At 41.1% G+C, this 978932-nt stretch overlaps 9 protein-coding genes, 2 long non-coding RNA genes, 1 other non-coding gene and 1 pseudogene across 35 annotated transcripts; 8 read left to right on the top strand and 5 right to left on the bottom strand.

Annotated features, from left to right (window-relative positions):
• The first annotated feature begins 38686 nt into the window (after positions 1-38686).
• Positions 38687-57037, top strand: PPP1R17 (protein phosphatase 1 regulatory subunit 17). Its single transcript, XM_004269929.3, has 5 exons — positions 38687-38807; positions 44011-44131; positions 48049-48201; positions 49529-49681; positions 55844-57037. Exons 2-5 carry the CDS (start codon positions 44050-44052, stop codon positions 55912-55914), a joined length of 459 nt encoding a protein of 152 aa, XP_004269977.1. The 5' UTR covers positions 38687-38807; positions 44011-44049; the 3' UTR covers positions 55915-57037.
• An 18713-nt stretch (positions 57038-75750) lies between these two features.
• On the bottom strand, positions 75751-632554 carry PDE1C (phosphodiesterase 1C). Of its 9 annotated transcripts, none has more exons than XM_004269926.4 (19): positions 554602-554733; positions 464141-464191; positions 431523-431694; positions 188482-188595; positions 186493-186675; positions 185494-185560; positions 180451-180567; positions 178369-178509; positions 168102-168202; positions 165466-165594; positions 157799-157900; positions 155978-156098; positions 146923-147004; positions 143334-143454; positions 141092-141267; positions 132666-132896; positions 125799-125876; positions 97734-97802; positions 75751-78510 (listed from the first exon to the last, which is right to left on the bottom strand). In XM_004269926.4, exons 1-19 carry the CDS (start codon positions 554684-554686, stop codon positions 78341-78343), a joined length of 2310 nt encoding a protein of 769 aa, XP_004269974.1. In that variant the 5' UTR covers positions 554687-554733; the 3' UTR covers positions 75751-78340. The 9 variants fall into 9 exon arrangements, with proteins under 9 accessions (XP_004269974.1, XP_004269975.1, XP_049570414.1 ...); XM_049714457.1 differs by lacking the exons at positions 75751-78510; positions 554602-554733 and adding exons at positions 86333-88425; positions 632230-632554; XM_033428312.2 differs by lacking the exon at positions 75751-78510 and adding an exon at positions 86333-88425 and having other exon boundaries at positions 554602-554701.
• Positions 632555-640151: 7597 nt separating this feature from the next.
• On the bottom strand, positions 640152-847548 carry LOC117201351 (retinitis pigmentosa 9 protein-like). Of its 3 annotated transcripts, none has more exons than XM_049714471.1 (5): positions 847248-847548; positions 844810-844840; positions 843543-843672; positions 668075-668224; positions 640152-641953 (listed from the first exon to the last, which is right to left on the bottom strand). In XM_049714471.1, exons 1-5 carry the CDS (start codon positions 847397-847399, stop codon positions 641877-641879), a joined length of 540 nt encoding a protein of 179 aa, XP_049570428.1. In that variant the 5' UTR covers positions 847400-847548; the 3' UTR covers positions 640152-641876. The 3 variants fall into 3 exon arrangements, with proteins under 3 accessions (XP_049570428.1, XP_049570429.1, XP_049570427.1); XM_049714472.1 differs by lacking the exon at positions 640152-641953 and adding an exon at positions 656371-667398; XM_049714470.1 differs by lacking the exon at positions 640152-641953 and adding an exon at positions 656371-660993.
• Positions 675240-678966, bottom strand: LSM5 (LSM5 homolog, U6 small nuclear RNA and mRNA degradation associated). The gene is made up of 5 exons (XM_004269925.3): positions 678843-678966; positions 677231-677326; positions 676921-676948; positions 676131-676203; positions 675240-675508 (listed from the first exon to the last, which is right to left on the bottom strand). Exons 1-5 carry the CDS (start codon positions 678886-678888, stop codon positions 675476-675478), a joined length of 276 nt encoding a protein of 91 aa, XP_004269973.1. The 5' UTR covers positions 678889-678966; the 3' UTR covers positions 675240-675475.
• AVL9 (AVL9 cell migration associated) lies at positions 686515-782908 on the top strand. 4 transcript variants are annotated; one of them, XR_007479048.1, is made up of 19 exons: positions 686516-686850; positions 705131-705251; positions 707447-707532; positions 710149-710220; positions 713159-713248; positions 713944-714010; positions 715178-715218; positions 716336-716374; positions 720541-720610; positions 727620-728158; positions 735107-735245; positions 736864-737079; positions 739347-739464; positions 741817-741870; positions 742369-742457; positions 744776-745106; positions 749924-755890; positions 771736-772351; positions 782091-782908. XR_007479048.1 is itself a non-coding variant. In XM_049714460.1 (16 exons), the coding sequence occupies exons 1-16, from the start codon at positions 686551-686553 to the stop codon at positions 744889-744891; spliced, it is 2157 nt and encodes a 718-aa protein (XP_049570417.1). In that variant the 5' UTR covers positions 686516-686550; the 3' UTR covers positions 744892-749918. The 4 variants fall into 4 exon arrangements, 2 of the variants coding, with proteins under 2 accessions (XP_049570418.1, XP_049570417.1); XR_007479047.1 differs by lacking the exons at positions 749924-755890; positions 771736-772351; positions 782091-782908 and adding an exon at positions 749883-749918; XM_049714460.1 differs by lacking the exons at positions 749924-755890; positions 771736-772351; positions 782091-782908 and having other exon boundaries at positions 744776-749918.
• LOC101274105 (V-type proton ATPase 21 kDa proteolipid subunit c''-like) lies at positions 767482-768833 on the top strand (annotated as a pseudogene).
• Positions 780037-803008, bottom strand: KBTBD2 (kelch repeat and BTB domain containing 2). 3 transcript variants are annotated; one of them, XM_012533048.3, is made up of 4 exons: positions 802517-803008; positions 790194-790706; positions 784934-785099; positions 780037-782732 (listed from the first exon to the last, which is right to left on the bottom strand). In XM_012533048.3, the coding sequence occupies exons 2-4, from the start codon at positions 790361-790363 to the stop codon at positions 781197-781199; spliced, it is 1872 nt and encodes a 623-aa protein (XP_012388502.1). In that variant the 5' UTR covers positions 790364-790706; positions 802517-803008; the 3' UTR covers positions 780037-781196. The 3 variants fall into 3 exon arrangements, with proteins under 3 accessions (XP_012388502.1, XP_049570420.1, XP_049570421.1); XM_049714463.1 differs by lacking the exon at positions 802517-803008 and adding an exon at positions 801339-801449; XM_049714464.1 differs by lacking the exon at positions 802517-803008 and adding an exon at positions 801367-801449.
• TRNAR-UCU (transfer RNA arginine (anticodon UCU)) lies at positions 784356-784428 on the top strand. The gene has a single exon. It is a non-coding gene; the product is annotated as a tRNA-Arg (tRNA).
• LOC125965314 (uncharacterized) lies at positions 821965-831714 on the top strand. 2 transcript variants are annotated; one of them, XR_007479050.1, is made up of 3 exons: positions 821965-822018; positions 828829-828924; positions 829577-831714. XR_007479050.1 is itself a non-coding variant. In XM_049714466.1 (2 exons), the coding sequence occupies exon 1, from the start codon at positions 824857-824859 to the stop codon at positions 826333-826335; it is 1479 nt and encodes a 492-aa protein (XP_049570423.1). In that variant the 5' UTR covers positions 824679-824856; the 3' UTR covers positions 826336-828924; positions 829577-831714. The 2 variants fall into 2 exon arrangements, 1 of the variants encoding a protein (XP_049570423.1); XM_049714466.1 differs by lacking the exon at positions 821965-822018 and having other exon boundaries at positions 824679-828924.
• Positions 847549-847589: 41 nt separating the features above from the next.
• Positions 847590-854124, top strand: LOC125965315 (uncharacterized). 2 transcript variants are annotated; one of them, XR_007479052.1, is made up of 4 exons: positions 847590-847845; positions 849403-849538; positions 850014-850131; positions 853295-854124. It is a non-coding gene; the product is annotated as an uncharacterized LOC125965315 (long non-coding RNA). The 2 variants fall into 2 exon arrangements; XR_007479051.1 differs by having other exon boundaries at positions 847596-849538.
• A 533-nt stretch (positions 854125-854657) lies between these two features.
• Positions 854658-905408, top strand: FKBP9 (FKBP prolyl isomerase 9). Of its 4 annotated transcripts, none has more exons than XR_007479049.1 (11): positions 854658-855040; positions 869005-869150; positions 869696-869885; positions 870152-870297; positions 880929-881118; positions 885532-885677; positions 894374-894560; positions 899230-899375; positions 900976-901139; positions 901503-902375; positions 904009-904141. XR_007479049.1 is itself a non-coding variant. In XM_033428308.2 (11 exons), the coding sequence occupies exons 1-11, from the start codon at positions 854808-854810 to the stop codon at positions 904183-904185; spliced, it is 1749 nt and encodes a 582-aa protein (XP_033284199.1). In that variant the 5' UTR covers positions 854658-854807; the 3' UTR covers positions 904186-905408. The 4 variants fall into 4 exon arrangements, 3 of the variants coding, with proteins under 3 accessions (XP_033284199.1, XP_004269970.1, XP_049570422.1); XM_033428308.2 differs by having other exon boundaries at positions 901503-901526; positions 904009-905408; XM_004269922.4 differs by lacking the exon at positions 901503-902375 and having other exon boundaries at positions 904009-905408.
• A 3588-nt stretch (positions 905409-908996) lies between these two features.
• On the bottom strand, positions 908997-949762 carry NT5C3A (5'-nucleotidase, cytosolic IIIA). 4 transcript variants are annotated; one of them, XM_004269921.3, is made up of 10 exons: positions 949497-949637; positions 924438-924492; positions 918250-918348; positions 916862-916931; positions 915824-915870; positions 914507-914592; positions 912953-913042; positions 911424-911586; positions 910619-910819; positions 908997-909704 (listed from the first exon to the last, which is right to left on the bottom strand). In XM_004269921.3, the coding sequence occupies exons 2-10, from the start codon at positions 924471-924473 to the stop codon at positions 909603-909605; spliced, it is 894 nt and encodes a 297-aa protein (XP_004269969.2). In that variant the 5' UTR covers positions 924474-924492; positions 949497-949637; the 3' UTR covers positions 908997-909602. The 4 variants fall into 4 exon arrangements, with proteins under 4 accessions (XP_004269969.2, XP_033284200.2, XP_004269968.2 ...); XM_033428309.2 differs by having other exon boundaries at positions 924438-924489; positions 949497-949633; XM_004269920.3 differs by lacking the exon at positions 949497-949637 and adding an exon at positions 928660-928742.
• LOC117201352 (uncharacterized) lies at positions 925096-944495 on the top strand. Its single transcript, XR_004483367.2, has 3 exons — positions 925096-925423; positions 926831-926901; positions 943954-944495. It is a non-coding gene; the product is annotated as an uncharacterized LOC117201352 (long non-coding RNA).
• Positions 949763-978932: the final 29170 nt, after the last annotated feature.

Below are 978932 nucleotides of genomic sequence, written 5' to 3'. Positions count from 1 at the left end.
AACTAAGAAGCTATTTCTTTTGAACCTACCCATTACTAGAACCCATCTCATAGCCTATTTCCGTTCTTCATCCTCCTTGCTTTTCGGAAACCTCTGGCTTCATGGGAGCCCTCCTACCCTTCAGACCACCCTGCAGTTCCCTCTGTTGACTATACTTCCTTAGAGTGTGAACATCCCTCTTCTGTCCTCAATTCTCTTCTTTGTCTCTCTCCACACCATCTTTCTCAATATACACACTCACTCTAGAAGCCCAGTTCCCAGCTCTCTCCAGAATTCCCATCCAGCATTTTCTACTCTCCACAAGATAGTTTCAGCTGGAAGACTTGCTTCCAAATCTCACTCAGTATCTATCTTTTTATTTCTGTGTGATACACCATGCCCCATGCCAAGTACTTATATGACAATCTCTTATTCTCAAAAGCAGCCCACAGCAAAACTGTTCATTAGACATGGAAAACTTTTTTTTTTCTGAGAACCTAGCTTAAAGCTAAATAACTCCATTTTGGAGTTTGGAGCGTTGATAAAGTTCAGACCTGTTTTTGACCTGAGTTGCTTCCACACAAAACAGATGCAAATGAAGATTTGATGGTTGTTATTTCATATAATCAAACTGCATAAAAAGAACTGACCATATAAGTTGCCATATAAAAATAGAAGTCTTTTGCGTGTGACACAACAGACTTTCCCTCATTTGAGCCTCTCAGTGCTAAGGGAAGTATTCCCCATTTGAATAGGAGGAAACTAAGATGGAGAGAATGATCTCCACAGGTAGACTGTATTATTAATGAGAAGCAACTGTACAGTGGGGTTAAGGACTCAAGCTCTAGAGTTAAATCCAGAAGCTTAAATCCAACTCCACCATCTGTGCTGGATAAACTACTTAACCTTTCTAAGCCTCAGTGTCATCATCTGTACATTACAAGGGTTAATGCGTATATAGCCCTTTAGAGCAAGCCTGGAACATGGTTCCTGTATGATTCCGTATGGAGTACAGCTCATTATGATTACGATGATGATGATAATAAGAGTAGTGGCCCTTTTTGAATATCTACTTACATGCAAGGCACTGGGCTAAGCACTTTATATGCATTATCACTTATCTTCACAACAATCCTGAGAGGCAAAAATTAATACACACACACGCACATATGCATGTGCACACATATGCTCAAAAAGACTATAAATTGTCTAAGTTCCAACAACTAGTAAGGGATTGAGTTGACTCTCTGATTCCATGTTTTGCCAGTGGTTCACCATTATGGCTCTGCCAAGCCTTGGGGCTTATGTGGGGCCCACTGATAGGTCCAAATCAACCAAAGTAACCCTGCTTCTGTCTGCATTACCTATTTAGCTCTGGCAGAGATTTTCCTTTAAAAAAATCATCTCACTCTATATAAAAATTTGGAAAGCACTGTACTATGTTAATGACAAATGACTCTTGCAGTCAAAGGCGGGTTCTGAGTTGCTTTCATGTAAAGAGATGACTTCTTCCGCAAAGACTCCTCAGGAACCTACCATCCTAGCAACTCTTAGCTTACTACTGCTTGTCCCATTGCCCAAGAATAATGGCAAGAGTTCCTTTGCAGTCCCTGAATGATTTTCTGGGGAATCTCATTGTTCTATCTTCAGGTTCCAAGATCCTGCATTCTCTTTTTTTCGAAGTTAACCTATCCAAGTTGACTTTATTCAGGAAAATCCAGACTACATATCTGAAATCAGAGATCATTGCAATAAATATTTGTACAAAGTTAATAACATAGAAAACCTTTTAATTGTGAAACCCAGCTCGGGGTTAGAGTCATTCCATTTCAATGAAAAAGAAGAAAAAAAATAAAAATCACACCACCTGATCATTTTCAGATTTACAAGTTGGCAAGGGAACAATTTAACCTCTTTTACATCGAAGGACAGGGGTCCCTTCCTGTATTAATTTTATTCCATCCAGATTTCATTTCAATATTCAAAGCCAAAGGTGTGAATAGAGAAAACTGAGTTGAGAAACAACACTTGGAGACTCGGGTTATATATTTTCCTTGGTTTTGTTATGCATGAGTGAAGACCCAGGTTTCACTCACGTTGGAGACAAAAGGATAAAACCTTGAAGGTTGCTCTGAACCACAGCATATGCATAGGCTATGTAGATTTATATAAGGATATCCATCTTTCAGTCCACAGGAAAACATTTCCACAGAATCCCATTAGATTTTGTTTAACAGATATTCCCTTATATATGCACTTTTGTCTGCAGGTCCAGAATCATCTTTTCTTCAAAAGAAAATAATTTTGCTAAAGTAGAAAAAATAAAGTCACAATATGTTCTAATGACTTGAAAATCTGGTCTAATATAACTGTTTCTTCTTGTTGAGAAATAATTTCTGTGGTATAACAGAGGTCATAAAATAGGACATTTGCGCAGAGATTAAAGGTTAAAGGTTTTTTGAGAAGAAAAGTTTCAAAATATTTAATTGTGCGATAGTGGGTTGCATATCTAATTTCAAATTTTAATTTGAACAACAAAGAACAGCCATAATTTGTAGGGACTGTAGATTATTTGAAATGATGTCAAATCGTCTTTCTTGAAAATGAGAGAATGTGAACAGAAGCCAAAATATTGGTAGCACCTTTCTCTAACCCAAGACTCAGGTTCTAATAGTCTAATTTTCAAACATTAGTAGACCAGAAGTTTAGTATGAGATGCTCCCTCTCTGAGTCAACCTAATTATGTAAAGAAAGAGACTTCCATGTCACGAATGACTTCTAATCATTAGAATCAAATTGAAGACTTTTCCCATTTGGGTACTTCAAGAGTTCAGTGCTATCCAATGTTGGTAATCCACTCTAACAGTCAGAGCCAGTCCTTCTCTGAATTCACTCACCAGGAAAATAGAAGTGAAAGAAATCACCTACTTCCTAAATGCACCTACATTTTCTTCATTCCCATTATCACTCAATAATTGCTTATTTGCTAATGACAGTGTACCAGAGTCATAGAACATCTATATTTTTCTTTTTTAAAATAAATATTTTGGGGTATTTTATAAGTATATAATTTCTAAGACTTAAGGAATATAATAGATGTCCAGCATTTTCTTTCCCAAAAGCCAAGTATTTACCCATTCAAAAAAAGTTACATGTTTCTGCTTTGGACCATCTGTATTCTTCTATGGAAATGGGTAGGCATTTGTCAACTGCGTTGCTCTGTTAGCAATTCCTATGAATAAAATAAAACTTACTTTTATTTTTTATTATCCACTGACACAGTTTTCTTGAACTGTTGAAAACTGTTGAATCTTGTGAACTTCCCATTGCTTTAATGAGTGTATAACATTGATGCGTTACAGGGGGAGGTTCCCTGCCCTGTTCAACTCTCATTCCTGCCCAGTCTTACCACTTATCTGTTCTCTACAGCCTCAACCTCCAGAAACCCCTCTGCTTCTTCTTCAGTCCACAGTGGAGGCTCCAGAGCTGGGTATACAAGTGGTAGAGTAGGATACCTGTCTGGCACTTGGTCACTTTATGTGTATGTATTTTGTTTCAGAAAACAACTCTCTACTATTCATTTAATCTGAATAACTGTAGAGCAATGAATCATACATTTGCTTCCCCTGAAAACTCTTTATTTAAATAGGGATGCTCTTTGAAATTTAGAAAGGTAATAGGTTCCCTTTCTTCTGGTTGAGCGGTCTGCTTTCTGAAAAGCTTTAGTTTGCAAGAATAATTTGTGTGTCCTTTTGTAAAATATTCAAGTCATTTAAAATTACAGTAAGAACTTCTAACGTAATCTTATTCACTTTTGTATCTTTCACATCTGATAACAGTGTCTTGCTCATAGTCACTTCTCTATAAATGCTTATTGAAATAAATTAAGGAACACTGCCTTGCTTTGTATAAAACAAGGTTTAGGGATTTCTCTTCACTTATGCTCAAGGTGAGACATACTTATACATATGTCTATGTAAAGTCACAGTCCGCTACATCATATAACACTCTCTTCATAAAGACACACATTATAAGATGAATTGTATCCCCCAAAATTCATATCTTGAAGCACTAACCTGCAGTGTGACTGTATTTGGAGATAGGATGTTACAGGAGGTAATTAAGGTTAAACGTGCATCTAATGACTGGTTGAAATGAAGGAATGTAAGCCAAGCCCCCTCACCTCAACTTGGGACAACTCTCAAGAGTGACTCCAGCTTCAGAGCTCTCCATGGGGTTACTTGAGACTTTTGTTGTAACTACAGCCCAACTCCTCCCTCTGTCCAATCCTGCTTTCTTATCTCACAGATGTTAATTACAAGAGTACCTCTTAATAAATTCTAAATCTCCATTTCAGAATCTGCTTCCTTGGAAACCTAATCTGTGAAACTCTTTTAGTTTGAGTTATCTCAGAGTTAGATCCTGAAACAAGGATACAAGTTCAAAGAGTTTCTTTGAGACGTTATCCCTAAAAACACTACTAAGGCAAGTGGGGAAGTAGGAGAGGGAATGGATGAAAATCAATAATGTATGCATTGTCAAGCAAGTTAACAAGAGTGGGCAAACAGGACTAAATTCCACTGGGAAATCTGAGACCCCAGTACTTCAGAGTTACCCTGTCCAAGGGATATGAGGGCTGGGGTATTTATTCATCAACTCCCATCAGTCATCGGTTGAAAGCTGCCCCTGGAGCGTTAATTCCCCAGTATAGTCAGATTGTTCTGTGTGCAAGAAGAATTGGATCCAGCCCTCAATCAACGTGCTGTAGGAACTGGAAGTTGGAAATTTGGTGAAAGTGAAAAATAAGTGTTCAGAGATATATGTGCTATAATAACTAAAAAACTTAAAGTTGCCCAAATATACAAACAAACCACTGCAGGGTGTATTCTTGTTTCTCCCTGTTACAGAGTACCTACTATACTGCACTAATTTCTCTACCCATTGGGATATACCTTTGAATATTCAAGTCAAACATAATCTCCTCTTGAAACTATGCCTGGTTCCTTCTTTTTTTTATTATTATTATTTTTTATTATTATTTTTTTTGTGTGTGTGTGTGGTACGCGGGCCTCTCACTGTTATGGCCTCTCCCGTTGCGGAGCACAGCCTTCAGACGCGCAGGCTCAGCGGCCATGGCTCACGGGCCCAGCCGCTCCGTGGCATGTGGGATCTTCCCGGACCGGGGCACGAACCCGTGTCCCCTGCATCGGCAGGCGGACTCTCAACCACTGCGCCACCAGGGAAGCCCCTGGTTCCTTCTTTTTACCTGCATAGAAACAACTACCTCCTCCTTTGTGTCACCAGAGTACCTTATATGGACTTCATCCTTAACTCCAATGTTTACACGGCACTTAACTGCTCAAATTTCCACCTTATCTTGGACTTCAGAGTAAGTTTCTTGATGGTGTAGCTGAGCGTTGATCTTTCTGGAATCACTTGTACTGAGCACTATACCGAGAACATAGTAGGAATATTTGGTGAAAAAAACTTATTTTAAGTACCAGACCTGTTCTCAGACCTAAATTACTGAGTGCTGTTTGCACTGGGCATGAAAATCTGCATTGACAGTATTTTTCTTTCAGCACTTAAAAAATGTTATTCCTCTGGTGTTTTGTTATTGTTTTTGTTTTTTGTTTTGCCTCCATGGTTTCTGATGAGAAATCTGCCATCATTTGGGTCACTGATCCCTTTTTAATGTATTGTTTTTCTATGGTCTTTTTAAGATTTCTTGCTTTGTTTTGGTTTTTTGCCCTTTGATTATGATGAGTAAGAGCAGGTTTTCTTTGAGTTTATTCTTTTTGAAGTTTGCTGAACTTGCATCTGCAAATATATGGCCTTTACCAAATTTTGAAATTTTTTAGCCATTATTTCTTCACATATGTTTCTGCACCAATTTATTTCTCCTCTCCTTCCAGGGCTGTAATCACAGTATATACGAACTTATGATATTGTACCACAGTTCTTTGAGGACCCGTTCATTTTTTATCAAACATTTTTTTTTCTTCTGTGTTTTCCAGATTGGATAATTTTTATTGATCGAACTTCAAGCTCATTGGTTCTTTTTTTTCTCATCTCTATTCTGCTTTTGAGGTGCTCCAGTGGACTTTCTAGTTCTGTTATTGTATCAATCAGTTCAAAAGTTTCCATTTGGTTCTTTGGCATACCTTCTATTTCTTTTTGTTCATTTTGAGAATGTTCACCCTTACTGCATGAATCTTTGCTATAAGAGGTGTTTTGAAATATTTGATAATTCCTACATCTGGGTCATTTTGGAGTTTGCATTTGTTGATCACTTTTTCCCTTGAAGATTGTTAACATTTTCCTGGTGCTTTGTGTGTCAAATAATTTTGGACTGTATCCTGGACATTTTAATATTATGCTATGAGAATATAGGATATGTTAAAAAATTTCTGAGGAGTGTTATTTTTTTGTTTGTTTTCTTTAGTAGGCAATTAACCTAGTTAGATTCAGACCACAGTCCTGACCCACCTGCAGGCTGTAGCTCTATTGTGAATTCGGTTTTCATAGCCTTTCTGTACTATCCGGCCTACCTGTGCATGTACCATCCAGGTTCAGTCTGAGACCAGGGTGGTGGTCTACACTGTAGTTCAGTTCTCAAAGACTTTGCTATGTTGCTTATGATCAAGTTCTATACACGCACAACTCATGATGAGCCCAAACGTTATACACAGATTTAAAGGATCCCTTTCTCCTGCTACCTCCTCCTTATGAATCCCCCCCACATTCTCTGACTCCTATGGACTCCTTTTCATGGCTCTGCCTAGAAAACCATGGTTTTAGCATCCATGTACTATAATGAACTTCCTGAAACTGGATCTACCTCAGGGCAAAGGACCCTGCAGAAATCCTGCTGCTGTAGCTGCTACCCATGATGCCACCTCCACTGCTGCTGCAATTCCCACTCCCATGGGAATGCCACCTCATTACTGAAGTAGGGCTTAGAGAGGTAAAAAATCTTTCTTTCCCATGGGCCCCATTCCCAGCCCTCTGGCCCAAGAGAGAGGACTTTTCATGCAACTTTTTCTGTTAGTACCTGTTGTACAGTCTCAAGATTCAAGCAGTCCTTGAATCTATGCCTGGAAGTATGGGAGGAAAGAAGAAGCAGGAACTCATCTTCACAGCTGTTGCTCTTTGTAGCTTTTTTCTCCTCCCCAGTTAACTTGCTGTTGTATACTTTTCAGAGTCCTCAGATAGTTGCTTCATATATTCTGTCCAGGACTTTTAGTTGTAATCAGTGGAAAAGAGAAGGTGGCATGCATTTACCCTATCTTAACCAGAATTGAAAATTTTCAACCTAATTACTTTTAATATTATCTTATTATAGTAAAAAATGCTAACACTTGCTTACTATGTGCTAAATACTGTGCTAAGCCTTTTACTTGCATGACTTACGTATAGAAAAATGACAAACATTTGTGATAAACGTCATTAACCCCATTTTAAAGATGAGGAAATAGAGACTTAACAGGGGTTAACTGAATCTCTCAGTGTCACACAAGTGGAAAACCAGGTATGATCCTAGGCTGGTCTGATTCCAGAATCACTCCGCAAAGTAGTTATGAGTGGGGCCAGAGCTGCAGATGCTCTGATTACATGTGAGGATCAGGCAGCAGTCTTCTCTGAGACCCATGTTTTCCTAGCTTTCAGCATTGATTAGGTCAAGTTGAAAGATGTACTTATGCACAAGGCAGGTTGAGATTTAATATTGCTTTGTGTTGCTTATTGGACAGGTGTTTGTTTAAAGGAAGTGGAAACAGGTGTGTGGGCCCTGATTCAATTACATGATGGAGGGGAACACGCTGATCCATGGCCCTTTTCAAGGAGAGATGCTGATTGTGCTAATTAATCATTTGTCTGTCAGAACAAAATAGAACATAATAGAAAATGATGTTCCAGTTACCATAGGTATGGAATACAGACTCATGTGTCTGCCTCTGCAGCAACCAGATGCAACTGTTTATGATGACATCAATTAAGATGCAGTACCTGAATCCTCCTGGATTACCATGTCTGAGATGGTTTGAAGGAAAGATGTTTTATAAACTCTTGCCAATAACATGGGACATCATCCAACAGGAATTGTCTCTCAAAGGAACTTTTCCTTTCAAAGAGACTAATTGAGTCCTTTTAGATCATGATGGTATCCCAGAGCTACAGTTGAATGGAATATTTTTCCATTCTGGGTCTTGGAACACTCAATTTACCTCACCTAACCAAGACATTTATTCTCATAATGGAACATCATAATAATATCTAATTCCTTCTTGAAGTTATCCACTTACCACCCAATAACCAGAATTGTCTTTTAAAAACATAAATCAGATGGATTGCTTCTCTGCATAAGAATCTCCAATGGCTTTCAGTATATTTATAATTAAATCCCTAACTCCTTACCAATATATACAAAGCTCTACATGACCCAGCCCTGCATACCTTTATGACCTCATTTCATACCACTCTCTGCCTCTCTCACTATGATCCAACTTCATGGATCTTTTTGCTAATTTCTGAACACATTAAGGTCATTCTCACTTCAAGGGCATTTCCCTTGCTGTTCCCTCTTTGCATTTGCTAGTCCACTTTCCCCAGATATTCATATGGCTGGTGCCTTCCCATTTAAATCTCTGTTCAAATGCAAATTCTACAGAAAGGTTTCCCATGACAACCCTATCCAAAATACAGCTTCTTCCTACACACATCTCTGTATATTCTCTATCCACTTATCCTCTTTGTTTTCTTCATGGCATTTATTACCTGGATTTTTATTACTTTATTTGTTTAGTGGCTATCTCCCTTATTAGAATGTAAGCTTCATAAGGAAGAGACTTGTCTGTCACCTTTCCATATCCTATCTCCAGGTCTAAAACACTGCCTGGCGTGATATCAGTTCATAAAAGAAGTTGATGAGTGAATAAACAAGAAAGTTGATTAGCTAATTAACTAATCAATATATCAACACTAATAAACATTGGATAAACAAAGATGAGACAGTCTAATCTGTCAAGGAATTTTTGGTTTGGGGAGGAAAAAACATATAGCTAACAACCTGTCTATGTTATTTATTTATACTTTTCAAAAATTCCCTATTAACAGCAGGGTTTCTGCGCCTGGGATCATCATTTGTACCAGACAGCGGGGAAATTGAGAAAAAAATATTAGGACAACAAGGCAAGTCTTTAATGCAACCCAAGTAACAGTGTTCTTCCTCTTACTTCAGGGTTACATCTCCTTTTAAATTAGAGGAGTTGCCTCTTGGTTGGAGAATCACAAACCTGGATCCAAATTATATAATCCCCCTCAAAGATTTCTCCTCGGGCTTCCTTGGTGGAGCAGTGGTTGAGAGTCCGCCTGCTAATGCAGGGGACACAGGTTCGTGCCCCGGTCCGGGAAGATCCCACATGCCGCGGAGCAGCTGGGCCCGTGAGCCATGGCCGCTGAGCCTGCGCGGCCTGAGCCTGTGCTCCGCAACGGGAGAGGCCACAACAGTGAGAGGCCCGCGTACCGCAAAAAAAAAAAAAAAGATTTCTCCTCCACCCCAAGCCCCTGCTTGCTTCACCAGCACATGGAATTCATTACCTTATTGTAAAGCTACTTCCTCCCAAGGGCCTCCTTTGAATCAGGATTTCGTATGGACAGGTTTCCTTTACTTTTGAATCCCATGCCTATATGAGATTTTCAGATTATAGTAAATCATCTAGGTCAGTGATTCTCAAATCTGGAGGCCCATTAAAATAACCTAAGAATTTTCAAAAAGTTGCCATTGCCTAGGAAAAAATGCAGAATTTTTTTTTTTTTTGGCCACACCACTCAGCATGTGGGATCTTAGTTCCCTGACCAGGGATCGAACACGCATCCCCTACAGTGGAAGTGCAGAGTCTTAACCACTGGACTGCCAGAGAAGTCCCCACCAAAATTTTTATATAATTGGTATAGGATGGGGCCTGGGCACTGACATTTTATAAAAGTGCTTCAAGTAATTTTAATAGGCACACAGGGTTGGGAATTACTAGTATAAGTAATCTATAGAGAATTATATTTGTAGGAAAATAATTATAACATGCATGCTGAATTTAACTTTTCTTCTAGCCCAAAGGAGAAGCACCTCATAAGTTAGGCACTTCTTAGAAGGTCCCTTCATCAGATGCCTTCCAGGTTGTATCCTTGCCCACCTGCCCACAGGCTTTGATTTTTTTCTCACGCAGAGTCTCATTCAAACCTTCTTCATGAGAATTTGCAGTACCTTTTTTCAAGAAATCACATATCTTACTTACAGATGTTGATATCACCTAAGGATCCTCTCTCCCCTCCAAGTCTGCATTATTCAGTCTTGACCTGTACCCTGGTGTTCCCCAAATCCTGCAGACCTCTGCTCTAGTCTTGTGGATGCAGTAGAGAATGGGATGTGGAGGAATTTATTCCCTGGCTTGTAACTCATTTTCCTATGAAATGTCTGAATTCAAAAATAACTAACTACATTATAGATTAACTTTTGAGAGATCCCTTTCTTCTTAGACTGTATAAAGTTGGACCACTCTTAATGAACAATGAGGAAAGCTAGATAAAAATCATAATTTTTGTAAATCTATCATACAGCTGAGATCACAGGGCAACCAAATAACTTGAAATTTGAGGAGAGAGAACCTCCCACCTCACCCCAAGGAGAGACAGGAATGTCTCCCTGTGACAGAGCTTGGGAGAAAAATTATTTTTGTTTATATATATTGAAGGCTATTAATGTTTATGTATTGACTTTATAACCTGATATCAAAATTTTAAAAAGATATTCCAAAAGAAAAACTACCAATTAATATACCTTACAAATGTACATGAAAATATACATATTTTCTTGCCCTATCAGCTGAACAGACTTAGAATTAAGGATACTGCAGTAGCATCAATCACAGCTAGCACTTAGACCTTAGTTTCTAACATCACCCTCAAATAAAAGAAAATAGGACTGCTTGGAAAAATGGCTGATTCTAGGACTGGGGTAGGAAATATACAAGCTTAGCCTGGCTTAATTTGTAATGCCAGAAAGGAAGTTCAAAAACAATCCAGTAGGGATTATGTCAAAGGGACACAGGAGCCAAGTGTAAGAGCACTCAATGGCAAAAGATGGAACGATTTAAGCAACAAAATAAAGTCATCTTGGATTATTATTCAAGGTATGAACTAAATTTCCATGAGTCCTCATTGATATAAGTGGATGATTAAAATGTAAGTACATGGGGAGAAGAGACAAATCTCCCATGTAGAAGAGTTTCAAATAATGTCTGTAGATACTCCATCCTCAGAGAAGTGGACTGTAATTCCCCCATGCTCAAGTATGGACTGTGCATAATAAAATCTTTCCAAATAGCACAGTACAGAAAGGAGGGAAAATACATAACTCTACAGTGGAAAAACCAGACAAACTCTGCCCCAGCCAAGTGATCAAGATCAACTTCAACAGTGATAAGGCAAGTTGGTATTGTATAGCCTTAAATGATGTGATGGAAATGACAGTTTACTTCTGTGGTCTTCCTTCCACCTATAACTCCAATCTAATCATGAGGAAAACATCAGAAAAATGCTAGTTTAAGGAGATTCTACAAAATGTAGGATCAGTGTTTCTCAAAACTGTCAAGAATATCAAAACAAAGTCTCAGAAACTATCACAGCCAAAAGGAGCCTATGGAAATATGATGACTGTGTAAATATGGTATACTGGATGAGATGCTGGAACAGAAAAGGAACATCAGGTAAACATTAAGGAAATTTGAATAAAGTATGGACTTCAGTTAATAATCATGTATCAACATTGGTTCATTAATTTTAAGAAATATACCATGCTAACGTAAGCTGTTAATAATAGGGGAAACTGGGTTCTGGCATATAGGAACTTTCTGTACTATCTTCACAATTTTTCTATAAATCTAAAATGTTTCTTAAAAATAAAGTTTATTTTTTTAAAAAAGAATAATACTAACACCCAACCAGAATAAAATTTTAAAATAAACAAATAAAAATAAGAGGAATAAGAAGAAAAAGAAAGAAAATGAAAAGACATGCCATAGACTGGGAGAAAATACTTAGAAAACACATATCTGATAAAGAACTGGCATCCAGAATATATAAAGCACTGTCATCACTCAATAATAAGAAAGCAAACAGCCTAATTTTTCAAAAAGACGTAATATTTAGACAGATACCTCAGTGAAATAACATATGAATGCAAATAAGCACACGAAAAAAAAGTATTGAGAAAGACAAATTCAAACTGCAATGAAAAAATTAAAACCACATGACATACTATAACACACCTATTAGGATGGTGTTAATAATAATAACAATGATACTAATAATAAACTGACTCTACCAAGTACTGGAAAGGATGCAGAGCGACTGAAAATCTCATGCATTCCTGATGGGAATGCAAACTAGTACAGCCACTTTGAAAACAGTGTAGCAGTTTTTTGAACATTAAACATACACTTATGATACAACCCAGAAATTACTACTTTGAGGTATTTACCCAAGAGAAATGAAAACAAATATACAAACAAAAGCCTACACATTAATGTTTATAGCAGCTTTATTAATAATCTCTCAAAACTAGAAAAAAAAAAAGCCACATGTCCATCAGTCGGTAAATGGAAAAGCAAATTACTATAAATATATACAATGGAATATCACTCAGCGATAAAAAGGAACATGAGTGAATCTCAAACACATTATGCTTCTGAAAGAAGCCAGACTGAAAAAGTTATATACTCTTATGACTCCAGTCATATAACATTATAGAAAAGGCAAAACTATAGGGAGAGAAAACTGACCAGTGGTTATCAGGGGCTAGATTGAAAGCTGGGCATTGACTACCAAAAAGGCTAAGTGGGGAATTTGGGGGTGATGGAAATGTTCTATTATCTTGACTTGTAGTGATGGAATATGACAATGTATTTGTCAAAATTTATAGAATTGCACACCACACTATGGTGAATTTACTGTATGTAAATTATACCTTAATACTTTAAAAAGCAGTTAGTGTCCTTCCAAAGAACAAAATCAGGTCTGTATGCCAAACTGGATTTTCTCTTAGTGCAATCAAACGTATCCCTACAAACTACAGTCTTAAGTTAATTGTGTGAAGCGTGTCATTTTCCAAAAGATTATAGAAAAAAGACATTACATTCAAATACATAATGAAAATTTGTGGAAGTTTTGTTGAACTCATTAAGGAGGGAACTAGGAAGATGACAGAGTTTATTTAAAGGACGACACGAGGATTTCCCTGGTGGTCCAGTGGTTAAGAATCCGTGCTTCCACTGCAGGGGGTGTGGGTGTGATACCTGGTCGGGAACTAAGATCCCGCATGCCACCCAGTGCAGCCAAAAAAAACAAAAAACAATAAATAGTAACACGAGAAAGCTTTGTTTATATAATGAGTGTAAGACAAATAAATACTTGATAAAATTTCTACTTTAAGACTGGTAATGTCTTACAGAGCAATAAATCATATTTTGGGGGGTTATTTTCTCTACTGGATAATTTTTTTTTTTTGATGTGGACCATTTTTAAAGTGTTTATTGAATTTCTTACAATACTGCTCCTGCTTTATGTTTTGGTTTTTTGGCCCCGAGGCATGTGGGATCATAGCTCCCCGACCAGGGATTGAACCTCCACCCGCTGCATTGGAAGGCGAAGTCTTAACCACTGGACCACCAGGGAAGTCCCTCTACTGGATAAGTATTATTTGAATTTGTTATTGGATATAAAATAATTTGTATTTTATCAGATTCTGATAAACTTACATCTAACTGTAGAGAGTTGTTAAATCCCATGGCCCTAATCGATATAAGTCCAACAAGCATACTTTCTATGTACTTTCTACCAAACAGTCAAATGACCCTCACCTGGGTTGGGTGAGCAACCACCCCCCCCACACACACACACACACAGCATGACAAAGAAGGTCCTAACAACTACAAACAAGGGGCACCCTATCCAAGTGTTTTTTTTCCCCTAACCTTCAGGTTTTTTCCCTAGATACAATAGTGGAGGAGGAGGGGAAGGCTTCTCATCTGAGCTTGCTCACATATGCCTGAGTCCTCCACAGAGATAAATTATTTGTCAGATTTTCACTTCTCCACCTACTCACCCCCCTGGGATTGCTGAGTATGTTTATCTATATACATCAAATGAAAGGGCTTCTTGAGTGGGAGTATGTGCCCTTTAAATAGACAGTGGACTAGTAAACAAATATGTAGAAACAATGAAATGTCAAATAAGTGCATTTATGTAATCAATCAATAAAACAATATGAGAATGAAGTACTGATACATGCTGCAATAAGGATAAACCTCCAAAACATAGCACTAAGAAGCCAGTCACAAGAGACCATATATTTTACAATATGATCTTGTGTATATAAAATGCCCAGAATTGTCAAATCTGTAGAGACAGAACGTAGATTAGTGGTCGTCTAGAGCTGGAGAATGAGGTGGCAGGGGAGGGGAATGAAAGTGACTGCCAATGCGAACGAATAATATTCTGAAATTATGGTGATGGTTGCACAATTCTGTAAATATACTAACAACCATTAAATTGTTCACTTTAACTGTACGTAAATTATTACTCAATGAAGTGTTAAAAAGGTAGCAAAGCAAAATAAATAAATAAAAACAAAGTAATCATGAATACCTGAGGCAGTGTTTCCAGGGAGGCAACAGCAAGTACACCACGGTGGCTGGGAATGAAATTGTGCTGTTTAGGGGACAGAGAGAAAGTAAGCTTGGAGCCAGTCCAGGAGGGAGAAGCAGGGACCAGGTCAGAAGGGTCTCAAGCCATGGTAGGATCTTTCTGAATTGTGTTTTGAATGTAATGAAAAGCCATCAAAGGGTTTGAAGTAGGATAGTGACAGGACGCAAAACATACTAAGAAGATTAGTCTGGCTATCTTGTGGGTTATTGACTCAGGGGGAGCGAAAGGAAGCAGGCAGACCTGCCAGGACCTATCATAGCAGTTTGAGCAACACTCAGAAATGTCAGATTCCTTCCCTTCCCTTCCCTTCCCCCTCCCTTCCCTTCCCTTCCCCCTCCCTTCCCTTCCTTTCCCTTCCCTTCCCTCCCCCCCCATGCTTCCCTTCCCTTCCCTTCCCTTCCTTTCTTTTCTCTTTATCATAAACAGCAAGGTCACTTTATATTTAGCAGAACAATTTTCATGAATTGCCCCAGAAAACGACTACTATCCAGAATATTTGACCCACTGTTAACCTTTAGTACCTCAAACAAGCTATACGGTCACTGCTCACAAGAGAGCAATCTATTAATAATGAAAAATTTAAACTCTTATATAATTAATCCTTATAAAGAAGTCATTATCCCAATTTAGTATGGAAACCTGCTTTTCACTCCAAATAGCACTGTCAAAGTAAAACATAGGCCACTTAATTTGTCCATGACAACTCTTTCCACACCAATTTTCTAGCTCACAGCAGCCAAATGATTTTCCTACATCACAAACAAACTAGTCTTCAGTGATATATTTGGCAAAGGAACAATAAGGCATCTGTAGAAAAACAGCGTTTGCATTAGACTCCTCTTCTTGCCTTAGGGGTTGTTTCCCTCGTGCAAGCTCAAGTGGGTGGTAAAGAATAGGCAGGCTTTGTCAGACCATTACTCACATAATGAGATTTGAGGTCTGCTATTCAACACAATTTTCAATGGGCACTTTCCTCAGGGCTAAATTGCAGCCTACAGACGTTTTGATTAGCAAATATAATTTAAAAATAAAAGCCTAAAAACGCCCCTTCTTTTCTCCAGCCCCCATTCTTTCAAATTCATCAGTTTTTCTCACAGAAGAGATTTGCTCAGCAGAGAACTGTGCTCAACCTTGGAATGTGTAACTCTCATCTGGGACTCCTCCAGCCCTCCTCCCATCCCGTGACAGGTCCCAAGGTATCTCTTTCGCTTGACCCAGATATTTCTATGTCAGGAGCCAATCAACCTTGAAAGTGATTTGACACCTTGTCTTTCAGGCAGCTCCAAACATTCATATACCACATGCCCACTTCTCCATAAAATTGAGCCATACCCATGCACTGGTGACTGTAACGATCATTTCAGAGGCTGTTTATCAATTCTAAACCTGCCCCTGCTTCAGTGCAATTCTCTTCCATGTTCTCTCCTTTACGATCCTGCATATCTCCCTGTGATATTTTGCTCCTAATCTCTCTAACTGGTAACTGTTGTCCCATTACAGCTTAGATTCTAGAAAATTCAAGTTATGCTTTAAAGTAGACTCACAGGTAACTTTAGAAGTTCAGGCTCAAGCTCTGTCTATAAACTGCTATGAGGCTATCCAACTACCTCTGTTACAAAATCTTATTGTACCTCACTGGTCACTCATTGCCTTGTGCCATGGTGATAGCCTCACAGGTCCACTGGCTCTCAACAGTCAGCTATCTGCTGTGCATTCCCCACTCCACACCACCACCCTCATCGCCAGACTGGGGCCCACTGGAATATCTAGCTCTCCTCAACATCGTGCCCAGGCTGTGGGGAATCATGGGACCCTGTCTCAGACCCTCTCTCCACCTAAGTCCACCATGCTGGCATTTCTATTATGCCCACTCCATGTAGCCATGGGACAGACACAGAGATGCTCAACCAGAAGCTCGGATGGGAAGCATGCTATGACTCCCCTTCGCTCTGGGATTCCCATACCTCTGTCAGGGAATCCCAGAGATCTAACAAGGATCTAGCAGCACACAGAACTAGGCCACAAAACCCACACTAAAACTAAAATATTTCCCTCCTTCTATCTCTTTCTTAGCTTCTCCTACCCCTGACTCCACAAGGGCTTTTGTGCTTGTGTGATAAGAATGTTCCTTTTATCATAAACTCCATTTTTTCATGGTCCAAGGATTGATCCTTGATTTGTGAAAAATTTTGGAATTTTCTAGAAAATTATTATTTTTCTTTCCTAAAGCCCTGCTTTTATGTTTTTTCTCTTGATAGGGACTTTAAAATGCTCAAAGCTGAGCTATGACTTCTATGTTCTAAGCTTTATCAGTCCTCCCCTCTCCTGGGGCCAGAAGCCTCAGACTCAGGACCAAGTGTTCATGTCAAAAAAAACTGCTTGGCAAGGGGGCAGGAGGTATACTTTACTAAGAAGGGAAATACATTGTATGATCTTTCAAAACATTACACAATTGCAAACATGAACATTGTTTCATGACTGCATCACAGCCTGTTATAATTGTTTTCCAATACTGCTAATTCCCCATGTTGATACATCGATAGCTTCTCATGTTTCCTTTTTATTAACAATGAAAAGATATCTTTGTCAGGTATCTACACAGGTCAGACAGTTTTGGTAGATTAAATTAATAAAAGTGGGATTTCAGGGTCAAAATGTGAACATTTTTAAAGATTTAGATACATATTGCCAAACTATCCCAGTTTCAACATAAAGGTAAACTCATCAACAATGACCCTTATTCCATACTCTTCACAAATCATTATCATTCATTTAACTCTACCAATCTGATAAATGAATTTGGTTTGCATTTATCTGAATATTAGTGAAATCAAACGTATTTACATATACTTCTGACTTTTTTTCTTTTATTCTTTTTTTTTTTCTTTCTTGGTTTTTAATTGCCTATTCATATTCTTTGCACATGTTTGGGAGTGCGGAAGTAAGTGAGGAGCACTCAACTGAGAACAAGCAGAGACTATTCATTTCAGAGCTTGCTGAAACAGTGGAGTCAGCTAGCAGTGCTTGTGTTTGGCCGACTCTAGGGCAAGCAGGGGAGTGGGAAAGCTTTATAGTGAAATGAATGGAAGGCTTCAAGAATGCCGTGATTGCAAGTTGTTGCCATGGGGAAGCTGGAAATGAACTAACTGGAAGGGAGCTAGTTCATATGATTGGTTTGGGGAGAATAGTTAACTTTCTCTGGTTGGTCCTGAGTTGGGACGGGGGTAAAAATTAGGAAAGCTAACAGTAATTATCAACTTACAGCCATTTTGTGCTGATTGCTGCAGAGACTGTGGGTCAGAGTTCTTTTTTCATTTCTAATGTATGTTGTTTGTTTGTATATTCAGTCTTTGGGGAGGGGAAAATATCTCTTTCTCTTTAATATGTAAGAACTCTTTATAGGGTAAGGAGATTCAATCTTTGACATAAATGTTGCAAATTGATTGTGAGTTTTTATGTTACATCAGTTTTTAAATTTTATATAAACCTTTATTTTCATAGCCTCTGCTTTAGTTAGCTTGGAAAGATTTTTCACATTCAAATATTATAAAATATTCACCAGCATTTTCTTCTAATGTTTGTACTTTTTAAACATTTAATGTACTTGGAATTTATGTTGGTGTAAGGTGGGTGGCAGGAGACTAGTTTTCTTTTTCTTCAAACTGATACGTGGTTGCCTCAACATCACTTATTTTAAAAATCCATTCATTGCCCATCAGTACATTCCCACCGGCAGTTTTGGTTTTGATTAAATAATAATATCAGGCTCTGAAGTTTTAATTACACTCTCAGCTTGTGAAGTGCCTCACAGAGCTTTAAAAGTAAGAGTCTGATGTGCCGAAGGGCAGGGAGTAAACACCATTGTGGGCAGTTAGAAGAAAATCCAGAACGAATTGTAGGAGTATGCATCTCATTCACAAGAGCTGTGTTCAGTCTTTTTCCTTTAAACATATCATGAAATGTATCAATCTTAAATATACCATTCAACAACTTTTGACAAATGGGTACACCTGTGCAACTCAAGATATTTTCAAGATAATCTCAAGATAATGAATATCACAATCATTTCAGAAGTTCCCTCATGTTCTTTCCCAGTCAGCCCTGCCCCAGCCTGCACAGAAGCAATCGCTGTTTTGATTTTTTTCCATCATTCATCAGTTTTGGCTGTTATCGTCTACAACATACTTTGAAATACATCAAAAATAAAAGTTAGAGGGATGAGTAGATGGATAGGTATACACTAAGCGAGTATAGTAAAATGTTAATGATAAAACCTGGGTTGTAGTTATATGTTTATTCCCTGTAAAATGCTTTCAACTTTTTATGTTTGGAAATTTACATAACAAAATGTTAGAATGGAAAAAAAAAGCAAAAACCCAAAGAAGATCTAAAACACTTCTGCAGAAGATCAAGATCAGGGGAATATTGCTAGATATCAAGAAAAATATAAAGATATACTAATCAATACAATGTGGTGTTACAGAGATGGAAAAACTGACCCAAAAAGCAGAATAAAGAACCCCAAAACAAACCCATAAGTATGCAGAAACTGCACTTATGATGGAAACAGCATCTCATATCAGTGGAGGAGCAACAACCTTTTCAAGAAATAGTACTTGGACAATCAGTTATCCGTGTGGAAAAAATAAATAAAATAAGATTCCTTCCTGACAACATAAAACCAGATGAATTAAGGACTTAAATGGGAAGGCAGAGCTGGGAAGGTTTTAGAGGAGGTGTGAGATGCAGTCGACCAATGCTCAGAATCCATTTCTACTTTCTTCTGATGTGTATCCCTACACTGCAGAAATCTTAAAAAAAAAAAGACATTTCTCAAACTCCCAGTAGCTAAGGCCCAGGATACAAATTAGGTTTCATCAAATAGGTGTGCTCACATGGGATTTAGAAGGTGGCAATGAGGCCAAGGCTACCCACCTGCTGCTTTAGGCTGTTTTCTGCTTCAAGCAAGACGATGGAAAATGCAGCAAGCATCCTGCCCATCTGACGTGAAGGGCAGTTGCGATGGTAGCAGCAGCTGGGCTCTGTTCCAGCCTTCAGTCACCAGCTTCAGAGCAGACAAGCTGTGCTTGACTTGTGACCATGGCAGCTTTGTCATTATGGCTTTTTCACCCTAGATCATAGATTTCATTTTGATCCTGCCTCCAGATTTTGTTAGAACTCCCTCTTTTGAACTCCTTTCCATTAAAATACCTAGATTATGTTGCCTACGTTCAACCCTAGCATATTAGAAAATATCCTTATGGCCTTTTTTGTGGGAAAGCATTTCTTAAACAGAACACATATTGAACATCCATAAACCAAAGTAATTCACATTGAATTTCTGTTCAACAAAAGACACGATAAGTAGAGGAAAAAATTCACAAAATCGTTGATGATATTTGGTACACATATACTTAGTACATATTAGGATCTGAAATAGATTTTTTTTTAACTAATATGAATCAATAATAGAAAGGAGGAGGATTTAAAATATGGCAAAGTATACAAACAAGAGGAAGGGCTAATATCCCATATACACATGAAACTGTATTTTACCTCACTGGCAATCAATAAAATCCAAATTAAAACAACAAGATAAAATTCTATACCCATCAGATTGGTAAATATTTTTAAAAAGCAGATAATACAAAATTATATTAGGATATGGAAAGAACACAATTCTGAAACACCCCTAATGAGAATATATTCTGCTACAGCCACTTTGGAAAAGAGTCTGGTATTACCTAGAATAATTCAACATGGACATACTCTACCACAGATATTCAGCTGCCAGGAGTAAATCTTTGGGAGAATCTTGTACATATGCATCAGGAGATAAGAATAAAGAATGTTTCTGGGAGCATTACTTCTATAGGAAAAAATCAGAAATAATTCAATGTTTATCAGTAGTAGAATAGAAAAATGAACCCTGGGGTACTCATTCAATGGAATACTCTACAGCAGTGAAAAATGAACGAACTACAGCTAATTCTCATTTGTTTGCGCTCAGATCTATTCAGATCTATTCCTTATCCTTCTCATGCAAACTACATTTTCTGGGTTCCCTTGACAACTGACTTCTGGCTAGATATGCATCCTGGACAATCAGACACACAGCCTGAAGACTGAGGAGTTGGAGGAAGGGAGAATCCAGGGTATTTCTCCCTTTTTTTCTCTGCTTTCGTGGACTTCTCCCAGTGTAGGCCACATCTCTGCCATTCTCCACCAGACAATTCCTTCTCTATGAAGCCAGTTCCTGCTGTGGTTCTAGGTCACATCAGATGGCCCGGCTAGGTCTCTGGTTAGACTACCTCCTATGTCCTTTCAGCCCTAATGGTAGCAGTGCCTTGTGCTGTTGCTAATGGCTAGCTTGCTTCATCCTCCTCTACCTGACTTCTCCGATCTTTCATTCTCCATGAAAGCACTGCCCTGTATTAAATTTCTTTTGTATGTACCCAGAGTGGTGTTTGTTTTCCTGACTGGTCCTTAATTGATACCCACAACTACATACCTCACAAGTGGATCTCAAAAAAAAATTTTTTTAAAGGCAAATTGCAGCATTATAATCACACTTATGTAAGTCTCACAAATACACAAAAACAATATACTGGTTAAGGATTACAAACATGCTAAATTTATAAAGAAAAACTGTGGGAAAATGTCAGCAGTGGAAGTGTAATCTCACTAAATGACCCATTAAAAAAAAAAAAAAGAAGACCAGACAGGGCAACAGGATAGCAAAACCCAAACCCACTGATAACATCTACATCAAAACAAAACAGGTATGAGGTGTCCATCTGAAGAGCCATGTTCAATATATCTCAGAATCTACTACCTGAGACATGGAAGAGAGTATTGAACCACTGGTTACCATCTCCCAGAATTGCCTCAGAAGATATTAATGCCTTGTTAATACCATAACGCTTTCAGGTCAGCATGTGCACCGGAGCAGCTGAGGAGGCCCCTGTGATGCTCCACAGGGCAGTGGCAGAGAAGCCAAGGGCAGAGCACCAGAGACAACCAGTGCAGCAGAGCCAAGGGCTGTCAGAAACGGTCAGAGAAAAAGGGTGGAAATAGGTACTGTGAACCAGAGTCCGAGACACATCCAGCGCAAACTCTGAAAACTGACAACAGAAAGTATGTTTTCTTTTCAAGTGCACGTGGAACATTCAGGAAAATTGGCCACAGTTTCTTAGGACACAAAGAAAACCTCAATAAATTCCCAAGGATAGAAATAGTGCAAACAGCATTCCCTGACTCCAATGGAATAAAACTAGGTAAATTTTAAATCATAATAGTTTTAAGAAATGTACTCACACACATACTATTAAACAACTCCTAGGTCAAGAGGGAAATACAAAACAAAATGACAGAATTTCTTAAAAGTAGCAAAAATGAAAATATTACACATCAGAAGCTGTGATAAGGTACTAATGGGAGGAAAATTATATATATATATATATATATATGTATGACATAAGTAAATATGCACATACGTATACAAATGTGTGTATACTAAGTGCCAACTCCAAAAACTAGAATAAAGAATAAAGTAAACCAAAATAAAGCCAAAGGAAGGAACTAATAAGACAAAAGCAGAATTTAATGAGTTAAAAAACAGAAAAATACTAGAATTAGATCAATACAAAAGCTGTTTCTTTTAATAAAATAAATGAAATAGACAAACCATAAGCCAACTAATTAAAGGGAATAAAAGGACAAGATAGGGAAATAATGAAGGAGAAATAACCTCAATCAGGGACTTTTAACAAATCATAAGAAACAACTTTGCAGAGGGTGATCGACCATTAGTCCCACCTTATCCAGGCCAGTTTATGCCTGTGGTCCCAGCATCCCATCCAGTTATCACATGCTCCAGCTCTCAACTGGAAAATGATTTTTAATGTTACCCTAATTTTGCACAAGTCTGTATATAAATTTGGAAACAAATTAAAACGAATAATTTTGTAGAAAAATGTAGAAGCAAAATTAACCACAGCAGAGACAGAAAGTCTAAACAGGACAATTACCATAGAAGATAAAAAGAAAATAGTTCTATGGATTCCCGACAAAATAAGCACCAGGACCAGGAAGTTTCAGGGAAATTCTACCAAACTTTTTACAAATCAAATAATACTAATATTACTTAAACTACTCCAGAGCACAGCAAAAAAAAAAACCTTCCAAATTCAGTTTGCAAACAGAGTAGATTGACACCAAAATTTGAAATAGATTACACCAAAAAGAAAACTATACAACTATTCTCACTTATGAACATCAATACAAAGATCTTAAACTATTAGCAAATAGAATTCAATGGCACAATGAAAAATAATATATACTAAGTGCCCCCCCTAGGAATGTAACATTTGTTAAATATTAGAAAGGCTTTAAAATTAATTCAGCATACTAATAAAAATAAGGAGAAAGATTATATTTTTACCTCCATAGATGCAGAAGTGGTATTTGATAAAATTCAGAAGCCATCCTATATAAAAAACTAGATAATAAAAGAATTAATGGATACCTTCTTAATAACTCAACCCAATAGCCAGTATAGTACCCTACATACTGGAAAACTTCTAGACTTTCCCTCTAGTCAGGAGCAAGAATGCCCAGTGTCTCCTCAACTCTTAAGCATTGTTATCATATTGTATCAGCCAACGCTATTAATAAAGAGAAAACAGAGATACATGAAAGGAAAGAGGTAGAACTAGCTCTACTTATAGATGAGATAATTATATATATATATATATATATATATATGGGAAATGCAAAGAATCATGAAAAACTGCTAAAAACCACAAGAGTTTAATAAAATAGCAGATTATAAAACCAATGTGTAAAAATCATAGCTCTCATCGTATAAACAAAAACTAGCTAGAAAACATAACGAAAGAAAAGGTCTCATTTACAATAGGAAAAATAAGATAATGTCACAAACCTAGGCACAAACTTAACAAGGAATATTCAAAAGCTGAGTGAGAAAAACTATAAGGCAGTCCTGAAGGACAAAAAAAATAAGCAGATTTGAAGGAAAGATAGCCAGAAAATCCCTGAAAAATAAAAACAATGAGAGAAGGGAATAGTCTTACCATATATTATAGCATATTATAAGTCCTCTATTATTAAATCAGTGTGGTATTAGTGCCTGAATAGACAGAACAGACCAATGGAACAGAATAGAAAGTGCAGAAATAGACCCAAAAGCAAATAGAAATTTGGAATATGATAAAAGTGACATCTCAAAATACAGAGTGAAGGGAAGGAGTGGACTTTTAAATAAGTAAAATAACTAGATAGTCATATGGAAAAAGATGAAATTGAATCTGTTTCTTTTAGGATATACCAGTTTCTAAATGAATCGGATGCTTAAATGTCAGAAAATGAAACCATAAAAATAGTAGAAAACATGGTCGAATTCCCCTGAAATGTGGCAGTGGAGGAATCTTTTCTATGATATAAATTCCAGACGCAATAGGGAAAAATGATATATTTGACTATATAACTTTTAAAAAGTTTCTGCATAGCAAAATATGAAGGAAATTTTAAAATAAATAGCAAGCTTGGGAAAAGTATGTGTAACTTCTATCATAGACAAAGAAATAACTCTAACATATAAGAGCTATTGAGAAAAGGATCAGATATATGAATGTTGTTCACAGAAAAGAAATGCAGTTGGCTTTTAACCATATGAAAGAATCTTCAACCTCACTTAAATGAAAGAAATTAGAAATATATTGAGATACCATTTTGGCAATATCTGTTAAGTTTGACAACTATTCTGTTATTGGCTATTAGAAAACAGACAGTCTCTTAACACTACCAGTGTGAATATAAAAGTGCACAATGACATATGTTTTCTCCCTTTAATTTAATTATGCCACTTCTAAGAATCTCTTCCCAAATATGATGTAGGAATATTTACATCACTCCAAGAAAGTTCCCTTGTGCCTATTTTTAGTTAACTATCTAGCACAAGCAACTACTCTTCTGATTTCTTTCACATTAAATTATATTTTTCTGTTCTTGAATTTCATGTAAATATAATCATGCAATAATTATCTGGATTTTTTTTCACTCAACAAAATGTTTCATTGTAGTATATAGCATTCCACTGTGTAAGGATGCCACAATTTTTTTCATCCATTTTCCTGTTGATGGACATTTGGGTTGTTTCTAGTTTGAAATTTTTTCTTCTGCTTGAAAATTCTTGTTTTAGTTTTGCTTTTAAGGTAAAAATTTAGAAAAGGAATTCTACAGTCAAAGGATAGATGAGTATTTAACTTAATAAGAAACTAACAAATATTCTTCAAGATGGATGTTTTATTTTCTACTCCCACCAATAGTATATGAGCATTCCATTGGCCCCCGCTCATTACCATCTCTGTCATTCATCTTTTTTTTAATTTTAGCCATTCTAATATGTGTAGTGATATTTCATTGTTGAGTATGTACATTTTTATATACTCATTAGCCATTTGCCTACCTTTTTTGGTAAAGGTTCTACTCAAGTCCTTTGCCCAATTTATTGAGTTATTTGTCATGTTATTGATTTATAGAAGATCTTTTTATTATCTGGATATGAGTCCTTTGTCATAGGTAAATCTTGTGAATATATTTTCCAAGTTAGTGGTCTGCCTGTTCATTTTCTTGATGTTATCTTTTTTATATATAAATTTATTTATTTTTGGCTGCATTGGGTCTTTCTTGCTGTGTGCAGGCTTTCTCTAGTTGCGGCGAGCAGGGGCTACTCTTTGTTGCAGCGCGCAGTCTTCTCACTGAAGTGGCTTCTCTTGTTGCGGAGCATGGGCTCTAGGCATGTGGGCTTCAGTAGTTGTGGCACATAGGCTCAGTAGTTGTGGCTCACAGGCTCCAGAGCACAGGCTCAGTAGTTGTGGAGCATGGGCTTAGTTGCTCCGCAGCATGTGGGATCTTCCCGGACCAGGCATTGAACCTGTGTCCCCTGCATTGGCAGGCGGATTCTTAACCACTGTGCCACCAGGGAAGTCCCATCTTGATGTTATCTTTTGATGAGCAAAAGATTTTACTTTGGATGAAGTATGGTTTATCAAATACCGATTTTATGGCTAATACTTTTTGGATCTTTTCTAGAAAATATTTCTCTGCCTCAAGTTTATGGAAGGAACTATTTTGTTTTCTTCTAGGATCTTTATTGATTAAGCATTTTTTATTTAGGTCTATGATACATCATAAATTAATGCTTTTGTGTGGTGTGAGGTAGACATCAAAGTTTGCTTTTTTTCTGTGTAAATAGCCAGTTGTTCCAGCATTATTTGCTGAAAAGACTTTTCTTTCCCGATTGAATTGCTTTGGCAGCTTTGTCAAAAAATCAACCAGTGATATAAGTGTAGGTCTCTCTGGTCTGTTTCATTGATCAGTTTATCTATCTCTACTATCTCTATACCAGTGGTCCTCAACCAAGGTGATTTTGCCCCATCCCTGAGGGGGTGTATTTGGCAATGGTTGGAGACATGTTTTGTTTGTTACAACTCCTAGAGGGGGCTGCTATTGGCATCTAGCGAATAGTTACCAGGGATACTACTTAACACTCTCCAGTGTACAGGACAACCTTCACAACAAAGAATCATCTAGCTCAAAATATCAGTAGTGCCAAGGTGTGAAACCCCACTTTACATCAATATAACTCTGCCTTGATTATGGTAGCTTTATAGTAAGTCTTGAAATCAGGTAGTGTAAGTCCTCCAACTTTGTTCTTCTTTTTCAAAATTGCTTTTGCTATTCAAATTTTGAAATTTTGAATGAGACTTGCCTTCAGGTAAATCTTTAAATAAATAGTGAAAATGGACTTCTTAACAATACTGTCATCCAATCCATGAACATGCTAGAACCATCCACTTATTTAAGACTTCCTTAATTTCTCTCAGCAATGTTTTGCAGATTTCAGGGTAGAAGTCTCGCACATATTTTGTTAAATTTACCTCAAATTATTTCACATTATTTGATTCTATGTAAATGGTATTTTTAATTTTATTTCCCAAATGTGCATTCCTATTACAGAAATATAACTCAGTTGTACTGGCCTTGTACCCTGTACCTTCTTTTGAACCATGAATGGATTTTTTTTTTTTTTTTTTTGCTGTGCGCGGGCCTCTCACTGTTGTGGCCTTTCCCGTTGCGGAGCACAGACTCCGGACGCGCAGGCTCAGCGGCCATGGCTCACGGGCCCAGCCACTATGCGGCATGTGGGATCCTCCCAGACTCGGGCACGAACCCGTGTCCCCTGCATCGGCAGGCGGACTCTCAGCCACTGCGCCACCAGGGAAGCCCTCCTTGATTCTTACTTCTTGATTAACGGAAAATTTTGAAGTATGTCTTAACTATCAACTGCTTGAGGAGTTTCCAAACATTCTATTCTTTTATGTCTAATTTTATTCCACTGAGGCCAGAAAATATACTCTGTATTATTTCAGTCCTTAAAAATTGAGTGTGTGTGTGTGTGTGTGTGTGTGTGTGTGGTCCAGCATATGGTCTATATTGGTAACTTTCCATATGCCCTTGAAAACGTTGTGCTGTTGAGTTGAATGTTCTACAATATCAGTTAATTCAATTTGGTTGATATTGTTATTCAAATCTTCTATATTACTACTGATTGTTTTTCTACATGTACTATCAATTACGGAGAGGAATGTTAAAATCTTTAACTATAATGGTGAACTTCTCTATTTCTTCCTTTAGTTCTGTCAGTTATTGTTTTATTAAACTCTGTTATTATGTACCTATACACTAATGATTTATGCATTCTTGATTAATTGACCCTTTTGTTATTATGAAATGTCCCTCTTTATCTCTGGTAATGTTTCTTATCCTGAAGTCTACTTTGTCTGATATTAATATTGTAACTTGAGCCTTAAACTATTTGCCTGACATATTTTTCCCATTTTCTTGCTTTTATCCTATTTGTGTCTTTATACTTAAAGTGTGTATCTTATAAATAGTATATAGTTTGGCTTTTCTTTCTTATGCAATTGGACAATCTCTGTCTTTTAATTTTAATATTCATTCCATCACATTTACTGTAATCACAGATATTATTTTACTTCTACAATCTTAATATTTTCTATGCCATATGTTCTTTGCTCCATTTTCCCTCAATTCCTGTCTTCTTTTGAATTAATCAAGTATTTCTTAGGATTCCATCTCATCACCACTCTTGATTTATTAGACATACTAATGTGTTTTCTTTTTTAAGCTGTTGCTCTATGTATGGCTTATGGTATGCAACTTTAACGTATTACAGTCTAGCTTCAAGTGATATTATGTCACTTTACATATAACTTAAGAACCTTTCAACAGTTTGCTTCCCTTTACCTCCCTTCCAACTTTTGTTGTCTTATATTGTCTATAATCTCCGCAATAAATTGTTAATATTTTTTTTTGTTTTCAGCATCCAATTATCATTTAAAAATTAAGAAATGAGAAAAATAAAAGTATTTTATGTGTATTCACAGTTACCATTTCCACAGATCATATTTTCTTGCTTCCTTGCGTGTCTCAGAATGTTTTATTGTATGCAGACATGGGCAAAAGAACTGTAGAGACTGAGATGAATAATATTTACCCCCAGAAAAGGGCACTTTGATTCTTCTGCCAGGCACTAGCATGAGAGACTGAATAAGTCTAATCTGAACTTAAGCTGGGTTGGGGTTTTTTTATAGCTTTCATTAGATTCACTTCACCACTGGCTCCAAATATTTTCAGGGTGGGATAAGGACTTCCCCTTCAGCAGGGCTTGGACTCCATATATTAGGGATTTCAAGATCTCTTTAAGATTCACTCTCCAGCTGCTGTTTTCAGCGCCATAGGGTATCTTTCTCTGCTTGACAGCCCTGCATTCAGTTTTTTGATCATTGAGGTCTTCTCTTTGCCCTTTAGTCCCTCTTCTGTGCATTTCTGGGAGATCTTTCTCCATCCTGTTGCCCAGATTCTAGCCTTTGACCATCTCTAAAGTGTACTTAGTGATGGCCCAGAGTGCCTTGGAGTGATTTCCCTTGGCTTTCTTCTCTAATCCTTGCATTCAATGGGTTCCCACCCTGCATTCAGTGAAGACCTGAAATGCCTCAAGGGGATTCTCCTTTAGTTCTCCTGCCCTGCGCGCAGTTTTCAGTGAAAGGCACCACTACGCTTAACTCGGAGAAGGCATTAAGAGTCTCGAGGAGGATATCTCTGCTTTCCTTCAGCCCTCCTGCTTTGCCCCAGCCTCAGCATACTCCCTAACTGCTTGCACTCAACGAAAACCCTTAGGAAAGTAATAGCAAGTAGGTGTAGATTCACTCTGGCCAGGGTTCTTGAGGATTTTAATCCATATTCCAGCCCATACCCAGCCATTAAGATTATGTTTTATCTTTATCTACAATGAATTCTTTTTCTTCCTTTACCTCACCAGCTATAAAGGCAGCCATAAGCCTATTTTATCCTGGAAAAAATAGTCACTCTCTCTGACTTTTAGCTCATTTAGCTTTCTATGAATCCTCAACTCTCTGATTGGATTTTTTTAAAAAACTGTGATTTTTGTGGTTTATCTTGCTTGTATAAGATATCTTGCTTATCTTGCTTAAGATCTTGTGAGGATCTTCCAATTTTCTGTATTCTAACTGGTAGTAGAAGTCTCTATATTCTAACTGGTAGCAGAAGTCTCTCCCCAGACTTGATTTTAATGAACATAGTTTTGAATGGTCATGGAGCTACTACCTCTTACTAGTTGTTCTCATACATGATTTTCCAAGTTCTACTGACCCTCCGAATACAGATTTTGTCTAAGTTGATCCAGGAGGTTCTTATCTGACAAAATTAAATTTGATTTTATCATTTTGGGGGTTGGGAGAATTTAAAAAATGAAGCAAAGGACAATGGAAGAGGATGAGTATTTCTTAGGCGACAGCTCTGAGCCAAGGCACTGCATCAGATACTTTTATGGTATTATCGCTCTTAATACTTATCCGAACTGTATAAGACAAGTATTACTATCACCATTTATAGGTGGGAAAATGAGGTCTCAGAGATTAAATTGTCTGTGATCACCCAGAGTGTAACTAGACATGATACAGATTTAACCCCAGTTCTCTATGATTTCAAACCTTGTGCTTTCTTTTCCAGTATATTATATGCTTGAGACAAGAATGTTGGAGAACAGGGAGGAAATCATTTAGGCAGTGGTGGATGACCAGGTTGGAGAGGTAAGAAAAGATCAAATCAAGTGAGCCTTGATTCTAGGTATAGATGTTTAAAATTGACCTTAAAGGCAATTGGTATCATTTCAACTTCCTGGATTGTGATGGGAATGTAAGAAAAACGCTCTGGAAGCACTGGCAGAGACAAGGGCTGGTAGACTTAGCCTCCGCATAGTGTGTACCACCAATCCAAACACAAATGAATATACAATCTAGTAATAACCATGTGCTTGCTTTGCAAATGCAGCTTTGAGGCAGACCCTCTAACCTCCCCTTCCAACCAGAGTGCACCCCGGGGCTGCTCCTATGTAGGCATTCTAGAGCTGGCACTTCCAGGCCAGGGTGTACTAGACAGGAGGAGAAGCCAAAATTCTGCATGGAGGCCCTGCCAGAAACTGGGGAGCTGACCTTCTCACTGGCAAATGGCAAGAGAGTTTCCCTCCGGGCTTTATGCGTGTAGTAATATGAGGCATGTAATTTCCTTGAAATCAAGTGCAGAAGTTACAGCCGCTGTTTTAAACACATGCTGAGTTTAAAACTTGCTTTCACATATTCCTAAATTGTGTGTCATTTTTCATGCAGTTGAAACCAAAGAGGCAAAGTCCTAAAACTTTATAAGATTTTTTTCCATAGCATAAAAACCTTAGTCAACACTTTTTATGCTCATAGAAAGTTAATGAACTTACTTAATATTTTCGTAGCATGATTCAAATGTGACAACCCCTCATTTAACTACTTCTCTCTGAGCAACAAAAGCTTTAAACTGCATTGCATATACCTTAAAATTCTGTGTGCCTTTTGGGAAAATATATGTGCTTGCTCCCTCTGTGTTTAGAAGCCCCCATAAACAATGTGTCGTGTCTGCCACTATTACCATCTGGTAGCTCACATCAATTCCCTCGCTGGTTTCCTCCAACAAGGCAGCCTTATATGAACGCTTACAGTAACATTTGATAGGCTTTGGTGACGCCGTGGGGGTTAGGCTCAGTTCCCTTATTGTGTTGCCTCTGGTGGAGATCTCTCAGAATCCAGGCAAGTCTCAGATTTGGAAAATTCTAATAGCTTAGCTAGAAGGCAGCATGCATGGGAAAGGGCAATGAATTCATTCTCCACAGGTGTATTCAAACTCGCATGCTGGAGAGGTAACCAGTGACCAGAGAACATCTGGGTACCCTTAATGACTTAGAGCTGCATTAGTCAGCATATTTTCAGCATGTTTCTCATCTTTAGTACTTACTTAATAGGGCAGCAGAGAAGCCATGATAGAATTAATATTCAAGCAAAGCTTTGGATTAGTAACCGAGGAAAAGCCACATGGCTCCCTTGCTATTCTGCTGAGAGGTGATCACCATTTTATACAGTAGCCAGATGTCCAGCTTTGAGAGCATGTTACTCAAAAAGAATAAAGTCAGCTTGGCTTCCATGAGGGAGCAAAGGATGGGTCGGATCTGTCTGCTTCACTGATGCAAGAGAATAGAAGAGCACGAAGCCTGGGAAGACCACCAATGCAGAGACAACTGGGAAAGTGTCACATGCATCACAGAGCAAGATAAAGGGAAGAACATTGACTCTGGAGAAGATAGATTGTGGGTTCAAACCACTCCCTTGCTCTTTAGCAGCTATTCAACATTGACAAGTGACCTAGGTTTCTGAAAATCAAGTTTTAAACCTGTAACACAAAATAACATATACCTGATGGGTTATGATGAGAATTCACCAGAACGTACTTAGACTGAAGTGGGAACTTAACAAAAGGTAGTTAGGTCAGGGTGACTATGGCTGTTTGGGTCAGAATGGTGCTCAAGGTCAGTCAGTGTGATTGGGACTCTCTGGGTCAAAAATGCACTTGAGGCCAGTGGGACTATGGCCCCTTTGGTGAGAATGATGCTCAAAGACCTCATGGCTCTAGATCTCTACTGGATAAGACAAACCATTATAGGCCAGGACCTGGAAACTAGATAGAAATGCATGTAGGTGGGGCAAGCTTTGGAATTGAATCAGCTGTAGGAAATGAGAGAAAATCAAGGTAGAGATGAAGGTGATATAAAAGGTGAGGTATGTGTGGAAAACAAGGATGTATCACAGATCAAATGTCCAGTCAAGCGCCTTAGGAAAGCTGCAATGTCAGGTCCTGACAGGCGAGTGGCTCATCCCCTGAGACATTCAGGCGGGTCAGCTGACATCACAAAGTAGAGACACCCATGCCGTTTAAAGCCAAGTCACCCACATTCCTGGGTAGATGTTATCATTGAGACCAAAATATCAGGAATAATCCAAAGTTTCATTTAAAATTTGACAGTTCTCGAAATGATATAACACTGTCCCTCCAGAAAGATTGTAATGTTTTGTTCTTTTTCAGAAGGGTAGGTAAATAGTTGCTGCAATCTTCCAACTTTCAAAATGTGACTGTCCTTGGCCATCTGCCCGTGGCATATTCCATGCAAAGGACTTTGACACTGTATTTTATTCACTATTGTATCTGCTGTACTTAACACGTGTCAAAAGGAAGTCTCAAAGGAAATTTGAAAATACCTAGAATTAAATGAAAATGAAAATATAACACATCAAAATATGTGGAATGCAGCTAAAGCAGTTCTGAGAGGGGAACTTATGTCATTAATGCTTACCTTAGAAATGAAGAAAGTTCTCAAATGAATAACCGAATTTCCTACCTCAAGAAACTAATAAAAGAAGGACAAAATAAATCCAAAGCAAGCAGAAGAAAGGAAATAATACAGATAAGAGCAGAAATCAAGGAAACTGAAAAGAGGAAAACTGTAGAGCAAAATCAGTGAAACAAAAAGCTGGTTGTTTGGGAAAAAAATCAGTAAAATTGATAAACCACTAGCAAGACTTACAAAAATAGAGAGAAGATACAAATCACCAATATCAAGAATGAAGTAAGAGATATTACTATGTATCCTGCAGCCACTTAAAAGATAATAAGGAAACAACTTTATGCTCATAACTCAATAACTTAGAAGAAATGGACCAATCCTTGAAAACCAGCAACTACCAAAATTTAACCCACAGGAAATAAGTCATCTGTATAGACCTAGAACCAGTAAAGAAATTGAATGTGTAATTTGAAAGCTCTCAAAAGAAATGTCTATGCCCAGATGGTTTCAATGGAGAATCTCTATTAAATAAGACTCATGAAATTTAAAAATTTTCTTCTGTAAAACCCATGTGAAGAAGATGAAAAGGTAAGTTACATACTATGAGAATATCTTTTCAAACCACATATCCAACAAAAGACTAATATCTAGGATATATAAATAACTCTCAAAACTTAACAGTAAAAATTGGACAATCTAATTAGACAATGAGCAAAAGACATGGAGAGGCGCTTCACTGAAGAGGATATAACGATAGCAAACTAAGTACATGAAAAATGTTCAACATCATTAGCCTTCAGCGAAATGCAAACTAAGACTTCAGTGAGATATCACTGCAAACCTGTTAGGACAGCTAAAATAAAAAATAGTGACAACATCAAATGCTGGTGAGGATGCAGAGAAACTAGGTCACTCACACGTTGCTAGCAGGAATGTAAGCTGATATAACCACTCTAGAAACTAGGTTGGTAATTTTTCATAAAATTAAACAACCCACTGCCTCGTTCCCGTGTATGTGTTCTCTTAGTTGTCACCATATTGAAACCTGTTTTGAGAGGTGATTGGAATAAAAGGTGTTGCATATTAAAAAATTAGACATTCAAATGCCATACAGAACAGCAATTGTACCCCTTGGCATTTATCCCAGAGAAATGAAAACTTATGCTCACACAAAAGCCTGTACATAAATGTACATAGCAGCTTTATTTGTAATAAATGACAACTGAAAGTAGCCCAAATATCTTTCAACAGGTGAATGGTTAGGCGAGCTGGGGTATATCCGTACCATAGAAAACTTCTTGGCAAGAAAAAAGAACATACAGGCAACAATCTCCAGAGAATTATGCTGAGTGGAAAAAGCCAATGCCAAAGGTTACATGCTGTATGACCCCATTCACATAACATTCTGGAAATGACAAAATTATAGAAATGGAGAATAGATTAGTGACTGCCACACGGCCAGAGGTTATGATGGGGCAAAGAATACAGGAGTGGGAGGTGGGGAGGTGGCTGTGATTAAAAAAGAACAACATGGGGCTTCCCTGGGGGTGCAGTGGTTGAGAGTTCCCCTGCCGATGCAGGGGACGCGGGTTCCTGCCCTGGTCTGGGAAGATCCCACATGCCACTGAGCGGCTGGGCCCATGAGCCATGGCCGCTGAGTTTGTGCGTCTGGAGCCTGTGCTCCGCAACAGGAGAGGCCACAACAGTGAGAGGCCCGCGTACCGAAAAAAAAAAAAAAAAAGAACAACATGGGGGCTTCTCTGGTGGCACAGTGCTTAAGAATCCAACTGCCAATGAAGGGGACACGGGTTCGAGTCCTGGTCCAGGAAGATCTCACATGCCACGCAGCAACTAAGCTCGTGCGCCACAACTACTGAGCCTGCGCTCTAGAGTCCGCGAGCCACAACTACTGAGCCCACATGCCACAACCACTGAAGCCTGCGAGCCTAGAGCCCATGCTCTTTATCAAGAGAAGCCACTGCAATGAGAAGCCCGTGCACCACAATGAAGAGTAACCCCTGCTTGCTGCAACTAGAGAAAACCCGCGCACAGCAACAAAAACCCAACACAGCCATAAATAAATAAATAAATAAACAAACAAATAAATAAATAAGAGAACAACATGAGGGATCCTTCTGGTGGTGGAAATGTTCAGTACCTTGACAGTGGTGGTAGATACACTAACCTACACAGGTGATAAAACTGTATGAAACAATACACACACACACAGCAGGAGAAATCAGAATAAGATAGGTGAATTGTATGGATATCAATAACCGGTTGTGATATTGTGCTATAGTCTTAAAAAATGTCACCATTGGGGGAAATTGAGCACAATACAGAAAAGGTTCTATCTCACTATATTATTTCTTATAATTACATGTGAATCTACAATTATCTGAAGTGAATTAATATTACTTCCTATTTCCATAAGCACTTATTAAGTATTTGACAATTTCTGGAAGGTTAAATATATTCTATATTTTTATTTCAATTAGATGTGAATAAATGATATCAGAATTTCTTATAGATAAAGTCAAACAGTCCTCTGTTATAAAGAGCTAAAATTGTTTTCACAGCTTCCCAAAGCAAAACAGAGACACTTATTTACCAGAAGATATTGATCTGAAACCGTAATTCTCCTCTCTGAGTGTTGAAGCAAGTAACCAAAGTGATCCAGCAAGATCTCTGGGATAAGAACCAGCCTACAAATATTCAGTGCTCTCTCTCTCTCTCTCTCTCTCTCTCTCTCTTTCTTAATTGAAAAGCTGGAGCCCCATCACCCATCAACACAGAAACTGCCTTAGATTGATTTTGGAAGGCAAATATTTCAAGTGCACATTTTATGGGTTACTGACTGAAATAAATTGTCTGAAAATGTCTATCACTGTGATCATTCTTATTCATAAAGATTGAATATTTGTGATTAAAATGAAAATACGTTCATTTAAAGCTAGTTACCATTAGGCATCCATCAGGAATGAAGCCGGAAGCCAATTCAGCCACTCATCAGAGGGCTCTTGGACCTACAAATCATGTCACGTACACAATGGCTCCTTGCTCTTACACTGGGAACACTGGAGGCCAAGGGTCCATGACTTCAACACTGCACATATGTGGCTGTTACTTAGAACTCTCTGAGGTATAGGTTTACATTACCATCTGCCATCACAGTTGCTGTTTACATCTGTCTTAAAAGGGGGGTTGGGCATAATCAATTAAAGTGCGCATAGAAAGCCCTGGAAAAAACACCACCACAACAACCTGAACTTCGGAGAAGTACGTGTCTATCCAAAGGGGAAATAAAGAATTCATACACTCTTCTCTCTTTGAAAATGTTCCCTTTGAACTTGGGAAATTGTGACGAGAGTGTTTTAAAATTCCTAACACTGTTCAGCTTCTCTGAAGGGCCCCAGAAATAATCTCAACATTTTATGCTTTAAAGTTAATTCAATGATACATGAGACGATAAAAATTTTAAACTTTTGCTCTACAAAAGACTCTGCTAAAAGTTTGAAAAGATAAGCTATAGACTGGGAGAAAACATTTGCAAAAATGTATTTCTGGTAAAGAAGGATTAGTATCTAGAATATATAAAGAATTTTCAAAACTCGACAGTAAAAACAAAAAGCAAACAATCTAATTAGAAAACACATTTCACCAAAGAAACATACAGGTGGCAAACAAGCACATGGAAAGACGTTCAACATTGTTACTCAACAGGGGAATGCAAGCAAAACCATAATGAGATAATGCTACACACCTATGAGAATGACTTTTAAAAAATTAAACACCGAATGCTGACAAGTATGTGGAGAAACTGAATCACGCATAAATGGCTGGTGGAAATATGAAACGGTGTAGCCACTCTGGAAAACAGTTTGGCTGTTCCTTATAAAATTAAACTTGCAATTGCCATAGGAGCCAGGAATTTCACTCCTGGGCTTTATTCCAGATAAATGAACACTTATGTTCACACAAAAGCCTGTACATCGATTTTCATAACAGATTTATTTGTAATAGCCAAACACCAGGTACAATCCCGATGTCCTACAACAGATGAATGGTTAAACTTTGGTGCATACCGTGGAACGCTACTCAGTGATGAAAAGGAACAAATTATTGATACATGAAAAAACTTGGATGAATCACCAGGAACAATGCCGAGTTAAAAACAAACAAACAAACAAAAATAAAACTCAAAAAGTTACGTACAGTTCCAGCTACATAACATTTTTGGAATGACAAAATTATAGAAATAGAGAGCAGGCTAGTGGTTGCTGTGGTTAAGGAGTGGGTAAGGGCAGGAAGAGTTGGGTAGGGGGGAGGGCTAACGTGAGGCAGGCTCGCGGTGACGGGACTGCTCTGTATCTTGACTGTATCCATACCAGTACACTGGTTGAGATATTTTACTATAGTTTTGCAAGATGGTAACACTGAAGGAATTACTTAAAGGCTACAGGTGATTTCTCTGTATTATTTTTTATAACTGCATGTGAGTCTACAGTTATACAAAAAAAATAAGGTTTAATTTTAAAAAAGAATTGAGAAGTCTAGGAAGAAAGCATATTCTTTCCACCTAAGTTTGGAGATGAAGATGCTGCTAACCTGTTGGCCAACAAGGCTGCTGGTAAGAGGATAAAGCAGGCAGTTTGGAACTGAGAGCCGCTTTTAGGGACTTTGCCTCAGCATGCAGGCGTTTCCCTTCCTAGCCAGGAGCATTACCATTTGGCAGCCTTCATCTCTGTCCTAGAGCTTCCAATAAGGACCAAGACAAGGTGGATCAAACAGGGAAGCCTACTCTCTACTGATACACTACCACGGCATTTGAAGAAATTCTAACCCTTGGGGTCAACCTCAGGATGAGCTTATTATATGAGTTCTTGCTCTATTACTGAGATGCTGGTAAATGTCAAGGAGGCATCGACCAACTCAATACTGGGAACTAACTGGTAGTTGAGGTCAATGAGGAGCTTCTGAGGACCTGCACAGCCTGCATCTTCAGGGAAGAAAGAAAACAACATGCATGGAAAGCGCTCAGACCTCTTCTGGGAGAACCCATTTCTTGGGCAGTATTGGTGGGTAGCCTCCTGATTACCCTCAGGGATCTCAAGTCCTTCCAGCCTATACTGATCCCTACCTGATCTCCCAGACTGACCTCCCTGCTCTTGATGCCCAAACCAGTGACTACAAACGTCTGTTCCTCCAATCAACACAGGACATTTCCTCCAGTGAGCAAACGGGAAACATGGACCCTTCCTCTCCACCTGACAGCATGTCACCTCCCGCACAACTTGTTTAAATACCCTTTGACACTAAGCCTTTCTTGGAGTGCATGTGGATTCCTAATACTAGAACATCTGGTTTAGTTCCTTTGAAGGAGCAAATTTTTCCTGCCCTCCATACCCCACCTATATGGTGAGGGCTGCATTCTTTGTTATGTTTTATTTCTTTCTAAAATGCTCTCACTGGTGAGCAGGACTGTAAAGTGGTTAAGGGCATGGACTCTAACATTCAATGCCCAGTTCCAACCCTGCCCTCACCATTTACTAGCAGTGAGAACTTGGGCCCCAAATGTCACATCAGTGGGATGGGCATGATGACAGCAGCTTATCCTGCAAAGCTGTTATGAGGGTTGAAGAGTTGATATGTGTAAAGAGGAGCGCCTGGCATGTGCGAAACCTTATGTAAATGTCAGCGATTGCTACTATTATTCGTCTTCTCATCAGCATACTACTCCAAGAGGCAACAGTGGTGAATGAGAGTACTCTGAATTTAAATTCAAATGGATTTGAGGGTCAGAATTAGCTGTGGCACCTTTGGGGCAAGTCACTTAATCTCTCTGTGCCTAAACTTCCATATTTGCAAAGCCAGGCCAAAAAAATCCTACTGCATAAGGTTGTTATGGGGATTAAAGGACCGATCTTGTTTGTCTGGACTACTCCAGCCTTGCACAGCAGGCTCTCAAAGCACTACTCTGTGCATTGTTTTTGTAATGGACAATTATTACGGTAGGGAGCAGTGGCCGCGAGATGAGTCCTCTTTCCCTCTCCATCCCCCTTGCCCTGGCGCCTGAGAAACAGAGCATCCCCATGGCAACAGCGGCAGCTGGTCCCTTGATAAGAGGAGCTGAAGCCGGGCAGCAGCAGCCACTGCCACTGAGGAGCCGGCCCAGCTTCAGAGAGGAAACACTTCCTCCCCATCACTTGCCTTCTCATCTCAGCACCTGCACTGACTGGTAAGTGCTTCGGATTTTTACTCTGAGAACTTTTATGGTGAGAAAAGCAAGCTTCCAATAAGTTACAGCTCTTTTGTGGTTGCTGGGACAAAGAAGGTTGCAGCTGGGGGTACAGGGGGCGTGGGAGATGGCGATGCTTTCTGGAGTGAGACTAAGCCGGAATTAGATGCGGAGCTGGGAAAGTCACCACTTGCAAGTCATTTTTTCAAGGGAGGTGGACTCCTGAGTTCTGTAAGAACCAGAGTCCCCGCAAATTAAATTGCGAAGTTTCATAATGAACACAGGAATATCTGCGTATTCACACAGCAGCGTAGGGAGGCATATCTTCCAAGGCTGAGGAGAGTGTCCTAATCAAAAAAATCCCCTCTCTGTCCTACTTCGAGGAAGAGTCATTCCTCGAGGAATACTGCAAATTTAGGCCTTCTAAATTTGATTTAAAAACGTGGTACTTTTAACCTGAATTCAGTCCTCAGGTTAAAAAAAGATTTGACAAAAGATGTGAATTTTTACATAAGCAGAGGCTACTTTAACCAGACACTGCCTTGGGCTGTGGACATAACCTTCTAACTTTTTATTCCATCAAGTAAATCCAGGTCTGACTAATTTGGGGAAATTCTTTAGAATACCACATGACTCGGCTAAGTGTCAGCTCGCTCCTGAGAATCAGTATTAGTATGTTCCCAAGGCCTGGAAGTGGGTGTTCTGCAGTTGGTTTGTACCTCGGATTGTTCTTATCTCATCATTAGCTTCAGAAAAGGCCAGAGATGGGACAAGGAGATGGTTCCAATGGTTCAATTTAGATGTACATGTTGTAATTCCAAGCAGAGGACTAAAAGAGCCAAGAAAGCAACTGACATTCTTAAAATGGTAGCATGTGCTGGGATCTGGGCTGGGAGCTTGACACACATGGTACTGTTAATACTCTCAACAACCCTGGAGAAGAGCCACTATCGTGCCCATTTCACAGATGTGGAAACTAAGTTTCCAAGAGGACATATAACTTTCCCAAGTTCACCCAGCTAGAGAGTGGGACAAGCAACCAAGCATTTGTTTCTACCTTATATACACCTCACAGCACCAAATGCTTACAGTCAGTGAGGAATTTTCTATGCATTAAACTACATATGCTAACACCCAACTGAGAAATCTACTCAGTGTTAAGAGAAAGGACAACATGCCCAGAGCAGCTTCTGACCTTAAAGTGAACTGACCAATCTTTTTTAGCTTCAGAAATAACACTACTATCCTCCTGAAATAGGAACCAGCTCTGAGCTAGTGGAGACGGGCTCCCTCAAAGGTGTCCTCGGCTTCAGCAGGCTGCTCTGGCCTTCCTGCCCTGCAACCTAGCCAGCTTCCTTCCCTGGCACCCAGCTCCCTGGACCTTTCTTCTCCTGTTCTCAAAAGAGAAAGAGACCTTTGTCATTAATAACCCCTGTGTGCTGTGACATCAGTTAATGTATCTCCTCTCTCAGTGGTATTTGTGTTTACAAGTGTCTCTCTGAGAAAAAGAATGTAAGAATTACCGAGAGGAATTACGAGAGTTTAGCGTCACGATCCTGAAAACCTCCTCAAACCCCTGATATGCCATCACCTGGTCTCTTGTACGTGCTACAACAAAACACCCACATTCTTTCAAACAACAATGAGAAAAGTAATGCAGACCCACAGCTCTTTCTTCTCTAATGGAAAAATCTGAAAACCAAAAGTTCTTGTTGTTGTTAGGTTCAACATAAATTCATTTGGTAGCTAAACCTGACATAAAAGGTATGAATCATTTTGTAGGCTTTATTTATGTGGTTTAGTGTGAATATTCATATTTTTGCTACAGAAGTAATGCCTGTGATTGTGGAGCTTCCTGAGACTCTTCTGGAGGTGTTACATAATAAAAATATCCTGATTTCCACCATACATGTGGCCCCAGGCTTTTCAGGAGAGGTTGGGAGGGCCAATACTGACAGTCACAGTGGTGGTCCCAGCCGTCACTGTGTGAGTATTCAAATTCAGAGACCACACTGAACCAATAAACAGCAAGAGAATGCTAAAGGATCACAAATCTTTGACTAGAAAATAGTTTATAAAATACCCCCAAAGCATCTCTTCAGTCCCTAGCCCTTTGGTTGGAATCTGAAGACCCAGGGTACCAGGTGTTTAGGTACGAAAGCAAGAGCTGATTCTTCAGAAATTTCCCATATTACAGCGAGCTGCTGAGGGAGATGATGAAACACTCCCTGGGCAGCATGAGAAAAGCAACATCCATATGCTGTGCTTGGGGTGGAGACTGAATTAAAGAGAGAAACGCATGGGCAGAGTCAGGAATACGAAGTAGAAATACTCCATTTCCTAGTTCAAGAATTAGACTAGCTCCTAACTTACAGCGGCTCAATTATCCTGAGCACCTCTTCTCACTGAGGGTAGAAATGCAGAGGGGGCAGGGAGACGGGGTCGTCTTATACTAAGATTCAACAGGCAGATAAAATGACGATCATTAATAAGGTGATGCTAAACTCCAAATACCTCTCTCCTCCGTGTACTCGTTCCTTTCTTTGTGTGAAGGTTTTTTTTTTTTTTTTTTTACAGCCAAGAATACTGTAGTGACATCATCCATAGTAAACGTAGCTTCTAATCCCATGGGCAAAATGCATCCCTGCCCAGCATGGAGTATTTTTGTAAAGTAAAATCCCAAATGTGAAAACCATCTCTCAGCCTCCTAGTAAACAGAGGCTTACCATCATTTTTTCCCTCACACTGATTTAAAATAGTGATGTGTCCCCCATAGACACTAGGTGCTACCTTGGGGAGGAGGCACGTGTCAGTTTTGTGACTGATCACCAGGTACCCTTACCTTGTCCGTGGACTTCTGACACTTGCACAGCTCGTCTCTCAAGGGCAGCCTCCTTTCTCTCAAGTCCAGTACTGTGAAAGCCAATTTGCTCGGATGGTGGCTTGGCTGTCCCATGGGTCAGCATCTAGATGAAAATGAAAGAGTCAATGTTTTTAGAATTGTTCAGTTCGTTAGCTGGTCTTCATTAGCCAGCTATCTAGTAAGGTATAGACAATGTTACATGACTGACATTTACTCAATACCTACAATGTGCAAAGCACATAGCTACTACTTAATCGTCATAGTAACTCTGGGATAGTTATTATTAAGTCTATTTTACAGATAAGAAAACTGAGGCTAAGAATGGGGGCAGAGAGGACCCTATGTCCCCGGGTACCAGTCTGTGGGTGCACCAGGAAGACGCTCGCCTGGGCAAATTCTACCACAGCAGCAATAGATTGTAGGCAGAAAGAGCAAAAACGATTATATTGCACTTGGGCTCCATCTATCCTCACTACCTCATGACGATGTAGCCACTTCATCAAAGTCTTACTGCTTTTAGGTAAAGGGCTGAAATTTAACCTAGATCTATTTGACTTGAAAGCTCAGATTCAAAGTAAATAAACCAGCTATTGAGCACATAGGAGCAGCCATATGACCAAGTACAAAAACCAGCTTACATTAGGCTGGAGAGAAGGAGAGGGTACTCCTGCCAGAGAGGACCTAGAGCAGAAGGTAAGAGGCCTGAGTTCAAACGATGACTGACTCTAAATATGTAACTAATTGTAGGTCATGTTAAGCTCTTTGAGTCTCAGTCTCTTCTTCTAGAGAAGGAATATTTTAACTAGTTCCTGCATGGGGTGGTGTTCAGCACAAAGTCAATGACAGGGCCCATGACCTTCTGCCCAAAGAGATGAAAGACTGAGTAGGTACACAGGCCATATCTGAGTGACTCTGCCTCCAGACCCCAACACTGAGCCCACTCATCCTGAATGATGGTCCCATAGCTTTCCTCTTCACGCAAGCAGGTAGCGGCCGGCCACCCAAGTTAACAGCATACTTCCTTATGGTCCCAGGGAGTTGGCAGTCTCTATACAAACACTAAAAGCAATGGTCTGAATTGATTTCTGCTGAAGTCACTCAGTGAAGTCAGTCTGCTCAGAATGACACTAAAAGCTGGCTCAAGTAATCCGTTAATGTCTCCATCTGCTACACAATGATCTCAGCTTGGAGGAGGAGAGGCCCTCTAGCCTTCCCAGAGAACATTGGCTTATTCCTCAGAAGACAACCGAGTTGAACTAATTCTGTGAGCTTGAAATGTTAACACAATTGGTCTGTGTGTTCCTCCGCATGCCAATATCCAAGAATCTCAAGAAAAAACGACCAGTTGGGTCATTTTAATCTTACTGCTCTCTAACCATTCTTGCTATGGTAGGACACGAGTAATAAATTATCTAAAAGAAACAGAATATAGGCAGACTCTAATGAAGATTTCCTATAAATCTCAACTAATGCATTTCTCATTCAGACCTGACACATGTCCATTCTGAATTTCTACTCCTTCTGGACATGGCTACAACTAATAGCTCTGAAAAATTCAATGGATTTGTGGTTTAGGAAAAATGGGCTATGGCGGGAGGAGGAAGAGGAAACAGATTTGCTATTACGTCAGAAATCTCTAGGGAGAAAATAATAAAGATCCATTTCAAGACCTAGATATTTTCCTACCACGTCTCTACGACTGTTGTAACGTGGATAGGGAAGAAGTCTCATTACTTCATAGTTATAAGCATGTAATGGTAGAAACCAGAAGCCTGTTTCAATTTCGATTCAAAGGAGCCACTGTTTTAAGAGTCTTGGGTCTCTAGTGGGAGTCTTCAGAAATGGAGATGGATCCAATCTTGGCTATTTAATAGATGTGTGACTAAATAACTTAATTAGATGTTCTGATCCTCAGTTTCCTCACCTGTGAAATAAGCATAATCTTACTTTGCAGAGCTCAACAGAAAAAAATACAGGCAAGGTTTAATCAAGATTTTCTGTAACTCCCAGCTAACTCTTTTCTAATTCAGACTTTACAAGTGTTCATTCTTGAAACTCCCACAGTGCTTCTGAAAGACAGCAAATATTGAACATTTGATACATGACAATTACTGATAATCTGTGTGTGTGTGTGTGTGTGTGTGTATGTGTGTGTGTGTGTGATTCATTTATTTTGGCTTAAATCTTAAGTTTGGAGCTTCTAGTAGCTAAGTAGAAGAAGCAGACTTTAAAAATAAGATTGAATGGAGAACATAGTAGTAAGTGCTCAGTAGATATACTTATTTAACAAGTGAGTGAATAAACAAAAGAGGTACTAATGGACTTGTTTCTATACTTCGGTGGTGCTGGAGAAGAAATCCACACACGGGCCCTCCTTTGATGATGTCCACTGAGCAAATGCAGCCGCTGGAGCTCTCAGAAGACAGACTGGACAAGCTTGACCCTCGTTGTGGCCACTTAGGTAAATGCTCCAGTGTGAATGTCAAGGGTGAAAGTCAGAAAGGGGGCATCCCTGCCATTCAGTTTGCAAGCAAGTCAGAGGGAGGCCCCCTGAAACCTGATAGTTTGTGACTTTTGATGACAGCCAACACCAGATGGATGGGCAAATAGCCGTGGGTCTGTGGGGTCTGCCACGTAAATATTAGCTGAAGCACTGTAGAGAAGTTCATTAGAATTAAAAAAAGAGGGGAAAGGCATTGTCCTCTTTTTTGGGTCTGACAGAGTCCCAGGCAGAGCATTTTTGAGGCAGTAAATGGAATGTGACACTATAGCTTGTTTCCAGTCCTTCCCAGCACACTTACACCCCACGTGCAGTGCCAATAAAATATTTCAAATATCTCTCTTTGCCTATCAAGACAGAATTTTAAATAGCCTTTTTCTGCTTTATTGTCAATCTGTTTCCTTTCCAGAACTGACTTTTTGCATAACATTTGTAATGAAAATACCAGAAACATTTCTGCCTCTACCCATTTCTAAAAATGAGACACTCAGACTTTTGATGGGTGGGCCTTTTGCATATTCATAGCCTTTGTTTATGCCTCGCTTGGTTATGACTCCCCTTGCCTCTCCCCTCTCCCCATTTACCATCAAGATATTTTATATTCAGGATTTCTCCAAACATGGGAGAAAAGGCAATTGAAGTAAAAGTCAAAATTGAAGGAAATGTGTTGCTCTTTGTACGGTGCCCTGAATCACTTCTTGGGGTTGAACGGTGATGCATGGCTGGTCCACAGCCAGCCTGTACTTCCAGAGACCCCACAGCTGGGCGGCACTCATTCTGAGCCACTTTAATTCATTCAACAAATGTCTATGGTATGGATAATATGGGGGGAAATGAACTGTGCTCTGTGGTAATACATTTTTAAAATCACATTTTCCGCCCGGCATTAAGATACATAGACTCAAGAGCCTGGGTTTAATCCTGATGCCATAACCTGACAGCAGTGGAATCTTCAGCCTTTTAAACCTCAGTCCCCTCATCTGCAAGTTAGGGATAACTGTACCTTTCCTCGTGGGCGTGGTGTGAGAACTAAATGAGGTAATATATTCAGGATGGTGTGAATATTTAACGTCTGGTAGAACACAGGCATTGACGAATCAGAAAAGGTGTTGGTCCATCCCACACACTAAAATGAGGTGAAGTCACCTAGCACATAAGTAGTACTCAATAAAGTCCCCTTCTCATCTCCTTTTTTTGCATGCATGTAAACATAAAATCATATAGTCCAATGCCTTACACATAGTACAATTTCAATCAATGCTTATTAAATTGAAATGATTGGATGAAATTATTAAAATCTCCCAGATAAAAGGAAATATTTATTACTATTAAATATGGCTGAAGAATGATGCTGTTTGATTTTTTGGTTATGTATTATGATCTTCTGATGAGGCAGGCATAATGATAGTTACTAAATATTTCTGATAGTTGGTTCCTTACATGTATTGGGTTTTCTAAAACAAAGGATCATCCAGATATAACGTCCAATAGACCATAAGTAACTTGGAAGCAAGGTCCATTTCTTACTTTTCTTTTTAGTCCTAGCTCAATGCTGGCATATACAGTAGAGGTTTAATCAATGTTTGTTGAATAAATAAATGAATGAATGACACAGGTTATGTCTAGACCCACAAAAGTGAAGTGAAAAGGTCTGGCACATTTAATCCACAATATTTTTAAAAAAGTGACCTGAATATTTTCATAAACAAAAGAAAGAGAAAGAGAGGATAAACAAAAGGGAGGAAGGAAAAAAGGAAGGAAGGAAGGAATGGAGGGAGGGAGGGAGGGAGGGATTAAAAAAATCCAATTACTCTCTGAATTTCCCCAACATCATTCATAGTTGTAAATCTAGCTGGACAGTATCCAGGCCATAGTGAGTTTCCAGAGAGACAAATAGCTTCCCTGCCTTGCACCTTCTTTGAATCCTAACGGGATAGCTCCTTACCCATAATATGTTTGAGTTCATTCATTCAAGCATACATTCAACAAATATTTATTCATTGTTGCTAAGGAGATAAAATACAAGACACCTGTCATAAAAGAGGGCCAAGAAGATATGCATAAGTAATCATTAGATAACATGAGTAAAAATGCTGTGGATACTTAGAAACTGAGAAAGGACACCCAGGACTCGGGTTAATAAGAAAAGACAATGATGGGGTGGGAGTGGGAGGGTTTGACTTTCCTCTGAGCCTTGGGGAAAGTATTGGGGGTAAGCAATGGCTAGAGTGAACATTTTTTGAGGGTATGAAATATATCAAATGTATCAAATGCTTTACCATCCTTAACAAATTTAGTTCTCTCTCTCTCTCCCTTTCTCTCTCTTCTCTCTCTCTCTCTCACACACACACACACACATTTAATATTATCCTCACCTTAAAATTTGAGAGAATATTAAAGTTCCTAGAAATTAAGCCCTCCCCAAAAAAAAGGGGAAAAAAAGAAATTATGGCCCAAGTTCTCAGAACTAACAAGAAACTGAGTCAGGATTTGAACTTAGATCAGTCTAACTCTACTTATTTATCCACTCAGCAAGTATTTATTGGTGGGAGAGGCAATTAAGAATAAAATTATCAAAAGGATATATAATCTTTAATCTCCAAAAAGGCTCTATCTAGAGCAGGAGATAAATCATTATGGAATGAACAAATGCTAGAACAGTGACAGAGGAGCTCAAAGGACAGCAACATAAACCAAAGCACAGAGGAGTAAAATGGAACAGAGAGAATACTTTAATGGGCAAGGGGTGATCGGATCGAATTAATTACATACAATGACATCTGATGGACATGATGTAGAATCGAGGCTTCAAAAGCTCTGGTGAGGGCTTCCCTGGTGGCACAGTGGTTGAGAGTCCGCCTGCTGATGCAGGGGACACGGGTTCGTGCCCCGGTCCGGGAAGATCCCACATGCCGCGGAGCGGCTGGGCCCGTGAGCCATGGCCGCTGAGCCTGCGCGTGCGGAGCCTGTGCTCCGCAACGTGGGAGGCCACAACAGTGAGAGGCCCGCGTACCGCAAAAAAAAAAAAAAAAAAAAGCTCTGGTGAGGTAATGCAGGGGACTGAGGAAAATAAAGAGATGAATAAGAAGACGCGAGGACCTGGGGTTAGGATGGGCAAATAGGAGAATTGCAAAGCCAGGGGGCAGGGTAAAGACCAATGCTGATATACACACTACTATGTATAAAATAGATAATCAACAAGGACCTACTGTATAGCACAGGGAACTCTACTCACTACTCTGTAATAACCTATATGGGGAAAGAATCTGAAAAAGAATAGATATATGTATATGTATAACTGAATCACTTTGCTGGACACCTGAAACTAACACAACATTGTAAATCAACTATACTCCAATATAAAATAAAAATTTTTTAAAAAGACCAGTGCTGAAGTGTAAGTGTGAATCACTGGTGTGACTTGGCCAGTCATAGAAATGAAGGCAGTGAGGAACAGACTGAGAACCCAAGTACAAGACCAAAGAGAGCATAAGGCGCTGTACCGGCCCTTGGGCTCTCCAAAGAGAATAAGGCTTGAGCAAAGGAAATTGGGAAGGAGCATTTGACACCTGTTCTCCCATCAGATATGTAACTTAAACCCACTCTGTGCCTTGCTTAACTATATTTTAAAATTCCTCTTTGCCTTGATTATCCATCCCATTTAAGCTCTCTCCATTTGGAATTTTACAGAATTCTAGTTTTATTACATGATTTATGCATGTAAGGTCCGCTGTAGAAGAGGCCACAATAAATAAATACTTTTCTTTTTCAGACCAAATGACTTCTACTCCTATCATCAGGTATAATTGGAATCCAGCCAGTCCATGACTGGACACTTATGTAATATTCTTTTTTTCTTTGCGTCTTGTCAAAATCAGATGACCTTTCAGACCAGTTTATTAAGGACTGTGAGCTCAAAAAGAAGCCAAGAAAAGGGAAAAATGTACAGGTCACCCTGAATGTTGAGTCAGACCAGAAAAAACCAAGGAGAAAAGATACACCGGCCCTGCACATCCCACCTTTCATACCAGGTAACGGACGGTGAGGTCAGTTTGCACATCTGTAAAAGGGAACTGCTCGCCTCTAGATCACATTGGTCTTACAATTTTTTCCTTAAATATTTGGATGTTTTTAAATCATTGTTGCAATCTCTACATTTGTCTTAGTTACGATAAGGCCAGCCATTATAACATATATATATACCATATATATATACCATATATATATATACATATATATATATATATATATATGGTCCAAAATATTAGTGGATAACACAATACAGGTTTACTTTTCCCTCCTCAGTGGAAGCTGGGGACGGGGGAGGCAGGCTGTGCTTCAAACAGTCCCGCAGGGACTTGAGTCAATGGACATCGACACTACACGGCTTCTAAAGTCACTGTAGGCATCCAGCAGGCCCAGGGCAGACAGAGTGGAGGACTGGCAAGCCTGCAAGTGGCACACACACTTCCTTCCGTAACAACCCTCACCCGACTGCAAGGGAGGCAGAGAAATGCAGCCCAGCTGTGTGCCCAGAAGAGCGAAACAATCTGGTGAACAGCTAACGCGTCTCTATAACAACCCTGCGTGTGGCATGTGACACTCTCTTGCTTCCAAACGTTTTGTTTTGTCTTATTTCCTTTACCCCTTCCCTCCAGGCCATTTATTTAATGTCCTCTCTATTCACAACCCACTCAGGGGAATACAAAACAAATAGAACACAGAGCATTCTGAAAAGGAACTTTCTTTCAGTTTTATAAGAAATAAGAGAAACACATAAACAGCTGAAATATACAGCAAGAAGTAACATCATAACGGAGGTCCTCAGATAAGGACCCTGGGAGCTCAGTGTGGGCAGTGAATTGTGGACAGTTTTATAGAGGAGGCTGTTTTTAGAGAGTTTTCTCTAAACTGGAGAGAACTTTCACGCGTAGAAGAGAGAAGAGTAGGCAGGTAGGTGGAAGTAGAGGACTAATTAAGCCAGTGAAGAGTGTAGCCCGTGGCTTACGGAACAGCAAAGGCCCCATCGCTCTAATGCGGGTGGACTTTGACAGCAGACAGACCTGGGCTCCATTCCTCAGGCACATGTCTTTGCCTCACTTTCCTCAGCGAGTGGACGGTGGTAGTAATATTAAATTGCTCAGGGTTTTGCGAGGCTAAGATGAAATCAGACATGTAAAATCCTTTGCACAAATGATGTTCTCTAGTGTAGCCTCAATAAATACTAATTCTTATTTTAAAGAAACTGCTTTTATTAAGATGTTTGAAAAGATCTACTGACTACCATCACCAGGTGTATGTGCAAATATGGATGAATGTATTGACCCTGTTTCTCCCTCTGTTCCCCTAATTATGCAGGTGTGCTTTCAGAACATTTAATTAAAAGATACGATGTCCAAGAGAGACATCCAAAAGGCAAAATGAGTCCAGCTCTTCATAACACTGACCTGGAACAGAAAAAGCCACGGAGAAAAGACACACCTGCCCTGCATGTGTCCCCCTTTGCAGCAGGTAAAAGAGCTGGTGCACGGCATTTTCAGGGGGTGATGGAAACAGGTCAACAGGCTTAACATCTGGACGTGCCAGAGGCACGGCCTTTGTCCTGGCCCAGCAATCTGTGTCTCAAAGAAGGGCCCAGGGGAGGAACAGCATTTACTGCTGCCTTTCAGGTTTACCTTCATTGGCCGCTCCCCTGGGGCTGACTTGGAGCTGGGTGATGATCAGAGCACAACTCATGCTTCAGCAGAACTGGTCGAATTCACTGAGCCAATGAAATAGAAATGTCAGTGGGTCCTTGAGAAGAGTTTAAATACCCTCCTCCCCAGTCTTCCAGGAATCTTGCATTCTATGGCTGACAGCTGAGTCTCCCAAGACACCTGGATATAGTTACCAAATCCTCAAAAGAAGAAAAAGAGAGAGCGAAAGGGAGAGAAAGAGAGCTGCAGAAATAATGATAGCTCTCTTAATATGTGTCAAATCAAACCAAAAAATCTTGCTGAACTATGTGCACAACCCCACGTTGTAGGGTAGGGCAGTCAGCATGTGAGGTATAGCCTTGTCCCTGAGAATTTTATGTACAAGTTGGGGAGAAAGACATACACAATCACGGTTAGAGTATAAGACGGAGTGCGTGTTTGTATTATATAGTAGTTGGGGGTGGGAGAATGGCAGAAGAGAAAATATGCTAATGTTTATTGAAACCCTACTTAACGTTAGCTACTGAGCTTACATGTCTTGTGGATTTTCAAAAATCAACTGAATAACACAGTAACTATTATCTCACTTTACAGATAAAGAAATTGAGAGAGAATTTAAGTAACTTAGCTACTCTAAAGTCTTCTGTTGATGAAACTGATGAATGGATGGCTGATTGGCTAATTGATGATGGGATGATTAGAACGATTGATGAATGGATCAAATTATGCTCACGTTCAAACACTGTTACATGACAGAGCTGGGGCTGCTGTCCAGGTCTGTCTCATCTGTGAGCAGTTTTTCATTGCACCATGCTATGGTTTGGACTGGTAGCATTTTAGCAATCCAGAAGGGACACTTGGGAGGAGATGAGATTTAGTCATTATTATAAAACTGTATTTTCCCATTATTGCATCTAATAACAAAATTGAAAGATGGCTCAGAACACATCATGGAAAGACAGTCAGGGGAGCAGACAGGGTTACTGACCTCTGAGAAGAGCCAGGCAAGGAGGAATGGAGCATGAGGAAGCACTTGTCTGGAGAAATGCACCAAGGACCAGTTGGGAGGGTCTGAACCTGCCTCGGCCATGTTTCTCATAGGTTACATGCATCCCTACCTATACTGATCCTTCAACCCCTCACACATTTCCTCCAAGCTCTGCCTCTGTCCAAATTCTAGTCACCTTTTAAGACTCAGCCAGCTTAAAGTCTCTGCCAACAGACCCCTCCAAGGCCAAAATGCATATTTTTTATTCTGAACTAACTCTGTATTAGAGCTGGGCATGCAAATACCAAGACTTTGCCCTCTCTTTTAGTATTATCCTCATTGTTTTTGTTGCTGTTGTTGTAGTTGTTATTTAAATTGACTTACATCAAAGACTTTTTCAATGAAGTCATGAGAATTGGCCTGGGATTGCCCTGCGTTGCTGGTATTCACCTTGATATCTGGTCCAGTCCCTCCTCTATAGCCGTGCTCTATAAGTATCTGTTCATTAGATATTCCATTCGGCAATCATGATTTAGCAGTTTCAAGTTCTCCATTAGGAGACTGATTATTTTATGCTCATTCTTGTATTTGTTTTTATTGAAGTCCTTCTAGGGGAAGACTTAGTAGAAGAACAAAAATACTGACGGTCAGAGAGTTACCTTAGTACACAGCACTGAACATGGGCTTTGGAATCAGACAGGTGTAGGTTTGATCTCTGGTTCTGCTCCATTCTAGCTTTGTGACCTTGGGAAACAGACCATAAGAGCCTCCTTCATTTCATCCATCTCCGAAAGGAGAACCATAAAATCTGTCTCTCAAGGTTGTTAACACAATTAAATAAAGTATATAAAGCACCTGGCACAGTTCCTGGCTTATTGAAAGTCCTCAATAAGTGTTAGTTCACCTCTATCTCTTTTCAAACTTATATTCTTTTCTTTTTTTTAACATCTTTATTGGAGTATAATTGCTTTACACTAGTGTATTAGTTTCTGCTTTATAACAAAGTGAATCAGCTATACATATACATATATCCCCATATCTCCTCCCTCTTGCATCTCGCTCCCACCCTCCCTATCCCACCCCTCTAGGTGGTCACAAAGCACCGAGCTGATCTCCCTGTGCTATGCGGCTGCTTCCCACTAACATCTATTTTACGTTTGGTAGTGTATACATGTCCATGCCACTCTCTCACTTTGTCCCAGCTTACCCTTCCCCCTCCCCCGTGTCCTCAAGAACCTTATATTCTTTGAGATAAGTTAAATCATTTCTAAAGGTGAGAATTTTTCTAGTCACAGTGTTTTACCTCTCCATAGAACCCTGCTGATTCAAGGAACTTCCTAAACTGTTAAGCTCTATTTCTCTGGGAATGGAGGCTGCTTACGTCCCAATATCGACATCCTAAGAGAGCAGCTTCCCGGACAAATAAAAAATGTTTATCAAACAGTGCAAAGTACACAAGAGTTGGAGCAGTGGCCTGTATACATTATGGAATTCATTGAATCAGCAAATCTTTGGGTTGCAAGTATTTGCAATTATAGATAGTGTTCTATGATTCTAGCTTTCATTAGCATATTAGCTGAAGTACTTTATTTTTGAAGAGCCTTTTAGTATCTAAAGATTTGGCAGTAATCGAAATGCTAGTTAGGCTGATAAGAATGGAGCCTTCAGCAGAGGTTCAGAGAGACACACTGATTCTAATAAGGGTCTTGAGAGGAACTCACAGGAAAATGCTCTCTGGAGACATCTCCTCTCATTAGCCCTTGGCAAGTGAAGGCTGGACAGGGATTCACTCTCTTCTTTAAATCTCTAGCTAGCTACCTTCATTCCCTGAGGTTAATGGGCTTCTCTGACAGCTTCCAACCATCAGACAACTCCTCTGAGCAGTGAGGAGTCATCTCGGGCTTCCTTGCCAGCCCAAGCTTTGCTCTCAACGTGACCCACAGTTGCCAGGGCCAAGGAACTGCAGGGCAGGGAGAACTGGTTTGGGGTTGGTCAGATCTGCGTAGCCGAGACCTGCTTAAGAGGAAGCGAAGTCTTCAGTTGAGGTCTGTGGCAAAAGGAACTGGAGAAAATAATGAATAATGAGGCTGCAAGCATTGAAGAGAAACTTCCTGAAAAATTGGCCTATGAGCTGTGAACACTTGGAGATCAAAGCTCTATATGGTACTTGTAGAAAGGAGCCTGATGTGTCCTTTGAAAGTGACACCTCTTCTGTCCTGCCGGGAATAGAGCGCTCTCTCTGGAGGGGTGGTGTCTTAGCTCTGGCTGCCTTAGATCTGCACACATCTGTAATGCAGGTGACTGGCTTTAGATGGTGCTCTGGCGGGGATCATGGCCTAAAACAGCTTGCTGCAAGGCTAATTGACCCTTTAGAGACCTTGGACTAACAGCTTTGGCCTTAAAAACACATCAAGCTCTAAGAAGCAACCAGGTGCCCTAAACTCTTCTACATAGAGAGGGAAAGGGAAAGAAGTGACATTTTTCTAAATCCCTACTACATTCCAAGTCCTGTGTTAGACGTTAGGATATCCTTTGAGAATCTCATAGTTTGGTAAGGAGACGATGTCTTGTCCAATGATTCCTACAACGTGTAAAGTACTTTAACAGAGGTTCGTGTAAGGTGTGATTGAAGCATAAAAGAATGTTGGGCTAAATCTGTCTTGGCGGGATCATCCCCTGTGGGAGATACAAATTATATTTCCTCCCGTTTTACAGACGAATAAACTGAGGCTCAGACAAGTTAAGTGACCTGATCCAAGTTCAGTGGCCGATGAAGGGAAAGCTTTCTGGCTCCAGAGCACATTTCTCCAATAATACACCTCTGCTTATACAGGAAAATGTGAGGATCAAGACTGGGTTCAATCAGATAGACGAGTGTTTGTTAAATCTCATTCATCTTCGAATGACCAAAGGCACTGATATGAAGCGTCAAGGATAAGCACACGGTGACGACATAGAGATGCTGCTGATATCATCCTAAGCAATGATATCCATGAGATCAGGATTTTGATAAACTACCATATATTTTTAGATTATAAGACATTAAAATGAATGTTTAATTATACTAATATAATAGTATACTATTATTATATATTATATATAATATATATATTATTATTAGATATATTATATTATATACTATTATATAATAGTATACTAATATACTAGTTCACCTCCACTTGAAAGTATCTCCTGTGTCGCTGTGGAAACCTAGCCCACTTTGGGAAGGGCTGACCTTGATGATTTAACAGCCTCCTCCCTTCCCTGAAATCCCAGGATTTTTTTTTTTTTTTCTTGGCCCAGATACTTGTACAACTAGGTGTCAAGGATACTTAAAATAACCAGAAAGTTGACTAGGATCTGGGAATTTAAAGGCTCCTGTCCACATTGAATCCACCCAAATTTGGTGTAATGTGAAGAAATATCAAGGAAGGAAGGATGGTATGCTTGGGGGCTCAGCATAGCTAACTCTGTGTTCTTCTATCAAGATAGCCTTAATTCTAAATTAAAATCCAAACCTCTGTGCAACTGGTATAAGAGAAAATATCTCCCACTCTGCTTCATAAGTGATTTATGCAAAAGCCTTTTTTTCAGCCAGACTCTTGAAATTGTTTTTCTCCTCCAATAAATATCAGCTAATTGGTAAAGAACCCATATGAACCAACGAGGGACTGAATCAAAGGAATAGTCATTAAGCTCAACACATAGTATTCGTCAATTTGCCACTGTTGAATGGACTCCAGTGTTGTAGAAAGGCCTCTTGGGGTGCACAGCTTTCCTCCCTCAAGTTTAGATCTTTATGAAATGCTTCATGAACAGAAAGGTCTCTGATTCTGAGAAGGGTGGGGAGTGATTCAAGGCAGAGGTGGGTAAACAAGGCTGACTGACTGGAGTGGGATGACAGAAACCATGGAGGACGGGCCCTGAATCACAGCTCCCTTTCCTTTTATTAAAACAACCGATTTCACAATTCACAGGATAAGCAGAACCGTCCAGACCTCCTTGGATAGTTTTTTCTGGGCTGATCAATCCAGAAAATGGTGCTCAGGCTTCTGAATTCCACTGACTAGTAAACTTTTAAAAACAAGATATTGTGAGCCTAACATAGGGATAGCAACTTCGAATTTTTCCTAGTAAGGATACTGACAAAACAACCATCTAACACCCCTAAAATTTCATAGAAGAAAGGATATTTTAATCCCCAAGATAAGAAAAAGAATCATCTCAAAATAAAGGACAGAATTGTAGCCATATAGCTGTATGAAAAAAATTCACTGCATTTTCCTTATTTTCTCGTTTTGTTCTAAACCACATAAAATTTATCATCTACCAGCACTGACATTCAGAAGCAGCATGTTCAGAGTCTCAGCTCAATATTTTCCCAGATGTTAGTAAAATATGTGTAGTTTGACTTCATGAGGCTTACCAGTTCTTTTCAAAGGGAAAATAAACTAGCAAATTGTGAAAGGAAAGGAAGAACTAAGTTGCTCATGGCTGTAGCACTGTGCTAAGAATTATTACATACTTCTCATTTAGTTGTCACAATAACCCTTTATATAAATATTAATGCCCTCATTTTACATACAAGAAAACTTAGGTCTGAAGGTGCTATCTGGCCCAACACAGATTAAGTGAGTGGCAGACTGGGTCCAAAGCAGTTAGACTCCAAAATCCATATGCTTCCATCCTACTGCTGTAAGCTTAAATGTAGAATGTAGAGAAGGGGGTGAGAGTTGCCTCTGACACCTAGGTTGAGCATCTCTTATAACCATAACGGTGTTCTCACTGAGCCACAGCTCCTCTGGGAAGGCCAAATAAGGCCCCTCAGTTCCCTCTCTCTCTGTTGGCACCTTTAGCTTTGCAGACATTAGCTTTGCAGACATTAAAACGTTTCTGCGTTGCCATGCTCCTGTGTACTGTTTATGCTGTAAGGTCGTCTAATATTTTACTTAGAGGCACTTAATTGCAGATCTGTGCTTTGTTTTGCAGGTGTGACACTGCTCAGGGACGAGAGACCCAAAGGGATCATGGAAGATGATGAAAAAGATGGTGACAAATAGCTATTTAAAGATATTTCCCCTAAGACCACCTGTAAACAGGTTAGATTGGTTCCCTATGGCGACCTAGAAATAATAGACTTGTTTCTGCTCTCATTTTGTCATAGTCTGCCTTTAAGATCCAGACACGTTTTCCCCAGGAGGCATACTATATCAGATTGCCAGTCACCTCTCTGTCTTCCTCTTCTTTTTTGAATCTGGTTTCTATTCCCGCTTCTTGAATTTTCATTTTCTCATGCAGTGGAAAGGAAGCAGATCATCCCAACTTGGGAGATAACAGGGAAAGCTTTAGTGCTCAGCTTCTGGATCAATTCGTGGAGCAAAGAGCATGGATAACGTGGGGCTCCCTGTTGCCAGTTAGGGAAATGAGAATGTTTGGGTTCTAACTCACTGATTGCTTTGGACAACATGGTCTTTTATCTCTTTTATCCTTTCTTAAGAGTCCAAGTGTCTCTTGTGACATACCTAAGTAAGACCCTTGTAACTGATACCCTAAAAGCGAATATGTGAGCTGGGGGAGTCAACCCAACCAACCATGCCTGGACTGAAAACACCACAGGTAGAGGGTGCTGGTCTATCTGGGAAGCTTAGCAATATACCCTATTTATTTTTTAAAATGTTTCTTAACTATGTTGTCCTGAAATTTTGTGAGTTGTGTCACAAATGACCATTACTAATGATAGGTATAATACCGATGTTTGTAATGAATTTACTTTTTAAAAACTTAATTAAGATCAATGGAAGGCCATTCCTCTACTTTTAGCAATCTCACTTATTTAGACCCCAATATGCTTTCCTGGATGCGAGGGAAAGATGTGACATTAGCTAGTGAGCAGGAGTCTGTGTATGACCCCTGCCCCAGCCTGCCGTCTGTGAGTGCCATGAGAAGGTTTTGCACGAGGGCCTCATCTATCAGGTGATGGACATGGGGAAAAACGGAAGCTGTCGTTCAAAGGTATAAAGGTGGATATTCAAACAGATCCTGCCTAAGTGATAATTTGGAAGCTCTGTATACACCCTGACTCCAATAGTTTGTTAATCCCTTCTGTCTTTCTGTCCTTCTCACAAATGTGGAAAAGATACAGGACCCTGCTAGTAATAAAGATGCTTCTGGTAATAAGACGCATCGCTATGTCTGGGTGCATTTCTCCTAAAAATACCCTATTTTACACTTATAAATACCCTATATTACACTTATAAAGAGAAGAGGTTGCAAAAGAGACTCAAGGACTGTTTTGTTTGTTTTTGACCCACAGAGGTTTAAAAATGTTTGAATCAACATTAATATTTAATAATCTATTCAGGAGAATTTACATAAAATCCTAGATTTCCAGATTCTCTTGAGAAACCATCTCAAGGTCTGGCAACCTGAGCCTGATTTAGAAGCATGGTGACCATCAGCGGGCACTGAGTACCAGATGCCCTTTTAGGAGAAATATACATTCTCCAGCGCTCCATCTGCCCCCCCCTGGCGTATTTCACCCACTGACTTCACCCTCCAGCCTTCACGTTGGAGTTTGGAACCTCTGTTGAAGACCCATGCTTTGCGTCCCTAATGATCTCTCCCTCTTTGATCCCACTCTACTTTCACTAGCGGTGGCCCCAATCACAGCTTTGGGAAGAGGGGAGAAAGATTGTGACCAGGCTGCTGGTTGAAGGCGAAGTGGTGAAATTGGCCACCATAAAGTCTTTAAGAAGCCAAATGCAATTACACGTATGTGGAAAATAGGATTACCTCACCACCAAGGGATTCTTAGTAAGAAAACACAGATGAACTCTCATTCTATCAGCTTTGCCGTACAAGCGTGGTGTACCTGCAGCCATGCCCACCGGTTGTTCTCAATAAACTCGCAGGTGCTCAGAAAAGCTCTCCTCATTTCTGATTCCTGGGGTGGGGTGGAAAGTAGACAGGCTGTTGAAGAGACAAAGGTCTCGGGTTCTTGCCCCAACTGTGCAACACTGAGCAAGTCCCTGGATTTCTCTGAGTCTGTTTTTTTATCTTGAAAATGAGGTTAGTAATCCCCACCTTGCCTTCACAGTCTGAGAATTAAATGAGATAATATAAAGCAAAGGGTGCAGTAAGCTTAAAAGCCTTGTTTGTCTGTAACAGGATTATTTTAAGACATTTTCAGAGTGAAGACTGTGCCTTTTCTATTGCCAAAGCCCCATTGCCTGGGTATTAAATCAGTAGCAATTTATGTGGAATTGAATCAGAGCCTCTGAAGAAATACTTCAAGTAGGGAGTCACTTGCATAGCCTTAACTGAAAGACCAGCCCTCCTCTTTCCAGGAAGACGGTCTTTGTAATTCTCCCAGCCTCAAAGAAGCACTCACAGAAATGGTGAGGGACAAAGCCAGTCAGAATATCTAACCAACGCTGGATGTCACTGGGCGATTTGGATTGAAGCCAAGTCTCCCTCACCTCCCTTGACGCATGTAGCCCTTTTCTAGGCAGGTAAATTAGACGTTTAATGATTAGGATTACATTCGGATTAAAGTAGTTTTCAATACATTGTGAATAACTTCCCTCCAACTAAATAATCATCATATTAAGAAACTAAAGAGCATTACATGGTAGTCCATTCAGAAAGAAGGCCCCAACTAAAGGCATCCCAACAGAACTGGCAAATCGGTTGGCCATCTGTTCATTCTGATGGCATCTACCCCAAGCCCAGGCTGCCTGAGAAGAGGAGGCGCTAGACATGAGACTCTTAGCTGCACGTAGCACTGGTGGCTTCATTTAAATCCAGATCCTCCTTAAAAGCTGCTGCCTGAGATCACACCGCCAGCTTCTAATGCTTAATTATCACCTGGAGAGGCCAGAGCAGGCGCTGGGAAAGGACTCAAGCAGCGTTTCCTTTTAAATGCAATTAAATGAATTGCAGGCCTCCCAAGCCTGTGTTGTCCACATTGTTTTCTTAAAACAAGGATAGACTTAGATGACACGTGGTTGTGAAAATAGGTTGATCGAGCACTTACTTTTCCTAGTTACATGATGGATTGCGTAGACTCTCTGTCATCTTGTGTAAATGAGGCTCCCTTGTCACTTGTAATTTCTAAGTGTGGAAGACTTACTCAGAAAACTCCCCAAGGCAGTGAATGAATGCAGAGAAAATAGATGGACTGAAAATCTCCTCCTCCTGGTCTCCTGGACACGGGATTGCCTTTGAACTGGCCTTAAGGTATCATCTTCACAGAAGTTCAAAACACAATAATGACCGTAATTCCTGACTCCCAAAAATCAGGGCAGGAGACTCTCCCCAGATAAGTGTATTTACAGGGAAAACAATGCAGTATTTGAAATGTGGTCTGCCCTGGAAAAATCCAAGATATCAGTTTATTTTTCTCAAGAAGAAAGGATAGGTATTTCCTAACCTACAGTAGCAGGTCCTTCCAGCAACGCAAGACTCCTCGTCTTCAGGAGACTTGCTGAGAAGCAGCAGCAGAAAATGGAAGATAACTGAGCTCCTCTGAACCAACGTCACTCTTCCCATCTGGCGCCAAATGGGAATTTTGAGAGTTGCATAAAAACAGCGAACCGCAGATCCTCACATCCTTACGATTATGTGTTAGTGCTCCAGAAAAACAATATTTATCCATCAAATCATGTATAATCTATATTTAGAATGTATTGTTTAATCACTACTTAAATAATGCCCTTCATGAAAAGAACAGCGTGCTCTCAGCCCTTGCATTTGTTCAATCCTTTTCCTCTATCGCCTCGTTTGATCCTTGAAAGCAATTGTAAGAAAACTAAATAGCCAAGGAAACTGACTTGGAGGAGAAGCCAGGATGGAAACTCAGGCCTCCGAACTCATGAGTGCTGGGATCCTGGCAGCTGGGTGTGGAGGAATGACCGCTGTGTACAACCTTCTGCAGCTCCGCTGGGCACCCAGGGTAGTTCCTACCGGCTTGTCACGGGTCCTGGGATCACCGTAGGGGGAAAGTGTCTGAAACATCCTCTGGTAGAGTCAAGGTTGTGCCCCTCCTGGGGTTATATAACTAGAGCCTTTATACCAAACTGACCCTCAGTTACCAGCACGGGGCCGCCAAACAGCAGCAGTGATACAGACAAAGTCAGGTTAAGAGACAGGAGTTTGAAAGGTGTGTGAAACCTGGAGACGGGGTGGGGAGGATGTGGGATTGGGGAGAGGTTGAGCCCAGTGGTAGATCCAGGTTCTGGAATCTTGAATATCTGGGTGCTTTTCTTCTGCAATTTCTTTAGCAACTTACCAGAAATATTTTCTGACGGCTCCCTGGCTTTCCCTCCTCCCTGAACACTCTGTGGTTCCCAGCTACCCCCAGAACTCAGGAGGGCACATGCTAGTGAGGGGCCCTGGAGTTTAAGCTTTATTAACTCCTTGATAAATCTGCCCCTAGCAGGCAACAGACAGCTGTCTGCCCGTACTATGAGTCTCAGCAAGTCTGGCCACCTGTTTCCTTCACCCTTTTTTGCAGTGTTTCTCAAACAGTATATATTCACCACACAATTTCATTAACCAGATTTTTTAGCAGGATGATTGCTGGAATGAAAAGGTGAATATTAATAACATAAGAGTATCCGTTTCAGGAAATTCAAAAAAGAAGACTTCCCAGAGTTCTTGTAGGGTTGACGAGGTTGTCCTTCAATGCTGAGTGACCGATACAGCTCTTTACTGCCCTGGTCAATGCTATTATAATTTCTTGGTATTGAGTTCTCACTTGTCCCGGGAAACATAGCTCTTTCCTTGATCCCTCCATCCTTTCCCCAGCCGCACGTTACCTTCCCTCCCCATCCCACTGCATGACCACGTGGCTCTGTGTTCCATCTGAAAGGCAGTAGCTGGAACAAGAATGAATCCCACACGTTCATTGAAATGAGCCATCACACATAGGAAAGTTTGAGGCATACCAGCCAATACCCATTGCTCTAAGCCTTCTACCCAGAAAGAAAACAAGTACCATGGCCAATCCCGCTCTTCCCTAAGCCCCTTAATCCCATAGGAAAGCTCCTTGCTTCCATTACCCAGTGTTTGGGGGATCCTTTTGTTGAAGGGAAATCATACTGAGAGGGCTAGTATGTAGAACACATCGAATCTGGAGAACTGAGTGAGAGTAGAGTAGGAAGCCCCATGGTCACCCCCTCCTTCCCTCCTCCTCCCATCACCTCCTCTGGTGGCCTTTAAGGAAACACTAGGACTTTGCCAGGCAGGGTCAGAAGCCCTGTAACTAGATAATTAAGGAGGCCAAGCATTCCTTCAGCTGCCTCCAGCATGAGAGGCCTCCGTTCACACTCAGCCCCAAGCTTCCCGTGTCCAGTGGGATGAGGGTTTTCATTGTGTGGGTAATGTATGGGTTTTAATATGCACATTTGCAAGCTCCGTCTTTGATGTACCCTGTGCATGTCTGAATAGGACCAACATCCCTGGCGATTCCTCAGTCTGAGCAGAAGCCAAATCTGCAGTCGCTCTCCTACAGAGCAAAGCAAAAAGCCAGCAATAAGAAAACTAAATAGCAAATCAACAGGGTGTAGTTCTTGAACAAATGCACATTCATAATTTGTAATTGTGTAGTTATAAATCCCCTCCTAGGGCTTTGCTCTAATGACCCAGAACAGAAAGGAAGCCTTTATTTTCTTCTGCATTTGGGTATTTGGTGACAGAGCAATGTACATTTGCCAACAGTACAAATATTTATATTTTTTTTAGTACTTTAAAAGCATTATTTCAGGTGTAGTGGAGTTCCAGAGAATCAATACCTGATTTGACCAAACCCTGCCTCTGAAAAAAATTCCTATCCGTCTATGAGATATTAATCTTAGCGAGAAAAGAGTATTCTTGGTTTCTCCCAAGAGGTTTAAAGACACAGGCTCCATCACCAAATCCCCAGTAGAATGCTTGTATGTGTATCTGAGTGTACACATATAAGTCTCAACCCCAAATGTTCTTTCCAACCAAAGCCAAGCACACGATGGCTTGTCAAGAGGCAGAACATTCTGGGGTCCATTTCATTTCAATCTCAACCCTGACTGAGAGGAGTAGAGGAAGAAGTCAACAGAAAGAGAATTCTAGAGCAAAGATTATGTTTGTCATTCAGAGATGATAGGATCCCAACTACAGGGCTCATTTATGATGGTGCTGAAATTAGGAAACAACACCAAATTATTTGGAACGGCGCTGCCCATAGAACTCCCTGTAATGATGGAAATGTTCTAGGTCTGTGCTGTCCAATATGGTGGGCACCTTGTGCCAACTGAATACTTGAAATGTCGCTAATGAACCAGGGCACTCAATGTTTAATTTTACTTAATTTTGAAGAATTTAAACAGTCACATGTGGGTGTGGCTACTGTATTGGGCAATGCAGGTTTGGAATGTTAACCTCTCTACTTCAGGAGGCTGTGGTTGGCAATAGAATCAACCATCCAAGCAGTCTGATGGAGGACATGGGGCCCAGGGGAGCCTGGAGCTGCCACCTGTCCTCCAGGAAAGAAAATAAGCCAGCACTTCTCTCTGGGGTGAAGACAATCAGATCTCCCAAGGCACAACCCACCAGCCCACAGGCCACCAGCCTGTTTCTCCCATTTGCTAATAAGGGTCATTCTAGGCCAACCAAATCCCCAAAGTATGAGAGATGCAGCATTTGTTTGATCTGGTTCTGTTTTTGACTGTCTTGTTTTGGAAGTTATTTCACAGTCCTTGTAGTCAATTTTCTGTTCTGAAGTTCTGGAATTTATGTTCATTCATTCATGTATGTATTCTCTCATTCCTCAAGTGTTTATGGATCATCCACTGTCTTCTGAGCACTGAGGTTCAGAGATAAAATCAGACACAGTCCCAGGCTTCCCTGAGCTCACACCATCCTGGAGGGAGCCAGCAAATATCGATGACCCACTATGTTCAGTGCCGAACAAATGTCAGTCCGGGAGCCTGGAAGAGCTGTGGGGCAGGGGATGCTCAGTGCTGTCAGGCAGGTCTTAGGAGAATTCACAGAGGAGGTGAAATTTGGGCTTGCTTTGAAAAAGAATGGAAAGGAGGGAGTATTTCAGACCTAAGGACACCTGAATGAAAGCAAAGCAGGGTGGAAGCAAAAGAATCTATTCCACCTCCTGTGGGGATAAATCTTTCTGCCTAGAACCTGAGTTTTGTACCTTGTGATCAGGTGGACTTGGTTTGGTTTCAGGCTTCACACCACTGACTTGGGACTTGACCTTAGACCTGCATCTTTACCTCCTTGGAGTCTTGCTTTCTCATTGGCAAAAACAAATGATACATGTAGATTTTGTTAGTTTTTTGTGAGGATTAAATGTAAAAACACTTGTGAAATGTTCTAGTCCTCATCCTGGCAAGAAGGAGGGACAAAAGTTAATTTTCTGTCTTCATTCCACTGGACAGCTCATCTTCCATGTGGGCCTTTCTTGGAAACAGCTGCCCCAGCCCAGAGAACCACTTGACAGGCCTTGTCTGGGGTTACCTTGGGTTGAATGAATTCCATTTGTTCCTTCTCGAAGGATTTGCTCTGGCAGGAATGACAAATTTCATAAAAACTCAACTCCTGATACACCGCAAGTCTTCACAGGGTAGACACTTGGTGAGGAACCAGTGGGAGAAAAGACTGTGATATGTTTTGCATTTTTGAAGATTTTCTCTGTTGCATGATACTTTTAAAATTGAACAATAGCTGTAAATTTAATCTCAGCAATACCTGCGGATTTTGAATCTAAAGCACCCAGCAGGTGACGCACCTGTTTCCACTGGGGAAGAATGGCTCACACCAAGGGTATTAGAGAAAGGGAGGGCGACCACCCAGATAATTCCTACCCAGATTGTTGACAAGAGGCCACGTCCAAATCTTAAGCTCAGTCCAGTAAGGAAAACAGGGTCTGGCAAGTGAAGGATGCCTGGGCTCAAAAAAGGATCTCGAAAGCTCTTCTCCCTATAATCCGGGATCCATATAGCTACATAAGACACGTTCTTCTGATTGAGCCACCTTTGGGATGCAAAAAATTTTAAACTGTCCTCAGGACAATTCTGTATAGAGAGCATGCAAACATAATTTGAGAACACAAATACACACTGAGAAGGATATGTGGTACGACGACGAGCTTTGGAACCCGACCCGTGGGGTACCACTAACAGCTCAGTCGTTTGCTAGCTATGCCTCTGTGGCAAGTTACTGAACCTCTCTTAGCTTCGATGTCTTCGTCTGTAAAAACCGTTTGGTTATACCGCCTTTCCAGGTTGATCTGACAAGTAATTGAGACCATGCATTGAAAGCCTCCGGTTCCCTAGACATTAATTCAATCTTCGTTTACCTCTCTTTCCCATCACTTTCCTCTTGGTGTCTGAGACCTTGTTTACATCATTTAGGTGGTTCACCAACAGATACTGTGCTGCACAAAGTGCACATTCAACACATACATGCACGCACACACATACACACACACACTGATGTCATCCTTTCAGCTCAATCAAAACAATTCAGGATCACTGATCTCCAATCGCAGTTCTGCTCCCTTCACTCTACTTCCTCCTCAGCCCCTTCACCGGGCAAAAAAGAATATGAAGGATGGACAAAAAAAGAAAATGACACTGCAGAGGGAAGAAGGAAGCAACCAGTAAAGGAGACCCAAAATCTCCTGGTAGGTCAGAAAATCTAATGACTAGATCAGAAAATGCAAGGAGATTAGGGAAAATAAGATGAGAAAATTACTGGGAGGCAGACCACGGAGGGCCTTGCAGGACATGCACAGGACGTGGACCTTCATCGTCCCATCAACAGTCAGCCATGGAGTGGACATTACAGGAAGGAGTGACACTGTGGTTTGTGTTTCGCTGCATGGGGGTTGGGTGTGGGTGTGGATTGGGAGTTGGTCCCTGAGGGAGGCAGGTAAGGGAATCAGGAACCATAGCTCAGCAAGCCAAGATCACGGACACCTGCAGGACCCTAAGTATGGAAAGGGAGCCTGAGGATCAATGGGTGAGTGAATTTAGCTCTTTTCGGAAGCTCCAGCCAATCACTGGCTAGAAATCACCTCCTAATACAACTAAACACAACATCATTTGGGGGGTGGGAGGGAGGGAATTACACTTTTTAATAAGTAGACAAAATATTTCTAGGAATACCTTTTTCACAATACTCCAGGCATGGGCCAACCTTCCAACACGTTAACCTCTTGCCACCAGGCTGATCTGACTCACGTTCTGGCCGAGGGAGAGGGAAGAGATGGGTAGGAGGACATTACTTTCCCTGAGTGACGATTTTGCATTGTTTATTTTCCCAGAGCTCCACCCCTCCTCTGGATCTGATAAAGCGGAGAGTTACTCAGAAAGGACTCGCCCCAGTGAAGGAGAAATTATTGATGAAAAGGGTACATCAACCCAAAGATTGATTGCCTTGCAGTGAACACACCTGTGCAGGTGTTTCCACACCCACCCAGATGTTCCCTTTCACTGTGTAGAGCCAGGAAGCCCAGACACAGGCTGTTGGAGGAGGGACTTTGGTGTTTCATTTTCCTAAGACATTTACCTAGGAAAGTTTCTCCATCCTGAGTCTCTACTCCCGCGTGGTTTTATTCACCTTATGGTGGTACCAGTTGAATTACAATAAACAGCCGATTTTAGGCTGCTTTGGATGGACTCAGTCATTTTTTAGGCACCAACTCTGAGGCTTGATTTTATGTGTCAACTCGGGTAGGCTAACATAGTCAGTGGTTTTGTCAGGCACCAGTCTAGATATTGCTGTGAGGTAATTTTTAGATGTGATTAATTGAAATCAGTAGACTTTTGAGTAAAGCATTGGGCCTCATCTAGTAGTTGATGACCTTGAGAACAAAGACAGAGATTTCCCAAAGAGCAAGAAATTTGGACTCGAGACTGCAAAACAGAAACCCTGTCTGAGTTTCCAGGCTTCCAGCCTGCCCTACAGGTTTCAGACTTGCCAAACCCCACAACTGCATGAGCTAACTCCTCAAAACCTCTCTCTCTCTCTCTCTCTTGCTCTCTCTTTCTCATTGTGTGTGTGTGTGTTATTGGTTCTGTTTCTCTGAATAACTCTGATGAATATACCCACACACATAGAGTTCTTCATTCCCACAAAATATGTTTGGTCTATTTTAGGTTTAATAGCTAATATGGCTAAAATCAATAATGATGAACTGTAAACCCAAGGGACACCTTTTGGATTAATTGGTGGGTGTTCTTGGATCTGATTCTCAAAAGAGAGGGTTAGTAGAACCCTGAGGTCTCATCAATTAGGGGACAGGAGGACGGCTTAGGTGGGTGGAAAAAGTGATTCATCTTGATACTGAGGTGAGATTGGAAGATGGTTCTATCCTTTTAGGGAGAAGTATCAGGTTCTGAGCTTGGAATTTCCATTTTTAAGGGAAAGCTATTCCATAGCTTGATTTGTCCCAAGGAAAGAATAAGAATGATTGGCATTCTGTTGATGTCCATTTGCTTTTATTCCTTAGATGAAGATGAAAGTGTCTGTCTCAAAGGACACATAAATATTTATGAAATAAATTGACTTACGATGCCTCATTTGTCACCTCTCACAAGGATAGAGATTGAGTGCCTCTTTGTCTTCTCCTTTCGGCTCTTCTCCGATTACCTGGATCACATCTGAGCCCCATAATTCAAGTAGTGATGCTGGGCAGGGATCTCTACTCCTGGTTATGGTTTTTGGAAGTTTCTGTCATTTGCTGGACATAGTGGACAGTTGTAGTCACCCCTCTGTGGCAGGGATGGTGAGAGGGGTGGGATCCCACTGTGGTGGGATGACAAGGATGCCTAACTCACCAAGCACACTCACTCGCGGCACCTTTTAAAACAGTCTTAATTACCCTATACGCAGAGATGTTATGATTCAGATTAAACAGATAAAGAGACTGAGGTACAGGGAATCAAGTCACTTGCCTAAATCCTCACAGGTAGTAAGCAGGTGTTCTAGAACTGGAGTCCAGGCTTTTGCATTGAGTTCTCCTCAATTGCTATTTCTGTTCCTGCCCTTCTGGAATTCCATGGTACAAATGTCTCCCCTATGCATGTATCCTTTTAAAATTACTGCTAAAACACTGGCCACTAAAATGCTTCTATTGTACATAAAAATGTTTTGGATATTAAAGAATTGATAAAATCTCCCTCCACCCCACGCCACCCCCTAGCCCTGGAAACTGATTAAGATGTTTTCGAAAGGCATTTATCATACAAGTCTTTTTTTTTTTTTAAATAGAATATGCAACTTTTTTTTTTTTGAAGATGTTGGGGGTAGGAGTTTATTAATTAATTTATTTATTTATTTTTGCTGTGTTGGGTCTTAGTTTCTGTGCGAGGGCTTTCTCTAGTTGTGGCAAGCAGGGGCCACTCTTCATCGCGGTGCTCAGGCCTCTCACTATCGCGGCCTCTCTTGTTGCGGAGCACGGGCTCCAGACGCGCAGGCTCAGTAGTTGTGGCTCACGGGCCTAGTTGCTCCGCGGCATGTGGGATCTTCCCAGACCAGGGTTCGAACCTGTGTCCCCTGCATTAGCAGGCAGATTCTCAACCACTGCGCCACCAGGGAAGCCCCCTATCGCACAAGTCTTTACTGAACAGCTACTATGAGGAAGGTGCTGTGGGATTTGATGCTGAATGAGACTCAGCCCCCACCCTCTAAGAGCTTAATCTTATGGGGGAGTTGAGACATGTGTACAGATCATTAGAATCACAGATATTATATCTGAATGTTAAAGGTCAGTTCACATGGTCCCCTCTCGAGTCAGAAAAGGACCTCAAGACCTTGGCAACCTGCTGAAGTCCCAGAGTAATTTAGTGAAAGGGTCTCTTGGCTCCTAGTCTGCGTCTCCACAGAGCTGTTCTCTAACACAAGCCAGAGTGCTTTAAAGCCACGGTTCCCAAACTGTGCACCGAGGAGCTCTGGGGTGCCTTGGGATGTTTTAAGTTTCAGAGGGAAATCCTGCAATACTTGATATCTGTGAGCCTCTGTGTGAAAGGTGAGTTCCAGGTAGTTCACAGTTTCAATACGCACTGAATTTCTTTTGAGGATGTCATAGCTTTTGGAAGCTGGATTTTTGACAATTGCTGTCCTAAGTAGCAAGTATCATAAAAGATCAATATGGAACAGGAGAGGAGGGTGGTGGCGTCCAAGCTGATTCCAAGGTTTGAGAAACTGTGCAGGGGTGGGGTATGTATATATCCTACTGATCTCGGGTGGCCTCAGCCGGCAGAGGCTTGAAGCAGGATTTTGGTTCCCCAGCCAGAAATTGAAGTCAGGCTGTGGCCGTGAGAGCGCTGAATCCTAGCCCCCAGACCACCAGGGACCAGTAGCCAGTGACGAGGACCTGGCCCATCAACTGTGTAGAAATGAATTTCCACATAGAGACGGAAAGTAGTGAAACAAGGAAAGTGTTTATTAGGGGGAGAAAGGGTACAATGTGGATAGATGCACAGGCGGGCTCAGAGAGTCGTGCCTTCGTGGTAGTTTGAATCACTTTTATGGCGCATTTCCTTAGGGTTTCCTTTGGCAAATCATCTTGCTTTGCCTGGTTCTGAGTCCATATTTGGTATATCTCAGGGTCCTCCCATGTGTACGTGTGTATCTCTTAGCCAAGATGGATTCTAGCAAAGAAGCCTATGGGTGGGTTGACATCTTCTACTGTGCGGTGGTGCCTCCTCTCTTTTTGACCTTCAAGGAAACTTTCTGCATGTGTGTAGCTGGGAAGGTCTCCTGGACTTTGAGAATGAGGAATACGTGTTCTTCTGTCTCTTATCTAGGCAGGGCATGGCTTCTCCCCCCTCCTGCTATTTTGTAGTTTCCATCCACAGAGGACAAACTCCAGCTGCTCAGCCTGGGGCCCATCTAGCTCCAGCCTCACTACTAGCAAGTAATTGTGCTTATTCAAGAATAAAATCAAAACATAGTTTTCTTCAATTTACATATACATAATTGTTTAATGGCAACTAAGCTGTTAGAACATAATACTTAGTAAGTTGTTTGGAACTAACAACTTAAAAAACAGAATAGGAATTTCTTTTGAACCAAAGTCCTGAGCAAAAGCTGCTGAGACAATGAGAAAGTTTGGGAACCTCTGCAAATTAAAGTCTTGCTACTCAAAGTGATACCAGCGCCTTTGGTATCCCCTAAGAGCTCATTAGAAGTGCAGAATCCCCTGCGGAAGCCAAAGCAGAATTTTATTTTTTACAAGGGACACCGGTGATCCCTAACACTTGATTCACATTTGGAAAGCACCGCCTTTTAGCATCATAAGGGCAGTATAAGCAAACGGTCCACACCTGTCATCTCCTCATCAGACCACACAGAGAGCCTCCATTTGAGCAGTCAGAGCTCAGATCCTGCCCCCCTGACGCTCACTAACTATGGAGCTTGGGTAACGTTGTGAACTTTGAGCCACAATTTCCTTACTTGCCAAGGGAGAATGATGGCTGATCCTGTCTCTTTGAGGTGATTAAATAAAGGTTAAGCGAGATAATGCTTACAAAGTAGAATGCCTGGCCCAGAGTAGAACAATAACTATGGTTTCTTTTTGCTTCCTGGGTCTGCAGCTCTAGGACAGGTGACCGTCTTCTTTTTCTACACCTTTGAAAGGTCACAACTGCGGGAGGGAGACATCAAATTTCATATTCAGTCGTTGGATTGATGACCACACCTACTATGATAGCCAAGCAAACGTAAACACACCCTCTCTTTCCAGGTCTTGAACCAAGGAGTGCAGCCTGGAAATGTGTGTAGGTTTGCCTTAGGGATTTCCCCGTGTCCCTACAATATGGGGAAACACTGCAGACAGGCTAACAGGCAGAGAAGAATTTGCTTCGGGGGTGGTGGTGCGTATGTGGTAAAGTACACATAACACAGCATCTACCATCTTAACCATGTTTAAGTGTACAGTTCAATGGCGCTAAATATATTCATATTGTATAACCATCTATCCCCGGGACCCTTTTCATCTTGTAAAACTGAAACTCTGTAACTAAACACTAACTCCCCTCCCTCCAGCCCCTGGCAACCACCATTCTACTTTCTGTCTCTATGGATTCAACTACTCCAAGTACTTCATAAAAGTGGAATCACACAGTATTTGTCTTTTGTGAACGGCTTATTTCACTCAGCATAATGCCCTCAAGCTTCATCCATGTTGTAGCATGTATCAGAATTCTCCTCCTTTTTAAGGCTGAATAATAAGTAGTCCATTGTATAATATACCACATTTTGTTTATCCATTCATCCATCTATAGACACTTCGGCTGTTTCCACATTTTAGCTATTGTGATTAGTGGTACTATGAACACGGTGTACAGATATCTCTTCCAGACCCTGCTTTTGATTATTTTAGGTATATGCCCAGAAGTGGAATTGCTGGATAATATGGTAATTCTGTTTATAATTTTTTGAGGAACCACCTTACTGTTTTTCACCACTTCACATTCCTACCAACAATGCACAAGGTGTGGGGTTTGTTTTTAAGTTCTTTTCCGAGCAGCATGAATGAATGACCTTGCCTGACAGACACATTCTCCCCTAAGACTGTGAGCTCCCAAAGCTGAGCGACACTGCCTCACTCCTACTGGACTCACTGCACACCTAGGGCAGTGCCTGGAAACTAGAAATGTTCAATTAGTGTTGGCTGATGGCTGTCCCCAGCCAGCCTCCATTCTCCTCTAGCCTGAGGGTAGCTTTTCTTCCTGCACAGCATCGCCACCTGCTGGAAAAATTGTCACATTGCAGTTTCCTGTCTATTGTTAGTGCCTTTAATACTCAGCAAACGTTGATTTGCAATATTCAGATTTTTGTGATCCTTTAGACAAGACTGAGGTTTATTTTTTGCTCTGTGAAGTTTTTTTATCAGAGATAAAAATGTAATAGAGTTGGGCTTTCCTGGTGGCGCAGTGGTTGAGAGTCCGCCTCCCGATGCAGGGAACACGGATTCGTGCCCTGGTCCGGGAAGATCCCACATGGCGCGGAGCGGCTGGGCCCGTGAGCCATGGCCGCTGAGCCTGCGCATCCGGAGCCTGTGCTCCGCAACGGGAGAGGCCACAACAGTGAGAGGCCCGCGTACTGCAAATTAAAAAAAAAAAAAAAAAAAAAAGAAATGCATTTCCATCATAATTGTACATTAAAAGGTCAATAATTTGTTTACTAATATAATCATGTTGTTTTGATCTATTTGTTCTAGTCCCAGTTTTATAAAAATCCTTGTAATTAAGGACAGTCTCTACTAGATTCTGTGATTAAATATCTTTTAGTCTCGGATTGTGTGCTGCTGTGACTTTTTATCTTTTGTTTTTTTTAGAAATTTTATTTATTTTATTTATTTTATTTATTTATTTTTGGCTGCGTTGGGTCTTCGCTGCTACGTGCGGGCTTTCTCTAGTTGCAGTGAGTGGGAGCTGCTCTTCTTTGCAGTGCGCTGACTCCTCTTTGCGGTGGCTTCTCTTGTTGCGGAGCACAGGCTCTAGGTGTGGGGGTTTCAGTAGTTGTGGCTCGCGGGCTATAGAGCACAGGCTCAGTAGTTGTGGTGCACGGGCTTAGTTGCTCCGTGGCATGTGGGATCTTCCTGGACCAGGGATCGAACCCGTGTCCCCTGCAATGGCAGGCGGATTCTTAACCACTGCACCATCAGGGAAGTCCCTATCTCTTGTTTTTATATTTCTTTATGTTTTATCTTTCCTGGGCATTAATTATGAGAAATTCGGAGAGTTTACATGAGGTGATAGTAACTAGATTAACTGGTTTTACCTTAATTTTACATCTCTTTTAAGTTTATAATATATATCTTACCTTATAAGTTATTTAGTTTTAGTTATTTTCAATATTGAAATTAACTTTAGTTATTTTCAATATTAGTTATTTTCAATATTATTAGCTTCTTTATTCCTTTATTAATAAGGTCTCTCGAGTTCTTATTTTTCTCTAAATTGTATTCTACTCTGTTTTTAACTACTTCATATCTTATTCTTAATTAGTAGCTTCAAGTGTATCTTCAGTTATTTTCACCCATTTTCATCTTCTTTAAGATTCTTCTCACCAGGTGGCTGGTTTTATACCAGTTTACATTCTACCTGACTGTAACCAGAATTGTTTATCTTCCTTCTCGGAGGTCATGCATATATTCGCCTGGCATGTGGCTCATCATAGGGCCAAGGAGGAATGAGCTGAGCTAGGGATGACAGGAAACTTGTTAGGACCGGAATGGAAGGGATCTGGGGTGGGAAATGGCTGCAGGCGATATTGGAGAGATAGAGGGGCCAGATCATATACGCTCTGATTCTCTGCCTAAAGCATCCCCAGATTTAACAACACTTTCTGCCTTTTCTCTTTCTACTTACAGCTCAGGCACAGCCCTCATCATGTTGTTTGTTCATAAAGTTACCTCCCCACTGGATGAGAGCTCCTGGAGACCAAAGGTTGCATCTTAATCACTGTTGCATGTTCCCAGCACACAGCACAGTGAAGTGATTCAACCACCAGTGGTCAATAAAACAGTGAATGAATGGTACTCAAAGCCAGGAACGAGGCATAAGCAAAGAAAATGAAAATGGCGTAGCATGTATGTACCTTCATGGACAATAACACACGTCCTACACATTCAACTAAGAAAACAAAGAACAGTCTTGTCACAGGACTTCTGTTTGCTCAAAAAATCCTGAGGCCCTGTTCTCTCCTGCTATTAATCGGTTCTGAACATAAACTAATAAGACAACACCTTCCTAAGGTCTTATTTGATGAGAGTACTCTAGACTCTACAGTTTCTGTTCTTTTAATAACTACAAGTTTCCTATGCATTGGGGCTTTAGGGTTACTACTGAATTGGATTCAAGACTCACTCCCCAGTCTCCTTTCACTGAAACACGGCATTGGTCCCCTCTGAGATCTTGGCTTTCCAGATTCTCAAAGCTTCATTTCACTGAATCCACCCAGACCACCAAAAGTAATGCAAAGTGCAGTTGGGGATAAGGGCAAGTAGCCTCTGAACATGTGGAGATTATGGGGTGTGGTCCTCTTGAAATGTCTAACTCAAATTGGAACCTTCTTCTGAGTTCCTGACCAGCAAATCAAAGGGCTAATTGTGTGTCTTACAAACTCTACACGTGTGGAGCAGAATAATTGGTTTCCATTCTGTCCCCAGTACCCTCCCTCTCCACCTGCTCCATCCTGCACCACCCCCTGCCCCTGTGCTCTCCATCTCTGGACCCGCTGCCTTAATCTACCCTCACTCATGCACACACTCCTCCCTCAGCCCCCTCCAAGTTCTGCTGATTGTACTTTCCAAGTTCTTATCAACTCGACATCCCTCGCTATTTCTAGTGCCACTCCTAATCAGCCTCGACTCCTCCCAACCTCTGTGGTCTCCTTGTTGGCTTCTGAGTTTTCTCTGTTTACCCCTTCTAATCCATTCTCCTTTGGGCAGCCATGATGATTTTTGTAAAAATACAAATTTTATCCCACTGGAAACTTGCTAAATTTTTCTGGAACCTTCCCCTTACACTTAAAATCAAGTCCAGGATCCTCAATATGCCTGTACAAGCGTTCCAGGATTTAGCCCTTGCTTGTCCAGAGAGGTTCGCCTCACGCCAGCCTCCCGATTGGTCACAATGCTCCTATAATATGGGCCTTTCTTCAGATTGTGTATGCTTTTTGTTCATGCTCTTTCTCCTCGTTAGAATGTTCTTCTACCCACTTTTTAGTTTCTTAATTTCTACCCGTCCTTCAGCTGCCTGAGAACTGCCCCCCTACAGCAATTAAGATAAAGGGAAGCAAACAGGAGCATAAGAAAAAACAGTAGCTTGTAGTTTCAATGGTGTCAACAAACGGAAATCATAAGATCACATCAGCGCTGGATAATTACCCAGAGAACGCAGTGTGCGCACACGCGCGCGCGCGCGCGCACACACACACACACACACACACACACACACAAGTTCTGTTTTTTTTTTAAAAAAACTAAAATGTAAGCATCTTAATGGAACTTTAGGGAAGCAAGGTCTTTTACTTAGGAATAGGCTTCAGAGGTAGCAAGAGAAATAATAACAGTTACTCAAAGAAATATAAGTTTATTTTTCTCACACAACACTAAGTCTCAAGGAGTCAGTCTAGGAATGGTATAGCAGTTCGGTGATATAATCAGAGTCATGGGCTCTTTCTAGCTTTCTGCTCCATTTACATTCAGTATGTTGGACCTTACTTCCATGCTCATCAACACCTCACAGACCCAAGATGGCTGCTGCACATCCAGGCTAAAGTCTCTATTCCAGGCAAGAAGGAGAACTGGAAAAGGCAGCTTATAGCTCATTAGCTGAAACTGTGTCACATGGCTGCCCCTACATGTAAGAAAACTGGGCAATTGAATGTTAACTTTTACAGCTTCTCCAGGAGAGACAGGTGAAAAGGAAAGGGTTTAGAAATGGAGATTGTGTGAGCATATGAGCATGCTAGGACTAGTAAAGTAATGGTACTGTAATTAAATGGTAATTAATTAATTAAATGGTGTTGTAAATAGTTTATTTCCATATTTTAAATGTCACAGGTATTGTCTTTTATTTAGCATTCTGTCACTATTACATTTACCAGGACTTCTGCAATTTGTCTCCCAATATGTCCCCCGATTTTATTTTATTTTCTCCATAGATTAAGATTTCTTAGTGTGTTCATGTGTGTATTATTATTATTTTAAAACAATAGGACTCTTCAAGGACCTGGGTTTGCTAGCAGAGTAAACCTATTCAGAAATGGAGCAACACTGTTATGAGAATGAGAATGGTTTTCTCCACAGCCACCTGCCCTTTTAAATTCCAAGATTCATCCAGCTAAAAACTATCATCATTAACAATAAAACTTCCTTTTATAAAGGGAAAAAAAAAAAAAAGATCCCGGGGAACTCAGCAAACATTTCATGCCTCTAAGAGACACCAGGTGGCAGTGCAGCGTAAGAAGTGAGTGGATCTAGTTGGATCCATACCTTGATTCCATCAAATTGAATAAATAAATATAATTTTTAAGTGTGTGCCTTATCCAGATCCTTGTGCCACCAGTTCATCATGGTTTCAACCTCCTTTCCAGAAATGAGCTATGCATGATGCCCTTTGGGTGACACACATTTCATTTGGCTTATTAACATAAAAATTCTCTTCAGATGGGAGATTGTTTACTGGAAACACAACTGTGTTGTCTAATGCAACATCACCCAAGGCATTTTAGGAAATGATGAGTTCACACCTTGATATTTGTGTCCACAACTCTGGGTCATATGGGCCCTCCATGGGTAAATGTTTGTGGGGCAGAATGGCTTAGGCAAACTACCTCCTTTTAAGGGTGAGGCTCTGAGGGCTAAAGCTGTATTCTTTTCTCCTCTAGGAATTTTGAATCCAAAGATAAAACAGAGACACATATGAAGAGCAAAGTCGCTTTTTCTTTTTTTAAAGAAAAGTATAGTGGCACTTTCATCTTCAAACATATATTCCTTTTTCTGAATCCACTGAGATTTCAGACTAAGCTATACACCTTCGTCTGAAATGATATAAACTGAGTTGCTAACACAGATGTTTACCTATGGACTAGCTGCTATTATTACTCAACAAATTAACTTATTGGGTTTGTGGTGTAGGGAGGAGGAGGTTTGTTTTTTTTTAAAAAAAATCTTTCGCCTATACAATCAGGAAGCAAGCTGAAAAGGGTAAGTTAGCCTATTCATCTTGACAAGATATTCAGGACTGAACAGTGCCAAGCATAAGGGAAATCTAACTCTTTTCCTATGAGTCCCAGAATTCTGCAGAAGATAAAGATGACTCACATACCAGAAAGTTCTTTAAAAGCATCACTTTATTTGCTATAAGAATATAATCTGGCCTGTCCATACAACCCATCATGCAAAAAATCATGGTAGGCATTTTACAAGCAATGCAGAATTTCAATACTTGTACATTTGCTCAATTAAAAGATTAGCAAAGGCTGAAGAGTAACAGCTTGGGATAAAAGAATACAGAAGGAGTCAACTTTCTTCCTCAGGATCATGGCTTCCAATACCAAGGAGCACAGTCAAGAAAGCACAGCTGGGCTTCCCTGGTGGCACAGTGGTTGAGAGTCCGCCTGCCGATGCAGGGGACACAGGTTCGTGCCCCGGTCCGGGAAGATCCCACATGCCGCGGACCGGCTGGGCCCGTGAGCCATGGCCGCTGAGCCTGCGCGTCCGGAGCCTGTGCTCCGCAATGGGAGAGGCCACAGCAGTGAGAGGCCCGCATACCGCAAAAAAAAAAAAAAAAAGAAAAGAAAGCACAGCTACAATCTCAATACCTAAGACTGAATATACTGAGGGACAGGTGAGGACCATCATTTGTGGGTTGATCCACTGGAGGCCACTACCCCATGGACAGTCTCAACTGTGTGGCCAAATGACTATGCAGCAAGCACTAAGGCATCTGTATACAAACAGGTAGAAATTACCTGTCGAGTTAACCTAATTCAGGTGGATTAGACTCTACCAGCCTGCAGAAGGGTCCTCTTGCTCAGGCACCAAGCAGGGAGGTAAGAATTAATTGCTTCCTTAATGAAAAGTCACAGTGATTTTCCTTTCTGTATAGCAATTAAATTTCCCTGAACTACTGTTGTAAAGCACATTATAAATAAATTGCTCAATAGCCTGATGGGCACTGAACTCTGGTGCAGACTCAACTTGCAAAACTGTGGTTTATCGGAAATGAATGTGGAGAATAAGAAGAGAAGATGCTACGCGCTTTACAATCAGACCCCAAAGGCTGTGGCTCAGGGTACAGTCCCCTCTTTGAGGGGCATCCCAGAGAGTTTTCCCAGCAGTGGGGTGCTCACGGCTACCTCTGCTGTGTACCTATGACTCTCCAGGCTCAGCCATAGCAAACAAAACCTATGTTATCCCTAATCTTCATCGCAAAAGGCAAGAGTGGGGATCATGAAGGCCATTTTCTAGTCAAGCAAACTGAGCCTTTTAAAGGTTATGCCATTTAGACTGAGGACCTGCAACTAGTTATAGACAGAACAGGCCCGGAGATCAGACCTGACAGACAACAAACCTGAAGTTTGCCATCGCACCAGACCATTTCTGAAGGGATCAAAAGCTATTTCTGACCTTGAGATTTTTCTTATCATTTCTGTGAATTTAGTCCCAAAGTAAAAACTTTAGGGAGAGATACAGAAAGGCTAAAAAATGCCACCATGAAGAGAGGTAAGTTATAGACCTCTATCCCGCCAACAGCTGTGAGAGCAATTGGGCTCCCAAAGGGACTCAGATATGTGGTCTGTTGGGAAGATGACCTGAAATTTAACTTACAGTCACCTCCAAACTTACGGAGAAAAATCTGCCAATACGGAATTCAAATTAGCTTCAGCATTTTATACTCTCTTGAACCAGGACCATAAGACTAAATGGACATTTCCTGGGTGAATCTCAAACCAGGAGTCCCTGAGGTACAGGCATCCCATTGACTTCTGGCATTGTCTACCGTGAGTGAAGAGGAAAGATGGGAGAAAAGCAGATCCAAAATCCATCTCCTGTAAACTCTCATGTTCTTAAAGGTACAGCAAGGCTATCAGGCATGAGGCATACAATGAGAACCGAAGACAACGGTCTTTATTTTTAACTTGGATCTGCTTTATGAAGCCTAAGTTCAAAAGTACATATGAACACAATTCATCAGTTCTCCTTTCCCTCTAAGATAGTTCCATTCAGAAGTACAACTTCTGGACTTCCGTGGTGGTGCAGTGGTTGAGAGTCCGCCTGCTGATGCAGGGGACACAGGTTCGTGCCCCGGTCCGGGAAGATCCCACATGTTGTGGAGCAGGTGGGCCCGTGGGCCATGGCCGCTGAGCCTGCGTGTCCGGAGCCTGTGCTCCGCAATGGGAGAGGCCACAACAGTGAGAGACCCGCGTACCGCAAAAAAAAAAAAAAAAAAAAAAGAAGTACAACTTTTGTTGGGAATGCAATGACTTTGAAAGTTCCATGTTTACTTGAATTGTAAATATTTGTATTAAAAATTGGAAAAGATGTTTTTAGAAGTGCATTTCTTAAATATAATGATTATTATTAAACCGATATTCTCATTGGGGCAAGTCAATTTCCAGGGATGAAAAAAGTGTCAATGGGAAGAATTTCATTTTTTTCTGAATGGGTAGCATCATTTTAACTTGGGTCCAATTTAGACTTTGAAAGATCTATACCAATAAAAGCCGCATGAGACAACCCTCTTACTGGTTTGCTGCTAGAGGCTGCATGGACTTCCAAATCCTGTGACTGATGGCTCTATAACAGAACAGCAAAGGGGAAACTCACTATAGGCTTCACCGTGCCTTGGTGGAGTCAACAATGATAGCACCAGCCCTGAAGGCTTCATTCTGGAGACATATCCCACTGTGGCTGGTTAGTGCCCAGAGGCAGATGGGTGGGCCTCTCCCTCACTCCCTCTTCCCCTTGATTTATTTTCTGTTCCAGTTATGTGAGATGTTCTGAATCTTTTTCATTTTGATCCTCTGATCCAGCATCTTGTACCTTGCAGGATGCTCATCAGGTTTCTTTGGGACCGAAGGTGCGTAGGCGCTAGATGCATAAGCAGGGTATTTAAAATGACGCAGAGGAGGCTTGGTGACTGCAGGCCATTCAAAGGAAGACAGACAACAGTTAGCCTCACCAACTACACAGTGCTCCTAAATCCTGGGGGTGACTTCCTGGCCCCCAGACCTGTTTGTTTTCTTTAAAACCAGGAAACAAACAGGGTTGAACTCTCACTAGAAATCTTATTGCAAATAGATGAATAAGCACATCATCACTTTGGTCATTCACTTAAAATAAATAAAGATAGGGCTTCCCTGGTGGCGCAGTGGTTGAGAGTCTGCCTGCCGATACAGGGGACGCGGGTTTGTGCCCTGGTCCGGGAAGATCCCACATGCTGTGGAGCAGCTGGGCCCGTGGGCCATGGCCGCTGAGCCTGCGCATCCGGAGCCTGTGCTCTGCAGCGGGAGAGGCCACAACAGTGAGAAGCCCATGTACCGCAAAAAAAACCAAACAAAAATAAATAAAGACAAATGCCTAGGAAAAAAAAATTCCTACAGATAGACAATGATGACCCCAGAATACAAAGGTTCTTTGACAATGAATGGATGGGGTTAAGGAAGTGAGAGGGAGCAGTGACGTCAGTTTTGGAAATAACAAAGCAAACACAGGTGAGCACAGCCATCTCATTAATCAGCACTTAGCACTGTATGTAAGCTTTTAGGGTTGCAAAGTGGCACACAATCCCGGAGTGCTAATAAGAAGCACATCATTGAGAAAATATTTGCAAAGCACATGTATAAAGGTCTTGTACCCAAAATATGGAAAGAACTCTTAAAATTCAACAAAAGGAAACAAACAACCCAATTTAAATATATGCAAAGATCTGAACAGACTCCTTGCCAAAGAAGATATACATATGGCCAAAAAGCATAGGCAAAGATGCTCAACAATTTTTGTCACTCGGGAACTGAAAATTAAAACAACAGTGATATATACTACACACCTATTAGGATGTAGTACTGCTGAATGAAAAAAGCATATACACATCTAATCTTAATATTATAAAAACATATAACTGTGTGCATAGGAAAATCTGGGAGAACATACATTTAAACCATAGCCGTGATTATCTCTGAGTAATATAAGCATGGCAATTTTATTTCTTTTTAATTGTTTACACTTTCTATTTTTTCTATGATGATCAAGTTTTAGTGATGTAACTTTTTAAAAAGAAACATACTACTAAAAATTTCTTCCATAGAATCAAGTATCAAAGCTATTCTACAAAACTATACATAATGGAAAGTCAGGAAAACTGAGTTTACTCTGCACTTTAGTCCGAGACCTTTCAGAGCACTCACAGCTGAGTATACTGTTCGCAGCCTAGAGATCAATATTCATTCACCGACTTGTTAAAGCACTTAACTGTGTGTCCTGCTGATACAACAATGAACAAAACAGGCAGAAACCTCTACCCTCATGGGGCTTCCATTCCAGTAACCCCCTCTGAAACCTGTGACTTGCTTACAGAAGAAAAAGTGTTCAATCATAATAAGTAATGCTATTACTACAAGCTCTACACTACCCACACCTACTTTGCCTTTGGAGTTAGGCTAACACATAAGTTAAGATTTTCAGCAAATGGTCCTATAGTGCCATAATAATGTATATGCAGATTAAAAAAAAACTCAGAATGTTTAATTCTGTTTCTTGGGGTAAACAAGGGATTGCAGCACAAAACACTCTAGGAACAAATATAAAAACAGTCCCGTTACCCTGGAGAATGGAGTAGAAACAGGCGAGGGCTTCGAATTAAAAGCTGATGGTCCCCACACTTCTGGGCTAGCTGATTTACTGCTCTTTAAGTCACAGTCCCTCTCCATATTCATTCTATTTTCACTACTCAGCATGAACCCAGCCAAAGTATTATTGAATTTCCCACTTCTCAGCATGAAGAAACATTTACCGTTTGCTAGAATTCTGATCGTCAGAACGAAAGCTCTCCTTGCCACTGGAGTCGCTGCAAATAGAGTTGAATCCGCTGATAGAGATCGGCTCCCCACCGAGATTGTGGAAATACTTATATGCCTGCTGTCACCCTCACTCAAAATGTGGGAAAAAATAAAAATTCACACAGTGCTGTTTGTACGCATTGACTGCCTTTCCCCTCTACAGGGGAACAGGAAATGATGACAGGGCAAAACAGCGGCACCTGGGATGAGGGCACGGTTTTGAATTTAATGAGGACCTTTCTTCCGGGGTGGTGCTGTGGCCGCTTAAGGACCCTTTCCTTTGTCTTTTGGCGATTCCTGAGATATCTCTGGAAGGAGATCTGGCCCTTTCCCTTTCGATGACTGGGTACCTCCCACAGCTGAACCCAGGCAGTAGTGTTACAATCCTCTTCTGCTCCCTCAACCCAAGCCCCTCCCCGCCCCAAGCAGAGAAGAACCAAATTGGGAACAGAATCCCCTCCCCTTCATATGCTTATCAACAAGTTGGACCCTTTTTCTCTTGAAGACACGTTCACAAAGTCTGCTCTTGTCTCCTAGAGCAATTTACTTGGAGAAAACGATCTCATTGGCTAATGAAGATTTGACAAAGACACGTTTCTCTGCACAGAGCCTGAACTTGGGAAAGTCATTCTCTATATTACTTTCAAATGTGCTTAGGAAAAGAAAAGTTCAAGACAAAAGCTGACACATCATCATCCTTTATTATACAATTACAATGTTTGTTTTTCATAGACGTTAACGCTCTTTTAGGAGTTTTAATCCTCATTTGTTTCGATCTTATCTTTTTCATAAACGCAATTTCTCCCAAAGGTGTCTCTGACTTTCGCCCTTTCGTCTGCCATCACCAACTTTTTATTCTCTCTCTCTGAGGCCACTTTGCTTGGTGGCGACTTTTTTTTCCCCATAGGAAAATAATGCATAGACTTATTCTTCTTCAGAAAATAGACTGCGATTTATTCATATATCAAATGTAACTGTGTTAAAGTTAAACTAGTATGTCCATGGCAGGACTTCTCAGAGACCTAAAGGATGGCGACATGTATCATGAAGCCCTAAGAACAGCCAACAGCATGTGTTTTTCTCATTTTGATTAGGCCAAGGTGCCCCCTTTATCAGGAGCATGTCACACTTTCGGAAAGACTGGTTTAATTCATTATCACTGTCGTTATCACGTCATAACATGTTGTATGTTATTAATTCGGTGTGCCCTGTTGTTTGCACTGACAGCAGGCAGAAGGAATGGTCACTAGTGCTCGTCTAATCTACGTGCACCCTAATTCACGTGCGGTAAACCATGATCTGCATTAGAACCCAAATCTGTGTCTTCAATCCCCCACGGCTTCAGTGTGATCTTGCAGGGCCACTGCACAGCAGCAGCAACTGGGAAATTTTCTGAATCTCTGCTGTAGAGGACTGCCTCCAAAGGCAGAAACTTGATCTACTCTTAGCTTCTGAATAAATTCTAATATTGGCACCTTTAAAAAAAAAAAACAAAAGTGTTCTGCATGTGTTTTCTTCTTTTTCAAAGATAATGCCATAACATGACCTTTGGAAAAAACATTTCCACATGTAGACATTTTCTAACTGCATTTACACACACACACAACACAACACATACACTAACAAGATAAAAAACAATCATTTATTGCCTCATAAATGTTGCTTTACATGAAGAACAAAATCCCACTGCCATACATTCCATTTCTAAAATAGTGTCTATTGATATGTCTGAAATTTGATACAAAGTCCTTATAAAAATGCTCAAAAATCATCCATGAGTTTTGAATTGCAAGGGATTGATGTGTCAACATCCGTTCCACGAGGATAAAATGATACAAGAACTGAGCCTGTGATTTTCATTTCAGGATCCGTGATGGTAAAATAATGATAATATCTGACATACACCGTGTACCAGGCACAATGCTAGGAATTTAATGTGAACCAGCCTTTAATCTTCACTACAATACAACAGGCAAGCACTGTTATCACCACCACCCCCTTTTTTTTTTTTTTTTTGGTACGCGGGTCTGTCACTGTTGTGGCCTCTCCCGTTGCAGAGCACAGGCTCCGGACACGCAGGCTCAGCGGCCATGGCTCACGGGCCCAGCCACTCCGCGGCATGTGGGATCTTCCCAGACCGGGGCACGAACCCGTGTCCGCTGCATTGGCAGGCGGACTCTCAACCACTGCGCCACCAGGGAAGCCCCGATCACCCCCTTTCTGAGTGAGGAAACTGAGGCTTTTAAGTAACTTGCCAAAGTTTGAGTGAGGAAACTGAGCTTAAGTAACTTGCCAAAGTTTACACAGCCAGCATTGCAGGAAGTCTGGATTCTGGGTTCACATCCAAGTGGTCTAGCCTCAGACCTCACATATTTAAAATAACCCGGGACCAAAGTTCAGAGTACGTTTTAATAACTACCATAATAAGTTAAAATAGTAATTCATTTATACTATCAATAATTTGAGTATATATCTGTGATATATGGGATTCTTGAATACCATTGTTCATAGCCATAATCATACTTCCCCCAAAGCAAAAGCAAATCATTCCTCCTTAATACAATTTGTGTGGTAATGGCTCAGGAAGGAATTGCATAAACATCGTGGCTAACAGGTCTCTTAAATAGCTGCTTTTGTCTCTTCCCTCACCTACGTGGGTTTGGGATGGAACAGGTGTTCCAGAGGTCTAAGCACCAGAGACAAGCAAACAAGTCAGGGGAGCCCCAGGGTCTTGGGTGAAATTTTAAACTTGGTGGTTCTCACCCCTCACTGCATATGAGAACCACCTGGGGAGCTTTTAAAAATCCTGGGTACCCCAGACCCATGAAAGCAGAATCTGTGTGGGGTTGGGCTGAGGCCTCAGGAGTTTCTAAAGCCCTTCAGATAATTCCACTGTGCAGGTGTTTGCAAACTACCGTTTCAGCCTCGCCAATCTTCCCCCTCCTTATCTTCACAAAGGGAACGACAGTGATAATATTTTGCACACACTGCAAGTGTTCTATAAATTGTAAACAGCTAGCCAGGGCTCTTGCTGTAGTTTGATCACAACGAACTGCCTGGCTGGTGAGGAGTCCTTTATGCATCAATTAAAGTTACCTGTGGTCTTCAAAATTAGGCTTTTTTTTTTTTTTTCTCTCCTACCCACATAGTTTGTTCTTCCTGTTGGGTCTAACATGAAGACAAAAGCTCTGAGAAATGAAGAAACAAATGTTCTTTCTGTTGGAAAAAACAACTTTGATGCTATCACCTGAGGATTGTGAGGAAATCTGCAACACTCAGAGTCAGCGATCCTTCCTCAATATACTGAGCGCTTGGAAAAGCAACGAGTAAGACCAAAGAGGATGTTCCTGGTGTCTGACTAAGGCGTGAGAGCAAGAGTGGGTGCTTTGAAGTCGGAGAGACCTGGTTTTAAAGCCTCCTTCACCTCCCCCAGCTGTTTAGTCTTAGGCAAACACCCCCCCTCTCAAGTGTCACTTTTCCCCTCTGAATAACAATGTTACACACTTAACAGGGCTTCTTGGGAGGACTCAGCGAGATGGGGCATGTGAACCATGTGAACCACAGTGACTGGCATAAAGAAGGCCTTCAGTTAAGGGCAACTTTTATTATTATTGTAGTGACAGTGATCATGTCCAGGGGAACTGCTTGTGGGTAAGGGGAGCTCTGGAAAGACTCTGGGACAGGCACCACCATCCCTGGCAGCGCCGATCTTGGGCTGGTGGAAAGGGTGTTGCTCACTCCTTCTGCCCTTTTCAGAGAATCGGCCTGACATCAGTTTCGCCCTCTGGATTTGTCTTCTCTCTGGACTCTTTCTAGCTTCTTCCTGGGACAACTTCTCAGAGCATCTGGAATTCCAAACCCGACTTATACCTGTTTCTGATTGAGGCAGCCACACTAGCACATTTGGTATGAATTAACTGCGTTCTGAAGATAAGCTCGTGGGAAGACACGCAATCAGCCAAAAGACTCCTCTCACTAACATCAGCTCCACAGAGAGTGGAATCAAGACGGGTTCATCCCAGTCCCAAAGGAAGAAACACACCCTTTAAAATTAGCAGTTTGGCTGAATTGGTTTTCATAGCTGGTCTTTTCCTTAAAGGGCAAGTGGAAGATGTTAATTTGTCTCACCAGAACAGGAGACTTGGTCCTTGTTCAATATCTAGGCTTCCCAGCAAACAGTTTTAAAAATGAAAGTGAAGTATAACAACTTTTTGTGAACCCGGGGCTTTGCTGTTTAAGGAGCCCAGTAGCATGGCCTGTCTTCTGTGCAGTTCAGTGTCTTTATATCCATTATCTCATTTGTAGTCACCCCTCACCCATCCTTGGAAGGGAGTCAGATTCAGTTCTTTCTCTGTCCCCATATGACTGGGACACATAATTTCAGTTTCCCATAAAAAGAAAAAAACAGATAGTAACACTCACTGCAGAGGCCTGAGAATGACAAGAAAGCAACGTATTAGAAACAGCCAGCACAGCGCTGACACGTAGTAGGCGTTCACCCAGTATCAGTTTCCATCCCTCTCCTCAGAGGCAGATCCTACATTTCAGGAATTATCTGGAAGATTTGCAATTGCCAGGAAAACTCAGCAGCAGAATACTTTCCCAGCTAGGGAATTGCTTTGTCTCCTCAAGGCATGAAAGCGTTACATGAAGGCCATGCTGATAGGTCTTCCTTCCTTTTGCAGAAATACAATCTAGCGACATGAACCCAGCCAGAAAATTACTCTTAAACCATGCACATTAGATGAGTGCTGTCTAAGGTGAGGGTCTGTTCTTAAACTCTTCAAGGTGTAGTTTATATTAAAACTAGAATACTTAAACCCAGCATCTACATTGGAAAAGACTCTGGTTCTCCAAGGACTCTTCCTCAAGAAAATGGGAATACTAACTAATCTACTGGTGCCATATCTGAAGCTTACAGAGCAAAGAGCACAGGAGACAGGAAGCTTGCTGTCTGAGAAGCTATCCAGAAAAAGGCCAATTGACACTGCCTGAACCAAACCACTCCCTAGTGTGGAAAGATCACCTGACCAGCATTTCCACGTCCCCAGAGGAATACATGGCCACAGGGAAAAAAATAAACCACATAGTTTTATTGCCCTTCATCCAACCTGAAGCTGTTTGCTTCCACCTGCATTTCTCAACCCTGGATGCCCATCAGATCACCTGGAAAGCTTCAGATTTACTGTATTCCTAAGCCCCACCTCCAAGAGTCTTGAAAGTAATCTGTTATTTTAAGGTGAAGCCCAAGCAAGTATGTTTGTAACGCCCAATGGTTCTAACTCGTAGCCAGGTTGAGAACCACTGGCTTAGGTGCCGAGTTTGTTTTGAGAATATGTCGGCTTATCCTTACGTTTCGAGGGATGCTTGGGGCAGCTGACAGGGTCTGGTCATTGCACACAGGAGTGGCCAACCCTTGGCCACATGCTAAGATCTGTGACAAGAATCAAATCCACGAAGGTCTACTTTTGGGAGAGGTGGTGTGGTATTGTGAGAGAAGCGTGGGTTTGGGGTGTCACAGAACTGGATTAAACTGTTACCAGCTGTGAGATCCTAAGGAGATAATCTGTTTTGGGATTCAGGGTTTTGGGTTTGTTTTTGTTTTTTTTCTGTAAAATGGGGAAAATGGTAACTTCTTTGCATGGTGGTTGTGAGGATTTTAAAGGGGCTATAACTGAGATAATGTAGGTATGGTACCTTGCAACCTCGCGGAGTGCCAGTATGTTGTAGGTGCTTGGTATGTGGCTACCATCATTACACAGCACAGGAGAGGAAAGGTCATCACAAGGAGCCTTTTAATGGTGGCCTCCCTGGTGGATTTCTTATTATAGTGTAGAAAAGTCATGTCATTCCCCGTACAAATGGATTTTACCACATGAAAGACCTCAGCACACAACGAAGAGATGAAAGTAATGAATTTATTTGTGACTATTTGGCAGAGAACACACCACTGTGATTCACAAAAGGCTAATTATCCAAAATGGGCATTTGTGGGGAAAAATTACATATATATATATATATATATGTTTGTTTTTCCATTCAGCTACCTAAGGGAAACACTTTGCTGAAACCCAGTGCCATTTTAAGCAAAGCAGAATCATCTACCCCACATTCTAAACTATTTATACCATGTACAAATACTGAGCCTCATTCAATCACTTTGGGCTATTCCTAACCATGAGCTGGAACCCCCAGATGGGAAGGGTGGCTTAGATACCCAACCAGGATGGAAGGAGTTTCAGTCCCTGAACTCTAACCTTGACGTAATTAGGAAAATGACAAACAAATGACTTTGATTCTTAAGACTCTTTGCATTTACTATGCTGAGCCATAATAATTATTTGAGTCACCTTCATTGGAAGCCATTCTCGAACCACTGATTCCCTGGTCTTTGAGATACCTCTTCCTTATGCTTCACCCTACAGATCACTGATCCTGGCTATAAACTTCATTAGGACGGGACAGGGTGTTATACACATTTGCATCCCCAGAATTTAATCCCGGTACTGATAACAGTTGGTGCTGAAAAATATTTAATGAATGAGTAAACTACTCGGCATCCTACTCAGTAACCTTCATAAATCTCTCATTTACTAAAGAAGAGGGGAATCACTTAGAATACACACCAGCTGACACAGCTGACTAGAATCTACAAAACCTAATACTTCTCCTTTGCATCAGCAATGCCTTGACACCTAGATTTTTTGCCGGTGTTTGCTCAAAGAAGAATGTCGGCAAGCTCCTTTCCTTTGAAGTTTCAAATTTGAGGCCTGAGCACTTTTGTTTTACACCAAAGCTGTAACCTCAACTCAGGTCTTACTACCGTCTGGAGAGGCTGAGGCACGGTTTTCAAGTCTCTCTGACAAACAGGTGAAAGAGCAGGAGCAATTAGGTAAGGCTGGAAAATAAGCTCTTTTCTTATTCAAACAGCTGCTAGCTATTAAATGCCCTGCGACCTTATGATTTAATGATTAATCGTTTAATTTAATAAAAATATTATTTTAATTAATAAAAAAGAATAAGAAAGCCCTCCCTCAAGGAGATGATCATCTTCAATCGAGTTCTTTGTTTTCATTTTGTTTCTCCTGGCAAGCACAAAGAACACGAGGCATGCTCTTTCAAAGGAGAAAAATATTTGGGAGATTACGCAAGCTAAGTCTTTTGTTCGATTTTTTTTCATCCGTGTGTGCCTTTGTCCACGTGTGCATCTGAAGATGGGGAGTGTAAGGCCAAATCAGTAGCTCCGTCCTTTGCTCACACCAACTATGACCTCTGCCAGAAGCAGCCTGTAAAGTTAAATTTCTTTAGGGTTCTAAAGCTCTGAAGTGCTAAATCACGTATAACAAATGTGTTTTGCTCTGGTCCACAGTAAGAATGACAACTGGCATCCCTTAAACTGAACTCAAGATAGAAGGCAATTGCAGAGACCACTCGTGGGAATCTTTACTTAAAATTAAGACAATGCAGGATCCCTCCACACCCCACAGTTGTGCCTGAAATCGGTACCTGCATAATTGTACTCTACCCCAGGCAGAGTACAACTGTGAAAGAAAGGCTGTTCCAGTGTGGACTGTTTGACATCAGTCTTTACCCCTGACAATGAAACTCGAGCAAAGAGTACAGGATTGCCACCTGCTAACTTTGGGCAAGCTATTTATCTGAGTATGCCTCAGTTTCCTAATTTGTGAAATGGAGATAACAGTACCTTCCTTAGAGGGTTGTTGTGAAGATTAAATGAGATAATACGTGTGAAGAACCTAGCATTGTCCCTGATATTTGATAGATGTGCAATACATACCAAAGTATTTACTATTAAAAACCTGTATTAGGAAGATCAGAAGTTACCATTTTTGAAGTTAATCACTCAGTAACTTACAATACACATAATATTTTGTTTTTGTAAAAGCAACATAAGCTTCCTAAAATGTCTTCAGACCTCAGGGCTGGTGAGTTCTCTTCTGAGGAATCCTCTGAATGGATGTTTTATCCGTAGTCCCCTAGAACAGGACACACAAAAAATGTCATTGCAAGCCAGCTGGCATCTCAACGCACCAACTCTTTCTACATCAGGCAACGGAGATTAGCAGCAGAGCTGCATCTATTGCCAACACTACCGTGTAAGCCAGAAGCTGCACACACAGGAGCAATCAGCTATCTGCATCAGCGAATGACTACGGTACTGTGCCTTTCCATCTAACGATCACTTCGGAAAAGTGATGTGACCGAGGCGCTGGGGGCATCTGCTCAGAAGCCACTGACTAGTCTCCAGCGTTAGCAATCATGATTGGAAGTGAAGCTCTGGGCCACTCCTCCAGCGAGAGCCAACATTGGCTCAGCTCTCCATCATTTATGGCCCGCCCATGAGCTTGACTGCGTTCACAAACCTCATGGGGCACACTTGAAGTTGGCACTAGAAAAAACTTGTCTGCAGGTGCTATTACTTTACCATCTAAGAGTCACTTTGCTATGGGCATGCAAGGAATCAAGGTGATGTCCTCAGAGCAGTTTCCTGGTGCTGGTGTGTCAGGAGACAGCTTTGATAATTTTGGAAACCACACAAGCAGTTCTTTAATGAAGTGGTCTCTGGTAGCTTCAGGACTGACACATGTGACAAAGAAAACTGTCTCGGAAGACAGTCACAGATTTTTCACTAGGAAATTCTTTAATATATAATATTTGAGCATACAGAAACTATAATTAATAATATAACAAATACCCAGGTACTCTCTCAATACAGTTTAAGTAGATCTTAACATTTTGCATATTTGTTCAAAAATTTGTTTAAAGAGATTAAATATCACGGTAGAACTTAAGTACCTAATATACCCTTCCCTTCCCCCCACAAAAAAACATCCAGAATTTGATGTTTATTATTCCTGTGCATATAGTCGTTCAATTATTGCATCTCTATGCAACCATAAAATATCTACTTTTATTTTTGCTTGTTTTTAAAAGATAATACAAATTGTGTTAGATGGTATAAATCTTATTGAAACTTGCTTTTCTTGCCCAACATTATGTTGAGCATTGTTTGCAAAAGCAAAAAAGAGGAAAACCACCATCAACAGAAAAATGATTAAACATCCTGTGGCACATTTATATAATAGGATATTGTACAGATGTTAAAATGGATGATGCTTTTCAAAGAACTAGCTTTATATTTTGCATGGAATTTCTTCTGCCATACATTAGCAGACTTTCTGGGAGTTTTTCTTAAAAGTGTTTCTTTTAAAAGGACAGGGCTGGATTTTGTTTTTTTTAATCCAAATTTCTGTATTTTAAGAGCAGAGTTTGCGCCATTTGCAATTATTCTTATTACTGATAGTTTTGGACTTGATTCTACTATCTAATTTTATAATCATTCTTTACTCCTTGCTTCTTTTTTCTCCTTTCTGCCTTCTATCAAGTAGATACATTTTCTGTATTCCCTTTCTTTGTTGTTGTTCATTTGCTGACTTAGATGCTATAGGTTATATTTCTATTATTTTTACTGATGATCCTTTGTGTTGCAAAAAAAGTTACAAAATTACAAAGCTCTGCCCGAAGACAGAATAGATCTTAGCATTCCTTAATTCCCTCTTAAATATCCCCTCTTCCATCTGTAGCTTCTGTTTCCTATTTTAACGCAAAAAATATGGACATTATTTTTATGGTGACTAGTTACTCACATTTACCAACATGCTTTATTTACTTGTGTGCTCACCATTAATTCCCATCTCTCACACTTTGCTCTTGGGTTCACCTTTCTTCCTCTTGAGGTATGTCCCTTATACTTCTTTTAGTGAAGTCTGGAGTGCTAAATTATGTCATGGTAAACCTAAAATGTTTTTACTTTGCCTTCATTCATAACTAATAATTTAGCTATTTTAGCTATTATATAATGCTTTATTTTCCCTCAGCCTATGAAAGATATATCTTCATTGTCTTTTGGCATCTGCTGTTGCTAATGCAAATTTTGCTGTCAGTTGGTTGTCATTTTATTACAGGCAACCTGCTCGCAGCTCCCTTGAACATAACCAGCTTCTTATAGCATTTAATATTTTCTCACCCTTGACATAATTTGGAACAATCTCACACAATGCATTTAGGTATGTGTTTGGTATTACTTAGGTATGGCAAGTGAGGTGCATTTACTGTCTAGGAATTTGAGCCTTTAGAGCTGTTTATCTATCTTCCATTCTTCCATGCTCTTTCATTTTTAAAATTGAGACATAATTCACATACCATATAATTCACCATTTGAAGTGTACAGTTCAGTGCTTTTTATTTTATTCACAAGGTTGTGCAATCAACACCAATTTTTTTTTTTTTTTTTTTTTTTTTGGTGGTACGCGGGCCTCTCACTGTTGTGGCCTCTCCCGTTGTGGAGCACAGGCTCCGGATGCGCAGGCTCAGCGGCCATGGCTCACGGGCCCAGCCACTCCGCGGCATGTGGGATCTTCCCGGACCGGGGCACGAACCCGTGTCCCCTGCATCGGCAGGCGGACTCTCAACCACTGCGCCACCAGGGAAGCCCCATCACCAATATTTAATTACAAAACATTTTCTTTTTTTTTTCCCACATCTTTATTGGAGTATAATTGCTTCACAATGTTGTGTCAGTTTCTGCTGTACAACAAAGTGAATCAGCTATATGTATACATATAGCCCCACATCCCCTCCCTCTTGAGCCTCCCTCCCACCCCCCCATACCATCCCTCTAGGTCATCACACAGCACTGAGCTGATCTCCCTGTGCTATGCAGCAGTTTCCCACTAGCCATCCATTTTACATTAGGTACTGTATATATGTCCATGCTACTCTCTCACTTCATCCCAGCTTTCCCTTCCACCCCTGTGTCCTCAAGTCCATCTCTACGTCTGTGTCTTTATTCTTCCCTGCCACTAGGTTCATCAGTACAGCTTTTTTATCTTCCATATATATATGCGTTAGCATACGGTATTTGTTTTTCTCTTTCTGACTTACTTCACTCTGTATGACAGACTCTAGGTCCATCCACCTCACTACAAATAACTCAATTTCGTTTCTTTTTATGGTTGAGTAATAGTCTATTGTATATATGTGCCACATCTTCTTTATCCATTCATCTGTTGATAGACATTTAGGTTGCTTCCATGTCCTGGCTATTGTATATAGTGCTGCAATGAACAGTGTGGTACATGTATCTTTTTTTTTTTAAGTTGACAATTTTTTTATATAAATTTATTTATTTATATTTTATTTTTGGCTGCGTTGGGTCTTTGTTTCTGTGCGCAGGCTTTCTCTAGTTGTGGTGAGCAGGGGCTACTCTTCGTTGTGGTGCACAGGCTTCTCATTGCGGTGGCTTCTCTTGTTGCAGAGCACAAGCTCTAGGCATGTGGGCTTCAGTGGTTGTGGTGCGTGGACTCAGTAGTTGTGGCTCACAGGCTTAGTTGCTCCATGGCATGTGGGATCTTCCTGGACTAGGGCTCGAACCCGTGTCCCCTGCATTGGCAGGTGGATTCTTAACCACTGCACCACCAGGGAAGTCTACATGTATCTTTTTGAATTATGGCTTTCTCAGGGTATATGCCCAGTAGTGGGATTGCTGGATCGTATGGTAGTTCTATTTTTAGCTTTTTAAGGAAACTCCATACTGTTCTCCATAGTGGGGTATCAATTTACATTCCCACCAACAGTGCAAGAGGGTTCCCTTTTCTCCACGTCCTCTCCAGCATTTATTGTTTCTAGATTTTTTGATGATGGCCATTCTGACTGGTGTGAGGTGATACCTCATTGTGGTTTTGATTTGCATTTCTCTAATGATTAGTGATGTTGAGCATCTTTTCATGTGTTTGTTGGCCATCTGTATGTCTACTTGGGAGAAATGTCTATTTAGGTCTTCTGCCTATTTTTGGACTAGGTTGTTTGTTTTTTTGATATTGTGCTGCATGAGCTGCTTGTATATTTAGGAGATTAATCCTTTGTTAGTTGCTTTGTTTGTAAATATTTTCTCACATTCTGAGGGTTGTCTTTTTGTCTTATTTATGGTTTCCTTTGCTGTGGGAAAGCTTTTGACTTTCATTAGGTCCCATTTGTTTATTTTTGTTTTTATTTCCATTTCTCTAGAAGGTGGGTCAAAAAGGATCTTGCTGTGATTTATGTCATAGAGTGTTCTGCCTATGTTTTCCTCTAAGAGTTTTACAGTGTCTGGCCTTACATTTAGGTCTTTAATCCATTTTGAATTTATTTTTGTGTATAGTGTTAGGGAGTGTTCTAATTTCATTCTTTTACATGTACCTGTCCAGTTTTCCCAGCACCACTTATTGAAGAGGCTGTCTTTTCTCCATTGGATATTCTTGCCTCCTTTTTCAAAGATAAGGTGACCATAGGTGTCACCTATATTTTGTGCCAGTACCATACTGTCTTGACTACTGTAGCTTTGTAGTATAGTCCGAAGTCAGGGAGCCTGATTCCTCCAGCTCTGTTTTTCTTTCTCAAGATTGCTTTGGCTATTCAGGGTCTTTTGTGTTTCCATACAAATTGTAAAAATTTTTGTTCTAGTTCTGTGAAAAATGCCCTTGGTAATTTGATAGGGATTGCATTGAACCTGTAGATTGCTTTGAGTAGTATAGTCATTTTCACAATGTTGATTCTTCTAATCCAGGAGCATAGTATATCTCTCCATCTGTATATGTCATCTTTGATTTCTCCCATCAGTGTTTTATAGTTTTCTGCATACAGGTCTTTTGTCTCCTTAGGTAGGTTTATTCCTAGGTATTTTATTCTTTTTGTTGCAATGGTAAATGGGATTGTTTCCTTAATTTCTCTTTCTGATCTTTCGTTGTTAGTGTGCAGGAATGCAAGAGATTTCTGTGCATTAATTTTGTATCCTGCAACCTTACCAAATTCATTGATTAGTTCTAGTAGTTTTCTGGTGGCATCTTTAGGATTTTCTATGTATAGTATCATGTCATTGGCAAACAGTGACAGTTTACAAAACATTTTCTTCACCAATAAAAAAAAATCCCATACCCATGAGAACTCACTCTCCATTCTTCTCCCTCCCCAGGCTCTAGTAACCACTAGTCTATGTTCTGTCTCTATAGATTTGTCTATTCTGCATATTTCACATAAATGGAATCATACAATATGTGGCCATTTGTGTCTGGCTCCTTTCACTTGGCAAAATGTTTTCAAGGTTCTTTCATGTTGTAGACCATATCAGTACTTTCTTCCTTTAGTACGGTCAAATAATAAGCTATTGTATGGATATACCACATTTTGTTTATATATTCATCAGTTGATGGGTATTTAGGTTGTCTCCAGTTTTTGGCTATTATGAGTAATGTTGCCATGAATATTTGTAGACAAGGTTTTGTGTGAACCTATGTTTTCAGTTCTCTTGAGAACATACCTAGGAGCAGAACTGCTGGGTGTTATGGTCACTCTATGATTAACATTTTAAGGAACTGCCAAACTGTTTTCCAAAGTAGTTGCACCATTTACATTCCCATCAGCAATATATGGTGGTACTAATGTTTCCACATCATTGTCAACACTTGTTATTATCCATCTTTTTTATTCTTGCCTTTCTAGTGCATGTGAAGTGGTATCTCACTCTGGTTTTGATTTGCATTTCCCTAATGACTAATGATGTTGAGCATCTTTTCACGTTCCATTTGCATATCTTCTTTGGAGAAATGTTTCTTCAAATCTTTTGCCCACTTTTTAATTGTCTTGTTTGTCTTTTTATTGTTGAGTTATAAGAATTCTTTACATATTCTGGATACTAAATCCTTATCAGATTTATGGTTTGCAAATATTTTCTTTCATTCATGAATTTTCCTTTAGTTTTCTTGATAATGGAACATTTTTAATTTTGATGAAGTTGTATTATTAATTTTTCTTTGGCAGCTTGGGCTTTCAGTATCATATCTAAGAAACCGTTGTCTAATTCAAGGTCATAAGGATATTTTCTTCTAAGAGTTTTATGGTTCAAGCTCTTTTTTTATATGGTTCCATCTGTACAATATGTTTGGTATAAAGACCTAAGGACTATCTTCCAACATTAATTCTCTTTTCAGCTGTGTTCTACCTTGAGTTTATACCACCAACTGTGTTTTTCTTTGTTTTAAAAAAATCCCAATGACTATATGTTTGTTTGCTTTTTTAAAATTATTATTAATTAATTTATTATTTATTTTTGGCTGCATTGGGTCTTTGTTGCGGTGCACGGGCTTCTCATTGCGGTGGCTTCTCTTGTTGTGGAGCACGGGCTCTAGGCACACAGGCTTCAGTAGTTGTGGCTTGCATGCTTAGTTGCTCTGCAGCATGTGGGATCTTCCCAGACCAGGGCTCGAACTCATGTCCCCTGCATTGGCAGGCGAGTTCTTAACCACTGCGCCACCAGGGAAGCCCTGTTTGTTTGCTTTTTAACATTTCAGATTTTGGATTGCTTCTTTTGCATATCTCTGTTCTTGTTTGGCTTCAGCATAATTTTCCTTTATTGGTTTTAAAGGATTTTTATTCCTCCGTTTGGCTCTTTGAGTATCCTAAAACATATTTTAAGTTGCTTGACAGCCTGCACCAAGAGCTTGTGGTAGAGGCATGTGCACTGTGGGAGGTAATGTGTGGCATTCGTGAGGTCACAAGGAGAAACAGCCGGCTGGCTGTCATTAAGAATGACGTGGAGGGCGTCTGCTAAACAAAGCATGGTTTATTATGTCAAGTGTTTTGAGAACGACCCACTCCACCTCCACAGGCTTTCAAGTGGTTGGAACTCAGATCCTGACACCCAATTTGGGACCACTTTAGACTGCAAAACTAAGGCCAAAGACAGGGTGGCTGAGACTCTGACTCAGAGGTCTTAGAATCCCAGCAGGCCAGCAATAGGTCCCTGGCATAGCAGGTGGGAACCAGGTTAGGTCTGCCTGTTCGTGCAGGTGTCCAGTATGTCAGAGGTCCCACCTGACCCAGGAATGTTATGACTTTACAAAGAAGAGCAAACACCATCACTACACACTGAAGTTGTTGGGTTTAGAAATGTTTTCCTCATAATGACTATAATCCTAAGATTATTAACCACAAACAGGGACAAGATGAAATGGGCTTCCAGAGACTACAGAGCAAGGTCTACTCAGTACTAAAAAACAGTCAGTATAGTTGTATAGTTATAGTTGTATAGCTGTAAGTTAGTATAGTTGATACAAATCCAATTTCCAAGATGAGCCTTCTTCTGAGGACGGCTGCTTTCTATCTAGTCATAAAGTAAATTGGATAGTGCTCACTCACACACCAGGGCACCCGGCCTCATAAACATTTATGAGCACAAAATATGTGCTCGTCACCTCAGCAGGCACTGGGATAAAAAAGAATAAGACAGTCCCTACCCTTGAAAAAGCCACCAATCAATGGTTAAAGGACTTATAAGCAAATAATTATACGTCAGCATTAATTCTACCTAGATAGTTTGGAGAGACTGCAAAGAGAAATTAACCAGAGGAGAAAAGGGTAAAGACTGTTCTAGGCAGAGTGAGAGGCAAGTAAGTTCAGGGGCTACTCAGTGGACACTGAGTCCAGCTGTTGGACTGGGGTAGGGACACTGCATTAAGTTGAGGCTGAAAAGGCAGATGGACATAGATTATATTTCAGCTAATCTAAGATGCCACTGATTATAAAGTGAACTATTATTTCATGTACAACCAAGAAAAAAATGCTGTTAATTCAATTATAACACCCCATTGCTTGCAAAACATTCCTATTTCAGAGTAGCTACAATGCAAGTCACTGTCCCTCTTTGAATGGATGAAGCATGGAAATTCCCCAAAGAAACAATGTAAAAGATAAATTAACATTAGAAAACATAGTTTTTTAAAGATAAACTAAATGCAAACAAAATATGAATATAATTTTTCTTATCAAATTAGTGAAGTATCAATGTTAGCAGTAGCAAGAGCAAAGTGAAATGGCAAACTCATTGCTAAAACTATAAAATAATACTACTTTTCTGGAAATCACTTTGACAATAATGGGTCAAGAACCTAAGTATGTACATACTCTTTGAGTCAGTAATTGTACCTACAGGAATCTGTCCTAAATCCATATTTACAGACTCAGAAGAAGACTTATGTACAAGAACGTAAAGTTATTAATGATAAAAAGGCAAGCTATATAAATGTCAGATTATTAATGAATACAGTCGGCCCCTTGTATCTACAGATGTGGAACCTGCAGTTATGGAGGGTTAACTGTGGGTGACTTGAGCATCCACGGATTCTGGTATTTGTGGGTAGTCCTGAAACCAATTCCATGGATGCTGTATATAAATAAATTGTGGCATAATCATATGAAATGTTAGTCAATCGCTGAAATAGTTTTAAAATATTTAATAACATGGGGGGAAGCTCATAATGTAATAGTAAATTTTAAAAGGGAGGAAACAAAACTCCATGTAGAGTATAATCTCAATCTAGGAAAAAAAGGTATTTAAGAAACACTGGAAGGAGAGGTAATCTTGATTAGCTCTGAGTGGTAGCATTTTGGCAACATCTTTCCTTCTTTTAATTTGTATTACTTTTCGATTTTTCTACAATGTCCATATTTACCTGTTATAATCTCTCCTTCCCTCCAAATAAATGTGTTTTTCCAAGTTTTACTTGGAACCTAATTTGCATAGAGAATGTAAGCCTATGCATGGAGACAGTGACCAATAGGTACCTCTCATATTAAATAGTGATTACACAGGATTGTCATGAATGCTTAAAATTTTCTAGTAAATGTTAGATAGGATCCAGTACAGATCGTCCATGACCTCCTTATTTCTCAATAGTAGATACTCGCTATGAGCACCCTCTATGAGTCAGTACTATGTTAAATTGATGAGTATTGTTTCTGATTCTTATTATCATGCAGACAGATGAGAAAACAGAAGCTCCAAGAAGCTGAATAAGTGTAGTGAGCCTGCACAGTGTGAACACGGCAAAGCTGAGATTTGAACCCAAGTCTCTCTCTCTCACCAAAAATTCATTCTTCCCCTGTGCCACCTGCCTCTCAAAGAAATACTTGCACAGCATGTCCCGATGAACCTTAAGGAAGATCAAGATTCTACTCTTTCCATCAGTGAGCAGGAGAGATTGTGAACCAACTATGAATATGTTATGTCCATTCTTGGGAGAACCTTACAAATGTGGATGACAGAGACAAAGCCCTCTGATAACATGGGGTCAACAGGATACACAAGGGGCCAGATTCCCCACTTATCAACTGCTAAACTCAACTCCTGAGAAACGGGTCCTCTCTGCTGTCTGTGATCAACTAAGATTATGAAGCAACGATATTTACCCACCTGGCAAGGTAAGGCGACTAGTGGAGCTAGTGCTTGGGGCTGGTGAGCCATGAGAATGCTTCTTTGTGCCTGTAAAGAGGAAAGAGAAGATGAGAAAGAATAGGATTGTGGACAGACTTTTCAGACCGGTAAATGCTCATGTGCAATGTTATCAAATGATCCATGAATTTGGGTCTGAAGACAACATTGAGAAGAAGGTTGGGTGAGGGTGTGGGAACAAAGCAGGGCATAGTCCATGGTCCAGAAAAGCCAGGAGCACATTACACGCACACATTACCTCTGTGCGTGTGATGGTTCTCGGTCTCCAGACTGGTCTGAGCAGGCGTGCACTTTAGGATCACCAGGGAAGCGTTCTAAATATGCAGTTACCTGAGCGCCACACCCAGAGATTCTGTGTTCATTGTACCGGGCTGGAGCTCTGGCACCCGGATTTTCAAAGCCCACCCCAGGTGATGCTAACGTGCATCCAGAGTGGAGAACTGCTGCTGTGAAAGGGAAAGTTCTGGATTTAGAAGTGAGAAGTCAGGGGTTTGTCTCTGCTTTGTCCCTATAGCCTTTACTCCCTATTGGACCTCAAGCAACAAACTTGACTTCTCTGGAACCTCTGAAGAGCTGTGAAGATGAAGTCTTCATCTGCAAAACGAGGGAAATGACAACAACTACATCCAAGTGTTCTGGCGAGAAATAAAGGAAGCGAGGTGAATTGTTCTGCAAAAGAACATTTACACATATGTGTGTGTGTGTGTATGTTTGTATATATATAATATATGCCTATACACACATACACGTATATATTATTTTATACATCAATATATGTATACACATAAAATGCACATACACATATATACATATATATTTTATCTATAAATGCAAATATTATTTGTTTATTCATTCGTTTCTTTGTTTATTTGGCCATACAGAGTGGGGCAAAAGAGGCCTGAAGGCCAGAATCCAGCAACATGACAAATGCCCGGAGTCTGAGCTGGCAGAAAAGCAGACAGAATTCTCAGGCAGAGGGTAGGCATGATTTAACGTCAAGTTATTTGTCACAAGTCCCCTGAACCTACGCAAACTTTTTGTAAAGTCTACTTTCCATGCAGAGGCCTGGCGTGAGTGGAGGTTGTGCTAGTCTGAGTGAACACAGTCATGGGTAAAGATAACAAGAGGACACACTGACTGATCTCGGCATCAGATGAAGCAGGAACTTGGGGTCCAGGTGAGGGATAAGCTTTCCCAACCCCGGAATAGCTGGTGAGATGTGAAGATATACACTAGGGATGGTGTTTGAGACTGTTCCATTTTAGTCTTAAAGAACAGGGTACTACCCCTGACATTCTGTGTTACTGTTAATTATTATTATCATTATTATTAGCAGTGGAAGTACCGTTAATAGTGTTAGTCATAGTAGTAATAATAGTAAAAATAGAGAACACGAAATTAATCCAAACACCTCAGACCCACAAAAACTGTTAATTTGCACGAGGTGAGAGAAGTGATATCTGGCAGAACTTTTAGGTCTTCATTTTCCAGATCTTGTAGATGCCCTGAATGTAAGAGTTGGGTGATTTTTATAAATATGGCTTCCAGGGTCATTTGCTGACCCACTGAAGGGGAACCTCCAGGGAATGGAGCCACAAGTTTGCAGGTCAACACGTACCCCAGGTGAGTCTAATGATCATCCATCCAACGGGGTGCTCAGACACTAGAGGTAAAGAGATTTACCCAGGGCTTCCCTGGTGGCGCAGTGGCTGAGAGTCCGCCTGCCGATGCAGGGGACGCGGGTTCGTGCCCCGGTCCGGGAAGATCCCACATGCCGCGGAGCGGCTGGGCCCGTGAGCCACGGCCGCTGAGCCTCCGTGTCCGGAGCCTGTGCTCCGCAACGGGAGAGGCCACAACGGTGAGCGGCCCACAAACCGCAAAAAAAAAAAAAAAAGATTTACCCAAAGTGATAAGTGGGGTCCGGGCCAGGGCTGCCTCACTGCACAGCTCCAGGGGGTGCCACTCACACTGTATCCTACAGGAAGAATGGTGGACCTGAGTATGTACCAAGCCAGCCCCGATCAAGGGCACTACCAGGGTGCAGATCCATAGCCGTTCCTGACCCACCAGAAACAACCTGTGTCCCACTGGATCCACCTCCACGGTGGGGAAGCCAATGATTCAAAGTGTTTATCCCTCCACTCACGGGATGTTTCACTTGTCTCACTGTCCCTTTCGGATAGGGTTTCTCTCGACAGATGCACACTGATATTTTGTCACATCGTTCTTTGCTGTCCTGTGCATGGTAGGATGTTTAGCAGCATCCCCGGCCTCTACCGCTAGGTGTCAGCAGCAAACCCCTCCTCACCCCCCCCCACCAAGCCCCCCACCGTCGTGATAATAAAAAATGTCCTCCAGACACTGACAAATGTCCCCTAGGAACAAAATTGCCCTCCGTTAAGAACCACTGCTTTAGGAAGGAGGCAGAGTTTAGGGTTTTTTATTCAGAGGTGTGACTCACAATTTGGCCACTTGGTCATTAGCATCAGTCACTGTCACATATCAGGCAGCTACCATGTTCTAGGCACCATATTAGTAACGGACAATTAAACGTACGTTAGTTATCTTTTCTGATACTAACTCTCTGATGATAGAATGATTCCTAATTTATGGAATTTGGAGACAAAGTGTAAGTAATTTTCACAAAGTTACTGAATGTTGGGGGGCAAAATTTAAGCCAAGATCCTTCAGAGTTTAAACCTAGAGAAACTTTTCCCAATGACTCTTGCTATTTCTTGACCAATCCGTTATCCAGGTTTCCTTCAGGTGCCGTCTTCCTAAATTTGCCTACACATAAGAACTACCTGGGATTATTAACAAAAAGGAAAAAAACCCCAGATTCCCTAGCCCAGCCAAGCACTAGTGAGCCAGCATTTCTGGAGGGGCGTAGATCTTTCACAAGTGTCCCAGGTGATTCTGATCTTCAGGGAGGCTTGGAAAACCTTATGTGATAGAAATTTCCTTCTTTAACTGCTGGAAAATAGGGCACTCTGCTTTCCACAGATACCCTCATGAAGCTGAGAGATCAAATGTAATGTGACCTAAATGAGCACTTAAAAAACTGCAAAGCAGTGAATGACGACAAGCTTTTAATGGTGTTACCTGTAGAAATATTCACTATTGCCAGGTTATTTCATAGAAATGCTTGGCGCAATTAAAGTCACCTATCTAGGGACTTCCCTTGTAGCGCACTGCTTAAGAATCCACCTTCCAATGCAAGGGATACGGGTTCGATCTCTGGGCCGGGAAGATCCCATATGCCGTGGAGCAACTAAGCCCGTGCGCCACCACTACTGAGCCTGCGCTCTAGAGCCCGTGCTCTGCAACAAGAGAAGCCACTGCAATGAGAAGCCCGTGCACAGCAACGAAGAGTAGCCCCGCTCACCGCAACTAAAGAAAAGCCCGCATGCAGCAATGAAGACCTAACGCAGCCAAAAATAAATAAAAATAAAATAAATAATTTTTTTTTAATGACCTATCATGAGCTTCCCAAAGCCTGACGCTTGATGCATTTTTCTTGGGGCAGCTTTTCATTCCCTTGGTGTCTCCTTTGCAGATAGTGAATGAGACAGAAAACTCTGGGGGCCGTGGGTCAGTGGAAGAGCAGAGCTGCAAGCCCTCTACCAATGCGGTTATTTTCTCTGTATGCTTGACGAAATGCCCAATATATCAGGAAAAGGGAGAAACCACGTGCGCCTCTCCTAATCGTGAGTCACAAACAGGTAGCAGGCAGAGACGCATAAAATAAACCTGTTGGCAATTTCTCCAGACCATCAGGTGGCTCCATGGACCATTGGGGGAGGTTAGGCTCTGAGTCAGCCTCCCATGGGCTCCCTGTTAAGTCAGGTTGTGTCCCTGAAATCATCTTCCACTCCATAGCCACCAAATAACCTATCACTTTACTCAAAGTTCCGTTCATGGGAATAATACCCAGCTTATCTAAGTTTCATTTTCTAAAACCCTTCACCCTCCCTTGCTCCCATTCCCAGGGAACACATCAGAAATTGAGCTGGAAGATCCATGTTCAGATCAGCTTTCAAACTGACCCCTACTGTCCCAGGCTGGTGGACACATAAACCTCACTCTGGGATTTATTATAGAAATCTACCTGGGATGCTGCTCTGTGAGTGACTCAGAATTCACTCTGTAAGTGCTTTTCAATCCTGGCTCCACATTAGGATGGTCTGGGGAGTTCTAAAGAAAATATGCTGATACCTGGGCCTCCCCCTAGACATGCCGTTTCACTGATCTGGGATGGGGCCCGGGTGAGCCTGTCTGCAGCCAGGAGTGAGAAGCAGTGTACCCAGTGAATACCTGTGGAAGACATTTCTTTCAGCTGTAAGGGAAGTGTTCTTTCTTCTGAGGAACTGGCGTGCTTTATCCTCATGAATGATGTGAATCTTGTAAATGGTTTCTTTTCATTTTTATTTAGGTTTCCCGGAAACTCAGACCCAATTTATGATCTAATGCTGGGAACTGGGGAGGCCTATTCAGCCTGCATGACCGTACACTAACGTTTGCCCTGTTTGACTCAATCTACACTAGCTTGACTTCCTGCCTCTGGTTTTATTCTGCAGCCTTCATTTTTTAAAAGCAAATTGGTTATATTTATGTGATTTTAGACTTCTGAAATATTTTGTAAATGAGGTAAGGAAAATAAAAACATGAATAAACAACTACATCAGTGCTGACATTGTGCTAAGTTCCATTTTCCTCATTCATAAAAATTTAAAAACATCAATTTCAGGATGTCATTGTGAGGACCAAGTGAGAGAACTTAGCAAACTGAAGTGCGATAGAGTGTGTGTTATCAGTTTATATTCAAAAGAAAGGTGTGTGTGTGTGTGTGTGTGTGTGTGTGTGTGTGTGTGTGTACAGTAGCTAATATGTCATCTTTGGGAGAGAAGCACTTTAAGGTCACGCATTACATTGTCCTTGACCCAGAGCATGTGAATGTTCAAGGAGTAAACAACCCAATCAGTCAGCTCGGGGCAGAGATGTCAACACAGCAGCTTGTGTGACTGGAAGTATCTTTTGACAAACGAATAGCTTTCAGATATTTCAAATTAATGTCCTTGGTTGGTTCAGCTAAAGGGCAACAAATCCAATTCATCAGGAGTCTGGAGAAGAGGATGAAAGTGACAACCAAGGCTGCCTGCCTTGGGGCAAATACACACACCTAAGACTCAGGACGTGAGGGTAGCACTAAACCCAATGATCGGCAACTTGACCTCAATTAATTTCCCTCTGCAACGTAAGATTAGCACGGCCAGGCCCAAGCCTGCCGGAAAAGGTGATTTAAAAGCCCTTGAGACCTAGCGTCATCCTTAGTAACGGTCCAACAATAGCAATGTTGTTACAACACAAGCAGGTCCCAAGGCAGAAGTGGGTGCTGAAGGACTAAAGTAGGAAAAGTGTCTGTCAGTCTACTGTGCATTTTCACTCTCTTTCTTTTAGCCTATTGCAGTGTCTGCCTTTAGACACCCACAACATTTGATAACCGTTGCTGAGCACGTCCACCAACATTTTCTCTGTGTTCCATTTAGGGGGTGGCAGAGATCAACGAGCTAAATGAATCGTTATCTTTGCCCCTTTGCAGCCTTGACAAAAGGGCATCAAGAGAAGTCCACGTTCTGCTTAGGGCTGTGGAATCTCTGAAAGTTTGGAGGGCTTCAAGCCCACCTCCTGTACTTTCCTAAGAGTTGTTTTCCAACAGAGTATAACCTAGAGCAGCATAGGCAGAGTGTTTGATAACATTTCTCCTCCACAATACATGAATACCATGCTTTCTTTTGTGTGACCTGATCTCTATTCATCACAAAGAACAATGATCAAAAACATAAGAGCTATTCAGACATGCAACGTTATATGCTATTTAAATACGGCCGTTTTAATATCTGAATATGCCTTGGGATTGGGTATATGAATGAGGAGTCTGAAAAAAGGTCCACGACCTTTGACCCAGTATTCTAAGAATTCTTCCAATGGAGATATTCAGAAATGCGACAAAGCCTTATGTACAAAGAGCCCCGCTGCTGTTATTTACAACTTCAGAAAATAAAAGCATATAACTTAATTGTCCAACAGCAGACAGGCAGTTAAGTAAACTTCACTAGAGCCACAAAATGAAAAATTATGTTGCAATTGAAATTATATTAGTAAAGAGTTTTTTTAAATGGGTAATGCTTACAATCCAATGTTATGAGAACAAACCATAATACAAAATTAAATATATTGTACTGTATGGCCTCAACTGTGTAAAAACACATAGCAAAAGACCATTGGGAAGTAAAGAACTGACACTGAATGGGGTATTAAAATTGATTTTAATTTTATTATACTTCTCTATATTTTTCAAAATAAGTTCTGTTTTTGGCTCTCAGGAAAAAAAAAGGAATTGAAAAAAAAAGTGTTTCAATGCATGGCCGCTTGGGAGGAACATCCCAGCCTCTTTAGTCAGTAATAACCCAGTGGAGTTACTGCAGAGGAACAACATACTGAGGTGGTCCAGATAAGGGGGTGGTACTTGTGTAATATGCACCATCACCACTAGGGGTGCCTCTTAGTGGCTGGTTTGAAGGCTGGACGCCATTCACTATATTAAACCATGTATGTATGCTCACAAATAGGGGTAATGACTAGTCCCTCGTCAGACTCCCTATGTTTGTAGCTGGAGAGAAAGAAAATATTGCCAGGTAGCCCTTTCTACCTGAGGGAGAAGGAAAAGGAAAAAATGTTTGGAATTCAAAAACTAGCATCGTAGGAATGTAAAACTGTATCGTGGTACCCAGAAGAAAACTGAACATATGGAAGCCAGCCTAATTCCTGGAACACTGACATTTCTTATGCCTCCAAGGAGCTTCTGATAGCCCATCCACTCATCCCTCAAAAAAGATTATATGAGACGCGATACACTGTGTATATCTTCAGTGTGCAGGCAAAAGCACTTGGTACCTGGATATTGCTTGGCATTTGGAAGAATACAAAAGAGACAGATGGCTGAGTGAGTCTGGACAGCCTCCTATCTGGGACAGAACATTGACAACAATGAAAAACATTAAAGTGAAGAAAAACAGCCTTTTCATTTTTCAAATTTCAATAGAGAGGTTAACTCATTGTTTTTATTTGGTAATCAGAAGAACATACAAGTACTTATTCATTACTAGGTGCTGGGGGAAAATTATACATTGAGGGACTGTCTGCCTCATCTGTGCAAAAAAGATTTACAATAAACACATAATTTATTGAGAGCAGTTTAGCATATTCTGTTTTACATGAATCCCTATGATTTATTTTTGCATTTAGAGATGTGAGGCTATGGCATTTGAATAGTTTCTTTTAGTACAGACCAGCATCACAGGGAACAAAACACTTTTCTTAAAATGGATGGTCATTCTCTTGCAAATTGCAACCTGCATTTTATCTGCTAAAGACATATTTCACATCATGGAAGTACATTCTATCACTGCCATACAATACAAAGTCCCTTTTATCATCTTCCCTTTTGGAAGACCTTTCTCAGAACACATCTAGAAATACCTTCCTTATTCCTGAAAAGAACTATTTATTCGGCATGATTTGGATTGAGGTTCGGGGTTTTGATTCTGCTCGCCTCCCTCTTTTGAGTCCTGTTAAACATTCTTGATTTTAATCCAGACATCTCCCCGAAATCCAGCTGAACAGCAGCAAGATCTCAGGCTGAGGAGATGAGCTGAGTTGGTGGCCAGTGCCCTAGTAAGGAAAGGTCTAGAGGCCCACGGTGAGGGCTTAACATCCCAAGGAGAAAAACCCTGTACAAAAATTGTGCCGTAGACTGAGAAGAGATAATAAGAGCATTATGTTAGGCTCAAAGTGAGTCACCTTACTTTGGGTAATGGATATCCCATGAGGATTTCCTTTTTCCTGCTTCCTTTCCCCAAACTATTCCCTCCTCCCCATCTATTCATACCCCATCCCTGGCCCACAACCTTTCCTCATGTGGATCACACTGGAACAAGATAATTTTGTTCTTTCCATTATTTTGTGTTTCCATGTGCTAAAAAGAGGCTGCAAGCAGAATGGCTTGCCTGGACAGAGGCAAAAGAAGGAATTTGCAAAAGGTATAAAAATGAGCGAAGAAAATAAGGAGAGAGAAAAAGTATGAAAAAGTGAGAGAATGCTGAGATTAGGTGGAGGGAGGAATCTGGCTGTACAGCGGGCACCAGAGTTGATAAAAACCTAACCGAGCTCTACAAATGAAAATAGCAAATATTTAAAAAATTTTTTTACAGCATATAAAATTTTATAAAAATATCATCAAAGCAAGAAAAAAGGAAAATTTATACAGTTCTATCTCTAGAATCAGTTACTGGACAATACCTATGGCTGTAGATTTTTACTATAAATCTAGGCTTATTGGTGTGCGACTATATTCTGTACCATCACACATATATCCACTCAAAGACAAGGACACTAGTACACAAATACCTACCCCAAGACAGATCACCACAGAGAAGCAAAAACTGTACAAGGGTATGCCTCCAGGGCAAGCTATTGAAAAGCCATTCCACAGCCATTGGGTTTTAATGGGCTTTATTTTAAATGAGTTCTCCTGCACTGTAACCTGACAGAGAAATGCTTCTGTTGTCCAAAAGCCAGCTTCCATGAAGATACATGGGTGAGGTTCAGCAAACATGACTGAAGCTGACAGCTTCCAAGATGGCAATGACTGGCCTACTACAGCAAGCATTAAGCCCCAGAAATGGTGAGGTCTCCCCAATGGAGGCTAAGTGTGCCCTGAGTGAGGTGAAGGGCCCACACACCACCCCTTGGTTCAGTGGATGGCTATCTAGGCTGGGTTCAAGTTCATTTAGTGAAGCCAGCCATTGTCAGTGTCAATCCATTTCTGCTTGAGAACAGAAGCCAGAATAAATGTCAATTCATTTCAAATATGTCTGCCAATATTTTAAAGAAAAAAATGGATGAGGTGGAGGGGCGTTAGTTAAAATAGTCAGGACTTAATAATGTTGAAACTGACTTTCCTGAACCTTTCAGTCCAGGTCTCCCACTGCACCCCACTCTTGTTCAATGTAAAAACAAGATATTCTTTTGATGAAACAATCGTTGTTTATTGCAGATTTCCTGGAGGAGCATCCAGGCTTTTGCAAATGTCCAATGAAAACATCCAGAGGACTTCTTCCCATTTTCTAAACTTCCCTGGACCCAAATTCACTTACCAGATGAACCCTGTCTAATGTCCTACAGGCTGTTACCATTCTAATTCTGCCATCATCTCTGTGCCCACCAGTGTGTTTGATGAGAGGAAACCTTAACAACGGACATCTGGTCTTGGCAGATAATGTGTCTCTTGGTTCTCAGAGGGATATTTTATACAAATATTCTGCTGTTCATTACAATTTTTTCAAGTTCATTTTCTAAATGATAACGAGGCCTTTAATCATGGATCACTATCAGTGAATTACAAATATTACTTTCCACTTATTCACAAAGAAGAGCCAATATAACATCATTATTGCAACGTTATTTCTTTACCATCCAACTTTGCTGTGGTTCAGTACTATACCGACCATAATGTTGGCAGAGCACTGATTCCCCAGGCTGCACATATAGATGCTTTTACTCGCTTCAAGAAAGTCTATTTTGGATTTTAAATGTTACAACTTGGATTATAAATCAATCCACTGGTAATCGTGTCATCATTCCTTTTGGAAGTGAATTTTCATATAAATCCTGTTTTGGTTTGTTTCTGTTTTTGTTTTTTCATTTGTTTGTTTTTCTTAAACCCAAAAACCATAGAGAAGTTTTATTTTCATAAACTTGGCACTGCTAATTTCCCCCATACTACTTGCAGTTTCCTGTCCCTTATAATAAGCTATCTGTGTCACTAGGGTATGTCTGCACATACTTAGAAGATAAGCCTTTAGCAATACACTTGACATACAGAAGACGTTGAGTGCGTTTTCAGGTAAACTTGAACTTTGCACTCACAGGTGGCTAGTGGAATTCAGCTGGACGGTTCTGCATGTGTTTCCTGAACGCTGACTGTATGCCAGGCCCTGTGGTGGGCCAGTGGTGCAAATCCTGTTGGGATGTGTGGGAATCTTGCAATAAGAATGAAGTTTATTTCCTAAAATCCCCTTTATGGGGGACATAATGCTACATACATAGGTTTTAATCTCCGAATCTTCTCTATCTCGTTATGAGAAAAAGATTTTGTGCCTTTTTTCTTTTGTTTTCCTCCTTATTCCATGGGGAATGTTATGAAGTCATTTCTACCATGTAAGTCTCTGCTGAAAGGTTAAGAATAGAAGAAAACATCTTACATATTCTTCCTATCTATCTAAAGACAATTGATCCATGACAGAAGTGACATTACAAGACCAGCAACCTTACTCCGAAAATATGGATTACAAAATTGGTCTCCATCTTTTTATTTGCTGTCTCACATCTTGTGATAATAATGCTCTTTACTTTCTATTTTTCATATTTACTAGAGGCATCACTTCAGGTGGAAAATATAATATAATGGCTTTAATTCTGCAAATGAAATGAACAGATGCACTAGATTGTTCTTTGGCTCTCAGATGTCTAGATATCATTTTATTGTTTAAGTATATCAGGTCCTAAATGGGATACTGTCAGATGTCTTCAATGCTTTTTAAAAGCTCCAGGAATGAAATGGACATAGGAAGAAAATCCATTTGAATTTAATGGGTTAGAAATGAGTCTCTTGCCTGCTGCCATAAACAACTAGGGCTCATAACCTAAGAAAGGTGGGCGTGAATAAAAGCTGGAACAAAGACCCGCCTATGGTTCGGTCATTATGGCAGCAAAACATACTGCATCAACAAAACTTGGCTGTAGAGCTAGCTGGTGACATGGGGGCCCAAACTCAAGGGCTAACTCCATTTGTCACTTTCTACTCAGGGACATGTAGAACTGGTGGTTTGTCAATGGTGGGAATATTCCTAGTACTTTCCCCACATACCAGTTAATTCTTAACTCAGGTGTGTAAGCCTTTGCTTTTTAAGTGACAGTGGAACACAGAGTAAGGTGTCACAATCCGTGCAATGGAAGAATGTGTCTTCCACTTCACTGCTCAACTTGGAGGAAGCTGTTTCTAGAGAATGGAAAGACCACAGCAAGTGAGCTAGAGCTCTGGAAATACTGTTCTTCCAGTCAATACCGTTGTCTTACCAGCTCCAGTATCAATTTATAGCACAGTAATACATTGTTTTTTATTTAAAAAAATAGATAATTTTGCTTTTTTACTCAATGTCCCTTCAAAACACTTTCTAAGGATTTAAAAATAAGAGTTACATGATGCTTTTGTTTTTCCACGCTGAGAGTTCCAAGCAGAGTGCTATCCTGAATAAAATTCTCTTCCCACCTTTTTCCAGCTAAATTAATGACTTAAAGCAAATGTAAAACATTTCCATCTTTATTGGTGCTAGACAAAACGGCTATATTCCTATTTCTTTTTCAAATATTGTTTAGTCTTGATTGAGTATAAAAGGGAAGCTGCACCTTTCTAGTTTGATTGGTTGCAAAGCTCTACATAGAAAAATACAGAATTGAAGTGAGGTCAAAAGTTCAGGTTCCACGGTCAAGAACTGACATGCACTGGTTGTATTTCACTTCTATTTAAAACCACCTCAAAGAGCATAGTTTGCAAATCGATGTCCCATGCATTGAATGCAGTTAGTTCATAGGGATGTTTTCTTTGGCCAGCACTGTGTTTGTAAGTTTCTGAATTAGTTGCCAATATTAAAAAATTTGGAGGGGGTTTACATAAAATCTTAGGTATCTAGGACCCTCATTCCCACATAGCACTGATCCCGTAGCTGCCAGCCACTGCCCCCTTGGGGCAGTGCATGCCCTCCCCACTTCCCCCCTACTGCTCCTCACTGGCTCTCTGATACCCAGGCCCACGATGAATTACCATTTATCGCAATCATTCTGATATTACAGCTTGCTGTACTCATTTACTTGACCTGCTGAGCTCCTGTTTTGAATTTGTGACCACATGACTTACTGTGGTCACTGTGAGGAAAACAGGAGAAGCAAGAGAAAAATCTGTTATTACCAAGCAAAATGGAAATCTGATCTAAGAACCCTGCTCAAATATCAGTACACGACCGTGCATTCCACACCACAGAGTTCTCCAGATCTTTCTGTTGGGGAATATTTCAGTGAGACAAAAGGCCTGGTAGACGACATACACAGTCTCCTTTCTGTCTGAAGAAATACCAACCTGTTGCCTTAGTACTGAGACGAGTTTTTAAATGTTTGCTTTTGTGTTTTCCATGTGGAAATTAAATCTGCAACGAGGAATACAGTTAAGCCTACCGTCCGGCTCTCTCTCTCTTCCTATTTGTATTCCTCTTCCATCACCAGCCTATTCATGTGATTTACCCTTAGGAAGGACTCAAAGATTCCTCTGTGAACCACAATTCCATTTTAAGAATCAGTTTCATTCAAATCACACCACTTAGATCCACAAAATTCCTTGACTTGCACTCCACTGGATCCCATTCTTGATTTGGTTTCAGGGGGCTGTACTTTTTGTCTCTTTCCCTGTGACAGCCACTATTCTTATTTTTGATTCGTGCTATTAATCATCTCCTATCTGGCATTTCTAAAGGCTCATTAAAATGAAAAAAAAATTATTGGACATATCTTCCTGATACTAATTCCCTTAGCACTTCCCTGAATAGAAAGAAGAACAATTAGGTCAAACCATAAATATTCAAAAGAAGAGGACCAGCCAGTGGTAAAAAATTCAGTAACCATTTAGTCATGGATGCTACTCAGTGAAAACACTGGGTTTCCCACCTGAACGATATGGTCACAAGCTGAAACATTCAGGTTTGTATTAATGAATGCACAGGTAAATTAAGCATCAAATAAAGAAGAGGAAAATCTCCTTTCTTATAAAACAGAAAGTATTTCGTATTATATAATGGGAAGAAAAGCATGGGAACAAGTTCTAAGTCTGGAAGAAAACTGGAGAGAAAGAACGTTCCTGACTCAGGAAAGGAACAACCAGAGACTGAAATCATCATCTTAGCTGCGATGAAGGCCAGCTTGGCTGCATCCACCATCAGCAACCAGTGCAAAAATAACAACACATAAAGAAATACGGTGGCAATTCCTGTGTGTGTGTGGCTTTCTCAGGCCTCTCCCAGCGTTTCCAGGGTGTCCGTTCCCATCAGGCCAGACAGGTGCCTTGAAAGCCAGGGCATTAGCAAAGGATTTTGAGGAAGTCCCTTCATGTGCTGTTTCTGTTTGTGCAAAAATCGGAAGTTGTGTTGTTTGCTTGGGCTGCGGGGGTTCCCCCAGAGTTCTAAGACCTCAGACCAGCTCCAGGCAAGTCACCTCCTGGGAGGAGATGGCATGAGAGAAGGCCAAGTGCAGGGGTGGGGCTTGCTTCTGAAAGTTGTACACCTTCCCCAGATACAGGTCTTTGTGGAGGGAGAAGAGAATGAAGAAGCTCAGCTAAAATGATGCAAGACATTGGCAGCCTCTCTTATTGTCTATGAGGTGTTTTACTCTTCTGAATCTGAAAAAAAGAAAAAGAAAAAGAAAAGTGTCAATGCTGCCTTTCCCCCCCTTTCTCAACCCTCCAGGTCTGAGAAGAAAATCTGAGGGACAAAAAAAAGAGGGATCAATTACACATTTCAATGCTAGTCACTGCTGTCTCCTTTGTAACACAATCCTTCTATTCATAAAGGGGAAATCTCAGTGGAGAATTTTAAACACTAGTTACGTTGGAAGCCTTAATAGTTGCTTTAAACTAAAGCATCAAATATTTGGTTCATGCAGTATGGGTTTTACGACGTCTTATTTTGCAATCAGGATGACAGTGACTGCCAGATCTGATCTGGTCAATTTGCCTCTGGGGTCAGTGGGACTGGATTCAACTAATCCCAATCATTTCCATACCAAAGCAACGTTCCTCTATCAGGATTCATAGCTATCTGCAGGAAGATGTTCTGCCCCAGACTATAGACTCCTTGAAGGCAGGGAAAATATCTTATCTTTATAACTCTTTTTGCATGTAGTGCAATGCCTGACACACAGCATATGCTTAACAAATGCTTCCCCAAAAGATTCAAGGCAAGATGCGCCCCAGCTGAAATCACTGTGCGAATGGATAAATCACCTGAAGTCTCTACGGGGCCTGGAGTGAGGTGGTGGAAGACCAAGATTGAAACAGGACTCATGAATGGAAAGAAACCACCTTGGATTTTCTTTTCACCTGGCTTATTCGATAACATGTAACCTCAACAGACTTGGACAGGATTTTTAAAAAGCAAACAAACATAAATTATTATGATTACGGTTGCTTCCCCTAAGTGCTGTGTGCTCTCCAAGTCAGCATGCCTCAGAGTGAGAGAGGATTCCCTCCTACGCAAGGTTCCAGAGGGACAGGAGACTTTAAAAAGAATAACATCATCATCTCCAGAAATGTTAGGAGTCATTAGAGGACAAGGAAATTTTCCATTCAACTTTAAAGACTAACACTCTCCTAAATAAGACTTGGTCGAAATTAGGTACAAACCAGTTGGGAGACAGGAGAGCCCTTTCCGATCTATTGTAATTACGGTCAATTCTCAAATTTTCAGGGGCCACTGACCCAGACCTCCTGCGGTTCCTCTTTCTTCATTCTGGTCTTGTGAGTGTTTACTCTCCATTAGCACCTTCACCCATTTGGGAGAAATAACAGAAAAAAGAAAAACTTCTGGCCAATCACTTTACTCTGATTCTAGTAGGATCGGTGAGGGAAGTTGCCAGTTGCCTCATTGGAACTTGCCAGGGAGGGAAAGAGGTGAAACAAAAGCTGAAATCATGGATTAGAAATTTTCCATTGTTTCTGATTGTCTCTATGTAGTTTGGGCCACAAGCGAATTGCAAGACAGGGCCTCTTAGTGCTCTGGCCCTGTCATTATCAATTTGGGGTCATAGGTAATGAGACTCCTTTTAGATGGTCATTATAGTATTAATCACCTTAAGAGATGTCCCCAGGCCCTCACATATAAAACCCAATATATTGTTACGATGATATAAGGTTAATCTTTTACTAAATGATAGATTGGTCGGAAGGAAGTGAGGATGGATAGCTGGAGATGGCTGACAAGGACCACTGTTACACCCAATGAGCTCCAATGTGCCAAGAAGGAAAGTGACGCACCTCCTGTGACATACAGCCTGGGTTAGCAGAGGCCCGCTGTCCAGACTGTTGTGTCCCAGAGGTGGAAGAGGTACATCCAGGGTGTGTGAATGGAACCCAAAGGCCCCTGAGAGGAGATCTTCCTCCCTTGCTAGTCATTGCTTATGGGTGAAATGGTGGAGTGGCCAGCTATGGGTCTCTACCCGCCCCTCCTCGGCCTTCTGGTCAAGGGACAGAGGAAAGGAGTTGGTCAAGGAGTGGCAAAAAGGGGTAAATAAAGGCAGCCTGTATGTTTAAGCTGTGCCTGTGTTCACTGTCATTAAATACGACCAACATAAAAGAACAAGAGGCAGATACTCTGCAGCTGGGTCTGTGACCTGAGTGACTGTTCCCAGCCTTCCCAAACACATGCTTTCTCTAAAAAACTTCCTCGTAGGGCACTCACCCCTATGGTGGCTAGTATCATATCTATCTGCAGGAAGATATTCTACCTCAGACCGCAGACTCCTTGAGGGCAGGGAAAATATCTTATTTATCTTGATAACTCCTCTTGAATGTAGTACAATACCTGACACACAGCACATGCTCAACAAATCATTAGTTTTTCATTGAAAGGAAGTGAATTGAATAAGCATGAAGTGGATGGGACAGATAAAGGTGTAATGATGAATAGGAAGTCGCTCTCCAACCTTTTTCTAATCCTGACTTTCATAGTGTGACGTAAAAAGGAAATCATAATTACATTGATTTTACAATTTATTCAACAGCAAATTATGATATGTCAAAAATGTATACTCCTTATGAAGAAATAGCCCCACTGTGCATGGCTCTTTGTGGGACTAAGCTCCCAGAGAAAAGAGCACCTGTCATCCAGGTGGCTTTGACATGGTTTGTAAATCTCCTCACTCCACACTTCCTCTCCTCAACTTCAAATGGCATAGACTTGCTCTGTTGTGTTTTGGTTTCATGTATATGTTTTCAATGTAAACTAAAATTGCATAAGCATTTAAAACAAAAATTGGGTAAGACTACGAAGTATATAAAAATGAGGATCTAAAAACAAAATGTGAGAAGTCACTCTGTATTGATACGATTTACGCGACTATTTTTGTTACAGCGGCTTTGAATTCCACTGATTGTGAGTCTATGTTGGCTTGGCCACAAAAAGTGGTTAAACTCCCTCATCTTTTTAAGAGTGACTGATGAACTGAGATGGAAATTATCTTCACCCAACTTGAGAAAATTCAAGAAAATATCTAAATAAGTGCTACCTCCTCACCCGCCCCTGGAAGAAAGACTTCTCACATCTCATAGAGGGGTAGCCATGGGGGCTCTGAAGCCTGAAGTGTGTGGTGTATGAATTCACAGAAATGTATTTACTCTAAGGGAATGAAGAGCCAAGAATGTTCCAGCAACTTAATTTAGAAAATAGGAGATGGAGACTTACAACAATGTGGCCTTACTCCTCCCTTCTCAGGCTACTCCTGAAGGTAAGTGGAGATGCTACAGAAAACCATTTGGTTTAAAGATAGTTGTTTTAAAAAGAGGCTTAAAGTTCGAGTTTGATTTGACTCTAAAAATGTGTTTAGCAATCATAATGTTTATTACTAGATCACAAGCTGATCACAAGCTAGCAGGCCTCATAGAATCTGGCACTGGGTTTTAAAAACATCTGTAAACACTTTTCTTTTTCATTGTCTTGGGTTTGATATTTTTACAGCCTGATTCAACTATCACCCAAGCTCAAAAGTAAGCTGACTTGGCTGAGCACAGAGCTGGGATTTAAATCAGATTTTCAAGTCCCAGAAACCCTTCCAGACCTGCCTCTCTGTGGAGTCAACTTTCGACGAAAACAACAAAGTGATACTGTAAGCAACAGAAAGAGTTGTAAAAGGCTAAATAGGAAAAAACCAAAAAACAAAACCCAGGGAAGAATAAATGTGGTAAAACCAAACCCAATTTTAAATGTTGAGTAGTAGGATTTCTGTGGGGCTTATAAGCAGGTCTTGGTTTGGTTTTGTTTCTTAATAATGAGGAAATACTAAAAACAAAAAAACAAACATTGTCTGAGAGATAGCTGTTAAGATTTACCCAGGCATTGTTTTCACTCTTCTAGGTCATAAGTGCAAGACAGGTATTTTAAATGGTTACCACCAAATACCCCAACATATGCATCCATGCTCTCTCCCTGCCCAAAATGACAGAGGATATGATTATATTAGGATTATTCTATATTAATTTTACTGCATATAATACCAACGCTATACCCCTGCTAAGATGGGTGGATTGTTGGATGGATGAATGGATGGATGATGGATGGAATAAATAGATGATAGATAAATTTGTAGGAATATAACTTCCTGAAACCTTGCCTATGCCATCATTTCCTAAAATTTGCCCATTGGATCCAAATATAAAGAATAAGTACTGTACAAAGGGTAGTAGTTCTTAGGTTCAACCTTTGTGATTTTTCTTCATCTTTTCTTTTGATCCTTGGAATCTGTGCTATCACTGAGAATAATGATCCTCTTAACTTTTATTCTTTAACTTTGCTGGCTCCTCTCTTCCTTTATGTAGCATGGCTTTTCTTTCCAAACTTAACATATGTGAATGTTTCCGTTCTTCTGTCCTACATTGTCCAAAGGTATTTTACTGCCATTCTTCTCTGTATTGAGAAACTAGTACTTTTTTTTTTTTTTTTTTTTGCGGTACTTGGGCCTCTCACTGTTGTGGCCTCTTCCGTTGTGGAGCACAGGCTCCGGACGCGCAGGCTCAGCAGCCATGGCTCACGGGCCCAGCCGCTCCGCAACATGTGGGATCTTCCCAGACTGGGGCACGAACCCGTGTCCCCTGCATTGGCAGGTGGACTCTCAACCACTGCGCCACCAGGGAAGCCCTGAATCTGCTATTTTTGAAGCTAACAAGAAACCAGAGATTAAGGAAGTCCTTCTGAGAAAGTTAAGTGAGGCTGGGATTTTAGGTCTGAAACATTCTTACTGTTCTTCGTGTTCTTCTCTATTTTATTAGTTCAGGAAAAACAATGAAAGATTCAAAATGAATGAAATAAAAAAACAAACATTTATTCTCATGTTTTCACTGCAGCTCCAGGGTATAGAATAAAAATGGCATATATTGTAGAGGGCTAATACTTATGAAATACAGATATCATCACGTGGAGATCAGGCTGTCCTTTGGTGGAAAAGGCTAAGAATAAACACAAAGAAGAAGCTTCAATACTTGCTTGACATTGCATTTTTAACAGCTCTCCTAGCTTGTGGGCGACTGAAAAAAAATGGCTTTAACAATGGAGACATCTCTAGCTCCTGGTTTTGGCACATATTTCAAAGGCGTCTGTTATTTTAAAGAATTTTTTTATAGTGTTAATAGAGTTTCTTCTGACAAGTGTATCGTTACTTGTGTTTCTCCAATCACTTGCAAAGAATCTGACAAAATACAATTTTTCTAGGAGGAGAACAGATTAATATTTATTTTATGAATACTAAAAAGTTAATTTTAATCCTGAACATCAGTATTAAGAAAAAAAAGACAAATCACATTTCCCCAGTAGTTCAAAAATTGTAATCCTCTCTGTCAAACCAGGTTCCTTTAAAAATACAATGGGGGGCTTCCCTGGTGGCGCAGTGGATGAGAGTCCGCCTGCCGATGCAGGGGACACGGGTTCTTTCCCCGGTCCGGGAGGATCCCACATGCCACGGAGCGGCTGGGCCCGTGAGCCATGGCCGCTGAGCCTGCGCGTCCGGAGCCTGTGCTCCACAACGGAAGAGGCCGCAACAGTGAGAGGCCCGTGTACCGCAAAAAAAAAAAAAAAAAAAATACAATGGTACATTAAGAGTGTAACGAAATGTCTAGAAGATAGAGTGAAACAATGAAAGCTTATACACCAATAATTGCAAGGGAAAAGTTGTTTAAAAATATTAATTTCGTCATTAACAAAGAGTACACAATATAGTTTTATGTGACATTTCTACTATGTAGTTATTTGGAAAGAGACTGGAATCTAAACAGCTATGTGAAAAGCATGAATTGACTTTAGAAGTTTTCTTTAGTAGAACACAATTTAATTATTTTAAACCCCCCAATCTTACATTGTATTATATATATGTATATATACATACACACACAATACATATATATATATATATACACAATATACATACATACATATATATGTATATACACACACACAATTTCAGTTGCTGTTTGATACTACAAATGTGAATTTCAATAACACAAAACCTACAGGAAGATAATAATTGTTGCATGTCACCTTGTTCCTTTATAATCCACCATGAGGCTACGTATTATATACCCTCCTTAAAAAGCACAAGGATATTCACTGAACCTAAAACTATACTAAAAACACATTGGTTTGAAATGGATGATCGTAACCAAAAGAGCTAACTGTTCTGATTCACTGTGACTCATCAATGCTAGAACCATGTGGATGTCAATGGCTTCTGTACCTCCATGCTCTCAAGTGTATCATCCGCAGCAAAAAGGAACAAAGAGATTTTCTGAGTTCACCCCATTTGACCACTTCCAACCCATGTATAATGGATTGGCTAATAGTTTTCCCCAAAATCCATCCAAAAAAATTATATTGGGTTTCAGTATTGCTGCACTCACAACAACCCTTGTTGGGTCAACCTACAGTACGGCTTCAAAAATCAATTAGAAAATGGCACTGAAGTATATAAATCAAAAAATTTAAGCAACAAAACCTTTTAGAATCTAATTAGGGGATCTTATCTAGATGCATAAGAATAACAGGCATCTAAAAACAATATTGCAATTCTCTCATACATTTATCAACTTTTTGTTGTTTTCCTTTGACAGGGACATTGCAGTGGAGGGTTAAGACACTTGGGTTATCATACTACTTGAGAAAATAAGGCATAAAATATTTTTAAAAGCAAATATTTCATGCCTCTTTCTTGCTAAACCACAGCATGTACTCACTGTTGATGCTCCATGTGTTGATACATATAAATATGTTAAGTAAATGGGTCACAAGAGTTTTCATGGACAAATGGCTAAGGGAAATGGGATATTAATCAGAACATGTGTTATGATGACATCTTAACTGGGACCCAGGGCACTCCAGATGTTTGGTCCCTGTACACTCATGAAAAATAACCCATAAGGATCCTAGATTCTCATGTGGAAGGCAATTCCTTCATTAAAGAAATAGACCTACTTTTGTCAATACATAGAAGGCTACAGTGAGATATCTTTCCAGAACTAAGAAATAATGTTATCCTCTGAGAAGGAAGCGAGTAAAAAATCCAAAGGACGGGATTAACTATTTGTAGAAACTACCTCAAGACAGTAGTGTTGACATCAGTGGCATAATCAATGGTGAAGTGTGTTGCAAATCAATCATTGCTAAAAACAGTTAAGCCCTACAGTCTTACAGGTTTAATTTTTAAAGTAAACTAGAAAGGACTCAAGGTTATTGTTACAGTGTAGCACCATCTTGGGTATGAGAGAAAAGGGCAGGGTACCAGCTAGTATCCCCAGAACTGTTCATCTTTGGCCTATTTTACCCACCAGAGTTCATGATCTGGCATAATTTTGGGAGGTATGCAAAGCTTATGATAATATGTTAGGAAAAGAAAATAAGAGAGAAAAAGTTTGAGGACTGTTGCCTTAAAAACAAAGAAGTTTCATCAAGATCAAGGTCCAGACATGCCATCAAGGATGACTGAAAATGAACAAGAATGAGCATCTACCCCAAGATATCAACATATCTGATACTGAATGTGAGATCCAAAAGGAGACTAGACATAAAAGGGGTGCCATGGAGGGCCGCCTCTTGCACTGTCTGTATCTAGTGTACACAAGATGGTCCCTATTCACTCTTCTTGGCAGATCCATCCCAATGGTAGAGACAGACATTTCAGGATATTCTACCTTGAAGTCACAATTCATCAACTAACTTCCCCTACATTATCAGCTTAGCAGGCAACTTTCTGATGTGATTTGACTTCCCCAGTAGGTTTTCCTTTGGGAGAAAGAAACCGCTGACTGGCCAGTAGATGTGAGCATTCCAGTGTACATGAAGGATATATTTCACAGTAAACTAGCAATCAAAACCACACATTGGTCACAAGTATTCATTTTAGTGTCAACAAGTCTTCTACAGCATAATCCACCCTTCATTTACTGTCAATGTGGAATTCCTTCATCTGACGATGTCAAAAATAAGAAGTCCATATACATGTGGATCTATTTCTAGACCCTCTATTCCACTCCACTGACCCATTTGTCTATCTCAATGCCAATACTATACTGCCTTGATTATTATAGCTTTATAAGTCTTGAAATCAGGCCTACCTGTTTAGTCCTCCAATTTTTTCCTTCTTTTCCCAAGTTGCTTTGTCTATTCTGAGTGATTTGCATTTCCATATACATTTTAAAACCAGCATGTCAGTTTCTACCCAAAAAGCCTGCTAGGATTTTAATTGGGATTGCATGGAATCTATAGATCAATTTAGAAAGAACTTAAATTTCAACTATCTCTGGAAAATTCCCAAATATTTGGAAACTAAGAATATATTTCTAAATAATCCTTAGATCAATGTAGAAATTAAAATAAAATTAGAAAATATTTTGAAATGAATGTGAATAAAAATGCAACAAATCAGTTTGTTGCATGTTACTAAAATAGTATTTAGAGGGAAATATACAGCATTAAAGGCCTATATTAGAAAAGGAAAAATATCTCAAATCAATGACATTAACTTCCACTTTAAGAAACTAGAAAAATAAGGCAAACCAAACCCAAAAGCAAGCAGAAGAGAGGAAATAATACAGATCAGATCAGAATCAATGAAATAGAAACAGAAAAACAATGGAAAATATTAATGACAATGATTAATAAAATTTATTAACCTCTAGCCAGACTGGTCAGGAAAAAAAGAGAGAATAGACAAATCACCAATATAAAAAACGATAAAGACAACATCACTATAAATTCTATAGCTATTAAAAAGAAAATAAAACAATGTGAACATCCTATGACAATGTAATTCCATTGTGACCTGTGAACATTCTTTGTATGACTTGAATCATTTTACATTTATTGGGACTTGCTTTACGTCCCAAAATGTAATCTATATTTATAAATGTCCTATGTGCACTTGAAAAGAATATGTATTCTCATACTGTGGGTGTTCTGGGAAGGCCAATTAAGTCAAGTTCGTTGATAATGTCATTCAAGTCTTCTTTTCCTCACTGATTTTATATATACTTAGCCCGTCGATGATTGAGAGAGGGATGTTAATGCTTCCAAATAGAATTGTGTATTAAAATTTTTTTACACTTCATTTCATGCATTTTGGTACATAAATGTAAAGGATTATTATATCCTCTTGATAAATAGACTTTATCATGAAATGAACCTCCTTTCTCCGGTGATAGTGTTTGCTATGAAATCTACTTTATCAGGTATTAATATAATCATGCAAGCTTTCTTTTGATTACTGTTAGCTTGGCACACCAATTTCCATCCTTTTATTTTTGGGTTTTTGTGTCTTTTAATATAAAGGCAGAATATACTTGGGTCTTACAATCTGAAAATTTCTGCCTTTTATTTAGGCTGTTTAGGCTATTTACATTTAATGTGATAACTGATATGCTTAGTGTTAAGTCTATATTCTTGCTATTTGTTTCCTATTTGCCTCATCTATTCTTTGTTCTCTTCTTATTCTTTTTCTACCTTTTTTGGATTAATTATTCTTATGATTCCATTTTATCTCTTTTGGCTTATTAGCTATATGTCATTATCTTGTTATTTTAGTAATTGCTTTAGAGTTTACAGTATATGCTCTTAATTTATCTCAATCTATTGGGTTGGCCAAAAACCTGAATGAACTTTTTGGCCAATCCAATACCTTCAATTGATATTATATCACTTCATGTATGATAGTAGAACTTTACAATAGCATATTTACATTTCTCCCCTTCTCACTTTTATGCTATTGCTGTCATACATTTTAGTTTTATATATGCTATAAACTCAGTAATATATTATTATTCTGTTCAAATAGTCAATTATTTAAATAGTCAAGATATTTAAATGATAAGAAAAAATATTGTATATTTATCCATCTAGCTACCATTTTTAGTGCTCCTCATTTCTTTGTGTGGATCCATATTTCCATCTGGCATATCCATCCTTCTGCTGTTCTTTAACATTTTTTGTAGTGTAGGTCTACCAGTAATGAATTCTTTCAGTTTTTAATATCTGAAAGATATTGCTGCTGGGTATAAAATTCTTGGTTGAATTTTTCCCCTTAGCACTTTAAAGATGTTGCTCCACTGTTTTCTCACTTGCATTGTTTCTGATGAGATATCTACTGTTATCCTTATCTTTGTTCATCTCTCCATATGTATCTTTTTTTTATTTCTCTAGCTGTTTTTTAAATTTTTCTCTTTATTACTGGTTTGGAGTAATTTGATTATAATATGCTTTTGGTGTAATTTTCTTTATATTCCTTGTGCTTGTGTTTTATTGAGCTTCTTAAGTCTATGGAATTATAGTTTTCATCATTTGGCAAAATATTAGCCATCATTTCATCAAATATTCTTTCCTCCTTTCCCTCTTCTTTACTTTAGGGACTCCAATTACACATACATTAGGCTGTCTGAAGGTGTCTTACAACTCATTTACAATTTCTATTCTTGTTTTCTGTGCTTCATTTCAGATAGTTTCTATTGCTAATTCTCACTACCCTTTTCTTCCAAAATGTCTAATCATATCCAGTGTGTTTATCATTAATCCCATACAATATTATTTAGTTAACACCATCCAGTATATTTTTCATTTCAGACACTGTAGTTTTCATCTCTAGACATTTGATCTTTTTTATATCTTTCATGTCTCTACTTAAACATATGGGCTACAGTTGTAAGAATTGTAAGAACTACTTTAATGCTCTTGCCTGCTAATTCTAACATCTGTTTCAGTTCTGGGTTGATTTCAATTGGTTGTTATTTTCCTCTTATTATTGGTAGTGTTTTCTTCCTTCTTTGCATGTCCAGTAAATTTTGATTGGATGTTAGATATTGTGAATTTTAGCTTGCTGGGAGTGTGTATACACACACACACACACACACACACACACACACACACACATACACGCATGCTTTATCTTGGGATGCAGTTACTTGGAAACACTTTGATCCTCTTCTATCTTGATTTTAAGATTTGTTAGGTGAGCCTAAAGCAACATTTAGCCTACAACTAATTATTCCCCTGCTAAGGCAAGACAATTATGAGCATTCTACCCAATTCCCTTTAAATTCCAATTCCCTTTAAATTATGAGGTATTCTAGTCTGGCTAGTAGGAATAGGCACTTTTATTGCTCTGTGTGAAGTGTGAACATCAGGACCGTTCTTTCTAAACCTCTTGAATGGTTCTTTCCTGGTCTCAGGTGGTTTCCTCATTGAGAGTCAATTAGTACTCTGATGAATACTCTTCAGATTTCTAGAGTTCTATCTCTCTTCAGTTCTATCCTCTCTTGTGTTTTATCCCATTAATTATAGCTGCCTTGGTATCCTTGGATCCTTAGTCAACTCCTCAACACAAGGAATCCATCAGGTCTGCCTGGAAACCCTCTCAATGCAGTAAGCTGAGGCAATCGTCAGGCTTACTTCATTTGTTTCTTGTCTCTTAGAGAGCACTGTCTTCATTTCTTGATGCCTAATATTTCTTGATGTCTTCATTTCTTAAAAAACCATTCTTCCACATATGTTGTCTTTTTTTAAAAACTGTTTCAGGTGGAAGGGTAAACCTAATTCTTGGTAGCGCTCTTTGCAGAAGCAGATGTCCATGGATTGTATTTTGTCCACTCCACTCTTCACAACTGACTTACATTTCATGAACTGACATCTTTAACATTCCAATTCCCAGAACATTCAATAAAGGAAAAATTCCTGCTGAACTCCCTCCCTGGGACTTGGTAAATAACCTTGCAGGGCCTAATTATAGAGAATCATTTGAGAGACACAAACAGTGGCTATCTCTTATATCTCTGTTAATGTAGTCACATAAAGTTAAGGGCAAATTCATATTTCTGGGCAACTATAAAAATTATAGCTATGCTGTTTCAAACATGACTAAAAACACACTGAAAATAATTCATTCATGTGGCAACCCACAAGTCTCCCAATGACAGTGTAAAAACAGCCTCTGAGAGAATCTTGGCTCAGAAACCTAGATCTTTTTATGTTAGTACATTTCTCCCTAAGAAACAAGGTATTTTCAAAGAGCATTCATTCTTTGAAGTCAGTTAGAAAATTAGTGCTGCAGGGTACTAAACAGTACTTTAGTAGCCTGACAGAGATAATGTACAACTGCAATGTGTTCATTTTGCCAGGATGTAATTTACCCTTTCAGCACATGTTCCTTCCTTCTGTGTGTGCCTCAGCTCATTGGAGTTTGGGAATAGCCAACTGTAGTCTAGTTTCCATTGAGTTTCTTTCTGAATGCATAGAATATTAAACTTCAAACCATAGTGGGTTTGATCACACTGGGCACCAAATTGTGCTTGGATACTCCCTTTCAAAAATTAGAGCTGGTTCCCAGGGGTTGGATTAAGGGTAGGAGCATTAAAAGTAGTTAAATTGACTCCCTCTGGTCATCAGATGTAATAAGATCTGTTAAAAAGAAATGTTCAAAAAGTATCTGTTTGTTACTAGATAGTTCCTAAAAATCAATATATCTACTGATATGCATATCATTTAAAATTTGTTCTAAAGTAGAGAGTTTTAATGCAATGGAGAAGGGGTATATGAAGCTGATCAAATTCTTTTCCACTTCATGCCACTAAGAAATAACTTTAGTCCTGATAGGATTTTGGGCTAAGATAACACAAGTAACTAAAGCCCAATGATCTAAGTCCTGATGACACCAAAGCAATGATAATGACTGATGTCATGTTAGCCCATCAATGAAATTAAAATACAAAGTTTTTTATGCCCAGACTTACAAGTATATGGACACACCAGACTCAGTTTGAATCAGTGGAAGGTTGGAGTTATGGAGGGAAAAAGGATAGACATCAGAAAATGTCCCTTCTTTATTTACTGCATCCTGTTCACTGCCCTATGGGATCAAGAATCCTATTCATTAAATAATCAAGCTTTATGCTTATTTGTACAATAGAACAAAATATCTATTTCATCACTTCACCCCACCAAAAAAAAACCAGTTTAATTATTTAAAATACTGGTGATAATTCAGTTAAAAAAGACACAGGTAAAATAAAAGGGCGTAATGAAGGTGATAATAAAATTTAACCTACAATGCTCACATGAATACATTACAACAGTTATTTATAGCACAATACAAACATACAACAAGATTCAAGACCCCATGTTAAAGATCTGGGAATTGGTTTATTCTGGGCTTTTATGCTGTAGGAATTCAGACGGGTCAGTCACTGGATATAGGATGGGTCAGGTGTCCAGGTGCTGGGTTTATAACTAACAGCATTCTCCTCTACTGTACATATTCTGGCTTGTGTTACCTTAACTTGGGTCTAATGATGTCTGGGACTTGAACAAACCTTACCCATAACAGAGTCTGGCTAAGAGACTGTCATCCTGAATTCTATTTTATCTCCATGTAATTCATGTCTTAGTCACAATTATTCAAGGAGGGTATGTATTAAGCAAGTGGTTTCCATTTGCATAAACAATTTGGTAAAAAAGTTGGACATGTGTGTTCCCCAGATATTATGTGATAAGACACCTGGGGTGAGTTATTTGAATGATCTTCAAAGAAAGAACTGATTTCATGCATATGGGTAAAGAGAGCATATCACAATGGCTTAGAGATGAAAACTAAAGGCAATTCTCTCTTTTTAACAGATGTATGAGTTGTATTCAAATTTCTTCTTACTCCTCAACCTGATTACCCTGCATTTGTTCTTCTCTGACTAACCAAACTACTCAAAGAATAGCTTAGCATCTAATACAATGTCTGCAGGGAGGTATGGTTCAAAGAGTCTGAGACCCTAACAAAAACCACTTCCTAAAACTTTCATTTTTAGTTTAATATCACTTATATGTATGGGGGGATAACTAGGAATAAGCCCATGTTATAATTGAAACGGGAGGATTATATAAAAGGTGAGAGTAGTTTTCTCAATCTGATGGTCCAAAGTTTGGAGGGCAATATAATTTGAACTTTCAGAGTTTATAAAGAATGGAATGCTATTTATGCAAAGTAAAAGCAGTGCTCATGAAGCCCATCACAATGTAGGTTCATTCTAACTGGTCTGGGATTGTCATCCAAAGCTTGCCTTTAAGATGTACTCTTGCTGACCAAACTGTATTCTACAGCTATGCACATTCTCCAGTATGTGGGCCTCCCAACATACTGATAACACTGAACAGATTTCTGTTTCTGTTCTTCCCCAAAATAATAACTCATTAAAGGTATAAAAAATTGAAAACTGAAAACATGGAACATTTCCCATTTATGCTGCATAATTCACAGAAACTTATATTCCATTCCATTATAATCAGCAAGCCCAGAATCACCTTTTCATAAAGTTTAAAATGAAAAATGGCAAGTGGGAAAAGAAAGAGTATAGAACTCATTTGTGATGGAGAAAGTATGGTGGAAGGGAAAAGATACAACAATAATTTATAAATTATTGAAAAAGGGATAATAGTACTCTTTAAATGCAGTGAATGTTTTTTTTCAGGGTATAAGACTATATTAACAATTCCATACAATTGCAACTTTATGTGTAAATCTAACAAGCTTGCATTAAATTGCACAATTTATGGAAAAATATAATGGGAATTATGCTCTTACCATCTGTTTTCTTTGAATCATTTCTGACATTGGATTGATCCTTCTTGTCTGTCTTATTTTTATCATCTTTCAAGTCACCTGAAAGTAATAAACATGACAAACAGTACATGTATAAAGCTAACGGGGAAGTTATAAATATCTTTAAACCTGTCAAGGTAAAAAAAGAAAAAAACCACATAATTTTAGTCGTGAGGGGTTACATGTCTGAGTGTAAATATCAGGAAACTGGATTAGGTCCTGGAAATTGGATTATGATCTGGAAATTAAGACTGAAAGTTCATGTTAAACAGGATTGTACTTAAGTCAATGGCGTTATTTTCCAAGGAAGGCAGTTCAGCTTTACTATTAGGCTGTGGAGTGAGGAAAAACCTGCGTTACTGTAAGTTATATCAATTAATAGCTACTATTTAACTTCTATGTGCTTTTCCTTATCTGCAAAATGGTGATAATAATACCTACTTTATAGGCATAATATAAGGATAAATGCATTTAAGGTACTGAATGTGCTATCTGGCACGTCACTCAATGACAGCTGTTATTCTAAAACTGAGCTGTAAATGGTACTTTAATTAATGAGCTTGTTGAAATGTAATATGTAAAAGTTAAAAAACACTATGTACACCAGTGTAGAGTGAACATGTGTCAAAAATTTATTTAATTCATTTATGAAGGAACCAGGAAGACAGTAAGGATGGTTCCAAGAGCATTTAAGGAAATGGATAGGGGCTTCCCTGGCGGCGCAGTGGTTGAGAGTCCACCTGCCGATGCAGGGGATGCGGGTTCGTGCCCCGGTCCGGGAAGATCCCACGTGCCGCGGAGTGGCTGGGCGCATGAGCCATGGCCGCTGAGCCTGCACTTCCGGAGCCTGTGCTCCGCAACGGGAGAGGCCACAACAGTGAGAGGCCCACGTACCGCAAAAAAAAAAAAAAAGGAAATGGATATTTCTAAGTATTTTAGAAATATATTAAAATAAGATTGCTAGGTTAGAGACGAAACTGGTTATGTCCTACAGGGCAATAAAACTATAACTATTGGGGTTATCTCCTCTAGTAGTCAAAAATCTACACGTTAGTACATAACCTCACAGTACCTAGGCTTGAGCAAATAGTAAATGACAAAGTTAAACATAGTCATGTTCTTCTAAAACAAGGGGTCAGCAAATTATTGTCCGTGGGCCAATCTGGCTTGTTATCATTTTTGGAAATAAAGTTTTACTGGAACATAGCCACACCCATTCATTTATATAATGTCTGTAGTTGCTTTCCTGCTGCAATGGTAGAGTTGAATAGTTGCAGCAGAGACATGCAAAGCCAGGAATATTTATTATCTGGGCCTACACAGAAAAAGTTTGCTGACCCCTGCCTAAGACAGTTAAATAATCCTTGGGCAGGTCTTTTTTGACAATATGCCAGTGTGACATTGAAAGGACATGGTATTTCTTCTCTCAGATTGCTTCTCAAGTTTCGGATATTTTTCTTACAAATCTTACTGATGGCGGCTTTCTTTTTAGCCTGCATAAAACCAAGAATAGATTACTACTAAATGACTGGCATTAATAAAGCAAAAAGACCCTAATAATTATTGCAGCCAGGAAGCGGGGAGCAGGGCCCAAGGCGGGAAGGGTACATTTATCTTTTCTACTTTCTTTGTGCCAGGCAGCGTGCTAAATGCTTTACATGCATCATTTCATTAAATTCTCATAGCAACCGCATTATGAAGGTACTATTATTGAAAGTAGACAAATTCGTCAAAGATTCATTCACTAAGTGATCAATTTGCTGAATCACCAAATGATTGAGGATGTTTTCCAAGTTTGAGTTTTTCCTTGACTTCACTGCGGACACTCTGTCACACGCTGGTCGGGCCAGCTGTGTTGAGTGCAGTGGACTGCTCTCCTGAATGTGTTTCACACACCCTCAGGCTGCATCTCTGCCCCAAACTTTGCAAGAGTGTCTGATGCTATAGCAAAACTGCTCCTGTTGGCTACTTTAGATCTGGTTTAAGCCATTGATCTGACAAATGACCAACTGATCTTTCTACAAAGTGATTTTGCTTAAATATTAAATAGTCTTAAGCAAAAACCCACAGAATCATCTCTATCTTATGGCTCTGGAACCTAAAGCACAGATAAAGTAATTTACCATAACATACACAGATAGGTCTGATTCTAGAGGCCAAGCTCTCAAGTACTGTATTTTGCAACTTCCCTATGAAGCTTAAGTTGTAGATTTCAGACTTTCATTTACTGTTGCCATTTTTAAATGCCTTTGGCCTATAGATTTATATAGAAATGGTTACCCAAGGATAATTCAAGACCATTTTAGGTTACATTCTACAAAATAAGTAGTTTTAATGGAATTTGACAAACTTTAAGCTTGAGGGAAGGGGAGTCGACTCTGGCCACAGTGCCAGCAGGAGGAGTGTGAGTGAAGCACATGGTTATTGCACATTACCACCACCAATGGCCAAAATAGATGGATTCCTTTGGAAACCCCATGGAACAGTTCAAGCACTGGCTCTTCCCTATTTTAAGGATGCCAGAAATGAACTCAAGGATGATCCTGAGTCTTGTAGTCAAACTAATTCCCTACAGAAAAATGGTCTTTCTTTCCTCAATGAGACGTCACACCTCTAATGCACAATACTTTAAGGTCTCAGGGTTGCCCTGGACTGGAGCTTTACCCACAGCTGCAGCAGGGCCAGGGTGTCTTCCAGAGGTCAGGAAGAGGCGTCTGATGTGCTGGATGCTAGCCAGCAGCCTGTGTTAGCTTGCCTTCTCCTCAGTCAGGGTTGGGGAGGCTAAAGGGGAAAGTACCTTGATGGAGACCAAAGCTTAGGGGTTCCCATGACTGCTGATAGGGGACCAAATGTCTAGAACCACAATTAGCCAATATCCTTCAGCTCCATCCTGGAAGTTATCTTGAGCGACCACAAAGAAGGGTGCCGGGAAAGTGACACATGTTTGTTTGATGATGTTCCTTGAACAGAATCCATTAGGTAATTTCCCATGGGTTGAATATGGACTAACGGCTGATGTGAACTGTTATTCAATAAACAGGGGGAAACAAAAGAGCCTTTCTGTGCAGTTATAAATCATTTTAATTAGGCTGCTGCAACCAAGCCCCGAACCACCATTAGCCTTTATTATTATTGCTCAAAATTGATTTCTTTTCCCACCTCTCATTTAATGCTTAATTTTTAAGGGAAATGGTAGACTACTGCTTACTTTGGGAAATGAACGCAGTTGTGAGTCAATCCAGTCTAGCTGGAGGCTCAGGCTCCTGTTTGCTTTCAGGCACTCCCCTAACCATCTTCAAAATAAATTATTGCCACCTCTGCCCTCTCTGGGTATTTGTTTATACCTGTCTCGTAGAATGTATAACCTCCTTTGTGACCAGCATGTTTGTATTCATTGGTTTCTCTCCCTGACCAGACCAGGGGTTGGCAAACTATGGCCCATGAGCCAAACGTGGCCCCAATGCCTGGTCATATAGGTCCCACAACCTGAAAACAGTTTTTAATATTATTAAATGGTTGAAAAAAGAGAAGGATATTTAATGACATGTGAAAATTTTAATTTTCATAAATAAAGTTTTATTGCAACACAGCCACGCTCACTTGTTTACATGTTATCTGTGGCTGTTTTTGTACTAAAACAGGCATGTTAAGTAGTTGCAACAGAAACTGTAGGGCTGCAAAGCATAAAATTTACTGTCTGGTCCTTTATAGAAAGAGTGTGCCAACCCCTGGAATAAACAGATTATAAGCTTCTTGTGGACAGTAACTGGGTCTCAATATTCCTCCTACTTCCTACTCTCACCAACAGCACTGAACTGTGCAAATAAGGGCATGCTGGTTAAGGAATACAGAATTTGGACTCACATATTCCTATTTGACCTGAAATCTCTACTTAATGTTTGCTTGGCCTTAAGCAAGTGATTTAATCTTTCTGAGTCTCGGTTTCCTCATCTGCAAAATGGAAATGAGTATATCTACCTCATACAGTTGCTAGGATTTTTAAATTATTTAGTGTATGTAAAATCCCACATACGGTGTCCAGCACATATTAAACATTCCATAACTGTTACTGACATAATAATGGCTGTTTTTATTAAGAGAAAGACATTTTAAACCCACTTCCCTAACAGAAAAAAAAGTAGGGAAGAAACACATCTTGCCTTTCTCACCAGTCCTTACATATTCCCCCTCTGGGAAGGAGAGACTCATCTAGAAGGAAGAGTTGAGTATGCACAGCTCAGCTCAGCCACCCGTTTCTCCAGCCCCCAGCCCCCTCTGAGATGCGTTTTCCATGAGACACACACCTTTTCTGTTACTGCAGAAGCAGCCTGCTTAGGTGCAGAGTGGGGGGTGAGGGACGAGGTCTGATCCCACCTGCTCTGCCAGTGTCCCGTGGGCCATGCCCAGTTCAGGGCAGATGTGTGCGGAAGCCCATGTGCTCAGCAGATCAATCTGTGTTTTCCAGTTCAGCTCCAGCTGCAGTGGAGCTAACACTGTGATCACTTTCTGATTCTGGTATCTCCCTCTCAGTTGGTTCCACCCTCAGTAGGGGAAAACAGGGGTGTTTTGCATTGCTCTCTAAAACTCCAACAGTTGTATTAGAAATTCTTATTGAATTGAACATATTTTCTGACCTATGATGCGCTTGAATACAAAGCAGACTAGTTACGAGCTGTCTCCAGAACCTGGCTGCTGAGAGGCTGGGCAAGTCGGATGATGGCCTTCCCTGCCTCCTGGGGTGTTCGTGGGGCTTACCTGAAGGAATTTAGGCAAAGCTCTTGGAACACGACGTGAGCTTTTTTTTTTTTTAAACACCTTTTCATTTTATTTATTTATTTATTTAATTTATTTATTTGGCTATGTCGGGTCTTCGTTGCTGTGCGCGGGCTTTCTCTAGTTGCAGCGAGTGGGGGCTACTCTTCGTTGCGGTGCGCGGGCTTCTCACTGCGGTGGCTTCTCTTGTTGCGGAGCACGAGCTCTAGGCGCGAGGACTTCAGGATTTGTGGCACGTGGGCTCAGTAATTGTGCTTCACGGGCTCTAGAGTGTAGGCTCAGTAGTTGCGGCACACAGGACTAGTTGCTCCGCGGCATGTGGGATCTTCCGGGAGCAGGGATCGAACTCGTGTCCCCTGCATTGGCAGGCAGATTCTTAACCAGTGCGCCACCAGGGAAGTCCTAACATGAGCTCTTATCATTATTACATGTATTAAAACATTGTTTTCTGTTCTACATGTTATATATGTCAATTGCAAAAATAATTGGAGAGTGTCGTGCTAAGCACTTTCTACGTATTTCTCATTTACTTGGGCTGTGTAGCATAATAGCTAGACCATGGTTCAGAGGAGATCACCTGGACCTACCAGGCAGGTGAGAGAGTGAATATGTAAAGAGAGAATTTATTTATTTATTTTTCTATTTATTTATTTATTTTTATTCTTTTTAAAGGATGGTCTTTTATTTTTTATTTATTTTTTGGCTACATCACGTGGCTTGCCGGATCTTAGTTCCCCAACCAGGGATCGAACCCGGGCCCTCTGCAGTGGAAGTGCCAAGTCCTAAACACTGAACCACCAGGAAATTCCCAAGAGAGAATTTTAAACAGCATCTGGTGTATAATCAATAAATGCTAGTTGTTTTATTGTCATTGTTGCTTTTGCTACCATTATTATTATTGGAAGCTCACAAGTGGCCCAAGCTGTGAGCAGTTATTATTATGCACATTTTACAGAGACAATGGAAGGTTAAGTAACCTGGCCAAGGCCAGCAAGAAGTGAGAGGCACAGCTGTGACTTGAATCCAGGTCTGTCTGACTGCCAGATGACCATGCCACAACCTGGCACTTGAAAGCTCCAGTGACTCTGAACTTCCTGCTCTTCCCTAAACAAGGTAAGCAATTCCATGCCCCTACGCATTAGCTCATCGTATTCTCTCTGGCTGAGAAGTCCCTGTGTCCCCCCAAATTTCAGCATTTGAAACGCAGCTTAGACATCACCTCTTCTTGAAGCTTTCTTTGACATTTACTACATCTTGCAATCCCCAGACCCAACAAAGCTACTCTTTTCTGCACATGGCCCTTGGGTATTTTATCTGCCATACCACTACTGTTACTGGCTCAGAATTAATTCTGAGGGTGTCCATATCCCCTAGGAGATTGTGGGCTTCTTGTGGCCTTTTCATTTCTAAATTCTCAGTGCCAAGAGCAGTGCTTGGCACGGAGCTGTTAACCAATAAATATTTGCTGCATTAAATATAAGAAATCATCAACTGTATGCACACGACAGTGACCAGCTCATCCTGGCTTGTCTGAAACTTTTCTGGTTTTACTACTGAAAGCCCTGAATCCCAGGAAACCGCTCATTCCCAGGCTAACTGGGATGACTGGTCATCCTAATGTATATACTTGTTCACCTACAGATATATAGACAATACTATGGAAATAGACCTTAGGCAGACATGAGTGCCGGCCCTGCCAGGGGGATGGTACCTACAGAAGACTGCCTTTCTATTCATTCATTCCTGCGTTAAGCACTCAGGAATGTGCTGGGATTGCTAACAGGAATTTCCCCTGCTGGTAGGCAGGTGCTGGCCAGAGTCTCCAAAATGACCCAGCTGGAAAGGGCCCAAAAGATATAAATCTCCCCAGAGAGCATGGCCTAAGCAAGCTTCTGGCTGCTTTTGATGGGATCCTAATAGAATCCACAGCCTAGGGAGGTATGATCAGCAGCAGCTGGATGGCCAGGGCAGCCCTGCTCTGTGACCTGTCCTCACAGGGGCAGTTCTTTGCCAGCATCCATTCATCACATCATTAGCACCCTGAAAAGAGCCTTTCACCGGCGCAATCCTACTCACCGTTCTGTTGCTTTTCGCCTGATGACTTCTCAGCTTTGGAATTTTTCCCACGAGGGCTGTCACTTTGGTTTGTTCCTGTTCCGTTGACTTGATTCTTAGCTTCCCCAGATGCCTTTTTCTCGGCTTTACCAGATGCACCTTCTTCAGCCTGGCTTTTGGCTTCCATTTCCTTTTGCTTCTCCTCTGCGGCCAGGCGAGCCTTTTCTTCTGCTTCCTTCTTGGCCTTCTCCTCTGCATCCAGAACAAACCAGGAAAGGTGGAGAAAATATAAAAAGAGGTCATGCCATTAGGAGAATTGCCTCTTTGAACAAAAGCAAGAGTTTGCATTGGGAATTAATGCATTAAAATGACCTAAGGTGTTCACTGTGTGTTTGGGGTATAATTTTGGTTAATTCAAGTCAGATTGGTATGTATATTCAGGAAACCAATAAAATCTGTTCATGGTGATGTCATTTCTGAAAACAGTGGGTTAGAAGAAGGGGATGGGGAGAAAGTAATAATAAGGATAGTAATAATTAATAAACCGATACTGTAATTGGCATTATTAATATTAATATTACCATCAATAAGTTCTCTTGAGTGTGTCCTCTATGCCAGGTGTTATACTACGTGCTTTCCAAGGATTACCTCCTCTCATTCTCAACCTCGTACGGCAGCTACTAATATTGTAACCCTATTTTACAAACGTGGAATTGAGGCTCAAAGACATTACAAAGCTCTCCCACAGCCCAGGAAAAACTGAAGTTTCATGTAGATTTGCTTAGGAACTGGAGTTTAAACATAAAAAAACTGATTACAACACCAAAATACAGGGAAAATAACCACCACTAGAATAATACTGTTGCAGGCCACTGTCTGTGAATTTAAAAGTAGGAGTGTAATTGGGCCTCACAAAAAACATGGTCTTCAAACTGTCCACAGGGTGAGAGGTGGCCTTTAGTTTGGCCAGGGATGCTGGTCTGTGTCTTCCTCTTTAATGAGAGGATGTCAGCCTTATTTCCAATTTGGTTGACTGTGAAAGGGTCTGGCTCTGTGTTTAATCAAAAACATAGTGTAATTGCCTATGGTCAAGGATTCATGAAAAAATGGATACATTCATTCAACTAATATTTATTGAGCAGCTACAGTGTCAAGTACTGTTTTAGGCACTGGGAATACAGCAGCAAGCAAGAAGACTTATAGAGTAGAAAATACCATAATTAAGCAAACAAATCACTAGGATAATTTCAGATGGTGAAAAGAGTTTTACAAAAAAGTAATATGATGGAACGCGATGGGCATAAGGGAAGGAGGTGGCATTAGGTAAGGAGGTGAAGTAGGTGACATTTGACCAAATCTTGAATGACGAATTGCTGACCATGCAATGATCAAGAAAAAAGAGCATTCCAGACAGAGGAAATAAAAAGTGTAAGGCCATAAGACGGGAATGAGCTTGGTATGTTCCAGGGACAATGAGTTAGCCAGTATGGCTGAAGCAAATTTAGTAAGGGGATAGTGACAGATGATGTGGTCAAGTGACCAAGGACATGCAAGGTTGAGATCATGCAGAGCCTTGGAGGCAATGAAGTGGAGCTGGATTGTAGGAAGTAACCTACAGAGACCAACAGAAGGCACCTAACAGAAACCAATCCTCCCTTAAGGTCTACAGACTCACTGTCTAGCATTCAATTCACTCAAAAGGGCTTCCAACCTCCACTATGAAAAGCATTATTGCACTTTTTTCTCTAGATGTGTTACAAATGCCCCACACCTCATTACCAGGGGTCTTCTTTACTTCCCTTGGTTAGCCCTGGTCCTGAAAACAGATGGCTTTCATAGATGACAGGTGAAATTTTAATCTAATGGGCACCAGAGTGGTTATGCATGTGATCACGTTTCCCTTTGTTTCAGCTGCTAAAGAGCACAAAGCCCAGATTTGGTTCCAGGTTCACACGTTCGCCGGGCTTTATGGCGTTGTATTTTGTGCATGTCTATGACCTCTGGCTTCATTTTACTCTTCCTGCCCTTACATTTGCCTGGCTCAGATGTCCTCCTTAATATTTTATGAAGTTTTCATTCATCCTTTCATCGATTCATCCAACCACCTATCCAAACCAATACCCTGGCCTCACCCCTGACAAATTAAATCAGACTCTGGAGGGAGAGAGGCAAAAATAGGATATTTTTAATGCTCTCCAGATGAGTCTAACATGCAATAAGGATTGATAAGCACTGATTTAAATTTTAAATGTTTGCCATTCAATATTTCATGATATTCTACTTCCCAACAGGATGTATTTATAATTTACAGTGAAGAGGTAAGGAAAAATTTCTTAACAAAACTGCATAATTATGTGCATATATAGTATAATATGTCTTCTGACTCCTACAGAAAGGTACAACTAAAGAGTAAAAGAATGCCCTTGCAGAAGATAGGGAGATGGCATTCTCAAGTAGGCTGCAGGCCCACAGAAGGCTCCCTAGAATGTTTGTCCAGACTTCCTCTTATCCTTCTGTAATGCCCCGAGGACAAAGGTCAAATGTCATCTCCATCACTGAATTCCCAGTGCTTGGTATAACGCCTGGCACCTAGCAGATGCTCATGGAGTATTTGTTGACTAAATGAAATGTACACAGAGGGTGTGATTCACCCTATCTGCCAGTGAACCTGACTCATATTCCATCATCAGCAATCCAGACCAGTATAAAATACAGGAACTATACACACCCTAAAGTCCTATCCTGAAAAAAATTAGCCATTTGACTGTATCTGACTATAGGTAAGTAAAAAGATGACTGTACTTACTACACAGAGAGGGAAAGAGGGCCAAGGGGGAAGAGAATTCATTTATACTCAGATATCAGGTAAAATAATGTATAATCCTCTCACAGAATCCCCACTGAATCTACTGCAAACTTTCAACATTCAAAATATCCCCAAGTTAAAAGTAATTTTGATGAAAGCTGAAGGTATTAAATTCTGCTTTGCTACAAGAGTGCAACATATTATCTAAGCAAGAAAAATTCATTTGACAACTGAGTCAGACCAATTTTCTATGGAAAATCTAGCAACCCCCACCCCAAAACCGGGGGGTACATTTCAGAAACAAGTCTGTTTGGGCTCAACTACAGTTGACAGTAGGCAATTAATGTTTAAATTAGTGAATGGTAGCTCTTATGACATCATAATCAGATCCGACATGATTCCTTTCTCTGCAGCAGTCATGTTCCAATGGATGGCTCTGAAATGTTCTACAACTTCTCTACTCTACTCCTATCTCTTCTTTGTATCTCTGAAATATCTGATATTAGTGTGATCAGCCATCAGCATCCAGTGCTACTACTCAAAATAAGTAGACAAAAACAAGCAAACACATAAATAAGAAAAGAGAAAATAAATTGACAGAAGGAACATCTGTTCCACTGTAATCCAATACTCTTATATTTTCAAGGTGAAATATTAATATACATAAAATCTTTCCTACTATGAGACAAAGTAGGTGATAGAACAATTAATTTGTATATGGTAACAGTTCCAGAGATGACATATATACAAAGAATGAACTTTTCAGGTTTTAGATTTAACATCCATGGAACTCATAGGCTCCTAGACTAGTAGAAAGCAAACACTGTAGTTCAATCTCATTTCCTTCTTCTTTCCATTTCACACCATCTGTAGTGATGTGATCATTATGAAAATGGCCAAAAGCAAGGAGCTAAAGACTTAAGGTAGAGCACAGCCCTCATGATCTATAAATTACATTCCTCCTGAGAGCTGGTTCTATCCCACACTGAATGTCTGTGCAGTCTTGGAGAAATACATTGATTTCTTCATTTCATTTGCCTTTCTGAATAATGATACTATAGGCTCTTGGTTAAAAATGATATTGGGCTAAGTATTCCTTAATATAATTCTCTGAAATGCCTACCTAAACCACCTACAAACAGAGAGAGAAAGAAAGAAAAGGAGAGAAACTAACTTAATAAAGACAACCAAGCACTATGTGAATTCTGAGTAGTCAACTTTTGATTATATACAAGAACAACAGAAAGGTACTCCTAGCTAATTCAGGACTCAGAAGATGTTCCCATTGGACCTTTCTAAAAATTTTAGCAAAAGTGCTTCAGCTGACAGAAAAATTCAATCAACATTAAAAACTCAGAATGAGGGAATTCCCTGGCAGTCCAGTGGTTAGGACTCTGCACTTTCACTGCCGAGGGAGCAAGCAGGTTCAATCTCTGGTTGGGGAACTAAGACTCTGCAAGCCACGCAGCGTGGCCAAAAAAAAAGAAAAAAAGAAAAAAAACTCGGAATGAGGAAAATATGTTATTGATGCACAGTAAAACCAGTACATCATAGTGTTAAATAAAAATAATTGTTGGGCTTCCCTGGTGGCGCAGTGGTTGAGAGTCCGCCTGCCGATGCAGGGGACACGGGTTCGTGCCGCGGTCCGGGAAGATCCCACATGCCGCGGAGCGGCCGGAGCCTGTGCTCCGCAACGGCAGAGACCACAACAGTGAGAGGCCCGCGTACCGCAAAAAAAAAAAAAAAAAAAAAAAAAAATAATTGTTAAGCTAGATATAAAACTTGATGCAAATATTTAAAATAATATTAAAGAATAAGTTAATTGTAAAATAGCAATTTACTTACAATCACCTAGGTTGAAAATCTTTTATTGTTTCAATAAAAACTGAGTGACAATGGAGGAAATTTTTAAAAACTCAATAAACTTCTCAGCACTTGCAAAGGAGTATCATTATATACTATTTCATATTTACCTTGATAGAGACATAATTCAATAAAAACTATGAAGATAATCTGTAGTAAAATAAAAATAGGATATATTTTAAAAAAACAAACAAAGTTAAAAGGTATAATATATGACAAACTAACTGGACAGAGGCAGGGCAGAAACTGCAAGACAGTTTGTCAACTGAAGAGTTACTATTCTTAATATATAAAAAGTTATTATTAATCAGCAATAAAAATATAAACATCCCAATGAGAAAAATAAAGGGGGAAAATATAGGGAAATGGCACTCTCACTACACTTCCACTGAAAGAGAACACGGTTTAAAAAAAAAACTTTCCTGAAAGAAATTTGATGATATACATCAAGAGCTTTAGAATTTTTCATCTACTTTGACAGAGGAATTCCATATCTAGAAATTTACCCTAAATAATCAGACGTAGGCTCAAAGACTGCTGAACTTGTATGTTCATAACCATGTTATATAGAATAATGAAGAACTAGAAACCAAAATGCTCAGTAACAGAGAAATGGTTCAACTATGGTATTCCAAACAATGTAGCCATTTACATCATATTTTCTAAGAATATTCAGTATCAGAATAAAATCTTCAAAATAGAAATAGAGAAGGAAAATACTATATTACATACATTATAATCTCAACTCAAGGGGAAATTTTTACTTATAAATATGCATTGAAAATCGAATTAAAAAGAATTACATCAGAATTTCAACAGTAGTTATATTTGGCTGGAGAGGTTATGAGTGATTTTTATTTTCTTCTTTATATATTTTGTTTATATTTCAGCATGGTAACCTAAACACCTACTATTCTTACACCAGAAAAAAATGTTTAAAAAGTATTAAATCCTGAATGGAAACTGATCAATATTTATCAGACTTGCAAACTGTTATACCTACACATCTTTCTTTGGGAATAATGATTTTCAGCCCTAAGAGCTGTAAAAAAAATACTGATTCAATTTTTCCTAACAACTATGTGTTCTGGCCTAGCTAGCTTTGTAAATCAGTTTGATTAATAAAACTAAAACTTTAGGTCCAATTCCATTTCTGATCAATTTAATAACAACATATATTTAAGTGCCCCATGCAGGGCAGCCTTTGCTGAAATCAGGGTTTTTCTGGTAAAAAAGAATCATGAGCACAACAGCCTGGAATAGTATAGCACAAACCAACCACCAATGGAAAAACAGATGCAAACTGAATTTCTTAATACCAGCCAACCAGCCAACGGCATTATTGGGAAGCTGAAAATGTTATAAAATATTAATTATAGGTGGGCATTTTGACCACCACCTTCTTAACTTTGCATTCAAACTTCTTTCTTTTCCAGTTTTTCAAAATAACAGCTACTACTTATCAGGCACTAACCATGTGCAGGCTCTGTTCTCAGTGCTTTACATGTGTAATTTCTGTTCTTTTCATCAACTCTGCGATGTCTATTATCATCCCCCAAAGGGAATTTTTCTCAAAGACTCTGTCTGAATTTGCCAAAGAGCACAGGGCAAGTAGGGATTCAACTCTCTCTTTTCCCAGCTTTTGCTTTGATACCCAAACTATCCTCCCACGAAATATAAGTGTGCCTTTGTCTACCCCTTTTTCCTTGTTCTCCCTTTCCAAATTCATGGCTCAACCCCAGGCATCCTTCAAATCCTAGCTACAAGATGCCTTCTCAAGCACCCCGACCAAGGTTAGGGACAAGTTAGCTTAAGACTATCTCTATCAGCACACCTCACATATTTAAAAACTATTAGTGCTTATTTATCTGTTCTTTATTTTAAAGGGCCAATTTTCTCCTAGAAAAGAAGCTGTCTAATGCTCCCCCAGGTGATTAGTTTCAGAAGGTAATTTTAGTAAGCCACACAATTGCAGACAAATTAGTTTGAAGTACCACTTTCAACTGCGTGCTGTCAGGAACCGAATTTTCAAGTGTAACGAGTATAATTGATTATAAGAGAGTGCTTCTTTGGGGGCTTCCCTGGTGGCGCAGTGGTTGGGAGTCCGCCTGCCGATGCAGGGGATGCGGGTTCGTGCCCCCGTCCGGGAAGATCCCACGTGCCACGGAGCGGCTGGGCCCGTGAGCCATGGCCGCTGAGCCCACGCGTCGGGAGCCTGTGCGCCACAACGGGAGAGGCCACAGCAGTGAGAGGCCCGCGTACCGCAAAAAAAACAAAACAAAACAAAAAAGACGAGTGCTTCTTTGAAACGATGCAGTAGCTACCATTGCTGCTTGCAGTGCCTGCCAACAGGGAGGATTTCAATGTTTAAAGCATCTGAAGAGACTGTGAGAGGCCACACCTAAAATATGGAAGAGGCGTTGGCTCCCTCCAGAGCTCAGGATGCAACCTCTGTCCCCAAATGATAAGGGCCCAATTATGCCTTAAAAGAGTCGTAAAGATAAACCCTTTGCCCCACCTGAACTGAACAGCCACTTGGACAGGACACAGTGCTGGCCTTTGAATAATTCCAGCAGTGAGGTCTTATCTCTTCCACACTAGAAGCAGCCCCCTGCCCCAATGTTTGAGGACCAAGACTGCCAGAACGTGCTGTGCCTGTCTACTCCTACTCTTCTTCTCACTTGTGCAGACACTGGGTGGATACAAGTGTGGGATGCTGTGACCGGAGATAAAAACTTCCTTGCCTATAATGAGTGTCTGGGGCTCGGGGCCAGTAGGTGCTGGCGATGAGTGCAAAGCTTCAACTGAACTCCCATTCTTACTTTGAAAGAAACTCTGTACAAATGCCTCCCCACTCCACCCAGGAGACCGTGAGCTTTGAGGACAAGGATGTCTGTTATTCACCTCTGTGAATAACACAGAGTACAGAGCCTGGCATACGGTAGGCATTCAATAGATGTTGGCGAAAACTGACTGTTATTGAAGGCTCACCTCCACAAACCCCATTGAGATCAGTCTCCTTGCTGGGCTCTAGAGCCATCCACGTCTGTGCCCTCTCTGGAATCAGGCATCACAGCTTCCTAAGACTTACCTCAGGGATGTGTTCCTACCTAGACTATAGCATGAGCATGCAGTATGTACGAATCATGTAGCACATGCTCAATAAACACAAACATGCATATGAGCAAATGAATTTCAGAAAAACAGATTTCAGGGTTTTTTGTTTGTTTGTTTCTAGTATCAAGAGTGATGACTTTTCTGTCTTCAAATTTCTGTTAACCTGCACATTACCTTCATCTTAGAAGGTTAGCCTGAGTAATGGCTGACAGGAAATTGAGAACATGAAAGATAAAAATGCATGTAAGGAGATTAAAGCCCCTTCTATCCCAACATAATGGCCGAAGTGGCTACTGGCTAGGCTTCATTTAGATAAAAGAAGGAATAAAGGCCTCATAAATGTGCCGCATGACATGAAATAAGAATGACAAAATGGCCTAGCAGAAACCAAGAAATAGCAACACCCATTCTCTGTAGAATCTTCTGGTCATATAGCACAAAGGTCACGCTGTCGGGAAGCTTGGTGGTCAGCCTCATTCTCTCGTGCACTGAGTGTTCGATATAATGAAGATCAAAAGATGGTCGATCCTAACATTCAGCAATTTGAATTTATATCCTGAGTTTGTGCTTCATTTGCAACACCTATAAATCAGGGGCGGCAGTGCCTTGCTTTGTAAGCGGGTCTGAGTGGTCTGGATAATATTCCCCAGCAGCACGTTACCTTTGGGCACCTTGGCCCTCCATCTCTCCCGATTGACGTGCACCACCTCAGTCCAAGTGGCTTTAAAACTCTTACAGTCAACAGGGATGACCGAATTGTTGATTAGGGCACTTCCTTCTGAGCCAGAGCTCTTGACACCTGATCGCTTTGCATCTGCCGAACTGATGTTGTTCAAACTGGAGGACAAAAAAAAAACCATACGGAAGAATTGGGAGATTGGGATTGACATACATACACTAATATGTATAAAATAGATAACTAATAAGAACCTGCTGTATAAAAAAGTAAATAAAATAAAAAATTCAAAAAAACCCCACAACATACGGAAGAGGAGGGTTAGTGTTTGGAAAATGTGTGCCGATAAACAAGCCTGAGAGAAGAGTGGTTAACACTCAGTTAACACTCAATTTCGCTGTGTGAAATTCCTGGGGCCTGAGCTTTGTAATTCCTATTTTCCATATTCAACAGCTGGGAAAGTCTCCATATTCAGCAGGAAAACAAAACCCCAAGATTTCAGCCTCATGACTATTGATCGTCCCCACAGTCCCCATAGTTCAGATGTTCTTTTTCCATATGACTAGGTTCCCCCACACAAGAATTCTCTGCCTTTGACTTTCAGAAATCAATGCATTTAAACTTGACTTCTACTTGGTTCCACAGTTCACCCACCTGCCTCCACACTGACCACTTTTCCAAGTTACCCAGTCACTTGGTCCTCTTTCTTTCCAGCTCTCCCTCCCCCTGAAGTCAAGATCCTCTGATCTCAGGATCCCCAAGGCCCGAGTAAGGTGATTTCCTTATGTTCCTGGGGAAGGTGGAGAGGCACAGACAGCATGGAGATTGTGGGAGATCGGTCATGCAGGAGACCTTTTTAAAGATGGTATCATTTTAAGCTTTGAACATAGGGAATACAGTAATATATATAACATTATAATATAGGAAGTACCATCCTTCTGGGAAACTTTAAAGTATCACACACTCCCAAGGAGCTACAGTAGTGACTGACGCAAATGCAAATCCACTGAATGACAACCAAGACTGACTAGATAAGTAGGGCAGGTCTCAGCCCAGCGCCGGCAGAGCTGTGGAGCTGTGGGACTCTGGCAGGGGGCTTCTGTCCTCCTTGTTAGCAGCCTTGACTGGGTCCCTCCATCTTAAGCATCCCTGGGGTCCCACTGTCCTAATATTCTTCTTGCCTTTCTTCCTCTTATTTACTCCTTCTCTTGCTCTTTTCTTCTTTTTCTTCATTACATTTCTCTCCTTTATGACAAAGCCCAAGGTTTTGCATGGACGAGGAGGAGGGGAGAGTTGTACTACTGGTAATACGACTAGTAAAGACCGAGCGTTAGCTTTATTGTAGCTGACACTTCCCCTGTGCTGGACCCTGTTATAAGGGCTTTACGGAGATTAAATAATTCATTTAATCCTCCCAGTAACCTATGAGTAGAATCCATGCTTTCTCAGATGGGGAAACTGAGGCAACTTGCCTGAGATGGCACAGCTAATAAGTAATGGAATCAGGATGTTTAAGCCAGGATTGTGACTCCAGAGGCTGTGCTCTTTGACTACTAAACTACCCTCAATATAGTGAAGTTGTGGCAGAAGGTGATTTAAAATTTCAGTTTTTTTCTATTTTCTTCCTGAACCTAGAAATGAAAGTCAGTTTCATTTCTTGTGATAACTCTGATCAGTGGTACTTTCCTTTTGGAGTATGGGGAGCAAGGACCCTCTGGGCACAGCAGGTAAAGTGCAGGGACTGATGCTGTTGAGAGCAAAGCCGCCAAAAGAAAGAATGCGGGGTGGGGGGTTGGTACTGGGAACCTGCTGGTCATCACCTAGACCCTGGTCATCCCCTTACAGGCCAGCCTGGAGAGTACAGAGAGTACAACTTTGAGTCCTCCTTTTATCTTTTTTTTTTTGCGGTACGCGGGCCTCTCACTGTTGTGGCCTCTCCCGTTGCAGAGCACAGGCTCCAGACGCGCAGGCCCAGTGGCCATGGCTCACGGGCCGAGCCGCTCCGCGGTATGTGGGATCTTCCCGGACCGGGGCACGAACCCGCGTCCCCTGCATCAGCAGGCGGACTCTCAACCACTGTGCCACCAGGGAAGCCCCTCCTTTTATCTTTTATAAGGAGGAGGTAGGATGAACATAATTATGACGTACCACCCCCATCCCTTCCAGAAGAAGTCTATCCCCATGGACAGGCCACCCTGACCCCCAGCTTTCAAGATTCAGCACTGACCTTGAACGTCTCTGTCCTGTCCCACCAGTTTGAGAGGTTTCATCAATTAGTGGACTCAAGATCTTTTCTGTCATGTCCGTGAGCACAGTGAAGGTGGGTTCCACAATGAAATCAATGAAGCCTGAAGAGAAAAGCAAAACTTCAGAGGAACTGCATATTAACTTGGGCCTTTCCACATGTTCCCATGCCAACTGATGGGTTGTATCTTTCTTTTAAAATTCATCTTCATAGGAGCACCAGATCAGATTAGGAGAGACTAGGTTGGTCTTAATCATTTAATATATTCCTTGCTTTGAATATCAGGAGTCAGTTCCATTTCTCCTACATAACCTTTCTATAACTTTTTAGGAGATAGTTCAATAAAGTGCTTAAAAATGCAAGTTCAACATCTACTATGTAAAAAAACGATGTAATAGGTGCTGCATAAAAGACTAAGATGTGTAACACGAACTGCCTGCCCTAGGAAGGTTATAGGAGGAATTAAATGAGCACAAAAATGGAAAGGGCTAAAGGAGAAGCCCAAATAAAGGCTCCTGAGAAGGTAAGGGAGGGAGGATATTTTCCCTTGCACCGAGAAGGCTGCAAACAGCATCATGGAGGTTGTGATGTTTGAGCTGAGCCCTTCAGGGTATTCATTCTAGATGCAGGGGGTGAAATAAGCAAAGTGACAAGGATAGGGAAAAGTGCAGGGTGTGTCTGGAGAATGACTGGGGCTTAGGGATTCTTTTGAAGTCAGAAAGGGAAAGCCTGGGGAGGCAGGTCATTATCAGCTCAGGAGGGAGGTTCTTACGTATCAGGCTAAAGGTTAGGATTTAGGTAGGCACTAGGAGCCCCTTGAGATGTCTGGGCAGCATTGTAATAAGATTTTTTTCTGATGTTATTTGGGAGAGTTAATCTGGCAAGATGGATGGGAAGGGAGAGAGCAATAGGGGCTGAGGCTGGGACACTCATTTTAGAAGCTGTTGCAATAGCTCAAAGGCAAGGTAAGGAAGGCAGGATCCAGCGCCATTTTAAGGTGAGAGTGTGGTGGAGGCACAGATACATGCGCAGTGGGAGGCGGTCCTGCCTCTAGGTGGGATCTGTCAGAGACTTCCAACAGGAAGGCAGAGAGAACAGGGACAATGGGGGAGAATGTGACTGGGGAGGAAGATGGTGGGCTTGGTCTTAGATTTGCTGACTTGAGGTACCAGGGACCTATCCAGATAGAAGAGGGTCAAAAGAATTGGAAGAAACAGGGTTGGAAACTAGGAGAAGGGTCAGATCTGGAACTATACCTTTGAGAGATCACCATGCTGGGGAGATAATTGATGCTGGGCTAGACTGACTATCTCAACAGTTCAAAAATACCCCAGTGTTCTGTGACACATCAGGAGAAAATACAGAATCTGGAACTAAGGGTGATAACTCATTACACAGCCACATGAAACTAGAGAACAGTCAAAGGAAATATAGTGTTTGGAAACATACAAATGCTTATTTGGTTTTTACAGTGACCAAGGTGGAAGTGATACTGGCATTCAATGCCCAGCAGTGAAGGATGCTAAAAATCCTGTAACGTAATTGGCAAGACAAGAATTGTCCCAAGCAAATACCAATAGTGTCCTGATAAAGAAACACTGATAGCCAAATTTGAATTGCAGTTAATTGCAGTATAATTTTAAGCTGAAATTGAAGTGTTTGATGACAGTATTTTCACCTTTTTTTTTTTCTCACAAGTTAAATTCATTCAACATGTCCAAACCCAAACAAACTCATCAGCTTTCCCTCCAGTCCTTGTAAATAGGACATGGCTCAACCACTCAACCTAGATTGCTGCCTTTATCTTAGTCTTGCATCCAGCTGAATCCTTAATGTTTTATATGCTACCTCTCTCCTGTATTGCCTTAGTTCTGATACTCAACATCTCCTCCCTGTAACACTGCAGAAAGCACCAGCTGGAGCCCTTGCCTCTAGTCTTACTCAAAACCCTCCAATTAATCCATACTACTGAGAGAGAAATCTTTCTAAAGCAGGGATTGGCAAACCTTTTCTGTAAAGGGCCAGATAGTAATATTTTAGGTTTTGTGGGCCACATACAAAACCTAAACCAAGGAGTTTGTCATACAACTGCTTAACTCTGCCACTGTAGTGCAAAAGCGGCCACAGACAATATGCAAATGAATGAGCTTAACTGTGTTGTAATAAATCTTTATTCACAAGACCAAGCAGTTGGACAGATATGGCCCACAGGCTATAGTTTGCTGATTCTTACTCTAAAACATCAATTTATATATAGTTTTAACCTTACTTAAAATTCTTTAGCTGTGCCCTCATTTTCTACAGGAAAGTATAAGCACACGCTATTCCTAACCTGGACCTGATTTTCTCTCCAAACATGTCCCTCACCACATCCTACTCCCTACCTACTGCTCCAGCCAAATGGAACTATTTGTAATTAATTCCCTGACAATACTATACTGTTTTAAATTTCCTTGTTTAGTATATGCTGATCTTTGTCTGCAATTTCCTTCCACCCACGCCTATCCACCTCTAACACATATCACCATTTGCCTAGACACTGCCTACTTATCTCCTAGGACTCAACTCAAACATTACCTTTAAACAAGTCTTTCTGGGTCTAATGTTCACACACTCTGTTCGGTATCTCATTGTACCATGTACAATCTCTACCTTAGCATTGTAACAATCTAATAGATTTTGTTTTCTCAATCTCTTGCCTACCACCCAATACTGGTTCAATGCCTTTGGGAGCAGACATCATGTATAATTTGTCTTTGTTTTTTTTATAACATCTGTTACAGTGCCTAGCAGTGTCCTACACCTAACAGGAACTCAATATATTAATATGAAAAAAATTAATAAGTCCCCAAAACACAAGTAGAAAAAAATCAATAAATCTTTGTTGAATTTATTTTTTGAATGATTTCAGACTCTTCCAAAGTGGAGATCACTGATGACATTTAATTTATGTTTGGCACTGGTACCCTCCCTCACACCTGAAGAATTCTGTAATGCCCATATATTATGGTTATTAGCAGTGTAAAAGTTATCTTTACCAAAAAAAAAAAAAGTGCTAAATTTTTTTTTTAAGGAAGGAAGGAAGGGAGGGAGGAGGGAGGGAGGGAGAGAGGAGGAAGGAAGGGACGAAAGAGGAAGGGGAAGGAAACATTTTAAAAGAGCCATTCCTGGAAGTAGGGTCATCCAGGAAATGGTGCTGTCCTGGAAACAGGGCTAGAGGAAGCATCACTGAGGAAACTTCTGGTATTGCATGCAGAATGGAGAGACTGAAATAGCACGGGCTTCCCACCACTAATTCTTGTCATTGCCTTAGTGTTAAGGTCCCTTTTTCTCTTGGCAGGGAATGATGGAGACAGCAGAGTGTCACTGTCTAATCTTCCTGGGAACCAGCTACACTCCAGGGAGAAGGATGGGGAGAGCTGCTCCATCAGCCCAACCAGCCAAAGCCATGAGCACAGCAAGCAGAATGGAGCCAGGTTCCCAGCTGAAGAACCACTGGGAGCATCTGCGCTTACTTCCAGACACTCCTTTCTGGTTTCTCGTTCCATCCAATGGATTGGCAAACACGTACCTACTTGTGACTGGGCAACCATGGTGGACTTTCGGTCACACAGAGGAGAAAAAGGTAGCCCCAGCTCGGCTTCTCTATCACCCTAGAAAAACAGGAGGTCAAAGTAAATTAACAACAACAGGCTGAGCTGCCCAGATTTTATTTCACAACTCCAGCTGCCACAAAGGCCACTGGTCTTTATTTTAATTATTCCCATTACATTATGTAATATGTCCTTTTGGGACCTGCTCCTCTGCATACAAGACACCCAGAGGCTGAAGCCCTCCGGGATCCAATCATTCCATCCAACTGCAAAGGGGCATGCTGTTGTATAGAAAGCCTCACCAGACAGCAACAGGTCCCCCAAGGAAAATAAGAACAGCAACGTGTCCTGTGGCCTAGAGCCAGCACAGCAGTCAGAATTCTTGTGTGCTCTCCAGTTGCCCTGTGCTGACCTGCCCTGTGCTGGCCTTTCTTGAGCCAGCAAGCCCCTCCCAGTTGTGGGGAGTGTCTAAGACACCAATTCTAATTGGACTGATTTGGACTCATTCTCCAAGTGCTACCTAAAGCCATAAACAGCTGGAGTAAGTGCTTCTGGGGTCTTCACTGCAGGGCTCAGTGACGATGAAAAGTAGATGAAAAAGAAGCAAAGTAAATAATTGTTTGTGTTTATCAAGTTAGACAATAATAAAACATGATTCTCTGGCCAATATGTTCTCAATCTCACCAAAAAGCAAGACTATAATAAGCAAGTGCTATGGAAAGTCTAAATAGTGATGGAGATGATTTTTAAAAACCGTTCTGAACCAGAGCGCAATACTTCAGTCACACGCCCAGAGGAAAGGGAAAATGTGTCACCCTTCTGAGAGCCGCAAAGTTGCGCTGATTCAATTTAACAGAAAAGAATCTGCCCAGGTTAATGGCTACTGACTTGGGCTTGAATCTGGCCTTGCTCTTGCCACCTGTGTGATCATAGGAAGTTTATATTCCCTCTCCACATTTCTATTTTTTTTAAAGAAATTTATTTATTTGGCTGTGTTGGGTCTTCGTTGTTGCACACAGGCTTTCTCTAGTTGTGGCGAGCGGGGGCTACTTTGATACAGTGTGGTGCAGTGCGAGGGCTTCTCATTGCGGTGGCTTCTCTTGTTGTGGAGCACGGGCTCTAGGTGCACGGGCTCAGTAGTTGTGGCTCGCAGGCTCTGGAGTGCAGGCTCAGTAGTTGTGGTGCACGGGCTTTGTTGCTCCGTAGTATGTGGGATCTTCCTGGACCAGGGCTCGAACCCGTGTCCCCTGCATTGGCAGGCAGATTCTTAACCACTGCACCACCAGGGAAGCCCCACACATTCAATTCAAATGTGGGATAATAATCCCTATGTCATCAAGTAACGATGAAGATTAAGTGACAAAATGTATATAAATAAATTAAAAGAACAATTATTGTTTCCCAGTAGATATTTCTACCATCTAAGTGAAGATCTGAGAAACTTTTAGTGAACTTGTTACATCTAATTGTTACACTCTGATTATAATAAATATCGCCAATGAACCTATAGTAAATAAAGAGTAATAACCTAATTCGACAATCAAAGTTCAAAAACTGAATGCTTTTTCTTTCTAAGGCATGTTACCAAAGAGAAAGGATGCTAGTTCACATGCACATTTAAGATCTATTGAAAAGAAGGAAAAGGAATGGGCGTCTGAGGAAGCCGAATAGTGGGGGTCACAATGGGCGCTGGGGACATCCAAGGGTCTCAGGAACAGTCCTGAAGTGGCTTAGTTCCTTCTGTACTCTTTTCTGTATGAACAGCCCATGGGACACAATCGTCCCTCTGTTTCTGAGTATGCCTTGCTGAGGGCTGCTCTATCTCTCAAGTGGCATGATGAAAATAACTTACTCCAAAGCTATTTCTACTTGGGCAGTATGACGAGAAGGAAGAGTATTTATAACATAAATTGTTGTTGTGTAGCTGGTTTAGTGGGCTAGCTCAGCTAACACAAATAAAACCCCCTCTTATTCCTTATGAAGCAGGGATATAAGTTGTTTTGTTGGTGCATTTTAATGGGTGTGGCTTAGAAGAACACTAACCACTTGACTATTAAGATGTATGCATTAATTTGGATTTTATTACTGAAAAAGTACATGATATTAAGCAACTTCTTATCCCATGGACTTGTCCATACCCACATTCACACACCACTTACATCTTTTGGATTTAATTAACTATTACTACCAACTACTAAAAACCTATTTTAAGATAGTGGTCCCTGAATTCCCTCTGGAGGACAGATACATTTATAAATTGGAAAAAGTATGCGGAAAGTAATACAGAAGAATGTACTTCTACAGGCGAATCCAGCTTGACTGATAAAATACTGTACAACTCTTTAACTACTGGCCCTTGTGGAATTATTCATACACCTTCCTCTTTGTCAAAGAGGTCAATATTTTCAAAAAAGGGGGAAAGTCTCAGTCAGCACAAAGGATTTTTTTTAAAGGAACTCATTTTTTTTTCTTCCAGGACAGTGCCAGAAAATAAATAACTATCATTCTTGTGGTAGGGGTTAAGATAACTGACTGATAAGGTCACAGAATCAATCTACAAAAGGAACACAAGGAATGTTAGTTGAACGAATGAAAAGATGAATTTGGTTAGAAACACTCAAGTTCCTTTGGTCACTTGGACATTTATCACAAGCAAGCTGGGAGAGCAATTAGGTAGTTAGTTGTTCACAAACCACCCCCCCCCCCCCCGCCTCCATTTCCGGTCCACATGTAGCTAGACTACGATTCCCAGAATCTGTGCCAGTTCGTGCTAGATAATAAAACAGGAGGAGAGGGGATGTATTTCCACCACAGTTCTGGCCTATAAAATCACCTATGCCTATGTTTTTATGTCCTCCCTTCTTCTGCTTGCTTGATGTAGATAAGCACCATGGAAGCCATGTAGATGGTAGAGTCTGGATCTAAAATCACTGCTTATTGTAAACCATCTGCCAATCAAGAAACACTTGTGGGTACTTCACATGAGTGGGTGATAAAATTCCATTTTATGTGTACTGTTATACATGTGGGTGTTTGTTTGTTACAGCAGCTATCTGTAAGCAGCAAGCCAATTAAGAGAAACAAAGGTTCTTTCTGTATTGGAAGTTCACAGGGCAGACGGCATCTCTCAATGCAAGAGCTTCAAAAGACTGTTAGGTGATATCTCAAGCGAGTGTTTCCAGGTAGACTGAAGAAAAGGTATTTGACTGGGGAGGCAACAAAAGCATCAAGTTGAACAAAATGCAGCAATGTATATTCTTCTTTCCCAGAGGAAGAAGTTACAAATATGAGGTATGAGAAAATTATTATGATTTTGGATTTAAGATAAGTATAGTAAAGACATCTTTGCCCTTCCCTCTCAGAAATTATCTTCTCAAAACAGGAGAATGACAAACAACAGAAACACAAATGAATATTAGGAGAAATCTGTAATCTCAAATCAAAACTACGTGAGGAACGGCTGCAAGATGCTGTGAATATCCGGGAGGGGTGAGGTAAGATGCCCAGATAAGAGGCCTATGGCTGCAGATCTCAGATAAAGCTTGAAGAACAGAGGTTTCCAAAGTTCACTCAGACAGGAAAAGTACCCCACATCCATTACATGGGAAAACCAGAGAGACAGTAAGCACTGGTGTGAGGAGCTACTCTGCACCCTATTTAGCTCCAAGGAATAGTAGAGAAGAAAATGTTGAATGAGAAAACACACAAGCATGGCAAGAAAGTGGGTGGATGACAGAGACTGAACTGTGAGCCGTCCTACAACTGTTGCCTACTGTTTGACCAGGAAGAAGAAAAGGCTAACACACACACACACACACCCCCCATGTCATAGAAGCCTTATAATAAACCATGGAACTTAGAATATTGCTGTTCCAGTTTCTCCCTGGCACATATCTCCTGCAAATAGTTGGTCAAAAAATAATGCATTTCACTCAAAGATGGTAAATAATAATAAAATGAAGAAGAAGAAGAAGGAAGAAGGGAGGAGAATGAGAAGAGGGGGAGGAGAAAGAGGGGGGTAGAAAGAGCAGGGGGAGAAAAAGGGGTAGGAGAAAGAGGGGGGATAGAAAGAGGGGGGGGAGAAAGAGAGGGGAGAGAAAGAGGAGGCAGCACTATCACCACTACCAGGAAAAAAAACTTATGAAAAGTTACTTCACATGAAAAGAAAAAAAATAAATAAAGGAACAGAAAAATAAAAATAACAGATAGGGAACATTCACCAGAAAAAACAGTGCCACCAAGTGATGACCAAACATACTGCCATGATCCGAAAGAAACTCCTGAAATTATCAAGAACCAGGGCTTAGGGAACCAGGAGCTAGCAGAGCTCAGGGAAGCTATGGAAAAGAAAAACAGAACCATCATATAAATGAAGATTGTGTTGGAAGCCAAACAAAGGAGAGTTATTCTGGATAAAAACACAGTAAGGGACATGGAGTTCAGGACTGAACAAAATACCACTGATCAGAGAGTTAAAGAAGATTTAAAGGAAAATAACAGACATGGAAGAAAAACAAGAGAGGTCACATATGAATAACTGTTCTTCCTAAAGAAGGAAACAAAAACAAATGGAAAAGGAAATCATTAAAAATTTAATGAATGTAACTTGAATCTATACAGAAAAAAAGGACGCCAGGTCCCAAGAAAAGCTATTATAGAACACTCGTTATTGAAATATATCCTAGTAATGTCACCGGGCTTCACAGGTAAAGAAATTATCCTTAGGGCACATAAGCAAAAAGACATATCACCTAGACGTGGAAGTAATTCTAGCATGGCCTCCAACCTCCCCATAACAACATTCATAGGTGGAAGACATTTGAACAAAATCTAAAAAAGACCTCAGGGAAAGAAGGTTTGATTCAAAAAAATGTCTTACCCGGACAAACTGTGACCCAACTATAACAGCAGTAGAAAAACTTGCAAACACACAAAAATGTGGTTTTTAGCACTTCTAGAAGAAACCACTCAAGGAACAACTTTGACCAACCAATAGATGAATGGATCAACCATGGCCGAAGTGGCAGCACTGAGTAGAGCCAGGACAAGAACAACTGGAGAATTATGCCTTTGCCAAATTTGTTTATTTTCCACTTTTCTGGGTCACACTGTTTTGGGTGTGTTTTTTGTAAACAGCATATAGTACATGAGACAGAATGCTCACTTAGAAAATATTAAGAATTTAGAAATAATATAGCCAACAAACAGTAACAAGGAATTAGTTATATTACGAAAGGAAAATGGGAAAGGTGTTGGGAGTTATGAATAAGTGCTGTCCTTCTTACGCGTTAAAAATGGGGGTGCAAATATACCATTTAAACCTGATATATAAAGGAACAGAGCTCTATTTAAATAACAAAGGAACAGACTACAAGAATTAAGCAAGTTAGAATGATGTGTTGGGGAAGCAGCAAGAGGACGTAGAAGTTTACTATTGCAGGGAGGCAATAGATACTATCTAAATAAATAGAGGATGTAAAGTTCTCATTATCACGTTAGCCACTAGAACATAATATAAAACTTTCAAGTCATCAGAAGAAATAAAAACATAACAAAGCAGAAGGTACCACCAATATAGTGAAAGATTTAAAAAGAAGCCACAAAAACAGAAATCATAATATAAAATATGACAGCACCTAAGAGCAAAGATGCCTGTCATTTCAATAGATGTTAATATGGCTGGTTTCAAATAATAAAAGAATCTTAGATTGACTCATAGAAAAACCTCAATTATATACAGTGTTTAAAAGACACACCCAAATCAAAGCGTCTCTGAAAAGGTTAGTGTAGAAAGTTGTGCAAAGACAAGAGTCTCTTCTTAAAATGAGCCGAATTTGAATTCTAGGTAAAAGCATTAGATAAGACAAAGAAGCGGGCTTTATAATGATAAAGGTACAGTAAACTATGAAAATCTAAGAGTTATGAATATCCAAGAACACAAATAACACAGAATCAACATGCATGAAGCAAAAACTATACCACATAGAATATGAAAATAATAGAAACACCTGTCAGCCCATGACAGATCAAAAATTTTAAAATAATATATAAAATACCTAAATGACATAATTAATAAGGTGGATGTGCTTGGTGTTCTTTGAATTTTATACCCTGTAAGTAGAAAATAAACCTACTTTTCAAGAGCCATGAACATTCACAAAAATTGATTATAAAGTAGGTGTCAAACGAGTTTCACAGTAAGATCCAAACAATGAAAACAATCCTTTGATCAAATTTCAATAAGCCACAAATTAACTGCAAAAGTAGAAAGCAAAGGAAACTACCACTGGAAAATTACATAAACAAACATCTCCATCTGAAGCAACTTTTGGGCAAAAGAGAAATCAAAACCCAAATTACAGAATATTTAGAAAAGAAGGATTGTGAACATCTGCATATTAGAACCTACGAGATTCATGATAACACAAACTCCTAGCCTTATATTTTCTAATATCAAACAGGCAGAACGAAAATAATTGAATTGAGCATCCAACTCAGGGAATTAGCAAAAGAACAAAATAAACTCAAGCAGAAGAAATGAATTAATAAAAATGAAAACAGTAACTGACATCATAAAATAAAAAAGATTAGCTAAAGATTAGCAAATAATCAAATGATTAGCTAATTTCATACAGAAGAAAGGAAAAAGACACTGATATAGGAAATAAAAGCGGGGAAACAACCACAAACACAGAGGAAATTAAAAGAATTATAGGAGATGTTTGAAAAATATACAGCAATACTATGGAAATGAATCTCAAAATGTATTCACCAAAGAGGCAAACTTATACTTCCTTAAAGTCAATGTTTCATTGTAAAAGACTTGAGGCAGTGGCTTGGATTTTGTAAAAAATGGTTGTAAAACTGAAGATGTAACTTACTCTTTTAGCAAAGCATAGAAGGTCTGGTCTATCAGCACTGAGGCTATATGCCCTTATTCTGAAATATAACCCAATTTCTAAATGTAATTTTTTCAACGATTCTACAGTCCCATTGAGATTTCCCATTTGAACTGTCCAATTTAAAATCTATAGTTAAGAACTCAGGCAACATTTCTCCTACTTGGGTTACTTACCATGGCTTATGGCATCTGGGTTAAAACATTAAGTCAATAAAAATAATTTACTGAATCATAATTGCTAAAAAATAGTTCCAGTCCAGTGAGATAACATTCCATTCCCAATTGGCAAGAAATTCAATATGCTTATTTTCACATTGCCTCTGGTACATTTTCTTTCAGTTCAAGCTTATGTTTGTGCAAACAAGCTTTCCTTTAATGGGAAAAAAAGTTCACATATTTAAGTAATTTCTCATATTCACTCTCTCACAATTAAAAAAAGGAATCACTTCAATACCTCAAACTTATATGAGTTAGTGATGATTTACCTCTGGCTATAGATTAAATATTCCTAGTTATAGGGAATACTATTACAAAAGCAATAATCAAAAAAAGCATATGATAAGGGAAGTGGAGATTTGGAGAAAATTCTTTCATTAATATTAGAAAAGTAACCTCTGGAAAAATGGCTCAAAATTAGCCCTCGATTATTTTGCAGTCATTCTTGTATATACAGCATGGCCACACGTGTACAGCTCTAGTTCCTCTCACGCCCTTCGGTTCCCCTTGAGAACTACTCTGTGAGGCCAAGCAATGACCATGTAAGGGAAACAGCCATATGCTGAATAAGGTACCTGCTGGCGTATTCATAGAACAGCTTAAGGGGGCACACGTGTGTGCCCGTGTTGATGTGCACCCTTGGACAGAATGAAGGAATTGTAGAACATTTAATGTGGGAAGGACACTAAGGAAAAAATCTGGTTCAACCTTCCTTTAAATCCTCCCATCTTCTAAAAGACAAATCACAGATGAGACCACTGGGAACCAGAGGAGTGATTTCATTAGTTCCAGACCACAAACCGTTGGAATAAAAATTCCAATAAAGGGCCTTCTGAACTTTGCCTAATATGCTGTTAACTCTAGTCCCACATTGTTACTGGATATTGTGTGCAGCTTCAGAAGGAAAAAAACAAACACAGAAATGCCTTCTATAATTTCTCCATTCAAACTAGAATCATAAGAATAAGAGTAATCGTAAGAGTAATTTGCTTCCAAAAATCTGAGTAACCAGTGAAAGAGTACATGTCTTGTCAGTTTAGAGGACAAAGTTGAGACTGGTGTTAATATGTAGTGTTTTATGGAATCTCAGAGGTCTCTGAATCCATACTGTAACCGCCCTCAGAAAATTAACAAGAATTAATGAATTAACTGTATTAATATGAAATAACTGTAATTCAGGTCCCATAATCTACATGTCATCTTGCCTTCAACCTCAGGACCTCACATCTCAAAGCAGATATTTAATGGCAGCTCTTCTTGAGATGAGCTTAGCACACATGTCTGGGTTTGAGAAGACAGCAGTCTTGGGCTATGCATTTATTTACCTTTTTATTTCTCTACTTCTATGCACCTTTTTTTAAAAAAAATTCAAAGCAATGTATCCTCATTAAAGACTCTCACTATTCTTGTAGAAAACACAACCCTGTGTCTTAGGATGTACTAAGTTTAAATATAATTGGAACAGTAGCTTCTAGTGATTTCTTGACCTCAAATTGCCCCACCCAGCTTTGGAACTTGACAACATGGGTTTGTCTGCTAGAAAGGAACAATCCAGCCAATTATAACAGAGAAGCGAGTTAAAGCGACTGCCATTTGGTCATTCACCCCCTCAAAAAGTAAAAGCATTCATCAGCTGACATTTTGACAAAAGACTGCCACAAGGAAATGCATTTTTTTTTTTTTTTTTTTTTTTTGCATAGGATAGAAATACCATAACAGTCCGAGAATCAGAATTTAGGTGAGATTCAAATATCACATGACCAGAAGACCAAAAAAAAAAAGCTGTGAACCCTCCCTCCACAAAGAAGATGACTGTAATCACAATAGTCTTTATCACAATGTTGCTGAAATATAAAATTCAGGATATGTCCATGGATGACAGCAGTGGGGGCGTGGTTAGCAGAGCAACAAGGTACCTGTCTGAAGAACTCCTCCAGGAGTGACATCGTCCAGCGATGGTGGAGCTCCCAGGCTTTTGCTGGATGGCTAATGTCTGCCGTGTGCAACATCAGGGATAATGCTTTCGGCTTTTCAATTCTGTAAACCCAAAGGATCCAAACACATGATGACCAACTTACAGAACCTCAATAAGAGTTTTTAACAAATCACCATTTTTTAAAATCCCTTCCAGAACACTCTTTGACATAAATCATAGCAAGATCTTTTTTGATCCACCTCCTTGAGTTATGGAAATAAAAACAAAAATAAACAAATGGGACCTAATGAAACTTAAAAGCTTTTGCACAGCAAAGGAAACCATAAACAAGACGAAAAGACAACTCTCAGAATGGGAGAAAATATTTGTGAATGAATCAATGGACAAAGGATTAATCTCCAAAATATATAAACAGCTCATGCAGCTCAATATTAAAACAACAAACAACCCAGTCCAAAAATGGGCAGAAGACCTAAATAGACATTTTTCCAAAGAAGACATACAGATGGCCAAGAGGCACATGAAAAGCTGCTCAACATCACTAATTGTTAGAGAAATGCAAATCAAAACTATAATGAGGTATCACCTCACATCAGTTAGAATGGGCATTATCAGAAAATCTACAAACAACAAATGCTGGAGAGGGTGTGGAGAAAAGGGAACCCTCTTGCACTGTTGGTGGGAATGTAAATTGATACAGCCACTATGGAGAACAGTATGGAGGTTCCTTAAAAAACTAAAAATAGAACTACCATACTGGGTATATATATCCCACTACTGGGCATATACCCAGAGAAAACCATAATTCAAAAAGACACATGCACCCCAATGTTCACTGCAGCACTATTTACAATAGCCAGGTCATGGAAGCAACCTAAATGCCCATCGACAGACGAATGGATAAAGAAGATGTGGCACATATATACAATGGAATATTACTCAGCCATAAAAAGGAATGAAATTGGGTCATTTGTAGAGACGTGGATGGATCTAGAGATTGTCATACAGAGTGAAGTAAGTCAGAAAGAGAAAAACAAATATCATATATTAACGCATGTATGTGGAACCTAGAAAAATGGTACAGATGAACCAGTTTGCAGGGCAGAAATAGAGACACAGATGTAGAGAACAAACGTATGGACACCAAAGGGGGGAAAGCCGCAGGTGGTGGTGGTGGTGGTGGGATGACCTGGGCGATTGGGATTGACATGTATACACTGATGTGTGTAAAATCAATGACTAATAAGAGCCTGCTGTATAAAAAGTAAATAAAATAAAATTCAAAATTAAAAAAAATAAAATAAAAACATAAAATCCCTTCCATTCTCCCATCTCAAACCCCACTGCAGCTGAACTAGGGGAAAACCATCAATTCATCCTACAACTGGGATTTTCATCAGCAAGGTCTCCATGTTTATTGAACTGGACACCTCAGAAACTGACTCAAAACCGTTTCTGGAATGACTGCCACCATTAAACAGACAACAAGAATCCAAGAGTCACTCACTGACCTTTATTTGTTGCCTCTGCATTGAGTGGACCTTCCAAAATTTCGTTTCTGACGGAAATATTTTAAATTCTAATTGGGGCAAATTGTTACTGGGGCAAATTGTTATTTCAACCCTAATGAGAAGATATCTTTGATAGGTACAATTCTCATGCCTTCTCCTCCAAGCATCATTATTTTATGAGATCACTCAATAAAGTCATATTGAAGGAGATAAAATTTAAAGGTACAGTGACATGGACAAAGACAAGGTCAAACACCTATGAAAACACATGATGTCACAGGCCCACTCACGCTTCTGGCTGCTGCAGAGCAGTCTTCATCGCTTTGATTTGCTGGAAATGACAGGACATATCCGTAGCCATCACCATCTCAATTACCAAGGTCCGAAACTCCCTTTCAGGGACACCCCATGGAGAAAAAAGGATAGAAGTGAAAAATGGAAAGAAAAATTAGTTTATTCTTTGCCATTTCTAACCAAAATTAGTTAATTGGTTGTGACATTTCGAATCTATCTTGAGGCTTTTAGGCGGACTTTTTTATGAGGAATAAAGGAAGCTTAAAGATTAAGGATATCATTTATTAGGAATATAATATGTGGAATGCATATATCATTTGGAAAATTAACTCACAGGAAAAATTCCAAAGAAACTGAAAGTGTAGTAAAGCATTCCTTTCTCTAAGAATTCAAGTTTTATGAAAAAATTAATTTGAAATTAATCCTAGGAGGGGGACTGATAATCCAAAGTACATGTTGGATATAGGTATTTCACTTTTTTTAATAGACTTTTTTAGAGCAGTTTTAGGTTTACAGAAAAACTGAGAAGATAGTATAAGAGAGCTCCCATATACGCTCTCCCCTACTGCAGTTTCCCTCAATATTAACCTCTTACATTAATGCGGTACATGTGTTACAAATGATAACCAGTATCGATACCTTACATTCACTCCAGTCCATAGTTTACCTGAGGGTCCACTCTCATGTTGCACAGTTCTATGAGGTTTGGCAAATGCATACTCGCCTGTTCCCACCATTAACAGTATCAGACAGAATAGTTTCAACACCCTAAAATCCCCTGTGCTCCACCTATTCATTCCTCTTGCTCCTGAACCCCTGCCAAACACTGATCTTTTTATTCTCTCTAAGAACTTTATTAAAGTAGAATTCGCATAGAATAAACTGCTTCCCTAAAAGTTGCACATTTCAATTAGTTTTAACAGTTGAGTAAAACTTTTGGAAGGACCACCACAGTCGTGGTTCTGAACATTTCCATGGCCCTCAAACCTCTTTGCAGCTCACCTCTTCCTCTACCCACAGGCCCCAGGCAACGTTTGATCTGCTTTATGTCTAGATAGTTTGCTTTATGTCTTTCTGGTTTTATTATATATGTGTGTGTGTATGTACTCATACATATATATAACTAGAAAATGCAAACTAGAGAGGCATAAAGCAGATATATATGTGCATGTGTATATACACATATATGTAGAGTACATAGGTACATGCACATATATATTAAACTAGACAGTAGGTACACACACTTATATGTATCTGCCTACGCACACACACACACACACACACATATAAAATACAACATGTACTCTTATTTTTCTAGCCTTCTTTACTCAGCATAATGATTTGCAATTCATCCACATAGTTGTTCATCAACAGTTCATTTGTTTTTACTACTGAATGGTATTCCATCATACGAGGACACCACAATTAATTTATCCATTCACCAGCTGATGGACATTTGGGTTATTCGATTCTAGTTTGGAGCCCTTATGAATAAAACTATGAGTGTTTATGTACTAGTCACTGTGTAGATACGTTTTCATTTCTTTTGAGTAAATACCTAGGAGTAGAATGGCTTGTTTATAAGATAGATGAGTGTTTAACTTTATTTAAAAAACTACCGAAATTTTTCAAAGTGGTTTGTATCACTTTATGTTTTGACAATCAGTGTATGAAAGTTCCAGATTTTCTATATCTCAGCCATTCTAAGGGATATGTAGTGGTATCTCAGTGTGTTTTTCATTTGTATTTCTTTGATGACTAATGATGTCAGGCACTTTTTCATGTACTTATAGGCCATTTGTATATCTTTATTTAGGGAAATGCCTCTTTCAGACCCTTCCCCCCCCTTTTTTTTAATTGAGCTATGATTGATTTACAATATTACATTAGTTTTAGGTGTAAAACATAAGGATTCAAAATTTTTATTCCATTTAAAGCTATTATAAAATATTGGCTATATTCCCTATGTTGTACAATATAGTCTTGTAGCTTATTTATTTTATACACAGTAGCTTGTACTTCTTAATCTCCTACCTCTATCATATAAGTGACATCATACAGTATTTGTCTTTCTCTGTCTGACTTATTTCACTACACATAAGACCCTCCAGGTCCATCCATGTTGTCGCAAATGGCAAGATTTCATTCTTTTTCATGTCTGAGTAGTATTATATACATATACCACATCTTCTTTATCCATTTGTCTGTTGATACACACTTAAGTTGCTTCCATATTTTGGCTATTATAAATAATGTTGCTATGAACATTGGGAAGAATGTATCTTTTCTAATTAGTGTTTTCATTTTCTTTGGATATATACACAGGAGTGGAATTGCTGGGTCATATAGTAATTCTACTTTTAGTTTTTTGAGGAACCTCCATACAGCGTTCCATAGTGGCAGCGCCGATTTACATTCCCACAAACAGTGTACAAAGATTCCCTTTCTCCACATCCTCCCCAAGATTTGTTATTTGTGGTCTTTTTGATGATAGCCATTCTGACAGGTGTGAGGTGATATCTCATTGTGGTTTTGACTTGCATCTCTGATGATTAGCGATGTTGAGCATCTTTCCATATGCTTGCTGGCCATCTGTATGTCTTCTTTGCAAAAATGTCTATTCACGGACCTTACCCTTTTTAAACTTGAGTTGTTTGTGTTCTTCTTATTGAGCGGTAGAAGTACACTATACATTCTGGATACAAATCATATGTAAGATATATGAGTTGTGAATAACTTCTACTTCCTACCTTGCTTTTTTTTTTTAACAGTGTCTTTCAAAGAGCAAAAGTTTTAAATTTTAATATAATTTTTAAAACTTTCATTGGAGTATATTGATTTACAATGTTGTGTTAGTTTCAGGTGTACAGCAAAGTGATTCAGTTATACTTATTCATATATTCATTCTTTTTCAGATTCTTTACCCATGTAGGTTACTGCAGAATATTGAGTAGAGTTCCCTGTGCTATACAGCAGGTCCTTGTTGGTTATCTATTTTATATATAATAGTGTCTGTATGTTAATCTAAATTTTAATACAATTTTTTTAATGCTTCATGCTCTTTGGGGTCCTATCTGAGAAACCTCCAACTACCCCAAGGACTTTGTTTTCCTCTGGAAGTCTTACCATTTTAATCTTTTATATTTGGTCTATGATCAATTTCAAGGTAAATTTTTAGTATGGCGTGAGGTAATACTCAAACTTTTTTTCATATTGATATCCATTTGTTCCAACACCACTTGTTGAAAAGCTTTTCCTTTCCCCATTGAATGCCTTGGATGGAGATACAGATATATAGATATATATCTATACATACACACACACACACACACAGACTAGCAGCAAACCATTGGAAAATAAATAAAATAAATATAAAACACTTAATAGTAACTTTAAAAAGTAAGTGTAACTCCTGTTCACTGAAAACTACAGAACACTGCTGATTAAAGAGGACCTAAATAAATTAAGCGAAATACTGTCATCATGTAGCTCTTTAGCATTTCTTAAAATGCAGCTCTGTTGGTGACAAATTTCTGTAGTTTTCCATCATCTCAAAATAATGTTATGTCATCTTCACTTTTTTTTTTTTTTTAAATGAAGCAGAGCTTTTTTTTTTTTTTTTAATTTGCAGTATGCGGGCCTCTTACTGTTGTGGCCTCTCCCGTTGTGGAGCACAGGCTCCGAACGCGCAGGCTCCAGACGTGCAGGCGCAGCAGCCATGGCTCACGGGCCCAGTCGCTCTGTGGCATGCGGGATCCTCCCAGACCAGGGCACAAACCCGTGTCCCCTGCATCGGCAGGCAGACTCTCAACCACTGTACCATCAGGGAAGCCCCATCTTCACTTTTAAAGGATATTTTCATGGGACATAGCATTCTGTGTCAACTTTTTTGTTGTTGTGTCTTTTAACACTTTAAAGACCTTATTCCATTGCCTTCTGGCCTCCATGGTTTCTGATGAAAAGTCCAAAGTCAATCAAATTGTTCCCTTGAATGTAATGTGTCGTTTTTCTCTAATTTTATCTTTGACTCTTAGCAGTTTGACTATAATATGCATGCAGGTATGTTTTTCTTTGAATTTATCCTGTTTAAGTTTGCTGAGTTTCTTGAATCTATAAATTTATCTCATTCACCATGTTTGGAAAGTTTTCAGCCATTATTTCTTCAAACATTTTCTGTGTCTCATTCTCTCTCTCTCTCTCTCCTGTCTTTCTGAGACTGTAGTTGTCCCTATGTTTGACCACCTGAAAGTGTCCCATAGGTCCCTAAAACTGCTCATTTTTTAAAATCTTTTTTTTCTCCTCCTTCTTCAATATGGATAATTTGGATTGATCTTTTCAAGCTCACTGAATTCTTTCTTCTGTCCTCTCCAACTTGCTACTAAGCCAATACAGTGAATTTTCAATATAGATATTTTACTTTTTCAGTTCTAAGATTTCTGTGTGCTCTTGCTTATATTGTCAGTTCACTGGTTAAATTTTACTGTATTTTATTTATTACAAGCATATTTTCCTTTACCTCACTGAGCATAAATATAATAACTGCTTTAAAAGTTCTTGTCTGATAATTCCAACAATAGTTCATCTTGGAGATTGCATCTGTTGATTGTCTTTTCCCTTGCAGACAAGTCACATTTTCCTGCTCTTTGTATTGTCATTGAGACTGTCGCAGAATTTAAGTTTTCCCTTATTTGGCAATCTCTTTTATGGAGTTCTAATTCACTTGCTAGCAGCTCTGGTAGTTCCTACACTGGTTTCTCTAGCCAGAAACATAGTGGAGGTTTTTGTATAAATATAGCTTTATCCATCTAGTGTTGCCTTGACTGAGACTGCCTTCAGAGTAAAGACACAAAACGTCTCACTCACCTCATCCTGTCAGATTCTCCAAATTTTAACACATCTCCAAAGTTTGTGTGATTTTGTTTACTCTCTACGGCTCTCACGTCATTGGAGGTTGTGCTTATTTGTGTCTTTGTATTTTGTCCATAGTTTATAGCTTTATTTGAAGGAGAATTGCTTTATCAGTAGCTGATTTGGCCTGCCCAAAGTGGAATTCCATATTTTTCCACTTTGAAATGCAGTAAATACCTGGTAATACATTCATTTATAAAGGTCCTAAAAGTCTAATGCACTTATGTATCCAAATAGAATCTATCAGATATTAAATTGCTTTCCTAGAAAGACATAGGATACTAAACATATGTTGTCTTTGGGTTGATGGGCTTAACTGAGAGCCCTTAATAATAAGTTAATATTTTATTTGTGAGATAATACCACTGTCTTAGAGCAATGTATCTCAACATTAATAAAATATGATAAAATAATAAAACAATATTTTAAAAACTGTCCTTAAATGAAAATATAATAGAACACTAAATCTATGTAACTTAAGCTACATCAACTACAATCTTTTCTTAACCTACAGAATCCTCAAAAACAGGAGTAGCAAAAAAGCATGGCACTATGGGCTATAATTATAAAGTTTCCACTGAATCAGAATGTTCCTGTACCTGAGATGTTCCATGATTCTAAATCAATTACATTTCACTCTCTCTTTGAGATAGTAAAGATAGTGCTGAATAAAAAACACAAATATATAAGGCTAGTACATAAACAGATTTCATTAAACTATATTTTTCAAGTAACTAGTTTGACTTTTTTAACATTAAATTCACTTAAGTTTTGCTGGATCACTCAGTTTTACCACTTGCTTTGGTCAGAGGTAGTATTCAAATTATTCAAACTAGTACTTCACAAATACCCACCAATAAGAATGCAGAGCTAATGAGACATAATTAGGATGGTTGCACTGGTGAATATCAGTGTATTCCAGTGTGAACTGATATACTCTGGTCTGTTGCAATGATTCTGGGTTTAGATATTGCCGAAACCAGCCTCACTAACACAGTAGCAGACTGAACAAGGCTTATGATCATAGCAGAGTGGAAACACAAGTCATCTAAGCTAAATTTTGACAAATGTATAGTTAAGCAGAAATAGAAAACCCCTAACAAAAATATAGATAACAGAGGTTGCATATCTATGCTTTCAAAATAGATTAAGAGGCAATTATGCCCATCCAGCCATAAATCCCATGTGCTCACAAATCCCACAGGCCAGCAATATTAGTGCATTACCTGAAAGCAATTTGACAAAGTTCAACAAGAGCCTTAAAACAACAAAATTTCTTTGATCCATTAATTCTACACATAAAAATACATTAAAGAGATGTTCATTACAGGATTCTTTATAATAACCAAAACACACGAACACACCCATACTCACACACTCAAAAGTAATTATGGGACTTCCATAGATGGAGTATTATACAGCCATTTAATATCATATTTTAATTGGAATTTAATTGGCTATGGGCCTCAGCTACTATATTCTGAAAACTATTGCCATTTTTGCCCAAGGCCATGCTTCCCATGGGCTGCTCCAAGCCAATGACTGAGGGCATCCCTTCCTGGGAGACATGGGACTCCTCTGATGGCCGACTTTGTCTCAAGAATTTCCTGACAGCCTTGCTGAACATTTTTTAGGATACACGGAGATCTAGGATGCTTCTACCCAATTTTCCCTCTCTCTCTCCTTCCTCTGGGATCAAAGGGATATATCTGAATATGTGTAAAGCTGTTCTCTGCCATATTCAAATCTTTTATTATACTTTTACAAACATTTAAATTGGATGGAGGGCTCCTTTTTCTACAAGATTTGCATTGATTAACTGAAATGCTCTCATTTTTTAGATGCTGCTTAAATCTAACATTTTCCAACAAAATTCAAGCCAAATAGTCCTCTCTGTTTTAATGAACTAGAGTTGCATGGAAACTAATAGCCAACTCTTACTGAAAATCAGTTTCAGATTTGTTGTTCAGAATGGCTTATTTCTCTGAATCCTTGCATAATGGTACAGAGATACTCAATAAACAGCTGATCATTTAATTAAAATAAAAGTATTATTTGCATCACAGTAGATTCAGAAGTTTTTAAGCATTTAAGTGATTTTGTCACACCTTCACCTATATTACGGATCTGCAGACTACAAGGATCTGTGTCACAAACTGTGCTAAGCATTTTAAATGGATTATATCACGTATTATTACCCTATATATCCTATATTATATCATGTATTATTACCCTAACCAAATTACAAGCTAAATGTTATCTATCTTCTAGAAATTAAATTTTAAAAAGGTGTAAAGGGGTTGAGTAACTTCCTAAATATCATACAGCTAGTAAATGATTGTGTTCACATTCAAACTCAGGTCTGCCCAAATTCAAAGACACATAGTGCCACTTAGGCGACAGAATTAAGTGCCCATGATTATTTTAAAGCATCAATTTCCTTAGCAAATTTTGAAAGATTTTTTTAAGAAGTCCAATCCAATATAAGGTGAAAAAAAAGTTAATTGATGAAATTTAGGTTTAAGAAGGTAAGATAAAAAGAACACAAGTTTCCTAAGGTAACCAACAGCAAATATTCCCAAGGTGCCTACAATATATTTGAGTATCTGTGTCAAGCAAGAGAAGAGAGATAGAGAAAGAAAGAAACAGCAATAACAATTTCAAACAGAGTATTATTTCTTCAAAAGATGCATGCTCCGTCCATCCTCACGGCTCCTTTCCTAGCCTCCTAATCTCTCTCTTAGCTCCTCCTTACCTCCAGTCATCCTTTGAGAGGTTAATCAAAATATTCATTTCCTCATCCTCCTGTAGAAGGCGATAGGCTGCACTTAAATGGTGATTTTCCAAAACAGACCTATCGTTGTACAGAATCGCTGGGTCAGACCTGAGAGGAAAGCCAAGCAAAATAATTTAGGATGTTGAACAGCTGAGATTTTTCAGGTAACTTTCCTAAAGGTAGAATATATCATCTCTTTATCCTTTTTTAGCAATTAACTTTGCCCCCATGCCATTTATATCGACCAAAAAGCTAACATCAACACTACAAATTATCAATAGATGTACGTAGAGTATTTTAATGTCAATATGTGGATGTTATTTCACATGTGATATCCAACTTGAGAACTCTCTAAAAACTATTCTGTAAGCAGATCTCAACTACCTGCAGTAGTAGCAAAGGTGATTATTTTAAAAATGTGGGTCATGTCAAACGTCCTTATATTTTCTGGAATGACTTTTTATTTTATTCAATGAGGGAATGTGTTTATATTTGTTTTAGTTGTAATTCTCTGAACACATACCACCTGGCAGGTACAGTTTTCAAGTTCTTCCGTTAGTGGCTTGACCTTAAAATTTTGCCATGCAGAAGCCATACATGGGAAATTGAGGAAGGGTTATATGACAATTGTTAGTCGCTTTCTCAAACAGCTGAATGACACCAAACATAGGGCAGTATACTATTTTAATACATTAAATTTAATGAAACCTAGATTGTTAGAGCTTATTCATTTCTCATCAAAGAGGCTAAATCCCAGAGATATAAAGTGAGAGTTCACAGAGCCCCACAGTGGCTAAGTGGCAGCGTTGGGATGAAGGTAATGTCTTCTGACAGTTGAGCCATTTCTCCCCAAGATAACTTCCACCTGTCATCGGCCAAACTTTGGGATATATTTAGCATACCTTTAAAGTGTTAGGCTTAACAGTCTGTCCATCAAAGGGCAAACAACTAGGTCACAGATTTAGTTTCCTAAACAGGGATCTCACAGGCTGAGATGCTTTGGATAAAATTCAGTTTAAAGAAGGCGAATGTTTAAATTTCATTCCAAAGCAAGCTCAACTGAACCCTCTGGCATTTTTCCATTCCAATGGACGTAACACAAAACAAGCAAATCCCGAGGTGAAGGATCTAATCTTATATCCGCTGAGTAAGTAAGGCACCAACTGATGTGTATTTTGTGACATTAAGCTATTTTCCAACTCCTGTAATTAAGCCATTTTCCCCTGAGTTGTGACTACTTTTGACACTGGTCTCCAGCCAAGATCCATGTACAACTCTGTTCCAGCCACCTCTCTTCCTTCAGCAGGTGCTATTCACGGCTGTCTCTTCCTCAGAGCAAAGGTTCCACTGGCAGATATCCATTAAACAGAGATGCTCTGTGGAATCCCTGTATTCAAAGACCTTGCAACAGAACTACAGAAGGCTGCTTCACAGCAGCCAAAACTACTCTGTGAGGAAGGAGGAGGCAGAAGATGAAGCATGTGGCTTGGGTCCTTTTGTCCGCTTCCATTCTGCCGAAATCCCCTTCTGAGCAGAGATCAGACGATGTTGTCGATATCGTCTTCTTTCGTGTACCCCATAATTAAGTGCTGGCTTCCTTAAATAATGTATGGAATGACTTAACAAACACAAATCTATCTGGAGTGCGCACCTGCTTTTTTCAAGTGAAATCAGCAAGTATTTATTTAGCCTCTCAACCCTCCCCATTATATTCTTTCTCTGTGTCTCACCACCTTTTTCCAATTCTAGCTTCTTTTGATTCCTACCTCAAGACCCAATTAATCCTACTGTCAGAGTCTCTCCAGTTCCACATCATTGTCTTACGAGAAGCTAAGTTCTTAGACCCGGAGAAGGCCGATAAGGTTTCATCCTAAATGGAAATGACAGCTGACTGTACTGCTTGCCTGGAATTCTGTGCTGAGAGGAATACTAAGGATAAATCTGCAGTTTGTTAAGAAAAAAAATACCAAAATCAATTAGTGATGCCTGTTACAGTCAAGGGGTTCAGAGGCAGGCAACTGGACCTGTATTTAATACCCCCACAGAGGTTTGTGTCTACCTGTGAAGTTCCTTACGGAGGGTGCAAAGTGGCCTACATGAGACAACCTAGCTCCCCAAGCCCTGTGCGAGGGAGTAACATATGCACTGAACAGAGCAGAGATGAAATCAGGGAGGATGAGAAGAGCATCACCAGAATTCCAGAGGTAAGATGGTAAGATGGCTCTGCCATTGTTAATGTCAACAGACTCACTCCAATCCTTGCCCGTCCTCAGTGATTTAGTCTACACGGTATCTGCACCTTTATGGAAACTGTTCCACCTCCTATCAGAAATGGGTAGAGTATGCATAGTACATACATACATAAATAGCTAGCATTAAAATAGAGAAGAAAAGGATATCAATATTTAATGTGAATAACATAGGAGAATTAGGAGCAAATGGCTTCTTTAAGTTGTGATTGAAGCTGACTGGGCTAATCTCTTATTTATAATTTCAGTTTTTCAGAAACTCAAAATAGAGCCACCATGCAAAAGAAAGGTGACTGCACCCCTCTGACTTCAACACTCTATCCCTGCCCCCTCTCGCCTCTTCTCCAAAGGTTTCAACATCCTCACCGGGTCTGAATGTGGAAATTGTTGGTGGTTCCGGTGTGCTCATAGTCATGGATGGCAGCTGAGAAGATTATAGCAAAGATCTCCAGCTCTGTCAGCCAGTTCTGAAAGGGAGATTACAGAGCAATCAGATAATCTGTCTCCTTCTCAAAGTCTTCAGCTTGCTGACAACACACCCACATTGCTGCCTTTCCTCTCTGCAGCTGGCAAGCTATTGCCAAACACACATTTTCTGACAGACAGAAATGGTTTTTTTTCCTTCTGTAGGGAGACCGGAGGATGTGTGATTTGAAAACAGCATGCCCAGCACAGTTGAAAGAGCTAACTAGTAGTTTTTATTTTATTTTTTCAAAGACACAAAAAACAATGAACATGAAAACTTTAACAGCCCTCATTGCATCCTCTCCCAAATTCCAAATGAAGTTCCTGAGTAGACAGAGAAAAAAAAAGAATTTGCTTCAACACAATACCAAAAACTAAGTGTAACAGAAAACCTAATGCCTGTCCACTAGAAGGAGGATAGGTAGAGACAGATGGAAAGATAACATCTGGTCTTCTGCCTTGTGCAAGCTGATGTTTGAAGAGACCTGTCCCCATCCACATCACCAAAACTGGCTGTAGCTCAGTGGTCCTCAAATTGTGTTCCCTGGAACCGCAGTGTTAGTTATCACCTGGAAAGTTGTTAGAAATGCAAAACCCCACTCCAGTCCCACTGGATCAGAAACTGTGGGTTGCAGCACACAAATCTGTTTTACCAAGCCATCCAGATGATTCTGATACACGCTGGAGTTTGAGAACCATGGCTGTGTTTGAAGCTCCCTCAACCGACTTCCATTTCAGAGACTATGGATTCATTGATGCCTCCCCTCCCTTCTGTAAACCACACTGCTCGATGCCCACAGGATGGAGCTTCCACACTCTCACCTCACCCTTTGGTATCCCTGCTTACTTTTCTACTAGTTGAGTTAATGATTCCAAGTTTCAGTGTGGTTTATCCCAAACCCAATTTTAACAAATTGCAGTTATTATTATAATTATGTAATAAAATATAACCCAAACCAATAAAATGTGAATACAAAAAGTTATGTCCATAGAAGTTCAATGCTTTGCACAGTCACTAAAAGAACTGGTATCATAATAGGTGTGACAACTGGGAAACAGTAGAAAACAATTATAAAAATTTAGGGAGATTCTGCACTCAGTTTTCTTCATGAGAATCTTTAAGTTCCCATTTCCTTTTAAAGAAATGAAACTAGAAGTCTTAGACAGGAGCAGGGGTAATGCAAGACAAACATGCGTACCTAAATTGGAAGAATTCAGGAAGCAGCCTGGGTACTGAATTAAAGATTAGTGAATAAAATATATTTATTTGATTTAAGTTAACAAAATGATTTAAAAATGAACAGGTCAATTTTTAATAATTCTCACTTTAACTTTTTTCCAATTATTACTAATCTTCATCTTCATCTAAGAAACTTACTGAAATTATTACCTTCTTTGAAGATGGCTAAGGGAAAAATAAATAAACTACATACAACCTATGAAAAAAAGACTTCAGAGTTAAGGAAAGAATGAGCACAGAAATAACTCAGGAAGAAAACGACATTTAAAGAAGTGATTTCCATTCTGAGAACGCCTCTGTGCCATTGCCTCAAAGTGGAGTGGCTACTGCAGATGGGAAGCCAGAACCCACTTCTGTCAGTTGATAGCTTGTTTTGGCAGCCAGTTGACTTTGGAGGATTTGTATTTCAAATTCTATAAACAAGTATTTCTGACCGTCTCTCACTAAAGGACAACCCAGACTACCTTGTTTTTCTTCTGGGTTATCAAGTGCTACAGTCAAAACTAAATGTTGGGGGAAGGGATCAATAGTGTCTAAAAGTTGTAGATGTCTTCCCACTCTAGGCAAGGAAGAGAGATAGGTGATTCCTGTCAGAGCTGCTGGGATTGAGAGTATTTGGCACTGTGCTTACTTAAGGGGAGAGAGATTTGTGTAATGCTATTTCCCAAGTCTTGGGATATTGATGGACCCAATGGCTGGATAACTCTGTCTAGCAGCCTGTGTTTTAGCCTTTCCTCACCTCTCACCTAATTGGGTAATCTGAAGCCCCTCCCCTCAATGAACTCTGACCTATAGCCTCTGAGAAAATAGCTCACAGGACTGGGCCCTCCCTAACCATCCATCTTACTTCTTACCTATGTAAATTTCTGTAGTGGCTATCTTATGTAAGATACAATAAAAAAATTATTGTACATAGCTTCTATTAAGTGTTAAAATGTTATGAAAATGTAAAACAAAAACAAACAAACAAACAAAAAAGATTTCTAGCAGAATCTAGCATGAAATGTCAGGAAACGTTTTGGAATCCTTGATAATATGTCACAAAATACAAATTGATGTATTACTAGGAGCAGAAAGACACAAGGAGAAAACAGAATAAGATGAAAAAAATCAACAGAATTAAATTAAAAAGAGATGGGTAAATAAGTGCAGATTGCAAGAAAACTGAAAAACTCTTCTGAAAGCAGCAAAGGGCATCATCCTCATCAGGGTTAACACTTATGGGAGCTCACTTTGTGTCGGCTTATTTATACATAGAAACTCACACAATACATACAACTCCATAAAGGTAGGTACTCTGTCATCCACATTTCATAGATGAGAAAACTGAGGCTGGGAGAGGTTCAGTAACTTACCCAAGGTCTCAGAGCTAGTCCTGAGACAAGCCACACCTTCTGACTCCAGAATTCTTACTTATAATTTTTAAGTCACGTTTCCTTTGGGTCATTGTTCATGTGTTTACTCAATTCTTCATAAAATTACATAGGTATGATTTTATATTACAAGTTTTCTTGATATTTTCCATTCATATGTACTTTTCTCATTTTGGCAATGTTTTGCTTTTCTTCCCCAACACCCTGTCCCCACCCATCTGCCCCAACTCCCTCTACCCACTCCCAAGTACCAATGTATCTCTTTTTCCAAGTTCATGCCAAGTTAATTTAACATGTTAAAATAAGATCATGAATGGGAGACAGTGTACCATCTAAATAAATCTGAATCACAGAGCATCAGCCCAGCCAGCAGAAAGTGTCTAAGTAACTACATAATCACAGTTCTCACAAACAGCACTGTAACTCCTGTCCTTATCCAAATATACTGACAAAATCCTATCTTAAGTGTAACTTACTTCTAACAAACCAAAACCAACAAATGATTAAATGAACATACAACAAACAATAAAACCATAATGAAGATTGGACCGAGCAAGAATGGAATTGGGCATTTTTAGAATGAACAATGAAGCAAGTCCCAGTGGCAAAAGCTGATTCATCACCAGTAAGGAAATGATTCCCTTTAGTGGAGCAGGAATGAGGGTGGATTAGGGCCCTATGATGACAGGCATTAAAAGCCAAAGGAACACAAACCAGGTTCATTAGGCAGTGAAGTTTACATGCAAGAGAGTAATATGGTCAGCATGCCACTGAAAGGGAGAAAGAAGAGCAGAGAGCACAAAGGAAAGAAATAAGAGCTGAACTTTTGGACTGGAAAGTCCTTATAGAATGTACAGACGGTATGGAGGTAGAATCCTTACAGCTGAGCAGTTCACTGAATGCAGAGGGGCAGGAAGAGGTTGCAGTCAAAGAAAACAATGCATTCAAGATGACTGTGACATTCCTAGCCTAAGTGGAAAGAAAAAATGGTGGGTGGCATTAGATGGCAGGATTAATAGAAACAGAGAAAGTGGGAGAAGCTATTTTGAGGGAAATGGGATTTAATATTTTAATATAGCTCAGATTTCCTTGCCTTTTCCAAATTCATTATTACTATGAATCCCGAAGGTTTTATGACCATCCATAAAATGTCAGAAATCTAAGTCCTGTGAGAATTTTATTCAAGATTTATCAAACTGTGACAAGTACAAGTCACAGATCCTAACCAGAATTTCCCTACCTACAAAATATGAGTGTCACAACTAATTCAATGACAGGGATACCTTGACAACTGGTAAAGGTAGACTTTGAATTCTGCTGTGTATGACTCAGGAGAGCAAGCTGTGCATGTATGTGGGTTGCGGGGGGACACGTGGTGGGCAGTGAAAACCTGAAGGAAAAGACATGGATAATTCCCCATTGCTAGTGGAGACATTATTAGCAAGTTCTGACTTCGATGGGTAAATGATAGAGTTTCTTTAGTAATCTGTTTCCAACTCTTATTGGTTTTCTCTTGCTCTCTTAACAGATTACCATAAACGTAAGGCACACACTCCCATTTACTGGCACACGGTTCTCTAGGTCAGAAGCCAGCACCATGAGGCTGGATTTTCTGGTGAAGACCTCACAAGGCTGAAACCAAGGTGTTGGCAGGCTGTGTTCCTCCCGGAAGCTCTGTGGAAAATCCACTTCCAGGTGCATTCAGGGTACTGGCAGAATTCATTTCCTTCTCATGCTTTCCACTTGGGTCCTCCATCTTCAAGCAACAGCTGATTGAGTCCTGCTCACCCTTCTTCTGTCATATCTCTTGACTTTTAAGGACTCATGTGATTATACTGGGCCCACCTGAAGAATCCAGCATAATCTCCCTAGTTTAAGGCCCTCTGATTAGCAACCTTCTGTATCTGCAGAATCCCTTTTGCCATCTAATGTAACCTATTCACAAGTGTGACATCAGAGGGCAAAGGTAATGGGGGCCAAAATTCTACTGACCACAACCTTTATAAAATTACTTAGCACCAAGATGCCATTTAGATAAATGTCCTTAGTGTTTCCCTTGTAAATACAATGATGTCATATATGATCAAAAGAATAAGATACACAGCTTCTCCCTTCTAAAAAAAATAAGCAAAGGGAAAATTAACAGCACCTTGCCTGATGAAAGCAATGAAAGGGCCAGAGGACACGTTTGGAGTCTGGAATCTTTTGACCTAACTCAAAAGCAGACTGGAGCTCAGAGTCTGATTCATATCTATTCAATCAACAACTCTTCAATCTAATTCTGTTCAAGGATTTTCTCTTAGACGTGAGCAAAATCATTATGAAAAGATTCAAGCATCTCCTAGGCATCTTAGCTAAGCAATAATGAGTAATATAAACAGATTACAATGAGTAATACTGTTGATGTTGAAGCCCAGGCATCACTTTATCAATGGGATATTTTCATTCCCTACGTGTCTTACAGTTTATAAAGCTGAAATGATTTCGAGCATTTTCCCCCGCTTGGTTTGTAATGAAAGGTTAGCGTAACAATATGTTCTCCATTCATCAGAATGCTTCCTACTGTTTTCGTAAGCTTGCAATGAAAGAAGCTTGTTTTGAGCTGCGTTTCCAAGAGAGAGTGGGCGGGAAGTAGTTTCTATATTTAAGAATTATTCTGAATACGGCCTGAATTGATAATGAAAATTCAATGGCAAATGGCAAATGAGCTCATTTAAGAATAGTATGCAGTACATCATGATCATTGGCTGCTATGATATAACATCTATGTAATGATAACTTGCATTAGTATAAAGACTTGAGAGTTTTTCTAGGGGGTAAAAAGGCTGTGTATGATTCACCTTTATATCTCCATAGTACACTGTATACAGTAGGTATTAACTAAAGATATGTCAAACAGATGATTTCAAAGTACATTTTCACATCCATTTTGATCCTCACCACAGTACTTTGAAGTACCACATGAGGATACTGAGGTGTAAGAATATAAGGGGTTCTTTTTTGCCACCAGCATTGCAGAAGCATGGCTAAATATTTAAATTTTTATATTTTGTATTTAAATATTAGACTAAAACCAAATCGTGGCTCTGCTACTGTATTAGTTTGCTAGAACTGCCATAACAAAATGACACAGACTAGGCAGCTTAAACAACAGAAATTTATTTTCTCAGAGTTCTGGAGGCTAGTAGTCCAAGATCAAGGTTTTAGGAGGGTTGGTTTGTGGTGACAGCTCACTTCCCAGCTTGCAGAGGGCCACCTTTTCTCTGTATCCTCACAAGGTCTTTCCTCAGTACACATGCATGTCTGTGTCCTAATCCCTTCTTTTTAGAAGAACACCAATCATATTGGTTTAGGGCCCACCCATATGACCTTATTTTACCTGAATTATCTCTTTAAAAGCTCTATCTCCAAATACAGTCATATTCTGAGGCACTGGAGATTAGGACTTCACCACATAAATTTGAGGGAGGGGGAACAAAATTCAGCCCATGCCAGAGACTTTACGATAGGAGAATCTTAACTCTGTCAATGTGTTTCCTCCTATTTTTCCACGGAATTTGTGCCATTTTCTTTTTGATTTATTTATATAATCTGGATCTTAATCCTTGCTCTCTATGTATTTTCTTCAAGTACTTACTTCATTATTGTGATTTTTTTTTATTCTACAGAAGGTTTTAATTTCCATGTACTCAAAATAATCAATATTTTGTTATATAACTCATGTTTTGAGGCTTATTTAAGGATTTCCTTTTTCAAGGCTATACACATATCCTCATAATTTCTTCTAATATAATCAAATTTTTATGCTTACATCTTTAATTCATTTGTCTGATATTTGGTGAATGATTTCAAGTAGGACAAAAACAGTATGTTTTTTCCAAATGAACTGTCCCCCAAACATTTTATGAACTGAGTAATTTTCCCTCTAATATTGTTTTCTATAGACGTGTCCTCACCTTCTCACCTGCGATTCTGTCCTTATACTCCAGTCCATGTTCCATCCCCACCAAACCACTGGAACTGGTCATGACAAGGGCACCAATGACTTCCATGTTACCAAAGGCAGTGGTCACTTCTCTGTCCTCATCCCACTAGACCTTTCAGCATGTTCCACATAAGTCACAGTTGTTTTTGGAGCACTTTCTTTCCTTGGTGTCCACAACCCCACACTCTCTTGGGTTTTGTACAATGTTACTGGCCATACTTTTTTAGTTATTATTGTCGGCTCTAATTCTTTACCCTCATTTTAAACTTTAGAACTGCTCGAAGACTCACTTCAGAGCCCCTCTACTTTTCTATTTATGCCCTCTCTTTATATCACATCATCTGGTTCCATGTTCTTAAATAATATTGATATGCCCCGAATGCTTAATCTCCATGTCCATCCCTGACCCTTCTCCAGAACTCTAGACTCCTTAGTTTTCTTCCTGCTTGACATCTCCACAATGATATCTAATAAGGATCTTAAACTCAACATGTCTGAATCAAAACTCTTGACTTCCCTTCCCCTAAAGCTTGCTTTGCTACCAGGTTCTCTCATCAACCCTGTTTATCAAACCCAAAATCTAAGATGTCCTCTTGATTCCTCTCCTTAGTGTTCCAAATCCTATTCACCACCCAATTCTTTTAACTCTACCTCAGAAACAGAACTTTTGGTCTCTATATCCCAGCAATGTCCTTCCTAGTCCAAACTACCATTATCTCACCAGTATCTCTTCTAACAAGCCACCTCAAGATCCATTCTCCACAGTAATCCTTGTCTAGACTTTATCAGATCATCTCATTCCATTGTCAAAACCCTTTCGTTGCCTCACACTGTACTTAGAATAACACTGGAATTCATTACCCAGGCCTACAAAGCTGACTTGGTCTGACTCCCGTTTTCTCCTCCAACTTTATTACTGCTCCTCGAATGTAGAAAAGCTGTTCTCCCACGAGGGACTTTTTTTTTTTAAGTTGCGGTATAACTGATGTACAACATTACATTAGTTTCAGGTGTACAACACAGTGATTCAATATTTGTACATATTGCAAGATGATCACCACAGTAAGTCTCCACACCACACATAGTTACAGAATTTTTTTTCTTGTGATGAGAACTTTTAAGATCTACTCTCTACGCAACTTTCAAATCCACAATACAGTATTATTAACTATAGTCACTATACTGTACATTACATCCCCATGGCTTGTCTATTTTATAAATGAAAGTGTATACATTTTGACTCCCTCTAGTCATGAGGGATGTTGTATTAATCCTGCACTAATTCTGCTGGCATATCTTCTTCAGTTCTTAGCATGGCTCAAGCCTAAAATCACAACTGTCTCAGATTAAACATTACTTCTGGAAAGATGCCTTTCCTGACTATCTAATAAAACTCCCAGTTTTCCCTATGCGGGTGCCCTATTTTAATACTCTGCAGAACACTAGTGATATTTTCTTGTTTACTTTTTCATTTGTCTTCTATCTGTAACCTCTCACTAGAATGCATGTTCTGTAAGAGCACCAATGTATCTTCATCCTGTAAAGAAGTACCTGGCACATAAAAAGTGTTCAATAAATATTTGGGTTCAGTTTTTAAAATTCCAATCAATTCCATTGATATATTTGTCTATTTTTGCACAAATGCCACACTGTTTTTATTACTATAGCTTCAGCAGATATTTTAACATCTAGTAGAGTAAGAACTACCCCACCACACACATTGTCTTTTTCAAAACTGTTTTTTCTAAGGTTGTGAAATATCTATTTTACATAAATTTTAGACTCAACTTATCATGTTTCATGTTAAACCCTACTGGAATTTTTATTGGTATTGCTTTGAATCTATAAACATTAGTTTGAGGAAAATTGACTTCTATTTAATACTGAGGCTTTCCATTAAAAACATGGTGTATTTCTTCACTTATTTAAACATTATTTTTGTACCCTTAATTTAGTTTTACAGTCTCCTTTTCATTAATTTTGAAGTTCTTCATGGGTAATTTATAGGTTTTTTAATAACTGTTGGGAATGTATGTTTTTCTACTTTACTTGTTAATTTCCAGTGTATAAGACAGCTATTTTATCCATATCTTATTGAGGCCTTTTATATGATCTAATAATTTATAGTTGGCTTTTTTTGTTGTTTTTTTAAAAGAGATGATCAAATTATTTTCATAGGATGCTTCTTCAACTTTTGTAGATACCATATTGCACTGACTGAGATCTCCAGAAAAATGCTCACTAGCAATATTAATATCAGCATCCCTGTTTTGCTCCATGCTTTTATTGAAACACCATTAACTATGACGTTTGCTCTAAATTTTGGGCAAAAACTATCATCTTAAACAGGTTTCCTATGTAGTGTTTCTAAAATTTAAAAAACAGCTCTTTAAGCAATATTTTTAAGAAATGAGCTTTACAATAAGGAAAAAATGAAAACTGCTGAGAGGTTTGGGGGAAATCTTTAATAACAACAATTCCTAACTGTTGAGCTTCCTTTATGAGACACAGCACTTCACACTTTTGATACTTTATTCCTAACCATCACAGTACTTTTACAGACAGAATATTTTTCACTATTTTAGAAATGAGGAAATCCTGACTCAGAGATTCAAGCAATTTATCATAGGTCACAAAATCTAATAAGTAATTATGCAAGGATTTATATGCAACTATATCTAGCTCTAGAGCCCACACTCCTCCCACTTTATTCCATACTTAATATGAGATATTAGACCAAGCCTCTCAACACGCCCTAGCAGAAAGAGATTACAAATGTGTACTGGGTTTATGGGTTAATTAATAACCACACCCCCGAAAAATGTCTATCTCCATGTCAATTCAGAAGATTTCAAAGTAAAAAGTCACAGTCTCTATTTACTATAGAGACCCAGCTGTTTGTCACTAACAGTTATACATTTAAAATGAATGGTTTAAATTAAGGTAAAGAGGGCAAAGGCACAGATAACCAAGTTGAGTAGGTCTGTTAATGCAATGAATTACAGAACAGAGATTCAAAAATATCTAAAGAGCTAAAACGTTCAAAACAAGCATGAAAATTCCAAATGGTTAGAGGTAAAGACTAATCCTTAGGTTCAAAAAAATCAAATGCACATAAATGAGAATAAACAGAGTCCTTGTGAAAAAGATCTACTGGTTTAAACCAAAAGCTAACTGTGTACAGCATGGTTCCCAAGTATACTCAGTACGATTTCAATATGCATGGATATCATTGTAACTGACCATAGCAAGAGATTAATAGTACCACTCTCCATATCTGGAAATACATATTTAGTTATAGAAATTATATTTAGTTTGGCCATAGCCTAGTAAGGATACAAGGCACTACCAGATATTTCTTTCATCAAGTCCAAGATGGAGAAAAATTCAAAGTCAATAAGGAACCCCAAGACTTTCCACGATTGGTTAAATAATTATTGGGGAACAGGAAGTCCATGAAACAATGCACTTCTTGTGGGTTCAACCTCATCAGAATAGAAACAGCCTCCAATTCAAAATAAATCATTATCACATCTTTTGTGTAATCCAAGAGTTTCTATCTGTACTTACTGCTACTCCTGTCTTATAGAGGAGGTAATGCACAGTCTGTGTAACGTCGGCAGCGTGCATCAAATTGTGGTAAGGGTTTTTGTGCTTGCTGTATCCTACTTCCAGGGCCTCCACAAATGAGACAAGTGCAGAAATGGGGATCTGAAAGAGAGCAGCAAGGTTAATTAGCTAGTGATTTAGCAGCTTTGAGTGACGATGCAAAAGTCTAAGGTACTCTAGCTGCCTCTTTCTGAAGGCGTAAGATATCATATGAGGACATTAGAACTTTTCTAAGTTAATAAAAGTCACTGAACAAAGTATTGGATAATCTGAAAATCTAACAGGATGTCCCTGGTCCACCCTGCAAATTGTTCTTTGTTCTCCAGTTCAGAGGCCCAGGGTAATGACACAGGATCATCTCAAGGACATTGAGGGCAAAAAGGTAGGTGCTCATTTATTTCTCAGGCAAAGGCTCAAGTCTTTATTTCCTGAGAAATAAATGAACACATACTATGCAGCATCTCATTTACTTGTGGGAAAACATAAGTACACAAAGATCTTAAGCTATAAAATGATTGCAAACAAACACAAGCTGCCGCCTTCTGAAAACTGCACACTTTAGAAGGAGTGATGTGTACACTGGACAGGTGAGGAAAAAAACCCATAACACAAGTGATAGTCTGTTCTATAACAGAAACAAGCTGTGTTCTTGTGTTTATTACTTGGCAATTTATTATTGGTGCCTTGCAATTTGGAAAAATACTTCCAGTTATCCTAGCCTCTTTCTGTCTCAAATATGTATAACACACACCTTCGTTTCCTATTTGGCAGAAAGTGAGCAAGTGCAGAATGCCTGTACAAAATAAGGAGACTCGGAAAACATTCATTGTATAGTTTTCTGGATCAATTCCTTGGTTTGGGGTAAATTATCAATTACAAGACTGGGGGAAAAGGAGAGAGTGTATGTTCCAGGAGACTAGAAATCACATTCATAAGGAAAAAATGAGGAAAATACTACTAGAGTGCTTCATGAGAATCCATACCATGTTCTCCCTTGGGCACACTGTTCCATATTTACTATTTGTGGATTTTTAAAATTTAAATATAGCCTTTTAGATGTGAGAGATTAATTCATTATCATTTTAAAAAATGAAGATCCAATGAACCTCGGTTCTTTGGGCTGTTCTTTGGAGATCTATGAGCCACTGAAATGCTACGTAAAGGTGTGTGCATGTGCATGGGAACTTTCTTCTGAGGTCTTGAGGAGCCATCAGATCTTCAAGCAGGTTTCTGATGCAAAAGAAATTAAGGACCATTGCCATAAAATGCTTATGGCTATGTAAGAAAGATATCCTGAAATGTGCAGTCCTTAGGAAAGTGATAAAGAATCATGCTGCCCAGAGAAATCAATATGTTACACAGAAAAAGACCTGCATTTTACGGAGACTCATTCACATGATGAGAGAAATGTAATTGGCGTGATATGACAGACGCCAGCAGATGACGCTCAAGTTCCCTGGAGAACCGGACGCCACCTCCAGAGTCTGTGGAATTAGAAGGCCGAGGAGGTGGAACACTGGAATCGATTCATGCTCTTTACTTAAAGGTGAAGAATTAATTTGAAGCATGAATGGCTGGGAAATACCAATGATCTGTCACAGATGATAACTGAGAATATCTGTGTGAATTTGAGCCAAGTGGCCGAAAGAGAAGTTTTTGGAGATAACAGACGTGCCCTCTGTCTCCATTCCTGTCTCCTTGCTGGTGGTGGTCATTAGCACACGAAGTCTCGCTGAAATGAGATCTGTGGGCAGAGCTGGCAGGGGAGCTTTGCTGGTTCAGGTTTCCAGCCATACTTCTAGGACGACTGGGATCTAAATGGGCAGCTCCAGCCTCTCCCCTGCTGATGAGCCCACCAGACAAGGGAGTAATGAAAAGTTCCCACCACAGAGGAGTTCATGGCAGTGGCTGGCCAGATGATGCTTCCCAAGTCACCCCAGAGAGTTTTCAGTCTACATTAAAAGGATCCTCTTGGTCTTAGCCCCCAAATCATGCAAGTATGGACAAATGTGTGCAGTTTTTTTTTTTTATTTAGACACTGACCTTGAAACGGCTGATCAGATCATAGCGTGTGAGTAATTCATAGAAAATGAATTTCAGGGCATGATCCCCGCTGGCTTCATTGAGGGAAAAGACATCGAAGGACCACTTGTCCACATCCTACAGGAGAGGATGGAGAGAAATAATTCATTAGTTGGTAGCCACTTACACAGCTACTAATCTCCCTACTTTGGAGTTAGCCCACAGCACTCACCTGGGTATTCACAGCCTAAGACTGTAATACCCTTTCCACTCTCAAACTGTTTCCAATATGGCAGTCCTAAATAGCATTTACTGATAAAATATTCAATCGTTTTATTAGTAATAACAATAGCTATAATTTATTGGGTACCTACCATTCTGATCAGTGATAAACATGTAATCTTTCCTGGAGACAACTCTAAGTGGTAGGTATGATCAGTCACATCTTACAGATGAGAAAACTGAGAAGTTACCTAATTTCCCCAAGACCCATGGCAAGCAAGTGCTAAGGACAAAACATGAACACGTGTTCACCTGATGCCTAAACTCAGGCTCTTTCCATTAACCTTCTACTATCTCTGCCGAATTCCAAAATTTTAATTGATTTCACAATAACCTAGGGTGTTCCCTACTCTAAACTTCTCCCAAGCCCCATGATACTATCTACTGACTTCCTCTTAGTCTACCATTGAGAATGCTAACCCACTTAAAAGTGTTCAGAAACATGCATATAGATCACAAAATAATGTGTCACCTCAACAATCCAAACTGCTGAGCTGAAACCGAGGAGAGAGCCCTCATTTCACGGGATGGAAAAACGCTACCACTTCTGGAGTCACTAATCTGGGGACTGAGCCCTCAAATCTGTAAGTCACTTTACTGAAAAAGTAAAACTAAGAGCTAAGCTGAACACACTCCTCACACACTGCTCCTGAAGTTCAAAGCCTTATTTGTCCATAAATAGCGACTCCAAAACACTGTCTGATGTGTCTTTGACTTATAACTAGCTACCTGTGGGTGTTATGAACAAAGATGTGTTTAAGCAATAGTCATTTGGTTTCTCAGTGTACCAAGAGTCTCCCTTTCAGTGGTTAAGAAAAGTGTGCTGCCATGAGTGTGACAATAAGGACCCATATGAGACTACGTGTCAGATGGTCCCCTGGAAGAGACCTTGGCTCTCAGGAACTGCTGGATCCAGTGACTCCCACCTCAGCCCTCACTGCATTCCAACATCATCTATCCATCCCAATCCTGTCCCTCTCCAAATATCCCAACCATCAAGATCACCCCAAGACCATGAACAGTCTCTCTCATGGATGCCAGGGTATATAGGTGAAACCAAACATTTCCAAAAGGGTTTCAAATAGATTGTTTCAATTCACACTTGGTGGTAACCTCACCTCAGCCTTCAATAATTTCTCCTCCATTATAATAACTAAAGAAATAGCTACAAGTATTAAGGACATTTTCTGTGCCAGGCACGGTGGGAAGTGTTGATACACATTTGCAAACCCTCACAGCTCTAGAAACGGGTGTCACTTTCGCCAGTTTCACAGATGGCAACCTCAGAGAGATGAAGTGTCTAATGCCAACTGGTAGCAGAACCACGTAATAACCCCACTGACACCCCTTGGTGATACCATTACTGACAAATGACATTGTAAACTCAATGAATACATGCTGTGACCCAAGCCTCATGCCCTAAATACCCCAATAGGGCCTAGGCCATAGACAGTGGGGTCATTTAAGATTAATCCAAGACCTAAAGCTTCATCTTGGCTACTGTAATTGGCATTGTCATGACAGCCACTGTCTAGCCAATAGTCCTAAAGAAAAGTCCACTGACAACTCAGTAGACAGGAAAACCCTTTGTCATATCTGACAATTTTTAATCCTCTTCACTGGAATGAATGAAAAAGAGAAAAGCTCTCTAACACTGGAAATCAAGAGATTATCATAGTAAAAAGTCAAGATTTATCTGAATATTAAGTCTTAGAGAAACAGAAGGATGAGTAACTACAGACAATGAGATAGACATTCACTCCAGCCCCTCATTTTTGAGAAGGCCTAGCTGTGATTCTCAAATTTCAGTGTTCTTTAGGACCACCTGGGGTACTCAGAAAAAAATGCCGATAATCTGGTGGAGGGCTCTGCAGAATCCTGGCTTGTGGCCTGGAATCTGCATTTTAACAAGCACCTTAAACCATTCTTCCTTTCTTAGCAAATTTGGCCCAAGCACCATTCCTGTGGAAACACTGCATGAATTTCCTATTAGTCTAAAGTGAAGAAAGCCTGAACCTCCTCATTTCCTCTTTAAACCTGGAGTCTGTCCAGAGTGTCTCTTCCTGAGTCACACAACAGATGCCCTTCTAAAGAACAGCACAATTCTACATTTCCAATAACCCCACCTTAGAAGGTTAGAGATAAAACACCCCAAATTAGAAGTGAGTATTCATTGCATGGAAACAAATAAAAAGAACAAAACTGCAACATATTTAAAATTTAGGAATTGGTGGTGGTGAAGTATTCTCTTTACTTAAATGTTATTTTATGCCATGTTCTTACATTAATCACAAAGGTTAACATGACAGTAGCATGATGATTATTTTATTGACTTGTATTCTCTCAGGCTTTAGGGAAATTTTCTGTAATAGAAGAAAACGATAGTGATTCCATATAAATTGCTGGCACTGGAGTGAAAATAACCTTTTTATAACAGGCACTACATAAAAAAAGAATCTACGTCATATCTCCAATTCACCTCCAATCCACTGAAAATAAAACTGGAGTCTAGGGATGCAGAAAAATATTACATTGTAAAAAGGTCTTGAACTTCTGCAGTAAACAGAGCATACAACCAAGAGAAACGACAGCTTTAGCCTTCTGTACATATCAGCAATAGTGTGGAGAAGGATAGCAATTCAGAGAGTTAGTATTTACTTTTTGTCTGAATCATCAAGGTAACATTCCCCTCAGAAAGACAACATGTGTGCCTCTGAGAATTACTTTTCCCTAAGCATAAAACAACAATTCATGCACATCACAGGTTGTTCCACATTTCTTCAATTATTCTGCATAGAAAAGATGCTCCAATTTGGAAGAAATATTTTCATAAATTTCTTAGTACTGGTATAACCACCTGTATTTATGTTCATGATAAAGGAAGAAATTAAGGATAAAAGTTGCTTTTAGGGCTTCCCTGGTGGCTCAGTGGTTGAGAGTCCACCTGCCGATGCAGGGGACACAGGTTCGTGCCCCGGTCCAGGAAGACCCCACATGCTGCGGAGCGGCTGGGCCCGTGAGCAATAGCCACTGAGCCTGCGCGTCTGGACCCTGTGCTCCGCAACGGGAGAGGCCACAACAGTGAGAGGCCCTCGTACCGCAAAAAAAAAAAAAAAAAAAAGATGCTTTTAACGTTCCCAAGATTTTCGTTGAATGTTTCCGGTTCAATTATGAAAATCAATGCAACTTCATAGTGGGTGTTATGAAACATCAAATCTCACAAAGTGATTTCACAGATTAAATGGGAAACATCGCTGTAAATTACACAATAATTTATTTAGCATTAGAGTGGGGGTTGAAGAAGAGGGAGAGAAAACATGTGTCTTCTTGCTGTTTCCTTCCTGAGCATCCTACCTGTCCTAGATCAGGGGTCTCCAACCCCCAGCCTCTGACTGGTACCAGTCTGCGTCTTGTTAGGAACTAGGCCGCACAGCAGGAGTTGAGCAGCAGGAGAGCGAGCGAAGCTTCATCTGCCGCTCCCCGTCGCTCCCCATCGCTCGCATTACCACCCTCCCCACCCTACCCCCCATCCGTGTAAAAATGTCTTCCATGAAACTGGTCCCTGGTGCCAAAAAGTTTGGGGACTGCTGTGCTAGATGACTTAAGAAGAAACATAAAATGGAGAACTGAGGATCTGAATATATAGGGTTTCCCAAGTTCAGCTAGTGAATGTCTCTGAGTCAAGAGAAAGGGACTATGAAATATAAAAGCAAAATGACCCTCAAGGGCCCTCTCTTGACATTAAACTGATCAAGAAGCACTCCCACCTCTGATTCTGTGAAAAGGGAATTTAAATTATCTTCTGAAAATTTCATCAGGAATACAATTTTCAGGTTTCAGAGAAAGACTAAAATAGCTTTAAGAAGAGTCGGAATGCTGGGATGCCCCTGAGCAAGTTGACACAACTCCCTGTGTAGGCACCAGGCAATGTCAACCAGTTCTGTGGTCCTGAACCTTAGCACGGCCCCTCCTTCAAATCCAGAAGTCAAATCAGCTTCAGCACAGCTGGGATATCCTTAGACCAATGGGTCTGAATGAACACACTTCTACAGGAATACATCTACTTGGGGGCTCTTAGAGATACTCTATACAATTCCAAGAGCTTGTCTGATTGGGAGTCATCTTGCAGTATTTAGCCCTTTAAACTCAAGCATCTGTGTGACTTCCCATGGAACTTCTGGGCTCAGTGAGGGGCTTGGGAAAACAGTAGGATATATGAAGAGGACAAGGGCTCTGGAGGACATACTTTCATACAGTAATATGTTACTGAGAGCTTAGCTTACTATGTGCCTGGAACTCTGGTATCAAACCTCAGTTCTGTCTCTGTGTCTTTTTTTTTTTTTAGTCTCACTGAGTCTTAGTTTCTTCATCTATAAAATGGATATAGAGAAGGTAAGCAGATAATTGTAGAATTATAATCACCAAAGATCCTCTTAATGTTGAATATTTATAACCAGTACAAATTTGATCTCCTACGGCCAAAGTCAGACTGAGTCTCATAATGCCAGATCGCTATACAGATCACTAAACCACTCCAAGAGAGCAGACAGAAATGAAACCAAACAGAGTTCAATTTTTTAAAAATTTGGCAGTACAAAGGCTGAAAAGATAGTGATACTGTTAGAACGAATAGCAAAAAGATAATGAAGGAAAAAAGTCAGGAATGACTAGGAAAACTGTAAATAGAATTGTAAATGAAAATTTCTTATTTTCTAACAAGAAATTTAACTGTACTTTTTATAAGGTACCTTGAACATTGTAAGACCTTTTCCTTGGTATTACCTTTAATGCTTCAATAACAGCTGGTGGGTAGCTCAGTCCAACCATGTTTGATGTTCGTCTATACATTCTGGCAAAGTCAGAAGGGAAAAATGCAATATTATGTCTTACAAAGAAGAATTAGCAGGCCACAGACTTATACCAGTATTGACAATTAACAAGAAGTCATGTCATCTGATGGACCCACGGAACCTAAAATTTCTTTTATAACCTTTTTCATAGTCATTCAAGTGGCCTATGAAATGAAATGAAAGCAATCCCAAACATGTACAGCATTGGAAATAAAAAAAATTAAGTCTATGTGCCCCAAATTGGAAATTAAATTATTAAAATGGGTCTCCTGTTCTGCTGGAAGTGAATCATAGTATAGCACGGACAGTATGTAGTGTAGTACTTTAACCTGAAAAAGAACTCCTATGGGCAACCTATTTAGAAGAGCTTGTTCTTTAGAACTGTCAAAAACTAGAGAGAACTTCGAGCTGACCATGGCATTTCTAAAATGTGTAATTGTGTGATAAGGGTTGTAAGAAGAATAAATCGATTTCTGGAATCCATTTCTGGGGAAGGGGGGCAATTTAATTTCAGAGAGCAAAGTGACTTACAAAATTGGAAAGTGTCATGGGGAACTCAAACACCTTGAAGGAACTCCTCCCTGGCTCAATACCCTCAACAAAGCATCCCTGACCTGTTCCAAATGTAGACATCATCCATATGTGTCAAATGATGACGGATCAGACGTCCTTCTTTAAACATTAGAGACTCAACTCAAACTAAATCTTCTCTCGTTAACATTAACAAAAAGAATTCAAAGCAAAGGCAAAAGCTTGTCCTAACGATGCTGCGGAGATATGTTTTTGCCATCTCTCATTCAAGACTGTCTGTTTCCACCCAGAATTTTCAGCATTTATAAAGATACCAAAACTACATCAAAGCAAAGCCTTTGGTTGTTAGAAACTGGTGTCCCTTTTGCTGCTTTGGTCACTGAATGACAGCCATCTTTACCTCTCCACAAATATCCCAGCTTGCACTGCGTGGACGATGCTCTTGAACCGCGGCTTCTCCTCGCTCCTTCTGAGTATCATCCCCATCTGCCGTGTAAAGGTGGAGGCCAGCCAGTCTCGGACCTCAGAAGGCACCGCATCTGACTGAATGTCACTGAGCTCATCCTCCGTATCCAGGAGTCTCCTGAACGCAAGAAACAGAACCAGGACACAGATTAAATCTGAATTTAGAGCTCTCTGTTCAAAGCAGCTGTTCCTACTCTCCACCCCACCTGCATACACAGGTGCAAAGAAACCAAAATAAATTGGCCACAAAAAAATCCAGCACCTTTTAGACAAGGCTTGTGAAAGCCCACCCTTTGTTTGTTTCAGGCTGGACAAAGGAACAAAGGAATCAGAGAAAGTCAAAGATACTTTATCTCAGGCTTCGTAGGTCTGAGACACATTGCACTCAGGAGCACCCAGTATCTTTATTCCTAGATGATTTGTGGAATTTGAATGGAATCTAAACCTTCCATTTTAAAATGTATTCACCAGAAGGTTTATTTCATAGATGGCCATGTGGCATTATTTTGTCTTAAAAATAACGGCACTTAAAAACTATAGACAACAATACTGTATTATAAACTTCACACTTGCTAAGAGCCTAGATCTTAATAGTTCCCATCACAAAAAATAATAATTAGGTGTTAGTTAACGCTACAGTAGTAATCATATTGTAATATATAAATATATCAAGTCAACACACTGTACACCTTAAACTTATACGGTGTTACATGTCAATTACATCTCAATAAAAATAAATTTTAAAAAAGAAAAAGAAAGATTTTGCAGAGTATTATCCAAATCACATCAACCCAGTCCTCTGAAGTAATGAACCCAAATAATATCAACTGCTATTCTCTCTAGTTTGTTAGGATATTACAGAAACTTAAATGTCTAAATTTAAGCAAAATTTCCAAAACAATGCAGTTCTTTATTTGAGCACAGTGATTTAAGTCATCTGTCAGGTGTGCTCAGCAGATTTTCCAAATGTGTTCATAGGCCAGGCTAGAACAGAAGTAGTAATAAATTACAATAAAACTTTGAATATTGTATTTTATACTTATACTAAGCACTACTAAAAATAAGCAGTAAAAACAGGTGTCAATGGAAAATTTTGTTTTTTTTTTTTCTCTTTAGACCCACCAATTGAGAGGTAGGGGAGAAAAATGTAACATCTGGGAAAAAACTACGGTATCAAATTTCCTTAAATTAGGAACGAAGCATATCACCGAAAACCAAGCCACACGATTCTTAGATTACTGGGAAATCCTTTTGGATTGGAATTTGGCATAGCAAAGTAATACAACACAAATACTAACAGAGAAGCTTGTCTGAAGTAGAAAAAAGAAGAAAAGCCTTTCATGTTTACCATTTCCACATTTTTCTAAAGAAAAGCAATTTTGTTACTTTCAAATTCATTTTACAATAGTAACCGGAAGTGCTTTAGTATTTACGGATAATTCAAGTGGAGAGGGTCTGCTAAGTAAATCAATAACAAACCTAAGGATTAAGGGAGGAATACTGGGTGTTTAAGAGAACAAATGCTTCTCCATCCCTTCAGGAGCTTCCATTTACAGATAGATAACGTGAATTAAAACATGAACATAATTTTTAGGCTGAGATGAATAATATTCAATAATTCCAGTTGAACTTTACATTTGATTAAAAATCTGGTAAGGTTTTTTAAAATCACTTTTTTTCCTCTTACATTTTCTTACTTCACTGTCATAATGGGCATGTGAGAGGTAAGTTCTATTAGCTCCTTTTTATAAATGAGCATGTACAGAGGCTATGTGATATCCAAATCTACCCCATGTGTTTGTGAAAACTAAAGCTCCAAGACCAATCATTTGAATGCTACCTCCTACATGCCATGGTGGACATTTCAGAAAAGCCATATAACAGAAAATTTATATTACCACATCAACTTGTCATTTTAGCTTACCTGGTTTCATCAATGTATACGGATTCAAGCACTGTGGCTGCATATTCCAAATTCTTCTTAAGATCTACCACTGAAGCCTCCCCTCTTTCTAATTGTTTGACCAAAGACCGTAACCTGGGGGGAAAAGACATGATTCAATTAGAATAGAGGAAAAACAATTAGAGGAAACCAAAGATAATCCTACAATTAGAGGGACACAGTTTACAGCCATTAAATATTTTTATTTATCCTAATATATCTGAAAGGAAAATATAAATCTAATGATGGAACTGACCAGTATTTCTCAAAGAAGCAAGTTATAAAATAAATACACACATTTTTTCCACTCTAAATCAAGAACAAAAATATTCTCATCTACCAGGCACTGCCCCCAACACTTTCTAACTACCTTTTATCTTGCTAAGAGTTTCCTAAATTATCAGTGATTTTGCTTCTCTTCTGATTTTCGTATTTTTTGGTGCTAACTGTATGTAGTAAAGCATGACCAGCAACAACATCACCAAACACTGCTTGAGATCCTGCTATGTTGCAGGTACTTTGTTCAGCTGTGACCATAGAGAATAGCAGTCCCATGGCCCACACATGTTCCAAGACAGATGAGGAGACTTAGACCACCAAAATAACCACAGAGGGCTCCATAAGGAATACATGAAGGCAAACTTTTACTGGACAGGAAGAATTCCTCTAGGAGCAGATAAATACCCTAGTTTTGTTTTTTGTTTTTTTTAAGGAGGATGGATGACAAACCAAGGTACTGAGGACAAGACCTTTCCCACTGCTAGTCAAGAGTTCCAGACAGTAAAAGAGAAACAATAAAACATGCTCTCCTCTTATGTATATGAACACTATCCCCACAGAGAAGGACTCAGTACATATGAGAGCAATAAAATGCCAACAGATTATCAAAGACCAGCAACTGGGAACACTGTAAGTACCACAGAGATATGGAGATTGGACAACTCTTCAGGCTCTTTGACAGCCAGCAAAGAACAGAAACTTTGAGGACAAACTTCGGTTTGAATTGTACCTCACATAGTATTAGCTCTGCAATCCCAGGCAATAGCTGAATGTCAGCTATAAAATGAAGAAGCAACCACCAAATTTCCTAGGTTGATATAAAGATTCAATCAAATTGATATTGATGTAGTCACATCAACCATGTGACCTACGATTGGTAATTTTTTTCAGCTTTACTGAATATAATTGATATATAACATTGTGTCCTTATACAGCATGATGATTTGATACACATATATGTTGCAAAATGACTACCACATAAGGCTAGTTAATACAGCCAAAACCTCATAAATTTAATTTCTTTTCCTGGTGAGAACATTTAGGATTTACTATTCTAGCAACTTTCGTATACAATACTTAAAACCAGTACTTGCTAACTATAACCACCAGGTTGTACATTAGATCCCCAGAATTCATTTATCTTACAACTGTAAGTCTGTACTCTGAACAACTTCCCCCATTTCCCTGTTGTTTTTTTAAAAGGCATTTGTTATCATTATTGTCACTGTTGTTATTCAGTGACCTTGGTCATCAGAGGTAACCAGAGAGAAACATGCTATCAGGATACTTAAGATTATTATCAAGTCTCCATTTCCCAAGGGTGCTCCCACTTTCCTGACTTCAAAATATCCTCAGATTTGCATTTATAAGAGAGCACAGGTCAACATCTCTGCAAGGCATAAACTATTCCCCTCCAGATCTACATGAAAATGATCAACAATAAGGAAAGAGGAAAAACTCAGGATCACCCTTAAAAAGTAGGCAAGAGGGTCAGCCATACAAAATAAATTTCCAGGAATTTCAGTGATGTTAAAATACAGAGGAAATTAGACTGAGGGTAGTGGCTACCTGACTTGTGAATCTCCAACATGCAAAAGGGAAATATGCAAAGGAAATCAGCAGAGGCCTCTGCAGGCTTGGAGGTGAGGGTTAGCCTGTGGATCCCATTAGCAGCACTAGGAAGTGTTCTGGTTTCAAAGGCAGTGCGAGACAGGGAGTTGGCATGGAAGGGTTTATCAGTCCCTCACACACAGTGGACAGCCAGCCTGCCAAACAATGGGGAGACTGCAGAAGCAAGCCCTGAGAGTTGTTCCAAATAAGAAATGGAAGCTCTTTAGCAAAACACATTCCTGGCTAAGTCTGCCTCCAATTCTGACTCTCACCTCCAGAAGCCCAACTACCCCCAGCCTGTTTTGACTCTCCACTGGCAAGGAAAAATGAGGGTAAGTTTAAACTTCCTAAAAATGTTCTCCCTTGATTTGGGGCTTAAAGATTCTACCAGGAATTGACATGAATCCCTAATAGGACCCATCTCAGCTCTCAAAACCTGAGAGGAGAAGACAAAACATAAAAAATGATGACAGAAACTACGAGACTAACAGAAGTAAGAACCAGATGATTCTATCTTCCTACAAAAGGGAAATAAGAAATAAACAAACAGAAGCAGCTTTAATCAAATAAGTTTTCCTAGACTGAAGAAAAACCTTTATAAGCAGATGAAAAGGGATCAAATAAACCAGAAAAAGAAATCCAACATATGCAGTTGTAATTTTTTATCTCCAAGAATTTTTAAAAAAGGCGAAAACTGTTGAGAAAAAAATATATTATGTACAAAGTAACAAAAATTCAAGCTGGCCATAAGACTTCAACCATGCCAAATATCAAAAAGCAATTTAATAACAACACCAATTTTTGACAATAATATGGTATAATTCAAGATATCTATATCTACCTATGTATACTAGGACTGCCATGTATATGTGAAGCCAACAAATACATTCTCAGTTGTGGACAAGCTCAAAATTTCATCATTAATATGCTTTTCCAGAAAATAAAAACAAAAACAAAAAAACTTTAAGGCCAACTGTGGGACAGTGATCTTTCAAGGAGGATAGATTCATGAATCTCCAATTAAAGTGACTCATGACCGGAGGAGCTTCAAGATGGCAGAAGAGTAAAAGGCGGAGATCACCTTCCTCCCCACAAATACATCAGAAATACATCTACATGTGGAACAGCTCCTACAGAACACCTACTGAACGCTGGCAGAAGACCTCAGACCTCCCAAAAGGCAAGAAACTCCCCACGTACCTGGGTACGGCAAAAGAAAAAAGAATAAACAGAGACAAAAGGATAGGGACGGGACCTGCACCAGTGGGAGGCACCTGTGAAGGAGGAAAGGTTTGCACACACTAGGAAGGCCCTTCGTGGGCGGAGACTGCGGGTGGCGGAGGGGGGAAGCTTCGGAGCCGCGCCGCAGAGGAGAGCTCAGCCACAGGGGTGCAGAGGGGAAAGCGGAGAGATTCCCACACAGAGGATCAGGGCCGACCAGCACTCACCAGCCTGAAGGCTTGTCTGCTCACCCGCCGGGGCGGGCGGGGCTGGGAGCTGAGGCTCGGGCTCCGGTCGGCAGGGAGAGGACTGGGGTTGGCTGTGTGAACATAGCCTGAAGGGGCTAGTGCGCCACGGCTGGCCGGGAGGGATTCCGGGCAAAAGTCTGGAGCTGCCAAAGAGGCAAGAGACTTTTTCTTCCCTCTTTGTTTCCTGGTGCGCGAGGAGAGAGGGATTAAGAGCACCTCTTAAAGGAGCTCCAGAGACGGGCGCAAGCCGCGGCTACCAGCGCCGATCCCAGAGACGGGCGTGAGATGCTAAGGCTGCTCCTGCCGCCACCAAGAAGCCTGTGTGCGAGCACAGGTCACTCTCCACACCTCCCTTCCGGGGAGCCTGTGCAGCCCGCCACTGCCAGGGTTCCGGGATCCAGGGAAAACTTCCCCGGGAGAACGCACAGCGTGCCTTAGGCTGGTGCAAAGTCACGCCGGCCTCTGCCGCGCAGGCTCGCCTGGCATCTGTACCCCTCCCTTCCCCTGGCCTGAGTGAGCCAGAGCCCCCAAGTCAGCGGCTCCTTTAACCCCGTCCTGTCTGAGCGAAGAACAGACGCCCTCAGGCGACCTACACGCAGAAATAGGGCCAATCCAAAGCTGAACCCCGGGAGCTGTGCAAACAAAGAAGAGAAAGGGAAATCTCTCCCAGCAGCCTCAGGAGCAGTGGATTAAATCTCCACAGTCAACTTGATGTACCCTGCATCAGTGGAATACCTGAATAGACAACGAATTATCCCAAATTGAGGAGGTGGACTTTGGGAGCAACAATATATATATATATTTCCCTACTTCTCTTTTTGTGAGTGTGTATGTGTATGCTTCTGTGTGTGATTTTGTCTGTATAGCTTTGCTTTTACCATTTGTCCTAGGGTTCTGTCTGTCCATTTTTTTTTTATTACTTAAAAAAATTTTTTTCTTAATAATTATTTTTTATTTTAATAACTTTATTTTACTTTATTTTATTTTACCTTCTTCTTTCCTTCCTTCCTTACTTCCTCTTTCTCTCTCTCTCTCTTTCTTTCTTTTCTTTCTTCTCTCCCTTTCATTCTGAGCCATATGGAGGACACGTTCTTAGTGCTCCAGCCAGGCATCAGGGCTGTGGCACTGAGGTGGGAGAGCCAAGTTCAGGATACTGGTCCACAAGAGACCTCCCAGCTCCACGTAATATCAAATGGTGAAAATCTCCCAGAGATCTCCATCTCAACGCCAAGACCCAGCTCCACTCAACGACCAGCAAGCTATAGTGCAGGACACCCTGTGCCAAACAACTAGCAAGACAGGAACACAACCCCATCCATGAGCACAGAGGCTGCGTAAAATCATAATAAGGCCACAGACACCGAAAAAACACCACCAGACGTAGACCTGCCCACCAGAAAGACAAGACCCAGCCTCATCCACCAGAACACAGGCACTAGTCCCCTCCACCAGTAAGCCTACACAACCCACTGAACCAACCTTGGCCACTGGGGACAGACACCAAAAACAACGGGAACTACGAACCTGCAGCCTGCAAAAAGGAGACCCCAAACACAGTAAGATAAGCAAAATGAGAAGACAGAAAAACACACAGCAGATGAAGGAGCAAGATAAAAACCCACCAGACCTAACAAATGAAGAGGAAATAGGCAGTCTACCTGAAAAAGAATTCAGAATAATGATAATAAAGATGATCCAAAATCTTGGAAATAGAGTAGACAAAATGCAAGAAACATTTAACAAGGACCTAGAAGAACTAAAGATGAAACAAACAATGATGAAGAACACAATAAATGAAATTAAAAATACTCTAGATGGGATCAATAGCAGAATAACTGAGGTAGAAGAACGGATAAGTGACCTGGAAGATAAAATAGTGGAAATAACTACTGCAGAGCAGAATAAAGAAAAAAGAATGAAAAGAATTGAGGACAGCCTCAGAGACCTCTGGGACAACATCAGATACACCAACATTCGAATTATAGGGGTCCCAGAAGAAGAACAGAAAAAGAAAAGGACTGAGAAAATATTTGAAGAGATTGTAGTTGAAAACTTCCCTAATATGGGAAAGGAAATAGTTAATCAAGTCCAGGAAGCACAGAGAGTCCCATACAGGATAAAACCAAGGAGAAACACACCGAGACACATATTAATCAAACTATCAAAAATTAAATACAAAGGAAAGAATTAAAAGCAGCAAGGGAAAAACAACAAATAATGTACAAGGGAATCCACATAAGGTTAACAGCTGATCTTTCAGCAGAAACTCTGCAAGCAAGAAGGGAGTGGCAGGACATATTTAAAGTGATGAAAGAGAAAAACCTACAACCAAGAATACTCCACCCAGCAAGGGTCTCATTCACATTCGACAGAGAAATTAAAACCTTTACAGACAAGCAAAAGTTAAGAGAATTCAGCACCACCAAACCAGCTTTACAACAAATGCTAAAGGAACTTCTCTAAGCAGGAAACATGAGAGAAGGAAAAGACCTACAATAATAAAGCCAAAACAATTAAGAAAACGGTAATAGGAACATACATATTGATAACCTTAAACATAAATGGATTAAATGCTGCAACCAAAAGACATAGACTGGCTGAATGGATACAAAAACAAGACCCATATATATGCTGTCTACAAGAGACCCACTTCAGACACAGGGACACATAGAGACTGAAACTGAGGGGATGGAATAAGATATTCCATGCAAATGGAAATCAAAAGAAAGCTGGAGTAGCAATTCTCATAACAGATAAAATAGACTTTGAAACAAAGACTATTATAAGAGACAAATAAGGATACTACATAATGATCAAGGGATCAATCCAAAAAGAAGATATAACAACTGTAAATATTTATGCACCCAACATAGGAGCACCTCAATATATAAGGCAAATACTAACAGCCATAAAAGGGGAAATCGACAGTAACACAATCATAGTAGGGGACTGTAATGCCCCACTTTCACCAATGGACAGATCATCCAACATGAAAATAAATAAGGAAACACAAGCTTTAAATGATACATTAAACAAGATGGACTTAATTGATATTTATAGGACATTCCATCCAAAAACAACAGAATACACATTCTTCTCAAGTGCTCATGGAACATTCTCCAGGATAGATCATATCTTGGGTCACAAATCAAGCCTTAGTAAATTTAAGAAAATTGAAATCGTATCAAGGATCTTTTCTGACCACAATGCTATGAGACTAGATATCAGTTACAGAAAAAAATCTGTAAGAAATACAAACACATGGAGGCTAAACAACACACTACTTAATAACCAAGAGATCACTGAAGAAATCAAAGAGGAAATCAAAAAATACCTACAACAAATGACAATGAAAACACAATGACCCAAAACCTATGGAATGCAGCAAAAGCAGTTCTAAAAGGGAAGTTTATAGCTATACAAGCCTACCTTAAGAAACAAGAAACATCTCAAATAAATAACCTAACCTTACACCTAAAGCAATTAGAGAAAGAAGAACAAAAAAACCCCAGAGTTAGCAGAAGGAAAGAAATCATAAAGATCAGATCAGAAATAAATGAAAAAGAAATGAAGGGAACAATAGCAAAGATTAATAAAACTAACAGCTGGTTCTTTGAGAACATAAACAAAATTGAAAAACCATTAGCCAGACTTATCAAGAAAAAAAGGGAGAAGACTCAAATCAATAGAATTAGAAATGAAAAAGGAGAAGTAACAACTGACACTGCAGAAATACAAAGGATCATGAGAGATTACTCCAAGCAACTCTATGCCAATAAAATGGACAACCTGGAAGAAATGGACAAATTCTTAGAAATGCACAACCTTCTGACACTGAACCAGGAAAAAATAGAAAATATGAACAGACCAATCACAAGCACTGAAATTGAAACTGTGATTAAAAACCTTCCAACAAACAAAAGCCCAGGACCAGATGGCTTCACAGGCGAATTCTATCAAACATTTAGAGAAGAGCTAAAACCTATCCTTCTCAAACTCTTCCAAAATATACCAGAGGGAGGAACACTCCCATACTCATTCTATGAGGCCACCATCACCCTGAAACCAAAACCAGACAAAGATGTCACAAAGAAAGAAAACTACAGGCCAATATCACTGATGAACATAGATGCAAAAATCCTCAACAAAATACTAGCAAACAGAATCCAACAGCACATTAAAAGGATCATACACTATGATCAAGTGGGGTTTATCCCAGGAATGCAAGGATTCTTCAATATATGTAAATCAATCAACGTGATACACCATATTAAGAAACTGAAGGAGAAAAAACATATGATCATCTCAATAGATGCAGAAAAAGCTTTTGATAAAATTCAACACCCATTTATGATAAAAACCCTCCAGAAAGTAGGCATAGAGTGAACTTTCCTCAACATAATAAAGGCCATTATGACAAACCCACAGCCAACATCGTCCTCAATGGTGAAAAACTGAAACCATTTCCACTAAGATCAGGAACAAGACAAGGTTGCCCACTCTCACCACTCTTATTCAACATAGTTTTGGAAATTTTAGACACAGCAATCAGAGAAGAGAAAGAAATAAAAGGAATCCAAATCGGAAAAGAAGAAGTAAAGCTGTTACTGTTTGCAGATGACATGATACTATACATAGAGAATCCTAAAGATGCTACCAGAAAACTACTAGAGCTAATCAATGAATTTGGTAAAGTAGCAGGATACAAAATTTATGCACAGAAATCTCTTGCACTCCTATACATTAATGATGAAAAATCTGAAAGTGAAATTAAGAAAACACTCCCATTTACCACTGCAACCAAAAGAATAAGATATCTAGGAATAAACCTACCTAAGGAGACAAAAGACCTGTATGCAGAAAATTATAAGACACTGATGAAAGACACTAAAGATGATACAAATAGATGGAGAGATATACCATGTTCTTGGATTTGAAGTATCAACATTGTGAAAATGCCTCTACTACCCAAAGCAATCTGCAGATTCAATGCAATCCCTATCAAACTACCACTGGCATTTTTCATAGAACTAGAACAAAAAAGTTCACAATTTGTATAGAAACACAAAAAGACCCCGAATAGCCAAAGCAATCTTGAGAATGAAAAATGGAGCTGGAGGAATCAGGCTCCCTGACTTCAGACTATACTAGAAAGCTACAGTAATCAGGACAGTATGGTACTGGCACAAAAACAGAAATATAGATCAATGGGACAGGATAGAAAGCCCAGAGATAAACCCACGCACATGGGGTCACCTTATCTTTGATAAAGGAGGCAAGAATATACAGTGGAGAAAAGACAGCCTCTTCAATAAGTGGTGCTGGGAAAACTGGACAGCTACATGTAGAAAAATGAAATTAGAACGCTCCCTAACACCATATACAAAAATAAACTCAAAATGTATTAAAGACCTAAATGTAAGGCCAGACGCTATCAAACTCTTAGAGGAAACATAGGCAGAACACTCTATGACATAAATCACGGCAAGATCCTTTTTGACCCACCTCCTAGAGAAATGGAAATAAAAACAAAAATAAACAAATGGGAGCTAATGAAACTTAAATCTTTTACACAGCAAAGGAAACCATAAACAAGACGAAAAGACAACCATCAGAATGGGAGAAAATATTTGCAAATGAAGCAACTGACAAAGGATTAATCGCCAAAACATACAAGCAACTCATGCAGCTCAATATCCAAAAAACAAACAACCCAATCCAAAAGTGGGCAGAAGACCTAAATAGACATTTCTCCAAAGAAGATATACAGATTGCCAACAAACACATGAAAGAATGCTCAACATCATTAATCATTAGAGAAATGCAAATCAAAAGTACAATGAGATATCATCTCACACCAGTTAGAATGGCCATCATGAAAAAATCTACAAACAATAAATACTGGAGAGGGTGTGGAGAAAAGGGAAGCCTCTTGCACTGTTGGTGGGAATGTAAATTGATACAGCCTCTATGGAGAACAGTGTGGATTTTCCTTAAAAACTAAAAATAGAACTACCATACGACCCAGCAATCCCACTACTGGGCATATACCCTGAGAAAACCGTAATTCAAAAAGAGTCATGTACCACAATGTTCATTGCAGCTCTATTTACAATAGCCAGGACATGGAAGCAACCTAAGTTTCCATCAACAAATGAATGGATAGAGAAGATGTGGCACATATATACAATGGAATGTTACTCAGCCATAAAAAGGAACGAAACTGAGTTATTTGTAGTGAGGTGGATGGACCTAGAGACTGTCAGACTGAGTGAAGTAAGTCAGAAAGAGAAAAACAAATACCGTATGTTAAGACATATGTATGGAATCTAAAAAAAAAAAAAAAAAAAAGAAAAGGAAAAAAAGATCAGAAGAACCTAGGGGCAAGACGGAATAAAGATGCAGAACTACTAGAGAATGGACTTGAGGATACAGGGAGGGGGAAGGGTAATCTGGGACAAAGTGAGAGAGTGGCATGGACATATATACACTACCAAACGTAAAATAGATAGCTAGTGGGAAGCAGCCACATAGCACAGGGAGATCAGCTCGGTGCTTTGTGACCACCTAGAGGGGTGGGATAGGGAGGGTGGGAGGGAGATGCAAGAGGGAAGAGATATGGGCACATATGTATATGTATAACTGATTCACTCTGTTATAAAGCACAAACTAACACACCATTGTAAAGTAATTATACTCCAATAAAGATGTTAAAAATAAATAAATTGACTCATGACCAAGATTTAACAAAGCCAACCTTAACAACACGGAAAAGTAGCTTAAAAAGATTAAAAATGAGTGGTAGATGAAATATAATGCTAACTATACAAGGACAACTACACATGAAAATGGCTGATACATCTTCTTTTCCTAAGAAAAGCTCCTATTCCTAGTGTAAATGCTTCCTATGTCACTTTTATGGACTAAAAACTAATTATAATCATTCAGAAAACAATTGAAATTATTAAGAACATTATATGGAATATCACTTTATAGCCATTACTATGAACAAGTCCCACTCCAGGGAAAGCACAATATTGGGGGAACTGAGTTGTGAAGAGCCTCATATCATTCTGCAATATGTCATCCAGGACCTTAGGCCAGAGCAGGAGTAGTGCTCTCGGGGAAAGCATCATTTGGATTCCCACTCAGCAGTTCAGATCAGCAGCTGAAAATCATGTCCCCCGGAAAGTCCCAGACTTTATGCCATAATTAGCAGAAAAATCAGCAGTGTGGGGCTTTCCCGAGATGTAGTCACCAGTAGTGCCTGACAGACATTAGGCACAGCCACATTTATTTATCCAGTGCAAAAGTCTGACCTAACAGAAAGCTATAAACAGAAGCAAACCCCTAGCCCAGTGGCTTCGACAAAGCCAGAGATGAAATGACACAGAATAAAGTACTTTCGGGATGCATAAGACATACTAGAAACTCACTTCTACTCCCGTCTCTCTAGTTAATGAGATGAGCAGAAGATCCACGAACACCCTGGCAGACATGAAGGTAGCCTAGGACAACACATCCACAGAGTTTATGGAAAACACCCAGCAACATTCACCTCTCTTTATTCAAGGACAACTAAACAGGAAAAAAATATATCTGCAGAAAGATGCAGCAATAAAGAAAGTGGAGAATAGTCTTCAAAATGCAGAGGAAGGACTCACTTTTCAAAAGAAGATTCACTAAAGGAAACACAAGTAAATTTTAGGGAGCGTCTGCTTTGTCTTCAATAAAATTCAGAAAAACAGATCTTTGAAACGAAGGTGAAAGCTGAAATCATAATGTAATAAAAGTGAACATATTGAGAGAGAAGAAATGAAAAAGAAACAAAACAAGACAATAAAAAGACTATAGGAACGTTTTTTTTAAAAAGTGACCAACTTCTTATATACCCAGCTCCTATTTGGACTGGCACCTATCAAAGGTATAAGCTACAGCTGTCCCTGTCCACACAGCTGCCAGCTTTCTGCTCTATGTAGCTGCCACACAAACCCTAGGAAATTCCAGATGTCCCTATTTTCAAACATTGTTGAGCTCTAGGGCATCACTCAGATGGGTGCTGCTCCAATGGCCCCTCAGTCTCTCCTCTCCTCCAATCCTTTATCCTCCTTGGAACATCCTGCCTTGACCCTCACCCCACTCTGCCACCTACCATCTACCTCTTGGTAAAATTGCTGCTTTGTGGGCAGAAGACTTTCAAATTAGCCTTTCACCACTAGTCACCAACTAGTCTCAAAAACTGAAAAATGTCCTAAAGTTTTGGGAATAAGGAGGCACCCTTCCCTAGTACAGGTTTGCCCTGGATCTCAAGCCATCAGACTGCAGGTTTGCCCTAGATCTCAATCCATCTTAAGAAGGGTTGTATAAAAATAGCCAAGATCCTTCATACCCATACTACAAAGTATTTTTGTTAAATTTGAAGAAGATTAGCTAAGCAGGAAGGCTCAGATGCCTTCCTTTGTTTTCCTAGTAAAGATTGGATGTTTTTCTATGTGAATTCATTTACCTAAAAGGCCAATGTCCCCAAGGACAGGTCCCACAGTAAGTTGTAGTCTGTACATCTAGCTTTTTAATACTATTCAAAAGGATTTTTGGTCTGGGCACCTAAAGGAAGGGAGGGAGGGAGGGAGGGAGGGAGAAGGGAAACATATAATACAACAAAAATAATAATAGAGTTTCTCTTCTGAGTGAACGTTCATAGTTTCCAGCACTCCATCCATTTCTGTCACTGTGGTTGCCAGATAAGAGTTCCAGTATAGAAGCACAACACCATTTTAGGAATAGCTTACACTTTCAAACTTTGGCAAGATGTCTTTCTCTGAAGAGAGTGTATAATTTCATTGTGGATGAGCCGTTGCATCTTTACACGAAACTTTCATTTCTCCACATAAACTCTTTGCTTTCTCTAGGCTTCTTTGCTACAAGGCATATGATAAAACGCTGCATCACTTCGGTTCCTAGTGCCCTCAGGTCTGGAGCAAGTCCTAGATGGACGCTGAGGTGCTTGGAAACTATGTCATTATTTGGGATGTAGAAAAGTGTTGGAAGAGAGAAACTAAGTGAGGCAAGACCCACACACTGTATTTTGGAACTTGGAAGGTTGTTGGAGTGGAAGAGACAAAGTCTTCTTTTTTTCCCACAAAGATAATTTCTAGGACCAACGGGGTTGACTTTATTAGGAAGCAACCTTTGGACTCAACTTCTTAACTTAGGAAACTGCCCTACAATGGACTCGGCATTATTCCCTACCCAAGTGAGGTCCCAAAAACCCTTCAACACCATGCCTTGAGAGCCCATACATTTGCTGAGCTGGAATGAAATCAGAAAAGAACAAGCAAAAATAAACTGGAATAAAGAGTCATGAAACAAACTTTCTTATATCTGTCCATTCTGCCCAAGGTTATTCCTCCTGAGAATGGATAAGCAGCTCCTAAAATGCCAGTGTGGCCACCAACAGCTGTTGTCTCAGACAGGCTTTGTTAGTTTGAAAGAATGTCAAAGGGAACTGGATCCTTTACAGAACTTCCCGTACATGTCCCAATGAATCATGTGTCCTAAAAACTCATTTGAATAAAAAAAATCACCATCTCAGTACATCACGTCTGTGTATTTGTAAGGCAAAGGTGTCTTTGTGTATTTATACACACCTGTTTCTTCTGTCACTCCCATCCCTGCCACTTACCTAAATGCCATAGAAAGTAAATTGAAACAACTCCTCCAAATGGGATTTCAGGCTTACGTTTTAATGTCACCCAATGATGCCATCTGAATATTTTTCTGGAGATCTGTTTGTTTCTATAATTAACATTGTGGTACTTGAAACATGCCTTCAACATTGAGTGCTCTCTGAATGCAGATACTGTGATAGGCTCCAGGAATACAAAGGGGGACAATGCAGTGCCTTCCCTTAATTATGGTTTTCAGGGTATATGCCCACTACTGGGCATATACCCTGAAAACCATAATTCAAAAAGAGTCATGTACCACAATGTTCACTGCAGCTCTATTTACAATAGCCAGGACATGGAATCAACCTAAGTGCCCATCAACAGATGAATGGATAAAGAAGATGTGGCACATATATACAATGGGATATTACTCAGCCATAATAAAAACGAAATTGAGTTATTTGTAGTGAGGTGGATGGACCTAGAGTTTGTCATACAGAGTGAAGTAAGTCAGAAAGAGAAAAACAAATACCATATGCTAACACATATATATGGAATCTAAAAAAAAAAAAATGGTCATGAAGAACCTAGGGGCAATACGGGAATAAAGACGCAGACCTACTAGAGAATGGACTTGAGAACACGGGTAGGGGGAAGGGTAAGCTGGGACAAAGTGAGACAGTGCCATGGACATATATACACTACCAAATGTAAAATAGCTAGCTAGTGGGAAGCAGCCGCATAGCACAGGGAGATCAGCTCAGTGCTTTGTGACCACCTAGAGGGGCGGGATAGGGAGGGTGGGAGGGAGATGCAAGAGGGAGGAGATATGGGGATATATATATATGTATAGCTGATTCACTTTGTTATAAAGCAGAAACTAACACACCATTGTAAAGCAATTATACTCCAATAAAGATGTTTAAAAAAATGTCTATTGAAAAGGTTATGCCTTTTCTTGCAAAATTATGCTATGCAAGGATCTGTAAAATAACTTCCGTCTACACTTTAAAGCCAGGAAACATTTTGCCACGTCAACGGACAGTTGCAACCATATAACTTAATGTGTACAAATTTTTATCTTCTTTTAAAGCCTTTGTGGTTGATCACAGTGGACATTAAGTAAATTATGTTGGATGAATAATAAATGTGAAACCAAACATTTTACTTTAAGTACATTTTTCTCTTGGGTGTAAATTGAATACAAAATGGATCAGTTTCTTTTTAAATCTTCTTATATTTGAAGTCATTATGTAACCATAACCTTCTTTAATGTTTATGTTAAATATTCTCAAGTCATTTCTTCACAAATACCACATTTAACAGCCTTAATCATCTCACTCATTCTTATACAAATCTTCTAGTTTCTTCAGGCTCTTTTCAAAGTGTTAGTATCAAGAGTTTCTAATTAGTTATTATCTCTCAAATGTCAACTTCTCTTAATAATTCCTAAGAGCATGTTAACTTTTTATATTACAGTATATAAGTTTTTACTCGGATGGCAATCAATCTGTGAATGCTGTCTTTGCCTTTGCTTTAAATCTATTAGCTGTACAGTGAAATGCACTTTCTTTTGGTTGGCCCTGATATAGGAAGATGTGTAGATCAGAAATCGCCATGCCCTTGGCCAAGTGTACTGTTGGGTCAACAGTATTTGTTGTTGCCAAGTCCATGGCAGGTGCCATATAGGCTATAGAGAGAAAAGATGCTAGAAGCTTCCAGTTGAGTGTTGGAGACAAGCGTTGACTCATGCACCAGTGAGTGAACAAGAGAAAGGATAGTCCAGCAGTCCAGCATGTGGTGTTCGGAGTATAAAGCCTTCTGATCCAAAGCCTAGCTTTTCCATTTACTAGTTGTATAACCCTGAACAAAGTTTTTCAAATTCCCAATATTTCCATTTCTTCTTTGGTAAAATAGGGATGACAAGAGTATCTGTGTCATAGGTTAGGTGATAATTACATAAAATAACTTATGTAGAGAGTTTAGCACAGTGCTTTTAAACCCTCAGTAGCTGCTGTGTGTGCATGTGTGTGTATACTTTGTGCTAGGTACTCTGCTAGGTATATAAATAACTATGCTGCAAGGCAGAATTTTAAAAGAATGAGAGAGGGCTAAACTGAAGAGCAAGAATAGATTTTGAGAGTGAGCCAACCACCTCCTAATAGATACGTCACGAATGTCATGAGTGTGTGTGTGTGTGTGTGTGTGTGTAGTCAAAAATAACCTCAGAGAGTGAGAAGTTCTGAGCCTACAGGTAAAAGCAAGATAAATATCTTTTTCCAAGGAAGTAAAGAGCAAGAAAAGTGGCATCCTAGTAATATTATATGGGAATCTAGCCTCATCTGCATTCCTGTGCACAATTCTTCCCTTCCCAAACCATACAGGCCTCCATAGATAGGGTTGACTGTGACTCACAACTCCTTCTATACAGAGACTAGCACCGAGAAAAGTCGGCAAGCATAAAAGGTATTTAATAAATTTGAACCTGTAAAACTTTATGGGAAGCAGGTGTTTGAGTCCCATTTTATGGAACACAAGCCTAATGAAAAGGGTTATATGAACTATTGTGAGGCTGTTCAGCCTGTGAATGACGATGGGAATGTAATCACATGTCCCACAAACTAGACTATGTTAAGCCTCCTGTCGTTAGAATAATGCCATTTATACATCTATTTATAATTTTATATTCCTCCCTTTCATTTCATTCTTCATTGAAAATTAATGTATTGCAACTCATTGACAGGCAATTTATTTTAGGGTAAAAATTAATCTAATAAAAAACAATAAAAACTATGAATGTGAAAAAACATCCCAAAGATATAAGCAGATTTATTATACATAGCTGGAAAATACCTCTTATACAAAGGCATTCATAAAGTGAGTTAACGTCTCTGTGCACAAGTTCTTTGAAAATATACTTGACAGAGTCATTTACTACTTTCAATATCAGAAATCACCGGGGAACAGGTGAAAATTATTCCTACAAGTAAGAAGTATTTATATACAGCCAAATAACTAGAGCAAAATAAAACCTTATGAAAAAAATAGATGAGTGCAAGGGGAAAAGCGGGGTAGGGAAGAGAGAAAGATGTAAAACAATAATTTAAAGATGAAGTTAAAATGAAGCCAGTAACCACACAGTGATTTAATTACAGGACACCTATTGTATAATCTTGATGTCATTTGACAACTCCCAGTAGGTAAATCCCTAAGAAAGTGATATTCAGTTATTTCATAATATTGCTCTATAACCTAGAAATTTCTTTAGGATCTTTAAATTTAGTTCTTGAGGTAATGGACCTGACTTTCCATGCAAAGATTCAATACCGTTTTCTTTAACTGTTGCTTCTTGATGAAACAGTTCCTCTTTTATCATGTCATTAATCTCAATGCCAAGTTTTGAAGGTGATGCTAAGGTTCACTCTCTGTGTGGCAAGTGGAGGGCCAAAACGTCCCTGTGCAGTAAGAGTACGCAGGGATTCTCATTCCAATGTGTTTCCACCACACTCTGAACATCCACCACTAATGGGCACATCACAGTGTGTTGCAATGGTCAGTTTGTATGACTTTGTCAGTCTCTGTGCCGTGCCAAGACATACAAAGACTGAAAGTCAGTTCCATGACCTGAAGAAGTAACTACTCTGACTTTGTAGGATAACCTCATTTAGTTCTCAAAACAAATCTATGAAGTAGCTAATATTATTATTCCTATTTCACAATGGAAAAAAAAGGTTTAGTTTAACTCTTCCGAGGTCATACCCCTAGAAAGTGATGGCATCTGACTCCAGAGCCTGTGTTTTAAATCATTATTCAACAAATAATATAGATTGGATGATTTAACAAATGACTAAACAAATGAATAAGACATACTAAAATAAACTAAACACCACGATCATATTCTTATTTAGCTTCTCGAGTTTGAGATAGAATATTCTTAAATTTTGATTTGTAAATTTCCCAAGTTAAAATTAGATCCCAAAGACCATGCCCAGTATTATGAACACTGCCATCCAATGAATGAACTGACGTGAAGAAGAGATATATTGGCAGCCAGAGACTATGTCCTCAAAATGCTGACACAACGAGTTATACATTTTAAAACTTAATTTATAAACTGACCAAACTGATGCAAAAAGGCATCTTCTTTTTTCATTTCATTGACTCTATCAATTAACTTACTCAAATAATGTAATAATGTCAAAGTACCATTAGAAAATTAATAGTGGATGGATATACTCTGGCTATTGCTTATTCATTTAAATATACAATTTAAAACAAATTTCTTTCAAACATTACCGTGAAGGTCTCTTTGATGTGTCAACTTGGCTAGGCTAGTCCCTAATTTTTCAATCAAACACTGATCTAGGTAGTTTGTAAATGTGATTAAAGTCTATAATCAGTTGACTTAATAAAGTAAATTACATTAGATAGTTTGAAAACCTTAAAAGCAGAACTGAGGCTTCCCAGAATAAAAATAAATTCTGCCTGTGGACACCAGCTTCAGCTGTGTCTGAGAGTTCCAGGCTGCCCTCCTTGTAGGTTTTGGACTTACCTAGCCAGCCCCAGAACTGAGTAATCCTGTTCCTTGCAATAACTTTCTATAATATACATCTCCTACTGCCTCCATTTTCCTGTGATACAATTACTCTTTTGCACTCTTACATAGCAGAGTTGGAGTGATTATAGTTAATTTATCAGCTTTTACTCAAGAAGCAAACAGCGTTTGGAAGCAATTTAAAACTTAGCAACAGCAGGAGTTCCTATCACCATTTTAAAGCAAAATAAAATTTAAAAAAGAACAAGATACGGCTATGTGGATTTTTAAATAAAGACCCTGAACTCTTACTCATCTTTATAACTCCAGTGATGAACACATGGTAGGTGCTTAACAAATGTCCTATAAGTGAATAAACAACCAAATGAGTAACTGAGTGAATGAATGAGTTGATTCGGCTGGCAGTTCTCTTGTGCTAAATCTCTCTCAGATTCTTCACTGCAATATTTGGGGTAGAAAGGATGCAAAACTTTAGCACAGTTGCTTGAGAGCTTTTCATTCTTCAGAAGTCCCACGTGAATTTCCTATTTTAAGATAGTATTTTGCACCCACAAATTGTATAACTCTCTCACCCAGAATCCTAATGGAATAACCACTAAAATATAAAAATGTGGTTATCATCACTGAGAAATAGGAAAACGAGCCAAAGACAGAAAACTTCTTAAAAATGTAACCTAAATTCTCTTAGATGGTTACTCAGATGTCAGTATCCAATTATAACTAGGTAAATAAATGGCTTCAGCCACCATGGCTATTTCTACACATTGGTTATCAGTGACTTAGTCAAATCATTGTCAGAGGAAAACACAGCTCCTTGGAAATCCTCTAGTACCATAAACATGCCACCAGACTCTCTAAATAAGGCTCCATGCCCTCTCATCTGAGGAATGACTGCAGCCACCCTTCCTATCACACCTGGGACCATCAACTGCCTGGACTCTCTTAAGGCTTCAATATTTGGCTCTTTTATTTTGTTGCGCTTGGAGCTGTTAACCAGGATCCAGAATATATGCTCTGTTATAGATAAAGTCCCGGGGCACTGGCTCTCCTAGGTTCATTAACACCAAACAGGGAACTGAGGGGGAAGAAGGAAAAGGAAACCTCCCTTCTTCATTCCCATTGCCCCTAAAACTCATATAGCACCGTGTGCGCCAAGAACTAAGAAAACGAATCCATTTAATCTTTCCAAAAACCTATTAAACAGGTCATACCATATGTTATCAATTCTAAGACATTTATTTATTTATTTTCACATTTATTATCTCTGAAGTAGAGATGCATTGTACAATCCATAGAATATCATGACTTATTTGGCAATTCTTTGTGTGTGTGTGTGTGATTTTAAAACATCTTTATTGGGGTATAATTGCTTTACAATGGTGTGTTAGTTTCTGCTTTATAACAAAGTGAATCAGCTATACATATACATATATCCCCGTATCTCCTCCCTCTTGCATCTCCCTCCCTCCCACTCTCCCTATCCCACCCCTCTCGGTGGTCACAAAGCACCGAGCTGATCTCCCTGTTGGCACTGCTTTGTCTTCCATAAAATGAAGGTGTACCTTTATTTATTTTATATGAAATAGGGTCTTACCATCATCCCATTTTACAGATGAGGAAACTGAGGCACAGAGGCAGACTCTTTTCCCCAGTCACACAAATAGTAAGTGGCAAAGCCAGTACTTGAAACCAGGAAGTCTAGCTCTAGAGTAGGGTTTCTCAAAATTGGCACCATTAACGTTGTAGGCTAGATAATTCTTTGTTATAGAGGGCTGCCTATACATTGTCGGATGTTTAACAGTATCTCTGGCCTCTACCCACTAGATGACAGTAGCACCTGTCTCCAAGTCCCCCCTGAGGGACAAAAACTGCTTCTGATTAAAAATCACTGCTCTAGGGCTTCCCTGGTGGCGCAGTGGTTGAGAATCTGCCTGCTAATGCAGGGGACACGGGTTCGAGCCCTGGTCGGGGAGGATCCCACATGCCGCAGAGCAACTAGGCCCGTGAGCCATAACTACTGAGTCTGCGCGTCTGGAGCCTGTGCTCCGCAACAAGAGAGGCCGCGATAGTGAGAGGCCCGCACACCGCGATGAAGAGTGGCCCCCGCTTGCCAGAACTAGAGAAAGCCCTCGCACAGAAACGAAGACCCAACACAGCAAAAATAATTAATTAATATAAAACTCCTACCCCCAACATCTTCTTAAAAAAAAAAAATCACTGCTCTAGAGTATGCTTAATCCCTATGCAATATATATTCTTCCCTAAAAATGAAGACATGCCCAGGTTGACTTGCACGGCAGCCAGAAATAAGTTGGGTCCTCTGCAGAAATCAGGAACATCCCTTAGCTTAACATTTCCCCCTTAAGATGGTCCTTTTCCCTGATTTCTTCTTTTATTTTTACCCTTACTGTCCTCCCCCTTTTTAGCTTTGCACAATCCTCCAGGTAGATTTCTTTCCATGTTGCATTTCTGTTCACTTAGTTTCCACTTTCAGTTTGGAAGAGCCACTCTGGAAGCGCTGACAGCACTCGCTCCCCTGTCCCTCTACCTGCCTTTCGTGGGCAGGAACAGTCTCGGTGGCGCCGCCCCTGCTCCCTTGGTGCTGCCTTGTACCAGCTCTACCCCACACCCCAGAAGATGAGGAAACCAAGCAAAGGCTTTTCAAAAGTTGGGAGGATGATGAAACCCCAGCAAATAAATATGATTTGATCATAATATGATCTGATGAGAGAACCCATCTTGTCTCAGGAGCCTGTAAGCTGAGAGGCATTACATGGGTGGCTGAGTGCATGGCTTCTAGAGCCTGGCTTTCAATCCCAGCTCCACCGCTTAGAAACTGGGTGAGCTTGAGCTAATTGATCTTATTTGCCTCAGTTTACTCCTCTGTCAAAGGGGGAAATACAGCCCTTGTTTCATGCAGTTGTTGTGAAAAATAAGTGAGTAAAACACTTGGAAGAGTAAAGTGCCTGGCCCATGAAAACACCAGAGAATTATCTGTGATTATCAGTGACCCAACAATTGAGGTGCTAAAAACAGTTGAGGTGCACTTTCTGCTTAGCTTGACAGTCTGGTTTCCAATTTGTCAGCCTAATTTTTACTTATTTATTTATTTATTTATGGCTGTGTTGGGTTCATCGCTGCACGCGGTCTTTCTCTAGTTGCAGCGAGTAGGGGCTGCTCTTCGTTGCGGTGCGTGGGCTTCTCATTGTGGTGGCTTCTCTTGTTGCGGAGCACGGGCTCTAGGGTGTGGGCTTCAGAAGTTGTGGCTCGCGGGCTCTAGCGCGCAGGCTCAGTAGTTGTGACGCAGGGGCTTAGTTGCTCCGTGGCACGTGGGATCCTCCCGGACCAGGGCTCGAACCCTTGTTCCCTGAATTGGCAGGCTGATTCTTAACCGCTGCGCCACCAGGGAAGCCCAATCAGCCTAATTTTTGAATAGAATACTCACATCAAAATGCTAAATCTAAAATCATATATTATGTAAAATATATTAAAAATATGTATTAAAAATACATATAAAATAATACATATAAAAATACATATTTTATTATACATATAAATGTATAATTTATATGTATATATTTTTTATATGTATTTTTAATTTACATTTAAATACATATAAATAAATTTTTTAAAAAAATATATTAAAAATATATTAAATATATGTAAAATATATTACATATATTCAGAGAAGGATAACAGACTTTGGCTATCATTTGAGATTTAGTTTATACACATATATATACGAACTCATAAAATGCTAGTAATGGTAAAAATTACCAGTTTTCTATGAACCATCACTTCTGAATATCTGATATAATACACTATGGCATGTGCCTGTTATTATAATAGATATATAGAGAGAGATATAAAACAATGAATTTAAATCATAAAGTGCCTTCTGAATCACAAAAATTAAATAATGGTTGGGATGTTTCAATATTAATATCTATATACGTTACAGAAACTTAATCCTTGAAAATAGAGAGTGGCCCCTATGGTATTTATGGTGCTACCTGGGCCCTTCTGCCTGGTGGGTAACCCCAGAAACAGGACAATCTCAAGGCGCCGAGTAACCATATAACCTCTCAGCTGGCCCTCAGAGCCATCCACATTGACTACAGTATTTTATATGAGTTGTCTTAACTAAGGAAGCAAACCTCATCCTGCGAGCTCATCTCCAAAGAAGGTAGCACCTGCCGCTAATCTCCCTAACACCATTCCTGCGTCAGCTTCCCTGACGCACCCTGGAACTTCCTCCCACCCATGAGGTGTGTAGCCAGCGACGCCGCCCCTTGGTTCCCTCTAAAATAGTAAATAATAAATCACTTTCACCTCCTACGAGCCAGATGTGCTCATGTCACGGAAAACTTTCACAACCATCTATGCATTTGTAACCAACTACACTTTTATTATGCTCCTTTTACAGATGGGAAAACTGAAGCTAAGAAAAGAGAAATAACTTTCCCTCAAATCAACTAAGTAATACAACTGAAAACTCTTGTGCCTGTATCTCAATCCAGCCACTAAGATTCCTTCTTCTTTTAAAGATAAAGGCCTGTTATCTATGCCGCCTGAGGAAGCAAATTGGTTTCACTCCTTTGTTCTCCTCCACCACTCCATGTCCTTCTACCCAAGGTGTCACAGGAGCTTTTATCTTCTCTGCTTTCCCTGTGAAGGCAGGTGGTGTTAAATTCAACGGGTTAGTTTTCTTTGAATCAAATGTTAAATCCATTAATTTCCAGGGAGCAAAGTGTTACTCTACAGAGATAGAAGTAATGTTAACAGACCAAAAGTTATCTATACAAAGTCACCATGATAAAAAGGAGGATAAAAATCAATAAAACCTATTAATTCTCAAACAATAGATAAGGACAAAGAACTCTACCTCAAATCTAGTTAATCTTATGGTCTTATAGCCACACTGTTATTACCAGAAATATTCAGTATATTTTGACTTGGCATACAGATATCTTTCTATTTGGGTAAACATGTATTTCTAAAATGAAATTTATTGGGGGAGAGGAAGTACTATTTTCATATCATGGTATATTAAAACATAGATAATAAAAAAATATTTTGGCCTTTGAGACAGGGAGTTAGTTCCCTTTAAAACAGCAGGATGCATCCAATAGGGCTGTTTTTAAGAAGGACAGCAGTTAGTGGGCTAGAAATTATATGCAAAATACATTTTATTTTTTGCACACACAAACATGTTTAACAGGTAATTGCTGAGGATGATTTGTTTCATAGATTAGTACTCCACTGTTTGCTGACATAGTTGGACTTATTTTTATCTTCATGACCCCAAGTAGTTGGCTAGACCAAGTGTTTCATACTTCAACTTGTAATTTTGGTGATCAAGAGACATTAGGGCCCAGGACCCAGGATGTCTTCCCAGCTCTATTGATTTACCACATAAATTCGAGGACACAAACATCCTGGACCTCAGATTTCTCCCCTGAAAAGGGGTGGTGGTAAGGGTTCAATATCATCATCGTCATTAAAGGATTCATATACTTGGGGCTATACTTTATCCCACACTCTTTAAAATTCATAAACCTTATTTTCACTTTCACTTTACCTCTCTATGTTGTACACAGTCAATCACATGAATGTTCAATGAAAATCTTTCAGTGAAATTGCAATGCTGCTTAAAAGAAAAGCAATCCCCAGGGTACAAGCCAATGCTGTGCAGCAGCTGTGTCCAGCGCCATTTTATAAGGCAGTGGACTGGGGAAAAAAGCACCCTGAATAATAAGTGGTGGCCATTTGGGGTCATGTAGAAGGAGGGAGGCTAAAGGTAACAATTAACATTGGGCCAGAAAGCCAAAGCCAAAGTCTGGAGTCAGAAGGGCAGGAGTGATGCAGCAGGTGTCAGATTAAAGATGCGACTGTGGATGAACAGAGAAATAGCAGACAAAAGACACCAGAATGACTAGGGCAAGCAGGGGGCTGATCTGAGGTTTAAAGACAGCCCAAATGATCAAATCAAGTCTGGGGTTTGTGGTCTGGGGCCAAAACAAGAATAGTCTGGAGTAATTTCAAAAGGGATGCTGGCATCAGCACCCCTCTTGAAGGACCAAGCGCTAACCAGGATTCATCCTTACACGGAGTTCTCCAATCCTAGCCTCATAAGACCAGTTCAGCTGTGGCTATCAAGCAGCATTTGCATGCTGGTTTGCCATCTCTGTTCATGAGCAGAAGAGGAGAGTTTTTCAAAAAGAACCTGCACAGTCCACTTCATTAATCTCCCTTCAGCTTACTACCTTCCGCCTACGTCTCAGGGTTGTATGCCAGTTCAATCTACAACAGCCATATATATATTTTTAACATCTTTATTGGAGTATAATTTTTTGATAATGTGTCAGCTTCTGCTGTATAACAAACTGAATCAGCTATACTTATACATATATCCCCATATCTCCTCCCTCTTGTATCTCCCTCCCACCCTCCTTATCCCACCCCTCTAGGTGGTCACAAAGCACCCAGCTGATCTCCTTGTGCTATGTGGCTGCTTCCCACTAGCTGTCTTACATTTGGTAGTGTTTATATGTCACTGCCACCCTCTCACTTCGTCCCAGCTTACCCTTCCCCCTCCCTGTGTCCTCAAGTCCATTCTCTACGTCCAACAGCTATATTTTTAAACCAGCAATTATCTTCATTCCTTCTCACTGACACTCCATACAGTGAGTCTGAATTCGGTCCAAGGCCAAGAAAAGCATATACTAGCTAAAATAAATTCACATAAACATAACACAGATTGTCTCAGAATCACTCAGATGATTTTTAAGCAGCTCCAATCTGATTTATAGGTCAGGTTCAAAGTTGGTTCTGTACCAAGTATAAATCAATTACACAAATTCTCCAAAACAGCTATAAAAGAAATCAAAGGCCAAGAACTTAATTAAAATACAGCCTACTTTAGAGAATGTAGAGATTATCACTGGGAAAAACCTATCACATCAAAACAAATGTAATCGTTCTGATTACATGTGTGAGAATAAGCATGGGCTGGAAGGGAAAACTTTATGACAAGGAGTTCAGGGAAGAATTTAGCAATTCTATATCCAACTTGATCCATTTACATCCAAATGTCAATACGCGTCTTGCTTTTTCTTTGTGTATTAAATAGGGATGCTTACACTGGCTTGATAATAAGAGGAATCTAGTGAAAGAAAATAGTAGACCTAACATAATACCTCTCACTTTACCTATAGTCAACCCACTCTAAACACATGTTTTCGGGGCAAGGATACATGGATAAAGCAAACTGATTCCTTTCTTTCCCCCATTACAAGATGTCTTATTCAATCATCACAAAGGCTGAATATTAAGCTATCAAATAAATAAAAAGACATTACCTCAATAAGAACTTTGGTAATAGATGTTCATGCTACATAGACAAATATAACTTCATGGTTACTTCAAGTTTTTTCTTCTATTATAAATGCTGCCTTTTAGCATCTATAATAGCAAAGATTCCTGTCCATTTGAAAACAGTTTGGAAGACAAGACTCAAGTTACGAAATACAGTCACTATTCCTCTAAAGCTACGAGAGGGTTTGCTCAAAAATAAATCCATTATCACAGAAAAACCACTTACGTGACAACGATGCATCTGTCTGTCTGTCCCTAAATATGTCTAATTCATTTAGTTCTATTTACTTAGCCTCACCAAGACGATGTCCATTCATTCATTCATTCATTCATTCAGATATTCACTCATTCTATTAGCCCTCTAGAACCAATCCATTTGCTAGCCGAGATGGGACTTAAGGTTCCCAAAGAATCTAATCGAAAGTCAGCCGTATCCCTGTGTATACACTGACCTGTAGGTTCTGAGCCTGTGTCCTTCAATAAGACGCTACCTTACCCAATGAGAGTTGTGCTTTCATGTCCCAACCTCTGTCACAATAGCTCAACCCAGATGCTCCCCAGCAGCCCCAGACGCAGGCTTGGCCTTGCTCTCCAGTGTTTCCAATATTCAAGGTTCAGCTGCTGAGTTACAGTCCTTCCATCTAGGTCTTGGATGGATATTGCTATATCTTCCTAAAAATCCCTGCCTGCCTGCTATGCCTGCTGCCTGCAGCTGAGTTACCTCACCATGAAAACCTACCCTACCTCCAGTTTTTTTTTTTTTTTTTTTTTTTTTGCGGTATGCGGGCCTCTCACTGCTGTGGTCTCTTCCGTTGCAGAGCACAGGCTCTGGACGCGCAGGCTCAGTGGCCATGGCTCACGGGTCCAGCCGCTCCGCGGCACGCGGGATCTTCCCGGACCGGGGCACAAACCCGTGTCCCCTGCATCAGCAGGCGGACTCTCAACCACTGCGCCACCAGGGAAGCCCCTACCTCCAGTTTTGATATTAACAAAGTTGGCCTAGACTGATGCTACTTATGCATTATGGGGGATTAATGGTATCCACTTATCTTTCATATTTCATTGAATCCATGGAATTATTCTCCAGGAACGCTTAGCGTTAAATGTCTATACTAAATTCTCTATGCCTTGGTTTCCTTATCTGTAAAAGAAAATTAATGCTAGTATCTACCACAGAGGATACCATGAAGATTAAATTTATATATTTTATAAGTATATTAAATGTATATACTTTATAAGTTTTATAAATATATAAAACATAGAAACTTACAGTAGAGCCTGGAAGATAATACATGCTCTATAAGTGTTAGTATTATTACAGTTATGATTGACTTCTTTATTATTACAGTTATGATTGACTTCCTCCAGTGAGCTGTAGGATCTCTGAAGATAGGGACTGTCTTTTTCATTCTTAAAACTCCTCAGACCTAAAGGGTGATTTGCATATCTCAGGCAATAAGTGGTTTCAAGTAAAACTGAATTACTGAGTACTTTACAAAGCTATCTAGAAATACTATATCATATAGCTGTAGAAAGTATGACCATAGAAATCCAAGAACCTACTTAAGGACATAAAGTCACCAAAATAGCCAAGAATGCAAGATACTCATAAGCCCACACTGCTAGTTCCACACACCATCTTCACACCATGCTGTTCTCGTGATAGGAGACCTAATGCATTTACTCCAACCTTGTCTTATGTAAATTTGCTTCTGCGTAGGCAAGGACATGGCATAGGGTGGTTTAGGCATTGTTCATTCATTCATATATATATTGTGCAGTCCTGTGTCAGACTCTATATTAGGTATAAGGAGACTACAGTAAACCAAGCAGACAAAAAGCATTGCCTCATGGAGCTAACATTTTGGGGGAGGAGGGAGAGGGAGTTTATACAAACGAAACATTCCTTCATATCAAACTGTGATAAGTGTGGAACATGATATTGAGGGACTGTTCCATTGCATCACCTGTAATGATAATATCAGCTTATGTCCCATTTATTCATATCCCTTTCTAGAAGCCACTGGACCAGTTTTCCCCAACACTCAGTCGGTGAAGGGAAATGTATTGATCTGATGCTGAGAGAGGTGCAATATTATCTTGCTGCCAATCCCTGCGCTGAAAGTATATACTTTACAACCTACCTAGAGAAGAATCCCAACTACCAGTTATGAACAGAAATGTTAAGTGGCCCCTAGGAAGGCCCAGCAGCTCCAAGTAAGGCAGTTCTCCTGCATGGGAAAGGCATCACTTCTACTCAGCCACAGGTGGAGAAGTAACTGGCCCCAATCCTGACCCAGGTTCCATCTCAAATACCACAAGATTAACAGAGAATTTATTTTCGTGGGGATAATTCTGTTTTTACAAATAGAAGATATGCTATGTTAGATTATCTGATCTAAGATTCCAGGGACCGTTTTAAAGAAAAAGAAGATTTTTACAGTCATCAATTTCATTTTAAGGTTTTTGAGGCACATTCAAGATTTCATGACCTTTTACCAACACAACAGTCACAGATGGGCATTGCTTTTTAAAGCGAATTAACGTCAACCTAAATATAAGTGAGTCAGACCTATGAGTCTCTGAGCATTTTGGTTCATCACACTGCCAAAACCAAGCCTTTGTAGAATAGTTCTAATTTTTCAGCTCTACGAATAAGCCTGCCGAATAAATATTTTGCTTAATGACATTAATTGCCTTGATACTGGGTTTGGGTAGGTTGCTTTTTCATATAGCAACTGAGTGAAAAAAACCAAACCTAACAAGAAACACACGAAAAACCATAAGGGACAAACAATAATATTATTTTTACCTGAATTAGTATACTAAACCTACATTAAGGACCTGGCAAGCTATCGATCTACTCGTCATAACTCTCTGTGTTTCTTCCAAGTAACCATACTCTTCAGTACGACACTAATCTTCAATCATGATGTCTGATAATCAACTTGCCTTGCTAAAAGACCTGTTAAAAATATCTATACCTCTGCACTAGGAAAGCCTCTCCTAGAAATGCTGTACTGAATAGTTTAGACTCAAATCACTACCCTGATTTAGACCCTGTGGAAATAATAATACAATAGTAAATAATATTGAGTGCTACCCACACCCCATATATCAAAGACCGTCAAAGATATTTAGTACTGAAGGCCTTTCCAATACCAACCCCAGGAGATTTACAAGAGGTCAAGGTGATTAGACCTCCTTAATTAGAATGTAAATTCATTTATTGAGTTACCGTATCAAACAGATCCATGAATAGCTACTGATTTTTTTTAATGTGTTCATTTTCGATTTCAATGAGCAGTATTAGTAAAACATGAATCAGACTCCCCCACCTCACCTGTAGTTCCAGTGTCCTGGTCTCAAGCACAACAGGGACATTTTGTGTCACAATTTTCTCCCCTTCTGGCTTCAGAGTTTTGAAAATGGATATCCCATGACAAACAAAATTTGCATCAAATTGCCAACTCTGAGGCAAAGCGTTATTCATTTTTGTATATATACATATCATGCATGTATGCCCAGGCCAGCTCTGTAGACTCATGAAAACCCAAGTGACTTCTCTTCATCCCAGAGTAAAAAGAAGAGAGTTGCTTAGCTGGGCATGTTGCAGAGGGGACTTGGGGGTCCAACTGTCCCTGTGAAGACTGTGAACCATCATTTGAGCTTCCACAGCCCCCAGGTCCTGAGTCTTTCTGTTGTTATGCAGCAAAAAGGGACTTGCTTCTTGTCACCTTCTCTTTCTGAAGGCTTTTCTGCTGTGTCCAGTCTGCTAAGACAGTGACCAGTAGCTTTCAAATTTTTCAGGCAATTCCCAGCTTTCAATTTTTTATTGATGTCTCTTTTCTTCTGTCATTTCCTCTCCCCTTCTGTTCTTGTACACTTATGCCTTCTTCATTGCTTTACTGTCACATGGAAGAGTTTTATAAAGGAGCAGAGGTAAACCCAAGTGTTTAATCTGCCATATTTTGCCAGAAGTCTCCACTGTACTATACACAGTATACCACTCCAATCTAGATCTATTTGGCTCAAGATGACCAACTTCTAATGTGGAACGGACTAAGATAAAATAAAGTGAATGGCATTCCTTTTCTTCTTTCCTGATCCTCTGTTTCCATGGATCAGGTTATATGCAAATAATAATCAGCAGCTGCACTGCTATGAATAAATTATATTAGGCTGGGACTTACAGATAAATTCCAAAGTTCAAATTTGAGTATCTGGATAATTATTAGTATCTTATTAAAATATTTAAAATAGGAACGAATGCTCAGGACAACAGAAGTAGCTGAGTCATGCTGTCAGGGGATAACTCATACAGCCCTAAATATAGTATGGTCATATTGGAAGTAAAAAGAGTGTGAGGTTGATGAAGTAAAGATTACATGATAAGAGAACACTTCTTTTCTTGCACTTGATCTTGTCCGCTGTTGAACCTCTCAATTCAGTTTTTCAGTTCAAGTATCGTATCCTTCATCTCTTCCATTTCTGCCTGGTATTTTTTAATATTTTCTATGTCTGTGTTGCGTTTCTCACTTTGTTCATGCATTGCTTTCCTGACCTCGGTAAGCAGCTTTATCACCATTATTTTGAACTCTCTATTCTATAAATCACTTAGCTCTGTCTCATTAAGCTAGATTGATGGAGATTTACCTCATTCTTTTGTTTGGAACTCATTCCCATTTCTTCATTTTCCTTGACTCTCGGTGTTGATTTCTGTGCATTAGATAAAACAGCCACCTCTCCCAGTTTTGACAGATTGTGTAGTCTTGTGTTGAGCCTCATCAACCAGCACAGCCTATTTGCCTCTCAAACCTTTGTGAGTGTCCAAGTGGCTTGCAGTAGTTGAGGGTGTGCTAAGACTCATCAGTACCCCAAAGGGGAGGATTACAGTCAGCACCTAGATGCAGGCTGATCAGGAGGCAGACCCTCAGGCAGCAGCTGGGAAATTATGCAGTCAAACCCCTTCCAGGGAGAATCTGGGAGAGGGGCATTTTTGTCTCCTCCCTCTGCACTGAGCCCAGGTGTATAGCCACTGTGCTATATGTCCATTTAACAACTGCTTCTTTGTTTGCTACAGTCCTGTGGGACTCATGAATGCAAGCCCCACTGACTTTCAGAGCTATGTGATTTGAGGCCCTGTCCTTCTGGTAGTAGCCTTAAAAGTTGGGATGCTAGACGTGTGGTCCAAATGCTTTGGGAGTTGGGGATTCCCTCTCAATTTCATGTGCTATGCCATTAGTGGGGTTTATGGCGAGAGCATGTCTCAGGCTTTACTACCCGATTTAATGTGGGTATTCTCTGTTTCCTAATGGGTAGGAATCACAGGACTAGTTTCTGGATTTCTCTTAGAGGGACTTGATCCATGTGTAGCTGTATATTTGGTGAGTCCACGGGAGGAGGGAACTCCAGGAGCCTCCTGTGTCACCATCTTGCTCTCGAGTCTGACTTTTATTTTTTTCTTTGTGAAAATGGAATCAACAGACTCAATACTGCTTCTATTATTAATAATTATAATATTTAACAATTTAAATAACTCCTTTGAACATGTGTTTTGTTTCAGCCATTATGCCAAGTGTTTGATGTACATTAACTCATTTAATCCTTACAACCATAAGAGATACATATTATTAATTACAAATTGTATAGGTGAGAAAATTGGAATTAAGAAAAGTCAATAAATAATTTGCCAAAGTTGCACAGATAAGTGGTAGAACTACAGTTTGGATCCTGTCAGCCTACAAAGTTCACCTCTTAACTTCATCATTATACTACCTTAGTATGCTGTGAAATTCCATAACATGAAGAATGAAAAGAGAAGCTACACTGATAATATTTGTTTTCTTTAAATACTTTATTGTACAATGTCCTTGGCCCCTCTTATAAATACTTCAGATTATTTTGGGTAGACTTGTTAACAATCTTAGGGAAATGCTCTGGAAACGCCAATGGAATTGAGCTTTTAAAATATAAAATCTCATTGCCCCAAGCAAGAATGCTTTCTGAAATTAGAGCCAGATTTTCTTATAATTTAATAGTCTTTTTTCTCCATCATTTGCATAGTGATACAGATTTTATAGAGTTTCAATTCTGAATTTATATTCTGAAAGTGTCAATCTGGAGGCTGTAATCCTACTAACTTTTCTGTATGCCTATTTTTCTGAATGAGTATAAATGTTTACTTTCTTTAAGCAGCATATTCCAGAGGTAAAATGTATTCCAAAGCCTTTAATCTAAGCACAGGCTGTCGTAAAACTTCCCTGGCATATCTTTCTCTTACAGTTAACCAAATTACATTTGGGTATTTGAAGCAAATGAGGATATAACAAAGTGATTTGGGTGGACAAAATGTATGAACTGCATCCTGTTATGGAACATTTTTACAATTGTATAGCTGACAGCTTTGCTCAGAGAAACAGTTGAAGAAGCAAATACAATTATTCACTCAGTGGTTTATAAGCAAAAGGGGAAAAAGGATATTAATCTTCAGGATAAAAGTGTGGAGTCAAAAATGAGTTTTATTTTTAAAAAATTCATTACAAAAGTCGTTGAAAGGATGTCAAAGACAATGTAATTGGGAAAGTGGGTCCACTATTCCAGAATTGAAAGCCTCTGTCCTTTTTTCTTTTCTTCCTATCTCTCTCTACATAAAGACGTTTCTGTCAGCTTGGGTGCATTTTCATCATATCTGGAGTGTACATTTGGGAAGCTATAACTAAACATAGACCAATGGCATATGCTGAATCGACTTGGGCAGAGAAATGCGGGGGGCAGTACTCAGAGCAGCTGATGCTCAAGCACAGTAGGGAGATCAAAGCAACATGCATTAATAAGATCCTCTAACCAGAGAAAGCGACAGGGATTTTAAATGTGAGCCCCCCAATCAATAATTCCAGTGGCAGATGCTCTAAAATGTCCTGACTTTGGATTGAGCTGCTTCTCGCCTGAGCCACACAGTAGGATTCAGGCACAGTGGCTGCGTGTTAGCATCGTTTGGAGGACTTTTTTTTTTTTTTAATTTTGATTGGAGTATGGTAGCTTCACACTGTTGTGTTAGCCTCCACTGCACAAAAGAATGAAGCAGCCACACACAGGCAGGTAGGCCCTCCCTTTTGGACTTCCCTCCCATTTAGGTTACCACAGTGCATTAGGTAGAGTAGAGGACTTTTTAAAATCAGGAGTGCCCAGGTTCCAGCCACACTGGTTAAATTGGAATCTATTGGGGGATGAGGGGAGGTGGATGAAGCGTCCCAAGGCATCGGCATTTTTAAAAGCTCTCCAGGTGATTCTAAGGAGCAGCCAGAGTTGAGAACCACTGGTTCAGGGTCAGTAGAAGGCAAAATTTATTTGATGATTAATGATTGAGTAAAATGGAAGTAATATGGAAGAGGCCAGCTGGCACTCAATAAAAACTTTTTTAGTTAAAAAAATTTTTTTTATTGACGTATAGTTGATGTACAATATTATATGTTTCAGAGGTACAACATAATGATTCACAATTTTTAGGGTTATACTCCATTTATAGTTATTATAAACTATTGGCTATATTCCCTGTGTTATATAATATATCCTTGTAGCTTATTTATTTTATACATAGTAATTTCTGCCTCTTAATCCCCTACCCCTATCTTGCCCCTCTCCCCACTGGTAACCAATAGTTTGTCCTCTGTATCTGTGAGTCTGTTTCTTTTTTGTTAAATTCACTAATTTGTTGTATTTTTTAGATTCCACATGAGTGATATCATACAGTATTTGGCTTTCTCTGTTTGACTTATTTCACTTAACATTATATACTCCAAGCCCATCCATGTTGTTGCAAATGTCAAAATCTCATTCTTTTTATGGTTGAGTAGTATTCCATTGTGTGTGTGTGTGTGTGTGTGTGTGTGTGTGTGTGTGTGTGTGTGTGTGTGTGTATACACCACATCTTCTTTATCCATTCATATCTTGATGGGCACTTAGGTTGATTCCATATCTTAGCAATTGTAAATAATGTTGCTATGAACATTGGGGCACATGTGTCTTTTCAAATTAGTGTTTTCAGTTTTTTCAGATATATACCAAGGAGTAGAATTGCTGGATCATATGGTAGTTCTACTTTTAGCTTTTTGAGAAGCCTCCATACCGTTTCCCACAGTGACTGCACCAATTTACATTCCCACCAATAGTGTATTAGGGCTCCCTTTTCTCCACATCTTCGTCAACATTTGTTATTTGTGGTCTTTTTGATGACAGCTATTCTAATAGGTGTGAGGTGATATCTCATTGTGATTTTAATTTTCATTCCTCTGATTATTAAAAATGTTGAGCACCTTTTCATGTGCCTGTTGGCCAACTGTATGTCTTCTTTGGAAAAATGTCTATTCAGGCCTTCTGCCCATTTTTAAATCGGGTTGTTAATTTTCTTGATGCTGAGTTGTATGAACTGTTTATATATGTTGGATATTAACCCCTTATCGCAAATATTTTCTCCCATATATTAGGTTGTGTTTTCATTTTGTCGATGGATTCCTTTGCTACGCAAAAGATTTTACATTTAATTAGGCCTCATTTGTTTATTTTTGCTTTTATTTACTTTGCTTCAAAAGACGGATCCAAAAATATATCGCTACAATTTATGTCAAAGAGTATTCCGCCTATGTTCTCTTCTAGGAGTTTTTATAGTTTCCAGTCTTACATTTAGGTCTTTAATCCATTTGGGGTTTATTTTTGTATATGGTGTTAGAGAATGTTCTAATTTCATTCTTTTACATGTAGCTGTACAGTTTTCCCAGCATCACTTATTCCCCGTTTTCCCAGCATCACTTATTCCCCACCCCCAGCTTTATTGAGGTAAAACTGACAAATAAAATTATATACATTTAAAGTGTACAATGTGATGATACATATACATTGTGAAACAGTTACTGCAGTCAGCCTAATTAACATATCCATCACCATTACCTCACGTACTTATCTATTTTGGGGGGAGTGCAAACACTTAAGATCTACTTTCTTAGCAAATTTCAAGTATACAATACAGTACAATATTATTAACTACAGTCAGCATACCATATATTAGATTCCCAGAACTTATTCATCTTGTAACTGAAAGATTTTATCCTTTGACCAACATCTCCCCATTTCACCCACTGCCTAACACTTGGTAGCCCCCATTCTACTCTGTTTTTATGAGTTTGACTTTTTTTAGATTCTACATGTAAGTTAGATCATACAGAATTTTTCTTTCTTTGTCTGGCTCATTTCCTTCAGCATAGTGTCCTTTGGGTTCATCCGTATCATTGCACAGGGCATGATTTCCTTCTTTTTATGGCTGAATACTATTCTATTCTGTATATATCTATACCTATACATCTTCTTTATCCATTCATTCATTGATGGACACTTAGGTTGTGTCCATGTCTTGGCTATTGTGAATAATGCTGCAATGAACGTTCCCAGCACCACTTAATGAAGAGACTGCCTTTTCCCCGTTGTATATTCTTGCCTCCTTTGTCATAGATTAATTGATCAAAAGTGCATGGGTTTATTTCTAGACTCTCTGCTCTGTTCCATTGATCTACGTGTCTGTTTTTGTGCTGGTACCATACCGTTTTAATTACCATAGCATTGTAGTATAGTCTGAAGTCAGGGAGCATGATTCCTCTAGCTCTGTTCTTCTTTCTTGAGATTGTTTTGGCTATTCAGGGTCTTCTGTGTTTGCATACAAATTTTAAAATTATTTGCTCTAGTTCTGTGAAAAATACCCTTGGTATTTTGATAGGGATTGCACTGAATCTGTATATTGCCTTGAGTAGTATGGTCATTTCAACAATATTAATTCTTCCAATCCATGAACACAGTATATCTTTCCATCTGTTTGTGTCATCTTCAATTTCATATTCTATAAAATTTAAATGACACACTGCCTATGAATAAATGAAAATATTCTATGTCAACTATATTTGTCTGTGTCTCACAGTATACTTGCAGAAGCTTAAACACTGAAAAGTTAGAAACTTGCATGAGATTAGAAGTAGGATTCGGTCACAGCAAAGCTAGGGTGAGGTCCACCCAAGTCCAGTGCTTACACCAAGGTTTTCTCCAGTAGCGAGTGTAATAGTCCCAACTTCCTAAGGTGAATTTTTTTTCTATTGCACAGGGTCCCAAGGAACCTGAGTTTTAAAATCCAAGTGTGAGGGTTCCTATAATCTTGGCTAGCACTATTTGTTTTGGGTACTTTCAATAGAAAAGGGTAATACAGGGTCTCTGCCCAAGTAAGTAAAAGCACCCATTTTAATTTGCAGCAAAGCTGAATAGAAGACTCCTCTGAGCTGACAAGCATTTCCCATTCCTCCCATGGGATCAGCTTTGGAATCCAACCTAAGGAACCTAAAGGACTTGCTTGTGGCCTGCAGGCACATGACTGGCACTGATAAATCCCTGCCTTGCAGCGTTTCAGACAGCTTTGATCAACAAATCAATGAGAGCCACAGGCACCTGGTTTATGTAAAGAGACTTTCATTTCCTCCACTGATCCAGCAGCTGCTCCTTCCTTTTGGGGACCCTGCTTTTATATACAGGCAGAGTTCAGAAGGAGGACACTGCAGCAGTGTTTACTCTGACGCCTTCCCCATTCAAGGAAATGGGCAGCGGTCCATGCTCTGCTCTGCTGCTAGAACTAACTGGAAAGTATAAGCATTGCACTTTCCTCAGGGGGAAAAATGTTGATGCCTATGGAGACAATATGTTCCTGTTATTAAAATAATTTTAGGATCCAAAAGAGTGAAGTTCAAACACAGGACAATCAGCAAAGAATGAGAAGAGTATTAGACTACTGTAACTCTTACATGCCAACAGTACACTTTTTTTTTTCTCACGTCTTTATTGGAGTATAATTGCTTTACAATGTTGTGTTAGTTTCTGCTGTATAACAAAGTGAATCAGCTATACATATACATATATCCCCATATCTCCTCCCTCTTGCATCTCCCTCCCACCCTCCCTATCCCACCCCTCTAGGTGGTCACAAAGCACTGAGCTGATCTCCCTGTGCTATGTGGCTGCTTCCCACTAGCTATCTGTTTTACATCTGGTAGTATTTATAAGTCCATGTCACTCTCTCACTTTGTCCCAGCTTACCCTTCCCCCCTCCATGTCCTCAAGTCCATTCTTTTTGAAGTATAATTTATTCAGATTACATCTACCAAGTCAGCTGATGTACATTCTACCTAATGCCAAAATATATTAAAGATGGGAGACAAATGAATGAGTGAAAGGTGATATATCATGGATCTAAGTAAGAACTATACCTTTCTGAGAAGTGAAAAGAAGACAGAACTTCAGTGTTCAATCAAACACAACCTAACTACAGTAATCAAGGAGGTTTTACAGCAGAGCAGAAAGAGCAGTCAACTCAGACATCAATGTAAAATTCCCAAATACATGGCTCAATCGGTCAGATTTATAGAAATTATCTGGTAGAAAATCTATTCCAGGGCTTCCCTGGTGGCACAGTGGTTAAGAATCCACCTGCCAATGCAGGGGACACAGGTTCGAGCCCTGGTCCGGGAAGATCCCACATGCCGCAGAGCAACGAAGCCCGTGCACCACAACTACTGAGCCTGTGCTCTAGAGCCCGCGGGCCACAACTACTGAGCCCACATGCCACAACTACTGAAGCCCGTGCACCTAGAGACTGTGCTCTGCAACAAGAGAAGCCACCGCAATGAGAAGCCCTCGCACCACAATGAAGAGTAGCCCCCGCTTACCGCAACTAGAGAAAGCCCGTGTGCAGCAATGAAGACCAACACAGCCAAGAATAAATAAATAAAATAAATAAATTTATTTTAAAAAATCTATTCCATATACTTGAAGCCGCTCTTTCGGCACGGACATGTCTTTATATGTGTGTGTGAAATTCATTACTACCAAGATCAGAGCTGAAGAATTTCTTTAAGCAGTGGCAACACTGAGTAGACGCCAAGAGATAAAGGTTTGTAATGCTGACTTGAACCTCATTATTAGTTTTTATTTTTCCTTTGAATATGTCTCTTATCAGTCAGATACCCCTCTCCATCAGTGGGAGGGGCAGTGAAATAAATTACTAAAGTTATTAAGTCAACAAATATTTACCAAGTGTATATCATATGTGAGGTACTAGTTAAGACACTGGGTCATCCATACAATAAAATTCCACCGTCTAAAAAGAATGAAGAAAATCTGTACAAGATGCTTGGGGAAGAAGAAGGAGAAAGAGGAGGAGGGGGACAAGAAGGAGGAAGAAGAATGAGGAGGAGGGGGGAGAGGGGGAGGAGGGGGAGGGGAGGAGGGGGAGGGAGAGCAGGAGAAGGAAAGAAAGAAAAGATGATCATGTAAACAGTCTTTCATTTACATTTTTAAATTATTTATAATTGTATTTGTATGTGCACTTAATTACATGGTCGACTTTTGGTACAATAGACAAGAAACCACTGACAATCTCTGGGGAATGGGGTGCCTTTGGGTGGAAGGGAAACTCAATTTCCATCACCGTGACTACATTTTTTTTTTTTTTTTTTACCATGTACAGATGTATTAAATATTTCATAATTAAAAAGTAAATGTTTAAGTCACAGCACCACTTTCTAAAGTAGACATCATTTTCACTGAAAATGAAAAGAGCGATTTCAAAGAACCATGTGTTTGCATAATTTTGCCTAGTGTTCAAAAATTTTATACCTAAGGGATGTATATTTTGAAGAAAAAGTATTATTCAATAAATGATTAGAGGTTTGGCAAAGGTGCAAGTTGTGTCTGTCAGCACCATGAACACTGATATCCATGTGTGCATATGTGTACATTCTGTGCCCTATGCCTCAAATCTCTCTCTTCCTGTCCACTCCAGCCCACCCCCATACAAGGCTGCCATTCTTCTCAAACTGGCTATAATGTAAGACACAAGTATTCCTGTTATTACATGTTACAGCTTGTAAACAGAATATTATGTTTTACTGTCATGGTGGATGACTAGAAAACACTGTATCTACCCTACGCACATGCCTGTATGTGCATGTACACACACAGGATTATACACACACATATACAGCCTGACGTTCGTGTATTTTTCAACTGTGGGTCCTCAAATGGTTTTTCTTTCTCAGTGAGTCATTCACTGGGCTGTGATATAAAATATTTTCCTGCTGGAAGATTTACAATGCTAATGGTCAAGCCTACATATGGCACTGTCATGAGAGTTAGATAAACTGCAGCATGTGAGAGCCCCTAACTCAGATCCTAGAACCAAGCAGTCACTCAATAAATATTTGTGGAATATGAGTACGCTGGATACATATGTTGAAAGTGAATGACAACATATGAACATTTTAGAAACTAACCTCTGAAAGAAATAGCCATGTTAGAAAATGGAAACTCTGAGTAGTTCACTAGATGTTTTTCTCCTTCATTGGATAAAACAGTAAATCTATCAATAAAGCATTTTCAATTTCTTAAAACAATTAAAACATGGATAGGGATAAATGCCCAAGTATTTATTTCTGAATGTGATGCTACAGTGAATGCTGTCATTGAAGAATAGTTTCTAATTCATTTTCCAGAACTGAGGAGGCTTTTGCCTTCTAACAACAATTATCATATTAGAAGAAACTTACCATCTAAATAACAGGTTTTTATGCCAAGCGCAGCCAATAGAGCCCATTATGTTAAAAAAGCATGTAGCAGTTTGAGGATGACACAAATGAATAGCATTTATTAGAATGAATTTTACTTTTTCAAGGCAATTAAACATGTGCTGTACCATTTTATGGTTTTCCATGGTATGGGAAAAAAGAGTTCTTTCAAGAAGGCTAAGCACTAACTCCCAGGTCTCTACCAGGAGTCTCCATAAGCTTATGTCTTCTGGTTGCCACAACACTAAGACACCATCAAATGTAGGACGCCCCTGATTCAAGAGCAGCTTTTCAGAGCGTGAAAAATGATGCTATATTTGATGCACATCTCTGCTGTAAGAATTATACCAATTTCAAAAATGATTCAATTTTTCACAATGCACCTACTATAATCAAATGTTTTTGGTATAGATCTCTAAGACTCTTAGCCTTAGTTCATTAACAACATTTTTATTGGTAGGTATAATTCAGATAACAACAAAATAATTAATGTCATCTCTGTCATTTATTCCAGTGGCACCTTTTTCTTTGTAACGTGCTTTGCATTGTAACTAGTTTAGGTTCACAGCACAACCTCTTTGAAGTAGTGCAGACAATCTGTGATGTAATCATCTCCAGCAAGTTCAATTAGCACAACCAATATAAAAATTCACATTAGCTTATATGAGCTGATGCCAGTTGGTTTCATACAGTAAAACTGTTTGACTCATACTCAAAAGTTATCTAATTTTGTAATACTGATGAGGAAGAGTAATTTTTTCTTATGCCACCATTCTCTTAAGGGCCCATGTGTGACCAGAACTTTTGCTAAAAGTCATTTTTAGCACTTGTTGTTCTTAGGTGACTGATGGACAGGCTTGACTTCCATTCTCTGTAGGATCACTGTGGGCCAGAAGACCATGAAGGTCTGATTCTACAAGAAACAAGGTCCTCAAATACTGAATTCTCTTTCCAATAATACAAACACTTGATTTCAGGGAAAAAAATGGAAGAGAGTGGGTGATTATGTCCAATTTCATTTTCAAAATACAATGATAATACTGTATTTTTAAACTAAAAATCTCATTTCTGGAACACACATGTAAGGATTAAAAGGTCAAGTTAATGGATTTGTCTTATCATATAACCCTCCCTTATGACAAAGGCAACAAAAACTCAAGTGCCTTCTTTAATAAGAGCCAGCAGATAAAGCTACCCTCAATACATGGATCTATAAATTCTAAAACGTCAAGACATTGAGTAGTGAAGAGAAAGCATCCTTGGTAGATGGAAAGAAAGTTTCATATACTGACACAAACTCCTTCATTTAATTGAAATCAATACTTTTAAAAAAGTTTTGGCTGACAACCCTGGGCCCTGGTTGTTCTCCAATTCCTTAACAAATCAAGTCAGTTATTTCAAATCTGTCCCATGCCCCAGGCCCACACTTCACTCTATTACAGAACTTCCCTCTCACTGATTTCAGGGCACAAGTTCATTCTCCTCTGGCTCTTGCTTTTCACACTGAAGTTCACATCCCCGAAAGGAAAACCTATAAATCAGCTCTTGGGACAAATAAAAAAACAGTAGTAGTGTCAAGGTCAGAGAAAGATTCCAATGATACAAGGGCACATTCATTTATTCATTTATTTATTCACAAGCATCTACTCTGTGGCAGGCCCAGTACTAGGCCTTGGACACAAATATAACGACAAATACGACTTAGTCTCTTGTCTCAAGGTGTTTAAAATCTGGTCAGGAACAAATAAAATGAATTAAAAGTTAAGACACATGTGCTAAGAGCAGTATAAATAAAATGCTATGGTAGTCCCAAGAATAGAGTTCTGGGATCCTTTGCACTAAAGCCTAATTGGCTCTGGGGTATCCTATTTATCAGTGCAAACACCTGCATGGGACAACTAGTAGGGAAGAAAGACAATCCTAGCAGTATCAGCACTTCTGAAATGCTCACTACATTTTCATGAGTTGGGGAGAGGTAGGGCCAATAAGGCCTATTATTCCCACTTCTCACAGTTTGATAGAGGGAGAAGGATTCACCGCATTTCCTATGAGGCAACACAGGAGAGAATACCTCCCATTTGATATAAGCAGCAACCTCTATCCAGGTTTCAATTATTTCCAATTATCTACTTCTGCAGTGACCATGTACTGCAGACCAAAAATTGAGACATGGGGTCTGAAAAAGATCTATTTTTTTCAAATTAAAAACTAAGTATATTTGCATAAACAGCTTTAAAGACCTAAAGACTAAATCACATATAGCTATATACTTGACAAATAGCTTTTATTAGTTAGAAATGGCCCATAAAAACTCATTGCATGTGTTGGGATAGACACTAACAAGTTTCACCACATCCAAATTATGTTAATGCTCCAAAAAACTAATTAGAAGGATTGTTTCTGCTAATTCCGACAAAAATTTAAGATTTATTTCCTAGAAATTTTGAAGAAAAAGTACTCAGAAAGGAAACTCAACACTATGATCTAACAAACCATACCCATGGTGCTATAATTCCATTCCACACAAGACAGAACCACTTTACACAAAACTAGCTTTACAAGAAATGTTAAAGGGACTACTTTAACTGAAAAAGTAAAGGCTGCAATTAGAAACATGAAAATTATGAAAGGAAAAAGCTCATTGGTAAAGGCAAATATATATATAGGTTAAAAGACAAAAATAGTAAAAATCATCTATATCTGCAATAAGTAGTTAAGACATACACAAAACAAAAAGATGTAAAATATGATGTCAAAATTAGTGAACATTGGGGAGAGAGGATTAAAAATGCAGGGTTGTTAAAATACGTTTGAACTAAGAGATCAGCATCTTAAAATAATCACCTATATATAGAGAGAGATTACTATATATAAACCCCATGGTAACCACAAACCAAAAATCTATAATAGACACATACACACAGAAAAAAGAAAGGAATCCAAACATAACACTAAAGATTGTCATCAAATCTTAAGGGAAGAGAACAAAAGAAGAAGAAATGAACAAAAGAGAACTACAAAAACAACCCCAAAACAATTAACAAAATGGCAATAAGTAGATAACTATCAATAATTATTTTAAATGGACTAAATGTTCCAATCAAAAGACAAAGAGTGGCTGCATGCATATAAAAACAAGATCCATATATATACTGTCTCCGAGAGACTTACTTCACATCTAAAGACATACACAGACTGAAAGTGAGGGTATGGGAAAAGGTATTCCATGAAAATGGAAATAAAAAGAAAGCTCAGGTAGCAATACTTATATCAGACAAAACAGACTTTAAAAAAACAAAAAAAGTATCAAGAGACAAAGAAGGACATTATATAATAATCAGGGGATCAATCCAAGATGAAGATACAACAATTATAAATACATATGCACCCAACATAGGAGCACCTAAATATATTAAGCATATATTAACAGACATAAAGGGAGAAACTGACAGTAACATAATAATAGTAGGGGATTTTAACACCCCATTTACATCAATGGACAGATTATCCAGACAGAAAATCAATAAGGAAACACTGGCCTTAAATGACACATTAGACCAATTGAACTTCTTTTTTTTTAACATCTTTATTGGAGTATAATTGCTTTACAATGGTGTGAACTTTATTGATATATATAGAACATTCCATCTAAAAACAGCAGAATACACATTCTTTTCAAGTGCACGTGGAACATTCTCTAGGAGAGATCACATGCTAGGGCACAAAACAAGTCTGAGTAAATTTAAGAAAACTGATATCATAACAAGCCAATTTTCTAACCACAATGCTATAAGACTAGAAATCAACTATAAGAAAAAAATGCAAAAAACACAAACACGTGGAGGCTAAACAATAGGCTACTAAACAACCAATCAATCACGAAGAAATTTAAAAAAAATACCTGGAGAAAAATGAAAATGAAAACACAACAATCCAAAATCTATGGGATGCAGCAAAAGCAGTTCTAAGAGGGAAGTCTATAGTGATACAAGTCTACCTCAGGAAACAAGAAAAATCTCCAATAAACAACCTAACTTACATCTAAAGGAACCAAAAAAAGAAAAACAAACAAAACCCAACATTAGTAGAAGGAAATTAATCATAAAGATAGGAGTAGAAATAAATAAAACAGAGACTAAAAAATAGAAAAGATCAAACTAAGAGCTGGATCTTTGAAAAGATAAACAAAATTGATAAAACTTTAGCCAGACTCATAGAGAAAAAAAGAGAAGGGGGCTCAAATCAATAAAATCAGAAATGAAAAAGCAGGAATTATAATCAACATCATAGAAATACAAAGGATCATAAGAGGTTACTACAATTACACACCAATAAGATGAACAACCTAGAAGAAACAGACAGATTCCTATAGATGTACAATCTCCCAAGACTGAACCAGGAAGAAATAGAAAATATGAACAGACCAGTTACCAGTAATGAAACTGAATCAATAATAAGACAACATCCCCCCAAAACAAAAGTCCAAGACCAGATGCCTTTACAGGTGAATTCTAACAAACATTTAGAGAATAGTTAACACCTATCCTTCTCAAACTATTCCAAAAAATTGTGGAGGAAAGAATGCTTCTAAACTCATTCTGTGAAGCCAGCATCACCCTGACACCAAAACCAGACAAAGATATCACAAAAAAAGAAAATCACAGGTCAATATCACTAATGAACATAGATGCAAAAATCTTCAACAAAATATCAGCAAACCTAATTCAACAATACATTAAAAAGATCACACACTATGGTCAAGTGGGATGTATCCCATGTAAGCAAAGATTGTTCACTATTCACAAATCAAACAATGTGATACACCACATCAACAAACTGAAGAATAAAGATCATATGATTATCTCAATAAATGCAGAAAAAGCTTTTGACAAAATTCAACATCCATTTATGATAAAAATTCTCCATAAAGTGGGATTAGAGGGAATATACATCAACATAATAAAGGCCATATATGATAAGCCCATAGCTAACATCATACTCAATGGTGAAAAGCTGAAAGCGTTTCCTCTAAGATCAGGAACAAGACAAGGGTGCTCACTCTCACCACTTTTATTCAACATGGTTTTGAAAGTCCTAGTCACAGCAATCAGAGAACAAAAAGAAATTAAAGAATCTAAATTGAAAAGGGAGAATTGCAACTGTCACTGTTTGCAAATGACATGGTATATACACAGAAAATCCTCAAGCCACTACCAAAAAACTACTAGAGGTCATCAATGAATTTGGTAAAGTTTCAGGAGACAAAATTGATATACAGAAATCTGTTGCATTTCAATACACCAACAATGAACTATCAGAAAGAGAAATTAAGGAAACAATCCCATTTACCATTTTATCAAAAAGAATAAAATATCTAGGAATAAAATATCTAGGAATAAATCTAAGTAGGTAAAAGACTTGTACTCTAAAAACTATAAGACACTTATGAAAGAAACTGAAAACAACACAAACGATGAAAAGATACAGCACGTTCATGAATCAGAAGAATCAATATTGTCAAAATGACCATAATACGCAAGGCAGTCTACAGATTTGATGCAATCCCTATCAAAATACCAAGGGCATTTTTCACAGAACTAGAACAAAGAATCCTAAAATTTGTATGGAAACACAAAAGACCAAACAATAGCCAAAACAATCTTGAGAAAGAAGAACAAAGCTGGAGGTATCATGCTCCTTGATTTCAAATTATACTACAAAGTTACAGTCATCACAACAGTATGGTACTGGCACAAAAACAAACACACAGACCAATGGAACAGAATAGAGAGCCCAGAAATAAACCAACACTTACATGGGTAATTAATCCATGACAATCTTCAATAAATAGTGTTGGGAAAACTGGACAGCTAAATGCAAAAGAAGCAAACTGGACTACTCTCTCGCACCACACACAAAAATAAATACAAAATGAATTAAAAACTTAAATGTAAGACCTAAAACCATAAAACTTTGGAAGAAAATACAGGCAGTACTCTCCTTGACATTGGTCTTAATAAACAAATGAAAGTATATCAAATTTTAGCTTCTGCACAGTGAGGAAAACTACAAACAAAATGAAAAGGCCACCTCCTGAATGGGAGAAGACCTTTGCAAATGATATATCTGATAAGGGGTTAATACCTAAAATATACAAAGAACTCATACAATTCAACTTAAAAAAAACCCCGAACAACCTGATTTTTTTAAATGGACAGAGGATCTAAACAGACATTTTCCCAAAGAAGACATACAGATGGCCAACAAGCACATGAAAAGATGCTCAACATCACTAATCATCAAGGAAATGCAAATCAAAACCACAATGAGAGATCACCTCACGCTTGTCAGAATGGCTATTATCAAAAAGACAACAAATAAGAAGTGCTGGCAAGGATGTGGAGAAAAGGGAACCAGTGTGAACTGTTGGTGGGAATGTAAATTGATGCAGCCACTGTGGAAAACAGTATGAAACTTATCAAAAAATTAAAAATAGAACTACCATATGATCCAGCAATTCCACTCCTGGTTATTTAACCAAAGAAAACAAAAACACTAGTTAGAAAAGATATATACACCCCTACGTCACTGCACCATTATTTACAGTAGCCAAGGTACAGAAGCAACCCAAGTGCCCATCAATAGATGAAGGGATACAGAAAACGTGGTATATGTAAATATATAATGGAATATTACTCAGCCATAAAAATGAAATCTTGCCATTTGCAATAACATGGATAGACTCAGAGGGTATTACACTAAGTGAAATAAGTCACAAAGAGAAAGACAAATACTGTATAATTTTTAAGAAAACAAAACAAATGAACAAACATAACTAATCAGAAATAGTTATAGATATGGAGAACAAACACGTAGTTGTCAGATGGGAAGGGGATGGGGGAAAAAAGAAGGAGGTGATGGAGATTAAGAGGTACAAACTCCCAGCTGCAAAATAAATGATTCATGGGTATGAAATGTACAGTGTGGGGAATATAGTCAATAACTATGTAATATTTTTGGTGACATATTGTAACTAGACTTACTGTGGTGATCATTTTGAAATGTATAGAAATACCAAATCACTATGTTATGTAATAGGAACTAATGCAGTGTTGTAGGTCAATTATACTTCAAAAACAAACTCATTGAAAAAGAGATCAGATTTGTGGTTACAAGAGTCAGGAGGTAGGTGGAGGGGGAATTAGATGAAGTGGGTCAAAAGGTACAAACTTCCAGTTATAAGATAAATAAGTACTATGGATATAATGTACAACATGATAAATATAATTAACACTGCTATGTGTTATATATGTAAGTTGTTAAGAAAGTAAATCCTAAGAGTTCTCATCACAGGAAAAAATTTTCTATTTCTTTTTTTTGTATCTATATGAGATGACGAATGTTCACTAAACTTATTGTGATAATCATTTCATGATGTATGTACACCTTGAACTTATATAGTGCTGTATATCAATTATATCTCAATAAAACTGGAAAAAAAACTGCTTTACTTAGGTGTTTTGTACTCATTTTTAAAAAGCCCCTCATGATGAAGAAAAAGCCCTTTTTTATCTTTAATCATCCAGATTAGAAATCTATATTGATTGAGCCCTCTGGCTAATTACTCCCACACATTTCATATTGTGTAGATACAATCTAACGCCTATTATAGGTTTTGCAAGTGACTTTGAAATTCTTGCAAGAATGCCATTTTGGAAGATGGATCCATTTCTGATTCAATAATGATTATTAATCTAGTGTCCTGAAAAAAATCAATAGGCATCTAACACATTTTAAATTGGTTTGTAGAGGTCTAGAATTTGCAATTTCCAAAACTATTCACAAATTTTGATAATCCCAAATAGTTTCTTTGTGGCTTTTGTTTTGCAATATATCTCAAAAAAGAGCAGGCCAACTGGATAAAGTGGGGATCAACAGACCAAACAGCTTAAAGCCAGTATCAATTTTAGTGATAAAAAGCCCTTTATACCTAATATTTACTCTTAGAATACCTCCCTTTTAATCATGTGTTCAGTGCTATAATTATCTGCCTCTCCCTCACCAATGCCAAAAACATTGACAAAAGTTTACTGTAAAATTTTATTAAAATCTTCATACATCATGATTAGTTCCTAGCACATATAAGTATTTAATAATTTAAATTTTTGGTAGAATGAAAAATTGAACGAGTGGTTTATCTTACAGGTCCCAGTGACACAAAGGCAAATGGTATATTTCTAATCTTAATTGTGGTTATAGTGCACTGAGGATACAGCATCATTGTGTCGAGCCCTCAGCAACACCACTACCAACACCAAAGTATTTTTAGCTCCTAGTGGCATGTTCTAAGTATCGCACAGAAAAATTCAGACACATTATCCAAGTCCTTTAAGAGAGTCCAAATTAAACAAGCCCAAGCACCAGCAAAATATTTAATTTAAAATTATTGCTCTAGCAATATTATTGCTCTAGCATTATGGGGACAAAACTATTTAGGTAGCTAGACTGTTTTTTATTTTTTCAAGACATACACATACAGAGAGTAAAGAAAGGAGCTAAATCATTTACATGGTTATTAACCTATGTGTAACACACTTGGGTGGACAAGACTCACTGAGTTTTCAAGGTTGATATTCATAAAGTTGACAGAGTTTGACAAGAGTTAAAAGGAAAAATTAGGGCTTCCCTGGTGGCTCAGTGGTTAAGAATCTGCCTGCCAATGCAGGGGACACGGGTTCAAGCCCTGGTCTAGGAAGATCCCACATGCCCCAGAGCAACTAAACCTGTGCGCCACAACTACTGAGCCTGTGCTCTAGAGCCTGTGAGCTACAACTACTGAAGCCTGCACGCCTAGAGCCCGCGCTCTGCAACAAGAGAAGCCACCACAATGAGAAGCCCGCGCACCGCAACCAAGAGTAGCCCCCACTCGCCACAACTAAAGAAAGCCTGCGCGCAGCAACGAAGACCCATTGCAGCCAAAAATAAATAAACAAATTAAAAAAAAGGAAAACTTAGTGCTTTGTTTTTTTTGTTTTTTTTGTTTTTTTTTTTTAACATCTTTATTGGGGTATAATTGCTTTACAATGGTGTGTTAGTTTCTGCTTTATAACAAAGTGAATCAGTCATACATAAACATATGTTCCCATATGTCTTCCCTGTTGCGTCTCCCTCCCTCCCACCCTCCCCATCCCACCCCTCCAGGCTGTCACAAAGCACCGAGCCAATATCCCTGTGCCATGCGGCTGCTTCCCACTAGCTATCTACCTTACTGTGTTTGTTAGTGTGTATATGCCCATGACTCTCTCTCGCCCTGTCACAGCTCACCCTTCCCCCTCCCCATAACCTCAAGTCCGTTCTCTAAGAGGTCTGCGTCTTTATTCCTGCAGTGCTTTGTTTTTAATATTGAGTTATATGATCTTCTTTAATATTTAATGATATGATTACTATTTTGCCATAATGCCAGAAAACAGAGAAGAGACATTGACAAGCATCTTACATGAGACAAATAAGAACTACATCTGAGAGTTGAGAAAAGCAAGGGATTTTTAAGGGGGAAAGAATTGGTGTTGGGGGGAGGGGATGAGGAATGGAAAAAAAAAAGAGCAGCTTCAGGACATGCAAGAACAGTTCTCACTCTGCTTAACTCATCAGGCCATGCTCAGGAAAGAAAATCATTTTATCTCTTCTATACCGAATGGACTAATAAAATAAGACAGAAACTGATCAAAATAATAGAAAGGAAAGACGAGGGAAGACACAAGACAGTATATGACAAAGGTCAATGCAGAATGAAAAGAAGTCATCTAGACAGATAAAAAGTATCAGCAATGCCCAAAGAAGACTCCAGTTAGGACCAACTGAAATTCATAAAGAGGAAACATGTTTGGCCATCCACAGCCTGGAGAAAGGATGAGTCACCCATCATCACAAAGAGATGTGCAAAACAGAAACTGAAACTAGGATATTTCCCCTAAACTGCGGGATGTACATGGGAGAAATGTCAGACCAATGGTATCCAGCTCTGGCTGCACATTAGAACTGCCTGGGGAACTTAAAAAATACCGATGCCCAGACCCACCTGGAGAGACTGATTCATTTGATTCAGGTTAAATCTGTGTACAGAAATTATTTTAAAAATGTCCAGGTGATTCTGATACAAAGTCAGGGCTGAGAACCATGATTCTCATTCCTATCGTTTGATAGAAAAGAAACCACAGCCAAAGGGGGTTTGGAATTCATCTTCTCGAACAATTTTCTGACTTTTTTCTCTAAAGCTATCTCTTGGCATCTACTGATATTACATGTCATGAAACAGACAACAAACTGGGAAACCAGAGCCCTCACTCCAAGTCCTGATTCACCTACATCACCTCAGGCATGGCTTTCCATTCTGTAAAAATAAAGTGAAGAGCCCGGAAGTTACACAAACTCCTCTGCAGTATAGGGAAGCTATTTTCTTGCTCAAGTAGCTTCCTCCAAAGTAGCTTCTCATCTTCACTGGTCCTATCGAAGTCTTTTGAGTTATCAGCAGATTTACATCACCACCATTTCTACATCACCATCAGCTGATACCCACTCATCTCCCTACACCAAGGTTATTCATGGGACATGAAGGAGGCTCTTCCTTCTTCATTTCAGAAACTCATAATTGAGTATTTATGAGAGGGCTTTCTCCTACATCTATAAATTCTGCATCAGAATATTTTCAGGCATGACCCAGACCACAACCTTTTTTAAGCTCTCCAATAATAATAAGTGTTCTTTGACTTTGAAGATAATTCAAGGCAAAAACAGAATGATTAATGACACTTTAAAAATTATGTTGATATTGAAATTCTATACATGGGATCTACCTGATGGATCAACTTTCTCCTAAAATTCTGGTCTGAGAAATACCTTATATTCTAAATAATACTCTAGACCCCAAATTGAATCAGCAGGAGCTGGCAAACGATGGCTTGAGTCAAATCTAGCCCACAGGACTGTTTTTGAAAATTAAGTTTTATTTGAACACAGCTACACTAACTCATTTGTATACTGTCTATGGCTGCTTTCTCACCACAACAGCAGAGTTGAGTAGCTGCAACAAAGACTATATGGCTCATAAAGTTTAAAATATTTGCTATATGGCCCTTTACAGAAAACGTTTGCCGACCTCTGTACTAGAGGGTGAGACTGAGAAACACTGCTGTCAGACATTTATCCTGCTACCTCAGAGGACCCTCTACCACTTCCCACCTCAAAAAGAGTTTGCTCTGCTACACTCTGATAAGCCTCTAGCTCTAATGAGATTTCTCACTGATGTTACAACGTGTGATGTCACCAATCAAAGAGAAATTTTTTAAAGTCTGTTTCTCTCATGCATGAGAAAAATGGGAGGGGGAGGTTGATGACCGACTGAGCACATAAATCTTCCCTATCTCCCACCTAAAACCCCGCAAAATAACTAAAAATGTATTTTTAAACGTGTGAAACATCCTTGCAAACAAAGAAAGGGTTCCATGATGAAACAAAGAGTTTAAGGAAAGATCAGAAACAGGCAGGATCAGCTCGACTCAGAAGCAAAACCAGAAAGAAACCACACCCCAAAACCCAGAGAGGCAAAAACTGCTTATAAAGTAGAAATGTTCGGGGAAAGCCACACTCAAGGTCAACTGAGGCAGGATACAGAAGAAGCCCCTGGGGTATTCATCAGAGTGATCTATTAGGAAACTAGATTTGTACTTTCTTGCCACTTAACCCCTCGCTACTGTCTCTCTTGTGCTAAGCAACAGACAGCAGGGACACTGACCACTAGCTAAAGCAGTGGATGTGGAGCTAGGGTCATAGAGGCAGAGTAGTTACTGAAAACTAGGAAAGACAGCAATTTGCTGACACCCAAAAGACAAGTGACCAGCAAACATCTCCCAGAGAATGTCCTAATCCTCTCCACATTAACTGGAAATACAGTATGGTAGGGAAAACAGGGATTTTCAAGTACAAAGACAAAGAGATAAATAAGAATCATCAAATGTTTTAGGAAACTCATGCCAAACTCAACAGAACTAACACCTGAGGAAATAGAGCAAAGAGAAGATAAACTTAGAATAAATATAGTTACTTATTTCAAGAGATGGGAGTTGATATTATAACCATAAATAAATTAACTAGAGATCTTTTAAATTAAAACTTTAATCACTGGAAGAAAACCGAATGAGGGACTAAAAAGTAGATAGTATTCAACTGAATAGAAACTTGGGAAACTGAAAGAACAAGTCAAGGAACTCTCCCAGAATGCAGAACAAAAAAATATAGAGTTCCTAAATATGAAAGAAAAGTTAAAAGACATGGAGGATCAAGCAAGATATTTCAATATATGTACAATAGGTGTTCAGAAGGAGGAAAAACAAAGGAAGAAGTGAAAGAATTTTAAAGGAAAAAAAAATCCCAGAGGTAAAAACTCAAGACTCAACTTGCAAGGGCTCATCAAGTGCCAAGCAGGATGAATTAAACCACACATTGTATACTGTGGTGAAATTTTAGAACATCAAAGTTAGCGAGGAAGAGAATAATACAAGCTTAAAAAGAGAAGAAACAGATTGCCTACAAAGGTACAAACTGACATCAAATTTCTTCTTGCCACCATCGGGTGCTAAGAGAGAAAGGACCACTCTTTTTGAATATAAACAAGATATTATTTTGAATTGGAACCCCATCAAAATAACATTCAAATAGAAAGGCAAAAGAAGATATTTTTCAGACATTCCAGAATTCAGAGAATGTATCTCCACAGACCATCTCTCAAAGAATTAAAGATTAGTAAAAGGAATGAATCTAGGAAAGAGGAAGATGTGGAATACAACAAGCAGAGTGGGGGAAGAGAAAAAACCCCTGGACAAGGGGCACTAGCTCTTACAGGAAGGGAAGAAGAACAGAGCCCTGATGGTATGACTGTGGTCCTGTAAGTGGGAGGCCCAATTTTTCAAAGCAATGTCTTTACTCTGGGGAAGTGCTCATCCTAGAATGCACCAAGCAGACCCACCAGCCTGGGCAGGATGTAGCTACTCCCAGGGGTATGTTTGTCTGGGACACTGGACATTGGATTCTAGAAAGAGAGTTTAGAAATAAACGTCTGCAAACCACTGTCCTTCTCCCAGGTCTGTATCTGTGCTCTCTGGTCCTTGAGCTTTTCATCTGTCAAGTAGTGAAAAGTATGCCTACTCTTTCTCAAAGAACTGATCATTAGTCTCTCCAAACGGTGTGCTTTTAGAAACAACACACTCTCTAATGGAAGGGCTGTTAAAGATGAACACAGTGGTTCCCCCCACCATTTATTCACCGTTTCACTTTCCACAGTTTCAGTTACCCGCAGTCAAATGTGATCCGAAAATATTAAATGGAAAATTCCAGATAAACAATTCATAAGTTTTAAATTATGCACCATTCTGAGTAGCATGATGCAATCTCACCCTATCCTGCTTCGTCCAGCCCAGGACATGAATCATCACTTCATCTAGCATATACCACCTATTAGTCACTTAGTAGCCATCTGGGTTATCAGATCAACAATCATGGTATCAAAGTGCTTGTGTTCAAGTAACCTTTATTTTCCTTAATAACGGCCCCACTCCTTGCTCCCAGAATTGAATCAAAGGGTATATCTGCTCCTGAGATCTTGACAGATCCAGGGATGAGGTACCAAATAATGTTGGTACTCTAAATTAATATGTAAGTATCAAGGATTTTGTTGCCCTCCCAACATCCTCCTTCCGATAGTCAACCCTAATCGAAATCTTTCAGACATTTTGAGAAAACAGCATTGGACTAAAGTTGTCAGGGAACCTGACAGGGAATCTAATTTTATCTCTACTGCTCTTTAACCCGGTGACCTGGACACATCCCTTACCTTCTTACATCAAGGACTTTGTCATTTGTAATCTTACGATGATGTGAGCCTCTCAGGGTTCCAATGTTGGCCAAATAAGATGATGTATGAAAGTGCCTTGAAAACCGTTAATCACAATTTAGTGGTATTTTGAGTGGTCTTATCTGATAGAAATGATGTTGATACTTAAAATTAAAAATGCAAAGATGCATGAAACAAGGAATATTCTTCCAGCTGAGAATCAGGTATATATCTGTGAAACAGATATCTACTCATGTGAATACATAGAGGGGAGGTAGAGAACCTTTCTGGGTTTTCTTTTTACATTCACCTCTAAAGACAATAACTAAACATCTTCCTAAGAATAAAGAAAAAAGCCCATTTTTTTCCTTCAAGAGCAGCCTGAGGAAACCACACTAAGAGCCTGGTGTGATACAGACTCAAGTGGAAGAGTCCATGGATACCTCATTTCCAAGCTCAGGAGGGAAATCATAAGCTGTATCAAGCATTGTGTTTTGTGTCAATCTGAATCATGACCCCCTCCAAACTTCTCCAGGAACAGTTATCAGTTTAAGGGTTGCTGGCTCCCAACTTATGCCCTTAAACTAGCCTTTTATCATAACCCAATTCCCTCATGCTGCCAGTGTTGCCCCAGAAAAGGGTACATTTTTTAAGTTATGACCCTCAATAATTTATAAACCTGGCAAAATGTCAAAGCCATTTGAATTCCCAGAAGAAATACACCCTAGAAATGGCATGGATTGAAATTGATCCAAGGGGTATTAAAATGGATGTGTGCTACCCTTTGTCTCATAGGTAATAAATGATGCTGTACAAGTAAGCAGCAATGCAAAATATTAGAAGGATCTGAGATAGTAACTTGAGATCATTCTTCTTGGAAGCCACTTATTTCTAGAGGCAAGTGATAGTTACTGTCTAGAGGCAGTAATAAGAAAGCATAGGGCTTCCCTGGTGGCGCAGTGGTTGAGAGTCCGCCTGCCGATGCAGGGGACACGGGTTCGTGCCCCGGTCCGGGAAGATCCCACATGCCGCAGAGCGGCTAGGCCCGTGAGCCATGGCCGCTGAGCCTGCGCGTCCGGAGCCTGTGCTCCGCAACGGGAGAGGCCACAGCAGTGAGAGGCCCGCGTACCGCAAAAAACAAACAAAAAAACCATTCCAATTCCCTTAGAGATGTCACTTTTAGGGACTCATTTGAGAGTGCCTCCCTTATCAATACAGTTATGTGTACTTTGGACCTAATAGGGACTCTCTTACTCGGTAAACATAGATATCTTAGCTGATTGGCAACCAGGAAAAGGAGCTGTAAATGATAAACTCTGCATAAGTATAGTTCAGTTTACCTTTAATACAGCAGTCTAGATACTAGCTGAAAAAATATCATCTCAAGGTTAAAAACAATTATTTAAAGTGATAGTTGAATTTTATTTTATTAATATCATTTGGAAATGATTCATTCCTTTACATTCACTTAGCTCCATGAAGGTTGTGAATCATATTCTTGTGATTTTAAGCATAAAATAAACTGATGTTCAAAATTACCACTTCTTGACATCTTCTCTAGACTTTTTTCCTTCTCCTAACTTTCCTTACTTTTCCATGTCCTGGATGTTTTAGTATTACTTATACCTTTGCGGGGAGGGATGTATCTGTTTGAGGTTTTTGTTTTTTTTTAATTATCTTTCTAACACCTAGTACTCTTTCCTGATCATCTAGGTGAGAGATATTTTGTTAAAGCTACAGATCACAGTTTAATAGCAGTCACAAATCTGGCAGCTAAGATCCATGACAAGCCCCAAGCTGGAGAGAGAGCCCCCAAATTTGTGCAGTTTTCTGGAAGGCCCCTAATCTTACAGATAGCCCTAACTGTGTAACAACTGGTTCACCACTCCCAAGCATATTAGAAATTGCAAACCTAAGGGGTGGGCAAAGGCAGTAGGCTGACATGCTGTCTCCAGTGGGAGGTTTCACCGGGCATGAGAAAACCTACAATGAGCAAACAAAATTGCTCAAACAAGGAAGACTGGGGTCTTTCACACTGATGAACTATTTTCAATAGCCCTATCCAGTTTGGTCTTAATTACTATCATTTTCCTCTACGTTTTCACTTTTTAATGTTTCTGAAATTGAAATCAGTCTTGGAACTGATGTGTTCCTTTAACATAGTAGTGTTTCTTTCCTTTAATGAAATTCAGTAATGATATATCTTACAATCTACAATAGAAGAAATGAAGTCATTAATGTGCATTAAAAGGTTGAACTGGGTTCACTGTCCTCTGGATTGAGAACTTTCAATACTTTACAGGAATTTTCACCTCAAATAAAGCATTTTTATCTCTTAATTTGATGTAAAGGGGTAACCTAGAAAATTATGTTACATGGAGCACTTTGTTCTCCAAAGATGCCTGATCATAAATGAACTATATACTTAGGCAAACGGAGCACCCAAAAAAGCAGCCAACCGTTATCACAAACGGTTTCTAGTTTAGTTTCTTTTTTCCTGATTAACTGGTATTTGACTTTCCTGTGTCTTCAAAGACCTGCTCTAGTGAGGTCTGAAGGCTTCATAAGCTTGAAAGTATAAGTTTTCAGCTTCCACATTAAAAAAATGTACATGTCTTTCTATTCTCACTTAATAAAGAAAAGTTCTATACTAGAGCAGACAGTTTTCCTTGCCCATTTCTCTTGCTTTATTTTGGTAACAGTTAACTAACCTAGTCCTTAAGCTATCCTTCTGCAAGTTAAAAACTTGAAATTCCCATTTAAATATTTATAAATCTCTCTGGCACTGCAATCAATCAGCACTGCATGCAAAGTTCTCCCAAGGGGTCCGAGAGAGTGTGACATAAAAACAGAGGTCTTTTTAAGGGCTGACCATTAATCAATATAAAACATGTGAAACACACTCTCATAGCCCATCTCAATTTAGATAAAGTGAAACACACTTGTATAGCCCACCCCAATGTCAATACTAAATTGAAGCATACTCTCATAGCTCACCCCAATTTCCCTAACACCCTAAAAATATGCAGAGCAGAATAGAACTAATAAATTGTTATTGCCATAATTGCTAACCACATGTCAGATAGGGGATCTCTTTGGCAGAGACTTTCAGTACACGTGTGAGTTTAAGCATGCACACACATATGTTCTTGTATGTTCTAAGTATGTTCCTGTTATCACTCCACTCCCTTTCTCTCTCACTCATGAAAAGAATATTTGAAGGAAAGTAAGAGTTACAGGAATAGCCTTGAGTCCACTTATTAATTTAAGTGAATCATTCACAAACTTTACTGTTTTCCTATTAGTAACAAATTACTTGTGACACCCCACAAGATCAATCCACAGTGGACATTACCCAGAGACTCTAATCTCATGTAAATGCTACATATCAAAAAAGAATAAAGACCTCAACTTGAAATAGAATTAAAGAAGATTAGCAATTTCAGTATCTTCACCAAGGTACAGAGTATCCTGACTGCATGATAACCTCCCAGGAGTTTAGCTATTATTCCCATTAATGTAAGAGCCATCTGACCCAGAAGTTATCCAAGAATAGATTCAAAGAAAAGTAGGTTCCAAACCTATTAAGTGATTTGGAACCTACCAACTACATGTGGTAGTTCAGCCACTAGCTCCTAAACTTTTCAGCTCTCAGTTAAGCTGTCTTTCCCTCCCCAAGTTTGCTCTGTCTCACTGGAGGTTGCTATCAACATTTATTGGTAGCCAATAAGTCTGAGCAATGAGGCAAAGGAGAAATGGTGAAACTAACAGTTATTTCACTTGCTACTGCACAGTTCTCAGTTTTTCTTCCCAACTGTGGGCATCCCTCAGTAGGCTGAGACTTCCCCCTCATAGCTAACCACAAGTTGGCAGGGCCTTTTTTTATCCAGCATACCCTCATGGGTCTTCTCCGTGGAGAACAGTTCTGTTTTACTTGGCCTAATATCTGATCCCAATGGCAGCTAAGCCTAAACCACGTGTGTGAGAGAGCTAGTCTGGCCTCTCTCTCTCTCTCTCTCTCTCTCTGTGCCTTCCATGGAAAGGTTGGTGCACTAACCTTTCCCACCCTCCCTTTGATCTTCCACAAGGAGACACCAACTTACAGTTCCACTTGCCCTACCACTGTTATGACATCCATACGCTATTTGGAATAGAATGAACTTCGTGATTTCAAGCTATATATACTACTGTATTTTCTCACTTATATGTGGAATCTTTAAAAAAAGCAACCAGCTCACAGGAAAAGAGATCAGATTTGTGGTTATCCAAGGGCAGGGGTGGGAGGGAGGAAATTGGAGGAAGGTGGTCAAAAGGTACAAACTTCCAGTTATAAATAAGTACTGCAGATGTAATGCACAACAAGACAAATATAATGAACACTGCTGTATGTTATATACGAAAGTTGTTTAGACAGTAAATCCTAAGAGTTGTCACCACAAGGAAAAACATTTTTTGCTCTTTTTGCCTTTTCTTTTACTATACCTATATGAGATGATGAATCGACCTAAACTTATTACAGTAATCATGTCACACTATGTGTAAGTCGACCCATTAGGCTATATACCATATACAGAGATGTATCTCAATTATATCTCAATAAAACTGGAAAAAATACTTTAAAAATAAAATAAGAAGTACTAGCTAGTGAGTGCTTACTGCTTGCTAGGCACTGTGCTATTTCCCTTATATTGTTTTGCAAATCCTCTCAACAAACCCAAGTATTTACAGAAGTGAGATTCAGAGAGGTTAAGTAACTCCCCCAGGATCATATATCTAGTAAATGGCAAAGTGAATATTCTAATCCCTTTATTTCCAACACTCAAGCTTTATCTACTATCTTTCCCTGCTTACTCAAGCATAAATTTTCTACCAACTTAGGTATAAGAATGTACCTCTATTAGGGAACTATTTATTTTTAGCAAAAGTTTATTATATAGGGAGGTACAAAGGTCTCATAGAAAAGATACTACTTCTGGTTTAGTCCTGGATTTCACACACTCTGGATCTCTGGTGGGGCTCCTGCTATGACTTTCTGTGCTTCAAGTTCCACATCTGGAAAACAGACCAATAATACCTGCTCGTCACATTTACAAACAGCTGAAACAATACAAATGAGATGCTGCATGTGAATGCGTTTTGAGGAAAATAAACAGTCAATCAAAAAGTTAAAGAAACTTAAGTCATTTATATTAATCAAAATCCAAGGAAGAATACCATTACCCATGGTATCTCCCTTGACATAACAATCCTAGCCGTCCAAGTTCCCTCCCTCCTCCAAAGTCGTCTAAGAACTCAGCTTGTTTCACTCTCTTGGCCCTAAGACAAATGCCACAGCTGGTATTATTAACATGCATCTATCTAGAAACATGGATGAACCATAAATACCTCAATTTTGGAGATTAGGTTTGCTCATTATTCTTTTTTTTTTTTTTTTTTTTTTGCGGTACGCGGGCCTCTCACTGTTGTGGCCTCTCCCGTTGCGGAGCACAGGCTCCGGATGCGCAGGCTCAGCGGCCATGGCCCATGGGCCCAGCTGCTCTGCGGCATGTGGGATCCTCCCGGACCGGGGCACGAACCCGTGTCCCCTGTATCGGCTGGCGGACTCTCAACCACTGCGCCACCAGGGAAGACCTCATTATTCTTAATATTTCCAATAGTGTGCCCTGCATGCTTTCCATATGATAGATATTCAAAAAATATCATGTGGTTGAATTGATAATAAATATGTATATTTACTGTCACAGCCAGAAAGCTGGTATTGACTGGCAGCCATTTAAAACAGCAGATTAAAAGGTATTTCAAAATTAACTGCATGTTTACTAATTGCATCTTCGACCAACATGCCTAAAGCTGTTCGGGCCTACAAGAACACAGATTTGCAACTGCGCTGATTCAATTAGTAACCGAAGGAGGTTCTACCCATAACTCGGCTTAATGGACTCCACCATTTATATCCCATTTCCATAGCTAAGGGACCCCACACTCCATTCTGAAGGCAGAGGGGTTGAACCTTGTGAGTGAAGAGAAAGGTTCTGACTATTTAGTCTCCAAGTAAATGCAAAATAATTTGCCCCACTGTGTAAGTTTGATATCGACAGATTCTCAGCAAAATTACTGAAAGTATAAGAGCCAAAACTGGAAATTGGTAACAATCAGGGTACCTGACAGCTCTATATAAGAACACCTTCACTAGGAAGAGTCTTTGCTAGATTTCTCAATAAGCTCAGATTTTGCTTTCATTTCAAACCAGTCTCTCCAGAGAAAATATCTATTCATCCTGCCAGCTACTCTGACACAGGAGTTCCATGCTAAGAGAAATGCATTTTGACACATCAGAATAGCTGTAGAAAATGTCACAGATGATGCCATTAAAAACACTCTTGGCAAGCCTCTGAGTTTAGAGAGCTACAACTCAGAAACCATTTCATGATCTCTTGCATGAAAAAAATAGAAAAAAGAAAGGAAAAAAAAAAGGCAGTAAGTCCTGTTCTTTTGAGTTTGTAAAATGTTAAGAAAATAACAACAAAACAGAAGTAGAGCTACAGAAATAGGGTATCTTAGGACCTTGTGCACAATATTTTGATGGGAATATTTTAAACTGTGATGACTGGAAACGTCGCCATTTGAAGTTAAGCACCACGCTGCCCCTTTCCCAAATATATTCTCCAATTCAATCCTCTGCTGTGACAAGTAAGTGAAACTCATTTAGGTGAGGTCTAGAAGGCCCATTTGTGTAGCCAAGTGGCTGATGATCTCCCAAAGACTCATGCTGCCTCTTCCATAGTGTAGAGTTGTTTCTGGGAAGTGGCTGCACAGTCAGGGACTACATTTCCCAGCCCCCCTTGCACCGAGGTGAGGAGGCCACGGGACTAGTTCTTGAGTGATAGTGATGTATATCACTCTAGGACCAGGAATATTAAGGAGCAACTGCCCTACCTTCACTCTTTTTCCCCACTCTCTGCCGAATGCAGAGGTTTCACAGACTGTACAAGGAACAGAAAGAGCCCGCGTACCCTAATCACTGATTAGATGGGTGGTCACCCACTTGACCAGGAACGTGAGAGCAAGAAGTAAAGTTCAGTAACACTGAGGCACCGACAGTCTGGTGTTCGTTATGCAGCTAGCTTTACCCTAACTGGTCCAATTTGCTATCTTAGTTTTCTATCTATTAAACAACTTTTCATTTTGACGTGTCTTTTAATGAGTCTATTGCTCTATAACTAACAGTTTGATTCTCTGATCTATTCCTGGCTTTTATGTAGCGTGGATTGCCAAGAATTTGTCCCTCTGGCTTACTGAAATAGTTATATATCTGTTATTTTCTCCATTCATCCGTAGCAGCTTGGCTTACCATACCACACTACTACTATGTGATGGAAGTGATTAAAATAGAGTTGTAGTGTAGTGTATAGATGTAAGTTTAACAGCTGATTCTGGGTAACCAGGGCAAATTATTTACTTTCGCCAAGCCTCAGTTTCTTCCTTTGTAAAAGGACAATAACACATTTTATCTCTCTTTTGACATTTCATTCTCTCATCTCAAAATGTGAAGAGATAACTTTTCACTTAGTCCCCAAACGGTCTCATACATATCTTTCTTTAACTCTGAATCATCACCCAACAGACATGGCAATAGTTCTGGTACTAAGGAATCTTGTTTGACGTAACAGATGAGAAGCACATCTGGAAGCAGCCGCATGTGATCTGACGCAGGTTTATCCTGACAATCTTTCCCACCCCCAGTTTGGATTATGTTATGTACAATTTGATGTGGCTGCTCATTTATTTGTCAAGCTGATATCGACCAGGCCCATTTCATTAAATCCTTCTCGCTGAAACAGGACACATTCATGGATACCCATTTCAGATGTTTTCCTCCTCCTTATTCTGGCAGTTAAGGAAATAGGGCTAAAGTTTCACCCTCACTGGTAAAACTACTCACCCTCACATCAAAACCACATGCTGAAACCATCAGTTAAGTGTGAGCTAGTGCAACAAAGAAGTCAAAAAGCGTGGCCTTCAGAAGGCAATTTCTAGAGAGTAGGTTCAAAAACAAATTTCCTTGTGCCCAAAATGGAGTGGGGCAGTATGAAGTTTATACTGATTAGCTGTCTTAAAATGGAAAAATCCCCCACTCTCAATAAGTAATTGAAGTATTCCAGACCGGACATTTAACCTATGGAAGTACATACTTGGACACTTAAAGAATATTATCAAGCCCAGATGGCATTCTGTCCAACTGTCTCATTTTAAAAGTAAGGAAACTGAGCTCCCAGGAGATTAAGTGACTTGCCCATGGTCACTGAAGGAACGTACTGATTTAACAGCCAAGCGACTCCCGCTCACCTGGCTGCATGTCACTCTGGTGTCAGAAGCTCACTGTAGACAGAGTTCCTCTTCTGTCTGAACCATCTTCCTTTAGAGGCAATACAGACAATGCTGAGAGCTCTGGGGAAATAATGACCTGATTCAAGCTGAGTAACCGTGACCCAGTCACATCCTTACTGAGGTTCAGTTTCCCCAGCAGTAAAATGGGATTAATAAGAGGACCTAAATTGGGGGATGTGATGGGGACCCATGGAGCATTCCGTCCTGGCACTGAATGTGGCTTCAGCAAGTCTCTGCCTTTTTTTTTTTTTTTTGAACATAGATTGTCTGACTGAACATCCAGTCAGACAATCTATTACAGTAGGGAAAGCCCCTTCTGACTGATCTATTTCTTTGATCATTACTGAGAGGATTCTGGTTAAAAAAAAAAAAGAAAAAAAAAGAAGGCTGCAACTCATATATATGGAAGTGCCCATACGCAAACAAGCAGAAGGGCCCTGCTCAAGGAGGGAGAAAACCCTTCTTCCTACTTTAGATGTGAATTTGAAGGCTTAAGGAACTGTCCCCACGTGAATTAGTTCAAAAGTCTGTCTTTGCTTATACTTTCCCAAGTTAAAGGTGAAGATGATCAATTTGACTTGGACGGCAAGTCATGAAAGATGAAACATTTTTAAACTTTTAATATTTACACTTTTAATGTTTTAATATTTAAAACACAGAGTTAAATGTATGGTCATAGTGTGATCAATAACAGATTTACAAATAAAATGAACTTCCACATGTGTGCACAAGCCTTCTTGTCAGGGAGAATGTGCTATCTAAATCTCTCAGTAGGCAGAGATAAGTTAAGCTAGGTAAAAATTTCTTAAATGGGGTTTGAATGGAAGTGACTTGTAATTAATAAGTTTCTCTCTTTCTCACCACAGGGTCAATGTGTGAGTCACCTCAAACTTGCCCTTTCAGGAATCTTGTCTTGGAATTTGCTTCTATTTAACCTACTGATCCACGTCACCTGCAGCCACTCAGGGACAAAAACATTCAGAATGAGTTAATCAAGAAAAAACCCAAACTAAAATCAAACTCACTTGTTTTCCAAGAATCAAAGACTCAACAACCAAATCAAACTTCCTAACCTTTATCACAACTATAAGAGTTTTTCAAAATATCCACAAACAGAAAATTGAAAATCTATCAGTCAAAATCATGGGCAGATAAACAATGAAACCAATTTATATTTGTACAGGTTTCTGCTACCCTTTTATAAACTGACATGTCCAATTATGCAGAAGAGATTTATCTCCTGGAGTACAAATATTCTTCCTAAGCCCACCTACTTCTCTACAAAGAGGTCATAATCTAAACGTACGCCAGGGCCAGAGGCAAAATTGGCTAATATGTGCACGATAAGGAATAAAAATCGGAAAACTCAGTAATAATCCTGTTTAAGGAGGCAAAAGAAATGCTCTGTATTAAAGCCACAGTGCCATTAACACAGAAGTTTTGTTTCTTTTTTTAAAGCTTCTTTTTTATAAAATTTATTTTTGGCTGCTTTGGGTCTTCGTTGCTGCATGCAGGCTTTCTTTAGTTGTGGTGAGCAGGGGCTACTCTTCGTTGCGGTGCACGGGCTTCTCACTGCGGTGGCTTCTCTTGTTGTGCAGCACAGGCTCTAGGCGTGCGGGCTCAGTAGTTGTGACACGTGGGCTCTAGAACACAGGCTCAGTAGTTGTGGCGCACGGGCCTATTTGCTCCACAGGATGTGGGATCTTCCGGGACTAGGGATTGAACCTGTGTCCCCTGCACTGGCAGGCAGACTCTTAACCACTGCACCATCAGGGAAGTCCCTAAAATAGAAGTTTTAAAATGTATATGATTTTCCCGAGTCTTACATTTCATTTCATTAACAGCCAAGTCAGTTAACTCCTCTGACGCTGACATAAAGAAGTTTTATGCAACCAAATATTTGGCATTTCAAGCATAAGGTGACATGTCAGTTTTTCATTTGTTCTTCTACTGTGGACATTAGCTAACCTGTGGCTCAGGCACAAATATAAACCTCTTCCTGTAACCCTGGCATCACCCAACTCTGTCATTCAAAAGTGTCTTTCTATGTGGTCCTCGAAAACAGCTACAGACGGTAGAATCTAGGTAGTCCATTTCTTGTACGGACAGAACAAACCACCTAACCCTCACTGATACACTGGGTTCTAACAGTCAAGGTGCAGAGCAAGAGGACAGTAGGAAATGACTCAGTATCTGGGACCTGTGCCATCACTGGCACATTTAGATTGGTCCTCTGTAAGATATAAGAAAAGAATTCTTCCTTTTGCTATTAGCACTGTCGTTTTCTTAAAGTGGGAAACACTGGCCACATTAGTTTTCATGCAGCATTACCTACACTGGTGTTCCCTTCCTGAGTAGCTTAGCAAACATGCATTTTCTCAGCAGTTCACTTCCCACGTGTGGCTTTGGTTACCGGTGGCAGTGCCGGAGGCTGAGGACAGGGCAAGTAGAAAACATCATCTCTATCAAGTCACTGCACAGCAACCAGGACATGAAGTGCTTTATATTTTTCAACAAGTTTCCATGCATATGACAAATGACTAAAAATCAACTGGGTTTTATTAAAAGCACAGTTTCTAGCCAAGGCTCTCCAGTTGGCCCCACATGGGATGCTGGATATGCCAGTGAGTTGGCTTTCCACTCGCTGAGGAGTTCTAAACCTTGAATATACTGCAGTGATTAAATAAAAAGCCTCTTCTCGTTTACAAACTGTTCTAAAGTTAATGTTGTACAATGTTTTCTTATGCAAACATCTGCAGGGTAAATTACCTTGTATCCATGCTAAAGCCAAGCCATGTGACACAGACAAGAAGGCCCTTTGATCCATCTTGAGTTCATTTTTGTGTATGGTGTTAGGAAGTGTTCTAGTTTCATTCTTTCACATGCAGCTGTCCAGTTTTCCCAGCACCACTCATTGAAGAGGCTGTCTTTTCTCCACTGTATATTCCTGCCTCTTTATCAAAGATAAGATGACCATATGTGTGTGGGTTTATCTCTGGGCTTTCTATCCTGTTCCATTGATCTATATTTCTGTTTTTGTGCCAGTACCATACTGTCTTGATTACTGTAGCTTTGTAGTATAGTCTGAAGTCAGGGAGCCTGATTCCTCCAGCTCCATTTATCTTTCTCAAGACTGCTTTGACTATTCGGGGTCTTTGTGTTTCCAAACGAATTGTGAATTTTTTTGTTCTAGTTCTGTGAAAAATGCCATTGGTAGTTTGATAGGGATTGCACTGAATCTGTAGATTGCTTTGGGGAGTATAGTCATTTTCACAGTGTTGATTCTTCCAATCCAAGAACATGGTATATCTCTCCATCTGTTTGTATCGTCTTTAATTTCTTTCATCAGTGTCTTACAGTTTTCTGCATATAGGTCTTTTATCTCCTAAATGTAAGGCCAGACACTATAAAACTCTTAGAGGAAAACATAGGCAGAACACTCTATGACATAAATCACAGCAAGATCCTTTTTGACCTACCTCCTAGAGAAATGGAAATAAAAACAAAAATAAACAAATGGGACCTAATGAAACTTAAAAGCTTTTGCACAGCAAAGGAAACCATAAACAAGATGAAAAGACAACTCTCAGAATGGGAGAAAATATTTGTAAACAAAGCAACTGACAAAGGATTAATCTCCAAAATTTACAAGCAGCTCAATATCAAAAAAACAAACAAAACAACCCAATCCAAAAACGGGCAGAAGACCTAAATAGACATTTCTCCAAAGAAGATATACAGATTGCCAACAAACACATGAAAGAATGCTCAACATCACTAATCATTAGAGAAATGCAAATCAAAACTACAGTGAGGTATCACCTCACACTAATCAACATCAAGAATGGTCAACATCAAAAAATCTACAAACAGGGCTTCCCTGGTGGCGCAGTGGTTGAGAGTCCGCCTGCCGATGCGGGGGACACGGGTTCGTGCCCTGGTCCGGGAGGATCCCACATGCCGCGGAGCGGCTGGGCCCGTGAGCCATGGCCGCTGAGCCTGCGCGTCCGGAGCCTGTGCTCTGCAACGGGAGAGGCCACGACAGTGAGAGGCCCGCATACCACAAAAAAAAAAAAAAAAAAAAATCTACAAACAATAAATGCTGGAGAGGGTGTGGAGAAAAGGGAACCCTCTTGCACTGTTGGTGGGAATGTAAATTAATACAGCCACTATGGAGAACAGTCTGGAGGTTCCTTAAAAAACTAAAAATAGAACTACCATATGACCTAGCAATCCCACTACTGGGCATATACCCTGAGAAAACCATAATTCAAGAAGAGTCATGTACCACAATGTTCACTGCAGCACTATTTACAATAGCCAGGACATGGAAGCAACCTAAGTGTCCATTGACAGACGAATGGATAAAGAAGATGTGGCACACATATACAATGGAATATTACTCAGCCATAAAAAGAAATGAAATTGAGTTATTTGTAGTGAGGTGGATGGACCTAGAGTCTGTCATACAGAGTGAAGTAAATCACAAAGAGAAAAACAAATACCATATGCTAACACATATATATGGAATCTAAAAAAATGGTTATGAAGAAACTAGGGGCAGGACAGAAATAAAGCCACAGACATAGAGAATGCACTTGAGGACATGGTGGGGTGGGGGGCGGGGAAGGGTAAGCTGGGACGAAGTGAGAGAGTGGCATGGACATATATACACTACCAAATGTAAAATAGATAGCTAGTGGGAAGCAGCCGCATAGCACAGGGAGATCAGCTCAGTGCTTTGTGACCACCTAGAGGGGTGGGATAGGGAGGGTGGGAGGGAGACGCAAGAGGGAGGAGATATGGGGATATATGTATATGTATAGCTGATTCACTTTGTGAAAACTAACACACCATTGTAAAGCAATTATACTCCAATAAAGATGTTAAAAAAGTATAACTGCCTATATTTATTGATCAATTGATCAATTACTATATGCCAGACACCCTATTAAGCATAGAAATACTATCTTATTTAATCCTTGTGGTAAAACTTGTTTTAAAAAAAGAAAGAAAGAAAAGGAAAGGAAAAAAGTTGTGAAGCCTATTTTACAGATATTTGAGACCAAATGCCATGCTGCGTCGCACGGTTATATTGTGCAGCATATATTTGCTGGTTTGTTTGTTTGTTGTTATGCACTTAGACACTTATTGAGTGATGAAATGATTTCTATCTTAAAATTTGAAGTCTTCCCATTCAGAAACATGGAATATTTGCCAATTTATTCAGAGCTTCTCTCAGTAAAGAACTACAGTGTTTTGTTCTTCATATATGTTCTTATTAGCTGTGTGATCTTGAGAGAGTTATTTAATCACACTGAGGCTTAGTTTCTTCATTAATAAAAAGGGGGGAAAACTTTTTTTTGGCTAGTAAACAGCAGAGCTGATATTCAAACCCTAGTTTTATGTTCCCAAGCCTGTGTGTATATGCCTCACTTATGCTATAACTAGTCTGAGCCTCACTATGAGAATTATGTATATAGAGTACTATGAGGGTCTACAGTCACTGAGAATTATGGATACAGAGTACTATGAGGGTCTGGGACCACTTTGACGATTGTGGGTATAAAGCAGTTTGCACAGTGCCTGGCATATAGCAAGAACACAACAGATGGCAGCCAGTATTACTAGGATCTGCATGGATTCTTCTGTTTGCTTTCACCTCCACTCTGGATCATCCTCCTGCCTTCTCTGCCCTGTTCTATGACCTGAGACTTCCTCCTAAAGACACATTACCCAGAGCCCCCTTACTGGCAGGCTTCTGGTTGGACAAGACCAATGGGAGCCACTAACTAGAGGTCAGGTCAGGAGGAGGGAAGTTGAGGAATCTCCTCCCACCGTCTTCTTCCAGTGAGCTACACTTTCTGGCACTGTCTGTGGCCCTCCGAGACTCCAGCTCCTGTCTCTCACTGGCTTCCTGTAATGCTAATTCTTCTCCTTGTGCCTTCAGAACTAAGGGTAGTAACAGCTTCCCGTTGTTACTAGTCTCTGGGAACACAAATACCCTTACCCTGTGCCCATGCTTGCAAGTAGCCGCTTCCTTAAAAATCTGTTGAACCATCTGAGTTGGAGTCTGCTCCCTGCCAAACCCTTTGTAATACCCAAACTCAAAATTCATATGTTAGTAAGTGAGGGACTCAGCTACCACTAAGATTCATTGCCAATGGTCATTTACAGTACAGCAGAAGTTTATAAATGACCAAATATTATTAAATAACCATTCTTAGAAGGGAGAGGAGCATTGTTAAACTAGCAATTACAGAAAAACCCATTTGGTGATTTGATGATATTGGAAACATTCTCTATCTCATTCCTAAAGCCCTACCACAATTACACAGGTTGGTCCAAACCCAGTCCCACACACGGCACCAACTACAATCCAGCTTTCTTTCTGTGAAATGTCGATATGACTTTACTCTGAGAAAAAGGAAGACCAAGACTCTTGATAGAATCTTGAGAAAGACTCCCCAGCTGTAGCCAACACAGTTTTTCTCAGGTCCTGAAAACTGTTTATCACAAACTTCAAGTTCTGGAAACCATCATTATCGAAATAACCACCAGAGTCATTTTGCAAACAATCATTTTCAACCATGTTCAGTTACCACTTGACAGAAACCACTTCAGCAGGTCTCATTTTTTTCCCCTAGCAATTCCATGTGTAATTGCTAATCAATCCACAGGGCATGAAGAAGCATGTAATTACTCAGTTAAAGAGTCATTATATGGGCATTTATTTGTACACTCCAAGCTCAAGGGGTACTGGATGCAATATCCAAAAGGGGCGTAGTGTATGTTTCCAAAGACTCAAATTTGTGTTTGCTTCAGTGTTTCCTTTTTGCTGTTTCTGCAGATCTTTTTATAGCTTTTGTTTTGGTGCAGTTTTGCTGCGTGAAGCTTAGGCACATTAGATGAAACATTCAAAGTAATGTGCCACAGTGTTTCACATGACTGTAATCAGTTTTGATGACTTGAAGCAATTTTGCAAGTGACCTCACGTTATTAGTGAATCATTGAAAATTTCCCATTTTGGAATGGAGCTATAAAAGAGTGGTCTTGACAATTGCTGGTCATCAACAAGCTGGCGAGGCAGGCACAGAGTATGAGCTCTGAGAACCTGGCGGCTTGCCACTTTCACTAAGTATATTCTGCCAATCTTAACTCCCAGCTGCAATGTCAGCTGGAGGCATAACTTTTACCAACTCCCTGCCCTGTACACTGCACCACACGGCCACACAGCTGCTGGGTTTTGTCCCAGATGCTAGGGCATTCCACTGTGGATTAAGTTATGCTTACAAAATTCCTTCCTATTAGAGAGATATGCCATCAGAAGATTTTGGAGTCAGATGGACCCATGAAGAATGAGGCCACCTAAGCCACACTTCCTCGTCATCTGGGCCTCCTTCCATGCACAATCTATTCATCCTTTTTGTCAGGATGCTTCTCTATTTACATTCATCTTTCCAGTTGCCAACCCCTATTTAGCTCTTGGGTTATAGCCTAGCACATAGCAGGAAAAAATAAATACTTGATAAATGGGTAAGTGAACAACCGAATGGACGAATGAATGAATGAGTCCACCTGGATGTGTCAAAACTTAGCTCACAGGCTTCCCTGGTGGCGCAGTGGTTGAGAGTCCGTCTGCTGATACAGGGGACACGGGTTTGTGCCCCGGTCTGGGAAGATCCCAACATGCCACGGAGCGGCTGGGGCCGTGAGCCATGGCCGCTGAGCCTGCGCGTCCGGAGCCTGTGCTCCGCAATGGGAGAGGCCACAGCAGTGAGAGGCCCGCGTACCGCAAAAAAAAAAAAACGTAGCTCACTTTGCCATCTAATTAATGTGTTCCACATCAAAGCATTGCTCATTGTTCCACACCAAATGTCATGGGAATCCTATACCCATCAGACCCTACCTGGTTTGCACACACTCAGAGAACCCAGCATGTGCTTGACACCTCTGCTATCAGAGCTCCACCTCCCGTCTATCTCTGCACTCCCCGTGCCAGACCCACGGCAATCAGCCACTACAGGAGGAACCATGCCTGGCAGAGAGCAATTATTCAACAAATGTTCACTATCGTCAGTATGAACATTTTAACAAATGCTGTACCCTCATCCGAGTGCTATATGAGTGACTAAGATGCACCTGTCAACTTTTCCCACATCTTTTTCACAGAAGTCATTTACATATTGGAAATAACAGCAGATAAAGTTAAACAAAGGTACCAAGCCAAAACATGAGGAGAAAACAGCAAATTTGGCATGGAGATGTCAACAAAATCATGGAATTGTTTCCATTTGGAAGGAAAGTATAGAGCACGGAGTTCATTCAGCCCCTTCCTTTCTAAAGCTAAAGAAACTCAGGTCCACAAAGGTGATGCTCCCAAGCCAATGTCACAGAGCTAATTAACAGCAGAGTCATACGTTGAGCTTCCAGCTCCCTAAACTGGGAAAGAGGGAAGGGGAGGAAGAACAGATGATGAGCAAGACCAAAGTGAAGTTAGGTTGAATCACTTCATGGCAAGAGCAGGAAATGAGAAAGTAACACTTTTAAAGCTGATGTTCCCCTCCTACCAGTCCTTATGCAGAGCATCTCCTCACTGATGAGGATGTAGTGTACGTAGTCCAGGGTTTGTCAAAGTGTGCATGAGGGCTTCCCTGGTGGCGCAGTGGTTTAGAGTCTGCCTGCCGATGCAGGGGACACGGGTTCGTGCCCCGGTCTGGGAAGATCCCACATGCCCCGGAGCGGCTGGGCCCGTGAGCCATGGCCGCTGAGCCTGCGCGTCCGGAGCCTGTGCTCCGCAATGGGAGAGGCCACAACAGTGAGAGGCCCGCATACCGCAAAAAAAAAAAAAAAGTGGCAAAGAAGAGGAGTAGGCGAAAGAGGTATGGTGGATTGAATAGGGTCTGGCAAATTCATGCTGACCTGGAAACCCAGAGCGTGATTGTTAGTTTCCTAGGACCACATAACAAATAACCACAAACTCGGTGGTTTAAAACAGCAGAAATTTATTCTCTCACAATTCTGGTCTCCAGAATGCCAAAATCAAGGTTTTGGCAGGGCCACGCTCTCTCTGCAGACTTGAGAAGAATCCTTCCTTTTCCCTTCCTAGCTCCTAGTGGCCCCCAACAATCCTTCATGTTCCTTGGCTTGTGGCTTGTGTGCATTATTCCAATCTCTTCCTCCTACTTCACATGCCTTCTTCTCTCTGGGTCCTCTGCCCTTCTTATAAAGACACCAGTCATTGGATTTAGGTCCACACTAATCCAGTATGACCTCATGTTAATTTAACTAATTACATGTGCAAAGACTCTATTTCCAAATAAAGGCACATCCTGAGGTTCCAGGTGGACATGAATTTTGGGGGGACGTTATTCAACCCATTACAGTGATCTTATTTGGAAACAGGTCCTTGCAGATGTAATTAGTTAAGGATTAAGGTGAGAGCATACTGGAATAGGGTTTCCCCTAAATCTGATGACTGCTGTCCCTTTAAGAAGATGACAGAACACAGAGTGAAGATTGAGACAGAGATTGGGGCCATGCAGCCCCCAAACCAAGAGACGTGGAGTCACCAGAAGCTGGAAGAGTCAAGGAAAGATTCTTCCCTAGAGTCTTCAGAGGGAGCATGGCCCACCAACACCTTGATTTTGGACTTCCAGCCAACAGAACTGTGAGGGAATAAATTCCTATTGTTTGAAACCACCAAGTTCGTGGCAATTTATTGCAACTGCCCTAGGAACTAACTGGGAGGATGAAAGCTTGATGAAGATTAATTATTGCAACACTTACTCGAGCTTCCATCTTCCAAAAGAAAAATGGAAGGAAGGGAGGAAGGAAGGAAGGGAGGGAGGGAGGGAGGGAGGGAGGGAGGAAGGGAGGGAGGGAGGAAGGAAAGAGAGAAGGGGAAATACATCTGTTTCAAGACAAAAATCCAAACTTATATAATTTAATATCAACACTGATTAAATCAGAGGAATATAAGAGAGCGATTTAAATTTCATTGAATCTGTGCCTTAAACAGCTGAGTGGAAAAAAGCATTCTTGGATAGACTAGAATTAAGCTACTATTTTCTTTATTTATTTATTCATTCATGTATTTATTTATTTAGTGGAGTGTTTTTTTAAAAAGGGAACTTTAAACTGTTTATCCGGAAATCCCTGCTAAAGAAACAACCAGCTCTTAATGCACTAAGGATTCTTGAGGAGACTAAGAAAAGTAAACAAAGAGATGTGCAATTGAAAGCATTTATTCCCAGTGGCGCTGAGGAACCAGGACAGGGTGGGTCCACCCAGCTGAGCTCATCTTGCCTCCATCTCACTCTTTCAGAATGTCTCTAAATTAAATCCTTCCTCAATCCCTTCTCAGGAGCACTGGAAGATACTACAGAGATCTGGAACTTCTTATATTGCCTAAAGAGAAAACCACACCCGGCCTAAAGGGAAAAAAATGAGCTTTGAAACCAAGAAAATGTCTCCAGCTACAGTCTCCTTGCAGGGCTTTGTTCTCTCAGTCTCATCTCTACAAAGTACCAGGATGAAATGAAGGGGCAGGGTCTTGGATAACAAAATATCCCCTTCCCTAATAAAACTAACTTATTGAAGCATAATTACAATTTTTCCCCTGGAGAACCATGTTATAGCTTCATTAGCATACAAAGTAGACTTAAAAGAGGTTATTTCTGGTAGCTTCAGTAATAAAATCTCTTTGAAAGATACCCAATATGAAGCTATTTTTCTGAGTTCTCTGATGCAAACAGTTCTATAATGAACTTTCAGTTTAAAGCTGGAATCTGTAGAAAATACTATGTATCTGTGCTGGTTATCCTCTGCCAGCTCCTATGGGGGAGACTCCCACAGTCTGTGCATCACTCTGGCCCTCCACTCCCTGCTGAGTTTCTGTTGGAGGCGCCAGTAGAAGATCAGAGAGTGGAAAGAGAAGGAAGCTGCAGTACTTATGACATGACCTATCCCGAGATCACTATTGTTCCAACAGTGACAGGTGGAACTGTCACTGTTCACACAGCTCTGAGCTGTCTCCAGCCCTCCCCCTGCCCCATCAGGCCCAGGCAGTGACAGCTTCCTGCTATTGCCAGTCCCTGGGCGCCTTACCATTCCTTTTGGTTCTGTTAACTCTGCCCACATGTCTGTAAAGAGTACCTTCATTAAATGGCCCTGAGTTAAACCCTTAGATGTGCCATTGGTTTCCAGCCAGAACCAGGACTGATAAGTAACAATGCCAACATCTGTAAGTCTATTTTGAATATGTCCATGTAATTCAAATAAACAATCGCAACAACTCCTAAGATGACTGACTTCACCTTACCTGCCTTCTCTCCATTCCACCTCCACCTGTTGATATTTTGCCCATGCTTCAAGAACCATCTTTTAACACATTTTCTAACTGCATACAGTTTCTTCCACATTTGGGCCTCTATGTTTTTTAAAATTGTATTATTTTGGACTCTCCTTATGGTATTTTTTCCTCATTCTGCTTTACTTTCATTTGTATTCAGGTCAAATTCCCTTTCTCTGGCTAATAACTCCTTAAGATCAATGATAAAATAGTCCTAATTTTTATATCTCCTCCCACGCCAGTACCTAGTTCAGTGCCAGACACATACTCAATAAATGTGTGCTGTTGCTATAAGCTCTAGCCAGGTGGGTACTGTCAATCATAAATCACCATGAAACCAAGAATATTTCCATAAACATGCATAGCAGGTTTTTATATATTACATACATACATTATATCTTCTATATCCACATACACACTGTACACTGAAATTTTCTTGTTAAATCAACTTTTCCTCTTCTATTTTGACATATATACATGTAGATAGATGATACAGATACAAATATAGATATAGGGATAGAGATAGATATAAAAAAGTTTCCACCTTTGGTCAAGTAGTTTTCCAAACACTTTATACATTCTTATACTTCAGTGTCTCTGTCTCTTCAGTGTCGCGTCAGTGTTTCCAAGAGAAAATTTACTTTCTCCCTTTTTGCTTTAACGAGACCCCATCAATGTTGCTCGTTACAGCCATAGTTAGCCCCTGATGGGTGAACTGTCTTTGGTCTCTCTGGCTATGATAACTCCAGAGACCAGCTGTGTCTTTGTCTTTAGCCTTCTTCTGGGCAGGCACTTTCTCCATCACTTACTTATACAATCACAGTCAATTATCCTGTCTGAGCTTTGCTTTCCCCAACCAGAAAAAAATGGGAATCATTTAGTCATTCACTGATTTGATTATTCAGTAACCGCTTATTGAGGGTTAGACACTGTGCGGGGCACAGGGAAGGGGTGGATCTGAAGCAGCTCCTCCAACAAGGAGCCTGCAGTCTGGTGGGGGCCCAGAGGAACAGAAAGACCACTACAGTGCGTGTGGTCTGGGAACAAGACGGGTGTTAGTGCAGGGCCGTGTGGGAGCACACAGGAGGGTGTCTTCCAGTTGGCTGGTGGGCAGGGATGAGAGAGGACTTCCCAGAAGAAGGGGCCACTAAACCAAGTCCCTAATGCTAAGTAGAATTAGACAGATTAAAAGACACCCTCAGGGCTTCCCTGGTGGCGCAGTGGTTGAGAGTCCGCCTGCCGATGCAGGGGACACGGGTTCGTGCCCTGGTCCGGGAAGACCCCACATGCCGCGGAGCGGCTGGGCCCGTGAGCCATGGCCGCTGAGCCTGCGCGTCCGGAGCCTGTGCTCCGCAACGGGAGAGGCCACAACAGTGAGAGGCCCGCGTACCGCAAAACAAACAAACAAACAAACAAAAAAACGCCCTCAATATCTGGTTGATTTTGAGAATTATGGAAACAATATCAGTCACGGTGGCAATAGCCAAAAGATGCCTTCCTCAATTGAAATTAATACAACTTCACTTGAATTCTATGTGTGTAAAGAGAAATTTTCTGCTTTTCTGAGGCTGACTACTGAACTTAATTCAGCTTCAAAATTAAATTGTTCCTCTACTGGAGATTCCCTTAGAGCAGCAAGATGTAGGAGAAAAATTCATTTAAATGAAAAGTACACTTAAAAGTTCAATACATCATTGTGATCTTACTATTTATTTCATGTTTAAACCACAAGAATTTTCTTCTCATATCAGGGAGTCTCCTACATGACTTTTACCAGCAACTCTCAGCTGTCCCCATCCTGGCTCCTAGAGTTCTCACACATGACGACGAAAGAGGGTGATGGACACTGAAGAAGATAGTTCTCTTTTTTTCTAATAAATTTAACTCAATTAATGCTGTGTATAGCTAACTAACAAATTTTCAAAGTTTATTTATTACATATATATGTTTGAATATCTATTACATATTCAAAGTTTATTTGTAAGTTGTTTAATTGGAATGTGACATGCATTTTCTTATAGAAATGATATTTAATAGTGCTGAGGTTTCCAGGCTAGCCCTCAAAAGTCTATTACGCTAATCTGCAAAAATACTGAAACACTATGCTGTACATCTGAAAATAATATAATAGTGTAAATCAACTATACTTCAATTTTTTTAAAAAAAGTCTGTTATACTATAGCATCTGGTCACCAAATCAAACACCTCCATGGAGAAAATACGGGCAATGGTCAAATTCAGAGGCTTTGAGCCCTGGTTCTGACGAAGTAAATAACGTTAGGGTGTCGGAGGCAAAAATTGGAAATGGGTAGTAGGTACAGAATTAAATGAGGTCTCCACGGCTCTTGTCTTGATTGTGACCAGGGTCGGAATCTCAGATTTATCAGTTACTAACTTTGTGGCCACTGGCAAATTACATTCTCTGTGTCTTTATATCTGTACCGGCAAAATGGGAATAGCTATGAGGACTAAGTAAGGTAACACATGCACTACACCTCCACGATGCCTGGCGCAGGGCAGCACTCAGTACATACTGGCTCCCTTCCTTTCCTTCCTCTGCTTTCTGAACCTGTCACCTGTCCTAGTTATGCCAGTTGCTCTGGGAACATTTCCTACAAGGGATGGAGGTTCCTTAAAAAACGAAAACTAAAACTACCATATGATCCAGCATATACCCTGAGAAAACCATAATTCAAAAAGAGTCATGTACCACAATGTTCATTGCAGCACTATTTACAGTAGCCAGGATATGGAAGCAACCTAAGTGTCCATCAACAGATGAATGGATAAAGAAGATGTGGCACATATATACAATGGAATATTACTCAGATATAAAAAGAAATGAAACTGAGTTATTTGTAGTGAGGTGGATGGACCTAGAGTCTGTCATACAGAGTGAAGTAAGTCAGAAAGAGAAATACTGTATGCTAACACATATATGTAGAATCTAAAAAAAAAAGAAAATGGTCAGAAGAACCTAGGGGCAAGACGAGAATAAAGATGCAGACCTACTAGAGAATGGACTTGAGGATACGGGGAGAGGGAAGGGTAAGCTGGGACAAAGTGAGAGAGTGGCATGGACATATATACACTACCAAACATAAACTAGATAGCTAGTGGGAAGCAGCCGTATAGCACAGGGAGATCAGCTCCGTGCTTTGTGACCACCTAGAGGGGTGGGATAGGGAGGGTGGGAGGGAGGGAGATGCAAGAGGGAAGAGATATAGGGACATATGTATATGTATAACTGATTCACTTTGTTATAAAGCAGAAACTGACACACCATTGTAAAGCAATTATACTCTAATAAAGATGTTAAAAAAACAAAACAAAAAACTACCATATGACCCAGCAATCCCACTACTGGGCATATACTCTGAGAAAACCATAATTCAAAAAGAGTCATGTACCACAATGTTCATTGCAGCACTATTTACAATAGCCAGGACATGGAAGCAACCTAAGTGTCCATTCACAGATGAATGGATAAAGAAGATGTGGCACATATATACAATGGAATATTACTCAGATATAAAAAGAAACGAAACTGAGTTATTTGTAGTGAGGTAGATGGACCTAGAGTCTGTCATACAGAGTGAAGTAAGTCAGAAAGAGAAAAACAAATACCGTATGCTAACACATATATGTGGAATCTAAAAAAAAATAATTATGCTTTTGGTGTCTTCCAATACTTGCCAATACATACTGGTTAATATTTAAGTGGGTTCACACTGAGATACTATAAAACGATGTTGTGAATATGCCTCAGCTATGTCTGACATATAGAGAAGAGCTGTGACCTTACTCTCTGTCTGAACTAGAACATGATCATTCGTGATCATTCAATATGAATGTTTAACCCAATAAATAATTGCTGTTTTCCAGGCTAATACTTGAGTTGGCTGATATAAGGGTGTTCTGGGGTATGCAAAGCATTCTAACATACACAAAGGATCACAGTTTGAGCTAGAAATGAGGGGAAGAGGGCAAATGCAGAGTGCTGGAGGGCCTGGTTGGCAAGCATTCAGAACTGGAACTTGGGAAGAACAAGAAAGAGAAACATAGGGATGCGGGGCATATATTTTCAAATCTCCTAAGTGATCGACTAGAAATCAGGAGGATGAATGGATACCTTTTATAAGTCTATTTTTTTCCTATTACACAACATAATCGTTTAGAGATATAAAAGCTTTGGATATGGGAAATTGAAGGAAGAAATTTTGGAGGGAGAAGTCTCATAATATCTTACAAAACAGTAGGAAATATTATTAAATAACAAATAGTTTGCATGCCAACATATGCACAAGATGTAATAGAGTAAAAAGTGAACAGAACAGAAAATGAGAAGTCTTGGGTCCTGGTGCTAAAGTCTGTAAGCTTAACAAGTCTTTTCACCTCTCTTAGTCTCTTTCCTTATCATTAAAAAAAAAATGATGGACAAAAGTGATCTCCTAAAAACAAACAAAACTAAAAAACTCTTTTGTTGCTGGCCAAATGTAACAGTCCTACATTTTCCCTTTTTGGACAATATTTATGTAAAAAAGCATACAACCCACTTCTCAATCGCCCTATGTAGAAGACAGAATAAATCATTAACCTCCAAGGCAGAGAAACTAGAAAGTGGAAATTCCATGATGTTGCTGAATCACAGTCCGTGTCAGATACCCAAGTCCCCTTTTCCTGTATTTCTTCAATATCTCAAGTAGCAGCAAGTGCTTCAAGCCAGAGGAAGCAGGACACAAAGGCAAACAACAATCGCAACGTGCGGTAGAAAAGGCCAAATTCTCTGAGGCTCCGCCTCTAATTTCATCTTATGACCTTGAGTAAGCCCCCAAATTTCCTTATGCCTTAGTTTTCTCATCTGGATATGTAATTAATATTATCTAAACTACCTTTGTCATCAAAAGAATAAATATTTTTAAAATATTCAAAATCAAAGCATTAAAGAATAGAAAGCACGACTAGTTTTGAGAGCTAATGTGCTTAATGGAAACAGCACTGAACTTGGAATAAAAAACTGATTTATAGCAGGTTTACTATCAATGAGCTGGATGACCTCCTGACCTCTCTCAGTTTTCTCATCTAATAAGGGCAAATTATAAAATCTTCCCTGTCCACCCCAAGGTTGCCAAATTCAAATGAGATTATGAACTGCACGGCATTCTCTGAACTATAGCAGGCGATAAAAAGTGAGCTCTTGATAGCTCATCACAATCGGAAGGAACCTAATGACCATTTTCCCACTCTCCTTTAGCCATTCGGTTTCACAGGTCCAACAACTGGGCAACAGGGAACTTCAGGATCCTCAGAAACTGAAAGAACATCTACGAAGGAAGTAAATTCAACCTAAGGTTCATAGCTTTATGCGAATCTAGGAAGAGTAACTGATTCTTGTCAGAATCTGTTTAGCCATCATTCTTTACTGGTTTGTAAAACAACAGCAGTAGAGGGGTTAGCAAATGCTTATTTACCAACGATTACAGCAAAATCCCTGGTCCCACTCAACATGTAGCAAGAGCTAGTCTGTAATGATATGGGTCTTCACCCATGGAACAAAAACGCACGTTGTCAGGACTGACTGACTGGACCATGATAACGCTTTCTAGAAATGTTTTCCATCCTGTATCCTAAACAGGACCATCCCGGAGAGAAGCCCAAATAATCCTAGATGATCTTTGCTCATTTCATGGTTATTCTTGTTTCTAGATACTATTTTGGATATTTTTCCTTATTCAAAAAAGCAGCTTTTTCTTTCCCCTGAGTACCCCCTGTAATGCCTGTAATTACAGATATACTTACTGAGCAAGGTCCTCCTAAAATTAGAGTGAAAAGATAAGGGAAAGGAAGAGAGCCAGCGAGGCCCCTCTTGGTCGGAGGTCTATTTTGTAAAATACTTAACGGACAAGATAGTCCATTCTGCAACTTTTGAGGACCCGAAATACAAACTTACACACCCATCTGAAGTGACTCATTCTCCACCACACCTCCAATGCCCAGAAGCCCTGTTCTATAGTAGAGAATATTTCTTCAGCATTTTTCCATTTTTCCAACTCTGCAACTAAATCTATTTAATAGTAAACCATTTTTAAAATTACAATGTAATTATCATATTGCATGTCTAATTTTGCACCAAAGCGTTTTTTTTTTTTTTCCCTAACTCCCTTAGATTTTGGCATTGGAAAAATTGTTTGGCTCACAAGCTTCTTGGGAGCAAGAATTGATTATCTACTCAACTTTTAAATTCCCCAAAGAATCTCATAGAGTTGATATCTATACAGAGGGAGTGCTGCTTAGAGCTGAAAGGCCAACTGGTCTCCTAGCAGAAAGCACTAAATTCAAGGACCAAAACAAACAAATAAAAAGCACCAATTCTAAATTGTCATCAGCATTCAGGCCAAACAAAGGCCTTTGCGCTTGTTCATGTTACTTGAGGTGCAGGTTGCCTATGCAGAGGAAGGATCCTTGACAATGGGTTTAGGTGCCAGAAAACATAGGTTTATTGGGCAGCCGGCATTACCCCAAGAGGGAGAGCTGTTCAGCAGGAAGTTCCCACTTTGTGCCAGCCTTCAGAACCATCTGCCGCTTTATGCTTCGGGACACACACACACACACACACACACACACACACACACACACTCCTCTATGCATTGACTGGGTATGAAAGCCAAGCTGGAGAGAGAAGCTGCAACATTAAATGTTGAACAATGAAGAACCACCATGATTACTATACAGACTTGTCCTTGCCTGGGAGGACAAGGGCCTCACCTGCTCATGCTCCACTCCAGCCGCAGCCGCCAGGCTAGAGTAGTAATTTATAGCCTGAAAGACTTAAAGATCATCCAAGGGAATGTCCAAAACTAAATTTCAAGGTCACAGATCTATGTAAAGTGTTCAAATACTCAGAAATTGCCTCTTTTAAACAGCTTTAATAAGAGGGAGTTAGGGCTTCCCTGGTGGCGCAGTGGTTGAAAGTCCGCCTGCTGATGCAGGGGACACGGGTTCGTGCCCCGGTCCGGGAAGATCCCACATGCCACGGAGCGGCTGGGCCCGTGAGCCATGGCCGCTGAGCCTGCGCGTCCAGAGCCTGTGCTCAACGGGAGAGGCCACAACAGTGAGAGGCCTGCGTACCGCAAAAAATAAATAAATAAATAAATAAAAATAAGAGGGAGTTAGAGGAGTGAGAGGGAGTGTCCTCTGGATGGATGACCTTTAGCTACACTGTGTGGTTGGTCAGATCAGGTGACCAGAGAATAGGGTCAGTGAAACCAATGCCACACAAGACAGATAGATGCAAGCCATGGGCAGGAGACTCAAAGGGCATGTCCCACTAATGGTGTGTGTGCATCCACATGGATATACTCGTGCACACGTTTGTGCGTGAAAGGACAAGATATAAAGCTATTGCTTAAATGGATCCAGTATCTCCCTATTTGTTGAACATTTTTAAGCTGATTTCCAAGATGAGTAAAGCTGTTTAAATGTTTGAAAAATACTATGATGATTTTATAATTTATACTTTAATAAATAATTTGGAAGCTTAAGAGGCAAGTTAAAATAAGAGAAAAAGATCGATAGAAAATTCTAGATAGAAAGGGGGGGATAATAGTACCAGAAATCAGAGATGAGAATTGTTACAACTGAGCACTCAACTTGGCTCTCCAGTCAAGAAAAAAGAAACTATAAGAAGTGAAATAACCCTCATGATCTAATAAAAAGGAGCATCATCAGCTTATAGAAAGATCAGTCTTTCTGGCACAGAATTTAGGACAAATTTACTGCATAAAAATGTAGAGAATGAATTGATAGGTTGACAAGTATTAACAAAACATTAAATAACAACAAACAGTGTTACATGAGGCAAGTCAGCATAGAACTTTCGAGTATGGGTTTTGCAGTAGACAAACCTGAGTTCAAATTAGTAACTAGAACGTTGGTCAAGCTACATAAGCACATGAGACTTCTGATTCCTCATCTCTAAAATGGAGGTGATGGTACCTCCCTCTTAAGGTTGTCATGAGGATTAAATGAGATAACACAGGCAAAGGATCTTACATAGTACCTGAATAGCAGGTACACAAAATATCGGTTCCATCTCCCATCCCTTGCCCCCACTCACAATGGTTAGATTCAGGTCTTTGTATGAATGGAACAAAAGTCAGAGACCTAATGCCCCTGAAGACATTCCACTCAAAGTGTAGATATTACAATGGCTAAATAAATTGTTAGACAGACTCGACAACAAAGAACCTGAAGAAATGGTGGCTGGTCTGTCTCTTAGATTGACAATGGTCTCAACCACAATCAGGGAGTTGTTGCAGGACTCACTGCCAAGTGGTGGGATTAACATCTTTTGGACTGTCTCACCCAGATAGTGGGCCATCCTACCTCCACATAGAGGGCCGACTATAGGCCTGATTACAGACAAAGCTAATTCTTTGTCTCAGAGAAAATATATATCATAAACCAGTCAAATGCTTAGACAGTAATGAATTGGGATTCTAGAACTCTGTATCATAGATCTCTGCAGCAATAATTTGAACTTGGAATATCTAAGAATAAATGTGACCTACTTTAAAAAAACAACAAAAAATAAAATGCCCCTATATGGCTGCTAAAAAATATTTTAATAGCACTACCACTAGATGGGAAAATGGATGTATGCATATTAAATAGATGACTAAATACTTAGCGATCCTCTACCATATGTCTCACTCTGTGCTAGGCCTTTGCATGTATATTATTTCAATTAATTCCAGCAACAGGAAAACAAACGTAATACACTGGATTATCATCATTAATCACGCTTGTACACATCTAGGTACAACTATAAGATTATATCAGTGATTCATAAAAGAACTGTAAGGCTACCTGATTGTGTATATGGTCCATAATACAACTGAAGGGACGGAAGCAGAAAATGACCATTAGTAGCCAAATTATGGTAATTTAGTCATCATATACACTGCTTTGAGCATAATTAACAATTTGATTAACACACGGCTAAAAGTTCTTTAGTTAAAGGTGGGATTAACTGAAATTCATTTCCATAGGCAAATTCTGGGCCCTGGCAAATTTTCTAATATATGCACTTTTTCTCAAATGATGAAGACAGGTCAACAGCACTAAAGCCAAAGCAACAGTTTAATTTTAGCAACTCTCTGTCCAAAAGCCAATGCACCAAGAAGGTTCCAGCCAAGGTTGCTGTGCCACCTCCTAATGGCTGTGGTCAGAAACATCACGGATCATTTGCAAGTAAGGAAACATGAAGGAAACGTCAGGGTTCAGGAACAGAGGAACTGATATACTTGCAGCGTTTTCAGAAACTCTTTCCCACCCAGAACCATTCTCACCTCCCTAAAGACACAACCATTAATTCACTCAATATTTATGTTATGGTAGCTCACTGTGTGCCAGGTACTCTGCCAGGGGACAGAGTTACATTAGACACAGGCTTGGCTCTGCTAGAACTTACAGATATTCTCAGACCTAAGCACAAACTTCAGTGGCACAGTCCTAAGGAAGTAAAGGGCCTAGAATCAAAATGCAGGCACATTAATATGCAAATATGCTCTTCATAAGGGCACATCACCTGTTCAACCTGCTCAGGTTGCATTTGGGAAACTGACCCAACATAACTGATATACACTCTATGACAGCTCCATCCAAACGCCCATCTCAGGGTCTGCACAGCCAGGTGTATGTGGGTTTGGCCAGGGGATCTGTGTAAAACACCCTCAGTAGAGCACAGCAGAACCCGGAAGAAGCACCAGGAATCCCTGTGGCTCCCCAGCTCTTGGACCCTGAAGCCACTTCACAGGACAAGCCCCATGTGACACTGATAAATTATTAAATCTGTTGATTTCATGCAATGTCAGGAATGTGGAAGGAAAGGCACTCCCACATGGTTGTAAAAACGCCTTTGGGCAAGAACACAGATGAGGGCTTCCCTGGTGGTGCAGTGGTTAAGAATCCGCCTGCCAATGCAGGGGACACGGGTTCGAACCCTGGTCCGGGAGGATCCCACATGCCACGGAGCAACTAAGCCCGTGCACCACAACTACTGAGCCTGCGCTCTAGAGCCCATGAGCCACAACTACTGAGCCCATCTGCCACAGCTACTGAAGCCTGCGTGCCTAGAGCCTGTGCTCTGCAACAAGAGAAGCCACCTTAATGAGAGGCCTGCGCACCGTAACGAAGAGTGGCCCCCGCTCGCTGCAACTAAAAAGAAAGCCTGCGTGCAGCAACGAAGACCCAATGCAGCCAAAAATAAATAGATAAATAAATCTATTAAAAAAGAATACAGATGAACTCCATGTGACATGACAACATTAAGCCATCACAGGTTTTGACACTTTTCCATCTATAATTTCAAAATGATTGCAGTGAGACATGCCTTTCAGTTTAGGTAAGGTAAGAACCCTCACACAGCCAACAGAAAGACTGGTCATGAAACAATTACTTACTGAGCATCGGCTATATGCCAGGAGCAGTGCCAAGCATGGCTGTTGCTGGGGGAGAGAAGACTACAGTAGCAGTGAGTACGTCAGGCACAAGGGCCTCTAGTACCCTAGGTGTATGTGCAGAGACAGCAAGTTAGAGGGGAAAGGAGATGAGAACCAGATGGAAAAAACCCAGTTCTGCCTCTTACTACTGCATGCCTTTGCCAAGTTGCTTTGCTCCCATTTCCTCATCTGTAAAAATGGAGATAACCACACCTACATCAAGGTCATTGTGAGGGCCAAATGGTAGCAATTACGGCTGTTACATCAGACAGTTCATTGGACTGCCATAATTTGAGACTGGGCTTCACCACTGATTAAATGTGTGAACTTTCTGTGTCTCAGCCTTCCTCATCTATAAAAATGAGGATGATAAGAGTCTCTCATAGGGTGGTAGTGAGGATTCAATGAGTAAATTCATGTAAAGAACTTAGTGTCTGGAATGTAGTGAGAACTTGGAACAATTCAGCTCTTACCACTCCTACACTCCCAGTGTTCTTTTTTTGTTTTTTTTTTTTTTGCAGTACGCAGGCCTCTCGCTGTTGTGGCCTCTCCCATTGCAGAGCACAGGCTCCGGACACGCAGGCTCAGTGGCCATGGCTCACGGGCCCAGCCACTCCGTGGCATGTGGGATCTTCCCAGACCGGGGCACGAACCCGTGTCCCCTGCATCGACAGGCGGACTCTCAACCACTGCGCCACCAGGGAAGCCCACACTCCCAGTGTTTTAAAAGGGAGCTATGAAGGTGCAGGGGAATGTTTTGAAGGAAGAGTAGGATTTCACCAGGGAAGGTTGGTGAGAGACTGGGTAGGGGGAGGAGTAGAAATGCAGAAAGGGGTCGGGGCGAACAGACCAGGAAAGTGGTCTGGGAGGCCTGGGGCCCAAGATGGCAGCCCTTTCCCTCTCAGGACAGCTGCACTGTCCCACCCAGTTCCCAAGCCAACCCTGACCAGCACAGCACCCTCCCACCAGCCTCAGCCACCAGCCAGAGGGGTGGGAATCAGTGCTTTCCCCACAGAGCAGGTGCCTGAGATGAGCCCTGGACACACACTGCCCAGCAACACTTTCTCCACATCCACCCACTTGCCCACAGAGCCACATTCCACCTCCTTAGGTAAGCCGCCCCAGAACCAGAGTCCCTTCATGATGCCACTTAGCTCGAGCTCTAAGACCCCGGCCAGTTCTTAGGGGTTATGTTTATTTACTCTTTTATATTTTTATGGTTACAGAATACCTTCACATGATATGACTTTTTTAACCTACTGACTCCCCGAGAAAGAGAACTAATCACTATCAAAAGTAATGAGGTGGAGATTGACCTCTCTCTGTGTACATGTGTGTGTGACTGTGTGTGTGTGTGTGTGTGTGTGTGTGTGTGTGTGTAGTGAGACAGACAGAGGGAGAGACAGAGGCAGAGACAGAAAGAAAGTGCATGGAGTATAAAAAGAAGATGTAGAATTGTACACAATATGGTCGCATCTGTGTGAAAGAATGGATATGAGTATATTGCCAGTACCTGAATGAGAGTTCTTGAAGGATACAAAAAAAGTTTACAATGAGTTTACTTTGGAGAGTAGGACTGAGAAATCTACAGTGAAAGAGACGAACCTTTCATTTAATGCACTTTTGTATCTTAATTTTATACCACGCGTGTCCTATTTTAAATTTTTAAGTGATTGTAACAAACAAGCAAGAAATCTCACATCAGAAGTCAATTCTAACGCCTAAATAAAAGTACATTTCCCTGATACATAGTTAACTGTTGTTGGTAAGTGGCAGCTGCCTGTTGCGCTACCATTATTATTTGTATAGAACTATTGCATAATTAATAAGTACGGTATAATTATTTGGATGATAAGTATATGTACAGTAATAACTGTGCTCAAGCTCAGTTATGTGCATCAGATTCCCCCAGTGAGGCTGTGAGCTCCATGGGGACAGCTCCTGTCTGGACTTGCCTGTACTCGCACAGGATACACAGTGTCTCCCACACATGAGATCATCATCACAGACTAGCTGAGTGAACCAACACACAGGCATAAATGTCCTGCCCACAGCCCCTGGGTGAGGGAGCAAATTCATCCTTATGCCCATTATGCAAATGTGGAAACTGAGGTCCAGTGGAGTCATGTGAATGGCCAAAAGTTTCTGGAGAGGAGCTCCAGAAAAATCTAGGTCCCCAAGACTTCCAGGCAGAACTTTCTATCAGCAGTAGTGGGCACATTCAAACACAATAGATTGGACTCAGTGCTGGAGACTAATACTGAGAACCCAGTGAGAACCACAGCTCGGACTACTAGGAAGTGAGCTTTCTAAAACAGACCAACAATGTCATTTCATTGCATTAAGATATTCCCCTGACACGAGCTGTATTAGTCAGGATTCTCCAGAGAAAAAGAACCAGGGGGATGTATACATACACACACACATAAAAGGAGATTTATCACAAGGAATTGGCTCACGCAATTACTGATGATCTGCTCTTCTCAAGCTGGAGACCCTGGAAGGCCGGTGGTGTAATTCAGTCCAAGTGTGAAGGTCTGAGAACCAGGGAAGCTGATGGCATAAATTTCAGTCCAAAGGCAGGAGAAGATAAGGCGAGATGTTCCAGCTCAAGTAGTGGGAAAGAAAAAAGAGGCAAATTCCTCCTTCCTCCACCTTTTGTTCCATTCAGGTCCTCAATGGATTGGATGATGCCCACACACAATGGGGAAGGTGAGCTACTTTACTGAGTTTACCATGTCAAATGCTCATCTCATTTGGAAGCATCCTCACAGACACATCCCGAAACAATGTTTAATCTAGGCACTCCATAGCCAGTCAGGCTGATGCACAAAATGAACCATCACATTAGTAAAGTCACCTTAGCGGCACACACATACGATGGATTCCACACAGGAAGAGAGTAACCCGTACGTACGGGAAGGAAACAACCCCTTAGGATCCACAGAGAGCACTTCCAGGAGACTCCTGTCAACTAGCATGGAAGCAAGGGGTCCAGTGGTGCTGGGAGGCCACAGGTAACAAGAGTCACCTAGATGAATACAGGCTCTGCCTCATGAACCTGAATGAGTTACTGATCCTCTGTGAGCCTCAGTTTCCTCTTTTGCAAAATGAGGAAGATCCGGATACCCTCTCCATAGAAGCTACTACAAGGATTAAATGAGATCATAGGTATAAAGTAATTAGAACAGCGCCTGACATAAAAAGCAATCAATGAACGTTAATTGTGTATTTATTGCTTCCATTATTATTAGACATAAAAAGCCATAGGCAGGGCATAAATACCACACGCATATATACACACACACCCCACTCCAGGAAGAATTACTTGCCACCTCCTATGGTATTTTGCACGGACTTCTCTCATACTACTTACCATAGATTTTCAAATTAGGTGTGTGCAGATCTGTCTCTCCTTTCTAGACTGAGTGTTTTTCTGAAACCAAAACAGATTTATCTTATTCAAATTTATTTCCTCAGTGCTTAGTACTTGGAAAGTGCTCATATATGTTCGTTAAAAATGTCAAAATGGAGAGAAAATTTTTGAAACATTTAGACTCACAGAGTGATGACTACAAGCAATATTCTGAGAACTGAAATTCAGTTTCTTTTCATTTTGTTGATGTCTTTTTAGCTAGTTCACCATAAAAGCAGTACCTATAAATAAAGCTAACTTGTACTCTGAGGTCCACTAATGTGCTACACCATCAGCTTCTGTAGCTTCTCTTGACGTCCATTCAACTTCATTTCTGCAAAGTTTAAGCCAACACATTTGACCAAATGAATCCAATCTGTCAAGGAGCCCAGCCTGCCACAAACCTACACAGAGATCCAATCTCTAGGTTCTCTCTAGAATGGGGACGTGCAGACCCCCTTTACCAAGTGCAGGCACTGGAATCAGTTCTCTTTCTCACGGCTTGCTGGGAGGAGGGAGGCATGTGTGGAGGAATTAACAATGGAAACTCTAACTCACTTCCAGGCACTATGGTAAAATTCTGTGGATAACGACTTAGAAATCTCTGCTAAGTAGATCGTGAGACCGTGAGCTCCAAGACTGCATTAATAACAAACCTTATTCCATTTCTACATAGTCAATCATGCTTGTCCTCAGAAGCAATTGTGTTGTTCAAGATAAAAAAAGTCCCAAGTACAATGCTTATTGTCTTGAAGTGTAAGCCCCATCTATCATGGAGGCCAGACTCATTCCTTGCCTAAAGCCAGTAATATGTCTTTTGGATAAAGTACAAACTTTGGGAGTTAATAACTTCACTATATTACATGGCCCATCCATTATAACAACATAGTTATAGCTGGATTCAGCTACTGTATTTACTCCAGCCAACCTCATTTACAGAGGACACTTCGCGCCTAGTGAGGCAGTGGAAGAGTGGTTTGTAGGAGCCACTCATTCATGCCCTAGTGTTTGCTGAGCGCCTACTGGGTGTCATACACTGTTCCAGGTGCTATGGCTACTGAAGAAAACAAAATAGAAAAAATTTTTTTGCTCTTATGGAGTTTAACATTAGTGAGAAAAAATAAATAAAATAAAACAAAAGCTATTTTCAGATAATGATGTATTGTTAAGAATCAGGAAGGCCTTTCTGATGAAGTGAAATATGGATGACAAGAAAGGGCCATCCATGCAAAGAACTGCCCTTTGCTCAGAATTTAACATGGCTATTCTGTTCATACTTCCGTGGAGCTTCTGTGGAGCTACTGCTCAGTTTGCCAGAAAGTCACAGCTAAGATGGATTGTGAACACTTGAACTCAATTCCAAGCACCAAAATCTCTGGATCCCTAGAGAGATCATGTCAGACCCTGAAGTGTAGTTTAGACATTTGGGGAAAGCCTCTGTTCTTTAAATGACCCCCAAGATACCTGAAAACAGACAGGAATCATAAAACAAAATAGACTATTTGAATTGTCACTACCTCGTTAAGGATAATATCCCTTCTCTAAACTTTACTTGAGCAGGAATGGGTTACAAAGGCCTGAAGAGGACAACCAAGGGGTCCACAGATGGAGTGAACACTGGCTGTATATTGGCCACCTGGTGTCCCCTCTCCCTGTCTTCTGGCAGTAGCTCACTCTTTCATCCCCCATTCTCAGATCACCTGCTTTCAGAGGAACCCACTCCCAGCTCCAGGCAGGCATGCCTCACCCAGACCTGCCAGTGGGAGGTATTCCTGAATCCCCTCCCTTCCACAGGAACTGGCAAGCAACAGGCATGTGGCCCAAGCTTCTCCAGGCCACGTAAGTCCTGGGATTTGTGTAAGAGTTCCTACAGACAACTTTTTTTTTCTGCTGGACTGAACCTGGAGGTATGTGAGGCCTCGTTGCAACAGGTAAGCCTGGCAGAGAACAGAGCCTCTGTGGAACAGGATGTGGGAAGATAGAGTGAGACACTGGGCCTAGATGCCTTCATCTGAGCACCTGGATCGAGCCACACTTAAATCCAATAGGTTCTCAGACCCTCAAAATCATTGGTTAATTAACTATCTCTTTTTTTTTTCCTATTCTAGTTGAAGATGGGTTTTTTTTTTTAATCGCATGCCACAGAAAGAGTCCAAACACATATCATAGGTAAATTCTCCTTAATACCAAATTATTGAGAACTGAACACACCTCTCAATATATCCAAAGAGCCATTTGTTATAAGAGAAAAATGAGGTCTCTTCTGATTTCTATTAATTCTTTATTTGGCACATATTATGTGTCCCTGTTGGTGCCAGCTCCTGCAGAGGCTGAAAGTGTATACAATACTGCTTCCCTGGCCTTAAAGTGTATATCCTATAATCTACCACAATCACTAACACTTTACTAATTCATAGAGCTTTCTAGGATATAGAGCACTTCTAAAACATTGAAGTGCAGGTGCAGAGAATCAGACTAGATTCATCCAAATCCTTAGTTTATGAACTCTCACCACTGCCCCACACGTGGGCCTTTTTCTTTTCTTTTTTTAAATTGTATTTATTTTTTTAGTATGTTAATCAACTGTTTAACTTTTATTTATTTTATTTTATTTATTTATTATTTTGCGACACGCGGGCCTCTCACTGTTGTGGCCTCTCCCGTTGCGGAGCACAGGCTCCGGACGCGCAGGCTCAGCGGCCATGGCTCACGGGCCCAGCCGCTCCGCGGCATGTGGGATCTTCCCGGACCGGGGCACGAACCCGTGTCCCCTCCATCGGCAGGCGGACTCTCAACCACTGCGCCACCAGGGAAGCCCCGTGGGCCTTTTTATTGAGTCCCCACCAACGCCTTACTCTCCACATCACACAGCACCTGCACACTGAGCAAGGAAGTGGAGATTCTGAGAAATCACCCAAACCTCACAACTAGCGAGTTCCAGATCCAAAATTTTAACTGTGTTCTCCCCACGCCCCTCACCGGCCTGTCCATAAATGTATACAAGGAGTTCCTCCAATCACACCAGCAAGGAACTACACCAGACTGGCTGGTATATTTGAAAGGTGTATAGTTCAGAACTGACACTTTACCACTAAGCATGGAGCCAGAGTTTATGGCATTGGTTCTAGCCAATTGCTGATTTGGCATCTTTGAATGTGGTCATTTTAAAGAGATCTGCAGGCACACTGAAATACTCAAGCCAGACTTAAATCAGATTTTTCCAGGGCAACAAGAGGAGATAGTTTGAAGTATTCATGAAGGAAAAATTTTTTTCAAAAGTCACTTCTTTAAAATGTCATTACTGCCTTTCTTTGGTGGCATTTTCTTTTTGCAGATCAATATCACTATTATCACTTTCTTGGTTCCACTGGTTCTGACTGAAACCAATCAGGCAGGAAAAGGTAAGGAGTTTCATTTATTTAATCTATAAATAAATTCACCTAAAAAAGGCATTTTAAAATTTTTACAGGCAATTGATTTCTAGTTCTTTGCCTGAAACGACTCTTCTCTTGTTCTCCTGGCATGCTAAATTGGCGAAGCAGGTTCACTTTATAGGAAAGATGCTCTCAGAAGAATTAACGTTCTCTGCCTTGCCTGATCAATGTAGAAAAATTGTCTTCTTCACCTTAAAATACAAAATCCTCTCCCACACTATACAAGTCAAGGGGGTGGAGGATATGAGTAAAAGAAAAGAAATGCCTCTACAGTAGTGGATGTTTACAGGGGAAATAAACCATGGCCTGGGTCCCAGATCTTTCAGACACCAGTAGATGGGTGTCCTGGATCAGAAGCCCTGTGCTCCGCTGCCAGGCTCATCACTTACAGTTGGTGCTGGCCGTACAGGAGATTGGTGACATTTTCCATAGGAGGATAAGCGCTCAATGTTGGAATGCTTTCATTCTACCCAGAGGCACAGCAGGAAACAAAAACATGGTGAAATTCCATATATGGGTAGGTTGGGTGTGGAAAAGATACATGATTGACACTGGCAATGAGGTGCACTTAGGGCCAATAGACATAAGAAAGAAGATGATGCTGTGGGCCCTGGAGCCACCAAATATAATCAGAAAAAAGGGGCAGCCATGACACAAAGTGCTCGGTCCATGGAGTCAGCCAGGGTAGGTCTAAGTCCCAGCTCTGCTATACTCCAGCTTCACTGTCAAATAGCAAGACAAGAATATGAAGCATCCAATGCCTGGCACATCAACACTTCGGTGGTACTGGTCTCCCTTTCTCTCCACCCCACTCAGTTTCTTCTTCTTTTTTTATAATTGAAGTATAGTTGATTTACAATATTGTGTTAATTTCAGGTATACAGCACAACGATTCTTTCTTTTTTTTTTTTTGCAGATTATATTCCATTATAGGTTATCACAAGATATTGGGTATAATTCCCTGTGCTATAGAGTAAATCCTGGTTGCTTAGCTATTTTAAATATAGTGGTTCGTATCTGTCAATCCCACACTCTTAAACTATCCCTCCCAGACCTCCCCTTTGGTAAACATGTTTGTTTTCCATGTCTGTGAGTCTGTTTCTGTTGTATATGTTTGTATTATTTTTTAGATTCTACATATAAGTGATATCATACAGTATTTTTCTTTCTCTATTTGACATTTCACTAAGCATAATATTCTCTAGATCCATCCACATTGCTGCAAGTGGCAGTAGTTCATTCTTTGTCATGACTGAGTAGTATACCGCTGTGTGTGTGCGTGTATGTATATATATGCACACACACATTTATATATCTCACATCTTCTTGAGCCAATCCTCTGTTGATGGGCACTTGGACTGCTACTATGTCTTGGCTACTGCAAACAGTACTGCTATGAACTCTGGGCTGCATATATCTTTTTGAATTTGAGTTTTTGTTTTTTCCAGATATACCCAAGAGTGGAATTGCTGAATCATATGGTAGATCAAAATGACTTTGCAAATGATGCGACCAACAGTAGGTTAGTATCCAAAATATACAAACAGCTCATAAAACTCAATATCAAAAAAACCCCAAACAACCCACTCAAAAAATGGGCAGAAGACCTGAATAGACATTTTTACAAATTAGACATACAGATGGCCCACGGACACATGAAATGATGCTCAACACTGTTAATTATTAGAGAAATGCAAGTCAGAAGCACAATGAGGTGTCACTTCACACTTGTCAGAATGGCCATCATCAAAAAGTCTGCAGGGCTTCCCTGGTGGCGCAGTGGTTGAGAGTCCGCCTGCCGATGCAGGGGACACGGGTTCATGCCCCAGTCCAGGAAGATCCCACATGCCGCGGAGCGGCTAGGCCCGTGAGCCATGGCCACTGAGCCTGTGCGTCTGGCGCCTGTGCTCCGCAACAGGAGAGGCCACAATAGTGAGAGGCCCGCATACCGCAAAAAAAAAAAAAAAAAAAAAGTCTGCAAATAGTAAATGCTGGAGGGGGTATGTAGAAAGGGAACCCTCCTACACTGTTGGTGGGAATGTAAACTGTTGTACCCACTATGGAGAACAGTATGAAGATTAATTTAAAAACCCACCCAATTTCTATGATGGTCCTTTGTACAATCAAAGTCCCATGTCTCCCAAGGTTTATCTTATTGTTGATGATATTCAAGCGCAGGTACCACGACTAAATTAATGAGTACAGAATTTGAAAGCCCCTAGCAACATATTTTTCATTAAATTAGCCTAATTAACTCTATCAGGACCCAGAGAGGTTTTAAAACTAGAACTTACCTGTGTCAAAGTTAATTGTATGCCACTGTCTATTCAATACTTCTGTCTGTACCTAAGCCTTGTGGCCTCAGAAACAAGCTTTACCCTCACATATGCCCCATTAATTCTCTTCCCCCAAACAGTCACCTCAGCACACCTACCGTATTGGCCTGCCACACATACTTTTCTCTTTTTTTGTTTTTCTGGGTTTTTCTTGGGCTGCGCCATGCGGTTTACAGGATCTTAGTTCCCCAACCAGGGATTAAACCTGGGCCCTTGGCAGTGAGAGTGCTGAGTCCTAAACACTGGACTGCCAAGGAACTCCACGCCCCCCCCCCAACTTTTTTCTTTTCCTAACAAAGCCCCCACCCAGTGGCTTTTAGAATACTGTAAATCAGATCTGCCGTATTCCTAATGCCCTGGGCTAGGATCAGGATTATGAATAAAGGAGGCTACTGAAAAGAACTGAGCTTGAAAAATGATTTTAATTGTTATTTTGAATACATCATGGAGGTTTACCACAAGATAAATAATCAAAATAGCTAATGATATAAATAATGACCACCCACTTCAGGTCTTTGCCTTACCCCGCCTCACTATTTTTATTTGCACCCCAATACCACTAACACCACCACCATCATCACCAGTCCCAACTAGCCTTATTTTTCTCCATAGTACTGGTGGTTCCACATATTTTACTTATTTACTTTCTTCATTTTATGTGTCATGCTATTCAAATGGAAGCTCAAAAAAAATCAATTTGGTTGTTTTCACCTCTATACCCTCCATCCCTAAAACACTATCTGGCACAGAGCAGGTGCTCAAAAATATTTGTTGAATGAATGGTCAGATCTAATATTTCTTTGAGATCTTCTCTCTAAAAAGAAGGTGATAAAAAGTAAAAGCTCATATAATATGAAAATTACTAAATAATAGGTTTCAGGGAAACTTCCAAGATAAGTGGTAGAAGAATGTTTCCTACAAACAAAATCTTCTGATAGCAATTCATGTATGGTTTTTAGACATAAAAAATGGTAAACACGGATATTCCTAGTGCCATCGGGATCAATGGGCCCAATCCGCTACTCCACTGGACATCAAGGCAACAAAGAATAGGTAAGGAAGAGTGGTATTTAAGACTCAGGAAACAAACAAGGGGAGCTCTATGACTGCCACAGCTTACAGCCTTGAGAAAGTTGACAGGGCTCAGTGCAAGGAGGGGTAACCCAGCGGAAGGCCCATGGACTCTCTGAGTTAGGAGAGGGATTTGAGATTCCAGAGAGACCAAGGCAGCTAGAACGTGCAGGAAACACTACCTGAGAAAGAAGAACTGCGCGAAGAGAAAACACCAGAGATCTGCAGAGAATCTTACCTGAGTATGCCGCAAAGTAATGTCCGTGCGTATATGTGAGGAAGATACGGCTGCTTCTGTACTACCATGTCAGAGTCGAGTAGTTACAATGGAGACCATGTGGTCCTCAAAGCCAAAAATGTACTATTTGGCTCTTTACAGGAAAAAAATTGGTGACTCCTGACTAACATCATACTTAACAGTAAAAGACTGAACACTTTCCTCCTAAGATCAGGAACAAGACAAGGATGTCCCCTCTCACTACCTCCATTCAACATTATTCTGGAGGTTGTACCCAGTGCATTAAGGCAAGAGAAAGAAATAAAAGGCATACAGATTGGAAGGGAAGAAGTAAAACTGTATTTACAGACAACATGATCTTTTATATTGAAAACCGGATGGACTCTACCAAAAAGCTACTAGAACTAATCAATCAGTTTTCCAGCTTTCAGGATACAAGATCATCATACAACAATCAACTGTATTTATATATACTATAAATGAACAATCAGAAGTTGAAATTTTAAAGTAATACCATTTATATAGATGATCTTACTTGCAAAGCAGAAATAGAGACACAGAAGTAGAGAACAAATGTATGGGTACCAAGGGGGAAAGGGGTGGGGTGAGAGGAATTGGGAGATGGGGATTGACACATATACATTACTGATACTATGTATAAAATAGACAACTGATGGGAACATACTGTATAGTACAGGGAACTCTACCTAATGCACTGTGGTAACCTAAATGGAAGTGAAGTCCAAAAGGGAGGGGATATGTGCATGTGTGTGGCTGATTCATTTTGTTGTGCAATGAAGGCTAACACAACATTGTAAAGCAACCATACTCCAATAAAAATTAATTTTAAAAAAAGTACTACCATTTATAATAATATCAAAAATATGAAACACTAATAAATCTGATAAAAGGTTGTCAAGACCTGAATACAGAAAATTACAAAATGTTGCTGAGAAAAATTAAAGAAAACCTAAAATAATGATGAGATGGACCACGCTTATGGGTCAAAAGACTCAATGTTGTTAAGATGTCAAGCCTCCGCAAATTTATCTATACATTCAGCACAATTGAAATCAAAATCACAGAGTGACTTTTTGTAGAAATGGATAAACTGATTCTAAAAATCATATGGAAACATAAAGGTCCTAAAATAGCCAAAGCAACTATGAAAAAGAAGAAAGATAGAAGACTAATGCAACCTGTTTTCAAGTCTTATCATAATGTTAGTTTGGTATTAACATAAAGATAGACAAAGCAACAGAACAGAATGTCCTAAAACAGACATACAAATGCATGAAAACTGATTTTAATCAAAGATGTAATAGCAATTCAGTGGAGAAAGGATAGTCTTTTCAACAAATGGGGCTGGAACTACTGGATATTCATGTGCAACAAATTAAGCTTCAATACTATTTACAATAGCCAGGACATGGAAGCAACCTAAGTGTCCATCGACAGATGAATGGATAAAGAAGATGTGGCACATATATATGATGGAATATTACTCAGCCATAAAAAGAAACGAAATTGAGTTATTTGTAGTGAGGTGAATGGACCTAGAGTCTGTCATACAGAGTGAAGTATGTCAGAAAGAGAAAAACAAATACCGCATGCTAACATGTATATATGGAATCTTAAAAAAACAGTTCTGAAGAACCTAGGGGCAGGACAGGAATAAAGACACAGACACAGAGGGCTTCCCTGATGGCGCAGTGGTTGAGAGTCCGCCTGCCGATGCAGGGGACATGGGTTCGAGCCCTTGTCCAGGAAGATCCCACATGCCGCGGAGCAACTAAGCCCATGCGCCACAACTACTGAGCCTGCGCTCTAGAGCCCACAAGCCACAACTACTGAAGCCCACGTGCCTAGAGCCTGTGCTCCACAACAAGAGAAGCCACTGCAATGAGAAGCCCGCGAAGTCCACGCACCACAACAAAGAGTGGCCTCCACTCGCCGCAACTAGAGAAAGCATGGGCGCAGCAACAAAGACCCAATACAGCCAAATAAATTAATTAATTGAATAAAGTTAGTAAAAAAAAAAAAAAGACACAGACGTAGAGAATGGACTTGAGGACACGGGGAGGGGGAAGGGTAAGCTGGGACGATGTAAGAGAGTAGCATTGACATATATACACTACCAGATGTAAAATAAATAGCTAGTGGGAAGCAGCTGCATAGCACAGGGAGATCAGCTCGGTGCTTTGTGACCACCTAGAGGGGTGGGATAGGGAGGGTGGGAGGGAGACACGAGGGAGGAGATATGGGGATATACGTATGCATATAGCTGATTCACTTTGTTATGCAGCAGAAACTAACACAACACTGTAATGCAATTATACTCCAATAAAGATGTTAAAAAAAAAATTAAGCTTCAATCCATACCTCCCACCACATACAAAAATCAACTCAAAATGTATATATAGACCTACATATAAGTCCTAAAGCTATAAAACTTCTAAAATAAAATACAGGCAAACATCTTTGCGACACCGTATTAGTTTGCTATGGCATAACAAAACTGGGTGACTTAAACAACAGAAATTTATCGTCTCATAGTTTTGGAGGTTAGAAGTCTGAGGTCAAGATGTTGACAGGTTGGTTCCTTCTGGGGGCTGTGAGGAAAAGATCTGTACCAGGCCTCTCTCCTTGGCTTGAAAATGGCCATTTTTACCCTGTGTCTCTTTACATCGTCTTCCCTATGTGTGTATCTGTCTCTGTATCCAAACTTCCCCATTTTATAAGGATACCAGTCAGACTGGATTAGCACCATCCTAATGACTCATCTTAACTTGATTACCTCTGTAAAGACCCTATCTTCAGTAGGTATAAATAAGGTCATATTCTGAGGTACAAAGGCTAGGATTCCAACATATCTTTTTGGGGTGAGATATAATTCTGCCTATAATAAACACCAAAAGCACAATCCATAAAAAGAACAAATTGATAAACTGGCCTTCATCAAAAGTAAGACCATCTACTCTTTAAAAAACAGTGTTAAGAATATGACAAGCAAGCCACAGACTGCAAGAAAATATTTTCAAATCACATATCTGATAAAAAAAATTATGTCTAAAATATACAAAGACTCTTAAAAAGCAATAATAATTAACAATTTTTAAAACAAGCAAAAGAGTGGAACAGGTATTTTACCAAAGAAGATATTCAGGTGGCAAATAAGCACATGAAAAAAGCTTCAACATCATAAGATGTTACAGAAATACAAATTAAAATGACAATGAGATACCACTGCTCATCTATTAGGACAGCTAAAATTGAAAAGACTGGCCAAAAAAAATGGTTATAAAGAACCTAAGAGCAGGACAGGAAATAAAGACGCAGACCTACTAGAGAATGGACTTGAGGACATGGGGAGGGGGAAGGGTAAGCTGGGACAAAGTGAGAGAGTGGCATGGACATATATACACTACCAAACGTAAAATAGCTAGTGGGAAGCAGCCGCATAGCACAGGGAGATCAGCTCGGTGCTTTGTGACCACCTAGAGGGGTGGGATAGGGAGGGTGGGAGGGAGACGCAAGAGGGAGGAGATATGGGGATATATGTATATGTGTACCTGATTCACTTTGTTATAAAGCAGAAACTAACAACAACAACAACAAAAAGACTGGCCATACCAAGTGCTTCAAGGATATGGATCAGTGGAGCTCTCATACTCTGCTGGTGGGAACGTACACTGGCACAAGTTTGGAAAACACGTTGGCAGCTTCTTAAAACTTTAAACATGTGGCTACGATATGATTTCACCATTCTACTTTTACATATTTACTCTAGAGAAATAAAAGTCTATGTCCATACAAAAACTTGCCTATGAATATTCCTAACAACTTCGTAACGGCCCCAAGCTTCAAACAACTCAAATGCCCATTAACAGTGAATGAATAAAATACTGTGGCATATAACCCATACAATGGAATCATATTTCACAATATAAGGACTGAACCACTGATGCCTGCAACGACATGGATGACTCTCAAAACGGTTACAGTAAGTAAAAGAAGCCAGTTTTTTAAAAGCACACATCCATATATGTAAAATTATAGAAAATGCAAATAATCTACAGAGCTAGAAAGTAGATAATTGGCTGCCTGGAAATGGGCTTATGGGGAGAGAAGGGCAGGGTGGAGCTGGAGGGAGGCATTAAAAAGCATCCTGAGCAAAGTTCTGGAGGTGATAGATATGTTCTTTCTTGAGCATGGTAAGGGTTTCACGGGTGTATGCATATGTCAAAATTTATATTGTGTACTTTAAGTACAGTGCATTACATGTGAATTATGCTCAATAAAGCTGATTTTTAAATGTGTATTTCACATTCAGATGGCCTCCTGTTTCAAGTCCTGGCTCTATCTCTTTCCAGCTTTGTTACCTCAAACAAGTTATCTCTGAATCTCACACTGTCCAAGTGTAAAAATGGTAATTCATAATACTTATTTTCCACAGTTATTGCAGATGTCAGCTGATAACTAACTCAGTGAAACATGAGTTACTCAATAACTTGCAGCTACTATTAATAATAACAATAATAACATTACCCATTCTTACTTAATCTCCTATAAAAGCTAACGTGAAAGATAAGACATACAGCCCGTATTTTTAGAACCTAGAAAGCTGAGTCTTCTCCACTTTCTTCAGTGTTTCAGATAGTGCTAATGTGAATTTTGCTAAATCAAAGGTGCACTGGCAGAAAGTCAAAAGTGTTGTTTTTTGGATTGTGAGTTGTGACCTACCTTGGTATAAATGGTTATACAGTCTCAGCAAAATAACACTCTTTCATACATATGTAATCCTTCTTCAATTGCAGTTGGCAAAACCACATTTCAAGTTTTAAACACACACACACACAAATACACACACACGCACACAGACACATATCAAAATGTTCAACTTTAAAGGTCTTTTTACACATGTGCGGTTTAGACCATCTAGAAAAAAAGCATGCATGATTGCTGTTCTCTCCCATAGACTGGTGGGTAGGCCTGTGGGATTGTGCAAAGAGAAAAAACGGGTCTGATTAATGTCCTCATAATATGTGGATGGAAGACCAAGCGTAGAAAGATGCCCTTAGCACTGCAATAATTCAGTAAAAATGCAAGATACACAAGTACTTTGCTGAGACTTTGGAAAATAAAATAAGGAAAATTTATATGCAAAAGGCATAAAATGTCAAGCCAGTAAGAAGATAGTTTGAAAACATTTAAAACCTATACAGTCAACAAACCAAACCAAAACAAAAACCTCTGGTGTAATCTGACTGAAAAGATCACACCTTCACAGCCATGGATAATGAAAAAGCAACGACATTTTAATGCCTACAGATCTGGTTTGTTGAGGAACAAACACCTTCAAGAACTTTTATCTACTGAATCTCTAAGAAATATATTAACGTCTTTTTTGTAACTCTGAGATTATAAAGTACTCATTTATTCCTAGCACATATTTTCCAAGCTTATAGAAAAAGACAGGGTCTACAGTCCTGCACGGAAATCTCAATTATATGTATGCTGCTGAAAGCCTAGCTTTCCAGGTGTGTATATTTATAACTTTCAGAGGCAAAACAAACATTAGTGAACAAATGACCAAAAAATGAGGAATCAAATGCTTAGATGACAATATAAATGGTGGCCCTTTTGCACCTTTAACTTATATCATATTGTACATCAACTATATACTTCAATTTTAAAAAACTGAAAAAAAATTTATAAATGGTAGCCCTCTAGACTGTAGGTTTTTACAGATATAATAACACCTATAATAATAATGGGTTTCTATTGTAAAGCAATTATACTCCAATAAAGATGTTAAAAAGATAAAAAAATAAAAAGGGTGCATTAAAAAAAGAATTTAAGATAAAATAATAATAATGGGTTTCTAGTATATACAGGCACTAAAGTTTATCTCCATATGTGTAAGGTTTCAACTATACTTAAAGTCAAAATTGTTATCTAACTCCTTTCCCCTACGTGCTACTGCACAGCCCTACTCTGGAGACCTGGATTTGAATCTGTCGAACTTTTTCCTAGATCTTTGATCTTGGGCAGCTTAACTTGACCTCACTCAGTTTCCTCCTATGCAAAACCGGCATAAAAACAGCATATTTTTATTGTGAGGATTAAATGAGATAAAGCTGATAAAGTGATCAACAGTGCTTTGCAAAAGAAAGTACTTAGTATTAGCTTCTATTTAAGGCAGGCACATTTCCAGTCCTCTGTCTAAACCCTTTGAAAGAGAATAAATCTGAAATGGAGCTGGGAGAAAATTAGCAGTGTATTTCATCCATGTGCGAAAACCAGACTAAAGTGAAAAAAAATGCATTTTCTAAATCAATTGTGTGAAATCAATCTGCTTGCCATCATCGTCTTAACCACAAATCAGATTAGGAGACCAGAAAATTGTTCCACTGCCTGAAGAATAACCAGTTGACTCAGGCGGAAGATCCCAAATCTCCACGTTATGCTAACTGAGATGGCACGAGTGAAGCTCACAGTTGGATAGTAGGCGATTCTTCTAACCTATGTTGCTAAGAAAGTCCACATTCTCTCATACAAATTAAGTTGTTTGAGTTTTAAGATATCATGTCTAAATGCTAGGAGCAAACTTAAATGAGTACACACCATGGAGCGGGCAGTTAAAATACTGCCGAAAACCATACACCATGCAATGTACAGGAGACCCGAGTTCTCCATCCCAGCCTGTCTCACTGCTAACATTTTAATGCCAAATGGTTAAATCGATGGTTTATTTTCTCTATAAGCTAAAGGAATATAGATAACCAATGTTTAAAATAAAACAAGCTGGGGAAATATAAGGGAAAATTACTATTTCTCATATCCTGCCCCAGCTCATGGAAACCAGACACTGAAAACAGTATTTTGACACTTTACTTTTAAATACAAAGATGCCATAAAGGAAAGGCTTAATATATTTTTGCTACCATGTTTTGCTACTAAGAAATTTAATTTTCTATACATCAAAAAAGTCATGAGAAAAATTTTAAAAACAATGATAAACTAGAGGGGAATGCAAAAAAAGGACACAGCGTTAATATTTTTTAATATATAAAGAGCTCTTAGATGAAAATAGGAATAAAATATGAATAGGTAATTCACAAAAGAAAAATTACAGTCGTTGATACATGTTCAATCTCACTGATAATAGAAAAGATGTACACTAAAGCAATGTAGGATCAGAGTCACCTATCAAATATAAAATATCAATGGTAAGCATATGGAAACTTCTTGGAGAACAAGTTTTCAATATGTATTAAAAGCCCTACAGATTTCTCATACTCCTTAAATTCCCACTAAAGGAATTTTTCCCCTATCCTAAGAAAAAAAAAGTGGAAAAGTACATAAATGAATACATGCATCAGAACACCTTATGAAGTAAAAAACTGAAAGCAACCTAAACGTCCAACAACAGTGGATTGGTTAAATCAATGATGGTGCAGACATGTGGTAGAATAGTTTGCAGCCATTAAGAATGATGCTTTAGATGCAGATTTATGGACAAGGAAAGTCAGTAATAATATATCAATAAACTGAATAAAACCACCTCAATAATGTATATGTAGTCTAATCCCATTGTTATAACATTTTTTACATTGAACAAAGTTTGGAAGGATGTATATGAAAATGTCAACATTAGTACTCTGGAGATTGAATTTTGGCTGTTTTAAATTTTTATTTTTCCTGAGAACAAGACACAGTCAGACAAAGCGTAATGGTTAAGAACACAGGCTGTAGAGTCAGTCTGCCTGTGTCCAAATCCTGGCTCCAACATTTACCAGTTGTGTGTCCTTTTTCAAGTTATTTAACCTTCCCATGCTTCCTTATCTGTAAAATGGGGATAACAGTGCCTATCTCACAGAGTTATCATGAGGACTAAATGGTAGATCTCCTAGAACAGTGCCTGATACCTAGTAAAAACTTAATAATGCTAATTATTATTACTGCTTTCTGCCATGTATTACTTATATAAATAATAATAATAATAACATTGAGAACAAGTAAGACAAAAATACCTGGACACTGAGAAGAATGCCAAGAGAATTCAATGAGAAAATCAACGTCTTTTCAGCAAGTGATTCTGGAACAACTGAATACCTGAACACAAAAGAATGAAGCTGGACTGCTACCTTTCATTATACACAAAAATCAACTCAAAATGGATTATAGACCTAAATGTAAGAGCTAAAACTACAAAACTCTTAGTAAAAAACATAGGAGTAAATCTCAAGTTGGATTAGACATTTTCTGAAATATGACACCAAAAACATAAGTGACAAAACAAAAAAACTGAAAAACAGGACTAACTGAAAGCCTTTGTGCTTCAGAGAATACCATCAAGAAAATACAAAGACAACAAACAGAATGGAAGAAAATATTTCCAAATCATATATTTGATAAGGAACTTATATACAGACTATATAAAGAACACTTAAAACTTAATAATTAAAAAGACAAATAGCCCAATTAAAAATGGGCAAAGGATCTGAATAGATATTTCTCCAAAGAAAATATACACATGGCCAATAAGCACACGAAAAACTGCTCAATATAATTATCCATTAAGGAAATGCAAATCAAAACCACGAGATACCACTTCACAACCACTAGGATGGCAACAATCCAAAAAAACAGATAATAGGTGTTGTTGATAATGTGAAGAAATTGAAATTCACATTCCTTGTTGATAGGAGTGTAATATCATACAGCTGCTTTGGAAAACTATTTGGAAATTTCTCAAAATGTTAAACGTAGAGTTACCACATGACCCAGCAAATACACATCTACTTATATACTCAGTAGAAATGAAAACATTAAAAACAGTCCACACAAAAACTTACAGAGGAATGTTCACAGCAGCATTATTCATAATAGCCAATATGTGGAAACAACCCAAATGTCTATCAACTGATGAATGGATAAAGTCTTCATTATCAACTGATGAATGGATAATGATATATCCATTAGATGGAATATTATTTGGCAATAACAAGGAATAAAACACTGATACATGCTACAACATGGATGAATCTTGAAGACATTATGCTAACTGAAAGAAGCCAAACACGAAAGACCACAGTGGTGAGCTTGGTCAGCCTGGGCACTTATGGCCTGACCACTGAAGGATTTGCTCTTCCTTCCTTAGCCCACAGACATCCTAGCCCTTTGTGCTCCTTCGATGAGCTTTCATCCCAAGAATATTAAGTGAGGCTATGTACCAAGGACTGTCCTGGGTGCTGGGATATAAAGAAACCAACAGATCCCCTGCCATAAAAACACCTAGTTGGGCAGGGAGACAAAAAGAATGCAAGTGACATCAGGCCCACGTGGCAAGTGCCTCTAGTGAGGGCCACACCCACAGGAAGAGCACACTTCTACTCAGGAAGTACAGGCAGGTCCCAGCAAAGAGTGCTTCCAGCCTGTGCATTTTAGAGGAAGGGGAGAAATCAAACACACCTAAGTAAAACACACCCAGAAACGTTTAGGGGATGCAAGTATTTCAGAATGGCTGTAGCTCAAAGCACAAGTGAAGAAATCCTTTTATCTCAAGAAGGGGGAAATCACTGAAGGATGTTGAGTCAGATAGTGCTTTGATGAGGTTTGTGTTTTTAAAAAGCAAGCACTAAAAAAGGAAAATCCTAATCCATGAGCCAGACGCAGGTCCCACTCACTAGGGCGCCTTTCAAAAGTGCAATACAAATGTTAGTCTATAATCATTTTGCTATATGTGAATACACTCGTAGAAATTCTAATAACTCAAGGAGCAGCTGTGCTAGCCAAAAGGGGACCAACATCTCCCAGGTAGCTTATCCACCAACGCATTTACAATTTCTGCACCTTTTCATTACACCTAAAACAATAACCAAAAATAAACATACAGAAATTCCCCATATTTTTTCTGTGGACAAAAACCAAAAGAAGGTAATTTAATTTTATAAATTCTGGATTTGTTTTTCTGAAATAGTAAGCACATACAGTGATACAAGGACTTCCAAAATACCAAAATTTTAATAGATCCTTTTCTCAAAATTGGACACTTAAGGACAAATCCCATAGATCTAAAAGCACAGAAATGTGGAGATATTTTAAAATAAAGACAGAAAAAAAAACACAGATTCTTGGTTTTACAGAGTAAAAACATTTAGAGTAAAACTGCAGTTACATTTTCTGAAAAGCACACCAGAGCCTCAAATCCAGGCAATTTGTACAAGGATAGACTGTATTCAAACAAGGCCCAAAAGAGTTCAGTCTGTGTCGTATGAATTTTACACAAATCTAAAATTTGACTCTGGGGAGCAAATCAAAATCTTCCTGACAAAGTACAGATCCTATAGTGTTTGTTTTCCTCGTGACTGCCAGGAACATAAAATTCAAAGTCATGTTTTGCATTGCAGTAATTTCTGTACCCTCGATCTGGTAAAACACTTATGACCAGCGACGGGGGCGGGGGGGCAGCTATATTTCTCTGCTGCCAAATGCCTTGCTCTGGACAGAGGCCAATTACCCGCAGAAGAAAAACTCCACAAAACTAACATCGGAGGAGGACATATAAGTGAATTTTAGAAAGAGCTCCTCAATCCATCCCTCTACATTCCTTCCTATCTTGCACTATGATCCAGTTATACTGGTAGCCTCACTGTCCATTTTATCCCATGTGAATGAAGCCAGTCATCAAAGGCTGCCCTGAATCTGCACTTTCTCAGCCCATCTCCTTGAGATTCCCACATTCATCGTTCCATAGGCCTTCCTCAAGCTTCACTGAAAGGAACATTTCCCCGAGACGTTGTTGTTTAGAAATGGACTTATTCAGTCTCTTTACAATTTTTTTCTTGAAATCCAGGGCACTCAACTTCTGACAGCTTTGTAGACATTTCCCTAGAAATCCCTACCTTGCTGACTTCTCTTTAAACAAATTATACTCAGTGAAAGTTCTCAGTTTGGGGTATGTTTTTTCCACAGTAACTTTTTTAGAGAAGAGTTAGAGGATGCCATGAGGAAAACACATCTACCTGTTATAGACACAATTCCTGTTTACCATTTATCAAGCACCTCCATCAGGGGACAAGATACAACATCAGATACCATACAGGTAAGTGATAAGCAAAACAAATGCTTATTCTCTACTTCCTCTTATCTTTTTTACATTTTCAGAGCTTCCAAAATGCTTGGCTGAAGCATTTTATGCACCAATAAAAGTTATTTTAACACACAATTTGAATTCCAGTCATGTTTTATTTGACATTTTCAATTTTTATCATCAGCTGACACTCTCCTGATGTCTGTCAACAAAACTTAGGAACACAATAATTTTTCTTAAACTCACAGAATCCTGAATCTAGGAGTGAAATTGGTCCTATTTAAGGAAGACTACATTTACATGCCCTTCTCTCAGGAAAAAAACAATTTACCTTTGTGTAAAATTTCTGAAGAGGAATATTCCATACTCTCTCTTTTAATATGTCCCTGATCTCTCAATATACCAATCAGATTTTTTTTATTCCTAATGTGTAACTTAAATATATAATCAAGTTAACCCAGGGACCTAGTATTTGTTTTTATTCTCTCCACCCAAAACCCCTATTATAGTCTCTGGCACATAGCAGGTGGTAAGCAAATATTTCATGAATACCCATAAGAGAGAAAAAAATGAACAGAGGGAGACATGGAAGAAACGGCAGAAGAAAGAGCAAGAAGGAGGAAGGAAGAAAGGAAAGGGAGAGAAGGAAAGAACAAATAAATACTAAGAAGAATAAAACATGAATTCAGCATTCAAGCAATTAACAGTAGGTAGCAAAGATGTGAAATGTACATAAATAATCATAATACAAAGTAGAAAATATTAAAGGGCTACAGATAAAATGTTGGGGGAAATCAAAAGAAAGTTATGTAATTTCTAGATAAGAGAGATCAGGAGCAAGTCAATAGAGAAAACATTTGAGGTGCCTTGAAGAACAGGTAGAATTCAGACAAGTGATCATAAGGGGAAAATGTAATCCAAGCAGAAGTCATGAATGTGAGAAACCACAGGATGAGAAATAAAGTATTTTCAGGGAGTATAGAATACGGAAAGGAGTTCCTTTAGTATCCAGGCTTATAATGATATAGCAGAAGTATTACTAATGATTTGGGAGACCATTTGAATGAGTAAGGAAATGAATGAGTGAACAAATGAATAAACAAATGAATTAGGTTAGGCCTGGCACTTTAACAATAAACGAGGAATATGAATATGGCTTCTACTATCAATCTGCTGATGTCAATTGCAAATTACACTTCTATCTCTCTGTAAGGGATCTTTTGGGAAAGGCTTCTTCCATCAAATTGGGTCTACTTGAATTTAAAAAAATGAATGCCAAAGCAATCTTGAGAAAAAAGAACAAAGCTGGAGGTATCACACTCCCTGACTTTAGACTATACTACAAAGCTACAATCAAAACAGCACAGTACTGGCAAATAAACAGACACACAGATCAATGGAACAGAATAGAGGGTCCAGAAATAAACCCACACACTCATGGTCAATTGATCTACAACATAGGAGGCAGGAATATAAAATGGAGAAAAGAAACTCTCTTCAGTAAGTGGTGTTGGGAAAACTGGACAGTTTCACGTAAAAGAATGAAATTTTATCAAAACATTTTCTCACACCATATAAAAAAATAGGGCTTCCCTGGTGGCGCAGTGGTTGAGAGTCCGCCTGCTGATGCAGGGGACGCAGGTTCGTGCCCCGGTCCGGGAAGATCCTACATGCCGCAGAGCAGCTGGGCCCATGGGCCATGGCCACTGAGCCTGCGCATTCAGAGCCTGTGCTCCGCAACAGGAGAGGCCACAACAGTGAGAGGCTCGCATACTGCAAAAAAAAAAATAAAATAAAATAAAAAATAAACTCAAGGGACTTCCCTGTGGTCCACTGGTAAAGAATCTGCCTTACAATGCAGGGGACCCAGGTTCGATCCCTGGTCAGGGAACTAAGATCCCACATGCTGCAGGGCAACTAAGCCCACATGCCACAGCTACAGAGCCCACACGCTCTGGAGTCCATGCACCACAACTAGAGAAGAGAAAACCCGCATGGCACAACTAGAGAGAAGCCTGCACGCTGCAACATTGAGCCCGCACTGCAACAAAAGGTCTGGCATGCCTCAAGGAAGATCCTGCGTGCCACAACTAAGACCCAACGCAACCAAAGAAACATAAAATAAATAAATAAACCCAAAATGGATTAAAGACCTAAATGTAAGACCAGAAACCATAAAACTCCTAGGAGAGAACATAGGCAGAACACTCTTTGACATGAATCACAGAAATATTTTTTTGGATCTGTCTCGTAAGGCAAAAGAAACAAAAATAAACAAATGGTACCTAATTAAACTTAAAAGCTTTTGCACAGCAAAGGAAACCATCAACAAAATGAAAAGACAACCTACTGAATGGGAGAAAATGTCTGCAAATGATATGACTGATAAGGGGTTTATATCCAAAATATATAAACAGCTCATACAACTCAATATCAAAAAAAACCAAACAACCCAATCAAAAAACAGGTGGAAGACCTAAACAGACATTTCTCCAAAGAAGATATATAGATGGCCAAGAGGCACATGAAAAGATGCTCAATATCACTAGTTATTAGAGAAATGCAAATCAAAACCACAATGAGATATCACTTTGTACCTGTCAAAGTGGCTATCATCAAAAAGTCTACAAATAACAAATGTTGGCAAGGATATGGATAAAAGGGAACCCTAGTACACTATTGGTGGGAATGTAAATTGGTGCAGCCACTATGGAAAACAGGATGGAGGTTCCTCAAAAAAGTAAAAACAGAGCTACCATACGATCCTGCAAGTCCACTGCTGGGTATATACCCAAAGAAAATGAAAACACTAATTCAAAAAGATGCACACACCCCAGTGTTCATAGCAGCATTATTTACAATAGCAAAGATATGGAAGCAACCTAAGTGTCCACCAACAGATGAATGGATGAAGAAGATGTGATCTATATGTACTATGGAATATTACTCAGCCATAAAACAGAATGAAATTCTGCCATTTGCAACAACATAGATGGACCTAGAAGGTATTATGCTTAGTGAAATGTCAGATAGAGAAAGACAAATATTCTGTGTTATCACTTATATGTGGAATCTTAAAAATAAAACAAATTAATAAAACAAAACAGAAACAGACTCACAGATATAAAGAACAAACTAGTAGTTACCACTTAGGGGAGGGAAGGAGGGAGGGGCAAGACAGTGGTGTGGAATTAAGAGACACAAACTACTATGTATAAAATAAATAAGCAGCAAGAATATATTGTACAAGACAGGGAAATGTAGTCATTATTTTATAATCACTTTAAATGGAGTATAATCTATAAAAATATTCAATCACTATGTTGTACACCTGAAACTAGCATAACATTGTAAATCAACTGTACTACAATAAAAAAGAATGACAATTTTAATTATTTCACATTTGCATGCCATTTTATTTGAATCCCAAGGATATGGGAAATCAATATGAAATAGATTGTTATTTTCCTGTTACCAATACAGAAATCCAGTGTGAGTTTGCTTTCCGTGCCTTTCTTTTTATTTCTGATATTTTCTAACACTTAAAAGTCAACAAAAAAGGCTCTGTTCCTGTTCTTCCACTTGCCTGTTTGTTCCCCACCATTTACTACACGTACACGTTAAAGACTGGCCAACCAATGGGTCAACTAAGTATTTCTCCTGTTGGCTTTTATGGCTGAGTTATTTCTATTAAAGAACTAAGAAATAGGACATGCCGCTGCACAAATGGTCCTGGCAGAAATATTGACTCTAGAGTAAGATGGATAAAGCAAAATCATATAAAAGCTGGTGAGATTAGTGAAAGCTTTAACATACAGCTTACAATGGGGGAAATCTCTTCTGACAGTGATGTTTGTTAAAGATTATATTTGCTGGGCTTCCCTGGTGGCGCAGTGGTTGGGGGTCTGCCTGCCGATGCAGGGGACATGGGTTCGTGCCCTGGTCCAGGAAGATCCCACATGCCGCGGAGCGGCTGGGCCCGTGAGCCATGGCCGCTGAGCCTGCGTGTCTGTTGCCTGTGCTCCGCAACGGGAGAGGCCACGACAGTGAGAGGCCCGCATACCGCGCGCAAAAAAAAAAAAAAGATTATATTTGCTGAAAAACAACCTCAGCCACTATCAAGTTCTAACGGAGTTTTCACTCTACGTCAAACTTCCTATACAACATGATGATTTATTTTCATGCCTCAGTTCAAATAAAATTTTAAACATACATCAGAAGAACTTAATCTCTTTTTTATGTACACAAATGTTCATAGCTGATTTATTTGTAATAGTCCCAAACTGGAAGCTACCAAGACATCTTACAATGAGTGAATGATTAAACAAACTGTGGTCCATCCGTACCATGAACTACTACTCAGCAATAAAAAGGAAGTATTCTCATGCACAACAACTTAAATGAACCTCAAGGAAACTGTGCTGAGTGGAGAAAAAGCCAGTCATAAAATGATACATGCTGTATGATTCCATTTATGGAACCCTCATTAAATAAAACTATAAAGATGAAGAACAGATTAGTAGTTGCCAGGGATGAGAGACGGAGGAGAGGAGATGAATATAGCTATAAAGGAATAACATGAAGGAGTCTCATAGTAATGGTACAACAGCCTTTTGGTTGTGGGGGTCATTACACAAGGTTATACATGTGACAAAATTGCATAGAGCTACACACACACACACGTGAATGAGCGCACGCATAAAATCTGAATAAGCTCTATGGATTGCACCAATGTTAATTTCTTACTTTTGATATCATGCTATAGTCAAGTAAGATGTTAACTCTGGGGGAGGCTAGAAGATGGATGCACAGGACTTCCCTGTACATTTCTTCATAACCTCCTATGAATCTATTATTATTTAAAAATTAAAAATTTTTTAAATATATGGTCAATTCATATCAGAATGTGTCAGAGGATCACTTCTACTGAACTCCAACAGTACTAAATCCAGTACTGAGCGCAGATCAAGGTACAAAATACAGCAGCCCTCTGTATCCAGGGGAGATTGATTGCAGGAGCCCCCCCCCCCCGCCACAGATACCAAACCTGCAGATGCTCACGTCCCTTATGTAACATGATGTAGTACAGTTGGCCCTCTGTATCCTTGGGTTCTGCATCTGTGGGATGAATCCATGGTTGGTTGAATCCATGGATGCAGAACCCGAGGATATGCAGGGCTGACTGTAAATGCTTTTTGAAGAAAGGAAGGGAGAGAGGGAAAAGAGAGGAAGATGTACAACATCCCTAGCAGATCTAAAATTGATGAAAACCTGATTTGGAGAACGTTACAAAGTTGTCTTAAGTTTTCAGTATACCTTTATACAATGGGGACACTACCATCAACTTTGTAAGGTCGTTGTGCGAATTAAAGAAACATCCATGGCATTTACTAAGAGCTTGGGAATCAGTAAGTATTCACTCTCTTCCAGTAAGCATAAAAAAAGAAAAAGAAAATTCTCCATCATTTTATTCTTCTTTCCTTATTCTCTTATTGCATGACCTTATTTCTTGATAGAATTATTTCTTCTTCCTTCAACAACCATCAGAGACAGCAAAGATTAAACATAAAATCAGAGCTCATTTCATCCAGGCACATCTGTTATAAGTATGCCTAAGTTTAATCACTGAACTACAGAGTCACAGTTCTATAAGCTCTCAGAAGCACAGAATCCCATACACAATTCAGCCACGGGGCTGAAATGTTATAGCACTTTAACAAGAGCCATGCTTTGAACATTTAACACCTAAGCTCTCTACCTCTGTCTTCTTCCCAAGGTAACCGCAATTCCCCTTCTCTCAGTGAATATAATCTCCCCTCACCTTCTTTCTCCTTTCAGTGAATTATTATAACCTGCGCAGATGGCAAACAGAACACTAGAAAAGCGATGCCTTCAAGTACCCGCCCAACGAGGGAATCCATCCAGGGGGCTTAAAATGTCACAGTCGAGCAGGTCAAGGACCAGCAAAGCAGGAAATGGTCCCAGGATCAGCTGACGGAGAGGCAAATATCCCAAGGTCACTGGGTCCTTGCTGAACTCAAGGGTCAAAGCAGACCCAGCAGAAAATGGGCAGCACACTGAGAGTCATCTTCGTATCACGTTGCCATCTTTTCAGAAAACACTTTCCTATCTCTAAATGTGCCTACTTCTTTACATTAATTTTATGTTAGACACCAAAAAGACAGTATAAGAGAGAGGTCAGACACAAGCACAGACTGAAACCCAAGGCCAGGGGCCAGTGGGGTGGAGAGGAGGTGGAGGTGGAGTACAACACTAGGGAGTGGGGAGGGACACTCAGTAGAAACCGAGGAGCATGAAGTCAGGAAGCAGGGGCGTGTATGTATTCATGGCGTGAAGACATCACTGAGACGGCCGCCTGCTACCACTCAGAGCACGAGCAGCTGATGCCAGCAGGGCTGGCTGAGGCTTCCAAGATGGGACAGACAACCAGAGGAGCCTGGCAGAAGTGGGAGGTGCCTGGGAGAGTGGGAACAGCAGCTCCAGGTGAGCCAATTCTAATCGCGTCAGAAGTGAGGCAGAGCCATAAGGTAGGTTCGCCATGGGTGAGATTTCACCACAGTGGGGAAAGGATGGTTAAGGTCAATTATTGGCTGACTCAGACTGGCTTGCCTGTAATTACTCATTCAGCACCCATGTTACGGATGCAGTTCCCAATCCACTCTTACAGGCAAAGGTCACACAGTCAGGGTGGGGGACCCCCTCCACTGATCTGTTCACAGGGGAGCACGTTCTCTTTCAGTCTCTTTTTGATCAGAAGGGGTAGGATCAGAACACCTACATAGCTGTGCCTTTTCAGGCCAACCAAGCCCTGGCAGTGCGTTTCCTTGTAATAACTTCCCGGGAATTTGCTCCACTAATGAGACCCCTCCAACCGACAGCTGGTTACACAAGCTGCTCTCAGAAAACAAAAGCTGCATGTTGAAGTAACCAGTATTCCCCTACATGCACACACATGCGCACACACAACGGTACAATCCAGAAACTGTGGTCAGAATGAACCCAGCACCAAATAGAACAAAGGCTGCCTCTAGCTTAGACTCAGAATTCCCACTTTTTCCTTTGCCAGGTCCACAGCCTGTGCTATACGTATGTTCACCCATAGAGCAGAGGTGGCCACAACCTGCAATTCTGGGTGAAATGTGGGAGCCCCGTCTTCTGGTCTGCCACCTTCTCTTCTCTCTCAACAGCCACCACAGAAGGGACTCACTGTCCAACTCAGAACATCAAGAACATACCTCAACCCTCTAAGAACAGCATTCTGCTGGGACAACAGAATTCCAACCGAATCACTCACTGATCTGGTCATATTAAAGCAACTGTCACCACTACCCACCTATTAGAATGGCCAAAATCCAGAACGCTGATAACACCAAATGCTGGAGAGGATGTGGAGAAACAGGAACACTCATTCATTGCTAGTGGGAATGCAAAATGGTTCAACAACTTTGGAAGACAGTTTGGTAATTTCTTACCATACTAAATATACTCATCTTACAATTATGCTCCTTGGTATTTACCCAAATGAATGGAAAACTCGTCCACACAAAAACCTGCAAACAGATGTTTACAGCAGCTTTATTTATAATTGCCCAAACTTGGAAGCAGCAAAATGTCCTTCAGTAGGTGAATGGATAAACTGTGGTACATCCAGACGATGAAACATCATTCATTGCTAAAAAGAAATGAGCTATCAAGTCATGAAAGGACACGGAGGAAACTTAAGTGCATATTAGTAAATGAAAGAATCCAATCCGAAAAGGCTAAATACTGTCTGACTCCAACTATATGACATTATGGAAAAGACAAAATTATGAAGACGGTAAAAAGGTCAGTGGCTGCCAGAGGTTGGGGGAGGAATGGATGAATAGACGGAGCACAGAGGATTTGGGGGGCAGTGAAATTACTCTATATGATACCGTAATGAATGGATACATGTCATTATGCATTTGTCCACACCCATAGATAAAACAACTCCAAGAGTGAACCCCAATGTAAACTGCGGACTTTGGATGATAGCGCCGTGGCAGTGTAGGTTCCTTGATTGAGAGTGGGGAGGCTGTACGTGCGTAGGAGTAGGGGTATGTGGGAACTCCCTGTGTGTTCCATTATTCAGTTTTGCTGTGAACCTAAAACTCACTTAAAACAATAAAGCTTACTGATTAAAAAAAAAACACTTCAGAGACTGACAAAGCCAAACCGAAACAAAAATACTGACATACAAAATTAGTGGTGTGTTGCCTGTTTATGTGTGTGTTCGAACAGATACTAAGTTACTGCACTCTAAAGGAATGCTGGTTTTACCAGATGTGGCAAACTATAAGACTTCAAGTAGGTCAGAAATGAATGCAACTGCTTCAGTTTTCTTTGCAAAGGCAAAGGAGCCCATAAAATAATGGTAAAGAGGCTAAAGGAGGGAGTTTTTATCAATCAAAAACCACAACTCTGATTATCTTTCCAAATGAGCCTCACTGCTATGAGCTGCATTACAAACTGCTGCAGGAAAACTTGGAAAAGGAATTGCTTCTTATCTGTTAGGCTAATGTAGTGATTACCATTTCCTCAAATTCTTCACTTTACATTTTCAGAGCAGCAAAAATATGATATAATAAGTCTTACACTGAAACCACATTAATTAAATCTTCAAAAACTAATCAGAAAGAAAGAAGCAAGTCTTCTTGGGATTTTGACTTAATCACCTTTAGGGACTAAAGGTAGGATTAGAATTAAAGTATGTCCTTAACAAAGAGGGTGATGCAAAAGCAGTCCTGGTCAGTTAACAGCTAGAGCAGTGCTGTCCAACACACAGATACTGCCAGTCACATACGGCATTTTAAACTTCCTAGTACCTACATTTTAAAAAATAAACAGATGAAATTAATACTAATGGTATATTTTATTTAACTCAATGTAGCCAAATGTTTACCATTTTAATATGTGGCAGCAGCAGCCGTATTTCAAGGGATCAATAGCCACATGTGGCTAGTGGTTACCATACTGAACGGCACATATTTTGACTTTCAGTGGAAACCTAAACGGTCCCAAGCTTCCCCTTCTCAAATATTAATTTATTCATTCAAATACACTTATTGAATCTCTTCATACATGTCATTATTCTTGCTACAAGGACTTCACCAGAGGAAGCAGTAATAGACTTAAGTCACTGCTTCAATCTATGCAAACCTTAAAAAAAGGTTAAGATCTATTTTAGTGTGAAAACCAGTTCAACTTCAGTTTTTATTATTATTAATTTTATTTCCAGTTCATATTCTTCCCATGTTGTTTGAAAAAGCAAAGAATTTCTCATCTCAAGTTTATCTTTGTGATTCATAGTGTTGTTGTACATAGTTCTGTCTTAACAATAATCTACAGATTTTCAAGATGCAGAATAAATCAAGAAATATCATGTGCAGGGGGCTTCCCTGGTGGCGCAGTGGTTGAGAGTCCGCCTGCTGATGCAGGGGACACGGGTTCGTGCCCCGGTCCGGGAGGATCCCACGTGCCGCGGAGCGGCTGGGCCCGTGAGCCATGGCCGCTGAGCCTGCGAGTCCAGAGCCTTTGCTCTGCAACGGGAGAGGCCACAACAGTGAGAGGCCCGCATACCGTGAAAAAGAAATATCATGTGCAATGCTGTTTGGGGCCTGCATAAAAAGTGGATGTAAAGTGCAGTGAGAGGCGAGAGGAAAGGAAAGGAGCAGAGGAGAGAAAGCTGAGGTGGAGGGCAGATATAACATCATTTCATACAAATAAATTCAAGGAATCAAGAGTTTAAGAGCAGGATATTCATACTGAATGACTTTCACCCAAACAGGTAATGTGACCTGGGTTTTAAAAAACTGTGTAAATGTTATAAAAGGGGTTTTCAGAGCAATGAACCTTAATTACATGCACCAATACATCTGCAAGAACAAGAAAGCAGAGTTTACCCATTGCATTTGTGCATTTTAAAGACTGTCGCTTAATAAACACATAATGGGCCTTCCTATTTCATTGCAGCATAACTTATCCCAGCAAAGAACCAGAAACAACCTAAATGCCTATCGTTAGGAGAACACCCCAATTAATTATGATTACCCATATTATGAATTTTTTTAAAGAGGTAAATTGTTATGAACTGATATATAGAACTTTCCAAGATATCATTGAGTAGAAAAAGCAAGTTGCAGAAAAATACCTATTATATAAAATATGTATACATCCCATGCTGATGAAAGTTATACTGAGGAGGAATCTGAGAGAAGGATGGTTGAAGGGACAGACAGGGAGTCAAAGGAGATTGGCTACTTCAGCCTTCTCAGCAATATTTTAATTTCTTTATAGAGAATGTATTCATATTTTACTTGCAGAGAAAAAAAAGAATTTAAAACAACAAGGCACACCCTCAAATGTGCTTATCCAAAATCAAAATTTAATACATTAGAACCCACCATACTCATGCTTAGCTGTTTGTGCTCACCTAAGAATAAAGCTTCTCCCACTATATCTGTGTGTGTATTTGAACATGTGGATGGATTCTGAATACAGAGAAGTAGTTCCTCTGAATTGTTATTTTAAAAAATTCAGATCTCTGCAAGTCTTCTCACGTAAAACTGAACACATCAGTATGCTTCTACATATCTGTGTATGAATCAGGGTCTTGGTGATACTATGAAATAAAAATAAAATGGAGAAATAAACCAAATAAGCTTGATGCAAGATTGCAACTGTGATTCACAGCTCGTCATCATCTTTGATCAACTTTATAATAAATCCGATTTAGAATTTATAATAAATCTGATTAAGAATTTATAAAATAAATGCTAACTGCTGAAGATGCTATTGTCATTTGCTAATATGGACCTCTTCTTCCTCCACGGGAGGACTACACTCCTCCATCCACTGATGTTGGATTCGGCCATAAGATTTGTTTTATCCAAAGGAATGTGAGTCATGACATACACTGCAAGGAAGCGAAAGCTTTAAAGGTGACCAAGTGGTTTGTCTTTCTCTTGCTTCTGTCCTCACCACAAGAGGCACATCCCACATAGCCTTTGAGCTACTTTACAACTTTGTAAACTGTGGATAACTGATAATAATACAAAATAATCCTTGTCTATAGACATGCAATTACATTCTGTCTGGTGGAGAATCAGTCGACTTCCCTCCTCCATGGTGGAAGAAGTTTTGCCCGGCCATTTGCACATTTCTAATCTATAAATGTGTCTATTCTTTGGATTGTCATCTGAACTGCTTGTAACTTCTTACCAGTTCCCTCATTAATAATGAGTTAATGAGAAAATCTTTAACACACGTTTATTTTACTTATGAATGAGTTATAATTTTACTTTTTTAAAAAATTATCTTAGCAGTGTTAATATGTGTTAGATAATTTTACTATGCATTTAATCCTCCTAACAGCCCCATCTTTTACTAATGATGAAATGGAGACCCAGAGATTAAACAACTTGCATAACACCACACAGTGATAAATAGTAGAGCTGGAAATCTAAACTCGAGTCTAGTTGAGAGAAGCGCCCCTATTCTGAGAAAGGAGTGATTAGTGTGGAACTGGAGTTATCGCGAAATCAGAGATATATCAAGGGCCAGTTCCTTTGTCATAGGAAGGAACTGGGGCACAAAGGTCTAAAGATTTTGTGCATGCCACATAGCTTATTTTGGGTAGAGACTAGAACTCAGGGCTCCTGACACCCAGCCCAGTGATCTTGGGCTCAAGGAAGAAGTTGAATTTGACCAGGATCTTGATGGATAAGCAGAATCAATAGAGTTGGCAGGACACAGGAAACAGACGTAAGGGCACAGTGTGGATATGTGGTATGGCAAAAAAAGGGAAACCCCACCACCATCACCACAAGGTCCAAGGGCAGGTACAGAGCAGGGTGTGTGAAAGTGGGAGGAGGTGGGCAAGGAGGCTCTGTATCCAGACGTTTGTCAGAGGCACCAAAGAGCAGAAGCCACAGGTGTGTATTGGAGGAGCAGCTCTGCTTGGTGGAAAAACACCAAGAGGCTGTGAAGTGAGCTCTCTACTTTCCTAGAAGTCAGGAGATGAGATGCAAGGCTGTATGACCTTGGGCACAACCCTTCACCATATGAGCTTTGTGCCTCACCTGAGGCTGAACAAGATGACATCTAAGATTCCTTCTAGGACCAAAGCTCCAGCAAGGTCAAAAGAACAGATAAGATTTAAGATTCCTCCTAAATTGATGGTGGTGGTGTGTTGCATTATAACTGCATGTGTTACAGAAATCCAGGATGCCATAACTAGTTAGAAAAGCCATGTGCTGTCCTGGAGAAAACAGGCTGCACTGAGGGGTTTTTTGAAGAGGAGTGGAAACCCCAGGGCTTAAAGAGGAAAACAAAGCTACTTGCTGTCACTCCACTGAGTGTTAGGCTCTGTCTCAGATCAGCAGGAACTTCACAACAAGGCTAGGCTGCTTTTTTCTGGGTTAATGTGTCACTATCAAGAATTTCTCACACCCTGAGAGTTTTCCCATCTCTCTGCCACCTGGGCATATCATGCTCCTCACAACTGCAAGGCAAGAATCGGGGTCACAGTGAATCCATTCACTGCCAAGGGTGTGTGGAGACAGCCACTGGCAGGAAACAGGACCTTTATTCCCAAAAGGCACATGTGAAATACAAGATGAATGCATAAAGAGAAGTGATCAGACTGGAGGGTACAGAGCAACTCTACCTAGAAGGAATGATCAGTCCTGATTCTCTTCTCATAGATTAAAAGCTACCACCCCATAGCCACATATATATCGTTATGAAAACAATAAACACACACACAGACAGCGTCCTCTCAGCCATCTACACACCAACCTGTTGAGTCTCGCTATTCACAGAACGGCCAAGGACCCGGGGCACCAGCATCATCCATTAGAAATTCAGAGTCTCAGGCCCTACCCCAGACCTACTAGATCAAAATTTGCATTTTAGCAACCTTGCCAGATGACCAGATTAAAGTTTGAGAAGTGCTGCTTGTAGAGTGTCTAGGAGTGATGAGGCAGCAAAGCATGGGTATACTAAGGACTAACAAGCAAACAGATGGAGATGGGGAAGACCAGGCCATGAACTGGAAAACAGCAGCTCTGTTACCAGCATAATCCATTCAGAAGGTGACTTCTCCAAACTCATCCTCAACTGAGACCAGCTGACAACTCTAAGACCTTCCCACGGTGAACTGAGGACAGAACGCACAGACAGGGAGAAGCAAGAGGGGAGGGGCTGTATCTCTCCTGATTGCATCCCAGCAGAAGCAAATGTCAGTTCCCAAAGCTGTCTTAGGATGCGGGATGCACTGTGGTGAATTTGCTGTCTCTTTGTGACTCAGCCACAGCTGAATGAGCTTAAAGAAAAGGGAGAAGCGAGCCATGAAATATAGTAAATTACAGCTTAATCGTCCCTACCCTGGAATTCATTCAGTAGTTTTAACGAACTTACAGTCTGGAAGGCAGGGTGAAGAACACATATGGAATATGTTAGCAGCAAGCATGTCATGCCACCCTGTGCATCAGAGAAGCCCAATTCCCTTTGTCATTAAAGGGATAAATGTCCTTCCCCCGTCAGTACTTTGGCAAAGGAAAAAGAACAAAAATTGCTTTCCATTATTGCTGTTATCTACTCTGAAGTCCCAAAGAATGCAGATTGTCAAGGGCTTATTACAGTAAGAAGTGGTTCCCAAGACACAGTCAACTCCCATAACTTATGCCCTCACCTTGCACCATGTAGGCAGGCGAAGGCCAAGGGCCCTGGGCCTTCACTGTGCAACTCCAGCTGGTTCGTTCTCTGTGGGTTACTTCCTTTGGCTTGACCCACAGACCTTAGAGAGGTGTTCAAATGACTTGCATCTAATTCAGGTTAGAGGAAAATCTAGAGACTCCAGGAAGGATACTGAGTTAGCCACAGAAAAAAAATATGGCACCGGGGTTTATTAATGCACTCAGGCTGGACATGGACATTCAAATAAATCCACAAAAGGATACAGTTTATGCTCTTATACTCAGTTCCCACCAATCGCTATCAGTAATTTTCAAATTATGGGGTGCCACCCATCACTGAATAAGAACATCAGTTTGCTGGGTCACAGTCAACATTTTGTATGTTAATAAAACAGAATAGAGGAGATAGGTTCAAGATGCCAGAGTAGAAGGAGGTGCACTCAACTCCCTCTTGCAAGAGCACCAGAATCACAACTAACTGCTGAACAATCATCGACAGGAAGACACTGGAACTCACCAAAAAAGGTACCCCACATCCAAAGACAAAGGAGAAGTGCAATGAGACAGTAGGAAGGGCGCAATCACAATAAAATCAAGTCCCACAACCGCTGGATGGGCGACTCACAAACTGGAGACCAATTATACCACAGAAGTCCACCGACTGGCATGAAGGTTCTGAGCTCCACATCAGGCTTCCCAACCTGGGGGTCTGGCAACGGGAGGAGGTATTCCCAGAGAATCAGACTTTGAAGGCTAGCAGGATTTGACTGCAGGACTTTAACAGGACTGGGGGAAACAGAGACGCCACTCTTGGAGGGCACACACAAAGTAGTGTGCACACCAGAACCCAGGGGGGAAGGAGCAGTGACCCCATAGGAGACTGAACCAGACCTACCTGCTAGTGTTGGAGGGTCTCCTGCAGAGGCAGGGGGTGGCTGTGGCTCACCGCAGGGACAAGGACACTGGCAGCAGAAGTTCTGGGAAGTACCCCTTGGCATGAGCCCTCCCAGAGTCCGCCATTAGACCCACCAAACAGCCTGCACACTCCAGTGCTGGGTCGATTCAGCCAAACAACCAACAGGGAGGGAACTCAGCCCCACCCATCATTAGACAAGCAGATTAAAGTTTTACTTAGCACTGCCCACCAGAGCAACACCCAGGTCTGCCCACCATCGGTCCCTCTCATCAGGAAACTTGCACAGCCTTTTAGATAGCCTCATCCACCAGAGAGCAGAGAGCAGAAGGAGGAAGAACTACAATCCTGCAGCCTGTGGAACAAAAACCACATTCCCAGGGCTTCCCTGGTGGCGCAGTGGTTGGGAGTCCGCCTGCCGATACAGGGGACACGGGTTCGTGCCCCGGTCCGGGAAGATCCCACGTGCCACGGAGCGGCTGGGCCCGTGAGCCGTGGCCGATGAGCCTGTGCGTCCGGAGCCTGTGCTCCACAACAGGAGAGGCCACAACAGTGAGAGGCCCGTGTACAGCAAAAAAAAAAAAAAAAAAAAAACAACACATTCCCAGAAAGATAGACAAGATGAAAAGGCAGAGGACTATATACCAGATGAAGCAAAAAGATAAAATCCCAGAAAAACAGTGACATGAAGTGGAGATAGGCAACCTTCCAGAAAAAGAATTCAGAATAATGATAGTGAAGATGATCCAGGACCTTGGGAAAAGCACAGAGGCAAAGATCGAGAAGATGCAAGAAATGTTTAACAAAGACCTAGAAGAATTAAAGAACAAACAAACAGAGATGAACAATACAAGAACTGAAATGAAAAATACACTAGAGGGAATCAATAGCATAGTAACTGAGGCAGAAGAATGGATAAGTGACCTGGAAGACAGAATGGTGGAATTCACTGCTGCCATAAAGTACAGACTAAAGAAAAAAGAATGAAAGAAATGAAGACAGCCTAAGAGACCTCTGGGACAACATTAAACACAAAAACATTCGCATTATAGGGGTCCCAGAAGGAGAAGAGAGACAGAAAGGACCCAAGAAAATATTTGAAGAGATTGTAGTCAAAAACTTCCCTAACATGGGAAAGGAAATAGCCACCCAAGTCCTGCAGAGAGTCCCAAGCAGGATAAACTGAGGGAGAAACACACCAAGAGACACAGTAATCAAACTGACAAAAATTAAAGACAAAGAAAAATTATTTAAAGCAACAAAGGAGAAACAACAAATAACATACAAGGGAACTCCCGTAAGGTTAACAGTTGATTTCTCAGCAGACATCCTACAAGCCAGAAGGGAGTAGCACAATATATTTAAAGTGATAAAAGGGAAAAACCTACAACCAAGATTACTCTACCCAGCAAGGATCTCATTCAGATTCAACAGAGAAACCAAAAGCTTTACAGACAAGCAAAAGCTAAGAGAATTCAGCACCACCAAACCAGCTCTATCGCAAATGCTAAAGGAACTTCTTTAAGTGGCAAACACAAGAGAAGAAAAGGACCTACAAACACAAACCCAAAACAATTAAGAAAATGGTAATAGGAACATATGTATCGATAATTACCTTAAATGTGAATGGATTAAATGCTCCAACCAAAAGACACAGGTTCACTGAATGGATGCAAAAACAAGACCCATATATATGCTGTCTACAAAAGACCCACTTCAGACCTATGGACACATACAGACTGAAAATGAGGGGATGGAAAAAGATATTCCATGCAAACGGAAATCAAAAGAGAGCTGGAGTAGCAATACTCATATCAGATAAAATAGACTCTAAAATAAAGAATGTTATAAGAGACAAGGAAAGACACTACATAATGATCAAGAGATCAATCCAAGAAGAAGATATAACAATTATAAATACATACACACCCAACATAGGAGCACCTCAATACATAAGGAAAATACTAACAGCTATAAAAAGGGAAATCGACAGTAATACAATAATAGTGGGGGATTTTAACACCTCACTTACATCAATGGACAGATCATCCATACAGAAAATTAATAAGGAAAACCAAGCTTTAAGTGATACATTAAACAAGTTGGACTTAATTGATATTTAAAGGACATTCCATCCCGAAACAACAGAATACACTCTCTTCTCAAGGGCACATGGAACATTCTCCAGGACAGATCACATCTTGGGTCACAAATCAAGCCTCAGTATATTTAAGAAAATTGAAATCATATCAAGCATCCTTTCTGACCACAACGCTATGAGATTAGAAATCAATTACGGGAAAAAAATGTAAAAAACACAAACACACGGAGACTAAACAATACATTACTAAATAACCAAGTGATCACTGAAGAAATCAAAGAGGAAATCAAAAAATACCTAGAGACAAATGACAACAAAAACACAATGATCCAAAACCTACAGGATGCAGCAAAAGCAGTTCTAAAAAGGAAGTTTATAAGCAATGCAATCCTACTTCAAGAAACAAGAAAAATCTCAAATAAACAATCTAACCTTACACCTAAAGGAACTAGAGAAAGAAGAACAAACAAAACCCAAAGTTAGTAGAAGGAAAGAAATCATAAAGATCAGAGCAGAAATAAATGAAATAGAAACAAAGAAAACAAGAGCAAAGATCAATAAAACTAAAAGCTGGTCCTTTGAGAAGATAAAATCGATAAACCATTAGCCAGACTCATTAAGAAAAAGAGGGAGAGGACTCAAACCATTAAAATTAGAAATGAAAAAGGAGAAGTTACAACAGACACCACAGAAATACAAAGCATCCTAAGAGACTACTACAAGCAATTCTATGACAATAAAATGGACAACCTGGAAGAAATGCACAAATTCTTAGAAAGGTATAAGCTTCCAAGACGGAACCGGGAAGAAACAGAAAATATGAACAGACCAATCACAAATAATGAAATTGAAACTGTGATTAAATATCTTCCAACAAACAAAAGTCCAGGACCAAATGGCTTCACAGGTGAATTCTATCAAGCATTTAGAGAAGAGCTAACACCCATCCTTCTCAAACTCTTCCAAAACATTTCAGAGGAAGGAACACTCCCAAACTCATTCTATGAGGTCACCATCAGCCTGATACCAAAACCAGACAAAGATACTACAAAAAAGTAAGATTACAGACCAATATCACTGATGAATATAGATGCAAAAATACTAGCAAACAGAATCCAACAACACATTAAAAGGATCATACACCATGATCAAGTGGGATTTATCCCAGGGATGCAAGGATTGATTCTTCAATATACGCAAATCAATCAATGTGATAGACCATATTAACAAAGTAAAGGATAAAAAACATGTGATCATCTAAATAGATGCAGAAAAAACTTTTGACAAAATTCAACACCGATTTATGGTAAAATCTCTCCAGAAAGTGGGCATAGAGGGAATCTACCTCAACATAATAAAGGCCATATATGACAAACCCATGGCAAATATCATTCTCAATGGTGAAAAACTGAAAGCATTTCCTCTAAGATCAGGAACAAGACAAGGATGTCCACTCTCACCACTATTATTCAACATAGCTCTGGAAGTCCTACCACGGCAATCAGAGAAGAAAAAGAAATAAGTGGAATACAAACTGGAAAGGAAGAAGTAAAACTGTCACTGTTTGCAGATGACATGACACTATACATAGAAAATCCTAAAGATGCCACCAGAAAACTACTAGAGCTAATCAATTAATTTGGAAAAGTTTCAGGATACAAAATTAATGCACAGAAATATCTTGCATTCCTATACACTAACAATGAAAGGTCAGAAAGAGAAATTAAGGAAACAATCCCATTCATCACTGCAACAAAAAGAATAAAATACATAGGAATAAAACTACATAAGGAGGTAAAAGAACTGTACTCAGAAAACTATAAGACACTGATGAAAGAAATCAAAGATGACACAAACAGATGGAGAGATATACCATGTTCTTGGATTGGAAGAATCAATATTGTGAAAATGACTATACTACCCAAAGCCATCTACAGATTCAATGCAATCCCTATCAAATTACCAATGACATTTTTTACAGAACTAGAGCAAAAAATCTTAAAATATGTATGGAGAGGGCTTCCCTGGTGGCGCAATGGTTGAGAGTCCGCCTGCCGATGTAGGTGACACGGGTTCGTGCCCTGGTCCGGGAGGATCCCACGTGCCGCGGAGCGGCTGGGCCCGTGGGCCATGGCCGCTGGGCCTGAGCATCTGGAGCCTGTGCTCCGCAACGGGAGAGGCCACAACAGTGAGAGGCCCGCGTATGGCAGGAAAAAAAAAAAAAAAAGAAGAAGATGCGGCACATATATACAATGGATATTACTCAGCCATAAAAAGAAACGAAATTGAGTTATTTGTAGTGAGGTGGATGGACCTAGAGTCTGTCATACGGAGTGAAGTAAGTCAGAAAGAGAAAAACAAATACCGTATGCTAACACATATATATGGAATCTAAGAAAAAAAGAAAAAAGGTCATGAAGAACCTAGGGGTAAGATGAGAATAAAGACACAGACCTCCTAGAGAATGGACTTGAGGATACGGGGAGGGGGAAGGGTAAGCTGTGACAAAGTGAGAGAGTGGCATGGACATATATACACTACCAAACGTAAAATAGATAGCTAGTGGGAAGCAGCTGCATAGCACAGGGAGATCAGCTTGGTGCTTTGTGACCACCTAGAGGGTGGGATAGGGAGGGTGGGAGGGAGGGAGACGCAAGAGGGAAGAGATATGGGAACATATGTATATGTATAACTGATTCACTTTGTTATAAAGCAGAAACTAACACACCACTGCAAAGCAATTATACTCCAATAAAGATGTTAACAAAAAAAAGAACCTGCTGTATCGCACATGGAACTCTACTTCACTTTGCTGTACAGTGGAAACTAAAACAAGTTTCTAAAACAACTATACCTCAACAACATAATTAATTAATTAATTAATTTTTTAAAAAAGAAAATGAATTGAGTTCCATCTCAGTGCCAGGCACTGTGCTAAAAGCTGTGAAATGATGGTGTATTATTTTTCACCTTCTACAAAAATAAATAAATAAATAAAAATAAAACAGAATAGAATAGGAAATATCAGATGTAGTCACCGGTAGTAAGATAAAACCTTTATTTCCGTGTGAGTGTGAGAGTGTGTGTGTGTGTGTGACAGCATATGTGTGTGTGTGAGTATGAACACACACTGAGCCACAGTGTGTGTTCATGTGTTTTTCTCCGTGGGTCACAGTAAGCAAGAAAGGTACTTGCTGCCTTACAGCACCTGCAGATTGGCCCCTTGCTGAAAAGAGAAGGGAAGAATAACGGGAAGAGAACAGGAAAAACCAGTTTCCTCATATAAGCTTCTATAAACAGAGGAAGAAATCAAGTCCTCCTGTGGCCAGACAGATGGGACTGGAGCTTCTAGGTACTCCCCTCTTTCCTCCGTCCCCTCCTCCAATTACAGCTCAATCAGAAGCCACATCTCATAAACCTCACTAAAAGGAAGAAAAGCTGATTTGTGCCTCGCACAGAGGTGCCAATCTGGCGTGTGGACTTCCCTTAGCAATAGAAGAAAAAAGAAAGCCTCAACAACACGGAGATCCTTTTCTTCAACAGAGTTTTCATTAAGGTCCTCGTTCTGTACAAAGATTATTTTCCTTTTCTGCCCTGGGTATGTTCATGGTAGCCCCCACTCACAGGTGCACAGGAAAACTAAACAGAGGAATTAAGAAGATGTCTGAATCATCTACATCAGAATGACTGTAATCAGCACTTATGATGAATTTTAATGCAAACACCAAGCCATAACCCCACTTTTGTCACCATATCCCAATGTCCCCAAAGTCAAACACAGAGGCAGGATAGCACAGGGCTTAAAGGTTTGGGGTCAAGAGCCAAACCAACATCATTTGGAACGAAGTCCAATTATTTTCTACCTTGAGAAAGTTATATTCTCTAAGACTCCGTTTTCTCACCCATAAAATAGGGACAGTAATAGCCCCTACCTTGGAGGCTATAGCAAAAACTAAATGAGATACACGTGGAAAGCACATAACCCAGTGCCAGGAACATAATAACTGTCATGTATTATCATGTATTTTTATGGCTATTATTATTATTATTACCATCACAGTCATTAGCATTTCAAATCAAAGTTTGACTTCTCCTCAGCCTAGCTTGTTTGTTTTGAGATCTATACCACTGGTGTAGATTTTGAAGTGTGAGAATAAAAAAGAATATTTTGTTATAATTGTTTATTGTAAATGATTTGCACAATGATGGGCCCCAAAACTCAATCCCCCAGAGAAGTTCCCATTTTCCCCTGGGAAACAAACACCCTAATTCTTCTGCCTTTAAAGGAGTTGCCAAAAGTCAGAAAATCCACGCACTTGAGAGTTTTTATCTCTGAAGAGCCAGGAACTAGAAATTCCAACAGGATGGCTCCGCATCTGCCCTAGGATGGGAGTACATTAGCAGAGGGCTGTTTGTGCCTCTCACAGCCACAGATACCAGCTGCTGCTGAGGAAATGGGAAAAGCAACCCCACTTTTCAGCTACAATGCACCTGGTCAATTGTGAAATCCGACTTGAATGGAGAGAAATCTCATCTTGACTCCATTTGGCATTGAGCACGAAGGGTAGCCTGGCCTCCAAGGAAATGCCAGAGGCGGGGAAACTCAGAGAAAATTCAACCAACAACCAACTCAGGCAGTGGAACTGTGTTCTCTGAGTGCCAGGCCGGCCTTACTGACACCTACTGTAACAGTTTTTCAAAACAAGGACAGCTCTACTCTCACATAGCTTGCTTCAGAAATGACTTTTCCTCCTATAAGTGGTGTTCCTTTGTCTGACAACCACACATGCAAGAAACAAGAACAAAGGAGGAAGCATCTAAGCCACCAGATCGAACACATTCACACATCCACCTGCTGCAACATACTCATCCTATGAGTTTATTAGGGAGATAAAAATTAGTAGGAGGGTCTTTTCTATGAAGGAATTTATCGGACTGTTATGAAGAGAAACAAGAATCCAGTTGACAATTGTAACACTACAAGTACGGATGAGGTACCAGGGAGGTACAGAGCAGAAACAGAACTCAGAGGGAACTCTATAGCTTAGATGCTTGTATTAGTAAGTAACATTATACCAATGAATATCACAACACAGATGAAATGAACAAATTTCTTGACAAATACAACTTATCAAGAATGACATAGAAGAAATAGAAAATCCAAATAGCCCTATTCCTATTAAGGCAGTGGTTATCCAAGCGTGGTTTCCAGAATGGCACCATCAGGTACACCTGGGAACTTTTTGAAAGGTAAATCCTCAGGCCCCACTCCAGACCTACGGAATCAGAATCTGGAGGTGCAGTCTCAGCAAGCTGTGTTTTAACAGGCTCTCCTGGTGATCCTGATACCATTTGAGAATTGCTTGAATACCATCTTCCCACAAGAAATGCAGGCCCAGATGGTTTTGGCTAATAAATTTTACCAGACACAGAAAAAAGAAAAATACCAGCCTTACAAAAACTCTTTGAGAAAATAGAGAACACTTCTCATCATTACTTTTAAGTTCTACTCCCTTATGGAAGATGTAGGAGATTTTTTAAATCCGCCCTTTGATTCTTGTTTTGAAGTGACTCTTAGTTTCTTTGGGATTAGCCATTCTGAGAGACAATAGGTCCACAGTGCCCAGGTGGCCACACCGCGTGCCTTCAAGTAGAGAAGTCTTTATGAACTGTCTTCTTTCCTTTTCTTGCAGCCCTGAGAGGAGTGATTATCTACTTCTCTGTGCAGCAGCTAAGGCTCGAGGCTCACCCACAAGGATACCCACAGCACAGTGACCCTGCCTTAAGCTGTCATACCAAACCTCACTCAAGCCAGAGCAGACACTGGAGCTCAGATAACAAAACTGATTAAAATCGACTATCTGCTCATGTTATTCCCTCTAAATAAATACCCATACGACCTTTCCACATCTGCCTATTTTTGCTTATTCATCCTGGAGTCTCAGCTCAGGCATCACCTCCAGCAAAAGCCTTAACTGAACCCAAACTAAGCAGGGTTTGGGTTCAGTAAAGGGTAGGGTAGAAAGGGTAGAAACCACATCTTACTCTTTTTATTTATTTTTGAATGTCTCACAGTACCTGACCATCACATACCTGACACTCAGTAAACATGAAGTGAAATAAAGAGTCCGCAAGTGGAGTCAGGCCAAAGTCGACATCCATAAATAAAATATGCTTAACTTGATTTTACTCAATACTTATGGTAGAACTCATTTTTAAAACTAAATACCTCTCATGTACTCTTCATTCAACCTCTCGATAACACTGTCGATGCAAACCACGTGGACTGGCTTTCATTTTGCATACTTGACCTTCCTTTCTAAAAACTCTGGTGGGTGTGTTAGGTGTCTGCCCATTGACCTGTGCATTGCAGGACCTCTTTGAGAATGAATACAGGGACCAAGAGAGCAGCAGTGAACAGAAGACACCTAGAATCTCTGGCTAAAATGGCTGGATTCCTTCTTTTAGGTTCTTTCTACAGACCTGTACTTTATCTTCATGCTTTGTGGATCAGCCGGAAGCAAAAGGCGGCAACTTCTCCCACCCCCTGCCCATAATTTGCTGGCGCCATTCCAACTACTCCTCTGCCACATGCGATCATGAAGAATTAATCTCCTGTGCAAGTAGAATAAGACCTTGAGGGAGGTCAAGTTTTGCAGAGAACATGCAAGGTCTCATTCTTAATTATGATGAAGAATGGCATTCTGTGGCCGTTAATTTTTATTGGAAGGCAGGGCATTATATTAACAGCTAATACTTATTAGGCACTTACTATATACCTAGAACTGGGTCACATACGATACATACATTGTCTCATTTAATCCTTATCAACAACCTTATGAGTTAGGTACTATCAGTAGCCCATACCCTGAGAATATTTATGTTTAACCAGCTGAAAAATCACATAGTTAAGGAGGGGTGAAAATGAAATTTAAATTTAGTCCTCTCAGACTCCCAAATCTATGCTCTGAGTGCCAATGCTGTATTGTCTTGCTTAGAGACTTTTGGTGTAATTATGCCCCTACAAGGTCCCATGCAAACCAATGGCAGAAGTAAGTCACTGATATCAAGGAGGAAGAACCTTCCACCCCACCAATTTAAAGATCAAAAGTACCCTTTAAACGTGATTCATTTTCCACATAAGAGACTAATTTAAGGAAATTTTCTTTCTATTCAAAATAATGGTGCTAAATGAAAAGCAATTTAGCTTTACAATGGCTTCATCAGAACCTCATCTGTCAAATCCCTAAATCATGCTCTCGGAACACATTTCTCAATGCAGAGAAATCAGCAGGGGAAAGGAGCAAATGTAAAGCAAACAGGCAAAAGTATGAAGTTAGTGTGATCTAACGAGCATAAGCTACAGTCTTAATGAATAGCTGTGCTCGTGGGCCACCACCAACACCATCACCACCAGCATCACCATCATTGGTATTGTTATTATAAAGTAATTTCATTCCCAAGGGGGAGCACTATGACCTCTAATGAATGAGGCTTCTGTTTACCCATCAAACAGGCACTGTTTGCATTACCAAAAGGGTTAATTTTCGATCTTTCTTAATAATGGGTCACGAGTGAGCAGTGGTAGCTAGCAAATATATTACTCTTACTAACAACATAGTACACTAGAATTAGTAAAATTATCACAAAATCATGACAACGTTATTTGGAATTATGGACTTGGCGTACCAGCAGAGGGGATCACACACCTCACGGTCCACGTTGCACACACCACATTCTTTTCTTAAGCTATTTAATTGTTGTGCTAACTCTAAGAAACTCTTGATTATGATGTAAATGATAAAACGTACCTTAAAGATTAAGAAGCTGATTATTAAAAAGTCAACCATTTGTATTTCTATCAGAGGGCAACAAGACAACAAGGGCAACCCTATCCCCTAGCGGCTAAGCGCTGCAATTCACAAACTCACAGCAGAGAGGAGCTTGCCCTGTGACTCCAGATAGAGCCAAGCTTTCAGAGGTGTTGCACTGGCTCTGGACTTGTATGAATATCAGTTTTTGTTGTCTTGTGTACTAAGTAGGAATCCATCCCAATTTATATTGAGGCTCACTTTGTAGTTACCAGCTTTCACTCAGATTACTATGATAATTAACTTTCGCTAGCCCCGCATGTAAGAGATGGGACTTGATTTCTCAGTAAATTTGTTCTGTTTTATTGCCTATGTAACAATATGCAATAATATCAAATTATTTCTTTTAAGATCTGCGATTTTAGGTCTAACAGACTATAACAGCATGTAGAACTTATGACTTCTGATTTGTTTCAGCACAGAGTATACATAAGCCAAACAATATTATCCCTTCAAGACAACTTCAAAATGTCTTTTAATGCATGATTTAAAGTATTTCAAAATTTTTTCCTTATAAAATTTAAGTGCATCTAAACACCTGTAAAGTTGTATATGTCAGCTCCATAAACTATGAAACAGAATTCATAAATCTGCTACATAAACAATGAATCATAGGTCAAAATAGTAATGTTAATAATAATGGCAAAAATACTCTTTACACTTACTAAAAGCCAGCAAGTGCACTTGAATGTGTTTAATCTTTATCTCATTTAACCCTTACAACAACCCTATGAGGTAAGTACTATTATTATTCCCTCTGTACAGGTGAAGAAAGTAAGGCTTAGAGCAAGGTTTCTCAACCTCGGCACTGTGGACATTTTGGACCAGATAATTCTTTGTTATGGTGGGGATGTTCTGTGTATTGTAGGATGTTTAGCGGCATCCTTGGCCTCTATCTACCAGGTGCCAGTAGTATATCCCACTCCCAGATGTGACAACCAAAAATATCTTCGAAACTGCCAAATGTCCCCTGGGGGAAAAATCGCCTCCACTTGAGAACCACTGGCTTAGAGAAATTAAGGAATTTACTAAAGGTCATATACTTAAAATAGTAGAGCAGGGATTAGAAGCCAGGCATGCTGAGTCTAGAAGGCATGCCATCAACCAATATAACATAGTGCTATTCACTCTGTGATAGTTTAAAGGACATATATTTTCCCTCAAAAAAGAAAACTAAATATGAAGATGAACTATGAGTGTCTTCCTGTGGAAAGATTTTCTATGACTGCACCCAACTGGGCCCTTCCAAGTTTTTTTTCCTAATTAAGGCCCATGTCCCAGTGGCTGCTGACCTGGCACAGGACTCCCCTACCCCACCTACTCCAACCTTCTTTCCAAAAGATGGTCACCAATCACTTGGTTAAGGCTGATTCCATTCTTCAGTAAGAAAGACACAATCCCTGCCCCTAAAAAGCAGGGCCATCTGCTTCCTACCAGTTCCCTTACTTTACCGTGCTCTGTCTCATAGTGCAAGCCATTTGCACAGTGGCCACTGAATGCTGGTTTCTCTCTGAGGGATCCCCCGAGCCTTCAGTGACCAAGCACTTTCCAAGTACCAAAGCCTTCCTATGTGCTTCACATATACTATATCATTCTGGGCTCCCAAGAACCCTAGGAAGTATCATTATTTTCACCTGACCTACAGGAAACAAAGGTTCTGGTAAGTACTCATATTTCAATCTAGAAATGGGTGACTCCAAACTCCTGCTCTTGACCCAACTTTCTGCCCTTCTTTCATGGATGAGCAAAGACTTCAGACATGCCTCTTCCAAAGCACATTCTCGGCTCAGTCTACTCCCTCCAGCTTGCTTAGGAATTTTCATGCAGGTTCCCTCTCCTCAAAGTTATGGGAATAAACAGTACAGTGCAGAGAGTCATTCTACTTGTGCAGAGACAAAGGGAAAAATTCAAGCAGTGATCTCATGAATTTTGAAAAGGCATTATCATATTAAATCAGAGGGTAGAAAAATACAGGACAAATTTTCCTTTATCTGATTCTATTTTGCTGTTTACTTTTTACGCATAAAGAGTTATGTATTCATGTATGACTGATTACATTGCTCCAAAGCATTTTAAGCAGTTAAGTACTAAAACAGACGATTTTGAAAAACAACCTGGTGGTAGAGGTGAAGGATTTTTCCCCTTTCAATCACATTATTTAAATATCACTGTTGCTTGTTGGGTTTTTTTTTAAGTCTTCATTGAATTTTCCTGAGAACGTCAACTTGTGGGTTGAGGCCAAATATGAAAAATTTCACATGTAAAATGTCTTGATGAGAAAATAAAAATTGGCAGAGTAGGGAAATGAACTCCAAAAGGCATATTTCTCTGACCCTTTGATTTTATTCAGCTTTAAGCTGCTTCATTTGGGGGCGGGGAGGTTCCACAGCTGTAAAAAATTATAAAACCACCAGAATGGAAAAAAAAACAAGACATTTTTAGCATCTCAAATACCTGCCTTTAAACCCTAGCCCAACCATTTCTCTGCTTTGTGACATCAGTCAAGTTACTTATTTTCCCTGGGTTCTTCATCTGTAAAAGGATCACCGTGAAGATTAAGTAAGATAATGCATGTGAAGCCCTGCCACATGGTAAACACACAATAAATTTAATCAATAAAATGCCTTTTAGACATATCTATGTTTTTGCCAAAGTTTATGTTTTGGCATTTGTCCTCTTAATGTCCTTCTCATGATTAGTTCACACTATTTAGGTGAAATTAGAAGTATCTAAATCATGGGTAATCTGGCTGGTGGCCAAAGGACCATCACTATGAGGCCAGACCATGTTATCTGCCCAATGATCTCCATGCTCATCAGCAATGTTGCTCCTCCCCAATGATTCAGTTATAAGTCACAGAGTGCTTGTCATCACTGGAAATGTTGTTTGGTGGTCTCCGTTTTCCTGTAGAAAACCTTAGTAATTAGAATCAGAGAGTATCATTCTCGAGCCAAAAGGAACCACAGAAATTCTTGTGTTCAACCTCATCCCTTTATACATGAGGACACTGAGATCAGAGAGGAGTAAACTGAAAAGCTAAACTAGCGACAGAATACAAGTCTGATTCTTAATCTTTCATCTATACCAGTGGTTTTCAACCAGAGATGACTTTGCCCCCCAAGAGACATTTCTGGTTGTCACAACTAGGTATAGGGGATTTGCTATTGGAATCTAGTGAGTAGAGACCAGGGATGTTACAAAACACCCTACAATGCACAGGACAGTCCCTACAATGGAAACACCAATAGTACCAAGGTTAAGCAACTCTGATCTACACTAGTGGACCCAGTGTCTCCCGATACTCCAAAAGCTGCCTCTTAAGCTGCTGTTGGGATTGGACTTGGTCCCAATTTGGAAGCTCTCACCAATGATTGAATCAATCAAGTTAATTCTGCCTCTTTAGTATTGAAGGCTACTGGGATTAGGAGGGATTTACAGACTTGCCTATTTGGGCAACTGAAAGTCTGGGCTTAACTTCTGAAGCACAGTGACATGCCCAGCATGAATGCTGCTGAAGTCTTAAAGAAGCACTTAGGTCTTATTAGGCACTCTAAGAAAATGATTCTCAAAACACCACAGAACAGTCAAATGATGCACACCACACAGTTATCAAATATTCAGAATAATGCACCACAAACATATACATCGACACTGCACTAAACATCTCCAGGACTAATGGTTCGAATGGAGGAAAGGTAGAGACTGAAGTACTGATGTAGAGCAAAAACACTCTGAGTTTCCACCCAAAGCTAGAGACCCATATTGAAAGAACTTAAACAGAAAAGCAGAGTCAATGATCCAAGCAATTGCATATGTTTTGATTCCTGTCCATGCATGCCATCTGGCTTGCTGACCTCATAGGTCCCCACCCTGGCCAGTGTGAGGGCCAAATAGAGCCTGAGTGTGGGAGTATGTGGTGATCTACAAGTATGAATCATTTATCAATCTGAGCTTATTTACCCGCAGTTCCACCTGGTAATTCTGGCTTTACTTCTGACCCATGGTCGAAATACATGAAGGATCCCAATCTGATACACTCATAAATTCAATCCACACTAATAAATACTAATCAGGTCCAAGGCATCATGCTTTGGGGGAGCATAGTCCCTACTCAAAAAAAAATCACAATGATGCCAAGAAGAATGACATGCACCCCACTAATTCTTGTACATAGTTCACAGGCCAACAGCCGCGGCTTCAGAGCCGGGAAAGGGTGGGGAGCATAGCAAGAAGCGGCGCCCCTAGCCCCCGACCCGCGATGCTCCGCGGAGGCGCCGGAACCTCGCCGCACCCTTCCCCAACACAAGCGACCTCTGAGCCCGCCTGTCCCGCGGACCCGGGCACAGCTCCGGCCACCGGGACCCAGGACGGAGGCGCGGGGCGCGGGGCTCGGCCGGCGGCGGGCGCTGGGGCCGGCGGGGATTCCGGCTCCAGCCCTGAGGCCGCGCTGACCCGCCACACCCACCTCCGTCCCCGCCGCCAGGAAAGCCATATGTTTGTTTTTTACGTCCCTGAGTCTGTTTATGTTTTCTCAATGATTTCAGTGGTGTGTAATTTTTTGGTTCCACCTATAAGTGATAGCATATAATACTTGTCTTTCTGACTGACTTACTTTACTTAGTATGATTACCTATGTTTATGTTTTACCTATGTTTATCTATATTCCTGTAAATGACATGATTTCATTCTTTCACACAGCGGAGTCATATACCACTATGTACATATATCACTTGGTTTTTATCTGTTCATCTGTCCATGGACATTTTGTATCTCTCCACATCTTGGGTATTGTAAATGGTGCTGCCGGGCACACTTGGGTGCATGTGACTTTTCTTTGGAATTCTGGTTTTCTAAACATATACTCTTAGGGGAGGGGATATGGGGTTATATGTATACATACAGCTGATTCACTTTGTTATATAGCAGAAACTAACACAACATTGTAAAGCAATTATACTCCAGTAAAGATGTTGGGAAAAAAAAAACTACAATGAGGTATCACCTCACACCAGTCAGAACGGCCATCATCAAAAAATCTACAAACAACAAATGCTGGAGAGGGTGTGGAGAAAAGGGAACCCTCTTGCACTGTTGCTGGGAATGTAAATTGATACAGCCACTATGGAGAACAGTATGGAGGTTCCTTAAAAAACTAAAAATAGAACTACAATATGACCCAGCAATCCCACTCCTGGGCATATACCCAGAGAAAACCATAATTCAAAAAGAATCATGTACCACAATGTTCATTGCAGCTGTATTTACAATAGCCAGGACATGGAAGCAACCTAAGTGTCCATCAACAGATGAATGGTTAAAGAAGATGTGGCACATATATACAACGGAATATTACTCAGCCATAAAAGGAAACGAAACTGAGTTATTTGTAGTGAGGTGGATGGACCTAGAGTCTGTCATACAGAGTGAAGTAAGTCAGAAAGAGAAAAACAAATACCATATGCTAACACATATATATGGAATCTAAGAAAGAAAAAAAAAATGGTCATGAAGAACCTAGGGGCAAGATGGGAATAAAGACACAGACCTCCTAGAGAATGGACTTGAGGATATGGGGAGGGGGAAGGGTAAGCTGTGACAAAGTGAGAGAGTGGCATGGACATATATACACTGCCATACGTAAAATAGATAGCTAGTGGGAAGCAGCCACATAGCACAGGGAGATCAGCTTGGTGCTCTGTGACCACCTAGAGGGGTGGGATAGGGAGGGTGGGAGGGAGTGAGATGCAAGAGGGAAGAGATATGGGAACATATGTATATGTATAACTGATTCACCTTGTTATAAAGCAGAAACTAACACACCATTGTAAAGCAATTATACTCCAATAAAGATGTTAAAAAACAACAACAACAAAAAGACACATGCACCCCAATGTTCACTGCAGCACTATTTACAATAGCCAGGACATGGAAGCAACCTAAATGCTCATTGACAGATGAATGGATAAAGAAGATGTGGTACATATATACAATGGAATATTACTCAGCCATAAAAAGGAACAAAATTGGGTCATTTATAGAGATGTGGATGGACCTAGAGACTGTCATACAGAGTGAAGTAAGTCAGAAAGAGAAAAACAAATATTGTATATTAACACATATATGTGGAATCTAGAAAAATGGTACAGATGAACCAGATTGCAAGGTAGAAATAGAGACACAGATGTAGAGAACAAACATATGGACAGGGCTACCCTGGTGGCGCAGTGGTTGAGAGTCCACCTACCGATGCGGGGGACACGGGTTCGTGCCCCGGTCCGGGAAGATCCCACGTGCCTCGGAGCGGCTGGGCCCGTGGGCCATGGCCGCTGGGCCTGGGCATCTGGAGCCTGTGCTCCACAACGGGAGGGGCCGCGGCGGTGGGAGGCCCGCGTACCGCACAAAAACAAACAAACAAAAAACGTATGGACACCAAGGGGGGAAAGCGGGGAGTGGGTGGTGGTGGTGGGATGAATTGGGAGATTGGGATTGACATATGTAACTAATATGTATAAAATAGATAACTAATAAGAACCTGCTATATTAAAAATAAAATAAAATTCAAAAAAAAAAAAAGAAGACAGGCTCTTCAATAAGTGGTGCTGGGAAAACCCGACAGCTACATGTAAAAGAATGGAATTAGAACACTTCCTAACACCATACACAAAAATAAACTCAAAATGGATTAAAGACCTAAATGTAAGGAAAGATTGTTAATGAAGAAGGGATGATAGAAAACACAAGGCAAATATGACCGTCAGCAAAGAGTTGAGCTTGACTGGAACTCAGGGTGAATGAAAGAGCATAACAGAGACAAACAGGAAAATTGAGATGGAGGTAGATGAAGAAACTCTTAAAATCCCAGACAAGAAGATAGTCTTTACTAGCTGAAAGGAAGCCAGTGGAGGTTTGTTGCTGTTGAGTTACTGTTGCTTTTTTCTAAACAGATGTGACACCATCAGAGACACTGTGGAAAAAGGAATCAGACATGGGTAAGCAGAACGGAGATGAAGAAACCAGAAGACCAAGAGTGGTTAGGAGGCCATTCAAGACCCAAAGAGATGGATAATGAGACTGGACCGAGATGATGAGAATGAAAATAGTGCGGAGGAAAAGCCCACCACCTGTTAGAGACCCACGTATCACAGGTGAAAGGGGAGAACAAAAAGGAAAAGTTGAAGAAACACACACAATAGAAGCTCATATAAAAGGACTCAAAAGTGTTGATCCTGGATGAGTGGGAGAATGGTAGTAATCATCAGACCTGAAGATGGAAGAGAAAAGAAGATTGAATTGTGCCTAGACAATCCGCCTGATTCAGAAAATGACAGCTCGATGCCAAGGTCATTCCTGTTACTAGTGTCTAAATATACTACCCAGACTCAGTGCCGGAGCTACTCACTCCACCTCTGAGGGAGAGAGCACCCTCTCGCCATACCTCGTTCCCAACTCCTGCTACACAGACTCTGAGTCTAGATCCCTGCACCTGTGCTGCCCAGACTCCTGCTGATCTATTAAGAAGGCGAATGAGTGAGTGAGGGATGATGAGTGGCAGTTGCCTGATACTTTGAAATCTGACCAAACTATCTATGTGGACCCTCCATCACCCTCCTTTCTCCCCTGGCTGTTTCACCTGAAATCACAGTACTTGTAGGCTATTTCCCATGTTAACTCCCTTGGGCATTAGCCTTTGTGGCTAATTCTCAGTGTCCATCTGTGATTTGTGCCCTAACCAGACCACTTTGCTCCTTTCTCTGGCATTCTGTCTGCCACCATTCATTGTAAAGTCACCCTGGCTCAGCTGGCAAACTTGGAATGTAAACTGGACGTATTCTCATAGCTGATGCACACATTCCTACTACTTTGAGTATTTTACATATAGGAAATTTTTTTTTTCTTTTTTGCGTTATGCGGGCCTCTCACTGTTGTGGCCTCTCCCGTTGGGGAGCACAGGCTCCGGACGCGCAGGCTCAGCGGCCATGGCTCACGGGCCCAGCCGCTCCGCAGCACGTGGGATCCTCCCAGACCAGGGCACAAACCTGTGTCCCCTGCATCGGCAGGCAGACTCTCAACCACTGCGCCACCAGGGAAGCCCTGGAAAATATTTTTTAAAGGACTTTATTTCTTAGAAGATCCTCTTGCCCCTGATTTCACCACTAATACTTGGGCTCTAAATGTCAATACTACTGAGTAAGTAGTAGTGTGTAAGATTGGTTATCCATAAGCATGCACAAATATGTGCGTTGATATACCCTATCACCCCTTCAACTTCCCCCACAAGTTATCTGGCTGTCTTTTTTTTACCACAAAGGTAGGGGACAACATCCACTGAGTCTATGTCAGTGACGCCAAAAGAGCTTCAGGATTCACCAATGAGTCTTAATACGTCCGGAATGAAACGGGACACAGTTCAGCAAAAGATGCACCTGCTAACACAAGAATACAAGTGCTTGGAAGGCAGTCTTGCCAAAGGGTGATATCCACTCATCTTCCTACCCATCCCCGCCCACACAAGACAATCTATTATTAACAGCAAAGGTGGAGGTTCTGCTGATGACTCATTAAGTATGCTGATTCATGAAGGACGACATGGGCAGACCTGACTAAAGAAATCATTTGCTGGATTTAATCAATTATTGGGCTTATCAAGTGTGATTACTGAGCCACATAAAAATCCAAGTAAAAGAAGGCATTAGACACTTGAGGGAAAAAAATAACTCCTTGTTATGCCTTGCAACAGATAGAGGCCATTCTGTTATCTACATGTGCAAGACGCACTCTGTCAATTACTTCCACACGTTTGTATCCTGGACTGTCTTCCTCCTAATGTCCAGAATATTTTTGAGCCATTTGCCCCTTTGAGAAAAAGCCTAAAGAATCAGCAAAACATACATGTTTAAAATAACTGACAACATGAAGAAAAAAAATTCTCAACTATCCCATTAGACTTTAATACGCCCATACGTTCAAGCACCATGAAAAATAAAAAATACTGTCAGCTCTCTTTTGTGATCTAGTGAAAGAGCATGCGATAATGTAAGAATCCTCCCCAAAGATCTAATTGTTCCCAGTGACATTCAGTATTTACACCTATTATAGTACTTACCAAATTTTATTATAATTTTTTCACAGTCACACCTACAAGCCTGTGTACCTCCTCACAGAGGCTATTTTTTATGTATCTTTTTATTTCCGGTATTTATTTCAGTGTATGGCAACAGTAAGCATTCAGTAAACTTCTGTTAAAATCGGAGATTTTTGTAAAGTGCTATGCGTGTGACTATCAATCTAATATGATTATCAACAAAAAGAGAGACAACTTTGGCTAAAGTTAACTGTTCACAGAAATGTCTAGATTTATAAAATGAGTAAATCAGATAGAGTCAGAACCAGAACTTCTACTTAAATGATCTTAACAAAGCTAGGGTCAGTAACAAACAAATCAACAAAAACCTTCATGCCACTGAGAGTTTTGCTATCTGGTGGCCTTAAAACTCCAACCCCTGGCCATCCTGACCAAAGTATTTCCACCGCCCACACATATGAAAACAGAACACTTGTCTGTGGAGGTCCCTCAGGTTTGTGGATATGTCTTTATTGGTACATCTGCCTCTAATTGTGCTGACCATTCACAGATTCCCTAGCACATTGAAACAGGGAGTGAGTGTGTGTGCATGTGTGTGTGTTGGAAGCTCTTCTAATATAGACTCAGCTTATAACATCATCCCTCATAGAAATTCTTTTCTTCAGGGGCAGCCCCGAAATATTAGATTATTTAGAGATATTTGTGATTATTTTGTACATGGTCTGGCATGCTTTCTCAAAGATACAAACTTCTCAGAGCCAGACCTGATAACCTGAAGCTGCAGCTGTACTGAAAACAACCTGATGAGAATTTTATGGGGAAGCAGGTTTCCGGTGTAATCCCCTCTAGCTTTCAAATTACCATTTCACCACTTCAGCAAATCTCTTGAAATGATTGGCCTTCGTGGACAAGCCCCATTCAGAAAGCAAAAGGATGGTTCCCCTTAATTGTGTTTATTTAAAGCCCAATCTAATAAAGTTGTTCAGGGAGAAGCTTACCTCCTACCTACAGGTGCCCTTGCTAACCCAGTAAAGAGTACTTATAACATCACTCTTTCTGTTGAAATTCTGGTCTTGAAAGAGATGAGTACATTTCCCTTAACACTAAAAGTGAGACTTAGTAGAATCACTATCATCAAAATATTCTTGTGGATGGGAATAAAGACACAGACCTACTAGAGAATGGACTTGAGGACACAGGGAGGGGGAAGGGTAAGCTGGGACAAAGTGAGAGAGCGGCATGGACATATATACATTACCAAATGTAAAATAGATAGCTAGTGGGAAGCAGCCGCATAGCACAGGGAGATCAGCTCGGTGCTTTGTGACCACCTAGAGGGGTGGGACAGGGAGGGTGGGAGGGAGGGAGACGCAAAAGGGAAGAGATATGGGGATACATGTATATGTATAACTGATTCGCTTTGTTATACAGCAGAAACTAACACACCATTGTAAAGCAATTATACTCTAATAAAGATGTTAAAAAATATTCTTGTGGGTTACTAAAATCTGCCTAGTACTTTATGAAATATTTAAAGAAATATATCTACCTCAGTTGAGTTGTAGTGGGATAATGATGACTTTGAAAGCTAGTCAATTTTTTTTTTCTTTAACATGGCTTTAGAAGGTAAATAAATACATGAGTAAAACGAAATGAAACTTAGCAAGAAAAGTTTAAACAAAGGTAGATTATTTTTGTATCCTGGGCTGTTTTTCCCCTTATGTACAAAGCAAACCTACAAGACCTAAAGCTTTTTAATGTAGCATTGTGTCATTTAGTTTTCCTACATGAAGCCACCAACTTTACCTGACTAATTATTGACTGAATCCAAATAACCGCACTTAGAATTCAACTAACCAGTTGAGTCCACACTAGTACACCTGTCCTTAACATGAAAAAGGAACCACAGCTATTCCCAGTCCAAATGAATCATCCAATAGACAAGCATATATTCAAACAGACCAGCATCTGACGGGGTATCAAGATGTATTTAAAAGTGTCTACCATTCATCAAATGAGGTATCCACACACTCCAAATTTACAGATCCCTGGAAAAGGTCTCAAGCAAGATCATTCTGATAAAGGTTGAAGGTTTGATACATGAAAATGGCCTCAAATTCTTTAATACCCTTCCATCAAGAGATGTAATCTATATCCCCTTCTCATGACTCTGGGTGGATTCTGCAATAGCTTGACCAATAAGATACAGAAGAAGTAACATTAAGCCAGTTTCAGGGAGACTAGCACCTTCCACTCCTTTTCTCTTGGAACACGTGGCCTAGGAAGCCAGCTAAGAGTGCAACACCCCTGAGACCACCATGCAGTAGAAGCCCAAACTCCTGGAGACATTCTGGAGGATGAAGGCCATGTGGAGAGAGAGAAAGAAAGAAGGAGCACCGAAGCTCCCCACACGCGAGTGAAGAATCGATCTTGGAAGTGGATCCTCCATCCACATCAGCCCCAGCTGACACCAGGTGGGTCAGATCCAAACCACTCAGACAAGTCCTTCCTGAATTCCTGACCTATAAAATCATGAGCAAAGTAAAACCCTTGTTCTAAGCCATAAGTGTGGGGATGGTTTGTTACTCAATGATAAATTAGTAGACATGGAATATTTCACATGAGAATATGCGTGTGATTAAAAGCAGAAGAGCTCACACCAAGCCTCTATTAATTTGCACTTTTAAGACTTCAATAAAGCTGATACAAACCAGTTTTTTTTTTACATCGACATAAAAATGCAACAGCTTTCACATCAGATATGCAAAAATATGCTTTCCCAAAAAATTGACACAGTAATTTGAAACCTGACAGGTTTGAGTAGTTCTCTTGAGAAACTCCCTCTTACCTGTCTATTTATCTCCCCTTAAAATAAGATTGAGGCAACTTTGAAACATGTCATACCCCAAGTTAACTACACGTGAAAATGATAAATTACCTTTTACTACTAAAGACTACTATGCCCTCTAATCTGAGTGATTAATTTACGCCCTGCTCAGTGGTTCACATGCAATTACTACCATGAGCCTGATGAACCTGAACAAGACAGAATTATTCAGCCATCTGTATAAGCTCACTATATTTAGAAAAGTATAGCAACGTCTAGGAAGCTTTTAAAGTTTTAGTTCATTTTCTCTCAATGATTTGTGCACCTCCACACTGCACATCAAATGATGACACCACTACTTTGGATTACTGACTTTATTTGGAAACCATAGGACATAGGAGCCTCTACAATGAGATGAGACCCACTAGGAGAGGTCAGATTAAAGTCGTCACTGAAAGTACCATTGTTGAAACCTACTGGAAGATTTTAATTGCAACAGCAATTTTTGATCTCATATAATCTGTTTAAAGCCATAATACCAAAGTCAATCCATGAAAAGCAGACACTAGGCTTTTAGACTGAGCCGTAGTCCTCTGCTGCTTGGCGAACAGAAGGTCTAAGCAACTCTATTTCTTTGGAATGTGCTTTCCAAACTCTTCTCAATAAAACAGAGTAATGGAGGGTGAAGACAGATGATATTCTACTTTAAATTACCCATTCCATGGTTAAATCAAAAGACTTCCCTTAAAGGAATTTGTATCTATGTTTTGAGCTCAATAGCATTTTGTCAGCAAATCAGGCAAAGGAGAATCCAAACACCAAACGTGCATTTGCAAACCTTTTCTGCTCCACCTATAATCCTTTACACATGCCCTCAGCCCAGCCCCACTCTGGTCAAAGGTTTTAATAAAATCACTAGATAACTTAGCAGTAACAAGCTTTTTAAGCCACCGGATCCACTCTCACGTGAAGGTGTACACTTACTGTGCCACACTAAATGCGTGCAATCAATTTTTAATTACAGAAACAGTAGTGACTCGAAGATAAAGCAGGCAACTCGCTGAGAAGGAACTGAGAGACTGTTTATTACAATGAACGTCCACCATGAGCCAGACTTGCGAAGAGTTGTGACACAAAGGAGTCAACCAACCAGTTCCCCTTTCTCAGAGGGACGCTCTTACCTCTGGGACGTTTTCTTATATTTCCTCCTGTGGGAAAAGAAGCATAAACACACATCAGAAAAGAGTCTGCGGCAGGTGGTAGGTTAGAAAAAGATAGCTTCAGTGGGGATGGACGCAGAGGTGAACACTTTGTAGAAAGTTCTCTCTGTGAGGCTTGTGGGTCTCAAAACCCACTTAAAAGTTGTGGATTATTGTGTTACATTGCGGTTGGATGCAGAGAATCGTAGTCTTATCAGCTACACATAGCATCCCAAGAGCTCAATGGCTCTGCCCCCGATATTCTGCTCTTTCCCCTCTGAGAGCACTGTAGCATCTTGGTTGAGATCAGACCTTAAAGATAGCAAGATCCAGGTTCAAACATCAGCCCTTCATTCACCAGGTTCATGGAGTTGTTGAGGAGTTAAGTGGGCAAAGGCTGTGAAGCGTGTCTTGTATCTGGCACATATTAAATCGTCCACAACTCTTAGCTATTTGTACTGTCATTACTGTTACTATTATCCCCATCAGCTAGCACCGAAGTCCCTTTAAAGACCTGCCTTTTAAAATGTAAATGTGTAATCATGCAACTAAACCATAAGACCAGACATAAGGTCTTCAGAGAAGGAAGATGTGAGAAAAGGGACAATGAGAAAGTCTAGAAGCAACATAGTGAGAGCAGAATCAGGAACTTGCTACTGGCTAAGCTGTGGGCTCAGGCCCCTGGAAGAACACGTCCCCAGGAAGCACAAGCAGCTGGAGTTCTACTCCACCTCTGCTACTTAGAGTCCTCACTTAGCCTTGGGCAAATCTACTGGGTGCAGGGCTTCTTAATCTATCAAATGGAGGTCACATCGGCCCTGGTAATCTCACCTGGGTCACAGTGGCCTTGGAGGAGGAAATGGCCATAAAAGTTTATTTTCCAGTGTATCCCAACGTTTTTCACATTTGTGTCAGCTTTTGTAGGCTCTGAAGACCCTCAAAAGAGTTTTAAAAGACTCTTCAATGGAGGGGATTAAAGGAAAGGAAGTGCTGGGAGAGGAAAACGTATCTCCCGGTAGCATCTCCGGGAAGGGCAATGCAGCTGTCCTTGGTTCCACACCGACGTTCCCATTACAGTCACTGCACCAGGAAGCCAAGCTACTGATTTGCTAATAGAGCTACATGTCACACATGCTTTACAAAAAGGCACAGATGTTTCAAATTCAGAATCCCTATGACCTGTGACATCTGTTTAAATGAAAACATACATGGCAGTGTCACATGTTAAGTGAAGTAAGGAGCATGTGGCACTGAACCCGCAATGTGATCTTGACCTGAGAGGTACTGATACCTATTTATCTATAAGGAAAAACACCAGAGTGATAATCATGAGCCCAGGGTAGTAGGTTAATGAATCATTACTTTTATTTGTACTTGTATGAATTTTCTATATTTTCTATTTTAAATGAGCCTTATGATTATAATTAGAATAATTATAAAAATTTATAAAATATTCATATACAGTCACATATACAGATATATACATCTATAGGAAGACTATACAGAGATATTTACATGTTTGAATTATATCATATATGTAGGGAGGAAGGTCAACTAACAGATGGGTTAGGGCTTGGGCTTGAGAGCAAACTACCTGTGTTCCGATTTGGCTGTGGCACTCAGCTCTACAGTGTTGGACCAGAGATTCAACCCCTCTGAGCCTCACTTTCTTTATCTGTAAAGTGGGAATAATCAGAGCACCTCTTTCAAGACCTTGTGGTGAGAAATAAATGAGATAACCCACCTGAATGTCAGCTCCCCAAAGGCAGATTCTTTGTATGCTGCCCCACTGTATCCCACTGCTTAAAACAGTGTTTTGCACTCCCTCCAAAAGCTGTGATGGGTGTGCACTGACCATCCTGGACCACCCCCCCACCCCAGCAGTGACAGCTCACACGCTCTAGGCAGTAGCAAAGGCAGAGGTTTCATCCACAGGCACAGACCACAGTGAGCTGTGGGTGTGACCCATGCCCTTGGCCCTCGTTAGAACTGCTGTCTAATGAACCGGGCTCGGGAGTCTCTGGCAAGACTGGAAAATAACCCAGTGAGAGTGTGCAAGGGCCAAAGGTAAGCGGGCAGTTGGGGCAGATGGATGCCCCTGGTTCCCACCCAGAAACTCAACTAGTTCTGTCAACAGAGTGTATCTTCAGAGGCCAGAAGAAGACAACCTTTGCTACTGGCTTCCACAGAATTCTGCCAACATTTGCCAAGGATCATAAAAAGGCACTGCTGGGGGCTTCCCTGGTGGCGCAGTGGTTGAGAGTCCGCCTGCCGATGTAGGGGACGCGGGTTCGTGCCCCGGTACAGGAAGATCCCACATGCCGCGGAGCGGCTGGGCCCGTGAGCCATGGCTGCTGAGCCTGCACGTCCGGAGCCTGTGCTCTGCAACGGGAGAGGCCACAACAGTGAAAGGCCTGCGTACCAAAAAAAAAAAAAAAGGCACTGCTGGGAACGCTGAGTGCATCAAAATGAACAAAAATAAGAATAGCTTCCAATTTCAGCACCTACTATAACAAGCACTTAACATACATCACTAATACTCATAATAACTCTACTAAGATCTACTCTCTGAAAGAATCTGAATCCTAAAAAAGGAAATTAATACATGTTACCAAAAGTGTTATAGTATAACAACCAAGACAAGGGGTGGCTCAGGAAGCTTTGTAGCTTTGATTGATGGGCAGGAGTTCAACAAGGAGGAATACGTAAGTATGTGGGCAAGCAGGTAAGAAGGGCATGCCTAACGACCTCAAACCAGCCCAGCTCAGGCCAGACAGATTCAGAGGCAGAGAGCAGGTTCTAAGGCTAAAAAGTACTGAGCTAATCAAGAAATGTAATAAAATGTATACTTTTTTTTAAAAGATGACACCTGAGAGAAGGGTCACCTGTTGCATTGCCTTGTGGAAAGACAATAGGGTTCTGGAATGTGATAAACCTGGTTCAAAATCCAACTTCTCCCTCTCTAGCTGTGAGACTCAGACAAGCTCTACACTAAAGCAAGCTTTAGCTTCCACATCTATAAAATGGGAGGAATGATCTCAGAGAACACAATGCACTGAATTTGCCAGGTACCATGCATGCCATGTAAGGGGAATTCTAAAAGGTTTAGGACCCTTTCGCCTTGTTTTGAGTTTCTTGAGCTCAGGGGTCCTGTCATATGGGTCTCTGTATCTATCCCAAGGGCATGCACATCGACGGGCACATGGTTCGTACACAACAAATGTCTGTTGGCAAAGTAAATACATCATTTGTAGCTGCCACCCACACATATCAAAACATGGGTTGTGCATTTGGTAGACCCAAAAAAGAGAGACCAAAAAATCTTATTTTCAGCCCAACTCACCTTCCCAACATTCACTCCCCACCTTCACAGATGCATTCCTGACTTCACAGATTCTGAAGTTCTCCCTTCCCATCTTGTCCCATTTAGACAGACAGCCCCCATGTCCAAAGACACCCAACCCAAAGTGTCATCTTACACTGGAGCTGGAAGGTCAGCACTTAAAGCACAAGAGAAAATACAGATCCATAGAAATTACTCTACTCAAGATCCTACTCACAGATCATCTTGACTGGGCAAGATGGTGAGGCTTGAGTCCTACTTATCCTTCAGCTTTCAGCTTTCAGCTGAATCATCACTTTCTCCCGAAAACCTTCTAGGGCCTCCCAAACTGGATCATCCCTCTTGTGTGTTCCATGGTGGCCAGAGCTCATCTGTTATGCTGATGGCAAGATCGATAGCTTGTCCACTATCTGCTAGTATTTCTCCCTTGCCTAACATGGTGCTTGACAAATGACAGCTGTTCAATATACTGCTGTTGCGTGAATGAGTGAATTCACCAAGACACTGATCAAAATGCTTTCTTTCTACCCATTTTTTTTCTGTTTAGTGATGAGTTACTACAAGCAATGAGACCATCTACCACAGTCATGGTTTTCTACACACAGGAGGAATGCAATGAGAGAAGGCTGGCGGGGGGAAGCTGGAGAGGAGGCTCACAATTGTTGAGCATCTCCTCTGTTCCATGTCTGTTACATAAATTAACTCACTTTGACCTCCTACAGACCCTAGGAGGTTTACCTCACTTTAGACTTGATGGCAATGAGGCTCAGAGAGGTTAAGTAACTTTTCTAAGGATACAGAACCTTGAACTGGTTGAGACAGAAAGCAAACCCTGAAGCCCTCAAAGAAAATTGAGGAAATTAGTCAAAGAAGTCAAAGGATGCCTGGAGGAAATTTAGACACTCGACAAAAACAAACAAAACCAACCACAGAACATACTGGGCTCTTTCCGTCCAAATGCAGGAAATGAGCTAGAAAAGAACCTAGTTTATTCTTGGCCTTTTGTTTTTAAGAACTTCAACAGAATTTGCCCCTGATTCATAACCTTAAAGACAAAGGGAATGTTTTTAAATCTTCTGTTTTGGCTTCTCAAACTTACTTTAAATTTATAATTTTTTGAAACTTATAACAATACATCACAAGTCTCAAGATTCATGTAGCTAGACTGAGCTAATTCAGACCACAGAGAATGACCAGGAGCTGCCGTGCTCTGGTATCTCGGCAGTGTGGGAGATGGAGAGAGCACACCTGCACACTGAGGCAAAAGGCAGGCCATCTTCACAAGGCCAGGCTGAGGAAACCGCATGGATGAAAGCCTAGAGCACTTTGCAAACTCTGTTCCCCGGAATGCCCTCTACCCTTCACACACACACACACACACACACACACACACACACACACACACACACACACACGGCATTGTTTGTCTATTCATTTGTTTTTTAAAGAGAGGCATTACAGTACAGTGTGTAGGATCACTTACCTAAGCTAAATCCCTTCTTCAACTTACTGTGTCCAATAAGCTATGTAACCTTTGGCAACTTACATCACTTTCCCAGCCACCAGTTTCCTTATCTGTAAAATTTGGGTAACAATAATATGCACTTCACAGGTTGATGTGAGAGTTGAATGTAATAATGAATGTAAAGTTTTAGCACAGTGTTGGGCATCCAGTAAACGTTCAAGAACGAGTCAGCTACTGTATTTATAACAATAGTACTGCATAAGTAATAATGGTATTATAATTCCATAGGTTTCCAAATTTTGTTTGAAAAAAAAGCCTTTCATTAATTAAAAAAGTTTTAAAAAGAAGTTTAAGATTGTTTTCTAAAGTAGAAAAATTGAATACTCTCAGTTCTCCTCATCTTAGAACACTTGAGCCACAAAGAAAGCAGGTGCTAATCTCAGTCCTACTAAGCAGAGGAGGAACTGAAACTCTGTCCAGCTCTCCTCGCTCCCCACACGCCCCAGGGAGCCTGCAGGCTGTATACACTCTGACACCCACCCAGCAGTGATCCCTGTTAGCCTAGCAGACCCACATACTTTCCTCTAATGTCAAAGCTGGGTCGTTGCTCAGAAAGCAGGAAAAAAAGAAAGTAAAATTAGATATTTAGGAACTGGACACCATGATAATCCTTAGAAATATCTCAAATTATCTTTAAGAAAAAGCCTTTTTATCGATAATTCCCTAAAAACTGAAGCCCAGTGAGTTGCTTACACAGAATCCCTAAGCATCCTCTAGAAGTTATAACTCAGCACAGAGATATCATGCTATAACTAGAATTATTGCTTGACCACATCCACTTACCTGTTAGGCACATTAAAAGACTCCTGGTCTTCACTGAAAATCCATGTCTGTTTAACTCTGGAATGTGTCTATGAAATCGTGGATTGCCCAAGAAGTATCAAATAGTGTGTACGTGTTATGTGTGCATGCATGTGTACAGAACAGGGGAAATGATAAGCTGGAAAAATCTCCCCTGGAAGGCTTCAGTCCATTTACGTCCAGCTGATCACATTCTGACAAGTGGCTACTGAGACGGGAGTATCATCAAAGAGCAAGGAGCACTGACCCCCAATATCTAAAAAGGTTCCCCAAAGCTGTCCATGGCTGTGTCATCTACACCTTGAACTTCAAGACCCTGCACTTCATTTTACCTCTCTTGGCCCCAGTTTGGGAGAGAAGGGAGGAAACTAAGCAAGCATAAGGAGTGATTCTGGCCACAGTACACCTAGACCTAAGGGCAGAGTAGAGACAGCAAGGAAATAGCAAAAAAGAAACAACAGTGTGGCAGATGCAGGATGCTTTTAAAGAGCTTTGTTTGCTTTTTGATGGCTAGCAGTTTGCAAAGTACTGGGCATACCCACAATCACATGTAAGTTTCACAGACTCCAAAGTCAAACAGATGACTTGGGAATCATTCCTGATAGCCTGGGTGAGTGAGAGTCAATTAGGCATTGAGGTTAAATCATGAAGCACCTGGCGTCTTTCACTTTTTTAAAGTGAGTATCTTTGAGTAAGAGCCATATGGTTGCTGCAATAATGAGGTTTATAAATAGGCTTAATATTCAAACAAGCTGGCTTAGAAAAACCAAAACTTGTGCTTAGTCTCTAAGTTGACAGCAAGATACCTCCCAGTTGAGCACAAGAAGATTTTCTGGTCTGGGAAGTTGAATATGCAACAACTCCACACACACAGTGAGAAGTCCAGTTCTGTCCGCAATGTTCTCCAGGGTTTCTGGGCAATAATGACTCACTCTGCTCCAGATCCCATCAGATCCCGTCTCCATCCTTCCTTACTGAGGTCACTATTGCTGCCGAGGCACAGATAGCTTTGGAAATGTTGGTTCTCAGGCTTCAGTTCCCTCAAGGGAGAGGAGATTGGGGGACAGGCTCAGAAAAAAAAAAGTGCACAGCAAAACTCAGGGCGTTAAGTACATGTTCTCACGAGTTCAGGTCACATGCGGCTCACTCGTGGGAAAGTGGACTGAGATAAAATGCCACAAATATCTGTGAAATGATCGAGGATCTGAATGATCCTCTGGTTTTGTTTTTTACTGGCATATGGGGTGCCGACTGAACAAAGCTGGATATCGCTAGAAACTTCCACGGAATCTGTCTTAAATCATTTGTATGAACTACTTTAGATGCTGCTGAGAATGGAAGGCCCTTGTACATTTCTTCTCATTTCTCCCAGTGATTTCATTTCCATGATACCCATGTTAAAACCTAGATTTGCAAAGCTTTATGGCCTTTCCCATATTTTTAGCAAGTAAATGCCAATGAGAAAATATATATAAATTGCGGTTTCCTGGCACCTTCCAGCAGACAATTTGGGGAAGGGGTGGGGAGAAGAAAGATATTAGAGAAAATGAGAAACTTCTCTTACTAGCTCAAATATTTCTTAACTGATGAGCTACAGAATGAAAATCCATATGGGCAACAATTCTATTTTCCTGGTTGGCCAAAGATCCAAGGCAGGACAAAAAATACAAAATAATGAAATAATATAAACTCACTTTTACTTGGAATAACCCAATAATTAGGAAGGAGTTGTTTTTGCTTAAATTTTCTAGAGAATTTTTCTGCCAGGTTGTCTATTGGGGAAAATTGTCCTACAGATTCCCACCCTTTCATTTAGGGCTCTTAGAAAAGGAAGATCATGTTTGGGGACAGCAACTCCCAAAGTACAAAATTCCAATATGTTTAACCCAAAGTGATGAGATCAAATTCAAATGAAGGAAGCCTTCGAGAGTGTGGTTTGGGGTTGAGCATTGGTAAATCAGAAAAATGAGAGAATGCTAATCCGAAACACAGCTGTAAATAAGATGATCAATGTTTAACTCACTTCTGGAAGCAAATGTGTTTCTATCTAATGCCGGCTGGGCAGTGGAAACAGGAGAAATCCTTGAGGAGAAGGTTTAGTTCAAACTAAACAACCCCACAGGAAGCCCCACCTGGACCGGCACCAACTCACAGTCAATCCACCCCGCGCCGGTTGCGCCCACATTCCCAACAGGGCTGCGTCTTCATTGCTCCCCCTCCCCAGACCCCTCTTCTAGCTGCAGACAGCTGGCCAGTCACAAAAATCCAAATCTCCTGTTCATGCTTCTTTCTCTCCTGGGCCTGGGTTAAAAATTCCAGCACTCAGATTACTGTCTAACAGGCCCCAAAATAGGACCCCTCCCCCAAAAAGCTGAAATCTTCCTCTGAAAAGCATTATTTTTGAGCAAACCAAGGACCATTTCCCTCTAGCTTAAAATCTACTGCTTAAAGCTGGGCAGTGAGCTAATCAGTGGCACCAATGAAAATATACTGGAAAGGTCGTTAAAGAAAACAAAGTAAATGTCATGCTTGTAGAAGTCTAATTAGTACCTTTTTTGCATAAATGATCTACCCCTCCATTCACATATTTACAACCACTTGCAGTGTTCTAAGTACAATAAAACTGTGTGGATGGGAATGGAAGAGATCTTTGTGACCTACTTCCTGGGAGCCTATCTCCGGTTTCGATAAACATCAATGAGAAAGGCTGAAAACAAAAATATTTCTTAATATCTGTGACAACAATGCCAGAGTGGAGATAAATCCAAAGGACTGAGACAAAACCTCACTCTTCACAGATATCCCTGTAATTAGGGGAGGGGCAGGTTTTTAATTGAATTATCCAGAGAGATGCTTGAATTCTCTACTCTGTTTTCCCCATGTAGATTTAGCCAGAACAAAAACTGTATCTTCTGCCAAGTTTAACTTCAGTGACCAGTCTAATGTTTTTAAGGCTTTCCTATCTCCCCAAGTAGTAACTCCTTCCTTCTCTCCTCCACCTTTCCTCCCAACTTGTTATCAAAACCTACTCCCGGCAGAAAGCAGCTATTGGCCATTTACAATTCCAGGTGAATGTAAGTCAATACAACAGCTCCTTGAAAGCAGATGTCCTTCCTATTTCCTCTCAAATCTTCTCTCACAATAGAATCATCTATAGAAGGCTCTTCTCTGGACATAGGCTCTGTAAATTTCAACAATTTAAATATGGCAAAAGTAAGGCCGATCCCCAAAATACAGAAAAAAAGACCAACCCACTCAGCTAGCAGATGCACTCCTAGGGACCATTTTGAGCGCCACTGTCAACTGAATCAGTTGAGCATTTGAACCAGATTCTCCTCAGCTACAGTTATCCTCACTGAAAGTATCCAAGACTCCCACAAATGGGTGCTTTGAACCATTCTTTCATTTGTTTAACCATGACTAATTTCAGTTAGTAGTTTGATAGACAAAATGGCAGTTCTAAACATTTTTGAAGCTTGATTTACAATAATTCATCCTTATCTTTCACAAATGAGCTATGCAGGACCCTGTTCATGAAAGTGTTTATAGTTTCTCATAGTTAGGAGACAGGGTTCCAAGTAACAACCTAGAGTAGTATACGAAATATAAAATACTTTGGGGGGTTAATTTAAAGATATTGTAAGACCCCTTAGAGTCATCCTCAGACAAGACTCAGAGACGTAGAGGAAAAAAAAGGGGTGGGATATTAATCTGAATTTGAACTACTCCTAAAAACACACCTGGAAGTAGCTTTCAAAGACTAATCTTTCACTACCAGATTTACTTCATGTCTCTAGAGTGTAGGAAAAGTCTTGCTTATTTAAGAATTTTGGTTGTTTAGAATCTAGATAAACAGAATTTAATGGTCTTTGGATGTGTAATAGTGACTTTCAGTCAAAATACATCCTCACGTTGCTTCTCACTCTTCTACTGGCCTTAAGGGAAAGGAAAGCTATATTTTGGCAGAATATTGAATATTGGGTCCCTGCAACAGGTCTTTGGAAGGGAGTGGAAAAGAAGGGAGGAAGGTCCATTTTTGGAGGGCCTTAAAGAGCTTCCGGGGAAAAGGCCATGAATGAGGCAGAGCTGATGTGGAGGGTGGGCACTATGGCAGAACTGTGGATGCCCCGAGAGACAGAGGCCCGGTGTGTGCACGTAGGACACCTTGGGAGCAGCAGCATGAGGCGGCGCCCACTGGACGAGCCTAGACAACAGGACAGCCTCCTGCAGGGTCTAGGGAGCCTCCACCCAGCCAAGCTGCACCAGACCCTTCTGCAGGGGGCTGGGCTCCAAGCTCCGAGTCTCACTGCCTGGCTCACGCCTGACAGTCCCCACAAGGTCCGTGATGAGGGCCTCATTCCATTTAGCTTCTTGGGTCATGGTCTCTTTCTGCATCTGGAATACTGGGAATGACCCTGCCTAGCCCTCAGGTTTCTGTCTTTGCTCCAAACCCATGTTGTGGTGGACTTGACACCAAGCAGTCAGTACAAGTGTTCCAAGCAAAGCCATGTAGATTGACTACTAGCTGGTCTTTCCCAAATGTTGAACAAGTAAATGCCAATGAGAAAGTATATATAAACTCATCGTCTTCTGGCATCTTCTGTCAGACTATTTAGAGAGGTCACACTAAACTATGTTCTCTCTACTTGTAAACTTTATAGGAATATTAATTTAGCATCATTCAGACACAGACATGAATACACATATTCACATATAGGTATTTATACACATTATATATTATTTACAATATGTATTATATCATTATTTTATATATATATATATATATATATATATATATATATATATATATAATTTTTTCTTCTTACTTTGTTGGGCTGTACCTTATATCTCCAACACAGACCTTTCCTTAAATCTCCTGGCCTTCTTATCCAACTGCTCATGTCTCCTCAGGGACGTCTTATAGGCCTCTCATATTCAATATGTCCAAAACTGAGCTCATGATTTCTACTCCGCATTCATTCTGCTGCCACACACAACCAAACTTGCAAACTTGATCCCCCCTCAGTGATCCCGATCTAAGCAAATAGTACCTGTGGATTCAAGCTAAAAACCTGGGAGTTATTCTAAATTCCACAATTCTCCCTCACATGCCAAGTCCAAATCCTGTTGAGTCTATCTCCTAAAAATCTCTTAAATACATCCCCACAGACCTACAGTGGTTTCCCATTGCTAAGGCTCCCTGGTCTAAAAGAAAAGGCAAGATCTGCCCCTTTCTCCAGCTGTGCCTTGAGCCTCCTGTCTCCACACTGCTTTTGCTGCCGCCACTTGGCCTTCTTTTGTCTTCTCGGAGGCGTCATGTCCCTTTGGCTCTTTGCACCTGCTATTTTCCCAGGCCTTGGATACCTCAGAACACTCTTCCTCAACTCTTAACTAACACCTACTTATTCTTCGTATCTCAGCTTAAATCTCACTTCTTCAGAGAAGGTTTCCCTGATTCTTAGACCTGGTGTGGGCCCCCTCTTATATGTTTCCACAGCACCCTGTACTTCTTTGCGGCACTCATCACAGTAAATATCTATTTGGGGAATTAGATGTTTAACATTTGCCTCTACCTGTAGACTGAATGCTCCCTAAAGGAGGGGACATTTATCTTGTTTCCCACTGTATCCCTGGTGCCTAGCATAGTGCCTGCCACGTGGTAAGTGCTAAAGAAATGTTTGCTGAGTGAATGAGTGATAGATGAGATTGCTGCATATAGATGAGTGTGTATTCATTCAAATTTATAAATAAAACTCATCACCTATAGTTATGAATGATGTCTTCTTGACTGAATTATTCTCTTAAGATTTTTCATAATTTCACAACCTAGGAACATCTAGATTTTTCTTATACTTGTTTATTTTATTTAATAAGAGCTGTCAAAAGGTCTTTAAATAAAGAGTACATTCCAATAAGCCTGAAGAATATAGCACTTTGCATGGATTCAGTATACGTTCTCCAGAAATAGAGTATTTTATTTGTTGTAGAATTCATTTGTATTACTCATGGGAAATTGTGATGGTCAAAGCTGTTACAGACTACATTATGTGTCTCACATTTAATCATTACTTTTCTTGTCATCTCTCAAAAAGCTATGAGGTGGGTCATGTGAGCACTTTCCCTCCATATGGGGAAACTGGAACCAAGGAAAGTAGTTTTCTACGAACCAAAGAAAAGTAAAGACGGAAAATGGAGCTAGAAATGAAGAAATCTCTTTGCTTAGGGCTGCTTACCGACAGAGGCTGTAAACCTTAGCCAAAATAATAAACGGCTGCTAAATACTGAGTTGTAATTAGCTAATAAATTAGCACAACCAAATTCTGATAAGCAAGTGATGATGTACTAATATATGACATTAGTATTCAAGTAAAGAAAATTTCATTCTAAATATAAGAATCTACTTAACCCTTTTTGATATTCACCTCTTTCTCCCCTTCAATATACATTAAGAACGTAATTCAGGGAGACTTAACTGGCCTTTATTAGGAAAAGAAAGACTCGAAAACAATCCCTCAAACACAAACGTCTTCCTTCTCTAAATCCTAGGGCATTGTGTCAATGTCATTTACCTAGCAATTAATTATTGCCCATACTTTTATTGTTGTTTTATAACTTTTCACTTCTATAAAGAATTATCTTGTCTCCCTAACTAGACTCTAAGTTTCCTGATAGCAGGGCTTTTCTCCTGATACTTTCATTTCTCTTCTGAAGCTCCTAATATCCGGTATATAATAAGAGCCCAATAAAATTATGCTGAACCATCTGACATTTGCAATTAAACGGGAGAGTGGAAGGCCCAATTAACACCCTAAAATATGTAATCTGGGGGAAATAAACATCAATTTTTAAAAATTGTTCTTTTGGAATTGCTTTATTAGTGAGATTCAGGTGAAGCCCCTCTTCCCTGGGTCATCTGTTCACAAGGCTTTAACTCAGAACCGTGACTCTCAGACCCGAGGCTCTTAGGCCAAAGGTCTCTCCATAGTTCCAGGCTGCTATCACCACCAGCTACTTGAACCTTCCAGAGGCTGCTCCAGTCCAGCACGTCTAAACCCAGATTTATCATTCTGTTGTATCCAAGCCTGCACGTCTCTCCGTGGTCTCTAACAAGGCAAATGGCACCAAACTCACTAATACATCCGAGACAAAACAAGCTTGGAAGACAACTTCTCCTTCTCTCTTTCTGTCTGCTCCATTCTAATGTCAACTGTGCCCCTTATTTTTTCCTCCTCAGTGGTACTACCATAACTGAAGAATCTTCTCCAACTGATCTCCAGGCCTCAAGTCTCATCTCCAATCTGTCCTCCATACTTCTTCCAGAATAGCCATCCTAAAATTCAAATCTCATTGTGTTACTCTCTAGCTTAAAGTCTTTTAACAATTCCTTAGAACTCAAGGGATAAAGTGTAAACTCCTTAAAATTACATGCATTCAAAAAAAGATTCCCTGAAGGATGAATGGAGAGTGTCTGGAACACATTTGTATGTGTGTGTGTAACGTGGTCGAAGACCTGCCTCCTTAAACTATGAGCATGTATAGTTTTCAATAAAACAAAAAGTAAATTTTTTAAAATTCCATGTATCACTACCTGGCCCATGCCTTTTTTTCCAACTTTATCTCGCATTCCTCCTTGATGTGTCAATGTCTCCCATACCTCTGTACCTTTGTACACTGTTACCTCCATTCACTAGCTTTATCTATCCCTCAATATTGCACTAGATGAGCTGCAAGAGGATACCTCACAACTACCTTTTAAGGAGAATATCTAAGACCTCTGGGGATGGGTTTGTCAGGGAAGGTAACCCTGTTACCTGTACAGCTGATGGACCAGGGACCAATGTAGGGGCCAACTGCTTCTGAGGTGACCTGGGAGATTTCTGTTCAACAGCTCCATGTTGAATGACAGCAGCTAGACCCAACCACACCCTCTCTTTTGGGATTACCGGTAAGAGGTGAGCATAGGGAAGGGCACTGAGACTCAGGCTATATTCCTAGTTAAGTAGACACAGCTTTTCCAGTTGTCCATAAAAACAGCTCAGAATTCTGAGCTGATATACTCTGTGCTGACTGGATGACTCCTTGTTTTCCTCACATCTCTGCAGAAGGCTGATATGAATGAAAGAAATCTGTGCAAGTTTCTTCCTTGTGACTCTAAGGACTCTGCTCCGAGTAAGTCTGCAGCTCACTGTTCACACCTTCTCTGGCCCTCCCAGGCAGAGGTAGCTCCCCGTGTATCCTCTGTAACTACAGTCAACACTTCTGGGTGTTCATCTCTTTAGCTACAGCCTTATATCTTACAGCCTTATGGATTATCTACTTCTGCACAGAGTTTATCAAAGTGCCCGGCACATAACAGACACTCAGCAAATGTTAACTGACTAAACTTCTGTTGCCTGAACACTGATGGCCCTATTAAAAATTTCAGATGAGTAGAAAGAAAGTACAGAGTGAGAAGTCTTTATTAAATAAGAAATACAAAACCAAAGATCCAGGCTTCTTGGCCTCTGGATTTCCCCCCCGCCTTTGATGTATACTTTGGAAAAGTCACTTAAGTTCTCTGTACTTGAGTGGGGGTATTAGTGAAGACTTTCAGAGACACCAGACTCGAAGTAGCCTATGCAGGAACACAGCCTGACGGATTCGCGTAGCTGGGACAGCAGACAGAATCAGAGAAACAACTGCAGGGACTGGGGCTTGTGGGAGCAGACCCAGGGACTTCCACTCCATCTTCTCCCCTCTGCTTCTCTGTAAGTTCTGGCCTGTCTCCTGTCACTGAAAGCTCTGCTCCACGCAGTAAGAAATGGAGCCAGCAGCAGCCACCAGGAAAACCCAGAAGAGAAAGCAGCACTCTCCCCCAGCCAACAGAAAATCTCAGTGGAGGACTCTACTGCTTCTGCCTGGGTTCTGTGCCACACTTGAGACCAACCACTGTTGCCAGAATGGTGAAATTCTATGGTTGGCCAATCCTGGATCTTGAGCCCATGGAGGGCTGGGGGGCAGGGGGGAGGGTCTACTGCCATAATAAGGGGGATGGGAAAGCTTGGTGAATAGACAGAAACAATAATCCCAGTCTGTGACCCTAATAACCATACACCTGGGGATACTCCAGTAACCAAAACAGATCAAAAAAAAAAAAAAAAAACTATGTCCTCATGGAACTTATATTTTAGTTGGAGGAAACAGACAATAAACATAATAAACCATATCTCCATTTATGTTCATAATACTATTTTAGATCATGTAAAAAAAAGCATCTTCATAGAGTGTTATAAAAGCATAAAGCTTATTGTACTGATTACCTCATAGTTGGGCAAAACAGATATACAAAAGCTCAATTACAATTGTGACAATAAATGCCAAGAAATAAGTGGAACTTGTTCTCTTGCTCTCAATTAAAAAAAAAAAGTATAGAAGCACCCTTTTGTCATCATATAACAGGAAAAACTCTTGGTCAGGACCCAGGGTACAAATTATGACTCAAAACCATACAGCCGTGAGGCTCCCCCTCAACATCAGAGGAAGCAAGTGCAGTCGTCATGTTTTCCCTGCTGGAAGATTCCCTAACAAAACAGGCATTGGGAGGGGCTCTTAACAATTCCACCCACTCCTACAGAGGATAGAGTAAGGACAACAGCACTTGGGGGACAACTGAGGAAATGGAAACACAAAAAAAGAGGCTCCTTCCTCAAGGAACTTCTATTTTAATTGGAGGAAACAGACAATAAGCATAATAAATAAATTAAATATATAGTATTAAGACAGTGAAATGTGCTAGAGAAAAAAGGAAAGCATGGAAAGGGGGATGTGTGGGGCTTGTAATATAGAGAGGACCATCCCCTATATTCTCCACACTGTAGATTCTTGGCAACGATCCTCTTGCTGCTGGTAAAGACCACTCCAGGCAAGTGCAGAAAAGGGGAGGAAAAGAGAGAACCTGGGTAAACCTAAGAGTGGGATCCTGCCCTGGGTCGTGGCTTTGCCACATCTTGCCCAGGTTCCACCTCAGTTTAGATTCCTGTGCCCAACCTGGGTAATGATGTTAATTAAATCCACCTCCCATCTAGTTCATGGAATATTGTGTTGATAGTACCACGTGGCCTGTAAGCTGACCCAGATACACATTTACCTTCATTCTGAATACTGAAAAGTTCATCTTTGGGTCTTTATGCTTCCTTCATCACCTATTCATTGAGCATCTACTATGTGCCAAACCCTGTTCTAGGCACTGGAGGTACAGCAGTGAGCAAGACACACAAAGTGTCTGTCCTAAGGAACTGACATTCTACTGGAGGAGATGAAAACTTCAAGGATAGATTAAGTAGGCGAGATACTGACAATACCACTAAATAGTCCAGGCATGAGATGACCAAGTCCTGAAACTTAGATGGCTCTCAAACAAGGTGAAACAAATTCCTATCTGTGGTCACCTGTAAAGCCCCTTCTATACAGGTATCATGGTAATAAATTGGTATGAAAATTCAATTTTGGCTATTGAGTTTTTCTAAAATGTTGAAAGAACAGCTTCCTTTCTCTTACTGTTAATCCACTGTGGGAGCAAAGAGACACACACCCTTCCATCTCCTAAGGTTTCTATTTTGTTAACTGCAACAGTGTTACTCCAAGTTGTATAAAAAAGCATGCGCTTTGGTTTCCGGAATCTTTAGCTACTTATTATAGCACAACTGTTTTGTTAAAAAAAAAAAAAAAAAAGTGGTAGTAAGAACCATAACAGTAGTAAAAAAAAAAAAAATGTCATAACAATAGTAACATGTCCTTTTTCAAATCAGAAAGTGAAGCTACAGATCTCCTGGGACTGCTGTTGGGCAGGGTGTTTCAGTAGGAAGGGTAAAAAGAGAAGGATTCAAAAACACACATTTGGAAAAGAATCAACCCACACCTTTTATGTTCCAAGGTACAGGGTGCTAGGTAAACACGAGAGACTTGAAAACAAAAATGCAGACAACAATTTGGGGAGAGAAGCCTAACAGATGAAACAGAGGAAGCTACAAGACAGTGCGTTGTAAGCTCTGAATGCTTTTTCACACAAGTTTCCCACCTCAACCTGGCTGATTTGCCCACACTCTTCCCCAGCCTGAGTTGCTCTGTGGAGTTGGTTGGAATTGTAAAGCAGCCTGAGAGAAGCTGTTCCTGAGTGTGTGCACATGAGTCCCTCCAGCCGGGATGTCAAGGAGACCAGCTTGACAACACTTTGACATTGTATATTTTGGACCCAGATTTTGTGGACGCAACAAACTTTCTGTGTAGACCACAATATGATCACATGGAGTGTTCATCACATATAACATGAGCTTATTGTAAACACCTCTCTGAAAGAGGTGCTGCATTGCGTGCATCTCAACTGTTGGAAGAGCCTGCCACCAGAAAGACAAGATTTCCAAATAAGTTTACAGCCTCTGCTTGCAGCAGCCAGACAACCCCAAAATCATGTTACTTGGCATGGTTTCCCATTTAGATCAATGGCAATGAAACTCACTTTGATTATTGATGGAAGGGCTTTTATAAATTGCACTTTAAATGGGGATACCTTGAAGAAACACCTACCTTATTGCTTCCCTTTAGAAACTGTGAATATCCTGGTTGGAATGTGGTCTCCCCCAAGATAAAGATAACTTAGATCAGTGCCCTTCTGACTTGTTTTGGGGGGTGTGTGTGTGTGTGTGTGTGTGTGTGTGTGCGCGCGCTTTCAAAAACAATAACTGCAGCAAAACAAACTGCCAAGGAGCTGGTTTTCCCATCACTGCCCTTGGTAGGAACAGAAGGTCTGGAGAATATACTTGGAGATAACCTATTTTTTTTTTTATCTGCACTAGATATTTGATGCCAAATATCTGGGAAATGAGTATCTGGTGGTTATGGAAGGTATCTTTGGGACCTGCCTGGTCAACTGAGAAGCAAGCTGTAACCATACAGCTGTCACTACAGCTTCCTGACTGGGATAACCAGCAGTTCATTGTTTATGAAATCTTTTCACAGAAAATAACACATATTTTCAGGTCACCTCTCCTCAGTACCCAAAAACAGACAGCACCCAATGAAGTGGATGAAATTCAGAGATCCCTGTTCACCAGTCCAACTAGAATTCTGGTCACTGTATTGAAAGCAAATGCCCTATTTCACTGTTCAAATATTACTAGGAAACTCCAATATTGGTTCTGAACCCTACTTTCTCCAAAAATAGTCCTTCCTTTCAGTAACTCTTTTCCTGCTAGAAAGAATCCTAAGAAAATATCAGAAGTTGAAGTAGGCTAGGGAGAGGGAGAGGAAAATCTAACAGGCAGAATGCATGCTGAATTTGAACTGTTGGTAAGTTCTTGGACCACCTGCCAAGGTGTCTGCAAGCATTCTACAGAGACTAACTCTTCCTTTGATTAAAAGTCTGTGACCTGAGTCCCCAAACTTTTCTCCCCTGACAACAAACAAACAAACAGAAATATCTCCATGAATACTGAGCTACTATAACTGAAATCTAAGGACATCTCCTCTTCCCCAAAGAAAGCATGACTTGGAAACAGCAAGGCATTCCGAAGCACTCAGAAAGACAAGTCTCGCTATTGAAAGGAAGGTAGCAGTGACTGTAATCAACAGAGAAGCGGTTGTGGAACCTCTAGCGTTGTATTTTGAAGGGTCATGCAGGAATTGGGGTGAGCAGTCGTGACTGTGGCTGTGTAGTAAAATACTGATGAGAGGGAAATAGGGCGAAAGAAGTAAACAGATCTACTTACAGCCCTCGGAGCCGAAGCCAGATTTTCTCGATCTGTTCTGGTTGCAGGTATTTCAGAGAGTTGCTCTCAAATTCTTCAATCTCCTTGGTTGGCGACTCCATAGCTGCAGGTTATCACTGGTAGTGAGGCTGAGAGACTTTGGGCTCTCCTCTCCCGCCTCTTTGCCCAGCCCTGCCCTCGAGCCCCAGTCAGGTGGCGAGCGCGTCTGCCTGTCACTTTCTGCGTGCGCTCCCCCTTCTGCGACCCCCAAATCATGGCTTAAGGCGGGCCCGGAGGGCCGGCGACCCCGGACCCAGGTGCTCCCCGGAGGCAGCTGCGGGAACCAGCCATGCTCCTGGGCTAATGCCAAGGGTAGGAATTGTGCTCCTGATTTAGGAGAAAACACCTCAGACCTATTCGGGTTCTTTTTTTTTTTTTTTTTCTCAAACAAAGCCAAGGAAGAGAACAGTTTGGCAGCTGAAGGACTGCAGGGGGGGAAAGGGAGGACCGAGTGGGGAGGAGAGGTGGCGAGGAGGGAGAAAGTGAGAAGGGGAGACCGAGGAGGGGGGTGAGCCTAGGGGGAGCCGACGCGGGGCTGGGCGGTCCGGGGCTGGGCGGTCCGACCCGGAAGCCGTGCACCCAGGCTCCACCCGCACCCCCTGCCCTGGGGCGCCCCGCGGCTCCCCCTCCCGCTCGCTCTCTCCCCAGCCACGCTGCCGTCCCGCCCCCTCTCTGTTTTCTGTCACTTACCAGCAGCTCTGCTGACAAGCGAGAAAACTGACAACTGAGAAGAGTCGTCTGCGAGCGCGCCGGGACCGGCGTCTGGTCTGACACCCGCGGGCGCGGAGAGAGGGGCGCGCCGGGCACCGCCGGCGGCAGGGCACACGCTTGCCGGGCTCCAGCCCCGCACCCGGAGACCCGCGCGCGCCAGGGCGGCCCGCCGTAGCGCAAGGCCCCCAGCCCCGGCGCGCCGATGGCTCCCGAAGCCCGCACAAAATGAATAGCACGGCACCGCTCGCGGAAATCCCAGGGAACCGAGGTCCGTGTCCTCCCAGGGGGCCGGTGGGGCAAACAGCCACGGCGAGGTTCCGCGGAGTTTGTGCTTGGAGCTTTCATTCACAGCGCTCACTTCCACGCCCGCCAGAGAGGCGGTTCCATTTTGAAATATTAAAGCAGTTGACAGGGACTAAAGTAACCACACATCGCACTTAGAAAGTCCCGATATGTTCTTGCTAATGGGAGTCACCTCTCTCTCTCTGTCCTCTCTCTCTCTCTCCCTCCCTCTCTCTCTCTCTCCTTCCCTCTCTCTCTCTCTCCCTCCCTCCCTCTCTCTCTCTCTCTCTGTCCTCTCTCTCTCTCTCTGTCTGTCTCTCTCCCCCCAAAATGGTGTGAAAAAAGGAAAATATAAACAAAAGTAAGGAAGTTGGAGTTTCCACTGATTCATGACAGACTCCTCAAAGGGTCCCTGGGCAGATGTTGACACTGGAGAGGAGTTTCAGCTCCACGAGGCTACAACTCAGTATCCGCGTCCCCCTGGGTCACTCACAATGTCAATAAAGTGTAATGCTCAGGCAGAGTGGGACCAGGTAATGCAGTTAAGAGGGGAGGAGAGAGGTGGGATTAAAAGAAAGACCAAAGACAGAAAAAGAAAAGAAAGAAAAGATCCTGGCTCAAGCTGACTGAGGCCCAGACATCACAGGAACTGGTGGTCAAGCTCCCTTCCAGATGCAGCCAACCACCACTTCCCACTTCCCAGCGGCCATTTCAAACCTGGGACTCAGGGCTCCTGAGATTCAGGACGCAGCTTGCCCTATAATGGTATTGTCCCTCATTGGCAGTTAATGATTCAGTCACACTCCCAGCATTCTTATTCTATCCATCAGATACTTGCCTGCTTCTCAAAATTCAGATAAACTTAAAGGTGAGAACTAGTTTTTCTCCATTGCTCAAGTAAAGTTCCATTCAAGTGGCCTTGATAAAGAAATTTTTAAAGCAGTGTTTAAATCCTAAATGCTCATCCATTTGGAAGTGGGCATTTACTTTCCAGAAATTAGAGATGAGAGTGATGAGGATGGCATGGTTAGCCCCATTCATTGCACTGGAGAAGGTACCTGCCTCAACGTGAGATGACAGACCTTTTTGATTGAAAAGAACTTAAACACTCACCTACTACACAAGCTGAAGTCATCTCATTAAAGTCAGTCCTTAAGAATTTTCTGGAAGCACATACAGTTCCAGTGAGTTAAAGCATTACTCTCAAGCAAAGACAGCATTAAGCAGTCAACATCTTACGATAAAATTTGTTTACCTGAGGAAACCAATTTACCAACCCAATGTCACCCAATGCAAAACTGTGACTTCATGGAATTGGACTTTAAGAGATTATTTTATATTATTTTATTTTTTAACATCTTTATTGGAGTATAATTGCTTTACAATGGTGGGTTAGTTTCTGCTTTATAACAAAGTGAATCAGCTATACATATACATATATCCCCACATCTCCTCCCTCTTGCATCTCCCTCCCACCCTCCCTATCCCACCCCTCTAGGTGGTCACAAAGCACCAAGCTGATCTCCCTGTGCTATGTGGCTGCTTTCCACTAGCTATCTATTTTACATCTGGTAGTATTTATATGTCCATGACACTCTCTCACTTCGTCCCAGCTTACCCTTCCCCCTCCCTGTGTCCTCAAGTCCATTCTCTACGTCTGCGTCTTTATTCCTGTCCTGCCCCTAGGTTCTTCAGAACCTTTTTTTTTTTTGATTCCATATATATGTGTTAGCATATGGTATTTGTTTTTCTCTTTCTGACTTACTTCACTCTGTATGACAGACTCTAGGTCCATCCACCACTACAAATAACTCAATTTCTTTTTCTTTTTATGGCTGAGTAATATTCCATTGTATATATGTGCCACATCTTCCTTATCCATTCATCTGTCGATGGACACTTAGGTTGCTTCCATGTCCTGGCAATTGTAAACAGAGCTGCAATGAACATTGTGGTACATCATTCTTTTTGAATTATGGTTTTCTCAGGGTATATGCCCAGTAGTAGGATTGCTGGGTCATATGGTAGTTCTAGTTTTAGTTTTTTAAGGAACCTCCATACTGTTCTCCATAGTGGCTGTATCAATTTACATTCCCACCAACAGTGCAGGGGGGTTCCCTTTTCTCCACACTCTTTCCAGCATTTGTTGTTTGTAGATTTTCTGATGATGCCCATTCTAAACCATGTGAGATGATACCTCATTGTAGTTTTGATTTGCATTTCTCTAATGATTAGTGATATTGAGCAGCTTTTCATGTGCCTCTTGGCCATCTGTTTGTCTTCTTTGGAGAAATGTCTATTTAGGGTCTTCTGCCCATTTTTTGATTGGGTTGTTTGTTTTCTTGATATTGAGCTACATGAGCTGCTTGTATATTTTGGAGAGTAATCCTTTGTCCATTGATTTGTTTGCAAATATTTTCTCCCATTCTGAAGGTTGTCTTTTCCTCTTGTTTATGGTTTCCTTTGCTGTGCAAAAGCTTTGAAGTTTCATTAGGTCCCATTTGTTTATTTTTGTTTTTATTTCCATTACTCTAGGAGGTGGGTCAAAAAGGATCTTGCTGTGATTTATGTCATAGAGTGTTCTGCCTATGTTTTCCTCTAAGAGTTTGATAGTTTCTGGCCTTACATTTAGGTCTTTAATCCATTTTGAGCTTATTTTTGTGTGTGGTGTTAGGGAGTGTTCTAATTTCATTCTTTTACATGCAGCTGTCCAGTTTTCCCAGCACCACTTATTGAAGAGGCTGTCTTTTCTTCATTGGATATTCTTGCCTCCTTTAACAAAAATAAGCTGACCATATGACATAATAACATGGTGTATCTAAAAGTAGTAATATTTTGTTGGTGGAGAAAAGGCAAACTCTTCCTAATGTAGTTTAGAAAGAACCCTGAATGAGAAGCAAGGAATCCCGTGGTGTTTTGTGGTACTTTGGCCTCAGTGTTCTCATCTGTGAAGTGGGAGCACTGGTCACTCAGAGATGGGATATGGAGAAGGCAGAGGTGGACTCTGACCCTGAGAACTAAGTACTCCACTTCCTCATTCAACCAGAGCATCTCTTTCTTTACTTTTAAAATCTGAGGTAGGCATTAGAATCCCTTATAAGATGTTAATTTGAAGTAAAATATTCTGTTGCTTAAGAAATTCGAAGAGGTCTAAATTAGATTATCTTTAAGGTTCCTCCAGCTCCAAAAACTACTATGGCTCTAAAATAAAGAAAAGTTATATCCTTATTAACTTTCTCATACATGTTTACTTTTTAAGTTTTCTAAAATGAAACAAAATCATGTTTTACAAACATTTTTAAAGACTATTTTTGGTTCTCTTTCTCTGATTAGCTTACTTAAAGTGAAAGGCTATTCTTTTCCTTTTTCTTTCAAAATTTGCTTTTCTCTGACTTGATCAAAATCCCACTAATGGGCTTCCCTGGTGGTGCAGTGGTTGAGAGTCTGCCTGCCGATGCAGGGGACACAGGTTCGTGCCCCGGTCCGGGAAGATCCCACATGCCAAACTCCATTTGGGGATCATACTTCTGTCTTGTATCCCCAAAACAAGTCGTTAAAATAATCTCTTGGATTGGAAGAATCAACATTGTGAAAATGACTATACTACCCAAAGCAATCTACAGATTCAATGCAATCCCTATCAAACTACCAATGGCATTTTTCACAGAACAAAAAATTTCACAATTTGTATGGAAACACAAAAGACCCTGAATAGCCAAAATCTTGAGAAAGAAGAACAGAGCTAGAGGAATCATGCTCCCTGACTTCACACAGTACTACAAAGCCACAGTAATCAAAACAGTATAGTACTGGCACAAAAATAGACACAGAAATCAATGGAACAGGATAAAGAGCCCAGAAATAAACCCACGAACTAACGGTCAATTAATCTAAACAAAGGAGGCAAGAATATACAATGGAGAAAAGACAGTCTCATCAATAAGTGGTGCTGGGAAAACTGGACAGCTACATGTTAAAAAATGAAATTAGAACATTCTCTAACACTGTATACAAAAATAAACTCAAAATGGATTAAAGACCTAAATTTAAGATTGGATACTATAAAACTCTAGAGGAAAGCACAGGCAGAACACTCGTTGACATAAATCATAGAAATATTTTTTGGATCCGTCTCCTAAAATAAAGGGAAAAAAAGCAAAATAAACAAACAGGACCTAATCAAACTTAAAAGCTTTTGCACAGCAAAGGAAACCATTGACAAAATGAAAAGACAACCTACTGAATGGGAGAAAATATTTGCAAATGATATGACCAATAAGAGATTAATATCCAACATATATAAACAGTTCATATAACTCAACATCAAAAAAACAAACAACCCAATTAAAAAATGGGCAGAAAAACTGAATTGACATTTTTTCAAAGAGGAAATGCAGATGGCCAACAGGCACATGAAAAGATGCTCAACATCACTAGTCATGAAGGAAATTCAAATCAAAACCACAATGAGATATCACCTCACACCTGTCAGAATGGCTATCATCAAAAAGAACACAAATAACAAATGTTGGCGAGGATGTGGAGAAAAGGGAATCTTTGTACACTGTTTGTGGGTATGTAAATTGGTGCAGCCACTGTGGAAAACATTACGGAAATTTCTCGAAAAACTAAAAATAGAACTACCATATGACCCAGCAAGTCTACTCCTCACTATGTATCAGAAAAAAAATAAAAACACTAATTCGAAAAGATATGTGCATGGGGACTTCCCTGGTGGTCCAGTGGTTAGGACTGGGCACTTCCACTGCAGGAAGTATGGGTTTGATCCCTGGTTAGGGAACTCAGACCCCACAAACTGCACAGCACGGCCAAAAAAAAAGAAAGAGAAGATATGGGCACCCAATGTTCATAACAGCATTATTTACAATTACCAAGGTATGAAGCAACCTAAGTGTCCATCAACAGATGAATGTCTAAAGAAGATGTGTATATTCCATATACACAATGGAATACTACTCAGCCATAAAAAAGAATGAAATTTTGCCATTTGCACCAATATGGATGGACTTGGAGGGCACTATGCTAAGTGAAATAAGTCACACGAGAAAGACAAATACTGTATGATCTCTCTTATATGTGGAACCTAAAAAAATACAAGAAACTAGTGAATAAAACAAAAAAGAAGCAGACTCACAGATATAGAGAAAAAACTAGTGGTTACTAGTGGGGAGAGGTGGGGAGAGGCAATATAGGGATGGGGGAGGGGGAATGCAAACTATTGAGTGTAAGATAGGCTACAGAGATGCATTGTACAACACACGGAATATAGCCAATACTTTGTAATAACTGTGAAGTGGAGTATAACCTTTAAAATTGTATAAAAACTAAAAACAAAAATAAATAAATAAAACCTTTGGTTCAAGAAAAAAATAAAGTAAAATAGTGCCCCAAACAGACAAAGAGTAACTTAGCCTAAGTACTATCAAACCTCTGCATAATCAGCATTAACTATCAGAAGATCAGAAGGAAAGTGAACTCCCTGTGCATGGCAGAGTTCAAGGAGAAGCTGCATGACTATCAGACAAGGGAGCAGAAATCAGGCTTCACAGGCATGAGAATGACCCCTCAGTTCCCTTTCATCACTACAATGTCACAATTCAATAATAACTGCAATAAAAACAACCACTACCCTTACTGGCTATTGAGAACTACCATGTGCCAAGCACCATGCTAAAAGCACATCACAGGTTGGTTCGTTTTCACCCTCAACAAAACACTTCAGAAGAATTCATTATGTCCATTTACAAGTAAAGACAGAAGAGGCACCCAAAAGTCAGATCAATTTTGCAAAGACGTACTGCTAAAATGGCAAAGCCAGGTTTTAAACCAAGACCATAGTGCAAAGTTCTTTTCCCTTTGTTATTATCTCTTCCCTACAGACACATAAAAAGACAAATTAAAAGGTATATAACAGAGAGGGTGGAGCTGCAGGAGCACATATGAGGGGTCCCGAAAACTGCGGGGGAATTACAGTAGCTACGTAGTGGAGATAATATCTGAACTGGATCTTGAAGGTGGAAGGTCGGTGGAGGCAGGTGATTCTAGAAAGATGGAACTGTATGGGAAGATACACAGAAGCCTGAGAAGGGGTGGAGTGGCCAGTGACCCACAAACAATTTTGTGGCTTGACTATAAGTGCATGACTAAGAAGAACAGGAGAAAAATGCTGGCAGTGTCAGCCAGACCTGTGTGATCATGGAAGAAGTTTGGGCTCTCTTCTGCAGATCATAGGGAGCTATGGGTGGCTCTAGGCAGAGGGAAGCATGGTCACATGTGGAGGGTACCTGCTGCCTGAATATGCATCATATACTGAGGTCAGCTCAGGGAACCTGCCTCAGGACCATGCAACAACCATGGGGCAAATGATAACCAGGGCTCCATAAGAGGAATCCAACTACCAAATGCAAACAAGCTCCTCAGCTTACCAAGGAAGAGCTAGACAAAGAAAACAGACAAAATCAGAAAAAGCACAGCATTATCTCCCATGAACACCCATCTTCTAGCTACAAGATTATGATTGCTTGCTTTGACCTCCATGAAGCAAGCCAGTGTCCTTGACACATTTTTCATAATTTGGCAATGGAGTCATCTAGAGTCTTTTGACAGGAAAATTCTGGAGAAGCATTTAGGACATTGGAAGTAGCACCATCAAGCAGAGCAGCCCCTCCTTCCTGCCCACACCAAGTGTGAGCCAGCCCCCAGGACACACTGTCATCACAGGCTCTTCTCTCCCATGGGCGTTTCTTTCCAGCAAGGGGCCTCTTTGGTGACAGTCACACTGCTTTTCCCTTTGATGTCTTCTCTTTTTGGTTTCATAGTTTGGGGCAGATCTTATACTAGGAACTACCTCCACCAGGAAAAAAAAAAAAAGATGCAAAAAGAGACAGTGGACTGACAAAGCCCTGAGGACCTATTCTCAGCCCCATGTGAAATGGGGCTCAACTATCCAGAGTGTAGCCCAGCGAGGCAGGGAGAGGAGATGGGAGGAGAGACAGGATGGAGTCCCAGCTCAGAGGTGGTCTGATGTAACCTGCATGTGATCCAGTTTTTGCCCCTACCTCTGGAAGGATCCTTCAGTTACTCTGACAGGAGAAGTTCATGTAACCCTTCCAGTGGAGGTAAATACAGGAAAAGGAAAGGACTAGGAGTAGCACTGAATCGCCTGTGACCCAGAACAAGATGCTTCTCTTCTCTTCTCTGGCCATGGCTGGGTTGGGCTCAGTGACCTCTGGATCTTTTCCCAGCTCTCACATACCCTGATTCAAACCTTCAGCCTGATCTGAGCTAACCAAGCTTTTCATTGACCCAAAAAAGCTGTAGGAAAACCTGGAGTCTAGCCCCTGGCTAGATTTGACTATAACAAACATGGCCTAGGTTGGCCAATCAGAGCCATCCACCTCCTATCTCTGAACAAAGTGATTGGTCTGAAGGTGACATGTAACTAAAGCAGATCCAACACCAGTTCCTTATGGGAGATTCAATGTGGTCCCTGGGAAAGAGAGAGGAGGTCTATTTGTCTTTTCTCTGGGATAACAGAGAAAAGCAGACAGAAGAACTAAAAAGACAAAGAAAAAAATGTGAAAAGGTCTTTCGAGCCCCTTGATCCTGCTATTCCTGAAGCCAGAACTACCCATGGACTTTTAAGTTATATGAACAAAATAAATATCTCCTCCACCCCACCCCATTTTTTTTTTTCACTTAAACTAGCGTGAATCAGATTTCTGTCACTGACGACTAAGAGAATCCTAACTAATACAACTCCTCCCTTAGAGGACTACTATAAGGAATTTTTTGGAAAAACATGTATGACCAGTGCCTTAAACCCTGAAGGCTCTCGTGAGACAGTAGTTCCTCCCCCATCTTACCCGTCCAACAGCACATGAAGGAAGGGAAGATGGAAAATGGTACAGGAACCTTGGCGTGCACAGCACCCAAGATAAATATAGAGACTTTATTATCCTGATAAAGAGATAAGTCAAAAATTGTGTTTCAGCATTGAAGGGATTACTTTTGAAGATGGCGGAGTAGAAGGACGTGCTCTCACTCCCTCTTGCGAAAACACCAGAATTACAACTAGCTTCTGGACAATCATCGACAGGAAGACACTGGAACTCACAAAAAAAGATACCCCACATCCAAAGACAAAGGAGAAGCCACGATGAGACGGCAGGAGGGGCGCAATCACAGTAAAATCAAATCCCATAACTGGTGGGTGGGTGACTCACAGACTGGCAAACACTTATACCACAGAAGTCCACCCACTGGAGTGAAGGTTCTAAGCCCCACATCAGGCTTCCCAACCTGGGGGTCAGGCAACTGGAGGAGAAATTCCTAGAGAATCAGACTTTGAAGCCTAGTGGGAACTGATTGCAGGACTTCGACAGGACTGGGGGGGAACAGAGACTCCACTCTTGGAGGCACACACAAAGTAGTGTGCACATCGGGACCCAGTGGAAGGAGCAGTGACCCCGGGGGAGACTGAACCAGACCTACCTGCTAGCGTTGGAGGGTCTCCTACAGAGGCAGGGGGTGGCTCCGTTTCACCATGGGGACAAGGACACTGGCAGCAGAAGTTCTGAGAAGTACTCCTTGGCAGTGAGCCCTCCCAGAGTCTGTCATTAGCTCCACCAAAGAGCCCAGGAAGACTCCTGTGTTGGGTCGCCTCAGGTCAAACAACAAACAGGGAGAGAACCCAGCCCCAACCATCAACAGTCAAGTGGATTAAAGTTTTACTGAGCTCTGCCCACCAGAGCAACAGTCAGCTCTACCCACCACCAGTCCCTCCCATCAAGTCTCTTAGATAACCTCATCCACCAGAGGGCAGACAGCAGAAGCAAGAACTACAATCCTGCAGCCTGTGGAACAAAAACCACATTCACAGAAACACAGACAAGATGAAAAGGCAGAGGGCTATATACTAGATGAAGGAACAAGATAAAACCTCAGAAAAACACTACATGAAGTGGAGACAGGCAACCTTCCAGAAAAAGAATTCAGAATAATGATAGTGAAGATGATCCAGGACCTCGGAAAAACAATGGAGGCAAAGATCGAGAAGATGCAAGAAATGTTTAACAAAGACCTAGAAGAATTAAAGAACAAACAAACAGAGATGAACAATACAATAACTGAAATGGAAACTACACTAGAAGGAATCAATAGCAGAATAACTGAGGCAGAAGAACGGATAAGTGACCTGCAAGACAGAATGGTGGAATTCACTGCTGCGGAACAGAATAAAGAAAAAAGAATGAAAAGAAATGAAGACAGCCTAAGAGGCTTCTGGGACAACATTAAACGCAACAACATTCGCATTATAGGGGTCCCAGAAGGAGAAGAGAGAGAGAAAGAACCAGAGAAAATATCTGAAGAAATTATAGTCAAAAACTTCCCTAACATGGGAAAGGAAATAGCCACCAAAGTCCAGGAAGTGCAGCGAGTTCCATACAGGAGAAACACGCCGAGACACATAGTAATCAAATTGGCAAAAATTAAAGACAAAGAAAAATTATTGAAAGCAGCAAGGGAAAACTGACAAATAGCACACAAGGGAACTCCCATAAGGTTAACAGCTGATTTCTCAGCAGAAACTCTACAAGCCAGAAGGGAGTGGCATGATATACATAAAGTGATGAAAGGGAAGAACCTACAACCAAGATTACTCGACCCTTCAAGGATCTCATTCAGATTCAACAGAGAATTCAAAAGCTTTACAGACAAGCAAAAGCTAAGAGAATTCAGCACCACCAAACCAGCTCTACAACAAATGCTAAAGGAACTTCTCTAAGTGGGAAACACAAGAGAAGAAAAGGACCTACAAAAACAAACCCAAAACAATTAAGAAAATGGTCATAGGAACATATATATCGATAATTACCTTAAACGTGAATGGATTAAATGCTCCAACCAAAAGACACAGGCTTGCTGAATGGATACAAAAACAAGACCCATATATATGCTATCTACAAGAGACCCACTTCAGACCTAGGGACACATACAGACTGACAATGAGGGGATGGAAAAAGATATTCCATGCAAATGGAAATCAAAAGAAAGCTGGAGTAGCTATACTCATATCAGATAAAATAGACTTTAAAATAAAGAATGTTACAAGAAACAAGGAAGGACACTACATAATGATCAAGGGATCAATCCAAGAAGAAGACATAACAATTATAAATATATATGCACCCAACATAGGAGCACCTCAATACATAAGGCAACTGCTAATAGCTATAAAAGAGGAAATCAACAGTAACACAATAATAGTGGGGGACTTTAACACCTCACTTACACCAATGGACAGATCATACAAAATGAAAATACATAAGGAAACAGAAGCTTTAAATGACACAATAGGCCAGATAGATTTAATTGATATTTATAGGACATTCCATCCAAAAGCAGCAGATTGCACTTTCTTCTCAAGTGCGGACGAAACATTCTCCAGAATAGATCACATCCTGGGTCACAAATCAAGCCTCGGTAAATTTAAGAAAATTGAAATCATATCAAGCATCTTTTCTGACCACAACACTATGAGATTAGAAATCAGTTACAGGAAAAAAAATGGGAAAAACACAAACACATGGAGGCTAAACAATATGTTACTAAATAACCAACAGGTCACTGAAGAAATCAAAGAGGAAATCAAAAAATACCTAGAGACAAATGACAATGAAAACACGACAATCCAAAACCTATGGGATGCAGCAAAAGCAGTTCTAAGAGGGAAAATTATAGCTATAAAAGCCTACCTCAAGAAACAAGAAAAATCTCAAATAAACAATCTAACCTTACACCTAAAGGAACTAGAGAAAGAAGAACAAACAAAACCCAAAGTTAGCAGAAGGAAAGAAATCATAAAGATCAGAGCAGAAATAAATGAAATAGAAACAAAAAAAAAAAACAGTAGCAAAGATCAATAAAACTAAAAGCTGGTTCTTTGAGAAGATAAACAAAATTGATAAACCATTAGCCAGACTCATCAGGAAAAAGAGGGACAGGACTCAAATCAATAAAATTAGAAATGAAAAAGGAGAAGTTACAACAGACACCGCAGAAATACAAAGCATCCTAAGAGACTACTACAAGCAATTCTATGACAAAAAAATGGACAACCTGGAAGAAATGCACAAATTCTTAGAAAGGTATAAGCTTCCAAGACTGAACCAGGAAGAAACAGAAAATATGAACAGACCAATCACAAGTAATGAAATTGAAACTGTGATTAAAAATCTTCCAACAAACAAAAGTCCAGGACCAGATGGCTTCAGAGGTGAATTCTATCAAACATTTAGAGAAGAGCTAACACCCATCCTTCTCAAACTCTTCCAAAAAATTTCAGAGGAAGGAACACTCCCAAACTCATTCTATGAGGCCACCATCACCCTGATACCAAAACAAGACAAAGATACTACAAAAAAAGAAAATTACAGACCAATATCACTGATGAAAATAGATGCAAAAATCCTCAACAAAATACTAGCAAACAGAATCCAACAACACATTAAAAGGATCATGCACGACGATCAAGTGGAATTTATCCCAGGGATGCAAGGATTCTTCAATATATGCAAATCAATCAATGTGATAAACCATATTAACAAATTGAAGAAGAAAAACCATATGATCATCTCAATAGATGCAGAAAAAGCTTTTGACAAAATTCAACACCCATTTATGATAAAAACTCTCCAGAAAGTGGGCATAGAGGGAACCTACCTCAACATAATAAAGGCCATATATGACAAACCCATGGCAAACCTCATTCTCAATGGTGAAAAACTGAAAGCATTTCCTCTAAGATCAGGAACGAGACAAGGATATCCACTCTCACCACTATTATTCAACATAGTTTTGGAAGTCCTAGCCATGGCAAACAGAGAAGAAAAAGAAATGAAAGGAATACAAATTGGAAAAGAAGAAGTAAAACTGTCACTGCAGATGACATGATACTATACATAGAGAATCCTAAAAATGCCACCAGAAAACTACTAGAGCTAATCAATGAATTTGGTAAAGTTGCAGGATACAAAATTAATGCACAGAAATCTCTTCCATTACTATACACTAATGATGAAAAATCTGAAAGAGAAATTATGGAAACACTCTCATTTACCATTGCAACAAAAGAATAAAATACCTAGGAATAAACCTACCTAGTGAGACAAAAGACCTGTATGCAGAAAACTATAAGACACTGATGAAAGAAATTAAAGATGATACAAACAGATGGAGAGATATACCATGTCCTTGGTTGGAAGAATCAGCATTGTGAAAATGACTATACTACCCAAAGCAATCTACAGATTCAATGCACTCCCTATCAAATTACCAATGGCATTTTTTACGGAACTAGAACAAGTCATCTTAAAATTTGTATGGAAACACAAAAGACCCCATATAGCCGAAGCAGTCTTGAGGGACAAAAGTGGAGCTGGAAGAATCAGACTCCCTGACTTCAGACTATACTATAAAGCTACAGTAATCAAGACAATATGGTACTGGCACAAAAACAGAAACATAGATCAATGGAACAAGATAGAAAGCCCAGAGATAAACCCACGCACCTATGGTCCACTAATCTATGACAAAGGAGGCAAAGATATACAATGGAGGAAAGACAGTCTCTTCAATAAGTGGTGCTGGGAAAACTGGACAGCTACATGTAAAAGAATGAAATTAGAATACTCCCTAACACCATACACAAAAATAAACTCAAAATGGATTTGAGACCTAAATGTAAAACTGGACACTATAAAACTCTTAGAGGAAAACATAGGAAGAACACATTTTAACATAAATCACAGCAAAATCTTTTTTGATACACCTCCTAGAGCAATGGAAATAAAAACAAAAATAAACAAATGGGACCTAATGAAACTTCAAAGCTTTTGCACAGCAAAGGAAACCATGAACAAGACGAAAAGACAACCCTCAGAATGGGAGAAAATATTTGCAAATGAATAAACAGACAAAGGATTAATCTCCAAATTATATAAATAGCTCGTGCAGCTCAATATTAAAGAAACAAACAACCCAATCCCAAAATGGGCAGAAGACCTAAATAGACATTTCTCCAAAGAAGAGATACAGATGGCCAAGAAGCACATGAAAAGCTGCTCAACATCACTAATTATTAGAGAAATGCAAATCAAAACTACAATGAGGTACCACCTCACACCAGTTAGAATGGGCATCATCAGAAAATCTACAAACAACAAATGCTGGAGAGGGTGTGGAGAAAAGGGAACCCTCTTGCACTTTTGGTGGGAATGTAAATTGATACAGCCACTATGGAGAACAGTATGGAGGTTCCTTAAAAAACTAAAAATAGGATTACCATATGATCCAGCAATCCCACTACTGGGCATATACCCTGAGAAAGCCATAATTCAAAAAGACACATGCACCTCAATGTTCACTGCAGCACTATTTACAATTGCCAGGACATGGAAGCAACCTAAATGCCCATCGACAGACGAATGGATAAAGTTGTGGTACATATATACAATGGAATATTACTCATCCATAAAAATGGAACGAAATTGAGTCATTTGTTGAGACATGGATGGATCTAGAGACTGTCCTACAGAGTGAAGTAAGTCAGAAAGAGAAAAAGAAATATCATATATTAACGCATGTATGTGGAAACTAGAAAAATGGTACAGATGAACTGGTTTGCAGGGCAGAAGTTGAGACACAGATGTAGAGAACAAACGTATGGACACCAAGCGTGGAAAACCATGGTGGGGTGGGGATTGTGGTGTACTGTATTGGGCGATTGGTATTGACATGTATACACTGATGTGTATAAAATTGATGACTAATAAGAACCTGCAGTACAAAAAAACAAACAAAAACAATGAATACTAAACTTTCTTTAGGTTATTTGTATGGAAATATGTTAATACAAATGTTTCAGACATTACATGAAATTTCTAAAAATTTTGTATGTTCAGGTATGTTATAAGTCATAATTCTAGTTATTACTTTAAAATGTATATCTCAGAAATAACTAAATTTCCTTGTCAATTGCATTATTATGAACTTACATCAAATCTTTAAAAAAAATTTGTGTTTCAATAATTTTTTGATAATGGCCTCTAAAAGCATTGCCATATTACACACATTAGCCCCTCCGAACAACCCTAGAGTGAATGAAACACATATTATTTTTATCCCCAGTTTAGAAAGGAAGTGGATGAGATCCAAGAGGACTCTCGGTGCCCTCTGGATGGCTTACACTCCAGCTAGTGGCTGGGAAACACGACAGCACAAGGCTTTCCTGACTCCTGGCCCCAGTGGTCACTCTGCCTCTCAGAAAAATTGACAACCCAGCAAAATTAACTTGGCTGTACTAATGAAATTGAAAATTTTGTTCACATAAAACTGCTGATGCTGCAGTCAGCCAAATTCTGCCCCAAATGCACATAAATCAGCGGGTTGTTCTTCTGTCACTAGAAAGCAAATTTGAACGTGGAAAACCTCAGTGCTGAAGGGAACTTAGCGATCCCTTTACCTAAGCTCCGAATTCTACTGAGAGAAAAGGGCAGCCCCAGCAGGTTAGATAACTGCACATGGCCCAGCGCTTGATGTTGGCAAAGCCAGGACCAGAATCCATGTCCCCATACCCCCAGCCCAAGGCTCCTTTATCTCTGAACTGCCTTCCCGGGTCTCAAGAACAGCTCCTGCTTCCACCTGAGGATTTCATTCAAGGGTTTGTTCACAGATGAGAAGAAGAAATGCCCACTAAAACCACAGGCCACTGGCAAAGGTTTCCTGAAGGAAAAAACTAGAGGAAGAGAGGCTCCAGGAAAGTGGAAATGTGTGTGGTGGCTCAGGTCATAACCAGGAGTGATGGGTGTAAGGGGGCCAAGAAAGGGACAGTGGAGAAAGGCTGGATCTGCAGACTGAGGTGGGCCTGAACTGCCATAGGAAAGCGTAGTCTTTTTATGCTATTGCCAATAGGGAATCAATAAAATCTGCTGAGCAGGTGTGTAGCGGATACAAAGTAGAATTGTGATTTAACAAGTATGATTTATAAAGAAAGATAAAAAGAAATTTTAAAAATTGTTTTTGAACCGCCCCCAGAAAAGATTTGCAGATGCTTGTCTCTGTATTTGGGTTGTGGGGGGTGGAGGGAGACAATCTCACAAATAAATACTGGAAACTTTTAAATTCATTCATTCATTCATTCAACAAACCTTTTCTTAGTGCTTACTATGTGCCAGGCACTCTGTGATAGTAGGTATGCAGTGGTCAATAAAAAATCCAGTGCCTGCACCATGCAGCATCAGTCTAATTAGGGTAACAGATGCTAAACAGATTATAAAACAATAAATACATCAATATCAATTGTGAAAAGTGCTGAAAAGAAAATAAACAGAAACTGTTTTCTCCAGTACAGAAAACAATGGGGGTGGGACCTATTTATAAATAAGTTGGGCATTTCAGCCAACTATTGCTATGTAACAAACGACCCTCTAAGATTTAGTGGCTAAAATTTAGAACAACAGCAAAACCATCTTTTATCTCCCATGATTCTGTGGGTTGACCAGGCAAGTTCTTCTGCTGGTCTTGTTTGGTGTCTCTCATGCAGTTGCAGTCAGATGTCTGTTGGGGCTAGAATAACCAATATGGTTTCACTCACATGTCTGGGGCCTTGGCAGGGACATCTCACTCTCTCTCCCCCCTTCCCCCTCCCCCCCTCCCTCTCTCTCCCTTCCCCCCTCCCTCCCCTCTCCTCTGTCCACATGGTCTCCTGTGTGGTTTGTTGAGACTTATTTTTTTTTAATTTTTTTTAACATATTTACTGGAGTATAATTGCTTTACAATGGCGTGTTAGTTTCTGCTTTATAACAAAGTGAATCAGCTATACATATACATATATCCCCATATCTCCTCCCTCTTGCATCTCCCTCCCACCCTCCCTATCCCACCCCTCTGGATGGTCACAAAGCACCGAGGTGATCTCCCTGTGCTATGCGGCTGCTTCCCACTAGCTATCTATTTTATATTTGGTAGTATTTATAAGTCCATGCCACTCTCTCACTTCGTCCCAGCCTACCCTTTCCCCTCCCCGTGTCCTCAAGTCCATTCTCTACGTCTCCGTCTTTATTCCTGTCCTGCCCCTAGGCTCTTCAGAACCTTTTTTTTTTCTTAAATTCCATATATATGTGTTAGCATACGGTATTTGTTTTTCTCTTTCTGACTTACTTCACTCTATATGACAGACTCTAGGTCCATCCACCTCACTACAAATAACTCAATTTCATTTCTTTTTATGGCTGAGTAATATTCCATTGTATATGTGTGCCATGTCTTCTTTATCCATTCATCTGTCAATGGACACTTAGGTTGCTTCCATGTCCTAGCTATTGTAAATAGAGCTGCAGTGAACATTGTGGTACATGACTCTTCTTGAATTATGGTTTTCTCAGGGTATATGCCCAGTAGTGGGATTGCTGGGTCGTATGGTAGTTCTATTTGTAGTTTTTTAAGGAACCTCCATACTGTTCTCCATAGTGGCTGTATCAATTTACATTCCCACCAACAGTGCAAGAGGGTTCCCTTTTCTCCACACCCTCGCCAGCATTTATTGTCTGTAGACTTTTTGATGATGGCCACGCTGAGACTTCTTTAGATGGCAAGTTCATTGCCAGAGCAAGCGTTCTAAGTGGGAGGAGGTAGAAGCCAGGCCCAGAACTGGCACAGCATCATTTCTGCTGCATTTGGCTGATTAAAGCAACCACATGGCCTAGCTCTGATTCAAGGGCAGGAGAAATCAACTCCACCTCTCAAGGCAGAGGGGAGGGTGGAAGTGACACAGATTTTACAGCCATCTTTACTCCACCTAGGTGGTCAGGGATGGCCTCCATGAGCAGGTGACATCTGAGCCAAGACCTGAAGGAGGTAAAGGAGTCATCCAGGTGATAAGCAGAAGAAAAGCATTTCCGACAAAAGGGAACAGCAAATGCAAAGATTCTGGGGCAGGAAGCAGCATTTGATGGGGTGAAGGAACTGGAAGGAGGCAAGTTGTGACTGGAGGGATGCGGCAAAGGGAAGACTGGTCTGGGATTAGGTGGAGGACGCAGGGGGCTAGGGCCACAGCAGAGACTTGAGGGCAGATTTACAGACCAGCTTCCACTTGAAGTGCGATGGGAAATCATTAGGGATTACAAGAGCTGTGTGTTCATAAAGGATCACTCTGGTTGCTATGTGAAGAATAGCCGGAAAGGAGCAAGAATGTCCCCTGGCTTAATCAAAGATGCTGAATGATCTCAAGAAGTGACCTGAACTGAGGACAGACTCTAGACACATGAGCTCCAGCATCCAAAATCCACAATACAGAACTAATTCATCATTGATGATAAACTAATTTCCCTGTTGGTAGGGTTACTACAGGATTCACTAGACTACTCTCCTGGAGGACAGAGATCCCAACTGTCTTGTTCATCACTGTCCCTCGAGTGCGTAACAGACCAAATGACAAATGACCAAATGGGCTTCTCCAAGGACTGTAAAATTTATTTCATTATGGTCCAAGATGATTCCTGCCATATAAACTATATTCAAAGAGCAAACCCGAGACATGGAAACAAATGAACCTTCAACATGACCAGAAGCCAATGTGGGATTATCCAGGGAAAGGCAATAAAGCATTGCCCAGGTTACATTTTGGTGCATAAAATGTTAACTTTCAATAATCTGGCAGCTGTACCTCCAGAGAAGTGAAATGTTACTTTCTGTGTGATTCAGCACGCAAGGGGAATGAGGGATATTAACTACTCCAGACAGTATTTTCAAAATTATCCTTGGGTACATCTAAATGGTCCATTCTAGTCCCTGTGATTCTCAGAAGTGAAAAGATTTTTAAGACCCAGGAGAGTTAAGAACAACAGCTCCATGAATGCCTTCCACCCACACACTTTTGACAGATTCAGGCTAATAAAAAAGACCCTGAAGGCACCTTGATTTGGCCCATAATCCTTCACACTTACAGATTGTCAGACCCATCAGAAGTTGATATATGCTTACATTTCTACTTCTAAGATATAAACAGACTCCTATAAGTAGGGAGTGGGACTTGGTTTATGGAGAGGAATGGAAACTTATGGACACAGTCTAAAAGTAGTTAGCACGCAAAGCAAATTAGCAAAAGACTCTAAAAGTGCTAGATGCCTCCATTACCACCATGGGACCAGGTGGACCCTCACACATATGGTTATGTGACTTCCCCACAGCCTGGGCTAATGTAAATGAAGACATGAAAATTACTCTCCTCAATGGGATTGAGGAGGCACGTGAGAATTTTAACTAAAGCGTTGAAAGGGAAGAGTGCTGAGTCCTTGAAAATACCTCCAATCAAGTCAATTAAGATCAATTGTAAGTCAATTAGAAGCCATTCTGCTTTCACTATGGGCAAACCAAACAGAGCCTTCTGAATCAATTAGTCTCTAAATAAGAAAGACTTCATTTAATACTTCCCTTTCCCCACCCAAGCACAGAGAGCATTCGTGAAAATCACTCCCCACCTCACTCACGCATACAACATAACAGAAGTGCCCTCTGCATCCTGTGCAGAAATCAGTCTCATCTGCCGTGGAGGTTGGAATTTTAATGATCAGAATTTTAATGTTCATAATAATTTCCCATTTATGTACTCCAATTCTATAGTATATGATTCAATCCACCAGAAAACAACCATTTCTGCCAGATCAGGTCCACGCAATTCCTCAAGATGCTACCATTGCCTGAGACTTGGGACCACTTTTCCTATTAATTTATTGCAGGATTTATCTGCCTGTGTGTGCCAGAGCCAGCTGGTCAGAGAGGAAATTTTAATGCATGACCTTTTCAAAACCCCTCCACCTCCCATAGCAAAGCTAAACTTGGTTAAGGTTTTATTGACAGAGGGCTGAGAGGGCTGGTCATTTACTACTGGTAACCTCGGGAGTTTTATTTGATAACTTTGGCTTTTAGAAACAACGTTCCCATCAAAATGAAACTGTGTTTATGTTAGAATATTGGCAGGGAGACTTACACCATTCAATTCGATTATAAATTTTGATTAGGATTTCAGTGACAGCCTACCTTCCACGGTCACTATCTAGCCCTGGAGGCCACGACTAACAAATGCATCATCATAAACCATTTATAACACAAAAGAAAGGAGAAAAACAAAAAGGAAAGAAGGAACAAAAACCACTCCTAAAAAAGCTACGGAATATTTCAAGGCAAAAGGACTTCTGAAAATGTAGTGACTGGGCTTTCTCTCTTTTTTTAAACCAATTAAGCAGGTGCTTACATTTGAGAGCTTATCTGAGCTTGCTCTGCAAAAGTACACGTGAACGCATTATTCTGGGCTTCCTGGCTGTAGCCTGGCTCGCGTCATTTCGTGCCGCTGGCTGAGCCCATCCCGCCTGGCATTTGCAAACACTCGGCCACGCTTTTCTTGTCGTTGGGTCGCAGAGGCGGCCGGAACCCCGCAGCGGCGAGGAGGCCCCATTTGTCCCAGCTGCTGCGAACCCTCGCACCGAATCAATATTCCGTCAGCCTGCGCTTTCACCGCCGCAACTGACAGCGCCCCCGAGGCTCCGTGACGTCGCCCGGTGTTTGCAAAGGGGAGGAAAATCCCTCTTCGCATCGTCGAAGTCGGGCTCTGACCTCACTCCAGCGGAGCGGGGTGCGCTGGCCTGCCTTTAATCACCCGTGAAATGGTGCAGGAGAGAAGCTGCGCGGAGGAGAGGCTGCGCGGAAATCACCCACCGGGACGACCAGATGTGACTCACGCTTTTCACCTTTGGAGGGAAGTAACATTTTGGAGCAGGATTCCACCCTGGCCTGCCTCCAAGGGACACAGGAGAGAGAGAATACCCTTCCTGTTCTCGGCAGACAAGGAGCGTGCAATGCAGCTGGAAGAAAAAGGGCCAACATCAATAATGCATTGGGACCCATGGCTGACATTTTTCAGCTATCTGGGTAATTGAGCAGTGGTCAAAATACAGCTCTAAAAGGCCACGTGTGGACAAAGCCATCACTGTTACTGAAAGGGCAGGTTTAACCCTGGATGATATCTAGAGGACCTATCCAATCCCTCTTCTTTCCTCAGACATAAATATTGCTCCCAACATGCGTAGTAACAGTAACAGTAGTAGTACAGTTGATAATAGTAATAATAATGGCTACTCTCTATTGTATGTATGTGTGTACTTCCCTCTTTGCAAGTATGATATCCCATGAAACCCTCACACTGACACTTAACTTGCCCAAGGTCACACTGTAAGGGGCAGAACTGGATTTTAACTGAAGGCTGTCACTGACCTGCCCCACTATGGGTTCTCTCAGACGTCGGGGTTTTTGTATAAGTTGGGAGGCTAACTCTCTGTGTCTGAACAACTAACAGCCCTCTGACCCAAAGCCTTCTGATGACGGTACCAGAACTTTGCAGTTACCAATCACTTCAAGCCATGTTTAAGCAGCTGTACAAACAAGAATGAGTACCGTAGAGATCGCTAGCCCAAGGCCACACTTGCAGACAGTGGCGGTGCTGGAATAAAAAGAAGCCTGCAGTGAGAACACTTGAGGGTAAATTTCAGGTACACAATACAGTGTTATTAACTACAGTTGTCATGCTGTGCATTAGATCTCCAGAGCTTATTCATCCTGCATAGCTGAAACTTTGTACCCTTTGACCAGCATCTCCCCATTTCCCCTTCCCCCCCACCCCTGGCAACCACTATCCTACTCTCTGCTACTCTCTGTTGGACTGCTAAGAGAGTAAATCTCTTTTTTGGCATTTTTTTTCAATTTTTATTAAAATATAGTTGATTTACAATGTTCTATTAGTTTCAGGTGTACAACAAAGTGATATATACATATGTGTGTATATATATAGATATTCTTTTTTAGATTCTTTTCCATTATAGGTTATTATAAGATATTGAGTATAGTTGCCTGTGCTATACAGTAGGTCCTTCTTGGTTACCTATTTTATATATAGTAGTGTGTATATTTTAATACCAAACTCCTAATTTATCCCTCCCCCACCCTTTCCCCTTTAATAACCATAAGTTTTTTTCTATGCCTGTGAGTCTATTTCTGTTTTGTAAATAAGTTCATTTGTATAATTTTTTAGATTCTACATATAAGCCATATCATATGATATTTGTCTTTCTCTGTCTGACTTGCTTCACTTATTAATATGATAATCTCTAGGTCCATCCATGTTGCTGCAATTGGCATTATTTCATTCTTCTTTACGGCTGAGTAATGTTCCATGGTGAATATATCCCACATTTTTTTTAAACATCTTTATTGGAGTATAATTTCTTTACAATGGTGTGTTAGTTTCTGCTTTATATCAAAGTGAATCAGCTATACATATACATATATCCCCATATCTCCCAGGAAACTCCTCCATCACCCACTCCGGTTTTTGCTTTTGCCTGGCAGCATTTTTCCTACCCTCCACGCAGAGAGAAGACCACAGTAAAAATTTTACTTGCTTGCTTCATTAAGGCAAGGCAAAGCAGTTTCTTGGTATCATTTTCTTGCCTTTAAACTCCTCTCATTCCTTTCATCTAATTTTTCTCTTGCAAGAAGCAAGAAATCACACAAAATGTTTTCCTGGAATGATACATGTAAATGAAGACAGAATGATGGGAACTGGGATTAAATGCTACAGAGCTGAAAATAATGCATGGGGCTAAGTGAGCCGGCAGCCCTACTGTTAGTAACATAAATAACAGTCATAATAAAGCAATAACGCTTCTGCATTTAACTCTCTTTGGGATGGTCCTTTTCTCAGACTTCCCAAAATCACAGCCCAGAATTACGCTGAGGGCTGGAGGGGTTCTGCCCTCTGTGACCTGTACTCAACCTAGATTAATGAAGCATTCATAACACCTGTGCCTACACTTCTTGCACTGTCATCCCAGTCATCTCAGGGGTGGTTTCATCTGCGTGGCAGCAAGCCTCTAAATTCCAGTGGTACCAGGGATTCAAAAGGCAATGACCTTGACATATACAGGCTCTCCTCTCACCACCCATGAAGCTTAGCACCAAGACTAGACAAAAGCTATCTTCCACCCTGGAATTAATCATCATTTTGGAGTTTCCATTACAAATCTTTGTTTAGAGAAGCCCAGAAAAGCAGACCAATCATTGGGTGTTGGAAATGTTTTCAACTTTTAAGGATCAAGGGCACCCTTTGAGAATCTGATAAAAGTTACAGACTTTGTTTCTATCTATTTAAATAAAATGTGTATACCATGATTTGCGTATATTTTTAGGAGGCTCTTTGACCCTCCCAGAGCTCATCCAGCCCCCTTTCCCAAAAATCCTGCTGGAGGGCTTCCCTGGTGGCGCAGTGGTTGAGAGTCCGCCTGCCGATGCAGGGGACACGGGTTCGTGCCCCGGTCCGGGAAGATCCCACATGCCGCGGAGTGGCTGGGCCCGTGAGCCATGGCCGCTGGGCCTGCGTGTCCGGAGCCTGTGCTCTGCAACGGGAGAGGCCACAACAGTGAAAGGCCCGTGTACCGCAAAAAATAAAAATCAAAAAAAATCCTGCTGTAGCTTAATGACAACATGGGGTGTGTTGTGTGTGTGTGTGTGTGTGTGTGTGTGTGTGTGTGTGTGTGTGTGTTTGCTCTTCATAGCACCAAAAGAAAATGGTATGAACTAAAAAGGGAAGAAAATTAAAAGTATATTCAAGGTCTTCAAAAAAACAAAGGAACTGTGCTTAATGAGCAACAAATATATGTTGAGTTCTCTTCCAGGCATATGACATGCATTTTTGCATTTAATCCGCTTCACAACTGTATAACAACAAGGACGGTGTCTTTCACATTCACCTCTCTGTCCCCAGTGCCTTTCACAGTGTTGGTGCTTACTGAGTATTTGAGTGAATTAATTATTACTAATTTGTAGATGAGGCAGCGGAGCCTCTGAGAGATTAACTTACACAAATCACACAGGGAATGAGTGGTAGAGGTGGAATTTGAACTCAGATCTGTCTGCCCCCTTCCCCCTGCACTCTGACGAACATTTGATGTGATCTTCTCTGAGACTAAAGCAAAGACATGAACACAAATAAATTATATACAGTGTTGGAGGCCAGTGCTGTGGGAAACAGGAAAAGCCAAGGAGGAGGGACTGAGAGTATGTGGGAGGGGCAGGTTATAGCTCTGACCAGGGTGGTGAGTGTCAGCCTCTCCAGAGGTGAGATTTGAGCAAAACCTTGAAGGAGATGAAGGGGTGAGCTGTGCAGAGGCATAGAGGAACAGCTCGACGCTCGAGTGAAGAGCTCAAGCCAGGCCCCCACGCGGTAGCATGCCTGGTGGCTCAAGGAACAAGGAGCTATAGCGTGGCAGAATCAGGCGAGGGAGCGCGGAGAGGTAACAGGGGGCTGTGAAAGACCATGTGTCAGTCACTGCAAGGACTCTGGCCTTTACTCCGAGTGAAATGGGAACTCACTGCAAGACTCAGAGCAGGGTGGGAGCATAATCTGACTTCCAGCCTACAAAGACGTCTTTGGCTGCTGGCACAAGGCCAGAGTATAGCAGGGGCCAGGGCAAGAGTGGGGAGACCAGGCGGGAGGCCACATCCAGTTATTCAGGCAAAAGATGACGGTGGCTTGGCCAGGTGGTAGCAGTGGAGATAGAGAGAAGCATATCCCTGATATGCAAGAGGGAGTTAAGGATGACTCTAAAGTTTTTGGCCCAAGCAACAAAACTGACATCTGTTTAGGCTCATCCCTATATTCTAAGAAGGCAAGCCTTAAAAGCCTGCTGTCTTATTCTCAAAGCCTCAAAATCAACCTGGGAGAAATAATATGATGTTTAAAGTTTCCAAAGATGTTTCCCTTTTTCTTTTCATAAGAGAGATGTCACTCCATGTAGCCCTGTGACAAGAGGCAGGAAGGAATTCTTTTAAAAGTGTATGTTATTCACTTGATTTAAGTTTTGGAAAGCAAGCTTTGGAAAGTGTTTCCTTTGTCTTACTCCCTCCCTTCATGTCTAAGCCTGCACAATGCTCTCTCCTGTGGAAGGCTGCAAAATCTTCTCTCCTGCTCTGCTAGACCCCAGGTCAGTACCTGGACACACACACCCCTGCTGGCCACAAAACGCTGGTGCTTTCAAACAGCTTTCTGAAACTGGGAGCTCTAGACAGACGCTGACTTCCGGGTGACCTGAATCTGACACCAAGAGTGGGAAGTCAGGGCTGTCTCTCCCCCACCAGCATTCCTGGTTAGCCTAGGCTAGGCTGCCAGGCAAACGCTGAGCCACCGGCTCTGGACACAATCAAGAGTGAAACTGGAGCTCGCTTCCAGACCACGCTGCCCAGCCAAGGAGATACTCCACAGGAAGTTAAAGCAGAAGGTGCTGAACACTTGGCACAGGGTAAGTGTCCCACTTTTTCCTTTGAGGGTTTGCTTTTCAAAATGCTAAAATAGAAAAGCCAAGATGATAGACAAACTATATTTTTGGAAGGAAAAATTTATTGCACACCTACTAGGTGCCTGGCACTGTGCTGAGTGTTTCTTAAAAGCACTGTGTTGCTGAATCTACACAACATCTGAGAAGTCAGCATAATTTTCTCCATTTTTCTGAGAAGGAAAGTTTAAGAGAGGTTAAGCAACTTGCCCAAAGTGATCCAGCTAGTCAGTACAGATGTCCGACTTCAAAGCAGAGCTTTCACCACAACTGCCTCTAGGGTGATTGACAGTCTCCATGTGCCTGGGACTGAGCGGGTTCCTGGGATGCTGGACTTTCAGTTTTAAATGCAGGAAAGTGTAAGGCAAACCATGCCCAGAGAGTCACCCTAGCACCCTAGCTACCTCGTTAACTGAAAATATGCACATGTAAAATGCAGTCATTTCACAAATACCTAGACAATTCAGTAGAATAACTGAAGTCTTTAAAAACATCATTGAGAGAGTTATAAATAACACCTTTAGTCAAGGTAAGTATGGGCTCCTATGGGGTTCACCTTTAAGGAAAGCAGGTTTCTTTCCCACCCAGTTAAAAGCCAGTCTTCTGCAATTATAAGAGTGGAGTCCTTGGTGAGAATTTGCTGCAGAACATTAATCCCCAATTTCCTACACATTTTACCGGGATCGATTCCGCCAGCTGACTCCCAAAGCAAGCTTGCCAGTGTGTGTTCCCCAAATCCAGTTCCCTTTTGCATCTGTTTGCTGCAAAATGTCAACTAGATCTCTTGCTCTGGTCATTGTAATTTATATCCTTGACTAATTTACCGGAGGACTCTGGCCCAATATCTTGCTAAGGGGACATCAATGAATTCAGCTGCTTGGGATAAGAGTCAGCTGCTTAGAACCTAGAACTTGGAGAATTCTCCAGAGCCTGGCTTGCACGATTTGCTAGTACTGCTCACTCAGCATTACGCATCTTTCCACTCATTTATTGTCCTTACTTCTTTAAAAGACAGTCTAGCCCTCTATACTAAATAAACTCTTTGAAGGCAAGGACTAATTTTTCCTCCAGAACATATACGAAAAATTTAATAAATGTTTGCTGAATCATCTTGTTGTTTCTTTAAGAAGAACAGTTTTTGTGCTCTGATTGCCTAAAGACTGAAAATCTCCTTAGGAAAGAAACCAGCCAAGGTATTTCTGATAAGGCTGAAGCCAGACAACCAAAGACTGTGTTCCCAGGATGGGCAGATCTGGTGCCCCTCTATGGGTGCACAGGAAATCCCACCTTATCTTCAGTTTCTTCCCTCCAGACAATGGCATCTGAGATGTGTCACTCTCAGCAGACTTCCTCAGCTGGACTGGCCTGCCCTTTGCTGCTGTGTATGCAGCTTGGCCACAATCACACTGGCCTTGACCTGGGTCAGGTATCCCAAGCAGGACATGAGTGTCTATTCTCACAGTTGTACAGCCCACTTTGGCTCTCAAACGTATGTGCAGCTTTGCTACATACTTCTAGTATACCCAATATGCTGCTTCTAGCATGGATGTTCCTCATCAACTCAGTTTGCAGAATTAGAACACTGCTTCTAGGGAAGCTTTTCTTTCTGCTTTTTGAACTTTAGAAACTGGACGCATCAGACTATCCTTATGCAAATGTGGGTATATCCTCCAGGTCTTCACCCCAAATAAGACCTAAACAAACCAGGCCCTAAGTAAAGTGCCTACAGAATAGCACAAGCCAATGTCCCTCACACCTGGCCCCTCCCCAGTCTCAACAGGTGCCACTGCAAACACCTACCCCATGCTTAGGTCAATATTTCCCATAATATTATGTTGCAAAGAATTATAAACTGGCATCATAAAAATGGCCTTTGGTCAAATAAGTTATGGAAATGCTGGGTTACAAAATAGGAAGAGGGTGTCTTTACCGGAGGACACTTGAGAGCTTCACCACGCTAAGGTGTATTATGAACCTCCAAAATGGGGTACAGTATGCAGTGCTTCCCATGGGAACCCTCACCACCTCCTCCTTTGGTGCATCATCTTAAGGCATTGCTGCTCTCCCAGCATAACTTTGGGAATTCAGCTCTAGCCTCATGAACTCATTCAATCACTGAGCAGGTGAGGGACGTCACCCAAAGCCAGAGGAAGAAAGCATTAATGGTTTTGGAAGATGTTCTTTAAAGCCCTCATCAGAGGTACACAGGGTGAATTTAGACAATAGAATGTTAAACAGAAAACGTTAAAGGATCTCCAAAACAAAAATTTTTTAATCCTCAGTTTAGAGCCATAGTGAGCATCAAATATTGTCAAGAGAATAAACTGTTCATTTCCCCTGACATCTTATCAATTCTCATCATGGTGGAATGAGCACAGGTTTGGGAATTAGATACATCTATTTTCAAATCTTGACTTGTAGGGCTGTTGTGAGAATTCAGTAAGATAATGAACACCATTTCGTAATAAAAAAAGAATTAGGGGCTTCCCTGGTGGTGCAGTGGTTGAGAGTCTGCCTGCCGAAGCAGGGGACACGGGTTCGTGCCCTGGTCCGGGAAGATCCCACATGGCGCGGAGCGGCTGGGCCCATGAGCCATGGCCACTGAGCCTGTGCGTCTGGAGCCTGTGCTCCACGATGGGAGAGGCCACAACAGTGAGAGGCCCGCGTACCGCAAAAAAAAAAAAAAAAAGAATTAATACATGATTTAAAATTATTATTTTTCTGTGATATGGAAAACATCCCACAATGTCTTAATGCAAATAACATATGCTCTATCTATAAAGAAGTGATGGTTCTAGTCCAAGCTCTGGTATATGTCCTGGTACAGGACAAATCTGTGGTAGTAAACGTTCTCCATAGAAACAGAACAAATAGGAGATATGTATATATAGACAGACAGAGATAGAGAGATAGAGATAGAGAGGTTTATTACAAGGCATTGGCTCATGCAAACTGGAAGCTGAGAAGTCCCAAGATCTGCAGCTGGTAAGCTGGAGACCAGTGGTATAAGTTCTAGTCTGAAAGCCAGCAGCCTTGAGAACCCAAAAAAGCAGATGTTTCAGCCTCAGTCTAAAGGCCGAAAAAGAACAATGTCTCCCATCATGCAGTCAGACAAGAGAAGTTCCCTCTTACTCAGCCTTTTTATTCTATTCAGGTTTTCCATTGATTGGATGAGGCCCACCCACATTGCAGAGGGCAATCTGCTTTACTCAGGCTACCAGTTCAAATGCTAATCTCACCTAGAAACGCTCTCACAGGCACACCTAGAATAATATTTGGCCAAAAGTCTTGACTCCTCGTAGCCCAATCAAGTTGACACATAAAATTAACCATCACAAAATCTAAATACAGCTACAAATTAACCAGGTTGAGTAAATCTTGGATTTGGGGCTGTCAGAAGACCACAGTGCCAAGCAGCAAGTTGGAATGCCAAATGACAACCCAACTCCAGGGCTGAGATGCCTAAATAACTGAAGGAATCCTTAAAAAAAATAGCTAGAATGAACTATTTAACAATCTTACATGCTGTCCCCTGACTGACCCCAAAGATCGCTGATTGTGGCTCCAACTTCAATGCCAACACTTAGAGAACCATAAACGAAAGAGAAAATGCTCTAAGCCATCAAACAAAGAATCCTGCACTGAGAGCAATGAGTCTTTTTTTTTAAAAATCATATAGCCCTACCCTGTTGGTGTGTATTAAAAGAAAAAAACAATGAAGCATCCCAGAAAACTTCCGCCAGCCCTGAAAAAATGAGACTGCCACTGGGAAATGGGCGGGTAAAGAGGAAGAACAGTTGCTGCAAGCACTAAAGCCTCAATTAGTGAGACTCCAACTAAGACCCCATTCTGCTAGGCTCTTTACACTTCACTTTTTCTTTTTTTTTTTAACATCTTTATTGGAGTATAATTGCTTTACAATGGTGCGTTAGTTTTTGCTTTATAACAAAGTGAATCAGCTATACATGCACATATATCCCCATATCTCCTCCCTCTTGCATCTCCCTCTCACCCCTCTAGGTGGTCACAAAGCACCAAGCTGATCTCCCTGTGCTATGTGGCTGCTCCCACTAGCTATCTATTTTACATTTGGTAGTGTATATATGTCCATGCCACTCTCTCACTTTGTCCCAGCTTACCCTTCCCCTTCCCTGTGTCCTCAAGTCCATTCTCTACATCTGCATCTTTATTCCCATCCTGCCCCAAAGTTCTTCAGAACCATTTTTTTTTTTTAGATTCCATATATATGTGTTAGTATACGGTATTTTTCTCTTTCTGACTTACTTCACACTGTATGACGACAGTCTCTAGGTCCATCCACCTGACTACAAATAACTCAGTTTCGTTTCTCTTTATGGCTGAGTAATATTCCATTGTAATATGTGCCATCTTCTTTATCCATTCATCTGTCGATGGACACTTAGGTTGCTTCCATGTCCTGGCTATTGTAAATAGGGCTGCAATGAACATTGTTTACGCTTCACTTTTATAGTAGGAACACAAGTCACAAGGTAACATGACATGAAAGGAAACAGGAACTAACAATTGCTGAGCACTGATGTGCCAGGCAATGTGCCAAGCCCTTTAAAGACAATGACCCACATAATTCTCAACACCACCCTGAGGCAGGTAAGCATTTGTTTCCCCCATTTTATAGATGAGAGAACTGGGGTTCACAGAAGTTAGGTGACTTGCCCAAGGTTATACGACCTTGGAGAGCCTTTCTCCTTATGGACAATGAGAATCATATAAATGATTGTATTTACCCCTTGGTTAAAGATGCCATGAAACTCAAATTCAAATGATCTTAATATAATCCCTGCTTATGGATTTTATTTAATTTCAATTTTTTTTCTTGTGTTCTTATAAGCCACAATCAAATCCTTTATGAATCGAAGTAGAAGGATGAGTAGAAAAATGAATGTATAGGACATCTGGGACGATAATCCAGATTTATCTGACTCTAAAGCTTTTCCTCCTTTTACTTAATTAAGTTAGAGAGAATTGCTCAATTAGGTTTTTGTTTTGTTGTTTTGTTCTGCTTTCGCATCCTTCAGGCCTTTCTAGGGCGATAGACCTTAATTTCCCCTAAGATCATTCCCTTCTTATCTCTTCTATTGAATGGGCTCAGAGCACTTTTTCTGAACAAGTCAGTCCCCTATTGTTGAAATGAAAAACATCTATTTACTGCCATAAACAAATGTGGAACTCAAAAGATGTTCATTGCCGCAGCGTTAGGGGAGAGGATACTGATGTCTGCAACTTACTTTGAAATGCATCAACAAATAACGTGTGTGTGGAGCGGGGAGAATAACATGGATTGATGAATGATAGAGAGATGGATAGATGCAGAGATTTGTGGGAAAGCAAATATAGCAATTGTTAATTGTACAGTCGAGGTGGTAGATATATGATGTTCTCTGCACAATTCTATTACCTAAACTATATATTTGAATATTTTCACTAAAAATATTGGAGATTCATAGAGGGCGCCAGAGGTTGGGGGAGAGTTTCAGTTTGAGATGATGAAAAATCAGATCCAGGTGAAAATCTATCTGGAGATGGACAGCAGTGATGGTTGCACAAAAATGCGAATGTACTTAATGCCACTGAACTGTATACTCTTTTTTTTTTTTTTTTTTTTTTTGCGGTATGCGGGCCTCTCACTGTTGTGTAGCACAGGCTCCAGACGCACAGGCTCAGCGGCCATGGCTCATGGGCCCAGCTGCTCCGCGGCATGTGGGATCTTCCCGGACCGGGGCACGAACCCGTGTCCCCTGCTTCGGCAGGCGGACTCTCAACCACTGTGCCACCAGGGAAGCCCTGAACTGTACACTCTTAAAGAGTTTAAATGGTAAAATGTATATTATGTGTACCTTATCACAGTATAATTAATTAAGTAAATGCTGTGGGGGTGAATTATTCTGAAAAACTGCTGTAGCGACAATAATGGCTCTTAACAATATACAAAAAGGATAGAACGATTAAAGAGAGTCACTAATATTTCTACATAAACATGAAAAAAACGAAGTAAAATACATTAAATAGCACCACCCCCCGGAAAAAACAGGCATAGGTCCTTACAAAAGAAAGTTGTTCACAGATTCCTTGGTTTCAATAGAAGAAAGAACCTAAAGGGAGAAAATGTTATCTTTGGCCTTATAAAGAGCCCTGGACTGAATCAGGAAATCTGATTTTGCTTCTAAAAATTTATACTCAGTATCTGTGTGCTATTCTGCAGAACACTGTGTTCATGTGTGTTTCACCTCCACTGTGTTCTGTTGTCATCTGGAAGAAAAATGGCAGATTGAGCGATACTTCAGGTCCTTCTCAACTCTAACATTTTCATAAGTTGTGGAATACTTTGTGTATTTTGTACAAGTCCTTATACATTACATGGTTAAATAAATACGAAATTAACTGACTAAAAAAAAAACAAACCCCAAAATGTCTGCTGGATCCCTCTTGTCTGCAAAATCCATCCTGAGCTCCTGGGCATGGCAAGTAAGGCCCTGCAAGCCTGCTGTTCCAGCTCCTCCTCTCCCATGACTCTTACACTTTATAGGCTACAGTCATGGCCTCTTCTCAAGTGTACCACCCACCTGCCGTCAAGTATGCTCTTTTCCACTGGTTAGAAGTCCACGTTCTGCCTCCTCTCCCCTCACAACTTGGGTGCACTTCCCCCAGTTTACCCTGACTCTTCCTTTAACCCAACTCAACTGTCACCTCTTCGGTGATGTCTTCTGGGACCTTCACCTTCTCAGGCCCCCACCCTTCATCATTCTCACCACCAACATAAAAGCAGTTTGCTCTACCTTCTGCATCTCTACTTTATTTTTTGTTTGTTTGGGTTTTTGTTGTTTTTTTAATTGAGATATAATTGATATACAACACTGCATTCGTTTTAGGTATAAAAAATAATGATTTGATATATGTATATATTGCGAGATGACAACTACAGTAAGTTTAGTAAACATCATGCATCCCCATTTTCTACATCCCACTATCAGTCGTACTCATGATGCACTTTTTTAAAAATATGCCTATTTCCTCGGTGACGAGTCTGTGCCCGGGAACCGCCCCTCAGACCCCACTCCACTCCCAGGTGCCTAGCACAGCAGGTGGCATGTGGCCACCTCTGAGTTTTTGTGGACAGAATAAAAAGAAGAAAGGGAAGGAGAGAGGGAGGGAGGCAGGCAACATTCCTGGATGTCCCATCAAACTTCAGGCTGTTTCACTATGACATTCCTAAAGAAGAATTTCTTATTTGAGGAAATAAGTGGTATAAATTCTGCTACGTTTGATAGGAAAATAAGTACATAGTTCTGGCTGTTCCCATTAGTCATCCAACGCCATAAACTCCTGCCTGGTGGCACATTAATTTACTTTCTCTTAAATTACACACTCATGCCATATGCTTTGAGCTGCCAATCTCTACTAAATTAAGGAGAAGCAAAGATGACGTTTTACTTGAATTTTTCAGAAAGCCACGTAAGTACTGCAGTTTTGGTTAAAGCAATATACAATGCCTTTTCTAGTTAGACATTGACCTTCCCCTTTAATCTAGACTGACCCATTCATGACCCACCTACTTGCCAGAATAAGAAAGGTGAGCCCCAAACTCCAAACAGTATGTGAAGCAATGCCTGAGATGACCACGCACACATGCACAAGCATGTACAAATACACACACGCATGCACGTGCACACACACACACACACACACACACACACACACACACACACTTGTTTTCCTGCTTCTGATTTTCTCTTTGCTGAGCAACTTAGTCCCAACGTCCCCACCTGGGACTAGACCTGGTGTTCCTATGTTCTCCCCAGCACTTGAACAAATATGCTGGAGAAAAAGAAAGAATTGGACAAACATGCCCTTAAGAACTGACTGACTTGCTTCACCATCACCCTGTTCTAACTAATGGAATTTCCACATGGCACAATAGACAGGATCAACTGAATGTTTTGGTCACACTTGATGTCACTTCTCACACTGGGATCCCTGGCTAAACATAGGCCCATAGTGCTGGAAATTAAGAAACATGACCCAAATCCAAATCCTCTTGCCCCCCAAATATGTTTTTTTCCTTGTTACTTGTTTAAATGTTCTTGCAAAAACTATCACAAAAAGGAGATCAACCTGCTTCTCAAACATAGGTATGGGACATCAACCAACAAAGTTATTCTTATAATGAATTCCCCACAGAGGGAATTACTTGAAAGTAATGATAAAAATTTGATTTGTGTATTCTCAGATATCCAATATACATTTCTTTGGTCAAGGACAATTGAAAGCTGGTTGGGCACTTAAACTTCTGGATTCTTCTAAACAATAATGTATCATTTCAGGTATTCTTAAAGCTCTAAAAGGAATTAGAAAAGGAAAGTCCTCCCATCACATTCGTTCACTTGGACCACATTTACTTAGCACCTCCTGGGTACACACCTAACGGAATATGGTTCCTCTGAGGTCTCCTAGGAATGCAGGCCCCCTTTTTCACCATCATCCACAGTGCTCTATGGAGGGTCTGCTAGTTTTGAGCTTGACAAACTGGGGTTCAAATCCCCATTCTGCCACTTAACGACCATGCCCTTGGGCAAGCTATTTAACTTCCCTGAATCTCAGCTTCCTCCTCTATAACATGAGGGTAGCAATCCTATTCTCAAAGAATTGTTATAAAAATGAGGTAAGCAAGCCTATATAAAGCACCTGGCATGGTGCCAACCTCAGTCAATGTCAATTCCTTTCCCTCCTTCCTTTCCTATCTGGCAGGAGGCAACTGTCCAGGAAAATCTGCACTCATTCCTGAAGGGTCTGGAGTGACAACTGCTTGCACAGCATGGCACGCTGCCAAACGGAAGACGGGGGGCAAAGGGTGACTTTTGAGGTGACTGCTATTGAGCCACTGTGTTTCTGGTGTGGCCTCCTGGAGACCACTGCCAGAGACACTGGCCACTCACCTGCTGCCAAGGGCAGGCCATGGAGGAGAGGGTTCATCACAGGCGTCTTGCTCTCTGCAATGTATACCTGGAGACCTCTCAGCCTTCCCTGGGCCTCAGTGGGACTGCTTCTCATAGAGAAGTCAGGACTGAGGGGTTTCTCCAGGTGACTGAGGAGCATGTGACAAGCCACATAAAACCACATCCTATTCCATAAAGAAAGAGGTTTCTGCCTAGGCCAGCTGAAACTCAGCGGTCACTTACAAGTAACAGAGAGTTGCTTGGGCTAAAAGCACAGGTCCAGGGAACGCTGGTTAAATATAATCAATTAAGTTCAGGGTTTTATCATCTCACCTCTCCCCCTCCATACCCCACAAGAGTAAAACTGGGCAAAAAGGGGCTTCCCTGGTGGCACAGTGGTTGAGAGTCCGCCTGCCGATGCAGGGGACACGGGTTCGTGCCCCGGTCCGGGAAGATCTCACATGCCGCGGAGCGGCTGGGCCCGTGAGCCATGGCCGCTGGAGCCTGTGCGTCCGGAGCCTGTGCTCCGCAACAGGAGAGGCCACAACAGTGAGAGGCCCGCGTACCGCAAAAAAAAAAAAAAAAAAAAAAAAGGGCAAAAAGAATATGGAGGAGGTACCAGAGGGTGAAAGATTCCAACAAATCATTGGAGGGCTAAAGATAAAGTTTGGCTATGCTACCAGAGCAGAGAACACTACAATCTAAAAGAGGAGTGAGTTGATTCATCCTTCAGAACACTGGGAAAATCTGAGAAGTCGAGTTCAGTAGAAGGTAGGGATGAGGATGGGGCTGAGGACACAAGTCTTAGCCCACTTCTTATCCCCAGGATGCTGGCAGCCAGACAGATATCTCCCACCCACTCCTGCCCAGCTGGGAGACTGGAAAATTCTTTCTTGAGAATTGGAAGAGCGTCAGAGAAAATACCACTAAGTAGTAAGATGCGATTCCCCAAAAAGAGATGATGAGCCAGAAACCTGCGCAGTTACCCTACAGTAAAGCCCAACAGTTGACAAGCCTAGGCATGTAGACAGGGCTTGCCGTCAGCCTTTAGTGCTCTTAAATATGAACGGAGAGACAAGGACTGTCATATATTCAAGAAAATCCTTCAACATGATAAGAATTAAAAACAAAAAACAAAAAGAAACTTGAGGGGGTGTAATCAATACAACGAGGGAAAGAGAAGAAACTTCTGAAGGTAAACAATAACTAATATCGGCAGAGATATAAGGAAATAGCAGGCAAGACACAAGAATAGGATGCTACTCAAATAAAAAGAAAGAGAACAAGAAAGCTATAAAATATTTAAAGTATGTTAGAAAAAATAAAAAGATTCAACACAAAGGATAGAAGATAAGGTTGGAAAAATCTAATATAAAGTTAAGCAAAAGACATGGAAAATCCTAGAAAAGATCTTTTAAAATGAGAGGACAATGCAGAATATCCAACACCTCACAGAGGAGAGTTCTGGATAAAGAGAAAACGGAGGGGAAAAATTATCAGAGGAATGATACCACACATTTCCCCGAACTGGGCACAATTAAAATGCAATCAAAGCTCATAATATATGTTGAGGAATCCTTCCACAGAATAGAGCAAAAAAGAAAAAATGCATAAGCAGAAATAGAAAATCTGAGAAAATTAGAGGATCAATTCAGAAGAAAGTGAAAGCTCAAAGGATTTGCCTAGGCCATGATGCCAGAAGAAAATTATAGAGATGCAAGACACACAACCCCAATCCTTCCCTAAGTGTTTACTGAGCACTTACTATGTTCCCAGTACCATGACAAAGATCAACATTTGGCTCCAAACCTGTATCAATTTGCTCCCTCCTTGTTCTAATAAGCATATAGGATGCACAGCATAAATGACCATGATTTAGAAAATCTGGCCATGTCTTTTTCCTGTACTCCACATTGTCAAATATCAACGGAGGTCCTCCCTGGCCTGATCTAGGCCCACAGAACCAGGCCTATGGGTTGTGCCAGAGCCTGGAGATTTGAAATGGAATCTGAGTCACTCAGTGCAGAACTCCAGCTACCACATGCTACTGTTCCAATGTTCGTGCCTTCTCTTCAGTTCAACCTTACCCCTGGCACACACATACTCTGATTCATCTGGTCCTCGCTCCAGGACTTTACATAAAATAAGAACCCTGGGCCAAAGGAACACGCAGGGAATTGGACACAAATACTGTAGAAGCAGAGGACTGAGAGAGATGGAAGTTCAGCCTTGGGATACATTTATCAAGTTCCCACCCTTCTCTGGGCACAGTGTGAGTCACTGGGGTACAAAATTTAACAAAATGCAGAAATATTTATGTACAAGAATTCTCCCCATACTGTTGTTTATGATCAGAAAAATCAAAAACAAAAAGCTGGAAATAACCCAAATAGCTGAAAATTTAGAAGTGGTTATTTAAGTCACAGCACATCCATACGAAGGAAAGGATACCACAGACTCTAATAATAACAGAGAGATGGGTTTATATACAAGGATAGATGTTTATCACTATGTGAGGGAAAAGATTACAAAATAATATATACCTTTGATTCCATTTCTGTTTTTTAATAAAAGTACAGAGAGCACATCTAATAGGTCTAAATGAGGGTTTCTCAGCTTCACAACTATTGATGTTTTGTACCAGACAATTTGTTGTGGGGCTGTCCTGTGCGTTGCAGGATTTTTAGTAGCATCCCTGGACTCCACCCACTAGGTGCCAATAGCTACTCCCAAGCTGTGACAACCCAAAATGGTTCCGGACATTGCCAAATGTACCTCAGTAGCAACACTGTCTCCAGTTGAGAATCGCTGCCCTAAATGAAGAAGCCTAGAGGGCACACAGTGTAGATTTTGGTATTTACTAGTCAGCAAGTCTTCACCATGGCCGTCTCTGCTTGGTGAGATAACAGGTGATTCGTCTTTTCTTCATTCTAGAGTCAGGTTGTCCTCTGAGGTATCTTCAGATTTTTATAGCTTAAACATGTATTTCTTAAGGAGTTATTAATATTTTTAAAATACTGCATATTCAAGTTGAAACAAAGAACTCGCCTTGGTCAGTGGAGTTTGTTGATAAACCCAAAATGAAACGTACTATTTCTGTGCTTGGACCTTGAATGTCCATGCTTAGATATTCCTGAAATAGAGATGATTTTTCATTCAGTGAATAGCAGAATTTCAGAGATGCAAGGGATCTCTAGTGACCCTCTAGTCCCCCCACGTCCCCCTCACGTCCTCCACCTCCACGCTCCCCACTCTGCTCCAGCCCACACACGCCATCTTCCTCACTGTTCCTCAACCAACTCCCTCCTCCAGGCCTTTGCACTGGCCCTTTCTCTGGCCTGAAGTTCTCTCTCACAGGTCTACCTGACTCACTCCCTCACCTCTCTCAGGTCTCTGCTCAAATTCACCTTCTCAGGGAGGCCGGAATTGACACTGTAACCCCTCTCCCCACTCCAGCACTCTCCACCCACTCCTTTCCCTGTTTGGTTTTGTTTTTGACTTTTTGCCCATAGCCCTTATCCAGGTGACACACTCTGTGTTTTAGTTATTTACTACTAGCTATAGAATGTGAGCCAAAAATGACCAGGGACTTGTGTCTGTTGTGTTTACTGCGGTACGCCCAGTGCCTAGAACAGTGCCTGGCACGTGTCAACATTCTAAATAAATACCTGAGTATCAAGCATGCAAATTCACCAGCAGGGGCACACATGTTCCTCCCAATACCCTCGTACATGCACATCAATTAGCTCTCTTGAGGCCACAGAGAGTGGGTTCTGGCTGGGCAAGTGTGTAGGCATTCTCACCCACTACCTTCATGAATCCCTGAGAGAGCTGTCACGGCACTTTCATGACCTATTTAGCTCTGGCTGGCCCCAGCCTGGCCCAGCAGGGAGAGAGCAGCAGAGAGCTGACCACTGCCCTCTGCAGGGCTTCACTTTCAAGACAGACACGTGAATGTGCACAGGACAGAGGGATGGACGGCCAAACAAAATCACTAGACCATCACATGGATGGGGAGTAACAGATCTAGGTGATGCACAAAGGGAGGGAAGGATATTTCACAGCAGCAAGATGAGGACATGTTTGGGGCTGAGATGAGGTGTACCACACCCAGGTCAAGAAGAATCAATGAAGGATCGTGAAACAAAACTGCCATGGAGGGCCTGCCACCAGCCAGTGTTACAGCACCTTCTCTTACTACCCTTCAGAGTAAGGCTATAGATAAGGAAACTGAGGCTTAGAAAAGTCACTCTCCCAGAATTACAACACACAAGTGATAGATCCAGGTGTGTCTGTCTTCAAAGCCCGTGAACATTCTCCAAAATGATATCTATCATTGAGAGCTTAGAGCAGTGCCCATCACATAATTGAGCATCACTTTCATTACAAAGTCCTGATGCCTCTCCTGAAGAAACCATGGCAACTAAGGAAGAATGGGTCTTTCCCTTGACTGACCAAAAGAAGGCGGTAGCTACACAGTGGTCTCACCAAGTCCCACTTCCCTGGTCCTTTTCTGTCATCATCCCTTTCCCTCCTCGCCCTTTCCCTCTCTCTCTGCCTAATTTAAAGTGAAAGACTGACCTCACTCCATACACACTGTAATGATGATGCCCATGAGTCATCATCCCTCAAGATGGTACCGCGGCCACCAACCCAGCAGCCTTTCAGAGCCTGCCATCTGATTAAACCCCAGAGATGGGTGGTATTTTCCAAACAACTGCATTTAAAATCTCGGAACCGGGTGGGGACGTAACAACTCCGCTTATGAGAAGACAACTTTAACTGCCTGAGAAGAAACTAGAAATCTCCTTCAACTCCCCAGAGAAATCTCAAAACCTCCAGAATGCCTCCAAGCATTGCTACACATTTGCTAGAAATAAGACATCTTACGTCAAACATACTCTCATTAAGTGAACAAAGCTGGAAGCTGCTGTTGGCAGAGGCAAGGGAGGGAGTGAACTGACACGAATTAAACTCGTGTTGTGAGGCCTTTCACACACACGGCAGCAAGAAAAGGGGGCTGTAGCCAGATGGCAAAACAAGCCTGCTGTCCCATCTTCTCTGTCCCGCAGCCAACTCAAGAGTCCCCTCAAAGTCAGGCTCAAAAGGATGAAACCTCTTAAAAGTTCGAAAAAATGTAAGCAAATGTAATCAGAAGCTTCAAAAACTACATATGACCAGTTCCAAGTCTCTAGATTTTCAAGCTTGGAGCAGAGAAGGCAGGTGTGAAGTGACAATAAGGATGTTTCTGCGACACCAAAGATGGTACATTTGATTATAGACCCTGAAATCTTCTAACGATTACCACACTCATAGCATTTTAAAGACACAAAAGTGTATGAGTGTGGGGTGTTGGTCATATTTAACTTGCTGGAATGCCTCTCTCATCATGGGAAGTGGTGCAGGGACTAGTGGTGGAATGAGGTAGCAGGCAAGGATGGCTTTGTCACAACCAATTAGCCTGAGACTGTAGAACCAGAGTTGGGGGGTGGGTTCTTCTGCCACAGAAGTGGTAGGAGCCATGAGTCCCCCCAAATCAAAGTCTGTTTGGGAGACTGAGGTTCAGGCCAGGAGACCTTCGGGCCACAATCAGGCAACAATCAGAACTGCAGGGGAACAAGTCAGAGCTAAGGAGACAGGATGAGAACAAGACCAGCCTGGGAATGAGGGAGGTGTACCACCACTCTTTAAAGGCTGGGACCTCACCTCTACGGGTCAGGACATGAATGGCATAGGGGCAGAAGGGTAGACAGAACAAGATTCAGTAATAAACCCCTATAAGTTACTTGCCTGCCTACTTTACAAGAAAATATCAATGGAAAATAAATAAAGCTGATTTTCCTTGATGTGCTCCCAACCTCATCTTGGTATCTTCTACCAACACTGCTGAACTCCCTCGTGGCTGTAATATTACCCTTCAATCATGAAACCAGATTCTCTGTTCCCAAAAGATGAGTCATCAGAAACCTAAACTTTCTGAACACCCTGGGAATCATAAGGGAATCTCTGTTTTAAAAGAGACTGTGTCTCCCTCAAGGTGGCTATGAGGCCTCTCATGGATCGTCCCACAATTTCAGGTCTTTACCCCAGGCTGCTGAAGAGCCCCCCATTCAGTCTTCCTCACCTCGGAACTGATGTTTTCTACGCTTTCTCCCACTTCCTTAGGTTATTTTCCTCGTCTTCCTCTTCTTCCTCCTCCTCCTCATGCTTCTTCATCCTCTCCCTCCTCTTCCTCTTCTTCTTTTTATATATTTTTTTCTTTCTAAAACTTATTGTATGAACGACAAGTGCTCCAACTTCATTCTTAACAAATGTTTTGCCAGTAATCCCAATATATTTTATTGACCTTGCTATCCTTCACCCACCAATTAAAAAACCTTCTTTATTACACACAAAACTCATATATACTTGGGTCCATTTCTGGACTTTTTACTCTGTTTTCATCATCTCTGTTTGTCTACACTTGAATCTGTACACAGCACTTTAATCATTATAGCTTTATAATACATATTTCTAACAGTGAAAATCTTCCTCCATTACTATTTTTTGTGTTCTAAAAAAAAACTATCCTTCTATTCTACTTTTGTAAGGGATAACTTAGAAATGGATACTGCCAACATTACACTTAAAAATCTGTTAAGAGGGTAGATCTCTTGTTAAGTGTTCTTACCACAATTTTTTAAAATAACAGAAAAAAAGAAAAGAAATGGATATTGCCTTTTAAAGTCAATTTATCAGGCTTCCCTGGTGGTGCAGTGGTTAAGAATCTGCCTGCCATTGCAGGGGACACAGGTTCGAGCCCTGGTCCGGGAAGATTCCACATGCCACGGAGCAACTAAGCCCATGCACCACAACTACTGAGCCTGTGCTCTAGAGCTGGTGAGCCACAACTACTGAGCCCATATGCCACAACTACTGAAGCCCATGAGCCTAGAGCCTGTACTCCACAACAAGAGAAGCCACCGCAATGAGAACCCTGCACACCACAACGAAGAGTAGTCCCCGCTCACCACAACTAGAGAAAGCCCGCAAGCAGCAACGAAGACTCAACACAGCCAAAAATAAATTTTTAAAAATAAAGTCAATTTATCTTCTAATATAATGCATTTCTAGTACTGAACTATCCTTGCATTTCTGGCCGACACTTCACTTGGTCATTATACTACTAGACTTAATTTGATAATGTTCTTAGAATTTTTCACGTCTGTATTCAGAAATGAGATTGGCCAGTAGTTGCCTCTGAGGTACAATTTCTAAGAAAAATTATAACCAAGATCTGCAAAGTGGAGCTCACTGTAAATCTCCCAGTTTCTAAACTCTGGGAGGCTAAAGAGTCCTAATGAGGAAAAATAAGCCAAAAAAGCCAGTGAGTCTAGGCAATCCACCAAATAGTTGGTCAACAAGTGTGATAACTTAATCTTTATAAGATACAATTATAAATGTGGGGTATTTTACCATATTTCCTCAATTTCTTTGCTCTCTTACCTTCCCCCTTGCCCCCGGATCTCTGAGGACAGAAAGGATGACAGCTGCACAGGCAGATTCTGAAGAGAACAGCCATCAGAGGGAAGAACTACACCTCCCGAATGCTCTGCACAGTGGAAAGATGCGACTTCTCAGAAGTCCATCACGCAAAGGGACCAAGCTGGTGCAGACAAAATGGCATGGATGAAAGAGGTCTGCTCAAGGAAAAGTGTAAGGAAATCCCAGGAGATCGGGGTTATAAAAAGAGAGAATGAAATGGTGAATAATCGATAAAAATACTGAATCACTCTATTGTATACCTGAAACTAATATAATATGGTAAATCTAATATACTTCAATAAAAAATAAAGACAGAATGAGGGGTTTTTAATTGAGTTTCCTTAGACCAAGCCTTTAAAATCCCTGAAACATTACAAAAGTGTAAGTCAAGAAAGTTTTGTCCTTAAATGTGACATTTCCCTGGGATGGAACTATAGGGTGCTTTGAAACTTGAGGGGATGTTTTAGAAGCATCATCTTAGTCAATCCATCCCCCTTTTTATTCCTGCATCTACGTCTGCTATGGGGTGCTCATATGCTACTCAGTTTGTAGGAGATTTGGCATACTTCTCTTCTTCCTAGCACAGAGCTGTATCCACCTCATTGCCAAAGGACACTCCTAATAGGCTCAGCAAACCCCAGAAGATAATACACCTGCTATTCTCAGGGGATGCGAGGATCGTGTCCTTGCTGCTTCTGATTAAAGCTGATGCATCCTAATAACGAAGAAGCAGGCGGGGTTTGTCAGATTTACTCCACGTAAACACCTTGACGATCTCCCCAAATGGCAGGGGGGCTGCTCATAATAGGCACATACGTAGGTAAAACGCAAAAGAGAAGGTGCCAGAATTTTTCTGCCACCTGTACTTTCTTCTCCTGATTCCACCACCTAGGGTGAGAAGGATGATGAGCTATTGGAAACATAGAAGGTGCAGTAACCTTGGAAAGCTGGGAGCTGAGGGAGCCGGAGAGGGAGAGGAAGCCAGAACAAGAGAGATGGATCTGACCTTTCAGTCCACATTCCCTGTTAGGTGATTTGGGTCCTATTTTGCTATTGTTTTGGACCATAAAACTACAGAATTATAAAACTTGTGCCCCTTACAGCTACATAGTTATTTCCGTCCAGAGCTTCAGTCACATCTCTGGACAAGTTCATCAACAGCACCCTATAGCCCATTTCATGGCAATAAACTAAACATTAAAATGGAGTGCTAGCACTCCTCATCTCACTTGACTTCCTGGACCATATGGGAAAGAGCATTCCTATTTGCAAGTTATTACTCAGCAATGCAAGTGACAATCTCTGCTTCTCTGCTCTTGGGAGTAGGCAGATGCAAAATGCAGAAATCAAAACTGTTACTTGGTATGCATCTGGAAGCCCATCAGAGGGAAAACAGCCTTGAAATTTCTCATCCCCTTGACATGATCAACTTTTCTTTCTATTCAACCCCTCAAAGAGATTGTGTTTTAAAGGTCAAGAGAAAACTATTCATCTCAAGCTGTTTGTCTGGCTCGGCTTTCCAAACTATTTGACCAAGAGTTATTTGACCAAACTCTGCTAATAATAATAACAACTATAAGAAAACTATCTCATGTGTAAATGGAACTTTACAGTTTGTACGGTGATTTCCTGCATGTGATTCCTTTTGGGTCTCAGAGTCTGTGAGTACAGGTTTATTACACTCTTTTATAGATAATAAAACAGAGACCCATAGCAGTTGAGAGACTTACTAAAAATTATTATCAGAGACATAACAGGAACATAAGACTTCTAACTCCAGCATGGTAAGTACTCTTTCACCTCTTTGTGTCTTAAGTCTTTCAAGTTTATTATAACAGTTAGTTTACCACATAACTGGGCACACACGTGGCACTAATACATGTATGTGTACCAGGATCTATAGTGATGTCCCATCCTTCATTCCTGATATTGGCCACTTGTCTTCTCTCTCATTTTCTTGATCAGCCTGGATAGGTCTATTTGTTACCATAGGTGGTGGCCAGGAATGTTCAAAATGCACTGCTCACCTTTTCTCCCCTAAATGTCTAAAAAAATTCTGGAATTGGGTAAGTTATTGAAAAATTAAATTGGTACCATGCTTTTAATTTGCGGGGGGGCAGGGCCAGGATGTTGTTGTGAATTCATTAGCTGCAAGAACAAAAGCTATTCTTGCATTCTCCACTCAAGAGGGAGCTGGGGTCTGTGTCCTTAAAGGCTGGTTTCTGTTGCCCTCAGGGAAAAGTTAACAAGACAATACTTTAGGAAAGACTGTCCAAAGGAGGACAGGATAGACACTGGTGCAACAAGAGGAAGACAGACTTGTCCTTTCCCTAAGGGTTGGATTCCCAGAGCCTGGGAAGTCATGTGAGTATGTTTTAGGAAGTGAGGGGCAGGGAGAAGGAAGTGAGGGGGTTGTACAGCGTCCCATGTCAAGTAGGAAGGGATCCTGTGAGCATCCTCACATGCAAGTCTAGAAGCAGAGCCTGACAGAATGAAGGATCAGGTGTCAAGTGGAGCACGTAGGAGCAGATGGAAGGATACTGATAATGCTGACCACTGTGGACGTCAGGCCATTTCCTTCCTCCATTTCACGAGGCACATATAACTTCTGAGGTCCCTGCATGATTCAGTAGAGAAGAAAGAGAGCCCCAATAAAAAGGAACATTAGATTCTTCCCCCACCAAAGCTAGCAGCGCTTAAAGCCAGGTTTGATTTTATTTTAAAAATAAAACATGACAGTACTTGTACCTCGAGGTCATAAAGCATTTTGCAGTTGCTCTGTGTTCTTTGTGATACTGTGATGATATGGCTGACTTCTGACCTGACCCAGAATTTCTTCTATAATGACTCCTCCAGGAAGGCGGGAATAGCACCAATGCCAAGCCAAATAATGTGTGAGAGGGTAACCAAGGCATGGGGACTGAGGAGCCGAAAAATACCAGCCTCAATGGCAAACTGAAGGTCAGTTTTTATTTTCTCTTTCTCCCTCCCTCACTGAATCCCTGCCTTTCACAATGACCATGGATATATCTGGACATCCTTTGTTTACACTAAAATTCGAAGTCTACAAAAAGCTCAGGAAGGTTCTCAGGAAACTGGAAGCAATGAAGGGAGACTGCAAACACTCAGGCCAGTAAGCCAAAACCGTCAACTGGAAACGTACAGGATGACACTGAAAAGTCCCAGCTTAAGCCAAAGTCTTAAATGCAAGTCTAACCTTGCCTCACTTAAGGCTCCTACTGAGAGCTGACAGAGGAGTCTCAGAAAAGCAACAGCTTAACAGGAAAGGTTCCAGTTTTCATAACAGCCTGAAACTGACCCTCTGGTGAGTAAGAGGGAATAGCCCCTGCCTGACTTTCTTCAGCGAGGACATTGGTTCTTTTCTGCCTTCGGACTCAAATTACCCTTCCTGGGTCTCAAGCCTGTCAGCATTTGTACTAGAACCATAACATTGACTCTCCAGGGTCACTGGCATGGCAAATGCAGGTCCTGGGCCTAAAATCAAGGTACTGCTAGTGCAGGAAAGGCTCTTTGATAGCGTTAATTCTATGCCTAGAAATTTATTGTAAGGAAATAATCAGATGGGGGTGGGGAGGAGTGTTTATCACAATATTACACATAATGTTTCAAAATTAGAAACAACCTAAATGGCCAACAATTGGGAATTTGTTTTTAAAACATTATAATTTATACAATCATTAAAAGTGACGTTACAGATAGGTATTTGTCACGTGGAGCTTTTTCGACATAAACTGACCATTTTTCCTCCCCCCTCTCCACCCCATCTCCTCACCCCTTAAAAAAAGAGTTCCACGTAAAATAGATAGCTAGTGGGAAGCAGCCGCATAGCACAGGGAGATCAGCTCGGTGCTTTGTGACCACCTAGAGGGTGGGATAAGGGAGGGTGGGAGGGAGGGAGACGCAAGAGGGAAGAGATATGGGAACATATGCATATGTATAACTGATTCACCTTGTTATAAAGCAGAAACTAACATACCATTGTAAAGCAATTATACTCCAATAAAGATGTTTAAAAAAAAAAGAGTTGACAGAATACCGCTATCGATACTGTGTTTAATTCCTCAGTTATGCCGGAGTAAAACAAAATGGTTGAGACCACTGTATTGAAGATGCACATCTACTGATATGGAAAGATGCCCCTGATATAGTGTTCATGCAAAGAACACATTATAATTTGCTTTATAATTATAATTTATAATAAAATCTAATTATAAATTTAAATTATAAAGTTGGTCTTGAGAAACACATATGAAAACAGTAAAAGACAGTGCAATGGTTATATCTGGGTATTGGAATTACATTTTAAATTTTTTCTTATTATTTTTATACTAATTTCAATATACTAATGTATACTCTTTTTTTTTAACATCTTTATTGGAGTATAATTGCTTTACAATGTTGTGTTAGTTTCTGCTGTATACCAAAGTGAATCAGCTACACACATACATATATCCCCATATCCCCTCCCTCTTGCGTCTCCCTCCCACCCTCCCTATCCCACCCCTCAAGGTGTCACAAAGCACCAAGCTGATCTCCCTGTGCTATGCAGCTGCTTCCCACTAGCTATCTATTTTACATTTGGTAGTGTATATATGTCAATGCCACTCTCTCACTTCGTCCCAGCTTACCCTTCCCCCTCCCCATGTCCTCAAGTCCATTCTCTATGTCTTGAGTCTTTATTCCTGTCCCGCCCCTAGGTTCTTCAGAACCATTTCTTTTTTTTTGAGATTCCATATATATGTGTTAGCATACGGTATTTATTTTTCTCTTTCTGACTTACTTCACTCTGTATGACAGACTCTAGGTCCATCTACCTCACTACATATAACTCAATTTCGTTTCTTTTTATGGCTGAGTAATATTCCATTGTATATACGTGCCACATCTTCTTTATCCATCCATCTGTCGATGGACACTTAGGTTGCTTCCATGTCCTGGCTACTGTAAATAGAGCTGCAGTGAACATCGTGGTACATGACTCTTTTTGAATTATGGTTTTCTCAGGGTATATGCCCAGTAGTGGGACTGCTGGGTCGTCTAATGTATACTTACTTGCTTACCAAATTCAGTATATTAGTGAACATGTGACATAATACTTTAGTAACAGGTAAACAAATTATTTTTAATTTGTTAAAATATAAGAGTCGCTCTCAAGTTTCTTTTTATCAAGGCATTACATTAGTAGCGATTTACCCAAAGAAACAAACAATGCTAATAAACTCACCTTTGCTTCTTCAATTGCCTTGCTGTTACATGGTTTTCCTCAGATTCAAAGCTTTTTGCATTTAATCTCTTCAAGTCACTCCACATTAACTTGAAATCACACAAAAACAGTCTTGTAATAGTATAACTTCTTTACTGCTTTCATTCAAAGACCCTAAGTTGTTTTAATGGGCTTATATTTTTTTTCTTCGTCTCCAAAGTTAAGACAGAAATAATCTTCCCAAGGACTCTGTTATCTCAGTTCAGGATTAAAATAAGCACACATTGTTCCAATATAATTAAACCTAAAGTTCTCTTATATGGTACTTTACAAAGTTAGAGAATTATAAAATTGTGATTCTGAGCTTCCAAGCTTTTTCTTCCCTGTTACCTGGAAACGACATACCTCATACAATAATAATGAAAGAATATTTCCAATACACAAGTCCAAAAACGAAGCTGACCACTTACTTAGATTAAATAGTTTTAATATAGATTTCTCTTTCTGGTTGTTGTTTGTTCTTATTTTCAGAAAATAGTGCTAGTATGTGCAAATAGGAAAGGCAGAGCCTACAGGAACAGTTTTTCACTCACATTCAAAACAACTCTTTCTCTCTCTCATTACAGAAGCTACGTATCTATCTATCTTCCAAAGGAAAAATACCACAGTTTTTTCCTGAAATAAATACGAACTAACAATTCTCTATTACAAAGTACAGAAGATAAGTAACTAAGACCAGGAAAGTACATTGCAAACTTGGTCAAAATATGAATATTAATTAAGGATTTCTTCCTCTCCTCCCTTTTTCTCCTCTCCTCTCTTCCTTTCTTTCTCTCTTCCTCCCTTCCCTGTGGCATTCTGAGGAAAAGTACCTGAGTAGGAGTTAGAATACCTGGGTATTACTGTCCTAGTATGGCCATTGTTCATATCTGTAATCTCAGCATAATGGATTTCCCTCATTAGACCCCCTGTTCCTGAGCTGCAAAATGATCACAGTCCTTTACTTCCCCAACTACTTATGACCAAACTCCTCTGGCCCTGCAGCATTCACCAGCAACCTAACCAGTAGAAAGCAGATTCCCTTGTGCCTCTCTCTCCTCCTTGATCAACTCTGGTGCAAGAGATAATGAAGTACTTAGATGGCATCGCCATGAATATTATTGATATATTGAGGAAAAGGAGAGAAGTAAGACCCTGAAAAATGACAGCCTCTCTGCCCTTACTACCTCCCAACTGGGCAAGTGATGACAAGAAGTACAGGAGAACCTCCTGAGCTCATCTCTGCCCAGCCCCCATTATACTAATAATGCTAATAAGTGCCATGATTACTGCAAACTGTTTTGGGGCATTTTGGATCCTAATCCCTGCTTCATGTTCTTAGTTTCTTCAAGTTGAGGGGGGTCAGGATAAAGCTATGTGAATCAAGACTGCCACATTCCACCAGAGGGCGCTGGAATTTTCCCACTGGTTATGGACCTCTTCATGGTTTCTCTGCATGGATCTGCATACAAGCTTTTCCCTTGGTGTCTGAGGAGTTTTACTTGTCCTTCAAACGGCACAACTCAAGCACCTCCTTTCAAAATGCTCCCTGAACCCTTCATACTCATTCTCAAAGTGACAGGCCCTGGCACATACCCTGTATAGAGCATTTTATCATGCTGGATGACACTGACTGTTTTGAACTTCTGACTCTACTAGTCTTATAAGGTACATACATAATCACCCCTGTATACTCAGGATCTGGCCCAGGATCCAACTCTCAGTAAGGGTAATAATTTGTTGGTTAGATGATTGGTTCCTTGGATGGATGAACTGAAAATTTTAAATCCTTAAATGTTTAGAAAGAAGCAAATGCTCTGTCATTTGTACATCACAGCCAAGCCTTGGGCCCCCACGAATGAATTAGTGACCCTTAGGAGCCCTAATGAAGCCACCTCATTAGAGTTAATGAGATCTATTTAAACCTAATTCACTCAATCTCTGCCTTAGGATAATTTGCTTGAATTGAATTTCAAACTGATCTGATAATATTACTGATGATAAGATACCTCTCTGGGTCTATCTTCTCTTCCTCCTGATTGCCAGTGTCCTAGTTCAGCTTCTCCTTGTATCACTCTAGACCACAGACATTACCTTCTTTCCTTGCCAGACATTGTTCTAGATAGTGAAGACACAGCAGTGACCAAGATAGACAAGGACCCTAACTTCATTAAGTTTATAGTAGGGGCAGACAGACAAAGAAGATTCGGTGAATTTGAAGATAGATGTCATAGAAATCACCTAATCTGAAGAACAAGGAAAAAAATTGAAAAAAATTAAAAGAGCCTAGGGACTTGTGGGAAATTTCAAAAGGTCCACCATAAAGGTAGTTGGAATCCCAGGAGAAGAGAAAGAAATTGGGCTAGAAAAAAAATAATATAAAAAATGGCCCAAACTTCCCAAATTTAGTAAAAAACAAAAATGTACAGACTCAAGAGCACATTCAAGAAAACCGCACCTAGGCACATAATAGTCTAAGTGTTGAAACAAAAGATAAAGACTTGGGACAGATAAAATCAGCAAAGGTAAGCCTAGAGAAGCTGAAGAGGAAGCCCTCAGATCATCTGAGATGGAGAGGTCAAATAGAAGATGAAGAGCTCGTAAAGAAGACTGAGAAAAAAAATGGCCAATGAGGTATTTTTTAAAAACCAGGAGAATAGGGTGGTCACATTAGCCAAGAGCAAAAGTGTTTTAAGAAGAAGGAATTGGTTGATTCCTTTGGCATGGACCAATGAGATGAAGGCAAACAAGCTGCACTCAGATTTGGTAACGTGGGAATCAGTAGGAACCTAGACAAGAGCAGTCCCAACGAAGGGATAGAGAGAAAAGTGCAACAGGAAGACGTTGAAGAAAGAAAGCAAGGCAAAGAAGGAGGCAAGGACTTCCACCCTTCACTCTGATGATAGAGAACTCCTTCTAAATGCAAAACTCATTATGCCTTGCTCCTAAGCAAAACCATTCAGTGAACTGCATACGGAGATCTAAAGTCGTCCCCAAAAAGAGTTCACAGCAGATTAAGAGTCTTAGGTGTTGCTTCCCAACATGCCAATCTAGAAGGAAGACTAAAGCATCATGGGAAATGTGACACGATAGAGAAAATTACATTGCCAGAACTCCTCTCATAGCGAATCCTGTAGGTTGTTGGAAATACTTTGAAAAAGACCTTTTGGGGCAGTGATGGTGAGAAATGAGACCTCTCAAAGTAAATTTTGAAGGAAGCACAGATAGCCCTCTATGGTCAACTCTGCTAACTTAACCTTAATTCATTCATCCGTTTTTGCTTCCTCTGTGCCCAGAAGTGTCTAACACATAGTAAACGCCCAATAAATATTTGTTGAAAGAATGAATTGATTCAAAGTGCTCAATGTTACTTCTCTCTTGGTTTTATCTCTCATCAAAGGACTCTTTCTGATAAAAATGATTATTTAGTTACAAAGAGAGAGGGGCCAAAACAAGCATGTATCAAGAACAGCAGGCCAAAGTTGCTGAAATGATGATCCGTGTTGAGGAGGCTTTAGCTCAGTTCTTTGTTCCCGGGATAAATCTATACTGCATCATTCACAATATATACAAATATCAAAGCATTATGCTGTACACCTGAAACACGCATAAAATTATGTCAATTATATTTCAGTTTAAATAATCTCTACTGCATCATAATTAAACAGAGGAAGTGTCTGAGCCTCAGAGAATCTAAAATGTCTGCCTCCTTTTCCAAAGCCTTCATGTGAAAAGGCATGCAGAGTTCACTTGTTTAATTGGAAGTAGTTTGGTGTTGTTTATTTAGCAGTCCTTAGTAGAAAAAGAAGGAAGCAATTACACCCAAGAGGCTTTTTTTAAACTCAGTAGTTATAAAGCATTGCAATTTCTTTATGTAGTTCACCCCTACTCACAGAGTCATGTATTCATTCATCCATTCATCCATTTTATTCCTATTTATAGCAATCTATGATGGGGCATGAGAATATCACAGTGTTTTTACAGAGTAAGGGTCTGGTTCAATAAAGACCCTGCAAGATACAAAACACAATATGTATTATGAAGAGAAGTTTGCTTCCAGAAATCAGCTTTCCTGCTGCAAGCAAAGACGCACAGCAAGTAATCCACAGCGATCTAAAAGTAAACCAAGATCTACCTCCAGCCCCAGCACTTCCCATCTTCACTCCCCATTAGGAAACATGTCAGCATCACCTGGTTCTTCAAGGGCTGTACAACTGCAGCATCCTTAGAGCCCATGCTCCATTTTCTGGACAACACAATTAAATTAATCCCTGTCACATGCTTTGCTTGGGTGCCACCATTATTAAAAAGCAATGTGGAGACTGCCTGGGAAAAAAGCTGACTAGCAACCACAGTTAAATAAAGGTCCTAAAATTGAATAATCAACCAGGTGAGGGATGGATTCATTGCCAGCTGTTGTATCTCCTCTGTCCACTGGATAAGAAACAGAAGGGGAGGTGACAAAGGATGTTCATCATCAGATTAAATCATGAAAAGATCCAATAACCATTTTCCACTTCAATATTTGTTATCCAGTTCACTCGACCTATTATTCAAGTTTTGTCTACATAAGTTGAAACAGTGTTTCCTCTCTGGAAACAATATTAACAGAGAACACATAAGAGAAGAAAGACATGTCAGTCCATTCAATTCACCATCTCCTACTCCTACCCTCCATTCTCTTTGACATTATCCCAGCATGTACATAGAAATGGCTACTTATGGTGAATAAGAGGCTTGCAACAACCCGTAAGTGTTTACATCTCTGACTGAAGAAGGAAATTCTATTATAATCTATGTACCTCTATATAATTATAATTCAGCATACCTTTCATGTCAAGATCCCCAAGTTCTTTCATGATTATTTATGAAGTGAGTCCCTTTATTTTGTATTTCACAACTTCCTATGAGAGTTTAGCATGGCCATGTGTCAATTATCTCTGGCAAAGGGGAAAGGTACAAAGTATAGAAAAGAACAAAGAAAGCAGCCACAGATATGAATAGCACCAAATTTTGAATCAGAAGTTCTGTGTTCAAATTCTAGTTTTATAACCTTTTGAAACACATGCTGTGTGTGTGTGTGTGTGTGTGTGTGTGTGTGTGTATTCAGTGTGTGTTTTATTAAGCCAAATTCAAATAAAATTAAATTAAAAAACATTAACCCCAACTAATATACCACATTACACAATAGTAATTTAGTCTCTTTTCTTGTATGAAGATGAGGATAATACAATAACTTACAGGAAGATTAAACGAAATAAAAAATGTGAAAGGGAGATGCCTATATAAGGTACTATTAGTAATAATACCAGTATATAGTTAATTCAACAGATGGTCCAAACTCCTTATTTGAACCAATGTTCTCTCACCAAACCTCCACCCAAGACACTGACAAGCTGTAATTTTTCACTATTTGAATTCAATACACTCTCCTTTCCCCATCTTCTGGTTGATGAAGATGTTAACAGCTGGGAAATGCAGAGTACTGGGCAGACCAAGACAAGAGAGAAAATAATAAGGTCAGAAATTATCACTCCCAGAATATGCAAGAATTGAGGTTTGTAGGAATAAATGAGTAAGCACAAAAGAAATTAAATACTAATTAATTAAAACTCATATTGCAGATTTAGGCACATTGAAAATCATTAATTCTACTTCACATGGATCAGTTGACAAATAATTTATGGTAAGAATTTCTAAACGTTGACCCATAAATTATTTTTGGTTTTTTTCCAACCGATCAATACACCCATCAAATTATTAAATCTGTACATAGACATTGGTAATCCTGAGTCTGTTCTTCAGAATTTTAAAACTGGAACGGGGGCTTCCCTGGTGGTGCAGTGGTTGAGAGTCCGCCCGCCGATGCAGGGGACACGGGTTCGTGCCCCGGTCCGGGAAGATCCCACATGCCGCGGAGCGGCTGGGCCCGTGAGCCATGGCTGCTGAGCCTGCGCGTCCGGAGTGGGTGCTCCGCAACGGGAGAGGCCACGACAGTGAGAGGCCCACGTACCGAAAAAAAAAAAAAAAAACTGGAAGGGTCTGGAGGAGAACCTATAGCAGTGGTGTCCAGAAGAACCTTCTGCAATGATGGAAATGTTATACAATTGCCATTGTTTAATACAGTACCTACTAGCCACATGTGGCTAGTGAGCACTTGAAATGTGCCTAGCACAACTGAGGAACTGAACTTGTAACTTTATTTAACTTCAATTAATTCTGATGTAAATAATCACCTCAAGATATAACCCCAGGGTTGGTTCACCAGAAGCCATTCATCCATGCTTCAGGGACAGACTCCTGTATACTGGTGGGAGTTCAAGAAAAGGAAGTTATCATTCTTTAGACATGTTTTAAAGAGATTCCTTCAAACTCTGACATTCTACCATATTAAAGAGTGAACCAATTTAAAGAGGAGGAAGAGATATCTACATTTGAATCAATCAGGTCAATGTCCATCCTCATGAATTACCGCAATAACCTTGTTTGCTGAACCTGCAAAAGTTTTGACATATTCAGATGCTCCTCCTTCTTAACAGTATTCATATTTTTCTTCAGGTATCAGGGAGGCTGGACCAGCGTTTGCCTCAGGATGGATCCTGATTGGTCTAACCAATTACAGTGTCCCAGGAGTGGATCCTGACTGGTCTAAACCAATTATGGTGACCCATGATTCAGACACAAATCTGTGGTGTAATTCTCATCAATGAGATGTGAAGAGCAGTCAACTAGGAAAGGAAGAATGGGGATGGGTTGCTTTTGAAAATGGTTTCCTCACCCTTAAGAAAGACACTGGGAGAGATACCTCATCTTCCTCTGGGGTGTCATCTATGAACGGGATGCCTGGAAGTCAGCAGCCATATTATGATTGTGAGGAGAGCTACTCTCAAGACGAACCCATCCTGCTGAGGACAACAGAGCAGAAAAATGGAAAGAACCTGGACTTTTGTTAACAATGTTGAGCCTCTGAAACAACCAATCTTGGAGTAATCCTACTACTATTCTTCTATTTATGTGAAGTAACGTAAATATTCTTTTGATTCTTTTGCCCATTTTCAGTCGGATTTTCTGTTATTTGCACCAAAAGCATTCTGATGCAGCTGCCCTCTATTAAATACCAGGTAGGTACATAACAGGTATTTCCTCATTTAATCCTTGCAACAACTATCCTAAGAAAATTTCAGTAACTCCACTTGGCAGCTGAGAAATCTGAGGCTCAAGAGAGATAAAGTTGCAAAGGTGACTTGACTAATATAAATGGCAGTGTCGAGACTGAAACTCAGTTGCCATACAATCCTGCAATCCCACTCCTGGGCATATATCCGAAGGAAACTCTCATTCGAAAAGATACATGCACCCCAATGTTCATTGCAGCACTATTTACAATAGCCAAGACATGGAAGCAACCTAAATGCCCAATGACAGATGAATGGATAAAGACGGTGTGGTACATATATATACAACGGAATACTACTCAGCCATAACAAAGAATGAAATAATGCCACCTGCAGCAATATGGATGGACCTAGAGATTATCATACTAAGTGGAGTGAGTCAGAAAGAGAAAGACAAATACCATATGATATCACTTGTACGTGGAATCTAAAATATGACACAAATGAACTTATCTACTAAATAGAAACAGATGCACAGACATAGAGAACAGACTTGTGGTTGTCAAGGGGGAGGAGGGGGAGGGAGAGATGGATTGGGAGCTTGGGATTAGCAGATGCAAACTATTATATATAGGATGGATAAACAACAAGGTCCTACTGTATAGCACAGGGAACTATATTCAACATCCTGTGATAAACCATAATGGAAAAGAATATGAGAAAGAATGTATATATATGTATAACTGAATCACTTTGCTGTACAGCAGAAATTAACACAACATTGTAAATCAACTATACTTCAGTAAAATAAATTTTTTAGAAAAGATTGAAACTCGGGTGTGCCTGATGCCAAAACCCACATTCTTCTTTCTCTTCCAGCTCCTGCCTCTCAGAACTGTATGTCCCAATGAGCAGTGAATTAGCAGGTACGTCTTAAGGTGGCCTGGTTCCTGCACTCAGCTGCATTACTTTTCACATCATCTGTAGATTCTCACATGTAGAATAAAGTGATCCATCTAGATGATCTCACCCAACTATGATTATAAATGGAAAACAATTAGAGCTGTGATTCATTTCAATTTTTATTTCAAAAGCATTCTCTTCACACTTTTCCTGACAGCTGAGAAAGGGGGCTTTGAAGCGAGAAACCCCACCTCCCATCAAACATTCTAAGGTTCCTCTCTGACATCCCTGATGCTCTTAGCTAGCTAGGGAGGGCATGATTGTGGCTGTTACAGCAGCAAAATGCACCCTCTTGCCCACTTCCCTTACCCACCAACAGAACACCTCAGCACCTTAGCCTGCCACAAAGAACGGGAGCAGTTTTGGAAAGCTTAGGCACCTCACCACTTCACCCAAGAGTGAGCGTGTGCATTCATGAGTAATGGAGGCGGTGATGAGTCAAGCAGCCTTTTGCAGTCATTAGCTGACTCCAAGGTGTGCTAATTCACAGAAGGGTTAGATGCTAATAGGTTCATTTGCTCGCTTTGTTTTGATTCCTCAGGATGGACTCTTCCTCTTACCTATGGGATAAGAATTTGCAAGGCTCTTCATTTAGTTGTCAGAGAGATAGTTTTTGAGGCCGTGATTTATGTCTGCCATTGAGGCACAAATCTATTTATAGGGGCTTTGAAAGCATTTAAGTGGGGAAGCATAAAGAATTGGATGCTCCAAATAATATTAAGTAGATATTCTCCCTTTCAGGAAGCAGAGCTTAATTCCAGTCCCCCTTGAGCTGGACTTAGTTAGTAGTAGCCAGTGAATAAGTGTATGGAAAGAAGAAAACAGTAACGTTACAGTAGAGAAATTTAGCAAACACTACCTTAAACGAGTGATCAAGTTTATTATAATGAGTGATATCATGTGGATATCATTTATCCCTGGATATGATGTGATGGGGACAGAACTTCACCTCTGTGGTCTTCCTCCCAAGAAACCAGACTAATCATATGAAAAATATCAAATAAACCCACATGGAGGGACATTCTACACAATATCTGACCAGTTCGCCTCAAAAGTGTCAAAGTCATACAAAACAAAGAAAGACTGAGAAACTATTACTGACTGGATGAGACTTAAGGAGACATGAAAACCAAATGCAGTGTGGTACCCTGAATGGGGTCCTGCAACAGGAAAAGGACATGGGTGGAAAAACTGGCACAATCCAAATAAAGCTTGGAATTCAGTTAATAGCACTGTACTAATGTTAGTTTCTTAGTTTTGACAAAAGGACCCCATAAATATAAGATGTTAATGTTAGGGGAAACTGGGTGAGGGGTATGTGGAGATGCTCTGTCATCTTCGGAACTTTTCTGAAAATCTAAAACTATTCCCAAATAAAAGGTTTATTTAACACCTCCCCCCCCCCGCAAAAAAAAAGAACAGAAGGAATTGGAGTGGTTAGCATCTTTTCTACCTGCCCAAGAACACAAACATATCCATTCCTGACTCTGTGTACACTTACGCCTTTTGCAATTGGCTTTTGGGTGATAATTAAAGTAGGTTAAGAGAAGGCAAAGAGAATAGGAAAAAATTAGATAATAAGGAGGAAAAATGTAGACAGAAGAAGGAGGAGAACGGGGAGGAGAAGGGGGGAGAAGGTATAAAGTGAAGGCACTAAAGGTTTTATCCCTGCTCAGGAGCAAGAAAGCAAAATAAAGTAGCAAAAGATAATGTGTGCAGTGCTGCCCGTACACAGGTCCTCATGGGTCTCAATTTCACTGTCACCTTATACGTTTAGGGCCCTTTGTTCAGAAATGCCAAAGGGTGCAGAAATGATGAGACAAATTTCCCCAGTAGGAAACTGGAAGTGACTCACCGATTCCATTTCCTCTTCCAGGGTTCACACGGAAACTGCATTCCCCAGCCACACTTGCTTTTAGACTGGTACCATAAGACTCAGTTCTGGCCAGCGGCATGTAGATGGAAATAACATGTGCCACTTCCCAGTCTGGCCTCTAAAATATCTCACACCATCCACCACCCTCTCTCTCTTTCTCTCCTGCTCTCTAGACAGACCGTTGGAAGCTAAGGTCTCTGAGATGGTAAAGCCACATTATGGAAGATGCCCAGATTCCTGAGTTTCTGAGTTGGAGGTGGCCAGAGAGAAGAGATGTTCAAGCTGCATAGGATGGTGGCCAAGTGAGAAATACAGTTTTATTGTGTTAAGCCTCTGAGATTTGAGGCTTGTCTTGTCTATTACAGTGGCAAGCCTATCCTAATACAGAATGTATATACAAATGACCCTAATGACTAAAACATTCTAGGGTAGTTCCAAATACAGAAAAGGGAGGGGGTGGCATTCATCTGTGGCATCAAAGGATGACAGCTATTGGTCTTGCAGAGTTGGGAATTGAATATTCCAGGTGGAGAGGTCTCCCTAAGAGAACTACCAAAACAGAAAACAGCAGGGCATGGTCAACAGTCAGGACCGGCATATGGTTCACTTTAGCTGGAACACTACAGGGAAGAATGGGAGTCCTGGAAAATGAGCCTGTAAAAGAAAGTTCAGGCCCTACCACAGCAAGTCCTAAGTGATGCTTTAAAGAGATATCTTAGGGACTTAAAGCTTGCAAGCAGCCATGTGACAGGGGCAGATTTACAGGATCATTCTGACCCCACATACAGGATGAACTATGTGTGAAAGAAGGTGGGCAAGGAGCCCAGTGAGAAGACTTCTGCAGTAGTCCAGTGTTCAGGGACGGCCTGAACTAGGGAATATGAAAAGGAAAGAGTCCTGAGAGACATTCCAGAGTTGACATCCCATCAGCTGGTAGGAGTTATTCAGCTATGCAGGACACAGTATCACTGACGGTGACTTTATGTAACTTAGAATCATCTCTTCAGCCTTTCTTTTTACCATCCCCGTATGCCAGGCTAAATTCCTCCCATCTTCGGGCTACCAAATATTTTGCAGCTGTCAAGTACAAACAGTTTTCACAAAAAGAGATTAAATAGGTTTAACTTGTTATTCAACAAGTTGTTCCCATCTTCCTTTATCCACAGTCCAAGACCAAGACTCACATTTTAAAGGGCAAAATGCACTTTTTCTTTCTTTTTCTTTCTTTCTTTCTTACTTTTATTATTTCTCTTTTTCTACTAAATTCAAATCAACAAATATTTATTGTTTATTCACAGAAGCTATGCAAAGTGTTCGGGACATACATTTAAATAAGAAAGTGTCTGAAATTAATAAGTATCTCATAAGTAAGGGGTCAGAAATTCCAATGCACGTGTAGCAACTGTAAGACAAAATGTAACGACTCGTGTGACCCCAGGCTATAGGAACTCACAGAGAAGACTCATTCTGCCCAGGCAGGATGCGAAGGCAGTGGGGATACCTGACCTGGGCGGAGAAAGGGGGAGGAGCATTCCAGGCCATGAGCAAAAACATGTCATGGTAATGAGCTTGTCAAGATCGTAGATGGTAAGGAGTCTAGTATATTGGTCAGGACTCAGTTTGAGATGACAGAAACTAAACTCAAACAGACTTAAGCAAGACAGACAGACAGACAGACAGACACTAAATCGGCTCATAAAACCAAGCTTTATCTAGCTTCAAGTGGATCCAGGAGCTCAAGGGATGCCGCCAAGAGTCTGTGTCCACTTCTCTCTCAGTGTTCCTATCTTCTGTGTCAGCTTCATACCCAGACAGCCTTTTCCCCAGGCAGCAACATAGCCCCTGGAAGGACCTGACACATCCTACCAGCTTCGCACCACACTCCCAATACTTCCTACAAAACCACAGGTTGGTTCTGATTGCTCCAGCTAGAGGCACCTGCCCATCTCCAGCCAATCCCCATGGTTGGAGGAATCCTGTACTTCTGCCAGTCAGGCTTGAGATACAGGGCCAATCCAGGAGGCTGAAGGTGGGGTCAGCCCCACCCAAGCCATGCTGGTGGAAGGTAGAGGAACAGAGCTTCCCTAAATGGAATGAGGCTGCTGTTCCCACAGAAGAAAGAACACATGCTGGCTAGGAAACAAAGGTCACCGCAACCGGTATGGCTGGGGAATAACACAGCGGGTAAGGATGGCAGGAGTGGTGAGGTGGGGGAATGGCGGAGGATCAAGACGAAATAAGGACTTACCATGGATCATTTTCATGATACGCAAAGGAACACGGATTTTATTCTTCAGGCTACCATTTCTCAACTATTTTCTCCCATAACATAATGATGGATGGCAGCATCTTGCAGGCATATCTGGGGTTTATTCGCAATTTTTTCATGCATTAGCTCCAATTCCACCCTTATTCTCTCACGCTAGACAGAATGATACAGTGAACCCTGCTCTAGTGGGTTTTTAAAGAGTAAAACAAAAACAGAATAAATTATTCACAGACTTTTGATTCAACAATGTTTCCCAATGCCTCAGATGAGCACAGATGCTATAGGCAATGGGGAGCCACTGAAGGTTTTTAAATGTAGGATGGGTCAGATGAGGAGATGCTCAAGGCAAAGAGGCCAGTTGGGAGGCTATTAGAGTAGAAAGGTGAGGGGTGTCAAGGACTTGAGCCAAACTAATAGCTGGTGAGAATGGAAAAGGAGAAACTAATTACAGAGCTATTGCACAGGATGTAACTACTTACTAAATGGAGAGCAGCAACAGAGGATGCTTCAGGTTTAGCTGACAGCTTCCAAACCATCCATTCTCATCCCTCCTCCCCTTCACCCTTCACTTGCCTCCCAACTATAACATTCACATGGGAAAAAAAAGCAAATGATGGGAAGCAGATATGGAGATTCCTATCTAAACAAAGTTCTTCCTCTCAGGTTCAAAAGAGTGCTTCTTCATAACTGCTTATTAATTGTACTTTAAAATATAGTCAAATTATAATTTGTAACAATAATTGTTGGTGATTTTATGTGATTATTAACGATTGTGTGGGCATTGCTAATAATACCTATAATTGTAATTGCCAATTATCACAGAATTATTATTACTGACAACTCAAAACAGTGCCTTATGTTTTATAGCACTTTACCAACTTTACACTTTTATTTATCTCCATTTATTTCATTTTCACAATAATTCTGAAACAAGTATTATTGATCCCATTACACAAACTTTATCAGAATGAGTGACTTGCCCAAAATCATACAACAGATAAGTGGCAGAGGCAGGGCTGAAACTCCAGATTTCTGATTCCTAGGACCATGATTTTTCCACTTGGTTTTGGTCCTCATTATTTGCAGTAAAAATTAATAAATAAAAACTGTATTCCCAGTCTGAGAACTGGATCAACATTTAGCTTTTAGATTTTTAGCTACTCACATTTGCCCAAAAAGAACATTTAAATCAGGAGGAATGAGGTATAGGTAGTTTGGGGAAAGTAGAAGCTAATACTCAGCCCTAAGGGCAGATGGCAGGTGGCTGCCAAGTGGTTTGGTCTTAAAGATCCCACAAGAATCCTGTCTCCAAGTCACTCTGGCACTAGAGCACCACAAGACTGTCCCCAAGTCACTATGGCCCCAGAAACTACCTGTCTGTATTTCTGTTACAGACCTATGTCCAGAATGCCCCAGCTAATGTGCTTTGGGGAAGAGTATATATTTTCTATCACCCCCTGGGGGATCAGGATGACATTGCAGGATACCTGGGCAGAGCTCAGCATAAGAGAACTTTAAAACCCTGAGGCTTCCAAATAAGGCAGAGTAGAAGCTGATAACATTAAAAAAAAAAAAAAAAAAAAAAAAAATCCATTATACTTCCTAATAACAGGCCCCAAACCCTCTGACCACTATACTTTTGTGAAAGCTGCTTCCTCTTACTGGAATTTGCTCTTCCTTAATAAAACCTAACCTTAAAAATAGTCATATAGGGCTTCCCTGGTGATGCAGTGGTTGAGAGTCTGCCTGCTGATGCAGGGGACATGGGTTCGTGCCCCGGTCCGGGAAGATCCCACATGCCGCGGAGCGGCTGGGCCCGTGAGCCATGGCCCCTGGGCCTGTGCGTCCGGAGCCTGTGCTCCACAACGGGAGAGGCCACAACAGTGAGAGGCCCGCGTACCGCAAAAAAAAAAAAGTCATATAGTTTGCCTTCAAGGCTCAGTCAAATGACATTGTTCCAAGAAGCTTTGCTGAAGCCCCCCGCAGGTGAAATGCTTCTCTTCTCCACCTCCAAAATTCCCAGAGCATTTTGCACCTCAGTGCAGCCTGCACTAGAGCTCACACTGTGGCTCACTCATCTCTACTTACATCGGTGCTGCCAGTAGAAACATAATGCAACCTGCATGCCTAATTTTCCAGTAGCCACATTTAAGAAAGTAAAAAGAAGTAGGTGAATTAATAATATATTTTATTTAACCTAATACATCCAGAATATTATTTGAACATATAAACAATATTGAAATTATTAATTAAATATTTCACTTTTTTGTATATGTTAAGTCTTAGAAATCAGTGTAGATTTTACTCTTACAGCATATCTCAATGAGGAGGCTAAATTTTCACTGGAAATCCTTGATTGTATTTAGATTTTATACAATGTACAGCTTAAAATGTAGATTCACATACTCAAGTTGTTCCAGACATAATTCTCAATGGAAAACATTAGTTTTCCAATAACGGTTACTGAATGATCTCTTTTTTCAAGCTTATATTTAAATAGCTTAAAATTAAATAAAATTAAAAATTAAGTTCCTCACTGGCACTAGCCCCATGTAGGAAATGGCCATCATACTGGACAGCTATCTATACTACAAGATTATAAACTCCTCAATGCTTTACAGGGCCTTATTCACCACTGTATGCCCAGCATTCAGGTCATTGCACTGCACACAGTAGTTACTCAATAAATGTTTGTTGAATAAATGAATGCATGAATGGTTCCTCTTAGTATCGCCCACAGTATTGAGCAGAACACTTTCCATGTATGACAATAATTGTGCCTCTTACTTATATAACACTACACAGTTTACTAAGGTCATCATCTTTTCATCTTCATGAATACCCACCGAGAGAGATATTATTTCCACATCTTAGGCAGAAAACAAAACTAGAACAAGCTTAGTCTCTGTGTGTAAGGTCACTTAATAAAGGGCAGAGCCAAATTTTGAACCTACATTTTCTGACTCCCAATTAACACTCCTTCAAATTCACTGGTAGCTGCTCTTTAGTGATCAACAAACGTATGCAGAATTGAATTAAACACTTCAGAGTGCACAAAGAATGCTCAGTACAGCTGCGAAAGGATTCTCTCCAATGTCCTGTATCAATAGATAATATGAATATCAAAATTACATAGATCTTGTGCGTCCATTAGCAGAAGATATGGTTGCTTGACAAAAAGTCAAGAGATTACAGTTAATACCTGTTTGATAAGAAAATGCCAAGTGAAGGAGAGTTAGAACAGTATCTAAAGAAGAACATCAAAGGTATTAACAGCTGGAGCACCTCTTATCTCTGACCACACTGTGCTTCTGGGGAGTTCCACAAATCTGCCTGAGGTATGAGAATCTAACCCAGGTAAATGATCCTAAATCTACAACAATCTATTTACACAAAGATGTCCCTCACAGCATTGTTTATATTACATTTGCAAAACACTGGAAAATTTTCAAATATCAGAAAATGGTTTACTAAACTATAGTACATCCACTAAGTGACTAAATTTAAGAGTTTTTGATGCTCATAAAAGTTTAAACATGGAGAAATGTTGGGTGGGTCATAATGTTAAATTTCAGAACATGATACTGTGAGATTAAAGAGGAGTTAAACATATTCATAGAGGAAATCAAATTTTAGCAATCTGCAAAGAAAGAATAATGGGTAACATTTTCCCTTTTCCTTTTTCTATGAGCACTATCACATTTATACTAGAAACATATTTTTTTAAAAAAAGCTTTAAACAAACAGGTAAGTACATCTCAATACCCCCTTGTCCATCCCTCACCATGGATAATGAAGCTCAAGTAAAGGAAAAGTTTCTTCTACTTTTTGTTTAGAAAATGGGCTTCCACTTGTAATCAAGGAGATAATCCTTTTCTCTGAATTGTTGGTCTAAGCTACTGAGTCAAGAACTATCATCACCCTTTGGAAGGATGTGACAACGGCAGGGCCACAGTCTAACTTGATGCCCAAGGTCACACAGCTCTGCAGAACGGAGCCCAGCCTACAGACGCACTCAACTTTCACAGCAGAGCTGCTCATATTCCCGAAGTACTCTGGCTGGCTTCCAGCAGATCCACTTCCCACTGGGCCACAACAGTGTGGGGCTGCCTTACACACTTGGCTGATCACCTCCCAGCTCTGGGAGATGTTGTTCACACTATTTGAAGAGAATCGGCCACATTGAGTTCTCAGTGATAAAGAGACTGGGATACGAAATGCCCTTGCAGCAAGCCAAAAGCTGGCAAAGACCACTCCCAAACCTCCTAGGCTTCCCTCTGGCCTTGACTATGAAATAGACCATCCTTCTTCCGAGTTTGGTGGGATATCCCAAGGATGAGCAAGGGTTAGTATGCAGAAGGACCCCTGCCAGGAAAACAAAGTCTCACATCTTGCTGATGGGCTTCCAGAGGGACAGGCAGAACCATTCAAACTCAGCTGAGGGGTTAAGCATAGTTCAGTGATTAATCACTTGGATTCTGGAGACAGAACAGAGGTTCAAAGCCCAACTCCAATACTTGAGAGCTAAGTGATCTTGGGCAAGTTATTTAACTACATTTCAGTATTCCCATCTGTCAAGTGAGCATGCTAGTAGTACCTATCCCAAAAGATTATTATAAGCATTAAAGGAACATTTAGAATAGGGCCAGGCCCTTAGTAAGAACCATGAAAGGGTCCTTCATTTGCAATATTGGTTGAGCACCTCCTAGTACCAGGACCATTTGCAGTTCGCCAAGCACTGTGCTGAGCTTTACATACTGTAATGTTTTTAATCCTCACAATAGCCCCCAAAGCATAAGTATGATTATTTCTGTTCTACACATGAGGAAACTAGTGCTGGGGGGGTGGGTTGGGATTAAGCAGCTTGGCCAGGTCATGTATGACAGAGGCCCCATTCAAACCCAGGTCTCTTGGGATCCAAAAACAACAGGTCTTCCCAGGTGAGGCCCAGACTCAGAGTAAACGTACTTAGGAGAAATAAGTACATTTCTCTGTCATACTTACTTGTTAAGGTTTGTTTACTCTGTTAAGTGTTCTCTGTTTGGTGTGGGGTTCTGCTCTTTCCTGCGTATGTCATCCACACAAGATTTTCTCTTCCTTCTGTCACCCCAGGATGAATTAGAGCTCACAGCAAAGGCCCCAGGGCTTGGGTGAATTAAGGACACTGAGGCACTAGGAAAGATTGCTAATCCTCTCCCTGATGATGGGGAAAGACGCCTTGCCCAGATTCAACTCCTCTCCCTGTCCTGCATCCCCTGGCCCAGCTACTAACCCCACCATGATCTGCCATGGTAACAGCAGCAACAGTGTACTTGATTTTCCATGGTACTGGGCATTTTCTAAGCACTTTCATGTACAATCATCTCCTTTGATCTCACAATGATCCCGATGGGTAGAAAGGGAAAATATTTATCCCTGTTGTACAGATGATAAAACTGAGGTACCGGGAGTTAACAACTTGCCTGATATATGGCTAGAGAAGGGCCCAGGTTTCTTGCCACCTACAGTGCTCTTTCCAAAGCACTGAAGGTTCTGAAGTTTTTCTTGAATCACAAATTCTCATGACAATCTGCTGAAAGGTTCAGATTCCCTGAAAAATAAATATGGAACCCTAGGCCCTCTTTGAGGCATTCCCAGACCCCCTGAAGTCATCCACTAGTGCCTGATCCCAGGTTAAGAGCCTGCACTACACTTAACGCCCATCCATACTAACCCAAGGGAGAAAAACTGAACATCAGGAGCCACAGGGAGGTGCCAAGGCCTTGGTCAGGATAGAATCCTCAAGAAAAAAATCCTCCACATTGTTTTGCTTTAGTCAGCGTGGGCCAGGGAAGTGAGGGATTCTCTTGTACCTTCAAAGAATGCCCGGTAACTCTAAGTTCCAGAAATGCCTTTCTGGGGTAAACACCCAGTGACCACAGGACCTAAGTTTTTCAGGGCAGAAAAGCTAGGTTTTGGTCCAACGGTTTCTTTGATGTTTGATTAGAATAAAAACAGTCACTTTGGAGGGCCTCTTTGAGTCCAGACTTGAGGAATTCCTTAGCTCCCTGCCATGTACTAGAGCTATAAACTCTACGAGGACAGGGACCACGCCTATTTTGTTTCCATGTTAAACCTAATGCCTACTACAGTGCCTGGCTCATGGTAGGAGTTCGACAATGGTTATCATGAATGAATGAACCCTAAGAAGTTCCCACATCCATGCCTGACCTGATTCCCTGACTTTTCAAAACTTTCTCTTTTCTAAGCCACCTTCTCTACATGGCACATCTGACCACATTCCCTGATTGTACTTCCTCTGTGCCGTGGACATGGTTCAGTGGTGTTTCTGCCAGGTAACTGCTGCTATTCAGTGATGAATGCAGAGATCAGAGAGGAACATTTTGGGATCATGTGGAATAAAAAGCAATCCTATAAATGTAAACTGTTACCCTATAAACATGGATTATTATTCACAGAGAGGAAGATGTATAAAATACTGAAGGACAAAGTAGAGCAGTTCAGGGTCTTTTTCTATATTTTTTCTATTGACTTTGAAAATTAGCTCTTTTGCATTCCACATGATATCTAAAATGAAGTTAAAACAACAATATGTCCAGGCAGGGAATGTATAAAGAAAGCCTCTCCCCCAAAAAGATTCATATATTTACTTTCATTCTTAAAAATCATTATAAATGTATAAAATCCTTAGAACAGTTCTCAGTCCTACCCATAATCAGTAGTTATTTCCTAAGCAATACATCTTCCTTCAAACCAAATAGTCTCTGTAAACACAATAGTGTTTCTCAGTAATCACATTTGGGCAAAGTCCCAAACCACCTATTTGTAAGTGGGAACAAGCCCTATCCTCACAAGTAGCATGATAGAGAACTCCCCAAGATGAAGGTGTTCCATTCATGAGATGCTCCAGTTCCCTCCACTCCATGCCTATTTACTGCCCAGGACAAATTTCCTAGAATATATGGAGCAGATGGTTTCTTGCATCTCTTCCCAACTCCACATTCTGTGACTTCACATTGGTAACTTGAAATTGGCCATGGTGGGAATATTTCCACTACAGAAATTGGCAAAAGCCAACGTCCATCAACAGCTGAATGGATAAACAAATCATGGTATAGCCACACAACAGAATACTACTCAGCAATTAATGGAAAGGATCTACTGATAAATGCAAAAACATGCAGGACTCTTAAAATAGTTAGACTAAGTGAAAAACGCCAGCTTTTTTTGAAAAGGATACATACTGTATGATTCCAGTTATGCAAAAATTTAGAAAATGCAAAGTAATTAATATAATCTATAGCAACAGAAAGCAAATCAGCGGTTGCCCGGGGATCCACTGGGGACAGTATGGAGGGGCTGGAAGGAGGAGTTACAAGCAAATTTTGAGAGTGATGGATGTGTTCATTACCTTGATTATGGTGACAGTTTCACGCATGTATACAAATGCCAAATGTATTTGAATATGTGTAGTTTCTTTCTATGTCAATTAAATCTTAATAAAACTTTGTAAAAATGCTCTTCTCTGTTTATTCCTATAACAGCATTTGTTTTTGTTGTATTTAATATTAACTATATAAAGCAACTAATATTTTAATAAATAAAACAAAGGCTACTGCACAGTACAGTAATTTTTTAAAGACTCAATTTCTTTTTTAATTAATCAGTTTATTAATTTATTTATTTATGGCTGCGTTGGGTCTTCATTGCTGCGCACAGGCTTTCTCTAGTTGCGGCGAGCAGGGGCTACTCTTCACTGTGGTGTGCGGGCCTCTCATTGCGGTGGCTTCTCTTGTTGCGGAGCACGGGCTTTAGGTGTGTGGGCTTCAGTAGTTGTGGCACACAGGCTCAGTAGTTGCGGCTCCCGGGCTCTAGAGTGCAGGCTCAGCAGTTGTGGTGCACGGGTTTAGTTGCTCCGCGGCGTGTGGGATCTTCCCGGACCAGGGCTCAAACCCGTGTCCTCTGCATTGGCAGGCGGATTCTTAACCACTGCACAACCAGGGAAGTCCCAATTATTGATTTACTTATATTTCTTCCACTAAACTCTAGGTTCGTTGTGGGCAAGAACCTTTCTGAAGTCTATCCTAGGCAGATATTTTCTCCTCTCCTTTGCCTCCAACTCCTCCCCCCAGGAACAATTCATGACTCTATTTCTGTGCCCTGTTTCCAGATTGAGGGGTGGGGTGGAGTGGGGTGGAAAACACACAGGCTTTGGGGCCAAAATGGTGCAGGTTTAACTCCTGGTTCTGCTCTTTCTCAGTTGTGTGCCCTTGGCAAGTCACTTAATTCTTCTGAACCTTACTTTGCTCATACATAAAAGAGGGATGATATTGACATCTACCAGTAGCAGATCAAAAAGTGACTACACTATTCCCGTGAGCAGTATGTCAGCAAAATACACAAAAATCGTCAGCACTGGCACTACACAGCTTTAAGAAAGGACAAGCTATCTTGAAAAAAAATACTAATAACAGTCAATTCAAAGTTGTGAGGTATGAGCACCATCCCACTCAACCTAAGGGGTTCAGCACTGATTGGAACTGCTGGAAGAAGCCCCACTGAAAAGAGCACCCAGGGCTCCTCTTCTGGTACAGTTTATTAAGGGACAAGATGCCCTTTCAGCCAGTGTTTCCACTTCTAATTACCTACTCTTAGGGATACAGCTTAAAATATGGGAATATCTAGATGCATGAGGATTTTTATCACAGCATTCCTGTAAAGAATGAAAAACTGGAGACAACCTAAATGTCCAACATATATTCTCACGCACGCACACACACACACACGCACATTATGTGGCAACTTGGAAAAATGCTTAAGATAAAACATTCAGGGCTTCCCTGGTGGCACAGTGGTTGAGAATCTGCCTGCCAATGCAGGGGACACGGGTTCAAGCCCTGGTCTGGGAAGATCCCACATGCCGCGGAGCAACTAAGCCCGTGAGCTACAACTACTGAGCCTGCGCGTCTGGAGCCTGTGCTCCGCAACAAGAGAGGCCACGATAGTGAGAGGCCCGCACACCGCAATGAAGAGTGGCCCCCGCTCGCCACAACTAGAGAAAGCCCTCGCACAGAAACGAAGAGCCAACACAGCCAAAAATAAAAAATTAATTAATTAATTAATTTTTTAAAAAAGATAAAACATTCAGTAAAAAAAATTAGAATACAAAACTGTATCCACACTGTAATTATGACTGTAAGAATAAGTCATAGATATAAAGACTTCAGGAAGGATGCCAAAATGACAGCAGGGATTATATTCAGGATTTTTTTCTTTTACCCTTTATCAAATGTGCTACAAGATAAGTATATTATTTTTATGACAAAATCTCATTTTGTAAAAGATGAGTAAAGGAGGACTGGTGACTAAGAAACTGAGGCAATGTCGCAAAGTGAGTTTATCCAGAAGGTGGTGAAAATACGTCAGCCACTGAAACTGTAAGCAAAAGTAGTCAGTGCCTTCTGAAAACTTCCACCTATCACATTCTCAAAAGAAAACATGTACGTCGCCTGAATTCTGCTGAATTGGCTTTTGGAGAAAGACGACATAAGGGACATTTGGTGACACTTCGGTGATCTAAAGTGGCATGGACATATGGCATCTCGAGGGGTGCGAGAGCTCATTCTGTGATGATTCCAAAACTCCAGACATCCGCTCCAGATAAATGCTGTAAAGAAAAGGGAGCAACGTCTGTATCCAGGAACCACGGTCAGGAAAGGCCTTGATGGTCATTAGAAGAATGGTGCCCTGTGGAAGCAGCACACACCAAGGCAATGTGGATGTGGGAGAAGGAGGGAAGGGAGAAAGGGCCGAAGGGGAGCCTGCAATGCAGGTAGAACCGTGGTTCTCAGGCCTGCTGCACTCCACAAACCAAAGAAGCTTTCAAATCATACAGCTCTCTGGGCGCTACCCCAGGGATGCTGTTTTAATCACTCGTGAGTACACTGTGAAGCCCGGATTAAGAACCACTGAAATATAAGGTAAGTAATAAACCTGAAGATAATAGAGATTACTAAGTAAAAGACAAGGTTTTCAACTGGGAGAAGATGAAACTACAGCACGGAGGGAATTTGCCTGCGGTTGCTGCTGATGCCACTGGTATTATTCATTACAAAAGGGAAATAATTTTAGAAATTGTCTGGTCAACTTTATCTTAGGTCTCTCTCTCTCTCTCTCTCTCTCTCTCACACACACACACACACACACACACACACACACACAAATACACACACCTCAAAAAGCTGAACTTGGGCCAAGTAACTGAATTCTTGGTGATATTTTATAATTTAAAAAACTACAATTAATTGAGATTTGGGACTATGCTAAAGGTTTTTTAAATCTTTTTTTGAAATGATTGTAGACACACAGTAAGTTACAAAACTAGTACAGAGAGCTTCGACATACCCATTACCCAGTTTCTGCCAATGATAATGTCTTACACAACTACAGTATGTTATCAAAGCCAGGAAGGTGACATTGACACAGTATAAGTACCTAGCCTATGACCTTACTCAGATTTCAGGAGTTTTTATGCTAAGTGTTTTGACATACACTTTCTCATCTTATCCTCCCATCATTACTATTTCCATTTTGCAGAAAAGAAAACTGAGGCCAGGAGAAGCTGAGTAACTTTCCCAAGGTGGTAAGTGACAGACAGGATTAGGATAGAAACTCAGCTTTGCCTGATTCCAAGCTCCAGTTCTAAACCACCTTCCTCTACCAGGTCCCTGTATTGCACACACACACCTCCACGGTTCATGGCCGTTGGGGACAAAGGGCTCTGGCAAGACTGCAGGGTGATGCTGGTGACAAGCTCGTAGGAGAGGCCTGTGGGTAGCAAGTGTGTGAGGTCACAGCCAGGAGAGCAGTAAGTCTTAAGAAGGGCCTTCTAGTTCTCCAGCCCAGCAGCTAAAGTGGCATTTGTAGGCTGAGCTATGTTCTGCAGGAGGAAGGGGCAGGCAGGGGATGAAGCCCAAGAGAGCAGGCCAGCAGGCGATGAAGTAAGAGTCCATCCTGGGCACGAGGAAATGGCAGGAAATGAAGAGAGTAGGCTGCTGCGGGTACTTCACTGGGAAGCAGGCAGGAAGCAGGAGCCTAGCTAGAAAGCAAATGCACACCAACAACCAAACCAGAAGACACAGACCCCCTCGTCCATGCTAGGCCAGGGAGGAAGTGTGTTCTAGTGCTTATATGTGCGTTCTGGAGCCAGAATGTGTGGCTCTAAATCCCACCCACACCTACCAACTGGTGGTCTGACTTTTGGTAAGTTAAGTTCACACCTCAGTTTCTCCATCTGTAAATTTAAAGTAATAAAAATTTTAAAATCTCCCAGGATTGCTGTGCAGATCGAATAGACAGCATGTAAAGCATGTAGAAAAGTGCTTGACACATCACCTTCAGTCGGGTTAGCTACTGTTATTACACACAACGTGACTGGACAAGGATTAAGAGGAAAACGCTAGAAACTAAAGAGAGGGAGAAGGTGTCTCAAAGGTCCCTGGTGTCAGAGTGGCTTTTCAGTACTAAGGGACACACCTGAGCCACAGCCAGATAAAGTGAATTCCTTCACACAACACCGGGCCTACAGCTAGCTGTACATCTACCAGCAGCACTCAGCAGGATGCTGATGCGGGATCGCATTACCTACGACTACAAGGCACTTGCTGGTACCAGACACTGTGCTCACTGCTCCACATGCAGAGCCCCCTTGACTCCTCACAGGTATCCCTCGAGGAAAAGAAGATTTCATCCCATTAAACAGTTGAGGAAACTGAGGCTCAGCTTCAACTGCCTGCTCAAGGTCACACAGCAGGCGAGGAGTGGAGCTGGGATTAAAACCAGAGCTCAGGCATTCTCGCTATACCCGTCAGTGATAAGATGTAGGCAAGTCTTCAGACCATGGGGCTGGGCACAGACATCAGACACTGGCCGGCAGGAGTGGGAGCAGGGAGCAATGCTACATGGCAGAAAGAGGAGAGGAGAAAAGACTTGGAGACCCAGTTAAAAGTCCAGACAGGGCTTCCTTGGTGGCGCAGTCGTTGAGAGTCCGCCTGCCAATGCAGCGGATGCGGGTTCGTGCCCCGGTCCGGGAAGATCCCACATGCCGCGAAGCGGCTGGGCCCGTGAGCCATGGCCGCTGAGCCTGCGCTCCGCAACAGGAGAGGCCACAACAGTGAGAGGCCCGCATACTGCAAAAAAAAAAAGTCCAGACAATACATTCACACTCCTTTTTCTGGCTAAGTAATGCCTCCCCCAACCCACTCCATGTCACTCTTGCCACTCTGCAATTTCCCATCATTACAGTGGCACCACCAGGTTCAGGTCAAGATACTGCCTTCCACCAGATTACAGCAGCCCACGGAGCCCCTACCCGCAGGACAGGGGATTATTTAGAGCCTGGATTTGCTGATACACTTCTTCATATTCCAAGTCAAACTTATTTCTGCCCATTAGGGTTGATGCATTTTATACTAAAGGACTGCCCATACCACCCTTCTTTGTGTCCTTTCTCTCACAAACACCCTCCCTGGGCTCCAGGTAGGATGAAGATATAACGGCTTATAAAACAATGGATGAAAGAAAAATCCAGAGTGCATGCTGACACTACAATCTAGAAAGGGAGCAAGAGAGGAAGGAAAGGGAAAGCTCTTATTTACCATCAAATGTCATTTAATAAATGGAGAAAGAATAATAGAGTTAGAAATTGCCATTGATTCAGGCAAGAATCATCAAGTGACACTAAAACCATTGCATAAAAGTTTGTTAAGAAAGAGATTATCAGCAGCTGCATAGCACAGGGAGATCAGCTGGGTGCTTTGTGACCACCTAGAGGGGTGGGATAGGGAGGGTGGGAGGGAGACACAAGAGGGAGGAGATATGGGGATATATGTATATGTATAGCTGATTCACTTTGTTATACAGCAGAAACTAACACACCATTGTAAAGCAATTATACTCCAATAAAGATGTTAAAAAAATAAAGAAAGAAAGAAGAGATTATCTTCATCATCTCAAAGTTATCTCCCCGCAGATAACGTATTACCTACAAAGGGCAGAACGGCACCTTTACAGGGGACACATTAGGGGAAACAATCTTAATGAAATAATCAAAGCTAACATCACCAGTAATGGGACAATCGACAGCCTTCTTCCAGTGCTGCATGGAGGACGCAACATCTACATCACTTATATAGTATTCCTGTCAACATGAATAACCTGAATCAAATCGCAAGGCAACGATCAGACAATCCCAAACTGAGGAACGTTCTGCAGCACAAAACATGTGACCCGTTTGCTTCAAAATGTTAATGCCATGCAAGACAAAGAAAGACTAAAAAGCTGCTTCAAATTAAAGGAGACTGACAAGTAAATGTAACGTGTGCTTCAGGAACGGGTTCTGGATCAGATAAAAAGATTGTCATAAAAGACATTATTGGAACATTTGGTGAAATCTGAATGTGGGCTGTATATTAGATAATAGTTTTATACCAAAGTTAAGCTTCCTGAATTTGGTAATTATACTGTGTGTGTAAGAAAGTGGTCTCACTCTTAAGCGATACAAGCTGAAGCTGAAAGGTCATGATGTCTACAACTTAAGGTCAAAAGATTCGGAAAAAAAAGATAAATAGATGATAGATTTGATAGCAAGCAAGCAGAAGTGACTCTAGGTGGAAGATAGACAGTTGTTCATTTTACTAGTCTTACAACTTCTCTGAAGGTTTAAAAATTGTCAAAATAGTTTTTTGAAATACAATGTAGGTACCTACCAGTTGGCTTAGAGCTAGACACAAAAGCCTGATTCAGTGCTACCCATGGAAACCTAATGACCAACGAAACTCAGCCCCGACAGGGCCAGACAGGGTCGAAGATAGAGTAATTATCAAAACAACAGAGAAACACAAAATTTAATAGATATAATTCAGCCCCCTGCATACATCCCCTTTCTCATTCTCAATCCGGACCATTTTCAAAGAATGAAACTGATGTACAGATCAAGGTTTGGATCCCGGAATCCAAGTTTGCTATTTGATTCACATCCTCCTGTTTCTAGCTTTGCAGAGTGTGCACAAGTTATACTCTCGGGCAGTTTGCAATGTGTCTGCCTCTGAGTACTTGACCCCATCACCTGAGCCAGAATCATCATCCCTTCCAAAGGAGGACAAGCATGTCTAGCATGTCTACAGCTCTTGTTCAAATAACCATCCTTCCCCAACCGAGCTGGCCTCTGGGGTCTAGAGGTAATTCATCTTAGCAAATTCAACTCCTGCTGCACTTACCAGTAATCAATAAATGGGGAGCAGCCAGACTACAGTCATGGGGCTGTCTGTTCAATAACCATTAGCTGCTACTACATTTAGAAGTAATAGAAAAACAATGGTCCCTGTTCCAATCCATGTGGGAAGACATATTCTCACAAGTGTCTTCCCCTGATTGTCCATGCTCTTCCTCCATAGATTTTTAAATTCCATGCTGTTCTCCACCTCCATTATTCCATCTCTGCTGCCGGGCAGAAAACCTTAGTCTTGATGTTCTGTGTATAGAGGGCAGAGGCATGAAAATATAAATCCTAATTCTGTAATTTAATTAGAAAAAAATATGCAGTCTTCTTTCTGCTTCCCCAAAGATTTCCCAACGCTCCAAAGATCTCTGCCTATGGAATAAAAGTGAACCTTCTTCTCGTGGCAAACGCCCTGCCATATTTGGTCTCAACTTTACTTTTCTAAGACTGCCTCACTTTCACATGCCTTAGACACAAATCCAACAGTTCCTTCAACATATGCCGTGTCTTCCTGCCTCCTGACCCTGGCTAACGCCATTCCTTTTGCTTCCCTTTTATGTCCACCATGATCCAGTCTGGCCTGTTTCAATGGTTACACCAAGTGTCATTCAACATATTCACTGATCCGTGTGAGGTCCAGGGGCAAGGGTATGTGCTGGTCCAGTTCACCTCAAGTGGCTCCAGAGCCGGGCATGGGATGTGACTGCAGAACAAGGACCGAGCACTCGAATGGGAAGAGAGCATCTGTTATTAGAAAGATTCAATAAGAAGGAAATCTCTCCTTTCCTGCTAGCAAGGGCAGAAGCCCCGCCTTAAGGCTGCAAGTGGGGACAAAAATTTCTACAGAGTAAAACACAAGGTAACATTATCGTGAGGTTCATAACATAACCCGGGATCCCCCACTGCTGAGGACAGGGACCAATCACCAATCAAGGATATCCAGACTTGCATGACCGTAGGGCACAGTTTCAAAGGGTTTTGCTCTATTTTTACTTAGGGAACCTTAATTTTACTGCAGAAAAACCAATGAGGTAAAGTCATTTATCACTGAAAGTTTCTAAGGCATAACATATATGGTGCTTCTGAGGTATTTCCCAGTGTAGGGTCCCATATCAGTTAGGCCAATCTGTCTCTTTACCTCATCCACCATTAAGACTTAGCCCAAGGCCTGGTCCTGGGGAAGAGGAGGATATAATGTAGGAGAAGCAGGAAGCCAGAGACCCAGCTTTTCAGACTTGGGGGATTATGGGGAGACGAGGCAGACGGGGCAGGAGTGAGACTTCCTCTTCTCTTTCTAGGGGGACATCTACCCATAAACCAGAAGGTCCACATCTGAGTAAACTCTGTGGCCAGTAGATTCAGGTAGAAGGAGGCTGGGTTTTAGCTTCCCCGAGTTATCTCTTGGGTTCTGTGTGGTTTGGACAGGCCCCAGAGGTTCCCACAAGCTCCTGAGGTTGAACCTCAGAAGTTACCAGGGATTGTGCTTGGGGAGTTGGCCCATGAGGTTGACATGGGGACAAAGTACCCAAGGGCTAAAGGCCAGACCATCTGATCCAGAAGCACATGAGAATCATGACCAGACCTCGATAGGATGCAAAGCACTGCCATAGAGAGATGGGAGGCCTGCCTTCATTTAGAGAGAACTTCAGAGACTCCTAGCACACTTCAGGTCTCTGTGTGACCAAGGACAGAAGTTCCTGTTGCTCATCAGGAAGCACGGGAGGTTGACCCACACTGCACACTGGCAAAGAGATGGAGATGAAGCCTCCAGGAGTATCCGAGCCTCTCCCGCACCTGACAGTACTGAAGCTCCCCACTCCTCCCTGTGGGATTCTCCTAGGATGACTCACTCACACTTTGTAAAATGTGCTGCTAGGAGTTATTCTGATTTAGGCATATACCAAGTTGTTGAGGACACCTCGGATGAGTGCCATTCCTATGGGTAGAACCCTGGCTTCCCCAATAGCCTGATGAGAATGTGTCTGGTTTGACAAAGGGTACGCTCTTAAGGGGAAGTTAGCCTTGGAGACAGGTCCACTGGCTGGCAACCAAAGTGTTCAAACCAGCTGTACAATGTCCAACATTCTTTAGCATTTCCCTTGTACAAAAGAAACAATTATATTTGGGGTACGATTTTAAATGCTCCCTTCTCATGTTGTAGTTTCTTTAGTTAATCTCAATGTTTCAGCAAAGTCTCCAGTGGGCAATAAAAGTACAAAAGACTAAAACAAATTGTGGCCTGCCCCATGTTCACCCCACCACTAGAGCCCACGGGGAAGATGCAGCATGAAATATAAAATCAAGCACAGAAAACTGGCCCAGGATTTCTAGGCCAGTAGCCTTGAAGCTGAAGCCGTACCCACAGCACAGAGCTGGCAGTGGTGGGCCAGCAGAGGATCGCAGCATGGTGCGAGACTGAGTTAGCTGGGGCCTTCTGAGAAGCAGGTGCCAAGGACGGATTAGACATGCAAAAAATTTATCAGGGGGAACATCTGAAAGAGAAAATGGGGAAGGAGCCAGAGGAGGCAGGGAGAGGCGAGATGCAGGTCTGACTTCCAGTGAAGGAGAGAAGGACGGCAGGTTGGGTGGGAGCGTCTTAGATCACAGTGCAGTTCTAAAGAAAGTTCACCAAGGAACTTGGAGTCCTCGAGCTGAAGTCACCATCAGAGGAGTCCTGTGTCTCCCAGGAATGGCCACCCTTAGGATCCCTGGCACTCTTAGTCATTGGCTGAAAGTACCCTTGAGAAACACAGCCAGAGCCATCCCAGGGACAAATATCCTCGCACAGAAGCTGGGGCCATGGGTCAAGTACATTCCATGTGGTCAGAGATGTGAGAGGTGCATTCACATGGCCACCACAGAGACAAACTCCCTCTTTCCCAAAATACTAGTGGAAGGACCAGGAAGAATGCAAACGGAACAGTGTCTGCATGATATATGCTTTGTCAATTTCCAACATTGGAAAATCTGTCTATAAAAACTTGCTTTGCAAAGAGAAGCCTAAGTATTTCCCTTGTGGGAAGCCAAAGTTGCAACAGAAACTCTTCTGAGTTTTAAAAAAAATCAGAATTCATTCTTTCATTTTTCCCCTTCACAGACCTGAGCAAAACTCTACTGCTTTGGATTAGCGAAGACTAGAAAGGGAAAATGTCAACTCCAGGGAGACAGCACTAAGTCACGGAAGTAGGGGCCCCCCGAAGTTCCCGGTGGGTGACCAACATATGGTGATAGAGAAAGACATGTGACCAGACTTCCCATGAGCTAATTGGGAATTTTACCCCATGACTCATTCCGGGGGGGGGTCTGAAGCTGCAGGGGACGCTACCTCACACCAAGCCCTATCATCAGCCAGATTGCACATTTCCTGAAAGTAATCAAGTCAGAAACTGGCTTCTTGGCTATAGCTGTTGGTCGAAAAATGAATGCCAAAAGCCAAAATGAGGATGAGTTCAACAATTTAATTCTGCATGGAAAATGCAATCCATTAAGTGGGATCTGACAAGGACTTAATCTCATCTGGAGCCGAGGGTGTTGGCTCAATGCAGTTCTGCTCTCTGGAACATATTCTTAGTAAGTTATGTATAGAATCAGGAACGCTTTTGCCAAAGCCCAAATAAGTCCATTCTGTGTGGGAAGAGAAGTCCATCAATCCCCCAGTGACTCTCCAGGGAGTGAGCATACTCTTCTTCCAAATGCAAAATTATCAAAACCTATGCTGAGTCACACAATTCAAGGTAAGTAACTGAGATGGCCAACGTGCTGGATGGCTTCAGAATTTCCACTACTGCCCAAGGAGGTCAGGCCAGAGGCCAGCCTTGCTCACAAAGTACCTACTGGGCTCGTATTCCCAGCCTGGGGCACATGGCACAGCCCAGTCACAGAAGAAGGGGTCAAGGTGCAGAGGATCAATCCACTCCTAAACAGGATTTTGAAAAACTGGGAGAGAAGGAATTAGGGGCTGCCATATTCATCGCCCACTGAATCCTAGCAACAGGGCCCAAGGCCACTGCTGTTATTTCACTGTTTCCATTTGTTAAATGAGGCAACTGAGAATCAAAACCATGACTCAAGATCACACAGTTAAGAAGAGCATTTGCAAATTCATGCCTGTGGTATTCCAAAGCCCACGCCTCACTCCTCAGAGGGTGGTCCTTGGACCATCACATCACTTGGGAGCTTGTTAGAAACACAGATTCACAGGCTGCTACCTAGACCTACTGAATGTGGGTCTGCATTTAACAGGATCCCTCAACGAATTTATTGGACATAAAGTTTACCTTAATGGGCTCCTACCAGAAAGGGGTAGGTGGATCCAAAACCTAAGTTTAGACTAGAAAAAAGATTTAGTGCAATAGAACAGGGTCAGTCTCATAGGATAAGCCTCAAACTATATATCCAAATTGCACATCCAGATTAGTAGAATCAATCACGCTACCTTATTTCACCAACAGCAAACCCAGAAGCAGGAAAGCCAAGGTGATGTGGTGGTAGAACATGGTGGACAGGTAAGGCTTTGGAGCCAGCTGGACTGGGTTGAAATTTCCAGCTCTGCCACTTGCTGGGTGGCTCTGGGTAAGTTACTTGATCTCTCTGAGACTCAGTTTCCTGACCTGCACAACTGGGATAGCAGTACACACCCTGCCAGGGTTTGGGGAGATTGAGTAAATGAATGTACAGTTCCTAGACATAGCAGATGCTCAGTAAACATTGGTTTCCTTGACTTTCAGTACAATCTGGGCTGGGTCTCACCTTTGCACATGTGCACACTAGAAGCTGGGGAGATAAAGGGTTCTCAGCAGCCAGCTCTTTCCTGTTCTCTTGGGTCACTAATCAGACTGGCTGGACTGGTCTATCTTCCTTAAGCTTCAGGCTCAGCATATTCTCTCATCTCTTTTAAGAAAAACCTGAGCAGAACAAGGTTCAAAGGGACAGGTCGTGAGGAACAAAGAAAACAGGCACCTGGATACAGTTCCCAGAAGTGTCTACTTTCGAGACACTCAAGCCTTTTTATTTAGCTATGGTCCCCACTTTCCTCTTTTCAAAAGTCTCGGGTTTTGAAAGCAGACTTTTTCATGTCAGAGGCTTCGTGAGCGTTCAGAGCCCACAGTGTCTGCACCTGGACCCACAAAACCCAAGTCTGATCTTATTCACTCTGTGTGTATCTGCTCAAAGGCGTGGAGGAGTGGGAGGTGGCTGCCAAGCGCTACCTGCACGTGCATCCCCAGCTGCTGCCCGGAAGGACATCCCCACCTACCACGCCCACTTCTGCATCAGTTACAGAAGCTGATACAATAGGTGTCCTTGGGACAGAGTATCTCCCACAGATGGAAGGAGCTGAGAGCAAGGGTCCCAATGAGGGTCCCATGGTCTGACTGCCTCAGGAACAGCTCCAGCACCAATAAAGAGGCATTTCCTTGCCCAATCAAAAAAAAAAAAAAAAATGATGACCATATTTTGTGGCCCCAAATTCCAAATGCCCTCCAAGTGTGAACAAGGAGAAAGAGAAGGGAGTAGGCAAAGCTATCACTTCTACCCTGTTGCTCGGTGGTAACAATCCTGCAGAGGAGCTATGAGGACAGAGGATGCCAATTCACGAGAACCATGTGTTCCTCTGCAGCAAACAAGACTCTGCAGAACCGCAAAGGGCAGGATGTTCACAGTCACATGCCTGGATCCCTTAATTGTGTGTGGGGTTGTGTATAAGTGTGTCCACACACACACACACACACGGCACGGTGGCTGAGAGACTGAATTTCAGAGTCAGAAGAAAGAACCCAACACCTCAATCTCAGCAAAGGGATGACTGTACTGCTTGGTTAAAGAAGTCATAGTAGGGACTGAGAGCGCTGATCATGGAGGCACCCCTGAAGTTTAAAACTGTAGGAGCATAATGCACGGGTCGTCCTAGATTTTCCAGAGTCACTAATATTGGAGTCAGCAATTACCAGGTTTTTTCACTCCTGGAGTAAAAAGGGAGGTAGGGGAGAACACATTGTGATATATTCCTATCACATTATTTAATATCCAGCTATAACTCATTCCTTCTCTGCAATCCAAAAGGCATCTAGAAAACAAGTGGTATTATTACAAGGGCAACCTTTTTTTTTTTGAATTTTATTTTATTTATTTTTTATACAGCAGGTTCTTATTAGTTATCTATTTTATACATATTAGTGTATACATGTCAATCCCAATCTCCCAATTCATCCCACCACCCCCACCCCTGCTTTCCCCCCTTGGTATCCATACGTTCGTTCTCTACATCTGTGTCTCTATTTCTGCCTTGCAAACCGGTTCATCTGTACCATTTTTCTAGATTCCACATATATGCGTTAATATATGATGTTTTTCTCTTTCTGACTTACTTCACTCTGTATGACAGTCTCTACAAATGACGCAATTTCGTTCCTTTTTATGGCTGAGTAATATTTCATTGTATATATGTACCACATCGTCTTATCCATTCGTCTGTCGATGGACATTTAGGTTGCTTCCATGACCTGGCTATTGTAAATAGTGCTGCAGTGAACCTTGGGGTGCATGTGTCTTTTTGAATTATGGTTTTCTCAGGGTATATGCCCAGTAGTGGGATTGCTGGGTCATATGGTAGTTCTATTTTTAGTTTTTTAAGGAACCTCCAGACTGTTCTCCATAGCGGCTGTATCAATTTACATTCCCAGCAACAGTGCAAGAGGGTTCCCTTTTCTCCATACCCTCTCCAGCATTTGTTGTGTGTAGATTATCTGATGATGCCCATTCTAACTGGTGTGAGGTGATACCTCATTGTAGTTTTGATTTGCATTTCTCTAATGATTAGTGATGTTGAGCAGCTTTTCATGTACTTCTTGGCCATCTGTATGTCTTCTTTGAAGAAATGTCTATTTAGGTCTTCTGCTACAAGAGCAACCTTGATTCTGCTCTAAATTATTTCTTGATAAGTAAGCTATTCCCACATTTTGCTTATAATAATTTATCTGCAACAAATCTCACAACTGACGTTACTACCACAATTAAGGACAACTGCATTAGAGAATATTTACCCTCTAACATTGCTGTTGAAATCAACTATCTTCTTTGGAAGAAAGGATGGTTCCAGGATAGCACAGAATTGTATTAAGGAGAACAGTAAATGAACAACAAATGCCAATACATTTCTGGCTTCCACTGCTATAGGACTGGCATATTTACACCTACTGTGTTTCTCCCACTACACACCAAGTGCTACAAGGAATCAGAAATAAATCCTGACCTTAACAAACTTATAAATTAATCTCTTTCTGGAACCAAGACATTGGCACATAATACAACTAGCAGAGCAAAAGAAGTTCATGGCCATCAGTACCTTATCTCTATTAAAGAGCACAGAGGGAATGCAAAGAGAAGGGATGATGGTAATGGATTCGGGCTAGCAAATACGATGTTCTTTTCATGGGAGCAGCTCTTTAGCTATTCACTGAAGAAGACGATGAACCTGGTTTGAGGTGGAAGGTGTAATTACCAGAAGACAGTATATGAAGGGGTTGACTCCACCAGAGACACTTGCAGATGAGAACACACAGACCATGAGACCCATTCACCCTCCCCTCTTCCCCCCACAGTCACTTGCAGAGAATCACAGGTTCATAGAATGTACTTATCTCTACTTGAGTGGTTTTTATTTTATTTAAACCTCACAATGCAGTAAACCCTTACTAGGAATAAGAAAAGCATTTGCCTTGCAATTCTGGTCCCACCACTGCATCAGTCACATTATATAAAGAAATCCAAACCCCTATTCATCACTCCTTTTCAGAACTCATCTATAATTCAGTCCACACTAAGAAACTTCACACAATGAAATGGCTTTTACTGGGCGATTACACATATCACCTGGATGCAAAAGAGAACACATTTTTCAAGTATATTTCCTGGACTCCAAATCCTGTCTGATTTGTTTATGAGGGAAGAAAAGGGAAGCTTACATGTACTACTAGCCATGTGGAGAGTATGAAAGTCTTATATAATGGAAAGAAAAATGAAAGAAGTAAAATTAGAATAACAGGGGGAAAGGAGGGGAGGAAGGCAGGCTGGCAAAATCATTAAACCTTAATTTCTGATACCAGTACGACTGCGTATTTCAAAAGTGAGTTTGAAAGACCCATTCAGAAAAAAGAATCACTTTTCTATACCGCATCCATACCCAGACTGATTTTTATTTAATACAGGTGAGAAGGTAAGGAGACGCCTCATGATGAAAGTGGAGTACAATACAAAAAGAAAACACCAGAGAACTTTGCGGGAAAACGCAGGACTAAACGATGAACAAGAACAGAGTCAACAGCCACCTGGGAAACCACAGAAGAAGATCCACACTTCATTTCAGGAGGCAGCAGCTCTCACTTCTCTTACAACTAGAAAACTTCCCCCAGCAAGGAACTCTAAAGGCACGGGGCTGAGTTAATTCCCACCACGTGCTTTTTCCCTGTGCACTTATCTCCCTGCGTCATCCTCCTTTGAAGCAAAAGACTCATTAATCCAATTCAAATTGCCAATGTCAGTAAATCCTTTGCCTCAGCGTTTAAATGCCAATACCAATTAAATACCAACAGCAACTTAACTACTGATATGGTCTTCACTACATTCAGGAAATCCAGCCAGAAGTTTAGCGGCATTACTTCCGACACTACTTCATCAATTCTAATTTACTTCGTGCAGAGAAATGAGGTAATTTGCTGGCCACGCTGACGTGGCATCCAACTGGACTGAAATAACTCCACAAGCAAATAAGAAGGAACAAACTGAGTTGCAATCCACCAAACCTGAAGGACGTTTTCACCAAGGCTTCCGGGCTATCAAGCTGAGGCAATTCATCAGCTAGGATTTCCTCCGGTGGCCGGGGGTCATGGACAATCGTCGGCCGTGGCTTCTCCTGGACATTCCCTGTGAGACCGTCGATGAGGGAGTTCCACAGACAGTTCTGCGACTTAGACCCTGAGGCATGAGGGGGAAAAAGGGGTGCAGGTGAGTTACCAACCAACTCCATGGTTTGCCTTGCCCAACGCGGGATTTTCAAAAGCAGAGCAGGAACACTGACATATCTTTCATGATCTCCACCAACACCAGAGGGCTCCAAAAGGTTTTGGTCAGGCAACTCATGGAGTAACCAGGATTTTTAAAATTTATATACAAAAATAGGTTAGTACTCTGAGCATTTTAACTCACAGCTAAGTACTGTGAATATATATCCTGTCTCATTTCAGTGATAATCAACTCCAACTCCTGACAGAGTTGTCGGTATTTACTGAAGTATTTATTCAGCAACTGGAAGTATACAAAGGACGACCATTTTAGAGAACAGCAGGATATTCAGACACAAGTCTCCCCTGTGAACTCATCTTGCCTAAGGCCCAAGTTTCAAGACTGTATTCTGTGGAGACACCCACCCCAAAGAGGGCCCCCCGCCTAAGAACTAGACCCCACTACAGGCGGGTTCATTCTTCTGGAAGATCAAGATTCAAGGAAAACTACACTGGGTGTTTACCAAGACCCTACCCTACAAACACTTCAAACATATGAGATGAACATTAAAGGCAGACTTGAAGTAGATATGGTACCACAAAATAGGGCCTGATCAGCAAGGTATTCAAGGTCAGTATCAACAGTGATAAGTTACATCCTTGATATGATGTGATGAAAATGGCACTTTACCTCCACGGTCTTTCTCCCCAAAATCTATAACCCCAGAGTACTAAGCATGTTTCCATCTTCTGTAAACTTAATACTTTAACATCTGCCCTACGTGCGTATCCCAGACATGCCCTGTTTGGACAACCAGAAAATACCCCTGAGTCATCTTGCCTTGGCCTCCTGCCTCCGTCACCTCCCCCTTCCTCCCTCCCCTCCATTCCTCAGGAAGAGTCCCCCCTCCAAGAGGCATGCTTTTCAGATACCAGCCAACCAAACCAGCAACCACACCCCAACACCTCCCTCACCAAGCTTTCACATCCTGAGCCACTCTCCACCTGCCCCGATAACCCCAGACAGGTACCAGACATCTAGGGACAGCCCCTATGCCCCAGAGCGCACTAAAATTATTCAAACTAGCCAATCCTAAGCCTGCTTACCTGGCAGAACCCATTCCTTCCTGCAGAAACCACAGTAAAGACTCTTGCCCACAGTTCCTCCCTCCCTCCGCCTAACAACCCCAATGCTTCTCAGCATGGCCTCCGTGGTATGACGTGTACCCCCTCTTTTGGGATCTGTGAATACTAACAAACTATCTTTTCAATGGCAGTCATCCCCTGATCTGTTGGCCTTACCACACCTAAAAATAATAAAACCCATTAAAACACTCAGTCTAGTCATAGGGAAAAGACAAATCCCAACTGACAGACACTCTGCAAAACATCTGACCAGTACTCCTCAAAACCATCAAGGCAATCAAAAAACAAGGAAAGTCTGATAACCTGTCACAGCCTAGAGGAGCCTAAGAAGACATGATAACTAAATGTGGTATCCTGATGGGGTCCTGAAACTAAGAAAGGACATTACGAAAAACTAAGGAAATTTCAATAATGTACATTAGTTAATAATAATGTATATCGATATTGGTTCAGTAATTGTGACAAATGTACCATAATAATATAAAAGCTTAATAATTGGGGAAACTGGGAATGGGGTATTTGGGAGCTCTTTGAACTATCTTTGCAAATTTTCTGTAAATCTAAAAATGTTCTAAAATTAAGAGTTATTATAAAAATACAAATAAGTATTAAAAATAAGTAATAAAAATAGTTATTATTTTAAATGTCTATGAGCAAGTTATATTTTTAAGGTAGAGACTGAGGGTATGACCACTATCATTACCCAGTTACCATTGGCCGGTGCTGGTTATCCTCTTCCCAGAGGAAAGAAAGCCTTTATCTTTGCTCAGATATACTGTCAGGTCTCTTGAGTCATGCACCCATGGAGCTCTGCCCATCCAGAGGGGGTTGGCTTTTTCTATCCCATCTGTGCAGAAGGAGGACCTTTTTCTAATTCACACAAAGACTCTTTATGGGGCATGAGGAGGTGGGCATGGAGGGGTAAGGAGCAGTGCCAGCTAATGCACATGCATGGGATCGGTGGGTAGAGAACATATTCGTATGCTCGTGGGGATGCCTCCCTGATCAACCATCCACAGCCCACAACAGAAGAAATCACTGTAGTTTGTTGTGCCTGAAGGTTGTCTCTGCAGCTAAGATCAAAAGAACTTCACACACAAAAGGGAGCACCTCATGAGGACCCCTGAACCTTCACCAAGGACACCCATGGCTCCGAAAACAACTCTTTTAATGACCACAGTCACGAATGATCCTTGGGAGTGTACCACATCCAAACTGCTTTTGTGTCAATCCAGAGAAAATTAAGGCACATTAAGAGCAGAAAACAGAGCCCTCCAACTCCTGAAATGCAAGACAGCTTTTTCAAAGTCCTAAACACATATCTTAATAAGATCTGGTCCTATTAATGAAAGTCTGGTTTTGTGTTAACGAAGGTCTGGTTCTAGGAGGAAGACAAAAGCAGCAGCCTGTTTTCTTAGATTTGATCTAAGCGAAGACCTTACAATAAACTCCCTGCCTATTTCCCTTCATTCTTTCATTTACTCATTCAATATACAAATTTTGAATTCCCTCAATATGCCAGATTCCATTCTGGGCTCTCGAAACAGACAGATGAATGAGACTGGTTCCCTTGGGATGAGTCAGCCTATAAACAATCACAATAAATGGGCAATGCACCATAACTAAGGGACAAAGAAGCGCTAGAAGGGGCAGAGGAGAGCTCCCCCACTCTGCCTCAGGGCCCTGGGGAAAGCCACACAGCAAACGTAACGTCTGATATGGGTCTAAAGCAGGAACAGATCTTCAGCAGATGGGGAAGAGAGAGAAGAGCATCCAGCGCAAATAGCATGTGCAAAGGCTCCACAGCAGAACAAAGCAGCTCGAGAGAGAGGACAGTGACCAGGGATAAGGCCAAAGATTGGTTATAGAGGGCCTTGAATAAAATGCTAATTATTTTAGAATTTCTTCTGTAGGCAAAAAAGAATTAAAGATTTTTAACCAAGGTTATGGTGACATGACAACTTCCGTGTTTCTGAAAGGAAACGAGGGTGCTGTAGAGTAGTGAAAGTGAACCCGTGGGGACTAGCAAGGCTATGTGAAGAGGTCTGTGAATCCATTGTATCTGTAGATGGAATAACGAAGTCTATATATACAACTAATTTTTCAGTATATATAGATATGATTAATAAACTAGAAATTTATGTAAAAGCACTAATGAATGCATAATAGGTTTTTCATTTTCTCAGTCAGTGAATCAGAAGGGTCATGTGATCCAAGCTATCTGTCCATCAGGGGTCCCAGATGGACATGCAATAACACCTTCAGAAGTTGTACCAGCAGCTACAAAGATACACTGGCAAGTTTAAAAGAAGACAGCCACGATGGAGAACAGTATGGAGGTTCCTTAAAAAACTAAAAATAGAACTACCATACGACCCAGCAATCCCCCTACTGGGCATATACCCTGAGAAAACCATAATTCAAAAAGAGTCATGTACCACAATGTTCATTGCAGCACTATTTACAATAGCCAGGACATGGAAGCAACCTAAGTGTCCATTGACAGATGAATGGATAAAGAAGATGTGGCACATATATACAATGGAATATTACTCAGCCATAAAAAGAAACAAAATTGAGTTATTTGTAGTGAGGTGGATGGACCTAGAGTCTGTGATACAGAGTGAAGTAAGTCAGAAAGAGAAAAACAAATACCGTACGCTAACACATATATATGGAATCTAAAATACAAAATGGTTCTGAAGAACCTAGGGGCAGGATAGGAATAAAGATGCAGACGTAGAGAATGGACTTGAGGACATGGGGAGGGGGAAGGGTAAGCTGGGACAAACGAGAGAGTGGCATTTATATATATACACTACCAAATGTAAAATAGATAGCTAGTGGGAAGCAGCTGCATAGCACAGGGAGATCAGCTCGATGCTTTGTGACCACCTGGAGGGGTAGGATAGGGAGGCTGGGAGAAAGACACAAGAGGGAGGGGATATGGGGATATATGTATATGTATAGCTGATTCACTCTGTTATACAGCAGAATCTAACACAACAATGTAAAGCAATTATACTCCAATAAAGATGTTTTAAAAAAATAAAAATAAATTTTAAGGTTAATTTTAAGTTACGTAAATTTCACCTCAATAAAAAAAATATATAAAAATGAAGAAAAAAAAAAGAAGACGACTGTGGCAGAAGCTATAAATAGGATTCAATCAACATTCATTCCCAACTCCCTTTTTACTTGCCTTCCTCTTCCGAAGAGGCTAGAAAACAATATACTCAATTTCCCAGCCTCCCTTACTGCTATGGCTAACCATATGTTATAATTCTGGCCAATGAAATGTAGGTGGAAATCCCTGGGGCTGGTGTCTCTGTCCCAATGAAAAAGTAAAGTCTCAACAGGAGAAAAACATTTTTGTCCCTTTAAACTTTGCCTTTCCTTATTTTCCCCTTTGCTTTTCTTTCTTCTTACTGGAAGGTGAACGTGTGTTAGAGCTACAGCAGCCATCTCATGACCATGAGGTGACAAGCATTATGACAAAAGCTTACACCTTGCATATGGAAAAACATAAAGGTGGAAAGAATCTGAATCCCCGACAACACAGTTGAACAGCTTCCCTGGTCTCCCTCATCTCCAGATTTCTAGATGCGAGACATATGAATACTGACTTATTACATTCTTAGGTATTTGGTTGGTTGTAGCCAAATGCTTTCCTAAATGTTATATGTGTGCTCAGCATATTAACATAAAGGTGTTCCCCATATCCAAATGATACATCCTCTATGAAGTACTAAGAACTGACATTTTAATAAATCCTCCAATTATCTTGTGAAAGGCATAGCTACACTGCACAGTTTTCTCATGTTAAAATTATTAATTTGTTAAATGCAAACAGTTATAACACATTACAATTTTTATAGCTTATTTTGGCATTTCCTCACATTTTTTAATATTCTGGGAAACTCAAAAAATGGAAATGGCCTGGTTCTCTTGACCTTTGAGAACCCAGAGAACCATCAGTCTCATGGGATAGTCTTTGATTTGGTTTTTGTTTTGTTTTGTTTTTTAACTTAAGGGGGGGGGCGGGGCGGGGCGGGGTCCTTGCTCAAAAAATTGTTGGGAACCAGCAATACAGAGGATGTTCCAGTTGGGAGGTGTACATGAGCCTAGAACCGGGTGATCAACCAAAAGGCAAATTGGCCGTGAGAAAATGAGGGGTCTGGAAAAGCACAGTGATGATAAAGACAGAGAGAAACAGGTGGATTTAGGAGATATGCAAGTAGAATCAGTAGGATTTGGTAACTGATTGGGTGTAGACGATGAAGAGAGAAGTGGCAAGATGGATTGAGGTTTCTGGTTAAGCAGCCAGGTAGACTGTGATGCCGTTAGAAAATGCTGGAGGTGGAGGAGCTCGTGGGCCTGCAGTTGAACCATGCTCTGAAAAGCTGTATTTCAAGATAGAAAATATAAGCAAAGATCCCCTCCATATTCATGAAGAGGAAGCACACAGATGATGAATACATGATTCAAATGAGAATATTCTATTTCAGCAAACACTTCTATCGTGACTGAGATAAGAAAATTTTTCACGGCAGGATAAAATGGGGAATAAATTACCCTTCTCACTGAACCCAAACAATAGTTTTTTAAAAACTATAATAATAATAAATGTTTTAAAGAAGGGCAATATCAAAGCCCCAGCCCTGTCCTGGAGTGTTCCAGCCATTATCTGACTTGATAAAAGCTGTAATTTAAGTAGAACTTGGGCTCCATCCACAAGGATCTAATTATAACAGCTCATTAGTACTGTATCACCTATAACCTGGCCTAAGGCACAAACCCGAGAGAGATCCAGGAAGCTGGCATAACACGAAGTATTATAAGGAGAATTTTGCTATTTCTGTTTTAATCTCTTTCAGAAGGTTAATTATTGACAACAGTCTGCTGTACGTGAACAACACAGCACAAAATGGGAAGACAAGAATAGTGGATATGACTGGGGCATAAGTCCACTGATACATGCCAACCATCAACAGAAGGGGATTTACGATTGTGGCCCCAATACTCTAGCACAGTGCAGAGCACTTTAGAGCTCTGTGCTGAATCCTTCAAGACATACAGAAGCTTTTATTACACCATCCCTGCCCTCAAGAAACTTTGGAGAGGTAGAAAAATGCAAGGTAACTACTGAGTGGTTCAGACTAGAGAGTCTTTGGAAAAATAAATCTGTTTTCCCCTTCCCCTCATCCCCATCCCCTCCACAAACATTGTTAAGAAAAATGGTTAAAGACTTGAAATGGACAAAAAAGTTTAGTGAATATCCTGTCTAACTCACCCATCTCAGTTATCTCCATTTTCTATTATCTTGTAGCTATTTCACAGTTCTGAAAATTGGAGAAAACTAATAGTAATGCAAATGATTTTTGGTTTTAGAAATGTAAAGTTGTCCCATGGAATGCAATTAATTATTGCCTTGTAGATATGATGCATTTTGCCAGTTTTATATCTAATAAGCAAATTCATCTCAGCCTTCCTGACGGATTTGTATATTTGCTCTTTGGATTCTCCTTCAAACCAGTTGTAACATCTTACTGGTTTCTTCGTCAATTAATGAGTTAAATAAGATCTTTAACATATATTCACTTTGGATTCTTATGATTTTTTTAAATTATCCTTTAGCAATACCAAAGACATCATGCTGTCCATAACCAATATTTGCTGCACCCCTTGAGAAATTCCTATAATTAACCTAACCATACTAGTCAATTGAATTAACTATGCTACATATATATAATGAGCTACTAATATCCCAAAGTCTGTAAACTGATGAGGAGTGATTTCCAATATGTATGCTAAGTGGGGAAAAAGCAACATGCGTGAGTTGTATATTATGCTATCTAGTATTTGATAGTGTATTATGCTATCTCTGGAGTAAAAGATAGGGGAAATGTCTTAGCATATTTTTGCAAAAAGACAAACAAGAATAACAGACTAGAAACCATGAAAATGGTTATCTACAGGGGGATGGGTTGAGAGTAGGCAGAATACACTAAAGATGACAGAAAGACTTCGCATTTACAGATAGTTTTTACTTTTGAACTATGCAAATGTTTTAATATTCAAAAAGAAAATCAAATCAGCAAGGAATAAAGAAATCCTAAAACTGAATACAAACAGAAACTATCAAATCTAACTGTATATCAAATTGGTAACATAACCATAATGGAAAACAAGAATTAATTTAAATATCTTTTGAATACCGTACTCCAACTATACATCCTCAGAGACCAACTCTAAGGGCATACACACAAACATATACACTGCAAAGAAACCTTGAACTTCCATTAGCAGGTTTCTAGTCAGTAGTAATCATAAAGTAGTAATCTAAACTATGTCATACATATCGTAGGAAAGAGCAAATGAGCAACTGTCATGAGGGTGCAGGGATCCAGAGTTCTCACTTCAGGAGAAGGAAAATACAAGTAGGCAACAGGAGAATGTGAAGAAGAATCTTGTCGTTTAGGATCTGAATCAGAACTATTAGTATGAACTTATGATTGCTCTCAACAGGCCTTGAAGAGATGTTTGCTAAGTAAATTAATTAGTAATGACGGACTATTTTTTTAAAAATAAACTTTTGGGCTTTCCTGGTGGCGCAGTGGTTGAGAGTCCACCTGCCGATGCAGGGGACACGGGTTCGTGCCCCGGTCCGGGAAGATCCCACATGCCGCGGAGCGGCTGGGCCCGTGAGCCATGGCCACTGAGCCTGCGCGTCCGGAGCCTGTGTTCCGCAACGGGAGAGGCCACAACAGTGAGAGGCCCGCGTACCGCAAAATAAAATAAAATAAAATAAAATAAACTTTTAAGGCAAAAGGTGAACAGACTGGTTTCAACAATTTTAAGTAAAACATATATCACAGGAAACATATTAAGAGTGAAACAAAGAATACCACCATATCCAGAGAAAGGGGCCTTTCTTAGCCCATCCTGAATTGCTTCCAAGGTAGGGTCGTGGCCTAGTTTCCTTCTAGAAAGTAGATCCTGAGACAAGGGCTCGTGGCAAGTAGGTTATTTGGAAGTGATTTCAGGAAGCAGGAGTGAGTGGAGGACAGAGAGAGTGAATCAGGGCACAACAAGGGACAGCCAGCACACAGGTGCAATATTGAGCTATCACCATGGTTGGTTATTAACCACGTTTTAATCAGTACATTGAAACCATTGGTCAATTTAGACCACTGACATTTAAATGATTATTTATATAATCGGATTAATAGCTACCGTATTTATTAGTGTTTTCTCTTTGTTGCCTTTGTTTTCTGTTCTTATTTTTGTCTTCCACTGTTTTTCTGCCTTTTATGGTTTTAAATGAGCATCTTACATGATTCCTCTTTCTTAGCATATTGCTTATTGTTATTTTTTTAACTTTTTTTAGCTGTTGCCCTAGAGTTCACAATATACATTTACAGCTAATCCAAGTTGACTCTCAAGTAATACCATACCCCTTCACAGGTAGTTTGAGTGCCTTATAATAACAAAATAATCCTAACTCCTCCCTCCCACCTCTTATATTTTTGCTGTCAGAGATCTTCAGAGGAGCTGTAGGTGACGCTCAGAATGATCCTCGCGAGGAATGGAAGAGACAGCATTGATCTACAGGCTCTCATCCCATGGATAAGGGTAACACCATAGGGTATTAATTCCCTAGCTCTCTGGGTCTACTGTGCGTGACTGTGGCGCCACCTCCACATCATCAGAGACTGCCTGGGACAGAAATAAAGAGAACGCAGTAGAGCTAGAGCTTTAAAAGGGGGCCAACAGGAGTGACACTGAGTTCAAAAGGTACCCAATTCTTAGAGTTTCCACACAGTCTTTGGATCCTAGAGAATACAACCAGAATTCCATCTGCTACTCATTCCTGCCTTAGGAGGATCACAGCCGCCTGACACGGCTCATCCCAACTCAATTTGATGTGAGCCTTTTGGGCACTCTCCTCTTTGAAATCCGAGAGAATGGGAAAGAACTCTTCCTCCGATTCTCCACAAATGTGGGCAGAGCAATATCCAGGGACACTGGAATGGTCTGTTCTGACAAAAAAAAAAAAAAAAAATTCCCCTGCTCTAATTTATTTTAAGTTGACTTTGAAAGCATGAAATGTTTCTGACTAAGTAGAAGCAAAAATATGGAAACAGTCACACAGGTCTCTCTTAATAATATCAAAAACCCCACGAGGGAAATCATAGATAAACTAAGCCTTCAGGGTACCAAAAATAATGAGGCTCAGGTGCAGGAGATGAGCAACTCCATTCAGCCCACTCCATCTCATCTGCTTCTGCCCACTCCCCTCCCCTCCCCATCCCAGCTTTCCTCTCTCCTTTGACTTGCTCCTGACTCTCACTAAATGCCCATTACATTTACCTTTGCTGTTATCACCCCCTCTGTCCCTGCCATAAATCTTCTCTCTTCTCTTCACGAAGACAACTTTTTGTATACTCTATGAACACTCCAGATTGATTATAAATTTTCCAGAGTCACAAACTCTGGTAGCAGCATCCTTATCACTGAGCTTATCAGGAGACCAAGTGCTCAGATTCAGATGAACCAACATTTGTTCAGTATTTGCTATGTGCTGGGCATTGTCATGTTGCCTTCGTCTGCATTACGTCATTTAATCATCACATCAACCCTCCAAAGTAAGTATTATTGAAACACTATTGAACACTAGGACATTAAGCCTCCAAGAGATCAAACCACCTAGATCATAGAGTTAGAAAACACAAAATTGCTTTGACCCCAAATTCTCATTCTCCTAATCCAGGACTCAGGGTGATACATCACACTGTTTGTATTTTATTTATGAGTAAATAAACACACACATAGTGTAGATCAAGCAAAATATTCTGCATTTTTTACTATGAAAAAGACATCCTTTTACATAAGGAGTAAGATACACCCCATCTGCAACTAGAGAGAACCTTGATGTGTAGTCTCTTGCATGTTTGCAGCTTCCTTTAAAGAAGGAGGTTCAGGCTGCAGGAAGAAATGAGTAATGCAAGATGAGTTTAATGGGTTAAGAAAAGACAAGAAGGCAAGAAAATGAGATGAGAAGAATCTAAATCTGAAATAACTACAGATTCATTTTGAAGCGTGTCTAATGGTGGCAGCCTGATAAACAGCTGGCATGAGGAGCCCAAGGTGATGTGGTAATCCTATTGAAATCTGACAAGTGACTTATCAACTGGGTTCCTGATTAAAAAAAAAAAATACAGAAGCATTATGCTGGCAGAAGGCTGAGAAGTTAGAGTTCTACAAAGGAAAGAAGAGACTTAATTCTCCAGAAAGGTAAAAAAAAAGAAAAAAGAAAAAACCTTGGAAACCTTCAATGATTCTCAAAATATCTATGACGTGGCATTCATAGGCATTCTTTCTTTTCGTGAGGATAAGGCTCCTAAAATTCCCAGGGGGTAGGAAAACTGGGGCTTGGGTACAGAGGTCCAGAATGAACCTAATAAAGCCCAGATGAAGAGTTTTATGCTGACTAAAATAGAACAATAATCATGGTACAGAACATAAAGTGTCAAGAATGTTTTGAATATCTTTAAAAGAGTCACACAGGTACTGCTCTGTTATTTTCAATATACTAAGTCTTGGTTTTAGAAACTTTTCAGAAATTCTGCTACCTGCAATTTCAAAGAGATTTGAAAATTTAATTCCATTTCAGATATCATACAAACTGAGGGGGGCGGCTAGCAAAATATAAGAATACAACTTGATTTGTGATGACATATTCTAAATTCTCAAATATGTTAGGGTTTATTTCTGAGTTATCATGTTAAATTAACATTTTAAACAGCTGAATCATATTATTTACTTATTATAACTTTATAATATCTGATAGTGCAACACCTCCCCCTTTCTTTCAGCTTTTCTTACTTGTTTAAGTCTCTAAGAAAACCTTAGTTAAAATCACTTCTTTTAATTTCTAAAGAGAAATCTCCCTTCTGAATTTATATTGAGATGGTATTTAACAAAAGTATAATTAATTGTTTCATTAATTTATTTCTCATAAGCATTATCATCTTCACAATATATCATGTCCATATCCAGGTAGATGAAAATGTCCTTTCAGTATGGAATATCTATCATATTTGTTTACCCAAGCACCATTTCCTCCCTACTTATAACAGCCCCTCTCACTTTATTTTGGGAATGTCTCCTCCCACATTACTCATCCCTTGTGAGTCTGGTGGGCTTTCTAGCTATATTATTCCATGGCCCTAGCCTCAGTAATGAGTCAAGGAGTGGGTATACAACCCAATCTCAGATAATCACAGTTCTTCCCTGTGGTATTTTTCATACTGAAACCAAAGAGGAAAGTCACTTCCTTCTCTTTACATTGCTAGTGCCAGCAACCATGTCCCAATCAATGCATGGAGGAGCCTGAGAAAATGAAGCCAGTCGCCTAAGGAAAGGAAGAAAAAAGAATGAGAGTGGCATGTGCTGGTTCTAATGCCTTATATTCCCAGATCTATGAGTTTTCTACAGCTCTTCTATAGGTCTGTGAACTACTATGGTATCCTTCCAGCAAATCCCCTTTTGAACTTAAGAGAGTTTGTGTTGAGTTTCTGTCACCTACCAACCAAAAGCCTTCCCATGTACTTCAGACTTTAATTTCCTTCAGTAAAGTTTCAACGTTCTTAGTTCTTTCAAAATTCTTTGTTCTTTCAAATGTTCTTTCAAAATTCTCAGTAAGTTTCTTTCCTGGGCATTTTATATGCTTGTCACTCATTAATAGAGTACATTTTTAGATTATATATTTTAAATTGTTATTGCTGGAATATAAAATAGCTATTCATTTGGTGTATTTACTTAATAGTCTGGATCCTTACTAAACTCTTACTCTTTCTAAGAATTTTTCCTTGTTTCTTTGTTTCAGTTTGGTAAGCATATATATCATCGATAATAATTTTTCATTCTCTGTTCCAATAGTTATGCCTCTTATTTCTGTTTCATGTCTTACTGCATTTGCTAAAACTTCCAGAAGAATTTTAAACCATATTGCCAATAGCAAGCAACCTTATCATTTTGCTGGCTTCACTTCATTTTCTATTTGTGAAATGTAGTTGAAATTTTCTGTTGTAGCATTATTATAAATTCCCTTTGATAAGCTAGTTGTTTGGGTTATTGTTGCAAGAAATAAAATATTTAATGGTAATGGCTTTATCATCTACTGAGATGATCATGTGTTGTTTCTTCTCTCTCTCTCTCTCTCTCATCTTTCTATCTCTCTTTCTTTCACTCTCTCACTCTTACCTATTGATGTGTTAAACTAGTAGCAAAATGGAAAAAAACTTATTTTCCAGATGGAATCAAGTTTCCTCTAGGGAACTTTGTGGGAAAAATATCTTGTTATGACAGAGAGTGATTAAGGGAAAGAGAAACAACAAGGAAAGAGTTAAACTATTCTTCATACAAAATGCACAAAATGTAGAGAAGGGCAAGAACAAAGGAGAGGGGAAAAGAAGGAGAGGAGAGAAAGAAGGCAGAGCAATATAGCTACTGGACCCATACTTGGCAAAAATAAGTGAAGAACTTTCAAAGAACATATAAGTCTGACATCCATGTTTAAACTGAATGCTGTGTGGAACTGCAATGTAACCACCTCTCTAGAACAGTAAAGATCTCACACACAGGTTGCTTTGTGAAAGTGACATTGGGGAGAGGATTCAGAAAATATGAAGAATGGCCTGTGTCCCATACTTGTTTGTTGTCTGAAAAGAGTAAATCAACATCTGTGAGATGCAAAGTGTAGGGGGAAATTCAACAGATTCAGGAAAAGAGAGCCAGAGATAATGAGAAGAAACCTAGAGAAACTCCTGAAAAATCCGCTGATTGAATTTTAGAGATTGAAACTGATGTGGGATGGGGATTTGAGACAACCATGCATAGGTCTTAAAAGTCATGTCTATACGACATCTGAATTATACTATAAAATGCTTCTTAATAGTGAAGCCACCTTGCATTACTCAAATAAGTTCTATTTGGTCATGTTGTATTGTTATTGTAGTATACTTAGAGATTTGCATTGCTAGAATTCTATTTAAGACTTTTTGCATGTTATATTCATAAAGAAAATAAGCCATTAGTTTCATCTCTTAAGTAGTCATCATCATGGGAATAACCTATTCCCTGGTATTTGAATAAAGTTGCCTATAAAACTCTTAGGATCCAAAGTATCTTTAGCAAAGTAATCATTTCACAAATTTTTCAATGTCTTCTTTTGTTATTGCTGCATTCAGAGTATCTATTTCTTTTGGAGTCAATATTTTCCTTTAGAAATTACCAGTTTGTAGAGATATTCAATTTTGTTGGCACAGATTTCTATGGCATTTTGTATTTTAATCTTCACCTACATATTAATAGTTTTGAGTATTTCTTTACTTATTTATTTTCTTCTCTGTTTACTTTTAGAGCTGTTTTGTCCAATATGGTAGCCATTAATCATATGTGGTGACTTAAATTTAGATCAATTAAAACTGATAAAATTGTATTCAATATCTTGTAATAACCAATAATGGAAAAGAATCTGAAAAAGAATACATATATATACATTAAAGTATAGTTGATTTACAATGTTGTGTTAGTTTCAAGTGTACAGCAAGTTATTCAGATATGTATGAATCACTGAAACTAACACAACATTGTAAATCAACTATACTTCAATTAAAAATTAAAATAAACTAAAATAAAAATGGAATAAAATTAAAAATTTACTTCCTCAGTTGCACCAGTCACACTTCAAGTGTTTAACAGACACATGTGACTAGTAGCTACTGTATTGGACAGTGCCAATATAGAACATTCTATTATCATAGAATGTTTTCTGGACAGTGCCATTCCATAAGTTGTTTTTATTGCCTTACAGAGCTAGCTCTTGAATCTATACATTCTACTGCTTTTCTCATTTCTAATTCACTTATTTGGGCTTTTAGATTGATATTTTCATTCTCCTACTTTGAATAGTTTACATTCCTCTTTTTTCCATAATTTATTTTTTTAAATCAGAGCATTTGTGTCTATGGCTTTGGATATATGTCATCAGTTTTGATATGCCAACTTCTCATTGAATATCCTTTCTAAGAAAACTGCAATGGAAATTTTCATGTCCTTTTTGACCCAGAAGTTGACTACTTCTGAAAAAATATTTCAAGTGGTTAAAGTATTTTTGGTTGTTGTAACTTAAGTTTTTCTTTCTTTCTTTCTTTCTTTCTTCCATTCTCCTTTTTTCTTTCTTCCTTCCTTTTTTCCTTCCTTCTTTAACTCTTTATTTTTTCTTTTTACTTTCTAGATCTTATAATAATATAGTCAGAGATTATGTTCTATGTGATCTAATATTGATTTGGGGAATCTATTGATGTCATCTGTCATCCAACACATGGTAATTTTTATAACTATTTCATGGGCACTGAATTTAAAGAAAAGATTCACTCTATGTGTAGAAAACAAGGTATAGAGCTATCACATCTGCATTGTGGACTATATCCTTTATCAGTTGAAAATGACTCAGCTCTTTATTTCTTGAGTTCTGTATTTTATCAAGTTTAATACTGCCACAGCTATCTCCTTTTCCTTTGTACTTACCTGAAACATTCTTGCTTATCATTTTTTTGTTTTAATTTTGCCTTTTGAAATAATATATAGTTGTAATAATTGGAACACTACGATAGTTACTTTTAAATTTAAGAATATACATTCTTCTATTCTTTCTCATATTATCTTACTGCCAACATCAATAACAACAGAGTTTCCATTGACTCTTGCCTATATGAGATGATTAAATTAGTCTTCCTAGACTTCCTATTCCTCTATTCACTTTCACTGATGTTATGTGAATTTTTGAATTCTATTTCTAAATTGTTATTTTAATATTAAGAAGTTCCGTTGTTAAGAATTGTGTTTCACATTACATTTTGTTTTCTAACTTTATGTCCAATAGCTATTTGAACTTAAGGATAAATTTACCTGGTTTTGATGCTCAACAGTTCTTCAACATAATAATTTATCTTCAAGAGCAGCACTGTCCAACAGAACAGATATAAGCCACATGTGTAATTTTAAATTTTCTGGTAGCTACATTTATTAAAGACAAGCAAATGAAATTAATTTTAATAAATTATGTTCTTTAAGTCAATAAATCCAAAATATTACATTTAAATAAGTAATCAACATAAAAATTATTAATGAGATTTTTATATTTTTCTTTTTTTTTCAAAACCCAATGTGTATTTAAACTTACAGATCTTAGTTAGGACTAGCCACATTTCAAGTGCCCAATAGCCACATTTAATGGGACAGAACAGCTCTACAGAATTTATTTTGACTCATGTTTCAGTTGGCTTAAGTATATCCTCGAATAATTCTTTCCAAGAATGATATGTTGGTTAATGAGATACACGTGAACAACAATGCAGGGACAGATTTATTGAATTTACATTAAACTCTGAACAATTTCTCAATTATCTTCTGCTATTTATATGCTGTAGAAGAGAATTAGGAAACAAGTCTGATAGTGTTTTTTCCCTTTGAAAAAACATTTTTCTTTATCTTTGTATTTCAAAAATTTTGCTGGCGTATATGTAATTGTGGGTTACTTTTACTGATTTTCAATTTTTTTCTGGAATACAACAAGCCCTTTCAATATGCAAACTCAGACCTTTTTTCTGTTCTGGCAAGCTGCCTTCAACTTTATCTTTGATTACTGCTTCTGTTCCAACTGTGTGGCTTTAGTCTCAGAACATCTATGATTAATTTATTTGTGTTGGTTCTTTCTTCTCTGACCTCCTACTATCTTTTCTCAGCGTTTTCAATTCTTCATCACTTTCCTCTATAGTCTAACACACTGTTTCTCAAGTTTGTCTTCCAATCATTGATTAAAATCTTTACAGTGTCATTTCTATATTTCAGTGAGGATTTTAATTCCTATGTTTCATATTTACTTTCTGTGTATTGTTCCTTTTTGCATCTCAACTCAAAATCAACCTGCTTTTCTTCTTAACAGCTTTCTGCTCCTATCTCACAGGGTCTATGTCTTTTTGCTTCTTACAGAGAATGCAAAGTAGCATTTACATTTTTTCTTTTGGCTCCTATATTAGGTCATTTTTCAGAAGTCTACCTATTCCCTAAGTCTTCAGGACAGTGTTTCATTTCCCTAGTTCTTCATATTTTGTTTGGAGTTTTATTTTGGATTTAACCCTAGTTTAATCATTCTGGGATGCAAAAAGATTGATACAGAGCCTGTTGTTTTCTGAAAGGCAAGGTATGTAAGTCACTCTAGGTTTCACTCACTGTCTACCTCGGCTGCCAGATAAATTCAGCAGAAAGAATCAAGAGTAAGACTGACATTCCTATTCAAACAGCTAGTTTTCACAATAAGTAATGCATAACCCAAGCCTAAAGAGAACAGTAAGAACAGTGCCCAATCTGCTTTGAAGCAAAGCCTTGCATCTGTCTTTACCCAACTGATGGGCACAGCTCCCACATAATTTTCAAAGTCTATTTAGAAATTCATCTGGTGCAGTGGATCACTATATAGTGAGACCATCAATTCCAAGAGGAAATGTCTCGATTACTCTTCGTCACACATCAAAAGAATGAGTCTGTTCAGCAGAGTAATGATGTAGGCAAGATTAAAGGGAGACTGTTTTCAAGAAATTTGACAGCATTCATTTAGTATACTAATTAAAAGAGAAGCTTTACCTACTAAGAGTGAAATCTACTTGACAAACACCGTTAATGGTTACCGTAAGTTGGGTACTTGAGAGTTAGAAGATAGTATTTTTTAAGTTTTCTATAACTTAGACTATCGCTAATTCAGATACCACCTCCCCCATAATTGTGAAAATTTTTCAATGCATAACTACCTTGAAGTACGTTAATGTCTGCAAAGCATGCAAAAACCCAAGTCTTACCATCTGCTGGATGATTCATTTGTAAATCTGCCTAGTATTCCTTTGGGAAGTTCCAGGATTGATTTTTAACCTTATTATAAAAACTTGGTGGGAATGAATTCGGTAATATAGTCTATATGAAAGTGCTCTGAGCACTTGGAAGAATGTGCCACATTCATCCTAGACATGTTTAAATGGTATGTATACTGTGATCAAAAATATAAGTGTTTGAAAGTAATCGCTTGGAGATTTGGAGATTTGCATCAAGAGTTCCAGAAAAACAGAGGCTTTGGGGACAATATATTAGTCACAGAGAAGAACTCTAATTCTGGCCCAAACTAGCCATTGCCGGTAATAAGAACAATGGATCATCTGTTGGCAGTAAACTCCTTTGGGGAAAGGACTGTGATTTACTCATTTTCATACTCCTGCACCCAAAATGTCCTTCAAGGTTAACTTTTTTTTAATCTGCTTCTAAGATATCTGCTTCTGAGGCTGTAACCCAATATTAAAAACATGAATGAATCTCTTGTCAGTCTTTTCTTCTACGTGTTTTAATTGTATCATGCATGAGTTTTCTTCAGTTTCTCACCCAACTGGCTTCACATCTTGCCCTCCCTTCCTATCTTGCCCTATATTAGGGAACCTAGCTTCCCTAAAGCTAAAATCCACAGACTTGGAACCGAGGCAATTCTTTCACAAGTTTCAAGAACTGCACCTGCAAACATGAGAATTTCAGCAGAGCCTCCAGGACTGTACAGTTGCAGAGGAAGTTGTTCATAGCTTAGTTTGTAGGATGATGTCCTTGGAGTCACATATTTCACAGCCTACAGGACTATAGGTGTCTACCCTGTGCTTCAATCCAAGACTTAGCCAGGGCCTAATGCACATGATGGCAGGAACCACTGCACCACCTTGGCCTACCTGCCTGTCCAAGGAGGGGAGTACACACAGTACTTGGCACACAACAGGTGCTCCATAAATAGTTGTTGAAAAGAAGGCATCACAGGATGTTGTGACTGGTAAATCATGGGAGTCCTGTAAGTTAAAATGCATCTGACTTCTTTCTAGTTAGGTAACTGAGTATGGATCCCTAAGAGCTGTCCAGTCAATGAGTGGGATTCCTCCCCTTGTCTGGAATTGTTACAGATCTGGAACATTCCCATTCACTCTGCTTTCAGTCCAACTAAACAAACATTTATTGAACATTTATATATACTGACTGGCAAGGCATAGTTTCTGCCTTCAAATAACTCAAAATCTAGTAGGGAAACAGTCAATAAAGAGCTACTTATAATACAGTATGAAGCAAGTAGTAATATAACTGTGTAGAAATATATAGATGTCAAACAAATGAGGGAGTGATAATTTTGTCCTGGGGGTCAGACCAGGCTTTATAGAAAAGGTGCCCTCTGACCAGAGCTTTGAGAGATGAATGGGTTGGCTTGGTGATCAGCAGAGGGAAACACACGTGCAAAGGCACGGAGGAGTGAAGCAGCATGGACAGGCAAGTACTTTCACGTTTCTGGGGCTTAAATGATGAATTAGCATGACAGAAGAGGTCATCTGGGGCCAGATTTTGAAGGGCATTTCGTCATATGCCAAGAACTTTGTAACAGGTAATACAAAGATCCCTTGTACCCTTACCCAGTTTCCCCTGATGGTAATATTTTGTAACACTATAGTACAACATCACAACTAGGGTGTTGACAGAGATGCAGAACACTGCCATCACCACCAGGATCCCTCACGTTGCCCAGTTACAGCCACACCCACATCCCTCCCACCTCACTCCCTCTTTAACCCCCGGCAACCACTAATCTGTTCTCCGTTTCTATATTTTTGTCATTTCAAGAATGCTATATACATGGAATTTATAACCTTTTGGGGTTGGCTTTTTCACTCAGCATCATTCTCTGGAGATTCATCCAGGTTGTTGCACGTACCAGTAGTTTGTTCTTTTAATTGCTGAGTAGCATTCCATGGTAGAAACGTACCACAGTCTGTTTAACCATTCACTGGATAAATACATCTGAGTTGTTTACAATTTGAGGTTATTATGAATAAAGCTTTTATAAATATTCATGTATAGGGTTTTTTAAATTGTGGTTAAAATACACATAACATAAAATTTACCATCTTAACCATTTTTAAGTATTCAGTTTAGTGGCATGAAGTACATCCACACGGTTGTACAACCATCACCACCAACCATCTCCAGAACTCTTTTCATCTTGCAGAATTGAAGCTGTGTACCCATTAAACAATATTCTCCCCTCCTCTAAGTCCCCTGCATCCGTGATCCTACTTTCTGTCTCTATGTATCTGACTACTCTAGATACCTCATACAACTAGAATCATATAGCGTTTGTCTTTTTGTGACCGGCTAGTTTCATTTAACATAAAGTCCTCAAGGTTCATTCATGTTGCAACATGTCAGAATTTCCTTTGCTTTCATGAATGAATAAATAATATTCCATTGTATGTACTTACCATATTTTGTTTATTCATTCATCCATCAACGGACAATTGGGTTGCTTCTACCTCTTGGCTGCTGTGAATAATGCTGCTATGAAGAAGAGAGTACAAATATCTTTTCAAGTCTTTGTTTTCAATTCTTTGGGGTATATATCCAGAAGTGAAATTGCAGGATCGTATGGTAATTCTATTTTTAATTTTTTGAGGTGCCATCAAACTGTTTTCCACTGGCTACACCATCCTACATCCCCACCAACAGTGAACAGAGGTTCTAACTTCTCCACATCCTCACCAACCCCTGTATCTAATAGGTGTGACATCTCACATACAGATTTTTGTGTGAATGTAAGACTTCATTTCTCTGGGATAAATTCCAAGGAGTGCAATTGCTGGGTCATATGGTAGTTGCATGTCAGTGTTTTAAGTAACAGCCAAACTTTTTCACAGTGGCTGTACCACCAGCAATGTATGAATGATGTGGTTTCTCTGTATCCTCACCAGGATTTGATGTGATCATTATTTTTTTATTTTAGCCATTCTTTTTTCTTTCTCTTAAGACTTTTTAAATAGCTTTACTGAAATATAACTGACATGTAATAAATTGCATATGTTTAGTGTATTTGTTTTTTCTAATTTTTATTTTATATTGCAGTATAGTTGATTAATAATGATGTATTAGTCACAGATGTACAGCAAAGTGATTCAGTTATATCTATACAAGTATCCATTCTTTTTCAAATTCTTTTCCCATTTCGGTTATTACAGAATATTGAGCCAAGTTCCCTGTGCTGTACAGTAGGTCCTTGCTGGTTATCTGTTTTAAATATAGTCGTGTGTACATATCAATCCCAAACTCCTAATCTGTCCCCCCCAACCCTTTCCCCCAGTAACCATAAATTCGTTCCCTAAGTCTGTGAGTGTTTCTGTTTTGTAAATAAGTTAATTTGTATCATTTTTTTTTTAGATTCCGCATATAAGTGATATCATATGACATTTGTCCTTCTCTGACTTACTTCACTCAGTATGATAATCTCCAGGTCCACCCCTGTTGCTGCAAATGGCATTATTTCATTTTTTAATGGCTGAGTAATATTCCATAGCATATATATGTACCACATTTCCTTTATCCATTCATCTGTCGATGGAAATTCAGGTTTGCTTCCATGTCTTGGCTATTGTAAACAGCGCTGCAATGAACATCAGGGTGCATGTATCCTTTCCAACCATGGTTTTCTCCGTACTTTAGTCATTCTGATAGGTATATAGAGGTATCTCACTGTGGTTTTATGCATTTCCCTAATGGCTACTGATGTTGAACACCTTTTCAAGTGCTTATTTGCCACCTGTACACCTTCTTTGGTAAAATGTCTCTTCATATCTTTTGGCCATACTCTAAATGGATTGTTTACTTTTTTACTTTTGAGTTTTGAGAATTATAGATACCAGAACTTTCTTGGATAGCAGCATTACTTGCAAATATTTTCTCCCTGACTGTAGCTTGTCTTTTCAACCTCTTAACAGAGTATTTTGTAGAAGAAAGGTTTTATCTTGATGAAGTCCAACTTACCCATTTTTTTCCTGTTATAGATCATGTTTTCAATAACGTCTTTCTTTCCTAGCCCTATATTCCAAAGATTTTCTCCTGTTTTGTTTTTCTAAGTTTCATCGTATCAGTATTACATTTTACATTGAAGTCCATTTTTGTATAAGTTTTGAAACATAGGTTGAGGTTTGAATTTTTGCCTATGAATGATCAAATACTCCAACAACATTTAACTATATTATCTCCATTGAATTACTTTTACACTTTTGTCAAAAATCAATTGGGCATATTTGTATGGATGTATTTCTGGCTTCTCTATTGTGTTCCATTGATCTATGGATCTATCCTTCCACCAGTACCACCTAGTCCTTATTTATACATTGTTTTAAAATCAAATACACTGATTCTTTGCAACTTATTCTTCTTTTTCAAAATTATTTTGACTATTCTAGTTTCTTTGACACCTAAGGAGGGGAGGCAAATTTGTTACTGCTGGAAAAGGGTGAGCATTTCAGCTCCCCAGGTGACCTCTAGTGACATCTGATGAGTCTGGCCTCTGTACCACTTGGCAGTTATGGAGTCCTGATTCTCCACTAGTCCTCCTGTGATGTCACCTCAACAGGGAAGAAGAAGGATGCCTCATTACCAATTGGAAGTGGAACTCCATGTTCCCCACATGTTCTCCACTGATACCATGGTGGGAAAGAGACCTCATTACCGGCCAGCTCCCTACTTGGCCTTCTCCAAGGCCACCACAGTGGGGGTCTTAGGGCACCTCATAGTCATGTGAGGCTAGACATTCAGTTTCCCTACCCAGCCATTGTTGGCATGGGTGAGGATGGGACCCCAGTTTTTCTGTGGTATTTGGTTGGAGTGGAGTGTCTAGTTATTGTCTAAACGTTTTCTGTCTTGCTAGAATGTCCCTTCCCTGGTCCTTTGGATACAGAGACCAGGGAAGGGCCCTTGCTGGGCCTTCTGTTGTCTGATCTGTTGGCATTTCCAGGGTTCTGGCTTCTCCATCTCCAAGAATGGGATGTATAAGGCAAAAAGAAAATCCAGAGAATTCACCACTGTTTCATTCCCCAGGTCCCAATTATCTCTAGCTGGTCTGGCTTCTTCTCTTCATCTTTCAGAGTCTTTTGTTTGTTTGTTTGTTTTTGTTTTTTGCTTGTCTTATATACAATGACCAGAGTTTTCAGTTGTACTTAACAAGAGTGATAGGGAAAAGTGTGTCTACTCCATCTTCCCAGAAGCAGACATCTGAAGGCTTGTAAGGAGAGGAATGACATGGTCAGCTTTATCTTTAGGAAGACTGTTCTGGCAGGGAAGAGAACAGACTTCACAGAGGAAAATGGAGGCTCGGTGAAATCTATTAGGTAGGAGATGACAAGGGGCTAAAATAAAGCTGTGGCAGTGAGAATGGAGTGAAAGGATCTGAAGGAAACAGAATTCAGGAGATGGATCCAGTATAATCTGGTGACTGGTGAGGGAGAAGAGGGATGCACATATGATTTCTAGGTTTGTGGTTGATGTTGCCTAGTGAATAAAATGGCACCAATTCAGTTAGGAAACGCCGGAGTAGGAACTCGTATAGAGATGATGAGTACAGTGTGGGAACAGATGCTTTTGAGGTCTCTGTTTTCTTCCACTTTTTATTCATAATAATTGGCAGCTTCCTTGTGATGACCGTTTTTCATTTTATTGTACTTCCTTCAACTAGAAAATCAGAGAATGGAATGCTGCCTTTTGTCTTAAAAACTAACTAGCTCTCCAAAGAAGATATACAAATGGCCAAAGAGCATATGGAAAGATGCTTAATGTTATTAGTAATTAGGTAAATGGAAATCAAAGCCACAATATGATACAACTTCACACCTACTAGGTTTAAAATTTTAAAGAATAACCATACCAAGTGTAAGGGAGGATTTAGAGAAACTAGAACCCTCATATATTGCTGATAGGAATATAAAATTGTCTAGCCGCTTTGAAAAAGATCTGGGCAGTTTCTCAAAATGTTGAACTTAGTGTTACCTTATGATCTAACAATTCCACTCCTAGGTATACATCCAGGCTGAATGAAAACATACATCCACACAAAAACTTGAACACAAATATTCACAGCAACATTATTCACAGTGGAATCAACTCAAATGAAAAGAATAAAATGTGGAACATCCATACTATGGAACATCATTCAGCAATTTAAAGGAATGATATTCTGATACATGCTACGACATGGATGAACCTTGAACACACTATGCTAAGTCAAAAAGCCAATCACAAAAGATCATATATTATATGACTCCTTTTATAATATATACAATGGCCAGAATAGACAAATATATAGAAACACAGAGTAGATTTGTGATATACCAGGACTAGGAGTATGAGTCTCAATGAAAAGTGACTGCTATTGGGCGCAAGATTTCTTTTAGGAATGACAAAAGTTTTCTAAAATTAGATTATGGTGATGGTTGCACAACTCCACAAATACATTAAAAGCTATTGAATTGTATACTTTTAACAGGGAAACCTTATGGTATATGAATTATATCTCAATAAAGCTGTTTTTTAAAAAACTAAAAACATCCCAATATTCTTTTTAACTAATTGTTAAACATAATTTATTCTTATTTCTGGGTTCAGTTGTCTTCTTCCTGAGATATAGCATTTAGTAATTCTCTGTGCAAGGGTATACATATAATAAATTCTCTTGGAATTTCTTTGCCTGAAAAATGTCTTTATTTTGGCCTCACTCCTGAATGATATTTCTCTCAGTATAGTATGCCAGGTTGGCAGTTCTTTTCCCTCATCATTTCACAAATATTCAATTTGTCTTCTGACTTCTAAACATGCTATTAAGAAGTATGCAGCCAGTCTAATTATTACTCTTGGTAGATGCATTAGTTAGGATTCTACATGTCTTTGTAACAGAGACTCAAAATTCCAAAATATCAAACAAGATAGAAGTTTATGTTAAGCTCTCTAAAATCTAGAGGTAAGCATTTCATGGCTGGTATAGCAGCTCTGTTCCACAAAGTCTTCATATTACCACACTACCAACCCTTGGTGTGACCATTATCCCTGTGGTCCAAGGTGGCAGCTAGAGCTTTCAGTATCACATTTGTGTTCCAGGCAGCAGGGTGGAGAAGGGATAAATAAGAAAAGGAAAAAAGGAAGCACAAGACCCTCAAGAAAGTTTCCAGAAATCTGCCCCAACAGTTCTGCTTACATTTCATTGACCAGAACTTAGTTACATCATCATACCTAGCTTCAAGAGAACCTGAGAAATGCACTCTATTTGGGGGGATGGGGACATAGGCCCCACTAAAAAATCAAGGTTCTTTTAATATAGAAGAACTAAACTTACAGCTTCAGACACAGTAGGTAATCTTTCTTCCCTCCAATTGTTTTTAGTTTTTTCTCATTGCTTATGTTCTATAGTTTCATTATTGTGTGTCTAGCAATGGGTTAATTTTTATTTCCGGGCTTGAAACTAGGTATGATTCTTCAATCTGATGATTCATATCACTAGTCAACTCTGCAGGACTCTCAGCTACTAGATTTTCAGTTACCAGTTTTCCCATATTCCCCCTGGTCTTTCATTCTAGAATCCCTATTTGATGTATGTTGGACCTTCTCTTTCTATCTTCCATATTGCTTAACCATTCTTTCATGTTTGCCTGTGCTGCATTCTGGATAATTTCCTCAGATATATCTTCCAGTTCATTATTTCCCTTTTTAGTCCTACCCAACACAGGTGGATCAACTGTGTTTGGGTTTATTTGTCTGTTTGTTTGTTTGTTTATTGTTAATGTTAACTTTCACATTTCTGGAAGTTCTATAGGTTCTCTTAAAAATCTTCCTTTTTGTTCCTTTCTTAGAGTTTCAATTCTTTTTATATCTTTATTTTTAAATATATATAGTTCATGTTTTCTTTCAGTTTGTCAATATATTACCTCGAGGTCTTAGGGTTCTAATTCTCTATTCATTGTGCTCACTGACTCTTGTTCATCCTGGTGGATTGCTGCCCCTGTGGATTTTTTTAAAATTTTGATTGTGAGATGATATTTAGTGCTCCTTGTTTTCTTTATGAAAATACATTATGACTTGGGTTGCATTTCAGAATATTTTTACAATTGATTTTACTGCATTTTTCCATTTGATTCTGCCATTACTAGCCCACAGAACCAATTTTTACTAATTTCTTAGTTTGAAAGGGTACCTGGACCAGGTAGGTAGTTTCCATCGCCCAGGGGAGACTTTTCCTCAAGAGCAAGAGGAGGCAAACAAGTTTCCTTGTTATCTCCCTATGCTAATGGATGTATTTTGTTTTTCAGGTCCCTCTTTCACTGAGGAGGTAGCCCTTTGTTCCAGTTATCTATTGCTGCATAACAAATCACCCCAAACTTAGTGGCTTCAAACCACAACAACAACCATTTATTTTGCTCACAAACCTGTACTTTGGGATGGGTGGTGCAGCAGTGGGCTCACCATATGGCCTCTCTGTTTCCTCACAGCATGATGACAGTGTTCCAAGAACAAGCATCCCAACAGGCCCAGGTGGAAGCTGCATCACTTATGATGATGTAACTTTGCAAGTCACGTAGCAACATTCTGCCACAGTTACAGGCCACCAAAATTCAAGGGGAGGGAACATAGGCTTCACATCTCAGTGGGAGGCTTGTCAACATCACTCTGCAAGAAGAGCATGTGGGATGGGAGATAGAGCTGCAAATATTTTTGGAAAACACGATCTGCCATATGTTTTAAGAGTTAAGTTCAGGCAGAAGTCTCATATCCAACTCCCCAGGCTGCACAGGCCAAGGCCTTAACTTCTTTCCCCAGGTGGATGTTAAAACATGTGTTACTAGATCCCATGGAACTAGCAGCACCACCCCCATGCAGCATAGCTGCAGAATCAGCAGGCATGTTTACAGCTTGCTGTACTGATATTAAATTCCTCTTTCATTTCTACCACCTGCAGAGTTCCCTTTCTATATTGCAAGTTTAACTATGCATTTAAGGGCATTTAAAAAAATATTTTACTCAGCATTCCTACAGGCTTATAAAAATTGGAGGATTTTCAGGTTTTCTTAGTCCACCTCTTACTGGAATCAGAAACTTTATCCTAACTTTATTGAAAGGAGAATACATTGAGAGGGGAGGGGAGGAGGTGCTTGGCATACAACAGCCAATCCATGTCTTCCCTGGCCTCCCTGGGGTCACATTACACACACACACACAAAAAATATTCTAACCAGATTTTTTTAATGGTGTAAGCTTATACACTTGTGGCAAGGAGTTAAATATCTGTTAGTATCTCAACAGGTTGGACCACAATTCCCATTAAGGAAGAAACTGGCCTTCATGGAGGAAAAGAAATAAGTTGAAAATAAAGGAGAGATGGTGAAGGCAAGGGTGTCAGCAAATACCAAAGCAACTAACATGATGGTCATGCAGCTCTGCACGAGAGACTGGGAGGAGTGTATTTTTATTCCTAAGAGAGAAGTGGAAATAAAGGGTAAAGAATGGAGGACGGTGGATAGAGGAGGATCAAGGGGTGGTAGGCCAGGAGCTACATGGGCAGCGTGGTCTTTAAAAAAATTACTGGCTGTGGGATGGGTGAAAGAACTGTTGAGAAGAGAACTATGACTTTAAATTGTCTGCACACAATTGCATATTGTGATCTCCCTTTCCCTAATCTTCAGTCAAGTCTTGCTTTGACCAATAGCCTCTGGTTACACGGGAAGAAGAGAAGAGGAAGGGGCTTTGGCCTGCATCTGAGTCTATGTCAGAGCAGATATGAAAAGAGCCAGAAGCATACAGAGGAACACAATCAAGAGAGGTAGGAGATCAGGGCCAGAAGAACACTAAGTCAATCCCAGATATTCACGGAAACACTGAGGTCTGCTCTGAACCTCCAAAGGGCACACAACAGTGATTTGAGCCTATTTAACTAGATCTCAATGGACCAAGAGCCTCCAGCTAACATCTGGGTTACCTATTGTCCACAAGCTTCTAGAAGCTACTTATAGTATCATCAGCCATCCACTGGTGGACCAATGACTAACATATTGGGGACCAAGTGATATAGTGGACGTATTCAAAGACTTGATCAAACGCATTCAAAAAAAGAAAAGCAGAGTGAGTTTCAGTTCCCCAAACACATAACATTCCAGTCCATCACTATGACCGTTACCATCAACCCTCACTAAGACAAGGTGAATTTTCCATCACTGGATGGGTTCCTTCAGAGAGCTCATGACCCCCTAACAGGGATGTCACAAAGAGGATGAGTTTTACAGGAAGTAGTGAGGTTTGGACTAGCTCATTTGCAAGTTCTGGTCTAACTTGAAATTTTTCAAATCTAAGATAATGGGTTGATATATCTGTTTATTGAACCAAACAGATTTGCATGGCTGATAACGACTATATTTGATGAAAGGGATGGAGAAAGGGGGTAAGAACAAGCAGTGGGACCCTTGTGGTCAGGCAGATAAATCTTGGATGAACACAAGTTAGGGAGTAACTCCCTGTGTTCTGAAACACAAATATGTCATGACAGAAACTAAAGCGTGACGGTACAGGTTACTGTGTGGAGGGTGATCTGAAGCTACAAGCAAGAAGCTAGGGGTCAACCAAGCAGTTCTTACAATGACCTTGTTGTGGAGTAGGAAAGGTCAGGGCCAGGTAGGAGATGATCTTAGAAAAAAGAGGATTAGATTCAAGAGATGATGCAGAGCAGTGCCAGTCACAAGGGAGGATTAGAGGGACCTTTAGATCATTTTCCCATAACCTCCATCAGCCCCCACAAACTCCTCCAATAAAAATAAAATAATAATAATATACTGTTCTTTGACAAGGACAATTAACATTTGCTCTGTCTTATGTCTGTATGCAATTACATATTACAAGCAGTTATCGAAAACTGCTAGTTGTACTATTCTGTAATGTATAAACTAAATAAAACCATTGTACTGCTCTGCATGCTGCCTTTTACCTCTACCTCTATCTCTGCCACCACCATAACATAGTCCTTCCAACTACAGCAGTGGTTCTCAAATACTGGCATGCATCAGAATCACCACTAGAGTCTGTTAAAATACATATTGCTGAGACCCACCCTCAGGAGTTTCTGATTCAGCAGATCTGGCAAAGGGCTCACATACTCATATCTCTAACAAGTTCCCAGGGTCCCCACTTTGAAGACCACTGAGATGCATTGCTACCCCTAAGCCCCTAGAGCTGCCACTGCTGAAGGTACCTTTCTGCGGGAGCAAGTAGGAAATGAAGATGCTCGGTCTGTGAATACTACTGAGGTGGGACCTGGAGCTCTACAGAGGATCTGAACATTTTGGAAATAGTTACAGTTGTTTAAGACAAACCAGCAAATCTCCATATCTGCTTCCTACCCTGTCCTGGGCCCTTTATATGGCTCTAGCTCATAGTACACACCCCTGAGAACGTTGAACACCCAGCCAACAGCCACAGCCCATCACTGCTCATGGCATTTCTCAGCCTTTACTCCCACCCATTTTATCCTATCCTTGTTCTCATCATCCTGGTTCTGTAACCCATCCACCCCCAACTTGATGCTTGTGAGAAACACTCCTTGCTGTGACAGTCAGTTTAGAAAAGATCTCTGGCTGGACTTGAGCGCTCTGTCAGACGTGATTTGAATTTGCCTTGGGGCTCCACAATGGCCATTACCGTGTAATAGGTACTAGGCTCACCCAGCACCCACCCTAGCTGTACATCCCCGCCTGCCCCTGCCCATCTCTGCCCAATCATACACCCAACATAAAAATACTAGGCGACCTCCCTTTGCTTTATCATCCATCCACCAAAACTACTCCAGCTCTTTTATAGGATAATCTATTTTCAACACTACCTGGATTATTACCTCCCAAAGCAAAAGAGGCCAAATTTGCAGGCATTATTAATTAGGCTCCATTTTCTTACTGCTTTTGACACCATTCTTTTCTTTTCAATCATTACTTATCTCAGGGGAGAAACTGTTCTTCCTCAATTAGGGAAGCAATCAAAACTCCAGGATGGAGCTGCCCAGCTACACAAGCTCTGGGGCCAACCCCTCCCTCAGGACAGTCTCTTCCAATTCCGTGCACTCCCTTCTCAAAAGGTGCTCTGTCCATTGCACTGCATGCAGCCTCTTTTAAGCCTTTTGGAGTAGAGATGTACACCCAAATCTGAGCTTTTCCTGCCACACTGTGGCCACTTCTGAACACTACACATGGCCTTTATTCCTTGAAGAGTGGTATCGCTTCTTTTTTTTTTTTTTCCCCCTACCTTTTCTACCTGTTAACCCACACACACTCCCCAAGCCTCAGCTAATCCTTTTCTCCTCCAGGAAGACTCCCTTGAACCCACTCCCAACACAGGCCAGATGAGGCCCTCCCCATATAGCTCCCGTACCAATCTCTCGCATCTCCCTCCACAGACTGCACTGGGGCCACTTACTTGTCCAACTCTCCAACTCCCTGATTAGACTGTGAGCTCTTGGAAGACAAACTTACTCATCTATGTGCCCCCAGGGCCTAGCAGAGAAAAATCTTCAATAAACACAAGTAAAAGGAAGGGAGGGAGGAATGGAGGGAGGAAAGGAGGAATGGAGGGAGGAAAGGAGGAGGGGAGGGAGGGAGAGAGGCAGGCGGGGAGAGGAAAATGACTCAGGGTAATAATATACGTAATGACAATCACCCACACTTACTGAGCTCTTACAGTGTGCAAACACTACGCTTTCTATTATTTACCTCAAGTAATCAGGGCCAATATCCACCTCAGCTGCCCCCGCCCCACCCAGTGACTGGCCTATCAGGGCCTCCTGCACCCTCCTTCACATCAGCCAGGGCCAACATCTGTCCTGATTGGTCGGTGACCACGTCACATGTTTTTAAGCATTTTAGCACTCATTCCTGCTTAGAGTAATTAAGTTACCTGCCCAAGTTCACACAGAATTCAGAATTCCTGGACTCAGAACCCAAACCCAGGCCTGACACGAGAGCCCATGTCCCTCGTGGCTTCTGAGGACCCTCACGTTAGTACATGGGAGCCCCCTGAGGGAGGCCTGGATCCAGAGGGATCCGGGAGTGTGTGTGCTGGCAGTGGGAGAGCCTGCCCTGTCCACGAAGTTAGGATAAGGAGGAGTGGGGGCAGCTGCAGGCCGGGTAGCAGTTCACTCAGTCTTCATTCAACAGGCAGCTGTTCCTGCACCAGGCACAGTCAATACATGCTCAACCAGGGGTCCGTTGGCCTCCAGGAGCCTACTGTCTAATGGGAGACAGATATACACATAAAACAGACCTCTCTAGAGAGGAGGGCTCTCTGGGGCTGGCGCTGGAGGGCAGCCTCCCAGCATCCCAGACATCTGGACGAGCAGGAGTCCCGGCCCCAGGGCCAACAGTCCCAATGTCAGGAGCCCAGTGTCAGGGGGCTCCAGGAGCTCGTCCCCTGACTGGGGTCTGGAGCTGGGCTGGGAGGTCCAGTTCTTCACCACACAGCTCTGGTCCCCTGAGGCCACCTCCAGCTCCAGGAGGAGGGGGAGATGCTGGCCAAGTAGGACACCCTTCAAAGGCTTCCCCAGAATCAGCGTCCACTCCATGGGCTAGCACAAAGACCCCTCTTAGCCTGACCCCGGGCTGCCTCTCCAGCCAGTTTCCCTAATGTGCGAGGCTTCTCTGTGCCCATGTGTTCTCTCTGCCTGGGACATGCTTCCCACACCTTCCTCAACAGCACCTTCAACACTCAAGGGTGTTGAACTCGCAGCACCCTTCAACACTCAAGGCAAGCATGATGAGCCTCTAAACGGCAGAAACTCCCATGGGGGTGCAGCCTGCACAGCGTGGTCGGATTACCACCCCAGCTTATTAATTTGCCTGACTACTGCTCAGGAGACGAAGAAATAAAGGGACTAAAAGCATATTCATCATCCTCACTGAGCTGTGGGATGAAATACTTATTTTGGAAATAATGATTCCAGGTAGGAGGGCAGTGAAAAGGGGGGCCTGTGAGAAGCAAGTGTTTTATTACACAGTTTCTAAAATGTGAGCACTTGATGCTCTTTCATTATCACATATTATTACGGTTCTATAAAAATCGTTTTTAGGAATCAATCCCGAAGTTCTGAAGCCCCCCCCGCCAAAAGAGCTAGAAGGCAGAATCTGGAAGAAGCCCTATAAACAGAGAAAGGATACTTCAGACTCTACGTGTTAAGACTTATGTTGGCAGAATCCACACACAAGACTTTGTCCGCCCTATGTGAACAATGCAGTGACTCTCATGCCATCACTTCAAAAGATGGTAAGTTTTTTATAAAAGAGAGAAGATGGGTATGAGTTTCCTATTTTTGAGATGGGAAAACTGAGGCTCGGAAAGCATAAGTGATATTCCTTTAAGTGAAAGCCAGCAAGTAGTGACGGCGCTGGAAAGAAAAATCCATCTATTTTGATTTACAGTTCCACTATTTCTCCACTGGATGCTCAGCCCATTTGGGGAGCATCTCCACCCAACCCTACTCAACCTCCCTTGGTATTTCCACTCCCTTCATTGGGATCTGGGTTTTCATCCCAGGGGATGCATTAACTTGCAAATGTATTACTTGCTGATCACTCTGGCACAGAAAACATCAAGAGGCTTTTGACCCTTGCTCACCCATTGGGATGAAGACCTGGAGACAAAGGAGTCAAGTGAAATTGACGGGGAGCTCCTAGGCCCTTACAAACATCCCCGTGCCAAAGGAGAACCAGTTACAGATTCCATCTGAGCTTCAAAATATCACCAAACTGAGGAAAAGCCAGTGGAGCCAGCCCTTAAGTCCACATGGGGAGGTGACGATGCTTCCACACGTGTAACACCCTGACAACTACAAGCATTTCATAGACTCTTCTGCGCTCATTCTTCAGAAAAAGCCCACCCCACGGCAAGGTACTCTGAGGGGATTCTCCAGTGCAGTGTTTCTCAAACTCAATTGTGCACAGGAATCTGGGGATTTGTTGAAATCCAGACCCTGATTCAGTAGGTCTGGGGTGAGCCTGGGGCTCTGCATTTCTAAAAAGCCACCAGGCAATGTCGATTCTGCTGCTCCCAGGTCCACACTTCGAATAGCAAAGCCCCAGGACACGGTTTGATAAACCACAATTCTAAGGACTGAAAAGGCAATAGCAATGAATAACTCACTGGCGGTGGGGCACAAATGGAGTAATAACCCACTGAAGACATTTCCTATATTACTCTTTTACTAGCAGTGTTTTACTGACACCTGGCAGGGTGAACCACACAGGCAAAAAGGCTCTGAAGGAGCCCAGGAAAGGAGTGAAACAAGATTTACTCACGGGAGAAGCAGGCAAGTGGTCTGGCAGTCTTATCTCCGGCTTCATTTGCAACTGGAAAAAAAAAACGGAAGATACAATTAAGAGCAAGGCACATGTGTCCGTAGAATATGCCCAACCTACAGCTAATCCTCTGGATGATTCACTATTACGCTGTTTTTGAGAGTCTTTGTAAGAGGATAAAAGCAACTTCACTCCCTCTCTTTCTATATTTCCAGTGCTGCTCTCAATGTCTAAACGAGGTCAAGAGCCTTAATCATTCTGATTAGAAAAGTGAATTAAGCTGGAGACGACCTAAACAATACCTAGTTTACTAGGCTTACAGGAGTTAACTGGCTTGCATGCACTGAGTAAGAGGCGTGCACACCAGGCTTCAAAGCCAGTGCACATCCTTCTGCTTTAAGCTTCCTCTCACCGGGATGTCCTTCAGCACACAAATGCACCCCAAGCACCTGACATCAGTCTGATTTTCTTGGTCCATGGCGCAAAGCAAGGCAGGGATTTCAGAAGATAGTAAGGTTGGTTATTGTTAAGAAGGATATTTAAATTTAGAGTCTAACAAAAAGGAGGATCGAGAAAATTGTCCGGAGAGCTGCCCTAGAAAACCATACCCCTAACGCTTCTCAGCAGGGTCGTTCACCCTCCTCTGAAAAGCCTCTATATAATTTATCATCTTAAGAGGGTCATAATTACTATCCCCTATATTTACGAACACCATCTTCATGGATAAAAAAGATATCAATTGTTAAATTGAAACACAAGTTTCATCCCCTTTAAATATCACTTTTAATGCCCATAATGACTATAACCTTGGGTGTTTTGTAGATATTCGTGATCAACTTGAATGAACATTCAGAGCAATCAACTGGAAAAACCTGTTCATTTTAGTTTAGGAAAGAACATCCAATACATATGCAGAATAAAGGAGATTGCCAATGTAATCATTAAAATCATTCTCATCTATGAGAATTTGCAGTACAGGACAAAAGAAATAACTACTTCAGAAACGTATTACATCATGTTGCAAAGAATGGAAGGAGTCAAAAAATTCCTTTCACCCTTTCGAAGGGGTGAAAATTTTTTAATTTACCATAATTTTTTTAATTAATGAATTTAATCTCAGTCTACTTTGTGCTTCTGTCATTTGCATTGCCCCACTGTCTGCACTCTGTATGTGTTACAAACAAGACATTCTACAAAATAACCAGCAGGGGGAGGTAACATTGCATCCTGCTCCCATTATCTCTCACACCCCAGCATTTTGGAAAGAAAGAGAGACAGAAATGGAGAGTGGAAGACAGAGAGGGAGGGCGGGAGCAAGACCTAGTTGGCTATTGACGTGAGTTTCCTGGCCTTGAGTTCAAATCGTTTCCTCTTTGGGCACTACAGATCTCTAAAGAAAGAAATAGAGCAAGGTTATGTTTTCTGCAGAAACTGACGGGCTGCTTTTAAAGTAGGAATATGAGGACCATCGCCATTGCTGAGAACACCAGCAAGCACTAAAATGTTCAGCTTGGAGAGCGCGTGTTTTCCCTGAGGGAAGAAGGAGGGGTGGTCGCGACACCGTCACAGTTTCACATGCAGCCATGGCTGCTTCCTCACCCACAGGCTTTTTCCTCCCCTCCCGCCACCCTGTCCAAGGGTGGGAATTGCTGACCCAGATCCAAGTCACGCCAGGAGAGGCAGGAATCAAGATCTAGGCCAGTGAGAGTTGTCTCTACCCAGAAGGAATTTGAACCCTGCTACCAGCATTATTTTCCTAAATGCAGACCCAGTGCCCCAAGGTCTCCCATGATGTCCCAACATCTACAAGATGCAATCCAGCTAACCTGACCTAGTACTGAAAACCTGGCACCACCTAGTCTTCTCAGCTCACTGTACTTCCCAGCGCTTCCTTCAGGGCCCAGCCACACGCTCTAAATGGACAAATCCCAAACACGCCCTACATACTCTCTGTCCTCTTTGCTACTGCTCCTTTGCCCCCTCCCCCCTACACACCCCTCCCCACTGCTTCACTCCTGCTCATCCTTTAAGATTGAGAAGGAGCCGTTCATTTCTGAAAAGCTCCCCTGGCTTCCAGCACGGCTTCTGCAGTCCACAGACCTCTGCCCGTGCTCCGCACTCCCCGCGCAGACCAGTGCTTCTCAAGCTTCAGTGGTGAGACCGGCAATGCCCCGCGCAGGCACCAGAGTTACCAGGAAGGTTTGTTAAAATAAATTGCAGGGTTTTTTAAAATGCAAGTTCTGATTCAGTGGGTCTGGGATGGGGCCCGAGAGTTTGCATTTCTAACAAGTTTCCAGGTGATACTTAGAATGCACGTCTGGGGGAACCATATTCTGAGAACAGCTGCTCTAAACTATAAATTACCCCACCCGAGACAAGGATCATAACTTTTCATCTTTTTGTTTCCAATCTTTCAGTGACTGGCACGCAGAATAATGCATTCCGTCAATATTTTTAGAACTGAATGAAGTAGACTGAAATTCATACCAAGTGCCACAGATGGCTCCGTAGAGAGAGCCCTCAGATTGGCTTCCAGAGGACTCTAAAAAGCCCCAGGTGTGTTCTGCTTGGCCCCTACAATGTCTTTAATTTTCAAACAATTAGTTGTCTGCATTTAAAAATCAAGAGGTTTCAAATATAAATGCAGATTGTCAGCTTCTCTCAATAACTGAGTAACTATCCAGACCCATGGGCCAGCAATGGGTCACCACTGAGACGCCCCCTATGGGTGAGTCCAGCTCCTGGATGTTCGGGAGGCAGCTCTTTGCTGACTGGCGTGGGCTTTCTATACCCTTGGCGTGGGTTCAGAAGGCAGGTGAAAACAGGACCTCTTAAAGGTCTTAAAGCAGGAAACTAAGACTCAACAGAGACCAGCACTACAAGGAGTGGTTGTGGCCAAGCTTGCTAAGCCCCTCTGTTCCCAGCCCACAAACTGCCCCGACATGTTCGACGGTCCACCGGCACAATGCTGGCCGGCTCAGACACACGGGGGCTTCTTGACCAGCAGAGGGGCTTTCCTACACTGCTGTTTGCCTTTTATTTTAAAAAAATATCTAGCAAGCTTCGACAATGAAGTAGATGTTCCATTTATCACGAGCAATTAGAGCTTGAATTTGGCAAGATCTCATAAAAATGATTCTGTAGATTTAAGGAAAGTTAACCATTTAAGGAAAGTTATTATGTAGATTTACCGAAAGATGTGTTGGGTATAACACGTAGACCGGTATGTATTGCTAATTCCATTGGTGCTGAACTGTATATCTTGGCTGCGTGGGTATCTAGCCAGAAAGAAATGAGCGGAAGGATGTGCACCAGATATAGTAACAGTTATTTCTTCCATGTGCTGGCATTTGGGGAGATTATCAGCCTTTTTTATACTTTTCTACATAAACCCAACAGTTGGATAAGCACATGCCATCCTTATAATCAGAAACAAATTTTTTATTAAAGGGGTAGAAAACAATTAACTATTATACATAGTTTGGGTCATTATATATGTATGTATATTTATTTATATGAAACATATTTCAGATTCAGAGCAGTCTTGAATCACAGAATCCAGGGGACCTTCTATCTTTAGTCCAAGGGGACTCCCTATAAGTCTCAAGAAATGAATCACCCACTCCCCTCTCCAGGGGGTTCCACACTTCCTAGGTCAGTGGTTTGCAGCCCTGGCCACATGTAAGAACCACTAGAGAAGTTTTTAAAAATCCTGATGCCCAGACCAATTAAATAGGGCCTCAGCGGGCGGGACCCAAGCATCCATACTTTCCAAGTTCCCAGATAATTCCAATGAGCAGCTACGGCTGTGAAGCACTAACAAATGGTGTAACTTCAGACACCTTTATCAAAGCAACATTCAGGGAGGAAGATGCCTTCAGAAATAATTACCCCTATTCAGTTCTTCTTTTCAGGAGGCTATCGTTTTGTCATTAAAATCCTGAACAGAGACATGCCTCTGCTTTATGAAAAATTCAACAGTTAAGACTGCAAACATAACTATGGAGATCAATTAGTGGGCAACTCTTCACATTGTGAAGGGTTCTTTATAAAAGGATTCACCTCACATTGCCTCTAACCTTCAATACATGTGTACTGAGAGCCACCTGGGAGCTCAACACAGGGCTAAACTCTGGGAGGATTGCAACAGTAGGTTTCATTCAGCTTTGACGTACAAGCAAGTTAGGGAGGTAAACTATGTCTCTCAATCTGGGTTTATCCAAGTGTGTTCAGCTAGGGAACTGACTTTAAGATAATGATGATATGATACAGATTCCTTGGTCCCATTCCAGACCCACTGAAATGGAATCCTGCAAGGGAAGACAAGATTCTAGAATTTAAACAACTGCTACTTAATGTTTGAGAAGCAGCATTCTAAATGAAGTGTGCCCCTGGTATGTTTGCTTCTTGTTTCCCCCACCACCACCACCCCGGCAGAAAATTGGCCAGAAACAAATCTTAAAGATTCTCCAAAGGAGACCAGTGGGGAGGGGCAGGTGAGACAGGATGGTGAGAAAGGAAGTTAACTCAGAGCAATGAGCATCCCAACCCCAACTGAGTCACAAACATTCCAGGCCATCAGAAAAAGATGGGGAGGGTGGTCCAAACAGTTATAGTGGTGGCATGGGCAGGTACACACTGCTTTGTAACCAAAACTAGCACCAAAAACACTGCCACCCTTGTTTTGAAAACCCTGGCACCTGGGGGAGCATAAATGCAGCTGGGGTGCTGGGTGCCAGGGCAAACACACAATGAGAAAGCTGTTCACAGGAGAGCCTTGCTTCCTGCAAGGAAATCTACCTGGCATGCTGGCTGGCTGCTGTTCTGCCACTAGCTCTGGGGCTTGCCAGGGACCCCCTCCAGGTGAGGTCCTTTGGGAAGCCTGCTGGCTGGAAAACCACACACAAGGTACTTCAGAGAAGAGGGTGTTGGAATGAGGTTCCAGGCACCCTCCTAGTTTCTGTAGAAGGTGAAGCTCGGCATTGCTCACAGATGCTTGGCCTCACCTCACCTTGCCTTCCACTTGCAAAGACCCAAGCAAGGAAAACCGAATGGAATACTGGGGAGACAGAGACTCCGTCCAAGATCGAGTGACAGCTTACCTAGCTGTCACCTTCTAATTAAGGTGTTCCATGACCACCTTATTAAGATCGCAGCTCCCGACTCCCCTTCTCCCTCTGCCTCGTCCCCCTTCCCTGCACAATTCCTCCTGGAAGCACTTATCACCTTCTCATATGCTCTGTTCTTCATTCACTGGGTTTACTGCGTTTTGCTTCCACTACAGTCTAATCCCCACACAAGCACAGATTCTCTGCCAATGAAAAAACTACTATATTCCTAATGCCTAAATGCCTGGCACAGTATTGAATCAATGACCAACGTCCTACCATGCAGAGTGCGATGGGGGCCAAGAACTGGAAGCAGAATAAGAAGATGGTACAAGGACATTAACACCCACTGAGCATTTAAATGTTCTATAAGTATTCGTTCTGGGGACTCGCTGGTGGTCCAGTGGCTAAGAGTCTGCGCTCCCAACGCAGGGGGCCCGGGTTTGATCTCTGGTCAGGGAACTAGATCCCGCATGCTGCAACTAAAGATCCCACAAGCCGCAATGAAGATCCCGCACATAGCAACGAAGGTCCCACATGCCACAACTAAGACCCGGCACATCCAAATAAATAAATAAATAAATAAATTTTTTAGAAATTTGTTTTTATTTTTGGCTGTGTTGGGTCTTCGTTGCTGCGCACTGGCATTCTCTAGTTGCGGTGAGCGGGGGCTACTCTTCATTGAGGTGCATGGGCTTCTCACTGCGGTGGCTTCTCTTGTTGGGGAGCATGGGCTCTAGGCGCACGGGCTTCAGTAGTCGTGACTCGCGGGCTCTAGAGCGCAGGCTCAGTAGTTGTGGCGCACGGGCTTAGTTGCTCCATGGCATGTGTGATCTTCCCAGGCCAGGGATCAAACTCATGTCCCCTGCATTGGCAGGCGGATTCTTAACCACTGTGCCACCAGGGAAGCCCGATAAATATGTTTTTTTTTAAGTATCCATTCTGTCCTTCAGGAATACTTATAAAACATTGACTAAATTGCAGATAAAGCCCTGAACAATCAGTCATGGTCCCTGCCTTCACACTGAGTAAGACTGTCATTCCCATTTGATAGACAGGGCATTGGAACTCAGAAAAGTCAGGTAACTTTTCCAAGACCACAAAGTTGTGTGTCAGAATTCCCAATCAAGGTATGCCTGGCTCCAAAGCCCAGGTTCTTTCCATTTAGCCTCTTTGCCTTCCAAGAAAGGTAGGCAGATAAGAGCTGTGCTCCAGAGAGAGCTACCCCTAGAGAAAAGTCACACTAAGTCCTGACCCTCTACTCCATGGCTCTAGCCCCAGTGAGAGCCATGTACTAGCCTACAGAGATTGGGGGAGGTCACCTGCCTGGGGATTTCATACCTGGCACAAGACCAGGAGGTGGTCAGCAGAGAGGGGCCCTTTTGTGAGATGGTCACAGGGGCCAGGATGCACAATAACAGGATCCAGAAGAGGAAGAATCTAGTTACAAAGAGAGGAGCTTCATTGCCACATTGCTGCAAGAACCCCAGCTACCAGGTGTCTCCCTAACCCTATTAAATCTTCCACAGTTAGAAAACAGTAACAAGGGAATAGGAACTAGAATCAAATCTTCGCGTGAAAACAGTACAACTCATAAAACCAGCCCCCAGGAGGCAAGACCTATTCTCTTAACAGGGGAAGAAACTGACGTTCCAAGAGATCAAGTGGCTTGTCCAAGATGAGACCAAGGCCAAGCATCAGGGTTTGAAATATCATTTCTTCCAGCTCCAAGTCCAGCATTCTCAGAGAAGGGAATGTACCCCATCTCTTTAACTCCCTCGTAGTGGTCTGTCAAGGGTAAAAGTAAAGGGCTTGGTTTCCTTTGCCCCCATTGGGTTTGATAAATATTGACGCTTGACAGCCCCAGGATATGTTTTAAACATAAACATATACAACTCTGATTGGCAATGGCTGAGCAGAGTACTGTGTTAGGGAGCCTTCTGACGCTGAGTCTGAGTTTAGCAAGATGTGTCTGTGATACACTACCAAAGCCTGTCATGGGCGGGATGGGGAGAGGCTGGAGGGGAAGGTAGGATGGGTATGTGGGAAAATCTCTGCCAGGTTGCATAGACCATAAAATAATAGGGTCAAAAAAATGGACAATTCACAGAGATAACTGAATTAATTAAATACTTATATAAAAATATATTACTTGACTTGCTTAAAATGAGAGCTGCTATATAACTAAGGACCAAACTAAGCACTGCTCCTTCATTACCTAATTTTATCTTCACAGCAACTCTCTGAGGTTATCACTATTATTTCCCTATTTTCCAGATATGGAAACTGAGTCTTTGAGAACTTAAGTAAATTCCCTGTGATGAAACAACTAGCGAATGGCAGATGTGGAAACTGAATCCAATAGCACCTTATTCCAGAGCCAGTGCTCTTAACCTGCATGCTACCCATCACACTTTTAGCATGTGAGTATCAGTACTGTTTGACAAGCCTTACTTTCGAGAAACCCAGCCATGGCAGGAGAACCCCTTGCCTCCCCTCCACTGAGCCTCAGGTCAGAAGCACCACACAGGGAGGCACTCTGTTCTCCTGCTCCATCAACAGAACAGAGCTCTGAAGTCCAACTGGACTGTGTGCCCCAGAGACATAAAAGGCCTCGCCACCCCTCAGCCTGTTCCTTTCTCCACTTCGTTATTCAGAAATGCTTAGTGTTGTCTCATTATACCTTTTGGGCCCATTTGCATGTCAAATCGACTCCGAATCAGGCTCTTGCACAAAAGAAAATAAAACCTATTTGTAGTGATGACTCATCAGTGCAGATAATTTGAGAGTGGAAGGGATGGTGCACCTTCTGGGCCCTTCTCTCCTGGAGTAATGGGCAAATCCTTGCAGAGGGCAAGGTTTGCCTGCCAGAGGGCAGAGTGGCTCGCCAGCTCATTCAACCCAGGGTGCGATGAAATACAGACAGAAAGGAAAATCAAATAAGTCTTTGCCAACCTGAGAAGACAGCTTGGGAAACAGATTGCCCTTTATGTTTTTTTTTAAATTAATTTGAAGGAATTGGGGTCATATGAAAAAGCTCATGTAATATATTTCTATCTTCCCTGGTCCTAATTGTATACATTTGTTTATTTATCTATATCCAACCTCATTCCACAAATTATACTTTATTTCTATTTTGCTCTGTACACCAATCCTTTATGTAACAAAGTGGGATATTAATAAAAGTGAATTTTACGTTTTTCAATCACTTCCTGGCTCCCTTTCCCTGGCCTCTCTTTCCAAGCTGCCAGGTTTCAGACTGACTTTCCATGGCTTTCAGTTGCTCAGATCAAACAATCTATTAACCTCTACTGAGCACTCACTCCCTGAGCCCCTTCCTCCCCATGTCTTGCTGGACTCAAGGATGGATACAACTGGTCCTTGGGTGGGCAGGAGTCCACTGAGACCAGAGGCCTGGCACTGAGCTTCCTGACACAGATTCCTGGAGTTATTGCAATACAAATTTATTACGGTACCTGGTATTTCTGCAGAAACCACCTGGCCAAGCTACCAGGTCCTGACCTCAGGAAGCCCGAGGCCAAGTTGGGGAAACATAAAATTAATACATGACATGATCTAAACTCTGCTGAATGCCAAATGAAGGGTCCTTGTTCACAGAAGGTAGAGACTGTGGTGGTCTGGAGTGAGGAGAACAGAAGGCTTCTAGGAGACCCGGGGCAGGTGAGAGCCAGGGAGGTGGAGAGGATGATGGGATCTGTTCCAGGGAGAGGGGAGAAGTGTGGTACATTCAAGGCCTGGGAGCAGACTGAGATGGACCAACCATACCCTAAATCTCTCCCTTTCTCAGGCAAGAAAAGCTTTTAATTGAGGGAGGGGGTAGTAAAAAGCAGAGAAAAGAGCTCTCTCCTCTCTTGATATATTATAAAATGCCTCTCACTGCAACTCTGCCTTCTTTCCTCTTCCCATCTACAAAAGTGTCGCATCTGCGGATGGACACGTGAATTTATCCAAGAGCAGATATGTCTAAACATGCTCTAAATTCAGGTGCCGGTACACCAGTCCAGAGTCAGCAGTCACTCCAAAGCACCACCACCCGACATGCACCCGGCTGCTTCCCAATGGTAACAGCCTGTGGGGCTCTGTCCAGCCCTCCTGGCTGATGCCCTGGTGACAACCACAGACCCCGGGCTGCACGACTGCTGGCCCACAACAAGGGTGACACCTGAGTGACCAAAGCAGTGCCCATACAGGGCCACCTTACTACTCTGGCCTCATTAAAACACCCCAGTTGAGCAAACCAGGACGGCTAGCAGTTAACAAGAATCAGAAATGAACAAGATTAAAATACAATATCAAGCCAGCTGTTCAAACTGTTAACTAATTAAGTCCAACCCAAATAAGGCAAAGGAAATAAGTACAGAGAAGAGGAAGGAAAAACCCTGTAATGTATTAAGCCTTACTTCATGCCAGGCACTGGCAAGAACTTTACACCCATAATTAATTTTTATTTAATTTTCACACCATCCCATGAGGTGAGTATTATTATTCCCATTTTCAGATAAGGAAACTGAGGCTTAGAAAAGTTAAATAACTTGCCCAAATCAGGTCTAGTAAATGGGAAAGCTGGAAGTGAACCCAGTTCTATGAGCCCTTCTCTTTTCTCGACAGTTCACAGGACTGGAACTGGTCCAGCTCCACATGTCCTGCTTAGACCCCCTGCAACGTCCCAAACAAGGGCAGGTCCAGCTCATGTCTGGACTGCCCCTACAGATGGCAGCTCAGCCCCTGTGGAGATAGGGCCCCCTTCACCTCTAATTAGTTCTGCAACCTTAGCAAGGTCATCTTCATGATTATGGAATCCTTCTGAAGGTCTTCCTTCTGCCCTCACTGAACAAGCCTGATTCCCATTCCTCCTCAGGGTCCTCCCAAATTTGATGACAACGATCATGGCCTCAGCCCTTTGAGCCCCCTCTTCTCCAGACTGACAAGCCCCATCCACTCCTCATTTGACAAAAATATCCCAAGCCCTTTACCCACAAAAGTAAAATCACTTAAATCATTGCCAAAAGAAAAGAGAGATGTTTTTATTTTAAATAAGCCTCAGCAACCCACTGGTTAACACTCACTTCCACAATGATCTCCAGGCGAAGCCAAACCTCCACCGCCTCGGCCAAGCCTCTTTTTTTGCTTGATTCTCAGGAGACACACAGGGCGCTGGGAACCTTCTGCGTTGTACATTCAGGAGCCATCCAAAGGGACTGAATTTTCCAGAAGGCTGCCTTCCAAAACACTGGATCTCAGACTTCCCCAGGCATGAAAACCACTTGGGGATCTTGTTAAAACTGCAGATTCTGTCTCAGTCGGTTTCGGGTGGGGCCTGTGATTCTGCATCTCAAACGAGCTCCCAGGTGGCGCTGATGGTACTGCTCCAGAAGCAAGGTGTTGAAGGACGTAACCCACCTTGAAAAGGCACAGCCAAGCACACTTTCTAAGAGCTCCCTGACAAGCCCCTGGTGGTTTTGAAAATGCACACTATTGAATTCAACGTCCAATTCCCTTGGTTTCTTTCAGCCATGCTGTGAGAAAGAACAGTTCCCAGCACGACTTTGAAACCTACTTGAGGATAGATGCTGAGAGGGTGTGCACGTGAGAAGGAGGGTCCAAGCAGAGAGGGCAAGGGAAACTCACCCCCCTCCACAGGCATTAAATAGAACAGCTGACCTAGAAGATCATTGCCCACCCTGGCCAAGCCACCAGCAGGGCACAAAGCCCGAAACAAACATGGAGGTCCTCAGATCCGGGGTACGGGTCAACCACACAGCCACGACTAACCAGAGCTGCTCCGTTTCTCTCCAAGCACCTCGCAGTAAGTTGAGCTCATGAGAGCCAATGTGCCGGGCACGAGTGCAAGCACACCACACATACACACACACACCCTAAACATTGCTCACACATGCACTGCCAGCACTGTTACATCCAGCACCATAAATCACCGCATCATTACCAGCTGCCTACAGGCTGAACAGATCAAATGCATCCAATAAATAAAACTAGCACACAAATATCTACTGTATAGCACAGAAAGACCCTGTAAATAAATGAATGTGGCTGAACACCAGAACACTTAATTCTGTTGGGGAAACGTGATATCGGCCTCTAAGACGGCTCCCAGCGAGCCTCACCTCCTAATGCTCACACCCTTGTGTGCTCCCTTCTCACACTGAGTCAGTAGTAACCCAGGGACCAACAAAATACTGGGGTAGGGATGGTGTATGACTTCCAAATCCTGGTCACAGAAACATTGCTACTCACACCTTGCTCTCCCTTGGATCCCTTCTCTGGGGAAACCAGGCAGCCATGCTGTGAACACACTCAAGCAGCCCTGTGGAGAGGTCCACATGGTGAAGAGCTGAGGCCTCCCACCAAAAGCCAACGTCAACTTGCCAGTCATGTGAGTGGCCATATGGAAGCAGGTCCTCCAGGCCTAGTCAAGGCTTCAGATGAATGCAGCCCCAGCTGACATCTTGAATGTGACTTCATGAGAGACCCTGAGCCAAAACCCACCTAGCTAATCTGATTCTAGATTCTTGAGCCACAGAACTGTGTGAAATGATATGTGTTCATTGTTGCTTTCAGCTACTAAGCTACAGGGTAATTTGTTACTCAGCAATAGATAACTGATATGGGAAAGGACTGGAGAACCTTCAGAGAACAGGGCTTTGAAGAACAAGGAGGATTTCACCAGGCCCAGAAGAGACAAACACTGTATTTCCTGCAGAGGGGAAAAAATAAGGAAAGGCATGGAGAGTGCACGGGGATTGTGTGTTTGGGAAATGGGAGAGCATCTCAGATGGCCAGAGTGCAAGGTACCAGGAAAGATACTGAAAAGGTAGGTTGGGGCTGGGTCCTGACGGTCCTTGAATATTATACTAAAGGGTCTGAACTCTCTAGAGGTGGGAATAATAATTATTTACATCTTATAAGTGAAGCAATTGAAGCTCAGAAAGGTTAAGGAATTTGTCCAAGGGCACCTGCCTTCTTTTTGTATCCTTGCGTGGATGAGAGACAGGGGTGGGTAAAGGAGGGCTAGCTCTCTTCCTCTTCATATAACGACACTAATTCCATCACGGGGGCTACACTCTCATGACCTAATTACCTCTCAAAGGCCCTACCTCCAAATACCATCACATTCATTGATTCATATCAATTGGGAGGGGGGCGGGGACAAAAGTAGCAGTCCTGAAACTGCTAAACAGCTAAACAGCATGATGGCCTTAAAAACCTCTAGAACCATGGAGACTCCCCCTGGACACCGAAGCTTAGGGAGCCAGCATGACCTGCTCGAAATCACTGAGCTGGTCCTTCCTGGCTCAACAGCATTCACGAGATGACATTTTAGACATCACTGAACACAGTCACGGCCATCTTCCATGAAGCTGGCCCATCCATTCTCTGCTTGAGTCACTGACACTGACCCAGCATACAGCTAGTTAGGAACCAGGCAGGAAGAAGATCCAGGACTCCAGGCTCCCAGGTTCCACACCTTGCACACAGCCCAGGAGGGAAGAGACTAGTGAGTTACCTGCAAACTGATGCTGGAAGAAGCTTTTATGTAACTCCTAGAAGAAGGGTCTAGTGACCACTAACAGTTCTCTCTGTATAGCTGTCTTCTAGTTTAGCACTCTTCCATTACACTTAGAGTCCAGTTTTTATAAAGTAGGAAGACCAGCTTATCTTTTCACAGGGGCTAAGTAAATCTTAAAGCCGGCATGTGGGGATAATTATTTAAAAGAGAAACACATTGAAAGAGTATGGGAAAGTTTAATATTTTCATGTTACTAACATAAACATGCACATAGGTGAAATAATAGTAAAAAACACCAGAGCCAACACCAGTTAGTAAACTGAAAGCAAAACTGTTTTCTATAATACAGCTTAAACAAATTCTGCTTATCACAGAGGTGTAAGAATAATATTAGAGAATCTATTAATGTTATAATTTAGCATACTAAGAAACTACAGAAGAAAACAAAATAATCATGTCCATAGATGTAGGAAGAGTCTTTGAAAAAAATCAAAGAATACTTATTCATGAATAAAAGAACAGAATAAACAACAAGGTCCTACTGTATAGCACAGGAAACTATATTCAATATCCTGAGATAAACCATAATGGAAAAAAGAATATAAAAAAGAATGTGTGTGTGTGTGTGTATATATATATATAACTGAGTCACTTTGCTGTACAGGAGAAATCAACACAACATTGTAAATCAACTATACTTCAATTTTTTTAATGAATAAAAGAACACAAACAAAAACAAAACAAAAATGATGATCCAGCAATTCCACTCCTAGGTATATACCCAAAAGGACTGAAAGCCAGGATTCAAAGTGATACTTGTATACCAATGTTCATAGTAGCATTATTTACAATAGCCAAAAAATGTAAACAACCCAAATGTCCATCAACAGATGAATAAATAAACAAAATGTAGTACACCCATATTGTGAAACATTTTTCATTCATAAAAAGGAATGGGATTCTGATATTGATACATGCTACAACATGTATATACCTTGAAAGCATTATGCTAAGTAATATAAGCCAGACACAAAAGGACAAATGTTGTATGATTCTACTTATATGAGGCACCCAGAATGGGCAAATTCATAGAGATAAAGAGCAGAATAGAGGTTACCAGGGAGTGGGGGGAGCAGGGAATGGGGAGTTATTATATAATGGGTACAATTTCTGTTTGGGCTGATGAAAGAGTTCTGGAAATAGATGGTGGTGATGGTTGTACAACACTGGGAATGTACTTAATGCCACTAAGTTATAAACTTAAAATGGTTAAAATGGTAAATTTTATGTTATGTAAATTTTACCATAATTTTTAAAAACCCAATAGTAGGAAAAGAAACAACACAATTAAAAACTGGGCAAAAACATAGCCACTTCACCAAAAAATATATACAGTAGGCTTAAAAAGCACATAAAAAGATGATCAACATGATTAGCCATTAGAGAAGTACAAATTAAAACCACTATGAGATATCACTACACACTTCTTAGGACAAATAAGATGGCTAAAATAAAAAACTTTGACAATATGAAGTGCTAGTGAAAGTGCAGAGCAACTGAAACTCTCAAACATGGTGAGAATGCAAACTGGTAGAGCCACTCTGGAAAATAACTTGGCACTTCCTTACAAAGTTACACATATACTTAAGTATTTATCTAAAGAAATGAAAATTTAGGCCACACAAAAACCTGTATACAAATGTTTATGACAGCTCTACTCATAATCATCAAAACCCAGAAACAACCCATATGCCCTTCAGCGAGTAAACAGACAGACTGTGGTACCTCCACGCAATGGGTTACTGCTCAGCCACACAACAAACTTCTGATATTTGCAACTTGGATGAATCTCACAGGCATTAGGCCAAATGAAAAAAGTCTCAAAGGTTATATACTGTAAGATTCCAATCATGTGTCATTCTTGAAAAGAATAAAATTATAGTGACAGAGAAGAGATTAGTGGTTGCCAAACCTTAGAGCTGGAGAGAGGGTTTAAAGAATAGCATGAGGGAGGTATTTGGGACGATAGAACTGTTCTATAAACTCACTGGCAGTGCTTATACAAATCTAAGCATAAGTTAAAATATTTAGAACCATACACCAGAAAAAATTCTATGTTAAAAAATAAAATTCAAAACAAAACAAAAATCTCTCAGCAAACTAAAATTATAAGGATACTTCCTTCATCTGATAAAAAGAACCTACCAGACAACTACAGAAAACTTCTCCTTAGTGGTGAGAAATGAGAAAGATTCTCTTTAAAGTCAGGAATGAAGTGAAGATGACCGTTATCACCACTTCTGCTCAACCAGAAGTCCTAACCAGCAGAGGTTATAATTTTCACCTAGGAAATCCAAGAGAATTCACATGCAAATAATTAGAATTAACAAGAGAGTTAAGCAAAGTTGCTGGATTTAAGGTTAACAATAACAATCTATTTGCACTGGCTTCCTTTACACCAGCAATGTACAATTAGGAAGTGTAATTTTTCAAATGATATCCTCTACAACAGCAATAAAAATTTACAAAGTGCCAAGGAATAAATCTAGCTGAACAATCAAGATCATTATGGAGAAAATTATAAAATGTTATTAAAAGATATTAAAGAAGGCCAGATCTTTGCCATGTTCATGAATGGGAAGACTCAACAGCATAAAGATGTCAATTCTCTCCAAATAAAAGTATACGTTTTAACTGAGTAAGTATTCGTAAAGCATTTAGAACAGTGCCTGGCACATAATAAGTGATATATAACTGTTGTTAAACAAATAAATCAAAATTCCAACAAGGCTTTCCATGGAACTTGACAAGCTTGTTGTAAAAATTTTTAAGGCAGAACAATGGTCCAAAAATAGCCAAAGCAATCTTGAAGAACAGAGGTGGGAAGAAGGATAATTCTCATTCTATTAGACATTAGCACTTAATTATGAAGCCATTAAGAATGTTTTAATTAGCCCCGGAGCAGACACACAGCATAATGGAACAGAATAAAGAGTCCTGGAATATTTGTTATATGAAAACTTGATATATAAGAGAAAAAGCATTATAAATTAGTGGATGCTGGAACTGTTCATTACCCTTACTAGAGAAGAAATAAAGTCCTAATTCACACCATATACAACTTTCAACTCAAGGTAGAATAAAGACCTATATTTGAAAAGCAAAACTTCCAAAAGAAAGTATTATTTCCTCAAGGTAGGAAAAGATTTCTTAAGCAAGATGCAAAAATCACAAACCATAAAACAAAAGATTAAAAAGTAAACAATAAAGTGTTTTAAAACTTCTGTGTTTCAAAAGATTCCATAAATAAAGGGTACTATAAACCATGGAGTAGAATATATTTATAACAAATAACCAACAGAGTGCTAGTATCCAAAATACATAAAGAACTCTAATAAATCAATATAAAAGCAACAAATAATATAATTTTTAAAATTATATATGTTTATATAAACAGGCAACTCACAAAAGAGAAAACCAAAATAGTTAATAAATATAAAATGATGCTCAACTTCAATAATAATCAGGGAAATAAAAATTAACACAATGAGATATCACCAAATTAAGCATAGTGATAGTCTCTAGAGACAGGGAAAAATGAGGCCAGGAAGGGGTTCACAGAGGGCTATAACTATATGTGTAAATGTGACAGTTATTAGACCTATTCATAAATGTTTGAGTTCCCTCCTCCGAGTACACAGTAGGATTGCACTTCCCCACCCTGTTAAGCTAGGCAAGTATGTGTGATTTGCTTCTGCCAAGCAAGTGTATGCAGAGGTGTCACTCGTAGGTAGAAACCTTTGAGTCAGTATGCAATCTGTCATCTCTCTTTCCCTTTGCATGACTGACAACAATGCTCTCAGCCTGCACCCTGGACTGGGCCTCTGCCAGCCCATGAATGGACTTGCAAGATGACTGTTTATCTATTTGTTTGTCTTAAGCCACTTAAATGTGACAGCTGCTATGCTTTGTGACCACCTAGAGGAGTGGGTTAGGGAGGGTGGGAGGGAGATGCAAGAGGGAGGGGATATGGGGATATATGTATACGTATAGCTGACTCACTTTGTTATACAGCAGAAACTAACACACCATTGTAAAGCAATTATACTCCAATAAAGATGTTAAATAAATAAATAAATAAATAAAAATAAATGTGAGAACTGCTTGTTACAGCAGCATAAACTAGCTCCCTGATTTCATGCTCCCTGATTTCAAACTGTACTACAAAGTTATAGTAATCAAAACAGTATGGTAATATGGGGAGGGGAAGGGTAAGCTGTGACAAAGTGAGAGAGTGGCATGGACATATATACACTACCAAACGTAAAATAGATAGCTAGTGGGAAGCAGCCGCATACCACAGGGAGATCAGCTCGGTGCTTTGTGACCACCTAGAGGGGTGGGATAGGGAGGGTGGGAGGGAGGGAGACGCAAGAGGGAAGAGATATGGGAACATAGGTATATGTATAACTGATTCACCTTGTTATAAAGCAGAAATTAACACACATTGTAAAGCAATTATACTCCAATAAAGATGTAAAAAAAAAAAAACAGTATGGTACTGGCACAAAAACAGACACAGATCAATGGAACAGAATAGACAGCCCAGAAAAAAACTCTTGCTTATAGGGTCAATTAATCTATAAAAAGGAGAACTGGGAGACTGGGATTGACATATATACTCTACTATGTATAAAATAAATAACTAATGAGAACCTTCTGTATAGCACAGGGAACTCTACTCAGTGCTCTGTGGTGACCTAAATGGGAAGGAAATCTAAAAAAGAGGGGATATATGTATACATATAACTGACTCACTTTGCTGTAGGGCAGAAAGTAACACAACATTGTAAAGCAACTATACTCCAATAAAAATTATTTTTTTTTTAGTCTCCAAAAAGAGGTAAGAGTATATGATGGGGAAAAGACAGCCTCTTCAATAAATGGTGTTTCCTCTTCAATAAAAGTTGAGGAAACTCAACTTTTGCAACATGCAAAAGAATCAAACTGGAGTACTTTATCACATCATATACAAAAATAAACTCAAAATGGATTAAAGACTTTAATGTATTTGCAAATGATATATCCAATAAGGAGTTAATCCAAAATATACAAAGAATTCATACCACCCAACATCAAAAAAATAAACTTGATTAAAAAATGAGTAGAGGCCTTCCCTGGTGGCGCAGTGGTTGAGATGAGAAGAAAAGGGAACCCTTGTGCATTGTTGGTGAGAATGTAACTTGGTGCAGGCACTATGGAAAACAATAAGGAGGTTCCTCAAAAAATTATAAATAGGGCTGCCCTGGTGGCACAGTGGTTAAGAATCCGCCTGCCAATGCAGGCGACATGGGTTTGAGCCCTGGTCCAGGAAGATCCCACATGCCACAGAGCAACAAAGCCCATGTGCCATAACTATTGAGCCTGCGCTCTACAGCCCACGAGCCACAACTACTGAGCCTGCGAGCAACAACTACTGAAGCCCACGCATCTAGAGCCCGTGCTCCACAACAAGAGAAGCCACCGCAATGAGATGCCCGCGCACCGCAACAGGGTAGCCCCCACTCACCGCAACTAGAGAAAGCCCGCGCGCAGCAACGAAGACCCAACACAGCCAAAAATAAAAATCAATAAAAGAAAAGAAAAAGAAAATTTGACTTAAAAAAAATTATAAATAGAACTACCATATGACCTAGCAATTTCACTTCTAGGTATTTACCCAAAGAAAACAAAAAACACTAATTTGAAAAGATATATGCACCCCAATGTTCACTGCAGCACTATTTACAATAGCCAAGATATGGGAGCAACTTCAGTGTCCATCAACAGATGAATGGATAAAGAAGATGTGGTATAGATATACAACAGAATATTATTCAGCCAACAAAAAAATGAAATCTTGCCATTTGTGACAACATGGATGGATCTAGAGTGTATTTTGCTAAGTGAAATAAGGCAGAGAAAAACAAATACCATATGATTTCACTATTTGTGGAATCTAAAAAACAAAACAAACAAACAAAATGAAAATAGTCTCATAAATGCAGAGAACAAACATGAGGTTGCCAGAAGGGAGGGAGGTCAGGAATGGGTAGAAATTAGGTGAAGGGCATTAAGAGGTATAAACCTCCAGCTATAAAATAAATAAGCCATGGGGATGCAATATACAGCGTGAGAAATATGGTCAATAATATTGTAATAACTTTGTATGGGGACAGATGGTTACCAGACTTACCATGGTTATCACTTCATAATGAATGCAAATGTCAAATCACTATGTAGTACACCTGAAGCAAACATAATACTACATGTCAACTATATTTCAATTGAAAAAAAGAGAAAACTGAGTCAGCATGTATAAAAATTATGCTGAGAAATTTTTCTACCAAGGAGATCCAAGAAATGGGGCAATCACTGGAGGAGAATGTTATGTTCACACAGGATTTCTTTCTTTCTTTTTAAGACAGAAGCTTTTAGAGCATGTTTGCATGCTGGTGAGAATGACCCCATGGAAAAAGAAAAATTGATGAAGAAATGGAGGAGAATTATTGTGAGCAAAGTTCCTGAGAAGGTGAGAGGATATGGGGTCCACTGCACAAGTGGAGATGTTGGCCTTAGACACAGTCCATGTGTTGTACCAGGAGAGAGTACGTGGGGAGAAACAGCAGGTGTAGGATATAAATGCAGAGTCTATGAGTACAGATGCAGGAGGGTGGAAGACGTGGCAATGGGAGTGTGTGGAAGTTCTCTTCTGATTGCTTCTATTTTCTCAGGGAAATAAGAAGCAAGGTCATCAGTAGAGAATGAGGAGGAGATAGAGTGAAAATTTTGAGGAGAGAAGAGAGTATATAAAACAGTTGTCTCTCAAGTGGGAGAAGGTATTAAGATTTGCCAGGAAGTACAAGCGTTCAATATGAGATTCATTCATGGTCATGAATTTTTCTTACTGAGGTATAGTTATTGTATAATATTATACGTTTCAGGTATACAGCAGAGTGATTCACAATTTTGAAAGGTTATATTCCATTTATAGTGATTAGAAAATAGTGGCTACATTCCCTGTGTTGTACTATATATCCTTGTAGCTTATCTATTTCATACATAGTAGTTTGTACTTCTTAACCTCCTACTCCTATCGCCTGCCCCTTCCCTCTCCTCACTGGTAAACCACTAGTTTGTTTTCTGTATCTGTGAGTCTATTTCATTTTTGTTATGTGCACTAGTTTGTCTTATTTTTTAGATTCCATATATAAGTGATAACATACAGTATTTGTCTTTCTCTGTCTGACTTACTTCACTTAGTATAATACCCTCCAAGTCCATCTCGTGGTCATGAATTTTTAAATAAGACAGTCAGCCTGGTTATATGTTCTTCTCAGCCACATTCAGCTGCCAGAGAGCAGGAGGGTTGCTGGCTTACCTGGCTATGGGGCTGTGCTAGGCAAGTAAAACAGAAGGTAAGTAGAAACGGTAGGCAAAGGAGTGATTATAATGGTGGCCCGTGGAAACGAGATGGGTAAGAAGGAAACTGATGATCTGACAGGGGCAATGGCCAATGAAAAGAAAGTAGGTTCAATAGTTTGGAGTTGCCGGGGGTTGAATAATTGTTGGAGGTGGGCTTCTAGAAGGAATGATCTGGAAGGAAGGAAAGGATCAGTCAATGAGTGGGATATTGCTAATGGAATTATGGGTTGGGGGTGGAGAGTACAAGGATTGGTAGCGACAAAGTCTGGGGTATACCCAAGGGAATGAGTGGCTGAGAAAGGACGAGATCATTCAAGGTGAGGAAATAAATTAATAGAAATCGAGGATCACCTACTTGGTATCTTCAAACCACCCAAAACTGTGACAAGAGTAGTGAATCAGGTACAGCAGTCTGCAAGGAATGACTAGAGAGGGTTTATAGATGACTATAATGAGGAAGAGTGGTAGACAGTACCAACTGAGGCAGGAGCTTCAAAAGACCTGGGGGCTTCTCAGGAGGAGGCAAGAACAACGGCCTGAAGTGGCCATGAGGAGTGAGAAGTTCACGTACACGCCCCTGAGCCTGGTGGGCATGGGAGAATAAAACCGCCAGTGGAAGCAATGTCCTCAGAAGACAGCCCAGTTTAAACTGGAGCAAAAAAGGTAAAGTGGCCATTCAAAGAAAAGATTTAGGACACAGGGGATTTTACTGATAAGATACTGCGGGTTCCACAGGGCCCTGTGGAAGGTTTAAGGGAACAGGGAGAAGAGAGAGATTTAGTCCGATTAAAAGATACAAAAGCCATATGGAGATGAGTGTCCAGGAGATGGTGATGGATGACCCAGAGTCTTGACTTCCTGGGGTGCCTGATACAAATGAATTACTCCCAATGGACAACTAGGGAGAGATGGTCTATTGGGCAGATTGGGGTGGGAAGCGGGGGGGGGGGGCAGTTAGGAGGAGGGACAGTGGGGCTTGCCTGGATCACACGGGCACTACACACTCTTGCACAGTGAACACATGCATGATGTATTTTTTTAGGGAAATGGCTCCAAGACAAATAGCTTTTTACATATGAACGCTGTAAGAGGCGACTCCACGCACAGGCAGTGCCTGTCTTCCTGGGTTGACGTGCACAGACTACTTACAAGGCAGAGAGAACAAGGAACACTCAGATTAGCCCTTTGAGTCCTTAAAGATCAGCAGCTTGGGGTGATGTTTTTGAGTGGGAGGAAGCTGATGACACTAGTTTAAAATGGAATGTGGAAATCATCTGTGGTTTTCAATGAGTCACACTTTCCTTGACCCACCTGTCACGGGAACTGGCTCTGGGGTGGACTTAAAATCGTTCAAACTGCACGTCAGAAATAACAAAACACTGTATGTCAATTATACCTCAATAAAACTGGAAGGAAAAAAACAAAAACAAAACAACAAACAAAAAAATAACAAAACAGTCCTCCTCCATCACACAGATCAGCAGGAGAGTCGGGTCTTCGAGAACATTGTGGTTGCGGGGAGAGTTGGTGATAGTGGGGCCTGGAAAAGTCCTTCTAATAATCAACAGCTGAAGGTAAGAGTCAGCAGGCCTGGGTTCAAATCCTGCCTCTTTCCTGGGGGATGTCATTTCTCCAAGTTTTAGTTCCTCTCCATGTAAATATAGGGGATAATGATATTTACATTTGGGTGTAGCTGTGAAGAGAAAGTCTACTGAGCTCTCAGGACTGAATCAGTGCTAGTTTTCTTTATCACCTTCTTTCCCAGAAAGAAACACTGAAATCTGGGACATACAGACCTGAGTAAGAGGACAAGAAAATATCGGTGTTGCTGATCAGGAAGCACACTTAGCCACAAGAGTTTCTGAACTGGCTGTAGAATGAAGCACGTCTCAAAAGCCTTCAAGATGAGCATTTATGTGTCAGTGGGTTTCCGAGGAGATAAATATTACAAAAGCCACTATGAGACTCACTTCCTCTACAAAAACAAGATAACATCATGCTCCTGCTCTCCGAGAGCTCTTTTTACATTCTGATCATCGATGGAAATGTAGGAGGAAAAGGCCTAGAAGCAGGATGTGAAGGCAACACCTCCACGCCCAATTTGTGGAATGAATGAATGAATGAATGAATGCTGTGCTTTTCCTTCACGCAGAGATGGGGGAAGAGAAAGGAGAAGGACATGTAAAAGTAGCCACATGGGGCCCCAGGCAGGAGCACAGAGGCAGTAGGCACAAGTAGTAGTGCTAGATAACAAGAGACAAGACAAGAGCCCAGACTGGTTCTTAAAGTTTCCAGTGCACTTGAAGGCCATGCAGCCATGCAGCCAAAAATCACACGTGGAAGCTGGCCTCCAGAGCACACTCAATATTCCAGAACCCACTGCCCTGACTTGGGCCAGTCCTGCACTGAAGCAGCATTCTTACAGCAGGTGTCTGTGAGCCCTGACATTGAACATGGAAAATGGAATCCACTTTAGTTCTTTTTCCTCTGTGGGTGTTCACTATTTCTACCTGATTACTGGCTCCCTCAACCTGGGGCACTGTTTTCCAATGAGCATTCCATGGAATACCAACACTGCAAGACAGTCAGTCCATGCAGGAAGGGTGTCTTCCGACCAAACAGACCTAAGCTAAAGATTTGGACTCTGCAAAAGCGAGGAGACTCTGAAGTCCTTCATCCCACAAATAAACACGAAGAATGCAAAGATTCTTTAAAAGATGTTGGCATCATGAAAGAGGAACAGACAAGATGTTATAGGACTTCAGAAGAGGGGAAGGTTGACAATTTCACTGAACCGAGAATACTCTTAGAAGGAAGGCATCGTGAAGACCATCTCAATTTTAAGGTTTCTCTTTGATTGTCACATGAGTATCTAGGGCCATTAACCAACCTCATTGTGAGGATAGGTACTTTATACCTGTTCCTCAAAACTACCATTTTTCCCATAAATCCATGGATTGAAAAATATCACACGAATTAAAAGACTGTGAGTAAAAATGTTGTTAATGGGAGTAGGGCAAATATTTCTCAGTGTGTCATCACCCTACCTCCTGTGTTGGAATCACAAAAGAAGCTTGATAAAATGCACATTCCCAAGTCCACTCAGACCTTCTGGATCAGAATTAGGGGGGAGGGTGTCCTAGGAATCTGCATTTTAAGCAGGCTTCCCCCACATGATTTTAATCCATGCCTGTGTCTGAAAACCACTGAACCCGGGATTTCCAAAACTATTGAGTTCACAACACAACACTGTAAATCAACTATACTTCAATTTAAAAAAAAAAAAAAAGAATCATAAAAAAATGGAGTTCACAAAGAGTTTTGGGGAAAGGCATGACTTTAAGAAACCAAGAGCAGAAATTGATGCCATCAAATTCACCTTGACTAACAACAAAGGAAGCCCAAGAAAAGGAAGGTGTCAGTTACACGCCAGAACACTAACAATTTTCGGGAAACGGCCTTGACAACAGCCAAGGATTTTTACGGTCCCACCAGCAGGGACACTCCCAGGTGGAAGCACGCTGCCTCAGCTGGTCACAACTTGACAAGAGGAGCCATTAAAAGCGTATGTCTTTCAATGGGAACTCTAATATCAGCAGGCACACTTCCAAGGGTCACGTGGCTTTTCACATAAACTGTCAAACTGAAGAGCTAACCTCTTTGAGCACAGCCTCCCGTTGGAGCAGTGCTGGGTGCTCTGCACGTGTTAGCTCATGGGGACCCTGGGAAAGGCCCTCTCTCCTCGTGCTGTCGGACTGGGCCAAGCTTGCACAACCAGCGTGTGGCAGGGCAGGATCCAGCCAAGGCTACAGGGAACCCAAAGGCCGCACTCTTTCCTTTGCCATGTGTGCCCCGCAGGAGAAAATGCACTGGCCTCAACACGGTAGTGCTAGTGCCCTTGGAAGTTGAATTTCTCCCTGTAAATAAATAAATTGGTGGGAGCCGTGGTAACCCTATCCTGGCGCTGCCACCCAGTCTTGCTCAAGCAGACAGACAGACAGCTCGTCTCTTGGCTTAGCTTTAGCTGAAACAGCAAAACCTCTAAGACCCCTTCCAATCCTGAAATACCTTGCATTTATAAAATAATTATGCAGTATAATAAGCTCCTTGGTTGCACAAAGCTAATCCTAAGTCCCTTTATGAAGAAAGCAGAATTCATTTCTGTGAGCTCTGCTGCCTAATGCCATTTTCTGGCTCTAGTCCAGCCCAGCCCCTTCCACTCACCCCTCTCGCCCCCACCCCCTGCCATCCCACCTCTGCTCTCTGCTCACCAGTGAATGACAGCCCACGGAGCATTCTGTGCTCCTGTGTTCTCTTCCAAGTGCATCAGGCATGGACTCAAACTCATGATGAAAGAAGGGCTTTGCCCCCTTAGAGGCAGGTCAGAGGCAGGAGCAGGGGATGGGGTGTATACTCTCCCTGCCCCAAAGCCAACTAGATAATGCCAAGAAAACCTGGATGTGCAGAGCTCCTGCAGGGAACACAGCCCTAATTCGCTATTGGCCATACTATTCCATGTTTATGTATTTGGAATCTCCTTAGAACCCAGAGAAGCAGCACTTGGCAAAAGTGAGCCAGTGGTATAGAAACGTGGAAATTTATAACTTCTGGAAAGTCCTGTCATTGACGCGTTCAAGAAATATCTATTGCAAGAGGCAGGGAGGCACATTGGTGAAGAACAGGGGCTCTGGAGTCCAAGAGATGAGCGGTCAACTCTGGCTCTCCTGGTGTAAATGGGTTTCATAATAATGTCTCCCTCAGAAGACCGCTATGAAAACAAAATGAGATAACTCGTGTTAATAACTTCTTGTCACAATGCACAGCACTTAAGAGGTCAATAAACAATGGCTATAATTTTTATTAAATGAACTGGGTGACTTCTCTGTGCCAAGCACAATACGGTGCTGAGGATGAGGAGATAAATAAAACACACTGCCTGCCTTCAAGAAGCACTCAGTGGGGACTTCCCTGGTGGTCCAGTGGTTAAGAATCCACCTTCCAATGCAGGGGACGTGAGTTCAATCCCTGGTCAGGGAACTAAGATCCCACATGCCGTGGGCCAACTAAGCCCACATGCCACAACTACTGAGCCCACGAGCTCTGGAGCCTGCGCTTCACAACTAGAGAGAAGCCTGCATGCCATAATGAAGATCCTGCATGCCGCAACTAAGACCCGATGCAGCCAAATTAATTAATTAATTCTTTAAAATGCTCGTTAAGAAGCACTCAGTGGAAAAGACAGGCATGTAAACAAATAATCATAATCATAACCTTACAGGTTCAATAATAGAAGTACAAAAGTTAGTGCTGTGGAGATCCGGAAGGAGTGGCTAACCTCCTTGGGAAAGTTAAGGAAGGCTCCACCGAAGAGATGACACTGGAACCTATAAAGGAGAAGTAGGAGTTAATAGATGAAAAAAAGAGTTCAGCATGTGCAAAGGGCAAGAAGCATTTATGAGTATGGTGTGTTTGGGAATGACCAGCAGAGATGCTGTATAAGATGGAGCAGGGAACAAGGACTAGGGCTTGAGAGCCAAGGGCCTTGTTGGCCAAGCTCAGGATTTTTGATTTATTGCCTGTCTCTCCAAACAAGGTCAGCTCTATGGAAGTAGGGAGGGCCTCCAGGGAGGCATGACTGCCAGGATGGAGAGGAGAGAATGGATTTCACAGACATTTCCAAAGTTGGATTACCTCAACTCAATAAATAACTGAATATACTATACGGGTATGGTCAAGGGCTGGCTGTTGAAGTAAGATATGTTGCCATGCAGAACAGGCTTGGGTGGCCCAGGTGAGGGTTTAAAAGATACTTAGTTAATATGGTATATGTTGCACTTGAGGTCCCTGGGAGATGTATAAATAGAGAGATTCAGGTGACGATGGGACGCATGGGTCTGCGGTTTGATATAGACAACGAGGGAATCCATACAGAAACCACTGCAACAGGTGAGGTTCCAAAGGAAAAGAATTTAGTATTAAAGGGAAGACCAATTCCTCTTCAAATCAATATCATAGTCACTGAACACCAAGAATGTGAAAATCAATGGACTACAAATACTCATATGTACAAGCCAGAATCCTGACCTTAAATGAGCTTATAATCTAGCAGGGGAGTCAAGAGAGAGACATATGGAGAATGAAAACAGCATGTAAAATTGAAACAACAGCTTGATTCAGCCCCAGAAGGGATTTCCCAGGACCTGGAAGAATGCCTACACAGTGAATTACATTGATACAAAGCCAGATGACATGACAGAATGACAGGAGACCTCCAGAGGAGGTAAGCTCAGCAGAGACCTAGAAGGACAGGTAAGTTCACTACAGAAAAATACAACCTCTACAAATAACCACTACTGCCTCTCATCAAATAGACATGCCAGGACCCACTGCTGCAGCAAATACTCTCTGACCCAGATGTTGCATCATTATTAACTTCTAACCATACCGTTGGGCAAAATGGCATCAACACTTGGAAAACAAAACACTTGGAGAGAAAGACGTTGTGAAAAGCTTCCTTTTGTTTCTGCGCATTGCACATATGTAAAGAACAGGCAGGAGACACGCTGGGTGGGAGCAGCAGTAAAGTTGTTCATGCTCAAGAAGAGAAGTATCTACAGTTTTCAAATGTATGAAAGGCTGTCATGCAGAAGAGGGACTGGCCATAGGTTCTAAGGTACCAATGGATGGAAGCTCTTGGGAGTTAAATGTTTCATGAAACACTATAAAAAAAGAAAATATCCAATAGTCAAAGATATTCAGAAGAAAGTGGGCCACCTTGGGTGAAAATAGGACAAGTGATTCCCTGTCATCACTGGAATTGTCCAAGCAGGGTCTGGACAGCCTCTTATCAGGGACGCTATGGAGCACATTCCAGTATGTCACAGAAAATCCCTTCCAAGATCCCAAGGTTTTATAGTTCTTAAGCAAAGAATCTAGATCATTTCACTGAAGGTGGTGCTTCTAAATACTTCAAAATATGGCTTGGAGAACCAGCGGTGGGTCTCTCCTTTCCTTACAGTGGGTAAATGCAGGCCCACAGAAGTGGGCATTTAACTGCACATTAGAGGATCTGGTCAACAATAACATCCACACCTTACTTAGACCGTGGGAAATGGCACTAGTGCTGTAAACAAGGGTGTCCCCTCAGTTCCTCCATGGGATGCTGGGGGAAAGGAGAAAGACCCCTTGAACACCAGCCTAATAAAAATGCTATTCACAGCTGTCAGAAGGGGACAAAAGATGCCCCAGATCAGTTTCTGGGAGTTGATCATAATGGGCCATCCCACCACACTGGTGACTATTTTTGTCAATTCTACTTTGGACTAATTTAAAACTTTTTCTTTTTAAGAAATAAGTACCTTTCACAACCGCGATCTCATGTATCCACCCAACATCCCATGAGATGATTTCAATTTTGCAGATTAAAAGAAAAAAATCAAGGCACAAAAATAAGTTAATCATTGTGTCTTAAGTATAGCGGAGTCACACCTTCCGTGGGGGTGAGGTTCTAAAGTTAGCTCAGAAGACAAAAATCACATGTGCTCAAGGATTGCCTTTGAAAATCCCTTAAATCAATTGTAAAGTAGAGTCTCTTTGGTCTTACGTATACAATCCTAAACAGTGCCCAAGATCAATGCATGCAGTTAGGTAGAGTGTTTATAAAGGATATACATGCAGGGCTTCCCTGGTGGCGCAGTGGTTGAGAGTCCGCCTGCCGATGCAGGGGACACGGGTTCTTTCCCCGGTCCGGGAGGATCCCACATGCCGCGGAGCGGCCGGGCCCGTGAGCCATGGCCGCTGAGCCTGCGCGTCCGGAGCCTGTGCTCCGCAACGGGAGAGGCCACAACAGTGAGAGGCCCGCGTACCGCAAAAAAAAAAAAAAAGAATATACGTGAAAACTATAAATTTGGAGAATTTTAAATTACATAAAAGAGAGGAAAATGAGCATGTACAGTTAAGTTTTTGTAAATCAAGCATGCGTATGCTACCACTCCACCATATGCAGAGCCTATTAAACTCTATAGCTTTGCATTAAGACAGAGGAGCTGCCCTATGTCGGCTAGCCTGGCAGGAGCTGAATGGTTTCCATTTACTGGGCACCTACTGCCTGCTAAGCTCTGCACTGAGCATTTTATTGAATCCTCTCTACCACCCATCTATGGGGTAGACACTGCTCCTATCCTCATTTTACAGATGACACATTTGAGGCTGAGAGGAAGCAGTGACCCTGGGTCACACACACAGCCAATAAGTAGCAGAGCTGGAGCCAAAGGTCTGTACGATTCAAAAACATGGGCTTACAGGTGTGATTCTCAAATCAGGTGATTCTGCATCAGAATCACCTAGGGAGCAAAATGTTAAAAATGGAGTTTCCTAGGTCCATCTCAGACCAATGGACTCAGAATCCTGGCTCCCTTCCCCAGTGGATTCTGTCTGGTGTGGACAAACCACCGACCACACTTTGAGAAATCCTGCTGTAAGCTCTAACTCCCTGCTTTATACACTTTCTACTAAACCACAGGTTTGTGCTGTCTGCCTGGTGCTGTCAGGGCTATTAATAAAATGCTTGATGATGATGACTGATAATACTATAGCCACATCTTCTTACCGCTCATCTCGGAGGCAACGTGCCCCGAGTTCTTCCAAAAGTACATCCGGCTGCCCGGGGTCTACTTTAATGATTCAGGGCAGAGTAAAGCCCCTGAAACTGTGAGAACTTTTCCTGCATGAAGTCTGTCTTATTGTTAATCCAAACAAGCTTTTTACTTAAAAGATACCCCAAAGGCTGATTACAAGTTCGAGTTTGGCCATAACACACCACGAAGGCATTCAGTCATAGACTTACATTTCTGAATGGAATCATTCCACTCTTTTTGATTGAAAAGGCACACGATCTAGTGCCAGATGGTGACATTTGTACAAGTCAAGCTAGATTAAGTCAAGAGCTTTAGTGAAGCATGATGCAGATAAAGAAAATGATGGATTAAACACACACATACACACACGCACACACGGCTAATGCGAAATTCTTTGAGCTATGGCAGCAGATTCCCCATCAGCCTAGTTCTGCTCCGGGCCTCTGCAGTCCCCAGCCCCTCACAGCTGGATCTTCTTCTGCATCCATTCACCTGCAGCTGGCACGTCCACAGGCAAGTACACGTAGGCCTAAGGCTAACAACCCAGGCTAAGCCCCTCAGGCCCTTTGCCAACCCACCCCTGCCTGCACATTTGAACCTGGGTTGGCCCAATCTAAGCACAGCACAAGCAGCCTGAAGCTGCAGCTCAGGGAAAGGCACCACCATCCACCCAGCTTTCCAGACCAGGCACCTAGTCATCCACCATCCTTCGCTCCTTTTCCCTCACCTTCCACATCGAATCCATCACCAACTCCTGTCAATTCTACCTAGTCTGTCTGCCTCTTTCCATCCCACCACTACCAGGATGATCCTAGCTTCCTGGTCTAGCCGCTATGCTCCCTCACAGGATTACTGTAACCGTCTCCTAACTGCTCTCCTGCCTCAAGATTCTTCCCTGTCTTGGGGATTGCTCTCTCCCCAGCACCTGCACAGAGGAGGTACCTGGCTCAGAGGAGGGTAATGTGCACACCAAACCATCGATCCATGAATAACAAAGACCTAATTAAAATATTTATAGCCTCTTGCCCTGCCCCCATTCTCCATTCTCTACTCCAAACCCCTTAAACGTTCACAGCTCCCTCGTGCTATTAAAATAAAGCCCAAACTCCTTGTGATTGCTTGCAAAGGTTGGTCATAGTCATCGCTCCAGGTATGCTGTTTGCCACTTCCCTCATCCCACTCTACACTCCAGCCAAAGTGAAATTCTTTTAGCTGAGATCTCATCTGATTGACTGTATCAATCGGATTTCAGCCTGGGGTTGTAAAGAAACCCAACTGATGGCTAATGTGTCCAGGGAGGATTCCATTTTGTATTTCTCTATTATACTCAGGGATTATGAGTATTTTAGGCAAATTCTAATTATTCTGGGGGTGATGATCTAATCGTGTGATGTACAGATCACCTGCATCCCCTCCTCTCTCACCTGCCTACTCTTAGGCAACTGCTCTCTTGTTTTAAAATTATAGCCAATATAATCAGATAAACAATGTGTACCAAGAACATTTGCCAATTGATTCTGCACTCACTCACTCAGTAACTTTATTGAGCATATACTAGGTGCCTGGCACTGTGCACTATCCCAAGATTACAGGGCAGTCTGCAAAGCAGGAACAGCCCCTTTCCTCCATGGAACAATATCCTAGTCGGAAAATAGGCTTTAAACAAGTTATACAATTAATTATTTGAGAATGATTTTGTATTATAAAGAAGAACCAGGTGCAAGGAGAGCATATAACTAGCCAGTCTGGAGGGAAAAAGAAAAAGAGAAGAATTCTTTGGGAAACTGATGAGTGAGCTGAGACCTGAAGAGTAAGCGGGAATTAAATCCGTGGGGAAGACAGGCAGGGAAGAAGCATTCCAAGCAGAGGGAACAGCGTCTGTAAATCTCCACGTGGAAGGAGAATGAACGTGAGGAGGCCAGTGTGGCTGCAACACAAAGGAGGATGTGAGAGGACCTCCAGGGAGGCAGGCAGGGCCAGAACTTTCGGGCCTTGCAGGCCCGTGCTGCTCAAACGACTCATTGCCAATGTGTCCCAGACTGACACTTCTATAAAATAGCATAAAAATTAAAAGACATAGAAAATGCAAGCCCAATTTTTTTCACTATTAGATTTAACAAACATAAAATGATTCTGCCAGTTACTATAAGAGCTTCTAAATGCTTGCTCTCAATGTGTGTCCTTTCTCAGGGCTTACTGGTAACAAGCAGGCACGTGTCCCCAGACCACATTTTGAGAAGCACGGTGGATGGGAAGCCATCAAAGGCTTTAAGCCTGGGTAAGGTAAATTCAGAATTGGGTTTCAGAGATCACTCTGGCTGGTGTGTGGGTAATGCCTTTGGGGCCAGAGGGGCAACTGGGGCTCTTGCAGGTGTCTTGGTGAGAGATGATATTCCTTAGCGGGAATGATATTTAACACTTGCAATAACCTACAAAGGAGTCATCAACATTCGTTATTAAGTGAGATTTAAGGTCATCTCCAGAAGTAGCCTTCACATTTCCCAAAACCTGGTAAATCCAGGCTCTTTGAAGCCTTATTTAAATACAGTTCTTAGGGCCACCGTATTGGTGACCTTATAACAAGATCTTTATTGCTGCTTCTGTAAATAGCCTTTCTATGCCATCTACAGCCGACTGGCCTTTACTGAAACCCCACAGTGATCCATCAGCATTACCCAGCCTTCCAGAGAACACAGCTGCCATTCTTCATGCAAATGCCTTGCAATGAATGAAACCCCAGAGGTAGAAAGAGAATCTGCTTATAATGGGCTGTGCTTTTCACCATTTTCTCATCTCTCTTAAGCTGATGGATTTCCAAAAGGTCCTGATGACTTTTAAAAGGAGACAATTGAGTTTATGCAGCTGGGGAAGGGAAGGGTTCAGGGGGGCCAAGAAGCAGCCCAGCTCAGGAACAAGAGCAGAGGACTCTGCCTTTACAGATGGGAGGCAGAGACCCGCCTCTATCATGCATCTGCTGCAAGACCCAATGCCCGTCACTCAGCCTCTCTGAGACTTGGTTTCCTCATCTACAAAATGGAGCCAATGATCTCTGCTCTGGCTCACCCACAGGGCTCATGTAAAGATGGATCCAGTTTCATTCAAACAAACATTGCTGTGGCACGAGCAATGTGCCAGGCATTGAGCTGGACCCTGAGCTTATGGACACAGGGCGACAATGTGTAAATAAAAGGCAATGCTGCAGGGTGAATGCCCTACACAGACACACACACCTGGAAGAGGGAGTGTCCACTCTGAGGGCAGGGGACAGTGGGTCAGGGAAGCCTTCCTGGACGAGGGGGTGGCTGATCTTTAAAGCAGGGAAAGGAATCTCCCAAGCAGACACTCCTAAGAACACCATCCTGGGCAGCGAGAGCAGCATGATGCATCTGGAAACCACAGGAAGCTCACTACCGGGAAAATGTATGGGAATAAGGGAAAAGGAATAAGGCAGGACGAGGACAGGGGTATCACAAAGGGCCTTGTGCACCAATGAAACAGTGAGATGAGACAATACAGAGCGCGTCTGAGGATCTGGGCTGGACCAGACTCCACATCTGAGCGTGGGTCATTTTTGGCGTTATTTGTTATAGCTGAAAGAGCACCAAAAAGTGGTTGTGTACTCATGACACCCCTTCGTGGATACCTCCAGAAACAACGGTGAGACTCTGAGGGGGCTGGAAGTCCTATGATATGCAGGTTGGGGCAAAATCCAGTGACATCTGACTTGCTAATGTGACCTCACGGGTACTGACAGATCCAGGAAACTCAGGTTCTCTGCACATTCACAAGAAGGTACAAAACTCTGGGTGGTGCCCGGTGGGAAAGAACAACTTTTCTCTACTCAGCCCCCTGAGAGAGCAAGGAGAAAACGCTCACCCTTCCTCCCAACTTTAAAATGTAGCCAGAAAGCATAACAGCTTCCTTCAGTGATATCACCAGATTCCCAAAGCAATCAGTAAATGCTATTTTTTTAGGCAGATGGGGAAGAAAGAAAGATCCTGACTTTTTCTCTCTACTATTCATCAGAAATAGCATCTACTTAGGGAAATCCATCCACAGTGGGTGAATGTGTGTGTGGCCGGGGGACAGACATGTGCATGTCTCTGTACACTGGCATGTGTGTAATGTGTGTGCACATGTGAACGTGTGTGCACGTCTGAGTGCCTGTACATGCACGTGTGTGCACACGTGTGTAGGTGAGCAAGGAGAGGGCAGAGAACATCTCAGAGACCCCCGCTAGGAGGAGTTGTCCACTTCTAGAAAGGACTGCCATAGAAAGTGGTCTAGGTTCCTACAATCAACTCTATGCTTCCAACACAGCCTTTCCTGCTGATGTAATTCTCTCAGGAAATAAAGGCTCCCCCAGAAAGTCAAATGCACATTCTTAAATCTGACTTGGAGAAACACCTTTCCTTTCTCTTAGAAGTCTGTCAAAAGCAGCCATTCTAGAGTAACTGAAACAACTCAACCTTTTCCTGTTGCCAAACTGTTCCCAGAAGAGCTATGAAACCCAAGACTCTCTGTTTTGGAAATCACCCACATTGATAACAAGAGGTCCCAGAGGTGGGTGAGAGCCCAGAGCATGAACCCAGGGTGGCTGACATCGCCTTGCAGAGCTGTTAAGAGCATTAATGAGTTAACGGGGGTCAAGGCCACTCAGATGGGAGACACCAACATAAACTGCCCAGATTTATTTCTACGCCAGAGGGGTCCTTTCCCACATCCTTCCCTTTTGTCGCTGAGAGAGCAGACACAGGGAGGGAAGGAGAAGGCTTCGGAGATGCGTATACCTCAGTTTAAATACAGCCAGCATACTTAAAATTCTTAAACTTGAGTGTCCATCAGAGCTACCTGGAGAGTTTGTTAAAACACAGATCCCTGAGCCTCACCCCTAGAGTTTCTGATTCAGTGAGGCTGGTGAAGGCCTGAGAATTTGCATTTTGCCCGAGCTCCCAGGTGAGGCCAGTGCAGCCCAGCCTGTGGACCACATTTTGAGCAGCCCTGGACTACCACTTACTACCTCTGTGACCTGTGCCAAGTTACCTAACTTCCCTAGGCCTCAGTTTCCTCATCTTTTGTTTTCTTTTTTTAATTGGAGTATAACTGCTTTACAAAGTTGTTAGTTTCTGCTGTATAATGAAGTGAATCAGCTATATGTATACATATATCCCCTCCCTCTTGGACCTCCCTCCCACGCACCCCCGTCCCACCCACCTAGGTCGTCACAGGGCACCAAGCTGAGCTCCCTGTGCTATCCAGCAGGTTCCCACTAGCTACCTATTTTACACATGGTAGTGTATTTATGTCAAATCTAATCTACCAATTCGTCCCACCCTCCCCTTCCCACCCTGTGTCCACACATCCATTCTCTATGTCTATGTCTCTATTCCCGTCCTACAAAAAGGTTCACCTGTACCATTTTTCTAGATTCCACATATATGTGTTAATATACGATATTTGTTTTCCTCTTTCTGGCTTACTTCACTCTGTATGACAGACTCTAGGTTCATCCACATCTCTACAAATGGCCCAATTTCGTTCTCTTTTATGGCTGACTAATATTCCATTGTATATATGTACCACATCTTCTTTATCCATTCATCTATCATTGGACATTTAGGTTGTTTGCAAGTCCTAGCTATTGTAAATAGGGCTGCAATGAACATTGGGGTACATGTCTCCTTTTGAATTATGGTTTTCTCAGGGTATATGCCAAGTAGTGGGATTGCTGGGTCGTATGGTAGTTCTATTTTTAGTTCTTTAAGGAACCTCCATACTGTTCTCCACAGTGGCTGTATCAATTTACATTCCCACCAACACTGCAAAAGGGTTCCCTTTCCTCCACACCCTCTCCAGCATGTATTGTTTGTAGATTTTTTGATGATGGCCATTCTGACCGGTGTGAGGTGACACCTCACTGTAGTTCTGATTTGCATTTCTCTAGTAATTAGTGATGCTGAGCAGCTTTTCATGTGCCCCTTGGCCATCTGTATGTCTTCTTTGGAGAAATGTCTATTTAGGTCTTTAATTGGGTTGTTTTATTTTTTTGATACTGAGCTCCATGAGCTGTTTGTATATTTTGGAAATTTCAGTTTCCTCATCTTCTGAATGAGCATAACAGTACCTGTCACCTAGAGTCACCATGGGCATCGCATGGGAGAACCTGTCTTTCAGTGACTAGCACGTAAGAAGCATTCCATAAATGTAATCTAGACTTTTAAATGGAATCTAGAATTCTGCACCGAGAGAGCCACAAGCTCCTAAGGTACTAATACAAGTGGAATCCTGGGGCCCTGAAGCCCGAATCTCAGAAATAAAGTATTGCGCACGTGCATGCACGTGTGCGCGCACACACACACACACGCCCCTTCATTTACTAAAATATTATCAAATCTCTGGGTTCCTTAAGGTTTACCTCTTCTTGAGAAGAAAGAACGCAGCTACAGAGGACAGCCCTACTGGACTCTGGCTTCACCATCATCTAGTCATGAAACATTCATCAGAAGGAGCCCCAGTTTGTGCTGGGCACTGGGGACTGAGCCGGACAGGCCCCCTCTCCTGTCCCTGAGAATATCGTGGAGCCAGGCACAAGCAGATGACTAAAATGCATTGTTTTAAGTACAACATTGGAAATAGTATGAAATGCTATGGAAACCAAAGAAGAGAGTATATTTGTCCTGCCAGCAAGGAAGCAAAGAATCTGAAAAGCTTCACCGAGGAAGGTGCATTGCAACAAGCCTTGAAGGATCCACAGGAAGAGGAGAAAGGACACCCCAGGCGAAACAAGAGCACAGGCGGGACAAGAGATGGCAAGCCTGGGAGTGAACTGGCTCATACTGTTGTGTGTCCAGACACACAGAAGTATGCATGGACAGGAGGGGCAGAGGCTAGTTCAGACACAGGAAGGACCTGGTAGACTATGGTGAGAAATACCTCAGGATTTCAGGGGAATAAAGACACACTGAACGTTGAAGCAAAGAAGTGACATAATCATACCTGTGTTTTGAACTGCGTGCTGTGGCCACTGTGGAGGTGGGCTGGAGGACCAAGATTAGAAGTAGGAAAACCTTTCAGGAGGCAAGATGGCAAAAGTCTGACCCAGAGTCATTACATGGGGAAGGAGACGCAGGAAAGAAACCAAAAGACATTTCACAAGACTTGCACTCACTGCTTCCTATGTGTTTTATTAGTTCATGTAAGGCAAGGTTCACACAAGGAATTAATCCTCAGAGACCTAAGCATCTGAACTTTAACAAATGGAATCTCCCAGAAGGTTTCACTCAAGTAGGTACAAGGTATAAGCAGCTTGTTTAGTGAAGCTTTCTGAAAGCTTAGTGTAGACCTCCTATTTGGAGTTAGAGATAAGGAGCTCCCACTGTGAGCCTGGCAGTATGACTGTCCTGCCAGGTGCACAGAGTGGAAGGCCCAAGAAAGGGAGTGCCAAGGCAGCTGTCCAGTGGCAAAGCCCTAGGCATCCACATCCTAGCTCCCCTTCCTCCAAAGCATGAGCTGAACGGCAGCCAACTCACCAGGGGGACTGTATGTCTGTCCCAAGCAGCCAGTTCCCTCTGCCGACACTTTTACCAGCCTAGCCAAGGGACTCCTGCTGCCCACTCAGCCTCACCTGGCCACAGGGGTGCTCAGCGGCTCACCTGGCACCCCTGCCCTACTCCGGGTCTGGCCAGTCCTACGGAGCAGTAGGAAAACCACTGGATACACAGTAGTGTGACCTTGGGCAAGTCATTTCTCCTGCCCTCAGTTTCCTCATCTGTAAAATGGAAACAGTAGCATCTGCTCTACCCCTAAAGTGGGCTACTGTGAGGATTAAATATAACAATGTATATAAAAATGTTTTCTGATCTGCAAATCAGTAAATGGTCCATTCTTTCTACTTCCAACCCAGCCTCCTAGTTTCAGCTTCTTGTTTGTCACTTTTAGCCAATTCATCAGTCCACCCGTCCATCCCTCCACCACTCTGTTCTACAAACATGTACCGAGAATAGTTTACGCATCAAGCTTTGTGCAGCTGCTGAGATGACTAGGCACATAGTTCCTGACCTCCAGGAGCCACAGAGAAGCCTCTCAGCCAGAGTTTGATGACCAGGGAGGCTCGATGAAGATTTATTTATACTTAAATGATGCATCAGAAACCAACTCCCTAAATTCAAATCCCAGTTCCATCATTTACTGGGTGATCATGGGCAAATTATGTGACCTGTCTATGCCTCGGCATCTTCATCTATAAAAGAGATAGATAATGGTTGCACCTACTTTAAAGTGTGTTTGTGAAGATTAAAATGAGTAAATATTTATAAAATGCTCAGAACAGTACTTGGCAACATAATCATTCTATGAGTGCTTTTATTATTGTTGTTGTCATCATTATTATTACTATTATTATTATCAATTCTTAAGCAATCATGAAATGGAAGAGGTGGCGGCTGTCTCTTGGGCAGCAGGACAGACGGTGCACTCAAGTTCACACTCATCTCAATTGCCCGAGCCCAGCATAGGTTCCTGGCGAGACTAGAGCCCCGGTGGGGGGGGGAGGGGAGGGCTGCCCCCAGCCCACCAGACACCAGAAGAGCCCTGCCTGGCACTTTGCTTGGCCACATTCTGTCTCTGGGAGCAGAACCAGATATGCTCACTGCATCCTGACAATGCATCTGCAAGAAACAGACAGAGACCAGCCCTAAACAGGGCTGCCCAGCCCCCAAGGAGATAGGTTCAGCAGGCTACGCGCTGTCCATCCCATCTACGTGCTCAGCAAGTTGGCTGATCTCCAAGGAGCCAGACAGACAGACTCAAAGACACCACACCGCTCTGCAGAGTTTCCAGGGGCAGCAGATGAAGGAACTAGTGCCCCAAAGGTACAGGATAAAAGCCTCTGAATTCGAATTTGCTCTCAGCCTCCCACCAGCTGGGGACCTTGGGCAAGTTCCCTAACCTCTTAGAATCCATGCGTCTTCATCTATATAATGAGGATAAAAAAAACTTCTCAAAATTAAATCATGTCATAGCACAAGGTCCAGCACATCAGAGAACATTCCAAACTGTAAGAGGAAATGGAATCTGTACTGAATCTGGTATGAATATCAGCCCTTGTCTGTTAACCTGCCAATTCAAAACACAGAAGCCTGACAACGACTCTCTCACCAACACATCTTCCATGCGCTTCCCTTCTCCCCCATAAGAGCTGGGCCCCTGCATGTGGCATGACAGGGATGACTGGTGTGCAGAGGGACAAGGGCAAGGGCATACCCTTGGCGAATTCTCAGCTAACAAGCTTGGCGTGCCGAGCACAGCCCGTGCCAGCCAAGGGAATTCAAGACTTTGGGGTCCCTGAGGAATCGTCATGTTTTTAAAAAAATAGCCAGGCCAGTGAATGCAAGTGACTCAATTGAGGGACTTGCTCACACACAGAAGCTCCAGGAAACCCAGCAGGCAAGGCAGTCAACTTCCTGAAACTTTATTCTGGACAAGCTTGCAGCCTTCTGTGATTTTTTTTACTGAAGCCAAATATCCTTCGTCATAACCTCAAAGAATTCTTCAAAAGGATGAGCTCCTTCCTGGGGCAGCTCTTGCTCTAAAAGGGCCTGCTAGACCCAAGTCAGTGACCGTCCCGGAGCCTCAGTCTTCTCACCCGTGAATTGGAAACAACTGGATCTACCTCTCAGAACAACTATGGGACTGAAGGAGCTGACATATTCGTCATGCCCAGCAGGGAGGTCCTCAGCAGGTCCCCTATCTCACTCCATGGTTTGGACCTCAATGGATCATCGCACATGGTAGGCATTCAGCAAAAGTTTATCAAAAAGAAAAAGACATTTTTACAGTCCTGATTTTTAAACATTTCATATGGTGTGTGTTTCCCAACTCCCCAGACTCAGAGGGGTCGCCAGCATTTTTATCCTGCCAAAAAGAAGTTTGGATAAACTGCTGTCCCATACTCTAAACAAGGAGGATGACAGGGCCAAGGCTGGTGAGGGGCAGTAGCGAGACCCCAGCTGGAGAATTTCCCTCTCCTGCCTTTTTCTTCCTTCTCCTCTCTGCCTTCGTCAGCGCATCCTTAAATTCCACCCGTGCACTGGCACAGGTAGGCATGACTGGACAAGTGCCCCAAAGGTACAGCACAAATGCCTCATGTTCGTGGGACCGGGACAAGTCTCTGCTCCAGACAGGATACTGTCTTGGAATCAGGACAAGTGCATCCAATTTGGGCTCCGCCTCTCAGCAGCAGGGGGACCTTGGGCAAGTTCTCAAACCTCTACGTGTCCTGGTAGGGAGGATGAGGTATTCCTGGGACTTGAATCTTGATCTGACTTAAAATCTCACAGTTTCCTCACTACACTGGGCTTAAGTTTTAAAAAGCAAAATAAACAAACAAGCAAGCAGAAACACTGCTCTTCAGGAAGGATTTTACTTATTCTCTCATCCACTCCCAGAGAAACGCCTTGAGCAAATATCATCACATTTCCACCCTGTGATATCGCGCTACGGTAGCCAAAGTGGACCCAATTAATCTAAAGATAGAGAACACTGTCAACAGATGCCACCTGTCACCCCAACTCGCTCCTCCAGCCTTCAAACAGAGGATGAGTCGATTTATTCTGCAGGCTGACTTCTCAACACTTCCGCTCCACACATCTGTCAGAGTCACTGCATAAACAAACCCTTAGCGTGTCCTTTCTTTCACCCAGTCATGGACGGGCGCCCAGAAATTCTCTGTCCCACCTAAACATTGGGCTGTTCCACAAGAACTGTGGTCAAATCCCAAGGACTGGGCCTAACCAGTCTCCTGAGAGATGCTACGTGGATCTTCCTGTGTCCAGGCTCACTGACGAGGGTCACCTCTCCAGAGGAGACTTCAGTGATTAGGACTTTGGCTTCAAGTTTCTGACCCCAAGCAGGAAGTCTGTGAATATTAGAGTCAAGGTTGGGGAGGGAGGCAATGACGGGAAGGGCCATAACTGAATTTAACACTGTCCAACCAAAAGTAAGTGAACTAACCAGTCAGCAGTGGAGAGGTACGCAAGCCTGGCTCCACCCCTCATTAGCTACATGACCTTGGAAAAGCCATGCGATTTTCTGGGCCTCAGTGGTCCCATGTGCAAAATGGGGATGCGTAATTACCTCTACTTTTCAGGACTGCTGTAAGCATTGTGGGTCGACGTATCAGTAAAATACGTGGCACAGAGAAGGTCCCGATGAAACAGGAGTCACTTTTCTCTCAAATTCCACCCACCCCAATTCTTTGTTTCATGGGCAGAGTGGTCAGCTCGTGGAGGGAAACCCTCCATGGGTTCTCTCTGGGGAGAGATCTCATCTTCCTCACCCCTGGGGGAGTGAGAGGACCCAGAAAGTTCCCATCTCTGCGTAGTGAGTTCACTTCTGGCCTCTAGGATCAGAAGCCAGAATTTAAGTCAACTGTGATTTTTATACTGAACCTACCAGGAAGTGTCTAGTCATGTGACAGGAAAATAATGGGAATCAAAAGAGCTACACAGACATTTTGGTGGGTGTAAGTCATTCACTACTTTGAAACCATTCATTCCCTCCACATCAGTTCAATATCACTACTTTGTAGAGTTTCCTTTTAACATGCCACCAGTCTTAAAGTATTGTCCTTAGTGAAAAAAAAAAATCCCTGATGGACCAAAATTATCCTGAGCCTTCCTTTCTGAACACCAAAATATTTATAAACTTGTGTACTGACCCCAAAACAGAAGGTTCACCCCTGGGGCTGCTCTGAGATTTTCAGATGTGACACCTAGTGGCTGGTGAGAAAACAGCTTCTAAAGACCAGGCAGAACTGCCCCTGATTTGCCCGTATTGATGGGAATATTTTTAAAATTTGAAATTGGACTACGTATACATAGGAAATAAAAAGTTATGTGTCAAGATATTTTCTGACATTCATTTGTTTTTTTCTGTGGTTCCCACCTCCACCTCACACCCAATTCCAAGCAAGTAACTACGTGGCTAAGTCTGTGGTCCCATCTTGTCTTTTGTAAAATCCTGAACTCACTGATAAAATTATGCTGATGGGTGAGTAGCTAGTCTGGGAGGATGGCACAGAGGGTGCTGTGTAACTTTGAAGGTTCCGAAGAAGGAAAGGCAGACCATCCCCCAGATGGTAAGCAATCCAGACTGGGGATGGGGTCCCATGGGGAGCAGGGGCCCACACCCTGCCATGTGGCAGTGCACCAGGGTGGTAGTGGAAGGACCTCACAGGGGTGACCGCAAGAGGCCCCCAGAATGGCAGCACCCCTGGCACACAGGTGCCCAGACTGGCCATGGTGGAGAATCAGCCAGCCAAGCCACCAACCAGGGTGGGACCTGCAGGGAACCAGGCAACTCCACGGTCCCCAGTGTGGAACTCCATGGTCCCCAGTGAGGACCAGTGACTCTCTCATTCCTAGGACCTAGGAAGGTGAGTCCCCGTAATGACTCTTTGAACTTCCTGCCAACCAACTGGGATAGGAGATTGGAATAAAGCTTTAAATGATTTTTAGAAAGATAGTATGTCTTGCACACCTAGGTGTGCAGGTGAAAATGTCTACCCAAAGGCTCTCCTTGCCCCTTACGGCCTCGATTCCCTCTTTCTGTCCTGGATCCTCTAGTCCTCAGTCACAAACACCATTTCATTCAAGACTCTGCAAAATTATGATTGTTGATTTTACCACCTCTGAGTCGTGATTCAAGAACTAAGATGTCAAGTGGGATTCCTCCCGCAGAGTCCAGCTCCCACCTTTCAATCAGGCATGGTTGGGAGGATATCAGAATCACCTTGACAGTTTTCCTTATGCACACCTGTTCATCTCCACCACGCCAACATCCTTTGTGCTCCAGGTCTCTGGGGGCAGGGAAGGTGAGAAAAGCATGATGAATTATTTTTAACTGTTGAGAAATTTTGCAAAAAGTTGCCCAAAAAATGGTACAAGGAACACCCATAAACACTTCACCCAGATTCACCTATTATTAACATTTTACCTCACTTGCTTTCCTTTCTCTCTCGTCTCTCTCTCAGCCGCCCCTTCTCCTCTCTCCCCTCTCCATATGTATATGTTCATTCATATGTAATATGTATACATGGGTGTGGGTGTAGCTGTGGATATATATATAAATTTATTTTTCTGAACCATTTTGGAGTCAGTTACATACATTATGGCCTTTTACTCCTAAAGGCTTACGGGTATATTTCCTAACAATAGGAATAACCACAATACAGTTTTCACCTTCATAAATTTACACTGACAGTGCTTTTATCTAAGTGACCATCCATATTCCAATTTTTTCAGTTGACCTAATAACATCCTTTATGGCCTTTCCCATCCACAAAAGGATCCAGTTTAGGGTCAGGCACTGCATTTAACTGTCATGCCTCCTTAGCCTTCTCCAATCTGGAACATTTCCAATAGCCTTTGCTTATCTTTTTATGACATTGACATTTTTGAAGACTACAGCTCCACCCATACCACTTGGTTATTTGGGGTTTTTTTTTAATTTAATTTGATTTGATTTTTGTAGTACAGCAGGTTCTTATTAGTAATCTATTTTATACATATTAGTGCATACACATCAATCCCAATCTCCCAATTCATCCCAAAACCACCCACCACCCCGTTTTCCCCTTTGTTATCCAGATGTTTGTTCTCTACATCTGTCTCTATTTCTGCCTTGCAAACCGGTTCATCTGTATCATTTTTCTAGATTCCACATATATGCATTAATATACAATATTTGTCTTTCTCTTTCTGACTTACTCTGTATGACAGTCTCTAGGTCCATCCACTTCTCTACAAATGACCCAATTTCGTTCTTTTTTATGGCTGAGTAATATTCCATTGTATATATGTGCCACATCTTCTTTATCCATTTGTCTGTCAGTAGGCATTTAGGTTGCTTCCATGACCTGGCTATTGTAAACAGACCTGCAATGAACATTGGGCTGCATGTGTCTTTTTGAATTATGGTTTTCTCTGGGTATATGCCCAGTAGTGGGATTGCTGAGTCATACGGTAATTCTATTTTTAGCTTTCTAAGGAACTTCCATACAGTTCTCCATAGTGACTGTATCAATTTATATTCCCACAAACAGTGCAGGAGGGTTCCCTTTTCTCCACACCCTCTCCAGCATTTGTTGTGTGTAGATTTTCTGATGATGCCCATTCTAACTGGTGTGAGGTGGTACCTCACTGTAGTTTTGATTTGCATTTCTCTAATAATTAGTGATGTTGAGCAGCTTTTCATGTGCCCCTTGGCCATCTGTATGTCTTCTTTGGAGAAATATCTATTTAGGTCTTCTGCCCATTTTTTGATTAGGTTGTTTGTTTTCTTGATATTGAGCTGCATGAGCTGTTTATATATTTTGGAGATTAATCCTTTGTCCGTTGATTTGTTTGCAAATATTTTCTCCCATTCTGAGGGCTGTCTTTTTGTCTTGTTTATAATTTCCTTTACCGTGCAAAACCCTTTAAGTTTCATTAGGTCCCATTTATTTATTTTTGTTTTTATTTCCATTACTCTAGGATGTGGGTCAAAAAAGATCTTGCTGTGACTTATGTCAAAGAGTGTTCTTCCTATGTTTTCCTCTAAGAGTTTTATAGTGTCTGGCCCTACATTTAGGTCTTTAATCCATTTTGAGTTTATTTTTGTGTATAGTATTAGGGATTCTTTTACATGTAGCTGACCAGTTTTCCCAGCACCACTTATTGAAGAGACTGTCTTTTCTCCATTGTATATTCTGGCCTCCTTTGTAAAAGATAGGTGACCATATGTGTGTGGGTTTATCTCTGGGCTTTCTATCCTGTTCCATTGATCTATATTTCTTTTTTTTTTTTTTTTTTTTTGCGGTACGCGGGCCTCTCACTGCTGTGGCCTCTGCCGTTGCACAGCGCAGGCTCCGGACGCGCAGGCTCCGGACGCGCAGGCGCAGTGGCCATGGCTCACGGGCCCAGCCGCTCCGCGGCATGTGGGATCATCCCGGACCAGGGCACAAACCCGTGTCCCCTGCATCGGCAGGCGGACTCTCAACCACTGCGCCATCAGGGAAGCCCTGATCTATATTTCTGTTTTGTGCCAGTACCATATTTTCTTGATTACTGTAGCTTTGTAGTATAGTCTGAAGTCAGGGAGTCTGATTCCTCCAGCTCCGTTTTTTTTCCCTCAAGATTGCTTTGGCTATTCAGGGTCTTTCGTGTCTCCATACAAATTTTAAGATTTTTTGTTCTAATTCTGTAAAAAAATGTCATTGGTAATTTGATAGGGATTGCATTGAATCTGTAGATTGCTTTGAGTAGTACAGTCATTTTCACAATATTGATTCTTCCAAGAACAGGGTATATCTCTCCATCTGTTTGTGTCATCTTTGATTTCTTTAATCAGTGTCTTATAGTTTTCTGAGTACAGGTTTTTTACCTCCTCAGGTAGGTTTATTCCTAGGTATTTTATTCTTTTTGTTGCAATGGTGAATGGGATTGTTCCCTTAAATTCTCTTTCTGATCTTTCATTGTTAGTGTATAGAAATGCAAGAGATTTCTGTGGATTAATTTTGTATCCTGCAACTTTACCAAATTCATTGATTAGCTCTAGTAGTTTTCTGGTGGCATCTTTAGGATTCTCTATGTATAGTATCATGTCATCTGCAAACATGACAGTTTTACTTCTTCTTTTCTAATTTGGATTCCTTTTATTTTTTTTTCTTTTCTGATTGCTGTGGCTAGGAATTCCAAAAGTATGTTGAATAATAGTGGCAAGAGTGGACATCCTTGTCTTGTTCCTGATCTTAGAGGAAATGCTTTCAGTTTCTCACCATTGAGAATGAGGTTTGCTGTGGGTTTGCCGTATATGGCCTTTATTATGTTGAGGTAGGTTCCCTCTATGTCCACTTTCTGGAGAGTTTTTATCATAAATGGGTGTTGAACTTTGTCAAAAGCTTTTTCTGCATCTATTGAGATGATCATATAGTTTTTAGTCTTCAATTTGTTAATATGTGTATCACACTAATTTGCATACATTGAAGAATGCTTGCATCCCTAGGATAAATCCCACTTGATCATGGTGTATGATCCTTTTAATGTGTTGTTGAGTTCTGTTTGCTAGTATTTTGTTGAGGATTTCTGCATCTATATTCATCAGTGATACTGGTCTGTAATTTTCTTTTTTTGTAGTATGCTTGTCTGGTTTTGGTATCAGGGTGATGCTGGTCTCATAGAATGAGTTTGGGAGTGTTCCTTCCTCTGCAATTTTTTGGAAGAGTTTGAGACAGATGGGTGTTAGCTCTTCTCTAAATGCTTGACAGAATTCACCTGTAAAGCCATCTGGTCCTGGACTTCTGTTTGTTGGAAGATTTTTCAATTTCATTACTTGTAATTGTTCTGTTCATATTCTATTTCTTCCTGGTTCAGTCTTGGAAGGTTATACCCTTCTAAGAATTTGTACATTTCTTCCAAGTTGTCCATTTTATTGGCATAGAGTTGCTTGTAGTACTCTCTTAGGATGCTTTGTATTTCTGCAGTGTCCATTGTAACTTCTCCTTTTTCATTTCTAATTTTATTGATTTGAGTCCTTTCCCTCTTTTTCTTGATGAGTCTGGATAAAGGTTTATCCATTTTGTTTATCTTCTCAAAGAACCAGCTTTTAGTTTTATTGATCTTTGCTATTGTTTTCTTTGTTCCTATTTCATTTATTTCTGCTCTGATCTTTATGATTTCTTTCCTTCTACTAACTCTGGGTTTTGTCTGTTCTTCTTTTTCTAGTTCCTTTAGGTGTAATGTTAGCTTGTTTATTTGAGATTTTTCTTATTTCTTCAGGTAGGCTTGTATTGCTAAAAAACTTCCCTCTTAGAACTGCTTTTGCTGCATCCCATAATTTTTGGATTGTCGTGTTTTCATTGTCATTTGTCTCTAGGTATTTTTTTTTATTTTCTCATTGATTTCTTCAGTGATCTCTTGGTTATTTAGTAACGTATTGTTTAGCCTCCATGTGTTTGTGTGTTTTATGCTTTTTTCCCTGTTATTGATGTCTAATCTCATAGCGTTGTTGTCAGAAAAGATGCCTGATATGATTTCAATTTTCTTAAATTTACTGAGGCTTGATTTGTGACCCAGGATGTGATCTATCCTGGAGAATGTTCTGTGTGCACTTGAGAAGAAAGTGTAATCTGCTATTTTCAGATGAAATGTCCTACAAATATCAATTAAATCTATCTGGTCTATTGTGTCATTTAGAGCTTGTGTTTCCTTATTAATTTTCTGTCTGACTGATCTGTCCACTGGTGTAAGTGAGGTGTTAAAGTCCCCCACTATTATTGTGTTACTGTAGATTTCCTCTTTTATAGCTGTTAGTAGTTGCCTTATGTATTGAGGTGCTCCTAGGTTGGGTGCATATATATTTATAATTGTTATATCTTCTTCTTGGATTGATCCCTTGATCATTATGTAGTGTCCTTCCTTGTCTCTTGTAACATTCTTTATTTTAAAGTCTATTTTATCTGATATGAGTATTGCTACTCCAGCTTTCTTTTGATTTCCATTTGCATGGAATACCTTTTTCCGTCCCCTCACTTTCAGTCTGTATATGTCCCTAGGTCTGAAGTGGGTCTCCTGTAGACAGCATATATAGTCGTCTTGTTTTTGTATCCATTCAGTGAACCTGTGTCTTTTGGTTGGAGCATTTAATCCATTCATATTTAAGGTAATTATCGATATGTATGTTCTTATTAACATTTTCTTAATTGTTTTGGGTTTGTTTTTGTAGGTCCTTTTCTTCTCTTGTGTTTCCCACTTAGAGAAGTTCCTTTAGCGTTTGTTGTAGAGCTGGTTTGGTGCTGCTGAATTCTCTTAGCTTTTGCTTGTCTGTAAAGCTTTTGATTTCTCTGTCGAATCTGAATGAGATCCTTGCCTGGTAGAGTAATCTTGGTTGTAGGTTCTTCCCTTTCAACACTTTAAATATGTAGTGCCACTCCCTTCTGGCTTGTAGAGTTTCTGCTGAGAAATCAACTGTTAACCTTATGCAAATTCCCTTGTATGCTATTTGTCATTTTTCCCTTGCTGCTTTTAAGAATTTTTCTTTGCCTTTAATTTTTGTCAACTTGATTACCATGTGTCTCGGTGTATTTTTCCCTGTGTCTATCCTGCCTGGGACTCTTTGCGCTTCCTGGACTTTGGTGGCTATTTCCTTTCCCATGTTAGGAAAGTTTTCGACTATAATTTCTTCAAATATTTTCTCGGGTCCTTTCTCTCTCTCTTCTCCTTCTGGGACCCCTACAATGCAAACGTTGGTATGCTTAATGTTGTCCCAGAGGTTTCTTAGGCTGTCTTCATTCTTTGCATTCTTCTTTCTTTATTCTGTTCTTTACGGGGGCAGTGAATTCCACCATTCTGTCTTCCAGGTCACTTATACGTTCTTCTGCCTCAGTTATTCTGCTATTGATTCCTTCTAGTGTATTTTTCATTTCAGTTATTATATTGTTCATCTCTGTTTATTTGTTCTTTATTCTTCTAGGCATTTGTTCTTTAATTCTTCTAGGTCTTTGTTAAACATTTCTTGCATCTTCTTGATCTTTGCCTCCATTCTTTTTCTGAGGTCCAGGATCATCTTCACTATCATTATTCTGAATTCTTTTTCTGGAAGGTTGCCTATCTCCACTTCATTTAGTTGTTTTTCTGGGGTTTTGTCTTGTTCCTTCATCTGGTACCTAGTCCTCTGCCTTTTCATCTTGTCTATCTTTCTGTGAATGTGGTTTTCATTCCACAGGCTGCAGGATTGTAGTTCTTGCTTCTGCTGTCTGCCCTCTGGTGGATGAGGCTATCTAAGAGGCTTGTGCAAGCTTTCTGATGGGAGGGACTGGTGGTGGTAGAGCTCGGTGTTGCTCTGGTAGGCAGAGCTCAGTAAAACTTTAATCCGCTTGTCTGCTGATGGGTGGGGCTGAGTTCCCTCCCTGTTGTTTGTTTGGCCTGAGGCGACCCAGCATTGGAGGCTACAGGCTCTTTGGTGGGACTAATGGTGGACTCCAGGAGGGCTCATGCCAAGGAGTACTTCCCAGAACTTCTGCTGCCAGTGTCCTTGTCCCCGCGGTGAGCCACAGCCACCCCCCCCCCCCCCGCCTCTGCAGGAGACCCTCCAACACTAGCAGGTAGGTCTGGTTCAGTCTCCTATCAGGTCACTGCTCCTTCCCCATGGGTCCTGATGCACACACTACTTTGTGTGTGCCCTCAAAGAGTGGGGTCTCTGTTTCCCCCAGTCCTGTCAAAGTCCTGCAATCATATCCCACTAGCCTTCAAAGTCTGATTCTCTAGGAATTCCTCCTCCCATTGCCAGACACCCAGGTTTGGAAGCCTGATGTGGGGCTCAGAACCTTCACTCCAGTGGGTGGACTTCTGTAGTATAATTGTTCTCCAATTTGTGAGTCACTCACCCAGCAGTTATGGGATTTGATTTTATTGTGATTGTGCCTCTCCTACTGTCTCATTGCAGCTTCTCCTTTGTCTTTGGATGTGGGGTATCTTTTTTGGTGAGTTCCAGTGTCTTCCTGTTGATGACTGTTCAGCAGTTAGTTGTGATTCCGGTGCTCTCAGAAGAGGGAGTGAACGCATGTCCTTCTAGTCCACCATCTTGAACCAACCTCCTTGTTCTTTATTATAAGAGAATGTTCCTGATTTTGCGTGTCTGAAGTTTCCTTGTGATTAGATTGAGGTTTGCATTCTCAGCCAGAACACTGCACAGACATTTCCCTCTATGGGTCTCACAGTCAGAGGCACGTCATGTCCATCTATCCTTCATAAGTCATTTTAATTTTAAACACTTGATCAAGGGGGACGTCAGATTTTTTTCTCAATATCCCTACTGTTTTATTTCTTCCCCTGCAAGATGCTTTAGGACCATGCAACTATCCTTCATCAAAACCCCACCCAACCCCCTAGATTTAGTATATATCCATTGATGATTCTTGCCTGATCTAATCTTTACTATGATGTTTGCAAAATTATAATTAAATGCTCCCACTTCCCACAGAGAGGTCTCTAGGGTACCACTATACTCCAAACAATTGAGAACCACTAGGTAGAGAACTCCAAAAACACTGGCAGGTGTTGAAGATTTAATGTGCAAACTACAGGGGTCATAAAACATAACGTTTGAAGGAACGGAAGCCAATATTTATCAAGCACCTACTATTTTCAAGCCCTTTATATACATTATCTCAATGACCCTATGAGGTAGGTGTTTTTATTTTTTTCACTAATTCACACTCAGGCTCAGAGGGATTAGCTAACATGCCCAGAGTCAAACAACTACCAAGTGACTGCAGTGAGATTTTAATGTAGGTCCACCTGACTCAAAAGCCTGTGCCTGGGCTTCCCTGGTGGTGCAGTGGTGGAGAGTCCACCTGCCGATGCAGGGGACACGGGTTCGTGCCCCGGTCCGGGAGGATCCCGCATGCCGCGGAGTGGCTGGGCCCGTGGGCCATGGCCGCTGAGCCTGCGCGTCCGGAGCCTGTGCTCCACAACGGGAGAGGCCACAACAGTGAGAGGCCCGCGTACCACAAAAAAAAAAAAAAAAAAGCCTGTGCCTATGACACACTACTACTTTCACGGCTAGTTTCTGATTCCCTCCAAAATGGATCCAAGCTGTTAGGTCTCATCACACTGTGTCCACTGGGGTTGGAGACCTCAGGCAGGAACACCCCATGCCACCCAGGACTCTGGCTGGGTGCATCCCACGTACAATGCTCAAGGAATGGCCAATAAAGTCCACCAGGAAGGGACTTCCCTGGTGGCGCAGTGGTTGAGAATCTGTCTGCCAATGCAGGGGACACGAGTTCGATCCCTAGGCCAGGAAGATCCCACATGCCACAAAGCAACTAAGCCCATGTGCCACAACTACTGAGCCTGCGCTCTACAGCCCACGAGCCACAACTCAGCCACAACTACAGCTATTGAAGCCCGTGTGCCTAGAGCCTGTGCTGTACAACAAGAGAAGCCACCGCAGTAAGAAGCCCGTGCACCACAACGAAGAGTAGCCCCCACTTGCCGCGACTAGCAAAAGCCCATGTGCAGCAACAAAGACCCAACGCAGCCAAAGGTAAATAAATAAAATAAAATAAATTTTTTTTTTTTTAAAAAGTCCACCAGGAATTATTCAAATGGATCCACTGGATTCAGTGCTCACATTGATCCTATCCTTTTTCCTATCTGTCCTAACGTTGATGAAACAGAGTGTTCCACACCCCACATTCTCTAGGCCTATCATGGAGCTAGAAAACAACCAACCATCCAGCACTAACAAAGGCCCTGCCTAGAAGCCTTCTGAACTTCTCCCTCCCTTTTCAAGCAGGCTTTTCCAAAATGCCCAAACAGATGCTTTTTTGTTCCTCCAGTTCATACTACAATGCCCCCTATTGTTCTTTAATCCAAATTACATTTCCCTTTGGAATCCAGGCTGACTTTGCCAAGAAACGGGCAATAGTCCAGTTTGTGATAAAACTCATTCAGATATATAAAATTAAGAATAGTCATAAACATTGGACACCTGAACTAATATAATGCTGTTAATTACACCTCAATAAAAAAATCTTTTAATAAAAAATGGTTTTTAAAAAAGAGTATTAATGGGTTTAAGCAGTTAACAAAAAAGAATAGCTGGACCACTCAGAGAAGGTAAGATTAGCAAGAAAGAAGAGAGAAGGAAATTCATTTCACCAGCGCTGAGCTGTCTCACTACCCTTTAGCCCGATAATTACACTGCTACTAACAGCTAATGAGCAAATCTAGGCAGGGCACACACTCAAGCCCTCTCACTTGATGAGGTTTGATGAAGCTCCTCAGCTCTAGGGGTGGTCACCTGATTTAAGCCTAGCCAATCAGGGCATCCTCATGAGAAACACAGATAAGAAAGAGGCTGTAGAGATGGAGAGAAGGGTGGATTTGAGAATATGTAAGAGAGAAAATCTCCAGGAGAGGAATCAAGGATGAACACCAACTTTCTGATTAAGGTAGAGGTAGGGTGAGCAAGTGGCCCCATTAGCAGAAGCAGAAGAGAGACTTGGAAAAGAACAAATTAACAATTCAAGAGACCATTTTGGAGAACCTGCCATGTGCAGGCAGTGCTCCTTACACTGGAACCCAGGTGAGAACAAGACAGACAAAATCCCTATCCTTTTAGAGCTTACATTCCAATTGATGGGTGAGGGAGAGGAGTAGCAACAAAAGCAAGTTTGGCAAATAAAAAGAATTCGGAAGGCTGTGAAGGAATTAAAATCCATGATGTGACAGATAAGGTCGGGAGGCCAGGGGTGAGGGGTGGCCTTCTTTCTTCTTTAGAATAGAAAGGTCAGAGCAGGCCTTTCTGAGGACACGGCATTTGAGCAGAGACCTGAATGAGGAGAGATGAGCTGGCCCTGAGGATGAACACTCAAGGCAGAGGGAACCACGAGCGCAAAGGCCCTGGGGTGTGAATGAGTGTGTTAGCTCAATCCTCAGTGCAAAATGGGATTAAACAGGAAAGAATATCATGAGATGAGATGCCTGTGAGTAAAGAGAGGGAGGGAGCTGGAGAGGCTGGAAGAGCCCACTGACTGTGCAATGCAAGAGCTTGACCCCAGGGAAGGAGGGTGGAAGAGAAGGCTGGGTGGAGGTATCCTAGACCACCAAGCAGTCTAAAGGAGGCCCGGCAGGGCAGTACCGGAGCCAGAGTCAGCAGTCAGAGGAGTCCCTGGCTCAGCTCAGGGAACCTGTCTGCCTCGGTCTCCCTGCAGCTCAGTCACTGGCTGGGAGAGGCCCTGGGAGGCACATCCTCAGCACCAATGCCACTAAACACTGCAGAGAGGCCCTCGGTCAGTTACTCTCCTTAGTTACAGATCCAGTGAGGGGGAAATCCCCTGTGAGCAAGGCCTAGTCTGGAGATGGGGTCAGAAAGGGATGCACAGGCCAGACCACAGGCTGGGGTTAGGGGACTTCATCTAAGGGTAGAGGAAGAATGGGAGTGTGTTCAGTTTGGGGCAAGTTGAGCGGGATGCGTCTAGGGGACACGAGGGTGGAGATGTCCAGTGGGTGGGGGGAGCAGGCGTCAGGAGTTTGAGAGAGATCTCGGGGCTGGGGAAGGAGCTCTGGGAATCTCTGGCACAACCTTGAAGTGGATGGGAACCCTCAGAGTGTGTATTGCGAAAAGAGGCTGGGCTGAGACCCAAACCCAGGGCAGCTCCATGTAAGGAACAGGTCGAGAAACAGGAGCCAGGTGGAAGGGGGGCATCCATCAAGCACTGGAGGCAGGGAAGCTTCTGGGAGGAGAGGGAGCCAAAGGGCCTTTTCCCCTCAGACTGCAGAAAAATCCCTCTCTCTCTCTCTGTCTCTCTGTCACTGTCTCTGTCTCTCTCCCACTAACATCCCAGCAAATGACACCCTCAACCACCCGAAGTGGAGTCTCTTCTCACACCCTTGGCAGGGAAGGGATATAATGTCACAGTGGAGGAAATCCCCTCCAAAATCACTTCTTTTTTTCCTGGTCACCGTCTCCTTTCTCTACCCAGCAGGGGCCACCCACAAACAGCAATCACAATACCTCCTCTACCGGAGCACTTGGCACTTTACATTCATTATTATTTTTAATCGTCACAGCACTCCTAGGAATTAGGGATTATTCTCCCCACTTTACAGAAGTGGAAACAGGCTCAGAGAGGCTTAGTGAGGACAACTGTCCTAAGAGTGATACCATGTGCCCGTCAGTAAAGAAAGAGGCTGGCAGTGCTCCAGGGACGCGGCAAGCGCACCAGATATGGTCACAGGGAGGTGGGGAAGCAGCAGGCTCCTGCAGGGCTGCCAACCCAGCCACACGGGCTGAGCCAGACGCAGAGCCCCAGCTGTGGTTGTTGTTTCCTAGACCTCGGCTTGAGGTGCTGAGGGTAAGACCTGATGTCAGGAATTTAAATTCAGTTCGGTCTGGACATTTCTGAAGGATTCATCCCTACATTTTCCCAAAAGGCTTAGGAGGCTGCCTTGCTGAGCACAGATTGGGTCAGAGGTGGGGGGGTGGGGGGGGTGGGCGGGAAGCGGAGACATACCTGGGTTTCAACTCTAGCCCCACCGAATACTGACCCCATGGCTATGGGCCAATCACCAACGGCTCCAGCCCCCGTTCCTTTACTAGAAAAATGAGACTAATGATACCTCTCCTTTTGGAATGATGGAAGGATTGAATAACAATATATAAAGCACAGCACTTGGAGGAGACAGGAAATGCTACAGTTAAAAAAAAAAAAAGTAGAGGCTCTACATTTATTTATTTCTACCTTGCCTTGTTCTAAAGACAGTTAAGGCAGCTGGCACATGATAAATATTTGACTGAGTAAATGTGAAAGAGAGACTAATGAGCCTGCTCTCCCACAGAGAGACTCAAGGAGAAAATGAGGAAAAATTGCCTACAGTGAAATTCGTTAGGTTGTTTTTAATATCTATGATTTGAATTCCAGCCTTTCACTGGGAAGGGGAGAGATAGTCTAGTGTTTAAATGCACTTAGGATAATAGGTAACATTTCAAATAACATGCAGCTTTTCACTAATTAATAGCATTTTACTAAACCTCTCGTCCCCCATCCTCAAACTCATGCACATGAAAGGATTCCTGGATGCTGCTCAGGGAGGGGGCAAGAGAGGAAACAGAACCAGCTAGCACCCCTGATGATGAATTATTACTTATCTTGACTTGGCGAGAACCTCTCAAATCTTGTGAATTCTTTCCCCATGAGGCCTCGAAGAGTCAGTGAGTTATAAAACACAAGTTGCCAGAAAGTGCCGAACTCACGTTGTCATGACAGCTGTGACAATGCAGTATATAGAGACCTCCTGAAAAACACCTGCTAAAGATGTGTTCATCACAGTGTTGTTTATAGTTAAAAGACTGGAATGTTCCACAAGGAAGACTGCATTCAACCAATGCTCCTCATGCATTAACGTGACACGAATCACCTGGGAGTCGTTTCCAGGCCAGCAGGCCTGGCTGTAGCAAGATTCCGCATTTCTAACAAGCTTCCTGATGAGACAACACTGCTACCCACAAACCATACTTTGAGTAGCAAGGCCTTGCTTACACAATAACCAATGTATACAGAAATAATGTGCACCTGTTAAAAATGATGATGTGGATATACATATATTCATACAGACAGGCGTTTAGGATATATTTTTAGGCAATAATAGGAGGTCATCCGATTAAAAAGGTTTAAAAGCAAAGCATAAACAGTATATACATAACAATTCTATTTTATATGCAAATTTTGCATGTAAAAAATCTAAAATAATACACTACAAAATCTAACAGTATTTATCTCCAGGTGGTGGACTTTAGAGTGATTTTAATTAATTCTTTCTTCTGTTTGTGCAGCTGTATTTTCTAACGTTTTTGCTTCTTACAATAATCAAGTAGCATTTGAGTTGAAAGAGAGAGAGAGGAAGAGAGGGAGGAAAGGAGGAAGAAAAGAGTGGGGGAGAGAGAGGAAGAAAGAAATCTGCAAAAGGTTCTGAGGCCAAGGAGAAGGCTTTCTCACTGGATTAATAGGCAAGAATATATCTACAAGCAGAGTCAAGAAAGGAAAGAGATGAAAGACTTCTCGGGAAGTCAGGCTGATTTCAAATGTGCCCACGCTGCCCATCAAGGTCCCCCAAAAGGCCTTTAGAAAACGAAATTGGTTTCCAGGGGCCTGACCTGAGGAAAGAACTTTATAGGTGAAAACTCAAAACTCCACAAATAAGGAGCTGGTTAGGAACAGCGGCCAAGGTGCCACCTGGCCTCGAGAATTGAGGCACCCCTAGCCTGGATGCCGTGAGCCTCAAGATCCTAGTCAACAGTCTTCTGGCACACGGGCTGCACGGTGCAGGTGCAGGGGCATGGGCTTTGGAGTGGCTGGGACCCAGATTCAGATCCAGCTTTGCCATTTGGCAGAAGTCCTTTAACTGCTCTCTACATCTCCATTTCCTCACATGCAAAATAGAGGTACAAACAGGGCTCGGATGAATTGTGCAATGAGATGACCTTTGAGAAGTCCCCTCTGCAATGCCGGCCCTCTGGACAACCTAATCAACTTCAGTCAGTGCCCATGGAAGGAATTTTTTTTTTAACTTTTTATTTTATATTGGAGTATAAGTGATGTTGTGATAGTTTCAGATGCACAGCAAAGCAACAACCATATATATACACGTATCCATTCTCCCCCAGACTCCCCTCCCATCCAGGCTGCCACATAACATTGAGCAGAGCTCCCTGTGCTATACAGTAGGTCCTTGTTGGTTATCCTTTTTAAATATAGCAGTGTGTACATGTCAATCCCAAACTCCATAACTATCCCTTCCCTCCACCCTTCCCCCTACCCCCGCCCCGGTAACCATAAGTTCATTCTCTAAGTCTTTGAGTCCATTTCTGTTTGGTAAATACGTTCATTTGTATCATTTCTTTTTAGATTCCGCATGTAAGCAATATCATACAATATTTCTCTTTCTCTGTTTGAATTACTTCACTCAGTATGACAATCTCTGCGTCCATCCATGTTGCTGCAAATGGCATTATTTCATTCTTTTTTATGGCTGAGTATTATTCCATTGTATATATATACCACATCTTCTTTATCCCCTCCCCTGTCGATGGACATTTAGGTTGCTTCCATGTCTTGGCTACTGTAAACAGTGCTGCAATGAACACTGGGGTGCATGTATCCTTTCGGATTTTTTTAACCTAAGTACATATTTTTGTGCTAAACCGGGTAAACATCCCTTCCTTTGAAAGAGTGTGTAGGAGGATAGAATGCTATGATATTCTAGAATAAACAAGAAGAGGTACCATTTTTTAAAGAAATATTTGTAAGAGAAAAAGTTTAAAAATAAGAATTTTTTCTACAAACAATAAACGCTAGAGAGGGTGTGGAGAAAAGGGAGCCCTCTTGCACTGTTGGTGGGAATGTAAATTGATACAGCCACTATGGAGAACAGTATGGAGGTTCCTTAAAAAACTAAAAATAGAACTACCATATGACCCAGCAATCCCACTACTGGGCATATACCCTGAGAAAACCATAATTCAAAGAGTCATGTACCACAATGTTCATTGCAGCTCTATTTACAATAGCCAGGATATGGAAGCAAACCTATGTGTCCATCAACAGATGAATGGATAAAGAAGATGTGGCACATATATACATGGAATATTACTTAGCCATAAAAAGAAATGAAATTGAGTTATTTGTAGTGAGGTGGATGAACCTAGAGTCTGTCATACCGAGTGAAGTAAGTCAGAAAGAGAAAAACAAATACCGTATGCTAACACATATATATGGAATCTTAAAAAAAAAAATTGTCATGAAGAACCTAGGGGAAAGACAGGAATAAAGACGCAGACCTACTAGAGAATGGACTTGAGGACACGGGGAGGGGGAAGGGTAAGCTGGGACAAGGTGAGAGAGTGGCATGGACATATATACACTACCAAATGTAAAATAGATAGCTAGTGAGAAGCAGTCGCATAGCACAGCGAGATCAGCTTGGTGCTTTGTGACCAGCTAGAAAGGTGGGATACAGAGGGTGGGAGGGAGGGAGACGCAAGAGGGAAGAGATATGGGGATATATGTATATGCATAACTGATTCACTTTGTTATAAAGCAGAAACTAACACACCATCATAAAGCAATTATACTCCAATAAAAATGTTTAAATAAAATAATAAAAATAAGAATTTTTTTATCCAGGAACACAATCACTTCTCCAATAGGAATGATGCTATAAAATGGGTAATTTTCATCAGAATGAAATCCATTACATTAGAGGAAGTTATGGTATCAGATTAGTTAGTTGAACTTAAATAAATTACTTGCGAAAATATGGAAAATTAATAGTCCCACAAGACCTTATGGACAAATAGGCAAAACAGGAAGAAGCTGGCACACCTGTCTCAGGTTTTGCACCAACCTTTCCTGACTAGACAACAGGGCCTCTAGCTTAGGATAATGACAAATGGGAAAATGCTTGCAAATGAAATGAATGCCAGGCAGAGGTGCAGCCTCCTGTGGTCTATCTAGCTCCACCTCGGAGAACATCTGGGGAGGTAACTGGGAGGGCTTTTTGTTGCAAATAAAGGATGAAGCAATGAAGGGAAGAATTTGAGGACATAAACTGGGCCTTCTTGCTGGAGAACTTCTGGGATACTGCAGACCTGCTGTTTCTTCCATTGATTTAGTTGCAACAAGTACCTATAAATCACCTCCACTTTGTCTCACCTGTTCACCCCAGCAGCATCATTTATTACATAGCCTGGGAGGGACCCTGCCTGAGAAGTAAAGATGCTCATTAGCTTGGGTGAGTAGATTGGAGAGTGTAGCAATGTAGCGTCCTGAAACTTAGCCAGATCTCCCTGCCCCTTGTGATCAGTCAAGAGGATGGAGACTAGACAGATGGGTTCGAAAGAGCAGCAGGGCCAGGAGTGAATGATGAGGCACGTGGAGCCGGGTGAGATCCAGACTTAGTGGGAGCCCTCATAACCCAGCTTGACTGACCTGTGCTGGGGGATGCAGCCAGAATAAGAAGTGACTAAATTCTCACACATCCAGCACAAACATTCCAAACATCCCATCAGACCAGATCAGACATACATACACCCACCTGTTTCACAAGGAAATTTCAGAAAATAAGTTACATCACACTGAACCAACAAAGATGTAATTCTCCCATTTTTAAGTAAATTCTAAAAATTCTAAACACTTATTTGCACAAATCAATAGAGTCTCAAGGCCAAAGTTCATTGCCTGCAGTGAGATTTATTACATAGCAAAAACTTTGACTTTTCAACCAGAAAAATATTCAGAGTTAGGTTGCCTGTTGTCTAACCAAAAGCCATTCTCCCTTCAAAGACTAAAATCAGAATCCTGATTATGTTTGGGTGCAATGGACCCAGTCCATGGAATGACTCATGACTGGTCTAAGTGAACAATGACAACTAAGCCAGTGATTGGCCTAGGAATGTGCATGTGACCCAGTTCTAGCCAATGAGATTTAAGGGGATAACTGCTGAGGCAGCCATATGGCCACTATTAAGTGATGAGCTGGAGAACAAAAGCTGAGAATTGAAAAGTTTTCTAATTGGACATACATGTCAAATGTGACAATGTAAAAGAATACATTTGGTAAAAGACAGGCCCATGCTATAATTTTAACAAGTGTTTATTAAGCATCTACCATATGCTTAGTTAACCCTATGATATTAGATATACAATAATTAACCTGTAATTAATTAATTAATCAGTAACCTCTGTAGCATCAGCCTCAAAATGGAGATAGGGGGGCAGGTTATTAAACAGGAAATGCCCTAACACCTGGCAATGGAGAAATCTACTTCAGCTTGGAGGTTACCCAGGGAGTGACTCTTGCAGCACAGCACTCAAACAATATTAGTTGCAAAAAAGAACAATAGTTGCAGTAGCAGCAAAGACAAACATAGGGCAAAAGGTGCCCAGTCAGAGGCTGATAATGTAGAGCCTGCCATACTTCCTACCAGAGAAGTAGGCAGCCAGTATTCTGCAAAACATATCAGAGGAAAGCAAAACCACCCATAAAAAATTAATTGATAAAGTTTGGGTCCTGTGCTTTGAGTCAATGTATAAACATAAACCAAGAACTTCCTGTAATTACAGTGCTTCTGAAAGTATTTTGGGGCTACAGCAAAGGACAGATGTCATCCCACAACTATTTCCTTAGCCACAGCAGACATAGAATTATCACAGTGAGAATTGGAACTCAGTTTCAAAACCCACTGGGTCTCTGCATTTGCTTGATAGTAAGATAGAATTCACTTTAGGGCTCAGTCGACTGGACAGCTGAGCGTAGTGATGATCAGAGGAGGACACCCTTGAGAATCAGAGGATGTAGTTTGAATTTTGCCTTCAAGGGCTAGTACAACCCATTTGTGGAAGCACCGCAGCCGTAGTTGTGTCTGTAGTCAGTGTGAAGCCAACTGATTTGTTAACAAAATCAACTGTGTAGACACCATAATTGTGGTGACACAAAAATCAAATATGAAAGTGCCCCAAATCTAAAAACACTGATTCCTAGTAGCACCACCTCATTGGGTTCCTAAGGAGAATAATGCACTCAGAATATCAACTCCTGCTGCTGGCTCTTTTCTAGAGATCTCAAAACATGATGTGAGCACTATTCTCACCACAGAAGAGGGAAACGGAGGATTGTGTAGTGACAAACATATACCAAAGAACAACAGGAAGGCTTAACATTAAATCTTAAGAGGGTTTTAGAATAGAAGGACACTTAGAACTCTCCAGTATGTCTCAAATATTTTTAACAGTAATACTTTTATTCAAATCGAATTTTACACAGAACCCCAATATGGATATAATGGTATTTACTTATCATCATTTTATTTAAAAGTGAAAACTTTTATATTTACTGTAAAGTAGGCAAATGAGATCAACTAGATGCTATTTTGTTGGATGTGAAATTTTCAAACTGGGGGTTAAGGATGATGGTTCTGTGTTATATCCGCTTCAGCATCCAGTGTATTTCTCTGTCATGTACTGGCTACACAGGATCCAAAAAAAAAAAAAAACTGATTGGTACTTATCAGTAGGAACAAACTGGAGGAGCTTTGCTAATCACCCTGCAATCTCAAACAAACTGAAATAATAGAAAAAGCTTTATTTCAAGTTCCACTAGAAAAACAACTAATCTTGCAACATAAATTAACATGTTTACAATTGCTGATGTGTCCAAGAAAACTGGTATATTTGGGTAAAAACATCCAGCAAATTCACTGACATAATGACATGATACATGATTCATGCTCACTTAGTAAGACCCTATAATTGCTGGTGAACAATCATCAAGTTGGCAGACCTTAATTATGAGCTGCAAGGTATCCAGTTTATGAAAATGCAAACATATTTTCACTTACTTGGGGCATAAATGGCTATAATGAAAGTAGAAAACTGTATTACAAAAATACTACTAATATTATCAATAATAGCTAGATTTATTGATCATTTACCATGTACCAAGCAGTTATAAGCACTGTACATTTATTACCTCTTTAATTTTCACTGTAACCCTAAGAAATAGATACTACTACTAGCCCCATTTTACAGCAAAGAAAACTGAGCCAAAGACAAGAAATGAAATATTAGAACTGACAAAAACAAGTATAAACTAAACTTAAATGAACATGTGCCTTTTCCTATGTAGATATTAATTGGTATCTACTCATGACTCAAAAAACATGGTAGAGAAAAAGCTTAAACATCCCAAACATCATCTTCAGCTCTTCTGTTAACACAAGTGAGAGACATTTTAATGCAAGAACAGAAAGTCATTAAATGATACAGTTAGGGGTTAAATGGAACCTCAGGATCTAGGAGGAGGGCTGAGTAACTACAGGAAAGGCAGCTATTTTGAGAGACTGTGCTATGTGATGGTAAGGAGTTGGGGCCCCAGAACCAGACAGCCTGGATTCCAACCCTGGCTCTGCCACTTATAAGCTCTGGGATCTTAAGCAAATCGTTTGACCTTTCTGTGGGAATAATACAAATAATAACAACTAACTCACAGGGTTATTGTGTGGATTAGATGAGCTACTACATGTGAAGCCTTAACATGGTACCTGGTCCACAAGAACCACTCAACCAACACCAGTTACCACTACTACCACCACTGGAGAAAGAACGAACTAGAAAATGTGGCTTTGGTTAGCATAGAAAGAACAAAATCCTGGCTTCTATAAAGCAGCTGTTCACTATTCTGTTCCTAGATACACTCTTAAAGAAAAACAAAAAAATCCCTACACCCCACGTCACTTAAAAACTGCATCCAGGGCTTCCCTGGTGGCGCAGTGGTTAAGAGTCCCCCTGCCGATGCAGGGGACACAGGTTTGTGCCCCGGTCCGGGAGGATCCCACTTGCCACGGAGTGGCTGGGCCCGTGAGCCATGGCCGCTGAGCCTGCGCGTCCGGAGCCTGTGCTCCGCAATGGGAGAGGCCACAGCAGTGAGAGGCCCACGTACCGCAAAAAAGAAAAAAGAAAACTGCATCCATGCCAAGTTTTCCCACAATAAGCAACATATGACACTACACAGATATAGTTATCTCTTTTAATCTTCTATAAACCTCACTTTTACAAAGTCTTCACAAATTGCCAAGAGGCATTTTAAAAGTTTTACAATAGTCTTAGAATATCAAATACGATGCTTCTGGCCCAAACCGGTAGAAAAGGCACAAGTCCTCAATGCAGATGCTCCTTTGTTCTCATTAACAGCAAAGAAGGCATAGAAAAAAGTCATAACAAAACTAAAATTGATCACAGCCCAATACCAGAACCTGGGAGCAACTGATGAGGATTATAGAATAGATGACACTGGATTAAAACAACAGCTGCTGAGACTTCAGCTCTTGACACAGCGGCTTTGATGAATGAAACAGAGACCAAAAGATGAGAGAGAGAGAGAGAGAGAGAGAGAGAGAGAGAGAGAGAGAAGCTTCAAACTTCCCCTTTCATCTTAGTCTCAGGTTCTGTTGCCTTATCCTCATCCCCAACTGCACCCCCTACTTCTTCCAAATCTAAGCAGAAACCACAAATCCTAGAAAGTACAACATTGATGTGGGTAAAAAGAGACTTAATGACAGCACAGTACACACCTCTTAGATAAAGGCATTGTACCATCAGGATGAGCCCTGATAGCAATGCACGCTGGTAACTGTGGCTTGTTCATGCTCAGAGTGCCAGAGAATCAGGCAATGAGAGGAGATAAAAGATGCCACTTCACAGAGCAGGACTCACAGGTAATGGCCTAATGGAAACAGGAAACTGTACTGGGAGTGATGCACACCAGCATGCCCCAAACATGGTAAGAGGATCAGACTATATGGCAAAAAAAAAAAAAAAAAAAAGTAGAAACATGAACAGATGGAAATTAAAATGCAATTAAAATTGCAAAGAAAACAAATGCAGAAGAGAAAGAAGAATTCCAAGAAAAAAAATCAATAGCAGAAGTAATGTACACACTGGAAACAGTTAAAGAAACGAATTGATGCTGTAGGAAATCCATTCAGTGGTAAAATCAAAGAGGAATTAGAGGGGAAGAACATGGAACCTAAAGTGATTCTAGTTGTGGAAAACAGAGAATGGAAAGTCAATATAGGAATGATGGATGTTCCTGAAGAAGAATTTAGAACAAATGGAAAAGAATAATCAAAGATATAATAGAAGAAATCATTCCTAACCTGAAGAGAAACTGCATTAGCAGATCAAAAGGGCCTTTGGATTCCTTTAAAAGTCAATTAGAAACCAGGGACTTGTGCACAGAGGGACGACCACATGATAAGTACAAGCTAAAAAGGTCTCAGGAGAAATCAACACTGCTGGCAACTTGATCTTGGACTTTCAGCCTCCAGAATTCATTCCTGATAGATGGTCACCCAGAATTTCTGCTTGAATATCTCCGTGCCTGTGTGTCACCACCCGAGGATTCATATCCCTTATTATTATTTTAACCTAGTCCTCCAATGCCAGTGTTTAAAGTGGAAAGTCAAAAAACAACTTTTATGTGTACCCTGAGACCTAAACTCTCACTCTGATTTTCAAAGATCTAGAAGAAAAAGGAACAACTCCTCACTGATAGAAACAATGGAATTTGTCCAACTTTCTCTGGAGGATAGTTTCACAGAATGATTTCCTGCTCATCAATTTATTCTGTCTTTCCCTGGTGCATAGTGAGTTGATGGATAAATACTTGTTGGCTGGTAATTTCTGGGGAGAAGCTTCAAAATGGTGTAAGAGTAAGACGTGGAGATCACCTTCCTCCCCACAAATACATCAGAAATACATCTACATGTGGAACAACTCCTACAGAACACCTACTGAACGCTGGCAGAAGACCTCAGACCTCCCCAAAGGCAAGAAACGCCCCACGTACCTGGGCAGGACAAAAGAAAAAAGAAAAAACATAGACAAAAGAATAGGGACGGGACCTGCACCAGTGGGAGGCAGCTATGAAGGAGGAAAGGTTTCCACACACTAGGAAGCCCCTTCGCGGGCGGAGACTGCAGGTGGTGGAGGGAGGAAGCTTCGGAGCCGCGGAGGAGAGCACAGCAACAGGGGTGCGGAGGGCAAAGCGGAGAGATTCCCGCACAGAGGATCAGTGCTGACCAGCACTCACCAGCCCAAGAGGCTTGTCACTCACCCACCCGGGCGGGCGGGGCTGGGAGGTGGGGCTCGGGCTTCGGAGGTCAGATCCCAGGGAAAGGACTGGGGTTGGCGGCGTGGACACAGCCTGAAGGGGGCTAGTGCGCCAGGGCTGGCCGGGAGGGAGTCCGGGAAAAAGTCTGGAGCTGCCAAAGAGGCAAGAGACTTTTTCTTGCCTCTGGTGCGTGAGGAGATGGAATTCAGAGTGCCACTTAATGGAGCTCCAGAGACGGGCGCAAGCCGCAGCTATCAGCGCAGACCCCAGACACGGGCATGAGACACTAAGGCTGCTCCTGCAGCCACCAAGAGCCTGTGTGCAAGCCCAGGTCACTCTCCACACCTCCCCTCCCGGGAGCCTGTGCAGCCCGCCACGGCCAGGATCCCGTGATCCAGGGACAACTTCCCGGGAGAACATACGGTGCACCTCAGGCTTCTGCAACAGTACACCGGCCGCCGCAGGCACGCCCCGCACTCCGTACCCCTCCCTCCCCCCCGGCCTGTATGAGCCAGAGGCCACGAATTAGCTGCTCCTTTACCCCGTCCTGTCTGAGGGAAGAACAGACGCCTTCAGACGACCGACATGCAGAGGCGAGGCCAAATCCAAAGCTGAATCCTGGGAGCTGTGCGAACAAAGAAGAGAAAGGGAAATCTCTCCCAGCAGCCTCAGGACCAGCGGATTAAATCTCCACAATCAATTTGATGTACCCTGCATCTGTGGAATATATGAATAGACACCGAATCATCCCAAATTGAGGAGGTGGACTTTGGGAGCAATGATATATATATATATTTTTCCCTTTTTCTCTTTTTGTGAGTGTGTATGTGTATGCTTCTGTGTGTGATTCTGTCTGTATAGCTTTGCTCTTACCATTTGTCCTAGGGTTTTGTCAGTCTGGGTTTTTTTTGTTTTTTTCTGGTTTTTCTTAGTATAGTTGTTAGCGCTTGTTATCACTGGTGGATTTGTTTTTCGGTTTGGTTGCTCTCTTCTTTCTTTCTTTCTTTCTTTTTTTTATTACTTTTTAAAAATGTTTTAATACTTATTTTTTATTTTAATAACTTTTATTTTATTTTATCTTCTTCTTTCTATCTTCTTTCTTTTTCTGCCTTTTATTCTGAGCCGTGTGGATGACAGGCTGTTGGTGCTCCAGCCAGGTGTCAGGGCTGTGCCTCTGAGGTGGGAGAGCCAAGTTCAGGACATTGGTCCACAAGAGACCTCCCAGCTCCATGTAATATCAAACGGCGAAAATCTCCCAGAGATCTCCATCTCAACGCCAAGACCCAGCTGCAATCAACGACCAGCAAGCAACACTGCTGGACACCCTATGCCAAACAACTAGCAAGACAGGAACACAATGCCACCCATTAGCATAGAGGCTGCCTAAAATCATAATAAGGCCACCAACACCCCAGAACACACCACCAGATGTGGACCTGCCTGCCAGAAAGACAAGATCCAGCCTCATCTACCAGAACACAGGTACCAGTCCCCTCCACCAGGAAGCTTACACAACCCACTGAACCAACCTTAGCCACTGAGGACAGACACCAAAAACAACGGGAACTACGAACCTGCAGCCTGCGAAAAGGAGACCCAAACACAGTAAGTTAAGCAAAATGAGAAGACAGAGAAACACACAGCAGATGAAGGAGCAAGATAAAAACCCACCAGATCTAAGAAATGAAGAGGAAACAGGCAGTCTACATGAAAAAGAATTCTGAGCAATGACAGTAAAGATGATCCAAAATCTGAGAAATAGAATGGAGAAAATACAAGAAACATTTAACAAGGACCTAGAAGAACTAAAGAGCAAACAAACAGTGATGACCAACACAATAAATGAAATTAAAAATTCTCTAGAAGGGATCAAAAGCAGAATAACTGAGGCAGAAGAACGGATAAGTGACCTGGAAGATAAAATAGTGGAAATAACTACTGCAGTGCAGAATAAAGAAAAGAGAATGAAAAGAATTGAGAACAGTCTTAGAGACCTCTGGGACAACATTAAATGCACCAACATTCGAATTATAGGGGTCCCAGAAGAAGAAGAGAAAAAGAAAGGGACTGAGAAAATATTTGAAGAGATTATAGTTGAAAACTTCCCTAATATGGGAAAGGAAATAGTTAATCAAGTCCAGGAATCACAGAGAGTCCCATACAGGATAAATCCAAGAAGAAACACACCAAGACACATATTATTCAAACTATCAAAAATTAAATACAAAGAAAAAATATTAAAAGCAGCAAGGGAAAAACAACAGATAACACATAAGGGAATACCCATAAGGCTAACAGCTCATCTTTCAGCAGAAACTCTGCAAGCCAGAAGGGAGTGGCAGGACATATTTAAAGTGATGAAGGGGAAAAACGTACAACCAAGATTACTCTATAAGCAAGGACCTCATTCAGATTTGACAGAGAAATTAAAACCTTTACAGACAAGCAAAACCTAAGAGAATTCAGCACCACCAAACAGCTTTACAACAAATGCTAAAGGAACTTCTCTAGGCAGGAAACACAAGAGAAGGATAAGACCTACAATAACAAACCCAAAAGAATTAAGAAAATGGTAATAGGAACATACACATCAATAATTACCTTAAATGTAAATGGATTAAAGGCTCCAACCAAAAGACATAGACTGGCTGAATGGATACAAAAACAAGACCTATATATATGCCGTCTACAAGAGACCCACTTCAGACCTAGGGACACGCACAGACTGAAAGTGAGGGGATGGAAGAAGATATTCCATGCAAATGGAAATCAAAAGAAAGCTGGAGGAGCAACTCTCATATCACACAAAATATACTTTGAAACAAAGACTATTACAAGAGACAAAGAAGAACACTACATAATGATCAAGGGATCAATCCAAGAAGAAGATATAACAATTGTAAATACTTATGCACCCAACATAGGAGCACCTCAATACATAAGGCAAATACCAACAGCCATAAAAGGGGAAATCGACAGTAACACAAGCAAATTAAGGGACTTTAACACCCCACTTTCACCAATGGACAGATCCAAAATAAAAAAAAAAAGGAAACACAAGCTTTAAATGATACATTAAACAAGATGGACTTAATTAATATTTATAGGACATTCCATCCAAAAACAACAGAATACACTTTCTTCTCAAGTGCTCATGGAACATTCTCCAGGATAGATCATATCTTGGGTCACAAATCAAGCCTTGGTAAATTTAGGAAAAATCTCAAATAAACAACCTAACCTTACACCTAAAGCAATTAGAGAAATAAGAACAAAAAAACCCCAAAGTAAGCAGAAGGAAAGAAATCATATAGATCAGATCAGAAATAAATGAAAAAGAAATGAAGGAAATGATACCAAAGATCAATAAAACTAAAAGCTGGTTCCTTGAGAAGATAAACAAAATTGATAAACCACTAGCCAGACTCATCAAGAAAAACAGGGAGAAGACTCAAATCAACAGAATTAGACATGAAAAAGGAGAAGTAACAACTGACACTGCAGAAATACAAAGGATCATGAGAGATTACTACAAGCAACTATATTCCAATAAAACGGACAACCTGGAAGAAATGCACAAATTCTTAGAAAAGCACAACCTTCCGAGACTGAACCAGGAAGAAAGAGAAAATATGAACAGACCAATCACAAGTAATGAAATTGAAACTGTGATTAAAAATCTTCCAACAAACAAAAGCCCAGGACCAGATGGCTTCACAGGCAAATTCCACCAAACATTTAGAGAAGAGCTAACACCTATCCTTCTCAAACTCTTCCAAAATATAGCAGAGGGAGGATCACTCCCAAACTCATTCTACGAGGCCACCATCACCCTGATACCAAAACCAGACAAAGATGTCACAAAGAAAGAAAACTACAGGCCACTATCACTGATGAACATAGATGCAAAAATCCTCAACAAAATACTAGCAAACAGAATCCAACAGCACATCAAAAGGATCATACACCATGATCAAGTGGGGTTTATTCCAGGAATGCAAGGATCCTTCAATATATGCAAATCAATCAATGTGATACAGCCTATTAACAAATTTAAGGAGAAAAACCATATGACCATCTCAATAGATGCAGAGAAAGCTTTTGACAAAATTCAACACCGATTTATGATAAAATCCCTCCAGAAAGTAGGCATAAAGGGAACTTTCCCCAACATAATAAAGGCCATATATGACAAACCCACAGCCAACGTCATCCTCAATGGTGAAAAACTGAAACCATGTCCACTAATATCAGGAAGAAGACAAGGTTGCCCACTCTCACCACTATTATTCAACATAGTTTTGGAAGTTTTAGCCACAGCAATCAGAGAAGAAAAAGAAATAAAAGGAATCCAAATCGGAAAAGAAGAAGTAAAGCTGTCACTGTTTGCAGATGACATGATACTATACATAGAGAATCCTAAAGATGCTACCAGAAAACTACTAGAGCTAATCAATGAATTTGGTAAAGGAGCAGGATACAAAATTTATGCACAGAAATCTCTTGCACTCCTATACACTAATGATGAAAAATCTGAAAGTGAAATTAAGAAAACACTCCCATTTACCAGTGCAACAAAAAGAATAAAATATCTAGGAATAAACCTACCTAAGGAGACAAAAGACCTGTATGAAGAAAATTATAAGACATTGATGAAAGAAATTAAAGATGATACAAATAGGTGGAGAGATATACCATGTTCTTGGATTTGAAGTATCAACATTGTGAAAATGACTATACTCCCCAAAGCAATCTACAGATTCAATGCAATCCCTATCAAACTACCAATGGCATTTTTCACAGAACTAGAACAAAAAATTTCACAATCTTTATGGAAACAAAAAAGACCCTGAATAGCCAAAGCAATCTTGAGACAGAAAAACGGAGCTGGAGGAATCAGGCTCCCTGACTTCAGACTATACTAGAAAGCTACAGTAATCAAGACAGTATGGTACTGGCACAAAAACAGAAATGTAGATCAACGGAACAGGATAGAAAGCCCAGAGATAAACCCATGAACATATGTTCACCTTATTTTTGATTAAGGAGGCAAGAATATACAGTGGAGAAAAGACAGCCTCTTCAATAAGTGGTGCTGGGAAAACTGGACAGCTACATGTAAAAGAATGAAATTAGAGCACTCCCTAACACCATATACAAAACTAAACTCAAAATGAATTAAAGACCTAAATGCAAGGTCAGACACTATCAAACTCTTAGAGGAAAACATAAGCAGAATATTCTATGACATAAATCACAGCAAGATCCTTTTTGACCCACCTCCTAGAGAAATGGAAATAACAACAAAAATAAACAAATGGGACCTAAGGAAACTTAAAAGCTTTTGCACAGTAAAGGAAACCAAACAAGATGAAAAGATAACCCTCAGAATGGGAGAAAATATTTGCAAGTGAAGCAACTGAAAAAGGATTAATCTCCAAATTTTACAAGCAGCTCATGCAGCTCAATATCAAAAAAACAAACAACCCAATCCAAAAATGGGCAGAAGACCTAAATAGACATTTCTCCAAAGAAGATATACAGATTGCCAACAAACACATGGAAGAATGCTCAAAATCGTTTATCATTAGAGAAATGCAAATCAAAACTACAATGAGATATCATCTCACACCGGTCAGAATGGCCATCATCAAAAAATCTACAAACCATAAATGCTGGATAGGGTGTGGAGAAAAGGGAACCCTCTTGCACTATTGGTGGGAATGTAAATTGATACAGCCACTATGGAGAACAGTATGGAGGTTCCTTAAAAAACTAAAAATAGAACTACGATATGAGCCAGCAATCCCACTACTGGGCATATACCATGAAAACCATAATTCAAAAAGAGTCATATACCACAATGTTCATTAAAGCTCTATTTACAATAGCCAGGACATGGAAGCAACCTAAGTGTCCATCAACAGATGAATGGATAAAGAAGATGTGGCACATACATACGATGTAATATTACTCAGCCATAAAAAGAAACGAAATTGAGTTATTTGTAGTGAGGTGGATGAACCTAGAGTCTGTCATACCGAGTGAAGTAAGTCAGAAAGAGAAAAACAAATACCGTATGCTAACACATATATATGGAATCTAAAAAAAAAAATGGTCATGAGGAACCTAGGGGCAAGACGGGAATAAAGACGCAGACCTACTGGAGAATGGACTTGAGGACACAGGGAGGGGGAAGGGTAAGCTGGGACAAAGTGAGAGAGTGGCATGGACATATATACACTACCAAATGTAAAACAGATAGCTAGTGAGAAGCAGTCGCATAGCACAGGGAGATCATCAGCTCGGTGCTTTGTGACCACCTAGAGGGGCGGAATAGGGAGGGTGGGAGGGAGGGAGACCCAAGAGGGAAGAGATATGGGGATATATGTATATGTATAACTGATTCACTTTGTTATAAAGCAGAAACTAACACACCATTAAAGCAACTATACTCCAATAAAGATGTTAAAAAAAATCCATTAAAAGAAACCCACAACTACCCACATGCTTGTACAACTATTTAATTACAAGGATAAATTTTTTTATTAAAAAAATACATAAGTACTCAGGCAGATAAACCAGCTTGCCTAGGAAATATGAAAAATAAGTCAGGCCGCAGATTTCCCCAATGCTAGGCTAAATTCAAGGAGATACTGAATCAACGCTTACAGAATTTTAAAGAAGAAAAGTTACCATGCAGCAATTTTATGCCACCAATTTATTTGTTATGTTAGGAAGGGATTTTCAGGTATGTGAGCTCTTAAGCTCACACAGGAGCTTCTAGAAAATCTCTTGAATTTGTAATCCAACAATCTGAATATTCAGACAAGAGTTCCAGAATGGCACAAAAGTGACTGGCAAAAAGTAAAACTAGTTAAAGAGATAATCAATTGGCAGAAAGCTGGCTATGAAACCAGATTCAAGTACTACAAATGGGTATAAGAGCTCTCTGGGGGGTAATGGAAATGTTCTAAAATTGGGTGGTAGTGATGGTGACACAGTTCTGTAAGTTTACTAAAAATCATTTAGTTGTATTCTTTTTTTTTCCTTATAAATTTATTTATTTATTTTTGGTTGCGTTGGGTCTTCGTTACTGCGCACAGGCTTTCTCTAGTTGCAGCAAGCGGGGGCTACTCTTCGTTGCGGTGCATGGGCTTCTCACTGCGGTGGCTTCTCTTCTTGCGGAGCATGGGCTCTAGGCCCCCCGGCTTCAGTAGTTGTGGCACGCGGGTTTCAGTAGTTGCGGCTCTTGGGCTCTAGAGCGCAGGCTCAGTAGTTGTGGCGCACGGGCTTAGTTGCTCTGCAGCATGTGGGATCTTCCTGGACCAGGGCTCGATCCTGTGTCCCCTGCATTGGCAGGCAGATTCTTAACCTCTGCGCCACCAGGGAAGCCCATTTAGTTGTATTCTTAAAGTTGGTTAAGTTTATGGTAAATTACACCTCGATAAATCTGTTTGTATTAATCTGAATTCTCCAAAGAAACAGAACCAATAGGATACATATGGAGATATATAGGAGATTTATTATAGAAATTGGCTCACACAATCATGGAGGCAAGAAGTCCCATGATCTGCCACAAATTGGATGATGCCCACCAGCACTAATAAGGGTGGTCTATACTCAGTCTACCAATTCAAAAGCTAATCTTTACCATAAACACCCTCACAGACACACCCAGAAATTATGTTTTTCCAGCTCTCTGGGCAACCCTTAGCCCAGTCAAGTTGATACATAAAATTAACCATCACATTGCTTTCAAAAATCAAATCTAAAAATGTATCCAAAGAGAAAATTTTATAATGCTAAAAATAATAATATAAAAATCATCTGGATTTTCAAAACCAAGGTTATATCAACATAGCCTAAGAAGTGGGCAAGACAAGTAAAAGTGTGCCAAATACCTTATCACCAAAGGCACCATTTCACACTTGACTCTGACAATCTGAAAAAGTTGATTAAAGAAACTTTTGAAAAATGAAAGTTAACTACTAATATAATGCCTTCCAAACACTAGAAAAGATAAAAGAAAATGCAGTCCATATACCAAAAAAATAAATAGGAAAGAGAACGCAGGATTTTTTTTCAGTAGAAAATATTGTTCATGTTACAGGAATAAGAGCAACTATAAATACTGTAATGATATTTATATTAGTCTCCCCAATTTAAAATTAAAACTATCAGATTGGAGCAAAAAACCAAAATATTGTACATAAAGCACAGTAAAACAAACAAGAAAAGGATAAAAAATGAGAAGCCTAATTGCTTGATCTGATGAAAAATACAGACATTTCTTACCAAGAAGAACTTAATTTGTAATGGTTTTTTAAATGTTCATTGCAACAGAAAGATGACTACGACAAATTTTAAGTGGAAAAAAAATGCAGATTTCATACCAGCATATACAGAACGACCCCATGGCAAATTGTGAATGTCTGTGTTCATGTGCACACAGACGCAACAGAATAATAAAGGGTGTTCACCAAGATGTCAGAAGTAGGTTTAGGGAAAGTTTAATGCTTTTGGAAGTGGGGGGGGGAGGGTTGTTTAACTTGCATTTTTAATACTGAAATATATTCACACACACACACACACACACACACACACACACACACACACACACACACACGAAAGGATACTGTAAACTGAAAAAAGAAAATGGTAAACACCACTTAAGTGGTATGTATCCAGAGAATCATTTACACTGAAAAAGAACAAATTGACAATGAATATATAATTCTCATAAATCCTACAAAACAAGTTACAGTGTACCAAAATATACATGAAGGCTAAAACTGAAAATATGAAGAGAAATTTATAAAAAACAAGTAGTCTTCTTCAGGTCAAGCAGCCAAAAAAATAGAAGGACCTGAATAGTAGTATTAATATAATTACTAATCTAGATAATTAGTCTGGATTATATAATTACAATATAATTAAATTAATTTAATAAATATATTGAATGATACACATGAAAACAGAAAATAACCTCCATTTTTCAGCACCCATGGCATATTTTTAAAAGTTTATTTAGAATTAGGCCACCTGGGAAGTTGCTAATTCATGCTTATAACTACAACCTTATCAAAAATCCTAAGGACTTTAAAATGCAAACTAGCAAATTTAAAGTCCATCAAGAAGAGAAATAAGCAAGAGTAGCCAATAACTTTTTGAAAAAGCTGAACAAGTATAGCCTTGCCATACTGCATATTAAAATGTATCACAAAGCTACAATAACTAAAGAGCATCACACCAGCATAGGAAAAGACTGACTGATAGAAGAATGGAATAGAAATTCCAAAGGGACACCCAAATGTGTGTATGTATGTAAGTGTAACATTATATTATAAAGTTAATATTTTAAATCAGTGCAGAGAAAAATGGATAAATTTAGAGGGGAAACAAAATTAAATCTCTACGTCAACATTAAATGAATTTTAGATGAATTCAAAGATTTCAATCAAAAATTTTATAAAAATAAAACTATAAAGTACTAGAAGAAAAACAGTGATACATATTTTCATAATCTCTTCAATTTAGAAGGTTTTTCTAAATATGAACCAAAAATGGGAAAAAAAAAACTGATTGGTTTATTTTTAAATTTAAAGTCTGAACATAAAAAAGGGTTAAAAGGCATATTTACAAATGGTGAAAATTATTTGCAGCAAATATCACCAAAGTTTAAATAGCCTTAATATATAAAAAGTTTATAGAAATCAGAGAACTCCCCAATAGAAAAACGAGTATGCTATTTATAAAAGAAATACAGGTGCTATTTATAAAAAGAAATAACAGATAAGAAATAAAGGTTCAAATTCACAAATAATCAAACAAATTAACAGAAGGGTTATATGCCATTTTTTACCTACCAAATTATAGCTTTTTTTAAAGGTTGAGATCCAATATAAGGGTCAACAGGCAAAGTCATACTTGTGTGTGGAATTGTAAACTGGTTCAATACTGCGGGGGTAGAATATATATTTCAAATGCTTCAAAAATATTCAACTCTTTCTACTCAACAACTTTACTTCTAAGAATTTATCCTAAGGCAAAAAGGATTTATAGGGCTTCCCTGGTGGCACAGTGGTTAAGAATCCGCCTGCCAATGCAGGGGACAAGGGTTCGAGCCCTGGTGCAGGAGGATCACACATGCCGCGGACCAACTAAGCCCATGCGCCACAACTACTGAGCCTGTGCTCTAAAGCCCGTGAGCCACAACTACTGAGCCCGCGTGCCACAACTACTGAAGCCTGTGCGCCTAGAGCCCGTGCTCCGCAACAAGAGAAGCCACCGCAATGAGAAGCCCACGCACCACAACGAAGAGTAGCCCCTGTTCGCCGCAACTAGAGAAAGCCCGTGCACAGCAACGAAGACCCAACGCAGCCAAAAATTTAAAAATTTTTTTTAAAAAAGAATTTATAAAGATGTAAAAACGATGGTAGTCACTGAGCAGTATTTGTGACAGCAAGAAAGCAGAAAGGACTTAAACGTCCAACAATAGAGACCAGTTAAATAAACCATGTTACCTTAAAAACTCTGTTGAGGAAGACTATTGGAATGAAATGATATTAATTACACACTGTTAGGTAGGAGGAAAAAAGTAAACAACCATACAATAATGGTCTCATATTTGAAAAAAATAATAATGAATGTTCATATGTGTTAAAAATCAAGCAGAAAACACATTTCTCAAAATGTTAACAGTAATTCTCTGTATGTTGATATTATAAGTAGGATTTTGTGTTTTCTTTGCCAATCTTTATTTCATAAATTTTTCCACAATCAACATGTACAACTTGCATAATAATTGTTAAAATAATAACAACAATAGAAGTAATATGTTGAAAATCGTTAAGCTTTATTCTCCTTTCAAAGAGCATTAATATGCTAGTTCTTTTTCTCCTCATCATGGAAGAAAGCACCATGAATTCCCATTAATGAAAAAAGACGTGGCTTCCCGTCACCCTGAGGGACACTTTCAGTGGGATGATTACACTGCTATGACAACAAGGGGAGGATGTGATGTCACATAATGATCCAGTGACTGCAATGTCCCTGTCCCAATGCAGAGCTCTCACTGCCAGCTGGAAATCCAGCAGAGACCTCATTAAGAGCATCTGTTCGGTAATTACTAGAAGTTTCCCCTCACCTTGCATCCAACTCTGAAAAGAGCCCTACCGCAGAACTCCCAACTCCTGATTCACAGAGAGTTTCATCTCCCTCTTCTGTAGAGCGCAGACTGACAGCCACCAGAGATCCCGGTCAAGTGTTGGCACAGTCAGTAAATGCAACCTGGATCAACAGGGACCAGGAAAGAAGCAGCAGCCAAAGGACTTTCACTGAAGCAGACATAAAGTCTCAAGGTGTTTAGAATGTTTAAATATTGTCATTTCCATTAGAGAAAATCTAATACACCTCTAACCCACAGAAAGGAAGAGCAAATAGCAGTGATCACATAGCAAGCTGGAGAATCAAGTGTAATATGAAAATGCATAATGAATTCTTCTATAATGAATATGAAATCCCAAGACCCTGTTCACACAGCGATCTGCACAGTGTTGGGGCAAATTGCTATAATGGAAAGAGCTAGACAAACCCGATTTCAAGTCCCAACCCTACTACTTAATCTCCGAAGCCTCAGTTTCCTTACCTGTAAACTGAGAATAATAAGGTTTATAAAGGATTGCTGAAAATTAAATATAAAGCTCTGAGCCTAGTGCCTGGTACTCAAAAAAGGTTAGTTCCCCTAAAAAATTTTCACAGAAAACTAAATGGATAGGTCAATGAATTCATTGGTCTTGACTGGACCAAGGCAAAAATCTCCTAACTGGCCTCTCTCTCTGGCCACTCCTACTGCTAACCATTCATTACAAGCACATATGATGCTGTTCTTACACATGCCATTTTCTCTGCCTAGAATTTTCCCAGAATCTCTCCCCTTCCCATCCCCTCCTGAACCTCATCCAGTTCAATGATTCCCAAACAAAACCACACATCAGAGTTTCTTAGACGGCTTCCTAAAAATGCACATGCCCAGATCCCACTCCATAACTACAGAAGCAGAATCTCCAAAGCATGGGGCCCAGAAATCTTTAACAACCTCCCCATTTGGTTCGTATGCAGCCAGCCCTGCCCTTGCAGTATCTGAAAACCACTGATATAGCTAATTCCTACTTCTTTAAAACTTGGTTTAAAACTGGGACTCTCGGGCTTCCCTGGTGGTGCAGTGGTTGAGAGCCCGCCTGCTGATGCAGGGGACGTGGGTTCGTGCCCCAGTCCGGGAGGATCCCACATGCCGCGGAGCGGCTGGGCCCGTGAGCCATGGCCGCTGAGCCTGCGCGTCCGGAGCCTGTGCTCTGCAACGGGAGAGGCCACAACAGTGAGAGGCCCGCATACCGCAAAAAAAAAAAAAAAAAAAACAGAAAATAACTGGGACTCTCATACAAGCTGGTAGAATTGTAAAATGGTACAACCACTTTGGAAAACAGTTTGGCAGTTCATCAAAAGTTAAACATTAATTTATCATACAAACCAGCAATTCCACTCCTAGGAATCTACCCAAGAAAATGACAATACGTGTGCACACAAAGACTTGTATGTGAATGTTTATAGCAGCATTATTCGTAGTAGCCAAAATATGGAAACAGTTAAGTAATTATACATGGTAATGACTGCACAACTCTGTAAATTTACTAAAAATCATGAAGTGTACTTTTTAAATGGGTGAATTTTATGGTATGTAAATTGAATAAAAACTGAATAAAGCTGAATGAATGGAAGGGAAGGGGGAGGGAAAAGGTAGACAAGACAAGACAGGAAAAAACTGGGTCCAAACTCCTGCAGGCAGTGAGCTCCTCCTGAGCTTGTGTTACCCTCGTTCTTCATAAATCCCTCAAACAACACTTGGCCCATGGATGTTATTTTTTTATCAGTCTCCTCACAAGCCCACACACTTTTCAAGAATGAGAAAATTGTCTCATGTCTCCTTAGATTTGCAGGGCAGTCAAAGGGCACCTAGCAAATGTTTGTAAGAGAAGGAATGAGTGGCTGACCGAGCTTTCTGTTGAAATAAACTCTAAGAAACATTCTGGTCCTAAGACCTTCATACCCAGTTGCCTCCCCCATTCAAGGTCATAAACCCTCTCACTGGGAGGCTGAGAGGAGATGCTGGATGTCCCAAAAGTGCTTTGAATTTTTACCAAAGGTATGTGCCACAGGTGTAAGAAGGCCCTTCCTCTGACATCTCCCATGCATGGCCAGGCTCACACACAACCATGTTAGCTTCAGATGCCCCGGATTCAAGCCCTGGGCTCTTCACTTCCCAGGGCAAGTGTCCGTTTCCTCATCAGAAAATGGGGAATTAAATGAGCTAGTGCTTTCAAAGCCCTTAGAATACTGCCTGGCAAACAGCAAATGCTCAATCACAGAGAGAGAGAAGATAAGTGTATGTGGTGTGTGTGTGTTTGTACATAAAATGTGTGTGTGTATAATTGGTGAGACAGCACTGCCCAAACAGGCCACATCGTGAGATGCTCAGATAAGTTTCACCTGGCTCGCGAGGCATCCAGGTTGAAGAAGCCAAGAACAGCGCAAAAGAGGGCCAAGGGGGCTTCCCTGGTGGTGCAGTGGTTGGGAGTCAGCCTGCCGATACAGGGGACACGGGTTCGTGCCCCGGTCCGGGAAGATCCCACGTGCCGTGGAGAGGCTGGGCCCGTGAGCCATGGCTGCTGAGCCTGCGCGTCCGGAGCCTGTGCTCCGCAATGGGAGAGGCCACAGCAGTGAGAGGCCCCCGTACAGCAAAAAAAAAAAAAAGAGAGAGCCAAGGCACTAAGAGAGAGAGGGAGCTGAGTAATTTTAAATGTCCATGCATACAATTAAGTTTTAAAATGCAGATAACAGAACAACATGGATGATCCCATTTAAATATAAAACTGCTATAGAATATTATGTGAATTTAAGATAAAAAATATGGAAGCAGATTCACCTAAATATTAACAGAGGTCATCTCTGGATAATGAGTTTTTCTTTCCTGAGTTCCCAAAATGAATACGGATCATTTTTATAGGCAAATGAAATTAATAATCCCATCTTCATTGTGTTTAAAAAATGAATTAAGTGATTAGGAAAGTGAAGAAAGCCTCCTGCCCCCACGGACCACCTGCCTCTCTGGCAGCCTGAAAGTTTTTCTGGTTTGCTCCAAAGAGAGAATGAATTCTCAGAAGGGTATAGGAGGGCCCAGATACAGAGGAGGAACACCATGTGCACGGTAGTTGCCCGTTATGACCCAGCAGCAGGACCAGTCAACAAATACTCACACAGTGACTCGCCCCAGTGCAGCCAGCCCCTGCATTTGTGAACACAAATCTGATCAAGTCGCTTCTGCTTAAAACTCTTAGTTGCCTCCCACTGCTCTTGGGAAAAAGACCAAACCCTTCAGCTGGTCCATAAGAACCTCTGCCTACCTTTCCGGACTCTTCTTAACCCATATTCCTCCTCTACCCACCCTCCAGGCGCAGGGCCTGGGCTGCCCGCTCCATCTGAATGCTTCCCCACCTCCTTCTCCCACCCCGTTCATCAGGGGAGCCCACCCCAACGCCCCCCGGACTAGGTTCCATGCCATTTCCGGGCACTGCAACAGCACCCCAGCCATTCCATCAGAGCACAGTTACACTACTGTGGGCTCCACTGGACTGGTCAGTTTGACTCACATTGTATCCCTACTGCCTAACACAATAGCTGGCATGTGGTGGGCACCCCATAAAGAAAGGCCAAGTGAATGATTACCATCCAGAGACACTGCAAAGTGTGAGCCTAGAGAAAAGACCAGATCACAGAAGGCCTGCAAGCCTTACTTGGGAATGTGGGCTTGATCCTGCATGCGACGGGAAGCTACTGGACAGTTTTGTTTTGTTTTTTTTTTTTTGTGGTACGCGGGCCTCTCACTGTTGTGGCCTCTCCCATTGCGGAGCACAGGCTCCGGACGCACAGGCTCAGTGGCCATGGCTCACAGGCCCAGCTGCTCCGTGGCATGTGGGATCTTCCCGGACTGGGGCACGAACCTGTGTCCCCTGCATCGGCAGGCGGACTCTCAACCACTGCGCCACCAGGGAAGCCCTACTGGACGGTTTTAAACTGCAGGGCAGCAGGATCAGCTGTGTGTTCCAGAAGAACATTCTAGCTGTGGTGCTGAGAGGCGTTTGGAGGGGAAGCAAGTTGGGGAGGTGGTGAGACCACTTGGAAATATTGCAGTAGACTCGGGGAGAGAAAAGGGGGTATAAACTAAGGCAGGGGAGGTGGAGGGCAAAGTATGAAGAGGAAAGAGCTTAGAGAAGAAAATCCACAGGACCTGATGACTAACTAGATGTAGGGACACAGAAGAAGGAATCTATTAAGATGGTTCCCAGATTTCTGCTTCAGATGCGCGAGTTTTCCAAAATGCAGAAACTGGATTTAGGTCACTGCTCTTGAAATAAGTCACTTTGACTTTTGAAGCCCCCTTGAAATGCAGCTGCACATAGCTCTCTTGCAGGGTTATTGGTAGAATCAAATGAGTTGCTGTTTGGGAAAGTGCTTCACAAATGGTAAAACCTTATTATTATCATCATCAACATGGGGGTAACAGCTTAAAAAACAACTGCATAATCACCTCCAGAAAACAGCTTCCTTGGGGGACTTCCCCGGTGGCACAGCGGTTGAGAATCCGCCTGCCAATGCAGGGGACATGGGTTCGAGCCTGGGTCTGGGAAGATCCCACATGCCACAGAGCAACTAAGCCCATGGGCCACAAATACTGAGCCTGCACTCTAGAGCCCGCGAGCCACAACTACTGAAGCCCACATGCCACAACTACTGAAGCCTGCATGCCTAGAGCCCGTGCTCCGCAACAAGAGAAGCCACCGCAGTGAGAAGCCCACGCACCACAATGAAGAGTAGCCCCCGCTCGCCAGAACGAGAGAAAGCCGGCACGCAAAAACGAAGACCCCAACACAGCCAAAAATAATTAATTAATTAATTAATTTTTTTAAAAAGAACAGAACAAATACCTAGGAATAAGTCTGAAAAAAGTTGTACAAGACCACCATTCAAAAAAAAAAAAAAAAAGAACAGCCTCCTTGGAATAGTCACCAAGACCAGGCTTATAGTCTTACACAACTGGCCAAATTTCTGCATCTTTTAAACTTTTAAACACTTAGCCTCATGAATGACCCAGATAAGAAAAGAAGAAAAGGCATTTGCTGGAAAGTTGGGTTTCTCTGGGGCCCAGCACATGGCTGGGATCTGGTCCGGTTCAGAGTGCTGTCGGTTCTCTCTTTAAGAGATGCTGGATTCCCCTTCAATACTTATTGACTTGACAAATTTTGAAAATCTAAACTTCCAACTGTTAAAGAAAGATGAGTCACTAGACACAATAAGTCTTTCTTGGACATTGTAAACTAATGACTTTAAAATAGAAATCCATCCACTTTCCCACTCGCTGCCTAAATCCCATGTGTTCATTTGTGATCCCCAGGAGTCAGGAGTAAATCAATGCCTGCTTTTTCCAGGGGCCTCTCAGAGAGATGAAGTTTCCAAAGGGCTGGAGGGTTCCCATACTTTGTATCACAGGTGAACATCTAACCCAGCCAAAATGCCTTCAGGTTCGGCATGAGCTAAGGAAGGAGAATAGAGAAGGGAAAGGAATTAAGATTTATAAGTACCTGGGATGGTCTCATTACCAGGCCAAGCACTTTATAAATGGCATAATCAAATATAGGTATTATTATTCCTACTTTACAGGATTCAGAAAGGTGAAGACTATAGTCAGATATCTCATCAATGGTGAACATCAGAGCTCAGCAATTCAACTTCTGGTTTGTGCAAAAAAAAAAAAAAAACAGTCAATCCCTAGTTCCCCGACCAGGGATCGAACCCGTGCCCCCTGCAGTGGAAGCTCGGAGTCTTAACCTCTGGACTGCCAGGGAAGTCCCTAGAGGTCCCTTTTTAAAGGTTAAACAAATGCTGGTAGTTAGTAGTGACGCAAGTCCAGCATAGCTGATCCTTCTCCTACTTTCTTCTCGAAGCCCAGGGAATCACACCTGAGCCACTCTATGCCGTTATCAAGAAGAGAGGAAGCACAGCTGTCTGGAGAGGCAAAGCGAAAAGGCAGGTATCAGCAAATCAATTAACGTGATTTCCTCTCCAAGAAACAAACCTCGGCAGCAGTGTTAGTGGACTAATACTCACAGATGGAGTCTTGAGTGGTTTGGACCTTTGTCCGGCAGATACTGGCCTCCAACAGGTAAAAACCAACTTCCAGCAGCTCGGCTTCCAAGACCCCCACAGGCCCCTTGGGGAAGGCCTGGTTCTCAGGCCAAGCTGCTGCCACACTCCAGAGCCTGCCTGCCAAACAGCACAGGCAGCGCCAGGCAGCTCTCCCCAGAGTAGCTGGCACCAATTACCCAGAGCCAGCTGGAAACGCTCATCTGGGCTCCAGATCCCTGGCCTGATGGGAAATCCTACACTAAAACAAAGACAGCCTTGCAGCCACGCCAGCACCCAACATAAGTGGCTGGTCGGGGGCTATGAGAGGCAGCCAGGGGGCAGGCCGGGGAGCTCTAGCCAAGGAAGCAGCTGTGGGTCCGGGAGACTTGCCCGCTCCCTGATTTCAGAGCCTCTCCACAGTCACAACCAACAGCTACCAATTACTGGGCATCTAGAGTATGCTGGGTTCCATCGTTGCCCATCCTACTGAATTCCCCCAGCAACACAACAAAGAAGGAAGTGTTATCCTCATTTACAAATGAGGGACCCAAGGCTCAGAAAGATTGATGCTCTTTCCCACAGTCACAGAGACAGGAAGCCCCAGGGCTGGATCTAGAGCCCGGGTCTTCTGCCTCTCCTTCCTTTCCACATAACATCCTGACCTAGGAGAGCTAACCACCTAAAAAGGGCCTGGCAGTTAGGGACTCACTCTGCAAAGCCATCACAAGTGACACACTAAGTCCTAAAAGATGATTAACTGGTTAAGAAGATGGGAACATTTGTAGGTCCACCATGGATTCATCAAGAACAACTGTACAGCACTGGGACGCCAACGTCCAAGAACACACAGAAGTGAATGCCTTTTGGCAGGAAATGCCAGTTTTGAACAACAGAAAGCAGAAGACCAAGGTCATCCTTACAGCTTTTCAAGGAACAGCATAAATGGGTGTTTGATCAAGCAGGACTCAGAGATGGTTATTATTATCTTCATGTTAATAATATTGTTATGGAAATTTATTATTATTATTACTACATACAGTATGAATATTATAATAATAATATGGAAAAATATCATAACATTTTATAGAGAACTTACTATGTACCAGGTGCTGTTCAGAGTGCTTGATATACATTAACTCATTTAATCCTCCAACACCCTAGGAGACAGGTAATATAATTATCTCTATTTAACAGATGAGCACATTGAGATACAGAATGGGTAAGTAACCTGTCCAAGGTCACAGTGATCACACAGCTAATAAACTGTGAAGCCAAAATTCAAACCAAGGTAGTCAAGCTCCAGAATCCACACTCTTAACCTCTACACCTACTGCCTCTCAAATACCGCAAACATTTATTAAGCAGGATCCAGGCCAGGTGCTTCCACGACTATTATCTATTATCACATTTACCGTTCATTACAAACAAATCTAGCAACACGAACGGAAGCCATGAAGGCTTCATAACACATCAGAATGGAGCTAACCCTGCAGGCAAGCAGAAACACTTGGAAATCTCCACCCAGCCCCCCATTTCTCATTGGGATTTGATACCACAAAGGTGAAACAGCTGGAAGGCCCAGGCAGCTACACATTGACTTGTCTTTGGTTAGAGCTCAGCGGTTATCAAACTTCACTGGGAGTACAGTGAATTACCATACAAAGTTGTGTACACAAAATCTAGTCTACTTACTTCAAGAATAATTTCAGCTCTTTGCTAGCCCTACATTCAATTTGCCTCTGCGTTGTTCTGAACTCTGCAAATTTCTTTCACCAGAAATCCTGTGAGTGTCAAACTTAGCCATTCCCCTGCACCTTCTGGCTCTGGGACAGCTACGGTGGCCTTCAGGACTCAAAGCTCACTGCCTTCCCTTCCTGGAGTGGCACGAACCACAGAGATTTTTGTACCCAACCAGCTCACTTACAGGTGGAGAAATTGTCGCCCATGTTAAGCGACTTGCCCAGGATTACAGAGCAAGTTAGGAAGAAACTAACCCTAACTTTCAATTCTGAGTCTGATACATGTTTTCCACTACACTGTGCAATTTTTTTCCCCTGTGGTTCCCCTGGCTCTTCTACAGTGCTATATTCAGCAAATGTTTATTAACCCCCAATAATAATAGTGCTATAGACTGATTTTGTGTCCCTTCAAAATTAATATGTTGTAACCTAATCCCCACTGTGATGGTACTAGGTGGTGGGGCCTTTGGAAGGTAATTAGGTCATGAGGGTGGAGCCTCATAAATGGGATTAGCGCCCTTATAAAAGAGACCCCAGGGCTTCCCTCGTGGCGCAGTGGTTGAGCGTCCACCTGCCAATGCAGGGGACACAGGTTCATGCCCCGGTCCGGGAAGATCCCACATGCCGCGGAGCGGCTGGGCCCGTGAGCCATGGCCGCTGAGCCTGCGCGTCCGGAGCCTGTGCTCCGCAACGGGAGAGGCCACGACAGTGAGAGGCCCGCATACCACAAAAAAAAAAAAGAGAGACCCCAGAGAGCTCCTTCACCCCTTCTGCCATGTGAGGACAGCCCACAGTGAGAAGACAGCCCTCTATGAACCAGAAGCAGGCCCTCACCAGACACCAAATCTTCCCAGCCTCCACAGCTGTGAGAAATACATTTCTGTTAAGCCACCCAATCTATGGTATTCTGTTATGGTAGCCTGAATGGACTAAGGTAATGCCTAGGAGCTCGGCTTGCATTATCTCATTTAATTGCCCAACCCAGCAAGGTAGATACTATTTTTATTATGTCCATTTTACAGCTTAAGACACTAAACTTTAGCCATTTGATGCCACCTCTCCAAGATCATGGCAAAAGATGAGGTTCAGAATCTGAACCCCAAGTGTCTTAACTCCAGAGCTTGTTATATTCTGGACTCTGTGAGGTCCAATTTCACCATCCCGGTCCCCTTTTCTTTCTGTGTCCTACAGCCAATCCCCAAGTCAAGTTCAGAAGCTCTTTCCTGCAATGCTGTTCTTCCCACTACCCACAACGTCCCCATGGCCCCAGGTGGACTGTGCCCATTGCTCTGCTAGGTCCATGAGGCTTGGTAGACATGCCAGGGACACCGTGTGGCCCCAGAAGGTGCATCGGTCCATGAGAGGGCAGGAGAGTGTCCAGTGCCCACTCTGCTCTTGTTCCCATCTGGCGTCAGGGGCCAGGATACAGTACAGGGTTTCCTGGTGGCCACTCCCGCACCAGCACAGACCAGTAGTGACCCACGTCTAAGCCTGCCCCAGAACACACCCGCAAACCCTCAGGATCACACCGACCCTCACCTACTCGCAGCCAGAGCCAGCTCTAGTCAGTATAATTTCAGGAGAAGGGAAGGGTTGCTGAGCAAACACGCAGTGTGACAGCAGGCACTGTGCATAGAACTTCACTCCCCAGGCCGCGTTCACGCACGAGGAAGGTGTCACTAGCCCCGTTTATTCTAAGAAGGAAACCAAGGCTCAGAGAAGCTAACTGACTTGCCTGACCAGCACAGTAAGTCTTTGTGTGACTCCAAAGCCCAGGGTTTCCCACTACAAATGCCCTCTCTCAGCTGACAGACATCCCTAAAACTATGTACTCCAATTGCTGGCTGACAATCAGAACCCCGTCATGAGAGCCCCATTCCTCAAGCTTCCCTTTGTCGAAGTGCAAATGCTGTGCAGAGGGGTGCACAAGTTTTAACCAGTATTTAAGTCTCCCCTAATAACAAGAAGCATTTTAATGGCACTTCAGGGTTAACCAACAGATTTTTCATGCAGATCTTCACTTGATCCTCACCACATCCCGTAACTAAGGATCACACTCGGCATCTGACATGTGAGGAACTGAGGCTCAGATGCAGGAGTGGGGATCGAGGGGGGCAGCTGAGAGCCAGAGTACTGACTGCAGTCCCAGTCTGCGTGAGCCCTCAGTCCACACACCACCTCACCTCACTCTGCTCCAGTCTTCCCAGGGATGTGAGAAGGAGGGAATTAGGGCAACGGGCACTGGGAGGTGGCGGTAGGACAGTGTGCCTTGGATCCTTATTCAGTTCCTTGCGACCCACCATCACCCGCAACCAGGCGTACAATGCCCAAAGGTCTCGCCTCCACCCAGACAAACTAGCAGGCAGACGTGACAGTCAGCCAAGAGAGCACTGAGACCGGCCTGGGCTGAGAAAGTCCCCAGCCATACACACCAAGGGAGGCCAGGGGCCGCTATGCCTGGGCTGGAGAGGGGCCACACCCCCGGTGCATGCAGCCCCATCACCCCCGACACCCACGGAGCCCTGCCCACACAGAACCCCTGTGAAAGGAGCATCCTCCAGCAGACCTCCCCACTTAGCGGGGCTTCCCAGCACCCGGCAGTCCCAGGGTGGGACAGGGAACCCTCACTCCTAGCCCCTTGGGCCTCTGATTGCTGTCTAGGGGCCCCTTGTTTTTCCTCCTCTGGGACAACCCTGCAGAGAGAAAATCAAGGGAGCCAGTGGCAGCTGCTACAGGAAACACATCCCTCTGTTAGCAACACGTCTTCAGTACAGGCCTAGAATTTTCCACAACACCACCAGGTTCATTTCTGAAGGAGGCAGCTTCTTTTCCATACGTCCCACCAACTTCACATCCTCCCAGCCCATGGCTTCACCCACTTCCTTCTGACACCCTGGAGGTCACTCATCGCCGAGGGGAGAAGGGGAAATGAGGATACCCCGAGCCCAATTTTCTCAGCTATAAAAGGAGTGGTGAGTAGCACCAAGGAAGATCGAAGGAGGCCCCCTCAGGCGGCTGAAAAAAAAAAAAAAGTGCTTTTGTTTTCTGCGGACATACTTCACTTTGGGAGGAAAGTGTGTGCTTGTATTTCAGGCAGCCTTATGAAGAAAGTAAGAAACTGCAAATCCACTGAATACAAACCCAAACATATAACTACGCCCCCGAAGACGAGGAAAGTTCTTCTGGAAACCAGCGATACTGCAACTCCCGCAACAACCATTCATTTCATATTCAAATGCGAGTTCACAGTCAAGCTACACTTGAACTTCTACATATGGGCTTCAATTAATGTTAACAGTTACAATCGTTGGCTACAATCATAACTTCAGTGGTTTCCTAGGGATGGGACCCTCAAATCACGGAGGCTGACGACAGTAGTGCTTTCTGGATGTGGCATGTGTTCAAGCTCATGGTCTCGTTTCCCAGACCTCTTGATCGCATACCTGATTTCATGACCTGAGAACATCATACAGGGAGGACACAAGACCATTTCCCAGGTACGTGAGGGGAGCGCTGAACAGGCGGCCCTGGTGGGAGGTGGATTAACAAGCCTATTTCTTCAACCTGATCTTCCTCTCAGGAGCAGCCCTCCCCTCCCTGTGACAATGGTCCATCTTTTTCTGGTTTTGCCCCAGCCTGTGCTCGCTCATCAGACCTTGGCAAACTCCCTGACCTGTCCTTATCAGGATGATGGGCTGGTCCCAAGGCTCAGGCACAAATAAAGTCCACCATGGGAGGGAGCACAGTTGGGACAAACCCTGGGCTGAGGAGTCAGGGCAGATGTCATCTGAACCCAACCCTGCCACTTCCTAGCTTGTCACTTCCGGCAGATTACTTCCTCTCGGAGTCTCAGGAGCTTCTTCTCCTAAAATGGGGGTCATGACACGTACCTTTCAGAGTCGTTGTGAAAGGTGGTCAAATGAGCAGAGTAGAGCACCTAGTTCAGTGCCTGGCCCACACCCCATAGCTATGCATGGCAAATGGCAGGGCCTGTTCTTCGTGCAGCCTTGACCGTCAGTGTCCCAGAGTCCCTGCAGCCAGGGCATAGGCCAGCTCAGGAGCCCCAGGCTCCCATGTCAGAGGGAACCCTCACAGGGTTTCTCCCTGGGGGTGTCACTGGCGTTTAGGGCAATTCCTCACTGTGCAGGACTGCCCTCACACTACAAAACACTGAACCCCTCTGATCTCTGCTCACTGTCTGTAGAGCCTGTCCCCAGCCTCCTAGAACTCAACTACTAATAGTGTACCATATGTGTCCAAACACCCCTTGGGGAGTATCATTCCTGGCAGAGAACCACAGCTGAAGCCTTCTCCCTGCCAATCTGAACCACAAGTCTCTGAGCCAGATGCCTCCTCTTATCCCAGAGACACCCATTTAACAGAGAGAAGTTCTGTCAGAAGCCCTCCAAGGAAACGTGATTCTTGACCTTGCCACAGGGGTGGGTCACACCTCCCCTTCTGAAGAACCCTCAAGACCCCCATTGTCCTCAAAAGCCTCTCCTGGTAAGAATCTCTTGACTCGCCAGGACCATAACATAAATTCCTTTAGTAAAGTTCTTTGACCTGGAAATTTTACGTAATTAACAGACTGGAAGAGAAGGTGATTCTTGATGACAGAATGTCAGACACTTGAGAAAAGGGAGTGATCTGGGCACCAGGACCTCTTCAGGATTCTTCTCTCACGTGGTAAGAGGGGGACTGTCCACCTATTCCACCCTGCTGAAACCACGGGACAAGCTGGCAACCATGGGCACAGGCTACAAGATATCTGTTATGTCCTGAAATCAAGTCCTACCTGCCACACACTGACGTTGCAGTAATATGAAGTCCCCTGTTCAGAAAAAAATGTCACATAACGTATATGACAGACAGCACTTGCAAATCATACACACACGCGTACATGTTTGTATATAATGCGTATTACTATACATATTAATTATATAATTATTATGTGATTAGTATATTGTATACTTAATATATAGTGATTATAATTATATATTATGTATAATTAATATATTGATTATATGTATAACTAACATGTATTTTGTACATTAAGAGTACAGTTTGACTCTTGAACAACTCAGGGGTTACGGTTAGTTGAAAATCTGCATTATAACTAACCGTCAGCCTTTCCTATATGTGATTCCTCCATATCCGCAATTCCACATCCGCAGATTCAGCCAACTGCGGATCGTACAGTACTGTAATATTTACTATAGAAAAAAATTCTCGTATAAGTGGACCTGCGCGATTCAAACCCAGTTGTTCAAGGGTCAACTGTACTTGCAAATTAAAAATAAATGATGAAATTCCCCCAGAGGAAAAACATACAGGAAAAGAACATAAAATGGCAATTTCACAAAAGAAGTGAAATAACATGTGGAAGTAAGATACTACCTTCCACCTCTCAAACCAACAGCTTTTGAAAAATTATAGTGTCCAGTCTCATGAGAGCGTGTGAGCACCTGATACGTTGCTGATGGGAGTGTAAGCTGGTATTTCCAGAGGGTAGTTGAGCAATATGTTTTAAAATCCCTAAAAATATACATAGTCTTGGACCAAGCAATCGTACTTCTAGAAATTTATTCTCAGAAGTATTAATGGATGTACTCAAAGATTGAGCCTGTTTTCATTGTCTATTATGGTAAAAAATTAAAAGCAACCTAAATAGCCAACAATAGAAGATTTTTTAAATAAAAACTTTGTATATAGCTTGAAACAAAGCTATTATGATATTTAATAACATTACCAAACATTATGACTGCATTTGTTTAAAAAACTGTGTATATACAATAAAAAGTACTGGAAGTCTATACAAGAAATATTAATAATGTTTAGCATCGGGTGATAAAATTACAAGTGATTTTCTTTCTTTCTTTTTGAATATCTGTGTTTGCTAAAATGTCTATATTGGCCTAAACCTTCTAAAATGTCTCTTATGGCGTTTAGTAGCTTCTACTTTGTAAAATGTTATGTATGAACACATCGCATCACCCCAAGAGTACAAATTCCTTGAACACTAGGTTCTAAGTCTGATTCATCATCATAAATTCCCCATGATATTAGCTTAGGGCCTTGAATAATTACAACAATTACCATTTATTGAATGTTTGCCATATGGCAGGCATTGTATTAAATTGTATCTTTTAATACAGTAAAATTCAATAAGCAGTTTTTGAAGAAGGGAGGAAAGGAGGAGGGCAGATGGAAAGGAGTGAATGAATAAATGCCCAAAGGTCTGAAACAAGCTGGCAGCTCTCTCACCAGGAAGTGACCTGCTCACTGTTGAGGTCCCTTCTGACTAGCAGACCACACCAACGTGCCAGACCATTTCCTCTAGTGAGGATGGGAGCAAAAAGAGGGGCGGGGAGGGCTACACTGTAAACCTGGGTTTTAGAAGCCACACGTTTTGGAAGATAAGATTTCACAGGGAGCTCAGTGCTTTGTGACCGCCTGGAGGGGTGGGATAGGGAGGGTGGGAGGGAGGGAGACGCAGGAGGGAGGAGATATGGGAACGTGTGTATATGTATGGCTGATTCACTTTGTTGTGGAGCAGAAACTAACACACCATTGTAAAAAAAAAAAAAAAAAGATTTCACAGGGAACTGCCAGGTAAAACTTCAAAATCATTTTTGGGAGCTTCCTTATCAGATTCAAAAAACTAATATTAAAACGGCAAAGGCCTTTTAATGAATCACTTTTGACCTTGGCAACCTTTAATTCATTCCTACAAAAACTCCCAAGCACCCACCATCACCATTATGAAAGATAAATTAGACACAGTCTCATCCTTAAGGAATCCGTAATGCAAGAGGACGACGAATAGTTGCTGAAATAAGTGATTCAAGGCCGGGTGTGAGCTCTCACAGAAGACTAAGAGGCTGAGATGAGTGCAGAGGGAGAAATTCTTTCTGATGGGGAAGGAGAGCAGAGGAGGTGGCAAGTGAGAGCCAGGACAGACAAGATTTCTCAATGCAGAGTTGGGGGAAATGGCATTCCTGGCTGAGGGCACAGCCTGAGCAGAGGCTCTGAGGGGTGGGATGTGGGCAAACAATCATGAGTGTGTGGAAGAAACAGGTTTGAAGTGACAGCTGAGGCAGGAAAAGCAAGTTCAAGCCAGAATGGAGAGGCTTGGGAAGCAGGCAAAGGAGTTTAGACTTAATTCTGGTAATACTTGTTCAGCCCATGCCCCCCAAATCTTGGGCCACTTCATTAGAAGGAGCAAAAGTGGTCCAGAGATGAGCTCCTGTCCATCAGCCTCTTCTTGCCCCTGGCAAATTCCTGCTACACTTCCAAAAAGCACATTAATACACCCCTCACTTTCAAAGGCTCTGGGGTGAAGTTCAGATTTAAAGCCATAGTGACCTGAGCACACACAGAAGTAGAAATGCTGAAGCAGCTCCTTGACACCTGGCTCTGCCCTGCCATTCTCCAAACTCTGACATTCCAGAGAGGAAGTTGCCCTGGCTTAGCCCATCTCCTGGGAAGATGAGGAGGCAATCCCTGGACCAGCTGGTGTGCAGCATAGAATGGGCAGTAAAAGCACCAAGAACTGGTATCTTCAAATTCAGCTTCCAGAGGGTCAGCCCTGTGGTCCCGCTCCCTCTAACAGCCATGAAGACACCCCCAGCCCCCTCTGGTACCCCTCTTGGTAAAGGGTTTGGGAAAGGAGCCACTAGGAGTCCAGAGGACAGCAGACAGGTTTTTCTCAAATATTTCAGTAGCATGATACATCCTTCCCTCCCTGCCTTCTCTCTCTCTCTCTCTAAATGTGCCTCTTTTTCTGCTTTATCTTCACTCTCTCCCTCCCTCCCTCCCTCCTTCCTGTCTTTCTCTCTCTCTCCTTGTGTCCCTTTCTCTTCTTGCTTCAATTTTTGTAGAACCTATCCTTCAATCTCTTTCTCTGAATCTCTCTATCTCTATGTGTCTGTCTCTCAAAGCCTCTGCCTCTCTGTTTCTATAACTGTCTCCACGTCTTTGACATTCTATCAGTCATTCTCTGTCTTGGCATCTCCGACTTTGTATTTCTGACATGCTGTCTACGTGTTTCTACTAATGTCTCTGTCTAGATATCTCTGTCATTCTGTCTCTCTATGTGTCTCTGTGTCTCTGTCTTAGTGCCTGTCATGCCCACGTCTTTCTGTCACTCTCTCTCTCTCCCAGTATTTCCATCTCTCTGCCTCCATCTCTGTCTCTATCCCTCCTGTCCCGGCTTGTGTTACTAAAATCGCTGAGAGGAAATCGAGCAGTTCCAAAAGCTGTGACCCTAAAAACCAGCTTCAGCGGGATGCCGGGTTAGAGCGGCGGGAGGGGCACCGCGGGGACAGCCCCGGTGAGGCGGCCGGGCCACACACGCGACTTCCCGGCCCCGTTGCCCCTCCCCGGGTCTCCCGCCCGGCGAGCGCCTCGCCTCGCCTCGCCTCGCGGCCCAGCCCGACCCCGAGGACCCTCGGCGCCACGTGAGAGGAGGTTTGCCCCAGCCGGGAGTAGAACAACAGAGGGCGGAAAGTTCTCACCGATGGTGAAGCTGTAGCCATCGATGCTGAAAGTGGCACTCCGGCATTTTTTGAAGCCCTCTTTCCTGTTGCTGGCGTCCGTCATGGCTCGGCCGGCGGCGTCCCGGGGTCCCCCGCGGCGGAGCGCGCAGCCCCGCGCCGGCGCCCCGCGCTCGGCCGCGTCCCCTCCTCCGGCGCGCCGCGCGCTGTCCCCGCTGGTCCGTCGCTCGCTGCGAGCGGAGCGCGCCGGCTGCGGGCGCCGCGACCGCGAGGTCGACTAACGAACGCACTAGGCACACGGCGCAGCCAGCGAGCGTCGCAACTGCTCCATCTCCAGTGCCAGGTTCCAGACACCACGAGAGGAGTGCTAAGAAAGGCAGGCGACGCGGACCGGTGCGCGTGGATGCAGGCCGGTGGGTGGGTGGGTGCCGAAATCCCTGTCTTTGCCACCCTACTCCCTGGGAGCCGCTGAAGCCGGCACGCTTCAGGCACGCCTGTTTTCTCTCAGCTTCGCCTTCCCCTCTCTGGAGGCTGGTGGGGTTTGGGGACTCTAGGGAATGGCAAAGATTGGCGTCGGGCTTCTTCTAGATGTTTTCTCTGGCGGACAAGAGAGCTCCCAAAAAGCACATCAACAGATGGAAAAGCAAATATCTAAGCCGGTCAGATACTGCCAAAGTTTGCTCCAAACAAGGAAGTCGGGAAAATCGCCACGCCCACTTCCTCCCAGCAGCTGTCTCCCTAACTGGCCTGGAACCCCGGTAAGATTACTTCTCGGCAGTCCCTGGCCAGAAGGTAATTATCAAAGTAACCCATATTTGTGGCTAAGCGCTTACACACAGAGGCTCTAAGATGTGCAAGTTCTAGTCGATTCCAAACGAATTGTCCAAGCTGTTTCCAATTTGGTTTTGACAAATAGAGACTCCTGGAATGTGTTGCCAAGCAAAGATTCCTGGAATTTGTGGAGGTGGCAGAAATTTAACCAATCCTACAGCTAACCCCTCTTGTTACAGAAGAGGAAACTGAGGTCCACAGGGCCTTGACTAAGGTCCTACAGGTAAAAAGTGGCAGCGTTTGGACAGAGGAGTTTCACTTTATGACATCAAATCAATCATTGGTGTTTCCAGTACCTGAAATGACTGAGTTAGGCAAGGTTTGTACAGAGGAAATCATTCCTTCCAACCAGCAAGCAATTGCTAAGGATTTACAGCTGCAGTGTTCTGTGTCAGGGGCTGGGGAGCTCATGTAATGAGACCAGAGCTGAGTCCCTTGGTGGAGTCCACACAGTGTAGCACATGGAATGACAGTGCTACGCTCAGGTTATTAAGGGACTACAGTTAATTTAACGTCATTTGTCATGATGGAATTTGACACAATTACCAAACACTTGTCAATACTAACAGAGTCAATCAGGTATATCCCTCGTTGTTTCTGAGAGAACAGTGGGTCCACACGTCTTCAGAATCTAACTAAAATTATAAGTCTTCTCCAAAAAAAAAAAGGCACATATACACACATGTGCAGTATTCCGCATGCAATTTCAGGGGGCCCATAAAACCCTCAAGCCCACTAGCAACCAGGTTAGTGAATATCTCAGGAATTGAATCTTCTTCAATTTACCATATATTTTTAGAGAAATGGGTATTTTTTTAATGTCAGATGTAGTTGGAACGTCAATTATAAATTCTCTCTGGTAAGACCTAGAACCACATTAATAGATCTCTCAGGTCAGTGGCAAGATTAATTGATCCAAAAGGCAATGGATGTCACAGACCCCGTGTCACACAGAATGGCATGTCCCAGCTTGGAAGTAAAGAGAGTGCTTCAAACCCTGAGGCACTCCTTGAGACTGGAACTTGTTACAACACAAAAGCATGAAAAAGGCTCTAGAAACAAAGAGACCTGGGTCTGAAATGTGGCTCCACCACTTACCAGCTATATGACCTTGAGCAAGAAGCTAGACCTCCCTGAGTCTGCTTTCCTCATCTTACAATGTGAATTAAGAAGAGGAAATGGGTGAAACCTAGGCATGCAGTGGGCCTTCAGTTATTGCAATCACCAGGTGACTCCCAAGTTTCATTATGTAGACAGTGCAGAAAATTCTTCACAGCAATAATATATTTTCATTACTGTTATCATTAATTTTTTTTTTTTTTTTTGGCTGCATTGGGTCTTCGTTGCTGTGCACTGGCTTTCTCTAGTTGCAGGGAGTGGGGGCTACTCTTCATTGCGGTGCGCGGGCTTCTCATTGTGGTGGCTTCTCTTGTTGCAGAGCACAGGCTCTAGGCATGCGGGCTTCAGTAGTTGTGGCTCACGGGCTCAGTAGTTGTGAGTTGTGGGCTCTGGAGCGCAGGCTGTAGTTGTGGCACATGGGCTTAGTTGCTCCGCAGCATGTGGGATCTTCCCGGACCCGGGCTCGAACCCGTGTCCCCTGCATTGGCAGGTGGATTCTTAACCACTGAGCCACCAGGGAAGTCCCTGTTATCATTAATTTTATAAGAAAATTTTATACATAAAATGTTTATATGTATTATATAGAATGTATTTTAAATATAGTACCCCCAAAAGTTTCTTATCGTTCTCATTTCCCTGTATTTCTCCCACTTTCCCAAACCTTCAGCAGAATCACATGCCTTCTTTTCTGGCACTGTAAGTTCTGGAATGGGGATCCTGAAAGCCCTGAGTTATAGTCTCCTATGGTTAAGTTATCAAGAAAAAAAATCCGAATGTGATGGAAAATTTTCCCTGAGTGAGTGAAATTAAAACTTGGTATTTAATCACTCTTAGCAGAAAAGCTTTTTGAAATATAATCTATAAAAATAATAACAATGTGATCATTTATCTGTCCCCTAAAGACTGGTAAAAATAACTTGCCTGAACAATTAGAACTGTTTTTAAATTGCTTCTCCCCAGAACCGTTCTCTCTCTCCCTGGTTTTAGAGATTGCACACCTACAGAACCACTGAATGCACTGCTTCAAGTGCAAAGTCTGAAAGCAGCCTTCTCGGTGTGGGGCTCTTACACGAAACCAAGTGAAGTCGAGTGCTGACATTACATAAGCCGAGAAAGAATGAGTTCAAGACTAAGATCAACAGAAGCATTACTTTTGCTTGTTCTTTCAGAAATGCTCCTTTAAGAATGCCTGTGAAGTAAGGAAACTAATCCAAGATATCCACGCAGATGGGTGAATCCTATGCTCTTATTGTTAGAGCAGGGGTCAGCAAACAGACCTGCAGGTCAGATCCAGCCTGTCACCTGTTTTTGTAGTCTTCAAGCTAAGAAGTGATGAAGTGATTGAAAAAAAAATTCAAAAGAAAAACATGTGACACATTAAAACTGCATGAAATTCAAATTTCAGTGTCCACAAATAAAGTTTTATTGGAACATAACTACGCTCATTTATTTACATATTGTGTATGGCTGCTTTGAAACCAACAGGCAGAGTTGAGTAGTTGTGCCCAAGGCTGCATGGCCTACAAAGCCAAAAAAGGCTGTCTGTCCCTTTACAGAAAATGTTTGCTGACTCCTAGATTATAGTAAATCTCTTACACCTGCCCAGGCTTAGATAACTTCTAGTTTTATTATATTTACTTTAAAATAAGTTTGGAAAATCATTGATCTACTTTTAATTACTGGAATGGATTCTAACAAGGAAGGTACAGTGACAAATGCTTGATGAATGAAAGAAGGAAGGAAAGAAACAATATACATAATAATAGTTTGATCCAGTTATTAGCCAAGATTAATTAGGTTAGAATTAATTTCTCCCAAGATAATGCATGACCCTGGTTTCATCCCAAGAAATCAGAATAGGAACTGAATTCAGTACCTAAATTAGCTCATAGCTCATGGATCAAATAATGTCCTTCAAACTATAACAACTATAAAGGAAAAACTTTCATCTGGCAGGATACTCCTCTGACTCAGGTGCTAATATCATGTCCTTTGATACTCCTTATGCAGGGGCTGATAACTGTTTCTATGTAAGAGAAAGAGTGTCAGTGGAAAGTACTTATTGTTCATTGGTTTTAAACCTCTAGATAAAGATGAGCATATATATATGTGTAGCATGTGTTATCCAAAAAGTCCGTTTTCTAAGAAAATAACTTTTTATTTGTCATACCAAAGAGAAGACAGCTACTCAGCACTTCATTAATGCATTTCAACCATTCTCAGATAGGAAGCCATCTACCATTTGGAATTCTCCCAACAGCCAAAGGCCCAAGAATTGTAAACCCAAGTTGCCCCAATAAGAGCATTGTTTATACCCCTCATGGACATCCTCAGCTCTCTGACAACTACTCCAGTTTTTGGAGAGGACCCCCTTGCGTTCACATCATCACAGAAACGGCTACAGGCAATGAAGTTTCTGAATTGCAACCCTATTCTTCTGGCTGTAACTGGTACAGTCCAGATAAGGCTAATGAGTATCTTTGCTGCGAGTAGGAATTGTGAGAGGTGAAGAGGAAGTTCCAGGAAATTCCAGTCCCAGTTCCAGCCTGCATCTAAAAATCAGCTCCTCCCAAATTCTATGAGATGCCCTAGTACCTTATACTACATTCCCTTTTTGTGAGTGACCCAGCATAAGGGAGTTTCTGCTGCTTGCAAACATGAGTCCTAACTAATCCATCAAACACGCTCCCTTTCAGGGAGAGAAGGAAAAAATAAACAGAGAAAGAAAGGGTGGAATTAAATCAACATTACTGAGTGCCAACTATGTGTTAGGCATTGTGCTAACCAAGAAACAGTCCCTGCCTTTGAGGACTTTACAAGAAGAGAAAGTCCCAGAACAGTCTCTGGAACCAGGGGTCCAAACAAGAGAGCAGTCTCAGAAAATCTGTATCTATGGAAGCGACTCCCTTCAGCTGTCACTAACACCCTTCTCTGTTTCATTTTGCTTCTACCTTATTGCTTCCCTAGAGCCTATTCTTTGTTTCTCTAGGCCCAGGGATGGCAGCGACTATCAAATAAACAGAGAGAGTAAAAAGCAAAGTGCCTACACACTTGAGGGTCAGAGAAAGTTCCCAGAAAGATGACTCGAAAGCCCTGATGGAAATTACAGAATTCTATTTGCACAGTGAGGCAACTTTTCTTTGTGATAGGAATGGCCACTGTCTATTTTTCAACTTTTTTTCTAAGTTTACATATCATTAGTGCATCCGTGAAAAATGACTATTTTTCTATACCTGCCTTCAGTGTCTCAAAAAATCCTTCCATGTCTCAAAAAATATTAGCTGAGCGATGCTTCCTCCAAAACATCAGGAGCAAATTAGAGTAAATTAATTCTTTTTTGCTCTAAGAATTTAGGGAGAATTTTCTGGTAGCCTTTGCAGTTAGGAGATTTTTAGAACTGGAGACACTCTGCAGTGGAGGTGGAGAGACCAAAATGATGGCCTTGAATTTCTTTTTCATAATCCTGAATATCAAGCCTGCACTATTCTTCCCCCCTCAGCCCACCTGGTTTGCCTAGAGACCTCCTCCTCTTCCTTCAAGTCTCCGCTGATATCCCAGGTCCTCCAGAAAGCATTTCCTGCCTGCCTTTTCTGGAGGGAGGTGGCCACTCCACTTTAAGCCTCCCCTGGACCCCATTCCGCGTCTCCATACTAGAACCATCACACTGCACTCACACTGCTTGTTTGCACGCTGGTCACCCCACAAGGATATAAGCTGCTGGTAGCAGGGATGGGTCTTCCATCTCAGCCCCAGCAGTGCCTGGCACAGAGTAGGCCCTCGCTAAGACATTTGATCAATTAAGGAGTGAACACAGATGTAACATGCAATGCTGCACAGCCAGCCAGTGACGTGACTGGGGCAGAAGAGTCATTCTCAGTCATTCCCTCTCTCCATTCACCCTCTATTTTCCTCTGTGATGAGCTTTGGAGCCAGCTCATAATAAACAGGTTAACAACATTTAAAACTAATAAATACAGGGAGATCAGCTTGGTGCTTTGTGACCACCTAGAGGGGCGGGTTAGGGAGGATGGGAGGGAGACGCAAGAGGGAGGGGATATGGGGATATATGTATAGGTATAGCTGATTCACTTTGTGATACAGCAGAAACTAACACACCATTGTAAAGCAATTATACTCCAATAAAGATGTTTTAAAAAAAACTAATAAATAAAACAAAAAGCTCCTCTGTTTGCTAGCTGTGTGACCTTGGGCAAGTTGCTTAGCCTCTCTGAGTCTCGATTTTTTCTTCTGTAAAACGGAGATGTAATAACTACCTTATAGGGAATATATGAGTTATACCGAGATAAGTTAAAGATGTTCCCTGAACCTGACCCATAGTAAACTTTCAATATATGGTGTATTGTGTTTTTTTTTTAATTTGGCCACACCGCGCGGCTTGCAGGATCTTAGTTCCCCTACCAGGGATTGAACCCGTGCCCTCGGCAGTGAAAGCGTGGAGTCCTAACCACTGGACCGCCAGGGAATTCCCATCAATATATGTTATTTTTTAACATCATCATCATCACTAGGACACTAGGTCCCTTTTGTGCTTGTTTCCTGCATAGAGTGCTTGAGATAATGCATACTCAGAGGCAAAGAGGAACAGGCTCAGAGCTCACTCACCCTGGGCCCAAGGCCCCAGAGTATCAATCACCCCATGAGCAATGGAGCCAGAGGTTCTAAGCCTCCATCACTCAACTGAGCTGCAGACACCCACGGGCTTCCTGAGAGCTGGAGTCTGGAGCATGGACAGGGCCTGGCTCAGAAAGCACTCTCAGGAAATGCTCAGGTACTCCCCCACCCACCAGCCTCCGTCCCCCTCCCTGTTCCACGACACTTCTGTCACCTAGGCATCACTGCATTTAGTGGACATGTTGTGGCCTTCATCCTCTCAGCCTCTTGGCAGCGTTTAACTCTGTGGACCGCAGCTGCATCATTTAGGATTTCTTTTGTTCCCCGGGCATCCAGGGCACAACCTGCTCCTGGTTTTCCCTCTAGCTTTCTTAGCCACTTCCTTTACTGTTGTTAACCAGAGAAGCTCTTATCCAGGAACCTCTCCTCACTCTATTCCCTCTCCGCTGAGCAATCCTCTTCACTTTGATAGCTCTGTTAATGACTCTCAAGTATCTATTTCCAGCTCAGATCACTTCCCCAAGCAACAGGGTATCTCCTTTTTCTTCAGAAGGTCTTATAGGCACCTAACCTCGACTCATCCAAATCTGAACTCTTCATCTTCCTAATCCACCTCCAGAGTTCCCTTGGGGTGTTGGAGAAGGGGGATAATGCTTCTACTCCCCCTCCCAGGCCAGGCCCACCTTTATCACCCTCCTTCGAATTTCTTCTCTGGCTGATTAGGGTTCCAAGGCATCCCTCGGTCCAAGCTCACTAGAACAAGGATCTCTGCTAGGAAGAGCCACCCGGCACCTCTGTGAGAGTTAGAAAAGGGTCCCCTTCCCCTGGGGGAAGCAGCCCAGGCAAGGACAAACACAGAGCTTGGTGAGTGGACATGGGCTGAGTGTTGCTCCCACACTGTTCTTGTAGTCCTCAGGCATTTTGGGGTTCCTCGCCATAATACCTCCAGAATATCATCAAAGCCTCACTCTTAACCTCCAATTACCCCATCTCTGTAAATGGTCCTCCCATGCACTCTACCATCGGATCAGAACCTATGAGTCATGACTGTCCCCTCTGTCTCCTCACCTAAACAGCCACTAAGCCCTGACAGAACTACCACCTAAATGTCTGGCATCCACCCACCCCTCTCCATGCTCCCCCTCCCCAGTCCATGCTACACTGTCTCTCACGTGAACTGTCACAACAGCCTCCTAACCCTGCAAGCTGCTGACATTCTTGCTCCAAGCCTTTGTCTAACCAGCAGCCAAGACGACCTTTTTAAACAAAAATTTAGTCCTGTCCTTTCTCTGCCTAAAACACTTCAGAGACTCCCCATCACTCTAGAGAAACTCTCAGAACAAAGTAAAACCTCTTAGAATAAACTAACAGAATAAACACTTAAAAGTTAGTTAAGGGCTTCCCTGGTGGCAGTGGTTGAGAGTCCACCTGCCGATGCAGGGGACACAGGTTCGTGCCCCAGTCCGGGAAGATCCCACTTGCCACGGAGCGGCTGGGCCCATGAGCCGTGGCCACTGAGCCTGCGCGTCTGGAGCCTGTGCTCCACAACGGGAGAGGCCACAACAGTGAGAGGCCCGCGTACCGCAAAAAAAAAAAAAAAAAGTTAGTTAAAACAAACAACAACAAAAAAAACCCCACCTCCTTACCTTGGCTCATAAGGCCCTACAGAATCTTGGGGGGAACTGGGAGTGGTCCAGCGGAGAGTGTGGCAAATTCAAGTTCTGCTTTTCAGGAACTTTCTGGAATTTTTTTTCAAATATTTTTGATATGCTGTTAGCTGAATCCACAGATGCAGAACCGTGGAAACAGAAGACGAACTGTATTCCTGGCCCGCTGAAATGGCAACAGAGCAAATCTGGTGGACAGATGAAGGTTTCAAGCAAAGAAATGCCAGTTCAGCAATTGGGAGTGGTAAGAGCATGGGACAGAGAGAGACCAGGCCGTGACAGAATCTGCTACATTGCGCTCATCTGATTTGCTTTGTATAAAGAAGACTCGAACTACAGTTGCAGAGAACAAGCCAGAGAATGGGCATTCGGATGTTTCATTTTTCATGCACACTTTGGCAGGTAGAGAGTGCATGTGAGGGGCAAGAGGATTGTGATGGCTAATTTTATGTCAACTGGGCCAGGCCATGGTACCCAGCTCTGTGGTCAAACATTCTGGATGTTTTGTGAACATCTGAGGTGGGGGGTGGGGCGATGAGATTAACATGTAAATCAGTGGACTCTGAGGAAAGCTGATTACACTCCATAATGTAGGTGAGCCTTATCCAATCAGTTGAAGATCTTACTACAAAAAAGCCTGACCTCCCCCCAGCAAGAAGGAATTCTACCAACAGACAGCCTTTGCACTCAAACTGCGACTCTTCCCTGGGTCTCCAGCCTGTCAATCTACCCTGCAAATTTTGGACTTGCCAAGCCTCTACAATCACATGAGCCAACTCCTTAAAGTAAACCAACCTCTCTCTGGAGAGATAGATAGATAGACAGACAGACAGGTTGATAGACAGACGGATGGGTGCATCCTGTTAGTTCTGTTTCTCTGACTAATACAAAGGTAATAAGAAGGAATCTGGAGAAGATGGGAAATGGATACTAGTGGCCATCAAGCAGCTTGAGAGGACCCAGGAATCAGAGAACCTGCAGGGATTATATTCTGCACCTCAAGGCAGGTCTGAATGCCAAGGAAAAGTCACAGATGTCCCGGTGTGTTTGAGCCGTAATTTCTTCTGGCTGCAACTATCTCTGACCTTTATTTAGCATGCCATAATATTACTCAGTACCTTTGGGTCATCCAAGTATGCCTCACACTAGTATCCACTGCTCAGTAAAGATGAGGCACCGATGCTTCAATACTGTTCACAGCAGCGGTTCTCAACAACAACAGCATGCTGAAATCACCTGTGGAATGAGTCGATCATATAGACATCAGGGCTCACCAAAACAGATTCTGATTCACTGGTCTGAAGAGGGATGGGAGGCTAAGCATTGGTATTTTTTAAACTCACCAGATGATTCTAGGGAGAAGCCAAGGATCAGAACCACTGCCAGTTTGCAACATTCATCCCAAATACTCCTGGTCTACTTCCATCCTGATGTTCCTATCTGGCTCCTGGCCCGAAGCCCTGCCTTCCTCACAAACCCCACCGTATGCCATTGGCGATGTATTTGGCTTTCCTGCTTGACTGCTGACATTCTCTCAAGGGCTTTGCTTAGACGTATCAACTCTTCTCAGTTCAGATTTCCTTGAGAGGATTCTGACATTCTGTGCTTCCTGAGGACCAAAAGAAAAACACACTCATATTTACTGAACTAATATTCATGTGCCAAATCCTGTATTAGTTTGTGTAGCTAATTTCTATAACAACTCTCCAAAGTCTCAGTGGCCTGACACCACTTAAAGGTTTATTTCTTGCTCATTACAAAGCCCTATATGCAGAGGGCAGGGAGAGATTGAAGAAAGAGGCAGACCACTCCAGACTGGTGGGTGGCAGGTTTAATAAACAAGGGAACTTTCTTACCAGGCCTGTCTTGGGCGGCCGCGAATGAGTAAGTTTCTGCACACACCTGCCGAATCTTAAAAGTTTATATAGAGGACTCAGCTGGGTTCAGTCACATATACCATCCAGATAGTCTCAACACCACATTTCTATCTTAAGGCTGTATCCTTAGAGAAGCTTCTGAAAATGCCGAAGGCAAGGGGCCAAGGACAGGGGAGGTGGTGGGGAGCCTCCAGTTGCCTGGGTCCAGCTCACAGGTCAACCAGTGGTCACATCTCCTCGATGACCTCCCCCAAAAGCCTGGAAGAAAACACATATCCCTTCTTCCTACATTCCATTAGCCAGAAATTAGTCATATGGCCCCATCAAACTGCAAGAGGGGCTCCAGGAAATGAAATTAGGAAAGAACAGAGGGTTTGGTACACATGTGGATCCATTTGAAACCCTACCCTCTTCACCGTTTTGACCAAATTTCCAATTCACCAGGTGCAGACATAGGACACCTGTCTGCCAAGGGCTGAGCGAAAAATCTGCCCCCAAATCACAGCTGTAACCTTTCGGTCTGAAGTTGAAAAATGTACCTAAGCCTACCGCCATGATATATAAATTAAAGCTTTGCCCCAGAAAGAACACCTCTTTTTCATGTGGCCTGATGTTGGTATTATCACTTACAGAAGGTTTAAGGGTATAGACAATTTCAATAGTACACTATAGCTCTGGCTTTAGTAAGCAAGCCAAAAGAATAATTCATTAGTAGTAGTTGAAAATTACATCATCTTATGACATACGATTTTTTCCTTTCTGTAAATAGAAAACATAAATATAGAGAAACACAAAAATGTCCGTATGTTATGAGGCAAGGGGCAAAACAGAGAGAAACTCGGTGAAGAATCTTCTGTAGGCCAGCAAAATCTGCCACATCCAAGATGTCTGACGGGGCTCTGGGGAATAGGGATTAGAAAAAATACAGAGCAGCCAGGGTTACAACTTGCACAGCAACAGGTCCCAGATGGATAACTGTTAAAGGTAGAGTCAGCACGCACCTGCACTTGAACATGGGGAAGGGAGCATGGTTTCTTAGGGGTCTAACATAGTGGCCTTAGGGATCTAACAGCCACCATGTGCCAGGCTCTGTGCTAAGTATTTTACACATGCATCTCATTTCAAGCCCTCCAATAACAAAGAATGGAGTTACGGTGTTAGATTTAGTTCGAAAATCTTTCTTACTGTGGTTCTGAAATCCCTGGAGAAGGTAACTCCTCTCAGTGGCAACCTTGCAACAGAATCATCAAGAGCACCAAGAACACTGGAACCAAAGAGAACAGACAGGCAGCTCAGAAGGGGATTTCTGACACCAGAGTGGATCCAGCTATTTGTTGGAATGACTTGTAGTAGAGAGTTTCTCCCCCATCTGTTGTTCACTAGCAGCTAAATTCATCCAGGACTTTGTTCCAGCTTAGTGATTCACTTCAAACAGAATTAACAAACATGTCCCTTATCACCAGCAAACACACACCCACACAGATATACACAGCTAGCTACACACACACACACACACACACACACACACACACACACACACACACACACACACCACCCACACTTTGTGTCCTGGATGTGGTCTCTGCTGCTGATGATAATGATAAGGATGCTGGGGTTTTGGAGAAAATGTCACAGAAAAACATAGTTGGTGAGAGTAAAAAACTATATTTAAGAAAAAGAGCAAAGTAGGATACAATATGGTCACAACTATGTAAAAACTGCACTTCAGAAAGACGGGGAGAAAACACCCCAAAATGGTGATAGTGATTACAGTCTAGTGCTGGAGTTACAGGTAACCTGGTTACCAAGAGGCAACAAGTTCAGGCTTATCCTCCCGCCCAGGAAACTTGGTAGAATTTAGTTTCTTCTTTTATGTGTCCTCCAAATTTTTTACTCTGCCCATTATTAGAAAAAAAGAAAAACATTTAAAAAGTCAGTTGTCGGGAATTCCCTGGAGGTCCAGTGGTTAGGACTCGGCACTTTCACTGCATTGGCCTGGGTTCGATCCCTGGTCGGGGAACTAAGATCCCGCAAGCCTCAAGGAGCAGTCAAAAAAATAAAACAATAATAAAATAAATAAAAAGTCAGTTGTCAATGCAAACATGGGTCTCTGAATTATTTCCTGTATTTGTCCTGTTTTAAAAATTTTATGATTTAAAAAATATATTAAAGTAAATTATCCTGAGCCAGATCAATGACCCGTGCCTAGACTGTAAGCTTCGTGAGGGCTGTGTGTGTTTTGTTCACTGATGTAGTCCAAATACCTAGAACAACCTTGGCACTGAGTAGGCAGTCAATAAATACTTGTTGAATGAATATTCTGGTTCTGACAGTAGCTTTAAGAAGAAATATGGAAATTAACATGCCAGCCTTCTCAGTCAAGGATGTGCTCTAACCAGCCTCCATGAATCAGGATAAATGGTCCACCTTTACCACCAACTGCGTAAAGGAGAATTCGTATTCATTGTCTAAAAACTCTTGGGCTCCTCTTCTCAGGAGAGATTTCATACTTCCATCATACCAGGACTTAATGGGAAAGTCCTGCTACCGCATTATCAGTGACACCTTATTTACTGGTACTTTACAAAATATTAGGCATGTTCACCATACAAGGCAACCTGGTACAAAAAGAAAGAGATTGTAGTCTTGTGTAGTGGAAATTCTAAATTACGATCTTAAATTATAAAAACCTTCATGGGTGGGGAAAGCACAAAGTCTCTACATTGACAAGATGACTGAAATCTCAGAATCACAAGCACATTTTTCCAGATGTTGATTATGCTGCCGCCCAAAAACTCTACCAGAGAATCAGACAGTCTGTATTATCATGACAAAAGAAAGCAGTTATGTTGGCAGCAGGTGGGAGTACTAACGATTTAATGCTGAGCTGCTTTTGTCAGGTATTTAAGTTACCAAAAGGCATTTTTTTTAATTGTGATAAATTCTTACACATACATTTGGCAACTGAATTTCTAACAAAATGCCTCTCAGGCCAACAAAGGGCATTTGAGAGAATGGAAGCAATTTGGTTTCCTCTTTTCACGAGTTGCCTCTTGACTTAATTAATCTCCCTGTGATTTTGAAGATATCCTCCAAACCACGAAGCACTGTCACTGACACATGGCCTGCATTCAGCGAATGGTTACGGGATTGACTCAAAATGTGTGACAACTGAAGCAAATCACAAGAAAATTGAATTGTTGAAGTATGCTGGAAATCAAGACCACTTGTTGGAGATAAGAAGTGAAAAAGGGTAAAAATGAGGTGTTAACTCAGTGATTAAATTGAAAGAAGAGTCAGTGGGTCCTCATTTTCAACTCCTGTTTGTCGAGGTCCTCACTGTGGTCCAACCACTGTGACAGACCCTTTCATCTCCAGAAAGAATCTTAGCCCTCACAACAATTCCCATGTTGCACATTAAGAAACTGAGGCCAGGTGCAGCAAGGTGGATGTGACATCTAAATGGGGACCAATCTGACTTCTCCCCAGACCTCCATCCACCATGCTAGGCTGCCTGTCTTCATATTCTCAGAGGGTGCGAAGTTCCAGACACTCCCATCTGTGGGCCCTTCCACCCATTCTTACTTTTTCAACCTCTCCCTTGTTTAATCAAGTCCAAAGAAATACATAAGCAGAGAGGAGACAGGTGCCAGTTAGAGGCCACAGAGTAGGCCCTATTCCTTTCCCATCTCCCACCTGGAATACAGAACTGTGCCCCTGAGCTGTCCTTGAGGTTTCTGTCCCTGGGAGAGGAGCCCTTAGCCACCTCCAAGCCTCCCCCCAAGCCCATCCTCCAAGTACCTTATGTGGGCCTGCTTCCCATCCACAATACTGGCCAGGCCCCGGCCGCACTGACCACCTTCAGCTTCCTGCCACACAAGGGGAAGTGAGAAAACCCAAGCGTCATGAAGATGACTCACCTAAAGTCAGCAGTCCCTTAGGACTTAGTCAGCAGGACTGCAGACCTGCCTCCCTGATTGATACCCAGATGGACCCTGGAAACCACTTAACAGGGACTCTCCTGGGAAGATGGGAGGGAGATCTAGTTGCCTCAAAGGAGTGGCAAGGAGAGAGGAAGGGGAGAAAATACCAACAGTACCCAGGGGCCCAGTGTCCAAGCTCCACAATCTATCTGCCAGGCTCATCGTCCCTGCCTTCAGGCAGCTGACTGTCTAGGGGGACAAAGTGAACAAATGATAACTGAACATGAAGCATAGACAGAGGGACGTCCAGGAGGTGGGGGGAGCCCAGCATGGGGCCATTAGTCCAGCCCACAATTTCCTGGAGGAGATAACGTCCACACCAGTCTCTTTTTTTTGAGATAAGAGTGATAAAAAGACATGAGCAAAAATGATAAGGTTTCGGTTTGTCTTTTTTTTTTATAACAATATTGGTGTCATTTTCACCCTAACCATACTCATTTTCATCCTCCCTCACTCATGTTAATGCAGTAAAACATCAACGATGAACAGCACAAGTTCCGAAGCTGACCTGCCAAGGTCAAATCCTGGTGCTGCTCTTACTGGCTGTATGCCCTTGGGCTTTGCCTCAGTTTCCTTATATGATGGCTGTGAGGACTAAATGACTTAACACGTGAAAGGTGCTTAGAGCGGTATCTAGCACAAAGTAACCACTCAACAAACATCAGCTGCTGCTATCATGTCATTGTTACTTTGTTTTCACACCTTATGCATTTCGGTGCACTTCTGCACAGTAGTAACCTGTGAAGGGTAGGAAGTCATAGGTAAAGTAACAGGGTCAGAGAGGGAAACAGGTTGTCCTAACAACTAGTTAGCGCAGTTCCGGAACCAGAACTTCTGAGAGCCCATGTTATTTCTAACGCTTCACAACACTTTATAAAATTGTTTTAAAACCCTGAACTCTTAACCCAACATTGTAAATCAACTATACTTCAATAAAAATGTTTTTAAAAACCCTGAGCTCTTAGATGAAAGTTCCTTTAAAAGCCTTAATTTTCACATAAACAGGAGGGAAATGGCACTAGGAGACAATGTGACTGTCAACATTCAACAGATTGGAGGACCCCACACCTAGGGTTAATTTGGGAATACTTAGAATCCAAACCAAATGTCCTTCTGAGTGTGATAAAAATCCCTGCAAAGTCTCACGGGGTTCCTCTGTCCAACATCCCCCAAACTGCCACAGCCCACAGCACCAGGAACCTCACTTTGGAAAACACAGGCTCTCCTCTCCCTCCCCTGCCCAGGTCCTTAGGGCGCCGTCCACACAGCTGCACTTACCGCCAGCACCGCTGGGGGGCGCCTGTGTGCTGGCAGGACTCCGAGCACAATTTCGGGCTGTCCCTGGTCTCTTCTAACCGGGACGAAGGGACCCCCCTCCCCGCGACTTAACTGGCAGAAGTGATCAGGGGGAAGGGCGGTGAGCACAGGAGCAGGAGTAAAGGCTAGAAATCATGAAGTGATTAGCCATGAGGATGCTAAGATGGACCACATTTGCTTGGATATTTTTCCATGGGGAGAGACAGCGTGGAGTCCTGCCTTTTGCGTGGCCAAGAGACCTGCAGGAAGCGCTACATTGCTGCTTTGGTAAACGCTTAGGAAACTCCCGAAAGACGCGGCCGGTTCAGTGAGAAGGGCTGATGACTAAGGTTCAGAAGAGGTGGATTCAAACCTAGCTTCTCCATGGCTGGAAAAAAAGCATTAGCACTCTGAGTTCCGATTTTTCCATCATTTCATTGAAACTGATAGTACTGGCCACTTCTGTGTTCCCTTAAGCTGTTGTAAGAGCTGAGGAAAGAAGAGTGTTTGGAGGATTCTGAACCAAGTCAGTTGCGCACAGGGGGGCTGACCTTGCTCTCCCGCATCTTCGAGTTTCTCCTTGGTTTCCCCCGGGCTGTTCCACTCTTCTTCCACGGTTGTCCTCCTGGCTCCTGCCTCTATCCGCAAAGAAAAGAAACATGCCCTGTCAGCCACCTGAAGGTAACCAGAGGAGCCCATCCTCGCTGACCTCTCTGGGGTGTCTGCTGCAGTTGACTAGCTCTTCTGCCGTCACTTTTGACTTTGGGTCTTCCTGCACTCCCATGCCCAGCTCCCTCCTGGCTGGCCTTTGACCCTCCTCTGCACCCTAAACACTGGTGTTCTGTTCCAGACCCTTTTTCTCTTCTCACTCTCCAAGTGACGGCATCCACCCCCTCGGGTGCTATTGACTCCTAATCTCTTCAGCCAGCACAGGAAGGGACTGAGCCATCTGGGCAATGGGCAAACCAACCCTGGAAAGGGACCAGCTGGAAAAGTGAGAGAAGCTTCCTCCAGACACTTGGGACGATCCCCACAAACCATTTTGGAGGAGGCAAATATATTCCTGCATCTTGACAGCACTGGTCCAGAGGAGACAGGAATAGGAACACAGGACAAACTTCAGTATAGAATATCACTTGCTGCAACTCTGTGAGTAGTTAGAATGACTCCCATCTTTCAAGTGGAAAAATAAACTCAGAGAGGTTGAGTAATATGCTCAAGGTCACGGAGCTCATAGAGGCAAGTCAGGGTTTGAACATGGGTCTTCAACAGGTCTAGCGCACTTTCTTCCTCTCCGCAGCCACCCCTCTGAATACGAAGGCTGGAAAGTTAAGTCCATTCTAAAGTGAAAATACTCCTACAGAAATTTTTCTTAAGATGGTGTTTAACTGCACGTATTTTACGATGACAAAGCATTTTCTCTGTTTTCATGCCTCCTGAGCATAGATAAATAAAACATAATTATACATTTTATTATCCCAAAATCCTAATGAACAGGGTGGGTAAAAGACCATACAGAATGCCATGGCCCTGGACACAGAGCAAAGCTTCCCTGCCCACACCCAGCCAACTTGTGATTTTAAGTCAATTCTATAATAATTTTATCATTTTAATAATTTTAGCATTTTAAAAATGATAATTTCCCAAACAGTTAATCTTCAACCTGCTAATTGGCAGATTACTGACAGGCTCTTCTCTGTAGTGACATACTGTAAAATTCACAAATTTGGGGTGTCACTGAGACTACACAATGTATAATATATTTTGAGAATGACAATTGCTTGTGTGTTGTGAATTTCAAGTATCATGCTTGTCACAAATAGCAAAGATTCTGTAAGAATGGAATGGGGTTTTCTTGTCCGATGCCTCTTCAGACCTGTCTGCTACTTTTTTCTGTTCCTCTTTGTTAATGGATTTGCTTTCTTGATGGAAGAGAAGAAAAAGGTGGAGTTGAAGGTAGTATGCAAGTAATTGTTCTAGAAATATTGTCACTCTTGTACGTGCCTGCCCTCCAAGAGCAAACACACACAAACACGTACACCCATAGTCCTGTACACATTCACACAATAGATGTTTCATCTGGATGTTCATTTTCACATATCTTTGTCAATTTAAATATGTTTAAGGAAAATCCTACCATTCATAGGACACTTTCTGGGAGAAAAAAAACTTTGAAATGTGAGGAAAGAAGCATTTCTTGAGCACCTACTAAGCCACTGGGGCTCTGCCTCATACTGTCACTGCAGAGCTCCATCTCACTGAAACCCACACCTCCAGCCAGGTAGGTGTCATAATCTCTGTTTACAGAAGACAAAAGTGAAGCTCAAAATAAAAGGTGCATCACAGGTCCTAGATCACTCACTGCAAAGTGACAGAGTCCTCATTCAAACCAGATCTGTCTTGCCTCAGAGGCTATGAATTTTGGAGTGGGGGAAAGACGAAGGATAAATTTCACAACAGTCCTGATTCTTCGTCTACAGCAGTCCTCACCCCTTTGCTCTGATCTACTCCTAGCAGCTGAAGAACAATTACTCAATGACAAAGGAATAAAAACCTCAAAGAGAATTATGTCAACCTCAATCACTGTGCAGGTCCTAAAAAAGGCAAATTAATACCCCTCCCTTCTGTGGGGAAGCAGCCTTTCTTTTAACACAATCACGGGGCAGAGCCATGCATTATTAGTTAGCTTGGCTTTGATTTGCCAAAAGACAGCACAGGTGAGTTCTGAAAGGAAAAATAATTCACAAACGGCAAAGTGACAATGCATGTGAGAATGGAAAGGGTCAAGGGGTCACAATCTCTCAGTCATTGTAAAATTACTTTTGGATGCTGTGGAAATGTCACCATCTTATGTTAATTTCTCCAGAATGCATAAAATTGATGCTCCAGAGTTACAGGACATTCCTGACTTCCTGCTTTCCCTTCAAGTGCATTGCTCAATAATTAAAATCTATTATATTCCTAAAGCAAAACACTTGGTAACACCTCAGCAGACACTGGGGAGGAGAGAAATGAAATTTTGATAGCAGGTCTGCTACTAACTTGAGATGAAATCAGCTTAATGCTAATTATTTTTCACATTCAGTTTCTATATTTACCAAATGGCCTAACTTTTGGAGTGCCAAATGAATTAACCGTTAACTTTCCCCAGCTATCCACACTCAACCAACCCTTCAAGCCCTATTTCAAACCCCATCAGTTGTTCAAATCCCCTTACTACAGCCCACAAGGATCACTCCCTTCTCTACCTCTATTTGTACTTTTGCTCATACAATTAGTATTTAATATACATATTAAATGTATTAAGTGTGTACCATACAACATGTGCCAGACAACAGATGGGAATTGAAAACAGAATGATTACTAATAATAGCTAAATTCACTGAATGCTTACTAAGGGCAGATATTGTTCTAGGTGCTTTTGTGTACATGAAATTATTTAGCCCTTGCAAATCTGACCAATTATACAGATGAAGTAAACTGAGTTACTTAATAACTTGCTCAGGGTTACTCGGATCAGAAGTGATAGAACCAGAATTTGGACCCAGACAGCCTGGCTCTATAGTCCTGGCAATTAATCACTACTCTACGGCTGCCTATTCCAGGCCCACATTCCAGGAGATCACAGTTGAATGAAAGACACACATAGAATCAGAAGATGACACAAAAGTGTGATATGATTGAACACACCAAGGAAGAGGGGCAACACAAACTGGGAGAGTCTAGTAGGAATGTGTCAGGAAGGTACAGGAGGGCGGTACCTTCCAGGCATTTTTAACAGTTTAGTAATTGGCACTACACCTAGATCCAAATTTCTCCCAGGCTGAGTAGGGTTGTATAATATCCTAAAAACTAATCTTGCCTGGGCTTATAAAGAGTGCTGTGCCGGTAAAACCGTTCTCCTGGGCAGAAATGGCCACAGCCGAGGGGATGGGGCGGGGGGTAGTGCTGATTTGTATTTGCAGGTTTTCTTTGCCAATTACTATGGGGTAAATACTTCCACCACAGCAGATTTCAAGCTACCAACCAAACGTCACTGAACTCATTTGGGATGAGATGTGTACATTTGGGTCTCGTGAGCCGATCTGCACTGGCACCAGCACACCACTGTGTGAAGTTCCTGTAGTGAGTGTCAGAAACTGAGGGAGTGGAGAACTAGGTGGGTGGGGAAATACCACCCCCGAGGGAGACAGGCCGAGGGCACTCAGGAGGGAGGGAACACGTGCTCAATCTCTAGAAGGCTGCAGCAGCCAGGAGGGTACTCGAAAGTTAAAGCCCCCAAAGTAAACTGGGGGCAAATGAGGATAAAAAACCACAGAAACAAGTCAAGGAGGCAAAAGGAAAATAGTAGCACCAGAAAAGAGACTCTAGGTGAACACTAATGCCCAGTCAGAAGAAGAAACACTGAGTTCAGGCAGGCATACCCTTCAGGCAACATCCAACCAGGTCTTGAAGACAAAGCAGAGAATCCAGAGTGCCTTCGCTGTTAGCTCCCCTCCTCACCCATCCAACCCCCTCCCAGGGCCTCCTCTGGGCTCTCAGAGCATCCTGTGCTGACCTCCACTACAACCTTTTCCACAACACACTGTAATTACCCATGTAGATGTCTCCCACTAGGCTGGGAGCTCCTGACGGCATATAGCACATGATGTTGGCAAGCCAGTGCGCCAAATGGGGCCCACCACTTGCTTTTAAAGGGTATGCAGGGACTTCCCTGGTGGCACAGTGGTTAAGAATCCACCTGTAAATGCAAGGGACATGGGTTCGAGCCCTGGTCCGGGAAGATCCCACATGTCGTGGAGCAACTAAGCTCGGGCACCACAACTACTGAGCCTGCATGCCACAACTAATGAAGCCCATGCACCTAGAGCCCGTGCTCTGCAACAAGAGAAGCCACCGCAATGAGAAGGCCGTGCACCACAACGAAGAGTAGCCCCCACTCGCCGCAACTAGAGAAAGCCCGCGCACAGCAACGAAGACCCAACTCAGCCAAAAATAAATAAATAAAATAAGTTTTAAAAAATAAATAAATAAATGAAGGGTATGCAAGCCAAGAATGGTTTTTACAACTTTAAATGGTTGGGAAAAGAAAAATAATATTTTATGATACATGTAAATTATGTTAAATTCAAATTTCAGTATCCATAAACAAAGTTTTATTGAAACACAGCCATGCTCCTTCATTAATGTATTATCTATAGCTGCTTACATACTACCATATGGCCCACAAAACCTAAAATGCTTACTCTCTGGTCCTTTACAGAAAAAGTTTGCCAACTCTCAGCACGTAGACGCCACAAGAAAGGAAACATTGAACAAATGTTTGATTAATAATTATTTGACCCTAGATGCATTCCCAGCCATTCTTTTCTTTTTGTTTTTGGTTTTTTTTTTTTTTTTTTGCTGTACGCGGGCCTGTCACCACTGCAGCCTCTCCCGCCGCAGAGCACAGGCTCCGGACGCACAGGCCCAGCGGCCACGGCTCACAGGCCCAGCCGCTCCACGGCATGTGGGATCTTCCCGGACCAGGGCACAAATCCGCGTCCCCCCCATCAGCAGGCGGACTCCCGACCACTGCGCCACCAGGGTAGCCCCCCAGCCATTCTTAATCTCATAACTATCTAGACTTTCCTGGTTGGAGGACCCCACTCACCCTAGCAACTAGCTTTATTTTCCAGCTCCTGCAAGCACTTTGCTCCTAGTGAGAACCCAATCAAATCTTCCCAGATTGGTTGGGTCCAGTCTGTCTATGTAAGTATTTCCAAGTTTGTAGTTCTATGGAATTTAACTAGAAGTTCCATTAAAAAAAAACAGGATTCCACAACTAAATAAGCTTAATAAATGTTGAGCTAAACATGCTTCTTTAGTGCAGAATCCCACAAAGCCTTTACGATGCTGACGTTCCCTGTGAAACTCCAAGGAACACTTACCAAACTCTTTGCCCATGAAATTGTTTTGCTGAGAACTGTTGCTCAGAATCCACTTTGGGAATCTGATTCTAAAGGAAGTAGGGATCTGACAAATATATTGCCATCAAGGCTACATGGAGAGCTCATTGTTCTGACCTAACTTATTTGGCTTAACCATGACCACCACTCCCACTCCTTGGCTGTGGGTAGCATAATCTCCATGGCAGCTTCAGCCTGCATCACTCTGGAGGGAGCAGCCATTGCTCCACTCCCAGCATGGCCACTGCCTGAAGACCTCATTACCACTGTCACTTGCAGTGCTAACTTCCCCCACTCCTACAAGGCTTTGCTGAGATATCACCTTCTCAGCAAGGCCACCTTATTTAAAACCACACTCTCGGACTTCCCTGGTGGCGCAGTGGTTAAGAATCCACCTGCCAATGCAGGGGACACAGGTTTGAGCCCTGGTCCGGGAAGATTCCACATGCCGTGGAGCGACTAAGCCCGTGTGCCACAACTACTGAGCCTGCGCTCTAGAGCCCGCGAGCCACAACTACTGAGCCTGCGTGCCTAGAGCCCATGCTCCGCAACAAGAGAAGCCACCGCAATGAGAAGCCCCCGCAATGAGAAGCCCGCACACCGCAACAAAGAATGGCCCCCACTCACTGCAACTAGAGAAAGCCTGTGTGCAGCAAGGAAGACCCAACGCAGCCAAAAAATAATTAATTAATTAATTTAATTTAATTAAAAAAAAAAAAAGACCACACTCTCCCCCCGACCCAAGACTCTGGATTTTTCCTTACCCTAACTTGTTTTTCCCCCAACACTTATTTCCTTCTAACAAATTATGTAATTTAGTTATTTACTATGTAAGTTCCATGAGGCAGAGACTTCTTATCTGATTTGTCACCAGCATGTCCCAAGCACCTAGAGGAGTGCCTGGCACATGGCAGGCTCTCAATAACTATTTGTTGAAGTAATGACTGAATGAATAAATGGTTATAGCCACTGATTTCCCCCTCCGTGTTTTACCCACTGGCTTTTTTTTTTTGAGGTGTCCACATATCTAATATTTTCTTTAATTTTTATTGGAGTAGAGTTGATTTACAATGTTGTGTTAGTTTCAGGTGTACAGCAAAGTGAATCTGTTATACATATACATATATCCACTTTTTTTTAGATTCTTTTCCCATATAGGCCATGACAGAGTATTGAGTAGAATTCCCTGTGATATACAGTAGGTCCTTATTACTTATCTATTTTATATATAGTAATGTGTATATGACAATCCCAATCTCCCAATTTATCCCTCCCTGCCCCACTTTCCCCTGGTAACCATAAGTTTGTTTTCTACATCTGTGCCTCTATTTGTTTTATAAATAAGTCCATTTGTACCATTTTTTTAGATTCCACATATAAGCTATATCATATATTTGTCTTTCTCTGTCTGACTCACTTCACTCAGTATGACAGTCTCTAGGTCCATCCATGTTGCTGAAAATGGCATTATTTAGTTCTTTGTTTATGGCTGAGTAATATTCCATAGTATATATGTACCACATCTTCTTTATCCATTCCTCTGTTGATGGACATGTAGGTTTCTTCCATGTCCTGGCTATTGTAAACAGTGCTGCAATGAACATTGGGGTGCATGTATCTTTTCGAATGAGAGTTTTCTCCAGATATATGCCCAGGAGTGGGATTGCTGGATCATATGGTAGCTCTATTTTTAGTTTTTTGGGGGTTTTTTGGTTTGTTTGTTTGTTTTTTGCGGTACGTGGGCCTCTCACTGTCGTGGCCTCTCCTGTTGTGGAGCACAGGCTCCGGACGCGCAGGCTCAGCGGCCATGGCTCACGGGCCCAGCCGCTCTGCGGCATGTGGGATCATCCTGGACCAGGGCACGAACCCATGTCCCCTGCATCAGCAGGCGGACTCTCAACCACTGTGCCACCAGGGAAGCCCTATTTTTAGTTTTTTTAAGGAACCTCATACTGTTCTCCATAGTGGCTGTACCAATTTACATTCCCACCAACAGTGTAGGAGAGTTCCCTCTTCTCCACACTCTCTCCAGCATGTATTGTTTGTAGATTTTTTGATGATGGCCATTCTGAACGGTGTGTACCCACTGGCTTTGTACCCAGGATCTAAGAGGTAAAGGGAGGGGCCAGATTGTACAATGGTAAGAAAGTTTGCTTTCACTCTGAGATGGGGAAACATTGGAAAGTTTTGACCACAAGAGGGAGATATTAATGTGACAGCATTCTTAGCCAAGCTGCTGGGAAGTGATTGCAATAATTCAGACTAGAGAGATGGTGGCTTGGATCGGGGTGGAGGAGTGGAGGTGGGGAGGAGTGGTGAGATTCTATTATAACTTAAAGGAGGAGGCAGCTGGATTTGCTGGTAGGGCAGGTGTGGTCTGAGAGGGACAAAAGGAGTCAAGGATGATGCCAAACTTTCTGACCTGAGCAACTGGAAAGGTGGAATTGCCAAAAACTGAAATGGAAAAACTGCAGGTGAAGTAGGTTTGGGGGAAGAAGGGCGGGCAGGCTCCCACTGCATTCAGAATAAACCCAAACACATAACCACAGCCTCCAAGTGCCTGCATGATCTGGCTTCTATCCACCTGTCCGCTTCACCTCACGCCAACCACACTCCCCGTCTTTCGCCGTGCCCCGTCTCCTTCGCTGCCTGGAACACGCAAAGCTCTGTCCCAGTTGAGGGGCTCTGCGTACGTTGTCCTCTCTGCCTGGAACACAGCCCCACTCTCCATCCCCCACCCCACCTTCTTGCTTTAATCCTTCAGGTCTCAACTTACAAGTCGCCTCCTTAGATGGGAACTCTTACCTGACTTCCCTATCAAGAGTTTATTTCCTCTGCAGCACCTACACATCTACACATCTTATTTCTTTATTTATTTGACCACATTCTGTCTTCTCCACCAGCTTATGAGGTCCAAGGCAGCAAGGACATGACTCTCTTGTTCACTACTGCATACCCAGTACCTGGCACATAATAAGAACTCAATAAATTTTTATCAGCTGATTGATTTAAAAATAGTATCCCTATCTGGGGGGAATCTAAGCTAAGCAGGCATTTCTCACTGAGGCAAATAGAGAAAGCAAAATGTTCTGAGATCATCGGAAGAGAAGCATCATTCATTCATCACCTTAGCCACTGTTTACTACGCACCTACTACGAATGGAATAAGCCTCTTGTACTCTGCAACAGAAACCACACTCATGTTCCCTCTTAATGCTGATGAGCTTTCAATCCAGTATGTATGACCTTGAGGTGCCCTGGGCCTGCTGCTCCCTGCTTTGACCACTTTACATAGGTTCACCCTTGCTTCAGAAGTGCAGCAGCATTTAAATTAACTTGCCCGGTGTTTTAACTCAGAAAGTTTGGGGGGAAGGGGATTCTGATAATAATGCTAATAAATTATCTCTTACAAAATGTGGGACGCAGATGAGAAAAATAATAACCATCCATATTTCTACTACCCGGGAAAAATCAGCAGATCTCTTCCAAGTCTTCGCTGTTTCTTTTTTCCTTTACTGTCAGCGTTACTCAAAAGGCTCACAAGAGCACATGTCCGGAACTGCTGAATAAAGTAGGGCATTTGGGGGATTCTAATTATTCAGGCCTGTGCTAGGAGTGGAGGGAATTAAAGTCCTCTATGCCCATAACTGGTGGGAATTAATTGGGAATGAACTGAAGATAGATTATTAAAAGCGTCAGTGTTTGGGCCTGTTTCCAGCTCATTTGCTCAAATCAGCTTCTACACCTTGCCTTTGTCTCCCCATCAAGGATGCCAAGGAGGCTGGCAGTACCTTGCAGTATAGCAATTCGGCAAATACTGTCCTAGAATCAGGAGTAAATGCAGTTATCTCCCAGAACAACCAAATAGATTCAGTAAGCCATATCAGACCATCTTTCCCAGAAGATGGGAGACTCTGTTTGGAAAAAGAATCATCTCATACAGGACACCTAGTCATACTAGCTACAGTGCTGGACACCTTCCATAACTTACTTAATCTTCACAATGGCCCTGGAGATAAGAATTAGCTCCACTTTGCAGATGAGGACATTGAGACTCAGCAAGGTAAGTGAATGTCTGGGGTCCCACTTGACAAGTGGCTTAATCAAGCTAGAACGCAGCTCTCTCTGGCTCCAAGGCCTTGTTGAGCTACACTGACAGACTTAGCCTTGGCTGTGAACTGTGGGAATACAAGGAGGACCTTTCCTGTGTTGGATTTAAAATTGCTCATGAACCCACAGTGCTGAGTACAGACTATCTAAAGGGAACTGGGGAAAACGTCAAATTAATTGAGATCATCACGGGGTGAGATTCCTACTTAATAGACTAACTACACACTGGGGACACGGCCTCAATACAGCCAGAATTTCAAACTGCAGCCTTGTCTCTTTCAGGGAATGCATTTGGATATCTAGCTCCCTGCCACCACCTTTGATGAAAGTGAGTTCAGTAATCCACATTCGGGTAAGGAGCTGAGCCACTGAGAGATGGGTGAGGCCCATTTTGGAGTCCCAGGTCATGATGTGTTCCACTCTGGACCTCAGTTCCAGAGGAAGAGGTCAGAGGCATAGCATGGGAACAAGATCGACACCACCCCCCAAGCTTGTTTTGCCCCCAAAACAGAAGTGCACTGTGTTCCCTAGAAACACTGTGGGTGGGAAGGGAGTTAGGGCCAAAGAGCCAGGAACTGCATCTGATGACTAAGGGGAGTTTTCCAACTAAAACAATTAAGCAAGAACATTGGTGCCTTGGGAAGATTTTCCTATTTCCGGTCTTACTGGGACCTCAGCCTTCCTTCAGCTTGCGCACTTTGCCTCCTCTTTGAACACTGAAGTTAGGTATGTTGCTTTTCTTTCAAATACAGGACAGGTGGCCTCAGGGGTAGTGAGAACTGCATCCCTTGAAGTATCCAGAAGAGGCTGGATAACCACCTGAAAGGGGCACTGGGGACTTGATTCAGATTTGACATGAGGTGTTCATTCAGTCTCTCGTGTTCAAATGCAACAGCTATTGAGCTGCACTGGTATACAAAGTAGGTCTGATCCCTTCATGGAATTGACAGGTCAGTGGAGAAGACAGACATGAAAACAAAGGCAGAAAGAAACATGTAATTACCAATTGTGATAGAGGGAAAGAAGAGGGGCTATGAGGAATAATAACAGGGAGAATAAAGAACTTAAAGGAAGGTTCACTTTGTGTTTTAAAACAGTTCACTGCGGCAGTTGGAGGCCCATTTGGAAGCCATCTCATTGGCCTCCGGGAAGAGCGACATGCCTTGAACCAGGTGCTGGTGGTAGAAGCGGGGCACAGTGATCGAACTGGATGCATATTTTGGACATAGAATCGCCAGGACTTGGTGGGACTGGAGAGGTGAGGGCTTGGAGGAGAGCTGAGGAAACAGAGACGACACCCAAGTTTGGGACTGGACAAGAGCATCTGAAATTGTGAGTTTAGAATAATGCATAGATTCCCAGACAATGGGGCTTCAAAATCCAGATCAGTAGGCAAGAGGTGGGGCCAGCCTACCCCTTGGTGAAGCACAGAGCCACCAGGGACTAAAGGCATCGCCGCCTAAAATACCTTTCCCATGTCAGGGCTGAAAGGAGAAGCAAATGGGCTTTTATCCAGAGGCCCCAACCTCCTTTCTGTTCTTCTCGCCTCGGTACCACACCTTCCAGGATCCCAGGACTCTTCATGCTGCCTCTAGCTGCTACATTATCTGGGAGATATATATATATACAGAGAATACCTGCAATCAATAAAAAAAACATAAACAACCCAATAGAAAATGGGCAAGAGATCTGAACAAGTATTTCACAAAAAAAGGATATCCGAGTTGCCAATAAACATATGAAAAGGTGCTCGACTTCATTAGTTATTAGAGAAACACAGACTAAAACCATAATGAGCCTACCCACTAAACGGCTAAGATGAAAAATACTAACAGTATCGATTTTTGGCAAAGATCCAGAGCAGCAAAATCTCTCATATATTATGAATGCGAATTTAAATTGGTACAACTACTTTGGAAGAAAGTGTTTGGCAGCATCTACTAAAGCTGAATATGTATGTAGTCCATAACCCAGCAATCCACTCCTAGGCATTTATCCAATGAAATACATATGTATTTGTATCAGAAGATATGTATGAGAATGTCTTTAGGGGCACTATTCATAATAGCAAAAAAGCGGGGAAAACTCAAGTGTCCATCCATAAGAGAATGAATAAAATAAATTGTGACTTATTCTGACAAAGTAAAGCTGTGTAGAAATGAAAGTGGATAAACAAATACTTCATGTAAGAGCATAGATGAATCTCACAAAATAACATTGAAAAATGAAACCAAATGCAAAATGTTCTATAATTCAACTTACATGAAGTTCAAAAACGGGCAAAACTGGTGATAAAAGTCAGGAGAGTGGAAGCCTTTGGGGAGGGGGTGATGGAGATTAAGACTGGGTATGGGGGGGTTTCTCTCATGCTGGTAATGTTCTTTTTCTTAATCTGGGTGTCAGCTACACGGGTGAGTCCATTTCATGAAAATCCATCAACCTGTACCTTGTGATCTGTCTACACTGAAACATATTTATGTTATACATCAAAAAAAATGTACTCTAAAAACATCTCGGAGGAGTGTTTGCCTATGGCAACCAGGGGCAATACAGCTGCAATAAATAACCAAAAGCATAGTCAAGGTAAACCAAGGTCATAGCCAATCAGTGCCAAGCACCAAGTTAAAAGAATGAGGATGAAAACATAGTTAATAAATAGTAAAGCCTCTTTATTTTCAAATATTAATTTTCTGAGCCTTGATGTACTGTTATTACAGCATTTGGCTGCCAACTTGTGTTCTGACTATAGGATTTGGCTGGGTTTTCGAGGTTTACAAAGGCATCATTCTATCCTTTTCAAGGTAGGCTTTTGCACCTGTATATATGTACACACCTACTACCCACAAGGATATATACTGTACATAATGTAAGTTTGTGACTATAAAACAATGAGAATGATTCCCATAACCACCCACAAAATGAGTCTGATTATTTTATCATCACACCTGGTCTATGTGTGCATGCTCCTTGCCACTGAATGCCCATTAAAGAAGTCCGAAAACGATCTGAGGAGCTGTCCTGGTCATCAAAAAACTGTGCTGTGTAATGCAAAAGAACACATGCTTTGGAGCCCACCACTTATCTATGTGCCTCTGGACAAGCGATTCAACCTCTTTGACTCAGTTTCTGCTCATATAAAATGGAGGAAATTCTACATAAATTGTGAGACTGGAGTGAGAATTAAATGAAATAATTTACAGGAAAGTGCCTGCCATGTATTAAGCCCTTGACAAATGCTAGAGAGTTGCAGTAACATAGCAGATAGTTGAGCTTGCAATTCTACTCATTTTAAAGTAAACACATTAACATTCTCTATTTTCTCCACAACTTAATGAGGACAAAAGTTCAGGTCTTTTGAACTTGCTTCATAGACATTTTCAGAAAATGTTTAAGAACGTGCCAGGCCCTGTCATTTCAGAAAGAAAAGCAGACAAATACATGGAGGAAAAGCACTGGAACCTTAAACTGGAATTCATGGAACAGACACCATTTCAGGTACACACACTTACACTAAAAATAAAATGAACCGGGCTTCCCTGGTGGCGCAGTGGTCGAGAGTCCGCCGGCCAATGCAGGGGACGTGTGTTCGTGCCCCGGTCTGGGTGGATCCCACATGCCGCGGAGCGGCTGGGCCCGTGAGCCGTGGCCGCTGGGCCTGCGCGTCCGGAGACTGTGCTCCGCAACGGGGGAGGCCACAGAGGTGAGAGGCCCGCGTACAGCGAAAATAAAATAAAATAAAATAAAATGAACCACCAATTAATGATTCAATGAAAAGAAGGTTCAAAATAAAAGTCATAAAAGTAAATTTACTCAAATTTCATAATTTAATCAAATTTCTTTCAGTAAAACTAAACTACCTACAGTGACAATACATAATTACTGAGAAGAATAACTTCAATTGCAATGGTCTAAATAAAAGTCCTTAATTTGGGGGTAACTAAATATATGATATGTCCTTTAAAAATTTTTTCCTGAACTATATTTTTTCAACATAATTCCACTAACATTTTGACCACATCTGTGATTAGAAAATGAACGTAGTGAAGAGGAGAAGGGAGCCACAGTGAGTTTCCAGTGGCCACATACTAGCCAAGCCTTGTCAGTGAAAAGGTCCTGGGGCTGAAGAGCCAGCTGCATTATTCCAAGATGACTATTTCAGTGGCAGAATTTTGCCCAAGCATTGCCGGTTTCGGTTCCTCAACAAGCCTCATTCAACAGGGTCACCTTTGAATCTGTCAGCTACCTAATACTCTTCCAATAAATGTATTTTATGCTTCAAAAATAAATAAATAAATAAAATGGTAAAAAAGAAGAAAATGAACTTACTTTACCTGAATACTAGGATATTAATTAAAGAGTGGCATATTTGTACAATGGACATTAAAAATGTAACCATAAGAGTTGCGTTTTCAAAGACTATTTGATGATTTGGGAGAATGTCCATAAAATATTTCCAAACGGGGACTTCCCTGGTGGCGCAGTGGTTGAGATTCCGCCTGCCGATGCAGGGGACACAGGTTCGTGCCCCGGTCCGGGAAGATCCCACATGCCACGGAGCAGCTGGGCCCGTGAGCCATGGCCAATGAGCCTGCACTTCCGGAGCCTGTGCTCCGCAACAGGAGAGGCCACTGCAATGAGAACCCGCACACCACCACGAAGAGTAGCCCCGGCTCGCAGCAACTGGAGAAAGCCCGCGCACAGCAACGAAGACCCAACGCAGCCAAAAATAAATAAATAAATAAAATTAAGTAAATAAATAAATATATATATTTCCAAACGGATAAAATAGATGCTATAAAATTGTACATGTACACTGTAATTTCATTTTTGTGATACATACGTATGTTTGCATAGGCATAGAATAAAATTTTGGAAAGACAGCTATTTAATTGTTCCTGAGTTTTCTTTGAATGGTCAGATTGTGAGGGATACATGTTTCTTTCTTTAAACTTTTGCCTTTTGCAAATGTTATACCATAAATATTTGTTACTTTTATGATAACATAAGAAAATATTCTTCTTTTTAAAAATGACCTGTAATTGATTTTTACTTTTTTGGTGTTTTTTACATCTTGGCAGAGATCTAAGTGTAGGTTTGTAATAATCTCCCCTCCCCCATCATTGCTCTCTCCCTTACTACTTCTTTCATTTTGGCCATTCGTGTGAAACATTTAAGAATGTTATCATGAAATCTAAAGAAGGATAGCATCTGTTTGCAAGTGATTACATGGACGTATTCAAAATGGTATGCCTTAACCAGCATTTTATCAAATAGACTAAAAATTGACAGGTCCAAATCTCTTAAGGGGGCTATGTGGTGAACAGTAAACTCAAGTCTACAATCTGGCCTCCTCCTGGGTGTGTGCCTCTGGACAAGTCGTCCTACCACTCATAACCTCTGTTCCTTGCTTGGGCCCTAAGGGAATGCTTCTCCACCTCTAAGGCCCAGAGGACCCTGCAAGGCTGAGAGGGTGTTCAAGGGGGTCTCAGCAAGGCTGGTGGCGTTTGGTCAAGGAGTTCTGTGTTAGTGTGCTGGGGCAGCCATAACCAAGTACCACAGACTGGGAGGCTTAAACAACAGAAATTAATGTTCAAACAGTTCGGCAGGCTACAAGTCCTAGATCAAGATGTTGGCAGAACTGGTTTCTTCTGAGGCCTCTCTCTTTGGCTTGCAGATGGCCATCTCCTCCCTGGGTCTTCACATGGTCTTCCCTCTGTGTGTGTATGTCCTAATCGCCTCTTCTTAAAAGTCATATTGGATTGGGGTCCATCCATATAAACTCCTTTTACCTTAATTACTTCTTTAAATGCCTTATCTCCAAATACAGTCACATTCTAAGGTACTAGGGGCTAGGACTTCAACATTTGAATTCAGCTGGGGGGAGGGGGTGGAGGACAATTCAGCCCAGAACACGCTCCTGTCAAAGAAACGAACATGGTGAGTAGAAAGACTAGTTCTGATAGAAGCAGGAGAGTCCAATTAAAGGTATTATACAGAACTACCTGCAAATTTCCTGAAATATAAGTAGCGTTCCATTTTCTTCACAACCCTTTTACAGCAGGGCACTTCTTAACAAAGGTGCCCTCAGCATGGGGGGTCTTTTGTATATTACCTAACAAGCAAACCGTTCAAACTGTCATGCCAGCCAACAGCTCATAGTTCAATTTTAGCAGCACCCCACTTCTATCCATTAGAGATTGTTTACACACTTATTTGAATATTTTACTGCATTTTGCCCTTATTATTGTCAAATAAAGGTGTAGACAATGGGAAAATGACATACTGGAACTATAGTGATTAGACACATTAAGTCTCATAACCTTACTACAGTTGACACAAAAATGGGAATTGTCATTTGAGCTTGAATCAGGGACTCTCTCAACTGGGAGTTCACTGAACTTAAGCTGATGTGTGTATATCTGTGACAGAAAAAGAAAAAAAGCTAAAGAACACAGATTAGGTTCTAAAACCAGATGATCCAAGATTGCACCTAGAAGACAAGATGTAACTTGGGAAGTGTGTCTTAGCTCTCGGAGAACGGAGTTTCCCTTGTAGCATCCAAATACCTTATGCAGCCTTCATACATTTAACATTTGTACAGTTTTTCAGGAACTGCCTATAGAAAAGAACTTTCCATAGCAAAGGAAATTTTCTACACAGAAGAAGAGAATTCTCTACAGGAAAGTAGGAAACTACCTAATATAGTTCTTTGCTAACAGTATTTCAGTAAATTATATTAAACAACTCTGGCGAGCATGATTTATCAAGTACCAAGCCGCATCACTGAAGCATACTTTCTTCACAAGTTCTGAGTCACCCCTCCCTCCTCATCCCCAGACATTCATATTCCATGGATTCAGTTTTCATGATTCTTAACTATATCTCTTCCTTTCCACCCCAACTTTCCTAGCTCAGATATTTATCACCTCTTACTTAGAGAGATTCCTAAATGGGTTCCCTAACTCCAGTCTCCTCACCTCTAAACCTCTCATACTCCACTGCCAGATCATTCATTCGCTCAATCAACAGGTATTTATTGAGACCCTACTGTGTCCCAGACAATACGCTGAGGGCTGGGGATTCTATCTTGAGCAAAGCAGGCACACCCCTGGAGGTGATAGTCTAGTGTAGGAGACAGCCAATTGCTAGGAACAAATAATTACGATAAACTAGAGTCATGAGTCCTTTGGTAGGTAAGAACACATGCTATGAGAGCAGGTAATTGGGAGACCCAAACCAGTGCAGTGAAATGAAAAAAAAAAGTTGCTGTTAAAAAATGATTATTCTTTTTTGGAGAAGATCAGCAAAGTGGGAGATGGTGGGAACAAGGAAGGAGCAGACTTTGATGGGGTAATCAATACTGTGAGGTTAAGATGTTTCTTAGACATCTGAATGAAGATATCAAAAAGATAAGTGGATGTGTGAGCCCAGAATACAGGATCTGGGATGGAGATAGAGAATTGGGGGTTGTCATGATTTAAAGACATGGAATTGAATGAGATCACCTAGGGAAGGGAGGGAAGGGAGGGGAAAGAGACAGGTACTGAGCTTACAGAGATCCAGTATTTGGAGGTCAGAAAGAAGAGGAACCAGCATAATAGATGGAGAAGGAACAGTCACTGAGGTAAGAGGCAAGGCAGGAACATGCAGAGTCACAGAGCACTAGAAAAGCAAGTGTTTCAGAAGTGAAGTGGAGTCTTTTCAACAAATGGCGCTGGGAAAATGAAATATCCACATGCAAAAAATAATAATAATTTGGATCCTTATGCTACATATCAAAATTAACTCAAAATGGATCAAAAATGTAGACATAAGGCCTAAAACTATAAAGCTCTCAGAAGAAAACATAGGGGGAAAGCTTCATGACATGGAATTGGCAATGATTTCTTGGATATGACACCAAAAGCACAGGCAACAAAAGAAAAAATAGATAAATTGGACTATATCAAAATTTAAAACTTCTGTGTGTCAAAGGACACAATCAGTAGAATGAGGAGACAACCTAAAGAATGGGAGAAAATATTTGCAAATCATATATCTGATAAGGAGTTAATACCTAGAATATATAAAGAACTCTCATTCAACTCAACAACAAACCCAACAATCCAATTTAAAAATGGATGAAGGACTTGAATAGACATTTCTCCAAGGAAGGTATGGAAATGGCCAACAAGCACATGAAAAGCTACTCAACATCACTAATTGTTAGAAAAATTAATATCAAAACCACAGTGAGATACCACCTCCCACTCATTAGGACAGCTACTATCAAAAAAAAAAACAGAACATAACAAGTGTTGACAAGGATGTGGAGAAATTGGAACTCTTGTACACTGTTGATTGGGATGTAAAACGATGCAGCCACTAAGGAAAAGAGTTTTGGAGGTTCATAAAAAAATTACATATAGAATTACCATATGATCCAGCAATTCCACTTCTGGGTATATACTCCAAAGAACTGAAAGCAGGGACTTGAACAGATATTTGTACACCCATGTTCACAGCAGCTTTACTGACAACAGCCAAAGGGTGGAGGCAAATCTACATGTCCATCTACGGGTGGAAGATAAGGAAAATATGCTATATACATACAATGGACGATTTTACAGCCTTAAAAAAGAAGGAAATCCTGCCACATGCTACCACATGCATGAACCTTGAGGACGTTACAGTAAGTGAAATAAGTCAGTCACGAAAGGACAAATACTGTATGATTCCACTTATATGCAGTACTTAAAGTAGTCAAAATCACAGGGACAGAAAGTAGAATGCTGGCTGCCAGGGCTGGAGGGAGAGAGGAATGGGGAGTTGTTTAATGGGTACAGAGAAAAGACTGCTGGAGACTGGCTGCCCAACAACGTGAATGTGCCTAACACTGCTGAACTGTGCACTTAAACATGGTTAATATGGTAAATTGTGTATCACATGTATTTTGCCACAATTTTAATTTTTTTGAAGGATAAAAAAATGAATAAGTAGTCCATTTTACTAACAGGTTGAACAAGATGAGGACAGAACTGTCTGTGGCAAGATGTGGCGCTGGAGGCTTTGATAAAGCCCTTTCAGTACAGTGAGTTATGGAGCCTTGTGGAAACGCAGGGAGGAGAGAGACCAAGAGGTGAGGAAATCAAGCAAGTGAGGACACATGACTTCTCAAACTTCTCAGCTTTGAACAGAAGCACAGAGATGCGGCCATAGCTGGAGGAGGAGGCAGGGTCAAGGCTGGCAGGGTGAAGATGAGCAAGATTAAAGGCTGTTCATGGAGAACCGTGGTGCCGCCGTTTGGGTTCTCTGGTCTTATGTATTGAAACAAGTGGTTATGGCCTTTTCTCCAGCAGAGCACAGCTGTGCAGGGGCAGGGGCAGAGTTAGTGGCTTTAACCTGGCTTTAACCAGGTTATGGTTTTTTACAGGCCGGGACAATAGAGGAGAGAGAGAGGCAAGAGGTTTATAAGACTTTGCAAGGGAAGGCTTAAATGCCAGGCCATAGAATCTATGCTGCACAGAGAGGGAAGTGAGGGTATGAGGAGGGGGATGGGTACAGAAATAGAGGCTTCACTGTGGTCTGGGACTTGCCTGGGTGGGACTCCTGTTTAAACAAGTGAGCTGGAGACTTAGGAGGGAAGGATCAGAGAGCAGGATGCCAGAAATCCAGATTTAAGAGGTGGGGCAGTTATTGTCCATGACTTTGCAAATAGGCGGCTTAATCAGGTCAAATGAAAGGTCTTTGGAGCCGGAGGTCAAGGAACTGAGAGTCCAGAATATTGAATGGACCACCTACATTGATACTAAAGTCACCATGAAGAATGACAAGATAGGAGGAGAACAAAGAGCTAGAGGAGGGGGAGGATGTGAAGCAAGGGGGAAACAGCATGTGCAAAGGCCCTGGGGTAAGTGAGAATATGTCACTTTGAGGAACAGAAAGAAGTTCATTAAGGATGGAGAACTGAGTACCATGGGGAAGGTAATGGATAGAATGCAAGGCTATTTTTGTGAAGACTTTGGAACACATGCAAATGAGTTTATTTTTTATCCCCAGGGAAGCTATTAAAGGATTTTAAGTAGAGAGAACTACAATCAGATTTGTGTTTTTGAAAGATCACTCTGATAAATAAACTGATACATCAGACCATGGAGTATTACTCAGTGCTAAAAGGAAATGAGCAATCAAGCCGTGAAAAGACATGGAGGAAACTTAAAGGCATATTTCTAAGTGAAAGAAGCCAATCTGAAAAGGCTACATCCTGTATGAATCCAACTATGTGACATTCTGGAAAAGGCAAAACTATGGAGACAGGAAAAAGAAAAGATCAGCAGTTACCATGAGTTAGGGGAGAAAAAGGAATGAAATAGGCAGAGCACAGGGGTTTTTTAAGGCAGTGAAACTACTCTGTATGCTGCTGTAATGGTGGATACATGTCATTATAGATTTGTCCAAACCCACAGAACGCACAGCTCCAAGAGTGAACCCTAAGGTAAACTATGGACTTGGGCAATAATGTGTCAACATAGGTTCATCAATTGTAACAAACGTACTCCTGGCAGAAGCCAGTGCAGGAGGCCGGCTGTGTGGAGGGGGCATATGAGAACTCTGTACTTTATGTTCAATTTTACTGTGAACCTAAAACTGCTAGAAAAAAATGGTCTATTTTTTTTTAATCACTCTGGAGTGCTGTGTGGAGCATGGATGGGACAGGGGTAACCCTGGAGAAAGGAAGCTCTGACAAGAGACTGTTGCTGCCATCTGCTGAGACAGGGAGCAGAGAAGCGGAGTGAGTTTAGGGACTGGGGGAAGGGCATGGTGAGTGAAGTTGTGGGGTGGGGGGAGGCGTGTGAAATCTGAGTTTTCCAGAGCTGAAAGGAGTCCATGCCTAATACTTTTTCCATCATAAGCACTAAGCACAGAAAAAGCCATGCAGGGTGCACCCCTGCAGCTCTGTAAACACACTCATCATAGCCAAGGCCAGCTCAGGCCTGTTTGCATGAGGCCATGTAGCATGGTGGTTGAGCTCATGGACGCCAGAGCCCTTACCAGCTTATTTAACCTCTGTGCCTCAGTTTCTTTACCTATAGAATGTTGAGTAATAGCAGTACCTACCTCATAAGGTTGCTGTAGATTGAATTAGTGCATATAAAGTAGCAAGGAAAGTGATGAATCATCAACAGCATATGAGCCTTTGCTATCAATACTATGAATACTCACTACTTTGAATAAAGTTTAGCTCATATATTTACTCCATTATTCATTCATTCAATAAGTATTGATAGATTCCCCACTACTGGCACTCAAAGATAAATCATATCCTAATTCTACTCTCAAGAAACTTAGAAACAGAGATTAAGACATGCAAACTTTACATTTTAAACCCCAATCTGAAGAACAACATGAATTAATAAATGACAGGAAGTGTTACCAGAATATATGCATCACCACAAAGAAAAACATTCAAATACGTTTGAAGTTAAAGTGATGTATTTATCTTCCTTCATATATATAATCTTCCTTTTTATATAGCTGTCTTTAAATGATATATTTAACTTAATATATATTTTAACTGTGTGTACGTACAAATACATACAAGTATTTCACCTTGCTTTGCTTTTAAAAAGCAAAGTACCCAGAGAAAACCATAATTCAAAAAAACACATGCACCCCAACGTTCACTGCAGCACTATTTACAAGAGCCAGGACACAGAAACAACCTAAAAGTCCATCAACAGAGGAATGGATAAAGAAGATGTGGTACATATATACAATGGTATATTACTCAGCCATAAAAAGGAATGAAATTGGGTTATTTGTAGAGATGTGGATGGACCTAGAGACTGTCATACAGAGTGAAGTAAGTCAGAAAGAGAAAAGCAAATATCGTATATTAATGCATATAAGTGGAATCTAGAAAAATGTTATAGAAGATCTTATTTGAAAAGCAGAAATAGAGACACAGACATAGAGAACAGCAAATGTATGGATACCAAGGGGGAAAGGCAGGGCGGGGGGATGGGTGGGGTGAATTGGGAGATTGTGATTGACATATATACACTACCGATACTATGTATAAAATTGATAACTAATGAGAACCTTCTGTATAGCACAGCGAGCTCTACTGAATGTTCTGTGGTGGCCTAAATGGGAAGGAAATCCAAAAAAGAGGGGATATATGTATACGTATAGTTGATTCACTTTGCTGTACAGCAGAAAATAACACAACACTGTAAAGCAACTATACTCCAAAAAAATTAATAAAAATAAATAAATAAATAAAAACAAAAAGCAAAGTATTTGAAGAATGACAGTCAATGCTAGAGAACCAGGTACTGACAAAACCAACTGTGTACCCAGCCAAATAAGCGATGGTATAGTGTAGTGATTAAGAGCACAGAATCTGGAAGAAGGCTTCCTGAGTTCAACTCCCAGCTCTCCCACTTACTACCTGTGTGACCTTGTGCAAATGAGACCTCTTTGTACCTCAGTTTCCCCTTCTGTAAAATGGGAATATAAAAGCACCTCATGCCTCTTCAATAAGTGGTGCTGGGAAAACTGGACACCTACATGTAAACGAATGAAATTAGAACACTCCCTAACACCATACTCAAAAATAAACTCAAAATGGATTAAAGACCTAAATGTAAGGCCAGAAACTATCAAACTCTTAGAGGAAAACATAGGCAGAACACTCTATGACATAAATCACAGCAAGATCCTTTTTGACCCACCTCCTAGAGAAATGGAAATAACAACAAAAATGAAGAAATGGGACCTAATGAAACTTAAAAGCTTTTGCACAGCAAAGGAAACCATAAACAAGATGAAAAGACAACCCTCAGAATAGGAGAAAGTATGTGCAAATGAAGCAACTGACAAAGGATTAAACTCCAAAATTTACAAGCAGCTCATGCAGCTCAATATCAAAAAAACAAACAACCCAATCCAAAAATGGGCAGAAGACCTAAACAGACATTTCTCCAAAGAAGATATACAGATTGCCAACAAACACATGAAAGAATGCTCAACATCATTAATCATTAGAGAAATGCAAGTCAAAACTACAATGAGATATCATCTCACACCAGTCAGAATGGCCATCATCGAAAAATCTACAAACAATAAATGCTGGAGAGGGTGTGGAGAAAAGGGAACACTCTTGCACTGTCAGTGGGAATGTAAATTGATATAGCCACTATGGAAAACAGTATGGAGGTTCCTTAAAAAACTAAAAATAGAATTACCATACGACCCAGCAATCCCACTACTGGGCATATACTCTGAGAAAACCATAATTCAAAAAGAGTCATGTACCACAATGTTCACTGCAGCTCTATTTACAATAGCCAGGACATGGAAGCAACCTAAGTGTCCATCAACAGATGAATGGATAAAGAAGATGTGGCACATATATACAATGGAATATTATTCAGCCATAAAAAGAAACGAAATTGAGTTGTTTGTAGTGAGGTGGATGGACCTAGAGTCTGTCATACAGAGTGAAGTAAGTCAGAAAGAGAAAAAACAAATACCTTATGCTAACACATATATATGGAATCTAAAAAAAAAAAAAATGGTCATGAAGAACCTAGGGGCAGGACAGGAATAAAGACACAGACCTCCTAGAGAATGGACTTGAGGACATGGGGAGGGGGAAGGGTAAGCTGGGATGAAGTGAGAGAGTGGCATGGACATATATACACTACCAAATGTAAAATATAGCTAGTGGGAAGCAGCCGCATAGCACAGGGAGATCAGCTCGGTGCTTTGTGACCACCTAGAGGGGTGGGATAGGGAGGATGGGAGGGAGACGCAAGAGGGAGGAGATATGGGGATATATATATGTATAGCTGATTCACTTTGTTATAAAGCAGAAATTAACACACCACTGTTAAGCAATTATACTCCAATAAAGATGTTTAAAATAATAATAACACCTCATACAATTGTTGTATGACTTAAATGAGTTAATAAACGTGAAGCACTCAGAATAGTAAGAACCCCAAAGGTACTAGCTATTATCATGCAGAAATATTCCACGTGCTTATTTATTTGTAAGCCCAAATCAGTGTTCAAGTAATTTTATTAAATCTGGAATATGCATCACTAACAAAGGGAAATGCTAGATTTTACAAGCAGTGAGTTGGTACAGTCATTTCTCATGAAGTAAGGGCTGTTAGGCCATGTTAACTGCAAGGTGTTGCCAGTCACTAGACCTCATCTTGAATCTGCCACCAGAGGGCACCAACAATGGGTTTCTGACAAAGCTGTGCAAAAATGAACACCAGGAAAGGCAGAACCAGGTCAATTTACACCAGACTGACTTCTGGGTCTACTCCAGTCTCTCTGGGGCAGGATATTTTATTTACATTTAAAAGTCCAGTTTCGGCTTGGAGAACTTTCTGGTCTAAATGATTGATATTCGTTTGAGTTTTAAGCCACATAGCCCACACCTTTTTCTAAGAGTCACGTTGTCACCCGACTTGTAGATTTGGTTGCAAGACGCATACTTTCTCGTAGATGGTGAGCTGGGTTCACAAACCACCAACGGTGGGCCCAGCCCACTCCCTAAGGAGTTAGTGGGTTCATGCTGTACCTTTCTTCCCCCAGTGCACAAGGAGATACTCTGATTGAATCACTGTCCATATTATTCCATATTACTCAAGTATAAGTAAAAATATCTTTAAGCGTGCATCTTACTTGTACCTAAAAATGGCATATTCTGGTGAGTCACTTTTTAAATCTACGACTTCATTGTAACATTGTACTTTGCCATTTATAGCCTGCTTTGTAATAAATTCTTTTGTAATTTCCCAGTCTCCATTTTTAATAACCCATTTAAAACCTATTTCAAAGAAAATAGATGCATTTTTATATTTAAATTTTATTCATTTGTACATAGGCCAGTATTTTCATCTTTTTGGCAGCTCCATAATAACATTTTAGATCCACTTGTTATCTTTTATTATCCACACAGCATCATTTGCCATTTCTAAAAGTTAACTATTATTCAGTCACACACTGAATTCCTTGTATTCTTCGGGAAATCATTTGAGGAAAATGTAACTGTTAAACACCTGAATGAAAAAGAAACTTGGATATTACAGTTGCACAAAATGTGTTCTAGTTCACTCTCTGTAAGAGCTCAGATCTTAATGGGTTTTGAGGCCGAAATTATCCGGCCCCATTTCCTCTCTGGTGTGTCTCCTGCTTCACTCTTCCCTGCCCTCTCTACCCGGACCTCCACACGAGTCCATGAACATGCTGGGCAAACCATTGCCTTGGAGCTTCTGCACTGTCTGGGGCCTCTTCCTTTTTTGCTCTTTCCCCAGATAACACTTCCTTACCTCAAATAGCACCCCTTCAGTGAGTTCTCTCCTGACCACCCTATATGATATGAAACATCTTCAGCATCCCTCACCCCCCATCCCCTGCTATTTTTTCCCATAACATCTGTCACTTCTATTATACTGTGTCATATTCCTTACTTTTTTTTTTTTTTTTTTTTTTTTGCGGTATGCGGGCCTATCACTGTTGTGGCCTCTCCTGTTGCGGAGCACAGGCTCCGGATACGCAGGCTCAGCGGCCATGGCTAAAGGGCCCAGCCACTCCGCGGCATGTGGGATCTTCCCGGACCGGAGCACGAATCCGTGCCCCCTGCATCGGCAGGCAGACTCTCAACCACTGCGCCACCAGGGAAGCCCATTTTTCTTACTTTTTATGTATTGTCTGTCTCCCCCTCCTGGAATATAAGCTCCACAAGAGCAAAGATTTTTGTTTGCTTTGTCCTTTTTAGGACAAAGGGGGCCTAGAACAGTGCCTGCACATAATGGGTGTTCAGTAAATACTTTTTAAGCTAACTGAAAGATATTAATGATATAAAAATATCCTGAGTCATAAAATGTCTCTTTACCATTTATGAGTATTGCATCTATCATCCTATTTGCAGTTTTAGCTAAATCTGAGGTTTCTGCTAATCATTCCCTTTGAATGGTGCTTAGATTTTGAAAAAAAGAAAAACTAGAGCTTCAGCTTCAAACCATTCCACTTCCAGCATAATCACAAGGTCAGATCTTCTGGAAAAATCCCTCATGCAGAGTCGGAGAATCCCATGATGCCTTAAATTTCCATGTGATGTTTTCCCTTTTCATGTGGATGAAAAGGGAAAAGAGTCAGGCTATGACTCTTCTCCATCATCTCTAAGTCTCCCCACAAGACTCTCCCCAGACACATTGTACTGCACGTCTGCAATGGGGAGGAAGGCAAGGGGAGGCTGCAAAAGTCCTGTTCATCTAAAAATCACGTTCATTTTTTCTGTGTGTTTCTATAAAACAATCAAGATAAATCAGTCCCTCAATGCCCCCAAACAAATAAGAAAGCAGTGACTGTCTTTCACCATGGCCCCCAATTTCTCCCCTGAAGAGAGTAATAAAAAGAATCAGATGTCACCAAAAGTATGGACCATAAAAGAAAAAATTTTTTGATTAATTGGACTTCATTAAAATTAAAAACTTTTGCTGTTCAAAAGACAGCATTAAGAAAATGAAAAGATAAGTCATGGCCCAGGAGAAAATATTTACAAATCATATAACTAGAATAACTTGTATCCAGAACATTTTTTTAAGTCTCACAATTCAATAATAAGACAAACAACCCGATGGGCAAAACAATGAGCAATGCCCAATGCCCAATGTTAAAACAAATGGGCAAAAGATTTAAATAGATACTTCACCAAAGAAAATATATGGATAGCAAATAAATACATGAAAAGATGTTCAGTATTACTGGTCATTGTGAAAATGCAAATCAAAACCATAATGAAAAACCATCACAACTCCTCCAGCAAAAAGGCTATAATCAAAAAGACAGATAATAAGTGTTGGTGAGGATAGGAAGAAACCCTCAGACATTGCTAGGGGAAATGTAAAATGGTACAGCCACTTTGGAAAACAATTTGACGATTTCTCAAAAAGTTAAACCCACACTTTCCATATGACCCAGCAATTACACTCTTAGGCATCCACTCAAGAGGAAGGAAAACATGTCTACACGAAGACTCTCATAAATGAACGTTCATAATGACTAAAAACTAGAATAACTTAGATGTCCATCATTTTGTGAATGGATAAACAAAATGATATATCAAACAATGGAATCCGGGCCACCTTGATGGGCAAGCAGCCAGGGTAGATGCACACGGACCACTCTCAGAGGACCCCACACATAGGGTTTCATGCTCTGTGGTCACCATCTTGAACTTCTTAGTAAGTTTATCTTTGAATTTGTGTTTGGTAAGTGAAGTCCAATGGGACATGGGACAGATCTAGGTTCCCAACACATCCCAGCATAAAGCTTGCACTACCCTTGGGGGTTACCTGTCCCCATGGGTTGGGGCAATAGACCCATGTGGAAGAGAGATGCCTGGCTCAACTTCTACGCCCCCAGCCAAGCCACAGCACATTAGTCCAGTGGCTGGTGGGAAAGGCAACCCAGCAGCTGGAGGACCATGGGCACACAGTGAGCCATGGTAAGTATCCACGTGCTAAACACAACACCAAATAGCAAATAAAAAGCACCATGGCAGGGCTTCCCTGGTGGCGCAGTGGTTGAGGGTCTGCCTGCCGATGCAGGGGATGCGGGTTCGTGCCCCGGTCCGGGAAGATCCCACATGCTGCGGAGCGGCTGGACCCGTGAGCCATGGCCATTGAGCCTGCGCGTCCGGAGCCTGTGCTCCGCAACGGGAGAGGCCACAACAGTGAGAGGCCCGCGTACCGCAAAAAAAAAAAAAAAAAAAAAAAAAAAAAAGCACCATGGCAGACTAAGAAAGAGACCGCAGAAGAAAAGGAAAAGCTGTATATTTTAATGATGTTAGTGGCACTTTTTCCTGCTTCTTGAACAAGGGCACTGGCATTTGCATTTTGCACTGGGCCTACAAGTTATGTAGCCAGACCTGAAAGAGATAGTATGCAGTAGTAAAGAAGAATGGAGTAATGATACATACAACAACATAAGTGAACCTCACAACCATTCTGCTTGATTAAACAAGCTGACACCAAGGACCACATATTACATGATTCTATTTATATAATATTTCTAGGGGAAAAAAGGCAAAACTATAGAGTCAGACAGCAGATCAGTGGTTATCTGGGGCTGGCGGATGGGAGCAGAGATTGAGTACAAAAGGCTCAAGGGAACTTTCAGGATAATGGAGTTATCCTAAAACTGGATTGTGATGCTGGTTTAAATGTATAAACAAACTAAAACTCATTGAACTGCACACTTAAGATGGGTAAATTTTATGGTATTCAAATTATATCTCAATAAAGTTGCTTAAAAAAGAATCTGACGTCCTCGCTCCTATTTCCCACTACTGACCCACACATCTCGTAAGGTAGCCTGGTCAGGCCAGCAGACTCAGCTGCACAGGACAGGGATACCTCAGTCCAAAGCCAAGGAAACACTATCAGCCCTGAGGCTGAGAACACCTGGGCAACTGAAAATCCCCCCACCTTCTGCCAAGAGTGGGAACAGTATAGCCGATAGCCGGGTAGTACATGGTACTGAATTTTTTAAAGGAATCAAGGAAGAGTGGAACCCTATTGGCTAGTCTGTCTTTATGGAACCTGCATTTTCTGTGATACTGGAATACAAAAGAATCAAGAACAATCTTACTGTGGTAGACAGAATTTTAAGATGGCCCCCCATGGATCCCTGTCCCCTCGTGGTCATTCCCTATATAATCTCTTTCCTTCAGTGTGGGTGGGATCTGTGACTTACTTCCAGCCAACAGAATATGGCAAAGGTGAAGACACTGCAGATGTAATTAAGGTTCCAAATCAGTTGATTTAGTGTTCATCGAAAGGGAGATTATCAAGGGTGGGCCTGGTTTAATCAGGTGAGAGCTCTTCCCGAGGTCAGGGATTCTCCTTGCTGGCTTAATGAAGTAAGCCAGCATGTCGAGGAAACCCACAGGCAGGGAGTTGCGGGTGAGCTCTAGTATCTGAAGGCAGCCTTCAGCTGAAAGCCAGCAAAAAGCTGGAGCCCTCAGTTACAGGGCTGTAAGGAAATGGATTCTGCCAACAACCTGGAGGAGCTTAGAGGCAGATACTTCTCCAGACGAGAATGAAGTCCAGCCAACGCCTTAACTGCAGCCTCATGAGCTCGCCAGCAGAGGACCCAGCTAAGCTATACTAACCTCCAGACCCACTGAAACTGGGAGATAATAAATGTATGTTGCTTTCAACAGCTATGTTTATGGTAATTCATTACCGTAAACAAGAAAGAAAGAAAAATATTCATTGCCCATACAAAAGAGGCATCCTTAACTCTGTCCTACCCTAAGACAGATTGTTACATCTTATCAAGGCACTTGAGCTGCTGTGCTCATGGGAGTATACTCTAAGTGCGGCAACCGTGTTCACTGAACTGAATATTAGCATCCGTAGTCTGAGAACTACAAGTGACTTTACAGGGGAAATGGGACTGGGTCTGAAATCAATTTTATCCCATGAACATCAGAATGGGTGGTTGCCATAGCTTAGAATGGGAAGGTATGTGAAAGGGCCTACAGAAATATCTGGCACACAACAGGTACTCAGTTAAGTGTTACTTTACTCTTTACTCATGTGAAGACTCCTCCTCTCTGTCTAACCCAAAATGTCAGTGTGCATTTTAACAGTGACCTTCTAGAGGCAATAGATCCAGCTTCGTTTTCGTATCTAGGGTAGGAGGACTCCCTAGGAGGCCAGCAAAAGATGTACCTTAAGCCAGTGACTCCCTGAAGCTCTTATTACAGAGCTGTACATGGCCACCCCATTTGCACCATCCAATGGCCTGGCATATGCAGGTGGACTTACCTATACTGGCCACTCCTACATTAAAGAGCAATAAATGACAAGAGCTGCCAGTTGCAGCTTGGATTTATGACAAAGGATTCTAAATTCTCTTCTGCCACACAGCCCAAGCAGTGAATGACAGCTCCTTGAAGAAGCTATTCTAACAGAGAACCACCAGGGGGAGTCACACCATCAAAGAAAAAAATGAACCGCCTCAAACAGGGATCACTTCAAATTCATTCTCAAAGGTCAACGACTGGGATTCCGTGGTGGCGCAGTGGTTGACAGTCGGCTTGCCGATGCAGGGGACGCGGGTTCGTGCCCCAGTCCGAGAAGATTCCATATGCCGCGGAACGGCTGGACCCGTGAGCCATGGCTGCTGAGCCTGCACGTCCGGAGCCTGGGCTCTGAAAATGTCAAGGACGCTTTCCAAGCCCCTCCACAGAAGCAGCCCTCAGGGTGACCTGTGGCCTCCTGGGAGTTCTCTAGACATGGCAGAAAGTTCAGAGACTAGACCAAACGTTATTCAATTCAGTTCAGTTCATCTCTATTGAACCCCATGGTGCTCCAGGCCCTGGGCTGTGGTTGGGGACACAGAGTAGGATTGAGGCACATCCTTGCTCTTAAGGAACTCGGGACAGTAGGGCAGACCATGGCACAGGGCAAATATGCTTGAGCTATAAAGACACAGATGAGTGAGGAGGGGTGAGGGAAAGGGCAGGACTGCCTGTTCCAGAGAGGAGATCCAAATTAAATTCACCCAGAAATGTATGGGCTAAAGTTAACTTTTGTACTCTCTAGAGAACTGTCTTCTAAAAACACTGAGAGCAAAGGATTTTCAAAACTGGCCTTTATAACATCTATTAAGGAATGCGTTTGTCAATTAGAGCTGTCTCCTCTACTCATTAAAGTGGATCCAAAAAAGCTCTGTTTAGAATATTCTGTGAGACCTACTGTATAGCACAGGAAACTACACTCAATATCCTATAATAACCTTTAATGGAAAAAATCTGAAAAAGTATATATATATATATATACATATATATATATATATCTGAATCACTGTGCTGTACACTTGAAACACATTATAAATTAACTATGCTTCCATTTTTAAAAATAGTTCCTTTTTAACAAAAAAATTAATTTAAAAAAATCTTTAAAAAAGTAATATTCTGTGAGCAATAAGTTTCTTTACTCTATGAACAACAGTGTGTTCCTTACTTTGTATTCATATCCCTGATACGTTACAATTACGAGATACATAACCGTGTCCTGCCTTGTGGCATTCCTCTGTATTGTCTTTTTTGGACATACCCAAAAGTAGACAAAACAATACGATGAACCCCCATGTACCCATTGACCAGCCCCAACTACCAGCAATCTACCACCAATTTTGTCCTCTGTACACCTCCATCCAGCTCTCCCCCTCCAGTATCATTTTGAAGCAAACCCCAGACGTCATATCATTTCATCTTACATGCTACAATACGTATCTCTAAAACATAAAGGTCGCTCTCTTTTAATATAACCACAATAGCATCACCATACCTAAACCAAGTGAAGAACAATTCCTTAATATCATCAAATATTCAGTGTTCTAATATCCAAATTGTCCCCTAGAAGTCAAATGGTTGCGGTGTTCCTTTTTAGTTTGTTAGAATCAGGGTCCAACTAAAGTCTGTCCATGGCACTTGACTGATACTTCCTGAAATCTCTTTTAGTCTAAAGGTATCACCTCCATTCTTTATTTTCCATGCAATTAATTTGTTGAGTATTATTTGTTGCCTTTTAGATTGCTTAAATTTCTTATGTTACAGGATCTGAAGCTTGGAGGAATCTATGAAATGATCTTAGAGAAGAAGATATTTTTCTCTTTCTCGTATTAGTCTTATTTTAGAAATGTCCATTTTGGAGCTGAGATAGGGACATTCGTATCCTCACTCCCAGTGTGCCCAACTGAGTATCATGACATCAATACAATCTCTTCTGATCCTACAAGTCAGATGTTGTCTCCCTTCAAAGTCAATCCCGGATCTCTAAGGACCAAAACTACTGAGAGAGTGTCCCAGTGCAGGGAACAATGCACAACAACGGCAGGACTCTTGGGCATATTCATTCCTTTGACATTCACCTGTCCGCTTTCCTTCACAAGACTGTAAATCCTCCCTGATTAGTATGACATCTAAATATCTTAGAAAAGACCTAACTACCAAATGATTTCAGGAGAATAAAATACGCCAGACCCCAGGCCACCCCCTTGAGCTCTGATAAAATGTAAATATCTGGCCAGTGAAGATGAACGTGGAGAATCCTCTTTTTCTCTTCATTCATGACATTTGTCAGGATGCTGTTATCTAGTTGACTCCCAGAGATCTCTGAATTTTTCTGACTTATATGAGGTTGTAAAAATCCTCCCGTGGAAAGAGCCTATGCCCCATGGGTTCAGAACGGCCACACCATGTGTCCCAAAGTCCCGCCCAGGAATCACGAGATCTGGATTCCATCATTGCCACTCACCTCACATGAGACCCTTTCCCATTTGTCCAGAACATCCTCAAGCCAGCCTTTCAAACAACCACCACCATGCAATGAGAGACAGTACAAAAGAGGAAACACACTTGCTGTCCCAGGGCTAGAAGATTTCTACAAGGTCTAAGAATCCTCACCACTCTTTAGGACTTTCTTTTTAATTCTAAAACCTTCTTTACAAAGTCTTTCTCAGGCCCTCCCAACCCGCTGAGGCTCTTGCAGCGCTCAAAGGGTCGCAGGCAACTCACTGCAGCTCCTTCACCCACAAAGAAGTTCAGAAAGCCAGAGATGGCTCTGTCGGGTAAAGGGAGGCCTAAGTGTGAAAGCCAGTCACCACCATTTAAACTGTACTTGCAGTTAAAAAGGGAGCTTTGAATTTTTTATTTTTTTATTTTTTTTTTTTTTTGCCATATGCAGACCTCTCACTGTTGTGGCCTCTCCCGTTGCGGAGCACAGGCTCTGGATGCACAGGCTCAGCAGCCATGGCTCACAGACCCAGCCGCTCCGCAACATGTGGGATCCTCCCGGACCGGGGCACGAACCTGTGTCCCCTGCATCGGCAGGCGGACTCTCAACCACTGCGCCACCACGGAAGCCCTGAATTTTTGATTAACTAAAGAATCTAGGTAAGGCAAGATTGCTGGGATCAGCCCAGTCCTGAAGCAAGCCAAGCCTCCCTTATTCTTCACCACAGACTTAGCATAAAAAGAAAACACACAACCCCCACCCAGGAGAGGCAGTCAGACTTCAAGCATGCACTGCAGCACCTCACTAGGTGAAAGGATTTCTACTGAAACAAAGAAAAGGCATCATGGCACTCACTCCTTAGAGTGCCACAATACTGTTCTCTTTCCTACTATGTGTATCCACCTCACCAGTTCTCTTCCACTGCTTCTGCTTCTCCACCAAATCCAGTCAACTCCTCCCCATGTTTCAAGATCTAGTAAGTTCCATCATAAATAGCATTACCTGTCTTAGCTCTCCTTGCCTCTCCACACCTGGAGTGAACGTTCCAGGTGTGGAGCTCCCTCATCTGAGTTCCCTTAGCAGTTTGTTCCTATTTCTAAGTTATCTCCCAATGTGCTGTACTATAGTTATTTGTTTATTCATCTGCATCCTAGGCAGACCATGAACTCCCCAGGGACAGGGACCTTATTTATCTCTGCAGCCTCCTGGTTTATCCCAGGGTCTGGCAAAAGGGAGGTACTCAACAAATGTCAGCTGAATTAAAATGGAATTGAATTGCAGTCATTCTTATCACTTCAACTTTACGAAATAGATATTTCCTAAAGGAGCTTCAAGGTTTTATAAATATTAGAGATAGCTTTTCTCAAAGGCCTCATCTAAGCTAAGATATAAATTTATTCTCAAGTTCCCCCATGATACTCTTTTTTTTTCTTTTTTACTTATTTATTTGGTTGTGCTGGGTCTTAATTGTGGCAGGCGGGCTCCTTAGTTGTGGCACATGGGCTCCTTAGTTGCAGCAGGCAAACTTTTAGTCGTGGCACGCATGTGGGATCTAGTTCCCTGACCGGGGATCGAACCCGGGCCCCCTGCATTGGGAGCATGGAGGCTCAACCACTGCGCCACCAGCAAAGTACCCCCACCCCCGCCACGATACTCTTGAGTGTAAAGTATAACTCACTTGGCCACCATTTTTCATTTCACTGGGATGTGTTCCTCATTGAGAAGAAGAAATCCATTGATAATATCTTGAAAGATGATTGTACAACAGGATCTGACCCATGCACAAAGTGGACATTAGGGGAACTAAGAAACAACTTCAGATGGAAAAAATTCTCCGTTCCATCAGAGAATGAATGGATGGTCTGTCAGAGGACGGGGATGGAATGTTGGAGCAGATGATCACCTAGGCTCTAGCTAACCCTCAGACTTTAGAACTACAGGAAATCCAAGACACTGGTCAACTGGCAAAGACACCATAATGTCTGCTTGGTAAACTTAGTGTTTCCCATGCACTGGGACAACAAAGAAAGAAAAAACTTCTGCCCTTTGTTAATTACAATGACCTTGCCTTGATGGTATTAGGAGATAAATGCCTGCTTAGTGAAAGAAAACATTGCTGACTGGGACCTGTTAAAAGCAGACACAGTGGTCTGAGGGTGTGAGGGACCACGGGGTGGACTAAATCACCATATGCTGGAGTCTCCTAAGCCCATATCTCTTTGTATAAACATAAAATTACAACGCCTTCCCCTTTCCAAAGATCCTCCTGTAGCCATTCCCTGAGTGTGGGCCCCTTTTAGGGGCTCAGGTAAGAATCACCGTGTTCCCTACTGCAGCCACCTCTCCCCCTACCCTTCCACTCTCCAGTCAATCTAATAATGAAATGGAAAGGATAAGACAATGTTCCCAGGATATTCAGTAGCTGAGCAAAGTGGAAGCTGCCCCAGGGTGGTCCAGATAGTCACAGTGTGTAAGGCTGAGTCTCCGGGAAGGAGATCGGGAACCTGGTAACCTCCCTCCCTGCCCACACCCTTCCCACCAAAAGCAGTGTTGAGCATCACTCTGTTTTCCCAAGCACTTTGTTTATATCAACATTGTAACCATAGTGCATTGCAGTATAATTCACCTGTGAAGCTTGCCTTAAGATTAATGTGGGGCTTCCCTGGTGGTGCAGTGGTTGAGAGTCTGCCTGCCAATGCAGGGGACACGGGTTCGAGCCCTGGTCTGGGAAGATCCCACATGCCGCGGAGCAACTAGGCCCGTGAGCCACAACTACTGAGCCTGTGCGTCTGGAGGCTGTGCTCTGCAACAAGAGAGGCCACAACAGTGAGAGGCCCGCGCACCGCGATGAAGAGTGGCCCCCGCTCACCACAACTAGAGAAAGCCCTCGCACAGAAACGAAGACCCAACACAGCCAAAAATAAATAAATTAATTTTTTTAAAAAAAGATTAATGTGTACTTTCTATTAGCTATTTTAAAATAGTCTATGGGCCCCATCACTGCCTCTTTGGTACCCCAGTTGGGAAGGACTATTTTGGTGAGTCTTTTTATAGTCGCTTTGCCACTGAAAAGCATTTCATCCTTGCCCTCTGGTCCTCAAACGTTCCAAGTCACCAATAAAAATAGGTAAGATGCAGTAAGTCCTACTATGACCAAGCCCTAGTCTAGGTACCCTACAGGTATTATTTCACTTAACCTTCACAGTAACAATATGATATAGGTTACTATTATTATCCTTATTTTAGAGATGAGGAAGTTGAAACAGGGGAGGTTCAGTAACTTGCCCAGAGTCACTAGTAAATGGTGGAGCTGGGATTCAAGCAATCCAAGCAATCCAGTTACAAAATGTGTGCTTTCCAACACTATACTCTGTTACCTCTCATCAAGCAAAACAAAGCAGCAACAGAGGAAGGAAAGGTGAAAACAGCACATGAGTTTCCTCTTTGGTTTTGTCTCAATGGTCCATATGCTGGGATTGTAATTTCTGGTGCACAAGAGTCCACAAAGAAAGATAATCCCTTCCTCTAGTCTCTACAAAGAGAGAATATTTCTGGGAGGAAGAAACAGTATTTAAAGTCACACCACTGCCAAGCCCCTATGTTTGGGAGAGTAAGGGGTTTGTATCAGGAAATCAGGTGTATGCAAGGAACTTCAGCAGCATCGTGTTCTAAAGCCGAGCTGGCTCAGACAGGTGCAGAGATGAGCGAAACCTGCTCACCAGTCTTCCTGTCCCCTCCAACCTGTGCTCCTCACAGCAGCAGCAGAAGCCAGAGAGATATGCAAATCTCAAATGCAAATATGACATGTCATTGACCTTCTTAAAACCTCAGTGGCTCCCCCTTGCCCTCAGTGTGAAGTCCCAGCTCTGGCCCGCCCACGTCCCCAGCTCCAGCTCCATCACACTTCAGCTCCAGCCCTGAAGGACTTGCAGTTCCCTGAGAAAAGGATGGTGACTCCCCGCTGGTCTCCCCACTGTACTGTCAGACCCTTGAGGGCATGTCCCAATTGTCTCTGAGTCCCCAAGGCCAAGCATAGCCCTGACCCAGCATAGAGTATCAATATAGGTATGAGGCTGGTCCAGGCAGGCAGGTGGATCTCCTCAGGGCTCAGGTAGGGCCTGGGGCACCATTCCTCCGCCAGTCAGATCTTGGGGCTGACAACCAGAAACTCAGTAGCCATACAGGGCAAGACCTGCAGGCAGGGAGGATAGACAGAGCCCAAGTCCAGACAACAAGACACCTCTCAGGACAGCATAGGTGGAGACCCCTTGAGCTAAGGACAGAAAGATCAGAGGTACCAACCAAGACGATCACTTGGGCTGCAAACCAAAGGGACAAAGAGGGAAGGTTGGGCTTTTCAATAATGAAGAAAAACAGAAACAACATCAGAAACAGAGACAGAACTGCTCTCAGCCACAGCAAAATCCCCAAATGCCCGGTTTGAGGACAATGCCACAAGCTACCCCAGGCAGTTTGCAAGGTTATAAGCCATAATTAGGGCTGGCAAATAGAGACTGCCTACAACTCAGGATTCCTGAAAAAAAAAAATGAAAGAAATTGTGCCTTGGGGTAAAAAAGGAAGATGCTTGCCCATGAGCTGCAGGAAGTTGTCTGTTATTTGAAGGGCCAGCCTCTCAGATTGTCAGTTCCCGGCGCGGCGACGTTGACATAAAGCAGCCCAAGATTCCACCCTTTCGAGAGTTGCCTAGAATATCTAAAAATAAGCCCAACGGGTGGACTTGCATCTCATTAATTTTCTTGAGGGTTTCACTCTGACCCTTTTTAATGCTGACATACCGCTGCTGCCTGAGAGCTTTAACTGAGCTGTTGATGGACAACTGCATAATTTGGAAGCCAAGAACTTCCTACAGCTGCTATTAGAAGCTGCCCTGTCTGTTTTCCGGCAATAAGTTCATCAAATTCACTGTACATGTAAGACCAAAACTCTGAAGCTATAAAAAGAATTTAGCGTTGGTCTCTGGAATGAGCCTTTCAACATTCTCTGCAGGACTCCCTATGCCACCGCTGCCCCTCCCCCAGGAAGTGCCCAGTCAGCACCTAGGGCTCCGTTGGGGGTGTGAACAGCTGTGCAAGGCCAGCGCCTCCCCAGGGCACACAGGTCCATCTCCGGTTGTCTACTCAAGGACACGGCTCCTGCTAGTGCCCCCTCTCTCCCGCACTCTCAGTGTCCCTCCCTTTACTGGATCATTCTCATCAGCACACAGATCTGTTATTTCTTCCATCATAGAAGAAAACCGTCTCTCACTTGACTACACGCTCCTCCACATACTGTTCCATTCTCTGCTCCCTTTTATAATAAAACTCTTCAAAGGACGTGTCTGTAATTATCACGTCTTCTCCTCTCTTTCCAGCCTCTTGACCCTGCCCCAGCTGCACTTTCACCCCACCACTCTTCTGGCGCTGCTCTTATCAATGACTCTGTGCTCCCAAATCAATGGTCAGCCTCAAGCCTCGCCTCAATGGGCCTCCGAAGCCTGTGACACGTTTGATCGCTATCCCCTTCTGAAAGCATGCACCTCACTGGCTTCCGGACACCACGCTCCTGGTTTTCCTCCCTCCTCACGGGCCATTCCTTCCCAGCCCCCTTTGAGGACTGTCCTCCTCCTTCTGACCTCCAACTTTGGGGAGCCCCAGGGCTGAGTTCTTCTCTATTTAGTCTCACTCCCCAGGGGACTTGCCCACATACATGCTAACCATGCCCCGTTCCATACCTCCAGTTCCAGCCTCTCGCCTGAACAGCTTCCTGGCAACCTCAGTTAGACGTCTCCCACTATTCTCAAGCTTAACACGTCCAGAGCAGGACTGTTTTCCCCTCAACCCCTTCTCCTCCCCATCTTCTTTATATCCAAGGAGATAGGATACAGCAACTCCATTCTTCCAGTCGTTCAGACCAAAGGTGTTAAGAGTCATCCTTGACTCTGCTCTTTCTTACTCCACCTCCACTCTGCCCTCAAACTACATCAGAGTGCGGTCACTCCTTACCACCCACCACTTCTTCTCTAATTCAAGCCACTGCTCTGTCTGGCCTGTACTACTGCAATAGCTTCAGAGGTTACCGCATTTCCCCACCACATCAGTCTATTCTCTACTCAGGCACCCTGGGTGAAACTGACAGCTCAACTGCTCAATTGCCTGCCCTCCATGGCCTTCCATCTCCCTTACAATCCTCACTGTGGCTTCGCCTGGGTCTATGTGCACTTGCCTCAATTACTTCTCCAACCTCACTCCCCACTATCCTGCTGGCTCCCCCCCACTCCGGCTGCACCGGCCTCCTGACTGTTTTCTGAACGCCCAAGCATGCTTCCACCTCAGGCCCCCCCAGTTACTCTTTCTTCAGCCTGGAAAGCTACTCTCCTCTAATATCCACACAACTCTCTCAATTACTCGTGCCTCTTTTCAAGTCTCCTAGCCAGAGAGGCTTTCCCTGACCACTTCATCCAAAATACTTCCTCCAGGGCTTCCTTGGTGGTGGAGTGGTTGAGAATCCGCCTGCCAATGCAGGGAACACAGGTTTGAGCCCTGGTCCAGGAAGATCCCACATGCCACGGAGCAACTAAACCCATGCGTCACAACTACTAAGGCTGTGCTCTAGAGCCCATGAGCCACAACTCCTGACCCCATGTGCCACAACTGCTGGGGCCCGCGTGCCTGGAGCCCATGCTCCGCATCAGGAGAGGCCACTGCGATGAGAGGCCTGTGCACCGCAGCGAGGAGTGGTCCCCGCTCGCTGCAACTAGAGAAGGCCTGAGCACAGCAGCAAAGACCCAACACAGCCAAACATAAATAAATAAATACATATTTTAAAAAAAGAAAAAATACTTCCTCCCCTTCGATCTTTCTGCCCTGCTCAGCCTGCCTTACCTATTATCCCTTAACAGTATATATGTATTTGTGTATTTGTTTATTATTTGTCTGACACACACACACACACACACACACACACACACACTATAATGTCAGCTCCATGAGAAAAGAAACCTTGTTTGGTCTCCTGCCACATTCCTGGAGCCTGGAACAGTGCCTGGCATGTAGAAGAGCCTCTAACTCTTCATTGAGCACTGCCATATGTGAAGCACTGATTTGGGTCCTTTACATAAATGAACTCATTTAATCCTCCAAAGAGACTACAAGGTAAGCAATATGATTATCATTCCCATTTCACAGAAGAAGGTAAAGCACAGAAAGGTGGTACATCTTGCTCAAAATCACACAGCTAGTTAGATGGCAGAACCAGGATTCGAATCCAGACAGTCTGGCCCCAGCACCTGCTCTGTAACCACCACTATGCACCTCCCTTAAGGAGTTCAATGTGTAGTCTGGAGGAATTTTGAGGCTCCATCCTGCCTAGACTTAACATCCAGCACCTTGGCTCTGACCTTGGCCCCAGCTCTGCCCACAGGGCTCTGCCCTGCTGACAGCTGGGCCCCAATTCTGGTAGCTTCATCTCCATCTTACTCTTTGGTAAAAGAGTCCTAAGTCTCTGTCTTGGCTCACCTGCCCAGAATCCCTGTCCCCAGAACTGGGTCCTGTAAGAGCCCTCCCCAGAGACAAGAAGGCTTCTGGTTCTGCATAGGCCAAGAGGCCTTCAGGCACTGACCATCCAGCTATCTGGACAGAGCCCATCCCAGGAGCATCATGCAGTCGGTTCACCCCTCAGAACATGGCTGGCAGCCTAGTAGTAACTGCATCCAAAACCAGCCCATGGGGAGAAGCCTGTCCACAAGCCCCTACCAGCCAACCTTACCAGTCACTCCTGTACGGTTCACTAACCATTCCTAAATCACGTGCAATGTGCCAGGCGCTGTGTACAGCACTTCCCACACGTTACCTTATGTTATCCCGTGACATAGGTAGTATCAAACCCACTTTGTAAATCTATAAAGTTTAAAAACTTGCCAAGGGTCAGGGTGGGACTGAGCCCAGACCATCTGACTCCAGCGCCTGCGCTGTCCCTCCTCCTCCTCACTGTCGCCGGGCAGACTCTCTCCCAGCCTGCGGACACGGCTGCTTGCTCTTCGTGCATCTCAAAGGCAACAGCAGGTAGAAAATTCTGAAACATATTGTCCTGGCTGTCTGAGTGTTACATTCAAACGCATGTGTGCATGTGCACGCGCGCGCACACACACACACACACTCATTTTCTCCATCTCTCTCTCTCTCTCTCTCTCTCTCTCTCTCTCGGAGTCATGAGGCAAGGCCTCAGCCAGTGCATGTCTCTGTTCAAAATTATTGGGGCATCTCAGGACTATCCCCATTTACATTTAATAATAACAATCAAGTTATTATCTTTGACACTAATTGAAGGAATCTGAACAGATAATCATAGCTCAAGACATGAACTTCTCTTTTGCTTACTAAAAATCACTGAGGACTTGCCTCTGACTGAGGCCTGAGTCACTGCCAGAGCTCCCAGCAGTGAGCAACAATCACAGGACTATCAACAAGCATTTCTTGAACACCTATTGCATACGAGGTGGCAAAGCCCAGTGGATAGAGCTCTGAACAGACTACTCAAAGGTCCAGGTTTGAGCTCCAGCTCAGTCACTTATCTGTTGTGTTACCTTGGGTAAGTCATTCTGTGTCTCTGAGCCTTGATGAAAAGAGAGATGGAACCAACTGGATTCTAATGAGATCTCTTCTACATTTGGCATTCTATGGAGAAGCAAAGAGGCTTCAGATCCCACACAGTAGAGGCCAAAGGAAAGTTTTCTTTGAGGGAGTCTGCTGTCCATGGAAAACACCAGAAAGGATTGTTCTACATTAGAGATGGTTGGCCTTTTGAATGTGAAATGCCTGAATTACTAAAATAACTATCAGAATGATGGACAGATGCCTGTATGCACTCATTCACTCATTCATTCATTCAGGGCTGGAGTGGCCAAACTGACCTTTACTCAGGTCCTGACTCTGGAAAAAGTTCCCAGCTTTGGAGTCAGCCACCCCTGGGTTGGAGTCGCAGCTCCAACTCTTACAATCAGTGGAACCCTTGGCAAGTTGGTTAACCTGTCTGAACCTCAGTTTCTGCATCTTTAAAATGAAATAATTGTTCCCATCGCCTCCATTTCCCAGTCTCCAGAAGACTGAGAATAGACCTCTTTGAGCACACTCAGATTAAAGGGAGTAAAAGTTTGTCACCACCCCCCCCTTAATTCACCAAATAGGTCCTTTATATTCCATACTCATCATCAGTATACTTGGGGCTCCCCATCCATTTAACAAGTTTTTATTGAGTGTCATTTTTTTTCCTAATTATATATTTACTTTATATAGCTTTTTTTTAACATCTTTATTGGAGTATAATTGCTTTACAATGTTGTGTTAGTTTCTGCTTTATAACAAAGTGAATCAGCTCTATGTATACATATATTCCCATATCTCTTCCCTCTTGCGTCTCCCTCCCTCCCACCCTCCCTATCCTACCCCTCTAGGTGGTTACAAAGCACTGAGCTGATCTCCCTGTGCTATGCACTTGCTTCCCACTAGCTATCTGTTTTACATTTGGTAGTTTATATATGTCCATGCCACTCCCTCACTTTGTCCCAGCTTACCCTTCCCCCTCCCCCTCCCCGTGTCCTCAAGTCCATTCTCTATGTCTTTATTCCTGTCCTGCCGCTAGGTTTATCAGAAACATTTTTTTTTTTAGATTCCATATACATGTGCTAGCATACAGTATTTGTTTTTCTCTTTCTGACTTACTTCACTCTGTATGACAGACTCTAGGTCTATCCACCTCATTACAAATAGCTCAATTTCGTTTCCTTTTATGGCTGAGTAATATCCCATGGTATATATGTACCACATCTTCTTTATCCATTCATCTGTGAATGGACGCTTAGGTTGCTTTTCATGTCCTGGGGCTATTGTAAATAGTGCTGCAATGAACATTGTGGTACATGTCTCTTTTTGAATTATGTTTCTCATGGTATATGCCCAATAGTGGGACTGCTGGGTCATATGGTAGTTCTATTTTTAGTTTTTTAAGGAACCTCCATAGTGGCTGTATCAATTTACATTCCCACCAACAGTGCAAGAGGGTTCCCTTTCTCCACACCCTCTCCAGCAGATTTCTTTGTAGATTTTGTTTGTAGATTGTCTGTAGATTTTTTGATGATGGCCATTCTGACCGGTGTGAGGTGATACCTCATTGTAGTTTTGATTTGCATTTTTGAGTGTCATTTTGCTCCAGGTATTATGCTAGGTCTCAGGATCACAAGTGAATAAATACACATGGTCTCCATCTACACTAAGCTTCAAGTCTAGAGGGGGAGATGGAGGCGAACACAGCATCTACAGGGTATTCTCAGCAGCTTGCATCCCAGCACAGAGCAAACAGGTACATGTACTGTAAAAATATTATTTGATAAAGTTACAAAAAGAATTAATTAGCAAGATAAGGGAAATCCATAGGAACACACAGAAGGGAAACCAAGATCAGATATGGGAGGTCACAAAGGCTTCCTTGGGGAAGAAATGTTGCAGAGAAAGAATATTCCAGGCAGAGGGAAAAGCACATGCAAATCCTGGAGAAAAGACACAGAGAACTGAAAGCAGGGCAGTGACTGTTGCTCAGAGGTCACCACAGTACCAAGAAAAGAGACATATCTGCCTAGGTCCATAGGGACTAGATCTTAAAAGACATTATGGGCTCATTTAAGGAGGACGGATTTTCCTGAGGGCAGTAGAAAGCCTTTAAGGGATTTTACAAGGCAGAGATATCATGAGACATTTATTTTAGAGCTATGCTTCTCAAATCCCAGTGTACTTAGGTATGTATCATCTGGGTGCTTGATAAATGCAAATTCTGATTCAGCAGATCTGGGGTGGGGCCTAGGATTCTGCATTTCTAATGAGCTCCCATGTGATGCTGATGGTGCTGGTCCATGGACCACACTTTTGAGTACCAAGGTTTTAGAGTGATCACTCTAGCTAGTTTTGATAAATGAATTGGAAGAGAGCAGAACCAAGGAGACAGGGACACCAGGTGGATAAGTGATAGTGAGGAAATGGGCTGAGGAAGTGGCAAATGGAACAGAAATAGATGAGCAGAGATGGAATATCACAGGATTTGTCAGGGGAGAAGAAGCCAAGGATGGTGTTGCTGTTCCTGGCTTAGGCATCTGAGTGAGTCAAGGTGGCATTCGCCGAGACAGGAGCCCAGAAGGAAAAGCCAAGTTCGGGAGAGAAGATGAATTCATCTTTGTACACACTGTTCTTATGAGGTTCCTCTAAACATTTTAAGTAGAGGTATCAAGGAAGCAGTTGAATATACAGATAGAGAATTCAGAAGAGAGTTCTAGATCACAGACGTATAACTGGGAGCCATCAGCAGGTATATATTTTTTTCTCTTCTCTGAAATGCCAGAGAAGCTAGAGCTGCAATTTCCTTCCCTCTGGCAGCTTCTGAAATACTTCCAATATAACGGGGCAGGGAGCAGGGAGCTGGTAGCTCCATGGCACTCCCCTTCTTAAGCTTGTCTACTGCTCCCTCAAGGTTCCCCACAAGCAAACATGGTTGGAACCTGCTAGGAAGAGGAGTGCTCCCTCACAGAGGCTAGGGGACCTTATTTCTACCCACTGAAATCCAAATTCAATCTCCTTCATAGACTGTTTGAGAAAAGGAAATAAGAGAAGATTATGAAGGGTGTCTGGCATAACACCTACTAGCAGAGAGTGGAGAGAGGGAGCTAGGCTGTAGTCACATGCAGTACCATGTCCAGGAGGACTAGCAAGAACTTGGCAGGGCTTAAGTCCCAGAAGGTCAAATAAGCCCCAGAAAGGAACAGGCACAGGAAACAAGAAAGACAGGAGGAAGCCCTGCATATACAGTCAATTAATATTTAATAAAGGATCCAAGAATACTCAATGGGGAAGAAAATGGTCTCTTCAACAAATGGTGTAGGGAAACTGGATAACCACATGCAGAAAAATTAAACAGGACCCTTATCTTACACAACTCACAAAAGTTAACTCGAAATGAATTAAACACTTAAACAGAAGACCTGATACCATAAAATTCCTAAAGGAAATCACAGGGGAGAAGCTCCCTGATATTGGTCTAGGTAATGATTTTTTGGATGTGGGACTGGGACTGACCAAGACTGGGACCTGTTTCAAAGACTGGGGTGACCAAGTACCTCTGACTGTAGGGTTGGAAAGATGCTATTTCACAACCCCCCCTGCCTTTACTGACTCAGCTCACTCCACTCTTTCCTTCGTCTCTCCACCCTTTCCTTTCAAAGCCCAGCTCAAGTCAGCTTTTGCCAGAAGACTCCCCTGGACCCTCTGTTCATGTCTTTGTGTCCCCGTTTACCCTGTATAGATGACCAACATATCCTCCATATCAATTTATTGTGTATAATGGTTTAATGACTACCTCCTTCAACAGACTGTGAGTTCCATATGGCTGTTGCGCTGGAGTGATATCAAGATAACATCCAAATGTAATAGTCTAACTCTTCTGCTGAATATAAATAGACTGACTTTCATTTTCAACAATATGACAGACTTGGAAGTCAAGGAAAAAGACTCCTGGCACAGGGGTACCAAAAATGCTACTAAAACATTTTTAAACCTCTTTTCATTGACATGTCTGAGCTGGCATGAGAGTTATAGAAAGGCTCAAAGGTTAGGAACAATGAGAAACCATAAATCCAGAGAGAGAAGCAAGTACTGAAACTGGCATTCTCTCTGGAGAAATCAGTCAATCTCTGTTGGCTTAGGGACTGATTTTAATTGGCCTCATGAGCATGAGAGGACAGGAAATAAAGTCTGGAACCAAAAAGGGGTGGAATGCTAAAGTAGAGCTCTCACCAAAAAATTGGACCTCCAAAAAAGCACCATCCTCAATTGTATGAACTAGATTTTTTTAAAAAAATCTTTCCCACAGTATGGGTAAACAGTGGATATCTTGACTGCTTTGACCCGGACTCCAGCTAAAGTATGAAAAACAGGGAGGGGGACTCTCCCCAAAGAACTCTTCATCACAAGGCTTTACTCACATGGATTCAGAGATGGAACCTACACTACCTGTGGAGACAAATAAATCCCAACTCAAACATTAGTTTAAAGTGATCCCAGGTTAACCAGAAAATTCCAAGCAGAATGAAAACAAAAATACCATACCAGACACACTGTATTCAAACTACACATCATTAAATATAGAGAGAAAATCTTAAAAAGCAGACAAAATGAAAAGGCTGATTATCTGTAGTCAAACAACCGTTCGACTGACAGCTGACTTTTCTCCTAACAATGAAGGTTAAAAATGGTGGAATTACATGAAATGTATGAATTTCAGCCTATCTAGGCCCACCAGGTGATTAGCGTACTCACCTCCCTTTCATGTGGCATAAATCTCCTCCTGGAGAAGAGCAGGGAAGCACCCTCTTAGAGCCATCTCTTCTCTCTTGCTCTGTGGGTTCTATCTTCTATTTTCCCCCAATATTATTTCATTCAGCACAAAGGGAAACCTGAGAAATGTCAGTAATAATTCCTAATTTGGCTGTCATAGCTGCAGAGGAGAGGCCCAATTAACCCCATAACACTTTACTCTGGGTTAGGGTGGAAAAAGCATTATACTGAAAGTAAAAGAACATTGTTCTGGCACCACTATTTATTAGCTTTATGACTTTGTGTAAGTACCTTCTCTTCTCTGAGCCCTCAATTTTAAAAAAATAGATTTGAATTTGAAGAGTTCTAAGGTCCCTCACAGGTCTGAAAGTTTCATTTATACTTCTATCTATGCCCTTAGCTTGCATTTGGCTCTTACTAGATGCTTTCTCTCAGAAATATAGTAACAGGGAGAGAACATTATCACATCTCCCTATAAGGCTACTATTTCCTCTCCTATATAGTAAATAATGCAAGGTTCCAATGTCCTCAGAGACAAAGAAAATTGTAACCATCCGAAGTGTGACAGAACTATAAGGATGACAGTAACATGAAATCAGCTATATGAATTACAAAACATATCACAGTTCAGTTTGTTCCGTGATGGAACAAAAGACACATATTTTAAGAAATAACAGTAAAAAAAAAAAAAAAAAAAAGAAATAACAGTAACTATGGGTGTCATTCATGGAAAGATCTATCACTAGCAGATGAGATTATGACCTTCCAGTCATAATTCTGGAACAGGGAGTAAACAAGAAGAGAAGACCCCCAGGCAGTTCTATTTTTAAAAATCAGGGCATATGAATGTATCAAGTATGAGGATAGTTATGATGACCAAGGACAAAATGTTTTAAATTGGGAATAACCCAGAAAATTAAAAACATGGTTGTCTTATCAAAAGGTCAGAATGTGATATATCAAGATATATACATATATATATATATATATATATATATATATATATATACATTAACATACCAGGGGTAATAGAAAAAGCACAAGCCCCTAAGTCAGACAGCCTTCATTCAAGTCCTAGTTCTACCATATACTTGCCATCCCTAAACCAGGCTGAATAACCTTTAACAAATCAGTTCTGTCCGGGCATCAGGTCCCTAACCTGTAAAATGGAGATAATCACACCTTTCTCATACCATGCTTATGAGGATTAAACAAGATCATGTTTGTAAAACACTGGCATACGGCTTCCCCGGTGGCGCAGTGGTTGAGAGTCTGCCTGCCGATGCAGTGGACACGGGTTCGTGCCCCGGTCCGGGAAGATCCCACATGCCACAGAGCGGCTGGGCCCGTGAACCATGGCCGCTGAGCCTGCGCGTCCAGAGCCTGTGCTCCACAACGGGAGAGGCCACAACAGTGAGAGGCCCGCGTACCAAAAAAATAAAATAAAATAAACTGATATGCATATTGAAGTTGGGGGGAAGTGTTATAATTCCTGCAACTCCCCTGGATACGCATCAAAAAATAAGATGGATTGATGAATGAACAGAGGGACAGACAGATGGATAGATATGTGATACAGCATGTATGGTGAAATGGTAGAATCTAATGGGTATGTAAGTAGGTATTCACTGTAAAATTCTTTCAACTTTTATGTATGTTTGAAAAATTGTATAGTAAAATGTTGAAAAAAATCTGAAAAAAAAAGGGCAAAACAATGTCACACCAGCACATGAATAGACACACAAGCAAGTACGATAAATTACAAATTCCAGAAATAGTTCCCAGTAAATACGGAAATTTAATATTTGATAAAGGTACCATCTCAAACCACTTAAAGCAGAGATGGACATTTTAATAAATGACTTGGGGACAACTTGATAGCTCTTTGGAAAAAGATGAAAATAGATCTGTATCTCACACCATAGACAAGGAAAAACTCCAAAAAGATCAGAGATCTAAAGGTAAAAAATGAAACCAAACAAGTACTACATGAAAATATGGGTGAATTCCTCTCTAACCTCAATGCAGGGAAAGGTTTCCTAACTATGACTCAAAAACCAGATACAAAAAATAAAAGGAGAAATAAATTTGACTACATAGAAACATACTTTTACACAACAAAAAAATACCAAAACCAAAGCCAAAAGAAAAAAAATTGCAACATATATCACAAAGGGCTAATGTCCTAATCTATTGTTAATTCTTAAAAATTGAGGAAAGAAATACCAGAAACACGATAGAAAAATAAGCAAAATACATGAACAGATAATTCATGCAAAAAGATATTAAACTTCACCCATAATTTTTTAAATGCAAACTAAAACTAAACTGAGATACCATTTCTCACGTTACAGACTGAAGAAAATTAAAATGCTTGACAGCATATTCTATTGGCAAGGTTGGGGACAAATAGACATTCTTATTCATTGCTGGTAGGAATGCAAACTGGTACAACGCTTATGGAGGGGAATTTAGTAATAAATTACATATGCGTTTGGCTTTTGATTCTGCAATCTCATTTCTAGACACTTTCCCTGAAGATAATACCTCCAACGATATGATAATACCTCCAACAATATGAAAATACAACAATACGAAATGAATGCCCAAGGTTATTCATTACAGGTTTATTGGTAATTGCAATATGTTGGAAACAACCTAATGCCCATAGATGGGAAAGTGGTTGAATAAACTCTGGGACATCCACACGATAGAAGATTCTGGAGCTGTTTAAATTTTTATAAAAGGCAGGTGGGAGAAGACCACTATGAACAGACATGGAATGATTTCCAGGATCACTTGATAGGAGCTGTGGCCTTCAGCTGAGGGACAGCCAGCCAACAGTGACCCCGCAGGGATTGAGCTGGAGGAATAAATGACCTGACATGACTCTCTTCCACCCTCCAACCTTCTGCATGTGCTTCTCATTGGTCCAACACAAACAGAAGTCAGAAGGTAAAAGCAGACAATAAAGGTCACCACCCAGACTAGAGGAGGGTGGAGAAGAGTAGAGGGTGAGTTTGGAAGATAACCAGCACATAATTTAACATTCCCTCTTGCCGGACATTCAATTTATATCCAATTCTTGACTATTATAAAGAGTGAACATCCTTATTTAGCGCTATGCTGGCAAAAATTTAACAACTGGGACAGGGACCCTGATTTGTAGTGTCTTCCGTGGTGTAAATACTCTCATCACGGCTGATTTCAAGCTACCCTCATGAGGTCACTGAATGAGGAATTGGGAAGAGATGTGCACAAGGGGTTCTAACAAGAGGGCAAGCCATCTCTAACACACCACTGCTTGTCCTTAAAGCCTTGTCTGCACATTGGATTCTATTCTTAAACTCACTGATGTAGAATGATGGAATAATAGATGCAAATACTTTGTGGAATCCTTATATGAACTGAACAAGACTCTTTTTTAAAGTCCTGGAATAGCCTGATGTAGTAGATAGAGCTCTAAACCTGGAAAGTTCATTGTTCCCTTCTCTGAGGAACCTAGCATGCTGCGTATGTCTCTAAATTCACGCCGTGTTATAACTGTCTCCCCAACAAGAGTGTAAGCCATCCACAGAAAAAGATTCTTTCTTACTCAGGTTTATAGCACGGTACCTGGCACAGAAATGTCTGTCACAGAGAATGATTTTTTAATTGCATGAATGGAGAATGAAGACACCTGAGTTCTAATCCCAAATCTGCCTCTTACTCAAGGCATGACTTTTGGGAAATCAGTCTCCTTCTCTAAATCTGAATTTCCTCATCCATTTTTCCTAAGTGTATCCCATGGAGAAATGCTCTATGCAAAAAAAAAAAAAAAAAAAAAGGGAGGGGGGAATACTGGGAAATCTTCAGGCTAGATTCTGCTCTTGAAGTCACAATGCACATTTCTAGAACAAAGCATCTGAGAAGTCCAGCAGTGAGCAAACCTGTTTAACTTTGTCTCACCAGCAATTTTCACATGCATTTGGCCATGGAAACCTTTCTCTTCTCATGGAGTTAGTGGTGCTGGAAAATGCTGAACTAGAAAGGCATTCAAGGCTCTTTCCTGCTCTGACATTTTACAGGTTTGTCACAGAATAGCTCCAAGTGAATTTGAAAAGTACTCAAGCTAGACAGTGGAAATGAAATTACAAATGTTAAGACAGTGAGATCATGAACATACTGTTAGATAGCGTTTGTATTTGTAGGCCGTAATACAGAAGGTCCCCTTCCATGTCCCTGATATGGTCACTGCTGAGCAAGCTCCCACCTTCACACATCAAGCCAAAGTCACCCAGATGATCTGTGCTCTTCACTATGACTCTGAGAATCCACCTTCACTTTGCCTAAGTGGTTCTTGAGAAAAATGCATCAATCTTCCATCCAAGCTCCCAGCAAACACCGGCTTCCCATTTGCTTACCCTTGGCAAATTGCCATGGACTGGACCTAACTGATGCACCACATTCCGCAGAGCAACTAAGCCTGTGTGCCACAACTACTGAGCCTGCGCTAATAGAGTCTGCGAGCCACAACTACTGAGCCCATGTGCCACAACTACTGAAGCCCACGCACCTACAGCCCGTGCTCCACAACGAGAAGTCACTGCCATGAGAAGCCCACGCACCTGCAACGAATGCAGCCATAAATAAATAAATAAATAACTTTAAAAAAAAAAAAGAAAAAGAGGGAGAGGAAACAAAATTGATAAACCATTAGCCAGACTCACCAAGAAAGAGAGGGAGAGGACTCAAATCAATAAAATTAGAAATGAAAAAGGAGAAGTTACAACAGACCCCACAGAAATACAAAGCACCCTAAGAGACTACTACAAGCAACACTATGCCAATAAAATGGACAACCTGGAAGAAATGGATAAATTCTTAGAAAGGTATAACCTTCCAAGACTGAACCAGGAAGAAATAGAAAATATGAACAGACCAATCACAAGTAATGAAATTGAAACTGCGATTAAAAATCTTCCAACTAACACAAGTCGAGGATCAGATGGCTCCACAGGTGAATTCTAGCAAACGTTTAGAGAAGAGCTTAACACCCATCCTTCTCAAACTCTTCCAAAAAATTGCAGAGGAAGGAACACTCCCAAACTCATTCTATGAGGCCACCATCACCCTGATACCAAAACCAGACAAATATACTACCAAAAAAGAAAACTACAGACCAATATCACTGATGAATATAGATGCAAAAATCCTCAACAAAATACTAGCAAACAGAATCCAACAGCACATTAAAAGGATCATACACCATGATCAAGTGAGATTTATCCCAGGGATGCAAGGATGCTTCAATATACGCAAATCAATCAATGTGATACAACATATTAACAAACTGAAGAAGAAAAACTATATGATCATCTCAATAGATGCAGAAAAAGCTTTTGACAAAATTCAACACTGATTTATGACAAAAACTCTCCAGAAAGTGGGCAGAGAGGTAACCTTCCTCAACATAATAAAGGACAAACCCACAGCAAACATCATTCTCAATGGTGAAAAACTGAAAGCATTTCCACTAAGATCAGGAACGAGACAAGAATGTCCACTCTCACCACTATTATTCAACATAGTTTTGGAAGTCCTACCCATGGCAATCAGAGAAGAAAAAGAAATAACAGGAATCCAAATTGGAAAAGAAGTAAAACTGTCATGTTTGCAGATGACATGATACTATACATAGAGAATCCTAAAGATGCCACCAGAAAACTACTAGAACTAATCAATGAATTTGGTAAAGGAGCAGGATACAAAATTAATGCACAGAAATCTCTTGCATTCCTATACACTAATGATGAAAAATCTGAAAGAGAAATTAAGGAAACACTCCCATTTACCATTGCAACAAAAAGAAAAATACCTAGGGAGACAAAAGACCTGTATGCAGAAAACTATAAAACACTGATGAAAGAAATTAAAGATGATACTAACAGATGGAGAGATATACCATGTTCTTGGATTGGAAGAATCAATAATGTGAAAATGACTATACTACCCAAAGCAATCTACAGATTCAATGCAATCCCTATCAAATTATCAATGGTATTTTTTACGGAACTAGAACAAAAAATCTTAAAATTTGTAATGGAGACACAAAAGACCCTGAATAGCCAAAGCAGTCTTGAGGGATAAAAACAGAACTGGAGGAATCAGGCTCCCTGACTTCAGACTATACTATAAAGCTACAATAATCAAGACAATATGGTACTGGCACAAAAACAGAAACATATATCAATGGAACAAGACAGAAAGACCAGAGATAAACCCACACACCTATCATCAACTAATCTATGACAAAGGAGGCGAGGATATACAATGGAGAAAAGACAGTCTCTTCAATAAGTGGTGATGGGAAAACTGGACAGCTACAGGTAAAAGAATGAAATTGGAACACTCCCTAACACCATACACAAAAATAAACTCAAAATGGATTCAAGACCTAAATGTAAGGCCAGAAACTATAAAACTCTTAGAGGAAAACATAGGAAGAACACTCTTGGACATAAATCACAGCAAGATCTTTTTTGACCCACCTCCTAGAGTAATGGAAATAAAAACAAAAATAAACAAATGGGACCTAATGAAACTTCAAAGCTTTTGCACAGCAAAGGAAACCATAAACAAGACGAAAAGACAACCCTCAGAATGGGAGAAAATATTTGCAAACAAATCAGTGGACAAAGGATTAATCTCCAAAATATATAAACAGCTCATGCAGCTCAATATTAAAAAAACAAACAGCCCAATCCAAAAATGGGCAGAAGACCTAAATAGACATTTCTCCAAAGAAGACATACAGATGGCCAAGAAGCACCTGAGAAGCTGCTCAACATCACTAATTATTAGAGAAATGCAAATCAAAACTACAATGAGGTATCACCTCACACCAGTTAGCATGGGCATCATCAGAAAATCTACAAACAACAAATGCTGGAGAGGGTGTGGAGAAAAGGGGACCCTCTTGCACTGTTGCTGGGAATGTAAATTGATACAGCCACTATGGAGAACAGTATGCAGGTTCCTTAAAAAACTAAAAATAGGGCTTCCCTGGTGGCGCAGTGGTTGAGAGTCCGCCTGCCGATGCAGGGGACATGGGTTTGTGTCTCAGTCTGGGAAGATCCCACATGCCGCGGAGCGGCTGGGCCCGTGAGCATGGCCGCTGAGCCTGCACATCTGGAGCCTGTGCTCTGCAACGGGAGAGGCCACAACAATGAGAGGCCCGCATACCGCAAAAAAAAAAAAACTAAAAATAGAATTACATATGACCCAGCTATCCCACTCCTGGGCATATATCCAGAGAAAACCATAATTCAAAAAGACACATGCACCCCAATGTTCATTGCAGCACTATTTACAATAGCCAGTTCATGGAAGCAACCTAAATGCCCGTCAACAGACGAATGGATAAAGAAGATGTGGTACATATATAAAATGGAATATTACACAGCCATAAAAAGGAACGAAATTGGGTCATTTGTTGAGACATGATGGATCTAGAGACTGCCATACAAAGTGAAGTAAGTCAGAAAGAGAAAAACAAATATGGTATATTAACGCATATAAGTGGAACCTAGAAAAATGGTACAGATGAACCGGTTTGCAGGGCAGAAATTGAGACACAGATGTAGAGAACAAACGTATGGACACCAAGCGGGGAAAGCAACGGAGGGTGGTGGTGGTGGTGTGATGAATTCGGGGATTGGGATTGACATGTATACACTGATGTGTATAAAACTGATAAAAGAAAAGAAAAGAAATCTGGAGGGACTTCCCTGGTGGTGCAGAGGTTAAGAATCCACCTGCCAATGTAGGGGACACAGGTTCGAGCCCTGGTCTGGGAAGATACCACATGCCGTGCAGCAACTAAGCCCATGTGCCACAACTACTGAGCCTGCGCTCTAGAGCCCGCGAGCCACAACTACTGAAGCACACGCACCTAGAGCCCATGCTCCACAACAAGAGAAGCCACCGCAGTGAGAAGCCTGCGCACCACAACAAAGAGTAGCCCCCATTCGCTGCAATTAGAGAAAGCCCACACACAGCAAGGAAGACCCAATGCAGCCAAAAATAAATAAATACATTTATTTTTAAAAAAACTGGAAACAACCCCAAAATCCATCAATTGGAGAGTGAGAAGTAAATTATACCATATACACAGAAGAGCACCCTTTAAAAACAATGATGTTTAACTACATTGATATGAAAAATGTTCACAAAATATTATTGAGTGGAAAGCATTATATTATAAAATAGCATGTATAAAATGATATCATTTATGTAAAATGTGTGTGTGTGTCTGTGTGTGCTCACACGCACGCCTAAAGAGATACTTGGAAGGATGTTCGGCAAAATGTTAACAGTGGTTATCTTTGGCTGATAGCTTGTTACTGCTTTATTCTTTGCACTATTCTACATTTTTTGACATTTTTGCAACAAGCTGTATTATTTTTATAACAACAATAATGCCATTTTCAACTCATACTAAAATACTAAAAGAAGTTGGTACTATCTACTACCAGACGATCTCCCTGGAACCTTCCAGCTATGAAGATTCATTAATGCCATGTATGCCCAAATGATGAGCAAGGACTGTGTGTGTGTGTCTGTGCACGTGCACATGCGCGCGCGTCAAGTTAGCCCTCAGGATAGAGGGACTCACTGAAACTTGAGCTCTCAAGTCTCTCCTTTCTAGCAGGTTAGAGGTCAGACTTCACGAAAGGAGGAGGAGAAGTGAATTTGAATGTCTGAAAGCTAAACCTTGGTCAGGCCATGCCTTGTAAAAGTTCCAGAGACAGCATTACGCACAGATCATACAAACAGCTTAGACACAGGTGAAGATGATATGCTCTAGAAAACTGTCAGATGATCCCAAAATGACTTTAGTAAAGACAGTAATACTAGTGATAAAAAGGCATGTAAGAAGAATAAATAAAAGTGTTTTGGGCACATAACGAACATGCAGATATCTGTTAAGCTATTGAATAAATCAGGTCTCGGGAAAACCAAAAAAAAAGTGTTTTATGAAATGTTAAGAGTGGAAAAAGGAATATTTTAAACTAATGTATTTTCTGCCTCTTGAGATTTTTAAATAGGTATAACAAAGTAAAATAAATATTAAAAATACATGTGGGGCTTCCCTGGTGGCGCAGTGGTTGAGGATCTGCCTGCCAATGCAGGGGACACGGGTTCGAGCCCTGGTCTGGGAAGATCCCACATGCCGCGAAGCAACTAGACCCGTGAGCCACAACTACTGAGCCTGCGCGTCTGGAGCCTGTGCTCCGCAACAAGAGAGGCCACAACAGTGAGAGGCCTGCGCACCGCGATGAAGAGTGGCCCCCACTCGCCGCAACTAGAGAAAGCCCTCGCACAGAAATGAAGACCCAACACACCCATAAATAATAAATAAATAAATAAAAATTTTTTTTTAATGTGATTTTTTTTCTAGTCCCCTCGAAGTCTGTATGTTCAAGTACGCCATTTAAAAATTTTTTTTTGAGGAATCTTCTCAAAGGGGAAAAAGAGGACTCACCTTGTATTGGGGGTCATTTCATTATGAGACAGCTTGAAAAGCGATGTGGGGTGCAGGCAGTGTTCTGGGGCCCCTACTTACCTGGCACTCTCATCCTCTCTCCCTTTCCCAACCCAGTGGAGCCCAAATCTCAAGACATAACAAAGCAAAAGGCTGGAAGCTGGAGAGGGCTGGAGCAGACAGCACACGCCTCCTTTCCTTCTCCCTGGGGAGGCCACAATTAGTATGGCTGTGGAAAAAGTGACAGGGCAGAAAAAGCAAAAACTCTTGCTGGCTGGCGTACAGGCTAGTCATTGCCAAGGCCACACGGTGAGTGAAAATCCCTGCAGAAGAAGAGTTTCCCCCTGAGTTGCGCAGGGGTTGGTTCTTAGGGAAGGGACCTCAGAATTCTGAAAAGCCAGGGCAGTGGGCGGCGGGCTGAGAGCTTTCTTCCGTCCCTCCCTCAGCAGCGCAGAGGGGCTGCACGCTGCGTGGGACCCCCTCACCACCCCTGCAGCCTTCAGGTGTGATGAGGCCCAAGTACCTGCCACTGGAGACTTGGAGTGGGTCAGGGCGCTCAGGACTGATGGTTGCTGATATATAAATAGGGGTCTGGGTTGAGCTGACAGGACATGCTGAGAATCTTAGATCTAAGATCACAGGATCTTCCCAGAACCCTCCTCCCGTCCTCTCTCCCTCCCTCTGGGATGCAGAGGCTCAGAGTGTGCTTGGGAATGACCTAGATATTTATTCAGGGGCAGGGGTGAGAAGGGCCTCTGGGAAATCCCTGCCCTCAGTGTGTGGTCTGCAAAGGAAAGAGAGGTGGAGATATCCCCTGCCCCGCTCCACTAGGAAACTCAAAATATAACCTTGGAGGGATTTGGCCAAGTGGCTACTCTCTATGAAGAAACACACCACACCTGTACATTAGAAACAAAGGGACATTTTGATGTCCATTTTGACATGGTTGTCTTGTTTTTGGTTTTTGTCTTTGTTTTTTTTCTTTTTGACATGGCTGTTTTGATGTGGCCAACTGTTTTTAAAAACAGTTATTACAAGCAATATGCACAACTTAATCAGCTAGCCTCAGCCTTTGTCTCCCACCCAAATCAGAGACGTAGGATTAGGATGTCACTCAGGCAGGTATATAGCGCACTGGACTCGTCAGATTCTTACTCCTCGCTCATGCAAGGGCAGAAGTTCCCTGGCATACCTTCAACATCACTCATTGTGACCAATGAAAAATTATTCCCAATTACCTTTATTCTGATTTTAAAATCTTTAACACAATTAGGCATTACATAATTGGAGCAGTTGGAGGAATAGGTGAAGAATGTAGGAATACACTTCTTATTGAGTATTTCTCAATAGGGTGTTAACTACCTGCCCCTAGAAAGCAGATTGAAACACACACACACACACGCACACACGCACCACTGCATAGGCTGAACAGTTTGAGTAAATTACAGACAATATAACATCAAGGGTGACATATGTATGTGGGATCTATGTCCTTACCCCAGAAGTAGGTGATCGAGGGCCCCAGCCTCCTAACACCAAAGGCTTTGTGTTTTCTTGCTTTCTTCCCCTTTGTCTCCAGTATTTCTCTGGTTCTACATCCTCCTCTTTCCTATCTTTCTCACTACAGTTATTGTTTTATTTCCACAGAAGAATCACCATGACATTGTGAAAAGAGAACTGGATTAGAAATCAAAAGATCTCGAGGCTAGCTCTGCCAGTCCACGGGCTGTGGGACTCCAGGGAAGAGTTCCGTATCTGTACATCTACATGTACAGAGTCTACATCGCTGATTGTTTATTTATCTGTAAAGATAATTAATATTTAAATGATTATCATGTCCCAAGGCATGTACTAAGTTCCTTGCATAAATTACCTTGTGTAGGTGAGGTCAATACCAATACCGTTTCCATTTCCATTTCCCAGATAAGGAAATGGGCTCAGAGAAGGCAAGTTCCTATAGCCAGGATGTATCAGAACCAAGGATTAAGATTCCAGAGCCTATTTTCCTGGTACCCACTTGCTGGAAGAATTAATAATGGGCCACCTGAAAGTCTAACTAACTGCAAGTGATCTAGGATAAAGCATGTCATCAATAAAAAATAAAAGTTGATTTAAATCTTTCTTTATTAAAGGCCAGCAATAAGGCCACGTGTCTCACCTACCACAGAAAGCTGTCCTGAAGATCAAAGATAAAGAGACTCTCTAAGGCCTTTCTAAGCTGTAAAGTGCTGTACAGCTGTGAAGCATCCTTCCCCAAGTTCTCCACCCAACAGGAGCAAATACACCACTGGTGGCTCAGAGCTAAACAGGTTACGCAACCCTGCCCTAAGCTGAGACTGGCTTTGCAAGCAATGACTCAAGTAACTGCCAGGAAAGAGAAGCAAAGGAAAGTGACTCAGAGACTTTTCAGCCTTGATAGGGCACTGGGACCCGGGCTGGCCTCCCTACGGGGAAGACATTGTGGAAGTGGGGGCAGTTCCTGCAGGTAATGCCAAATCCACAGGGGTCCAGCACTTGCCCATCACACCTCCGTTCTCATCAGTATTGCCTGTCACTAACCTAAGCTTTTAGAAGGCCATTTGTGTCTGTTTAAATTAACTTGGAACAGGGAAATACCTTAGAAGATGCTGTGAGTGTTAAAGATTAAGACACTAGTGGCATCACCATCCACCCTCCGGTCTTTAAAAATGATAAAAGCTTTTGTTTTATTTTTATATTAATCCGTCCTTTTAGTTAGGCTAAAAATTTTCCAAAAAATTTAATCCCAAATTAAAAGCATCACTGGTAAAGAATCATAATTATCCTGTCATTTTAGAAATTAGCAATAGTGGTTGCTAAGGGGCTGGGCAGGTGAAGCAGAGAGACTGGGCAAATGAAAGCTGCCTAGGATCCAGAGTCTCTTTTGGGGGATCCCAAATCAAGAATTCAATAATGGCTATAACACAATGTATCTAAGAATAGTGTTCCTTCTAGGTGGTTTCTGTGCATTGACCAGTGGTTTTCAAAGTGCGACCCCTTGACCTGCAGCATCAACAGCATTTGGGAACTTGTTATGAATGCAAATTCTCAGACTGCTTGCCAGACTTACTCATCAGAAACTCTGGATTTGGGGCCCAGGAGCCTGTGTTCTGGCCAGCCTCCAGGTGACTATGATACATACATTGGTGGTAAGGGAGTCACCTGGGAAATTTGGTTAGAGTAATTAACACCCCCAGCCCTATCTCATACCCACAAGCCTGGGCTTCGGAAATTAGCTCTCCGCGTGATTAAGATAAACACCAAGATTTGAAAACCACTGATCCTAGCATATGAGAGGACTGAAGTTAGAGGCAAACAGTGATAAAGGGATTAATAGCCCACCAAAGTGGTCTGACGTTTACTTTAAACTGAAAACATCTGATCAGCAGCAACAGCAAGAAACACTTTCTAAACTTAAGCAGAGCCTCCCGAAAATACAGCTGCCCTTGACCACCACCCGGTAACCTTTTCAGGAGTCACAGAGGATTTAGATGAAAACTAAGAAACAGAAAATAAAATTCAGAGAGACAGGGAATTCCCTGGTGGTCCAGTGGTTAGGACTCGGTGCTTTCACTACCAGGGCCCGGGTTTGGTCCCTGGTCGGGGAACTAAGATCCCACGAACTGTGAGGCGTAGTCAAAAAAAAAAAAAAAAAATTCAGCAAGACAATGTTCCAAGACCATCATTTGACAAATGTCAGTTGCAGTATGAAACCACCTCTTGTAGGATACACCTTTTCCAAACATTAAAACAGCAGGACAAAAAAAAGGCAGGTGGGAATAACAACTGAAAATTGAAAAAGCCCCAATAATTTTAATACACAGATTATTAACCAAAAACCATCTTAATGAATAATGTCAAAGTCTCTCCCCATCCAGGGGAATTTCTGACAAAAGCTAGGAGCCTCAGATAATCTACTGCTGATTATCACACAACAGACAGGTAGCTGTGGAAGGTTTTTTGTTTATCTGGTTATTGGTTTATTCTGAGATACCTTTTTATTGAAAATGGATCAACCTGATCCTTACTTTCTACCAGTGAGCAGGGCCGCAAAGCTCTAAAAAACAAACATACAAAACACCCATGCTTAATATAAGCCAGGTCCCCACTTGGGTTTTGATACCTTACCTTCACAATAGTATCATGAGAGAGGAGTAGGGAACTATCACCATCCATAGTAAAATAAATCTCAGAGGCTCAAAGCCTTTAATGAAGATGAGGAGAAACAGCTGGCCTAACTGCCCTGACTCTGCGCACTGAGTCTTCCTGCTTAAAGTTTTTTTACTTTAATTACCACCACAATAATATCCAAGGTAACTGTTTCTTCCTTAATACTCTGACATCTTCCTCCCAGGACCAACGTACTTGCCCTTGGTTCCCCTGTGTATAGCTCAGACAAGACAAAGCTTTCAAAGGACGTTACTAAATACTAGTAAAGTAAAGGACTGGAAAATGGGAAATAAACCCATAGCACTTAAGACAAGTAGTATAGAGAAGTAGATAAGAATATAATTCCAGAACTAGACTACCAAGGTTTAAATTCTGGCTGTCATTTACTAGCTGTGTGACCAGTTACTTAACCTCTCTGTGCCTTGATATCTTCTTCTGTAAAATGATAATTAAAGGACCCATCCCACCATCTCATAAAATAACATCTGGCACATAGCACACATGTATATATTCAGTTTGGTTTGTAAAGTACAAGTTTTAGTTTGCAGCATATCTACTTTTCTCCCAGATTCACAAGTTCTGTGCTATTTGACCCAATATCTGGAGAAATCCAATCTAGTCCAACAAAGGGCCACCCAGATTCACAGGTAAGGGCAACTCACCTCACTTTTAAAGATGATAAAACTGAGCCTCATCTGCAATTCCAACTATCTAAACCCACCACACTTCAAAGATTCAAGCTCAAATACCATTCTTTTTTTTTTAAGAGCAAAATATAGAAATTGAATAACTTTGTATAAGTATTCTAGGTGACATAAAACTCTGAATGTTATTTTTAATTTAAGATATTCTTTATGAAATAAAATGGAGGGAATGGACAAAAGGAATTTTCGTACAATCAAAAAGTTAAAGTTAAAAGTATTTCCAAGCTGTATTCATCAAATCCAGAACAGAAATTAATTCAATGCAAATTCCTAGAAATTAGTTTTCAGGAATTACAAATGTGTGAATTAAGTGCAATATACAACTCTTCTGTCCATATCATCAAAAGCATGAGGAAAAAATATGGTAATATTCTTCCATAGACATCTATATATTTGTAATTCAACTGATCACACACACACAATCTAGTATTGAATTGTTTCATCCAATGTAACTATGATAAGATTATATAAAAATGAAATTTCCATCCTACACATTAGAAAATATTAAGTCTCCAGATACTTTAATAATGCCTTACACTTGTATAGTACTCATAGTTTACAAACCAATTTTATCTCCATAATTTCCTTTCAGCTTCATGGCATAGGAGATGGCACAACTCTATTTGTACTCATTTTAAAAGAGCTGATAGTACAGGCTTAGAAAATATAGGTCTCCTGGCCTAGGATGCAGACCTTAGCAGGACCCAGATATCCTGACTCCAAATCTGGTTCTCTTTCCATTAACACCACAAGATATCCTATGAATGCAAAAAAACTAACATATTTTATAATGATAAATCCCCCCTTGCAAGCATAATGTACATGTATCTTCTTTTAATTTTTGTTTGAAAACGCTGTTTGAGTGAAATGAGAACAAATAAAAGCTAATAGATAAACTCACACTATTTTTTTAAAAGGAAATTCTCAAGGGAATAAGGTTACACGTATACTTAACTCTCATGAGTCAAAGTGTGAGCCAATCCCCCTCTCTACTAATCTCATCTTTCTCTTCAGGGGAACTAATATTGCCCACTGAATCTACTGAATCCTTCTTGAACACTCAACAGACAATAGCAATGAGCATCACAACCTTGCTTGGGATGAAGTGGGGATTCATGTATGAGACCAAAAGCCCAGCTGATGTATTTGGTAACTTTTCTAGTGTGATTTTTTTAATTACATGTACCAACTGAGAACTTTTCCTCCCACTTACACAAAACAGGACTTACCCTATGAAATGGACCTTTGAATATCTCAAACTAAAAATTGAAACGTTTCACAATTCCCTTCAGTTTCAGCTGAAGAGTTTTAGAGATCTGGTTCAGGCATCATACTCAGTATTTGCACAGCACTTGACAGTTTCAACGTACTACTGCATGCCCTATGTCTGGTTAGATTTTCCAGCTACCTAGTGAGAAATGTATTATTATCATCCCTATGTCAGAGATGATAAAACTGAGGCACAAGGAGGGTATCCTGCCCAAGACCACAATGAAAGCAGGAGATGGAGACCCAGACCCACCACTGACTCCAAATCTCATGTGCTCTTTTCCCTTCTTCCTTGCTGCCTACCCTTAAAATGTCCTCCCCAGCCACACACCCCCAAGTCCCTTTAGAAGAGAGTAGCTCAAATACTGGTTTCCTTCTTCACACATGGATAAGTCTTGGACAAGCTGGAATCTCCTACCCTTTTCCCACTTCCCCTGGGAGAAAGGTGCACCTCCTTTATCCTTGTCTTTCCAAGACAACAAGGAAGACGTCTCCCCATGGTGCCGACACCAGTACAGAGATGAGGAAAGAGGTCCTTAGGGTGTAAACTGCCTTGCCAGCTACTGTTTAAACCCCTGTGAAAGATGATTCTTATGAAATAACCCCTTATTGACATAAGTCAGAAATGAGTCTTAACCTGTGAAAGTTAATGGGCAAGTTTTATGGGCAAGAGGTTATGGGTAAGAGGACAAGAAAACCGAAATCCTGTTGGGAGACACAGCCTTCATGTCTCCCCCTGACGGTAAAGAGGGCCCCCATAGGTCTCCACGGAGCAGCTCCCCGCGATCCTTACGCAAGAGAAGGAGACTTACCCGCGGCGCCGGGGCTTCCGGACAAATGGGGCCGAGACATACTTGCCGCACGCTTCAGCACCGGGGACAGTTCCAAACTCTCTAACTTCTCGCGCCCTTCCGAGCTCGGCGCGGCCCGCTGTGCCTCCCCGGCTGCGGGCCGGATGGCGGCCTCTCCACGCCCTGGTCCAAGCCTCCGGGTCTTGGGGAGCGCGACAGGGTCTCCGCAAGCAGCGGGAGCAGCCGGGGGCGCTTCGGGCTGCGGCGGCGAGCAGCCCAGCTGCACCGAGGCGCTGCGGGACCGCGCCAGCGCCGAGGAGACGGAGCCCATCTCGGAGGGCCGGGCTGGGCCCAGCGGAGCGGCCAAGGCTCCCGGCGGGACCCACACCCCTTGCCTGCCAAAGGTTTACTCTCTCCTCGCGCCGTAGCGCCCCCAGCTTCTGCTCCTCCTGTGCCTCCGCTGGTTGCAGCCCCTCCTCGGCGGCGGCGGAGGAGGCTGCAGGGAGGGCTGCGCGCCCACGCCGGGGACTGAGGAAAACCCGGGCGGTGTCCGCGCCTGTCCGATAATCCGGGCTGGTGAGGACACTTGGAGGGGTCAGTGCGCAGAGACTGTCCAGAGATTTTACTGGGGATTGTGGGGGGAAAGGACGTGGCATTATGTGAGGGATACCGCTTTTTTCTCTACTTTCTGCACTTTGTTCACCTGGGGCCAAAGGACTGGCACATCCTTCCTGCTCCTTCCGACACATCTGGGCCTCCTCTGTTCCCCGAGAGATTGAAGGGTTTAGCGAGGGCAGAGGAGGAGCCTACCTTCTTCTCAGTTACTCTTCTTAGGGCCAATATCACTACTCTTCCAGGCTGTGCCTTCCCGCTGAGCCCGGCTGGGCTCCTGGCTGTCCCTGAGAAGGCTCGGCGATCCCCTTCCCCAGCATACTTCCTCCCGCGCCCCTCATCCTGGGTGCCTCCCCCCTGTGGGGACCAAGAAGATGCCCACCCTTCCCACGGGGGATGAAGGCCAGAGAGGGCAGCCAAGGTGCAAGGGGAGGCAACTCTGCTAGTACTCCTCAGGAACGCAGCCCTGGGGGCTCCCATGAAGGGAAGCCAGAGCAGCCAGGGACTCTATTAATGGGCCTGCCCTGCTGGCCCCACCCCTTCTCTGACTGCAATAAGAAGGTGGTGACACCTAATGTGGATCCAGAAGCCAGAAGAGCAGCCTGGGATTAAGTTCCAGCTAAAACCCTGTTGCCCAGAGAGGTATTAGGTCTTGCTCAAGGTCACAGCCACTTAGTTAGTAGCAATGGAGTTGGATCTTGTGTCTGAGACTCCTCTTTCTAAACCCAGTCTCCTATCCTCCCTGCTCCCCAACTTGAAGGTGTCAGGCACTGAACTATGAATCAAGACAACTGTGAAGGGCTCCCCTGGTGGCGCAGTGGTTGAGAGTCCGCCTGCCGATGCAAGGGACACGGGTTCGTGCCCGGGTCCGGGAAGATCCCACATGACGCGGAGCGGCTGGGCCCGTGTGCCATGGCCGCTGAGCCTGCGCGTCCGGAGCCTGTGCTCCGCAACGGGAGAGGCCACAGCAGTGAGAGGCCCGCGTACCACACACACACACAAAAAAGACAACTGTGAAATACACAGCATATGAGGCTGGAATGTGTGAAGAGAGAATGACTTTATCAGGGATTCCTCAGCTGGCCTGGGATCCAACCTCCCCTCCTCCCTCAGTGCCCAGCACTGACATGACTCTTGGCACTGTCATCTGTGAAATGGCATACAAATAAGTATGCGGGAAGTAGTACTACACGGAGGTGGCTTCCAGATCGACAAACCCCAAGGTGGGAGGAAGAGGAAAAAAGGTTTTAGAACGCTCAACGGGCATTTAAATCAGAGGATTAACTGAAGTGGGACAGCTGCAGGGCCAACACAGCTCTCTGTGCTTGGCATTGTTTCCCGTGAAGTGGGCAGAAGCTGAAGTCCTAGGCCCTGAGCTAACATTACATGGAGGCAAATGCACACCACGATCCCCATGCCATGCAAGGACCATCAGGAGTGCCCTCTCACCTCTGCTAACATCAGGAACCCATCTTCTCAGGGCACACAGAAGGAAAGCAACAGTGTCCCTCAACCCATTTGTGTGCATGGCTATATTAACTTCTTTAAGTGCTTTTTATTCTTTCCTTGCTCACTTGACAGACAAGTAGAAATCCTCTCTCTGGGCAAAGGACCTTTTAGAAAAGGAGCTTCCTGGGCAGACATTTCCTATTCGTGTACCTTGACTTGATTTTCCTCCAAACCTGACATAGGCATCATTAGCAATAATGTAAATGTGGGCATGGGAGGAGGTGAGGAAGGAGGTATTTTGGACCTACTTAGGAGTACATACTCCACTTGACTGTACCCACTGCGAAAATACTTACATAAACATAAGACTTTTGAATGGGATGCTAAAGAGCTGCTACCCTAAACCGTCAGAGTGCCCTCTGCCACACTGATTGACCTAAGCCTTTCCCCAGGACACACACACACACACACACACACACACATCCTCCTCCAGGAGGGAAGCTAAACTCAACTAAGAGTTTGGTTGTTGACACTGCTGCTGATAATCAGATTCTCCCCAGTTCTCCTGTAAGTGGGAAGAGGTGAGCCTGAAACAATCTTCTCTGTTTCCTTTTCTACTTGCATTAAAAAACAAAACAAAAACAAAAAAACAAACCATGTATCGAAAACTAGAGCTTGGTTAGAGGAAGCTGTTAGAGAATATGCCAGCTGTAGGTGATGTCATTCTCATGCCCTTGCCTTTCCTCTTCCAGGCCACTGACCTCTTCCATCAAGGGCAGGAGCGCTCCCATCCAGCCAGACTTCCACCAGTGGGTGGTCAGCAGAGTGTGCGTTGAGGGGTCTTGGAAAGATCTGATTCACCCATGCTACAAGCTGAGTGACTTTGGATCTTGGAGGTTCTACCATTGACAGTGTTGAATATTACCTGAAACAGTGAAGGTGGAGAAATCCCCTGTCCTTTCATGTCCTGGGAAACAGCTTACAACAAAAAAAAACCCCACCCTTTCCCAGATGACTTAGATAACACTCAAGGATGTCCCTTTGCTTATCTATGACAAGGGTAGACACTGACCCTACAAATGCCCATTCTTTGCCTCATAAATGATTAGCTAAACTGTTTCATCCCCACTGACCAACTGGACAAAATGCTTGTTAACCAAATTGTGGTTAAGCTTCTCTCTTTCTTCCAGGCCTCTGAATTTTGGCTGACTCTCAGCCTGAGCCAGCATACAGCCCTTTCTGAGAACTGAATTGGACAATAAAATTTGAATTTCATACAGTTTTCACTTGTCACAAAATATTATTCTTCTCTTGATTTTTTTCCCAGCCATTAAAAAATGTAAAAATCATTCTTAGATTTAAGAGTGTATAAAAGCAGGCAGCAGGCTAAATTTGACCTGTGAGCTATAGTTTGCCAACCCCTGCTCTAGATATTCTAATGAAAAAGTTTGTTGTGGAAAGGAAGAAAGTCTCCCTGGTGAAGTTTTCGGATCTGTGTGATTGGGAAAGCAAATTTACCACTGCTGAGATCTGTTTGGGGACAAGATATTCAGTTTCTTTTAAAATTTCAAATAACAGTTTTAAAGGGCTTGAGATTTTTCTTTTTCTTCAAAAGGAGCATGGGTTCCCATAGGTTGAGAAACATTCCTCACCACAATCACCTCACACCCAATAGGATGGCCACTATCAAAAAAACCCCATAAAATATTGTATTTTACAATATGTCCTTGTACTGGCAAGGATGTGGAAAAATTGGAACCCTGTGCACTGTTGATAGGAATGTAAAATGGCACAGCTGCTGTGGGAAACAGTATGGCAGTTCCTCAAAAAGTTAAGCACAGGATTATCATATGATTCAGCAATACCAGTTCTGGATATGTACCCAAAAGAATTGAAAGCAGGGTCTCAAAGAGATTTCCCTGTTCGTAGCAGCATTATTCACAAAAGCCAAAAGGTAGAAGCAACTCAAATGTCCATCAATAGATGAATGGATAAAGAAAATGTGGTAAGCACATACAGTGGAATATTATTCAGTCTTTAAAAAGAAGGAAGTTCTGTCACACGCTATCATGTGATGAATCTTGAGGACATTATGCTAAATGAAACAAGTCAGTTACAAAAGACAAATACTGTATAATTTCATTTTATGAAGTACCCAGAGTTGTCAAACTGATAGAAAAAGAAAGTAGAATGGTGGTTGACAGGGGCTGAAGGGAAGGAGAGATAGGGAGTTGTTTCATGGGTATAGAGTGTCAGTTTTGCAAGATGAAAAAGTTCTGGAGATGGGTTGCACAGCAATGTGAATATACATAACACCACTGAATCGTACACTTATAAATGATTACAATGGTAAATTTTATGCTATGTGTATTCAACCACAATTTTTTAATCCAATTATTTAAAAGGAAGAAACAAACGAAGAAAGATGCCCCCAGAGTAACAGAGAATCAACCTGTGCCGCCTTCTAGGTGATAAAACTGTGAGTATATGAAGACAGCAATTGTGCTCCCACAAACCTTCTCTCTTTCAAGCCAACTGCCCGCTTCATCAGCTCATCCCCATGTGACAGGCTGCTCAGACCCTTTGTTCCCTTCCATTGTGTTCCTTTTAATGCTCTCTAGTTGTTGTTGTTGCTGGGGGTTGGGGGTGCTGAATTCCAAGACAGAAGACCATGATCCACGTGTGGTCTAATCAGGATAGAATGAATACTTTGGAATTGTTTCTTCCTATATAATCCAGCAGACCCTGGACTTCCATCAAAGTGTTCTGAAAATGCCATCTACTAAAACCCCAGGCCCGTTTTGGGCAAGCTTCTTTCCCCGTTTGGTACACGGGCCTTTAAACCTAAATGAAGAATTTTCAATATATTTCTATTCTAATTAAGTTCATGTCTTGCCTCAGCAGTGTTAACTTAAACTGAACCACTTCTAAGAAGCAAAGAATAAAAAAAAAGTAAAAAAGCCACTAGATTTCATGGTCTAAGTAAAAAAAGACCAAATCTGAAAGTCACATGAATCTCCCTTCTCAGCTTTTCAACTGTTCTTCACATGATAAATTTCAACAACTGAGCTTTCTTAGATCAAGATTGAGACAAAAATATCACATACATGGCAAATCAGTTTTGTTTAGTGTGCCTGCATTTGATTGGTAGTGGCTGCCTGCAGCGCTGTGTTTAGCAGGAATCTGGAGCCACAGTTAAGGCATAGCAGGGAAGATGCAGGGATAGATTTAAGGTGTCTGTCAAAGACAGAGGTAGGGAGAGAGAAGCAAGTATGTCACTAATTTCCCAGCAAGGCGCCATGGGTTTTACTGTGGTTGAATTTCTGCCAAAGATCCTGTGATTGAAATCTAGAGGCTGTTAGCAGGGAGTGGTTCAATTGCTCTTAATTGTCATTACCCTGTGGTAGGAAATAAAGCTAGAAAAGGAAACATAATATCTGTAATTCCCTCCGACTTTAAAGGACGTCTGCACCTACTGGGCTGGTTATTCTGTTTCTTTCCCTCCCACCCAGTTCTGAGCCAGAGTCTAAACAGAAACAGGAAACATAATTCTAAAGGAAGCCAAAGACAGAGAAGACATCATGATGTTATTTTTAATTATCGATAATATATAAAACATATGTATGTGAAAATATTCTTGCAATTTTATATGAAATTTGTATGTGGGGTGTGTGTGTGTATGTGTGTGCATGAATCTAGCCTCACTAAGAAAGGCATATACCTTGTACCATATACCATACACAAGGACATATACAATCACAGCAGAAGTACATAGGAAAAGGACCAACTAGTCTCAATATCATCTGTGTTGCCAGCTGTTATATTTAAAGATATTCAGAGTATTTTTATGTTATGAGGCAAACAACGGCCCCCGAGCCAAATGTGGTCTGTCGCCTGTTTTTATACAGCCTGTGAGCTAAGAATGTTTTTTATTTCTTCTAAATTGTTGGGAAAAAATAAAAAGAAGAATTTTTCATGATATGTGACAAGTATATGAAATTCAATTTTCAGGGTTCATAAACAAATTTTAGTACTGGAACAGACCAACACTCATTGCTTTACACGTTATCTCTTGTTGCTTTTGCTCTGCAACCCTCAAGTCGAGTCATTTTGACAAAGACTGAATGGCCCACAAAGCCAAAATATTCACTGTCTGGCCATTTACAGAAAAAGTTCTGAGGGAAAGTGGCCATGATCATGTCCAGGACTTAGTTTCTTTTACAGATTCAGCATTGAAACCTCGATTTTGGATCCCAAAGTAGGTAAGATTTCAAGCAACTTGGGGTTTGTACTTACCCATGTAATTTTATTATAATACATCTTCATCTAAAACAATTTAATAAATAATAGATCGGTCTGAATGTTTTGATAAAATATCAAAATACAAATGGTTGTTTTAATTAATATATTAAATATTAAAATTTTATTAATTAAAATATTACATTTAAGTTTTTAATTTTAAAAATTATGATAACAACCATTTTCTTTTTAAGTAGTAAACAGCAAATAGCCTAACACCTGGCATATACTGGTCATTCAATGAATGTTGGTTGCATTTAATTAAAATAAATCTTCTATTTCAATTCATTAAATAAAGCAGATATTCCAAAGGCTATTATTTTCAGAGCCTGCTCTAGCAAAGGAGTCAGCCACCGTCACTCATGTTTTGGCAGAGACTCAAAGTCAGGCAGAGGAGTGGAAGAGCTTTATGGTGGAAAAAAGGGAAGACCTGAGGCATGCCCTTGACTGAAGGCTGTTGGCATGGGAAGCTGCAGGCAGGCTAACTAGAAGTGGAGCACCTTATGTGATTAGTTAGGGGAGCATATCTGGCTTTCTCCAATCGGTCCAAAGTTGAAAGTAGGGGCAAAAATTAGAGAAGCTGTCAGTTATTAATCAAGTCTTGACCATTTTGGGCCAGTTGCTATGAGAGTTGTTTGGTTTTCTGGACTCGTTGCTGTAGATAGAAAATCAGAGTTATATTTTCATATATGGTCTATTTGTATATTAGTCTGTCAAATGCAAAAGACTAAAATTCACTTCAATCCCACAAACATTTACACAACCATCATCTACATGGCAGGAACTGCATCGAACGCTAGGAATAAAAAGATGAAGAGGACGTGGCCACGGCCCTACACTGAGGGGGAGGGCCTGTAAAAGAACCTATTAGGAGAACAGTCCATCTCCTTATCTCTTGCAGACATGAATTAAAGCTTTTCTTAAATGAACTATTGACCTAGAACCCTCCAAAAGAAATTTCACTGCCTTCACGGTAATGCAAGGCCCTTAGAGTTAGGAAATAAATGGTTTTCATATCTGTCTAGGTGTCAAGACAATATTCTCAAAGCTTACCCAGCAAAATGAGAAATCCATGAAATTTCTTTACTTAACATTTTTTTAAATTGAAGTTCTGCCATTTTTTCAAATGAAGTCTTTGATTCACTGTTGCTTCCACTCTCACAAACCAGAAAAGTGAAAACTCTATAAAAATTAGACTAAGCTAAGGTGCACCAGCTTCCCAAAATGAGTCTGTTGATTTTTTAGAAACATATCTTGAATATTGAACGGCACCAGCCAATCAGCAATTGTTATAGCCCTCTGTCCCAATCCCAGTTTTCTACCTAGAGCCCTGCTCCTCCCTCCTCACTGTACTTAGGGCTGCTCCCTTCCTCTGTTCTGGGATCTTACAAGTCCTGCTGGGTTCACTGAGGCTTATCAATGGCATCCATCACTTCTGCCTCATTTTATTGGCCAGAGCAAGTCACACAGCCAATACCTCCACCTCCTCCTCTTCCAGCCCCCTTCCTCCCACCAGTGCCTCCCACTGATCAAACACAATGGGAAGCCAGAGGACAGGAGCCTGCTGATGCAGCCTCCCAAACTAGGGTTGCCAGGTTTAATAATAACAATAATATAATAACATACAATGGAATATTAGCCATTAAAAAGAATGAAATCGTGCCAACTGCAGCAACATGGATGGACCTGGAGATTATCATACTAAGTGAAGAAGTAAGTCAGACAGAGAGAGACAAATATCATATGATATCACTTATATGCGGAATCAAAAAAAAAAGATACAAATTAACTCATTTACAAAACAGAAAGACTCACAGACTCAGAGAGCCAAACTTATGGTTACCAGGGGGGGAAGGGGAAGGGGAAGGGATAGATTGGAAGTTTGGGATTGACATGCACACATTGCTATATTTAAAACAGATAACCTCAGGAATTCCCTGGAGGTCCCGTGGTTAGGACTCTTGTGCTTCCACTGCAGGGGGCCCGGGTCTGATCCCTGGTCGGGGAACTAAAATACCACAAGCCTCGTGGCGTGGCCAAAAAAAAATAAAATAGATAACCAACAAGGCCCTACTGTATAGCACAGGGAACTCTGCTCAATGTTCTATAATAACCTAAATGGGAAAAGAATTTTGAAAAAGAACAGATACATGTATATGTATAACTGAATCACTTTGCTGTACACCTGAAACTAACACAACATTGTTAATCAACTATACTCCAATATAAAATAAAAATAAATAAAAAATACAGGAGCCCAAATATATTTAAATTTCTGATAAACAACAAATACCTTTCTGGTATAAGTATGTCCCAAATATTGCATGAGACACACTTATACTAAAAACCTGTTTGTTTACTAAAGTTCAAATTCAAATTAAACTGGGCCTCCTGTATTTCATCTACATCCCAGGCCACAGAGCAGTATAAAGAAGAGTAGAGCTTCCAGTAGTGGTACCAAGTCCAGCCGCTTTGGCCACTGTGTGGGTCACTGCAGCTTCATCACTCACCCTGACTGGTCCAAGGATAGGAACTTCATCATGTCCAATTCTGGGACTATGAGATCCTTTACTGGTACGTGGCTGGAGGCTGTAAGCTGCTGAGGAATCACTATGAGAGCTGAGAACTGGAGTGGGCCACCCACACCTGCGTGCTCGACTGCCATGTCTATGGCATGTGGCCAGATGGCTCAGATGGAACCGACATCACTCCCTGTGCTGCTCCCACAACGAGCGTACGGTGACTGCGTCCGACGACTTCCGCCAAGCGGACCTCTTCCAGTACCTGTGCGCGTGCGCCAAGGCGCCGAGCCTCTTGGACTGGGGTCACGGCAGCCACGTGTCCAGCGTCCAGTTCACGCACGACTCGCACCTCGCCTCGCTGGGCGGCAAGGACACCAGCAGCTTACAGGGCGGAGTGCTGGGCGCTGGGGGCTTGGGGCCGGCGCCCACTACGCCCTCTCAAACCCCCTCCCTGTCCCCTGCTTCCTCTCTCGACATCTGACAGCTGCCTAATGGAACCCACTAGCCCTGCAGCCTGGCCCCATCTCACCCAAATCCCCCAGGACCTGGCCGACCATGTCCTTGCATTTACCTGGAGGGGGCGAACGGCACCCCTGCACACACTGTATAGACTCGCTGGCTGAGCCGGGCAGCCCCAGCCTGGGCCCTGATTCCCGGTATCTGCTTAGGGGCGACGAACTAAAAGCAAAGTTTAAAAAAAAAAAAAGAGTGGAGGTGGATGGCCGGGGTGGGGAGAGAGGGGGGCACAAAATAAGACTCTTCAGAACAGCACGCATGTGCCTTTTGTTAATAATCCTCTTCTACCGGTTTCCCTTTCTCCTTGTTGGTTGAGTTTCTCAGGTCAGCTTTTGTTTCTATCAGTACTAAGGAGAGAAAAATACCAGTCATGTCCATGAGAAATGCCGCCCCACCTGCTGATGACAGAAATCTCCACAAGCTAGCCCTCTCCTCCAGCTGCAGAAAAGCAGTGAGGACTCTGTCACAAAATTTCCCTTGCAGGTGGTTTTTCTACCAAAGAAGTCGTCTAAGACACCCCGACTATGAAAGTAAACTTTCACCTCTTAAAGTCTATCATTTTACTTTCACCTCTTAAAGTCTGATCTCCTTTCTTAATAATGTATTGCCCTTGTAATGATATTTAAATTGATATTTTGTTTTCTGGAAGGTACAAATATTTGGAAATTTTCTTTAAGCTGGGAAAAGATTGACGACACTTTCCTTTCCTCCCACATGCACAAGCTAATGTCAAACCTATGACTCTGGCTAGAGTTTTTTACTTAAAGAGTTTTAACATCTGTATCAAGATTAGAATTAATAATAGTATCTGTCTCATTGTGAAAGTTAAATGGGCTAATGCCTGGGAAGTAGTTAACGATTACACATAATAAACTCACTTATTTCAGACTGGCTATCGAACTCTCAAACGAAGTTTGTGCACCTGTGCATTAGAACAGAAACTCAGAAAGTGGAACAAACAAAACTAGGAGAGACATTACACATGGCCAGTGTGGGGCAGGCCCAGTGCCCAGCCCTGGGAGAGAGAGAAGCCAGGTGGAGGAGCCTAGTCCCCGGGGCCTGTCTAGGCTTCATCAAGGGCATGAGTGGGCCCCAGCAGGAAGGCAAAAATGGTGACCAGGAGGCTATAAGAAGCTGATACATAACAAGGACAAGCCGGCAGGCCACATCTGACAACAGGAAGTTGGGCCTCTTCTCCTCTAAAATAATTTATATGATTACAAGTTATGTTATAAACTAAAACTAATTTTTAACATTCTGCAATGTCTTTGCATCTGTTAGCTTGTATTATTCTTATTTTACCATCTTTGGAGCATTTAAAGGAATTTTAAACAAATTCATCTAATGAGTCTTCAGACAATGTGCTTTATAACAATTATTATCATAGACAGCCTTCCTTAAGCACTTTCTATGTGTTGGAGGATACGTTAAATGCAGCACCTAGCTGATTGTTCAGAGCAGGGCTTCTGATGATGTCCTAGATTCAAAGCCCAGCTGCACAATTAATAGCTGTATGATGTTAGGAGATTATCTCACCTATTTTTTAGGTTCATCATCTGTGAAATGGGTGAAGATAATAAGAAATTTGCCATCGAAATCTCTATATAAAATGCTGGCCCTAGTACATATCAACACCTGTTAGCATGTCATCACTGTATAGTCATGTCATCATTGTAACAGCACGGTCAAGCTTGGAGTATTTCCATCTTATGTTCAGGGAGGTTAAGCTACCTGTCCAACTTTATGCAGGTTCAAATCTAGGTCTTTCTGACTCAGACCCACGCATGTTCTTAACCACTGTACTATGTCAAACTCCCACCATTTATCAAATCTGAGCATTTTGAAAATGACAGAATTGTTTTAGATCTGTGCACATTTACTTTGTATATTTTTTAACATTTGAAGAACATTTTTTGCCAGTTTGTCCAAAGGGCTATTTATTTAAAATGGAACTAGGGTCACAACAGACTATGAAGCCATGGCCTGACAAACAAAGGACCAATCACCAATTCTGCTGTATGAAGGGGGGCTGGGCCTAGCAACCAGGGGGTGCCCAGTGGCATCCTAACCAGGACATGAGGTCAAAGCAGGAGAAGCAGCAGTGCCCAACTGAGACCAGGGCGTTTACACTTCCTCTGGTCCCCACAGTAACAATTAAATACATGTGTGATTATCCAGCAACTTGGAAACTGTGAGATAGACATGTTAAATGACTTACCCTTTAAGTAAATACTGCAGCAGGACCTGTACTAGAGCTTAAGGTGTGGGGCATGAAGTGGAAGAAAGGAAGGGGCAGACCACACAACAGAGAACACCTCAGAGGTGACCAAGGTGGTTGCAGGTGGAACACTGCATCTACACCCATGAGCTGTGGGGAACTCCTGGTGCCTTGTCTAGGTTGAAAGGATCTCAGCCAAAGTGGAACACACCTGGGCCCGGCTGGAGCATGAGCTGCCTCTGGGGTCTCCCTCCAAGCTAGGGGCTGCTGCCCCAGCCGGCAAATGCAGTTCTTAGAGGAAGGAGGTAGCGAGTGCAAATGAAGGTAAAGTAAGGAGAGAGACAGCTCTGTGGGGACCAGACCCCAGTCTGATGCCTAGCAACCAGAGCAAACCCAACACGACCCCAGAGCACGACCTCAATTCTGCAGCTGTCTCAGGCTGCAACTTGGAGACTCCAACTCTGCACTGCAGGTGAAGACAGTGAAGCATCCAACTTCATTTAGCCCATGAACAGAGTAGGAGAAAATACTTGGGTTCTATATCAGCTGGGCATAACAGGAAAACCTGACCAACAGCGGCTTGCTTAACCACAAATGCATTGAACCGAAAGACTGGAGATATAACCTTGTCAGTGGGCAGGGCTTTGCTTTCTCCACCCACCCCCAGCTCTGGGGCACAGGAGCATCCCCTCCTCCCGGCCCAGGTTCCCACGCAGCTGGGGTGGGTGAGCTTAGGGGGAGGGTGCTACACTGTTGGCGATCAGGCTAAGCCTTCCTGTCTCTGCCTTATCCAAAAGGAAAGGCTCCAGCATCTTGCGAGCCTGGCGCCTCGAAGCTTCATTGACCCCCTGGGAGTGGCCAGAATTATGCTAGGCCCTGGCAATCCAACTACAGACAAAGCAAGGTTCCTCCCCTCTTAAGGAAAAGTCCCCTTTCACCCCGCGCCTCCTTGTAATAGCAGCTCTGGGTTCCTACTTCCCTACGTAACAAAGTTTCATCCAAGAACAGGCTGCCAGTGGCTGCAACTGCCTCATCTCCCACCACCTTTTAAGAATTTTTCTTTAATTTAAAAAAAATGTAGAGACTTCCCTGGTGGCGCAATGGTTAAGAATCTTCCTGCCAATGCAGGGGACATGTGTTCGATCTCTAGTCCAGGAAGATCCAACATGCCATGGAGCAACTTAAGCCCTTGCGCCACAGCTACTGAGCCTGTGCTCTAGAGCCTGGAAGCCACAACTACGGAGCCCGTGTGCCACAACTACTGAAGCCCTCGCTCCTAGAGCCCGTGCTCCACAACAAAGAGAAGCCACCGCAATGAGAAGCCTGCACACCGCAACAAGAGTAGCCCCCACTGGCCACAACTAGAGAAAGCCTGTGCACAGCAACCAAGACCCAACGCAGCCAAAACTAAAATAAATAAATAAAATTTTTTTAATGTAGAAAAGTAAAACAAAACAAAACCACAAACGTATTATTTATCTCATCTAAGAAAATATCTGGAGATAGGTAGTCCCAAGATTGTTCAGCTTTTCTGCACTTGTGTTGGCCTTCTCAGGATCACAAGATGGCTGCCAAAACGCCAATCATTGCAGAGTCACATAATAACAATCCAAGCAGGAAGGAAGAGGACTGGTGGGAAAGAGCCTTCTCTTAGTACATAGCTCTTTTTTGTTAGGCAAAAAACTTGTCCCTAGAAATCACCTAGCAAATGTCCCCTCCTACATCTCACTGGCCAGCACCACGTCATATGTCCAGTTCCCTAAAACACTAGCAAAGAGAAATGAGATCCCATGATTAGCTTAAGCCAAACCTGATTCCTCACCTGGGGCTGGGAATCGCCTCCCAAACAAAATCGGGCTTCTTTTAACAAGACTAGGCCAGCAGCAGTGGCTCCATCTCCTACTCCCAACCTACCCATTACCCCTCCCCAAGAAGTCAGTCCTTGATTTATCAAATCCATTTGGCCTACTCACAGAAGAAAAGAAGAGAGCTCTTCTTAATGAGCGTGGGGGCACTTTGTGTGAAGGCCAGTTTCTGCTAACTATACCACAGAAGTTCTTGCCACAGACATTACCAGTGGCACCCAGGTGGTGTGGCTCTCCATGGGAAGGCTCTGCTTCCCTCACACCCAAGGACTCAGCACTTTGATACATCTCAAAACAGACCAGTTCCTCAGCAAATTTCCTGGTCATGGACATTTCACTGAAGAGTCCATAGAAGCAGACACAGAGGAGTGGAGAACCTCAGTGCACAGCCGTTCATCCCAACAATTCTCCCTTGAAACACCCCTCCGGACCTACCTCCCTGGTAACTCACCACCTCCCCTCTGCCCTTCCTTCACACACCCTCCACAGAAATCGCCCTGAGTAGTCTCTCTTGCCTTCAGCCCACTTTATCCACTCAGCCAAAGGCCCAACAGCCAATCCTGGGTTTGGAACCAAATATTATTCCTCAAGCAAAGCAATTAAAATTATTCAATATTATAGATGTTGATAAGTAGGACGAGTAGGAGAGCAAGGGATAAAGGGTGGAGATTAAGCCGAGTAATTTCTGATAGACAATACTGCAAAGAGAGCATTTACTGTTATATCTTCCAGCAGGTGTTTGTTTTTTAGGTCTCCTAAGAGTAGCTAAGTTCTACAATTAAAATTCCTGGGACTTCCCTGGTGGTGCAGTGGTTGGGAATCCGCCTGCCGATATGAGGGATGCAGGTTTGAGCCCTGGTCTGGGAGGATCCCTCATGCTGTGGAGCTGCTCAGCCCATGCATCACAACTACTGGTTCTGAGCTCTAGAGCCCGCAAGCCACAACTACTGAGCTCGAGTTCCACAACTACTGAAGCCCACGCGCTTAGAGCCCGTGCTCTGCAACAAGAGAAGCCCACGCACCACAATGAAGAGTGGCTCCCACTCGCTGCAACTAGAGAGAGAGCCTGCATGCAGCAACAAAGACCCAACGCAGCCAAAAATAAATAAATATATATATTAAAAAATAAAAATGAAAAAAATTCCTGGCTCTGTGAGATAAAAAAATATACCCAAAGCAAGAACAAATCAAAGTCAGTTAGGGTTGTCATACCTCATTTTCATTAGCCCTAATTTCATGTTCAAACTTTTTTTTATACGTGTGTGTGTGTGTGTGTGTGTGTGTGTGTGTGTGTGTTAAATATAAAGAAAAATTAGCCAAATGGACCCAATTCCCCAAACCTCTCAAAAGCTTGCTATGGTGAAACCAATTTTACAGGCATCTGTCTTACATAGACAGCCAATTATTCGGATCTCTTTAGAATCCCGATTGTACCTTAGGGCTTGCCATGTTTCCTTTCCCTCTGTTGATATTCAGGCATAACAGGCAGGGGATAAAGTATATGAGGTGCTCAAAGAACTATTGACTTTAGTCAGCTGAGAGCTGATGCTAAGACAGCTCACAAAGAGGGTGCACTTGCTACCTCACTGAAAATAGGAACTGTGGTTGAACAAAATCGCTGGGGCCATTGATTGAGAATTTTTCAAACAGTGAACTTGGCTCAGATGTACCCTTCCTGGTTCCCCTCTAGGAAAGCTGCTCTCACCCTATTTCAGTTTCAGTTTCCCTTTGCTGTATGAAACACACACATGCACACATGCAGCAAAACTTAGCAGCTTAAAATTATAACAATTTATCATTTCTCCTAAGTCTGGAAGACTGTGTCTCAGGTCACTCATGCAGCCCACATTCAGCTGGGAGCTGGCAGGAACCCCAGTTCTCCTCTACATGGCCTTTCTTTTCATGTGCTATCTCCAACTCTGGCTCCTCCCACGTGGCCTCTCTCCAACAGGGAAAACTAGACTTCAATAGCACATGGTAGTTGGGTTCCAAGAGAGAATGTTCCAGAAGACAAACCCCAACACACAACCGTGTATCCAACCTCTGCTTATACCACACCTGATAATGTCCCATTGGCCAAAAAAGTCACAGGGCCAGTGTGGGAGGAGACTCCACAAGTGGTTCACCGGAGGCCCTGTTGAAACTGTCTACCACACCCTTAAAGCACCAATTTCTGTACTTACCTCTCTTTGAAGCATAATACTCTTTCTAGATGTGACAATTGTGAGACCCTATGGGCTAAAGATTTTGAGTCAACAGAAACAGTGCTGTAACAATGAGTACAGAATTGAGTTAAAGAGGATTTTAGAATATGTGTTAAGATTTGGTACTCGGTGCTACCAAAAAAAATCATATTAATAAGGGTCAGTGAAAATATAAATCGAAAGCATTTAATCAGAAAGTTTTAAATTTTTTTTTTTTTTTTTTTTTGGCTGTGTTGAGTCTTCGTTGCTGTTCATGGGCTTTCTCTAGTTGCAGCGAGCGGGGGCTACTCTTTGTTGCAGTGGCTTCTCTTGTTGTGGAGCACAAGCTCTAGGCACACAGGCTTTAGTAGTTGTGGCTCGCAGGCTCTAGAGCTCAGGCTCAGTACTTGTGGCGCACGGGCTTTGTTGCTCCACAGCATGTGGGATCTTCCCGGATCAGGGCTCAAACCCATGTCCCCTGCATTGACAGGCAGATTCTTAACCACTGTGCCACCAGGGAAGTCCCAGAAAGTTTTAAATTATTGAGTCTGGAAGGTAGTGGGTGTGCCTAATTGAAACTTGTCTTCAGAAATGCTTCGCTGATCTCCCCTTTCCTTAAGTTAGTACTTAATTCATCCATTTTGTTAATCTTTAAGTGTTTATGAAGCACCTGGCGTCACTACATGTTAAGGCTTTGGGCTGGGCCCTACTCCATCTCCCACCTTCTCCTACCTGGACTCTGGCAGTGGCCCAATAGCTGGTCTCTCCACCCCAACCACATGTGTTTGTTTGAAAACACAAATCTAATCCCATTTTGTTTCTGCTTTGAGAACCTCTGACACTATTAAAATTTAAACCCTCTAAAGTGGATTTCAAGGCCCTTCAGAACTGAACTCTCATCTATTTTCTGTTAAAGTATCATTTTTCATAAAGGATAAAATCATGACTCAGACAAATATAAAGTAAGCACATGTCAAAGATTTTACTTAGCCATGAATTAATGAGGAACTTATAAGGCATTAAAACCCAATTCAAAGGAGTGTCCACAGAGCAGACACATACACAGGCACTCAGATATGCTGAAAGGAATTCGTTAACAGATGCAAAACTAGATGCTTCCAACTGTAGGGTTTGGGGTGTTGAGGAGGCAGGGAATCAATTGCAACTCTGCCAGACAAAATTCGTTTTCATTTCTATAGACAAGAATCATTTGCATTGCTATCAGAGTTACATAACTTACAATGTGTAAAAAAGGTCAAAGACACTGAAAGGTGCAGAACACTATAGAACCAGATGATATGGAAGAGGGCACAAGTCAATGCCCAGCATTCTACTGATATGACACCTTGTAATCTTTTCTTTTCCTTTCCTATTTCAAAGTCTTTGACAATTTTTTTACACTTTCCAGCCTTGGCAGCAGTGCCTCTAGCCCTCCACTCTAAACTGTAGCCATACTGTGTTCCTCATAATTACTCTGGAAAGCCCCAAGCACTTCTGACCACATTCCTGGGCATTTTCTGCATCCTCTGCATGGAGTGGACCCATCTTTATTTGGAGATCTATCCATAATTTTTTTTAAATTCCACATATACTTCCTTCTACACCAATAATAGGCCAAGCAGTGAGGATTCAGAAGTGAAGAAAACAGACAAGGTCCCAGCCTAGACTGGGAATTGTACTTTGGGTGCTGCTGTTCACCTTGAATCATCCGGACTTCAGGAAATACTCTGATGTCTAACCATTGTGTAACTGTGAGTGGTGACGGGGCTTCCCTTGCAGTACACGGACATTTCCGCTGTTCATCATTCTGAGTTAAGAGGAGCCCTCAAAGGAGACTGAGGAGGAGCATTCAGAGAAAGCGTAGGATCAGGACAGACCAGGACAGGCAACCAGAGGAAGTCGGATGGTGGTCAACAACGGAACCACCATGGAGAGGTCCAATAAGAATATGATTAAATATGCCCATGTGTTCTAGAAACTGCCCTTTGCAGAGTGTTTCAATGGAAAGATGGAAGCAGAAATCATAGTACTCTGGCTATAAAATAAAATTGGGGTATAGAATTTTAGAGATTGGCTGTGGTTTTTTCTTTCGAAGGAATACGGATTCTACTGTGGAGCTAGAAAGTGGAGGATCATGGGAAGAGGAAGTGTAGTGTAGGCTAAGTCATCCCCCAAAGAAAATCAGCTATACTGCCATAGAGAAAAAGCACTGGATATGGAGGCAAAAACTTACATTCAAACCCTGGTTACAAGATTCGGGGCTTGTTTTGCAATCTCTTTAGACCTTAGTAAAATTGGAATAGTAATACCTTGAAATATCTTTCGATGACATAATCTTTATAAAAGGACACAGTACAAAGCTTAATACATCCTATCTGCCCAATGTGTGTTATTTAAAGCCTCAGCGAGAGAGCAACTACTACCCTAAGTAATCAAGTCAATAATCTTGACAAATACCCATTGCATTCCTTGAGGTTTTTGTTTTGTTTTGTTTTCATATCCTGTCTGAGTGGGGTTTCAGAAGTGAAGAGTAAGGGACTTCCCTGGTGGCGCAGTGGTTAAGAATCCACCTGCCAATGCAGGGGACACGTGTTCTAGCCCTAGTCCGAGAAAGATCCCACATGCCGCGGAGCAACTAAGCCCGTGCACCACAACTACTGAAGCCCACGCGCCTAGAGCCTGTGCTCCACAACAAGAGAAGCCACTGCAATGAGAAGCCCGTGCACCACAACCAAGAGTAGCCCCCGCTCGCCACAATTAGAGAAAGCCCATGCACAGCAACGAAGACCCAACACAGCCAAAAATAAATAAATCAATAATTAAATTATTTTTTTAAAAAAAGTGAAGAGTAAAAGAGTACACTGTCCAAATGCTTTGAACACTTTGTTAATAAGAGTTTGTTTCAGGATCTGTTTCTAAATAAGGACCTGGGAGATGATCCTGCTTTGCTCTGATCTACCTTACTGAAGAGCAAGGCCCAAGAAAGAGACCCCAGAGCAGACCCTAGAAACCAGGTCTCCTGAGAATTGTCCACTGCCCTTTCCACCTTACTAATTAGACCCCAGAAAGATTCTGTGATGGACTCGAATGGGAAATATGAACAGCTTCCTTTCATCACCAAGGAGACAAAGCAACAAAGAACCAAAGCATCTTGCAGTAGAGTTGATACAAACCCCATGCCTCCTATGACTAACATTCCACCCACCACCCTCTCCCAAACCCACCACTCCCACCCCCCAGAGGAAGAATTAACTACTTGAAACAGATGAGTTTAGGTTTCTCTTCTGTCCTAAAGAGGGGAAAACAACTTCACTTTCTCTCCTCTAGACAGCATCCTAATTTGTCTCCACTTGGCCACATAGCTCAGGACAAGAGCTTTTGAAATTAATGATGCTTTTCTAAGAGTAATTTCTTCTGCTCTAATCACATGCTAGTTCTTGCTGCTCACAGGGCTCAGCGTTAAGATTGCCTAAAGGAATCAGCAAACTGCCAGAAATGCACTGCTCTCAAGCTCCCAGGTTGCTTAATAAACGATGATGAGTCACCCTAAGCCAGATAGTCACCTCACACACATCTCTTAAAATGTGAGCTTTCACATCGATATGCTCCCTAGGATGCAAATCAAAATATGGGGCTGATGACTTCCCTGGTGGCACAGTGGTTAAGAATCTGCCTGCCAATGAAGGGGACAAAATGTTCGAGCCCTGGTCCAGGAAGATCCCACATGCCATGGAGCAACTAAGCCCGTGCGCCACAACTACTGAGCCTGTGCTCTACAGCCCGCAAGCCACAACTACTGAAGCCCATGCACCTAGAGCCCGTGGTCTGCCACAACAAGAGAAGCCACTGCAATGAGAAGCCTGTGCACCTCAGCGAAGAGTAGCCCCCGCTCACCACAATTAGAGAAAGCCTCACGCAGCAACAAAGACCCAATGCAGCCAAAAAAAAATTAAAAATAAATTTAAAAAGAAAAGTGAGCATTTAAAAAAATATATGGAGCTGAGAAAACTAGGGGCTCAGATTTTTTAGAAATCTTCCCTGCTCATTTTTTTTTAATGGATAGGAAATTCACAAAACATACAATTAACCATATTAAAGTATACAGTTCAGTGGTATTTAGTATATTCACAACATTGTGCAACCACCAGCTCTCTCTAGTTTCAAAACGTTTTCATCACCCCATAAAAAACACCCTGTACCCATTAGGTAGTCACTCCCCATTCTCCCCTACTTCATCCCTGATAACTTCTAATCTCTACAGGTTTTCCCAAATCTATATTTGCTTATTCTGGATGTATCATATAAAAGAAGTCATGCAATATGTGCCTTTTGTGCCTGGCTTCTTTTACTTCACATGATGTTTTCAAGGTTCATCCATGCCGCAGCATGTATCAATACTTCTTTCCTTTTCATGGCTGAATAATATTCCATTGTATGGATATACCATTAATCTTCTGTTCATCTATTGATGGGCATTTGGATTGTTTCCACCTGTTGGTTATTATGGATAATGCTCTATGAACGTTCTTGTATAAATTTCTGTGAATCCCAACTGGTTTTTTTTGGGTATTTTTTTTGCAGTACATGAGCCTCTCACTGTTGTGGCCTCTCCCGTTGTGGAGCACAGGCTCTGGATGCGCAGGGTCAGTGGCCATGGCTCACAGGCCCAGCCGCTCTGCGGCATGTGGGATCTTCCCGGACCGGGGCACGAACCCGTGTCTCCTGCATCGGTAGGCGGACTCCCAAACACTGTGCCACCAGGGAAGAACCCCAACTGTTTTTGATATACTTCTTTGCTCCTTCAGCTCATAGAGATCACTTGACTAGATCAAATTCCAAGAAACCCCCAGTAAGAAGAAATAAGATATTCTTAAGAAGAAAGGGATGTTCTTCTTTGTGGTTTTGTTTTCAGTTTGCTACATGATTTTATTGAAAATGTTTAGCATGGTATTGGAGGAACATTGTATTCCAAACAGACATGACAGTACCATTATTCCTGGATATTGCTGGCATATAATATAATCTAATATGAATACTTGTAAGTTGGTTGATATAATGTAAGTTTGGGTTCAATGACTTTTGCATGTTCATATTTTCCTGACTCCCTTATTTGGCTAGATAAAAGTTGAGTCTCTTTGCATTCAACAGAGTTAGATGTGACCAGAAAATGTGGTCGGGCTCACAGATTCTGGATCAGTGAGGAGCAAGAGATGGGGAAGCACTGAGACCTGCTGCTTACAACCTTTATCAACTGGGTTGGATTGCAACCCTCAAATCTCCGTAAAAATTTGGCCCCTGAGTATGCTAAATCTCGTCTAATTAATTCACAAATGTGTATAAAATACTTTAAAACACAAAAGTAAAAACAAAACAAAACAAAAAAAACCACAAAAGTAATGTTAAGTCATGATAGAACAATAAATTCAAGCCAGGATCACTCCCTAACACCATACACAAAAATGAGCTCAAAATGGATTAAAGACCTAAATGTAAGGCCAGAAACTATCAAACTCTTAGAGGAAAACATAGGCAGAACACTCTATGACATAAATCACAGCAAGATCCTTTTTGACCCACCTCCTAGAGAAATGGAAATAAAAACAAAAATAAACAAATGGAACATAATGAAACTTCAAAGCTTTTGCAAAGCAAAGGAAACCATAAACAAGACCAAAAGACAGCGCTCAGAATGGGAGAAAATATTTGCAAATGAAGCAACTGACAAAGGATTAATCTCCAAAATTTATAAGCAGCTCATGCAGCTCAATAACAAAAAAAACAAACAACCCAATCCAAAAATGGGCAGAAGACTTAAATAGACATTTCTCCAAAGAAGATATACAGACTGCCAACAAACACATGAAAGAATGCTCATCTTCATTAATCATTAGAGAAATGCAAATCAAAACTACAATGAGATATCATCTCACAGTCAGAATGGCCATCATCAAAAAATCTAGAAACAATACATGCTGGAGAGGGTGTGGAGAAAAGGGAACCCTCTTGCACTGTTGGTGGGAATGTGAATTGGTACAGCCACTGTGGAGAACAGTATGGAGGTTCCTTAAAAAACAAATAGAACTACCATATGACCCAGCAATCCCACTACTAGGCATATACCCTGAGAAAACCATAATTCAAAAAGAGTCATGTACCAAAATGTTCATTGAAGCTCTATTTACAATAGCCCAGAGATGGAAACAACCTAAGTGTCCATCATCGGATGAATGGATAAAGAAGATGTGGCACATATATACAATGGAATATTACTCAGCCATAAAAAGAAACGAAATTGAGCTATTTGTAATGAGGTGGATAGACCTAGAGTCTGTCATACAGAGTGAAGTAAGTCAGAAAGAGAAAGACAAATACCGTATGCTAACACATATATATGGAATTTAAGAAAAAAAAATGTCATGAAGAACCTAGGGGTAAGACAGGAATAAAGACACAGACCTAGTAGAGAATGAACTTGAGGATATGGGGAGGGGGAAGGGTAAGCTGTGAGAAAGCGAGAGAGTGGCATGGACATATATATACTAACAAACGTAAGGTAGATAGCTAGTGGGAAGCAGCCGCATAGCACAGGGAGATCAGCTCGGTGCTTTGTGACCGCCTAGAGGGGTGGGATAGGGAGGGTGGGAGGGAGGGAGACGCAAGAGGGAAGAGATATGGGAACATATGTATATGTATAACTGATTCACTTTGTTATAAAGCAGAAACTAACACACCACTGTAAAGCAATTATACTCCGATAAAGATGTAAAAAATAAATAAATAAATAAATACAAGCCAGGGAAAGACAATACAGATTGTTAAGTCATATATTCTGAGGATCATTTTTTTTCCAAGTTCATAATTTATTGTACAAATCGAGTACCACATGATGAGTTAACATTAGCTTCCTCAGGCACAGGAACTTAGATGAGGTACATTTAGAACCTGTTTATGTTGCTTTCACAGCTGGAGGCTTTTCTCTTTTTTTTAGCATCTTTATTGGAGTATAATTGCTTTACAATGGTGTGTTAGTTTTTGCTTTATAACAAAGTGAATCAGCTATACATATACATATAGGAGGCTTTTTAAATATTAACTTGAAGGATAAGACCATCAAAGCAGTGAAATATTTTTTAACACCAGTGAAACAGAACTGGGCATCAGTTTTTGGACCTGCCATAATTTCAACCTTGCAAAATGCACAAATTCCACAGGCTGTATCCTTCAACATATGCGGCTACCCCTCCCAATGATCATTATTTTAAAACTAGTTCAGTATATTCTTAGACTCTAAATAATCTCAAAGCAAAACGTTTACCTCTAAATGAACTGGTTTTAGCCACACCAACATGTCTGTATTTGCATGTCAAGATGTCTTCATAAACAGGTCAAAAACTACATTTCCATTTCTTCAAGGAAAGAAATTCAAATGCAGAATTCATATATTTCTCAAAAATAATAACTATTACATAGCTTCTTTTTTTGAAAGAAATATTTGGTTTTTGTGAGGTTTTTTTTTTAATTAATTAATTTATTTGGCTGCCCCGGGTCTTAGTTGCAGCATGCGGGATCTTTTAGTTGTGGCATGTGCGATCTAGTTCCCCTACCAGGGATTGAACCTGGGCCCCCTGCATTGGGAGTGAGGAGTCTTAGCCACTGGACCACGAGTGAAGTCCCTACATAGCTTTAAAACATGGTCCTTTTATCATGCTAAGTCAATTCTTTCTAGATATAAGTCGTTGTACTGTAATTGTTATCAGACTAAAATAAAGCTCTCATTTGAAAACTTTTTTTAAGGTGCAGTAAATTATACCAGTTCTGCCAAAATAACTTACTGTTATTTGCTAGCTTCAATTTTAACCTATTATATGAGTCTAAAACTCTAAATGCTATTCAATTCTGTTTGATCAATAGCTTTGATTTTCAACTCACAGAATTTAGATCAGAATGTATTCTCTCCCTTTTTTAAGATTCGGCAGAATGAAAGTTCCTAGGCTTTGTCTACCCAGGCAAATCCCCTCCTCTCTTTCTGATCTGAATTATTCAGGTTGGAGATCCAGCCAATCTGTATATAAAATTCAACCTTCTCTTCAGCTGTGTAGGCAGTATGGCTTCTCACTTAGGAAAAAGTTGGGAACTGCCAGCTTGTGGATAACAAAATCCACAGTGAGCTTTTCCCCACCATCACCTTTACTTTGGGCAATTCTTGAACATCTCCCTAATGAAACAATTAAGGCTTACTTATTAGTACTTTTTTCTTGACATTCTCCAACCTGTATTTTTCAGATAAAATCTGGTAGTTTAAACAATCATTTTCCTAAGACACTTGCCACTTCATAATACAAAAAGCAAAAGCATATTTAATATGAATGAACTAATCAGACACAGAAAGAAACAAAGAAAAGGGATAGTGTTTATGCATTTGGAGACACTCATAACAAAGTCATCTATTTCTTATATGAAAAAGCAAAATAAAGCATCAGACTGGATAAATTCTAATGGATTTTGATAGTCTTTATTTTGAGCGAAATCCACAACATAAAATTACAGAGGGAAAAAGGAAGGGTAGAAGCTAAAAATACAATGTAAATGAACAAAATGGAAGGATATATTAAAATGCATCTCAAAGAACTAGGACATACTGTACATCTTCCAACTTCCATTTGCAACTCACTAAGACAGTCAGAATTTGCTCATCAATTTGATGATGTTTAAAGCAAGTAGCTCTACTGCTGTACATAACTGGAATTTTAAGATTTAGAAGTTCAAGTAAGTATGAGTAGTTATCACATGCTTTAAGAAGTGGTCGTTTAAAAGTTATGATGGGGCTTCCCTGGTGGCGCAATGGTTGAGAGTCCGCCTGCCGATGCAGGGGACATGGGTTCGTACTCCAGTCTGGGAAGATCCCACATGCCGCGGAGCGGCTAGGCCCGTGAGCCATGGCCACTGAGCCTGCGCGTCCGGAGCCTGTGCTCCGCAACGGGAGAGGCCACAACAGTGAGAGGCCCGCGTACCGCAAAAAAAAAAAAAAAAAAGTTACGATGATTTCCCAGTTGAATTAGAGGCAATTCATAAAACTGCATTTACTTATAATTACATCACACCTGATTTTTCTAATTCATATGAGAAAATAAATGAGTCATTGGCCATTTTTAGCTAAATAAAGTTTGGTTCAAATTAAGCAAAATAGCTAAACTGGTTTATTTGACCCTGAAAGTCAACATTCAAGGTATTTCATGATTTCCTAATGGTCACTCAAAATAAAGGGCTAATTATTCAAATGTTCATAACATGTAAACAAGTACACGAAGTGCTTTAATAGGAAGTTATCTTTCTTTTCTTTTATTTATTTTTGGCTGTGTTGGGTCTTTGTTGCTGCGTGCAGACTTTCTCTAGTTGTGGCGAGCAGGGGCTACTCTTCGTTGCGGTGCACGGGGTTCTCATTGCGGTGGCTTCTCTTGTTGCAGAGCATGTGCTCTAAGTGTGCGGGCTTCAGTAGTTGTGGCTCACGGGCTCAGTAGTTGTGGCTCACGGGCTCTAGAGCGCAGGGTCAGTAGTTGTGGTACTCGGGCTTAGTTGCTCTGCGGCATGTGGGACCTTCCTGGACCGGGGCACAAACCCGTGTCCCCTGCACCGGCAGGCAGACTCTCAACCACTGCGTCACCAGGGAAGCCCTGTTTTGTTTTTAACTGAATTATCTTGAATAAGAAATGTCTGTGTTATTTTCCCTTGTTGTGACAGGTAACTTTTACCTTTGCTCTTACAGTACTTTGAGACGACGATCATATAATATAATTGTATATAATTATATAATTTCCTTATGTAACATAAACCCCCCTTGTGTAAATTCAGAGTTTACATATTTCTGAGGTTGTCAAAGATAACTTCCTATCGGGCTTCCCTGGTGGAGCAGTGGATAAGAATGCACCTGCCACTGCAGGGCACATGGGTTCCAGCCCTGTGCTCCGGAAACAACAACAACAACAAAAAACAAATGGTCCTCTATCCCTATTCATTCTCCTAAACCCATAAAAATATGTTCCAAGGCTTAATTTTTTTTTTTCTGGCCACGCTGTGCAGCTAGCAGGATCTTAGTTCTTGAACCTGAGCCGCAGCAGTGAAAGGGCCGAGTCCTAACCATTGGACCACCAGGGAATTCCATTTTCCAAGGTTTAAAACAGTGATCTGATGCTTTAATATTCATCCTTCTGCTTTTTGTTTTTTGGGTTTTTTTTGTGGTACACAGGCCTGTCACTGTTGTGGCGTCTCCCACTGCAGAGCACAGACTCCGGACGCGCAGGCCCAGCGGCCATGGCTCACAGGCCCAGCCACTCTGCGGCATGTGGGATCCTCCCGGACTGGGGAACGAACCCATGTCCCCTGCATCAGCAGGCGGACTCCCAACCACTGCGCCACCAGGGAAGCCCCATCCTTCTGTTTTTTATTGAGTTCTAAAGTCAAAACTTTTTTTAAATTCAGAGTATAATTAGTAGTAGCAAAGAAAAGGACTACAACATAAAAAGAAAATGATCTGAGAATAATTTAGTACAGACGATAAAACCACTACTATTGGAACTTTTCTGAGATTTCTTGAACCACTGTAATTTCCCCATATGTGTTACTTTGGCTGCTCCTTCCCTATGATTAGCAGGAAAACCTTTAAAACAAAAAAGGCCTGTGTGTTTATTTAGCCCCTGTACTAAGAGCCCTCGAGTTCAGGCACATCCTTGTGCTACTCCTGCCAGAGAGGATGTAGACCATATTACCGGAAATGTCACAGTGTTATGCAATGGGGTGGGGATTTCATTCTGTGCCCAGACAAGACCCCCATCAGAAAGGATCTCTTCTTGCCACAGAGAGTACAGCAGTAAAGCAGAGAAAGTTCATTAAGGTTGAGAACAGTCACCAGACGAAGCATCAGATGGAGAGAGTGCTTCTCAGCAAAGCAAAAAGATAAGAGCCACTCCCAGAAAAGCAAAAACAGAACACCTCAGCATTTTGCAAAACAGATTAGAGGAAACAACCCTTAATAGAAATCAATTGATGAAAATCGCAGTAAACATGAACTTTTTGCAAACAACTGCAAAAGTAGAGTCAGAGGCCTTGATATGAGAATACTATCTACTGGGATTAATCCCAATAGAATGAGAAAAACATAGGACAAATGGAAGAGGGGTGACAGATTCTGGATACTGAAGACTTGATCTGAACACGATTATTCTTGTGGTTCATTGGTTGAGAGTTCTGTATTGATTAGCATACTTCCAGCAGCAAAACAACAATAAAATAGAAAATTCCAACCCAAATTAGCTTAAATTATTATAAGGAATGCATTCCTTCCACCAAACTGCAAGACCAGAAGTAGGGTGGTTCTTTCTCCATTTCTTTGACCTCCTCCATGTCTTAGCTTCATTCTCAGACTGGCAAGGAGATAGCTACAGCAGGTGCCAGCCTCATACCCACACATAACAAAGCCCTGAGAAAGAAGAACAAACCATGCTCACCAGGCCAGAGAAAACCTTTAAACAGAAAGAATCATGTGCTTGAGGTAGGAGGTCATTGGTGTGATATGGAAAACTCCGCCCAAGTTACAAGTGACCTCCAGGTCCAAGGGGATAATTACAAGGGGCATTGACAGCATCCACTACATTTCCCAGAACACACTCCCCAGGCAGGCCCTCAATTTCCACACTTCAACTACAGTCTCTCCTCTCAGATGTTCCTGGTGTCCATTCTAACTAGATTTCATCTAGATTCAATCAGCAACAGGGGAGGCATGGCTTGGGCAAGCCCCCAGCAGTGGTTCTGGAAAGGGTAAGACTCGACATGTACTGAGTACCTACTACAGGCCCAGTTCTGTACATATATTGTCTCATGGTGATGATCAAAACAGCCCTATGTTTTTCACAATGTCCTCCCAATGCTATATATTGTACATATACATACACATCCCCATATACTTATATATACACATATACATATACACATACATATATATATGGAAACAGACCTGGAAAGGGTGGTAACTTGCTCCATCTCAAATGTCTAGGAATTGACACAGCCAAGACTCAAACCACGCATGGTTAACGCCAAAACCTCACACCCTTTCCTCCTAACGCATGACGAGAAGCCAGTGCCTCTTCACCTCTCAGCACATTTCCCTTAGATCAAAAGACCCAAGTTTACATTCTTGGGAACTTCAGAAAGCCCCAGTCCTCCCAGAGCCAAAGGTAAAATAAACCTGATTGTTGGCCAGAATATCTTCTCTAATACTAACATATTAGTACCTAAACCCTGCCTACAGGTAAACCTCTCCTTAAGACACGTCCACGTAACACAAAGCCCTTTTCATGTCAGGCCAGCTATTTTGCTGCTTTGGGTTTATATGAGGAGGGATTGACATAGAACAAACCAGAGAAGAAATCTACTCGTGTTACCTCCCTCCAGGGGAACACTTTCCAGGGCTGGGGATTAAAGGAATTCAGTACTCATTAAGTGGAGAGACTTTGCCTACAGGACAAGCAAGCTTTAAAGAGTCCAGGTGACATATGTGGCCGTGCTTTCCAGCCTGGGGACTGTGTTGCACCAAAGGAGTGGATAATTTTAGCAAGTTCACCTGCAGATGATTTCCCCTATGAGTCTCTGGAGAAGACTCCTCCTTCCCTCTCAAGGCAACATGAGCTGGGATTATTTTTTCAGCTCCTACAAGAGATTGGATCCCATATAAAATCCTTTGCCCCGCCCAAGAAGCTCTTAGCAACCATCACCTTGGTCTCATGTTTCACCACTGGGCAATAATTCCATTGATTCATAGGCATTTAATGGGTATCTCCACTGCTCCCAGCCCTGTGAAAAGCAACAAGGATACGAGCAAGGTCTAGTTGCCCTCAAAGAACATTGAGGAATGGAGGATTTGCATTTTTTCTGAGTATTAAATTAGACAACAAACGTGCAGACGCTGCCATTGTGTCTGGCACATATAGGCGCACGGTCAGTGTTGGTTTATTTTTTCTCATCATCGTCTTCAAAATACCTTTATGGGAATTCACTTGTTGATTTCTCAGAGCTTCCTCGAATCCAATTTGGAATGAGAGAATAAAAGCACATAAGTAAGTACAGGAATCCTGTGAGTAGAAAGAGGCAGGCAGTATTAGCTTCATCTGTACTTGAGGAAACCGCAATCAGTTAGGCCATGGAGCAACACAACGGGGAAGGGCACAGCTGAGGAGCCTGGGTTGAAATTCTAACCTTGTCACATCCCAGCCCAGACCTTGGACATGAACTCTCTGCCTCAGTTTGCTCATGTGTAAAAGGGTTTGTGGTGGTCAGTTGCATGTGTCAACTTGGCTAGGCTGTAGTGCCCCGCTATTTAATCAAACACTAATCTAGGTGTTGCTGTGAAGATATTTTGTAGATGTGGTTAACAGGTACAATCAATTGACTTTAAATGAGGGAGACTACTCTCAGTATTGTGGGCGGGTCTCATCCAATTAGGTAAACAGCCTTAGGAGCCAAAACTGAGGTTTCTCAGAGAAAGAAATTCTGTCTCTGGCAACATAGGCTCCTGCCCCAGCCTACTGATCTGCCCTACGGACCTAGGACTTGCCAGTTGTGTAAGCCAATTCCTTGAGATAGGTAGGTAGGTAGGTAGGTAGGTAGGTAGGTAGGTAGATAGGTAGGTAGGTAGATAGATAGATAGATAGATAGATAGATAGATAGATAATGGGTACATAATAGATCTATAGAGATAGAGATACGGAGAGATCGCATATTGGTTCAGTTTCTCTGGAGAACCCTGACTGATACAGGGGACAATAATACATCCCCTCTCACTGGGTCATTGTGAGGAGCAGTGTGCTTAGGAGAGTGTCTGACACAAAGCAAAAACCACACTAAATGTCACCTACTCAAGATCACTTGGCTGGTGGCTGTGAGCTAGGACAAGCCCGCAAGGGCAGGACGTTTACACCACACCCTCTAAATCATCTGCCAATGCGTACAGTTGTGCCCATCTGTCCTGCCCTGCAGAACCACTCGAGTGAAAAGGTGAGCACAATTTCCTGAATTCCTGGCCACCTACTCTCTTAGTTGATTTACAAAATGGCTGGGTCCCCCTGCTTGAGTGATGGAGATCCCGACTAGAATCTGCATCTCATTCTTCCCTAAGGACTTCAGGGTTATTAATGGGATACCCTCAGGAATCCCCTCAAAGCTGAAACCTGGGTTTGGCTTTAAGCCACAGGTGGGGAGTTCACTTTTCTATCAAGTGTCATTGACCCATGAGGAATAATCAAAATCATAAAGATAAAAAGTAATTTATTAAAGAACGGAGTTATTTTTAGCATTATCTTTTGGTCTCATCTTGCTTAGCCTAAGAAAAGAGACTGGGAAATGGTAAAGGGGGACTGAGAAGGAAATGGAATTTTGGAATTTGCCAAATTTGCACACAACAGAGCAAGTATTAGAAGGCAGATCCCCACTTCTCCTTTAAGTTCCATACTGGGTCCTCTTCCTTTCTGCCTCCTGTTCCATCTAAGCCCCTCCTCCTGGTCCCCCTGCACTCTTTAGCTCCTGCTGCAGACTGTCAGCCTTTTTCAAGGTACCAGGGGCCCAGAGGCAGATGAGGCATTACTACAATTAATCCTGTGCCTGCAGGGAAGAAATAGTACTTTTGAAATAAACTGGGAATGCATATCTCTAAGACACACATGGAGAAGTGCAGGTGCTCAGACACAAGCGATTTCGTTCAGCTTCTGGGAGAGAGGGGGTAATTTTATCCAGTGTAACCCAAACATCACCATCCAGTCATGGAGATGGAGTGGCATAGCCAAGAGCTCTGAACCAGGTGTCAATGACCTAAGCACCGGTTCCAGCTCAGCCCCTAAGTCCCGTAGGCAAGTCAATGCCCCTCTCTGGACCTAGGTCTCCTCTTCTATAAGGTGCAGGACTGGGCATAGAGGTGCTGAAGCTCCTTTCCAACTCATCACACTCTGGATCCTGTGCTCTAAGAGACCACAGCTCTCAGTGCAAGCTTGTGTCATCTCCAAGCACCAGTCAGGAGGCCAGCAGGAGGCCAGGCTTCATTGGGTGAGGTCCTCACCTCTCGGAAGAGAGGGGGGAGTCATCATTTGCTTTCCCAAATAAAGCAAGGGTAGGATAGAAGAAACTAGGCGTCCCTGAGGGTTCACTTGTGGTTCCCATCACTATGGAAAATTCCTGAAGCTTCTGTAATCTCCACCTGTGGTGATGTGAACACCCAATCTGGATCTGGGAGAACACCTGGGCCAAATTGCCCCACTGAGCATATCACGTCTCCCCCAGCCTTTTCTCACCCTCTTGCCCACACAGCCTGCATCTTCTCTGACTCAATTTTCTCCACTAATTAAATGTCACACTTCCAGCTGCAATCACTAAGAGATGCTCTCCAGGCACTTTAGCAGAGGGAAAAGTAAGGTCCTTCCCATTTCCTACTACCCCCATGAGCAGGTGACCATGAAGATGGCTAAAACCAATGACAAATAACAGGGCTGCTCTGAAGAAGTGTTAATGGGGCCCACGGCCCAAGAAGTTGCAATTAGGAGACAAAAGCAAATACTTAAAAGGAAGTAAACAGACTCCTTCCCAGAGATCAGGGGAAGCATGTGAGCCCATGACCCACATATCTATGATTCACCACACTCCATGGTCATGATCTTCTACTCTATTTCTCTATTTTATAGAAAATAGAGATCAGGGGAAGCATGTGAGCCCATGACCCACATATCTATGATTCACCACACTCCATGGTCATGATCTTCTACTCTATTTCTCTATTTTATAGAAAATAGAGTGATCAATTATTTTGCAGGCATTCTGGTCGATGCCACAGTTCTTTTTGGAAAGCTGTGGCGTATAGATTCAAAAGTCAACCAGGATGTTACCAGCTGGTATCCAATGATGAATGAAGAGGAATCCAGAATCGGACCCCATGTCAATACATACAGTTGGCCAAGTTAAAGCATTTCACATCTGTGAGACCCCTGCATCTTCAGAACACCTGTATAGAATGGGAAAGGCATGAGTTCTTGTCTTGGTTTAAAAGATGAGGAAACCAAAACCCAAAGAGGATAAATGGCCTGCCTGAGTTCACTCAGTGAATAAGTGATAGAGCTTCTACACCAGACCATGACTCCTCTCCATGTGGTTTCCACTCTGACAGTTTTCAGGTTCACTCTCATTGAAACAGAACAGAAAAGGAAGAGGCAGCAAGGAGAACAGGAAGCATCATAGCTTTAAAAGATTAGCCACAGTATCCAAAAACCACTAGATTCCCATGGGACAAGAAGTCATGGGAAAATCCGCAGATGTGGAAACATGCCCTCAATTCCCAATGGCTACCAACACAGAACAGATTCCAAACACACCACAGCTGGCAGTGATGGGGTGGCTGTTGACAGGAGGGAAGAATGAGCACGCCTGGGCTTTGCAGACATGACCTGTCACTTACGGTTAACCACCCCTCCTCCCCACTTGGACCTCAGGCCCTTGACTGATTTTCTCTTCCGCTGAAATGAAGACAACCAAAGGTGGAGAGTTGAGTACTGGAAGGAAACCCAAACATCCAATTCAACTCCTGTTTTATGGATGAGAAAACTGAAGTCCTAAAAAACAGAGGTGACTTGCCTGAGGTTACACAGCCACTTGGCGACAAACTCAGGTTTCCTGATTGCCTTTTCATGCCTCTTTCTGAGCTGTTCAGCTGCCCACTTTGCCTGCATGTGACTGACATAGTCCTAGTGACACAGGACTCCTATCAAAGTGCTCAAGAGAAAAAGTCAGGCCCACAATGTATACAGAGTTTGGAGAGACAGCTCTTACATTCTCTTAGACACTCCCTTCCCTCCTCAGGACATGCATCCCTGGGGGCATGAGTTAGGATGAGTTTCCTAGGACCTTCACACTTCTTGCTGATCCTCAGCTTCTTTCTGAAGCCACTTCCTCATACTTATGACTCTTTGTTCCCCTCTGATGAAATTCCAAGACCTCTGAAATCCCTCCCTTCAACCTGTATTGGTATTGGGTTGGCCAAAAAGATCGTTCGGGTTTTTCCATATTTCACCAGAAAAACCCAAACGAACTTTTTGGCCGACCCAATATGTAGCCCCTCTCTTCCAAACGCATCAGATAAGCCTGAATGGGTCTGAACCTACAACCTCCAAAAGACTCCCCATCCTCCTTGTAAACTGGAGGGTACAAACAGATCCTTTAGAGAAGGGAATACCTTAACCCCACCGTCCAGATGTTGCCAGGGCTCAGTTCTGAGCCAGATCCGATTTTCAGCAGTACTCTGTATTCCAGCTTCCCACTCCCACCACAAGCAGAACCCATTCCTCTCTCTCCATGTGCTCCAAAAGCTAACCTACTCATCACACTGTATCACAGTTAGGGAGATGTGTCTCCCGGCCAGGCAGTGAGCTTCCGGAGGGCAGACACAAAGTAGGTGCTGAGTAAATGACTGCATTATTCATGATAAACATGAATATTTTTAAATCTCCCTGTCTCTTTATTTTACTCCCTCTGCTAACCTCAAAGCTAACTGCTCTGCAAGTTCAGCCATTTTCCAAGTAATAAAGCCCACTTTCTCGGGCTCATCTTAAAAGATAGCTTTACTGACACCACTTAGTTCAACGAATCACATGAACCCTTGTGCCCAGGCACTGAGCTTTGTGGTAGAAGATTCAAAGAGGACAAAGGGCTCAATTCTTGGGGGAAATGTTGTGGACTGTGTGACAGCTTGAATTGTTGAAATGGAATTGCTGTGACAGGAAAACCATAAAAATAAGTTGATCCAGGGTCTCTTAAAAATAGTAGTAATGACTACTGCCATTTATTGAGCACTTACTATATGACTGAAAGCTATACTGGATGCTCTACATGTATTATCTTAGTTTTTACAACCCTGAGAGGTAGTTATTTTTCCCAATTTACAAATGAGGGGTTGGAACCAGAGACATTAAGTAGCCGCCTAAACTCACACAACTAATAAATGATTGATTGGGACTAGAGTCAAGGTGAATCTGATTCTAGAGCCCATGTTTTCATCCACAACGTTATATACTTAGAGACAGTTTTTTACAGCACCTCATGTAGAAAATATGAAGGAAAAGATTCCTCCTTTTCAAAAATAAGTGTAAAATAGTATGGACTCAACCCTCTACCTGCCCTTGTGGTGTGATCCCAAAGTAAGTACAGCAGAGTAGAAAACCAGAACCTGATTTGGAATGCAGGATCTGGGGAAAACGAAATACCCTTGGCTTCAGCAACTCTTAGCCTGTTCCACAGTGCCCTCCAGCGGCCAGCTGATGTCACGCATGATTTTTCTTAGGTTCAGGAACGAAAAGTTTTAACAGCCTAAGATTCAGTCAGGGACAACCTTGAATAAAGTAGACGCAGTATTTACCAGCCATTCTCTGTTCCAGGCTAATGCCAAATGACCTCACATTCCTGTGACTGGAGCAGACAGACAGCAGCAGATTTGGGTATCAGGCTGACCTGAGATCAACCGCCAGCTTCACCACTTAGAGATGTCAGTGAGTGGGAAGCACAGGGCACCAGGACCAGGCTGGTCACCTAATCACCATTAATCCTTGCTTTCTATATTTCACTGACTCAGTATTTAGGTATGGATTATTTTCTTAATGGGTATAATTTTTATCTTTACAAAAGGAAAAACTCAATCTTGAAACTGACCCAGTACAATAAAATGCACTCTTCCTTATCAGAATCTATATGTCCTTAGTCAAAGAGGTGAGACCTTTATCCATTTATTTTTTTAATGGGCATCACTGTTTTCAACGCTTATCAATAATATATTTGGGGGACTTCCCTGGGGGCGCAGTGGTTAAGAATCCACCCGCCAATGCAAAGCCCTGGTCCAGGAAGATCCCACATGCCGCAGAGCAACTAAGCCCGTGTGCCACAACGATTGAGTCTGCGCTCTAGAGTCCGTGAGCCACAACTACTGAAGCCCGCATGCCTAGAGCCTGTGCTCCACAACAAGAGAAGCCACCACAATGAGAAGCCTGCGCACCACAGCGAAGAGTAGCCCCTGCTCACCGCAACTAGAGAAAGCCCACGCGCACAGCAACGAAGACCCAACGCAGCCAGAAATAAATAAAATTTAAAATCTTTAAAAATAAAAAGATACAATATGAATTTCTTCCTCTCAGAAACATCCCCCCCTCTGTATGCTGTACTCTTCCTCACACAATTCCTGTCTCTGCACCATTTCAAGACAGCATTTCAACATCTGTACTAATTAGGGAATCTGCAGAGAAACAGAGCCAAGGGTTTATAAACGGTGAGATTTCTTGAAGGAGCTGGCTCATGTGGAGGTGCTAGTCCAACATCTGGCAGGTAGAGACACAGTGAAGAATTGTAGGTCACAGGCCATACGCTGGCACAGGTCCCTGTTGCTCAGACTGAGACTACTATTCAGCTGGCAACAGTGGTGAATTCAGAAGCTCTCCTTATCACACCTAGTTTTCTACCTGGAAAAGCTGCATAATATTTACAACATGCTTTATCTCCAGCAGGATACTCAGAGGAGCAAGTTTAACATTATCTTTCCTACTTGGAGAGGTGAGATGGGAAAATCACCCCATGGATCCTCCTGCCTGCCTAAAGCCCCCTCCCCCATGTACTGAATGAAACGCTAGATGTCTACCTTCCAAACATTTTCAAGTCTTGCTTGTCATCTTCCTCCAACATACTTTTCTGATATCACCATAATAGCTTTTAGAATCTTTTAGGCCATGTCGAAAAATTACAGGGACTAGGAGCACTAAGTAAGGCACCTCTGGCCTCACACACAAGGGGACTTTGGTTGGATTACTCTGTGACCCTGGGCCAGTCACTGACTGGGAACCTCAGCTCCCTCATCTGGGAAGCAAGGATAGCAACAGTACCTAGCTCATGGGCTGTTGAGGTCAATGAGAGAACCTATTTCTAGCATTTAGCAGAGTAACTGGCATATAGCTAGAATTCGAATGTTTCCTATTAACCTGAACAACAAACACTGCCCCATGCGCTGCTACAGTCTCTCTGGTGTGAGCACAGGGTGAGGAAAGGGCGGTAATGGACGCAGGTGTTAGAAACCTTCAGGCTTTGGCTCACAGGGAGGGTCCCTAATCCCACTGAACCTCTTTGGGGATTCAGATTCCTTACCTGCTCCAGGAATGGAGAACGGATTATAGACAGCATTCTGGTACCAGGGACCCAGGTGAAGCTGCTGGGCCACGGGGTGCACATAAAAGAAAGGTCTGGAGTTACTGCCCTCAAAATTGTCCTTGTTTCCTGAAGAGTTCATGTCCCAGGCTGAAAAGCAGGTGTTTGTAGTTAGGAAAGGACAGCAGCACTCTGCCCTGTAAAGTGCTGTAAAGGAAGGAAGTCGTCCTTGTCCCCCATCAGAACTGGGAGCCTGGGTGGAGGTCCCTTACCTTCTCTTCCCGCTCGCCTGAGATGGGGACACGCGGAGGCTGCCCTGCGTGCGTTTCAACCAGGGGAGCAGCGCCCAGAAGCCCGGGCCCGCGTCGTGCTGAGCAAGTCTGGCTCCCCAGGCAGGAGCACCGTGGGGAGATGAGGCCTTGGAGGCGCGGGGTACCTAGTGCCGGGCGCCAAACGCCAGGGGCCACGCCCCGCGGCTGCACTGGGAGACGCGGCCTAGGCCTCGGCTGCACCGCCCTTGTCCACAGCCTCTCCAGCCTGCCCCCCAGCCTCCACCCGGGCCGAACCCCTCCTCAGTCCGGGAGTCCAGGCCCCCGGCTCCGCGTCTCCTACCACCCCCCTCCCCACAGGCCAGTCTGTTCCCGCGACCTCCACACCCTGCTTCAGTAGCTCTGGTGCACGGGCTCAGTAGTAGTGGCTCTCGGGCTCTAGAGCGCAGGCTCAGTAGTTGTGGTGCACGGGCTTAGTTGCTCCGCGGCATGTGGGATCTTCCCGGAGGGCTCGAACCCGTGTCCCCTGCATTTGCAGGTGGATTCTTATCCACTGCACCACCAGGGAAGTCCCCATATTGTATCTTAAACATTCTTGGAATTCACAGGCTGAGCTGCTATATACCCCTGGTTTTTCTACACCCTTAAGGTTTACAATATTTTATTTGTCCTTTAGAGTTGTGGTTTAGGAGAATTAAAGGAGTAAGTGCTGGAAGTAGGAATAAGATTTGTACTCGGTTTTTCTTAATTGCAACATGACTCAGATTTTAGTGAAAAGAAATTTATAGGATATATTATCTTGTGAAACCTGGAATTCCAGGAGTGAAGCCACTTCCGGTGGGCTAGATGGGGATGAGATCCCTACAGGGTTTGTGTTCCTGTATGTTGTGATTGTCTGTTCACGTCTCTCCAATACTGGGGGTAGCAGTCTTCCCTGTACACCCATTGCTGTGAATGATCTGAGAAGAGTTTGTGACATATTAGCTTTTTTACTGTTTTGGGAGTAAGTGACTTCCAAGCATTTTACATATCCAGAATGTCTACCACCTTTTAAATATTTAAGACATGGAGTACACAGTGCTGTAGAATTGAAAGAGAGGGCTGAATTATGGGGGACGGGGGGGGGTTATTCTTTTTTGTTTTTGTTTTTGGCCACATCCTGAGGCTTGTGGGATCTTAGTTCTGCAACCAGGGATCAAACCCACGCCCTCGACAGTAAAAGTGCAGAGTCCTAACCACTGGACCACCACAGAATTCCCTGAATTATGTTCTTAAAAATGGGCTGATTTTAGTAAATATTTAACTTCTCTTTGCCTGTGTTGTCTTCTGAATAATAAGCTGAATTAGAGGAGTTTTTGCCATTGGCCAACGTCTCCCCGTTCCCCCACACCCGGGGCCTGTCAACCACCATTCTACTGCTGTGATTCCACTTTTTCCATATATTTACATAAGTGATCATACAGCATTTGCCTTTTTCTGTCCAACTGATTTTTCTTAGCAAAATGCCTCAAGGTCCATGTGTTGGCAGGATTCCCTTTGTAAAATGATTAGGCTTTGGTAGCAGTTTGGTAGCAGGGAAGGTAGGAAAAGAGGAGTTGCCTTATGTGGAAGAACCCGTCTATGGCAAGGTCCTTATTGGACCACCTACATCTTAATGAGATGATACCCTGAGAAACTAGATGACGCCATCCTAAGAAATGTGGTCATTATTCCTCGTTATCCTGACAGGCAATGATAAGCCATTCAAATACTGTAACTGAAGTGAGGATCACAGATTGTTCAGAAAGATTGTTCTGGAAGCAAAATGCATTACAGGCCTGTGAGATGTGTGGGAGATGGGTTAAGAAAGTTGTTAGTAGTTATTCATGTAAGGACTTGGGAGGACTTTAAGACCTTGGCTTTGGTAACAGAAGACTAAGTGGTAGTCCTGTGGTGGATTTGAACAGTTGTGGCTGTACAGGTGTGGTGTGTACTAGCTGAATGTTGTGACTACCTGCAGGAGACAAAATAGCTAACTATTCCATTCTCTTTCTAGGTTTCACAAATGCAGTCTGTATTTTCCATATCCTGTGGTGCTCAGTGAGTATCCTAGCTTCCTCGTCCTTCAGTCCCCATTGCCCACTACTCTCAACCAAAGACCCATGGTTCCTATGTTTTATAACATGGCACAATTCCAACAATATGGTGGCTACTGGGAAGAAACAAAAACAAAAGACACACAAACAGAAACTGAACCTCAACAGGCTGAAAACTTGAATGAAAAACAAGATGTTAACTCAGAAGGCAACAGCCATGACATAGTAAGGGTGACCAGTATCCCTGTGAATACATTCTGCCCTGAGAATGTGGGTGAAAAGGAAGAGGTAGAGAACATTAGCTATCCTGAGGGAGGTATTGCCTCCCCGACCTGGTTGGCTCAGGTCAACAAAGTAGATGAGGCCACTCAGGGTGCCATGGGTCAGTGCTATGATGCACAGCCTGAGCCATCATCAGAAAGCAGTGAAGGACCACGGTGGAAGTACAGGGACCTCTTTGAAACTGATGATGATGATGATGATTCTGATAGTTACGAGGAGTATTTTTATTCCCCTGTAATTTCCCCTGTCCCCCTGCCGAATGAAGTAGGTGAGGGCATACAGCTCGAGGAATACCCCCAGCAAATGCCCTCTGGAGGTGACTCTCATAGCCTCTATGAGGAGTGTCATTATTTCTCCCCTCCTTCCACCCTGTACAGAGTAGGTTGATGGCATCCAGTGGGAAATGAGAAAGGGAGCAGAGCAGCTGGAGAGTAGGAACCAGGATGAAGATGAAGATAAAGGTGAGGTAGAGAACAGTAACTATGAGGGGCACGTTCCCTCCCCTACCTGGTCGGCCCAGTTTACCAAAGTAGAAGAGGGCATCCAGTGCGACATGAGTTGGTATGAAGCACAGGTAGAGAAATCCCCCCAGCAAATGCCCTGCAGAGATGAAGGGACCTCACCAGACTGCAAAACCAAAGGGTCATGGAGAAAGCCAGTCACAAATAGGGAATTAAGTGCAGACAAAGATGAAGTGATGGTGAATGATGAGATTGGGGAGGTGCATAAAGAGAACTTGAAAAGGTGTGCGGAGACTAGAAAGACTGTGAAGGGCAGGAAGCTGAAAGACCTGAGCAGCGCCTCAAATGTTAAGACAGCCTATTTGCTGCAGAAAAGCGCTGCCTTGACCATCGTGCTTCCTGAGGATTCAGAAGACTCTGAGTTGGAAGCTGAAGATGGAATGCATGAGGTAGAATGCCTCCTCGAAGAAGTGAGTCCACAGGGCCCTCTGACATCTTCCAAAGGAAGGTCTTATCTGAAGGCTGGAAAGATAATCAGGATGCCACCTGAGTGCTCTGTCCCTCCCCAAGTTATGGTCTGACCCACCAGAAATAAGTACAGGTTATTACAAGCTGGTGGTGAATATGAGCACGTCGTCCCTGTGGTTTACCAGCTGAAACGACAGGATGGCTATGAAAGCACTGGTGTCACCCTCCGAAGAAAACATACTATGCCCAAGCCAGAGGGACTGGAGTCCAGGAGAGCCTCTCACAAACCACTGGAATGTAAGTGACTAGGGGGTTCATCTTATTTGGTTGTCTGCGGTGGTTCCATACTGGGTCCTGGATGCAAAGGCAGCTGTGAATCAATAGTATTTCTCCATTTTCAAAGTATGTTTTCCCTTAAGCTGTAGGTGCCCATATTCATAGGATTTGCAAAAAGAATCCCAAGTTAGAATTCCTGCATTCTAGGAAATTGCAATGTAATGTGAAACAAAGTGCTCTATTAGATTATAAAGAGCTGGATGGTGGCGGTAAGGAGAGTTGGGCTGAGATCGTCAGGAGGACATCAGTCTAGCTGGATTGCTGAGAATGGGCAGTCTATGTGGAGGCAGAGAATTTCGACACAGTTTTAGTTTCTGTGGTTTGGAGACAAAAGAGGAGCAAGTTTGGAGTGGGAAGGGAGACAGTAGCATGAGCTCAAATGGGCAGTCAGAGCAGGGTTCCTCTAGAGACCATCCTGCCAGAGAACGGAAGACTGGCAGAGGAATTGGGAAATAGGAGAAGGGGGTAAAGTAGTAGTGTTTCTCTTCACTTGTAGATTATTATCCTGTAGGCAAGGGGCTAATCCAGATTGAGTAATGAGATAAATGTGCCGTAGGAATTTCAACCAGCAGTATTTTATAGGAGAAATTAGAGTGAAGAGTGCCTATATGGCTGAAAACCAGTTTTATTCAACAAAACAAAGTGGTGAGGGTTTTGATTCACATGGGAGTAAAAGATATGTGAGAGGACTAACAGAATTGAATCTTTAAAAGAAGGCTGGAGTCAGAAGTTGGGAAGAGAAGTTGTTTTGCTTTGCTGTGTGGGTTATGGTGGGAGGGGCATAAAACGGTGAGATGGAGGGACTGGACTAGCAGCCTCCCCACACCTGGTTGAAGCTTGAGTTTGGACCATCCTATGACTGGCGGGGGCACAGCTGACAGGAGTGGGGAGGGAGGGAGGGCCCAAAGGAGACCTTTGGGAGATGATTACCTCTGGGGTGCAAAGAATGAAGCAAAGCAGGTAAGTGAAGAATGGGATGCATAAGAGCCCCAGGGAAGTTTAAATAAGTTCCAGTCTTAGTCCTAAAACCATTAGACTCAAGAAATATTTAAGCCTACCACTTCTACTTAAAGGTGGGGTAATGTCACATCTTAACTCTTGGCTGTTATGACTTTGATTGATGCTCGGTGATTTGGAAGGGATTTTTAAAAACAAGGTGAGTTTATGAGCAAATTTTTTGCCTTTGCTATGTTTAGTCCTTGTTTAGTCCAGAGCTAAACTTCAAAATAACCTTCTTAAAAGAGGTTGAGGTGGTCCCTTGGAGGTGAGGAGAATGAAGGAAAGGGGCTGGGAAACACTATTTTAATTGTGTGCGTGAAGAATCTTTGTACAATGTCTTTAAAGGCAGCAGTACCCCTTCTTCAAACACCAGCTTTCGCTGGATGAAGGTGCTGCTGCTCTGATGCGGTGGAGGGTGTGCACACAGAGCTCTACCTGCTCCAGATCCACCCTCTGTGGCCCAGAGCTCCTCTCAGGTCACCTGGATAAAACCTTAACATGGAATATCCTTTCCATTACAGGCATAATACTGAAGCATATACTCTGCAGGCAGCTACAGCCCTGTGGAAGTCCATTGCCCTTGCAGCCAGAAGCCCTGGAGTCAAAGCACCGCTCTGCCTCACCTTGTACCACTTAATAACATATGTTAGGCGGCTTCCTCATCTATAGAATAGAGATCGTACCCTAACTTTAACAGCGCAGTGGTGAGAACAAATTAAGTAAGTGAACTTTTTTGTAAACGGTGGTCTATAACTTGCACGTATTGAGGGTGTTACTTGAAACCCTTCCACACTCACACTGCATGACTTTGACTTCTTTCCCCAGTGGCATCCAAAGTCCTTTGGTTGGTGCATGGGCCAGAAATTCCCTGGCATGTTCATTGCCTGGGACATCTGGTATACATACAGTCTTCTGGCTTAGTCTCACCTTCCTGAAAAAGGAAAGTGTGTAAGCTATGCGGCAAAAAAGCACCGGAACTCTCTCCCACTTGTTTGAGAACACAGCATTGCCAGTGCAGGCGACACAGGTTCGAGCCCTGGTCCAGGAAGATCCCACAGGCAGCGGAGCAACTAAGCCCCTGCACCACAACTACTGAGCCTGTGCTCTAGAGCTCACGAGCCACAGCTACTGAGCCCGCGCGACAACTACTGAAGCCCGCGTGCCTAGAGCCCGTGCTCCGCAACAAGCCACTGCAATGAGAAGCCTGTGCACCACAACCAAGAGTAGCCCCAGCTTGCCGCAACTAGAGAAAGTCCGTGTGCAGCAATGAAGAACCAACAAGCCAAAAATAAAAACAAACAAACAAAGTACCAACAGGCAAACTACAAACTGGGGAAGTTATTGCAAAATGCACGATTAAGAGTAACGTATTAAGAATTCTTACAGATTAGTAAGAAAAAGAACAGCATCTCAATGGCAAAACCCTCACATAAGTAATTCACAAAATACAAATCAGTTCAAAATTACTTTTTAAAAATTTAAACATACCAGGTTTTGCCTATCACAATGGCAAAGAGAGGAGAAAATAGAACATAGCCAATGTTGTTAAGTGTGTGAAGGGTACTATGAAAAACTACAACTATATGTAGGTTGGCACAAACTTTTTGTTGGCAACACGACAATATCTATCCTTTGACCTTACATATTTATGAATTTATTCTAAGAAAAATAAAAATGTATAAAGATTTAGTTAGACTACTGTGGCCAGTAATAAAGAATAGGCTAAATAAGTTATGGTAAACCCATTTAATAAAATACTATGCACACATTAATGCTGCCAAAATATTTGACACGGAAAGATTCTCCCCATTTAAATTCAAAAAAAAGTCTTATCTGGAGGCTACAAAACAGTACATTCAGGAAGAGTAAGTTTTTGTAAAAATAAAGTGTGTACTGAGAGTATATTAAGAAAGTCTAAGAGAATATACAGCAAAGTGATTAATATTTTCCTTTTTACTTTATCTGCACTTCTACAATGTGCATATATTACCTGTGTATTTTGCTTCTTTGTTTTTAATAGGAGTTAATGGAACTTGAGTTCAGTAGAAAAATCCTCATTTCAAAGCATCAGAGTTTGAACTGAATTTTGTAAGCAATCATTTCAGGTTTTTTTTAATGCACCTGTTCAAAATCAAAGCTCATCATTTTGTTTGGAACAATTTTTGTTTGAGAATCAAATGGTCACCTAAATGAGGAAGCAAATAATCATAAAATGACAGGAAAGCAAGTGACAAAGTAACTACAACCACTGGCTATTGCAGTATAATAAATAAAATGACAGTTAACAAAAACACCTTTATTTTTGTTTTCAAAGAACAAACTGTTCTTCTTTTTCCAACATAATCATGATTAACTTACAAAAACAGGCATTTACAATGCATCTTCAAAGCATTTCCCTTTAACGGAAAACTTGGCTTCAGAGAATACAAACATTAAAAGGTTAAAATAAAAATTCTATTTTGTTGTCATTATAAGACAAAACAGAATCTAGCATAAGTCAAGGAAATCCATTCATACTTCAGGTCCTTCTCCTCCAGGAACCAGCTGCAAAGGAGGAAAAAGTTTAGTATTTAGTTTAGAACTACATAATCTAAAAACCCCTACTGAGAGCTCCTCATTGATCGGGAGTCACGCCTCTTTGCCCCTCCCCCATATTTCCATTTTCTCCATGTCACTGCTGTTTACAATTCCAACATCATCAATTAATACTTAGTGTCTCAACAATGATTCCTAGCAAAACAAATGATTAAAAAGCACAAGCAGGGCTTCCCTGGTGGCGCAGTGGTTGAGAGTTCGCCTGGCGATGCAGGGGACATGGGTTCGTGCCCCGGTCTGGGAAGATCCCACATGCAGCGGAGCGGCTGGGCCGGTGAGCCATGGCCGCTGAGCCTGCGCGTCTGGAGCCTGTGCTCCGCAACGGGAGAGGCCACAACAGTGAGAGGCCCGCGAACCGCAAAAAAAAAAAAAAAAAAGCACAAGCAAACTAATCTTAGGCCTAATGTCATCTTCAACAGTTTGGCCATAGAGCCCTGACCACCAGAGCACCCATTTCCCATCTTAAGCACCACTGGACCCATGAGCACTTAGTCAAGCAAGTTAGTTCTGTAATCCCTGCCCCACAAAAATGGCTTAACATCTAAATAAAAATAGCTTTACTGTGTCTTACCATTGTTATGTTATTTCCATTTAGCAAAATTTGATCTAATTTAGTAATTCTTCTTCCTTCTGGTGTGATTTCACTAAACAAATAGATTAAAGGTTAATTATTCTATATAAATGAACATGAGGTCAGGCAACTGTACCAACACTTTTCAGAGACAAAGTGGGTGATGTACATCACCCTTGGGTGATGTAAATTCTTCCCCAAAGGCAACAGAGTGGACTGACTGGCCTAAGATCCACATCCACTGAGCTGATCTTCATCTAAAAAGCTGAAACTTGTCAAGGAGATCAAATATGAACTAAAATGTTTACTATCCTCACTCTTTTTACTATTATCTACTACTGATTCCTATCCATTATACCAATCTGTAATTAATTCAAATCTGAAAGCAGAGCTACTGGTCATGATCTTTATAATTAATATAACTGAGGCATCATTTACATTTTCTATTATATATAAGTTGTAGAATAATTAATTTAAAGCATTAAATGCTCTTATTATCAGTTCCTTTATTTGACCTAAGCCCTAAGATCCCTGGCTGTTTTTAGTACCTTTTACCTTAAAGCTTTGCCTCTACTAATTTCCTAGCAATTTAGTGACAGTTACATAAAGGTAATAATCCTCTAATCCAATTTTACTAACATCAGTAGGTAAAACTTCTATCTTTAGAGTAGTTCGAATAGGCAGTGTTCTCTGACTCAACAGATCATTTTACTGACTCAACAGTACTAAAACTGCCTTAAATTAAAAAGAGATTCCCCTGCCCAATTCCTTAATTTTCAACACTACTCACAACTCAGTGACATCTTCCAGTACCATATCTGAAATTTGGTGTTAAGAAAATAAATATACCAAGTTAAATTTACTCTGGCTTCTGCCTTTGTTCAGTTTTAATTATAACATTGAACACAATGGCTCAAATTCAAAATGTTTGTGATTAGTAATTTCATTTTCTTTCAGTACACGCACCTCTTAAAACACTATCACAATTTCCATGAGAATAAATTAATTTTTATTATAAAAATCCGTAAGTACTGATTGTCTAAAGTTCTTTTTTTAAAATACCGAAGAAAAAACCATACTACCAACTTTTAAAAGGATACTGACAAAGTCATCAAATCCCAGAAGTGTGCCAACAATCTCCTTATCACTCTTCATCACAATGTGAATCCTTGATCCTATACACTTGTCCACAAGCTCTATGGATTTTTTTTTTAACAAAAAAAAAAGTGGGGGGGAGAGGAGAGAAAAGATTATTATGCCCATTCGTTACTTCAACAAATATGTGAGTGCCTATTGGCACTTATTACTTGCATATGGTGAAATATAAACCAGGAAAAGTATTCACTCGAAAACTTTAGATCTTACACTACATGTCTCTGTTAATCATTCTATTAACAGGAAAGTTTTCCCTGTTCTCCACTTACCCCTCCTTTGTAACAATTTATCATGGCTGTGGCTTAATATTATTTTAGGTTATCCTACTGACATATGAACCCCACCCACACCCCCCAGACTCTAAGGTCCATGAGAGCAGAGATGGTGGTTGTTTTTACTCATCAGTGTATCCCCAATGGACACTGCTTGGCATACACTGATCATTCAAAAAGAGTTTGCTCCATGACACTTTACAATCACGGCCACATCCACTAGCTCAATCACCCTTCAGATACAAAATATTAAGAGAGAGGCCTGGGCTTCCCTGGTGGCGCAGTGGTTGAGAATCTGCCCGCTAATGCAGGGGACACGGGTTCGAGCCCTGGTCTGGGAAGACCCCACATGCCGCGGAGCAACTAGGCCCGTGAACCACAACTACTGAGCCTGCGCGTCTGGAGCCTGTGCTCCGCAGCAGGAGAGGCCGCGATAGTGAGAGGCCCACGCACCGCGATGAACAGTGGCCCCGCTTGCCACAACTAGAGAAAGCCCTCGCACAGAAACGAAGACCCAACACAGCCATAAATAAATTAATTAATTAAAAAAATTTAGAAAGATATAGAACATTATTTTAAAAAAAAAGAGAGAGGCCTGTCTTCACCAGAGATCCCTTCTCGTCACTACGTCTCCCCCACCCCCCAAAAGTCTATCCTCTGTAGTCTGACAACAGCTTGAACATCTCTTCAGCAGGCTTAGCGTTATTTGGTACGATGTTTATTTGCCCGGTATCCTGTTTCCTACACTGGTTTGTATGCTATCTGAAGGCAACGGCCGTGATTTTAGTTTGTTGAACAGTGCCCAATCACAGTCTCCAGCGCACAGAGGCGCAATAACTGTTGAAAGAATGAGCGGCAAGAAAAGCTAGTTTCTAGAGTCCTCTTTTAAGGCGCAGTCCAGATCCTGGTGCCTCTCTCAACAACCGGCCAGACAGGCAACAGATGGGGGTTTTAAATGCCAGGTTGAGGAACGGGACTGCTATCCACTACTGTAAAGGCGAGCTCACAACAAAGAAGACCAACGACTTATTCACTAAGCGTGAACCTCTTCCGGTGACGGTTTGGTCTGGGGAGTCAAAAAGTCCCTGCCTCGAGAAAACCCCACCAAGCCGAAGAGACGTGGGCGGCCTGAGGCCGCAGAGACTTGGCGCCTAGAGGAGAGCCGCGAAGAAAGCAATTGGTCATATACGTTTTTCTAACACTCAGCCAGGGGCTGCGCTGCCCCTCGGGCCCCGACCCTAATCTTCAGCTCCCCGCCCCGGCACCCCAACACGACAACGGTTACCTAGAGGGAGAAGCTGAGACGGGTTGGTGGTAGCGTTAGCCGCCATGGCTACGCCGGAAGTGGTCTGCGTCTCTCGAAGTTGGGAAGGCGAGTTTGAAAGAGGGCGCTTCCGCTTTTTCCGGCAGCCCGTTCAGACTCGACCAATCTGAGGCCGAGAGTGCGATCGGGCCGGTCCACGGGGATCGCTCCGTCATTCCTTCCCCGGCAATGAGATCCTGGGAAATATTTCCGTTCACTGAACGTTATGCGGTCTCGACAGACACTCACTTTTCTCTCCAAATTTCCAAGAGACTTTAAAACTATCCCGCCTTGTAAATAGATTATTCCTCTAACCCGGAAGACTTTGCCAAACGGAAACCTTTGAGTCGTCTTATCTTCCCCAAGTTGTATCTCATTTCGACCCAGGATCTTTCTTCAGACCAGTATAAATAAATTTGATTTTCCCGCCACCGATTCATTGTGTTGTAATTTTCGTAAATTTTGTTGTTGTTGTTATTTTTGTTTCTTTTAAGGAATCTACCAATTCTTTTAAAAGTTCAGTGGATTGAAAACCCACAGCTAAGGAACTTTCCTGGTGGTCCAGTCGTTACGACTCTGTGCTTCCATGGCGGAGGTATGGGTTCGATCCCTGGTCAGGGAAATAAGATCCCGCCTGCCGCATGGTGTGGCCAAAAATAAATAAATAAATAAATAAAACCCACGACTAACATTTTTAAAAAACTTTTCTGGGCGAGGGGGAGATTTTAAATATGTTCCCTATTTTCTACTATCGTTCTTAAATCCTGTTATATCTAGGAGTCTACTATAGACTTTTTTCACTATTTCTTCCACACATTGTCCAACAGGCAACCACCAGATGTCACTCTATGTTAATGACATCACGTTTAGGAAACCTTGATGCTTTTACACTTCTTTTTTGAAAAGAGAAAGCAAACAAATTTTCTGCCTTAGTATATTTTATGTTTGTATCTGAGGAACTTAAAACTAAAGAGCCTAAGCAGGAGAGGCCAGAAAGAACATCCTTCATTCATACAACAAATGATTGTAAAGCACCCATCATTCATTCATTGAACAAATACTTTAGTTGCACACTGTCTGGCATTTTGCTGAGTATAAAACAGTGTAAAGAACAGAACTACAATGTCTTCTGTCCTTATAGGAGCCAGAGGATAAATAGGGGAGAAAGACAATTAACAAACATTATGTGGAAGGCATATGAAATTTAATACATAAAGCAAAAAGTCCTCTTTTAGCTTCAGGGATCCTAGAGAAGTAGGTATGATTTAAGGCAAACATCAGTGAGGAGGTTCAGAAGCCCTTACAGGTGGGCCCTTGAGTTCAAAGCCCCCTAGGATTCAACCTCCTTCTTAATACTAAGCCAATCCTGGCTTCTTTGCATTTCAGAAATACTGAGTACCTCATATGTGTCCGGAAACTTACAAATACATTTACCCCTAATATTTACTTTTTTAATAGAGATAGAGTAGGATAATTAAATAGTTAGTTTATAAATCCCACTAGGGGATTAAAGAGAGAGAGAATTTTAAGGGAGTTTGGGAGACTGTTGTAAACTAATGACCATTCAAGAAAACAATCCAGTTTAAAAGAAAATAAAAGAATCCAGTAACATAGCAGAAAATTTACTCTACCTTGAAGGAATACCAGGTGCATTCAAACCACAAATCCTGATAGTTAAAACACAAGACAGTAGATATGGGGTCTACATCTAGTTACATGAAGTCAGGGAGTTAATGGTTCTTGAAGAGTAGCGTTTCTGCATGAAGCCAAAACAGGAATAAAGGTGAAAGGGGAAAGAAACTAGGTGAAAGGGGACATTGTGCTGAAACCTGAGATGAATTACCATATTTTAGTATATGTCACTACCCTTTCGCTAATATACATATGATTTAAATAGCACCATTACAGTCTGGGTTAGACCATGTAGGGTCAAAGGAGGAACTAATGATGTAAGATTTGACCTCTACCCAAAAATGAGGAAGGAGCTGGTCTTCTCCCCTCCCCACTTTTTCCTTGATTATAAAAATATAGCCCTCTTTGTTCTCGGAGCTGTGCTCCCCTGCCTGACTACTTGTATCCCTCACAAGCATCCTATGCTAATAAACCCACTCTTTGCCTATCACTTTGCTTCACACTGAATTATTTCTGTGCTGAGACCAAAGAACATGACCTTCAGTAAGTCCTGACACCATGTAAGCTGTTTCAATGAAAAGACAATGTGTTTGAGTCCCCTCCTAAGTCTGGTATTGTGGGTTCAAGTCCCAATCTGAAGTATGGCTGGGTTCAAGTTGCATCTGAGGAGGACTGCGGTTTCACTTTGATCTGGTATTTGGATAAAGTTCCTCATACTCAGAGAGTTAAATTTGCCCATTGGCCACACAGATAGCTTGGGAAGCTTCACAAAGGAATTGACAGGAATCTAGTCTTGGAGGATGAATAATTGGATAGGCAGAAAGGGGACAAGAGCAGCATTCCAAGTAGAGGGAATATTGTGTGCCCTCCTCCAAATTGGCATGTGCCCTCCTCCAAACATCTCTCGCTGCACTTTAACTTAAATCTTATATACTTCCCCTGAGTTTGTCATAAAACCCTCCCTTTTCTAAATGCTGTCCTTTAATAACCTCTGTCCTTAGTGATTTTACTTTATTGCATTTAGGATGCTCTGTCCCCAAGTTCTAATAAATCCCACTCATCCTTCAAGACCCTGTTCAAATGTGACCACCTCTGTGAAGCTTCTCTGACTTGCAGACTTGGGCTCTCTCATTATCCTGCAACAATGTTAATAGCTCTCAGAATGCTCTCAATGTTCAATGTTAATAGCTCTCAATGCTCTCCCCTGTGGGCCCTCCTGGGCACAAAAGACTTTCTGTGTCCCCCATTTCTTGTTTGTAGGAAATAGGCTTCATTCAGCCTCCTTGACCTTCCCTGAGTTCCAAAGGGCAGATTCAAACAGTTTCTAATTAGGGAAGGGAGGGGATGCAGAAATAAGGGAGGAGAAATCAAGAAACAATGGTGCAGCCTTGGGGCAGGGTCCTGGTTCTTGCTCAAGGAACATACATAACAATATCTTTGAATTCTGTAGGAACTATGGCCCCCACCCAGGTGGAGGATAGTAGCTTCAGGTTGAGCATAAGATTCCTAGGGCTTCCCTGGTGGCGCAGTGGTTGAGAGGCCACCTGCCGATATGCAGGGGACACGGGTTCGTGCCCCGGTCCGGGAAGATCCCACATGCCGCAGAGCGGCTGGGCCCGTGAGCCATGGCCGCTGGGCCTCAGCGTCTGGAGCCTGTGCTCCACAACGGAAGAGTACACAGCAGTGAGAGGCCTGCGTACTGCAAAAAGGAAAAAAAAAAAAAGATTCCTAGAACACCACCCTGTTACCTCACTACTAATCAATCAGCAGAAAGTCACACGCCCTGTAGTCCTCAGCCCAAATTTTGCCTATAAAACCTCCTTCCCCAAAACCATCAGGGAGTTTGGGGTTTGGGGGGGCATGAGCCACCCATTCTCCTTACTTGGCCCTACAATAAATCTTCCTCTGCTCCAAACTCCAATGTTTCGGTCTGTTTGGCCTCACTGTGCATTGGTCACACAAACTTGTGTTCGGTAACATTTTCTTATAATTATCTACCCAGGGGGTAACACACATCCCACCCCACCCCATTCCTGCAAAAAAAGGTTCCTCAAAGTCAAGAATTTTGGGAAGAAGCATGATTAAATCCATTAGTTTTGAAGTTAAATTACTTTGATTCAAACCTCATCTCCACCACAATTCCTTCTAGTTATTTGACCTATTCAAACTTTGCAAGTCCCATGTTACCCATTGGAAAGAACAGAATAATAGTGTCTACTTACAGGATTGTTGTGAAGATTAAATGAGATAATACATGAAAAGTAGCTAGCAGAGGACTCATTAAATATGAGCTATTACTATTTATCTTTGTTTCCTAATATTTAATATGGTGGTTGGTTTAGAGTAGGCGTTACAAAAGCTAGCATTGCTAGGTAGCTAGTTTCACATTTATCTTACTTTTAAACACATAAGCCATTTTAAGGCAGCAATTTTGTTACTGGAAAACTGGGTTTGCCTCTTGGTGGGTGTCTAGCTGAAAGACACAACCAAGCCAAAGATCCAGAGAAGGCAGGATTTCTTACTTGCAGCAAGTAAGGATAACACCAGGGATCTTTCCCAAAACAGTATCTCTCAGAACAGGAAAATTGGGGAAGTTTTAAGCTAAGGTACATGCATATTCATGAGGGGGCTTGAGCAGAAAATTCAGCACAGAATTGGGGCAAAGGTCGACAGAGTCAAAGTTTTTGTTGGTTGAAGGCAGGAGGGTCACAAAAGGTCAACATCAAACCTCAGGTTACAGTTGAGCAAAACAGCTCAAGAAAGTGCTTCAGGCTAATCTTTATCATTGAAACAGAACTGGGAGTCTTTATGACAGATGTATTATCTTTGCTATTGTTACTTCTCTTATCTGATAACATTTTTTTGTTCTTTTGTTCCATTAAGATCATTATTACTGAGACCTGTTCAAGGGCAAGCATTGTGGCCAGGTATGGGCTAAGTTCTTTAAGTTGTTTCTCATTCTATTTCATTTATATCCATCAAAAACCCCCTTAATCTTCACATGATTCTAAAGACAAAGTAATGCCAAATTTGTTGTGAAGCCCTTTTCTTTTCCTGTTTGTTTGTTTTCCTATCTGTATTCTTGTTTTATTTTCACCATACTATGAGTAGGGACCAAATTCAAGGCATTGGTTACTTGATAGAGTTTAAAATTCAGAAAAATATGCTTTAAGAAAGTCAATACTTTGTATTCCATTACAGAAACCAAATTAACATAAGCAATATTCAATATTATTGATGAAGAATAAAGAAAGTCTCTTTATACTCTGAAAAAGTTGATAAAATTTGTTTAGAGAGTAGAGTTAATGGGGATTGCAGGAAGGGAGTGGTTTTATTTTACTGAGTACTTTCCTGAGGCAAGACAGAAAAAGAAACAATACGCAATTCCAGATGAAGAGTTTATTTTTAATGAATTTGAAAACATGTCACAGCTCTATGTCTCCAGGGTTTTTCTCCCATTAGCTCTTACTTACAGAGCAGATATAGAATTTATAATTCACCATAAAATATATATAATTAAAAGAAGCTCTTCAATGTAATGTATATTCAGAAAAGCATTTCTAATTTTTTCCCTGGAGATAAATGTCATCATAAAAATACAAGCAAAAGTTTCCTTTCAAAATAATGTTCAGAACAGAAACGGACTCACAGACTTAGAGATTAGAGAATGAACTTATGGTTGCAGGGGGTGGGGGGGAGGGAAGGGATAGTTAGGGAGTTGATTGACATGTACACACAACTATATTTAAAAAGGATAACCAACAAGGACCTACTGTATAGCACAGGGAACTCTGCTCAATGTTATGTGGCAGCCTGGACGGGAGAGGAGTCTGGGGGAGAAAGGATACATGTATATGTATGGCTGAGTCACTTGGCTGTGCACCTGAAACTATCACAACATTGTTCATTGGCTATACTCCAATATAAAATAAAAAGTTTAAAAAAATAAAAACAAAACAAAATAATGTTCAGGAAGTATTCCATTATCTCAAATTGTTATTTCCAATCTTGTTCCTTACAATACTTTTTAAAATAAAGGAGAAATTTCTATTTTCTCCTCAATAGATATTTGTCCTTGTAGACAATATGTTGTTAATGAATTTATTTTATATTAATACAACTCATTAAAAACTAATGTAGGACTTCCCTGGTGGAGCAGTGGTTAAGAATCTGCCCGCCAATGCAGGTGACATGGGTTCAATCCCTGGTCCAGGAAGATCCCACATGCCGCGGAGCAACTAAGCCGATGTGCCACAACTACTGAGCCTGTGCTCTAGAGCACGTGTGCCACACTACTGAAGCCTGTGCTCCTAGAGCCTGGGCTCCACAACAAGAGAAGCCAGCACAATGAGAAGCCCACGCACTGCAAAGAAGAGTAGCCCCCACTCGCCACAACTAGAGAAAGCCCGCGTGCAGCAATGAAGACCCAACGCAGCCAAAAATAAATTAATTTAAAAATATTTTAAAAAAAACTACCGTAAAAGTTGTTATTCTAAATTGTTAAATGGACCAGTCTGTATATTTAGGGATGGAAAAAATTCTGGAAATCCACTTGTTTACTTTCTTTTCCAATTTTCCCTGTAACATATCTTCTTTGTTTATAGCATTATTTTAAATGACAATTTTTAAACATTTAACCAACATAATGGTTATGAATAAATGATTTAATCTTAGTTGGAGGCCCTAGGATGCAAAATGATATGGATTTTTATAAAGTTATTACTGGGTCTCCTGCACAATGAATAAACAATTGGCATTCACTGTAGATACATAGTCCTAAGATGTCCTGCCCTTACATCCTTTTGAAAAGATGTTCAATTTCACTTCAATTTTAGTTAGGCCAATTGTGGCCTAAATGTCAAGGCAGATGGAACAAAACAGTGACATATTCTGTATACAGGCAATATTATAGTTTCACACAGTTTTGAGCCAATGCCAAGACTTTTGTAATACAGAAAAGAAATAGTAGCAACATCTTGAAATTTTTCTACAGTATTTTTCTTAGCATTAAAACAGTTCAACTGAATCATAGAAAGTATATTCTAAGAAGAGTATACTGTTTTTCTCAGCCATACTTATATTAGAATGAATGTCCTTAAATTTCAAGGCCAGAAGTGGAATCAGCTGCTAAGGTTGTCTAAACTAAGGGATGTGCAACATGTAATGATAAACTTCACAGCTCGTTATTGTAATAATTGTGAATGCTATTTGAAGCAGGTACCTATCCTCAAACTGCCCTGGATAAGACTTGTTAAATCTATTAGTATTTCCATTATTCACTTTAAATTGACGTAAAATGAGATTCAATTTTTTTTAATTGAATTAGTACAAACAGTAAGGAAATAAAAAATACTGGTGACAACAGACCCCATGTATTTTAGTACTCTGTGCTGACCAGAGTACTAAAACCAGAAAGATAGAATGAATTTTTTTTTTAAATAGCAGGACTAAAATAATAAATAAATAAATAAAATAGCAGGACTAGAAGGATCATTTTACAGGTCTCCCTGTAAATTTACTTTCAAGGATATTCTGCATCAGCTTAAAACACTTCCAAACTCCTACACATAATATTTAAATAAGGAAAAAAAACATAGAACGAAGCAAAAGAGAAACTCTGGGTAAGCAGGTAATTTAAAGGTTGAATACACAGATATACAGCCGCACCAATATGTCTCCGTGTTATCAAAATTTAAGAGTAAAGAACAGAGAGACTGTAGGCCAGAGAGGCGAAGGAAAGGAAGTGAAAGAACTGGATACTCCGAAAGTGAAGTAAAAAAAAGGAAAGCTGAGGGACGAGATGGGAAGGGGCGGAGATTTTAAGGGGGAAGAAACGAGGACAGAGGAGGAGGAAGCGGGATAAGTTCCCACCTAGAGGGTGTGAGCGGGGGACAGGTGTGCCAGGCGACCCCACCAGGCCCCGCCCCATCCCGGCGCCCCTCCCCCTTTCCAGGCCCCGCCAGGCCCCGCCTCATCAGGTGCCTCCCAATCCTGCCCAGTCCCGCCTTACCGGCGGCTGCCGCCGCATCAGGTGACAGCCCGGAAGCAGCGGAAGCGGATGAGGGAAGCTCGGCTGCGGCCCGGGGGGGGCGGTGCAGAGCTGCAGGAGCCTCGGCCTCCTCCTCGCTCCCTGCGAGGCTCTCATGCGACGCCCTCGCTGACACCTGAAATCCACTGCGCGCCTCCTCCTGGGGGTCACGGGGTTGCTCGGCTTGCCGCCCTCGGCGGTTGCAGTCATCGTCTTGCGGGCCTGCGGCGGTCGCCCATGGAGAAAAACGGGCGCGGCGGCGATAGCGCCCCCCGTGGGCCCGTACTGCACATCGCGGTGGTCGGCTTTCATCACAAGAAGGGCTGCCAGGTGAGGAAGGGGCCTGTGCCCGCCCCCGGCCGTTCGGGCGTTCGCGCGCCGCCGGCACCCAAGCTGTTCCGCTCTGCTTAGACCTCCCTCTGGTGCCCTCGGCTTCGCCTCTGAACTTGATTCCTCTCTCCAGCTCCTCGCACTCACCCTACCTGAAGCCCACCCCCCACGCTCCCGTTTTTCTCCTGCCCCTGAAAATTGTATCTTGAGCAGCTGAGGAGCTATGTGTCGGTATGCTGGGGCTGGTAGGTATTTAGGTTCTTTGGTGGGGTGGGAGGAAGGAATCGAAGGTCGGCCCACTCTCTTCCCCATCCAGCTCTGCCTCCGCTGACTTTCTGGGTGTCCACCTATAATGGGATCCTTTAGAAAAATTCAGCACTTGGGCTGCGTTTTCGAGGTAATGAGCTCTGGGACTCCACACGAGTGAAGCACACGCGGCGCCGTGGGGAAATCAACTTCCTTTGTTTATCTGTGGAAGCCCTAGAACCCCTGTTAGGCTGGTGTACTGACTCCACCCCCCACCCTTCCCATTCGGCCTTGGTTTTGCTGTTTAGTTTTGTCCAGATCTTGCTTTTTGGTGAGAGATCGACCTCTCCAGCTCAACTGCAGTGAGAGGAACTGTATTTACCGAGCAAAGAAACGTGCAAATGTAAAGTCATTTTTAAGCTTCTTCACTGAAATGGTGAACGGGAACAATAGAATATTTGCCGTCTATGTATGGAAGGCAAGGGAACAAAGATAGAAACAGGATTATTTAATGAGAGCAAACGCTGGAAGGCAGTGATGTCATAATGTGCTAGTGAACGGTAAATTGAAATTCTTAAAGTATTAAAAATACTGATTGCTACCCACTAGGTAATGTAGCATTTTGTTTCTTGCATTTCACAGAAAATGTAACATTTTAGAAGACCTTTATTGGCAAAATTTAAGTTCGTTAGAGGAGGATAACAGAAAACTGATGGCGTGAAAAAATAGTTATGTTTGTATGTGTTTTCGTTGCCGTGTGTGGGATCTAGTTCCCGGTTTAACTTTAAAATATATCATATTCCTTGTCCCTCAGGTAAAAATGGCATAGAAAGATACCAAGGAGGAAGTGGCATTATTCAGTATGGTATTTTAAAACATTCAAAGCAGCAGCAGTAGAATATAAGTTTTTAAAATGTGGCCCTCACAGCAGAAACTAACACAACATTGTAAAGCAATTATACTCCAATAAAAATGAGTTTTAAAAAATTAAAAAAACCGTTTCCCTATATTTAGAGGTATGAAAATAGATATTTGAGATAATTGTACCATGGCATGTAAACACAGTGTTCATCATCAGATTTTTAATACTTTAAAACTTCACATCTTTGATGTTGTCTTTTATAACTTACCTTGGATATGGGCGAAGTAACTGAAACTTGGAGGAAGTAAAACGATCTTACTGAAGTCACGCTGGAGTCAGAATTGCCTTCAGCTGAGCCCCGTGGCATTTAGGAGTCTTTTACAGTAAAGTAAGAACTGGGGCCCACTTCACAACCAAACTAAATGGAACTTTTAATGACAAAACAAGGAAATATTGGTAGGAAATAGAATAAAATCTTTTAATCGTTGCTGTCATCTAAAGTCAAGGTTAATTATTATGTGTTCTACGTGTTTTATTGGTAAAAGTAGTATAATTTATGTTTCCAGAAAGGAAAAATGATTTATGGGGAAAAAATGTAATGCTGCTTTAGGAATTAAAGAGTACTGAACAACAGATTGTAAGATGAAGCAGAACTCGGGGGTGAAATAGCACCCTGGGTATGCCCTTTCTCTGGATTTGTCTGCCTTTTGGTTTTAGCATTGAAATTGATTTTTTTTTTTTTTTTTTGACCGTGCTGCATGGCTTGCAGGATCTTAGTTCCCCAACCAGGGTTTGAACCCAGGCCCTGACAGTGAAAGTCCTAAGCACTGGACCACCAGGGAATTCCCGGTGACTAGTTTTGTAAAATGGACATTGTGCTGGGTGGGAGTCAGAAGACCTGGATGATGTCCTGGCTTCACGGCTCTATGACCTCCAGCAAGTCCAAATTGCTTAATTTTTCCTGTACCTCATTTTCCTCTACCAGATTTCGTCATGAGAATTTTAGACCTGGCAGGGATCCTTAGAGGTCATCTACTCTACCTCCCTTAAATTTACAGATGAGTAAACTGAAACCCAGAAAGTTTAAGTGACTGAAACATACTTACACAGCTAGTGGTAAAAGCAGATTTTATTCAGAAAAGCAATTGCAACATTGAAAAAGAGACCTCAGTATAGAGCTGGACTCCGAAAATAACAAGGAAAAGTGAGAATTTATAGCCAGGAAGCAGAGTGGGGGCCAGTGGATGGAAAGAAAATTAGTACCTCAGGGGTAACAGGGGTTTATAGCTAAACCGGTCTAACAGGATTCTTGCTAAAATTGGACAATGCGGAGGTGAACCCAGAAGCCCAGAAGTCAGGGCCTAATTGAGAAGGGAGTTCAGAGGAGCCTGACTAAAGTTTGGTTAAGGAGAGCCTCTTTGTCAGCACTAACATTAAAGCCCAGATGTCCCTAGTCTTCATAACTGCATCTCTTTTAGTAGCACTTTAGGTTGTAGGCTTTTAGTAGAGTGGAAAAAATACATGCCTTTTATATATATTTTTGTAATCCACAAGGTGCTTCAGGGAGACTAAGGCAATTATTTTTGAATACATACACTTGTTGAGTGTCTGCTCACCTGGGTTGTTGATAGAATTGAAGAGAATGCAAAGGGTTCTGCCACAATTCAATGAAAGATGATTTGGCTGTGCCTGGTCTTAGCTGTGGTGCACGGGATCTTCGTTGCCGTGTGTGGGATCTAGTTCCCTGACCAGGGATTGAACCCGGGCCCCCTGTATTGGGAGCGTGGAGTCTTAACCACTGGACCACCAGGGAAGTCGCAGGGTTATTTTCTTATTGCTGGCTGAAAGCAGCTTTTGAAAATTATACTTACCTCACTTCGCGCTCACAATGCAGGGGGCCCAGGTTCGATCCCTGGTCGGAGAGCAAGATCCCACGTGCGTGCCGCAACGAAGATCCAGCATGCTGCAACTCAGACCATTCCCAGCCTAAATAAATACATACGTACATACATACATACATAAATATTTAAAATTATAATTACATCTCATAGCAGAAAATGAAGAGCTAAGAACCTGGTTTTGCAAATGAAACAAGAATTTGTTAGAATTTGTCAAAGTCAAAATGTAGGTGATTTTTAGATAGAACTAGTGTGTATTCTGTAGCTTTTGCAAGACTCAAACACTTATAATTTTGGTAGAACTATTACTATTTCTCAGAGAAACATTTTGGCTTACTAGTAATCTGGTTTCTGTTACTCCTCTAATGGAGGTTAGCTGGAGAGATGACACTGATTTCTCGACTCTGAAGAGAGTTAAGGTTGGTGAGTTGATAATCTGAAAAAACTTTGAAACCCTCTGTGGTGGTAGTCAGGTTGTGTCAGGGGGCTGCTGACATAGCCACTCCACTCAGCCAACAGAGCAAATGAATGGAAGGCTCTCACGCTGAGTTGATCGATAAAATTGACACGTCAATGCAGTGAAAAACAAACTTTTGCTGGAGACATAATTTATATAAATTCATGGAAGTTCATCCAGCTGGAATAGGATGTTCAATTGATGTATACTACTACAGGAAAAGATGGGTAAATAGTTTGTTCATCTACAATTCTCATTTTTGGTTGCCCTACTTTCTCCCTTTTTTGTCTTAGTTTTTCTAAAATATCAAAGTGTACTAAAAATTCCAGTATATGTCGTATTAGTTCTTAAAGGATGTTCTTAACTTCTGCAAATGACTTTGGATGACCTACAACTCTTTTTTTTTTTTAATTTTTATTGGAGTATAGTTGATTTACAGTGTTGTGTTAGTTTCAGGCGTACAACAGAGTGAATCAGTTATACATTTACGTATATCCACTCTTTTTTAGATTCTTTTCCCATATAGGCCATTACAGAGTATTGAGTACAGTTCCCCGTGCTATACAATAGGTCCTCTTTTTTTAATATAGTATTGTGTATATGTCAATCCCAGTCTCCCAATCTATCCACCACCACCCCCCACTCACTGCTGCACGCTTTCCCCCCGTAACTAAGTTTGTTTTCTACATCTGTGACTCTATTTCTGTTTTGTAAATAAGTTCATTTGTACCATTTTTTTAGATTCCACATATAAGTGATATCATAAGGTATTTGTCTTTGACTTACTTCACTCAGTATGACAATTTCTAGGTCCATCCATGTTGCGGCAAGTGGGAGTATTTCGTTCTTTTTTATGGCTGAGTAATATTCCATTGTATATATGTGCCACATCTTCTTTATCCATTCCTCTGTTGATAGACATTTAGGTTGCTTCCATGTCCTGGCTATTGTACATAGTGCTGCAATGGACATTGTGGTGCATGTGTCCAACTCTGCTTTCTTAACCCTTCAAAATCCAGATATATTTGATGTTCTGTAAAGTACATGCATCAAGTCTTAGGCAGAAGGACTGTTCTAGAGACTGCCATTCTTTGTTAATCAGTAGTGTATCAGGTGTTTCAGACTTTCTAATTATGTAAGGTTTCCCTCAGGATGGATTAATCAGCTCCCTTCTCCACCATTAAGATTTTACTTCCAGGTGTAAAGGATTAAAAGTATATGGCTCATTGAATTGTAACTGACTTCAGATTGTTTTAGGTGGTTTGAGGGTGCTTTGTTAGACTGCTCTTCCAAGTATTCAAAATGCAGCAGGTCATGTTGATCACCAGTTCATTCCACACACTGAGATTATTCATAGAGAAGATTCCCATACTTGGTTGTACTTTGTAATATTTAGATTCAAGTGAGCCGAAGTAAAACCTTTGCTTAAAAAAGTAATTCCTGGGATTTCCCTGCTGGCGCAGTGGTTAAGAATCTGCCTGCCAGTGCAGGGGACACGGGTTTGAGCCCTGGTCGAGGAAGATCCCTCATGCCACAGAGCAACTAAGCCTGTGTGCCACATCTACTGAGCCTGTGCCCTAGAGCCCACATGCCACAACTACTGAACCCCGTGCTCCTAGAGCCCGTGCTCCACAACAAGAGAAGCCACCGCAATGAGAAGCCCGCACACCGCAACGAAGAGTAACCCTCACTCGCTACAACTAGAGAAAGCCCACACGCAGCAACGAAGACCCAACGCAGACAAAAATAAAAAGATAAATTAATTAATTTATTTATTTTTAAAACCAATATATTTCTTAAAAAAAAAAGTAACTCCTTTCAGCAGTGTGCTGGGTTGAACATGATTATTTAGGGGAATGTACTAAATCTTTGTAGACTCTTCTGTTATAAAGGTGCTCTACAGTGCTGTGATAAAGAGGTCGGTTTACATGGGCAAGATGAAAGCCATCTATGTTGAAGATCCTCAAACTAGGCATGTAGATGTTGATTCCTTCACTTTGTTTCCTATTTTTTTCTACCTTTGAGGCCTTCAGATGTATTTTATTTTATTTTATTTTATTTATTTATTTATTTTTGCGGTACGTGGGCCTCTCACTGTTGTGGCCTCTCCCTTTGTGGAGCACAGGCTCCGGGATGCGCAGGTTCAGCAGCCATGGCTCACAGGCCCAGCCGCTCAGCTGCATGTGGGATCTTCCCGGACCCGGGCACGAACCCGCGTCCCCGGCATCGGCCGGCAAACTCTCAACCACTGCGCCACCAGGGAAGCCCCAGATGTATTTTAAATGAAAAATGCCTTCATTTAAATTAAAATGAACATGTGTTTATCATTTGATTATTTTTTCATTTTTATTTGGGTAATTCATGAGAATGAATTCTTCTATAGATACCATGTTAATTTCTAGTGATCATTATTCTAGTTTATTGATCTACTTAACATTTAGAACATTTTAAGGACGGTTGGTTTATGTTAGGGTGATAGTGTCATGGTAGCTAAAGTACTACCATGACAATTCAAACGGTTTTGAAATATTTATCCATTCCAACTCTTTCCCTGAAATTTTTAAAAATTTAGCACTTAGCAAAGAATTCTTCTTCCTTCTTATTCACCTGCAATTAGACTCATTGACATGAGGTAATTTATGGACATCTATATAGTAGTTTGCTTGTTACAGATTGTGTGTCCCAGAGTTTTGCTTGTTCCTTATTTGCTTTGTGGACGTAAATATATAAACTGTGTTTGTTAGATTTGCATAATGTTTGGCAAAATAGTATAATCAATGTATATCAAACTTTTTGGTTCTTTCGTAGATAGAGTGGAACTTTTTAAAACACTCAATAGGGAATAGTTATTTTCCAAAGTGATATCATAAAAAGTTGGAATTATTACTTGAATTTTGACCACTATTCTGATAGAATTCATGGTTTTGTAAACATAACTAGCAGTTTTAATTCTTGGATAAACTGGTTTTACCAGACTGTACTTCTTTCAAAAGTAGAATTATTAAAGCACTAGACCTCATGTTTACATGAGTAGTTACAACAATGAATAAAGCAACTAGAAGCAATGAAGAGAACAGTATATTTTCCTTTTGGTCTGAGTGGGCTGATGATGGGGAAATCTCCATGAGTAGCAGGATGTAGCATGGTAAATTCAGGAATGGGTTGAGGAAATTGGAGGGGATGGTTGGTTTATGTTAGGGTGATAGTGTCAAGCCCTGACCCATTCAGGTTTTGGTGACAGAAGGCTGGCTGACAGATACAAAGTTTATGCACCTGCTATTGATGGAATCTTGTGGTGACAATGATGAAATATTGGGGAGGTATTGTTTGTGATTCTTGTTGGAATAAGTAGGTCTTTGGAACAGAAAAAACAAATTTTTGGAGAATTAGAGGTTAGGGAAGAATAAAAGTCTGAGTGGGCTGGTTATGGGAAAATCTTAAGGATTTTTTTTTTTTAGCTATGCGGAAAAACTCGTGAAAGAAGATTGCATTTTTGGCCCTCCATAGCACTTTTATACTTGGGTGGAGGTTTTTTGCTGATTTTAGCCATGCTTCTTCTATGCTGAAATGATGAAAATCTCTGACTTTGCAGGGCTGCAACATTAACACTTAATAGCGGTGGAATAGTTTTCTTTTAGGCCTTGGCATCACAGCTAAACAGGGTGGGAGGTCAACCTGTGTAATGGAAATTTAGAAATATCAGGAAGCTTCTTTTGTCCTCTTATAATTCTCCCCAGGTAGCTAGAAAGTGCCTAACAGTACATAAATTTCTTTTCTTTTAATTTTATTTTTTTATACAGCAGGCATAAATTTCTTTCTTTGCCTGAAGTCTTTGATCCCCAGTAAAATACATATCATGGGTAGCCTTCTCCTTGTTATCATTGTGGTGCAAGGGGAGACTGCAGAAGGGCCCTGGTCTATCATGGATGGGCACTACAAGAGGAAGATGAAGACCTACTTACCTAATAATTTTGAGAAAGACTGGTCCTATTATATTCTTTGGTTACAGCGCCATCAGAGGGAATTCCCTGGCAGTCCAGTGGTTAGGACTCCCCCCTTCCACTGCAAGGGGCACGATGGTGAACTAAGATCCTGCATACCATGCAGCGCGGCCAAAAGAAAAAGATGCCACCAGATTAAAAACTCAGTTTCTCCCTAGGGTATTTTTAGAAGATGTTATTTAAATTGATATTTCTGACAATTTTTAAAATCCTATTTCAGCTGTTTTATAAAATGACTTCAAAACCATAAATTTATTTATTTATTTTTGGCTGCGTTGGTTCTTCATTGCTGTGCACGGGCTTTCTCTAGTTGCGGCGAGCAGGGCTACTCTTCATTGCGGTGCACGGGCTTCTCATTGTGGTGGCTTCTCTTGTTGTGGAGCACGGGCTCTAAGTGCGCGGGCTTCAGTAGTTGTGGCAAGCGGGCTCAGTAGTTGTGGCTTTCTGGCTTAGTTGCTCCGCGGCATGTGGGATCTTCCTGGAGCAGGGCTCAAACCTGTGTCCCCTGCATTGGCAGGCGGATTCTTAACCACTGCACCACCAGGGAAGTCCCAAAAAATGACATTTCTTTTCAGAAGTAATATGTACTCACTGTGGTAGAAAAATATAGAGAGGAAAAAAAAAAAAGAAAACTAGCACTTAAAATCCTATATCCTAGAGAAACCTGCCTTGAATATTCCTGGAGGAATATTTTTTATGAATATATATAACTTTTTCCAAAAATGTATCATACTATAAACAAATTTTAGGACCTGCCTTTTTTATGTAATATTTTACCATTAATACCTTCCATTTTGATAAGTATTGAATTATAGCATTTTTAAAGTAGCTAAATATTTTGTATTTGTAAGTATTTTGTAGAAATCTTTATTTAACTGGTCTCCTTTTTAGACACTTAGGTGGCATTCCAATTTTTTGCTATTTTGAATAGTGCAGCAAAGAACATCCTTGTGACTTTGCACCATTTTTCTAAGTGTGGAGACTAAGTCATCTTTTCTTTTCGTTCTTTTTTTTTTAACTGGGGATCTTGTTTAAATAGATTTTGTAGCGCATATACTGAACACAGTTTAAGTTAGTCTGGATGATTCTGCCTTCATAACAAATGTCACTCGTTGTACTATGGCATTATCGGTTTATTTTAACATAGAGTGATTTGCACATGCCTCTGACTCAGCTGGGCTTTTGATAGCCAGACAGAGAGAGGGAGATGACGGAGCAGTGAGCAGTTACTTCTCAGTGTTGACCAGAAACATAATGTTGTAGTTTTCAGCTTCCCCTCCCTGCTTTCTCATATGTTGCTTCTTTTCTTCAGTGGACTGGGAGGGCACATCTACTAAATGTGTATGAAATAAAATGACTCAGTCATGGGTTTTGAAAGAAGACCTAAAGACTTCTCCTTAGTATATTATCCAGGGTTGCATGACAGCTGGTTAGGCTGATAGATGCTTTTCTTACTTGTTCCTAGTTGGCAGTGTTCTAGGTAATTAAATTGTCAGAAGTCTGACTTCAGAATAAACTATGTTTGGGTGTCCAGTTAGATTTGAAATATGGCCCTCTGCACTTGTGTTTTCTTCATCCAACTCGTCACAGGGTATGCTAGCTATATATTAATATATGAGGAAATCACTGCAGGGTTGTTGATGAAACCTATTCCTGCCCCCATGGCTTTCACAGGTGATATTAGTAATTTGTTAGATTCTATTTTGTGGGTGTGGTGCATGCCCAGAAATTGGAATCTTTTTTGCCATGTAAAAGTTCAATATTGAAATATTAAAAATAAATTGATGTGTGGGATTTCCCTGGTGGCGCAGTGGTTAAGAATCCATCTGCCAACGTAGGGGACACGGGTTCGAGCCCTGGTCCGGGGAGATCCCACATGCTGCAGAGCGACTAAGTCCGCGAGCCACAACTACTGAAGCCCACTCGCCTAGAGCCCGTGCTCCACAGCAAGAGAAGCCACCACAATGAGAAGACCGTGCATCACAACGAAGAGTAGCCCCCGCTCACCACAACTAGAGAAAGCCTGCGTGCAGCAATGAAGACCCAACGCAGCCAAAAATAAATACATTAAAAATAAATTGATGGGGCTTCCCTGGTGGCGCAGTGGTTGAGAGTCCGTCTGCCGATGCAGGGGACACGGGTTCGTGCCCCGGTCCGGGAATATCCCACATGCTGCGGAGTGGCTAGGCCCATGAGCCATGGCCGCTGAGCCTGCGCGTCCGGAGCCCGTGCTCCGCAACGGGAGAGGCCACAACAGTGAGAGGCCCGAGTACCGCAATAAATAAATAGATAGATAGATAGATGTGTAAAAGATTGCTAGGGTATAGTTCATTAAAACAAATTGATTCTTTTTGGGTGTGCTGGGTCTTAGTTGTGGCATGTGGACTCCTTAGTTGCAGCATGCGAACTCTTAGTTGCGGCATGCGTGTGGGATCTAGTTCCCCGACCAGGGATCGAACCTGGGCCCCCTGTATTGGGAACCCACTGGACCACCAGGGAAGTCCCTAAAACAAATTGATTTAAATCATTTGTTAGGAAGTTTCTAATTTTTTTTTCCTGCAAGAAAATAATTTTTGTAGCTTTGATAATCATCTTTGTATATATTCTCAATAGCCTAGGGATAAATAATGTTCTATTTATATCATCTCATCCAGAAGACCAGTCTTCATCATTCCACCCTATGTTTTGTATAAATCCTCTTCCTAGCTCTCCTGTATTAGAGGAACTTTATATACAGTATTCCTAATATCCCTTTGTAATTTCAGCTCTGCCAACTTTGTAAGAGACTAATGAGGAAGAGTGCCCTTTCTTTTCTAGTATTGAATCGTCAAGAAATTTGTGAGGGAAAATATAGCTCAGAGAAGATGTGTCGTCTACGTCCAAAGTTTCATTTAAATTGAAAAACATCATGACAGAGCCTTGGTGCCTAAAATGTTTTGACTGTTAAGAAAACAAGTACCCTGTGCTTCTGATAAAGGAGGTAAAATCCCTGAGGTACTTAGGAAGGGAGCGGAGAGGTGGAGCTGTTGCTTCAGAATTTCAGGAAGCCCTCTCCTTCCCTTAGTAAGCCCTGTTGTAGCCTTATCTGTGGGGTCCAAAGATGTGTTTAATTTGTGTGCTGTTTAGCATTGTGGCTTTTATGGTTCTCTTGACAGTGGAGTGGATTGTTAGTGAACAAAGGATATTTTTGAAGTACCCAAAGTCCACACCAGGACACTATGTTAATTGTTTTGTTTTTGTAGTTTTTCATTGTTGTTTTTTCAGTCTTTTGCTTCTGAAGACAAAGTAGATGGAATCTGATTAGAGCACCCCAGTTTGACTTGTGAACTGTGGAAAGGGGTTGTAATTTTTACCATTCCTGGAGGATAAACACCCGTCACAGGACTTACCTAGTGGCGCAGTGGTTGGGAGTCCACCTGCCAATGCAGGGGACACGGGTTCAAGCCCTAGTCCGGGAAGATCCCACATGCCACAGAGCAACTAAGCCCAAGAGCCGCAACTACTGAAGTCCACGCACCGAGAGCCCGTGCTCTGCAACAAGAGAAGCCGCCACACTGAGAAGCCTGCACACCACAACAAAGAGTAGCCCCTGCTCTCCACAACTAGAGGAAGCCGATGCACAGCAACGAAGACCCAAAGCAGCCAAAAATTTAAAAAAAAAAAAAAAAAAATCTATATATATATGTGTCACCATTTCTTACATAGTTCATTTAGCATTAAGAAAAATTGCCTTTTATTCCTTGTGATTAGAGCATCTTTATTCCGCTTTCCCTTCTTAGCAATCAGCCATTGTCTTCTTTTTCCCTCCTCTTATCTTCTTTTGTAGTTATGTAAATTATTACTACTAATTGAGATCAAAATAGATTTTACCATATGAGTGTTGGTTGACATAAAAAGAGAGCTACTTAGGGCTTCCCTGGTGGCACAGTGGTTGAGAGTCTGCCTGCCGATGTAGGAGACACGGGTTCGTGCCCCGGTCCGGGAAGATCCCACATGCCGCGAAGCGGCTGGGCCCGTTAGCCGTGGCGCTGAGCCTGCGCGTCCGGAGCCTGTGCTCCGCAACGGGAGAGGCCACAACAGTGAGAGGCCCGCGTACCGCAAAAAAAAAAAGAGAGAGAGAGCTGCTTAAAATTTGTGTGAGTTAATCATAGGGGAACATTTGATGTATCTGTTATATATTGTCTGTGCTAATGCCCTCCCAGATACCATCTTTGCTCCCCAAATTTAACTTAGATTTGGGGCTGTGAACTTTCACGGTAAAATAGTAACCTTACTGGATGATCATCATTCTAAATGTTGCTTATCTCTGAAGGTTTACTTTGGGTTTTGTCAGTGATTTTTCATATATACTGAGGGCTACCCTGTACAGTATGCAGACCCTGCACAGCACAGCCGCAGGGAGAGCCCTTCTTGTAAACTGCAGTGTTGGTGGTTTCCCTTAGCGTTGGACAGTGAGGCAGCCTACTATACCTACCTTTACTTTCTGTGGTACTGCTTAGTTTTATTGGCATTATTGTTTAAATTGCGTTTTGATTCAACTGAGTATTATGTAAGACTCTCAGGTAACCTCCAAGAGAATTCCTCTTAAACCTATGTGCCGTGAATTGTGTGTCTGTCTGGATTATTTTGGACGTATTGAAAAGGGGCATATAGAGTGTTGAGTTTGTATTCAAAATATGAAGAATGTACAACTTAAGGTTTATAAATCCCATTAATTGGGAGATAACTGATTCATTGTTATTTTGTTTTTCCCCACACACTGACCGGATATCCTACAATTCAGTTCTGTTCTACGCTACGTGTCTACCCCTCAGGTTCTAAAATTTCCTAGAACAACTCGTAAAACTCAGGAAAACACTGCTTACCTTTACTGGTTTATTAAAGGCTACTACTCTGGAATAGCCAAATGGAAGAGATTCATAGGACAAAAAGTATGTGGGAAGGGATATGCAACTTCCATGCCGTCCCTGGACACAGCATCCTCCCAGCACCTCAGTGTCTTTACCAACTGGGAAGCTCTCTGAACCTCATCATTTGGGGATTTTATGGAGGTTTTATTACATAAGCATAACGTATTAAATCATTAGCCATTGGTGATTGAACGCAATCTCTAGCCCCTCTCCCCTCCCCAGAGGTTTAGGGGTGGCGCTGAAAGTTCCTAGCTTCAAATCAAGGCTTGATGGTTCTGGTGACCAGGCCCCATCCTGGAGCCATTTAGCCCATGCCCACCGAGAGTCCCCTCATTAGCATGAACCTAGGTATGGTTGAAAGCATCTTATTATGAATAACAAAGGCTGCTCCTGTCTCTTAGGAAATTCCAAGGATTTTAGGAGCTTTGGGTCAGGACCAGGGACAAAGACCGAATAAAAATCTATTTTTTTTTTTTATTACATCACATTTAACTGTACCGAATAGCTTATAATAGTTTAAAAAAACTTAAAATGTTCAACAATAAAGGATTGATTAAATAATGAAACAACACCATATAGCCATAGAAATTGTTGTATGTGTGTAGACGCAGAAAGGAGTTTGTGTGGACTATTGTAAATTTGATTAGCAAGTTTAGCAGTCTCCAAATGCAAGGATTTGTTTGTAGCAAATAAACTAGCAGAAGAATTCTAGAAAGTTGCCAACACAATATAGGCAGTGTACAATTTATGAAAAGGTTGTGTCACAAAAAAGTTAGCTGTTTGAAATTCTGAATACATTTTCCTGAAGAATCAATGTTACAAGTATTCTGGATGCAAGTCAGTCTAAAGCCGCCTTATTTTACCCAACGGAATTCTTCAAACATATGTAGTATCTACACTTATATTTATAACAATTTTATGAGTTGATTGCATTTTAAGTTCAAACTGGAGTCACTCAAAACAGATCTTCCTTTAATAGAATCAGGATCATATATTGAACATAACATAGCATCAGATATTAGACTCTGGCCTTTGGTAATTTGATAACTAAATCTTCCGAAAAGGAAATAGATCTCTCCATGTCCCTTTGCCTCCAAAAGGATAGGATGGAAATACTTCCTTCAGAAGTTAGGAACTTCTTGTGGTTATCATTTGCTTTTCTAAAAATTATTCTAAAAGCAGTCATTTAGGGACTTCCCTGGCAGTCCAGTGGTTAAGATTTCGCAGGGGCTGCGGGTTGGCTCCATCCCTGGTCCGAGCTAAGATCCCACATGCCTCGCGGCCAAAAGACCAAAACATAAAACAGAAGCAATATTGTAACAAATTCAATAAAGACTTTAAAAATTGTCCACGTCAAAAAAAAAATTTTTTTTTTAAGCAATCATTTAGGGACTTCCCTGGTGGCACAGTGGTTAAGAATCCACCTGCCAGTGCAGGGGACACAGGTTCGATACCTGGTCTGGGAAGATCCCACATGCTGCAGAGCAACTAAGCCACCACAACTACTGAAGCCCGTGCACAGCAAGGAAGAGTAGCCTCTGCTCACCACAGCTAGAGAAAGCCCGCGCACAGCAACGAAGACCCAGCACAGCCAAAAGTAAATTAATTAATTAATTTTTAAAAAGCAGTCATTTAGGGCTTCCCTGGTGGCGCAGTGGTTGAGAGTCTGCCTGCCGATGCAGGGGACACGGGTTCGTGCCCCAGTCTGGGAAGATCCCACGTGCCGCGGAGTGGCTGGGCCCGTGAGCCATGGCCGCTGAGCCTGTGCGTCCGGAGCCTGTGCTCCGCAACGGGAGAGGCCACAGCAGTGAGAGGCCCGCGTACCGCAAAAAAAAAAAAAAAAAAAAGCAGTCATTTAAAAACAAATACCAATTTACTTAAAAGTAAATGATAATATCTTCAACTTATTGTCAAATGGTTTAGAAAGTATTTGTATACACGTTCAATACAAAGCACATATGGCCAAAAAATTAGCAGTTTGTGAATATAGATGAAAGTTACAAGATTTTTGAATTCTTTCAAATTTTCTGTAAGTTTGAAATTAAAAAAAAAAAGATGGAAAAAAATTAACAGGAATATTCCTTTAGCTCCAATCCCCAACTCTTTTCACCTCTCCAGAGATAAAACCTCTATTAAAGGTTTTTTCAAGCATGTTTTTTAATCCATTTACAAAGATGTATAATTGTTAGCATAAATGGAATCACAGTATAAGTAGGATTATACTATATTTACTGATATCCTGCTTGCTTTTTAAATTTAACAGTATGTATTAATTTTCTATTGCTTCTGTTACCACAGACAACACACTTAAAGCAACACAAATTTATTAGCGTTCTGGAAGTCAGAAATGGGTTTCACTAGGCTAAAATCAAGGTGTTGGCAGCTCTGCGTTTCTTCAGGATGCTCTAAGGGAGAAATCAGTTTTCTTGCCTTTTCCAGCTTCTAGAGGTCGCCTGCATTCCTTAGCTCATGGTCCCTTCCTCCATCTTCAAAGCATCTTGAAGCATAGCATCTTCAAATATCTCTGACTCTGTCTCTTCTGCCTCTCTCTTATAAGGACCCTTGTTAATCCCCGCCTGGGGGCCAGGACCGCCTGGTTAATCCCCATCTGGAGATAATCTTATGTGCAATGTCCTTTTGCATTGTAAGGTAACATTGACAGATTCTAGGGATTAGGAGATGGACATGTCTGTTGGGCTCTTATTTTACCTACTATATAGTATACCATACCTATCTTGCTTTATCAATATATTATAAATCTACGATTCTTTTTTACAGCTGGATAGAACTGATGTAAAATTTATTTGACCACTCTTCTCATGAATATTTAGGTTTCCGATTTTTATGCTTCAATAAGTCATGTTTCTGTGAGTATTTTTGTACTTATCTGTGTGAATATCTGTGTATTCGTGGGATAAATTCCTAAAACTGAAATTTCTGAGTCAGTGTATTGTTGATTTGATAATACTGCCAAATAGTCATCCAAACTGCTGTACCAATTTACAGTCCCACAGCCAAGCCCCATACTCTTGTCAACACAAAATATGAATAATCTTTTTCATGTTTTTCAATATATGAGTAAAAACTTTATTATTTCAAATTGCATTTCCATGTTTAAATAAGAGATTGAGGGACTTCCCTGGTGGTCCAGTGGGTAAGACTCTGTGCTCCCAATGCAGGGGGCCTGGGTTTGGGTTTGAGCCCTGATTGAGGAAGTAGATCCCACACGCATGCTGCAACTAAGAAGTCCGCATGCCCCAATGAAGATCCCACCTGCTGCAACTAAGACCTGGCGCAGCCAAAATAAATAAATAAATATTAAATGAGAGGTTGAGTGTTGTCATACTACTTTATTTTGGAATTTTCTAGATTAAACTTGTCAAATGAATACAAAAAAAAACCCACACAACGTGAGAGTTGTGAGTTAAGTTTTATTTGGGGCAAAATGAGGACTATAGCCCAGGAGATAGCCTCTCAGAAACCTCTGAGGAACTGCTCTGAAGAAGTAGCAGGAGAGGTTAGTATACCTGTGATTTTTTTTTTTTATGGAGATTTTGTTTGTTTGTTTATTTATGGCTGCACTGGGTCTTCCTTGCGGCCGTGTGGGCTCAGTAGTTGTGGCGCACGGGCTTAGTTGCTCTGCGGCATGTGGGATCCTTCTGGACCAGGGCTCGAACCCGTGTCCCCTGCATTGGCAGGCAGATTCCTAACCACTGCGCCACCAGGGAAGCCCTGAAGGCAAATTCTTAACCTCTGTACCACCATGGAAGTCCCAGTATACGTGTGAGTTGGTGAAGGGGGATGTGTGCAATCAAGCACACATTTGGGCAGAGGGTTGCTGCTAGTCACGAGGAGCAGATGTCTCCGTTAATGATTTTAGTGCTTTTCTAGATATGAGAAGATGCAAGACATTGGGCTCAAATCTTCTGAAAAGATCTAACTCTCTGAAGGCCCGTTCTGCCAGTTTTTCCCAGAGCACAGAGTGCCTCATTCCTGATCTCCTCCCTGAACTCCTTTCAGGGTGTGTTGAAGGTCAGTGACTGCAGTGGCTAGTGACCTAATCCTTGTAGAGGCAGATTGCAAGTGATAAGTTTTAGTTGGCAAACTTTTTGGATCCTAAAGAGCAACATACTTCATGAAGTATTTGTGAGAATTTGAGTCCATTATGTTTATATTTATTTAGAAGCATGTTTATTCCATACTAAATACTTTTAAAATAAATACTGTACATAAAAATTAGTGGTTTTCCAAAAGAAATTATTTTGTGATAATTACCAATACTTCTTAGTTGTTATATATTGGACTTCAGTGTTTACATAAAATACAATAATTTTCTTGTTTCTTTTTTTTTTTTCCCCCTGTTAAAGTAAGAATTCTGAATTGGGAATTTTTTTTAGCTCTGTAACTACCAGCTTCATAGCATCGGCTTTGAATTTATGTCTTTCCCTCTGTGGCACACCTTGCCTTCCCTTACACTTTTAAGATTAGCCAATATAAAACTGGTATCATAGAGAAGACACAGAGAAATGTGAAATGTAGCTTGAGATTATTTATGCCCAGCCTTCAGTTAATTGATGTTAAGTAACTGATCCTTTCAAACTGAAATGTTGATTGCTTCTGGAGGTGGGTGCAGGGAAATTTAAACATTTTCAATGTAGAACTAGATCACCTGTTAAAACTAATCATTATTAAAGTCCTTTTATAATCGGCTCTCATGTGACTAGTGGCACCTTGATTACCTTGAGATGTGGGGAAATGAGCCATCATGTCTTTCCACATTAAAGATGGAATCTAAAAGTGATTCTTATCCCTATGTTTTTCCAACTTCAGTGTATTTATTACTAATGCAGTGCAAATTCCTGCTTAAATATACTTTGAAAGAAAATTAAACATAAGACACTTAGAACTTACATCAGTATGATAACCCAAGTCCTTAGCATTTAATTCTGCCTTCCTCTCTAAAAGTCTCATTGAAATAACAACAAAAGAAACTCCATAAGCAAAGGGAAAATGTTAGTAAACCTAGGGAATGCCAGAAACCGTGGGCTTATACTAAAAACTTTGTTATTTCTACAAGACAAACAGTATTAGAGAGACTTCATTGATCACTTCTCAGTCTTGTGGAAAAAATAACCTAAAATGGTGGTTAATGCCCCTTCACCTCCCTAACAACCCATCAAAACCATAGACTCAAAGCTTCAAGTATTGGGAGCAAGGGAGCCAACTGATGGGAAGCAAATCTAGAACTTGGCCCAACTTCTTAGGCTCCTTTGTTGGATCTCTCCTACTCACTTCAGGAGGATATTGGTTTTTCTCAGGGCTCCATGTCTTCAGTTACTGTCTATTTGATAACAGCTTCCACATGTACATCTCCAATCCAGTCACCACCGCCACTACCCACTACCCTTGTGCACATCAAAGTTAGACTCCTTTAAATAAAAAAGGGGAAAAAGGCTTACTAATTTTTTTTTCCTCATTTTTTCTTTCTTTTTTTCTAGGGTTTTTTTCTTAAACTTTATGTATCTATTTATTTATGGCTGTGTTGGGTCTTCATTGCTGCTCACGCGCTTTCTCTAGCTGCAGGGAGCCAGGGCTACTCTTCATTGTGGTGCATGGGCTTCTCATTGCAGTGGCTCCTCTTGTTGCGGAGCACGGGCTCTAGGCGCGCGGGCTTCAGTAGTTGCAGCACACGGGCTCAGTAGTTGTGGCACACGGGCTTAGTTGCTCCGTGGCTTTCCTCCCTTTTTCTTTTTCCTCTTCTATACCATAGGTTTGCTGAAAATGGCATCAAGAAGTGTGGCTTATCCTTAGTTCTGTCATTCAGAAATTGAAAGCATTTTTGTCTGCCAGGATATAATGCTCCCTTTGATCATCAACCTGTTGGCTAACATTCCTTACCATTTTAGGTTGAATTCTCTTACCCGCCCCTGATTCCAGGAGATGGACATGACAGTCACACTCTACCTGAAGAATGGAAGTATTTGCCCTTCCTTGCCTTACCAGATGGCGCACACAACTACCAAGAAGGTATGTAAACAGACAGTGGAGCAATCAGTAGGTGGCTTTTTAAAAAAAATTGCCACGAGTCTGAGTACTTTGGTAATGAAAGACCTTTGGCCTATTGTGACTGTTCATAAAATATTTAAATGCTTCTTTGGAGATGACTAGTTAGTCATATACTAGAGGATCTGCAGAGAAGTGCCAGGCTTATATTGGTAATGGTTGGTGGACACTGGCCGCTCCTTTGCCAAGAGCTCCGGCCAAAGTAAGTAATTAGCCATATTAGGACATCTGCTTCTGGTAGCACTTTCTGCATTTAAACTTCAGACTCCTCTCAGAGACAAACTAAGGAGCTTTACCTGCACCAGCTGCAGATTGATTGGAGCTCTAGCTTCGTCCTCTAGTGCCCGCCTGAAAACAGCTGGGATTGCTTCTCCACCTCTGGAGCACTGCTATCACAGTGCTCTGCTTAAAAGTTGGCTTGCATGCGTGGGGAGCATGTTAACACCCTCAAGGAAAGCTGTGAGGTTAGTACTGAGTCTCCTATCACCGTATAGATGAGTGCTTTGAATGGCTTAATGAAGAAATAAATATACTATACTTTATCATGGTATTAGAGGCTCTACCGAGACACAAGATTAAACTTGGTTTGGCTACTTATTTTTCTAATATTTACTAATTTTTGTATGAAATGAAGCAAATATTACTCTGCAGTTTAACATAAAATTAATTTTTAAAATTTATATTTATTTATTTTTGCTGCATTGGGTCCTCGTTGTTGTGCACAGGCTTTTTCTAGTTGCAGAGAGAGGGGGCTACTCTTCGTTGCGGTGCGTGGGCTTCTCGTTGCCCTGGCTTCTCTTGTTGCAGAGCATGGGCTCTTGGTGCATGGGCTTCAGTAGTTGTGGCTTACGGGCTCTGGAGCGCAGGCTCAGTAATCGTAGCGCACGGCTTTAGTTGCTCCACGGCATGTGGGATTTTCCCAGACAAGGACTCGAACACGTGTCCCGTGCATTGGCAGGTGGATTCTTAACCACTGCGCCACAGGGAAGTCCCTAACATAAAATTAAAATGCTGTACTTTTAACCTCGCAAGTCTTCTTTTTTTAACCTTTTCATCATGAAAGCTTTTAAACATACAGAAAAGTTGGAAGAATAGTAAATATTCCACAAACTTTCTTTATATATGTGTACAGTTTTGCCTATACTATTTGAAAGTCAGTTGCAAACATCATGACACTTTAAATACTTCAGCCTGCATCTTGTAAAAATAAGATCATTCCCCGGGATGACTTTCGATTCTTTTACCACAGCTAAGAGATTTAACAGTAATTCCATAATACCATCTCATATCTAATCTATGTTCAAATTTCCCCAATTGTCCCAAGAATTTCTTGGATCTATTCAAAATCTATGTGTTGCCTTTGGTTTGTATGATTCTTTTTTTATATATATATAAATTTATTTATGTTTTTGGCTGCGTTGGGTCTTCGTTGCTGCATGCGGGCTTTCTCTAGTTGCGGCGAGCGGGGTCTACTCTTCGTTGCGGTGTGCGGGCTTCTCATTGCGGTGGCTTCTCCTGTTGCAGAGCATAGGCTCTAGGCGCGCGGGCTCAGTAGTTATGGCTCACGGGCTCTAGAGCTCAGGCTCAGTAGTTGTGGCACACGGCCTTAGTTGCTCCGCGGCATGTGGGATCTTCCTGGACCAGGGCTCAAACCCATGTCCCCTGCATTGGTAGGTGGTTTCTGAACCACTGCACCACCAAGGAAGTCCCTAAGGATAAATTTTTTTTTTCTTGTTTCTTGTTTTTGGCCACGCGGCTTATGGGATCTTAGTTCCTGACCAGGGGTAGAACCCAGGCCCTTAGCAGTGAGAGTGCAGAGTCTTAACCACTGGACCATCAGAGAATTCCCTGTATGATTCTTTACTTTCTTTTTATCTGGAATAATCCTGTATAATAAAGTATTTTCTGAGAAAAGTGATTGTAGTCTCAATTTGACCTGTTATGATTCAGCCTCTTGGGCTTTTTGTCATGCGTGTACACTGGAAGGCAGTGAGAGGAATTCTAAGAAACCAGTGGTTGTGATGCTAGAAATAAGTCTGACATGGGTTCCTTGTTACTTCATCGTTTTTGTTTAAGTGACTGCATTATAATAACGTCAAAGTTCATTATTAATATGGGTAGTCCACTTTGGTATTTACCTTTTTCTGTATATCTCTTAGATACTGTGTTTTTTCACTTGCCACCCAGAAATGGAAATGGAGCCACTGTATATGGTATCTCTTGCTATCGACAAATTGAAGCCAAGGTACAGTTAAAATGAATAACACCAAAAAACACTAAAAAATTGTTTAATTGTTGGCCACTTAAGATGTAGAATTTGGGGAAATACATAATCTTTATGTTTCATGTGGTACCTGTGATACTGTTTTAAAGTTTTATAAACCATGTAGCTGTTTTCTCTATAGTACCAGTTTAATTCACATGAATGTTTTTCTAAGTTGACATTGGCGACTAATTATATTTGTATTGTATAATATTTTGTACATTGTTTTTAGATATTGATACCAAAACTATCCATTTGTCTTCAAAATACTGTATGTCAATTTCATGGTGTCCTTGAGTTTTCTATTTCTAGTGTTTGGTATGTAACTTTAAAAAATGGAATGGTAATGAGTGTTGTATTTTTTTTAAGGAACATTCTAGAAGTAATGGAAAGTACTTATAGTAGCTGCAAACTATTTGCAAGTTATCTTAATTATATATAACTAAGATTTTGATCATTCTTAAACTTACCTTGCCGCTTAATGCCTAACTTACTATAATATCTCTAATTAATAAATTTAAATAAATCAAGATGGGTAGCTTCCCCTTTCCTGGTTTGCTTCTGTGCAGCACCGTTCTTTTTGTGGTGGGGATACCCCTTCTGAGTAAAGATCTCTTTCCTCTTATGAAATGATTAATACTCTGAAGTAGTGAGCGCTTTTCAACCTCGGCTTCACCGTTGGAATCACCTGGTGAGCTTTAGATACTTGGGATGACTAGGTCCCAACCCCAGAGATTCTGATTTAACGTTCTGGGCATCAGGAGTATTAAAAGTTCCCCAGGTGATTCTAATATGTAGGCAAGACTATGAACTGCTGCTCTAAAACAATGATTTTTAACCAGAACTACATGGAGACTCTTTTTTTTTTTTTTTTTTTTTTTTTGGCCAAGAGACTTTTTTTTTTTTGGCCACAGCATGCGGGATCTTAGTTCCCTGACCAGGGATCGAAGCTGTGCCTCCTGCAGTGGAAGCACAGAGTCCCAACCACTGGACTGCCAGGGAAGCCCCAGAGACTTTTTTTTTTAATTTAAGTATACTTGCCGGGCCTTTCCTTCTACAGACTGAAGTAGAATCTCTGGTAGTAGATCCTAGGCAATTACAAAGTTTTAAAAGCTTCCTCAGGTGGGTAATTAACTTAGTAAGTCTTTAAAAATTTTCTTTCAGCTTTTATAATGAACGTTTCAAACACGCAGATAAATTAAAAGAATTGCACAATAAACACCTGTATACCCACCATCTACATTCAACAGTTGTTAATGTTCTACCACATTTGCTCTGTGTGTGTGTGTGTTTCCCTCAGGCATTTAAAAGTAAACTGCACGAATAAATCCCAGCATACCCAAAGTAGTTAACTACTGTGAAATAACCCTCCATGCGCAGGACCTGGAACATAGGACACACCCAGTAAATGTTTGTGGTTCAAATGAATAACTGAGTTTAAAGATAAACCTGCGAATAATTATGCATTTGATTTCTTCACGTACCTTACATCTTATTAGATGAGATGAATTGAGCTGCTGCCCTTTCTTGGAAATCTGTTCCTTTTACTACCTCTTATCCCCTGTAAATTGTATAACCACTAGTAAAATTATTCCTCTGATGCTGTTGTCATTAACAACAGTTCTCATGCTCTACATAGACAGCCTTTAAGTGGCATTTCATACTGCGTGTCTCCGACACCTCTTGAGTCTGACCCACTCCAGAGTATATTGGGGTTGCCCATTCCTCCAGGTTGTTCTCACCTCATATGATAACCAGACAGATAAAGCAGATATCAGAGAACCCTAGAGCCTAGGAGAAAGCCTTTCCTTTCCTTTTGAACAAAGCTGAGACCCGATGGATGAATCCAATCAAGGTAAAGAGGTAGAAACAGATTGAGGAAAGGCTCTACTCTTGATGTAATCTAATGACGAATCATCAGTCCTCAGGCAGTTGAAGACACTGAGACCCCATGGTCCTCAGGACAGATCCAAGGAGACGTCAGGCAGTACACTGGGGGGAAGAGTCATTCTTACTGCCCTCACAGCCTTACCTGAGGTTGATCAAGTCCTGTTTCCTACTAGCAGAGAACTGCAGATATCTCACGTAGTCATCTTCAGAATCACCAAGGCTTGAGTTACGGCTCAGGGCTGGGCTATAATACAATACAGGTGTGCCAGGGTAGACTCCAGTAACGTAGAATAACCAACTTAACAAAACTGCTGACAATTCTTCCATCTCTGGAGAAACAAGCTGTTAAACTGTCCCTTTCTCATCAGAAACATTAATCTCCGAAAGGGGTGTCCATTTTAAAACCAGAACCAGGGATGACTGATTTGCATTATGGATGTGGCAATTTACACATCAAGTAATCTCCACCAGACTGAATTCCTTGAGAGTAGAGATTGTCTCTCACTGTTATGTTCCCATTGCCTGCTGGATTCTGGCAGAGTGCTCTGGCTGACACTTATTCATTCAATAAATACCTTCTGAGATTCTCAATAAGTGCTTTTAATTAAGTGTAAGATACTTTTTCTGATTGCTGTGTTATATTGAAAAATAATTATTTTTAAATATGTCCATGAAATATTTTTAATAATGACTATTTGTTTATAATAGGCATTGAAGGTACGGCAAGCAGATATCACCAGAGAGACCGTTCAGAAAAGTGTCTGTGTTCTAAGCAAGCTGGTAAGAGACCAAGTAACCTGTTAATGTTAAACACTCATGGCAGCTTTTTATTTGATGATAAAGCATTATTAGAATGAGGAGAGGTTTATGAAAACAGTGATATATTAAAATTAGAGGCTTATTGTTGATGCTCTTGCATCTCCTCTTTGCCTTTCAGCAGGTTCACTCTCATTTCCCCTCTGCCCAAAACTACTTAAGAGGGAGGAAATCTAATAGATCAGTTTTGGGGAAGGAGGTTGATACGTGAGCAAAATGAGGCATCTGATATATTTAATTTATCCAGCTTTGTTTTGTTCTCGAGACTGTAGATAAGTAATATTTTACTAAAATTCAAAGTATCGTAATTACTCAGATTTTATCGATGATACAAAAGTGCATGGCTCTTTGCAGTGAAAATTGGTATCCCTAGCTTGCTCTTTAAAAACTGAAAATGTGTGGGCTTCCCTGGTGGTGCAGTGGTTGAGAGTCCGCCTGCCGAGGCAGGGGACATGGGTTCGTGCCCCGGTCCGGGAAGATCCCACATGCCGTGGAGCGGCTGGGCCCGTGAGCCATGGCCTCTGAGCCTGCGCGTCCAGAGCCTGTGCTCCACAACCAGAGAGGCCACAACAGTGAGAGGCCCGCATACTGCAAAAAAAAAAACACAAAAAACTGAAAATGTTTGAGGAAAGGAAATGACATAATGAATTGTACTATAACAACACTTTAAAATTGTTTCTTCTCTGTACAGGTTGATCAGATGCAAGTTTATAATCATTTTAACTTTTTAGTTTTCAAAAGAAAATATATAGCATTTCTTATTTTTCATAGCTGTCTCTACTAAATCATTTGTGATGTCCCATTTGTATTATTAATGGGTTAATAACACCTTTACCAGTAACACCAGATGCCTAGTTCTACATGTAAAATATAGTCCCCCCACTTCTGTTTGTGGGAAAAAATATCTAGATATCTATCATATTAATTATCTTAGATCTATATGATTACTGAGTACAAATGTTTCTGCAGTTAACCTAACGCAAAACAGAATATTTCATTAGCCTAGTCACCAAAAAAACTATGGTTTTATTTAATTATTTCTTCTGCAGTTGTTCCAATTTCTTATATTCACAGACAATTTAAATGTAGCTTGCTTAGTACTAAGCTTTAAAAAAAAATCCTGAGTGAAAATAATTTAGTACTATGGACCTTACTAATAAGATTTTGAGGATCAGGATATTTGTTCCAAGAGAGTAATTTTTTGTTTGTTTTTTGGCTGCGTTGGGTCTTCTTTGCTGCACGCGGGCTTTCTCTAGTTTGCAGCAAGCGGGGGCTGCTCTTCCTTGCGGTGCACGGGCTTCTCATTGCAGTGGCTTCTCTTGTTGCAGAGCACAGGCTCTAGGCGCGTGGGCTCAGTAGTTGTGGCTTGCGGGCTCTAGAGCACAGGCTCAGTAGTTGTGTGCGTGGGCTTAGTTGCTCTGCGGCATATGGGATCTTCCCGGACCAGGGCTTGAACCCATGTCCCCTGCATAGGGGGGCGGATTCTTAACCACTGCGCCACCAGGGAAGTCCCAAGTAATTTTAAATATAGGGCAAGAATAGTCTCCTAGAAAAGGAATGGTTATAAAAGACCTCAATATCAGAAAATTGGTAAATTGCTAACCTGATTCCTGTACACAGTTTCTAGAAGGGTAGCCTGAAAAAATATACATCAGTGAATTATTGTTTTTTAATGCTGGACCAGATGACCAAAGTATAGGAGTGCTGGATATTGAATAAACACAACATGTTGAAAGGCTTCCTGAATAATTCTTCAAAGAACAGTAATAATAATAATAAGTGCCACTTATCAAGTGCCTATATGTCAAGTATTCTATACCAGGCACTTTTTAGGTATAGTTGTCATTTTAATCCTCGTAAGAAGAGAGATCTAAGTATTTATTGTTCTCATTTCACAAATAAAGATATATCTCAGAGAAAAAATGTCTAACTCTCATGAACATGTAACTGCTATGTGATAAAATTGGGGTGAAAAGCCAGTTTTATAAGACAGATAGAGCCAGCTCACACAAAAATGTTTGGTGGTTCATAGTGCATTTTAGTCTATATATAAAAATATATTTAGATAGAAATAATGATATATTAACCGGGATATTGGGGGAGAAAACTATTCCACTATTACTTGTTTTAACTAATTAGAGTATATATTCAGCATTAGTCTCTGCATCCTAAAAAGGACACAGAAACCAGAAAACATCTAGAACAGAACATAAAAGGATGGAAATGGTAGGAAGAAGGTTTTAAATAGAGAAATAAGAATTAAGGAGTAACTTTTTTCAGATATACAAAAGAATATTATATAGGATATTATAAAGGACACAGACTAGTTGTTTTAAGCCTCTATAGAGGGCAAAAAAAGGGGAAATGAAATTAAATTTAATCATAAATGTTCAACTGAATATAAGAATTAGTGCTATAAGGATTAAACGTTACTACAAGCTAGCAGAACAGTGTGCAGGATTACGATATGTTTTAAATTTTATGATAATGATGGCTAGCATTTAAGTGCTTTCTATATGCCAGATACTCTAGAAAGTGCTTTTACCTGTGTTATTTAATATGAGAAAGCCCCAGAAGATGTACTGTCTTTTCATATACCCACGTTCACATCAGTCAGCAGACGTGGAGAGGTTAAGTGCCCAGAGTTACGCGGCTGAGTGACTGGAGCAAGACCCAGGAGGTCTGTGCTCACTCTCAACCCCGGTGCTCTGAGTGGGTCAGGCACTTTGCAGCTGCAGTCCAGGAGCTAGAACAGTGACTTAATGTTCAGCTGTGAATAATAAGATACTAAAGTTGTCAGTAACTTTTTCCTTCTCGGTCTTTTCAAGTTAAAAAGTCGTGGGGTGTTTTTTTTTTTTTTTTTTAACTATTAAACTAATGGTAATTTCTCTTTTTCTTTAAGCCTCTCTATGGCTTACTTCAAGCAAAACTTCAACTCATTACGCATGCATATTTTGAAGAGAAGGATTTTTCCCAAATTTCCATTCTAAAGGTAACTTTATCCCCCCCCATAGATGTGTGTGAAGACAGATTGATGAATCAAGTAGATTTTTAATAGTGTGAGATAATCTTTTATTAGCTTAAGAAGGACATTCTTGTTTGAAAATAATACTGAAGAGCCAATGATCATCCCAAAATGTACAGTTCATACTTATTAAACTTAATGAAACCATCTTTTATTAGAAAATAATGATTGACAGTTGACTATGACATAAATGTTTCTGTTAATGGATAATAGCCCTTTCGCTATGGCATTTCTTCTCTACATTTGTTATGTTATTAATACACTGAGCAGTATGTTTATATATCACATTTCTGGATCCTAACTCCCATACTAAAAAGCACAGAAAAACCACATTCCTACTTTACTGAAGATGGATAATATGTTTTTCTTGAGGCTGCCATGGATATATAGAACATGGATCTCTCCTGGATTCTAGTGAGAGTAGGACAGTTAGTTATTTAGCAAGGAAGTAGAGGAAATTTATGCTAGGAATCCGTACCACCATGGAAATGAATCAAGCTCTGATATGTAGAGGAAGAGAAGGAAGGATTGCTGGAAACTGGCAAGTTTCAGAGAGACAAAATTGCCTCAGTTAAAGAACCAATTTTCCCTTGGTCATCCTATTTCTAATTCAGTGTCTAAAATGATAGTAAAGTGTTCTAAACTGAATTTTTATTTTATAGGAGCTCTATGAACATATGAATAGTTCCCTGGGAGGAACTTCATTAGAAGGATCCCAGGTATATCTTGGTAAGTCACTTTTTTACAAGTCAGAAGAAATGCCCTCATTTCTTTTTGTTTGGCATGCTGAGTTGCATGTAAAACTTCATGATAAGCATTACGTTTCTATATGGGATCTAAATTCTCCAACATTTGATGCTGCTGCTTCCTTAAATATCTTCTTAGACAGTATTTGCATTAAGAAGGGTTGTAACATACTTGTATCAAAATTTACATCTATTAATTGTATAAAGAAAATTTCTGCTTTTCAGAGTAATAATGGAAGTTTATTTTCCTTACATTAATGCTGACCAGGTCAGTTCCCTGTCATAACACAGAGGGAGAGCAAGAGAGAGAGATCTGCTTATTAGCTCTTTTCTACTCTAAGATTTTTCAAGTTGAGGGTTTTATGCTATTTTGACAACCCAGAACATTCATTCGTGTGTTAGGCACTCAATAAATGTCCTTTTCATGTTTTAAAAAAATTGTTGATCACATAGTGATTTACGCTTGCTCAATTCCCATTTTAGCATGATGTAGCCAAACCCTGGAACTTCACTTTTGCAATCCTGTGTGTAATGTAAGCTGGTTACAAAGCTCCTATTCTGAGAATATGTTTTTCTCTAAATTAATTTATCTTGTCTTAAGGCAGATGATCAGAGAAGATTGTGATTCAGAAATAGTAACCTGTGGGGTGTAGTGACCAAAAACCATGTTTAAATGATTGACTGCCACAGTAGTACAAGCTTCATAGTTTCTAAACTTGGGTAATTTGTAAGATGGCTGGAAAATGGGGAGGTGTTAGAGCTGCATGACCACAACACGAGCCACTAGCCACATGTGACTGTTTACATTTAGATTAGAATTAATAGAAATTAAATAAAATTTAAAAATCAGTTTGTTAGTCACACTTGCCATATTTCAAGTGCTCAGTGACCACATATGGCTACTCTATTGAACAGTGAAGATTTAGAACATTTTCATTATTGCAAAGTTCTATCACAGTGCTGTTTGACTGTTAACAGTATTTGATAAATTCTGATTATGTGTGTGTATAATGAGATATTACATAAATATTTAAATATTTGCATATTCCTACTTTTACCTGCCTTTCTTTTGAGGAGGTTAAAACTTTCTTTGACAAAAACAGTAGTTGGTAGTCATAGATTAGCTTTTTTTTTTTTTTTAACATTATAGGTTTATCTCCTCGAGATCTTGTGCTTCATTTTCGACACAAGGTATGATATGTTATTTAATTTATGACGTACTAAAATTACTTAACTGGGCAAATTCCATGAGCTGCATGGTCTAATGCAGAGCATGGCATAACTGTGTTTTAGTTTTTCTGAGACAGCTGTCATAGTGATACAAAGTTGAAAGTGTTCGTAGTGCTTATATGGTAGAAATTTCTAAAAGTATACAAATAGTGTCATTTATTTCTGTGCAGGATAGGATACTTTTTTCTATGGTTTTTGTAATTTTGGATATCATGAAATCAGAGTGGAAAAAAACTTCTTTTTTTCACAGGATGTTGTGTATCGTTCCCTGTGCTATAGGACCTTGTTGTTTATCCATTCTCTATATAATAGCTTGCATCTACCAATCCCAGACTCCCAATTCACTCCTCCCCCACACACACGTGGCAACCACAGGTCTGTTCTCTATGTCTGTGAGTCTTTCATAGATAAGTTCATTTATGTCATATTTTAGATTCCACATATAAGTGATATCTATAGCATTTGTCTTTCTCTTTCTGAGTTACTTCACTTAGTATGATAATCTCTAGGTCCATCCATGTTGCTGCAAATGGCATTATTTCATTCTTTTTTATGGCTGAGTAGTATTCCATTGTATATGTATACCACATCTAAAAGAAACATGTTTTTATCTTGCAGAGTATTTTATATGTTGCCCTGAGAGTGAAACATTTTCCAGTAAAATATCTATGCTTATATCTTTTGATCTTTATTCTTGAGGCGTCTGTTGACTGGGACATACACACATTGATCATTCACTTAACAGCTGTAATGAGTATCTGCTCTGTGAATGCCCTGGACGTCCAGAAGTAAATGAATAGTACCTTAACTTTAAGGAGCTTGCAGATATTTCAAGCAAAAATGGCGCAACTTATTCCGAAAAGTGCAATTTGATAGCAATTTAAGTGGTATTCACATTTTTAGAGGACACAGGAATTTCTCAGTATAAGTTCATAATTTTCAATGTAGTGTTTAAAGCTCTAGAATTATTTAATATTATTGATTCAATGATACATGGTTATGTTTGAGGAGAGGCAAAGGCAAATGAAAAATAGGCTTGAGTTTCTTATTTTGATAGTTTTTTTTTTTCTTTCTTCAGGTCCTAATCCTGTTTAAACTAATTCTTCTTGAAAAGAAGGTGAGATTTGAATGTTTAGAATATTTAATATTTATTGACATTTCTTAAATACTATATAAAATTGAAACTAATGATAAAGTATAAATTAAGACTTTTTTGGCCATAAAAGTACAGTGGGCTAAAGCACATATTTTTGTCCACTACTATAGAAGTGTAAATTCATGCAGTCTCTTCTGGGGGCAATTTGATAGTATTCAGTTATCAGAATGGTTTTGACTATAGATAACAGAAAGTTCTCTTGATGGATTGATTGATTGCCATGCCGTGCCATGCGGCATGAGGGATCTTAGTTACCCTACCAGGGATCAAACCCATACCCCCTAGAGTGGAAGCACAGAGTCTTAACCACTGGTCCACCAAGGAAGTCCCGAAAACTCAATTTAAATTGACTTAAAAAATAAGGAAATGTATTGGCTCGCTTCAGACTTCAGAGTGGATTGACTGAATGGTTTGACAATGTATTTAAATACCTAGATTTTTTCCATCTCTTTGTTCTGTGGTCCACAGTGCTTGCTTTATCTTGAGCCTAACTTCCCTTGTAGTGTAGGATAACTGCCAACAGTAATTGAACTATGTGCTTCCTTAGCTATAACTGGTGGCAGAGATAATACCTCTTCGCAAACCATTTAATAAGGATTCTTCCTGTCAATTCCTTTGGGCCTATGAGGCCATGTGCCTACCCAGAACCAATAATTGGTGCCAAAGAAATGCCTGTACTGATTGGCTTAAACCTGGGTTCCAGACCACTCTCTAGTACAAAGGGATGGGATTGCAATGATTTTAGATCAAAGATTTAGATGAGGGATTTTATACCAAGAGTCTACACACTAAGCCCCAGGGCCAAATCTGGTCTACCACCTATTGTAAATAAAGTTTTATTGGAACATAGTTACAGCCATTCTTTTCCTTATTGTTTATGGCTGCTTTTGCATTACAGTGGAAGAGTTGAGTAGTTGGGACAGAGACCAAATGGCCCACAAATGAAGAATGCTTACTATCTGACCCTCTATAGAGAAGTTTGCTGACCTCTGGTTTAGAGTAATCAGGAGCCATCCCTGGATCTGTGGCCAGTTGTATACACTGTGTTACTGTGCTCAGTAAAGTAGGGTGGAATGGATATTGGAGAGTCAGCCATTCACAATATCCAGTATATTTTGTTTCCATAAAAATGTTTATCCGTTTGGCCCAGTAATTGTTCTCTTAGAGGTTTAATTTCCAGAATTAATCTTAGTTGATGCAAAGCTCTATCTAAGAGATTCTTTCAGTCATTTTTAATAATGAATTATCAGTGACTAAGTAAGTATTGATTTATTTTGTATATAATTTCCAAACAACAAAAAAGATTCTGGGTGGGTTTTTTTAATTGTTGTAAAGATGTTTCATGGCATGTTAAGTGAAAAAAGTTTGCCCAGCTACATATCAAGCCCATGATTCCAATTTTATAATTAAATATATATTAATTGAAAAGAGTAGGAGGAAAGACAGCAACAGCTTGGTGAGAATATTGGCTATATTTTTAAGAAGGAAATACACTTTTCTGTATTCTAGCTTTCTGGATGAATATGTATTCTTTCTTCAAACAGAAAAAAAGTAAATTTTTAAAAAGTGAATGAAACTAACATGTCTTAGTACAGTGTTTCAACCTTTCAAAATAGTTTATACTTGTAAAATACACATAACATATAATTAACCATCTTAACTATTTTTAAGTGTACAGTTTCATGGTGTTAAGTATGTTCCTGTTGTTGTACTATTATCATCCATCTTTAAAACTCTTTTCATTGTGCAAAACTGAAACTCTGTACCCATTAAACACTAACTCCTCCTTCTCCCTTTCTCCCACCTGCTGGCAACCACCCTTCTACTTTCTGTCTCTATGAATTGGGCTACTCTAGGTTCCTCATATAAATGAAATCATAAGTGTTTCTTTTTGTGACTGGCTTATTTCACTTAGCATAGTGTCCTCAAGGTTCATCCATGTACAACAGATGTCCGAATTTCCTCCCTTTTTAAGGATGAATAATATTCCATGTATGTACATACCACATTTTGGCTGTCATGAATAATGCTGCTGTGAACATGGGTCTATGTATGTCTCTTCAAGACCTTGCTTTCAGTTTTTTGGAGTGTATACCCAGAAGTGGTATTGCTGGATCACATGGTAGTTCTATTTTTAATTGTTTGAGGAATTGCCATCTTTTCCACAGTAGCTACATCACTCTACATTCCTAATAACAGCGCATAAGTGTTCCGATTTATTCTCATCCTCTCCAACACTGGTTATTTTCAGGTTTTTTGATAGTAGCCATCCCTAATAGGTATGAGGTGATATCTCCTGGGTTTGATTTGCATTTTCCTAATGATTAGTTATGTTGAGCACCTTTTCATGTGCTTTTTGGCCACTTGCATATCTTCCTTGTAGAAATGTGTATCCAAGTCCTTTGCCCATTTTTAATCAGGTTTGTTATTTTTGTTGTTGAGTTGTAGGTTTCAAACTTTTTATTGCAACCCATAATAAAAAATGTTTTTCATTGAAACTTAGAGCACATGTGGATACATGTATCAGAAACAAAATTTTGCAAAATAATATTTAGCCTAGCCACATGCAGTGGCATTTATGATCAAGTAGACTTTATTTAATGTGGCAAATCACAGGTACACACTTTTTATATTGATTTAATAAAGTAAGGACATCTTTTAATGCAGTCTTGGTTTCTCTGTACTTGCAAAGCATTCAAATAAGCAATGTGTAAGGAGAGCACAGGAGATTATGGATGTTACGCTTTACTGGATATCACTTAGTGCCACTAAATGATTTAATGGTTTAAAAAAACAAAAAACTCTCACCTGAGCAACTACATGCTTGTTTTTTTCCTCTAATTTAATTATCACCAGCATTAGTTATAGTGCACTATCTAACTGAACCCTGTTCCAGATTAATTTTTGTCAATTTTTATTCTGAAAAATGTCAAACCTACAGGAAAGTTGATAGAGTAATATATAATGAACACTTTTATACCCTTCATCTGTGTTTATGAGTTGTTAACATTTCGCTTTTGCATTACATTGTTTTATATGTGTTCATTTTTCTCCCTGAATCATAATAATTTTAAAGTAATTTGTAGACACCGTGGTACTTCATCCCTAAATACTTTAGGACAGCAGTCCCCAACCTTTTTGGCACCAGGGACCAGTTTCACGGAAGACTGTATTTCCATGGATCGGAGGCGGGGGCAGGGGGGATGGTTCAGGCAGTAATGCGAGCGATGGGGAGCTATGGGGAGCGATGGGGAGTGGCATATGAAGCTTTCCTCGCTCGCCGGCCGCTCACCTCCTGCTGTGCAGCCCAATTCCTAACACGCCCTGGATATATTTCTTAAGAATAAGGGTACATTCCTACAGACAAAATATCATTTTCACATTCAAGAAATTTAACATTGATATAATAAATGCTATCTAATGTACAGTCCATTTTCACATTTCCCCAGATGTCATAATAATGTCCTATAAGCTGGTTGCTTTTCTTAATCTGGAGACCAAGGATCATTTATTGCATTGTTAGCTTTCTTTAATCTCAAACAGTGCCACCACCTCGCTCTTTTTTTGTTTCTCTTTGTTTTTATGACATTGGCCTTTTAATTTTTTTTTTTTTTTTTAAGAATCCATATTAGTTGCATTATAATATTAGATTTGTCTGATTGTTGTCACTAGTTTCAGATTAAATTTTTTTGGCAAGAATACAGGTGGTGGTGTGTCCTTCTCGGGGCATCACATCAGGAGCCCCATAACTGTTTGTATTATTATTGGCAATGTGAAATTTGATGATCTGATTCAGGTGGTGGTTGCCAGGTTTCTTTAAATTAGGTACTTGTTTTTTCTCTTTACAATTAATAGGTAAACTGTGGGTTGATAAATTTGAAGATATGTGGATATCCTGTTGCCCAACAACCTTTCACAATAGTTTTAGCATCCATTGGTAATTTTTACCTGAACCATGATAGATGGCTTGGTGATTTTCTGATTCTATCATAAATTCTGTATGTTTTAGCTGTTACACTTCTGTAAAGAAGAGTTTTCCCCTCTCCCTTCTTTCCTTTTTTCTTGTTTTAAAGTATCATTGTGGACTCATGGATTTTCTGATTTAATTTTGATTGACTCCATTTCAGGTTCTCTTTTACATTTCTCCAGTGAATAAATTGGTGGGTGCCCTGATGACAGTGTTATCCCTTTTTCCAGGTAAGAGCGTAGCGGTTTCTACTCTACCTTTTTATAATTTGTCCTGGACCTTTTTTTAAAAAATTAATTTATTTATTTTTGGCTGCATTGGGTCTTTGTTGCTGCGCGCGAGGTTTCCTTAGTTGCGGAGAGTGGGGGCTACTCTTCATTGCGGTGCGTGGGCTTATCATTGTGGTGGCTTCTCTTGTTGCAGAGCACGGCTCTAGGTGTGCGAGCTTCAGTAGTTGTGGCACATGGGCTCAGTAGTTGTGGTGCCGGGCTTAGTTGCTCAGCGGCATGGTGGATCTTTCTGGACCAGGGCTTGAACCCGTGTCCCCTGCATTAGCAGGTGGCTTCTTAACCATTGTACCACCAAGGAAGCCCTGTCCTGGACTTTGTTTTTTTAAATATTTATTTATTTTTATTTTTTTGAATTTTATTTTATTTTTTATACAGCAGGTTCTTATTAGTTATCTATTTTATACATATTAGTATGTATACTTATTTATTTTTGGCTGCATTGGGTCTTCGTTGCTACCCGCGGGCTTTCTGTAGTTGTGGTGAGCAGGGGTTATTCTTCGTTGTAGTGCGCGGGCTTCTCATTCCAGTGGCTTCTCTTATTACAGACCATGGGCTCTAGGCACGCGGGCTTCATAGTTGTGGCACATGGGCTCAGTAGTTGTGGCTCGCAGGCTCTTGAGTGCAGGCTCAGTAGTTGTGGCACACGGGCTTAGTTGCTCCACTGCATGTGGGATCTTCCTTGACCAGAGCTCAACTCCATGTCCCCTGCATTGGTAGGCGGATTCTTAACCACTGCTCCACCAGGGAAGTCCATGAACCTTTTTTTTTTTTTTTTTTTTTTTTTTTTGTCCATGAACCTTTGAATGATAAAAATTTTCAAGGAAAAAGTGGTTAGGGTTACCATTCTATTTTTTTTTTCTCCAGAAGTTTATTTATTTTTATTTTTAAAAAAAATATTTATTTACTTATTTGGCTGCACTGGGTCTTAGTTGCAGCACGTTGGATCTTTGTTGCAGCACACGGGATCTTTTAGTTGAGACATGGGGTAATCGTTTTTTTAATTAATTAATTTTAAAAAAATTTATTTTATTTTTGTCTGTGTTGGGTCTTCGTTGCTGCGCACGGGCTTTCCCTAGTTGCGGCGAGCATGGGCTACTCTTCATTGTGGTGCACAGGCTTCTCATTGCGGTGGATTCTCTTGTTGCAGAGCACAGTCTCTAGGTACACAGGCTTCAGTAGTTGTGGCTCACGGGTTCTAGAGTGCAGGCTCAGTAGTTGTGGCACATGGGCTTAGTTGCTCCATGGCATGTGGGATCTTTCTGGACCAGAGCTCGAACCTGTGTCCACTGCATTGGCAGGCAAATTCTTAACCACTGTGCCACCAGGGAAGCGACATGAGGGAATCTATTAACTGTGGCATGTGGGATCTAGTTCCCTGACATTTTCACTTTGGCCATAGGTTTCTCTTTTGTCTGACATTTTCTTTCCTCTCTCGTTTTTTTTTTTAATTTATTTTTTTATAAGCAGGTTATTATTAGACATCAATTATATACACATCAGTGTATACATGTCAATCCCAATCTCCCAATTCATCACACCAACACCACACCACCCCTCGCTGCTTTCCCCCCTTGGTGTCCATACATTTGTTCTCTACATCTGTGTCTCTATTTCTGCCCAGCAAACTGGTTCATCTGTACCATCTTTCTAGGTTCCGCATATATGTGTTAATATACAATATTTGTTTTTCTCTTTCTGACTTACTTCACTCTGTATGACAGTCTCTAGATCCACACAAGTCTCTACAAATGACCCAATTTCGTTCCTCTTTATGGCTAATATACCATTGTATCTATGTACCACATATTCTTTATCCATTCGTCTGTCGATGGGCATTTAGGTTGCTTCCATGACCTGGCTGTTGTAAATAGTGCTGCAATGAACATTGGGGTGCATGTGTCTTTTTGAATTATGGTTTTCTCTGGATATATGCCCAGGAGTGGAATTGCTGGGTCATATGGTAATTCTATTTTTAATTTTTTAAGGAAGCTCCATACTGTTCTCCATAATGGCTGTATCAATTTACATTCCCACCAACAGTGCAAGAGAGTTCCCTTTTCTCCACACCCTCTCCAGCATTTGTTGTTTGTAGTTTTCCTGATGATGCCCATGCTAACTGGTGTGAGGTGATACCTCATTGCATTTCTCTAATAATTAGTGATGTTGAGCTGCTTTTCATGTGCCTCTTGGTCATCTGTATGTCTTCTTTGGAGAAATGTCTATTTAGGTCTTCTGCCCATTTTTGGATTGGGTTGTTCGTATTTTTAATATTGAGCTGCATGAGCTATTTATTTATATATTTGGAGATTAATCCTTTGTCCATTGATTTGTTTGCAAATATTTTCTCCCATTCTGAATGTTGTCTTTTGCTCTTGTTTGTGGTTTCCTTTGCTGTGCAAAAGCTTTTAAGTTTCATTAGGTCCCATTTGTTTATTTTTGTTTTTATTTCCATTACTCTAGGAAGTGGATCAAAAAAAGATCTTGCTGTGATTTATGTCAAAGAGTGTTCTTCCTATGTTTTCCTCTGAGTTTTACAGTGTCCAGTCTTACATTTAGGTCTCTACTCCATTTTGAGTTTAGTTTTGTTAGGAAGTGTTCTAATTTCATTCTTTTACATGTAGCTGTACAGTTTTCCCAGCACCACTTATTGAAGAGACTGTCTTTTCTCCATTGTGTATCCTTGCCTCGTTTGTCATAGATTAGTTGACTATAGGTGCGTGGATTTATCTCTGGGCTTTCTATCCTGTTCCATTGATCTATATTTCTGTTTATGTGCCAGTACCATATTGTCTTGATTACTGTAGCTTTGTAGTATAGTCTGAAGTCAGGGAGTCTGATTCCTCCAGCTCTGTTTTTTTCCCCTCAAGACTGCTTTGGCTATTCAGGGTCTTTTGTATCTCCATACAAATTTTAAGATTTTTTGTTCTAGTTCTGTAAAAAATGCCGTTGGGAATTTGATAGGGATTGCACTGAATCTGTAGATTGCTTTGGGTAGTATAGTCATTTTCACATTATTGATTCTTCCAATCCAAGAACATGGTATATCTCTCCATCTGTTTGTATTATCTTTAATTTCTTTCATCAGTGTCTTATACTTTGCTGCATACAGGTCTTTTGTCTCATTAGGTAGGTTTATTCCTAGGTATTTTATTCTTTTTGTTGCAATGGTAAATGGGAGTGTTTCCTTAATTTCTCTTTCAGATTTTTCATCATTAGTTTATAGGAATGCAAGATATTTCTGTGCATTAATTTTGTATCCTGCAGCTTTACCAAATTCATTGATTAGCTCTAGTAGTTTTCTGGTGGCATCCTTAGGATTCTGTATGTATAGTATCATGTCATCTGCAAACAGTGACAGTTTTACTTCTTTTCCAATTTGTATTCCTTTTATTTCTTTTTCTTCTCTGATTGCCATGGCTGGGACTTCCAAAACTATGTTGAATAAGTGGCAAGGCTGGACATCCTTGTCTTGTTCCTTATCTTAGAGGAAATGCTTTCAGTTTTTCACCATTGAGAATGATGTTTGCTATGGGCTTGTCGTATATGGCCTTTATTATGTTGAAGTAGGTTCCCTCTATGCCCACTTTCTGGAGAGTTTCTTTCATAAATGGGTGTTGAATTTTGTCAAAAGCTTTTTCTGCATCTATTGAGATGATCATATGGTTTTTATTCTTCAACTTGTTAATATGGTGTATCACATTGATTGATTTGCATATATTGAAGAATCCTTGCATCCCTGGGATAAATTCCACTCAATCATGGGGGTGTTGGTCACTTAACATCCTTTTAATTTGTTGTTGGGTTCTGTTTGCTAGTATTTTGTTGAGGATTTCTGCATCTATATTCATCAGTGATATTGGTCTGTAATTTTTTTTTTGTGGCACGCGGGCCTCTCACTGTTGTGGCCTCTCCCGTTGCGGAGCACAGGCTCCGGACGCGCAGGATCAGCGGCCATGGCTCACGGGCCCAACCGCTCCGCGGCATGTGGGATCCTCCCGGACCGGGGAACGAACCCGCATCCCCTGCATAGGCAGGCCGACTCTCAACCACTGCACCACCAGGGAAGACCCCTCTGCAGTTCTTTGGAAGAGTTTGAGAAGCATGGGTGTTAGCTCTTCTCTAAATGTTTGATAGAATTCACCTGTGAAGCCATCTGATCCTGGACTTGTGTTAGTTGGAAGATTTTTAATCACAGTTTCAATTTCATTACTTGTGATTGGTCTGTTCATTTCTGCAGTGTCTCTTGTAACATCTCCTTTTTCATTTCTGATTTTATTGATCTGAGTCCTCTCCCTCTTTTTCTTCATGAGTCTGGCTAATGATTTATCAATTTTGTTTATCTTCTCAAAGAACCAGCTTTTAGTTTTATTGATCTTTGCTATTGTTTTCTTTGTTTCTATTTCATTTATTTCTGCTCTGATCTTTATGATTTCTTTCCTTCTGCTAACTTTGGGTTTTGTTTGTTCTTCTTTCTCTAGTTCCTTTAGGTGTAAGGTTAGATTGTTTATTTGAGATGTTTCTTGTTTCTTTTTTTTTGTTTGTTTCTTGTTTCTTGATGTAGGATTGTATAGCTATAAACTTCCCTCTTAGAACTGCTTTTGCTGCATCCCATGGGTTTTGGATCGTTGTGTTTTCATTGTCATGTGTCTCTAGGTATTTTTTGATTTCCTCTTTGATTTCTTCAGTGATCTCTTGATTATTTAGTAACGTATTGTTTAGCCTCCATGTGTTTGTGTTTTTTACCTTTGTTTCCCTGTAATTGATTTCTGATCTCATAGCCTTGTGGTCAGAAAAGATGCTTGATATGATTTCAATTTTCTTAAATTTACTGAGGCTTGATTTGTGACCCAAGATGTGATCTATGCTGGAGAATGTTCCGTGCGCACTTGAGAAGAAAGCGTAATCTCCTGTTTTTGGATGGAATGTCCTATAAATATCAATTAAATCTATCTGGTCTACTGTGTCATTTAAAGGTTGTGTTTCCTTATTAATTTTCTGTCTGACTGATCTGTCCACTGGTGTAAGTGAGGTGTTAAAGTCCCCCACTGTTATTGTTACTGTCGATTTCCTCTTTTACAGCTGTTAGCAGTTGCCTTATGTGTTGAGGTGCTCCTAGGTTGGTTGCATATATATTTATAATTGTTATATCTTCTTCTTGGATTGATCCCTTGATCATCATGTAGTGCCCTTCCTTGTCTCTTGTAACATTCTTTATTTTAAAGTCTATTTTATCTGATATGAGTATTGCTACTCCAGCTTTCTTTTGATTTCCATTTGCATGGAATATCTTTTTACATCCCCTCACTTTCAGTCTGTATGTATCCCTAGGTCTGAAGTGGGTCTCTTGTAGACATCATATATGTGGGTCTTGTTTTTGTATCCATTCAGCAAGCCTTTGTCTTTTGGTTGGGACTTTTAATCCATTCACATTAAGGTAATTATTGATATGTATGTTCCTATGACCATTTTCTTAATTGTTTTGGGTTTGTTTCTGTAAGTCCTTTTCTTCTCTTGTGTTTCCCACTTAGCAAAGTTCCATTAGCGTTTGTTGTTGAGCTGGTTTGGTGGTGCTGAAATCTCTTAGCTTTTGCTTGTCTGTAAAGCTTTTGATTTCTCTGTGGAATCTGAATGAGATCCTTGCCAGGTAGAGTAGTCTTGGTTGTAGGTTCTTTCCTTTCAACACTTTAAATATGTAGTGCCACTCCCTGCTGGCTTGTAGAGTTTCTGCTGAGAAATCAGCTGTTAATGTTTCATGAATTCCCTTGTATGCTATTTGTCATTTTTCCCTTGTTGCTTTTAATAATTTTTCTTTGTCTTTAATTTTTGTCAACTTGATTACTATGTGTCTCAGTGTGTTTCTCCCTGTGTCTATCCTGCCTGGGACTCTCTGCACTTCCTGGACTTGGGTGGCTATTTCCTTTTCCATGTTAGGGAAGTTTTTGACTATAACCTCTTCAAATAATTTTTCAGGTCCTTTCTCTCTCTCTTCTCCTTCTGGGACCCCTATTATGCGAATGTTACTGCGTTTAATGTTGTCCCAGAGGTCTCTTGGACTGTCTTCATTTCTTTTCATTCTTTTTTCTTTATTCTGTTCCACAGCAGTGAATTCCACCATTCTGTCTTCCAGGTCACTTATCCGTTCTTCTGCCTCAGTTATTCTACTATTGATTCCTTCTAGTGTATTTTTCATTTCAGTTACTGTATTGTTCATCTCTGTTTGCTCCTTAATTCTTCTAGGTCTTTGTTAAACATTTCTTGCATCTTCTCGATCTTTGCCTCCATTCTTTTTCTGAGGTCCTGGATCATCTTCACTATCATCATTCTGAATTCTTTTTCTGGAAGGTTGCCTATTTCCACTTCATGTAATTGTTTTTCTGGGGTTTTATTTTGTTCCTTCATCTGGTACATAGTCCTCTGCCTTTTCATCTTGTCTATCTTTCTGTGAATGTAGTTTTTGTTCCACAGGCTGCAGGATTGTAGTTCTTCTTGCTTCTGCTCTCTGTTCTCTTTTTTCTCATTGAAATTTGTGCAAGCATAGCTTATTAAAATTTTTATAGGAGAGTTCCACTATTTTGATTGTATTTTTTTAATTTTTATTTTATTTATTTTTTTATACAGCAGGTTCTTATTAGTTATCTACTTTGTACATATTAGTGTGTACATGTCAATCCCAATCTTACAATTCATCCCACCACCACCCCCACGTCCCACATTCCCCCCTTGGTGTCCATACATTTGTTGTCTACATCTTTGTCTCTACTTCTGACTTGCAAACCGGTTCATCTGTACCATTTTTCTAGATTCCACATATATGCGTTAATATACGATATTTGTATGTCTCTTCTGACTTACTTCAAAGGAGTTCCACTATTTAAAGCAGAATATACAACTCTTGTTTTTCCTTTACCTTATTATGAGCCAAACTGTTCACCAATATTGTATGTTTTAGGCATGATTGAACATGGTCTCAGTGATAGTTCTCAATATAGACCCCGAAAGAGTATGTCTGAAGATGTTGGGCTTCAAGAAAGTCATCCCACTGAAGATGAGTTTGTTTCTGTGCCTGCTCCTGACATTTCAAATACCAATTTGGAAACTGTTGAGAAAATCATGATGAGAAACCATGGAAGAGATGCTGCCATGAAGACTGAAGAGCCTTTTTTCCAGGTAGATGATGACAGCAGTGAAGGACAGGAACCCAATGACAGCAATCAATATTTGAAACCTCCTTCTCGCCCATCTCCAGAGTCTTCAGAAAGTGACTGGGAGACCTTGGATCCTAGTGTCTTAGAGGACTCCTCCTTGAAAGAAAGAGAACAGGTGGGATCAGAACAGACAAACTCATTTCCAAAGGACTCTTTGCCCTCAGACAGTCCTCCGATTACTGTACAACCTCAAGCTAACACAGGCCAGGTAGTCCTGATACCAGGGATAATTTCTGGTTTGGAAGAGGACCAGTATGGCATGCCCCTGGCCATCTTCACAAAGGTAAGATTTAAAATGCTTTATTAAGGCCCTTAAGGATATAACAAAATCCTTTTAGAATTTAACTTTTAGTGTTAAACACATTTTCAGTCTGAAAATTTTTCTTTGACTGTAAAATACACAGTGCTTTGGCATCTGTGACCATAGTGTAAGGCTACAGAGAATTAATTCAGGGGATTTTGAGGTCACCAATCACTGTATTTGGCCTGTTTTTAATTATTCAGGTTTATCTTTGGTGGGGGAGCAGGCAGTCTTGATTACATTAAATGAATGTATATTAAAATACGACAATTCCAAAAGCTACAAAAAAGCTTAGATGGCTAACGTAAATTTTAGTACCCCTCATAGGTATAATATAGTGTTTTGGTTAACTTGCCCTAAAAACTATTTTTTAATCTTTTTATGAAAAAACGTTCAAAATGCATTTATGATTTAACTTAAACATAACGTAGTAAATCTAATTGAATCTTTGAGCCAGTATCTTATGTCCTAGGGTATCATTTCTTAATTTCAGGAATATTTTAGGATTCTGGAAGCAACATTTGGGTTCTTTTGATTTTTCATTCTACTCAGGAGAAACTCCTTGTTTTATTGCCATTCATGAATTAGTTTTCAAAATGCAGCAGAAGAAAAAAAATCCCTTTTTTTTTTTTTTAAATAAAATTTATTTATTTATTTATGGCTGCATTGGGTTTTCACTAATGTGCGCAGGCTTCCTCTAGTTGCAGCGAGCAGGGGCTATTCTTCATTGTGGTGCGGGGGTTTCTCATTGCGGTGGGTTCTCTTGCTGCGGAGCATGGGCTCTAAGCGCGCGGCCTTCAGTAGTTGTGGCAGTTGGGCTTAGTTGTTCCACGCTATGTGGAATCTTCTCGGATCAGGAATCGAACCAGTGTCTCCTGTATAGGCAAGCGGATTCTTAACCACTGTGCCACCAGCGAAGTCCCCCGTCTCATTTTTTAGTCAAAAAGTATTTATTGCCTTCCTATGTGCTAGGCTCGTACTAGGTTCTAAATTCTTGCAACCGTGGTCTTGCAATCTACCATGAAAGACAGATACATCTGTCCAATAACTAGAGCAATGTTATATGATTTCCCTAAGTACCTTCCTTTATGCCTGAAGTAAAAGAAATTGGATAGTATTGACTTGAACATGTATTTCCACTATATGATAAATTCTTTCTGGGTGTATTCAGTTTTACAAATAAGTACTTGCCCCAAGTCAGTGTTGCTGAATAGTTAACAGAAAATGCTGTCTTTGTTCATTTTGTGACCTGTTAGGGGATGCTGAAATTATCTTAATTGGTTTCATGATTGAACTAATGCACATTTTCTTAAAACTGGGATTCAGGAGCCTGGGGAGAAAACTCAGGGCTCTCAAACTACTGAGTATACTCAATAGACGCAAATTGTGGGTTTTCTGAATTCATATGTGAGTGTCATGACTGCCTATACTTTTTGGAGCCCTTACTTTGCTGCTTCACCCACCCACTCTAATTTTTATCACTGTGGAGATACCAAGAGGGAGGGATTTTGTTTTTGTCTGCCAGGTTGCTGAATTAAAGCAATGTTAATGTGTTCCGTGTGCTGTTAATAAACTGTTTGGCAGAATATTCTTTTTGTGTCCATTATACCAGTACTGAATATATGATGGGCTTACCACCATCATTATGGTAAATTAAACTTTTTTTTTGGTTTTATGTTTTATTGTGTGATGATTCAAATCTAACTTGTTTAATCACACTTTCAAATACAATCGCTGATTCTTTCATGTCAGTAGCTTTCAAATATGGAATATACTTAAAAGTCAATTGCCTTTAGGCTTTTTTTTCCTCTTGAAGATGTTAAAAATACTTGTACAGAAGAACTAGGTTAAAAAGCATATTTAAAAATATATATTATTTATTTTTGGCTGTGTTGGGTCTTCGTTGCCGCACATGGGGTTTCTTTATTTGTGGCGAGCGGGGGCTACTCTTTGTTGTGGTGTGTGGGCTTCTCATTGCAGTGACTTCTCTTGTTGAGGATCACGGGCTCTAGGTGCGTGGGCTCAGTAGTTGTGGCGAGCGGGCTCTGGAGTGCAGGCTCAGTAGTTGTGGCACACGGGCTTAGTTGCTCTGTGGCATGTGGGATCTTCCCGGACCAGGGCTCAAACCTGTGTCCCCTGCATTGGCAGGAGCATTCTTAACCAGTGCACCACCAGGGAAGCCCACAGTTTGCAACTGTTTTAGTAAAAAAATATATATGAAAGAATTAAAAGTATATGTAGTTGGAAACCAAAATTTTTTTCTACCATATGTATTAAACTGCTTTATGTATTGCTTCTGAGTTTATATTTGGTTTGCTTGCTTACAGAGTATCATATTCAAATTTAGGGAACCTACAGATAACTTGTGACTAGCTAAAAAGTAATGGATGCATGTTTTTTAGTTTTATTTAAGTGTCACTATACTATTTTTTTCCTCTCAACATTGTTTTTAGTTCATCCGTAATTTTGCATGAAGTCGTGTATTATTATTCCTCTGTAGTTTTCTGTTTTCAGCTCTTCTGTAGCTTACGAATTCTGTAGATGGACATCTACATTGTTTTCAATTTCTGGCTACTACAAATAATGCTTCTATGAAATTCTTATTTGGAAATCTTGGCTGTATACATGCAAGCATTTCTTTAGGATTCAGTACCTAGAAGTGGGAATACTGGATTGCAGGGAATGGGTATGTTAGCTTTACTAGAATAATTCCAAACTGTTTTCTAAAGTGGTTGTGACAGTTTCCATTCCCATAGCAGTGGTTAAGAGTTCCCATTTTTTCACATTCTTACCAACACTTGTTATTGTCAAACTTCCTAATACTTAGCCAATCTGATAGTATCTTCTAGCTCTTAGTTTGTAATTTTTTTCAGTAGTCACTGTTGAGGTTGAGCATCTTTTCATGTTCTTCTTAACCATTTGGATTTCCCTTTGTGTAATAATTGTTCAAAGCTTCTGGGTTGTTTCCCTTCTTGTCACTGATTTGTGGGACTTAAAGCTTTGTAGTTTTGGCTTTCACATTTTGGGTTTTATCTACCTGGAATTAATTTTTGTGTATGGTTGAGAAAGGGAGTCTGTCTCTGTGCTTTTTGTTGTTTCATTGGTGTATCTGTCTATCCCTGCACAGTCCTGCACTGTGTTAATTACCATGTATGTTGAGTCAGGCAGAGATTCCTCTCTTGCTATTGTTCTTCAAGAGTTTCTTAGCCCTTTGCATTTCCACATTAATTTTAGGATCAACTTAAGTTCTCCCTCACACAGGTTGAGATTTTGAGAGATTACCTTTAAACGCTAGATAAAATTTTGTAGAGAACTGACATCCCTGCAGTATGGAGGCTTCCAGTTCATGAACATGCTTGTCATCCCTGAACAGGGGAGAGATGAGAAAATGGCAGTTGGTCCTGATGGCATTTTGTAGCCCTTCCCAAGTCGCAATGGAGAAGGCACTGTGCTTTTGCAGCTCTCTAGCAGATCAGCTCACAACAGGTTTGCCAGATTTACCAAGCTGAGGTGTGTTTTTTGATGTTATTTGTTTTTTAGTTTTAATTGTGGTTTTAAAAAAAAACAACATAAGGTTTATCTTTACCATTTTTTTAAAATTTATTTTTATTTTTTTCTTTATTTTTGGCTGCATTGGGTCTTTGTTGTGCGTGGGCTTTCTCTAGTTGCGGCGAGCGGGGGCTACTCTTCGTTGCGGTGTGCGGGCTTCTCATTGCAGTGGCTTCTCTTGTTGTGGAGCATGGGCTCTAGGGACACGGGCTTCAGTAGTTGTGGCACGTGGGCCTAGTAGTTGTGGCTCACAGGCTCTAGAGCTCAGGCTTTAGTAGTTGTGGTGCACGGGCTTAGTTGCTCTGCGGCATGTGGGATCTTCCCAGACCAGGGCTCAAACCTGTGTCCCCTGCATTGGCCGGCAGATTCTTAACCACTGTGCCACGAGGGAAGCCCCATCTGTACCATTTTTTTTTAATTAATCAATTAATTTATTTATTTTTGGCTGTGTTGTGTCTTCGTTTCTGTGTGAGGGCTTTCTCTAGTTGTGGTAAGCGGGGGCCACTCTTCATCGCGGTGTGTGGACCTCTCACTATCGCGGCCTCTCCTGTTGCGGAGCGCAGGCTCAGAAGTTGTGGTTCATGGGCCTAGTTGCTCCGCAGCATGTGGGGTCTTCCCAGACCAGGGCTCAGACCTGTGTCCCCTGCAGTAACAGACAGATTCTCAACCACTGTGCCACCAGGGAAGCCCATCTGTACCATTTTTAAGTGCACAATGCAGTGGTGTTAAGTGTATTCTCATGGTTGAACTACAGATGTCTAGAACTTTCTCATCTTGCAAAACTGAAACTCTATAACCTTTAAACCACAACTCCCCATTCTCCCCTCACCCCAGCTCTTGTCACCCATCATTGTTTCCATGAACTTGACTACTTTAAAATACCTTACATAAGTGGAATCATAATACAGCATTTATCTTTTTGTGACTGTCCCCTTTTAGTTAACATGTCCTCCAGGTTCATCCATGTTGTAGCATATGATAGGATTTCCTTCCTCCTCAAGGCTGAATAATATTCCATTGTACGTATATACCACATTTTCTTTATCCATTTATCCATCGATGGACATATGGGTTGCTTCTACCTTTTGCCTATTTTGAGTAGTGTGGCTGTGAGCATAGGTGTGCAAATATCTCTTCAATTTTCTTTTTTTTTAACCATTATATACTGCAGCTCCAAATGTGGAAGTTAAAGCATCCTAGAAAAGTGGAAAGCCATGGTGAGTTTGGCTGTAGAGGCCGCTCTATGTGAAAGTACCCAGGCTCTTGCTGCCACCAGACACTGAAGACCTTTAAAAGATTTAGGCTAAATTGACCATCGTTAAAAGTAATGATGGCAAAATTTTAAGGCCATTTTGATCTACTATTTAAAATAACTTTATAAATATGTAATACTTTCACATGGTTCAATATTCAAAAGGTTCCAAAGCATCTATAATAAAAAGTCTCTCTCATTCCATACCCTGCTATTCAGTTGCTCTCTCCAGGGGCAACCAACCTTATCTATATCTTTTTTTTTTTTTTAAGCAAAATATTCCTTGGAGATGAACTTCATCACTCGCTGCAGTGTGTTCCATCATATAGAAGAACATTTATTCATTGCCCTGTTCATGAATAGTTAGGGTTCCTGTCTTTTGCAATGATAAGCAATGCTGCAATAAATAACTTTTTACAAATCTCACACATGAACAGGTGTATCTGTAGGGTAAATTACAAGAAGTAAAATGTTGGGTCAAAGAATATATGTATGTATAATATTTTAGGGAAATTTTTTTTCATATTTTTAAAAAGCTTTGAACTATTGATTTTTTTAAAAAAAACACATTCTTAGTTTTCATGCTGTTATAGACTTAGCCAAGAATTCCACTGTTGACGGTAGACTTTTCTTCTCTAACAGAATCAATTATGAAATGCAATACTATGAGCAATTAAATCAATCTTTGTAAAAATTGGCAGTTCTGAGGGTGCCTTTATCAAGAAGGATTCTCAGGCCTAGTTGGGGGAGTAGGGTATTCTGGGGTCCATATCAAGTTTGAAAGAGCATTCAATATTGTAGTATTTATGTTTAGAAACAGGTAGTTGGGGAGCGGGGAGCCTGTTGTTTTTAATACATAGCACACAAAGTAAAGCATGACCTGTGAGCCTTGCACCAGCTGTTTGAGTGATTTGGCCTACGGACCAGGGGTCCTTTCCACCTTTAGTCACAAGAGGGTGTGGGTTGAGAAGCACTGTATACTGAGTATGTCTAATGCATAGACATAGATTTATTTTTGCTGCTTCTATTAGTTGGCGTTTTATAGAGCAGAGGAAGACACTGTCAAGAAAAAGAATAAAACCAGGTTTCTAGACATATATTCCAACTTTTGGAAGTCTTCTTTCATGTTAAGTATATAACAACCAGCTGTGAGGTAAAAGGCAGATGGTAGATGCATGGAAGGACCTGCAGTAGCAGAAGGGGTGTGTCCTGCCCTCCGAGAAATTCGTCTCATGAGGGAAACAAGACACTATCCAGATAACTATAGTCAGTGTTTCTTAAAAAAAGGTGAGAATAAAAAATAAATGAATGAAACTGTCATCAAACTTGATTGAAACAAATTCAGGGTTTCAGCAAGTCCTCCCTCCTGCCTTCACATGCAGATTGTGCCACTAGTTGGAAATCTATCTTGATATAGAATCTTTCAGCAGAAATTCCATTTCCTCCTTCAGTGCATCACTCCGGTGCTAACACCTTTATTTTCAGGATATAGGCTGCTTTCTGTACACTTAACTCCCTGCTGTGGCTTGGTGGTTAAAGTATAATTTTCAGGGCAATGGTATTTTCAAATGCAATTCAAATGGAAAGCAATTAAATACACTACTGCCACTGTCATTTGTGCTTTAAACATTTAGTAGCAAGTGTCTTGAAATACTGCTGCATAATTTTAAACAATAGGACAGTAAAATAATTGCTATGCAGTGTTTGCTCTTATAATAGTACTTTGCTGGTTATGTGCAAATGCATGTGTTTTAAAATTTTACTGGAAGAACAAACAGCTTTCTACTAAACAACATACTTTTTAATGGGCTTAATACTTCATTTCCTAAATGAAAAAAAATTCGGTTTGTTAGTTACAGTGGAGGCTTTTAAGTTGAACTGAGGAACAAAGTGGTCAAGTAAGACAACCTTCATGGTAGACCATTTTGCCAAGATTGACCATTCATGCGGACCTATGGTTATTATTATTGGAATATTATTGTATTGAGTCAAAGATCAGCTGTGTTAGGAATGGTGTGGGGTTGGGGAAAGATGGGGAGTTTTTTTTCCTACTATTAGCTCTCTAGGCTTGAGGAGAGATGGGCTGTTCTATTACTTTTCTAATATTTTCTATTACTCTTGTAATTCAGGGATATCTGTGTTTGCCTTATATGGCATTGCAGCAGCATCATCTTCTCTCTGATGTCACCATTCGAGGATTTGTTGCTGGAGCTACTAACATCCTTTTTCGACAACAGAAACACCTCAGTGATGCCATTGTGGAAGTAGGTTACATATGAGTGTGGGTCCTTGACACCGCTGGTCTGTTTTCCTTCTTTCTTTTTGTTTTTCTTTTTTTTTAATGTCTTTATTGGAGTATAGTTGCTTTACAATGGTGTGTTAGTTTCTGCTGTACAACAAAGTGAATCAGCTATATATATACATATATCCCCATTTCTCCTCCCTCTTGCATCTCCCTCCCTCCCACCCTCCCTATCCCACCCCTCTAGGTGGTCACAAAGCACCAAGCTGATCTCCCTGTGCCATGCGGCTGCTTCCCACTAGATATCTGTTTTACGTTTGGTAGTGTATATATGTCCATGCCACTCTCTCAATCCATCCCAGCTTACCCTTCCCCCTCCCCGTGTCCTCAAGTCTGTTCTCTACGTCTGTGTCTTTATTCCTGTCGTGCCCCTAGGTTCTTCAGAATCTTTTTTTTTTCTTTAGATTCCATATATATGTGTTAGCATACGGTATTTGTTTTTCTCTTTCTGATTCCTTCTTTCTTAATTGGAATTTGGGGCATAGTAATAATACTAATCGTGGTAATAATTGCTTCCTTTGCCAGGCATCCTAAGCGCCTTAGGTATATGAACTGGTCTGGTTTTCATAACAACCTTTGAAATAGGCATTGTTACTGTCTGTATTACACCTGCAGAAGCTAAGGAACAGAGAGATCAGACAGCTACTAACTGGATGAGCCAGGATTCCTACCTAGGCAATCTGGTCCTACTACAGTCTCACAATTAAAATGTGTTTATCGTATAAATATTTTAAATACTTCTAGCTTGTTTAATATGCCCCAATATCAAGAGGAAGGAACTAGAGAAAAATATTTGACATCTTATTAATATATAAGAAATTTAAATAATTTGTTCAATTTTACAATTAATTTTTACAAATGCGTGAGGGTAATTTTGGCCACCCTAAGGTTTTTGTAGTTTCTAACAGAAAGTACCAGAATGTGCCTCCTGGGAAAACGTTTATAATACAATAAATGAAAAATCTGGGATTCAAAGCTATATGTATCCCAATTTTGAGGGAGAAAAATACATATACTTTCCAAGGCAGGAGGATACAGATGGGAGGACCACAGAGTTTTCTCAACATTATTGGTTACATTCTAGCTCTGAAGTTGGTTGGCAAGTTCATGGGTATTTGTTTTATTATTATACTTTAAAACTAACCTGTAAGTTACATATATTTCTTTCTGTATCAAGTATTACATAATAAAAATATTCCAAAGTGTCTGTGCAATCAAAGGAAAAATTTTTAGGAATTATATTTAATTGTATTCATTTCTGTTTGTATGAAAAAGGTGATTTTAACTATACATTTCTATATTTTCCAAAATAGTCAGTCAACGTGAATTACTTCTATAATTCAAGATTAAATATTTATGCATATATTTTCTAAGAACAGAAAATGAGCATTTTTAAAATAGTGAAAGAAAAAAAAACTTCAGTGTAAAAAACCTGTCTCTTTCTTAGGCTCACCTTTTGAGAACGCTGTTATTCATATTTTTTATTTCCAGCTCCAACTTCCCAGTAGTTACTCTTTAAAGTGTGGCATGGATATCTGCGTGAATGCCCAGACTCTGACTTATACCCGGGTACCCTCTAGGTAGAAGAAGCTCTGATCCAGATCCATGATCCAGAACTCAGGAAGCTGCTTAACCCAACCACTGCAGACCTAAGGTTCGCAGATTACCTAGTGAGGCATGTGACCGAGAACCGAGATGATGTCTTCCTGGATGGCACGGGCTGGGAGGGAGGTGACGAATGGATTCGAGCCCAGTTTGCAGTCTACATCCATGCACTGCTGGCCGCCACACTGCAGTTAGGTAAGGAGCTCACAGCCTCTTGCTCATTTTGTAACTCTTACGATGTTTTGAATTGCATAAGAAACAAGTTTATGAAAAATTACCTGTCACTCCCTTATACAGACTTAACTACTCTTTGCATTTTGAGTACTTGATATCCTTCTAGACCTTTTTCTAAGCCTGTGTTTTGGATTTTAGTTTTGTGGTATTTGTGGTAGTCCTTTTACAAACATGGATCCCGTTTTTCATGTTTTTTATAACTTAGTTTTTCTTTATAATAGAAACATAAACATATTATCAAGAGAGTAAATGCAGATTTTCGTCACTTTTTACATGGCCCCTTAGTATTCCACCATATGGAAGGGTATATCAGTATTTGAGTGCTATTTATAAACACTGCTTACATGTTAAGGTATATAATGGGTGAAAAGAGAAATATAAAAAATAGAAATCATTGAAAATCACATTCTGAGTGATTAGACCTTCAAATTTATCCCCCATTCTGAGAAATTTTATCCCTATTAAGTGGTTAAAATGGAACAGGCAAACATAGAATCACTGCTGAGTTAAAATTATCTCATTCCCCATGGAAAAGAATATATACAATGAGAAAATGAAGCTCTGCAATGAGCTCTCACACCATGGACACCTACCACCCTGGACACTTGGCATATATTCATTAGCTTTGGTGGTGGTGGTGTTAAAAGAGTATAGAGCTTTTGGTTTTCCTTCTTTTCAATTATCCAACTATTTCACAGTTGCTTTTTTAAAAAATGTAGTGGAATCCACATAACCTAAAATTTACCATCGTTACCATTTATGAGTGTATCGTTCCACAGTGACATTAAGTACCTTCACATTGTTGTGTTAGTAGATTTTTAAATCAACCTCACTACTGCCACCTCCCAGGTTAGTTCTTCACATAATATATATAGTTTTAAACTCAGGCTTCGGGCATGTTCTTCATTCGCTAGGAAAGCTAATGGAGCGACTCCTTATTTGCTAATGGGATTTTTTTTTTGAATGTCTGCCTCTTCTATAGCTGTAGCAGCTGAGACCCCAAAATTAAATCCTCTAACCCAGAATCATTCAGTTTATCTAGTAAGAAAACCCAAGTCTCCACCAGCCATGTAGCTTCCTGAGTAATTAATTTACTTCTTAAAAATATTTGCCCGGGTAGCTGTGAGCACTGAGTAATACATAGTAGCTAACTTTTGGGGGGAACGTTTAACATGTGCAGCACCCCCTTTTTTGAGCACTTAACATCTGCTAACTCATTTCATCCTCCCAGCAATCCTAGAGGTAGATACCGTGTCATCCTCATTTTACAGAAGAGAAAGTGAGGGATAGAGAGGTTAAATAGTTTGCTCTTCCACCTGGTAAGAGGCTGAGCTGGGACTTCAGCCCAAGAAGTCTGGCTCAGGCCCAAGCTCTTAAAGGAAATTCAGACCAATGAGCTGTTTGAGGAGTATGTTCTTAAAAGAACTTCCTTATGCTGCATACAGAACCGTGTTATGTCCTTCTCTTCCTCTCCCAGCAAAAAAAGTCACATGTTTCACCCTCAAAGCAAGCAACTTGAAGTTAACATATGAAGCAATAGCTATTTGAATCAGTCCTCAAAACCTTTTCTATCCTTCCAAGTAGAAGAAACGCTCCTCATTGAAGCTTCGCCTCGATAGTGATAAAGCCAAAAAGTTTTAAGCATTAAATATATGAAAAATCTCCTTGTTATTTTAAGTATTTCGACTGTGAAATGCATGGAAACTCAAGAGTAAGTTTCACTGAATAGTGAGGCAAAGAAAAGTAAATAGTGTCTAAAAAGAACCAATTAATGTATTCTTTCTAATTGCCTTTCTTAGAAAAATGGCATTTGTGAGAAGATGAAAAGATACCCTAATTGCCTGCTCCATGTGTAGACATCAGTATGTTTAACCCACTGTCCAGCCTATAGATTTTAATAAATAATACTATGCCTCCTTACCTTGGTAAGGAGAACTTGGAAATATTTTGGAGTTTTAAGGAACCTTAGAAAATATTTGGCTCAACCTCCTTATTTTCTAGTAAGAAAAATGAAATTCTTAGTGAGTAAGTGACTTACCAAAGGCCACATCACTTCTTAACAGGATTTCTGGAATTAGACCCAAGATTCCTAACATCTGGTAGGCTGTCTCCCCAAGAAAGCAGGGGGACAGGGAGGCTAAAGCCATTTCTTTACTGGTTTAGGTTATTAATCTTTACATCCCTGACTGACTACAGTCCAGCTCAACTTTCAAATATTTACTTGACAGATAATGAAAAGATCTTATCAGACTATGGGACGACCTTTGTTACAGCATGGAAGAACACTCACAACTACAGGGTCTGGAACAGCAACAAGCATCCAGCACTTGCAGAAATAAATCCAAAGTAAGCACATCCTCTGAAGGTTGATAGAGGTGGTTCACTTACTAAGTGTGCCCCAGCATAAAGAAAATCATATCTTTTTAAAAAAAAAAAGAAAAGAAAATCATATCTTAACTCTGATGATATTGTGAATATCTTCAAGAATCTCCCTGAGTAGATTTTTATAAAAAGGCTCCCAAGTACAGAGAAGCAGCTGAAAACTGCTTCCCTATTCACACTTCTTACCCACAAAGCACAAGGCATTTTGGAAGCACTAACATTTCTCCCAGCTTCCAGCGTGATTTGGAGACAAAGTCCTGGCCTGTGAGGATCCTCCTACCTCATGGTTCTTCCCTCTCTTTCGCTGGATCTCTGCCTCAGCAGAATGGTCAAACAAGACAGAACCCTTGAGGGAAATAGCACTGGTTAAAACTGAGAGGTTATTTTATTTTATTTATTTTTATTTTTTTAAACTGAGAGGTTATTTTAAAATATGAAGTGTGAACAACTAAAGTTAATATTTAAACTCCTAGATTTGCAGTCAAATCTGATGCAGTTTCCACATCAGATTCTAGATCCAACAAAATTTAATACCTGTCACAGTGCCGACTGCTGGGCAAAGACTTTATCCCATGTAAAAGACATTTAAACATGCTGGGGAGTGGGGCCATTAAGAAATAATACTATGTGAATGGCAGAGTAGCGTCTAAGGAGATCAATTAATATAATGCGTACATCTTGGCAACTTCTTTTCTAAATTAAAATATATAATTTTTTATTTACAATACAAGTATACGCTGAACGTTTGTTTTCATTTGTGTTTTAAACTTTACTTCTCGGTGAGAATCTGACAAAAATCAACTTAGTACTGATTACCATATTATTTGGGAACTATGGTAAACTTAGCTCAACTGGGGATGTGATTTAAGTGGTGCTACAAATACAAAACCCAGGAATTATGTCATAGTAACTTGCAGAAGCATCTGTAAGGAAGCAGGGTTTGGGAGAACATGTCTGCCAATATTTTGTACCTATCAAGAACAATGACTAGGTTCAGGACCGATTTGGGGGAATTTAATCCTCATACTGGGCTGTAGCAGAAACCTATGTTGCCATTTGGGTGTGGTAAAAACATAGAGAATTAAAGGCACAAGCGTTTTAATGGTATTAAATGAAAGGACTAAGAGTTCAGAGTTTTCTCCCTCACTAACCACAAGGTCTGTGTTCTAGAGAGTAATAAGGAGAAACAGATGTGAGTTTGTTTGCCTGGCGGTGCTCCTTGTGGTAGTGCTGGGGGAGTGACCGTTCGTAGTTTGGTCTCCTCCCCGGTACTCTGACCCTTAGCCTGGTCAGATCGTTACGCAGCCCCTGCGTCTGCTGTAGTGCCTTTAACTTGAAGCAGCTCGACAGATTGTGTTGCAGGTCCATATGAGGATTAGCTGGAATGTGTTTTAAAGGAATGTAAAAACAATACTTTTAAAAATATGTAAATAAATTGCGGTTACTTAGATTGAGGAGAAAGCTGAAGAAAAGGGCCAGGAAAAAAAAAAGGTAGGGAAATTATGCAGATATGACCATCAGCAGATTTTCACCAAATTCAAAACAAGAAATGATAGTCTTCAACTGTCAGCAGGGGGTATAATTTGGAAATATTCAAAACTAAATGTAAGGTTTGAGATCTATGAAACCCTTTCTTCAACTCCTAAAGATCGGAGAAGGTAGTCCTCTGACTTCCCTTAAAAGCAGCAGGCATGTTTCATCCTTTAAGCACAGCGTTTGCAGGAATAGAGAATGATGAACTAATCTCTCAATTCTTTCCAACCGGAGACTCAGAAATCCAGAAAAAGAGGGATTGTTAACGTATGCTTAACATGGCCAATATATCAATTTGTTTTCATTTGAAAAGCCATAAATAGCATTTTGATATTTCAATAAGCGGCTACAAATTTCTCTAGGTCACTTTCTTTGTTAGACATTGACAGAGAGACCCCTGCGTATGAGATAAGAATTTGAATATTTATTGATGCCTTCTTTTATAGTGTAAAGTTGATCAGGTTGCCTGATTTTAAAATGTCGGTGCTTGGGCCCCACCCCAGACCAGGTAACTCAGAACATTAGGGCAGCACTAACACAAACCATCCCCACCCAAGGAAAAAAGCACACCTATTTTACAAGCAAGGACATAAGCTCAGAGGGACTTACATAACTGTTAAGTGGAGAGCTGTGATCAAAGCCCTGTTTCCTATATCTCATTTGGAGCACTGCCACCCGGCTGAGTCACCCCTGCGAGGGAGGTTTCCTGATTCTTCCATGTGATAACTGTGTTGCAGCTTTATTGGTGAAATACTCAGTCTAAACTCAAACTTTGTTTTACAGCCATCCTTTCCAAGGCCAGTATTCAGTGTCAGACATGAAGTTAAGATTCTCACAGTGAGTATTTAGGGAAAATACTAGGAACAGTCTTACGTCTGAATGTATGCCATGTGTTTCATTGCTAATTGGGAATTGTTTTTCTCCACTTCACAGACTTGTGCTTCAAATAGTAACCAAATATGTGCATAACATTCTCTAGCTCAGCAGTGTGTATGTTTCAAAGTGAAAACACTGCTGTTTCATGGAGAATGGTGTGAACTAATAGCCAGATTTGCCATTTTTGTTCTGGTGAAGTTACTTTAGCATATTGTGACTGTAGGAAGAGTTAAGCATGCATCCTTACGCCCTTACCACTTTTTGGCTCATCTGCATATTCTTTTAGTGTTTTCTGAAGATTCACATGCTTAGAATGTTAGTAAATTAATTGATGCATAACAAATAATGCATTATTTAGCTTCTTTTCGCAGTACTGATTTGAGGGATGGTTATGGAGTGGTGAATGTATACCTGAGAAATTTTTTAAAATTGTACTTAACATTCCTCTCCTTTACTCAGTTCTGTTCAAAACAGTGAACGTGGCAAAAAACTTGGAAACGTCATGGTCACAACGAGTCGGAATGTTGTGCAAACAGGAAAAGCTGTTGGTAAGGATGTCTTGGGCAGGAACAGATTGGAATCATAACACATCTCTTCTCTATCCTCAATATGTCATTGATAAAAACATAAAGTTGTAGAGATCTGTGTATCACATAATAATGCAAGATGGTCGAATACAGAGGTTTTTGTTTTAAATTTTGGGCTTATTCATTAAAACAATTCTTGTGGCACTAGATGATGTCAAACCAAGTTTAGCAAATTTTGTCCTGTCTGTTCTGTTACCAGGATTCAAGCTTCTCTGGAGTTTTTCCTCCATTCCCTGAGCTGCCCACAGTTCTTGTTTTTTTTTTTTTTTAATTAATTTATTTATTTATTTTTGGCTGCACACGGGCTTTCTCTAGTTGCGGCCAGCAGGGGCTACTCTTCGTTGCAGTGCACGGGCTTCTCATTGCGGTGGCTTCTTTTTGCGGAGCACGGTGGCTTCTTGTTGCGGAGCACGGGTTCTAAGCGCACGGGCTTCAGTAGTTGTGGGTCATGGGCTCTAGAGCGCAGGCTCAGTAGTTGTGGCTCACGGGCTTAGTTGCTCCGCGGCATGTGGGATCTTCCCTAGACCAGGGCTCGAACCCATGTCCCCTGCATTGGCAGGCGGTTTCCCAACCACTGTGCCACCAGGGAAGTCCCAGCCCACAGTTCTTTATAAATAGTAGAGAGCCATAATAAAAGTAGGCATTAGGAGTTGCCGTCTTTTAAGGTAGTATCACACAATAAAGAAGATCAGTGAAACCAACAGTTGTTTTTATGAAAAAATCAACAACATTAGTGAAACCTTTTAGACTAATAAAGAGAAAAAGAAGATACAAATTACCAGTATTGGGCATGAAAGAGGGGACACCACTGTAGATCTTACAGAAATTAAAAGGATAATAATATTGTGAATAATTTTATGCCAATTTTTCAACAACTTAGGTAAAATCTACAATTTCCTTGAAAGACTCAAATCGCCAAAACCAATGCAGTAAAGAAATAGAAAATCTGAATAGCCCTATATCTATTAAATAAGTTGAATTAAAATTTAAAAGCCTGCCACAAGGTTTTAAATATAATCTAAACACAGATGGCTTCACTTATGAATTTTATCAAACATTTAAGTAATAATGCTACTGTTATACAAACTCTTTCAGAAAGTAGTGGTTGAGGTAATACTCCCCAACTCATTTACTTAGCCCAGTATTACCCTGATACCAAAGCCAGACAAATGGTAGCATGCTGTTGTATACACCCTTCTGTACCTTTTTTCACTTAAAATATTTTGAAGATTATTCCATACCCTTTGTAAAGAAACTTCTTGTTCCCTCTTTTCTATATTTTTAACTTTTTATATTATTTCAAACTTAAATTGTGCAACAGTGTACAAGGAACTCCCAGTTATCTCAGATTCACTGATTATTTACATTTGGCTATGTTTGCTTTGTCATATCAGTATTGAAAATAGGACCCGTCTCCTTTCTTACCTCCTGAGAGAGCTTGGCTAACCCTTACTGAACACAACTCAAAAGCCCCAGAACTAAGTGATCTCTGCAGGGGTCCTCGTAGCTCTAACGTTCTGTATATCCAGAGATAGACAGGGTGAGAGAACTACTCCACACACTCGTCTTAGAAGAGAAACACAAGGCACATAGCCCCATCACTATGGAAAAGTAGGAAAATTCTACTTCATCATAGTTATATGATGTCAGTTGGTAGTTAATTTTTAGTGATGCTGCTGATATTTAAATTCTAAGGCCTATTCTCTTCTTCCACACTCCCTTCTTCAGGAATAGTGAGTATGGATGATTCAGCTTAAATAATTTCACTTTAACACGAGATAACGCTCTTAAAAACAGAACAGACCTCAGGCAGATAGAGCTCTGTGTGTCTTCATTTGATGCAACATCATTTTAGATGACAAAACCAAATTTCCCTAAGCAGCCTAACAACTCTTCCCTGCAGGTGGTTTTTAGTTATCAACTTGGATTTAGGGTACAGAGAGCTCATAGGACTTTTTCAGCTCTCCGAGTCATTCTGCTGCACAGCCAGTGCTGAGAACCACTGGTCTGGCACAGTGGGTATTAAGGAAAGAGTTTGCTCAAGATTTTCAAAATGCTTAGGAGAGCAGGGTCTTACACCCTGGCATTATCCAGGTTCCTCTTAGACATTCCCATGGTAAGGGATTATTTTGAAACTAGAAGTGTAAATGGTATTTTAGTAACTATTAACATATCGGTTGCAGTTAATTAACATTTATTAATTAACATTGGTTTTTCAGTGTCTCTTAACAAAAGTGAAGACATTTTTTCCTTTTGTTTTTCCCCTTCTTTCCATTCAGGCCAGTCAGTTGGAGGAGCTTTTTCCAGTGCAAAGACAGCCATGTCTTCATGGCTTTCTACTTTCACCAGTTCCACTCCACAGAGTCTCACTGAGCTGCCTGACGGGAAACCCTGAGCGGAGCAAGCCACCCAGAAGCTGCTGTCGCTTTCTTAGGTTTAAGCATCCCCTGTCTGTCTGCTGCTCCCAGACTGTTCCTCTTCATCGACCACAGGTCCACAGCAGGGACCAATAGGTCGAACTGTTTACAGGGACGGTTGCCCTCTGTGTAAATGAATGTCACGGGATGCTGAAAAGACGAAACCACAAGCGTAGCAGGGACGGCTTCCCAGGTTGGGGTTTAAATTGACTACTTTTATTTCAGTCTGAGCCTGATTGAAACACAGTGAACGTTCTAATGAATTCTGAGTTCTGATATTATACATTTGTTTACTTTAGAAAAGTTTTTACTTGGTGTAAATTTTGTTCTGTTGTTGCTGTTTGAATATCCAGATGGCTATTTATATGTGCTAAGATTAAGTTATATTACTATTTTAATTTCTCTAAAGTGGGCCCTAAAATGTGCTTACATTTAACAGTAAGGGGGCATATAATCCAGCCCTTCATTATTATCTTGCTGAGTTATATGAGGATTTTTTGTTTGTTGGTTTTCTACCCACAAAATACATTTATCACTTCACTTCCTCCTAGAAACCGTGGAAGTCAGAGGTGGTAGTTCTGAGGATGGAGTGTTTTGTTTTGTGCTTTTAATTTATTCTTTCCCAATCCTAAGCACTTGCTTTGAGGTGTCAAGGAGGGTCACTGTGCTTTCTTCCTTTTTCTAATTGTTCGAGTAGATGTGCAAAGAAACAGCATGGTGACGGTTATAGCGGTGTTCAAGCAGTTTAACTGAGTGTGTATTTAGGGCAAGACTTTTAAAGATCTAGGTGTTAGTTCTATTGACTGTAGTAATGTTGCAATCTTTACATGAATTTTTTAACCCAGAGTTTGTGCCTTCTATTTCTTCTTTTGAACAGTTTTCCATTGGGTGTTTACAGACTTACAGGTTTTTTCTTAGTCTTAATCTTCATAAAGCTTTTCAGGGCGCTTGGCCTTCCTACTTCCCTGATAGAAAATCCTCATGTAATCAATCTCTACCCCCTTCCAAAAGCAAGATGATCTGTAAATATTAAACAGAAATCTCATCTTGGCTCACATTTAGAAAAGCAAGAGAAGAAAACTACAGCCATGACATCAGTCATGTTTCATGAAGGACACCTGGGTTCATTTTAGACACAGGTGTGCTCACTACTGAATATTTTTACACAACTAGACCTCATGTGGCTGCCAGGCTCAGCTCTCATTTGCTTTTCAAGGGGACTTTGGCTGGGTGTTCTCAGGGAGTACTTACAGGCGACAGACTGCTTTTTCAGATACTTGGAAAATACATCATGAGTATAATCTACATTTGATATAAAGAGTATTGAGAAAATCGGGGACCTAATTAGGGAGGACGCTTGATTATATTTGATTTACCCTTTAAGAAATGTTTTTATAAAAAGCACTACTAGGGCGTGTGAAACGAAACATAGGGACATAATCTAAATATCCCTAAAATTTCCAATTTGTGTTTTAACACAAGTCCTGCACACCTAAAAGCGTACTTCCCTTTGAGTATAATAACTCAAGGTAAAGGGCTTATTGTGAGAACTGTATTAATTCCACTTCTGCTAGGAAAGTTTGCTTTCTCAGGAAATACTATTTGAAGAGAAGAAAGTAGTACCAAACAAAACTTTAAAAGGTACTTTAAAGTTGCACTGAGACTAACATCTTATTTTTTCGTGAGGCCGCATTGTTGAGTAGAGTGTGATAGTGTATCGGTACGCAGTTGCTACTCTCGACCGCCAGGCTGTTCACGGCGCTAAGAGTGCTGTGAGGGGTCAGCCAGCACGCTGCTGGTTCCTCCTTTCGTTTGTATGGCTTGTATGATTGGGGTGAATTCTCATCTCTCACTATTCCAAGAAGTCCAATCCACTTTGGAATCCCACTGAAATAAAACAAGTTACATAAAGTTTAACTTTGCTTTAGTATCACTCCCTATTTTATATACACCTTAATGGAACTTTCTATTCATGTTTCTGGTTAAGAGTTCCAACTCTTATTTACAGTGGTCATTTAACTGGCTTTCAACATAAAGTGAGTATTTCAGAAGATAGAACTTTTGTCATAGAAATGGTCAAAAGACCATAACTCTATTTCCTTCAGGTTCTAGAAGGTATGGGCATCTTCAGGGAGTGCAGGCTATTACGTTGCTGCTGGGGGGCCCTGGGGCAGCCAGCACAGTTGCAGGCAGGAAGCCTGGCCCCTGGTCCCGGGAGCCTACGTGCTTCAAGTTTGGGTTCCTGGCTCCAGCCCAGCGTCCAGCCTGGAAGCAGTAGCCTCCTCTAGCCACTGGCTCTGTGAGTGGAGCCAACACTGGTGTGGCTGTCTTCGGACAACTCACTGGAAAAGGTGTGTGCTTTGCTTGGCCACAGTGTTTTTGTCTGAGGACTGAGTGCATTTATGTAGGCCCGAGGGAGCTAGGGTCAGCCAGGCTTTTTCAGAGTGTGCCAGGCAACACAGACTGCCTCCATAGCTTGGTGGAGACCTCGCTCCTGTCCAGGTGACTTAAAAAGAGTGTTTGGAAAATGTCCCTGGTGTGCTTTAATTCCTGCTAGGCACTGTAATGACGACATAGGTAAAGGAAAGAGGGTTGAAGCTGACCCAAGTGTCCTGAGTTAAGTGAATAGGAAAAGTTGCCTGTCACAGTATGGCTTAGGGTTATTTTACATCTGCATTTGGCTCATATAACCAGTATGAATAGTCTATCCCCAAATCTGTTAGTGATTTACTAGCCCCCAGGCCCTAAAATACAATTTTCTTCTACTTTTTGCTTTAAGAAACACAGCAGCTGTATCTTTGGGCAGCAAACCAGAGCATATGGCGTGATTTCCTCAACCTTATCTTGCTTTCCAAGTCCTATATTAAGCATTGTTTTTTTTCTGTTGTTGTTGTTTTTAGAATGATTTACTTAGAAAGGCAAGGAGAAAACAAATTAGGAAGGGAGAGGTGAGAAGTTGCAAACCCAAGAGACAAGGTCCTTTAAAATCTGAATGAAAGTACGTTGAGAGCAGTATCTTTTTTTCTTTTGGTATAAATTTATTTATTTTTGGCTGTGTTGGGTCTTTGTAGCTGCGCGCAGGCTTTCTCTAGTTGAGGCGAGCGGGGGCTACTCTTCATTGCGGTGTGCGGGCTTCTCATTGTGGTGGCTTCTCTTGTTGCAGAGCATGGGCTCTAGGAGCACGGGCTTCAGTAGTTGTGGCATGTGGGCTCAGTAGTTGTGGCTCGCAGGTTCAGTAGTTGTGGCGCACGGGCTTAGTTGCTCTGCGGCATGTGGGCTCAAGCCCATGTCCCCTGCACTGGCAGGCTGATTCTTAACCACTGTGCCACCATGGAAGCCCGAGAGCACTATTTAATATGCTAAAGGTTATAATAATTCTTTTATGAAGAACTTAAATTTTTCATCTGCTAGTTACGAGTTTTTTGTTGTTGTTGCTGTACGCAGGCCTCTCACTGTTGTGGTGTCTCCCGTTGCGGAGCACAGGCTCCGGACGCGCAGGCTCAGCGGCCATGGCTCACGGGCCCAGCCACTCCGCGGCATGTGGGATCTTCCCGTACCGGGGCATGAACCCATGTCCCCTGCATTGGCAGGCGGACTCTCAACCACTGCGCCACCAGGGAAGCCCACGAGTTTTAAAATGAGGCTTTACCTTTATCTCCCTGGCAGGCAGTTTTTGTTTTTAATTTGTTTTGTGGAAGTTAGAGTCAGTGGTCCTTTTCCCTGAGGCCTGGTGATGAGTTTAGGAGCACCCAGCCCTGTGAGGGGCCAGTGGACTTATCCTGAACCCCTTGAACTTTTATCTGCTTCAGCAGTTTGGGAAAGTAGCCTGTTAGGCTGGTAGCCGGTTAGTGTTGCCTGTCATTTTATCAGGGAGTTGGTTGGGACTCTTGAGATGGCATTGACATTTGCATGCTCTGATTGTTTGACCAGAGGTGGCACGTCATTCATGGCCTTTCCACCCAGTTCTGTGGTAGCCTCTAAACACGATAGAGAACGCAACCCTAGTTTCTAGAAGATGATTGTCATGCTGTGTAGCTCAGCGTGCCACTATGAGTTTTTTCATTCCAAGTCTTTGGACTTCATAACATTGGAATTGTTTTCTCATCACTTCCAACATTCCATAAATATTTGTCAAGGACAAAGAAAAGGAATGTGGATCTTTATTCTTCTCATATAAATAACTTTGTACACATGACTTCCTGCTTTCATATGAAGGAGAAGAAACTAGCTCCCTTGTATGGCAGCTCCAAAACTAAAAGATTGTTGGACATATAAGGGATTGAATATATTTTGTAAAACGCTAATGCATTTGTATCTCTGTGCTATTCTAAAGATTACCTTTTTACTTATATTAATTAAAGATATAGAAACTATATATTTAAATCATGTTAAATGGGACACAACTTAGGGATTTTCCTCAATCTTATTTTTCATCAGCTTCTCACACTCATATAGTATGCTGCTCAAATTTTTTTGTGTGCAATATGAATATTTGAACATTTCAGTGAGGTACTGAGCCAGAAAAGGTAATTGAAGTTTTTAGAAAACTTACGTGCTTAGAAAATATATTGTTTTCTTTAAATATTAGTAATTTATAGCTGGAAATATAGGATCAAGACTTGTTTCAGGCCACTTGATCACTGGTTCCTAAATTTAGGAAGCATATGATTAACAAGTTGGTGAAAGCATTTAGTGGGTACAGGAATAGTTTAAATACTTGAGATTAAAGGTTTTTCACAAACCCCATTCTAAGAAAGTTTAGCTTAGAAATCTTAGAAAGTTTTCTTAGGAAGTTTAGAGCTGTGGTACATGTTTTGATTAGAAAGATAGTTTCTCTTTGCTCTAGTAGTTTTATAATTTGTAGTAGTCTTTTGTTTCTGTTGTCATTTGTTTTTTAAAAAATGTTAAAATTATAAATCACGTCCAATCATACTGAATTGTAAAACTTCTACTGTATCTTTATTTTAAGGAAAAATGAGAATAAAATTATCCTGTTTCTCCTGCATACAGTGGACTTGGCCTGTTTTTCTAGAAGTACCCTTCATGTTGTCAGTGTGGTTTCTGGCCTGCTTCACAGTTGGAGAGAAGGGCCAGCTTCGTTTATTAGGAAACCAGCGGAACTAAAGGACTCATTGCTCGTTTTTTTTTTTTACTCTCTCATTTTGAAAATACTTGTGGTGCTTCAGTTTGTGAGGTGGTGACCCTCGCAGCAAGAATGTTTAGTGCCTGGGGCTGCACAGAGTACAACCAAACGCAGTTTGGTCGTGCAGTAACATCTTGTCACATGCTCACGGACAGAAATCCCCAGGGGACTAGGATATTGCCCCAAGCAACCCATTTTTCCATCCGTACTGGTGAGCTTCAGAATAACCTTGACGTTTCCAGTGAGGACTCCTAGCACATTTTCACATATGTATTTCCATGTACCATGGTTTCCTTATAGCTGTTTTGCAAAACAGCTTCACAGAAGAAGGAGACAAATTTCTTTGTTCCCAGGAATGTGCGCTGCCTTGAGTACAGGGTTAAATTTAAGGTACCAGTGTTCTTACAACGTGGACTGTTGCTGCCTGGAGCTGACAAGGTGACTCGGGCAGTAGAGCTCGACACCGCCAACATCTCCCTTTTCCGAGGACCTGTTCCAGCTGCGCTTCAGGCTCTGCCGTGGTGAGGGGATGGTCCCGCATCGTCTCCCAGGTCAGAGCTGCCTTCTCTTCATTCTGATAGAATGGGAGTTGCAATGATCAAACCTGGCAACATCTGGAAAGAGCAGGATTATAGAGCCAGTTTCTTCCAAGGAACCACACTTAGTGAAGGGCTCATCTCCTCCTGTGGTAATCACAGGCTTAGGGAACTGCTCTGCAGCAGGACTGATCTGTCCAAGTTCACAATCGACAAATCCCCAGCGGAGCTTCCAGTCGCGTGACCGACAGCCAACTCCAGTCGAGGCGGCTAAGGTCATCCAACACAGGTAACACACTTTGTATGGCTATGGATTCAGAGGCCGGGGAGTGTCTGGGGCAGGAAAGCCAGATGGTTGTGCTCTTTGCTCTTGATCCCATGTATACCTGTTTTGGAACCACTGACATCCCAGCCTAACACAAAAACTAAGATTCAAATGTTTCTAAATGTGTATGTTTTATCCTTCACCAGAGCTGGCTTCCCTCCTGGGACACATTGATATGGAGGGTGGGAAAATGGCGAAAGCCACTTGATAACATACTGATCATTGTTGAAGCCAGGAGATTTGCTAGACTATTCTGGTGTTAATGTATGTTTGAGAATTTCCATAATGAAAAGTTAAAAACTCCTTGCTCGCCATTAAACAACTCTGCTGCTGCTGAAAAGGCTTCACCCTCTGGGTCCTCCCTGCCCTCCCCCGGCCCCCGACCCTGGCAATACTCTCAAGTAGTTGCAGGGAATTTTGAAGCCTTCAGTTAGGCTCTCGGCATCAAATCAGTGTGTCTGCTAGTCCTCTTCTGACCTTACGTGGTTCCAGTCACTTGTCCTTGTAAAGCAGAATCTCTCTTGAGTTAGCTTTAGAATGGAAGGGCTGGGAAAGAACAGAAAATAAGTTTTTGAAAAAGTTTGTTCCATCACTAAGTTCCTACTGTTCTTCCTCAGTAACTCGTCTTCGTTCCATCGCTTTCTAACTTCACTTCCGTCATTCCTGGTCTATTATGCCTGAGCCTTTATTAGTTTCTCTACTTTCAGTCCACCCTACCCCTCACACCCAGAATCATCTCCCTAAGACATTAGGGTTTTTTGGTTTTTTTTAAGACACCAATTGTACTTGAACATTTGTTACTTTTTTTTTAAATTTATTTATTTATTTTTGGCTGTGTTGGGTCTTCGTTTCTGTGCAAGGGCTTTCTCTAGTTGCGGTGAGTGGGGGCCACTGTTCATCACGGTGCGCGGGCCTCTCACTGCCGCGGCCTCTCTTCTTGTGGAGCACAAGCTCCAGATGCGCAGGCTCAGTAGTTGTGGCTCACGGGCCCAGTTGCTCCGCGGCATGTGGGATCCTCCCAGACCAGGGCTCAAACCCGTGTCCCCTGTATTGGCAGGCAGATTCTCAACCACTGCGCCACCAGGGAAGCCCCATTAGGGTATTTTTAATTGTCCCTTTGCTGCATGGTAATCCTCCAAGTCTACTTACTGTCTACAGAATTAAATCCAGATTCCTGAATCAGGCACTCAGGGTCCACCACACAGTAACATCCCAAACTTCTCTCCTGACACCCTGGCCTCCACAAGCCCCCTGGCTAAGTGACACCTTTGCTGTGGTCACGCTTTCCCACCCCTCTAGTTGTTGGAGAAGCATTATTGAGAGAACCCCTGATAGACACTTAACTGAAGGTCAGCTCCAGCCTCTCTTGCTCTTCAAAGTCTCCCCTGGGGCTACTCGGAGTTCCTTCTAAAATACTTGGACTCAGCTTTGATTGAGCACCACGCAAATAGGTGCTTCTGTCTTGGAGATTTTCAACCAGTAAAACTTTAAGAAAGGGACGGGCAACTTAAGTGCGAAATACACATACAGAAAAGAAATGTATACATTAAGCTTAACCAATCACACAACTAGTACCCAGGCAAGAAATAGCATATTGCCCACACCTAAAATGCGCTGCCCCTTGTGTCTCTCCCAGATCATAATTCTTCCTTCTCCAGATGTGTTTGGTTTTCTGATTTTTGAGATAATCGTTTTCTTATAATTCGACCTCCTTCTTCCTGTGTATGTTTCCCAAACAGCATTGTTATTTTTTGTCTGTTTTTGAACTTGTATAAACGGTATCACACCATTTGTATTGTCTTTTTCTGCTTAATTTTGGTTTTAGGAGATCATTCTCTTTCACTGCTTTATAAGCTGTTCCACTGTACGACTGCACCACAGTTTATCCAGTCTGCTGTGGGTGGGCATTGGCTGTTTCTGGTTTGAAGCTAATGTGAAGAGCAGTGCTGCTCTGACCTTTCTAGTATGCATCTCCCAGTGCACCTGTGCATGTTTTCTCTAGGGTATAAATGTGGGAATGAAACTGCAGGGTCATGGGAATATGTGTCTCTTCAAACTTTTTAGTTAATGCCAACCTGTTTTTCAAAGGGATGATACCATTTTACCCTCCCACCAGCAGGGAATGAGAACAACATTGTTCCACATTGTCTCCCATGCTTTGGTATCACCAGGAATTTAAATTTCTGCTGATTTGATGGGTGTAAGATGGTATCTCCTTGTGGATTTTAATTTGCATTTCCCTGTGTACAAATAAAATTGAGTACTTTTTAATTTACTTATTGACTGTTTAGATTTCCACTTTCATGAAATGCCTATTCGTCTTTTACCCATTTTTCTGTTAGGTTATCTGTTTCTTATTTGCTTGCATTTTAATTTTACGAGTGTGTATGTATGTGTGTATACCTCAATCTATAGATAGATAGACGATAGATAGATGGATTTCTGGATACTATTTCTTTGTCAATTATGTGTGTTGCAAATACTCATTCCGTGACTTACCTTCATTCTTTATGGTCTCTTGTGATGCATAGAGTTCTTAATGTAGTCAAATTTATCTTTCCTCTTATGATTAGAGGAAATGATATCTTTTTGTGTTTTATTTAAGAAACTTTTCTCTACCTCAAGGTCATAAGGATATTCTCTGTAATCTTCTGGGAGTTTTTCAGTTTTGCCTTTCACATTTAGGGCTTTCTTCACCTGAGATTTCTTTCCCAGTCCCCACTCCGCCCTCCCCTCCCCGATATGGCTAGAAAGTTTTGGCACTTCTTATTTGGCCAAGTAAGGACTCTATTTATTTATTATTTATTTATTGGTTTTTAAAAACCTTTTATTGAAATATAGTTGATTTACAATGTTGTGTTCTAGGTGTACAGCAAAGCGATTCAGTTTTATATATGTATATTATATATATATATATAATATATATATATACACGCACTGCTTTTTAGATTATTTTCCATTATAGGTTATTACAAGATACTGAGTAGAGTTCCCTGTGCTATACAATAGGTTCTTGTTGGTTATCTGTTTTATATATAGTAGTGTGTATATTTTAATCCCAAACTCCTAATTTATCCCACCCCTGTCCCCTTTCCCCTTTCCCCTTCGGTAACCGAAGTTTGTTTTCTATGTCTGTGAGTCTGTTTCCGTTTTATAAATAAGTTCATTTGTATCAGTTTTTTAGATTCCATATATAAACCATATCATATGATATTTGTCTTTCTCTTATCACTGTCACTTTTTACAAAGACGTTTTAATACCAAAACATGGGAAGAGCATAGGGTCAGAGTAAAGGAGAATCCTTTAAATCAAATTAGTAACTCTTTGTGTTGTATGAGTTTAATTTGTCCCTATTTTTCTCATTTTGTTACAGGTCCTGTGCAAAACTTTGCCTCAGCATGAGTTTTTGAAGACAGAGGAGGGAACCCAATTTTTTTTACTTTGAAGGGCTGATGTTCTCCAAGTCTAGCAGTCACATAAATGTCTGGTGTGTCCGGAACTGTCCTGGGCAGCCACAAGCCCTAAGGACTTTTAGCACCGAAGCAGAGACTCACACTGGCCTCCAGAGATCCAAGATGTGCACATCTTTGGCTACTTGCCCTGGGAAGTCACTTTCAGAACTAACCCATGTCCCTCACACTGCATTTTAAACCCTACCTTCTTCCCATCAAGTATTTGAGTGCCTACTGTGTACACACACAGTACATGCCACCCACATAGCAGGGGGAGAATGGATGGTTACCATAGTGGGTAAAGAGGCTGGGTCAAAGGTCAGCCCAGTGTGTTTGAGCAGGTGGCCAGCTCCTTTTTGGCAGGGGTGAGTAGATGTTTCTTCCCCTGAAGGCTAAGTGATAGTTTTAGGAGTGAGGTGGGTTTAGATACAAAGGGCTCCAGGGCCTAGGAGAACAACATAGGCAAAGACTGGGAAGCAGTGAATATTCTTTGGTGTGGCTGGAACCTAAATGGCAAGGGGGGATGGGCAAGAGATGAGGCTGTAAGATAAGGCCAGGTTTGGAAAAAGAGATACCTGTCAGCCTGGCAGAGGGGGGGTGGACTTGATCTAAAAGGGTAGGGGAAAACCTTAAAGGGCTCTCCAAGGGCAAGTGGCAGGTTGGGTGCTGCATTTGAGAAAGTTCATTCTGGGTTGGGCACCACTGCATTTGCATAGCCATTAGCTCTAGTGATGTCTCTCTGAACTCAGCCATCACCGCCTTCCTTTTCCTCAAGGGCCCAATCTCTTAGCTTTGTACCAACTTTAAATCCCATTTGCCCCAAACAGTGGGCCCCAGAACAAAACTCCTATGGACCCAGCCCTCAGTCAAAAACCAGTCATCCTGATGTCACCCTGAGAACTGTTTTCCTTTGATTTCTCCAGCCGTTAGACTAGCGGGGGGGGGGGGGGGGGGGCGCTTGTGAAGGAGGAGCGGCTCTAAAGTGATTGTGGGCGGTGCCGGGAGAGCCCGGAGGACACTTCAGCATCTGCTGAGGTTACTCTTTTTGGCAAAGGGGAGACCCAAGAGACCCGTGCCGCCACCACCATGTTGATAAACCTGGGTGAAACTCACTGTTTCTTCCTAAAGTTTACAAGCAGGAAGGGAATACTTCATATGTTCTAAAAGTCCATCTGCAGTTAACATCCGGACTTTCATTTATATTCGATCTAATCCATGGAATTTTTATTCTGATCAGCGTTACCAGATGAGCCATGTGCACTGAGGAATGATTAGCCCAAAGTAGGACAGAAGAGAATCTGAAAAGTAGCCTTTCCACCTGCCCCCTGGCTCTGCCCTAGAAAACAGTCAGTCAGCAGCACTTCCTAGAAACCACGGAGACAGAAGTTACGCTGCACCGTCTTCAGCTGCAGGAATCCTGAATTGGTTCTTTGTACAAGATCATCCATTACACGCCAAAGCCTCAGTGCCCTCGATAGATCATTCACTCCCACTAAATGCCTTAGAAATGGAAATTCCAGGTAAGGTTTTAACAGATGAAGATAAATGAGTATTTTTTGTGTGTTACCCACTCTATGGTCATTTAAAAGCATAAGGACTGAAATGTTAAAATCTTTTTTTTAATATAAATTATTTTTGGCTGCGTTGGGTCTTCGTTGCTGCGCGCGGGCTTTCTCTAGTTGTGGCGAGCAGGGGCTGCTCTTCATTGCGGTGCGCGGGCTTCTCACTGTGGTGGCTTCTCTTGTTGCAGAGCACGGGCTCTAGGCACGTGGGCTTCAGTAGTTGTGGCGTGCAGGTTCAGTAGTTGTGGCTCGTGGATTCTAGAACGCAGGTTCAGTCGTTGTGGCCCACGGGCTTAGTTTCTCTGCAGCATGTGGGATCTTCCTGGACCAGGGCTCGAACCCGTGTCCCCTGCATTGGCCGGCAGATTCTTAACCTCTGTGCCACCAGGGAAGTCCCTGAAATTTTAAAATCTTATATTTTACAACTTTTAAAGTGTGTTTTTCTATTAGTGATAGATCCTACATTTTGAGACTCGAAGTTTAAAACATTTTTATTTTGTGTGCCATTAATTCCACTCCTTTGAGCATCTGGGCTTAATGAATACTTAGAATTTTTCCTCTTGGGTCTCCTTGGAAATGAAGGATACTAGTCACTACTCCTGGTTGGAAAACGTTTTTTTTGTTTCCTTTTAAATTATCAGGTTAAATTCTGTGACTATTCTCCCTTGAAGAGCAGATTGTATTTCCAAGGTTTCTGATACAATTCTTAGGGAATGCAGAATGGGTTTCCTAAATGGACAATGTTGTTTATGGGAGCTGTGTCTCAGCTCATAAAAGCCTGCATGTCAGAAAGCCAGAGTATGTACTGAAGTATAGTAGAAGGTGCTAGAGAACTGAAATGCTCTGCACAACAGACAGAAGAATGTAACTTACAGCTTGACAGCTGAAAACATAGCTCCTGTCTGCATAGCCCCAGCAGGAGTAAGTCAAGTTTCAGTCACAAAACTACTTGCTGTGGGTGAGGTGCTGTCGGGGCTCCAGGAGACAAGAGGAGATCTGATAAAAAAAATTTGATAGTGAAAAATGTGATGAGTGTCTTGAGAGGTCCAGTAAAGTGCCATGGCAGTCCTTTCAGCTAGGACAATCAGAGAAGGCTTCCTGTAGGAGGTGGCATTCACACTGCTCCTTGAGTGAAGATGGTTAAGATTTTGAGTAGAGACAGTAAAGATAAGAGCAGATTTTCAGTCCACCCTAGGGGGGGCCTGTGGCCTGTGATGCAGAAGAGCAGGTCAGTGAGTATAGGCCTAGGAACGGTTATGGAGTGATGACAGAGGAGAAAGAAGGAAGAGAACAGTCTTTGGGGATGCTAAAGCCAGAAGGAACCTGAGAAGTATAGAAACCACCGGAGATCACTCTTGGTGAGAATACAAGGATTAAGGAAAGAGTGAGGAGGGGGGAAATCCCTGCCGATCCAGGAAGGAAAAGAAGTACCTGTAAGGGGTCATCTGTATGTTGAGGACTTCTGTTGGATGAGGTAGCTGCCTTCCCAGGGTCAGGAGTATGAAATACTTTCCATCAAGTAAGCTGGAAAGTTTTGGAAAGTGCAACTGCCTTTATATCAACTTCACAAAACAAAGCATTTCGAACAGAAACATCAAGTTGTTTTCTTTGGGGACCAAAAGATACTTTATCTACTTTCAAGCTGTGACAGATATCAAGGCCAAGCATAGTGTTGATTAAAATCAACTATTTCACTTGATCTATGTGGTTTCATAAGTATATACATAGTTAAAATCAAATTGTACACATAAGACACATTTTTAAAATTTTTAATCATAAAAACCCCAACCATTTCAAACTGTAATTTGTTTCTGGAGTTAGGTAGGCATGGTCAATGGAAGGAATATGGTTTCCATTTTTCAGGCACATCTTTCAAGAAAACTGCAAACCCAAAAAGGCTGGTGTCTCTGACAAGTGAAAATTACCAAAAAAAAGTGCCTGCATTTTCATTTTGCTAGACTTTGGCAACAGTAATCAGCATCAGTCTTTGCTTTTGCTCAGGGCTTTGTAGCTTACAAGTTAGGATCTCATAAATTGGATGTAGACAGGCCTGGGTTTGAAATCCAGCACCCACACTTGCTTATTACTCACCACCTCTGAACCTTGGGTTTCCCATGGGTGCAGTGGGTTTAGATGACGAATGTGTTGTCGATGCATTTATTTGTGTTCATATTTGTTTATTGTCCATCTTCTCCCATAGAAAGTGAGGAGGGATTTCTTTCTGATTTATTCACTCCTGTGTCTTCAGGGACTAGAACAGTGCCTGGGACGTAGTAAGCCCTTAGTAAACATTGGATGCATGGACAGTTCTGATTTGTGACTTTGGGAGAAGGGAGAAGATATATGTAACTGGAAGGTGAAAGGTCACAATCCACAGACAGGTGAAAGGAAAATGAAGAAAATGGTGTGAATTCCTAGGGTTCAAGGAGGGGGGACCAGAAATGAACAGCATAATTGGATATAAAAGGAAAGTGTGAATTTCCTAAGCACACGCATGGGCAGTGTATCTGATACGCAGTTTGCTTTGAATACACGTTTGCTTTCAGCAATTTTTAATTCTTTATAGATTAACAACTGAAGAGATTCAAATGAATTTTTATCCAATGTGTAGGGTATAAAGGAAAACAATAAAATGAAGGCTCCACCACCCGATTTAAGATGGTGTTTCTCATCCCTCTAGGCTGGGAGAGAGATGGGAAGAGGAGAGAGGAAAGGCCCAAGGAAGCATGTGGGCCGCCTCCTTCAGGGCCTCCTCCCTTGGGTTCCAGTCGCTACCTCAGTTTCCCTTACTTACTAGGAGAGGATGTCTGTACAGAGAACCCCAAAAGCTGAAGGCAGAATACAGTCCTAGCCTGTTATGTGACCTTGGGCATGTTAAAAAAAGACTTCTCTGGGCCTATGTTCTGAATAAAAGAAAGGAGGTAGATTGGTGGTTTTCAAATCCTCTCTTAGGTGGGAAGCTGCTCCAGCGAAATCCTCCCGGATGATGTGACTGAAGAGGATGCCTTCCCCAGCACATGACTGTTTATTCCTTCCTTATTTAGGTCTCCATGACACAGTGCTTCCTGTACTGTGCACACTCCAGCGGAGTTCTTTTTTGAGTGTGTGTGAATGTTAAGCTAACGCTTATTTCATTGCTTTCAACGAGATGTACTTTTAAGGAGTGTCGAAAACGCAGGCATGAACATTTTTATGACCCTGTACCTTCATCAGGAGAGCGTCCAACTCAATGTAAACGGACTTAATCCACCCCCCCCAAGCCTGCTTGGCATTCCATTCCTAAGAGTTAATATCAAGGAAATAATCCAAAAGGCAAAAAAAAGAAAAAGAAAAAAGCCATGTGCATGGAGTTCTTTGTCATAGCATTTTTCATTATAGTGAAAAATGAAAAACTGGGAACAACCAACAGAGGAGGACTGAGTTATGATGCTTCAGTGTTATACTAGTGAGTGCGATGTTCATGGTCACATTTGACAGCTATCGGAACAATCACTGTGGAAACTGGGGTAACGAGGAGAAGAGGAAAATGCAGGATCTACTGAAGTATACAGAGGAAGCAGGAGGCCAGCTTGCTTCCCCTGCATTTTTTCTTCCTCTTTCCTATATCTTTTCTCAGTTTCTCCCACGTTGCTATGGGAACATGGAAAAATGAGTTGATAGATGAGGTCAATAACACAATGGTGATTTTCTGCTTCTGAACTGTGCCAGGACACAGAATACAAGCACACTGCATGGGAATTAGAGCCCTCAGGCCTTCAGTGCCTTTTTTCCCCCAACTGAGCCCTGGATGTATTTCTATCACCATCCTTACTGTTCCGGTTTTGTAATGAACCATGAGGCCTGGAGCACGGCACATGGTAGGCACTTGATTTGCGTTGTGACATGAACAAAGCCTTCCTTTCCTTCCTCTGTGGTTGTGGCTTACCAGAGAAGCACCATGTAACTGACGCACTGAAACAGCCAGAGGAACTGAGAAAGCAAAAGAAGCAGTGCTTTCAACTCTTTCTGTCTTACAAAGTGCTTGGTGGAACTGTAATAGGATATTTAGCAGCACAAAAAGTAGGCCAAGGGTAAGAAAAACTCTCCATACCCACGAGAATTCAGATGACCAACTTAAGTCTGATCCAGAATAAACAGTTCTCATCTGGAAATCTAGCGGTTCCAGAAAGTACTGTCTGGGGGAAAAAGGCCCACGATGTCGAGCTGCATAATTATGTAACCCTCCAGGAAAGAGGGAAGAAGTGCCATCGTACGGGGGTGCACGGGGAAAATCAAACGTGAGCAAGTAACAGTTCTCAGGCCTCAAAGAGGAAGACTTTTGCTGAAGAGAAACCAGGCCCTTTCCCATGAACTTGACCAGGTTCAGTTCTCCCCATCCTCACCCAGCATCCAAAGCCTAAAACAACGTTGCTATTTCAAATCCCTCCAATCGAAATAACTTTCCAGTAGTCATGTGAGTAGTGTTGCACGTGAAGGGACTCACCTGAAATGAAACGGAAGCTTAGCTATTATGAATAGGTCAAGACCATTCATGTTAGTATTTTATCAGGAAAAGCATTATCGTTGTCCCCTTACCGGTCACTTAAACACATCAAACAAACAAATTAAATGCCAGATGGTAAGAGGAATTTAAAATATAACTTTCTCCCACAAATTGTAAAAATCCAAGCTTGAAATTGAAAGCAGGGACTGGAGGAGATATATGTCCACCCAGGTTCATAGCAGCATTTTTCACAGTCATCACGGGGTGTGCACAACCCAGGTGTCCATCGCTGGATAAACAAAATACGGTGGATACATATACGTGCAATGGAATATTATTCAGCCTTAAAAAGGAAAGAAACCTGATACGTGCTGCAATGTGGATGAGCCACGAGAACATTACATCCAGTGAAATAAGCCAGTCGCAAAAGGACAACTACTGTATTGATTCCCCTGGTGTGAGTTACCTACAACAGTCAGACTCACAGAGACTGAAATTAGAAGGGTGGTTGCCAGAGGCTGGGGGGAGGGAGGAATGGGGAGCTATTGTTTAATAGGTACAGAGTTTCAGTTTTACAAGATAAAAAGTTCTGGAGGTGTATGGTGGTGATGCTGGCACAACAATTTGAATGTACTTAATGCCACCAAACTGTACACTTAAAATTACTTAACATGGTAAATTTTATGTGTGTTTTACCACAACTTTTAATGCAGGCTTGATTCCACCAGTCCTTTGTTTAATGATGGAAAAGCTCCTAATTTTATGTCCTGTACTTTTACTGGGGGCTCTGTACAAGAGACTTTGGGTAAATAGAGGACTCTGTTACATCCTGTTAAAAAAAAAATTCTTGGGCTTCCCTGGTGGTGCAGTGGTTGGGAGTCCGCCTGCCGATGCAGGGGACGCGGGTACGTGCCCCGATCCGGGAAGATCCCACATGCCGTGGAGCGGCTGGGCCCGTGAGCCATGGCCGCTGAGCCTGCGCATCCGGAGCCTGTGCTCCGCAACGGGAGGGGCCACAACAGTGAGAGGCCCGCATATCGCAAAAAAAAAAAAAAAAATTTTCTTAACGCATAGGAGTTAACCTAATTAATTATAAGGACGTTGTTCTTTCCGCAGAACCCAGGGTGGACCTATTTCAATACCTTATGCCTATAATGGTCGTGGTTATGCCGGTCTAATCCCTTAACAACAAACTCCGAAGACAATACTTCTTTTAACCTCAAGTGGAAATTAATCTTTATATTTCACTTATTCATCCAATAGTAGTAATTATTACTGACACATATTGAACAATTGGATATGCTAGAGAACGTGCTAACAACTTTGACATGTGTAATATAAAGTTAATAATCCTGTTAGTAGAAATTATTATCCCCAATTTTTGGAGGAAAAACTTGAACGAAGGTGAAACTCAAATTCACATCATCCATAACCCACCATGCTCAAAAAAACCATTGAACTCAGAGAGACATAGGGGATCTTCAAGTTCAGTCGCTTCAGTGTTGTTTACCTTCATTGTGGAAATTTTCAAATACATACAAAAGTAGTCAGGAGAGTATAATAAACTTCCTTTAAAAAAAAAAAAAATTTGGTTGTGCCAGGTCTGCGGGATCTAGTTCCCTGACCAGGGATCAAACCCAGGCCCCCTGCATTGGGGGTAGCTCAGAGTCTTAACCACTGGACCACCAGGGAAGTTCCTAAGCCTTTTATAATAAACCACTCAGCTTCAGTACTCATCAATTTTAGTCAATCTTTTTCTTTTTTTTTTTTAAGATTCTTTTATGTGGATCATTTTTAAACTCTTTATTGAACTTGTTACAATATTACTTCTGTTTTATGTTTTGGTTTTTTGGCCCTGAGGATGTGTGATCTTAGCTCCCTGACCAGGGATCGAACCCACAACCTATGTATTGGAAGCCTTAACCACTGGACTGCCAGGGAAGTCCCCTATAGTCAATCTTTTTCATCTTTACCCTCACTTATTTTCCTCCCTCCCGTAGAATATTTTTGCCGTATGATTTTTTTTTTTTTTTTTTTTTTTGTCTGCGTTGGGTCTTCGTTGCTGTGCGCGGGCTTTCTCTAGTTGCAGTGAGTGGGGGCTACTCTTTGTTGCGGTGCACAGGCTTCTCATTGCTGTGGCTTCTCTTGTTGCAGAGCACAGGCTCTAGGGCGTGCAGGCTTTGGTAGTTGTGACACAGGGCTCAGTAGTTGTGGCTCTCAGGCTCTAGAGCACAGGCCAGTAGTTGTGGTGCATGGGCTTAGTTGCTCCGCGGCATGCAGGATCTTCCTGGACCAGGGCTCGAACCCGTGTCTCCTGCATTGGCAGGTGGATTCTTAACCACTGCGCCACCAGGGAAGCCCGCCATATGATTTTCTAAAGTTTTTATTTGGAAATAATTTCAAACCTACATATAAGTTGCAAAAATGAAAATAGTAAAAAAACCAAATACCCATTACCCTTTACTTTCATCTATTAATATTTATTGCATTTGCTTCATTTGTAGGTCTCTCTCTCTCTCTCTCTCTCTCTCACACACACACACACACACACACACACACACACACACACTTTTTTGGGGGAGCGATTTGAGTGTAACATACATCACAACCCTTTATCCCTAAATACTTCATTGTGTATTTCCTAAGAATAAGGATATTCTCTTATAGACCATAGTATAATTATTAACCTCAGTAAATTGAACATTGACTCAATAGTTTTATCTACTGTACCATTCTTATTCCAATTTTGTCAATTGTGTTCTTTAGAACTCCCCCCCCCCCCCCCGGCACCGTACAGCCTGTGGGATCTTAGTTAGTGGGAACTGAGGAGGCCTCGGTTCCTTGCCACATGGGCCTCTCCCTGGGGTTGCTTGTGTGTCCTCATAGCATGGTACTGGCCTCATCTAGAGCAAGTGATCCCTGAGAGGGCAAGGAGAGGGCAAAGCCTTGTGACCTAGTCTTAGAAGTCACACACTGTCACCTCCTCTACAGTCAAGTCATTAGATGTGAGGGACCAAGTCCAGCCCACATTCCAGAGAAGGGAAATTTAGCTCCAAATTTTTTTTTAAGTTACAACTTTTTTTTTTTTTTTTTTTTGTGGCCGTACTGCGCGGCTTGTGGGATCTTAGTTCCCTGACCAGGGATTGAACCCGTGCCCTTGGCAGTGAAAGTGCCGAGTCCTAACCACTGGACCACCAGGGAATTCCCTGAAGTCCCAACTCTTGAAGGGAGAATATCAAAGAATTGGTGGACATATGTTAGGACCATTACAGAATCCACTGATGATTCTTGCCTGATGTAATCCTTACTCAAAATAATGATTTCCCACCTATTCTGTATTATTTTTAAAGCGAATTCTAGCATCGTATTTCATCTGTAAATTTTTGAGAATGTATCTCAAAAAATAAATTTTTTTTAATATTATAAACTGTTGATATTATCAAGTAACAAGTCAGTATTCAAATTTCCATTTGTCCCACGAATGCTGTATTTTCTGAGGCACAATTCACATGCCATAAAATTCACCCTTTTAAAGTGTACAGCCCAGTGGTTTATAGTATTTTCACAAAACTGTACAATCATCACCACTAGTTTCATCACACCTAGAAGAAACCCTGTATCCATTAGAAGAAACCCTGTATCCATTAGCAGTCGCTACCCATTTCCAAATTAATTTCTGTGGGTATGCCTCTTCTGGATATTTCATATAAGTGGAATAATTACAATATGTGGTCTTTTATGTCTGGCTTCATTTGAAACCATGGTGCAATCCACGTCACCTTCCTTCACTAATCAAAGTTTTAAAACTTTCGGGTCCTCCAAGCAGCACGTAGCTTAAACAATATGTTTGCCCAAGGTGTTTTCCAGGAACTTGGAGTCAGCTGCCTCGGCTTCAAGTTGAGCCAAGAGTCAGCTCTGTCTGGTTTGAGCCGAGCTGCTTAGGACTGGATAGGACCACTGACCCTTCAGCTGGGCATACGGGAGCATCCACTTGTGACATATTGAACGTGCAGAGAGGCCTGCCCAGAACAATTATCACACCTTTTTCCAATAACCTTTCCTCTCTCTCCACGCCTCAGAGTGCCCTGCTTCTTTGTTCTTTTTCCCATAAATACCTGAGCCCCTTGCCTTTGGGAAGGCAGATTTGAGATTTGTCTTCCCGTCTCACTTTGCTGCAAACCTCGGCGTCTCACCATTTTGACTTTCTGCGCATCCGGCAGAACAAACCTGGTTCGGTAACACCCTCACTTGTATAAAGTTTTTAAGGTTGATCTGTTGTAACATGAATAAGGAACTTCATTCCTTGTTGTGGCTGAATAATATTCCTTTGTATGGATTTACCAGGCTTTGTTTATCCATTTTTTTGGCTGTTACGAATAATTGCTTATGTACAAGTGTTTGTGTGGAGGCATATTTATTTTTAGTTTGTTTGAATTGGTACTGAACTAAAGTCTACACAAGGCCATTAGTTGATAAATCTTTCAAGTGACCACAGATTCCTCCTCTACAACTTTGTATTTTTTTCCAATTTGCTGAAGAAATTGGGTCATTTGTCCTGTACAGTTTTCCAAGATCTGGATTTTGCTGATTGGATCCTTTAGGCATAAATAATTTAACATGTTCTTCTAACATCTGTAGTTTCATAGGTTGGTAGCTGGGGGTAGAGGCTTGATCACATTCACACTTGATGGGGGCGGGAGGGCTGGCAAGATTACATGCTATGGCCTGTTACTCTACAAACATAAAAGTCCCAAACTTGCCTTAATAAAAGGTGAAAATGTTACTGTTTAGTATATTTTATGAAGAAATTGAGCTTCATAAGTGGACAAATATGGGGAATTATATATAATCAGTGTTAATTTAAATGATCTTATTCTGGTGAATGTGATTTTTGTTTTTTAAGGGAGTATGAAGCCCTTTTCAAATTCTCTTCTCAACAGAGCAGACTACTGAGTGAACGAGTCCACAGCATGATCCATATTAATAGGCTTCTCGTGTTTAAGTCTTCATCCCTTCTTTCTCTTAATTACTGAAGCGCAAATTGCTTCAGAGAAATTTAAATACTAGTATTTGAACTTTATGCATAATTCTTTTTTTTTTACCATGCAGCATGCGGGATCCTGGTTCCCTGACCAGGGATCAAACCCGGGCCCTCGGCAGTGAGAGCACAGAGTCCTAACCACTGGGCCACCAGGAAATTCCCTATACAGAATATTCTTTGTAGTTCCTTTTTATTTTTCAAGGGTGAACTGCTTTTTAATAAGTCAATATCTGTTTATACTTTTCTTTTGGTTTGGGTCATGATGTTTGATCATGAGAGCTTTCAATGGAATGTGGAATAGGAGAAAGAAAAAAAATCTGCCAAATGTGTTAGAAAGCATTTGAAATAGAAGTGCTGGTTCCTATTTAAAACACTTCTCTTTGCTGCATACACCAAGATGAGAGTAAAAGATGCCTTGATATTTAATTTTTATATTGTTAGAGACAGTGGTTTTAATAAATTCCTATTTATCTGTTGTGTATTTTTAGTTTTTTGATGACTGAGTTCTTCTAAGTGGTTTCACATAAAACCACATTTCAAGCCTTGTTTGTTTTCAAGTATACAAATGTATGTCTCAGCCCAAGCATCTTTGTAAAAATAGGCATAGAAGTCTTTTAAATGCTGAACTGTAGTACCTGCTTGATTTATTTTTTTAGTCAGTAATAGAGGAAACTATTAGTACAGTTTTATCAGGAAGTTACTGATGTGTATGTGCGATTTACAGTGATTCTGTATATGTTCCCCAGCTTCAAAACACTTGGAACTACTGCTGTGGTTTCTGGAAGGGTCAGCTGTTGGTTCTTAACGTTACACCTGTGCAGCTTGGGTTTGAGTTTTTAAAGAATATTTAACTTTTAAAGAAATTTTCTTAGCCAAAGAGCAGTTTGAGTTGTATCCATGGTTTTTGCTGGGTTAACATCGGCTTCAGTTAAATCGTTTGAATTATAAAGTAAGTATAATTATGGTGAAGAAGATCAGTCTCATTTTTAAATGCTGAATCACATTTTATTTCTTTAATTAATACAATAGAAACATCAAAATTCAGGACCACTGAAATAGGCCAACTTTTGTTTTGGGGTTGTGTGTGTAGTTGTGTTGATTTGTTTGCTTGGTTTTTTTGGTCTTTAAATTTATTTATTTTATTTTATTTTTATTCTTGGGTACATTGGGTCTTTGTTACTGCGTGTGGGCCTTCTCTAGTTGCGGTGAGCGGGGGCTACTCTTCGTTGTGGTGCACAGGCTTCTCATTGCGGTGGCTTCTCTGGTTGCGGAGCACGGGCTCTAGGCACGCGGGCTTCAGTAGTTGTGGCGCACAGGCTCTAGAGCACAGGCTCAGTAGTTGTGGCACACAGGCTTAGTTGCTCTGTGGCATGTGGGATCTTCCCGGACCAGGGCTCGAACCTGTGTCCCCGGCATTGGCAGGCAGATTCTTAACCACTGCACCACCAGGGAAGCCCATGTTTGCTTGTTTTTTAAAGAAACTGAAACTGCTATATCTGCTAGTGAAAGAAAATGCTTTGTTTTGCTCTGAAGATTCTGCAGTTGTTTAGGTGTATCTTGGTGCATAAATTACAAAGAATAATGCTAGTTAAATGCCAATAAACTATTTTACTCTTTTTATGTGAAACATACAAATTTTGGAGGGTGATGGTGGCAGTGGTGCCTCTTACTACCTTATGTAAAACACTTGAACATTTTCATCAATATTGCCATCATCTGTTTAATATTCCCAGTATATTTTCTCAAAGCCTGTTTACTTAAAATTGTATGGAATGATATAATAAGCAATAAAATCTGAATTACACACACACACACACACACAAAGAAAGTAATAGATCAGTTTTTAAAAATAAGTTTCTGTATTTTGGCAGGAACACAAATAGAATTTTTGGCATTCATTATATTAGATGATTAATGATATTTCTTTTGATATAAAGTCCTCTTATTTAGGGTTTAATATTCCATATATTCTAATGAATACACTTTTCTCAAATAAAAATAATTAAGAAATTTTAAACTTTTTCATGCTAATGTTTTAATTTCTGATGATAATAAAGAAAATAGACTAAATATTTAGTAGACCATTTCCAGGAAAAAAACAACATTGACATATTTTACAGTGGTTCCCTTAGGAGGTTCCGTGGATCAAGAGTAAAATAAGTTCCTTTGCGTACCACTAAACAGCTGGCTCTCTCCCACAGAGAGAAGAATATTTTCAACATGGAAAATATATGATACAGCATGTGCTTAGTATTGGGAAAATACCTACTTTCAAATACATATATTAATGTTTGTATTTCAGTGTTTTTCCTCTAAAAATAATGTTACTGGTACAATGAAAAATAACAGGGAAAAGGAATCACAATAAAAATGAAAGGGGAGGTGACACTGCAGGGCGGGCCCACAGGCTGCAGGGTGGACAGCGGATGCAGGGACGCGGTTTGAGCTCCCGCCCCCCCATGGCGTCGTTGCCGCCATGACGGGCCTAGTGCTGCTCTACTCCGGGGTCTTCGTGGCCTTCAGGGCCTGCCTGCTCGTCATGGGAATCTGCTACACCAGTTTTGACTTGGGCTCCCGCTTTGATGTGGCATGGTTCCTGACGGAGACTTCCCCCGTCATGTGGTCAAACCTGGGCATTGGCCTAGCCATCTCCCTGTCTGTGGTTGGGGCGGCATGGGGCATCTGCATCACTGGCTCTTCCATCACTGGGGAAGGGGTGAAGGCCCCCAGGATTAAGACCAAGAACCTGATCAGCATCATCTTCTGTGAGGCTGTGGCCGTCTACGGCATCATCATGGCGATTGTCATTAGCAACAGGGCTGAGCCTTGCAGTGCTCCTGACCCCAAGGCCATTGGCCATCAAAACTACCATGCAGGCTACTCCCTGTTTGGGGCTGGCCTCACAGTGGGCCTGTCTAACCTCTTCTGTGGAGTCTGTGTGGGCATCGTGGGCAGTGGAGCCACCTTGGCTGATGTGCAGGACCCCAGCCTCTGTAAAGATTCTCATTGTGGAGATCTTTGGCAGTGCCATCGGCCTCTTTGGGGTCATCGTTGCAATCCTTCAGACCTCCAGAGTGAAGATGGGTGATTAGATGATCTGTGTGGGTGGGGCCACCTCCCACTCTTATTTATTTGTGGTTTTCCCGGGACAGCTGGAGCTGTGCCCCTTAGGCTTTCAGGGGGCTTGGTGTTCAGGGCCCTCCCTGCACTCACTTCTGCTGCCTGTGGACTTGGAGGCACTGCCTGGCTGGACCCTCAGTGTGGCAAGTGGGCTGCTGATGACTGTGTGCAGCTTTGCACCCGTGTCCCACCTCTACCTCCAACCCGTCTTCCCAGTGTTTGTGAAATAAACATGGTATTGGTCTGGGTCAAAAAAAGTGAAAGGGAAATGTGTTATAATTCAGAAGCTTTAATTTTCAACAAATCACTAGCCTAATATATCTTCCTCTTGTTGGAGTTTTTATTCTTACTGTTGCTCATACTGCCCTCTCTCTGCTCAGTGGTTTTTGGTTCATTTTTAATTTTTTGCGGCCTCATCTGTCTCTACACAGCCAGACCTGAGAACTGATTCCAGGGAGCCTCGATGCTGAGTCACAGTGGAACCCACGTTTGCAGTTAGCTCTTGCACACTTGCCCTTGGGCGTCAGGCCCCTGTGGCCCACCAGGCCATATTTCTGGGACCAGAGGTTTGCCCACACTATGCGATTGACGAGGAGGTTTGAATGGTGGTTACAGTGCCTGCTGTCCTTGTGGGTCCAGCAGTCAAGAATCCCAGGTGTCTCCCATCCCATGGAGCAGTAGTCAGGCCTGGTCAATGGTTCATGTTGAATAGTGGGCTGCAGAGTCATTTAATGTGACTCTAATTGTCTGATAGCTTTCTTTATATCTGGTATAATAAGATATTCTAGGTTACTTGTACATTTCTTCTTTTTTTTTTTTTGCAATTGAAGTTATTCTTTTTTTAATTTAATTTTTATTTTATATTGGAGTATAGTTGATTTACAATGTTGTGTTAGTTTCAGGTGTACAGAAAAGTGATTCAGTTATACATATACATATTTCCATTCCTTTTCAGATTCTTTTCCCATATAGGTTATTACAGAATATTGAGTAAAGTTCCCTGTGCTATACAGCAGGTCCTTGTTGATTTATCTTTTTTTTTTTTTTTTGGCCATGGCTCACGGGCCTAGCCGCTCCGCGGCATGTGGGATGTTTCCAGACCGGGGCACAAACCCGCGTCCCCTGCATCGGCAGGCGGACTCTCAACCACTGCACCACCAGGGAAGCCCTATTTATCTATTTTATTTATAGTGCTGTGTATATGTTAATCCCAAACTCCTAATTTATCCCTCTCCCCTCCCCTCCCACCTTTCCCCTTTGGTAACCATAAGTTTGTTTTTGAAGTCTGTAGGTCTGTTTTTGTTTTGTAAATAAGTTCATTTGTATCATTTGTTTAGATTCCACATATAAGTGACATCATATGATATTTGTCTTTGTCTGACTGACTTCACTTAGTATGATAATCTCTAGGTCCATTCATGTTGCTGCAAATGGTGTTATTTCATTCTTTTTTATGGCTGAGTAATATTCCATTGTGTGTGTGTGTGTGTGTGTGTGTGTGTGTGTGTGTGTGTGTGTGTGTGTGTATCACATCTTGTTTATCCATTCCTGTGTTGATGGACATTTAGGTTGCTTCCATGTCTTGGATATTGTAAATAGTGCTGCAGTGAAACATCGGGGTGCATGTATCTTTTGTAATTACGGTTTACTCCAGATATATGCCCAGGAGAGAGATTACTGGATCATATATGCTAGTTCTATTTTTAGTTTTTTAAGGAACCCCTATGCTGTTCTCCATAGTGGTTGTACCAATTTACATTCCCACCAACAGTGTAGGAGAGTTCCCTCTTCTTCACACCCTCTCCAGCATTTATTGTTTGTAAACTTTTTGATGATGGCCATTCTGACCGGTGTGAAGTGATACCTCACTGTAGTTTTTCTTTCTTTCTTTTTTTTTTTTTTTTTTGCGGTACGCGGGCCTCTCACTGTTGTGGCCTCTCCCGTTGAGGAGTGCAGGCTCAGTGGCCATGGCTCACGGGCCTAGCCGCTCCACGGCTTGTGGGATCTTCCCGGACCGGGGCATGAACCCGTGTCCCCTGCATCGGCAGACGGACTCTCAACCACTGTGCCACCAGGGAAGCCCTCACTATAGTTTTGATTTGCATTTCTCTAATAATTAGGGATGTTGAGCATCTTGTCATGTGATTGGCCATCTGTATGTCTTCTTTGGAGAAATGTCTATTTAGATCTTCTGTCCATTTTTTTGATTGGGTTTTTTTTTTTTTTTTTATATTGAGCTGTTTGTATATGTTGGAGATTAATCCCTTGTTGGTTGCATTGTTCGCAAATATTTTCTCCCATTCTGAGGATTGTCTTTTCATTTTATTTATAGTTTCCTTTGCTGTGCAGAAGCTTTTAAGTTTAATTAGGTCCCATTTGTTTATTTTTGTTTTTATTTTCATTACTCTAGGAAGTGGATCCAAAAAGATATTGCTGCAATTTATGTCAAAGAGTGCCCTAAGTTTTCCTCTAAGAGTTTTAAATAGTATTCGGTCTTACATTTAAGTCTTTAATCCATTTTGAGTTTATTTTTGTGTATGGTGTTAGAGAATGTTCTAATTTCATTCTTTTACATGTAGCTGTCCAGTTTTCCCAGCACCACTTATTGAAGTGATTGTCTTTTCTCCATTGTATATTCTTGCCTCCTTTGTCATAGATTGGCCATAGGTACATGAGTTTATTTCTGGGCTTTCCGTCCTATCCCATTGAGCTATATTTTCTTTTTGTGACAGTACCATACTGTTTTTATTACTGTAGCTTTGTAGTATAGTCTGAAGTCAGGGAGCCTGATTCCTCCAGTTCTGTTTTTCTTTCTCAGGATTGCTTTGGTTATTCAGGGTCTTTTGTGATTCCATACAAATTAAAAACTTTTGTTCTAGTGAAAAATGCCATTGGTATTTGATAAGGATTGCATTGAATCTGGATTACCTTGGGTAGTATAATCATTTTGACCGTATTGATTCTTCCAATCCAAGAATGTGGTCTATCTTTCCATCTGTTTGTGTCATCTTCAGTTGCTTTTATCAGTGTCTCATAGTTTTCGAGTACAGGTTTTTGCCTCCTTAGGTAGGTTTATTCCTAAGTATTTTATTCTTTGTGATGGTAAGTGGGATTGTTTCCTTAATTTCTCTTTCTTATCCTTCATTGTTAACTGTATAGAAATGCAAGAGGGACTTCCCTGGTGGTCCAGCGGTTAAGACTCTGTGCTCCCAATGCAGGGGGCCTGGGTTCGATCCCTGGTCAGGGAAGTAGATCCTGCATGCTGCAACTAAAAGAGCCCACATGCCGCAACTAAAAGAGCCCACATGCCGCAACTAAAAGAGCCCACATGCTGCAGTGAACATCCCGCGTGCTGCAATGAAGATCCCATGTCCTACAACCAAGACCTGCTGCAGCCAAATAAATAATAAATGTTAAAAAAAAAAAGAAATGAGAGAGATTTCTGTGTATTAATTTTGTATCCTGTGACTTCACCAAATTCTTTGATGAGCACTAGTAGTTTTCTGGTATAGCATCTTTAGGATTTCTGTGTATAGTATCTTGTCATCTGCAAACAGTGACAGTTTTACTTCTTCTTTTCCAATTTGTATTCCTTTTCTTTCTTTTTCTTCTCTGATTGCCATGGCTAGGACTTCCAGAACTATGTTGAGTAAGAGTGGCAAGAATGGACATCCTGGTCTTGCTCCTGATCTTAGAGGAAATGCTTTCAACTTTTCACCACTGGGAGTATGTTGTTAGCTGTGAGCTTGTCATATATGGCCTTTATTATGTTGAGGTAGGTTCCCTCTATGCCCACTTTCTGGAGACTTTTTATCATAAATCAGTGTTGAATTTTATCAAAATCTTGTTCTGCATCTGTTGAGATGATCATATGTTTTTTATTCTTCAATTTGTTCATGTGTGGAAAACGTCACGTTTGGTCACCTTGGAGCCCACTGCCTGGTCTCATTGTTTTCCCCCATCCCTATTCCCGACCACCCTTTGCTCTCTCATTTCTGGAAACTGTAAGCCCGTTCATCTATTGTAGAGTAACCCCCGTGACTCAATATTACCATAGTGCGATGTCATTTTGTGCTATTTTGAACAATTAAAAGACTTTTTTTTGAAAAAAGATAAATTTGTATCACACTGAATGATACGCAGATATTAAAAAACCTTTGCATCCCTGGGATAAATCCCACTTGATCATGCTGTATGATCCTTTTAATGTGTTGTTGGATTCTGTTTGCTAGTATTTTGTTGAGGATTTTTGTATCTATGTTCATTGGTCTATAATTTTCTTTTTTTTGTGGTATCTTTGTCTCATTTTGTAATCAGGGTGATGGTGGCCTCATAGAATGAGTTTGGGAGTGTTCCTTCCTCTGCAGTTTTTTAGAATAGTTTCAGAAGGATAGGTGTTAACTCTTCTCTAAATGTTTGATAGAATTCGTCTGTGAAACCATCTGGTCTTGGACTTTTGTTTGTTGTAGGTTTTTAAATCACAGTTTCGATTTCAGTACTTGTGATTGGTCTATTCATATTTTCTATTTCTTTCTGGTTCAGGTTTGGAAGGTTATACATTTCTAAGAATTTGTCCATTTCCTCTAGGTTGTCCATTTTACTGGCATATTGTTGCTTGTAGTACTTTCTTATGATCCTTTGTATATCTGTGGTGTCAGTTGTATCTTCTTTATTTTTACTTTTATAGATTTCAGATCTCTCCCTTTTTTCTTGATGCCTCTGGCTAAAGGTTTATCAATTTTGTTTATCTTTTCAAAGAACCAGCTTTTCGTTTATTGATGTTTTCTATATTTTTATTTGTCTCTATTTCATTTATTTCTGCTCTGATCTTTATGATTTCTTTCCTTCTACTAACTTTGGGTTTTGTTTGTTTTTCTTTCTCTAGTTGCTTTAGGTGTAATTTTAGGTTGTTAATTTGAGATGTTTCTTGTTTCCTGAGGTAAGATTGTATTGCTATAAAATTCCCTCTGAGGACTGCCCTTGCTGCATCCCATAGATGTTGGCTCACTGTTTTCATTTTCATTTGTCTCTAGGTATTTTTTGATTACCTCTTTGATTTCTTCTGTGATCCCTTGGTTGATTAGTAACATATTGTTTAGCTTCCATGTGTTTGTGTTTTTTTACAGTTTTATTCTTATAATTGATTTCTAATCTCAGTGCATAGTGGTCAGAAAAGATGCTTGATATGATTTCAATTTTTGTAAATTTACCGAGTCTTGCTTTGTGGTGCAGCATGTGATCTGTCCTGGAGAATGTTCCATGTGCACTTGAGAAAAATGTGTATTCTGCTGCTTTGGGATGGAATGTTCTGTAATTATCAATTAAGTCCATCTGGTCTAATGTGTCATTTAAAGCCTGTGTTTCCTTAGTGATTTTCTGTCTGGATGATCTGTCCATTGATGAAAGTGGGGTGTTAAAGTCCCCCACTGTTATTGTGTTACTGTCGATTTTTTCCTTTTATGGCCTGTTAGCATTTGCCTTATATATTGAGGTTCTCCTATGTTGGGTGCATATATATATATATATATATATATTTCTTAATTAATTTGTTTATTTTTGGCTGCGTTGGGTCTTCATTGCTGCACAGGCTTTTCTCTAGTTGTGGCTGCGTTGGGTCTTCATTGCTGCACAGGCTTTTCTCTAGTTGTGGCGAGCGGGGGCTACTCTTCGTTGCGGTGTGCGGGCTTCTTGTTGCAGTGGCTTCTCATTGTGGAGCACGGGCTCTAGGCATGTGGGCTTCAGTAGTTGTGGCACATGGGCTCAGTAGTTGTGGCTTGCGGGCTCTAGAGCGCAGGCTCAGTAGTTTTGGTGCACGGGCTTAGTTGCTCTACAGCATGTGGAATCTTCCCGGACCAGGTCTCGAACCCGTGTACCCTGCATTGGCAGGTGGACTTTCAACCACTGTGCCACCAGGGAAGTCCATTGGGTGCATATATGTTTACAATTGTTATATCTTCTTCTTGGATTGATCCCTTGATCATTATGGAGTGTCCTTCTTTGTCTCTTGTAACAATCTTTATTTTAAAGTCTATTTTGTCTGATATGGGTATTACTACTCAAGCTTTCTTTTTATTTCCATTTGCATGGAATACCTTTTTCCATCCCCTCACTTTGTCTGTGTTTGTCCCTACATCTGAAATGGGTCTCTTGTAGACAGCATGTATACAGGTCCTCCTTTTGTATCCATTCAGCCAGTCTATGACTTGATTGGAGTATTTAGTCTGTTACATTTAAGGTAATTATTGATATTATGTTCCCATTGGCATTTTAATTGTTATGGATTTTTTTTGTAGGTCTTTTTTCTTCCCCTTCTCTTTTGTTCTCTTCTTTTGTGATTTGATGGCTATCTTTAGTGTTGTGTTTGGATTGCTTTTTCTTTTGTGTGTGTGTGTGTGTGTGTGTGTGTGTGTGTGTGTGTGTGTGTGTGTGTATTGTAGATTTTTGGTTTGTGGTTACCATGATGTTTTGATATAGCAGTCTATATATATACAAGATTGTGTTAAATTGCTAGTCTCTTAATTTCAAATGCATTTCCAATATCCTGCATTTGTACTCTCCTTTCTCACAGTTGCTGGTTTTGATATCATATTTGTGTGTGGATGATTTCCTACCTTGCTGTATGTTTGCCTTTACTGGTGAGCTTTCCCATTCATAATTTTCTTGTTTCTAGCTGTGGCCTTTCTTTTCCATCTAGAGAAGTTCCTTTAGCATTTGTTGCAAAGCTGGTCTGGTCATGCTGAATTCTCTTAGCTTTTGGTTGCCTGTAAAGCTTTTGACTTGTCCATCAACTCTGAACAAGAGCCTTGCTGGGTAGAATATTCTTGGTTGTAGGTTTTTCTCTTTCTTCTCTTTAAATATGTCATGCCACTACCTTCTGACCTGCAGGGTTTCTGCTGAGAAATCAGCCGATAACCTCTTGGGGATTCCCTTGTATGTTATTTGCTGCTTTTCTCTTGTTCCTTTTAATATTTTCTCTTTGTTTTTAATTTTTGTGAATTTGATTAATATGTGTCTTGATGTGTTCCTCCTTGGTTTTATCCTGTGTGGGACTGCGCTTCCTGGACTTGAGTGTTTCTTTTTCCATGTTAGGGAACTTTTCGGTTATTATCTTTTCGAATATTTTCTCAGGCCCGTTTTCTCTCTCTTCTCCTTCTGGGACCCCTACAATGCAAACGTTGGTGTATTTGATGTTGTCCCAGAGATCTCTTAGGCTGTCCTTATTTCTTTTCATTCTTTTTTCTTCTGCTCCACAGCAGTGATTTCCACCAATCTGTCTTCCAGCTCACTTATTCGTTCTTCTGCCTCATTTATTCTGCTATTAACTCCTTCTTGTGTATTTTTCATTTCGGTTATTGTATTGTTCATCTGTTTGTTTGTTCTTTACATCTTCTAGCTATTTGTAAAACATTTCATGTATCTTCTTGGTCTATGCCTCCATTCTTTTTCTGAGATCTTGGGTCATCTTTACTATCATTACTCTGAATTCTTTTTCAGGGAGATTGCCTATCTCCACTTCATTTAGTTGGTCTTTTGGAGTTTTATCTTGTTCCTTTGTCTGCAACATATTTCTCTGCCGACTCTTTTTGTCTAACTTTCTGTGTTTGTGGCCACTGGTGCGTGGAGCTGGGTGTCCTGCCTCTTGTGGGTAGGGCCGTGTCAAGAGATATGTGTAGAGGCAACTGTGGGATCAGGACTACTTTAGGCAGCCTGTCTGCTGATGGGTGGGGCTGTGTTCCCACACAGTTGGTTGTTTGGCCTGAGGTGTCCCAGCACTGGAGCCTGCAGGCTGTTGGATGGGGCCAGGTCTCAGTACCAAACTGGTGACCTCCAGGAGAGCTCATGCCAATGAATATTCACTGGGGCCTCCACCACCAGTGTCCTTGCCCCCACCGTGTGCCACGGCTGACCTCTGCCTCCCCCAGGAGATCCTCCAAGACCCACAGGTAGGTCTGGCCCAAGCTCCCAGTGCATGTGAAACCTTGTGTGTGTCCTCTAAGAGTGGAGCCTCTGTTTCCCCCAGTCCTGTGGAGCTCAGGCACTCAAGCCCTGCTGGCCTTCAAAGCCAAATGCTCTGGGGGCTCCTCCTCCTGACTCAAGACCCCCAGGCTGAGAAGCCTGATGTGGGGCTCAGAACTTGCACTCTTGTGGGAGAAACTCTGTCTGCAATATAATTATTTTCCAGGTTGTGGGTTGCCCACCTGGCAGGTGTGGGATTTGATTATATCATGAAAGCACCCCTCCTACCATCTCATTATGGCTTCTTTTTGTCTTTGGATGTAGACTATCACTTTTAGTAGGTTCGAGTCTTTTTTGTTGATGGTTGTTCAGCAGTTAGTTGTGATTTTGGTGTTTTTCATGAGAGGAGGTGAGCTCAAGTCCTTCTACTCTGCCATCTTATCTCTAACTCATAGCCTCCTTTGTACATTTCTTGTCTCACATCTGGAATTAGCCTTTTTTTTTTTGTCAAGAATCTTTGTTTCCTTTAGTGGGAAGTATTATTTCAAGACTACCATCCATGGGCTAGGATGCTCACTGCCATAGGATTGGTGACTGTTTTGAGGCCTGTTCAACAGAAAGGAGAAAACAATTTTTTTAATGTATTATGAATTTGTATAGGGTTTTAATTTATAAAACCCTGCAAACTCAGGGTTTTACTTATCCTCTTCTACTCTTCCTTTCTCCTCTGCAGGGAATTCCAGTTCTAAGAAGATTCTAGTAATAACAGGTTATATTATTACTCATTTGCTTTAACCACAATACACACACAATAGTATTAGAATACTAATACCAACACTACCACTAATAATGTGACTAAAAAAAGTTAAAGTTTTTTTTTCCTTAGGGCTTATTCCACTAGGGATGCACAAATTACTGTTTTAAGTTGATTGAAACTTCCTTTTTGTGGGGTTATGCCACCCCCATATATTAATTTAGATTCTTTTGCTTCATCTTAAAATCATTAATTTTAATTTTGTTTTATAATTATGTAAAATATTTACATAATTCCAAAGTCAAATTTATAAAACAAGGTATGTTCAAAGAAGACTTCTATTTTTAACCCTCATACTGTTCTTTTCCTTTCCCTCTAGTTAACCATTTAAAAATGTTTATATTTATCTTTTTAGCTTAAACACATAGCAAATTTTGTAAATAATGTACATTTTACTGTATATACACACTTTTCTCCACTTTGCCCTTTAATGATACATTCTGGAGATCTACTTTATGGATCTGACATTATTTAACCAATCCTGATTTAACCAATTACTGATGGATTTTGTGTTGTTTCTGGCCTTTTTGCTATTACAAATACTGTTGTAAGGAATAACAGACCTGTGCATACATTTAAAAAATACTTTTGCCAGTTTATCTTTGGGAGAGATCCCTAGATATGATTGTGATCAAAGGGTTATTTTACCAGTATTGTCACATCTCCCACAGCTACCATATTTTGCAGGACTATCAGGAATGTATGGGTGTGCTTATTTCTCCACCAACAGTATTCAAACTTTTGGATTTTTGCCAATACATGATAAATAGCATCTCAGTGTTGGTTTTATTGTGTGTTTCTCTTAGCATATATTATATGGTTTATTTTTCACCTCAGAAGCTCAATTTCTTAGAGATCTTGGCCTTTTTATTTTTAAAAGCTCTTTAAAGATATTAGATACACTACCACTTGAAACTTTTTTCCTGTACTGTTGTCTTCTTACTTTGCCTATGGTGTCTTGCCTAGGTGTCTTACTCTATACCAAAGTTTTATTTTTTTGTATGTGAAATTACATTTTATCTTATTACTTCTGGAATTTGAGCTATTATTAGGAAAGTTTTCCCTACTCCCTCATTATAGAGGAATTAATCCATGTTTCTTCTAGTACTTCTGTGAATATATATATATATATCACAAATGGTCCTTGGATTTTGTCAAATAATTTTTCTGTGTTTATTGAAATGATATGATTTTTCTCCTTTATTCTGTTAATATATTATGTGATTTTCAGATGTTAAACCAACCTTTCATTCCTGAGATAAACCCCACTTGGTTAAATCCTTTTTATATTGTTGGAAAGTTTGTGGGGTTTTTTGTTGTTTGTTTGTTTTGGAAAGTTTGTGTTTTAATTTTCATTTATTATTTTTGGCTGCATTGGGTCTTCGTTGCTGCATGCGGGCTTTCTCTAGTTGTGGTGAATGGGGGCTACTCTTGGTTGAGGTGCGTGGGCTTCTCATTGCGGTGGCTTCTCTTGTTGCAGAGCACGGGCTCTAGGTGCATGGGCTTCAGTAGTTGTGGCTCGCGGGCTTCAGCAGTTGTGGCATGCAGGCTTCAGTAGCTGTGGCTTGCAGGCTTCAGTAGCTGTGGGTCACAGGCGCTAGAGCGCAGGCTCAGTAGTTGTGGCACACTGGCTTAGTTGCTCCGCGGCATGTCAGATCTTCCCAGACCGGCAACCGAACCTGTGTCCCCTGCATTGGCAGGTAGATTCTTAACCACTGCGCCACCAGGGAAGCCCCGGAAATTTTGTTTTTAATGCCAGCTCATTTGATGTTAATGTACTGACAAATCCTTTTCCATACTGTCAGATACTCCAATAATTACTGCAATTCCAAAATAGTAGTCTGAATGATTTACTGTAATTCAGATTTCCCTTGTGACCTATGCATGCCTTTATACAGGTTTTATTGCATGCCTACTATGTGCCAGGCATTATTAGATGTTGAGGATGCAGAAATAGGGTAGGCACAAGCCCTTGCCCTCACGGCAGTGGTGAAAACAATCGATAAGTATAAGATAGTTTAACGAGTATTGGGTAATATGGGATACAACTGAGATTTATTCTTTTATTTGGCTGCACCAGGTCTTAGTTGTGGCTTGCAGGATCTTTTTTTTTTTAAGTTGCAGCATGCAGGATCTAGTTCCCTGACCAGGGATGGAACCCAGGCCCCCTGCATTGGGAGCACAGAGTCTTAACCACTGGGCCACCAGGGAAATCCCACAGTTGAGAGTTAAACAAGGGGAACTCATGGTAGTATCAATAGAATTTTTTTTTTTAAGCCAGTTGGAGGAAGTTACCTGAAGTGTAAACTGAATTCAACCAGGGTTACCATATCATTTACTATCCAAACAGGGACACTTTTCAAAGTGAAAGGGAAAACAGGCACAAACTAGGATGTATAATCACTTGAGAGCTAACCAGTCAAAGGGGAAGAGTGTTTGAGGCAGAAAAAACCGTATGTGAAAGAGGACAAGGCCCATTCAAATAACTAAAAATCTTTTTTTTTTTGTAACATTAGGCTCTGGTTTGCCTCTTACTTTTTATGTAATTTGTGTTCCTACAGTAAGGCTCAAATCAGACAAATATCATATAATCAACAAAATTCTGAAGAAATCACCTGTCACAAACTAAGCTGACTCCGTAAAACTAAAACTAAAAGCACACAATTCCCATCACAAAAGAAAAACAGATATTGAATATATACAATTTATTTAATAAATTAATGTCATTCAAAATACAGTGCCAGAACATTATGCAGTTGAACATGCTAGTAATGTTTGTCATGAAGCACCTGTGCTCATGTTAGATTGGCGGCACCCCGCTACTGCTAGTGGTTCCTGGGATTAATGCCAGAGCAGCACTAGTTATCTGCTCTTCTGCACCGCTAGTGCAGAGAATTCCTGAACAGTTCACCTTTCTAATCCTACCCCCCCACACACAACAGGTTAAAAAAAAACACACCCTGACAGCTAACGAATATCTATACACAATCACTCTACAGTAATGTTTGTTATTAAATTAAGATGTAATGACCTGGTTAACCCACTCTAAATCTTTAAGATGGAGAAATACGACAGCAGCAGGTAGTTATATGCATGAGCCAATGTTAATGTAATACAGAAAGTGGAGGCATTTACTGATTAAAGCTCCACACAGACCCGCACAATGAGGGACTAGCAATTCTTATTGCAAGCCCAGCAACTTAAGTCCACACCTGGTAAATGACCAGCTGATTGGAAGACCTGTATTCTAGATAGACAAGTATAAGTTAGTGAAAAGAGAATACATGCACCTAATAGTTAGACTGATCCTGCAGTCATACTTTCCCTGTGCAATACCATAAAATGGAAGATCTTCCTCAACTATAGGATTTAGACAACATTTCTAATACCAACATGGACATTAGTGTTAAGTGCAGCTCAATTAACTACACCAAAAAAAACTATTCCAGGACTTCAGAACAGAAGCACAGGAATGAAATACATATAATAAAATAACCTCAGCATAATTTGCGATATACCACACTAGGAACAGGAAACTACTTTAATAAGAGAACTTTTGGAACTGTACATACACAGGGCTAACAATGTTAGATAATCCAGATTTTTATGCTCATGATACACATAAAAGTTTCTCAATTATTGGATAATCTATTTCATATTATGGAAGCATATCTTTCTTAAGACTCACTGATATATATTATACTGATGCAAATATTAAGTAGGGCATAAAAATAAAATTTATCAAAGATAGATTTTTATGTACTCATATTCAGTCCTTTCATAGCCTCTCTCATTTAGCAAAGAAAATGACAAAGCAAATAGATCAGGCGTGCACTCCCTGAACTCCTGACTATACAGATGGTAGTGCAACCATTTCTCCATCCAGTTCAAACTCCTCTGTTCCATCCGGTGAAAAAAGATAAGTTGGTGGTTTCCATGGAGATTCTTCAAGGCAGGATGGATAAAGTTTCCCCACAGTGCATCGAAAATCTCTCCCTAAGTCCCACAGTACACGTTCAGATATATGCTGCCGCAGAGACCACCGGTCAAGTTCCAGATCATATTGGTAAGTGACATATTTAGCTCTCTCATTTAAGTGGGTTTCTCGCATAAACACACATAGAGAATTTGAGATCACAACAGCTCTAACACAGGGATCTGAGTACCTCTTAGCAGGGATGTTGGCTGCCATTTTCCACTCATTTTTATTCACATCATAGATTTCCACAGTTACTGAAGACCCATCTACAGTGCCAGAGGGGAGTCTTATGCCAGAATTGGTAGCAATGTGCAACCCTCCAATATAGAAAATTTTATCACCGAAAGCTGCAGCTGAAGCAAAAGACCTGCTAGTCTGTCTCATGGCCATTTCTACCCATGAATCAGACCTTGGAAAATAACAATACATGAGGTTCAGTGTCATCACATAAATGCAGTCATGAACCACAACTGCTGCACTCCACTGCCAAGCACAAGGCAAAGGGCTTACCATTGTCCATTCATCTTTCTCAGTGTCATATCTTTCTACGGTCCTCCGGTTAAGTTCTCCACCTACACTATCTCCTCCAATTGCATAGATATAGCCTTCACAGCAAACCAAAGATGGCTTTACGCGGACAAAAAGCATCGGGGTCTTTGGAAACCAGGTATTTTGCTGTGCATCAAACCAGTAAAAGCAATTCACAGTTCTAAAGGCAGTCTGAAGTTTGCTTGTTTTACTGTGATTTGTTTTTGTATTTTTCAGAGGAACTTGACCACCTGCTATATAGATGTCATTATCGGGAGTTACAACGGTCCCAACCTTATGTAAATCAGCTGGTGGGCTGCATAGCTTGTAAACTTTTTCTGCTTGGGGGCTGTAACAGACAGAAGAGTAAAGACTACAAGGATTTTCTGAAGATGCTTCAATGAAAATCATCATCTCTTCTTTAGTCATTCCAAGTCTTGGTTTGAAAAACTTGGGCATGGACTTATACAGACCTTGAACAACTACAGACTTATCATTGGGTGGCAGACCTTGAAACCAAGCTCTCTGTGTTACTTCTGAAAGTGCATCAATTCTGATTTGGCTAAGAACTGAAGACAAATACTGGGATCGTGATTCTGTGTTGTACTCTAGCCACAGCATAGCAGCTTCACGAACTGTCTCCTCCTTTTCTACGTTCAAATTGTCACTACTGAGAATGTCTATCAGTAAGTCATGTGACAGCTGCATGAAAGCTTCCTGGTGATACACAGCAGTGAACTTGTGCTCCACCATCCTTTTAGCACTTTGTTTTAATTCCTCACAACTGAACAGATCAGCAAAACTCAACAATCGCACACAGTTCTCTGCATTTATCTTTTTAATTAAATATTCTCGACAACGTTGTAACACATCTTCTACCTAAAATAGAAGGGAAAAAAAAGGCTGATAAAGGCAGGCTAGACAAATTTTATTTTTATGTAACACACAGGTATATTAATCAGATCCCTATACTATAGTTTTTATTTTTAGATATACATGTTTGGGCTAAGAGATAATCTTCCAGTAATAATAAAATTAGAAGACTATGCATAGTTCTGCATTTCGTCTTCCTGTCCAGTGGCCTACTTAACTGCCCTATTTAGGAGTCAGTAGTATAACATTAAATAGGCTCTTAAAAACCTAAACAGCCTTAAGGGGAAAGGGAAAGAAATTAATTCATGCATAAGTTATGTATTTTTTAAAGCCTAGCAAAATATGTAATTGAGAGAACCAAATGAAAACAATGTAAATCAGTATAGGAAATGATTACTGTTGAGAAGCTGGAATCTGGTTTTCTTAACATGGACAAGACAGTCATATAGAAGCAGAACATCATACACAATGCCTAACAGTAGTTATTATTTGCCTTTCTTACATGGAGCAGTAGGATAACCAATCAAAAGAATATATTCATGTGCAATTACAAATTACCTACATTTAAACGACCCATCTTAGCCACTCTAACTTTCCTAGATTTGTTGTTTCTTAAGAAACAGTAGATCTTGAGTCAGAAGTGCTACCTACTATACTTATTCAACGACACAGTGATTGACTAGAAGCAGTTTGTGATAAGAAGTCAGGTTGCTTGGATTCAAAACCTGGATTGGCCAGTCAACACTTGTACAATATAGACAAGTAGCTTTACTTCTCTAAGCCTCAGCTTTCTCCTGTGTAGGATGAGGAAATCCTTCCTTACAAGTGATTATTTTAAGAATTAGATGAGAACCTGTATAAAGCATTAGTACAGAACCTGGCATATAAAAACATCATTTCATGTGGTTAATAGTAAAAGCCATGTTGGTAGTCATAAAATGCCACATTCCCAGGCTTGCCAGGGCAACTTACTCCCAGAGGCAGAGTGCTGTTTTGCATTTGGCCAAGCATATGCCTATAGGTTTCATTAACATGATAGAAAAAAATTATAAGGAAAGGTATCACTATAATAACAGTGTTCTGGAATCCAAATTTCTTAAAATTCCTCAATTTTTTAGCAATTCTAAAAAAACTTGCTTTTAGAATTGCTAAAAAATTTTAAAAGGTAATGAAAACATATAAGCTATGGAAGAAAGACAGTTCTTACAGTAGGCATTTCTCCCTTTTAGGTTTGGATTTAGGATGTGAATGTCTTCCGTTCTAAAGCACCAGGAAGCTACCATGGCTTCAGTGTCCCCAGAGTTATAGGTATAGTAGGACACTGCACAATTTATGGTGGGGGGGGGGGAAGAATACAGAACTAAAAAGGAAGACAGGTACTTAAGGCATGGACAGACTGAGTTCTGGTTCCCAGAGTTACACCCAGAAACTGGCATTCGACCGGCATCATTCACATTTATTCAGCACACATTTATCAAGTACCTACTAGGTATCATGAACTGTACTCCCAGAATTTAACCTTTAAAGTTTCTCCCTTTGGAGAAACTTTATTTCTCCCTTTGGAAAAAATGAGGAAAATATTTTTATATTCCTCTTAAAGTTAAAAGAAATGTTGAAGGGGGGGGGCATTCCCTGGTGGTTCAGTGGTTGAGATTCTGCACTTCTACTGCAGGGGCCCCAGGTTCAATCCCTGGTCGGGGAACTAAGATCCCGCAAGCCACGCGGCACAGCCAAAAAAGAAAAAAAGTTGAGGGGGAAACACAGTGAAATAGCTTATCATATGTAAATATATCAATCATCACTTTTTATTTTAGTTTAAATAATTTTCCTTAATAGCTCAGTAAGGTCTCATGGCTATTATGAACATTTATGTTTGATAACTTCCATAAGAATCTTGACATTTTCTGTGAAAAAAAACATCAAAAATTAGCACATCTAAGCTTCTAGCCAAAAAACTGAAGCACTTAAATTTAACAAATGCTGTTAAAAATTTCTTTTACTTGAAATCTAAATCCTGTGGTATATTAGGCAGACTATGAAACTAATATGAAATTTTCACCTATTTTTTTAGTCAAGTTCCCATCATAAAACTAAGTTTATTAGCTGATCAAATCCTATTGTTTTTCCCTTACATATTTTAAAAAGAGTTTTACCTTCTAAAATCTGCATTAAAATTACATAGCTATAAGACTGAAAAAACTGCTTACCTGCAGGAAGCAAGCTGTTTCGTAAAGTTGTTCTACAGTGCTGTCATTTATTGCCAGGTTACCCGTGTATGCGTACGTTATTATTATCTGTAAGGTGGCTGAATCCACATTCCTCAGGTGTATGTGTGTCTGTTTGCTTTCACTTAGTCCACTCATGAACATGGCCCTATAGTAGAGATGGGGAAAACAAATGTAAGGCTAAAAAGAAAAACTAGACAATATGGGATGTTTATTTAGGGTATTTGCTGATGGACAACTTATAGGGAAAGCTTTCAAGGGAAACAACAGAAAATTATAATCCAGTGCCAAAGATATACCAAACTACTCCACTGTGCCATTCTGAGTGATAACATCAAAACTAATTTAATCCTTATAGTCATACAGGAATTCAGCAATAAAAAGGAACTCTATTATACGTGCTACAACACAAACCTCAAAATCATTATGCTCAGTGAAAAAAAGGCAGATACAAAAGACACATACTGTATGATGTGTATACAAATATATATGAGGCAAATATATAGAGGCAGAAGGGAGATTAGTGGTTGCCTAGGGCTGTGGGTAAGAACAGTGAGTGACTGTAAATTGGCACAAAGTGATGGAAATGTTTCAAATTAAATTGTAAAGATACTAAAATTCATTTAATTGTGTGTAAATTTGATCTCAATAAAGCCGTTAAAAATTTCATTTACTCAAATGATTTCCTAAAAATATGCAGAACAGTTTCCTAAAAATTACATGCAGGAAAATATGCTGGAAAGGCAATTAGTGTTGTGGAGAATACAAAGTAAAATGCCCATATACATGGAAGAGGTAAGAAAACAAAGAATATTGTTGCATGTACAGAAATGCCTATAGTGATCATAAATGGGTAGCACAAGAACTAGCCTGGGCAACCTCAAGGACAAGAAGATGAGAAAGGCTTTAAAATGGATAAAATAGTGAGTCAGGGTAGAACATAAGAACTGTTTTTCCCAGTGACATTGCTGAACATAAGGGCTCATGAAAAACATCGGAAAGATAACTGGCAGTCAGATCACAGAGGGCTTTTTTTTTTTTTTTTTTTGGCCTTGAGGCATGTGAGATTCTCAGTTCCCCGACCAGGGGATCAAAGTGGCACCCCTTGCATGGACAGCACAGAGTCTTAACCACTGGACCGCCAGGGAAGTCCCACAGAGGGATTTTAAAATGCGATATAGGAGGGAATTCCCTGGCAGTCCAGTGGTTAGGACCCAGTGCTTTCACTGCCGGGGCCCGAGTTCAAATCCCTGGTTGGGGTAAGATCCGCAAGCCCCTCAGCATGTCCCAAAAAAAAAAAAAAAACCACACATACACACACACACACACACACACACACACACACACAGAGACATACGAGTCTGAGCTTTTTATTGTAGACAGTGAAGAAGGTTCACTGAAGGGTTTTCAGCATGGATTTATTAGCATAATAAAATGTATTCTAGGATGAATATTTTGTACTGACAGACCTCAAGGGCCAAAGGCTGGAGATAGGAAAAAGGGTTCTGAGGCTACTGCAATAATCTAGATTAGAAGTAAGAACCACCTGAGCTAGGTTGGCAGAAATGGATACAAAAGCTTTTACAAAAAACCAACAAGATCTGGTGATTTTCTGAACGTATGGAATAGACTATAGTAGGAAGTAGACAGGGAAAGAATCAAAGCTATTTATTTTCAAGTACCTGAAAAAAATGTTAACCATTGAGAGAAAAATTATAAGGTCAAGGAAAACAGTTAATCTTGCAAAAAAGGTGAGTTAAATTTTAGATATGTTTGAGGTGCGAGCAGCTGAGTCAAATGGAAGTAATACAATAATCAGTTAAGTATTTAATACAACTGGAACTTTGAAGGTCAGGCATTAATGCAGAAGACTGTGAATTATCTACAAAATGACATGTGTTAGAAAAAAGAATGACAGAAGGTTGAGAAACATTCATCAGAGAAATAAGAACAAGCCAGTCAGTACAATGCTACTCAGGGCAAGAGAGGTAGGGTGTCAAAAATGGTAGTCAAGGATAACAAACATTGCAAAAGCAATTAGGAAGGCACTAGTGATTTCTAGTGTAGCTCAGAATGAGCAGTAAGAACAGCAACTAAACTTCAGGCAGTTAGGGAATGGAAGAGTGGCAAAAACATCAATCAGGGTGGTTGATAACTTCCTCCCAAAGAATACAGAATGGCCATTAATAAACCCAACCAAGTAACAGAGATTAGGAAGTGCTGTTGAAAAATACCCAAGATGTGACAAGAAACTAATAAAGACACCAATTGCTACTGGCTTCACTTGTGTGGCCCGGGAGAATGGGAAATAACAAAAGCAACCTGAAAAGAACTATAGGAGCTCTGAGTAAAAATGCAAGATTTAGGGGTCATGTGCTTTTCTGTCTGTGCCAGTAGAAGGTAGTTAACTTTGAAAGAGGAAGTAGGGCAAGGGAACAGCTGACTATACAGATGACACTGAGACTGGTTATTCTAGACTATGGTTTATGACACCAGAAAGATGGACTTCTGTGAAGGAACTATGCTTCCTGAAGACCAAAGATTAGTAGAAGCCTAGCCAACTTGATTATAAAAATCTTAAACAGACTTTTTAAAGAAAGAGTAAATACTGAATTGCATAATATTATAGGAGGCTAAATTACCATAGTGGAAGAGGTGTTGAGTAATTCTCAAGTAATCCCCTTCATTTAGGGTCTAAAATGAAGTGTATATGTTACCAAGAAGAAGAAACTACCATTTCAGAGGTTCTCTGGATTTCAGAAGTTCTTTTGATTCTTAGTGGGATGGAACTGGTAAACTACAAAGGAGGAATGTATCTGTTTCAAAAGGCAAAATTTCTAATAGTAAATTTCTAATGATAAAGATTGATAGCAACATTATATGTAAGGATACCAAAATCTACAAACCTGAAAGCAGAATCCAGTTGAAGAACACTTGGGAGAAAATCAGGTTATTATTGTGGGAATATACAATAACAATAATCTACACAGTCCAGAGAATATATATGGGAGGGAAAATTAATATATAAGTGTCTTTGTCTTGTGGATTATGAAACTGGTCCAGACACAGGATTTTAAAGATGGATGGCTTTAAGCCCAAACATGGATAGGACTACTCTTTCTACTATTATTTCTACTTCTTAGTATCTGATTTGCTTTAGGGAGAATATATTCTCTCAGAACACCAAGGATGCTAAAAAAGGAAACTAGTTAGTGATAAGTTAATAACAGCAGCCTTAAAGAGAATGTGTTGTTTTTAAGATTGTAACATTAATGAAAAACTTCTTGGCCTTCAGGAAAACCAATTCCAACCCAATTAAAGATAAATAATAACCTCAGGGCTAGAGAATTTAAAGAACAGTGTTTTATCTATACAATAAAAAACAGACTTAGCGAGGAAGAAAAAAAGGTAAGATACCTAACCCATAAACCCATGTGTTACTTCCTGATAAAGATGATGACAATTCAGAAAATATGGAGATAGACTTTCTGCATAGGTTTAAAAGTTACACAAGATGACTGCTAAAATATTACCACAAAAGATTCTACTCTATGATTACAAATATCAATCTGAAAATCCACAACTAAAGCATATAGCTCATTCCAATAATGGATAATCAATTTGTAATTAATAACCATTAAAAAGGGAGAACTAATGGACCCAGGTTTGATTGAATCTATAACCTTGAATTTCTAACACCATCTACTAAGTCAATAAATATGAAAAAACAAAAACAAACAAAAAAACCTGACCATCACAATCATCTGGGAAGCTCTTAAACATACAAATCCTAAAACTCTAACTCAGACCCACTGAATCATAATTTCTAGGTTTGAAATCCAAGAATCTCTATTTGTAGAAGCACAAGAGGATTCTGAGCATTCTCTAGATCCATTAAATTCTCTAGAACCACTGTTTGCAAATATGCTCAGCTTCCTAAGATAAGAAAATCAATGTCTGAAATTGCATGAAATATCCACAGCTAAACCTGAAACAGTGGCAGGCAGAGCAAGGCAACTGACATTTGGGCCTTAGCTTCTAGAATCATCATGAGATGTGTTATACTAAGGAATGTTAAGTTTCTACACCTTCGTGTATGTTAGCCTTGAAAAGTCAAGATTAAACCTGTCCTGTCTACAGCTGCCACTAAGGAGCAGCAGAAAGTAACTTTCATTGCTGATCTCCACTTATGCCAGCTAAGATTTGTAGCAGGAATATACTGGTCCACATTTCATTCATCTTTATTCTCCCTGTCCCTTTCAAATATTAAGTAAAAATTCAACCTAAGGGCAGAGACCAAATATAGGAATTTCTACGCCTTAATTCTTTTCCTCCCATGAAACACATAATAAAGGGAAACCTATCTTAAAAAGATTAAAAGTTGCAAAAGATCATAAAAATGTAAAGTTAAGCTTTATTTATTTGTAATTAGCAAACAAATAACTAAATCAACTTATAAATTCTGAGGCACAGAGAACAAAACCATTATTAATTATTAACTATTTCAATCTGGCAAGGAGTCTGGTACGGCTAAAACAATAGCACAAATGATGAAAGAAACCAAGAGTGAGTAAAGGAACTCATTTTTGCAAAGGAAATAAAAGTCCTTAACATGTCTAAACAGTACCAATTATCTTCTAAAAGTTATTATTAAGCCTCCTGTAACTCTTAAATTTATAAACAATGACTGTTTTCTAAATGTAACATTTTAAAATCTTAAGAGTAAGTGAAAATTACCCCATTCGTTTTTCTTTCTTTCAATGAAAAAATAGTATTCTGAACCTTTTTGCCTCCCCATCATTAAAACTTTACCTTAGTTAATTTCAACAAATTTCTTGTATTTAATCCTTTGTAAAAACTTATTTTGCCTGCCCCTTACTTACACACGCAAGGAGGTGATTTGACAAGCACTATATCACCCAAATAGAAAATTTTTTTGTTTCTTACTTTTTTCTTTTTGTGGTTCGCAGGCCTCTCACTGTTATGGCCTCTCCCGTTGTGGAGCACAGGCTCCGGACACGCGGCATGTGGGATCTTCCCGGACCAGGGCATGAACCCGTGTCCCCTGCATCGGCAGGCGGACTCTCAACCACTGCGCCACCAGGGAAGCCCCCAAATAGAAAACTTAAGCAAAAATTAAGACACCTAACTTTTTTTAAAAATTTAAATAATGTTTAAAAGATTAAAACAAGCTAACATTCTGCATTTGAAATTACAAACTAACCAAGATTACAGTACTTACCTAAAATAAGAACTACATGTTGCAAGAACCATCTTATGACAAGGGAATTCAGTGCCCTCGACAATTAACACTATGTCCGTAAACAACTGCTGTTCATAAAACAGTTTTAACTGTTCCAACAAGGACACAGCATATTCAGTATTGACCTGCTTCTCGTCTTGAGTGGACATGACTGTATTCCATTAATATATCCAGGAACAGATTAGAAAAATCAGTCTTACTGATGGAAGGTCAAGTGAATGCTTCAGAAATAAAGAAAGGAGAAACTCTGCTTGCTGTTATCTGCAGCATTCAGAACCAAGATTGATACATTCACTAATGAGCAGTATCTTTTTAGGCTTAGAATCACTACCAGGTCATCCTGTGTTAATTAGGTTCTTCAGAGTTTTTCAACACAGTCTGCAGATATCTTGCTCAAATTTGTAACTGTTGTTCAACTCATGAGTGAAAGAGAGTAACACACGAGGTAGATTTTGTGGCAACATCCTATGTTCTGTGGATCCTCTGGAGTAACTAAAAAGAAAAAAAAGTTCAGTTAGAGTATCTAGGTCAGTACATTTTTAGAATACAATGTTTAAAATCGCAGACTTAAATATGAATTATTTTTTGAAGTTCAACTTTAGACATTACCATAAAAATGAAACATGAGAAAAGGGACATTTAACAAGTTTATTACATTTGTGGTTTTAAGTTAATTTTTTGCCTTCTATACAAAATATAAACATTCTAGAAAATAAGGAACACATCAATAAGCATACAGTTTTTTAAAAGTTCTTTAAAAATAAATAATTTCAATTACCAGCAAAGCCAAATCTCCTACTTATTTGTTTAGGGGCAATACATGACTGTAATTGAAGAGAAAAAAAAAAACCCTTTCTCTTGCAAGGAGATTCTCATTTGGGGAGTATAATTTAAATGTATTCACACAGCCTTTATATTTAAATTACTTAAACTATATGATAAATAGATTGAATTTATTTCCAAAGCATAAACTATATTATAAAATTTGCAGCTCAATCCTGTAACGGAGATAAATACAACATATCTCTCTCTGTACAGTGGTTCCTTCCTAGAAATCTTTATAAGAACATACAATTTTACTGAAAAATGAAACGTAAAACATGATAAAATAGAGGAATGTATTCCTACATGAAGACTTCATACTATACAGATATGAATGTTCTCAAAATGTGTAAATTTAATACAAATCCAACTTGCAGAAGATTCATCTGGAAGAATTCACAAATACTGCCAAGATATTTGAGGGGAAGGAAGAACAAGTTTTTCCTCATACTCTTAACAAATATTAAAATGTATTACAATTCTACAATAAACCCAAGTAAACAAAAATAAATAAACACAATAGGTAAATAAGTAAATACAATACATCCATGTTAAAAAAACATTAGATATGATAAAGATAAACAAGTCATTTCAAACTAGAAGATTGGGTTATTTCAACAAATAACGTTGGAACAACTGGTTACCCACTGAAGGAAAAAAAAACCCACCTAAGTTTTAGTCATACTGCATACCATTCATCAAAAGAAATTCCAGCTGCATTAAAGTTTAATTTAAAATGTTATTTAGAAATCAGTATTTACAACATATGGCAAAGGAATTACAAATCCGGAAAAACATATAGAATATACAGTGCTAATAACAGTTAAAAACTATCACCTATTTCCTAATTAGATGACTCTTAGCTCCATAATCAGAAAGTCAAGTGCTGTTGACATGAAACCTATAAATATATTTGACCATCACTGGAACCACTAATACTTTTTCTCACAAAAATATCATCCATATGTCAGAGAAGATCACATTGTACTTCCTGCCAAACTATACTATTACATGAACTGCAAACTTGACGTAAGACTGTCAAATTTCCAGCCAAGTTAACTATATGGAAGTAACTAAAATAGGTGCAAAGGCAGAGACTTTGGGTCATTTAAGGTAATGACTTTGCTCTTCCAAATCTGAAAGTTACACTATAAATCTAAGTTTACTACTATAACCTCTAAAGCTAATAATACCTAAAATCACTGGCTATTTTCACATATTAATAATGCAGCAAGGCCCAGTGTTAGTGAGGGTGTCGGGAAACGAGCATTCTTACAGAGGAGTATAAGTTGATACATACGTATAAGCCCTTAATCAAAACTCTTGGGACTTCCCTGGTGATGCAGTGGTTAAGAATCCACCTGCCAATGCAGGGGACACAGGTTCGAGCCCTGGTCCAGGAAGATCCCACATGCCATGGAGCAACTAAGGCCGTGTGCCACAACTACTGAGCCTGCGTGCCACAACTACCGAAGCCTGCACGCCTAGAGCCCGAGCTCTGCAACGAGAAGCCACTGCAATGAGAAGCCCACGTACCACAACGAAGAGTAGCCCCCGCTTGCCACAACTAGAGAAAGCCCATGTGCAGCAACGAAGACCCAACAAAGAAGACCCAATGCAGCCAAAAATAAATAAATAAACTTAAAAAAAAAAAAAAAAATCCGCCTGCCAATGCAGGGGACACGGGCTCAAGCCCTGGTCCAGGAAGATCCCACATGCCGTGGAGCAACTAAGCCTGTGTGCCACAACTCCTGGGCCTGCGCTCGAGAGCTCACGTGCCACAACTACTGAAGCCCGCGTGCCTAGAGCCCGTGCTCCGCAACAAAGACAAGCCACGGCAATGAGAAGCCCACACACCGCAACTAAGAGTAGCCCCCGCTCGCTGCAACTAGAGAAAAGCCAGCGCTCAGCAACGAAGACCCAATGGAGACAAAAACAAACAAACAAAAACAAACAAACTCTTGGAGCCAGCTGTGTTCTAGAATTTAGAATTTTTCAGATCTTACAGAGGTAATGTGGTACATATATCATGTATTACAAAGGGTCTGGGGCAGAGCTCCAGAACTGAACATGCTACTATTCTGACTGAGGGAAATATGCACATTGTGAAAAATAATACTATATACAGTCTTATGTTACTTCAGGTCAAGTTTTGCCAAAAAAAAAATTTTTAACTTCATTTTAAGAGGTTTTTGAATTTCAGATTGCAAATGAAGTATTATGGAAGATATATTTGGCATTGAAAATGCTTAATACCTCAATCTTTCAATTCTACCTCTAAAAATTTATCTTACAGAAATGCATGTATTAATAGACTGTAAGTCCTAACCCCAGCTGCAGGACCCAAAATTGTCCCCATCCATATTTATTTATTATTAGTTTTTAAAATTTATTTTACTTTATTTTTGGCTGTGTTGGGTCTTCATTGCTGCGTGCAGGCTTTTCTCTGGTTGCGGCGAGCGGGGGCTACTCTTCGTTGTGGTGCACGGGCTTCTCATTGTGGTGGCTTCTCTTGCTGTGGAGCACAGGCTCTAGGCACATGGGCTCAGCAGTTGTGGTGAACAGGCTTAGCTGCTCCGCAGCATGTGGGATCTTCCTGGGCCAAGGATCAAACCCGTGTCCCCTGGCAGGTGGATGCTTACCCACTGTGCCACCAGGGAAGCCCTCCATCCATATTTAAACCAGGTGACAGGAACTGGTGGCCAGTGCAGGGATGGATTTAGATTAGACTCCAGAATTCCTTGCAGGGTAGCTGTACAGGTTCACTCTGGTCATTTCTCTGACCTCATACTATGACCTGATTTTTTTGCAGTGACTTTTTTGAGCCCCATTGAATTTGTCTCAGTTTTACTAGATTTGATTTCTTTTTATCATATGCATAAAACTATTAAAACTGAAGTCTGCTTTTAGAATACTACATGGCGAGCCAACTTTATATAATCTCATTGTCACTGCTTTATACACCCTATTCCCACCCTTTCCTTTGAAATCTAGGGTACATTTCTTCCTAATAAAGTAATTTTTATTTATGATATCTTAATATTAAAATAGGCAGAAAAAGTCATTCAGACATCATATAAAGTCAACTTAATTTAAACTGATCTGTATCTAGTACAATCCAAAATAAAATTCAGTGTCCCTTCTCTGGGAACACAGCGACTTCAAAATGTATTAAATAAAAATGGGGAAAAATGGCAAAGTTTAAGATGATCAACAACAACCACCTTAAATGCCCGTAACATATTTTTTATAACAAGATTCCTTCTCTCCTAAAAATAAAACTTAATTAATTTCCCAACTTGTTCCAGAAAAAAAAAACCTTAAAACCAATATCCTACATACTCTGAAACATTTCACAATGTCTGTACCATATTACTTAATAACCAATGATTTGACTCATTTTATGAATTTTCCCTTTTTAATAAATATATTGTACCATATATCATTCTGTGTTATACCTAAAACTAGTTTCAAAAAAAAAAGTCATACTCCCTGTTGTCTGTAGCATTTAGCATCCTCAGGCTTAGTAATTCTCAGGTATCAATGAAATTGTTTACTTAATTTTCTATTATAAATTAATGGCTACTTAAATTTAACTCAACAAATGTTTGAGTATTTACTAAAGGCTGGTCGTTGTATTGTACTCTAAGGACTCAGACTGAGAGTTGCCAACCACTAGAGCTCCAAGACACCAAGTGCATTTACCCTTACTACAGCCAAAACACGACTATCATTTAAAAACAGGGTGTTTTAAAAACCAATTATTCCAGACAAACTCAAAAACAAAAAGAGGCAGGCAAATGAATAAAATCTAGCTGTCGTGCTCTTTCATTTCCAAACTTTTGATAGAGACATAATACAAGAAAATTTTATTCTTTACCATAAGAACAATTGTAGCACAAGTAAAACGAGGAAAGGAGGCAATTGGCACTTGTCCCCATTGCTAACAGTGGTTCACATTGCAGAGGAAGGAAAAACTTATTGAAGACCTATTTAAACCTTCTGAATTTTGTTAACATATGCAATGATTATTTAATTAAAAAAACCAAACTTTCAAAAGGTACACTACTCTCTTTTATCATCATAAAGACAAAATATTTTAGGCTTTGCAAGCCATTAAGGTCTCTGTCCCAAATGCTTAATCTACTGTAGCCTGAAAGCAGCAAAAGTCAACCTGTAAATAAATGGACATGACTATTTCAATAAAATGTTATTTACAAAAACAGACTGCAGGCCAAATGTACCAATCTCTGCTTCAGGCTGTTTCTTGATCAAATATTAAGAAATTAAAAAAAAAATCAGTGACAAAAATACATATCTCAAGCTGTTTTTCCTAGAAGATCGTTTTCCCTTCAGATCACACGAAGGAAAACGCACAAACCTCAAATGCTTGAAAGTTGAATTAAATAAAATTCTTATAAATTTATTTATTTATTTATGGCTGTGTTGGGTCTTCGTTGCTGCACACAGGCTTTCTCTAGTTGCGGCGAGCGGGGGCTACTCTTCGTTGCGCTGCGTGGGCTTCTCATTGCAGTGGCTTCTCTTGTGGAGCACCGGCTCTAGGCGCGCGGGCTCAGTAGTTGTGGCTCACGGGCTCTAGAGCGCAGGCTCAGTAGTTGTGGCGCACAGGCTTTGTTGCTCCGCGGCACGTGGAGTCTTCCTGGAGCAGGGCTTGAACCCGTGTCCCCTGCATTGGCAGGCGGATTCTTAACCACTGCGCCACTAGGTTAAGTCCTAAATATAATTCTTAATCTAACCTGTATATATTCCACGTTTCAACTGAAATATTTTAATGTCTCTTACCTAATCACACAACCGCTTTCCCCACTTACTTACAGGCTCAGTGGACTTCTGAAACACTTTTTTTTTTTTAATCTAATGTGAGTATCCTTTATTAAGCTTAGAAAAAAAGGACTTTTTTCCTAAAGATAATCTGCTGGGAAAAACTCATAATGAGAAAAAACTATTTTAGAGTCAAAAACACTTTCTCTTTTTTTTTTATCAACTACAACATATTTACATACATTTGAAAAATAGAAGATGTATACAAGACAATGTGTAAAGACATTTAGTGAACACATGGATTCATTAGATGAACCAAGGGCCAAAGACTGGGAAACCACTATTACTTGCCACATTTCCTGGTACCAGGCACCTCAAGATTAATAGAAAAGTCCTGTATTTTATTATTTTTTATTTTTTTTTAAAGTCCTGTATTTTAAAGCTGGTTGTTAGAACATATTCCACAGTGAAAAAAATCCAACTAGAATAAGAATTAAATGGGAGTCATACAAACACAATATAACAAAATTCAGAATCTAATAAAGTACAATGTACTCTGGCATTAAAACTATGCACATTCTTACTTTTTTTCTAAGTTCTGCGCTCAATTCAATATTTTTGATTGATCTGTTTGGTAGCAGAGAATAATAGCAATGAATAAGGTTAGAATGCTATACATAGGATGAGATCCTTTCCTTTTTACCGACTTCCTGCAAATAAGTACAGAACAAAGACCAACTTATTTTTAAATCTAAGAGCTTCCTGTAAGAACAGAAAATTTATAAATTGCTTGAGATTGGGAGAAAAAAAGGAAAAGCCAAAACTTTGATCCTAACATTTTCTCTAGGATAGGGGACCCCAATCCCTGGGTCGTAGACTGGTACTGGTCCCCAGCCTGTTAGGAACCTGGCCACACAGCAGGAGGGCAGCCTTACCGCCTGAACCATCGCCTCCCCACCACACCCCCGCCCGTGGAAAAACTGTCTTCCATGGAACCAGTCCCTGGTGCCAAAAAGGTTGGAGACCGCTGCTCTAGGATACCCAAGCCTCCAAGGTTCTACTGAGTGAATTCCACCACATAAAACAGTTTCAAAACAAACATTCTGTTATTAAATGGTCATTAGGATTAAATCAGTCAACAATTCATATCAATATATACAATTCTACTTAAAAATCTGAAACACCTCTTATGGAAAGTTATTTCAATAGGTTTTCCTCCCTTTGAATAATCAATTCGACTATAAAGTAAATTTTCACAGAGCTAACTTGTTTTTCATTTTCACCATAGAATCAAACTGTAGAAAAATCCAACTTTCAAAGTACCTGTACAGCTGACCCTTGAACAGCAGGGGTTTGAACTACACAGGTCCAGTTTTTTTCAATGGTAAATACTACAGCACTACACGATCTGCAGTTGGTTGAATCCTCAGATGCGGAACCACAGATATGGATGAACATAGAATTTGGAGGGCTGACTATAAGCTACATGCAGATTTTCTAGCATTAGGAGGGTTGGCGCCCCAACCCCAAGTTATTCAAGGGTCAGTTGTACTCCAGAAGTTTACATTGGTTGTCTGAAATCCTCACTTCACTTTCCTATTAAAAAACTGAAGTCCTTAGGCTGCAAAAGCTAAAGTATGCCCAAAAGTGTATCTGCAAAGAAAATTTACACAAAGTAAATGCTACTATAATACTCATAATTTAAAAATAATAGTAATAATAAATTTTATAGGATCTAAATACTGATATTCAAGGAACAGGAATCAAGATTAATTAGAAAAAGGTGTGAAATATTAAAATTTAAAAAAATAATTCCAAATACTTTCACAGGTTTCAGAGGTTGATGGCAGTGGTTTTTTATTAGGGGAAGCAGATGTGTCTAACTTCACTTTGAAATCTAGTTTTCATTCCCACAGGTGTGTCATTTGTAGTGCTCTTCCACAGAGTAGCTATAGAAACTCAAACAGATACAAAACAAGCTTTTCCAATGTTATACAGGGAAGACCTGGAGGATAAAGGAAAGAATAAAGGATTAAATAACTGATTGTGAATATGAGACTGCTCAGCAATTAACTGAGCTGTATATGTGAAATGAGGAAGGATAAAAAGATGGGGAGGAGGCTGCAAACAAGGACTGCACAAAAATTACACAGTAAGGATAAAACAGTGATAAAAAGGAAGGGCAGTGGGCTACAGGTTATCATCTGTATGAAGCATTTTCAAGCTGTATATTAACTTAGGTGATGCTCCATCTTCCACTGCTACAAATCTCAATACAGAAGATCAAAAACTTTTGTTAGAAAGAATCCAAGGCATTCTGAATTTCATGTATTGCCAAAAAATTAAGAGCGTGAACTGTGGAGCCAAATTACTTGGGTTGAAATCCCAGTTCTGCAACTTACTAGTTGTGTGACCTTTTTCTGTCATGAGTATGCTCATCTGTAAAATGGGGGATAAAAATAGAATTCTTCTCAATGGACTAAGAATTAAATGAGTTCTATGAAGAGCTTGGAACTGTGCTGCCTGACACGCAACAGTACTACTGTGTGCAAAAAAATTTGCAATTACTTTTATTAACGCACTCACTGGTCAAGCTTTTTGTAGTACTTTCCCGACTTTCAAAACTTCACACCTATACAGGTCTAAGGGTCCCAATTACAAGGTCTCAACACTCAAACACAGTTCTCTTTTCCCGCTGGGTGAATGATATTTTAGATAAGAGAAATTTATTCAAAGATTTTAGGGAGTATTTTGATGGTACAAATCATGAAACAAACTAGTACAACAAAGACTAACCTTGAGAAGGCTGATGCCCATGCAGAAAAACTAAATGATACCAGTCATAAAACAAGCCTTTCTTCATTTCAGTGAGAAAACAGGTTTCTCCTTAGGGAGGACAAAATATTGGTGCCAGAAATACTTTGCTTTCAAGTTACCAAAACAACCCTGACAGTTGAGAATGTTTGGAAGACCACCTGATCTTCAGATTGATTGTCAACCACTACACAAATTTTTGGAGTCGTGACAAGCATCAATTAAAAGACAAACAACTGGACTTCCCTGGTGGCGCAGTGGTTAAGAAGCCACCTGCCAATGCAGGGGACATGGGTTTGAGCCCTGGTCTGGGAAGATCCCACATGTCGCAGGACAACTAAGCCCATGCACCAAAACTACGGAGCCTGCACTCTGGAGCCTGAGAGCCACAATTACTGAGCCCACACGCCACAACTACTGAAGCCCGCGTGCCTAGAGCCCGTTCTCCACAACAAGAGAAGCCACTGCAAGAAGCCCACGCAGCGCAATGAAGAGTAGCCCGCGCTCACCACAACTAGAGAAAGCCCGTGTGCAGCAACAAAGACCCAATGCAGCCAAAGGAAAAAAAAAAAAAAAGACCAAACACCTTGCCTTTTAAATAATGTATCAAGTTTGATATATTTCAGTACAGCTTCCTCTACTCTAATCAAATTCAGAGCCTAGGTCTATTTCCTTGTGTTCCTCCTTTCCAACTATACTGAAAAAACTACATGGCTCCATCAAGTTAGTTATGCTCAGTACCCTAAGTAAATTCAGGTCACAAGAATAAGCTTCTGTTCTACATTATGAATAATAAGTTATCTCACTTTTAAAAAATTAAACAAGAACATAAAGGAGACACCATCTGTGATAGAATAATTATATGAGTGTAGTATGTCCTTTTATTTTGGATATCACTTTTCTCTTTTCTTCTCAGCTCTACATAGACTTAAGAAAGCTGGAGAAGTATAGACTAAAGCAAAACTGACCTTAACCTTTTCAATGGGATTTCATTTTCCACCAAATCAATCATTTTTTTCAATCACAACAGCAGAAGAAAATATTTCCCAGATAGTAAATATATTCATGAGGTCATTAAGGGCATAGCTGCTTAATGATGATTATGACTATTTAAATTTCTCAGTTTCTTTAAAAAAAGGGGGGGTAAACTGAGGAATACTCAGAATCCCCTGCCTATCATGGAACCTACTACACGTTGCCACTTGTCAGAGGTATGGGAGTGGAGCTGAAAAAAAAAGGGAAGACTTTAAAAAACATCTCTCATTAAATGATTACATTTTCTCCAAATTTTCTACAATAATCCCTTCTTCCCACACAGAGGAATCTAGGTACTGAAAAAACCAGCAAGGGAACCAGGAGTACCCCTTCATATACTTAAAAAGTTACTTGAGGGCTTCCCTGGTGGCGCAGTTGTTGAGAGTCCGCCTGCCGATGCAGGGGACACGGGTTCGTGCCCCGGTCTGGGAAGATCCCACATGCCGCGGAGCGGCTGGGCCCGTGAACCATGGCCGCTGAGCCTGCGCGTCTGGAGCTTGCGCTCCGCAAAGGGAGAGGCCACAACAATGGTAGGATCGCGTACCGCAAAAAAAAAAGTTACTTGAAATCAACTTATCATTTCCAATACCCTGAGTTATTTAAATATGATCTGCTCTATTCAAACTCCACAAAACTGAAATGATAAGACTAAGATATAATGAAGGACTTTGACATTTTCATTCATATTTTTTATGATAGCAGGACCAATCCTTTTTCCTGGGCTTAGGAACGAGAGCAAGAAAAAATACAACTCTTTTCTAAGTATATGAGTAAAATCTTTGGGAAAATCAAAGCATCTTTTGGCTTTTGTGACTGCATTCAGGTTTCTATGAATTTACCATCCACTTTACTTTTTTTTGGCTGTATTGGGTCTTTGTTGCTGCGCATGGGATTTCTCTAGTTGTGGCAAGCAGGGGCTACTCTGTTGCGGTGCACAGGCTTCTGATTGCGGTGGCTTCTCTTGTTTCAGAGCACAGGCTCTAGGCGCGTGGGCTTCAGTAGTTGCAGCACGTGGGCTCAGCAGTTGTGGCGCATGGGCTTAGTTGTTCCGCGTCATGTGGGATCTTCCCAGACCAGGGATGGAACCTGTGTCCCATGCACTGGCAGGCAGATTCTTAACCACTGCACCACCAGAGAAGTCCCTACCATCCACTTTAAACACATTCAGTGCTCAATATTTGGATTTTATGAGACAGCTCGTTATTTCCATTAACCAGAAGAAAATATATGGAGAACTGTGGACTAAAGCACTATGACACCTTTATTCCCACCCATCTCCTTAAAGGGCATGTGAATTATCAAAGCTAACAGATTTTATGGTACTGCTTATGAGAGCAAAAAGGAGAGAAGAGTTATAGCACTTAGAACTCTTCTTACAAAACTGTCGAGAAAACAGAACTATGTGGAAAAGCACGAACTATAAAGCAAGCTCAACAGAAATGCCATAGCCCCGTACTGTTTACTGAGGACAACAACCTCTTGAGAATTTCAGGGCCCAATCTAAAGCGACTTCAATAAACACTAGACCAACAAAAGATCAAAGTGAAGAAGTAAGCTTAACATTAGGAAAATTCTACATCAAGACTGGAAAACAACTGACTGGTTTGACTTTTCGATTTACTTTCAGTCAGAAAAAGTCCTTCTAAAAAACGTCAGGAAAAAGGTCCTTACCAAAGGTTAACTAAAGTCAGTCACTCACAATTGCGAGATTTGAAGTCCATACCACTCAAATTCAGGCAAAAATTCACAACACAGCAGGAAGGGGAGGGGGGAACACCCTGTCTTAAAAAAAAAAAAGAGAAAGAAAACCACTCTGTTAATTCCACCCAGTTAACTGATTGCCTCAATAGAAGAAAATAAAATTTTAGTTAGACCACATTGCTGATAGGGTTGTCTGTGAATGCCTGAATGCTAAGTGAGCCAGACGTACAGATTCATGTGTCAACAACACGTGACCAGTCCTGTACCTTACGTTTTTATAACACTACTGATATAGAAGATAGATATTTCACACAAACATACCCTTTCATAGTTAATTTTACATTTTTAGATTCTTTTTCTATTTTCATTTGAAGGGGCAATCGTGGCATCGGACAATTCTAGAGATCTGTGGAGGGTGTATTATTCTCTCTTTGAGGTAGTATAAAAAGAGATCTTAGATCAACAAACGAGAAATAAAAAACCTGTTAACTCAAAATAACCGGTCCACATCAACCTAAGGGATATTCTTCCAGTTCACGGTTTCTCAATTCATAGGGAGAGAAAGGTGGTCGAGTTCAATAAGTTAGCGATTTCACAGTCTAAAGTAAATACGTACAGAATTTTCCGTTTCAAAGGGCAGTTTCTGCTTTCTTTTTAAAATCATCAGTAGATCACAATGGGGCCTCAGTTAATCTAGACATCTCTTGGTTACTTCAAAAGTACCGGGAAAAAAAATGCAAGGAAGGTCTTGCCCTCCTACTGCCCACCGTCTCGCGAAGACGCCGCGAGTCCTTAAGGGAAGCAGCTTCATTTTGGCAATGCGGGCGCCAGACGGGGCCAGGGCGCCGCCTGGGAGACCCGCGGCCGGAAACGCCCCCGCGAGTGGCAAGCCCCGCCGCCCCTGCCCCAAGCACCGGCCGGAGCCAGAGCCGCAGAGGGGCCGCCGCCGGGGGTGGAGGGAGGCGCCAGCCGCCCGCGCCCCTCCCCCGCCCGCAGCGGAAGCGTCTCCGGTTTGAAAGATGCCGCCGCCGCCCCCAGCCCGCCGAGCCACAAAGGGCCGAGCCCCCTCCCGCCGCGGCCCTCCTCCCCCAATTCCTCCACAGGTCGTCCCCGGGTACCCCCGCCCGGCGCTGGCGACGCCTGCTTACCCGAGTCCCTCAGTCCCGAGGATTGGGATCCGATGCGGCCGGTGGCCACGAAGACACTGGGCCCCTCACGCGCGGCGGCGGGGGCGTGGCCCTGTTGCCGCGACTAGGGCCGGGGTCTCGCTTCTGCTTCCCTCCGAGGAAGGCTGGCGCCGCCGCCTCCCCTTCCTTCCGGTTTCCCCTCGCGCCCTCCCTCGGCCGGTCCGTCCTGAGCGGAAAGCAGCGTCCTCTCTGGGCGCAGCTGCACTCTCCACAAGGCCCGACCACCGCCAGACTCCTCCCACGGGAGCCGCGCAGCCTGCCCGCGCCGCCTCGTCAGCCCCGGGGCCGCGAAACGCCCGGCTAGCCGCTCCCGCCCCGCCCCTGCGGCGCGCTCTCGCCCCCTTGGCGGGCCCCTTCTGAGGCCCGGGAACGCGCGGACAGCGGACCGTGGGCCAGCCTTCGCCAGGTTTCCCTTTCCGCTGCTCGCCCGCGTCTAGCGGCACAAACGTCAACTTTGCAGTTTCCCGGGTTCTTGAGACGCCCCCCCCACCCCGCCCGCCCTTACCCTCGGTTCCCCCGCCCTTTTCCTTTGCCGGATCCCACCGGAAAGCCAAAACAATTGGGTCCGCGCAGGCGCGTGGAGGAAGAGCCGGAAGGGCGGGGAAGGCGCGAGGTGAAGGGGAAACGCTTTTGAAGGGGTTTTCTGGAGAAGGTCAGCGGAGATCTCGCGTAGGGCGCGTGCGCGGCGGAGGGGTCGCCCCCGAGACGCCCGGGCCTGGGACGCCAGGGGGTTTGGGCGGTGAAGGCTTCAGGCCTAGCCCGGCGAAAAGGGAGGCGGGAGAAATTCAGTGCTAGGAAATGCGGACAGCAGGGCACCAGGTTTTATGCCGTAGAGTGATTTTTCCCTCTTGAAATATAGAAATTTGCAGGCTGAGTCGGGGAGTGGAAATGAGGAGGACTAGACAACACAGGACCAGGGAAGAAAGGGAGATGTTGGGCGGCTGGCTGAGTGGGCTTTGTCTCCTCGACCCCTGCTCTCCAAAACACGCTCTGCACGTATCAAAGCACTCTCTGTTTTCTTGATCTTATCAAGAGAGGCTTCATGTCCTGGTCTCTAGGCCAAGGAAAAACTCGAAGCAGCACCTGAAAGAGCCCGCAGTTCTGGGGAAGCTCTGCACGGGAAGCCTTGAGCTAGTTTGTGCTGCGATGCAGCGGCTCCCCGCTCCCCGCAGTAAGTTCCCAAGAAGAGCCTTCCGCTTCACAAAGCAAAGCCTTTGTAGCAGCTGTAGGCTGTGGCCCACACTGGTGCGGTTAACTTGGTACGGCTTGCGAGCCTGCAGGAAGTCGTAGATTTACTCTCTCGTTTGATAGCAGTAATTCACAGATCGAAAATTGTCAGAAATGCCCATATAGGCTTCTTCACCCACCTTCGTAACTTCCTTTCTTGGCACAAGCCCAGTCTGGAGGATGTACGTGACCAGTTATAAACTAAATGCGTACACGTTACTGAAGAGCCTCTTTCTTTAGGCCAGATTAAATCAACTGAATACACACCAAGATGTGTGTATCTGGGACTACTGATAAAGGATTTTACAGTAGAATCCAGAAACTAGATTAACTCAGCAAATCTTTATTGACTATCCAGGATGCCATCACGCTGCTTAGTCTGATTAAATGTTTACGTGTTTTGATATTTAACAACAAAGAAGCCATACAGGAGATTCAGTCATTTAACAAATACCTGAGCTCCTACTCTGGGCCAGACTGGATCCTGGAGATGCAAAGCCTAAACAAGAAGGCAGAAACAACAAAAGAAGGAGTTTGTCTTTCCTCCTCTAGAGGACTGAGAGCCATTTAAGATTTTTAAGGAGAAGAGTATCTTATAAGGTTTTAGAAAAATAATTCTGAAGCATGGTGGATATTGGACTGGATGTGGGGATACTATCTAATTAGGGGGCTGTAAAAATAGTCCAGACAGGAGGTGGAGAGAGAGCCCAAACTAACGTAGTGGCAGCGAAGATAGTGAAGCAGAGGTGGACTTGAAACTAGCTAGATATAATGAACAAGACTTGGTTACTAAGAGGATGAGGGAAAATAAGTGAAGGATGACTGAGTTTTCCAGTTAGGGTGACTAGATAGTAATAGCAGTAACTATAGGAAGAGTAGCTAATAGTGAGGATGAAAGAGAGTACTAAAAAGGTGTCATTTTAATAGCTGCACAGTTAGGAATGCATATGGCTGCGAATTAAAAAACATTATATTGCAATGGCTTAAAGAAGCGTCTCTTTAGTCACCTAAGTCTGCAGGTAGTTGGTTATCGTTCGTTCAACAGCTCAAGAACAGGAGAGCCACAATTTCTGTGATTCTCCTGACATTTCTCACATGGTTGCAAGGTGGTTGCAGCAGTTTTACTCTTTACACCCCGTTGTTCAAGGCAGGAGGATAGGGAAAGGAGTGGCTTCAGCCACCTTTTTCTTTTTCTTTTTTTCCAGGAAAGTAAAAGCTTTCTCAGGATAATACTCCATACCCTCAACTCAGCTGACTCTCACATACATCTCATTTTCTAGAACTGTTTTTCAGCCAACTATAGCTGTGAGGACTTAGTTTTTCCAAGCTCTAGCAAAAGGCTATTTGGGTCAGACAAATAGCAGTCTGCTACTTGGTTAATACTTAAAGCATCACTTTTTAACATTTAAAACACTGTGGGCTGGTAGCCTGGATTGAAGTTTCTAGAGTTTCAAAGAAGCCAATCTTTTTGGTGTTTTATCTTAACTGGGAAAAGAACAGGTTGAAAATGTATCCTCAAATATTTGTAATTGTTTACCATTCCTTCTCTCCTCAAAGTTGCCATCCCCTTAAAAATCCTCAGAGGGAACTGGAACAATCAGGAAGAAGCACCTGCTGCAGTCAGAGGAGGCTGACTCCTTGCAGCTGCTGTGGTAGAACAACTATAGGGTGCTTGGCATTATGAGCATCAACACCACCTTGACTTCTTTACAGATTTCACCTCTTAGCTTGGAAGCGGAACAATCACAGCTAGTTTGAGGGTCCAGTTTAGGGAGATCATAAATCAGTATTTTCTAGCTATTATACTATTTTTTTTTTACAATGTAAAGTAGCTCCCATGTGATCTATATCCAAAATTAGGCACATGACATTGTTTTAAGCATTCCTCTTTAGTTAATAAGGCATTTTCTTTCAATTAAGTGCCAATGGCCATGAAACAATCCTTCTAAGACTTCATTTTAAACATTGTCATGATTCTAGAAAGAAAACAGAAATGATTTCCTGGGGAAATAAAGAGGCAACTACACATTTTCTAAAGTTGAATCTTTGCTTAACCATTTCTGATGTTACACATCATAATCATTTAAGATATTAAGATAATTAAAATATTCTTAATGTTAATTTTAACGTATTTAAAAACCTTGGATTTGGGGGAGGAAGTTACCAGGCCATCTGTGAGGGGGGACAGTGCACAATCCACAGTTGATTGAATCTGCAGGTGTGGAATTGCAGATAGGGAGGGCCCACTATAAAGTACATGTACTTAGAGAAGGGTCAGTGCCCCTAACCCTCATGTTGTCCAAGGGTCAACTGTATACCCTCTCCATCTTGCTTCCCTGTATTATATACAGAGAAAATCTAGTTAAAATGGACATCATTATTACCGGGTAGCACAAGGGAGTTCTTTATGGTAACAGAACATTTCTGTATCTTGATTCTGGTATAATTATAAACATATACATATGATAAAGTTTAATAGAACTACATATAACACCTACCAAAAAATAAGTGCATATAAAAGGTGATGAAATCTGAGTAAGGCCTATAGTCTAATTAATTGCACTGTGCCAATGTCAGTCTCCTAGTTTTGATAATGTACTATAGTTATATAAGACGTTACCACTGTAGGAAGTTGGGTGATGGGTACACAAGGAACTCTCTGTACTATTTCTGCAACTTCTGAGTCTATAATTATTTCAAGATAAGAAGTTTTAGAAAGTGGATATCATTTATTCAACAAAGATTTGCTTTAGTACCCTACGATACAGAGATAAAAGACTCATAGAGGAATAGGAATGTTGGAGGAAAAGACCCAAGCAAATTAACAGTAGGATAAATTCTGTGAAAGCAATATGTTATAAGAGTACATAAGAGTACATAAGAAAAACAAGAAGCTCAAGAAAGTTTTTTCAGAAAAAGTAGAGCAGGGTAGGCAGAAAAAGAAGGGGACCAGCAGAGGAACATAGCAGGGATCAAGGATAGAGGTTCAAACAAACGGGCTGGTGGGTTTCACTATTAAGTTTTCATTGTACACAGTATTTTTAACTCACAGCCCTTCTGATGGTTATAATTAAATGTTTTTATAATGTAAGCTCCATGAATGCAGAAACCCCTTTCATATCTTGTTGACTCTCCAATGCTTTACACAGTGAGTGTCTAGGCACTCATAAATATTTGTTGGGTGAGCAAGGTCATTAGCCATGACTAGAACATGGAGTATTTGTGGGGGAATGACAGGGTATCTGGAGAGGAAAGCAAGAGGTAGATACAGATCATGAAGCTGCTTATAGGTTAAGTTTGGACTCTATCCTAAAGTTAATGGGGACCTAGCAGTGGAATCAGTTTTGTGTTGTAGAAAGACAGTATGAAGAGTAAGTAGTAGAGTAGAAGCAAAAAGTAGCAGTGTCCCAAAAAGTCAAAATGCAACCTGAGTAGTTTGTGTGTTAGCAGAGGAAAGCAAGCTAGGCTGTTAGTAACTGCAGGTCTCACTCAAGGGATAGTATGTCTACCAGCCTCTGAGTGTCTGAGGTCTTTGTTGTACACCAATAATAATAAAAACAAAACAAAATCTAACTCTTGGTGGGTACTTATTATGTACTAGGCACTTTATATCAACTCATTTAATCCTTACAACAACTATATGAGTTTGCTGCTATTGTCCCCACTTTACAGTTAAAGTGACTAAGGCACAAAGAAGTTAAGTAACTCACTCTAGATCACACTACTAATAAATTAGCAGAGCCAGGATTAAAATCTAGGCTGCCTGGCTCCAGTGTCTATGATTTTAACTACTCTGTTTTACTGCTTTCTTTTCTCCTAGCCAACTGCTTCCGTGTATCACTTCAAATCTTAGGAACTACCATATTATCTCAGTAACATGGTTTAAATAGTATGAGCAGGAAGGAAAAGGAGGTGATTTTTCTTCTCCCTTCTCTTGGATTAACAGATAGGAAAAATATTTCCCAGAATCTTCAGCAAAGTTCCTCTTATATTGATACCTTCTTGCCCAGGATAATGAGATTCCTGTAGTTGGTTTTCAGACATTGATAGGGCTAGAGGGGGAAAAGACCCACTTTCCCTGAACACATTGCTTTTCTTTATCTGGACAAAATTGTGGTTCTCCCAGCAAGGAAGAAGTGGGTGAGACCACTAGTAAAACTAGCAACAATGCCTGCTACAAAGACAATCAATCCACGAGACCAACATGGTAAACGAGAGTATACTTCAGGAAGAGCACTGGACTGGGTTTTATCAACTCGCCATTCAGTAGCTACATCTTCCTGGCAAGTTATTTAACCTCTCTAAGCCTATATCCTCATATGATAAATGGGCATACTATACCTTAAGATTGTATAAGGATTCAAGACAATATAAGTAAAGTGCCTAGCACACAGTAGTCATTTAATAACTAACAGTAGGGCTTCCCTGGTGGTGCAGTGGTTAAGAATCCGCCTGCCAATTCAGGGGACACGGGTTCGAGCCCTGGTCCGGGAAGATCCCGCATGCCGCAGAGCAACTAAGCCCGTGCACCACAACTACTGAGTCTGCGCTCTAGAGCCCACGAGCCACAACTACTGAGCCCACGTGCCACAACTACTGAGCCCGCGTGCCACAATTACTGAGCCCGTGTGCCACAACTACTGAAGCCCGCACACCTAGAGCCCATGCTCCACAACAAGAGAAGCCACTGCGATGAGAAGCCCGCGCGCCGCAACAAAGAGTAGCCCTCACTTGCCACAACTAGAGAAAGCCCGTGTGCAGCAACAAAGACCCAACACAGCCAAAAATAAATAAATTAAATTAATAAATAAATAACAGTAATTAAAATTATGTTCTTTTCCACATGTTAAACAGAGAATTACTATACTCTCCAGCAATTCCACTCCTAGGTATATACCCACAAGAACCGAAAGCAGGGACTCAAGCATATATTTGTACACGCATGTACATAATAGTACAATAGCCAAAAGGTAGGAACAAATGTCCATCAATAGACACATGGAGAAACAAAATGTGATATATACATTGGAATATTATTGCAATGGGAATATAATATTATTCAGCCTTTAAAAAGAAGAAAACACATGCTACATTGTGGATAAACCTTGAAGACATTATGCTGAGCAAAATAAGCTAGGCATCAAAGGATAAACATTATATGATTCCACTTATATGAGGTACATAGAGTAGTCAAATTCATAGAGACAAAGGTAGAACGGTAGTTGTCAGGGGCTGGTGGGAGGGGAGAATGAGGAGTTCCTGTTTAGTGGATACAGAATTTCTGTTTGGGGATGATGAAAAAGTTCTGAGTACAGATAGTGGTGATGCTTGCACAACACTGTGAATGTACTTAATGCTACTGTATGCTTAAAATGATAATTTTTCTGTATATTTTACCAAAAAAAAAGGTTAAAACAAAACAAAACAGCAACAAGAAAACACTGGAAAGAGGCCTGGCTTTGTCACTTACTAGATCTGTGATCTAAAGCAAATTACCTAATCTACCCAAGCCTCAGTTTTCTCATCTATAGATTGGGAAAAATAATAATAGTACCTACTTCCTAGGTCTATTGTGATGTTAAAATGAGATAACTTTGTCTTACGCTTAATTCATCTTGGCTTCAAAAGTACTGCAATTCTAAAAGCCATGAAAGTCCTTAGTACTTTATCTAGCAAAACTGCTACTGTCACACTGTCAGAAAATGTGCATTTTTAATAGTTGGCTGGATTGTATGGTAGGAATATGTTTAGTTTTGTAAGGAACTGCCACACTCTCTTCCAAAGCAGCTATACCATTTTACATTCCCACCAGCAATGAGTAAGAGTTCCTATTGCTCTACATCCTCACTAGCCTTTGGTGTTGTCAGTGTTCAGGATTTTGGCCATTCCAATAGGTGTGTAGTTGTATCTCACTGTTGTTTTAATTTGCATTTCCCTAGTGATATAATGATGTGGAGCATCTCTTCACATGTTTACTTGCCATCTGTATATCTTCTTTGGTGAGGTATCCGTTAAGGTCTGTGATCTCTTTTCAAATTGAGGTGTTGGTTTCCTTAGGGTTGAGTTTTAAGAGTTCGTTGTATATTTTGGATAACAGTCCTTTATCGGATATGTCTTTTGCAAATATTTTCTCCCAGTCTGTGGCTTGTCTTTTCATTCACTTGACAGTATCTTTCCCAGAGTTTTTAATTTTTAATGAAGTCCAGTTTATCAATTCTTTCTTACATGGATTATGCCACTGGAATTGTCACTAAAAAGTCATCACCATACCCACGGTCATTGTGGTTTTCTCTTCTGTTATCCTCTAGGAGTTTTATAGTTCTGCATCATTTTACATTTAGATCTATGATCCATTTTGAGTTAATTTTTGTGAAGGGTGTACGGTCTGTGTATAGATTCTTCTTTTTTTTTTTTTTTTGCATGTGGACGTCCCATAGTTCCAGCATCATTTGTTGAAAATACTATCTTTGCTCCATTGTATTGCCTTTGCTCCTTTGTCAAAGATCAGTTGACTATGTTTATGTTGGTCTATTTGTGGGCTCTCTATTAGATTACATTGTTTGTTTTGTCTATTCTTTTGCCAGTACCACATTGTCTTTATTACCATAGCTTTACAGTAAATCTTGAAGTTGGGTAGTGTCAGTCCTCTAACTTTGTTGTTCTCCTTCAATATTGAGTCAACTGTTCTAAGTCTGCCTGTCCATATAGGCTTTAGAATCAGTTTCTAGATAGCCATGAAATAACTTGCTGGGATTTTGATTGGGATTGCACTGGATCTAGAAATCAAGTTTGGGAGAACTGACATCTTGAAAAGATTGAGTCTTCCTATCCATGAACATATCTCCATTAACTTAGTTCTTTGATATCTTTCATCAGTTTTGTAGTTTTTCTCATAGATCTTATACATATTTTGTCAGATTTATACTTAAATATGTCATTCTTAGAGGGTGCTTGTATAATGTGTCTTTTATTTCAAATTGAAAATTTTCATTGCTGGTAAATGTGAAAGTGATTGATTCTTGAATAATAACCTTGTATCTTGCAACCTTGCTATAATTGCGTGTTAAGTTCCATGAGTTTTCTTACCCATTCTTTTGGATTTTCTACATGGAAGATCATGTATTCTGCAGACAAAGACAGTTTTATTTCTTTTTTCCCAATTAGTATACCTTTATTATCATTTTCTTATTTTATTGCATTAGCTAGGACTTCCAGTATGATGTTGAAAAGCAGTGCTACTTGCCTTGTAGCAGATATTAGTGGGAAGCCTTCAAGTTTCTCACCATTAAATATAATGTTACACATGAACTTGAGAAGAATGTATATTCTGCTACTGTTGAATAAAGTAGTCTATAGATGTCCATTTTATCCAGGGGATTGATGGTGTTGTTGAGTTCATCTGTATCCTTACTGATCTTCTGTCTGCTGGATTTGCTCATTTCTGATAGAGGGGCACTGAAGTCTCCAATTACAATAGTGGATTCATCTATTTCTCCTTGCATTTCTATCAGTTTTTGCCTCACTTAGTTTGACACTTTGTTGTTAGGCACATACATGTTAAGGATTATTATGTCTTCTTTGAAAACTGACATTTTTATCATTATGACATACCCCTCTTTATTTCCTGATCACTTTCCTTGCTCTGAAATCTTCTCTGTCTGAAATAAATATGACTACTCCCACTTTCTTTCTTTTTTTAACAAATTTATTTATTTATTTATTGGCTGTGTTGGGTCTTTGTTGCTGCATGTGGCCTTTCTCTAGTTGTGGTGAGCAGGGGCTACTCTTCATTGCGGTGTGTGGGCTTCTCATTGTGGTGGCTTCTCTTGTTGTGGAGCATGGGCTCTAGGCACACAGGCTTCAGTAGTTGTGGCGTGAGGGCTCAGTAGTTGTGGCTTGAGGGCTCTAGAACTCAGGCTCAGTAGTTGTGGCACATAGGCTTAGCTGCTCCACAGCATGTGGGATCTTCCTGGACCAGGGCTCAAACCTGTGTCCCCTGCATTGGCAGGTGGATTCTTTTTTTTAATTAATTAATTTATTTATTTATTTATTTTTGGCTGTGTTGGGTCTTCATTGCTGTGTGCAGGCTTTCTTTAGTTGCGTCGAGCGGGGGCTACTCTTTGTTGTGGTGCACAGGCTTCTCATCACAGCGGCTTCTCTTGTTGCAAAGCACAGGCTCTAGGCGTGTGGGCTTCAGTAGTTGTGGCACTTGGGCTTAGTAGTCGTGGCATGCAGGCTCTAGAGCACAGGCTCAGTAGTTGTGGCGCACGGGCTTAGTTGCTCCACGGCATGTGGGATCTTCCTGGACCAGGGCTTGAACCTGTGTCCCCTGTGTTGGCAGGCAGATTCTTAACCACTGCACCACCAGGGAAGCCCTGGCAGGCAGATTCTTAACCACTGCACCACCAGGAAAGTTCCCTCCCATTTTCTTTTGATTAGTCCTAGTATGGTACATCTTTCTCCATCCATTTACTTTTGGTCCCCATGTGTCCTAATATTTAAAGTCAATTTCTTGTTGAATCTTATTTTTTGATCCATTATGTCAATCTGCATCTTTTATTTCGTGCATTGAGATCACTGACATCCAAACTGATTACCCATTATAGTTAAATTAATATCTACCATATACATTACTGTTTTCTACTTCTTGCCCTTTTTCTTTGTCCCCATTTTTGTCTTCCACTGTTTTCTGCCTCTTGTGGTTCTTACTGACCATATTAAATGATTCTGTTTTTTCTTAGCCTATCAGTTGTACTTCTGCTTTTGCTCTTTTTAGTGTTTGCCCTAGAGATTGCTATATACATTTACAACAAATCCAAGTCCACTTTCAAATAACACTATACTGATTCCACCAATAGTATGAGTACCTTACTAATTCCTAATTCCTACTTCCTGACCTATTTATCATTACTATCATTCAATTACAGGTAAGCATATATAAACATATATATACACAAAAGCATACATAATTGAATACACTATTGCTATTATTATTATTATTATTATTATTTTTTTTTTTTTGCTGTATGCGGGCCTCTCACTGTTGTGGCCTCTCCCGTTGCGGAGCACAGGCTCCGGACGCGCAGGCTCAGTGGCCATGGCTCACGGGCCTAGCCGCTCCGTGGCATGTGGGATCTTCCCAGACCGGGGCACGAACCCGTGTCCCCTGCATCGGCAGGCGGACTCTCAACCACTGCGCCACCAGGGAAGCCCCGCTATTATTATTTTGAGTAAACTTTTATCTGTCAGATTAGGAATAAGAAAAATAAAGTTTTTATTTTACCTTCACATATTCCTTCTGTAATGATCTTTTCTTTATAGGTCAGATCTGAGTTTCTGACCTATATCATTTTTCTTCTCTCTAAAGACTTCTTTTAACATTTCTTGCAAGGCAGGTCCACTGGCAACAAATTTCCTCAATTTTTGTTTGTCTGAGAAAGTCTTTATTTCTCCTTCACATTTGAAAGATAATTTCACAGGGTACAGATTTCTAGGTTGGTGGATTGGTTTTTTTCTCTCAACATTTTAAGTATTCATTCCATTGTCTTCTTGCTTGCATGGTTTCTAAGAAAAAGTTAGATGTAATTCTTATCTTTGCTCATCTATAAGTAAAAGTGTTTTTCTCCTCTGACTTCTTTCAGGATTTTTTCCTTTAGCTTGCATTTTCTATAGTTAGAAAATGATATGCCTAGGTGTAGGCTTTTTTTTTTTTTTTTTTTTTCTGTATTGATCATGCTCGGTGTTATCTGAGCTTCCTGGATCTGTGGTTTAGTGTCTGACATTAATTTGGGGGAAATTCTCAGTCATTATTGCTTCATATGTTGCTTCTGTTCTTTTCTCTTTCTTCTCCTCCTGGTATTCCAATTATGTTTATGTTTCACCTTTTACAGTTTTCCCAATTTTTAAGTATTTTGTTCTGCTGTTTTCAGTCTTTTTTCAATTTTTGAAGTTTTTAATTCTGTTATTATATTCTCATATTCTCCAGCTCAGAGATTTTCTTCAGCTGTGTCCAGTCTACTAATGAGTTCATCAAAGGCATTCTTCATGTTGTTATGTTTTTGATCTCCAGCATTTCTCTTTGATTCTTTATTAGAATTTTCATCTCTCTGCTTACATTAGCCATCTGTTCTTGCATGCTGTCTACTTTATCTATTAGAGCCCTTAGAATATTAATCACAGTTGTTTCAAAATCCAGGTCTAATAATTCCAACATCTTTGCCACATATGAGTCAGATTTTGATACCTCTTCTGTACCTTCAAACTGTGGTCTTTGCCCTTTAATGTATGTTGTAATTTCTTTCTAGATAGCTGGACATAATGCACTGGGTAAAGTACATTATGGGTACTGGCTGAAGAACTGCTGTAAATTGGCTTTTAGCAATGTAGTGGTACGGTACGGGGTCAGGGCAAGTGTTCTATATTCCTACGATTATGTCTCAGTCTTTTAGTGAGCTTAAATCTCTGATTGTGAACTTCACACATGTCTCTCTGTCCCACCTCCCAACCCTTAGGTGGGACAGGACAGCTAGAGTGTGTATAGTGGGAACTTTCCTTCCCAGAAGTAGTTTAGGTTCTGATAAAACCCCAGAAGGATAGGCTCTGAACAGTTTCTCTTGAGGGCAGAGCTTGTTAAGAAGAACAGAATGATCTGGCATATTTTAAAATGGTTCCTTTTCTGATACCCCTGCTGAAAGCACTCTGGGATTATTCCCCAATATGTACCATGAGAAAACTGTAGAGCTCCAGGAGGTAAAACTCATAAAAGTGTGGGGGCTCCACCAATGACTGAGCTTACCTGGAGTTTTTATTTCTCAGACTTGTCAAAACTGAGCCTCCAGCAATTTGTCAATTACAGTTCAGGTTTCCCTACTGAGTGCTAGTTCCCATACAGGTTGCTGCTCTTGAGCTTCTCCAGTAAATTGTGATTCTCTGTATTTGCCTGTCCTAGAAACAGCCATTTCTCCAAGCTCTGATTCCTTTGAGTGGAGAATGGCATTTAGAAACCAAGATTTGAGGGCTAGGTGTGCTCCTTGTCCCTAAGGTATTATTTCTTTAGGCCCTCTCAGCAAACAGAACCAGAAAACAGATGTAAGCACATACATACACACACACATATATATATGTACATACTTACATGTATATACACTCATTTATATCAACATATATACATACATGCTATCCCTATCTATCTATATCTATCTATATACATGCCATGAGTTCACACTAACATCTCTGATTCCAATCCAACAATAGTGGATTCATTCCCCCTTTCCATATTTTTAACTCTCTCCTCTACTAGTGAAAAATCTGTCTCATGATGGGAGATTTCAAACACGTGTAACTCAGTAAATTATACATCAAGTAGACCAAAAATTAATAAGGGTACAGAGAAATTGAACAGAAAAATATTGGATCTAAAGGATATTTATAAATAAGGAACATCTAATAATTAGTGGATAAAACTTCTTTTCAAGTTTACTATAATCATTTACAAAATATGAATACTTACAAGGCTATAAGACAAGTCCAAACAAATACCAAATTATTGGTAACTTACAAATCATGTATTTTGACCAAAATGCAATATAATTGGAAATCATTAATAAAACATAAACCAAAATAATCTGATGTTTGTAAATTGAAAAACCTAGCTCTTAGTAATTCAAGGATCATGACAGAAAGCATATTGTAATTAGAAAAAGGAGCAGAGTGGAAATTAGAAAATTTTAGAAATAAATGACTATGAGACTGCTTCTCAACAAAACTTGTGAAACACAACTAAAGAAGTATTTAGAAGGAAATTTATAGCTTTAAACATATATATACGTATAAGGAATAAAAATTAAATTAATTAGGTAAATGTCCAACTCATAAGCTAGAAAAGCAAACAACAGAGGAAACCCAAAGACATTTAAGAATAGAAATAAAAGAACCGTAATTATTACATAGGAAATAAAGGAGAGGAACAACAACAAAACAGTTGGTTCTTTGATCAGAATAATGAAATGGATATAGTTTTGAGCACATTGATCAGGAAAGAATATAGAGGACAAAGAACATTAAATATCAAAATGGGAACATATTTACAGATATCACAAGCACTTTTAAAAAATCAAAAATTATAAAAAGTTTTATGCCTATAAACTGGGAAACTCAGACAAAAAGGGCAAATTCCTAGAAAAATTCAAGTCATCAAAACCAAATCAAGAAATGGAAAAACCAAACAGACTTATAAACATTAGATAAACTGCATCAGTAGCCATGTCTACCTACAAAACAAAATACACAACATACTCTTTCAGGGAAGTTCTATCAAACCTTCAAGGAATAAGTAGATAATCCTTGTCTTATGCAAATTGCTCTAGAGAACAGAAAAAAATGGCAAGTTATCTAGCTTATTTTATGAGGCTAGGATATCTTGAAACCAAGAAAAGACAATATGAGAATTAAAAATTATAAAACAATTCCACTTATAGTCTTAGATTCCAAAATTCTAAATAAAATACCAGCAAATGGAATCCTGCAATGTATATTAAAATATATCAAGACCAAGTTGAGTGTATTCTAGGAATATAAGGATTGTTTAATGAGAGAAAAATTTAGTAAGGAACCTGCTTTATTAGCAAGATGAAGAAAGAGGAAAAAATATGATTATTTCAAAGATGCAGGAAACCACTTGCTAAAACTTAACATTCATTCAAAATTTTAAAACTTCTCAGCCAATGTGGAATAACAGACCCTACTAACTTGCTAAAGAGTATCTTGAAAATAACCTACAATAATTCTTTATAGTGTATCATTAGAAATTAAGTACAGGACAATGCTATCTGCTATCAGTGTTCTAAATTGAATATCGTGCTGAAGGTCTTAGAAGATGAAGACAAATAAGAGAAATGAGAAGATATTCATTGAAAAGGAAGAAACAAAACTTCATTATTGGGACATCCCTGGTGGTGCAGTGGTTAAAAATCCGCCTGCCAAGGCAGGGGACACAGGTTCGAGCCCTGGTCTGGGAAGATCCACATGCCGCGGAGCAACTAAGGTCATGTGCCACAACAACTGAGCCTGTGCTGTAGAGCCCACATGCCACAACTACTGAAGCCCGCGCGCCTAGAGCCCGTGCTCCACAACAAGAGAAGCCACCGCAATGAGAAGACTGCACACCGCAACAAAGAGTAGCCCCCGCTCACTGCAACTAGAGAAAGCCCGCGCGCAGCGAAGAAGATCCAACGCAGCCAAAACTAAATAAATATATATTTTTAAAAGAACTTCATTATTTGTAGATGATTTGAGTGTTCACACAGAAAATCTAGTCAAATCCACAAAAAATTGAAATTAAAGAGTTCAGCAAAGTTGCTGGAATATAAAATCAATATGTAAATATCAATATTATTCCTATATACCACCAACACAGTTAGAAAGTGTAGTTTAAATAAATCATTTTCAATAGCAAGAAAAACTATAACTCTAAAAGATATTTATAAAAGAAATTATAAATTAGAACATTATATTTAAGATTTATCCATGGAGACAGATGTGATTCTAGTTCATTCATTTAACTCCTATGTAGTTTCCCATAATTTATCTATACTACAACTTATTTATTCATTCTCTTGTTTCATGGATATTTAAGTGGTTTTCGTTTTTTATATATATTAAAAGCAATGCTATGGTAACAAACATTTTTAATAAACAGCTCCTTGTGTGTATATACAAGGTTTTTTCCCTAGGATATTTCGAGAGGTAGAATTGCTGGTTCATGGGGGTATGACACATTTTCAACTTTTTCAGATACTGTCAACTTGCTCTCCAAAGTGATTTTTACCAATTTACACTCTCAGGAGTAATGTATACATGTTCCTGTCACTCCACTTCCTCCTTAACCCTTGGTGTTGTCAGACTCATTTTTTCCCCAATATGTTAGCTGTGAATGGCATCTCATTGCAAATACCACAAGAATGAAGGCTCCTTAGGAATTACAATTTTGTTTTTCTTCCGTTTCCTTAGGGCTAAAATTGTGCTGGTACCATTATAGGGACTCAAATTTTGTAAACGGAATGAGTAAATGAAGGATCATTAGTGAGGCTGAAGGAGGTTTTTAGGTGTGGAAAGCAAGACTATCACTACATTTGTGTTTAAAACTTCTATCTGAGATCAGCATGTCAATTGAGGGGGAAGTAGAAACTACTCTGCTTTAATGGGAGACGAAGACTGTCAAACTGTCAAAATGAGAGTGACACTGACCACACAAACAGTAGAAAAGGCACTGGGTCTGGGAATTCAAAGACCTCACCCCACTCCCCTGCCAACTAGTAGGACTGCAACTTAATATATGTGGACAGATTATTTAACCTTCCTGAATCTCAGATATCCTCATCTTAAAATAGAGATGATAATAATAAAAACCATTTGGAATTCTGAGCAGAGAACACACAGTTTACTAGCTGGACCTTAATGCAAAAATAGCAACCACCATCTAACCTCAGACACCCCACCCAACACAAAATGCCTCAGTTGGCACAAAAACATCCTTACCTCAGTGGTCTAGTTGGCATCTATGGACCAGGTAGTACCACTATGTTTCATTCTTGACATCTTCCAGCACTGCCTCAAAGTTCCCAGTTAGCTGGCATTTCTGGGACACTTTCATTCCAGTTCTTCTCCCTGCTGACCTACCTACTAACTCTCCCAGCCACTGCAACCTGGAAGCCCTGTTTGGCTAAGCACAAGCCACCATATCCCTCACCCTATTCACTGAATAGTCATTGAAACCTGTTCCCTCATAAGGAGGTTCTTCATTCTCCCACTCTCCACGCACTCCAGGGCTGACATGGCCACTAGCATGTGGCAGATCCAAGTTTTCTGGGGACTGAAGATTATAAAATTTGGGGAACTCTCTTTAGGAAAAACATCACATTATGAATACAAACATCTTGTGATGTTTCTCTCTCTCACCTTGCTGGTCACTCTGCCACATTCACTGAGGACATGGGAACCTCTAAATGACTACCATACGAAAGAGGTGAAATGAAGCAGGGCGCAGCGGGGCCCTCCCGGGTACAAAAGCCTTCCTGTGTCTGTCATTTCTCGTTTACAGAAAATGGTTTAAGTCTCCTAGATTTTCCCTGAATCCCAAAGAGCAGATTCAAACAGTTACTCACTGGAGAAGTGAGGGAACGCAGAAACAAAAGAAAAGCAAGCCCAACATAACCTTTTCCATGATTGTTAGCTTAAACTAATGCCTTGATTCATGACCCCAAACTGTCGAGATAATGTCCTGTGGCTTCAACCAGCTGGCCCCAAGCGGACTTAAAATTGATGACACCTGGAGGGTCAATTAAGAACTGAAGCTCCTGAACCATCATGAAGGCTCTAAGTACAGAATAAAATGTCTCAACGATTGCTTTTGCTCTCTCCTAGAAAGAAGTTAAGGGATCACAAAACCACGATTTACTAGTTTGCTTTGCAGGAACACACAGATCAGTCACAGTCACCAACGACACATCAAGTCACAGGCAGCCAGGAAGTCTGCAGTTGAGGTCTTATCAGGAAGCTGAAATCACAAAGAACCTTTACCTCTGCTGTCTTTAAAAACCTTGCACCCCAGCCAGCCAGCCAGCAAGATGGATTTGAGATGAGTCTAGGTCTCCCATCTTTTGGGTTGGTGCCTCTTCAACAAATACTGTAAACCTTTCTTTGCTCCAAACTCCGATGTTTCAGTTTGTTTGCCCTCACTGTGTGTCTGGCACACAAACTTGAGTTCAGCAACAGAGGGGGTGACTCAAACAAAACCCCAGCCTCCCAGATCTTTTCCTTTCTCAGTGCAAATGACCTTCATGCCCACAGGACTTCAGCAAACCAATGGCCACCCCGTGGACCTTGTTACAACTTACAACTGCTCCAACTCTGAAAGCAGAAATTTCAGATTTCCATTCTCGGACCACGAACGCCCTCCTCTAGCTCTTTCATTCTCAAGTATAAGACCTCCGTTACTCCTTCTTAACTTGATCAGTTCCTCTCTGACATTACTTTCTCTTCCTGACTACATGCTAGGCCACTAAGTAGGGTGAGGTGAGGTACCTAGGGAGCACAATTTATGGAGGTACTCACACTCAGGGTCACACAAGTGCAGGGTATACGTCATGTGCCATGATGTATTTAACTTCTCACCGTAATGAACTTTCCTGAACCATTGACTTCTCTTCCCACAAGCCCTACAAAACCACAGTCCTTGATCCATCCAACCACTGTGTCTCTCCCAAGCAACTGAAAATGACTAGGCAAGTGACATAACACTTCAGATGAAGGCCAATACAAATGACTGAATCTCACCCCAGGTCAGCCCCCAACTCTACCAGCAGCTCTTTTTGCATGTCTGTAAATTACTGCTCTTTCCATTCCATGGGGAAATATGGCAGACATGGTTAGTACTATTCCTACCCCTCTTGACTGAAAATATAGTAATAACAAGGTCATCAGACGCTAATGCACTTAAATTCCTGCCTTCAGGATTTCATTTCCCTCCAACCTCAAGGACTTTCTTCTGTCCAAGGCCAAGCACTGTAACCAGCCTTGGCTACCCTCCCATTCTCAGAACATCGTCCTAACATCCTTCCCTCTCCACTACCAGTAACGTCTCCCTGTCAGTCCATCCCAGGATAAATATACCTCAATCCCTTCCTTTCAAAAACAAAACAAAATCCACAATCCTCCTTACAACCCCACGACTCCCCTCCACTACTGTCCTATGACTTTCCTTCCACTCACACACAAACAGTACTCTGTACTTGCCAGCTTACCCCTTCTAACTGCCCATCCATCATCCCACAGACTTCCAGCGCCTTCCTGTCCCACCACTTCCCCCCACCACTAGCGTCCTAATTGCCGAAGCCCCTGCCCCCGCGAGATGCTGCTCTCAGCAGCATTAAGCACGCTTGTTCACCTCTCCTGTGTGAGTCTTCCTCCTCTCAGGTCTGTCCTCCGTCCACGTTGGCCTCCTTCCTCTCTGCTCCTCCGCAGTAGCCTCCTCTTCCTTAAGTGTCAGCGGCTTTAGGCCCAAGGAAGGAGGAGACCAGGAGCTCAGAGGAGCGGCCTGACCCGACCTCACTCAACACACTCAGAGGACGGGACAGTCGTGGAGAGCGAAGGGAACGGGAAGGGCTTTGTCCTCTAGAAGAGTCTAGGCCAGGGCACCCACACACACAAGGGTGGGCAGAAGGGAGGACTAGGGTTCACCCAGGAGCAGCGTGCACAGGGCCGCTCCCCTCCACCAAGTCTCAGCCACGGCTTCTACCAGCGCCTTCGATCCGACCCACCTGGCCTACGAGCTCTGATAGGGCGCATGCGCGGGAGGGAATGCGCCAGGGGCGGTGCCTGCGGAAGAGGCAGCACGTTGCCGTCCAGCCGCCCAGATAAAGGCTGGAGCCTCGGCCACCGGCAGCGTAGATTCACCTGGCTACAGAGGTCGGGTCGGTGCGGGTCGTGTGAGCCACCGTAGAGGCTGCCAGTCGCAGACGTCGAGCTGCAGCAGGTTGGTGTCCCGAACGCGAGCGCGGGTCCTGCAGGGCGCGGGGGTGCAGGGTGTGGAGGTCGCGGGAACAGACTGGCCTGCGGGGAGGGGTGTGGTAGGAGACGCGGAGCCGGGGGCCTGGACTCCCGGACTGAGGAGGGGTTCGGCCCGGGTGGAGGCTGGGGGGCAGGCTGGAGAGGCTGCGGACAAGGGCGGTGCAGCCGAGGCCTAGGCCGCATCTCCCAGTGCAGCCGCGGGGCGCGGCCCCTGGCGTTTGGCGCCCGGCACTAGGTACCCCGCGCCTCCAAGGCCTCATCTCCCTACGGTGCTCCTGCCTGGGGAGCCAGACTTGCTCAGCACGACGCGGGCTCGGGCCTCTGGGCGCTGCTCCCCTGGTCGAAACGCACGCAGGGCAGCCCCCGCGTGTCCCCATCCCAGGCGAGCGGGAAGAGAAGGTAAGGGACCTCCACCCAGGCTCCCAGTTCTGATGGGGGACGAGGACGACTTTCTTCCTTCACAGCACTTTACAGGGCAGAGTACGGCTGTCCTTTGCTAACTACAAACACCTGCTTTTCAGCCTGGGAAATGAACTCTTCAGGAAACAACGACAATTTTGAGGGCAGTAACTCCAGACCTTTCTTTTATGTGCACCCCGTGGCCCAGCAGCTTCACCTGGGTCCCTGGTACCAGAATGCTGTCTATAATCCGTTCTCCATTCCTGGGGCAGGTAAGGAATCTGAATCCCCAAAGAGGTTCAGTGGGATTAGGGACCCTCCCTGAGCCAAAGCCTGAAGGTTTCTAACACCTGCGTCCATTACCGCCCTTTCCTCACCCTGTGCTCACACCAGAGAGACTGTAGCAGCGCATGGGGCAGTGTTTGTTGTTCAGGTTAATAGGAAACATTCGAATTCTAGCTATATGCCAGTTACTCTGCTAAATGCTAGAAATAGGTTCTCTCATTGACCTCAGCAGCCCATGAGCTAGGTATTGTTGCTATCCTTGCTCCCCAGATGAGGGAGCTGAGGCTCCCAGTCAGTGACTGGCCCAGGGTCACAGAGTAATCCAACCAAAGTCCCCTCGTGTGTGAGGCCAGAGGTGCCTTAGTGCTCCTAGTCCCTGTAATTTTTCGACATGGCCTAAAAGATTCTAAAAGCTATTATGGTGATGTCAGAAAAGTATGTTGGAGGAAGATGACAAGCAAGACTTGAAAATGTTTGGAAGGTAGACATATAGCGTTTCATTCAGTACATGGGGGAGGGGGCTTTAAGCAGGCAGGAGGATCCATGGGGTGATTCTCCCATCTCACCTCTCCAAGTAGGAAAGATAATGTTAAACTTGCTCTTCTGAGTATCCTGCTGGAGATAAAGCATGTTGTAAATATTATGCAGCTTTTCCAGGTAGAAAACTAGGTGTGATAAGGAGAGCTTCTGAATTCACCACTGTTGCCAGCTGAATAGTAGTCTCATTCTGAGCAACAGGGACCTGTGCCAGCATATGGCCTGTGACCTACAATTCTTCACTGTGCCTCTACCTGCCAGATGTTGGACTAGCACCTCCACATAAGCCAGCTCCTTCAAGAAATCTTACCGTATATAAACTCTTGGCTCTGTTTCTCTGGAGATTCCCTAATTAGTACAGACATTGAAATGCTATTTTGAAATGGTGCAGAGACAGGAATTGTGTGAGTACAGAGTGTAGGAAGTTCTGAGAGAACGCAATTTATATTGTATCTTAAACATTCTTTGAATTAACAGGTTGAGATGCTATACCTCTGTGGTTTTTCCACACCATTCAGCTTAAGGTTTCAATTATTTATCCTTTATAGTTGTGGTTTAGGGGAATTCAAGTGGATGGTGCTGGGAGTAGGAAGAAAATTTGTATTTTTAATTGCAACATAATTCATATTTTAGTGAAAAAAGGAATGTATAGAATTCCAAGAGTGAAGCCACTTTTGTTTGGCTAGATGGGAGCTCAAAACACATAATCCGTTTTTTTAGTCTATTTCCCTCTATTTCTAGGTTTTGACTTTCTCTGTGTTGGCCTGTCAGCACAGCATTTCCAGGCCTGTAATGATTCTATGGCTAGTGATCCAAGAGAAGAGCCCACTCTTCCAGTAGTTTCAACAAGAGTTCCAAACCTGACTCTCCATGGACTGGCTTTGAAGTTATCTGTCTCTGTAGTTAGATGAACTTTCTTCTGTGGCTTCTAACCTCTTAGGACAATGTTGAAACCCAAGCTGAGATTTCCTTTTCCTTCAATAAAGGAAAATACCCATATGCATATGGTTATACAAATATACTAGAGGTATCTTAGCCAAGTACTAGAGGCACACTGATACCTTCCTCAACAGTGAAACTGGGTTCATAAGATCTACTGCACAATATTGGCTAAATTGCTTCATGAACACTGATTGGAATATGACTGTTCCTTCTTTTATATAGTTAGAAGTTTTACCTTAGCTTCATTTGTCAGTTGTACAAATCTGTCTTGCAAAGTCAAATGCCTTTCCCCAAAATATATTTGTTTGGGAGAAATATGTCTGGCATTATTGACACCACTGCAGTGGTTATCCCTAGAGTGGAAATGGGGGAAGATGTGTGTGTGTGTGTGAATGAATAGGGCTGAACACATAGGCTTAGAAAGGATTTTAAATCCAAAGAACTTTTGTTCCCTCTTGCTCTGTAAGGCCTGATATTCTTTTTGCAACCATGACAAGCCTGAGTTATGCCTGGTATGTGCTTGGTCTCTTTTAAAAGGCTACAAAGTAGGGGGTGCTATTCTTAATATGCTGACCAACTGATGGCTTGGGAACCAACCAGTTGGAACAGATGCCTACTGTAGTGCTGTTCTAGTGTGAAGAAGGGTTCTGGAGGCCCCACTGTTCTAGTCATTGCTCCTTCACTGGTTGACTCCTGTGGATGTCCAGGGAGGAACTGGGGGCCTTTACCAACTGACATAGAGAAAACTCAATATTTTAACCATTGGTGTGGCTGTACAGGTGTTCTGGCTGAATGTTGTGACTGGCCACAGGAGACAAAATGGCTATGCCTTTCTCTTCCTAGGTTTGAGAAATGGAAGTCTGTATTTTCCATATCCTGTGGTGCTCAATGAGTATCCCAGCTTCCTCATCCCTCAGTCCCCGTTGCCCACTACTCTTAACCGAAGACCCATAGTCCCTATGTTTTATAACACGGCACAGTTCAGAGAATATGGTGGCTGTGGGAAAAAAATGAAAACGAAACACACACAGACTGAACCTCAACAGGCTGAAAACATGAGAGAAAAACAAGACATGCACGCAGAAGGCGACAGCCATGACACAGGAAGGGTGACCAGTATCCCTGCTACTAATATTGACATTGAAACTGACAACATTCATCAAGAAACAGATGGGGCTTTGACTTCTGTTGCCCAGAAGAGGGAGCTACGTAGCAAGAGCCCTTCTAATAACACTCTGCATAGAGATGCACCTCAAGGAATCTGTGTATCCGAGAAAGAGCAAAGGAGGCTAGTACAGGGCAAAGGATCCTCTATAATAAAATTCTGGAAATCATTGAAAGAAACTATGGGTTTGTATGATGTGGCTTATGGTAAAGCCATGCCAGAGAACATACTGCAGCACAATGGGATTTCACAGAGTTCCTGGGAAAGTAGAGGTGTGCTCTGTAACCCTCATGAGGGTGGAGACTGCATTGCATATACAGATGAACACAGAGCTGTCCAGTCAGAGCAGTGTCTTGATGTTGTAAGACATGAGATGTTTAAGTCAGGATCTATCATGGAGATGAACTTGGGTGAAGAAAAGAAGGGATATGCAGCTGTTTCCCAAAACCCACCACCTCCACCTGGCAGGGATGAGATCCAGAATAGCCTGAACTCAAAACTGTACCCGTCTCCTGGAGACATCAACAAGCTGCATCAGGAAGGGCCACCCTGTGCCAGCATGGAAGCAGTAAAAGACCCGAGCCTACATTCAGCATCTCAGGAGCTCCTTACTGCAGGGGAAAGCATGCCAGAGAACAGTCGTGGGAGCCATGGCTCCCCTGAGAATGTGCGTGGAGAGGAAGAGGTAGAGAGCAATAGCTACCCTGAGGGGGGTGTTCCATCCGCTACCTGGTTGGCCCAGTTCAACAAAGTAGGTCAGGCCACCCAATGCGATATGAGTTGGTGGTATGAGGTACAGTCTGAGAATTCCCCTGAGTCTTCACCAGGAAGTGGGAGAAAGGGAGCAGAGCAGCTGTCAGTGGGGAGCAGGAACCAGGATGAAGTTGGTGAGGTAGAGAACAATGGCTGCGAGGGGCGCGTTCCCTCCCCTACCTGGTCGGCCCAGTTTACCAAAGTAGAAGAGGGCATCCAGTGCGACATGAGTTGGTATGAAGCACAGGTAGAGAAATCCCCCCAGCAAATGCCCTGCAGAGATGAAGGGGCCTCACCAGACTGCAAAACCAAAGGGTCATGGAGAAAGCCAGTCACAAATAGGGAATTAAGTGCAGACAAAGATGAAGTGATGGTGAATGATGAGATTGGGGAGGTGCATAAAGAGAACTTGAAAAGGTGTGCGGAGACTAGAAAGACTGTGAAGGGCAGGAAGCTGAAAGACCTGAGCAGCGCCTCAAATGTTAAGACAGCCTATTTGCTGCAGAAAAGCGCTGCCTTGACCATCGTGCTTCCTGAGGATTCAGAAGACTCTGAGTTGGAAGCTGAAGATGGAATGCATGAGGCAGAATGCCTCCTTGAAGAAGTGAGTCCACAGGGCCCTCTGACATCTTCCAAAGGAAGGTCTTATCTGAAGGCTGGAAGGATAATCAGGATGCCACCTGAGTGCTCTGTCCCTCCCCAACTTATGGTTTGGCCCACCAGAAATAAGTACAGGTTATTACAAGCTGGTGGTGAATATGAGCACTTAGTCCCTGTGGTTTACCAGTTGAAACGACAGGATGGCTGTGAAAGTACTGGTGTCACCCTCCGAAGAAAACACACTATGCCCAAGCCAGAGGGACTGGAGTCCAGGAGAGCCTCTCACAAACCATTGGAATGTAAGTGACTAGTGGGTTCATCCTATCTGGTTGTCTGTGGCGGTTCCATACCAAGTCCTGGATGCAAAGGCAGCTGTGAATCAATAGCATTTCTCTGTTTTGAAAGTATGTTGTCACTTAAGCTGTAGGTACCCATATTCATAGGATTTGCAAAGAAAATCCCAAGTTAGAATTCCTGCATTCTAGGAAACTGCAATGTAATTTGAAACAAAGTGCTATAGTAGATTATAAAGATTTGGATGGTGGCGGTAAGGAGAGTTGGGCTGAGATAGTCAGGAGGACATCAGTCTAGCTGGATTGCTGAGAATGGGCAGTCTATGTGGAGGCAGAGAATTTCGACACAGTTTTAGGTTCTGTGGTTCGGAGACAAAAGAGCAAGTTTGGAGTGGGAATGGAGACAGTAGCGTGAGCTCAAATGGGCAGCCCTGGCAGGATTCCTCTCGAGACCATCCTGCCAGAGGGAAGGCTTGTGAGGAATTGGGAAATAGACCAAGGAGAATGGGGTAAACTAGTAGTGTTTTTCTTCACTTATAGATTTTTATCCTGTAGGCAATAAGGGGCTAATCCAGGTTGAGTAGAGAAATGAGACAAATGTGCCGTAGGAATTTCAACCAGCAGTATTTTATAGGAGAAATTAGAGTGAAGAGTGCCTATATGGCTGAAAACCATTTTGTTTGTTTTAATTTTATTTTTTGGCTCTGTGGTATGTGGGATCTTAGTTCCCCGATCAGGAATTGAACCCAGGCCCCCTGCATTGGAAGGTGGAATCTTAACCACTGGACCGCCGGGGAAGTCCCCCCAAACCAGTTTTATTCAACAAAAAGTGTTGTACTGGGTTGGCCAAAAAGTACCATAACATCTTACAGAAAACCCGAACGAACTTTTTGGCAACCCAATAAATCAACAAAGTGGTGAGGGTCCTGACTCACATGGGAGTATGAGATAGAGACATGTATTTATGAAAATGATTCTGTACTCTAGTAAATCTTTTTCCACATGGACTAATTTGTATCTCTTCACAGTCATACTCTACACGATCTGTATAGAGTGCATCAAACTTAGAGGTGTGACCTTAAATTTAACTTTTTTAAAAAAACCAGGAGGTCAATAAAATTTAAACTGCTTAACAACTATGTATACAAAAAAAAAAAAGAGATAGAGACATCTGAGAGGACTAATGCAATTGAATCTTTAAGAAAGGGCTGGAGTTTGAACTTGAGTACATCCAAAAAAATGGTAACATCCATGGAACAGAGTTAACTTGGGAAGAGAAGTTGTTTTGCTTTGCTGTGTGGGTTATGGTGGGAGGGGCATAAAGTGGTGAGATTGAGGGACTGGACTAGCAGCCTCCCCACACCTGGTTGAAACTTGAGTTTGGACCATCCTGTGACTGGCGGGGGCACAGCTGACAGGAGTGGGGAGGGTGGGCGGGCCCAAAGGAGAGCTTTTGGAGATGATTACCTCTGGGGTACAAAGAATGAAGCAAAGCAGGTAAGTGAAGAATGGGATGCATAAGAGCCCCAGGGAAGTTTAAATAAGTTCCAGTCTTAGTCCCAGAACCTTTAGACTTGACATATTTATGCCTACCACTTCCACTGAAAAGTTGGGGTATTGTCACATCTTAACTCTTGGCTGTTGTCATGACTTCGTTTCATGCTCAGTAATTTGGAAGGGGTTTTTAAAAATAGGGTGACTTTACAATATGAGCAGAGTTTTTTGGCTTTGGTATGTTTAGTCCCTGCTTATAAAAGATGGCAAGAGAGACTGTTCTGGACCACTGTGCTTAGAGACCCCTCATACATAAGAAAGAAGCGCTGTGTAAGCTCCATAATGAATGGGACCATTCCAGATGTGTGTGAGCCCTAGATCACGATGTCTAACATTGTAAAATGAATAAACTAAAACACCGGCAACTTTACCTTTAGCCTTCTCAAAGTCTTATCTGCTTCTGAATTCCCATGTCATTTCCCATCAGAGCGTGTATGAATCTTCTATTTTGGGTAATAACATTGGTTATAAATTTACTCCCTCTCCCCCTTCTTAATATTGTAGTTGAGTAGTTTTTAGCACTTTTCTTCTTTGGCCATGTCTGAAAGAAAGTCTGGGGAATTCCCTGGTGGTCCAGTGGTTAGGACTCCTTGCTTTCAGTGCCGAGGGCCAGGGTTTGATCCCTAATCGGGGAACTAAGATCCTGCAAGCCGCACGGTGCAGCCGGAAAAAAAAAAGTCTGACCGAGTCGTCCTGTGAAGATAGTGGGAACTTCAGTTTACTCCAGGTCACACAGTCAAGATTTTAATTTCCAGGCTGAAGTCTCTCTTCTATAAATTGTCTGTTATTATTTTTGCCAATGATATTTTTTGCTGCCAAGAACTACAGAATGATATAGAATAGTATCATGAAAAACAGGTCAATTTCTTGAAAGATGTGTTTTTGATTTATTTTTTCCTTTTGGTTTTTAAGCAATTTGGATTATTTAATGTATGAATCACTTCTTCCCTCAGGTAACTGTGAGAGATCAAAAACCAAGTTCCCCTACAAAGTAACAGAGATTCGAGGCAGATGCTATAAAGTTTAGGAAATACCCAGCAGCTCTAGAGGTTGGTTATGTGTCCTGTGTCCAGTTCGTCTTATGATTTGCTTTTTGGACTTTATTTGTTTGGGGTTTCCTACTTGGTGCCTGGTCTGCCCTTCAAAGCTAACACTGCTTATGGGCAATGACAAACGGCAGAGTTCTACCCAGGTAACAGACATACCTTGTAAAAAAGGCCCTACCTGACAGGATTAGAGCCAAAGCCTTTCAATTCTGTGGAATGTTATTTTTAAGCTGGCTTTCACACTTAACTCCCGATCTGTTAATGGTAGTATGTCGTGGGTTAAAATGGGATTTTGTAAGTGATCCTGGCAGTGTCACTCTTAGTGTCCCAGCTTAGAGCTGGGTACTGGAAGCTTAGCATCTCCCTTAAGGGGCAGTAGCTTGACAGGCTTCCCTACACAGAGTCTTGGCATTGGGTAACCCTGCCTCACCTCAAGCCCTGGTCCTGGAGCAGTGGCTTGATGGCCCCTTAAAGGCCATTTCTGCCCTGCAATGGTCATAAAGGGAAGACTGATAACTAAGCTCAGGCAAAATGTCAAGACCTTTGGCTTTATCCTAAAAATGGAAACTAAAGATATTGGTAATGATTGTCTGTATAACATCTTGAGTCTGTTACACACCAATTTAAGGAAATGTATTCCATTATTATTTCACAGGAAATAAATTGCTGAGTTCCAGCTTCAAGGAAGAGCTAAATATTGCATCATATATCTCTCTTGACTGAACTATTAAAGCATTGTATCAAAAAACAAGAAAATGTGACATTGTAAAGCCTTTGGAAATATAAGTTGTAAAACAGCAAATAAATTGAATTGCACAAGTGTGTGATTCTTAAGCATTTTCTTCTCTCATAGTGGCCACATCACTCATGACAGCACCATCTGTCATGAATAGTTTTGTCTTGTAATCTCCAAGGACCTTTAGATAAGGAGAAAAGGATGGTGGATTTGAGGACAAAATAAAAAGATTAAGCATTCCCCACAAAGAGGAACCATCTTGAAGACGGAAAGGATGCCAACTCATTGTTTATAAATGGAGGCCAGGAACATAGTAGGTCCACTGATGGATATTTCCAGTGGTGGCCTGTAGAATCATATGTTTTATGCTTTCAACTAGTGTAGACTCCTTAGGAATAAAGGAAGCTTTAGGAAACAAAAGATCTTTATACTAAGAACCTAGGACCTAGGTGGTCAATTTGTAGAACCAATCTCCCAATAAATGGTGCAGGTTAGGTCTGTGACTATGTGCTAAAAAGATTTTTATGTGATTGGAGGCTCTCCCACGGTTATTTGAAAGAACAGAGCATATGTGAGAGGATGGGGGTGCCTCCAAGAAAGGCTTTCTGGGTGACAGTATGGACAGTATTTTGATACATATCAATGTGTCCACTCAATGCTGCTTCTAAGTAACCCTGTGATGAAAATGTCCTATAGAAAAATGTCCTTTAACTCCCTCTATTAACCAAGTATCCCTCAAAATGGATTAAGGAGATGGTAAAAAGTGATTAAGCACTACATTTTTTTAGATGAGAAGCAAAAGATGATAGTGTTTCCAAGGCTGGTCTTATGAGACCTATGACTTTATTTAACCCCTTCTTAAAGATTTTGTTTAGATACTCCAGGAAAACACCTCTCACTCCTATCCCCACCCGAGGCTGGATTATGTGACACTCCTATGTGTTCTAGTAGCACCTGTGTCTTAACTTTCATAGCCCATTTCATGACATGACAGATGAGACTTGTGACATTCTTACCCTCATCAAAGGAGACCATGTATTCATTCCTTAGGGCCATGGATTAGTGTAGCCAATGCAGTATCCCCATGGAAGAGTATAGATCCTGGGACATCATATATATTCAGGTATTTGTGAATGAATGGCTTAGTGTTAATTAGATTAACAAATTGGGCCTTGTGGGTTGGACCCTAGAAGGTGGGGAAACTGATAATGCCAGTATATGGAAGAGGAAGCACAAAGACAGAGGAGAGTACCAATGAACACTTTCCTGTTCCGTAATCCTTCCCAGTCTCGCCTTTACCCTAGAGGGGAGATGAAAAGCTAAGTATAAATTTGGAAAATGGAGTCTGAAATGAACGATAATTCCTGACCACACCTACCCTTCTTCTTCCCTGCCATCTTACCTCTGTGGCAGGTTGAGTTCCTTAGGACCAGACTCTGAGATGGAGATTTGGGTGCAAGAAATTTAATGGGGAATGCTTTAGGGAATAACATCTCTGAGGGGACAAAGCATGATTAAGCAGGAGTTTGGGTGTGATGCAGGCACAACAAAGGCCTTGGCCAATCCCACTGAGAGCTCATGAGCTGTAATGACCCTGCAGAATTGTCCCAGTTGGGGCAAGAGGCTACATCTTACACCCCTGCATAGACCAGTCACTGTGATGCAGGATGCCCCTGGAAATGAGGCGTGGCCTTGGATAGCGCAGCTCTCTTCAAGCAAGAACAACCAATCCCTGGAAAGTGGAGGTCATTTGCAACTGTTACCTGAAGTCAGCTGTTAACCAGCAGTTGGGAGAATAAATACTTCAGTCCTGAAGTCAGGTGTAGGGGTTAGGAGGCAAATACAAGTGGCACAATACAGCATCCACTATAACTTCCAAATCATGTTCCAAATGGAAAATGTAACCATACTTTTAATAAATTCCCATTGAACACCACCATGCGTGACACATTGTGTTAGAAGGTGAGACTACAACATGAAACGAGATGGTCTCTGCCCTCACGAATTTTCCAGATGTGGGCAGGAACTAATTACCACAAATGTAGTAGCTTAAAGCAATATCCATCAACTTCCCGTCTCTGGTCTGGCATGTAAAGAGATTAGAAGTCTTCACTCTGTCCTAACAAGTAAAAAGCCGAACAAACTAATCATCAGATCTTCTTAAATCTGTCAGAGAATTGAGGTCACAGGGCAAACCGCTGACCCCAAAATTGGAGAGATGGGCAGATACAGAGTCAAAACTTACTGGAGCAGAAATCTCTGTGGGAACCACTGCCATACTTTGCTACCTGCCAGAAAAAACACTCTGGTTTTAAAATTTTCACGCGAGGGCATCCCTGGTGGCGCAGTGGTTAAGAACCCGCCTGCCAACGCAGGGGACACGGGTTCGAGCCCTGGTCCAGGAAGATCCCACGTGCCGTGGAGCAACTAAGCCCGTGTGCCACAACTACTGAAGCCCGCATGCCTAGAGCCGGTGCTCCACAAGAGAAGCCAGGGCACCGCAACAAAGAGTAGCCCCCGCTCGCCACAACTAGAGAAAGCCCACACACAGCAACAAAGACCCAACGCAGCCCAAAATAAAAAAAAATAAATTTATTTAAAAAAGAAAAATCTCCTGTGATTTGGTTCAGATCACCCAAACAGTCACCCTTAAAAGGCCAAACTATCTTTTAACATAATCTAATCATGGGAGTAAAATCCCTTAAAGTAACAGTTCTATAGGTTTGGGTAGGAAACCTTGGGGCTGTTTTACAATTTTGCCTACCACAACCATGATGGCAGGCTGATAAGATACCTCTGTAAAGGGAGGTCTGGTGGCTTCTTTTGACTTCCTTAATAGTAGAGAGTACTGAGTTTGAGGAAAGAGGTTTTAGGATGAAGGAATTTGATTGACAGCTTTATGGGCTCAGCAGTCTGGAAATGAGAACAGAGGAGGAGGAGTTTGGTTTGAGGTTCTTTTGGGTAAGCTGGGCAGAAAAAACACAAGTCAAGGGAGATAACAGGCTTAACTGATGGACCACAGAATGTAGGCCGGCGAAGCCCACTGCTTTTTTTTTTTTTAAATAAATTTTAATAACGGTTCTTTTTTAAATTTATTTATTTATTTTTGGCTGCACTGGGTCTTCGTTGCTGCGTGCGGGCTTTCTCTAGTTGCAGAGAGAGGGGGCTACTCTTCGTTGCAGTGCACGGGCTTCTCACTGCGGTGGCTTCTCTTGTTGCGGAGCACGGGATCTAGGCGCGCGGGCTTCAGTAGTTGTGGTGCACAGACTTAGTTGCTCTGCGGCATGTGGGATCTTCCTGGACCAGGGATCGAACCCATGTCCCCTGCATCTTAACCACTGTGCAACCAGGGAAGTCCCAAAGCCCACTGCTTTAAGTTAACCCAAGTAGAACAGGCTGTCCTGCTCATTCCCCACATACTGGCCTCTTCAGGGATTACTCCTGCTCTCCTAACATTTCACAATTAAAATACCATATTTATTAAACCATTTCTCTAATATTGGAATGGTTGTTTCCAACTTTATATAATTTTGGACTTTAAGAGGATATTGTTATCATCAGGACAACCTCACCTTACATCCTTTTCATGTCTTTTATTCTCTCGTATGATGTCATACATGGGATCTTCATGTGCCTTAAGGGTGAGAAAAGGTTAAGGTTGGGTTAGGCTTCATGGGTTGTTAGTTAATTAAACATTAAATCCCTGTTACTAAAAGCCAGTTATTCTTTTCCAGTTTGGTTGTTCAAACGTTCTAATCCTTCCTAAGGGTCACCAGAACTGCAAACTCCCTGAAGCTGTAAAAATAATTTTCCAATTAGAAAAATACAGAAGGGAATTCCCCAGTGGTTAGGCCTCCACGCTTTCATTGCGGAGGGCCTGGGTTCGATCCCTGATCGGGGAACTAGGATCCCGCAAGCCACGCAGAGTGGTCAAAAAAAGAGGGACTTCCCTGGTGGTCTGGTGGATAAGACTCCACGCTCCCAATTCAGGGGGCCCGGGTTCAATCCCTGGTCGGGGAACTAGATTCCACGTGCATGCCACAACTAAGAGTCTGCATGCCACAACTAAAGATCCCACATGCCGTAACGAAGATCCCGTGTGCCGCAACTAAGACCCAGCACAGCCTAAATAAATAAATAAATAACTATTTTTTAAAAAGAGAAAAATACAGTATATAATTTAAATATCCTTTATAAAGAATTAAACGATGGCAGAATCATGAAAAACTATTCAAGGAAGAAATATTGAGGCAATTCTCTTTGTTCTATGTGGATACATGATCAAGAAATAGTATTAAGAAAAACAAGTGAATATAAAATTATATATAACAATGAAACATTTATAGGTATGCAAAAATATATAAGTATCCCAAACAAAGTATGGAAGTATACTGGAGGTATAGATAATTTTAAATGATTTGAATTACTTAAAAATAAGAACACGTATGGGAAATGTTATGGTATTTGAATTATCTCATTTTAAAAAAGAATAAATGTTTATTACAGAAATTTTAGATATTATCAGAAAATCAAATTTTTTAAAAAAAATCTACTACTTCACTACCCAGGGATAACAGTAATATTAACATTCGGTCTTTTTCTTTTTCTTTTTTTTTTTTGGCTGCACCACACAGCTTGTGGAATCTCAGTTCCCTGACCAGGGATTGAACCTGCACCCACGGCAATGAAAGCGCCGAGTCCTAACCACTGGACCACCAGGGAATTCCCTGGTCTCTCTTTTTATTTATTGGCCGCATTGGGTCTTTTTTTTTTTTAATTTATTTTTGGCTTGATCGGGTCTTCGTTGCTGCTTTCTCTAGTTGCGGCGAGTGGGGGCTACTCTTCACTGCACTGCATGGGTTCTAGGCACTCGGGCTTCAGTAGTTGTGGCTCGCGGGCTCTAAAGCACAGGCTCAGTAGTTGTGGCGCACAGGCTTAGCTGCTCCATGGCATGTGGGATCTTCCTGGACCAGGGATTGAACCCATGTCCCCTGCATTGGCAGGCGGATTCTTAACCACTGCACCACCAGGGAAGTCCCGCATTGGCTCTTAGTTGCAGCACACGAGATCTTCGTTGAGGCATGTGGGATTTTCAGTTGCGGCATGCAGGATCTCTCGTTGTGGTGCACGGGCTTCTCTCTAGTGGTGGTGTGCAGGTTTTTCTCTCTCTAGTTGAGGCACGTGGGCTCAGTAGTTGCAGTGCGCAGGCTTAGTTGCCCTGCGGCATGTGGGATCTTAGCTCCCTGACCAGGGATCAAACCCGCATCCCCTGCATTGGAAGGCGGATTCTTTACCACTGGACCACCAGGGAAGTCCCTGGTCTTTTTAAATTGTTATTCATAATTTATGAAAAATTATAATCATACCATTTATATATAAAACTCCATTACTTTTCAGTTGTGTTTTCATAAACATTTTCCCATGATATTACACATTCTTCTAAAACACAATTCCTAATGGCTAAATAATTTCTGTTACAGTAATTTCTGTTGATATATTGGACTATTAAGGTGTTTCCTATTTTTCTTTAGCTCCCATTTTTCTAACCACATAAATAATAATGAAAGCTATCCTTATACATACATAAAGAATTGTGTATATATTAATGTTCTCTTACATCCTTAAGGTAAATTAAAGTGGGATTTCTGAGTCAAAATGAGTATGTTTAAAGTTTTTGAGATTTATCGCCAAACTATGTTCTATAGTATCTGTAGAAATTGTCATTCCACCTAAAAGTAGAACGATTGATCCAAAATAAGTTATTTCAGATTATTAAAATGAAAACACAACATCTTAAAATGTCTTAAAAACTGGAGAATGGGGCTTCCCTGGTGGCGCAGTGGTTAAGAATCCACCTGCCAACGCAGGGGACACAGGTTCGATCCCTGGTCTGGGAAGATCCCATATGCCACAGAGCAACTAAGCCCACGCACCACAATTACTGAGCCTGCACTCGAGAGCCCGCGAGCTACAACTACTGAGGCTGCATGCTGCAACTACTGAAGCCCGTGTGCCTAGAGCCCATGCTCTGCAACAAAGAGAAGCCACTGCAATAAGAAGCCTGCGCACCACAACGAAGAGTAGCCCCCTGCTGACCACAACTAGAGAAAGCCCGTGCACAGCAATGAAGACCCAACGCAGCCAAAAAATAAAATTAAAAAAAAAAAAACAAAAACTGGAGAATGTCTGTTGACTCCAGTTTGATATATGTTGATAACCTCAGTACATCCAGACAGCTACATATTTCACTTGACAGAAGCAGTTACTGAATGGAGAATTTACACCCCTGGGAAATGACTCTGTTAAAATAAGGTGAGGAAAAGATAATTTTACTGTCATGTAAAGAGCAAATATAATTTATATATACACTTCTAGCTTATAGTTTAAAGACATATAATCTTCAGGTAAAGCCTGGAAAACTAAAACCCTCATTTTAGTTATGAAACATGATTTTTTTATACAATAAGTTAAAAAAAAGTGATTGAATAAATAACAATGTCTGCTTCAGAAAAAGAATCACTATCCCCAAGGTATAAGCGAATAACACCTTAATGAGAAGTTTTTTGTTAAGAACTAATCTGTCACACAACTGTACAGGCACGCCTCATTTTACTGCACTTCACTTTATTGTACTTGGCAGATACTACGTTTTTTACAAATTGAAGGTTTGTGGCAACTGTGTTGAGCAAGTATATCAGCATCATTTTTCCAACAGTATTTGCTCACACCATGTCACTGTGTCACATTTTGGTAATTCTCACAATATTTCAAACTTTTCATTATAATTACATTTGTTAGGGCGATCTGTGATCAGTGATCTTTGATGTTAGTACTACAACTCTCTGAAGGCTCAGATGATGGTTAGCATTTTTTAGCAAGAAAGTATTTTAGATTAAGTTATGTACTTTATTTTTTTAGACAGAATGCTATTGCACATTTAACAGAATACAGTATAGAGCAAACATGACTTTTATATGTGTTGGGAAATTTAAAAATTCATGTCATTTACTATATTGTGGTATTTGCTTTATTGAGGTTCTAGATATTGCTAGAACCACACCTGCAACATCTCTGAGGTACGCCTGTAATTTAACACAAATGTAGTTAACACCAGATACTTTGGCCTAATGACTTCTGGGAATGTATTTTGTGTGAATTTGCAGTTCACTGTTAGTACCTAATCAACTGATATTCACTATCTCTGATAAATGTAAATTGATATGGTGGGGTTCTACTTACTACTCTGAACAGTTCTAACTTTTGGTTGCCTTTGATAAAAAAAAGGGCATTCTTTGTCGCCTGTTCGGTGACCATATCGTTTACAGCATCAACCTGAAAACAAAGAAAAGAGGAAATATTTCTGTAAGATAACACAGTTTCCTTTAATGAAGACAAAGGATCAGTAGATCATATTAAAGTTTTTCTTCATTAAACTCCAATTCTAAAAGCAAATGCAATCAGTGAATGAACCATGTAAAATCCTAAAAAACAAAGGGAAACTACAGATCTTCCTTGAGTTATGATGGGGTTACATCCCAATAAACCCATCATAAGTTGAAAATACTATAAGTTGAAAATGCACTTAATACACCTAAACTACTGAACATCATAGCTTAGCCTAGCCTACCCTAAATGCACTCAGAACACCTACATTAGCCGACAATTGGGCAAAATCATCTAACACAAAGCCTATTTTGTAATAAAGTGTTGAATTTCTCATGTAATTTATTGAATACTGTACTGAAAGTGAAAAACAAAATGGTTGTATGGGAACATAATTTTGAGAGCTGCATCTCAGGAAACCATTGAAAAACAATGAAGTTTGGGGGTTCTCTGTTGACTGCCTCTGAGCTGTCCCTGTCTTTATCTCTCCTAACATCTAAAGTTCAGGAAAGGAGGATAACACTCCTTCAAACCAATGTCTTTCTTTGTGTTCAAAACCCTCCTACCTTTAAAGGAAAGGTGATCCTTACTATTCAAAATGTGGTCCATGCACAAGCAAAATCAACAACACATGGGAGATTGGTAGAAATGCACAGTATTAGGCCTGCCCCAGAAACACTGACCCATACTTGGAGTTCAAAAGACTTATTGGTGATGTGTAGACATATTAAAGTTTGAGAACCACTGTTCTAGATAGTACTACAATCACTAAAAGTATGCATATGTGTGTGTGTGTGTGTGTGTATATATATATATATATATATATATATATATATCTTGTTTGGAATGAGTCCAAGTTTTGTGGTGCCTGAGCTTAAATTATTCGGTGGGGGTGGGGATGGAGGGGGCTCTTTAGGAAAAACAAAAATCTTGCCTTGGCAAATTTTACAAAATCCTATGACCATAATCAACACATCACTATGGTCCCTGCAGGTCTTTGAAAGACACAAGTGAGGGGCCCTGAAACTTAAGCTTCATTTACTTCTTGGTAAAACTGGATCTGGTCCCAACCCAAACTTTTATTTTCCAAGTCCATGCAAATAACTATAAAATACTAAGTGAAATGCAACTAACCACCTCATCAAACAGAGCAGTGGTTTTCAAACTTTAAAAAAAAGCCATAGACTTCTGGGTAAAGATGACAGACTAAACACATTTGTCTCCTTTCATTTCCTTCCTGAGATTCTATAAAAATGACAAGAGAATTCTTTTCAAAAGGAATAATCCAGGAAATATCTCAAGAAGGGCCAAGTAACAACCTCCATAAATCTGTTCCTCCATAGAAGCATTGGAAATAGTTGCAAATTTTTCCAAATCAAGTTGTCTGAAACCTTGAAAATTAACCAAAGGCTTGCCACAATCTAAAGAGTATTAATTAAAGAAACCCTGCTGAGCCTTGGTAGGAACAGCAGGATTTCTGGTGTTTTAACTGGGCTCACTCCCAACCCCTACTTACACAACAGTCTTAAAAACAAGCAGCCCTGCAACTATGACAGCTGTGAAAAGCAGCAGTGTCACACCCACTGAAGAGGGAAGACTGGATTTTGAGCACCTCAAAAAGCCCTGACTTCAGAGCACAGAGCCATGCTGGCAGGATATCATTGCTATCTGACCAGTCATGCAGTTTGCTCTACAGAAAAAGCCCTACCCCAGGATATTTGTCAAAAATAGTCACTTGCAATTGTTTAACATCACAGCTTATTATGGCTGTGATATCACTGGGTAAACGAGAGCCCAGCCAAAAGTTTAAAAGGAAGATCTGGGGAATGAGATGTCCATAGAGGGCTCTCAAAAATTCTGACATAATTCCGGGAAGCTAGAAGACTATACACATGTGTAAGGCTGTGTGCATGCATAGTAAAGGCCTGAGAAGGCCTTTTTTTTTCACTTCTGACTCACTGTTAAGGCTCTGTGCAAGCAGGCACTAAAGGCTAAGGCAGACATGTAAACCAAACCACATGAGCATTTCAGGTTTGTCTTAACACACACATATAACCTCTTGGCAAAGGGTAGAAGGCTTCTTAGATCAATGCACTTAAGGAAATCTCTGTCGTATTATTCGCTGACCTCTAAGCTAACAGAGGAGACTTCAGTGGCCATACACTACAGGGAATACAGACTTACAGAATTAGTTAGGAAAGTCACTAAAAATACAAAAAGGAACAATAACAAAACCTGGGTAGAAGGGAGAATCTGATTTCCAGACCACCTTATATTATCTAAAATGGGCAGTTTTCACCAAAAAATTGCAGAACACACAAAGCAACAGCAAGTCCAGATACTGGACTTACTAGACAAAGACTTTAAATCAGCTATTATAAATAAGTTCAAAGAACTAAAGTTATGCCTAAAGAATTAAAGAAAAGTATGAAAGTGATGTCATAACAGATGGAAATTATTAATAAAGGGATACAAATTATAAAAATAAACAAAAAAGAAATTCTGGAGTTGAAAAGCACAATAATCAAACTGAAAAATTAACTGGAAGGTCTTAACAGCAGATTTAAGATGGCAGAACAAAGAATAAGCAAACCTGAAGATAGGTAACAACTGAGATTATCCAGTCTGAGGAACAGAAAGAAAAAAGAATGAAGAAAGCTGGCCAGAGTCTCAGAGACCTGTGGGATACCATCAAAATTCACAGCATACGCATAAAGAAAATCTCAGAAAGAAAGGAGTGCTAGAGAGTGTAGAATGTTTGAAAAAATAATGGCCAAAAACTTCCCCAATTTGATGAAAAACATTAATCTACAAATCCATGAAGCTCAATGAACTCCAAGTAGAATGAGTTCAAAGAGATCCATCATAGGCAAACTGTTAAAAAGCGAAGGATAACAAGAAAATTTTAAAAGCAATGAAAGAAAAACAACTCATCACATATAAGCAATCCTCAATGAGATTATCAGATGACTTCTTATCACAAACCATGGAGACCAGAAGGCAGTAGAATAACACATTCAAAGTGCTGAAAGAAAGACTATTAAGCAAGAATTCTACAGCCAGCAAAATTATCCTTCAGAAATAAAAGGGAACTTAAAGTTCAGATAAACAAACTCTGAAAATTTATTGCTAATGGACTTGCCTTACAAAAAATAACAAAGCTGAAATGATGAAAGGATACTAAGCAGTTACTCAAATCCACATGAAATACACAGCACCAGTAAAGGTAACTACAAACATAATTATAAAAGACAGTATAAATACATTTATTGTAATTCTTTTATTCTCCTATCTCATTTTAAAACAACTACATAGAGAAATAATTATAAAACAGTGATGATGAGCTTATAATATATAAAAATGTAATTTATATGACAATATTATCACAAAGGAGGGGGAGAGAATGAAGCTGTATAGGAACAAAGTTTCTGTATTCTATTGAAATTACATTAGCATTAATCTGAATGAAAATCAAAAGGCAGGTATTGGCAGAATGGATAAAAAAATGTTTTCCAAGTAAAACAAACTTTAGATTCAAAGACAAAAGTAAACTGAAAGTAAGAGGATGAAAAGAGATACAAATAAAGCAGTGTTTACAGGAAATTTATAGCTTTAAATACCAACATTAGAAAAGAACAAAGATCTCAATAAATAATATAAAGTTCAGTTTAAAAATCTAACTGAAAGAGAGCTGGAGTGGCTATACTAATATTAGAGAAAACAGACTCAAAGGCAAAAATTGTTACAAGAGACAAATATTGACATTTTACAATGATATAAGGGTCAATCCATCAAGAGGATATAACACTTATAAACATATATGCACCTAACAACAAAGTTCCAAATAGATGCAGCACAAATGGACAGAACTGAAGGGAAAACTAGATAATGCAACAATAATAATTAGAGACTTCAATATTCCACAATGGACAAAACAACTAGAGAGAATATCAACAATGAAATAGAAGACTTCAACAATACTATAAACCAACTAGACCTCACAGATATCTGTAGAACATCTGACCACCCCAAAAGAACAGAATACACATTTATTTGAATCCCACATGGAACATTATCCAGAATAGAGCATAGGCTAGGCTATAAAACAAGAATTAATAAATTTAAAAGGATTCAAACCAGGACTTCCCTGGTGGCGCAGTGGTTAAGACTCCGCGCTCCCAATTCAGGGGGCCCGGTTTCGATCCCTGGTCAGGGAACTAGATCCCACATGCGTGCCACAACTAAGGAGCCTGCAAGTTGCAACTAAGGAGACCACGTGCCGCAACTAAGGAGCACACATGCCACAACTAAAGGAGCTGGTGAGCCACAACTAAGGAGCCCACCTGCCACAAATAAAACCCAGCACAACCAAATAAGTAAATAAAATAAGTACTTAAAAATAAAATAAAATAAGGATTCAAACCATACAAAGTATATTTTCCAACCACAAAGAAGACAAATTAGAAAGCAATGATAGTAGGAAACTTTGGGAATCTACAAATATGTAGAAATTAAACAACACATTTCTAAACAATCCATGGGTCAAAGAAGAAATTTCAAGGAAAATTAGCAAGTATTTTGATTTGAACGAAAATTAAACATAACATATGAGATGCAGATAAAGCAGTGCTTAGAGGGAAATGTAGAGCTTTAAATGCCTATATTAGAAAAGAATGAAGCTCTCAAATCAATAATCACAGGTTCAATAAAAAAATCCAGAAAACAAAGAGTGACCCAAACCAAAGGCAAGCAGAAGGAGGAAATAATAATAATGAACTACTGGCATTACTGACATGTGCTATGCCATAGATGAACCTCAAAAATATTATGCTTAAAGAAAGAAGCCGGGGGCTTCATGAGGCAATGAAGATCCCGCATGTGGAAACGAAGATCCTGGGTGCTGCAACTAAGACCCAGCACAGCCAAATAAATAAATAAATATTTTTTAAAAATACTAAATGCTGGGCTTCCCTGGTGGCGCAGTGGTTGAGAGTACGCCTGCCGAGGCCGGGAACATGAGTTCGTGCCCCGGTCCGGGAAGATCCCACATGCCGTGAAGCGGCTGGGCCCGTGAGCCATGGCCAATGAGCCTGCGCTTCCGGAGCCTGTGCTCCGCAACAGGAGAGGCCACAACAGTGAGAGGCCCGCATACCGCAAAAAAAAAACAAAAAACTAAATGCTAAATGAAGAGCAGACACCAGAAAATTGAATTCTAAGCCACCAGAGAGGAGAACGGAGAATCAGCTCAATTTCCATTTGCAGCACCTCCAAAGAGCTTAGGAATTGAGCTCTGAGCACCAGATACCTCTGAAAGTAAAGGTAAAGAAGGAGCTGAAATAAGGAGGATCGATGAAAAGTCCAAGGGCAACTCTTACTAGCCCTGGTGGAAGGAAGTTTATTGTCTGAAAAAGGTAAAGCATAGATCTCTGGCAAAATGACATCAGATACATGTGAAGGCAAGGTGCCACAGTAAATACAGACGATTACATGAACAAATAAAAAGTAAATGGCAAGATTTCCCAACCTTCTTGCTCCAATAAGATCCCACAACACTAGCAGCTTGGCCTTCACCCTCCATGGAGGAGCCTTCTTCTCTAGGAAAATATAACTCACCCCAAGAAGAAAAACCTACAGGTACTGACCTCACAAGTTCCCAATTCACCGGCCTAGAAAGATTACCCTCCAGTGAAACTCAGCAAGCCCCACTCACACACTTAGAGCTCCTAATCAACTTTTTATCTCCCAATGATGAGCAATAACTGTGGTTGCCAGTCTCAAAGATGGACCCCAAAATCCCTGACTTCTAAAAAGCATGCCCTCATGTATTCCCTGCCACCCTGAATAAGGCTAACTGTTGTAACCTAGGTACTGGAAAAAGGATGATGTGTGAATGGAGGCAAAGAGACTGCAAACTGCTATTTTAATTATGTGTGTGAAGAATCTTTGTACCAACAATGTCTTTAAAGGCAGCAGTACCCCTTCTTCAATGCCGTCTTACGCTGGATGAAGATGCTGCTGCTCTGGTGCGGTGGAGGGTGTGCACACAGAGGTCTACCTGTTCCAGACCCACCCTCTGTGGCCCAGAGCTCCTCTCAGGTTACCTGGATAAAACCTCAACACCTCTGATGAGGACGACTGACTGAGGCAAGACCCAAGGGACCACCCTCCAATGCATCCCTTGTCCCCCATGGCATTTCTACATGGAATATCCTTTCTGTTACAGGAATATTACTGAAGCGTATACTCCGCAGGTAGCTACGGCCCTGTGGAAGACCATTGCCCTTACAGCCAGAAGCCCTGGAGTCTAGGCACTGCACTGCCTCTTACCACAGAACACTTAATAACATATGCAAGGCGGCTTCCTCAACTATAGCACAGAGATCATGCCCTGACTTTAGCAGGGCTGTGGTGAGAATGAACTAAAAGAAGTGAACTCATTTGTAAACAGTGGTCTATAACTTGCACGTATTGAGGGTGTTACTTGAAACCCTTCCACACTCACACTGCATGACTTTGACTTCTTTCCCCAGTGGCATCCAAAGTCCTTTGGTTGGTGCGTGGGCCAGAAATTCCCTGGCATGTTCACTGCCTGGGACATCTGGTATACAGTCTTCTGGCTTAGTCTCATCCTCCTGAAAAAGGAAACTGTGTAAGCTGTGCAGCAAAAAAGCACAGGAACTCTCTCCCACCTGTCTGAGAACACAGCCCTGCCTGGCTTTCTCATGGGCTGGAGATCCCAATGTCATCATAAGTTACCCTCTGAAGAGCTAGAAAGAAAGACAAATCATAACTGACAGAAAAAACGGAAGTAACTATACTAGAAGAGCTAGCTATACCATGAAAACAAAGTAGCTGTTCTTAGAGAAGAGTTACTAGTGTTTACATAGGATTGATCTGTGAGCTCCAAATTCTGATTCTAGATCACAAAAATTAGATTCTAAGATCACAAAAAGTTTTCTGCTAACTTAAAAGCTTTATGGAATGAGGCAGAATATAGAGTTAAACAGGTGAGGTTTCTTGGAATAATAAGAACAATGTGTCAAGAGTAAAATAGATTATTAGACCTTGAAGGCCACTGTCACGTTTTATAATCTCACACATGCCGTATTAGTGAGATGTATTTTCATTACCAAATAACTGCACTATATAATTAAGGTGCTGTTTTTTTACCTCATGATTTTTTCAAGTTTCCACGAATATTAAATTTATAATGGAAGAATGTTTTCTAAAAATCTTTTTTTTAAGTTGAAAGTTACCAAACAGAAAAGGTTACTTTGGCCTTAAGTCCTCTAAGTCTCGCTCCTGCAGAAAGACACTGACACTGTGGCCAGGGTGCTGGAGGAGGGACTCCTGCAACAGGTAGGGCTAGACTGGATGAGCTTCACGTCTCCTCAGAGTCCAGTGTTCTCTGAGCTGATGACATTCAAGAAATCAGCACCGGGGGGTCCGCGAAGGAACATGGGGCAGGAGAGCTTTGAGGAGATGCAGTCACAGTGAGACAGAAAGAATGGGAGTGAGCGCTGAGGAACACTCGGGGGGCCTGCAGTGGTTTCTTAGGGGACAGACACAAGGCTGATTAAATTTCTGCAAAGGCACAGGCTGTGACAAAGCCCAAAGTGCATGAACCGACTGCCATCTGCAGGGAAGACACAGAACTATCATAAAAGGAGGTTCAAACCTTATGCAGCTGTTTTTCGTAAGTGACTGAGTCTGAGCACTGAGTCAAATCTGTCTCAGAGAAAAACCAAAAGTACGAACTTCACACTGACCTTGATAAGTCCAGGAGGAGGTTTTTCATAACTAGAAAGGAAGAAACACCAGTCATGAGCCATGTTCATAGGAATGTAACACATCTCAATCAGCAAAAGGCAACTGCAGACCAAAATGAAAAGACTTTTTTTTTTAGAAAAAACTTCAAACTACATTATAACTAAAACAGTTAATAAAATATGCCCAGCAGTCAGAAGTCCTATATAAATAAACTGATGCTATACCACATCCTGTTCGATGTCGAACTTAAATTCACTGAAATCATAACTTGGTGTCTTGGCACAGCGATTTTATTTTTGGAAGAAGGGAAAGCAAGAGATTGCAGGGAAAATGTGAGGTAAGAAGAGCCTTGAGGCCCTCCCTGGTAGAGCAGGGGTTAAGAATCCGCCTGCCAAGGCAGGGGACACGGGTTCGAGTGCTGGTCCGGGAAGATCCCACATGCTGCGGAGCAACTAAGCCCATGTGCCACAAGTACTGAGCCCACATGCCTAGAGCCTGTGCTCCGCAACAAGAGAAGCCACCGCAACAAGAAGCCCGCACACCACAACGAAGAGTAGCCCCCGCTCACCGCAACTAGAGAAAGCCTGCGCACAGCAACAAAGACCCAACGCAGCCAAAAAAAAAAAAGTTATAACAATGTTAACACTGACATTGATTAGGAAAGTTATTATTATGGTGCCATATTGGAAGGATGGAAACAAGAAGGGCAAGTAAGAGAACTAAATCTTTATCTACTATGACAATAAGTTAACAGATGTCTAAAATTGTTGAGTCAACAAAACCAGTTGTAAGCATATAACTTAGAAATGTGCAGTTAAATCCAAGAAATAAAAACTAAAAGAGTCTGCACATGGAAGGCTTGGCCTTGTTAGGAGGGAAGGGGGTGGAGGCTGTGCAGGTTACTCTGGGGGGTAAATGAGGAGTTGGGCAGCCCAGCGCTATTTTTGGTAGCATTTTTAGTACTATTTGAGTTTTAAGCTATATGCAAGTATTACTCTGGTATGAATTAAACTTAATTAAAATCAAACAAAACCCTGAACTAGAAAAAGCAAATAAGTCCATAGCCTAGCCAGTTTCAAATCTGTGAAACTGGAAAAATCCCACTGGTCTGAGAATCACACTCCTGAATTCTGCTCTAATTTTGTTGGCTAACCAGGTCAGTGGCTTAACCACTGAGCCTCCATTTTCTCATCTACAAAACGTTATCATCTCTCTCTTGTCTGTGAAAAAGCTCTGTGAGCTACAAAATAAACACATAGTATTAACCACCACCTGGCATCCTAAAGTTAAAGATACAGAGGGCTGGTGGGGCTAAGCCCTGCCTGAGCCCAGAGTGCCTTGAACACGCCAGGGCTGTGGATGCCAGCAATGCAGAACCTGTATCCAAACCACGGCCCACTGAGGTGAAATCCAGCTCAAGAGCCACACTGAAAAGAGCAGGCCAGGCTCCAAGGAAGCATGCACTTTGTATCAAAGCTCCCAGAAGGTTAATGAGGGCCTTTCCTTACACGACTGTCTCAGCAATCATGAGAAGGTAGGTAATGAGAAGTGCCTGAAACAGAAATAATTCAGATAACTCAGTGAACACCAAACTTAGTAAAGTCAGACTTCTAAAGCTGATTACAGAACGACAGAAACACAGAAAAGAGCCGCAAGGGTCATTAATCCAACCTTCCACCTGATGTTTAAATCTCCTTTAAAACCAACCCTTCTCCCAGGGGTTATCTGGACTCTCTCCAACCTCGGGTAGCTGGGGGAGTACAGTGCCTCCTAGGTCAGGCCACGCTGACCGGCAAGAATCTATGACTCTGGTCTAATTCTTCTTGTTGAGCTGGAACTGGCCTCTTTGTAGCTTCCATCCTTAACCCTGGTAAAAAAAAAAATCCTGGGGACGAGAGAGAAGTCCACGCTCTCTTCTACCTGACAGCTCCTCCCGAAGCGTCAGGGACCAGGCCCTCACCCCACGTTTATTCTTCCCTTCCTCACCGCGCACTCACGTTACGGGACTGGGCTTTTTCCTCCCTAGTTAACAGTACTAGATGAAAAGAATGGGGATTTTACCCAGTTCAGAGCGAGCCCCTTGAACTGAGAAATGGGAAAGGACCCAAGGGCGCAGCCGCACTTCTCCTGTATTCAAATCCTGACCGACACCGACGTCGCCGCACGAGGAATAAAACCGTAGTTTCCGGCGGAGAAGCGCCCGCCCGCCGCCGCCTCGCGCGCCCGGGACGACCCTGGGGACGGAGCCTCCCCGCTCTTCCTCCAGCGGCTGAGAGTCCAGCGTCCCGCAGCCCGGAATCAAATCCCGCACCCGGCTCGCTGGGGACGGGCCCACCTGTCCACTCGCAGGTCTCCAACCCCGGGCGGGCCCCGCCGCGCGACCCCGGGCCCCGACCCCATTCCTCGCATTAGTCGGAGGCGGGCGTGACGGACTCACAAGGACTCCAGGTGCTTGAGCTGCTGCAGTTGCTGCGCGTCGTGCCGCCGCCGCCTCTGTTCCCGGCGTCGCTGCAGCTCTTGCTTCGGAGGCTCCCGCGGCCGCCGCGCGCCCCCGGTCCCCGAGTCGTCGCGCCCGAGCCGGGACGACATTGCGGCCCCGCGCCGAGCCGCGAAGACCGCACTTCCTCCGCGCCGCGCCCGCCCTGCCCCGCTGCGCCCCCTCTCGCCGCCACTCCGCGGCCCGCCGGGCCGGGCCCAACGTCCTGGCAGAGGCCGCCAGTGCCCCGCCTCCCGACAGGCCGGCCAGACTGCCTCCGCAAGTCCGCGCTCTGAGCGTCCTAACCGTGCTGCGGAGTCAGCGGGTGCCGGAGGCCGGAGCGCGCCCCACTGGCGGCGGCCAGGAGCCCCGGCGCTGAGGATGCTGCGGAGGGAGCCAGATCTTTCCCTTGGTTCTCTTGAAGTATTCCCTCCTGAAGCCTTCAGGGATGTAAGCTGTTCAGTTGCATAGAAGCCACCATGCTAAGAGGAAGCCCAAGCTAACAAATGGGGAGAGATCACGTGAAGAGGCCCTGAGACAATAAAAAAAGGGATGTCAGGTCAGACCCCACTGCCTAACCACACCCCACCCCTGGTCAGATGACTCCTTGGTGCAAGCCAAAGATAAATCTTAAGGGGCTCACGTCAACCAAGAATTGCTCCTGTCCTCCTGGGGAGGCTTTGTTTGCCGGCCAAGTTATGTGCTTAAAGTAAAAGAAAAGAAGATGGAAGAAGGAAAAAAGAAAAGACAACAAACATTATCTAACCACAACCAGTGACCTTATGGCATGCAAGCAAATAATCTGAAAACTTTAGTATATACTTATATGCAGAAAGCAATTGTGTTGGATTTTTCTCACTTGCAGTTGAAAGAAGTCAATTCAAAGTCAGTTTGTCTAACATAGTGATTTGCTCTCTCAGCAAGAAGACCCAGGGATTGTTAATTCCATTTTAGCAAGTATTAGTCAAAATTCTTTTGAAAACAACAATGGACCAAAATCCAAATCAAACTGCTCTAAGAAAAAAAATTAAGTAATTTATGGGCTTACATATGTGAAATGTCGTGGGATGGAACTTCAGGAATGGCTGGATCTAGGGGCTGAAATGTTATAGTCAGCAACTTCAAAGCTTCACGTTCCTTTGTATTGCTTCATTCTTTGCAGTTTCTCCCATTGTGGGGGCAAAGATGGCCACTGGAATCCAAAGATGGCCAACAAATTAGCAGCCCCAGCTGGAAGGAACTTTCTCTTTCTCAGTTCCAATAAGAATTCCATGTATTATACTCATTGGCTTAGCAAGAGTCATGTACTTGTCATGGAAACAATCACTGTAGTCAAGGAGCTGCAATACACTGACTGCTCATGCCTATGTTACATGTCACCCTAAATCCGAGGGTGGATCAGCTTTATCCAAGCCATATAGACTAAGAGAGGGGGAGGGGTTGTTCCTCAAAGCAAAATCCAGGTGCTATTAACAGAGGAAGAGAGAGAGAGACAGGAAGAAAAAGAAGAGGAGGAGGAAGTAGAAGAGAAGAGCAATATTGGGCAGGGAAAAGTAACAGGTGTACAGTTCAGTGGTCTGACAGCCTCACCCAGTACCATATCCTGAGCTGCATTCTAGGCATCTCTCTTTGATGATTACCCTGTTAGAGCTTATAAAGCAGGGAAAATTCTTTTTTTTATTGGAGTATAATTGCTTTACAATATTGTGTTAGTTTCTGCTGCACAGCAAAGTGAATCAGCCATACGGATACACACATCCCCTCCCTCTTGGACCTCCCTCCCCTCCCCATCCCACCCAACTAGGCCATGACAGAGCACCGAGCTGAGCTCTCTGCTATACAGCAGTTTCCCACTAGCTATCTATTTTAAACATGGTAGTATATTTATGTCAAATCTAATCTCCCAGTTCATCCCACCCTCCCCTTCCCCCCGTGTCCACACGTCTGTTCTCTACGTCTGCCTTTCTATTCCTGCCCTGCAAATAGGTTCATCTGTACCATTTTTCTAGATTCCACATATATGAATTAACATACAATATTTGTTTAGTGAAAATTCTTTTGCTGCTATATCCACCTGTTTATGTGAGCTTGGGTTCTTTATGTATTTTGGCACCAGATTGAGAAGTTTCCTGGTCACCGATCCAGGATGATATGCAAGGTGTTGTGGTCACTCCACAGAAGTATGCTGGACCCTCCTCCACCCCAAATCGGTTTGCTGTCAAGACTGATGATGCCACATATGCACCGAGAGGGTAGGGAGAAATTTATTATTCACATATTGAGGCTTTCTGGGAGAGCAGGTCAGGCACCTAAGACAGTTCAAAAATAGCTTCAGCAAAGGAAAGGTGAGTGACCCTGGGTTTTATGATGTTTAGGAGGTAGAACCTGGGTGAATACTCCTGCACACAGGCCAAGGCTTTGTGGGGTTTGAACTTTCCTCTGGTGCCAAGGGAAGGAGTGTGTAGGCTTTCTTATCAGCTTGTCCACAGGTGGGGAGGAAGCGGAAAGTGGAGGCGGGGCTTGAAGGGTGACAGTGGTCAACATAAAAAAATGGAGTCAGATTCTTTATGACCCAGGGCCATCTTTCAAATTCAGCCCCATTTTCTGATTGTGATAAACTCAATGTAGTGACATCTAGTAAGCAGTTAGACAAACAGGAATTCTTTCTCTGGTGGTTATGATTCTGAATCATTCTTCTTACCCATCACCCTTTCTTTATGCCTATAGCATCTGGAGGGGTGTGCAGGTACAGCTCCTTTCCAGAAAGAAAGAGTAAAATGATTATTACCCAACTGTGAATACACATGGAGTCACCCTTCACCTTCTACCCAGGCGCCTAGCCCAGGTGAGTGAGAGATGCCTTCTTTGTCCTCCCTCCGTGTTCTATCCTCTGCTTCAGTCTTTTCTGCCCCTCTGCTTCATCCTAAGATAGCAGATTCACTCTCAAGGCCAGCCAGAGGGCCTTGGTGTTGGCCTAATTGTAGAGGGGTGGCTGCAGCTAGCCCTGACTCTGTGTTACTGGATAGGTTTGAAGCCTTTCTGAATGAAACAATTTTTAAAAGACTAGATTTTCTTCTTCTTCCCCCCTCCTCAACCGCCTGACCAGGGATGGAACCCAGGCCCCCTGCAGTAGAAGCATGGAGTCCTAACCACTGGACCACCAGGGAATTCCCCCAAATGACTAGATTTTTCTCCTGCTTATATGTATTTTTTTAATTAATTAATTTAATTTCTTTATTTTTGGCTATGTTGGGTCTTTGTTGCTGCACGCGGGCTTTCTCTAGTTGCGGTGAGCAGGGGCTACTCTTCTTTGTGGTATGCAGGCTTCTCATTGTGGTGGCTTCTCTTGTTGCAGAGCTCGGGCTCTAGGCGCGCGGGCTTCAGTAGTTGTGGCTCACAGGCTCAGTAGTTGTAGCTCACAGGCTCTAGAGCACAGGCTCAGTATTTGTGGCGCAGGGGCTTAGTTGCTCCGCGGCATGTGGGATCTTTCTGGACCAGGGCTCGAACCCGTGTCCCCTGCATTGGCCGGTGGATTCTTAACCACTGCGCCACCAGGGAAGGCCGATCCTGCTTATCTTGACCAGCTTTTGCAGCATAGCTTTGATGCCATTGTTTTGCTCACAAGGTGTTTTTTTAAACTAGTTCTTAATTTACCAATGACCTTTTCCCCACTGGGAAGATGGAGGAAGGAAAAAAATGAGTAAAAGGGAAAGATCACACCCTATTACATACTAATGAATCATGGCTAGATTAGAGGGTAGACTGCAGAATCTGTCTCCCCCCCTTCCCCCCTGCTAAACACCAGACTTCAAAGAATTCTGGTCAAGTAGTCACTAAGCTCCCAAGGGTCCATGTCCACAGCTCTCTGCAGCACAGTGGAAACATTTGAGAAGTCCCGTATTATTATTTCTAATAATTTAAACTGGTATTCTATTTAGTAACCAGTAGGATTAGAGGAAAAATTGCAGACAATGTGCCTTACTTGATGCTTGGAGGGAAAAGGGGAGACATCTAACGTAATTGACAAAACCTGTTGGTTGACAAACCAATTGCCATTCCTCCTTCGCTTCCTTGCTCACAGCACTCTGGTTTTGTTCAGGAAGCTTAGGGAGCCATCTACTTCAGAGAAGGCTCTCCTTGCTCTCTGGAGATGAATCTTGATTAGTCTTAAACCAATCGTAGTGATCCTATTTCTCTTCCACTGATAAGTTAGCAATGGGCATGGGATAGTTTCAGTCAATGAGACATGAGGGGAGGTCTGTAGGAGGGAGGCTTTCTGGAAATGCTTGCTCTTAATAAAGGATACTTGGAAAGATAAAAGATCCCTTTTGTGCCTCAGGGTGGTGCTTCCCTGCATGTGGTAGCTGGATCTGGGGGAGCCATGTTGGAATCATGAGGGGGAGCAGTGAACCCCCTGAGGAGGACAGGAGAAGACACCTGAGCCCTTGAGGCTGTTCTAGAGATACTTTATTAACCACACCTGCAGCTGCTTCCCATCCAGACTTTCTCTTCTGAGAGATAGTATACATCTTTATGGGTTAAGTGATTTTTGAGTTGGGTCTTCTCTCACTCATAGATAAATGCGATTCCTTACATTTACACAGTACTTTGCAGATTTCCATCCCTCATAAATTGCTTCCCTTGATCCTCCTAGAAACTCTATGGAGGTAGGCAAGACATCCTACAAATAAGGAAATTGAGTTTCAGAGAGTAGGGGCATGAGTGGCCCTACAACCAGGGTGGTCTGATTTCTAGTCCAGGGTTTTTCATCAAACCACATGGTGACTCCAGGTGTGTTGTCAAATACTGAAGGTGGGAGAACTTCTTGGAAACTCTTGGGGAGGGAGAGAACACACTGCTGGAAACATTTCTCCTACTTCACTTTTGCCTCAGGTCAACTCAGATGAATTTGGCGGGGGGTGGGGGGGATGTTTTTCTTAATACTGGCCTTTTCTTTATCCCCAACTCAGTGTGTGCCAAGCTGAAGTTAATAGCTTACAAAGCTTAGCCTCCAGGGTTTACTGCTCTTGGAAGATCTGATTCATGCATGAGTCCTTCTTTATTTCAGGCTCAATGAAAACTGGAATTCTTTCTTTAGTGCCCTGCTTTACTTGACGGACTATGTTTGTAATTTTTCCACTAACTTCCTGTATAGAGGTGGATAGAAAGAACCTAGTTCTCTGACGTTCATTCAGACCGATCCTGTTTCAGATCCTCCTTCGCTTCCTTCTCCATGTTGTTCCACGCCTCCATCCTGGCCTCAGACCTTTTGGATGTTTCTATTATGTCCTCGCCTCTGACTATGTCACATTCTCTTGTTCCTTGGCTCTCTGGCTCTCTCTCACTGATTCTCCTCTTCTATGTTTCCCTTCTTGCTTTCTCTCTCACTTCTCTCCCTGCTCCTTTAAAAAAATTCCAGTACCTTTCCCTTATTTCTGGTTCCTGTCTCTCACCTGCTCACCTCTTCCCCCCATCTTTACCTTTCTAAGCTTTTAGTCTACTGTTGACTCTTCTTGACTGGATTTACAGTTTTTAGACTTGACAAGTCCTCACAAAGTCACCCCCAGAAGTTTAATGGAAATCCTTATTTTAAAATCTCAGCTTGATGTTAATTAGTTCTTATGATAATGTCAGTAATGCCAAGAGGTAAATTTTCTCTTTGGTAAATTGCTACAGAAATCCAATTCAAAGAATGTCTGTTAGGATTTAGAGAGACATTATAGAGCACACATACTATTTGATCAGATAATTAACATTTTAAAAGAAATAACAAGGGAATTCCCTGGTGGTCCAGTGGTTAGAACTCAGTGCTTTCACTGCCGTGGGCCTGAGTTCAATCCCTGGCTGTTCAGCATGGCCAATAAATAAATAAATAAAATAAAAGGAATGACAAGAAATCAAACCACTTGGAAGCACTACAAGGCAAAATGGAAGTGGCGGTCACTACCTGGCCTGCTTCTTCCTACATCTGTCTTCTTTTCCATTCTAGAATGTCTTCTCTCTCACAGGATCATAGGATTTTAGAATTGGAAGAAGTCTTAGAAATCAACCACTTCATTTTACAGATGAAGAAACCGAGGCCCAGAAGGTGGCATGCGTTGCCCACAGTCACAGTAAGGGAGTGGAAGATTCCTGACTGGAACCAGGTTGACTTTTTTGTTTGTTTGTTTCTGTTTAAAACCTGACATTGTTATTAAAAACCATAAAGAACTACTGAAAAGTACATAGAAGGAAGAAAATGATCACCCCAAATTCAAGCACCTATAAATAACCAGTGTTAGGATGAATTGTATTAATAGGTTTTCTATTTCAATAGAATAAGCTCTATTAGGAATAATGAACATTTCTTTAGTGCTATGTGTAGTTTCTCATTAGATCCTGCATCTAATAAAATCTATAATCTAATAATTATCATTTTTTTAAATTAGTACGTTTTATCTTCATCTTAGAGGACACAGACAATTTGCAGGTCACCTAAATAGTCCGCATAATTGTGTTCTTTTCTTTAATAAGTTGTTGGATTCAATTTAGTCACAATTTATTAACATTTTTGCATTTCTATTTATAAATTAGGTTGGCGCCCACATTCTCTCTCTCTCTTGCTACCTTTGCCAGGTTTTGGTATTGGTATTGTTTGCTTCCAAAACGAGTTGAGAAACCTTTGGTGATTTGCTTTCACTATTCCAAAGTTTCAATAAATGAGAACAACCAATTCTAAGCTAAGAATGCATTAAACTACTCTAATGAATTTCCCGCAGCATCTGAGTCTCTAATGTGGGGTCTTAACCGGCTTAGTCATGCGGGTGGGACCACGTGGGATGTTTGCTATTAAGTAGCACTCACTGGTAGCCACTTAAAACTTTCCTCTGGACAACTGTCAGGGGAGTCTCACAATTCATGTCTCCCCCTTTCTCTGAGTATTAAAAAAAAGTCCTGGAAAAAAATCTTGAAGACGGTTTCAGTCATTTTCAACGTAGAATCCAGCCTTGAAACTAATTAAAAAAAAAAAAAAGTTTTCCTCCCTCCCCAAAGCAGCAAGGGGTAATTGGATCCGCGGCCACGTAGAAGCCTCTGGTGGCACTAAATCCGGAGAGTCTCTAGCGACAGGCAGAGACCAGCGGATTTGCCTGGGTAGTAACAGTTTTTCCCTCCCAACTTTGGGCCGAAGCCCAGTCCCGAGGAGTTCACGGTTTCTCCCTCGGGGACGGGTCCCCTTTGAACTCGCCAGCCAAAGAAGGCCCGCCTCTTCCCCGGGCGGGCCAGCCCACCGGACCCTGCGGGCCCAGGCGTCTCAGGGCGCAGCAGGCGGGTCCTGGCGCACGGCCGCGGCTCCTCCCCTCCCTCGGATGTGGCCTGGGGGCGGGGGGCGGGAGAGAGGGGGTGGTTGCTGCTGCCCGGGGAGGGCTGGGAGTCTTTTCCACGTTTGCAAACGCCGCCGCACGCCCAGGCCCGACTCGCGCCGCCCGAGCTCAGCGCGCCTCTCCAGCTCCGCGCCGCGACCCCCTTTCCTCGCTGCCCGCGATGGCGATCAGGGCCCGGGGTTGGCGGCCCCCGCCGCCGCCGCTGCTCCTGCTGCTGCTCTGGGTGACCGGGCAGGCGGCGCCCGTGGCGGGCCTGGGGCTGGGCTCCGACACGGAGCTGCAGATCGAGCGGCGCTTCGTGCCCGACGAGTGTCCCCGCACCGTGCGCAGCGGCGACTTCGTGCGCTACCACTACGTGGGAATGTTCCCAGACGGCCAGAAGTTCGACTCCAGGTACCTCGCACGGCGTGCCGGCCCGACCTCCGAGGCTGCAGCGCCCGCTCTCCCAGCTTCCCTGTCTCCGGACAGGCCTTTCCCTCCCGACGGACCTCCCCCAGCTCCGCCCCGCGCTCCTCCCTCTCCCTCTTCCCACCCCAAAGCTTCCCAGACCCTTCATCCCTTCAGCCTGGAGTGCTGAGGGCTGGGGGCTGGGGGCTGGGGGTGGGGGTGGGGTGCCGCGAGTTTCCCGGCCCTTTTGCTTCCCTGGTCAGCGGGAATCTTGATAGGACCTTGCGCAGCAGCTGGGTCGGGACAGATCACGCCCTCCCTCTCCACCCTGCGCATGAACACAGGCGAAATGGCTGTAAAGTCGTCAGCCCGCGAGCAGACACCAAGAGCAAATGTGTTACTGTTCCTTCGGGCAAGGCCCTTGAGTGTCTAGTCAGACATGCCTCTCGAAGGTGATAATGATGATATTGACGAAGGTGATGATAGCAGCCGCTAACATATATGGAGCTATTACAGTGTGCCAGGGTAGTTCTAAGTGCCTTCCATATAACGAACTCATTTAATTCTTAATTCTCTGAGGTAGGAACTGTCATTACCCTCATTTTGCCAGTGAGGGAACTTAAGGCCATTGAGGCTAAGAAGCTTGTTTAAGCGGAATCATTTTGAAACCCAGACAATCCAAGTCCAGGATTGTGCCTGTTAACTACTGCCCTTCCTTTACTGCCTTACCAAAAACTCCCTGGGCAAGAGGTAATCCAGAGCAAGTCACTCAGCTTTGACACGGGGCCGTGCACCGTGTCCACAATTTCAGCCCTAAACTCTGCCCCAAGATCACAACACCTCTCCCAACTTCTCTTCAGTTTAGCTTTAGGGTTGACAAGGCCTCTTCGCCTCCAGCTCCAGGCTGCTCTCCTTCCCAAGACTTTGTTATAATCCTAGGTCTGTGCCCTATAATCTCTTAAGTGAAACACCAGACTAAGTAAAGAGAAATGTTTGTTGAGCATCTGTTTTGTGTTCGAGGCTGGGCTAGGCTCATTCCTGAAGGTATCTTTTAAAAAGTACTCTTAGCCTCTCTTGCCTTTTTTGAAATTCCAGACAAGGAGTCAATATAAAAAATCTGGTTAATATGCCACATGGCACATAGCAAGTGCTGAGAAATAGTCATTCTCACTATTGTTTCAGTTGCTTCTTTTTTTTTAAAAAAAAAGAACAGCTTTATTGAGATATAATTCACATTCCATACAATTCACCCATTTAAAGCATACAATTCATTACTTTTTAGTATATTCACAGAGTTGTGCAATCATCACAAGTCTCTAATTCCAGAACATTTTCATTGTTCCAAAAAAGAAATGCTGGATCCATTAACAGTCAGTCACTTCCCCTCCAGCTCTAAGTAACCACTAATCTACTTTCTGTCTCTTTATGGAATCATGCAGTTTGCAGCCTTTATGTCTGGCTTCTTTCATGTAGCATAATGTTTTCAAGGTTCATCGTGTTGTAGCATGTATCAGTACTTCATTCCTTTTTATGGCTGTATAATATTCCATACCGTACTTTGTTTATTCATTAGTTGGTGGACATTTGAGTTGTTTACACTTTTTGGTTATTATGAATAATGATGTTATGAACATTCATGTACAGGGTTTTCTGTGGATGTGTGTTTTCACTTCATTTTTTTAAAAAGTATTATTTATTTATTTTTGGCTGCATTGGGTCTTCATTGCTGTGCACAGGCTTTCTCTAGTTGCGGCAAGTGGGGGCTACTCTTCGTTGTGGTGTGCAGGCTTCTCATTGCGGTGGCTTCTCTTTTTGCGAAGCATGGGCTCTAGGTGCATGGGCTTAAGTAGTTGTGGCATGTGGGCTCAGTAGTTGTGGCTCACGGGCTCTAGAGTGCAGACTCAGTAGTTGTGGCACGTGGGCTTAGTTGCCCCGTGGCATGTGGGATCTTCTCGGACCAGGGATTGAACTCACGTCCCCTGCACTGGCAGGCAGATTCCCAACCAGTGCGCCACCAGGGAAGTCACGTCCTTGCGGTTTTGATTCATGTTTCCCTAATGGCTAAAGATGCTGAACATCTTTTCATGAGTTTATTGGCCATTTGTGTATCTTTTTAAATTTGCTTCATTAATTAGAAAATAGGTAAGAATTTCCTCCTTGTGCTGATGTTAATAATTCCCATTGGAACAAATTGTCTAATACTTTCTACCCTCTAGGATGGCAGCCACTGTGAGGCAGTGTGGGACAGTGGAAAGAAAACAGAGGAGCTACCATCCATTCAGCAAATGTGTATGCAGTGTCTGCCTCTGAAGATGGTATCCCCTCCCTGTCCTTTTGCTTATAGTCCAGACAATTATATAGTGCGATAAGTACAGAAAGAATAAGAGCACACACTTCTGTCTCTCACATAGAGTTCACACATAGTTCTTACCATGTGCCTTTACATACAGGAACTGAAATGAATTCTTTTAACCTCACAGTACAGTGAGGGAGGTATCTCATTACGAAAGAAGAAACTGAGGCTCAGAGAATTCAAGTAATTTACCCAAGGTGGAGTAAACGACTAAGTAGTTTAACTACTTAACTACTAAGTGGTGGAGTGGGGCTTTGAATCTAAGCAGTTTAGTGCCAGAGTCTAAAGTTTATGATCTGTAGTCCACCACCTATATGATGGAAGAACGGCAAGGAGCTTTGGAAGCACCCAGAAGGCTTAACTATATGGGGTGTGTGTGTGTGTGTGTGTGTGTGTGTGGAGGGGTTGGGGGCTGGGGGAGGGGTGGTCAAGATGGAGCTCTGGGATAGCAGGAATAAAGCCTGAGGAAGATTAAAATTTACCAGGAGGAGCTGAGGGGTGAGCGCTGGGGAGTAGGGGTCGGAAGAAAGGGTGTGACTGGTAGAGAGAAGAGCATATGCAGAGGTCTGGAAGTGAGGGCATGTGAAAGCTGTTCAAAATAGCTTGAGCTTGGGCTTCCCTGGTGGTGCAGTGGTTGAGAGTCTGCCTGCCGATGCAGGGGACACGAGTTTGTGCCCCGGTCCGGGAAGATTCCACATGCCGCGGAGCGGCTGGGCCCGTGAGCCATGGCCGCTGAGCCTGCGCGTCCGGAGCCTGTGCTCTGCAACGGGAGAGGCCACAACAGTGAGAGGCCCGCGTACCACAAAAAAAAAAAAAGCCTGAGCTTGGAGTGGGAGTAGAGGTGTGACAGAGGGGGTTAAAAGAGGAGGTGAAGGGAGGCCAGAGAGAAAGACAGGGCCAGCTTATTTTATTCTTTTTTTAAATTTTTAAAAATTTTTTATTTTTTTGCGGTACGCGGGCCTCTCACTGTTGCGGCCTCTCGGGAGCACAGGCCCGGGACGCGCAGGCTCCGCGGCCATGGCTCACGGGCCCAGCCGCTCCGCGGCAAGTGGGATCTTCCCGGACCGGGGCACGTACCCGCCTCCCCTGCATCGGCAGGCGGACTCCCAACCACTGCGCCACCAGAGAAGCCCAGGGCCAGCTTTTGAGAGCTCTCCTCTGCCTGGCTATGGAGTTTGGTCTTTTCAAGGGACAATGGGAAGCCATTGAAGAGTTAATCAGGGGCGTGAGGGATCAGGTTTGCATTTTACAAAGGTCCTTTTGGCTGCAGTGTGGACAGTGGAATGGTGGGAGCAGGGTACACAGTAGGTGATTCATTAAAATGAGTTTCCTTCTAGGGCCTCTATTCCTTTGGGAATGTATGAAGTATTAGGGTGTTACTTTGCTATTCCTGCACAAAGAGCTTGGGGAAGGAGAAATCCGCATGCTCTGGGCTTTGGCTGTTGATCCGGAGGTTTTGCCCAGAAGAAAATGATAGCTGTCGCTCTGACCATGGTCATAAACCACAAAGGGCCTTTCTTTCCACAGATCATTCTTCCTGCGTCTGTGCCTGGCACTTGGGGGCAGTTGGTATCTTTTCAGCTTATGGGCATTTGCAGTTGCCAGGAGGCCCAGCCCTTCGGCCCTTGGTCACTGGCTTGGACGTGGTTTCATTTTATTTCGGAGCCTCCGTGGGCTCGTTAATATGCTCTGTGGCTGCTGCTACAGATCTAAGGAGAAGACGGCAGCTTCCCGCCTGGTTTCTGTGGTTTCTGGTTTCTGTGGGGGGGCTCCTGCTCTCACTCTCTAGTCCTTGGAAACTCCTTGTCCACCACTCTTGATTCAGCTTTTGAGGAGTTCCATAGCATTCCTAGTAGTAAGGGACTGAAGTTTAACATGTTCCTGTTATCTTTAGCAGGCAAAACCAGCATCTTGGTCAGTTCATTCACAGTCTCAGGCCTGTCTGCAGGCCTTTAAGGTCTATACATTCAATAAATATTACTGCGTGACCACTACATGCCCTGTTGGGTATATAGAGTTGTAAATGCTCAGACCCAGTGGTGTTCGAACTGTACATGCATCAGAATCACCTGAAGCTTATTATACACAGCTCCTGATTAGGTAGGCCTGGGATGGGGCCTGAGAATTTGTATATCTAACAAGTTCCCAGGTGATGCTGATGCTGTGGTCTAGGACCACATTTTGAGAACCATTGCTCTAAAAGAATCATAGACTCGTAACAGAGGTCAACTTCATTTTACATATTCATTCATTCATTCAACAAGTATTTATTGAAAACCTACTATTCTAGTTGTTGGGATGTAGCAGAGATAAAACAGACAAAAATCCCTGCCCTCAGGTAAAACTATTTTGTATGATACTCTGATGGTGGGTACATGTTATTTTACCTTTGTCCAAACCCATAGAATGTACATCACCAAGAGTGAACCCTGATGGGGGGACTTCCCTGCGGTCCAGTGGTTAAGACTCCACGCTTCCAATGCAGGGGGCGCGGGTTTGATTCCCGGTTAGGGAACTAAGGTCCCACATGCCGTGTGCCCAAAATAAATAAATAAACTTAAAAAAAAAACTTTAAAAATAAACTTAAAAAAAACAAAAGAGTGAACCCTGATGTAAACTATGGACTTTTGGTGATAATGACGTGTCAGTGTAGATTCATTGATTCTAACAAATGTACCCCTCTGGTGATGCACTCTGCTGATAATGGAGGAGGCTGTGTGTGTGGGTGGCGTTAAGGGGTGTATGGGAAATCTCTGTATCTTCTGTTCCATTTTTTTGTGAACTCAAAACTGCTCTAAAAAAAACAGTCTATTCAAAAAAATCCCTACCCTCAAGCCAGGGGATGGGGAGGGCCCAGAAACCCATTACAGCTGGCTTAAGAAGAAAGGAAGGGAATTTATTGGAAGAATCTCCAATTCCTCCTGAGGATCCAGAATCGTGAATGGAAGTGACTTTCTGGATCTCTCTGAGGGATTGCAGAGGGGCCGCATTTTCCCCTTCTCTGAAAGAGAGCTCCAGCAGGCTTTCCATGCCACATACATGACCTCTTAGGTCCAGTAACGCTGACTCACTGGAATCTGTCTCAATTCCACATTCCCAGGATCTCTCCCATTTGATTGGTCCCATTTGCGTCAGGTTCCCGGCCCCCCCACCACCACGTGGGTGTTAAATCATGTGTTAAGTGAAAGGGCATTATGGCTCATCCCTTCTGCAGGACTGGATCTCAGAGAGCCGGTGGGCTGGGCAGTACCTCGGACAGTGTCAGGGTGGACTGGAAGGGTTAAGTGGCGGCAGAGAGACTCAGGTCAGGACTTGCTCACTTAGGCGGGAAGCATTTAAATTGTTGATCTGCATGGTAAGACTTTCTACGGAAAAGCCATGTAAAGAAAGAGAAGCTTCCCAGTGCAGTTCTGCTAACTTTAGGAAAAGTTCTTCTTTTATTGGCAGGCCAACATGATGCCCCCTTTGAAGACTTAATGGCACTGCTTTTTTAAAAAAATATTTATTTACTGATTGATTTTTATTTATTTATTTTTGGCTGCGTTTGATTTTCATTGCTGCGCGCAGGCTTTCTCTAGTTGCGGCGAGTGGGGGCTACTCTTGGTTGTGGCGCGCGGGCTTCTCATTTGCGGTGGCTTCTCTTGTTGTGGAGCATGGGCTCTAGGCGCATGGGCTTCAGTACTTGTGGCACGTGGGCTCGGTAGTTGTGGCTCGTGGGCTCTAGAGAGCGGGCTTCAGTAGTTGTGGCACACAGGCTTAGTTGCTCTGCGGCATGGGAGATCTTCCCAGACCAGGGATCGAACCCATGTCCCCTGCATTGGCAGGCGGATTCTTAACCGCTGCCTTAATGGCATTGCTTTTAATTTTCATTTGTGGGTCATTGCAAGTAACTATACATTCATATTGATTATTTAAGTTGGCTATATTTTGCTGGGCTGAGAACTTGTGTAAAATAAGAATTATTTATAGAGAGCTGACATTTTAACTTGTGCAGTTGCTTAAAAGCAAAAATCCACAATAGCAATGTAACGATTTTACTTTCCTTTGCAAAGCTTGTCTTTTAATGATACTTTAATGCACCAAAGACCATCCAAGCCAGCCGCTTGCATGTCAGGGTCTGACTCTCCGTGGAGGTGTGAATAGATGCGTTCTCTCCTTTCCTTCCTCTGCACTCCTACTCGCTCCTCTTTTCTCCCTCACCTTCTCTCTCTTCCTCTCATTTTTCCATCTGGGTAGCAGAGAGGCAGTCTGCCAGATCATTAATGGCTTGCCTTTCCCCCCTGCCAGGGCTCATTAGCTGCTGGTAGAGGTGGTTGTTTGAGGAAGATACTCTTGGGCAAAGGGTCTGGGAAGCCCAGAGTCACCTTTGGGAGCAAGAGGTGTGGGGAGGGAGGTGGGAGGCAGAAACATCAGACGTGGCCTCCCTCCCTTGAGTTGGGCCCAAGCTCAGCAGTGGAATTCAGCCTGGGGAGTGTGTTGAATCTCACCTGTGTCATCCCAGGGCTAGGCATCCAACTAGGAGGTGAGTTTCTACTTTTGTGCATTTCATGAATGTTCTAGTCTCATTCACCAAGGGCTTTGGCAAGGACCACAGTCCTCAAGTCAAGCACGTCCCATGTAAGCCAGCCATCTGACCAACTTTGAAACACCAGAAGGCAGTTCCCATGCCCAATCGACTGGCTCTTTATTAAATTGCTTCCCTCCTGTTATGAATTCTCAAAATATGGCAGTCTCTTTAATGTTCAAAAGAAATTTATTCAGTCTAATGTACAGCAATGTGAATATAGTTAATAATACTGTATTGTATACTTGACATTTGCTAAGAATGTAATTCTTAAGTGTCCTTACTACAAAAAGAAAAAGAAAATGGTAACTATGTGAGGTGATGGATATGTTAATTAGCTTCATTGTGACAATTATTTCACGATGTATCAAAACATCAAGTTATACACCTTAAATATACGCACTTTTTATTTGTCCATTATACCTCAATAAAGGTGCAAGGGGGAGTAATGTATTCGGTTATTATTTGTCTAAACTGAACCTAAAATTGGCATTTAGAGCAAGCTGTCTTTTCCTTTCATAGTTGATCAGGACTTCAGCTCTGCTAACCATAGGGCCATTCTCTCTCCCCTTTGTAATGGCCATTTTAACTTCATTTCTGGCTCTGAGATCAGAAGAATCTCAGCAACAAGTAGTATACATGCATGTCAATTTTTGGCAAAATGTTTTAAAATTAATTTAATTTTTAAAACAATACAGATGCACAGAGTTTTAAAAGCAGTTAAATAATTCCATAAAGCTTAGAATTATAGTTACCAAGCTGCTAAGAGTGGGGAAGGGGCTCCGGGATGAGGTGTAGCTGTTCTGAATTCGGACTTTGATGCTCCAGGTTTCCTTCTGCTCTGCGGCCTCCGCAGGCTCTAGGAGGCACATGGCGTCCACCCTTGACCAGATCCCCTTTTGCATACACCTAGATTCTGTTTCCTCCCTTCTAGGTCAGTTTCTGCCCCTCCGTTCCCTTTCCATCTTCCAAAATGTTGCCATCTCTTGACAGCAAGGGTCTCTGCTCTGGTTTTCTCAGTCCTTTTTTAAAAAAGAGCTTAGGAGCTTGGCTAGGAATGGGCTTTGGGGGCTCTAGAGAAGTGAGTGTGTTCAGTTTGCCGTATGTTCTTTTTAAAGTTCATCCTCACTGCAGGTTGAAACCTGCATTTAGAAGTAGAGCCACAGTATTTATGCTTTAAGAATGCAGCCACAGGGGTAGTTACCTATCCTGAGGAATAAGCGCAAGACAGTGTATGCTTGTTTGTAGCAGATGAGTGAGTTGAATATGATGGGTGTTACGTGATGTCTCCTGTCGTAGTGGTCCTTGAGCTGATCGGCTGGAAGAGTATCGCTGGAGGGTGCTGCAGCCACCTCCCATACCCCCCTTGGGGCAGAGGAAGGTAGAAGTGTCAGGGGCAGCAATCAAAGGGTCTACAGCAGTGAATGAGCAGGGGAGAAAAAAGAAGCTGGTGGAGAGGAAAGGGGGTGTTGGATGTGCTGGATAATTTCCATTTGCCTTTCTAGGTCCACTCTACCCCTGTTCCACTTGCTTTTTACTCTGGGAGGTTGACCTATACGGACTACCTGTGCATAGTACGGGTTATATCAGTGACCCTCTTGTAGTCCGGCTTGTGGCTAGGTTCAGCCATGGGGCCTCAGCAGGAGATCAGAGGGAGGGAGGAGAGTGTGGTGGAGATATTTATTCCTCTGGCTCCCTGCCTATAGAGTCATCACATGGGCTGTGTCCCTAGACCAAAGGTCCTAGCTTAGCTTCTGTCAGGTGCTCTGAGCTCCCTCTCTGTTCCTGGATGCTTCAGGTCTGGGTGTGACAGCAGCACTCCCTTCTTGTCCCCAGAGGTACTGCATTGTCCCTTAATTGTTTCTCTGCACCCTGCACACGGCCCCTTTATTAAAGTGTCCTGGAGCTGCCTAGTTTGTGCCTATCATCTCTTTCCTGCAGGACCTCGATTGGGACATCTGCAAATCAGCCCAATACTGGGACAGGCTGAATAAGGGCTAATTCCAGCACTTGCAGAAATAATTTTCATGACCAGCTCCTGGCTGGACCCTGCGTATGAATTTGTTCCAGTAGTACTGACCAGCACAGACTTGCTGAGAACAAATTTATTTTTCCAGATGGTCAGAGTTTTCAGCTGTAGACAAAACTGGCCTTGCTTGTTAGTTTCTCATGTATGTAAATTATACATTTTCTTTCGGAAAGGTGTTTTTTGTTTCTAGCATGTTGCTTAGGCAGTCATCAAATGCATAAATTAATGCTGCGAGGCCATACCAGTTTTTATACATCATCTAGGGAGGCCCTGTGCATGGAGGATAAGAGTCAGATAGTCCTGGGTTCTAGCTTTTCTTCCCATTTGGCTAACTTTGTGAGCTTGGGAAATTTTTTCACCTCCCAGGAGCCTGAGTATCAGCACTTACCTTCAGGTGTTGTATGAGGATTAAATGAGATAGCGTATAGAAAAGCTTAGGTTACCCCTGTGCCTGACACATAATAAACGCTCTCTAAATAGTAGTTATTATTAAAAACTCTCATTAAATTTGGGTTCTGTGGATGAAAAATAGAAAGTTCCGTGCCTGGGAAGTCTTCGAAGCCTGAATTCTGGTCCATAAATCCTCCAGTTTGATGATGGTTCAGGGTGTGGCAAAGCCCCAGCCAAGTGAAACTGAAGAGCTGGCATTCCCCAGGGTGGGTTTCGGTCCCCCGGAGACAGAGGGTGGAGTCGTAGAGCCGACTTCGGCACAAAGCTGATTATGTGCTTTTGTTCTCTGGCTTGTCAGCCAGAACTTGGACATTTGCTTTCTGTTCACTGACCTTGGAGAAAGGAAGGCTGTGAAATGGACTCTAAAACTAGGAGGAGAAAGGGAAGGAGAGGGCAGGTCTGAGGAAGATGACCTGACAGATGGTGAGGTGGACTGTGCTGCTCTCCCAAGCTGTTCATTAAGGAAAATGAGGAAAATGTAGAAGTAATTTACCAAGTGAAGGGCAGGTAAATTCCAACAGCCCTTAACATTTTATTACATAAGTACAGTCGTCTCTTGGTATCCATGGGGGATTGGTTCCAGGACCCCTTTGGATACGAAAGTCTTCAGATATTCAAGTCCCTTATATAAAACGGTGTAGTATTTGCATATAACCAAGGCACATCCTCCTGTATACTTTAAATCATCACTAGATTACTTCTGATACCGAATACAATGTAAATGCTATGTAAATAGTTGCCGGTGTTCAGCAAATTCAGGTTTTTGCTTTTTGGAACTATCTGAAATTTGAAAAAATATTTTCAATTTCCAGTTGGTCGAATCCATGAAGTGAAGCCTATGAACATGTATTCCATGATCATTTTGAAATTAAGAGAGAATTAAAGAGAAGACAAATCGTCACCTGAAATCTCCTACCCATAGATTACTATTGGTAATATTTTCACGTGTCACCTTGTGGATTTTTCACATGCATCTATATATATAAGTTCAAAATGAGATTATTTTATATGTGGCACTGTAACCTACAGTTTTCTCTTCATGTGTATGTCCTTCTAGTGCCAATGAATAGAAATGTTAAAATTTTTTTTATTGAGGTATAATTGACATATAGTATTATATTAGTTTTAGGTATACAACATAATGATTTGATATTTGTATATATTGCAAAATGATCACCACAATAAGTGTAGTTAACATCCATCACCATGCATAGTTACAAAAAATTTTTTTCTTATGGTGGTAACTTTTTTTTTTTTTTGGCTTTGTTGGGTCTTCACTGCTGCGTGCGGGCTTTCTCTAGTTGTGGCGAGTGGGGGCTACTCTTCCTTGCGGTTCATGGGCTTCTCATTGTGGTGGCTTCTCTTGTTGTGGAGGACAGGCTCTAGGCACGTGGGCTTCGGTAGTTGTGGCTCACGGGCTCTAAAGCGCAGGCTCAGTAGTTGTGGCGCATGGGCTTAGTTGCTCTGCAGCATGTGGGATCTTCCCTAGCCAGGTCTCGAACCCGTATCCCCTGCATTGGCAGGTGGATTCTTTTTTCTTTAACATCTTTATTGGAGTATAATTGCTTTACAATGGTGTGTTAGTTTCTGCTTTATAACAAAGTGAATCAGCTATACATATACATATATCCCCATATCTCTTCCGTCTTGCGTCTCCTTCCCTCCCACCCTCCCTATCCTACCCCTCTAGGTGGTCACAAAGCACCAAGTTGATCTCCCTGTGCTATATGGCTGCTTCCCACTAGCTATCTATTTTACATTTGGTAGTGTATATATGTCCATGCCACTCTCTCACTTCGTCCCAGCTTACCCTTCCCCCTCCCCGTGTCCTCAAGTCCATTCTCTAGTAGGTCTGCATCTTTATTCCTGTCCTGCCTCTAGGTTCTTCATAACCATTTTTTTTTTGTTTTGTTTTAGATTCTATATATATGTGTTAGCATACGGTATTTGTTTTTCTCTTTCTGACTTACTTTGCTCTGTATGACAGATCTAGGTCCATCCACCTCACTACAAATAACTCAATTTCATTTCTTCTTATGGCTGAGTAATATTCCATTGTATATATGTGCCACATCTTTTTTATCCATTCATCTGTCGATGGACACTTAGGTTGCTTCCATGTCCTGGCTGTTGTAAACAGAGCTGCAATGAACATTGTGGTACACGACTCTTTGAATTATGGTTTTCTCAGGGTATATGCCCAGTAGTGGGATTGCTGGGTCATACGGTAGTTCTATTTTTAGTTTTTTTGTGTGTGTGTGTGTGGTACGCGGGCCTCTCACTATTGTGGCCTCTCCCGTTGCGGAGCACAGGCTCCGGACGCGCAGGCTCAGCGGCCATGGCCCACGGGCCCAGCCGCTCTGCGGCATGTGGGATCTTCCCGGACCGGGGCACGAACCTGCGTCCCCTGCATCAGCAGGCAGACTCTCAACCACTGCGCCACCAGGGAAGCCCCTATTTTTAGTTTTTTAAGGAACCTCCATACTGTTCTCCATAGTGGCTGTATCAATTTAGGCAGGTGGATTCTTAACCACTGTGCCACCAGGGAGATCCCAATGATAACTTTTAAGATTTACTTTCTTGGCAACTTTGAATATGCAACACATTATTATTATTTTTAAAAATTAATTACTTAATTATTTTGCGGTACGCAGGCCTCTCACTGTTGTGGCCTCTCCCGTTGCGGAGCACAGGCTCCAGACGCGCAGGCTCAGCGGCCATGGCTCACGGGCCCAGCCGCTCCGTGGCATGTTGGATCTTCCCGGACTGGGGCACGAACCCGTGTTCCCTGCATCGGCAGGAGGACTCTCAACCACTGCGCCACCAGGGAAGCCCTAATTTATTTATTTTTATCTTTGGCTGTGTTGGGTCTTCGTTGCTGTGCGCAAGCTTTCTCTAGTTGCGGCGAGCGGGGACTACTCTTCCTTGCGGTGTGCAGGCTTCTCATTGCGGTGGCTTCTCTTGTTGCAGAGCACGGGCTCTAGATGCACGGGCTTCAGTAGTTGTGGCACTTGGACTCAGTAGTTGTGGCTCGTGGGCTCTAGAGCGCAGGCTCAGTAGTTGTGGCGCACGGACTTAGTTGCTCTGCAGCATGTGGGATCTTCCCGGACCAGGGCTTGAACCTGTGTCCCCTGCATTGGCAGGCAGAATCTTAACCACTGTGCCACCAGGGGAGCCCTGCAACACAATATTATTAACTATAGTCACCATTAACTATATTCACTGTACAGTATTATTAACTATAGTCATGTATAGTAATGCTATACATTACATCCCTATAGCAGAAATCTGTTATTTTTAAATGGCCATAGAGCATTTTATTATATGTCCTTGCCTTATATGTAATCAGTGCCATACTCTTGAACTTGTAAGTTATTTCCAGTGTTTAGTTATTATAAACCAAGCTCTGTAGTCATTTTCTTAAACACAGTGTCTAAAACTCTGTAGGTGTCTCTGCCAGTATGTAAGGTACTTGTAGGCAGAGTCCATGCCTTGGACTTTTTTATATCCCCCAAAGCCCCTAGCATAGTATCCTAATTGGCACCCCCTTGCTGTTGCTAAGTTTGACATGGAAGAGGATGAGAGCTTGGATCATAGCCATGATTCCATTATTTATTTTCCTACTTAAGGCCATCACCAGTCAGCCTTTAAAACACATGTATTAGTGATTTCAAGACCACATCAGACTTTCTATCACCTGCAATAATTATGTATGGTAATATTGGCATACCCTTAGGTTTTCAGAGTACTTTTCACATCGTTATATGGTACGGATCTTGTGATGGCTATTATCATCACTCACATTTTGCAGTGGAGGAAGATTAAGAGAGTTTAAGTGCACTTCCTGCTACACCACGCTGCCTCTTTGTTTAACTTATTGACTTAAAAGAAAAAAAACGAAAATTAGTGTTAATTTGCATATGAGTATCTGTGATATTGCTGTTAGGTACCAATCACATGGAAATGGAGTAAACTTTTTTTTTTTTTTTTAATGGAAGAATTGGTAGATATTTCACAACAAACAACATATATTTTTCTCTAGAGAGAGTTATGCTGATGCTTATCTGACTAGATTTGCTGGCAATATTCAAGGTAATTAAAAAATTCCAACCCTGCAAGTACTGTCCAGTGAAGATATTTCCTGCATCAGTAACTCCTCTGTGGGCTTTTTTTTGCTGTACGCGGGCCTTTCACTGTTGTGGCCTCTCCTGTGGCGGAGCACAGGCTCCGGACGCGCAAGCCCAGCGGCCATGGCTCACGGCCATGGTAGAAATGTTAAAATTTTTTTTATTGAGGTATAATTGACATATAGTATTATATTAGTTTTAGGTGTACAACATAATGATTTGATGCTCCGCGGCATGTGGGATCGTCCCGGACCCGGGTACAAACCCGTGTTCCCTGCACCAGCAGGCGGACTCTCAACCACTGCGCCACCAGGGAAGCCCTCTCTGTGGGCTTTTTACTTTGCAGTGACCTCACTCTGTCCATGGGTACATTTTTACAGGTTAGTTTCATTAAGGGAAGGATTATTCATACTTTTCCTTCTCTCTCCCTACCTTTTGGGTCTTCAGCTATGACAGAGACTCCACTTTCAACGTGTTTGTGGGAAAAGGACAACTGATTGCAGGAATGGACCAAGCTCTGGTCGGGATGTGTGTAAATGAGAGGCGTTTTGTGAAGATCCCCTCAAAGCTGGCCTATGGAAGTGAAGGAGTTTGTAAGTGTTTGTTCCGTGCTTGTAAACACATCTGCCGAAACCACCAGAACATTTGCAGGCTCTTCAGTCAGGCAGACTAGAGTCTTCGGAAGCTTCGGGTAGGGGAAAATGAGAAGCTGTGAGCACACACACACAGCTAAAATCTCATCTTAAAAGTTTATTTATTCTAGATATGAAAGAAGTGTTATTAACACAGGTGTACTGAATGTTATCCTTGCTGAGAGGAAATTTTTGTGTTTTTTCTCTTTTCTTTAAATTTCATTTGGAGGGAGTTCCCTGGTGGCCTAGTGGTTAGGATCCTGGGCTTTCAATTCCATGGCCTGGGTTCAATCCCTGGTCAGGGGACTGAGATCCCACAAGCCACAGGGTGCGGCAAAAAAATTTGTTTTTCATTTGGAAAAAAGGAGGGAATGTGGTTCATTTTGGAATTGTATGTGACCTCTCGAGCCCTTTTGGCTTCCATTCACCTTGGCAGCATCCTAGGTGTTTATTTGTCTGGCCCAAAAGGCAGCAGCTTCTCAGTGTGAACTCTCTTTATTTTCTAGCTGGTGTGATTCCCCCAGATTCAGTGCTTCATTTTGATGTACTTCTGATGGATATTTGGAATTCGGAAGATCAGGTTCAGATTCACACTTACTTCAAGCCCCCCAGTTGCCCTCGGACCATCCAGGTGTCTGATTTTGTTAGGTACCACTACAATGGAACGTTCTTGGATGGGACACTGTTTGATTCGAGGTAAGTCCCGCCATTCATGGTAGTATCATTGAAATGCCCCTTAGTTCTTTCTCTCTCATCCGCTTTTTTATGCCCATGGAGAAATCAGAAAAGGGATTCATTCCCAACTGCTCTGTGATTGGGAACAAAGATGTATACATGCTTTTTCTCCAGGGATGGGTATGAGTTCATTGGTAGCTGAATTTTGGGTAACAAAAACCTTTTGAAGGATGAATTGGAAATGCCCTCATGGTATGGAACTTTTCTCATTTCTCATTGGTTTTCAGTCACAATCGCATGAAAACATATGACACATATGTGGGAATTGGCTGGCTGATTCCTGGAATGGACAAAGGGCTGCTGGGGATGTGTGTGGGAGAAAAGCGCATCATCACCATACCTCCTTTTCTGGCCTATGGAGAAGATGGAGATGGTAAGTCCTTCTCATTCTTTGAGCCACTCTCATCTGTCTTGATTTCTTTTGCAGTGGTTAATTTAACATACCGTGTGAAACCCACCAGAGCTTTTGGTCTAGACTTGCAGTGTCCAATATGGTAGCCACTAGCTACATATAGCTATTTACATTTACATTAGGTTAAATAAAACTTTAAATACTGTACCTTGGTCACACTGCCATAGTTCATGTACTTCAGAGCTGCTTGTTGCCAAGGGCTGCTATACTGGACAGGGCAGATACAGAGCATTTCCATCACTGCAGAAAGTTCTATTTGGACGGTGCTAGTCTAGATCATTTGCTGTCTGATGAGTAAGTTGCAGAAATCTCCACCTATTAATGGTCATTGTTGTTCTTTTTCTTTCCACCTAGCACTATTTTATTTAAAAAAATTTTATTTGAGTCTAGTTACTTTACAATGTTGTGTTAGCTTCTACTGTACAGCAAAGTGAATCAGCTATGCGTATACATATATCCCTTCTCTTTTGGATTTCCTTCCCATTTAGATTACCACAGAGTATTGAGTAGAGTTCCCTGTGCTATACAGTAGGTTCTCATTAGTTATCTATTTTATATATAGTATCAATAGTGTATATATGTCAATCCCAATCTCCCAATTAATCCGACCCTCACTGTTGTTCTTAAGTAAGACATCTCGGGACTTCCCTGGTGTTCCAGTGGTTAAGACTCCATGTTTCCAGTGCAGGGGCGTGGGTCCCATCCCTGGTCGGGGAACTAAGATCCCACAAGCCGTGTGGCCAAAAAAAAAAAAAGAAAGAAAAGAAAAGAAAAAAAAAAGAAAGAAAAAAAAAGAAAATGTGATGCTATTTAAGAAGTTTACTGACAGTGATACCTGACTTCTAATAACCCCCTAATATAATGTTTTCCAAGCTATGTTTTCTGAGAGTTCTAGGTCTACAGAGCAGGAGGAGAGGGGAGCCTTCTCTCCTGTCGACCTCCACTTTTATTACTGGGAATCTGCAGACAGTTTCTTTAAAAACCTGCTAAAAGAAAAATAAAGCTTGAAAGTAACTGCCACAAATATATCTTAATTCTCCCCTCCCCAAGATATGTTATTATTCTTATCACTACTCAAACTCTCTCATCCTTGGCTAATGGAAGTTCATTCTCCTTGTCTCCCAAAATCCTTTTATCATCATCCACATGCATATGAGGCATGAAGTAAAGCTAGATGCCTAGCCCGATGTGATGAATGTTATTTATTTATTTTAAATAAATAATAAATAATTTAAATATTTTAAATACATAGTTTATTTAAAATAGTTATTTTTAAATGCTTTATACTTTGACACTGTGCTCAGCTATCCAGGTATAAATTTAAACAGGTGAATTGTATAGTATGGGAATTATATCTCAATAAAGTTGTTATAAAAAAAGCAAATATTCAGGTAGTACATAATAATGCTAGAACAATTTAAACCCTGGGGTTACCGTAAGGCTTTCTGTTTTCTATTAAATTAAAAGATACAGAAAAATAAAAAAGATTAATATTCTGTCACACACCCTCCCACACCCACACCTGCATTTCAGGGATTAACCACACCTGGCGATCCAGAGGCTGACTCAGCAGCCTGCTTTCAGCAGATTTCACCATTCCTCTGAGGGGAAGGAGACAGAGGGGTGGGCTCTGCCAAAGAGCCAGTTGAAGGAGCACAGTCTTGGCATGCCCTGTGGTTCACTTGTCTAGGCCTTCTCCTTTGCATGACATAACAAATGGCAAGTAAGAGTGTTGAGGTAAGTGGTTTGTCAGGTACCTAACTTCCTTCTATCCCAGAGTCCTGGATTTAGAGTTACTTATTGGTTGATGTTGATCTTTGCAGGAAGAGCTAGTGCCCCATAATCTCTTCATGTGGATTATCGTGTGGCACATATTCAATAAATCCTCACTGTTAGGAATATCCATGAGAAGCAATACCATCCTGAAGTGAAATAGAAATGATTGGAGGACTATTTATGTTTTGGATCGTGGGTGCCGTTTTTTCCCCTCTTATCTCAGCTAACTTTAGTTTTACTTATATCTTGTTTTGGATGAACTTAAAGGACTGAATTTTTGTCTCTTTAAAAATTGGGGAACTTCCCTGGTGGCGCAGTGGTTAAGAATCTGCCCGCCAGTGCAGGGGACACAGGTTCGAGCCCTGGTCCGGGAAGATCCCACATACCACAGAGCAGCTAAGCCCGTGCACCACAACTACTGAGCCTGTACTCGAGAGCCTGTGAGCCACAACTACGGAGCCCGCGTGCCACAACTACTGAAGCCCATGTGCCTAGAGCCCATGCTGTGCAACAAGAGAAGCCGCTGCAATGAGAAGCCCGCGCACTGCAACGAAGAGTAGCCCCCACTCGCCGCAACTAGAGAAAGCCCACACAGAGCAACGAAGACCCAACGAGCCAAAAATAAATAAAATAAAATAAATAAATTTATTTAAAAAAAAGTTGGTTGTGAGGGACTCTGGTAGAGCTCACACCAAGGAGTACTTCCCAGAACTACTGCTGCCAGTGTCCTTGTCCCCACAATAAGCCACAGCCACCCCCTGCCTCTGCAGGAGACCCTCCAACACTAACAGGGACTCAGATTGATCTCTGAGATGACCCCACAACTTTAGCAAGACTGAATGATATGAAGGAAAAAACCTATATGTGTGGAAAAAGGACAGAAACTAGAAAAAGAGCCGTGTGGCTGACAGGGTCTTGGTGCTCCAGCCGGGTGTCAGGCCGGAGCCTCTGAGGTGGGAGAGCCTAGATCAGGACACTGGATTACCAGAGACCTCCAGGCCCCACGTAATATCAATCGGCAACAGCTCTCCCAGAGATCTCCATCTCAATGCTAAGACCCAGCTCCACTCAACGACCAGCAACCTCCAGTGCGGGACACCCCATGCCAAACAACTAGAAAGACAGGAACACAACCCCACCCATTAGCAGAGAGGCTGCCTAAAATCATAATAAGTTCACAGACACCCTAAAACACACCACCGGACGTGGTCCTGCCCACCTGAAAGACAAGATCCAGCCTTATGCACCAGAACACAGGCACCAGTCCCCTCCATCAGGAAGCCTCACAACTCAGTGAACCAACCTCACCCACTGGGGACAGCCACCAAAAACAACAGGAACTACGAACCTGCAGCCTGCGAAAAGGAGACCCCAAACACAGTAAGTCAAGCAAAATGAGAAGACAGAGAAATATGCAGCAGATGAAGGAGCAAAGTAAAAACCCATTAGACCAAACAAATGAAGAGGAAATAGGCAGTCTACCTGAAATGGAATTCAGAGTAATGATAGTAAAGATGATCCAAAATCTTGGAAATAGAATGGAGAAAATACAAGAAACATTTAACAAAGACCTAGAAGAAATAAAGAGCAAACAAACAATGATGAACAACACAATAAATGAAATTAAAAATTCTCTAGAGGGAATCAATAGCAGAATAACTGAGGCAGAAGAACAGATAAGTCATCTGGAAGATAAAATAGTGGAAATAACTACTGCAGAGCAGAATAGAGAAAAAAGAATGAAAAGAATTGAGAACAGTCTCAGAGACCTCTGGGACAACATTAAGCGCACAAACACTTGAATTATGGGGGTCCTAGAAGAAGAAGAGAAAAAGAAAGGGACTGAGAAAATATTTGAAGAGATTATAGTTGAAAACTTCTCTAACATGGGAAAGAAAATAGCCCATCAACTCCAGGAAGCACAAAGGGTCCCATACAGGATAAATCTAAGGAGAAACACGCCAAGACACATATTAATCAAACTATCAAACATTAAATACAAAGAAAAAATATTAAAAGCAGCAAGGGAAAAGCAACAAATAACATACAAGGGAATCCCCATAAGGTTAACAGCTGATCTTTCAGCAGAAACTCTGCAAGACAGAAGGGAGTGGCAGGACATATTTAAAGTGATGAAAGGGAAGAACCTACAACCAAGATTACTCTACCCATCAAGGATCTCATTCAGATTTGATGGAGAAATTAAAACCTTTACAGACAAGCAAAAGTTAAGAGTATTCAGCACCACCAAACCAGCTTTACAAAAAATGCTAAAGGAACTTCTCTAGTCAGGAAACACAAGAGAAGGAAAAGACCTACAAAAACAAACCCAAAACAATTAAGAAAATGGTAATGGGAACATACATATTGATAATTACCTTAAATGTAAATGGATTAAATGCTCCAGCCAAAAGACACAGGCTGGCTGAATGGATACAAAAACAAGGCCCGTATATATGCTGTCTACAAGAGACCCACTTCAGACCTAGGGACACATACAGACTGAAAGTGAGGGGATGGAAAAAGATATTCCATGCAAATGGAAGTCAAAAGAAAGTTGGAGAAGCAATTCTCATATCAGATAAAATAGACTTTAAAATAAAGACTATTACAAGAGACAGAGAAGGACACTACATAATGATTAAGGGATCAATCCAAGAAGAAGATATAACAATTGTAAATATTTATGCACCCAACATAGGAGCACCTCAATATATAAGGCAAATGCTAACAGCCATTAAAGGGGAAATCGACAGTAGCACAATAATAGTAGGGGAGTTTAACACCCCACTTTCACCAATGGACAGATCATCCAAATGAAAATAAATAAGGAAACACAAGCTTTAAATGACACATTAAACAAGATGGACTTAATTGATATTTATAGGACATTCCATCCCAAAACAACAGAATACACTTTCTTCTCAGTGCTCATGGAACATTCTCCAGGATAGATCATATCTTGGGTCATAAATCAAGCCTTGGTAAATTTAAGAAAATTGAAATTGTATCGAGTATCTTTTCCGACCACAACGCTATGAGACTAGATATCAGTTACAAGAAAAAAACTGTAAAAAATACAAACACATGGAGGCTAAACAATATGGTACTAAATAACCAAGAAATCACTGAAGAAATCAAAGAGGAAATCAAAAAACATGTAGAAACAAATGACAATGAAAGCATGACAACCCCAAACCTATGAGATGCAACAAAAGCAGTTCTAAGAGGGAAGTTTATAGCAATACAATCCTACCGCAAGAAGCAAGAAACATCTCAAAAAAACAACCTAACCTTACACCTAAAGCAATTAGAGAAAGAAGAACACCAAAAAAACCCCAAAGTTAGCAGAAGGAAAGAAATCATAACGATCAGATGAGAAATAAAGGAAAAAGAAGGAAACGATAGCAAAGATCAATAAAAGCTAGTTCTTTGAGAAGATAAACAAAATTGATAAACCATTAGCCAGACTTATCAAGAAAAAAAGGGAGAAGACTCAAATCAACAGGATTAGAAATGAAAAAGGAGAAGTAACAACTGACACTGCAGAAATACAAAGGGACATGAGAGATTACTACAAGCAACTCTATGCCAATAAAATGGACAAATTCTTCGAAAAGCACAACCTTCCGAGACTGAACCAGGAAGAAATAGAAAATATAAACAGACCAATCACAAGCACTGAAATTGAGACTCTGATTAAAAATCTTCCAACAAACAAAAGCCCAGGACCAGATGGCTTCACAGGCTTCACAGAGTTCTCAAAGTCTTCAAAGATATAGCAGAGGGAGGAACACTCCCAAACTCATTCCACCATCACCCTGATACCGAAACCAGAAAAAGATGTCACAAAAAAAGAAAACTACAGGCCAATATCACTGACGAACATAGATGCAAAAATTCTGAACAAAATACTAGCAAACAGAATCCAGCAGCTCATTAAAAGGGTCATACACCATGATCAAGTAGGGTTTATCCCAGGAATGCAAGGACTCTTCAATATATGCAAATCAATCAATGTGATACACCGTATTAACAAATTGAAGGATACAAACCATATGATCATCTCAATAGATGCAGAAAAAGCTTTCCACAAAATTCAACACCCATTTATGATAAAAACCCTCCAGAAAGTAGGCATAGAGGGAACTTATCTCAACATAATAAAGGCCATATATGACAGACCCACAGCCAGCATCGTTCTCAGTGGTGAAAAACTGAAATAATTTCCACTAAGATCAGGAACAAGACAAGGTTGCCCACTCTCACCACTATCATTCAACATAGTTTTGGAAGTTTTAGCCACAGCAAGCAGAGAAAAAAAAAGAAATAAAAGGAATCCAAACTGGAAAACAAGAAGTAAAGCTGTCACTGTTTGCAGATAACATGATACTATACATAGGGAATCCCAAAGATGCTACCAGAAAACTACTAGAGGTAATCAATGAACTTGGTAAAGTAGCAGGATACAAAATTAATGCGCAGAAATCTCTTGCATTCCTATACACTAATGATGAAAAGTCTGAAAGAGAAATTAAGGAAATACTCCCATTTACCATTGCAACAAAAAGAATAAAATACCTAGGAATAAACCTACCTAAGGAGAAAAAAGCCCTGTATGCAGAAAACTATGACACTGATGAAAGAAATTAAAGATGATACAGACAGATGGAGAGACATATCATGTTCTTGGATTGGAAGAATCAACATTGTGAAAATGACTGTACTCCCCAAAGGAATCTACAGATTCAATGCAATCCTTATCAAGCTACCAATGGCATTTTTCACAGAAGTAGAACAAAAAATTTCACAATTTGTGTGGAGACACAAAAGACCTCGAATAGCCAAAGCCATCTTGTGAAAGAAAAATGGAGCTGGAGGAATCAGGCTCCTGGACTTCAGACAATACTACAAGCTACAGTAATCAAGACAGGATGGTACTGGCACAAACACAGAAATACAGATCAATGGAACAGGATAGAAAGCCCAGAGATAAACCCACACACATATGGTCACCTTATTTTTGATAAAGGAGGCAAGAATATCCAATGGAGAAAAGACAGCGTCTTCAATAAGTGGTGCTGGGAAAACTGGACAGCTACATGTAAAAGAATGAAATTAGAACACTCCCTAACACTATACACAAAAATAAACTCAAAGTGGATTAAAACGTAAAGGTAAAGCCAGACATTATAAAACTGTTAGAGGAAAACATAGGCAGAACACTCTATGACATAAATCACAGCAAGATCCTTTTTGATCCACCTCCTAGAGAAATGGAAATAAAAACAAAAATAAACAAATGGGACCTAATGAAACTTAAAAACTTTTGCACGGCAAAAGAAACCATTAACAAAAGGAAAAGACAACCCTCAGAATGGGAGAAAGTATTGCAAACGAAGCAACTGACAAAGGATTAATCTCCAGAATATACAAGCAGCTCATGGAGCTCAATATCAAAAAAACAAATAACCCAATCCAAAAATGGGCAGAAGACCTAAATAGACATTTCTCCAAAGAAGATATACAGATTGCCAAGAAAACACATGAAAGGATGCTCAACATTGCTAATCATTAGAGAAATGCAAATCAAAACTACAATGAGGTATCACCTCACACCGGTCAGAATGGCCATCATCAAAAAATCTACAAACAGTAAATACTGCAGAGGGTGTGGAGAAAAGGGAGCCCTGTTGCACTGTTGGTGGGAATGTAAATTGATACAGCTACTATAGAGAGCAGTATGGAGGTTCCTTAAAAAACTAAAAATAGAACTACCATATGACCCAGCAATCCCACTACTGGGCATATACCCTGAGAAAAGCATAATTCAAAAAGAGTCATGTAGCACAATGTTCATTACAGCACTATTTACAATAGCCAGGAAATGGAACCAACCTACTTGTCCATTGACAGATGAATGGATAAAGAATATGTGGCACATATATACAATGGAATATTACTCAGCCATAAAAAGAAACGAAATGAGTTATTTGTAGTGAGGTGGATGGACCTAGAGTCTGTCCTACAGAGTGAAGTAAGTTAGAAAGAGAAAAACTAATACTGTATGCTTACACATATATATGGAATCTAAAACAAAAAAAAGGTTCTGAAGAACCTAGGGGCAGGACAGGAATAAAGACTCATATGTAGAGAATGGGCTTGAGGACACATGGAGGGGGAAGGGTAAGCTGGGACAAAATGAGAGAGTAGCATGGACATATATACACTACCAAATGTAAAATAGATAGCTAGTGGGAAGCAGCCACATAGCACAGGGAGATCAGCTTGGTGCTTTGTGACCACCTAGAGGGGTGGTATATGGAGGGTGGGAGGGAGACGCAAGAGGGAGGGGATATGGGGATATATGTATGCATATGGCTGATTCACTTTGTTATACAGCAGAAACTAACACAGCATTGTAAAGCAATTATACTCCAATGAAGATGTAAAAAAAAAGTTGGTTGTGAGTTCCCAGACATTGGGAACAGACTTGTGGGTGCCAAGGGGGAAGTGGGATGGTAGAGGGATGGATTGGGAGTTTGGGATTAGCAGATACAAACTATTGTTTATGGAATGGAGGGACAACAGGGTTTTACAGTGTAGCACAGGGAACTATAGTCAATGTCCTGTAATAAAGCATAATGGAAAAGAATATGAAAAAGAATATATATACGTTTGTATATGGTGTTAGGTAGTGTTCTAATTTCATTCTTTTACATGTAGCTGCCCAGTTTTCCCAGCACCATGTATTGAAGAGCCTGTCTTTTCTCCATTGTATGTTCTTGCCTCCTTTGTCGTAAATTAGGTGACCATATATGCGTGGGTTTATCTCTGGCATTCTATCCTGTACCATTGATCTTTATTTCTGTTTTTGTACCAGTACCATACTGTCTTGATTACTGTAGCTTTGTGGTATAGTTTGAGGTCAGGGAGCCTGATTCCTCCAGCTCCGTTTTTCTTTCTCAAGATTGCTTTGGCTATTCAGGGTCTTTTGTGTGTCCATAAGAATTGTAAAATTTTTTGTTCTAATTCTGTGGAGAATGCCACTGGTAGTTTGATAGGGATTACATTGAATCTGTAGATTGCTTTGGGTAGTATAGTCATTTTTACAATATTGATTCTTCCAATCCAAGAACATGGTATATTTCTCCATCTGTTTGTCATCGTTGATTTCTTAGAATAGGAGAAAATACTTGCAAATGAAACAACAGACAAAAGATTAATCTCTGAAATATACAAACAGCTCATGGAGCTCAATATCAAAAAAACAAACAATCCAATTAAAAAATGGGCAGAAGACCTAAGTAGACGTTTCACGAAGGAGGGCATACAGATGGCCAAGGGACACATGAAAAGATGCTCAACGTCACTAATTATTAGAGAAATGCAGATCAAAACTACAATGAGCTATCATCTCACGCTAGTCAGAATGGCCAATATCAAAAAATGTAGAAACAATAAATGCTGGAAAGGGTGTGGTGAAAAGGGAACCCTCTTGCACTGTTGGTGGGAATGTAAATTGATACAACCACTATGGAAAACAGTATGGAGGTTCCTTAAAAAACTAAGAATAGAACTACCATACGACCCAGCAATTACTGGGCATATACCCTGAGAAAACCATAATTCAAAAAGACATGTACCACAATGTTCACTGCAGCACTATTTACAATAGCCAGGACATGGACGTAACCTAAGTGTCCATTGGCAGATGGATGGATAAAGAAGATGTGGCACATATATACAATGGAATATTACTCAGCCGTAAAAAGAAACAAAATTGAGTTATTTGTAGTGAGGTGGATGGACCTAGAGTCTGTCATACAGAGTGAAGTAAGTCAGAAAAAGAAAAACAAATACCATATGCTAATGCATGTATATGGAATCTAAAAAAAAAAAATGGTACTGATAAACCTAGTTGCAGGGCAGGAATAAAGATGTAGACATAAAGAATGGACACGGGGTGGGAGGGGGAAGCTGGGGTGAAGTGAGAGTAGCATCGACATATATACACTACTGAATGTAAAATAGTTAGCTAGTGGGAAGCAGCCCCATAGCACAGGGAGATCAGCTCGGTGCTTTGAGGTGACCTAGAGGGGTGGGATAGGGAGGATGGGAGGGAGGCTCGGGAGGGAGGGGATATGGGGATATATGTATGCATGTGACTGATTCACTTTGTTATACAGCAGAAACTAACACAACATTGTAAAGCAATTATACTCCAAGAACGAACTATTAAAAAAAAAGAATATATATATATATGTATAACTGAATCACTTTGCTGTACAGGAGGAATTAACACAACATTGTAAAACAACTGTACTCAATAAAATAAATTTTAAAATAATTGTCTGTGAGTTCCAAAGAACAAGTCTATGTAGTGTTCTCCAGAACCAGATCCAAGCTGTGGAATGTCTGTGATTTGCATCTATATACAAACAGAAACCCACAGAGGTATGTATTTGGGTTTGCATGTGGGTATATAACCACTCACATAGAGCCTTGATTTGCAAGCACAAGCATAGAAAATGTGGTCACAGTATTCTCCATGTCATTATTATCGGTTTGCTCCTTTTTCTGAGGAAGTCAGGCTTCAAATTATACCTGCCAGCCCTCGGTTGGACACCACGTGAGATAGCACGGTTAGACACCATGGGGGACCACCCAAGATGTGGAAGAACATTTGTTTCCTTGGCTGGGAAACTTCAAGGAATGTGTAACACCAACGTAGTGGGTGTTGAATTGTAGTTAAAGTATTGATACTTCCTAAATCTTGTGTCCTGATTTCATCATCTTCCTTCATTCCACTCTAGGGAAAGACATTCCTGGGCAGGCATCTCTGGTGTTTGATGTTGCATTATTGGACCTCCATAACCCCAAGGATGGCATTTCCATTGAGAATAAGGTAGTTCCTGAAAACTGTGAGCGGCAAAGTCAAACGGGGGACTTTCTCAGGTATCATTACAACGGCACACTTCTGGATGGTACATTCTTTGATTCCAGGTAAGCAAACAACAGGGTCCTTCACTTACCAGAACATCTTATTAAATATAGTTTATAGCTTGTCAGTGCTGATTTTGAGTTAGTATTTTCATCTCCAGTATAGGTTTCTATTTTCTGATACTGAATTCCTTCAGAGGTTGTTAGAACGGTCTCCTTGGGGCCTGTGGGAGATAGGTCTGCAGGAAAGCAGGAGAGGCTCACCCTGGACTCCCACAATCCCTCTAGACTGTGCTCGGCTATCCAAGTATAAACCCAACTCTGGGGTCCAAGGTGGGAAGTGACCAGGAGGCAGGTCCAGGCGGTAGGATGCGAAGAGAACAGACTTGGTGCTGGGAGATCTGGATTCCAGTCCCTGTGTGTGGTGCACTAGGTGTGTGACTTTGGATAGCATTTGACCTCCCTGAGCTTCAGTTTTTTCGCTGTTGTTAGCACCTTTCTCAAAGAGATGGTTAGATTAAAGAGAGAAGGTAGGCAGAAGCACTTTGCAAACTTTCATGGCTTATCTGCTGCAGGGACTGTTTGGATGCTGGGCGGAGCCTGTTGTTATTCAAAGCTTTGTTTTGTTTATCAGGCTTAGCCTGCAGTTGTGAGCAGGCAACAGGTGTTTGGTATGTGTTGCTCATTCAGGTGGCATGTGTTGTTTGGATTCCTTTAGCTTCCTATAGAGCAAGCAAGTAGTGACAGCAATCTACCTGTTTCTCTGAGACTTCTCGTTTAATTAGTCACCCAGAAACATTACAGAATTTTTATACGGTATAATTTTATTTACATAATTCATTCTTATTACTCCGCGGATCTCTTCTTTTAAATTTTTCATTTGACTTTTTTGGAAAAAGGCAGTAGTCTCATGGTTCAAAATTAAAACAAAATATGCGTTAAGATATGTTGTACCGACCATCCCTGCCAACCTCACATCCCCCTCCCCCCAAGCCACTTAGAGTTAACCACTGTTATTAATAAGTTTCTTTTTTTATTCTTCAAATGTGTGGATTTTTTTCCTAAAGCAGATATAAGCAAATACAATTGTTATAGTATTTTCTCCGCTTTATAGTATATAGCATATAAAATACTATATACATACATATATAACATTGTGTATTATATACATGCACAGATAACATAATGCTATGTACTATATACACTATTATGCTCCTTGCTTTTTTTTTAATTAATTAATTTATTTTTGGCTGCCTTGGGTCTTCGTTGCTGCGCATGGGCTTTTCTCTAGTTGCGGCGAGCAGGGGCTATACTCCTCGTTACGGCACGTGGGCTTCTCATTGCGGTGGCTTCTCTTGTTGTGGAGCACAGGCTCTAGGCGCACGGGCTTCAGTAGATGTGGCATGTGGGTTCAGTAGTGTGGCTCGCGGGCTCTAGAGTGCAGGCTCAGTAGTTGTGGTGCATGGGCTTAGTTGCTCCGCAGTATGTGGGATCCTCCTGGACCAGGGCTCGAACCCATGTCCCCTGCATTGGCAGGCGGATTCTTAACCACTGCGCCACCAGTGAAGCCCCTGCTCCTTGCTTTTTTTCACCTTGGAATTTTTCCATATTAATGCATAGAGAGAAATCATTTTTTATGTCTGTGTAGTGTTTCATTGAGTGAATATACCATATTTATCTAACCATTCCCCATTGATGACATTTGAGTTGTTTTTATTTTTTCTATTAAAAAAAATTGAGAGAGTGTGTGCGTGCGATTACTTGTCACATATGAGCTTGGTTCCGTCTTTTATTCCCTGGAATTTTATTTTTAGTTGAAAAGCCATTTTTCTAGTGGATACCAGATTTCTTTTCATATTAATGGAACCAGTTTTCTTAGGTTTCAAACAGATTTCCATTTTAGTACACTGGGGTCTAATCCATCTTAAGAGCTAAGTAATATTCCATTATATAGATTTGCCTTAATTTAGTAATCAATCCCTATTATTTTCTATCTTTTGATGTTCTAAGAGGGACTGCAATAATTATTTTTGTAGCTAAATCTTAAATAATATGATTGTTTCCTTAGGATAAATTTCTAGAAGAATCTCTAGGTCTAAGGTTATGTGTATTTTTACAGCTTTTGATATAAGTACCAAGTTGTCCTCAAGGAAGGTTTTACATCACTAAGAGTACCCCATTTCCTGCAAACTCAGCAACATTGGGTATTATTTAAAAATAATCTTTGCCAATTTATAGGAGAAAAATAGAACTTTATAATTGTAATGTGAATTTCTTTGATTGCTATTAAGGTTGAAATTCTTTCAGATGTTTATTGACTATTTGGATATTTTCTTTTGTGATTTACCTGTTTGTGTATTTGCCTGTTTTTATATTGAGGATATTGGTATTTGTCCTTTTCTTATTAATTTAAAATCTCTGTACATTAAAGATATTAACACTTTTATGGTTGCATATTGTTGAAAGCATATTGCCTGTTTATTTGCATTTTAATTTCGGTTGTTGTGATTTTTGATCTGTTTAAATATAAACCTTTTATGTTGTTAAATACATTCCATTTCTCCTTTATGGCTTCCTTTATTCTTATGTAAATTCTTATATATTCTGTCTTGAGTAACTTGCTAAAAAGTCTCTCCCTGCCCCTGGACTTGTTTTTTTTCCCCTAGAGTATATAAATATTCACCTGTATTTTCCTCCTGCTCTTCTAATGACTTTATTTTTTTATCCTTTAAAATATTCTCTATTAGAATTTTTATTTTAAAGAATATTATGTTCTTGTTGTATAAGTGAAACAATGCAAAGATATTTAATAAATTGTAATAATTTCACATCAACCCCTTCCATTTTCACCACTTGAAGTAAATATTAAAAAGCTTCTGCAGGCTCTCTCAGTGTTTATAAACGCTTTCATGTTTCAATCTTAAATCCATCTGGAATTTATTGTGGTGTTCAATATGACAGTAAGGATCTAAATGTTTTTTTCCAGATGGTTAGCCAGTTTCTCCAACACCCTTTATTGAATAACTGTATTTTCCTCACTCATTTAAAATCTGACATTGATCATGTACCAAATTCTTGTATACACTTTTGGGTCTTGGTCTAGAATTTTTATCCTTTTCCAGTGATCTAGCTATTTCTGGGCCACAGTCATACCTTTAGCTATTGTAACTTTTTAGTTTGTATGATAGAGAATATTCTTTTTCTTTTTAAACATCATTTTTTCCTACTGTGATACATTGATATGGTTCAAAATCCTAAAAGTGTAAAAGAATATACAATGAAGAATTTTTCACCTATCCTTGTCCCTCAATCACCCAGTTCCCCTCTTCACAGGGAACCAGAGTTATGCACTTCATAGGTCTTCCATACATATACAATGAAATACAGATAATTATGTAGAAAATCTGCTTCCTGGATGAGGAGGATCATTTGTTACTATCATTTCTTCACGCCCCTTGGCTTTGTGGTCCCTGAGGGATATTGAGGAGGAAGATCCTCTCACAGCTCTGCCTTTTCATCTCCCTGGTCCCACTGCTGACCATCTTCTCTGACACAGTCATCCTTGGGCTGTGTTTGATGAGGTGACAGTGGAACTGACTGGCTCTTTCTCAGGACAAGCTTTTTGCCACATCTGCTCCAGCTGGGGGTGGGTAATGGGTACAGATAACTGTGGTTCAGAGTTCAGTATCTGAAGTGGCAAATGAAGTTTTATTATTTTATTCTGGAATCATCAGGCTTTGTTTTCTCCAAACTCAGTAATCAGACTCAATTGGCAATTAATACAGAGGCTGGATCTCTCCACTGAGTGGAATGCCTGGGGCTCCTACCAGAGGCACTTGGGAAATTCAGGTACTCACCGGGAGGTAGCTTGGTGAGCATGGATTGCAGTAGGGCGAGTTCACTGCAGAGTTAAATTGCTCTCAGTATATATGCTACTTTTCTGGCAATCTGAATATTCATGCCCCACATATACAGATACTCTCCTCTTTAGAGAAATTCTTAGTTTCTTTTTTTTCCTTTTTGGGCTTTCATTTGAAACTTTATGTTAGAGTAATAGAAGACTCTAGAACTTCTAAGTTGTTTCTTTACAAGAGATAACAGAGAAATAGTTTCTGACAAGGGCCCCCTTGATGCTTTTTTCATTAACCTGACATGGTCAACAAGCGTAGAGTCCGATTTACATTATAGCTACATTTCTGCATGATTGCTTCTTGTAACCCGCATCCCATTCATAACCTGACCAAACCAGAGGGCTGGAGGGCTCATTTCTGGGAGCGTTTGTGCAGGCGGCAGCTCCCACGCAGTGTGTGGATCCTTGTTCATCACTTCAGGGGAGCGTGTTTCCTGGCTTGTACTCAGATTCTAGGGTTCACCCTATTCTGGAGTCCGGAGGCCCCTGCGCTCTGTTGCCTCATGGTACCAACTACACTGCTGCTGCGGTATTCCTCGTGACCAAGCTCTTTTCCTCTTTCCCAGCTACTCGCGGAACCGCACCTTTGACACGTACATTGGGCAGGGCTACGTGATTGCTGGGATGGATGAAGGTTTACTCGGCGTTTGCATTGGAGAGAAGAGGAGGATCGTGGTCCCCCCTCACCTGGGGTATGGCGAGGAAGGAAGAGGTAAGCGCTGGCTGCCTTCTAAGACTGCCTTAGAGAGGCACTGACTGATGCTTCCACGCTGCTTGGAACCAGGGCCTCTGGCAAAGCGTAGAAGCTAAAGTCTAGCTTCAGATTCGAATACTCAAATAACTCTAGTTTCTAGAGATGCTCTGTCATGACTCCTTGGTCCCCCTGCCCGTTTTCCTTTTCCTTTTGGAAAATTTAAAACCTACACCAAAGTTGAAAGAACTGTACAGTGAACTCCACTTAGATTCACCAGTCGTCAACATCTTGCTATATTTGCTTTATATATATAACTACAGTACATTTTTTCTTCGTTGAGCCATTTGAAAGTAAATTGCAACCCCCCTTTTTCTGTTTTTCGTTTTTTTAATTTTTTTTCCCGGTACGCGGGCCTCTCACTGTTGTGGTCTCTCCCTTTGCGGAGCACAGGCTCCGGACGTGCAGGCTCAGTGGCCGTGGCTCACGGGCCCAGCCGCTCTGCGGCATGTGGGATCTTCCCAGACCGGGGCACGAACCCGTGTCCCCTGCATCAGCAGGCGGACTCTCAACCACTGCGCCACCAGGGAAGCCCTGTTTTTCGTTTTTATTGAAATATATTTGACATATAACCTTGTGTACATTTAAGGTATACATGTTATTTTGATACATTTATGTATTGTAATGTGATTGCCATTGTGGTGATAATTAGCACCTCTATCATGGTACATAATTATCATTTCTTTTTGATGGTTGGAATAATTGATAATTAGCAAGTTTGATGATTATAAGACAATATTGTTGTCTATATTCACTATACTGTGCATTAGATTTTGGTTTTTGTTTTTAACAATTTTATCGAGGTATTATTTACATACCATAAAATTCACCCAATTTAAGTATACAATTCAATGACTTTTAATAAATGTTGTGAGTTGTGCAACTATCACCTTAATCCAGTTTTAGAATATTTGTCACCCAAACAGCAAACTTCTTTTTAAAAGTTACACAAATAATATACGTTGACTTTAGAATAAGAAAATAGAGATCAACAACAACAAAAATCTCCCATAATCTCACCACCCAGGAATAACCATTGTTAATGTGGTAGGTGGAATATCGGCCCCAAAAGATGTCCATGTCCTAATCCCCAGAGACTTTGCAGATGTGATTAAGGTAATGGTCTTGAGATGAGGAGATTATCCTGGATCATCCAGGTGGCCTTGATGTACTTACAAGGATCTTTGCAAGAGGGAAGCAGGAGACCAGAGAGGGGAGAAAATGCTACACTGCTGACTTAGAGGATGGAGGAAAGGGCCACAAGTCAAGGAAGGAGGGTGGCCTTGAGAAGCTGGAAAAAGCAAGGAAACAGATTCTCCTGAAACCTCCAAAAGGAACACATCCCTGCCAATACCTTGAATTTAGACTTTGAGTCCAGAGTTATGAGAGTAAATTTACGTTGTTTTAAGCCACCAAGCTTGTGGTAATTTGTTGTAGCAGTAATAGGAAACTCATATAACCGTGAAGTGACTGTCCTTCTATACTTTTGAGTATATGTGAATCTGTGTAGATAAAAGGAAATAAACACATATCCATCTACACTATTGACAAAAAATACTACAGTATTTTTTGTGAATAAATACTGACAAAAGTGGGATCACCTATACATATTAGTTTGTAATTTCTCTCTTTACATAATTTGTCGTGAACACTGTTTTATGCCAACAGGTTGCATAGAATTTTAATGGTTGCATAGTGTTCCAAACCATATTTCCTTTATTATTTTTTTTCTCAGATACCATTTTTTGCCAACTTACTTTGGAAGAGTTGATACAGTATTTGTTTTGCTTTTGTGTTCTTTTTGCTAATGAGATTCTGGCTGGCCTGGCTGGCTGTACACATTCATTTTGTTAACCTGCTTCTGACTTCTACTGCTACAGTGGATTTCAGAATTTTCCCAGTAGGATTTGTTTGGAGGATCTAAGAATCATCAGATTGGTTGGAAACTAGGCTGTACCATGGAGAAACATTATTTTTCCTGACTTAAATTTCTGATTTATAAAGCCACAACCAATCACAGCTTAAGGTCTTAAGATCATTCAACAAACCTTGCTTCATGTTCTGTTTGTCTAGTGTCTTGATGCTCTGTTGTTTTGTATTATGTAAATTTCTACTTCTAGCCAAATACATGCAGGAATAGACAAATACTTTCAGCATATTCATGTTTCATTTTGCCCTCAGGACTAATTCTTCCTTTCCCTAAAAAGAATATACTGATGGAAAACACTTGCTTAAATTATTTCTCCTTTTGGCTTTCTCACAAGTATGAGACAGTTTTGCAAAGAATTATATAAGGCTCTGGGAAACATTTGAAGTCTCATAAATTTTCTGGGCATGAGGCTACTTCACCCTGAATCATTTGTTCCCATGGTGGGGGGAGGGGCACCTTGGCAAGTAACACCCAGCTGCTCTTGCACAGGGTCTGTTTCTGTCCTATTGATTAGCGAGTGCCCTTGGCCTCCTTGTGGGGTTTGCCCAGGACCTAATGCTAATCACTGAGGGACTGACCTTAGAAGGGTGTCAGGACACAGAGGAAGCCTGTGGCATTCTCACCACATACCACAGGGCCAGGCACATGGTAAGCATTCAGTAAATATTTGTGGAAGGAAGAAATGCTGGACTTTCCGACTCATCAGCATTTCATTTTGTTGCAGCCATTTTCTCTTGCAGGGTTGGTGGAGGGGAGGGGGTAGGCCTTCTGTAAAGGCTCTGGCCCTTTCTGCTGTCTGCTTTGTTCCATGGGGACAGCCCTGAATTTAGAGCGTTGGGATGTTTGCAGCCCTGAAATGGAGAATGGATTCTGCTGCAGGGTTGTGGCAGCATCACTTCCTCAGTTTCTGTTCCCCAACTTCCACATGACCTTTTAAGCACTCTTTTTCGAAAGTGAAGAAAGCTAATATTTTACCCACACTGTGAATGACTTCTCATGTACGAGCTCATTCAAACCTCAAAACAGTTCTCTGTTAAGATAACGAGGCCCAGAGAGGTTGAGTCATTTGCTAGAGGCCACAATAGCTAATCGGTGATGGAGTTGAATTGCACCCAGGGTTCTTGCTGCCTGTGTCATAGGCAGAGGGGAAGAATGAGTTTCCATTATGCTGTGACTTGTTGATACCCATATATGAAGAACTGAAAACTCCAACCAGAAGTCCCAGAGCTCTCAGAGGAAACCCACGCTGCCAAGAGCTGCCGTGTTTCCTTCTGGCCCAGTTGGCCGGCCGCTTTATTTTTTGTCATCTGTGTCTCTTCTTTTTTTTTTTTTGGCAGTACGCAGGCCTCTCACTGTTGCAGCCTCTCCCGTTGCGGAGCACAGGCTCCGGATGCGCAGGCTCAGGGGCCATGGCTCACGGGCTCCGCGGCATGTGGGATCTTCCCGGACCGGGGCACGAACCTGTGTCCCCTGCATCGGCAGACAGACTCTCAACCACTGCGCCACCAGGGAAGCCCTGTGTCTCTTCTTGAGGCGGCTTATCTAGTGGGAAAAATTGATGAATACTTTTCTGCATTGGTTAAGGGTTTATTCAGAGAAGAGGCTGGTGTTGGGGCCTAATGAAATGTTGGATTATTTTCACCTGTTTACTGGTGTTGGGGAGGAGATAGTTTCCTCTACCCTTCTAGGTTCTTCTGGCTGGTCTAAGAAATAAATTGATATGAGACAGATTAACAGGAGAAAATCAAACAAAGTTTAATGACATTTATATATGGGAGAGACCTAGGGAAACTGACTAACTCACCAAAATGTCTGAAGCCCTCACCTTAAACACCACCATTAGCTAAAGACAGAAGAGGATGTTGGGGGTAGTGGTTTCGGACCTGGAGATGGAAAAGCAAATGTTTGGTAAACAAATGTTTACGGGGCCACACAGACATTGGGACACCAAGAGAAATTTTAACTAACAGACTTTGCTGGGTTCCTTCCTGTCTCCACATCTAGTTCATACAGTAGTTATGTATGGTGATAGCTCCCCCCATGCCCCAACAGGTCTTCTATCTACATTCTTTAGGCAGTTAAGGAGGTAAAAAGAAAGGTTTTCTTTTTTTCTTTTTTTTTGAGTCTTTTGCGTCTTGTTTATTTTCAACTTGAAATAATCCACATGTCGAAGAGACATTTTTGGGGTGGCAATTTTACTCCCCTACACTGGTCAGCACTTATTTTTACACTGTGTATTCTTTGGAGAAGGCAGAGCCAAATAGAGGGAATGAGGGTGGAAGGGGTGGTGGCTGCCTGGGGCAGGTGGGATCTTATGGCTTGAGGTCTAGTCTGGGTTTTTTTGTAGGCCCAGCAACCCCATCTATCTGTCCATCAAAGATTTAGTGAGTGCCAGGATTCCCTGGTGGCGCAGTGGTTAAGAATCTGCCTGCCAATGCAGGGGACACGGGTTCGAGCCCTGGTCCGGGAAGGTCCCACATGCCGCAGAGCAACTAAGCCCGTGCGCCACAACTACTGAGCCTGCGCTCTAGAGCCCATGAGCCACAACTACTGAGCCTGGCTCTAGAGCGCGCGAGCCACAACTACTGAAGCCCGTGCGCCTAGAGCCCGTGCTCTGCAACAAGAGAAGCCACCGCAATGAGAAGCCCACGCACTGCAACGAAGAGTAGCCCCCGCTCGCTGCAACTAGAGAAAGCCCACGTGCAGCAATGAAGACACAACACAGCCAAAAATAATAAATAAATAAAAATAAAATTTATTAAACAAAAATTTATTGAGTGCCTTCATGACCAGGCACTGCCCTAAGGTATTGGGGATTCAGCAGAGAAAAAGACAAACTCCCAGCCCACATAGAGCTTACATTCTTATTGATGCCTCAGTAGATGTGCATTTGTGCCTTAATCAGACACCTGGTAGACTGACTCATGCTAACTTCCTAGGAGCTGACATAGAACCGGACATTGAATACTTACTTGAAAGGGTGTGATTGACCTCTCCACTGATCAGAATACTTGGACCTGGCATCCTGGGGGCCTGAGAAGCTGGGTTAGTTATCAGGAAAGTGCTGGGCAAACTGATATCAGAGCACAGGGGCGTGGGGTAGTCCTGGTGCCCTAAGATAGTCCTGCACATGAATGTACCTTTGAGGGTGTCAATTGAAACAGCAACAACAACAACAATGTAAGAGCTGTGAGTTCAGTTTTATAGTTTTATTTGGGGTTACTGAGGACTATATAGCCTGGGAGATAGCCTCTCAGATAGCTCTGAGGAACTGCTCCAAAGGTAAGGGGGATGGCCAGTATATATGTGAATTTGGAGGAAGGATATGTACAGTAAAGCACACATCTTTTTTTTTAAATTAATTTATTTGTTATTATTTTTGGCTGTGTTGGGCATTGTTGCTGTGCGTGGGCTTTCTCTAGTTGTGGTGAGTGGGGACTACTCTTCCTTGCAGTGTGTAGGCTTCTCATTGTGGTGGCTTCTCTTGTTGTGGAGCACGGGCTCTAGGCACAAAGGCTTCAGTAGTTGCGGCACATGGGCTCAGTAGTTGTGGCTTGCGGGCTCTAGAGCACAGGCTCAGTAGTTGTGTTGCATGGGCTTAGCTGCTCCACGGCATGTGGGATCTTCCAGGGCCAGGGCTCGAACCCGTGTTGCCTGCATTGGCAGGCAGATTCTTAACCACTGTGCCACCAGGGAAGCCCTAAAGCACACATCTTGGTAGAAGGTAACTGCTAGTCACGGGGAGTAGGTATCTCAGTTACTGACTTTAGTGCTTTTCCAGGTGTAGGAAGATGCAAGAGTCTGGGTTCATAAAGTTTTCTCCTGAAAACCTCTAACAACCTGGAGGCCTGTTCTGCCAGTTTTCCCAGAGCACAGGTACCTTATCCCTGATCTTCCCCCTGAATGTTTTCCAAGGTGTGCTGTAGGTCAGTGACTGCAGTGGCTAATGACTGAATTCTTGTAGATCCAGGTGGCAAGCAACATTCACTTAGTTGGTGCTGGGCTGCAAGCCTTGTAGTTGCCCAGCCTTGAAGCTGAAGAAAGAGCCCAGAGACAGCCACAGAGACATCAACCAGTTGTTGGATAAGGGATCTTACAAGTCTGCAGCGAAAGATCCTGGAGTAACACCCCATCGTGAACGGCAGAGAGCAGGCAGTCCATGGCAGGAATCTTCGCTACTTGCGGGGGAGAAGGGGCCACCATTTAAAGGGGGAACTGATGTCAGCTTGGCTCATCAGTTACCAGGGAAACCAGCACCTGGGGCAGGGGGCAAGCATGTAGGCAGTTACTGATTAAGCGCTATGATTAAGAGAATTGGATAGTCATGTGAGTGAAGCAGGGACTGGTTGAGCAGGGGCTGTACAGAGAGCAAGAAAACAGCCCTCTTGAATGGTCCAACCATATAGTTGGCAAGGGGAGGTTAAGTTTGTACCAGCCCAATGCCATCAGTTTCTTGTCCCTTTCTGGGCTCCGTCCACACGTTTTTTTCAGAGAGGTTATTAGAGCTGCTCAGGATGCAGCTTTCTTTTCCACCAATCCCCTTCACCACAACCATGGCCTGCGCCTTGGTCCTCCTCATGGAGATGAGAGGCGGGGCTCCTAAATATCCTCAGCTGCTCACTTACCGACCATTTAGCACAGCGCTCCTGAACCTTGGCTGCCCCTTAGAAACGCCTGGAAAACCAATGCCTGGTGCCACTGTAGTCCAGCCGTTCTGCAAGGTTGTGGCATATCACAGGCAAGAATCGCCTGGAGAGCTTAAAGATCACAGAACCAGAGGTGCTGCATGGGAAAGGGCCTGGCCCTTTGCGTTTTCACCAAGTTCTCCAGGACATCCTGATGGCACCCAAGGCCGAGATCACTGCACTAGGTGAGCTACATCTGAATCTCAGAGTGGGGCCCAGGTGATGTTTTTTTCAGATGATCATGATTTTTCTTTTATTCTGTGAATGTGGTGAATTATTTTATTTTTTTATTGGGGTAAAATGCACATATTTACCATTTTAACACGTTTTAAGTTTACAGTTCAGTGCCGTTGAATATATTCACAGTGTTGTGTAACTATCACCACTGTCTATACCCAGAACTTTTCCATCATCCCCAACACAAACTCCCCATTACCCTCTCCCCCTCCAGCCCTTGGTAACCACCGTTCTACTCTCTGTCTCTATGAATTTGCCTATTCCAGGTGCCTCATATAAGTGAAAGCATACAATATTTGTCTTTCTGTGTCTGGTTTCTTTCACCGAGCATAATGTTTTCAAGGTTCGTTCCCAGTTGGTTTTAATGAGCAACCAAGATTGAGAAACCCCTTGTCTGGCTCCACAGCCACTGCCCTCCGTTAGTGTGTGCTGTTTCCCGCAAAGAGCTGCCCTTGGCCCTGGTTCCAGGCACCCTCCTATGGCAGTTTGCAATACCTGGTTCCTCTGGGAAAGATCCCGGACCCTGTTAACCACTCACTTCAGCAACTCCCCATCACTAGTGAGTATGAGGCACCTGTGTGCTGCTGTAAAAGCCCAAGCTTCTCTAATTACTACCTTGGTAACTTGGGGCGGCCATCAAAATCTGTGCCTCAGTTTCCTCATCTGTAGGTTGGGAATATAGGATTATAATGAGAATTAAATAAACTAATACATCTAAAGCACTTAGAAGAGTGCCTGGTACCTAACAAGCACCTACCCATTAAGTGTGTGTTGGAGAGACAGCAGCCGGGAAACAGATGAGCACATGGTGGGGTGGGGGTGGTGTGATCTGGAGGATGGGGCGTGGGGAGGGGCTGTTGATGTTCACATAGCGCTACTGAATTGTCTGTAGCTGTGTTGTTTTCTTGAACAAGTTATATCTGAGTTGGTTTTCTTGTCTGTAAAATGCTAATGAAAATATTATACCTCCTTGATTCTAAGTAACACTATTTACAAATTTTTTACGTGTAAACTTCTCTGAAATGATCTGGGGGTGTGGTGAACAACCGATACCCTCCTGAGAAGCTGTCATTAAATGAATGGATGACCTGCTACTCCTGCATTCATGGTAATATTTACCCAACAGGGTTCCTGCAGGGATTTAATGAGAGAGTGTATGTGAAAAATGCTTTGTAAACTGTAAAACATTATTCAGATGTGAGATAATGTTTTCAAAAATGGAAAAGAGTAATAATTTTGTGTAGAACAAACAGGATGTGTTGTAAAGCCCTTTGTGAGTTGTTAGGTGTAGTATATCTTAAGGGGCATATATGGGCCTAGTTTGGCTAGGTGATTTCCCCTGTGAAGTTTCTGTTGGTTTTGCTTCTCTTAAGCAGTGGTAGGGCACTAAAGTGATTTTCATTCTACAGCTGATTTTCTCATCTCACCTCTTACGTCTAGCAGGAGCGGGGCAAGCCTTAATTTGGTTGAGCTTTAGTTTTCTCATCTGTGATGAACTTAAGCCATAAATCTTTCAGGTTGAACCATTCCATGGGGCAGTAGTACTGTGTCTTGAATTTTAGTCCAAAGTGTGTTCCTGACTGTGGACCCTCGACAAATCTGTGCCTCAGTTTCCCCATCTATAAATTGGGTTAGGCTACTTCTAATGGCCCTTCCAGCTCCACTTTTCCAGCATTGCCTAGGATTTCACAGCTGGGTCCCCGTGTTCCTCACTGGAGGTCTGTGAGGAATACCTGGTGATACTGGGGAGGCACGTGCGCTGCTGCTTGGAGGGTTCCCTCTAATTGCCTTTGTCTGTCCTTTAGGGAACATCCCCGGCTCGGCTGTGCTGGTGTTTGACATCCACGTGATTGACTTTCACAACCCTTCAGACTCCATCAGCATCACCTCCCACTATAAGCCCCCCGACTGTTCAGTGCTGAGTAAGAAGGGGGATTACCTCAAGTATCACTACAACGCCTCGCTTCTGGATGGGACGCTGCTGGATTCCACGTAAGGGCTGCCAGGGATCGGTGGGGTGTGAGCCTGGCAGATAACAGTCAGTGTTCCAACAATCCTCCTTTTCTTTTCATCAGATACTGGTTGAGAGCTTTTATCTTCATGCCCTTTGCGCTGAGTGTCTCAAGTGTACATCGCTACTCCGGTGCATTGTTCCAAGAGTTCCCTATGAATGGTTTCATCCTGCACCCGTGAAACTGTCTTTCTGAAAAGCAGATCTTATCTTATCCTGCTGTCTTTAAAAATTAACCCACAAATAAAATCTAAACTCCAGAGTCTGGCATATCAGGCTCTCTTGTCAGCTCTGTTCTGCCTCGCCAGCATCTTCTGCTGAGGCCCGTCTTCTGCCTCCCAGGGGTGCCATGTGCAGTGGTGCAGGATGTGCACTGCTTACACCCTTCCTTCTGGCCAGCTTCTGCCTTGGCTTAAATGTATTCCCTTTTCTCAAAATCTTTGCTTAATTCCTAGGAAGAATCAACTGCTCCCATTTCTATAGTCTCATAGTCTCATAATGTTTTATGTATTACCTGCCTTTTAGTTATTTTTGTTTCTATTGCTGTTGCTGGTCTGAAAACCTTAGACACCCAACATGTTTATTCATATTATTCCTTACACCTAGACCAGAGCATAGGCCAAAGGGAGTACTTTATAAATGTTAAGTGATTGAGATGAATCTGAAAATATATTACTAGGAATCAACAGTGTATACTAGTATCATACAGGTAAAAGGAACTTTCCTTCTTATGTATCTGAATCTTCAGAGGTATCTATAAGTTAATACACTATTCTCTTCTTTGGGAAAGAAACATTTTTGGCCTTTTTAAAAATTTTATTTACTTTAGGCTGCATTGGGTCTTCGTTGCTGTGCACGGGCTTTCTCTAGTTGTGGTGAGCGGGGGCTACTCTTTGTTGCGGTGTGCTGGCTTATTGTGGTGGCTTCTCGTTGCGGATCACAGGCTCTAGGCGCGTGGGCTTCAGTAGTTGTGGCACACAGGCTCAGTAGTTGTGGCTTACAGGCTCTAGAGTGCAGGCTCATCAGTTGTGGCACACGGGCTTCAGTAGTTGTGGCGCACGTGCTTATTTGCTCCGTGGCATGTGGGATCTTCCCGGACCAGGGCTCAAACACGTGTCCCCTGCATTGGCAGGCAGATTCTTAACCACTATGCTAACAGGGAAGTCCCTGTTTATTTTATTTGTTTATTTTTGGCTACATTGGATCTTCGTTGCTGCGTGTGGGTTTTCTCTAGTTGCAGCGAGCAGGGGCTAATCTTTGTTGTGGTGCATGAGCTTCTCGTTGTGGTGGCTTCTCTTGTTGTGGAGGACAGGCTCTAGGCATGTGGGCTTCAGTAGTTGTGGTACGCGGGCTCAGTAGTTGTGGCTCGTGGGCTCTAGAGCACAGGCTCAGTAGCTGTGGTGCATGGGCTTAGTTGCTCTGCGGCATGTGGGATCTCCCCTGACCAGGGCTTGAACCCGTGTCCCCTGCATTGGCAGGCGGATTCTTAACCATGGTGCCATGCAGGGAAGCCCTCAGTCTTTCTTTATGTCTCTATATAAGTACACCCATTTTTGTATTGAGCCTGACTTAGATTCCCAAGTTTAGTCTTGAGGAGAAAGAAGGGCTTCATATAAATATGTGCTACTGCATTTATTCTAGATGGGGAGGGTCTTCTTTCCCTCTCACGCGTACCTCTGCCTTCTAGCTTCAGGTGACAGAGTGTGGCTGGGGAGAGCCAGCGTGGAGAGCCTGAGGGACATACTCCTCAGAGCATTCTCTCTGGTGCTATGAGATCCGGTATCCTCAGGCAGTTAACGTATTTCATGAGATCTAAAACGTGCTGGTTGTTAGAAGCATCATTTTATGTGTCTCAAGAAAGTAAGAACACTGCCAAAAAACAATGAGATGATGTCAATTGTAAGATGTATCCCAAATCAAGAGATATTAAAATGTGAAAAAAATATGCATTATAGAATCAAGGAAATATGTTCTAGGTTCTGGGGCCCAGATTTACAGGGACCTGGCTTACAACAAACCTCTTTGCACTGATGATTAGACAGTGAGGAAGAAGCATGGCTTGTAGTTGTTTTGGGAACAAGTGAGCTTATGCATGGGAAAACTAGGTTAGAACAGTCTGTAAGGCCGATGGCTAGCTGTCATTGCTCTGGCCAACGTTCATATTCTTGTCTGGTGCTCCTATGGCCTTGGAAAGGGAAGTGGGGGTGGGAAATGAACAAAGGAATTTCTTCTCTGGTGGGTTCAGGATACGCTTCTCACGTGGGGTGGGGAGAATCAGTCTTCCTGCTTCTAATGTGTGTTTGGCGGATGCACAATATTGTTACAGAGCATCCGGGAGCCACGTGATGCTCCTTCCTCTTCTCGGAAACTCCATTCTGAACCACTTGAGTCATTTGTGTCACGTGTAAACTGACACGGAAGAGCAGTGTCTGGGCGTCCCTGCTGGTCTCCGCTGGGTGGAAGCTTCAGAATAATGGGATAATGGGAAGTGTGGCAGGAGACTGCTTACCGGGGTGTGGGAGAGGAGCTCCTTCTGGAAGAGGGGATCTGGTCCCGCCCCGAGCCCACATGGGCTCTGTAAACAACGAGGCAGGTGCTGCTGCCCGTTCATCAGCGCTAGGAGAATCCATGATGGAGAGGATAGAGGGGAATGTGGGTGGAGAGCCAGAGGGGGCAGCCTGCAGGCAGGAAGCAGGAAGCTTGCAATGAATGGGAAGCTGGGAATGCACAGAAGGAATGAGGAGAATGTCTGAGAGAAAACGGCAAAATAAAAAATAAAAATAAAATGATGACTTGAGGAAAAAGAATTAGCAGGGTGTTCAGAGATGCAACATGAATACAAATTGCTTGCTTGGAGGATTTTTTTTTAATTTTATTTATTTATTTTTGGCTGTGTTGGGTCTTCGTTGCTGCGTGCGGGCTTCCTCTAGTTGCGGTGAACGGGGGCTACTCTTCATTGCGGTGCACGGGCTTCTCATTGCGGGGTTCTCTTGTGGAGCACGCACGGGCTCTCGGCGCATGGGCTCAGTAGTTGTGGCGCACGGGCTTACTTGCTCCGCGGCATGTGGGATCTTCCCGGACCAGGGCTCGAATCCGTGTCCCTTGCATTGGCAGGCGGATTCTTAACCACTGTGCCACCAGGGAAGCCCTTGGAGGATTTTTTTTAATGTATGTTGAAACTGGCCTCAGAGAAGAGTAAACATTTGTTATTTGATAACTAAATGAGTTCTCATTCTGTAAGACTTTGAAACCCAGTAGTCCCACGGGAAGTTCCCCACGGTCCCTGGAGAGAGGCAGTGTGAGGGCGCCTCTGTGCTGCTGACAAAGGAGGGATTGTGTGGGGGGCAGGACAGAGGACCCGCCTGCCCTCCCGCAGGCCTGGGGCCAAGGCATCCTGTGCCAGAATTGGCTTTGTTTCTGCTTCCTCCCAGGTAGGACAAATGCAAACGCGGTTTTAATTTGCTAGCTCCAGAGAACCAGCCTGGCCCTGGGAACCAGCTTGAGAAGGGAAGGAGGCTGCGGCCCTGCGGCCAGGGGAGGCTGGGAAGCCTGAGAAGGGGAGGTGACCAGGGGCAGTCCCTTCCCTGTTGTCAGCACTTGGTGATGGACATCAAGGGGGCGCCAAGATATCCAGGAGGCTTTTCTTCCTCGCCATTGAAGAACATTCCCACTGTTTGCCTTTAGGATGTGATAGGAATGCCATCTATTTGGAAATAGATTTACTTTCAGTAATGAATGAGGTGATTGAGCCAACTTTTATTTGTTTAGATTCCCCTGGGACCTTGGGCATCAAGGATAATTAACACCATGGCCCAAGTTCACAGTTATTTTTCTGGACTCATAGGCTATTACCGGCACAAGCACTTCACACTCTCAAGGCCATCCATTTATTGAGCTCTTCATGCTTGCTCTCTGCCGTGCCAAGCATATTATTTACTATTTGGAACGGGCGCAATAGCTGTTATTATCTCCATTTTATAGATGAGGAAAACTGAGAGATTATATTTCCTGGGGTCAAATTAAATTTGACCAGGATTCAAACTCAGGTCTTGCTGAATCCAAATCCCAGGATCTTAACTACATTATATATTTTTTAAATTCTCATGAAAATTTCTGACTAGCTACAACACTGACTAAAACTTAGAGAAAAATTGCAAGACCAGTACAAAGCACTTCCCCGCTACGCCGCACCATTGGTGAGAAGGTTGCCACTGTGATGGCTCTTCACCTCTGAAAACTTTAGTGTGTAATTTCCAACAAAGGTGGACATTCTCCTACATAATTCAATTAAAATCAGGAAGTTAATGTTGATACATTACTTTTAATCCTCAGACCCCACTTAAGTTTTGCCAATGTTCCAGTAAGTTCTTTTAAAGCAAAAGGATCCATTCCAGTATGTCCAAAACTCTCAAACTCTCGAACTCCCTTAGTCTTCCTTTGATTTTTACCTTGACACTTTTGAAGGTTATGGGCTGGTTGTTTTGCAGAATGTCCCTCAGTGTGGGCTTGTCTGATGTTTCCTTATGATTCCATAGGGGTTCTGCATCTTTGGCAGAAAGATCACAGAAGGGATATGTTCTTCTCAGGAGGATACTCTTAAGTACCAGTGGGTTCACGGCCTAACCAGGGACTCTTCTGTTTCATTTTTAGGTGGAACTTAGGTAAAACATATAATATCGTTCTGGGATCTGGACAAGTCGTGTTGGGAATGGATATGGGTCTCAGAGAGATGTGCGTTGGAGAGAAACGGACTGTGATCATTCCACCCCACCTGGGCTACGGGGAGGCTGGTGTGGGTGAGTATGCAACAATGTTAAAAGGTGTTTGGGGCACATTCACCGTCTGTATTTTGTGCTTATTTAGAACCACAATATGCTTCTTCCATTTAAAACCCAAAGACTGTGGGACATTTTGTTTTCTAATTTATTTTTGGCTGTGTTGGGTCTTCGTTGCTGTACGTGGGCTTTCTCTAGTTCCAGCGAGCGGGGGCTACTCTTCCTCGTTGTGGTGTGCGGGCTTCTCATTGCCGTGGCTTCTCTTGTTCTGGAGTATGGGCTCTAGGAGCATGGGCTTCAGTAGTTGTGGCACACGGGCTTAGTTGCTCCGTGGCATGTGGGATCTTCCCGGACAAGGGCTCAAACCTGTGTCCCCTGCATTGGCAGGTGGATTCTTAACCACTGCGCCACCAGGGAAGCCTGGGGACTTTTATTTAAGTATTTAGATTTTTGTTTCAAGACCCCGTGAATTCGGTGTTAGTGCCACATTAATGGGATTAAACAGGGGTTTCTGTGAAATAAACCTTGGCTCTTCAAACCCACATGTGGGAAATGTCCCTGAAAGGGCTTGCCAGGTGACTTCTCTTAGGTGAGCCAGGTGCTTCCTTGGGGAACTGTTTCCCAGGACACTGGAATGCTGAACCTATAAGCTATCCAAGGAGATTTCCTTGTGGAAGAGATTGGTTTCAAGTTCTGGAAATACTGGCATTACGTTGCCCTCACAGCTGTTACGGTTTACTTCATGATTTTGGCCAAAATGAGCCCTCCTCATGGGGGTGGGTGGGAACCCCTTCTTTTTCAGTTTTTATGCCCCTACTGTCTGGAGATGGAGGAGATGGGAAGTGCTAACTTATAGAAGTGATAGGCACTTTGGATTTTCTTTTTCAAAATTTTTAAGTAATTGTAAAAGATACTCTCTGCTAATCCCCCCAGTCGGAGAAGAAACAGTTTAAAAAATATGTTGTATATCCTGTATGACCATGCTCCTATGATATAGATTATAGTTATAATATATAATTTAAAATAATGCACATTTATTTATAGTCACATACTTGTAAGTTCTTTTGGGCTCATACTACATATACTGTTCTAGAATTTGTGTTTACAAATCATATCCTGGATCATGATTTTAAGGCATACTGTATTATTCTTAAAGTTCAGCGGTAAGATTTATTCAAAAGTTCAAGCACCATTGTAGACTCTGCTAGTGGCTTTTAAACTTTTTTCACCAAGACACAGTAAGAATTACATTTTATCTCCCAATCTGTGTTACACATAAGCATGCAATTTTACCTAATATACATATCCATTTAATTTTATATATAAAATTAAAACTAAGTTTCATAAAACAATACCTATCCTTTCTATGTGCAATGTACTCTGATTTTATTCTATCCCTTAATTTAAAAAAATATTGGTCACCATTCTCTCAACTGATTTTGAGACTCACTACCCACAGTTTGGAAAAACCACTCACTGATTGATGCTGAACTTTCTTGCTTTTGCAAGAGATGCCTCTATCCATGAGGCAGCTAGAACCGGGGTGGCCGGCAGGGAGAGGATGAGAGGGGCGTGCCCTCCGCCTCGTCGCTAATGCCCCCTCCTCCCGTTGCTGCGGCAGATGGAGAAGTGCCCGGCAGTGCTGTGTTGGTGTTTGACATCGAGCTGCTGGAGCTCGTGGCCGGCCTGCCGGAGGGGTACATGTTCATATGGAACGGCGAGGTGTCAGCCAACCTCTTTGAAGAAATTGACAAGGACGGCAATGGAGAAGTCCTCCTGGAAGAGGTAACTGACCTTTTTGAAGGGAAGTGGGACCCAAGGAGCTCAGGGAGCCTCACTGGGCCGGGGTACCCATCCGGAATGTGAAGCCTCTCAGAGTGAGGACAGCTGTGCTTGCTTGTGATGCTGGTAACCTTCATGCTCACGTACCAAGCACTTGCACACACACAGTCTCTAAGTTGAGCTCACAACTCCTCTTTGAAGAAACCGAGGCCCTGAGAGCTTCAGGGCTTGGCTCCAGGTCTCACAGCTCAGATTCAGCTCTTCATTCCTGGGTGCTCACTGCGGCCTGCACTGTGCTAAGTGTTTTTCACATATATTATCTCTCTTGGCCTTCACAACAGCCTTGTAATCATGCCTATTTTTCAGAAGAAGCAGCTGTGCACAGAGAAGGTAAATGACTTCCCCAAGGTTGCACAGCCATCCAGCGGTTTGTACACATCCCCGTCTGGAGCATCTGGATCCTGTGCTGTTTCTCCTGCACGAGACACCCCTTTGTGGAACTGGGCAATAGAGTCCTCTGTCTTGTCACAGCCCCAGGGAATTCCAGCTCTCCGCCTGTTCCACGTCTGCTTATTCAAGGACGTGGCTCCAGCCTTCTCCCCTATCTCTCTTCTGTCATCATTTCCCCAGCTACTGGACCGTTCACATTAGCCCGAGAACATGCTGCTATTTTCCCTTCTCTTAATACATCTTACCATTTCTTTTAGGTCTTTGCTCCCTTTACAGCAAAAACCTCAAAAGAGTTGTCTGTCCTCCCTGCCTCCAATTCCTTTCCTTCTAATCCATTTCACACCCACTCCTGTTGGGTTTTTATCCCTCCACGCCACTGAACCTGGTCTCACTAAGGCGCTGAACCTTACTTACTCTTACTTCAGCACAGCTGTCTCCTTTTTGAGACGTCTTCTTTCCCTGGCTTCCACAGCACAGTTTCTCTGTGTTCCTTCTACCTCACTGGTAGCTCCTTCTCAGGAGTCTTCTTCCTGGGCTCTTCGGGTGGAGGCTAAGTCCTGAACTTGAGCTCTTCTCCCCCTTACATCACACCCTTGGTGGTCTCCTCCAGTCCCATGGCTTTACCATCCTTGTCCTGTGACTTCCAGACGGGCAGCTCCGGGCTCATCTTCTCTCCACTTCACACTCAGGTATCCAACTGCCCACTTGATATCTTCATTTATTGAACTTGCTTCACCCAAAGCCTTCCCCATCTCATTCGATGGCATCGCCTTCCTTCCAGTTGCTCAGGTGAGAGCACTCAGTCATCTCTGACTCCTCTCCTCCTCTCACAGGCTAGGATAAATCCATCAGGAAATTATTCTAGCTCTATCTTGAAAGTATATCCAGAAGCTGCCCACTTCTCATCACCTCTACTCCATAGCATCTCAGTCCAGTGCCCACCGCCTCCCGCTTGGACCTCTACGAAGGTCTTCTTGCTCTCACCCTTGCCCCTCACAGCAGCCAAAGTGATCCTTCTAAAACATAAGTCAGAGCATGGCCTGCTTCATCTCAGAACCCTGTAGAAGCTTCCTGTTGGGCTGCATCCCGCAGGCCTGAAAGCCTTGTAGTTGCCCAGCCTTGAGACTGAAGAAAGAGCCTAGAGACAGCGACAGAGACATCAACAACTTATTGGACAGGGGTATCATACAAGTCTGCAGCAAAAGGTCCTGGAGCTACCCCTACGACTGTGTACGGCAGACAGGAGGCAGGACATAACAGGAATCTCCGTTACCTGGGAGAGAAGGCCACCATTTATAGGAGAATTGACATCAGGTTGGCTTATCAGTTACCAGGGAAACCAGCAGCTGGGGCATGTCCCTCACAGCCCCAGGTTAATGACCATCACGAGGGCAGAGGTTTCCCTTTACTAAACTAGCAGGTGGAGCCATTCTGGCCTAAGGATTAGAACAATCACTAGCTGGGGCAGGGGGCAAGCATGTTCTTGTGAGTAGGGTGTAGGTGAAGCAGAGACTAGTCAAACAGGGGATGTACAAAGACAAGAGAACAGCCATCTTGAGTGGTCTGACCATACATCCCCCTATTTCCAAAGTCTTTGCAATGGCCCACAAAGGCCCTCCACCACCTGCTTGCCGTAACCTCCTCTCCAACAAGTCTCCCTTTGCTGTCCTGTAAACACACTGGGCATGTCCACCCCGGGCCTTTTTACCAGCTGTTCTCAGCTCAGAAGACACTTCCCCTAGATAACTGTTGGGCTTGTTCCCTCACTTCCTTCAAGCCTTTGCACAAGACTCTCTTTCACATTAGGGTTTTACCCTGACCACCAAATTGATACTTCAACCCGTTCCCGACTGCACTCTGGATCTTCCTTACTTGGCTCTACTTCTTCATTTTTCTGGAGCATTTTACTTTCTAAGTTAACATGTAGTTTACTTACTTTTTAAATGTTCCTTTTTGATCATGTATCTTGTCCACGAGCATGTGCTGGAACTGCAAGGGCAGGATGTTTTGCTTGTTTATTGATCTATCCCCAGGGTCTAGGATGGTGCTTAGCACACAGTAGACAGTAAGTTTTTATTGTATGAATGAATGAATGAATGAATGAATGAATGAGAGGCGAGGGTGGTTAGGGGATCGGCCTTTGGTGGAAAACTAAGTGTTGATTTGGGGAAAAGGGATAGTTCCAGTGGTTGCTCTGTATTGGCTGCCTGGGACCTAAGGGCTCCTGGAGTCATTTTGGCAGGGGTTTTTTAACCTGCATCTGGAGGAAAAAACCCGGGTCGTGTAGCTCAGAAGATTTTGTCTGTTCTGCTGGCTCAGACTCAAATTCCAGCCCCATCGCCCTTGGGCTGCTCTGTTCAGGCTCCAGCTTGGTGTTCTCAGCTGCTGTATCTCATGGTCTGTCCTGCCCCTTTCTCTCCAGTTCTCAGAATACATTCATGCCCAGGTGGCATCTGGCAAAGGGAAACTTGCCCCTGGATTCGATGCTGAGATGATTGTGAAGAATATGTTCACCAACCAGGACCGGAATGGAGATGGGAAGGTCACGGCTGAGGAGTTTAAACTCAAAGACCAGGAGGCAAAACACGACGAACTCTAAACCTGATATGAGCCACTTGTGTGATGCCAAGCCCCCTGTCGTGGCAGAATGTGCAGTGAGGGTGCGAGGGTCTCTCAGAAGGGGAATCGTCAGCAAGTAGTAGGTGGGTCATATAGTACCTGGGACATACATCGGGGTGGGTTGATACACATGGTGAGAATTTTAGGCTGATGCCGGTAATACTAAAAAAATCAGTGCGGGTGCCTTAGCATGGGTTGTGTAGAATATTGAAAATGCTGCATTGTCAGCAGTTTTGTGAGCCTTCTGGGTAGTTTTGTTATGAAAGGAAAATAGTGTCATACAGGAGTTATAATCATCTTGGAGGGAACAGAAGAACACGTGTCTAGGATATTTACATAAAGAGGATTAAAAATGTTTTTAACTTGCTGGTGTTTTAAAATTATTCTCCAGATGGCTAGAAGAGACAGAGGGCATGCCCCAGCAGGATTCCCAGACAGCCCCAGAGAAGTTTTCCCAATGGCCCGTATGGGCCCTGGTAATGCCCAACCTCCACCGTGCCTCTACTCACACACTCACACAGACACAGACACACACACAGGTGTGCTCTTCTAGTTAATCATACCCCACCTCACTGTGGTCCTCCCATTGGCTAGGTAACTTGGAGGTTAAAAAGAAAATCAGTGGACCAAACAAAAGGCATCTTGGACCGTGAGCAGAGAATTTGATTCTGCATTTGTCACATAAGATTATCTTCTTCACTCTTGCTTATTCCCATCACTCTATCCCATAGCACCCTCTCTTCTCACCCTGAATCCTTTGATCAGATATAGATACACATAGGGCTGGTGGCTAAGCCTAGCTCCAGAGTTATCTCACTGTGGCCAAGACGGAAATGTCATCCCAACAGGTGAGCATAGACAAAGTGACATATTTCTGCCTCTCATTCATGTCCTAGAGAGGGAGGTGCCCTAAGGCCTGGGAGCCTCTCTCTGCATAGGAGAAGGACACTGTACCTGCTGGCCTGTCCCCACGTTATGCAGTAACCACCTTGCTGCCTCATGTCCTCTTTTCCCAAGTGGTGGTGGCACTCATCCTGCAGTAACCAATGATTTTCCTTTTGAAACAGCTTTGTTTTACTAATTTAAACTATTTTGTACTGATGTAGCCCTGAGATAGATCGTTCCTGAAAATGCTGTGCACTCACTCAATGGAATAAATGTTGGAAGATGACTTTTTCATAAATAAAATATTGAATTATATCATCAGGTTTTGTGGTATTTTATCTGAAGTCTCATTTTTCCCATGAGAATACACCATGCCATCAGAATCCCCTTGATAAAAACTCAGCAGGACTGAATTGGAAGAAGTGGAAGATTGCCGTACGGTATAAAGGGGATGTATCAGTCAGAGTCCTAGCTGCAAACATACCCTCATGTGGGACTTCTGAAGAGAAGCTAATGAAAGTACTCTTTACAGAAGTGTGGGCAGGGCTCAGGGGGCCCAGTAAGGATGTCGAGGTACCCATGACTGCTGTTGGCCAACGACAGTAGGAAGCTCTTCCACCCCTGGGCCTCAAGGGTCCAGGGGAGCCTGGGCGGGGCTGCCTGGTAGGAGCTGGTGGAGGGATGCAGCCACTCCCAGAGCTGTGGCTGGCAGTGGAGCAGAGTACTGAGGGGGGAGACACCCATCCTCTCTGTCCTGCCACTGGCTCCCATTAGCTGAAGCCAACCCGAAGCCAGAGGGCAAGGAGCTCAGGGGCTGGTGTTCTCAGGGATCAGTGTCTTGGGGTGCAGAGGAAGGTGGAGAATGACCAGTTGGGGTTGGGTTGGAAGCAAATGGAGAATAACTGGCACAAGTATAGGGAAAAAACTATACATATATGGCTTTTTAAAGAGCAAATGTTCTGGTTTACTCTTTGCAGAAGCAACTTCAGGGACTCTGTGTGCTTTTGGGAGGGGAAGGAGGTGCCCGTGGCCTTCCTGTCTGTTCCCTAACCCTCTTCTACGGTGCACACAGTCACTCAGCCTTTTCATTTAACAGAATTCCTTAAGGGCACTACATATGTTTATGATCTGCTAAACTGAACTGCTCTTTGGAATGCATTTGACCTGTAGCACTTCATTACGCTTACCTTACATATCTTCATGAAGATAAACATCCTGTGCTTGTTCTCTACGCTAGATCTTTAGATGGTCCTGTTTGAATTTCTTCACTGGCTGTTTTCTATAGTGGTGGAGACAGGTTGGCTGCATAAAAAATAAGTTTCTCTGGGAATATTAAGGACTGTGGGCCTTAGAGCTTCAAGAATGGAGGGAAACTTTAGCTTGTATTTGTTTTTGTATTTAAACTGCCTACCTGACTGCTGAGCTGGGACACTGGTCTCTTCTGGCCTTCAGACTCGGACTGAAGTCTCGGCTCTTCTTGGGTCTCTGTCCTGCAGGCTTTTGTTGTTCAGCTTTACTGAGGTATAATTAACAAAACTGTAAGACATTTCAAGTGTATGTGATGATTTGACATAAATGTACATTGTGAAAGGATTCCCCCATCTACTTAATTAACATATACATCACCCATCACCTTTTTTTTTGGAGAACGTTTAAGTTCTACTCTTAGCAAATTTCAGCTATATGATAGCATTATCAACTATAGTCACCATGTTATACATCAGATCCACAGACCTTATTTATCTTATAGCTGAAAGTCTGTATCCTTTTTTGTATTTCCCCCACCCTCTAGGCCCTGGTAACCACTTTTTTACTGTTTCTATGACTTCAACTTATTATTTTTTGATTCCACGTATAAGTGATACCATGCAGTATTTATCTTTCTAAACCTTTGACTTACTGAGTGCTGCCTGGCACTTCCATTCTTTCCGTTGCTAAGGGAACATATGCATTTTGTTAGGGAAGTTGGCCCGACTGCAAGATTATACATAAGCACTTTAATATCTTAGGTTTCTAGGAACAGAGCTGCTTTCTTTGAAAGCTGCTTTCTTCCCTTGGATATCTTAGGGTCCGGAATCTTTTTATAAAATAAGAATACTGCTCTCAATTATTTATTGCTAGCTGCAGATATTATTAAAATAGTGCTTGATTCTGTGTGGTCATCCTTAATGTTGGAATTTCAATAGGTCAGGGGAATTCCTTCCAGCTTACAGTGGCCATATTTAAATCTTATTGAAATTCAGACAACATCCAGATATATAGTTCCCCAAATTTCTCCTCTGAGCCCTAATCTGCCTATGGTATCTTCTCCTATATATCTCACAGGCATCTCAAACTGTGTGTTCAAAATAGAATGTATATTCCTACTCCCTTCCCAGCACCTTCCATCCAAGCCTGTTCTCTCTCATTCTTCTCTTGTACCCATTCGTTCAAACCAGACACCTGGGGTCACCCTATTCTCTCACCCCACATGTTTAATCCAACAGCAAGTTTTGCCATTTCTGAACTGGTAATGGCTAGAAGAGGCTGTAGAGACTGCTCTCATGGCTTTCATTTTAAAGGGAGGTGACTGATCTATAGTCTTAGTAAAGGACTGAGCAATGACTAGAATGCAGGTCATAACTTCAGTATTCTTTACACTTACACCATGCAGTGTGCTTATTTGTGGAAGCATATTACAAATCCTTTGGAAAATAGCCAATATGGCAAGCTCTAATAGCAAATACAGGAGTAAAGAGCTCTCATTAGATAAGGAATTCCCAACTTTTTCTATGTGAAAAAGTCCTCCAGGTAATTGATACTCCCATGCCATGCTATCTGCTTTAAAGCAAGAAACTTGGTTTTGAGTTCCATTCTGGAAATACCCAAGAAGGGAACAGTCTACTTTGTGCCACCGAGTACTTTGTTTCACTGTTTATTATAAAAAGGAGAAGTAGTGATGGAAGATAAGGATGGGCTGCAGGAAAAAGGTTTGCATCACAAGACCTTGCCTCTCTACCATATTCGACCGGACTAGAGATTACTGACCACACTAGATGTCCAGAACCAGCTGGATCATGCTTTGTCTGTATCACAGCTCACATGCTAAGAAAACCAATAGACTCTGCAGATCAAGGGCTAGAAGTCAGGGTCAAATTTATCACAATGGTAGGCTTCCCTGGTGGCGCAGTGGTTAAGAATCCGCCTGCCAATGCAGGGGACATGGGTTCAAGCCCTGGTCCGAGAAGATCCCACATGCCGTGGAACAACGAAGCCCGTGCGCCACAACTACTGAGCCTGCGCTCTACAGCCCATGAGCCACAACTACTGAAGCCTGCACGCCTAGAGCCCGTGCTCCACAACAAGAGAAGCCACCGCAATGAGAAGCCCGCGCACCGCAACAAAGGGTAGCCCCTGCTCATCGCAACTAGAGAAAGACCGCACGCAGCAACGAAGATCCAACACAGCCAAAAATAAATAAATAAAATAAATAAATTTATTAAAAAAAAAAAATTATCACAATGGCAAGTCTAAGCCTTGTGTAAACCATTATGGGGCAGCCAAAACTCAGAATGGGAAGTCAGACTGCACAGAGGAATGTCAGTTCCTAACCCTCATGTTTTAGTCAGCATGAGACCCAGCTATATTTTGTTTTCTGCCTATGGCTGTTTCTGAAACGCTTAGACTTTCAATATAGTACTTCTTTTACTAATATTTTCAATGGGGGAAAACAACTTTCCTAGGCCCCATTATTTTCTGAAGGACAGATTAAGTTTTCTCTGCAAAAATCTTTTTATTTTTATAGTGTGTAAATCTGAAAATAATCTAAATAGCCACTATGACAAGGACATTAGGATTCATACATCACACACAAAAACATGGCAGGTTTTGCTGAATGAATAATAATAGTCTTGACAGAGTTAAAAAGGCTTTTCATTTCATTTTTATCATCAGTGCTTCAATATAGAACATTTTGTAATGATTAGTGGCATGTAGATACCAATAGATTCTTTTTCAAACATCAAATGCCAATATTTTTTGGTAAATATCGATTTTCACCAAACAAAATAACCAAATGTAACACAATTTTAGGAGATGGTTAATACCATCAGCATAATTCACCCAAATTATAAAAATGACAACACTTAAAATCATGCACGTTATTTCACCATTTCATAAAACTTTTTAAACATCTACAAACTTTCCCAATGTAAAAAGACTTCTCAAAAATGTCATAATAACATTAAGCTACAAAATTCACTATGGAAATGTAGGGAGTTATTCTTCAAATTTTTGCTCTAAGTTTTTTTTTAATCTGTTAAAAAATATAGTGAGGAGTGTGTTGAGAGAGATGGAGAAAAAGGAGCTTCCAGTTGATGGATTCAATAAATCTGAAAATACTTCAGTAATATAGAGGAAAAACTTCAAGATCAAGAATATATTATAAATAAAATCTTTTAACAAGATGAACAGATGAGCAGCTCTTGCATCAATTGTACCCACAGGTGAGAGGTCTTCTTGAAGAATGCTTGTTTATAGAATCTTCTGTAAGATAGAGTTGGCTACATCCAATGATTCATCTTTTACTAGAACAATATCATAAGAGTCCATGTACTTTTCTAAAAGCTCATCCACCTAATCAACAACCAAAAAAATCACAAAAATTAAATTAATATGCAGGGGGGAGAAGTAAATAATCTCAGTATAAATCTCACTGCTATGTTAAATCTTTTGGGTAAAATGTTGTAAATTAATTTGCTTTCATAAAACCTTTGAAATGAAAAAATACTTTCAAAATTTTAAAACTCATTGACATAGGAAGTTTCCCACATGGTGGCTTTTCTTCTGAAATGATTTCTCTCTAGCCCAGTGGTTCTCAACTGGGGAGATAGTGCCCAAGGAACATTTGGCAGTGTCTAGAGACATTTTTGATTCTCAACTAGGGAATGATATGGGCTTCTAGTGGGGAGAGGCCAGAGACGCCTCATTTAGAATGTACACTCTCCCTCCCCTATAGCATGCATATGTACATACCAAGTCCTTTAATCATCACCAAAGTAAAGGGATAAAGAGAAATCAAAATGTCTCTAAAATAACTGGGGCTTCCCTGGTGGTGCAGTGGTTAAGAATCCACCTGCCAACGCAGGGGACACAGTTTTGGGCCCTGGTCTGGGAGGATCCCACATGCTGCAGAGCAACTAGGTCCATGCACCATAACTACTGAGCCTGCGAGCCACAACTACTAAGCCCACGTGCCACGGCTGCTGAAGTCTGCGTGCCTGGAGCCTGTGCTCCACAACAAGAGAAGCCACCGCAATGAGAGGTCCGTGCAGTGCAACGGGGAGTGGCCCCCGCTCGCCGAACTAGAGGGCCCGTGCGCAGCAACGAGGGCCCAGCGCAGCCAAAAATAAATAAATTTAATAAATAAATTTAAAAAAGAAAAAGTCTCTAAAATAACTACTTTCTCAGGCACCTTTGGTAACGATTGTCTATAAAGTTTTATCCTAATTTTTTTTCTAAAGAAAATTAAATCACATCTATATACTTACTCTATCATTTAGATATCCAATTTTCAGAAGGTGTTCAACATTGGCTACTCCATCTGCCATTTTTAAGTCCCCTTGGGAGTCTCCCAGCAGAATTATGTTGCTATTGTTTTTTAGTTGATTGAAATATTCCGTATTCTTCAAGGATCCATCATGTTTGTTAAACACATGAATTAGTTCTCCTTTAAATCCTCTGAGCAGCCCCTGTTAAAAATATAAATCCTCTGAAACAATAGGTTCTGCAAGTTCTACTTGTTGCATTTTTACATTCATGATAGGTAAGAAGGGCTCTGAGAAGTTAATGACTTCCTAGAGACCACTTTAAATGCATTGAAAACCATTGAAAAACCATTGAAAACCACTGAAAGCACAATGCTTTGAAAACCCAATTTTTACTTTTCATTTGTTTCCCAACCAAAAGGTCTCATTTTATGTATGTCATAATATATTGTCTTTCCTAGAACTCATTCAAATAATGTCAGTTCTAATTCACTTTTTTTCCCCATCTATGGACATTAAGTGTTCAGAATTGCTGCATTAAATTACTTTAAAAGAAGTTTTACTAATTTTATTATTAGTCTGCAGCTTCAGAAACAGAAGGGTATATTATTATTATTATTTTTGGTATATTATTTTTAAAACATGGATATAGATATAACCCTGGGAGAGATGATGATTTCCAGAGCAGGCCTATCAACTTGGCCTAGTTTAATGAATATACATTAAATAATAAATTAAAATGCATTTACACGATTAAAATATTTTCTGAGACTAAAATTAATCATGAAGAATGATTTGCTATTCTTACATTGTCATCAAAATCCATGAAGTTGGACACTACTTTGACATTTGGATAATAAACACCAGCTTGACGGATAACCTCCTCTAGTACATCACCGATACCAGCTGAGAATATGAACACAGGAATACTGTACTGTTGCAGCTTATCAAAGAAATTCTCATATCCTTCCCTGTAAGATGGAGGTAAGAAGTGAGTGTTAAAGAGCAAGGTATATCTCCGTTTCACCTAGAAGTTATAAAAGCTAAATATTTCTACTTGATTCTATGGCTCATTTATATTCTCATTTCAAAATACTGCCCAAGAGGGCTGTTACTGTTGTCTATGACACTACTGCAAGTTTTTCAAACTGGTTAGCTTTTTATTCTCGTTTCAATAAATTCTAACAGTACAAATTAGATGATTTTAGACTTGCACTGAATATGGATATAAACCTACAGTTCAGAATGTATATCATTTTACAGCAAATAATTGAAGCACACCTTGAAAAACCCACGAAAGGTAAGCTGGAAGACCTCCTGCTTGTCATCTTGCTCATCTACTCCTTATTGTAAGAAAAGCAGAGTGGTGTATTCTCTTTACATCTGGCATCTCTCTTACCTAAGATGTGGCAGCCATAGGTAATGTCTTGATCTTAAAATCAAAACTCATTTTACTCTTAATGCACTATAGGTTAAGCTGCCTACAAAGGAATGAAATACTTACTAGCTGTCCTCACACTCTTTCTGACAATTTAATGCTTTGCTCCTTAGAAGCAGATTACCTTAAAATGTAGCATCATCAAAAAAAAAAAAAAAGAGAAAAGAAATATCATCATATTCACCCAATGAATTGAAAAATTTAAGAGGTGGTAAACAGTACTGAAAATAAGCTTAAAAATGTTTATAGGGCTTCCCTGGTGGCACAGTGGTTGAGAGTCCGCCTGCCGATGCAGGGGACGCGGGTTCGTGCCCCGGTTCAGGAAGATCCCACATGCCGCAGAGCGGCTGGGCCCGTAAGCCATGGCCGCTGAGCCTGCGCGTCTGGAGCCTGTGCTCCCAACGGGAGAGGCCACAGCAGGGAGAGGCCCACGTACCACAAAAAAAAAAAAAAGTTTATATAATTCATATATTACAGATATTTTTATTACCTGCTAAAACATATTCGCCTTTCCTAGAGATAGTAGTTTTCAAGGGGAGTTTGAGAATTCAGAAGGCAGATCATGTAACAGAAACAGACTTATGAGCTTAAAATCCTTTTCAAGTTGATTTATAAACATTCCTTTCATATTTCATGTCTTTCAAAAGTATTTTGCTAAAATATTTCAAAATGGTCTTGGTTTCATAAATTTTTAAGTTAGTCTTGAAATTATCTAATATGTCATTCTACATTCCTTATCTTACCACTGTTTTATGATAGGTGGCATATTTTGGATATGTTTTTATACGTGATATTTTATAGATTATTTTAATTAAAAAACACACTTGAATACATATATAACAACAGTTCAAGTCCGTAGACAATTAACAACAACAAAAAAAAACACCCGAGAAACTTACTTGAGCATAATGTCAGATTCTTCCACAATTTCTTTAAGTTTGGCTTTTGGTAAAGCCTGTTCAACAAGCAAACCATGTGATTTAGTATACCTGGAAAGTATAAAGAGAATATCAATTATCAAGGAAAAAGAGAATATCAATTAAAGCAAATTAAGACTATTATCTTTATTAAAAAGCATTCTTCAGTATGAGAAAATGAGCATTTCATTTATCGTAATTTTGAATTTAAATTTTAGAGATATAAATTCATCACTAATGAATGTTATACCCCACGTGTCTCGAAATGTGATATGCATGTTCTTACTGTATTTCCCAGTTCTCAAAGTCAGGTTTAATTTAAATGTGTTAATAAGATAATGAAAGGATACAAGGTGTAACTCTGTCCTCAGTCTACAGATAAAACTGAATTGAAGCTAGGGAGGCAAAATCATTTCTCTGATTGCAGTGAGAATTAGAGCTAAGCCATTTTTTCCCACCTGTTTGTGGTCTGAATTTTCATGAAGAGCCGAAGTACTGAAGATGTTGCCTAGTGAGCCGGAGAAAATTCTTGCTATGGAAATTTTTATATATAGGTGCTTTGTAATTATATAAAACCACCTATAATTATAGCATCTCAGTATAATAGGCCTTTAGAACCTCTCTAGCTGATATCTAAAAATCCACCTATAATATTCCTAAGTGACCCTCCTCTCTGAGTCAGCTCCCATCATGTTAGTGAGCTCATTCTCCCAGGGAAGTTTATACCATTGCTAGAAAATTCTAATTGCTGGACAGTCCTTTCTTTCATCATGTTGAAATCAGTTGGCTTAAGCCTTCCAAGTCTAGTTCTGTTTCGAGAGGCATGTAAAGTCTAACCTCTTTTCAGTGTTTCATACCATAAACACTAATTAAGTGTGCAACGTATTCAGGTTAGGTAATGGGATAATGAAAACCAGTAACATCATTCCTAGTCTCTTGAGACTAAAACCACAAGTTGTTGCTTCTCAAATCAAAGCATCCTCTCTATTCCTTGAAATCTTCCTCAAATGGGATGGCTCCAATTCCTGTGATTATCTTAGTGGACTCCTTTGACACAGACTAAGTTTGTCAACATTTCTCTTAATAGCATTCTCCCAGGACTCAACACAATGCTTCCACTGTGGTCTGCTTGGAATGCTGCATTTTGATTAATGCGACCAACATCAGAGGCTCATTTCTCAGTAACTATGTCACCTGCTGGCTCCAACTAAGTTCAGAGTCAACTTAAATCCTAATTCTTTTTCTTTATACATTCAGCCACATCTGTCCATATACTTAAAAAATTTTTCTTCTTTTTAATTTAAGGCTTGAGTGCAGGATTTAAATTTATTCCCACTGATCTTCATAGTAACAAAACAAATTCTAGACTGTTGCAGTGATTAGAGAATTCGAGTTCATTTTGTCATATTTAATCACTGCTCTAACTCACTGGATAATCTATGAATCTATTTATATACAGTACAGGGGAAAACCATTAGTTGTAACTGTAATGTTATTTTATATTTTTAAACCTCCCATCACCCAATACACACTTACCACTCTACTATATAAGGGTACTTCTCTTCTACAGTAAGAACAGGATCAATTTCAATAGCATAATACTTTTCCTTTAGTTGCAGTAACTAGAAATAAGTGAATAACAATCATTAAGACTACAAAGTTGTCATTAAGCTGCTTAGTTTTACAGAAAGCAAAACAATGTAAGCAAGTGTTTTCCACAAACTGCTTTATATGGTAAAGATTAGATCATGCCTAACTAATGCATAGATCCACTGAAGACATCTTTGTTGGTCTTAGTTTACATATAACTAAATATACCTGCAAAAAGTTACCTTGCTTTTTCGGGGGCTTCCCTAGTGGCGCAGTGGTTAAGAATCCGCCTGCCAATGCAGGGGACACAGGTTCGAGCCCTGGTCTGGGAAGATCCCCCATATCGCGGAGCAACTAAGTCCGTTCGCCACAACTACTGAGCCTGCACTCTAGAGCCCGTAAGCCACAACTACTGAGCCCGTGTGCCACAGCTACTTAAGTCCATGTGCCTAGAGCCTGGGCTCTGCAACAAGAGAAGCCACCTCAATGAGAAGCCCACGCACCGCAACAAAGAGTAGCCCCCACTCGCCGTAACTAGAGAAAACCTGCGTGCAGCAGCTAAGACCCAACATAGACAAAAATAAATAAATAAAATAAATAATAATTTTAAAAAAAGTTACCTTGCTTTTTTAAAGTACTTTCAGGTCAGTAATTCAGTGAAACCAGTAATCAAATTATCACTACCAAAAAAACTCTTGTTCTCCTATGAAAGTATTCAATTTGATTCATATTTGGAGTCTTATTTGTTAAAATAGACACAGATAGACACTTACTCAAGGAAGTAGAGAACTGAGCCAGTTTTCTGATCAATTTAAGGGGACAAAATACATAAAACGACAGTACTTTTTTTTGGCTGCAAGGCTTGTGGGATCTTAGTTCCCCAACCAGAGATCAAACCTGTGCCCCCTGCATTGGAAGCTCGGAATTCCAACCGCTGGATGGCCAGGGAATTCCCATCACAGTATTTTTGTTTTAATTCTCCAGTTAATGTAAGGACACCAGAATATTTTGGTAATCTATTAAAAGTTTCTCATGTAAGTTTTATTGTTATTGTTAAAAAGTTACTGTTAATTTTTTCATTAAAATAAGTTGGGAGCATACAGTCCATACAATAAACCTAAGCTCTGTGAGTGTTTACTATGTGCCAGATATGGCTATAAACACTTTGCAACCATTCTTGTTCGTATGAATGAACCTGAAAAAACTCTCAGCAAAAAGGGTAATGAAGTTTTTGAGTAACTCTGGATTATAGTTAGTGTTTACCTTTTCTCGACATTCATCTGTAATTAGCTTACAGTTGTCAATGACATCTAAAGAAAGAAAGCAAACTAGGTATTAAAAAAAATACTCTGAACTATATTCAATATCCTGGGAAAAACCATAATGGAAAATAATATAAAAAAGAATGTATATATATGTATAACTGAGTCACTTTGCTGTACAACAGAAATTAACTAAACATTGTAAACCAACTATACTTCAATTAAAAAATAAATTTAAAAAAAGAAAAGAAATACTCTGATGCTACTAGTTCTATAAATAACTTATTACTTTTAACTTAAATGCCAAGTCAAGTAGCATGGTCATTACAACTTTTGGTGTTAGTGCTGTAATTCACATGGCATTCCTAGAGAATCTAATGGTTTTAAAATCTAAACCTTGGATCTAAAGCTTTTTTCCTACATTTGGGATTACTTGATTAGAAATTCTCCAGAGAGGAATTACTGGGCCAAAGGGTACAATTTTTAGTAGTTTTTAAAATAAATTATCAATGATTTGTCAAATTACACATGTTCCAACAGTTAGTGAGAGGGCTTATATCAGGTTAAAGAGTATTATTTTAAAAACTCACTGCCAAGTTTGGAAACCAAAAAAGCTATATTATCCTAACAACAGATTTTAACTGGATATTTATTTAGTAACTCACTCTTTTACTGAGTTTATCAATGACACAAAAATTTAGTAACGTTCCTAGAAAACACAAAGCATTTGATAAATCTGTTTCTTTAGGCTAATTCAAAGTTTAAATTCATTTAAATATTTCCTGAGTAGACCACATTTGGGAGAAAAATTTCAGAAGTCTTCATTCCTCTTGCAACCAAAACCATATAGGAAAACAGCCATTTACGTAACATGGGGAAAACAAATCCTAAAAATATAATAATAAAATAATAAGGCTCCCTCACTTTCAATGTCCATAAAGAAGAAAAAACCCCAAGCAATCTCATAGATAATACAGGTAGAAAAGGAATTTAAAATAATGATTAATTTCATAAATTTGTTTATGAATGCCACACTTACTATGACATGATGGGCATCTTTTCCCTCTGTAGGAAAATCGACTTAGTGTCATATCAAAGTCTGTTATTATCTGTAAGAAAAGGGAAAAAGGCATTATGAAATTACAGCCACCAAGGCCAGACACTTAATGCACATTTCCTAGAGGCATAAGACTGTGTTCCGTCCCTGCCCTCCACTGTAGATTATTCGGTCTACGCTGAGATTTCTAATGCAGTTCATATATCAAGTCCTGAGAATTTCCATAACTACAAGGTGAACCTTAAGTGCCCCAGCACTGTCGCCAAATAAAATCTGACTAATCGGTATAGGAATTTGCACTCACAGGTAATATGGTTACTATTCCTGACAGCAATAAAACATTGCACAATTTCAACCTACTTGGTCAATGTACAAAAATGCAGTGGAAGCAAACTATATGAAGCTTTTCGTTATTGAAACTGTTACATTCTTGAGTTAACTTGTCTATTTAGGTAAACTCTACCAATGAATGAATGATACGTAGCAACAGTTTACCAACTCTTGAAACTTAGGAGACTGGGCTAAATATTTTTCCAGAAATGTTTAAAAAAAAGAGTAAGTTTTTACTGAATATCCAGACTGTTGATTTAATTTACATGTAAAACATTCCTTTAAAAAAAAAGGAAAGAATTAAAAAAAAGTTATCTATCTCCTAATAAAGTTACATTTTACTTTGAACTACTATGATTTATTTTATTTAAAAAATTTTTTTGGCTGCGGTGGGTCTTCGTTGCTGCACGCAGGCTTTCTCTAGTTGCGGCACATGGGCTACTCTTCATTGCGGTGCGCGGCCTCCTCATTGCGGTGACTTCTCTTGTTGTGTAGCATGGGCTCTAGGGCGTGCAGACTTGAGTAGTTGCGGTACGCGGGCTCAGTAGTTGTGGCGCACGGGCTTAGCTGCTCTGCAGCATGTGGGATCTTCCTGGACCAGAGCTCAAACCTGTGTCCCCTGCATTGGCAGGCAGATTCTTAACCACTGTGCCACCAGGAAAGTCCTGAACTACTGTGATTAATTAAATTAAAAGAACAACTTGAAACTGTACACATTTTAAAGAATATTATATTATTAATATTAATATTTTACTTAAGATGGTTTAATACTTATGCATATCACTAGTTAGCTTAGCACTTAATATTAAAGAAAAGCTAAATTTATCTCAAGGCTACTAATTTTGTTTGTTTCCAGTGGGTCATTCTGAGTATTTTAGACCAATTCTAGATATATCTCTTAGATTTTACATTCCAAAAGGATGGGTGAAGCTTGCTATCGAAACTTTCTTTACTTAGATTGTAGCAACACATAGGATGAATGAGACTGCTTGAACATGAAAAAAAAGGTTTAATACTTAAGGCTTCTGATAATTATTCACCTGAAGTTTGGCAGCTCCTCCTTTGATAAGACCGCAGATAATTTCTTCTACTCTTGTAGGATTCTTGATGCGAACTGAATTTTTCTGGAATTCTGGCATCTAAAAATCAAAGAAATTAACTATTTTTAATTCCTTTTTCCCCAGGTTCCTTTGATACTAAGCAGAATAATATAAAAAGCTTATATTTTTTAAAGATGTAAAAATGTTGGGGCATTATTTTTAAAAAAGCAAACCACCATATCAAGTTGCCATTTATACAAAAAATTTTAAAGCACATCAGTAGTTTCCATCTAGAAGATTAAGGCAAAACTACATTTGTAATACATTATCAGAAAATGCAATTTTTCTAATTATAAAAGTCATGCATGTTTACCACAGAAAAAAACCAAAGTATAAAGAAATAAAAATTGCCTGTAATTCTACTGCCCAAGGATAAACAAGTAAACATTTAAATCAATTTTCCAGTATTTTCATTTTTATGATTGCAATCATGCATGTATATGCACATAATTTATCTCATTCTCATTACACACTTTTGCACCTGGCTTTTTTTTTTTTAAGTAAATACCTTAGTTTTAACAGTACTTTTTTAAAACAAAATGCATTCTTTTTTTTAAAAAAATATTTTATTTATTTATTTATTTTTGGCTGTGTTCGGTCTTCATTGCTGTGCGTGGGCTTTCTCTAGTTGAGGTGAGCAGGGGCTACTCATCAATGCGGTGCACGGGCTTCTCACTGCGGTGGCTTCTCTTGTTCCGGAGCACGGGCTCTAGGCACGCAGGCTTCAGTAGTTGTGGCACGTGGGCTCAGTAGTTGTGGCTTGCGGGCTCTAGAGCACAGGCTCAGTAGTTGTGGCACACGGGTTTAGTTTGCTCCACAGCATGTGGGAATCTCCCTGGACCAGGGCTTGAACCCATGTCCCCTGCACTGGCAGGCGGATTCTTAACAACTAAACCACCAGGGAAGTCCTTGCATCTGGCTTTTTGAAATTAATGTATTTAATTTGAAAAGTTGCTTCAAGATCTTTGCTTCTTTATTGTACTATATCCCCCCAAACTTCATTGTTCTTGGCATAAATTTTACAATGGACTTATTTCAAGTTAAGACCCTACTAGGTATTAGACCACCTGGGCTTAGAAGCTGCCACTAGGCTGGTTTATGCAGGCTTTAGTTTTGCTCAACAATTTAATGTTATATAAATATTGTTTCTCTTTTCTACCATATCACAGATATAATGAAATTGATCAGAGTTTGATCAGAGTAAAATCAGCACCAGCACAGTGCTCTTACAGCTGTACAAGAAGACTGGGGGAAGGAAACTATGAATCATTTAATAGTCAGCTCACAGTATAAAAAGAAAATGAACCTCAAATCAAGATTCTATAGTGGTTTGTATCAGATAATATTTATTTACTTTATATCCTATTATTATGGGTGTGTTATCACCAATATTAACATATTTCATGTGTGTTATGGACACAGTTATGAAAAATTCCCCAGACCTTGTATCTCTGCTACAAGAGAGTCTGACCAGTTAAGTCTATTAGGTCTCATGTTGTCACTACATAATGGACAAAATTGGAAAATCAGAAAAAAAGCTAAAATGTTTTCCTAAGACTGGAGGATGAATACAGAGTGTACAGGAAAGAGAAGTGGGAACATTAAATTTTTCTTCATGAATGAAAGACCTGGACTTATAATACACTTAATTTTAAAAAGCCATATTTAAATAGGATAGGATAACCTGCAATGCAACTAACCTTCACACAGTGATCTTTTTAATTTAAATGGACTTTAAAGGGTTTCAAAAGAATAAAGAAGGTTATTTAAATCATCTAAATAAATCACTATTTTATTGTGATTTTTTAATAGATGAGAAAAACCAATAGGCATTTGTCCCTACATTCCTTTTTTTCATTCATTAATATCCATTCACTTGTTTTATAAATACTTACCATGTGTCTACTTTGTGTCAGACAGGAGAAGCTAGAGATATGATGACATGATGCTTATACCGTTTTCTTGTTGAGTTTTAGGAATCACTGCTGTTTTGGAATATCACTTTTGTTGTTCCCTTACAAATACCTTAGCTAGGAAATGATCCCCTGACTAAAGTCTGCTCTTACTTCTGCCTTAACTGGCAGATGCATAACAACCAGCATATGCTTGATTCGATAACTAACCCGTTGATGAAAGCAATAGAGGGTATATGTCACCTACTGTATTTTCGCCAAGAAAATTAGACATTTTGTTTCAGTGTGTCGATACTGAGGAAGATGTCCTGCCTCAAGCAAGTTACATATTACATTTAATTTTTTTTTTTTTTTTTTTGCGGTACGCGGGCCTCTCACTGTTGTGGCCTCTCCCGTTGCGGAGCACAGGCTCCAGATGCGCAGGCTCAGCGGCCATGGCTCATGGGCCCAGCTGCTCCGCAGCATGTGGGATCTTCCCGGACCGGGACACGAACCCGCGTCCGCTGCATCGGCAGGTGGACTCTCAACCATTGCGCCACCAGGGAAGCCCCAATACATTTAATTTTAAAAAGCCATGTTTAAACAGGACTTCAAAGTAGGCTGGTTTCTGCTAGGCTAAACAACTATTAGATTGGTTTATTTGACAGTGAAAATAAAGAGAACCAGTGGCTAGAGGCATTCATATTCCTGCTTCTGCACAAAATATAACCATTCATTTTCAGATAAATGAGTAGCGAATACTCAAACAGTACTAGGGTGAAATACCAGTGATTAAAACAGATGGAAGGGCAGCTACTTTCTCCAGAGAACACGACAGGATGGAGGACACCGGCGTAAGAAATAAAAAAATTATAATTATACTTGCCTTGGACTATATGGTAATACACCACACACACCCCTTTCCACAATACACATACAATATTACTAAAGTATATGATAAATACTTCTCAGGAACTTGAGATATTGGACATTTTACTCAAATATTTTAGAATACAGCCTAGGAAATACAATTTTATATATGAAATTTGTCAATGAATATCAGAACATTATGAAGCACACTACAGGAGTATGCATTTCATCATATGTCACATACTTTTGTTACCTCCTCAAATCCCTTCCTCATATTCCTCTTGGACAAAATACACCTTCCTCTTTGGTGGTACATAAAATAATGATACTTGAAATTTGAACGGCAAGTTATTTTAAATTTTTTGAAAACTTTCCAATTTGATAATACAATTTTATGAAAAATAAGGGGCTAAAAATTTCCATCATTTGTGAGCAAAAGAAAACAAATTCATTTTCTAAGGCTATAATATAAAATGTTAGGGAGGGAGCGAAGCTTTCCTGACAAGAATCAGGGTATTCTGGTTGACTGGAGCAATCTGAAGCAATGCTAATCTGAAGCAATGCTAAAGATATCTATGGAAAACCCAAAATATACTTATTCTGGCTGATTTTTAATATATCGTATTTGTACAGATGAAATGAATTCCTAATTATTAGTCTACTTACATATTCAGAATGCATGATTTCTAAAGAAATTGATTGCAAAGTTATATAGTTTTGTTCACAACCCTATAGCAATATTACAGTGTTTGATATTATCTTATGGATACACTGAGATGATATAAATGAATATCTGCACAGTAGTCACAAAACTGTCCTAAGGATGTCTACCTGTAATTTTCCTAAACACGGCCACATCAAAATTAGTTTGAATTACTTAAGAATCTTTGTCTGAAGCTCTCAGGGAAAATATTTTTTCTTTGTTTTCCAATGTTCAGATATGGTACAAGCAAAAGTCTTCATTACTGGTACAAAGGAGTGGGCATTACAATTTTTATGTGATGACATAAAAAGTATAGATTTTTAAAACCACCTATTCAGACTGGTACATTTACTCACTCACATACCTGGATGATTCTATGATTTACTTTGAAGATTATGCACTGCTAAATTTTATCGATAGCTGTCTCTCCTGCCTACCACATATCTGGCCTGTCTCCACATTAAGGGAGTGTAGGCCAAATTCTTTCCTTCATTTACCATATAGTCTTTAACTGTAAGGCATTCTGTTAAGCAGCTCTGTAAAAGATACAGAAGTTTTAGTAAGATATACATCTTATACTCAAATGCATGTTCTCTAACATGGATTATAATACAGGAACCCAAATAACTAATACATTGCCAAGATGTCCAAGTACAATATCAGAGAAACAGAAGAAATTGAGATTACTTCTGCTGGGGTCAAAGGAGGGAGGGCCGATGGAGCTAGGATTTCAGAGTGAAGCAGGATTTGGGTATGCTGAGACTGGGGAGGGGTCAAAGTACAGGGTCTAATGTGGGAAAAAGATAAATAGCTCTGTTTTTCTAGAACTTAAGTGTACATGGAGAAGAGTGTGAGTGTGTGTAAAGTCTGGAAGGAGAGATTTGGACTCAGATCATGAGAAGTTAAGAATAACATCCTAAGGAGATATCAACTTAAAAGATGTATCAATGTTTTTAGAAAAGCAAACCCAAGGTAAAAATTGTGTAAATTCACGCAATGACAGTAAAAAGTATTTAAGTGTATATCATCTTTTGGCTTGTTTTCCTTCAATAGTGTTATTGTGGGTTAACTACATTGCTACTTGCTTCTAAACGAGACACATGTTAGAAGGTTCTAGGATCCAGGTAACAACAAATTATATGGTAAGACTTTCCTATGTCTCTTGTATTCATTTTGGTTAAAAAAAGAAAATCAACTCAAGAAAGAAAATGAGTTTAGAATGATTTAAGTCAGTGATGTTCATGCTCAGTACCAATGAATCAAATGTCAATCATGCAATGGATGCAAAGATCATGTCCAAGTATTAGGCTGAACCATACAAAACTGCCAATATTGGACTATATTTGATGTATTAAAAAAATCAGCAATTTCATATGCTTTGTCCTAACAGCTCTAAGTATACTGATGACAAGCTTAATCAGCACTTTGAGTCAACTTTAACCTCCCATCACATATTGGATGAGGAAAGTTAAATGAGAGATTTACTAATTGTGACACAAAGCTGTTTGCATGCTAAGTTCTGGTTTATAGGCTCAAACCAGAAAAAGAAAACTAGAAAGAAAAAGGATGAAAAAATAGAGAAGAGGAAGAACAACAAAAAGGACAGAAAGAGAAAATACGAAAGAGATCATGGGGCAGTTGTCCTCTTTAAAAGACGGAAACTGTGATTTAAAAAATTTTTATGAATAAGGAGGATGGACATAATTTTCCCCACAAATACAAATAAATGCTACTTACAGAGCTAAAACACTTACTAACATAATATAGGAGATTCACATTCACTGAGTGCTTACTATGTGCTATGAGGTACTTTATATATACTTTTTCATTAAATATGTATAAGAACATTTCAATTATAAGATGAATAAGGTCTGAGGATATAATGTATAACATGGTGATCATAATGTTTAACACTATCACAAAATTGAAATTTACTAAGAGAGTAGAACTCAAATGTTCTCAAAAAAAAAAAAAGGTAAATTTGTGAGGTCATGGATGTGTTAACTAGATTGGGTAAACTTTCACAATGTACATGCATATCAAATCATCACACTGTACACTTTAAATATCTTGTAATTTTATTTGTCAATTATATCTTAAAAAAGCTGGGAAAAGATATGAATGAAAACAACACAAGGTTGGTGCTTTCACACCCATTTCTTAAAGGTGAGATGGTTGCCTTCATTCAAGGGTATCACAGCTATCAAGGACTGAGTTAAGATCTGAAGCCAGTTCTGATGCCAAAGCCTATATTTTCCCTACTTCATCCTAATTTCTATAATGCAATGAAAGCTACTGCTGTTCAAGAAGTTTTTAAAAATTCTTAAATGCTGGTCATTTTAATTCAGAGGCCTAAGAGAAAAGATCTCATGTTGTATGATTTAAGTGTGCTGTTGCTGAGCAAGGAAAATTTAGCACAAAAAGGAACGGGGTAATCATTTTATATGCCGAGAAACACTTTAATGCACATTATATTTCAAGCAAAAAGAATTCCAAAGAAATTCAATTCAACAAACATTCGAAGTTCTACTGTGTGTCTAACGTTGGGAAGAAAGATCTGTATACAGTTACAGTCCCATAATTAATTATCTGGTTAGAGACAGAGGTAAAAGTGGTGAAGATTCACCATTAATAAATGGAACTGGAAATATTCAAATACCCACCATTTTCACATGTACAGCAGAATCTTGATTAGGCATTTCTCGGTTATCCAATCTTCTGGATTTTCCCAGGTGATGTCACAGTGAAAGAGAGAGAAAAAAAGTACAAGTGACATACATACATTTTAGTCTCTTCCTTTATGTTAATGACATACCCGGAAGGTGCTTTTGGTTTGACTGAAATACCGAGTTACTGAAGGCATTTTTTTTTTTTTTCTTTCCTAAGAAGCTCAGCAAAGATTTTACTCTATCTCACAAAGTTTTGGGTTAAAATTGTGTATGGAGAAGTTGCAGCTCTCCTATAAGAATTTATATGGTGTTAATAAGATTTGAATAGAATTAAAGTGAAGTGTATATTTGCAAGAAAATGCTTTATTGCAAGAACACTTTATCAACATCTCTACATGTAAGGGTGAAGTTTGTGGGAAAACTATGCATTATTATTACTGAATAAGAATGTAAGGAGAAGCATAATCCACACAAGTCAAATTTATTCTTCAATTTTCTCATTTTAAAATCTTTAATTTTGTGAAATGATGTGACTAAGATCTGACTTGTGTTTGAATCTAGCATAGTGTCTGGCACAAAATAGGTATGTAATTGAATGATCATTTAAGGGTTTTGGGTGAAATTTATATGCATCTATTTGTTAAACCAAAAGTTTTAAAAATACCCTATCATTATACTAAGTTTCATTTTTGCAGTATAAATCTTAGGGAAAATTATTTATTTTTGTTCCTCAATGACTTGACTTTTTTTTTTTTTTTTTTGCGGTACGCGGGCCTCTCCCTGTTGTGGCCTTTCCCGTTGCGGAGCACAGGCTCCGGACGCGCAGGTTCAGCGGCCATGGCTCACGGGCCTAGCCGCTTCGCGGCATGTGGGATCTTCCCGGACTAGGGCACGAACCCGTGTCCCCTGCATCGGCAGGCGGACTCTCAACCACTGCGCCACCAGGGAAGCCCAATGACTTTACTTTTACTTTATTCCAGGTAAGCAAAATTTTATAATAAAAGCACTGTTTAAAAAGGGTAAGTTAGTTGAGAGGGAAAAACTGACTTTTTCTTAAACTCTAGTAATAGAAGTTGAACATTAGATCTGTGTTCTTTATAATTAAAATGTGTGTAGCAGACATAAAAAAAATTTCTCAAATTCTAAAATCCATCCCCCCTTCCACTTAAATTACATATATAAAATTGGGAAATATCTTACTTAAAAAAGTATTTCCCACCTCTCTCAGAAAGGCTGTTAGTTAAGTTGATGATCTTATAACTGATGGTATCTTAGATTTGAATAAACAGTATTTCCAAATAGTAAGATACCTCCATTTTTTCACATCTGAAAAATACTGTCATCAAAACTGCCTGGCAAGTCTGTTTCTTCATTTATAGAATCCAAAGAGTAAAATATTAAATGCTTATGGCTTTTCTTCAATATTTAATATCTGAAAAGGATTTCTAGATTTCTCAGAAGGCACTATTTAAATAAAACCATTTTATTAGCTTGAAAAAAAGGAAGGAGGATGTGAAAAAGTACAGTGGAGTTTACAAAAATATCACATACTCTGAAACACTTGAAAAGCTCGAAGGAAAACAATTCAAGTAGTGAAGAATACGTTTTAATATCTGGGAATCTAAAGTCTTTTGTTACACATAGCCAAGTAGCCCAATTCCTCTCCACTCTCTGCCCCCAAGTATGGCTCTTTGTGGAGCATTCATTCATGTTTAGTAGAAAAGGAAAGAAGAAGGGAAAAAAAAAAAAAAGCCAGTGTTAGTAGGTAAAGGAGTTAATCATCTTTCTCATGGTCTCTTCATTATTTTATTTATACAAAAGAAAACAAAGAGTGATCAGAAATCTGCTAATGGCCAACTTTAGGACATTATTTTTAATAAGTAAACCTAATAGTTTACTAGATACTCTGCAAATTTCAATGACGATATTTCATTCTTCCTAATCCTCACTGGCAATCTGACCAGAATTTATCCTTACTCAAAGATAATCTCACATGAAGTGACACTGCAGTCCTAATAGAAAAATCACTATCATTATAGAAGTGTAAAGACTAAGGTATAAATGTCAGCATTCTGGCGCTATTCTAAGGAAGACACTGAAAATTAGGGCAGGATATTTTTAAACCAATAGGCTTGTAAACCTATACTTGGTATATAAACTTCTGGCTTACTTTGCCAGCAGTCATCTGTTGCAGATGCTTCAAGAGAAAAGCTGCTGAAAAAAACACATCAAGTGTAGAAGACATGCTCAAAAATAGAAAATATTACCCTTGAACTATGAACTCTCTACTAAGAAAGTTCTGAAGTTTTAAGTATTTGGAACCTTTATATGTGGACTGGAAAATGTGGAAACTGGAAAATAATTACTTTGTGTTCTTTCACTGTGAGGTTAAGGTCTCTACTGTAACAGTGTTCATTACAAGGAACATGTAGGACCAAGCTAAAGACGGAAGCAAGAGGTAAGAAGAACTTCACTTGCATAGCACAAACTTGATAACTGATTTTAGCTATCGTGGTATTTCATTGAGATGATTCTCTTTACACCTTGAAGTTATTTACAAATCAAAATGACTGAAAATTTCTATATCTATATGAAAAAAATTTACTTGCCTTTATACAAGTTTTAAAGTATCTATTTGAATGCAAATTGAATACTTTTAAAGGCCCACTTGACTGTCTTATGGGAAAGTGAAAAAAGATTAAATTCATTGATATTCTTAGCTTAAAAAGTTGTGATTCTGCTTTAAGCTTGATACTTTTAGAAACATTTAAATTACACAATAAATTAAGGCAATTTTGAATGGTAAACTGTATACTACTTACATAAGAAAAGGTATGCATTACTACAGTATGGACAGTGTATCAGCAACAGTCCTAAATATCTTACTGCACATCTTCAGCAACATATATTCCTTGTCCTAAGCTTGGGTTTTTAATAATGACACTTTTTTAGGGTGATTAGCACATGGAAAATCAAACTATAAGTTCCTCATTTGTATAACATTATAAAATCAATTTCTTGGGGGCATTTAAAGAATTCTCCCTAATTAGATTTTCAAGGCAGCAGTGAAAAAAAAAATACACAAACTGGAAAATGAAACTTTCTCTTGATACAGAGAGAAAACAAAAATGAAACTGAATAGCAAAAGGTGGGATGGTAAGAGAAGGTGGTAGAAGAAAAGAAAATAGATTTCAAAGGCCAGTTATTTAAAATTGGCAATTTATACCAATTTTCTTAAATAGTAAAATGTGGCTTCTCAGTCAGAATTTTGTAGATACTTATGAAAATACACAATTTCAAAGCTTAGAATTTATTCATCTATCCTCCCCATCTCCACTAACCTAATAGCTAATAGTGTTTTTCAAGGTGAGTAAACCAAGGCACATAGAAAGTAGGTAATTTATACTGATCACCCTTAGAGTACTCTGAGTTCCTCTGTCCTTGAATATGTCCTAGAACAGCACAGGTAGTAAGCAGCATCCCAAGATGCAGGGCTTGGATATAGGCTGCCAATAAAAACCAAGTAAACTACTTTACGAAATGGTCTGCTGCATTAGCTAACTATAAAAAATAAAGTAAATTCAAGTATTTAAATCTAAGTTAACTACAACATTCTAGGCTATTATGGTGATATATATGTTTGAATCTTAATTTTCAATACACAATGTGTTATAATCCTTACAGACAGTAATCCAGTTTTTATTAATTTATAAAACATACCAGTATAAACCCATTCCAAGATATCCTGGATAAGGCTTATGGGCACAAAATAAAAATTAATTATCTTTATTATTAGCCATAATAAATAGTTCCTAACCCTAGCTACACAAAGCATGTGGCTATCAGCAAAACTGAGTCACACAACTAATGAACAACAAAATTGGATCTTTTTTCCCCTTGAAAAGAGATTTCTGAGGGTACTTTGCTTTTCTTTAACATGTATGTGTGAAACAATAAGCTCTTTTTTTTTAAACAATAAGCTCTTAAAATTAGATCCTACAAATTATAATTTCTGAGACTCAAGACACTGCAAAGTTTTACATATTCATATCTTTGCAAACTATAAAGAAGTTTTACATTATACAGGATCATTCTGTTTTTATTTCCTTAATTTGGATGCTTAAATGCTTAAAATTTCAAAAGATACAGAATCAAATAAGAATCAGATAAAGTTAAACAAGAGAAACTCATTTTTACACGAACTGTACACACTTACCCTGAAGGTAACCGGACAAGCTACCGCAGCAAAAGAAAATTCTTCCTGTCTGAGGAGTACTAATATAGAACAAGGTGCAGCTGAGGGCGTTTCCAAAAGCCTTGGCTAATAAGCTCTATGCAAAAACAGTCTTGTGACGCATCACTACACAGTGCTTTATTATGCTCTGGGTGACAGGCTTGCTAGCTCTGAGTTAGTCACCAGTCAGTCTACAGAACATGATCAAATAAAATAATGTGGCAGTTAAGAGAAGGTAAATCTGTACTAGTAGAGCACTGCCGACTTGCTCTGCAAAGAAAAAAGGAACCTCAACAGTAACACTTTGAAACACTCTCTTTCTCATGTGTTTTTTGGCTATCAGCGTACTTGTAGTATGTGTACTTTTCTGTATGAATATTATATTTCAATACAAAGTGAAAAAGAGTAGGTTGTGGTTGCCAGGGGCTGAAGGAGGGGAGAGCGGGGAGCTATTGCTCAACGTGTACAGAGTTTCAGTCTGGAAGATAAAAAGAGTTCTGGAGATGGATGGTGCTGGTGGTTTCACAACTATGTCAATGTACTTAATGCCATCGAACTGTACACTCAAAAACAGTTAAAGCGGTAAACTTTGTTATGTATGTTTCACAGTTTTAAAAAGATTAGTTCATTTAAGACATGTGAAAAAAACATGATGCATAAAAGTGTGGTCAGTAAGATGTTAACAGTCTTTATTGCAGGGCAGTGGGATTTAAAGTGACTTTTATGTTTTTCTTCATATTTTCCTACACTGTAAATTTCAACAAGACCATGCATAGATCTACTAAAAAATCTGAACACAATGAAAACTAATTTTTATGGTTAAAAAAATTGAAAACAGTTCCCTTCCTGCTGGAAATGAAAGCAAACTGTTGTGAAGAAAAATATTTTTAACCTTTAAAGAAAAATCAGTCTTGTTTTCAACCTGAGTAGTAGGATTAAATATGCTAATACCATGTGGCAGGTCCTGATACATAAGTTATGCTACGGGCTCTGGGAAGCTTTATCATGTTTATCATGTTTATACATGTTTCTAAACATGGCTATGCTACACTTACGTAAATAAATTTTTATATCAGCCTTCTCTCTTCTACGCTCAAGAGAAATCAAACCCACAAAACATTTCAGTAATTAAACTTTGTGAAGTGGCATTCTCTATTACAAACAACACAAAAAATTTTAAAATAGCTTTTAAAAAAGGCCACTAACAAATTAACCAAACTTGGTATCCTACCAAATGTTAAAAATTGGCATTGCTATCTTAATAAGATGAGAAGATTGCCAACATAACATTTCTCTTAGAGGAAAATCTTTTATATTCTAGTAATGGAGGCTCAAGGGCAACCAGGTGATCCATTTTGAAAACACCTCTGTATTATGCATGAATGTGACGACTTAACTGTCCTTTAATATATTAATATGGTTAGCAATAAGAATTTTAAAGATATCTCTTTGAAACATGACTCCAGATAAATCATCTTCAACAAAAACAACAAAGAATGCTGGAGTTAGCGTTCCATAACCTTTTTGGAGGGGTATTTAGAAATACTATTAAAAGCTTTAGAAATATACATTCCCTTTGGCACACCAATTTTATGTCCTAAGGAAATAAGACAGTACACAAAGATTTAGTTGCAAGGGTGTATATTGCAGGGTTGCTTTATAATACTGGGAAACTGTAAACAGCCTAAATGCCCAGTATCTAAATGTTTATTAATACTGGAGAGGTGAATAAATTGGGGTAAACACATAAAAAATTATACAGTTCTCAAACATGATTATTCTAAATAGCTAAAATTTATTGTATGCTTACTGTGTGCCAGATACTTTTAAGCACTTGACATACCTCATCTCATCTCATCTCATCTTCATAACCCTAGAAGGTTTGTGCTATTATTATCCTCATTTTAAAGGTGAATAAATTAAGGCTTGTAGCTGGCAAGTGGCAGAAATGGATTCAAATTCAGGTCTCTGTGACTTCAGAATCCATGCCTATAAATCACTATACAGGGCTTCCCTGGTGGCGCAGTGGTTGAGAGTCTGCCTGCTGATGCAGGGGACGCGGGTTAGTGCCCCGGTCTGGGAAGATCCCACATGCCGTGGAGCGGCTGGGCCCGTGAGCCATGGCCGCTGACCCTGCACGTCCAGAGCCTGTACTCCGCAGCAGGAGAGGCCACAACAGTGAGAGGCCCACGTACCGCAAAAAAAAAAAAAAGCACTATACAGTACTGCTCTGTGAGATTAATATTTACATATATACTGAGACATACATGATCTACTATTGAGTGAAAAGAGTTATGAGAGTATCTATAGCAAGAGTCCAATTTTGGGGGAGAAATCTTTATATAAGCACAGGAAAGTCTAAAGTAGAATACATAAGACAGTGTCAGTAATGGGATTAAGGGGCCACTTTTATTTTCTGAGCTTCATAAAATAAATGAGTTCCTTGGGGAAAAAAATGGCTTGTTAAAAATGATATAGTAGTAGAACCGATCACGTCCATAATCGGAAAAGAAAGTTTAAAAAAAAAATCAGAACCAGTCAACATCATACGGATGGATTATTTTAAACAATATTTCTAAAGTAGAGACAGAAGCAAGGAATTCAGCCAGTTTACCCTAAAAACAAAACAAAATACTTTACAGCATGAAAACCAAGATGGCTAGTTTCTTATCAAGAGGGATGTTTTGGTCTCTAAGGGATAGATGACTTTGGCTTTGATAGTGCTCTGTTCAGCTACTCTAAGGAGAGTGGAGAAGAGAGGAAATGTGAGCATTGTTTCCTGACCACATATAGGGGACTTCTTCGGCCTTTCAATTCCATCTAGTAGGTGGGTATACGTGGTGGGGGTGGGATTGTGTGTCTCGTGGGGTGTCCCTCTATGTCTAAAAAACCGCGCATACCTTAATTTAAAAATAATGTATTACTAAAAAGTGCTAATGATCACCTGAGCCTCCAGCAAGTCAAAATCTTTTTGCAATAGTAACATTAAAGAACACTGATTACAGTCCACCATAACAAATATGATAACAATGAAAAAGTTTGAACTATTGCAGGAATTACCAAAATGTGACAAAGAGACATGAAGTGAGCAAATGCTGTAGGAAAAATGGTCCCGATAGACTTGCTTGATGCATGTTTGCCACAAACCTTCGATTTGTAAAAAAATGCAATATCTGCAAAGTGCAATAAAACGAGGTATGCCTGTGTAATCTAATCAGTAAAACCTTAAGAGAAAGATAATACTTCCCCCTTCATTATAGGTAAGGAATCTAATGTCTGGGAGAAGTCACTTGTTACTTACATACATGAGCTGGAAGACTTTTTTTCTTACTTGATCAGCAAGATTATAAACATAACACTTACATGAGAGGGCTAAAGATGTGTATGATAAGAGTAATGATTTGAAACTGTGCCACAGAAAAGGAACAAGGACACAAGTACTGAATGAAAGATAATGAATTTTGTTTCAAATAGCTCTAGGATCCTCTTTTTTTTTTTTTTTTTGAGAGGAGACATAAAGGATCCAGGAATAAAAGAAGTCATAAAGGCAGTCTCTTTAGCAGCACAGTGGACTTTCATCTCTGGACACAATGACTGGGCCTTGTTGCCTTGGAGTTTCTTTATTTACTGTCATAGAAACAAAAATTACTCATATCACTCCTGATGCAAACTCTAAACCTGAAATTGATACGCCAAGAGCAAAGAATCATACAGGACTCAAATATTTGGCAGATTTTTCTCCCCTTATAACACTGAAACTGCCTGTCTTTATCAACGGAGAAAGGGATACTCATTTGTACTTCAGAGTAACTTGTTAAAACTTTTAGATACCGTCAATTTTCAATTAACTTGAAAAGCTAAAAATGATCACTTCATATTTTGCCATCAAAAAAGTTTCTCAAAATTTTGAAATAATGAAAAAACAAAAAAGTCCACAGAAAATCTATCAGTTTAAATCTTAATAACTTATTAATTGATTTTGCCTTTAATCTTTGGGCAGGGAGTAAAGGGAATAAAGGTATTATATTAATTGTTATATATGAAAAAAATCATTTCATAATCCCACATAACACCTGTGGTATGTAGTTATTTCTCAATAATCCAATCTATGACTTAACTACTAACTCACAGTTAATTTACCATAATCCAATTACCATTTCTCTGTGGAATGTATTTTTAAACTTCATTCTGAACTTGCTTGACACCCTAGGAAGTTATTCCAAACCAAACAATAAAGTCATAAAAGGAAGACAATTCAGTAGGAGGTGAGATGTAATACCCTCTATAAGGACTCTTGCCAAATTTGTTCCTGCTAATTGTTGCACGATGTAAATAGAAAGACCATTTTTTAATCATACAAAACACCTGTCTAGGCATTTGACTTCTCTCAAAACTTCTCGGAAAAAGACAACAGTCAACTAATTTTAAAAGTGTGACTGTTCAAAATAAAATTGAAACAAGGTGATATAAATGTTTATATGAATACGGTTTAAAATGTTTAAGGAGCAAAAACAGAGATGAAAACAATTAATTATTATATGTTGGGGAAATGAACAGCAAGTAAAGATTTTCTCATAAGTTTTTCTCTCATTTAAAATAATTCCAAAGACTTATCCTATTAGGTGACTGTTCGCAAAGTTGATTGCTGCATTTATGAATTTACACACATATATATAAACTGAGGAAAACCTATGGTTCTAATCTCAATACATTTCTTAAAAACTCTATGCAGGGCTTCCCTGGTGGTGCAGTGGTTAGGAATCTGCCTGCCAATGCAGGGGACACAGGTTCAAGCCCTGGTCTGGGAGGATCCCGCATGCCTTGGAGCAACTAAGCCCACATGCCACAACCTCTGAGCCTGTGCTCTAGAGCCGGAGCTCTGCAACGAGAGAGGCCACAGCAGTGGAAGGCCCATGGGCACTGCAACAAAGAGTAGTCCCTGCTTGCCCAAAGACCTAATGCAGCCAAAAATAAATAAAATAAATGTATATATTTAAAAAAATACATCTTTGTTGATATGTATACATTAAAAAAAACTCTACGCAAAAATCTAGGATTGAATAACTTAATTTTCAGAAACTCAAATGAAGTTCTTGAACACAGTCTATATCTTTTTACTTTCTTATTTAAAAAGTAATAAATTCTGTAAACTCCTTTAGAGGAAATGACATTTGTGTTGCAATAAGTTGGTCAAGTTCAAGAAAATCCGATGTAAGACAGTACCATAAATGAAGGAAGTCTTTCCTAACTCTCAAATGTACTATGTTCTGATCTTTCAAGATGCTTAGCACTGAAATTATTGTTCCTGTTTTATTATATCTGGATTTCTGTGCCTGAAATGCAACAAGAAGAAAAACTTTTGTTTTAATTCTGGACTCCTTCCACATCATAAAGTTGGCATTCTATATGTTGAAAAGAAACAGTATTGTTTAGGATTGCTATTTTGATATGGGTTATAATAAAAATGGTAAAAAAGTTTTATGTTATTAGTGGCTTTTATTATTGATGTATTATATCCAGTATATCTAAAAGGAGAGTACAAAGAGAACGTACTGTCCCTTCTTCTTGCTATGCTAAATAAACTCATTTAAAAAGTAATAAGGTAAGAAAACAATGAAGAAAATTACTGAGATTCAAGTTCATAAACTAATAACTTGTAGCAAAGAATTATTTGAAATTATATGGATGATATCAGCGGTTGATAACTTGAGTTTTTAAAGTATATAAGTAGAAGAAAACACAAAATATAACCCTTTCAAAACCTCTCTGAATATTAATAAACTCAACATAGTAAACCAAAGTAATTAATTTAATCTTAGAAAAGTTTTGATAACATATAGTACATTCCATAATGGAATGTGTGACACAGAAACCAAATTTATGGTTACCAAAGGGGAAAGGGCTTGGGGGGGAGGAGTAAATTAGAAGTTTGGGATCAGCAAACTACTACATATAAAATAAACGAGGTCCTACTGTATAGCACAGGGAACTATATTCACTATCTTGTAATAAACTATAATGGAAAAGAATCTGAAAAAGAATATCTTTATCTATCTATCTATCCATAAATAAATATATCTGAATCACTGTGCTGTACACAAGAAACTAACACAACATTGTAAATCAATTATACTTCAATAAACCAAACCAAACCAAAACCAACAATGGAATGTGTGCTCATTAGAACAGAACTCATAAAAATAAGTTTATTAGAAAATGACCTTCAAAAAGCTTTGTGGTCAGGTTTTATACTTGTGAGCTCTTTCAAACTTCAACAGCTCCCATGCTAGATAAACTATAACACAAAAAGAAGTTAACTACCCAATGCCATTTATGAACTAACTAGTACAAAACCCTGAAACAAATGTCTCTCAAAAAGAGACAAAAAGAGAAAAGATACCTAATTTCACTTATGAATACACATAACAAAAGTTTTAAATAATAAACCAGTGACAGGGTGGGATAGGAAGGGTGGGAGGGAGATGCAAGAGGGAGGAGATATGGGGATATATGTATATGTATAGCTGATCCACTTTGTTATAAAGCAGAAAAAAACAACAACAACCCAGTAACAAACTAAATTCAATAGTATAATAATCATCTGACATGACTGAATCAAATATATTCCAAAGATCAAGTAATAGTTATCAAAGAGAAATGACAGGATCACAGGTGATTGTATTTTCTTCTTCATACTCTTTGGTACTTTCTCAATTTTCTATAATGAATAATATCTTATACCTAGAAGAAAACAAAGATTATTTTTTAAAAGTTACATGTCCCAAAATAAAAGAAAGTGAAAGTGTGTATAATGCTACTACATCTTTAGAAGAAATGAACATGGCATATATTAAGTAATATTTATGAAGGTAAAATGAAAATTATCTATTGGAGCAAAATCATAATGCCTTCCTATTTTTTTCTGTAGTTAGCCTTCCTCATTCTATGGCTGGGAGGGTAAACTAGTGAGTAAGTTATACAAACTATTTAATGCTATATTCTCCTCCTACTCCGGCTATCGAATGAAGTCATAATGTATAAATGAGTCATGTGCAAATCAAGGTTAGTAAAACATTCTAAAGAATTAGTCATTGGCTTAATGAGCCATTTAAAGGTTTGAAAAGGAGGGTCAATTTAGACTACTCAAAAATGGAAGTGAAACAAAAAAACTTGGAAAAATATATTTCTAACATACTCTCATGGCTGAAAGTCATTTTATAAAAGCCCTTGCAAATCAAGAAAAAGAACTCAGATGGTTCAGAAAAGAAGAAAATAAGTGACCAAGTTTTTAAAAAGTTCAACTTCAAAAGTAATAGAAATATTAATACTTTTTTAAAAAGCTATCATTTGGCAAAGATCAGAAAAAAAAAAGATATCTACTCCCAGGAAAATACAGAATTAGGTACTTAAATATACTGTTGGTGAAAATATAAATTGGTACAACCTTTTCAGAGGGTAACCTCTGGCAGCACATTCAAAAGGCTTTGATCAAGCAATTCCATTTAAACAATCATGGACACGCACAGATGCTACAAGAATGTTCACTGATCCATTATTTATCATAACAGAAAGTGAAAAGCAATCTAAATGTTCACCAATGAAGAACTTGCTAAATAATTAATGATATCCGTATATGATATAATACCAAAGACAATATAGTCATTAAAATAAGTATAAGTTTATTATTAAGAAATAAATTAACAAGTTAAACATTGTTTTAACAAGTTAAAAACAATGTTATAGTATGGTCTCATTTTGGGAAAAATGATACTTAATAGTTATACGTACAGAAGGAGAAAGGAGTACATTTACTAAAATATGGGGTTTTTTAGGTGGTGAAAATTGCAGATTACTTTTTTTTGCTTATCTAGATTTTCTAATTTTATATCAGCATATACTATACCAGAAATAAAAAGAGAAAGAATCAAAGGGAAAATTAAGTTTAAGATAGGTAAATAATTAAAAATGGAGAAATTCCTTGTAAAAAGCTGGATCTTAATTCAGGTACTCATGAGTCCTTAATCATCAAAACTCCCCTAAAGCTAAATCAAATGATTGGAAATCCACACCTGTGGACCCCGTGAGTTAATTTTGAAATATATAATGAATCACATGATCTGTGCTTGTTCTAAGTATACTAGAGGGGACTCAAAAGTGAGTCAAACAGATACAGCTTTATCCTTTACAATAACTCATGTTTCTCATACAATTTTAGTGAAATTAAATCTCAGTAATTGTAAATGATATATGCCAAGCCTCCAAGTGTGCTACCCAGGTCAGCTGAACCATCTACAATTATGACAGCAGGCATGCAGGGATTGGGCTGGGTACTGTTTTCTAGAGTGCTAGGTACTCAGGTTAAAAACTGTTGCTCAGAATTTGGCATAATGCTGGACATTTCTCATTCTCTTTTTAACTTTAAGAAAGATATATGATAAAACTAGTCATTCAGTTTTTATCTCCAAATCTGAGGGCTCAAATGGAATACTGTTTAGAGATCATTTTTAAATGTATTACTTAAAATGAATAATATACTATATGAGAACATCATGTCTAAAATAAAGTTGGGAAAAGAATAGCTTTGTTTATTATATACACTGAATGTATATAATTTCTTTTTTAATCTTAATAACCCAGGTGGATATTAGAATAGTATACTGTTGGAATTCTCCCAAAGTGTAATTATTTAAAACAAGTGAAATGAAAAATAAAAACACAAAAACAGAACATATTCTAATATGATACCCTGAAGGAAACAGGGGGCAGGAGAGTTTTTAGGTGAATCTTCTCCACTCTAGAGAACTGGAAACTAAGGCTTACAAAAGTGAAATTTGTCCAGGGCTAAACCATTAGAATGTGGCAGTGCTGAGATCTGAACCAAGGATTTACCAACTACTAAACTCAAACATCTATTACACGACCCCATTCCCTTACAAGATTGTCTAGTGGTCAGATCACAGATTAACATAACTTGTTAAAGAAAGAAAATACTGTGTATCTTTACTAGATAAACCACAATATTTATATTATGCAGAGAAAAACAGAACAATAATTATGGATCAGTAGATATCGAGTTCCTTCTCCTGCCAAAACTAGGAACACATGACAATATCATGCATGGTACACAGTTGTGCACAAAAGACAAAATAGAATAAATTATTTAATTAGCTTAGAAAGACAAAATTTTTAAATATCAGCAACACAACACCTTACTAAAGAAGTAATTCTCATTCCCAACTGGAAGCATGCTTTACTCAAAAGCTTCAGAGAGAGCTATAATCAGACTGAATGCTGGCTCTGCTATTTATTAGCTAAGTTCCTAAGCAAGTTGATAGAAAATTACAATAACTACCAGCTGTACTGTGTTTTAATGATTAAATTAGGTAAGCATGCAGGGCACACTTGGACATAAGTAGATACCTCAATGTTTTAGTTCCTTTTCCCTGGTTACAAGATAACAAGGCAGTGCCAAATTAACCCAAATGCAAATCTGTTTCTAATTGTTTTCTAGTTCTAATGCAGTGTAGCCCCCTTTTATCTTAGGGAACTTCAGTGGGTTTCTTTTTTGTAACATTTCACTATGCTTTAAAGCTAGGTTAGGTTCTCAAACTTTTCCTATCTCCCTCTATCAAAGTGTCTCATTCCCTTAGAGAATGAGAACGCGAGAACGCTAGAACGCTAATGGTGTGACTGACAGAGAAATCAAGATAAACTGACAAACTGTTCATGGGGGAAGACTGACTGTATAATAACATGATGATTTTTTTGATGGTGTATTCGGAACCCAGACTCTGAGTGGGACATTTGAGGTAAGGTAAATGAAAGGGCTGTGCCACAACAGGGCTTCAGAGGAGATACAACAGAGGCAGGAAGGATGTTGCAGGAACCCACATCATGTTAAACCTCTGACCGTCTACTTCCACCTAATTATAAGCAGGAACTTGCCAAACAAATTAAGTAACCCTCCAATCAACTGCTAAACAACTTTGTAATCTATTAGCACCTTGAAAATGAAGAACATATGTTGAAAAAAAGTAGACAAATGGCATTTACATCTATAATGGCAGAATACTGTCATACTTGGTTTAAATTTCATAGGTTAATGGTTTTTAGGAGAGGAAAAAAATTTTCTCTCTATCCTTCTAGATTCTTGCCTGAGATCCCCCGTACTAAAAAGACAGATTAACAGAAAAAAATTTCTTCATACCTACAAGAGCTCCCACGAAGATATGAGACCCAAAGACAGCCAGGCAATTGAGGCTTACATACCATACTGAGCTAAGGAGAAAGAGGTAGGAGTCTGGGGCTTTAAAGGGGAGGAAGGCAATTCACAGAAGAGGGGAAGAGCAAACGTTTGGTAAACAAATATTTGTCCTGCTATGCAGATAAGTCTCTCAGATGAAAAATGTGATCTCTGGTAATAGCTCTCTTCCTGGTACAGGACCCCTTTCTAAATTTTTAGGCAGTTCAGGAGGAGGCAAAAAGCCTTTCCTGAGTCTGCTGAGTCTTGACTGCCTTCAGCACCAAATAATCCACATGCCAAAATGGCACATTTCGGGGTGGCATATTCTGCTCCCCTTCAGGTTTAAGAAATAGATGGTAAACATAAAACTGCATTAATAAGGAAGGTAAATAGTTTAGAAATGTAGCACCGTGCCATAGCAGAGGGAGAAGTCTGCCACCTGCTGACAGAAAAACAGGATTGTATAATTTCCCTGATGGCTGTTTTTTTAAAGGGTGAAAACCTATCAGGAAAGGTTCATGACATTAGATTTCAAATTAGTTATTACATGAAGATATAAATTACAACCTATAATTAAAAGAAGAATAAAGATTAAAATAGGATTTCAGATTCTCTGTATTTTTTTTAATATATTTATTTATTTATTTTTGGCTGTGTTGGGTCTTTGTTGCTGTGCGCGGGTTTTCTCTAGTTGCGGCGAGCGGGGGCTACTCTTCGTTGCGGTGCGCGGGCTTCTCCTTGCAGTGGCTTCCCTTGTGGCGGAGCACGGGCTCTAGGCACGTGGGCTTCAGTAGTTGTGGTGCGCAGGCTCAATAGTTGTGGCACACGGGCTTAGCTGCTCCACGGCATGTGGGATCTTCCTGGACCAGGGCTCGAACCCGTGTCCCCTGAATTGGCAGGAGGATTCTTAACCACTGCACCACCAGGGAAGTCCCTCTGTATGCTTATTAATTTAATAATAATTATTAATATTAATAATTATTAATTTAATAATTATTTTAAAAACAAGTAAAATAGGAATATATGGAAATGATTTAACATAAATTATAGGGAACATTCAAACTGCTGTGAAAAATTAAGGATAACCCAAAACACTTGGCAAAATTATAAAATCTGTGGGGGAGGGAAAGTGATTTTCCCTCTATCCTTCTAGGTTCCTGGCTGAGACTCTGCTGTAATAAAAGACATTGAGAAAAACAAGTCGAATAACATATACAGTATACTTCCTGTATACATGAGAGATACCCAGGAAAACTGAGTTAACTCTCAAAATGGCCCAAGCCATCGCCTTAAATACCATCTCTAGCTAAAGACAGAAGATGCTGGGCAGGGGAAAGCCAGGTTTTCAGGCAAAGCTCAGTAAATAAGGGTACGGTTGTCACGTGGAGTTAAGACCTTTAAGAGGTCTTATATAATATATATATATATTCAGTTGTTGCCCTCTTTCTGACAGAGAGAGGTAGACACCCCTACAAATGGAGATTTCCCTTATAAGTGTAAATTGTTCTTATCAAAGGGTAACTTGCTTTTCAGAGTTTCTCTTGTGTCAGCTGTTTTTTTTAAAAAAATAATCAGCCTAAAATAATCCTTAATGCCACGGAGGCATATTTTGGAGTTACAAATTCTGCTCCCTTTCAAATCCTGTAGATTTCACCTCTGCAATCCTCTTTCTGTCCTCCTCTTTGAACTGCTCCCACAGCAGTCTAGAGAGCATAGTCATTCTCTTTACTTCAGGCTTATTTTAATTCCTGCTCATCCAGAGTGGCAGGTTTGCCACCCCAAGGTGTACCTCTTTGGCATAAAGATTATTTCGAGATCATTATCTCAAAGAAACAGCAGATACAAGAGAAGCTCTGAAAACAGAGTAGAAATTACCTTTTTGTAATGGAAATTTACATTTATGAAGGACATCTCCATTTGTGTGCTCCCTTTGTACCAGGAAGAGAAGATGAGTAAGCACAAGAAACATATTAATGGAGAATGCACTTAAATTTGTGTATCAACCCTAGGTCAGGCTTGCCATACTCCTCTTCTGTCGCAACTCTTAACAGGCTCCCACACAGTTCTTTTGTCTTTAGCTTTAGATGGTATAATTCTAAGGCATCCAGAAGTTACTCATTTTCCCCTGGTATCGCCCATGTGTACAGGTTAATGAACTTCCGTTTGTTTTTCTCTTGTTAGTTTGTCTTGTTATGGGGTCCCCAGTGGAGAATTTAGAAAGGTGGAGGGAAAATTATTTTCTCCTCCCCTATACTTCTCTCCTCCTGGTCCTAGTAATGCTAATTCAGTGTACCTCAGCTACCAGGTTATTCATACTAAAATGCATTCCAGATCTTATTTATTTTAGAAAAACAAACTCAAAGGCGCTTTAGCAAATTAATTACAAACACCTGATAATAAAGATGCTTCTACAATGTGGTCCCAACACACTTTTTATAATGTTATTTCTTTTAACTAACCAGTTTTTAAAAATATATAAAATACATGCTCATGTTCTTTCAAACAGTATGAAACGTTAAAGGATGAAAAAGTTGAAGGCTTCCTCCACAGTCTCATTCTCCCAAGTTTGACTCTCACCAGCAACAACTATAAACAGCTTCTAATATAGTTTTTCAAGAATTTCCAATAACAAGCATATACATGTATCTCTTTTGGAACCACAACTGTCCTCCAACTTGCTATTTTCCCCCTCATTTGAGCTTCTGTTTTTTTAAAATTTTATTTTATTTATTTAGTTTTTATACAGCAGGTTCTTATTAGTCATCCATTTTATACACATCAGTATATACACGTCAGTCCCAATCGCCCAATTCATCACACCACCACCACCACCCCCCAACCGCTTCCCCCCCTTGGTGTCCATACGTTTGTTCTCTACATCTGTGTCTCTATTTCTGCCCTGCAAACTGGTTCATCTGTACCATTTTTCTAGATTCCACATATATGCATTAATATACAATATTTGTTTTTCTCTGACTTCCTTCACTCGGTATGACAATCTCTAGATCAACCCATGTCTCTACAAATGACCCAATTTCGTTCCTTTTTATGGCTGAGTAATATTCCACTGTATATATGCACCACATCTTCTTTATCTATTTGTCTGTTGATGGGCATTTAGGTTGCTTCCATGACCTGGCTATTGTAAATAGTGCTGCAATGAACATTGGGGTGCATGTGTCTTTTTGAATTATGGTTTTCTCTGGGTATATGCCCAGTAGTGGGATTGCTGGGTAATATGGTAATTCTATTTTTAGTTTTTTAAGGAGTCCATACTGTTCTTCATAGTGGCTGTATCAATTTACATTCCTACCAACAGCACAAGAGGGTTCCCTTTTCTCCACTTCCTCTCCAGCATTTGTTGTTTGTAGATTTTCTGATGATGCCCGTTCTAACTGGTGCGAGGTGATACCTCATTGTAGTTTTGATTTGCATTTCTCTAATAATTAGTGATGTTGAGCAGCTTTTCATGTGCCTCTTGGCCAACTCGTTTGAGCTTTTTAAAATGTTAACTCATGCAGATTTACTTTTTTGTTTCCAAAGCTGCACAATATTTTATTATACAAATGCACCATAATTTAACCATGCACTGTTATTTATTTAACCAATGTATACCACCTCCAGAGTAAATGAAAGTGCCCATTTTTCTACATCCTCATCACTCTGCTTTCTCTTCTTCACACAGTAATTTCTGGCAGCCCCAATTTTCACTATTTGTGAGCACAAGACTTGGAAGTCTTGTGACTTGTAAAATTTGTAATTTTGCTGAAGGCAAGTATTTGAATTGTTTACTTCAATGGTTCTCAAACTTTTGCAAGCCTCAGAATCATGGGGTGGGGTAGGGTGGGGGGGGGAGCTTGTTAAATGAAGAAAGTAAAAGGATCTAAGGATATGACAGCTTTTAGCCAGAAAACAAAATTCTTGAATAAATTAAAAATATTAGTATCTGGTTCAAGGGTGGCTGTCTGTCATGTAAATGAATTCACAACAAAAGGAATAAGCAAAAAAAAATTTTGTAAAGCTAAAACTTTTTCAGGAACTATTATAGCTAATATAAAAATGCCTCACTAGATAAGAGATCACACTTTTCACTGAAGTTGAAAATGTGGTTAACTTGCTGCTTGAGGATAACACACAGGAAACATGACAAATGTGCTTTGAAAAGACAAAGTCATATGCCTGGTAGAAACATTTCCATACTTCCAAATTTGGAGATTCAACATAACCTTGGATATTTTCTTTGCCAAAGTTAAGATTTTAATGTATTTTCCTTATTTGACAATATATTTTATTCAAATTGGACTAATCATGATTGCTACCCCTCAAATACCACCACATCCATCGAACATTACCCAATGTCATCTCCTGTTCCTTTGAACTCCACAAAGCCTTCTGTTGATCTCTCTCTCAAGACATTTATATTCATTCATTCTAGAAGTACTGTTAGGACTTTAGCTTTTAAGCGAGTTGTGACATATTTGGGAGATTAGCTTCTAAATCTCATTAGCATGTACGATGGCAGTGGTCATGTGCAGGAGTTGTTTAAGATCTAGATATTTCAGGTGTGAATGAATAAATCTTTACTCTTGGGGTGGACAGAAGATCAAAGCTATTCAGAATTTGTATTCTCTACTGCTGTATTACCAAATACTTGGAATAGTTGGAATGCTCTATTTTTCTACCAGCCTACTGACCACTGGTAATATTATATTATGTACAGGCGTTTTCATTTGATTAAATATTGAATATTTACTGAATAGTCAATGATATGAAAAAAGAACGGGCACTGTGCTGTGGTATGGTAGACCGGTAATTACCTAATACACACCCTCCTCTTCTTCTTACTAATAGAATCTCAATTTTGTCAGAGGGTGGCAAGTTGCTCAATCAAAAAAAAAAAAAAAAATTCCTCAGCTTCACTTACAGTTAGGATGACCATACGATACTGTTCCCTCCAGTGACATGCAAGAAGAAAGTTTTGCTTATTAAATAAGTATTCTCCTCCCTGCCTCCTCCTTTCTGCTGCCTGGAAGATGGAGATGTTGGCCAGGACTACAACAGCCATCTTGTGACCATGAGAAAAGCCAAGGACATTTCAAAGACCTCTTCATATCCTTGTACCCTCTAATTAACACCAGCAACTGCCTATTTTTTGGACTTCTCGTTACAATAAAAAAATAAAATCTGAACTGTTTAATAAAGCCACTGATTTGGGGTCGCTGTTTCTCTTAGTCAAGTACAATTAATAAAAAAGGGTGACAAAGAACTATGCACCAATCCAGACTCTTCAAGAATATACATTACAGTAAACAATATAAGAGTACATAAATTGCTAAATTATGAGAAATCATCAGGAAATGCCACAGGAGTTCAGGGAATATGCTTCACAGAACAAATCAAGAACTCAAAACAGGTGCTAAAAGGTCATAAATTTCTGTACTGATATAAATTAGATGAAAGTTGAGTTATAGAAATATTTTAAAAGCCTATGTGATAGTGCTGATCCACTAAAGCAGCTGTTTGAATCTTGGTTCCCCCCCTCCCTTTTCTAAATATATCTAAATATAGACTCAATAGTCGGCTTTCCACTTAGAATAGTACCCAGAAAACGTTTGATATTATCTTTAGAAGAAAGGAAGAAGTTTTTGTTAGAAGTTTATCTCCAGGAAGGAAACACACTGAAGTTTCAAAAACAGCACCAGCTATTTAAGGAATAACTCCTGATGTTCACAAGGAAGCCATAAGTACTTGAGATGTGTTTAAATTAAAAATGACAATTTTAACTGGTTGGGGAACTTCCAGTGACAGTTCCATCCCTCCTATTCCTGCTGTCCAAATAATTTCCACCCTCTTTGTTGCTCTTTAGGGAATAGTGTTGAGACTATACATTTGTTCTGGTTTTGTGCTTCCATTTTATTTCATTTGTTAGATACTTCCACCTTGGGAGAATTCCCCACCCCTAAATTTATAGAGATATAACTCTATAAATATACATAAATTGTATTTATACAATATATACATATACACATGTCACTGTACAAATTTAAGGTATACAGCATGATGATTTTACATACATATATTGTGAAATGATTTCTGCAGTAAGTTTACTTTAGCATCCATCATCTCATATAGATACAATAAGAAAGCCAAAAAAAAAAAAGTCTCTGTTTGTGATGAGAACTTTTAGGATTTAATCTCTTAGCAGCCTTCCTATATATCCTACAGCAGTATTAGCTATAGTCATTACGTTGTACATTATAACCCTAGTACTTATTTATCTTATAACTAAGTTTGTACCTTTAATAAAGGATATGAGAAGAACTGAATAAGATTAAACCATCTCATCTTTATTTGTAATTAGTTTTCTATCGGAGAAAAATAAGTAATCTGCTGGTAAAAAGTAAAACCAGAATATATTCTGGTAATACAAAAGAAACAAAAAAGAAAACAGTTGATATATAAAAATTGGAAAGAGGTGCCATTTAGTAGGAGAAATTAAGTCAACTGGACAGAAGAACAAAGTAAGTAGAGACAGTGCAGGGCTGAAAATAAGACATAATGTAAATTAAAATATGCAGAAATAAGTGGATGCTATAAATCAGTGAGTAGTACAGTCGGCCATTCATATCTGTCAGTTCCACATCAGCGATTCAACCAACAAAGGACTGAAAATATGTGGGGGAAAAAATTCCAGAAAGTTCCAAAAAGCAAAACTTGAATTTGCTGCTTACTGGCAACAATTTACATAGCACTTACATTGTATTTACAACTATTTACATTGTATTAGGTATTAGAGATAATCTAGAGATGATTTAAAGTATATAGGAGGTTGTGTATAGGTTATAAGTAAATACTACAGCATTTTATAAAAGGGTCTTGAGCATCCTTGGACTTTGGTATCCAAGCGGGTCCTGGAACCAATCCCCCATGGATAGCGAGGGGCTACTATTCACTCTTAGAGAGAGGGATGTTCCTTATTCCTTTAAAAAGGCATCTGTCCACCTGTGTTCTCTATCCCCTACCTTCCTATCTCCTCTAGAACTCAGCTTGATTTTCCCTCTCCCCCTCTCTCATTTTTTTTGGCCAAGCTGTGGGGCTTGGGAGATCTTATTTCCCCAACCAGGTACTGAACCTAGACCATGGCAGCCGAGTGCTAACCACTGGACCACCAGGGAACTCCTTTCCTCCTCTCTCACTTCTTTAAGCACTCGTTTTTCACTGCCATCCTGCCTGCCAACATGGTCACGTGCCAACCATTCAGAACCAAAACCAAACCAAACGTACACTGACGGCACAAGTATTTTTGTACTCAACAATCACTTTCTGGTCTTCTTCACGCCATTGTTCTTCTAGTGGCTGTACAACCCACAAGGCTTTCAGTTAATTTTTGATCTGTGCAGACTGACACTTCTGCCTCTGCCCCTTCTTTTGGAAACATGTCCTGTTACCCCATCTCTGAGATCTCTGTTTTCTTTACTGAACATCCACTATATGTCAGTATTCTCAAGTTTTCTTTTTTCATTTTGCTGCAAAGTTATGGGTGAGAAATTATTATCATTTCCACTATTTACTGCCAAGAGGCTAGACACTTGAGAAAGTAGTTTCTAGTCCCAGTTTATCTTCGCAACTCCAGCACTACATTTTCAGTTGCTGTTGCTAATAATAACAGGTAATGTATATACTATATATTACTATGGGCCAATATATGGCAACAAATGCTTTTCTAAGCATTTTACTTACTTTAACTAATTTATGGACATTTCTACTTGGCTAAACAGGACAAAGTGAACTTATTGTTCCACATTGTCCCTGCCTCCTCTTTCTTTCCCCCTTTCTATCTTGGCTAATAATGTAGCCAGTATCACCATTTAGCTTGTAATCCCCCCCACCCCTGTGATTAATCTCTTTATTTAATGATCATAAATAATGATAAGCTCACAAATGATAGCAATTATGTCCACTGTGTTATTTCATGTAATCTTCAGAACTATTCCACGAAATAGGTAGTATTATCATCTTCCAATTAATAGATGAAGAAACAGACTCAGAGGAGTTAAATAACTTGCCCAAGATCACACAGCTTGATAAATGAGAGAGTCTACATTCAAAGCTAGGTTTGTATGAGTCCAGAGTTTGTAGTGCCACTAAGTCCTGCTGATTTTACCTCTGAAATGTTTATCCTCTGATCGCTCGTCTCCTAGTCTAGACCCTAATCATCTTTCACAATGAATACTGCCAACAACCTCCTAAATTATTTCCTTCTTTCCAGGCTCTCCGCTTTCACCCTATCTTGTCTAAGTGATCTGTATAAAATATAGTTTTGAACATGCAACTATCCTGTTTAAAAACCTTTCATGGCCCCCTATAGGCAAAGCCTTTAGAATGGCTTTACAAGATTCCTTTACAATTTGGCCTCTTTGCCCACATTCCCCATCTCTTCCTTCCAAATACACATCTGTGGCTTCCTGGTGTCACAGTTGTTAACAGAATCCCCCTACCGGGCTTCCCTGGTGGTGCAGTGGTTAAGAATCCGCCTGCCAATGCAGGGGACCAGGGTTCGTGCCCCGGTCCGGGAAGATCCCACATGTCGTGGAGTGGCTAGGCCCATGAGCCACAACTACTGAGCCTGCACGTCTGGAGTCTGTGTTCCGCAATGAGAGAGGCCACGACAGTGAGAGGCCCGCGCACCGCAATGAAGAGTGGCCCCTGCTCTCCGCAACTGGAGAAAGCCCTCGCACAGAAACGAAGACCCAACACAGCCAAAAATAAATATAAAATAAATAAATTTAAGAATCCGCCTACCAATGCAGGGGACAGGGGCTCGATCCCTGGTCCAGGAAGATCCCACATGCTGCGGAGCAACTAAGCCCGTGCGCCACAACTACTGAGCCTGCGCCCTAGAGCTTGCGAGCCACAACTACTGAGCCCACGTGCCACAACTACTGAAGCCCACCCTCCCTAGAGCCCATGCTCCGCAACAAGAGAAGCCACCACAATGAGAAGCCTGGGCACCACAACCAAGAGTAGCCCCTGCTCACCGCAACTAGAGAAAGCCCGCGCGCAGCAACGAAGACCCAATGCAGCCAAAAATAAATAAATTAAAAAACAAAAACAAATACACATCTGTATATTATGCTGTAGCCACAAGACTACTTGTCCCTATGCCTGAATTAATATAACATTATGTATATATAAAGATTGATTTCTATACTACAAACAATGGGCCTTAATTATTTTCACAAAGATGGCAAACTGTTCTTATAATGGCTTCATTGTGGATTTTGTGAAAGCATTGATTTTTACCTCTGCCTGGTTTCGAGGAGAAGTGATAGACTAATCCACAGTATAAGTACATACAAGAAGGTATGGCATTGTGGGTTTCTTCCCCACATTTGTATTATACATTTTTGGTTTGGAACAAAAGGAAGCCACCAAAGTTTTCTATGCAGGACAGCAACATAAACAAAATGAAATTTCTGAGATGAAAACATTTGCTGCTATGAGTACAGAGATGGAGAAAGACTACGTAATAATAATCTAAGACTAATTTAACCCTACCGATAAACAAAACTATTGGCATATGAGATATGTGGGAATTAACATTTTTTTTTTAATTATGGAAAAATATTTCTGTATTCAACCTAGGGCCAATAGCAAACAACGGGCCAAAAAGTTTCTTTGATCAATTAGAACATATGATTGGGCTAAGTATTCTAATATGAACCTAAAATGATATTATTTAGTACAGCGGTAAACTGTCAACTGACTTGTCAAAAATACTTGACCCCAGAAGTTCACGCGTGTAGTACCTCATCCGGAGTATACACGGGATTCTTCACTCCAGGAAGTATATTAGAATGCAACTCACTGAGAAAACTGTCTTGACGAGTGGGCTCTAATTAAAAAACAAAAACCTAAAAACATCCCCAACTTTGGAGAAAATATTGCTTATAATGTACCTCAAGAGGAATTCTTCAAACACTGTCTTACAATAAAATTGGAAATAAATTTCTAAAACGTTATGTAAGAGGCTTGCGGAGAAAAAATGAACACGAAGGTACATCCCGGCAGTTTGAGACAAGAAGGAATAACATTCAAATACAAAATAAACTACTTTGAACTCCAGCTGGGTTAACTGGCATTCCTTTAATTAACCACTGAGAAGTTACACCTTGTCATAATCGAACTCATCCTACCCACGATGCAAAAAAAAAACACCCCTCATCAGAATGGGATTGTTGCAACAGTTTGACGCGGGATGAGGGAAGGAGAAATCTGCCCAGAAACGTCCGTTTATTTCTCAAAAAAACGGGTTTTTGCAGCGGGAGGCAGCTTGTTTCCGAATCACCTATTTTGCTGCCTTTTGTTTCAAATGGAGACAACAAAGCCCATGGGAAGCCGAGCGCCACCGTCGAGGGTCCAAACCAGGTCACCTGGCCGCGGGGTGGCCGCACGCGGGCGAACGGCTCCCCTGTGGGCCCCTCTCATTCCAGCAGCGGTCGGCATGTGAAGGCGAGGCCGGACGGACCACCCGCGGCCCCCTAAGCGCTCCGTAGCGACGAGCCCCCATACTCACCATCTCGATGATCTTGGTCTTCCGGCCCGTCTTTCTCTTCAAGGTGAAAATGTACTGGGCCAACACCGCCCCCGCCACGACGGCGCACACGCTGGCGCTCGCTACCGCGCCCACCCTCGCCACCGCGGATCGGTCCATGGACGGGACCTCCCGCGCCTCGCGTTCCAAGAAAAGAGGTCGCTAGGTGGCTGCGGGCCTCGGAAACGCCAGCTAGTGAAGAAGCCCCGACGCCCCGCCCTGCTTGCATGAGCCCCGCCCCCAGGAAAGCCCCACCCACGAGCGCCCAGCGGCGGGAAGCCGGAGGGAGGAGGAGGGACTAGCCTGCGTGGGCGGCGAAGGTGGGGAAGCGGATCTTCTCAGAACCTGGGTCCGAGAGACTGAGGACAGAAAAGGGGACTTGGAATTAATTCTCTCTCTCTCTCTGCTAATGAGGACTAGGCAGTGGTTCATTCCAGCCCCGCCCAGTAGAAATCTGATTCTAACCATCACTCAGAAAATATCCTCTGCCTTCCACCCGCCTCTGACGCTCAGGACTACAACCCCCAGAAGGCATCCGGGCTCAGCTATCTGACTTGCGCAGTAGCTTGGCTGTAAAGTGCTGTGACAGACTGCGGGGTGCAGCTAAGAAAACAAGGGAGTAAAAAGGTGACCTACAGAATGTGAGAAAATATTTGCAAACCGTTTATCTGATAAGGGGTTAGTATCCAGATTATGTTAAAAAATTATGTCAATAACAAAAAACAACCCTATTAAAAAATAGGCAAAAGCCTCAAATAGACAATTGGTCAAGAAGCTTACGAAAAGATACTCGATATCACAAATCAGGAAAATGCGAATCAAACCCACAGTGACATATCACCTCACACAAGTTAGGACAACCATTGTCAAAAAAACAAAATTAAAAGTGTTGGTGAGGATGTGGAGAATTGGAACCCTATCCGCTGCAAAACTATGTGCCTATATACTACTGTATTGTACCTTTAAAAATTGTTATGTTGGTAAATGTTACGTTATGCGTTTTATGCCACACACATAAAAACTTGCTATGACAACACAACAAAGGTGGCTTGAAGTTAGGCTGGAACAAGTAGGTGTTCGTCCTTTTTCTCCTACATCTCAGTCAGTCATCACCTCTTCCATCATTTTCTCTTTGTGAGTAGCAGGACTTGTTCTCACCTTCCTGGTCTCTTTCAAGGGACGGATGCAGTTTCCTCTGCTTTTCTCTGGGGATGACAGGAAGGGGATGCAGTGGAACTACTTGGGGGGGGGGAAATCACGCCAACTCTGTGATGCTACTTGGTGAGGTGCTCTCTTTGCCCGGGACATGGAAGAAGTTGGAGCAGGAGAATAAGAGGGAGCAGTAAGGGTTGTTTTCTCTGCATCCTCTGCTCTTGCTCTAGTTATTCCAGCCCAGGGACCCTGGCAGGTGTTCAGCTTAAAGGGAAATTTGTGGAGAGTTCGTAGAAAGGTGGGATAGAGCTCACCTGAGCAGGCATCTGGTAAGAAAACAAGTCTGGAATTAACCACTGGGTGTATGAATGCCTTTTGCAGAACTGGGAAACACATGGTGGCTAATATCAGTCCATATGTTTGGTTTCTCTCTTGTTGTTTTTAACTTTTTAAGTATGTAAATCTTTGTTTTTCAGTAAATTATTGTCTACAGTGATAGATGATGCCACTTGGGACAGCAGGAACCATGGGAAAAAGATGCAGGAATTTGATGTAAATTTATGAATTTTGCTATGCATGACCTTACACTTTGCTCTGATAGGATAATTGGCTTGGCCTTGGTTTGAAGTAGTTAAGTAGTGTTCTTGTGAGGAAGAGCCATTTGTTGGATGTGGGTTTAAGATCTCCTCACACTAACACTCCTGTTAAAAATTAAAACAACGGAAAGCAAAACTAAAAATACACCACTGACACCTGCTCTCTCATTTCTTTGGATATTAAGTTGTGGGATGGTGACAGCATACAAGAAACTAAAGAGCAGGAAGAAAGCAGGCAGAAGCTAGCTTCTGCCATTAGCTGTGCTTAGAGGAGTAATGTCATATCTCTAGGCTTTGCTTTCTTATCCTGCAAAAGGAAAAAACCAAATGATTTTGGACACCTCTTAGCTATTAAAGCTCTTTGATTAGAAAGTAATGGTCTTTTTCATGCCCTGGAACTTGGCAGAAGTCCTAGGAAAAAGAAGAGGGAAGTCCTGCTATAAAGAAACATCCACCTAAGGCAATCAAGTGTCACTTCAACCAGTGCTTCTCAAATGTTGGGGTGAATGTGAACCACCTGGGGATGTTGTTTGGGGTGAGGCCAAGATTCCACATTTCTAACAAGCTCTTGGGTGTTGCTGATGCTCCTCGTCTGGGCACTACACTTTCAGTAGCAAGGAACTAAGTTGTGATTGGGGGGCTTTAAGAGACTTCAAGGAGCTCACAAATGGAGGGAGGGGTGGCTAAAGAGAATTGTTAGAACAGGAGAAACAAGGAGGAATTAAAGTTTGCCAATGTTATTTTGTCAACAGAAATAGATCTTCAGTTTTATGGTTTTTTTTTTTTTTCGGTACTGGGCCTCTCACTGTTGTGGCCTCTCCCGTTGCGGAGCACAGGCTCCAGACGCGCAGGCTCAGCGGCCATGGCTCATGGGCCCAGACGCTCCGCGGCATGTAGGATCTTCCCGGACTGGGGCACGAACCTGCGTCCCTTGCATCGGCAGGCGGACTCTTAACCACTGCGCCACCAGGGAAGCCCAAGTTTTATGTTTGAAGTCCATGGGAAATTACAGTTTGATACAGACAATGTTGGAAAGTTAGTTTTGCTTCATGGAGACATTTTTCTCTTCATTCTAGCAACTTGACAGAATTTTTTCACTAACGAAGGTGTTCAAGGCCTTTGTCACATTACAGCTATTTTTACCTGATACAATTACTTCTTGTTTGAAGTTATTTAAATTCAAACAGAAGCCATGTCTCTTATCTAAGCATTTTGATTTTGTATCTATCATTCAATAGCCTTGAATGAAGAAGAAAATTCTCTTGCACCACTGCTTGGGTGTTTTATATGTTCTCTAGGCAGGGCGCATGAGGTTTTCTCTTCTGTCCGCATGAGCGGACAGTAAGACCTCTTCAGATGTTGGGCAGATCTTCCCTTCCTCTTTTATCTCCTTGAGACTCTTTTTGAACTGGCTCCTGCAGACTGTGTGCAAAGGATCACTTACTTGTTGGTTAGCCTATTGATTTCTGTCCTTGGCTGTGACTCCAAATGGAGCTTGTGCCCCCAAGTCTTCATTATTTATGGTGGATCAGCAGCATTTGATATAGCTGGTTACTCCCTCTTTCTAGATACACTTAAGAAAAAATAGGTCACAATGGTATTATTTTTATTTTGTATTATTATTTTTTTTGGCCGCACCACTTGCGGGATCTTAGTTTCCTGACCAGGGATTGAACCTGTGCCCTCGGCAGTGAAAGTGCAAAGTCCTAACCACTGGACTGCTAGGGAATTCCCTAGATACACTTTTTTTCCCCCACTTCCTTCCAGATAACATTCCTGGTTTTCCTTTGATCTCCTTAGATGCCCCTGTTCAGTTTTCTGGTGACTCCTCTTCTCCCTGACCTCTACAGCACCCTAGAGCCCAGTCCTTTTGCCTCTTCATTTCTCTATACCTCAGTCACTAAGAGATCTCCTTCTGTTTTTATGACTTTAAGTATCATGTATATTCTGATTACTCTCTTTTCCAGAGCTGCATCCTGCACAGGTATATCCAATTTTTTATTTGGAACCTCCACTGAGATGTCTAATTTACATCCACACTTAATGTGTACAAAGCTGAACTCATTATACCTTCCTTCCTAACTTCTGCTACTCACTGTATTCTCCGTCTCAGTAATGGAATTTCATCTGTATAGTTACTCGAGTCAAAACTTTGGAGTCATCCTTGACCTCTCTCTCAAACACACCATCTGGATCCAAAATACATCCAGAATCAGACAACTTCTCACCTCCACTTCGACCATTTTGGTCTATTCTACCATCATCTCTCGACTGGATTACTGCAGTAGCCTTCTAAAAAATTTTCCCTCCAAAATCTATCCATGCTCCTTCACAGTCTGTTCCATACATGGTATCCATAGTGATCCTTTGCACAGTACATCAAATCATATCACCCCTTTGCTCAAAACCCTCCAATGGTTCCCCAGTCCACTCATAGTAAAAGCTAAAGTCCTCACAATGGGCTGTAAGTATATGTATTCCTATAGTCTCCTTCATCTTCTTTTAATATTTGCTCAAAAGTTACTTTCTCAGTGATCATTACCCTGGCCACACTATATGTAATTTCAGTCCTTCCAGCTCAGGCAATTCTGATCCCCATCACTCTTACCATAGCACTTACTGTCTCTAACAGACTGACAGACTAGTATAGAATTCATTCATTATGTTTATTGTGTCTCTCTTCCTGATACAATAACCTCCTTAACGGCAGAGATTTTTGTTTTCTGATGTATTTTTGGCTTTAGAACTGTACCTAGAAACAAATTATATCATATGTGAAAATAAGGATAAATCTGGAAGAGAGTATGCTAAGTGAAATATGCCAGCTTCAAAGAAGAACAAATACTGCATGATTTCACTTAAATGAGGTGTCAAAAACGGACAAACTCATAGAAAGAAACAGAATAGAATGTGGTTACTAGGGTCCAGGGGACAGAGACATGGGGAGTTGCCGTGCAACAGCTATAAAATTTTAGTTATGCAGGATGAATAAGTTCTACAGATTTGCTGTGCCACATGTGTCTATAATTAATAATACTGTATTGTATACTTCAAAAAATTTAGAGGATAGATCTCATGTTAAGTGTCCTTATTACACACACATTAAAAAAAAAGTGGCTGTACTGGGCTTCCCTGGTGGCGCAGTGGTTGAGAGTCCACCTGCCGATGCAGGGGACACGGGTTCGTGCCACGGTCTGGGAGGATCCCACATGCCACGGAGCGGCTGGGACCGTGAGCCATGGACGCTGAGCCTCTGCTCCGCAGCGGGAGAGGCCACAACGGTGAGAGGCCCACGTACTGCAAAAAAAAAAAAAAAAATGTGTACCAAATTACATTCCCATTAACAGTGTACAAGGGCTCCCTTACCTCCACATCCTCAACATTTCTTATTTGTGGTCTTTTTGAAGATAGCCATTCTGATAGTTGTGAGGTGATATCTCATTGTGTTTTTTTTTTGCGGTACACGGGCCTCTCACCGTTGCGGCCTCTCCCGTTGCGGAGCACAGGCTCCGGACGCGCAGGCTCAGTGGCCATGGCTCACGGGCCCAGCCGCTCTGCAGCATCCTCCCGGATCGGTGCACGAACCCGTGTCCCCTGTATCGGCAGGCAGACTCTCAACCACTGCGCCACCAGGGAAGCCCTCATTGTGTTTTTGATTGCATTTCTCCGATGATGAATGATTTGAGCATCTTTTCATGTGCCTGTTGGCCATCTGTATGCCTTCTTTGGAAAAATGTCTATTCAGGTCTTCTGACAATGTTTTAATCGGGTTGTTTTTCTTTATAAATTTATTTATTTATTTTTGGCTGCATTGGGTCTTCATTGCTGTGCGCAGGCTTCTCATTGCGGTGGCTTCTCTTGTTGTGGAGCACAGGCTCTAGGAGCGCGGGCTTCAGTAGTTGCAGCACACACGGGCTCAGTAGTTGTGGCTCGCGGGCTCTAGAGCACAGGCTCCATAGTTTTGGTGCACAGGCTTAGTTGCTCTGCGGCGTGTGGGATCTTCCCAGACCAGGGATCGAATCCATGTCCCCTGCACTGGCAGGCAGATTGTTAACCACAGCACCACCAGGAAGTCCTGGGTTTTTTTTTTTTTGGGGGGGGGGGTTGTTTGTTTTATTGATGTTGAGTTGTATGAGCTGTTTATATATTTTGGATATTAACCCCTTATTGGTCATAGCACTTGCAAATATTTTCTCCCATTCAGTAGGTTGTCTTTTCATTTTGTCAATGGTTTCCTTTGCTGTGCAAATGCTTTTAAGTTTAATTAGGTCCCATTTGTTTATTTTGGATTTTGTTTCTTTTGCCTTAGGAGACAGATCCAAAAAAACATTGCTATGATTTATGTCAAAAGTGTTTTCTTCTAGGAGTTTTATGGTTTCCAGTCTTACATTTAGGTCTTTACTGCATTGTGAGCTTATTTTTGTATATGTTGGTAGAAAATGTTCTAATTTCATTTTTTTTACATGTAGCTGCCCAGTTTTCCCAGCATCACTTATTGAAGAGACTGTCTTTTCTTCATTGTATATTCTTGCCTCCTTTATCATAGACTGACCATAGATGCGTGGGTTTATTTCTGGGCTCTCTATTCTGTTCCATTGATTTATGTATCTGTTTTTGTGCCAGTACCATACTGTTTTGATTACTGTAGCTCTGTAGTATAGTCTGAAGTCAGGGAGCATGATACTTCTAGCTCTCTTCTTCTTCCTCAAGACTCTTTTGGCTATGTGGGGTCTTTTGCATTTCCATACAAATTTTTAAATTATTTATTCTATTTCTGTAAAAAATTCCATTGATATTTTGATAGGGATTGCATTGAATCTGTAGATTGCCTTGGGTAGTATGGTCATTTTAACAATATTAATTCTTCCAATCCATGAACATGGTATGTATTTCTATCTGTTTGTGTTGTCTTCAACTTCTTTCATCAGTGTCTTCTACTTTTCCAAGTACAGGTCTTTTACCTCCTTAGGTAGGTTTATTCCTAGGTATTTTATTCTTTTTGATGCAATTGTAAATGGGATTGTTTCCTTAATTTCTCTTTCAGATAGTTCCTTGTTAGTGTATAGAAAAGCAACAGATTTCTGTATTTTTGTATCCTTCAACTTTACTGAATTCATTGATGATTTTTGGTGGCACCTTTAGGATTTTCTATGTGTAGTATCATGTCATCTGCAAACAATGAAGTTTTACTTCTTCCTTTCCAATTTGGATTCCTTTTCTTTCCTTTTTTTTTCTTGTCTGACTGCTGTGGCTAGGAATTCCAATACTATGCTGAATAAAAGTGGTGACAGTGGGCATCTTTGTCTTGTTCCTGATCTTAGAGGAAATACTTTTAGCTTTTCACCATTGAGTATGATGTTAGCTGTGCGCTTATAATATATGGCCTTTATTATGTTGCAGTATGTTCCTTCTATACAAAATTTCTGGAGACTTTTTTTTTTATCATAAATGGATGTTGAATTTTGTCAAAAGCTTTTGAGATAATCATGTTTTTTTTATTCTTCATTTGTTAATGTGGTGTATCACACTGATTGATTTGTGGATATTGAAAAAATCCTTGCATCCCTGTGTAAATCTCACTTTATCCTTTTAGATTCATTAAAAGATATATGATCCTTTTAATGTATTGTTGGATTTGGTTTGCTAATATTTTGTTGAGAATTTCAACAATGTTTCATCTGTGTTCATCATGATATTGGCCTGTAATTTTCTTTTTTGTATGACATCTTTGTCTAGTTTTGTTATCAGAGTGATGCTGGCCTCACATATTGAGTTTGGAAGTATTCCTTCCTCTGCAATTTTTTTGGAATAGTTTGAGAATGATAGGCATTAAATCTTCTCTAAATATTTGGTAGAATTCACCTATGAAGCCACCTAGTCCTGGATGTTTTTTGGGGGAGTTTTTTTTTTTTTTTAATTACTGATTCAATTTAATTACTGGTAATTAATCTGTTCATATTTTCTATTTCTTCCTGGTTCAGTCTTGGGGGATTGTACATTTCTAGGACTTTGTTCATTTCTTCCAGATTGTCCATTTTATTGGCATAGAGTTGTTTGTACTAATCTCTTATGATCCTTTGTATTTCTGTGGTTTGGTTGTAACTTCTTTTTTTTTTTTAATTTATTTATTTACTTTTAGCTGTGTTGGGTCTTCATTTCTGTGCGAGGGCTTTCTCTAGTTGTGGCAAGCGGGGTCCACTCTTCATCGTGGTGCACAGGCCTCTCACTATCGCGGCCTCTCGTTGCGGAGCACAGGCTCCAGACGCGCAGGCTCAGTAGTTGTGCCTCACAGGCCTAGTTGCTCCGCGGCATGTGGGATCTTCCCAGACCAGGGCTCGAACCTGTGTCCCCTGCATTAGCAGGCAGATGCTCAACCACTGCGCCGCCAGGGAAGCCCGTAACTTCTCCTTTTTCATTTCTGATTTTATTGATTTGGGCCCTCTCTCTTTTTTTTGTGATGAGTCTGGCTAAAGATTTATCAATTTCATTTATCTTTTCAAAGCACCAGCTCTTAGTTTCATTGATCTTTTCTACTTTTTTTTTGTCTCTATTTCGTTTATTTCTGCTTTGATCTTTATGATTTCTTTCCTTCTACTAACTTTGGGTTTTGTTTGTTCTTTTTCTAGTTTCTTTAGGTGTAGGCAAGGATGTGGAGAAAAGGGTACCTCTGTATACTGTTGGTGGAAATGTAAATAGATGTAGCCGCTGTGGAAAACAGTATGGAGGTTCCTTAAGAAAATAAAACTAGAACTACCATATGATCTGGCAGTTCCACTACTGGGTATATATCTGAAGAAAACAAAAACACGAATTCAAAAAGATACAGGCACCCCAACATTCATAGCAGCATTATTTACAATAGCCAAGATATGGAAGCAATCCAGGTGTCCATCAACATTGACATTTGCAACAACATGTGAGGATTTGGAGGGTACTAATGCTTAGTGAAATAAGTCAGACACAGAAAGACAAATACTGTATGATATCACTTATATGAGGAATCTAAAAAATAAAAAAAAGCTAGTAACTATAACAACAACAACAGAAGGTGGTAGTGTGTAGCTACAGCATTTAATATATTTCCAAATGTGTATGTGTCGACTGCTTTGTATTTTAAGCCCTCATGACCAAGATCCTGAATTTAATAAAAAGTTTCTACACGTACATACACAAAGAATTGTACCTGGCACATAGCAGGTGTTCAAATAAATATTTGTTGACTGAATGAAGAAAGCATATTGGTACATTTTAGCAATTGCCAGGAATTGGGTCTGGATGGATGGATGAAAGGTAGGGATCATAATTCCCCTTCATCTTTCTTTTGAATACAAATTACCATTGTAGTCTTTTATGGGTTAGAGAATTAGTTTCTTGTATCTGAAAGAAACCAATAGAGTAAATCAATAGTACACTAAAAAATAACCTGATGGAATATGGATGCAGATTTAAGTAGGATCAAAAGGCATGTGGGCTTAAATTTTCATCTCATTTACTTTTTTTTTTAAACTTCAGTTCACTTCTGCCTTGCCTTATTTACTTTAACTAATGGCTCTCAATTTATTATTATTTTTATATCTACCCTTGCTACTGTCATGGAATACATTTGAACTGGCAGCTTGGTTGCCACAAGATTCTGAAACCTTGTTTGGAAACTTGTTCCACTTTGAAGCTATACTAAAAAGCCCAGGTGATTTGAAGAAGGTCCAGGAAAACTATGAGAATATCTACATTGATTCTGGGTCTTCAGAGCATTCAGAGTGACTAGGTGGTATTTCAGGCTGGGAAGCTGGGGAACATTCTGATCTGGGCTGCAAGAGAATGATGTATCTTTGGTTGTCCAATAGTATGGCATATTATAGTATTCCTATGCCTCTGGAGTACATAAATGAGAATATATGTCATTTATTAAATACTGTAACTTCCCTCTCAAATGAAACAAAAGCAATAAAAGTACAATAAAAGGGTTTATTGCATTTAAGTCTGGCTGCCAGATTTGAAGTGTAATCATAGGCTGATTTGTAAGGTTATATAATGCAATTAGCAATAATGAGTGATGCAAATTCTTTTTCTATAAGCTCTTCCACATATATTAAATTCATTATAAATTTATTTATCTGCTGTGTATTTTTTTCTTCAGTTCCAGAAGTAACTTTTGTTTTTAATCTGACTAATTTCTTTCTTCTTAGCAAGACACCTTGGTTGGAGGCATCTTTCTTTTTCCTTCCTTCCTTCCCTCCCTCTCTCCTTCCTGTATTCTTTTCTTTCCAGTGTTTTTTTCTTTTTTTAATTTTCATTTTGAAATAATTTTAGATTCCCATAGAAGTTGCAAAAATAGTACAGAGAATTCCCATGTACCTTTCACACAGCCCCCAAAGGTACCATCTTACAACTCTATCTTATAACCATAGTACGATTACAAAACAAAGAAGTTGACATTGGTACAATATAGAAAGTCCATTATATATCTTTCTTGAATTTCATCAGTTTTCACAAGAACTATTTTTGTGGTAGGTATATAGTTCTAAGAAATTTTGTCAGGTGAAATCAGTGTAAGGGTACAGAACAGGATCCTTTACCCCAAAGAAGTTCCCATGTTATGACCTTTTTTTTTTTTTGGCGGTACGCGGGCCTCTCACTGTTGTGGCCTCTCCCATTGCGGAGCACAGGCTCCGGACGCGCAGGCTCAGCGTCCATGGCTCACGGGCCTAGCTGCTCCGCGGCATGTGGAATCTTCCCGGACCGGGGCACGAACCCGTGTCCCCTGCATTGGCAGGCGGACTCTCAACCACTGCGCCACCAGGGAAGCCCTATGACCTTTTTTTTTTTCTGGCCAAGCAGCTGTGGCTTGTGGGATCTTAGTTCCCCAACCAGGGATCAAACCCCGCCTGGCAGTGAAAAGGTCGAGTCCTAACCACTGGACTACCAGGGAATTCCCTTGTATGACCACTTTATAGTCACTGTCTCACCCCAAACTTAACCACTGGAAACCACTGATCTATGCATAATATCCTTGAGATTCATCTAAGTTGTTTTGTGCATCAATACTTCATTTTTTTCCATTGCTGAATTGTTTTCCATGATATGGATATAACAGTCTGTTTAACCATTTTACACATTACACATTGAAGAATATTTGTGTTTTTCCTTGAATGTTGCTTTTTGAAAACCACGAAAAGGAAACAGCATCAATGACTAACATTTCTTGGGTACTTAATAAACAGTGTCAATTTCAAGACTTTTATTGAACTCAACCTCCAGCTCCCTGCTGCCCCCACCCCCCCAGAGGTTGAGGGGTGGGACTAAAAGTTCCCACTCTAATCACAAGTTTGGTCTTTCTGGTGACCAGCCTCCTTCCTCCAGTTAATTAGGGGCCCCACCCTACTCACCTTATTAGCATAAATTCTGCAGTGGTGGAAAGGGGCTTATTATGAATAACAAAAGACATCCTTTGCACATGTCCTAACAACAGCACAAGTCTTCTGTTGAGATATACATGTCTAGTCGAGAGACTGGAGATGAGAGATTTGGGTGTGAGCAGTATGCTGGTTGTATTGTAAGCCCTGAGAATGGGTGAAAATGCAGAGACAGTGGAATAAGATGGAGAAAAACTTAAGACCATACCTGGAGAATATGAACATTAAAGAGAGAAATTTGGGAAGAGAGCCAGTAAAAGACTTTAAGAAGGGTAGGTAGAGAGTCAATCAATTAGGCTGGTACCTGGGAGGTGAGGTTTAGTGATATGAACTGAAAAGTTTCCATGCCATCTAGCAGCAAGTGGTTCATTAGTGTCCTTGGTGAGGGTGAATGAGTGGGCATAATGGTAACAAAATCTGGATTTGCAGTGAGTAGAGGAACAGGAGGTGGAGAAGGCTGAGTGTTTATGGTCCTTTATAGAGAAATTTAGCTGTGAAGGGAAGAAGGTAGGATGATGATTGGGGACAATAAGAGTAAAGGGAAGTGGAAGAAGAATGTTTCTTTCATTACCTGAATCCTTATAACAGACACTGTTAGCTGCCCAGTTAATATCTATTCTCCACTCTTAGTCACGGCATCCCAGTTTCTTCCAAGTGGCAATATGCCCAGCTCAAAGACAAAAGCTCCCACACATCCTTTCAACTGGGGGTAACCAAAGAGATATAATCTGAAGCTGCATGTGTTTTCTATTATAACTCTTTAAGAACACAACTGATGACTGACGAGCAGCTGCTGTGTGTCCTTTGTGCCTCCTCCCCCCTCCAATTTCCCTTGTTTTCCTCCTGCTTTCTGCTTGGAACAAGCATTTGGATAAAGAGGCAAGTTGAAGAAAGAAGCCAGTTCTAAGGATGTTGGGTAAAGAGTGAACTAGATGGACTCCTTTGTGAGACCAAGAAGCCACCAGGCCAGCCCTCAGGCAGTCTACCTCCAGAGTCTTTTTATGACAAAGAAAACCTTTACTCTGTCTCACCAACTGCAATTTCTGGCCAAACACGATTGTGACCTGGTAACACGGTCATTCCAAACTTTCAATGCTCCTTAGAAGTACTATTCCTGCCCACTTTACCACTGTCCTACGTCTTTCCTTTCTATCATGTACAAAGAGTACTCTGTACTTGCCAGCTTCCCCCTTCTAACTGCCCATCCATCATCCCACAGACTTCCAGCGCCTTCCTGTCCCACCACTTCTCCCGACCACTAGAGTCCTAATTGCCGAAGCCCCTGCCCCCGCGAGAGGCTGCTCTCAGCAGCATTAAGCACGCTCGTTCACCTCTCCTGTGTGAATCTTCCTCCTCTCAGGTCTGTCCTCCGTCCACGTTGGCCTCCTTCCTCTCTGCTCCTCCTCGGTAGCCTCCTCTTCCTTAAGTGTCAGCGGCTTTAGGCCCAAGGAAGGAGGAGACCAGGAGCTCAGAAGAGCGGCCTGACCCGACCTCACTCAACACACTCAGAGGACGGGACAGTCGTGGAGAGCGAAGGGAACGGGAAGGGCTCTGTCCTCTAGAAGAGTCTAGGCCAGGGCACCCACACACACAAGGGTGGGCAGAAGGGAGGACTGGGGTTCACCCAGGAGCAGCGTGCACAGGGCCGCTCCCCTCCACCAAGTCTCAGCCCCGGCTTCTACCAGCGCCTTCGATCCGACCCACCTGGCCTACGAGCTCTGACAGGGCGCATGCGCGGGAGGGAATGCGCCAGGGGCGGTGCCTGCGGAAGAGGCAGCACGTTGCCGTCCAGCCGCCCAGAAAGGCTGGAGCCTCGGCCACTGGCAGCGCAGATTCACCTGGCTACAGAGGTCGGGTCGGCGCGGGTCGTGTGAGCCACCATAGAGGCTGCCAGTCGCAGACGTCGAGCTGGAGCAGGTTGGTGTCCCGAACGCGAGCGCGGGTCCTGCAGGGCGCGGGGGTGCAGGGTGTGGAGGTCGCGGGAACAGACAGGCCTGTGGGGAGGGGTGTGGTAGGAGACGCGGAGCCGGGGGCCTGGACTCCCGGACTGAGGAGGGGTTCGGCCCGGGTGGAGGCTGGGGGGCAGGCTGGAGAGGCTGTGGACAAGGGCGGTGAAGCCGAGGCCTAGGCCGCGTCTCCCAGTGCAGCCGCGGGGCGCGGCCCCTGGCGTTTGGCGCCCAGCGCTAGGTACCCCGCGCCTCCAAGGCCTCATCTCCCCACGGTGCTCCTGCCTGGGGAGCCAGACTTGCTCAGCACGACGCGGGTCCGGGCCTCTGGGCACTGCTCCCCTGGTTGAAACGCACGCAGGGCAGCCTCCGCGTGTCCCCATCCCAGGCGAGCGGGAAGAGAAGGTAAGGGACCTCCACCCAGGCTCCCAGTTCTGATGGGGGACGAGGATGACTTTCTTCCTTCAGAGCACTTTACAGGGCAGAGTGCTGCTGTCCTTTCCTAACTACAAACACCTGCTTTTCAGCCTGGGAAATGAACTCTTCAGGAAACAACGACAATTTTGAGGGCAATAACTCCAGACCTTTCTTTTATGTGCACCCCGTGGCCCAGCAGCTTCACCTGGTTCCCTGGTACCAGAATGCTGTCTATAATCCGTTCTCCATTCCTGGAGCAGGTAAGGAATCTGAATCCCCAAAGAGGTTCAGTGGGATTAGGGACCCTCCCTGTGAGCCAAAGCCTGAAGGTTTCTAACACCTGCGTCCATTACCGCCCTTTCCTCACCCTGTGCTCAAACCAGAGAGACTGTAGCAGCGCATGGGGCAGTGTTTGTTGTTCAGGTTAATAGGAAACATTCGAATTCTAGCTATATGCCAGTTACTCTGCTAAATGCTAGAAATAGGTTCTCTCATTGACCTCAACAGCCCATGAGCTAGGTACTGTTGCTATCCTTGCTCCCCAGATGAGGGAGCTGAGGCTCTCAGTCAGTGACTGGCCCAGGGTCACAGAGTAATCCAACCAAAGTCCCCTTGTGTGTGAGGCCAGAGGTGCCTTAGTGCTCCTAGTCCCTGTAATTTTTCGACATGGCCTAAAAGATTCTAAAAGCTATTATAGTGATGTCAGAAAAGTATGTTGGAGGAAGATGACAAGCAAGTCTTGAAAATATCTGGAAGGTAGACATCTTGGACCTAATGGATAGAAGTCCGTTCAGATTGTCAGTTTCTAATTGTGTGAGTTTTGGCAAATTGTCTCTTAAGGAATTGGTCCTTTTTATCTATGTAATAAATATTGTGGGAATATGGTTCATAATATTCATTTCTTTTCAATGTCCATGGGATCTGTAGTAATGGACCCTCTTTCATTTCTGATATTAGGAATTTGTGTCTTCTGTTTTGTTTTCTACATTCATTCAGTTGTGGTCTAAGCAGACATGTTATGATTAGTATACTTTTAAATTTGTGTTTTTTGTGGCCCACAATGTGGTCTATCTTGGTGAATGTTCTATGTGAGTGTGAGAAAAATATTCCGTTGGATGAGGGGATCTGTAGGGGTCAGTTATGTCCAGTTGGTTGATGGTGCTGTGGAGTTAAGCGGTCCTTACTGATTTTTTTACCTGGCTGCATCTATCCATTTCTGCTCTAGGTGTGTTAAAGTTTCCAACAATGGATTCATCTATTTTTCTTGCAGTTCTGTGACTTTTACTTCACATAGTTTCATCCACTGTGAAGGACATACACATTAGGGATTGTTATGTCTCAATGAAGAACTGACTTTTTCTTGTAATGCCCCACTTTATATCCCTGGTCACTTTCCTTGCTCTGAAATCTGTCTGAAATAAATACAGCTTCTCTCACTTTCTTTTGAATAGTATTGTTAGCATGGTACACCTTTCTCCTTCCACTTCCGTATAATCCTGGTTTTTATATTTAAAGTGAGGTTTTTTTTGTAGACAGTTTTTGCTTTTACTTATGCCTTATAATGTCTTTTTGATTGTCAGCCATTTTGTACTCGATAAAAGGAACTGATCTGAATAGGCTTTTAGTAATGGGGTGTTACCTTGTGGAGGTGGGGAAGGGATCATAGTCCTGTTTGTGAAAGTACTATGATTAGGTCTCAGTCTTTTAGTGTGATTGTGCCTTTGGACAGCAAAATACACATGCTTCACCATCCCCCTCCCATTGGGTTGGGAAGGGTGGCTAGAGTGGGCTGGATAAAAGTATTCATTCCCCGCATCAGTCAGGCTCTGGTTAAAGTTTCTTTTGAAGATGAGCCTTGTTAAGAACAGTGCTTTTGGTGTATGTTACAGTGATTCCTTTTCCTCTCTCCCTGCAGGACAGACAGGGGATTTTTCTCCTAGATTTACTGTGAGAAACTGGTTGAACTACTGCATGTAGAACTTTAAAAAGTCTGTGGGGCAGTCCCCTTATGAATGGGTTCCTCTGAGGATTTGAACTCAGACTTCTCCATCCAACCTGATCTTGCATTCTGTCAATAACAGTTCAGATTTCCGTGCCCCACTGAGTTTCCATGGAGGTTTTTTTTTTAAAAAATATTTATTTATTTATTTGGTTGCGCTGGGTCTTAGTTGCAGCAGGAGGGCTCCTTAGTTGTGGCATATGAACACTCAGTTGTGGCATGCATGTGGGATCTAGTTCCATGACCAGAGATGGAACCTGGGCCCCCCTGCATCGGGAGTGCGGAGTTTTAACTACTGCTCCACCAGGGAAGTCCCTCCCGTGGAGTTTTGATTTTTTGAGTTTGTGCTCCTGTAAGCTGTGAATGTATTCACATGTCTCTCTGTGTTGTGGTAGCAGTTTTCCCTGTAACTACATTGCTGTGAATGATCTGAGAATTCTTGGTTCTTGTTCAGCTTTTTACTTTGGTAGGACTGAGTGACTTCCAAGCTTCTAGAATATCCAGAATTATGAAGCCTACCATCTTTTAAATATTAATTGGACATGCAGTACACCATGCTGTGGAATTAAAATAGCTGAATTAGTTCTTTTTTTGGGTAAATTTGTCTCTTTTCTTTGCCTCCATTTCGTCTTTTCTATAATAAGTGGAATTAGAGGTTTCTTTTTGCCGTTGGCCAACATCTCCCCATTTCCCCACCCTCTAGCAACTACCATGCCAACCACCGTTCTACTGTTTCTGTGATGCTGTCTTTTCTAGATTTTACATAAAAGTAATCATACAGCATCTGCCTTTCTCTGTCCAACTGATTTCTCTTGGCAAAATGCCTCAAGGTCCAGCAGTTGTTGAAAATGGCAGGATTCCATTTTTAAAATATTTTGGGGGGAGGGGATATGGGGATATATGTATACATATAGGTGATTCACTTTGTTGTACAGCAGAAACTAACACAACATTGTAAAGCAATTATACTCCATTAAAGATTTTTAAAAAAATGATTAGGGGAAGGGAGGGTGTTCCAGAAAACGAAAGAAAAGTTTTCAAAGTTGGCTTAGTGGAGGAATGCGCCTATGGCTAGAGCCTTGGTGGATCAGCTACGTTTTAATGGATGTAATGAGATGATACAGTGAGAAACTAGATAATGAGGTGCTTTATGCCATCCTAAGGTCATTGTCCCTTATTATCCTGACAGGCCATGATAAGCCATTCAAATACTGTAACTGACGTGAGGATCACAGATTGTTCAGAAAGATTGTTCTGGAAGCAAAATGGATTACAGACCTGTGAGATATGTGGGAGATGGGTTAAGAAAGTTGTTAGTAGTTATTCTTGTAAGGACTTGGGACGACTTTAAGACCTTGGCTTTGGTAACAGAAGACTAACTGGTAGTCCTGTGGTGGATTTGAACAGTTGTGGCTGTACAGGTGTGGTGTGTACTAGCTGAATGTTGTGACCAGCTGCAGGAGACAAAATGGCTATCCCTTTCTTTTTCTAGGTTTCACAAGTGGAAGTCTGTATTTTTCATATCCTGTGGTGCTCAATGAGTATCCTGGTTTCCTCGTCCCTCAATCCCCGTTGCCCACTTCTCTTAACCGACGACCCTTAGTCCCTGTGTTTTATAACACGGCACAATACCGACAATATGGTGGCTATTGGGAAAAAATGAAAACAAAGGACACACAAACAGACACTGAACCTCAGCAGGCTGAAAACTTGAATGAAAAACAAGACGTGCCCTCAGAAGGCGACAGCCCTGATGTAGGAAGGGTGACCAGTATCCCTACAGTTACATCAAAAGAAACTATGCCATTGTATGATGTGGCTTATGGTAAAGCCATGCCAGGGAACGAGGCGCAGCACAATGGGATTTCACAGAGTTCCTGTGAAAGTAGAGGTGTGCTCTATAACCCTTGTGAGGGTAGCGACCACATGAACTTGAGTGAAGAAAAGAAGGGATATGCAGCTGTTTCCCAAAACCCACCACCTCCACCTGGCAGGGATGAGATCCAGAATAGCCTGAACTCAGAACTGTACCCGTCTCCTGGAGACATCAACAAGCTTCATCAGGAAGGGCCACCCTGTGCCAGCATGGAAGCAGTAAAAGACCCGAGCCTACATTCAGCATCTCAGGAGCTCCTTACTGCAGGGGAAAGCATGCCAGAGAACAGTCGTGGGAGCCATGGCTCCCCTGAGAATGTGCGTGCAGAGGAAGAGGTAGAGAGCAATAGCTACCCTGAGGGGGGTGTTCCATCCGCTACCTGGTTGGCCCAGTTCAACAAAGTAGGTCAGGCCACCCAATGCGATATGAGTTGGTGGTATGAGGTACAGTCTGAGAATTCCCCTGAGTCTTCACCAGGAAGTGGGAGAAAGGGAGCAGAGCAGCTGTCAGTGGGGAGCAGGAACCAGGATGAAGTTGAGGAGGTAGAGAACAATGGCTGCGAGGGGCGCGTTCCCTCCCCTACCTGGTCGGCCCAGTTTACCAAAGTAGAAGAGGGCATCCAGTGCGACATGAGTTGGTATGAAGCACAGGTAGAGAAATCCCCCCAGCAAATGCCCTGCAGAGATGAAGGGACCTCACCAGACTGCAAAACCAAAGGGTCATGGAGAAAGCCAGTCACAAATAGGGAATTAAGTGCAGACAAAGATGAAGTGATGGTGAATGATGAGATTGGGGAGGTGCATAAAGAGAACTTGAAAAGGTGTGCGGAGACTAGAAAGACTGTGAAGGGCAGGAAGCTGAAAGACCTGAGCAGCGCCTCAAATGTTAAGACAGCCTATTTGCTGCAGAAAAGCGCTGCCTTGACCATCGTGCTTCCTGAGGATTCAGAAGACTCTGAGTTGGAAGCTGAAGATGGAATGCATGAGGTAGAATGCCTCCTCGAAGAAGTGAGTCCACAGGGCCCTCTGACATCTTCCAAAGGAAGGTCTTATCTGAAGCCTGGAAGGATAATCAGGATGCCACCTGAGTGCTCTGTCCCTCCCCAAGTTATGGTCTGGCCCACCAGAAATAAGTACAGGTTATTACAAGCTGGTGGTGAATATGAGCATGTCGTCCCTGTGGTTTACCAGCTGAAACGACAGGATGGCTATGAAAGCAGTGGTGTCAGGCTCCAAAGGAAATACGCCATGGCCAAGGAAGAGGGACTGCAGTCCAGGAGAGCCTCTCACAAGTCGTTGGAATGTAAGTGACTAGGGGGTTCATATTACTATTTGGTTGTCTGTTGTGGTTTCCTACCAGGTGAATCAATAGCACTTCTTCATTTTGAAAGTATGTTGTCACTTAAACTGTACTGCTCACATTCATAGGATTTGCAAAGGGAATCCCAAGTTAGAATTCCTGCATCCTAGGAAATTGCAGTGCAATTTGAAACAAAGTTCTCTAGTAGAAGATGATAGAAAGCTGGGTGATAGTGGTAAGGAGAGTTGGGCTGAGATAGGACATCAGTCTAGCTGGATTGCTGAGAATGGGCAGTCCATGTGGAGGCAGAGAATTTCGACACAGTTTTAGGTGCTGTGGTTTGGAGACAAAAGAGGAAGTTTGGAGTGGGAATGGAGACAGTAGCATGAGCTCAGGCAGGATTTCTCTCGAGACTACCCTGCCAGAGGGAAGACTTGTGAGGAATTGGGAAATAGGCCAAGGAGAATGGGGTAAAGTAGTAGTGTTTCTCTTCACTTGTAGATTTTTATCCTGTAGGCAAAAAGGGGCTAATCCAGATTGAGTAGAGAAATGAGACAAAAATGTGCTTTGTCTTCAACCGGTAGTATTTTATAGTAGGAATTAGAGTGGAGAGTGCCTATATGGATGAAAGCCATAAGTTAGTTTTACTCAATAAAAAGTATTGTAATTCAACAAAACCAAGTGGTGAGGATCCTAACTCACATGGGAGTAAATAGATAGACATGTAAGAGGGCTAGCACAATCTTAAAAAAAACAAACAAACTGGAATTTGAACTTGAGTACATCAAAAAAGATGGCAATATCCATGGAAAAGAGTTAACTTGGGAAGAGAAGTTGTTTTGCTTTGCTGTGTGGGTTATGGTGGGAGGGGCATAAAGTGGTGAGATTGAGGGACTGGACTAGCAGCCTCCCCACACCTGGTTGAAGCTTGAGTTTGGACCATCCTATGACTGGCAGGGGCACAGCTGACAGGAGTGGGGAGGGAGGGAGGGCCCAAAGGAGAGCTTTGGGAGATGATTACCTCTGGGGTGCAAAGAATGAAGCAAAGCAGGTAAGTGAAGAATGGGATGCATAAGAGCCCCAGAGAAGTTTAAATAAGTTCCAGTCTTAGTCCTAAAACCATTAGGCTCAAGAAATATTTAAGCCTACCACTTCTACTTAAAAGTCAGGGTATTGTTAGATTTTAAACTCTTGGCTGTTGTCACTTTGATTCATGCTCAGTGATTTGGAGGGGATTTTGTAAAAAACACGTTGCCTTTACAATATAAGCAGGGTTTTTTGGCTTTGATAAGTTAGTCCTTGCTTACAAAAGGGCAAGAAATGATCTGGGCCACTGTGCTTAGAGACCCCTCGTGCATAAGAAATGGCAGCATTTTGTAAACTTCAGAATGAATGTGAGCATTCCAGATGTGAGCCCTCGTTTATAACATTGTAAAATCAATAGTTAAATTAAAACACCAGCCGTAATACCGTTGGTCTTCTCAGTCTTATTTGCCTCTGTATTCCCATGTCATGTCATTGCCCATCAGAGCCTGTGTGAATCTTTTCCTATCTTGGGAAATGACACTGGTTATAAATTTACTCCCCTCCCCACCCCTCCCCCTTTAATACTGTAGCTTAGTAGTTTTCAGCACTTTCTCCTTTGACCACGTCTGAAAGAACGTCTCACTGAGGCTTCCTGTGAAGAAGTTAATGGGAACTTCAGTTTGCTCCAGGTTACACAGTCAAGATTTTAATTTTCATGCTGAAGGCTCTCTTCTCTAGATTATCTATTATTTTTGCCAAATGTATTTTTTACGCCAGGAACAATAGAATGGCATAGAATTGTATCATGAAAAATAGGTCATTTTCTTGAACGATGTGTTTTTGAATTGTTTTTTCCCTTTGGTTTTGAAGCCACTTGGATTGTTTAATGTATGAATCCCTTCCCTCAGGTAACTATGAGAGAGCTAAAACCAAGGTACCTTACAAAGTACCAGAGATTTGAGGCAGATGCTATAAAGTTTAGGAAATACCCAGCAGCTCTAGAGGTTGGTATCTATCCTGTGTCCAGTTTGTCTTATGATTTGCTTTTTGGATTTTGTTTGGGGTTTCCTACTTGGTGCCTGTTCTGCCCTCCAAAGCTAACAGTGCTTATGGTAGATGCCAAATGGCAGTGTTCTAACTGGGTAACAGACATACCTTGTAAGACCCTAGCTTACAAGAAGACTGGAACCAAAGTTTTTCAATTCTGTGGAAGTTGTTATTATTTAATTTATAATTTATTTTTATAGAATTTTAAAGGTTACTTTCCATTTACAGTTATTACAAAATATTGGCTATATTCCATGTTGTACAATACGTCCTTGAGCCCTGTGGAATTATTTTTATCCTAGTTTTCACATTTAATTCCTAATGCTGTTAATGGTAATATATTGCGGATTATATGGGATTTTGTAAGTTTTCTGGTGGCTTCACCCTTAGTGTACTAGTTTAGAGCTGGGTAATGGAATCTTAGCATCTCCCTTTAGGAGCCAGTAGCTTGACAGGCTTCCCTTCACACTGAGTGTTGGCATTGGGTAACCCTGCCTCACCTCAACCCCTAGTCCTGGAGCAGTGGATTGATGGCCTTTTTATTTTTATTTTTTAAATAAATTTATTTATTATTTATTTTTGTCTGCATTGGGACTTAGTTGCTGTGCGTGGGCTTTCTGTAGTTGCGGTGCATGGGCTTCTCATTGCGGTGGCTTCTCTTGTCGCGGAGCATGGGTTCTAGGCGCACGGCCTTCAGTAGTTGTGGCACGCGGGCTCTGTAGTTGTGGCTTGCGGGCTCTAGAGCACAGGCTCAGTAGTTGTGGCGCACAGGCTTAGTTGCTCCGCGGCATGTGGGATCTTCCCAGACCAGGGCTCGAACCCGTGTCCCCTGCATTGGCAAGTGGATTCTTAACCACTGTACCACCAGGGAAGTCCCTAATGGCCTTTTAAATGTCACTTCTGCCCTGCAGTGGTCATAAAGGGAAGAATGATAACTAAGCTCAGGCGAAATGTCAAGACCTTTGGCTTTATCCTAAAAATGGAAACTAAAGATATTGGTAATGATTCTCTATATCACATCTGTTACACAACTGTATTATCACATTGTTATTTCATAGGAAACAAATTGCTGAGTTCCAGCTTCAAGGAAGAGCTAAATATTGCATCATCATGATGGATTAGAACATGTGATCTCTTTCTTGATTTGAACTACTAAAGTTATACCAACAAACAAGAAAATGTGACATTGTAAAGCCTTTGGAATTAAAAGTTGTAAAACAGCAAGTAAGTTGAATTGCAAAAGTGTGTGATTCTGAAGCATTTTCTTCCCCTCTCAAAGTGGCCACAACACTCACGACACCAGTAGAATTGGATCATTCATGAATAGTTCTGTCTTGTCATCTCCAGGGACTTTGGGATAAGGAGAAAAGGATGGTGGAGTTGAGGACAGAATAAAAAGATTTAAGCATTCCCCATAAAGAGGAACTATCCTGGGGATAGAGAGGATGCTGACTCATTGTTTATTAACGCAGGCCAGGCACATAGCTGGTCCCTGATAGATATGTGGAAGGGTAGGTTGTCACATATTCTTTACTAGCGCCTAGTGTCTACTCCTAGAAACAAAGGAAGCTTTAGGCAAGTAAGACTTCTTTATACGCAGACCCTAGGACCTGGATGGTCAATGTGTAGAACCAATCTCCCAATAAATGGTGCAGATTAGGTCTGACTAGGTACCCAAAAGGTTTGTGTGGTTGAAGACAGGTTTTTTGAAAGAAGGTGGCATGGCAGAATTCATGGTTTTCCAGGTGTGGGAGACAACGAGAGTGCCACCAGGAATGTCTGGTCATTATGGGGATACATGGATGGGACCGGCCAATGTTCCCTCTGAGCTAAGCTGTATGAGCATGTCCTTGCTGTGCTTATAACTCCCTATACTAACCCAGTACTTCTAGCTGCTGTAATGAGATTATAAAAAGTGATAGCAATAAGCAGAGACAAGCAAAAGATAGTGTTTGCAAAGCTGGTCTTATTAGAAGGTCTATGACTGCCTGACTAACTCCTACTTCAGACCTGCTTTAAGTAACATCTGGAAAGTGGTTCTGGCCTGTATCCCCACCCATGGCTGGATAAGGTGACCCTCATGTGTCATCAGTGTACTGTTACCACTTTCATAACGTGACAAATGAAATGCAGTAGCTGTCAGTCTCCTGACCATACTGTACATTTCTGGCTGATCCTGATTTGCTGTATAATCAATAATATCCTCATTAAGTAGTTGTACAGAGACTGCCATTTAGTGTACAGTATTTAATGGATAGCTTAGTTTTAACTTAAGATTAACCCATTTTGTACTGTAGTCCCTGTCTCCACTAGCATTCCAAGCCCATCAGAAGACAATTGAACTACAGAGGTAGTTCAAGATAGGAATCCTGGAGATAGGAATGCAACGTTTGGGGTAACGAAGGATTGGGTAGGAAGGGTACGGTAAGCTTCCTTTGCAGATCCTGACACCAGCAGTGTGTCTTACGATTTAACTCAATTCTGACACTCTCTGCCTGGAAATAGCATCAGATTCTACATGGTAAGAGCTCAATCGTATAAGGGCTGTGCCACCGCACCCCCCAGCTTCAGATTCTACTCAAAAGCCAGGTTTCACCTGTGCTTTTGACACACTGGCTATAGATTGGAGGTCTCGGAACCCCCTGTTTGGGTTGGATTAATTTGCTGTATTACTGGTTTATTATAAAAGGCTGTAACTCAGGAACGGCCTGATGGAAGAGATGCATAGGGCAAAGTAGGTGGGAAGGGGCACAGAGCTTCTGCACCCTCTGCTTGTGGAGCGCTCTCCCAGCACCTCCATGTGTTCACCAACCCAGAAGCTCTCTGAACCCCCCCTTGGGTTTTTATGGAGGCTCCATCACATGGGCATGATTGATTAAATCATCGGCCATTGGTGATTGTTTCAACCTCCAGTCCCTCTCCTCTTTCCCCAGTCAGGGGGTGGGACTGAAATTTCCAACTCTATTCAGTTAAGTTTTCCTGGCAACCATCCCCTCCCCCCATCTTTAGGTACTTTTCAGAAGTCACCTTATGAACATAAACCTAGTTGTGGTGGAAAGGAGTTTGTTATGAATAACAAGACACCCATTTCACCTTTCAGGCTCTGTCATGAACTGAGGACAAGAGACCAAATATAACAAAAGATGCTCCCATTGCTCTTGCCACGCATGACATTCCAAGGGTTTTGGGAGCTGTGGGCCAGAAACTGTGGACAAAGACTAAGTATATCTGAGAAACATATTTTGGTCATATGAGTGATCAAATATATATTATAAATCACAGTATTGAAGAATGAGAAATAGGAAATAACTGAATTGCGATAGAGGAATGGTTAAATGAGTCATAACACCTTCAAACCAAGGAATTCTGTGGCCATTTAAAGCTTGTGGTATAGGGGCTTCCCTGGTGGCGCAGTGGTTGAGAGTCTGCCTGCTAATGCAGGGGACACGGGTTTGAGCCCTGGTCTGGGAGGATCCCGCATGCCGCAGAGCAACTGGGCCCGTGGGCCACAACTGCTGAGCCTGCGCGTCCGGAGCCTGTGCTCCGCAACAGGAGAAGCCGCGACGGTGAGAGGCCCGCGCACCGTGATGAAAAGTGGCCCCCGCTTGCTACAACTAGAGAAATCCCTCGCACGGAAACGGGGACCCAACACAGCAAAAAAAATAAATAAATAAACTCCTACCCCCAACATCTAAAAAAAAAAGAAATCTTGTGGTATATATGGTATATACAGACAGCTCATGCAGCTCAATATCAAAAAACAGCCCAATCAAAAAATGGGTTGAAGATCTAAATAGACATTCCTCCAAAGAAGACACACAGATAGCCAAAAAGCACATGAAAAGATGCTCAACGTTACTAATTATTGCAGAAATGAAAATCAAAACTACAATGAGGTATTACCTCACACCAGTCAGAATAGACATTTCTCCAAAGAAGATATACAGACTGCCAACAAACACATGAAAGAATGCTCAACATCATTAATCATTAGAGAAATGCAAATCAAAACTACAATGAGATATCATCTCACACCAGTCAGAATGGCCATCATCAAAAAATCTAGAAACAATAAATGCTGGAGAGGGTGTGGAGAAAAGGGAACACTCTTACACTGCTGATGGGAATGTGAATTGGTTCAGCCACTATGGAGAACAGTATGGAGGTCCATTAAAAAACTACAAATAGAACTACCATATGACCCAGCAATCCCACTACTGGGCATATACCCTGAGAAAACCATAATTCAAAAAGAGTCATGTACCAAAATGTTCATTGCTGCTCTATTTACAATAGCCCGAGATGGAAACAACCTAAGTGTCCATCATCGGATGAATGGATAAAGAAGATGTGGCACATATATACAATGGAATATTACTCAGCCATAAAAAGAAACGAAATTGAGCTATTTGTAATGAGGTGGATAGACCTAGAGTCTGTCATACAGAGTGAAGTAAGTCAGAAAGAAAAAGACAAATACCGTATGCTAACACATATATATGGAATTTAAGAAAAAAAAATGTCATGAAGAACCTAGGGGTAAGACAGGAATAAAGACACAGACCTACTGGAGAATGGACTTGAGGATATGGGGAGGGGGAATGGTGAGCTGTGACAGGGCGAGAGAGAGTCATGGACATATACACACTAACAAACGTAAGGTAGATAGCTAGTGGGAAGCAGCCGCATGGCACAGGGATATTGGCTCGGTGCTTTGTGACAGCCTGGAGGGGTGGGATAGGGAGGGAAAGAGATGCAAGAGGGAAGAGAGATGGGAACATATGTATATGTATAACTGATTCACTTTGTTATAAAGCAGAAACTAACACACCATTGTAAAGCAATTATACCCCAATAAAGATGTTAAAAAAAAGAGTGTACAAACAAATGCTGGAGGGGGTGTGGAGAAAAGGAAACCCTCCTACACTGTTGGTGGGAATGTAAATTGGTACAGCCACCATGGAGAACAATATGAAGGTTCCTTTAAAAACTAAAAATAAGACTACCATATGATCCAGCAATCCCACTCCTGGGCATATATCTGGAGTAAACTGTAATTACAAAAGATACATGCACCCCAATGTTTCATTGCAGCACTATTTACAGTAACCAAGACATGAAAGCAACCTAAATATCCATCCACAGATGATGGATAAAGAAGATGTGGTACATATATACAATGGACTATTACTCAGCCATTAAAAAGAATGAAATAATGCCATTTGTAGTAACATGGAAGAACCTAGAGATTATCATACTAAGTTAGAGAAAGACAAATATCATATGATATCACTTATATGTGGAATCTAAAAAAAAATGATACAAATGAACTTATTTACAAAGCAGAAACAGACTTAAAAAAAACTTATGGTTACCAAAGGGGAAAGGTGGGGGGGAGGGGTAAATTAGGTGTTTGGGATTAACATATACACACTATTACATATAAAATAGATAATCAACAAGGACCTACTGTATAGCACGGGGGACTCTACTTAATATTCTGTAACAACCTAAATGGGGAAAGAACCTGAAAAAGAATAGGTATATGTCTAATTGAATCACTTTGCTGTACACCTGAAACTAACATAACATTGTCAATCAACTATACTCCAATATAAAATAAAAATTAAAATAAAGCTTGTGGTAAGCAGTTTGCCAAGGTATAGTAAGTGAAACCAAATCATAGAACAATATTCATAGTGTTCTTCAGTTTTTTCAACTAATAAAATAACCCTGTGCCTATGTGTTTGGTAATGCATTTTTTTTTTTTTTTTTTTTTTTTTTGCAGTACGCGGGCCTCTCACTGTTGTGGCCTCTCCCGTTGCGGAGCACAAGCTCCGGACACGCAGGCTCAGCGGCCATGGCCGACGGGCCCAGCCGCTCCGCGGCATGTGGGATCTTCCCGGACCGGGGCACGAACCCGTATCCCCTGCATCGGCAGGCAGACTCTAAACCACTGCGCCACCAGGGAAGCCCGGTAATGCATTTTTTAAAAGATCTGGAAGGCTATATCAAACCATTATAAGTAGACTCTCACTTTTTATAATGGCCCTGAATGGGGAACTTTTTATGAGCATGTATTAATTTTATAATTTTAAAATAATTTTTAAATGCTGAGGGCAACATAGCAGTCAAAAAGAGTCTGAAGATGGGAAATGTGATAATGAAAGGAGGAAGATGCCCGAGAAAGCAGGAAGAGATGTTGATGATAGCATAAGAAGTAGCAGGAGTAGCTAGTATTCATTTAGCATCTGAAATGTGCCAAAATGTGTCCTAAATGCTTTACAATACCAAGTCACTTGATTCTATGGGGTAAATGTTATCAGTCAAGGAAATGAAGGCATAGAGAGGTCACGCACCTTGCCCAATCTGAGAGTTCATGAATGGTGCAGCTGGGATTCAAAACCAGGCGGTCTGAATTCAGAGGCAGTGCTTTTAATCACTGACCTCTACTGCTGGCTGCCAGGTGGGGTCCAGAGCACAGGTTGAGGAAGAGAGAAACCTGACTGAGCTGTTAGTTTTCTGTTGTTGCATAACAAATTACCACAAACATTTAACGGCTTAAGAAAACGACCATTTACTATCTCACATTCTGTAGGTCATAAGTGTGGGCAAGCTTAACTGGGTTCTCAGCATCTCACAAGACCAAAATCAAGATGTCAGCAGGGTTGGGCTCACACCTGAGGCTCTAGTGACGATTATGCCTCCAAGGTCATTGGCGTTGGCAATATTGAGTTTTTTTGGCACTGGGACTGAGTCCCCCATTTCCTTGCTGGCTATTAGGGGCCTCTAATTAGTTTGCTGCACTCCTCACCTTGTAATCCTGATTTCATCTGTATCTGTCTGTAAAGTCAGCAGTGGCATGTGGAATCTCTCACAGGCTTGAAATCTGAGTCCCTATACTGTGACCAGTTAGAGAAAACACTGGAATTTTAAAGGGCTCTTATGATTTGGTTAGGAACACCTACATAATTTCCCTTTCTTTGTGCTTGTAAAATAATCTAATCATCAGAGTAAAATTCATCATACTTAGCACTCCCGGAGAATAGGGGAAAATCCTGGGGCCATTTTAGAATTCTGCCTACAACTATGATGATGGATGGTGGGATGTCTTGGTGCAGGAAGGTCTGAGGGCTTGTAATGTCTTCCTGGATAGGACTTGAAAATGCTCAACTTGAAGGGAGATGTTTTGGGATGAAGATTTGAACAGGTGACTAGCAACCCAAAGTGTGCAACTAGTCAGGTTTATGGTGTAAGTTGAGTTTGGAGGTGACTTTAGGGGGGTAACAACTACATGGCTGTGTGATTTTTCTCTAGCAGTCTGGCTCGAGGTTCTTCTGAGAAAGAAGGCCAAAAGGACCACAGGTCAAGGGAGATGACAGGCTTAAGTGATGGACTTTAGAATCTAGGCCAGAAAGAGTAGATAGATAAAACCACAGTGAGGGAGTATGGACAGTAGTTAATTTACAAAAGCTGCAGCGTATGGTCAGATTCCAGTTAAAGCAGGAATGCTCCAGTAAGAGGTTAAAGATATAGAGCAGTGGTTCTCCAAGTATGGTCCCCAGACCAACAGCCTTAGCATCATTTGGGGACTTGTTAGAGAGGAAAATTCCCAGGTCCACCCCAGAGTCAGAAACTCTAGAATTCTGGGAGCACAGGAATCTGTGTTTTAACAAGCACTCTAGTTGATTTTGATGTCCCAAAGGTTTGAGAATCATTGATGCAGATTCTTTCCTATTTTTTATGAACATTTTATCCTGAATGGGACAGTAAGAAATTCCCTGAAGAGGCTGGGAATGGGTAGCAAACACTGCGAGACATATAGAAGAGGACAAATGGCCCATGCTGTGCATGCTGAGCTAGGATGCCAAGGATAAGTTTAGAGCATGCCTAACTTAACTGGCCTCAGGATTTTCAGAAATAACACGCCCCGGTGATTCCGATCTGGACAATTGTGTTACTGAGGTACTATTCCAAGGCCAAGACCAGGAGGATGGATGGATGGATGGATTTATTTATTTATTTATTTAGCTAGCTAGCTAGCTAGCTAGCGGTATGCGGGCCTCTCACTGTTGTGGCCTCTTCCGTTACAGAGCACAGGCTCCGGATGCGCAGGCTCAGCGGCCATGGCTCACGGGCCCAGCCTCTCCGCGGCATGTGGGATCTTCCCGGACCGAGGCACGAACCCGTGTCCCCTGCATCGGCAGGCGGACTCTCAACTACTGCTCCACCAGGGAAGCCCCCAGGAGGATTTATTGATTAGAGTAAGAGGTGGGTCCATTCTGGGCTTGGATTGGCTGTTCTTTAAAGAAGGGGGAATCCAACCCCCAGGGTAAGCGTTTGGAAATGGGAATAGAAAGTTCCTGGGACCCTGAAAACAGCAAGAGACCTGCTGGATAGGTAGGGACACTTACCTGTGAGCAAGATCTAGCTCCACTTGGCTCAGCAACCCATAGGACTTACTCTCCCATAGCTGCAGGCACCACCCTGATGGGTAAGCTGCTTCTGCTGTGGCACAAAGCTAGAAGAGCACAGGTGGGCCATGCTTACCAACAGGAAGAGGAAGGAAGTGAGGGATATATTTTGGGATGTGGGTAGCTGACCCTGAATAGTAATTCCCCTATAGTCTTAAAATTTTTTCTGAGTC

The sequence above is a fragment of the Orcinus orca genome, chromosome 9 (genome assembly GCF_937001465.1).
Source record: "Orcinus orca chromosome 9, mOrcOrc1.1, whole genome shotgun sequence".
Taxonomy (NCBI): Eukaryota; Metazoa; Chordata; class Mammalia; order Artiodactyla; family Delphinidae; genus Orcinus; species Orcinus orca.
This window is presented reverse-complemented; position numbering and strand designations above follow the sequence as displayed.

Bases quoted from the DNA above. Each gene is read 5' to 3' on its own strand.
- PPP1R17 (XM_004269929.3), top strand. From the start codon at position 44,050: ATGATGTCCACTGAGCAAATGCAGCCGCTGGAGCTCTCAGAAGACAGA. The intron at 44,132-48,048 runs GTAAATGCTCCA...TGTCAAAATCAG, and splicing joins CCCTCGTTGTGGCCACTTAG to ATGACCTTTCAGACCAGTTT. The intron at 49,682-55,843 runs GTAAAAGAGCTG...TTTGTTTTGCAG, and splicing joins TGTGTCCCCCTTTGCAGCAG to GTGTGACACTGCTCAGGGAC.
- PDE1C (XM_049714457.1), bottom strand. From the start codon at position 632,539: ATGGGCTCCGTCTCCTCGGCGCTGGCGCGGTCCCGCAGCGCCTCGGTG. The intron at 165,595-168,101 runs GTGAGGATGTTG...CTTTCCTCTCAG, and splicing joins AATTTCCACATTCAGACCCG to GTCTGACCCAGCGATTCTGT. The intron at 143,455-146,922 runs GTACGTGTTTGC...TTTTCTCTTCAG, and splicing joins GGTTGCCCAGTCACAAGTAG to GCTTCATTGATTTCATTGTG.
- LSM5 (XM_004269925.3), bottom strand. From the start codon at position 678,888: ATGGCGGCTAACGCTACCACCAACCCGTCTCAGCTTCTCCCTCTAG. The intron at 677,327-678,842 runs GTAACCGTTGTC...AAAAATCCATAG, and splicing joins GTCTCAGCTTCTCCCTCTAG to AGCTTGTGGACAAGTGTATA. The intron at 676,949-677,230 runs GTATCCTTTTAA...ACCAAATTTCAG, and splicing joins GGGATTTGATGACTTTGTCA to ATATGGTACTGGAAGATGTC.
- AVL9 (XM_049714460.1), top strand. From the start codon at position 686,551: ATGAGGGAAGCTCGGCTGCGGCCCGGGGGGGGCGGTGCAGAGCTGCAG. The intron at 735,246-736,863 runs GTTACATATGAG...CCCTCTAGGTAG, and splicing joins TGATGCCATTGTGGAAGTAG to AAGAAGCTCTGATCCAGATC. The intron at 742,458-744,775 runs GTAAGGATGTCT...CTTTCCATTCAG, and splicing joins GCAAACAGGAAAAGCTGTTG to GCCAGTCAGTTGGAGGAGCT.
- KBTBD2 (XM_012533048.3), bottom strand. From the start codon at position 790,363: ATGTCCACTCAAGACGAGAAGCAGGTCAATACTGAATATGCTGTGTCC. The intron at 785,100-790,193 runs GTAAGTACTGTA...TCTCTACTATAG, and splicing joins ACATGTAGTTCTTATTTTAG to GGCCATGTTCATGAGTGGAC. The intron at 782,733-784,933 runs GTAAGCAGTTTT...CTTCTATTTTAG, and splicing joins AAACAGCTTGCTTCCTGCAG to GTAGAAGATGTGTTACAACG.
- LOC125965314 (XM_049714466.1), top strand. From the start codon at position 824,857: ATGGGTTTGTATGATGTGGCTTATGGTAAAGCCATGCCAGAGAACATA.
- LOC117201351 (XM_049714470.1), bottom strand. From the start codon at position 847,399: ATGTCGTCCCGGCTCGGGCGCGACGACTCGGGGACCGGGGGCGCGCGG. The intron at 844,841-847,247 runs GTGAGTCCGTCA...CTTCCTTTCTAG, and splicing joins CTCAAGCACCTGGAGTCCTT to TTATGAAAAACCTCCTCCTG. The intron at 843,673-844,809 runs GTCAGTGTGAAG...TTCCTTTTTCAG, and splicing joins CTCCTCCTGGACTTATCAAG to GAGGATGAGACTAAGCCAGA.
- FKBP9 (XM_049714465.1), top strand. From the start codon at position 854,808: ATGGCGATCAGGGCCCGGGGTTGGCGGCCCCCGCCGCCGCCGCTGCTC. The intron at 869,886-870,151 runs GTAAGTCCCGCC...ATTGGTTTTCAG, and splicing joins GGGACACTGTTTGATTCGAG to TCACAATCGCATGAAAACAT. The intron at 901,140-901,502 runs GTAACTGACCTT...CCTATTTTTCAG, and splicing joins GAGAAGTCCTCCTGGAAGAG to AAGAAGCAGCTGTGCACAGA.
- NT5C3A (XM_004269919.4), bottom strand. From the start codon at position 949,634: ATGGACCGATCCGCGGTGGCGAGGGTGGGCGCGGTAGCGAGCGCCAGC. The intron at 918,349-949,496 runs GTGAGTATGGGG...TTTGATTTTTAG, and splicing joins AGACCAAGATCATCGAGATG to ATGCCAGAATTCCAGAAAAA. The intron at 910,820-911,423 runs GTAAGAATAGCA...TATTTTTAACAG, and splicing joins TCATGGATTTTGATGACAAT to GGGCTGCTCAGAGGATTTAA.